The following is a 1,153,433-nucleotide window of genomic DNA, read 5'->3' as shown; positions in this document are numbered from 1 at the left end:
GAAAGTAATGTAAGTCGCCATCTTGGATTGAGCCGCCATTTTAGGTTCTCTTGTGATGTAGAAGTCACCCTGAACATCAAAATGGAGGCCAAATGACATTTTGAGTAAAACTCTGGCCGTTGTGACCTCCGTGCAACTGAATAATTAATATGCCTGCAGGCCACTTGTCGGGGTTGCAAACTGAGACCTTGTCCTACCGTTGACCTATATGTAAATGTACAACTATATCAGTGAAACTAATCGAAATGTATATATTAAAGGATTGACCTGGCAAGGAACCCAAAGACCTGTTTCGCAGAATGGTTAACCCACAAGAGGGTTGGCTCAGGGCTAGACAAATTGTATAAAAAGCCTGGGAATTCCAATATGCGGTCTCTCTCACTAACACATCGAACCCTCGTTGAAGTTCGTTATGTTACTCTGAGAGCCGAATAGCTATCCGTTTGTCAATTGACTTGGTAAATGTTGTAGCTTTTTAAATAAAGCACTTGTAGGTTTCTTTGTAACCTGTGTTGGTGTGTTTCTTTACGGGCTTCCCGGCCTCATATTATTTTTCTGTTTTCAGAAGTCTAGTGATCTTTTCTCAGGAAAACCTCTCACTAGCTGGGTCATGGTGTACTTTGATAGAGCGTGGAAAAAAGTATTAACAAATTCTCTGCTGTCCGTGCGTACACTTCTGGTAGTCTGCGCAAAGACACGCTTTAGTTCCTGCACAAATTCTTGTGGGGCCTGATCCTCCCCACATTGCAAGTTGTAGGCTGCCTTGAGAGCCTCTTGGGGATTTCTGTGTGCAGAAAAATGCTTCAAGATGGCCGCCCTATAGGTGGACCATCTAGAATGATTTTGGTCCTCCAGCCCCGCAAAGAAACTGGAGTATTCTGGTGAGAATGTCCATTTCACATACTGAATGCAGCTACTAATGTCTTTCAAATGGAAAGTTTCCATCATCTGCTTAAAGAGCTCTAAGTGCTCCCAAACAGAATACTTAGCGTTCTTATGATAAGGCGTGATGACGCTCCTTATTGCCTTGATTTGTTTTAAGGGATCCTTAAGCAAAGCCCTTTTTTGCCTTATTGGCCTTCTTGGTTCGGGTAACCCTGGTCCATTCATCCTCTGACTCAGAGGCACTGCTCCCAGAGGTGCCGTCTGGTCTTCTAGGTTCTCCCGGTTTCTGCGAGCCTGCGAATGGCTGGCAGAATATGGGGACCTAGTCTCCTGTGTCCTGGGGCGCTCAGAGGAGTCTTCTGATTCCTCCTTGCTCCCAGAATTTGATGGGTACCCCCACCCACTGTCCTAGCTGGGCAGAGGCTTTCAAGATGCCCTTAGTGGGCCTACTCTCATGGGGTACCCATACCCAGATGCCCGCCCATCCATTCCTGGGAGGTGCCGGTCTATGAACCCCATACTTCTGACTGGATAGTAATCTGCCATCCCCATGGCTCTGGGCTCATGTGCACCCCAGTGGACATGGGGGTGGCAGAGTCCAGGGACTGGGAGAGATGAAGGCCTCTGGTACTAGGGTTCCTGAGGTTATGCTCAGGAGTTTCCCTTTCCCAGCGAACCTCATCTCTATCAGCCCCTGCACCCTGTTGCCATGCAAGAACCTGCGCTTTCTGTTCCTCAATCAAGGCCTTACTAGTCTCTATCAGTCTCTCTTGCATGGCTACCTGCCTGTGGAGCTTGTCATTGTTCTCACAGAGAACCTCATTTTCTCTCTGTGCTTCCTGGGTTGCTTTTGAGTACTGGGCCAGTCTTTGCCGCAGGATGGTTACCTCCTGAGTCCTGTCCATACCGGCTTGTTCCTTCCTTTCCAGAGCATCATCCACCCTCCTGGTGTGCTCTAATAATCTATCATGCTCTTTTTGGATGTCACCCAGTCCCTGGAGGGCCAGGTGATTTTCTTCCAGTTTCCCTTTTAAGTGACAGACTTCCTGTTTAAGGTGTCCCTTTCCTGAGCAAGAGCCTGCCTCTGTTCCGCCAGGTCATCCCTCTGTCTTTGAAGGGCACCAGCTTTCTTGCGCTCTTCATCAAACACTGCCTGGGTGTCCAGGTCTTTCAAAATCATTGTATTCCTCTCTGCCTTCTCTCTATCTAGGTGGCCTTGCAGGGTGACTACCTGCTCTGTGCATACCCTGTTAAAGTCCAGTTGTTGCCCCAGCTTTTTCTGGCTCTGCAGTAGAGAGTCCAAACCTTCTTGGTACTCCTTCTGCAAGGCCAGAATTCTGGTATCCTTGTCTGCCTTTTCCTGTTGCAGGATACCCATATCCTCTTTTATTTTAACTATATACTGCTTGCTTTCATTTTCTGACTGTAATGCAGTTCTGGATAGGTTGAAATGGATTGAATAGGATTACTTTAAACTAAGAGATGACTATGGACAGTTCTATACTAAATACTCACTCCTATGGCTTTGGAATGGGATGGGCCCGCCAAAGATCTGGTCAAGGGTTTGGCTGGGATTCTCTCACCACCGGACAGGACCAGGGCACCTGGACTCTTCTCTCAGCAAGGCACTTTGGTCTGCGCGGCCTCTTGGACTGGATCTGACGGGTTCTGGGTTACAGCTCTGCTGGACTGGTCTGGATCTTGGGTTCTAGCATGGGTTCTTGGCCAGAAGCAAAACAGCTCAGCCAGTCTGTTGAATGGTTTAGTTAGGCCCTGTGGAAGTTTGGGGTTAGAATCAGGTTGCAAAAAATTCTAAAGGCCTGCTGAAAAAGGTTCAGCTTTTTGGATTAGGCCTCTCTGCTTCAAAGTTCTAGAGTCTAGATTCTGGGTCTGGTTCTAGAGTCTGGAGTCTGGATCTTCCTGCAGGGTGCTCCACCAAGGAATCAGTTGATGAGTGGAAGAGTGTCCTTCTGGGTCCTCAACAGTCCCTATTTATCAATTTCCAAAGTGGGTGGGGAGGCTGATTATCTATGCCCAACCCTCTAAGGATCTAATAGGTCAAAGAATTTGCCCTCTCCTGATTTGAGAAAGGAGCAGTGTGTCATATGTGTCAGAGTGACACTGTTAATGGTCCAAAGGAAATCCCTCCCCTTTGCTTTTTACACAGAAATCTATTTTTCCCAAAAAACATATTTCCCAGATGCACAACTTGTTAATAATACATAGGTATATGACAGATTGCTTAAGGTACATTGCTGTCCAACGCTCATCTTCCTGCGAGCTTTAGTTAATAAATGACAACTTTTTTCGCACCTTTGGTGGGTTTCTCAATGTTAGTTCTGCACCAATTTTTATACATGCATACACATCCCATCTAGGCATATTCCTGTAATTTTTCATTTTCCTAACATAATCACCATGGCTAGAATAGGAATAATTTCCGGGGTTCGGTCTCAGAACATCGCACAGATTCCAGATTAGTTTTATACTGTGAGCAATTTTTTCATTTTAACAACCTATAAGTTTCATATTTTTGTCAGTTCAGTACAATTTGCTATAAGCATTTTTCTAAAACATACATTTACTTCAACTTCAATCCACATTTCCAGTCTTGCCCGCCTCCAAAGCTGGGCTGAGTCAGAGGGTCACATGGCTTGTCTTCCTGCCAGAGCAGTTGTTGTCAGTCACACCCAAATTAGCATTTTCTATTCAGTTCAAGGAACCCATTGTTTCTTGCTCAGGGCAGTAGAGGAAATCTCCTCCCCTTCTGATTAACATGCCAATGCGAAATCCTCTCCTTTTGGTGGGAATGAACAAGGTGGGAGGTTCTCAGAGAAAGAAAGCCTCTTGGAAATTTTAGCTAAATCAGGTTACCTTATGGTCAATTGTAACATAGTTCCTTGTAAAAAAATAAATACGTTTATACCTTTAAAATAAGCAAACATATCTTTAATTCCAGTCTTTTTCAACACAAAATCAATGTGTGGCACTCTATATGGCATTTTGATGGAAATGCCTTCTTTGGCATATTTAGCTTTTGACACAAGTTTCTCCTGTCAGATTTAGAGATCGCCAGCGTCTGTCGGAGGCGAATAACGGTACTGCACCCATTTTTGACAGATTTCTTTCCATCAAGTATCTTTAAAAGTGGATTTTGTTCCGATAACATATGATTCCTGCTGACATTGTATTTATGTGGATTCTTGCAATAGAATAATGTGGAACACCCAACAAGGAGGTTGGATCTTCTAGGTGGTTTGTGAGCCATGATTTTTACAAATTTGATAACTAAGAAAACGGATTTCCAAACAGCTCTGTGTTTCTTTTGGCAATCAGCATTGCTTTTTCAAGTGGTTTCAGGCTACTTTGTGGGTAGCCCAATGGTGGGTTTTGGCAGTGGTGTCCTGTAGATTTTTACTGCACAATTTTGGGTGATTTTTAGCAAGCAGCATGCTTCCCAGTGGCAATTTCTGATGCTTCTGCTGCCAGCAATGCACAGTAATGTTGCAGGGCCTGGACTAGTGGGTTGAAACATCCCACAGATTACGCAGACTGCCAAATTAAATGCTGACTTTAGGGAACATACAGATAAACAGAAGTGTAGGATTTTGCTTCACATTGGAAAGTAAGCAGATAAAAATTCCTTGCACAGCTATTCAGGAGCAGGATGGAGCTATGGCTTTTAATTTAGCTGAGTTGTCCGATCTCTAATGCAATCCCAGAAGCAAAGTAGGTTCCAGAAGAGTGATTTGAATACATGCCAATGAGACCCCTGGACACATCTTGCATAGCATGAGCCATGCAGGAATGGATATGGTGAATACCAATATAATAAATAACACAGAGTGTTGGCAGCTGTGGACGTGGTCTGTAACTCTGCTGTCCCTCCTATTGACTTTGCCGGTTAATTTCCTAGTATTGTTGCTGGCCATGTTAAGATAACGTTATTCTGCTGGATCAGTGCTAACTCAACGTTATTCGGCTGGAACAGTGTTTCTTCCACTTTCACTGCAAGTGGGAGGTGCTTAATCCACAAACACTCCACTCCCGACACAGAGTGTTGGCAGAGTGTTTGTAGAGGGTGCAGCGGGGTGCATGGAACCCTGCATTGCCGAGGACTCTCCATCAATGCAGTGGACAAAGAGCCAAGCTCGTATGGCTCATCAGGAAAGCTTGCAGAACAAAGATGCTGAAGATGCCCAGCCCACACGAGAGCACTCAATGGATCAGCACTCTGAAAAAAGTTACTGTTTGTAATTTATCCCTGTTGGGCCCGGATGGGCATTCAAAGGAGTACATATTCGCCGAGGTTGTGTGTACGTCTTTCTTTATTCGTGGCACCACATAAACTGCTGAAATACGTTCCCTCCCCCTAATGTTCCTCGTCACGTGACGCTGCTCACGTGACCCGGTGTCAGTCTCTTAAGGAGACACTCACCAGTATAACATCACCCCCGGACAAATGTCCTTGCAACATTATTAACATTCTTCAACCAGGCGTGCCGGTTTCTTCATGGCTCTTTGAGGCCGACTGCTTATGGTTTCCTCTGGGTCCTCCTCTGGCCTCTCTGTTCTCTTTCCTCCAGGGCGAGGTGAGAATCTTGGAGGCGTCCACAGGGTATCACGAGGATCTTGTAGATTGGGTTCCGGATCTGAAGGCTGAAGTCTCTCACTTCTGTTTGTCATTGTTAGTTTGAACTGTGAGCTATTCCAGGTAATTTCTCTCTCTTTGTTTTCGCCCATCACCATGGTTCCTTTCACTGCTGTGACTTGTAGAGGTTGAGGGTCAAACCAAGAATCAGTCTTTTTGACTGCTGTCTGTTGCACCAGCACTTCATCTCACACTTGAAATTCTTTTGGGCGAGCTCCTCTTCTTTCATCTGTCTGTATGCACGCTCGTTCTTTCCATTCTGCATCCCTCTTTAGGATTTCGGGATCTGCTTCTGGCTTGTTTGCAGGGTGACATATGATCCGTGTGCGAACTTGATATTTTACCATGAGTTTGGCCTTGGTCCTGTTTGTAGCTTTGTGTGGTTTATTCCTATAGTCTCGAAGCATCCTGCACAGAGCTTAGTGTGGGTCGACATTTTCTAGTCGAACTCTCAGCCACGTTTTTTGATGGATGACATAAATCTCTCGGCCATTACATTGGCCAGTGGCCAAGGAGGTGTTATCTTCTGGTGTTTAAAACCCAGGTGCTTGGCAAAGGCTGCAAAGTCGTGGCCACAGAATGGCGGGCCGTTGTCTGACTTGATGACGTCTGGTATACCCCATTCGCTCACGACTTCGTCAAAGACGGCTGCAATGTGGGCAAAAGCTGTGGACGAGGATCTCTTTACGATTGGGAACCTTGAGTGTTCATCAATAAATAGAAGTAGATACTCCCCTGATTCTAGGGGACCATAAAAGTCCACTGCCACTTTTTCCCACAGGTGTTCTGAGATCTGAGTTGGCTGTAGAGGAATGGGTGCTTCAGCTCTGGCCGTTCATTGGCATGCCATGCAGTTCCTAACCCATCAGTCCACTAAAGCAACGAGGAAAGGAACCACATATGGCAGCATAGCTGTCATTTGGTATTGTCTGCTCCGCTGTGTCCTTCGTGGGCTGTCCTGATTGCATCTGACCGTAGGGCGACTGGAATCACTAGTCTGCATCCTCTAAGGAGTTGGGTTTTGTCTCTTATGGCAAGCTCCGTGTGGACTTTAGCCAGCCTCTCTAATTTGTCTCTGTTTGCACTGGGATGTGTTGTCAATGCCCTCCTGTAGTCTTTCAACTTGTTGTGTTCAGTAAGGTCAATCGCCAGGGCCATGGACGGATCTGCTGCTGATGCCAAATCAATGGTTTCCAGCGATATTGCTGGGGGCAGTGCGTTTGTGGTGACATAGCTTATGTATTCCATGTCACCTGATCTCAGTGTTGGCTTTCCTGTGGGGTGTCTGGACAGATAGTCTGCTGGATTGTGTTTACCCCCTGGGCGATGGATGATCCGGTAATCGTATTCCTGTAGGCGAATGCCACACCGGTCGATTCTGGGGGGCATCTTTGTCCATGGTTTCCCAAATAGTGAAAGTAGGGCCTGGTGGTCGGTGATAAGGGTGAACCGTTTTCCTATTATGAAATTGTGAAAGTGTTCCCACGCCCAGACTGCTGCCAGGCTTTCCTTTTCTGCCTGGGAGTATGCGGATTTGGGCGGCGCCAGTAGTCTGCTGGCGTATGCCACTACGTGTCTCGGGTGGGTGTCAACTCTGTTGGTCTGCGCAAGTATGGCTCCCAGCCCCACTGGACTTGCATCGACTACTATTTCGGTGTGCCAGTCTGTGTCAAAGTATGCAAGTTTCCTGGTGTCTGCTAACGACTGTTTAATGGTGTCGAATGCGTCTTGGCATTCCGCTGTCCAGGCAAAAAGCATGTCTTTCTGGAGTAGCTTTCGGAGCGGTTCAGTGATCGTGCCGTAGTGCGGAATATATCTCGCACAGTATCCTGCCATGCCAAGAAATGACCTGACGTCCGCTACTTGTCTCGGTTCCTGGAGGTTAAAGATCGTGGCAACTTTGTCGGGGTCAAGAGTCATTCTGTCTGCGGAAAAGATGTGTCTGAAGAATTTTAGTTTGGCTTTGCTGAATCGACATTTGTCGACAGTCAGGGTGAGGCCTGCATCTTGAATGGCTTTGCATGTGGCACGGAAGGCGACATCATGTTCTTCTTTTGACCGTCCACACACAAGGATGTCGTCGCTATAGTTCAATGCACCTTTTATTGGCGGAATGATTTGTCTGATGGCTTCATGGAAAATTTCTGCGGCTGATGATATGCCGAAGTTTAAACGCTTATAGCGGGAAAATCCCATTGTGCGTGGCAAAGGTGGTGATTCCTCTTGATTCTGGATGGAGTACCATCTGGTGGTATCCTTGATTTAGTTTGAGCTTGGAGAAAAGGGTGGACTTGTTTAGTTGTACTATCATGTCTTTAATTCTCGGACCTGGGTGTCATTCTCGATGGATGGCAGTATTGACTATTCGCATGACCACGCACAGTCTGAGTCGTCCTCCTTCTTTCGGTACAAGTACTAACAGAGAGACCCAGGGGGTCGGGCCCATAACCGGTTTGATTATCCCGTCTTCCAGGAGTTGTCTGAGTTCAGCAGACACTGCAGCTTGCAGGTAGAAACCAACCCTCCTTGGATGTTGCGGAACAGGTCGGACTGTAAGATCGATGTGGAGTTTTACAGGTGCTCCTTTTAGTTTCCCTAGGCCCTTGCAAATGTGTGGGAATTCTTTTATGATGGTGTCTTTCGACATTGTGTCTATCTGGGTGAGTCCGAATTGGATGTTGAACACATTGGGCCTCATTACGAGGTAGGAGGTAGCCATGGTGCTATTAGCACCATGGCTACCCCCTTACCGCGTACCGGGTCCGGGTTCTCGGAATGGGTATTTACCGGATCATTCCAACCTTGGAGGACCCGGTAAGTCCCCATTCTGATAACCATTCCCCATTCCCATTTGAGCCCCCATAGGGCTCAATAGGGATGGGGAAGCAGCTAATAACGGTACCGCAATTTGCAGTACCGTTATTAGCTCTGAAGTCCCTTAGTGGGTCCCGTCCTTAACACCTGGTCAGACCAGGCGTTAAGGAAGGGACCGCTAAGGGACCTTGGAATATGGAGGTAAGGGATTACCAGCACCGGCACCCTTACTGGTGCCGGTAACCCCTTACCTCCTACCTCGTAATGAGGCCCGTAGTCTCTTGTCTCGTGGGTCGGCTCAGTTACTCAGATTTTGTCACCTTCTTAGACATGGATGTCCATGAGTCCTAAGCAAGAGGCAGTTCTATAGCTAAGAAGACATCTCCCTTTGGTCGGACTGACAATGACATGGATGCCCGTCTTTGTGGAGTGGTTGCCGTGGATGAGGCGTCGACTGGAAGAGCCAACTGTTTGTAGGGGGGTTGCAGCGCCCCATTGGTATATCTTGGAGGCAGATGGTGTCAGGGCTGGCTTGTCGGGAATTTGGTGGAACTCTTTCTCTCCCATTATGATGACAGTGGCCCCTGAGTCGACTAAGAAGCAGAATTGTGTCCCTCCTATTTGTACCGGAATCGTGGATGCTTCGAGTGCTTTGCCTTCATCCATGATGAGATTGACGTATTCGTCTTGCTGGTATTGGTCATATTGATCCACTTCATAGTCGAGTCTTTATTGGTCTGCTTCATAATAGATCTGATGTGTTGGGGGTCCATCGTATTCATCTCTTATGTGAGACACCTGTTCGTGTCCTTCATTTGTTTGGTCCTCGTCCGTCGGGTAGATGTCTTCAACCACTCTGACATATCTTCTCGGGTTCTGGTGGTAGGGACGCATGTGGTATGCTTGAGTTTGTGAGTTCCTGTTGGTTGGTTTGAATTTGGGGGCAACGGGTGGCCGTTGTGTCGGGAATGGTCTGCCTTCTCTGCAAACCGACTGAAAGTGGCCCTCTCTGCCACAGTTGCCACACCTCTGAGACAATGCGGGACACGTCCCTGCATGGGGAAATGCCATCCCACAGCGGTAGCATTGGCATTGAGTTCTCTGTGTCATTGAGTAGTTGGGATTGGAGGTTCTTTCTGTTATTCTGGTGACATTGGATTGCATTGCCGCTATCAGTTCATTCTTGTCTTGTTTTGTCACGGTGGTGCCCGCTATCTGGGTTACTTGTTTGTCGACCCTTTCTAGAATCCTAGCCATCTCGCTTACTTCTTCTATGGTAATAGGTTTCTTGATGAGTTGCTTTTTTAGGGTCTGGGATACGCATCCTTCAATTACTCTTAGGCGTAGGGCCTCACCAAGTGAGAAGGCATAAAATTGGCAATTTGCTCTTTTTATTTGTATGCGGGTGATAAATTCGTCAATGGTCTCGTCGATCCTTTGCATGAACTGATTAAATATGCATCTTTCGTAGTCCCTGTTGGGCTCAATTACTAGTCTTTTATTCAGTGCCACAATTAATGCTGGGAAGTTGGCTTGTTCAGCCGTTGGAATGGTTTTAAGCAGGACTTTGATGTCATTTGCTACTAGGTTTAGAAACATGCTGTGTAGTCTCAGTGACTTTTGCTCTCCCGCGGCATCTATGAAGGTATTAAAGTCTTCTAACCACTCAACCCACCTTGGGCCTTTATCTGCTTGTGGCATCATGGAGAAAGGGGGGGCATGCACCACGCCATGGCTGCCATGTTCCCTGCGGGAGCTGGAGGGGTTGGAGCTTGCTGATCCTGGGGCGAACTCTTGGTGAGGTGGTGGTGATGGGGTTGCGGGTGGATCGGCTTGTGCCTGCTGTATCAACTGGTGGGTGTGCGTGCAGGGGTGTCACCCACCTTTCTGAGGAGTCTGCTGGGTCTTTGTTGCGACCGTAGGCGGATTGCCGTGCAGTAGATGTGTGGGGGCACTTCACATGCACCCTGGACCAGTTGTCTTTGCTGGCATGGAGTTGTCGCTGGAGGATGGACCACATGTAGCTGGAGTGTGTCCTGGATCGAGGTGAGCTTGGGCCTGGGATCAGGCACCTCACTGCGTGAATGGATGGGCCTGGAATCAGGAGTACTGCTGGATGGGCCTGGGATCAGGCATACTGCTGGCTAGGCCTGGGATCAGGCGTGCTGCTGGCTAGGCCTGGGGTCAGGCGTATTGCTGGATGGCCTCGTACGTGTTCGTGGCGGAGGAGGAGGAAGGCAGCCTCAGGCTTTGCAAGCCGCTGATGGCATACGTGTTATTGGTCACGCACCCGTATATGCGCAGAGGAGGGTGGGTGGGCCTGGGATCAGTTAACCGCTGCTGTGGGCTGGGATTGGGCCGCGGTGTGGAGGAAGAGGCGGGCTGGAGGTGCCTGCAGGGCGCTTCCGAGCAGGATCGCTGTCGGAAGATGAAGGAGGACTCGGAGGACTCTGCGGTCCTGGAGAGCACCTTGTCGCCAGTTGTTAGGCCTGGATGGGCATTCAAAGGAGGATAGACTCGCCGAGGTTGTGTCTATGTCTTTCTTTATTCGTGGCACCACATAAACTGCCGAAATGCATTCCGTCCCCCTAACGTCCCTTGTCACATAACGCTGCTCACGTGACCCCGGCGTCGGTCTCTTAAGGAGACACTCACCAGTATAACAATCCCCGTCCCGAACCTCCCGAATCCCCCCCTCTGACACACAGGTTGGACTGCAGCCGGGTCTGAAACTCTGTCTCCCAGGCGTGCAGGAGAAGCTACCTTTTGTTCGCACTGTGTTGACCCCCGATGCTGATCATAAAAAAATTGAAAAACCAGTACCGGGAAAGCGCCAAAACCCTGTGCCTTCGGCAGCATTATAGAGGTGGGCGAAACTCCTCAGCATCTGAATTGTGAAGACGTGCTAGAGTCACCGGATGTGTTTGAAAAACCAAAGCAAGACCAAACTTGTAATCAAAATGGCCCAGATTATATGTTGGGGGCAGAACCAAGAGTCACTGGAGACAGATGTATGGAGAACGAATTAAAAGTGATTGGAGAGATGGAACACACCCCTGGAGTGTCCGAAATAGTGGACATTAATCAAAGAGTAAGGGAAGCAACTCCGGATCAAAAAATCATGAGTGAAAGAAGCATAATACCGAAATTGCAAACGAAAATACTGACTGCGCAGCCGAGACCAAGTCCTGCAAAAAGAGCAGTCGGGCCAATTATAAAATTAGAAGTAAATCAATGAATGAAGGAAAGACGTTGAAATGGCACTTAAGAGAAAAAGTTCCTCCAACGCACCAAAGCCAGGAGAGGTTAGTGAAGAGGTTGAGCAACGAACATTCCCCATCAAAAGGAAATCAAGAAAATGTATGGTTAGACATTTCAGATGCCGAACGTCTATGTACTGCAAACTAAAAGGGGCTGTTAAACAAACTACCTACCTGCGCTTCTGTGATGAAAACCGCACAAAAGGACCCGCCTGGTAAAGAACTTGATAAATCTTATTCATCAATGAACGAGCCAAAGTGTTGCAATATAGCACGTAGGATTCCAGCGACAAAAGAGTGGAGTACAGCAGACGAAGAGCCTGACCGCCGGAATAGAAGCAGGACTGCAGAAAAGGCTTGGAGTGTAGACCTGGCACCGACATCTGATTCAAGGAAAAGTAGAACACCAATTCATATGCGTGAAAATCAAAATACTAGCAATACAACTGAATTGCCAGGATTTCTCTAATTAGGAGAACAAATTGTGGATATGGAAATAGCGCATGTGGTTATACTAGAGCAGGGGAACGTACCGAATGCTGCAACCAAACCCACAACGACTCTAGGACAATCAAGGTCTTTGAAGGGTATGGATGGTTGTTGCGAGAAGAGAGTGATTGGACTAGTGAACACAGACCAATTCCGGTGCAGAGAAGCACTCCAGAAAAAATTTAAAAGATGCAGTGAAAAAGAAGATAGAAGGTTGGAGAATTCCCATCCTATGTGGTGGGTAGATGACTAAGCAATAAGGGCAACAAAGAAGTTCCGTAAAAATGGTAGGGCAATGGGAAACCATGATACAAGCTTAGAAGACGAAAGTCTCCTGGAGTATGAGACCGCCACGAGCGACATAAGGAACACAAGAGAACGAGCAGCCCACAATGACAAAACCGCTGAGGGGTGCCCCCAGCCAAAAGAACAGTGCTTGGTGGCAAACCATAACATACAAGAACAATGTGCTAAATTGCAAGCAGCCCTTGGCTCCATGCTGACAATCACTCTTTCACTCTTTCTCAAACTATATGAAGCCCTAAGTGAATATTATAGAGACCAGTCTACACTCATGGCTCTGATGCAATCTAAGTTGATCTTTATTGAATCCCAGATGGAGGCGGTGCGAGAAAAAAGAGCAAATGAAAAGGAAGCTGCGGGTGTCATTCTTAAAACATTGATTGATTTTATAAAAGACGCAAGAGAGGACAAAAAATCCTTCCTGATGTGTGTGATGCTGGAAATGCATCAGAGGGACAGGGCCTCCGTATCCTTGTCCTTTATTGCTTTTTATCATGTGTTCGGTCTTGTTTTCTACACAGGAGTTCATGTGGGACTCCTGGCTGTGCAGCTCTTCCTGTATTTGGTTTGATGAACAGACACTTGGGATACCTTTATGGCACCCTTGGGTAGGAGTATGACCCTGTACTCCTAGTGTATGTTTTTGGGCACCTGTGTGTGGCCCACAGAGCAGGGTACTGGCTGGTGGCAGCTCTGTGCTGAATTGACAGGTGCCCTGAGCTTCCTCCATTTTGGGATGGCCAGGCCCTGTCATTGGAATCAGTGGATTCCTGATAGGATACAGGATGGCCCCTGTGGCCTCTTGCTTTCCATCACCTGTTACCTTACCTTTCCCGAAGTCCCTGGAAGCCCTGACTCTGTCCCTTCCCCCTGACTGGCTGTTGGGTAGAAGTTCCATATATGGTGTTGTGGGGAAGTCCAGGCAGGACTGGCTGGAGCCTTCCCAATTACTGTAGGTTGTGGGTACGCCCATGGGGTAGGACCTGGGTGAATGGAGTGTGTGAATAATACACATTCTGTGTTGCGGGTGTCTAGTATCTGGTGTTTGCCAAAATGACAGACAGCCCTGCCCGAAACTGGTATGAATGCAGTGTGTAGTGCTGAATGGCATATTGCTTGCGGAATCCACATTCTTTGTTGTGTGTGTCTGAATGAAGAAGAATGGCCTGAATGCACTGTGAGCCGATTAGCTGCCTGACTGCTTGAATGCCCTTCAGAGTGATTGGTGGCCTGAGTGTGGCCCAGTAGAATGAATGGGAGATCAACAGTAGATCTGGGGGCCTCTAACTGCTAGAAATAGTTCAGAAGTTGTAGTAGAAACTGACCTTGAAACTGACGCTTAACTTTGAGCCCCACTGGAGGAGGAGGAGGAGGAGGAGGAGGAGGAGGAGGAGAAGGAGAAGGAGAAGGAGAAGGAGAAGGAGAAGGAGAAGAAGAAGCTGCTGTGCCTTCAAGGACCTGATCCAATAGAGGACATGGCTACGAGACCTCTCCCCGAGCTACGAGGGAGCATCGTGCACCAGCTGATCTTTTCCAAAGCTCTCTGGTAGACAGACCTATGAAAGGCTGCCTACCGGAGAAGGGGAATGCCGAGGAGAACAAAGAAGCACCGGACAGCCGTCCACCGTTGCCGACCGGAGCTGCAGTGCTCCCTTTGCCTAAGAACATTTGATCCAAGGACTCCCTTGTTCATCACGGTCGATCACTTTCATCCTGCTGGAGAAAGTCAAGGCCGCCGCTGACGACCGAGGAGAATCGACTGGTGGGTTTCCCGCCACCCAAAGACCGCAGAGACGCCGGACGACTCAACACCCTTGCTGGGCCAAAGTTCTTCAGTAACTCTCTGCGGATACAAACACTCGTCATCGAGGTTCCCTGCACGCCTTAGCTTGCAGGATGTTTTCGACCAATCGTCGTCGAGCACTGCAAGAACTGAAGCTGCACCCGCAACAAGAGTGTTCACCCTTTTTACACGAATCTCAACGACACGTGGCTCCTGCCTGAAAGGGAATACACTAAAGAAGGGCCTGTCGACGACTCATCGAAGAACTCTACATAACCAGGTACTTTTGGGTCGTAGACCTATTTAGAAGGAAATAAGGCTCTTGAGAACACTATATGGACTGGGCTTGTATGATATATCTTTATTTACAGGTTGCCCAGGTGGGGGGATCCTCATACAGAACTGTGACTTAGTAGCTAAAGTACTGTTCTGCCTAACTGTTCTAACCAACTGTTTTCCTCCTAAATCGATCGTTGGTTCACTGGATTTATTGATTTTATGTGACATTTAAACTATGTCTAGTTAATGCACTTTAAAGGAATCAAAATAATTGTGGTACCACGTAGAGCTGTGTATATATTTGCCATTGTAGATTAACAGAGCACAAAGTGAGTTATTGTGATTGTGTATAGAACCTTGAACCTTAATTATATAAAGACTGCATTTTAACTAATACAGTGTGTGGACATTCCTTTGTGGGTGCTTGGGGACTACACTGTACTTAAGAACCAGCCTGCATCTCCTCCTGAGAAGCTAGGCCTTGATTGCTCGTCCATGTTTACCAAATAGAGAATCTTGGCTGAGGTCCGCTGTACCTCCTCTGCCGTAGAGAGAGCAGGAGTACAGACACCCCCTCCAGTTTTTACACTGGTGGCAGTGGTGGATGCTTATGGTTTTAAGTATCAGTGTGTAACCTTGCCACTTACAAAAAATCTACACTTTGTTAAATTGAGGTTTAGTTGTGTATACGATATGTACATTACAAGCTATGGAATTTATTGTGAATGGTAAATTGACTCAGATGAGCTTAGAGGCTCTCCAGAGTGCTTGTGAAGCCAGGAAGTTAGACTTTGAGGATAAATCTAGGGCTGGGCTGGTAGCTGCCCTGGTGGACTACCAGACTGATTGTGAAGCTTTTGATGGGGGGAAGTAACCAATGAAGGCCCTACCACTGGGGGCGTTGTTGAATCTGATTCTGGAACGCCACCACTCCTGCTGCCTCTGTTCCAACCGCCAGCAATGTTTCTTCACAGGGTACCTTGGAACTTGAATTATTAAGGATGAAATTGGCCTTTAATAGAAGCTGAGCTTAAGAAAGAGGAGTTGGGGGGCACAGTTGTGCAGCCAACGGAAGCAGACGTAGTCCTCTGCTGCTCCATCTGGGCTGCCCGTAATCCTGCAAATATCCTGATTTTACCCCAGAATTAACCTTCTAAAGTATTACTCTCCTGCAGTAGTGAGGACCGACAATATCCTGCAGAAAATTGGCCGAAAATCGGTGCTGCCTTGTGGCAGAAACACAGATCAACGGCCGCGGCGGCTCTGCGCAGGAAGGAGGCCGAACAGCAACGCCAAGCAAACTCAGTGGGCCGCTGCACAGGAGGACAGTGACACCCCAGGAGAGCAACACCGTCACTGTTACCCGGGACTCAAGGGGTTAACGCTCGTGAGCCCCCTCCGTTGTAAAGGCGGAGTTTGACTGGGCAAGGGGGTTATGGGGCACGTGCGCTGCGAGGGCCAGTTCCAGTTTGGTTGTGAAAGAATAAAGAAGTTCCTCTTATCTCTCCGTGTGTGCGTCCTTCATTTGGGCCTAGATCCCTAGGCAACATTTGGCGACGAGGATCTCTCCCGCGCACCGGAGTCCTCCTCCTACGGCAGTCCGCCTGTGGTGGCCGATCCAGCGAGCCCCCTCCTCCTGCTCCACCTCCGCGCAACACGGCACTCCGCCGAATCCGCCTTGCCGGACCTCCTCCGTCGAACCTCCGCGGAAGCGACCCCGCCCGCGCACCCGTGGGCCTTCTCTCCCAGGCGCCATGAGCACCTCCAACCCGGGGTCCAGCCAGGGCTCGCCTCAACTGCCACGGGTGGCGAAGTCGATTCAACTACGACTGCCCCCGCCGTTCACTATGACTCCTCAGGCCACCAAAGGCCCCAGATGGACCGACTGGATGGACGATTTTCGACACTTCGTGAGAGGTTCCGGCGACGGGGACTCCCCCAATATGAGAGACATTTTCCTTAACCTGGTAGGGGGAGAGATCAAAACGGTCGTCAAGGCCATTCCGCCCACAGACCAGGACACTTTTCCCAAGCTGATCGGCGCTTTGGACAAACTGCTTATCATCGAAGTCAATCGGGACTATGAAAGATACCTGTTCAATCAATGCACCCAACTCCCGCAAGAGACCGTCGACGAATTCATCACACGTCTACGGGTGAAAGGGGCGAACTGCCAATTTGATGCGTTCTCGTTAGAGGAAGCTATCCGGCTGAGGGTGATCGAGGGATGCCTCTCCCCCGCACTCAAGAAACAGCTCCTCAAGAAACCGCTCACCATGCCCGAGGTCAGTGAACTCGCCCGCATCCACGAGAGGGTGGATGCGCAGGCCTCAGCCATGGGCCATTCCAACAACGCGAAAGTGGACTCAGGGGAATTCGTGGCCGCCATACTGCCCCCCCGTCAAGGCGACAGGGGCCCTCAGCCATATAGACCACCGATTGCCCCGTCGATGTCAACCCCGCGTCTGCAAAGACAGTGCTACCGCTGCGGGATGTCCTTCCCCCACTCAGGGTCTTGCCCAGCCCTGTCCCAGCGATGTACCAACTGCGGGAGAGAAGGACACTTTCACTCCGTTTGCAGGGAGGGCGTACCATTTCCACCGATGCGGCCCCAGGCGGCCCCCAGAATGCCGTTCCGCCCGCAACCCCTGCAATACAGCCAGCCGAGACCATATCAACAGGGCCTCGGCCAGAGGCGTTACGTTCGTGCGATGGACGAATACCTAGCGGCAGGATATGCCCCTCCGTATGACCAGGCCGAACAGCCCAGACATTTCACAGACGAATACGACAACCCGCCTGCAGAATACAGGCCGGAAACCCTCTGCCAAGACGACCAGGCGGCGGCCTACTACGCGCCGCAGGACCACTACGACCAGGATGAGTTCGTGAACCTCATCCTCGACAACAAAGAGGCCAGGGAGGCCCCGCAGATCCCGCTCAAGATGGCGAATTGCCAATTTCAATTTATGATCGACTCTGGGGCCACAGTGAACATCATGGGTGAACAAGACTACGCCAGGATACCATGCCCGCCACAGCTCAGTCCGTCTCGCTCCAGAATCTTCCAGTGGGGTGCCGCCACCCCGCTCCAAACGGTGGGTCAATTCACCCAGTGCCTTCTCCTGAACGGGCGGCAAGTCGATGCGACCATTCACGTGATACGGTCCCTCGCCAAGAGCCGATGCCTCCTTAGCTACTACACGGCGTCGCACCTCGGACTGATCGAAATTCACGTGAATGCGGGAGACGTGATCTCTGCCGCAGCGGCCAAACCCGGCCAGGGGAACACGGTAGATGCGATTGCCTATCATCAAACTCAATCGCTCGTCTCACAAGAAGACATCGCGGAGGCCTTCCCCAAGCTCTGCGTGGGGCTAGGAAAACTACAGGGACCCCCCATCCGGCTCCACATTGACCCCAACGTGCGTCCAGTGCCGCAACATCCCAGAAGGGTCGGATTCCACCTTCAGGAGACAGTTTCGGAGGCGCTCCAGCAACTGCTCCGCGACGACATTATTGAACCGGCGACGGGGCCGACGCCGTGGGTGTCCCCCCTTGTGGTGGTACCCAAGGAAGGGGGTAAGATCCGCTTGTGTGTGGACATGCGGGTGGCCAACACGGCGATTCAACGGGAGCGACACCCGGGACCATGTATTGAGGACATGATTGTGCTGCTGAACAGTGCCCAAATGTTCTCCAAACTGGACTTAAATCAGGGATACCATCAGCTGGAGCTCCACCCTGATTCCCGGCCCATAACCACGTTTGCGACACACGATGGGCTCTTTAGATACCGGAGGCTGAACTTTGGAATCTCATCTGCCGCTGAGATCTTCCAGGAAACTATACGCCAGATCATCCGACCTATCAAGGGGGCTCTCAATTACAGCGACGACATTCTCGTCTTTGGATCGTCCAAGGAATCCCATGACAGGGCTCTACACGACACATGCGAAGCCCTTCAGAGTGCCGGCCTCACGCTCAACATATCAAAATGCCGGTTCAGCAGAACAAAACTCAAGTTCTTTGGACATATCTTCTCCAAGGACGGCATGCTGCCTGACCCTGAGAAGGTCGAGACGATCACCAACCTCGCCGAGCCCCGACAAGTGGCGGACGTCCGCTCGTTCCTTGGCATGGCAGGATACTGTGCGAGGTACATCCCCCACTATGCCTCCATCACAGACCCGCTGAGGAAACTGCTACAGAAGGAGTCGCCGTTTGAATGGACACAGGCCTGCCAACAGGCTTTCGCGGACATCAAGCAAGCCCTCGCCGAGGCTCATCGCCTCGCATATTTTAACCCACAGTGGCACACCGAGGTGGTAGTCGACGCCAGCCCCGTAGGCCTCGGCGCCATTCTGGCCCAAACCAGTGGCGCGGATGTTAACCCCAGACACGTGATTGCATACGCGAGCCGAGCGCTATCAACACCTGAACTAGCCTACTCCCAAGCCGAGAAGGAGAGCTTGGCAGCCGTCTGGGCGTGTGAGCATTTTCATAACTTTATAATCGGAAAGAAGTTTACGCTGATCACCGATCATCAGGCACTCCTCTCATTGTTTGGGAACCCGCATACCAAGATGCCACCGAGGATCGAGAGGTGGGGCATCCGCCTCCAGGAATATGATTACGATATCGTACACCGCCCGGGGGGCGACCGTAACCCCGCTGACTACCTCTCCCGACACCCAGTAGGGGCCCCGCTGGCACGGAAGGGTGACGTTGCGTATGTGCAATATGTGGCGGCTCAGGCGCTGCCCCCGGCACTATCACTTGAAAGGGTAGCGGCCGCATCGGCAGCCGATCCCACGACAGCCCTGGCGATCAGCCTCACGACGGCCAACAAGTGGAAAGATCACCAGAGAGCCACCCTAGCTCACCCGGGCGTGAACAAGCAAGAAATCGAACGGCTAGCCAGGGTCCATGGTGAACTGGCGGTAAAGGACGATAACATTCTGCTCAGAGGGTGCAGGATCGTCATCCCTGCCACACTCAGGAGCGAGGTGGTCAGCATAGCGCACGAAGGTCACAGGGGAGCGGAGAACACAAAGAAGCAGCTCAGATGCCATGTGTGGTTCCCCTTCCTGGACGCAGCTGTGGACGAGTGGGTGAAGAACTGCCACGCCTGTCAGTGCACAGCCCCTGCAGAACGTCCGCCCCCGCTCCAACACACTCAAATACCTGAGCACCCATGGGAACGAGTAGCCATGGATTTTTACGGGCCCACTGAAGCGGGCGACTACATTCTGCTCTTCGTGGATGAACACTCAAGATTCCCGATTGCCAAGAGAGTCAGTTCCACAGCGTTCTCTCAAGTTGCGGCAACGATAGAAGAGGTCTTTAGTGAGTGGGGGATCCCCAAGTGGGTCAAATCCGACAACGGACCACCGTTCTGTGGACACGAATTTGGGACATTGGCAGAGCACCTGGGGTTCAGGCACATGAAGATCACACCACGTCACCCCCAGGCTAATGGAATGGCGGAGCGATTTAGGGGATCGATTAAGAAGACCATTCAGAGGGCACGGCTGGACGCCGTTGATACACACCAAGCGCTATGCCGCTTGTTAAGAGACTACAGGAACACTCCTCACGAGGTCACAAATAAGACGCCTGCAGAGCTCATGTTCAGATATGTGGTGCGAACTCGCATCCCGAGGAGTACGGTGCAGGCTGAGCCGGCCGACCAAGATCTGCTCCAGAGAGATGCGGTGGCAAAAGAGGTTGCGAGGCGTCGCACCGATGCACGAAGAGGAGCGGTGCTGCCGGAGATCCAGGTGGGAGACGAAGTCCTGGTACAGCAGCCGGCAAGCAGGAAGACAGACCCGCGGTTTGCTCCAAGCCCCATGAGGATTGTTGCCATGAAAGGCACGATGGTGACGGCGGAAGATGAGAACAGGACCATCACCAGAAACTGTCAGCAGTTCAGGCCATATACAAGGAGAGAGCCCACGGAAGGAACCCAAAGGGCACTTTCACCGGAACCACGGATGCCGAGGGATGATGAGTGGTTTCCCCCGGAAGGGGACCCCCGGGACATGGCCCAGAGTGAAGTGATTGAAGAGGAGCCTGATCTGGGGACTCGAGGTGAGAGGCCGAGACGGCTCATAAAGAAGCCGATGAGACTTGTTGAAGAGTGTTGAGTTATTTGTTGAGACACAGCGTGTCAAGTTGATGTTTGGACATATTGTCCGGGGGTAGTGTTACCCGGGACTCAAGGGGTTAACGCTCGTGAGCCCCCTCCGTTGTAAAGGCGGAGTTTGACTGGGCAAGGGGGTTATGGGGCACGTGCGCTGCGAGGGCCAGTTCCAGTTTGGTTGTGAAAGAATAAAGAAGTTCCTCTTATCTCTCCGTGTGTGCGTCCTTCATTTGGGCCTAGATCCCTAGGCAACAGTCACCCTTGACCAGTTGGCAGAGAACGTGGAGAGGAGCACTCCCACCGCAGCCCACGTGGAACCAAGCAGAGTGCGGGCAAGCTGCAGCGGCCTTGGGGAGTGGGAGGTGCAAGGCGCAGGAGACCGGGTGGGCGCGGAGGCACCTCGCACTTACGAGGGAGTCTCAAGTGGTGGGCCCTGCGACCTCCCCCTATCCGGCCTGGCTGGCCTCTACGGGCTGAGGCGCGGCACCAAGTAGGGTGGGCATACTTGGGCAGGACAACAACAGCCCGCGCCGAACCCGGAGGCCGCAGATCCTGGCAGCTGCAACCCCCAGGCACCGTCCCCCCGTGGTCCTGCTGGGATGCCTCAGGGGGGGCGGGGCATGCCGGGAGCGAAGACTCAGCTAAGCGGTTGCGACCTCAGAGAGAGGGAGGTGCAGAATGTAGGCGACTGGGCGGCCACAGAGACATCCTGCCCCTACGAGGGAGCCTGAAGTGGCGGTCCCGCCGATCCCCTCCGTGCCGGCCCGCCCCTGTGGGCTGGAGCGCGGCCAAAAGAAGGACTGGGAACACTCAGACAGCACCCCAACTGCCTGCCCTGGACCCGGGAGCCGCCAGACCGACTGCAGCATCCCCCAGGCACCATCCCCCGGTGGTCTTGCTGGGCTGCCTCCGAGGGAGGGAGGCGCAGTTAGGGAGAATTCTTATTTATGGCTAATTTCCCTCACCTAGTGAGTCCCCCAGCAGCTTTGCTGGACTTCTGGAGTTTATTTTTTTCCACTTGGTAAGAGTGAGAGCTTTTCCCCCCACTCTTACCTGTGTTTTGCTATGTGCTTCTACCTGTTTTTGTGATTGTGGACTCTGAAGTACACCACTTCAGTAGCCCCCTTCTTTTTGTTTGTCACACAGCACCTTCAGGGCAGTGGCACAGGGTTGTCTTTGAGACTTCCCTCAACTCCATTTCTAAGGCGACTACTGTCCCCCAGAAAAGGGTAAAGTTACCATTAACTTTACTTAGTCAAACTACCACAGATCCAGTACACCCAATCTTCTATAGAGTACTGGAAAGGGTTAACTCATATCCCTTTGTATCTGTACCTCCTAGAGCATTGTTTCACTCTTAACATTTAGACTTGGCTGGTGGCAGTGGTATCTAGCCTAACTTTCCTACGGCGATTATATTAGATAAACGTGGTACTGTTCTTGGCTATTATAGTAGCCTCGAACATAAACCCGCTTGACCAAATCATCTTTCTTTTGGCTCCGGTTGGGTTTATTCACCATTTCTTTTTGTTAAAGTCCGTCTTGTGTTTTACTTTGCGCGGCAAACTAGGTTTGTGTTCTTTGTTCACTGTCTTTTGGCGGGCTTCTGCCCAGAAGCCCTCCTCAAGGGGCCTGGGTGTCTAGGTGGGCTGTATGTGAGGGAGGGGTGTAGTCACCCCCTGCAGAGGGTATCCTAGGAAACCCAAGTCGCACTTTGTCATGATTGGCCAGGGTAGTTGTCCGGGCTGGACAACCCCCCTGCTGGGTGATTGACAGCCAGGCTACGTGAATGGGGGTTTTTCGCATAAAAGGGAGGTCGCTTGGGCTAGAAGTCAGAGAGTCACCACTGGAACTACAATGAACCGAAGAGAAGGGGAGAGAACGACGGCTGCTGCAACTCCCCCGTCCCGGTGAAGCCCTGCTGCAGTCCTGAGCTATCTGCCCTTCAACGACTCAGAGAAGATACAGTCCGGAGTCTTCTTCCCTTGAGCTTGGTGGGGACAACCAGCTCATCTTCTACAGCCAGAGGATCCTCTTCCGTGGTCGAAATCGCTGCACACTGCTGTAGTGGTCCGGATAGCCACCTGAAGAGCCTCTCCTGTTTTTAAGGAGCGCACCTTTTTATTCCTTGTCGCTGCTGCCGGCTTCATCCCTGTGTGGTGCAGACCCCCTTCTGACATCCTCCTTCACAACAAAGCTCCAAGAATCGTGGGTCTGAGGGAAACCAACAGGAACAACTGCCGGGGCACTAGCTGCACCACTGGAACAAGGTACTGTGTTCTGTTGAGGAAACTGGGTGAATCCCTTTTTCTTCATTTCCAAGGCTTGCCCTTGTCTTCCCTCCTTCTTATAACTTTTGCTTCCGAACATTGACAATATCGAAGTACTTTTGGCTACGTTGAATCGTGAACTGTCTGACTGTGTGATCTTCGGCAACTGGCCCCGGCGTCTTTCAACCCTGGCTCCGGCCCTTTGACTTTTGACCTCGTGTCTCTGAGTGTTTCTTGATTCTGCCTGCCTAACCAAAATATTGCCTGTGATTTTTGCCTCCAACTCCCTCTGGGTATCTCAGGTGCTCAGTGTGTTTTTGCCCGGTAGCATTTCATGTCACGGATACGCGTTTGTTTAGTAGACCGAACTGTCAAAAAGTGATCGCTATCGTATTTGCGGTAATGTGTTTTGTTCCTAACACCGGTTCATTCAAACACACTTACCTTGAGACTTACTGTACAAAGTGAATTGTTTAGTTGTAGTATATTTAACATATGGTTTTTATTGAAGTTTTATAGAAGTGTTGTGCTTATAACGAATGGTTTAAAAATAAATGTACTTATATTTTTCTTCCTTGAAACCTTGAGTCAGTGTTTGCTTGAGTCACAGTAATTGTGGTCCCTTTGAGTAATCTTTGCTACTGCTCATATATTCTTGAGAGAAGCTTGGCTGCTCCGCCACTGCTACCACTCTGACATAGTAGTACAGGCTTGTACCAAATGTAAAACTTGTATTGCCACCTGTAGTCTTAATTGTGTGTAGTGGTCCCTAAGGGCACTGCACAGGATTCTGCCTAACAAGCGCAACAGAAGTGAGAACCCAGAAGGGCCCCTAATCGCCTGTGGGAGCCTCTGGGGGCTGGGACACAGGCCGCCACAGCCATCCAGATCACCATCTTCTCCCGACCTGGCGGAGCACACGGGCTGGGCCTGGGGAGCGCGGGCACAGGTGGCCACAAGCGTTAAGGCCGCCATAGCAACGACACACAACGTGGAAGACCTCCTGGACCAACCAGGACGCAACTAGGTCAAATAACGGCACCGAAGCAGTTAGAGAGAACTGGAGCTGCAACACACAAGTAAGGGGGATACCCGGGACTTGGGAGGAGCAGTGCCTTTGGCCTCCCGCCTGCATAAACTGGTCGGGACTCGGGAGAGACCGGGACCCGGAGGGCCACAGTTCGACCAAGAAGATCCCCATAGCATTAAATAATCCACAGAAGATATACAGGCCTGGGGTCCCCTCCCTCTAGAGACTTAAAGCGGCCAAGAATATAACGGGGCAACCACCAATAGGGACCCCAGGGCCCCCCCCAGACATCACCACTGTGTCCGCAAGAGCCCAGGATCCGGGAAATTCGCCAGGGTGACACACTGGTCGCTGCATCCTAGACCCGAGGGACGGGGATACCCCCCCCCCCGAATGGGGCGACACACACTCCGCAAGACTACAGCTCAGAACAATATGGACAAATACACCAAAGTCATCTCGGCGAAGGCCTCCTCCGCCACTGACCATGCTGGTAAAGGCACTCCAACCAGCAAAACAGGCCAGGCACTATCCCTCACAGACATTATGACCGCCATTGGGGAATCAAGGACGTCTGTGGTAAGGAAAATTGACGGTTTGTCCTCTGAGGTCTTCTTCCTCCGCAAAGACCTGTGGACCTGTCAGCCCGCGTGGGGGAAATTGAACAGAGGATCTCCGACGCTGAGGATATGGCCCAGAGAGCAGAGGAACGCCTAGCGCAAATGGAGAAAAAACTAGCCAATCTCGAAGCTAGGGCCGAAGACAGTGAAGGCCGTTCCAGGTGCAGCAACCTCCGCATCCTTGGGCTCCCCAAACGGGAGGAGGGCCCGTCCATGGAGCTCTTCCTAGAGGACTGGCTTGCAGATCTAATGGCTCCACAAAAGCTTTCCAAATTTTTTTCCATCGAGAGGGCGCACAGAGTACCCAGAGCGCCACCACGAATGGTAATAGCCAAACTCATGAATTACCGAGATCCGGACACAATCCTCCACATGGCGCGTTCAAAGGGCCCAATTACATACAATGGGAACCAGATATGGTTCTTTCCTGACTACACGCAAGAAGTCCAAAAGGCCCGCCAGTCCTACGATTCCATTAAGCAAAAGCTGCAGCACTGAGCATCAAATATGCCCTTTTCTTCCCAGCCACTCTAAAGTTGTATCACAACAGCACAGTCCACGTGTTCGCAAACCCGAAAGAATCTTGGGATTGGCTTAAAACCCAGGTCCTATCCTCTCCAAGATCCAGTGGCCACACACCAAGAAGGGAGTCCGGCCACACGACCCCGACCCGGGGACAAACGCCCATCCCAAGCATGGACAGCACAGAAGATAATTCACCTGGGGGGAAATGGAAAGATATGAGAACCCAGGGGGCACAGGCGGACCCTCAATGAGGAGGGGCATAATTTCCCTTTGTGCTTCATCCCAGTTGAAGCAGGAGATGCCTAACTCATGGGACATAAGCAATCAAATGGGCTGCCCATGACGGATAGATGGAGCAGCGAACGAACCCGCGGGGGAGCTTCCCGAACAAGCTTTTATTGTTTATGGTTGCAGGTTTGGGCAACAGGTACTTCCGGTTGAGGGGGAAGTACATGGTGGGGGGAGTTCATGGGGGTTGTCAACAAATTCCACAAAATCTGATGCTAAATCATCAGCTGTCGAGGGCGCCAGTTGCGCCGGGACGAGTGATCCGGTGTTTCGGATACCAGATAATGTTTCAGTTCATAAAGTGCAGCCTTTTGGTGGGGATGGGACAGAAGTCGGTGCGGCCTCGGGGGAACAAATGGGGGGGACACACGGACTGTATGACCCTTCTTGATGGTCGAATGCACCCAACACATTAACGGACCGCAAGCCGGTCAGTTGTCTTTGTTGAGCTGGAACGTGAACGGCCTTGGCTCACACATCAAACGGAAGTTAATATTGCAGTACCTTAAGACACTCCCCAGACGTGGCCTTCCTCATGGAGACCCACTTGGTTGGAACGGAATGTGGGTTTACAAGAGGTCCAATTACCCGCAGTCATACCAGGTGGGATTCTCAAGGGGCACCAGGGGCACAATGATACTTTTTCACAAGCGTATCCCCTTTCAGGTTAAAAAGGTCCGAACCGGCCATGGTGGCTGCGTTGGGTGACCTATGGGGAGAGCGGTGGGGCCTCATCGCGGCATACGCACCCCCTACACTCACAGGGGTCCTCCTTTACGACCTACAGTTGAGTTTATGGGAGGAGAGAGGAGGTGTGGGCACTGGGAGGGGATTTCAATGAAGGAGGTGGCTAGAGATAGGTCATGCAGGGATGCCACGACCCAGGAGGGCCCGACAGCACTCTATAGATTCACTGTCTCCACTGGGCTATTGGATACCTGGAGGGCTCTGCACACAAATGAGTTTGGGTTCTCGTTCTACTCTCATGCGCACAAAACAATGTCCAGGATTGACTACATCCTCATCCCCAGAGTTCATCCCACAGACTTATATCCGTGACCCACCTGGCCAGGGGAATTTCGGACCAGTCTCCCCTACTAGTGACCCTAAAGAGCAAACACCAGAAGCCAGACACCACCTGGCGCTTGAACACATATTACTTGGGGTTCCCGGAGATAGCTGAGGGGCTGACAAAGAAATCCAATGAATACTTTGAGCTAAATGTGGGCTCGGTTGAGTGACCAATCACGACCTGGGTGGCCTACAAATAAGTCCTTCGCGGAGAAGCTATTTCCTTGGTGACCGCCCACCGGCGGAACTCACAGAGGCGGAGGGGCTGGTTTCCGAACGGGAGGCTCAATTCCTGGAACTAGGCACCGACGCCTCACAAGAGGCCCTGGAAACAGCACAAGAGACCCTGGGTAACTTGGCCTTAGATAATGCTCGGACCGTCCACCGGCGGAACTCACAGAGGCGGAGGGGCTGGTTTCCGAACGGGAGGCTCAATTCTTGGAACTAGGCACCGACGCCTCACAAGAGGCCCTGGAAACAGCACAAGAGACCCTGGGTAACTTGGCCTTAGATAATGCTCGGACCGCCCATTGGTCGATCCGAGGCCAGATTTATGAATGGGGGGACAAGGCGGGGAAAGCACTAGCTTGGCTGGAGAGGCGGGAACAACATAAGAGGTATGTCCAAATGATCAGAATGTCGAACGAGGAGCGGTTGACGGAGGACTCCGCCATAGCGGAGGCCTTTGCCAGCTACTACGAACACCTTTATTCCCCCCCAGACAGGAGTCCTGAGACCAAAGACTCAAACTTCCTTGACACGATTGTACTCCCACGCCTCATCATGCAGCAGAGGGAAGCACTTGACCTTGAGCTGACGGAGGACGAATTACAATCGGTGCTTACACAACTGCAAACGGGTAAAACTCAGAGACCCAACGGGTTCCCTGTGGAAACCTGGAAGCGCATCAGCAGTTCACTAATTACACACATGCACCGCATGTTCCTCCGGAGCAGAGAATTGGCCGCCCTCCCTCCAGACCTTTGGGAGACCTGTATTGTGGTGTTGCCTAAGTTTGGACGACCCACAGACCAGTGAACCTCCTACAGGCCCATCTCACTGATAAACGGGGAAGCCAAAATCCTTGCCTGGGCCCTAGCCAACAGGCTACTAGGAGTGATAGAGTCTCTGGTCCACCCCGACCAGTGCGGATTCATGCCTAATAAGTCCACCTGCATGAATTTACGCAGACTTCAATTAGCTCTGGACCGTGCCCCTGAGATACCTGACCCGTTAGCAGTAGACTTTGAGAAAGCATTTGATTTGGTGGGGTGGGACGCTCTGTGGGACATCTTAGAACGTATGAACTTTGGACAGGGCTTCATCTCATGGACTAAGCTTTTATATGCAGATTTTTTAATAGAGCCACTTGCGATCAGGCTCCGTGCGGACGACGACTGGTCTGGATTCGTTTGGCCCGGGGGTGGGGAAGACCGGGTTTCATTGTACGGCGACAATCTCCTCATTTACCTCAGTAATCCGGTGACCTCATACCCGGTGGTGTCTCAAATCCTCGCAGAGTACCAACGGTACTCTGGCCTTATGGTGAACACCCAAAAATCGGTGTTCTTTCCAATTCAAGGGGGAACGTACGTGATCCCCGACCCCTGCCCATAACCAGTTTCCATTCGTGGTTTCAAGTACTTAGGCATACAAATCAGTCCCTCGCTAGAGGAATTTCTCCAACTGAATCTGCAGCCTGTCTTGGACATGCTCGCCACAGACATCTCCCACTGGCAATCCTTACCACTGTCCCTAATGGGCAGGGCTGCATTATTTAAGATGATGTCACTTCTGAGACTGCTATACGTTCTACAGAATGCCCCATTGCCCATCACTCCTGGTATCTTTACATCAATAGACAGGCATATACGGACTCCCCTATGGAAGGGGAAACAACCCAGAATTTCTCTTAAGACACTGCAGCGTTCGATTTGGGAAGGAGGGATAGGACTATCATGCATTGGCACATATTCTCTAGCAGCACAGACAGGGGTGGTAAATGATTGGCTACATGGGAACAGCGAACTCCCCCACATCAGCTCGGAGCTATCTGCTATGCACCTGCGCTCCCCTTTCCAGGTCCTCTACGCCCCCCGGGACGAAATGGCTAAAATCCCACGCATGTCGCTCCATATCTGCCGTTCATGGGAGGAAGCACATAAACATCTCGGCTGGGGCTCCAGGCCCACATTGGCCCAACCCCTATGGCATAACGCACACCTCCCCGAAATTCAAAAGATGGGGCCCCTGGTGAACTTGAGAGGCTTGGGATACACACGTTGGAACAAGCGATTCAGGGAGAGCGCATGTTTGAATTCGACATCCTCAAAGAGTGCTTTGACCTGCGGCATGGGGACCACTTAAGATACACACAATTTATCCCACAGCCCACGGGCATCGAGGCGCTGTTTCAGGAATAGTGCATCAACCTGCACATGCCATAAATGCCCAGTTTTCAGTGTTGGGAGAAGTCCCGCCCTGCTCCCCCCTAGAAACGAATGTCCTTACGGATCGCATCCCCTCGAGGGTTACTTCCACGCTGTATCAGGCTCTCAAATCCTTTGGCACTCAAGAACTCCCCACACTGAAGGAGAAATGGGAAAGAGACATAGATAAGCTGGAGCAGGAGGAATTGGTGTAAGCTTTGATGTTCCCACGTGAAATAGGCATAAATGCGAAACTACGCCTGATCGAGCTCAGGGTCCTGCACCGTTCCTATTATTCCCGGACCAGGCTGGCTAAATGGAGTGGGGCAGTCGGAGAGGCCTGCCTCCGATGCAAGCACAAAAAGGGATCCTTCTTCCACATAATTTGGGAGTGCTCTGTGGTACAGTCTTTCTGGGAGGGCTGCAGGCGCACAATCTCGGAAACGGTGGGATCCCAAATACCGCTAGATCCAAAGGTGATACTGCTTGGGATTTGGGGAGAGCTGGGCCTCACCAAACACGAAAAACTGTTCACAGCTGTTGCACTGGGGGCGGGCAAAAGACTGATTGCTGCCAATTGGGAGTCTGCTGCAGTACTGAGCGTAACCCAATGGTCTAACAAAGTTACCAGGTGCCCTTCCTTGGAGAGGCAAATCTACACAGCAAGAGGGTGCCATGCAAGTTTCAAAAGGTATGGGGGAAATGGATGGACTATCAGTGATACCCATTCCATTGCACTTCTTCCCCTCCCCTTTTTTCTTTTTTTTCTTTCTCTCCTCTCTTCCCTCTTTTCCCCCCGTCCCTGCCGTCCGAGGCAGCCCTCTGTTTACATATGACGCAGCTTAGACTGCAACACCGCTGTACGCATTACCGAGTTTACTGCCTTTTGCTCACCTGTATGTTTCATGCACTTGTTAAAATTAATAAAATGTGTTTTTAAAAAAAAAAAAGAAAGAGGAGTTGGCTCAGCAAGTGGAACTCAAGAATAGGGATCTTGAACGCAAAGACAAGGACACCGAAATGTCAGTGAATCCAGCTACAGAAAGCCAGAGTAGAGACTTCAGAAAAAACAGTTCAGAGTGTCAGGTCCCCAGCCAGCAGGTTTATGAAATATTTGGTTGGTTTGTATGCAGAGGGTTCTGATATCCTCCAATGGATTGAAGCATTTGAGATGGCTTGTGGAATCCATGACGTTGATAAAAGAGATTGGGCTAAGTGTTTGTTAAGCAGAGTGCCTCAGACTGGATATTACTGTATTCGGAAACTGAGTGTGGAAGAAAGGGGTCAGCATGAGGGGAGTGCTTGAGGTCTGCTTTGATGCCAAGTTTGGCAAAGCACCTACCCAATACCTTCAAAGGTTCATTACGGGTTTGGCGGTAGCCATGGAGCTATTAGCTATTAGCTCTATGGCTGCCGCCAAACCGGGCTCCTTTACTGGGTTCCCAGAATGGGGAATTCCTGGGCCATTCCGATTTCACAGGGCCCGGTAATTCCTCCCTTTGGGAACCCGGGCCAGGACCTTCCCTAGTCCCATTGAGCCCTTATAGGGCTCAATGGGAATGGGAGAGGGAGCTAACAACGGGCCGATTACGACCGACCCGTTGTTAGCTCCCTCTTCCGCTCGCAGGACCTGGTAACAATGCCTGGTTTTACCAGGCGTCCTTAACGGGTCCCGTAATGAGGCGGAATGGTGTTAATGGGCCCGCCACCATTAGCGGAGCCCGTTAACCCATTTTGCCTCACTTGTCATGAGGCCCAATGTGTCCTGGATTGACTGGGTGAGTGCTGCACATATGAACATGATGGGGTGGATTGATGGGCGAAAACTTTTGTTGAATTGTCCCACCTTTTTTGGTTTTTGAGCATTTTCCGGAAGCCTGTTCACCAGAGCTGCATCAGTATGTTGCTGACCAGAACATTCTGGATCCCTTTAAGCTGGCCAGGCTGGCTGACAAGTGAGTCTCCCACCGGGTGTCCCCTAAGGACTCCAGTGGGAAGGACAAAGAAAAGGGGACCTCTCAGAAGGCTGAGGAGTCCCAGAAGCAATCACAGTCAAATAAACCAAAACCTTCTTCTCGTAAGACCCAAAAACCTTGTGGGGATACGTCCTATGTGGGTGGGAGTAAGAGTAGTGGTCCACCTTCTGCAAAGCAGGCTCCCAATGGTTCCAGTACCACACCCCACATTCCTGACACTTGTTGGGACTGTGGGGTTCTGGATCACAAGAAGGGTGACCCCAAGTGTAAAGGTAAGGCACTTAGAGTCCAGGCTGTCAGCCTGACCTAGCCTTGCCCCATGCCTGAGGTGGAGGCCACTGTCCTCCCCTCCTCTACAGGAATCACATTCGGTGCTCCTGTAGAGATTTCCCTAGTGTCCATTGGGGCCTGGGTCCAGTACGGAGAAGTACTGGCGACAATCCCACAGAACACCCCTAGGTTTTTGAGAAGTGTCCTCAGAAATGGCCAGCCTTCTACAATTTTAAGAGACACTAGGGCAAGCATGACAGTGGTGGACAGGACCCTGCTCAAGCCAGAGGACTATGTAAGTGCTCCTCTGAGAACCACCTGGTTAGCTGGTGAGCCTCCCAAATTATCGCCTGTAGCCTTAGTCAACAGTATGATTGGAGACAAGACAGCAAAGCTTCCTGTCCTGGTTGTATCTGGGTGTTATTGAACCCTCAACCAGTCCCGGGTCCAGTCCAGTGGTCCTTGTCCCCAAGGCAAGTTACCAGGCAGGTATCAGGGATTGGAGGTTCTGTGTGGACTACAGAGGAGTCAATGCCATCACCAAAACTGATGTGCACCCATTGTCCAGGGCTGATGACTCGTGGACACGATAGGTGCTGCCAACTTTATGAGCACCTTTGACCTTACCTCAGGCTATTGACAAATAGCTCTGACGGACCGTGCCAAGGAAAAGACTGCATTCTCAACACCTGAGGGGCTCTACCCGTTTAGAGTCATGCCTTTTGGGTTGAAAATAGCACCTGCCACTTTCCAACGTTTAGTCAATCATGCACTCAGTGGGCTGGAGGCCTTTTGTGTGGCCTACTTAGACGACATTGATGTCTACAGTTCCATTTGGAAGGAGCATTTGACTCACTTGTATAAAGTGTTGCATGCCTTGAAAAGGGCTAACCTCACTATCAAGGCCACCAAGTGCCAGTTAGCTCAGGGGAAAGTCATGTATATTGGTCATGAGGTAGGAGGTGGTCAAATCCAACCTTTTCCCAGTAAAGTACAGGATGTACATGACTGGGAGACTCCCACTACTCAAACCCAGATGAGAGCCTTTTTGAGACTCACTGGGTATTATCGCAACTTCATGGCGGGCTATGGAACCATAGCTGCCCCTCTGACATCTCTGACTTTGCCCAAACAACCAAGGAATGTTAATTAGACAGAAGACTGTCATAGGACCTTTGTTGGCTTGAAAGAAACTCTGTGTAGGGCACCTGTGTTGTGTGCACCTGATTACAGCAAGCCCTTTATCATCCAGATGGATGCCTGCAACACCGGAATTGGAGCTGTCTTGTCCCAGTTAGATGACAAAGGGGGGGGGGCATCCTATCATATTCCTCAGGAGACAGCTCAAGGGTAGATAAACTTAGGTGGGCTACTGTTGAAAAGGAATGTTTCAGTATAGTTTGGAGCCATAGGCGTTTTAGGCCCCATCTTACAGGGTGTACCTTCAAGGTCCAAACAGACCATAAGCCCTTAAAGTGGCTTATGCAGATGAAGGGTAAAAACCCAAAACTGCTCAGGTAGTCCATTAGCCTGAAAGGGCTAGACTTCACCATAGAGCATAGACCAGGGAAGAGTCATGATAATGCAGATGGCCTTTCCAGAAGGTATGTTGACCGTCTGGATGGGAACATCATTTTCTTGGGAGATTAGACGCCCTACCTCTCAGTCTTTTGGGGGACTGTGATTCTGGAAATGCATCGGAGGGACAGGGCCTCCGTATCCTTGTCCTTTATTGCTTTTTATCATGCGTTCTCTCTTGTTTTCCGCGCAGGAGTTCATGTGGGAGTCCTGCCGGTGCATCTCTTCCTGTATTTGGCTTGGTGAACAGACTCTTGGGATACCCTTATGGCACCCTTGGGTGGGAGTATGATCCTGTACTCGTAGTGTGTGTTTTTGGACACCTGTGTGGGGCCCACAGAGCAGGGTACGGGCTGGTGGCAGCCCGAGCCAAATTGACAGGTGCCCTGAGCGTCCTCCATTTTGGGATGCCCAGGCCCCGTCATTGGAATCAGTGGATTCCTGATTGTAAACAAGATGGGCCCTTTGGCCTCTTGCTTTCTATCGCCTGTTACCTTACTTTTCCTGAAGTCCCGGGAAGCCCTGACTTTGTCCCTTCCCCCTGACTGGCTGTTGGGTGGAAGTTCCATATATGGTGTTGTTGGGAAGTCAAGGCCAGACTGGCTGGAGCCTTCCCAATGACTGTATGTTGTGGGTACGCATGTGGGGTGGGACCTGAGTGAATGGAGTGTGTGACAAATACGCATTCTGTGTTGTGGTTGTCTAGCATCTGGTGTTTGACAAAATGACTGAGACAGCCCTGCCCGAAACTGGTATGAATGCAGTGTGAAGTGCTGAATGGCAGAGTGCTTGTCCAAATCCACATTCTGTCTTGTGTCTGGGTGGAAAAGAATGGCCTGAATGCTCTTTTGAGTGATTGGTTGCCTTAGTGTGACCGAGCAGAATGAATGGGAGATCAACCATATATCTGCGGGCGTCTCACTGCTACAAATCGTTCAGAAGGTGAAGTAGAAACTGACCTTGAAACTGACGCTTAACTTTGAAGCCCAATGGAAGAAGAAGAAATGCTGCTGCAGTCCTTTGCTAATCTGAAAGCTGTTGTACCTTCAAGGAACTGATCCAAGAGAGAACCTGGCTAGGAGACCTCTCCCCGAGCTACGAGGGACCATCGTGCACCAGCTGATCTTTGCAGACCGGAGCTGCAGTGCTCCCTTTGCCTAAGAACATTTGATCCAAGGAATTCCTTGTTCATTACCGTCGACTGCTTTTGTCCTGCCGGAGAAAGTCAAGGCCGCCGACGACAGAGGAGAATCCACTGGTGGGTTTCCCGCCAACCGAAGACCACAGAGACGCCGGATGACTTGACGCCGTTGCTGGGCCAAAGTTCTTCAGTAACTATTTGCGGATACGAATAGTCGTCATTGAGGTGCCCCGCTCACCTCAGCTTGCAGAACGTTTTCGACCAATCGTCAACGAGTACTGCAAGAACTAAACCTGCAGCCGCAACGACAGTGTTCACCCTTTCCTTCACCAAATCTCGAGGACACGTGGTTCCTGAAAGGGAATGCACTAAAGAAGGGCCTGTCGACGACTCATCGAAGAACTCTAGGTAACCAAGTACTTTTGGGTCGTAGACCTATTTAGAAGGAAAAAAGGCTCTTGAGAACACTATATGGACTGGGCTTGTATGATATATCTTTATTTACAGGTTGCCCAGGTGGGGGGATCCTCATACAGAACTGTGACTTAGTAGCTAAAGTACTGTTCTGCCTAATTGTTCTAACCAACTGTTTTCCTCCTAAGTCGATCGCTGGGTCACTGGATTTATTGATTTTATGTGACATTTAAACTATGTCTAGTTAATGCACTTTAAAGGAATCAAAGTAATTGTGGTACCACGTAGAACTGTGTACATATTTGGCATTGTAGATTAACAGAGCACAAAGTGAGTTATTGTGATTGTGTATAGAACCTTAAACATTAATTAAAGACTGTATTTTAAATAATACAGTGTGTGGACATTCCTTTGTTGGTGCTTGGGGACTACACTGCATCACCTCCTGAGAAGCTAGGCCTTGATTGCTCGTCCAAGTCCACTGGAGGGTGTTGTCAGTACTCCTGCTCTCTATATGGCAGAGGAGAGGCTCAGAGGACCCCAGCCAAGATTCTCTATTTGGTAAACAGAGAAGAACAAGTTACTTCTTACCTTTTAACGTTCTTTCGACGGAATGTTCCTCCGACGTATTCCTCATCTTAGATATATCCTTCCAGCTCTGCTGGCCTCGGAAAATTTTTTCTCCAGAGGGCGCTGCGCGTCGACGTCCCTCGAGTCGATGTCCTTCGACAGCCGCCGTATCGACGCTCGACGTCATCCTCCCTATAAAGGCCGCGCGCAGCGTCCGTTGCTCAGTTCCGTTTTGTAGCCCACAGTATTACTGTCTGGACTAGACTAATCACCCTGAAGGAGCGTAAGCTGCAACAACAAGGGAAGTAGAACTGCGGGGATGGATGGGAGGGTCGATGAGGAATACGTCGGAGGAACATCCCGTCGAAAGAACGTTACAAGGTAAGAAGTAACTTGTTCTTCGAAGGGATTGTGTCCTCCGACGTATTCCTCTTCTTAGATAGGCTCCCATAGCAGTATTCTATATTCGGAGGAGGGAGTACTGACTTCACGCTGTCTTCTATTGATGAATAGAATGCAGTACAGCCCTTCCAAACCTAGTCTCTTGACTAGAGGAGGAATCCAGATTGTAAAAACGTGTAAAGGTATGGACAGACCACCATGTAGCGGCCGCACACATGTCTTTAATCGGCACGCCTCTTTTGAGGGCCGATGAAGCTGCAATACCTCTGGTCGAATGAGCCCTAAGGTTTTGAGGGGGCTCTTTCCCTGCCAGTTTATAACATTCCAGAATGGCTAGAATGATCCATCTGGAAATGGTCTGCTTAGTTATTGGTAACCCCAGCTTGTGACCTGCGTAACCTACAAACAGCTGGTCTGCCTGTCTTATCCTGGCTAGTCTACTAATGTAAAAACTTAAAACCCTCCTAGGGTCTAGTCTGTGTAACCTCTCTTCCTCTTTCCCCGGGTGAGGAGGAGGATAGAAAGATGGTAGGGTAATCTTCTGAGAGATATGGAATTCAGAAACTACCTTTGGGAGGAAATTAGGCTTCACTTGCAGGACAAATTTGTCTTTGTGAAAGATTGTATGAGGGGGTTTACAAGAAAGAGCTTGTAATTCGCTCACCCTTCTAGCAGATGTAAGTGCTATTATTAAAACAGTCTTAAGGGTAAGGAATCTTAACGAACAAGAATGGAGAGGTTCGAAAGGTGTACCCATCAGGAAAGTTAGTACTAAGTTTAAATCCCATAGGGGAACTTGGAATGGTCTTGGGGGATAAACATTGGTTAACCCCTTTAGAAACTGTATTACCAAGGGTAATTTGAAATAGGATGGTTCCTCCGCAGTACGCTTAAAGATAGATAGCGCTGCGAGATAGCTCTTAATGGTGCCAACTTGAAGGCCTGAATTTGCCAAATATAGTAGGAAGGACAAAACCATTGGTCTACCACATGAAAATGGGTCGATATTCTGTTCTCTACACCAGCTGCAAAATCTGTTCCAACGGCAGCGGTATAAAGACTTTGTTGCTGGCCTCCTTGCCGAAAGCAACACCTCCATAACATCATCAGGGAGGTCCCAATCCTTGTACCTCAGCCGTTCAGAAGCCAAGCGTGAAGGTTTTGATGTCTGGATGGAGAACCTGACCTCCCTTCTGTGAGAGTAGGTTCTCTCTCAGCGGAAGTCGAATTGGAGGGCAGATGGACAAGTCTAGAAGGTCCGGGTACCACGTTCTCCTGGCCCAATCCGGGGCAATTAGGATCATGGTTCGCCGGAATCTTCTCAACCTCCTGATCATTTGAGGAATGACAGGGACCGGTGGGAACGCGTACAGAAGCGGAAACTCCCAGTCCACTATGAACGCGTCTCCCAGAGCTCCTCTCGGAGGAAATTCCCTTGAGCAGAACAGGTCGCATTTCCTGTTTAGGCTGGTGGCGAACAGATCTACCTGAGGGGTTCCCCAAAGGGCGAAGATCTCTTGAAGGACTTCCTGAGCTAGCTCCCACTCGTGGGAGACTGTGTTCTGCCTGCTCAGAGCGTCCGCTGTCAAGTTCTTCTCTCCGGCTAGGTGAACTGCCGATAGAGAGATTCCTTCTTGGATTCCCCAAAACCAGAGCTGCATCGCCTCTCTGCACAGGGGTAGGGATCCTACGCCTCCTCTTTTGTTGAGGTAATGCATGGCCACCGTGTTGTCCGTCATTATCAGGACTTTCTTCCCTTGTACAGCTGGCAGGAAAGCCTTCAACGCAAGTCTGATGGCTCTCAGATCTAACAGGTTGATGTGTAGTCTGGACTCCGATGGAGACCAACGACCGCTGATGGTCAAGTCGTTGGCGTGGGCTCCCCACCCCGTGAGTGAGGCATCCGTGACTACTGTTATCTCCGGCCAGGGCTGCCAAAACTGTTCTCCTTTCAGAATGTTCTCCTGACAGGCCCACCACTGAAGGTCTCGAGCCACCCTGCCAGGAACCTGAAGAAGATCTGTCATTCTCCCTGAGAATTGTGACCACTGAGTCCTCAGTGCCCACTGGAGGGTTCTCATTCTCAGGCGAGCCTCTGGCACAAGGAAAATGCAGGATGCCATGAGGCCTAGCAACCTCAAAAAGTCGAAGGCTGGGAGACGTTGGGCATGTTGGAACTTGGTAACCATCTGTAGAATATCTTGAGCCCTCACCTCTGGTGGCGAGGCTTTTCCCAGGGAAGTATCCAGGATCGCTCCTATGAACTGGAGTCTCTGCGATGGTATCATTTGAGACTTCTTTAAATTGAGGGAGAAGCCCAGTTTGTGAAGGGAGTAGCACACGTGATTTAGCTGGATCTGAGCTTGCTCCCGAGAAACAGCCCTGATCAGCCAATCGTCCAGGTAGGGGTAGACGTGAATCCCTTCCCTCCTTAGACTTGCACCCACTACCGACATTAACTTGGTGAAGACCCTCGGGGCGGAGGTCAGCGCAAATGGCAGTACTTTAAATTGATAGTGAGAGTTGCCAATTGCGAACCTCAGGTATTTCCTGTGTTTGAGATGGATAGGCACATGGAAATAAGCGTCCTGAAGGTCCAGAGATACCAATCAGTCCTGAAACTGAAGGGCCTGGAGGATCTGAGAAAGAGTGACCATCTTGAATTTGTCTTTCCTGGGGAATTTGGTCAATTCTCGCAAGTCCAAGATGGGTCTCAGCCCTCCGTCTTTCTTCGGAATGAGAAAGTAAGGGGAGTACCAGCCCTTGTTCCTCTCCGCTACAGGTACCGGTTCTATGGCACCTTTCTCTAGCAGGTCCAAAATTTCCTGCAAGAGGAGCGGATCTGGAGCTTTCTGAGAGCTGATCCCCGGTGGATGACTCTGAGGTATACGTAGGAAAGGCAGGCAGTAACCTTGGGCGACTGTTTCCAATGCCCAAGCATCTGACGTGATAGCCTGCCATACCGTCAGATGTTGAGTCAACCTGCCTCCTACAGGTGTCCTGTGAGGGGAGTCCTCAGAGTGGTTTTGGGGCGGCTGATGCAGATGCCGATGGTAAAGAGGCACCTGCTGTTGCTGCGGCTTTAGAATATCTACCCCGTCCACCTCGGGTAGTTCTTCTTTGACCCCTTTGAGCCGGTCGTCCTCTACCTCTTCCGAATGCGGAGTAGAAGCGAAAGGACTTGCCCCTCGCAGAGGTTCCTGTGGGACGAAAAGGAGTCTGACGGATTACAGCTCCTAGAGATTTTGCTGCTGCTTTTGAAGTTTGCAGTTTCTCTAAACTGTCATCCGCCTTTTTCCCGAACAAAGAAGAGCCATCAAATGGCATGTTCAAGAGCCTGGCTTGCACATCTGGGGCAAAACCCGACTTTCTCAACCAAGCGAACCTCCTGGTTGATGTACTTGCCGCCATTGCTCTGCTGATACTGTCAGCCGAATCAATGCCCGTCTGGAGGGATTCGCACATAGCATCTTTACCGTCCTGTATAATATTCAGGAACGCATCCCTTTCTTCTCCCTCCGGGATGCAGTCAGCCGCTGTAGAAGCACACTCCCAAAGTGTATGGCTGAACCTAGCAAGGGTGCAAGTAGCATTAACAGACTTTAACGCCATGCTACATGCTGAAAAGACTTTCTTTGCCATAGCATCATATTTTTTATCGTCCCTGTCCTGTGGGACTGGAGGATAAGCCGTCTTCACATCGGTAGAGGATGCTGCTTGTACCACCAGACTTTCTGGGGATGGATGTTTAGACAAGAACTCTGGGTCTGTGGAAGATACCCTGTACTTTGCAGACAGTTTTTTATTTACTGCTGGTATTACATCTGGGGTTTCCCAGTTTGTCATGATCTTTCTCTGAAGAGCTTTATGAAAGGGCACCACTGGATCCTCTTGTGGGCCTTTGTCAAGAATATCCGTGAGGTCATCTTGCTGGAAAGATTGTGAAGGTGTAGACCACCCCATGAACTCTGTTAATCCTGGCCATTAAGGCTCTGTAGGGGGTTTCAGCATGCTCCCCCGGGTCTGGCTTAGCAAAATCCACCTCAGGGGAAGTGTCTAATCCACTTGCCTCATGTAAAGAATCATGAAGATCCTTTAATCTGCGCTCTTCAGAGGAAAATTCCTCTCTAACTGGGGTTACAGGTCCCTGTAACTCAAATGTGTCTTGGTCAGACAAATCACCCTCTTCTAAAATTGAGGATATAGTTCTTAATTGTTCTGAACTCATAAAGGGAGTAAATCCCATTTCCAAGGCAGAGGGTGCCGAACTTGTCATTATTGGCCTCGAAAACGTCGATGTCGTCGACGCCGACGTCGAAGGCTTCGAGCGTGGCGTCGAAAACAGAGGTGGAGGCCTCGAGGACCTCGACAGAATTGGAATTCTACTCGACAATATCGACGCCATCGACGTCGAGGGCCTGGGGATCGTCACTGGATGTGATGTCACCGTGACTTTTCTCGGCGTCGACGCCGGTGTCGAGGCCGGTGTCGAGGCCGGCGTCAAGTCGACAGACCCGTGTGTCGAAGGTCCTTTCGACAACGGCGTCGAAGACATCGACCTCGACGTCGACGGAACCTTCGTCGACGGTGTCGACGGAACCTTCGAGGAAGGTTTGGAGGTCATAGTCCTACTCGAGGGTTCGAGACGCGCTCGAGAGGTTTCTTTCGCCGGGTACTGCGACTCGCGGCATTTTTGACCTTCGGGTCTTTCGACCAGAGCATCGCTCTCGGCAGTCTTCGAGGGGGTCGAGGCCGCTTTCTCGAAGACGCTCATCATATTTTTTCTGAATTCCTCCCATTCAGCCCGGGAACTATGTTTTGTGGGGCAAGGGATTCTTTTTGGCGAAACAGAGGAAGAGGAAGACGGAGAAGGGGATCTTCGACGTCTCCTCTTCGAGTGCTTCGATCTCGAGGAGTGATGAGACCCACTCCGAGACCTGGAGCGCGAATGGTGACGAGGAGACGAATGTCTCGACTTCGTCGACGAAGAAGAAGCTTTAAAAGTCTTACCTTTCTCCAGCTTCCCCCTACGCTCCTTCAGGGCCTTAGCTGTCATGGACATACAGTCCTCGCACTCCGAACAATGGTGTTCGGCTCCCAAGCACCACAGACAATTTCTGTGAGGATCGGTCAACGACATCTTTTTCCCACAATCTCGACATTTTTTGAAGCCGGATCGAGGAGTTGTCGGTTCCGACGAGGAAGCCATCGAGTACGGATCGAATAACTCGAGGTAAATAGGATTATCTGACTAAGAAACTGAGCAACGGTATTCCGAGGCACCGAGTAGCGCGGAAAAACGGAACTGAGCAACGGACGCTGCGCGCGGCCTTTATAGGCAGGATGACGTCGAGCGTCGATACGGCGGCTGTCGAAGGACATCGACTCGAGGGACGTCGACGCGCAGCGCCCTCTGGAGAAAAAATTTTCCGAGGCCAGCAGAGCTGGAAGGATATATCTAAGATGAGGAATACGTCTGAGGACACAATCCCTTCGAAATAGAGAATCTTGGCTGGGGTCCTCTGAGCCTCTCCTCTGCCATATAGAGAGCAGGAGTACTGACAACCCCCTCCAGTCTTTACAATGTGTTTCAGAGAAACTATAAGTTTGATGCAATCAGAAGAGGTGGGAGAATATAAAATGAATGTTGTAGGCTCTGCAGTCCCAGTAATGACAAAACAGGTGGAGACCAGAGAGGAAGATAAAATGGTGGATGGCCTAAACCCCAAGAGTGTAGGGCTTGCCAATAACCAGCAGACTCAGTGTAAGAGTCTAATAACGGTATGCCCCTCCCTTGGTAGGAAAGACAATGAGGGAGCATTACCTCTCACGGCAATCATCGGGAAATGTAACGAAGGAGCCTCGACCTCTGCGGATGCTGGAAAAGCAAATGACAGAACTTTAAAAGCAAAGAACATACCCGACTCGCGCCTTAAAAAAACTGTTAAGCCATCACAATTGGGGAGTTCAAGCCAATTCCTTATTTTTTCAACAGGAGGGCAAAGTGAACAAAAAAACGCTGCCAAAAAAGAGAAAGATAAAGGAGAAATTATTAGAAAATGCCTCAAAAGAAATCACAAAAAAGCAAAGGTCCCAGAGAGGTGAGTCACAGAATGCCAAATAAGTGTCAGAGAATGGTGGTCGAAGTTACCAACTCCCCCGCTATGGCTCATTCTACTCGTGGAGGGGCTGCGTCTAAGGCACAGGCAGTGATAGAGACAAAACCTGTAACTACTAAGCACAGATCGATCAGAAGTCAAAGCGAAGTCTCTGACTGAGAAGCTGACCCATTATTACAGCTGTCTGCATATGAGGATAGTGGGACAGACTCTGATGAAACCTCAGAAGTGATTATCTGTGCTACAGAGGATGAAGAAGATCCGATAGAGGTCGTTAAGATCAAGGACCTAGCTGAATTTAGAACTCTAAAGGAAAAAAATGGCTCAGCTGGAACAAAAAGCAAGAGCATCCGCCAAATAATCCAAGATGATGGAAGTTTTGGTGGAAAGATCAAAACAAACAAGATATTCTTGCCTAGGAAGAAAAGAGACATGGGATGAAATTAGAAGGCAGTTATCCCCAAATGTAAAACAGCAGGAAGTGAAATCAAAGGGAGATCGGGAAGAAGAAAAGAGTGACACCCCAAAATCCTGCTGGAAAGAGAGTTACAGGCAAACAATGACCGGATACTAAATCACACTAATATAATGGCCCTCTTGCACAATGTCATGTCCCGCAGCTGAGAGTAATCGAGCCAAAGACATCAAAATCGTAGATTTCATGAAAAAAGATGAAAACAATAGGGTCTGTTTGTATGTCCTCTCATATTGTAAGAACTCTGATGCTAAAAGCAACTGATGACATGAGAGACCTCGGATTCGATCTAAGGGACTGTGTGGGCCCCGAAAAAGATGTAAAAGGGTTGAGAGAAAAAGACATCAGAGTAAGAGGTTGTTTCAAAGAATATGTGGCGCGGCAGTCATAGGATGAGTCCAAACAACCTTATAGATATTCACCAAAACAACTGTTGAGGCCAGGAGCCCTAAAGATTACCATAAATGGTAGAAATTGTGATAAAGCTACAACAACAACCTTTGACACACAAAACCTGGACCTTAGAATATCACACAAGAAAAATCATGGATTGGCTGGCTGGAGCATTGGCCTCACCTGAATGAAAATAGACCGACTGCCATGACCCACAAAGGAAGACGAAGATAGGTCCTAGAACACCAGAGGGTTTATGCACTTGTTTCAACACATAGATCCTAGACTAATGGCATTAGATATTCTGTGTCACCAGGAAACCTGATTATGAGAGACTCCCTACTTAGACGGATACACTGGTTTCCTGATTAAAGCAATAAAGGGAAAGTCCAGAAGACCAACCTTGGGGCGATGCAATTTTAGATCCAATTATAGAGATGCATACAGTAACAAAACTGCAAATCCGGCTAGACCGTTTGGGAAATTTGTTAAAGGAAATTGAAAACAGTAGAGGTGTGAAGCAAGGATGTCTCTTGGCTGCATCCTCTATACATTTTTCATCAATCATATGAAAGACATTCTGGAACCATCAAGTTCACCAAAAAGAAACAGAACCGCAATAGGACATCTGCTATATGCAGAGGATTTAGTTCTGTTGGACCTTACACCTATTGGCCTTCAAAAAAAGCTGGACACTTTGCAGACATATGTGGAGAGAAACGGGGTTAAAATTAATATAGGAAAATCAGAGATCTTGGTGATTAAAAACCCAAGAGTTAAGGAAAATAGATCCTACCATTAGACACTTGGAGCATAAAGGCTAACCATAACAAGATCGACTCAGTACCTGGGAATCATGATCAGTGCAGACTGAGGCGACATCCCTTGTATGAAAAGTCTTCTGAGAAAAATAAAAACAGCCTACAGCGCTTCGTCTGGCCATATAAAAAAATGGAAATTCTCCCTACAACCCTTGATTACCTTCTACAACCTGAAGGTTGTACCAGCATTAACATACGCTGGAGAAGCAGGTTTGAACTTTCCGAAAGATTTCTTGGAAAAACTCGAAAGCAAATTCTGGAAGCGAATGCTAAGGCTCCCAAATGCAGTCCCAATGGGAGTGATTAGTCACGAGTTAGGTCTTCATTCACAACAGGTCCAAATTCAATGTAGATTTCTAATGACTTTTCGAACGAGAACAGGCCTAGAATGCCTACCCCAATACCTGATTATTAAGAACAAGACAGAAGGTATGCTTTTCTGGCCGTTGAATCAGTGGAGCGATGTTTGTCAGGACATTTCATCTAAATTGGGACTATCAGCTAAAATCTTGTATGACAACCCAAAGAAAGTAAAAGAAGCCTTATTGGCAGATGATTGGGCAGCATCAGAAGCAAAGCACGCTGGGTCAAACCCCCCCCCCCTCTGTCCAAACTGATGACAAGTTTGCCATGTATCACCCCAGAATATGATTAAGAAATGTCCCTGCCCGAAGTACCGCAAATTGATCCTGAGATTCTGCTTAAGCATACTAAGAACAAATGAAGTGCTGTACACGTATGGGCTTTCAAAAGATGAAAGATGCCAATACTGTCAGCAGAAAGTGGAATCTCTCTGACATCTGATACTATTCTCTCTGAAGCTAAGAAATGAAAGGACTGTTCTGTTAGTTGAGAAACTAAATAAGGTTCACAGCCTGAATGCTGAAGCCTGGTGGGAAACCCTTTATAGTTGTCAGAATAGCTCAGCAACAAGAGCTCTGGGTCTGTTTTTGGAAGAGATCTTTGGAAGCAAAGGTGTGTAAGACTTGAATCTTTGATTAATTATTAAACTGGAGTAGGTTCGGGGAGTTAAGAACCTGGGGTGCTAAACGATCATCTCAAAAACCTTGTGTGGGGTTGCCAAGAGAGGGTACAGTGAGGAAAAACAAGAACTGGGATTGAGGAGGAGGAATTGGGAGGGGTATTTTTAGAAATTGAATTGGATTGTGAGGTTGTGTTTTGCTTGCGTTGTTATTACAAATGGGCCTTGATATTGGAAATGTAGTACCACCTCTTGGTTTAGTAATCTGGAGGATTTTATGGAACACAAAAGTTTGTAAAATAACTATGTGCGTAATAATAAAATAATAAAAAAACAACATTCTTTTTCACAAGCTTACTGCAATGCCAATAGCATCAAGAAAAGAAAGTGCGGCATACCACTAGTTGCCTTCTCAATGAAAGCATAACAATTGCAACTATTTAAGCCATATGATTGTCCTCTCCACTTTTAGTGAAAGGGTTTCGGCTCTTTTGCTCATACCAATATCGCTGTGTAACTGGGAAGATGTAAAGGTTAATTGGCTGTTTGTAATCTAAATCGCAACCCTGGTAATAGTGTTAATTGCAAGCATTCATTTGTATTTTTGTATTTGTGTTTATTTCAATTTTGATCAGAAATGACTTGCAATAAAACTTAAAATCACAGAGACATTTTCCAGAAGGGTGACTGTACAATACCACAAAAATGAGAACAAGTGGTGAGCCAGTTTATGAGCGTGTGAGCACAGTGGGAAATAGACTTGGAACAAGACAACTAAAAAAGATATGCACATACAAAAAACAGGTGACTTACAAAGGTAACATTAACCTGTGGGGAAAGCTTGAAACTAATGAGGAGTACTGGACAAATATACAAAATTACATTAATATGCAGCACTGGATGGATAAGGTAGGGAAAAAGAGGGAGAGGGCGGGAAGCATCTTCACAGCTGGGCTGGCTTTGTGATCCGCACTGGGCTCCAATGGTGTGCTGCGGGTAGGGAGAAGAGTGGAAGTGAAAGGAGGCCGGGTGGGGGGCATTGGTCTTTGTGGTTGAGTGAAGAAGAGCATAGACAATGAGATGGAGAGCAGAGATACAATCAGGCAGGTCCTGAGGCAAAAGGCCATTGCTTTGTAGACTAGAAGAAGAAACTTGAAGTGAGCATTTGTGCATGGAGAGGCAACCAGCATGGTATCAGTAGGTAGAAGTGAGTGAGGATCCGGGTACGTTGTAAAATTTGGGTTGCAAAATTGAGGACTTTATCTAGAGATAGGAAGGCATAGAGAAAAAGGACAAGGAGTAGGCAAAGGAGGTAGCAGAGAGCTATTCAGCGATGAATTGCAATGAACAAGTTAGTGATCCCTTCCGATACAGCTGGGATGAAGGAGGGAGCAGGGAAAAAATATAGTTGTGAAAACCAAAGGACATAATAAGTCAGCTTTATAGAGAGACAGGAAAAGGTTGAAGAATGGTCCTTGTATGAAGCAGATAGGGGTTGGGGTGGGGTCAGAGGGTTACGATTTCAAAGGAGCAACCTTCCCGGTTCAAGTGGATCTAGGTGCGAGCAGATGATGAGTATAGAAGGGTGGTGAGCACCAGAAAATTGGAGACATGCATAAGTGCAGTCTCAGAGATACACTTCAATCTGTTTTCCATAGTAAACACTCCACCACAGCCATTATCCTCAATATACTTAGTGATCCGATTGAAGATAACTAACTCAAATAACTTTCAATAATGGCATTGGATGTAAACTGGATGCCAGGACATTTTTCAAAAGGGTTAGGACAGTTGCAAATTCGTAGAAGGCAGGGAGGAGTCCAGGTAGGGAGAGAGTCTAAAGAGCTAAAATAGAGGGAAAGTGATTGAGACTACATTTTTGACTGTTTGAGGAGGAGAAAGGTCGATAGGCACGCAAGATGGGCGAGCAGTGCAAACAATGTGTGCTAAATTGGTAGGACAGAAGAAGTTGAGAGTAAAATGGCAAGAGGTGGTGGAGAGAAGGAGTGTGAGTGAGATCGAGGACTGTGATAGTGTCACAACTTTTAGAGGAAATGTAGTGCGCAAAATCATGAGCAGAAAGGGAAGAGGATACAGATATTGGCTAAATGTGAGCAAAGTTTGGATAGTAAATGAAGGTTTGCATGCATGATTGCAAAGGAAGATGATTAGGTTTGTGCAGTAGGATGATTTGATGGTGTCCAGTGAAAAGGTGAGGGCAGCACAGTTTTGTGATTTGTACCAATGTCTTAGATCACAACACATATTTGTTTTGAGCATCTGGAACCCAGAGGTGATCCAGGGCTGAGGATGGGTAGGTGTGAATGTGTTGCAGGATAGCATTTGAAGGCACGCTCTTAAACGCTCACACCAGAAGAAATACAACTCGCTAGGGAAAAGGCTCAAGATTCTCTTGCAAGTCAAAAAAGTATTTATTTCCTCAAAAATAGGTGCATCAGCAAAGAACTCTGCTGCCATGGAAAGTACTGCCGAAAAGCATACAAGCAGAATGTTATAAGGAGACATAGCATCATAGATGATGTCATTGTATACAGTGGAAACCGGCGTCGCTGGGTGGTGTGACCCCACACATGGTCAGCCTGCTCCATGGGGGACGCCAGGTCATTGGTCCCGCCCAGTCTGACCTTCCGTCTTCCATCATGTGGATTCTGCTGGGCTCATCGTCTCCAGGGAACCAAGGCCAAAGAAGCAATTAGCTACATTTGCGAACAGTGCTACTCTATCATTATACAGTGCATCTGTCAGGCTCAAAGACTGGCACGGGGGAGTCTCAAGGTCACACTAACCCACACATACTTCACTCATCCCGATCGCGTCCCTCAGCTTCCAAGGCTTCCACCCTTGCTTTTGAAATATAATATATCCCTCCCTGTAACTTGCACTACAAACCATGTAATTATGAAATAAAAGGTGGGATGACCATACTCTCAGATCTTTTATGGTTGATTGGTTTATGGTCGGTGGTCTGGGGTCAACTGGTAGCTTGGAATTCAGGGGTCTCTGGCAGTTGTAGGGGTTATAACTTGTGGTTGGCTGGTTGGGAGTCGGAGACCTGCTCTAGCCTGTTCGTGATAACAGGCACACCAAGGCGCCCAGTACTGTCTCGTGGCCTTGCAGGGCACATTCTTCCTAGAACAAACATATTGTCAACAACTTTAGAACTGTTACAGTAGGCACACAGAATACAACCAGGTGCAATATAAGATAAGAATTACTTACCAGGACTGCATTGTCTGGGTTTAGTTGCAGTGCGGTGCCTAGTGTGGGATGATCTTCTTTATGATTGGAAACCTTCCTAATGATCAACTCCACTAGCTGAGCAAGTCTAACGCTAGTGTAGTGAATCACTTGAAAGGGCGTGGCGATCCCTATTTACAGGGATAGCCTGTGGTGCTGTATGTTCGTACCAGATGGATCTTCTTCCTAAAGAAGTGGAATGGACTTAGTATACTGCCTAACCAAAGTAACCCATCCACTATGTGAACAGTCAATATAGAAGACTCACACCTTATTATGGAAAAGCCAGGTCCTTGAAGAGAAGGAATCCAGGGACAACGAGCAAGGAAGGAGGATTAGTAAGGGACTAAACCTGAATGGCACGAGGGACACACTAGTGTCGGGCTGGTGCATTGAATAACTGCAAAGCGTCCTGGAGTTCTGTGCACATGGAGAAGTCCATAAGTGAATATCCAAAGTAGCAACACCAAAATCCTTAAGTGTCTAGAGGAAGGAGTATCCCGCAACAAGACTGCAGGCCAATAATAGCTAAAGCTACAACATGCTTACTCCCTTCAATGCTGTAACAATGTACCTGAAATGATGCTGGGCCAGCAGTTGTAAAGTCCATAAATTGAGAAGTGTAAAGCAGCTGTAGCCGTAAATAACAAACACCCTTTCAATCTGAAATGCTGAAATGACATCCAGGCAGGTTTCTAAGGAAAGAAGTCAGCTGCGGGAGACCGACAGCTTGGATGTCTTTTATGTCCGATAAGGAAGCTGCCGCAGGTCAGCTGATTATAGCGGAGAGGAAAACAGCCACGGACCCAGCTGGCTGAGGAACGCTGGAAACCGCGTGCTCCATGTGAAGCTTCAGCTGAATGTAGCAGAGGGGAAACAGCCGGCTGTAAGACGTTAGAACCTGTGTGCTCTGTGCAGCATCTGAGGGAGAGTTCGCACAAGAATCACCGGAGCGGTTCACGCTGAAGAAATGAGCAGGAAAACAGCACAAGATGAGAGCTGAATGAAAGCGGAAAAAATGGCAACTCTTTCAGGAAACCGATGGTACTGCAGAAATGCTGCTCTATGAAGTAACGTGGCACAACAGAGCTTCAAGAGTAAACTTAATCAGAAGCACCAGGCTGCTTTAACCGCGATGCTTAAGTGGGAACAACCATGCCCCCAAACATGTGACCTGGTCATGTAATGTGCAAGTCATCTGGAAACAATCTTCAAAATAAACAGCATAACAACCCCTAATGTCGCCTTCATGAGAACCTGCCAGAGAGTTTATTGCAAGAATAAAAAGGCCTGGCAGCCGTTGTCTGTGCAAAGCACTGTTTAGAACGTAGAGCATTCAACCTCCTGGGATTAACACGTGAAGAGGCAGAGGGCACCAATCTAGCAGGCATGACAGTACCATCCCCCAAAGGCCCCACCAACCTCCTAGTAGCATGAAAGCGGCAAAGCAAATCTGGGGCATGGATATTGGACAAAGGTTCCCAAGTACAGTCTTCCGGGCCGTAGCCTTTCCAATCAATCAGATAATACGGCTTCCCCGACTGAAGACGCATGTCCAGAATAGCTTTGACTTCATACTCTACCGAACCGTGAACAGAAACAGAGAGTGGACGGACAAGCCAACGTGTCGAGGAACCACAAGTCTTGATCAAGGAAACATGAAACACTGGATGGACCCTCCAGCAGATTGGAAGTGCTAAGCACACAGCCACTGGATTAATGATCTTGGAGATTGGGTAGGGAACCACAAATTTAGGCAGTAATGCCTTTTTTTTAATCAATTTTTATTAGGTTTCGCACATGTTTTACAACAATGCAGAACATATTTAAACATGAATAAACAGGAAACCAGTTATAACCCATCACCCCCCACCCCTTCCCACCCCCCATACCCCACCAGTTCAAGTTCTCAATAATTGCATATTTGACAGGTTCCAAAAAGAGCGTAGCAATGTCTACATGATGTGCACTTAGCACGCCGAAGTCATGGGCCGAGCTTTGAGGGACTAGAAGTTGGACTAGAGAACGATGGCCTGAGGCCCCCAGGGGGGAGTTCTCTGGGTCTGGTGCTTAAGATTATACTGAGCGGCCGTATTTTTCGAAGAAGGGGAGCCATATTTCCTCGATGTTGGATCTAGATTCGTCAAGTAGATGTGTGAGGAATTCCATGTCGTAAATGGCCCGTACCTTGGCTACCCATGCTTTTTCCCCGGGCATTCCGGGGTTCTTCCATTTTTGTACCAGGCAGCACCTGGCCGCCACCAACATAACCTGCAGCATGTGGTCATGGGTATTCTCGTGATCATCTCCAATGTCAATTCCGAAAAGGAGAAGCCAGGGGCAGGAAGGCCGCTCCACCCCATCCATCCTCTTAATCCATGTCAATACCTCCTCTCAGTACTTTTGGACCACCGGGCACCTCCACCACATGTGATTATAGTCCCCCGCTTTCGGTCTTACACTTCCAGCAATGTGGGTCGTTCCCTGGCCTCATTCTAGCAATCATCTGCGGGGGGTAGTGCCAGGGATGCAATACCTTGAGGGCCTGGTGGCGGTACTGGAGTGAGGCCGTGGAGCGATTGGCCTGCCTACACATCTCCCCCCACCTCTCGTTGTCGATTTCCTCACCCAGGTCCTTTCCCCATTGTGTGCGTGCAGGTGGGGGGTCTCTTGGGACAGAAAAGAGGAAGAGCTTGTAGAGGCGGGAAATTATTCCCTTGGAGCCCCTCACCGAAAGGAGGAGTTTTTCAAAGTCTGAGGTTTCTCCTAAGGGTGTCCCCTCAGGATGGTTCGGTAAGGACTCCCTTAAGCTGGAGATAACGAAAGGGGGACAGGGTGCCTATCCCCAGGGCCTCTTCCAGATCTTTCAAGGGCAAGAAAGAGCCCCCCACCCAAAGATGACCAGTCCTGCTAAGGCCTGCCTCGAACCACATCTGGTACGCCGCTAGCTCTGCTATCTTGGCCAGGAAGGGGGGGGCCCAAATACAGCTCAATGGGGAGGGCCAGGTTGTGAGCCAGCGGTAGTAACCCCCTCCCTCCTTCCATAGGGACCACAGCACTTTTAGGACTGGGTGATTCAAGACACTTCTAGGGATCTTCCTCCAAGGGACCCAGAGCCATTCCTCTATGGTGACGGGCGCAAGTGGCCCATTGTCCATGGCTACCCATTCTTTTTTCGTACCTGGGACAAAGTGGTCGACCAGGACCCTCAGTTGGGAGGCTCTGTGGTATGTTTCTAGGTCAGGGTATCCCACCCCTCCATCCTCCTTCAGTCTGGTCAGCACCTTGTAGGAGATTCTATGTTTTTTACCTGACCAGAGAAAGTTGAGGAGGACTCGCTTCGTTTCCTTGAAAAATGTTTTGGGGATCAGCACCGGGAGCATTTGAAAGAGAAATAAAAACTTAGGGAGGATTACCATTTTTATGATGTTGAGACGTGCCATCCAGGAGAGCCCCGACCCTGACCATCGCTCTATGTCTTTCCTGATTGCTGACCAGAGGGGGGGGGAAATTGGCCGGGTATAAGCCCTCGAGATCACGGGTGACCTGGACCCTGACGTACCGCAATCTGTCATCTCTCAGCCTAAAAGGGAGCCGGTTAACAAAAGCCATCTCTGAATCTGGTAAATTTCCCCCTATGAACGCCACCGATTTCTCAAGATTGACTTTGTACCCCGATAGGTCCCCATAGCGCGAGAGGCCCTGCAGCATTCCGGGGACTGTTTGGGATGGGTTTGTGATATAGAGTAGTGCATCATCTGCAAAAAGGCAGATTTTGCACTGCATCTCTCCGACCTGTACTCCCCTGATGGCCGCATCGTTACGGATCGAGATTGCCCATGGTTCCATCACGAGTGCGTAGATTAGTGGGGACAAAGGGCATCCCTGCCGTGTACCACGCTCGAGGGGGAATATCCTCGACTCGGTCCCATTTGCCACCACTCTGGCGGAGGGGGAGGAGTAGAGCGCAGAGATCCAACCTAGCCACCTCAGGCCCATACCCAGAGTCGTGAATACCTCCCTCATAAAAGCCCAGCTGACCCTGTCGAAGGCCTTCTCCGTGTCAAGGGCCAGTAGAAGCGCGCCTTCGTCACAGACCCCTCTTGAGGCAAGTACATGGAGCGTCTTCCGCATATTATCGGAACCCTGCCTGTTCAAGACAAATCCCGCTTGGTCGGGGTGTACCAGGCGCGGGAGGCAGCCCTCTAGTCTGGTGGCCAGGATTCTAGCAAAGATCTTAGCGTCCAGGTTGAGGAGTGAGATGGGTCTATAGGACCCACATTCCGTCTGGCCCTTGCCGGGTTTGGGTATAACAGTGATGAGGGCCTGCAGAAATGTCGGTTGGATGGACTCCCGATTCCTGATCTGGTTAAACAATTTGGCCAGGGGCTTCAGCAGGACGGGTTGGGTCTGCTTGTAAAAATCGGCTGTATAGCCATCATCTCCCGGTGCCTTTCCCACCTTCAGTCTTTTGATGGCACCCTCCACCTCCTCCTCCGATATCTCTCTCTCCAGGACCTCTAGCTCCATGTTGGACAGCCTAGGCAGAGGGTGTTCTGCCAGGTAGGCCGCTGATGTCCTCCAGTGATTCGCCTGCCTCTTTGGAAGAGAGTTTGCTGTAATAATCAGCGAAACACTCCACTATTTCCTCACGGCCCCCATGAATCCCACCCACTCCATCCCTGAGACGAGTGACTCCTCTCTCAACTCTACAGCCCCGAGCCCTCTGCGTCAGTAGGGTCCCCACCTTGTCTCCCCGTTCGTAGTACCTCTGCTTAGTATACCTCATTTTCTTGATAACTTCCCCTATGAGGACCGTATGGAGCTCCTGTCTTTTACCCTGCATCTCATCCAAGAGAGCCCCACGACCAACCCCTGGGAGGCCCAGTCTGGCTCGCAGAGCACCCAGCTCTGCACGGAGTTTACCCTCGATTAGGCCCCTTTCCCGTTTACGTCTCGAGCCCTCCGCTATGAGAAGGCCCCTGAAAGTGGCTTTTGCGGCATCCCACACCATGGACATATCCGTCTCACCGGTGTCGTTTGTCTCAAAGTAGGCCAACATTTCCTGTCTCATGAAATCACGAAATACCGGGTCCCTGAGAAGTGTATCATTACAACGCCATCAGGAAGATCTTGGGGAGATGGGCAGTGACCAATTAGCTATGAGTAGTTTGTGGTCCGACCAAGTTATGGCTTCCACCTTCGGCTGTTGTGCCACCCCATTCCCCTCTTCCGAGATTAACAAAAGGTCAATTCTGGTATAGGTGCAATGTGGGGGTGAAAAAAAGGTGTACCCACCCTGGCTCGGGTATGCTTTTCGCCAAACGTCCACCCAATAATGCTCTCTCAGGAGGATCTGCAGGGCCAGATTATCCTTGGAGATACCCCTTGGTGTCCCCCCTCTCGCAGACCACCAGTCAAGCCTCGGGTCCATTATAAGGTTGAAGTCCCCGCCCAGTATCATGGCTCCCTCTGCCCATTCATCCATGACATGAAAGACCTGGGTGAGGAAATGTATTTGTTTTGAGTTGGGCGCGTATAGAGTGGCCAGGGTAAAGCGCTCTCCCTCACAGGTTCCCTTAATGCCCAGGAAACGACCACCAAAACCCCTCTTGGTATCTATATCTGTGAGACGGAACGCCCTGCTCAGGAGGATTCCCACCCCTGCCTTCTTAGAACTTCTATGTGAGGCCCAGTAATTCCACCCAATGTCTTTCCCCTTGATCTTCGATTCCCTACCTTGCCTGTAATGCGTCTCCTGTAGGAAGAGAACCGTTAGATGTTGCTTACGGAACATGTTGCTCGTGAGAGATCTCTTATTCTGGGAGTTAAGGCCCTTGACATTCAAAGTGCCTATCTTTGCTTCAATCATTATCATTTTTCGTTACGTGCACTGTAATCACCTCTAAGTGTCTGCTACTCGGAGCCCATTGCAAAACAAGTGTCCATAGTTTGAGCTGGTTTTCCCCTTCTCCTGGTGCCCCGCAAGGGGCACCTCCCCTCCTCCCTTCACTCCCCCAACTCCCGCTCCCCCCCATCCACCCCTTCCCACCTCCCCCCCTTACCCATTTTGTGGGGTGTTCACCGCTGGGTCCCCAGGTGGGGATGTGACTGGCAACGAACCACCAGGGTCGCTTCCCTGGCCCCGGGAAAACAATTTGAAAGGTGTAGCGCTTTCCAACATGCCTTTCTTCGTTATGTACCAGCCCTCTCTGATCCACGGTGGGGGACTAGCTGTAGTGTCTCCCGAGCCAGGCGCCCCACGGCCTTAGTACTTGATCGGGCCCCTTTGCCCCTGACGGGGCGTGTCATGGCATGAGGCCTGGAGAGACACCGACAGTTGTCAGTGTGGAGTCGGCGTGTAACTTTCTATGAAACCATACAACAGCCTCTAAATGAGCAACACTTCAACCCTGACCGAAGTCAATTGAACAAAGAACTCCCCACTGGTCGTGGGAAAAACACACTATGACCGGCGCGCTCAATGAGTCGTCGCATGCTCCCGTGGAATGTAGATCAAGCCTTCTGCACAGAAATGTGAGCCTTGTTTGCTGCTTGTGCGATCATATAGGGTCCCCTCGTTCTGTGGGTAGATGTTTGGTTTTTCAAAATTTGCATGAGCCTTTGACCTTTAGCTTCCCCTGGGAGAGGTCTGGGCATCGAGGGGCACGAGGGCGATCTCCGTCGGTTTCGTTTCGAGTTTGTGATGGTCCCGCGATGTCGCCTGGGAGATCCTCAGTGGCCCTTCGGATTTCCGCCTCCGTGACTAGTTGGTACCTCTGGCCCTGCCATTCGAATGCTAGGTGAAATGGGTGGCCCCAGCGATAGCGTGTCCCCTTTTCTTGTAGCCACCTGGTGATAGTGCCGCATTTCTTTCGCTTCTGGAGAGTGAGGGACGAGAGATCCTGGTAAATCATCACCCTGGAGTTACCATGTTGAATATCCCGTAAGGATCTCGCCCTCTCCAACACCCTAGCTTTGTCCTTATAGTAGTGAAATCTTGCAAGAACTGAGCGTGGGCATCTACCCCCCCCGCCAGCCTGATGGACCCTGTCAAGCAGGAGAGTCTCCCCAGAGTCCGACCCCAGGACAATTCTGATGATGTCTTGGATTTTGCTTTCAAGTCCCACCGGGGTCTCTCCCTCCGTCTCCTCAAGGCCGAAAATTCTCAAGTTGTTCCTCCTCTCCCAGTTTTCCATATCGTCGACCTTGAGCCGGAGGTCCTCCTCACGGCGTTGCAGTTCCTGAAATCTAGTTTCCATTTGCGCCTCGAGGATGTCTGTCGATACCTGGTTGCACTCGACCCCTTCTACCCGATCCTCCAGCATTGAAACCTTGGCCGTGAGGTCAGCCAATTTGGCCCCCATGTCCGTCCTCATACCCCTAATCTCTTCTAGGATCGTTTGGATATTGCACTGCATGGCATTCATGTCCGGGGGTTGCGAGGCTGAAGGGCCGGTCTCCATTTTGTAGGACCCAGGCGTGAATTGGTATTGTGCAAGGGTCTCCCTCCAGTTCATGGGGTATCGATCGCACCAAGCTATACGGTTCTCCTGAGGTGTCCTCCGGGTGAGTCTTGGGGGCCTGTGATGTGGCGAACCCTCGTTGCCGGCACCGCGGGGGCAGGGAGGTGGGCAGTGATCAGTTGGCTATGGAGAGCCCCAAGGGAGCCCCCGGGGGGAAGCGCTATGTCTCACCTGTACCGCCGGTGTGCGGAACTGAGCGTCGCTGGTGGGCAGGAGGCCTGGAGTAATCTCGCTTTACTGCGGAAGGCGGGTGCCATGGACTCAAAAAGGGGAACGCTCCCCAAGGGGGGGGGGCCGGGAAGCGAAGTGGCCCAGGCGCGCTCCCGCGACGGCCTGAGCCTTCACCGGTGGTCAGGTGGGTTCCTCTGCCGCTAATGTGGAGCCCCGCGGGGGCTGTGGGGAGTAGGCCTCGGGTGTCTTTGAGGTGGTGGTCAGGCATGGAAACGTGGACCGTTGAGGTGGTACCGAGGCACGCTCCCGCGTCGGCCCGGGCACAGACGAATCACTGGTGGTGAGAGTGGTGGGGGGAGCACGGGCCCTCCAGGCGCACCGGGCTGGAGTAAGTATAGCAGTGGATCCCCTGTATCCCCTATGATGGAGGCAGGTCACTGTTGACCTCCAGTAATGGATGAGCCGGTCGCCGGCAGCTGTTGCAGCTTCTCAAAAGGCCTGCCCGGCGTTGGGCCCTGTGTGCTGTTCGCGCGGGCCGTTCCTCCTCTCTGGTGGGGTCGGATGACCTGCCGCATCTGGCGTGGGGCCTCCTCTGAGAAGTCTGGAAAGGCAGAGGCCGTCAGCCGTGTGGCGGCCCAGGGAGGATAGGGGGATCCTCACCCTGCGTTGCGTGGTCTCCGCCTCGGTCGCCAGGCACCGTCCATCTCCAGCGGTGGGGGGAGGGCATAAGCCGCTGGTGGGGATCTCAGCAGGGCCCGCCCGGGCCGTCGACAGCACCTCAGGCCTCGGTGCACGAGTCAGAGCGGGTGGGGAATTCGACTCCTTCCCCCACTACGCGGCCAGGCGATGTGCGGCTCCCGCCCGGGGCCTTCCCACAGAGGCCAGGAGGAGGGGGGGTCGCCGATCACAGGTCGCTATCTGGGGAACGGGGGCATCTCCGAAGTCCGGACAAGCTTCTGGGTAGACCACAGCAGTTCCCCTCCTCAACGATTGCTGATAGATGGGGTTAAAAAGCATTTAAGGCATGTCTATCTGTGGATTTCCCGGGGCCATATGGGAAGCTTGAGATTCAGGCGGCAATCTTGCCCGCGCCCCCTGGTGGACTCCAGTAATGCCTTTTTACCCAGGATCCTCAGATTCTTGGTCAACAACCAAACCTCCATACCCACTTGATATGCTGGAGCCTTAGCTCTGTGCAAATCCGCATATCGTTTGGCTTTGACCAGTGCCTGAAGCAATTGTTTCTTGATCTTTGAAGTAGCCGCTATCAATATGGTACAAACGGCAGGAGACGATTATAAACGTAAGTATATTTATTGAATAGTAAATATAATAATATATGAATATAACAATATATACAAAAGGAGGAGGGAGACAACTAGTAGCAAAGGGATCTGGACAGTTATGATTCAATTCCAGCCTTCCCTTCTAGAACTCTGTAAATACCTGAGTTCCAGGTATTCTGATTCTACACACCATAATGTGATCAGGCATGTCCCACATGGATCAGGCAGCTTCTATCAGAATAGTAAATACTACAATCTTCTGATGAAAAGAAACCAGATCTCTGGAACATGCAACTGTGGCTGGATTGGCGGGTCGAAAAGTATGGATTGTGGATGTTGCCCCTACAGCGCAAAGAATGGTGACGTACCGATGGCCGAATGCAATGAATTGTTTTACGCAAACTCCGCCGAAGGCAGAACGGACAACCATGATGATTTATGTTGCAAACATAAGCAACAAAGGTATTGTTCCATAGTTCTATTAGTGCGTTCAGTTTGACCGTCAGTCTGGGGATAGTATGCACTGGAGAGTGTCTTCGATGAGAAAAACAGAACTAAATGCTTTCCAGAAATGGGACATAAACTGAGACCCCCTATCGGTTATGATGAGGGAAGGTAAATCAAAAAAACGGAATACTTGCCTCATGAAAAGATCCAAAAGCACAGGGGCTGGGGTTTACCGGCACATGGAACAAAAAAGGCCATCTTAGTAAAATAATCGACAATCACCCAGATGATATCATATCCATGGTCAGTAGGCAGTTCCACCACAAAATCAATTGAAACCATATGGTTTGTAAGGCAAAGGTAGAGGGTGCAGAAGTCCCATAGGTTTTCCTGGAGTAGTTTTGCACTGTGCACAGACAGAACAAGATCCCACATAATCTACTACATCACGAGACACGGAAGGCCACCAACACCATCTCTGAAGCAAGTCGAGTGTTTTCTTCTGACCATCTCAGCAATCAATGAGTCATGACCCCGCCTCAATGCCCGAAGACGGCTTTGTTCTGTGGGTAAATACAACACCCCTTGGATGTAAGGCAGTCCGTTTATTATGTCCAAATTATATTTTTGTATTTCTTTCAGACGCTGAGCCACCCTATTCTGAAGTTCAGTTCCACTGTACAACTACAGACTACATGATCAGACATAATTGTGGTGTGACCTGGCAAATCAAGGGGTGTACCTGAACCCAAATGAGAGAGGGCATCAGCCTTTGCAACTTGCCAAGCCAGTCTCTAGGTGATCTGGAAGTTAAACTGCGCAAAAAATGCATGGCATCTGGCTTGACGTGCCATGAAACACTTCATGGTATTGAAGGCTTGCAAGTTGCGATGATATGAGTATACAGTCACCGGATGTAGAGCACCTAAAAGGTGATGCCGCCATTCTGTGAATGCGTCCTTGACCGCCAATAACTCCCTCTCAGTGACTGTATAATTAATCTCATATGACGTAAGTTTTTGTGAAAAATATGCCACTGGATGAACCATCTTGGTTTCTGGACACTCTTGTGACAGTATAGCACCGACTGTGATGCTAGAGGCATCAGCCGCATCCAGAAATGGCAAAGCGGAATTAGGATGTTGTAGTATGGGCGCAGTAGTGAAGGCTATTTTCAGAAAAATGAATGCTGACTGAGCAGCATCATTCCAACAAAAGGGTGTCTTAGAACTGGTCAAGGCAGTAAGGGGTGCTACAACAGCTGAAAAAGAGCAGATGAAACGCAGATAAAAATTGGTGAATCACAAAACCGACTGTAGTGCTTTAGTAGAATTGGGTATAGGCTACTCCAGTATGGGTTTTACCTTGGAATGGTTCATCCATATCCCATGTTTGGTAATGTCGTAGCCCAGGAATTCCACCTGCATTGAAAACCCATTTCTCAGCATTGACATATAGATGATGTTCACGCAACCTTTGGAGCACTGTGGTAACATGTATCAGGTGTTGTTGAAATGATAGAGAATAGATCAATAGATCATCTAAATAAATGATAACTTATTGGTCTAGGATGTCACTGAATATGTCGTTCATGAAGAACTGGAAAGTTGCAGGAACATTGCAGAGGCTAAATGGCATCACCAGATATTCAAAAAGACCATAACATGTCTTAAAAGCCATCTTCTATTCGTCACCTTGATGGTTTCGAACCAGATTATAGGCTCTCCGGAGATCCAACTTGGTGAACAGAGCTGAGGAACCCAACTGATCCAAAAGGACCGAAATCAATGGCAAAGGATATTGATTCTTTACCATGATGGCATTAAGGGCTCCATAATCAATACAAGGATGCAGATCCCCTTCCTTCTTGGGAACAAAGAACAGGGGAGGCGCTGCTGGGGACCTGGACAGCCGAATAAAGCCCATTTGCAATGCCTTGTCGATGTACTTTTTAAGACCTAAGTCCTCCTTTTGTGTTAAAGAATAAACCCAACCCGCCGGGATCTTGGCCCCCGGAACCGACTCAATAGGGCAGTTATAGGTTTGTTGCGGTGGTAGTTGTACAGCCATACCCTTGTCGAATACATCTGCAAAGGGAGCATACTCAGGTGTTATCAAAGCCTCCTTGCTTGCTACTGAACCAACAATCGGAGCCATTCTTGTCATGGCCAAACAAGACGAACTCCAGGTCACTTCCTGATCCGAGAAACAATGTTTGTTGCAGTTGTAGAAGGGAATTGTAATTCCTGATTCACCCAATCCACAGCGGGGTTATGTAGGGTTAACCAAGCTAACCCCAAGATCACCTTGTACTTGCGGAGCGGCAATGATATCGAAGATCATGTCTTCTGTGTGCCCCTCCTGGTTGACCATGCGTAACGGAACCTTTTCTTCTGTGAACTTACCAGACACAAGTGCCATACCGTCAACAGCATTCACAGTCTCGGAGCTATCCTTGTTCCGTAAAGGAATCCCTAGAGAATCTGCATAATGTTGGTCCATGTAATTCTTGGTTGCCCCTGAATCTAAAATGGCTTTGGCCTGCTTGGTTTCGGATGCAAAGTATAGAGTAATAGGCACCTCTATGGGTGAGAAAGAAGATGATCCTTGGGAATCTGAAGACAAACCCGGCAATGGGACCCCAAATATTGCCGAGCTCCGGCGTTTCCCTGCTTCTTTGTGGGCTTCTTGGGACATGTAACCAAGCGATGTTCCGCAGAACTGCAATACATACAGAGGTTGTTTTTTCTTCGGTTCTCTCTTTCCGCTGGTGACAAATGCCTCTAACTGCACCGATTTGTATGGGCTCTGGTTCTTTGGAAGCAGGAACCGGAAGGTCACGTTGAGATACAGACGTTGGTTGGGTTTTCTTTTCACCCTTCCAAGTGGATCTTCGAGTGTCAATCTGCAGGACCAGATCCACTAGCCCACCAAAAGCCATGGGAACTACTGGAACCGTGGAGAGAGTGTCCTTCAAGTCTTCAGAAAAACCTTTATAGAAGACCGTAGGTTTCTTCTCCTTGTGCCAGTCCGTTTCAGCAGCCAACTGGTTGAACCTGGCCAAATATGTCAGAAAAGACTGATTACCTTGATGCAGGTTGAGGAGTTCCCGATCGGTTGCCTGTGTGGCATATTGCATGTCAAAGAATTTATTCATAGCAGTAAGGAGAGAATCACAATCATATAATAGAGGACTGTTATTCTCTAACAGAGGATTAGCCCAAGCGGCAGCCGTTCCCCCGCAAATAAGAGAGCACAAAAATCACCTTTGTTGTGGAATCATTAATGAAGTTGGGCGACAAAGGAAGTGTAGCCTCCATTGATTCACGAAAGTCCTATAAGATTTAGGATCGCCCGTGAACTTCTATGGCAGAGCCAACAGGAACTGAGTAGGCACAAAAACGGCACCGTCTCCTGTTTAGGTGGTGGGAAACCAGAGCCTGAAGCAGTAGCAGTAGCACCAGGCAGAACACCCCCTTGAATAAGTGCCCTTACTGCATCCTGTAGAAGGTCTATGCGATGACGCATTGAATCGTGGGCTGTGGTCATGTCATTCCTCAAGTCTGTTACTAGTTGTAACAGAGACGCCAGGGTCTCCTGGACGGCAATTCTGGCTTCTGATTCTGTTACACTAGGCACACAGAACACAACCAGGTGCAATATAAGATATGAATCACTTACCGGGACTGCAATGTCTGGGTTTAGTTGCGGTGCGGTTCCGTGCCTAGTGTGGGATGATCTTCTTGATGATTGGCAACCTTCCTAATGATCAACTACACTAGCTGAGCAAGTCTAACACTAGTGTAATGAATCACTTGAAAGGGCATGGCGATCCCTATTATAGGGATAGCGTGTAGTGCTGTAGGTTCGTACCAGATGGATCTTCTTCCTAAAGAAGAGGAATGGACTTCGTATACTCCCTAACCAAAGTAACCCAACCTCTATGTGAACAGTCAATATAGACTACTCCTTCCTACCTTATCATGGAAAAGCCAGGTACTTGAAGAGAAGGAATCCAGGGACAACGAACAAGGAATGAGGGTTAGTAAGGGACTAAACCCGATTGGCACGAGGGATGCAGTAGTGTCGGGCTGGTGCACTGATTATCTGGAGTTCTGTGCACATGGAGAAGTCCTTAAGTGAATATCTTGAAGTGGGAAAATGGGAAAACACCCTCCTCCCATTCTCATCCAAACCATGGCCCAGGACATTAAAACCCAAGCACCCCCCGCGAGAGGAGTTTGACCCCTTCACTTCATCACCAGACAGACAGGTCCCCTGTGTCCGCGGCCCACACGCCCGGGGAGCCTGCTCACTACCACCTCCTTGAATCGCCGACGTCAGCCTCTTGGACCAACTCGATTATACAACAGCCACAAACACCATCATCGTTAGAGATGCCATGACGACATAGCCAACAGACAAGAACACACATGCCACCATGCACACTGGTCACTCACACACCAACCCACACGAAGAACATACTCAGTGCTATGACACAGAGGACCGATACACCCACAGACACACATCGTTGTTATTTTTCACATAGGCCTCCGACAGCACTGCTGAATCGCAAGACGCCTGAAGAGCTTGTGTATATATGCTTGCAGATGCTTTCTCGCTACCTATCCCTGCGAAGACGTCACCCTATATATCTACTGCTGCTTGTGACGCTCTGTCGCCCCTCACGACCCCCATATTATGGATTATGTACTGCCACCCAGAAACTAGGCCAAGGTAGGCCGCAAAACAAGAGTCTCCAGGCAGGAGCCGCGCAGACCAAAATCCTCTCAGACGAAAATGCAAAGCGCTGATCACAACGAGAGCTCACAGCCAAGGCTGCAATGTTGCCATTCACATGCCGCGCTCCCCGCGCCAAGGTTACACCTGCCAACGCCGAATGCTCCTCAGAGCTGGAATACAAATCAAATGCTCCTAATCTGCTCCAGTCACGGTCTCTCCACACGTGACCAAGCCGAGCTGACAAGATGCCAAGCTCGCGAGACAGAAAGTCACCAGGATCCCACGTCTGGGACACGATTTGCAACAACGAAGTGACAAGTTGGACACCTACAGCGATGGGAAAGACATGCACATCAGCCACTAGCCAGACCTGTCCATTGTCCACCACTAACACATATTTGCACATTGTTGCCAACACCAGGTACACCGCGAGCTGGGAACAGCGATGGTCCCAGGCTTGGGGGCTCGCGGGTGAACCAATCAGAATCGAGGGGCTCATCACTGACACCATTCTAGCTAGCCAATCACCAAGTGTCCCCTTGTAACCAATTTGGTGTAGCAACTGTTAGGGACAACCCAAGTGTACCACCTGACCTGTCCTTGTCCAATAATCCTTTCTCCTATAGGTAACTATACTGACCCTACCACTTGGGGAGCCAAGCGTCATGAAGTGGACTGGGTGGGGCTTCGAGCGCCCACGTGTGATGGACAGATCGCGCGGATTGGTCTAAATCTCAGACACCTGTATGAGGGCGGTGTGGCTTTCCTATGAATTGACATTGTAGATCAATGAGTAGATGAGGTTCCCTACTAGTGGAGTGTTTTAGCTCGGTGGGTAGATGATGTTTTCCCGCATGAGGTAGCTAGATTGTTCCCGAGTGCAGAAGATAATTGGCTGGTTAGGCTCCCCTGGAGAGGGGGCGTATCACACGCGAGGTGACGCAGCGTGCGCAGTCCGATTATAATAAGTAATTGATTGTTGGTTACTCCACTCCAGACGAAGTGGGAACACAGCTGTGGGGTTAACAGGGAATGAAAGCGTCAAGGATAGCGTATGTTCATTGGTTCTGAAATTGTACGTACTTGTAGTATCTTGTAGAGGTTGGTGACGTCACCCATAGGGCTTCCATAGGACACACCGACCATCTCGTGTTCATTCAAGGGTGGTCGAGAGCAGGAATTATGAAAGGGTAGAGGTGAAGGGGGAGAGGCGGCCATGCACGGAGAACGCCGGCCACGCTCGACGGGGAAGAGGGCAGGGGGAGAGGTGGCCACACACGGAGAACGCTGGCCGCACTCGACAAGGGGGTTGCAAAGAAGAAGGAGGGGACTAAGCAGGCAGTGAGGACGGGGAGGAGGAGGAGCCAAGTTGAAGGTGTGCCAAGTACAGGTGGCACAGGAAGGTGGGGCAGCTCAGAGGCACGCCACACAGGGCACGCAGCCACAGGGGGCTTTGTGCACCACGGCCGAAGGGGGCCATAATTGTAAGATCGGGAAGGAGGGAGAGCAAGCACTTTTTTCATTGGAATTGTCTTTCTTTTCAGCGGACTGTCGGATGTCCCCAGTGTACGGGGCCAGGTAAAAGGTTGACGTTGAGAAAGGTGAAATTGTAACATGGCAACGTACTACGGGTCGGGGGCAGGAGCAGGGTTGGGGCTCAGAGCAAGTGCTTTAACTACCCTACACCAACACATCTGCACAACATTGTCACTGCATAAAGAGAAAATTATAAAGTACAGCATTGAATGTACACAAGGAACAGACAAGAAAGTAAGGGTACCATGGCCGCCCAACGGCAGCTTCAACACGTTTACCCAACACTACCTACTGACATACCTACATAATAACTACAAAGGGAAAAAGTTAGCAAACCATTTAGAGGTTTTTGATCTTTGGGGCACTGATAACAGCACCCACGCCTACACAAGCCACTGTAAGACGCAACACAACAACAGCAGCACCGTTACATAAAGCACAAATTATGACACAACAGATGCCTCCACCCCCACCATACACAGCACACGTGGGAGGGGGTTATATGCAAATGGGGAATGGATATTCAAACAACTACAGAGGGAGGGGCGGACAAATGAGAGGGAGAGGATTTGGCACAAATGCACAACAAGGGGGGAGGGTTCCGGGGTTGCAACCAATCTGGAGAGCATGGGTACTCAGATAACACAAGAGGATACCTATGGCAAGCCCGGGAACCACCAATATGCTGGATATGTGGAGTGGTAGCACACATGTCACGCACAAGCAGATTGAGGCCGGGACAAGCAGGTTGGGGACAGCAAGGACAGCAAGGGCCTATTGTGGAATAGCAATTTTACCAACAACAGCAAGAACCACAGCAACAACTACTACAACCACAAACACCACTGCAACAACCCCAGCCACAAATTCAGGGGTACATACAACAACCACAGATACAACAACAACCACAACAACAGGCACAACAAGTACAACAGCAACCACAGCTACAAATACAAACATACACACAACAACAGCAACAGACAACACCAACCACAACAGCAGGCGATTGCAACACAACAACAACAGGTCCAAACAGCGCAGCAGCTCACACAAATACAGGACAATGCAATATCATCGACTGACACACCTGTAAAACAGACACAGCTGGGGAGGGTGACAATATTGGGCCACAACCCTTATACAGGGAGTGGACAGTCACTCTACCCACAATAGGACAGCCACAGGTGTCCTTGATGTGTCCCATCCTATCAGTAACACCTAACCCTGCGGAGGAACCACGCATACAGATGGCGATTGGTGACAAAAACATGCCCTTCATAGTTGACACAGGGACAACTCGGTCTTGCATGAGGGAGGGAAAGTTCAACTTGTCAGGTGCGGCTATGAACACTCAAGGATTCTCTGGGGCTAGCGGGTTGGTTCCCTTCACTGATAACATCTCCTTATCTATAGGAGATCACGATATGTCTCTCCCACTGCTGTATTCAAAGCAATCAACAGTAAACATACTAAGGAGACACATTATGAGCAGACTGAATATGACCATCTCCTTTACTGAGAAGGGAATAATTTGCTCCACACCTGGTATTAACATGCTCAGAGCACGACAAATACTGCAAGCTTATTGTGGCAAAACATTGGCCAGGGCAGAACAAGTAGATGGAGACATCTTCCAATATGGAACAGACATGGCAATAGCGTGGCTACCAGTAATTAAAGGAAAAATTTGGAGGAGACCAACAGCTTACCTTTTCAGACCCGAAACACCAGCCAGTGAAAAGGAAGGGGCCATGATGCCAGTGAGCATTGAGAGTATCGTGGCAACATCAGAATACATTGCAATGCATGCCCAGGACAAGGAAGGTAGAGCATGGAGAGCAGTAATAGCACTAGCTGAGGGAATGCCGACTAACACAGGTATCAGATGAGGAGCTGTTCTCTGACGATAACAGAGAGGGGGAGATGATATTTGAGATGAGCGTTAACATTTGGTTGAGAGTGACATACAAAGAAGTAGCACAAAAGATGGCAATGGCACTAGAGGCACCTGCCACTACAGCACTGCCATTTTACGAGGATGAACTGGCAGCAGTACTAGCATCTCTATGGACCACCAGTCCATACGACGTAGGATGCAAAAAAAGCATTGGAGGAGTAAAAATAAAATTGAAAAAAGGAGTATTGCCACCAAGAGTAAAGCAATACCCACTATCAAAGGAAGCAGATGAGGGGATATATGAAACAATAACAGCACTAATAGATAGTTGTATACTAGTACCATCAGAGTCCCCATGCAACACTGCTGTGTAACCTGTGCGCAAAGCAAAGGGCAGGTCCTGGTGTTTCATCCAAGATCTAAGACCCCTCAACCACATTGTAGAAGCAGAATACCCTATAGCAGCTAACCCAGCCACTATACTATGTGGGATACCAGCAGAAGCATCACAGTTTACCGTGATTGACCTCAAAAACACATTTTTCTCAATACCCCTACACCCTGACTCACAAGACCAAATTCACATACTGCAACACAAAATGGAAACACACACGGCTACCACAGGGGTACTGCGAATCACCATCCATCTTTAACAGAGTGATACAAATGGATTTGAGTAACATTGAAATGGAAAGCACAGTGCTGCAATATGTAGATGACATCATCATCTGCAGCACCACAGAGGAAAAGTGCAGAAAAGACTCTGTAAAGATGCTCACAGTACTAGCTGAGAAAGGGTACAAAGTAGACAAGAAGAAGTTGCAATACTGCCAAGAACAGGTACTGTACATAGGCCAACTGATTTCACAAAAAAGGAGGAACATTGCACCACAAAGAGCGCAAGCCATAACAAACACACCGCAGCCACAGACAGTGAGAGAATTGCAGCAGTTTTTGGGCCTATGCAACTACTGCAGGGCATGGGTTTTCGACTACAGCACATACACAGGACCACTGCTTGAGGCCCTCAAAGATTTGTAACTGGAGGGGCAGCCCTAATAACGGACAGGATGTAGTGGGCTGAGGGATCAAAATGTATGTACACATTGGGTGGTCCTGTCCTCAAAGAATTTCAGGTACTGCACATGGTTTAGGGCAGTAAGTTATTTAACCTTCCTAGGTGTCCCATGTCAAGGTCCAAGGATCCCTAACATGAGGTGAGAAAACAACCATTAGCAATTAGTAGGTTTTTTATGGTAGCCTTTTTTTATTTCTTAAGTGGCTTTTTTCTTTTTTAATATTTATAAAAAGCAGGCATTCAGTTGAAATCCAATGTAAAAATGAAAAAGCATGAAAAAGCATGGAAATACACAGTGAAGCACCAGGATTTTAACATTGCATGATTCAGTCAAGGGCTGTGTTTTTTTGAAACAAAAAGAAGAGGTTTGCAATTTCCAAATTCAACCTTACATAAATTAACATTTACAGTGTGCAACAACTTCTTGTGTTTTTTTAGAAAAAGGTGGTAGGAGGTGTGTACATTGTTATTTCATAGCAAAACATATCCTCCTAGTACCATTACTGTAGAATATTATATTTGAATTCAATTTCTTAGCATATAATACTCTGAGGCCCTCAAAGAAGCACAGAGGGGGGAAAAGAAGTTGAGATGGAAAAAAGAAGTGACAGGGGCCTTCAGTGAACTAAAACATGCCATCTCCACTGCACCAGTACTGGCAGCCCCAAACTATGAAGATCAATTCCACATATTTTCACATTGTGGCTCAGAAGTAATGAAAGCGGTACAGACACAAAAAACTAGCATGGGACACAAACCAGTAGCATTTTACAGTGGCCATCTAGATCCTGTAATGATGGGTCACTTCCCGTGCGAACAGAGCCTAGCAGCAGCAGCATTTGCGGTAGAAAAATCATTATCAATAACAATGGGGTGCCCCACCGCACTGAACGTGGAACATGCTCTCTTTGCAATATTGAATAAACTCAAATCTACATTGACCACTCAGAGGGCAACAGGCTATGGAATTATTTTATCAAGACCAGAATTGAAAATTGTGAGGTGCAGTAATGTAAATCCAGCAAGATTTATAGCAGAGGTAGTAGAAGATGGCACCTACGCCCATGATTGCACACAGACCATTGAAATTTACTCAAGCACAAGGAAAGTTGAGGAAAATGCCCTAGAGGGGGGAGAGGTTATGTACATTGATGGGTCCTCAACAATTCATCAGAGTGATGGGGTAAGAATAACAGGTGCAGCAGTGGTACGACGGAGGGATGATTGTACATACGTCCCAGTAAACCGCGTACAGTTACCACAACACTATTCAGCACAAGCAGCAGAGCTCGTGGCCCTGATTTTGGCACTAAAGGAAAGCTATGACAAAAGGGTAACAATATATTCTGACAGTGCACATGTCACATCAACAGTGCACTCTGGGTTAATTAAGTGGCAACGAAGAGGGTTCAGAAGAGCAGACAGCACCCCGGTGCAGCATGCTCTACACCTTGCTGAACTAATTGAAGTAATTGAAGACCCAAGAGAAATAGCGCTGGTAAAGTGTCAGGCCCATACAAACAGGGATGATCCAATTTCGAAGAGCAACGAAACAGCAGACGCTCATGCTAAATATGCTGCGTACTTTGGTGAGATTGGACCCTCCCAGAAAAATAAAAAGATAAGGGGGGGCAGGGGCAAGACAGATGTTGATGAAGGATGGGTACACACACATCCCTGAAACTCAAATAATGGAACTACAGGCAGCAGCATCTATGGCAGAAAAAGAACTATTGGCCAAAAGAGGATGCACCATGTCTCCCACAGACGCATTATGGTGACAGAGTAATACAGGCAAAATAGTGATGCCCTTAGCCTTATTTAAAACAGCTTTGGCACAACTACACCACCCCGCACACACAGGAAAAGAGGTGATTGCAGCACGAATAAAAGAGGCGTGGTTCTGTCCCGAGCTAAATTCACACGTTGCAAACTTTATTAGCAATTGTCTCATTTGTCAACAATTTACGGCCGGTCACATGCTGCAAGTGATCAAAGGTACTAAACCCCAGCCAGAAGGGCCCTTCCTGCACCTACATATTGACTACGTTGACATGATCAATGTATGTCACGGATACAGATACATGATTGTAATAGTATGCCCATTTTCAAGGTGGATCGAGGCCGGTCCATGCTCCCATGCAGACGCCTTCAGAGCAGCGAAGTTCCTGATAAGGGAGGTGTTCCTGAGGTGGGGGGTATGTGAAGTGTTGCAGTCTGACAACAGCCCACACTTTGCCAATGAAATGTTCCAACACGTAACTGCCCTCCTTGTTATAAAGCAGAAGTTTGCATGCACGTACCACCAACAAGCAAACGGCAACTGTGAACGCCTCAACGGCCTCCTAAAAGAAGAGAAAGCAAAGATTCAGCAACCAACCAAAAGGAGTTGGCTTTACTGCCTCCCCTTGGCTCTGTTTGAATTAAGGAATAGGCCAGGGTCGGACCACCACCTCACACCCCACGAGGTGGTGACCGGACGCCAAATGCACCTTCCACTCAGACCAGATTGCCATGCCTCGCAACATGTTTTTGGTGAAGAAATGTACGAATACGTCTCTTCCTTGGTTACTAGTGTTGCCTTTATCTCTCAACAGATTGAACGAACGCGGGGAGGGTCGGAGAACACCCAACAAGAAGAAAAAGCAAACGAAGAACAGGAACAAGCCACAAAGTGGACAGTAAACGAGGGGGACAACGTTCTTTTGAGGAACTTTAACCACCGGTAGAACAGCCCCCGGTTCACTGGGCCCCACCAGGTGGAAAAAACAGCTCCTAGAGCTGTAAAGTTGAGGGACAAGAACGTCTGGTCCCACCTGCATGACATCAAGCCCTACAAAGCACAGACCCCTCCTTGCGTCGACAGAAGGGCCAACGCAACAGCAACGACAACCAACGACAACAGCAACACAGCCCAGACACCAAACCCCCCTAAAGACACAAGTGAACATTCACCCATACCCCACCCCATGGTTGCGAGATCCCAGACTAAAGCAAACACCACCCCAGCCAATCCCTAATAAAGAAATTGTTCAATACGCAAATTTACACCACACTGTGTAGACACGTGCATGTTCTTTTCTCCTTTTTGTCTTGCACATGCAGGTACCGCACAGTACTGTTATATATAGAAAGAAGTGAATTTAAGTTACTAACGCATACGTCAGTGCCCAGAGGTAAATGCTGCCCACGGATGACAACACCCCAGAAGCATTATCACACCAATTTGTGTACGTTATAAAAAGACCAAAATACTTAAAGAAAAGAAGATTATGTGTGTATTACAACACATTCATTTTGATAACAGAGCAATCCTTCCCACATTTCCATGAGCACTTACCAGCTTTAAGGGATAGGACGCTAAGGAAAGCGTGGGAACAGCTTTTTGCCTGGGGTTTGAACGATTATATGATAGGGAGAGCTTGAAAAAACACTAACAAAATAACGCATATTTTGAGAAATTTTCAGGCGGGCATCTATATCATCAAAAGTAAAGGAGCTGCAGGACCACAGCAAAGGTAAGAGAATTATGCCAGTGATATTAGCAATTGTAATAAAGATGATAGCCATATTTTTCATCACTGGTCTACTTGCTGCCACTGTCTGGCAGGCAGACTATGCTTATGTTATGGCATCACCTTCTACTAAGAGACCCCCCACCACGGCTGCAACAGGTACGGTGTCAGGTGGTACCTGACCCCAAGAGGGAACAGGAAGAGGGATAAACGTAGTGCTTCTATTGATAACACATACCTTACAGAGTCCGCATGCGTCTCAAATAACATGTGGTACCAGCACATGTCCAAAATTGGTAAGGGGACAACTAAGGACAACTGCTATGTGTGCTTGTTGATCCCATACGCCATGAGCGCATCCAGAACATTTGTGGCAACTGAGGTACCTGCAACATCAGTGAAGTGCCTGCTATACGTGGCCCTGTTCCAAACAAGAGGACGATTCCAAGGGACACTAGCAACGCTGAGATGGAAATCAAGGGACACGTACCCGTATGAAAATAACTTCATCAAAACACTACCCATGTACGACAACTACTGGCAGCATACACAAGGGCTCCAATATGTGACGGATGGACCTGATAAAGGAGAAACAAAGGAAGTAACATTGAACTACCTACCATGTGAATGGCGCACAAGAGAAGTTCCTGGGATACCAGGGTGCTGGGAAAGACCACTGATATTAATATATGGAAAGGTATAGACGAAGGAGGGATGGGTAGATGGGGTTGTGGGAAGCAATATGGTAACATTGGCAAAGGCAACAGTAGTAACAGTAAATGAAGAGAACAATAAATGCTACAACGGATGGACAAGGTGCGCAGCACTAGTAACATGGCTAGAGAAGGACGAGGAACCAATAACAATATGTACACTAACTGCACCTACACTATGTTATCAACACGATGGGAATGTCGATGTTGGAAGAAACAGCAACTGCAAAAGAATAATAATGATTGCTGAGTCGGGTGCTGGTACAGCAGTTTTGATGGATCACTATTGGCCCTGAAGAGAAAAAGCATACCACAGCTTGCCACCATCATGGAATGGAATATGCACTATGGTACACATCAACGTACCATCCCTGGTAGTACCACAGAAACATGTCAACCTGGGGAACTTCCCTAAGATGGACGAGAGGAACAAAAGGAAGAAAAGGTCAGTGAAGATAGAGGGAGGAGGGGAAAGGAACAACACGATTAGCCTGTCGAGAGTAAAGAGACAAGGAGAACCACTGACGGGGAACTACCGGTGGGGAAGATCAGAAACGGCTCTTAGTGACATCCCACCAGAACACAGACTGTTCAGCAGAGCAGCAATGTTCTTCTCCTCCATAATACATCCAGGGATCCAGGCATATGCAAATGCAAAAAGGCTCCAGATTACCAGATGAGAACTAATGATAACAATCAACTCTGCCGTCAATGGATTCAACGCAATAAAGGAAGAACTGAGGGCAGTACGAATGGTGGCACTCCAGAACAGATATGTGCTGGATCTCTTAATAGCAATGGAAGGAGGAGTTTGTGCAAGAATTGGGAGCTTGTGTTGCACATTCAACCCGGCCAACGATGCAGACAATGGCACGCTTTCTGAGGCAGTATCACAACTTGCCAAGATGCACGCCAAGATGGAAGAAGAAGCAAAGGGAGTGAAGAAGGATGGTAGCTGGTTTTCCTACTTGTGGTCATGGATGCCATCGTGGCTGTCATATGGTCTTAAAATTATAGTTGCAAATTGTCTTTTTAGAAAAAAGACGAAAACCCAAATGTCTTGCGCCATCAGTGAACTTTTTAGTTGATAAAATAATGAAAGGTATAGTCCAATTTTGATGGTTTATCCAAAAATCTGTATTTATTTTCAAAATGATAAACCAATGTCCTCAAATCAATATCCTCAATGTCCTCAAATCAATGCCCTCTTTCTAAATGATAAATCAATGTCCTAAAATCAATGCCATATACACGTGTTTCACTGTCTTAAGTTTCCAGACAGATCTTCAGGAGGGAATAATAAGTCTATTTTTCCGACTCATGTAACATATTAAAGCCTTCTTCAGCACATTTGATATCGTAACAAAAGGATTTTTTACCTGAGAAATAGAGAAACACATTTTTTGCTTATTGTCCTAAAATAAACTCACTTCTTTATTTTTCAAGATTTTCATAGCAACAAAAAACAAGGATACCAACAAAGTGTGCTGTGGTAACATTGAGAAAAAGAAAGAAGGAAGAAGGCGAGCTGAAGAAAGAGGTGGAAAGGAAAAGAACAGAGTAAAAAAAAAAAAAAGGAAAAGGAAACAAAACACTTCCCGCCCTCGGGTCCGTCTGCAAAGCCGCCTCCCCCATCCGTGTCCACAACAACAGATAGCAGAACATTCCTGGTTAGGTGCCATTTAACGTAAGGTCATGAGTATACAGTGCCACTTAATTTCGCAATTCTATTTCGAGTTCAGGTACTCTCAGTATCAGGAGGGGCTGAACTATTTAGCAGATATGCAATATACGGCCCCCGGATGTCAGGGGGTCGAGCATGTAATGGTAGGGTTCTTATGAATTCACTCTTTACGTCCTGACAATAAGTTATGTCTTTTTTCCAGTCTTCGATTTTAGGTAGAGGGCCCCGACTCCATGCCATGGCGATTCGTCTACGGGCCAACACCAGGAGGAGGGCCACTAGTTTGCGGGATGTGGGATGTAGGTATTTTGTAAGGCCAAGGAGGGCTGCCAACGGTAACGGAGCAACCTGTTCACCGATAATGTCAGCAACAATCTTCAGAACTGAGTCCCAAAAACGCTGAATTCCAGGACAGTCCCAGGCCAGATGGAAAAAATCGGCATGTGCTGCTGTACATCGTTCGCATTGGGCTGATGCTTCTGAGTGATGTCGATGCTTCTTGACATTTGACAAATTTAAAGTGTATTAGTTTATATTGTGTATTCACTGTGACTTTTTGGGTTTGATGTAAGATATAAGACCAGTCCTCGGAGTCTATAGAAATCTGAAGGGCAGATTCCCATTTTTGCTGTGTTTTAGCAGGCGGCAACCCAGTGTCTGCGACCAGGGATTTGTAGAGCGACGAGACCAACCTTCCCTCTCCCTCCGCCTGGATGGTATTGTGGAGCAAGACCAAATGTTTGGGAAAAGAGGGGAACATTTTTTGGAGGGTGTGGCACAATCTGAAGTAGAGAAAGGTGTCTAGGGAGGTGCTTCCGCCCGTCTCTTTGGCCATTTGTGGCGTTAGAAAGGTGCCCTCCAGGAAAACGTCACCGAAGGAATGAATATTAATCTTGTCGGCCCATATCAAAAATACTTTTTCATTCGTGAGCGGGATGCCCGGAATGAACCTGATCGGCAACAAGGGGGAATATCTTATGCTCACGCCGTACTTAGCAGCCATCTTTTTCCAGACTGTGTATGTGGACAGAACTGTGTTTAAGGTATTGTATGGAAAAGGGATTTGGCTTATGATAACGGCACTGAGTAAGTCAGGTGAGGCCAGAGCTCGTTCCACCTGCACATGTGGGCGTACGAAGTGGGACGTGTACCAGTGGCTTAAAAACTGCGCTTGAGATGCCCAATAGTACTTTTCTATGTCCGGGAGCGCAAGACCTCCTTTCGATGTTGGCAGAACTAGGGTGTCGTATGCCACGTGTGCAGGTTTACCTGCCCAAAGCAGTTCCAGGACTGCCGTTTTAACTTTCAGGAGAAAGGATTTGGGGAGGAGTAGCGGAATATTGGTAAACAGGTACAGAAGCTTGGGAAGGATAACCATCTTCGTTAGGGAGGTCCTGCCCCACAGCGTTAGCGGGAGCGTTTTCCACCTGTGTACTCGATCCTGAATAGAGGTAAGCGTGGAGACATAGTTATCCTTGTATATCTCTTGATAGTCACGTGACATATATATGCCTAGGTAGCGTACCCTCGAGTTTGCCCATTTAAAACCATAGTCATCGGCAAATTGCACTGTATGAGGGGTCAGGGGAAATATCACAGATTTAGAGTGGTTAATTTTTAGTCCCGACATTTGCCCAAACCTTAATACCTCCCGCATTACCGGGTTAAGGTTCGCTTGGGGATTGTCGATAAATAAAATGACATCGTCAGCATAGAGGGAGACAATTAATTTGTGGGGACCTAATTTGAAGCCTCTGTGTATTTGGAATTTGCGCAGTCTAGAGGCTAAGGGTTCCATAATAAGGGCAAAGATTAGGGCAGAGAGTGGGCATCCCTGTCTCGTTCCGCATTCTAGTGATATGGCCACAGATCTGGTATTCCCCAGGGTGACGTAGGATCGGGGTGCATTATACAGTAGAGACACTAACTTGATAAAGAAGTTGCCAAAGCCCATTTGTCTGAGCGTCGCTAGCATGAATGGCCACTCCACCGAGTCAAATGCCTTCTCGGCGTCGAGAAGCACTGCTATTGCTTGATGTGTTGGATCTAGGGCCTCAATGACGCTGAACAGACGTCTGATACCATAGGTGGTGCTGCTCCCCGGGACAAAACCGGCTTGATCGCCAATTACAAGTGCCGGCATAAGGGGGAGGAGTCTGGATGCAAGAATTTTTGCGAGGATTTTATTGTCCAGGTTGATCAGTGAAATTGGTCTGTAGGATGCACATTCATCAGCGGGTTTGCCGGCTTTATGTATCACTATTATATTGGCTTCTCGTAGTGTATGGGGAAGGCATCCGCTCTCAATAGACTCTTCATATGCGCTTTGCAGGAGAGGAGCAAGGATGCCTGCGTAGGTCTTGTAAAACTCTCCAGTAAGTCCATCTGGACCTGGTGCTTTGGAGCTCGGGAGGGATTTTATTGCTTCCAGTATTTCTTCTGTCGTTATCGGGGCGTTTAGTGGTTCTCGTAGGACTTCCTCCACCCAGTACAGTTCAGTGTCGTCTAGGTATTCCTGCAGGGATTTAGAGTCCAAGTTGCCTCTAGAGCTGTACAGGTCCGGGTAAAAATCGCGGAATGCTTTGGCGATATCCCCTTCTGAATATACTAGCTGCCCATGAGCGTCTCTGACACATTCCACCCGAGTTGGGGTTTTGTCTACCGATAGAAGTCAGGCAAGCAGGGCTCCTGGCTTCTGACCCTCCCCATATTGTCGGATGTGGTGCTTGCGTCCAAGGAATTTTAGCTCCCTTTCAGCTGTTTTTCTGAACTTCTGAAGCTCCTCTTTCAGCTCTGCCTGGATTTTGAGGCTTGCAGTTGAGACGGCTCTCAGTTCGAGTGCCTTCAGTCGGCGTTCGCTGTCGGAGAGCTCCCTTCGGATCTGCTTCAATAAGCCATTTTCTTTGGCTAGGCATATGCCTCGCACAAAGCACTTTAGTGCTTCCCAGATGGTGCTGGTCGAATCGACAGAGCCTTGGTTTATCTCAATGAAGGATATTATTTCTTGACAAAGTCTCTCGCATCCCTGTTGTAGTGTCGCCATGTATCGGATAGGTCAAACGCTTGACATATCTCGCGAACTTGAATACTGGCTCTGGACTGGTTCCGAGTGGTTTTATGGGATTTGTCTAGTTTAGGGTCCATTGGTGTGTTAAGATCGGCTCCCCATATGATTGTTTCTGCGTTGATCTTTCCAAGTTGGGACATCACCCAGTTGAAATTATCAGGTCCGTCGGTGTTGGGAGAGTAGGACTTCACAATCACCACTTTCCTTCCCGCAATTATTCCTCTCACCAGCAGGGCCCTGCCCTCAGTGTCTTTCTGTGATTCGATGAAGCTGAAGTTTGACCTTCTGTCAATCAGAATTGCGACACCTCTGGCGAAGGACGAATACGATGAAAAGTACCTATGGCATCCCCAGGATTTGGCCCACAGCAACTCTGTTACTGGCAGGAGATGGGTATCTTGGAGTATGGCGATGTTAATCTTATGTCTTCGGAGATACTGGAAGATTTTCCTGTTCTTTGCCGGTTGATTGCCGCCACGGATATTCCAAGTGGCTATTCTAAATGTTGTGGCTGTCATTCCGAGAGCCGGGTAGATTCTTGGACGTCAGGATATGAAAGTGAAACTGCTGTCCTGAACTGTTGGAGTAGGTGATGGACTTGGCTTCCAGGCTATCAAGGATGTACGGCATGATTGTTGTGGAGTGAGAGCGGGGCGAGCAAAGTGGTCGCGGTGGACCAAATTCCCTCCCCTGGGTGGGCAACCCCCAACTGGCCCAAAGTAATCCCCCCTTAGATAACAGAGTTACAAGCATTGCTGCGCTAGGGGCACTAGTAGCCCACCAAGAAAAGTACCGGGCCTCCCTTGGCAGCAGGATTTTGTTCCTGTGATGGTCAGTGTGAAAGAGAGTTGAGGCGTGCTGATGTCGTCAGCCCATTACTGGAGTTGTAGATTACGGAGGGTCTCTTCTCGCTCGATCTTCACGTCGAGGTCTCGGGTTGTTCCCGTGGGGCCTGCAGCCAGTTCGGTCCAGATAGTCGCTGGCTTCCTCGGGGGTATTGAAAAATTGCACCTTCCCTTCATGTTGAATACGGAGTTTCGCTGGGTACAACAAGGAATAAAGGATATGATTATACTGCAGGCGACGCTTGACTGTTGTGAATGATCTCCTCTGTGTTTGCACTGGCTGTGAAAAATCTGGGAGGATTTGAATGGAGTCGCCATTGTATTGAAGTTTCCCTTTGTCTCTGGCTGCCCTGAGCATCGCATCACGATCTTTGTAATTTAATAGCCTTGCTATTATCGGTCGAGGGTATGCGCCAGGTGCTGGTTTGGTGTTCGGGATTCTGTGTGCTCTTTCTACCACAAATAGCTGGGACAGTATTTCTTTAACAAAAAGTGCTGTGCATAACTGTTCCACAAAGTCCTCCATTTTACCTGGGAATTGTTGCTCCCTTACTCCTATAATCCTAATGTTGTTCCTACGGGAGCGGCCCTCCAAATCCTCATTTTTAGCGCATACTGCTTTCATCTGGGTTTCAAGCGTGGAGACACGGGAGGTCAGTGCCGCTGTCCCGTCATCCAGGTCGGATACGCGCTGCTCGACATTGTCGAGTCTATCAGTTTGCTTATCGAGCCTATGGTGAAGCTGATCTACCTTCGTCGATAGGGTGTCTAATTTGCAACCCAGGCCGCTGATGCCCACTTTCAGGTCCATCAGAATCTCTCTTATGTCTAGATGTGGGGTCTGGTCTTCCGTTGGTATCGTTTCAGGTGAAGGGGAGCCGGGTCTGCTGCTGGACGTGGGTTTATTCAGTGAGCTGGCCTCAAAGTTCAATTTCTTCTGGGTCTTATCTACTTTTCCCATGGTTGCCTGGGGGAAATGACCGTGGAGACAAGCCAAGTTTTGTTTAATTTTTTCAGTAGCTGCACCTGGTCAGACACCTTCGACAGTGACGCTGTGTTCTTTTTGGTGGAGCTTAGTGTGGTTTATTTAGTGGTTGATGCGGAGGGTGCTCTGTATGTAGGGTGAACGCAGCAAGCACAGGACAAGCAAGGCGCGCTGGTGCGCCCACGACGGTGCTTCTGTGACTGTGATAAATTCGGGGAGTCACGAATGTCTTTGGAGGGCACTATGGCCAAACCTTATGATCTCTTCTGTGCCAGTCGTGCCGGCGGGCAGTGTGTACCTTGCAATTGTGCGACGTAGTTCAGGGCGCCGGTTCTCCGCGGTCAAAGGACGTCAACTTCGGGTTTAGCTGGTGCTCAGCACTCCCAGGATTGGTGTCGTTGGTGTATGTTGGGACCCCAGTATTGAGCTGGTCTGGACGGGTCCTGCCTTATCTGTGACGGGACTGATGGGCCCTGGGGGTGGCTCCGCCGGGCTGAGCGTCGTCGACCAGGTCGCTGGGAGATGGCCTTGAGCGCGGTTCTCTCCCTCTTGCTGTGAGCACGATCCGTGCCACAACGCCGGCGGCCGCTACTGGGACCTGCGCGGGCTCCGTCACACCCGAGGCTCGGGCCCGATGGCCTGGGGGGCGCTCTGCCTGTTATTGCGCGCCCGAGGCAGCGAGCGTGACCCCTCCCGGAGACCTCGCAAGGAACCGCTCCCACGCCCTGGCGTCTCCCCGACAGGGTGTCACGACTCTGCGGCCGAGCGCGGAGGAGTCCAGCCCGGGGCGGGAGGAACCGTGCCGCTGAACGCTTGTACAGCAGTCCGCTCCTACCTGGGTTGCTGGCACCTCGAACCGCCGCCCTACCACACTCGCAGCGGGCCGCTGCGGGGACGGAGACCGCCTGGTCTCTCCGGTGCAAGGTCGCACACGTCCTCCCGCCTTCTTGAGTGGCACAGGGCTCGTTCCGGCTGATTTTATTCTTGCCGCATATTCGCCACGTCCAGCCGCGCGATCACGCAAGGGGCTCCTCCCTCGTAGTCTGTTGGCCGGCAGGCCCCGGATCCACGGGCGAGTATCTCGGGCTGTGGTCACGTGTTTGAGACGAGGTTTGTCTCAAAATTGTCAGCAGTCCTTTGTGGATGCACAGAGCTGAAGGTTAGGTTTATCCAGCCATCGCAGGAGCCACGATGTCACAGGATTTATTAGAGCCCCGCGGAGCTCTCTCAGGAGGCGGCCATCTTGGGTGGCTCTCTAGCGCCCTCCATTCTTCTATATGTGTTTTGAAATTGCTTAAAGGAACATTTTCCCCTTTTGTTCTCCCAATTATTGGTAAGGCTGGGGAGAGAGGAGCACCACAAAGTAGTAAATTTGTTGTAGCGTGCAGCTAGTTACTATCACTTTTAATCTAAATCATATAATATGTCTGCTTCCTTAGAGTTTCCTCATATTGCGCTTACCTTCTATTTCCTTGTTGCTCAAACATTCGCTATTGTCTGAGATCGATCCGCATGTGCGTGAGATCGTACGCCAGATAACCGAAGTGCTTACCGGCTTCCTTTCGCTTTTGTAGTTGTCAAAGTCGTGGTCACGTCATGAAATGTATCACGTGATCGCAAATCCACCATTTTGGATTTGGGAACAATTCAGTACTTTCTACTACTGCATGAACCATTTTTTATAGATGCGCAATAATGCATCTAAAATGCTTTTATTAGAGTTCTTTAGTTGTTTTCTCCCTGTGATTACTGTTATGCGAAAGAGTGATTGCTTAGTGATCTATATCACGCGATCGCTCCGATACGCCATCTTGGTTTGGGAACAATGAAGTTATTGCCCTCACTATTGGCTTACTTTCTTTTGTTATTTTTTTATATATATATATATATATATTTTTTTTTTTTAATAGAGCTTTTGCTACTGCACGGGTCCATTTTACGGATTAATAATACTACTACATAATAACGTGGTACTATTCTTATACTTTTCACATTTACTGCTATGCATAAGCATAATCACGTGATAGTGTATTTCACATGTTTGATCCTTTGCTTACCTTTTCTTTGAACAAGTAATTGTCAATGCAGGTACTATTTTCATAGTGGCTTAGGCAATTATACTTACCAAGATCTGGTTGGTTATGCTTAGTGCTTGCTAACTACATTTACGTGCTTATTATTGTTTAGCTATACATTAAGCTAACAGCCTAATTAGGCTATTAGAAGTGCTTGCAACGCATTCAAAGGACAATAAGCAAAAAATGTTTTTCTCTATTTTTCAGATAACACAATCCTTTTGTTACGATATCAAATTTGCCGAAAAAGGCTTTAATATGTTACATGAGTCGGAAAAATAGACTTATTATTCCCTCCTGAAGATCTGTCTGGAAACTTAAGACAGTAAAACACGTGTAGAGGGCATTGATTTGTCATTTAGAAAGAGGGCATTGATTTGAGGACATTGAGGACATGTCACAACCCTCGCCCAAAACCCTCTCTAGCAAACCCATTGGCCAGGTGGAGTTTGGACTCGGGCCTCTAGAGCCTGGCATCCTCTTCAAAAGCCCTCAAGGGGCCAGTCCTGGCGCCTATGGCACCAGGCTCATACACCATGAACAACAATGTGCTTGGGAACTACTTTATTGTATTATCAGCCAACATGGAGGCATCCACATAGCTTGGTTCCCTAAGAACCAAGCTATGCGGTCTAGTGTTTTGGGTGTGGCAGGCCTGACTCTACTTTCCCTGGTACTACTTTATCTGGGCTATATAAAACACACCCTGACTGCAGAACATGCTTCGTGTTACTTTGCAGCTTGCAACGGGACGCTCACCGTGTCCAGCTATTCCCTCGAACCTCGGAGAAGCAGAATCTGCAAGGAGACAAAAGGAACATCATTAGCAGCAGCATCCTACCTGCAGTCTTCATCTTTAAACATTCACAGCTACTGAGAACAGCTTCCTCGAATTTGCACGCCTTCCGGACAGAACGACCTGAAAGAGGAAGAAAGAGGCAACATTAAAGAAAGCTGTATAGACATTTACAAATTACGAACTGCTCAAAAGGCTTACCTGGCTGGTCGCCTCTCGGCTGGCACCACTCCGGACATTCCACTCGCGCTGAAGAACACTGCGACCTACAAGGAAGGAAAACACAGGTTAGCAAAGGCAAAACTTCGCAGCGCTGCGCATAGCACTTACTTACTGCATCATAGTGCTCTTAATGCGCCATCATTTACCAGCGGGGCTCAACCAAGCCAGTTTGCCGCGCTGAAGCTCCGCATACCTAAGGGAGAAAAAAAGAGACATTTTAAACAAAGAAAGGCATGCAGGATAGCAACAAAACTAAAGAACAGCAATAAGACCTACCTGAACAATATCAAACGGGCCGGCATCAGTGAAGTAACTCGACCACACTCGCCCATGGAAGACAATGCGCCCCTGCAAAGAAGGCAGGAGGGAGAGCATGCCTAATTCTACCACAAGGCAGAACCCTCCCCGCAGACCACATCAGGGCAAAGCTGAGAAGCATACCAGTGAGTAACCCGGCTGGGTGGCGTCCCTGTGGATACCAGGTGAGCGTAACAGGACATTGGTTTGAGGACATTGATTTATCATTTTGAAAATAAATACAGATTTTTGGATAAACCATCAAAATTGGACTATACCTTTTATTATTTTTTCAACTAAAAAGTTCGCTGAGGGAGCAAGACATTTGTGTTTTCGTCTTTTTTCTAAAAAGACAATTTGCAGCATTAAGTTTATAGTCTGATCAGCTTCAGACCAAAAGAAAACTAAGAGTGCTGCCCAGTGACCAAGTTCGCATAAATTGATATTATCAACTATTGAAAAAATCAGGCTCGCCAAAGAATTGCATAAAGCTGAAAATAAGCACCATTTGAACCCTAATCTTACACGGTCTTAAAATTATAGCAGGATGCATAATATTGGGAATGGCCGCCCTGTTGGGAATGAGGTTATGGAAAGCAAGGTAAGCACACACTACAGATGAAATGATGGAAATGATCGGCATGCACACCCTAATGCCAGCTTGCAGATGCTTTCTCACTACCTATCCCTGCAAAGACGTCACCCTATATATCTACTGCTGCTTGTGACGCTCTGTCGCCCCTCACGACCCCCATATTATGGATTATGTACCGCCACCGAGAAACTAGGCCAAGGTAGGCCACAAAGCAAGAGTCTCCAGGCAGGAGCTGCTCAGACAACAATCCTCTCAGACGAAAATGCAAAGCGCTGATCACGCAGAACGAGCCCCAACGAGAGCTCACAGCCAAGGTCGCAATGTTACCATTCACATGCTGTGCTCCCCGCGCCAAGGTTATACCTGCCAATGCCGAACACTCCTCATAGCCGGAATACAAATCAAATGCTCATAATTCTGCTCCAGCCACGGTCTCTCCACACGTGACCAAGCCGAGCTGACAAGATGCCAAGCTCGCGAGACAGAAAGTCGCCGGGATCCCATGTCTGGGACAAGATTTGCAACAACGAAGTGACAAGTTGGACACCCACAGCGATGGGAAAGACATGCACATCAGCCACCAGCCAGACCTGTCCCTGTCCATTGTCCACCACTAACACATAGTTGCACATTGTTGCCAACACCAGGTACACCAGGAGCTGGGAACAGCGATGGTCCCAGGCTTGGGGGCTCGCGAGTGAACCAATCAGAATAGGAGGGGCTCATCACTGACGCCATTCTAGATAGCCAATCACCAAGTGTCCCCTTGTAACCAATTTGGTGTAGCAACGGTTAGGGACAACCCAGTGTACCACCTGACCTGTCCTTGTCCAAAAATCCTTTCTTCTATAGGTAACTATACTGACCCTACCACTTGGGGAGCCAACCCAAAGTGTCGTTAGGTTTTGGGACAGTTTTCCCAGGTGACGCAAGTAGTGCGTCATACCACAGTAAAAAGGGCCTGTGAGCCCCACAAGTGCTGAGAGAGTCTCCCCAAATGCATGAAGGCTGACAATAATCCCTGCCGTTACTACAATAAACAGCAGTAACTACCTTGCTCTTGTTTGTGCCTCATACTCCTTTTGGGACGCAGGAGGTGTTGGGGCTTCCGCAGCCCCGGAGGTCCGCGGACGGCTCTGCCAGCCCCCGGGCAATCACCCTGACAATCAAAGGTGGCAACACCAAAATCCTTAAGTGTCTAGAGGAAGGATTATCCCTTTAAGAGTGTGAAGCAACAAGAATCCAGGCCAACAATAGCTAAAGCTACAACCTGCGTACTCCCAGAACATCAATTCTGTAAGAATGTACCTGAAATGATGCTGGGCCAGCAGTTGTAAAGTCCATAAATTGCAAGGTGTAAAGCAGCTGTAGCCATAAATAGCAAACAACCTTTCAATCCAAAATGCTGAAATGACATTTAGGCAGGTTTCTAAGGGAAAGAAGTCAGCCACGGGAGACCGACAGCTTGGATGTCTTTAATGTCCGATAAGGAAGCCGCCGCAGCTCAGTTGATGATAGCCGAGAGGAAAACAACCACAAACCCAACTGGCTGTGGAACGCTGGAAACCGCGTGCTCCGTGTGAAGCTTCATCTGAATGTAGCAGAGGGGAAACAGCCATGGAACTGGCAGCTGTAAGACGCTAGAACCCGCATGCTATGTGCGGCGTCTGAGGGAGAGTTCACACAAGAATCACCGGAGCGGAACACGCTGAAGAAATGAGCAGGAAAACAGCTCGAGATGAAAGCTGAAGGAAAGCCGGAATAACAGCAACTCTTTCAGGAAACCGATGGTACTGCAGAAATGCTGCTCTACGAAGTAACGTGGAGCAAAATAGCTTCAAGAGTAAACTTAATCAGAAGCACCGGGCTCCTGTGACCGCAATGCTGAAGTGGGAACCACCATGCCCGCAGACATGTGACCAGGTCACGTAACGTGCAAGTCATCCGGAAACAATCTTCAAAATAAGCGGCATAACAGCCCCTAATGTCGCCTCCATAAGAACGTGCTAGAGAGTTTATATCAAGAATAAAAAGGCCTGGCAGCCGTTCTCTGTGCAAAGCACTGTTTAGAACGTAGAGCATTCATCCTCCTGGGATTAACAAGTGTTGAGGCAGAGGGCACCAATCTAGCAGGCATGACAAGAACAAAGAAGGGTTTCTGTGGAAGTTGGCAGCGTAGGCCTCTCTCATCAGTGCTTGGGCCTATTCAGATTTCCCCTTCAGGCTCGCAGCTTGTGTCCAACACATTAAATACTCCATTGCCGTGCAGGCCCTATGCTTCACCTATGGCTACTTAATATCTTCAAAAATGGCGGTTGCTTATTTGCACATACTTTGTCTAAATTGCGTACAATATGATAATCTTGTGGGGACCTTTAGGACGTCTCCCTTCCCCCTGGTCTATTTTAGTTCTTTTAATGGGGCTTGCCTCACCTTAAAGTGACTAGGGGGTGGGCTGGGTTCCCTCCCTCCCCAACATTCCCCCCTTTTGTTACTTCTACATTAACAAACTCCCCATGCATGTGCTCATTCTCCCTTCTCACTGCCTCCTTACATGGTGGGGTTCCCTTCTCAGGTATCCAGGCCCTACATGCTCTCCCCTGATTGTGCATACTCCTCAGGCATGCATGTCATATAAATACATCCTCCATTGCCTCCCAGATCCACCCATACTTCCTTATAGTTCTCAGGGTGTCAGGTCTGGGTTGGGTTTTGGGTTGAGTGGATAGGACATAGTGTTGTACAGCCGTGTTGCATGGGGATGTGGGTGGCACTATTATACCTTGATTGAGCAGGGCCTGTATCGTGTGTCTAATTCTCTCCTCTGCTTCTCTTGATAGCGAGTACTGTTTCACCCAGAGTAGAACTGCCCCTGATTTTAGTTTTATGTGCCTTGGGATTACATCTTGTAAAAGCCTGACGGTGTGTGGATTGGTGGTCCACAATCGCTCAGGTACATGCTTTAGGTCTGCCTCAATAAAGGGAGGCAGGGTGACAACAGCCATCAGGGGGCACTGCACTCTTCGATACTGCACCATCATTTCACAGGGGATAAAAATCTCTAGTATTATCTCTCCATCAGTTTGATTATTTTTTAACAATTCCGCATTGTTACCTCCTTCAGAGGTACAGTGGGTACAATGCAAAGTACTGTATGCCACTCCCACCCATACCTGTTTATCCCTAGCACAACCACTGTCTTTGCTGACACCAACAACCATTGCAGGTCTAGGGACAATATTGTACTTGCTGCCAACTCCAGGGACACCACAGGATGAAAGATAAAGTCTGTCGGCACTCTCCAACAGCTCTTGGCGATTTGTGGCACCGCCTCCACAAGTGCTGTCATTCTGTATATAAACATGTCCGGTTCCACGGGTATCACCCGGAACACCGCTTCCCCTGCCATTGCATGTATTATTACCATTGCTCTTATTGCACACATTCCTGGCGTGGCACAGACAATGGCCCTCATTACGACCCTGGCGGAAAGTGACTGACCGGACCGCCACAGCGTAAATAGCGTTTCCGCCATTGCACGATGGAGCAAAGTGCGGCCCATTCCGACCCATCGGGCACGAGCACCACGCCATGGCGGAAGTGCAAAGTCCGCGATGGCGGAAATGACCCCAAAACGGCCCACACCGCCGCCGTACGGCGCCCTAGGTGCAATACACCGGAAAGTACGGTGACCGTAAATATACGGAAACGGAAGTAAAAACATGGGCCCGGAACGGGAAACATCCCGCCGTACACCTATAAAACCACAGAATCCACACAACCACTAAAAACACTACCCTGTGACACACCCCAACCCGTCATCCACCCTAGCGAAACCAAGAAAAATGGGAAAAGCAGCGAAGAAAGCGTGCGACCGCAAGCGGCAGGTCCACTTCTCCCGTGAGGAACTCACCGTGCTAACAGAGACCCTCCAGGAGAATGCTGCCGTCGTCTTCTCCACGCAAATGACCAGGACGGCACTTGCGAACAAGAAGGCCATATGGGCTCTGGTGGCACAGCGTGTAAGTGCGGTGGGGACCGCACCCCGCAACCCACAGCAATGCAGAAAGCGATGGGACGACCTGCGGATACGCGTCCGCAGCATACTTTCTGCCAACCGCAACATTGCCACAGCCACCGGGGGAGGTCCTGAATCACCCATCAAGTTGACCCCCTGGGAAGAAATCTGTGCCTCCACCATCGGAATGGAGAGCATAGAGGGAGTCGGAGGGATGGAGAAAGGAGTGCAGACATCCGAAGATTCAGGTAGGTGGGCCAAATAAAACAATGCTAAATCCACAATTTCCAATCATGTGAAGTACCATGTGTCCACATAGTGCAACAGAAACACATGTCCAGGAGAACGTCCACACACATCGGCCTGATAGCGCACTTTAAAACTCACAATAAATACATAAATAATTAAAAAACCCTAAAACACCCACTACACGTGCAGCAGGCACACCCTAACTGCAGGCTGCCAAACAACTGCACCCTCACTCCACACACAAATGAAAGCACCTCCAAGGCCCCGACCCAAATCACCCTCAGGTACCACCCCAATGCATGTGATACAATGCCATTCCAATACCCACAGACCCATTAATAACCCTCGCCCTCCTTTACTCCACCACAGGGTCCGATCCAAACGACAAGCATCAGGACACCCCTACCAGCACACCTGCAAAGAGGGCCAAGACCAACAGCCAAAGACCCTCCACCTCAGCTGCACGCATCAAGACACGGCAGCAGCACAAATCAGGTGGCAGCACAGAGGAGGGAACATCAACAGGCACCCCAGCAGCCAGCATGCCCACAACACCACCACCACAGGTCCCCCCAACGGATGCCACAGAAGGCACTGCCTCTGGTGGCAGCAGCACCATAGGTGACACCCCATTGATGGCAGCATGCTCCGACACAGAAGACGGGGATGTCGAAGTCAGATCCATCCATGACCTGTCCCAATCCCCCTGTCTGTCCCATCCCGTACAACATGAGGATACCACGCAGGGGCACCCACAAGACGACGACTGGCCATCCCCCACAAGCCCTGTGGCAAGGCAACATGAGGTCAACAGCCCCTCTGTGACACCCCCGCAAATGGCCATGGCCCAGCAGAGGCAACAGTCCCTCGACCAGTTAATCGTGCAACAGCAGCAACTGGCCACGCTCCTCAAGGACCATGCCGATGAATGTGGGGGCACTAAGGCAGACATAGAAACATCAACTGAGACACTTAGGGCAGAAATGGAGAGAAGTACAGAGACACTAAGGGCACAAATGGAGAGTAGCACCGAGAGCCTGAGAGTCCAAATGGAGACTAGCACCGAGAGCCTGAGAGTCCAAATGGAGAGTGGCACCGAGAGCCTGAGAGTCCAAATGGAGAGAAGCACCGAGAGCCTGAGGGGGGAACTGCATGCGACGTCCACAGACGTATGTGCCGAACTTGCCGCAGTGCGCCGTGTGCTCACTGAGCTCTCACAAACACTTAGGGACATGCATGGACGTGAGCAGGCAGAGACATCATCCGTTGCAAGTTCCGTCCAGGGCAGCCCCCAACGTAGATCTGGGAGGAACCTGCGCTCCACAGGCAGGGGTGCCCCTGATACCCGCAGAGGGGGCTTGCAATAGCGACAGCCCACTGACAATGAGCATCTTTGGACACTGGTGTTCGGGGGGGAGGTAGGAGGGTGGAGGGGGTGTGTTGGGCTCACTTGGGTGGCGGGTCGATAGGGTGTTCAATATGATATCACATATGCCATAAACAGTGCACGATCAACCAATGAGATGTGTGGACAATGATCATTGTGTACTAGGCCATCATAGGCGTACAGTCCATATTGTGCATGTACCAGACACACACAGTGCCACGAGTACCGTGTCCATGTATCAGCCACCAGGCGTGAGTGCTAGAAGCATGCATCAATGAGATGCTGACGAATGTCACGGCCCTCCGGTGCCTCGCAGACTCCTTGAGGTGCTGCCACATCCCCACCCTCATCATGACCATCATCAGGTGCTTGCAGTTCTGCGTCAGGGGGCATGGGCACATTTCTACGTACGCACATGTTGTGGAGCATGACACATGCCATCACCATCTTTGCAACCTTCTCATGGCGGTACAGGAGTGCCCCGCCAGACCTGCTGAGGCAGCGGAAACGAGTCTTCAGTAGGCCGAATGCCTGTTCAATGACTACACGGGTACGTGAGTGGGCATGGTTGTAGTCCTCCTCATGCTGGTCCCGTGGGTTCCGGACTGGTGTGAGGAGCCATCTCTTCAGTGGATATCCAGAATCACCTGTATGTGGACGATAAACGGATTATGTGGAATGCCATTGCTACGTACGCACACCCCCCCCCCCTTCCTGCCAGGTCATTGCCGAATCACATACCCCACATTATCATGCATGTAATGAGACTCACCGAGTAGCCAGGATCTGTTCCCTGCGTGTCGCTCCATGTAGCGTGGTATTGTAGAGTTCCTCAAGACCATAGAATCATGGGTTGATCCAGGGAATCGGGCACAACAATGTGTAATGATCCTGTTGGAGTCACACACCATTTGTACATTCAGGGAATGAAATTGTTTTCGGTTGCGGTACTGGGCCTCCATGGCATGTGGGACGACCAATTCAACATGGGTGCAGTCGATGGCACCAATGCAACCCGGTATGCCAGCAAGTGCATGGAATCCCACTTTTGTGTTTGTAATTTCCTGCTCCGAGCGTGGTAGGGAGATGTAGTCGTCTGCGTGCTGCAGGAGGGCATCGAGCACTTGCAATAGTGTCCGTGAGAACAGTGGCTGAGAAATGCCATGCAACTGTCCGACTGTGTGCTGGTAGGTGCCTGTGGCCAGGAAGTGTAGTACAGACACCACCTTCAGTAGGGGTGGGATGGCGGTTGGGCTATCTATCATGCTGACAAGGTCAGCCTGTGTCATGTCCACAATGGCGGCTATGGTGTCCCGGTCCAAACGGTAGAGGGTGTGGATCTGCTCATCAGTGAGGTTGAACGGATGTGCTCGGAGGCGTGGGATTGCGGGCTGCCTGCGTGGTGGTAGTGGCTGTGCTGGCGGCCCTTGCTGGCCCTGCCTTGCCCTCCTCCTCCTCCTGCGTCTCCTCCGTGCGGCCGGTTGTAGTTGGTGTTCGTCTTCTTCTTGGAGTTGGAGTACTTGCAGTGCTATCAGGTCCCCCAGGGCCAACATCGCGAGTCCTGCCGGTAGCATTTCGGAGTGGGTGTGGTTGTGGGTGGAGACTGGGTGTGCAATTTATGTGTTTTCAGGCTGTATGGCCTCCACCTGTGGTGATTCATTCCACCTGTGCAAGCTGCTCTCCCCTTTGGCCGAGCACGTCCCGCACACAACGCTGCAATTCGCTAATGGCATCTTGCTATTGCAATCATGTATTTGTACCCGATGGCCGTGTAACATTTGTTGATATGTACATTCGGCTATGGTCCCATTGTTTCACATACAATCTTTGCCGTCGCGAACAGACTTGTGAAGGGTCAGTGGAACGTAGTACTCGAGTGACGGTGGGCCCTCATGCATCACTGTACCGAGTTGCACCGACGGGCGGGGCGTCCCATTTGTGGGTGAAGGCAGTTGCCATTTTCACACACAGCCGCACTAGATGGATTATTTTGTGATTTCAAACGGCCACAGATGCCTTTTCGACGTGATGTTGCAAATGAGGAATTCGAAGGGCGGCGCTTTCGGTTTTCAGCTCGCGGCGAGGAGATGCCCACAGGTCTGACTGCAAATATAACGTTCTATTGTTCAATGTCCTTGAGACAGGGGCCATGGCGAGGAAGCAATGATTGATATGAATAGTTTGGGATGCGCAATAGCGACGTGGGCGATGAGGCCGGACGTTGCCAAATACATGTTACTTCACAACACTGGAATTACGGGCTGGGGCACTGTGGATTTTGCAGGCTGCATAACGCACAGACTCAATGGATATTTCTAATGTTATGTGAGTAAATATTCAGGCGTTTTTATACCGGGATGAGGGAATGATGAATGGATGCATGGGCAGATGATTTGATACAGAGTTTGCCATGTACAGGGCTTCTTGGAATCTATCCGCCTCCCCTGCGCTATGTGATGCAGGGCTGCCATAGTGGGACCATCGTCTATCTGGCCTTGTTGAGCCCTCCCTTTCTCGACGCGCCTTCAGACACTTGTGTCCATGCACGTTAACATTCCCATCTGATGGATTCTGTTTTGACAGACGCATGCACAGGTACACTCGTTTGTGATGGTGTTTACACCTCGATATAGATGGTTATGAGTCGCAAGTGGTTTTGGGGTGGTGATGATCCTTTGGAGTGGGCTAGCATCCATATGGCTGTGGATTCAGTGTGATCATTGAAGTGAGTTGTTCGGATGTAGTTCTGATGGCCATTCTGTTCTTTTTCTTTTCTTTTGGTTGACAGGTATCTCCTCCCCTTTTGCCACTGCCATCTGTATGCCACTCCTGCAGATGGCTTTTACTCCCGACACCTGCTGCTTCGTGTTAATCAGTGGAGCAGCATTACGATCTTATGGGACGATCGCCAATGGGCCACATGCCCTTACGCAGTACTAGTGGCTCGGAGCAACATTTCTGCCTTTCAGCTGGACTAGTGCCTCCCCATTGGGACGGCCCTGCGGTTCTGTGCGCTTCCATGTTGCCTTTTCGTACGTGAATGTGGCTCTGTGTACCATGATGGAACAGGGCGTCACACAAGTAGTAGCTGGTCATTTCTTGCGGATGCAGCCCACAATGGTGAAATGTGTTTTGGAGTTCATGGCCTAATGGCTGTATGGGCTTGGTGATTTTGTTGTGCATTAAATTTCTATTCTGATATGGGCCGTGTAGCGTTCTTCTTTGCGAGTGATGTGGCATATTCCTATTTGGGGAGCGATGTATTGTGAGGAGATCTGCATTGGGTTCCAGCTTCGGAGTTTAGTTGCGTGGTACTGTGCTGGGCGCGTTTGCCTACGAAGCCCAGTGAGGTCAGGGATGGGGGCTGCCAATATGACAGTTTGAATGTTGTCACGCTCAGGGGCGGGGGATTGGGTTTTGTGTAACAGATGCCGGTCAGCCAGGTGGACTGGTGGAATGATGTGATTTTCGGAATATTGCTGGTCACAGGTGCCTGTGTTTGCGTGCGTTTCGGGGGGGGGGACTGTGGTCATGTCCATTGGAATGGCTTCTGTATTCGTGCCATCTGTGCCCTGCAGCTCCCATTGGCCCCTCTTGTGAATCTTTTGTTCGTTGGCATGCATGGGTGACTTGTACATTTCACTGGTTGCATTGTGACTTCATTGCACCTACGGGGAGTTGTGCTTTGTGGGCAGGGAGTGGTGTACAGGCACTCAGTGGGGCCGTTTACGGTTGATTCGCGATGCCGTACTTCTCACCATGGCGGAATGGTACTTTCCGCCATGCTTGATGGCGTTAGGTACATGTCCGCTAGGGTCGGAATTCGCGTACCCTTGCGCCATGGTGGTATTTACGGTTTGGCATGGCGTGCGCGCGCGTACTTGGTGCAGTTAGCGTTGGCGTTCACTACGGTGTCGCTAATGGCATCGTACTTTGCGGTGACGGGTCATAGTCGCACCGAGCGCTATTCGATGGAGGTATTGCATTTCCGCCATCGTTTTTCGATTTCCGCAAGGGTCGTAATGAGGGCCAATGCCTTGATCTGTGAATGAGATGGTCATATTCAACTTGCTGAGCAGGTCACTGTCCAACAGGTTGACTGGGGAACTTGCAGACTACAACAAGGAAGCACGTGCCACCTTCCCTCTCATCCTTACGTCAGCTCTTTAGTGTATGGAACCATATAAATAGCCCCAGAGAAGCCCTGCGTGTCAAGGGTTTTGCCCGATAGTGGGAAGTCCCCCTCAATGATGCAGGATTTTGATGCACCTGAATCAACCATAAAAATCAATTGCTTATTACCTATCTCCGCCCCCACAAAGGGCTCCTCTTCAGAGTTAGGGGCCATTGACAGAAACGGACATGCAGGAATTCTCTGTGGACTGTCCTAATCAGGATATTTATTTATTTTAATTCTTGATAGAGCGCCAAATCGCTCGAAGGCCTCACGGTGCACAAAAAGACAAAAAACAAAACATACAATCAGGTACAGTCAAGAAACCTAAGTGAAAGAGAAACTGAAAGAGAACTAGGGAGTAGTAAAGAAATGGGTGCTCGTCCTGGAGTGTTTCTACCAGGAAACGAAATGGGGTTCCCCTCACCACAGCTGCACCATAAACGGGTGCAACCGTACTATGTGGTGCTCGGCTAAACAGGGTTGTGCCTTTCCCCTGTTGGAATGTGTTTTGGGGTGCATGCTGTTGTACTGTCTGGTGCTGTTGTGCCAGGTATTTGCAGGGGCAGCTGAGTGTAGGCCTGGTGTATCTCATAGGGTATAGAAGTCATTCTGGGCATCAGCCCTTGTCGGGGTCCCTGGGGTGATGGGTCATAGTTATACCCCATCCCTGACCTACTCATGCATTCTCATGAAACATGCCCCCACTCTCCACAGTTCCAACATTGTGAAGGCCTCATTCCCCCCACCTCTACCGCAATTTTAGCTAATTTGTTTTGTACTAGTTTCACTTCCTCTGCCTGCCGCATGGAGGCCATTTCCTTAGCCTCTTAAAATTGTGTATTATGCTCTGTATTTCGGCCCACCCCATCAACTCAATGCTCTCGATTTTGTCTAGTACTTTTTGCACCTCTTTCGGCAGGCCCTTTTTGATAATAAAGTAGCATTCGTGGAAGTGCTGCAAAAGTTCTGTTTGGCTGTCCCTGCTGTCCAGGCCTCAGAGCTCTGCAAAAGAAAATTGAGCTGATCAATACTACTGTTATTTGGAAAAATGCTTAAGCTCCGCCCACTTTACCCAGCAACCCCATTTAAACACAGCACGCGCGCACATTCATGGAAGTGCTTCAAAAGTGCTGTTCGGCTGTCCCTGCTGTCCAGGCCACATAGCTCTGCAAAAGAAAATCGAGCTGGTATGACCGAAAGACTCTTATCCCTCCTCCATTCAACGGTCACAGACTATTGCTTTTGAAACTGTTCTTACATTTCTAATTGGATATTATTTTTCCTTAATCCATAGAACAATACTACTATTATTTGGAAGTATTTTACTGGGAAATGCTTAAGCCCTGCCCACTCTAACCAGGAGCCCCATTTAAACACAGCATGCGTGTGCATTTGTGGAAGTGCCTCAGAAGTGCTGTTTAGCTTTGCAGAGGCTGGCGGTTAGCCAATACTACCACTGTAAATCTCTCAGGCGAGTTGACATTCTTTTACTCACTTAACATTCCTTGCAAGACTAAATGACTGGAACTGTGTTTAAATCACATTCAAACTAATTTCTCCCTCTGATGCCAACTGGCATATACATGTTGAAATCCACCATGTCCGGACAAAAAGAAATTAGCAAATTGGAGATACAGCCGAAAAGAACTTCGCTTAGAGCGTTGCACACATCAAGCATCGCCAAGAACTTTGCTGCTATGCGAATACCCACACAATCACTTACCTCCGACATTCGAGGCTTTCATTCCCCCGAGACCTCTGTCACTGCAGTTTCTGCCTTGAATAAGGGCAGCCAGGCACTAGTGCTGACGGCTTAACACACTTAATACGATCTCTTCCGTAATTGATCTTTCTACTCCGCCTGACTCCTTAATGGCGGCGGGCTTTACAATCACGCCATCTGAATTGGCATCGCCTGTTACTTGTGTCCTTGTAACAACACCACTGCATCCACTTGAAATCGCATGCGAAACAAAGACATTAGGCAAGTTGCATCTATGACAGTGACGACGGAGAAAACCAAAAAATGGAGGAGGCACTCCGATAACACGGGAGGTGTCCTCCTCCTAGTATCCTTCCCCCTCCTCAGGACAGAGGGGAGATACCCGCCGGAGCACGGCAAAATGGGGGAAAGCCAGCGAAACAGATTGCGCGGCAAAAGGAGAAAAAAGCCTGCGAAGGGCTACAACAATGGAAAGGGGCGGGGCTATCCCCCTTTATAGCAAGCAGGCTTCCCATGGCAGGCAGCATCCAGCCTTGGCAGTGGGATACCCGCCTGCCAACTGAGGACTTCGTTTTTCGAGTGGCTGTGACCAGGCGAGGAGGTTTGTGTTACCCCAGTGAAGGAAGAGGTCCGGTATGGAAAGTTCCAGAGGTTCCAGAGAAGGTGTTGCCCAGTTCACGGGAGATGGAGATGGCGCAGCTTGAACAAAGAAAGAGGTAAAAGGCTGGGCACGGAGGGGTTGCGGTTCGTGCAGCTTAATTCCACAGAGGGCGGACGTGGGGTAATTAAGGAGATGTGCAGGCAGGACGGCATCGGCAGTCAGTTACTGCTATACTCTCCAGGGAACTGGGGTGGTGGGGATGCCGGAAGTGAGGAACGGTGTTCGTTTAAAGGCAAAGCAGGTTTGAATCTGTGGCTTCCTTCCCTCACATACGGGTCAATGAAGATTAGGAAGCGGCATGGAGAAGAGGTGCAAGCCGTTCAGTTACATAAAGGGATTTAAAAGTAGATATGTTGGCTGTAAGTGTAGACGGTATGCAGAGGCATTTAGCAAGCGTCCGGGGAAGCAATGCAGTTAAGGTTACTATGGGGGTTAAGATGCAAGCCACGCAGTCGTGGGTAATTGTTTCAAATGGATTGCATTGAAGAATGTCTAAGTAAATTCAAGGAATGTGAATTCAGCATGCTGGGTGATTCGGAAGGTATGCGGTTATGGCCGGCTTGGCTACGTGCATCGGTCTGGACGCAGGTAGTCTCCGTAATTTAAGGATGTGTTGGCTAGGGCTGTTTGCCCCACGGGTAGGCAGCCACAAAAGGTGATAAAGGGGCAATAGGAAGATAGTCGGCCATGTGCAGTTGCCAGCATGCTTTTATACATCAGGGCGCGAGGCATGCAAATAGGATGCATTTTCTGGGGGGTGTTTCCCATGCACAGGGTGCAAGGCGCATGCAACGGGCAAGCCAACAGAATGCGCCTATAAACAGGTGTTCATGGTGCACTTTTTTACAGTGCATCCTTTGGGCTGGTTTATGATTAAGGTCGATAAGGGATTAGGTGGTTCCCGAATTTTTTGCACCACACATTAAGAAACCCATAGGGCATTTGTAAAACGCCTATACACAAGTGTTTCATGGCGCACGCTTTTAGGATGATTTAGCTTACTGGTGTAGGCCGGTGCATCCATTGTGCAGGTTTATGCTTAAGGTCGCCAAGTGAGTAGGCCGTTTCTCAGTGTCACATTTTGCACATTAATAGTAACTGCAGCAGAACTTGCGGTGTAAATTGCATATTGCACCTTTGGTTGTCGGGCTAGGGGTACTGATCGTATACCCACTCTTATCACACAGTGGGGGAAATGTTGCAGTTGGGATCGGGGGTGTCCGCACCATGAACAGGGAGGTGATTTTTGTTAGCATAGCACTGCAAGGGTTGGCAGATAAGGGTTTATAAGCTGCAGTCAAACCTTATAAAGAGGTGAAGGATAGCTTTGGGGACAAAGTGCTCGCCTTGGATGCGCAACGGTACCAAGCACCCCAGGTTCGGTCCGCGCTCAGAAACCCTGGGGTATTAAGCGTGTTATAAACAAACTATCATATGCCATACACAAATATTGGGGGTTCTAGAAATGCGGGCATGTATCCTTACAAAGCGGTTGTGCTGTGTTGTATTGGCGGTCAACTTGTTTGTTGCATGCACGGTTATGGGCGTCACGAAGTTGACAATGCTATTAAGCTTCTATGGTATGTTACTTCACGGTGCAGCTAGCAGTTTTGACCAGTTTCTACTGCATGAAGGTGCCCGCAGTGGTTCGAGTGCAAGGGATGCGGTTGTGGGTTAGTAATTTTAATGGTAATGGTAATTACTAAATTGACAGAACAGGCATCATGCAGGGTGATCTTTCGAATTTGGGTCATGTTCTGAATGTCACGTTGGTTCTGATTTCAATGGAGGGGAGACCCGTGGTGCAAAGATTGATTAAAGCCTGGTAGAAGGTTGATTATAAATCATAGACGGCATACGAGGAGGTATGTGGCGGGTTTCAGGTGTAACAAGGCGGTATGGTTGCGACAGCGTTTTCAGTGGCACGCCATGGGGTTATGGGTCACGTATTTACGAATGGATGGTAGTTAAAATAGTGCAAGTAGGCACCAAACTATTGGAGCATTCAGCGGCCCGTGTGAATAACAATTGAAGGGGTTTTATGCGGCAACCTGATTTGTATTTCGGAGAGCATAGCTGGCTTTATTCAAGGCATCGGCCGGAGGGGAGGCAGTACAATGGATTTAAGAAGAGTGCGCTAGGGCTTGGTGGCACTAGGGTACGGTGCATTGCAAAGGTGTTATAATAGGAAATGGAAACCAGGGAGCCATGTGCGGTGCTACATGCGTTAGGCAATATGGTGCGAGGCTGGCACAAAGAAGGCATGGGCTTGGGGGATGTTTCTCAGCCAACAGAGTAATGTTAGCAAGCCAAAGAGTAGTAGGTTTCTTGAGTTAGCGCTGCACGTTATTTGTAGCACGCCGAGACACAGGGGGTTCACGGCGCAGGTTGCAAGGGTGAGGTAACTTACTAGTTGAGGCGATGCATCCATTTGACTGGTTTAAGCTCGGGTCGTTTGATGGTTTGCAGACACAGGCGCAAAAGTAATTTAAGAGGTGTCCAGTGCCTCGGGCAAAGAGAGCCGGTGCGGTTCTGGACTGGGAGGCATGCTTCAGTGATGAATGGCCTGGGTAGGGGAAGTGTGGTGTGACCGGGCTCACGTGGATGTCACAGGGAGTAAGCTTGGCACCGGTGGCTTGATTAATGGGGCACTGCTTCTGGGATGCAGGAGACATTATTACAGGCGAGATGGTTATGAGCAGGGTGTTGGCCTCCAGTGCCCAGAAAGAGGGCAACACAGCCATCAGGGTTTCTGTTCGCAGGTGGTGGAGGTGCTTAGTAAAAGATGATGGTAGACTGCTGTGCGAAGGTGGAGTTCCCACTGTTTCTTATACAATTTGAAGGTATGGAGGGATTCATTGATCCGAAGTGTTGGTATAAAGGGTATATAAACGTACAGGCCGTGGCTCTGTGCCTTGTTGTCTGGTGACCATTAAAGGGGGCTTGGATAAAAATCAACTACGGCAGGTTCGCTGGTTCACCATCCCGCAAGGAAGGCTTGAAGGGGCAGTAAGGCAGTTAGAAAATCGGCAGTTAATTAGATGGCAATTAACGGTGCGCGGACACTGTGCATGACGATGAGCATTGTGTTACACGCGCAGTGGTGGGTTTTTAGTGCAGCATGATGGCCAGGGTCAACGTATTCAAGGCACTAGTGCTCATGGTTGGAATTGGAGTTACTTATCAGTACCGTACGTTGCTGAGCGTAGTATGGGAAAGGTACAAAGCAGGCAGTTACCGGCAGGAATACGCCAGCTGATGGCATGTTTCATTTACAAACGGACTGTAGGTGGATGGTAACAACATAGCATCAGGGGGACACTTCAGTGTGGGTCGCTTTTAGTACGTGGTTAAGGGGTTAAGTGTTGAGCAACAGAACAGGTATAAAAGCGATGGTGGTTTCCTAGGTGCAACTACAGCGTCAATTCAAGGCTGGTAAAGCGGCAGGCAGCTTCAGATGACAGAGCCTAAGGGTCGTGCATGGTAGGGGCTGCTTGCAGGTATCCCGCAAGGGCAGGCACCGGTGGGGCTCGGGCAGGTGGCTGTCAGTAAGGGTGCGCAGCAGTACATGCGATGGGAATTAGTATGGGACAAAAGAATTTGATATTGGTGCCGGGTTAATCCTTCCAACAATGCTAGCACTGGCACGACAAGTAGATACTAGGCAGGTTGGGAGTGGTACTGGGCATTCAAACAGGTGGTATTGACGGAAAGTCAGCAGGAGCTACCAGTGAGGGCCTTTGTGGATTGAGGCTGCCATGAGGGTAAAGCTAGGTCATGGATGACTTACCACTGGGCGGCCATCGCCCATTATTACAAATGAGAAGGGAAAGGTGACCCTACAAAGGAGCACTACATTGTGATGGCCATGAAAGGTTGGGCCAAGCAAAGAATACCTGAGAGCGATGAAAGAAGGCCCATAGACATAGTCAAGCTTCAAAAGATAGTAGCATGCTTGGAGATAGTGTGCCACGGGGGTTTTGGAAGGGGCAGTTTTTTGGGGCCTACAGGGTTAGGGAACTGGTACCAGAAAACTAGGATGCCAAGGGGAGGGGGTTACTGCAGTTACAAGATGTGCATTGTTCAGGGAACAGACGGTGTTATGGGTAAAAAGATCTAAAATTGACCAGGAAGGCAAAGGGTGCACAGTGACTCCAACCCACCATGGGCAGCGCAGTATCCCCAGTCAGGGTGGTGGCAGACTTCCTCGGGAGGAGACCTCCCTTGGGGAGGTGGTATGCTCTGCCGCTCATTCACCATGACGGGGCAGCTCTAAGCCGCTTCCAATTCAGAAGGGTTATGGAAATGGCTCTGGAGAATATTGAGGAGACAAGGGGAGTGTTCGGGACACACGCATTCCGGACTGGGGCAGCCACGTCAGCAGCATCCAGGGGCATGGGCGAAGGAGCAATCATGCAGACTGATAGATGGAGGTGTTGGGGTTGTAAGAGATATATCAGGCTTGAAAAAGTATAAAGTTAACATGCCACCTTCTCTCCCCACCAGCAGCAGCTCGGAGGAGAAAGATCGGTCTGGGTAGTAGGACACTCATTTGTGTCAAGGGCTGGGGCAAGCTGGATGGCTGAACAGGAGGAATTGACAGATGGCAAATTCCAAATTGGGTGGCACGGGGTGCCAGGGATGAAGTGGGCACAGCTGCAGGGGCAGGTACGCAGATCACTAGGGAAGCGGCAGAAGCCTGAGGTATTGGTCATACACTTGAGAGGTAACGACATGACAAGCCTGGGTAGGGGGGCTCTAATGCCGGAAATGATGGGCCCTCTATATGAGCTGGCAGGTCAATTGGGAGAAACAGAAATCATTTGGTCAGAGATAATCCCAAGGCCGGAATGGAGGAGTGCGGCCAATCACGCAGCCATGGAGAGGTCCAGACGAAAGCTAAATGGTGCAATGGCAAAATTCTGAAGGGGCAGGGGCTCTGGCCAGATCAGGCACGGCTTGGTTAATTTAAATTTTCCAGAGTATTTTCTGAAAGATGGGGTACATTTGTCACCACTGGGGTTGGAGCTATTCTTCGGGAACCTTTGCTCAAAAATCCTAGAAATGTAAGGAAGGCAGCAGGGGGGAGCCACGGGGGGCGGTAACCCACCTGTGACGTGGCGGTGTTTGGGCAACCAAACACAAGAGACAGACTCCGGATGAGCCAGGAGAAAGCTGGGAGAGTCTTCGCTCTTCCCAGACCAGCGCCCCTTGGGACCCTAAACGGCAGGGGCATCTGGGGGAACAACAAGGGCTCAGCTTCCCCCAAGGAAACGGCACTCTCCCCACCCAAAAACACCTGCATGGGCAGGCGAGGCTCAGGCACAAAGGGTTGGGAGTGTTGGGCCTACGATGGACTTTTGGAAGGAAAGGGGGAAGTAGGTTTTTGGACACAGAGCAGTCGCCGCATCTTCTGAATTATTTCCACTAATGTGTGCAGTGTGTTTTATGATATAGTGAAAATAAATCTGCGGCCTTTTTATGCCAAAAAACAAAGCAAGACTCATGTGACACTTTTCTGGGGGAAAAGAGGAATGAGTTATTTTTATGTAATGGGTCCCAAATGGACGGATGCCCGGGTTATCATTACGGTGCAAATTCACAACAAAGTGTATGCGGCCAATCCTACTGTAAATCCATCAAGCATCACACACCAGCATCCTAGTGGCACCCCCCAAATGAGTATGGATCATCACCATAACGTGACAAGCATATTACCTATACCTATTGAAATTCTCGAACCCATTGCGGCTCCCATGTCTGCAATTACATAGACTGAGCCGCCCGTGCTCTCCACTCTCCTCCCATGCACCACTAACCTTTCCCAGTCACCGATCATGTTTGCGCATTACTCACATGATTAAACTGCACTCTCAAGATCTTTTGCTAATCCTATTTTGAGGAAACAACCTTCCCGCACACTCAGCAATCGATCTACCGCAGTCCCCTTTTTAGATTTAACCCCAACTGCAATGAATACAACACTTATGTCATTAACCAAACTATTCGAAAACATGGATAATAAAATTAACTCTCAGACATCTCTCATACTGCAACTTTTGCAAAGAGAATCCAGTACTCCTTATGGTTTCAGATTAAAGCCTGAAGTTTCGAACAGTCCAACCTTGTTAGATACTGCACTTGAATCATGTCCAAGCAAAATAGTCCTATTGCAACCCGAACGAGAAAATAAATAGTTGTTGACACGTCAGCACATTCAGAGCCAACACATAGACTCGTTCAATCAGCAATATAACTTCCTTTGATTAACCAAATTTTGAAAAGCCAGCTTTCACTATTTTCAAAGTAGTCAAGAAAAACCCCACAAAACCTCCACAAATTATCAATAAAACTTAAAACATGAAGGCGAGCAATCACAAACACGCTGCTTTTCAAAGCACTTTATACGTTCCTTACCTCTACCCAATAAGCAGACTGAAATGGCAAAATCTGCTGTCATCAAAAAATATGCGACCATAGCTCAAAACAACAAAGCCATTAACAAAAAGAATCTGACAACGAACCTACAATACAAGCCACCTTGATGCCCTCATATTAGCCGTCGCACATCAGCAAAAGCATAATTAACCACCCAAAACACATCTTCAAGTCATCCCTGCCCCCACAACAGATCTACCTATCCTCTGCCCTTTTAGGTGGATGACAACAGATTCTTAACGTATGAACAAACAAGTGCTGAAATAGCGAAATCAGTTGACATGTACATTAATCACAAGGAGAACGGAGCACCTCTAATGAAAAATCTAGTTTGCATTCTCTTCCAGACCTAGACAATCGAGTGCACTCAGTCCCCAGCAGTTTAAGGCTCCATACCCAAACAAAACGGAAAAAACGCTCCTTCTTCTAAACAAAGTTAGCACATGAGCCAGCAAATACTTTACCATCATTTAACAATCCAATGTAGAGCTAGTGCCTACTTGACTTATGACTTGAACAGAACTAGCATTCTCAACATATTCAGTGATATTCCAAGTTTAGAAGACCTGTCGTCATCTGATATAAACCAAGTGTAATTCCCGAGTGACTCAGGCTTATCCTTATAGCAAGACTCTGGATGCAGTCTGGGGTCGTTCTTAATACCATATGGCAAACCAGAGCTTTTCTATTTGACTTGGGCTTTCTTCTTTCCCCAAGACCTTTTATTTAACAAACCTACCGAACCCACGCTGACAAATTAAACCAATTATACCAAAAGAATAACAACATCTTTACCATCTTTAAAAGTCATATGCACACAAACATTCCCTCACCTCTCACGACAAATGGAGGCAATTACGAGAGATGAGAAATAGCCGCATACACGACTTGTTACCCAGAAATAACAATCCGGGATAGATGACGCTCAGTGCTATAGCCTTGCCAGCTGGAACACCCGAGGCTTCACACAGCTCATGGATGCATCTATAAATAATCTGAACGATTACTTTTTTAAAAATGTTTTATTTGTAACATCTAGTTTCTTACAAAATTTTATTACAACTCATTTCATCCCTTCAGTAATATCACAATACCCAATGCCATTGTTTGTTCTTTATCCGTTCAGTTTATGGCTTTATCAAGGAAGTTTATAGCCGAACAAGTTAGATGTACCGAACTTCCACTCAGAATTCGGACCCACAGACCCTCCATCGTGCCGCTTACAGGCTGGAATTTGCTCAGATGGATAGATCTCAAGTTACTTAGAGCAGAGCATTTGATTAAAAGATGTTTCATTGACTCCGAGTATAATCGACAATGTCAACATGATTCATCTGTGACAATCCTCATATGTCTCATCACCATCATTTGATTTGTTTTATATACATTCGTTCTTAATCGATGGTATCTCGAAGGAAATTGACGGAGATATTTTGGCATGTTATCAACTATGTTCTTTGTCGGCCCCAAATCTAAAGCTGTCGACAACTTTCCATAATTGTCTAGATTTTCAATCCATAGCCACTCTTTCAGCTTCTTTCTCGCGATTTGGGGACGATCCATCAATGTATCCATCGGAATATTTGCGGTTTGCATGATAGCTTTCACTTTTTCTGACCATTTTAAGAGCAAGCCTTTATGTAGATGTGTTCCTCCTGGCATTAATATTCTAAATGCTGGTTCAGGATTCGATATTTCCATCTTTCAAAGCAAAGTCATAGATTTCCATAGCACTGTTCCATATAAAGTTTCCAGTGCTAGCTCCTGGCATATTATAATCATGGATAGATACCTTGGTAGTCTCAAGACTCGGCGCCAGAATATACCTTCCAATTGAGACCAGATCTTCTGATCTATGTTCCAGCCTGCTTCCGTCCCAAAAGTTATTGTAGGGACTACTTTCTGTAAATAAAACGTGCAGAGCGGTGTTAATGAGAATTTACCGTATATCGTCTGAATTCTCGCTCCTTGTAAAGCAAGTGTTCGGGTCGGATAAAATATGTCTTGCACCCAGCTCCACTCTCGTATCGAGGTATTCACCAATATTCCTAAATAGCAGATTTCAGTGACTTCCGCAATCATTTCGTTATAATTTCGCCACTTAAAGTTCTTGTTTTTGGCAGCCGGTTCATAGCCAAACTTCATGATTTTTATTTTTTTCACATTAATTGCCAGGTTGTTATCGGTCATATAAGTTTCAAGTTTTGACAGAAGCCGCTGTAGACCTATCTGTGTCCTGTCAAACAGGACCAGGTCATCGGCGTAAATCGCATAACTTATATGATGTCCGTTGATTTTTGGTGGGAAGCAGTTGGCACTAAGGCAATAGGGATGTCAGCGATGTAAAGTTTAAACAGGGCAGCTGCCAGAGGGCATCCCCGTTTCACCCCTTTAGTGGTAATGATGGACTTGGACAGGTTTCCTCTTTCATTTAACCTGACTCTAATAGTTTTTTTAAAATGCAATGCATTCGGGCATTTTCTATTTTCTAATTTCTGCCATAATTTGTCCCTGTTTATAGAGTCGAATGCCTGCTGCATGTTGTTGAAAGCCATGAATAAGTTGTTCTTCTTCTGTAATGCTTCCAACTTCAGCAGGTTCACCAAGGCTAAGTTATTCTCTGCCCCCACGCCTTTTGTGAATCCTGTTCGTCTTTCATCAAGTAAGCCTGTTTCCTTGGCCCATAAAGAACGTTTTTTTTTGAGAAATGTCGCAAACATCTTAACGATGGTATCCAGGAGGGCAATCGGGCAATGGTTGGCAGGATCGTCCCAATTGCCCTTCTTAAAACCTGGAACTATTATTGCCTTAGTCCATGATCTCAGAATTTTCCTTCCGTTGCCCATCACCACAAACAGATTTTCAATGAATATCGACCACGCATTTTTATGTTCCTTAAGCATTGTGTTACTGATGCAATCCAGACCTGCCGCTCTTGACGTCTTTAGCTTAGTAATGGCTGTACAGATATCTTCTCTGGTCTCTATTATATCCCAGATTGTGTCTTCTTGTACACTTTCGTTCGAAGGGGACCTCTCGATTCCTGTGAACACCTTCTGAAAGTGCATTACCGAGTAGTTTTCGGCCACTCCATTTGTCATTAAGGCATCCCGATTAACTGAGCCTTTATTCAGAATGTTCCATATGGTTCTTGAGTTATTTCTTCTAATCAATGCCAACATTTCTTCCCCACACTCTTGATCCCTCTGGTAAGAAAATGTTTTTAGCCAGTTTCAATATTGTTGTTTTCTTCGTTTTAACAGGATGGAAGCGTTCATTCCATACTGTATTTTTAGTTTGGTTAGATCTTTCTTAAACTGCTTCTTTTGGTTTATTAAAGCCATGCTACATTTATGCCTATGATCGTTATCAGTATATTTTTTTTTTGTGAAACCCAATTTCAAGCATGGAAGCAGAGGTATATAGTCGAACGAATCTGAAGTTTCTTTATTTGCCTCCTGTATCTCTTTTGACATTTTGAAAATTTGATTTTCTTTTATTCTTAATCGATTTCGCCCTTGATTCACCTCCAGTGCTTGACATTTAGTGTCTGATTCCTTTTTACACATTAGCAGCCATGACATTACTAATGCATAATGATCACTATTTGCAGTTGATACAATTTGTAACTTGTTGATTTTAACAAACACATTTCTTGATGTCCAGAAATAATCTAGAGTCTTTTCATGGCCCATATTTTGCCAGGTGAAATTTGGTGGTATGTCACCTCTCACGTTTCCATTTACCATAAGACAGTCCCGGGCTTTCATTTCATTGCTCCACTGGGATCTTCTTGCTTTTCGTAGACATCCATCTGTCAATTTGACCTCTATAAGCTTCTTATGTCCATCGAACCAGGAGATGTTCAAGTCTCCGCACACAATGATTGATATGTCTTGTCGAGTCCTTTGGTTGTTATCTATTATTTTCATCACAGTAGATGTGAATGCACCAGCCAAGATCTTTAATGGATTCGAAGTATACATTCAACAAAAGCAGGGTGTGTATTTTATATTTTTGACCATTCAAGTATTGAAGTAACATTCCCTGGACATATCTGTTGGGATTAATTTCTTCAATTACTTCCCAGTTTGTTCCTTTCTTTATCATAGTTATTAGTCCGGAAAATGGGCGTCCTTTGTTATTTTTTCCTGCTGGATTTAACAAAGTTAGATAACCATCCTTTGTTGCCGGCGAGCGCATCCAAGTTTCCTACAAACAAATTGCAAAATTATCAATTAGGTCTACTGGGAAGTTGTTGTAGAGATGGCTAAACCCTCTGGTGTTCCACAAAATCACTGTCACAGGGGCAACAGGATAATTTTCGACAAGCTATTGCTTCCTCATCTCTGCGGCAGCATTCCCATTCTTTGAGTGTGAAAATGATTCAGTAATTAGATGACTCCTTAAGACTTCTCGTCGCTGGTCCATGGAGTCTTTCGTACTCTTGGGCTCAATTCCCTCTGCTGTGCCTTGTCTTCCAGTTGTTTCATGGGCTGAGATCTCAAACCCTAAGCACATAAGTTCTTCTTTCGCGGTCATTAAAATGTTACGTACCGCTTGAGAGTTAATGTGTAATAATACACAATCAACTCGATCTTCCGATAGGTATTCTACTATGTGGATGTCTTCGGACCTAATGGTCCGTGGCACTGCATATAGTAGACGCATTATATTTGCGCGGTTCAAGTTGACGTCAAGTTCTTCACTGAAAATGTTTTCTATCTTAATTTTTTGTGTGAGCACCTTTTGTTCACTTCGAGGAACTTTGCATGCTAGGTTGGTAGAGTTTTGGTTGTGCGCTGTTGTATGTTTCGGATTCAGCAATGATCGTATTTTGTTTGAGGACTTTGAGCTGTGGTCTGAATGCCCTTTGTTCCGTTCAATTGGTTGCTCAACTGAGGATCTTTCTTTCTCTCGGGTCTCACCCTTTGCAATTTTGTTGAGCAGGTTTTCTTTAAAGATTGTTTCTCGTGTTTGCTCTGTATTGGGGATTCTGAACTGCTTATGGACGTGTTCGATATTTCCACGGCAGACCCTCAGGGATAAACCTCGATATCATCGGAATATGTGGACAAGTTACATAACTCCTCCATTTGGTCCACTGAAGCAGACGAGCTCTGATCAGATTCGATTCTCATCTGCTTTTTTGGGTTTATAATCTCTTTACTAGCTTGTCCCACTCTTTTCACTACTTTTCCTTCCATGTTATTTCGTCTTATTCTGTCGGGTTTTTCTCTTTCAAATATCTTTGATTTCACGGGAGTGGTCAAATTTCTTATAAATTGCCTTGTGTTGCTTCTGTGTTTTGTTGGAGCCGGAGTATTCTTTTTTTTTTTCCAGCTTTTTCTTTGCTTGACCATGGGATTGTGGTTGCGATTTTCCTTTACATGCTGTGATCACTAGATTTTTTGCAGGACCACTAAATATTCCATATGATGCTTTTGTGTGGAGCAAGATGGAATCTCTAAACACTTCTCATGTATCGTCATCGCCCCTTTGGTTGTTTTACTGATTTCAGCATTCAAGTCTGTATTGCCTGCCATGGGCGGATGTGGTGTGCTTTGTGTGTCATTCAGCTTAGCCAGTTTATCTGCCTCCATGTAACTTTGTGTCGCTACATCTATTCCACCCTGAGCCCTGTTTGCAGAATAGGCTGGTGTCTCAAGTGGCTGTGCTGCCATTCCGTTTAGGCTGCCAAGCATTTCTACTAATCGAGAATTCTTTTCATTGTTTTCCTTCAACAACTGCTCAAATTACCTTTTCGTTCGATCAACAGACTGGGTGCTTTCTGCATCCTGTCGTGAATGGTAGGCCAGAATTTGAGCTTCTAGTTTATTTATTTTTATCAGTCAAATGCCTCATTACTGCTCCATTATTTTGTGTGGATTCATTTAAGCTTTCATACAATTTTATAAATGGAATTGAGGCCAAGGATGTAGCGGCTAAAACATTATGGATCTGAATGGAAGCGGCAACTGACAAGTTCGATTTTGCATCTGTGTCTTTCCCAAACCGGACTACTACTGTTATCGTTGCTTGTGTTTCTCTGATTACTCCTTATGTGTAATGGAGTGCTTTTCTGCCATTGCCGAAGTGGCTGGTCCAGACCTTTTCCACTCTTATTTATTGCTGTTGAACACAATGGGGAACTTCTTTCTTTATGACTGATGTCTGCCGTTATGTGTACTTGTTTTCCATGACTTTTTGAGCATAGCGCTATTTCATTCTCGTAGTTTGTTTCCAGGTTGACAGTGGCACTCATCAGCTCGGGAAGTTTTTTGCATCACTCCTGTTACTCTGCCGCTCGGCGGACGGTCGTTTTCACTTGATTTGCTTTGACCAGAGCTTAATTCAATGGTACTGATGTTACTAGATATTCCAAGTGCAAAACTTTCCGCAAGTCCTTCTTTCATTTCCTCAAAATCAGCTTGGAGTCTCAGAGTCAGGCGTGCCTCGCGCACCGCTAAATCGGTCTACTTTAGTGGTATAACAGTACCAGGGCCCGGCTGTGAAATGCAGGCGTGTTTTCCCATTACAACACCGGTTAATATTTCACAACCGTTTAGTGAGATTGTTTCAATTTCCTCACTTCTGTTACAGGCGTCATTTATCCTCTTAATAGAAATGCCGTCTCTATTACAACTTATGGTTTTTTGTATAGGAGTCCTCTCCTTCCGTGAGTTTGATTGTTGTTCAGATATTAGTGGAAAGGTACATTTCAGCAGGTTTGTATCTAATGCTGCGTACGGCACTTCTAGAGCGAGCAATTCATTGTCAGTTACATCAAAGGGCGATTGAAATGCCCCGCGTTTATCTCAATCACCTCTAAATCAACAATTGGTCTGTTCGAATCATTTTCACTGTAATTTACGCTTTCACTCATGCCGGAGCCCAGATTAATACTGCCGTTAGCTCTGTTAACTTTGCTGTTATGAAAGTTTGTTGGTACAGGGCAGTGTGCGATGATGTCCTTTTTCGTTCTTTCCTTCTCATTCATGGGTTCGGCAGTGCAGTCGTGAACCAGTCTTGAGTTTGCTTTGTTTGCCATATCTCACAAATACAATTGTTGCGGTATTGACTGTAGTTCCGGGATCAGGTTCTCGTTTGGCTTCTCTGCCAAAACCGCGGCCAAAATCGAAGCTGAATCTGTTGCCTCATGAACTGAGACCGACTCAGATTCTGCTTGTGTAGGCGCAGCCGCTGAAGGACCCGGCTCTAATTCTGTTGTTAATTTGCAGCAAGCCGCCTCTCACACATCCAGAGTTGTGTCTAATAAACATGGGTCGGTCATGTGGGTGGTGTTTAGCGGCACTACCTCCCTACAGCCTCCTTCACATGTTATAACGTTAAGACCTGCACATTGTCTTGCTTCACTCTCGATTTCGGAAACATTTTCACCGGCAATGTTTAAGTGTATTTCACAATCAATCATATTGCCGGTCAAGGAGATCAATGATTTTTGGGTTTGTTTTAGTTTAAGGCGAGTCACTGGCCCGTTGTCTGCCATAAATTTCTCTTACCTCTTGCCTCCGGTCACACCAGTCACTTCTGTCTACTGCAGACTGCTGCAGACTGGACTCTGCACGGACTCTGCGCTCTTCCAGCGTTTTTAAAGGGAATTGTGCTTCTTTCCTTAAAGCCACACCACCATACACAGGAACCAGAGTTTGTGCACTGTAGCTGCAGCTCATCTCTCCTGCTCACACTGCTGCAGACTGGGCTCTGAACGGTTACGACATCATCACCTTGCAAGAAACATGGCTGTCAGAACCACCCATTTGGGTTGGTCATAACATCCTACTACTGCCTGTAAAAAAAAAATCCCCTCCAAAGGCAGACCAATGGCAGGATTATTAATTTGCCACGAAAATAACATCTGGCCTTCAACTGGAATCTTAGGTCGCTTTGAATATATACACAGCTGGTGAAGCTAAAGTTTCCATCCAAAATAAATTTTTGCACGACCTTGAAATCATTTTAGATCTTATTACAATTGAACCATGTATAACCCATACCATTTTAGCTGGTGAATTGAATCTACATTGCTTATCTAACACAACTACAGCTAAATCTGCCCTTGCACAACACTGGTCTATCTTTATGATATGGCTCTCCCAGGTGATATACCCCCAACAGCACTTGGAAAAGACCCAAGCAAGAAGCCATTATTGAATATATATACACAGATAAAGATCTGTTTGCTGTTGCTGAAAGCTTTAAGGTAAACCGGCAAAAACACACTGACCATTGGATACTCTCCCTAACCTGGAGATGGCCCACTCAACTATCTCCAGAAAATATACACTGTTATGATAATCTCATAATAACTGGAGGTAGAAATGGGTTTTGTTGGTTGCCGAAATCATTAGAACATCTAAATAGTCGTATTTCAGCAAACAGTCATGCACTATGTCCATTAACAGTTCAGTCTGAAGGATTTTATGTTGCAGCACTACAGATGCAGCAACCTTCCATGACGACAAAATGGATTCACAGGCATAAACACACTTATGATCCTAAATTACAAGAAAAAAAACAGCTTTTTGTAGATCTAAAAGAATGGCTTGTCTTCTACCTCTTGAGTCGAGATCTAGTGGGCTAAAACAGCTCAATACTCAGCATAGAAACCGGTGCGAGCGCGACAAGAATTATTAGTGCAAAAAGATGGTGAGCAAATGTTAGGAGCTTTGGCAACAAAAAATTCTGCTTCCATCTGGAGCTTATTGAATCATGCAAACCATATTACCCAGGTTCCAATGATAAATTCAGTCCGAGAACAGGTTTGGAACTCTTATTATTCTACTTTGTATGCACCAATCCCTACTAATAGACCTCCTTCAGACAAATCAATGTCTGACATTGTTAATCTCAACTTCGATCAAGAAGATCTCGTAATTATACATTCTGATATTGAGCTCTTCCAGAGCTCCTGGCCCGATGGCCTTAACAATGTCATGCTTAAAGCATATCCTGAAGCTTTGGCCAAAATTCTTCTGACCATATTCAAACAAGTATTAACAACAAAAACCATTCCGCCTTTGTGGCGAAAATCTATATTCGTCACAATCTTTAAAAAAGGAAATTGGCAATCACCGACCTATTGCCCTTCTCGATTGTAATCGTTGGTTAATTAAACAAAATATACTCGATCCATTCGAAACAGATTTCGTATCTGATTTGAGAGGTTTCTTTGGGGGGCTTGCAACTTCTTCAGCCTTGCGGCCTGTTTGATTTTCGGTATATGAGTGTCGTGTGTGTGGGAAGAAGTTTGGAGGAACCACTACCCCACCTCCGTGGTTGTCTATATATTCGTCGTTTTCACACAATTACATGCGCCACACATTATTAGATTTCAAAAAACCTTGCTTTAATGCTCAAAAAGGTTATATCCAAACTCCCAAAGGAGTGCGCTTTTACTTTTACTTGACACATGTTTCGGCTTCACAAGAGCCTTTTTCAAAACAGGGCATATATTCCAGTCACTTCATATATACACAAATCACAAATGTAAGTATGTTTTTAGGTTATGTACAGACAGAGTAGGGAGAGGTAATGGGTTGGATAGATAGGGTTCATACAAAGAAAAGAGAAAGAAAATAAAATACAAAGCAGGTCGTTAAAAATGAAATACTTAAATATCAGTCCTAAATCAAATTTCCAGTTGTTTGATCATTGATTAGTGTTTGTTCATAAGTTTAAATCAAAATCGTGGGCATTCAAATAACCGATGCATAGCACCTGAAAAGACCATAACCATTAAGGAATCACATATGTTAAAATAAAGATTTTCAATGTTGGACTTGCCCCATGTTATTGGCTATAATGGTACTTAAAAGCTCATTCATACTATATCTTGTACACGTATACCCATTAGAAACACTGGTTATCCTATATGTTAATTTGTACGGCTTTTTGTTCCACTATAACAATAAAAAAGCAGGCTGGTAATCAATGTTGTTTTGTTATATCTTACCATGTAAGATACACCAGACTTGGGTTTATTTTTGCATTTACTTGAAAGTCAAACTGAGTGTATCTTTGCATTTACTTGACAGTCGGAGTTGGGTGTATGTTTGCATTTACTTGAAAGTCAAACTGAGTGTATCTTTGCATTTACTTGACAGTCGGAGTTGGGTGTATGTTTGCATTTACTTGAAAAAGTCACACTGAGTATATTTTTGCATTTACTTGAAAGTCAAACTGAGTGCATCTTCAGGTGTAACGCTCACCTGATTCCCGCAGAGGCGCCGGTCTTGACTGGGTGAATGCCGTATCTTCAAAGGTGATGTGTAACACACAGTTGGCTCTTTGGGCTGGACCTCTGTGCACTGTATGTCTGACTCGAAGAGTAAGATGTCTGCAGATAGAAAATATGGGATTAATGAACTGGGGTTATTGGGTGCCTCTCTCCTCTTCCCTTTCTCTTCTCCTGTAGAACCCCAAAGGTTAACGCCCTCACCTTAGGTAAGTGAACGCCGAGCTCTCCATCTGCCTCGGGGCAGGGTGCCGTAACCAGTTTCTTCACTGGATAAGGGTGCAGGCCTCTTGACCTCAGAGGACTGCTGTCCGTCGTTAACTGCACGAACGGTAAGTTCTGGGCACTTCAAATGTCTTAAAAGTCTTTTGTAATGATACCTCTTGTTTTGCAGGGTTCCGGCGATGGCGGATGGCGGGCTGATGAGAGTTGAGGATCGAACCCGCGTGAGGAATAGAAGCGCCTGGAAGCACGTAAGTAAGCGCTTGTAGCCTGCTTTACTATGCGCACTAACTGTCCCTTTTATCTTGCAGGTACAAGTTCTGAGCTTTAGAGAAGATGAAGGGTGCTGGAATACCCACTGGATTCGGCGTGGGAAGGAGTAATGGCACGTGAGTAATAAAGTTGCCCAATGTCTTTAAACGCACCTTCTTTTGTCTTTCAGATGCGGGATGCAGCGCCGAAGGCCTCCGTAGCGTGCGAAGAGCTGGTAAGCTTTTGTCTTTCAGATGCCGGAATGCAGTGCGAAGACCTCCGGAGCCTGCGAAGAGTAGGTAAGCCTTTGTCTTTCAGATGCCGGAATGCAGCGCGAGGCGTTGGTGACAGCCGATGGACCAGGTAAGAGATGCGCTGCCACTGAAGACCGTAGTGCTAACCTGTTCTTTCTTTGTCTTTACAGGTGCTGCTGAAGACTGGATTCCAGGATGGTAAGCCTTTGTTCCCTTAGGCCCAGGATCAGAAGCAGAAGACACGATGAGCGTTCTGCTGCAGAGAATGCAGAATAACACAAAGCAAGATTCATCCATCGGGTGTGGTTTAAATAGCCTCCTGTAGTGCTTAGGTGTCTCCTTCCACAGCCACGCCTAGGTAAGAAAAGAGTTCCTGCTTTCCAGAAGAGTTCCAGTGTTCTGAACCTAGGGAGTGGCTCCTGCCCCACCTAACAGGAAAAGTAGACCCAAACAGAAGAGGATCAGGGGTTCAACTGGCAGGTAAGTAAGCAGCATGGTCTGCTGCAGGTAAGTCCACCCAAGCATTATGAGCCCGGCGCTTCCAGCACTGGGACTGGGCATCTTTATGAGCCTGGTGCCACTGGCGCCAGGACAGGGTCCAAAAGGTCCCAATTGGGACTGGCTGGCACTCGGAACCGGGGTTATGGGTCCGCTTCCAAGGGAGTCGGGCAAGTCCTGATCTTTTGTAAGCAGAGATCATGACAGCACCCCCCCTCAAGGCCCCTCCCAAACCGGGCTTCTCCGGGGGTTTGGGCTTGTTAGGAAATGTTTGATGAAATCTTTTGATTAGACGAGGCGCGTGGACATATTCTGCAGGTTCCCAGGATCTTTCTTGGGGACCGTAGCCTTTCCAGTCAATCAGGTAAAATAGTTTAGATTTGGAGATCTTGGAATCCAGGATGCTTTTGACTTCAAACTCGAGTTCTCCATCAATTAGAATAGGTTTTGGAGATGTAGTTAGTCGGGTTTGAGGTTGCACGGGTTTTAATAGAGAGACGTGGAAGACCGGATGTATCTTCATGTGAGGGGGCAAGTCCAACTTGACCGCTACTGTATTTACTATGGTAGTGATGGAATAGGGACCAAGGTATCTTGGGTTGAATGTGCGTGGTCCTTTTAGAGGTAGATATTTGGTGGATAACCAGACTTGATCTCCTACTTGATATTGGGGGTCTTCCTTCCGATGTTGGTCTTCTCCTTTCTTGTATTGTTCTTTAGCCCTTTGAAGGTGAGAAACGGCTTCCTTAAAGGCTTGGGTGATTGTAGAATGCAGGTGGTCTACTGCTGGTGTTCCAAGATCTTGGAGTGGATCCAACTCCGAGGTTCTAGGGTGACTACCGTATAAAAGAAAAAACGGGGTCTTCCCAGTTCCCGAGTTGTCAGAGTTCTTGTAGGCATATTCGGCTATCCAAAGGATATCTTTCCAAGTTTTTTCAGTTTGTTGTAGCACACAGCGCAAATACTGTTCCAGAGTTTGATTGGTCCTCTCGGTTTGTCCGTCGGTTTGAGGGTGGTGGCTGGTCGAAAGTCTCACATCAATTTGAGCCGACCGACAGCAACTTCGCCAAAAATGAGAAATAAATTGACTACCTCGATCCGAAATTAGAACTGAAGGAAAACCGTGCAGTCGGACGATGTTTTCGAGAAATTCTCAGGCCAGAGTTGCTGCTGTTGGCAAGCCTTTGAGTGGAATGAAATGCATCATCTAGGAGAATAGGTCCACGATTACTAGGATCGTATTGTACCCGGAGCATGGAGGTAGATCGGTGATGAAGTCCATAGAAAGCGTATGCCAAGGGCGAGGCGGGATGTCAATAGGGCATAAGAGGCCGGCTGGTTTTTCCTTTTGACTCTTGTTTTGGGCGCATACTCCACAGGACATTATAAAGTCTCTGATATCTTTTTTCCAAGACGGCCACCAGAAGTAGCGCTTGATCTTTTCCGAGGTCTTGGTCATACCGGGATGTCCTTCCATTAAAGAATCGTGATAACAAGAGATTACCTTTTTCTGTAAATCTGTGCTGGGCAGGTATAACCGTTCTTGGAAATATAATAGGTTGTCCTTCACCGTAAAGTCCTTTCCCTGCAGATGCCAAGTCTGTATGTCTGCTGGAGTTACCAGTAGCCTGGCTTTATCCTTAACTTCCTCTATGGATTGTGTGGCGATTACACCTAGAATTCTTTGTTCGGGAATGATAGGTACAGGTTTAGGATTGATCAAATGTTCTTCCACTACCATCCGAGAAAGGGCATCAGCTTTACCGTTTTTTGTACCAGGTCGATAGGTAATTATGAAGTCAAACTCGGCAAAGAATAGTGCCCAACGGAGTTGCCTAGAAGATTGAGCTTTTGCAGTTTTCAAATATTGCAGGTTTCGGTGATCTGTAATCACAGTAACGGTGTGTCGGGCCCCCAGAAGATAATGCCGCCAAGCCTTAAAGGCGGACTTGATAGCTAGAAGTTCCTTATAAATAATAGTGTAATTGATTTCAGGAGGCGAGAATTTGCGGGACGAAAATGCCACGGGATGCAACTGATTGGTTACTGGGTCCTTTTGTGATAGAACTGCCCCCATGGCAAGGCTCGAAGCATCAGTTTCAACGATGTAGGGGAGTTCTGGGCGAGGATGTTTTAAGATCGGTGCAGAGATAAATCTAGTCTTCAAATTCTGGAAAGCTTGTTCCGCCTCGGTAGACCATTCAAAACGTTTGTTTTTCTTTAACAAGGCGGTGATGGGCTGGACTATTCGAGAGAATTCGGGGATAAACCTGCGGTAAAAGTTAGCAAAGCCTAACATGCTTTGAACACCTTTTACGGAGGATGGCGATGGCCATTTGAGAATTGCATCGACCTTCTTTGAATCCATACGCACTCCGCTAGGTGATAATATGAATCCCAAGAATTCAACTTCAGTCACGTTGAAAACACAATTTTCCAACTTAGCGAAAAGTTTGTGTTGACGCAATCTCTCGAGGACCATTTTCACGTGTTTCCGATGAAGAATAAACAAGGATGTCGTCAATGTAAACAACAACACACACATCTATGAGCTCTCTGAGGACATCGTTCATAAAATATTGAAAGGCGGCCGGGGCATTGCAAAGTCCGAAGGGCATGACCTGATATTCAAATAGCCCATACTTGGTGCGGAAGGCCGTCTTCCATTCATCGCCCTCTTTTACTCGTACCAAGTGGTAGGCTCCTCTAAGATCCAGCTTTGTATATATGCATGCTTTTCTGACTTGGTCCAGAAGTTCAGGGATCAAAGGTAACGGATATCTAATCTTAACGGTGATCTGGTTCAGGGCGCGATAATCTATATAAGTTCTAAGGTCCCCTTCTTTTTTTAGAACGAAGAACAAAGCTGAGGAAGCAGGGGACTTGGAAGGACGAATAAACCCATTCGCTAGGTATTGATCCAGGTATTGTCGGAAGTGAAGATTCTCAGGCTCGGTGAGGGCATAAATTATACTACAAGGAGGAGTAGATCCAGGTATCAGGTCTATCTGGCAGCCATAAGACCTATGAGGAGGTAGAGAGTTAGCCTGATCCTTCCGGAAAACATCTTGGAATTCTAGGTATTCAGGAGGTAACTGGGGAGCCTCCGAGGAAATTGCTGCCAGTGCAACACCAGGTCGAGGGTGACAAGTAGAGACACATTCTGGAAACTGAACCGTTCTTGCTCGCCAATCGTTCTGAGGATTGTGCTTCTCTAACCAAGGAATTCCTAGAATAATCTGGAACTGAGGGGCCTTGATCACATCGAACACGATCTTCTCGTGGTGTCCATCTTGACTTACTAGCGTCACTTCTTGGGTGGTATGTGTTACTGGTCCGGAGGCCATCTCCGTACCATCCACCGTAGTAATGACGTCCTTTACAGCCTTTGGACAAAGAGTCAGATTCATCCTCAAAACCATTTCATGATCCACATAATTGCCGATGGCACCGCTGTCGACGTAAGCTTCAATCGCATGTAATCGATCCGGATGTTCAGGGCTAATGAGGACCATAGGTATCACGAAATGCGAGGTCACTGAACTGGTTTTAACGCTCGGCAAGAGGACCTCTATTCTTGTCGGGCGAGGTCGTTTCCCTGCTCAGAGTTTGTGACCCTGGTAACTGCAGCTCCTACTGCCTTCTTGGCTGGTTTCACCGGACAGTCTCGAAGAAAGTGCCCCGAGTTTCCGCAATAGAGGCATAATTGCAGCTGTTTTCTCCTTTCCCGCTCCTTTTGTGTTAGTGGTCCTTTCAGGCCCCCTATTTGCATGGGTTCCCCGGAGTCTAATCCTTTGGTAGGAGTTGGTGGTTTGGAAAATACTTGAGCATCAAACTTGGAACGATCGGCCTTCCTGTTCTGCAGTCTGTGGTCAATTTGAACGACTAAGTCAATATAGTCCGAACAGTGTTGCGGGGGATTCACTACTTGGGCTAACACATCTTTGAGCTCTCCAAGTAGACCTCTATAAAACAGCGTAATCCTTTTGTCCTCAGGCCATCGAGTTTCCACTATCAGTCTGTTGAAAGACGCAATATAAGCCAAAAGGTCTTGATTACCCTGTCGCAATGAAAGGAGCTCATTGTCCAAGGCCTGCCCCTGTGAATGTCTTGCAAACAGTTTTTCCATACGGAGCTGAAAAGCTTGAAAATCATGGAGAACCGGATCATCTTGATTAACTAGAGGGATCGACCAGTCTGCCGCATTGCCACTAAGGTACGAAAGCACGAAAGCTACCTTAGCTTGATCAGTTGGAAAGGCTGCTGGCCGGCATAAGAAGTGCAACCGGCACTGATTAATAAATACTGCAAACCTCTTTGGGTCACCAGAAAATCGTTCGGGCGGAGCCAGAGGTACATTCCCAGGTAGGTTGATCTGCACTGGGTTCGTAGAGGATGTTGAAGGAAGATTTGCCCCTGATGCGGGTAACAGAGTTTGTCCGGCTTGTGACTGTAGCAATTGTCTAGCGAGATCGTCTGTTCGCTCTTTGGAAATAATCAGTTCCCTTCTTAGAGCATTCGTTTCCTGACGGGCTGCATGCACTTCTGCTCTTAGTTCCCCAAGTAACTGGGCTAGCTGGTCGGTATCCGAGGTTTCCATAGCGCCTGGGTGGGAGTTTTGCGGTAGGCTTTGTGTTCTGTAACGCTCACCTGATTCCCGCAGAGGCGCCGGTCTTGACTGGGTGAATGCCGTATCTTCAAAGGTGATGTGTAACACACGGTTGGCTCTTTGGGCTGGACCTCTGTGCACTGTATGTCTGACTCGAAGAGTAAGATGTCTGCAGATAGAAAATATGGGATTAATGAACTGGGGTTATTGGGTGCCTCTCTCCTCTTCCCTTTCTCTTCTCCTGTAGAACCCCAAAGGTTAACGCCCTCACCTTAGGTAAGTGAACGCCGAGCTCTCCATCTGCCTCGGGGCAGGGTGCCGTAACCAGTTTCTTCACTGGATAAGGGTGCAGGCCTCTTGACCTCAGAGGACTGCTGTCCGTCGTTAACTGCACGAACGGTAAGTTCTGGGCACTTCAAATGTCTTAAAAGTCTTTTGTAATGATATCTCTTGTTTTGCAGGGTTCCGGCGATGGCGGATGGCGGGCTGATGAGAGTTGAGGATCGAACCCACGTGAGGAATAGAAGCGCCTGGAAGCACGTAAGTAAGCGCTTGTAGCCTGCTTCACGATGCGCACTAACCGTCCCTTTTATCTTGCAGGTACAAGTTCGGAGCTTTAGAGAAGCTGAAGGGTGCTGGAATACCCACTGGATTCGGCGTGGGAAGGAGTAATGGCACGTGAGTAATAAAGTTGCCCAATGTCTTTAAACGCACCTTCTTTTGTCTTTCAGATGCGGGATGCAGCGCCGAAGGCCTCCGTAGCGTGCGAAGAGCTGGTAAGCTTTTGTCTTTCAGATGCCGGAATGCAGTGCGAAGACCTCCGGAGCCTGCGAAGAGTAGGTAAGCCTTTGTCTTTCAGATGCCGGAATGCAGCGCGAGGCGTTGGTGACAGCCGATGGACCAGGTAAGAGATGCGCTGCCACTGACGACCGTAGTGCTAACCTGTTCTTTCTTTGTCTTTACAGGTGCTGCTGAAGACTGGATTCCAGGATGGTAAGCCTTTGTTCCCTTAGGCCCAGGATCAGAAGCAGAAGACACGATGAGCGTTCTGCTGCAGAGAATGCAGAATAACACAAAGCAAGATTCATCCATCGGGTGTGGTTTAAATAGCCTCCTGTAGTGCTTAGGTGTCTCCTTCCACAGCCACGCCTAGGTAAGAAAAGAGTTCCTGCTTTGCAGAAGAGTTCCAGTGTTCTGAACCTAGGGAGTGGCTCCTGCCCCACCCAACAGGAAAAGTAGTCCCAAACAGAAGAGGATCAGGGGTTCAACTGGCAGGTAAGTAAGCAGCATGGTCTGCTGCAGGTAAGTCCACCCAAGCATTATGAGCCCGGCGCTTCCAGCGCTGGGACTGGGCATCTTTATGAGCCTGGTGCCACTGGCGCCAGGACAGGGTCCAAAAGGTCCCAATTGGGACTGGCTGGCACTCGGAACCGGGGTTATGGGTCTGCTTCCAAGGGAGTCGGGCAAGTCCTGATCTTTTGGAAGCAGAGATCATGACATCAGGGCCATCTTAAGCACTTTTGGGGCCTTGGGCATAGACACCTTTGGGGGCCCCCTCCATCAAGCCAAAGGAATTAAGGTATCCAGAATATCTGGTCATGCCCCCCCGCCTCACAATCATAACACATAGCTTGGCATGTTACCTCGCAGCAATTAAATGGTACTCCCTTTCAGTTCCTTACCCGCTTCATTCTTGCTGTAATAAGAATGATAAATTAGTAGCATTTCAAGACCAACATCAGCAGTCCACGACAAGGCTACTTGCATTCTAGCATAGGTACAGGACACTCTTCATCATTAGCACTCAAGAGGAATGTACACCAGCCATAGTATACATTTACGACACAAATTGTATGTAAAAGGTGCACATAATCCAGAATAGACGATGACTCAGATTATCTCTCTCACAGAATGCAAAAATGCTCAAGCATGGACAGGGGAGACCAATGGGAAGCAAAGAGAAAAATAAACCTGCCACAGTTTAGATAGTGGATGAAGATTAGAAGCTACCGGGAAGGTGCACACATCCAGACAGATGGAGATTAAAAGAGGGACATGGTTTTCAAGTAGGGTTGCCATAAGGGAGCAAAGAAATAAGTGGCTGTGGTGTTCAATTTATTAATGCTCACTAATATTATAGAGGAAGCAACAATATGACCAGTGAAACCATGTCTGAAGCTGTTGTGAAGATCATACCCTGAGAACAACATAACTCAGAAGAGTGACAATTGTGAATGGTTTAGGGCCTGCCAATGTTGACATATCAGTCAATGCAAGATTAAATGAGATGCCCATGATTACATATTGGTTAAGAGGTGAAGCGGGGATTTGCACCCAATTTTTGCACTTTACCACATGCTTTTCTAGTACATACCATGAACTAAAATAATCCCATTCCATAGATCTGATTTAGAAAGTAGACAAATCACATAACATGACAATTCTAGAAACAAAATGTTATAGAAGTTTATTATGCAAAATGGGAATAATTCTAGCTTCATTGCCTCCATCAGCAAGGGAAGTATATAGGTGCCAACATACTGTATGATGTGATCCTAAAAGATGACATCTGGGTTTCTCCTTTGTATTTTAATGCTTTAAATTGGCCCATAACACAGGCTTGTGAAATTTGTATTTACGAACATACACAAAACCCTTTCAGTTGTACAAAAAAGCAAACTGTTTTTGGTGCCAAATGAGCAAACCTTAAAATATGCTTGCCAGAGGCCTGCAATGTCTGATCAGCTCTCTTCTGTCTAAGAATCCTTCAGCTGAAATTACCTATATAAAAAGTCAGATCAGGTAATGAATGGGCTAAACAATACACCCAGCATGTGAGAAGCCAACCTTTTAAAAAAAACAGTACAGTAATGTCTGTAAAATAAGTTAATTTGTCCAGGGTCACTGTATCGTCTGCTGGGGAAGCCAGGATAGAAGCATGAACACTTTGGTTACACAGTCTTGAATTTGCATATGTAATCACTTCTCGGACTAACACTTTATAGTCTTTATTTGAGGTGGCTGCCCAGGTGTTACAAGTCTCCATCTGCAGAAACCAATTTCTAGACCTTCATACTGACGCTATATTCTTTTTTTTTTATAGCAGGTATAGGTACACTGCTGAAAATAGGACCTATTGCACTACAAAACAAAGAACACATACCTGCAGATTTATCAACTTCAACGATAGGGAAGTCTGAGTGTGCCTTGCTGGAATTCAGTATTATAATCTTGCATATGAACATAAATCTGTGCAATTAGTGCTTAGCACACTGAGCTATCTTCTGAACCAATGCGGCACTCACATTTATCAGTATGCATTTAAACTTTGGCTATTGCACATGATCAATATAATTCCCATGGAAAAGTGACATTGCTACAGGAATTGTCGTAGTGAACACAGAACGCATTACAAGATGAATTGATCAGAGCAGAAAATATTTGCTACAACAGACAGGCAATAGGTTCAGATCCTCAGCAACAGGCCATACAATATCTTGACGTGTTCTGTTTAAGTTTTGTAAACAATGGTCACTAACTTCTTTAGATTAGACAACCTTGTGGGGCCCCCCTCCAAGGTGGGGGCCCAGGGCAAGTGCCCCTTTCGCCCACCCATAAAGACGTCACTGGTATCTTTGCATTTACTTGAAAGCCAAACTGAGTGTATTTTTGCATTTACTTGACAGTCAGACTTGGGTGTATTTTTGCATTTACTTGAAACTCAAAATGAGTGTATCTTTGCATTTACTTGACAGTCAGGCTTGGGTGTATTTTTGCATTTACTTGAAAGTGAAACCGAGTGTATCTTAGCATTTACTTGACCCTGTCTGGGTGTATTTTTTTTATTTTTTATTTTTTTTATTTGCTTTTATCAAATCAATGATTTTGCAAAGAAGTGGAAGAAGAAAGTCTTGAAGTTAGAGTTTCAAAGTTTCGTTTTCTTCTTCTGATGTACACAGTGGATTCAGATTCCGGTTCCAACCTTTATTGGTCAGAACCTAGCCTCTCGTCTTCGTTGGTTTTAAGGAAGCATGCCTCTTGGGCTGCCTTTAAAATTTTAGCTGTTGCTATTGACCATATAGTCCTGGATCCACTCAGGAGGCGGTTCCACCAGACGTCTTCTTCGTACAGAAGATTAGGATTAATCAATGGTCTCAGATACGGTCTTCGCCATTTTTTCGTTTTAGAGCAGTGCATCAAGAGGTGCTTTACCGATTCAGGCTTGTGTTCAGTTTCGCATAAGCGACAGTGATTTGTTTGCGATTGGCCCCTGGTGGCCCTTATTTTGTTGGTCAGAAGCAGGTTAAGACGAGATCTCAGAAAAATAGATCTTAAGGCCTCATCTGGGAATCTTTTTAGGACTTCAGTAGTTGAATGTAATTGTTTGTGTTGGAAGTTCATATGAGTGAGGAGTTTGTTGTTTCCTGCTAGTGTTAGAGTCTCTATCCAATCCAATTGGTCCATTTTCCGTTTTATTTTCGTATGATTTTGAATCAGTTCCTTTTCAGAACATCCACTGTTGACCAAATGTTCTCGCTGCTTGGCTGCCCAGGTGGTAAGAGACTTGTACCTTCCTTCTGCCATTTCGGTTTTGATTATGTTATACAGGGGCGGTGAGTCCTGCATTATTATTTTCCTAAACGGCACCATTTCACCTATCTCAATAACAGCTTTCAGGGAGTTGATTCCCAGTTCTCTTCTGATGATCGGGATAGATGTGGAGTTGGGAAGCTGAAGGACTTTCCACCAAAAATAGGCTTCCAATTTTGCCCAAATCGCAGTGGGAATCGCTGGCTTTGCCTCACATCCGTATGCCAAGCTCGGAATTACTTTGCCTTTGTAAAATGTTATGGCCGGTAGAAGAGAAAAACTGCCGTATTTCCTGTCGATTATTTTTGCCTGGGTAGTGAGTTTTCGTGTCTTATCCCATAGATGGTTTTGCATCGAAGTCTCAGACTTTGAGTTATCCATCGTCACCCCCAGATATTTAAAGAACTTCACCACTTCTATGGTCGAGTTTTCAATATGCCATCTGAAGTTTTTTGAGTTCTTTCTTGGCAACTGTCCAAGTACCAAGATTTTCGTTTTCTCCTTATTTATCTCTAAGTTGTTTTTTGAGATGTATTTAGCTAAGTTATCGAGCTGTCTTTGGAGACCAATTTCAGTCTGGTCAAGAAGGATATCATCGACATTTCCATTGTTCCAGTTTGGACCACAGCAGAGCTCTGTCTATTTGATCAAAGGCTTGACTGAGATCTATAAACGCCAGGTATACTTTCCCCGGCCCTGCCGTGAGTTTGGCCTTTATAGCACTTAGCATCATGATGTTGGCTGTGGTCCCCTGAGTTTTTCATGGACCCTGCTTGAAAAGGGTCTCTGCAGGGGGCTGTTTTCGCCCAAATTTGGAAGCTCTTTAAGAGGAATGATCCGTAGAGCTTACCAATTGTGTCCAAAAGCACAATGGGGCGATAGTTTCCTGGGTCGGTTTTGTCTCCTTTTGTATAGATGGGAGTGATCACTGTGCAGCGCCAGGAGTTCGGAATCGATCTTGTAATGCAACATTTTTTGAACACCTGGCCAATGAAGCTCGCCCACTCCTCCGGGTGGTTTTTTAGGTCTATGTTGGTGATTCCGTCAGGGCCAGGAGCTCTGGAGGATTTAAGACGCCTGATGGCCAGTACAATGTCTTCCTCATTTGAGAAGTCTTCCCAGGAAGTTGGATTTTACTCAGACCCCAGAAGAGGAATAGTTTGCCTGGGGAGCTGGAATATCTTGGAAAAGTGTAGTTTCCAGACTTCTTCTGAGACATTGTTCGATCCTATTGCGGTTGACCCGTCTCCTGTATTCCTAATCAATTGCCAGAAAGCACCTGAGTTCTTATCTGCCAATTTTCTCAGCATTTCTTCTGAGTCACGTTGATTGAGGAGAACTCTTTGGAATCTAAACCAGGATTTATACAGCTTTTATTCATTCAGGTTGGTTTCCCTTGGTCCATCTGATTCAGAGGTTGCTGCCTGCTTCTTCAGCTTTCTCAGTGTGCGACGTTTCATTACCAACTCTTTGTCCTAGGTGTGTAATGGTTGCTGGGTACCCTTTGGATTTAGCTTCCTGGGTATCAGATACAGAACCAATAAGGGTTGGTAGTCAGTTGAATTTATTGTGCCCCTGTTTTCCCGCAAGCAGTGAGTTGCGTAGTTTTTGGACAGTTCTTTAATTCGTTCTGCTATAAGCCTTAGGCGGTTTCCTTGGGCATTTGATTCAATTTTTTCTGGCATTTGAATTCTGTCACCCCCTTCAGTCGGCCATGTGATTTTCAGGATGTTATGGTCGCTTGCTTCTGCCCTTATGACCTCAAAAGTTGTGTTTAGGCTCAGCATCGGCTCTGATACATATATGTAGTCTATCGTCCCTTCTTGAGAACCTCTTTCCCAAGTGGGACTATAGATGGCCTGAGGAAGAGAGTGGTCAATATTGTAGAGGTTTCTAGAATCCATGAGGGATTGCCATTGCTTGCCACGTGATTCCACCTGGCTTGTCGGACGGGGTGAAGTGCTTCTCGGGAGTCCCGTCGGGCATTTGGCATTCAAGTCCCAACTTAGAATTATAAGGGGGTTGTTTTGGGCAGTCATGATGCCATCGATCTCGGTTTAGATGGTTGCTAGGAAGAGTCTATCTGAGATGACTTGAGGATTCCAATAGGTTGTGATTATGGTAATCAAAGAGGAGATCATGGAGTGACTCTTCGTGTCCAGTCGTTCCCACTTTATTAATACTGCTAAGTGAGTTTGTGTAGCAGAAAGCTTCTTCTGAATTGAAAGTCCAGAACCGGATCGGACTGCCAAAGGAGACCAGCTGATGGACGACCCAGATGGCCTTTGTTTGCTGGGGAAACTACAACTGAAAAGCCATCAATTGTTGGAGGTTTGAGGAGCCATGTTTCTTGGAGGGTAATGATGTCAAATTCCCCAAGGTTTACTCCCCCTGGTTTTGTGAGGCGAGTATAACCCCTGGTGTTCCAAGACATCATTTTAAGTGTTCGAGTTTGGAGATCAGGTTCAGGCCTTGAGTCTTTTATGCTTGTTCCATCTTTGGTTGATTTTGCCATTTCACTGGGTATTTGTTGCTATTTCTTTAGGTAGCTTGAAGAGGTTTTTGGAAGCCATGCCAAGAGCTGCTTAATTGCTGCAAATGTTGACAGGTTGTTCTTGGCTGACGAAGATTCCGAGTGTCTCGAGGTTTTATAGCTTCTGTCAGACAGTTTTTGTTCAGTCTTAGTTTCTGAGTGAGACGGATTCCTTCTCTTAGACGGGAATCTTTTTTCTTGCATTTCACTTGGTCTATGTAAGTTTCTTTGCCTCATGCCAGTGTTGTCCGACCATGGGGCCGAGTCTCTCCTTGGGGTCTGGATTAGGTTTTGCGCATTTGACTGTTTTTGACCTGTAGTGGATTTTCCCAAGCGGATGAGAGTTCTCTTTGGGTTGAAGTTTCCAATCGTTCGATTCTCTTTTCACCTCTGTAATAAAGTCACTGTTGTATATGGCCGCGGGGCCCTCGCACACACGCAGGCACAACCCACACAAGAAGACGCGGGACGCGATGCTGCTTGCTCCGCGTCCCGGCGGGAACTGCCGCACGGGCGCACTTTATTGAACTACGCATGCGCGGGACCGTAACGAGGCCCGCGCATGCGCACTAAACACAACTGGGACGTCACATCCCTTTTTAACTTCAACCAGAACAACGTAAACAGTTCAAACTCGCATCATCTTGCACGCCAGGCATTCCTGCCTCTCACCTTGCCTCATTCAGTCCAGTCACGTGAGTCCAGGACATAGTCCTTGAAGTGCCCGGGCAATCGCCTTTCACGGCGGGTGGGGTACCTTGGTGAGGCGGGGGGCGGAGGAGAATCGTCATGTTCCCGCCTCGATGTTTCTTCATCTTTCCCCCTCTTCGGACCACCTGGCGGGCCCGCCTGCCCGCTCTCCAGATCTTCTGGCGGACCAGCCTGCCCTGCGCCTTCCTCTGCTGGTCCATTCTCTGCCGGTCTTTCAATGCGTTTGAAGAACGACCGGTTGCGCGTGACTGTCCCTCGGTCGCAGGCTGCCGTCACCATGGTGCCTTTGATGTGCGTTACCTTCCACGGGCGCGGCTCGAAGGGCAAGGACAACTTCCCCTCGGGGTGCCTGTTCCGGACCAATACTGCGTCCCCTACTCGCACCTCCTTTTCTTGCAGGCCCCTCCTTTCATTTTCTTTATCATTGCGCCTGGCCCGTACATCCCGGACACCATCATCGTCTATTACTCCGGGCAGCCGGCCATCCTCCTCCGGCAACATTCCCCTTGGGCATCGCCCAAATAGTGCCTCGGCTGGGGCCACTCTCGTGGACTGGTGGGGCGTCGTGCGGTATTCCCTCAGAAATTCCACGAGCTTCCTCTCCAGGTCTTCACCGCCGCAGGCGGAGATCCTCAGGACCTTGTTGAGAGTCCTCATCATTCTTTCGGCCTCCCCGTTGGCCCGCGGCCAGAGCGGGGACACCCTGCGATGCCTGATCCCCCTTTCACGGAGGTAGGTCGCGAATTTGCTGCCAGTGAAAGGTGGCCCATTGTCCGAGCACAGGAGGTCTGGGAATCCATGGGTGGCAAACATTTTGTCCAGTGCCTTCGTTGTAAACTCTGTCGCCGTCGAGTGTACCACCTCCACCTCGGGATACCTGGACCATTGGTCCACTGCCACCAGAAAGTACATCCCCCGACCAGTCGAGCCAAAATCCACATGGACGGTTTCCCACGGACGGCAACTGCGCTCCATCGACCTTATCGGCGGAGCTCTGTCCCCCGGGGCCGCCGCTTGACATGCGATGCACCTCCTTACGAAACTCTCCACTCGCCCCTCAGGTCCGGAAACCAGACTTTGTTTCTCAGCCGAGCCTTCATTCTGACAATCCCCTGATGTCCAATGTGGGCGAGTTCGAGGATCCTTGACCGCAGTGCCCGCGGGATTACAATTTGCCGCCCTCGAAGAAGGAGTCCATCGTCCGCGATTGAGAGTTCATCCTTGACCCTCCAGAGCGCTCGAAGATCACTCTGCGCCTCCGCTCGCCGGCGGGAGTTGTCCTGCAGCACTTCCCTCCACTCGCCGCTTCTCACGGCATTCTTGACAATGGTGAATACTTCGTCCTTGGAACATTCCGTTGCCATCTCTAGCCTGGATATTGCCATCGGAAGGGACCCTTCCACCACCTGACACAGCAGCCCGTGGCACTCATTCGCACCGATGTCGGTGACAGCGCTCTCCTTGTTGGGATGGCGCGACAGGTAGTCGGCCGGGTTGTTTGTGCCTGGTCGGTATATGAGTTTCACCCCGTACTCCATCAGGGCCAGCATCCACCTCTCGATCCTGGGGGAGGGTTTGGAGGCTCCCCCTGCCAGAATGGGCAGGAGTGGCTTGTGGTCCGTCACCACCACTATGGGTTTGCCCAGTATGTACAAACGGAAATGGCGACAGCCCCACAGGATGGCTAGCGCTTCCCGTTCAATCTGTGAGTATCTCGTTTCCGTGTCCGAAAAGGCCTTACTCGCATACGCGATGGGACGCATGTCCCCACGTGTGTCAGGTTGCATTAGCACCGCCCCCACTCCCACCGGACTAGCGTCAACCACCACCTCGGACTCTACTTTGGGGTTGAAATAGGCCATGGTGTCTCCATCCGACAGAGCATTCTTCAGAGTCTGGAACGCCTCCTGCTCGTTGGCCCCCCATTTCCACTCAGCATCGTTCCTTGTTAGCACCCTGAGTGGCTCCGCCAGCGACGCCAGCCCCTTGATGAAGCGCCCGCAATAAGTTACCATCCCCAGGAAGCTCCTCACTTCCGTAGGTGACTGGGGGGCAGGGGCTTCCTTAATGTCCTTCACTTTGGCTGGGTCGGGCGACACACCAGCTGCGTGGAATATGAACCCGAAAAACCCAATGCGGTCTTTGAAGAACTCACATTTCTGCCGATGGAGGGTGAGCCCCAAGTTCTTCAACCTCCGGAGCGTGTCCTCCAACCTCTTCATGTGTTCCCGTTCCGGGTCCGCGAAGACTAAAATGTCGTCGCTCATGTTCAGCACCCCTTTGAGACCAGCCAACGCTCCTCTAATGGTGTTCTGGAAAACTTCGGCGGCTGATGAGATGCCGAAGCTCAACCGTTTGAACTGGAAGAGGCCGTCATGCGTTGTAAACGTAGTTATGAAACGAGAGTCCGGGTGTAGTTCGAGCTGGTGGTAGCCCGCTCGTAGGTCTAACTTCGAGAACACTCTCGCCCCCTGAAGCTCTCCGATGATGTCATCCAGAGTGGGTATAAGGTGCCTCTCCCTCTTAATAGCGGCGTTTGGGAGGCGCATGTCCACGCAGATTCTCACGGCCCCTGGTTGCTTTGGCTTGGGAGCCACCACTATCGGGGACACCCAGGGCGTTGGCCCCTCCACTCTCTCAATGATGTCCATCTCCACTAGTGATCGGAGCTCCTCCTCCACTTTCTCCCGCAGGTGAAACGGGATCCTGCGGTGCTTGAGGGCCGTCGGTCTGATCGACTCGTCGATGTGGAGGCGCACTGGGGGTGCTTTGAGTTTCCCAATGCCTTCGAAGATGCTCGAGAACCTGTCCAGCAGTGTTTCAATGTCAATCTGGTATACCCCATATGCAAAATGAACCAGGTTAAGGGCTTCCGACGCAGCGCAGCTGAGAAGTGAGTGGGGACTCACATCCGTAACAAAGAATTTGGCCTTGATGTTCCTGCCCCCTTTTGACACCGGTGACACGAACACACCCTTGAGTGGTAGCGGGGTGTCCCCTCCAAAAGTAAATATCTTCGCCGTGGACATGTCCAGTGGCGGCGGGCCTGGAAGTTTCTGATAGTCCTCCTCAGCCAGCACACACACACACCGAAGCGCCTGTATCTATCAGTATCTGGGTCGGCACACCCAATATGTCCACCACGCACCTGGGCTGCCTCCTCCTTTTGTTCCCCGAGGCAATGTTAGAGATGAAGAAAACCGCTTCTTCGTCCCCATCCTCTTCTTCCTCTTCCTCCGCGAGCTGCAGTTTCCGTATCTCCTGTTCGAGGGCAGCAATGTTGCGCTGCCTTCTGAATCCGCCGCCTCTCGCTCTTGCGGGACCTCTCTGTGTGGGGACAGGGGCCGGTGTGCGGCACATTCGAGCATAGTGCCCCAGACCATTGCATCGCCCGCACAACCTCATCTTGGCGGGGCACTCCTCCACGTGAGGTATGTCATATCCGCAGTCCGGACAAATTGTGCCAGGCACGGACGGATGCCTGGTCTCCGATGCCTTCGAGGCCCACTTCTCTTTCTGCTTTGTTCTCTTGGATACGGCAAAGGCCTCCTCCCTCACATTTGGCCTGACCGCTGCGTCCATGCTCGCACCTCTGTACTCTGCTAGCTCGTACGTCCTCCCACTGTCAAGTATCTGTTGTAGTGACCATCCTGGCTCCCTCAGCACTTGATGTCGCAATTTGCCCGAACTGCAGCCCTGGAGCACCTGGTTCCTTATCATCAGCTCGTCGTTGTCCCAGCGGCACGTGCTGGCAATCACTCTCAGTCTGGCGCAGAACTGATCGAGAGATTCTTCCTCCCTCTGCCTTTCCCTGCAGAAGAGGAATCTTTCGTAGTCGACGTTTGATTGTGGGATGAAGTGGTTCTCCAGCGCGGTCTTGACCGTGTCATACGTGACCACCGGTAGGGCAAATGATTCATAGATTCGCATAACGTCCAGGCCAGCTGAATACAGAAGGGTCGCCCTTTTTGCGTCGTCATTCGACGTCCCCGTCGCAGTAAAGTACATTTCCAACTTCTTGACCCATAGGAGCCACCTGGAACCCAACTTGGACGGGGGCCCCGACATGTCGAACTCCTGCATGGGCAGCAGCGAACCCCGTTGTGTCCTCACCACTCTTGTCGCCACTTCTGCTTCATCCTCACTGCTTGACATTTTCACAGGTCGCACAGGCACCTCTCGGTGTAATAGAGGCCGCTAACCTGGTTGACGCACTGTTCCGGTTCTTCTTTTTTTTTCGGGTTGTCCCCAGGTTGCTGGGAACAACAAGAGTTCCAAAAATTGATTTTTTTTGTTTTTCGTGGCAGCGCACGAGCACCTGTGCAGGCCGCTTCTGCCTTGAAACAACCGAATGTTTTCGTCCTGCATTCTCGTGCTGCCAGAGACGTGTGTCACACGCCCCCGTTCGTGGGGCGAGCGCTGTGGCGCCGATCCCACCTCATCGCCAGATGTTGTATATGGCCGCGGGGCCCTCGCACACACGCAGGCACAACCCACACAAGAAGACGCGGGACGCGATGCTGCTTGCTCCGCGTCCCGGCGGGAACTGGCGCACGGGCGCACTTTATTGAACTACGCATGCGCGGGACCGTAACGAGGCCCACGCAGTCGCCTTCTTTGGACCATCTGCTTTTAGCTTCTACTCTTACATGTAAGTACATGGTCTTTGTGGTAAGGCTCTACTAGTATCAGATCCTCCGTCGTCAATTCTTTGAGATCTCTGGTGCGTTTCAAAATTTTCAGTACTGTTCCCCTATTTAGGGTTGTCTTCTTGAGGTTTGCCTGGATCTGTTCCAGCTTAAAAACTGTTGCAAGAGCTAGCCTTTGTTGTTTTGCTATTTTTTGGTTCCGACTGCCGTCTCTGAAATAGTTATTTTCTTTCTGTACAATGGATTCCTTTGGTTTTTTGTACAAGTTGAGACCGTCTTTCCCGTCATCGACAGTGTCATTAGGTGATTTTACTTCTGCGTAGTTTCTTTTTAGTGACACAAGTTTCACTCTTAGAGATTCCGGCTCTCTAGGATATCTCTGGTTAGGGCTATGCCAGTCCTTTTTCTTATTTTCACTATTTGTCCTTTGTTTTTTTGATATTGGGGATGTTACACGGTTAGTATTTGTCAATGGTCTTTCTCCCTCACGTTCGTCAGTTTGTCTTTGACTGCAACTCCCAGGAGATGAGTGGAGAGTGATGTTCATAGAGGCTTCATCTCTCAGCAAGTCTTCCACGGTAATTGGTGAGCGTAGCAGTGAAGTCTGCGATGGACTTCTGACGAAATGACATACCTGGATGGGAGATTTTGTGGATCCGCAGGACACGCTTGGTTTAGGAACCAAATCTCTGTTTTTCAACTGAAGGACCGGGCCATTTCCCAGAGCCTGACCTGAAGGGACTGTCGCTGGATCTTGAAGGATGTTTTTTTTTTTTTTAACTCCATTTGGCTTAGTTGGTTGGGCAAGTGTTCTTTTTGTTGAGACTTTGGATGCATTCATCAAAAAAGGGAGGTGAAGTTGTTTTGAGGCTGGTTCTTTCAGGCATGATTTGACCATTCCCTTTTTGACTCCTTCAAATAAAAATTGGCGAGGGGGTTCAATATTCTCCTTCGATTTTTGATTTTTTGAAGGCTTTTTTCCAAAGTCGAAGCAAATTTTATTGGAAGACCACTTGTCTGCTGACTGTGTCTGATCTTGCAGGTCTATTTCTTTCTCGGTAGTTGTATCTGTCTGTGATGCGCAGTCTCTTGAGTCCTTAATTAGAATTGGTTGGGGTACAGGAGTTGAAATTGCAGGATTGGTTCGTGTTAGGTCTCCTATAATTTTGTCATAAATGACGCTGTCAACTTTTTCTTTGGCGGTTATATATCCCTCAAAATATGTCATTCTGGTATGGGTCATTGCAATCAGAGTCGTTTGGTCCTTCAGCGTGTCATTTATAGCTTCATATAGTTTCCAAATGGAGCAAGCGCGATCGTCAGTGCTGATATCAATGTTGTCAGGTCTCGCTTCTTTGGTGGTGTTTCCTTTAGAACTTCTTCTGTTTGGATCCCCCCATCACTGTTCCTTCTAGGTGAAATGGGAGGGCGGCAAGGTGGGGTAGAGAACTGTGGTGGGACCTTAGGTGAGTGGGAATCTTTGTCTGCATTTCCTGAATCCTGACATTTCTGTTTTGAGCCAGGTTGCTGTTTTGTGAGGTATTTCAGGAAGTAGGGATGGGCTCAAATTCATTTAAGCGTCCTTGCTTTTCTGTGGATGATCTTGGGTTGATCTTCAATGTACTTTACTAGGTGCAGATCTAGTTTAAGGAGGTGCCAGTTCTTCCAAAAGATTCTTGCCAGCTCAGAGTTATTAGAACAGTACGTTGTTATGAATCTTACTTTTTCAAGGTCTTGATTGTCTTTATTGCCTTTGGACATAAAGGTTTGCTCCCTCGTCATTTTAATCGCTTTTTGACTTGCTGCATGGATACATTTGTTTGAATAGCCCCTTTGTTTGAATCTGTTCTTTCGTAAATCACACTCTTTGGCAAATATTGTTGGATCCTTACAATTTCTTCTTGCTCTGATGAATTACCCTGTGGTTACATTCCATTTGACTGGTTTATGATGGAAGCTTGTAGCATGTAATGTCGAATTGACTTCTGTGTCTTTGCAATAGGTTTGTGTATTCAACATTCCTTCAGATACATAGATTTTTAGATCTAAGAAGTTGATACTAGAATTGCTGGTCTGTCCTGAAAACTCCACGCCCAATTGATTTTGATTAATTCTTATTCTGACATTTTCCAATTCCTCTGTTGTACCATTCCAAATTAAGAGTACATTGTCTATGAAATTTGATTTAAGACTGATATTTAAGTATTTCATTTTTAACGACATGCTTTGTATTTTATTTTCTTTCTCTTTTCTTTGTATGAACCCGATCTATCCAACCCATTACCCATCCCTACTCTCAGTCTGTGCATAACCTAAAAACATACTTATATTTGTGATTTGTGTATATATGAAGTGACTAGAATATATGCCCGGTTTTGAAAAAGGCTCTTGTGAAGCCGAAACACGTGTCAAGTAAAATTAAAAGGGCACTCCTTTGGGAGTTTGGAGATAACCTTTTTGAACATTAAATGAAGGTTTTTTTTTTTTAAATCTAATAAGGTTTTGTATCTGGCCTGGTAACTGCCATTAATCTGCAAGCCACCAGCGCCATAAAAGTACATGGCCGCCTAATGAAACAGACAATTTACATGGCCTTCATTTACTTTTTGACTCCATGTCTAGAGACTTATTGATAACCAAACAGAATAATGCGGCCTGTCCCTGCTCTATCCAAACTTTGGTAAATCAACTTCATAAAGATACAACAGTAGAAAATCCGCTTAACATTGAATAGTAGATTGCCCTCCCCATCTCGACCTTTAGAGGGCTGAAGCAAGGGTACATTCTTGCATCTGCATTGTTTGATTTTTTTCATTTCCGATCTCAGACAAAATTTAATTAATGTCATCTCTGACTCGCCCAAACTAGGACAACACCCCATACCTTGGCTACTCTATGCGGATGACTTAATTCTGTTGTCGAAGACCTCTAAGGGACTGCAAAATCTCCTAACCGCCTTAGGAGAATATGCTGATGAAAATCTTCTATCTGTCAATCTGGATAAAACAAAAGTTCTACATTGCGGCAAGAGACAAAATGAGAAGTGCTCCTACAGATGGTCTCTGCACGGCACAAGACTCCAAGTAGTCTACGAGTATCGCTACCTGGGCGTATATATGAATGACCACAGCTCTGAACTTCAATATATTGCAGTTTAGGAGAAAGTTGACAACAGCCATTGCGCAAGCCCACATAATCCATGCTAAATATGAAAAATGTTCCGGTGTACCAGTATTAACCTTCTATAATCAGAAAGTAGTGCCGACAGTCCTGTATGGTGCAGAGAAAATATGGAGACCTTAATCATTCTGGCTCTGACTAGAAGAGATGTTTTGTAAGCGTGTTCCTTCCTTAAACTGTAACTCAAACCATGTGCATAATCAGACATAGTCGGGCATGAACTAGGTTTACTCTCTTTATAGCCCTTATGCTTGGAAATTCTGCTCTCTATATAGGAAGTGCCTATTATCGGCCAATTCAGGATCCCTATTACATGTTCTATCTGCTTACCTAACGTCCTCCAACCAGTGCTTTATAGCAACATGGAGACAAGGAACTATGAGCATCAAGGCAGTGGCAGACATATCGTCTGAACTTCTGCTGAAAAACCCAACACAAAGATTCTAGAAACAGTCGACAATTGTTTTTGATGTATATAGATTTAAAAAAAAGAATCCATATGCTCTGAAAAAGTATTGTGTTTCTGAATCTTATCTAGTGAAATTTCAAGCTCCTGTTTACAGAAATACATTTCTACAATTCCAATTTAATCTCTGGTGACCAAAAGATGTATTGGCAAAATGGAAACTTATTCCGAAGTCTGATAATGTATGAAGATTCTGTAAAAAAACATAACAACCAGAAACTTTTAAACATTTATTGACAGTATGTCCTATGCTCGCACACAAGTGAATCTCATATTTGAAACTGCTCTTTAAGGATCTTATGATCATAACACCAGAAATATGGCATAGAATATTCTCTACCCAACAAACAACAGTGAGAATTGATTGCTATTATCAAATTTCTTTTATCGCTATATATAATTTAGAATGTTCCCTTGTGTGTTTTTATATTTCAATAATTGCAGCATGTTTTAAAAAGAAAGAATGTATTAATGTAAAGATTTTTGTACTACAGTGATTTTCTAATTGTAACATTATGAATTGAAAGGTTGTTTTCTGTCTTCAATCATAACAATAAATTAAAAAAAAGTATAAAGCATAAAAGTGTATTGACCGATCCCACGAGTCAACCGTCTCTGCTCTCCACATCTGAACCTTAAGAATAAACTGAGAGGGGGGCGTGGCTTGGCAGCCATGGATTAGGCTGCTCTCTGGAAGAGCTCCGTGGTTTCGCATAAACATCCGTAGAAGCGTGCTGACTCTCAGCTGTAATTCCAACGACGAAATGATACCGGAGCTGTATGAATGCATGGAGCCTCTGATGTGCGAGGCCATGCAAGAAACAAGTGGAAACGGATGACTTTATGAAACATTGCTGCTCGCCGTGGGCGTCCTGAGCTGGCAACAAAATGGCAGCTGCTCAGTGACCGAAGAAAGGAATAGAGAGGGCTGGAGCAGGGGCTGGTGAGGACAGCGCAGCTGGTGCCCCTCATGAGAAGTGCTGCAGCTGAGGGAGGACGGCGTTGACCAGAAAAGTGCCACCCAGAGACTCACTCATCCCGAATCATCAGCCCGGGTGCACCCAGGACCTGGCGACAGTGGCGAGAGGTCTGATTGCACCCGTGCGGGCACCAAAGTAATTCCCCCTACGCCCTGAGGCACGGACAAGGGGTGGGGGCCAGGACGCGAGAGGCCTGCCAGCCCACTGAGTAACAGCGGAGCACCACAGGGCTAAGAAGCCCGGGGATCGATGCATCGGAGTGCCGGAGGGAGGTGGGGGCGCCTGCGGCTAGAAGAAGAGCCTGGGAGGAGAGATTGCTGTCGGCTGGGGCCGTGCACCCCGGGAACTGTGGTGCCGGTAGCAGTTCTGCTGGCATGCCTAGGCTCACAACAGGAGCGCTGATGCAGCACGATCCCTCGGAGAGTGCAGCGTAGCGTGACCATAGTGCCCTCCCCCTGCAGTGGACAAACACTGCTAAAGCAGAGGATGGAGTGCATAGACTGAGGAGAAGGGGAAGAGGGGCCAATCACACTGCACGGCAGGAGGAGAAACGTTAGAGGCTTTCGAAGGAGTAGGCAGCCCCCTCTCCAAGACAAGACACAAAGGGCCTGGCAGTGGCAGAGGAGCCCTCCCCCCATAGCCAGTGGGGAGTGCAAAGAATAGCCCTCAGGACAAGTATACAAGAACCCACTGCCAGAGTGAAAGGCGGACAAGGGCCACCGAAGATTGACATTGCCCACAATAATACATTGGAGGCCCTGCTAGGCCACAGCAGACCGACGGGGAACTGCTCAAATTGGATCACACTTGCGCGCTGCCACACTGCCCAGACGAGCAAGGCCAGATGTGGGACTAATGACTGTCATGCATGATGGCGCAGGGCGAACGCGGCGCGCACAGGATATCGCCTCAAGAGCACTAGAGGGGGACTATGCCACTGGAACCGTGCAGTGCCAAGACAGACTAATCAAATAAACAGGGCACTCAGGAAGCGAGAGCTGCAAACTCCCCATGCGGCGGACCAGAACATCATGCAAGCAAGTGCATGACGGGCAGAGCCACAGGAAGCCTGCAGCCACGAAAAAGAGGCTGCAGGGTGGCAAAGAACCCAAACACCACTGGTGAAACATATCCTGGTGTAAAGACAGTGTGGGGCAATGTCTACAAAAAGGAAGTAAAGCTAAGGGCAAGCAGCCTACAATGGAAATATTCACTAAGACGCAGCAGTCCCCCACCACCCCAGCACAGGTTATGGCTACCACACCTGCAGATGCGGCCCCGCCGAGAGATGACCATTTGATCCTAACAGCCATCATGGAATTGAAAACCTCATGGGGAATAGCGATGGCAGACCTGAAAGCCGCATTAGAAACCAAGATCGACGCAGTGGGGATAGAGGTCAATCTGCTGAGACAGGATGTGAGAGCGCTGGCGGAGATAACGAGTGGCCTAGAGAGCGCTGTGAAAACTAACACGGACACCAGCACAAATAACGCCAAGGAAGTCCACATACTGTAACAGGTGACCAACCTGGAGAACCGAGCGGAGGAAGCCGAAGGAAGAGCGAGACGCAATAAAATACGCGTGGTAGGCCTGCCGGAGGGAGAGGAAGGCCAGGACCCCACGGACTATGTGGAGAACATGATTATCCAGGAGATAGGAGCTAGCAAGCTCTCCCAAGGATTCTCAATTGAACGCGTGCACAGGGCCCTGATGAGGAAGCCGCAACCTGGAGCCCCCCCTCGTGCAATCATAGCGAAGATCCTGAACTACAGTGACAGAGAGAAGATCTTGGAATTCTTTCGGAAAGGAGGAGTGATAACAAGGGCATCTGCAACCATCACCTCATACCCTGATTACACTATGCTGGTGCAGAGACAGCGCTATAGCCATGTGGCAATAAAAAGGAGACTGCGCACAGCTGGATTCAAATACATGCTCTTGTATCCCGCAAAGCTCAAGATTTTACACAAAGGCAAAGCGCACTTTTTTGACACCCCGGAAGACGTGGCGATATGGTTGGGCGCACATGGCTGCCCGGAACGAGATGAGGCGCAGAACTGAGAGGAACACGATAAGTGATTAAAAAGCCACGCAAGATATGGGGCGGGGTGTGGGTGCCTAGGGTAAAGACAGTAGAAAAGGATAATAATGGGCACAGCTAGAAATGATAGCAATGGGAAACTGTAACATGTAACACTTGAACAAGTTGGACTGGAATATAAATCCTAAAAAGCAAAATGGGCAGTGATAAGCGCGCTTAGTCTGATGATCAAAATAGGAGTTACAAGATGGAGACAACCTACCCCCGGTAGATAGAGTAGTAGGACCGCCGCGAGGGCGATATCTCCCAGCTGAGCCTTGAGTACAGGCAACTGCCAGAAAAGGGCTAGATGCGGGGGTGCCCAAGATCCAGGGATGGAGCTGGGCAACAGTTGGGAGGGGGAAGGGACAGTAGTGGGTGGAAGTGCAAGTTGGGGCAGGGGTGTTCGGGAAGGGGAGCGGGTAATGGTTAAGGGCATTTTCAAGTTGGGGCCAGTGAGGGAGGGTGGTGGGGTGTTTGGGGAAGTTGCAATGTTTATTTTGAAGTCGGGGACCAAGCCTACATACAAGTGTAATGGCCTACAAGCAAGACTGGGACACTTGCACAGGGAGGAGCGGGATGTTCTTAGATCATGGGGGACCTTAAGGTAATCACTTGGAATGTCAGAGGGCTCAATAGCTATTTGAAGAGGAATATGGTTATGATGTATCTGCGTAGACAGAAAATAGATATAGCCCTAATACAGGAGACTCACCTCACAAAAGAAAGATTAGAGGTGATCCGGAAGAAATGGAAGGGGACCATTGTCGGGGCGACATACTCAGCTTACGCTAGAGGGGTGATCACCTGGGTGGCGCCACATGTCCCATTCCAGTTACTACAGTCCACAGTGGAGGCATGGGAGGATGGTGGCACTTAGGGGGTTGTTGGAAAATAAAGAAATATGCATCATAAATATGTATGCTCTGAACCAGGACACAGTGGCATACTTTAAGACCCTATACAACAAAACAAGCATGTATTTGGGGGATGCAGTGATCTGGGGAGGAGACTAACTGTACACAAAACCCGAAAATAGACAGCTCAGATAACAAAATAGACATGCTCCCCCCAGCCACCAGGGCATTGCAGTCATTGTTGACGAACTTCAGGTTTGAGGGTGCACCACCCGCAGGATAGGCAGTATTCACATCACTCGGCCCCACAGAATTTGCATACTAGACTACATGTTTGTCACACAGGAGCTAATGGCAGAGATAGTGCAGACAGAATACAAAGTGAGGGTCCTATAAGGCAATATGGCAATACTGACCCCCAAGAGCAAGGATACCAATGTGGAGCCTTAGGGCTGAGGCCCTAAAAGATACAATGTTCAGAGAGTACTTCAGGGGAGAAATAATAAGTTACTTACGAGACCAATACTGGCACTGTTGAGTCAGCTGGTTCGCTGTGGGAAGCCTTTAAAGTGCTGGTGAGGGGGATAGCCATAGCTAAGTCCAAGGGACTACAAAGAGGGATATTAATTGAACTGCAGGAAGTGGAAAAAGAACTAGAAACAGCATTGAGCAGAGAAGTTAACACCAAGGAAGATACTGCAACTATACACAGGCTATAACAGAAAAGTTCTGGACTCTGGGAGAGACTGGGCAATCTAAAATATAAAATGAACATAGGAAAAAAAAAAGAACAAACTAAGAGGGGTCCTTGTCCATAGTGCATTGCATTATCGATTGAAGATCAGGTGTGTCAGGGAACGCTCTCCACAGCACGCCCCATATCTGTGCTTGAAACTTGTTAAGCGATGCTACATCTTGTGCATCTTTCACCAAATTCACTCCAGGGTATCCTTTTACCCAAACATCCCCATCCAGGTATCCAATAGTAGCTACCAATACGCTTTTCATGTCCCCGACCGCCAGGCGTCCCCAACTGTCTTTTGAATGCATAAATCCACTTACCTGCACCCACAGTGAGGGGTGAGAGCACCTTAATCACTTTTATCCATCTGTGCCCATGGCACATATTGGGGTCTGTCAGGCCCCTTATGTATAAGGGGCATCTGCATCTTTGCCCTACCTCCGTCAATCCTTTCCCACTTCCTTTTTTCTGTGCTAGTACCATTCGACCAAACCTGCTCCTCAATTTACCATACCAAAAACTCTCCAACCGGGGAGTTTGTTCAGGTGCTTGTTCTGCCTCCTCTTCATCATCATCCTCAAACCCATCAATTGTACTCCACCCGTCTTCCTCTCCGTCCCTGCGAGATCAAACATTCTCATATCGTATGCTGCCCGCTCGATCGCCCCTTTCTCCTTGTGCACGTTCTTTATGGCTGTGTTATCTATTCTGAACAAAAAGTCTCCTGCTTTGCACCCATCTAGTCCCTGCTTTGCTGTTTTGTCGGTCCTGGACAGTCACCCCTCCTATCATTTTGCACTCCTCCCTCACAATGTTCCGTATCTTCAAACATTTTCCGAAGCACAAATATTTCTCTCCTCTTTAGCAACAGTTTCCCCTTATATTTGGCTGTCAAAAATATGGATTTGTGTTCCAGGATCCCCTTATTATGGCATCCCTACTCTGGCCATAAGTGGGCCACCCCCCGCTCCTCTTGTCTCCACCACCCATTGCTTGTGGTACTTCTCGATCCTGTCACAATATAGAGGCAGGGCCTTACACATACACTCTATGGGTGTTTCTCCCCCCATTATAATGATCGCTGCACTTTTTGTCCTTATGCCTTTGCTGGCAGGCTGCCCGGCAACAAAGTCAGTCCTTCATCCCCTCCCTCCCATCAAAAAATCAATACCCCACTTTTTTTCCCACACACACTCTCACACTCCACACTCCCACAAAACACACCACTACACAGCGCCCCTCCTCAGTCCTTCAACCTACACAATAAAAACACGAACAAAATAAGCTAAAACAACAAGCTAAAATAAAAACAGCTAATATTCCCGAAGCCACTAATTATGTGGGGCCCCTTCTTGTTTCCTTTATTCCGCTTTTACACAATATACGTGGTACCAACTTCTTCCTTCATTCGGTAAGGCTGCGTATCATTCCATTGGACTTTCCTTAATATTCTCCTTAAAAAAACTCAATAATAAAAACAACACATCCCACTACCAACCTCACTTTCCACGTGCTCGCAACCTTCACACTTTCCCATATACCCGTCCCCTACTTGCAAGAGTATACTCACATGCGCATGTTCACCTGAACACCTCCATAACAGTGTTCTACCACCGGCTCGCACTCTCCCCGGAGCAGACAGGAATTCTGCAAAGACGGCTCCTGTAGGCCATTCCATGTTACGTATTTAGGGGACTGGTCACTGTAGGTGGCAAGGCCCCTCCAGAGAAGCGGCCTGGAAGCCTCCACAGGCATGGGGGTTGCTGGGATTATGTCAGGTTACCAAATGAAGGCACGCCCCTAAACGCTCACACCAGAAGAAATACAACCCAATAGGGACAAAAGCCCAAGATGCTGTTGCAACTACAAAAATAGGTGCGTAAGCAAAGAACTCTGCTGCCATGGAAAGTTCTGCCGAAAACACACAGTATCATAGATGACCTCAGTGTATACAGTGGAAACCCGCATGGCTGGTTGGTGTAACCTTACACATGGTCTGCCTGCTCCATAGTGGATGCCAGTTCATTGGTCCCAGCCAAGTCCGTCCGTCTTCCATCACGTAGGTTCTGCTGGACTCATTGTCTCCAGGGAACCAAGGCCAAAGAAGCATTTAGATACATTGGTGAACAGTGCTACTCTATCATTATACAGTGCACCAGGAAGGCTCAAAGACTGGTACAGGGGGAGTCTCGAGGTCACACTAACCCACACATACTTTACTCATCCCGATCACCTCTCTTGGCTTCCAAGGCTTCCACCCTCACTTTTGAACTATAATGTATCCTTCCTGTACATCGCACTACAAACCATGTCATTGTCACTCTCACCTGGTCTCCACGTGGGCGTAGCACGTAGCCGCACAAATGATGTCTGCACTGGCGTTGCACAACTTGAGTGATGATGCCTCCCTGCGTCTTCTCCCTCGATATCACCCCAGGAGGCGTTTGCCTTGGAGTTCTTAATGGTAGGCTCTCCATCCTGAAATCTCTAGCAGGGGCACAGTCTTTCCCAGGACCAAGTTACTTCACTGATCCTACGGGGCTGTTGCAGAGTTTTTGAATAGCTGGATTAAGCAGGTAAGTCTTTATGCCAATGGATGCTTGGTATAGGTGCTTAATGTCCTTATTGCCCAAGTTTTAACCTGTGTTTCTCTTTTCTTTCAGGCGCGGTCTTGAGCGGTTTTCAAATGAAGATTAGACTCTTCCTAAAATGCTGAGCAGATTTCCTGCAGGTGAGTATTAGCGCGGGTGAGTGGCGCTGAATGTCTGTATAGCGGTTTCTTTTCCGTGCGCGACTAACCTGCTGTTTCTTTTCCTTTTCTGCAGCCGCGGCGCGACTCCAGGACGGCGATGGGAAGAACTGCTTCAACGAAATTCCTGAAGAATGCAGACTCTGGGTGTGTATTGGGTGTCTGTGCAGATCCCTTCTCTGCAGGTGCGTCGGCCCGGAGAGCAGCTGAAGGCACAGCCGATTGGATGGAATACTGCAGGTAAGGCCTTCGTTGCTGTACTAACTCCTGTTCTCTTCTTTTCCTTCTCTCAGGTGCCGCTGGATCGGGATCTCAGGACGGGCGTGGCTGTAGAAGTTCGAGTACTGAGCAGCCTGTAGGGTGTGGCTTAAATAGCCTTGTAAGTAGTTCCAGGTAAAATAGTCCCTCAGCCACACCCTGCAATCTCAGGTAAAGTAGTCCCTCAGCCACACCCAGGGTATACAGACAGGCTCAGCCCTATTAGGCTGTGAATGTAATCCCATGCACTTACCACATGTTATGAGCCTGGCTCCAACGGCGCCAGGATCGAGTCCAGGAACTCCTAGGACACACTTTTGGGGCTTGATAAGCCCCGAAGGGTGCCAGTGACTGGGGTAGGCCCATAAACTCCAGAGGTTTGGGAGTTTGTACCATGACAGTCATTATGAAATAAAGGTGGAGCAACCATACTCTGATATTTTATGGTTGATTGGTTGATGGCCAGTGGTCTGGGGTCAACTGGTGTCTTGGAATTCAGGGGTCTCGGGGATAGGGCAGTTGTATGGGCTATAACTCGTAGTGGGGTTGGAGGCCTGGTCTGGCCGGTTTGTGATAACAAGCACATCAAGGCGTCCAGTACAGTCTTGTGGCATTGCAGGGAACAACCTTTCTAGAGCAAACAATTTGGCAACAACTTTAAAACAAAGAAGGGATTCTAAGGAAGTTGGTGGCGTAGGCCTCTCTCATCAGCGCTTGGTGCTATTCAGATTTCCCCTTTAGGCTTGCGGCCTGTGTCCAACATATTAAATACTGCATGACCCTATGCTCTGCCTTTGGCTACTTAATATCTTCAAAAATGACGTTTGCTTATAGGTCTAAATGTCTAAATTGCGTAAGATATTGTAATTGTGTGGGGGCCTTTAGGACAACCCCATCCCGCTCCCCCTGGTCTATTATAGTTCTTTCAATGAGGCTCGCCTCACCTTAAAGCGCCTAGGGATGTGGGATGGGTTTGCTCCCTTCCCAACACCTTCGTCAGCATAGTGAAAGTCGAGGAATAGAGGGTGTAGTAAGGAATAAGTTACTTACCTGTAACTCCTGTTGTCCAGCATTGGTATCTTTCATGGATTCACATGCTCTTTGAATATGCTCCCTTGTCAGGCTGGAAACATTAAATCAGTTTACCTTTAAATTCTTAAACTGCTTGTCACTTTAGTGCTCTATTATAGTCATTTCTGGGTCATACTGCCTACAACCAATCAGACAGGTCCTCCTAGCTCCACCGCTGGGGGACACCTTCAGATTTGACAGTGCACGTAATATGGCAGAATGAGCCAAGAAGTGCCAGAGAGTGGTGGGAGGGTTGCATACAAATCCATGAAAGATACCAATGCTGGAGAACAGGCGTTACAGGTAAGTAACTTATTCCTTCTCCAGCATTGTTTTTTTTTCATGGATTCACATGCTCTTTGAATAAGATTATGCAGCAATACACCTACACAATCAATGGTCGGAGGCATAACTCAAGAGAAGCAATCAACTCACCTCTGTAACACTTACCTAATGCGAACAGGTTGCGAAGCACTGCCTGGCTGACTCAGGACTACTTCCTGTAATCCCCATCAATGCAGTAGAACTGTGATAAGGTATGGACTGACCTCCACATGACTGTCCTGCAGATGTCAAGCAAAGTGACCCCATAATATAAGCCACGATTCTCATCGAGTGCGCTCTTGGTCTTCCTGGAAGTTGCCTGTTGGCCAGACGATGGCAGTGGGAAATGTACACCGACAGAAGACTTTGAATGGGCATTGCCCTTGCCGGTAGGTCTGAAAACAACAGTTGGCACAACTTTCAGAACTCCCTTGTGCGGGCCACGTTGAACTTGAGGGACGTGCAACATCTAGAGAATATAAGGATCGCACCGCTGGAGACGAAGGAGAGCCAAAGAACACTGGTAGAATCAGAGGTTTATTCAGGTGGAATGCTGAAGAGACCTTCGGCATGAAGGAAGGGTTTGTATGCAGAACCACCTTAGTCTGGTGGAAACTCAAATAGGGAGGTTTTCAGGAGACGGCTTGCAGTTCACCTACTCATCTGGCTGAAGTGATGGCTGAAGCGATGGCAACTAAGAATTCTATCTTCCAGGAAAGACATTTCAAAGGGCCTCCGTGAAGAGGCTCCAATACCAATCCCATTAGATTTGAATTGAGTTCCCATGCCGGAGAAGGGGCATGAATGGAGGTAAACACATGAATCAGTCCCTTAAGGAATTCCTTCACCAACCTATGCAATCAGATGGAAGGCTGATTTGAGGTACGCTTGTAGCATGAAATGGCTGCTAAATGCACCTTGATAGACGAGTGCGCTAAGCCAGCTTTTGCTAAAGACAAGAAATATGGCAAGATTTGAGCAGCCTGAGTGTCTAACAGATCTAGGGTTGAGTTGCACACCATGTTGTAAATCTTTCCACTTGTTCCTCTAGTAGGGCAGCATAGATGGTGCTCCTGCCCTGGCTAGAATTCGCTTACCGTCTGGAGGCAGCGGAATGCTTCTAAATTCTAAGGCTGCGGGTGCCAGGCCATCACGTTGAGGAATGCTGGGTCGTGATGCAGAACTGACCTGGCGTCTTTGGAGAGGAGTTTGGACAGAGGAGGCAATCTGACACACAGAGTCACTGACAGGTGAATTAGGTCTGGGTACCAAATCTGCCACGGCCATGCTGGGCCCACCAGGACCATAGTGTAGCGGTTCTTTTTGAATGTACTGAGCACTCGAGGTAGCAGTGGGATTAAGGGGAGAGTATAAAGGAAACGTCCCTCACCTGTTCGACAGTGGTGGCCTGATGAGCTTGTTTAGCGTGGTGGCTTTGCAGGAAACTTGGTTACTAGCAGAAGTACAAATAGATGGTCGGAGCACAGTTCACCAGATTGCCACTCAAGGCACCAAGGGTCGTCCAAAAGTTGGCCTTCTTGTATCTGTGCACCCCCCATGGAGGATAGAGAAACTAAAACAATTGACAGAGTATATTTTGGTCACTATGCTATCGCTAGCATCTCTTAATATATTGTTAGTGAATGTATACGACCCTCCAAGCATGACTAAGACTGTCGCGAATGTGAAAATCGTTGATGCATTGCTTCAGAAATATAACCATGAAATTCCAGTGTGGTTAGTTGCCGATTATAATGGGAAAATTGGCCATCTCCCGCTTACTGCGGCTTGTATCTCTGAATTTAAATTGATGGAACCTTATACGGTGAAACAAAACAAGCAGGGAGCACTATGGCACAACATGTTAGCACCACATGGGATTGTGAAATTGAACGGTTTGACACCTGGGGACTGTAACATGGCCTTCACTAGGGTTGAGGGTCGTTCGGCCTCCACAATTGATTATGCATTATCAAATCGGAATGGCATATCTTACATAAAGGACATGAGCACAGTTACCAGACATGAAAGTGATCAAGTTCCTCTGTGTTGGATACTAAAGATACCAGGACGGAAATGGCCAATTATCCCTAAACGAGGCTGGGAATCGCATAAGATGGCATGAACGTAATATTAATCGTGCGGATATAGCTGTGTCAGAATTGTTAACAAACTTCATTTAAAACGGCTCAGGTGGGGTGAATGAAGCGGATGCAATGCTATCGAATTTTTCCGACATGATGCTGAAAATAAGTGAAAAAGTGACTCAAAGACGATCATATGCTAGTAGTGCAGAGCATACCAATCACCTAAATAAACGATGTGTGGGATTTGACAATGCCATTAGTGAGGCTAAGAAAATGTTGATAAAAGATATACATAAGATACTAGCAGAACATGTTAACAGTATATCTGCACTGGTTGTTCCATCACTAATTAAAATGGCCAAAAGGAACCACAGAAAATGGCTCTCACATTATAAGCTACAGTGCGGTGTCAAATTATGGAAACAAATCGCAGATAAAGCAAGCACTGGTAACACCATTGGGATATGGAAATTACTCCAGTGCTCAGTTCCCCGTCCATTGACTATTAATTGCATCACAGAGGAACAATGGTGCAGTCATCTAAGCAGTACTCTGGGTCGCCCCATTTCTAATGATAACATACTTCAAAGTCCAACTGAACACTGGGTTTGTAAGAGCTCCAACATTTCCAATATAACTGAGATAATAACAAAACTAAAAAATTCAAGAGCTGCAGGCCCAGATGGCGTGTGTCTGCTCATAAAAAAACAGCCTAAATTATGGGCAACTGCCCTGCACTAATTATTCACACAGATTGGCGCAACTGGTTTGATCCCTCAGTCCTGGCAATCTATCCATGTACTGATGGTTCATAAAAAAGGTGCCTGGGATTCCCCTAATAACTATCGTATGTTAGCGATGCTCGACACGTCATCCAAGATCTTTGCTCGTGTCCTTTTACATGAACTTAATGTATGGATAACAGAAAAAGATATTCTACCTCCAAACCAAATTGGATTTTGCAAGGGGTCTGGAACCGTGCATGGTCTGATATTGCTGACTACCGCGGTCGAGCATGCTTGGCACAAGCGTAATCTTGACGTGTACTGTGCAGACATCGATTTCTCTGCAGCATTCGATACAGTGCAGAGAAATCATCTGTGGCAAAAGTTACACAACTGGGGGATCCCTTTAGGTCTTCTTCGTATGCTGATGATGTTGCATACTAACACAAAAGTACAGATACGCTTGAATGCTGAGGGTAAATTATCAGCCACAATGCCAACAACCAGAGGGGTCAAGCAGGGCTGCATGGTAGCTGCAGTTCTTTTTAAACTATACCTGGCTGACATGCAATCTGCGTTCTGTATGAGCAAAGCAAACCCAGTGAAAATATCCGAGGTAATTGTCGGCTGGATGGCTTATGCTGACGACCTAATCTTGTTGGACTATACCCCTGCTGGTCTTCAGTATATGCTGAATGCATTAGAAAAATATTGTTCAGAGAATGGGCTACTTATAAACATCGATAAGAGCAAAGTGATGGTTTTCACTAAAAAAAAACATCCTAAAATATGTGTGGCAATTGAATAACAAAAGGATAGAACAAGTAAATTCCTATAAGTATCTGGGTGTTATTGTTGATGACCGTTTGAATTGGAACACCCACTGGACTTCTCTTCAAAATCGCTGCACCATTGCGACAAATGCTCTGAGCACATTTATTGGCAGAAACTGTGGCTATTCAGTATCCGCAGTACTGACCATATACACAGCTAAAATCAGAGCCATATTACTATATGCTATGATCATCTGGGGACATAACATCACGAAGCTGGTGGAACAGTTTGAAGTTCAATTGTTACGCAAATTATTCCGCTTACCAGTTACTGTAAGCGCAGAATACATCTATTTAGAATTTGACCTAATGGAAATGTCACATGTTTTTATAAATCACTGTGTGCTAAACTTTGAAAAACTAAAACGTCTGAATGCTGACACCATAATTGTCCCATAAGTTGCTGCTATGCTGAGCCTGGATGGACCTGCTTCATTTGGAATAATGGGCAAACTGATAAAAATCCACTTACAGTGGACTGGTTCATTGCCCTTACAATGTAACCCTAGCATCATGAGCATAAAAACAAAACTCAAACGAATATTGAAAGAAATCTGTTACGAACAACAGCTAGTTAATCTTGGCACTAAATTCCATAGTCTATCCTACTGTCAAGAGCGAATGCTAAGAACAAGAATACCAAAATACATTAATGCGTACCCAAGCCCGCAAACTGTTAGAATATATATTCTACTGATATTTAATAAATCAGTGGCACTCGATACTCTAGGTGCACGATTGGGATTATCCTATACGAAGCATATGTGTCGATTATGTGGAAATAATACAACTGAGACATTATATCATCTATTAATTACTTGTGAAAGCTTGGATGCTGTTCGTTATAAACACATGAAGTCATATAACAATTGCTATGATCCCAGCGAAATAGAAGATCTATGGCCTCAATTTCTGTGTGGCGATGATCTGAATCTGATATATTTTATGACAATGTTCTACAAAAAGATAGTACTGATTTTAAACTGTCTTGAGTGACTATATAATGTACTGTAGTGTATATATATGAATTGTGTGTAACGTCTTTGATTTTGATCCAACCTGTTTTTAATCCTTGGGCTATATGTATTGATGAATTGCTGATGTTATACAAAGCATTTGTTTTGCTATATGTATAAATAAAAAACCTTGAAACCTTGAAACGTCCCTCCCTTTGGAGTGAGAATGCCTCCCTTAGGTTCCCGTTCTGGGTAAACTGACTTTTAAACTTGTTGTATTTTTTGTTGGTCTCTCTGGTGAACAGGTCGATGTCCGTATGCCCCCAGTTGGCAAAAAGACAGAGAGCTTGGCTCTGATGAAGTTCCTATTCGTGACAGGAACTTGAGCTCCCTGCTGAGCGAATCTGCAATCATATTGTGGACCCCTGGTAGATGGAAGGGAATCGAAAAACATGCTGTGCACCAGAGCCCATTTCCACAGTATCTGTGCTTCTGCAGACAGAATCGGTGAGCACCACCCCCCCATATGCAGATATAGAGCATGGTGGTGGTGTGTGTGAAGATGCGGACCACACTGTTTTGCAGCTGGGGTCTGAAGGACTTAAGGTCCCAGAAAACTGCCCTCAACTCAAGGAAATTAATGTGAAGGGATTTTTCTTCTGGTAACCACAAGCCCCTGGCATCGAGTTGTCCCTTGTGGGCACCCGAGCTGTCCAGGAATACATCCAGGTTAAATGTAACCTGATGCGTTGCAAGGTGAAAGGGGGCTCCTTGAGTGAGGCTCAGACAATGACTCAACCATTGGAGAGCTTGGCGAAAGGATGTGTGGGGAGAAGCTGGTCTTCCCAGGAGGGAGCGGATTGATGCGATCTGTAAACCCCACAGCTGTTGAACCTTGTGCAGTATCATTTTCACCCTCTTCTCCAAAGGGGTGGTGAGACATGCAAGAGTGTTGAGGTGTGAGCCCAAGAACAGCAAGCAGGCTGTAAGCTTGACTTTGCAAAGTTCACTGAGAATCCCAGAGATGATGGTCTCTTTGGTGTGCTTCATTGCCAGTGGTAGAAATGGAGCACCAACCAGCCAGCCAAACAGATACAGGTAAACGTGGATGCCTGAATGACAGAGGTGAGATGACACTGGAGCTATGTATTTTGAAAACACTCAGCGCTGACTTTAATCTGACGGGTAAGGCCTTGAATTGGTAGCGTTTTCCTCGAACTTGAAAGTGCCTTTCCTGCCGGTGATTGGGGATGTGGAAATAGGCATGTTCTAGGTCTAGCGAGGAGAGGTAGTCCCCTTCTTTTAGCTGGTCCAGGATGTGTTGAGAAATGTGTGGAGTCTACTGGGGTGTAGTATGGGTTTCCATCCTCTTGACTTTTCCCTAACCAGAAAGTATCTGGAGTACTGTCCAGAACGCCGGAGGTGCAGTGGTATGACTTTGATAGCCTTTTCCTTAGGAGGGACTGTACCTTTTGGAGGAGCAAGGCTTGATGTCCCTCCATGTTTGGAACGGGAAGAATGGAGGAACGTTTCCCCATGAACTCTAGGGTATGGCCTTGCTGAATGATGGACAGCACCCATTTGTTGGTGGTGATGTTGTTCCATTGTGCAACAAAATTGGTAAACTGCCCCCCTACTGGGGTGTTGAAGTGAGGTGACAGGGCCGGATCGGATCATGCCCGTTTTGATACTTGACTTCTGGAGGAAGCTCCGAGTCGTCGCTGATTTCCTCTATACGTCTGGGATCTTCCCTTAGAAGCTTCCTGGGTGGTGCCGGTGTGGGACAGTTGTGGGCTGCCTTGATGGCTTGCAGTGTCTCATCCACCTTCTTTCCAAAGAGGTCAGTGCTGTCAAAAGCCATTTCCACTGCATAACTGTTCCTCTGGACGAAAGTTGGTGGCTTTCAACTATCCTTGGTGGTGTAACACTACCCCATTACCCATATGTCGGAATCCTGTCTCCGCTATGTTCATGGCAACAGAGATGGCATGATCTGATGCTGCAGCGTCAGTGCCTCATCCCACTTATCTGGGAGAAAATCTAGTAGCGGATCCAGTTTGAATAGTTCATGGTCGTAGTGGGAGAAAATAGCACCACTTACGTGCTGCTGCAGAAACAAGTGAATTTGGGCAGGGTTGTGCGCGCAGGCATTTTGGTGCTGAATATGGGACCTTGCAATCCTTCTTAGGAGCATTGAAAAAGGGATTTTCGTGACAAAGGGGCCACCTTCCCAGATATCTTCCAGCACTGGTATGGCTACCATGAAATTCCTGGAAGATTCCCGTCGCTGGTATAGAAAACCAGCCCTTTTTTGCTTTTCAGGTAGAATGTCAAAAAGCTTTGCAGCCCGTGTCATGATGGCATGGAAGGAGCCAATCTCATCTGGGGCGAATCTCTTAGTGGTAGGTCTGCTGGCTCACTGTCGTCTGGCACCAGATCTTCAAACTGTCTGTGGAGTGGGTGCCTGGGGAATAGTCATTGGTGTCAATATCTGTAAGGGTGACTTGGGGTAATAGTGGAGCCCTTGGTAGAGTCCTGAGTGTGGAGGAGGAGCTAGGCCTTCCCTTGTAGGGAACTTACAGGGTTGCAGTGGAGGAGGCAATTGTGTAGCCGAAGTCGCTGTTTTGGTGCGCAGAAGCTAGTGTCTGTAGTGTGGATAGCCTATCCATAAACACCTCTCCAACCTGAAGGTATGTCCATGGGGATAGTAGACCTTGTGGAAGATGAGGTGCCACTGGAGGAGCTTGAGTGGTTTCTCGCGGTATAGGAAGGCCTGGTCTTGCTGGACCAGGTGCAAGCATGTTAACAAAACGAGGCTCAGCTTTCCATTCCTTAATTTCTGAGACCACCACCTCTGAAACCTCCATATCTGAATCAGCACCCTGTTGCAGCAGCTGTGCAGGAGGGGCCATGGATAGACAGGGAACTGCAGGCAGCGCATAAGGAGCCAGTGAAAACAGTGGCTGAGCACGAGTTGGCCTGAGGAGGTATGATAATGCGGATGGGGCATCCATGTCCACAGCAACTCCCTTTGGAAACGTGGAGATCAAGGGCCTCTGCATAGGCATTGTCGACGATGTAGACATGCTTGGTGAAGGCTTAGGTCTGGATGGTAATGACAAAGATTTGGTCATTAACAAAATAGTTGACAGGACAGAAGCAATGGTTTTACTAGTTGACGTAATTGCCTTGGTCTTTTGACAAGTTGGCCGTCAAAGAGGATTTCGTAGTAGACAAAGATTTGGGGCGACTGTGTTTCCTCGTTGATGATGGAACTGTAGTCGAGGACGAGAGTCGCTTGTCTGAAGAGTGCTTGAATGACAAAGGCGTTCGATGCCAAAGTGGTCACCATGACCATAGACGTCAATGATATCGTAGACAAAGGAGCAGCCCGAGCATGTGATCCATGTCCCCTTTTTGCGGTCTTCCCCTGGGAAGAGTCGTCGTGGGACTTTAGCCTATTTGAAGATTGAGTGCGCTCTGGGGGTGTACTGTGCCTTGCCGAGACATAACTGCTGACAGAAGCCGAGTCTGAAGCTCTGGCACCTTCATCCAACCAGGCCAATAACCTCTGGTGACGGTCCTTACGGGTCTTGGATGAGAACGACTGGCATATGGTACAGTTGTTCAAGTCGTGGTCCTGCTACAGGCAGAGGCCCTGTTCGTGAAGATCTGCAATGTAAACGTTCTTCAGGTTACATGTCGAGCAGACCGTAAAAAGGCTATTCTTCCTTGTGTTTGTCATCTCAACGGACTCCTGAAGGCCTCAGATGGTGGATATTAACTCCGGAGCAAGTGGAACGGGCCGCAACTATCACACAAAGACTATAAAATGTCAGAAATTGTAGAAGAAAGAATTCTTGAAGACTCTCAACACTTAACATGCAGTAAAAAAGTATGAAGATAGCCACCAGGGATGGAGCCAAGGGGACCTGGCCATTTGGCTGTGTGCAGTATGACCCCAAAATGACCATAATAGAGCACTAAAGTGACAAGCAGTTTAGGAATTTAAAGGTAAACTGCTTTAATGTTACTGAGGATTCCCAGCTTGACAACTGGGAATATCCAAAGAGCATGTGAATCCATGAAAGATCCAGTACTGGAGAACTGAGTTGTTAAAGCGAGCAATGGAGTGATCAGAGAGAGGGTTCAATTGAGAAGTTAGAGGAGGAGAGCAAAGTTGAGAGAAAAACAAGGTCAAGAGAGTTCCCACCAGAGTCGGTACGTTGGTCAGGGTAGCGGGAGTGGTCAGACAGGAGTTACGTTCAAATCAGATGGCTGCGGAGGGCTTGGGAAGGTCAAAGTTGCCACTCATAGCAATGAAAATGTCAGTGGGAAGTGACTCAAAAAGGTACAGATCAGGGAAGAAGTTGGGAGGACCAGTGGGTGATCGAGAGCAAGAACAGTGAAGGGAGTAAGAGGCAGACGAAGAATGGAATATTCAAAAGAATACGAGCTAATTTCAGAAAGTTGGCTGTGGTGACGGCCTATTTAAAAAGGAACCCTGCACCACCACTAAGCAAATAGGTGAGTGAGAGAACGTACAGCATTAGTGTGGAGAGCTGCGAGTATAGTAGTGCTATCAGTGGATATCCAGGTTTCTGTTTAGCAAGAAGTGAAAGCTGAAGGTGATAAGATTTGAAGTGGTCAGTGAGATAGGAAGAATGCTGCAGAGGGCTTGTGCAGCAGAGGCTAAGTGAAAAACTGATAGGAGTTGGGGAAGAGGAACAGGTGTTGTGCCGTAGAAAGGATAGATGAGGTTGGAGATCCTGTGAAAATAGCAGCATTGGGTATGAGGGGTGAACGGGGGAGACAGATGGTGAGGTGGAAGACAGAGTGAGATTTAGCTGAATGTTACAGGAGAAGGGGCAAATAATCAGTACAAGGAGGAATGGGGCAAAGTCAAGGTGCATGATGGACGGTAGAAGAAATAAGCCAGTGAACACAGTGAAGGAACAGTGCAGCCCAAGAGAGACGGTTGGTGGGTACTCGGAAAGGGGAATGTTGGCTGGGAAGGAGCAGGTGTAAGTACTTAGTAGAATGGAGATATGGGTAACCAGAAGACCTAACAGGCCCAAAACAGGAATGCCCTTCGGTACTGTGAGGTAACAGCAGCTCCTAGGCAAATGGAGTCTCCTTAACTCAAATGATCCCCATTTGTGGAAGCCAGAGCCCGGCAAAGGGCGAACAATGCAAAGCTCTGGCATAAGCAGGATCACTGGCACTAGGCATTTTTCAGCCCTAACAGGGAGTTGCCTGCTGGTACTTTAGGCTCTTAGATGTAGACCTGAGCTGGATACTCAAGGGAAGCAGTGTCACATGACCCAGGGAAAGCCAATCCAAGTGCTCAAAGTGGCTTCCAGACTTCCAGCCACAGTACAGGTAGCATCCTGGGTGTTGCAGGCCCAGGGAGCTTTGTTTCTCAGGCAGGCCCCTCAGTAGGTGCACAGGTTCTTCCGGAAATACAGAAGGTGGCAAGAAACTATCTCAAGCTTTCGGAAATGCAGTCATATCACAATCTGAAGATGTGAAAGAGCCATAGGCTTGAGTCAGAACATCAAGAACTAGGTTAATATCCCACACACTGTGCAGGGCCTTGTCCAAGGAAATGATCTAAAGAGACTGTCCAACTGTCTCTTGACCACTGGTTTTACAAAGAAAGACATTTTGTGTCAGAATTCCTGTAGGCACCAATGGCTAACAGTTAATATCTGCAAGATTCTTGTTTTAATACCCAAATCAGAGAGAAAAGACAGCACAAAATAACTATAAACCTCCATGAGATTGACGCCCAAGGCGAAGAGCTAGCCTACTAGGCATTTCAGGCATTTAATTGGCTGGCCCCCACTTTCAATAATGGAACAATCAGCTAAGGAAAGCAGCCCCTAATTGAGTAGCCCAGCTACGTGGGTGGGTTTTAGGCAATTGACAAAATTCTAGATCTAGGGAGAGCTGGTCCCCAAAACCCACATCCTGCTGATATAAAATATAACTGTCATGTTGTCAGTGTAGATCAGTACTGCCTAATTGCTGAAATGCTGCAGGAATGATCAAAGTGCCATAAAGATCAACCTGAATTCCAGGACAGTGAGCAATCCTTTTAGAACTGTACCAGAGATTGTGGCTAGTAGATATCCAGCATGCCTAAGGAAGACTCCTGCCCTCCCGCCCCCATTCATATTACAAGCAGTAAGTCATTATGGGATCAAAAGGAAAAAGATTCATATGGGGAGATTCCCATTGATAGGCAACCTGTGAAGAATATTGCTAATGGGAACTAGGAATGATTACTGCAGTCATAATGGAGGCAAATCATCCGACTGATGAAGGTGTAATCATCTAATCTTGAGGAGAGCAAAGCATAAATCCGGTATGCAAGAAGCTATGAGGCCATGTTTATTTTTTTTAAAGGGAAGACCATGCCAGGCAATATGATGTGATGAAGGAAACAAAGGACAGACACCAAGTGTATCCCCTTGGCAATAGGGAAAAGCTGTTCCAATGTCCATATCCCACACATAGTTTATCACATCTAAAGTCGACGGGTCAACACTCCTGTCTCAACCCACTCGAAGTTTTAACGCATTAGAGACAGAACATATTTATTTTCAAGTTTATTCCTCGATCTCAGTTCCCTACAGATAACCAACTGTTCCCTACAGAATCACTCTTTATCCCTCAGTTTGTATAACTAACCCTGGTAATGTGCTGGTGTATCGCATAACAAGGTTATGGGATAGAAGAGAAATCTCGCCCTATCCTCTCTCACTGCTTTACTCATCTAATAAGCCTAAGTGCACACTTCTTTTGGAAGTCAAATTTGTGTGACTTATCAAATTCCTAAAAAAGCAACAACATGCAGATAATCAACTTTTTCAATATGTATCTCCATATTGATTAATGCTGCTTATTAAAATAATGATGTGGTTTACACAAGCCCAATCTTGTTTATCTGTGAGTCAAGGTGATCAGGTCATTGGCCTAATCCACTCCTAGTCTACCGGTTTCAGCGAAATTGGACCCACTCTCCGTTTTCTTCAGGACTTTCACTGTGGCAATTATGGTCACAGAAACACTGTTAAAAAGACAATCATCTCAATTGTTGTCTTGCGCTCAGTCTTTCTCATTTAAGGAGGGCATCTCAATTATAATGTGGGACATCTCGATTTTCTTTTTCAATCCCTAGAAGGGAATACAAAGAGGGGACTAAGTATGTATCATGTCTAGAGTTATTTGTATTACAACTATTTTAACATGCGAGGCTTACCTCTCAGAGTGTCTGGTGTGTATTATTGTGGCGTTCTCCTGGTGTCTTCAGAGGTCCATCAGTGGCTCTCTCTGGTTGGATGTCACCTGTAGGTAAATGTTTCCTAATTACTATGCCATCACCTCATTCCTAAACCATAGGCTAGCTTCATGGTAGAGTACTTGCTAATTGTTTTATTAGGCATGTTGTTATACTCACCCCGGGGGATGTATTCTTGCGGCTGTCTATCTCCCAGTTCTGATGGGTGGAAGGCCAGCTCTGGTATTGCATTGGCTGATAAATCCGTAGCCGTATAGAAACACCTAGTAAGAGGGAAAAAATGACGTTTAAGTTCCCATTTTATGTTTCGATCAGACTTGCAATGCTGGTTTCTGTGCACTCTGGTTGAATTCAGCACACAACACTTTCATGTGTGTGTTATCAGCCAGGTAGTTGGGGCAAGCTGGGTAGAGGCTTGGCAGGCCTGGCATAGACACACAAAGAACCCATAACAAATCCCTTCTTTCATTCCTTCCTAGTGTTTGTAGCAACTTCCTGGTTACCACTTCCTGTTGCCAAACAGGAAGTGCATGATAACTCATGAGCTCTCTAGAGTTTGGGTGTGGCTGGCTATATAAGCCACACCCACGATTCTTCCAGGGCTTTGTGTTGCTTACTGTGAGCTGTATCAGCAACACACATGCCGTGCTCTGGATCAGCCAGCATCTGCTTACCTGTTCCGGATTATCCTGTTTATGCTTACCTGCTCTGGATCATCCTGCTTCTGCTTACATGCACCGGATCATCCTACTTCCGCTTACCTGCTCCGGATCATCCTGCTTCCGCTTACCTGCTCCGGATCATCCTGCTTCTGTTTACCTGCTCCGGATCATCCTGCTTCTGCTTACCTGCTCCGGATCATCCTGCTTCTGCTTACCTGCTCCGGATCATTCTACTTCAGCTTACCCACTCTGGATCATTCAGCTTCAGCTTACCTGGTTCTTACTCCACGCCGCAGCTATCTCCAGTCAAGAGGGGATTTCTACACCGGTTCCTGTAAGAACAAAGAAGAACAGCGTTAATACGCGCACATCAGTTAGGCTGCGCATACTCACCGAATCTTCCCGTGACGCTGGAATCCAGGTCAGTTGCACGAGCGCACCTACCCCTGTAAGAAAGAAGACATTATTCATTCCGCTCGCTCCAATAATGCGGACACTTATTTCACTGCGCTCTCTCTCTACGCGGTGCATACTTACCAAAAGCCTCCATGCAAACTTACCTAACCACAAAGTCTCCAGTAGCGCTGAACCCGGACTCGCGGCGCTAATACCACAAAACTTCTCCTACAAGGGAAAGGGAGAGACATTACCAGGCACGCTCGAATTGAAGGCGCTGCGCAAACCTACCAGCAGCTAGCTTCTACACGCAGCGCTACCCACCCACAAAAATACCGGCAAACAAAGACAATACGGACAATTTTGGGCACTCAACATTCTCTGTGCAACGTTCACTTGTGGGAAGGACTTTCTAGCCAGTAAAGAAACTGGCGCCTTGAACTATCGGCCTCGCTGTGAAGGCATAAAACAGCGTTTGGCATCTGAACACAGCCTACAGACATTGGCACCAATCACATAAGTGAATCGCACCCCTGCAAATGCAGGATGGAGTGCACACCCTACTAAAGATCAAGGTATTCCTCTGGGTGAAACAGGGGAAGTGAAGACTCAGGGTCAAGGGAGGCTCGTCCATCGCTCCTGCAGAGGCACAAATGGGTGTGACAGATTCCTACTGCTGCAACAGAATGAGCAATCCCATCGGCCACACAGCTCTTAGTTTTGACAGAATACTCCATATAAGCACAACTGGCCAGGTTTAGAAATCAACCCAGAGAGAAGCTTATCGGCAGCCTGCATGGCTATATAAACCAGGACATCACCATTTGGGAGTTAGGTTTGAGCTCAAGTCAGCTTGTGATTAGGGGAAGAATAAAAGAAAACTGGCACCATTGAGGGGGAGATTCTTTGAGCAATAAAGCACGCTTACTCCAACATGTCTGTAGCAAGCTGCTGGGGGCCTGGGAACCAGCCCTGAAATCAATATTTGCAGATTTACAAGGAGAAAGGATGAAAAAGCTACCATAGCCGTCCACAGCATGAGACAACACCTGACCAACACAGCCCTGTAGGTGTGTCGCGGGTATAGAAAGGGCCTTTGATAAACCTCCTTACCCACTTTGTCCAGCTGTTTCTTCTCCTAATCCAGAATGGAGGTAATAGAAGAGACAGTCACAAAAGGTATGCCTCTGCCCCAGCTCAAAGCAGCTAAAACCATTAAGGACTCTGTGGAGGGGATGTGTCAATGTGCACCCTGTCTAGGGGGATGGGCTTGTACCAGTGTTTTGTGTATTGCCACAGAAGAGTGGAAGATGGCCTAAATGGCTTTTGCCTGCTGCCTCACATCAGTCTGTAATTGAATGCTGTTCAGGGTCAAAGATGCAGAGGACTGGATCTGTGCAAGCACTCCAGTTTGCACCAGGCCAGGGGCTCGAAGGTACGCCATGTTGCCAAATACCCTCTTGTGTAAGACTTCACAGAAAAAATGGTTTTCATTTATGCCTAGCCGAGTCCTGCTGAGAGACAACTGCCCAGCTGAGTCAAAGTAATAATGTCTGGCAAAACCAGCACAATAGTATACAACATGATCAGCTGTAACAGAGGCTCTGAGGGGGTGAAGCCTGTACACCACGGGGTGGAGTTGGAATCAGCTGAGCAGTGGTGGCCGATCTTGTAGGAGTGGAAGGGACCACTGGAACTTCTGTATGAGGGATGAAGTACAGACACCACTGGGTTGACTGTTGCATCTACCTCCATAAGTACTTGAAATAATGCCTCAATGCTTCCAACGTCTTGAACCAATGTAGGTGGGCAAATAGCACTTCTGGATAATACTATACCTGCGGTATTAGTGCTGAAAATCAGAAAATTTGTGGTGGATTTGTGATTTGGCGGACCCTTAAATGCAGCAGTAATAGCGTTACCGCCGTATTTAAGGGTTACTGCCAAACTCGTGATGAGGCAGTAAGTGTGAGCCAGAGGCATTAGACCACAATAACATATGTGGGAAAAAAGGACCAGGATTTTGGGGTGCCAGGGGACCAAGAAAATATTCAAAAGAGGAAACTCCTGGGATAGAGAATCTAGAATGCAATGTTGTGCAAAAATAACTTAGTCTTCTTCACCTGTAGTAAAATTAACAGGGGTGGTTGATTCCCAGTTTCTGGGAAAAAAGTTGGGCCTCTAGTTTTTAGGAGAAATACCTTTGTTGATGGCACGGTTTCTCTGAATCATTTAAGTCCAATGCCCCATTGTGAGATGCCATTTTAGGGAGGCGATCATGCAGTCAGGATTTTGGAAGGACAGCCAAAGGGACAAAGGAGATGTCGAATCCTACAAGATGGTGACCAGGAGATTCCAGAAGTCATCTCCAGCAACAATGGAACAGTTTGGGGACAAAGGGAAGGCTCTAAAAAAACAAAGGATGGATGGAAACTGTCAGAATCAAAGACTCCTGCCAAGCGGGGGTATCCAAAGAGTGTCATCCAGAAATTCTCAAGCTATCAAAAAGGAGCGGGAACTGGAAGTAAGTGATGTGGTGGTGGGAGCCTACAAGATACTGACAAGAAGACAGAGTGGCTTTAATTGTGAGGGTGATGAGTAACTGTGGTTATATGCAACAGCAAAGAAAAAGAATCTCTACAAAAGCCTACAGATTTTCCATCTTATGCTAGAATACACAAATCAGGAGGAAACTGATGCTGTCATCAAGGAAGTAGGGTTGTTGGCGGTATGAGTGGTGGTACTGCAGCAATCCAGTGTCCTACCACTCAATGGCGACAGATGTATATCTTCAACAACGCTGGGGAAGCACAGTCAATTTTGGAAATTGTGAAAGGGATTCAGCCATGAGAACTTTTGACAAGTTCATATTTTGGAGTATCCACAGGTTGGACAGAGATTGTCTACTTGTGTTGTAAGCTTCAACAACTAGCAGATTAAATAAGGGAGCATTGGCTAGTACATACACTGAACAACTGCACTTATAAGGTGGATTTGCCCCCTAAAAAAAGAAATACATAATCTCAGATAGTATATTATACTAGACCTACACATAGTGTGTAACTGAAACTCAGGAGTCAGCAACCTCTAGGAAGGACAAGACCTGAAGCAATCCTGAAATGAGCAATGCTTTGCAATGTAATTGCACTATGGAGAACCAATATAGGGCTAAGGGGTGTCTAAATATGTTAATTAGGCATGGCATAAATAACCTGTGCATGAGGGAATTAGTTTTAGAGGTGTTTTTTGATAAATGTGGCGGTTTAATTTTGGGGACTGTGGAAAGAGAACAGGGATGCCTATTTTATATATGGGGGTTCCCTGTGAGCGTGGACTATCCCCCCCCTCTTATCCCTGTACCTCCCCTCCATCACCCATTCGCAGAACACCCTCTTGGGGTTTGGGAACAGAGATGTTCGGTGCATGATAAATAGAAAGTTAGACAACCGGAAAGAAGTGTTTGGTGGAGAATAGCATGGATGAATTCTTTTTTTCTTGGAGAAATGTTGCAATGAAAATAGTTATATTGTATTCTGCCAGGGAGATTGACTATGTGAAATTCCATTTATCCCCTTAATCCATGAAAGGACCTCACCCAACATCCCCACCACACGTGGTAGTAATCTTCGCCACAACCCCGGCACCTCCAGCATCTTGAGTCTAGGCCGGAGTACATTTTGGCTAAAACGGAGGGGTGGCAATGCCAGCAATGTAAGATCTTGATCGCCTGCATTCTATATTGAAGGGAGGCCGTGGATTGTGTGACCCTTCTACACATTGTGAACCATAAGTCATCTGATATTTCCAGCTGCAGGTCCTTAGACCATTGTTCCCCTTTGGACCCTGGTGGGGCTCTGACCTCAATAGCGCCTTATATAAACTCGCAATACGGCCCTTTGTGTTCCTATACTGCAAAAGCAATGACTCGAAGGACATAAGGTCTCTTCATAAATTGTTCCCCCATCGCGAGTGGTTGAGAGCTCCGTTCAGCTGCAGATACTGGAACAGGGAGCAGTGACCAATCTGGAGGCATTCCTCCAAAGCTTCAATAGGTAGGAATTTCCCTTTGTCCCACATCTGCCATGCTCTACTCCGGCCCACCTCATACCATTCCTGGAACCGAAGGGGCTCTGCGATAAGGTTCCTCAGCGGGGGTCCCAGATACAGTTGAATGGGGAGGGCCAGTTTATTATCCACTGCATACTACCCCCTTCTCTCCAGGTCCTCCATAGCACTTCTAGCAGCGGGTATTGCAAAACCCTGGAGGGGAATCTCCTCCTTGGGCACCCATAACCATTCACCCAGAGGGACTGGGTGTAGGATTGAGTTGTCCATTGCCACCCATTATTTCTCAGATTGCAGCTCTAAACGGTCTATTAACACACATAGTTGAGCCACCTTAGAGTAGGTCTCTAAATCTGGGAGACCCCCTCCCCCTCATCCCTTGAAAGTGAGAGAGCCCTTACGCTATTCTGGGCCTCTTCCCAGGCCACAGAAAGTTCAGAAGCTTTCATTTAACCGTCACTACGAAAGCCAAGGGAACTATCACCGGGAGCATCTGAAACAGATATACACATTTAGGGAGGATCACCATTTTAAAACAGTTAAGTCGGGGCATTCAGGACAGGTTAAGTCTGGTCCAATGGTCTAGATCCACCTTAACCTTTTCCTGTGAGGGGGCGGGGGGAGCTCTACCCTTAGGTAGCAGAACCCACCACCCTGAACGCTGAAACCCAGTCCTTTGACAACATACAATCTGATCTCTTTACGGCCTCACCGGGAGAGACAATGATTTACCAAGATTCATCTTAAACCCTATTAGTTGTCCGTACCTTTCCAATCTATCCAATAGTCTCCAGAGGGATACCTGAGGTTGTGTTCGGTATAAAAGATCATCATCCGCGAATAGGCTCAATTTGTACTTCCCCTGCCCTCCCCCGCATTTGGTCATCCACCCTGATGTCTAGCGCCCATGGCTCCAGTGTGTACAGGTGGTGTGACAGGGGGCAGCCCTGCCTGGTTCCCCTTCCGAGCCCAAATGGTTGTGACCCCTCCCAATTCACTACCACTTTTGCCCTGGGTCTCGAGTACAGGGCTGATACCCAGCTCGTCCATTTCGCTCCCATTCCCACCAACGCTTGAACTTCCTGCACAATACGACCAACTGACACAGTCAAAAACCTTTTTGGCATCAAGAGATAGGACCAGAGCCTCTTGTTCTTTGGCTGTGGGCGAGTGTAGCACATGGGTTTTACGGAGGTTGTCTGCCCCCTGCCTATTCCAAATGAAACCTGTCTGATCAGGATAGTTCAGTTTCGGAAGAAATCTCTCCAATCTGGTGCAAAGAGCTTGACATCAACATTGAGGAGCGAGATGGGCCTATATACCTCTAACTGTGTAGGGTCTTTCCCTGGCTTTGGTATCACTATTCTCACCTCCAGGAAGGAAGGGGGTACTTTGCCTGTGTCACTAATGGTGTTAAAGGCCCTTGCCAATGGACCTGCCAGCTACTCTTGGAACGGTTTATAGAAATCAGCAATGTACCCATCCTCCCCTGGGGCTTTCCCAGCGTTCAATTTACCTATAGCAAACACTACCTCTTCTGTCGTGACTTTGGGCCCCAAGACCGCAATTTCCTCTGGGGGGAGCTTTGGGATTGCCAGGCTCTCCAGATACTTTCTAACCGCCTGGTCTCCTAGCTCGGGCACCCTCCTATATGATGCTTCATAGTAATATGCAAAGCATTCTGGGATTGCTTCCTGCGGATCAGGAACAAAGATGGGAGACCAACCAGCCTCCCATCTTTGTCCTTGATATTTTCAACCCGCCGGTCACTACTCCGGACCCTGTTAGCCAGCAGCTACCCAACTTTATCCCCTTTTTCATAATATTGTTGTGTAGTGTACCTCATTTTTTTTTTACTACCTCACCTATTAGTGTGCCATGTACAGCCCGTCTCTTGTCCCGCATGTCGTGCAGCAGACCCACCCAATCCCCAGTTCCCCCATTCAGCTTTGCCCCAAGTCCTCGTATTTCCTCTCGTAGCCTGTTCTCAATGAGCCCTCTCTCCTGCTTTTTCCGTGTCCCTTCTGCTATCAGCAGGCCCCATATTGTAGCTTTGGCTGCGTCCCATAACATTTTGGGGTTGACTTTCCCTGTATCATTGACCTCGAAAAAATGAGCGAATCTCCTTCCCAGAACGTCTCTAAAGAAGGGGTCCCTGAGCAAGACATCATTGCAACACCATCCCGGGGTAGCCCTTCTTTTTACCACAATATGCCAAGAAGCCATGACCAGCTCATGATCAGACTACATGACCGTCTCCATCTTGGGGGAGGTGATGTCATTTGCCTGCTCCCTCACGATCAATAATAGGTCTATCCTAGTATAAGTTAAGTGGGGGGGCGAGAAGAAAGTATAAGTGCCTGCTTTAGGGTGTGATGCCCTCTAAAAATGATCCTCCAGGAGGCTAGCAAAATCTCTACTCTCTTTCCCCATTTGCTTGATCGCACGTCCTCTCGCTGACCACCAATCCAGCTCCAGGTCGACCACAAGGTTATAATCCACCCTACTTGCATATGTCCCTCCTCCCACTCCTCTAGTACCACAAATATCCTTCTCAGAAAAGGGAGCTGGCCTATGTCGGGTGTGTACACAGTAGCTAGGGTAAACATCACTCCATCCACATAAACCTTGAGCGCCAGGAATCTCCACCCAAATCCCCCCCTTGACCTGGAGCTTCTTCATATGGAAGGATCTTGCCAACACAATTCCCATCCCTTCCTTTTTATGCTCCTTATTAGAGGCCCACAACATTTGCCCTACCACCCTCTTCCGCAACGGTTGTTCCATCTCATTTAAAATGTATTTCTTGTAAAAACAAAATGGATAGTTAAAGGTACCAGAATCTATTATATGCCAACAACCTTTTGTTTGGAGAGTGGAGTCCCTTGAGGTTAAGTGTTGCAACCTTCAGCTCAACCATGTCCTTTCCTGGGAAATGTCCTCATGCCTCCCCCGTGTGTGCTGGACGCCCTCTCCGCCTGATTTCCCACCATAACCCGCAACACCACCCCCATAACCACCCAGAAACACTCAGGGCATCCAACCCAATTAAGTAGAGACACCTGGATTTCCCCAGGCCACCAGGGCATGTGGAAGCTTGCTGTCAGCCTTGCCTCCTCTTCCCCGCCACGTAAACCAACATGAGGGCCAAGAGTCGTACTCAATGCAAAACTTCAGTTATTTTGTCACCATCTTTATCCCTTTCACTTTGTGGGCAGTGACTGACACACTCTTGACTTTCTAGCACGTCTCGAGCTCTCCACGCTCCTGTGGTGTTTAGGTTGGGCAAATGCACTTTTAAAACATTCCCACAATTGGCGCTGGCTTTCCCTCTCCGGCTGCGCTTCCTCAGTCTGCAGTTCCTTTAGGAGGTTATCTGCATCCTCGTCCTGGTGTAGGACATAGTTCCCCCCCCTTGACATGGATGCTTGGGCCGAAGGGAAAGTGCCAACAATACCTCACCCCCATTTTCTGGAGTGATCTCGTGAGGGATCTACATTTACGGAATTGGTCGGGAGTGTAAATCGAGATTTCTTGGAAAATCCTCACCTGGACTCCCTCCCATTCTATTGTACCAAACACTCGTACCCGTTGGAGGATCTCTTCCTTGTCGCTGCAGTAGTGGCACTTTGCCACTACTAAGTGCGGTCCCTCACCAGACCCTGCACACCTGTGCACTCTGTTAAATTTAATTTCCCTCTCTGATGAGGCCCCAAGTATCTTGTGCAATCGCCGCACCAGGGACTTCACCAGATCTTGCTGCGTTTCCATGTCTCTGCCATGTAGCCGTCAAGTGCGCAAATGGTTCCTTCTTTCCCTGTTCTCTATGTCATCCACCTTGCAATGCACCTCTCTGTCCCTGTGTTGAAGTTCCTCTAGCCTCATCCCAACCTCCACATCAACTCTATCGGTTGAGCTTTGTGTGTGCACCAGGGCTTCCACCAGATTCTCCACTTTCATGACTCGCTCTGTGAGAGCCCCCATTGAAGCCGGACCTCCGCTCGGAATGCTTGCAACTCTGTAAGAACGGCAGGGATGTCCTGGTTTATGCCACCCATATCTGCCAGCTCCAGTGCAGGCTCAGCCTCCCCCGCCATATTGCCTTAGTCTGCTGTGCACCGCTCAGCATCTCTGCTTTGCTCACAGCCACACGTGCCAGCTGTGGGGGGGCATCCCTTGCTCCTCTGGGTGATGGGCCTATTTCACCCTCATCTTTCCTGCACCCCTCCCCCTCCATGGGCTGCTCCTCAGCTCTCACAGGCTCTATCAGTGCTTGTGTGCCTTCCAGATAATTACTGGGGTCCACCCCGGTGTGTCGTCATGTTTTAAGTGCCCCAAGCACCAATATTCAGGGGGCCTCAGAAACCTTGCAGTCTTTCCAAGTGGGGCTGCACCCCTCTTCCAACACGCTCACCGAGGGCCGCCCCTTTCCTAAATTCACCACCGGGCCCGGGTCACTTAGAGTCAGCCGTTGTGAGCTCCTGTCCACTGCGTTATTATGGTGGGGTTCCAGCTCTTCCCAGCCCCTTACCCAGTCTCCTCCTTTCTCGCTAACGGTGCCGGAGCTCCACACCAGTTACTCCTGTGTGAGGAGGGGGTAGGGGGCAGATGCACTACCCTTCCATCACTGGGCCTCACAGCTGCATATTCACACACCCTTCAGCAAGCCGGGCCGGGCCTGCAGGCTCCTCCGGCACACGGTATGCACCGTTCACTGCACACGCTCTTCTGTCACAGTCCGGGACGCAACCTGCCCCTCACAAGACGCACTCTGCTCAGGGTGCAGGAGGAGAGTGCACACCCCCCCCCCCCCCCACCTGCTCTGCTGACCATCCGGGCTTCCTTACTTGCTCGTTGGGGTTTCCCTTAAGACCATTTGACAAGGCCAAGCACGGAGCTCCACTCTCACGTAGCCATCTTCTTCCCCGTCCCCTGGTGGTCCCCTCAGACTCCACAAATTTATTTCAGCCGTGCACCCAGAAAAGAACACAGGCACCCCCTAGCAAACAGACACCTTCCCTCTCCAAACCCAAAGGTTGTTTCTTGTGTAAGGAGCTGGGCCATAGGAAAAGGGAAACTGTTTGCAAGGGCTTACCAAAGCAAGCCATAGTGAATGTTTGACTCATGGAGGAGGCCATCATTGGTGTGGGCCTCCTAGAGGACTTACCACTAGACCAAGCAGTGGCTGAATGTGGACTGGTTTCACTGAGTGGGAACGGTATCGGGTCTCCATTAAAGGTCCCAGTTCCCAACAATATTCAACTGTGCTTAGAGCAAGTGTACATCAATGGACACAAAACCCCTGCACTCTGAGACTGCGGCTAGCATTATTGCTGTCACACAGCAGTGGGTACATCATGGACAGTATGTTGCTGTGCCTGATTGTAGAGTCAATGGGTTTGATGGAAAGAGTAAGTGCCCCTTGGAGATAAGAGTTCATATAACAGACTTCTTTAAAGCCCAGAAAGAGTGTCCTACTCTGGCGGGCCTGTGAAAGCAGGTGACGGGCAAGGCCCCTGGACCGTTTAAAGTGTACTGGGAGGATAGACTCTTGTACAGTGAGCCAAAAGACAGGTCGTGGGCACCAGAAGGTTAGACATTTACCAATGTCACAGAAGAACAAGTTACTTTCTTACCTGGTAACGTTCTTTCGATGGGATGGTCCGACGACGTATTCCATATCTATGACATGTAATCACCACAGCTGTGCTGCTTCGGAAACTTTTTTCGGCGTCTGCGTCCTGCGTCGATGAGCCGTCGTCGAGGGCCTCTTCCGACGTCCAACGTCATCCGATGTGATAAGTAGGACGCACGACGCCCGTAGCCTCAGTTGTAGTTTTTTCCCCCCAGAACGTGTGACACTAGTCAACTGCCAGTCAGACCCAAAGCCTGCAATCGCAAAAGAAATTCTGCAGCGGGGAAGGCAGGGCGGGAGCGATATGGAATACGTCGTCGGACTATCCCATCGAAAGAACGTTTTAAAGTAAGAACACTCTTCAGACGAGCGCTTAAAGATGGACAGCGCCGCAAGGTAACCTTTAACGGTACCCACTTGCAAGCCCCTGTGGGCCAAAGAAAGTAAAAAGGACAGAACCATGGGGATGTCACATGCAAAAGGATCCACATTCTGAACTCTGCACCAGTCGCAGAACTTACGCCAACGGCAACGGTACAGAGACTTTGTTGCTGGCCTTCGGGCCGAAAGCAACACCTCCATCACGTCTTCAGGGAGGTCCCAATCCTTATACCTCAACCTTTCAGAAGCCAAGCGTGAAGGTTGAGGGATCTGACCTCTGGATGGAGAACCTGACCCCCCTCCCATGAGAGCAGATCGTCTCGGTAGGGAAGACGACGTGGAGGGCAGATGGATAAGTCGAGAAGGTCCGGGTACCACGTCCTCCGAGCCCACGCCGGGGCAATGAGGATCATCCGGGAACCGAACTTCCGTAACCTCCGCAGCACTTGCGGGATGACGGGGACTGGAGGAAACGCGTACAGCAGCGGGAATGACCACTCCACCACGAACGTGTCTCCTAAGGCTCCTTTTGGAGGAAATTCCTGCGAGCAAAACCTTTCGTACTTCCGCTTGACACTGGAGGCGAAGAGATCCACTTGAGGGGTCCCCCAAAGGGCGAAGATCTCCAGGAGAATCTCCTGAGCCACCTCCCACTCGTGAGAGATTGCGCTCTGCCTGCTCAGAGCGTCCGCCGTCACGTTCTCGTCTCCGGCCAGATGAACTGCCGAGATCGAAACTTCCTGCTGGATGGCCCAGAACTCGAGCTGCATCGCCTCCCTGCACAGAGGAAGTGACCCTGCCCCCCCTTTTTGTTGAGGTAGTGCATGGCCACTGTATTGTCCGTCAGGATCAGGACACTCTTTCCTCGCACAGTCGGCAGAAAAGCCTTCAGGGCTAGCCTGATGGCCCTCAGCTCCAAAAGATTGATATGGAGTCTGGACTCTGACGGAGACCAACGACCGCTGACTGTCAGCCCGTTGGCATGAGCTCCCCATCCCGTGAGGGATGCATCCATCACGATCGTCACCTCCGGCCAGGGAAGCCAAAATGGAGCCCCCTTCATCAAGTTGCCTTCGACGGCCCACCACAGAAGATCCCGGGCGACCGAGGGCGGCACCTGAACCGGGTCCGACATCCTGCCGGAGGACTGCGACCATTGCGTCTTGAGTGCCCACTGCAAAGATCTCATCCGCAGGCGAGCCCCTGGCACCAGAAGAATGCAGGATGCCATGAGGCCGAGCAACCTCAAGAACTCGAACGGAGGGAGCGTCTGGGCATGCTGAAACTTGTGCACCATCTGCTGAATGTGAAGAGCCCTCACCTGGGGAGGAAAACACTGCCCCAGGGAAGTGTCAAGCACTGCTCCGATGTACTGGAGCCGCTGTGTTGGCGTCAAATGGGACTTCTTTAAATTGAGGGAGAAGCCCAGCCTGTGAAGGGAGCGGCAGGTGACGGACAGATGATCCAGGACTTGCTCGGGAGAGCTCCCCCTGATCAACCAATCGTCCAGGTAGGGGTAGACGTGAATCCCCCCTTGCCTGAGAAGCGCTGCCACCACCACCATGAGCTTGGTGAAAACCCTCGGGGCGGAGGTCAATCCGAACGGCAGGACCCGAAACTGAAAGTGCAAGTCGCCAACCGCGAACCTCAGGTACTTCTTGTGCTTGGGATGGATTGGCACATGGAAGTAAGCATCCTTGAGGTCGAGTGACACCAACCAGTCCTGAAGCTGAAGGGCCTGGAGGACTTGAGAGAGAGTAACCATCTTGAACTTGTCCTTCCTTAGGAGTTTGTTCAAACCGCGCAAGTCCATGATGGGTCTCAATCCCCCGTCTTTCTTCGAAATCAAAAAATAAGGGGAATACCATCCCTTGTTCCTCTCCGCTACAGGCACCAGTTCTATGGCGCCTTTCTCCAGCAGGGCTTGAATTTCCTGCGCAAGGAGCGGATCCAGACTCTGCAAAGAGAGGTTCCCCGGTGGATTGTCGCGAGGCCTGTGCCGAAAAGGAAGACAGTAGCCGTGGGTTATGATCTCCAGAACCCACACATCTGAAGTAATGGCTTGCCACTCTACAAGATGCTGCGCCAGCCTTGGCCTCACGACAGAGCGGGAGCGGCTGCGGCGTTACCTGAGGGCAAAGAGGCAACTGCCTGAGCGGCCTTGGCACCACGGGTACCCTGTCGTCCACCTCTGGTACCCCTGCGTTGGCCTCTTTGACTGCCAGCTCCTCTCGCTTTACTGAAGGACGAGTAATAGCGAAAGGAACCACCCCTCCACTGCTGTCCCCTAGGACGAAAAGGCAGAGGTTGGCGAACTGCACCGCCCAACGACTTCGCTGCAGCTTTTGAGGTCTGCAACCTCTCAAGGCTCTCGTCAGCCTTGCTGCCAAAAAGGTGTTCACCGTCAAAGGGCATGTTGAGGAGCCGGGACTGCACATCAGGAGCAAACCCCGACTTCCGCAACCACGCAAACCTGCGTATCACGGTGCTCACCGCCATGGACCTACTGACGCATTCAGCTAAATCCAAACCCGACTGAACGGACTCACACATGGCATCCTTACCATCCTGGACCATAGCAAGGAAACCATCCCATTCGTCCCCTTCGGGAATATGTTCAGCCGCCAACGCAACACAGTTCCACAGAGTGTGTGTGAAACGAGACAAGGCACAAATGGAGTTGGCCGTCTGAAGCGCCATACCACCAGAAGAAAACACTTTCTTCGCCCAGCCATCAAAACGTTTGTCGTCCCTATCAGGAGGGATGATAGGGTACGACGCCTGATTTGCCGGGGCCGTGGCCGCCTGCACCACCAAACTCTCCGGAGTGGGGTGCCTGGTCAAGTAGCAGGGGTCGCTACTGGCTGGACGGTATTTTCGCGACAAGGATCTGCCCACCGCCGGGAGACTCTCCGGAGCAGTCCAAGCCGCTGCCACCCTTCTCTGTAAAGCCATATGGAACGGCAGTACCGGGTGAGTTGGGGGACCAACATCAAGGATATCCGTAAGATCATCCTGCACAAACTCCCCTGGGGGAGCAGACCATCCCAAGTACTCACAAACCCTAGCCATAAGGCGCCGGTACGAGGAACCGGCATGAGAGCCAGGCTCAGGCCTACAAAACTCCACCTCCGGAGAGGTGTCCAGTCCACTGGCATCATGCAGTGACTGTCTCAAATCGTCAAACTGACTATGGCCCGAGACAATTTCATCTGGAACCTGATTAGGAACCAGGCCATCAGAATCCTCATCCGCCTCTAAAATATAGTCCAGGTGGCGAAAAGAAGGCACCCGAGAGTGCTTGCTCTTAACCAGAGCCTTCCTAGGGGGTTCACCCGTGCCACGGGGTACCTCCGACATGAAAGGCTTCGATGGCGTTGAGCGAATCGGCGCCGGCGTCGAGAGAACCGGCATCGGCGCCGAGAGGATCGGCGTCGACGTCAGACGCAGCGCCTCCAGCATCGGCAGCGTCGACACAGCCCTCGAGGCCGGAGCCCCGAGCGTGTCCCTCGACGAGCCGAGCGTCGACGGCCTCGACGACTTCCTCGACGCCGGAGCCTCGAGAAAGCCAGTCGACGCCTCCGATGTCGATGTCTTCCTCGAAGACCTCACAGGTGCACACGGTCTCGAACGCGTCGAGGACCGGGACCTGGAACGGGTACGGCGAGAACGAGTCTCCTTGTCCGAGCGGGACCTCTCCCGTGACTCGTGCCGACCACTCATGCGAGCGGTGTCTCTCGACCTCTCACGACCGACCCCATTCGGGGGCGCGGACGGCTTAGTACCCTGCGACTCAAGAATCGCCAGCATTTTCTTCCAGAAGGATGCCCATTCCTCTGGCGTCGCACGGCTGGTTTGATAAGCCACGTGCCGGGCAGAGTCCTCCGAGGAGGACCTAGAAGACGACCGGTGTCGGCGCTTCCAAGAACGCCTCGAAGAGGCTGAGGAGTGGCGAGACCGACTCCTAGAAGGAGACCCACGAGACTTCCGACGATGACGCGGAGAGTCACCCCTCGAATCATCCGTCGAAAGCCCCGCAGACTTCGACTTCATGGGCTTGAACACCCGACCTACCGACAACTTCTTCTTACGTTCGCGTAAGGCTTTGGACGTGAGCGACTGGCAGTCGATACAGTCATCCGTGTCGTGGGCCTCCCCGAGGCACCAGAGGCAGGCGTCGTGCGAGTCCGTCACCGACATCTTGGACCCACACTCCCCGCACTTCTTGAAACCCGGACGCGGGGTCGAAGACGAAGTAGAAGACATCTTCACACGAAGGATTTGCACAAAACGAACAGAACTCCAAAGAGTCGAGGCGTGAACCGAGAATCACAAAGCAACACGTTCGCGGAAAAAACGGAACTGAGGCTACAGGCGTCGTGCGTCCTACTTATCACATCGGATGACGTCGGAAGAGGCTCTCGACGACGGCGCATGGACGTCATCGACGCAGGACGCAGACGCCGAAAAAAGTTTCCGAAGCAGCACAGCTGTGGTGATTACATGTCATAGATATGGAATACGTCGGAGGACCCAATCCCCTCGAAAGTTCCTTTTGGATTTGGCTCACCATATTCTTTTAGCGGGCCATTTGGGAATGACTAAGACATCACACCGGTTGTCTCTGCACTTTTACTGGCCCCAGTTTGGCGTAATATATAAGCAATGTGTCCAGTCCGTCCAGACTTGTCAAGCTTCTGGCAAGACAGGTGGTACCACACAGGCCCCCTTAATTCTACTACCCATGGTTGGGAAGCCTTTTGAGAGAATAGACATGGACGTTATGGGTCTATTGCATCCCCAAACCAACTCGGGGAACAGAAAGATATTGGTGGTGGTAGACAATGCCACTAGGCCCAGAGGCAATCCTTCTGAGGAGCATCAATCCCCCCCCTGTGGTTGCGAAGGCTCCAATTGGGATATTCTCCCATGTTGGTTTCCCCAAGGAAGTGGTTTTTGACTGGGGAAGAAACTTCATGAAGGCTTTTTCAGTGTGCATTTGGCTATTTAAAACCTTTCACACAAATTATTTCATATACAAACCACACATTAAATACAAAGTTATAAAATCATTTTCAAAGTTCAAAGATCATGGATTTGTTCTAAAAGTTCAAAAATTGCGATTAATAAAACCTATTTCATTCAAATTTTAAATTCGAATCCACAAATGGTCTTAAGGTATGATCCAATATTAAGAGATGCATTTACCCAACTTCTTGTATCGAAGGTGTGCAAGCATAGGGTGCTCCACACATAAGTGTCTCAGTGATTCCTGTACCTTATTACAAAAATGACATACTCTAAAACTAGGTTCCAAGCCCTCTTGTGACCCTTGGACCTCCCTTGTAAAAATAGAGATTAAATCTCAATCTCAGGAACTTCATGTGAAAGTCCCTGGAGGGATGCTTTCTCAAATAAGGGGACAAAGTGTTAAAACTTTTTATGTTGTATTCAAAGTGATCATTAAAACATTGGTAATTCACCAGAACCATCCTGTTCTTTAACCATTCATTTGTTTGGGGCTTAAATTTCACCTTATTGGGATTACTTACGAGTTCCACAGCCGAGGATTCAATATTCGCTAATATTATCCCACAGTTTTCCTGATTTGCAAATCGATTTATTTAATTCTTGGCCCAGTTTCATGTACATTGATGCATGCAGAGGGGCCAGTATTAATATTAAACCTTTAAATGCCATGGGTATTTCCCCCCCCCCCAGTGCCAAGGCCTTTTTTGGGGATTTCGGTATGTGGCCATTCAATGCCTTGTAACTTTTTTGTTACATGAGATATCTCGGCCAGATTTGGCCCCTTTTCTTCCCCACACGTATGCGGTCATAACGCCACCCAGGAATCCAAGGTTGCTGTAGGGGGGTGAGAGAAAATAACCAAAAAGGCGAACATTTTGTGTTTTTTCAAAAAATGAGAATAAAATGATGTACAAAGAAGCCTGTGGTTTTTTTTTCCTTGTAAGAGCTAGGAACACATTTTTATTTTGATGTGGTTATTAACCGCTTTGTGAGAGGTAGGCGATTTTGACCATTTTTGCCAATTGGACATGCATGGACGGAATGGAAGAAAAGCCAAATTGGAGGACAGAAAGGCATACATTTCTGAAAAGTAGACAAAATGTCAAGTTTAGGAAGGGGTGATTTGCGCATGTTGGGCAACAACTAGGTAGGGGGAAATGCCATAGATTGGGGAAAAAGCGGAAAAATGACAAAAAAAAAGGTATGTGGTGGACATGGTTGGCTTCGTACGGCAATGGCTTCTATGAATTTTGAGAAAAGCAATGCTCTGCTACATTCCCCTGACTCTTACAGTTAGGAAAGCACACATTTTTTGTAGTGTTTCACAAAACAAGCAAAATCACAAGCCAAACACAGCCATGGTACACAGGAATATTATGCGTAGGGCCTGAACAGACCTACTTAGCATGTGTAAATCAGGAAAACCAATGTGGTGAGGAACGGCAAGCATACATTTTTTGAAAGAGCAACGGCAGACCTGTTCAAGGGTAGGTGACGTGTGCAGGTTACAAAAGTGTATGGTGTCTAAAGCAGCAGCTAAATGTAGAGCACATTTGGGAAATGAAAGGGTTGTGTGGCAAAGGGCACCAGCAAATGGGTCAAAACTTTATGAAAACCACACAAACACAACACATTTCATATCTTCCTGCGTTCCCACACGTGTCCCGATGAAAACGGTATCTCGCATGTGTGGGTGCACCTCCCTGGGAGCCAAGGGGAAAGCCAAACACACCCCTAACCCCAAGTCTTTTCCGACATCTGAATATCACAATTTTTCCAGACGGGCACACCATCCAAATATGGGCCTAGGGTGTCCAAGCCACCAAGGAAAACTGGGAACCCCATGCATTTCCGAAAAGCGGACACCCATGGGAATCTGCAGATGTCTGACTTGCACAAATTGGCTCAGAATGTATTACCCAGAAACCCCGGCAAAGTTCGAAATGTGGCAAAAATATAACCAATTTTCTGTACATTTCACTCGGCTCACCTACTGAAACACACCGCCAACAATACATGGCCTTCCGTCCCGCATTCACACAGGTGTCTCAATCAAAACGGTACCTCACATGTGTGGGTGCACCTACCTGGGTGCCAAGGGGAATGTCATGATCCCTGTCCCTAACCCTCATAGGCAAAACACTGGAGCCAGGTTACAATCCTCCATATTGGCCTTGAAGGCCTCCCCATCTCATCTGAGACCCTCCTGGAGTCGGTCCTGGCGCCAGGCTCATACATGTTCAGAGGAAAGACTTGAGAATTGGACTTGGTAATGGACTTTGGTGCAATATGGATGCCCGCACATAGCTCAGTTGAACTGTGCTATGCAGTCTAGCTTTTTCGGTGTGGTTAGGCCTAGAGACACCTGGGATACCTGGAGGCTATATAAACCACACCCGGGCAGAGAAACACGCTTTGTGTTACTCTGCGTCTGCAGCGTGACACTCACCGGGCTTAGATCGGTCTCCTGAGATTCACGCATGCCCTCCTGGAACCGCATACCTGAAAGAACAAGAACAACATTAGCACAACACTCACCTCGAGTAGAATCCTGCTTCCATCTCGGCAGCGCCACCTCCAATTGCGGAACGCTGCATCCTGAGAAGAAAAGAACAAAGGAAAAAGGGCAGTAAGCGTTCCAAGAATAATCACATCCTTACCTGGATTCGAGCCGCTCAAGGTCACATCCATCCCGTAGCATAGCATCGACCTACAAAGGAAAAAAAAACACAGGTTAGCACATGCAAGGACAAGAAGGCACCGCGCATTACGCTTAACTCACAGCTACTTACTCTATCAGCCAGCAGCCATTCTGGAACATTACAGCGGCCTGCAAGGGAAAAGAGAGACATAGGTCAGCACAAGAAAAAGGCGAACAGCGGCGCGCATCGCGCTTTCACTCACCGCTTCGTGCTCGGCCCCAAGCAGCACAACACCATCAACGACCTCCTCCAGCACCTAAAGGGAGAAGGAGACATTAGTGGGGGCAAGAGAAAAGAAAAGGACAATTCATCAAAACCAACAAACCTACCGTGTCGGACTAGAGTTACAGCAAGTCCAGACTCAAAGGGCCTGCACCAGTGAAGTAACTAGGTTGCGCCGTGCCCATATCAACAACGCACCTCTGCACTGAGGAGCAGGACGGAGAGCACATAATACAAGAAAACAAGGTGAGGAGAGGACAAAAGGGGAAGGTTTGGTCCTCAAGGGAGGTGGGAGCCAAACAGCCAGAAACAGTAGAGTTAAATCTGCCATTCCTGTATTTCAGGCCCAATCCTCGGTCGAACAGATTCCAAGGGAGGGGTTCGAGGTCCAATCAGGCTGAGAGGCGTCCCCGTGGATATCAGGTGAGCGTTACAGGGAAAGCCTAAAAGAACCCTACCCCCAAGTCTGTTCTGGCAGCTGAATTTCACACTTTTTCCAGACGGGCACACCACACAGATATGGGCCTAGGGTGTCCAAGCCACCAGGGAAAACAGGGAACCCTATACATTTCTGAAAAAAGGACACCCGTGGGAATCCGCAGAGGTCTGACTTGCGCAAATTGGCGCAGAATTTATTACCCAGAACCCCCGGCAAAGACCCACATGGGAGAAGGGTGCCCAAGGCCAGGGATATTACAGCCGACTTTGCTGGAGCCCTGGCTGCCCTGCGTTACAGCTTCTCCCCACCAGGGAGTCTTAGCAGTGTGCCAATACCTCCCCGAAGGGAAAAGCTGTAATGCAGCCCAGCCGCAACTCCAGGACGGTTGGAGGTGATGTCCCTGGCCTTGGACATCCATGTGCCATGTGGGTGTACCGTCCCCCAAGCACAGCAGCAGCTCCAGGGAGCCCCTGCAGGAACCCCACTACTCCCCGGAGGTGACATCTGTAACGTAGCACAGCCAGAGGTGGAGCCTGGGATTGCAGACGGACAACCCACATGGGAGGGATCCGCTCCCAGGGAAACACCAATGTTCTGCTGGCATGGGGTGCAATTTGTGGCCTGCCCCTGCAATTGTGTCCCAGCCCACCAACATATCTGCCCAGACGTCCCATTCCCACCCACACCACCAACACCACCACCACCACCACCAACAATCCAGCCCCAGACTCACCCACCCCACTCACAGTGGGCCCTAATCATAGAATAATAAAAACAGTACTCACTAACGTTGCAGCTGCTCGCATAGAAAAAGCTGTTAACAAAATAAAAAAACATGCGTTACCTACAGTCAGACCAGCAAAAACAAATAATTTTCATGAATGCCCAACCCATTTGACCCTTCCTACGTGCAGATATCTGCCTCCAGGGAGGCCTGCATGAGGTACCCCGGCCACCTATTTTGGGTGAGGGGGGAGAGAGGCCCCAAAAATTGTGGGACAGGCCCCCAGTGGGTGGGGCAGTAAGATGTGGGCACCCCAGGCCCAGATTGGCACACCGATGTGCCCCTCTGCAACAAGGCAATTTTAGTAAATAAATAAAATAATCCAAAATGGCAGGCTGCCCTTTAGCGGGAGCTGAGGGGCACCCTACACCGCTGGGGAATTTTCTAATGTGAAAGGGGGTGCACCTCTCCACCACCACCCCAATTGGAGGGGCGGCGCATCTCATGTAGCCCTCCCTGGGGGCAGATAAGGGGGGGGCTGTCCTGCACTCCTCCCTGGGCTCAGGTGTCCCTTTCTAGGAGCAGATATCTGGTCCCAGGGAGGGCTGCATGACATGGCACCCAATCCATTGCGGGTGGAGGGGGGGGGTCAACGCCCCAACCCATTAGAAAATTCCCCGTCCCTTTGGGGTGCTCCACAGCCCCCCTAAAATGCGTTCCACCATTTTCACTTTTTTCCTTTGGTAACCCAACTCCCCTTGGTACAGAGGGGCACATTGGTGTGCCAATCTGGCCCCGATGTGCCCAAACCTTATTGCCCCACCCACAGGGGGGGGCCTGTCCCACAGTTTTTGGGGGCCCTCTCCTCCCCTCATGCAGGCCTCCCTGGGCCTCCTACAAACTTCTGCGTGAGGTACACCCCCTCAATTTGGGGTGGAGGGGGGAAGAGTGTAAAGACTGGAGGGGAGGTCTGTACCTCTGCTCTCTATATGGTAGAGGAGAGGCAAAGAGGACCCCAGTCAAGATGCTCTATTACGGTAGCAATGGACGAGCAATCAAGGCCTAGCTTCTCAGGAGGTGATGCAGGCTGGTTCTTAAGTACAGTGTAGTCCCCAAGCCCCCACAAAGGAATGTCCACACACTATTAGTTAAAACACAGTCTTTATATAATTAATATTCATGCTCAGAAAATCAACAATGGTAAATATATACAGTTCTAAAGTGGTACCACAATTATTATCAGATCTCATTAAAGTGCATCAACTATACTCTTGGTCAAATGTCACACATATAACTTAATAAAGGCAACCAACAATAGACATAGGAGGAAAGCAGTTGGTTAGAACAATTGGCAGAATACTGGCCCCTACCACTAGACACAGTTCTGTGTGGAGATTCCCCCCACCTGGGCAACCTGTAAAATAAAGAGATATAACAAGCCCAGTCCATATATTGTTCTACAAGTCTTATTTCCTTCTATAATGTTTCTACCACCCAATGTACCTGGAAGAGCAGAGTTCTTTGAAGAGGCGTTGATGGATCCTTCTTGAGTGACTTCCTGTAAAGCAGGAGCCACGGATTGTTGAGAGGCATCGAAGAAGGTGAACTTGGCGTCAACGGCATTGATGAAAAGTTCGAGGGTGCCGAGACCACGGCGTCGATCCAGGCGGTGCTCGTCGACGACGTCCTGCGAAGATGAGGTGTGCGGGACACCTCGGCGTTGGATAGTTCAGGACCGCAAAGAGTTTCTGAAGAACTGTGGCCCGACAAGGGCGTCGAGTTGTCAAAGACTTTGTGGTCTTTGGGTGGCGGGAAACCCACTGGCGGATTCTCCTCGGCACGTCGGCGTCCTCAACATTCTCCAGCAGGATAAAGCGGTGAACGGTGCGGACAAGGGAGTCCTTTGATTTAACAGTGTTAGGCAAAGGAGCGGGCGGCTCCGGTCATCGGCGGAACAGCGTCGTCAGGCTGTCCCCTCTTCTGGGCAACATGGCTTTCACCGGCCTCCAGCGGTTACGGCGATACTCCGAACCCTGGTGGACGGCAGTGGACTTCGATGGCATTGGTGTCCGGGTGCTTCACTTCGTTCTCCTCAGCGGTCCCCGTCTCCAGTCGGCAGCCTTTCGAGGGTCTGACTTCCAGGTAGCTTCGGCGAAGGTTGGCGGTGCTCGATGGTCCCTTGGAGCATGGGAAGAGGGCGCCTAGCCAGGTCCTCTCTCGGATCAGTCCTCGATGAACTTGACAGCTTTCGGATCGGGTCGAAGCAAATGCAGCAGCAGTTCTCCCAGCTGGGCGTCGAGGATAAGCAGTTCCAGTTACTCTTCAAGTGTAGACTCAGCTTCTGAACAATTTCCAGTGGTAAGAGGTCCCCAGATATACTATTCTGCCTCTCATCCACATTGCTGGGTCATGCTCAGCAGCCAATCAGGCATACAGTACATTCAGGCCATACTCCTCCCTCTCAGACAATCACAACAAGGAATGTGTATTGGGACAAGCACCCAGCCATTCAACACTACACACTGCATTCATACCAGTTTTGGGCAGGGCTGTCTCATTCTTTGTCTCTCAGAAACCAGACACCCACAACAAGAAGTGCATATTGGTCACACGCTCCATTCACCCAGGTCCCACCCACAGGGTGTACCCACAACATACAGTTACAGGGAAGGCTCCAGCCAGTCTGGCCTGGACTTCCCAACACCACCATATAGGAATGTTCCACCCAACGGCCAGTCAGGGGGAAGGGACAGAGCCAGGGCTTCCCAGTACTTTGGGAAAACAGGGTAACAGCCAATAGAAAGCAAGAGGCCACAGGGGCCATCTTGTTTCCCATCAGGAATCAACTTATTCCAATGGCCGGGTCCTGGGTATCCCAAAATGGAGGATACTCAGAGCACCTGTCAAATTCAGCATAGAGATGCCACCAGCCCATACCCTGTTCTGTGGGCCACACACACAGGTGCCCAAAACATATACTAGGGGCACAGGGTTACACTCCCACCCATGGGTGCCATAAGGGTATCCCATAGGTCTGTCCACCAAACCAAACACAGGAAGAGCTGCACTGCCAGGAGACCCATATGGACTCCTGGGCAGAAAACAATACAGACCACAAATGAAAAAGGAGGCCCTGTCCCTCTAATGCATTTCCAGCATCACAGTCACCCTCCTCCCCAGACTGAGGTTAGGGTGCCTAATTGCCCACAAGATAGACATCCTCACCCAGATGATAAATATACCTTCTGGAAAGGCCATCTGCATTATCATGACTCTTCCCTGGTCTATGCTCTATGGTGAAGTCTAAGCCTTGCAGGCTAATGGACCACCTGAGCAGTTAAGGGTTCTCACCCTTCATCTGCAAAAGCCACTTTAGGGGTTTATGATCTGTTTGGACCTTGAAGGTAGACCCTGTAAGGTAGGGCCTAAAACGCCTAAGGCTCCAAACTATACTGAAACACTCCTTTTCAACAGTAGCCCACCTAGGTTCTCTACCCTTGAGTGGTGTACTGAGGAATATGATCGGGTGCTCCCTCCCTTTGCCATCTAACTGGGACAAGACAGCTATGATTCCGGTGTCGCAGGCATCCGTCTGGACGATAAAGGGTTTGCTGTAGTCAGGCGCACACAACACAGATGCCCTACACATACTTTCTTTCAAGCCATCAAAGGCCCTCTGACAGTCTTCAGTCCAATTAACCTTCCTAGGCTGTTTGGGTGAAGTCAGAGCTGTCAGTGGTGCAGCTATGGTCCCATAGTCTGACATGAAATTGCAATAATACCCAGTGAGGCCCAAACAGGCTCTCACCTGGGTTTGAGTAGTGGGAGTCTCCCAGTCATGTACATCCTGTACTTTGCTGGGGAGAGGTTGGATTTGACCCACTCCTACCTCATGACCAAGATATGTGACTTTCCCCTGAGCTATCTGGCACTTGGTGGCCTTGATAGTGAGGTTAGCCATTTTCAATGCCTGCAACACCTTATCCAGATATGTCAAATGCTCTTTACAGGTGGAACTGTAGACGGCAATGTCGTCTAAATAAGCCACACAAAAGGCCTCAGCCCACTGAGCGCATGATTGACCAATCTCTGGAAGGTGGCAGGGGCATTCTTCAACCCAAAAAGGCATGACCCTAAACTGGTAGAGTCACTCAGGTGTTGAGAAAACCGTCTTTTCCTTGGCTTGGTCCGTCAGAGCTATTTGCCAATAGCCTGAGGTAAGGTCAAAGGTGCTCACAAATTTTGCAGCACCTATGGTGTCCACAAGCTCATCAGCCCTGGGCAATGGGTACGCATCAGTTTTGGTGACGGCACTGACCCCTCGGTAGTCCACACAGAACCTCCAATTCTTGGTACCGGCCTGGGTACTTGCCTTGGGGACAAGGACCACTGGGCTGGACCAGGGACTTGTTGAGGGTTCAATAACACCCAGCTCCAACATCTTGGCCACCTCAGCCTGGATGTGATTCTTAACGGTACCTGACATATGGTAGCACCTGCTTTTGACAGGCACACTGTCACCAGTGTCAATTTTGTGCCTACACCACGGTGTAAGGCCTAATGTCAGTGAGAACAGAGAGGCATACTGCCAGAGCAAAGCCCTGCAGGCCCTCTGCTGCTCTGCCGTCAGATCTGGAGAGAGATGCACTCCCTCCACTGAGCCATCCTGAGGGTTGCTATGCAGCAAATCAGGAAGGGGCTCACTCTCATCCTCTTCTTGCCCTGAAGCTAGCAAGAGACATGAGACTTCTGCTCGCCTGTGGAAAGGCTTGAGTCTGTTAACATGCAATACCTGAGGGGCTACCCCAGAGACTCCCATGTCAACCAGATAATTGACTTTGCCCATCTTGGAGATAATCCTGAAGGGTCCAGTCCACTTGTCTGCCAAAGCTCTAGGCTTGGTAGGCTCCATCACAAGGATTTCCTGTCCCGGAGTCCAATCCACTTGCGAGGCATTAAGGTCATGCCAGTACTTATTCAATTCCTGGCTAGCCTTGAGATTTGCTGTTGCCTGACCCATCATCTGTGTCATCCTCCACCTGAAGCCTAACACGTAGTCCCCCACTTGCTTGGCAGGACCTGGAGTGGTGGCCTTCTCTGATCCAGGCAAGGTGCCCCCTCACGGGATGTCCAAAGAGTAACTCAAAGAGGCTGAAACCAACACCGTCTTGAGGTACATCTCTGTAAGCGAACAGCAGGCATGGCAGGAGGCGATCCCATGTCCTCCTTAGGGGCTCTTCCAAAGCGCCTAGAATGCCCTTTTATTAAATCTCTCAACTAGACCATTGGTCTGGGGATGGTAAGAGGTGGAGAACTTGTAGGTTACCCCACACTCTTTCCACATGGTTTTCATGTAACTAGATCCTCTGTCAGAGACAACCTCCTTAGGGAATCCAACACGGGTGAAAATTCCCAGAAGAGCCCTGGAAACCACCTTGGCAGTAACAGTTCAAAGGGGTATAGCCTCAGGGTACCTGGTGGCATGATCAACCAAGACCAGGATGAACTGATGACCATTTGAAGTGGGAGGGTCAAGGGGACCGTCAATGTCAATGCCCACCCTCTTAAACGGCGTGCCAACCACTGGCAATGGCTGCAGTGGGGCAATGACACTGCCTCCAGTCTTGCCAGACAACTGACAAGTTGGGCAGGTCCTGCAGTGGGATTCCACTTCTACTCCAATCCGGGGCCAGTATAAATGGGCAGAGAGCCTCTGATTAGTCTTCTTGGCACCAAGATGACCAGCTAAGGGCACCTCATGCGCCAACTGTAGAAGGAAGGGCCTGTAAACCTGGGGTACCACAAACCTTGTGAGGGCACCAGGTTCAGGCTTAATGGGCTCACTAACAAGGAGCTCACCCTCCCAATAGATCCGGAATTGTCCTAGGCACTTCTCCTTGTGCATGGGACAGGGCCCGTTTCCTCAGACACTTGAGAGAGTGGCACTCTCTCTGTCCCTTACAGAAGTGTGCCCAGGAGGGTCCCCCTTCAGCCAACAGGCATTGAAGGTCGGGGTGGTCCTCCGGGTTGAGAGCCTATGCCGCAGGAGAGCCTTCTGCCTCTTCTCCCTCAGGAGTTGAGTTTGGGTTTTCCACTGGACGCAGCCCGTCCGGAGCATGGATCCCAATGGGTGCTGTAAGAACAGCAGGAAGAGAAGGAGCCCTCTTTTCAGGGGTAGCCTTCTTGTTCTTCCGTCTTCTTGCCTTAGGCCTCGCATTTGGCTTGGGTACCTGACTCACAGCCAGACCCTGTGTCACCTGTGACCTAGTGACTGCAGCAGCAGTCAGGGGGACACCATCCGAGATCAACCCCAACTCTACTAGATCATTTCCTAACAGAATGTTAGTAGGGACATTGTCCTGAACCAGGACAGGAAGCTTTGCTGTCTTGTCTCCAATCAGGAGTGTGACTAAGGCTACTGGCAATCATTTGGGAGGCCCACCAGCTAACCTGGTGGTTCTCAGAGGAGCACCTACATAGTCCTCTGGCTTGACCAGGGTCCTGTCCACCACTGTCATGCTTGCCCCAGTGCCTCTCAAGCCAATAGAAAGCTGGCCATTCAAGAGGACACTTCTAAAAAAACCTACGGGTGTTCTGTGGGATATTCGCCTGTACTTCTGCGTACTGGTGCCAGGCCCCAAGGGACACTAAGGAAATCTCTACAGGAGCACTGAAGGTGATCCCTGTAGAGGAGTGGAGGACAGTGGCCTCCACCTCAGACATGGGGTAAGGGTAGCGCAGGCTGACAACCTGTACTCCCAAGTGCCTTACCTTTACACTTGGAGTCATCCTTCTTGTGATCCAGAGCCCCACATTCCCAACAAGTGCCAGGAATGCAGGGTACGGTACTGGAACCAATGGGAGCCAGATTTGCAGCAGGTGGACCACTACTCTTATTCCCACCCACAGATGACTTATCCCCACTAGATTGTTGGGTCTTAGGAGAGGAAGGTTTTGGTTTACCCGACTGATTGCTTTTGGGCCTCCTCAGCTTTCTGAGAGGTCCCCTTTTCTTTCTCCTTGTCCTTCCCACTGGAGTCCTTAGGGGACACCCGGTCGGAGACCCACTTGTCAGCTAGCCTGGTTAGCTTAAAGGGATCCAAAATGTTCTGGTCCGCAACATACTGACGCAACTCTGGCAAACAGGCTTCAGAAAAATGCTCAAAAAACAAAAAGGTGAGACAATTCAAAAAATGTTTTCACTTTGTAACCATCAATCCACCCCCATCATGTTCATGTGCGCAGCACTCACCCAGTCAACCCAAGACACATTCTCCCTTTTCTTAAAATCCCTGAACCTTGTGCGGTATTGGGTAGGTGTCTTGCCAAACTTGGCAATCAAACCAGACTTCCTGCACTCATACTGACCCCTTTCTTCCACACTCAGTTTCAGAATACAGTCATATCCAGTCTGAGGCACTCTGCTTAACAAACACTTAGCCCAATCTCTCTTATCATAATGAATTGCACAAGCCATTTCAAAAGCTTCAATCCATTGGAGGATATCTGCACCCTCCACAAACGCACCAAGCAAATCTTTCATAAACTTGGTGGCTGGGGACCCGACACTCCACGGGTTTAGCTGAAATCTCCACTCTAGCTTTCTCTAGCAGGATCCTCTGACACTCAGTGTCCCGGTTCTTTAGTTCGAGGTCCTTTTCTTTGAGTTCAAGATCCCTATTCTTGAGCTCCACTTGTTGTGCCAACTCCCCTTTCTTACACTCAGCATCTTTTGCCGACTTGGAGTATTCAAAGGATTTCATCATAATAACTCAAGCTCCGAGGAATTTCTGGGGTTTGGAACAGAGGCCGCAGAAACAGTGGCATTCCAAGAAACAGATTCAGTAACAACCCCAGGGGTAGATTCCTCATTGGTTGCATCCCCCCTTCAAGAGTTTCACCATCAGTCTGGTAGTCCACCAGGGCAACTATTAGCTCAGCCCTAGACTTATCCACAAAGTCTAACTCCCTGGCTTCAACAAGGCCTCTGGAGAGCCTCTAAGCTCATCCGAGTCAATTTACCATTCGCAATAGATTCCATTGTTTGTAATGCAGTTATCTTGTACACAACTAAACCCCAATTTAATAAAGTGCAGATATTTTTTAAGTGGCACGGTTATACACATTCTTAAAACCATAAGCATCCCACCGCTGCCACCAGTGTAAAGACCGGAGGTGGGGTCTGTACTTCTGCTCTCTATATGGCAGAGGAGAGGCACAGAGGACCCCAGCCAAGATTCTCTATTATTGGTAACGTAGTCGAGCAATCAAGGCCTAGCTTCTCAAGAGGGGATGCAGGCTGGTTCTTAATTACAGTGTAGTCCCCAAGCCCTCACAAACGAATGTCCACGCACTGTATTAGTTAAAACACAGTCTTTATATAATTAATATTCAAGGTTATGTACAGTCTCACAATAACTCACTTTGTGCTCAGTGAATCCACATTGGCAAATATATACAGTTCTAAAGTGGTACCACAATTATTATCAGATCTCATTAAAGTTCATCAACTATACTCTGGTTAAATGTCACACAGATCACTTAATAAAGGCAACCAACAATTAGACATAGGAGGGAAAGCAGTTGGTTAGAACAATTGGCAGAATACTGGCCCCTACCACTAGACACAGTTCTGTGTGGAGATCCCCCCCCCCCCACCTGGGCAACCTGTAAAGAAAAGATACATCACAAGCCCAGTCCATATTTTGCTCTATAAGTCTTATTTCCTTCTATAATGTTTTTACCACCCCAATGTACCTGGAATAGCAGAGTTTGACGTCGGGTCGTCGACAAATTCTTCTTGAGCGACTCCCTTTAAAGCAGGAGCCACGGATCGTTGAGATCCCTCGAAGAAAGTGAACTCGGCATGGAGGCGGCAGCTTCGGTCCTAGCGGTGCTCGTCGATGAAGCAAAGGCGTCCTGCAAGGAAGAGGCTTGCCGGGCACCTCGATGATAGTTCAGAACCGTAAAGAGTTTATGAAGAACTGTGGCACAGCAAGGGCATCGAGTCGTCCAGCATGCCTACGGTCGTTGGATGGCAGGGAAACCCACCAGCGGATGCTCCTCGGCGCATCGCTGGCCTGGCCTTCGCTGGGAGTATAAGGCGGGCGGCAGTGCGGACGAGCACGTCCGTGAATCAAAAGCCTTAGGCAAAGGAGCGTGCGGCTCTGGTCGTCGGCGGCTCGGCATCAAGCGGTCCCCTCTTCCGAGCAACACGGCTTCAATGGGCCTCCAGCGGTTACAGCAAACTTGCGAACCCTGGTCGACGACAGTGAATGGAATGTCCGGTGCTGATCTTCGTTCTCCTCGGCGGTCCCAGTCTCCAGTCAGCAGCTTTTCGAGGGTCTGACTTCCAGGGCGCTTCGGCGAAGGTTAGCGGTGCTCGATGGTCCCTCGGAGCACGGGAAAATGGCGCCTAACCAGGTCCTCTCTTGGATCAGTCTCGACGGCTTTCGGCAAAGGGAGACAAGAGTCAACCTTCTTCTTCAGGCTCGGCTATGAGGTTAAGCATCGGTTTCAACTTCAGCTTCTGAACGATTTCAAGTAGTGAGAGGCCCCCAGATATACTAGTTCATCTCTCATTGATTCTGCTGGGTCACACTCAGGCAACCAATCACTCAAAGGCATTCAGCAGTCAGTCAGCCAATCAGGCATACAGTGCATTCAGGACATTCTCCTCCCTCTCAGACACTCACAACAAGGAATGTGTATTGGGACAAGTACCCAGCCATTCAACAGTACACACTGCATTCATATCAGTTTCGGGCAGGGCTGTCTCAGTCATTGTGTCAAACACCAGAAACCAGACATCCCCAACAAGAAGTGCATATTGGTCACACACTCCATTCACCTAGGTCCCACCCACAGGGTGTACCCACAACATACAGTCACTGGGAAGGCTCCAGCCAGTCTGGCCTGGACTTCACAACACCACCATATATGGAACGTCCACCCAACAGTCTGTCAGGGGGAAGGGACAGAGTTAGGGCTTCCCAGGACTTTGGGAAAACAAGGTAACAGGCAATAGAAAGCAAGAGGCCACAAGGGCCATCTTATTTCCAATCAGGAATCAGCGGATTCCAATGGCAGGGCCTGGGTATCCCAAAATGGAGGACACTCAGAGCACCTGTCAAATTTAGCATGGAGCTGTCGCCAGCCCATACCCTGCTCTGTGGGCCACTAGGGGCACAGGTTTGCACCCGCAACTATGGGTGCCATAAGGATATCCTATGGGTCTGTACACCAAACCTAAAACAAGAAGAGCTGCACTGCTAGGAGTCCCACATAGACTCCTGGGCAGAAAACAATACAGAACACAAATGAAAAAGGACTACAGGACAAAGACAGGGAGGCCCTGTCCCTCCAATGCATTTCCAGCATCACACTATGCCCCCGGGTGCCCAAAATGTGACTTTGGAACGCTGTGGGGGAAGGGCAGGCCTGTCATGATCTCTGCTTCCAAAAGGTCAGGGTTTTCCCAACTCCCTTGGAAGCAGATCCATAACCCAGGTTCCGAGTGCCAACCAGTCCCAATTGGGACCTTTTGGACCCAGTCCTGGCGCCAGTGGCACCAGGCTCATAAATATGCCCAGTCCCAGCGCTGGAAGCGCCGGGCTCATAATGCTTGGGTGGACTTACCTGCAGCAGACCATGCTGCTTACTTGCCTGCCAGTTGAGCCTCTGATCCTCTTGTGTTTGGAACTACCTTTCCTGTTGGGTGGGGCAGGAGCCACTCCCTAGATTCAGAACACTGGAACTCTTCTGGAAAGCGGGAACTCTTTTCTTACCTAGGCGTGGCTGTGGAAGGAGACACCTAAGCACTACAGGAGGCTATTTAAACCACACCCGATGGATGAATCTTGCTTTGCGTTATTCTGCATCCTCTGCAGCAGAACGCTCATCGTGTCTTCTGCATCTGATCCTGGGCCTAAGGAAAAAGGCTTACCATCCTGAATCCAGTCTTCAGCAACACCTATAAAGACAAGAAAGAACAGGTTAGCATTACGGTCTTCAGTGACAGCTCTTCACTTACCTGGTCCATCGGCTGTCACCAACACCTCGCGCTGCATTCCGGCATCTGAAAGACAAAGGCTTACCTACTCTTCGTGCGCTCCGGAGGTCTTCACACTGCATTCCGGCATCTGAAAGACAAAAGCTTACCAACTCTTCGCACGCTCCGGAGGCCTTCGGCGCTGCATCCCGCATCTGAAAGACAAAACAAGGTGCGTTTAAAGACATTGGGGAACTTTAATACTCACGTGCCATTACTCCTTTCCACATCTAACCCAGTAGGTATTCCGGCACCCTGCAGCCGCTCCGAACTTGTACCTGCAAAATAAAAAGACAGTTAGAGCGCATCGTGAAGCAGGCAACAAGCGCTTACTTACGTGCTTCCAGGCGCTTCTATTCATCACACGGGCTCCATCTTCAACTCACTTCAGCCCGTCATCCGCCATCGCCGGAACCCTGCAAAACAAGAAACATCATTACTAAAGACTTTAAAGACATTAGAATTACTCGAAACTTACCGTTCGTGCAGTAAACGACAGACAGCAGTCCTCTGAAGTCAAGAGGCCTGCTCCCCTTATCCAGTGAAGAAACTGGTTACAGCACCCTGCCCCGAGGCAGATGGAGAGCATGGCGTTCACTTACCTAAGGTGAGAGCGTTAACCTTTGGGGTTCTACAGGAGAAGAGAAAGGGAAGAAGAGAGAGACATTCAATAACCCAGTTCCTTAATCCCATATTTTCTATCTGCAGACATCTTACCCTTCGAGTCAGACATACAGTGCACAGAGGTCCAGCCCAAAGAGCCAGCCGTGTGTTACACATCACCTTTGAAGATACGGTATACGCCCAGTCAAGACCGGCGCCTCTACGGGAATCAGGTGAGCGTTACAGAACGCAAAGCCTACCACAAAACTCCCGTCCAGGCGCTATGGAAACCTCGGATACCGACCAGCTAGCCCAGTTACTTGGGGAACTAAGGGCAGAAGTGCATGCAGCCCGTCAGGAAACGAACGCTCTAAGAAGGGAACTGATTATTTCCAAGGAGCGAACAGATGATCTCGCTAGACAATTGCTACAGTCACAAGCCGGACAGACCCCGTTACCCGCATCTGGGGGAAATCTTCCTTCTACATCCTCTATGAATCCAGTGCAGATCAACCTACCTGGGAATGTACCTCTGGCATCGCCCGAACGATTTTCTGTTGACCCAAAGAGGTTTGCAGTATTTATCAATCAGTGCCGGTTGCATTTCTTATGCCGGCCAGCAGCCTTTCCAACTGATCAAGCTAAAGTAGCTTTCGTGCTTTCGTACCTTAGTGGCAATGCGGCAGACTGGTCGATCCCTCTAGTAAATCAAGATGATCCGGTCCTCCATGATTTTCAAGCTTTTCAGCTCAGTATGGAAAAACTGTTCGCAAGACATTCACAGGGGCAGGCCTTGGACAATGAGCTTCTTTCGTTGCGACAAGGTAATCAAGACCTTTTGGCTTATATTGCGTCTTTCAACAGACTGATAGTGGAAACTCAATGGCCTGAGGACAAAAGGATTACGCTGTTTTATAGAGGTCTACGTGGAGAGCTCAAAGATGTGTTAGCCCAAGTAGTGAATCCCCCACAAGATTGTTCGGACTATATAGACTTAGTCGTTCAAATAGATCACAGACTGCAGAACAGGAAGGCCGATCGTTCCAAGTTTGATGCCCGAGTATTTTCCAAACCGCCAACTCCTTCCAAAGGAGTAGACTCCGGGGAACCCATGCACATAGGGGGTCTGAAAGGTCCTCTAACACAAAAGGAGCGGGAAAGGAGAAAACAGTTGCAATTATGCCTCTATTGCGGAATCTCAGGGCACTTTCTTCGAGACTGTCCGGTGAAACCTGCCAAGAAGGCAGTAGGAGCTGCAGTTACCAAAGTTACAAACTCTGAGCAGGGAAACGACCTCGCCCGACAAGAATAGAGGTCCTGTTGCCGAGCGTGAAAACCAGTTCCGTGACCTCGCATTTCGTGATACCTATGGTCCTCATTAGCCCTGATAATCCGGATCGATTACATGCAATTGAAGCTTACGTCGACAGCGGTGCCATCGGCAATTATGTGCATCATGAAATGGTTTTGAGGATGAATCTAACTCTTTGTCCCAAGGCTGTAAAGGACGTCATTACTACGGTGGATGGTACGGAGATAGCCTCCGGGCCAGTAACGCATACCACTCAAGAGGTGACGGTAGTAAGTCAAGATGGACACCATGAGAAGATCGTGTTCGATGTGATCAAGGCCCCTCAGTTTCAGATTATTCTAGGAATACCTTGGTTAGAGAAACAATCCTCTGATTGATTGGCGAGCAAGAACGGTCCAGTTTCCAGAATGTGTCTCTACTTGTCACCCTCCACCTGGTGTTGCACTGGCAGCAATTTCTTCAGAGACTCCCCAGTTACCTCCCGAATACCTAGAATACCAAGATGTTTTCCGGAAGGATCAGGCTAACTCTCTACCTCCTCATAGGTCTTATGACTGCCAGATAGACCTGATACCTGGATCTACTCCTCCTTGTAGTAGAATTTATGCCCTCACCGAGCCTGAGAACCTTCACCTTCGACAATACCTGGATCAATACCTGGCAAATGGGTTTATTCGTCCTTCCAAGTCCCCTGCTTCTTCGGCTTTGTTCTTCGTTCCAAAAAAGGAAGGAGACCTTAGAACTTGTATAGATTATCGCTCCCTGAACCAGATCACCGTTAAGAATAGATATCTGTTACCTTTGATCCCTGAACTCCTGGACCAAGTCAGAAAAGCATGCATATATACAAAGCTGGATCTTAGAGGAGCTTACTACTTGGTACGAGTAAAAGAGGGCGATGAATGGAAGACGGCCTTCCGCACCAAGTATGGGCTATTTGAATATCCGGTCATGCCCTTAGGACTTTGCAATGCCCCGGCCGCCTTTCAATATTTTATGAACGATGTCCTCAGAGAGCTCATAGATGTGTGTGTTGTTGTTTACATTGACGACATCCTCGTTTATTCTTCATCGGAATCTGAACATCGGAAACACGTGAAAATGGTCCTCGAAAGATTGCGTCAACACAAACTTTTCGCTAAGTTGGAAAAATGTGTTTTCAACGTGACTGAAGTTGAATTCTTGGGATTCATATTATCACCTGGCGGAGTGCGTATGGATTCAAAGAAGGTCGATGCAGTTCTCAAATGGCCATCACCATCCTCCGTAAAAGGTGTGCAAAGCATGTTAGGCTTCGCTAACTTTTACTGCAGGTTTATCCCCGAATTCTCTCGAATAGTCCAGCCCATCACTGCCTTGTTAAAGAAAAACAAACGTTTTGAATGGTCTACCGAGGCGGAACAAGCTTTCCAGGATTTGAAGACTAAATTTATCTCTGCACCAATCTTAAAACACCCTCGCCCCGAACTCCCCTACATCGTGGAAACTGATGCTTCAAGCCTTGCCATGGGGGCAGTTCTATCACAAAAGGACCCGGTAACCAATCAGTTGCATCCCGTGGCATTTTGGTCCCGCAAATTCTCGCCTCCTGAAATCAATTACACGATTACTGACAAGGAACTTCTGGCTATCAAGTCTGCCTTTAAGGCTTGGCGGCATTATCTGCTGGGGGCCCGACACACCGTTACTGTGATTACGGATCACCGAAACCTGCAATATTTGAAAACCGCAAAAGCCCAATCCTCTAGACAACTCCGTTGGGCATTATTCTTTGCCGAGTTTGACTTCATAATTACCTATCGACCTGGTACAAAGAACGGTAAAGCTGATGCCCTTTCTCGGATGGGAGTGGAAGAACACTTGATCAACCCTAAACCTGTACCAATCATTCCCGAACAAAGAATTCTGGGTGTAATCGCCACAGAATCCATAGAGGAAGTTAAGGATAAAGCCAGGCAACTTGTAACTCCAGCAGACATACAGAATTGGCATCTGCAGGGAAAGGACTTTGCAGTAAAGGACAACTTATTGTATTTCCAAGAATGATTATACCTACCCAGCACAGATTTACAGAAAAAAGTAATCTCTTGTTATCACGATTCTTTAATGGAAGGACATCCCGGTATGGCCAAGACCTCAGAAAAGATCAAGCGCTACTTCTGGTGGCCGTCTTGGAAAAAAGATATCAGAGACTTTATAATGTACTGTGGAGTATGCGCCCAAAACAAGAGTCAAAAGGAAAGACCAGCAGGCCTCTTACGCCCTATTGACATCCCACTTCGCCCTTGGCATACGCTTTCTATGGACTTCATCACCGATCTACCTCCATGCTCCGGATACAATACGATTCTAGTAATCGTGGACTTATTCTCCAAGATGGCGCATTTCATTCCGCTCAAAGTCTTGCCAACAGCAGCAACTCTGGCCCGAGAATTTCTCTAAAACATCGTCCGACTGCACGGTTTTCCTTCGGTTCTAATTTCGGATCGAGGTAGTCAATTTATTTCTCATTTTTGGCGAAGTTGCTGTCGGTCGGCTCAAATTGATGTGAGACTATCGACCAGTCACCACCCTCAGACCGACGGACAAACCGAGAGGACCAATCAAACTCTGGAACAGTATTTACGCTGCATGCTGCAACAAACTGAAAAAACTTGGAAAGACATCCTTTGGATAGCCGAATATGCCTACAATAACTCTGTCCATTCGGGAACTGGGAAAACCCCGTTTTTTCTTTTGTACGGCAGTCACCCTCGAACCTCGGAGTTGGATCCCCTCCAAGATCTTGAAACACCAGCAGTAGACTACCTGCATTCTACAATCACCCAAGCCTTTAAGGAAGCTGTTTCTCACCTTCAAAGGGCTAAAGAACAATACAAGAAAGGAGCAGATCAACATCGGAAGGAAGCCCCTCAATATCAAGTAGGGGATCAAGTCTGGTTATCCACCAAATATCTACCTCTAAAAGGGCCACGCACATTCAACCCAAGATACCTTGGTCCCTATTCCATCACTACCATAGTAAACCCAGTAGCGGTCAAGTTGGACTTGCCCCCGCACATGAAGATACATCCGGTCTTCCACGTCTCTCTATTAAAACCCGTGCAACCTCAAACCCGACTAACTAAATCTCCAAAACCTATCCTAGTTGATGGAGAACTCGAGTTTGAAGTCAAAAGCATTCTGGACTCCAAGATCTCCAAATCTAAACTATTTTACCTAATTGACTGGAAAGGCTACGGCCCCCAAGAGAGATCCTGGGAACCTGCTGAATATGTCCACGCTCCTCGCCTAATCAAAAGATTTCACCGAACATTTCCTGACAAGCCAAAACCCCCGGAGAAGCCCGGTTTGGGAGGGGCCTTGAGGGGGGGGGGGTACTGTCATGATCTCTGCTTCCAAAAGGTCAGGGTTTTCCCAACTCCCTTGGAAGCAGATCCATAACCCAGGTTCCGAGTGCCAACCAGTCCCAATTGGGAGCTTTTGGACCCAGTCCTGGCGCCAGTGGCACCAGGCTCATAAATATGTCCAGTCCCAGCGCTGGAAGCGCCGGGCTCATAATGCTTGGGTGGACTTACCTGCAGCAGACCATGCTGCTTACTTGCCTGCCAGTTGAGCCTCTGATCCTCTTCTGTTTGGAACTACTTTTCCTGTTGGGTGGGGCAGGAGCCACTCCCTAGATTCAGAACACTGGAACTCTTCTGGAAAGCAGGAACTCTTTTCTTACCTAGGCGTGGCTGTGGAAGGAGACACCTAAGCACTACAGGAGGCTATTTAAACCACACCCGATGGATGAATCTTGCTTTGCGTTATTCTGCATCCTCTGCAGCAGAACGCTCATCGTGTCTTCTGCATCTGATCCTGGGCCTAAGGAAAAAGGCTTACCATCCTGAATCCAATCTTCAGCAACACCTATAAAGACAAAAAAGAACAGGTTAGCATTACGGTCTTCAGTGACAGATCTTCACTTACCTGGTCCATCGGCTGTCACCAACGCCTCGCGCTGCATTCCGGCATCTGAAAGACAAAGGCTTACCTACTCTTCATGCGCTCCCGAGGTCTTCACACTGCATTCCGGCATCTGAAAGACAAAAGCTTACCAACTCTTTGCACGCTCCGGAGGCCTTCGGCGCTGCATCCCGCATCTGAAAGACAAAACAAGGTGCGTTTAAAGACATTGGGGAACTTTAATACTCACGTGCCATTACTCCTTGCCACATCTAACCCAGTGGGTATTCCGGCACCCTGCAGCCGCTCCGAACTTGTACCTGCAAAATAAAAAGACAGTTAGAGCGCATCGTGAAGCAGGCAACAAGCGCTTACTTACGTGCTTCCAGGCGCTTCTATTCATCACACGGGCTCCATCTTCAACTCACTTCAGCCCGTCATCCGCCATCGCCGGAACCCTGCAAAACAAGAAACATCATTACTAAAGACTTTAAAGACATTAGAATTACTCGAAACTTACCGTTCGTGCAGTAAACGACGGACAGCAGTCCTCTGAAGTCAAGAGGCCTGCTCCCCTTATCCAGTGAAGAAACTGGTTACAGCACCCTGCCCGAGGCAGATGGAGAGCACGGCGTTCACTTAACTAAGGTGAGAACGTTAACCTTTGGGGTTCTACAGGAGAAGAGAAAGGGAAGAAGAGAGAGACATTCAAAAACCCAGTTCCTTAATCCCATATTTTCTATCTGCAGACATCTTACCCTTCGAGTCAGACATACAGTGCACAGAGGTCCAGCCCCAAGAGCCAGGCGTGTGTTACACATCACCTTTGAAGATACGGTATACGCCCAGTCAAGACCGGCGCCTCTACGGGAATCAGGTGAGCGTTACAAGGCCTGAAGCAGAACATCTCTGTGGACGCTACAGAATAAAAGAAGAGATCGCCTGAACTGCCTGTGACCAGCCCCGCCTGCCCACTGCAGTGCACCGTCTGGGTGAGGTGAGAGCTGGAGATGCTGGCCCCCTAGAGATGCGCGGCAGCAGTGGTTAGCCAACGGGCGAACCTTATTGAGCCGACTGCGGGAAGAGACGCAACGCTGCAGCTACACTGCAAGAGCAACAAGACTGAAATGGATTGACAGAGCTGCATTGGGAAAGCAGTAAACCGGAGATCAGGTCGGGAACGCTGCACGTGGGCGGCAGTGTCACCAACCTGCAGTGTAAGCTGGAGCACCGGCGAACACTACCCCAGGCTGACGCGCATCGGGTGCCCTCAACAGGACTGAGGCAGAACAGAGGGCTCCCAGAGCAGTTTGCTGCTGGACTGGCAACCATGCCAGGGCTGTCGGCTGGGAGGGACAAGTGAGAGAGCTGAGGCAGGCACGCTGGCTGGAAAACAACCACAGAGAAAGGGCATCCCTGCCTAGCTGCAAAGTCTGGTTCCACAAAAAGGTCAGAACTCCGCACAGAGCAGTGCACAGCCCACACACCATTGACACGCACATGGACATCACGTGCTACCTGTGCTGGGGAAATGTGGGGGCGGGCCCACTAGAGCGAGCAGAGAGGCGATACCTGCCTAATAGCCCAACGGTTGTCCCCTACTGCAGAGAAGAGCGATGCAATTGCCCGGCTGGAAGTGGAAAATGAGTGAGAACCTGCCCCGGCCCACACTAACCATTATGGCCCATGCCACCCAAAGCAGCAAAGGGTGGGGATAACGCAGAGCAAACACACATACACCGTTCAAGAATCCGATCATAAACTGTTAAGCAGGGGGCGCCTACACTTTCCGCTGCCATCTTTCAGCACTGCGAATTGGTGTCACACCATGAGCGTCAGGGCACTGCATGCACTCAGAGTGACCAGTAGACGCCAATCAACAGGACTGATACCAGAGGGGCTTGTTCCTCTGCACTTGCTGCATACCCATGCGTGCAGTGTGACCAGTAGACGCCAATCAACGGGACTGGTACCAGAGGGGCTTGTTCCACTGCACCTGCCGTATACCCAAGGGGGCCCTGAGGCCCAAGACAAGCTTTGGGACCAGGAGTGGTTGGTCCACTAACACTCCCTCAACAAACTGGGGGCTTCCTGGGAAGCAATACTCAAGTTCACCCATGCACCTAACGCGGACACCACCCCTGAACTTGCGGCTCCCCCTGCTGCACCTTGAAGATTGGTGACTAGGGAAGGTGTTACTTCCAATGATAAACCATTGTGTCACTAAGTTGTGTCACCTGTCTCGAACTCAGCACCAAGTTCACTGCTGTATCCTCTCACTTACTCTTGTCATCCAGCATACTGCCATTACCTGCAGGCCTTAGACTTTGGTTTCAAACGCCTAGCACACTGCCACGCCATTTAATTTTCTCTGTTCCCTAATAACTCCCATGAAGGTCCAGTGCTGTGGCCAGTTACCTGCCTCGCTACCTGCCTTGTGCCACTAATCCATAGCTTTGCCCTGACACCGTTAACTAGTACTAAGCATACCTCTGGGCCTCTAACCATCTCACCTCTGCCCATCACTGTACGCCCTCATGACCATTAAGTATGTATGCTCAGACCCACTAGTGTCACCCTATACTACTCCGAAGCTAGGTGTTTCCCCATTGTATTTTCTAGCCAAATGTGATATTTCCGAATCTAGGTGCTGCACCCCTGCTTTTCCAGCCAAATGTGCTATTTTGATTCTGATTCTAGGCTCCACTGTATTTTTAGCCAAATGTGTTTTCAAATCTAGGTGTTGCCCCACTGTATTCTTAGCCAAATATGTTATTTCAAATCTAGGTGTTGCCCCATTGCTTCTTAGCTTAAAATATCGTACTCTGACTCTAGAAGCTGCCCCACTGCACCCTAACGTGAGTGTATCACTCAGTATCTAGCTACTGCCCTACAGGCCTACCCCCCTTCCTAGCTCTAACTAGCTACCTGCTAGTCATAGCTCGGGTTGCTCCTCCAACTAGCGCTACAACTCTAGCCTCCAGCACTACGCACCCTCGTAGCCAGACCATGACCTCCTGGTTCGCCTTTATCATGTTCCCTTTCTGCATCACGTTGGACAACGTACCCTGCAGTGGTAACAGTTACATAGCCTACAAGGACGGCCTAGCCAAACTCAGATGTCCCACACCCTTCCTACCATCCTTGTCCCCCTTCCCACCCACTCAACACCAGCCTTATACATGCTCCGTAAACTCGGGCGTCCCAGCCAACGCCAACACAACACACAGCCACCTTAGACCTAACGCTAAGCCCAACCACACCAAGCTGAACAATAAACATCAAGCCCTATCCATGCCTTCTGGCCCAACCCCCTCTTCCTTCACTCCCAACCTCCTAGCCCGCAACAACACACTAGGCACCAGGCTCCCCACTACAACAAACAGGCCTATCGCCAAACCTAATACCAAAAACATCAAAAAGCACAATGTGCCTAATAAGCCCAAACCTAATAAGCCCATACCTCCCCCACTAAAAGGAGCCCTACTCAATGTCAGATCCCTGGCCGCCCACCCTACAGAAATCGCTGACATCATCCTTACCTATGATCTCGATTTCTTAGCCCCAACAGAAACCTGGCTTCATGAGGCGTCCGGACCACACTTATCGCTAGTTCGCTAGTCATCCCGGACAACTACTCTAGCCTTAGAGCCGATAGACCTAACGCTAGGGGAGGAGACATAGCAATCATTTCCAAATCTTCCTTAGACTTCAGATTAGGCTCCTCAGTGTCACTCACTTCCTGTGAGACACTCACAGCCAAGTTGCAAACTTCCCCCACAAGCACTATCACCTTCCATCTCATACATAGACCCCAAGGCACCCCTGGGGTCTTTGAAGAAGACCTCACATCTCTCATTGCTGAAAATTCCAAACCCTCAGCACAAATTATCATCCTCGGGGACTTTAACCTTGATTACCAGGACCCGAACGACGCACATGCTGCATCCCTAGCCAACGTCCTAACAGAACATGACTTTGCACAACTCAATGTCCACCCCACCCACCAAAAGGGCAGAATCCTTGACTGGGTTGCGACTTACAACTGCAACACAACCTGTAAGGATCCCCAACCTCTGGCATGGACAGATCATTACCTGACCCCCACTTGAGGTCAACATCAATCATGCACTACCCAAAAAGTGCCCCCTGGCACCAGCCTGTCCCACCAGGAATAAACGCAACATTACTGCTGAAGCCCTACTACCCTTGGTCCTTCCTATCCTCAACTCTCTCCCACCCAACGCTGATTTAAACCTACTGTTCGACACCTTCAATGACTCCATGGCTAAGGCAATGGACACCATTGCTCCCCTGAAACTACGTAAAGTTAAACCAAAAGCTCACCTGAACACATGGTACACCCCCGAACTTAAATTACTCAGAAAAAAGAAAGCTAAAGCACAACTCACATGGAAAATCAACCCCTCCGCAGAAAACCAATCAAATCTCACAATTATTTCCTCTCTATACAAAAGCGAGATAATTCGCTCCAAAAGAGAAGCCTACAACACCAGGATTGATCAGGCAGGGTCCTCCACTAAGGAACTATTTAAAATTCTAAAAGAACTAGAAAACCCCAATTCACCACGACACCTGCTTGAAAGACAAACCCTGGTGCACCAGCATCCAAAACGCCCTTAACAACAAAATGACTGGACTCCAAACCAAAATTGAGGACAAACGGCAACAACTCTCCAATAACTCGGTCACCAACCCTGACTTACCCACGCCCAACAATACTAGATCGGGTTTCACATTCAAGAAAGTTCCTACGGTCGAAGTTCAAAAAATCAACACCTCCTTAAAACTATCGAATTGCAAAGGGGACAGCTGTCCCGCCCAGATCATAAAAGAGGCAGCTAGAGAGCTTTCCCCCTTCATACCAAACGTATAACCTATCTTTCACCAATAACTCAGTCCCCAGTAACCTAAAACAATCATGGGTTCTCCCACTCTTGAAAAAACAATCCCTAGACCCAGCCATACCCACCAACTACAGACCTATTACCACAGTCCCATTCTTATTAAAAATCCTGGACAGAGTTGCCTACATCCAAATTCAGGGATACCTGGAATCCAACCAATTGCTAGGAATACGTCAATCTGGCTTCAGACCTCAATACTGAACAGAAACTGCCCTTGTTGATCTCAAAAGTCAGGTTGACGAAATTAAAGACAAAGGCAATGCCGCGATTCTACTCCTCCTAGACCTCTCAGCGGCCTTCGACTTGGTCGACCACAAAATTCTTTGCAGCCACCTAGCCACCGCAGCTCACTTATCCTCCTCTGCCATCACATGGATACAATCCTTTCTGGCAAACAGAACCATGCACGTTTTTTCAACAACAGCTGCAGCGGACCCCATCCCCATCTCATGCAGGGTCCCACAAGGCTCCTGTGTATCCCCCACTTTGTATAACATATTTACAAAGCCCCTATTTGACCAATTGGACCGTCTGGGTGTCACCTACACAAACTACGCAGACGACACCCAGATACTCCTCACCATCACAGGCAACTACCAAGCAGACGTCACCCGGATCAACGAAATATTCTCCATCATTCAGGCATGGATGGCCTCGCATGGCCTCTGCCTGAATGATGAGAAGACAGAGCTCCTCATTGTTGGCTTCCCCAGCAACCTATCTAAACTTAATCCTAGCTATAATAACATCACTATCGATGGTCACACCATCCCTATTGCCAAAAACATGAAAATACTCTGCTTCTACCTTGATGCCAACACTAACCTCGCCAAACAACCAACATGATTGTCTCAGCCTCAGCCTACACCGGCAAGCTCATCAGGGCCAGCAGACCCTTCCTATCATCCAATAGCTGCCTCACTCTTGCCAGAGCCCTCATTCAATCCAAACTGGACTACTGCAACAGCCTGTACAACCACTGCGCGTAACACTCAACATTCCCAGGCGCGAGCATATCTCCACTGCTAGGAAATCTTGCAAATGGCTCTCCACCCACCAGAAAATTGATCTGAAAACCATCTGCCTCACGTACATGTCCCTTAATCACCTAGTCCCACCATATCTAACAAATTCACCATGAAACCAACCACTAGATCCTCCAACACTCTATGCTTGTCAGTGCCTAGATTCCACCTAAAAAGAGCTGGAGGGGCTAGCTTCACAGTACTTGCCTCCCAACTCTGGAACACCCTACAACTCAACATCAAAACTATCAAGTCCTTCCAGATCTTTAGGAAGCATATTATCAGCTGGCTCCTGAACGAAGAGTAGCACCACTAACACCTGGCTACACTCCCCCCTACCTAATAAACTGCTGTATGTGATGCTAAAGTACCACCCAGACAAACGTGTACACCTCCTACTGCTTAACTATGTCTGTAACTCCTGTAAATGGATGTATATTGTAATTGTATATTGCAAACTGTACATTGTTTAAACGTATAACTGTAAATTGTATATATCATAATTATGTAACCGTCTGCTTTAAGCACCCTTCTACCTCTGGGTTTGGAGTGCTATACAAATAAATAAAACAAACAAAACAAACTAAGGCCCCTACAGCTTTCAGAGAGCAATGCCCTGCAAGAACACACGCAGCACAGCCCAGTGAATGCTGGAGCAAAAAACCAGAGAGTGACCTTTGGCACGCTGCCCCGCCTAGCCACCGGAGCGAGCACATGATAGCTGAGTCACAAGCAAATGCTGCCAGCAGGGGCCCCGGCAGGGCATGAGCCTGAAGTGTGACTCCAGGCCCTATAACGCCTATCAAGTCGCTGTGCCAACGCAACAACTAGCACCACTTGGCTCCACTACTAGATGACATGTCCCAAATTGAAAAGAAAAGCAGCTCCACAATAATGGAATCCTTTGCAGCAGCTAAACCACGGGAACAAATGCATAACGTCAATGAGGCCCATGCAGACCAGGCTATCCCAGGAGTGACCAACAAGGACAAACAGGTGCTGGATGCCATTGCGGGTCTACGTTCCTTCATAGATACCAAAATCGAGGAGGTCAAGGTAATTGATGCGCCAAGACATGCGCAACCTCACGAAACGTGTAACAGCTACAAAGGCGGGACAACAGGAGACTGCGGGAGCATTGAAAGATATCCAGTCCAGGGTGCAAGACTTGGAGAGGAGAAACAAAATCCTGGAAGAAAGGACTGGAGGTGCAGAAGGGCGGTCTAGACGCAACAACGTATGCCTACTGGGTGTGCCCAAAGGGATGGAAGGCTCCAACCCCACAAACTTTGTGGAAACCCTGCTACAACAGGAGACTTTAACAGGGCTTTGCAGTGGAGCAGCCCCACAGATCTCTACAAAAGAGGCCGCCTCCTGGATCGCACACCCAACCACCGATAGCTAGGATTCTGAACTTCCCAGAAAGAGAAATCATACTGCGCTACTTACAAGAAGGCAGTGAAATAAGGAGAGATAATGCCAAAATCGCCATGTACCCAGACTACACCCCAGCGGTTCAGACTACGGCAGCTGAATATCAAGTTTATGCTAATGTACCCATCAAGGCTTAAAGTGATATACAAAGGAAAATTTGTCTTCCTGGACACCCCGGCAGCGGCCACCATGTGGCTGAAACACAACAACATGGCCGAGGGCGCAGAAGCTGTGAAATAGCCCGAGCTGTGGCAAAAACCCTGAATAAAATGATATTGAGAACATGTGAATCCATTGCAATGTAGAACAGATTTTACGACAGACGGGAGGGATGCCTGGTCGCTCGGCCTGAGCGAACAGGATCATCCCTGCGTAGGGACTAGTGTCAGTCTGTTGCTGACCGGACACGACCTGAGCATGAGGACCCGGATGGGCCAAAACAGAGCAGGGGTACCAGAGCGTTGCCTCGCTGGAGCAACTGCTTGGCGAAGTTGGTTTATTTTGGTTTCTTGTTGTTTGAACTGTTTTAGGGTCTTCACATTATCTGATATAGTGGGAATTAGAATGCCTGTAGGGGGATGCACAAGGAGCAGAGATTGGTGCGAAACAGGGGAGATGAGTAACTGGTGGCAAGAATTGGGCAAAGAGCAGAGCTAGGTTATGTCATGCAACGATGGCAGCGGACATAGAAAGTGCTGACATGGAATGTTAGAGGGATGGGCACTTATATGCGCAGGAACAGGATTAGATCCTTCCTAAAAAGGAAGCGAATCTCCATTGCTCTACTACAGGAAACTCATCTTAATATTGATAGTAATAACAAAGTAACAGAGTACTGGGGTGGACAGGGCTATGGAGCGGCGTATTCCATATATGCACAAAGATTGTATACGTGGCTCAGAGACACAGTGCCGTTCCGAAGGAGGTAGACACAGAGGGGAGATACCCGATACTCAGCAGAAGCATTGAACAACTAGAGGTCTGCATAGTTAATTCCCAACTCCCTAACTGTGGAACCTCAACATATCTGTCCAAACTGAGCGCGAAACTAGCTCCCTATCGAGGCCGTCTTTATTTGGGGGGGTCAGGGGGGAGATTTCAATTGTGTCCGTGACCTCGCCTTTGACAGGTCTAGCCCCCCGACACAGGGGGCGAGAGTGACCCTGTCATTGCTCAACGAGGTGATAGGGAACCTAGATTTAGCAGAACTATGGAGGGAGCATCATCCAGAGAGCAGGGAGTACTCTTATTTCTAGTCTCCTCATGGGCTGTATACCAGGATAGACTACCTACTAATAGACAGAACACACTTATTCCAAGTAGAATCGATACTATACCTGGGCAGGTCGATATCCGATCAATCGCGGTTACTCGTGGAGTGGAGGATTCGTGGCTCTAGGTGCCCATACCACTATGGCGTATGCCGCCAGACGCACTGACAGATGGCGCCTTCAGAGAGGACCTCCGGACCAAAATTGTGGAGTACAAAGATAACGTGGGGAGTGTGAAGGGCTGGGACACAGTCTGGGAGGCACTGAAAGTTATGATTAGGGGAGAGGTCATTACCAGCGCTGGGGGCATCAGAAGGTTGCTGAGAAGTGAATTGGAGGCAGGCGAGGGGAAGATAAAGCTGGTGGAGGCCTCAACCCACAAGACTGGGGAGGAGGAATTGGAACTGTCAGCGGCAAGGGACGATTGCCAGAATTCCTGGGCTAAACTAGCAAAAACCACCAGGGCGTTCTCGGAAGGGGACAAACGTAGCAAGTTACTGTCATGGCTGTGCAAAAGGGAGAACCCTAGACATTTGACCACAAAAATAAAAATGAATCCGGCTCTGTGCACACAACGCAATTGTCAATTAATGACGCTTTTAGTGAATTTTACTCCCGATTGTATTGCCATGACACACTAATACCCCAAGATGAAATGCTAGACACGTTAGAAGAAATAGGCCTACCCTCATTAGATAACGCCCAACGGGAAATGCTGGATGGGGAGCTTTCAACTGAGGATATAAGTGACATGATCAGGTCACTAACCACCTGCAAGACCCCAGGGAGTGATGGGTTGCCCCCCCCCGCCACCCCCCCCCCTCCGAGTTTTAGGTATGCTCCCCCGAATTAGCCCGGTCCTGAACAAGGTCTTTAAAGAGGCATATGAAACAAGGGTGTTGCCGAGGAGCATGAGGGAGACATTAGTAGTCCCAATACCCAAACCCGGGAAACCCAGAGATGAGTGTGGCTCACACAGGCCATTAGCAATGTTGAACTATGACATTAAAATACTGACAACCGTGCTGGCTAAACGGTTGTCAAAAGTTATAGGGACCAGAATGCATGAGGACCAGACCGGGTTCATACCAGGCAGAAGCACGGCAATAAAAGTACGCAGGCTGCAACACATTATCACACAAACTACGGACTTGCAGGAACAATACGCTGTAGTTTCCCTGGACGCCATAAAGGAGTTTGATTCCATATAGTGGGAAGGGCGGAAAACCGTCTTGAGGAAGTTCGGGCTGAGTGAATACTTCATTGGGTGGATTAAGATACTATATGAAGCGCCTGTGGCGAGGGTAAAGACAGGCAGAACAGTGTCAGCACCATGGGATATCCAGAGGGGAACTAGACAGGGTTGCCCGCTGTCTCCAATGCTCTACATCCTGGGGCTAGAGCCCATAGCAATCCACCTCAGAAAAAAAAATTTACGCAGGTATCGGAATGGACGGGATATATCATGTTGTATCCCTATACGCGGATGATGTACTGTTGTATCTTTTTTTTTTTTTTGGTTTAGTTGCAAAGCAACTTTTCAAATATCAACATACAATAAAATATCAACCACCATATACACATCAATTATACAGCCCGACCAGAAAAAATTATTAAAAAGATCAAACTAAAATATGCATTCATAATACTACTATTACTCAATGCAGTAGGCATGACTAGTTAAATTAACTAGGCAGAACCACTCTATAACCATACAAAATAGCTCATTCAAGCTCTAAAATTCTCATATATACATATACATTTCTTGGTTAGGATCACATTATGATAAACCTCAAAAGCAGGAAGGTTCTTGCATTACTAAGTACATAACTCTTGTCTCCCATTACCACTTTGTATTTCTCCCACACCTGGTAGTACCAACTTCAAAAACTGGACTATCACTATTTGTACTCTCACCCTAGGGTTTGAGAACAGCATTTGCCATATTTGTTCTTTTGCCAACTCCATATCAGTTGTAAACACATTATTAAAATATCTTGCGCTGACTTTCTTTAGGGCACAGCATTCAACCAGCAAGTGTTGTAAGGTTTCACATTTGTCTTGTAGTAAACAATATCTACAGTAGTTTCATTTAACGGGAATCAGCTTCCACTTACAGAGTACCTCACGGGTACCCCATGAATTGGGTCTGAACCTTAGATAGTCAGCACGGACCTTGGGGGACGGGAATTTCACTAGGTACGTCACCATGTTTCCATAGCGCTTCATTACAAATGACCAAATATCAAAGACTTTATATTGCATATATTTGCTGATGTTCCTAGCCCAGTCCGCTTGAAAGGTTTTTACTTTTGCACGCTCCGGGGTTGATAACAATAGTTCAAGGGTCACATCCGCGTCAGCCAGGTAATCCATCATACAATTCCGCCATGTTTTCGGGAATATATTACCAGATTTGACCTGATTGTGCCCAATTACCTCTAGCATTGTACCAGTTTTTACTCCCAACAAACATTTCCGAAAGAAAGCACAATGTCTCCAAAGTGCATGAGAGTAAAGGGATAATAATCCAACCTCATAGCGAATAATCGCAATCGGGACCGCTTTGGGTAGTGCTAGAAACTGTTGTATCTACAAGACCCTCACCTTAATGTACCGCCGATCCTAGAAGTACTGAACTATCCGAGGGTGTCGGGGATCTCCTTTAGCAAAGAAAAGTCTTGCATATTCCCACTGGCAGGGCTGGCGAAAATAAAATCGGAGGGGGAACTCCCGAAAGTTGGGATCAGGTGGCAGCTACACTCATTTAAGTACCTGGCTGTGAATATTTGGCAAATGCCTGAATGAACGCACGCAGGGAACATGCATTAGCGGTGCACGAACTCGGGAACTTCATGAAGTTTTGGTCCAGGCTCCTGCTTTCAGGGTCTTGCCACGGTTCCTATATTTTTTCCAAAATGTTCACTGCTACGTCCCAACCGCCTTTTTTCGGCTACTAGAAAAACTATTGCGAGAATTACTTTGGGGTACTGCTAGACATAGGCTAACCTTGACCACACTAACATGAGTGAGAAGGAAGGACTGCCCAACGGCCAATTCCTATGGTACCAGAGGGTCAGGCGGGTAGCCAAGAAGCGCTGGAAAGAGTGGCCTGGGGAACTGGAGGCGGACCCGCTACTAACGTTACTACATAACTTGAGCGACGGGTGGAAACCCGTTTCCACACTTTACAAACTACTGGCAGATAGACCCAACCCCAAAAGCAATAAGCTAAAGCTATGGTGGGAGGCAGACTTTGGAATTTTCATCACGGAAAAGGAGTGGGAGAGGGTTCTAGCGTACCCCTGGGAATTGTCAAGAAATGCCCGATTTAGGCTAATCCAACTTAACATCCTGCATAGGACCTAGATGACTGAGAAGAATATCCAAGTTCAATAAAACACAAACCCATGTTGCCCGTGGTGCGGGTCGGAGGGAGCGGGGATGATGCATATGTTCTGGGAGTGTCATTAAGTACAACGCTTCTGGCCCAAAATAGAGCAAGCATGCAGAAAGGCCGGGGTGACTAGATATGAATGGATACCTAAAGAATGCCTCCTGGGAGCCTAACCAAGAATCAGCAAAGTCAGGCATATAATTAAATTCATGGATATGGTGTGTGTGTGCTGGCCAAAATGTCTATTGCAATGGCATAGAAAAAGGCTGGGGACCTGCATTACTCCAGATGGCTCAGCGAACTGGAGCACTGGTCTAATGCTGAGATGAGAGTGTGGGGAGATGGGGTGGCCAGGGTTGGAGAGGAAGTGGGTCCTGCATACGAGGCCTGGAACGTGCTGACCTGGGACATGTTTCATCCATCAGACGATAAACCCCCATGAACAAACTGTGCTCACACCTAGGATGACTAGGATCATCAGGGGTTGGATTACTGCTATGAGAATACCCAGATAGACAACCCCTAGGCCAGGTTGACTATGACTTTGTCCTGCAAAACAGGACTCCCTTAAACAGAAAGTCTTTTACCCCAAGTACGGAGCTGGTGATGAAGACCTTTTGTTTTGTTTTGAGGTTATTTGTTGTTTTGGTATGTTATTACACGGCTATGTAACAAAGATGGTAATATGAGAAGCAAACTGTTGATGCATATTCTAAATGGCAATAAAAACATTTTAAAATTAAATTGAACTTCTGTTTGCACACCCTGTAAAAGGTCCCCTAAGTCTAGAGAGAAAGGGATGGGAGGGCAACCCCTCCTCCCCCGCTGGAGATGTGGCAGACTATGTACTTTGCCTTCGGTCTAGAACGGCCCTGACATGTCCTGTGCGTAGCGGCCTCGGGCAAAGCCGACCGAGGGCCGTGCTTTGCCTCCTGGCAGAGGAAATATTTCCGAAGAGCAGCTGCGCTGGGAGATAGATATCACAGGCGAGGAATCTGCAGAGGAACATCCAGCAGAAAGAACATTACCAAGAGGTAAGTAATTTGTTCTTCTAATGGAGTTCTTCACCCACCGATTCCTCATCTATTATCGACTCCCAAAGCAGTACAAGGAGAATAGGAAGGTCAACATCTAAACCAAACCAGAAAACTCTAAAGGAGCGCTCTGCCAAAACAAGTGTCCTGACCAGACATAGAATCCAAGCTGTAACTTGACATATAATTGAAGCAGTAATGCTTAGCAAATGTTTGCAAGTAGCACACATACCCCCTTGGCAAATATCCAGAACAGGTACTCCAGTTGCAGAGCAGAGGTGTCAGCTAACCTTCTGGTGGAGTAAGCCCCAAGTTCCTCAGGGACCTCCTTGCTGGACAGATCATAGCATTCAGTGATGCAGAGAATGACGGGTCTTTTTGGCAACAGATCAGGTGGATGATTACAACTCCGGAGGCAGTGGAATGGGCCGAAACGACAATGTCGTCAGCGAGAAGCGAAGTTGCACTAAACCTATTGGTGGAAAAACTATGAAAAATGTACAAAAATGTTGAAGAACTAGAACAGACTTCTCGAAGACTCAACACTTAACGTGTGGTAAACAAAACTGAAGATGGCCACCAGGGTTGGAGCTAAGGGTACCTGCCTGATTGGCTTGGGCAGTATGACCCTGTAAAGACTGATGGGGCGGGGGGTATCTGTACTCCTGCTCTCTATATGGCAGAGTAGAAGCACAGAGCACCCCAGCCAAGATGCTCTATTTGGTAAAGTTGGACGAGCAATCAAGGCTTAAGGTCTCAGGAGGTGATGCAGGCTGGTTCTTAAGTACAGTGTAGGCCCCAAACCCCCACAAAGGAATGCCACATACTATTAGTGATAACATACAATAACACACTTTGTGCTCAGACAATTATATACTGATAAATATATACAGTCTCTATACGGTAGTAAAATTCCTTCTGTGATTCCATTAAAATGCATCAACTGCAGACAGTTTCAAATGGCATACAAATCAATTAATAAAGTCAAGCAACAATAGACTTGAGGAGGAAAACAAGCTGTTTAAGCAATTGGCAGAATAGTATTCTAGCTATTAAATCACCATTCTGTGTGCGGGTCCCCTCACCTGGGCAACCTGCAAATAAGCTAATAAACGAGCCTAATCCATATATTGCTTATCAGTCCTATCTCCTTCTATAAATCGTTCTACTACCCCAATGCACCTGGTATAGCAGATTTCTTTGATGGGTCATCAACAGATCCTTCTTGAGTGAACTCCCTTTAAGGCAGGAACTACGGATCATCGATAGTCCTCGAAGAAGGTGAACCTTGACATCGAGAGTCCTCGATGAAGAGTTTGATAGCGTTGAGGCAGTAGCTTTGGTCCAGGTGGTGCTCGTCGACGATAGGTCATGGATGTTCTGCGAAGACTAGGCATGCGGTGCACCTCGATGATGAAAGTGTGTTGCCACAAAGAGTCAATGAAGAACTTTGGCCCAGCAAGGGCATTGTGTCATCGCCGTCTGTGTGGTGTTCGGATGATGGAAATCCCACCGGCACACACTCCTCGGTTTGCTGGCGACCTTGACTTTCTCCGGTGGGACAAAGCGGTCGACAGTGATGAGCAAGGGAGTCCTTGATTCAAAGTGTTTTTAGGCAAAGGTAAAGAGTTGCGGCGCTGGCTGTCAGCAGCATGGCGTCAAGCAGTCCCTACTCCTGGGCAACTCGACTGGCTTCCAGCAGTTACAGCAAACCTACGAACCCTGGTTGGTAACAATGGACTTAGATGGCCTCAAGTCCGGGTGCTTTGCTTGGCAATCCCAGTCTTCGCTCAACAGTCTTTCGAAGGCTGACTTCCAGGGCACCTCAGCAAAGGTTAGCTTTCTGCACGATGTTCCCTGGTAACTCGGGAAGAGGTCTCCTAGCCAGGTTCCCTCTTGGATCAGTCCTCGACAGCTTTCGGATCGGGTCGAAGCAAATGCAGCAGCAAGTCGTCTTCTTCCAGCTGGGCTTCAAGGATAAGCAGCAAGTTTCAACTTCAGCTTCTGAATGACGCTAGTCAGTGAGAGGTCCCCAGATATACTATTCTGTCTCTCACCCACACTGCTGAGCCAGGCCTCAGCAGCCAATCATTCAAAAGAGCATTCAGCCGGCAGGAAGCCAATTAGGCTCACATGCATTCAGGCCATTTTACTGCATCCAGACACTCAGAACAAGGAATGTGGATTGGGACAAGCACTATGCCAATCAGTACTCTACACTGCATTCATACCAGTTTCGGGCAGAGCTGTCTCAGTCATTGTCACACACCAGAAACCAGACAACCATAACATGAAATGTATATTGGTCACACACTCCATTCGCCCAAGTCCCACCCACAGGATGTACCCAAATACAGTCACTGGGAAGGCTACAGCCAGTCTGGCCTGGACTTCCCCCACAATACTATATATGGAACTTCCACCCAACAGCCAGTCAGGGGAAGGGACAGAGTCAGGGCTTCCCAGGACTTTGGGAAAACAAAGTAACAGGCAATAGAAAGCAAGAGGCCAGAGGGGCCACCTTGTCTCCTATCAGGAATATATTGATTCCAATGGCAGGGCCTGGGTATCCTAAAATGGAGGATACTCTGAGCACCTATCAAATTCAGCATGGAGCTGCCACCAGCCCATACCCTGTTCTGTGGGCCACACACACGTGCCCAAATACATACCACACATGGGTGCCATAGGGGTATCCCAAGGGTCTGTTCACCAAACCAAAAAAGAGGAAGAGCTGCACTGCCAGGAGTCCCACATGGATTCCTGTGCAGAAAATAACAAGGAACACACATGATAAAAAGGAGAACAGGACAAGGACATGGAGGCCCTGTCCTTCCAATGCATTTCCAGCATTACAGACCCAAAGTGACTGTAATAGAGCATTAAAGTAGCAAGCAGTTTAAACGTTTAAAGGTAAACTGCTTTAATGTTACTGAGGATTCCCAGCCTGATGACTGGGAATATTCAAAAGCATGTGAATCTAAAAACTCAATGCTGGAAAATGGAACTCTAATCTGCAAGTTGTGGATCCAGATGGAAGACACCACAACCACCATCACTCGTGAGTCAACAGGCTGGTACTCAAATAAAAGTCCATAAGAGACAGCTTTATGACTATTAATATTACATGATTCCCAAGAGTTTGCCAAAGTTCTACTCTTTGCTCTCTTAACCACCGTCCACAGGCCAGCGGCTAACCGGAGCATGCAGCATTAATTAAATAATTATTCGCCTCTGCCCACGCGATATAACACACGTGCCACTACCTCAAACCACATACACACTTACCAGAAATATCCTGTCTGCACTCATCAACACCTCAGGTTTTGCACCTGCCTCCCCTCTAGCCTACTAACACTCCAAACCCATCTCTTTACTTGCAGGGTCACGTCCAGCGAGGCACACAAATTGGCAGAGGTGAGCTATACCCAACTACTTTAAATTAAATTGCAAATGTTTTATATAGAAGGAAAACCACAACAGCTGTCAGATGACATTGGTGGGACACGGGGAAAGGAGGGTGTTGGGTAGGCGGGCCGGATTGGGATAGGTTTTAAAATTTAGTAGACAGTGTAGTGGGCTATGGGCGGTTTCGCCACAATTATGTAGTGAACAGGGGTGTGGAGGGCTATCATGCTGCAGGGGGGGAATCTGTGTGTAGAAGTGTGAAACAAATAATTGGGTAAAGGAAAATACACAGGGATTCTTCAGGAAGCCAGTTAGAGTTCCAAAGGGGAATGAACCAGTAAAGTTCCAGTCTGCCTTTAGGTTGAAATAAAAGGTCCTGTCATTTTATCGGTCGGGATGAGGTATTCTTACTGTTTTAGGGGTTACATTCTGATTGTCAGGTGGGGTCAGTGTCATAAGTCTGCTGGGGAGAAAGTAGGGTTGATTGACCTGGCAGAGTCTGATCTCCATCCTTACTTGATTAAGTGTTGTGCACAGGTCTATTACATGCATTAGGGTCCGTCTCTATTTGATCAGGGTTGGAGAGGCCTCTCGTGTTCATTTTCCAGTGTACATCTTTTATAACAAGCTTACAGCTGGCATACAATATAACCTGACTGTCTGCTTTAAAAACCCTGCAGAATGTATGCAAGCTCACTCTAAGTGGTAGACCCTCATCACTTGTGTCTGCAGTCTAGAGTATTCAACTCCTGTAAGTTCTGCTCACGTATCGAAGTATTAAACTAGAAAAATGTACTCCAAAAGAAGAGCAGCCCCAAGATCTAACTACCCGATCGTTGACGGTTTTAAAAGGATGTAATATTGGGAGGGGTATATGGCTCGGCAATAGTGTAGCAGCTATGCATATTCAGAAGGTCATGTCCCAAGTACTGAACACAAATAACTCCAGACAGAACAGTAAGGCTTCTGGAGGCTCTACAGCTGCTAAAAAGTAGGACAACAAACTAAGATGCGCAACAAATGTGGTCAGAATACAGCTGTGTATCTCTTTGGATTTAGTTCAACAGGGGCACACAAACAGGGCTTACACAATGCCCTAGTAGTCCTGCTTCACTGGCATCTGCCGACTTGAAGGTTGACAATCAGTTATCCAGATCGAGTACTATGAGGCCAGTTATTCCCAAATGTGTTATAGGTTGAACCAAGTGCTATAGCAGTATTGCGTACACTAGTAAATGGAGCAGGAAATAGTGGACCACTGCAGACCACACACCTTCAACATATTCTGCTTTCGCCAAGCTGAAAAAGACACAGTACAACCATCTCTACTAAGTTCACAGTCAATGGTTCCCCAGTACACAGCACCTTTAAAATCACAGACACTACGAATCAAGCAAAAAAAGAGTATATCAAATGAGCATTGGAAACTGTCAACAAAACTCAAATTGCCATCAAGGTATTTTGCAATTCCTCCTATCCTGTGTTCAAATTCCAACTCATTTGGGTTTCCTCAACTAGAACACACACACAAGTCCTATGCATTCCCATGTTAGTCCTTCCCATAACACTGCAAAACACCATTTAAAACTGGTGAAAGTCCTTCAACTTGTGAAGTCTCATGTTTTAAAAAGGGACCACCACCTACTTAAGAGCCAAGATTCAACTCAATCTGCCACCTTCTCAATAAGACACTTTCAAAGTATTTTTAATTAAACCCCATTAAGGGTTGCACCAGAGATAGCCTTGTTTCTTCTCTTCGAAATTGGATCTGAAAAGCCCCAACCTTTTGGCTGCACTGCTGGGTTTGAATTTATAGCCATGCTTTCGATCTTCAAATGCCTATTAATGGATGCATTGAACATTAATATACAGCAGAAAACTCTGCTCTAGTAGCCACCAAGAATCCAGCAAGCTACCAGCCGTTTGCACCTAATCTTCCTCCCCCGTTACTAGCTTCCTGCTCAAATGCATCTGCTCCCCTCCCGGTCTACTGTCCCCTATGACTTGTAAAGCACTTTGTTGTATCCTGAAACATTCTCCTTTCTTTTCTACCCTTCTGGAGGCTGATTATTTAACATGCTCTACGGTTCTTTGACTGATAAGCAGGGAGATTAGGGAATTGGAATGGCAAAAAACGTCACTAAGAACACCCTAAATTATATGCACAAGAAATTAAAGTTACACCTCCAATTACATCCCACTGCTATGGGAGTCTATCAAAGATCTGGAATACGTCGGAGGACACAATCCCTTCGAAGAACAAGTTACTTCTTACCTTGTAACGTTCTTTCGACGGGATGTTCCTCCGACGTATTCCTTATCGCCCCTCCCATCCATCCCCGCAGTGATACTTCCCTTGTGGTTGCAGCTTACGCTCCTTCAAGGTCAATAACCAATTCAGGCATGACTTTTCTTATGCTACAAAACGGAACTGAGCAACGGACGCAACGCGTGGCTATTTATGGGCATGGTGACGTCGGCGCCGATACGGTGGCCATCTAGGGACATCGACTCGGTGGACGTCGACGCGCAGCGCCCTCTACAGAAAACATTTCTGAGGCCAGCAAGCTGGAAACGTATTATCAAAGATAAGGAATACGTCGGAGGACACAATCCCTTCGAATTAAAGTTACTCGTTGTAGTGACTAAAGTACTTTTAGTGCATATTCCCCCTTTCCTCCATCCTTGTGGGTGTCCCCCAACATAGGGACGGTACAGGAACCTTTGGCAGCGGAAAAATTAGCTTCCCCTTTAAATTTAGTATAGCGCGCAGGACGCGACGTCGGGAACGCCCCACTGAGGCCCGCCTTCCGGCAACTCACCTCAGTCCCCTTTCAACACATCGGACGCTTAGATACCCGACTAGTCATATTACCATTAGGCCAATCGAATACTAGCGGGGGAAGGTGGCAGGGGCGTACGCAGGAAAGGGGACTATTGGTCACTAGAGTGAGTAACTTTAATTACTCATACGTTCTGTCCCCTTTCCTCCATCCTTGTGGGCGATTCCACCGAACAAGAACATAGGGTGGAGCTGTAACAACCTGCCTCATATAGTTTATGTTACTTATCTGTAACTATTGTTCTCCAGCATGGGTCTGGCATGGATTCACATGCTCAGAAATATTTCCTGTCAGGCTGGGAATCCTCAGTAAAAGAAAAAACATTTTCACTTTCACTTACAAACTGGATTTCTCCGCTAAACCAAACGCTGTTCTCTGGGTCACACTGCCCAATCAAATGACAGTCCTCTTCCCTAACCCCTCCTCTGGCAACAATCTTCAGATTTGGTAAGCATGTAAAGTGGCAGTATGACCAAGAAGGGCATAGAGGGGTCGGAGGGAGGGTTTGCAAGTTAATCCATGCCAGACCCATGCTGGAGAACAAGATTTAAAGGAGGCAATTTAAACCTTCTCCAGCATGGTGTCTGGCATGGATTTGCATGCTCATGAATAACAAATACATAGCAGTACAACATTACACAACCACAGGAGGTGGCAAGGCTCAATAGAAGCAATTACACTTACCCCTCGAACAGGCTCACCTCAAGCAAACAGGTTGCATAGCACAGCTTGGCCGACTCTGGACTCCTCCCTGGAATCCCTGTCGACGTAGTAGAATTCTGTGAAGTTGTGCGATGACCTCCACGTAGCAGCCCTGCAGATGTCGAGCAGGGGCACACCAGAGAATAATGCTGTTGTTGCAGCAATCGCTCTGGTGGAGTGGGCTCTTGGACGGCCGGGTAATGGTCGGTTAGCCAACCAATAACAGTGCATGATGCAGCCGGAGAGCCATCATGAAATGGAAGCCTTGGACAGGGCCTTCCGATGGTTCACATGACCATAGTTCATGAAGAGCTGTGAAGTCTTCCAAAAATTCTTTGTGCGTGTCACGTAAAACTTCAGGGCGCGAGCAACGTCCAGCAAGTGTAAGGCCCTTTCCGCCGGCGACGAAGGTTTCAGGAACAAAAAAGGTAACACCAAAGGGCTTGTTGTGGTGGAATTCCGACTGAACCTTCGGCATGAAGGAGGGGTGCGTACGTAGCACCACCCTTGATTCGTGGAAAGTCAGGTACGGTTGCTTGCAGGATAGGGCCTGGATCTCACCTAGCCTTCCGGCAGAGGTGATGGCCACAAGGAAGTTTTCCATATGAGGAACTTGAGCAGGGCCTGAAGCAGAGGCTCGAAGGGGGCCCCCCCATGAGCTTCGTCTGAACCATGATGGGTTCCCATGCAGGGACAGGGGCCTTAACTGGCGGGAAAGATCTGAAAAGTCCTTTGAGAAACTACTTGATGAGTCAGTGGAACCAAAGTTAAGATTTTCCTGGTGACCTGGTGTAGCGGAAGATAGCCGCCGGATGGACTGTGATGGAGGTGTGTGCTAGTCCGGCCTTGGCCAAGGATAGCAAGTACGGCAGGATCTGTGAGGCCGTGACCCTCAAAGGGGTAATCTTCTGTGACCGGCACCATGTAGCAAAATGCTTCCACTTGTGACCGTAGCACTTGACAGTCGACGATACCCTGGTTTGGCTAGGACCTCCCTGCAGTCCGCAGGCAACTCATACCGTCCAAACTCTAGGGCTGGGGGAGCCAAACCCTCAGGTTCAGCGATCCTGGGTCATGATGCAGGATTGTGCCTCCTTCCCTGGTGAGAAGATCCGTAACCAATGCCAGCTTGACCGGAGGTGATGCTGACAGACTGAGAAGGTCCGGGTACCAAATCAGCCTCGGCCAAGCCGGGGCGATGAGTATCATCCTGCATTGACACTATCTGAGTGTGTTGATGACTCGTAGCAGGAGAGGGAACTGAGGAAACGCGTACAGAAACATCCCTTCCCAATGGAAGTAGAGCGCATCACCAAGGTCCTTGGTGGAATCTGCTGGCAAACCTCTGGCATTTGGAGTTCGCCGCCATTGCAAATGTATCGATCTGGGGCCGGCCCCATTTGAAGAGGCGGTCTACCTGATCTTGTCGAAGTTCGCCCCACTTGAAGAGGCGGTCCACCTGATCCTGCCGAAGTTACCACTCGTGGCAGGAGCGCAGTTCCCTGCTGAGGGAACCTGCGATGGTGTTCTTGACTCCCGCTAGTGAAGAGGGATGAGGAACATCCCTTGTCCGACGGCCCAACGCCACAAGTCCTGCATTTCCTTGGAGAGGGCCGGGGATCGAGTGCCCCCTTGTTTCCTGATGTAAACATGGTGATGGTGTTGTCCATGAAGATCCTCACCACATTGCCCTTCAGAGACACTAGGAACGACTTGAGGGCCCAGAACACTGCCCGTAGCTCCAGGATGTTGATATGGAGATGCTTCTCCTCCGGCAGCCACAGGCCCCTGGTTTGTAGAAGTCCAGTGTGGGCTCCCCAGCCCTCCGGGGGAGCGTCCATGGTCACCGTCTCTTGGTATGGAGGGTTTCAGAATCCTGTGCCCTGTGTGATGTTGGGACAGACGCCCCACCATCGTAAGGGCGACTGAACTTGTCACAGAGGGATCTTGTCCCTGAAGCATCCGGACACCTGAATCCAGCGCATGTCCAGGAATTCCTGTAGAGGTCGCATTTGCAACCTGCAGAGCCGGGTGAGGTAAATTGATGGCCCACATTGCGGTCGTCTTAGTCAACGACAGCAGTTGCACCTCCCCTTGAATGGCTGCTATCCTCTCCTCCGAGGGTGTCGTCAGGCATGACACTTCATTGAATCTGGTGCCTAGGAACAGAGCATTCTGCGATGGTGTAAAGCAGGACTTTGGAAAGTTGACAAGAGAATCCCAGATCTGTCAGTAACCGGATGGTCCTCTCCTTGTGCCCGGCCAGCTCCCTCGAGTGGGCGCAAATCAACCAGTCATCCAGGTACGGGTATACGTGTATGCGCTGAAGACGCAGATGGGCCCCAACCGGCACCAAGCATTTTGTGAAGACACTGGGGGCCAACTTCAAGCCGAAAGGTAGAGCCTTGAACTGGTAGCGCTGTCCCTGCACTACGAAGCGTAGAAACATTTGATTTTTCTTGTGAATGGGGATGTGAAAAACGTCCTCCAGGACCTACGACGTCAAGAAGTCTCCTTTTTCCAGTTGCCCGAGCACGTGACCATCCTGAACTTTTAGGACTTTAGATATTTGTTGAGACGGGATAGGTCTAGAATAGGCCTCCAGCCCCCGCCCCCCGTCTTCTTTCTGACCAGAAAGTATCTTGAATAGACTCAGGAGCCATTGGGGCGCTAGCCCCATCACCCCTTTTTGCAGCATTGCCTGTACCTCTTCCAGGAGCTGAAAGCTGAAGGATGTGCGGCTCCTGCCAGGCAACCAGTGGGATCCGCAGACACCTGTGTTGAAACTCCAGGGTGTGTCCTTGGGTAAGAGCATCCAGCACCCATCTGTCGGTGGTGACCTTTGTCCACTCGCAAATGAACTTCATCAGCTTGCCTCCCACCGCGGTGTGCGGGTGGGGGCCTCTACATCCTTGTCAGTCCAGGTTTGCTTCCTGTCCTAAGTGTGACGGCGACGCAGTCCTCTACTACCGTAGGCCTAGGAACGGTCTCTGTAGGCTTCCTGAGTTGTGCATCAGGAAGGGTGACGGGTGGCAAAGCCTTTTGAAGACCTGCAGATGGCAGAATCTAGTCCATTTGCTTTTATAGTGGGACTGAGTCGAGGGCCTCCTGGCTGGCTGAATGATGTCCCAGTTGTCATCTGAAAATCGAGCATGCTGAAGCATCAGCTGATCAGGAGCCAGGCCACCAGGGCCAGTTTGGCTGGGTCTGGATGCTCCACTGCTCTGCTCTGCTAAGTCGGGAAGCAGAACTTGTGGAGGGTCCCCTGGAGCAAAGGGGTGGCCGGAAACACGTAACACCTGCGGCCGTGCCATCAGATCTGGAAGGAGTCTCCCAGTGACACTCCGGCCTGCCAATGAGGCCAACTGGGGGCACTTGGCATTCAGAGGAGAGGCGAACAAGTCCAGGTCTGCAAACTCCCAATGGTGGAACAGGGGCAACAAGGAGTCGTACAACTCCCACTTGCAGGTGTTGAGCCCTAAGCGACTCAGCTGATCCGCTTCTGTATTGCTGTTCCCCGGCAGGTGGGCTGCAGGAATCCAAATCCTCTCTGTGATCGCAACCACCTCCATGCAGAGGAGAGGGAGGAGGGGGGGAAGGAGGGAACAAGCTTGTTCAGGTAAAACATTGTAGTACAATTGTCCGTCCTGATCAGAATTGCCTCATCACTGATTAGGGGCAAAAAAGCCTGGAGGGCCAGGCCCACTGCCCTGAGCTCGAGAAGATTGATATGTAGGACGGCTTCCATCCTGGACCATGCTCCATGAATCGTATAGCCCTCCAGGAGTAACCCCCAGCCCAAAACAGAGGAGTCTTGTCAACACCAGGGTAGGCTCCGGTTGGTAAATGGGGCTCCCACTGAAACATTGCCGTCCATTAGCCAACAAAGTTTGGGCAAAAGGAGCAGTGGTATTGGGATCCTGTCTGACTGAGAGTCTGTCTCCTGATCCCAGTTAGCCGCCAAGTGGAGCTGGAGGCACCTCATCTTGAGAGAAAATCCCATCTGATGAAGGAAATCCGCCAATCTCTGGCAGGAGCGCCCTCACCAGTCGTTCAGATAAGGGTATAGATTATGGCCCTCCAAGAGGAGAAGGCCCGCCACTGCATTCACCAACTTCGTGAAGACACAAGGGGCCAAGTTCAGGCCGAAGGGCAGCACTGGAAGAATTACTACATAATCATGAACCGCAGAAACATCCGATGCAGTTGATATATGGATACATGCAGGTACGCATCCTTGAGGTCCAGGGATCACATCCAGTCCCCTGCACACAAACTCAGCTATGTGCGCGGGAGTAATCATCTTGAAGCGTTCCAGTGGTAAAGACAGATTTAGAAATGACAGGTCCAGGACCACCCTCAGGCCAGCCGAGCTGTTTTTGGGTACCGCAAAAAAGGTCCATGCCCTTGAAGGGCAGATCTAGGATCCACTCCTGTACATCAGATGAAGACTTGGTGGCGTGCATCCAGGCCGTCGTTCTCATCTCAACCCGAAGACACAGCCCTCTGCTGGCTGTGTCGATGTAGGAGATTGAAGACTCCATTAGGTCCTGGGCAATGGTCCCAGCATCTGCCAGACTGTCCTTGAAGAAAGCTTGTTTGTCCAAAGGGAGGTCGGGCAGAAATTCCCAGAGCTCCCGCTACATCTTCTGGTTAGATGCGGCGAAGAGGGCATCCGCGTTGTCCTGCCGCAGATGCAGTCCTGAGATGGAGTAACAACACTTTACCAAGGACTCAAGGACTTTGTCCTCCTTGGTAAAGGACCTGCTGCCCAACTTCTTTTTCATCTGGGCACTGGCCCTGGGTTTCTCCCAGACTTTCTGCACAACCTGCAGCACATCCTTCTGGAGTGGAATACCGGACCGAGTTGTGGTGCATTTCCCCAAGACCTCTGCTAGCACACCAGACTCCTAGGGGGCTTCCTCAGGAAGAGGCACCCCCAAGAACTCCACCAGGCCCTGGAGGCAGTCATGAAAGGCCTTAACAGATGCCAAGGGCTCATTGTCTTAGGCATCAGTCATCCTCGTCGTCCGCAATCCCCCCATTTTCACAGCCCGAGGGGAATGCGGACCCCGGGACACAGATGCCAGCAGGGCCCCCCCACCCCAGGTACAGAGCCGCAGACAAGTCCAACGGCTGTTCAGGTGGAGGCATTGGTGGTACAGGAGGGTCAGCATGACCGGTAGGGCTTAAACCGGTGGAGCTACCAGCACCGGGAGAGCCGGAGGAATGAGAGTAGTCTCAAGGGGAGGGGGCTGAGGCAGCATCACCTGGGGGATAACCTCCTTCCCAATGTCCTTCAGGAGCCCCTTCATCTGAGGGGAAGGCATAAGGAAGAGGAAGCATTTGAATAAGCAACCCTCACTAGCCACTGGGTTCCTAGGAGCCCTGACCTCCGAGGTGCTAGGCCTCCGCTCCTGGTCAAAACGCTGAGGCACCTTGTGCGTGTAGCTGTAGGTTTGTGATGGGTAAATGTACCCCCTGCAGGGACCAAAACCCTGCATCGTAGGATTCGCTGCCACTTCCAGAAGGAAAGGGGCTGGCATCATCCTGCAAAGCCCACTCGATGGGCAGAAGCACTGGCAGGCAAGATTGCCACCTGCCTGGCAAGCTCTGCCAAGTCCTCCTCCACCATTTTGAAGCCTTGCGCCACGCCCTGTGGGAGGGTGCAAAGGCCCCGAGCCAAGAGAGGCATCAGACACAAGAGGATATAGCTTGGGTTTTGTGCCCAAAGCAGAGACATCGACCTTAGAGAGCCCTCTGGTAGGCGCTGAGCCCTCACCTGAATGGCCAGTAGTCGAAACGTCCTGGATGACGGCCTCGGAGGTAGGCAGGGAGCCCTCGGCATCTGTGCCAGTAGCTGTGCTGGATCTAGCTGAGAAACAACTCTTGGAGGTGGCCCTCGACAATCCATCCCTTACCCCTAGGGTTAGAAGAAGAGGTTGAGCCTGATCATCCGTCCGAGGACACTCTGGTAGGGCCCCGGGACCCCTCAGCTTTGGGAGTCCGTAGTCTGGAAGGGCTCGGGGCTGTCCCTGGACTGCCCATAAGAGCCCCAGGAACCCTCGGCTTGGGAGTCGGTAGCCTTCGAGGCCTCAGGCCTGCCAGAACCTGAATACAAAGAACCCCGATCTTTGGAAACCCCGGGGAAGGAGTGTCTGTGCTGTGGAGCTGTGCTGAACAAAGGTCCTACCTTGTCTTGACGAGAGGTCCCAGTGACTAAGTTCTTAAAGCAGAGAGGGGGAGAAGGGTGGAAGATCTCCCTCAACCGCGACAACTGATTCTTCAAGTCCCTGTGACAGAGTGCTGCAGGCCGCAAATGAGTCCCAGCGGTGGTTGGGCCCCAAACACTCAGACACCTTGTGAATCCTCCTGCGGCCGGCATGTGCCGGGGAGTTGAGGCACCGAAAAGAAGTGAAAAACTGGGAGCAAGCGGAAAGTTTAAAAAAAGGTCTCCATGCTGGCTGCCAGGTCCGACACCGTCCGTGCAGAAAAAGGGACAGCGGTGAGGTGCTGGAGGTTTCCCACGTGCTATACTAAATTTAAAGGGGAAGCACATTTTTTTGCTGCCAAAGCTTCCGATACTAACCCCATATTGGGGGACGCTCACAAGGATGGAGGACATGGGACGGGACATGTGAGTAGAGCTGCAGAATGTGCCCCCATAGTGAGGGGCCCTTTATGGTGTAAGACAAAAAAAAAGGTTTGAGGGCCAATTGTAATGTATGTGAATAGTGTTTTTGACATGATGTAGGGAATTACAGTAGTGATGGCAGGGAGGGAGAAGGAACAAACAATGGATGACAATTAAGTGATTGAGAAGGGGATTAGAACAAAGGGTGGCAGGTGGAGAGGGCAGGAAATAGGCATAGCCAGATGGATAATTTCAGTGGGAGGGTGGTGCGGCCCAGGAACAGATTTATGACCAGTTTCAAGAATGTCAGGAGGACTGGTTGTGCATTGAGTCAGCTGACAAGATGTGGTTGGGAGATGTGGGTACTGAACAGGGAAGACTATAAAGAATGTGAGTTGGAAAATTCAAAGGGTGTCCCCCACTCCCCATTTCCATTCTCTCTCTGTCTCAGCTACAGTAGGAAATCTGACAAACGTTCCATATTTGGAACATATAGGTGAAGCATGAAGTGAACATGAGTGAGAAACAGCAAAACTTGGGACTGATGCAGCAAATTTACCCTGGCATTACTCTTTCTGGTGCTAGGTTGGCATAAGATTCTAGACAGATATCAACTAAATAAGTTTCATTAAACAATAGTACCATTGCTTCTACAGACACACAAATGTTTAAATTGTAATACTGTAATTCATTTAATAATTAGATGTTTACATATCTGCAGTATGAAAGTCAATTTGCTATGCGGTCTAGCCGATTGCATGTCACTGTACTGCTATTTTACAATAGGCATTCTGATGTTCTTAAGTCATTTTAGTGTACTTAATGTAATTAAGTCTTGTATCAACAATCAGTACTAAATGTATTCGATTATAAACAAATAAAAATAATAATTTGATCTTTGTGACCAGCACTAAACATATCTACAGCTTTAATGTACAAGATCGATTTTGGGACTCTCACTCTTGCCACAGTTCTAACCAATGTGCACAGCATTGTTAACGTGAGTGGTTCACAAACGTGGTGGTACACTTTGCTTTCCGTTGTTCACATGCTTGCACTTCTAGGATATAAAGAATGTGTAGCTGCAGGCCTCTGGTACACCCTACACAGCATTACAGCAGAAATATTACAATGTTTTCAGTCACAAGATATGAGATTGTGCAAGTCTTCTCGAAGCCCATCAGTTGCTTGCAGGTTGCTGTGCTCTAGGTTGATATGCGCTGCGGCCAAACCCACACAAAAACAGCAATGCCCCATTGTAAGCAGCATAAACACAATTCCACCATTTTCTAACATAATTCACTTCACCGGAAAGAAACTGTTCATAAATTTGGAGAGTTCCATTCAGGATGACACTATGGATTGTTGTTTTATTTTGGAAAATGAATCCTTCACATCAAAGCAAGCTTTAGAAATGACCAGCCTTCTATATTAAAAAGGTACCAGAATGATGGTGTCCAAGGAGCATAATAATATTTGTTGTAGAAACACAGATGACTTGTGTAAGAGGAAAAAAAGACTGTACAAAAAGTGCATTAATACAGGACAATTCTGATAATACTTTTAAAATCCAAGCATTTTGGGAACTGTATTCAATAATCTACATAATGCATTAGTCGGTAAATGCTCCAAGTGTTCCTAAATCAAAAGAGGCGAGCACAAGCCAAATATAAATAAATCATAATGAAATACTGAAGCACAATGAAACACTGAAAATAAGGGATGGTAGCTGTGATGTTTGAAATTACTTAATTTAACGAGTGGAAATGCAAAATATGAATTATAATTGCTTAAATCAAAATATTTACAGTTTACGGTACAAAGTGGGGCAAAAGCTTGTTCATTAAGCACAAACAACTTGAGAGAATCAAATTAATTAAATGAATTATTAAAAAAATAAAAAGTAACAGAAATGACATTTACAGATTTTGTTCAAAGATGGCAATCTTTAAATTTAAAAGCAAATATAAAAATATCTTGATGTTCACAATAATAGATTAACTACGAATTCTTGTTAACTTAGTTAAAAATATGCTTTGAGGCATAGAGTACATCTGATCAAAATGATAATTAGTGGATTGAAACAAGTCTTTAAAAACTGTATTTTACATAGAAATCTTCAGTATCTCGGATAAAATGTTAAACAGAATTTTTCAAACAAAAACCACAAGCAGTACACTTAACTAATTCAATATTTTCAATTAAAACACATTTAAAAGCCTTTATTACTTTATAACAGAAATAGCTCTTAAAAATTTAATATACAGCAATGTAAAAGTTTCTTTATTTAAAAATATTACATCTCTACCTTATAAGGAATAGTTGGTATAATGTATAGGAGGACATTGGATAGAACCTGAAAAAGGACAGGTTTCTGGGAAACACCAATAATGAATAAAAATATGGCATGATGCCAGCAGGCCTTTTATCATTTAGAACTTAATAGTTTTTTTTAGCATATATCAACGACTACTTTAAAAGCCTGCTTGCATCTCACCTTTTGTGTTTTACTCTGTCACTCTGGTCCTCATCTTTATGGTGTCTTCCTCTGTCTTTTTCTCCCTCTCTGTTTCCATCTCTATTTTTTTCTCGTCCTTTGTCCTTTTCATGACCATGCTCACGTTTAGAATTTTCTGTATGTTTGTCTGTATTTTTGCTCTCTTTATGCGTTTTACTGTCAGTGATTCTATCACTGTGAGACACTTGAGACCTGTCCTTTTCCCTGCGAGAATCATCTTTGCCTTTTCGCTCTCTATCATCGTCCTGGCTTCTGTCCCTTTCTCTGCGTCTATTTCTTTCAGAGTCCCGATCGTGGCGCTTTTCCGATTGAAATTCTTTTTCTTGGAGCCTGATTTTCCTCTGGTAGTAGGATTCACTATAAAACCTTTGCCTACGTTGAACATCATTGTCTCGGCTAAAGCCTTGCTCTGGAAATAAATCCGGTCCATCCCAAGGTTCACTGTGACGTCTTCCAGGCAGGCGATTATCTCTGTGAAATAATTGTGGCGCTGCCTCCAAGTACCTAGGCTGCCCTGGAACCAAAGGGTACCCATGCGGGCGAGGTCCAAAATAAAGGTTGGGGTGACCTGGTCGTTGAGCACCAGGAGTCCATGACACCATCGAATTTTGCAAGCCTGATTCTAAAGACCGAAATCTTAACGGTGGACCTCTTGGGAAACCATAACCTGGAGGAGGAAGCAATGGGGGGGGCATATTAGGAGGAAATCCAAACATAGGGGGGTAATTCTGAGGTGCAGGGAACTGAAGTAAGGAAGGGCATAACTTTGGACTTTGAACGATAGACGGTGGGTGTCTGGGTGAGGAGTAGATATCCCCAGATGCAGCAGTAGGTTTGGCTGTGGTACTCCGGGTTTCTAAATGAGCGTCAATACCTGACGAACCTCTTCCAAATGACTGCAAAGAATCCATATTTTGCAGCAATGTGGTTCCCTGCAAATGTTTTGTGTTTTCATTCTGTAAATTACCCAAACGACTGGCTCCTCTTGTTGCAGAGAAACAATGACTTACTCCAGGCTTCATATTATCTTTGTAAGGGGAGTCATCATCTACAAGAGATTGCTTATTTTCTCTACCTGATGGCTCATTACCTGAAGTTTCAATGTGTTGCTGGGATATAATATGTTGACTTTCCTCATCTCTGATGCAGTTGCTCGTTTCGACATCGGAAGAATTTAGGTTTTGCTTTCGTCCTGCTGCTTGTCTTGGATCACGTTTAATGTAAACAAATTTTGTCGACCTAGTAGATTTACAACTACCATCCACAGGAGGGGAGATGCCATTATTGTCCATATTACCTTCACTAGCTGTGGACACAGCCACACTAAAATATGCAGTCCTTTCAGATGCATGTGAAACATCATGTTGGCCATCCATTTTTTCTTTCCTTTTCACTACTGCATCTTCATTTGACTGAGCTGCAGAGAGATTTTCTAAAAAGGTTTCAGTTGAAACATCTGGTGGTTTTCCTTTAAGACTAAGTCCTTTCAAAGTTCTTAGAGCATAAAGACTACTTACCACTGGAGAATCTACTGCTTTTTTCACCTTAGCTGAATCTTGAGATAAATTAAGCCTACCTTTGATGTCTGAAACATCTGTGGTTACCTCACTCACTGTTTTCTCTTCATTCAAGAAGGATTTTTCATTCATTGCCATGTCGCTATGTTCAAAAACGTTTTCATTATCACCCAGAAGAGACTGAAGTATATCATCTACAGGCAGTGGTTTGTTGACTAGTTCCAGCGTGGAAGATTGATTTTCCCATCCAACTAAGACACCTGGAAGAAAGCGCAGAGGTTTTGGTGGCTCGGATTTGCTCATTACTTGGACAGGTTCCACAGGAGTTTGAAAATCGGCACTGTCGTCATCCTCCTCCAGCTCTTGGGACCGATTTCTGTTCTTATGTAAAACTGTTGTAAAGGAATTAAAAAATTCATTTTCATCCTCATCTTCCACCTCTTCAGTCTCCTCTTCATTAGAGACTTCATTTTTAGTTCTTTTTTCTGGAGTAACATCTGGAGTATTTCCAAGTGATTCTTCATCAAGACTTGTGCTATGCAGCCTTTTTGATCTCTGGCGAATTATCAACGCCAAAAGTAAGTTTGGTCGACGTGATTCCAGCCCTGCAGTAAACAACAGCAGTAATTAGTATAGAGCAAGAAAAGGAGCATAATATAGTAAACACTAGAGAAATAAGCTCATTTTTTCACATTGAATCATGTTTAGGTGTTGAACTACTACAAATATGTAGTTGCATGACAGAAGTATTACCTACAGTATGTTGGTGCAATTACTAAATATTCAAATGCTCAAACAATAATTCCTCACCAATCCCATGTACAACATGGCTCTATAAATTAAACGCATCAGAGAATTTATAAACATTCAATATTTGTGCAGATTTAAAATGGTTAAGGTTTTGCAAACAATGACGAGACCTCCCAACATTGTGCTGCTAAAGTTGTGTAAAAGGTTGTACACCACAATCTGCAAAACATGCTGTGATATCCCTGCCAAAATGCACCAGTACTTGAAACCACTGATGATACTGAAAACTCAGAGGGAGATGGACAAGCAGCTGTTTATAGACATTCGTAAATGTACATACACTGCCTAGTTACAATTCTGATGAGGCATCACCCGGCCAGATTCTGTACTTTTCCTCTAGAAGTAAGCACTTGCCATAGGCTCAACCACAAAAACATGTTTGACACATTCTTACATCCAACTGTGCTGGGTCTCCTGGGAAACAGTCAACCCATCAACACCCGCAACCACTGTATCATTACACGGTTGAATTGCCTGTTTTACCAGCAGAAATAGCACATGTGGGTGTCCTGAGTCAGGTGTGGTGGTTTATGGAAAGTTAAAAGGAAACACCAGAGGGAGACGGATTTCTGCAGCCCTCAATACAGGCCCTTGGCAGCCATGGAGACTCTGTGCAAGAACAAATAATCTGTGTCTAAGGAGAGCATGAGAAACAATTCGAAATTTGGAAGGCCTCTGGAGTACATGGGTGCCAACAGAAAGTAGTGCACCTGGGGCACGAATAGCCCATCTGGTTTTGCCCATCAAGGTTCTCAAATTGATTCCCAATTTGTTGGACTAGGATCAGAACAAACTATATGAGAACAAAGACAATAGAAGGAAAAGTACAACCATGGGAAATATAAGGTAATCTACTCAAATAAAAATACTTTATTTATAGACCACATTCATTAAACTACTTTCTTACATAATTTTTAGATGCAATTATTATTACCAAAACGAAATTCTCGTTTAGTGCTTATTTGCTCAACCTCTGACTAAGGAAAGGAAGAGTCAACCCAGGTAGGGTTTGAGCCAGAGACCAAGAGATCACACACAGATCCCAGAATAAGGGCTGAAAATATTGAGCTATTTCCCCAGTTCATTGATACTTTCCTCTAGCAAAATCATGCAAATGTGGATAGCAAGGGCAGAGTGGGGCATTTTACAAAGAAAACGGTGTGACAAAGAACAAAGGATTAAAAAATGAAGTGCAACACCTTTAACTACTTCAGGATGAGTGGGCATAACTGCTATTAAAAAGTAGTGTCTTTGCATAACAAACAGGATATTCTTCAAGAACATTTTAAGCAAACAATATGAAGATGGTGCAACGCAAAGGTTTCAAGGGACTATGAGATTCAGATTCCAATCCGACTCAAGGGCCCCTAATCTATCGCAAAGTCAAAGATATAGCAACTAACTTGTTTTTTGATTTCACAGTCCCTGGGATATGGCACCCAGTTTGCTTTTTGAAAATATCCTGCCAGCAGGTACTTCTCCCCGGATGCTTTAGACTATGGGCCTCATCACGAGTCTGGAAATCCGCCAGCGGTAATAGCGCAAATATTCCCCATTGGGCCCCACTAACCGTTCCGCCAAACCCGTGATCCGGCGGTAATGGGGTCGGAGGGGAGTGGATTTAGGGCTAATAGCACCGGCGGTAATAGCTATTACCTCCGGCGTTACCGCCCAACTCGTGATGAGGCCCTGTGTGTCAGGCATAGATATTCTCAGATATCTCACCCATAGATATTGGGTGTGTTTGGGAAAGTCAAATTTGGGTGTGTTTTTGTTCACCTTACTTTGCCCCTAAATTGTTACCTGCTAGCCCAGTGACCGCTCCATACCTCTGATCTTCTATATTTCTCCTACTGCCTTTTCTCTCTGCCTGCCCATGGCATTATCTGTTTCTCCTATCTCTTCCAACTGTTTCTCTATCAACTTTCCTTCCCTTCTCACTAAGTCTGGTAAGAAGAAATTAAAAAAGGATATCTTGGTTTCTAACCCTGGTCTCTCCATCGCTGATACCTATTCCAGCGCCTCTGCCAGACAAACCCTCACTGACATCCTCTTTTTCGTTCCCTCAGCAGATATCTGGACCCCTCATATGATCTCTATACTGTGTCCTGTCTGCTACTCTCCCTTTAATGGTGGCCCCCGCTGGGAAGTATGTATGGATCTCCGACTCCTTCAGAGTCTTTATTAACATCTATCTAAAAGGTACTGTCATGGTGCAAGGCCCTCAGGCTAACCTCTTTGATAGGCAGTTCCCTCGCCTCATCAACTTCCTCTCCTCTCCAGCTGTCCCCTATTCTCTTCCCCTGGCTACCTTGCCCTCCTACGCTTCCTCCTTTGCTCCATCTCAAGCTCCTTCCACACCTTTGCAGGGCGTACCTCTGATCTGTACCCCTCCCCGGAAGGTCTTTAAGGCTGGCAACCTTCTCCATCTTACCACACTCAATTCTCGCTCGGCTGTTAAACACTTGTCTAACATCCGTCACCTCCTAGAAGAACTCTACCTTGATGTCCTCGGTCTCACCGAGACATGGTTCACGGCCAGCTCTATTACGAGTTTTGACACACTCCTCCCCGACAGCTACAAGATCCTCTCAGCTCCCAGATCCAATCGGCCTGGAGGGGATGGAGCCCTTACCTTCCCCCAATGGATCCCTGCCTCTCTCATTCCCAGTCAGCTTACTCCTCGTTTGAATACCTAGCTTGCAGGCTCTCTCTCTTCTAGCCACTCTCTTACAGTTGCTACTCTCTACCGACCCCATGGTCAAATCACCTCTTTTCTTCCGGAGTGGGCTGACCTCTCCTCTTCCCTCTTGGCCTCAACCACTCATCTTCTCCTCCTTGGTGACCTTAACACCCATCTTGATTCTACCGGTCTGTCATCTTCACTCTCTCGCGACCTCTGTGATTCACTCTTCCCTCTCTATCCTTCCCTCCGGCCCGAATCACTTGGCTGGCCACATACTTGATGTCTTGATCTCATCCAGCCTCCCCCTCTCTACCCCCCTCACCACCCCCTCTCTCCTGGAGTGATCACTGCCTCCTCTCATCATCGCATCCACCAAGCCAAGTCCACTCCTAGATTGCCCCCCACTTCCTAGATAGCAGGCCCATGAAGCGTATGTCAGTCGAGGCCTTCGCTGCAACCTTCTCCCCCCACCCCATCCTCCACCACAGGCTGACTCGCACCCTGACACAGCCCTCTCTCTTCTCTACTCCTCTATTTCTGATACTCTTGCCCCGTCATGAGGATGCGTTTGAAGTTCAAAGCCAAGTGCAATTCTTGGTATGACTCAGACCTAGCTACACAAACGGAAGTGTAGGGCGGCTGAGAGGAAATGGAGGGCTTCTTGCTCATCCTCTGACAAACTGTTCTGACGCCTGCTTCAAAGGCAATACCGACTTGCTGTCCGCAATAAGAAGAGAGTCCACATACAAGCCCGCGTCTCTGCGGCATCTAACAACTCGGCCAAACTTTTCAAAATCTGCAAGGAGCTGGCCAACCCTGCTGCAGTCTCCACCCCACCTGTCACCTCCCACGATCTTTGCAATGCCCTTGCCTCTCAATTTATCTCTAAAACCCAGGACATCCTGACCACCCGCTCCTCTCCTCTCCTCTCCTCTCCTCCTCCTCCTCCTCCTCCACTCTCGTTCTCAGCTTGCTGACCCTCCCTCAGCCATCCTCATACCCCTTTCTCCTCCTTTCCTCTTTTCTCCCCTGATGAAATATCTAGACAAGTCCAATCTATGAAAACACCTTCAAAACAGGTCCATCCTTGTTCCTCTAAAACCATTAAGGACCACATTGACACCGTTGCACCAGCCCTTGCTGATTTCTGCAACCTCTCATTTGCCTCTGGCTCTTTCCCCTCCCCTCTTAGAACACTCCCTTGTGCATCCTCTCCTCAAGAAATCCACTGCTGATCCATCATGTCCGGCAAACTACCGCCCAATTTCCATTACTCCCTTTTTCAGTAAGCTCCTGGAAAAGCTGGCCATCTCTGAGCTTAATCTCCATTCCGACTCTGTTGGCTCCCTCCATGACCACCAATGTGGCTTCAGAGCTGCCAGAAGTACAGAAACTACTCTCCTGAACATCCGTGAAAACCTGCTCTCCAAACTCGATTCTAACATTCCCTCTGTCCTCATCCTACTTGATCTCTCCTCTGCATTAAACAAGGTCAACCATACCACCCTGCTCAATTGTCTTTGTGACAATCTGGGTATCACTGATCAGGCTCTGGCCTGACTGACCTCGTTTCTCTCTGATCGACCCTCCCAGGTACAACTTGGGTCCCTCCGATCTTCTATCTCCCTCTCCACAAGTGGTGTTCCCCAGGGGTCTAGCCTCTCGCCCAGGCTTTTCAACCAATATCTGGCAACTTTCGCTTACTGCATCTCAATGTTCTGCTCAACTTTCCAGTGCTATGCTGACGACAACCAACACATTTTCAGGCTTCCTTCAGCCTTCTCCTCTCCTTTCCTCATCTCTGATCGTCTAATCGCCATCCAAAATTGGTGTGACGGCAATGATCCATGTCTAAATGCCAACAAGACTGAGATCCTCCTTATGGTACACCATCTCCATCCTTTCCTCTCACTCTCTGGCCGGCCTCCCTTGGCCGTACTCCCACACCCACCTGTGCAGCTAAGAACATTGGGGTTATCTTTCCTTCTCCGCACACATCTCTGATATCCAAAAATTCAAACTTTTTACTTCACCTCCTTAGAGGTACTCTGCCTTTCCTCTCCTTCCCACAAAAGCTCACTGTCTCCCAAGCTCTGGTTCTTTCCAGACTGGATTACTGTAACAGCCTCTTTCTAAATCTACCTGCCTCCACTCTCTGCCCTCTACAACTAATCCAGAACAGGACTTGTCCTTGGCCTCAAGCCCTGGGATCGTTATCTCTCCAGCCTTGAAATCCCTTCATTGGCTCCCAGTGGATGCAAGGATTACATTTAAAACCCTCTGCATTGTCCACAAGGCTTTCTGTGCCTGGGTCCAAAATACCTTCAACTATCCCTCCATAAATACCTCCCCTCTCGAGCCCTTCGCTCCTCTACTTCTAACTCCCTCTTATGCTTGGCGTTATGCAAAAAAACAAGCTGGGGGTAGATCATTGTCTTTGGCTGTTGCCTCCCTTTGGAACAGCCTCCCGGCCACCTTGAAACTTGAGGAAAAACATCTTCGGTTCAGGATACTTCTCAAGACCTTCCTCTTTGCCTCTGCCCCCCTTTTCCCATGTTGATCTGTTTCTTTTCTTGGCATCGTGCACCTGGCCTTCCTCTGTTCTTTCGGGCCCAGGTACCTGCGCTCTTCCTGCCACCCTCCTGCACTGCCTCCAGGCCACCATCTCCACTAGGGTTCTGTATCTGTGTCATGATCTCTGCTTCCAAAAGATCAGGACTTGCCCGACTCCCTTGGAAGCAGACCTATAACCCCGGTTCCGAGTGCCAGCCAGTCCCAATTGGGACCTTTTGGGCCCTGTCCTGGCGCCAGTGGAACCAGGCTCATAAAGATGCCCAGTCCCAGCGCTGGAAGCGCCGGGCTCATAATGCTTGGGTGGAATTACCTGCAGCAGATCATGCTGCTTACTTACCTGCCAGTTGAGCCCCTGATCCTCTTCTGTTTGGGACTACTTTTCCTGTTGGGTGGGGCAGGAGCCACTACCTAGTTCAGAACACTGGAACTCTTCTGGAAAGCAGGAACTCTTTTCTCACCTAGGCGAGGCTGTGGAAGGAGACACCTAAGCACTACAGGAGGCTATTTAAACCACACCCGATGGATGAATCTTGCTTTGCGTTATTCTGCATTCTCTGCAGCAGAACGCTCATTGTGTCTTCTGCTTCTGATCCTGGGCCTAAGGGAACAAAGACTTACCATCCTGGAATCCAGTCTTCAGCAGCACCTGTAAAGACAAAGAAAGAACAGGTTAGCACTACGGTCTTCAGTGGAAGCGCATCTCTTACCTGGTCCATCGGCTGTCACCAACGCCTCGCGCTGCATTCCGGCATCTGAAAGACAAAGGCTTACCTACTCTTCGCATGCTCCGGAGGTCTTCGCACTGCATTCCGGCATCTGAAAGACAAAAGCTTACCAGCTCTTCGCACGCTCCGGAGGCCTTCGGCGCTGCATCCCGCATCTGAAAGACAAAAGAAGGTGCGTTTAAGACATTGGGCAACTTTATTACTCACGTGCCATTACTCCTTCCCACGCCGAATCCAGTGGGTATTCCAGCACCCTTCAGCTTCTCTAAAGCTCCGAACTTGTACCTGCAAGATAAAAGGGACAGTTAGTGCGCATCGTGAAGCAGGCTACAAGCGCTTACTTGCGTGCTTCCAGGCGCTTCTATTCCTCACGCGGGTTCGATCCTCAACTCTCATCAGCCCGCCATCCGCCATCGCCGGAACCCTGCAAAACAAGAGATATCATTACAAAAGACTTTTAAGACATTTGAAGTGCCAGAACTTACCGTTCGTGCAGTTAACGACGGACAGCAGTCCTCTGAGGTCAAGAGGCCTGCACCCTTATCCAGTGAAGAAACTGGTTACGGCACCCTGCCCCGAGGCAGATGGAGAGCTCGGCGTTCACTTACCTAAGGTGAGGGCGTTAACCTTTGGGGTTCTACAGGAGAAGAGAAAGGGAAGAGGAGAGAGGCACCCAATAACCCCAGTTCATTAATCCCATATTTTCTACCTGCAGACATCTTACTCTTCGAGTCAGACATACAGTGCACAGAGGTCCAGCCCAAAGAGCCAACCGTGTGTTACACATCACCTTTGAAGATACGGCACTCACCCAGTCAAGACCGGCGCCTCTGCGGGAATCAGGTGAGGGTTACAATCTGTACCCATACAATCCCCCTCCCACTTTTCTTCTGCACTTATCAGACATACCTTTCTGACTAACTTTTCACCTACCACTTGCTGGCTGCACTACCATGGTTTATTGGCCTTATTTATTATTTATTCTAGTTAATATTTATTTATGTTTTCTCTCCTCTGCTATGCACTTTCCACCCCCCCTTCCATGCACTTTCCCCCCCCATTTTCCTTTTCCATGCACTTGCGCTTTCTAAAATGTCACTGGGCCTAGTAAGATCGCTGTTTTTTTCTCCCTTGTTCCCCTCCCTTCTTGCCTGGTTCCACTCTGAAACACTTGTGTATGAGCGGGATAGAAATAAAATATCATTTAATTTAATTTCAATCTGCTCACCTCCCACAGCCACGGATTGCCCTCCTGGCCAAAAGTGATACCTTGTAACACACTCATACCAGTAAGGATATCTTTGTCTTTGAAAAGGGTTTTTGTCAGGCTGTTGACTCCTTTACTCCTCTCTTTGTCATTCGGTCTATAGCCCTGTCTGTGCCAATGTTTGGTGTTCTGTTGGGTCAGGTTAACAAATAAAGTGCCCGATTCTTGTTTCCTTACCTTCTTGGTGCCTGACTTGTTATTGTCTGTTTTTATATGTGCCCTCCGTGGTGTTCACTTTCCCTATTGATGTTAATCAGCAGTTTATGATCGACTCTTCCCTCATGGTAAGTAGAACTGTAGAGCAATTGCATGGTCATGGCTTAGTGCTTAAAAAACTACACGCCTCCCCCATTTTGAAGTCAGGCAGAAGTTGGGGTTAAGCCGTGCAGCTTAGTGGCATCGTTTGAGGCCTATGTGCCGTTTTTCTAATGGAGTCTACTGTGAGGTGAGGTGTTGTCCTTCCACCCGCGGGTTAGTTCCAAAGACAGAACTTTGCATGCATGCAAAAGCATGTTAATCCACGACAACCCTCACTGCTTGCAGACCAGTCTCTTCTAACAGGAGCTTAACGTGTTCCAGAGACCGTTTGCTTCAGTGAAGGGAGCTCCTCGCTATATCTGTTAACCAATAATACTGAACATTTGTCTACACCACGCCAGAGAAAAGCATGAGGGATTAAGAAGGGCTGTAGTGAATAACCTATGCACCCAACGTGACTGTTTTGTACGACTGGACTGAAGAAAAAGGTCTGACCGTACAAAATGACTGAAAAATGCTACCACCAAAGGTTCGAACACCAAAAGATCGAACCTGTAAAAAAATTTAAAAAAATAGGGGGCTGCAGGGGTGTCCCCCGCAACAACCCGCTTACTCTACTGTGTGGCATAGTGAGCGGGGTGTTGTGGGGGAAACCCCTGCAGCCCCTGTAGTATGCAAGTGTGTTCGCATGAGAAAGGTGCAAACTTTTGTTAGTTCGCACCTTTCTCATGCAAACATTCCGGCCGCAGCAAAATCAGCCACGGTCGGATCACTCAGAAACAATGTGACAGCTCGCCATCCTGAGGGTTTGCATGCCTTAACTCCATATCCCCTAATATGAAGTATTAGAACCGACTTGTCCTGCCACTCAGCCAAAACTATTCGCAAAATTAATTTCAAATCCGACCCTGGCAAGATCAGTTTGGCAAGAGTAAAAGAGGACTACACTGCCACATGCATTTATCTTGGTTTAGTACAACCAATGGCAGCTGCTTAGCTAGAGCATGATGTCTGATAGTAATTTATTGTTATGGTTTTAATTATTGTGAATCAGTGTTAGACTCATATTGGCATCATAACTCGATCCGGGTAGTCTAAGTAGCTTTGGCATAGTAACCCAATTAGAAAATGCCTATTTTATGATAATCGATCTATAAGATGTACTGCTGCTTCTAATGAAGTTTTACCTATAACCTGGACAAAGATGCTGAATACTTAAGAGTACCAAGGGACTATTTTCTGGAAAAGGTCTGGCAGAAATGAACATTAGAAAGATTACAGGTTTAAAAGTAAATGTGTTTTATCTTACATATGTGGGGCCAAAAATATTGTGTTTTAGTTTGTCAAGTAGGTGGATTGTCCGTAAACATCCTTTTTACATGTAACTGCTGGGAGACCGAATGCCCAATCCTTCTATTCTGACACAAGTCCACTGTTCATTACTGTTTTTTTAAGCTGTCCCTAATTGGTATACCAGACTTCTTCCCAGATAAACAATTACTCTGAGACTTCATCAGAGATGTGAATACTTTAGGTGCTCCTTCATCGAAATTAAGCCGCCGAGTGTCATGGTACAGTGTTAAGTCTACACCAGCGATTGGTGGCAGCCTTTTTTATAAGCCTTTTTTATGTTTGAGAATTGTACAGATTTTCAGGTCACATTTGGAAAGGCATTACAAAGTAACGTTATTTGGGAAAAGCAAAGGTAAATGAGAATAACAATATGAGGACCAATTACGATTCAGCATTCCATTGCCAGATAAAATTAATTCTGTATTTATAACTAAGCACCAAACAAAATTGACTCACATTTTTCAGGTTTCTATCATACGTCAACCCATGTCATGTCTAGAGTCCTTTGAATCAGAACTGAAGAGTGAGTACTGTAACTAGTTCTCGATAGTAGAGACACTCAAGTCATGCCCCCCATATTGGCCCTATTTAGAAAATCCCAAAACTGGGGCAGCTGTCAATATATACACTGCCATAACAAAATAAATTCTCAACCACCACTATGATATTGGGGGCATGGGTATTTTCATTTACAAGTAATGATAAGTCTAGCAGACCCTAGCATGTGGTGCCACTAATTTGGATCCATGCCCACTAAAACTTTGTAAGGCTCAGTAGATTAGACATCGTACAACAAAATTGACAGGGTTCTTATGTTAAGGCGAGGTCAGTGATGGTTTCAACATGTGATACAATCTCATTGCAAAAGGCCTGGGCCAGTAGACAGTGCCAACATAAGGGTAAGGAAGAGGGTCAGATCTTGCATACAGAGACTGTAGTTAGGTACTGTTAGGTAACAATTAGTGCAGTCCAACTGGTGTGGGACTCCACAAGACTTATCTGCTTGGTATTAGGTGACCCACCTTTTAATATAGGCCTGTACTACACTAGTTGGTAGTGTGTCTGAACAGCCAGGCTCATCTTAAGAGGGGTAATGTGAGCTGAACAATGGAAATGAGTAAGTACAAGTAGCCAAGTAACACTTCATTATATATACATATTTATAATATACAGTAGGTTTAAATAAGCATTCTTTAAAAAGCTTTAACTGCTAGTAAAATTCAATCAATGTTCTGATTCAGTTTTTTAAAAGACAATAAAAGTTGGTTAAGACTTTTCTTATGCTAACACATGTTCCAGCACACAGTGAATTCAGTAAAGGTCAGTATTGCACGTATTTCAGTTACCAATTCCTATATTGAGTTCTTAAAGGAAGGAAAGGTTAGAATAAGATTTAGAACATACTTTCAACAGTTTGTAAAACAATTACAATCTCCCAAAGGGAGGCAGGTAAACTTTTATCCAGGAGGGTGCTGCTGGCATCTTTTCACGTCTTCTGCTACGGATGTTCCTCTCCAGTGGTCGATTCTGCCTCTAGTCCCAAAAACCTAGCTTTTTATGCGATTTCCCATTCATTCACAGCCTAGGCTGTCAATAAAACAGCAGGGTGGATGTCCTTTCAGGACAGCCAGCCGGCCAATCAGTACAGGTTTCACTCAGACACACGTAGAGACAAAGAACAGGGACCCTCCCTCACTTTCTGCATTACCAGGGACACTGGAGCCTGGGCGGGCTTCAGGGCTGAAGCCCGTCAAAGGCAAAACACACAAAGGACTCAAACATGTTTCAATTACCAGAGTAAAAGCCAAGAAGGAACTAACAGAAAATGGTGAAAAAAGAAGATCAGGGCCATTTTGGGAAAAATGGTGACCCATGGGTGCTGTACTGCAGCTGAGGGTTCAGCCTGCCGTAAAATGCATAATGGTAGTAAAAGTAAACCACTGCCACCAGCCGGTTAGTTTAACAATAAAAGTCACATGAGAAGTGGGATAGGGAATTACTAAGAAACCCCACATCACTCCACATAGAGTGGTGTGGGCTGCTCCCACAAAGAAAAAGGTTAAGTAAGACCCGGATAATCTTACTATACTTGGGAACTGTCGTTCACCCAAGAAAATGTAATTAAACATTGAGAAAAGTCCAAGGGACTTCTAGGTGGCACTGCACCTAAGGTACTGTGTGTCACCATGCAAAAATCAGATGCCTATGAAGTTTGTCAGACTCCATAACAGTAAAACACCAAAATCCTGGTCAGGAAAAATACACGAGAGTGAGAAAAAGGTCCCACTCATTCAGGAAGAAAAGAACACAAGCCCCAAGTCCAGCAAAAGAGCTAGGGGTCTCTAAGGTTGAAGGGAATTAGCACAGAAGAACACGTTACTTCTTACCTTGTAATGTTTTTTCGATGGAATGTTCCTCCGACGTATTCCTTATCTTTGATAATTCGTCTCCAGCTTGCTGGCCTCGGAAATGTTTTCTGTAGAGGGCGCTGCGTGTCGACGTCTGCCGAGTCGATGTCCCTCGACGGCCACCGTATCGGCGCCGACGTCACCATGCCCATAAATAGCCACGTGCGGCGTCAGTTGCTCAGTTCCGTTTTGTAGCATAAGAAAAGTCATGCCTGAATTGGTTATTGACCTTGAAGGAGCGTAAGCTGCAATCACAAGGGAAGTAATACTGCGGGGATGGATGGAAGGGGCGATAAGGAACACGTCGGAGAAGCATCCCATCGAAAGAACGTTACAAGGTAAGAAGTAACTTGTTCTTCGAAGGGATTGTGTCCCCCGACGTATTCCTTATCTTTGATAGACTCCCATAGCACTGGCATGTAATTGGAGGTGGGAGTAAGAATGTCATGTATCCCTTAGGGATGACCCGAATGTAATACGGCTTTGCCAAATCTGGTCTCTTGACTAGTGGAGGAATCCAGGTTGTAAAATTTTGTGAATGTATGTGCGGACGACCATGTGGCAGCCGCACATATGTCTCTGACTGGTACCCCTCTTTGGAGGGCCGAAGAGGCTGCGATACCCCTGGTTGAATGAGCCCTAAGATTTTGGGGTTGCTCATTCCCTGCCAGTTTGTAACATTCCAGAATGGCCAAAATAATCCACCTGGAAATGGTTTGTTTTGTTATGGGTAATCCCAACTTGTGACCTGAGTATCCTACAAACAGTTGGTCTGCTTGCCTGATCCTAGCCATTCTGCTGATGTAAAAGCTTAGAGCTCGCCTTGGGTTCAGCCTATGTAGCCTTTCTTCCTCTTTCCCCGGATGGGGAGGAGGGTAGAACGAAGGTAAGGTAATTTTCTGAGTAACATGAAATTCAGAAACCACCTTTGGGAGGAAATTAGGCTTCACCTGCAGGACAACTTTGTCCTTGTGGAAAATTGTATGTGGGGGTTTACAGGAGAGAGCTTGTAGCTCGCTCACCCTCCTAGCAGATGTTAGTGCTACCAATAGGACAGTTTTAAGCGTGAGAAATCTCAGCGAACAAGAGTGAAGTGGTTCGAATGGAGTGCCCATTAGGAAGTTTAAGACTAAATTTAAGTCCCATAAGGGAACTTGGAATTGTTTTGGAGGATAAACATTAGTTAATCCCTTGAGAAATTGTATCACTAGAGGTAGTTTGAAATACAATGGTTCCTCCGCAGTGCGCTTGAAGATTGAAAGCGCTGCGAGATAGCCTTTTACAGTGCCAACTTGAAGGCCTGAGTTTGCCAAGTAGAGTAGAAACGATAACACTGTTGGTGCACCACATGAAAAAGGGTTGATATTCCCTTCTCTACAACAGCTGCAAAATGTGTTCCAACGGCAGCGGTATAAAGACTTTGTTGCTGGCCTTCTGGCCGAAAGCAACCCCCCTCCATGACATCATCAGGGAGGTCCCAATCCTTGTACCTCACCCTTTCAGAAGCCAAGCGTAAAGGTTGAGGGTTCTGATGTCTGGATGGAGAACCTGACCTCCCTTCTGCGAGAGAAGATTCTCTTTGAGTGGAAGACAGATTGGAGGGCAGATGGACATATCTAGAAGGTCCGGGTACCACATTCTCCTGGCCCAGTCCGGGGCAATTAGGATCATGGTTTTCCGGAATCTTCTCAACCTCCTGATCATTTGAGGAATAACAGGGACTGGTGGAAACGCGTAAAGGAGTGGAAACTCCCAGTCCACTACGAACGCGTCTCCTAGAGCTCCTCTCGAGGGAAATTCCCATGAACAGAACAGATCACACTTCCTGTTGGTGCTTGTGGCAAACAGATCCACCTGAGGGGTTCCCCAAAGGGCGAAGATCTCTTGAGGGACTTCCTGAGCTACCTCCCACTCGTGGGAGACTGTGCTCTGCCTGCTCAGAGTGTCCGCTGTCAAGTTCTTCTCTACGGCTAGGTGGACTGCCGATAGAGAGATTCCTTCCTGAATTGCCCAAAACCAGAGCTGCATTGCCTCTCTGCACAGTGGCAGTGACCCTACGCCTCCTCTTTTGTTGTGGTAGTGCATGGCCACCGTGTTGTCCATCATTATCAGGACATTTCTCCCCTGTACTGAGTAGAGGAAAGCTTTCAGCGCTAGTCTGATTGCTCTCAGCTCCAATAGGTTGATGTGTAGGATGGACTCCGATGGAGACCAACGACCGCTAATGGTCAAGTCGTTGGCATGGGCTCCCCACCCCGTGAGTGAGGCGTCTGTGACTACTGTTATCTCCGGCCATGGTTGCCAAAACAGTTCTCCTTTCAAGATGTTCTCTGGATAGGCCCACCATTGAAGGCCGCGGGCTACCTTGTCCGGAATCTGGAGGAGATCTGTCATTCTCCCTGAGAATTGCGACCACTGATTTCTCAGTGCCCACTGAAGAGATCTCATTCTCAGGCGAGCCTCTGGCACAAGGAAGATGCAGGATGCCATGTGGCCTAGCAACCTCAAAAAGTCGAAGGCTGGGAGACGTTGGGCATTTTGAAACTTGTTGACCATCTGCAGAATATCTTGAGCCCTCACCTCTGGTGGCGAGGCTTTTCCCAGGGAAGTGTCCAGGACCGCTCCAATGAACTGGAGTCTCTGTGATGGTATCATCTGTGACTTCTTTAAATTGAGGGAGAAGCTCAGTTTGTGAAGGAAGTGGCAGACATAATTTAGATGGATCTGAGCTTGTTCCTGTTAGGGAGAATTCTCTGTTTAGGCTGAATTTCCTAACCTAGTGAGTCCCCCAGGATTTTTGGGGTTTATTTTTTTCTCCTGCCAAGAGTGAGACTCTTACCCTCACTCTTGGGCATGATTTAAGTGTGTTTCTTTGACTCTAGATGTGTTTAATGGGCTATGGGGTCTTTTACTCCATAGGGCTTCATGTGTTTTTGTGATGTGTGTTACACAGCACCCTCAGTGCAGTAACACAGGGGTGTCATAGTGACCCCCCAGTATAGACTCCATACCCTGGGACTGACTACTGTCTCCCAGGGCATGTAAAGTCACCATTGACTTTACTAGTCTCAAATTCTTAACAGAACCAGTACAAACCATCATATTGTGGACATACTGGGTGGGGCAATTAGACTGCCCCGGGGTCTGTTAGTCGAGGGGGCACGTCTCCGTCCCCCCTGATCGAGTTTTGGCTGGTGGCAGTGGATACTACTTTTTATATTCGACCGCAAATATATTCCTATGGGATTTTCCCATTGTTCGAGGCTACCAACTTTAATTATTTAATTCCTATAGCCTCGAACATACCGCCGGTTTATTTATTTAATATTAATTCTCCGGTTGGTATTTTTTGCCAAGGCTCGGTTCTAAAATGGTGTTTGTGTTCTCTTCTGTGACTCCAACCCAAGTCGAGTCCTTTGTTCCACTTTTTGGCGGGCTTCTCCACAAAAGCCTCTAAAAGTGGTGCCACTCTGTCTGGGTACCACAGGGTGTGTGGGAGGGGGTTTAGGCACCCTGGACTGAGTTGCCTAGGCAACTCAAGTCGCACTCCGTCCTGATTGGCCCAAGTGGTGAGCCGGCCGGTTCACCACTTAGCATGTTTGAGTGACAGCTAGGCTGAGTGAATGGGGGTTTTCTGCATAAAAGCAGGGCTTTGGGGACTGGAACTTCAGAAGTCGCCACAGGACGTGAGAATCCGACGAGGGAGAAGCTGAGCCGACCTGCTACGACGACACCACAGGTGGAGCCCTGCTGAACCGTCTCAACACTTTTCCCAACGACAGAGGAGATCTCCAGTCCGGAGAGTCTTCTTCCTTCGACTGGTGGGGATAACGAGTCTGCTTCCTTTTTCGCTTCCTGTAACAACTCGTGGCCGCCTTGCCTGTGCCAAGCACCCCGGCAACCGGGATACCATGTTTTACCGCTACCGCGAATCAAAGGGTAGTACCTTTAACCGGAAAACTCTGCGGCTGGTTTCTTCCCTGGCAGTGCAACAACCTTCATCTTTCCTCCACGTCGAGATCTTCTCTTCCTCTGGACGACGCCGCGGCTTGCACCCGCTGCCAGGAACAACTGCCCCCACTGGAGGATCCTTTCCACCCAAGGTACCGTGTTCCGCCTGGCTTCCCTTGCAACTGACTGTACGGGGTAGATTTAGCCCCCGGCTTTCGAACCTGGGTTAGCCTGGAACATCCTGGCTAAACTTCTCTAAGCCTAACTAAAACCTCTCTGAACTCCCTGCAAGACTTTTTAAGCCTGTTGTCATTGTGTGATCTTGGGTGCATTTGTGCCCTGCTCTCTCCAAGAGTGGGCCCGGCCTATGGACTTTGGCTCACAAGTAACTTTTGACTTTCCTGCCTTGCTTAAGAGTTCCTAAGTATTAGTGTGGTGTATTGTCCTACATTCTGCCTTTTACCCTCCCTTTTTCGTTAACTTATCGGAGTGCCATCTATAGTTAAGCGCTCACCTCTGTATGGAAATAAGTGGTGTTAACTAAGACTTGTCTGATAAGGAATAAGGGGTATATATATATATATAATAGTAACTGTGTTTAGAGTGATTTACAATATTAGTGCTGGAGTGTTTCAATAAGTGTTTTTAAATAAATAATGATATACCTTGATACCAAAGCTCTGGACAGTGTTTGCTTGTGCTATTGTATCCGAGTGCCTATTGTGTATACTTTACATACTGCCTAACTCTTCTTGAGGGAAGTCTGACTGCTCAGCCACAGCTACCAGGTAAATCTGGGTGGTGCAGACTGCTACCAAGTGGGTTTACTGCCAACACCTGTAGTCCTAAATCTTTTGCAGTGGTCCCCAAGGGAACTGCACAGGTTTCTGCCTAACAGTTCTGAAGATACAGCCCTGATCAGCCAATCGTCCAGGTAGGGGTAGACGTGGATCCCTTCCCCCCTTAGACTCGCAGCCACTACCGACATTAACTTGGTGAAGACCCTCGGGGCGGAGGTCAGCCCAAATGGCAGAACTCGAAATTGATAATGAGAGTCGCCAATTGCGAACCTCAGGTATTTCCTGTGTTTGAGATGGATTGGCACATGGAAATAAGCATCCTGAAGGTCCAGAGATACCAGCCAGTCCTGGAGGGCCTGAAGGATCTGAGAGAGAGTTACCATCTTGAACTTGTCCTACCTGAGGAACTTCTTCAATTCTCGTAAGTCCAGGATGGGTCTCAGTCCTCCGTCCTTCTTTGGTATGAGAAAGTAGGGGGAGTACCAGCCCTTGTTCCTGTCCGCTACAGGTACCGGTTCTATAGCACCTTTCTCTAGCAGTTGTGAGGGAATGGAAAAGGAGGCACTACTGTAGTTTAATTTGGCGTTTCTACTACTTAAAGATAGCAGAGATTCCGTTTGTTGCTGTTTTAGTGTAGTGGAACTTCAGGTGCACCAGGGCGAATGTCACAGGGCCACTCGGGACGGGTAAAGAAACTAGGAAGAAAAGGCATGTATTGCTACCTGCCAACCCTTAGTGCACTCCAAAGGGAATACAATCCCAAATCTCATTCGTGTCGCAGGCACGTGAGGTCTAATGAGAATCTCACTGCTTACTATTCCAAATTTCAATGTGGATATAATTTCTTATTTTAGGGTTTTAAAGTGCTAAGGTCGGGGAGGTTGATCTGGGTGTGTAACCACCGGTTAACTGTTGATTTACCAGACAGTTGTATTTTACACTCTTGATTCAATTCACAAGATTCGACAATTCGTAGGTCCAAGCAATGTCAGTGAGATCAGTTTCTTAATACAAAACTTTACAGGGTTCGAAAAGTAAGAAAACCCTCCATGGGTTGTTTTAATCAAAGTATACAATTTTTCAAAACCTTTTTGTTAAACACATTCACAATTATAAGGCTTTTGATTCACACCAATTCACAAAGTCTAACAAAATGAAACAAAGTTCTTTGGTTTCGAATCACCACTCCAAAATAGCATCAAGATTTGTCAATGTATTGCCAACGCGTTTCGGACTTTTACAACAGTCCATCTTCAGGGCCAATGATACTATTTATTCCAAAAATATATATTTTCTTGAATTCAGTTCCTAAGGTAAAAACATAAAGAGTATTTCACTATTAGTGTTTGATCACTGATTCACTATTGACAAACTCGGCTATAAGAAATTATAACTTTACCTGTCACAATTCAGACCATTACAAACATTTCTCTCAACACACCTCCTTTTGATGCTGCTGGCACCTTTCTTTCTGGACATTGGACACACTCTATTGGTAGGATTAACTGCACATAACTTGCTCTGTGTATGCTCAATTACACTTCAAGGAGACTTGCTCCCAAAGAATTGCTAGAGAAAAGACAGGGAAAAATGTAGATTCAGTACATGTTTCTCAGGGGTTTCTGGGTGTATTTGTAGATTATTATAATGTAGCACTTTCTGTAAGTGGGGTGAGCAGGGGTATCCCTCCCCCTTTCTCCTAGTCTGGCTGGTTATATCATTCTAATTGGAACTCTTCTAGTAATTCTGTGGAAGGGGCTTAGCCTGCTAACTGAGTCTGGATCCATGTCTCACCTCTAAGCACGGTGCGCGTGTCTCGGGAATCCTGGGTCACCGGAGCAACGAATGGTTCTCTCCGGTCCGTAGCCTTTCAGAGTGTACACTGTTCTAAATATTGTTTGGATGCCTATGCGCATGCGTGTGAGCGAGCCGGACCGCTTACCTCTCACGCATGCGCATGGTGGTAGCTTGGTAGGATCTCATTGGGGATGCACGGGTAAACAGCGCTGATCCCATGTTGCCCAGGCGCAGTGTGCGTCCTGAGGCAACCCGGTTTGTGCGCACTGTTTCCCCACGCATGCATGTGTGCACTCTTGATGTTCCCCAAGTGGGAACTAAAACATATCGAAGCTTACAGCTTAGGATGCCGGCGATGTCCCAGTAAGCCACATGATCTATTACTTCCTGTTCTATTTGGGGCTCCAACTGTGCATGATAATGCCAGTGCATCGTGTATATGTTTAAGTTTGTAGTGCACTAATGGTTGGCAGGTAGCAATACATGCCTTTTCTTCCTACCTTTCTGTAGCAGGTCTATAATTTCCTGCAAGAGGAGCAGATCTGGAACTTTTAGAGAGCTGTGCCCGGTGGATGACTCTGAGGGATGTGTAGAAAGGGTAGGCAGTAACCATGGGCAACTGTTTCCAATGGCCAAGCATCTGACGTTATAGCCTGCCATTCCGTCAGATGGTGAGTTAACCTGCCCCCCTACAGGTGTTTTGTGTGGAAAGACCTCAGAGTGGTTTGGGGGCGGCTGATGCAGATGCAGAGGGTAAAGAGGCACCTGCTGCGGCTTTAGTACTTTTGACCCGTCCACCTTGGGTGGATCTCATTTGGCCTCTTTGAGCTGGCTGTCCTCTTCCTTTCCCGAATGCGGAATAATAGCGAAAGGACTTTCATCTTCCAGAGGTTCCTGAGGGGCAAAAAGGAGTTTGGCGGATTGCAGCTCCCAACGATTTTGCTGCTGCTTTAGATGTCTGCAACTTTTCCAGACTGTCATCAGCCTTTTTTCTGAATAATGAAGAGCCGTCAAAGGGCATATTCAAAAGTCTGGCCTGTACATCTAGAGCAAAAGCCAGACTTTCGCAACCACGCATGCCTGCGGATTGTTGTACTTGCCGCCATGGCCCTGCTGATACTGTCAACGGAATCGATGCCAGTTTGAAGTGACTCGCACATGGAATCTTTGCCATCTTTAATAATGTTAAGGAAGGCTTCCCTTTCCTCTCCTTCGGGTATGCAGTCAGCCGCTGAAGAAGCACACTCCCACAGTGTGTGACTGAACCTGGCGAGCGTACAGGTGGCGTTGATGGACTTCAACGCCATACTACAAGCAGAGAAGACTTTCTTTGCCATAGAATCGTACCTCTTGTCATCTCTATCCTGTGGGACAGTAGGGTAAGCGGTCCTGCTGCTTGATGAAGTTGCCGCTTGGACCACCAGGCTCTCTTGAGTCAGGTGTTTTGATAAGTATTCAGGGTCAGCTGCAGCTACCCTATACTTGGCTGACAATCTTTTATTGACAGCAGGGATAACTTCAGGAGTTTCCCAATTAGACTAAATCTTTCTTTGTAAGGCTGCATGGAAGAGGACCACAGGATCCTCCTGTGGACCTTTGTCTAATATGTCTGTCAGATCATCCTGTTGAAAAACAGGCGAAGACGCAGACCAACCCATAAATTCAATAATCCTTGCCATCAGGGTTCTATAGGGTGTTTCGGCATGTTCCCCTGGGTCTGGCTTAACAAATTCCACTTCTGGGGAAGTGTCCAGCCCACTTGCCTCATGTAATGACTCCTGTAGGTCTTTCAACCTTCTTACCTCAGAGGTGAAATCCTCTGGAACAGGTAAGGGTGGTCCTCTGCAACCCGAAAGTTTCCTGGTCAGAATCTTCCCCTTCTTCATATATTGAAGATAATCCAGGGTACTGTGACCTCTGAAATGGTGTAAAACCCATTTCTAAGGCAGAAGGAGCCAAACTCGTCATTATTGGGCGAGAAAACGTCGATGTCGTTGACGCAGATGTGACAGGCTTCGAAGGCGCCGAGAACGGCGTCGAGAAAACTGGAAGAGGCCTCGAAGAACTCGAGAGGATCGGGATCCTACTCGAGGATGTCGACGACTGTCTCGGCGTCGTGCCGGAGGCTCTTGGAATCACCGTTGGCTGTGGAGTAGCCGTGGTCTTCTCTTTCATCCGCGTCGATGTCGGCGTCGACGATGGCGTCGAGTCGATCGACCGATGCGTCGAAGAACCCTTTGACAACGGCGTCGATCCATGCGTCGAAGGGATCGTCGAAGACGGTGCCTTCTTACCCGATGGCCCGTGGCGCTCTCGGGTGGACTGTTTCGCCGGGTGCAGCGACTCGCGGCGTTTTGATTTTTTGGGTTTTTCACCTGGGGTATCACCCTTAGCTGTCTTCGAGGGGGTCGGGCTGCTTTCTCGAAGATGCTTAACATTTTCTTCCTAAATTCCTCCCACTCAGCCTGAGAGCTGTGTTTTGTGGGGCAAGAGACCCTTTCTGGGGAAACGGAAGACGACGATGAAGGGGGATCTTCGATGTCTCTTCTTTGAGTGTCTTGATCTCGACGAATGGTGGGAGCTACTTCGAGATCTAGAATGGGAATGTTTTCGACGGCGAGGAGACGAATTCCTCCACTCAGCCGAAGAAACTTTCGAGGAGGTTTTGACTGACTTACCTCTCTCGAGCTTCCCCTGGCGCTCCTTCAAGGCTTTCGCCGTCATGGACATGCAGTCCTCACGCTCCGAACAATGGTGGTCGGCTCCCAAGCAGATCCTGTGTGGATCCGTTATCGACATTTTTTTACCGCAGTCTTGACATTTTTTGAAGCCGGATCGCGGCGTTGTCGGTTCCGATGAAGATGCCATCGAGAACAAGTTGGTATATTCGAGTAGATGTAGAAGGTTTATCTGACTGAACAACGATGTTCCGAGGCCCCACGAAGCGCGGAAAAACGGAACTGAGCATCGGATGCCGCGCGTGCCTATTTATGGGCATGGTGACGGCAGCGCCGATACGGTGGGCGTCGAGGGACATCGACTCGACGGACGTCGACGCGCAGCGCCCTCTACAGAAAAAATGTCCAAGGCCAGCAAGCTGGAGACGAATTATCAAAGATAAGGAATACGTCGGAGGACGCAATCCCTTCGAAATTAAAATTCTCCCTAACTGGTACCATCTAAAATCCCCTAGTGTTGTCCTGCATATGATGACTTGCAATGAAGCCGGACAGACCTGCCTCCACCACTGAAGGTAAAACAGAGGTTAGCCTGTTGGCTAGCAGCTTTGAGGAAATGGGAGCCCCATAGCCAAGGACTGCAATCGGTCTGTGGGCTTAGCACTTTGAGTCCTTATAAAGCTTGACATAGGAGGGGGTGTGGCTAACCGCCATGTGAAGAGGACGTTCGCTCCTTGCGCTCCGCTTGATGCGACCATCATAAGCTGCTTTTAACTACTTTTTTCGGGGCCCCGAACCCCACGAACCGCCTCATCGAGGGCCGACATCCTGCTGCACCTGCGGGTCGATTCCTGTGACCCTGGAGGACCGGTCTCGCCCTATAGACCGTGCAACACGATCCCGCGGACCAGGGCCAAGATGGCGGCTCCCGAGCCCTGCAAGACGCGGCGGCCCGCACTCTAAAGCCGCTCGCGCCGTAACACTCAGCTGAGGGCCGAGAACACACGAACGCCCAGCTGGACTGACGAGGGGGTCCTGTGGGGCACCCGTGAAGCTTGGAGCGCGAACGACGGAAGGTGCCAACGGGACGACCAGCCTGGAACGTCCCGGACGAGGGCGCTGCCAGCCACAGAACCGGGAGCCAGGGTCTCGGAGGCCCTTCGAGGTGAGCGGGGGGGACTAACGCAACCGACACATACAGGCGTGCCCGGCCTGGTAACCCGAAGAAGCGGCCCCGGCGCACACTACCCGTCCCCCCTGCGCCTACGGAGCCGCCCACAGCGATCCGCCATCGCGGCCCACCCGATACGGCTTCCTCGGCCACTCCATCGCGGCTCACCTCGGCCACCTCGGTAGCAGTGAAGCCCGGAGGCTCAGTCGACATGTCTACCAAAGGAGCAAGGGCTAAGCAACGCCAGACCACCATCGACACGTTCACGGCGGCGGGGCCCACAGCGCCAGATAACATGAGCGAGTCTCTTGCTGCAGACCTACCCGACTCCTTGGGGCCTTTAGCGGAACCTAGTAACACACAGATCCTTGAAGCTATCAAACTTTCCCAGGCAGCCGTGGAGCATAAAATAGACGCTGTCGCCATAGACTTGAACCTCCTGCGCCAAGACGTCCGATCCCTGGCCGGCAGAACAGAGGTGCTGGAGGCCCAGGTCCGCGAGAACACTGAAGCTAAGACAGTGCTCCTCAAAGATGTCGATGTACTTCAACAAAAAGTTAAAAACCTGGAAGACAGGGCCGAGGAGGCAGAGGGGCGCGCACGCCGCAACAACATTCGCCTCCTGGGGCTCCCGGAGGGCATCGAGGGATCGGACCCCACGAACTTCGTAGAGAATCTCCTGATACAGGAGATCGGAGCAGAAAAACTCTCTCAGGGCTTTGTAATCGAAAGGGCTCACCGATCCCTCACATCGAAACCCCCTCCTGGCAGCCCACCCAGACCCGTGATCGCAAAAGTACTTAACTACAGAGACCGGGAAACCATCCTCACCTTCTCGCGGTCAGGCGGCCAGATCTGCAGGGGTTCAGCCAAGATATCCATCTACCCTGACTATACCTTTCAGGTTCAAATGAAGAGGGCACAGTTCATACACACCAAAGCAAGACTGAAGGCTGCTGGCCTACGCTACATGCTCCTCTACCCCTCCAGATTGAAGGTGATACGAAACAACAGAACTCACCTCTTCGATACCCCGGCAGAGGCCCGAGATTGGATGGACAGGGAGCAGATCCCAGATGTCGAAGTCAGGAAACGACAACCCCGCTGAGCCCCGTCTCCCAGGGCCCCGATGCCTTTCGGAGGCCCCACCATGGAACGGCCACTTACGCCGCAGCTGACCGGATTTCATAACACGAGGCGCCCGGACGAACACTCTCCTACCCCTGGAAGTTCTTTCTTGTTAAGGGTACTCATTACCCGCCCGTAGGGCACCATGCGACCGTCCTTCGGTCTAAAGGAGCGGAAACGGGTCTGTCATAGTGAGGAGCTCCTCACTCGACCTGGTTTATGTTGGGGAAGTTCACAGTTACGGGGGGGTGGGATAGGGGAAGTTGGCACAGTTGTTAAGTGCCCGAATCAGGGACAACCAAGACCACCAACATCCATTTCAGTCAGCACGGACGAGGCACCTACCCTCCGCTGGATAGGCTGGCAGCCACCGAAGCAGAAGTTCGGGGGTGCAAGTAACCCGGCTGAGACCCGCATGCACGAATCTCCAGGAAACCACAAGACCCCCACGATCCTCCGGCCACTGGTGGTGCTCCCGGGGGCGTTGGACATAGCCACCAGAATCCCAAATCTCACATGGCCGATTCGTTGAAAATCCTGACGTGGAACGTCAGAGGCATGAACAGCTTCGTGAAACAACGGCGCATACTCTCCTATATTAAAAGAAGCAAAACCAAAATAGCCCTGCTACAAGAAACACACCTTACGTCGGACAAACTGAAAGCATTGGCAAAGGCCTGGCGTGGTACCCTGATAGGTTCCTCCTACTCCTCCTACGCCAGGGGTGTCCTGATCTGGGTGGACCCCTCTGTCCCCTTCCGGTTGGTCGGCTCCAAAGTAGACAATGAGGGCAGGATGGCAATTGCATGTGGTACCATTGAGGGGAGAGAGGTTTGTCTAGTCAGCACTTATGCACCCAACCATGATGCAACCACCTTCTTCCACTCCCTGTATCCACGCCTCGGCCCTTACAGGGACCAAACCATGATATGGGGGGGCGACCATAACTGCACCTTAGACCCCCTGAAAGACAGGTCGGACGATAAGCATACACGCCCTTCCCCGCCTGCCAAAATTCTGTCAAGGTTGATACAGCAGTTACAACTCCGAGACTTGTGGAGAGAACAGCACCCAGATGCACGCGTGTTCTCCTTTTACTCCCCTCCTCACGCAGTCCACACTAGGATAGACTACCTTTTCGTGAGCCTAGAACAACAGGCAACGTTCGGCGGTGCTCAGTACCAGCCCAGAGTACTGTCCGATCATTCCCCACTAGTAGCCACCTGGGAGATCTACCCGCCTAGACCCCCGGTCCCCACCTGGAGACTTCGGGCTGAAGCTCTCCTAGACATAGCCCTCCGCGAACACATTGCTGATAGGACTGAAGACTACTGGGAAAGGAACCTCAACAGTGTTAAACACATAGGCACCGCCTGGGAGGCATACAAAGTGGTCCTGAGAGGGGAGATGATTGCAACCATGGGCGGAGCACTGAGGTCGATTACTTCCTCCTTAGAACATGCAGAGAGTGAGTTGGGGGAGCTCGAAGGCAGACTAGATCCATCCCCAGAACATCTACAGAAGGTGATTGACCTCAAACAAACCTGTCTCACACATTGGGAGTCCCTGGGTAGGCTGAGCTATGCCAAACACACTGAACGTACCCACGCTCTAGGTGATAAACCTGGTAAACTCCTAGCTTGGCTGTACAAGAGAGAAGCCCCCAGAACCCCCATTTGCCAAGTACTCAAACCAGATGGCTCCTTAGTGCACACCCAGACTGAAATTAATTCGGTGTTCTCTGACTTTTACAGCAATTTATACGCCGAACCCCCACCCGTGGACGTCTCCGACATAGAGGACATCCTGGACGACATAGATCTCCCCAGGCTAGAGCCCCATATGACGGACGCCTTGGACGAACCCATCACCCCAGATGAGGTCAAGGTAATCATTAGGTCACTCCCGACCGGTAAGTCCCCAGGCACTGATGGCCTCCCGGGGGAATTTTATAAATTGTACGAGGAGACTTTGGCCCCACTGTTGGCGCAGGTGTTCAACGAAGCCTACGAGCGGGGTGCCCTCCCCGACTCCATGAGGGAGGCGGTGATTGTCCCTCTCCTGAAACCCGGGAAAGACGGATCGCACTGCGGCTCATATAGACCCCTCTCCATGTTAAATGTTGATTGCAAGATCCTAACCTCCCTGCTAGCTAGTAGACTGCGAAGGGTAATTCCCCACCTGATCCACCAGGACCAAACGGGTTACGTGCCCGGTCGCTCCATAACAGAGAACCTGCGTAGGTTGCACCATATTATGTACAGCACGGAGCAGAGGCCTCAGAAATACGCGGTGGCGTCACTAGACGCCACCAAGGCCTTTGATTCAGTGCGTTGGGAATGGCTTTATGCCACTATGGCTAAAATGGGGATAGGACCTGCCTTCCTGAAATGGACCCGGCTAGTCTACACCAACCCCACCGCTAGGGTGCGCACGAACAGGACCTTCTCAAACAAATGGGCGTTACATAGAGGCACTCGCCAGGGCTGCCCACTCTCCCCGATGCTATACATCATCGCCACCGAACCCGTAGCCACGTACCTTAGGCAGGAATACGGAGATGGGGGTATTGTAATCGACGGAGAGACCCACCTCGTCTCTATGTATGCGGATGATACGCTATTGTTCTTACATAACCCCGAACACCTCCTGCCCTACATCCTAGAAACACTGGACGGATTCAGTAGATACACGGGTATCCGTATTAACAAAGATAAGTCCTGCCTCTACCCTCTTGCCGCCCTATATAAAGATGGCCCTGGATCCCTCCCCTCCCTAGATCTAGAATGGCAAGCGACCTCCTTTAAATACCTGGGAATCACCATACACCGGGACCCATTCACGGAACATACACTTAATACGGTGAGAGCCAAAGACGCTCTAGAAAAATCTATGGAATTCTGGGGTAAGATTCCGCTCTCGATGGCCGGTAGGGCCGGTCTACTCAAAATGGTTGCTCTCCCCCGCCTACTGTATAACTTTACAAACGTTCCCTACAATATCCCCCCCTCCTTCTTTAAAAACATAAACAAACTATGCAGACGGTTCCTTTGGCAGGAGGGCAGACACAGGGTGGCGCTGGACACACTCCAAAGACCTTACGAGAGGGGAGGAGTTAAGGTCCCTAATTTTGAATTGTACTACCTGGCGAGCCAGCTAAGGCATGTGATGCGATGGATGGCCGACGAGACCTCCTCGGACACTAGGCTCCTCCAACCTGCATTACCCAACCTCCTCCTGAGGGACCTACTGTGGGCACAGGGCAGATTCACACAGCCCCTTCCATACTTAATTAGACTTGGAATAAAGCTCTGGAACAGAGCGTGCAAAACTGTGGGGCCAGCTGATCCTTTCTCACCTCAAATCCCTATAGCAGCAATTATGGCTCATCAGCCATGGGGCTTTCACGAATCACGCACGCAATGGGAACCTTACGGAGTGGCCACCCTGGGAGATTTAATGCGGGATGAAGAGATCATGCCCTTTCCTGATCTTGCTGAAACTACGGGATTACCCGCTGGCCAATTTTTGCTCCACGGGGCAGTGACACACGCCATTAGGGTCAGATGGCCGGAGGCTACCACCCCCATGACGGAAAATACGGTCATAGAAACATTATTGAACACAGCCGAGGGCGGCCATGAAACCTCGCGATTGTACGAAACCCTGCTCCAGGGCACGACTAACACCGAGCTTAAATGTAGAGCAAAATGGGAAATCGAATTTGGCTTAGACTTCACGGATGCCGAATGGGAGAAAATAACCCACTACCATAAAAAAGTCTCCAGGAATGCCCGATTGCAGCTCATTCAACTGTACATCACTAACAGAGCCTACCTAACACCAGAGGCTATATCTAATTTCAGGGGAGCCGAGGTCCAGCTATGCCCCAAATGTAGGGAGCCGAAGGCGGGTATGACGCATATGTTCTGGGGCTGCCCGGAGATACGCCACTTCTGGACACAGGTTCAGGGGAGGGTGGCGGTCGCAGACATCGAGCTAGAGGTGAACTGCCCCGCAGTATGCATCCTGGGCAGATGCAAACGCAACCACAAAAACAAACCTCTGAACAAGCTCAAAGACTTGATCTACATAACTGCGAAGAGGCGCATAGCCATGGGATGGAAGAGCCCTAGGGCCCCGCATGAGGCATTGTGGTGGGGGGACCTGACTAAATGGATAACGGCGGAGACTGGCGCGTGGGAAACTGCAATCCTTGAACAAAGGCTAGACTCCAGCGGAGAACTACAACGCTGGGTGGCCTTGACTGAGCCACTTCTGCATCCTAATAACTCTGACGATGCCTCGGATGGATCGGACTTCCCTAGCCATCAATCTGGCCTATCGTAATGGGACAATAATGTTTACTTGGTCTTGAGTTGGGGGGGTGGGGGTGGGAGGGTTACGTTACTTTTTGATTATTCGTCTGATATTCAAGTGATGTACACTTGGTTTTGTTAATCTGTTAAAACCAATAAATACATTTAAAAAAAAAAAAGGTGACTGTGCGAGACAGGTACTCTATGCCCCTAATTAGGGACATCCTAGAAGCCGTGCAAGGGGCGTTCATCTTCTGGAAACTCGATCTAAGAGGAGCTTACCATCTCTTGCACATTTGCGTGGGTGACAAATGGGAGACAGCCTTTGGGGACCCCCCCCCACGGTCATTTTGAATCTAAGTTTGTGCCTTTTGGCCTGGTCAACGCACCCGCAGTGTTTCAACAGTTCATGGACCAGCTGTTTTCTGATCTCATGTTCAGATCAATTACTGTATACCTTGATGACATTTTAGTATTTTCATGCCCCTTGAGCGCTCCATCAACAGCACTTGTCAGAGGTATTAGATCAATTACAGAGGAATTGGTTGTTAATAAAACCAGAGAAATGTCAAAAAAAAAAAAAAATTAAAATAAATAAAGCTTGACATAACTCTGGAAAAGGCGATCAGTGGGGGGAATCAGGCAGCCAGCCCTTTTTTTTTTGTTTAATCACCTGTGCTATATCTTTTGGCATTATAGGGCGATCTATACTTGAAACTTCATGTTCTGAAAGAGTCAGCAGGACTTCATTAGAAAGGCTTCCCTCTAACACACTGGGTTCCATTGGTTGGGCAACGAAAACTGTCTAAAATAGTCAGTAATAATTCCCAATTTAAATTCCTCCACCTCATGCACTAACCCCATCATCCCTTAATCAGAATGTACTGTTTTTTTTTTTTTTTAGATTAGTTCAGTTTTTATTTAGAAACTGAGGGGCAATTAGCTTTGTCAGAACCAGTAAACATTTTCATGTTTAAGAGCTTATAGTAAGTTTCACCGGTTCATACATTCTGTAATTCACCTCCCATAGAGTACCACCATCTGGCACCATCCCTTCATTGTTCAAAAAGTAGAAATGTATGACTTTTCCTATATTATCTTTTAATGCCTGATCATGCAGTGTCTCAGCGTGCAGTCTCCAGGTATGGTCCCCAGAGCTGGAACTACCCCACCTACAAATGGTGAGCAAAGGGTTGTGGACAAAGAATATCTTCCCAAAATATTCTTTGATAATTAAGTCATATAAATCTCCAAACCAGATCACTATAAAATCAATTCCAGTGGGAACAGTATGCATCCCAGACTAATGAGTAGCCTCATCTATTCCCATTTTTCACTCAAATGTTTTGACCAAATCTTCGATGACTGCTCCTAGGGACTTTAAAGCCAATGAGTCCAGTCTCTGCATGGGACTAGATCTATACAACTGCCATCCAATAAGTAATTGAAGACCACTAAGAAATTGAAATCACCTTCATAAAAATAGCTCCATAGCAAACCAAATTCTCAACCGGGCAAAAGAAGTGGATCATATCCACATTAGGAGCATATGTGTTCACTAAACAGATCCTACTATCATCCAGCTATCTTGAGACTTCCACCACTCATCCCTTATCCTTTCAGACCTCTATCTCTGCAAGTGACCCCATTAGCCACTCAAGTCCAGACCCCTCTGAATTATGTGGAGAAAGACTAACCAAATGCCACACCCATCCTTATGGTCAGTAGTATTTTAATATGCGGTCTGGTGTGTTTACTCTAGGAATGAGGCATGAACCTTGCACCGATTCAGATACACTCCCAAGCTGTATCACTCAATATAATTATTTCATCGCCTGACATTCCAAGTGAGTATGTTAAGACGATCCTCCACTGCAACAATGTGGAAAGGACATTCAGTCGCTGCATCCCCTCATAACATGTGTACATCACTGGGAGCAACTGCTTTGGATAATGTAACACTGCAACTAAAAGTGCACCGATGTTCAAGGCAAACTTAGGTATTGCCTCCTACATACTGGCCTGATCATAAGACCTCCCGTCTTTCTGCAGCCCCCATCTGACCCATCCTCCATCCCAATAGCAACTAAAATATAAATCTAATGAGAGTCAGAAAAACACAAAGAAACACAAAGTGGAATACATTGAAAACTATAAAACCCTGTAGTGTTGGAGCGCAACTCATATTCCAGACTAAGTACAAAGTTGGGTATATATAGGGTGTCCGGTTTTCGGGGATAACCGGAAAGTGCCTGATATCTGACCCCCGTTAAGATTTAAAAATTCTCGGGGTTATCCGATAAACCCTGTATTTCATAGTGCTGGGAGTGGGATTCGAAACCATGGTGTCTTGTTTCCAAGACACACACGTTGCCAGTGAGCTATCCTAGAAGCTCTGTTAAAGCATTGTCTATTGGAACCGACATTGCTACTAACGCTGCAATGATCATTTATTATTCCATTTTGCCACCTTGTGGCCAAATGCCGATTTGACTGCCTAGTCATAAGGACCTCACATTGCAAACTGCAATGCGGGACAATCAGAAAGCTCTGGTTTCCGTTGAGCGTTAAGCTCTGTGTGCCTCTCCCAGCTTTGGCATTGTTCTTGGGAGGAAACATTAGCAGGACTGCAGGGGGCATGCTCCTGTTGATGATGGGTGCGTCTCTGTCGGGGGGAGGGCTAATGTACCCCCTCCAGTCATGACCTCTGAGGCCTGCATGGGTAATTTGGCTGCACGGGCATGTTTGCCAGGGAAATCTCGTCCCATATAAGCAGCGTCACTTGTTCAAGCTTGTTCGAGCCATTCACTGCTCCCTGAACCTGCTGAATGGTATTTTCCAGTGTTTCCTTCGCTTTTGCTCAGCTGGACGTGTTGGACCCTTTGTAAGGTAAGTTGTATGTATGTTTGTGTGCGATGCCGACGTGGTGGGTTTTGATTTACACACATTTTAAACACAAGGACTCCTGGGCCATTTCTAGCGAGCTCGGAACTGGCACAACCCGTGCCCCTGAGCCGAGGTGCCATAATGACCCCTTACCTTGGAGGGGGGCCCCACAGGGCTGCCTGATTTCAAGAAGTAAGATTCCATTGGGCACCAGTCTTAAATAACACGTGTGAGGATATTTTATGGAGTGCTGCTGAGGCTATAAACCCATTGCCTTTCTGTTTTGACAAGTCACTCAAACTCATCCCCTCAAAGCTGCATATAGTTTGGTGCTAGCGTTTGCATAACAAGATGTCACTATAAAAGCACCACGCCTGCACATGCATATTGCAACACGAGTACTTTAAGCACACAGAACCAGAAACCAGCTTCATGATGCTCCATGCGCACAAAATAGCACCAAAGAGCAGAGGAACAGTCTGAAAACAGTCTATGAAATTGACATCTTAGAAGCAGATCCGCGCTTAGAAATCGGTAACCTTTTGGGAAGCGCTACGAATTCTCAAAAAAAAGCTGCCCCCAACCAGGTCCCTGAACTTTATGAATTCATCTTTTATAGCACGCTTGGAATCCGTAATGCTCTGCATTGTCTTGCTTCCAAGGCAGGCGCATTGCCCCTGAACCATCCTCCCGGCCCATTAAAACAAACTGGATGATTTTCTACTCACCCTCTCACATTTCAATTACGTAGGTACAAACCCCACACGGTTTGGAATCCAAAGGTCCGCAGACGCCAAACCTCTAAGCCCATTCGAGTCCCCAAAACATGTAAGTACCCTTTTTCCGTGTGCATTTGAGTGCTCCATTAACACGTGCATGTGTGCCCTTTTGCCGTTTGCGAGTGCCCTATTCCCATGAACATGTGAGTGCCCTTTTCCCATGTGCAAGTGAGTGAAAGTGAGTGAACCCTTTCGCATATTCATGCGAGTGCACTCGTCCCATGCGAGTGCCCTTTTCCCACGTGCGCTATGGAGCTGTCAGAACTTCGGGGGGTCGGAGGGCAGAGCTTGCTGCAACCCCTACCACTACAGCAGACTGTGCGGCCCAGGTGAGCAGGGTGTGTGATTGGGGGTGGGGGAGCTGGTGGAAAATGCTATTTGTATTTGGGTGTGGGGCAGTTCGGTTCTGCAGCAGTTGCTACACCACAGGCTTCTCTGTTAAAGGTCGGCAGAGGCTCTTGTTTAAAGTGGTTTATGGGGGATATGGGATTCTGGACGCTGATATGATCCTGTTTGTAACTTCAAAGGACTCGGGCCTGGTTATCTTGACACCAACTGCTATTCCGGGGCGACTTGGCGACTTTTGACCCCCTAGATTTAAGGGTTTTTGCCTTTTATGCATACTAGCGGTTCCCATACTTTATACCTGCAGTGTTTACGTCTTTAAATAAGGGGGCCAACCCCCTTAATATTTTTATTTTACCCATACCGTTTATCCCATTTTTCTATACACCCGTTTTGCCTGTTCCCTGAAAAATGAGCAAAACCAATGTAGCCGTAAAAAGCCCAAATGGGTCACAATGTCATGAACACACATGAAGTTTGCATCACGCTATAAACCTAGGGGTTCAGCCCACTGGGCAGTGGCTCTGCAGTCATACACATGACACCCCCTCTGTATATCCGCTCAGGTTCCCAGCAATAGGTGGGTGTGGCGGTTTGGGCCATAATTTCTGCCAAGCTTCTCTGTTATTAAAGCACTTCAAGTGCTTTCTCTCTGCTCCTTCCTGCTGAGAAAAACTGAGGAAAAGCAGTGACATTTTTCACAGCCTGACATGTTAATCGTGGGGGAAATCATTTTTCCACACTAAATCACCCGTGGGTAAATGTTTTGTTTGCCTGCTGAGGTGTGAATGATGCATTGGGCCCTCTCCTGCACTTCATTTGTCTCTGTGGTTGACATCGTTGCTTAGACACTTTGCACAGGTCCGTATAAACGCTGTCACCTGTCTAGCAACAGGCAGCTTCCTCTGGTAAAGTGTAATCAACCCCTGCTGGGGCGTCATCAGCTGTTCTATTGTCTGCTGCCTACAAATCAAAGATGCTCCCTCACACTTGTAACTCTCCCTTGATCCCACCCCTACTAAATTAATGCATATCCTTATTTTGTAGAAGTGAGAATAGGTGCAACTAGAAGACATTTACAATAGGTGCACAACTACTTTGCATATTAACGTTTTTTTAAAGAAAAGCAGATCATTTAGGTGACTGTCCAAGAAGAACTTTACTCTGAGTAGCTGTCCATGTGCACATAAAAGCTGCTATTGTTCACTTAAGGCAGTGATTGAAGTGAGCGGGAACGGTCGGGAGCGGTGTTCCAGTACTTACATTTTTTTCTGATTACCATTCCTCTACTTTTTACGACCATATTTACCATTCTATAAAGAGGATTTGTCCATCCCTGTCCTTGTGCAAGTGTAACCTTGTAATAGGAGCCTTAGTTAGTAGTCACATATACTACTGCAATGCCACGGCCACAACACCTTGTCACATGTTGCACTATGCTTCCGCCTACCCGCTCCCCTACCGAGACCAAAGTTCCACTAAATTTATTTCGGTTTTCTTCTAGCACTGACTTTAGGTCACAGCAAGAAATCTGTATGTTCGGAAGGTGCTGTAGAATTATTGCTAGGCCCTTATTCTGTATGGGGCAGGCATGGCAGAAGAACCACATCCACCCCATTTGCCACCGATTCCCTGCATGCTTTTGGAACTCCATGAAGAAACCCCACACTGAAATGTTCTTTTAACATGCAGGTTACCCTACATATGCACGCAATGAAGCAATAAAATAACATTTCTGTGTTTACACCTGAAAAAACAGTTGTCCGCGATTTTCTGAAAAGGGCAAACGGGAAAACACTGATGCCAAAATATTTTGAAAACACTGGAAAAACACCCCCGGAAGTAAAAAAAAAAAATACACCCCTAAAACAGGAAACCCTAGGTATACAGTGTGGGTTTTCATGAACAAAATAGGACAGGGAGGCATGGGACAGCTCAGCATTGTAATAGACAAGCCAACATTTTATCATAGCCATCATCACAATCTGTAATAAAACCTAATAAGCACCAGTGTGTGCTCCCACTACTACCCCAGCACCCCCAAGTCCTTGGTTTTGGACCCTTATTACAAGGCAATTGGTTGGTAACTTCCAACATCAGTCAGGAGGTGGTGCCACGTTCTTCCATTGTCTGTGAAGTCCATTCATCAGGGATAACCGCATCTGTACTTGGTTTGCCAGATTGGGGTGGGGTCTGATAACAGAGGACTCCAGCTGCACACTCTGTGGACCTACAGACTTCACACCACTGCATTTTGGTTATGTGACGAAACCCCATGCCTGATCTTGGGGGTAGAACGTGGTTAAGCCAAGTGGGCCATGCACTGTCACCCGGACATGAGGCTGTTCCTGGGGGTGATGTAAGGAGATCCCTTACCAGATCACGTCCCAGCACAGGGTTGTCAACTAGAGCAACAGCAGGCTCATATCCCTTTGGTGAACGTATCTTTTAGAGAAGCTCCAAGTAGGGCCAATAGGGTGTGCAGTGAAAAAGTCGAAAACATTATGTCGAAAGTCATAATTTCGGAAAAGAAAAGTAGAAAAAAAGAAAATTTGAATGTTTTATTTTTTGATTTACATTTTTTATGGGTTCCGCAAGTAAAAAAAGGGGTAAAACAAAAACAAAAAAATTACAAAAACGGGGTGTTGGATGGAACCCCCCCATTTAGAACAAAAAACAAACAAATAGACATTCGAAATTCTTTTTTTAACTTTTTTTTCCGACATTAGGACTTTCAACATAATGTCATTCGAAATTATCACTATAAACCGGCCAATAGATCTTGACCTCAGGCAATATGTATTCGTTGCTTACCTGTAACTGTAGTTCTCCAGCACTGATATCGTTCATATATTCACAAGCTTGAATTATTTAACTTGGTCATATTGGAAATCCCCGGATATATTTAAGGTCAGACATGCAGCAATGACATTGCTCACACAGGCTTAACAGGTTCAGTTTGTTAACTATCCATCTCATTTTTGCTTTTTTGCTTCCACACCAATGAGATGTTAGGGCTTTGCTCACCCCGAGGTAGCCAGCTTGAGATCGAAACCTCAGGTCAAGTGACTGCCTAGACAGAGCAACCTCACAGGGGAGGCAGGAGGGCGCATGTGAATCTATGAAAGATACTAATGCTGGATAAAGAGAAATTACTTACCAGAAATACACGCTCTATGGATTATTCTCCCACAGATTCTTCATCTTAATAGATATCCGTCCAGCGTTAGCAGCTCGGAAAATCTTTTGACAGGGGGTGTAGTGCGGCTTGATGCTGTTCTCGACTTTCTCATGTTCGACAGTGTGACACTTGTCAAAAACAGATGGTACGCTGATTGCTGTACTAAAGGAATGCCCTACGCCTACTTACCCCAATTCTCCATCACCCCCCCCCCCCGCTCCAGGCTCAGCCTGCGAGAAGAAAGCATCTGGTAAACAGAAGAGGACCAAATAAACACTTGCATAAATCATTTTTTTGTTTTCTCGTGAAGACCGGGACACTAAAAAGCAGCCAAAAATGTGGTTAACCAAATGTATACCAGAATTATTCTTTTTAAATCCTCTTCTTCCTCTTTTCATCTGCACATATAATCATGACAACAGAAACACAATGAGACATTGTGAGCTTCCAAGCGGGGAAGGCTGAGAGGGCAATGAGGAATCTGTGGGAGAAGAATCCATAGATAGAACATTACTGGTAAGTAATTTCTCCTTCAATGGATTGCATTATCCCACAGATTTCTTATCTTGATAAGACTTCAAACGCAGTATCCTCTACAGAGGATGGATTGAAGCTAATCTAAGAAGCTCTTTGCCACTGATCTCCCAAAACAAGGTTTGGCACCTCTGGCAATGTCCAAGCTGTATGTCTTGTTGACAGATCCTGATCTGACCAAAGTATTGAGTACTGTTCCGAGTGTGGCATACCGCAAAGCTCCCACTCTGAAAACGATTTGATCCCCCAGCATGGTGATCACAGAACAAAACACATCTGAGAGTCACTTTATGACATCTGGGGTTGGGGGATTTCGGAAATGTGCTAATTGTAAGATGTGCAATTTTGTGTCGACGAAACCATTTGTTAGTTGTAATGGCCTGAAATGGAGGTATAAACACAAAAGTACTTGCACTACTAAGTTTGTAGTGTACGCTATAACATGTGAATGTGGGTTACACTACATTGGATCTACTATAGGAGCCCTTAAGTTGCGCATATTGCAACATTATAGAGCTATCAAGAATGGGGATCTTACCAATCCCCTTACGGGCCATTTTATTGAAAAACAGAGGTGATGTGAAAGCAATGTCGTTTCTGGGTCTTGCCCACATTCCAGTACATAAGAGACTGGGTAATCGAGAGCTTAAACTGAGACAGCTAGAAGCGTCATTAATCTGCAAACTTGACACACTTAGACCCTCGGGATTGAACATTGATCCGGAAATGTTTGTGTTTTTACATTGAGTATATGACAAACCATCTGATACTGTAGAATGTTGCATTTGCACTTTAATCAATTATTGGATGTAATTGTTATGATATAGATCTGAGTTTATTAAGATGCACTGGCACCTTATTAGAAGGATCATTCTCGAACGATGGACTAATTGCTGCTTTAATTGCACTATGTACTTTATTGTCTGCTATGGTATTCTCTAATGATGGACTAATTGCTGCTTTAATTGCACTATGCACTTTACTGTCTGCTATGGTATTTCGTTAGGATATCTGTGCCAATAACTATTTGAAGTGGACATAGACTAATGAAGCTTGCCCTGTGTATCTGTGAATAAGGGTGTAGGCCCCTTTAAGTAAATCTCAATTTTGAGGTTTGTCATGTGACAAAAAAAGAAAAAATATCTTTTCAAACAGGAAATGCGCTGCGCTCCGTTCTGGCTTTTGTGAAAGGTACTCCAAGCCATGGGGTGTATTGGTCTGCTGTTTTCATGAGTGATGAAACAGAACCATTCAACGTAATATTTGCGCACTTGCGCACATAAACACACTATTACTATTTTGTTATTTTAATTTGATGTCAGAATGCTGGATTAGGCTGGTGATATGCAGCTTCTCCCTTGCGCTTTTTCAAATTTCACCATGTAACATTTAGTCGAGGTGGGATGTATTTACATTCATATTTAGGCATGGAGAACTCATTCCAAGATGGCCGTAGTTGTATATGCGAGTCACTACGGCCTTGTAGCGATCACATGATCGGTATTTTGAAAGCAAAAAGGAGGAGCCTAATATCAACGTCGGTCCGGCGTCTGTTTTTATAAATAGAAAGTGTTTACACGGATTTGGGAATAAAAAAGCCTGAGGAAGCTTGGTATACAAGCGGAACGCGTGGCAGTTTCCACCCTGGTGGGGTGAGTGTCTTTACAACCTGTTTTGCCAGTTAGGGAGGCATGATAATGATGCCTAGCCTTTTTAAGCCATTAGACAGTGTTGGTTGCACGAGAACTTTTGTAATGAAATAAACATACCTTTTCGAGTAAGCGGCCTGGTTTTGTGTGCAGGTTTTTTTTTACATGTTGTTGGTTTTTTTTTGAAGTATTACAACCTGCCTTTCCACATGTGTTTTTTGCATATTTAGAAATCCAGCCAAGATTTCTACCCTTAGCACCAGCTACTTGCAGGCTGAGCACTATGTTGGCATATCAGTTGTTTTTCTCATTATATATATATATATATATATATATATATATATATATATATATATATATATATATATATATATATATATATATATATATATATATATATATATATATATATATATATATATATATATATATATATATATAGAGAGAGAGAGAGAGAGATATTAACAGCCTCAAAACATGTTTGCTTCAGATGACATGATAATATTTGTAAATTGCAAACCCCAAAACTGACAACTGTGAATATAACACAATTGCTAAAATAAACTTATAATACACAAATAAAGATATATTACACCTCCCTCCCTATACCAGGTATCAAAACAAAAATTCTTATTTCTTTCAAGGCCTCATGGCTGTTCTGCCTTTATTCTAAGTTTGCCCATCATTTAATATGACCGCCTCATCTAATCCATTGTCGACCCTTAAAGGTCCATGAAATTTGCTCTCGATCTTTAAAGCACCACAGGGTCTGCAAACCCAGCCCTGGTGACATTTTCTATTCTTCTAAGCCTGGCATTAAACTAATTATCATATTCTTTCTCTCAAGCTTTCTGCATTCCAGTCTAAACTGTTTCTTCTCCTCAGCACTTTAAAGGTCATTACTCCTGTGATTGTATGTGGCGCCAATCTGTATGCCAAGACTAACCTTTCCATCTCATCTTCCCAACACTTAACACTCTGAATGGACATGCGTATTCTTTGCATCAAAGTCCTGTTGAACCCCTTGTTATGGAGATGTATCCGTTTTATGCTTAATCACCTCTCCTAGTGAGACCCCCATCACTTTTTCCTGGACTTCTGGACCCTTTTCCTGTTCTCCTAAATGAGGGGAGCCTTTTTCCCCTCATTCATTCTTACTGCTTTAGCTATGGGAACCGTGTTCTTTATGTTTTACTTGATTTTTATAGAGTCTTCTTTCCTCCATATCTATTAAAGGCATCTATGTTACACTTTGCAGAACACAGGACCCTATGTGCAGTGTTGCTGGGAACCCTTTGGGTTTTCCTTTTATATTCTTTCATCCCCCCCCAAGAACTACTGATCTTAAGGAAAGAGGGATACTTTGTATCCTTCCTTCCTAAAACGTTCGCTTCTGAGAGATTAGTAAACACCAACTTATGTTGAGTGCTAAAGGGCTACCTAGTAATTGCCTTCTCTCTGCTCGTGTGACTTTGGTCACATTGACAACCCTAACGTTATGACTGGTGGCAGTGGACGTGTTCTACCAACTTTTGTGCTATTTTCTACTGCAGACTGTATTTGCAGCCTTGGTTATGCACAAAGGGGCCACCTATGTTCCAAAATGGCGGCTCCTTTCTTTTTAGCCATTTCTTGTGTGGTTGTCCTTTGTTAGCCCTTCTACCATGTTGGGAGGGGGAGGTGTGAATCTGAATTTTGCCTTTGGCAGGACTCCTTGGTTGTCGTCAGCCTAGGCTCCAGTGTGTCTGAGGACAGGAAGCAGGGGAGGAGATTAACACTCCCCTATCCTTTGTCTGCTAGAGTGCCTGAATGTAACCAGCTTTTATTGGGGGACTGGCTGTCCTGATTGGACAGCCACCCGCCCCTTTCTGTAAACTGCTGTGAGAGTTTGCAGAGGAGTGAATGGGAAATCTGAATAAAAGGTGAGGTTTCTGAGGCAGAAGGCAATTCGATCACTGGAACAGAAGATCCGAAGCTGAAGATGAACAGAGATGCCTGCAGACCCTTCCAGTAATCGTGTAGCTTAGCGTGTACCGTTTACATAAGTGACGTCATTACTGGTATAGTTAGCTTTCTGATGTCACCATGTAATGACGTCACTTATGTAAACAGTACATGTGAAGCTACACGATTACTGGAAGGGTCTGCAAAGACTGATGTCCACCCTTTACACCCAGGAAAGATGAGGTGGTGGACAAACTTGGATATGCTAAGTTCCTCAGTACATTTGACCCGACTTCAGGCTATTGGCAAATAGCTCTGACAGTTCATGCCAAGGAAAAGACAGCATTTACTAACTCAGGAGGCTTGTAACAGTTTAGTGTCATGCCTTTTCGACTGAAGAATGCACATGCCACATTGCAAAGGATGGTGAACCTTGTTCTGAATTGGTTAGAGGACATCTGCATGGCATACTTGGATGACATTGCAGTGTTTAGCCCCATATGGGAAGACCTTTATCTTCACCTAGGATATGTGTTGCAAGCTTTGGAACGTGCCTATCTGACCGTAAAGGCAAGTAAATGTCAAATTGGTCAGAGCAAAGTGGTCTACCTTGGTCATGAGGTAGGAGGAGATGAGATTTGGCCATTGCCTAGTAAAGTACCACCACTACACAAACCCAAGTGAGGCATTTGAAAGGCTGAAAAAAGCCCTCTGTAAAGCTCCAGTCTTAAGATCTCCTGATTACACCCAATACTTTATTGTACAGACAGATGCAGAACATATAGGAATAGGGAAGTCTTAATTCAACTGGATGAGCAAGGCAGGGAACACCCTATTTACTTCATCAGTAGGAAACTGAAGGACCAAGTAACAAGGTGGGCAACTATAGAGCAAGATTGGTTTGCCATTGTGAGGTCTCTGAAGAAGTTTAGGCCATACTTGCATGGTTCTACTTTCCTTATTCAGACTGATGACCAACCCTTGAGATGGTTAATGCAAATGAAGGGGGAAATCCAAAAATGCTCAGGTGGTCTATCAGCCTCCAAGGGTGTGATTTTACCACTGGGCATAGGTCAGCGTGTAATCATCAAAATGCTGATGGTCTCTCCAGGAAGCATGAACAATAGGAACAAGAGATTCATCCGGCAGTAAATTAAATCCTCCTGTCCATTAGTCTGGGGGGGGACAAGTGTTGTGGAAAATGTAGTTTAAGTGCTCCTTAGAGACCCTCTGCTCTTTTGCTAGAAGCGCAGATCTTTTTGATTTTTAACCTCCTGAGTGAGCAGTGCTTTTAGCCAACCATTCATGTGTTTTTCTCCGACTCGGATTTTTAACTGTTTAATGGAGTCTGTTAAACTCCATAGGCATCTGCTTTGTGCATAGTGACACACAGCACCCTCTGTGTGCCAATGTTTAAATAACTTTTCTTGGGTAAACTACCGTTCCCAAGAATAGTGAGATACCATTTATCTTACTTACCTTTGTGGGTCCAGCACACACCACCCTACGTGGAGTACTGGGGGTGGGGGGGAGTCACATTGTAACTCTGTATCCCACTTCTCATGTAACTTTTTGTTACACTAACTTGAATGGTTGGTGGCAGTGGTTCCTGTTTACTACCTTTTATGCAAGGTACTAGCAAGCTGATTGCTCAGCTGCAGTACAGCACTCATTGGTGACCATTTTTCAAAAATGGCCTGTCTTCTTTTTTCGCCATTTCCTGCTTGTTAGTTCCTTCTGGGATTTTACTCTGTTTAAACCAGGTTTGAGTCCTTTGTGTTTTTTGCCTTTGGTGGGCTTCAGCCCTGAAGCCTGCCCAGGTTCCAGTGTGTCTGGAAAGGCAGGAAGTGAGGGAGGGTCCTGAAACTTCGTTGTCCTTTGTCTCTAGTTGTGCCTGACTGAAAACAGGGCTGATTGGCCAGCTGGTTGTCTTGGAGGACAGCCACCCCCCAGGTGATTGACAGCACTACGGCTGTGAATGAATGGGATTTTGCATAAAAGGCAAGGTTTTTGGGACAACAGGCAGAGTCGACCACTAGAAAAACACATCCGACGAAGAGGCCGAGCAGAGATGCCAGCAGCACCTTCCAGTACTGCAGGAGCGCCAGTGAAGACTTGCAGCTGTGCGGACTCTGTTTTCGTTTCGACAGGGAAGATCCGTGCAGGGCTACTTCCTCGCTTGGGCTGGTGGGACCAACTAGCCTCGGGACCTGCTTCATTTTGTTTCATACCCCGACTTGCTGCAACTTTCCTAGGATGCAGAATCCCAATGCCTGTGGACCCCTGACCATTATCGAGTATATCGTCTTCCAAAGAACAAATCCGGCCAAAACATTGTGGGCATCCTTGTGGATCTACAGAAGCAGGAACTCTTTTTCCAGAGTCCCCATACCAGAGTCCAGAACCGAGGAAAATCCAACCAGAGCTTTTCGTTCTTTCTTGCCGCAGCGAAAAAGGTGCCAAAACCACAAGGAGCCGCTGGATCGTGTGGAATCCATTGCTGCCGAGCCCCTCTCCAGAGTACTGCCGCAGAAGCCCGCCAGACATCCTCCCTTTCATCACCACGACCAAGGACCAGAAATAAATGTTGCCCACCACTGCATCAGGTAGGAATCCAGCTGGAACCTCATCTTCAATTCTAAGGTACTGTGGGGCTTGTGGTATAACTACCTTTTGTCATTCGTGGTGCTTCCTGGGTTAGAAAGTACGATTTTCACCCATCTAGAGTTGACCTCAAGTCACCTGTGCAGGCCTTCCAGCTTGTACTCCAACAGGTAGGCTCCTCTTGAGCTCTTGTGATTTTTCAAAGAACTCCTGACTGTTTCATTAACATTTTCTAAAGGCTCCTTTTCTGAACCCTCCTGGCTTTGGCAGCGCTTGTTTCCTTACATGTTCAAATTGTTGACACTATTATTGCTGGGATAAAAGACTGCCTCTGGGAAAAACTATCTATTGAACCAGTTGCTAAAGTGTGTTCTACTTTGACTTTAACCATTTTCCCCCCAATCACAATTTTGTAATGGTGAACAAACATAAGCGCTAATAGTGACCTTGATTGATGTTACTCCGCGTGCTGGAACATGTTTAACATAGAAAGAAATTACTCACCTGCATTATTGGTTCTTGTTTAAATGAATTTCATCTTCCATTAAATGTTACTAGTAATTGCTACTCTTTTAAAGAATGCTTAATTTGCCTTGTGTAATATATATATATATATATTCAGTGGAAAAATTTGGTTAAAGGGACGTTATGGTTACAAGTAAAACCGAAAAACCTCAGAAATTCGCAAGTTATGGTAAGCTAAGCAACCATAACTTGCGCCACCACCGTGCACTGCTAAGACTAACACCCAGGACATCAAAGATTACATGCTTTTATCTTGCTTTTTCCTTCACACGCTTACAGGAACCTCTTCGAAGCACTGCTTGCATTATAAAGAAAAATTGCATTTCCAATATTTGACAAGGAAATGCCATCAGCAGCAAAATAATTCAACCCCTGAGAATTGATGTTGTCATTCTCAAAAGATGACATCCAACACTGCACAAAAAAAAGTTATGCCTTTGTTGACAAGACACCTTTCTGCCTCTTGTTGAGGACAGAAGGCACTGGGGCAGTTACGCTCTAGGTGGTATGTGAGAAAATATCACCTTTGCACATGGAAAGAGCTACATTAGTGCCTTTAGCAATTCCTTCCCTTCAGGCAGCAAAGTTACTGCACTAATGTACTCTAAATGCAGTCCTCCACAGTGCACCACAAGGACATCAGCAGTGTTATTTCGGCCAGACACACCACACCACAAAACCTCCACTCCCTCCAATCCAAGGTTGGCAGAAATGCCACTTCTCTCTACATACCTCTGCAGATTAGTCATGAAACAATCTCCCACCATCCACATACAGTCTCTCCATCTCTCCAACCACAGCCATCTTCACTACACACAGCAAGAAAAAAAAAAATATTACCCTCTCTTCATATAAATCAGAACCAGAACACCTGAGTGGCTAATCACCACAGTCCCCTTTCCATGGCAGGCATCCTGGAAGGACCCGGATATGGCACATCCTGTCCGAGGACCCCGTAATGCAACACAGCCCTTCTTCCTTTTCATCTTCACTCTTTGCAGTACTTTCTCATTGGCTACTGTTAAGCAGAGACAAACCCATCCACCAATCACATTCAAGAACTCTACATCTAACTCTGACATCTCAGTTCAACACTTCAGATATACTGTTGAACACTCAGAGTATAGGTCTCCTGTTACTCCCAAGGACCTGCATCAAAAACTACTGTAAAACTCTTGAAGATCTCTACTTCCAGATTCATCCACATCTATCAACATACAACTCTTTTACAAATGCATATCAACAGGGTTTCTACCAGTTACCCTACATTAACCTATTCAATAATCATGTTGTTTGTCCCACCTCCTGACATCATATGGCACTCACAATGCTGAGTAGTTGCAAACTTTTCTTTGTATGTAGATTTTCATAACACTTTCAAAACAGATATTTGCAATTTCAGCAGCACTGTGTCTTTTTTGTGAAAAAAAAAGAAAACCACATTTTAAACATTTCCACAGCACGTTTAACTGCCAGATCCTGTGTGAACTTTCAATATATTGCCAAGGCATGCATACTTGCCCATATCACCCATTCTAATGCACTCATAGTTCTTTTCTTCTTTAATTCTGTCACTTTTAAAACCACTTCTTCCACTAACAAAGTTGCACTACGGGGCATGGCTTGGCGGCCATGCGAGAGTGAGCGAGTCACTGAGAGCTCCCGGGTGATGCGCTACACGATCCTTATAAATGGATGAAAACCGGCAGGAGACCCTGAACAAATCAAAGGAACGGCACCTGGAGGGTCCAGGGCACGCACGGGCGAAAGCCCGAACAAAATCGGAGGTCGGAAAGACCAGAAACGAGGTGAAGCGGAGGCGCGGGGCCACCACACAAAATAGCGGCCGCGGCCCACTGAGGACCCGCCAGCGCTCCGAAAGGCAGAGGAAGCTGAGCTAGCAGACGGCTGGGCGCAGGGGTGCGGAAGGCTGCCCACCGGATATCCACACACCACCCGCGGAAGATCGAGAGAGGCCCCAAACCCGACCGCCCTCCCTAACCGGGACGTGGAACGAGGCGCACACACCACACCGCGTGAAGGGGGAGCAGGCAACCGAGGATAGCGGCAGAGGAGAGCGGAGGGCCGATACACGGGAAGAGCACGGCACCTGCGGCCCGAGGCACCGACAGGGCGCCCCCCCAGTGCACAGAAGTCCTACCAGAGTGCACCCACACAGCGGCAGCCCAGAGGGGGAGACCCAGACCCTCGACAGAAGGCAAGCGGGCTACCGGCCCAGGGCCGCAGCGGGCAGCAGCAACCAGCGGAGGCGCAACCAGAGCCCCCGGTAAGGACTAGACAGCGGAGGCAGGAAATTGTATTGGCCTCGGCGAGGCTGCAGCTGGACAGAGTGACTTTAGCTGCTGCGTGCCGGGCCCAGGGAGGTGCTGGGGAGCTCAGGGCCCACGCAGGGAAGGGAGAACACTGACTACAAAGTGGAGGCCGCCCAGGGGCAAAACGCCCCCATCCAAGCACAGACACACAAGGCCACAAACATCAGCATATCTGAGAAACAGAAAGGCAGCAGAGGAAGGCAAACAAGCATGGAGACATTTGCCCGCAAGAGCGAGGATTCACAATCTCGGCCCGCGGCGGCGGACACAGCCACATCATACGCTACGCAAGAGGAGCTCAAACAAGTGGAAGGCAGTATCATAGAGGCCATAGAGGGGCTAAAGGCATCAATAGAGGGCAAGCTGGACAGTGATCGTGGACGTGGGGCTCCTCAGGCAAGACACGAGGAACCTAGCGGAGAGAGTGACAACGGTGGAACAACAGGTGCAGAGCAATACAGCAAACGTGACCACCTTTCAGTCACAAATGTCAGATGCACTGGAGCGGATTAAACACTAGAACGCAGGGCCGAAGATGCTGAAGGCCGGTCCAGGCGGAACATTGTGCGCATTGTAGGGCTGCCGGAGGGGGTGGAAGGCAGAGACCCCGCAGACTACGTAGAGAACTTACTGATCCAGGAAGTAGGTGCAGGGACCCTGTCCCAGGGCTTTGTGGTGGAAAGGGCGCACAGAGCACTGACCAGGAAACCGCCCTTGGGCGCGCCACTGAGACCCATGATCGTGAAGATCTTGAACTTTAAAGACAGGGAGAAAATCCTGACATTCTCAAGGGAAGGCGGGGAGATAACACGCAACGGAGCCAGGATAACCATGTACCCTGACTATACGGCACTTGTGCAAAGACAGCGGGCCCAGTTCTGGCCAACCAAAGAGCGCCTTCAGGTAGCGGGGGTGAAATTCATGTTACTTTACCCATCCAAGCTCAAAATCCTGCACAACGGGAGGACACAGATCTTTGAGACCACGGCAGACGCCCAGGAGTGGATGGACCAGCCACAGATCCCACAAGTAAGAGAGGGGGTCGAGAAGAATCGTGAGGCACCCCAGGGAGGAAGGGAATGAGGGTGCAGACAAAACACTGAGGACACATGCCGAATCGAAATGCGGCAAGAATGAGAACCGAAAGCATAAATTAATGGATCAACCCGGGAGCTCGAGGCCTCCGGCACTGGACCGCCAAGACCCACAGAGGGGGCCCCAAGTAGCGACTAGTTAGCAGTGTCAGTTTTTAAGGCACTACGCCGCGACGAGTGCGCCCACGGATCGAGGGTGGCACGTGGAATGCGGCTGGGCCCGAGCAGGGGGAGGGAGGCTGGGCGTTGGTTTATAGTAGTTGTAGTAGTGTGGTTAAGTTTGTTAAGAGAAGGCATGAGAGGAGGCAAACATAATGAACAAGGAGGTCACAGACACGGCAAAGACAACGCAAGGGCGCATGTGAGGCGGCACTCAAGTGCGGGAAATCCGGCTTGGAACACCAGAGAGTGGAGGAGGAGAGAAGTGGAGACGGGTGTCAGGGCGGTCCGCCAGGACAGGGGAAGCTACCAGGGGAATAATTGGGAGAAGATGAGGGACGGACCTCCCAGGCCAGCCGGCCAGGAAGGAAAAACTAAACAGGTCGATGGGAACGAGCAGGCTCAGGAAACTGTTAGACACAGGAACCAAGATGAACTAAAAGTGGTGACTTGGAACGTCAGGGTGCTAAACGCCTACGTGAAGAGACTTGAGGGTCTACGCATGGCTAAACAAAGCGAAAGTCCAATTCGCAATGCTGCAGGAGACCCACCTGACGGCGGAAAAACAAGCCAAGATGGCCAAGAAATGGGGCGGCCAGACATACAGTTCCACATACTCTAACTACGCGAGAGGGGTAGCGACTTGGATTGCCCCGGGTATCCCATTCCAACTCATCAAACAGGTGAGAGACGCCGAAGGCAGGGTCCTCATCGTACACGGAATGCTGGAGAACCGGGAAGTGTGTCTGGTGAACACCTACGCCCCAAACCACGATGCAACAGATTTCTTTAAACCACTCACACCCCAGCTGGCCCCGTACAGGAACGCCACGATCATCTGGCCTGGAGATCTGAACTGCACACTGGATCCCAGGCTGGACCGGTCGGATGACAAACACAAAAGGGCCGCACCACCAGCGCCGGTGTTGCAGAAGACACTGGAACAGCTCGAGCTGGAGGACGGTACATGGGGGTGAAAGGGGATACACGCACTATAGCGCCCCACACGGGACATTTACCCGCATTGACTATTTATTCACGGGCAAAGAGACACATGCGAATTCACCGGGGCACACAATCACGCATGTTAGGCAGAAACCTGTGCAGTTCCCTCTGGGACCACGGCAAAAGATTTAGAACTACAGGTGTTTGGCAGTAAACCCACTTGGTAGCAGTCTGTACCACACAGATTCACTTGGTAGCTGTGGCTGAGCAGTCAGACTTCCCTCAAGAAGAGTTAGGCATTATACAGAGTATTCACAATAGGTTAAGAGAACACCATAGAACAAGTAAACACTGACCAGGGCTTGTTGTAAAAGAGATAATTAATTATTTAAAACCACATCTAGAAAAACACACAGGCACTAATAGTAAGCAATTCAAAAACACGGTCACTAAAAGATATACACTCCCTTAAAAGAATATTAGACAAGTCTTAAGTAAAGCCCCACTTATTTTCAGACAGAGGTGAGCGCTTAATGTAGATGGCACTCTAATAATTCGTTTTAAAAAGAGAGAGAAAAGCAGAGAATAAATTGAAACAGATCCCAACACTTTTTCACGAACACAACAAGAGAGGAAGGCAAAGTAACACCGTGAATTCAGAGTCAGTAGGCCGGATCCGCTTAAGAGGATCAAAATGAAATGTGTCCAAGGTCACACGGTTGCAGTGCACAAAAAGTCTTGTAACGGTTCAAAAAGGAGTTGGACCAAAGAAAGGGACCAGTTAGAGGGTCAAGGCGGCCAGCCCAGTCCAGAAGGTTAAGGTGTTATTATTACCTTGTAGCAATCTTTAGGAAGGGAGGCCTGGCGGACACGGTACCTTAAAGTGGTGAGAATACTCCAGCGGGGGCAGTTATTCCTGGCAGCGGATGCAAGTCGGTGCTTCGTCCGGGGGAAGAGAGGATCTCGTCGGGGAGGAAGACCGGAGTCTGTTGCACTGCCAGGGAAGAAACCAGCCGCGGAGTTTCTCAGGTACAAGGAGCGGTCGGTTGATTCGCGGTCCAGTGGTAAGTGGCTATCCGGCTGCCGGGGTGCTTGGCACGGGCAATTCGACCACAACCCGGTCTGGGGTGCGAAGAGAAGAAGGTAAACTGGTTGTGCCCACCAGTCAGGGGAAGAAGCCTCTCCAGCCGGGAGATCTTCTCTGTCGTCGGGAAGTGGTGAGTCAGTTCCGCAGGGCTCCACTGGTGGTGTCGTCGTGGTAGGTCGGCTCAGCTTCTCCCTCGTCGGATTCTCTGGTCCTGTGGCGACTTCTGAAGTTCCAGTCCCCAAAGCCCTGCTTTTATGCAGCATACCCCCATTCACTCAGCCTAACTGTCAATCAAACATGCCAAGTGGTGAGCCGGCCGGTACGTCCACAATATGATGGTTTGTACTGGTTTCTGTTAATAATTTAGGACTAGTAAAGCCAATGGTGACTTCACATGCCCTGGGAGACAGTAGTCAGTCCCAGGGTATGGAGTCTATGGTGGGGTGTCACTATGACACCCCTGTGTTACTGCACGGAGAGTGCTCTGTAACGCACATAGTAAAAACACATGAGACCCTATGGAGTAAAGGACCCCATAGCCCATAAAACACATTAACAGTCAAAGGAACACCATAAATCATGTCCAAGAGTGGGAGAAAAAGAGTCTCACTCTTGGCACGAGAAAAAAACAAACTCCAGAAATCCAGCAAAGCTGCTGGGGGACTCACTAGGTCAGGAAATTCAGCCTAAAGAGAGAATTCTCCCTAACACTCGCCCCCTGCCCCCCAGACTAAGGGGCAGGAGGATTTAATCCACTCCTGGATGAATATCATACCTCTAGTCGATGACATACATCCTAGAGAGACCATCAGCATTTTGGTGGTGGCACCCTGACCTGTGCTCAATGGTGAAATCAAACCCTTGCAGGCAGATTGACCATCTCAATAGTTTTGGGTTTTCCCCTTTCATTTGCATTAACCATCTCAAGGGTTGGTGGTCAGTCTGCATGACAAAAGTAGAACCATACAAGTATGGCCTAAACTTCTTCAGAGCCCACACAATAGCAAAACACTCTTGTTCAATGGTTGCCCACCTTGTTTCAGGATCCTTCAGTTTTCTACTGATGAAGCAAATGGGGTGCTCCCTACCTTTCCCATCCAGTTGACTGAGGACTGCACTTATTCCTACATTTGAAGCATCTGTTTGCACAATGAAAGTTTGGTGGTAGTCAGGAGCTCTGAGTACTGGGGCTTGGCAAAGAGCCTTTTTCAGTGTTTCAAAGGCCTGATTGCATTCCTCATTCCACCCAACCTTTTTAGGGAATTTAGGAGAGGAGATGACATTCAGTGGAGAAGCTATGAATTTTCTCAATGAAATTCCTGTAATACCCATGAGACCTAAGAAGGCTCTCACCTGGGTCTGAGTAGTAGGTGTTGTCCAATTTTGCACAGCTTCAATCTTACTGGGCAAAGGCCTTATTTCTCCACCTCCTACCTCATGTACAAGGTAGACCACTTTACTCTGTCCAATCTGGCATTTACTTGCTTTTATGGTGAGATTGGCCTTTCGAAGAGCCTGCAAAACATATCTCAGGTGGTCCACATGTTCTTCCCAGGAATTGCTGAACACTGCTATGTCATCCAAGTATGCCATGCAGAAGTCCTCCATCCCATTCAGAACCTGGTTTACCATCCTTTGAAATGTAGCAGGTGCATTTTTCAATCCAAAAGGCATAACCGTAAACTGGTATAAGCCAACTGGGGTAGAAAATGCAGTTTTCTCCTTGGCATGGTCTGTCAGGGCTATTTGCCAATAGCCTGACGTCAAGTCAAATGTGCTGAGGAACTTGGCTGCACCAAGTCTATCCACCAACTCATCTGTCCTTGGCAAAGGGTGGGCATCAGTCTTAGTGACTGCATTAAGAGCTCTGTAATCCACACAGAATCTAAGTTCTTTAGATCCTGCCTTTGGTACTAACCCAACTGGGCTAGACCATGGACTATTAGAGGGCTCTATCACCCGAGATCAAGCATCTTGTTGACCTCACCTTTGATGTGGGTTCTTACATTTTCTGACATTCGATATCCTCTGCTTTTGACTGGCAGACAGTCACCAGTGAGTATGTCATGCTGTCCCCAAGGGGTCAAGCCTGGCGAAAGTGATAACAGCGAGACAAACCGATTCAAAATAGATTTGCACTCTTCCTGTTGCTCAGGTGTCAGATTTGAAGAGAGATTCACTCCTTCAATCTTTTCGTCTAAAGGTAAGCCTCTGAGGAGATTAGGAAGAGCTTCACTCTCTTCTTCCTCTGATGATGCTAGAAGCAAAGCTCCTACATCAGGTCTGGAGACATACACTTTTAATCTGTTGGTGTGGAAGACTGTTGAAGCCTCCGTGGGGTTGCCCAAGTCCACCAGATAGTGGACCTCTCCAAGTTTACCCACAACTTTGAAGGGTCCCATCCATTTGTCTTGCAAGGCCCTCTGCCTTGTTGGAATCATAACGAGAACTAGCTGGTCCGGAGTAAACTCAACCATGTTAGCCTTTTGGTCATGCCAGTGCTTGACCAATGCTTGTCCAGCTTTCAAGTTATCACTTGCTTCTGCCATCATTTGTGACATTCTCCTTCGGTGACCTATCACATAGTCAGTCACTCTGACTGGCTTGGGGGAAGGAGCACTCTCCAACCCCTCCTTGATCAGGGCCAACGGACCTCTGACCGGATGACCATAAAGAAGTTCAAAGGGAGAATAACCTACTCCCTCCTGAGGGACTTCTCTATAAGCAAAGAGAAGGCATGGCAGTAGAAGGTCCCACTTTCTTTTAAGGGGGTCCTCTAAAGCACCTATCATGCTCTTCATAGTTCTGTTGAACCTTTCAACCAGCCCATTTGCCTGAGGGTGGTATGCGGTTGAGAACTTGTAAGTAACTCCGCAGGTTGTCCACATGGCTTTCATGTGGTGGGACATAAGATTTGACCCCCTGTCAGAGATTACTTCCTTAGGAAACCCAACCCTGGTAAAAATACCAAGGAGGGCCTTAGCCACAGCCAGAGCTGTAACAGTCCTCATAGGAACTGCCTCAGGGTACCTAGTAGCATGGTCTACTACAACAAGTATAAACCTGTTGCCTGAGGAGGTTGGAGGATCAACGGGACCAACAATGTCAATCCCTACTCTCTCAAATGGGACTCCCACTACACGGAGAGGCACTAAAGGTGCCACATTCTTGGAGCCAACCTTACCAGAAGTCTGGCAGGTGTGGCAGCTCCTGCAGTATTTATCTACTTCAGCCCCTATCTTTGGCCAATAAAAGTAGAGTGAGAGCCTTTCCGTAGTCTTCTTGAAACTCAAGTGACCAGCCAAAGGAATCTCATGGGCTAACTGCAAGAACTGTGGTCTGTTCTCTTGGGGTACTACAAGTCGTTTGTTGTCCCCAGGTTCAGACTCAGTTGGTTCACTGTAGAAGAGGCCATCTTCCCAGTGTAACCTATATTTCCCAGGCTCTTGCCCTTCAGCCTGAGCATCTGCCTGGTGGCGAAGACCTTCCAGAGTTGGACATTCTCTCTGTCCCTTACTGAAGTCTGCCCTGTTGGGTCCACCTTCTGCCAGTAAAGACTGCAGCTCAGGATGGTCAACAGGATCCAGATCTCCAATGAGTTCCTGGCCTTCCACTAGCTCCTCTTCAGAGTCTAGTTCAACCACACAGGGTTGTACCTCCCTCTCAGCCGGAGGGGGAGTGACTGGTGTAACTTTGGACAACCTAGGGGAAGTCTGTGTTGGCTGCACTGGAGTGCTGACTGCTGGTTTCTTGTTAGAAGTCTTAGGTTTCCCCTTTGCTTCTTGTTGCTTAGAGACAGCAGCTGACATCTCCAGTGGAGCAGGAGTGATCTCTTTCTTCATCATCTCCTTGGGAGTACCTCTCATGGTTCTCTCCCTTGCAGGTCTGGTGAGCTCCTGTAACCTTTTACTAGGAGGTGTGGGGGTATGTGACACTACTCCAAGACTTTTCAAGTCATTACCCAGCAAAACCCTTCCTGGCACCTCACTTTGTATGCTGACAGGTATCTTCACAGTCATGTCATTACACTGGATGAGAACTGATAATTGGGGAAGCATCTGCACAGGCCCTCCAGCTAACTTGGTGAGGCATTTGGGTGCCTTAGCAACATCCTCAGCCTGAAAAAACGATTTGTCCACCACAGTTATGCTGGCCCCAGTGTCCCTAATGGCAGGAGTCTCCTGACCATTCACCTGGACACTGCCCTTATAATACTCTTTAGTATTATCTGGAATAGAATTATAGACATCTAAGTTCTGTTGTTCCCACAGACCCAGAGACACTAAAGAAACACTGGCTGAGACTCCAATGGGTTCATCAGCCAGTAATAGAAAGTTTCCACTTGCCATTTGTACTTCCTCCTCTGGAGCGAAGGCTAAGGAGACAAGCTGGACCCCTGAAGGTTTACCCTTACATCTAGGATATCCTTTCACGTGGTCAGTAGAGCCACAAACAAAGCATTTACCAAATGCTTTCTGGAATGGTGGCTTGGTCTGACCTCCTTCTGGTTTGGCACCAGGAGGTACACTAGCCTGATTTGGTTTCCCTTGTGGCTAGCCCTTTTGGTTTTGTTTGGGGCCCTCTTTGGAATTGGAATTATTAGAATTCTCTTTGGAGTCCTTCTTTGGCTGTTTTCCCTCATCCTTTTTCTGAGTAGCCCCAGAATCCTCGTGAGTTGCCCTATTGGCAAACCACAAGTCAGCAGCCTTAGCTAACTTCCTGGAATCTAATTCCTTGGAATCAGCCAAGTGCTGTCTGAGCTCAGGAGAGCAGGCATCATACATTGACTCCAACATTACAAGATTCTTCATTCCTTCATAAGTGTTAACTCTGTAACCCTTAATCCATCCCTCTACGTTTTTCAAACTTTCACTCACCCGGGTAGCCCAAGGGGTACCATCATGCTTTTTGAGGGTCCTAAACCTCTTAAGGTACTGGGAAGGGGTTTTCCCAAATCTAGCTATCAAAGCTAGTTTCACACATTCATAATCCTTCTTATCCACCTCCCCCAACTCCATTACCACATCAGTTGCAATAGGGGGAAGCCTAGAGAACCACCAGGGAAGTAACTCATTCCCTGTGATGTCCTGGAGCCCATGATTATACTCAAACATTTTTAACCAATCCAACACATCCAACCTAGGGTCATACATACCCACTAATTCCTTAAGTATCCGGGGTCTTTTGGGACTGGAACTCCTAGAGGAACCAGAGGAGAGAGAAGCATTTTCCACAGACAACTTTTTAATTTCTAGTTCATCATTAAGCTCTATTTCTCTGAGTCTTAACTCCGCTTGCTTCTGCTCAGCCTGGGCATTCATTCTTCTGAACTCTAGCTCTTGGTTTCTTTCAGATTGAGCAATAAAACATGTGCACTCTAATTCAAACTTCATTTTTTCAAGTTCAAAATAAGCAGGGTTACATGTAGGACCTGGTATAGGCCCAGTAGGTAAGGGAGACAGAGGCTCAGAGTGGCTAACTTCATTAGGTTCACTTTCCTCTTCTGACTCATTATCAAGACTTTGATTCAGATCAATACCATCACTGTTTTCTACATTTGCTAGGGGGCTAGATTCCTCTGTACCACCCAGATTTTGGTTTTCTAACAATCTTTCTACAAGTTCCATTTTCTTGCCCTTCTCAGAGAGATTCTTATGTCTACACAATACTTTTAAGCAATCAGCAGTTTTATACCCTAGACTCATTGTCTGCCAACTCTCCATAGCAGACAGTTAGAAAATCAGCTTTTTAGTGCTACGCTCTGTGGTTAGTTGTCCTAAAGTGTTCAACAAGCACTCTAAAGTGTATACTCAATACGAATCCCACCGCTGTACACCAGTGTTAGACAGAAACCTGTGCAGTTCCCTCTGGGACCACTGCAAAAGATTTAGGACTACAGGTGTTTGGCAGTAAACCCACTTGGTAGCAGTCTGTACCACGCAGATTCACTTGGTAGCTGTGGCTGAGCAGTCAGACTTCCCTCAAGAAGAGTTAGGCAGTAGACAGAGTATTCACAATAGGTCAAGCTGATTTTCTAACTATGTCTGCTATGGAGAGTTAGCTCTTAATGCAGTCACTAAGACTGATGCCCACCCTTTGCCAGGGACAGATGAATTGGTGGATAGACTTGGTGCAGCCAAGTTCCTCAGCACATTAGACTTGACGTCAGGCTATTGGCAAATAGCCCTGACAGACCATGCCAAGGAGAAAACTGCATTTTCTACCCCAGTTGGCTTATACCAGCTAAGCTCCAACATCAGGTCTGGAGGCATACGCTTTTAGTCTGTTGGTGTGGAAGACTGTTGGAGCCTCCTTGGGGTTGCCCAAGTCCACCAGATAGTTGACCTCTCAAAGTTTACCCACAACTTTGAAGGGTCCCATCCATTTGTCTTGCAAGGCCCTCTGCCTTGTTGGAATCATAACGAGAACTAGCTGGTCCTGAGTAAACTCAACCTTTTGGTTAGCCTTTTGGTCATGCCAGTGCTTGACCAATGCTTGTCCAGCTTTCAAGTTATCACTGAGCAGTCAGACTTCCCTCAAGAAGAGTTAGGCAGTATACAGAGTTTTCACAATAGGTCAAGAGAACACCATAGAATAAGTAAATACTGACCAGGGCTTGGTGTAAAAGAGACATAATTATTTATTTAAAACCACATCTAGAAAAACACACATGCACCAATAGTAAGCAATTCAAAAACACGGTCACTAAAAGATATACACTCCATTAAAAGAATATCAGGCAAGTCTTAAGTAAAGCCCAACTTATTTTCAGACAGCGGTGAGCGCTTAACGTAGATGGCACTCTAATAATTTGTTTTAAAAAGGGAGAGAAAAGCAGAGAATAAATTGAAACAGATCCCAACACTTTTTCACGAACACAACAAGAGAGGAAGGCAAAGTAACACCGTGAATTCAGAGTCAGTAGGCCGGATCTGCTTAAGAGGATCAAAACGAAAAAATGAAATGTGTCCAAGGTCACACCGTTGCAGTGAACAAAAAGTCTTGTAACGGTTCAAAAAGGAGTTGGACCAAAGAAAGGGACTAGTTAGAGGGTCAAGGCGGCCAGCCCAGTCCAGAAGGTTAAGGGGTTATTATTACCTTGTAGCAATCTTTAGAAGGGGAGGCCTGGCGGACACGGTACCTTAAAGTGGTGAGAATACTCCAGCGGGGGCAGTTGTTCCTGGCAGCGGATGCAAGTCGGTGCTTCGTCCGGGGGAAGAGAGGATCTCGTCGGGGAGGAAGACAGGAATCCATTTCACTGCCAGAGAAGAAACCAGCCGCGGAGTTTCTCAGGTACAAGGAGCGGTCTTTTGATTCGAGGTCCAGTGGTAAGTGGCTATCCGGCTGCTGGGGTGCTTGGCACGGGCAATTCGATCACAACCCGGTCTGGGGTGCGAAGAGAAGAAGGTAAACTGGTTGTGCCCACCAGTCAGGGGAAGAAGCCTCTCCAGCCGGGAGATCTTCTCTGTCGTCGGGAAGTGGTGAGTCGTTCCGCAGGGCTCCACCGGTGGTGTCGTGGTGGTAGGTCGGCTCAGCTTCTCCCTCGTCGGATTCTCACGTCCTGTGGCGACTTCTGAAGTTCCAGTCCCCAAAGCCCTGCTTTTATGCAGCATACCCCCATTCACTCAGCCTAGCTGTCAATCAAACATGCTAAGTGCTGAGCCGGCCGGCTCACCACTTGGGCCAATCACACCAGAGTGTGACTTGAGTTACCAAGGTAACTCAGTCCAGGGTGCCTAAACCCCCTCCGACATCCCCTGTGGTACCCACTTTTGGAGGCTTCTGTGGAGAAGCCCAACAAAAAGTGGAACAAAGGGCTCAACTTGGGTTGGAGTCACAGAAGAACACAAACGCCATTTTAGAATCGAGTCTTGGCAAAAAATACCAACCGGCAAATGAATATTAATTAAATAAACCGGCGGTATGTTCGAGGCTATGAGAATTGAATAATTAAAGTTGGTAGCCTCGAACAATGGGAAAATCCCATAGGGAAATATTCACGGTCGGATATAAAAAGTAGTTTCCACTGCCACCAGCCAAAACTCGATCAGGGGGGACGGAGACCCCGGGGTAATCGAATTGTCCTGACGAGTACGTCCACAATATGATGGTTTGTACTGGTTTCTGTTAATAATTTGGGACTAGTAAAGCCAATGGTGACTTTTACATGCCTGTCATGATGCCTACCTCCAAGGAGCCAGGTCCGACCCAGCAACCCCAGAGGCAGGCATCATTTCCCCCAGGGAAGTGCCAGCGGGCCCAAGCTGGGGCCCTTTGGACACAGTCCTGGCGCCTTAGGTCACCAGGCTCATGTTGGACCCCTGTCCTGGCGCCATGTGTTCAAGTGTTTTAAGGTGCACTTACCTGATGCAGACCATGCTGCTACATCCAGGCCCTCTTGAGGCCTGAATGGAACTACTTTACCTGTGGAACTACTTTCCCCTGGGTGTGGTCGGGGAAGGGTACATACCTGATCGGTGAAAGGATACATACCTGGAACTTCTTCCAAAGCTATTTAAACCACGCCCGATCAGCAACTCACGCTTCGCGTTGTTCTGCTCCTCGCAGCTGGACGCTCACCGTGTCAGCTCCTGCTTCTGGACATCAGCCACGCCTGTCAGCATCCTGGGTCACCTGCTAAGAGAGAATTGGAGAGAAAGAAGACCTTACCTGCTAAAGCTGCATCACGGAGACTTCACACCGACGATCCTGAAAGGGAAGACATCATTTTAAAAGCATTTCGCTTCGATCGCTGCAGCGCTGCATTTCACTCACCTTTCCTGGGCACCTCCATCTTCAGCAGCGATCATCCGGATCCGCAGCCACTTCCCAGAGCCTAGAGAGAAAAAGACAATAACACAAGGTGAGAGAAGGAAGGGAATAGGAAACGCTCAGTTTCCTTCTAAGACTTACCTGTTGGGTCATTCCTATTTCATTTCGGGTCCTGCCGCTTCCTGGCATTCCGGACCCCGGCCCCTATGGGGAAAAAAGACAGACATTGAATGAGCGAATGCAAAGACATTACCCGAACGCTCATCCAGAACTTACCTGCACGTTTCACTTCGGGTCGGCGCCATATCTCCGGCATTCCGAACCCCGGCCCCTTAGGGGAAAAAGACATAAGCGTTAGCGCTTGCTGCAATAAGACAATGAACATTATTATTAAGCTTGAACTTTTGAACTTGCTACAGAACTCTTACAGCGCCTTACCTGAATAGTCAAGCTTATTTGAACTCCCATCAAACCTCAATCCAGTAAAGTAACTGGGTTTCAACGCGCCCCTGCATCAGAAGCAGGATGGAGAACTCATCCTTCCAGACCCTAAGGTGAGACTTCACGGGGAATCGAGGAAGGGTATCGTGGAGGGTTGGAAGGGAGTGGGAGGCTTGAGCATTATTCCGTCAGTAGGTAATACTCCCTTTTCACGCACAGGGGAATATTCCTGCGAGCCAGTGAGTCCATCTTCAGAGTCCTGCGCTTCACTATAGAAGAAGCATCAGCACTCGAAGCCAGACCTGCGCCTCCGTGGGAATCAGGTCAGCGTGACAATGCCCTGGGAGACAGAAGTCAGTCCCAGGGTATGGAGTCTATGGTGGGGTATCACTATGACACCCCTATGTTACTGCACGGAGGGTGCTGTGTAACGCACATAGTAAAAACACATGAGACACTATGGAGTAAAGGACCCCGCAGCCCATAAAACACATTAACAGTCAAAGGAACACCATATATCATGTCCAAGAGTGGGAGAAAGAGAGTCTCACTCTTGGCAGGAGAAAAAAACAAACTCCAGAAATCCAGCAAAGCTGCTGGGGGACTCACTAGGTTAGTAAATTCAGCCTAAAGAGAGAATTCTCCCTAACAACGTACGAACCCTATCTTGCCACGCCCCACTGGAAGCAACATGGGCAAATACATACAGGAAAGCCCCCATACCCACGTGGAGACTTCGGGCGGAAGCACTCCTAGAGGGGGATTTCCAAGACCATATCCAAACTTCAATAGACGACTACTTAGAGCACAACCCGCGTAGTGTAGACAGTACGGGAACGACATGGGAAGCCTTTAAGGTGGTGATCAGGGGGGCGGCTATTGGGAAAACGGGAGGCCTTAGGAGGGGAAACCCTGGCTGAACTGGATGAGATAGAAGGGATAATAGAGAGGGCGGAAGCACAGGCAGGGCGAGAGGGGGGGGGGGGGGAACGGCACCACTCTGAAACAACAGTGTATGGCGGCCTGGGAGAGATTAGGGCGGTTAGACTATGGGAAGTACATACAAACGCAGAAGGGGATAAACCTGGTAGACTTCTCGCCTGGCTGACCAAACAGGAGACCAAGCGAGAACCGATAAATGCAATTCGAAATAGTCAGGGGGCGATTGAAAGGTCCCAGGAGGGTATAAATACGGTGTTCTTGCAATTCTGTGAGGAACTATATACCAGAGTACAGGAAGCAGAAGAGGGAGACCTTGAGGACGCATTTGCGGAAATCAAACTCCCACGACTGTCAGAAGAGCAGGCCCAGATGTTGGATGCCCCCCCTTACTGTGGAGGAATTGACAGAGGTTACTGCCCAGTTGCCGACGGGGGAGTCCCGGGGCCCGACGGGTTGCCAGGGGAATTCTATAAAAGATACAAAGATAGCTTGGCTCCGAGGTTACTAGAGACACTGGAGGAGGCGTACAAGTGCAGACAACTCCCGAGCAGTATGTCAGAATCTGTAATAGTCCCGATACTTAAAGCGGGGAAGCCACCCCTCGAGTGCGGGTCCTACAGGCCAATCTCTCTGATAAATCAGGATTCCAAGATACTGACAGCGGCATTGGCCAATCGGCTAAAAAGGGTGATACCCACACTGGTACACACAGACCAGACGGGGTATGTACCAGAACGCAACACGGCATGAAATCTCCAGAGACTCCATCACGTCATTGACAGGACGAAGCAAAGGAGGGAGAATATGCAGTGGCGTCATAAGATGCAATTAAAGCGTTCGATTCAGTGAACTGGGACTGGCTAATAGGGGCGCTCGCCCACTTCGGGATAGACAGGGGGGTTCCTACGCTGGATAAGGCTGCTGTACAACGACCCGAGGGCCAGAGTTAAGAAGGGGAGGCATGTCTCAGGGGAATGGAGCATAGGGCGAGGTACGAAACTGGCGTGTCCGCTGTGCCCGATGCTATATATATATTGGCGCTGGAACCGTTCGCGGCCTTCCTAAGGGCGGAGTACGGAGGCACCGGCATAGTGATAGATGGGGAACACATCAGATTTCAATATATGCAGATGACATGCTGCTTTAAGTCCAGGACCCACAAACCCATTTACCAGACCTATTGGAAGCACTGGGAGCGTTTGGCAGGCTATCGGGAATCACCAAGGGGAAGTCCTCACTGTTCCCCCTGGCGCGCCTGAGGACGACGTCCGACCAGCTGCCACGCATGGGCCTGACAAGGAACCCACTCACCTTCAGATATTTAGGGGTGGACATATATCGCGATACTGAGGAAACACACATGGCTAACACGCATGCAGCCCTGGATAAAATAGAGAACGCCATGCAGTTCTGGAAAACGCTACCGGTGGGGATGGTAGGCCGGGCAGCCCTAATGAAGATGATAGTTTTACCCTGACTCCTATATTATTTCACCAATATTCCCTATAACATCCCCAGTTCATTCTTCAGACGATTACACTCCATAACACGGTCCTTTCTATGGGGGGAGGGAGGAACAGGGAAGCGCTGAGCACATTACAAAGGGGCTACGGGAGGGATCAAGCTCCCGGACTTTGAGCGTTACTACTTGGCCGCACAACTTCAATTCGTGGTCCGATGGCTGGGGGAAGACACCTCCATAGATGCAATACTGTTTCGACCACTGCTCCAGCGATACTATTTGAAAAGAACTACTGTGGATAAACGAGTCCCAAGCAAAAACCCTTCCCAGAATAGTCCAACTAGGCCGAGCACTGTGGAAGAGAGCATGGAAAGTGCAGAACATAAGAGACCCCTGTTCAAGGCACATTCCCCTGGCGGGACTGGTAGACACCCGTATAGCAAGCATAGCAACGTTCAGAACACAGTGGGAAGACAAAGTAGGTGACCTGTGGCAAAAAGGACATTGGGTAGACTTTCAGACCCTGGTGGAGGAGCAGGACATACACAGCGGCCAATTCATACTGTATAACTGCATGGTCCAAGGAATAAGGAAGAGGTGGGAGACCCTGCCGGATGAAGAATACATGGATGGGCCGCTGGACGCCTGGTACGATGTATCGGAGGGGGGACACACCGTGTTCAGGCTTTACGAACAATTGCTGGGCACCATACATTCTCAGACATTGAAGAGCCGGACAAAATGGGAGGAGGAACTGCAGCGACCCCTCAGGGACAAAGAATGGAACAGAGCCCTTCAATATGCGAAGAAAGTTTCCAGAAACGCAAGGTTCAGACAGCTGCAGTTCTACATATTGCACAGGGCATACTTGACGCCTAAATGAATGTCAAACATGGGGGACAGTCAAATACGGAGTTGTCCACGCTGCCAGGAAGAACAGGCAGATATGGTGTACATGTTTTGGACATGCCTGGGTGTGACAGCCTCCTGGAATACAATACACGAAAGGGCGCTGAAGGCAGGAATCCATATGCGAGCTTGGTCGCCGGCGTCCTACATACTGGGCCTGTTCCCGAGGGGCGACAAGCAAAGGATCCATATAGCTAAGATGATAGACTTGATGACAATTCTGGCAAAACGCTGCATCGCAATGGCATGGAAAGCAAGCGCAGGGCCATTGATAGAAGGCTGGTAGGCGGACCTACAAAAATGGGCAATAGCAGAAACTACGGTCTGGACCAGAACCTTGCAGAGGGGAGAAGAGAACAGTGGGGCCAGAATACTAGCGTGGAATACCTTGGTACAAGACTTATTTGGGAGCAACGAGGAAAACAGCGCAAATGACCCGAGTGAGACGGGAGGAGAGGAGACTTGACCTGCCCGCACCCATGCGCAGCATGCAGACAGGAACGAGGACGGAGGAGGAGGGTGCCTAACCGTGACCCGAGCGGATAACGTACATTATGAACTTAAACCTGAGAGTGAAAGAGCAAATGTTGAGAGTTGCTGTTTATTTGTTTTGTGTTTGTTTCTTGTTAAATGAAAATAAAGAAAATTGTTTAAAAAAAAAAAAAGAAAGTTGAACTACAACTCCCACAATGCACACGCAAAACGAACACTGCATGTATGTTACTAGAGCATGGCATGTACATGGAATGAAAAATGACAAAATTCAATGCATGTAAAACTATTCATTTCAGCACCATTTCATTGAAAATAAATGCATGTGTACATTTACAACAGTGCTGTGTCTAATTTTTAATAAACAAATGAAACAAAATGGAAGTGATTTCTCCAACACAAACACTCAGTGTGTGCAATTTCATTAACTTTCCCACATGCATATAGTTGCTACCCAGCATTCTTCTTTCTAGACTGTACATTCTTCTTGGCTTCTCAATTTTTCTCTCCATACTGGGACTTGCAGTGCACCATTTCTAATACAAATAGTGCAACAACTCCCACACTTTCAAAACTCCAACCCTCTAGGGCATACTTATCACACGACCACCAGCCCCATTACCAACGCTGCCGGTGCGCCCATGTCCCCATTCCCATACAGTGCTATGCAACTCCACACAAACAGAGACTAACGTTTTCCACCACCTGACTTTCCAGGCCAACATGACCTAAAATGTCGTAGTGACACTGGGAAGCTAGCTGCCAAACAATTATTAGGAATCTTGTGGCAACCCATCTGCAGCAACGGCAGTGTTACAAGCATACTCGTAATCAAGTGCAATGTTAATAACTCTTCTTCCCAACAACTCCTCCTTCAGTGTAAAATAATGTCTTCTTGTGCTACAATTACTTTGCCATTAACACACATACCCACTAATTTTCTTCTTTACCAATTGCAGTGAAGATCAGCTTCCTGAAAAACAAACTCTCTCCTAGAAGACAACAACCGGAAGAAAACTACTCTTCATGTCCTACAAAGTAAGTGCACTAGTGTAATAGTATTCTTTCTGTTAATCATACAGTACAGTGCAGCCTTATACTAGCCTACAACATTCTTTCCAAACCAACAGCATTTACTTCACTCTTAACTGCTTGCACCTCAGTAGGTACACTCTTTGTATTCTCAATTGAACACCAGTATCGTAACACCCACTAGTATCGTGAAAACATCGTAATGTCCTTACTTATTCATGCATAGTACACCATCTTACGCACTAAACCAAGCCCTTCACACATCTACACACACATCTACTCCGACAACCTTCCAAACCAGAACACGCCATTGCACAATCACACACGGCTCTATTTATGTCTGCCCTCATATTCAAACACTCATTCACAATGCACGCAAATACACAAACCCACACTTTCCTTTTTTCTCTGACAGAACGAACAGAATGCCTACTAAAAAGCAACTCTGTAGAAAACAACGAATGAATAGAGCAGATAAAACTAAAAGCATGCAAAATACTCATCCACCTGTAGCAGAATTTATAGCAAATGTTCAAACAAAAATGTTAATAGTCAGTCAACAAAACTGAATCAGCTAGCACTAAAACTACTCCCGCTCTTCCAAAAAGTAACAATAAAAACAAATATAAAAAGAAGAATAAAACTACTAATAGCGCTAGCACTACATCTACCAATCCTAACATTGCCAGTGTTAAGAATTGGAAGCTCTCATTGACAGCACAATGCTCCTGAAAAGGAAATTGTTTATATTAATTTTAACCAGAATGAAACCACTAACAAAATTAATCAGTTACAAAAAGTACTTCTAAACATGCACAATGTCAACATAGATACCTTTGCAAACTTCTGTGCAGGTGAATGGGTTCACACAAGCAGCACAGAACCATATTTCAATGAAGAGGCATATAAACAAGAGCAGAAAAACCCAATTACCATACATAGTAGTGGCCAAGGGTATGCAATGGTAGACAAGGCCATTATGGCACAACAAACCCTCATTGAAAAAATGTCCCCAAGAAACTTACAATCAACTCTTCATTCCACCGAACTAATTTGTCCAGTCTACAAATGGCCCTACACCTCAATGTGTAACATACAGAAACAATTCTTCAAATCTTTACTCCAATTCCTCAATCACTATGTGAAAGTAAAAGAGAAACTTAGAATAAAAACTTTGCAAACCATGGACTCCTGTTCAGTGCGCAATTACATTGGACTGTGAGGACATTCATTATCCTGCATTTCACATGAAAATGTTAGCAACACACCATTGCACTATACAGAATCTTGTCCAGAGACTGTACTATGCAAAAAGACCTGCTTTAGAACTGCAACATTTTAATAAGATTCTCCTACATGGCACAGCCAAAGAACTCCAACAAATAGACCACATCCAAAGCAAATATTTTGGAAGTGAAGATCACTTAAAAAATCCAGTACCTTTAGAGAATAGCGAAAACCTTACAAATGCCAATCTTCTAATAAACACATACAAAAAAGAAGTAGCAAAGTTTAAAAGCACATCTGTTGAAGTGCCAAACCAAGTGTGTGCATTGTCAGTTTTTTTGATAAAAAAGAGCACCAAAACTGTAGATATATCTTATAAAACAGAAGACAATGAAGAATCCCAATGGTTCCAATTAGCTCTATATCTCATAGCAGAAAACAAATACAAAATTACTAACCCCTCAATACTTTGCACATATTGCAATGCAAAGCTTGATGATAACCAAATGCATTCACAGGCTATCGCTTAATTTGTAGGAGAGCATTATAATACAAACAGTATACCCATTTAAAGCTATAATACACCTTCAACCCAAAACAGCCAAATTGACTCCTTCTGAATTACTAAAAGGCATTCGTGGCAAAGTAGTTTATTTGCCATTAGATCTTAAAGAAAATGTAGACACTCTATGAGTGCAACGGCCAATAGATCAATCTTTGATTATCCTAGTGAATGGTGTACCAACGAAAGACAAAAGAATTTGGCAACAAGTAGCAGACTTAAACAAAGTTAGAAAAGCCCTACAATATCCTAAAGAGAACAATAAGTACTGCAAAGAAATAAACATTGAACAAAACCTAAGAGAAAACACAGAAATAATTCAGGATTCCTCACCAACTGGCCAATTTGAACTTGTAGATCCTATTACAGCATCCGATATTTTAGACCAGTAAACAATTCACCCACTGCACTCCAAAGACAGCATATACGATGCACTAGAAACATATCAAATGTGTCATCAAGCCAAAGGATCTCCAATCAGCATATGGGGGGGAAAAAAGTGTAGAAGCACAAGCCTTTCCTCTATTCTTTCCTACAGGAAAAGTGGGAAGATATGTTGAAAGATGCACATAAATAACAGCATCAGAATATCGCTCTTTATAAATGTATTCTGAAGACCCCAGATTCAGACAAACGGAACAATATACTTACCTCTAACTGTTGTTCTCCAGCATGGGCCTGGCATGGATTCACATGCTCATGAATATTCCCCGTCAGGCTGGGAATCCTCAGTAAAAGAAAAAACGTTCAGTTTAGTTTCTAATCTGTCTTTCTGTTATAAACCAATTACTGAGCTCTGGGTCATACTGCCCCACAGCAATGCCTGCCCTCTACCTAAACCCCTTCTCTAGCAGCCATCTTCAGATTTGGTAGCATGTTAAGTGGCAGTAGGACCAAGAGAAGAGCCACAGAGGGGCAGGCGGGAGGGTTTGCACGTGAATCCATGTCAGACCCATGCTGGAGGACAACAGTTACAGGTAAGTAACTTGTTCCTTCTCCAGCGTGGGGTCTGGCATGGATTCACATGCTCATGAATAAAGAATACATAGCAGTACATACATGCACAACCATGGTAGGAGTCAAGACTCAAAAGAAGCAATCTCTTACTTCCTCACCAGGTTCACCTTCAAGCGAACAGGTTGCGCAGCACTGCTTGGCCCACTCTGGAATCCCTGTCGACGCAGTAGAATATCGTGAAGGTGTGCGTCGACCTTCACATAGCAGCCCTGCAAATGTCCCGCAGGGGCACACCAGACAGGAATGCTGCCGTAGCAGCGATCGCTCTGGTAGAATGGGCTCTCAGACGGCCATGCAGCAGTCAGTTTGCCAAACATTAAGAATGCGTGATGCAGCCGGAAAGCCACCTGGAAATGAAAGCCTTGGAAAGGGCCTTCCCATGGTTCACAGGACCAAAGTTCACAAACAGCTAAGAAGTTTTCTGGAAACTCTTCGAGCGGGCCACATAAAACTTCAGCGCTCAAGCCACATCCAGCGAGTGCGAAGTCCTTTCAGCCGGTGATGAAGGCATCGGAAAAAACACAGGTAACACCAAGGGCTCGTTGAGATGAAATTCCGATTGAACCTTGGGCATGAAGGAGGGGTGCGTCCACAGCACCACCCTCATCTTGTGGAAAGTCAAATAAGGCTGCTTGCAGGACAGGGCCTGGATCTCACCTACTCTTCTGGCAGTGGTGATGGCCACAAGGAAAGCTGTCTTCCAAGACAAACTTCAGTGTAGCTTGATGCAGAGGCTCGAACAGTGGCCCCAGGAGCCGAATCAGTACCATGTTGAGTTCCCACGCCGGGGCCGGAGCCTTCACCGTCGGGAACGAACAGAACAGTCGCTTGATAACTTCCTTATCGAGACAGTGCGACCAAAGGGAAGAACGTCCTGGAGAACGGGTGTAGCGGGAGATAGTCGCCAGGTGCACCTTGATGGAGGCATGAGCCAGCCCCGATTTAGCCAAAGACAATAAGTATGGAAGGAGTTGGGAGGCCATAAGCCTCAGAGGGTTAATCGTGTGTGATTGGCACAAAGTTGCAAAACGCTTCCATTTATGTCCGTAGCATTTCAAAGTCGATGATGCCCTGGCCCTAGCGAGGACCTCCCTGCAGTCCGCTGGCAGTTTATAACCACTTATCTCTAGCGCTGCAGGAGCCAGGCCTTCAGGTTCAACGACCCTGCTGGGTCGTGGTTCAGAATTGCGCCTCCTTCTCTGGCGAGATCTGCGACCACCGGAAGCTTAACTGGAGGGGACGCTGACATGCTGAGAAGGTCCGGGTACCAGATCTGCCACGGCCACGCTGGTGTGACGAGGATCATCCTGCACTGGGACCGTCTCAGTTGACTGATGACTCATAGCAGTAGAGGCAACGGGGGGGGAAACCTGTACAGAAACAGGCCTTACCAAGGGAAGGAGCATGTGTTCCCCATGTTCCCCAGCTGGGGGAACCTGTTGGCAAACCTCTGGCACTTAGTGTGCGTCACCGTCGCAAATAGATCGATTTGGGGACTGCCTCACTTGCAGAAAAGATTGTCCACTTGATCCTGCCGAAGTCCCCACTCGTGGCAAGAGCACAGCTCCCTGCTGAGAGAGTCGGTGACAGTGTTCTTTACTCCTGCCAGGTAAAACGGAATGAGGAACATCCCTTGGGCGATGGCCCAGTGCCACAAGTCCTGCGCCTCTTTGGAGAGCGCTGGTGAATCTGGTGCCCCCTTGCTTCCGGAAGTAAAACATTTTGGTGGTATTGTCAGTGAAGACCCTCACCACCTTGCCCTTGAGGGACGGAAGGAACGACTTCAGGGCCCAAAACACTGCTTGTAGTTCCAGTACGTTGATATGCAGCGTCTTCTCCTCCATCAGCCACAGGCCACTGGCGTGAAGACATCCTGTATGGGCTCCCCACCCTTCCAGGGAAGCGTCTGCCATGACCGTCTGTTGGTACGGGGGCTCTGGAAATCCGTGCCTCCGTCAATGTTGGAGCGCATGCCCCACCACCTTATCGCTCGACTGAACTCCTTGTCGAGAACGATCTTGTCATGGAAGCCTCTAGACACCTGGATCCAACAGGCGTCCAGGAATTCCTGCAGCAGACGCATCCGCAACCTGCAGAGCCGGATCAGGTATATGCATGCCAACAACATGCTGAGCAGCGACTTGATGGTCCTCACTGTGGTGAACTTCAGAGCCAGCAGCCGTTTCACCCTGCCCAGGATGGCCGCTATCCTCTCCTCTGAGGGCACCGCCAGGCAGGACACCGTGTTGAGCCTGGATCCCAGGAACAGCGCGTCCTGCGATGGAGTCAAGCATGACTTTGCATAATATACCGGACAGTCCTTGCCGTGTGATCGATGGCGATGTCCTTCGACCTGATCCAGACGAGCCAGTCGCTGAGATAAGGATACACATGAATCCCCTGAAGTGGGCTGCCACCGGAGCCAGGCACTTTGTGAAGAGACTGGGAGCCGACTTCAGTTTGAAGGGGAGAGCCTTGAACTGGTAATGTTGTCCTTGAACGACGAAGCGCAGGAACTTGCGGTGCTTCTCGTGTATGGGGCAGTACAAGTACGCATCCTCCAGATCTAGCGACGACAGTTTCCTTCCTCCAGCTGGCCGAGCACGTTCTGCAGCATGACCATCCTGAACTTCTGGGACTTTATGTATTTGTTGAGTCATCGTAGATCGAGGATGGGCCTCCAGCACCCAGTCTTCTTTCTTACGAGAAAGTATCTTGAGCAGACTCTGGAGCCCCGGAGTCGCTTTGGAACCACCTCTATTACCTTTTTTCTTAACATGGCCCGAACCTCCAGCAGCAGCTGACAAATGTGTTATTCCTGTCGGGCCACCAGTGGTAGCTGCTGACATTTCGTTGAAATGCCAATGTGTGTCTGTGGGCGAGAGTGTCCAGCACCCATCGATGAGTGGAGATGGTCTCCCACACGCTGACCAAGTTCACCAGCCGGCCGCCCACTGGTGTGTAAGGGTGAGGGCCCGATACCTTGGCTGGTTCAGTCTTGCTTGGAGGTCAGCGCGTTGCCCTGGGAGCCTTGAAGGCGGCAGCGGACACCTCTGAATGCCTTGGAGCGACCCTTGTTGGAGTCCTGGGTCGTGAAGCGGGATGGTTGGCAGTAAGTGGAAGAGCCCCCCCCCGCCGAAACCCCTAGAGTACCTGTTCGACTTCCCTTCTGATGATCTAAAGGACGGATGGTGCTGCTGCAGCGTGTCCAGGGCATGGGCCATCTCTGCGTCCATCTTGATGGACTGGAGGGATTCAGCAACGGCTTTCCCGAACAGGTTGTCTACGTCGAATGGTATGTCCAGTACTTGTGTCTGGACCTACTGCCTGAAATAGGTGGCCTTGAGCCAGCCACGATGTCAAAGGCAAACCCTGTTTCCCATCTGGTGAAAACTTGTGTCTGCAATGTCCAGGGCCACGGTGATGGCATGGTCCGATGCCACCTCACCTTCCTGGAGGATCTCCAATGCCTCGACCCATTTGTCATCAGGGAGGAAGTCAAGGAGCGGGGCCATCTTGAACCAAAGTTCCCAGTCGCACCAGGCAATAATCGCTAGGACATTGGCCACCTTGACCAATGTCACTGCCGAGTGGATAACTTCCCTACCAATGGCATCCAATTTCTTCCCCTCGCTGTCCGGGGGTGTATATGAAGAAGATGACGACGAACCAGTCAACTTCATCCTGGCGGCCAAGACCACCGAGTCCGGCGATGGTTTGGACTGCAGACACTTGGGGGCAGACTCTGGCACCCAATACTTCTTCTTAAGGCAGTCCCTCTTGGCCGCGGCTGAGGTCTTCAGTAGAGCCAGCCCTTTGTCCAAGACATCGCTGAGGAGAGGAACTGACAGGATGGTCTTCCTCTTTGCATCCCTGCGTTGGTACAAGAAACTTTCCTTTTTCTTCTCTTCCGGGATGAGCTGGAAGAACTCAGACGCACAGGAGATCATAGAATGAAAAGAACCCACCTCGTCCGGCTGTGATGACTGCGGAGCCGGGGTCATTCCGACGTCGTCGGTATCCGTCGTTGTGTCTGTCCCCGTGGGGGGAAAAGGGGGAAGCAAGTTGGAAAGGGGGGATAAGGTGCTGCCTCCTTTTCTTCAGCGGTGGTGACCCCGGTGTCAGTGGGCTCATTACCGGTGGAGCAGCTCAGGGTGCCGTTGGCTTACTCCTCTGAATCTGACACCAGCGTGTGGAGCGTTGATAGAATATCCTGGGAGATGTCCCTCTGCGATATCAGGGGGGTAGGCCGACTGGGAACAGGATCGCTGGGGCCAGAGCTTTTGCCGTCATTGTCGCCTGGCATCCCCTCAGCATTCTCCTCGTCTTCGCCAACCTCCTCATGGATGGTGTGAATGGCAGCCATCTCCTCCTCGGATGAAGACATTTCTATGCCCTGGAGTTGTTCTTCGTCCCCCTTTCTTTGGGTCCTGAGGGGTCGGAACCAGGCTGATGTCCGGCATCCTCTTATCCGGAGTCTTCTCTATCGGCTAGAACAAGGACTCTCCTGGTAGGCAGGGTCACTCTGGCCGCTGCCGGGGCCCCCTGGCCTGGGTCACCCCCTATTGCCTTGGAGAGGGATGCCACCACCAGTTCAATCGTGGAAGACTATTTGTCCTGGGTCACCTGAGCCTTTACTGGTAGGTCGGCCACCTTGTTCTGCTTGGCCTTCTCCGGTCTCTCCCGCAGCTTCCCATGGGTAGCAGTCTTTCTCTTTGACGAGGCGCTGGAGAGGTGACTGGAGATCGAGGAAGAAGGAGATGATTGTGCCCTGTATGTCGCGGGACCTGCTTGCGCAGGGACCCTGACGGAAGCGGACTAGCAGTGCTTGGCCTTTTGTTGGGCCCCCACGGATGGAACGGCCTCACAGGTCTAAGAAGCCCGCTCTGACTGGGTGGATCCGGATGCAGCCTGCCCCTGTGCAACATCCAGGGTAGAGGCCCTGGCCTTACGCCACATCGCCAGCCGGACGTGTCGATCCTTCATTGTGCGTTTGGTGAAGTCACGACAGATCTCGCAATCTTCTTCCTTGTGAGTCGGGTGCAGGCCATACAGGCACTGGGCATGCTGGCCATCAGTGAACACATTCCGTAAACCGCAACTGGCGCAGAGCTTGAAGAGGGAAGCACTGTCCTCCTTCTCCGCCGACATGGTCCAGAGCGGTGTAGGCGTGAAGATCTTCTGGAAGCTTCCAAGAAGAAACACTCAACGAATTTGCCCTGCAGGGGCGATGAAAGACGCCGAAAAACAGATCCATGTTAATTGTAAGACAGACCACCCAGCTTATGGCGATTTGCGAAAAAAACGCAAAATTTGCCTTTTCCCGCTATGGCCGCTATAAATCATTAAATGAGCGCAAAAAAGGCACATTAGCTTTATGTATCTTTTTCACGCTCATTTAATGATTTATAGCATCCACAGAGGGGTTGCCAATTGCAGCAGGCTCAAAGGTTAACAACTCCACTGAGCAAAAAGCAAATAAACCGAGGGGCGTCAGTTCAAAGGTGTGAACCAGGGTTGACACCTTTGAATTCAAGCCCCTCCATGGAGCTGATCGAGCTGTAGCCCTCTCCCCCCTCCACACCCCAAAATGTTAGGCTGTGGTGACTCAGCCTGGCTGTCCTAAAGAGCGTGGCCAGACAGAACGGGACACAAATGACAAAGGCCTTGCAATTAATTACCATAGCAGCAGCTGGCAATTCCTATACACAGTTATGTTAAAATCCAGTCAATACTGTTGGATTTGCAAATGCTTGTTTTTAGCAGGACTTCAGTGAAGGACACTCATAGAAACTATCTTGGGGAAGGAACCCACGTTTTGTGTTTGGCAGAGGTACTGGACCTGATTAAGTGTAACAGAGTTATTCTAGGGAGGGTCTGCACTGACACCAAGCTTGCCGAGACCAAGCTTCGGCAACAGCAGTATCCCATATCCTCTTCACATGGCAGCAAGCTCCTGTAAAGCGCATTGCTGCCACAGCTGTGCTGTGACCCTCACCAGTGATGTGGCCTGTCCACCGCACTAAATGACTTAAAGGATTTAAGGTGCCAGGAAACCTGGCAGGATTACTGTCAAGAGCGCTTACTGGATCCCTTGAGCTTAAGAAGCATCTTGAGGGACCCCTTCCCCAAATAACACAGTGTTGCTGTGGAGGATTAAGGCTTTGGGAGCAACTCACAGAACACTAGTAGCGATGGACCGACTGTGGGAGCACCTCAGAGTGTTATGCGGTTTCGAGAGTGCTTCCAGAGGAGCAGGCAGTGAATCTGGTAGAAAGCTGGAATAGGAACTGGGAAGGAGGTGATTTTCAGACGCAGGTGACCCACAGTGAAGACTAAGAGCTAAAGGAATTACATAAATGCCCTGATTTATGCAAAACAATTCCAGCAGTGCGCAGCAACTGACTGGGAGTATAGATCTGGGGGACAAATGCTGGCGAGGGAAGTGCCTTCCGCCTTGGAGGCAAGCCAGATGGCCTGCAGAGGATGCTCCTGTCCTCCGCTGAAGGGAGGATTCTCATGGCTCATTTGGATGGGAGACTGAGTCTTTTTGAGATTATCGTATCGACGTTGTCATCTTTAATTAAGATACACCTTCCATTTACTTTTATAGGGATCCCACCACCCCCATGCCATCTTTGGATTTCCTCTTTCTTCACTGCACTCACCCACTATCTATACCTAACGCTTCACTCCCCAGTCTTTTAAAATTTTCGATTTTGGTACTTATCTGCCAATTTAGGCTTTGAGGGTGTTTAGCTCCACTTCAATGTCATTGTTTTGAAATGTGTGGACCTAACCCCGGAGGACTGCCCGTACACATTGGGTTCACATGCCATGACTAAAGAGTGGTAGTGAAGCAGTGATGGGCTTCCAGAAATGGACCATAAGAGTAGATGATAGAGCACACAGGCTCGAATTGAACAGAAATAGTAATTTTCTATCGAAAAGCGTGAGAAAACGCAGAAAGCTCTAGGAGCCAAGCACGAGGACTCCCAACACTTGAACATGCGGTAAAAATCTCAAGATGGCTGCCAGAGGAGGGGCTCAGGTAGAGGGCAGTCATTGGCTGGGGGCAGTATGACCCAGAGCTCAGTGATTAGTTTATAGGAGAAACAGTTTAGAAATGAAACAAACTGTTTTTTCTTTTACAGAGGATTCGAGCCAGACGACAGGGAATATTCATGAGCATGGGAATCCATACCAGACCCCACGCTGGAAATCTTTGAATACATATTCCACATCCTGTTTTAAAGTGAACTAGCAACTCTATGTTACAGAGTTGCACACACAGTTAATACAGATTCCAATTTTTTAAACATGTCGGCTACCCAACTACTTCAAAAGATAAAAGACAAAGATGATGTTTTGCAGTCAAGTTACACAAATCTCTTGGCAAACATGCGCGGTACAAAAGAATACTGGTTCCAACGTCAAGCTGATGTACGGTGTATGCTAAGGAACCTTGGCACACCAACATGGTTTGTCAATGAGTTGTGCAGAAAACGCACGGGACGACTTGCACAACTTCCTATGCATAGGAAACCAAAACAAAGAAGGGATAGACATAAAAAACACCAGGAGAACTCTGCTCTCTTGACCCTTTAAATGTATCAAGATACTTTCACCAACGCTTTATTGCCATGCTGCACTTCATCTGTAATAAAACAATTCCTCCCCTAAGAGAAGTTGAACACTTCTTTTGGAGAAAAGAATATCAATCCAGAGGAGCACCATACATTCACATGCTTTTGTGGATAAAAGACGCTCCTAAATTTGGTCATGACAGTGAGGCCAGTGTTTTGCAGTTTATTCACAAATATGTAACCTTCGACATTCCCTTCAGAAAGCACACATAGTGAGCTACATACACAAATTTTACACTTCCAAAAACATAAGTGTGGCAAATATTGCTGACGCACTTATAAAAACAAAGGTAAATACTATATGCCGCTTTGGTTTCCCAAGACCAGTTTCAGCAAAGTAAACAGCTTCATGTCGTCTGTTAGACACAGTGTGAAAGGCAAATTGCCTAAAAACACATACTGCATTAAAAGAAATGAAGCTTCTAAGTACACCAATGATTAAAATACAATCATTGCCCTCTTGTGGAATGCAAATATAGATATACAATATATTTCAGACAATTCCACTGATGTTCCAAGATATGCCACAGCCTACATAACCAAAGAGGAGAAAACTGAGCTAAAAAGTACTGTGGGATGACATATTATCTGACAAAACACTGTCACAAAAATTGTACAGCTTCGGCATAAAAATGCTATCCGATAGAGAATGTGGGTGCTACGAAGCTGCAGACATTTAAAAGGCACTGCCTTATATGGCAAATCTAAACACAAAGGGCCTCATCACGACGTCGGCGGTAACGCCGGCGGTATTAGCGCGTGGGCTATTAGCGCGACCGCCATAGCCCCCGGCACTAATAGCGTGGGATCACGAGTTGGGCGGACTTGGAAGTCCCCATTCCCCATTGAGCCTATTCGGGAATGCCCCATTCCCCATTGGGCTCAATGGGGAAATTTCACGCTCATACCGCCGGCGGATTTCCCGCCGGCGGTATGAGCGCGAATTCTCGCCGGATTTCACACCAGCTCAGAGCTGGGTCGAAATCCGCCGAGGCCCTGATTCGGCGGACCCTTAAATCCGGCGGTAATAGTGCTACCGCCGGATTTAAGGGTTACCGCCGAGGTCGTGATGAGGCCCAAAGTCTGGCTAAGCCTTGGTCCTGCTGTATCCAGTAAGAGTGCTGAAATCGTACCAAGACATTGAACCAATCCCCATAAATGATCCCAACAGCAATTTATTAGGCACATACTACCCAAACAGAAGTACTGCTTTGGAAAACATGTGCCTATACCACATAGCCCAAATGTTCTCCTACAAGAATAATAAACCAGATGAAAGGAGTGGAAAATACATTGTCTCAACATATGACGGGAGCCTCGTCAAACTTACCAATCCGAGCATAAAGAATCATATGAAGTTATCCTTTAAAACGCCTCAACATAGAAAACTTTATTACATGTCCCAACTCCAAGTTTTTAAACCATGGAGAAAAGAAGATTTCTTAAGCACCCATGACTCATTTGAAGCTGCTTCAATGCAAATGAAAGCAGTATAACAAATGTCAATTTCAAGCAATAAGAAAACTTGTTGGACAATGAACGCCAACAAGAGGAAGAAGTTCAAGCACAACTAAACGAAGACAATCCTGAGGAAAGTCAGCCTTCTGTTACAGGAAGCCAAGAACGACTTGGAGAGCCACTCATAGTAAATGAAGCAGAATTCGCAATGACTGAAGTACAAAACACCTTGGGCCTCAGTATGACCCTGGCGGTAGCCGTGCTGGTAAAAATGGCATGGCTGCTGCCAGAGTAATTTTTTGGGCAGAAAGGCACCCGCACGCAGAACTCCTAGTATGACGGTCTGGTAACAACGGTGCCGGTAGCTTACCGGGACCATTATTACTGGACCAGCATACTCTTAATGAGGCCCCATGTTTCAAAATGAGCAATCAGAAGAAAATGTAGCACAGCTGAAATCGCAACTAAATGATGAGCAAATTGGCATTTTCCTAGCAGCGACTAAAGAAATTGAACATGGTTTGCAGCATTAAGGTAAAACTTGTAGCTGTCAAAATTATAAACCTGTACTCCTATGTAAGTGGTGAAGCTGGTTTAGGTAAAACATTCTTAATAAAAATCATCAGCAAATTCCTACAAAAGGTAAACAACAACCTTTCAGCTGTTTTAACAGCCTCCACAGCTTTAGCTGCCTACAACATAAGAGGTGTTACTTTACACCGACTACTGCTCCTTCCAGTAGAACACCAAAACAAATTAGCGAAATACAAACTATCAACAGAAGCTGCTATTGAATTACGCAGAATTCTGAAACAAATGAAACTGCTAATAATAGATGAGGTGAGCATGGTCTTCAATCTAATGTTGGCTTTAATTCACCTCAGATTACAAGTCCTTAAAACGGACTACGAAGAACTCTTTGGAGGGAAACACGTTGTTTTTGGAGATCTCCTACAATTAACACCACTGAAAGCTGAACCTATTTTTAAAACCTTAGGACACAAACAATGCCTCAACACACTTGGCAGCATAGGATATATAAATCTCTGGCAACTTTTCCGATACAGAGAACTAACTCAAAACATGCATCAGTCTGCAGACCTCACCTATGCCAACATTTTAAAAAGTATTAGGACTGGTCTTCTTTCTAAAGATGCACAATCTATCCTAAATAGTATGTAACATACAAACACCACAAAGACTCCACTATGCGCTCCAAATTGTAAATGGAATTCAAGAAATAAACTTTGAGTTACTCCATTCTTAATGAAATTTATTCATTTTTGTTTTTAAATCATGGGCTCATTTTCATTCACATTTCTTATTTAGATTTGTTTGAAAATTATAAATTCATTTTCATGTTCATTCACAATTTTTGCTGCGATTGGTATGAAAATGTTTACTTAATTTTCATTAACCTTTTCAATTACATTTCTTATATTCAATAAAGAAAAATTGTGAACTTCATTTGCTTGCATTTCTTGAGATTTGTGCACTAGTTCCTTCTAGCACCCTCTAGTTCCTTCTAGCACCCTCTACACGCGTTTCCCCATGCTTACATTAGGCATGGTTCTTCAGGAGGGGATTGTGATAAGGCGCTGTCTCTATTGTAAATCGAGCTGTTGGGCTGTGAGAAAAAAGGGGGGGACAAGAGAAATTGCCTTTATAATCGTAAGCCCTTGGATGTCAATTAACAGTTACTAGATTGTATTTTCAATATCACTTCCGTGTTTACTATATTCTAATGGGTATTATGTTATTTGTGTTCATTCGGTTAAGGATCGCCTGGTCTGGCTGTTACTTGGCGGTCTGCCATGCGGTCTCTATAAGAGAAGGACCGCTTTTAGTTGTAACAACAATAATTGCTCCCATTTTTGTTTAAATTGAATCTAAAGTGTAATGGCATTCAGGGGCTTACCTGCGGTTCGTGTTTCCAATTCGTTCGATTGCGGCTCTATTTTGCAGAGATGCATCGGATTCTAGTGTCCGATGCATCTCTTAAAATGGCCGCCATAAGTAGTGCGTCCGGAGCGTCGCGACGCAACGTGATGGCGTCACTGTGCTCCCGATGCAAAACGAACGCCATTGTGGATCGGGAATGGTTTATTTCTGTGTTTGTTTGGGGAATTGTTACTTGCCTATAGATTGTTATAGACTGTGTTTAGAAATGACTTGGATCAGTCCTTATTGTATTGTGATGTAAGTATTGGAGACATTCAGATTATATATAAAATAGTAGGTCATTTGTTAATCTGACGATGAGTGATGCCACTTAATTCTGTTTGTTGCACATAACGTGTTGTCACAATGTTAATTCTTGCCTTTTTGAGCCTCACTAAACAAATACTTGTTATACTTGATAATGAGTAGTTTGCAAAATTCTTGATGAACGGAGGGGCAACACATGTTGCTGTTGGTAATACGGTTCCATAATTCTCACGATAGTAGATCATTTCTTTTGTGCATCATTACATTGTTTCATATCGGATTTCGAAAGTACATGCCAATTATTTGGTTTCTTCTAGTCTACAAGAAATGGCCCATTTCTGTATCAGTGTTCGGGCCATGATTGCAACAGTCAAGGATACATATCCATTTAGCTTCCTGTTGATGAACTTTTTTCTCCCTATTTCCTCCTCTTTGGTCTGGTTTGAACTGTTTGATTCCAAAAAATCTTATCCCATCAGTGTCCTTTGTGGGGTGTTCAAGTGCAAAATGTTTTCCAAGAGGGTATCTTATATCTCTGTTTTTGATGGTTCGCAGATGTTCTGAAATTCGGATTTTCAAAGGCCTCACTGTGCTGCCTATGTAGATCTTGGCACATATGCAAGTAACAACATAGATTACATAGTGTGTGTTGCAGTTCATAAAGTCCATAATTGTGTACGTTTTGCCTTTGGGCAGGCTTATTTCTTTTTTGCTGTTTTCCGCAAATTTGCAATAATTGCATTGTCCACATTTGAAAAAACCTTTTAGTTTGTCTTGCGACCAGATTTGGCTTTTGCCTTTAGATGAAACCTTTTTTGTGAAATGTGATGGGCATAGGATTTGTTTAAGGTTTTTGGCTTTTCGATAAGTGATGAGAGGGTGGTGGTCTACAACAAAGTTCTTGAGATCATTGTCCAATGTTGGTATATTCCAATGTTTTTGTAGAATTTTCCTTAGGATCTTGTTGTCTGCACTGTAGGTAGTCACACATCTTATTTTGTTTCCTTGTTTGTCTGTTTGATCTTTTGTCTTTTTGTTCTGCAAGAGATCTACGCGGTTGCATTGTTTAGCTTTGGCTTGTGCCTCTTTCAATTGTTTGTTGTTGTATCCTCTTAAGAAATTTTGCAGTTGCTCTCTCCATGTGTTTGTTCATTTCTGTATCTTGAGTACAATTGCGTGTTATCCTGATGAATTCCCCATATGGTATATTCTTGATTGTGTGCGGTGGATGATTGCTGCGGGCATGAAGAATGCCGTTTCCTGCGGTTGGTTTTGTATAGAGCGTGGTTTGTATTTTATTGTTTTCAATGTAAAGTTGTAGGTCCAGGAAGTGAATCTGATTAGTGCTTTCCTCCATTGTAAGTTTTAGGTTGTATTTATTATTGTTGAGCTATCTATGATAGTCTTGAAGAGTTCTTTGGTTTCCATTCCATATTACCAGAATATCATCTATGTACTTGCCCCAGAAGATTATGTTGTTATCTTCAGTAAATGCTTTATGCAGCCAGGCATGTTTGAGTTCAAAACTGCCCATGTACAAGTTGGCATATGAGGGCGCAATTTGGCAACCATGGCGGTACCTTGGCATTGCTTATATATGGTGTTGAACAGAAATATGTTGTTATGTAGAACGAAGTTCAGCATTTCCAGTATCATGTTGTTTTGTTCCAGAAATGAGACAGATCTTGCTTTTAGAAAGTATTCTGATGTTTCCATGCCTTTCATTTGTAGTACAAATAGTAGACTCATCCATGAGCTACATGGGCATGACACATCTACTCCTGATGCCATGGAACAATTAGCACAAATAAAATGTATGTCCTTAATGTCAACCCTAGCAAGCTCAATTCAATGAGACGATGTTAAAAAAGGAAATGCAATCAATAGTGCATATTAGCTCCACAGACAAACTGGAAGTGCATGGCATGACACTCCCTATGTGTCAACAAGCAACAGCACGACTAAATAGCTTAGAAAAATGTATCTCCAACACAGCTGGTTTCGAGAAAATGTTTACATTGTGTTTAATCTGCAGAGTAATTCTGAAGCGTAACCTTGACATGGAGCAAGGTTTAGTCAATGGAGCAATTGGTACAGTTGTTGGCTTCCAGATGTATCCACATGACAACATTCAGTTTGATACACTTTCAGAACTTAAAAGGATAGGACGCTCAACAGCACGATTCCTTCTTTTCAAAGACCTGTATGTACGCAGAGAGCAATTCTCTCTGTCTCTTGCATATGCAGTCACTATTCACAAATAACAAAGCCTAACCCTAGATCAGGCATTGGTTGACATTGGCAGTACAGTCTTTAAAGAAGGTGTGAGCTATGTAGCACCGGCACGTCTATGTACACTCAAACGACTATTTCTAGTCAATTTTGATGCAAACAAAGTCAAGGCTGAAATTCCTTGCATCGTAGTACAACAGGCTACGTGCACTCTACACACCCCCTCTCGATATGTACCCTGTAACTTATAAGCGATCTCCCAACAGTGCTACCAAAGAAACTAAAAACTACTGCTAAGCCATAGAGTAGTACAACCACAAAACTATCTAGTGTAAACGCAAGTGCACATCCATCAGCAGAAACAAAGAGAAATATGTCCTCTTAAAAAAACAAGAGGAGGTCCAGCAAATGACAGACATTAGCCAATATGTAATAGTAACGATTTTAAGGTACAACATAGATGGTACCAAAAACAACTCCAAGCTTACCAGCTTTACACACGGGCAAGTATATCTTGGCAAGAAAACCTTCACAACAGTAGGCATAATATACCACAATGGTACCACAACCACTGCAGGCCACTATACTGCATACATTTAAACAAGTTGTGGTTGGTTTGAATGCAATGACACTTCCATTACTCTAAAACATAGATTACCAGCCAATGTAACAAATGCATACTTAATATTCCTTAAACCTAAATTTAGTCACTGACCTGTAAAAGTATCGATTGTTAGGGCACTTCAGATACCAACAGGTATCTAACTGCTTAAAAAAAGACCCTTCAGAACTGTAAAACTAGAAACAGTTAGAATACACCAACTGGTATCTAACTACATCCATAGTGCTACAACGCTGTTTTTGAAATGGAAACAGTTTCAATATGCCAACAGATATAAATGTAATACATTTTTGGTAATGCTATATAGATTTTTTCCCCAATGATTAGGCAAACAAACAACTGTGCAAAACACACACTAATGTTGTTTCACCCATAGTGCTTAGAATGTACTGATTATGAGGGTCTACAAACTGTGTCACTAACCTGTAAAACTATCAACAGTTAGAATATGCCAACTGGTATCTAACTCCATCCATAATATTGCAATCTTACTTTCCAATAGTGAAATACTTAAAATCCACCAACAGCAATCAAACGGCATCAAAAAGTACCCTTCATAACCGCAAAACTATTAGCAGTTGGAATAAGCCAACTGGTATCTAACTGCAGCCATTCCACCAGCACTTTCGAAAAGCAAAACATTTACACCAATACAATTCTTGCTGCTGCAACACAGCTCGTAATAACAAAAACACTTATTTGTGCACCTTACACATTCCTTTAAGTACTGCACACTTTAAACAGAGTGACACACAACGTCAAATAAATGTACAAGGTTTTTTTTAATCCTACATGGATTTTTTTCCCCTAAGACCCAGTGATTATGCAAACAAAAACAGCAACTGTGCAAAACGCAAGTAATGTTGTTTAAAGCATAGTACTTGGAAGGTACTATTTATGAGGGTCTAAAAAGTACATGAATATGTGAGATTTTATGCAATGCGACATTGTGAACTATCCTACCTAACATATCATGCATGTTTCTTTCACATAGAAAGTGTCATACACAAACCAGTCCCGCCACCATGCACCGTCACACCAGCACACACAGGTACTGTCCCTGGGTTGCAGACCACCTCCCGGGACATTTCCATACCTAGGGTGCGAGGGAGTCGCCATGGTCAACGAGGGCGGGCAGTGCGGAAGGTCCGACCCGGTTTGTTGCCTCGTTACCATTGGCAACTCCCATGGAGACTACGTTCAAGCTGGAACACCCGACTGCGTTTACTTCCTGGTTCCGCGGCGCTCTCCCGATCACGTGCCCAGAATCCCGCTCACGTGATCAAGAGCCGGCACGCATAAAACCGGGAAGTTCGAGTTCCATCACCGCTTCACAGCTGTTCCACGACTCTGTTCGGCTTTTGCAGCATTCACGATACCTGGATACAACGGACTTATTGGACCTTGGCTTACGGATTACGGACTGGCTTGCTGACTCCTCGGATCTTGTTACACGGATATTGTTACTTTTGACCCTCGGCTTTTGATTAACGGATTGCTTACGGATCACCCTTTCTTGACTCTACGATTTTGGCCACTGGCGCTGAGTGGCAAACTCAGGTGCTCACCTAGCTACAACCAGCCTCTACCATCTGGGTTACGGTTGACACGGCTGTCCAGACCTACGGCTCTCCCTCGCACCAGGCCCCCGGCACCCCAGAATCATCCCGGTTGGGTTTAGGTAAGAGATTTATACACGTTTCTGCATATCCCAGTATTGTGTCTGCCTGTGCTAATCTTACCTTCCCTTTAACAGCCTCCGGGGTCCAGGACGTCATCAGATCCGACGAAGAAACAAAACACCTGTGGCCTCAAAGCTCGCACAGGGAGTTTCTTTACCCATCCCTGTGGGTGATTTGTGGACAGAGGTCCATTACTCTTCACTACGCGGCAAGTCACGACAGAAAGAAGCAAAGATTTCACCTGCATTACCATGTTCAACAAAGTCAACCTGTACCACAAATGTAACATTAATCAAAAGTACCATTTCCACTTCAATGGTATTGTGTCACAATGTCACAAAAACTATACACTGCCTACACAGTATGTATAATTAACTATACACATTATTATAATGGTTGTTTACAATGACCGAATTCCATTTCTGTACACATATTATTACAATGGTTGTGGCCAGTGACAAGATTCTTGGGTGCATGGCCGTACAAATTGCCCTTAGCTTCCCAATTCAAATGCCATCTGCAGACATCAAAATATACTGCCAACCCTATTTTTCACCAATGCCAATTTTGCCATATCATCTAGATTCGACTCTGGTACTCTAACAAGCCCTCTTGTAGTCACCAAATAACCCCAAACTTATTTCTCCAACTGCCCACAGAACACTTACTATTACAATGGTTTTGGCCAGATTCTTGGTTGCATGGCCGTAGTGGTTGTGCCACTGTCTAGATTCCTGGGTACATGGCCTACTTTTTAACCTATGGAAACATCCTCATATCATTTACATTCCACTCCCCTACCCTAATGAAGCCTGCCTGCAGTCACCAGATAAGCTGCCCGCCCAAGACCCTGTCTGCGGACTACAGCGGTGTCTGCGGACTTCCACGCCCAACACGTTCTTCTTCCACCTAAACAAATATCCCCATATCATCTTCCTTTCACTACCCAAACCTTCCCAGCCCATCTTTCCCACACCAAATGACCCACACTGTTTCCCAGACAGCCGTGGGTGTCCGCATATAGAACATGGCGGGTGTTTCGGAAAGAAATATGACGCACCTCACGCTTTTCACCAACTAATCAGCGGATGCGCTGGGTGTCCGCAGACATCACGCTGTCCTACGGACCAATATGGACGGATTTACACCAAATTTACAAAAGCACGCTTTTGGGACCAAGTCACCGCACATCCTGCTGCAAATTTGTTGAAAATGTGTCGAGTGGTTTGCGTTGTAGGCAAATCTTTTTTCCATTGCATCTATGGAAAAAATAAAACTTTTTGGACCCCTCCTATAATTTTGCCCCCACCCCGCCCTTAACAAAACCTCACCAAACATGCCAAAATAATTCAGAGCGGCCATAACACACTAATGTTGTTTCATAAACATTTTAACTAATTGAATAAGTGTTCACTTGGTGCCTTGTTTTTTCCTATTTCATTGTGCTACTCTACAGCTCACATTACCCCTTCTTACATAAGCCTGGCTGCTCAGCCACTCTACAGACTTGTGTAGTACAGGCTGTTAGGGAGAATTCTCAAAAATGTGCTAATTCCCTCTACCTTACAGACTCCCAGCTCTTTTTGCTGGACTTCAGGACTTTTCATTTCTTAGCTGAAGCGAGTGAGACTTTTTTCCCACTCTCTCATGCATTTTTCTGTGATTTATACTCTGTGTTTTCTTTGACTTTGGAGTTTGACAACACCTAAAGGCCTATGTATCCAGACCAGAACTGGAAGGTGTGATTTTAGCATCTGATCAAGAGGAGGAGGAGACTGAATCTATACCTGATCTTCTCAGGGGACAACCCTTAGATGGAAAAATAGAAGGGGTTCATTTCTCTTCTGATCTGACTCAAACAGGAGGAGTGCAAAGCTCTGTTAAATCAGTTTGCCTTCCTGTTTTCACTGACACCAGGCTTTACCTATTGGGGCCAGCATGATATCCTCACTGGTGACGGTCTCCCTGTCAAAAGCAGGGGTTACAGAATGTCAGACCATGTAAGAACTCACATAAAGGAGGAGGTCAAGAAGGTGCTTGATTCCGGGGTAATAGAGCCATCTACAAGTCCATGGGCTGGTCCAGTTGTGCTAGTTCCAAAGGCACGATCCAAGGAGTTGAGATTCTGTGTGGACTATGGAGCTCTTAATGCAATCACCACGACTGATGCCCATCCTTTACCTAGGACAGATGAACTGGTGAAAAAACTTGATTCAGCCAAGTACCTCAGCACATTTGACCTAACCTCAGGCTATTGGCAAATAACTCTGACAGACCATGACGAGGAGAAAACTGCATTTTCCACCCCAGGGGGCCTCTACCAGTTTAAGTTTATGCCTTTTGGACTAGAAAATGCACCTGCTTGGCATACTTGGATGATATTGCAGTGTCCAGCCCTACTTGGCAAGAGCATATTGACCACTTAGGATATGTATAGCAGGCTCTTAAGCAGGCCCATCTGACCATAAAGGCAAGCAAGTGTCAAATTGGTCAGAGTAAAGTGGTCTACCTTGGACATGAGGTAGGAGGAGGGGAGATCAGGCCATTGCCTAGCAAGGTACAAGCTGTACAGGACTGGGCCACCCCTACTACTCAAACCCGGATGAGAGCCTTCCTAGGTCTCACAGGTTACTATAGGAACTTCATAGAGAATTATGGGACCATAGCTTCTCCCTTGAATGTGATGATCTCACCCAAATTCCCCAAAAAGGTTAGGTGGAATTAGGAGTGTACCAAGGCATTTGAAGGACTTAAGAAAGCCCTTTGTCAAGCTACGGTCTTGAGAGTTCCTGACTATAACCAATCCTTTATTATACAAACTGAGGCAGAAATGCACTCTGAGGTGATTGTTCGGCTGACTGTCCTTGGTGGACAGCCACCCTGCTGTATGATTGACAGCTAGGCTGGAATGAATGGGCAAAACCTACATAAAAGGCAAGGTTTTTCGCTTGGAAGGCAGAGTCGACCACTGGAATGAAGGAATCCGAAGAAGAACTTTAAGAGACGCCTGATGCAACTCCTGCACCGTTGGTTTGCCTGGTGAAGTTCTGCTGCTGAGTTGAAGCTCAGAATTCGTCTCGGCTAGATAAGGCCTGCAAGGACGACTTCTCCCCTTGAGTTGGTGGGGCCAATCAACTCCAAAGTGAACTCGTTTGGACATCCTCTTGGAGTTGGCTGTACTTTCACTGCTGCTACTGCTGGAACCGAAGTGCCAGGGAGAGGAACACCAAACCGAGTGCATAGGAAGATTCCCCCCCCCCCGCACTCCCTTGAAGCAGGACTGACCAAGCCTGAGCCACCTCGAGTGCTGGAACCCAGATGCGAGGAAACTCCAGTGTGGTATTCGTGAGACCGCAGTGGTGCCATTTGCTATAGATGCAAAGAGATGAAACTGTGAAGTGCCGCTAACTTGAAGTTTGCCCATTGCAGTGCAGGAGTCCACAGACGTCCTCCATCTTGTCCTCATGACTGAGGCCCAGGAACAAAAGGATCTGCAGAGCTACATAGCAACAGCAAGGTGGACCATTTCTTCTAACTAAAGGTAGTGTAAAGTTTAATAGGACTTACCTCTTGTGGTGTAGCCTTACTTGTTCTCAGTTGAGACTGTTCTTGGTTAACCTTGCAGAGTTGTGTGCAGCTTTGCCCCTCACAAGCCTCCGAGCTTCTGGCCCTTCAAGTGTTCTTATTTCTACGAACTTTTCTGAAAACCTAGTGCAAGACGTTTACTTACCTGCAAAGAAGATCTTCAGCTCCCCTAGACTCTGTTCAACTAACACTGACTGTCCTGGCTCCCTGAGAGACTTCTACTTTCGACTTTGTGCTTTACCTTTTCTCCAGGAAAGGGTTAATTTACTTTGCATTGGAGGGTTTCAAAAGTACATACCAGTTTATGAATGATTTCTTAACCTTTGTTGCATTCCCATATCTAACCTTTGCACCAAACTAAGTATTGCTCTAAATGTACCAGTGATAAATCAATGTCCACAGTGTCCTAGCTATTTAAGTCACCTAAAGGTGTAGGAAGTGTTTGTGTGCCATCCCCAATTGGTATCATCTGATTAGAGAAACTAAGAGTGTGATTTGAAGTGTATTTTGAAGTGTTACATGTTTTGCTCCTTTCTGAAGAAGGCTTATATAACTGACTGTTAAATACATTATAATTATTTAAATCAAGAAACCTTGAGTGTAAGGTTTTATTTGAATACATGTCATTGTGAATCTCTGTGTAAAAGCCCTTCTGCTCACATTGACTCCTCTTGAGATAAGCCTGGCTGCTCAGCCACACTATCAACCTGTGTAGTATAGACTTTTACCAAAGGTTGTATTACCTATTGCCAGGAGGACAAGGTTGCTGTAGTCTCCCAAAGGGTACTGCACACAATCTTGCCTAACACAGGCCTATATTAAGAGTTGGGTCCCTAATACCAAGAGATAAGGCTTGTGAAGTCCCACACCAGTTGGACTTATCAAATCATACCTAACAACGGATAAGCCTGCTTCTGTCCATTAGGCAATTTCCCCTTCCTCTCTTCACCACCATTATTCGTATTATCTTTAGATAGTGCATGTTTTAGGGTTTACTACAAAAAGAATTATGGCTCTTAACTTGCCACGTATCAGGACACTGGAGCCTATGAAGTCCTTATTTAATTATCTGCATTTGTGTATGTGTGGTTTTCCTTTTCCGTCATGAATTCAGTTTCAGCCCCCACATCCAGCCACACAAACAGACAGCCACTCTGCCCAGGAAGATGGACTTTTCCCAGGGAAGAACTTACCATATATGGCAAATTCGGTCCTGAGAGGGCAGGAAGTAGGCCAAAACACAATATGGCACAAACACAGGCATCATTTTAGAGTGCACAAGACAATTTTAAAAAAAACGCCTTAAAGTATCCAATTCCAGCAGCCTGTCCTGTACACACAAGTAAGCAAACTGTTACAGGAACAGAAAGTGTCCCTGCACTTCACTGTAAGGTGAAGTGTGCAGGAGAAAACTATACAGAGAATATCGCAATTGAGGAAGAGAACTCTCCTCCACTGAAAGCCAAAGGGATATCAGACTGATCAGTTCCGCCAAAACAGTTGAGCTTAGCAAGGCAAGTGAAGTAAAACAACTTCACTTGTCTCCAAAAGTCAACACAGGTTCAAAACAACAGCAGAATGTTGGGTGTCTCATGGATGTCTATGGCAAGAAAGAGCAAAAATAAAATCTTTCCTAACAATGTGCAAACCGGAAATAATAGCTGATCTCAATGCCAAGATTTGCCAGAAGACACATGATTCTTGCTCAAACAATGCCTCCACAACGAAATGCTAGTCAGTCTTTCTCTTTTTCTTTAATAGAAAGGTAATTAGAACCAGCAAAGCACCAGATACATCATCCAGGTTATCTGGAGCCAGCGGCACACCCATGAAAAACAAATTAGCATGCAAACCAATCAACAGGCCAAAGAATCAGCTCAGAGACACAGAAGAAGCCAATGCACTAACAGATACCAGTGTCATAAGCCGCTGCAATCATCAGAGAGAGACAGCTGCAGAAAAGAACTGCAGTCTTACGTGACAGACAGAGGAGCTGCATGGTGCCACCAGTAAGCACTGGCAAGCCTGAGCCAGAACTAATAATCTCTCTAGACCGCCCTGGAGTGAGGCGGGAACAACATCCTTGCTTCCCCCTAGACTGTACGTTGGGAGCAACTTTTGTGAAAGGTGAAGTATTGGTTATTGAGAGGTGGTGGTACTGCTGGGTAAAGTTAACGATAAGGTGTGACTGAAGTGCAAGTTACAGAGTAAAAGGAGTGCATGTGAGTAGTAGGAGGGAGTAGTAGTAGTGTGAAAGGGGTAGTGGTTTCGAGGGAACAATAGTAGTGTGTAGGAGGAAGGAGTAGTGTTGTGGAAGAAGGAGGAGTAGTGTTGAGGACAGAGTAGTAGGGGAGGAGGGAGCAGGAGTGGTAGGGACGAGGGAGCAAGTGTGGTGTGGAAGAGGGAGTATTAGTAGTATGGAGGTGGTAGTAGTGTGGAGAAGGGAGTGATAGTGTGAAGAGAATACTAGTAATGTGCAGAAGAGAGTGTTAGTAGTGGAGAGCAGGAGGGAGTATAACACCAATGTGTGGAAGCAAGTTCTACAAAAAGTGAGTGACATCAGAGGGCGAAGGGAAAAAGTATAGAACGAAGTTGGTGCAGATTTACAAGGAGTGTAGCAAGAAGACAGGAAAGGAAAATGAGTGAGCATGACCAACTACAACCAGGGGTCTGCAAAAACCATATACCCGTAGAACACCAAAAACTCCATGGAGTTAGGATAGTTCCAAAGTCCAGGAGGGAGCCTAAACAGACGTTTACAGAATCACTACGAGTGTAACTCAGCTCTTAGACAGGGGTTGAACATTTGATAGCTTCTAACTTCGGGTTGAAGGATTCCTGGTTTGAAACAAAATGAGGGGGACAACCCTTGGGCCAATTAAAGATTCAATAAAAACCCTTGAATCGCCGCAGAAAGTTGGATTGATTCTTATGCCATATGTGGGATTCATAAGACCCATTAGAGTGGTCATCTCTTGCCATCCAAGATGCTGAGAGTGGTAAGACTGACCACTGAGAGTGGTTAGGGACTTCCTAACAGTCCCTCCCAGGGCTGCCAGGGATGGCCTATATGCAGATGAATACACAACAATCCCGCCAGAGGCAAAGCCATGGTCCGGACCAGACGGAAAATGGAGACACCAGATGGGAACCTAGGAGAAAATAGCTCTTAAATAGGAGTTGGCCCTTAAGTATTCCCTGAGGTCTGAGCAGGAGCAATTGACCATGAAAACTGGAGAGAGTTTAAAGTGCTCCTGTTGAACCTCTGGAACACTTCATTCATCCTGAAGCAAGGACAACCTGTTGTCCAAGTCATGTGAGCAAGTACTCATTCCAAATATGGAAGTGGTCGAAACATTAGATACTACTGACCATGCAGCAGGATTATGTCAAATGACAAACAAGAAGAACAGCATCTATCCAGGGGTCTTCCATGACCTGCTTCATTGGCGTTTACAGAGCCGCAGAGAATGGAACTCCTCTTGGGACCACGCCTAGAAAAATCTTCTCTAGGAGGCTGATAGCCGAACACTGAATACTCCACACTTTATTTCGAAGGGAGGGCTCCTGTACCAGATCAGTGTGAATCCCAGAGGAGATGGGATCAACTACCAGCTACTGTTGGTTTCAAAATCTTTCAAGAAAGCTGTACTGGAACAAGCCCATTTTAATCTAACAGCTGGACATCTGGGACTGGAAAAGACACAAAAGATCCTCCTTAGCCAATTCTATTGATAGGCAGAAACTAAACATGTCTGCGCCAATTGCCCTGTCTCTCAGAAAATCTTGCCAAATGATGTACCCAGGATACCTTTACAACTGTTGCCAATCATAAAGGTGCCCTTCCACTGGATCAGCATGGGCATGGTCGGGCCACTGCAACCATGAAAATCAGGCAAACGATACATCGTGGCTGTGGTCAACTATGTGACCACATATACGGAAGACATCCCAATATGGAGCAATACTACCAAGGTAATACTGAAGGCACTCGTTCCTTCTTTCTCCTAAGTGGGGTTCCCAGCAGAAATTCGGGGAGGCCATTGGAGACCACGTCGAGGCTTATGAATGAAATGAAGGAGGGGATGAAGATCTGAACTCTGAGAACGTGTACCATTCTCAGACAGACAGTCTGGTGTAACGTTTTAACAAAACTATCCTCGGAAAACTGGTCTCAGAAGATGGACGGAACTGGGATGACCTAATTCTCCCATGATCAGAAACACCAGTGTATACATGAAGGCGGCATGGGAACTGGTCACAACACATCTAGAAGAAGCCCAAACCCGACAGGAGAGCGCCTACAAGGGTTGCAACTACGTACTTTCAAAGTAGGGGAACCAAGTGATGTTCCTGTTAACTAGGCAAAATAAACTATTGGCCAGACAGCACAGACCTTATATGGTCACCAAAATTTCCCATCTACTAACGTATAAAGTACAGACTGCTACCAAGAAGAATCCATTACTGATTTAAGAGTGGTGACCGTCCAACTCCGTCTAACCACGTTTGAGAAACAAGAATCAGACCAGTGGATCAAGGCTATGCAAATGTATTTTCCTCAAAACCCAGAAGAGCACAGTGTTTCGTCTACAAGATACATACCCTTCCGGAACAGTGATCTGACTGAAGCCATACGGGTTGCCAGAACCCCAAAAACCAATAAATGAGGAACTGAAGAAAATGATCAATCTTTGGGTCATTGAGAAGTTGCACAATGAGTGGTCGTCTTCAATTATTCTTGTTTCCAAGCCTGATCTCACAGTTTTGTATAGATTTCGATCGAATAAACATGATTTCCGAGAATAATGCCTATCTCATGCTGAGGATTGGTGAAGAGGCAGAGGTTGGCTCAATTCATCTCAAACCTCAACCGAACAAAGGGCTACCGATAGGTCCCAGTAGGTCAGGAGGCCAAAAGTCAAAACCAAAATGGCCGCCTCTTCTCCAGAGGGCGGGTTTTCATTTACTGTTACCATTTGCCTACATGGAGCTCCACCACCTTCTAGAGGCTAATGGATCATGTATTGGCCTCCTGCGTAGAATTTGCCAGAGCATATATGGATGATGCTGTGGTGCATAGCTCAATTTGGAAGGAACATATACAACACATAAGAAAAGGAAACCGGACAGCCAATCCAGTTAAGTACCAATTTGCTTGGTCATTCATCCAATATCAAGGATTTGAAGTGGGCAATGTACTCCAGAAGGTTAAAGTCGAAGCTGCAAAACAAGTAAAACGGCCCATCACAAAGGACATGTGGGTCTTCCTAGGGTTTTTTAGATACCATCACTGATTCAACCGTAACATCTGTGACACAGCAGTTCTACTGATGGACAAACTAAAGAATGGATGTTGTAACATCATAAAATGGCAAAAGACATCTGAACTGGAAAGCCATCAGAGACATCATCCAGGGAAAAGAAAAAGGGGGGACTCCATGCCTTACACCACCACCTAAATATACCTGCCAGTGTCTTTCCTCTTTCTATTCTGGTTTTGTCCGCAGCAACGGCAGGGCTTCTTGTGTGTTTTACTTTCTTACCTACGAGTGTGAGCAGAAGGTCTGGTGTGCTGGAAGGACCCTGCTTGAAGCACTATTTCTTGTGAACTTGCTGCATTGCGTGGAATCAGCTATTTCGAGCCGCGGATCAATTAAAGACTACAAGTGCTTTAAGGACTACAAATCCATCAGCGTTTCTGTGCTGTTGCTGGACACCAAGCTCCTCCTCCTGTTATGCTCGCAACTGCCATAAAATCTGCCCCCTGACCGTAGCGGAGTGTGAGCAGAGTGTGTGGTGTCCGGTGTAAGACAGTAAGCCGCCGCCGGACCGGAAAGGCTTTCCCTCAAAGACTTCAAGAACTACAGTAACCGGGGGAAAATAGAAGACGGAGGTAACGTAATGTTTGTTGATGTCGGAATCCAGTTCCCTTATGGCTATCGCCTCACCGCTAGCAGCATTGCCCATTTGTCCAGAAGGCAATAACCCCCCCCCCCCCCACTGGAGAGGGAGGAGAGGAGAACTTCACCACGGATGGAAAAAACAAAAGGAACAGATGGCAAACTTAAATCCACCCAGCATACCATACACTGCTGCTTGCCCATTCAATATTGTGGTGGAAGTAGGGGCGAGTACAGCGCTCTTTATTGACAGCCTACCCCACGAATATCCCCCCAGAAGGAATGAACAAAGACAATCCAGTGTTGGTGGGAGGGGCTGCACTTTCAGAGAGGCGCAGTGTGGCACGCCTCATCTAGAGCATGCAAAGGAGCAAAATCAGACCAAAACAGGGCAAGGAGTTAATGAAGCCCCCCAGGAAGAAGGAGGAATTCATCTAAAAAATCCCCAGTGCCCAACACTCAACAAATAGAAGCAGTTGGGCTAGACCAAAATCAGCTGGAGTTTAATGGTGGCCCACCACCCAATTGCCTGTCCAACCTAAGAATCCCAGCGAAGAGGAAATCCAACACGGACTTAGAAAGGTCCATTGCGACTGATGGGGAAGACCACCTAGGGCCATCAGCGAATTCTGATATATCAATAGCTTCGCCTATGAGCGGAAACTTAAATGAAAAGAGACCAAAGTTCGATCAGAGGGATTCCAGCCTCGGCAAGGAGGGGGTGAAACGCTGCTTCAGGCCTAGAAATGAAAAATCAGCCAAGCACACAAACTATCCATTCAGTCTCTTGCCAGCTGACAACAATATTTGGAAACAGCCCAAACTGGCTCTGGGGGTGACTCTCTAGGGCGACGATTCTATTTCAATGCTACCAGACAACTAGCTAGCAAAGAGATGATCGAGCCACCTTCACTTCAAAATGACACAAACGAATTTGATATACCTGAGCAAATACTGGGGAAAAAAAAATAATCACTGAATATGGAAAACGAAAATCTTAAAGCAACGGAAGAACAAAAAAAAGGTGGGAGACATATGTGGCCTGAAACAGAGTCCCTATAAAGGAGCTAAAACTCAAAGCACACACATTTCCAAATAGAAGTAATGGGAAGTGCGACCAGAAAATGAAGGTCCCATTAACAAAAGAAGTAGCTTTAATGACCACAGATGCACCAAAGATCATACAACCATGTTGGCGATGGTTCATACTAAGATGATCTTCATAGAAGGGTTCATTACTGCTATTAAAAAAAAAATGGAGAATAATTTGGCTGGAGTTGCCCAATTACTCCATAACATATTTGACCCGATTATTAAAGAAAAAACAGAAAGGAGGTCATCTAGACTATCTGTGGGACAGGTCTCTTTCCATTGGAAGGACACAGAATTTCGGATCCCTTTGATATACATATAAAAATGCCATCCTTGATGAGCCAGGTAACCTTGAACCTCGAGATGCAAATAAAACTGCAAAAACAAACCTAGTCGCCAACATTAAAGTGCCTAATATTCAGTTCAAGGGACATACAAATAAAATGTCGCTGGTCGAAGATGGCTCTCTTTCCGGAATGCCAGGGCCGAGTAGCCTGGCTCAACAATCGAACATTCTAACAACTCCAAAAGGAAAAAGGCAAAATGAGAAAGATTTGGAACATCGCACTAATCAACATTCGACTCGAACTGAAGAGCCACCATTGAATCCCATAGAGTCACGACAGGATACAGAAATACAAATAAGTGCAGTGATAGAAAGGAACAAGTTACTTACCGTTAACTGTTGTTCTCAAGCATGGGTCTGGCATGGATTCACATGCTCATGAATATTCCCCGTCGTCAGGCTGGGAATCCTCGGTAAAGAAAACGATCAGTTTCACTTCTGAAGCATCTTTCTCCTAACAACCAATCACTGGTTTCTGCGTCATACTGCCCCCAGCCAATGACTGCCCTCTACCCAAGCCTCTCGTCTGGCAGCCATCTTCAGATTTGGTAGCACGTAAAGTGGTAGGTGGGAGGGTTTGCATGTGAATCCATGCCAGACCCATGCTGGAGAACAACAGTTACAGGTAAGTAACTTGTTCCTTCTCCAGCATGGGATCTGGCATGGATTCACATGTTCATGAATGAAGAATACATGGCAGTACACACATGTACAGCTACGGGAGGTGGTAAGGCTCAACATTAAGCATTTCAACATCTCAACATTAAGCATCTCTTACCTCCTCATCAGGCTCCCCTTCAAGCAAACAGGTTGTACAGCACTGCTTGGCCGACTCTGGGCTCCTCCCTGGAATCCTGGTCGATGCAGTAGAATCTCGTGAAGGTGTGCATCGACCTCCACGTAGCAGCCCTGCAGATGTCCAGCAGGGGCACACCAAACAGGAACGCTGTAGTTGCAGCGATCTCTCTGGTCGAGTGGGCTCTGACAGCCTTTCAACTGTCAGTTTGCCAACCGGTGACAATGGGTGATGCAGCCGGAGAGCCACCTGGAAATGGATGCCTTGGAGAGAGCCTTTCCTTGGTTTTCAGGGCCAACGTTCACAAACAGCTGTGATGTCTTCCGAAAGCTCTGTGCGGTCCACGTAGATCTTCAGCGCTCTAGCCACATCCAGTGAGTGCAAAGTCCTCTCAACCGGCGACGAAGTTGAGAGGAAGAAAACAGACAACACCAAGGGCTCGTTGAGACAAAATTCCGACTGCACCTTGGGCATGAAGGAGGGATGCATCTGTAGCACTACCCATGTCTCGTGAAATTTTAAGTACAAAAGGTTTACAAGTGAGGGCCTGGATCACGCCCACTAGTCGTGCAGAGGTGATGGCCACAAGAACCGCAGTCTTCCACAATAATAATTTCAGTGGCGCCGAATGCATAGGCTCGAACAGTGGACCCATGAGCCTAGTCAGTACCACCACTGGTGCCAGGCACTTGGTGAAAACCCTTGGCGCCGATTTCAATCCGAAAGGAAGGGCCTTGAACTGATAGTGTTGCCCTTGAACCACAAAGCACAGAAACTTGCAGTGTCTCTTGTGAATGGGGATGTGAAAGTAGGCCAGTAAATCCAGTGATGACAGAAAACCCCCTTCTTCCAGTTGTCCCAGCACGTGCTGAAGGGTGACCATCCGAAACTTCTGGGATCTGATGTACTTGTTCAGACGACGAAGGTCCAGGATGGGCCCGCAACCGCCTGTCTTCTTCTTGATTAGGAAGTACCGAGAGTACACTCCGGTGCCTCTTTGGGACAAGCTCTATCGCGCCCTTCTTCAGCATAGCCCGCACCTCCAGCAAAAAGCTGAGGGACATGGTTTTCCTGCCTGGCCATGGGTGGTATGCAAGGACACTTTTTGTGGAATTCCAGAGTGTGTCCGTGGGCCAGCGCGTCCAGCACCCAACGTTCGGTGGAGATGGTCTTCCACACACTGCCGAAGTTCACCAGCCGGCCTCCCACTGGGGTGCGTGGGTGGGGGACCCCGACGTCCCGGCCGGTTCATTCTTGCTTCGCCGTGGAGGCGCCGCCTTGGGGACCTTGGCAACGACAGTGACCTCCTCCGGACTTGCTGGGGCCCCTGTAGGCCTCTTGGGCGGAAGAGCGGGACGGTTGATGGTACGACAATGAGCTTCTGCCGAAGCCCTTGAACGAAACATGGGACTTTCCTCCGTAAGTCCGAAAGGACGGCCGTTGCAGGGTGCCCAATGCACGCACCGTCTCGGTATCCACCTTGATGGCCTGGAGGGACTTGTCCACATTCTTTCCGAACAAATTATCCCCGTCGAAGGGCATATCCAATACCGTCAAACTGCACCTCCTGGTGAAAGTTTGTGGCCTTCAACCATCGCCGCCGATGAAGGCAAACGCTGTTGCTCATTTGGCGGAATCCTGTATCGGCAATATCCATGGCACTGTGATGTCATGGTCCGATGCCACCTCGCCCTCCTACAGGATCTCCAAAGCCTCCACTCTCTTGGCCTCGGGAAGGAGGTCCAGGAGGGGATCGATCTTAAACCAGAACTCCCTGTCGTAGCGTGCCACGATGGTGAGGGTGTTGGCCCCCTTGATGATCATCGCTGCCGATGTGATGACTCGTCGTCCCATGGTGTCCAACTTCTTCCCCTCGATGTCCAGGGGAGAGGATGTTGTTCATGCCGCTGAGCCAGAGGATTTCTTCCTCACCGCTGCAGAGACTACTGAATCCGGGGAAGGATGGCACCTTAAACACTTGGGTGCAGAGTCCGGCACCCTGTACTACTTTTCGTACCGGTCCCTCTTTGCCAGGGTCGACAAGGGGTTCGTCATAAGGGACAGACCCTCGTCCCAAATGTCGTCCAGCAGAGGAACCGCCAGCACGGTCTTCCTGTAACGCTCACTTGACCCCCACGGAGGCGCTGGCCTGGTTCGCGCTGCTGTGACCTCTTCTAATGGTGATGCGCAGGGTTCGGAAGACGGACTGGACCGGGCCCCCAAATCTGGTTTGTCTGGCTCGCAGAAGTATCCTTCTGTAGGCGAAAATAGGGGATTAACTGTCTGCGGGGTAATGCAATCGGCCTCCCACTTTCCCCTCTCACCCTCCTCAAAACCCTTCTGTGATTCCCCGTAGCGTCTCACCTTAGGGTCTGGAAGGACGAGCTCTCCATCCTGCTTCTGATGCAGGGGCGCGTTGGTATCCAGTTACTTCACTGGATTTTCGGATTGGTGAGAACCAAACTTGCTTGGCTTCCAGGTAAGTTTTTTAGATAAGAGGTTCCCCTTGTGTCCATGCATTAATGTACTAATGCTAGTGTCTTTTTCCCCATAGGGGCCGGGGTATGGAATGCCGGGGAACAGGCAACGACCCGAGATGAGAGGTGCAATCCTTGTAGAAATCAGGTAAGTCTTTAATGAGCGTTTTTTGGTAATGTCTTTTCATTCGCTCATTAACGCTGATGTCTTTTTTTCCCCTTAGGGGCCAGGGTCCGGAAATGCCAGAATGCGGCACGGACCCGAAATGAAGAGGGAATGAATCAACAGGTAAGTCTTAACATGGAGATTTAGCTTTCCTTATTCCCTTCTCGCTCTCTCACCTTTTGTTCTTGTCTTTTTCTCCCTAGGCGCTGGGGCGTGACTGCGAATCCGGATGATCGCTGCTGAACATGGAGGCGCCCTGTAAAGGTGAGTGGAATGCGGCGCTGCAGCGATCGACGCGATGAGCTTTTAAATAAAAGTCTTCCTTTTCAGGATTGTCGGCGCGATGTCTCCGGGATGCAGATTTAGCAGGTAAGGACTTTTCCTTCTTCAGTTCTCTTCTTCTCTTCCTTTGCAGGTGATCCAGGATGCTGGCAGGCGTGGCAGAAGTCAGGATGCAGAAGCAGACACGGTGAGCGTCCAGCTGCTAGATGCAGAACAACGCGAAGCACGTGTGGCTGTTCGGGTGGGGTTTAAATAGCCTTGGAAGAAGTTCCAGGTATGTATCCTTCCTCCAATCAGGTATGTTTCCTTCCCCGACCACGCCCGGATGGTAAATTAGTCCCACAGGTAAAGTAGTTCCTTTCAGGCCTCAAGGAGGCCGGGATCCTGCAGCATGGTCTGCATCAGGTAAGTGCACCCAAGCACTCCCCTAATGAGCCTGGCGCCTATGGCGCCAGGACTGATGTCTTTTATGAGCCTGGCACCATAGGCGCCAGGACACTGTCCAAAGGGCCCCTATATGGGGTTGCTGGGTCCTTCCTTGGGGACTGGATGTCTGCTTTCGGGGACGCAGGGCTTGAACCGGCTCCCCGGGAGCGGGCATCATGACAGCACTCCCCCCCCCCCCCCAAGGCCCCTCCCAAGGTTGTTCCCTCCGGGGGTTTTGGTTTGTCTGGGAAGAGTCGGTGGAATTTCCTGACTAATCGAGGTGCATGCACATGGTCGCTGGGTTCCCACGACCTCTCCTGAGGTCCGTACCCCTGCCAATCAATTAGGTAGAATAGTTTTGACCTAAACATTTTTTAGTCTAAAATGTTTTTCACTTCGAATTTGGGCTCCCCATCTATTAGAATAGGTTTTGGAGGTTTGAGTAGTCGGGTTCCGGGTATCACTGGTTTCAGAAGTGACACATGAAAAACAGGGTGAATTTGCATACTAGCTGGTAAATCAAGTTTAACAGCCACTGGGTTAATTATTGCCGTAATAGAATAAGGTCCCAGATATTTTGGGTTAAAAGTTCGAGGCCCTTTGAGCGGTAAATGTCTGGTAGCTAACCACACTTGATCCCCAATCTGATACGGAGGTTCTTCACTCCGATGTAGATCAGCATTCTCCTTGTATTTTCTCTTGGCTTGTTGTAAATGCGTAGTTGCCTCTTTGAAGGCTTGGGTAATTGTAGAATGCAGATGTTCTACTGCAGGCATTCCGAGGTTCTGAGGTGAGTCAAGGTTTGAGGTTCGAGGGTGATGCCCAAACAAAGTATAAAAAGGACTGTGGCCAGTTCCAGAGTGTACCGAATTATTATATGCGTATTCGGCTATCCAAAGAATGTCTTTCCAGTTGCTTTCAGATTGATGTAACATACACCGTAAGTACTGCTCAAGGGTCTGATTTGTCCTCTCGGTCTGACCATCGGTCTGAGGGTGGTGACTGGTCGATAATCTTACGTCGATCTGCGCCATTTGACATGTCCGCTTTCGGGGACGCAGGGCTTGAACCGGCTCCCCGGGAGCGGGCATCATGACACTTCCTCTTTACCTGGCGGCGTTGGTACAGGAACCCCAGGAACCCCACTTTCTTCTTTTGCTCGGTGGTCAATTGAAACAGGTCCGAGGCCCGAGAAATCATGGCATGCAACAAGCCTATCTCGTCGGGCGGGGAGGCTCTGTGCGGCGGAGACGGGAGGTCTCCTAACTCGCCGTCGCCATCCGTGCCTGTCGTCACCGTGTCCGTATCCTCTCTCGGTGGAGGGGAGGGGAGGCCCCGGTGCAGCAGGATCTACCAGCGGCGCAGGATCCTCCATCGGCGGAAGGGGGCATCCTCGTCCGAATCTCCGAACAAAAGGTGTGGAGCGCCTGGAGAATGTCCACTGAAATGTCAGCTGAGGGTTGAGGTGGTAGCTGAGGTGGCGGAGGCGGGAACGATGGTGGCAGCAGTGTAGGGTTCTCCAACTCCTCCACAGCCTGCTCCTCCTCGTCGGTCTCGTCGCCACTCTCAACGTCTCCTTCGGCGGGGTCCCTCCCGTAGGCCTTACCCTCGACGAATTTCTTCTCCAAAACGGTCTGGAGAGTAGAAAATCCTCCTCAGAGGAGATGTCTGTGCCCTGCAGGACTACCGTGCCCGCCCCCTTCTGTTCGACGAGGGGAGACTGTTTCAGGGAGATGATGAGCATCACCTTCTCTGGCGTCTTCTCAATGGGCTGGAACGACTATTCCCTCCTGGCAGGCAGGGAAACTCTCGTCTTGGGGGCCGTACCCTGCAAAACCACGTCCGCGGCCTTCGCTAGGGACGCCACAACGCCTTCAATGGATGGCTTTGCTGGGCGAATAAGGGCCTGCACGCCCTTGGTCGAGCTAGGGGCCTTCCTCTTTGTGGGGTGGGGGTGGGGAGGGTCAGTGCCCCGCTCCCCCTTGGCCTTCTCTGCCAGGCCTGTCCGGGGCTTCTGCAGAAGCTTACCCGGGTGGTCCGACTTCCTCTTCTTCTTCGCCGAACCGGAGCGTTGGCTTGTGGGCGAAGATGCCAGGGACGCTGTGACCGCCCTGGCCACCGGGAAGCCCATTGCAACGGCACCCCCGGTGCCCCCCGATCTGCGGTGCTTGGCCTTCTGTTAGGAACCCCGTCGCCGGGGCGCCCTCAAAAGGTCTTAGAAGACCGCTCTGATTTTTCTTTTGGCTGGGGGAGGCATGCTTCCGGGACTCACCCGTAGCAGGGGCGTTGGCCTGCAGCCACTCCGTGACATGCCTGCACCAATCCTTCAAGGTGCGTGGGACCATCTCCTGGCAAAACGCACAGTCATCCTCTACGTGCGATTGGGCGGAATGCAGGCAGTAGAGGCACACGGAATGCCCGTCGTCCAAGTAGATGTTCCGCAGGCCACATCCTGGACAAATCCTGAACAGAGGTGTCGAGTCTTCCTTCTCCTCTGCCATGTCCACGCGGGGTAGGCCTTGAAGAAGTTTCTGGAATCCTCCAGGAAGAAACTCAATGAAAATTTGCCCTTGAGGGGCTCTGAAGAATCTGAAAACAGGTCCCCATTAATCGGAAGATGGATCGATGGAGATTGAGGCTCGATTGACCGGAAAACTTGAGTAAAACTCTTAGAAAAATCGCAAAACGCAGTAAAAGCTCGAGAGCCAAAGCACGAGAACTGCCAACACTTGAACGTGCAGTAAAAATATGAAGATGGATGCCAGAGGAGGGGCTAAGGTAGAGGGCAGTCATTGGCTGGGGGAAGTATGTCCCAGGGACCAGTGATTGGTTGTCAGGAGAAAGACAGTTCAGAAGTGAAAGTGAAACTGATTTTTTCTTTACCGAGGATTCCCAGCCTGACGACAGGGAATATTCATGAGCATGTGAATCCATGTCAGACCCCATGCTGGAGAACTATTGACCGGAAAATGTGTGATATTTTCACAAATAAAACAAATGATCATAGTACAGGGGCAACTGGGCCAGCTGCCCCTGTAACAAAAACCCAGCCTGCTGGACAAAAAGATCTACAAAAAGGCACCTGTTAAGAAACCGAAAAATCAAGAAAAGCCTCCTAAGGAAAAATCAAACAGCAGTTGCACTTTCATTAAAAATCTGACACTCCCACAAGGAAACTCTGGAGAAATGGCAAAACATAAAACTCCGGCGTTAGTGATAAATAAGGACAACATTGAGGTCTATAGGAGGAGTGAGTCAGAGAATCCAGGATGCAAGAAAACTAGTGAGATTGATCTTTTGGACCTCTCCACCTACAGTATCTCAGACGACGCTAGCTCTGCATTAGACGAAAGTGAGTCAATAAACAAGTCAACAGTAATCGACGAATCAGGAGCCGAAACCTCTGAGAAAGATGATGACAGTCCAAAAGTGCGTACAAAAACTTTAGGTTCAATCAAGATGCCCTCAAATGGAGGAGAGACAGTCCAAGGGAGGGAAATCCCTAACATCATATCACAACAAGAATTTCTGGAGGCAGGTCAGGTGAATTCACAGATACAGGACCTTATTAAACTCCTCCATTAAAGAGAGAATCACCTGCCAACTAACAAGGCAGTAAGAAAAGGACAAGGCATTGACACATTACCTAGGATAAAGTTCAGTCTAAACCTTTCGACCACACAAAACAAGACAAGCGTCGAGCCATGAAAGTGAACTTGCGGTTAACAAAGCTGAAGGAGTAGCAAGTTGCAATGACTAAGAACCGAGGATAAAGGTGAGCTTAAATCTCCTGCCTAAAGCCAAAACAAAACAACCGTTAAGGGCCGAGTGTATGGAAAAAGGGGACAACAATCGTGATGAAGGTGAGAGATGACAACTTAAAGCTTTCTCTAGAGAGAATGTTTCACTTTGAGGACGGTCTGTTTCTAAATAGAGTTAATGTAGTCTATTTACTACACCACGTACCGACCCTTGGCCTAGTGACCTCTAAAGACTTTCAGTTAATCAAATTTCCGGAGGAGAGGCGCACTGATAAAGTGATAATCCACCTAGCCTCTAAATTAGCTAAACATCTCTTGCTTTCGGAAACCCACCATCTAAGACCAATGGGTTTTGACTTGAAAGAAGACACTACAGCTAAAGCTACAAGTGAGCCTTGACTACAACATGACGGACGCATAGGGACGCAAAAAGGGAGTTATCCTCTAAGTGAAGCAAAAAAAGAGTTAGAGGGAAGGAAAGGCAAGAGATCTGTGCAATCAAAAACTAAACCCAGACGGGGACGAAGCTAACTGGAAGTGGTTAGCAAACCTACTGGTGGCAAAACAATGCTGAAAGCCTACGAAAAGAAAGGAATGGTCTATATTAAGCTGGAATACTAGAGGCTTTTCCCATTTGATTAGTGAAAATTAAAATCAAATTCCTGAAACTGAAGTTATCTGCCTCCAAGAAGTATGGCTGCAAGAAACGCCCTTAATAGAAGGGTCCTGGGATTTATTAAATCCAGCTATTGGAAATAAAAAAGGTAGACCAACAAGTGGACTTCTTGTATCCATAAAAAACGATCTTGATTGGACTCTAATATACACCCAGAACCAGACTCCCTTCATTCAGTTGGTTGCAATAAAATTAACAGAACATCAGTCTCTTAACCCCAGAATCTTGATACTTTTGAAACTATGCTGGAATCCAGTGGATCTAAGGAACAGGAATTTTGAGGATGATATTGTGGCGTTAACTGATGAAGCAAGATCAAAAAGGTCAAAATGGAACGATCCTTTAATCATAGTTGAAGGTGATCTGAACTGGACTTGCTTAGACAGCTCAAATAATCCCATTGTTGAAAAGCAACCAACATCTAACAACAAAGAAGAGAGAGGAGTCTTGTGGAGGAAAACAATGCAATCAAGGGACTGCATAATACTGAATGGTATAATTGAGGGTGACATCCCGGGGAAACTTACATGGAGGGGCATAGTTGGTAATCACATATTAGATTATATATGTGTTTCTAATAATATGAGAGGGATCATAAAATTGATGGAAGTTTGCCCGACTAGAAAGAGTGATCACAGCCAAATTAAAATGGTTTGTCAAAACAACAACGGTGAGCTGGAGTACTATGATCCTAAACTTCTAATAAACCCCGGATGAAGCAGATAGCACATTCAAGGAAATAATATGCCAGATCCGACTAATAAACTATCTCAAGCAATTTATCTTACGCAGGAGGTTGATGGACACCAACGAATAAACTATGTCCCGCTACTCCAAAGGTTTGTTGTGACACAAAGAGGGGGTAATGGAAGGTCACAAATGGCCCTTCGGCATACTTACGATCAGCAGATTGTAACAAAGAAAAAAGCCCTAAGGGAAGGAATTGGGCGATTTAGAGGTTACAAGACCGCAGAAAGTTCCCGGGAGATCCACAAATTAAAGCAGAGATACCTCAACCGGTTGAAGTTACATAAAAAAAACATTGTTGAACCAGAATGCCCAACAAATGCTACTTAAGATCAAAACAAAAAACATAGCGGGAATGTGGTCAACCATAATGAAATGGATGCACCTCAAGATGCGCTGTTGGCCAACCCGATTTCGGCCAAGACCTGGCACACCCACTACACCAAAATGCAAGAGGTGGTAGAGGAGGAGTCTCAAAAAACAAGTGATCCATCAACTAGGCCTCGAACCTGATCTGTGACGACCATCTATTAGACATAGAGGCCCCTACCATTGAAGAACTCCTAAAGAGACTCAAAAGTTCAGGCGCTCCAGGCCCTGACGGGTTAACTAATGCCACAATGAAACGAAATCCCAAGCACTGGGCCAGTTTCCTGCATTGTTTATATTAAGGTATCTTAAAGTCACCGAAGGTTACACATGAAAATTCGGCGTTAGTTGTCCCAATCTTTAGAAAAAAGTCTAAGAACTGACCTGGACAACTACCCCGCCGATTGCTCTGCTAGACGTGGCTGGCAAAATTATTGGAACCATCATATTAAAATCTCTTACCAGATGGCGTAGGGAGACGGGCCACCAAGATCTATGGCATTCTGGCTTTGTTAAAGGCATCAGAACTTCATGTAATATCATTGTTGAGGCTACCAAAAAGCATTCCAATACACACCGTCAGGAGCGAACTGGCGTTAACCTCACTCAAAGCCATTGCTCGGTCGAAATAGTTATCTTTGTAACGAAAATGCCTCAAAGAAGCCCTGAAGGGAGGGTTACAAATTCTAAAGAAGGCTATGAAGGATCCTAAAGAAATAACGTTAAATGATTGGCAAGACATCTGCCAAAAGATCATTAAGGATCGGAATGAATCAGATGAATCACTGGTGAGAGACCCAGACAATATAAAGAAGAATGTTAAAGACTGGATTGAGACTCACAATATAATATATAAATATAAAAATCGAGAAAACTTTAGGTTTGGTGAGAGAAAGTTGAATGTATTACCAAGATACATCCAAATCGTCCCAAACTGGTTTCCTAGAAGCCAATACAGGAGATTCCGTTTTTACATACTGCTGACAAATCTGGTCTTAAGTAAAAGAAATGGACAAGTGAACAATCTGACATGCAGACTATGCAGAAAAAAAAGAATGTGGACAAATCCCTCCAACATCTAATTCTGATGTGCCCAGAGCTGAGGACGGAAATAGATAATGAGATGGGTGGTATAATCTTAAAATACGGTGTAAGGTCTACGAACGACCAGTGGTTGATTCTAATTGAGGGAGAGAAAACACATATCATCTTGGCCTTAATGAAATTCCTGTCAATTTTTGCAAAACTTGACAAAACAACAAGTGGAACATTAGCCTAAGACACTGACGGATACTAAGACATGCATTACTTACCATAAAAGCATTTCTGATGATTGTATCTGCTTAGATTCACATGCTGTGCATATAGTCTGACATCCAGTGGTTATCGCAGAGTATTGCATCTTGTCTCTCATCGCAAGTGGCTTTTCAAGTGGCCAGGCTGTTGGGCTGTCGCTCTGCCTGGGGCTGTCGCTCTGCCTGTTGCTGCCTCTTCGCCTGCATGCTGCTTTCTCCTGCTATGGCCACGCGTTTGTGTTGAGTCGGCAAGGAGAAGCAAGTCATCCCTTTGGACTCAAGTAATTATTAGCCGATTGTGCACCCGCTTATGTGCTTTAAAACAGTGCTTACGTGTGCTAGGGTCTTATGGCTCTTTACGAAAGTTCTTTGCTTTAACTTCCCCTACCTGTGCTCTACTCCCCCAGCCTCCATTTCATCCACGTGGATATCACGCCTTCAGCCCGCCCTCAGCCACGCCCCCAACACCAACCAGAACAAGACCTTAAAACCACTGGTTACGCGCATCGCAAGTGGCTTTTCAAGTGGCCTGGCTGTTGGGCTGTTTAGGTGGTTGTTGAGTGGTACCCCCCTCTTTGTAGCAACTTACTGCCTTGTGTATCATTATTGTGTATCATTATTCCTGTGTTGCTACTATCATCTGCCTTTAGTGGTTGGCTTTGTGCCCCTGTATTGTTCTTACTGCAATGGCCTCAGGGCTGCGTAGAAGTCACCTGACAGATCTGCCTTCTACTAAGATTGTGAACGTTGACGCTGCTTATTTGGTTTCGGTTTCTACCGAAACCTCCTTTTTCTGACATTGGCAATGAAACATTTAATGAGTGCACGATTAAAGCCTTAACACCAGATAATTGTTCTCCTATGCAGGTTACTGCTGAGCAGCCTGTGGCCTCAGTGTCTGCCAGTAACACTTGTCCGTTTAGCATTCCCGAAGGTATCATTGCTGCTATTGCGTTAAAGCCTGTAGTGATTGCAGTCAATGAGGAAATTGCTTTATACAGCAATAAATTGTCATCCTCCAGTGTGATTGATTTAATGAATAGTTCCATCTCAGATTGCGACCCTGCCAATGACAATCTGGCAGATGAGTCTGCTATCTATGAGCTGAACAAACGTATACGAGCTTCTATTGGCGAATTAACACCACTAATTGATAGGAAATTTCTGATTGATCGACCAGCCAGTCCTTTATTCCCTAAGCCCCACCGCTCACCTGTACTGCAATTTAAAGATGTAGCTCATGGTGCTAGTCCGAAGGTTCTTTCTAACCAAAAGGAAAGGACAACGTCCAATCTATCACCACATCGTCCTTATCCTAGGACCAATTATCTTACGAACAATCCCAGCCATTGTGATCTACAGCTAGGGGAGGGCAATGAAATACCTTATACTACCCCGCCCATATTCCTTTCCGGTCATTATCAGGATATTGGATCTTCTTGATAAAGGCCATGATTTCACACATATGGAGCTGCGAGAAATGAAGATTGCCTCGAATGAAATGTTGCAAACTCAATCGGCTTGAGGGATTTCTGATGGCAAAAGATGCCTTCCCCTCAGCGCATTGTCTTTGTGCCGCTAGTGCGCACCAGCAACCCAATGCTAATATCAGATCCCTCTATGGAAATAAACAGATCAAGTGTTGTACTCCCCTACCTGAATGAGAAGACCCAGGGATCGAATGAGAATCACTTATGCCTTCGACATGCAGATGCTGCTGTGATATCTGCCACTGGGGCTAATGATATTGACTATCAAACAGGACAGAGAGATTAAGTTCGTTTTAAATATAAAATGTCGCTCTCCCTCGCCAGATCTTATGCCAGCACCACCAGACAGTCTATCTGTTCTGATAAAAATTATTGAAGAGTCTACTACGATGAGGCTAATGAGTTTGCAATTAACGACAAGTCCTTGTTTATTTCCATGCGTCAAAAAGAAATTCACTTAAAAGCTAAAAAACGCACTGAAAAGCGCAGGAAGGAAAAGCAGCTGTCAAAAAAAGATGGTACTAACCCCATTGTTGCAGAGGTCAACGCCGATCAGGTTGTAAAAAAAAGGAGCTGTCTTCTCCCCAAGATGATGATTTAATTGATGTTGATCAACTTTCGGAGGAAAGCTGTGCCCTGCTATTGCATCCTTGATCTCCTAAAATAATAAAAAACAACAATAACAGCAAGGCCTCTCTTAGTGCTTGCACCAATGGTGAGCAGTCTAAGAACATCTGTACCTCCAATTTGGCAATCAAAGGTAAATTACAGACGAAGGACTCTTCATCTGGTGTTCGGGATGGTTTAGCTTCATCTCTTAACCAAGAAGCTATGGAAACACAAAATATACTAGTCAATTACTTTCCTTCAACAGGTATGAAATCGACTTACAAACCAGAGAATAGGGTACCCGATTCAGCCCCTTCTAAAGAGAAGATGACTCCTATCGATCCCTCATAACTCACATAGACACTTCTGTTTTGGGGGTACAAGTCGGTCCATCATATGCTAAGGTGTGCAGCAATGATGCTTATGATTCTAAATTATGTCATCCTCTTATACTAAGAACGACTATGTTATCATCTCTGGCCCAGGTAAACACAGAGGGCTTCCTCATCCTGCACTGATTGAGGCCCCAAAAATGTAATCTAAAGCACCTATTGTGTTGCTACACAAGAACGAACATGGGGACAGGCCTTCTGATCAACCGAATATACTAATTCCAGGCCCAGGTATAGGACAAAGCCCACCAGGCTCAACTCCATTAGGCCCTGTTAGTAACGCTCAAACACAGGAACCCTTATCAGACCAACCATTCTTCATAACTATGAATCAGATCTTAAATACAGCAGTAGAGAGTGGTGGTCTTCTAAAATATTAGCAAGAGAACTTTAATTGAGATGAAACATTTCCTGCTCCATGGTGCAAAGGATCTCCAGCATGCTCCCCCGGTCTGCCTATCAAAATGGACTCATTCCATTCTACCAACTAATAAGGATCCCACCATCTCCACCTTAGAGACTCCTGTGGTTAGCACCTCCAACCTTGCAGCAACGACTCACCAGTCTCATTCTGCGCAGCTATCTAATGAAGCGGTAGCGACACCCCAGGAGTTTAACATCATAGGACTGGAAGGTAACCCCGATATACCAAGGGGCGAAAGGATCAATAGGAATTTTTTTCTTTGGGAATAATAGCACGGATACCCTCATTGCGCATTCTAACCACTGAGGACTTTGGTCGAATTGCCCTGGCTCGTGAGAATAATTATCAAATGTTAGGATACGTTTGCAATCCGATGGTGCTAAAATTGATCTGGAGCTTTAGATCTGAGCTAAAGGATATGGGTTTCAGTCTTCACACTTTTAACAGCGAAGTTGATGCTCATGAGTTCCTGCAGAAGCCAGTGCCACAGTCCGCTGATGCTCCTCTTCATGGAGCATCAGATGGCATGACCATGGAGAAAAACTGCATATCTCTGTTTATAGCAATGACAGCAGGGAATCGCAACTTAGCGTGGGTCGAGCCCTTAATGCGTTCAAGCACCTTCTTCAAAAAATGTTACAACTACGACTTAGCAAACAAAGAAAGCTGGCTTAACTTTCATTTCTTAGAATTCATGCAGTCATCAAGCACTTCATGGGTGGCTGTCCACCTTTTGTGACGAAGTTTATCCTGATATTATTTTCTTACAGGAAACAAGGAGTTTAATAGATTTGTCTTTAGAAGGTTATTATACTTTCTGTAAGCACGCAACTAAGGGCTCAGCGGGGCGTCCAATGGGAGGGCTGGCAATAGCGATCAGCAATAATATTAAATGCAAATAGATTAATGTATATTCTTCATCTAATGTGGTAGCAATTGAAATTGACATGTATGAAAAAGTTGTGGACCCGCTGTTTATGTTATCTCTATATTGGAATCCATAGAAAATAGTATTAGAGGAGATGTTTGATGACTTGGACCAATGCTTAGAATGTATAGACAACATAAGACCTTTGTCCAAGATCATCATTGCTGGTGATTTTAACTCTTTGTGTCTCACGAGTAATGAGGTAAATTATTCCAATGGTAACACAGTGAAGCAGGTAGCACATAGCCGTGGTGCTAAATGGGTTGCTTATTTTGACACTTGGGAGTTATCTTTTGTAAACAATCTTACAGCGGGCCAGCAGCATACATGGTGCCACTGGAATTCCACCTCAATGATCGATTATTTTGCTATTTCTAACACATTGTTGCATTTAGCTACGCCAGTGATTATCTATCCGATTACTACAGGTGACCACGCACCTATACAGCTTTAATTTTAACATTGTCCCATGATTGCTTTAACATCAATCTCTTGCTTCCTCTAAATGAAATCAATCGATCCAAGTTATCAGTGAGGTGGAATCCTAGCTTATGCAAGCGAATATTAGAGAAAGTAAAAATTGAATACGCCATTGCCTCGTGGAATTGGGTTTCACAGGAATCGCCCTTTGTAAAAGAAAGAATTATGGGTGAGATAATTGCTGCGGCTATTCAGTCTATTTTAAACCTATAACAAATGGAGCACCCCTGCTTGCGAAATTTGATTCTGAGACTCCGTTTTTAAAGTGTAAGAAAAATAAAGATTTGCGCATTATTAAAAAGCTTACCAAAAATCCTGTTCTGTTTAAGCTTGCAAAAAACCAAACTCTGCTATTGTACAAAAACAAACAAAGATTTCTGAGTAAGGCGAAGTTAAATGATCTCAATTGTGAGATTGTACGCAAATTATGTAAGCATGATGCAAAATACATATGGTGTATCATACGCAATATCACCCACTCTAAAGCGACATCTAATGAGAACATAATACCTTCCCACACATGGGTTTCCTATATATCAGAGAAATGTTCGTGCCCCCCTCGACTCAAATCGAACGCACTTGTGTTGAAGCCCACGGTGAAATGGGATATGTTTAGTTGGACCGACGAAGACATCATTTGGGCAATTAATAAATTAAGTCAGTCCAATGCACCGGGTCCACATGGCATACCCTCGTGTATGTATGAAGCTGAACCGATTGTATGGGCAACCATACTTAAGATCAAGTTCATTCTAAAAACTGGTTACACACCGGAGCAATGGGGGAACGTCCATAATTGTTTCATTCTATGAGAAAGGCAATGCATTGGACCCCCACAACTATTGACCCATTTCGCTAATGGACAAAAATGCGAAGATTTTTGCGAGCCTTATCCTATATGATCTAGAAAGGTTTATTGCAAGTAATAACATACTTTGTAAAGCTCCGATAGGTTTAAAGAAAGAGATGGGCACCCCGTTGAATGCAACTCTGATGCCCCAGATTATCGCCTATACAAAAAAGAAAGGAGCATTTCTGGTCTATATTGCGAGCGTTGATGTCTCCTCTGCTTTTGATTCTGTGGTGAGGGAGTTACTTTGGTCCAAATTACTTCTATTGGGCATTCCTTCAGGAATTGTATTTAGGATGATGAGGCTGCACTCTAATACTGTATGCAAGGTTAAGCTATCCAAAGAAGGTTCCATTACCGAAGCTATTAAAACCTTTATAGGTCTTAAGCAAGGTTGTAACCTTGCAGCAATTATTTTTAACCTCTATCTCTGTGACCTGGATCAGGTATGGAAGGGGATAGGGATGTACCTTGTAAGAATTGGCACGCTTAGACTCCATTGGCTGGCGTTTGCCGATGATTTGATCATAATAGATACTACTCCAGCTGGACTTCAGGCCAAATTGTATGTATTTGAAAAATATGCTTATAATCTGAACCTTATACCAAACGTTGGCAAAACAAGTATCTTGATTCTCCATGCTGGTAGAAAACTAAAATCATTCAGATGAAAAATTGGGGAACTTATGGTACAACAACAAACTGAGATTTGCTACTTGGGGTATCAACTAAGCAGCAACTCTTCCATTTCCATTTGGAAAGAAAGACTCAATCAGAAAGCTTGCCCACTAGGAAGTCAATTGAAGTTAATCTTCGTAAAATATTGTCAATTTTCGATCATTCTGTTATGTGACTTTGTAACTATGAAAGTACAAGCTGCACTTATCTACATTCTGGATATTTGACCATTTGACTTAAGTTCCTACTTGGATTCTCTACAAGGTCGCCTACTCAAAGGAGCTTTACATATGGCATTGTCAATCCCTAATTGTGTGATTAGGCATTAGCTAAGTCTTAAATCATTATCTTGCAGAGTGTTATGGAGCTCATTGTCAAACTACACAAAGTTTCTTAATGCTCCAAATAATTGTTTATATAAAGATCTGAAATGTTTAATGGAAGAAAAAACAGTTGGGTCTATTAACAGGTTTAAAACCCGTATGCAGGAGGTTTTGGATAGGCTTGGTGTAACACACAATGATCTGTGTATCAGTCCTGCCTTTTGTTAATAAGAAACTGTTCGAAGAAGAATGGATCCGAACTACTGACCAATTAGAAATTATATCCTTTGTATTTTGAATATGCTAACTTCATACGGAAACATTTGCCATGTAGTCACTATGTCTCTATATTTCCTTGTTCTGCGATCAGAGGGTTATTTATGCGTTTTAAGATGAATCTATTTAGAACTAAGGAACAATGTCGCCATTGGGCGGACATTACACCATGTATGTAATCTATGAAATGTAGGTTTCCTTTTTGCCTAAAATCATATAAAACCTTTAAACATTTGGTGCTTGATTGCTCTCATTTAAAAATGTCTCACACGCTCCCATTGATGAAATTTGTTAGCACTGAATTTGTTGATTGCACTGCACTTTTATGGGATAGACTTATGAATGGTGTACATTACCCATTAATTTTAGAATTAGGACATTTTTTAAGGGTTATGGAAAAAGAACTGGCTCACTTCAAAACCCTAGCTGAAATCAGTCAATGATGACAAGCTAAAAAAATAAAAATAAAATGTGTTTTATCACTGTTGAAATAATATGTTGTCGTAAATGATGAATTTTATGATATTTTAGATACGCAATGATGTGTATAGCACTGTTTTAATTCTGTTGTGAATTGTTATATCATGTATTTTTTTGAGCTCGTCTTTTGTAAAGGTTTATTTTTTAACCAAATACAATAAAAAAAAATAACTGGAAGGGGACGTCGACATGGGTGTGACGAACAATATCCCTAACGTGACATGTAGTGTACCCAAAACCACTTGCGTGTCGAGATCCCTCGATATTTTTTTTTCTGCCATGAAGGAGGAGCCTATGACTAACGTGAGTGAGAACAGAAAAGAGAGAAAGTAGTAAGACATCTATGTTCCTTCCATCTGAGCGGGGAGGAAGGGTGGGCTCATGTGAATCTAAGCAGATACAATCAACAGAAATGCTCTTAGCGTAGGCACGATTAAACAGCATAACTAACATAGACCTTAAGAGCAAAGCGAAATGGAAACATGAGTTGGGCCTGGAATTTGAGGAAAAGGAATGGGAGCACATTGTTCACTACCACAAAAAAGTTTCCAGGAACACCCAACTGCAACTCATACAATTCTACATTTTCAACAGAGAGTACCTTACACCAGAAGTGATCTCCAAATTCAAAGTGGCGAGAACCACCGAATGTCCAAAATGCTGTGAACCCTGTGCGAGAATGACTCACATGTTTTGGGGCTGTCAGGTGATACAAACGTTTTGGGCACAGATAGCTGCAAAAAGGGATGAGCAGACATTGAAGTGGAAGTGCAAACTCTAGCAGCATGCATTCTGGGCAGCTACAAAAGAAGTAGAAAGAACAAACCCCTCAACAAACTCAAAGACTTGATGTACATCCTAGTGAAAAGACGCATTGCATTGGGGTGGAAGAGTGCTAGGGGCCCAAGCATTGCAATGTGGAGGGAGGACCTTTGCAAATGGGTGACAGCGGAAACTGGGGCGTGGGAGAACGCGCTGAGAGAACAAAAACTAGACAGCAGAGAAGACCTGCACCAATGGGTGGCACTCACAGTGCCGTTATTGAGCCCTAGGGCGACAGAGGACACTTATAGCGACATGGGCAGCTCTTGATGGCTAGCTGGTGAGAACAGAACTGGCGCATTGTTAGGGAGAATTCTCTGTATAGGCTAATTTACCAAACCTAGTGAGTCCCCCAGCTGCTTTGCTGGATTTTTGAGGTTTATTTTTTTCTCCTGCTAAGCGTGAGACTCTTTCTCCCACTCTTAGGCATGATTTGAGAATGTCCTTTGACTTTGTAATGTGTTTTATGGGCTATGGGGTCTTTTACTCCATAGGGCTTCATGTGTTTTTGGGATGTGTGTTACACAGCACCCTCAGTGCAGTAACACCAGGGCGTCATAGTGACCCCCAAACAGACTCCATACCCTGGGACTGACGACTGTCTCCCAGGGCATGTAAAGTCACCATTGACTTTACTAGTCTTAAATTGTGAACAGAACCAGTACAAACCATCATATTGTGGACGTACTGGCCGGGGCAATTCGATTGCCCCGGGGTCTGTTGTTCGAGGGGGCATGTCTCCGTCCCCCCTGATCGAGTTTTGGCTGGTGGCAGTGGATACTACTTTTTATATTCGATCGCAAATATATCTCTATGGGATTTTCCCATTGTTCGAGGCTACCAACTTTAATTATTTAATTCTTATAGTCTCGAACATACCGCCGGTTTATTTATTTAATATTAATTCACTGGTTGGTATTTTTTGCCAGAACTCGATTCTAAAATGGCGTTTGTGTTCTCTTCTGTGACTCCAACCCAAGTCAGGCCCTTTGTTCCACTTTTTGGCGGGCTTCTCCACAGAAGCCTCCAAAAGTGGTGCCACTCTGTCTGGGTACCACAGGGAGTGTGGGAGGGGGTTTAGGCACCCTGGACTGAGTTACCTTGGTGTGTGATTGGCCCAAGTGGTGAGCCGGCCGGCTCACCACTTAGCATGTTTGATTGACAGCTAGGCTGAATGAATGGGGGTTTGCTGCATAAAAGCAAGGCTTTGGGGACTGGAACTTCAGAAGTCGCCACAGGACCTAAGAATCCGAGGAGGGAGAAGCTGAGCCGACCTGCAACGACGACACCACCGGTGGAGCCCTGCTGAACCATCCCCGACAACAGAGATCTCCAGTCCAGAGAGTCGTCTTCCTTTGACTGGTGGGGATAACCAGTTTTGCCTTCTTTTCACCTTCCTGGAGCATCTCGTGGCCGCCTTGCCTGTGCCAAGCACCCCGGCAACCGGAATACCACGGTTTACAACTACCGCGAAGAGAAGGGTAGAACCTTTTAACCGAAGAACTCCGCGGCTGGTTTCTTCCCTGGCAGTGCAACGACCTTCATCTTTCCTCCACGGCGAGACCTCCTCTTCCTCTGGACGAAACACCGACTTGCACCCGCTGCCAGGAACAACTGCCCCCCCTGGAGCTTCCTTCACACTTAAGGTACTGTGTCCCGTCTGGCTTACCTTGCGACAGATCGTTCGGGGTGACAGTAAAGCCTCAACTTTCTAACCTGGGCTAGCCTGGGACAACCTAGCTAACTTTTCCTGACTTTAATTTCATTCTTTTTGTGCGAACTATCTACAAGACTCTTTGGGCATAACCCCACTGTGTGAACCTGGACCCCTTCTGCTTGCTCTCTCCAAGAGTGGGCCTTGCAATTGACTTCCTTGCTCTCCAGTAGAACTCTGCCTATCCTGCCTTACTGTGGTTCTTGTAAAAGTATTGAAACTTGTGTGCTTCCATAACTCTGCCTTTTTCCCCTCCCTTTTTTTTTATAACTCATTAGAGTACCATCTTATGTTAAGCGCTCACCTCTGTCTGAAAATAAGTGGCGTTTCTCACTAAGACTTGTCTAATAAGTAATTAGGGTTGTATGTATATGATGGTGTCTGTGTGCTGAATTTACTCACCTCTTTTTGCTAGTGTAAATTACAAGTGTGTCTTTAAATAAATAATTATATACTTTTACACCAAAGCTCTGGTCAGTGTTTGCTTGTGCTACTGTGTCTCTGTACCTATTGTGTATACTCTATATACTGCCCAACTCTTCCTGAGGGAAGTTTGACTGCTCAGCCACAGCTACCAAGTGAATCTGTGTGGTACAGACTGCTACCAAGTGGGTTTACTGCCAAACACATGTAGTCTTAAATCTTTTGCAGTGGTCCCTAAGGGAACTGCACAGGTTTCTGCCCAACAGTGGTCTGTGTGTGGATGTGGTGGTCTGTGTGTGGCCAATGTGGGGGGCTAGGACTGCCTGATCACAGTCCACATCCAGGTCACATGGTGTCTGTTTGCAGGGCAGAATGTATGGCCACTGCCAGTTCCAATGGTGCATATCCTTACCATTGGTGGACCTGGGCTCAGTTACAATCCAAATCGTGGATAAAAGGAGAACACCTACAGCCATCCAACAGATCCATACAGCTAAAACCCCTATGAAGAAGTGCAACCCTCCGACGACGTAAGGGTGACCACTGCAGCTGACCAGCATCGTCTCCAGCCAAGCCCAAGTGAAGCCCTGCTCCTCTGTCCAGATCGCATTAAGGCCTTTGTAGGTGCTTGGACCATTGGGCCAGTGGGAAGAACCGGTCGTGACACCCTGTATGCCCGATGAACCTTCAGAAGTATCTCTGGACCATCCCATGGATGGGCAAGCTCTCTCCTGGGCTACCTCTCTGCAGCTGTAGCCATTCTGAGTGCATCCTTGGAATTTGGAGGATCTTTAACTTGTGCTACAAGATGCCTTGCTCCTGCATTTTCAACCTTTTAATCCCAACAGAAGGGTTGCAGAAACTGCTCCTTTGATCGCCCATCAAAGATTGCCTGACGCCGCCTGATGTGGTAATTCAAGTTGTAACCCATCGTCTTCACTCCCCAGATAATTCCTGAGGTCGCCTGATCTGCAGAAGTCTTCTTTCATTCATCACAAGGGTGTTCAGCTCAACAGTGTCTGAACCCATAACAAAGGTACTGCGACCGACAGGAATTGAATCCCACATCAGAAACTGCCCTCTGCAACTGCATCCACTTGGCTTCCAGCGACTAGACCAAGGCACAGAAGAACGTGTCCCAAATAAAAATTGAGAAATTGGAGGAAAGGGGGGGTAAGTTAACAGATCTGTTCCTTTCCCCCTATCCTCCATAGGGTTACATGGGCATAAGGTCCTGGATAATTGCATTGATCTGCCCCTGCAAACGCCTAGATTAAAGTTTAGAAAACAAAGTGTAATACTATGGCCAAACCCGCAGATAGTAGACTATGACAAGCATTTATTTTGAAAAATATACAAACCTGCAAAAAACGTTTGCCACCCAAATGCTGATAAAGTTAGCACTCCCAGCTGATATTAAAAACCAAATTATATCCAGTACAGGTGGTGCATGGTAGGTATTGCTAGTCAAGATTTAAATACATATTTAGCATTGGTAACATGAATTCCAGCATACTGCCTGTTACACAATTCTGAAGTCATGAAACCATGGAAAGAATCTTACAGCAGAGAACCTAAAAGATGCATTTACAAAATAGGGCAAATAACATTTAAGTCTACTAAACATACAAAATATACCTACCAGGGCCATCAAAGGGCGCAAGAAAGCGTGGTACTTTTTCTGATGCTCCCAAAGGTATCAGATACATGTCCTTCACTTGTCTCATGTTATTGGCAACAACACCATATCGTCTTCTGCTGCTAAAGTATGCAAATAACAAAGTGTACGAGATTTGATCCTCTTCACTTACAGGACAGAAGCGTATTAAACACGTTTCCTGCAGAAATGAAAATAAAAAATAAAAACAAATCACTATTTTATTGTAAATTAGAAATATAAAGAAAGTAATGAGTTTGTCCACCAGGTGGTATTTACACATACAACAAGTTACACTACAGAATGAGACAGTCATGTGTACAGACAGTTCATTTAGTAGGACAGAAGATGGCACTCAAGACTGTGTCCATGGGTGCATAGAGTTGTAGTGTAGACAAAGTGAATGTTCAAAATAATGTAGTTTTGATGTGTCTTTTCAAAAAGCTTGTAAGTGTTCATTTACCAGTACTGCAAGGTCACAATTTTCACAATGTTTATCCAGTTTTGTCAACATGTATAGTCTCCCCTTCTGATGGTAGTGTCAGCACCAAGGGCTTAGTATTTGCAGAGGGTAGCTTTGCAAATAAAGGCAAACATTACTTACCCTGTAATCGTCGATCTGCTTAGAATTACATGTTATTCATAGGCTGACAAGACGTCAACAGAGGCGTTCCTGCAACACTATTGCTAACCTATGTGTACAGATAACCATGCTCCTTGATGCATCTACATAATCAGATTGTTGTTTTTCTGCCCTGAGGTATGTGATCAAGTGCATTTCTATTTTTAAAAGTACCCTTAGTTGCCACAAGGAGAGAATGGGTAGGCACATGTGATTTTAAACTGAGACAAGCCACAGAATGATTACCGGGCAAGTAATGCTCGTCTTCGGAGGCTTGTGAATCTGCTTAGATTCACATGTTATGCGTAGATTAGCAAGCGGTACCTAATGAAGGGGGTAGTGGAGCTGAAGGAAAGTTGCAAATAAGTGTTTTAAAACTCCTTGTCTCACCTGTGAATCAATTTGTGCTCGAGTATCTGCACAAGGATGCGTGACAATATGCACAGAGCTCCACATAGCCACTTTACAAATTGCTTCCAGTGGTACATTAGCAACAAAAGTGAGCGTTGCTCTTGTACTATATGTTGAGTGTGCTTCTGGTGTGAAGGAACATTATGTAACATTGTTGTATGCATCTGAGAACCCATCTTGCAACAATAGCCTTAGTGACTATCATCCTCTCTCTGCGCTGCCACTGAAACAAAGATTGGTCTGAATTCTGGAATGTTTTTGTTTTGAGGTAGTACATGCCAGCTCTTCATACATCAAGTGTATAAAGTGCTCTTTCACCCCATGTATTGAGGAATTTCGAAAAAAGCTACCAGTTCCGTACATTGATTGACATAGAATTTGGAGATGTATTTCAGTGAAACCCTTGGGTTTGTTCTTTAAACCACTTTATTCTTGTGCATGGACACAAATGGTTCTGGCATAGATAATGGCTGTAACCCGCGTATCTTTCCAAATGAAGTGATGGAAATAAGGAATGTGACTTTGTATTTAAGGTTCTTTAGAAAAGCCATAGGCATACGTTCAAAAGGTGGTCCCATATGTTTGCTTAACACAATGCTTAAATTCCGGCCTGGCGGTGGATGCACTACAGGAGGGTAAATGCGTTTAATCCCTTGTATAAATGCCTAGACTACTGGAATTCTCCAAAACAATGTTGTGTTGAGAGGTTGTAAATCAGAGCCTAATAAAAGGAGGAGGCATGCAAATATGTTAGCTGGTTAGCAGTCAATTGGACTGGTGTTATTCTTGGTACACCAGATGACAAATCTTTTCCATTTGTTGAAATAGCAATGTCTTGTCAGGTTTTCGTGCCTCTTACTATCTCCATACAGCGTGCTGGTAAATTTAAATTACCAAACTGTCTTCAGCAGCCAAGCAGCTAAGTTTGATGCGTGCAGCATTGAGTGTGTGAACTGCCGATCATGCTGTCTTTTCAGGTTATGTGACGCTGTCAGTTTGAATGGTGGGCAAAGTGACATGTTCAGCAGGTGGGAGTACCATGGATGCCTTGCTTACATTGTTGCAATGAGTATCAATGCTGTATGCTCCTGGTACAATCTGTGCATTACTTTGGGCAAAAGTGGAGTCGAGGGCAAAAAAGCATATTGCAATTATGCTGTATCACCTCATTCATGAAGAACTGCCTACAGAACTCTGTTATGGCTGTTTGGATGTGAAGCTTGGGCATTTTGCACTTTCTGCAGTTGCAAACCAATCGACTGTCGGCTTGCCACATCTTGCAAAAATGTGTTCGAGTGTGCTGGTCTTTAATGCCCATTTGTGTTCCTGCACTGTCTGCTCAGGCTCTCTGCCAGAAAAGTGGTATCCTATGGAACATGTTGCACTGGATGTGTATGGAGTCTTTTGAGGCATCACTGCCAAATGTTTTGTGCGAGCATGGGCAACTCTTGAGTTTGTTCAGCCTTATTTATTGATAGAATATATGGCAGTTGTATTGCCTGCAATGATGAGAATATATTTCATCATCAGACTGTTTTGGAAAAAATTCGACTGAGACGTTCTAGCGTGTTTATGTTTTTCTTGGATTGTTGTGCCAATTACCTTCCCCGTCTGGTGGTGTAAGCAATACGCCCCCATCCTGGCATGGATATAGCTGTTGCTGTTGTGATGGTTATTTGAAATGGTGGGTTGACAAAAGGTCTTCCCTTTATGATCTTTTCTTTTGACCACCACTTGAGGTATGATACACATTTATGCGAGGTCACGGTTAGGAAAGATTTACCCTTTGGCAACTTTGTCACCATATAGTCTATGCACCACCAATCTTTTGGCTTTGTTTTTGAACCTGTGTTAAGGGGAAACCGATCAGCCATGGGAAACTAGGTTTGCCTTTCTGTTTTACAGCTGTTACTTTTTAACCTTGCACACAGCATCTTCCAATGCAGTGCAATGGAGATACTTTTGTATGACCTTGGGATTTTTGGTTACTTATATTTGTGTCTAAAGACAAGCTGGTGGTAGCAATTATATTTGTACAATTGTTTGTGTTATTTCTAGTGTTCACATTCGCGTTTACCGCGTCTTGCTACTAAATGTGGCTATTTCCCTAAAAGGCAACATCACAAGATGTTCGCTTTTACCTTGGCCATGTTGTTTGGCCTTCTTGCCTTGCCATGAAATTCCATATAAGGTCATGCACTTGCCAAGGAAAGCTGCGGCTTTCACGGGCTAATGATGCTGTGTGTGTGTGGTTCAGGAAGTGGGTGGGACTGTCTGGTCCTATTCCACATCGGTGGTGCCAGTGAATCTACGTGTGGGGTATGAGTTAAAATGGATTTCTAAACTCTGGCCTGTTGGACAGATGTTTAGGAGTACACCCTTATTATTGTGAACATGGTACAACTACTGGGAGTTTAGCCAAACCAATCAAGGTAGCATGAGAGAGACCAATGCTAAATCTCAGGAGAGGTAAGTGGGGGCAGGGGTCCACAATGAGTCTACACAGTTGTTTACACTTAGACAGTTTGTTATAAACTTAACACATTTGTGGTCTGGGCTATGTCTCATGAGGTGGTGAGCTTGTAAGAGGTCCACAATGATCACACAGAGTGAAGCAGTCAAGGAACACACTTAGCCAAACAGGTATAAAACTACTTCTTTGTATATGGCAAAATAACAGTGAAAAATTACTACTAACAGGTAATATCACTCAATACTAAAGATTAGATACATACAGTGCTCCAGATAAGATTGTGAGGTGGGAGTATTTTACGCATGATTTTTCAAATTAGAGCGTAAATGCAATTTCAAGAGAGTGAAAATTAGTTTTCTCCTCTGCAAGAGAGTAAAACTTATCCAACACATACGTTATGGGTATGAACACATTTTAAAAGGGTGCGTGCTTTATTGTGGTGCTCGCTTAGGTGTCACAGATTTGGTCTTTCAGTTGGAAATTCAGCATCATGCATAAGAAGGCTATGCTGATGACAAAGGAAATGCTACATTGCCATCTAGTGGTGGAAAGTATGTTTTTTAATGAATAAATCAAAGCGTACACCGTACGCAGTACAAAATTAAATGGTCCATATTTGCCATATTTACATGCGTAAAAGGGAAAGATACGCACGTTAACTGGCAGGCTGGATACATATATACAATTATTAGAGTAGGGCAAAATACATATCAAACACCTGAAAAGGAAGATACAGATTTGTATTATATATATGGGGTCTTGTGCCCAAAAGTTCAGCAAATTTCCATACAGTTTTGTGAAGCGGAAAAAAATGAAGGTAGGGTTCTCTGGGGTCCAGTGATCAGCTCCAAGTGCTAGGGGACGAGGTAAACTAGCTAACAAACGTGTTCCCAACTTTCAGAGTGCTTGTGTGAACAAGCACTGGCAAAGCCAAAGTATGAAACGTTTCTAAAAGTTACCAACTTTTAAAAGGGAGTTTTGGGGTCAAGTAAGTATTGCCACACCTGGCTCCCTGTATTCCGATTCGTCCCATGACTTGGCAGGTCGATTGAAGACTACAGGACGTTAGCCGAAACCCAGAGCTAGTCAGCCACAGGGTGGTTCTGGGGCACTTCTTTATAGGACGCCGAGCGGACGTTGAGAATGGATGTTCCCTCCACTCGCAGGGTTGCAGCTCCTGCGCAGGACTGCTGTAGATCTTCCACAGGACAGAGGTCTACAAGGGCAGCAGCAGAAGTTGTTTGCCAAGCCTTCTTCGGACGGGTCCACGGTCTCCTTGCAAGTCTTTTAGCTGAACAGGAGTCTTGGCTCCATCAGGTTTTTCCATGATCTCTTTATAGTGGGTGCAAGTGTTCTCTTCTTATCCTAAATGCCATGTAAGAGCAGCAGCTCCCACTGGCCAATGACAGATCTGCCCCACACACACCCCAGCAGTGGTCCAATCAGGATCACTGGCGGCACACCTCATGCATATCACTCCGACACCCTGGCACCAGTTTGTGGATTGGGACCAGACAGCCCCAGCCCACTTCCTGGCAGCAAAAGCACATAGCCCTGCAGTAGCCCACCAAAAGCTTCTGCTGTACCGGGCACTGGAAGTCTATATAAGGATTTTCCTGGCTTCACAGGCCAGGAAGAAGGCTAAAAGACAAGATGGCCAAAGGACAAGCAAAAAAATCTTGTGGCATGGCCATATTTAACCACCATGTTTTTGGAAGGAAAAATCAAGGACGAGACAATTTACAAAAGTTCTTTGTTTAATTAATAAGAATATTGAGTAAATCAAGAACAAATCAAAAGAACATAATTCAATGCAGGAAAACAAAAATATTCTTTTTATAAACAATTATGACTCGCATTCATATTGGGCAATGTGCCTCAGTCAAAACAGGCATATCCATATCTGAATTCACTCTATACAAACACACTCCTAAATGACTAAAATTGTAAAACAATCACAAAGTTCTTGACATTTTTTTGAACAGTTATATTTTCTCTCCTGGAATAGATATTAATTCATTTTTGTATTGTCATTTCCAGGCATTTGAACAGGACTACCCGGTTTCGACGTATTTGACCCAATTAAACCATGTCTTCATCAGGGGACATACAATAATCCTAAAAAGATCACATATAAAATCAGACATTAACCTACATACAACGTATATTACAGTGACATTTGGCACACATGGTTGTCAATTATCATTCTTATTAATTAAACCACGTGCTCTGGAACAAACCGTATATTCCAGAAAGTCCCTGAGAAGCCTAACGTGCCCTAACACCAAGCCCTGACCTGCAAGACAAAGTCAAAACACCACAATGTGACTCAACACAATCTTTCAGTTATTGGCCGAAGTGCCTGTGCTTATACACAAAAGTAAGAGTGTACCTAGCTGGTCTTGACTCATAGGGCTTAGCTGGAGCATTGGATCTACAGCCACCTAACAAGAGAAACAGTAGATAAATGATTCATCACCATTGGCCACTTGTAGTCCGCCAGCTACCCAGAAAAAGATGAATTCCTACTGAGGCAAAGGATCTCAAATTCAATATGACAATATGTGCTCACCACAAGCTAATTATTTGTGGCATACATATTTTCTTAAAATAGCAAGGGAACGCATCTGTGTTTTCCTCGGCACTGTCAAATCACTGTGCCACTGCTAGACTTTGCGTGCAGTACATAACAAGTTTAACCACCATACTTGTTCAGTTGAAAAGGAAAACCCTAACTTATTACATGTATTTTTAACATCAGCATGTAATGCTTGCTAAAACAAGTTCATTTAGCAATTTTCATGTACACCATTGTGTATACTTCAGTTTTATTATCACAGTGTTACACGTCTATGTTAATCAATTTGTTGTCTGACATTACGATTATGAATACGGACCATAGTAGACCTTCTCTAAACTCAAAACTAATCTAAAATAAACGTAAGGTTTAACAATATATGCCAGACCTGCCCGATTGATTCTGCTATAGTTTAGGCTTTAGAACAAGATTGAGGAGCATGCTTGTTTTGTTCTGTTTGGCGGGAATACCAAGATAGCCACCACAGATATTTACCTTTCTGAAACTGAATGGGCTTATTAGACTACTGCCCTTCCTTCAGGTCTATGCATTGATCTCAGCCAGGTCATGTAACTTACGCATTTAAATAACTGATAGCCACTTACAAGGCAAAAGACGGACTGTGCATACGCACACTCCGGTGCGTCCCTTGGCCTCCCTGAGAGGAGACTCGGAGCATCATACATTTGTAAAGTAAGTACACTGGGTGCTATGTGGTTCGGTAAACAATGAACAAGGCCGCAGAGTTGAGCAACGCAGGTGCGCAGGAGACACTGCCTGACGATACGTAGCACGCAGCGCTAAGTCCATGCTTCGGAGCTTTTAAGAACCGTGGATCGGACCATCTGTGGCAAAGTCCTCACAGGACAAGGCCGGGTGTTGAGCGATGCAGGTGTTTGGCAGAGAGGCGATAGCGCAGATTGTGAGTGCGGAAGAATTCGCCCTCCATCTGTAGTTGCAAGGTAGGAAGGTGCGGGGAGGGAGAGTTGCATTGGTACACTTCACGCAACCCCCTGTCCTTGAGTACCTTTACCATTCTCCCTCTTGCACAGGGGTTGGTCTCCCTGCTACTGTTCCACGTGTCACACACCCGTGCGTCCACCCTTCTCCACCTCCACTCGCTCCCCTTCGCAACTTAGGCCCTGCCCTGTCTTCAGACCACATGCATCCCCACGTACCCTGTCCCAGCTCCCCCGTCCTAGCACATAACACTCTGCGTTGCTCCCCACATAACTTGTCCCCTTCCCCCTGGCCTAGCGCTTCCTTCCCAGCTCTGCTCCCCACGCAACTGCCCCCGCTCCCTGTGCCTAGCGCATCCCTCTGTGCATGGCTCCCAACACATCTTATCCCCCCCTCCCCCGGACTTGCGCATCATTCTCTGTGCTGCTCCCCATGCAACTGCCCCCGCTCCCTGTGCCTATCGCTTCCCTCTGTGCATGGCTCCCTACGTAACTTGTCCCTGCTCCCCCGGCCTTGCGCATCCTTCTCTGCGTGGCTCCCCACGCAACTATCCCCTGCTTCCTGTGCATAGCACATCGCTCTGTGCGCAGCTCCCCATGTAACTTCTCCCCGCTCCCCCGGCCTTGCGCATCCTCCTCTGTGTTGCTCCCCCACGCAACCTAGACCCGTTTTCCCTCCTCTCCTTCCCCTTCAGGCTCCCCTGAGCCGCACCCAGTGCATTGCTCCCTGCATGTATCTCGCATCCTATGCCCTTGCGTACTGTGTCCCTTGTATTGTTTCCACTATTGTTCTGTCATTCCACTGCATTGTCTGTATTTCCTCTTACTTGCAGGTACCTTGCCTTTGAGTGCCATTGTAGTGTACTTTTTTTGCTTGCACTTTGTTTTCTCCACTCACATCAGGACCCTGCAAGGCCTGTGTTCTTGCTCTGTAGTGTACTTACTTGCTGCCCCACATATTGTGTGTGCCCCCCCCGTGGCCCTCATCCCGTTTACCCCTAAAGTGTGACCCCACCCCTCCTGCTTGCCCCCCCCCCCGGCTCCACTCCTTTACCCTCCGCCGTACCCTCTATGGTGCTCTCTGTCTCCCCTATAACTGCTAATCTATCGACAATCCTATCCCTCTCACTAAGTCTTCTAGGAAGAAGCTCAAAAGGGACATCCTGGTCTCCAACCCAGGGCTCCCCAATGCTGATACCTACACCAGTGCTTCCTCCAGACAGACCCTCACTGACATCCTCTTTGTCGTTCCCTCTCCAGGCTAATGGGCCCCATATGGTCTCTGTTCTCTCTCCTTTTTAATCCTCTCCCATTGATAGTGGTACCCGGTGGGAGGCACCCCTGCCCCCTTACACTGCGCCAAGACCATCATTAATGTCTTCTTAAATGGTACTGTCTTGGTCCAGGGCCGTCAGGCCAATCTCCTCCTTTTTGATAGACGCTTCCTGCGTCTTATTAACTTCCTTTCTTCTCATGCTACTCCTATTTACCCTTCTCTGTCTGTCTGTCTGTCTCCTTCCTCTGCCTCCTCCCTGGCATCCTTTGCTGCTTCTTTGGCCTCTCTGCCGCCTCCTTCCTCTGCCACCTCTTTGGCACCCACCACTACTTCTCTGGCCGCTCTGCCTTCCCCTCCCTCTGTCACCTCTCTGGCACCCTACCTTGCTTCTCTGGACGCTTTGCCTTCTTCCTCTACCGCCTCTCTGGCACTCTTTTCTTCCTCTCCGACTCAGCTGCCTGCTCCTCCTCCCTCCTCCTCCTCCTCCTCCTCCTCCTCCTCCTCCTCTGCCCATTCCCGGGCACCCCTAACACTTCCACAGGGCCCATCTTATGCATGTACCTCTCCATGGAAGTCTTGCAAAGGTGGCAATCTGTTCCACGTCGCTACTCTCGACTCTCGCTCTGCTGTCAAACACTCCTCGGACATCTGCCGTCTTCTGCAAAAGCTTGATTTGGATGTACTCTGTCTCACCGAGACTTGGTTCACGGCCAGCTTTGTCACGAGTTTTGGCACTCTCCTCCCTGATGGTTACAAGATCCTCTATGAACCCAGAACCAACCGTCCTGGAGGGGGAAGTAGCACTGATCTTTCCAGAGTGGATCCCTGCATCTGTCATTCCTACGCACGCCGCCTCCTCCTTTGAATGCCTGGCCTACAGGCTCTCTATCTCTCCTGGCCTCTCTCTCATTGTGGCCACCATAAACAGGCCACCTAGCCAGATCACCCTCTTCCTCTGTGTGTGGGATGACCTCCCCTCCTCCCTCCTTGCCTCTATCTCTCAACTTCTCCACAGAGACCTTAACATCCATTTGGATTGTTAGGGAGAATTCTCTGTAAAGGCTAATTTCCCAAACCTAGTGAGTCCCCCCCAGCAGCTTTGCTGGATTTTATGGGGTTTGTTTCTCCTGCCAAGAGTGAGACTCTTTTTCTCCCATTCTTAGACATGATTTGAGGTGTTCCTTTGACTTTGTATGTGTTCTATGGGCTATGGTGTCCTTTACCCCATAGGGTTTCATGTGTTTTTGATATGTGGGTTACACAGCACCCTCCGTGCAGTAACCCAGGGGTGTCGTAGCGACCCCCAAACATAGACTCCATACCCTGGGACTGACTACTGTCTCCCAGGGCATGTAAAGTCACCATTGGCTTTACTAGTCTTAAATTGTGAACAGAACCAGTACAAACCATCATATTGTGGACGTACTGGTCGGGGCAATTTGATTGCCCTGGGGTCTGTTGTTCGAGGGGGCACTGTCCAGTCCCCCCCGACCGAGTTTTGGCTGGTGGCAGTGGATACTACTTTTTATATTCGACCGCAAATATATTCCTATGGGATTTTGCCATTGTTCGAGGCTGCCACTTTTTAAAATAGCCTCGAACATACCGCCGGTATATTAAATTAATATAAATTCACTGGTTGGTATTTTTTTTGCCGAATCTTGGTTCCAAAATGGCGTTTGTGTTCGCTTCTGTGACTCCAACCCAAGTCGAGCCCTTTGTTCCACTTTTTGGCGGGCTTCTCCACAGAAGCCTCCAAAAGTGGTGCCACTCTCTCTGGGTACCACAGGGGGTGTGGGAGGGGGTTTAGGCACCCTGGACTGAGTTGCCTCGGCAACTCAAGTCGCACTCTTGTGTGATTGGCCCAAGTGGTGAGCCGCCCGGCTCACCACTTAGCATGTTTGAGTGACAGCTAGGCTGAATGAATGGGGGTTTTCTGCATAAAAGCAGGGCTTTGGGGACTGGAACTTCAAAAGTCGCCACAGGACCTAAAGAATCCGAGGAGGGAGAAGCCGAGCCGACCTGCAACGACGACACCACCGGTGGAGCTCTGCTGAACCGACTCACCACTTTTCCCGACAGAGGATATCTCCAGTCCGGAGAGTCTTCTTCCTTTGACTGGTGGGGATCACCAGTTTGCCTGCCTTTTCGCCTTCCTGCACCATCTCGTGGCCGCCTTGCCCGTGCCAAGCACCCCGGCAACCGAAATACCACGGTTTACCACTACCGCGAAGAAAACCACATTGTAACCGGGAAACTCCGCGGCTGGTTTCTTCCCTGGCAGTGCAACGACCTTCATCTTTCCTCCACGTCGAGACCTCCTCTTCCTCTGGACGAAACACTGACTTGCACCCGCTGCCAGGAACAACTGCCCCCGCTGGAGCGTTCTTCCCATTTCAGGTACTGTGTCCCGCCTGGCTTCCCTTGCAACAGATCGTTCGGGGTGACAGTAAATCCTCGACTTTCTAACCTGGGTTAGCCTGGGGCCTGTTAACTAACTTTTCCTGACTTGATCTCAATCTTTTTTTGAACTATTTACAAAGACTCTTTGGGCATAACCCCACTGTGTGATCCTGGACACATTTTGCTTGCTCTCTCCAAGAGTGGGCCTGGCATTTGAACTTCCTTGCTCTCCAGTAGACTTTGCCTAACCTGCCTATCTATGTTTCTTTGAACAGTATTGAAATTTGTGTGCTTGCATAACTTTGCCTTTTCCCTCCCTTCTTCTATAACTTATAAGCGTGCCATCTTATGTTAAGCGCTCACCTCTGTCTAAAAATAAGTGGAGTTTCTCACTAAGACTTGTCTAATAAGTAATTAGGGTTGTATATATATATATATATATATATATATATATATATATATGATACATTACTCACCGTAATCGTATTTCTGATGCTTGTATCTGCTTAGATTCACATGCTGTGCATAGGCCGACATCTAGTGGAAGCTGCGGAGTATTACAGTTTGTTTTTCGAAAGTCGAAAAAGATCGTCGACACAGGGCGTGCCAGTAATACTATCCCTAGTGTGACGTCCACTGTACCCATGATCCCTCACGCGTCTAGGATCCCCAGATTGTGTTTTTCCTGACATGAGGTAGCATGAGGAGTAGCGTGAGTACAGATAGTCCAAGCAGATAGACAGAAAGGTAAGACTACAAGCAACCATGCGCCTTCTCTCGGAGGGGAGGAAGGGTGGGTCGCATGTGAATCTAAGCAGATACAAGCATCAGAAATACGATTACGGTGAGTAATGTATCCCTTCTGAGGCTTGTGGAATCTGCTTAGATCACATGCTGTGCATAGATTAGCGAGCAGTACCAGAAGAAGGAGGTGGGATGTGAGAAGGGTCATGAGCAAACAGGTGTCTTAGAACCGCTTGTCCCACTTGTGTATCTGTCTTGGAATGAGTGTCAATGCAGTAATGCTGAGTAAAAGTGTGAATAGAGCTCCAAGTAGCTGCTTTGCAAATGGTGTCGAGGGGAACATTTGCAATGAAAGCCAGAGTGGCCCCAATGCCTCTAGTAGAGTGGGCCCTTGGTGTAAACGGCAGAGTCTTTTCAGAAAGAGAGTAACACAGCTGTATACAGTTGATAATCCACTTAGAGATAGCGCCCTTAGAGACGCGATCCCCCTCTCTGCCTGTAGCTACGGAGACAAACAGTTGATCTGTTTTCCTTAGCGGTCTGGTTTTATTTACATAGTATAAGACCGCCCTACGCACATCTAGGGTGTGTAGTTTCACCTCAGCCGAGCTTTGTGGGTTTTGGAAGAAAGCCGGAAGCTCGATGGACTGGTTTACATGGAACTTGGATATGAATTTTGGTGAGAACCTAGGGTGTGTGCGTAAAACCAGTTTGTCCTTGTGGATAGTAAAGAAAGGATCTTGCACTGACAGAGCCTGAATTTCACTGACCCTTCTTATGGAGGTAATGGCTACTAAGAAGGCCGTTTTATAAATCAGGTGTTTGAGACTACTTTTATGCATGGGTTCGAAGGGGGGCCCCATGAGCTTAGCTAGCACCACGTTGAGGTCCCATCCTGGCGGTGGGTTCGAAATAGGAGGGTGAAGTCTCTTTACTCCTTCCATGAAGGCTTTAACCACTGGTACTTTCCACCACGAGACCCTGTTATGGGATGTGGTGTAAGCCGAGAGGGCTGCCAGGTGTACTTTCAGAGAGTTAAAAACCAACCCTGCATCCAGCAGGTGGAGCATGTATGTTACAACATTGGAAGGAGTGCAATCAACCGGGTTGATTTGTTTATTCTGGCACCAGATAACGAATCTTTTCCACTTGTCAAAGTAACAGTGTCTTGTATTTGGTTTCCTGGACTCTTTTAGAATGTCCATACACCTCTGTGGTAATTTGAGATGTCCAAACTCTATGACTTCAGGAGCCATGCTGCTAGGTTCATAGAGTTGGGTTCCTGATGCAGTGTTTGACCTTGTTGCTGGGACAGAAGGTTGTACCAGGCTGGGAGTCTGATGGGCTCGCACACCGCCATCCTGCGTAGGTGTGGAAACCATGGTTGTCTCGCCCACATGGGAGCAACTAGGATGAGCGTCATTGATTCCTTGTTCATCTTGTACACCACCTTCCTGATGAGGAGTTGGTGGAAAAGCGTACGCAAACATCCCTGACCAGTTCATCCACAGGGCATTCCCCTGGGAGTCCGTTTGGGGGAACCTGGATGCAAATCCTGGGCATTGTTTGTTTTCGCTTGTGGCGAATAGGTCTATAGTGGGGAAACCCCACTGAGAGAAGAGATCTTCTACTACGTCTCTGTGAAGGACCCATTCGTGTTCTTCTGGGAGGGGGTCTCTGCTTAGAGCATCCGCTAGGGAATTGAGCTCCCCTGGAACATGTTGCGATGACAGGAAGATGTTCCGTCTGAGTGCCCATATCCATATTTTCTGGGCAAGCTTGGACAGATTTGGCGAACGAGTCCCTCCTTGCTTGTTCAGATAGAACATGGCTGTCGTGCTGTCCGTCCTGATCTGCACCGACAAGTTCAGTAGATGGGGCTCGAACGCCTGCAGCGCTCGGAATACTGCCAGAAGCTCTAGCAGATTGATGTGGTTCTTGGCTACTGAGTGAGACCAGAGACCCTGAGCTGTGTGGTGGAGATGGTGAGCTCCCCAACCAGTCAGGCATGCGTCTGTAGTAACCACTGCCTGTACTTCGGGATCGTAAAAGGGTTTCCCCTTTGCAATATTCTCTCTTGTCCACCAGTGTAGGCTCTGTACGAGTGTTGGCGAAACGACCACTAGATCGTCCCACTGACCACTTGCCTGAGACCACTGTTTCGCCAACCATTCCTGCATGGGACGCATGCGCAGACGCGCGTGGGGGACCAGGTAAATGCATGACGCCATCATGCCCAGTAACCGCATAGCTTTGCGTACTGTTATCTGTTGACCTGACTGATAATGCGGAATTTGCAGAAGTATATTCCGAATTCTTTCTTCCGAAGGGAAGGTCAATTCTCTCTGAGTATCTAGGATAGCTCCTAGAAACTGTTTTGAGGTGCTTGGCACCAGACTTGACTTCTTCTCGTTGATAGAGAAGCCTAATTCGTGGAGGAGGTCGATAGTCCTCTGAATGTTTGATCTGCAGATTCCTGGGGTTTCCCCCGTTATGAGCCAGTCGTCTAGATAAGGGTACACTGGGATTGCCTCCCTGCGTAGGTGTGCAGCTGCCACCGCCAGTACCTTGGTGAATACCCTTGGTGCTGAAGCTATCCCGAAGGGCAGTACCTTGAATTGGTAGTGGCGACTGTCCACCTTGAAGCGCAAGTATTTTCTGTGCGCCGGGAGCATAGAAATATGAAAATAGGCATCTTTCATATCCAAGGTTGCCATGTAATCCCCCTTTTTTAGGAGTGGGATTACCTCTTGTAGCGTGGTCATACGGAATTTTTGGGGCTTGACATACTTGTTGGCAGGCCGTAAGTCCAATACTGGGCGCATTGTTAAATCTTTCTTTGGCACAAGGAAGTAAGTTGAATAGATACCCTTGTTTACCTGGTGTCCTGGGACGAGTTCTATTGCGTCCTTTAGGAGCAGATTGTAGACTTCCTCGAGGAGGATCTTTTGATGTTCCAAAGAGTGGACTTTTTGTCTTGGAGGGTGGTTTCGGGGACGTTGCAGTAGTTCTATACAGTACCCCTTGGATACTGTCGACAGCACCCATCTGTCGGATGTTATCCCTTCCCATGCCTGGGTGAAGCTGGATATTCGTCCCCCTACTGGGGTTGCATGGGAAGGGACCCTGAAATGAGCGTCACTGCTTCGGTGGAGGCGTGCCGCCTCCTTTACTGGGGCTGCCTCTACCTCTACCACGTCCTCTTCTACTAGCCCTACCATACCCTGGGTAGACTGTTGTGAGTTGGTGTTCCACTGTGTACCCTGGGTGTGGGAATAGATATTTCCTCTATTGGAATTTTGGCCGCGGGGGCGACGAAAATTGCCGTTCCCTCTTTGGTTAGGTGGTTTTGTAGTTAACTGGCCAAGGGATTTGAGGGTGTCGAATTCCTCCTTAGCGTTTTTTAGTGCGTCCTCGACTGCCTTTCCAAACAGGAGATCACTTTCCACTGGTTTGTCTAAGAGTGCAGCTTGTGTTTCTGCTCTGAATCCCGACTGCCTCAACCAAGCATGTCTTTTGATGACAGTCCCCTCTGCTATAATTCTACCCGCATTGTCTGCGACGTCTAAAGTTGCTTTTAAAATGCAGCCTGAGACGTTTCTTCCCTCTGCACAAATGCGAGATAGCTGGCTCTTAAGGGGTTCGGGAGCGGAATCTATTAGTGCTGCCACTTCTTCCCACTGATGGCAGTTGTAGCTGGCCAACAGTGTGGTGGAATTCGCGATTCTGGTTTGGTAGGCTGCCGTGGAAGCTACTTTTCTACCAAAACCATAGAGTTTCTTACTTTCCTTGTCGGGGGGAGCCTCCGAGGAAGATAATGGGGTTCCAGCTCTCTTGCGGGTGTTAGTTACGACTAGAGAGTCTGGCTTAAGTTGGCCTCTAATATATAGAGGGTCCGACTGGGCTGCTTTAAACAGCTTCTCTACTCTCGGGTTTACAGGTCTTGTCAAGTTTGGGTTGACAAGGGATGGTGCTATTCTGCGTTGAATAGATTTCAGGATGGGAATGGTCTGGGCTACTGTCTTCCTTTCCCCTATTAGTTCCTCCGCGAAGTCCCTCTCTTCTTGGACACCTTGTGTGTCTATGTGGAAGTGGTTAGCTGCCCGAGAGAGCAGTTCATTTAGGAGGGGCTGATTATCTATTGGGGAATCAGACACTGGGGCTTCCCTTTCGACTGGCGAGTCCATTCTGAAAATATCTGGGCTATTTTCTGGCTCATCCTCGTCTTCGTCCTCCCCGTAATAGTCTGACACTGCGAGATCTTCTGGTGTCTCAAAATCCTGGCCCTCTATAAGGGAAGAGTCTCCTTGGCCTGTAGGGAAAAGGCAAGAATAGGGTTGGACCTCGAAGGGTTCTGAAGCCTTTACTGGTGTCTCGACCCGGGGCCTTTTATTTGAAGGGATAGGGTCCCTTGAACCTGAGGGAGAAGATTCCTGAGGGTTTAAAGCTAGTAGTTGGTCAGGGTGTCTTTCGAAGAAATTTGCTAAGGAGGACATCCTTGACATTACTCTGTCAATGTCCTCGCATGACCAGAGTTTTGAGCTTGGGGTGACCCTGCTGGAACTCTCTATGGACTGTCCCTGAGAAGACTTGGACGGGGAAGTCAGTTCTATTGTTGTGGGGGATTGCAAGGGTTGTTTCCTTTGTTGCTTACCCCCTTCCCCGTGGGTGGAAGTGTGTTTACCCTTTCCCTTATCTTTCGACGCCTGGCGTCGAGGATCGGATGTGGAATCCCTGTGTTTCGAACTAGGCTTCGAAACTGGGCCCTCCTCACTCCCAAGTGATGTACCCTTTCCCTGGGGTGCAGGCTGGGGATGGAAGCCGTGTTCGTCTCCGGACGAGTGATCTTCCGTGATGTTAATGGGCGAGGCACTATGTGCAAGTGTGGAGGCTTGCCTGACGTCGTGCGGCGACCTCGACCGGGACCGCCCAGAGGACGTCCTTTCGGACCGCTCCTTTTGTGCCTCTTTCCGAGGTTTCGACGACGTCGAATCTCGGGTGGGTTTTTTGTGTTTAGCGTGTGTATGTGTAACGCTCTTGTCGCCGGGGGACTTCCCCATAGTCGCCGGGACGGACGACCTTCCGAGGCCGGGGACGTGCGTTAGGCTGTCTTTCGACGCCTTGGTGCCCTCGCCGTCCGAAAGTCCGGCGTCGCTGCCGTCGCTGAAGGTACCCTCCGCCTCCATAGCTGCTAGCTTGGCGTGGTGGGCCCAACGCTTGGTGGAGCGGTCCTTAAGAGTTTTTGTCTTAAACCTGCTACAGGCCCTGCAACCCGCCTCGGGGTGGTCTCTGGGCAGGCAAAGGTTGCACGTAGCGTGCTTATCTACCCAAGGGTATTTTTTATTACACTTGGGGCAAAACTGAAAGGGCGTACCCTCCATACGCGCCTGTGGGCAGCGGGCAAGTGTGTGTAGGTAAGAAGGTGTTTCTAACCGAGTGTGGAAGTGTACCACCCCCCACTCTCCCTACTGTAGGGCCGAGGCCAGCGGCCCAGGCCCGAGCCGAGGCGGAAGCCTCAAGGCCCAATCCGTCGGGTTTCGACGTTGATCTCCTCCCCGGTTCGGCGTCGAGATGCTGGTCGACGTAGGGGTGAGAAAATGGGGCAAATTAGAATTAGTTTTAAGTGTATATATGGCAAAGCCAGGGAACTCCGATGAAGTGCTTCCGACCAGAATGGCGGAAAAAAACAATCTGGGGATCCTAGACGCGTGAGGGATCATGGGTACAGTGGACGTCACACTAGGGATAGTATTACTGGCACGCCCTGTGTCGACGCCCTTTTTCGACTTTCGAAAAACAAACTGTAATACTCCGCAGCTTCCACTAGATGTCGGCCTATGCACAGCATGTGATCTAAGCAGATTCCACAAGCCTCAGAAATATATATATATATATATATATATAATAGTGACTGTGTGTTGAATTTACTTGCCTCGTTTTGTGCTAGTGTAATTTACAAGTGTGTCTTTAAATAAATAATTATATGCTTTTTACACCAAAGCTCTGGTCAGTGTTTGCTTGTGCTACTGTGTATACTCTATATACTGCCTAACTCATCTTGAGAGAAGTCTGACTGCTCAGCCACAGCTACCAGGTAAGTCTGGGTGGTACAGACTGCTACCAATTGGGTTTACTGCCAACCACCTGTAGTCCTAAATCTTTTGCAGTGGTCCCTAAGGGAACTACACAGGTTTCTGCCTAACATGGATGCTGCTAACCCCTCCTCGGGGCTCTTTCGCAACCTCTGTGACTCTCTCTCTCTCTCTTCTCTCTATTCTACCCTCTGCCCAGATTCAACTCTGCAGGGCACACCCTGGATGTTCGGATCTCGTCAGACCCGACCCTCTCCAACCCTCCCAAGACCTCCTCTCTCTTGGACCAACCACTTTCTTTTCTTCTCTCACCCATCGCTCTCTGCCCCACAAGCTAAGCTGACCCCAGCACTGCCACCCACCTTCTCGGTCATCTGGCCCATGAAGCGTTTATCGGTGGAGGCTTTCGCCGCTACTTTCTCTCCATTTCCTACACCTTTGGCTGACTCACACTCTGACACAGCCCTTTACAACCTTCATTTCCCCATCTCTAACACTCTTGATGTCCTTGGCCCTGTCATGATGATCCGTTTGAAGCCTGCATCCAAGTGAAACTCTTGGTACAATTCCGACCTCGCCACCCTTAAGCTCAAGTGTAGGGTGGCTGAGAGGAAGTGGAGGGCACCAAGTGCATCCTCTGACAAACTGGCCGGCCACCTGCTCCAGAGGCAAAACAGACTATGTCCTCTCTAAGAAGAGAGCCTATATGCAAGCCACGTCTCGGCACCCTCCAACAACTCTGCCCAACTTTTCAAAATATGCAAGGAGCTGGCCAATCCTGCTGTAGTGTTTACCTCTCCTGTTCCCTCGCCGGCCCTTTGCATGGTTTTGGCATCTCCTTTCATCACTACAACTCTGGACATCCTGTCCACTCTTTCTTCCTCTACCTCATCTTCCTCTACCATTCCAGGCCCCTCTATGGCCATATCTCCTCTTACTTTCTCCTTCTTCCCCCTGTTCACTCCCGATGATGTTTCTAGAGAAGTCTGGTCTATGAAAGTCTTCTCAAAGCAGGTGCTCCCCTGGTCCTCCAGAACCATTAAGGACCACATCAACACTCTTGCCTTGGCCGATTTCTGCAATCACTCTTGCCACTGTAACCTTCCCCTCCCCCGTAAACACTCACTTGTGCACACCTTTCTCAAGATGCCCTCTGCCAATTCTCCCTTGTGTACAGGTGTGTTATAAATTACTTATATCATAAGTAAGAAGAGTTGTTCCTTTAGGGTGCCCGCAGGGCAATGACTAGCCACGCAGGTGGCTCCATAACATGAGCCACAATTAGCTTTTTATGAGCTATAAAGCACACAACTTGTTTTATGAAGGCCTAGGGTGACCTTAATGGCATCCACTTAGCTGTCAACATATGCATGTAGTAAGTTACGGTGTTCCTTTTCACTTGAACAAGTATGGCGGTTAAACTTGTTATCGACCGCACGCGAAGTCTAGCAGAGGCACAATAATTTGGCAGAGCCAAGTAAAACACAGATGCGTTCCCTGGCTAATTTAATAAAATATTCATGCCACAAAAAATGTGCTAGTGGTGAGCACATATTTTTCATATTGTCTCTTGGAATTGAGATCCTTTGCCGGGGTATGGGTAGCTGACGGACTACAAGCGGCCAATGGTTATGAATAATTGCTCCAATGTTTCTCTTGTTAGGTGTCATGATGCCTACCTCCAAGGAGCCAGGCCCAGCCCAGCAACCCCAGAGGCAGACATCATTTTCCCCAAGGAAGTCTCAGCGGGCCCAAGTTGGGGCCTTTTGGACGCAGTCCTGGCGCCTTTGGCGCCAGGCTCATTCTGGACCCCAGTCCTGGCGCCTTAGGCGCCAGGCTCATAAAGCAAGACATGTGTGTAAGTGTTTTAATGTGCACTTACCTGAAGCAGACCGTGCTGCTACATCCAGGCCCTCTTGAGGACTGAATGGGACTACTTTATCTTTTGGACTACTTTATCACTCGGGTGTGGCCTGAGGAAGAATACATACCTGAGTGGAAGGATACATACCTGGAACTACTTTACAGGCTATTTAAACCACACCCGAAGAGCAGCACATGCTTCGCGTTGTTCTGCATCTAGCAGCTGGACGCTCAGCGTGTTTGCTCCTGCATTCGGACTTCTGCCACGCCTGCCAGCATCCTGATCACCTACAAAGGAAGAGAAAGAGAGAATAGGTGAAGGAAAAGACTTTACCTGCAAGATCTGCATTCCGGAGTCAGCTCGCCGACGATCCTGCAAAGGAAGACACTTAATTTAAAAGCACATCGCATCGACCGCCGCAGCGCCGCATTCCACTCACCTTCACAGGGCGCCTCCATGTTCAGCAGCGATCACCCGGGTTCGCAGCCACGCTTCCACGCCTAGGGAGAAAAAGACAAGAGCAAAGGTGAGAGAGAGAAGGGAATGAGCAAACCTAAACCTCCATGTTAAGACTTACCTGTTGGGTCATTCCCTCTTCATTTCGGGTCCGCGCCGCATCCAGGTGTTTCCGGACCCCGGCCCCTATGGGGAAAAAGACATTAGCGTCAATGAGCGAATGAAAAGACATTACCCAAAAACGCTCATCAAGACTTACCTGATTTCTACAGGGATTGTATCTCGGGTCGGTGCCTTTTCCCCGGCATTCCGTACCCGGGCCCCTATGGGGAAAAAGACCTTGACATTAGCATATTGATGCAAGGACAAAAGGGGAACCTTTCAAGGAACTTACCTGGAAGCCAAGCAAGTTTAGTTCTCATAAAACCAAGAATCCAGTGAAGTAACTGGATACCAACGCACCCCTGCATCAGAAGCAGGAAGGAGAGCTCGCCCTTGAAGACCCTAAGGTGAGACGCCACGGGAAGCACTGAAGGGTTTCGAGGAGGGTGAGAGGGGAAAGGGGGAGGCTGGTAGCATTCCCCGCAGACAGTTAATCCCTTATTCTCGCCTACAGAAGGATACTTTTGCAAGCCGGACAAGCAGGAGTTGGGAGTCCGGTCCAGTCCATCTTCTGAGCCCCGCGCAACACCTTAGAAGAGGTCACAGCAGCACGATCCTGGCCAGCGCCTCCGTGGGAGTCAGGTGAGCGTAACATTAGGTAGCTGTAGATCCAATGCCCCAGCTAAGCCCTAGGAGTCAAGACCAGTTGGCTAACATGCTAAGTAAACACTCTTCCTTTTGTGAATAGCACTGGCACTTTGGACAATAACTGAAATATGGTGTTGTGAGTCACACTGTGGTGTTTTGGCTCTGCCTTGCGGGTCACGGCTTGGTGTTATGGCACTTTGGTTTTCTGGAATATATTGTTTGTTCCGGAGCACACGGTGTAATTAATAATGAAGATAACAGACTTCCATGTGTGCCAAATCTCACTGTAATATACGTTGTATGTAGGTTAATGTCTGGTTTTATATGAAATCTTTTTTTGGATTATTGCATGTTCCCTGATGAAGACGTAATTTAATTGTGCCAAATATGTAGAAACCAGTTAGTCCTGCTCAAATGCCTGGAAATGAGACTACGAAAATGAATAAATTTCCATTCCAGGAGAGAAAATTTCACTTTTCAAAAAATTGTCAATAATTTTGTGATAGTTTTACAATTTTAATAATTTAGAAGTGTGTGTGTATAGAGTGAATGCAGATCTAGATATGCTCGTTCAGACGGAGGCACATTGCCAAGTATGAATGTGATTAATTGTTTACAAAAAAATTATTTTCGTTTTCTTGCACTGAATTATTGTCTTTTGATTTGTTCTTGATTTACACAATATTCTTAATAATTGTAAATTGTGTCCTCTGGATTTTTCTTTCTGAAAATGTTGTAGCTCTTAAATCCAGAGAGTAGGTTTCCTCGCTCTTCAGTTTCTTACTTCATGTTTGAACAATAGCCACAATTAGTAGCCAAGCACAGTAAACGTGGTAAGACTAAAACGAAATGCAGCAGAAAAACGTAAAAAGTCCCTGCTGCCACCAGCATTTAGCACACCTGTAGTACAACCTAAAATCCTCTGAGTGTTAGTCTAGGGCAAAACAAAAAGTGTAGCCAACTGTACTGCATTTTAAGATTTATTGCACAATGATAAAAAGTTACAAGTGATAAGTTACTGAAGGTAGTAACAAAGTAACTAGACTAAGGGAAACAATGTTCCCAGTACTGACAGCCTGAAGGACATGTCAGTGTCCCCATAACAGATGAGCAAAATCCAGTGCAGTGAAGCTTAAGGCTTCACTGCACATTAAAAAGAACAGGTCAGATACAAAAATAAAAGCAAAGATTGGGGGTCCATAGAAATGGAAGGAAAGGTGCTGTAAAGAGGAATCTTTCCTAACACTCACCCCTCCCAGATTAGGGACAGGGGGAACGAATCCACCCCTGGATGGGTACTCTGTTCCAGTCGGTTATCCAAGTTGGACAGCCCATCAGCATTGCTAAATTTGGGATCTAGCCTAAGTCCAATAGTGAAGTTCAAGTCCTGTAGACTGATGAACTACCTGAGCCACTTTGGATTATTTCCCTTATTTTATTTTGTATTTATTTGCATTTATAGCAGTGCATTAAACCCTCAGGCATCAGGGCGCTAGTTACAGTAAGTGTGAGGTGACATTCTTCAAAGTACAGGACCACCCATACAGGTTACAACCTACAGGTGGTTCTTGAAAAGCATAATCTGGCAGAACCACGCCTAATGGCGTGGGGAACATCCGGTATACAGATACGTAAGAGACAAAATCAGGTAGGTGCATAGTCTGGAAAAGCCATGCCTCATGGTATGGGGGGGCTACATCAGATATGCAAGAGACAAAGTCAGGTGGGTTGCAGACAAGATACATGTTCAGCACTAGACTGAGTCAGGTCAGGTTGGATGCAGCCACGTTAAGAAATGGGATACATTACTCACCGTAATCGTATTTCTGATGCTTATATCTGCTTCACATGCTGTGCATAGGCCGATATCTAGTGGAAGCTGCAGAGTATTACAGTTTGTTTTTCGAAACTCGAAAATGGGCGTCGACATAGAGCGTGCCAGTAATACTATCCCTAGTGTGACGTCCACTGTACCCATGATCCCTCACGCGTGCAGGACCCTCAGATTGTAGTTTTTCTGACATGAGGTAGCATGAGGAGTAGCACGGGTACAGATTATCCAAGCAGACAGATAGATACATAAGACTACAAGCATCCATGTGCCTTCTCTCAGAGGAGGGGAAGGGCGGGCGCATGTGAATCTAAGCAGATACAAGCATCAGAAATACGATTACGGTGAGCAATGTATCCCTTCTGAGGCTTGTGGAATCTGCTTAGATCACATGCTGTGTATAGATTAGCGAACAGTGTTAGGAGAAGGAGGTGGGATGTGAGAAGGGTCATGAGCGACCAGATGTCTTAGAACCGCTTGTCCCACTTGAGTATCTGTATTGGAATGAGTGTCAATGCAGTAGTGCTGAGTAAAAGTGTGAATAGAGCTCCATGTAGCTGCTTTGCAAATGGTGTCAAGGGGTACATCTGCAATGAAAGCCAGAGTGGCCCCAGTGCCTCTAGTAGGCTCTTGGCGTAAAAGGCAGAGTTTTTTCAGAAAGGGAGTAACACAGCTGGATACATTTGACTATCCATTTCGAGAGGGCACCTTTAGAGACGTGATCTACCTCTCTGCCTGTAGCTACGGAGACTAACAGGTGGTCTGTCTTTCTTAGCGGTCTGGTCTTGTCTACATAGTAGAGGACCGATTTTCGCACATCTAGAGTGTGTAGTTTCACCTCAGCAGAGCTTCTGGGTCCTTGGAAGAGGGCTGGTAGCTCAATGGACTGGTTAACGTGAAATTTTAAATGAATTTAGGTGAGAACCTAGGGTGTGTTCATAGAACCAGTTTATCCTTATGAACAGTAAAGAAAGGATCCTGCACTGACAGAGCCTGAATTTCACTAACCCTTCTTATAGATTTAATGGCTACTAAGAAGGCAGCCTTATAGGTCAGGTGTTTGAGACTAACTTTATGCATGGGTTCAAATGGGGGGCCCATGAGTTTAGCAAGGACCACATTAAGGTCCCATCCTGGTGGTGGGTTAGATATTGGAGGGTGTAGTCTCTTAACCCCTTCCATGAATGCTTTAACCACCGGTACTTTCCACCACAACACCTTGTTATGGGAGGTGGTGTAGGCTGATAACGCTGCCAGGTGTACCTTGAGTGAATTAAATAGCAACCCTGCGTCCAGCAGGTGGAGCATGTAGGTGACAATATTGGAAGGAGTACAATCAACTGGGTTGATCTGTTTATTCTGGCACCAAATAACGAATCTCTTCCATTTATCAAAGTAACAGTGTCTTGTGTTTGGTTTCCTAGATTCCTTTAGGATATCCATGCATCTCTGTGGTAGATTGAGATGGCCAAACTCTATGACTTCAGGAGCCATGCTGCCAAGTTCATCGAGCTGGGTTGAGGATGCAATGTTGGATAGTAGGTTGTGCCAGCATGGGAGTTTGATGGGTTCGCACACTGCCAGTCTGCGCAGTTGTGGGAACCACGGTTGCCTCGTCCAAATGAGAGCAACTAGGATGAGCGTCATCGATTCCCTGTGCATCTTGTTGACCAACTTCCTCATCAGAGGAGTGGGTGGAAAAGCATAGGCAAACATCCCTGACCAGTTCATCCACAGGGCGTTCCCCATTGGAGCCTGGCTGGGGGTACCTGGATGCGAATCCTGGGCACTGTCTGTTTTCACTTGTAGCGAATAGGTCTAAAGTGGGGAAACCCCACTTTGAGAAGAGGTCTCCTACGACTTCTTCGTGTAGACATCATTCGTGTTCTTCTGGGAGGGGATCTCTGCTCAAGGTGTCCGCTAGTGAATTGAGATCCCCTGGAACATGTTGAGATGACAGGTAAATGTTCCATCTGAGTGCCCATTTCCAAATGTTCTGGGCAAGCTTGGACAGATTTGGCGAACAAGTCCCTCCCTGTTTGTTTATGTGAAACATAGCTGTCATGCTGTCTGTTAAGATCTGCACTGACAGGTTCAACAGGTGGGTTTTGAACACTCGAAGCGCTCTGAAAACTGCCAGAAGCTTGACCAGAGACCCTGAGCTGTGTGGTGAAAGAGGAGTGCTCCCCACCCCGACAGGGACGCGTCTGTAGTGACTACGGCCTGTATCTCTGGGTCGTAAAAGGCTTTCCACTTTGACAGGTTCTCTCTTGTCCACCAGTGAAGACTCTGTACTAGTGTTGGCGAAACGACCACTAGATCGTCCCACTGACCACTTGCCTGAGACCACTGTTTCGCCAACCATTCCTGCATGGGTCACATGCGCAGGCGCGCGCGGGGAACCAGGTAAATTCATGACGCCATCATGCCTAGCAAACACATCGCTTTGCACACCCTTATCTGGCGATCGGGCAGATACTGAGGAATTTGCAGTAGTAGATTCCAAATTCTTTCCTCTGATGGAAAGGCCAACCCCTCTTGCGTGTTTAGGACAGCTCCTAGGAACTGTTTGGAGGTGCTTGGCACCAGGCTTTATTTTTTCTCGTTGATTGAGAACCCCAATTCGAAGAGGAGCTTGATCGTTCTTTGGATGTTAGAACTGCAAATTATTGGGGTTTCCCCCGTGATGAGCCAGTCGTCCAGGTAAGGTTACACTGGAATTCCCTCTCTGCGTAGGTGTGCGGCCACCACCGCCAGTACCTTGGTGAATACCCTTGGAGCCGAGGCTATACCAAAGGGCAGCACCTTGAACTGGTAGTGCTGACTGTCCACCTTGAAGCTCAAGAATCTTCTGTGCGCTGGGAACATGGAAATATGAAAATAGGCATCTTTCATGTCCAATGTTGCCATGTAATGTCCCTTTTTTAGGAAGGGGATTTCCTCTTGGAGCGTAGTCATGCGAAATTTTTGGGGCTTGGCATTCCTGTTTGCAGGGCGTAAGTCTAATACTGGGCACATTGTCAAATCTTTTTTTGGCACAAGGAAGTAAGTTGAATAAATACCCTTGTTTACCTGGTTGCCCGGGGCGAGTTCTATCGCGTCCTTTGTGAGAAGATTGACGATTTCCTCGAGGAGGATCTTTTGGTGGTCCAGGGAGTGTATTTTTTGTCTTGGAGGGTGGTTGCGGGGGCGCTCTAGCAGTTCGATGCAGTATCCCGCGGACACTTGGACAGCACCCATCTGTCCGCGGTGATCCCTTCCCATGCTTGGGTGAAGTTGGAAATGCACCCCCCTGCTGGGGATGCATGGGAAGGGACCCTGAGCGGAAAGTCACTGTTTGCTGGGAGGCGTACCGCCTCTGCCTGGGCTGCCTCTCCCTCTACCGCGACCCCTCTTGTTACCTCTACCGTAACTTTGGGTACCTTGTTGGTTGCCACCCCACGATGTACCCTGCCCCTGTGAGTAATTGGAACCCCTTTGGGAATTTTGTCTGCGTGAGCGATGAAAATTATTATTATTCCCTCTTTGGTTCGTGGGTTTGTTAGTCAATTGTCCCAGGGACTTTAGGGTAGTGTATTTATCCTTGGCAGTTTTGAGTGCCTACTCTACCGCTTTGCCAAATAAGACATTCGGTTTCACCGGCATGTCGATAAGAGTAGCCTGGGTCTCGGGTTTAAACCCTGACTGTCTGAGCCAAGCGTGTCTCTTGATGACGGTGCTCTCTGCGATGAGCCGGCCTGCATTGTCTGCGGCGTCAAAGGACGCCTTTACAATGCACCCGGACACCGATCTACCCACTGACGCAATGTGGGCTAACTGGCCCTTTAGTGGTTCAGGTGTGGAGGCGATGAGGGCAGCTACCTCCTCCCACTGATGGCAATTATAGAGTTGCCAGCAGAGTGGTGGTATTGGCAATTCTTGCCTTTTAAGCGGAAGTGGAGGCCACTTTCCTTCCTAGCCCATTTATCCTCTTGCTCTCCTTGTCTGGGGGAGCTTCAGATGATGATAGGTGTCCCCGCTCTTTTCCTGGTGGTAGTGACTACCAACGAGTCAGGCTTAAGTTGGCCCATTATATAAAGTGGGTCTGACTGGGCGGCCCTGAACAATTTTTCAATTCTGGGGTTCACAACCCTAGTGAGATCAGGGGTGAAGAGAGAAGGGTCAATTCTGCGTTGTATGGACTTCAGAATTGGGCAATAGGTTTCTTATCCCCCATGATCTCTTCTGCAAAGTCCCTCTCTTCTTAAGCCCCTTGAGTGTCTATGTGAAAGTGCTCTGCAGCTCTAGCTAAGACCTCATTTAGTAGAGGCTGATTATGCACAGGTGAGTCAGTGACCGGTGGTTCTTTGTTAACAGGTGAGTCCAGATTAGACCTCTGCCTCGTCTTCTTCCTCCTCACCCTGGTCCTCGTCGTCTCTGTAATAATCAACACCAGCTTGGTCGTCCAGCATTTGTAGTCTGGGTCTTCAGCATACTGGTGGTAGGGTTGAATAGAGAATGGGTCTGAAATGAGGTCCTGAGCTGGAGTTTCATTAAGAGGTCTCTTACTAGGAGGCTGAGGGTCTTTGGATCCTGAAGGAGTAGAGTTGTCAGGGGTACTCTGATAGCTCAGAAAATAATCAGGATTTTTTTTCATAGAAATTAGAATTAGCTAAAGAAGACATTCTTCTCATCACCCTGTCAATGTCATCAGAGCTCCATTCCCTGGAACTGGGGATGACAACATCCTGCTGAGGTACCTCTCCTATTCCCATATCCTGTAGAGTGGGAGGGATAACTTTAGGCTTAGTGACAGGGTCAGGGGTCTTAGATTTATCCTTATCTCAGGACCTATGTTTGTCCATGTGAATTTAAGCAGATACAAGCATCAGAAATACGATAACAGTGAGTAATGTATCCCTTCTGAGGCTTGTGGAATCTGCTTAGATCACATGCTGTGCATATATTAGCAAGCAGTGGAAGAAGGAGGAGGTGGTATGTGAGAAGGTTCATAAGCGAATAAATGTCTTAGAACCGCTTATCCCACCTGTGCATCGGTCTTGGAATGAGTGTCAATGCAGTAGTAATGAGTGAAAGTATGTACAGAACTCCATGTAGCTGCTTTGCAAATATTGTCTAAGGGGACATTTGCAATGAAAGCCAGAGTGGCTCCTGTACCTCTTGTGGAGTGAGCCCTGGGCGTAAAAAGCAGTGTATCTGATAGGAATAGCACAGTTGGATACATCTGACTATCCACCTAGAGATGTCATTCTTAGAAATGCGGTCACCTTAATTGCCTGGCGCTATGGAGACAAACAATTGATCTGTTTTTCTTAGCGGTCTGGTCTTGTCTACATAGTAGAGAACCGCTCTCCTCACATCTAGTGTGTGGAGTTTTACCTCAGCTGAGCTGTTGGGTTCCTGGAAGAAAGCCGGTAGCTAAATTGACTGGTTTACATGAAATTTGGAGATGAATTTAGGTGAGAACCTAGGGTGAGTTCGTAAAACCAGCTTGTCTTTGTGTACAACAAAGAAAGGATCTTGCACTGACAATGCTTGGATTTCACTAACTCTTCTTATGGAAGTGATAGCCACTAAGAAGGCAGTCTTATATGTCAGGTGTCTGAGACTAGACTTGTGCATAGGCTCGAAAGGGGGACCCATGAGCTTAGAGAGTACCACATTGAGGTCCCACCCTGGCGGCGGGTTAGAAATTGGAGGGTGGAGTCTCTTTAATCCTTTCATAAATGATTTGATGACCGGTACTTTCCACCATGAGACCTTATTATGAGAGGTTGTGGAGGCTGACAAAGCCGCCAGGGGGACCTTTAGGGAGTTAAATACCAACCCCATGAAGGGGCCCCTGAGGGACCCTCGGATGTGGAAACAAGGCACAATCACCACACACGACTGGATACGCCAGACACAAGGTTCTGTTCCCAAAATCTAGAGTTTATTGCAATACAAAATAGTCCCAGTTGGCCAAATGGTCCCACGCCCCGTGACGTGTGTCTAACAGACCTCGGGGGACGCAAGAGAGCGAGAGACGTACATCAGTTACATATATACAAAAGGAGCACCATACAATCAGCAATGACACAGTATGACATATTCGATGCCGCCCCCAATTCATTTCCCTTTGAATTAGAGGCGATGATTGACCATTGTGACAAATAGGACACCTTAGACCACCATATTTAGTAACGGTTTGCAATCTCCAATTTTACAGACACCATTCTTTATTTGCGAGAACACTGCGTTTGTTTTCATGGGCAAGCTGCGCGTAGGAGACTTGCACATACCAAGCCTCACTATCTCTTAGTTTCGATTCTCGCTCTAGAGGTCAGCCCGCTCTCGGGGGCCTCACTGTGCTCAGAAAGGGGGGCCGTAAAGAAGAACATAATTCAACTCTTTAAATGCTAGTTTCATACATTGCAATTCTTTCAGGAGACTCGCTGGCATTCGTTTACTGATTAAAATGCCTTGCTCCCTGCCTTCAAGGATATGTGAGGGAGGGAATCGGGCATTTCTGTCTGGCTTTCAAATGTAATGTTTCAACATGTTTGGATCATTGAAGCAAAATAATATCTACAGCAAAGCAGTTTTACATGAGGCAAAGTGGCAACGTTAGAGAGAGCAGAGAGAAAACAAAATGGCGATTCTGATCATCCTAAAATGGCCTCACTGTAGTTGAACTGATAGCTACGTAATAACTAATGAGTATATATTCTTAACACTGTAAATGAGGCGACTGGTCTTCGGCCAACCAATTAATCATGCATTTCCTTCAGCCCAAGGGGTGTTTAGTATTTCTGGACTGACACCCGCATCTAGCAAATGGAGCATATAAGTTAGAATGTGGGATGACGTACATTCTATGGGGTTGATTTGTTTAGCCTGGCACCAAATTACAAATCCTCTCCATTTGTCAAAGTAACAGTGCCTAGTGTTTGGTTCTCCTGATTCCTTCAAGATATCAATGCATCTCTATGGCAGGTTGAGATGTCCGAACTCTATGACCTCGGGAACCATGCTGCAAAGTTCATTGAGTGCGGCTGCGGGTGCACTGTTAGTCCCTTGTGCTGGGTGAGTAGGTTGTACCAGCACAGGAGTTTGATGGGATCGCACATCGCCAGTTTATGCCTTGGTTGTCTTGCCCACATAGGAGCAACTAAAATAAGCGTCATCGGTTCCTTGTGTATCTTGTTCACCACCTTCCTCATGAGGTGTTTTGGGGAAAATCTTACGCAAATTTCCCTGAGCAGTTCATACATAGGGCGTTCCCCTTGGAGTCTGGCTGGGGGAAACTGGACGCCAAGTCTGGGCATTGACGGGAAACCCCATTGAGAGAAGAGGTGTTCTACGACTCCTTCGTGTAGACACCACTTGTGTTCCTCTGGTAGGGGATCTCTGCTCAATGAGTCTGCTAGAGAGTTGAGTTCCCCTGGAACATGTGACGACAGGAACATCTTCTGTTTGAGTGCCCATTTCCAAATTTGCTGTGCAAGTCTGGACAGATTTGGAGAACGTGTACCCTCCTGTTTGTTGATATAAAACATTGCTGTAACGCTGTCTGTTAGGATCTGCACGGAAAGGCTTGTTAAATGGGGTTTGAATGCCTGGAGGGCTTTGAATATTGCTAGAAGTTCCTGCAGATTGATGTGGTTCTGGGCTGCAGTGCGAGACCACAGACCCTGAGCTGCATGGTGAAGGTAGTGAGCCCCCCCCACCCTGCCAGTGAGGCGTCTGTCGTGACAACCGCCTGTACCTCTGGATCGTAGAAAGGTTTTCCTTTCATTAGATTTTCTCTCGTCTACCAGCGAATATTTTGTACAAGTCCGAACGGTCTGTCGCGGTAGTCTTCGACGGGCAGGTTCTCTGTCTTCGCCCGCATGATGTTTCGGAGGTCGGTGAAAGGATAGAAAGAAATACTATCGATAATTGAAATAGTCAATGGCTTTACGCCGAAGGGAACTCCGCTATGCACGTCCGTCTAGAATGGCGGAAAAAAACAATCTGAGGGAACTCGACGCATGAGGGATCATGGGTACAGTGGACGTCACACTTGGCCGACCCTAGACTCCTCTCTGGAATCCTTGTCGACGCAGTAGATTCTTGTGAAGGTGTGGGTGGACCTCCAAGTAGGAGCCCTGGAGATGTCCAGCAGGGGCACACCAGACAGGAAAGCCATCGTCGAGCAATCGCTCTGGTGGGATGGGCTCTCGGACGGCCGGGCAGCAGTCGGTTTGCCAACCGATAACAGTGTGTGATACAGCCAGAGAGTCACTTCCCATGGTTCATAGGACCAAAGTTCACGAATAGCAGAGACGTCTTCTGGAAACTCTTTGTGCATGCCACATAGAACTTCGGAGCACGAGCTGCATCCAGCGAGTGCAAAGTCTGTCCTTTCAGCTGGCGACACAGGTTTCGGAGGAACACAGGCAACACCAAAGGCTTGTTGAGGTGGAATTCCGACGGAACCTTTGGCATGAAGGAGGGGTGCATCTGCAGCACCACCCTCGAGTCGTAAAAAGTCAGATACGGCTGTTTGCAGGATAGGGCATGGATCTCACCCACCCTCCTGGCAGATGTGATGGCCACAAGGAAAGCCGTTTTCCAAGATAGGAACTTGAGAGTGGCCTGATGCATAGGCTCGAAGGGTGCCTCCATTAGCCTCGTCAGTACCACATTGAGCTCCCACGCCAGGGCAGGCACCTTCACTGGGGAGAACGATCGAAACAGTCCTTTGAGGAACTCCTTGATGAGACAGTGGGACCAAAGAGAAGACCGACCTGGAGACGTGGTTAGCCACCAGATGCACCCTGATAGAGGCGTGCACCAGCCCGGTCTTGGCCAAGGACAATAAGTACAGAAGAATCTGCGGGCCGTGACCCTCAGAGGATTGATCTTCTGTGTTCAGCACACGTAGCAAAACTCTTCCACTTGTGTCCGTAGCACTGAAGAGTCGACAACGCTCTGGCCCTGGCAAGGACCTCCCTGCAGTCCGCCGGCAACTCGTACCCTCCGAACTCTAAGGCTGCAGGAGCCAAGCTTTCAGGTTCAGCGATCCTGGGTCGTGATGCAGGATTGTGCCTCCTTCTCTGGTGAGCAGATCTGCGACCACTGGCAGCTTGAATGAAGGTGAAGTTGAAAGGTTGAAAAGTTCCGGGTACCAAATCTGCTTAGACCCTGCCGGAGTGACCGTGATCATCCTCCATCTGCACCGTTTGTGTCAATTGATGACTCACAGCAGGAGAGGCAACAGGGGGGTGGGGGTAATGCTTATAGGAACGAACACGTCCCCCATGCTCCTCGGCTGGTGGAACATCTGGGATTTGGAGTGTCGGCGTCGCAAACTGATTGATCTGGGGTCTTCCCCACTTGCAGAAGAGGCGGTCCACTTGGTCCTGTCGAAGTACCTACTCATGGCAGGAGCGCAGTTCCCTGCTGAGGGAGTCTGCGATGGTGTTCTCGACTCCCGTCAGGTGAAAGGGGATGTGGAGCATCTCTTGGGCGATGGCCCAGTGCCACAAAGCCTGCGCCTCTCGTGGTGGTGTTGTCCGTGAAGAGACCCTCACCACTTTGCCCTTGAGGGATGGAAGGAATGACTTGAGGGCCCAGAACACTGCCCGCAGCTCCAGGATATTGATATGGAGCTCCTTCTCCTCAGGCAGCCACTGGCCTCTGGTGTGGAGACGTCTGGTGTGGGCTCACCAGCCCTCCAGGGAAGCATCCGTGGAGACCTTCTCCTGGTATGTGGGCTCTGAAAACCTGTGCCCCGGCGACATTGGAGCGTACGCCCCACCACCTTGTCGCTCGACAGAACCCCTCGTTGAGAGCAATCTTGTCTGCAAAGCTTCCATACACCTGGATCCAGCGAGCATACAGGAACTCCTGAAGGGGTTGCATCTGCAGCCTGCAGAGCCGGATCACATAGACGCACGACAACATCATGCCGAGCAGCGACTTGGTCTGCATCACGGCATTTTTCAGTGTCAACAGCCGTTGCACCTGGCCAAGCAGGGCTGCTATCCGCTACTCCGATGGAGCCGCCAGCCAGGAGACAGTGTTGAGTCTGGCCACCAGGAACAGTGCGTTCTGGAATGGTATATCAAGCAGGACTTTGGAAATTTAGTGGAGAACCCTTGAACCATCAGCAGATGGACGGTCCTCTCTGTGTGGTCGGCAGCAAAATCTGTGGTCTATACTGACCCACTGAACACAATTTCGCCAAAACCAAGCTGCATTTGCGCAGAAACAGCAAAATGGTTGCGCTGGGTCTTGTGAGCACCATGGCCTTAAAACTGTGTTTTACAGCAACAAAAAGATGGCTGCACCGTCTTGCCAAGCATACATTGGGCAGGATGGAACAAGGGGACACACTGAGGGAGCGTGCCTGTGTGTTCCGACATATACAAATGAAATAAAGTGAAAAAACAGCTTTGCCTTGCTGCAAGCCCAAAATCCTCATTAAAAAGGAAACTTTTTCACCTTTATAAAATGCTACTCTGACACTATTTCCATCTGTTCTTCCTTAAACCACAGTGATTAATAAGGCCCTGCCATGCCCAGTATATCGGATTGTGCTTCAGCAAAACCAGGCAAGATTTCTAAATGACAGGCCCTGTCAAATTAAATCTGAGAAATATCAACAAGGAACTCCACTTTTACCCGCAAGGGAAAAACATGTTCATTTTCATCACAAAGTATCAAAGCTCAGTCGTTCAAAGAGACTGCAGCTATCTGGGCCATGTCAATTTCAATGCATCTGTGCTTCAAACTAAACTCTTGCATACTAGTAAATAACTATGGCTGCAGAACAGTGTGTGAATCTGATGGAGATGCAAAACCGAATTTAAAAAGAAATGCCAGCTTTTCACCACACATGTAAAAATGGGCTTTGCAGACTAAAGGAGAAAAATGCCCGTTTAAAAAATTAAACTATTGAATAAAAAGGCTGCCATTACCTAGCAATGTGAAGGGGTTTGTTGCTGGTGAAAATACACACATGGAATATTTTATGCAACAGGCCTGTTTTAATTCAGGACCTAATATGAGCAAATAAAGGTTTTAAACTGTCTGGGCTAGATTTGCAAGCTTCCAAAAACAGGTTATTCCACTTGGCAGAGCTAAAACTTCCCCCAACAAAGGGAACCACCATAAACATTCAGTTTTCTGCTGAGAGGATGACAGAAACAAAAGGGACTCTCAGTAGATACTAACACCTCCGTGATAATTACTAGGTTGGACAGAATATGGTCTAGGCTGAACCCTCTGACAATGGAACTGCCAGGACAAGGAAGTGTGAACTGGGGAAGGGGCAATAAACCTTTAATCAGGCTGGGAAACCCTCTACTTGCTCTGGAGGAAATGACAGTTTGTGGCAGCTGAAGAAAAAAAAACAGTCCAGTGACAAAGGACTGCCATTTGCTTCCAAAGACTATTTATGAATAAAAATTTAACAACTTATCTCTGCAGCAGGATGTACAAATGTAAACATTTTGCAGTTTAAAAGTGATTTTATGGGCTTTCATTCAAGACATGGTAGAATGCACTGATCCCTTGGGAATAGAAACAAAAGTATCCATAAAATGCAAAGAATCCAGGATTAGAAGGAAATGATCCAAAATGCCAATACTTATATCCCTTCGGATAATCCACACGTGTATAAAGTTATGGAATTTTGGGCCGAATCGTTTATACTCAAAATTACCAAAAAATATTAGAAGGGCAAAACAATGTCTCACGGATTGCAGAGTTGGAGTGCTATGCTCTACGCAAAATATGTAACTGGTGTATATAATTTGCCAAGAGATTTCAACTGTATAAATGTACAGTTTGTGGCAAAATCAGATTTTAGCTAAAATAACTGTGGGAGGTTTTTGAACATGGTAAAACTCACATCATAAATCTGACATCATTCTCTTGAAATCCAACCAGCGGAGATTGAGACGGGGACTAGCACCCCGGAACTGCCTAGCTATGTACTTTGATGATGTCACTATGCATTATAAATAAGAGTCCCTGCGCCAGCGTTCCTGTTCTATTCATCCTGCTGCGCCATCTCTATTTTTATCTGGTGTAAAATATAAGCCCTTAGTGATATTTTGAGTAATCCAATTAATTTCCATATATTTTGTTGTTGGGACTGAACACTGGGGTGGTAAGGATGACCTCGCAAATCAACCATGGTGCTTACTGTGTTCCTCTAAAACAATATAGTATAGATAATTCATTTCAAGTAACATTTGCCATTCTTTCTAAGCAGAAGTTTTCATTTTGACTGCTTTATTTTTTGAAAACTGAACCCCATTTCAACCTCAAAAAATCTTTTAAATCTTCTACTATAATCATTCTTTCACTTCTGAAATATCCCTGTGAGGTACCTCTGTTCCCCAGACTAAAAACCGCATCACGATTTGCAATATTTCACCCATTTTTTAAAGAAACCGTTTGAGTAAATTTACACGGAAATTGAAAGGAAATGCAACTTTTACACGTGTTATTCAGCTGCAATCCGTTTTAAGCTTTCCACACAGTTTTCAATTGTATACTCTTGGTAATCCATTGCTGGTGATTGTTAGTGTCCATGCATTGTTGCTTTAGTGAGAAATTGTATTTACAATAAAGTGTTAAACGCACATAATTCTTTTATTTGTCCATTCCGAGTGTCATTTCATAACATTGCAAGGGGTTTAAAATCAGTTTTCCACTCTTATTTGGTGAGGGAAGGTCAGATTTTGATTCCGTTTTCTGCCTCTTCTTCCTGATTTCCGGCTGTGTGTTTCTATCCATTCAGAATTGTGGTTTGAGAGAACATTGCAGGGGGAAATTCTAACTTGGGTGCTATCTTTCCTAAATCAAAAAGGACTTGTATTCCCTGGGGTTTTGTATATGTTCTACTAGAAGGTTAAACCAAGTGCATTGCTTACATTCTGATTGTAATTATCACCCCATTGGCGATTGCTGCCTCATATTTTGCATTTTAAAATAAATAAATATTGCATTTTACCAACCAGCCTGGTTCATGGTCCATGGTGACCCAGGGTATTTGAAAAGGAGGTGTGATACGAGTTGTGTACCATCTCAAATTGAATCTGCATAAAATAAGGAGAAAAGCATCACAGTTGTGGCCTATATACTAGGCCGAGACCAAAGTGTGTGTCGCCTGATTGAAATCCTTAACAAATTCCTTGATTCCGCCCGGATGAGCTAGTTGTCGAGGTACGGGTACACGTGTATCCCCTGTAGACGCAGATGGGCAGCCACTGGTGCCAGGCACTTCGTAAACACCCTGGGTGCCAACTTCAGTCCGAAGGGCAGGGCCTTGAATTGATAATGCCTTCCCTGCACTATGAAGTGCAGGAACTTCTTATGCTTCTCATGAAGGGGGACGTGGAAGTATGCGTCCTCCAGATCCAGAGGCATCAGGAAGTCCCCTTCTTCCAGTTGGCCGAGCACATGCTGCAACATTAGAACATGACCATCCTGAATGTCTGGGACTTGAGGTATTTGTTGAGACGCCGCTGGTCTAGAATGGGCCGCCAGTCCCCAGTCGTCTTCTTTACCACAAATTATCTGGAGTAGACTCCGGAACCCCGATGTCGCTTTGGAACCAGTTCTATTGCCCCTTTTCTTATCATGGCCCGTACCTCCTGCAGGAGTTGAGGGATGTGCTGCTCTTGCTGGGCCACCAGAGGCATCCTCAGCCACTTTTGCTGGAACTCTAGAGTGTGTCCGTGGGCGAGAGTGACCAGCACCAATCAGTCAGTGTAGATCTTCTTCCACTCGCTGACTAAGCCCGCCAGCCGGCCGGCCTCCCATGGGTGCATGGGTGGGGGCCCAACCTCCTGGCCAGTTCTTCCCTCGGGGCCTGCGTGCTGCCTTGAGAGCAACAATGACATCGGCCACCTCCACCGAAAGCTGTAGAACGGCCTCTGTAGGCCTCCTCGTTGGTGGACCGTGAGGGTTGGAGGTACGACGAGGACCCTCTGCAGAAACCTTTCGACGATCTGCCGGACTTCCCACCGGAAGCACCAAAGGCAGGGCAGTGTTGTTGGATAGTACCCAGGGCATGGGCTATCTACGTGTCGGTCTTAATGGCCTGCAATGACTCGTCGACAGACTTCCCAAAGAGGTTGCCTCTGTCAAAGGTCATGTCCAGCGCCCTCGTCTGGAGCTCCGGAAGAAAGTTGCTGACTTTCAGCCAGCCACAACGACAGACACTGTTCCCCATCTGCCAGAAATGTCATGGGTACTAGCATGGGAACAAACACACATGGGGTAAAGCCTGAGACACAAGTAGAGGGGCATGATGGGTGAAAGCCCGGCAAGCAAAACATGCACTGAGAAACTGTTAATATGAACACCTTCTTATAGGCCTCGTTTTCCATCCACCTCCTGTGCTCCCAAATGGATGCCTGGGGACATCCAGGAACTGTGAGAAACTGTAAGGCACGCTCTAGTGTTTGGATGTGGCTGCCTATATAAGCCACACCCAAGAATTGGTCCATGCTTCGTGTGCCTTCTGTTGCCTTGTGCACACGTTCACTGCCACCTGGATTCCTGCCTGTTTCAACCGCTCTGCAGCTTGGAGCAAACCTACCTGTTTTCTCTCTCCCATCACTCGGATATCCTGCGATCACTGTCAGCTGTTTTCTTCGTGATCTGGTGAATCTCCGCTCTTCTGCGCTTTAGGACCCGATCTTCAGTACTCCTGCTCTCCGGACCCGGTCTTCAGTTCTCCAGCGCTCCGGACCCGGTCTTCAGTTCTTCCGTGCTCCGGACAAGTCCTACGGATGAAAGAAGAAAACTAGTCAGAACAAGTAAACGCGCGCATGCAAAATAAAACCTCAGACTCCCGCGCAACCACAGAACTTACCTTTTGAGGCGAGGCTAGCAGAACTTTTCTCTCTAACGCTCACAACAGGCTGGCAGCCCGCTTTGAAACCTGTAAAAGACAAACATTATTACAGCGCTCAGCTTTTTCCCCAATCAACCGGCCACCTTAAAAAGCCACATGCAATCCAGTGAAGCAACTGGTTGAACTTGCCACTCAAAGTTGGACTTTGGGCTCTTCATTCATTGAACTCACGGACATACCCAGTGCAGTAACTGGGCGAACTCCGGAAAGTGCACCTCGCATGCACCTCTGCCTGAACTTAGTGAGCTATTCGCTCTGAATCCCAGACTTCAGCACCCCTGCAGATGCAGGATGGAGAGCGCGCCATTCTAATTCAAAAGGTGAGCCACATCCCAGTAAGGGAAGACACACCATAGGGACACAGGGAGGGCGGAGGGAGGTTTAGGAAGCCTATTCACAAAACTCCTCTAAGCACCTATTTCTCTTGGCGGGTCTGCTTCCCAGTCCTGGGGTTACGAGAGGAAGGATCCAGAGGACTCCATTGCTCCCGCAGAGACCCAGGTGAGCGGGACAAGAACCCAGTGTCCGCGACATCCAGGGCCACAGTGATGGCATGGTCCGATGCCACCTCCCTCTCCGGCAGGATGGAAAGCACCTCGACCCACTTGTCATCGGGTAGAAATCCTAGCAGCAGGACATTTTATACCACAGTTCTCTGTCGTACCTGGCCAAGATTGCAAGTGTGTTAGCCGTCTTGACTGTTGATGCTGCTGAGTAGATCACCTTTCTTCCCATGGCATCTAAATTATTCCCTTCGCTATCCGGTAGAACGGAGGGTGAAGACAAGGGGTTAGATTACTTATTTCTCGCTGCTGCCGAGACCACTAGTACGGGGAAGGCTGTAAATGTAGGCACTTGGGTGTGGACTCCCGCACCTAGTACTTTTTCTCCAGCCTATCCCTCTTGGCCGGGGCCATGGCAGGATTTCTCATCAAAGCTAGGATCTCGTCCCAAACGTCAACCAGGAGTGGCACCGCCAAAATGGTCTTCCTCTTGGCATAGGAAACCTTCCTTATCGGTCTCTTCTGGCGTCAGTTGGAAGAGCTTGGATGCTCTGGTGACCATGCAATGACCCCACCTCGCCCGGGGGAGAAACCCTTGGCTGGGGCGAATCGTCCACCGTGACCATGTTGGCGCCACTACCGCTAATACCTCAGTGATACCCTTGGAGTTGAGGCTTTGCTGAATTGGTACTTTTGATCTGCTATTTTGAAGCGCAGGAATATTCTGTGCGCTGGGAACATTGAAATATGAAAGTATGCATTTTTCATGTCCAATGTTGCCATGTCGTCCCCCTGTTTTAGCAGTGGGATTACTTCCTATAGCGTAGTCAGGCAAAATTCTGAGGCTTGACATATGTGTTCGCAGGGTGCAGGTCTAAGATAGGGGCGCATTGTAAGGTCTTTCTTTGGGACAAGGAAGTACATTGAATAGATACTCATGTTTACCTGGTTTGCTGGGACGATTTCTATGGCGTCCTTTACTAGCAGTGCTTTGATCTCTTCCAGCAGAATGCGCTGTTCCTCCTGCATCGTTTGTCTTTGTCTTGGGGGTGGTTGGGTGGTGTTTGTACGAATTCTATGCAATAGCCTCCCCGCCACGGTGGAAAATATCCACTTGTTCGACGTGATCCCCCCCTCCCATGCGTGGGTAAAATGAGAAATGCAACCAGCTATTGGAGAGGCATGGGAGGGGACCTGGAGCGGGTGGTCATTGCTTTGGTGGGGTGGAGCCTCCGGCGGAGGATCTGCCTTTACTTCTCGACTTTTTGTAGCCCTGATGAAAATGTTGTGAGGATTGCCCCTGCGAGGAACCCCAAGATGAAATCTGACTGCCCTGATTCTAGTTGGAGGACCGCTGGGAGTTTTGTCCTCTAAAACAGAGTGCATTAAATGCGCCTCTCTGAACGAATGATTTGTTTGTGCGCTATCCCAGGTATTTGAGGGTGTCCTACTGCTCTTTAGCAGTTTGGGTGCCTCCTCGTCCGCTTTCCCAAATAAGGCATTAGGCTCAATTGGCATATTTAAAAAGGTGGCTTGTGTTTCCAGCTTGAAACCTGCTTGACGTAGCCATGCATGGCGTTTAATAAGGGTACCCTCAGCTATCTGTCCTACATTATCTTCTGCATCCAGATTATTTTTCAGGATGCAGCTTGCCACCTGTTTACCTTCAGCTACTGTTTTTAAAAGCTGTGTTCTCAGGGACTGCGGGCAGAGTCTATTTGCTGTGAGATCTCATCCCACTTGTTGCAATTATAACTGGCCAGGAACGTAGTGTTGTTGGCTATCCTTACTTGGTAAGCAGCTGAGGAAGCTACTTTCCTGCCCAGTGCATAAATTGTTTTGGTCTCCTTGTCAGTAGGGGCTCCGGCAGATGCTAAAGGTGTGTCTGCTCTTTTCCTTGTGGTGGTCACCACGAGAGAGTCGGGCTTTAGCTGCCCCCTGATGTACAATGGGTCTCACAGGGAAATCAGCCAGAGATTAGTCAGTATCGTCTGGAGATTGAATGATGTATACATCATCATAATATTGGTCTGTGTCCTCTATGTCCCCTTGGTCTGCAATTGAGCCAGGGTCCTGCAAACCTGAAGTGTCAAAGTAGTATAGGTCGTCAGATGTGTTTTGAAAAGTAGAGGTACTGGGCTGTGTCATGTCTAGGTGGGGTCTTTTGGCGTCGGGCTGCTTATTAGCTGCTTCGCCTTGAGGGGGCCCTTGGAGGTTGGCAAGTTGATCAAAAAAGTTAACAAAGCTAGACATCGTCCTCATTACTCTATCAAATTGTTCCGGGGTCCATTGAGTGGAGCGTGGTAAAACTGTGGAAACAGCAGTATGGAAAGGCTCTGCTGTAGAGGGCTGTTTCTGGTGCATTTCCCCTGAGAGGGTGTCACTAGGGGCAAAGTGTTATTTATACTTGAAACAGGAGATTTTGATGTTAGGTGCATCAAAGATCTGGAGTTTTTCAATGTTTTGAATTTGAGGAGAGTATCTGGGACGTGTTTTTTTAATGAGTTCAAATTTTTTAATTATTAGCAAGGGCCGTCGACACATCTTTTGACGCACAGTCGCCGGTACCCGAGGACCTGTCTGATTTGCTTGTGGTGTTGGAAACAGACTTCAGCGTCTGTTTTGGGGGCCTGTCATGTGGCGAACGCGATGGCCCTGAGCACAGGGACTTTTTGGATCTTCCCTTCAACACGGCATGTGGCTTATCGGTCGACGACGCAGTTGACTGTCGGCCATGGGGGTATGTTTAGTGTGCCGTGCAGTGTGGGTATTTGTGCCGCTGTGTGTCGTCTCTGCAACAGAACTGCCAGCCTGCCTGTTGGGACTCGCAAGCTGGAAACCGGCTGCTCCCAGTCACCCTCAGCGTCACTTAGGATACTGATGCCGCCATCGCTGGAGGCTCCCTCAATGTCGATGGTGGACTCTGCATGGCGTGGTGGGGCTAGCGTTTAGTCTTCTGGTCCTTTAGTGTCTTAGGCCGAAACAGTTTGCAGGACTTGCACGGTTTATCGGAATGGTCCGTAGGAAGGCAGAGATTACACATCCTGTGTAAATCCTTCCAGGGGAACTTCCTGTTACAGGAAGGACAACATTTAAACTGTGTGTTTTCCATAGTATGGAAAGATGCAAGCTGGGCGATGTAAAAGGAAGAATAGGGAAATAGGTATTCACTAAGTGAGATGAATTATGGCCTCCCCCCACTCTCCGTATTGTGCAGGGCCGAGGCGCGTTGGGGCCTAGGTAGGTCGCAGACAAAGTTTGAGAAGACGGGCGAGTAGTTGTCCACGAGAGGTTTTGTCCTCGAAAGCCTCGAAGATCTTGTTGTGTACGGCGGCCGAAAGGATAGAAAGAAAGTCTGAATTTAAACTTCTCATAAGTAAAGGCCAGAACCAGAAGAAGTAACTCTGCAACTTGCATCAGACTATGATGGCGGAAAAAAACAATTTGAGGCGCCTCGACGCGTGAAGGACCGTGGGTACAGGCAACGTCACACTAGGGATAGTATTACTGGCATGCCCGGTCTATGTCCCTTGTCGAGTTTCGAAAAAAACTAAAAATACAATACTCTGCGGCTACCACTAGATGTCGGCCTATGCATAGTATGTGATCTAAGCAGATCCACAAGCCCCAGAAATAAGGTTAATTTACTCACTTGTGAATTGGTTGTGCCTCTTTGCCAAAACCAATGTTGTTGGCTTCACTAACTATTGCTTTCAGAGAATAGGTGTACAAGTTCCCCAACTGGGTCTTGCTTCCCCCGAACTTGCTGTATAGCCTGTTAAGCATAATTCTGCCTTAGGTTTTACCTACCTAGAATAACATTGAGTCAATCATGAAGCGTAACCTTGGGTTTTGTTTTCCCTGGTCTGTTTAATACAAATGCTAAAACAGTCTTAGGTCTGTATTTAAATAAACCCTTTATTCTTTACAATACATAGTGTTTCAGTGTTTCTTTGGACCATGCGTACTCCAATTTCTTTGTACTGATTCTACAGCCCTCTCTGCCTCCTAAAATAAGCCTGGCTGCTCTGTCTACGCTACCATATACTCAGGTGGTACAGCCTTATGCTATGAGTGGAGTTTTGTACTGTCTCAGTTGAATGGTTTTACTAAGCCCTTAGTTGGACTTCAGAAAAACTGTCCTAACACACTGTGAAGAGGAAGATGCAGGGAGAGGCCTACTCCACTCCATCAGTAGGCTGCGCCGTTAATAGAGTCAGGCAAGGTCAGGCACCTGACATTAACCATACACACCTGACTCCACTTGACGCCCAGTTAGGGTATAAAAGGTGTGGTTCTGCCAAGAGAAATGAGCGAGCTGGGGTTCTTGGATGGACCATGGAAGCCAGGAGACAGAAGGGGCTGCAGCATGGCGAAGCAGTCGTGTCTCCAAGCTGGTCCAGGCAAGTGCTTGTTTCCCTGGGATATGTGCCGGTCCCAGGGGTGCCTGAAGAGCAAGTGGTGAGATCCTGACCTCGACCCACATATCCCGACAAAATGTGAAAGGCAAAAGAAAGCAGAAGAAAAAAGGAGCGATAGCGGCGCAAAAGCAGATAAAAGAACAAATTGATCATTTTAAAGAAGAGAAAGCAAATAGAGGCTGTAAGGGACCTGAAAGAGGAAAGGAAAAGGTGCAAGAGGCACAGCAAAGTGAAAAGTGTGCAAGAGATACGGGCAGACGAAAGGTGGGAAAAACAAGAACAAAGTGAAAGGCACAGGAAGATGGCAGAAAGAAAGTACAGAGTGTAAGGAGACGGGCCAGAAATCAGAGTGGTTGAGCATGTGAGGAGCAAAAGCCATGTGTTCTCTAAAGTCTCTACAATAAGAGTGAAGTGGGAGCGTAACCCTCCAAAGTGAATGAAAGGCTATTGCAATCTCACAAGAAGGAACTGTGCTACAAGAGGTGTACCCTGACATGGTGAACCTTTGGTATTTTGTGTTTGTGAACTTTTGGGTGAACATTTGTTTGAGACAAGAGGGGCCTAGGCTTGGAGAAGGGAACCCTGAGAAGCCCACAGTAAACTGTGAGAGACATTGTTGAAAGGAGAGAGGCCTAGACTTGGAGAAGGGAACCCTGAGAGGCCTAAAAGGAACTGTCTCTTTTCCTTTGGAACCAGAGGGGCCAGAGCTTGGGGAAGGGAACCTCAAGAGACCCAGAGACATTGTGAACTATATTGACTTGCTGCAAGAGCCCTACCTGGAAGATCCCAAAGGGCACCCCGTTTGCGTTGAACTATTTTTAAACTGACAGAACTAAATATGAAGGTAATTAATGTAAAATGAAATTATTACAAAATAAAATCATTTCCAAAAGAAACCTCATATCTGACAAACATACCATGTCCAACCAAATCACCATGAACATAGATGATACCACCCCTCTCTTTAATTTCACCCCAGTCTCCCAGGATGCAGTGCTCAAGACCATAACCAAACTCAGAGCCTCAAATTGTAAAGGAGATAATTTTCCAGCTCACCTAATCAAATTATGCGCCCCTACACTCACGCCCATAATTACCAATTTTGTGAATGCCTCTTAACTCTAATCTAGTCCCAGGCAGTATTAAAGTGGCTTGGGTCACCCCCCTACTAAAAAAAAAACACATTAGATCCACTAGCAGCCACAAATTACCAACCCATAACAACAGTCCCCTTCTTACTTAAAATCATTGACAAAATAGCCTACAACCAAATACAAACCCACCTTGAAAAAAACAACCTACTAGGAGCTAGACAATCTGGCTTTAGGCCCAACCACAGTACTGAGACGGCCCTCTTGGACCTGAAAATCTAAATGGACACTATCAGAGACTCAGGCAAATTAGCCACTCTATTGCTACTGGACTTATCAGCAGCATTTGACCTGGTCGACCATGACAAACTATGCGACACACTAAAAAAAGACTAACTTCTCAAACAACACTATTCTCTGGATCAAATCCTTTTTATCGGACCGTACATCCAGGGTTGCCATCGGAAATTATTCAGCGGACCCTATAGTAGTAACCATAGGAGTCCCCCAGGGATCCTGCCTCTCACCCACTCTCTACAATGCATATACCAAACTCCTATTCTCGGCCCTTGACGACATGGGTGTCATCTACACCAACTTCGCAGACGACACCCAGATCCTCATCCCCATCACAGGTGACGACACCCAAGACACTCTCACCATCAACAGAGTATACTCCATAATTCAAAATTGGATGGCCCTAAACAGCCTTTGCCTAAATAACGAGAAAACAGAGGTTCTCATTGTGGGCTCTCAAAAAAGAATAAGCACCCTCCATCCCGACTACTCACATATTAACATTGACGGTACACAGATCCCAGTACTCAAGCAAGTCAAAACTCTTTGAGTATATATAGATGCCAACCTCACCATGCACAAACAAATATCAGCCCTCTCCTCCTCTACAGCCTATACAGCTAAACTAATTGCACTCAGCCGCCAATTTCTTACTCCCACTAATTGTATTACATTGGCCAGAGCGCTAATCTTAACGAAACTAGACTATTGCAACATCCTTTTCCTAGGAACATCCAAGACTAATATCAATAAGATTCAATTACTTCAAAACAAAGCCCTTAGAGTGGCTTTAGGCATTAAGAAATCCAAACATATATCCAGTATTAGGAGAGAAAACCATTGGCTGCCAATTGAAGCCAGAATCATTTTTAAAACACTTAGTGTCGTCCATAAATGCATCACAAATAAAGCACCTAGCTAACTCAACAAAGCCATCAAGAAAAAAAGCTCCTGCAGGACACTTAGATCTAATAAACTGGCCCTTCTAGAAGTATCCCAATACAAATACAAGAGAGCAGGTGGGAGTACCTTCAAAGTCCTAGCCCCTTCACACTGGAATGCATTACCTATCAGTATAAAAAATGAGGACACCCTACTAGGATTAAAAAAAAAAACACTGAAAACCAGGCTATTTAACAAATATTAACCTAGCCAGTCCCTCTCCACTGCAGCACCAAGATGCCCTGACCCTCCGCGTGTTAACTGAACCGAAATACCAATGTACCTCCATTGGCCCATATGTCCGTCTAGCTGTCCCACTTAGACCCTTATCTAGTGTCTTAAAACAAATTGTGACCCTCTACTTGACCAACTGAAAGAAAATTATAAAAAGCTGACTATGGAGCCACCAGGGGGCGCCGAGATGTGCTGAAGCTTTTCGGCTGACCTACTCCCCAGGGCGGCCTTTTTCTTGATCTGGGCCCCCTAACCCCATTGCAGCCGTGTCCTGACCCCCCCTGGGGCTGGCTGATAGCACCGGGACCGAGAAGGGCAAACTCCCAGTGTCTGGAGGTGCCGAGATCGCAGAGTTTGCAGCCTCCCGGGTGGTGAGCGAACGAAGCCGGGAGTGCGGCCCCGCCGAGGAGAACTGTGCGGCGCTGTCTCGCTGGCGGTGGGGGAGGGGCGGAGGCTCCAGCGACCGGACCGGCACCCCCTCGCAGCCGTGCTGCTGGCCCAGGGCCCCCCTTCTGCGGCGGCCGTTGTGTGGCGGCTCCTGCGGGAGGGGACAGTGTGATCCCCGCAGAGGGGGGGAGAACTTGCCTGTATTTTAAGGGGACGAAGTGTGGAGATCGCTTTCCTGCGTCCCGGGCGGAGTGAGGAGAGGCCCCTGGTGTTGCTGGTGAGACGGAGCGTGAAGCGGGTATTTTGCGGTGAGCCCCGACGGAGGACCTGCGCAGACCGGAGTGGCTTGCCGGTGGATGTGGAACAAGGAAGCTCCAAGCGGCCCAGTGATTGAAACGACGTTCCCCCCGGCCTGTTCTACGGTACAGTGAATGGTGAGGAGTGGCGCGAGGTGCCGGTGGGCTGCGTGGGTCCGGATCTGATCAGACCCGTGAGGAAGGGGTCTGCACCGTGCCTGAAGCGCGGCAGGGGAGCCACGAGGTTTGCGAGGCCTGGTGATGGGAGAGGGGGCGTTATAGCCCGGCTCCCCACATACCCTGTCGAAAATAGCTTGCTGAGAGGCGGCGGCAAAGAGATACTATGGCTGTCTGAAAAAAGACCCAGAAGCTGTTGTTGGCTGGAGGTGGCAGCTGTGTGGGGGTCTTGGCCCTTGTAGAGGCGACACTCGCAGACACTGTGGAGCTTGTAGACCCTGCTGGAGTTCTGGCGGTGTCTGTCTCTCTCCTGCGCTGTTCTAGAGGCAGGCATAGGAGGAGTGGATGCTGTCTAGCGGCTGGAGGGAAGCCCCAATTCTTCTTGCCTCTTTTCACCATAGTGGCAGTGCTTTGGTCTCTACGTCGACTCTGGTTGCGCTCTGGAGGGGCGCTCTCTCAGAGCTTGTTGAGGGTCCTCCTTGGTCCCGTTGTCCGTTAGTGCTCCTCCTGTAGGGAATCGATCTGAACGCTGGCTTACGAGGGAACTGGAGTGCGGATGCAAGGAGTGAGGGCTCTCCAGCGATTCCGGAGGTCGCCTCAGGGTTCAAGAGAGGACATCAATATGCAGGTCTCCGGCCAAAAGGAAGACGTTGATACCCAGGATATGGGCCGCAGTATGGCAGCTCTTCTTGAGGAGATCCGAGGGTTTAGGGCAGACATAGGGAAGAGACTTGATTCCCTGGATAAGAAGGTGGATGATGTGGAGGATAGGGTTCAAGCCCTGGAGGCCAATCAATCTTCCGTGGATCTCTTTGAGACTCAGTTTGACCTGCGGCTGGCGGAGCTTGAGAGAAAGGAGGAAAAGATTGCCCTCAAGCTTGACGACTTGGAAAACCGAGAGAGACGCTCTAATTTGAGGTTCCTTAACATACCGGAGCAGGAGGAAGAGGCACAAGTGGACCTGGAGCGAAAGGTCAAAGAAATAAGCCTTGTGTTTGAAGAAGAGAATACTAATGTCCCTACCATTGACAGAGCTCATAGAGCAGGAGGTCGTGTGGGAGGCCCTCGCTCCGTCTTAGTGAAGTTTCATTACTATAGGGAGAAGACCAAGATATTGGAGCTCGCTCGTAAAAAAGGTGTGAGCGATTGGAATGGCGCCAAGATCTCCATTTACCAGGATCTTTCTGCACTCACACTTGCTCGCCGGAGACTCTGTGGGCCATTAACGAGGTGGTTGCACTCGAAATGAGTGCGGTATAGGTGGGGGCACCCATTCTCTCTCACCTTTGAACTCGACGGAGAGAGACATGTTCTTACCTCGGAGTCCGACATCAGGAGAGCAATGACAGAGCTGTTGAGTGACTCCCTTCGGGAGCAGGTTAAGTTGGATGACGTTCTCGCTGAGGGTCCCCGCAGGGATTCTCCGGTGTCCCTGGGACGACGGCGAGTTCGGGGTCATAGGAAATACAGGAAGATAGCGCCCCCGTCCCCGGGACAAGCGACAGCCTAAATGGAGGATGGAACCTCTGGTGTCCTCTGTCTGCTACTGTTCTTGAAATGGGTTGGGTATAGATGGTTTGGCTCCGGTCCCTAAACTGGATCGCTTCATGGTCTGGCTGGTGGTGGGGGGATGCCGGATGCTGTCTTTTCTCTCTTCTCTTTCTTTTTTGGGTCTGGGGAGCCCGGAAACTGTTGTGTTCTGTGTGAGCCTGTTCGCCCTGGTGGAGGCGAGCCTTGGTGGTCTGAAGGCTTGACTGTAGGATGTTGCAATCCTTTCAGACGCTCAGAAGTTGGGTGGGGGGGGAGGGATGGGGTTGGGTGAGACAGAAGGGGGAGTTAGGAGCAACCATGATTGTCGGGTTCAACATGTTTGTTCTGGTTTTTTGGTGGGCACCTTGGTTCGGGGCGGTGCCCTCATGTGGTTTTACGTCTGTCCTTATGAATGAGTTTCCTTATTCTTTTTCTGTGGGGTCTCTAAACGGGCGAGGCTTGAACTCTCCGACTAAGAGGTCGCTGGTGCTCAGGGAGTTCCGGCGGTTAAAGTTGCACTTTCTCTTTGTACAGGAATCCCTTTGGGTTAAGCGGAGAGAACCCGCCTTCAAATCCAGAGCTATTCAACACCTATTTCGATCATCATATGGGGTGAAGAGACGGGGGGTCGTGCTCATGGTCTCCCCAGACGTGCAATTCTCTCCCAGAGCTCATAAAGCGGATCCAGAGGGGCGTTTTATTATGGTCAAGGGGGAGGTGAGGGGCAGGTTGTTTACCTTGGTGGGAGTGTACGGACCGAATGAAGATCAGGATGTGTTTTGGCAGGGGATGAGCGGAAAAATCAGGGATTTTGCAGAGGGATCAATCATTGTAGGGGGAGACTTCAATATGGTTCTGAGTCCAGATAAAGACAGGAAATCCTCTAACCCGTGTCCTGATCTTAGATCCCAGAGGAGGATGGCAGATTCCTTTCGGAAGGTTAATATGGACTTACAACTTTTAGATGCTCACCCTGTTGGTAATCACAATCCTCTATTTACCTACTTCTCCTCTGTGCATCAATCATTCTCTAGAATTGACTATGTGCTGGTTGATTCCTCAGTCCATGAATATATCTCAGACTTCAAGATAGAGTCCATCCCATGGTCCGATCATGATATGGTTTGTGTCAGTTTGGGGATTCCCCAGGGGGTCAGGGGCAAATCGCGGTGGATATGTAATGATTCTCTCCTGCAGGATAGTGAATTAAGGCAATCCCTGCTAGACTCGATAGTTGAATTTTTCTCCTTAAATGACAATGGAGAGGTAGGGGTTGGAGGGGTGTGGGATGCATTTAAAGCTACGATCAGAGGTGGTTTGATGGAAATGGGAGCTAGGAGGAAGAGGGAAAGGGCTAGGGAAGAACGCAAATTGAGGGAACAGATTCTGGCTATCCAGCCAGGGGGTAAATTGAAGTCGCAGATAGATCCGGACAAGCGGGCTAAGTTCCAACAGCTAAGAGCTAAACTGTCCGCCTTGCTTGTGGGGCAGACGGAGAAGAAACTTGCGTTTCTGAAACAGCGGTATATGGAGAAGGGGGAAAAAGCGGACAAGATATTGGATTGGAGACTCAGGGAACTCCGTAATAGTCGACGTGTCAATTGCATATCTGGTCGGGGGGGTGAAAGGTGGCTGGGGGATGACCAAATTGCAGAACAATTTAAGTCATATTATGAAACCCTTTATACTTCTGAATATTTTGGTGATGGGTCAGATGTGGATCGGTTCTTTGTGTCGCTTCCCATCCCTTGTCTGCCGCAGGAGCGCTCGGCCTCTTTGGAACTCCCGATATCTCCCCAGGAGGTTGTTGATGCTATTACGTCTTTGAAGAACGGCACTGCGCCGGGAGACGACGGATTCACCGTCCGCTTTTACAAGACATTTCGCTTCACACTGGCTCCGCATTTGTCTAAGGTGTATAATTCGACCCTGGATACGGGTTCTCTTCCTCCCTCCATGATGTCGGCTCTCATTGTGGTCATCCCGAAGGAGGGGAAAGATCCCTCGTTATGTCAATCATATAGGCCCATTTCACTGTTAAATGTTCACGTGAAGCTATTGGCCAGAATCCTGGTGACCAGGTTATCTAGACTTATTCCCTCTTTGGTTCACGGGGACCAGATAGGCTTTATTCCAGGGCGGCAGGGATCTGATAATGTGAGGAAAACATTGGATTTAATGTACGAAGTGTCCAAGCGAGAGTCTGAGGCTTATCTCCTCTCGCTAGATTCTGAAAAGGCCTTTGACCGTGTTGAATAGTCTTACATGATGAAGGTGCTTCGAAAGATGGGTATTGGTGACAGGTTCTGTGGGTGGGTCGCGGCACTATATAATGCTCCATCTGCGCGGGTTCTGGTTAATGGCTTTACATCCCTGAGCTTTTCACTTTTTAGAGGAACTCGCCAGGGCTGCCCTCTTTCTCCTCTTTTGTATGCTCTAGCTATGGAGCCCTTTGCCATCGCGGTCAGACGGGAGGAGGCGATCACAGGAGTGCGATGTGGGGAGTTCGATTTCAAGCTGTCTCTTTTTGCAGACGACATCCTGGTGTATCTGTCTGTAATTAATGACTCGCTGCCCCGGTAGAGTTGATACGTGGTTTTGGAAAGTTCTCCGGTCTCAAAATCAATGTTTCTAAATCCTGTATTATGCCCATGGGGGGTGTGACGAAGATATTAGGGGTAGAGTGGAGTTGTTTGGGATGCGAATAGAGAAAGTCAGTACCAGGTATCTTGGGGTTGTAATTCCCAGAGACCTGAGTAAGGTGTTTGAGTTCAACTTTCCCCCGTTGTTGGCCGAAGTTTGTCGTGAGTTGGATAGGTGGGCTCCACTGACGCTCTCTTGGTTTGGGCGAATGGTATCTGTGAAGATGAACGTGCTGCCTAGGCTTCTCTATCTCTTCTCTTCTCTGCCTGTGGGGTGGTAAGAGAGCTCGAATAAAGTTAGGTACATTAACACTCCCAAAGGCGTTCGGGGGATTTGGTCTTCCTGACTTTAAGCTGTATTACAAAGCGGCCCAGTTGCGAGTCATGTTGGAGCACCTGCGAGATGACCTTAAGACATATTGGACCTACATTGAAGATGTGCACGTTCATCCCCACAAGGTTAGGGACTTGCTCTGGGCCCCTCCTCGCGCGCTGCCAGCTGCAGCTCGGTCCCACCCAATTCTAGCGGCTCTTTGGCGGTTATGGAGGCCTTGTAGGGATAACAAACTACTATCATCATGGCCCTCTCCCCTATCTTCCCTGTGGGGACCGCCGCTTGACTTGGGGGCCAGAGGGTTCCGAGGGACGCAGATGTGGTCGGACCAGGGGATGGAGAGGGCCGCGCAGCTTTTTGACCAGGGAGGCTTCATTGAATTTCCCCAGCTGTTGGAGCTACTTCTGGAAAAGCCTCCCTCCATTTTTGATTTCCTATGACTCAAGGGTATTCTTACCCAGGCAGGTTGGGTGGCCTCCCTTTCCCGTAAGCTGACCGCTTTTGAAAAGATTTTTGTGGAGGCCAGCTCCAGAAAGGGATCCCTGTCGAAAATTTATAAAATGTTAATTACGGCGGACCTAGAGGGGAGGCAGGCGTTTAAGAGTGTATGGGAGGAGAGAATTGGCATAACCTTAGATGAGCGGGATTGGGACTCTGTTCTCCGGTCCGTCTTTAGGGGGAAGCTTTAAACTGCAGCTATGAAGCATAACTTTAAAATTCTCCACTCTTGGCACCGTCCGGCCGCCTCTTTGTCTAATATGTTTCCCGGAGTATCCCCTAAGTGTCCTCGGTGTGCCGGTAGAGGAACTTTGTTCCATATGTGGTGGGAGTGTCCGGTTATTCAGGTCTTCTGGGCAGTGTTACTCAGTTGGATTGAAGGTATTCTGGGAACTTGTCCTGCCCTTCATCCCATGGAGATTTTACTGGGTGCACCTAGGCCTGAATGTGAGGAAGGCCCCATCCCCAGGGTAATCGGTGCGATGCTGAGGGCAGGGAGAATGGCTCTGGCCCAGAAGTTGAAAGGACCTCAGAGCCCAACGAAGACAGATTGTTTTTTTTTTTTTTATTTTCATTTAGTTTATACAAACTTTTGAAAAACTTTATCTTTAGTGTAAGATCAACATTCCATCATAGTCCTTAACTATTTTTGTAGAAACCCCTTGTTGGACTTCTTCTCTTGACTTTTTCTGTCCCTAATTCGTCTACCTTTGCATCCATAGATATTCTGTCTTTTTCCAGTATTTTCGGATAGGTTGGTCTCTTTAGGCAACCACCGGGTTCATTTTTAGGTGTTTCTGCAGAATCTCTAAGAATCGCATTACTGAGATCAACAGTGGCTTGCTTTCGGTCAAGTGTAGTTGTCTCCACCATTCTTCTTCAGATAGCGTCTGGTACTTTTCCCTCATCTTTCCCAAGCAACTGACACGCTGGTTGTTTAGTTCTGTACAGCTTATGATGAGGTGTTTTAAATTTTCATCTTTCTCTCCACAGAATCGACAGAGTGTTTTCCCTTGATATCACATGCCTAATTCCCAGGATTTCTTTGGTCTCTAGGATGTTTAAACGAAACATCAAATAATACTTTCTTAGATGTTTGCACGGAGCTAGTGCCAGATATTTCTGAAGCGTATTTCGTATCTTTGCTTGTTTTGGTTGATTTATCATCGCCTTTTGGCGATCTCTTCTTTCCCCAATTGTAATCCAATCAAGATCTAGCAATTTTCTTTTTACAAAGTCTGGGTTATTCCATAACGCTGACTCGTCCGTCCCTAACTGTTTGAGAATTTCTCCACATTGCTGTTTCCAGTCTCTTAGGGCTGACGTTTTTCCGCCTGTTTTGTTTCCCAGTAGGATTTTGAACGGTGGTAGGTTTGCTTCGTCATGCATTTTCCTAAAAAGCAATAGCTTATTCCAAGCAATCCTTGCGTTCAGTGTGGACATGCCTACTTCATTTAGAACACACGCAGTCGGTGTGCTTTGCGGTATTTGAAGAACTTTTTTCCAGAAGAAACCTTCACACCTAGACCATATCTTGTGGTTACAGCCAAACATGTTCTCTGCCCCATAAATCAGGATCGGTGTAATTTTATTTTGGTAGAATTTTCTCACTGGCTCACATGTGAATTTTCCGAATTTCTTCTGCATTACGATCCCTTGAGAGGTTAATTGTTTGCAGCTATTTAGGATTTTCTTTACCATTGGTTCGTCATTTATGCTTGAGTTGATAATTGTGCCCAAATATTTTGTAAAGTGCACTTTCTCTAGCTTCTTTGTTCCCACGAACCAACTCGATCTGTACTTGTCAGATTTTCTTCCTCTTTTGTTCTCTCGGACTAGGATTTCTGACTTGGCTGCATTTATCTCCAGCCCGAGTTTTTCCGAATAGATCTTCAATGCAGACAATTTTCTCTGTAGGCCGACTGGTGTTCGGTCTAAAATTACCATATCATCTGCGTATAAGATGTGATGTAATTGGCATCCATTGATGGTTGGTGGAAATGAAATCACGCTTGACAGTGCTTTCTCTACTTCCGAGATGTAGAAGTTAAACAGGGTGGCCCCTAATGGGCACCCCTGTTTCACTCCTCTTTCTGTAGGAATTGGGTTTGACAGATTTCCTTCTTTGTCTAGCCTTATTTGAATGTAGGTGTCAGAGTAAAGTTCTTTGATGGCTGCTATCAGACTCTCATCGCAGCCTCTCTTCTTTAAATTACACCACAGGATTTCTCTATTCACTCCATCAAAACGCGTTTGCCATGTCAATAAATGCCAGATAGATTTTCTGTCCCGATCGAATGGCATCTATTTTTAGTAGGTTTAATATTAGCAGGTTTGTGCTGCAGCCCACTCCCTTTACAAACCCAGACTGTCTGTCATCGTAGATTTTTCCTTGATTTATCCACAGTGTGAGTTGTTTGAGGAGCTGAGTTGCAAACACTTTGCCTATGACATCGAGAAGGGCGATGGGGCGGTAGTTTGCTGGCTCCGACCGTAAGCCTTTCTTGAATATCGGAACAATGATTCCTAGTTTCCAGGTCGCAGGGATCCTTCCGTCTTTTATTATTGCTTTGAACAGGATCTCACAGAATTCCGACCATTCATCGATGTTTTCTTTTAAATCGGCGTTCGAGAGGCCATCCGGTCCGGCGGCTCTAGATGTACTGCTATTTGCAATTGAGATTCGGATGTCCTCTCTGTCCATTTGTAAGTTCCAAGGAGTTTTTACGTGGATCTCCGCTGTACTTGTACCTTCCCTTCTTTTAAACAGGTTTTTGTAATGACACTCCCAGTCTGTTTCCGTTACCATATTTGTTATAATGGCTTTTTCTGAGTTAGATGATTCATTTATTAAGGTCCAAAAACCCCTGGAATTTCTCTGGTTCAACGCTTTCAATATTGTCTCTGCGTCTTTTTTCTCCATCTTAGCTCTATGTAACTTGTGCCAGTTGTTGTACTGGTTTCTCATTTTTTTGGACTGGGTTTGGTTTTCTACTCCTTTGGTGGCATTAATCGATCTTAATGCTTTCCTCAGTTCACTCTTTTTTTTTGCCACTTCCGGGTCGTACTTATGTTTATAGAAATTTTGGTTCTTTAGAGCCTTCGTTTTTTTGGATTTATAAATTTCTAGTAGGTGCTGGTATTCAGTTGCCTCAGTCAGGCCTTGCTCCTGGGATTTTTGCATTTGTTCAGATATCTCCTTAATATTCAATTTGTTTATCCTTAGTCTGTTGCGTCCAGGTTCCACTGAGATGTCACATCTCCATTGTTCCTTTTTCTCTACTTTTCTCCATTTCCATTCCATTGATGTGATATTATGATCGCTTTGGATGTTTTTGGTGACTGTAAAGGAGACTATTTCATGTAGTATATTCTCCGAGACAAAGATGTAATCTAAAATAGATTGCTGAGTACCTCTTTCCCAGGTCGGGGTTGCTGGAATGTCCCCTCTTGTCGCTCCGTTAAGCATTGATAGATTTCTATTTGTCATCTCTTCTAGCCAACAGTCATTTTTAAATCTCATCCCATCGATCTTCGTTGTTTTTTGTTGGTTTAGCTCAATGAATTTCCTGTTGAAATCTCCACATAGGATAATTATTGCCTTTGAATCTTCTATTTTAATTGTATCTATGGCTTCAATGATATCATCTTCTAGCTTTTGGAAAAACTTTGATGTTGTATTCCAATATATGTTTAATATATATATAATCGGTTTGTCAGCTTCTCTGTGAGTTCTGATTGTTCTACACACACCTCCTGAAGGAAAGGTGACAGGTTGCGGGCGGATTTTATTCTTAGTCCACATGTTCTTTTGATTAAAGTCAATTGTCCTGTCATAGGCCTTCCTTTTTTTTGTTTTATTGCTGGATTTATTGCTACTTCGTAGCCGTCCACACATGGTAGTTTGGATACCCATGTCTCTTGCAAACATATCAAGTCTGCCTTTTGTATTGTTTCCGTTGGAGATCCTAGGAGGTGTGAGAATCCTCTGGTGTTCCACGAGGCTAGTGTCAGTGTCCCTATCTTGTCATAGCATTAGCTCTCCGTTATTGGGTTCAATGATTTTGCCAACCAAGACCACTTTTTTCTTTCATCTTCATCAGCGTTTACTTCCGTAGATTTATAGTTCCCTGTACCTAACTTTCCGCGATTATCCACTGTTATTTTGATTTTCTTTGTCTTTATGTCATCGGGAAGACCTGCTACTTCAGTCTCTATTTCTGTGTCTTTGAGCTTGACATTAGACGCGTGTTCCCTTATTGCGTTTTTTTCTATTCTTTCAAATGTCACTAGCTCTTTCTCGTTTGTTCTTTGTGCTTTGGGTTCTTTTGTTTTTGCGTCGTCATTTCCCTTTAAGGTGTTGTCTACTTCATATACTTGGTATCCCGCTTCCAGGAGTTGTCTCTCACTCATCATGATCAATTCAGCATCTTTTTTGTCGTTGATATGTAAAAGTACAGACTTCTGTTTCATCTCAGCCATGATTTCCACCCGATCAATCCGAGCGCTCTTTATTACCCTTAGCACAGGAATCTTTTGGAATATTTGTAAAATGGTGTACCGATTTAGTGGGGTCCCACCTTTTCTTCCGTCAATTTTCTCGACCAGTAATCGATACTGGTGATTTTTCTGTATTGTTTTGTTTCCGACAGTCAAGGTAGAGTTTCTTGACTTAGTGGACTCATCGACATTCCCTCTAGGTTCTTCAACTTTTCTTGTGGATTTCTCGTTCAGAATCTCAGTGCTGATTATATTGTTTTTCCGCTTATCTAATGTGGGATTTTTTGTGGCTTTCATAATCTTAGGTATGTTTCCCTGTTTTAGCATACTCTTCAGTCTTTTCTCTTCTAAGGTAAAGAAGATTTGTGGCTCTTGCATCTTTTTGCTACTTTTCTTTGTTGTAAATTGAGATTTTGTAGGAGTTTCTGGCCACGAAATCACTCTTTTGTTTGCCGATCTATCATCTTTCTCTTTCTTGTACCCTTCGATGGGCGATTTCTGCGGGCTTGTCTCTAGCTCACGATTATCTCGCCCAGGATTGTTTCCATTTTCGATTATTTTTACTGCCTCATCGTTGTCATTGTTTTCTTCAGCTTCAGACACACTGTAAGTTGACATGTTCAGCAATTCCTCCTCATCACCATCTGGGTCTTCCATGTCTAGCTCAATTGTTCTTCCAATTAGGGTTATATTGTCTTCAGTCAGATTTGCTGGCTGTGTTTTTTCCTCCACGATTTGGATCTCCTCATCTATTTTTTTTTTTCTTTTCTCCCTTCAACGTTGATAATTCAGAATTATTTACAGTTATGTTCAATGCTTTAATGTTTCTGAAGAAATTGGCTGAGCTACGAGTTTTCTTGTTCTTTTTTGCTTGTTGATTCTTCGATTTTTTGTTACAATTATTTGAGTTTGGTTTGATTGTTTTTGAGCTCTTCTCATTACTCGCTCCTGAGCTGGTTTTCGGGTTTTCAAATTTATCATACCATTCCCTCTCATTCTTTTTTCCGTGTTCGATTATAGGCATACTTTCCAGATAATTTGGGTTTGTATCAATGGATTTTGACGTATTGGGTGGATTGGATGGTAGGAGAACTTGCTCTTTATCTGGTTCTTTTTCGATTTGCTGTTTACTTTCCTCAACCGATTTTTCTATAGATGTCGTGCAATCGATCGAAGAGTAAGTCCTTGTTTTTTGAGCAATCTCCACACTCTTCCTCTCCGTCCTTCCACAATCACTGACATCATGGCTAATTATGAGTTCCTTATCATAGCAGCAGTTCTGTTTAGATACTCTTATCTCTGTTTCTTTCTTTTTTTTTTCGGATGCGTGCTCAGTTGTACCGAATTTCTCAGGTAGCTCAAATGTTTCTAGGTTGATCACTGAAGTCTGGCTCGTTTGTACTGTTTTTGCGACCTGTGTTGTATTTGAATCTCTCCTTCTTTCTCGTTCATTTTGAAGTAGCGTAAGGGCTTGCCTTGTCACTTCTGCTAGAAGTTTCTTATCTTCAGAATTGTTTCTTAGGGATTCCTTTAAAGCCATTAACGAGATATCATTCCCTCGTTTGGCTACCACAATCTCAGAGGTCATTTCTTTAAGGTCTGTCTCTAGTTTGATCATTTTGGAGTTTAGTAGCGCAATCAAAGTTGTTTGGTCTCTGTAATTCTCATTTAAGTTTTCATATAGCTTCATCAGGGGCGCGACAGCTATTGTTGCGGCCGACATCAGAATTGGGCTTAACTTCGATATTATTTTTTCGTCGCAGGTTGATGTTTCGTCTATATTACTTATTCCTGTCTGGGGTATCTCCGTGGATCTCCTCCAGTTTTCATTTCTCGAAGTTGTTGTATCATCCTCATCTTCCGAGTCCACAGATGTATTTCTTCTCTTGTTTTCCTCTTCTCTCTGACTTTTGAGTTTTTTCCTCACACTGCAGTCATCATTTTCGGAACTTTCTCTTCTTCGACATCTCTTTTGGGACACTATAATCTCCTCGTTTCTAGATTCGAATGCTGGTGAGTTTGTTTCTAGAGTCATTACTTCGTGTATACTCCTATGCTTAGGATAGTATAACTCCGCTGATGGTGGTTTTTCCATGTTAACGTTTATTTGAGATGACCTTCTAGTTTGCAGCAATTTTGCATTCATTTTTGCTAGATCTTTTATTACTTGATCCACAATCCCTACTGAATTTCTTCTTTCTCCTAACTTTGGATTATTTTGTGGTATAGTTGTTGGCAGTGTAGAGCTTTCAATCCATTCATTTGATGGTAACCGCAGCTCTCTAGTGCCCTCCGGTTTCTCTGGCGTTGTGAGGTGTTCTTTTGCGTCTTGTTTGGCGTGGAGATCCCTTGTATCTTGTAGTAATTTGATCAAATGCTCATCTCCTTTACTCATGGTTATTGTTGTTTCTATTTTCTCTGACTCTGGATTGTGCATCTCAGCTACCTTTGTCCAAGCCAGTAGTTTTAGCGATGAGCTCGATTTTAAATGCTCTACCCTGGCTGCCGTTCTTTGTATCGTCATTATACTTATGTCATTTTCCTGAGTGTTATGGGTTGGGTCTCGTGTTGGGTCCTCAGGATTGTGTTCGAAATGAGGGGTATTAGGAGATGGTCGATCACTCAGAGTACGGTGTATCATTGCAGTACAGACTTCAACATTCTTTGTTCCTGATTGAGTTTCCTCAGATTCGCTGTTTCTTCCCTGTGTCTCGATCACCTGTGTCTCTTTTTCCATTTCCGTGATTACTTTGGGTTTTTTCCCCTGCAATGTGGGAGAACCAGTGTTTTTTGACCCTTGCCTCTCCCTGTACTTCTCTGATTGCATTTTCTTTTCATTTTCAGGCTCGTCTTTGGTTTCCCTCTCGGTGGTTTCGTCTCGTTCTAGGTCTTCGATACTTTCGGAGTCACTTTCTGAATTGAAAGTATCCATCGAGTCATTCGTTCCTTTCCTTCTCGGCCACGCCATGTCCATGTGTTCGTGTGTATTGGTAGGCCTGGGTGCCTCGGAGCTAGAGTACTGCTGCTGTCTGGTATTGTCATTGAAGGTTGTAGTTCTGGGGCCGTTGACTTGGGGAGTGACGCTCTTGCTAACCATTGTAGCAGTTACATGGACGTTAGAAGAGGCAGAGGACTGATTAGGAACTCTCTCCATGTCAGTGGAGTTTCCTATGGTCGTGGACATATTGTTCAGCCCTCGCTTAGCTTTAGCTCGTGTGTTGGCTTTATTCGTCATCCCCCTCGTAGCTGCTGACATTTATCGAGTGGTTTGGTTCTTACAACGGCCAATAAGCACCAACTCGAACTTAGAGTACTTAGGTTTTTTTTTTCCCTTATTGATTTAATTTACCACGCTACTCGTATTTTCATCTAGGACTTTTGACAGTGTTAGTTGAACTTACCTTTTGTTCTAGGTCGGGATCAAAGAGGGAATACCTCCGCAGTCTCCCGTTCTCTTGCCTCTAGACGCGCCGGCAGCGCCTAACAACCGCACAACAGCCCACGCCCTCTAACCCTACCGGGCTCAACGCCGCGAGGGTGAAAGCGGATGCTTTTTCCGTGTGTTTTGGGTCACGTGACTCCTCACGTGAGCAGCGACAAGGCTCCGCCCCCTCCTGGGAACGAAGCGACACGCTGACAAAGAAGAAGCTGATTGATTCTGGTAACCCATGTGCCCTCGATTTCCTGGGTCCTGGGTTCAAGGTCCTCAGCACTAGCAGCACTGGCAGCACCAACAACGCACCGCTCGCCTGAAAGCGGATGCTTTTTCCGTGTGTTTTGGGTCACGTGACTCCTCACGTGAGCAGCGACAAGGCTCCGCCCCCTCCTGGGAACGAAGCAACACGCTGACAAAGAAGCAGCTGATGGATTCTGGTAACCCGTGTGCCCTCGATTTCCTGGGTCCTGGGTTCAAGGTCCTCAGCACTAGCAGCACTGGCAGCACCAACAACGGTTTCATAAACTTTTCTCAATCTTCACTTATGAGAAGCTTACAGCTATTGTACATGACGACATGCCTTCTTTTTTGCAGGATTGGACTATAGTGCTTTTGAATACGGACTGTGCTGCATTGAGACTCTGAGGTCTGAGACCATGTACGGAGCTGGATGATGGGGGGACGGTGGGAGCAGATCGGCTAATGAACAAAGACGCCAGATGTTTGAGATTTGTCGGGGACCTTGCAGATAGAGCTAACCGGTTAGACAGCCATTAATTGTACCGAGACCTGCTCCCAACCATGAGGTGCCTTTTGTTCTTTTGTCTTAGAACCCTGTGTAGCTCATTGTTTGGGGGGTGGGTGGGGCGGGGGGGCAGGCAGGGGGGGTTGGGGTGTTTTCTATGGTCCGGTTTGGACTTGTTCTCGAGTTGAGTATATGTCGTCGCTGTTAATGGATAAATCCAGTAAATACAAAGTGGAAAAAAAAAACTTTTCGCTGTGATAACTTTGGGTCTGGGTGAGTAACAAATGTAAGAAAGAAAGAAAGAAAGAAAGAAAGAAAGAAAGAAAGAAAGAAAGAAAGAAAGAAAGAAAGAAAGAAAGAAAGAAAGAAAGAAAGAAAGAAAGAAAGAAAGAAAGAAAGAAAGAAAGAAAGAAAGGCTACCCGAGACTAGCCTTGGTTTTGACACAGAGAGACTTTGGTTTTGGAATTCTGGACCATCAACGGCCCTTAGAAGCATCAGTTGAGGGAACAACCCCAGTAGAGTTAGGGCCAGCTAGGCATTAGACAAACCCTACAAAGTTTTATAATAAAGGTTTTTGAAACTGCTACTTTTGAGTCTGTGTCTCTCTTGATACCATGCCTGCCCCACAGTCCCCACACTCCCTACTGTAAAGGCTGAAGGTTAAGGCCGTCGGTAGCTGCCAAAAATTAAAAAGATTCACAGGGCGGCAAACGGGTACAGTCGTCGAAGAAATCGCTGAAAGGATGTGTCAAAGACGCTTAGAAACAGCAATAAACCTTGTCAACACAAGCTCTGCATGAAAGCGACCGACCAGTATGGCGGGAAAAAAAAACTATCGGGGGGACCTCACCATGTGAGGGATCATGCGTACATAAGTCATGGTAGGGATAGCGTTACCAACATGCCCTGGTCGAAATCCGCTTCGATCTTTGAAAAAAAGATGCAATACTCTGCGATTACCACTCAACGTCAGACTATCTGCAAAGCATGTGATTCTAAGCAGATTCACAAGCATCAAACCGTTTCCCTTTTGTCCTTTCACCAGTTTACCTTTTTGGTCCCATTTTAACAGTGCACATAGCACCTTACATTGCAGCGCAGTGGGGATACATTTGTATCACCCTAGGCTTTTACACGTGGGATTTTATGTTAACTTTTATATGTGCCTAAAGACGAGCTGGAGGCAGCAGATACATTTGTACCATTTCTGCATAATTTGTGTGTGCACATTTGGTTTACCACGTATGGCTACTAAACGTGGCTAGTGCCCTAAAATGGCTGTACCATGAGATTTTGCATTTGTCCTTCGCCCATATTGTTGTTTGGCCTTCTTCTTGCCCTCTCAGGTCAGGAAATTCCATATACAATCATGCACTTGCCCGGAAAGCGGCTGCTTTCACAAGCTAGTGATGCCTTGCGTGTGTGTGGTGCCCAGAGAGAGGTTGGGACAGTCTTGTCCCACTCCACATCTGTGGTGCCCGAGAGTCTGTATTGGAAGCGTGAAACCCACAGTGGTCCCTGATTGGACCGCTTTTGGCTGTTTGAATGGTACAGATCCTTACCCTTGGTAGACTTGGATTTATGATAAGAAGAGGGCTCCTACAGCCACTTCTTCAGATCAGCGTTGGAACCAAGTATCCTCTATAGAAGAGCAGCTGACTGATGATTTGTGGACGGCTCCCAAAGAAGCCTGGCATCCCCTTCCTACTCTGAAGCGCTGCTGGACTACCTGATCTGCAAAGGCTTTCTGTGGTGCTTCAACCCTTGGACTGGTGGGACTAACCAGTCTCATTGCATTCTCGAGGATCCAGTCATCTTGAGCCTTCGAGTGGCCTTGGACCACCTGATGAACTGACCAGGTCTCCAGTGGTCTACCTCGGTAGAATTGTTGCTGTTCCTCGTTCGTCACCTGAACTTCGGTGGCCTTTCTGCCAAGCTTCAGCCTCCCAGCATCAAGGGATCCTGCTCTGGAAGGTCTTCTTCAACCGCGACTGCAAAGACGACTGCTGTCGCCCGTGTGCGGTAGCTGTCACAGGAACTCAACTCGCATTACCTTGTCTTGTGTTGTGTAATGTCCTGAAGGGGTGTGCATCAGTGCCTTCTGAATTTCTTCTTCGCAAACGGTTGCACTCTGCTCCTGGAACTGACAGGAAGAATCCTTGCACCCGCAGCTCCTGGGCATCTTCTATTGGATCCAACTGCGGGAACACCAACCGTCAGCGACCCCGAGTCGACCTGCCTAGTCTGTAGGGAAAATCTGAGTCAGAAGGCGAAGTAATTGCAATGCATTCCGCTGCCCATGTTCTACTTAGAATACACCATAGAATAACATTTGTTTTTTCCATTCCATCACTTTTCGATCGTTGGATCTAAAAGCTCTATCTAAAAGATAGGAAAATCATTTTACTGATGTGTAACATTGTTGAAGTATCTTCTGGAACATTTTCACAACCGCAAAAACTCTTCCTACATCTGTCCCCTCGAGCTCCTAAGAAGAAGCTTTGTGACTTTTGGGCACATGGCCCAACACATCATAGAGATTGGACTTATACATAAGGGCATAATTCTCGTGAACTGGTTTCATTCTACTGCATCACTTCTTAACTTCTTTTAGTTGTCTATGTTATTGTATGCATTACTAAAAACCTAAGGTGACTGTATATATGTTTGATAATTGAGTATTGTGTGATATTACTACCTTGATTCATATTTCTAGTGTGTTTTGGGCCTATAATAAATAGAGTATTTAGCACTTACGTGTCTAAATTAAATTGTGTGCTCCACTGTGCACCCAGACCCCACTCACTTTCTGAGAATTAGGCTTGACCACTCACCACAAATACCTTGATAGGGTTTGACAAACCTCTTAAGAGTTCCCTTCTTCACTATAAATATGGTAGTCTCCTAAAATCTGCCCACCAGGCCAGATTCTATAAATTCACATTAAGAGGGGCACAAGTAAATTGTAATCGCAGGAATTGCAAAACTTGCCAATTATGACATGCCCATTTAATAAACAAAGTTGAAAAAAAAAGAATGGAATAAAAATCCAGGCTCCACTGGTACCACTAACTGTTGTAGGTATACCATTTGAGAGGTTAGGGATCAACGTTGTCAGTCCCCTTGAACTTCCAACATCCTCTGGCAGTAGGTCTATGTTAGGGAGCTGTATCATTATTGTGCTTCATCACCTCTCCTAGCATGACCCCCGACCCCCTCCCAAATCACATATTCTGGACCTTTTTTATTTTAATCCGGAATGAGTGAAGCCTTTTTCCACTCATTCATTCTTATGGGCTCTGTCTTTTGAAACTCTGTTCTCTGTGTTTTACCTTATTTATTTATTCATATTTGTTAAGCGCAGAGTCAGCCCTGAGGCATTGTGGCGCTGGTTACAGAAATAGCGCTGGTTACAGAAATAGCGCTGGTTACAGAAATAGCGCGACTTAGTTACAACATAGAGGCATACAAGCATATAGGTTTAGACAATAACAATATTTAGCAATGTGTGCCTGTTTGGCTGTAGGTAGAAGAAATGTAGTTAAAGAGAGAGGTTTTGAGTTTTTTCTAAACGCTGTGAGGGAGCCTTCTGCTCTTAGAGCGTGGGGGAGATTGTTCCAGAGTCTGGGTGCTATGTAGGGGAAACCCCACCCTCCTGCTGTAGTCTTATTGATGCGTGGTACAGTGAGTTGGTTAGTGTAGCAAAGTCTGGTAGGTCTAGATGAGGTAGGTCTGAGAATAGTGTCCGAGAGATATGATGGTGCGGTGTGGTGGATACATTTGTGGGTAGTAGTCAGTACCTTGAAGGTGATGCGTTCTTTGACAGGGAGCCAGTGAACAGATTGTCTTGCAAGTGAGATGTGGTCCCTTTTGGAGATGCTTAAGGCTGCTCTTAGAGCGTTATTTTGAGTGACCTGAAGTTTGTTTAGGATTTTTTTCAGAGGTGCCAGCTAGGAGTGCGTTAAAATAGTCAAGTTTAGCGCCTATGGTAGCTCTTGCTATTGATAGACAGTTCTCTTTGGAGAGGAATGGTTTAATGGCGTTTATGAATTTGGTGCTTAGTGCAGATGCGGAGACAATGGTTGTATACGAATTGTTCGTTTTACAACTGTTCGAATTACAATTGACCTGAATTGTGAAGGTCAATTGTAACATATATGTGGGGGGAAACCCCCCACAACCGCCCACCTAACGCCAAACCCCCCAAAACCCATATATATATATAATATATATATAATGGCACTAACATGTTTGTCCATAGACAAGGTGGCATCAATGTAGACCCCTAGCGTTTTCACAGAAGATAGGACTGTGATAGTGCAGTTGTCAATGTTGAAATTGGCATAGCGACTATCTAGCCTGGCCAGTGTGGATTTTTGGCCAAGGATAAGGATTTCAGTCTTATCCCCGTTAAGACATAGGCCGTTAGTGGCCATCCAGGCTTGAATGCTGGCGTATATATGTTTTAGAGCCAGGGCGTCTGTGTGGTATGAGCCAGTTAGTGGGAGGAGCACTTGGGTGTTGTCTGCGTAGTTGGTGTAGGCAATCCCAAGTGCATCCAGTTTATTGAAAAGGGGCTTAGTGAATAGGTTGTACAGCATAGGTGCTGTACAAGAGCCTTGTGGGACACTGCAGTGTATTATGGATGGTGTTGCGTTAGAAGTGTCAGAAAAGACTTTCATGGCCCTCCCTTCAAGAAATGATGTTATCCAGGAGGTGGCTTGATCAGAGAAGTGTGCAGAGTGGGAGAGGTGTGAAGTGAGGGTCTTGTGGTCCACTAGGTCGAATGCCGCTGAGAGGTCAAGGAGAAGTAGAAGGGCGGGTTTACCTGTGTCCAGTATCTTAGTTATTTGGTTTTTAAAGTCCAGCAGAGCAGTCTCTGTTCCATGACCTTTGCGGAAGCCTGACTGTCTGGTACCTAGGATGGAGTTAGTTTCAAGGTATAGTTGGATTTGGCTGTGTGCCACTTTATCTAAAATCTTGAGAAGGAAAGGGACTGTCGTTATAGGTCTGTAGTTGTTGGGCACCGTGGGGTCGAGAGTGGGCTTTTTTAGAAGTGGGCCCACCCAAGCTTCTTTAAGACTGTCTGGGACGGAGCAGGTCTTGAGTGAAGCATTAATGAATGCGGTAATGAGTGGTGCAAGTGGTTCAGCGCAGTCCTTGATTAACTTTGGAGGGCATGTATCGCCTTTGCAGGTCGATGGTTTCAAATGTTTCAGAATGTCCAGGAATTCTAGTGCAAATTTGGGGATGTTAATGGTTTTGCTAGAGGATTGAGAATGTGAGTGCCGACTCTGTTTCGGCAGGGCATTGTAGTGATCACGGATATTTTTTTGTAGGAGGTCTATTTTGTTGAGCATGGGGCTTGGATACTGTTGCACCAGCCTTCATCCTTCTTGTCAGTGGAAGTGGGAGGCACTGTGAGCTCTTTAAAGATGGAGAAGAGTTCTCTTGAGTGGGACTTTGAGTCTGATATTCGACGGTTGTATGACTCAGATTTGGCATGGAAGATGGCAGTTTTGTATTTTTTTGCGATGTCTTTGAATAAGTTTTTGGTGATGTCGCATGGGTTGGCCTGCCAATTTTTAAGTGCTTGGCGCTTGTTGTTACGCAGAGCTTGGAGGTCCTCTGTGAACCATGCCTTGGAATGGAAAGACTTTTTTTCTTTTTTTTCTTCTAGAGGAGCAATGGAATTCATAGCATTAGTGAGCATATCCTTGAGGATGTCTGCTAGAATGTTAGGATCTTGTGGGAAAGGTGGGGCGAGGCATGGGGTGTTGAGAAGGGGGCGTAAATTGTCTGCAGTTAATTTTTTGGAGCTTCTGGCTAAGGTGGCAGATTTATCTACTAGAGTTTTTTTGGTAGGTATCGTGGGGATAGAGAATTGTATGCAGCTGTGATCTGTCCAGGGGAGGAATGTATTGGATGTGATAGAGGAGTTGCAGTTATGGTCGGCCAGCCAATCTAGAGTTCTGCCTTTGGTGTGGGTGGGTGACACGATTTTTTGTGTGACGCCTAAGTTGGAGAGGTCCTTAAGGAAGGAGATTGCTGTTTTGTACTTGCGATCGTTATAGCCTAGATTAAGATCACCTAGGAGTAAGGTTTTGGTGGATTTTTTAAAGTTTTCGCTGAGAATGTGCGTGATTTGCCCTTGAAAATCGGCTGGGAGTCCTGGGGGCCGGTAGATGACGTGGATGTTAATGGTGTTGTTGTGAGAGAGGGGTAGTTTGGCCGATAGTATGTCTGCATTCCCTTCCCATGTGCGGGGTGTGGGTCTGATGTGATGGATGTCTTTATAGATTAAGGCAACCCCCCCCCTGATTTTGTTGGTCTGTCTTGCCTAAGGATGGAGTAGCCTTCTGGCACGGCTAAAGTAATGGCGGGGCCTGAAGCTTCATGTAGCCAGGTCTCTGTGATGGCTAGCAGGTCTAGGTCGAGACTGGAGATGAGCTAATTGATTTCTAAGGCATGGGCAGTGAGCAATCGAGTGTTAAGTAATGCGCATTTGAGTATTGGCGCGACCTGACTTCTGTTAGGATGCTGCTGTTTTGTTTGTTTTTTCTGCTTGAAGTTGGATGTGATGGATGATTTAGGACTGGGCGTGAAGCTAGTACACGGTGTGAAGACGTGGGGAATGCTGGGCATAAGGTTGTGAGACACGGATGTGCAGGAACCTAGTCTGTGGTTTCTGTGTGATGTTGGAATGTGTTGCGAGGAGAAGGACCTGGGTAGCGTGCGCGTCCTCAGTCTGCACAGTCTGGTGCAACTGTTAGGTATAGAGGTGTGAGGATGCGTGGTGTCGGGACTGGAGTGAGAGGGTGTGGAGTTTGTGTTGGACGGCGTCATGATGCTGGATCTAGGTAAGCAAGAGTGTAGATACTGTCGTCCATATATTGTGGTGGCGAGAAGCGTGCCTATGAGAAGTAGAGTGTTAATCTGGTGGTGCAGCCCTGGTAACATGCTGGAGTACTTTGTTGTGCACGTGCAGGGAGGCGGGATGGAGCAGCGGTGGTTCTGGTAGTGCGAGGTGCTAGCTGCCTAGAGGATGTCAGATGGCAGAAATGTGCAAAAAGCATTCACGGTCTACAAATACGTAATGAGACATTTTGAATCATGAATATGAGATTTTAGCATTGCAAACGTAGGCAAAGGTACTGGTATAAGGAGTGGCTTACAAGATAGAATCATATTGTGATTTACGCAAATCAGAGTCTGGGGGCAATGCAGAGCCCTTACTATGGAGTCTACCTTCCTGCATATTTCTTTTAAGGCATTTGTGTTTTACTTTTGCAGCACACCGCTTCTTATGGGCAGTGTTGCTTGGATCCCTTAGGGTACACCTCTGAGATTCTTTTCGTTATCCTTACTTACTACTATTCTTATGGATAGGGGGATACTTTATATCCCTCCTAAAACTTTCTACTATGAGAGATTGTCACACACCACCTTACGTGGAGTGCCAAGGGGATACCTAGTATCCCCCTTCTCTCTGCTCCTGTGACTTTTCAGTCACATAGACAACCCTCTAGATAGGGCTTATGGCAGTGGACGTGTTCTACCAACTATTGTGCTAATTGTTACCGCAGACTGTACTAACAGTCTTGGTTGTGCATAATAGGGTCACCTATGTTCTAACATGGTGGCTCCCTTCTCTTTTTGCCATTTCTAGTGTGGTTGTCCTTCGTTAGCCCTTCTTCTACCATTCTGGGAGGGGGAGGTCTGAATATTTTGCCTTTGGCGGGGACCCTTGGGTGTCCCCGCCTAGGCTCCAGTTTGTCTGGAAAGGCAAGAAGTGGGGGAGGAGTTACTCACTCCCCTGCTCTTTGTCTGCCTGAGTGCCTGAATGGAACCAGTGCCCAGTGGAGGTCTGGCTGTACTGCTTGGACAGCCACCTGCCCCTTTCTATAAACTTCTGAGAGAGATTGGAGAGGAGTGTGTGCAGAAACTGAAGAAAAGGTGAAGTTCCTGAGGTTAAAGGAAAGTCGACAATTGGAACCTGAAGTAACTGACGACAACCAGAGACGTCTACAGACCCTTTGGAACACCATGAAGCGACCACTGCTGTCCTGATCCTGTTTTCTATGCGACAGAGGAGATCCAAAGAGGACGACGACTCTTTGGCTGGTGGGACCAACCAGCCCTGATACAGACTACAATGTGTTCCATCTCCCGAGGTGCTGTGCCTTTCCAGAGCTGCAGACCGTGAATACCAGGACTGTTACGACCCATTTGTAGTGCAACGTCTTATCGAGGCCGAATCCATCCAAGTATTTGCTGAGCTCTAGGGGAACCTCCACAGACGCGATCAAAGTTATCCAAGTCCCCTCACCAGGGTGCAGGACTCCAGGAATCAAACAAGATCGACTGGGCGAATCACGTTTTTTGTTGGTGCTGAGAAAGTCGCCAAAACCACACACTGACCAGAGAAAATGAAATCCGTGCCAGAGGTCCACTCTCTAGAATGCTGCTGAGACATCCCATGCAGAGTCCTTCATTTCGTCACCAGACCGAGGAATCGGGAGACTGGGTCCGTCGCTGCTGCACAGAGGAGAATCCAGCCACAAACATTTCTTCTTTTTTTTAAAAACTCTTTTTATTTGCGGTCACAGAGAGAACTACAGCGCTGTTCCAACTCGCACATCAATAATTCAACAATTTTCATTACGTGTTACATACACACAGTAAATGTTACAAAGATTCTTCGTCATCTGAAATCATGTTGCATAAATATCCCCTGAGTGGGCCCCATATGTCTTTTGGTCTGCATTTTACTGGTTGTGTCAATACATATTGTTCCTCTGCTTCATTTACATACGTTAATTCTCAGAGAAATTGTTACATGTTGGGTGGACCTTTATCTTTCCATTTCAGCAATATGCATTTTTTGGCCACCGCACATGAAACATTGAAGAGTCTTCTAACCTTCTCCGAGCACTTGCCAATATCACAGAACACGTATTTCTGTGGAGTCAACTCCGGGGGAGGATCTGTGTTATTTCTTCTAGCATAGCTGCTACATCACTCCAAAATGTAGCCACCACCGGGCACTCCCAGTACATATGTAGGGCTCCGGCCTGGGGCGCATTGCACTTGGGGCAGGTATCTGGGCCATCTGCTGCAAATTTAGCAATTTTTGCCAGTGTGTAATGCAACTCATTTAGGATTTTAAATTGAATTAATCGTAGCCCAGCATTGAGCGAAATGTTCTTGGTTAAGGAACAGTACCTGGTCCATTTCCCATCTTCTACTGATATCTGTAGGTCCCTTTCCCACTTTTCTTTAGGGGTATGAGCCTGCACCGCCTCATATAGCTTGGAGATCCCTAGGCCTCCCTCAGCAGTTATTAACTGTATGCTTGGGTGTGGGGGAGGGGTTCATCTGGGAAGAGCGGCCATCTCTTTTGAAACGCAGCTCTCATGCGGTAGTATTGCCGTGTTTTTTATCGCCCCGCCTCCCAATGCCCGCACCAGCTCCTCCAAGGCTACAAGCCTCCCATTAATGAACATATCGCCCCGTTTCATCTCTTGGTCTGGATCCCAGGATTCCTGTATAATGCTGTCATGGGTGGGCAAAATGCCCAGGAAATTCCAAAGGGGAACTTCTAGGTTGTAGGGGGTCTCAAGTTTAAGTTTCCTATAAATGGCTTCCCATGCCCTGACAGTACAACCTACAGGGTTGTAGTCACAGGTATCCCTGTATCGTGAATCGAAGATGACTGATTGTATGTTCGTGGGGTACGTAGAGTATTCCTCTATCCATGTGTGAGGTGTTCTGGACGAAACATTATACAGGTACTTTGCAAATTGGGCGTGGGAGACATAATAGTAGAGTTCAAAATCGGGGGTGGCCAGTCCACCTGTAGCATATGGCTCCGTCATCTTTTCCCACTCTATCCTTGCCGTCCTCCCGTTCCATAGGAATGACACCGCCATGAATTGTAGTTTGGTGAAAAAGGCCCTTCCAGGCCATAGGGGAATGTTAAAGAGGTAGAGCAGCTTAGGCAAGATGACCATTCTGAGGACGGCCACCCTGCCACTAAGTGAGATCAGGAGGTGCCCCCACATCTGTAATTTTGTATGTATCATTTGCAATTCGTTTTCATAATTTTCTGTATATAGTGTGCTTTTTTCTCTGGACACAAGGATTCCTAGGTATCTAATGTGCTGTTCCGACCATTGGCGCCCTTGTGTGTCGCTGGGGCATTTGGTACTAGGTGTAAGTGGAAATATTTCTGATTTGGCCATATTGACAGTATACCCCGAATGCTCTGCAAATTCCTGTATTTCAGCCATGATGGGTGCCAGGTTCATCTCTGGTTGCCGGACATACAACAGCGTGTCGTCGGCGTATAATGATACCAGCTGAGTCCACCCTTTCATACTAATCCCCTTATCTGAATGACGCAGCTGCACAGCGGCAGCCATAGGTTCTGTAGTCAATGCGAATAATAGGGGTGAGAATGGGCAGCCTTGCCTAGTGCCCCTACCCAACAGGAAGAATTCGGATAGGGATCTATTAGTCAAAACCTGTGCCCCTGGATCCGTATGGAGTAGTTTAACATATCTGATAAAGTAGGAGCCCATCCCGAATGCCTTTAGCACCACAAGGAGATACACCCATGAAACCGAATCGAAGGCCTACTCTGCATCTAGGGAGACGGCCACCGCGCTTCTGCTCGGGTCTATCTGTGCCATTATGCCGAAAATCCTGCGAAGATTAAGGGCCATGGATCTTGTGGGAATAAACCCGTTCTGATCGGGGTGCACTAGTGTGGGGACCACAGGTAAGAGCCGATTGGCCAGATCTTTCGCAAAGATCTTGACGTCGGTATTTATGAGGGAGAGGGGCCTGTAGGAGACGACGTCCTGTGGTGGTCCACGTGGCTTGGTAAGAACGGTGATTATTGCTTCTCTCATAGTGGGGGGTAGTATGCCGCTTTCTAGGGATTCTTCCCATACTTGCAATAATATCAGAGCCAGTTCCACACAGAACTCTTTGTAAAATTCGGCCCCCAACCCATCTGAACCAGGTGATTTTCCCGATGAAAGCTTTGATTGCCTCCGTTATTTCATCCGTTGTCACTGGTTGATCCACTGCCAATCGTACCTCCTCGGGAAGTGTTGGGAGGGAGAGAGCCCCAAGGTACGATTCGATTTCTATTTGTGACTTTTGATCCTTGTTTGCATATAGATTTTTAGAAAAATCAGCAAAATACCCATTTATATCTTTGTCTTTCAGGAGTACCTCCCCTTGCAGCGTTTGTATACTGGCAATCTGGTGGGGCTGCTTATCGTGTTGAAGCAACCTGGACAAGGTTCTCCCCCGCCTTATTACCCTCCCCGTATCTGCACGCCCGCATAGGTGCTGCCATATAGCGCACTTCTCTAATGGCCAGCTTATCAAATTCCTGGAGATTAGTGTGTACATCAGCCAGTATTGCACTGTTCTGTGTACGGGTATATGTTTTTTCCAATGTACCTAGTTTGTTTTCTATGCTCCTTAATTCAGCTTGGATACCCTTCAACATACCCACCGACTTGGACATCAGGATTCCTCTGACCCATACTTTGAAGGCTTCCCAGACTGTGGAGCAACTCTCCACCGATCCCACGTTGTTGGTGAAAAATTCTGCTATTTCAGTATGGAGGGGCTCCGCCACCCCCGGGTCACCCAGTATCTCACCTGGCATTCTCCACCTCTTTAAGGGATGAGGACCATCGCGGAGCGCCAACTCCAGTGACACTGGGGAGTGTTCAGAAAGGGTGCGTGGAAGGATCTCACATGTTTTCAGCACTGCGGTCAAGGCCGTGGATATTAGCCAATAGTCAATCCTGGACTCCGAGTCGTGAACTGACGAGTAATACATGTACTCTCCGCTGCCTGGGTGTGTTTCCCGTCAGGCATCTACCAGTAAAAGTTGCGACAGGATGTGATTCAGCGCTAGGGCTGTTTTGCTAAGGGCTCTGATGACTTTCGAGGACCTATCAAGTACCATATCTAGGAAAACATTGAAGTCACCCCCCCAAATCACATTGACGATATCAAGCGAGGTGACTATCTGATAAATAGCCATGTAGAAATCAGGGTCATCTATGTTGGGACCGTATGTGTTAACCAAGAGCAGTTGCTGGCCCGCCACTTTTCCCCAAACCATGACATATCTACCCGCTTGATCGACCCTATGACCTTCCAACCCGAAACCCAAGCTTGGATGTATGATCATGATAACCCCTCTGGATTGTGGGATTGGGTAGAATTTGTAAGTTGCTGGTACCAGTCGCATGAGTTTCTTGTAGCATTAGGATGTTTGGGCCATGCCTCGTGACATAGTTTCCAACTTTTTTGACCTTCAACTGGTTGTTCAATCCCCGAATAATCCATGTCAACAATTTTATCTTTAACCCATCGCCCATGACTCAGAAAAAGAGATCATGACTCCACCCAGCACACCAGGGTAATAGTTTCTATGCAACCCGGTCAGCACCAGTCTCAACGTAACCATGTTTTTAACAACAAGCCAACACTCAACTTTCATAAACGGTTCAGATGAACACAGTGCCCTGTGGCGAAGACAATCAGTTCTGCTGTCTCGTGGACGGACAGAACTGCCACAGGGTCCCCAACTCCCACTCCCTGTCCCCACCCTCCCACCCACATCATCCCCCCCAACTTGATGATGTATCCCCATTAACTTATGGAGCTTTCCCGGGGTGGACATGTTGCTTCACATGACCGCTGATTCGGCCCCAGCACTCCAGCAATATCTTTGAGGTGGAGCCGCCCAGGCCTCTACTTCTTATGTTTGCAATCAAGGTGGAACATCGGCCTTGCAGATGTTCGGGCTTCGAGTGGGTCCTAATCCCCCGGCGTAGGTCTGTTATTTTGTGCCGGTCTGCCCCCTCTGGGAGGAAGAGGTATAGAAGTCTCAATGTACTGTGTGGCCTCGGCCGGGGACTCGAAGGAATGCACCCTTCCTGCGTGCTGAGCCTGAATCCTCATTTTGGCCGGAAACATCAAGGCATAGGGAACCTGGCGTTCTCTGAGGAGTCTTTTTACCGGTTCATAGGATCTTCTACTAGCTTGAACCCCGGCGGAGAAGTCTGGGTATATATGTATACGGTTCTCTTCGTATTGGAGGGTTCTTGCCTCCCTTGCCAGCCGCAGGATTTTGTCTCTATCCCTGTATTTGAGGAGTCTAGCAATTATCGTGCGTGGTGGTGCACCTGGTTTAGGAGCCGGGGCAAGCGTACGATGTGATCTCTCAACTAAGAAATGTTCAGAGAATGCCTCCGGACCTAATACGGATTTAAGTAATACTTCAAGTTGCTTCTCCATCTGGCCTTTGCCGAATGTTTCTGCCACTCCTACCACCCGGATGTTGTTTCGTCTCGAACGCGATTCAAGGTCCTCACACTTGTTTTGCATTTTTGACATGGCCTCCTTGAGCTGGGTGAGGTCTCGGCTCTGGTGTGCTATGGCATCTTCGTTAGTGCTTATCCTGCTCTCTGTTTCCCTAACACGTGCACTTTCTTTCTCAACCCTTGCCTTGAGAGAGCCTATGGCGGACACTATGTCGTCTAATTTAGTGTTCACTGCACGGAAACCGTTTTGAACTATAGTTGTTAGACTGTCCTCCTGCTCCTCACCCAGGGCCTCCTTAGTGTTGGTGTGTACGTCTACAGTGGTAGTCTGCATTTGGCCCCCTGTGTATGCGTCCATGGGGCCTTTCTTCTTGTTACTGGGAGTCTTGCCACCCTTTCCTGTTTTTTGTGGTTGGTGTTTACGGAAAGGTGCTGTTCTTTACTTCACCCCTTTGTGACCAGTTAGTAGGCGCTCCGTCCCGTGTGGAAGGTAGCTAAACAAAGGTCCCGGGGGGATTGTCCACCATCAATGGACTGTGTTCTCCCACGTATTGCGTAGTAGGAATGGGATTATAGAGCAGTTTTGTGGCGTTACAGTCTGCAGGAGTGTTAAGAGAGGCTGATGTAGATTCCCTATGAGTTCGACTCATGTGTTGACGTATCTGGAGTCCACCTGCCCATCCGCTCGTTTCAGAGGAGGAGGCCACACGTGTGTAGTAGCCCAAAATAGGCCAGAGTCACCCCCAGCAAACGTCCGTGCGGCCTGGGGGAGGAAGCCACGCCAGCAGCAGCGAGCAGGCAGCGCCCAGGAGGCCCCCCCTCACCCTGTCTTTATAGATCGTTTGTTAGCTTCTATCAAAGCTCCACGCAGCACCAGCACCGCGGAGCTGTCAAACATTGCACGGGGGGGGGAGGGGGGGAGTCCTGGGGCCCGACAGTAAAGGATCCCTGGGCTAAGTGCCTCGGACAAAGTTCAAAACAGCACGACTGTACTAGCTGCCCACACAAGGATATGTGTGGCTCTTGTCGCAATGTTCAGGCGGCCCTCACGGCCTGCACCGCAATCCGCAGCCCCCAGCAGGTCGGCCAGCACCCCGCGTCGGGAACAGTCAAGCCGCTGGATCGAACCCGGTCGGCTGCCGGACAGCAGGGGGTGGGCCCAGTTCAGCTTTGGGGATGACTTTTCAGCAACTGGGCTCCCTATCCCCCCCACCGCCGCGGCCCCTGTTTCCTTATTTAAGTGTGAACGTGTCCTCCTCCGATCGGGCCCTAGCGCGCCTCGTCGGTACTCCGCCTCCTCTCGATCCTCACGGCAGACAAAGGGCGATATCAAAGCCCAGCCGCAGGCAAGCGCCCGGCCCGCCGATGCCTCCTTGTCCTCACGGTCCGCCCGGGTCTCGCGTCCCCGTCACCAGCTGCACGCGAGGGCCCGGAGCTGTTCGAAGGCCCGGGCTCTGCCCACTCGCGGCCTCACGCCTCCCCGAATCCATGGCCTCCGGCAGCTTCCTCGTGGAGCCCTCGGGTGCATCTCGCCCGCAGCATGGGCCGGCCAGGACTCAAACAGGATTAACTTCGGCTTGCCCGGTCACAGCTTCCCAGGATTTTCAGGAGCGTTTCATAGCACCTTATAGCACCTCAGGCGGCTTCCGAAAAGGATATTTTATACCAGGATTTCTGGATGGAGCGGGAGCACACAAATCAGGCGGCCATCATCGTCGTGCACAACAGCGCCCCCCACAAACATTTCTTCTAAGTTAATGTACTGTGGGGTTAAAAGGTATTACTTACAGAGTATTCGAGTGCGTGAAGAGGTATCCAGTCTGTCCACTCTAACCTCTGACCCAAGCTGTCGGCTTGCGTCCCTTTACTGAATCCTTTAACAGGGTCTCCAACTTTGTGTCAATTCATCTAGCATCTTTATCTAGAGACTGAAATTATCCACAGGAACATTTGCTGTTCTGCTGCTTCGTGAAACTTTGTGCCCTCTCCAAACTGGCTTTTACATAAAGTTAGGGAATCAGACTTTTAAAGCTGTAGTTTGTTCAGAAAACAGCTTGAACCTAAAGCTCTTCTACTGTATGTTATGTTAACAATTTGTAATGCGCACGTTCGCCCTAAGGCTTCTTGGCGCATAGAGTAAAGACACAGTTAGGTGGACCGCCCAGGGCTAAAAACGTAATGTCTTAAGAGGGCGACGGAAATGTAAATGATTCTCCACACCTCTCAAAGCAGAAGGGAGGCCATTCCAAAGTTTACCAGCTGCAACAGAAAAGGCCCTTGCACCCATTCTGGTCAGACGAAACCTAGGGAACACAACAAGTTGGGAAGCAGCAAAGTGCAGTGTGCGCTGAGGGATATAGGCTGAAATATGTCCTGCAAATAGTTCATCGAGCTTACTATAATCAAGGTGCTGTGCCATAATGCCTTAAATTTCACTGGAAGCCAATAAAGAGCCCGTAGCACAGGGCTGATGCGGCCAGCTACAGTTTGAGAAAGCTGTAGCCGATGCAAAAGTCCCAAGGGTTGGGCCAGGTAGAGGGCATTGCAGTAATCAATGCGACTCATTACCATGGCAGCCACCACCCGAGCGTGCACCCCAGAGGGCAAGAAAGGCAGCACCAACTTGTGGGGCCATAGACAGAGTAACAGAAAGGGTAACCCCTACGTTTTTACCCACTACCACAGATGCAGGCAGATTACCCAATTCCGAAGGCCCAAAAGCTGAAACCCATAGTGAAGGATCAGAGGGAGAACACACCACCAAAACCTCAGTCTTGCCCCTATTAAGTTTTAGCCAATTGTCGTCCATCCACCCCTTCACGGCCCCCAGGCAAGCACGTAAGCGTGACGACACCTCAGGCTGGTCAGAATCTAATCGGACCAAGACCCGAGTGTCGTCAGCAAATGCATAGCACCAGAAGCTATATGAGAGAATTAGACGGACAAGAGGCTAAACATAGATATTAAACAGCATGGGGGATAAGGCCAAGCCATGAGCCAACATGAATGAGTTGGCAGAGGAAAGAAAAGGGGCCAGTGACAGAATTTGGGTCCTGTCCCCAAATTATGAAAACCAGGCCTGGACGGGGCCGGAGAGACCAGCCATGGCCATGAGGGACAGTAGGACGGAGTGGTACACCGTATCAAATGCGGCAGAGAGATCTTGCAATGTTGAGGCCCCCACTCCCCAGCTGTCCACCATCATGGCCAGATCATCCAGTACTGAAACTAGTACACTCTCCGTTCCCCTCCTAAGGTCGGAAACCTGACTGGAAGGAATTTAGAAAACAAGAGGATTCAAGAAAAGAGAAAAGAAGTGGGGACACCAAAAACTCCAGAAGCTTCATGAAAAAAAGAAGAGAAATAGGTTGAAATGTAGACAGCACTGCTGCGTCCAGAGATGATTCTTTCAGCAGTGGCATCACAGTAGCCCATTTTAATTCCACTGGGATAACGCCCGATTGGCAGGAAAGGTTAACAGCCTTCGTAATCCAAGGAATAATGGGCAGTAAAATATCCTTAAGCACCACAGATGGGATTAGAGGGGCAGCAGATTTCAACTTGCTTACTGCAGTAGATAAATCCTCAGGAAACTCCGACCAATGGTATGTAGATGGAGCTTCAAGGGGGATACAGTAAGTATAAGTAGAGGACTGAGTGGCCCTATCAATGGTCTCACGTATATCAATGATTTTTTAAACAAGAGTGAGTCACAAAGGACTAGAGTATGGACTATATGTGGTGAGCCACGCTCCCAGGAGGAAAGAGCCTTAGCCACAGAGAACAGTTCCTTAGATTTATTCAGGGCCGATTCCATTTGTAATGTAAAGTAAACTTGTTTAGCCGATTTAATGGCTGCATGATATTCCCTTGAGAGTTGAAGATAGCCTAATCTTCCTTAGCAGTATAGCCAATGCGCCATTTTCTTTCAGCTTGTCTAAGCTTAAGGTGGATACTTTTGAGCTCTTCTGACAACCAGGGAGCCGAAGGATGGTTTTTTGGGCAGATAGATTTTATTGGGTAATGCGGTCAGTCACCATAGAGAAGGTTTTAGATGGGTAAGAAAAGTAAACAATTAATTCTGGCATCTTTCAACCATAAGATTGCAGACTGGAGTGGTACACAGAGTCCAATTTCACCTTACGATAGCTGCAGACCTGCTTTTTGGAGAGCAAACCAGACACAGCACATGAAAAGGGACAGCCAAGTGGTCAGATCACAGAAGAGGATTGACTGGGGCAGTGGTGATGGTAGATTGAGCAGCAAGAATCAAATCCAGACTACCCCCCTGCCTATGAGTAGGCTCAACGACTAACTGAAACAGATACAGGTCAGTCAAAGAATCAGAAAACACATAGTAGCGGGGGCTGAGGAGCATTGAACCTAAGGTTACAGTCCCCTAATACTATCAGATTTGGATAAATCAGCTGAAGTGAGGGCACTAATTCCAGAAAAGGATTAAGAAATGCTGTGTAGGGCCCAGGTGGCCAATAAACAATCAGCGTTTGAACAGTGTGTGGATGAAATAGTAATGCGTACCAGCATGGCCTCCATCTTCACATTATGCGTAATTGGGAGCATCGAACAGGTCGGGACGAATAACACACTATAGCCACTCCACCCCCGGTGGGCAGCTACCCAATCAAAATTGAGATTATTATATCTATCTGGGAGTGCAGATATAATAGCAGGCGCTGAGGTATCAGTCAGCCCGGTCTCTCTTAGACAAACCAGACCTGGGGCAGACATTGACAAAGTCATGAAAATAGGAAGCATGAGAGACAAGAGACTGTGCATTGATTAGGTAAGAGCTAAACGAGGTCCTGCAAGCCAAAGCTGAGGTATCGCCTACTGCAAGTTGAATTCTAAAATTAGCAGGAAACACTGTTGTCGCAGAAGCAAGGATCAGAATAAAACCTCGAGTGCCAAATGGCCCTTGAGAAGCGTAAGAGGCCCCTGACACGTCCGTAGGCCGGACGGACCCAGACAGGCTTAACTGAGGTGCAACTTTGGCGCAATGCCATCTCTCCCGCTGCGCGTGACCCTCTGCGCTGTCTTCGGGTGTCTCCATTATTAGCATGACACATTGTATTGGCGTAGCAAATTCTGTCTCCCTGCTAGAAGGCAGTAAAGACAGACTGGTCAGGGAAGTGAGTGGCAAGGAAATGAAAATGGCACTAAGAACAGAGCACGAGCCTCGGTAGGTTCCATGTAAAAATGTTCCAGAGAAAATGTCACCATGATTTGGACGTGTTAATGTCATTTTCAAATGTATAAACTATTTTCCTTCTAAAAATGTGCTTTCAGTCAATCGGTGCTAAAATTAACTGTTTATAAATAGTGAAAGTGTGAATAATATATAGTGAGAGAGCATGTCCATTAGTACGAAATCTGCAACTAACACTCATGTTCAAGGGAGCCTGTCACAGCGCGAGCAGCCAACCGTGAAAGGAAACAGCTGTTACATCAGTTAGGTATGTCGAGAGGAGTTAAAGGAAAAGTCAACGGACAACAAGCTTGGCACTGAAAAAGAGGCTGATTGCTTTTAAAGGTGAGTTTGGCCTTATCATATTTGTAATACAAAGATCAATTAATTACGAAGCAGAGAATAGAAAGAGAATAGAAAGGGATTACTGAAGCCATTTTCTGTTTTTTTTTTTACAGTATTTTCCGAAAGAATAAAAAGGCAGAATATTTAACCTCACGGAAAGGGAATACACAGGGTTTTTTAAAATATCCAATAAATTATCCAGATAGTTGCCATGTTAATTCCATTTGGCGAAACGAGGACCGTTTGTTGTGTTCTAGCAAAATGGCAATATAAATAAAACTATGTTTGCCTTTCAGACAACTTGCATATGGAAAAAAAAGACTACTCGTGTATGATAATGTTATAAATAAACATGTTTGCGTGTGTAAATGTTATGAATAAACGTGTTTGTGAGGCAAATACATCTGTGTGTGACGCTTTTTTCCCGGCAACATTTTAAATGACCAATTTAAGGGGATATTATTACGTGATACCCCTTGGTGTGCTATGAAGCCAGACACCCTCTGTCTGCAAGCGCTTACATACAAGGAACAGAAGATAAAAAGTACAAAATAAAATCAACACTATTTTAGAAAAAATGATAATTCAAGTAGGTGGCGCTTAGTCACGCGCCCAGCACGGGTCAACGCCCGCTGCCTGAAAGGAAATAAAATTTTGTGTAATAAAATAGCGATATAAAGGTCATGAGCCAGTAGTAAAATCGCAATATTATCACAGAGGCGAACGGCCTTACCATGCAAATCCAACACAGATAAAATGTTACAATTTTTGCATTATTTTTAGTGTGCACATACGCATTTAACACGTGTGGCTACTAAACGTGGCTAGTGGCCTAAAATGGCCACACTACGACATTTTCTCTTGCATCTTTGGCCATATTGCTTTTCTCCTTCTTCCTGCCTTGCCAGGTCAGGATATTCCTTTTAAGGTCACACACTTGCCATGAAAGCTGTCGCTTTTGCGCACTAGTGATGGCGTTATATGTGTTTGACCAGGGAAGGGGGTGGGACAGTCTAGTCCCACTATGCATCCGTAGTGCCAGAAAGTCTATGTGAGGGGCAAATGTGAAACCAATAGTTGCTCCTGATTGGACAACTACTGGCTGTTTGAATGGTGCAGCTCCTTACCATTGGTGGGCTTGGACTTGCTTCCAGCTCGGAATTTGGTAAAGAAGAGAACCTCTGCGGAGGGCTCTGTTGTGCGGCTAAGAAAATGGCTGCTGCCTGAAATGCACCGGCAATGGCCCGGAATCCTGCAATTTGGTCCACTATCATTGTCCTGGAACCCGCAGCTTTGAATTATGAGTGTGTGGGGCAGCGATGGATCATGGTAACGAGCAACAATACATTCCTGAAGAGGCTCACTGAGACGAACACTGCGCTGCTATCCTGGTGCCTGAGAGGCCGACTGCAGTGTGGCGGTCCGGTCTGCTGACTGCTCGGGGGAGACAGTACTCAGTGGTGGCGGTCGGCTGGCACCCCCCGTGCGGTGTGCCACGGCCTCCCTGATCCTACCTCATTGGTTTGGAGGTGTTGCAGCATCCTGCTGCACCTCCTCTCCCTGCACAGTGATGACTGGAGAGGCCAGGGTGAAGAGCGCTGGAGTCTGTTACTGGCGCAGCCCCCACCCTCCCCGACCGTGCCTGGGGTGCCTTGGGGGAGCGGAGGGCTGACAGATGGCGCCTGAATTCCAGGTGAGGCCCTGGTGCCACTTCCCTGATTACCGCGACCCGACTGGAGCCCCCGTGTTATTCCCCCAACCTCCAATGGGGGGGTCCCACTACACCGGGAAGATATTGGGCATGACAGCCTGAGTGCTGACTGAAATCCCGGCTGAGGAAATAGGCCACTGAGCACTCCGGGTTTCCCACGCTGTGCCACTTTGGGGGCCTTCTTACGATCTCCACCGGATGGGCCCATATTAAAGGAGTCAGCCTGCCGCTAGGGGGCAGAAAAGAGGTCATGGTTGCTGGATGACGCAGCATCACAAATATTACACTGTTAGCCCTATACTGCTACACCGGGGGCCTGGCACTGCATCACAGATGTTAGCTGCACCAGAATCCACTGCAGGCAGCTGGAAAAAAACAGTGTAATCCCAGGCAATACCAGTACCTGCACCACCACATAGATGGCCGTCCTGAGTGTGCACCACAAATAACAAGGGCAACCACACCGTGGTGTATAGCTCTGCAAACCTCCCACGGTAACCTGTTATGATACTTACCTTGCAGAACACTGGGCACCCCCATACCGGACCCAGCAGAGCCCTGTAACCACTTCTTGCTACTAGACCCACTAGGACTGACAGTGGACAACCGCCTGCTATCCTGCAACAATAGTGGTCATTCGTTCTGTGCAGTCTGCCCCCAGTCCAACACAAGTGTTCCAGGCATGGGGGGGGTGGCTACAGCCAGAGCTGCATGATGGTCAACCCCAAAAAAATAGGCCAAGATGGAACAATTTGCCCAGCTGGACCAACCACAACCCTCTGCCCAGCAGACCAGACCCATGCCCTGGCCCAGGTGAATATGGCAGCCTTAAATTAAACTTTATTAGCATTGAAAAACTGCACAGATAATTTGGGAGCAAAGATCGATGCCCTTACATGTAAAGCTGATATCTCATCCATACAAATTGATACGCTCTGTGGCCGAATGTCAGAGGCAGAATAAAGGATAAGTGAAGGTGAAGACAAAGTGACAATTCTACAGCAGGAAGTGGCCGACCTTAAATAAGTGGTCAAAAAAGTTGTGGCAAAGAATGAGGATTTGGAGGGCCGATCCAGACGAAACAATATCTGCATCCTGGGAATACCGGAATTCACACCAATTGGCAATATGGAGACATTTGTGGAGACACTTCTAGTGAAGGTGCGGGGGAACCCCACACTCACAAACAGGTTTTTGGTGGAGCATGCACACCGGTCACTGGAAGCGAGGCCCTCCATGGGGCCCCGGAATGTCCCATCATTGCTAGAATCTTCAGCTACCGCAACAGGGATATCCTCCTCCGCTCCGCCATGGACAAGAAGGTACTGAGGTGGGGGTCCGCCACAATCCGTCTGTTTCCGGACTTTAGCTCTTCGGTCCAGGAACAATGTAAAACCTTCCAGTCTGTCAAAAACACCCTACGAAGAAAAAAAAGTCCAGTATTCCATGCTAAATCTAGCCAAGCTTAGGGTGCTTATAATGGCTCGGCGACCACATTCACCTCACCAGAAGCAGCTGAACGGTTTGCACTGTCTCTCCCAGCCCCTGGGAGATCACCTGGACACTCTCCGTAATTGTCAAGATTCCTGCCCCTCATGTCCCCAGCCCTCCAAGATATCAGGCTGGAGCCAGGCCACAATCACCTACATGGCCCTTAAGGGCCTCTCCATCCCTCCAAAGACCCACTTGGAGTCAGATTTGGCGCTTGTGGCACCAGACTCACTCACTCCCATAGGATAACATTGGGGATTGGACTTGTAGTGCATTGATGGGGACAAGATGGATGCCCCCAAATATTTCGGTTCCCAGAACTGCATGTGCAGTCTAGTCTTTTGGGTGTGGTTCAGCCCAGGGACACCTCGGATACCCAGAGACTATTTAAGCCACACCCAGGCTGAGAAACATGCTTTGTGTTTTCTGCACCTGCAGCGTGACACTCACTGTGTTCGCATCGGTCTCCAGTAGGCCGGCATCTTTCTTCTGCGCTCAACTCCTGCAAGAACAAGAACACAGTTAGGAACAGCTTTACCTCATCGCTTCTTCTGTTCTGCGGGCATCTTCGGCGGTGTCATTCCCATCCCGGCACGCCGCTTCCTAAGGAAAAGGGAAAAAAACTGAAAAAAGGCATTAGTAAGCATTCAGCAAATCTTCGCTTATTTTTAAAGACTGTTCGAGCTTCAAACGCTTACCTGAATCCGAGCCGCTATGCGGGAACTCTGTCTTCGGAACTTCTCATCCATCTGCAAGAGGGAAAAAGACACTCCAGGTTAGCGTGGAAACATCTAGAGGTGCCGCATATCGCGCTTACTCACCGCATTTCTTCTTCATAACCGGCATCCGCGCTGAAAACATTGCGGCACCTAAAAGAGACGAAAAAAAGAACTCAGTTCAATATAAATACGAAAGGGTTGCATCACGCTCTCACTCACCTTCAGCGCTACCCACCTCAGCAGCACTTTGCCATCCCCGGACGCCGGCCATCATCTAAGGAAGGAAAGGAACGAAGTTAGAGAACTGTTCAAAAGACTCATTATACTTACCTGTCGGACTCTTGCCAGTGAAGTAACTAGGCAGCAACGAGCCTGCATCAATCAACGCGCACCTGTGCTGAAAGCAGGACGGAGAGCACACTTTCCAAGAAAACAAGGTGAGCTGTGGATCAAAGGGAAGGGTTGGACCCCGGGGAAGAAGGGGTTCAAGCACACAGAGACAATAGGGAGTTAAACTCTACCAATCCTGTGTTTCAGGCCCAGTCTCCAGTCGAGTAGACTCCAGGGAAGGGTTCGAGGTCGTAAGAAGTCAGAACAGGCTGAGTGACGTCTCCGTGGATACCAGGTGAGCGTTACAGTAATGTTACCTTTATACTTTACTTTGAGCCACCATACGGCTGCCCGGATAGCACAAATGTGGGATTCCAGGTGTGACAGATCGGACTACGGAACCGAAGGATACAGCCGTAGCAATGAGGAGCGATCTGGCTGCCCTCGGCGCCCCGATACCCGCAGCCACTGTTGAGGGACTATTGATGGGGATTGTTTGGGAGGGAAATGGGAGCCGGTTGGTTTAGGTTTCTGGCATGGGCGGGAAGGGGTTGGCACTACGGTTTGGGAAGTTAAGAGTTTAATTAAGCTAGTTTGCAGTGGGGACAGGGGGAGGGCTCCGAGATCAGCGCAAGAATGTGACATTCAATCCATGCAACACACCATGGAAGCATGCCAACTATGGTCTAGGGTACAGTCAGAACATGTAGAAATCACTGCCCATAGAATGTTGTCTGGCTATGTAGGACTTGTTGACCCAGGCATCTCATGTTATCACCCGCGGTATGGTAACAGCTAAGTCGGAGAGTACACGGGACAGGGTGTTGTCACTAATGACATGGAACATTCGTGGCTTTACCAATCAGAAGAAAAGCGGCTAATTACAAACTACAGCAAAAATCACAATATAAACATTCTGTGCCTTCAGGAAACACATTTAGCTTGGGACACGCCCCTCCCCAGTCTGGCAGGCTGGGGCATCCATAGATATTGCTCTTCATACACCACCCACTACAGGGAAGTAGCAACATACAAACATTGCTCCTTAGAATTTAAATTGAACGACCAGATTGTTGATAGGGAGGGACGATATATCATATTGGCTGGAGAAATCTCAGGATTAAAACTGCTGTTGATAAACCTATGCGCCCCAAACACTGATTCCCCCAACTTGTTTCACCACTGCGCCATCCATATTCATAAATTCCCAGACTATGACATTATATGGGCGGGCGATTTCAATATGGCCATCACACTAGAACTGGACAGATCCTCAGCGCAACATACCCTACCACGACCTGCTCAGGCATGGACTGCTATCGCCGACTGTCACGGTTTGCACGACGTGTGGTGGGAGAAGCATCCCACTGACAGGTAATACTCCTTTTTTTCCAGTTTACATGGTATCTTATATAGAATCAATTATATCATGGCTACTCCCCTCTTACTAGAGGGGTGGTGGAAGCTGGCATGCTCCCCCAAACTCTCTCAGACCACTCCCCAGTGCTGATTTGCATAGCAGGACTAACGGGGCCCTTGAGACAGCTGTGATGGCGGTTTAGAGCCAGAGCTCTAGATGATGCTGTGTTCCGGGGGGGAAACTGGGCGAGATAAACAGACCTACTTTCAGACCAATGAAGGTTTGGGTTCCTGACGCAGGGGTAGTCTGGGAGGCCTTCAAAGTGTATGTCAGAGGATGTTGTATAGCAAAGGAAGGAGGGGTGTTGAAAGCCCTGCATAAATCCATGTGCACACTAGAAGCTGCCATTACAGAGTTAGAAACCCAGCAGGGGGCCCGGGACTCCGCTGAGATATGCGATACCCTGAGACGGAAAAGAAGAGGACTATACCAAATAGCAATCAGGGAGGAGAGGTTCCACAGGGACCAAAAAGCAGCGATTAGGTATGGTGAGGGTGACCGTCCCAGCAAGACGCTAGCATAGGCAATCAAACGTGAGAACCAACTGACACCCATGATGTGGAGGGCCCGAACGGGAGCCTTGTTAAGGACCTTGCGGGAATTAATAGTACCTTTTGTCAATACTATGACCAACTACACACATCGCAAACCGACGCAGGACATGACGTCATAGCGCAGTACCTAGACAGAACAGCCTTGGGGTGGCTCGACCAAGAACAAGGGGGGACCCTGCATATACCCATATTGGACGAAGAGATCTGTAAAGCAGTTCTCTCTCTCCCTAAAGGGAAAGCCCCTGGTCTAGACGGAATGACCGCTGAATACTTAAGACCTACATAGACCACATGTTACCATACCTACGCAACATGTATGAGAGCGCCTTGTCTGCAGGCGTCCTCCCTGAATCCACAAGAACTGCCCTACTAACGGTGCTCCTCAAACCAGAAAAAGACCCCCTAAAATGCATGTCATACATACCATTGTCGTTAATTTACACTGACAACACAATACTAGCTAAAGTACTGGCAGATTGACTGCTTCCACATATTCCTGCAAGGATTCTCCCAGATCAGGCCGGGTTCATCCCTGGTCGCACAAGCCTCAATCTGAGGCGACTATTCACTCTTATGCATAATGTTGATCCGGAAGTCCCCAAAGCAGTGGTGGCATTGGATGCAGAGATGGCATGGACTCTGTGGAATGGCCATTTGTGTTCGAGGTCCTCTGCCGGTCCGGATTTGGCCTCACTTTTATACGCTTGATCCGCCTATTGTACACAGAGCCCAGGGCAGCAGTGTACACGAATAGCACAACTTCAGAATATATTCACCCAACGTAGGGAACAGGTCAGGGATGGCCCCTGTCACCGATCATGTTCGCCCTTGCGGTGGAACCGCTGGCCTGCTATATACGAGAATTTCATGCTCACCGGGGCATCCGAATACACTCTCACCTCAATATAATTTCCCTATATGCAGATGATATATTACTGTATGTTAAACACCCTAGACTGAATTTACCGCCACTGACTCAAGAGATGTAGGTTTGGAGACTTTTCGTGACTAAGAATAAATTGGAATAAATCAGAGTACTACCCCTGATCCCATGTGTCCAACAGGGGGACATAGGAAAGGAGTAATGTTGGTGCCCCCAAGGAATAAAATACCTGGGTGTCCTAGTGACCCTCTCCGTGGGGGATCTATACCGAGAAAACTATGTGCTGGTGCTAGAGCTGTTAGAACAGAGTGAATTTGTGGATCCTACTGCCCATCTCCCAGGCTGCTCGCGTTGTGCTAGCTAAAATGGTAATATTACCCAAATGACTACATATTCAATAATGTACCCATCTGCAGGGGATGTTATGGGATAATCGAGAGAAAACACAACGGACCAAGGTTCAATCTATAGAAGTGACATGTCGGGCTTGGGGACAAATGGCCAGGTGACCGGCACCGGGGCCTGCCACTCCCTATATCTGCCTATATATAAAATAGACAGGATCCCGATCACACATGAAAAAACATTCCAGACACACTTTGAAAGAATGGGGGTTCATACTTTAGGGGGTGTGATACATGACAAGCAGTTCATAACATGGGACGCCTTGAAAGCCAGGGGTGATTGAACCGCTTTGACCATGCTAATGTATTTTAGGTTAAGAGAGGTGTTGAGTTCTAAGTGGCCCGAGTTCCTGCGTGCCCCCCACCAAATACTCCAATACATGCTTAACCCAATGTCCAATAAGAGATTGGAGTCTACCATTTACAAAATGACCAGATCATTGAGTGAGGTGGATGGGCAGTCTCATAGGAGTAAATGGGAAGTGGCGCTAGGGACAGTAATAAGCGAAGAACATTGGAAACGTTTATGTAGGCAGACATGCATATTGTCTCTGAATGGCCATTTTAGGCTAATACAATTTAAATTCTTACACCAAGTATACTACTCTCCAGCACAACTGTTCAGGTTCTTCCCTGGGAGATCCCCCCTCTGTAGAAGATGTGATAGGGACCTGGCTGATTTTTATCACGTGGCATTGTCCTGCTCACACATATCAGACCCTTTTGGGGGATGCTTGAGGGGTCCATGACTGAGAGGTTATCGACCACATGGAACTATACACCAGAACTATGGCTACTAGCACTGATTGAAAGGGGCCCCCGCGCAGAGAAAAGGTTGTTGGGGATGGCTACTGTGATGGCCAGATACAGGATAGCTAGAACATGGGGAATGCGTAAGGTACCTTGTTTCTGGAATGGCTGATTTTTATGAATGTGAGAACAAAAGAAACTCAATACGCTTCAACGCTCCCAATCAGTAGTAGACCAATGGATTTTTGGGGCCCCTTCAGGCAATACTATTCTGAGAGGATACAAAATGCGCTGACAGATGGGGGAGCCTCACAGCGCAGTGATTGAGCCCACCAATGAATATGTGCTCCATTGGAACAAGAATAACTCACTAGGGACACAGTAGCTCATAGTAGTGAGGAGAATGCCTGATGATTCACTCATCCCGTAGAACGGTGAATGTAGGAGACTTCAGATCATAGCAGACTAACCTCCCAACTCACCAAGCTATCTCTGGTTATATTATACACAATGATGCGAGAAGATTGGTATATGTATTATCATATGTGGTGTACTGTGGAGCCCGGGGAAGAGGGGAATTGTTGTGAGTATTGTTATCATATACATAGGTAACTGTTGTCCAAAACCAATAAAGAAAGTTTTAAAAAAAAGAGAACCTCTGCAGCCATTTTGTCAGATCATCATTGGAATCAAGAATCCCTCTAGGTGACCCCAAGGCGACTCCTGAAGTGGCTCAGCACTCCTCCTTGTGTCCGGCCGCTGTCATCCTGTTTGATTACTGTTAGGTAAGCTTTTCATAGCAATGATAAATCTTCCTGACCTGTGTCAACCCCAGAACGTTTTGCTTTACTGGTGGATTATTTTTCTCTATATCTCAGTGAGTGGGAACCTTTTTCCACATTCACATAATGTTTTACTCTTTTTATGGGTTTCATTTTTAAGCATCTCCATAGTGTCTTCTTAATGTTATCCTTTTGGTGCATACCTTTTTATTGTTGCAGGGTTGCCCTTGGACCTCCCCTTTAACTTTCACTGGCTAACCATGTGAAAACCACTGTTCTCTTGGGGATGGGGGGGGTGGGATCAAGGGGGGGGGGGGGGCAGGGCGGCACGTTGGATCCCTTTTACATTTTATTAGGTGAAATCAGGACACCCCACCTTATGAGGAGTGCTGGGGAGATACAGTTAAAAGGAGAAAGCGGATACATTGTAACATTTATGTTACAGGGACAAGCTTACCTTTATTCGCTGGTGTCAGTGAACTTTTTAACTAATTTGGGGCACCTCTACTGCAGGCTGTTTCCACAGCCCCGGTAAAGGCACGCATGGGTGCTCATTTGATCAAAACATCCCGGTCTTCTTTTTTTGCCATTTCAATATTCCTGGTCCTTTCTTGTTCCTTCGCCGAACCTCCAGGGTGGGAAAATCATTTGGGCCAAATTTGTCTTCGGCAGGAATCCTGTGGGTACCTCGACCAGGCTCTAGAGTGTCTGGTAAGGCAGGAAGCGTGGGAGGAGTCTAAAACTCTGCAGTCCTTTGGTCTTCCAGCTGGAGAGTGAGAATCCAGTTCAAACTGGGAGGATGGCCAACCCTCAAGTTTGAATGTTGCAAGGCTGTTTGATTGGCTGGGTTCCTGCATGAAAGGTCTGATACAGGAAGCTGAAGAGGTAGTCAACCACTGGAACCAAAATCGAAGAGGAAGATGAAAAATTTGCGGCTGAAACGATTTCCAGCAACCGGAGAGCCTGCTGTGTAATCGGAGCCTCTGGTTATCCTTCCTTCCAATTGACCTGGGGACTCCGAAAACGACGACCCCGAGCCTGGTGAGACCCACTAGACTCAAGAAGACCAGCATGTTGAGCCATCCCAGGCCGTGTTGCGACCTTGAGGGGCTGCAATACCCCAATACCCTGGGAACTCGAGCCATTGTGGGGTGCACAGTCTTCCAAATTCGGAATCTTGCTGAAACTTTGTGGGCATCCTGCTGGACCTCCAGAGACGTGAATAGAGTCCGTAAAGTCATCTCGCCAGAGTGCTGAACCTTACAAACAATGAGAAACCGACCAGCGATATTCTGTCTTCTGTGCTCCTGAAAAAGGTGCCAAATACACAGAGCCACATCCAGCCACAAGGAAAACCTTGCCTAGAGCCTGCTACATGATCTCTGCTGCAAAACTCCTCGCAGTGTTCTGTCTTCCGTCTTCTTGATGAAAGTATTCAACGACCAGGTTTTTGGCCGCAGATAATGAAGTCCTCCTGATTCAAAATGTTCTTCTGTGCTGAGGTACTTTGCTAGCTTGGGTATTGATCCTTGTGTAGCTTTGGGGTGTTTACTGTGACTGGGAGGTCTCTCCTCCAGTTCACCCAGGCCCACTACTGGAATCCTCTGAGGGTGTCTTTGCTGAAGTCCCTGGACCCTCAACTAACTCTAAAGTAAAATACTTATTTGAACAGTCTTCCTCTGGAACTCTGAAAGGAGCCCTTTCTCGCGATGCCTACATGCGGGCTCCTAGACTACTAGGGTCGCTTCTTCTGCCTCTAAGAGAACTCATGTACTAGAATTGGGAAGGGCTGGATAATTTAAGGTGTCTGCCTTGAAAAGTAAAACAAGTGTTGAAAAGTTACTTACTTGTGAATGAGTTAGTTGGTAACTTTAAACTCTCAGAGTGAATAGTTACAAAAAGTAATTACTTACTTTAGATATGTTCTGCCATTCTGTAAAGTTTATATAGGATTTACTTACCTCGAATAAGCTGTGTGCCTTCTTAAATAAGTATTCTCAAAATATTACTTTCCTTAGGAACTGTTCCGCCATTCGAACAGAAGTAGGTAAAGGGTTAACTTAATCAACTGTGAATTATGTTCTCCTCTTCCGAAAAGTAATGTTGTTGGTTTCACTTTATTATTCTTGTTAGGATAATTGTATAAGTGTCCCCAATTGGGTCTTGCTTTCCTGGACTTGCTGTTAGCTTCACCAGAATTGGTCTGCATAGGTCATAAGTACCTTTTAGGTTGCTGGTAGCTTCTGTAAGGAAGGCATGGTATTAAACAGCGAAGACAGACAGAAGTGATCACAGTTCAAGGGTGTTTATTGAACTTTAAAAGGGTTGGCCAAACGCCTAGCTAAATCTAAAGATGGGAGCAAGCTACGACCATCAAATAATAATAAGGTCCTATACTAATAAACCTATTGCCAATCCTTACTTCTAAATACAGAATAGTGTGGGATAACAATGTATGCAAAATATCCCATCAAGTAGGATTGGGAAGAAAACATGTTACAGAGAGAGGGATACTGCATCTCGCCATGTGGTATCCCACTCCCACAAGACCCCTCCCCAAGTGATGCTCCCACACTGGACCACCCCCAATGTCAGGATCAAAAGGCGATGGCCATGCCCTGGCCACCTGAGAGAGAGATCCGCAGGGACTAGCGGGTGAGAGACCTTCTGGTTTCTCACACTCCTTACAAATGTATATAGGTGTTACTTACATAGCATAGCTGTGTGCCATCCTAAAATAAGTGAACAAGTTACTTTCTTACCTGGTAACGTTCTTTCGATGGGATGGTCCGACGACGTATTCCATATCTATGACATGTAATCACCACAGCTGTGCTGCTTCAGAAACTTTTTTCGGCGTCTGCGTCCTGCGTCGATGCGCCGTCGTCGAGGCCCTCCTCCGACGTCATCCGATGTGATAAGTAGGACGCACGACGCCCGTAGCCTCAGTTGTAGTGTTTTCCCCCAGAACGTGTGACATTAGTCAACTGCCAGCCAGACACAAAGCCTTGCAGAACGTAAGCTGCAATCGCAAAAGAAATTCTGCAGCGGGGAAGGCAGGGCGGGAGCGATATGGAATACGTCGTCGGACCATCCCATCGAAAGAACTTTACCAGGTAAGAAAGTAACTTGTTCTTCGAGGGGATTGGGTCCTCCGACGTATTCCATATCTATGACAGACTCCCAAAGTACTACCAGAGCAAGGCGGAGGGAAAGAATTTAGAATCAAAATTTAGAATAGCCAATCAAATAGCAGAGCAAAGGACCACCTTGCCAAAGGCCAGATCCTGTCCTCGGCTGGAATCGAGGGAATAGTGACGTACAAATGTATGTACTGAAGCCCAGGTGGCTGCATCACAGATGTTGCGAATAGGAACACCCCTCTGCAGGGCAGTAGATGCAGCCACAACCCTGGTAGAATGGGCCCGCAAGCCAGCCGGTGGGTCCTTACCCGCCAAGCGGTAACACTCCGAGATGGCTAAAATAATCCAGCGAGACAAAGTCTGTTTCGTCACAGCTTGCCCCAAGCACTTTCCAGCGTAACCAATAAAGAGTTGATCGTCCACTCTGACTCGGGACATGCGTGAAACATAAAAGCTTAAAGCTCTCCTAGGATCAAGCCTATGGAGCCCCTCCTCTTCCTTACCAGGCTGCGAAGGGGGATAGAATGCCGGAAGAACAACCTTCTGGGCCAAATGAAATTCCGTCACTACCTTCGGAAGAAAAGAAGGACGAACTCTAAGGACAATCCTGTCCTTGTGAAATACAGTGAAGTGTGGCTTAACTGAAAGTGCCTGTAACTCACTCACTCTGCGAGCGGAAGTAACCGCAACTAAAAACACAGTTTTCAGAGTTAACAGCCTCAAAGGGAAAGAATGTAAAGGCTCAAACTGAGCACCCATAAGAAACTTAAGAACAAGGTTTAAATCCCAACCGGGCACCAGGAAAGGTGACGGAGGGAACACATTAGTGAGCCCTTTCAGAAACTGTGAAATTAAAGGGATTTTAAAGTAAGAACACTCTTCAGACGAGCGCTTAAAGATGGACAGCGCCGCCAGGTAACCTTTAATGGTACCCACTTGCAAGCCCCTGTGGGCCAAAGAAAGTAAAAAGGACAGAACCATGGGGATGTCACATGCAAAAGGATCCACATTCTGAACTCTGCACCAGTCGCAGAACTTACACCAACGGCAACGATACAGAGACTTGGTTGCTGGCCTTCGGGCCGAAAGCAACACCTCCATCACGTCTTCAGGGAGGTCCCAATCCTTATACCTCAACCTTTCAGAAGCCAAGCGTGAAGGTTGAGGGATCTGACCTCTGGATGGAGAACCTGACCCCCCTCCCGTGAGAGCAGATCGTTTCGGTAGGGAAGACCTGAACCGGGTCCTTCATCCTGCCGGAGGACTGCGACCATTGCGTCTTGAGTGCCCACTGCAACGATCTCATCCGCAGGCGAGCCTCTGGCACCAGAAGAATGCAGGATGCCATGAGGCCGAGCAACCTCAAGAACTCGAACGCTGGGAGCGTCTGGGCATGCTGAAAGTTGTGCACCATCTGCTGAATGTGAAGAGCCCTCACCTGGGGAGGAAAACACTGCCCCAGGGAAGCGTCGAGCACTGCTCCGATGTACTGGAGCCGCTGTGTTGGCGTCAAATGGGACTTCTTTAAATTGAGGGAGAAGCCCAGCCTGTGAAGGGAGTAGCAGGTGACGGACAGATGATCCAGGACTTGCTCGGGAGAGCTCCCCCTGATCAGCGAATCGTCCAGGTAGGGGTAGACGTGAATCCCCCCTTGCCCGAGATGTGCTGCCACCACCACCATGAGCTTGGTGAAAACCCTCGGGCGGAGGTCAATCTGAACGGCAGGACCCGAAACTGAAAGTGCGAGTCGCCAACCGCGAACCTCAGGTACTTCTTGTGCTTGGGATGAATCGGCACATGGAAGTAAGCATCCTTGAGGTCGAGTGACACCAACCAGTCCTGAAGCTGAAGGGTCTGGAGGACTTGAGAGAGAGTAACCATCTTGAACTTGTCCTTCCTGAGGAGTTTGTTCAAACCGCGCAAGTCCATGATGGGTCTCAATCCCCCGTCTTTCTTCGAAATCAAAAAATAAGGGGAATATCATCCCTTGTTCCTCTCCGCTACAGGCACCAGTTCTATGGCGCCTTTCTCCAGCAGGGCTTGAATTTCCTGCGCAAGGAGCGGATCCGGACTCTGCAAAGGGAGGTTCCCCGGTGGATTGTCGCGAGGCCTGTGCCGAAAGGGAAGACACTAGCAGTGGGTTATGATCTCCAGAACCCACACATCTGAAGTAATGGCTAGCCACTCTACAAGATGCTGCGCCAGCCTTCCCCCAACTGGCGAACCATGGGACATGGCCTCATGACTGAGTGGGAGCGGCTGCGACGTTACCTGAGGGCAAAGAGGCAACTGCCCGAGCGGCCTTGGCACCACAGGTACCCTGTCGTCCACCTCTGGTACCCCTGCGTTGGCCTCTTTGACTGCCAGCTCCTCTCGCTTTACTGAAGGACGAGAAATAGTGAAAGGAACCACCCCTCCACTGCTGTCCCCTAGGACGAAAACGCGAAGGTTGGCGAACTGCAGCGCCCAACGACTTCGCTGCAGCTTTTGAGGTCTGCAACCTCTCAAGGCTCTCGTCAGCCTTGCTGCCAAAAAGGTATTCACCGTCAAAGGGCATGTTGAGGAGCCGGGATTGCACATCAGGAGCAAACCCCGACTTCCGCAACCACGCAAACCTGCGTATCACGGTGCTCGCCGCCATGGACCTACTGACGCATTCAGCTAAGTCCAAACCCGACTGAACTGACTCACACATGGCATCCTTACCATCCTGGACCATAGCAAGGAAACCATCCCGTTCGTCCCCTTCGGGAATATGTTCAGCCGCTAACGCAACACAGTTCCACAGAGTGTGTGTGAAACGAGACAAGGCACAAATGGAGTTGGCTGCCTGAAGCGCCATACCACCAGAAGAAAACACTTTCTTCGCCCAGCCATCAAAACGTGTGTCGTCCCTATCAGGAGGGATGGTAGGGTACGACGCCTGCTTTGCCGGGGCCGTGGCCACCTGCACCACCAAACTCTCCGGAGTGGGGTGCCTGGTCAAGTAGCAGGGGTCGCTACTGGCTGGACGGTATTTTCGCGACAAGGATCTGCCCACCGCCGGGAGACTCTCCGGAGCAGTCCAAGCCGCCGCCACCCTTCTCTGTAAAGCCATATGGAACGGTAGTACCGGGTCAGTTGGGGGACCAACATCAAGGATGTCCGTCAGATTATCCTGCACAAACTCCCCTGGGGGAGCAGACCATCCCAAGTACTCAGAAACCCTAGCCATAAGGCGCCGGTACGAGGAATCGGCATGAGAGCCAGGCTCAGGCCTACAAAACTCCACCTCCGGAGAGGTGTCCAGTCCACTGGCATCATGCAGTGACTGCCTCAAATAGTCAAACTGACTATGGCCCGAGACAATTTCATCTGGAACCTGACTAGGAACCAGGCCATCAGAATCCTCATCAGCCTCTGAAATATATTCCAGGTGGCGAAAAGAAGGCATCCGAGAGTGCTTGCTCTTAACCAGAGCCTTCCTAGGGGGTTCCCCCGTGCCACGGGGTACCTCCGACACGAAAGGCGTCGATGGCGTCAAGTCGAGAGAACAGGCATCGGCGTTGAGGAAATCGGCGTCGACGTCGGATGCAGCGCCGCCAGAGCCCTCGAAGCCGGAGCCGCGAGCATGTCCCTCGACGACCTGAGCGTCGACGGCCTCGACGACTTCCTCGGAGCCGGAGCCTCGAGAAAGCCTGTCGACGCCCTCGACGCCTCAGACGTCGATGTCTTCCTCGAAGACCTCACAGGTGCACACGGTCTCGAACGTGTCGAGGACCGGGACCTGGAACGGGTACGTCTAGAACGAGTCTCCTTGTCCGAACGGGACCTCTCCCGTGACTCGTGCCGACCACTCTTGCGAGCGGTGTCTCTCGACCTCTCACGACCGACCCCACTCGGGGGCGCGGACGGCTTAGTACCCTGCGACTCAAGAATCGCCAGCATTTTCTTCCCGAAGGAAGCCCATTCCTTCGGCGTCGCACGGCTGGTGGGGTAAGCGACGTGCCGGGCAGAGTCCTCCGAAGAGGACCTGGAAGACGACCGGTGTCGGCGCTTCCGAGAATGCCTCGAAGAGGCTGAGGAGTGGCGAGACCGGCTCCTAGAAGGAGACCAACGAGACTTCCGACGATGACGCGGAGAGTCACCCCTCGAATCATCCGTCGAAAGCCCCGCAGACTTCGACTTCCGGGTCTTGGACACCCGACCTACCGACAACTTCTTCTTACGTTCGCGTAAGGCTTTAGACGTGAGCGACTGGCAGTCGATACACTGGCAGGATCCGTGTCGTGGGCCTCCCCGAGGTACCAGAGGCAGGCGTCGTGAGAGTGTCACTGACATCTTGGACCCACACTCCCCGCACTTCTTGAAACCCGGACGCGGGGTCGAAGACGAAGTAGAAGACATCTTTACACGAAGGATTTTCACAAAACGAACAGGTTCGAAGAACCGAGAAGAACAGAACCCCAAAGAGTCGAGGCGTTAACCGAGATTCACGAAGCAACACGTTCGCGGAAAAAACAGAACTGAGGCTACGGGCGTCGTGCGTCCTACTTATCACATCGGATGACGTCGGACGTCGGAGGAGGGCCTCGACGACGGCGCATCGACGTCATCGACGCAGCACGCAGAAAAAAGTTTCCGAAGCAGCACAGCTGTTGTCATAGATATGGAATACGTCGGAGGACCCAATCCCCTCGAATAAGAATTATTGTTTCCCTTAATATGTGAACCGAAAAGCAACTGTAATTGAATATTACATCAAAAGGGTTTACTTCCCTAGAATAACTGTTATCCTGAATCAGAGTTATAGGTGTTTTACTGTTCCTAGAATAAGTGTTCCACTATCTGAAAAGCATATTATCCAGTTGACCTACTGTGTGATTTCTTGTTGAGCGTCATGGGTCTACTACCCTGGTATTACTGACAGTAATCTAGAACTACTGCTAGGTGTTCCAAATTAGGTTATATGCTTCGGTCTGTGCACCTTCAAGCATAGTGTTGTGTTTTTCTATAACGTATTTATATGATCTGTCATAATACTCATTTCCCCCAAGATTTATCTTGGACTACTTGTATTTAAATAAACCATTTATTGTTTACATTACAATACATACTGTTTTAGTGTTTCTTTGGACCATTTGTATTACAATTTATTTGTACTGATTCTACAGCCCTCTCTCCCTCCTTAGATGAACCTGGCTGCCCTGTCTACACTACCCTGAACTCAGGTGGTACAGCCTTATATTAAGAGTCGAGTCTTGTACTGCCTCAGATGAATGTTATGTTATGTTACTTGGCATTTACATAGCGCTCTATATATCATTGGTATGACCCCAAAGCGCTGGTGGTTGAATGCCCTCGGGAACTGTAGTTCTGGTCAGTAGAGAGAGGAAGTGTTGTAGGGTGCGTGAGTGCACCAGATAGGTTTGCAGCTGATGTAAATGCCGGATGGTAGCTGCATTCTAGCATTAGGTGTGGTGCTGAAGATATCAGTTGGATGAGTGCAGTCTGGTGGGAGGACACCCAGACTGGGCTCTGGCTACGTTAGGCCTGAAAGACGCATATGTTAGCAACTAGGCCAGAATGTGCTCGGCTAGCTGCGTTTGATTAGGGTGATGAGGTGTTCATGGTGTCGTAGTCGTATGTGAACAGCTAGGCCGAATTAATCAGGGGTATAGCTGTGTTCTAGCTGTGTGATGGTGTATAGTAGAGAGTAAGCGTATATTATGGTTATCTTTAAAGCATGCAAGACCAGGTATGTGAACAGGATGGTAGGGAACACAGCGACACACGGACACAGGGACACAGGGACAGGGGGCTGGGCTTACAGCGACAGGAGGGGGATGCAGGTATGTAGCAACAGTATGGAGAGCAAGAAAGTAGGGTACACAGTGATAGACGGGGCATGTTAACATTTACATTCGTATTTCTATCTAGATTCAGTCAGTGCATCCATCCGTTTCTTCCATTTCTTCATCCACTCATTCCATCCATTCGTTCGTTCCATTCATTCTATCCGTCCCATGCATCCATTCAACCATTCCGTTCATTACGTCCGTTCCATCAAACCATTCCATATATATACATTTCAATCATTCCATCCATTTTATCAATCAATTCAGTCGACATACATTCCATTAGTTCTGCATGCATTTATGCCCCTCCATTCCATCCTTTCCATCGATACCGGCCATTTCATCCATCGATTCCGTCCGTTCCATCCACCATTCCTTCCATTGTTCCGTTCCATCCAGCCATACGTCCATTCCATACATCCGTCTGTCTTTTCCATCCATTCATCAATCCGTTACATACATCCATCCATCCATCCATCCATCCACCCAGCGGTTTGTTCCATCCATCCACCCGTTTATCTGTACCGTCCGTCCCATCCGTTACGACCATCCATCCATCTGTTAGGGAGAATTCTCTGTAAAGGCTAATTTCCCAAATCAAGCGAGTCCCCCAGCAGCTTTGCTGGATTTTTGGGGTTTATTTTCTTTCTCGTGCTAAGAATGAGACTCTTTCCTCCCACTCTTAGACATGATTTGAGGTGTTCCTTTGACTTTGTATGCGTTTATGGGCTATGGGGTCCTTTACCGCATAGGGCTTCATATGTTTTTGGTATATGGGTTACACAGCACCCTCCGTGCCGTAACCCAGGGGTGTCGTAGTGACCCCCAAACATAGACTCCATACCCTGGGACTGACTACCGTCTCACAGGGCATGTAAAGTCACCATTGGCTTTATTAGTCTCAAATTGTGAACAGAACCAGTACAAACCATCATATTGTGGACGTGCTGGTCGGGGCAATTCGATTGCCCTGGGGTCTGTTCGAGGGGGCACTGTCCAGTCCCCCCCGACCGAGTTTTGGCTGGTGGCAGTGGATACTACTTTTTATATTCGACCGCGAATATATTCCTATGGGATTTTCCCATTGTTCGAGGCTACCACTATTTAATATAGCCTCGAACATACACCAGGTTTATTAAATTAATATTAATTCACCAGTTGGTAATTTTTGCCGAAATAGCATTTGTGTTCGCTTCTGTGACTCCAACCCAAGTCGAGCCCTTTGTTCCACTTTTTGGCGGGCTTCTCCACAGAAGCCTCCAAATGTGGTGCCACTCTGTCTGGGTATCACAGGGGGTGTGGTAGAGGGTTTAGGCACCCTGGGCTGAGTTGCCTCTGCAACTGAAGTCGCACTCTTGTGTGATTGGCCCAAGTGGTGATCCGCCCGGCTCACCACTTAGCATGTTTGAGTGACAGCTAGGCAGAATGAATGGGGGTTTTCTGCATAAAAGCAGGGCTTTGGGGACTGGAACTTGAGAAGTCGCCAAAGGACCTAAAGAATCCGAGGAGGGAGAAGCCGAGCTGACCTGCAACAACGACACCACCGGTGGAGCCCTGCGGAACCGTCTCACCACTTTTCCCGACGACATCTCGTGGCCGCCTTGCCCATGTCAAGCACCCTGGGAACCGGAATACCACGGATCACCACTACCGCGAAGAACAGGGTGGTACCTTGTAACCGGGAAACTCCGCGACTGGTTCCTTCCCTGGCAGCGCAACGACCTTCAGCTTTCCTCCACGTCGAGACCTCCTCTTCCTCTGGACGAAACGCCGACTTGCACCCGCTGCCAGGAACAATTGCCCTCGCTGGTGCGTTCTTCCCACTTTCAGGTACTGGGTCCCGCCTGGCTTCCCTTGCAACAGATCGTTTGGGGTGACAGTAAATCCTCGACTTTCTAACCTGGGCTAGCCTGGGGCCTGTTAACTAACTTTTCCTAACTTGATTTCAATCTTTTATGAACTTTCTACAAAGACTCTTTGGGCATAACCCCACTGTGTGATCCTGGAAACATTTCGCTTGCTCTCTCTAAGAGTGGGCCTGGCATTTGAACTTCCTTGTTCCCCAGTAGACTTTGCCTAACCTGCCCCACTGTGGTTCTTTGAAAAGTATTGAAATGTGTGTGCTTTCATAACTCTGCCTTTTTCTCTCCCTTTTTAATAACTTATTAGAGTGCCATCTTATGTTAAGCGCTCACCTCTGTCTGAAAATAAGTGGTGTTTCTCATTAAGACTTGTCTAATAAGTAATTAGGGTTGTATATATATAATAGTGACTCTGTGTTGAATTCACTTGCCTCTTGGTGCTAGTGTAATTTACAAGTGTGTCTTTAAATAAATAATTATATACTTTTACACCAAAGCTCTGGTCAGTGTTTGCTTGTGCTACTGTGTCTCTGTACCTATTGTGTATACTCTATATACTGCCTAACTCATCTTCAGAGAAGTCCGACTGCTCAGCCACAGCTACCAGGTAAATCTGGCTGGTACAGACTGCTACCAATTGGGTTTACTGCCAACCACCTGTAGTCCTAAATCTTTTGCAGTGGTCCCTAAGGGAACTGCACAGGTTTCTGCCTAACACCATCCGTCCATCCGTCCGTTCCGACCGACCGACCGACCGACCGACCGTCCGATCAATCGATCCGTCCCATCCGTCCATCAATCGATCCGTCCCATCCGTCCGTCTGTCTGTCTGTGTCTGTCCCATCCGTCCATCAATCCATCCGTCCGTCCGTCCCCTCCGTTCCTCCGTCCCATCCGTCCCCTCTGCTCCTTCCCTTCATTCCATCGTTCGCTTCATTCCATCGTTCCAACCATCCATCCGTTCCAACCATCCATCCGCTCCAACCATCCATCCGCTCCAACCATCCATCCGCTCCAACCATCCATCCATCCGTTCCAACCATCCATCCATCCGTTCCAACCATCCATCCATCTGTTCCAACCATCCATCCATCCGTTCCGACCATCCATCCGTCCCGACCATCCATCCATCCGTCCCGACCATCCATCCATCCATCCCGACCATCCATCCATCCATCCATCCGTCCGTCCGTTCCGACCATCCATCCATCCATCCGTTCCGACCATCCATCCGTTCCGACCATCCATCCATCTGTCCCATCCATCCCAACCATCCGTTCCATCTGCTCCTTCCCTTCATTCCATCCTTCCCATCCTTCCTTCCATCCATCCATCCATCCGTCCGTCCGTCCGTCCGTCCGTCCAACCGTTTCACCCATCCATTCCTTTCATCCGTCCGTCCGTTTCACCCATACATCCATCCGTGCCATCCATCCATCCGTCCGTCCGTTCGTTCCATCCATCCAGCCAGCCAGCCAGCGTTTGGTTGGTTGGTTCCTTCCTTCCATCCATCCATCCGTCAGTTTCATCCGTCCACCCGTTTATCTTTTCCATCCGTTCCATTCATCCATATGTTCCATCCACCCATTAATCCGACCGTTCCGTCCGTCCATTTCAAACATCTGTTCCGTCCGTCCATCCATCCATCTATCTATCTATCCATTACATCCATCCATCCGCCCGATTCATCTGTTGCAGTCATCCAACCATTTCACCCATCCATCCGTTCCATCCATCCCTCCGTTCCATCCCTCCCTCCCTCCCACCCCTACCTCCCTCCGTTCCATCCCTCTATCCATCCATCCATCCATCCATCCATCCATCCGTCCGTCCGTCCGTTCGTTCCATCCATCCGTCCGTCCGTCCGTCCGTCCGTCCGTCCGTCCGTCCCATCCATCCGTTCCATTATCCATTTCAACTATCCGTTCCATCAATCGGTTCCTTCCATCGTTCCATCCGTTCCGTCCGATCCAACCCATTCATCCACCCGTCTGTTTGTTCCTTCCATTCTCCCATCCATTTCAACCATCATCCATCCATCCCTTCCATCCATCCATCCATCCATCCATCCATCCCATCCATCTATCTGTTCCATTCATCCGTCCGTTTCATCCATCCACCCGTTTATCTGTTCCATTCATCCATCCATACGTACCATCCACCCATTAATCAGACCGTTCCGTCCGTCCGTTCCAACGGTTCCGCCCATCCGCCCGATTCATCCATCTATCCATCCATTCCGCCCGATTCATCCATTCCATCAATCCGTCCATCCGTTCGTTTCATCCATTCCATCAATCCTTCCATCCATCCATCCATTCATCTGTTCCATTCATCCATCTATTCCATTATCCATTTCAACTATCCGTTCCATCCATTGGTTCCTTCCATCAGATCCATCCGTCCGATCCATCCCATTCATCCACCCATCCGTTCGTTCCTTCCAGTCACCCATCCATTTCAACCGTCATCCATCCCAACGGTCCATCCATCCATCCATTCCATCCGTACCATCCATTTGTTCCATCCATTCACACCGTCAATACATCCAATCCATCCATCCATTCCATTCCATGCCGTCCGTCCACCCCATTTGTTTCAATCGTCTGTTCCATCCATCGGTTCCTTCCTTCTGTCCGTCTGTTCCATCCATCCGTCCGTCTGTTCCATCCATCCGTCCGTCTGTTCCATCCATCCGTCCGTCTGTTCCATCCATCCGTCCGTCCGTCTGTTCCATCCATCCGTCCGTTCCTTCGTTCCATCCATCCGTCCGTTCCTTCGTTCCATCCATCCGTCCGTTCGTTCGTTCCATCCATCCGTCCGTTCGTTCGTTCGTTCCATCCATCCGTCCGTTCGTTCGTTCCATCCATCCATTCGTCCGTTCGTTCCATCCATCCGTCCGTTCGATCCATCCGTCCATCCGTCCGTCCGGTCCGTCCCATCCGTCCGTCCCATCCGTCCGTCCCATCCGTCCGTCCCATCCGTCCGTCCCATCCATCCGTCCCATCCATCCGTCCCATCCATCCGTCCCATCCATCCGTCCCATCCATCCGTCCCATCCATCCGTCCCATCCATCCGTCCCATCCATCCGTCCCATCCATCCGTCCCATCCATCCGTCCCATCCATCCGTCCCATCCATCCGTCCCATCCATCCGTTCCATCCATCCGTTCCATCCATCCATCCATCCATCCATCCATCCATCCATCCATCCATCCATCCGTTCCATCCATCCGTTCCATCCATCCGTTCCATCCATCCATCCATCAATCCGTTCCATCGGTTCCAGCCATCCATCCATCCATCGGTTCCATCCAGCCAGCCATCCATCCATCGGTTCCATCCAGCCATCCATCCATCCATCCATCCATCCATCCATCGGTTCCATCCAGCCATCCATCGGTTCCATCCAGCCATCCATCGGTTCCATCCATCGGTTCCAGCCATCCATCCATCGGTTCCAGCCATCCATCCATCCATCGGTTCCATCCAGCCATCCATCCATCCATCGGTTCCATCCAGCCATCCATCCATCGGTTCCATCCAGCCATCCATCCATCGGTTCCATCCAGCCATCCATCTGTTCCATCCAGCCATCCATCCATCCATCCATCTGTTCGTTCCATCCATCCATCCATCCATCCATCCATCCAGCCAGCCAGCCAGCGGTTCCATCCAGCCAGCCATCCATCCGTCCATCCAGCGGTTCCATCCATCCATTGGTTCCATCCATCCAGCGGTTCCATCCATCCATTGGTTCCATCCATCCAGCGGTTCCATCCAGCCATCCATCCATCGGTTCCATCCAGCCATCCATCCATCCAGCCAGCCAGCCATCCATCCATCCAGCCAGCCAGCCAGCCAGCCAGCCAGCCGTTCCATCCAGCCATCCATCCATCCGTTCCATCCAGCCAGCCATCCGTTCCATCCAGCCAGCCATCCGTTCCATCCAGCCAGCCATCCGTCCATCAATTTCATATACATATATTCCATCTATTACATCCCTTGTATTCATCAGTTCCCTATGCATACCTTCCAATCATTCTACATGCATCCACATGCATCCACGCTATCTATTCATTCAATTAATTTCATCTATCCTCTCCGTTTCATCCATTCAATCCATTCCATATACTCATCTTCCATTCATTTCACATGCGCCCATCCGTCATTCCTTCCTTTCTATCCATTTCCATCAGTGCAAACCCTCCACTCCATCCATCCATCCATCCATCCATCCATCCATCCATCCATCCATCCCCTCCCTCCCTCCCTCCCTCCCTCCCTCCCTCCCTCCCTCCATCCATCCATCCCCTCGTCTCCTCTCTATCCACTCTGTCTGTTCATTCCATCCGTCATTCCATACTTCCATACATCCATCCATCCATCCACACCATTGTTAGGTAAGATTTCCAAGGAGCTGGTAAATCTTCCTTTCCTGGTTCAACTCCGGAACTTTTTGCTTTTCTAGTGGGATATTTTTCATTAATACCTCAGTGAGTGGGAACCTTTTTCCACACTCACCTAATCTTTAACTGTTTTTATGGATGTCCTTTTTAAGACTCTCCATAGTGCCTTTTTAAAGTTATCATGTCTAACAATTTATTGGCAATAAGTGCCTGTTGTTGCTGGGTTGCCCTAGGGGCTCCCCATTTAACTTTCTTGTGCTAACCTTAAGTGAACTACAGGTCCCAAGGGTAGAAAGGATATTTCGATCCCTTTTACATTTTATTCTGTGAAACCAGCACACCCAACCTTATGTGGAGTGCTGGGGAGATACAATGTATCCCCTTTCACATTAAAACTAACAATTCTGTTACAGTGACAAGCTTACCTTTAATGGCTGGTGGCAGTGATATCTTTTACTAATTGGTGCACCTTTATCACGGGCTGTACTCACAGCTGCATTTGACCTCATTTTACCAAAATGGCCCCGGTCTTCTTTTTCTGCCATTTTAGTGTTTGTTGTTTCTTGTTCCTTCCCCTGACGTCCAGGGCAGGCAATTCCTTTGTTTGAGATTTGTCTTTGCCGGTAGTCCCCTGGACACCCTGCCCGTGCTCCAGTCAGTCTGTAAGCACAGGAAGTGGAGGAGGAGTCCAAAACTCCCTCATCCTTTGTCTTACGCCTTCCTTCAACTGGGACAAATCCTGGTGGGGGGGCTGGCTGTCCCGTTTGGACAACCAGACGCCCCTTTCTTGTAAAATGCGGGGAGAGAATGCAGAGGTTGTGCTGTAATTCCTGATAAATACTGGAAACCTGCAAGCTGAAGTCATGTCGACCACTGGAACAGAAAACCAAAGAGGATGACAAAGGAAAAGCGGCGGGAATGATTTCCAGCAACCGGAGAGCCTGCTGTGTAATCGGACCCTGCTGCAGCCCTGCCTTCCAATCAACCTCGGGTCTCTGAAAACGACGACCCGAACCAAAAGCCTGGTGAGATCCACTAGACTCAAGAAGAACAAGTTACTCTCTTACCAGGTAACGTTCTTTCGATGAGATGGTCAGACGACTTATTCCATATCTATGACAGTAATCACCACAGATGTGCTGCTTCGGAAAATCTTTCGGCGTCTGCGTCCAGCGTCGACGACGTCGATACGCTATCCTCGAGGGCCTCCGTCGAGCCGACGTCACCAGATGTTATAAGTAGGATGCACGACGCCCTTAGCCTCAGTTGTTTTTTCCCAGAACGTGTGGCACCAATCTTCTGCCATTATGACCACAGAAAGCCTTGCGGAAACGTAATCTGCAATCGCATAAGAAATTCTGTAGCGGGGCAGGTAGGGAGGGGGCGATATGGAATACGTCGTCGGACCCTCCCATCGAAAGAACGTTACCAGGTAAGAGAGTAACTTGTTGCTCGAGGGGATTGGGTCCTCCGACATATTCCAGATCTATGACAGACTCCCAAAGCAGTACCAATGTAAGGAGATGGGAAAAGAATTTAGAATATACCAATTTAGAATGTCCAATCAAATTGCAGAGTAAAGGACCGCCTTGCCAAAGGCCAGATCCTGCCCATGGATAGAATCTAGGGAGTAGTGACGTACAAAAGTATGGACTGAAGCCCAAGTGGCTGCATCACAGATGTTACCAATAGGGACACCCCTCTGCAGGGCAGTAGAGGCAGCCATACCCTTAGGAGAATGGGCCCGTAAGCCTACCGGAGGGTCCTTACCCGCCAATCGGTAACATTCAGAAATTACTAAGATAATCCATCTAGACAAAGTCTGCTTAGTCACAGCTTGTCCCAAACGCCTTCCAGCGTAACCAATAAAGAGCTGATCGTCCACTCTGACTCGGGACATGCGTGAAATGTAGAAACTTAAAGCTCTCCTAGGATCCAGCCTATGGAGCCTCTCCTCTTCCTTACCAGGATGTGGAGGAGGATAAAATCCCGGAAGAATAACCTTCTGGCTTAAATGAAATTCCGACACCACCTTCGGAAGAAAGGAATGACAAACTCAAAGGACAACCCTGTCCTTATGAAACAGTGAAGGGTGGCTTAACTGAAAGTGCCTGTAACTCACTCACTCTGCGAGCGGAAGTGACCGCAACTAAAAATACAGTTTTAAGGGTTAACAGTCTCAAAGGACAAGAATGTAAAGGCTCAAATGGAGCACCCATTAGAAACTTGAGAACAAGGTTCAAATCCCAACTGGGAACCTGGAAAGGTAACAGAGGGAACACACTAGTGAGCCCTTTCAGAAACTGAGAAATTAAAGGAATTTTAAAATAAGAACACTCCTCAGACGAGCGCTTAAATATGGACAGCACTGCCAGGTAACCTTTAACGGTACCCACTTGCAAGCCCCTGTGGGCTAAAGAAAGTAAAAAAGACAGAACCACAGGAATGTCACATGAAAAAGGATCCACATTCTTAACCCGGCACCAGTCGGAGGACTTCCAACGGCAACGGTACAGGGACTTTGTTGCCGGCCGTCTGGCCGAAAGCAACACCTCCATTACGTCTTCAGGGAGGTCCCAATCCTTATACCTCAACCTTTCAGAAGCCAAGCGTGAAGGTTGAGGGATCTGACCTCTGGATGGAGAACCTGACCCCCCTCCCGTGAGAGCAGATCTTCTTGTTAGGGAAGACGACGTGGAGTGCAGATGGACAAGTCGAGAAGGTCCGGTTACCACGTCCTCCGGGCCCATGCCGGAGCAATGAGGATCATCCGGGAACCGAACCTCCGCAACCTCTGCAACACTTGCGCGAATACGGGGACTGGAGGAAACGCATACAGCAGTGGGAAGGACCACTCCACTACAAACGTGTCTCCTAAGGCTCCTCTTGGAGGAAATTCCCGCGAGCAGAACTTTTCGCACTTCCGGTTGAGACTGGAGGCGAAGGGGCCCACCTGAGGGGTCCCCCAAAGGGAGAAGATCTCCAGGAGAATCTCCTGAGCCAGCTCCCACTCGTGAGAGATCGTGCTCTGCCTGCTCAGAGCGTCCGCTGTCTCGTTTTTGTCTCCGGCCAGATGAACTGGCGAGATCCAAATTTCCTGCTGAATGGCCCAGAACCAGAGCTGCATCGCCTCCCTGCACAGAGGAAGTGACCCTGCCCCCCCTTTTTGTTGAGGTAGTGCATGGCCACTGTGTTGTCCGTCAGAATCTGGACATTCTTTCCTCGCACAGTCGGCAGAAAAGCCTTCAGGGCAAGCCTGATGGCCCTCAGCTCCAACAGATTGATATGGAGTCTGGACTCCGCCGTAGACCAGCGACCGCTGACTATCAGCTCGTTGGCATGAGCTCCCCATCCCATGAGGGACGCGTCCGTCACGATCGTCACCTCCGGCCATGTTAGGGAGAATTCTCTGTAAAGGCTAATTTCCCAAACCTAGTGAGTCCCCCAGCAGCTCTGCTGGATTTTTGGAGTTTCTTTTTTTCCCCTGCTAAGAGTGAGACTCTTAGACATGATTTGAGGTGTTGCTTTATCTTTCCATTTGTTTTATGGGCTATGGGGTCTTTTACTCCATAGGGTCTCATGTGTTTTTGATGTGGATTACACAGCACCCTCCGTGCCGTAACCCAGGGGTGTCGTAGCGACCCCCCCAACATAGACTCCATACCCTGGGACTGACTACTGTCTCCCAGGGCATGTAAAGTCACCATTGGCTTTACTAGTCCCAAATTATGAAAAGAAACCAGTACAAACCATCATATTGTGGATGTACTGGTCGGGGCAATTCGATTGCCCCGGGGTCTGTTGTTCGAGGGGGCACGCCTCCGTCCCCAGTGATCGAGTTTTGGCTGGTGGCAATGGATACTACTTTTTATATTCGACCGCGAATATATCTCTATGGAATTTTCCCATTGTTCGAGGCTACCAACTTTAATTATTTAATTCTTATAGCCCCGAACATACCGCTGGTTTATTTATTTAATATTAATTCACCGGTTGGTATTTTTTGCCAGAACTAGATTCTAAAATGGCGTTTGTGTTCTCTTCTGTGACTCCAACCCAAGTCGAGCCCACTTTTTGGCGGGCTTCTCCACAGAAGCCTCCAAAAGTGGTGCCACTCTGTCTGGGTACTACAGGGAGTGTTGGAGGGGGTTTAGGCACCCTGGACTGAGTTGCCTTGTTAACTCAAGTCGCACTCTTGTGTGATTGGCCGGCTCACCACTTAGAATGTTTGATTGACAGCTAGGCTGAATGAATGGGGGTGTGCTGCATAAAAGCAAGGCTTTGGGGACTGGAACTTCAGAAGTCGCCACAGGACCTAAGAATCCGAGGAGGGAGAAGCTGAGCCGACCTGCAACGATGACACAACCGGTGGAGCCCTTCTGAACAGTCTCACCACTTTTCCCGACGAGTCTTCTTCCTTTGACTGGTGGGGATAACCAGTTTCACAGTCTTTTCGCTTTCCTGACGTACCTCGTGGCCGCCTTGCCTGAACCAAGCACCCCGGCAACCGGGATACCACGTTTTACCACGACCGCGAAACAAAGGTACCACCTTTAACCGGAAAACTCCGCGGCTGGTTTCTGCCCTGGTAGTGCAACGACCTTCATCTTTCCTCCAAGTCGAGATCTTCTCTTTCCCTGGACGACGACGCAACTTGCACCCACTACCAGGAACATCTGCCACCGCTGGAGGATTCTTCCCACTTAAGGTACCGTGTCCCGTCTGGCTTCCCTTGCTACCGACTGTACGGGGTAGATTTAGCCCCCGGCTTTCGAACCTGGGTTAGCCTGGGACACCCTGGCTAAACTTTCCTAAGCCTCTCTAAACTCTTTTTGAACCCTCTGCAAGACTCTAAGCCTAGTTTAACTGTGTGATCTTGGGGGCATTTGTGCTCTGCTCTCTCTAAGAGTGGGCCCAGCCTTTGGACTTTGGCTCACCAGTGACTTTTGCTCTTCTGCCTTGCTAACAGTGTTCCTGAATCTTAGAGTGGTGTACCTTTCCATATTCTGTCTTTTTCCCTCCCTTTCTCACAAACTTATTGGAGTGCCATCTAGTTAAGCACTCACCTCTGTATGAAAATAAGTGGTGTTTTACAGTGACTTATCTGATAAGGAAAAAGGGGTGTATATATTATAATAGTAACTGTGTTCAGATTATTTTACAATAAGAGTGCTGGAGTGTTTCAAACCGTGTGTTTTTAAATAAATAATTATATACTTTGATACCAAAGCTCTGGTCAGTGTTTGCTTGTATTATTGTATCTGGGTACCTATTGTGTATACTTTGCATACTGGCTAACTCTTCTTGAGGGAAGTCTGACTGCTCAGCCACAGCTACCAGGTAAATCTGGGTGGTACAGACTGCTACCAAGTGGGTTTACTGCCAACACCTGTAGTCTTAAATCATTTGCAGTGTTCCCTAAGGGAACTGCACAGGTTTCTGCCCAACACCCGACTGAACGGATTCACACATGGCATCCTTGCCGTCCTGCACAATAGCAAGGAAACCATCCTGTTCCTCCCCTTCGGGAATATGATCAGCCGCTAAGGAAATACAGTTCCACAGAGTGTGCATGAAACGAGACAAGGCACAAACAGAGCTGGCAGCCTGAAGCGCCATACCCCCAGAAGAAAATACCTTCTTCGCCCAGCTGTCAAAACATTTGTCGTCCCTATCAGGAGGGATGGTAGGGTACGACGCCTGCTTTGCTGGGGTTGTAGCCGCCTGTACCACCAAAATCTCCGGAGTAGGGTGCGTGGTTAAGTAGCAGGGGTCACCATTGGCTGGGCGATATTTCTTCGGCAAGGACTTACTCACTGCCGGGAGACTCTCTGGAGAAGTCCAAGCCGCAGCCACCCTTTTCTGCAAGGCCATATGGAATGGCAGCACCGGGTCAGTGGGAGGACCTTGGTCCAAGATATCAGTCAGGTCACCCTGCTGAAAATCCCCAGGGGTGGGCAGACCACCCCAGGTAATCCGTGACCCTCGACATGAGGCGCCGGTACGAGGATTCGGCATGCGTGCCAGGCTCCGGCCTACCAAACTCCACCTCCGGAGAGGTGTCTAGACCACTGGCGTCGTGCAGCAACTGATGCAGTTCCTCAAGTTGACTATGACCAGAAACAATGTCATCAGTGACCTCTGCAGGAACCTCACCCTCCTCAGACCCCCTAATCCACCTCCGGAATATAATCCATAGGCTGGAAGGAGGGTACAGAAAAAGGCACAGACATGTTTAGCCATAGCCAGCGCCTTTCTGGGGGGTGCCACCGAGCCGCGGGGTACTTCCGACAAGGCCGCCTCGAAAGGCGTTGACGGAATCAGCGTCGACATCGAGCGCGGCGCCGACAGCTTCGACGGTGTCAACACAGGCCTCGAGGGTGGAGCCTTGAGCGTGTCTCTTGACAGCCTGGGCGCCGATGGCGTCGACTTCCTTGGAGGCGGGGCCTCCAGAGAGTCCGTCGACGACCTTGGCGCTGCCGGCGTCGATGTCTTCCTCGAAGACTTCACAGATTCGAGGGCATCGAGAACCGGGACCTGGAACTGGCATGTCTAGAGCGACGATCCTTGTCCGACTGGGACCTCGAAGGTGCCCGGTGGTCGTGACGACTGCTCGAGCCCAAAGGCAGACGAGCAGTGTCTCTAGTACGGCCACGACCGGCGTCCTCAGACGGAGCAGACGGACCGGAGCCTAGTGATTCAAAAATCACCAACATCTCCTTTCGGAAGGAATCCCATTCCTCAGGAGTGGAATGCTTGTTGGGACAAGCAACCCGCAGACGGCAGAGTCCTCGGTGACTGCGCTTCTTGGAGTGCCTCGAAGAGGCAGAGGAATGGCGGGACTGACTCCCAGACTGAGAACCCCCAGAATCACGACGATGATGCGGAGAGTCGCCCCTCGAATCGTCCGTCGAAAGACAAGTGGAACACGACTTCCGGGGCTTGGCCACCTTACCGACCGACAGCTTCTTCTTACGCTCCCGCAAGGCCTTCGATGTGAGCGATTGGCAGTCGACACAGTCGTCCGTATCATGGTCCACCAGAGGCAAGCGTTGTGCGTATCCGTCAGCGACATCTTGGACCCACACACCCAACACTTCTTAAACCCGGACTGCGGGGTGGAAGAAGCCGAATACATCATACAATAGCAATGAAGAAACCGGTTCGAAGAACCGAAAGAACAGGATTCAGTAGAATCGAGGCGCGCCGAGATCGCCGAAGCGAACACGTTCGCGGAAAAAACAGAACTGAGGCTACGGGCGTCGTGCGTCCTACTTATTACATCTGGTGATGTCGGTTCGACGGAGGCCCTTGAGGACAGCGTATCGACGTCGACACAGACGCCGAAAGATTTTCCGAAGCAGCACAGCTGTGGTGATTACTGTCAAAGATATGGAATACGTCGGAGGACCCAATCCCCTTGAAGACCTGCATTTTGCGCCATCCCACAGGTTGCTGCGACCTTGCGTTCTTGCAATACCCCAAAACCCTGGGACCTCCAGCCACTGTGCGGTGCACGGTCTTCCGAATTCCGAATCTGGCTGAAACTTTGGGGCATCATGGTGTATATCTCCAGAGACATGAATCAAGTCCAAAAAGTCCCATTACAAGAGTGCTGGACCTTTTAAACAATGATAATTCAACCGCGATTATCTGTCTTCTTCTGTGCTTCTTGAAAAGGCGCAAAACCCGCAGAACCGCATTCAGCCGCGAGAGAAATCTTGCCTAGAGCCTTCATCGATCCCTGCTGCAAAGTCCCTTTTGAGGTCTTGTGTTCAGTCTCCAGGACAACAAATCCACTGACCGGGTATTTGGCTGCAGTCCCTGAAGTTCTCCCGCTGCAATCTCTTCTTCATTGCTGAGGTACTGTATTGGCTTGGGAATATACTTACCTTAAACCTGTTGGGATTTCTGTGTAGTCCTGGGGTGTTTTCTGTGATTGGGAGGTCCCTCATCCAGTGCACCCAGTCCCACTGCTAGAATCCTGCTGGGGTGTCTTCTGTGAAGCCCCCGGACCCTCTTCTAACCCTAGAAGTAAAGTACTCACCTGTTTGCCAGTTTTCCTAAGGAAACTAACTTTTGCTACTAAAGAACTTATTCTAACACTGCCTGTTGGTCACTAGTCCTAGTGACCCCGCCTTCTGTCTCTGAGAACACTCATGCTCCAAGAATAAGGGAAAGACTTTGAAGGGATTGGGACTTCTGCCTAGAAAATAAATCAAGTGTTTTACTTACTTGTAAAGAGTTGGTGGGCAACTGTAATTCTCAGAGTGAACAGTTACAAAGGTTCTTACTGATCTTGAATGTGTGATGCACTATTATTGAAAGTATGGTTAACATCTTTTCTTCCTTAGCCACTGTTTTACCAGTCTAAAAGAAAGTAGATGTAAAGGTATTTTACTCTCCTGTGATTAGGTTGTGCCTCTTTACAAAAGTAATGTGTTGGTTTCACCAGATTATTCCTGAAGGGTAATTGTACGAGTGTCCTCCAACTGTTGGTATCACCAGGTTAGTCCTGTTAGGATAACTGTATGAGTGTCCCCCTACTGGGTCTTGCTTCCCCTGACTTGCTGCTAGCCTGTCCTTAATAAGTCTACATTAGGTTGTTGCCTACCTAGAATAACTATTCAGTAAAGTGTGACATTGGGTTTTACTTCCCCTTCATTGTGAAGTTAAAGTATGTGCGTTTTACTTACCTTGTGTTAGCTGTGTGCCATCTAAAACAAGTTACCAGAGTTACTGCTTACCTCAAACTGGGTCCCCTGATTTCCAAAGCATCTGTAATTGTATATTACATCCTTAGGTTTTACTCACCTGGTATAACTATGTGTTATGACAAAAGTGGTTATAGGTTTCTACTGCACCTAGAATAAGTATTTCACTATTCACCAAAAAGTATATTGTCCAGTTGACTGTTTATGTGATTTTTTCCAAGAGTCACTGTACAACTGGAAGGGCCTACTGCCCTTGTATTACCAAAAGTAATCTGAAAGTTACCATTGGTCTTTTACTCCCAAAGAATAGGCTTGACCTATACTAAATGTGTATAACAAGGTTTTGACTTCCCTAGAACTACTGTTAGGTGTTCCAAATAAGGTTTATACTTGGGTCTGTGTACTTTCAAATATAGAGTTGTGTTTTATATTGTGATTTTATATAATGTGTTAGTACTTACTTAACCCCTAGATTTATCTGGGCCTACCTGTATTTAAATAAATCCTTTATTTTTTACAATACATAGTGTTTCAGTGTTTCTTTGGATCATTTGTATTACAATTTCACTTGTACTGTATCTACTGCCCTCTCTCCCTCCTAATATAAGCCTGGCTGCTCTGTCTACGCTACCCCAAACTCAGGTGGTACAGCCTTATACTAAGAGTGGAGTCTTGTACTGCCTCAGTAGAATGGTTTTACTAAGCCCTTAGTTGGACTTCAGACAAACTCTCCTAACAACCATCCATCCATTTTGTCAATCCCTTCACTCCATCCACCCATTCCCATCCGCTCCCTACATCCAACCTATCCTTTGGGTAGGATCAGAAGTAAATGAAGACATGGTAGAGAATCCCATTGTGTAATTAGTCATTGGGTTGTTGGGAGTTCAGACCTATCTTTGGGGTTGATGTTGGTGTTATGGAAAGAGCTATGTTTTTAGTAATTTGCGGAATGTCATATAGTCTTGGGTTTGTCGGATGTGAGGTGGAAGCGAGTTCCACAGAGTCAAGGCCAATGCTGAGAAAGAGGATCCTCCGATCCTGACAGAGTTAGTGGTTGGGATCACTAAAAGGAGGGCAGAGCTTGATTTTAGGGTGTGGGGTGGGAGGTAAGGTTTTAACTTATCTTGCAGGTACAGAGGGCCAGTCTTGTGCACTGGACGGCGAGTGATGCACAGGGTCTTGGAAGTGGCCCTTCGTCGGACTGGGAGCCAGTGTAGGGTTCTGAGAGCTGGAAGAGGTGTTGTCTCTTGGACCCAGGGCTAGAAGTATTTTAGCAGCAGCGTTTTGCGCGCTTTGGAGTTTATTAAGGTGGTATGCCGGGACTCCTCGGTAAAGGGAGTTGGCATAGTCCAGTCTCGAGATTAAAATAGACATAAAAGTAGCAAGCCTGTTCGGGAAGGAGAGGTAGGGAAAAATGCGCCTGAGTATTTTGAGATGGAAGTGACAAGATTTGGTTACGTTGTTGATCTGTCGGGATAGAGTTAGGCCAGAGTCCATAGTGCATCCAAGGTTTTTTACAGTGACAGAGGTGGTTGGCCCATGGAAGGGGGCCAAGGGAGTAGACTAGGTAGTTCAGTGTTGTTGCACACCAAGATTTTGGTTATAGTGGGGGTTAAGAGGAGGTGGTTTGTAGTCATCCATCAGTCGATATCTAGGAGGCAGGCTGCGAGTTGGGAAGTTTAAGGATGATTTGGGTTTTGTTGGTGTAGTTGTACCACAGGATATTGTGCAGGCGGATGATTCCAGGGAGGGTGGACATGTAGAGGTTGAATAGGAGAGCTAATAGACATGCACCTTGTGGCACTCCAGTATTGGCTTGGCGCGCAGCAGAGACAAAAGGGGAGAGGAGGGTTATTTGTTTCCTGTTGTTGAGGAAGGAGGCAATCCAATTAAGAGCGGTTCCACTGATTCCTAGGGAGTGGAGGTGGTCAAGGAGGATTGAGTGGTTGATTGTGTCGAAGGCAGCAGACAGGTCGAGGAGAATTGGTGTAGTGCATCCTGCAGAGTATGCAGTGATCTTTAGAACCTCCCAGATTGAGACCAGAGTGGTTTCGGTTACATGTTGTGGTCTGAAGCCTGTTTGTACGGGGCCAAGGAGGTTGCTGGATTCGACAAAGGCGTTTAGTTGGGAGTATGCGGTTTGGACGATGAGTTTTGCAAGGAATCTGGTGTTCGAAATCGGACAGTAATTTTTGGGGTCAAGGGATGGTTAAGTAGAGGCTTGACATGTGTCATGCACTTTACCCACAATAGATAAATTCATCTTGGTAAATGTATATAACCCGCCCGGGGGAAAACATAATAGGGAAAATATTCTCACGCTAACCAAAGTACTGGTGGAATTTAGAAACAAACTACCAGTTATTATAGTCTGAGACCTAAACACTAAGCTTAGGTTTGAGTCGGAATTCATTGATGCCGAACGCAAGTCTGCACCAGTTAAAATAGATCCCTTGAAAAAAGAAGTAAAAGATTGGATCTCCATACTAAATAAACATCAGCTACTTATCTTGAATGGTAACACCCTAGGAGATACTGAGTTACAACCAACTCGCATATGCGGAAATAGTATGACAACTATCGACTATATGATTGTAAATAAAAAAGCAAGAATTCTAATATGTGACATGGCAATAGGATACAGAGAGGAAAGTGATCACATGCTTCTCTATCTCTGCCTTAAAGATAAACATGTAACCACCAAAGAATATCAAATGAATGGAGACAGAGGTAAATGTAGCGGGAAACCGCATAAAATGGAACCCCCGAAATATAGAGAAGGGCAACGAGATCGCTGAACCATTATAGGAAAACTTTATAGGCAAATTTAACAATGACTCCTAAGATAACATGCACGATATGCTCAATGACTTTGATTCCATGACTGAAAAAATAAAAACATTGGTCATGGTAAAAAGAACATACAGAACAATTAGAGAAAATTGGAACCAGACACACAATAAGAGTTTTGATAATGAGATATATAAGGAAAAGAAAAAGCTAAGAGATGGTATTAAAAAATGTATAAAGGAGCGGGTCATAGATGGACACTTAAACGGCAGTATTGGTTGAAACATCACCAGAAAAACAAACAAGAAGAAACGTGGTTGAAACTAGCGCATGCTTCGAAAAACAGAAATAGTAAAGAAATGTGGAACATTATAAACTGTAAAAAAGAAGTTTCTCTCCCCATTAACTGTGTGCCAGAAAGTAGTTGGGTTACTCATGTCAAAAGTACCCTGAGAACGCTATTAAGCAAAGAAAATGTGACAGCGACTATGGAAATGTACCACGACTGTAAACTCACTGGTAAACATCATAAAAAGACTGTCAAAGTCAAGAGCAGCTGGACCAGATAGCACTTGTAACGCACTAATACAAAAAGCCCCTGATCTATGGGATAGAGCGCTACTTATTCTATTTAAATGGATTGGGAGGCACGGAAAGCTGCCTGAGTCATGGAAAAAAGTATAATATTGCCTATATAAAAGAAAGGCCCACATAAAGATCCTGTGAACTACAGAATGCTGGCCATGCTCGACATCCCGGCAAAAACGTTTGCCAAGATTCTGCTAATAGATTTAAATCAATGGATATCCAAATGTGAAATTTTGCCCGACAATCAATCTGGCTTTAGAGCAGGATCATCAACGACACATAATATAGTAAATCTAGTAACCACCATAGAATATTCACGTAAGGTACGTGGGTTGTCAGTATATGTTGGATTCATAGACTTTTCAGCAGCATTTGATACCATTACTCGGAACAAGCTATGGGCCAAGCTTAGTAAATGGGGAATATCGCCTCGGTTGTTGTATATGATACAACTGCTTTATACCGATACATCGGTCCGTGTTCGTATAGACCTTGAAGGAAGACTTTCTGAAGCGATAGCAACCATACGAGGAGTCAAACAAGGCTGTACACTAGCAGCCATACTCTTTAACCTTTACCTGGCTGACGTTCTAAACCAGGTCAGTAATAGTCAGATATTTGATATTAAGATTGGCACAGCTAGGCTTGGCTGGCTAGGATACGCCGATGTACTTGTACTAATCGACTATACACCTAAGGGTCTCCAAGTAAATCTAGATGAACTAGTTAAGTTTGCAAGTAAGAATGATTTGGTTATTAATACTGAAAAAACTAAAGTAATGAAGTTTGACTCCAAAAATCTGACCAAAAACCATAAAATAAAATGGATGATTGAACAGAGACAGCTGGAGGTCGTAAATGAATACAAATATCTAGGTGTGGTCATAGATAATAAGCTTGACTGGAAAAAAAATGGTGTGAAACAAAGAGAAAGAAGTGCATGATAGCCACTATGGCTTTAAGTAAATTTATTGGTAATCAAGGAAACATCTCTGTGAATACTGTTACTCTATACTTCGCCAAAATTGTATCTTGTCTACTTTATGGTGCTGAAATATGGGGAAGCTTCTTTAAAAAGGAGTTGAAAGTATTTGAAGCTAAAATGCTAAAGATATTACTGAGGATGCCTAAAAACCTGTCAAATGAATACTTATTGTTGGAATGTGGACTGACTACTGTGAATAGTCGTATTGAGCTAATGGTGGCCATGCTCTATGTGAAATTGTATCGACTTACCAATGGAACGTTTGTGATAAAGGTCATGGACCAATATGGTAGTTCCACAACTAAACAGAATTTTGTCACCATAAACAAGTGGAACAAGGTCTATGATAAGTGGACAAAAAGTGACAAAGATGATTGGTTGTTGTTCTCTATTGTGCAGATCAAGCTGAAACTAAAAAGGTTAATTGATAAACAAGATTATGAACAGATGATAGTGAATCTGGGTGAAAAAGCAAATAGTGGTCCCTTTCTCAACCAATTGATGATCAGAGAAGGTTTAGCCACTTATCAGTATGCATTTCCTGAGTGTAACACGATTCGAAAGTATCTAAAATTTAATTTAAATTCAATATTTGTAATATATTAGTCATACTAGGTGCAAAAAATGGTATCCATAAGGACATTCGATATTGTAGACTATGTGGGATTAACACTTTAGAAACTGCTTACCACATATGTGAATGCGAAAGTCTTGATGGAATACGTAGAAAACATCTAATGAAATATAATAATAATACATACAAGTGCAATATGTCTGAAATATGGCTGAGTATTATGGCTGGAAAAGATACAAATTTAATATTTTATTTGATGAAGTTTTATGTGAAAATTTTAGAGATTTTAACTGATCAAATGGTGTTTTGAAGTTTTTATAAAGAGATTTTAATTAGGGAAGTTAAGTGTAAGAAACAGTACGCTCTGAGAAAATTATGAGATTCTATGTGTTGTATATGTAAAACTGTAATTGTAATTGGCATATTAAATAAATAAATATGCAATTTTGAAGGCATTGGGAAAGATTCCAGAGCTGAGGGAGTCATTTAGGATGGTTCTTGCGTGCTCTCCTGCGTAGGTGGACGGGAATATTTCATTGAGGACTGAGGCAGAGGTCTAGGGGGGAGCCAGAGGGTTTGCGGGCAGATAGAAGGTCAAGAAATCTTTCTCTTGATATGGGTTTGAAGGAGTCAAAGGTGGGTAAGGTGTGGGTTGTGGTGGCGGGGGGTGGTTGTTGGATTGGGCGTTATTTGGGGCGGGGAGAGGAGGGACAGTTTGTTGTTAAGGGAAGTCGTTCTGTCGAGAGCAGTGGTGTAGAAGTGGTGGGAGAGGAAGTCGCAGAGTGATTTTGATGGGATAGATTGGGTAGAGGTGCAAGTGGGTTTGACACATTCATAAATGATTCTGTGGTGTTCTTTGCTACAGTTTCCACAGTTGAGAATCCGATTACTGTAGTGGGCTTTTTTGCCTTTCCGGATTTCTGCTTTGTAGTTGCAGTGGTGCAAGGCGAAGGTGGATCTGCTGAGACTGTTTTTTTCTGCACGCCATTTGCGTTCCAAGGAACTTAAGTTTTTTGCCATTCCTCAGTTTAGGAGTAAACCATTTGGGAAATGGTCCGATGCATGAGGAAGAGGGGCGCGAGAGGGTGAGCAGAATTAGTGAGTCATTCAGCCATGAGTCGAACGAGTCGATGGTTAAAGATCTGTCAGGGAGATGTGTTGTGGGGGGGGTCTGAGAAGCAGGGCATTGGCTAGGTCAGGGATGATCTTTAGTTTGTTCCAGCATTTGTGGTGAAGGGGGATTGGGGTAGGGGAGAGGATGAGAAAGGGACGACAAAGTGGTTGGACCAGATGAGTGGTGACAGGGGTGGGGGGCTAGATGTATCAGGTCATGGGAGATGAAGGTAGCATCTAGGGTGAAGGTACGCATGCATATGTAATGTTGTGCTCACACTTGGAGTTTGTACTAATCACCATATGCGTTAAAAGAATGTACCCTTTTGTTAAAAGAAGAGGCATTCTCTTTATACAGCGGCGTTTAAGACCTGCTGACCTGGCAAGAACTTGTTTTTAACAGAAGAATTGTGTTTGGTCACTGTATGTCGAAGCATGCTGAGCCTGCTAAAACTATCTGCAGATTACGGGTGGGGGAAGGAATGAGTAAGCATAGCCTTGAGCACAGAGATACGGGCACAAAGGGGCACGAAAGAATGTGAAGACCGGGATAACAGGAAACCACGATAGACCACGATAGCAAATGTGCAATGGTTGTTCGTTAAACTCCAACTGGATACTTCAGATAAGCTCCAACTGGAGATCCGCCCTGGGGTGGACATGTTCTATGTGCAAGGCAATGTAAACAGGAAAGTATAAAAGAGCATGATGTGTAGAGGAAGGCGCGGCACTTCGACGACTTGCTTTGTGAGACGTTTGAACTTGCAGCCCATTCGCGAATGCTTGTGCATTAATAAAGTAATGTTTACTTGGCTCTTTTCTGTCTGAGTTATTGCAGGGTCCCTCATTGTACTGGTTATGGTGACGGCGAGAAATCGCACCCACAATTTTGGTGTCAGAAGTGGGATGCGAAGGAGCGACAGTCCGTCACTGGGTGAGGAACGCCGCGGCGGAACCGGAGAAGGAATTGATCACGAGGCCCCAACAACTGAATCCGCACCTTTGATTGCAACCAACGCGTCATCCTTGTTTTTCCGGCTCCGTCGGCGGTGGAACAGCAGGCTGTCGCCCTTCGGGTCCGGAACACTTTGGCGGGACCCTTAAGGTAAGTGGTATGGATGGATGCATGATGGAATAAGGAAATAACAATTTAGGGTTTATGAAGAGGACAGTGGTATGTCCGTCTATGGAATAATAATGATGAAACGGTGATGTATTGATATTGGTATGGCGATATATGTCAGGAGGATGTACTGTTAATGTTAGCCTATTAATGCACATTTGGGAAAGGTGAGTGTTTTTAGGCAATTGTGGTATACCAACAAAATGGGTCAAGCGGCTTCCAGCAAGAGTGGTATAGGCAAGAGACACTATGCCCCTCTTGAAGGAACCCCTGCATTTGATATGTTGATTAAACATGGATTGAATTCAACATTGTTCTTAAGGGAGTGGTCTGAATATACAAAAGATTTGATTGACCATAAATGGCCAGACACCGGGTCCTTTGATGTGGACCGCATATCCAAAGTAGAAATAGAATTAGTAAAAAGACGGGTCAGACCCGCACAGTTTGAGGCTATACGACTATGGAGGGTAGAAGCAATGCGCAGGCGCAATGCTCAGAACAAACAAAAGGCAAAGGGGCAGAAGAGAACAGTAAATCAAAAATTACGTGACCTAGAGATAAAAGAGAAGGATGAGAAACTAGACCAGTTGGATAGACGTATTATGATTAAGAATAGCGGGGGTATGTATCCTGCCTTGCCGGCGCCTCGGTATGAAGATGTGATAGGACTAGAAGCAGAACAAACAACGACTGAATTGTTATTTCCAGGGGCTACGGCTCCTTCGAGAGAAGGTGAGGGTGAGAGGGCGGAATTCCCAATGAAGTATGGAGACCCAGATAGGTTGATAGACCATAGGAGAACGACTACTGTAGAAAAGGATAGAGATGGAGATGGAGACTTGCAAATCCTTATGACCGGGCTGTATGGCACACCCCTCAATGACAGCCTACGGGACCAATTGGGGCGTTTGACACCTTTGGAATTTAGGACAGTGGCCACTAAACTATATACCTTTTATGAGGGTAACTGTAAATTGAGAGGACAGAGTACTGCGGATCTGCCCTCAGCATATCAGGACGCTGTCGCATTACTACCAGTGACTGCGTCCAGTGTTCAGTTATGGGGATGTATGTCCGACATAATAGCGGAAGTAATAAGGGGAGGTGTTGAATGGGAGAAGGAAAAGAGGGCATGGGAAAGAGAGGTGAAGGAAAGAGAGGCTAAACTCAAAGATGCAGACCAGGCGGGCCAAAACGTAGCTAATCGTATGATAGCATCCATACACTCGCAGTCCATGTCCACCCTGGTGAGTCTGATGGAGGGCCTTGGCTGGCCTATACAAGTAAACGTAATTAAATATCTTCTTATTAGGGTGGAGGATATAGAAGAGGAAAAGGAGCCTAGATATGTGTCCCAGTGGAATAGGATTAAGACAGAATTGGATAAGAAACTGCTATCTAATATAAGAGTGGATGATTCTGGGGCGGAAGAATGGAGAATGGCTAAGGTGGAGAAACTGTTAAAAGATTATAAAAAAATAAAAGAGAAAAACCTTAGTCACCAGTCCTCTGCTTCATCACCAGTGCAGGCCCTTGTAAGTGAACAAACAAACATGGAAAAGTTACTATCAATGCCAATGAGAGAGTGTCAACCCACCATAGATGCAGTTACTGGTAACATGATGCGCACCTATGTGTATGTCCCCTTATCTCGAATAGAATTGATGCATATCACCAAGTCCATCCCCGACCCCCGTATAGACCCGGCAGGATTCTACAAAGAAGTGGGAAAGCTATTCAGACCCGGGTTATTTACTGTAGAGGATGTAGATAACATATTGTTAGCTATTGTCCCAGAGGAGATATGGACCCCCTTTCGTGCCAAAGACAATGATACAATAAAATGGAAAGATGTAATGGAGGCGAGTAAAAATAGGAAACTGCATGAGGAATATCCCGAACCCCTAAGGGGGCATGGCATGGCAGTCCTGAGGGCTCTAGAAAAGGTATTACCCCCATTTGATGTGAATGTGGAGAAACTGTCTGCTGTGATACAGGGCGCAAGTGAGGAAGTAGCACAGTACTTCCTGCATTACGAAGCAGCATTTAAAGCACACAGTGGGCTAGAGATAGGGTCTGAGACGGGCCAACGGTACTTTGCCACAAACTTTATAGAAGGGCTCCACGGGCCAATCCAGGAGAACATTAGGAAGGCAGAAAGTACGTGGATGACTAGAAACCCCCGGGATCTCCTCGAAATGGCCAGGTATTATGAAAGAGGAGAAAGAGTAAAGGGACAACAAAAGGCACGACAAGAGAAGGATCTAAAAACCAAAGTGTTGATGCACCAGTTGCATCAAGGGCCCAAGGCAGGTATAACTACAATAATAATGGCCCGTCACAGGGCTATAGTAGCAACATGATAGGGGGACAAGGGACAGGTAGAGGTACAGTGCAAGGAGGTGCGCTATATGGGAGGAGGGATGGGCTACCCCAAGATGTATGTGCCTTCTGCAAGAGACCCGGATACTGGAAATCCCAGTGTCCCCAGAGTGGTGGGAGAGGAAGGGGCGTACGGCCCCCTTTACAGACAACATTTGCCCCAGGAAATAAGACTGGTGGGTACGGCAATCAAGACAATAGAATGTTTAAACCCCCTCAACCCAATGCCTTTGACGGACAAGCAAGAGGGGATATTCCCTGGCCCTGCCTCCCCCCAATCTACTGTATCAGCCACAACAAACAACACAAATACAAGGTGTATGCCAGGGCGAAGGATGTGGGGAAGGGGTATACTATAATGACGACTTCCAGGATAACACAAGTGATATGTCCTGAGGAGGCCGAAATGAGACAGCGGGAGTGGTACAAGTACCTATAGATCAGAGGGGGCCTTATGCCTCCATTAGGATCGGCCCCCACCGAAACTTGAGATGTCTGGTAGACACGGGAGCTGGAAACAGTTCTGTGAATATCAGAGCCGTCCCCGCTGTCCCATTATCGGATAAAAGCAAGGTATCAGTTGGATTTGGGGGAAATCCAATAAAGACTCCTGTAAGTGAAATAGTAGAAGCGGAACTTCATGGGGTAAAATGGGAGAATGGGTGGCTATTGACCAATCACTGCCCAGAAAACTTGTTAGGTATTGATGCATTAAAGACACTAAGGGCCACAATATATTGCTCCCCTCAGGGGGTGAGAATGACTATAAGCAAACCTATGGGTATGATAGGAGTAACGCAAACCCTGCCCCCGGAACTCCAAGATATCCTGAATGAACTATGGGCCACTCATGGGAATGATGTAGGGGTGTTGGATGTTTCCCCAGTAGTAATCAAATTAAAGCCCGGTGCCAGGTTGCCCAGGATAAAACAATATCGCATATCACACGATGGAGAGCAGGCACTATATCAAATAGTACAAGATATGATACGGTTAGGGGTGGTAGAGCCAACAAATGATAGCCCTTGTAACTCTCCGATCCTTCCAGTACACAAGAAAGGTGATGAAGCGGTACCCTATCGTTTCATTATTGATTTGAGGGAGATAAACAAAATAGTAGAACCCAGATATCCAGTTGTCCCTAATATTGCAAGTGTACTCACTTTAATTCCCAAAACAGCGAAATGGTTTACGGTAATTGATTTGAAAAATGCCTTCTTCAGCATTCCCATTGCCAAAGAAAGCAGGTACCTGTTTAGTTTCACTCTTCGAGATAGACAGTACCAATTTACTAGAGCCCCGCAGGGATATACAGAAAGTCCCGCTATATTCAGCCAAGCACTAAAAACACAGATGGATAACCTAGCCCTACCCGCTAACACTGCTCTGATACAATATGTTGATGATTTGCTATTATGTGCAGCCACCGAAGAGGAATGCCATTATGTGACCAGATTGGTGCTAATGCACTTAGCAGTGAATAAGCACAAGGTAGCCCTAGCCAAAATGCAGTATGTAAAACAAAAGGTCCATTATTTAGGCTTTGAGTTGTCCGAAGAGGGGCGAACTCTGTCTACTGATCGCATTGCTTTGATACAGTCCATAAAAGGCCCCGACACGGCAAAAGGTCTTCGAAGGATAATTGGTGTTTTATCCTATTGTAGGCACTGGATTCCTGAATTCTCTGTATTGATCCAGCCCATGCTAAAAGCCTTAAAAGAAGTACAAGAAAACGGACCATTAGAATGGACACCTGAGATGGAAAAAACCCTGACGGCTATGAAAGATGTTTTATGCCACGCACCGGCCTTAGACACACCTGATTATACCAAGAGATTTTGCCTTTTCGTTGATGAACAGGAAGGTTGCGCTGTGTCAGTCTTAACGCAGGAACAAGGGGGTAAACAGAGACCATGTGCATATTTCTCCAGTGCTCTGGACTCAGTAGCTCGAGGCCTACCCCCATGCATGAGAGCAGTGGCCGCAGCAGCGACAGCCCTAAAACAAAGTGCAGGTATCATCCTAGGGAGCGAAGTGACAGTAAAAGTCCCACATGCGGTGGACGTTCTCCTGAATAGAGTGCATACACAGCATTTGACCACAGCTAGACTCACACAGTATGAGATGATTCTGTTTGCCAGTAATGTAAAAATCGAACGATGTAACACTTTGAATCCAGCGACACTGGTTCCTTTGCCCGTCTCACCTAATGACATTAGGCATGATTGTGTGATTCAAATGGAAGAACACACTAAGGGTAGAGCAGACCTGCAAGACACCCCGCTGGTTGATAATGAGGGTATATTATTCTGTGATGGTTCCTGTTTCAAACTGCCAAATGGGGAGACAACAGCAGGGTATGTTGTAACCACAGGGGAGCGGTTGATTGAGAGTGGGAAAGTGTGTGAAAAATCGGCCCAGGCAGCCGAATTGATTGCACTAACGAGAGCATTAGTGTTAAGCAGCGGTTTGAAAGTGACAATTTATACTGATTCAGCCTACGCTCATGGGGTGGTTTCCAGTTTTGGTAAACGCTGGGGAGAGCGTGGGTTTTTAACCTCCCAAGGTGATACTATTAAACATGCCCAATTGATTGCTGAATTATTATAAGCCCTTACGTTGCCCAAGATGGTGGCCATAGTGAAATGCCCAGCGCATAAAAGGACTCTAGATTATGTCACGCAAGGAAACTCGTTAGCCGACCAGATGGCTAAACTAGCTGCCACAAGGGATACACGGTGGGAGGCCCGGCAACTCATAGTGGGGAGGGATGTGACTATGGAAGGGACGAAGGAGCGCATAAAGGAAATCCAAGCAGATGCAACCATTGAAGAAAGACTATCTTGGCACAAGGATGATCAATACGAGGAGACGGTAGATGGGCTATGGGCACATACCAATACGAATACTTGGGTACTACCTGATGCATACTTACCTGTGATAGTGAGTGTGGCTCATGGTCCAACTCACGTTAACGCAAGGACTATGGAAGAAGTTTTGAGTGCTGTGTGGTACAACAAAAGATTGGGAATGTATTGTCGTCAATGGGCAAAACAATGTGAAATATGTGTTCTATACAATGTGGGGAAAGGTGTACCAGCCCCGGCGGTCCACAATAAGTTACCCACCTGCCCTTTTGAGGTGGTGTATATGGACTTTATACAGCTGGAGCCTGTAAATAAACATTCCTACTGTTCGGTGATGAGATGTGGGTTCTCAGGATGGGTGGAAGCATATCCCCTGCGGGACAATAGTGCCACCTCCACAGCACAATGCATATTGAAACACTGGGTGCCCTTGTATACGGTCCCCAGATATCTATGGTCTGACAATGGGACTCATTTTACTGGTGAAGTAGTACGCAAAGTTTGCAAGGCCCTTGGTATTGATCAACGCTTCCACGCAGTTTTTCATCCTCAATCAGCTGGGATTATAGAGGGCACAAATAAGGTACTGAAGAACAAACTGGCAAAGGCTCGTGCTGAAACGGGACTGAAATGGCCGGATGCATTGCCTATTGCATTATTGAGTATGCGTACTATGCCTAAGCGTACACATGGTTTATCTCCTTTCGAAATTGTTATGGGGCGTCCACCAAGTATTGGGACCCCCATATCACCTAAGAGATTGTCTGAGCAAGCATGGCCTGCATTACAACAGTACTGTATTGGGTTAACTAATAGACTGATTTCTATTAATGTACAGGTGAACGCAGTAGCTCCATCTCCTCTGATAGGAGAAGGTCACGACGTGCAGCCCGGTGACTGGGTTGTTATAAAAGCCTTCGATCGCACCAGCGGACTGCAACCCAGATGGAGGGGCCCGTTTCAGGTGCTCCTCGCAACACAAACTGCGGTAAAAGTTGATGGCAAATCGCACTGGTACCACGTGAATCACGTCAAGAAGACGCTTCCATTACTGATTCCTCCAGAAAAGGGAACCAACCAACCCCAGGTTGCAACAGTACTGCCAGACACCATTAGTAGGTGTGCCCATCGTCTCCGATCCCGTGACGTGTATGTGCCAAACAACGTGTAAGGACACTGTTTTGAACTTTGATCATTAGGGAGATGAACATTTGGACTCTCTTGTTGGTTTTAGCAGGATTGTGCCTTACTGAAGACAACGGGCTTGTAGCCTGAAGGGCCTCCGGCGTTCCCCTCATGGGACAGGCACTACGAGACGTGGGACAGATCGGGTGAAGGTTTTCAGTGAGACCTACCACTATTAGAGTAATAAGGACACTGGTGCTTTAAATAGGGGGTACAGCTATATCGCTAGGTTGCATCTGATACGCATACGTACCTATAATTGAGCCACATACTGAATTATGTCTGCACCCGTATATGCTGGTTTAATCCCTGAGCAGATAAATGTATGCTCCCCAAACACAGAAGGTAAGAGAAAAACACCACTTTGCACCACAAGGAACAAAATCTTATTTTTTGTATGCTCGATAGTAGGCAGCTCCTTACGCCCATACTGGTTCTAGCGGCAATAGTTGTAGGAATTTGTCTCTGCATCCAATGCTTCCCGGTATGTGTGTCGTGCTGTGTTTCCATGTGTTCTTCCAGCATAACGCGCCTAAATCCAATGGATAAAAGCCATGTACAACAGGAATTTTTTGACATGGGAGGCCTGGAGAAGATTATGGTACAGACAGTATGTAATGATGTTGCTTTCCTGCCATCTGCTTATACTAGGACTGTTTAGATTGATGCTCAAGTGTGAGCAAAGGGTGGATTGAAGGTACGCATGCATATGTAATGTTGTGCTCACACTTGGAGTTTGTACTAATCACCATATGCGTTAAAAGAATGTACCCTTTTGTTAAAAGAAGAGGCATTCTCTTTATACAGCAGCGTTTAAGACCTGCTGACCTGGCAAGAACTTGTTTTTAACAGAAGAATTGTGTTTGGTCACTGTATGTCGAAGCATGCTGAGCCTGCTAAAACTATCTGCAGATTACGGGTGGGGGAAGGAATGAGTAAGCATAGCCTTGAGCACAGAGATACGGGCACGAAAGAATGTGAAGACCGGGATAACAGGAAACCACAATAGCAAATGTGCAATGGTTGTTCGTTAAACTCCAACTGGATACTTCAGATAAGCTCCAACTGGAGATCCGCCCTGGGGTGGACGTGTTCTATGTGCAAGGCAATGTAAACAGGAAAGTATAAAAGAGCATGATGTGTAGAGGAAGGCGCGGCACTTCGACGACTTGCTTTGCGAGACGTTTGAACTTGCAGCCCATTCGCGAATGCTTGTGCATTAATAAAGTAATGTTTACTTGGCTCTTTTCTGTCTGAGTTATTGCAGGGTCCCTCATTGTACTGGTTATGGTGACGGCGAGAAATCGCACCCACAAGGGTGTGCCCTTTACAATGGGTTGGACTGTTCATGTGAAGGGAGAGGTTGAGCGTGTCAAGAAAGGTTTTACTAAGACCTTAGTTGGACTTCAAAGAAACTGTTCTAACCGACTCTGACCCAACTCACATTCTCCTGAGAATAAGCCTTGACTGCTCAACCTCGTATCGTCATTGGGTTTTGGCAAAATTCAGAGTCCCCTCTTCAATATAATTGGGGTGACCCACTAAAATCTGTCCAGATTCTAAAAATCTATTTTAACACTTGGGATTACGCATTCTCTGGACACCAGAAAACATATCTGAGTGGGTGTACTGCTATGCTTGGGATGTGGCGAGACTGCCAGTGCTAGGGTTTGGAAGGAACGAGAGGGAGTTGTGGTGTTATGACAGGAAGGGGATTCTGACTGGTGTTTACTCACTCATGTTCACAATTTATTACAGATTAAAATTAAACTCAAATTTGACAAAGGCTTTACTGTGTGTTGGAAACTTTTTTCAGAAGGCTGCAAGGTGGATCTATCAAGTGGTGATGGGTTGAAGACCTTCAAGGAAACAAGGACAGGTCTTACAGTATGGCAAAACTGTAAAGGCAGCATAGGACAAATAGCCAAGTACTGCAGACCCAGGAAAATGCAGACAGTGAATAAGTTTGGCACATGCACTCGGTGCTGGATCAGGCTATACCAGAGGATGGTCAATCTCGATAGGGTACCAAAATAAGTGTGCGAGTAATCTTAAAAGGGAGGGCAAGACAAGCTTGAAGGGGGCAAAGCCATGAAGGACTCTATAAGTAATGCTATGTTGTGGAGAATTATTTTTTTATTTTTTTCGATACAGTCGAGTTTACTCCAATGGTGCCAGGTCTGAGACACAGTTTAGGAGGCTAAGGTTTTTTTTAATGGTTTAGCGTTATCCTGGATGCTAGGATGTCTGGGAGAGGGTGTATGGATTTCAAGGCATACATTTGTTTTCAAAAATTGATTAGCAGAGTTTGCCAATTAAAATGTTCTTGACTAGCAAACAAACCCATTTGATTAGCAATGGTATTCTAATATATTTAACGTCACCAGTGGCCAAGACATAAAATAAGCAACAATACAGCATTTTTGTGTACAGCTGAAATAAGACATTAGTGAAAAAGTGTCACACCTTGTACATTTGTTACAATTCCGCTAGACCTGCAGGTCTAGTAACTAAGTTTACCTGCTTGACTTGAGAGAAAGGTACTCGACCCTTGGCAATAGATAAACAAAAAAATGCAAATGGTCTTTCTGTAAAATGGTGCATGTCACCAAAAACCTACTTTGTTTGGCACGCTGCTGCTACCCAGAGGTTAGCCACGCACAGTGAAACATGTATTTGACATTTACTGCTAACAAAGTAAATGGTAAATAAAAGTTTAATATGTTCCCTGCAAATAGTACTCACCCTTCATAAAATCTACTCGACTGTGCAAGTAGGCGAGTAGACTTTGCATGCCCTGGATGAGTGTCTGTAAAAGGTTAGCTGCATGAACGGACACACGCAGATACGATTAAAAAAAGCTCTGAAAACAGTTTGGCTACCTCTATCATGTTTGTGCGATTATACAAGGCAATCGTAATCAACAAGGCAATCATAGTGCAAAGTGAGCTCTAGAAGGTAACTAGGGTGGATGGTTTTGCAGCAGATCTGTAGATGTACAGACTGGATGGAACTATTGATCACTACTTTGCCTACATATCTAGTTAGTGTTGTGCATTCAGTGTTGTGACTAACCAGAGTGGATGGTGTAGCAGGCAGAGAACTGGACAAACTAGGTGTAAAATTGTAGTTTGTGGCCATCTCACTTTCAGGGTAGCTGGTATAAAGAAGGGTGATAAGATAGAATGTCCAAGAGTATGTGTTCAGCTCATTGGTTGAGCACCAGTTGCAGATGTATGCAACTAGTAGGTCACAGAACTAGGTTTGCCATCAAATGTATTTGGCTGTGGAAACATGTACATTTTCAAAAGTGTCCACTTGTCAATTTGATGCATCTTCCCCAAAAAAATGAAATCTAGTTGACACAGAGATTTAAATGTACTAACCTAAACTTTACTGCAAAGCATGGAAACACTGCAGTGTTTTACAATAGCAATACTGCAATTATGCATTGTGTGAGGAATGGAATTGCATGACTGTCTTTAAAAAGGGTGGAGACCAACTTTCACTATATGCAGACGATCTAATTTACCTCAGCAATCCTGTGGTCTCATGCCCAATCGTGTCCCAGACCCTTATAGAATACCAATGGTTTGGTGGCCTGAGAGTGAATAACCAGAAGACAGTGTACTTTCTGATTCAAGGGGGGCGCTGACGCAATCCCCGAGCCCTGTCCGTACGCCGTCTCTGTCCTAGGCTTCACATACCTAGGCATACTAATCAGTACAACTCTGGAGGAATTCCTCCAACTGAACATACAGCCTGTTCTGGATAGATTCGCTAGGGACGTCTCCCACTGACAGTTACTCCCACTGTCATTAACGAGCAAGGCTGCTCTATTCAAAAATGACGCTTCCAAGACTCCTATATGTTTTACAAAACGCTCCACTTCTCATCCCCCCCTGAAACCTTTGCAATAATTGACAAACAAATACAGACACTGCTATGGGAAGGGAAACAACCCAGAATCGCACTTAGAACCCTGCAAAGTTCAATATGGGAAGGGGGCATAGGATTACAATGCATCCACACATACTTCCTGGCAGCACAAATAGGGATTGTAAATGACTGGCTGCACAGTGACGCCACACTCCCCCATATCCGCATGGAACTGTCCGCCATGCATCCTGTATCAACCTTTCAGGCTCTATACGCTACCCAAGAGCGGGTCTGGCATCCCATGTATGTCACTTCCTATCCGCTGCATTTGGAAAGATGCAGACAAGCATATTGGCTGGGGCTCCAAGCCAACGCTCGCCCAACCTCTATGGCACAATGCACAACTTCCTGAAATTCAGAAAATGTAATGTTTTGTGAACTGGGAGAGACCGGGGATACACACATTAGCACATGTAATTCGTGAGGGGCACATAGAGTTCGACACCCTGAAAGAAGTCGTTGGCCTAAAACCCATTGACCGCTTCAGGCAGGCTCAACTCGCACACGCCATGAACGCACAGTTCATGAGCCTGGCTGATGTCCCCTCTCCCCCACGTCCCCCCTTATAAACTAACGTTAACCCGGACCGTATCCCCTCCAAAGTTACCTCCTCGCTCTACCAGGCTCTCAACTCTTTTGGAACTAAAGAACGTACTGTACTGAAAGTAAAATGGGAAAGAGACGTCAACAGGATGGAACCAGAGGAATGGGTGGAAGCATTAATGTTCCCTCGAGGGATTGGTATAGATGCAAAACTACGTCTGATACAGTTTAGAATACTGCACCAGTCCTATTACCCCCGAACACTGGCCAAGTGGGGTGGGGTAGACGATGAGGTCCGTTTCCGGTGAAAGCGTGAAAAGGGTACCTTTTTCATACAATCTGGGACTGCGATGTGGTACAAACCTTTTGGGTGAAGTGCACCAGCAGGATTTCCAAGTTACTGGGGTCCCAGATTCCGATGTCCGAAGTGGACTTCACTAACCATGACAAACTGTTCATTGCTGTTGCACTGGGAGTGGGGAAACGATTGATTGCTGCAGCTTGGGGCTCGGCGGAGACACTGAGCCTAGCCTGATGGTCTAACGAAGTTACTAGGTGTGCATCCATGGAACACTGCATCTACAGAGCGAGGGGTTGTCCCCGAAAATTCCAGAAAATATGGGGGAAATGGACAGACGATCAATGAATCCCTCCCCCAAACCCCCCCTCTCTCCTCCCCTTTTTGTTGCCTCGAGAGACAGTGTTCCTGTGTAATGCCTCTCATTAATGATGCGCTGAATACACCACTTATCCCTAATGCCTCTTATTCATTCATATGTAATTTCACTTTATGTAACATGTGTAAAATTCAATAAAAATGTTTTATAAAAAAAAATGTGTACCATACCTTTGTACCCGTAGCTTTAATTTTTTCCACATAATCCCAAACCGTCTGTGGGGAAATGCGGCCTCCTACTTGTATACTGTCAGGAAGATCCTGTTGGGGAGAAAAGTAACTGATGCATCAATGATGAAACAGATTTTATCTTTTGAATATAGATTTTAAAATAATTGGTACACATTCACCCAACTACAAATACAGAAAATCTAATTTAAAAGCAAAAATAATGAACATTTGTAATTGAAAAATAGGACCTTAAAGAAATAAACCAAAACTGAATCGGTCTTCAGAGCCTTTAACATTTTGGACATTCAATCATTAAAATACTGCCGGCACTACAAATAGCTGCATGGTCTGAAAAACAAATTAAGGTAAAATGCTTGTATTCAAGACCGTGCTTCTTTTTAGCCATCATGTTTGATTTTTGTCTGCCGAATAATGAGAATTTTGTTCCTTGCATTGTTTGGTTTCTAAAGATTGTGATCAGAGTAATTTTGAAAGTGTCACTTATAATGTGCGTCGGGTGTAAGCTGTGGCAGGAAAATAAAATGTGTAACATGGAGCGTCACTGGCATCCTAATGCTGGACGCCAACCATGACTAGTGTGCTTTAAAAAAGGGGTGTTGTCAGCCTTCGTTGGACAGTTCTGGTGGTGTTCAGAAGGGTGATGGGTGTATATATGATGTATGAATGTTTGGTATTATGTATCTGAAATGTTCCTTACTTGTAACTTATTTTTGCAGTTTGTATCGGTTTCATTTGCATGCTTTTCATAGTCTGCCATCTAGTCGGTGACCCTGAGTATTACACTTCATTTACATAATTTTAATTTAAGTGTTGACAGGGGATAGATCAGTAATGGGTTCCATGTATGAAATGTGCATGCTACTCACAATGATACTTTTAGGACACACCTTCCTACAACTTCTAGTCAAATATTGTCACACCAGACAATAAAACAGACATTCACCCTTAGGAGATATAAGAAAGCATTTGATTCATTAACCATTGCACATATATGTACTAATATGCATTAAAAATAGAAAAAACACCTTAGAATAACCATAGAACAGCTTCCCTAGTGTGTATAAAGTCCACCACTAAGATGGTTTGGGGCCTTGTGCCCAAAGTCACCAGTTCCAAAGTCACACTTCTCATATAGGTTTATTAAGTGAATGACGAGGTCATTGGTAACAATTGAAAGAGTCAAAAGGTTAGGTTAGGTCATGTTAGTAGATCCACTCAATCCCAGTCCTTAGGAATGTCGTAGGAAGGGATCCTTGACCAGGCCTCCAACCAACCAAAGTCAGGAAAGAGTGATTTAGGGACAGGACTTTACACCGATGTAACCCTTTGGAGAACCGGTAGGGGAGATGACAACACAGGAACAGACAAGTTAACGTACCCTCTGACTCAGATTCCTTCAGTGACCACTGTTGGGGTTCCAGATTCCATTGAGGACACAAGTCTTCTGTGCTTGGTCCCGTTGATGATGGCACTGGGTCATAGAGGTAACTTTTGGATGTGGTATTTTGTTTAGATGAGTCACAGTGTGTGGGAATTGGTTCACCCAAACAGAAAAGATGAAGACTTCTGCGGGGCAGACCATCTCAGGACACCTTCAGGAAGAGAAGGGTTGCAATGGCATTCACTATGTTTAGGCGGCAACAGGTGATCTTCAATGTACGAACAAAAGAGCATGCCCATCATAGCTTCTGTTGATGCAAGAAGACTGAAAATGCAGGAGCAGGCGTCTTGTTACAAAGTTGAAGATCCTTCAAGTTTCAAGTATGCACTTGGAACAACGATGGCTGCAGGGAGGTAGCCGAGGAGAGAGCTGGTCAATCCACCGATTGGTCCAGAGAGAGTGCTGAAGGCTCAGAAGGGGCGGATCCTCTTGAAGTGGTTGAGACTGGTTGTTCCCGCCGGTCCAGGTGTCGATGATGGTCTTCTTAAGATTAGGAAGAGGGGCAGGCTTCTCCGGGACTTCAATGGAGTTGGTGCTGGTCAGCTGCAGAGGTTGTCAACTGGCTGCTCTTCTTTGTAAAGGGCTTGACACCAACAGTGGTTTTTGGAATGGCTGCAGGCGCCCTCCTTATATACAAGATCTGGGCTGGGACCTTGCCAAAGCCCACCAATGGTAAGAATCTGCACCATTTAAACAGGAAGTGGCTATCCAATCGTGGATAGCCACTAGACACAGCATCTGACCAGCAACAGACAATCAGCTTCCAGGGTGTGAACTGGGAACAGACAGTCCCAGTACCCACATCCAGGTTCACACACAAACTACCCCTTTGCGCCCAAAAGCAGCAGCTTATCCCAGGAAAGGGCAAACCATATTTGGCATTTCCTACCCTGAGAAGACAGGAAGACGGCAAAAACTCAATATGTCCAAAGGACATGCAAAAAGCTTGTGGCACAGTCATTTTAGGGTGCTAGCCACTCTTAGTAGTCATTTGCAGTCTTGAAAAGTGTATGAAACTTTCTTGCATGTCTCTTTCTCCCCCTTTCAGGATTAGTTGGCATTCTCTCCCAGTCATTTTGGTAGTTCACATTTAGCAATAAATCCTCTTCCAAATGTATTGGTTTCCGTTTCAGGGTGGGTTATGATTCTCTTTCTTTCGCTTTGACAGTTCAAATTTGTCAGATTTACTTTCTCACTTTCCTTGATTCTACTGGCAAAAGTTTCAATGCTACTATAATGATCCTCAGCTTGGTTCCCGTTATTCCCGGATTCCCTGTTACCTTCACTTTCAGGTGGGAACATCTCTGGGTTACTTACGGTTCAAGTACCTTTCGGTGTACCCTCTTCGCCGGCGTCTTCCCCTGGCATGGGTCGTCTTCTCTCCTGGCTTCGGTATTCCTCACTGGAGATCCATGTCTGCTGCAGCGGCTTCCCCTCTGCAGTCTCAGCGATGTTACCTGGACAGCCTGCCCACCACTGGAATCTTGTGGTCACGCCACCACCGCTACGCCAGCTCCAGACAGAGTTTTGTCTCCTTCAGCCTCCAAGCGGACTGCTTCTCTGTTGCAGGCTCCCAGCAAGTTTGGACTTCACGGGCTCTATGCTCATACACGGCCCAGCCTCCAGATAGCGTGATGTTATGAGGGGACATCCCCTGCTTCACCATCCAATCCTCTCTCCTCACTCTCTCTTTCTTCTCTGGAGTTAACAAACACTCCTCCTTAAATCCACTCGTCCAAGTGGATCTAGGCTTTCTATTTAAAGAGCCAGCTGTTCTTTTCTCTCAAGGGCAGCATATTTTCTTCTCTGTGATTCTTTTTCAAGTCTCAACAATTCGAAGTATTGGATATGAGAGACAGTCCCATATATCTCAGACACTCAAGAAACGGGCATTAAGGTGCAAGCTGGGTAGGTTTGGATGAAGAAGCAGACCTCATTCTTATGGGGCAGCCACCACCAAAGTAATCTGCAAACCCAACAGTTCTCTATACCAAGTTGTTCTCACCCGGACTGGAGCCTCAAGAATCGTTGATGCCGAAGGACTAGTGGGATCAAATGAATTGGCAGGAAAGCATACCCAAGGTTAAAAAGCCAGTCCATGATTAGGGCATTGCCAGAGCATTGCTCCGGGGCTGGGGTTTACGGGACTCGCTAGAACAGAACAGGGAACACTTTTCATTCCGAATGGGGAGAGGCCAAAGACACGAAGATGTCATTCACAACATCATAATGAAGCTTCCACTTCTGGGACAACAATTCTTGCCTGCTCATGACTTCTGACTACATGTTTTTTTCCTTATAAGATGTGCTAATGAGGAGACTGGATTCTCCAGAGCTCTGAACCACGTGGAGATAGATATCCCGCAGAGCACGAGACACCTGGCCATCACAGATGTGTTATTCCTCAGAGCATATTTGTTTAGTTTTGTTTAGAATGGGGTGTGGGAGGGTGAACAAAATAATAGGCTGAATAATAGGCTGGATTTGGTGCCCAGTCATTTCACTTTCTACAACAGGGGATACAATAAGAATGTACTCTTTATTTTTCTAAGTTTGGTGTCAAATTTATTTGAAAGTGAGTAAAAAGATAGTTTGCATTGCTAAAGGGGATGCTTTGTTTAGGCAAGTAAAAGTATATTTGAACTCTAGAACAGATGTCTTTTTGTGATCAAATCTTCTTCCCACCTAGTAATTCATGCGTATTACAAAATTGTTTTCCCTTAAAGTTTCTCTACAGACCAGGCAGTAATAATATAAAAGCTCCTTACCATGCCACTGCCCTGTGCTGGTACCACTGATGCAAAAATATCAGTGGAACTCTGTGTGGATGGAAGCTGGAGGAAGGCTTTTATATGTCCGTTACTTCCTTTTTTAGTTGGGTGTATTTTTTACATTGTTATCTTTGTTGGGAGTATTTGCATGTTTTAAGGGAGTAAAGTATGTAGCTGGTATGCCACTTCTCTGAGGAGCTGGTTAGGAGTAAGTGTTGGAGCTACTTTTTTCACAAGGCAATGTAACGTTGAAGCTAAGTAGTGGCACAGGAATTCTCTGGTACAGCAATTCTGATGGCATTTTACTCACACAAGTTATGGCATATGGCATAGGACCCAGAGTTACTTCTTCTAGAGGCCCATGAAATCTCATTGCACGTTTTCTGGCACAATCCTTTTGTTTTCCATTATTCCATCTTGCAAGTGTAATTTGTCTACATTTTTGCCAGCCAGTTGAGTTATGACGAGCAGTATTTATTCTTTTTAACATTGGTGGCAAGCACACTTTTGATTTGATAGTTCAAGAGAAAGTCAGATACCACAAGGTCAATTACCTAAACCCCCTCTGGAGGCAGATATGCCTTTGTCCTTTTGTGGGACCAACATGATCCACGTGAACTCAATCCCGTTTGTGAGCAACAGACGGGATTTCTTGAAGTTCAATGAGTTTCCAGAATGGAGGAGGGGGCAGATCTGGGGAAGATAGTAAGCAGCCTGTTTCAGCTATTGGTCCTTTCTGAGCCCACCCTCGGAAACACCACCAGGAACAAAGTTGTGTGCGATGCCAGGCTCTACTGCAAGGTACGGTGCTGGACACGGATTACTTGAGTCGAGTGTCTGAACTGTGAGCCTGAAGGAGTACCGAGTGTGGCAGAGGATTTTGATCCCATGTCTAAGTAACAGGATAATCCCCTAGGCAGCAACCAGGATTGACTATCTGAAGTCAAAGTAGTCTTTGAATGCAACGGTACCTGCTGAATCAGCTCCAGGATCTTTAATGGCTTCTCCTCCCCAACACAGTTGTGTCCCTTCGAAGATGGTGTCTCGAGAAAGAGGATTCACACAGATCTGGACCTGTAACGAGTGTGCTTCTTGTTCTTCCCTTTACCTTCAAGATCAGCAACAAGTACCTGATTGGGATCACAGTATTGCTCAGATGATGGGCCTTCCCCCAATCAGATCAAAAGTGTTAAAGACGTTTTGCAATACTTTCCTCTCACAGCTTTATCATGCATGGACTGATGAGAACAATACACGCAGCTCAGTGCAGATTCAACATGGACATGAGTAGCACCTGTGGATCATGGTGTGACCCTGTCAGAGCAGCACAGGGACCCGTCACAACCTGCAATAGATGGCCTAACAGTGCATAGCACGAGCCACACTTACCCCAGATGTTCTCAGTTGAGAGAGAACCCAGTCCCTGGTTCCAAAGAAGGTGTGATGTGTTTGCCAATTGCTACCTGTAATGAAATTATGAAGAGAAAGATGCAAAAAGAAAATCTTTTCTATGTTACCCTATTCCTTTTGCTCCTTTTTTTAACCTGTCCTTACTTTTTGAAGGGAAGTAAAGCCTTTAGCTTCACTTAACTTATCTTTTGCTAATTTGTTATGGAGAAACTGATCAGTCCTCCAGATTATCAGTACTGGGAAACTTTGTTCCCCTTATGAATTGTTGTATTTTTAAATTGCAAAAAGCACCTTACAGTGCTGCGATATATATATAAAATCACTGGTACCAGGAAAGTCTGCTACTGGGGCGGATGGGAAACCGGTAGTTGTCCCTGACTGGACAAGTACTGGTGGTTTGAATGGTGCAGATCTTTACCATTGGTGGGCTTAGACTTGCTACCAGCTCAGATTTTCGATAAGAGAAGGACTTCTGCAGCTATTCTTCAGATCTACACTGGAACCAACAATCCCTCAAAGAAGAGCAGCCTATAGAGGCACCTAAGAAGGCTCCTGCAGTGGCCAAGCATCCCCTCCAGTGTCTGGCCAGGGGAAGCCCTGTTCCCTCTGTAGTGCTTCAGACCTTGGACTAGTGGGACCAACTAGTCTCAATGCCTTCTCGAGTATCCAGCCCTTCAAAGCCTTTCGATGTGCCCCTGGACTGTATGATGGACTGAATAGGTCTCTCATGGGCTACCTCGCACAAGCTGGCGACCGCTCGGAACTTCGGGCTGCCACCAGCTTGTGCCACAAGTCGCCTTCTCCCCGAACTTACAGGTTCCTATCATCAAGGGAACCTTGTCCTAGTACAGATTATGGGACTGAGAGTGGAAGGACTCCTGTGGTCGCCTGCAAATGGTGATTATCGCTGTAACTCTCCATCATGTGAAGTGTCATGAAGAGGACTGCATCATTGTAATATGCATTTTTTCGCCGACAGGGGTTGCAACTTGCAGTTGCACCAGACAGGAAGAATCTTCGAACCTCTCAACAGAATAAAGGGTAGAAAATTGAACACCCATCGACGCCCAGACAATCCATCATTACATCTGGGAAAATCGGAGTCAGGTGGGTAAGTAAGCATACCTGTGCCCCCTCCAGAACCACCCCTGTCCTGTTACGCTCATCTGGTATCCACGGGGGCGCCACACGATACTGGATGGAGGTCTAAGCACTTTCCCGGACCCCCCTCCGCCTGGTTATGTGCCAGAAGTTGCGCCTATAACAGGAGAATGGAGGGTTAAGATAATGGTTCTGTGATGGGTGGACTCCCACCTCCCTATGGTCAAAATACCCTCCCTTGGGGCTATTGCTCACCTTAGATTTTTGTGCGTTGAACTCTCCATCCTGCGTCTCTGTGCAGGGGCGCGTGGTTGGTGCAGGAGTTCCGTGGTCCTAGTTGCTTCACTGGTCCGTGTGCCCTTATGTCGGGTCCAGACCGCCTGTGACTCTGACTCTGCTGTCTTCCAGTTGAGTTATAATGTCTTTTCTTTATTCAGTCTCTTTCTTTCCCTCTGTTTTCTGTCTTCTCAGTGTCTTGCTCCACTACGCTGTTCCCCAACAATGTCTCTTTTTGTTTTCACAGGGATGGTTGCGATCTCGGAGTTGCCGCGCCGATGGCGAAAACCACAGTGAGTTATTGATACGCGGAGCGCTGCGCTTTTTATTGGTGTTAATTGCTAACCTGTGTTCTCTTCTCTTCTTTGTACAGGTTGCAGTGATGTTCCAGAGTGATAAGCGATCGAAGCGCTGCTTGCCCAGGTATGTGCTTTGTTAATGTGGACCTTGTTCCTTCGCCCTTGCAGGTTGCGGTGAAACCCGGAGATGGGCGAGGTAAGAGAAATGCAGGGTGCTGCCAGGACTCGCTGCTTGCCCGGGTAAGAATAGTTATTAATGCTGTCCTTGTTTCTTTACCTTTGCAGGTTGCGGTGAACTCCGGAGATGGGCGAGGTAAGCGAAGCGCAGGATGGATTCAAGGCCGGTTACTTCACAGGTAAGTGTTCTTGCTTGCAAATGCTGTTCTTGTTCTTCCAGGTTATTAATGGAATCCGGATCTAGGGCTTCAGGATCGGGCCGCCGGAGAAGCAGATGAGAAGGAGCTGGACACGGTGCGTGTTACGCTGCAGGAGTGCAGAATAACTCGAAGCATGTTCTGCTGTTTGGGTGTGGTTTAAATAGCCCAGGTAAAGTAGTTCCATGCCAAGCAGTTCCAGGCCCAGCCGCACCCAAAACACTAGACCACTTGGCTTGGTTCTAAAGAACTGAGCTGTGTAATAGGCCTCCATGTTGGATTAAGGTCCAAAACTGGTATTGCTTTATTTCTGATAATGAGAGCCTGGCGCCAAAGGCACCAGGACTGACTCCATGTAGGTTTCTGATGGTGTTTTAAGGCCCTTGGGGCCAGTGTGAAGGACTTTAGCCCCACTGCTGCCAGGGGGCTGTTATACCTGAGGGGGTCAGAGGCATGGATCGTGACAGCCCTCCAAAGAATAACATTGGGAACAAATCCCTTTGTCTCCTATCTCCTTTCCACTCACCTTTGTTTGTTGAACCTGGGTCGAGTATCCTACCCCTGGGTTAGCCTTGGATCTGGAAGAAAGGAGAACACGTACGTCTCTTCTGGTAAATGGTTATTGAACTTTTAATTACTTTTAAACTAATCACCACCACAAGCCCATTGCATCCTTTTTAAGGAAACTGTGAATAACATTTTAAGAAACACTGTGTTGGAACCTGTGAATTTTGGACACAAGACCCCATTCATTTTAGGGTTTGGACTAATAAAGTTAGGATATTGTACTTGTGACTGGTTCCCATTGTTTGACTGCATCAGCATTACTGACCTGCATTACCTGGCTAAGTTATTTGATGAGGTATATTAAGTGAATCTAATGGGATTGCATACATTCAATATTATAGAGTATTCTGTGATAGTACACCCTGCTAGTTTCATTCTTCAGTGTGTTCTAAAGGCCTAAATAACCATTTGTATAACTGTCTAAGCATAATTATTTTGTGTCAATCTGTGTTGACTTATTGAGGGCCCCTGACCACGCTCACACTCTCCTGAGACTAAGTCTTGTCTGCTCTTCATTGCTATCTTGATTGGGTTTTGGCTAAACTCTCAGAGCTCCATGTTCACCCTAGTGGTGACCTCCTAAAATCTGTTGTGGTAGGTCAGAAGGAGACAGACCAGTTTTTGGCATTCATGACTTTCTTTTATTAAAATAACAAGTCCAAAGTAAACAGGCGGTCCTCTGTCCAAAGCCAAGCTGCTCTGTCTCTACCACTAAGACAAAAATAACAGAAGACTAGAAGAATAACTCCATTCTCCTGGATAGGCTTCCTTACCCTAGTAGACAATTGTGAGATACTTTTTAGCTATCTCTTAGTTTAACTTATTTAGTTCCTCTAGGGGACTTTTCCAAGTTTTCGGTTCCCCTATTCATTCTTTTTGTACGATTTTCCTCCTCTATGTTATGGGTTTCGGAAATTCCCGTACAATGTCTAAGTGTCTTTGAAAGTCTCTCCTTCACTGAGATTACTACGGACACTGAATCCCTCTTTATGTAGTTTTTATCCTCGGTTTCTGTAGTTCTTTAAATCCTTATGAATAAGACATTTAACATCTTGTTCCCCCTCTGTTTCTATGTCGTACTTCTTGAGATATTTATTGCTGACACAATATAGTTATTTGTATCCTCTTGTCTAGTTCTTATATTAAGTAGATGAGTAAAAGAAGTTCCATACTCTTTCTCACTTTTCTTAGTTTCGTGCCACTCACTGGGACGAGTAGGCTGCGCCCCACAGTATTTCTCACTCTTCTTAGTTTCGGGACACTCACTGGGACGAGTACGCTGAGTGCATTCTTATCCTAGTCTTCCCTCCTGGGTCTCCTGCCGTTCCCGTTACCTTGCTTTCTACAGGTTGGCGTCACCGGGTCCGTCTATAACCACAAAAATTATGCAAATCAGTCAGGTACCTCCACCAATGGTAGCAGTGCACCCATCACTTTTGTGGTTATAGTTTGTCTCACTATGTGAGAGAGGGTATGCCCAGACATGGGTCCCTTGCTTGTTGTGCCATAGGGAACCAGGCTACACCTCACTGAGGAGGCCAAACCAGGCAGAAACATGTCTGGGGTTGCTTGTGTTTCCGTGCAGGGGGGTCCTGGGCTAGCAGTTCGGGCTGGGCTGTTACCACTGGTGGCAGTACCCCACTGATTTGCATATGGCTCGACCCCTTTTGCAATGGCACATACGGGCTAAAAAATGGCGGTGTGGAAGGTTGCCCAGAGCAATGCCAGTGGTTCGGAATTTTATTCAAAACCTTCCACCCATCACTTTTGTGGTTGTAGTCACTTGGCCTGTCTGCAGGATAGGGACTTCCTTCGTAATCAGGATAGCTTCGGATCTCGCTCAGACTCTTTCTGTTTCTTCTCTGTGGCACCAATGCTCCAGTGGTCTCTGTGCTGTTGCCAGACTGAACAGTCACCCTCTCCTGGGTCACACCACCGCTCTCAACTCACTCTTTCTCCAGGGGTTTTTCGTCCCCCTCTATCTGGCCTTCGGCGTCCCCAGTGCTTCTTGCCCACAGCACATTGTGGTTTCCTACCGACTGAGGATCTCTGTGTCTCTCTCAGTACTCCATACTGGACGGGTTTGAAACTCCCTGGTTCCGATTCTCATGGACAATAGACCATCTTCTCCTTTTATGATCGGCTGTTGGGTCCTCCCCAGCAGCAGATTATAGTCTGTTCTCTGTTTTTGTTGATCACTCTTCATTATTTGTTTTTTCTTCTTTGTCACAGTAATTTTGGTTTCCAACCATTGAGTAATCGATATTACTCGCTCAGCATTCTTCTGCTTCATAGTAGTTTTACTACATTGATCCTTAGTTTGGATCTTGGGGTCTATTGTCACAATAACAAATAGTGGCTTGGTTTGATGTATGTCTCTGGAGTTCTAATGTTACTCTTGTTCCAGAAGAGTGGGCTCCAGGTAGTTCACCCTGCAGAACGGGAGTCCTTGTCCCCCAGAAAGGAGTTTCTCCCTGTGAGGTCCTGCATGCGGGTGTGCTCACTTCCCTATCCATATAAGGAAAGGACCCCCCCGCCCCTACTCCTGGGGAGAAGTGGCTGAATCCCACGATTCATCCCAGATGTGTTGAAATGACTCAATTGCTTAATTGATTCTTTTATGGATTTAAACTTTTGGTTTAGTTTGGAAACCATAGGGCAGGTTTTGAAGGCCTTCTTATAGTGTTGCTCTAAGTGAATTGAGCAGTTTTTTTTTGTTTTTTGTTTTTTTTTACTTTGATTTTGCTAAAGCAGAAAGGATAAGGCTGGAAAGGGCCTTTGTGCTTTTGTCATAGGGCTTCATGTGTGTTTGGTATATGGTTACACAGCACCCTCTGTGCTGTAACCCAGGGGTGTCGTAGCGACCCACAAACAGACTCCATACCCTGGGACTGACTACTGTCTCCCAGGGCATGTAAAGTCACCATTGGGTTTACTAGTCCCAAATTATGAAGAGAAACCAGTACAAACCATCATATTGTGGACATACTGGTCGGGGCAATTCGATGGCCCCGGGGTCTGTTGTTCTAGGGGGCACGTCTCCGTCCCCCCTGATCGAGTTTTGGCTGGTGGCAGTGGATACTACTTTTTATATTCGACCGCAAATATTTTCCTATGGGATTTTCCCATTGTTCGAGGCTACCACTTTTTAAAATAGCCTTGAACATACCGCCGGTTTATTAAATTAATATAAAATCACTGGTTGGTATTTTTCTCCGAAACTCGGTTCCAAAATGGCGTTTGTGTTCGCTTCTGTGACTCCCCCCAAGTCGAGCCCTTTATTTCACTTTTTGGCAGGCTTCTCCACAGAAGCCCCCAAAAGTGGTGCCACTCTGTCTGGGTACCACAGGGGGTGTGGGAGGGGGTTTAGGCACCCTGGACTGAGTTGCCTTGGCAACCGAAGTCGCACTCTGGTGTGATTGGCCCAAGTGGTGAGCCACCCGGCTCACCACTTAGCATGTTTGATTGACAGCTAGGCTGAATGAATGGGGGTTTGCTGCATAAAAGCAGGGCTTTGGAGACTGGAACTTCAGAAGTCGCCACAAGAACTAAAGAATCCGAAGAGGGAGAAGCTGAGCCGACCTGCAACGACGACACCATCGGTGGAGCCCTGCTGCATCGTCTCACCACTTTTCCCGACGACAGAGGAGATCTCCAGTCCGGAGAGTCTTCTTCCTTTGACTGGCGGGGATAACCAGTTTGCCTGTCTTTTCGCCTTCCCGGATCATCTTGTGGCCGCCTTGCCCGTGCCAAGCACCCCGGCAACCGGAATACCACGTTTTTCCACCACCGTGAATAAAAGGGTCTTACCTTTTAACCGGAGAACTCCGCGGCTGGTTTCTTCCCTGGCAGTGCAACGACCTTCAGCTTTCCTCCACGTCGAGACCATCTCTTCCTCTGGACGACGCCGTGACTTGCACCTGCCAGGAACAATTGCCCCAGCTGGAGTATCCTCTCCACTTTGAAGGTACTGTGTCCGCCTGGCTTCCCTCGCAACGGTCTGTGTGGGGCGACTCTTAAAGCTTCCACTTACCACTTGGGTTGGCCCTAGGCTGGCTAACTGAACTTTTCTGAGCTGACTTAATTCTTTTCTGAACTCCCTGCAAGACTTTTCAAGACTGTGTGATCTTGGGCGCATTGGTGCTCTGTTCTCTCAAAGAGGGAGCCTGGCCTCTGAACTTTTTGCTCACAAGTAGACTTGACATTCCTGCCTTGCTGGGTGCTTCTAAAGTATTGTGTTGTGTGCTGTTCCTAATTTCTGCCTTTTCCCTCCCTTTTTCTTAAACTTATTGGAGTGCCATCTGTAGTTAAGCGCTCACCTCTGTCTGGAAATAAGTGGTGTTAACTAAGACTTGTCTAATAAGGAATAAGGGATAAGGGATGTACATCTAGTAATAGTGACTGTGTGTTGAATTTACTTACCTCTTTTTGTGCTAGAGTAAATTATAAGTGTGTCTTTAAATAAATAATTATATACTTTTACACCAAAGCTCTGGTCAGTGTTTGCTTGTACTACTGTGTCTCTGTACCTATTGTGTATACTCTGCATACTGCCTAACTCATCTTGAGAGAAGTCTGACTGCTCAACGACAGCTACCAGTTAAATCTGGGTGGTACAGACTGCTACCAATTGGGTTTACTGCCAACCACCTGTAGTCCTAAATCTTTTGCAGTGGTCCCTAAGGGAACTGCACAGGTTTCTGCCTAACAATTACGTGTTGGAAGATGTGTCTGAAGCCCCATGTTTAGAGGGTATGACGTCCTTTCATCGCAAGGCTTTCCAACGCCTACCTTTTAAACATGCATAAAATAACAAAAAAGGGTGGGAAACGGCAGATAAGAGGTTCAATTAATGTTTTCATTATTTTATTCACGTTGAAAAGGCAAGCGTTAGTAAGCATGACGATGAAAGAATATAGAACCGATTAGAGTATTGATGTAGACTGATTTGATTACAGCGATGTGAAACTTGTTACAGACCAAACAAATGTGTTTGAATTCGATGTGCAATTAGAAGACAATCGGAGGGTCGTTTGATGACAAATATGTTGCAATACTGTTGAATCAGAGAGAATACAATAAGAATGTCTATGTGTACATAAATACTTTTTTTATAATGTTGGTCATTCTTGACGCTGGTACAGTGAAATGCAAACTATTAGCACTGATATGCAATGCATATTTTTGCTTCTCTCCCTGAAGTCTACCTGTTTTGTCAAATCTCTTAATCCCTATATATGTGCATTAGAAGCAACAGGAACTGTCGTGGACGTGTTGCAGAACCTGTGAGTACATTATCAAGTGTGAGGGTTATACGTTGATAGAGCTGTGACAGTGACTTGTAAAGGAGAATACACTTTGAGGCCCCCCCCAAACCCACTTTTAAACCATTGTATCAAGAGCATAATATCGGCACTGATTAAGACTAGTGGAAACGTCCTCTGGGTTCCATTTCAGTGGCTGGTAGCTTCCCTGTCGCATAAGAGTGGTGCTAGAGCTTTACTCTGTGCTAAACTGAGACCTGGTGAGAGCCCTTTAAGTGCAGAACTCTTAGTAGCTGGGGTGATCCAAGGGACATGCGATAGTCTTTCCGAACAGTATTGGAGGAATTCTAATATTGCAGGGCCTTCAAAACACTTGTAAATGGGATAGCAACTTTCAACTCCTCACTACATTACAAATGAAAACATTGAATTAATGCATACAAAATTATGCATTTAGAAGACTACCCACAAGCAATTTACTCATGCCCCATTTGCACACCAAATGTTTTCTATAGGCTTACGTAATGAGCAACAGTGTATCTTACATTTTCACTGCTTACTGCAGCTTACTATCCTAAGCTTAAAACCATCCGGGTGCATGGGCTACACCTGCCTTGCACCCATCATAAAAGAGATGGCTAATGAGATCGCCCCATTCATCACCTCCCTAATCAATGCCACCTTCAAGACCAATACAATCCCTGTCAAACTCCAGGACGCATGAGTTATGCCACTTCTCAAGAAACCAACACTAGACCCTAACAACCCTTCGAATTATAGGCCAATAACCACATTACCCTTCCTCCTGAAAATCATCAAGAGAGCAGCCTATTTGCAGATCCAACATCATTTGGAATATAACAATCTGCTTGGGCTAAGACAATCTGGATTCCGACAAAGACATGGTACGGACCGGCTCTGATAGACTTAGTAACACAAATCGAATACATTAAAGACTCAGGCAACCTCACCCTCCTGCTCTTACTAGATCTGTCAGTGGCATTCGACCTTGTCGACCACAAAACCCTCTGCAACCATCTGTCCACTGCAGTACTCTTCCCTAATGATGCCACTGCCCTGATACAATCTTTTCTGAACAATAGACCTAGAGTGTTTGCACCTACAGCTTCTGCATCCCCATCGACTGTCACCTGCGGAGTACCACAAGGATCTTGTGTCTCCCCTACACTATACAATATATTCACAAAACCACTATTCGACTATGGACCGCCTATGCATTTCTTACACAAACTACGCTGATGACACACAAATCCGCATTCACATCACAGGCAACCATAACACAGCCTCTCAACGACTCAACATTTATCTCATCATCCAAGCTTGGATGGCTCAACACAGTCTCTGCCTTAACAATGACAAGACTGAGCTTCTCCTGGTAGTCACTGAAGCTAGAATCAACTAATTTGATGACAAATTTAACACCTTCATCATTGACAGCAATAACATTAAAGTCTCCTAAAACGTCACAACACTAGGTATGTACATCGACTCCACTCTTACATTGGGAAGAGAAATCAATGCCACAGCATCTACAACAGCCTACACATGTAAGCTCATTAACGCTTGTAGACCCTTCCTAACACCTGCCAACTGTATCACCCTGGCCAGGGACCTTGTACTAACTAAACTAGATTACTGCAACGCATTATACCTAGGCACCAGTCAGGACAATCTACGCAAACTGCAGACTTATCAAAACAATGCACTCAGAGCAGCAACTAACTTCCCCAGGAACTTGCACATATCAGAAATGAGACGCAGTGTTCGCTGGCTCACAATCAACCAAAGAATCAAGCTTAAGACCCTTTCCATCACACACAAATATATACATAACCAAGCACCCAAATACCTCAGCGATAAATTCAACCTCCACAACTCAGCTAGACAAACTAGATATTCGCTATCCAACTACGTCATCATACCTAGGTACAAGTTACAAAAAGCAGGAGGGAAAAGCTTCCCAGTCCTCACAGCTAAAACCTGGAATGCCCTACCAGCCAACATCAGACTAGAACCATCTTTCCACAAATTCAGAATGGATGCCAGAACCTGGCACACCGGGAATGAAAAATAGTTTATGTATACCAGTACTGTTCCGGTTATGTAAATTGCCTGCAACACACAATCACCATCTGTAAACTGTATAACCTATGTGCATAATTCTATATTTTACTGTGATATGCCTGTAACTGTAAATAATGTAATAATGTATCTGCATATGTACCCAAGAAATGTGTCCAGTTGCCTCACGGCTCTGTGATCTATATAAATAAAATCCAATACACTACTGCGCTTTTTACTATGTTTTTGATTCATTGACAGTTTGCATACTGAATATTTTATTTCATGTTCCTTTCTTTGGCGACCCGGGTCCTTAAAACTAATCACACACATAATTAACCATAGATGTCTATGATTAAAGTTATTTGACTTCAGAAGGGCAGGTTTCCAAGAAGGTACTAGCAGACTAGCGATTTAAAACTGTATTCCGACTCACCACTTTTAACTTCATGAAATGTTGAAATCCAAGCACCAGGAACATAAAAAGCAATCAAGAAGATTAACAGACATGAACTATAAAAATTCAAGATCATCACCAGTTTCTCTGCGAGTTCCAGTCACGGTCTGCAGATTCACATCCGAAATCAAAAGTAGCATGCACAGACAATCGGAAAAAGAAACAGCTACTAAAGAAAAGTAAGTGCCGTACCTCAGTTAAATATTCTAGAGAACCAGATACGGGGTATGCTTTGACTGCAAATCTTGCTACAGAAGGCATATTAACAAACCCCTTCCAGATGCATGACAAACGAGCAAGGAATGTAGATTCATCTTCAATTGCAACAGATTTCTTGGGTCTAAAAGAAACAAAATAAACATGGTCATAGAGGCAACATTAAATCCAATAATAGTTAAACAGCATAAATTGAAAAAGAAACGTCTGACGCAATCATTGGTGCTACAAGCCAATAAAAAGGCAGCAGTTGGGCATAGCTACCCACATATTTTGTTGGAAAGTTGCATCTAGATGCACCTTTAAACCTGCGCATTGACCGTTTTCTGCTGCATTTTAGCGCTCACCAACCCTGGTCACTTAAATTCTGGTACGTTGTACATTTCCTTTGTCCAAAGCACCCCCTCCACCTTGGCTGCTAGGCCGCTTGGTGAGTTTCCTTGTGCACTGTATGGCCCCCGTCTGCCCACTCCCCGCTACCTACGTGGCACGCTCCATCTCCCCCATCTATTCTAACTGCTACTCTATCACCTATCCTACCTCGCTCATGAAGTCTGGAAGAAAAAAGCTTTAAAAAAAAAAAAAAAAAAGCTCTCCTAACCTCTAAAACAGGCCTACCTCCTACCTATTGCGGACACCAATGTCCAGGCAGCCAATTACTAATATCCTCCTTTTGTGCCCTCCCCTGTTATACAGACTTCTCACTTGGTCTCTACTCTCTCCCCTTTCTCCTCTTCACCCACTAACGATGGCACTAGATGGGAAGTACTTGTGGCATACTTCTCCTCCGCTAGGTGCATCATTAATGTCCATCAGAATTGCACCATCATGGCCCAAGGTTCTCAACCTAGGAATCTGTAGAAAAAAAACGAATACAAACAAACCGAAGGAGAAATAGTTTTGACCGAAAAGGGTAGGTATTTTTGTATACGGATAGTAAATAATAGGTGGGGGTGGGGTAAGGGTATAAGCTGGGTAGGGATAGCTGACAGGGTGGCGGGGGTTCTCCCCCTGTTTTAAAAAAAGTGGAAAAGTAATTTTCGTTTTTCGGTCCCAATAAATAGTTAATTTCTCCATTCATTTTTTTATTCCAAATTTTCACGGATATACCTCAACCTACTCTTCTTCTTGACCAGTGCCTGCCCTCTCTCATTAACTTCCTCTCTTCTCCCGCTACTCCTCCTTCCCCCTCTCCAACCTCTCCACCACCACCAATAGCAGTACCACGCCCCTGTACCTCTCCTTGGAAAATGTTCAAAGGTGGTAATCAGTTCCGCTTAGCTACTTTGAACGCTCATTCTGCTGTCAGACACTTCTCATCGGTCTAGTTTTTTTTTAACAACATTATTTAAAAATCGGTTGCAACAGATGACTTGCATAACTTTTGAGCGTGGCAGTAATGAATGTTAATTTTTTACCCAATACCCCCACCCCCTCTGGCTCCCCCACTCAAAGTTTGTGGATTCAGGCCCCTTCTACTTGACGCTCCTTGTCTCGGAGGGGTCTAGGAGGGTGCTACTAGGACTGTGTGGAGGGTCTTGCTGCTTGTGGCTGGAAGGTCAGTGCTGGGAAGGGCCCGTCGTATTCCAGGACTGGGCCCGGCAGTCTGTAAAGTGATTGAGCACACCTTCTTTGGCCACCGTGATCTTTCAGCAACCAAAAGGTCCCAGACTTTGATCCACCATACCTATAGTAGGGGACTCTCTCGTGTCTTCCACTTGCGGGCGAGGGTGATCTTTGCCACTAGGAGGAGTTGAGTGAGTAGCTTTGCGGTCAATCCCGACCTTGGGTAGCATTCCGGTAGCAGCGTTCCTAGTAGGATTGTCCAGCAATTAGGGTCAAGAGAGTTATTGAAATGATGTAGACGTTCCGGAAGATAGTACCAGAGGTAGAGCAGTTTGAGAGCACATTCTCTGTTGGTAAAACATAGTAGCTGTGCTGTTTCTAGTCCAGATGTCGACCCATGTTTGGTAGTTTGGTCGTCCATGGGGTGCACCAGGCCCGCTTCCTAACGGGCCATATAGGAGGGTCTAATGGTTAGCATATTGTCTTGTAGGAGTTTGTGTAGTTTTGTGATGTGCCCTCGTCGCAGGCCTTCTTGTAGCGTCAATTCTAGGGGGTGGGGCCCCCTAGTGGCTCCTTGTTTGATCAGTGGTTGGGTGATCCAGTGACAGATTTCAGCATATGTTAATCTAACTGTTTCCGATAGGTTGAAGCGGGTTTTACATTCCACGAAGGTTAAGGGGGATCCATTCGCTAACAGCTGGGAGAGTGTACGTAGACCGCCTCGTTTCCAATTTTGGAAGTTTGCCATTTGTAGGCCTGGGGCAAAGTCTGGATTTCAAAGAACAGGAGAGAGTGGGCTCAATCCCTTGGGGGCTCTTTTAGTTCGCAAAGTAGTTCTGGTTGAGGAGAGAATGGATGAGCAATGTCTGCGTGCTGACACAGATGTATAGCAGGATGCTTAGCGCGGGGGAGTGCTCCTGGCTTGCTCGATGAGTGCCCATTTCGGAGGGCTTGCAGATTCGACTTCGCCATGCAGTTCGTTAGTTGCACCACTATTTAGTAGTTGCAGAGGTTAGACACTTCCATTCTGCCCCATTTGGCTGGTCCTGTCATTACTTTCTCCTGGATTCGAGCCTGGACCCCTTACCATATGAACAGGGTGGTCTGTTTTTGCAACTGGAGGAGAGGTTTTAGCAGGATTTCTGCTGGTAGGGTTGATCCTAGATATAAAATTCTAGGTAATAGATTCATTTTGCACGATGTAACTCTCCCTAGGAGGGAGAGTGCGAGTTCCTGCCCCTCATCCTCGCCGCCATCTTTTAAGGTCACACTGCAGGTCACAGGTTTTTGGGGTTTGCCGCAATATGCACCACCAGGTATTTTGTCGTTGCCATGCTCCATTCCAGTGGGCATGTAGGTTGCAGGCAGTTTATCTCGTTGGCCATGTTCACTCCTAATGCTTCCGACTTAGCGTAGTTAATGGCGAAGCCTGCCACTCTTTCGAAAGCTTCAAGTTCTGCCAGGGCTGTGAGCAAGAGCATTACGTCATCTGCATATAGGGACACCTTATATTGTTTGCACCTTAATTCCATTCCTTCGATGGTGTTATTGTTGCAGATTCTTTGGGCAAATGGTTCCATGATTAAAGCGAAGATTAGTGGGGAGAGCGGACATCCTTGCCTCGTCCCGCAGGAGAGTGGGATGGGGGCCGATAGTTTGTTTACCCTCAGGGTTGTTTGCGGGGCTTTGTAGTTGGCTTTGAGGGTTAAGCGCATGAATGACCAATTGACCTGATCAAAAGCCTCAGTTGTGTCTAGGGTAAGCAGGGACAGTTCTTGGTGTTCCACCGCTGCCCCTTCTATGAGATTTAAGGCCAGCCGGATGTTGTCCCCAGTGCTTCTTCCCGCAATGAATCCTGTTTAGTCAGCGCCAATGATTTCGGGGAGTACTTTTGCCAGTCTGTTGGCCAACACTTTGGAGTAAATATTTGCGTCTATGTTAAGAAGCGAGATGGGCCTATATGAGGTGCATTTCCTCTCATCTTTTCCAGGTTTTAGCAACATGAAGGTGGTGGATTCTTGCGTAGAGGGGGTTACCGTGCCTGTTTTTTTGGAAAGAGTTCAGGAGCTCTGTCAGTGGGCCCGTGAGGGAATTTCTGAAGAGTTTGTAACATTTTGGCGGAATCCACCAGCACCTTGGGCTCTGGTTTTCAAGACTTCCTCAGTGGAGATAGGGAGATCCAAGGTCTTTCTGTCTGTCTCCGATGGGTGCGGGAGGGCGGCTTCTGCAATGTATTGCTGCTGTAGGTCCGGAAGTCGTGGGGTGACAGTCATGGTGTTGATCAGGTGTGAAGTTGCCAGTTGTAGCTTTGCTTCTTCAGAGTATTGGGTAGAGCCATCGGGGTCTTTAAGGCCTGTAATCCAGTTATGACGACGGGCCTTTGCTAGTTTTCTGACCAGGAACTTGTTGGCTTCGTTTCCATTGGCACAGTAGCTCTGTTTAGTTTTTTGTAACAGTTTGGGAAGTTTCTTGTGCGTAGTGTGCTTCTAGTTTCTTGGGGGTGAAGAACAGAGCACAAGCTGCTTTCGGCGACCAGCCTTTCTTGTGGTTCATCTCTGCTGTAGCTACGTCCTTTTCCAGTAGTTCTTTAAGCTTCGAACAGTGTTTCCTGTATGCTGAAGCATGGGCTATTAGCTCCCCTCTGATGACTGCTTTCATTGCTTCCCTCGTAGCAATTGAGGTGGGGCCGACTGGGTTTTCCTTGAAATAATTGTGGATGGCTTTGGTTATGGCATCTCAAAGTGCCATGTCATGTAGCATCGGCTCATAGAGGGCCCATTGAGGTCTGGGGACAGGAGGTGGTCAGGTTCTGGATCCGAGCTGTCACGATCACTGGGGCATGATCAGAGAGCACGTTTGTTAGGCAAGATTTGGAGCAGTACCCTTTGGGTGCACAACAACAACCTTGACGTCCTGGCAATAGGAACCCAACCTTTGGTGCAAGTCTGTACTTCACAGGTTGGTAGTGTGGCTGAGCAGCCAGGCTCATCTCAAGAAGGGTCAATGTGAGCAGTAGGGGGGTTACACAGAGATTCACAGTAACAAGTATCCAAATAAATACGTACACTCATGGTTTCTTGATTAAACAATTATTCATTTATATAACAGTGAGTTTGACTAAGCCTTCTTCAGAAGGGGCAATATATCAGTTCAACACACATACACTCCAAAATACACACCCTTAGTTTCTAAAAATCAGCAAATACCCATTGTGGATGGCACACAAACAATTCCTACACCCTCAGGTGGCAAATAGTTAGGAAACTGTTGACATTAATATATCATTGGTGCATTTAGAGCAATACTGAAAAGCATGTAAAAGAAAAGGGTTATAGGATAGAACAAGAGATCACACAAATATTCTGAAGCAGGTAAGTACTTTTGAACACCCAATGCAAACTAAGTTAACCCCTTCCTGGAAGGAAAGGTAAAGCACAATGTCAGAGGAAAGAAGAGTTATCCAGGGAGCCAGGCCAGCCAATGTCAATTGGGCAAAGGTCTAGGTGAGCTGAAGCACTTCTTGTAGGTGAATAAAAGTCTTGACAATGTTTTATAAGTCTTTGTTGAAAAAGTAGAATCAATGTAGTGCCACAAGCTGGAAGGCTTGTGAGAGGTAGAAGATGCAAGCAATTCTACAGAAGCAACCAAGACAAGTCTCAACTGAGATCAAGTAACGCTACAACAACAAGAGGTAGGTCCTCTCAAACTTTACAGTACCTTTGGTTAGAAGAAATGGTTCCAGCTGGCTTCTGTTCCTGTACAGCTCTGCAGATCCTTTTGTTCCTGGGCCTCAGTCGTGGGGGACAAAAGAGAGGACGTCTGGGGACTCCTGCACTGCAATGGGATGGGATGGTCAGCGGCAGAAAAGGACCAACTTCTATTCAGCGGCACTTCGTGGTTTCAGCTCCTCATGTCTCAGCAAATAGCACCATTGCGGTCTCTCTGATACCACTCTGGACTTTCCTCGCTTCTGGGGTCCAGCACTCTGTTGAGGTGGCGCAGGCTTAGTCAGTCCTGCTTACTGGGAGTCTGGGGGTTCTTCCAAGCTCGGGTCTGACTTAAAAGTGATGCACTCCATTTGGTGTTCCTCTCCCTGGCACTTCGGTACCAGCAGCAGCAGTGGAACTTCGAGAGTATTTCCAAACAAGTTCACTTTGGAGTGATTGGTCCCACCAATTCAAGGGGAGAATTCGTCCTTGCAGGGCTTCTCTAGTCAAAACCAATTCGGAGCTTTAGCACAGCAGCAGGGCTTCACCGGGCAAACCAACGGTCCAGGAGTTGCAGCAGGCGTCTCTTCCAAGTTCTTCATCGGATTCCTTCGTCCAGTGGTCGACTCTGCCTTCCAAGCCAAAAAGCCTCACCTTTTATGCAGGTTTCTCCCATTCATTCCAGCCTAGCTGTCAATCTCACAGCAGGGTGGCTGTCCTTGCCGGACAGCCAGCCTGCCAATCACCTTTGGGTGCATTCCTATAACTAAGGGGATTACGCATAGGGAGTTTCAGGCACCTCCCTCACTTCCTGGCCCTGCCAGACATACTGGAGCCAGAGGCGGGCTTCACCCGTGAATCCCGCCAAAGACAAAATTAACTAAGGGACCAAACCTGGCTTGGCGCACAGAGTAAATCTCAAGAAGGACCTTTCCAGCAAGAAATGGCGAAAAAAGACGACCAGGGACATTGTGACAAAACGGGCACCGATAGGTGCTTTAACAAGGCTACAATTGCAGCCCACGGTAAAAACACAACATGGTAGTAAAAAGTAAACCACTGCCACTAGCCATTAATTGTAGAAAGGGTAACATAACTTTGTTATATGAGAAACTAGAGAAAGGGGATACTAAGTAACCCCTCCAGCACCCTATGGTAAGATATTATGTGCTGGGTCCAGAAAGTTACAAACAGTAAAGTCAATTACACTTCACTGCTCTTGGAAACAGTAGTTTATCCAAGAGAAGGTATTTAAACCTTTGTGTGTCACAATGTAAAGATGATGCCTATGGAGTTTGTCAGACTCCATAACCAAAAAGAAAATCACAGAAAATTACATGAGAGAGGGGGAAAAGAGGACCTCACTCTCTCCAGGTTAAAAATGAAAAGATCTAGAGTCCAGCAAAAGTGCTGGGTGTCTCTAAGGTAGAGAGGAATTAGCACATTTCTGAGAATTCTCCCTAACAACCTTCGTGCCTATCAGCACCTCGTCAGTAAAGAAGAATAGTAGGGGGCTGGCTAGCAGCAGGTAAATGCGGGAGGAGGTGCGGTGCACGTGTGAAAAAAAGTCTTTGGTCATTGGGTGAAGGACCCTCCATGTGTCTACCAACCTATAGGGATTTGAAAAGTCGATACAAGCCCAAGGCGATTTTAAAGTCTCTTGGTGCTGGTTGATTCGATTTATCAGTCAGGGGGTCTGGGAACCCCTTCAAACCTCCTCCTATCACCGTTTGGTCCTCCAGGAAAGGACGTAGTGCGGTTTCTAGTTCAGTAAAGCAAGTTTCTTGATTTACTTGGGGGCATAGACTGAGATTAAGGTGTATAATTGGCCAAACAGCTCAACTTTCACTGCAATATATTGTCCTTTGGAGCACTGCAGGATTTCCCGTTCTGTAAATGGGACGCCTCTCGCTATTGGGATCGCAGAGCCACCTTTCTTAGCGCCACTGCTCACCAGGTATTGTTTTGGGAAGGTTCTGCTCCGTAGACATGGGAAGTCTGCTGTGGTAAAGTGAGTTTCCTGAAGGAAGACCACTGAGCTGGTCAGATTGTTTAGGGTTGGAGAGTGGATTTGCATTTGTTAGGAGAGTTGAGGCCTCTAATGGTTAGGGTCACAAAGCATAGCTTCTGATGGACTGTTTTCTGTGGTTTTGTCTGATCTCTTGTTTAGTGGAGAAGAAGTGGATCTGGGTGATCACATTTGGTGGGTCCGTTGTGGAGGATCCCCTGCATCTCTGCAGTCCGTGGGTGCGATCTCGTAGTAGCAGTGCCTTGTTGCAGTCTGGGAGGAGAGAGTGAAAGAAGTTACTAACATAGGTTTGTAGGGCCTGGTCGGGAATTGTTGCCGGAACCGCTCTAATTCGTATATATTGTTCCTGCAGGCCTTATTCTCGATGACCTCTTGCTTGAGCATCATAGCTTCAATTTTTTCCTCCAGGGCCTGGAGTTTACTCTGCAAATCTGTCAATTGTGCCACATGGTCTAGGCTCTGGTCTTCAGTTTCACTGATCCTGTGCTCCAGTTCCCCCATCCGGTTGTCCAAGCCCTCCATCACGCACCTTCGAAATTCAGATTTTATATGTCCGCCAGGAGGGATTGAATATCTTCTTTCGTGGGCCATTGACCTCTAGGTTTTCTCTGGGGAGTGGGCTGAGGAGTGCCCAGTCTCTCACTTTTGCTTTTATCTTGTGGCAGCAACATGGTGGCAATGTCTGACCAATTTATGGGGTTTCTAATGCTTTAACATTTCGGCTGAGCTGGCTGAGATGAGCTTTCTGTTGTGGGGGTTGGGATCCCTGGGTCCTTTAAGCGTATGGTAGTTGTCTGGAAGGTCTTTTTGCCCAGTTTCCCTGCTGGTCAGGCTGTTGGTGGTGTCGGTTGGTGACCCCATGTTTGAAGGCTCTCTGGGAGAGTAGAGGTGAGGTGGTGAGAGGAAGCTTTTGGTTGCGCTGGGTCCAGGCCCCACTTCCCTGATGTGTTGTTGGGGAGCTCTGGGATGGGTCAGTTTCTCTCCATGGCTGCTTAGTTTTCAGACCGAAGTGCACAAATATTAATTGGAATAGGACACCTTTGTGAGTTTTGGGCTGGCAGGGCAGTGGTTTTGCAGCTATCATACTGGCTTTTGAGGGATTGGCAACAAACTGCTGATATTGTGCTTTTTATGTCAAATGCAAAATTTGCTGAAGCTAGATGATACGCTTCAAGCGCCAGTAATGAATGTCCCCTGCTCCAGGGTCTGTTGCTGTGGTGTAGGGATACCTTCTTATACTGCCATCCCAGCCCACAGTTCTAGGACGGGGGTTGATGTGCCCCGGCTACACTTCACGGTAGGGCTAACCGGAGTCTCTGGGGATGCGCGTTTAATCAGTTGCCGGGGGGAAACATCTAAGAAGCAGGCCTTTTCTGCAATGCAGCCCTGGCTACCGATGGGTCGGACTTTGTCTTGGAGGGTCTGGGGGGGGGGGAGGAGGGAGGCAGGGGGGAGTTGCCCCCGGCTGGTTTGCTCAGTGTTGGAGCGTTAGGGGGAGGGAGGGGCTAGTACTCACGGTTTGTGCGAGAGCTTGTAGGTTTAGTGTTGTGTCGACTGTCCACAGCCCCTGCTGCGGTGTTGTCACTTCGGATGGCTGCCTGCAGGGATATGCCACTGACCTTGTGGTGCTTCTTCCTCCAGTTCGCTCTTTGTCATGAAGGGATCCCGATTGGAAGGGGATGTCTGTTTCTGCCTTTGTCAGTCCCTCCTGGGCCGCCCTTCATCTACTTGTTCACCTGTGAGCCGGGGTGGGTTGTGAAGTTTCATTTCAACATGAGCTACAGCAGTTAATTTCCGTTGTTGTAGGCTGGAGAGGAGGTTCAACGCGGGTCCACACTCTCCGTCTGCCTTAGCGGGTGCCATCTTGAGGGGCCTGGGGATAGACGTGCCTCACTTCTCTGTGGGTTTAAGAGTTCTTGCCGTCGCAGTTTCTCTTCTTGGATCTCGCCATCTGCTCCCCCGGTCTTCTGCTGCAGGTTCCACCGATTAGGGCCGTTAACTCTGCTCCACATTGGAAAGAATTTTGTTGGGAGACTCGGATTCCCACAGAGGCTCTCAGTGAGGTGACCGCATTGCCGGCCCTTCAACCACGGCCCCCATCGGTCTACTTCTTGATGACTTTGACCTCAAACTTACTGAGAAGTGGTTCAAAGTATGCTCGGTCACTGCTCTTGACACTCTCCTTCCCGAGGGCTACAAACTCCTCTACAAACCCAGGCCCAACCTGCCCGGAGGTGGAGTGGCCCCGATTTTCCCAGAGTGGGTGCCAGCTTCTATCATACTTACTCAATCCTACACCTCTTTTGAATGCCTCGTCTGTAGGCTTGGGTCCTCTCCTACTCTCTCCCATCTACAAGCTCCCTGGTCCTATCCCTCTCTTCCTCTCTGAAAGGGCTGACCTCACTGCCTCCCTCTTGACCTCTACTTCCAAACTCCTCCTCTGCAACTTCAATATCCACCTCGACTATCCTGAATCAGCCACTTAACGGTTCTGTGACCTCTGTAACTCCCCTCTCTCTCACTATTCTTCCTTCCGGTCCCACTCACTCAGCTGGACACACTCTGGATGCCCTCATCTTGGAGATATCCCTATTTCTAACCCAATCAACACCCCCCTCTTCTGGTGTGGCCACTCTCCTCTCCTCCCACTTGGGGCCCCTTGGCCCTCTGTCTGAGCAGTCTCCCGCACTGCCAGCCTCCTCTGCAGTCATTCGACTGATGAAGCGAGTGTCAGTCACTGCTTTTGCCTCTACTTTCATTCCCCTTCTAACCCCAGCGTCTGACTCTCCCTCTGACTCTGTCCTCGCTAGCCTTCACCTCTCCATCTGTAACACTCTCAACATGCTTGCCACTGTCATGAGGATCCGCCTGAAGACAGCCTCCAAGTGCAATGGCTGGTATGACTCTGATCTAGCTTCCCTGAAACGTAAGTGCAGAGTTGCGGTTCATCCTCTGACAAACTGGCCTGTTGCCTGCTCCAAAGGCAATATCTTTTCTCTAGCCGCTCCAAGAAAAGGGCCCACATCCAAGGCCGCATCTCTGGAGCCACTAACAACGCGGCTGAACTTTTCAAAATCTGCACGGAACTTGTCAATACAATTTCAGTCTCCACCTCTCCCCTTCACTGCCAGGCCCTCTGCACCGCCTTGGCCTCTCATTTCTCATAAAAAAGTCAGGACATCTTATCCTCGCTCTTCACCACCCCCATCCCCACTCCTGCTCCCCTGCCTCCCTTGGTTCCTCTCCCTCCACTCCTTGCACTTTCCTCCCTCCTGCCCATAGGCTCTGAAGAGGTCTCTCGAGGTGTCCACGCTATAAAGGTCTCTTCCAAACAGGTGCTCCACTGCTCTTCTACAACCATTAAGGACAACATCTCCTCTCTCACCCTAGCTCTTGCCGACTTCTGTAACCACTCCTTCGCCACTGGCTATTTCCCAATATCCCTCAAGTACTCCCTTCCTGAGTAAACTCTTAGAGAAGTTGGTCCTCCCCCCAATTGACCCTTCATACTGAACTTGTTGGTTGCCTCTATGACCATCAATCTGGATTACGGGCATCCAGGAGCACAGAAACTGCTCTCCTGGACACCTGTGAAGAAATGCTAGCAAATCTTGACTAACTCTCCTGCTGTTCTTAATCTCCTTGATCTCTCCTCCGCCTTTGACACAGTCAACCATTCTACCCTCTTAAAACAGCTCTGTGATACCCTCGGCATCACGGACCAGGGCTCTGGACTGGCTGACCTTTTTCCTCACTAACCGCCCTTCCCAGCTGCAACTTGGCCCTTTCTCCTCCACCACCTCACTCACTACCTACCTATGGCATCCAGCAAGGCTTTATTCCATCGCTGTGGCTATTCAATATCTAGCTTGCCCCTCTTGCTCACCTAATCTCCTCCTTCTCTCCTCATTTTCATTGATATGCTGTTGATACACTGCTCTCCTTCAAACTTCCCTCCACCTCCTCTTCCTCCTCTCTCATCCCAGATTGCCTGTCTGCTATCCAGGCATGGTGTGTCTAATGATCTCTGTCTTAATGCCAGTAAGACAGAATCTTATCGGGACACCTGCACCCTGTTTCCCTCCTACCCTCTGACTGCCCTCCTTGGGCCTTCTACCTCACAATCTTGTGAGGCCACAAATCTAAGGCTTAGCTTCAACTCCCATCTCCTTCACCCCTCACATCTTGGACCTTGCCACGATGGTCCACTTCCAGCTCCACCACCTTAGAGGCATTCTCCTCTTCCTCACTTTTCCCCAGAAGCTTAATGTCTCCATAGCTCTGGTGCCCTCTAGGCTGGACTACTGCAACAGCCTCTTCCTCAGCATCCCCCTTTCCTCTCCATGCCCCCTTCAGCTACTCCAGAATAGGGCTGCAAGACATATCCTTGGCCTCAAGCACAGGGACTGTATCTCTCCAGCCCTAAAATCTCTCTACTTGCTCCCCTCTGCCTGCAAGTATCAAATTCAAGACACGCTGCATCATCCACGAGGCCTTCTGGGGCCTGGGGCCTAGCTATCTCCAACTTTCTCTCCCCAAATACTCCCCTGCCAGAGCACTCTGCTCCTCTAACTCCAACTCCATGCTTGCAAAACACTTTTTCAAGCAAAGAGTGGGGGGCAGATCTCTCTTTGGATGGTGCCTATCTTTGGAACAGCCTCCCTGCCTCTCTCAGAATTGAGCCGGACCTCCTTAAGTTCCAGAAACTCCTCAAAACTCTGCTCCTCTCTACATTTTTCCCTGCTAATCACCCCACTACCGCTGAGACTGGCTGCCTGGTCCAACATGAATTTCACAGGTTACCAGGCCCTCTACCCAGTCGTCACCAGCACCCTCCCCTCAGCACTGCCCGGGCAGTCCCCCCTCAATCACTGCTTTTGCAGGCCCCCTGCTTGGTGGTTGCGCATCCGACCCTTGGGACTCCTCCGCCATAGCACTTAGCCAGTGCCCCCCCCACCATGGCACCCCATGGTACTTGCCCTTCCCTCTTGTATCTCCTGCACTTCTCTTTGCTGCACTTGCATGTCCGAATGCCACAAGGCCAAGTAGGACTAGGATTGTATATTACTGTTTTTGCCATGGTTAATTACACCCCTTGTCCCCACCACCCTTCTTTGCCTTGTGGCACCTGGAAACACCATTTTGATGTAACAGAACACTCCTAACACAAGCTCAACAAATAAATACATATTTAAGTACTGAATGTATTTTGTTGTAATGAAGCTAGAGTTTAGGGGATGCAGGCAAATCCTAAGGGTGTAGGTCCCTCCACAGACTATTGCACATGACAATCCCAGTTTACCTGTAACACTATTATTGCTGCTTTTCTCGGTTGTAGATACACAGCATGTGAATCTAGTGGTTGGCCCGAAATATTTCACAGTATTTAAAATTTGAAACTAGGTGTAGTTATGGGCAAATTCATTAATCGGAAACCTTTAATACATCTATTTGCCTCCCACAATCTTGCACCAAGTATACACCATCTTCAGAATGTGTTTTTATATTTACACCTATATTTATGTATGGAAATATAATGCTGTATTAAGAAAACATATATTTTAAAAATCTTTATAACACTTGAAATCAAACTAAATTTCACTCAAGGGGAGGATGGGTGGAAAGCCCTCATATGAGATTGAAAGTCCAAACGCAAGCCTCCTGTCAGAAGCCACATGTCATGATTTTCCTGTTTCTGATCTACTGTACCTATATTTTACCCTTATAAGACTTCACTTGAGGCATTATAAGAGACATGACTACCCATTTGTGTCCTCAGGGTCAGCGTACACCACGTACCCCAATTTCCTCGAGTGTGCCTTTTGGCAAAGCTATCTGTATGGCTTTCACTGATTGACAGAAACCCGTTTACAATTCTAGTGGGGTTCCAACTTGATTTAAACCATAAACCCATAATCTACATTATAATACCGAGATTAATCATGAATAAATAACCTAAAGCTGGCAAATTGTTTTTAGAAGTTCCTCAAACTGGCACCAGTTTATACAATTACCATGCAGGTGTTACCCCAGAAGGGACTACCAACTTGATAAAGGCGCTTCATATTGAGACAGGGTCAGGGGTACTATGGGGTGGGGGGTTGGGGGTGTAGGGACCAGTCTAAACGTGGGGCAGAATGCCTACCAGGGTTTTTACCAAAGCCAGTCCTGCCCAAGAGGCAGGGGGAGGGAGTTGGGGGCCCAGTGTCTGGTCCCACTTTGTGTGCCTGTTTACAACTGGAGGGCACCACTATCCATCACCCAATGCATTCCATGCCCCATATGGCCAGTGTTAGGAACGGTTTTGCTCTTGGCAATTTCCCCTCCATAGATTTCATGGACCCGCAATCTTTTAGCTTTGTTTTTGAACCTGTTCTGACTTTTTGAGTTGAAGTAAAGCCTTCAGCTTCATTTCCCCTGCCTTTTGCTCATGTGCTATGGGGAAACCGATCAGTCCTTCAGACTATCAGTACTGGGAAACTATATTTCCCTTTTATCTTTTTGTAACTTTTTCACATTGCACACAGCGTCTTACACTGTAGTGCAATGGTGATACATTTGTATCACCCTAGCCTTTTACACTTGGGATTTTTGGTTACTTTTACATGTGCATAAAGACAAGCTGGTGCCAGCAGATATACGCTTACCATTTCTGTGCTATTTCTAATGTGCACAATCACGTTTACAGCATATGGCTACAAAACGTGGCAGGTGCCCGAAAACGGCCACGTCACGAGATTTGCACTTGTTCTTTACCCGTATTTTAGTTTGCCCTTTTTCCTGCCATATAAGGTCATTCACTTGCCCCGGAAAGCTGCTGCTTGGTGTAGATTCTTACCATTGGTGGGCTTGCTTCCAGGCTGGATTTTGGATAAGAGGACTCCATTTCTTCAGATACGCGTTGGCGCCAAGAATCTCCTATAGACGAACAGCCAACTGTAGATCCAAAAAGTTACCCTTGAAGTGGCCTGGCATCACTTCCTGTGTCTGGCACAGGGAAGCCCTGTTGGACTACCTGATCGGCGAAGGCCTCGTGCTGTGCTTCAACCGCTGGAATGGTGGGACCACCCAAGCTTGACGTGTTTGAGGATTCAGCCGTCTTGAGCCTTTGGAAGTGTCCCTGGATCACTCATTGAACTGTTCAGCTCTCCAGTGGGCTACCTCGCTAGAACCATCGCCGTTCTGCGTTTGCACCGAGAACTTTGATGGTCTTTTGATAGCTTTTGGGAGAAGTCACCTTACTGCCGAAGTTCAGTGTCCCACCCTCAAGGTATCATGTCCTGGAAGCACTTTTTTCAGGCGGGTCTGCATTTCTGTTTCAGGTGTGACAAGTTAATTAGCTCTGAAGATTCTGGTACTTGTATTTTTCGCACTTGATTTTGCTGGCAAGTGACTGGAAACAACTCCCTCCATAGCACATATCTTCCCCTTGATGGGGGGAGGAGAAAGCCATGGTTGTGGCTCTCCAATGTAAGGCATGATGGCCCTGCTGCACTGCCTTTCCCGAGATTTCTGTAACAATGTTTAAAGATGTAAGTAAAGGCAGGCTCTCTGTTACCAGTCCGCCTGAAAAAACACAGAAACTCAGCCTCACTGAAGAATGATGAAGTCATAAAAACATGCGTTAGGAGGAGAAGCTAAAGACTGGTAACAGAGCGCCTGCCTTCACATCTTTCAACAATATTTAATTTTTTAGTGTGTGTTTAAGGCCTAGAATAAATATTTGTATTTTTATACATTCTTATCTAAATTGAAATATTGTGGGCTTCACAATGTGGACTTATTGTTGACTCCTGACCCCGCTCACACTCTGAGAACAGGCTTGACTTCTCTCCATGTTAACCTTGATTGAGTTTTGGCAAACAGAGTACTCTTTTCTGTTACAGGACTACAAAAGCACTGAAACCCCTGCGGCAGAAAATGAAGTAGCCGACCCACTAGAGAGAGCGGCGAGATGCCGAAGGAAACAACCGGCAACATATACATTCCATCAGGGCGGAAACCAATATCCAGACGTGCAGTTTATCAACAGCCAGCACAGAATGTTAACTGATCTGTGTTGGAAAAAGGGGCAGGGCTTAGCTGACCATTTAAAGCATTTCACCTGTGCAACCTCGGCCCCTAATAGAAAGACAGGTAATCTGATGAGCGTGGCAGCCAATGGAAGTGGGGGAACAGGGGACAGGGAAGGGGGACAGAAACCGCCCTATAAAAAGGGAAGGTATCAGGCCAGGTGGCAAGGATGCAGAGGAAGGACGATGGAAAAGAGTGTGGAGAGAGTGTAGGGAAGATTGATACAGGTGAGGTATTGGCTGTGAGTGAGGAACCTGCCTAGAACGGTGTGTGCATGGTTTTGGGCGGGTGCGAGTGAGAGTTAGAGTGAGGGTTAAAGAAAGAGTCAGAGACAAAGTGAGAGAGTGAGAAGAGTACATGAGAGTGAAAGGGGTGAATGCAAGTGGGAGATGAGAATAGAGTAGAAGAGATGAGAAAAGAGTACAGTAGATGGGAGAGAAGTGTAGAGGGGAGATGAGAGAAGAGTGGAAAGAGGAGAGTAAACTGGAGAGTAGAGGAGAGTGGGGAGGAGAGGGGTTTGGAGGCCAGAGGGAAAGGGACAGTAGACAGAAGGGAGTCGTTTCTTACCTGTAATTCCATTTCTCCAGCATTGGTATCTTTCATGGATTCACATGCCGTGAATATTCCCTGTCGTAAGTCTGGGAAACGCTGGTTAATTTGACTTAGTAATTTTCCTATGGAAAAACTTGATACCTTGAGTGTCCCATCAACGTCGTTGTGGGTGCTTTTGGTACCTATTAATGGGCGTCAAGTATATAGCTCTGCCCCAGCAGCTTCCCCCCCAGATTTTAACCACTCCAGTTGGAGGATATCCCTCAAAAGAGGATGTTTGCCTATAGGGGGTAGGCTGGAGGGCGCATGTGAATCCATGAAAGATACCAACGCTGGAGGAATAGAGTTCCAGGCAAGAAACTATTCCCTTCTCCAGCATTGGATCTTTCATGGATTCACATGCTGTGAATAGATTTTGCAGCAGTATAAATGTTAGGAGGTGGAAACCAGGCAAACACAGATTATGTACTTAAAAAGTACTTCAAAATTGCCTGCGTTAATGCAAGAAGAATACATACTCAAGTAGAGAAAGGAATCCACCCCGGAAGCTGCAGGGCTAACCTTGCCCTACCATTGAAGGACTGCCCATCCCGTCTGCACATCCCCAGCGTGTTGCTGGTGTAAGCAGTAGTGCCTGGTAAAAGTGTGGGGCACTGCCCATGTTGCTGCTTGCCACATTTCTGCGATGGGTACCCCAGACCAGAGAGCCGCCGAGGCAGCCGTGGCTCTAGTGGGGTGCGTTCTGGGGGCCTTAGAGTGTCAGAAGGAGATTGTAGATGAAACCCATCTTGAAATGCCCTGTTTTGATATGGATTCTCCCTTGTTAGATGGACTAAAGGCGACAAACAGCTGCTTAGTCGATCTGAAATATTTTGTACGATCCAAATAATATTTCAATGCCCTTTTGACATCCAGAAAGTGCAGGGCCTTCTCCGCTGGTGAAGTGGCATTTTGAAAGAATGTGGGTAGAGCTATGGTAGCATTTTTATGAAACTCTGACGGTACTTTAGGGATGAAATGAGGATTAGTGGAAAGAACCACTTTGTCTCTTATGAACCGTAGATACGGAGGGTCTACAACCGAGGACGGGAGCTCCAAAACAGGTCTAGAAGACGTAATGGCCACTAAATAAGCCACCTTCCAAGTTATAAATTTGATGTGGGTTGTTGACAAAGGTTCGAATGGAGGCTTCATAAGCCCTGCTAGGACCAGGTTCAGGCTCCATACAGGGGGAATCTTTTTCTTTGGCGGGAAGGTACGAAAAAGGCCTTTTAAGAAGTGTTTGATTAGCCTGTCACTGTAGAGAGGAGAAGATCTTTTCCGTGCAAACCTAGAGATTGCCGATATATGTACTTTGATGTAAGATATCGCTAGACCCTCTGTAGTTAACTTTAGCAGATAAGGAAGGATCTGATGAGGCGTTATAGCTAGTGGCTGCAGGTTAGACTGCTGTGCACACCATGCACAGAATCTTTTCAATTTTCGGCTATAGGAAGTAGTGGTAGAAGGAGCTCTAGCTGCTACTAGAATGCGCAAGCAGTCTGGAGAGATATTCAAATGATGGAATTCGGAGTGGTCATGTGCCACGCTGTTAACTTGAGAGAGTCTGGGTCGTGATGAAAGATCATCCTGTTGTTCTGGGATAGAAGATTGGCATGAGATCCTAGATGAATTGGATAGTCAGCTGCCATTTGAAGGAGATCCAAGAACCAGGTCTTCCTGGGTCAGAACAGGGCTACCAAGATTATTCTGCAACAACCTTTGCTTATCGTCTGCATCACTTTCCTGATGAGAGGAAACAGAAGACCCTCGGACGGAGGTCAATCCGGATGGCAGGACCCAAAACTGAAAGCGTAAGCTGCCAGCCGCAAACCTCAGGTACTTTCTGTGCTTTGGATGAATCGGCACATGAAAGTAAGCATCCTGTAGGTCCAGAGACACCAACCAATCTTGAAGTCGAAGGGCCTGAAGGACCTGAGAAAGAGTGACCATCTTGAACTTGTCCTTCCTGAGGAACTTGTTCAACCAACGCAAGTCCAAGATGGGTCTCAGGCACCGTATTCCTTTGGAATCAAAAAATATGGTGAATACCATCCCTTGTTCCTGTCGGCTACAGGCACTAGTTCTATAGCGCCTTTCTCCAGCCGGGTCATGATTTCCTGCACAAGGAACAGATCCAGAAGCTTCAAAGAAAGACTCCCCAGTGGATTGTCATGAGGCCGCTTTAGGAAGGGAAGGCAGTAGCCATGGGCTATTGTATCTAGAACCCACTCATCCGAAGTAATAGCTCGCCATTCTTCGAGATGCTGAGACAGTCTGCCCCCAACCGGCGAACAATGGAACATGGTCTCATAGCTGTTTTGGAGCTGATGTTGCAGCACCTGAAGGCAAAGAGGCAGCTGCACGAGTGGCTTTGGGACCTCTATTTCCCCGACCACCACGGGTACTTTTTCGTTGACCCCTTTGATTGTCGGCTCCTCTTGCCCTACCAAAAGAGGAGTAGTAACAAAAGGAATCCCCCCCTCCAATGTTGTCCCCTAGGACGAAAAGGCAGAGGTTGACGCACAGCTGCGGTCAAAGATTTAGCAGCAGCTTTGGAGGTCTGCAACCTCTCAAGGCTCTCGTCAGCCTTGCTGCCAAACAAATGAGAGCCATCAAAGGGCATGTTCAGAAGATGGACGTGTACATCCGGAGCAAAACCAGACTTCTGTAACCACGCAAACCTGCCTATAACTGTACTCGTAGCCATGGACCGGCTAACACTGTCGGCCGTGTCCAACCCAGACTGAAGGGATTCACACATGGCATCCTTGCCATCCTGCACGAGAGCAAGGAACCCATCCATTTCTTCCCCCTCAGGAATATGCTCAGATGCTACAGAGATGCAATTCCACATTGTGTGTGAAAATCTTGCCATGGCACGAGTGGAGTCGGCTGACTTCAGCGCCATACTCACCACAGAAAACACCTTGTGTGCCCAACCATCGAAGCGCTTGTTCTCCCAATCAGGAGGGATGGTAGGGTACGTCGACTGCCTCAAGGTGGACGTAGCCGCCTGAACCACCAAACTCTCGGGAGTGGGTGAGTGGATAGGTAGCTGGGGTCGCTACTGGAAGGGCGGTATTTTTTAGTTAACCGCCGGCAGAGTCTTCGGGGTCTGCCAAGTAGCCGCCACCCTTTTTTGCAAAGTCAGATGAAAAGGCAACACTGGGTCAGTGGACGGACCTTGATCCAAAATATCAGTTAAGTCATCCTGAACAAATGCATCCAGAGGACTAGACCAACCAAGATACTCAGTAAACCATAAGAGGAATCAGCATGAGCCCCAGGCTTAGGCCTGCCAAACAGCATTATACACAAAAGAGGTAGGGGGATTAAACTATGGACCAAAAACGCCCCCTAACTTTAGGAACACCTAAAAAGTATAAACTAAAGAATGGTCCACAGTATAGTATCACGGTGTCACGTATCGAACCTCACTGATTAGAAGGCAGGGAAAGGGGTAAACAGTGCCCACTTAACATAACTCTAAACATTAGTGCTTAACATTATTGGTACTACACAAGGAAGATAGAACCAGGTATACAAACATTAATTTTATTAACCTTCAATGGCAAGAATACATCACAAAAATGCCAATGTGGCATAATACATCATTTAATACACAAATAGCATAATCCTTAAAAACTTTTTGTACAGAATGAACTAAAGAACAAGAAAAACAACCATAAAGCATCAGTGACAATATAAGTACACCAGGGGACGGAGGTGTACGTGTAAACCTAAAAAACCACACAGTCAAAGATTACAATAAGCATAAAAATTTTTTTAAATCAATATGTTACTACTAAGCCTAACCACAGTGATTGGGTTAGAAAAAATATATATCACACAACTGAAATAACTAATAACTATCACACGACTTCTCACCCATTTAACCCGACATGTTTCATTCCTCACTCATTTCATACACACGCAGTCAGGGGAAATTCATCAGGGGTGTATACTTAAAAAACACGATGTGTCTCAATTGGTCGTTTTATGCGGCAAAGCTGTAGTTACCGCCTTACAACCTAAATGGTTCAAGGTGGACTTTTAATGTTCCACACATATTATGCCAAATTCCGCGTTTCAAGAATATGCGAAAAACTAGCTCTAGCAAAGGCACTTAGACCCATGCATTTTGCACATAGACTATAAAAAGTGTCCTTTACGAAAACAATTAATTTCTTGAGATTAGAGTGAAGTTCAAACTGTCCTCCCGTAAGGAACGAACACGTGACACCTGTGAAAAGACAAGGGGAGAAAGACCAATTATTATAGTCCCTCATTCTTTAAGACTGTTACATTACAAAGTCAATAGAGCTAGTAATTGCTCTAGCCTTGTTTCATTAAAGGGCTGATCAACCGGGGAACGGACTCCTTATGTTAAAAAGTTAACACCACTTATTAATGGGAAAGCACATGAAGTGAATGCCTCTCTAAAGTGCCCAGTTACTTGTCGACACGCACGTCATTATTAGGTGTTAGAGCGTACACCACAGATCGTCCCGAAGCTTACCTTGCGGTTGCTTACAAAAGACTTCAACCGAGGACGGTGTGTGGTGAGTATCTTAAGCAAAGTTCAGTGTCCTCTAGCGCCTCTCTGGGGAAAGGGGAGGGGAAAAGGAAGAAGAGAAGACGCTATTGACAAAGATTCAAAACTATTCCTACTCTAAAGAGTAAAGTATTTAAAAGGTCACTATACTATACCTTAAGTTGACGGCGTTGTGTATCTCTCTATACACTTATACTCTTAGCTAAAAAGTTGCCATATTGTGCCGCCCAGTCACGTGTGTCTACAAAGATGAAAAAAATATAGATGTAAGTATATATGGACTGAGTCTCGTTCTATCGAGCTGCACATATTGGTTAATTAGGCGTTAACAAACTATAGATTAAAGCACGTCAGGATACTTGCGTCCTGGCTTAAGGAGCACATTTAGTAGCGAGCTCAGAACGAAACCAAAATTGGCGGCTGCAAAATCTAGATTGCTGCAGTCTTAGTTGCCAGAGGAAAACGTTCATCCTCATAGTTAACAGTTTAAAGAACTGACCGCTGATAGCGTCTTTAACACCAGCATAGGTAGCCTTTTCGGCGAGTTAACAAATGCTTAACGTCGGCAGCCTCTAAATCAGCGGGAAGCATACAATATACTCCCCTCCCCCGTTTTAACTAGATGGCACATCAACACACACAGCATATAGCTGGTGTGAATATCAGGCTAACGGCGACCACTGCTTACCGTTACAAAGTCAACATCACTGCAGCACAATTCATCAGCTGCTAGCGTGTCCTCTGGTAAAGTGCAGCCCAGATTAATCTGGGTCTCGTCGTCGCATCGCGTTTGTCAGTATCTGGCCAGTGAGCAAACAGTGCTCAGTTTTTATATTTTGAGGTAGGCGTGTCGGTCATTAGCTTGCGTGTCTCATATAATTACAAGCAGCTGTAAAAGCTGTCGTTCTAAAGGACGTCTTCATTTCGAAGGATGATGGGACTTGCAGTCCAGATTCGCACTTGATGTTTTAGTTCCACCAAATGGCGAGCCGTCACTGGGACAGCTCTAACCGGATGGAAACAAAAAACAAAAAAACGAAAAACCTCATGTTTTCACTGTAGTTTAAATAATTGTAATCGGTTTAAATGGGTAATGACCCAGAAGCCGTCCTGCCTCGGATTACCCATATCTACTAGCATCTCCGCGTGGTCGCCTTCATAGATACTCTGCCCTGCTGCGAGAAACCCGCAACAGGGATATAGCTGTAATCACTGAAGAATCCACAGGCACGCAGCCCCAAGCGAGGAGCAAGAACCCAAAATGAGGGGGTCATAAGATTTTCATAGTGATGCGCTGTAGTAAGGGCGCAAAGTGACTCGTCAAGGAGGTCCCAAGAAAAAGAAAGGTTGAAACCCTTAACCCAATGTTATTAACAAGGGTCTTAAACGCAACCTCAGGTGAGACGAAGTACTCCGTGCCGGTCTAGGTAAGCCAATCAAGTCTATCATTCAGGCCTGTTACTGAGCTATTTGTGAGGAAAATCATACGTTGTTCCCTCTGCAATAATCTTACTTTATCGCGATTGATGTCTCCAGAGGGGATGATTTTCCAAAGGACACTCCACCGTAGGTCTTCTATTTTATGTATAGACTCTACCCAATGGTCTACCAAAGGGGCATTATGGGTCCTATTCTTAATACAGCTCTTGTGTTCCCCTATTCTTATTTTGATTTTCCGCTCAGTTTTTCCAATATATAGTCGATTACACGGGCACCAAATTGCATAGATGAGCATCATAGAGTTGCAGTTACTAAAATGTGTTTGTCGCCACGGGGTTTTAAGTCCCAGATTCACTTCTGTACTTCTGGAAGTGGAACTACAACACATACAATGACCGCAAGCTGAGTGGCCAACTAATTTGGAAAAACCCCATTTTTCAGGGAGTGTGCTTTGTTTTATAGTCCTCAAACTCACATCGTTACGTGTGATTAATTCCTTTAGATTTCGACTTCTTTTAAACGCAACAATAGGTCTTTCAAGTGGTTTTTCCCCAGACTCAAGGACATTCCAATTTTTCAACAAGATCTTTTTAATCTGATTAGAGAAATGGCTGAAGGTATTAACAAATACCAATTTCTCATCATCCTTAGTTTTAGCATTCGTTTTGTATTCCAAAAGCGCTTACCTATTGTTGTTAGAGGCTCGCTTTTTGGCCAAATATGTCAGTTTAGCTGGATAACCTCTTGCAATTAATCTTTTGCTGAGGCCCTCTGCTTCTTCTTTAAAGTTAGATGTGGAGGAACTGTTCCTTTTTAAACGCAAAAACTGGCCCAACGGCAAGTTATCTTTGACGTGCTTAGGGTGAAAACTATCATAATGTAAAAGGGAGTTTTTATCGGTTTTCTTATGGAACGGTTTCACACTGAGGAACTTAGTGATAACATTCGATGTTATTGTGATATCTAAGAAGTTGAGTTCTGCATTACTCTGACTCTTCGTAAACTTCAAAAAACGATCTTGTACATTCAGCCACTTAAAAAACTCATCTAGTTCTTCTATGGTACCATTCCATATGATAAAAATGTCGTCTATGTACCTTTTCCATGTTCTAATCTTGTGTCTGAAGGTATTGGCTGAGGATAGAATTATGTGAGTTTCAAACTGCTCCATATACAGGTTTGCCACACTCGGTGCTAACGTTGCCCCCATTGCCGTACCCTGTATCTGTTTAAAGTACTCGCCGTTGAAGTGGAAATAGCTCTCAGTGAGAGCCATTTCAGCACACCATAATACAAATGACATGGGTACTGCCGATTCTGGGTATTCAAACAGTAGGCGTTCTTCCAGCATTTCTAATGTGGCTTGTTGGGGTATACTCGTATAGAGAGCCACAACATCTAGGCCCACTAATAATTCACAGCTTGGATCAAAAGCTAGATTTTCCACCTCGTTGATCATTTGTATTGTGTCCTGTACGTAAGATTGCATCTTGCGTACAAGAGGTTGGAGGAAAAAATCTGTGAACTTAGAAAGGGGTTCTAAAACTGAATTAACCCCCGAAACAATCGGTCTTCCTGGTGGGGGTGATATATTTTTGTGGATCTTTGGTAGTGTATAGAATTGCGGAGTTTGCGGTTTCGCAGCGCTCAAAAAGTCGGACTCTTTCGTTGTGATCCACCCACGTTCTTTAGCCTTCATGACTTTCAGACGGATTCGTTGTTGCAGTTCTAAGGTGGGGTCCCCTGGTAAGGGTGTATAACACTGTAAATCGAGAAGTTGTCTATAGCATTCCGCTAAATAAGACTCACGATTCTGGAGTACTATTGCACCCCCCTTATCTGCTTTGCGGATAATGATAGCTTTATTCTCAAATAGATCCCTCGAGGCTATCCTTTCACGGTTACTGATGTTATGAAAAGTGGATCTCTTCTTCGCTTGTGACTCTAGATTCTTCAAATCGCGCATTACTCTTCTTTCGAAGACCAATGCCTCAGCTGTCCTCTCACTATTAGGTACACAAAAATTGGATTTGGCATGGAGTCCTGTGGTTCCACTATCACTTTCAAATTGCTTGTCTTGAAAGTACTGTTTTAAATGAACTTTCCGCATGAAAGCAAAGAATTCTTGTCGAAAGAGAAACTCATTGTGCAGGTTCGTAAATACGAACCCCATACCCTTCTCTAACACTGACGTTTCATCGTCTGTGAGTTGGTGGGATGAAAGGTTCACCACAAGGCCTGCATACTTCTCGTCACTCGTGCCTCGGGTTCCCAGCCCATTTGGCCCAGATCTAAAAAAGAAGAAGAAGAGGCAGAACCTGCATCTCGCGAGATATCGCTGTCTCGATTGCCACGCGACCTACGATTTCCAGTGTTTCTCCCACGGTAGTTATTTCGCCTATTGGTCTGTCCTCGTTTCTGGCCACCTCGATTGGTACTGGGATCACCATGATTACTTCCATCACTGGAACTAAACTAGGTATTTCGAAAAGTAACCCGTTTTTTGTTCCCCATTGCTGATGGATTGGAGGGGTCGTCTGGTTTATAGTCGTCTGCTGTGTAGTAAAACACTTTGTCATGTGTGAAGTTCTGAATATCTTTGTTCAATCTCCTTACTCGATCTTTAAGGGTATCTTCCTTGAAAGCATTCATTTCAGCTAGGAGGGACTCTGCTTGTTTTTTATACAGATCCAGAGGGATTGCTTTTTTGATCTCTTCTTCCAGCATGGATAACTCAATCAGAATTTTCTCTGACATTTCATTAGCCGTGTCGATGATCAAAATCATCCAATCCCTTCCACATTTAGTGGCAACATAGCTCCATTGTAGTATAAAGTTTTTGTTATCAAGAAACAGTCGAGGTTCATTTCTAACGACCAAACCCTGCGGTAGGATACCTTTTCTGAGATATTCGAGCATGATAGACCCGTGGAGCTCTGTACGGATCAGTCTTTTCTTAATCTGGGAAAGTTCATCCCATTTAGTAATATTAGCTGTTGCATCTGCCGTCCCTCCCAATAGCGAGGATTTCTTGAGGAGTTCGGTGACATACTCATCATTATAACTTCTGCATCGTTCCAACGCCATCCTACTACAATATGATGAGCGAGGTAGGATAAGATGGGAGGGCAACCTTAAACTAACCCGAAAGAGCTTCTACGTTACTACGGGGAAAGAAAAAAGGAAAGGAGGGAACGGGACAAGAAGGGAAAATAATGGTGGTCTAAGGAGCCCGGTAAAGGGTTAACCAGTCCTATAATGAAATGATCTACCTCACAGCCAAGTGGCTGTACCAGGACCGCATTATACACAAAAGAGGTAGGGGGATTAAACTATGGACCAAAAACGCCCCCTAACTTTAGGAACACCTAAAAAGTATAAACTAAAGAATGGTCCACAGTATAGTATCACGGTGTCACGTATCGAACCTCACTGATTAGAAGGCAGGGAAAGGGGTAAACAGTGCCCACTTAACATAACTCTAAACATTAGTGCTTAACATTATTGGTACTACACAAGGAAGATAGAACCAGGTATACAAACATTAATTTTATTAACCTTCAATGGCAAGAATACATCACAAAAATGCCAATGTGGCATAATACATCATTTAATACACAAATAGCATAATCCTTAAAAACCTTTTGTACAGAATGAACTAAAGAACAAGAAAAACAACCATAAAGCATCAGTGACAATATAAGTACACCAGGGGACGGAGGTGTACGTGTAAACCTAAAAAACCACACAGTCAAAGATTACAATAAGCATAAAAAATGTTTTAAATCAATATGTTACTACTAAGCCTAACCACAGTGATTGGGTTAGAAAAAATATATATCACACAACTGAAATAACTAATAACTATCACACGACTTCTCACCCATTTAACCCGACATGTTTCATTCCTCACTCATTTCATACACACGCAGTCAGGGGAAATTCATCAGGGGTGTATACTTAAAAAACACGATGTGTCTCAATTGGTCGTTTTATGCGGCAAAGCTGTAGTTACCGCCTTACAACCTAAATGGTTCAAGGTGGACTTTTAATGTTCCACACATATTATGCCAAATTCCGCGTTTCAAGAATACGCGAAAAACTAGCTCTAGCAAAGGCACTTAGACCCATGCATTTTGCACATAGACTATAAAAAGTGTCCTTTACGAAAACAATTAATTTCTTGAGATTAGAGTGAAGTTCAAACTGTCCTCCCGTAAGGAACGAACACGTGACACCTGTGAAAAGACAAGGGGAGAAAGACCAATTATTATAGTCCCTCATTCTTTAAGACTGTTACATTACAAAGTCAATAGAGCTAGTAATTGCTCTAGCCTTGTCTCATTAAAGGGCTGATCAACCGGGGAACGGACTCCTTATGTTAAACACCACCTCAGGAGATGTGTCTAGGCCACTGGCATCATGTAATTGACGCAACTCCTCCAACTGACTGTCCCCGGAAAAGACAGGAGCCATATCCGGCTCAACAAAAACTCCAAATCTGACCTCTCCTCATCCTCAGATGATATCCAGTGGAAGAAAGAATGCCTGCCCAGGGACAGAAGTGGGTCTGGAGTCCCCAACAGGCTCCACAGACTTGGATTTAGCCTTCCACAGTACCAGGGACCTCCATCGGCAAATTTCGGCCAAATGGCCCCGAAGGCGCTGAGAGTGCCGAGGGTTTCGGCATCGACAATGGCTCTGAGGGCTGGAGAGAAGGTAAAGCACCAACCTCTGTATCCGACAGACAGCGCTGACTGAGTCGACATCGAGCCCTTACCAGACTTCGGCGGTTTCGCCGGGGACGAAGACCGAGACCCGGACCTAGCATGTCTCTGCTGATCAACCCGAACCTTGTCCGAGCGGGACCTCGATGGTTCCCGATGTGTATCGTGCCAAGGACCCGGCAACGAAGACTCGCGAGCTTCGGACCGAGAGCGTTCCCTGACAGCTTCTTCCAAAGGCACGAATGGAACTGTGCCCTGGAATTGAAAAATCGCTAGCATTTGCTCCCTGAAGGCCTCCCATTCCACAAGAGTCGAAAATTTTGTGGGAAAAGACCCTTCCCTCGCGGCGCCATCATCCGACGAGGACGGGGAAGGCGATCAGTGATGCCACTTCCGGGAGTGCCGAGACGAGGACAAGTGGCAGGACCCACATCGGGACCGAGATCCCCGTGACTCCTTCCGCCGAGGAGAGTCACCCCTCGAATCGTCGGTAGACATCCCTTGCGCAGATTTTCGGGACTTACTGGGTTTAGTACCTCGACCTACCTGTAATGTCCCCTTACGCTCCTGCAAGGCCTTAGCAGTCAGCGACTGGCATTTCAAACAGTCGTCGGTGTCATGACTCTCGCCCAGACACCACAAGCAAATGCGGTTCAGGTACGTAATCGACATCTTAGACTCACAGTCCCGGCAAGTCTTAAAGCGAGAGCGCGGAGGAGTAGATGAAGAAGATATATTTACGAAGAATACACAAGGTGTGCCAAGTTCTCGAAGCAAACACGTTTGCAGAAAAAACGGAACTGAGGCTAGAGGTGCCGTGCGTCCTATTTATAACATCCGGTGACGTCGCCCTGGATGGAGGCCTTTGAGGGACATCAACGCAGGACGCCCTCTGCCAAAACATTTCAGAAGTAGCAGAGCTGTGGACATTACATGTCAAAGATGTGGAATATGTTTGGAGGACAAGCCATTCGAATCACAAATTCTCTCCTTAAAGTCCCCTCAGAGTGCAGGACTGAGAAATCAAGAAGGTTCCAACCAGCAGTGATCGTTAGCTACTGGTGCTGAGAAAAAGGCACCAAAACCACAAACTGACGTGGGAGTACGAAGATTTCTGTGCTGGGAAGTCCTTCTCAACTACTGCTGCAGGAGCCCATTTAGGGTCTCCCCTTTCGTCACCCTGACCAAGGTCTTGGAGACCTGGTTTAAAGCCATGTATCCACAAGGTGTCTAGCTGCATAAGCTTCTTTACTAACAGGGTACTGTGGGGCTTAAGGGAAACTTACCTGTAGGCGTTTGTGTCGCTCCTTTGCTTTTGGAGCACTGTTTCTTTTGTCAGGGTGTGCACCCTCTTACAGTCAGCCAGGCCAACACCCAATGCCCCACCAGGAAGGCTTTTCCTAAGCTCCTGAACTTTTTCCAAGCCCAAACTTAACTACTTGTGCTAAAAAGATTTGCATCAGAACTGTTGCATTCATATTGACTTGGGCATTGCTGGTTTCCTAACAGTAAACCCTCTGAACCTCTTGGCTTGGGCATTGCTGGGTTCCCTCCAAAACCTGAACTGAATACCCTGTTTTATTATAAGGGAAAAGACTGCCTAAACCTCATTAGAGTTGCTACTAAGTATTGCTTACCTGTGATTGTTGCTCTTTACATTCTTGACCTTACCTAAACTTGAAGACTGGAAAGTTGATTTAAAATAAGTACTTTTACTGACCTTAACTAATGTCACTCCGTTTGTGGATAAGAAAAGTATATACTAATGTACTCACCTGCTTTATTCCCTTAATATTTAAAATTAATGTTTGATGTTGGTAGTTGATACATTATTTCTTTGAATTCATAACTGCCCTGTGTATACATAAAACAATCAGGTGTACTCTGCTCTGCACGTTAATTCGTAGGGCTGGCTGGAGCATGTAAGCTTCGTACTGTTTAGGTGGCAGGGATTCATCAACTTCCATGGGGAATTAAGTTCTTGCAATCATCAAGAGAGATCTGGCACAATGTGACAGACAACGACATTGCGGAAACTAATGAAGAGACTGTTAGGCAGAAACCTGTGCCGTTCCCTTAGGGACCACTGTAAAAAGCTTAAGACTACAGGTGTTAGCAGTAAACCCAATTGGTAGCAGTCTGTACCACCCAGATTTACCTGGTAGCTGTGGCTGAGCAGTCGGACTTCTCTCGAGAAGAGTTAGGCAGTATATAGAGTATACACATTAGGTACAAAAATACAGTAGCACAAGCAAACACTGACCAGATCTTTGGTATAAAAGTATATAATTATTTATTTAAAAACACACTCGTAAAAATACGCTTGCACTAATATGTCAAGCAAGTTCCAACACAGTCACTAGAAGTATATACACCTTCCTGATTAATTATTCGACAAGTCTTAGGAAAAGAACACCACTTATCAACACAGAGGTGAGCGCTTAACCAAGATGGCACTCCAATAATTATTTAAAAAGGGAGAGAAAAGGCAGAAATATTAAAAACACACAATACCAACACTTAACAGAACCACAGCAAGTCAAGAAAGGCAGGGTCTACTGTAGAGCAAAAAGTTCATAGGCCAGGCCCACTCTGGGAGAGCAAGGCGGAATGTGCCCAAGATCACACAGTTGAAGTACTCTTTAAAAGTCTTTGCAGATAGAAGTAGTTAGATCAGTTCAGAAAAGTTAGTTAACAGGTCCCAGGTCACCCCAGGATAGAGAGTCAAGGATTTACGGGACACCTTGAACAGTCTGTTGCAAGGGAGACCAGGCGGGACACAGTACCTGAAATGGTGAGAAAGCTCCAGCAGGGGCAGTTGTTCCTGGCAGCGGGTGCAAGTCGGTGCTTCGTCCAGGGGAAGAGAAGATCTTGACGTGGAGGAAAGCTGGAGGTCGTTGCACTGCCAGGGAAGAAACCAGCCGCAGAGTTTCCCAGTTAAAAGGTACTACCCTTTTATTCGCGGTAGTGGTGAAGCGTGGCTATCCGGCCGCCGGGGTGCTTGGCATGGGCGATTCGAGCATGAGGCGATCCAGGAAGGCAAAAAGAGTGCGAACTGGTTAACCCCACCAGCTCAAAGGAAGAAGACTCTCCTGGAAGAAAATCTTCTCTGTCGTTGGGAAGTGGTGAGGCGGTTCAGCAGGGCTCCACCGGTGGTGTCGTCGTTGCAGGTCGGCTCAGCTTCTCCCTCTTCGGATTCTTTAGGTCCTGTGGCGACTTCTGAAGTTCCAGTCCCCAAAGCCCTGCTTTTATGCAGAAAACCCCCATTCACCAGTCCTAGCTGTCACTCAAACATGCTAAGTGGTGAGCCGGGCGGCTCACCACTGGGTCAATCACACATGAGTGCGACTTGAGTTGCCGAGGCAATTCAGTCCAGGGTGCCTAAACCCCCCCTCCCACACATCCTGTAGACCCAGACACAGTGGCACCACTTTTGGAGGCTTCTGTGTAGAAGCTTGCCAAAAGTGGAACAAAGGGCTCCACTTGGGTTGGAGTTACAGAGGCGAACATAAATGCCATTTTAAAACCGAGTCCTGGAAAAAAGACCCAACCGGAGAATAAATATTAAATAAATAACCCGGCGGTATCTTTAACATTGCACCAAAAAAAGTGGTGCGTTTAAAATGAATTGGAAAATCCCATAGGAAATATTCCGGTGGAATATTTTGCGTCGTAACCACTGCCACCAGCCAGAAACTCGACAAGGGGGGACTGGACAGTGCCCCCTTGGAAAACAGACCCAGGGGCAATCTAATTACCCCTACCAGTACTTCCACAATATGATGGTTTGTACTAGTTCTGTTCACAATTTCAGACTAGTAAAGTCAATTGTGACTTTACATGCCCTGGGAGACAGTAGTCAGTCCCAGGGTATGGAGTCTATGTTTGGGGGTCACTATGACACCCTTGTGTTACTGCACTGAGGGTGCTGTGTAACACTTCCCAAAAACACATGAAGCCCTATGGAGTAAAAGACCCCATAGCCCATAAAACACATTACAAAGTCAAAGGACATTCTCAAATCATGCCTAAGAGTGGGAGAAAAAGAGTCTCACTCTTAGCAGGAGAACAAAATAAACCCCAAAAATCCAGCAAAGCTGCTGGGGGACTCACTAGGTTTGGGAAATTAGCCTTTACAGAGAATTCTCCCTAACAGAGACATGCAGAGTTTTCTGTCACCCGCATTACTACAAAATCAACATTTTGTGTCACACGCTTAACTTCAAAAGTGAGTGCCGGTAATGTCAGGTAGAATGCCGATTGTGTGGATAGTTTTTCGACAATGAAATGCTGAAGTTTTCATGAACTGCTGAACTTTAGGAACAATGAACGTAGAACTACAGCGCAAAGAGCCATATGGCAGAGGTAAGCATTGCAGACCGTTAAAAAAAAAAATTAGGAAAATGCATATTTTATACTTTTTACATTGTCTATACCATGGAACCTACTAACATGCCAAATTTCAAGTGTGGGGCATGTTGCGAAGTATGCTGAACATTTCAAACAGAGGCACATACACATATCCACAAATGGAAGGCACAAGCATTGTAGACTGCTTATCTTTTATACTTTTTACATGTCTACACCATAGAAACTACCCACATGCCAAAGCGTTGGGAAATTGTATATACAAGCCTAGAGAAGCCTAGCCCTGGTTTCAGGGTTAATAGTCAAGGGGGTCTGATGAGTTAAATTGGGCCCACACTGCACTCCCCATGGGAATTAAAAGCACTACCATACTTCTCCTTACGTGTGTACCTACAATCAAACCACAGGAAAGTGCATCGGCCTACCAAAAAAACTGGCCTTACAAGGTTGAAACGAACAATGGCCTTAACAGATTACGAATAGCACCAAAAATGACATCGAAGCTCAAAAAAACCATAGAACGCTGGAAACTAACAACTAACATGGGAGTTGAATACGAAACACGTCTTTCCACCTTCAGAGTAAAATCGGGCCACAAGATACAGCCAAAAATTCCTCGACCGCATAAATATAACTCTGAACTGGCTGAAAGAAAATCAAAGCTAGCAATAAAGATAAGAGCTCTAAACAAACTGAACACCGAGGGGGCATGTGAAGAAAGGGCAATGTTAAAAAAAGCCTACCGGAATTGGGCCAAATCTCATAGGGCCTTACTGTTTCAAAGAGACTCTGAAGAGATGCTGTCAGCTACCGCCAATAAAAACGCTAAATTCATGTGGGCCCTAATGAATCAAACAAGCGTACCACAAGGAATAGAACAGATAAACCCGATTCACGAAGGAATTGGATCCAATATTTCCAAAAAGCGTATAGCCAAGAGATGCTAGAAGAGGCTCAGACGCAAATAATCACGGACAAAACTCCTTGGAACATTCCATTCGAGAAATCGGAAATCATTGTACTAATCAACAAGGCAAGCAGTTCGCGGGCACCTGGGCCCGATGGCCTAACAAACGCCATATTAAAACAATCACCTGAAGTGTGGGCCGACATGTGCTACGTACTGTTTGAACGAATCATCAAAACTAAACAAATACCGGAATCTTGGACTAAAGCGATTATTATTCCCATTCACAAAAAGGGAGATAGATGCAAGCCTGAGAATTATCGTCCAATATCTCTGTTGGACGTAATAGGCAAAATATTTGCAGGTATCCTCTTAAAGAGATTGAAGGAATGGATCATAGACTCAAGAAACTACGACCATCGGCAGACAGGGTTCATTGAAAAAGTTGACTGCGGGCTAAATCTGCTCATACTCAACCTATTAAAGGCTAAAACCATCTGCGAAAAACAGAAACTTTACCTGGCGTGCATAGACATGGCTGCCGCCTTTGATAAAGTGGATAGACAAATCCTGTGGAAAAAGCTAAAGCAAAGGGGATGTCCTGAAGATCTCGTGGCCGCTATTAAAGCCATGCATACTGACACATGCATCCAAGTAAGGTTAAACCAAAAAGGTAACCTAACCAAACCGATCCCGACAACAAGAGGCCTAAAGCAAGGGTGCCCTATGGCAGCGATCCTTTATAACTTTTACATTCTGGAGATAAAGGACCGGCTTGTCATACCGAGAGGCTGTTCGCCCAAAATAGGCTCCTTAGCAGTGGGCCATCTGTTGTACGCAGATGATTTGATCATCATAGATAAGACCCCAATCGGTTTGCAGAAAAAACTGGAAGCCCTAGAAACATATGTCAAAGAAAATAATCAAGAAATAAATCCTGAAAAATCTGAAATCCTAATAATGAAAACATCAAGAGCCAGAGAGAAAAAGTCTTTCAAATGGTATGTCGGGAATAAAGTTATTCCAATAACAACGAGCGCAAAATATCTGGGAGCAATAATAAGTGCAGACTGGAATGACCGACCGTGGATAGAGCACATAATGCGTAAAATGAGTCAACTAACGGCACAAGCGCTTATATTGAAACAAAACTTTGGAAAGTTTTCGATCCAACCAACAGTTGACTTTTATAACACAAAAGTTATTCCGTCTGTTGCTTATGCCGGAGATACAGCACTCAGAATACCATCAGAATTTTGGAGTAAGGTCGAAGCTACATTTTGGAGAAGACTAATGAGACTACCTCAATGTGTCCCAATGATTATAATACGACATGAACTGGGCTTGTACTCCTTGCAGGCCACAATCATATGGAAAGCCCTATTAACATTCAGAAAGACACTAATCAAAGAATGTCCACCTCAATATGAAATCTTAAAGGACGAAAATATAAAAGCGCAATTCTGGCCACTGTCTAGTTGGAAAGAAAAATGTAAAGATCTCTTACAGAACTTAAATATTCCTGAGGACACACTATGCAATAACCCTAAAAGGGTGAAGATTGCGTTACTGTGTGCTGACTGGGATAAAACAGAAACTGCTTGCGCCAATTCCAAATCTCACACTCTCTCAAACAATCTCAGATCAGTACCAAAAACTCTACCTAGCTATCTGAAAAAGAGTGGGAATCCTATTCATCGGGATCTAATCTTTCGATTTAGATTAAATATCCTAAGAACAAAAACAAACTTGAAAAAATACGGCACAGTAAGTGATAACATGTGCCGGCTCTGTGAGCAGGAAGTGGAATCTCTAAAACACTTAATAATGTTTTGTCCTGAACTAAGATTAGCAAGAGATTTATTCCTACACCCAGCATTAACTCCGACGTGCGGGGTGAATTCTGATTTATGGTGGGAAACTTTGTACGTTAACCCAAATCAGAAAACCACGAGAGCTCTTGGAATTTTTCTCCAAACGATGATGGTCAAAATTGGAAAACAAACAGGAATTACACAGTGAAATAGAAAAGGATCTCACGAAGAAGGAAAAAGCATAACCTTTGATATATGCCTATACTTAGGCCAAACCAAAGAGGACTTGAACAAACAATTAAAAAGTGGCAAGTATGGGAGGAAATGCCATAGAAATATAAGGAAGACTTCAAGATATGGTTTGGCCTTGTAAGTGAGCGAAACAAGCAAAAGTCTGTATTTATTTACTCTATATGCTTAATAAAAAAAAAATAAAAAAAAAAAAAAAAGCACTACCATGTGGTGAGGGATCCAAGTTGGAGTGCTCTGAGGTCACAAGCAGGTTCCTGCACGTAGGAGCGCTGACATAGCATGATAAGTATCACAGTTAAGTATTGTTACTCCAAACCATATAGAACACATATTTGCATTGACAAATAGGAAAATAGAATTGGATATGAATTACTTACCAGTGTTGAATTCAACAAATTAGCAAAAATAGTAGCAAATGCATAAGTAGTATATGGGGCCCACTTTCCCCATCAGGTACATTTTGACAGGTAGGAACGCCCCCTTGGTGTCCTTAGTCCCGCCCCTTTGATATGAATATTATCAATTTAATATAAAAATGATATCAAATTAATGTCAGATTTATAGCAGATTTAAACGGTTATAAAGTGAGTTTGTGTTTTGATATAAAGTGAATCTAAACTTTATATAAAAATAATTTTAATATAAAGTTGATATTAAAATATTTTAATATGGGAGAGCGTGTGCGCGCTGTTGCTTGGTAGAGGGCATAATGAGTTGTGAGGAGTTATCCACCAAGTGTTAGGTGGTGGTGACACGTTGACGCGGGAGTGGGTTGGGGTCTTTATGGTGTGACATCATTTTAGAACAGATTTTATACGAGGTCGTTGTATATCTGAGAAGACTTTGAATAATTTTTATATAAAGCTTGCAGGGATTTCAATAAGAACCTAAATAATGTTTATATAAACTTTGAATAATTGTATATAAAGATAGTGGGCATTTGAAGGCTTGATAGATTTATTAGAGCTGCAATATAAAGCGAGGCAGACGGGGTGACGTCAAGACTTTATAAGAGTTCTATAACATATTGTATATAGATTTAACATAAAAAGGGTGTTGGGTTTTTCTAGGCATGCCATTATTTTATAATGTGAAGGATAGGTATGGAAGGCCTGTGGCTATTTTAACACCAAAAAAAGTTGAATACAAATGATTTTATAAGAGTGTGGACAATTATGGAGCAGGCAGTATTGTGAAGTTGCCGGGCATGCCCGGGCATGTTGGTTTATAAGGGACATGAAGCATTAAAAATATATTGTAACAAAAAGCTGCGCTATGGGTTTTAAAAAAAAGCTACATTACACAGCCTGTGAATATATAGTTTACTACCATTATTTTTGATAGAATGAGAATAAGGGTTTTTAAAATTAAATGTGAAGTCCAACTATATGGCTACAAAAAACACAAGCCTACGCAGGTAGATAAAAAAGAAAATGCTGGGGCACTGGCTTTTGCCGTTTTGCCATTTTAAAATAGACAGTGTTCACGGCAACACAGATGCAGGCCCCCATTGCAAAACACAGCGGCAGGCCCATAGGCAAACGTGAAACCATTTGAAAATATAGTGCTCACAGCAGAGTGCAAAAAAATAAAATAATTAAAGGCCGTATTTCAGGGGTGTATTAAAGGAATAGTTCGTTCAGAAATATTATTGGCCAAAAAGATGGCCAATAATAAAACAAATACCTAAAATATATATTTTTTTTCAGTCCCTATGCAAAGTTTTGAGCAAATGAAGCTCAAACTTTAAAACTGCATTTTGTGAAATGGATGCCGCCTGTGCTTGCGTTTGCGGCACTAATGAAGCAAAAGCCAGCCAGCTGTAGTAAACAAAAGCTACCACTGGGTGGCTTTTGCTTCATTGGCGCCGACTCGGAGGACGGTGACAAGAGACTACAGGCATGAAAGCTGCAGCTGCATCTCGGTAAGTGCTATTTTTATTTTTTTAAATAAGCACTAGCTGCGTTTTTTTTTCGACGTTTTCCGGGCTGGAGGAGCCTGGAAAACTTAGAAATAAAACCGCAGCTTTTAAAACGTATTTATGTTTGCGGTAGCTTCAGCTTGGAGCCCTCCGGGGGAGCACTGGAGACACAAAGTGAAAGCCAAGGCAGGCAGAAACAACGCGGTTGTGTTTCCATGCCGCAGTGTTTCTGCCTACAGCAGCTTTCACTTTGGAGCTCTCGGGCTGCAGCCGGAGAGCTCCAAAGTGAAAGCTGCTGTAGGCAGAAACACAACGTGGGTGGTGGGTGTTTAGAAATGCTGCAGTGTTTCTGCCTACAGCAGCTTTCACTTTGGGGCTCTCGGGCTCCCCAGGGAGCCCGAGAGCCCCAAAGTGAAAGCTGCTGTAGGCAGAAACACAACACAGTTGTGTTTCCGTGCCGCGGTGTTTAGAAATACGTTTTTGTAAATGCCGCAGTATTTACAAATCCAAAAACGTTGTTATTCTGAATGCTGCAGCTTTTGCTGAGAGTCTCCTGGACTCCCTCAGGGTTGGGGGAGCCCAGGAGACTCCCAGCGAAAGCTGCAGCATTCAGAATGACAACATTGTTGTTTTTGTGATTGCCGTGGTTTTCTAACCACGGCAATCACAAATACAACATTATATTTTTAATTGGTGCGCCTCAGCTTTTTGCCTTCATTTTACGTTTTCTGTGCTTCCCTGGGTTTGGGGAGCACAGAAAATGTAAAATGAAAGTGAAAGCAGCCTCCTCAGCTCTGCTTAGGCTGCAGTAAGCAAAAGCTCCCAGTAGGGGGCTTTGGCTGCTTGTTTAGTGCCGAAAGGCAGAGCCGAGGAGGCTGCCTGAATTCACAAAATGGATGCCCCCTAGTGCTTGCAATTTGAAAGTTTGAGCTTCATTTGCTCGAAACTTTGCATAGGGACTTAAACAAAATATATATTTTAGGTATTTGTTTTATTATTGGCCATCGTTTTGGCCAATAATATTTTCTGACCGAACCATTCCTTTAATGTTCTACAGAGTGCCAAATTCTGTATAGGCTAGACAGCCAAAAGTGTCTTTTTTTAAAATACAACAGGCTAACACTGCTGTTTTTGCTGGATGGATCACACACACACACAGCAGCTGGGCCATATCTATGAAGGCAGCGGCACAGGCCAAAGAATTCACAGATTACGACACTGGAGGCCCTGGGGTCTGACTCAGCTGCTGGATCTGCCCAGGTATTAGAAAATATATGAAACAGACATCAAAATGAGGGAACCTTACAATGAAGCCCTGAGGCTCGCGTAATCTTGTGCCGTCATGTGCTGGGTGTGTCTAAACTGCATTTGAATGAGCCCATTTTATTGTAAACTCACAGTAACTAGGGGTTTTTCAGAGTCCCATAGCAGACTGCACATGGAACATGCAGGATGTGGGATATTCTGACAAGAGGGCTGGGGGGAACAAACTGGATGTCTTTAAAACCCAGTGTTTGGAAGCCTGCCTGAATAGCGAGGTGGATTTTGTGAGATTTGCTTGATCTGTGGACCCCGGCTGTAACTGAAGACCCCTGCCATCTACAAGTCTTGTGACAGACGAGGACTCTTTTTAAATCCATTTTTATTGAGTTTTTCAACAAAACATATTTATTAAATCTTCACAGTTCACTCTATTTCCATAAACTCAACATTGGTTCATTACTGTACCCCATGTCCTTTAATCATTGGAACTTTTATTTCAAAAACCATTTCTCCCCTACCCTTCCGCCTCCCTCACCGGAACAGTGTAATTCTCAAATAAAATAATACAGTATGTTTTTCCTTCTTTAAATTGTCCTGTACATTCAGATTTGGGTCTCACCTCATGTTTGGTTAATGAACGGTCAACAAAAATATTTCCCAGGCCATAAATCTTTCATATGGTGGGTATTTCCCTGTTCTCATGATACTTCCTTGAACATCTCTCCATCGTATAAATGTTATTCTTTCCATTCAGAGTCAAGATAACTGTGCTAGTCTGGGATCAAGTAATATATTTTTCGTCGTAATCCTGCCATAGTGCTTCATATTGTGCACCTCTCCAATGCAGAGCTGCAGTAATCTTTTCCGTCAAACATATGCTCGTGGCAACCTTTACCCACTCATTCTTACTCAGAGCCATGGCCGCTTACCATTTGATCACTATGCATGTACGGGCTGCCAACAGTAAGGGGATAGCCAATCCCTTTGTCGTCCTGAATCCATCATCATCCCTTTCCAACCCAAACAAAGCAAGCAAAGGTTTGCATTCATGTTGGATTCCCCCTGTCTTTAATTCACCCAAGGACGACCTTCCAATATATTGTGATTCGTGGGTATTCCCACCACATGTGCCAACAGTTCGCCCGCTTTCCACATTCTCGCCAGCAAAGGGGACTCGCTGTTTGGAACATCTTTGACAACCTATATGGATTGTTCTGCCATCTGTGAAGGAGTTTGGTTGCGTGTAATTTATATTGGGAGGCAATCGATACCAAGGAAGTTCCCTTACACATCTTAGACCACAACCTCGAAGCAATTTCCAGGTTCATATCCCCCTCCCACCTATTCTCAAGTTTAGTCGTCGACCCCTTCCCAGCGTCTATTAAAGCTTTGTACATCATTGAAATCAGCCCCTTGGTTTGAGAGAGGGAGTTTAGGAGTGACTCAGAAGGGTAAGGTCCCTTTGTATTTTCTCTTTCCATGATCCCTTTGACAATGCACCTTTAAGTTGGAGGAAGTGGAAGACGGACAGTGTTCTTATGACTAGTGCACTCTCAAGTTCAGCAATCGTGATGAAATTATCCCCCTTCCAAAGTTGTCCCACCCTCTCAAGACCCGCCTCAAACCACTCTTGAAACCTACCAGGGTCGGGGATCTCTTCTCGAATTCCTAGTGCCCAAATAGGTGGTTACGCCTCGCATACCCGCTCCCTCTCTCCATATCTCCCAAATGGTCCCCAAAATAGGGTGTTATCGGATCCTGCGGGTCAGCTTATTCCTCAGCACCCAGAGCCACTCAGCCAAGGTGATGGGAGCGAAACTGTGGTAGTCCAGGTTCACCCATTGCAGATGCTTTTGGTTCCTCAAATGGGGTATTAAAATTCTTAACTGTGCCGCTACATAGTACTTTTTAAGGTTAGGTGAGCCCACCCCTCCTTTTTCCTCGGGTAATGTCAGGATATCATATGCAATTCTTGGTTTCTTCCCCTCCCATAGAAATCTCAATATGGCATTTTTGACTTCCCCAAAGAATTAATTGGGCAGTTTTATTGGAAGCATCTGGAATGGGTATAAAAACCTAGGGAGACACCATCTTAATTGGATTTAGTCTACCCATCCATGAGATTGTAAGTTTTTGCCACTTACTCAAATCTGATCGGAATTTATTCAGCAGAGGGGGGGATGTTGGCTTTGTATAGGGCATCTAGGCCTCTCCTCAAATTAATCCCCAAGTACCTTAAGGTGGTGTCCTTTATCATGAGGCCCAATACCGAATATCTCGCCATGCCTTGTTGTGTAGGTTCGGGCAGGGGGAACAAGATAGATAGACTTTGTTCTGTTAATCTTAAATCTGGAAAGGAGCCCATAACGTTTTATTAGTTGAATGACTCTGGGTATGGAGGTTAGTGGGTTTGTAACATGTAGCAACAAATCATCAGCATATATTGCCACATTATATTAGTTCCATGTGTTAATATCCTCGCAAAAATATTGAGATACAAAAATATGGCCATATTTTTGTGGCAATATTGAGCCACAGACTCTGCGGGGGACACCCCCGCTCCCACAAATTATCCCCCCAAAAAATATCACCTATGGCGAGACAAATTACCATATGTACTGCAATATTTCTGGTGGGGGTAATATGTAGGGATAGCCTTATATTCTGTACCCTCTATCTACATTCCCTCAACCAAGCGATCTGATCTTATTTCATGTGCGAGAGGTTCTAGTGATGAGGCAAACAATACAACAGACAGAGGATAGCCTTGCTGGTGCCCCCGCCCAAGAGTAAACCACTGCTAGTATTCAGAATTGACCAACACTGATGCTTTAGGAGACGTATAGACCGCCATTATACCTTTCCTAAATTTCTCACCCAGTCATACCTTCTTCAGAACCACTTCAAGAAAACCAAATTCGACTCTGTCGAAGGCCTTCTCCGCATCGACAGAGAGGAGTGCCAGCTCTCCCACCATCAGCTTTCTTTGTGTATTAGGTGTAAAGTTTTACGATTAGTATCTGATCCCTGCCTCCCTATGATGAATCCAACATGATCAGGGTCTACGAGTCGAGATGCCAGAATTCTCGTATATATTTTAGCATCTATGTTGTGTAAAGATATCAGGCGATACGATCCACATCGCTTGGGGTCCCTCCCTTCCTTGGGGATAACAGATCAATGCTTTGAAGAAAGAGTCTGGTGCTATCCCCGTCTCTAGTATGTTAAATAAATCGACCAGAAAAGGGAGGAGTGGGTTCAAGAAGTTCTTATAAAAGCGAGCTGAATATCCATCGTTTCCTGGAGCCTTCCCCCGGGGACAATCTCTTCACTGTGCTGTCTACTTCCTCAGCCGTGATCGGACCATCCATCGCGTCTGCCTCTACGCTGGTGAGATCCGGCATACCTACCGCATTCAAGTATTCCTCTATTTCAACGATAACTTTTGTTGTTTCGGATTCGTATAACCATTCATCGAACCCTGCAAACGCTTCCGGGATGCCCGTTCCCTTGGGTTCCTGATCGTCCCCATTCTCCTCTACTATGGCTGACACCCATCTATCCGCTCTTTGGCAGCCCCTTAGTCTTGCTGCCAATAATGCATCCGCTTTGTCTCCCTTCTCATAGTGTTTCTGTTTAAGCAGCTGTAGACTCCAGACTATCTGGGCTTCCACCAGAAGGAAGAGTATGTCTCGTTTCCGCCTAGCTAGAGCAATCTTCTCCTCCCTGTCACCCGAGGCAGTCTGTACCTCCCAATCTAAGTGTTATTTCATTCCTTAGTCTATTTTCGATGATTTTTTTTCCTTTTCTTGCTAGACGCCTCTTTAATCAGCCTCCCTCGCCACGTTGCCTTCCCCACATCCCACACTAATCTCTTGGATACCTCTCCCGTGTCATTAATTCTAAAGTACTCTTCTATCTCATTTTCCATCTCTGCCCGGAAAGTCGGGTCTTATTACATCTCCACTTACTTTGCCTGCGCGGTACAGTTCCCATATCTAGCGCCACTGAGACCATATCATGATCTGACCAAGTGACAAGTTCAATCTCGGAGTTTCCCGTCACCTCAGCCAGTTCCACAGAGGTGTAGATATAATCTATTCTGGTGCAGGTGCCATGGGGTGCGGAATAAAAGGTATAACCCGTGGAACTGGGAGCAATTCCCGCCATATATCCCTCAGCCCATATGTCTGCATCATTCTCGCTACAGCAGCTCTTCCTGCGTCAGTAGGTTCAGTTGAATATAGGGCAAGTCAGTTTTAGCATCTGCCCATAGGTTGAAGTCCCCTCCTATTATCACATGACCAGTGGCCTCCAGCATTATCTTGGGTACGGTGCGCTATAGGAACCCAGCTGGTTTCTTTTTGGGGGCATGAAGGGTTGCTAAGCTAATCGTTAAGCCATTCATAGTACCCACCACCATCAGCGCTCTTCCTTCCACATCCATCCATACTTTGATGACCTCCAGATTCAGACTCCCTCTGACCAATATCCCCACCCCCGCTTTCTTGGGAGGTTGGGACCTGAACCCCAGTGCTCCTTTCCTACTTTAGAATGTAAGACTCTGCGTTCCTCACCCCTTGAATACTTAGTCTCCTGCAGGAGTAGCACATCTATTTCAGACCTCTGAAATTCTCTATTGACCAGGGATCTCTTTGTGGGGGAATTGAGCCCCTTAACATTGAGTGTACAGATCCTGGAGAGCGCACCTATTGCCGCCTAGCTCGTTGTTGCCATTACCTCTATGGTGTGCTTTGGGTATCCAAAGTGGACCTCAGCCTGACTGAATTCTCCATGTAAACCAAAAGACCAAATTTCGTATGACAAAAAGGCACCCTGTACCCGCCCCTCCCTCTCCCCATTCCCCCTCCCATATCTTGAGTGGCGTTCGAACCAGCCTGTTCCGCTTCTACTATCTGGAGTTGGACCACCAGTCAGGACCAAAGGAATAAGTTACTTACCTATAACTGTTGTTCTCCAGCATGGGTCTGGCATGGATTCACATGCTCATGAATATTCAAATCAGTATCAGTTTCTTTTCTGATCTGTCTTTCTTAGTAGTAACCAATCACTGATCTCTGGGTCATACTGTCCCCAGCCAATGACTGCCCTCTCCCCAAGCCCCTCCCCTGGCAGCCATCCTCAGATTTGGTAGCATGTAAAGTGGCAGTATGACCAAGTGAAGAGCCGCAGAGGGGAAGGAGGGAGGGTTCGCATGTGAATCCATGCCAGACCCATGCTGGAGAACAACAGTTACACGTAAGTAACTTGTTCCTTCTCCAGCATGGGGTCTGGCATGGATTCACATGCTCATGAATATAAGAATACATAGCAGTACACACATGCGCAACCACGGGAGATGGCAAAAGGCTCAACATTAAGCATTACACAAACTCAACATTTAGCAGCCCTGCAGATGTCCAGCAGGGGCACACCAGACAAGAACGCCGTAGTAGCAGCGATCGCTCTGGTCGAATGGGCTCTCGGACGGCCGGGCAACGGTCGGTTGGCCAACCGATGACAGTGCATGATGCAGCTGGAGAGCCATCTGGAAATGGAAGCCTTTGAGAGAGCCTTCCCTTGGTTCACAAGTCCAAAGTTCACAAACAGCTGTGATGTCCTCCGAAAACTCTTTGTTCGGTCCACGTGGAACTTAAGCACTCTAGCTACATCCAGCGAGTGCAAAGTCCTCTCGGCCAGCGACGGAAAAAAAACTGGCAACATTAAGGGCTCATTAAGATGGAAGTCCGACGGCACCTTGGGCATGAAGGAGGGCTGCGTCCTCAGCACCACCCTCGTATCGTGAAAAGTCAAGTATGGAGGCTTGCAGGATAGAGCCTGAATCTCTCCCACGCGTTGTGCAGAGGTGATGGCCACAAGGAACGCTGTCTTCCACGAAGGAACTTCAACGGAGCCGAATGCAAAGGCTCGAATGGCAGCCCCATGTGCCTGGTCAGCACCACGTTGCGCTCCCACACCGGGGCTGGAGCCTTCACCGGCGGGAACAATCGGAACAGTCCCTTCATAAATTCCTTCACCAGTCGATGAGACCACAAGGACAGCCGTCCTGTAGTTCTGGTGTATTGGGAGATCGCTGCCAGATGTATCTTGATGGAAGCGTGAGCTAGTCCAGCTTTGGCCAGTAGGTATGGTAGCACTTGAGGTGCCGTAATCCGTAGAGGGTTGATCTTCTGTGCACGGCACCAGACAGAGAACCTCTTCCACTTATGTCCGTAGCACTTGAGAGTTGAGGACGCCCTGGTCTTTACAAGAACCTCTCTACAGTCGGCCGGGATATCGTACCCTCCAAACTCTAGTGCTGCAGGAGCCAGGCCTGCAAGTTCAGCGACTCCAGGTCGTGATGAAGAATGGCGCCTCCCTCTCTGGAGAGAAGATCTGCGTCCGTTGACAGCTTGACTGGTGGGGATGCTGAGAGGTCCAGAAGGTCCAGGAACCAGATCTCGGCCACGTCGGTGCGACGAGGATCATCCTGCACTGGGACCTCTTGAGCTGGCTGATGAGTCGAAGCAGCAGTGGCAACGGAGGAAACGCATACAGGAACAGGCCGTCCCAGGGGAACGAGAAAGCATCTCACATGCTCCTCGGCTGGGGAAACCTGCTGGCGAACCTCTGGCACTTGGAGTTTGTCGCCATCGCAAACAGGTCGATCTGGGGTTTGCCCCATCGTTGGAAGAGCCGATCCACTTGATCCTGGCGTAGTTCCCACTCGTGGCATGAGCGCAGCTCCCTGCTGAGTGAGTCGGCAATGGTGTTTTTTATTCCTGCCAGATGGAAGGGAACCAGAAACATCCCCTGGGCGACGGCCCAGTGCCACAGATCCTGGGCCTCCTTGGATAGGGTTGGAGATCCGGTGCCTCTCTGCTTCCAGATGTAGAACATTGTGGTGGTGTTGTCGGTGAAGATCCTCACGACCTTGCCCTTGAGGTACGGGAGGAACGACTTGACCACCCAGAACACGGCGCAGAGCTCCAAGATGTTGATGTGGAGAGACCTCTCCTCCGGGAGCCAAAGGCCTCTTGCGTGGAGATCTCCGGTGTGCGCACCCCATCCCTCCAGGGAGGCGTCCGTCGTCACTGTCTCCTGATGTGCCGGGGTCTGGAAGTCCGTGCCCGCCTTGAGGTGCGCATGGGTGCCCCACCACTGAATCGCCCGACGCAAAACCTCGTTGAGCGGGATCTTGTCTTCGAAGCTACCCGTCGCTTGCATCAAGCGGGCGTCGAACTCCTGTAGAGGACGCATCCGTAGCCTGCACAGGTACACTAGGTAGATGCATGAGGACATCATTCCGAGGAGAGACTTGATGGATCTCACCCTGGCCACGTCCGTGGCTAGCAGGCACTGCATCTTGCCTAAGATGGCGTTCGTCCTTTCCTCCGACGGAGACGCCAATCGTCCCACTGTATTGAGCTTCGCTCCCAGAAACAGTGCCACCTGCGACGCAACCAAATGGGATTTCGAGTAGTTGATGGAGAACCCCAGCTCCGTGAGTAAGCGGACGGTCTTGGCCGTGTGCTCGACGGCGGGTTTTCTTGTCCTTGCACGGATGACCCAGTCGTCCAGGTAGGGGTAGACGTGGATCCCCTGCAGGCACAGCCGCGCCGCCACTGGTGCTAGGCACTTGGTGAACACCCTGGGTGCCGACTTCAATCCGAATGGCAGAGCTCTGAATTGGTAGTGGCGTCCTTGAACTACGAATCTGAGGAACTTTCGGTGTCCTTTTAGGATGGGGAAGTAAGCATCCTCCAAGTCCGATGACGATAGGCAGCTGCCCTCCTCCAGCTGTCCCAGCACGTGCTGGAGAGTGACCATCCTGAACTTCTGTGCCTTGATGCATTTGTTCAGCCGACGTAGGATGGGGCACTAACCGCATGTCTTCTTTCTGACGAGGAAGTATCTGGAGTATACTCTGGGGCCCCGGAGCCTCTTGGGGACGAGCTCGATGGCACCTTTCTTGAGCAACAGCAGTTGAGGGACGTGATTTTCTTTCCTGGCCATGGGAGGAACGTGGGGACATTTCTTTTGGAATTCGAGAGTGTGTCTGTGGGTCAGGGCATCCAGCACCCAACTGTCGGTGGAGATGGACTCCCACACGCTGACGAACTTCACCATCTAGCCTCCCTGGGGTGCTACGGTGGGGGCCCGATGCTACGGCTGGTTCAATCTTGCTTGGAAGCAGCCTTGGCGCCTTGGGCTCCTTGGCGACGAGATCCTCCTTGTTTGCCGTGACCTCTGTAGGCCTCCTGGGACGAGGAGCGGGCCGCCTGGCGGTACGTAGAGGCTGATCCCTTGGAGGCCCCTTGCCTGCCTCTGGCGTTCCGAAAGGGCCGTCGTTGCTGAAGGACTCCCAGGGCTCGGGCCGTCTCTGTGTCGGCCTTGATGGCCTGCAGCGACTCTTCCACCGTTTTCCCAAACAGGTTGTTGCCGTCGAACGGCATGTCCAACACCCTGGTCTGCACGTCCTGATGGAAGTCTGTCGCCTTGAGCCAGCCTCGTCGTCGAAGGCAAACACCGTTGCCCAACTGGCAAAACCCGGTGTGGGCAATGTCCGTTTCCACCGTTATGGCGTGGTCCGACGCCACCTCACCTTCTTGCAGAATCTCTAGGGCCTCTGCCCTCTTGTCTGGTAGGAAGTCCAGTAGGGGAGCTATCTTGTACCATAGCTCCCTGTCGTAATGGGCCACAATCGCTAAGGCGTTGGCCGCTTTAATTGTCGTTGCCGCCGACGAGATGACCCGTCGCCCCCATGGCGTCCAATTTCTTTCCCTCGCCGTCAGGTGGGGAAGTGGAGGTTGAAGCTGTCGCCCCCGCCGCCTTCTTCTTGGCCGCCGCTGAGACAACCGAATCCGGCGTCGGCTGAGCCCTGAGGCACAAGGGGGTGGCGTCAGGGACCCGGTACTTCTTCTCGTACCGGTCCCTCTTGGCAGGCGTCGTGGACGGGTTCTTCAGGACCGCAAGTCCCTCGTCTCAGATATCGTCGAGTAACGGTACCGCGAGGACAGTCTTCCTCTTGGCCCCTCGCCGTTGATAGAGGAAACCTTCCTTCTTCTGTTCCTCGGGGCAGAGCATGGCGTGGAAGGAGCCAATTTTATCGGGCGGGGAAGCCGGAGGGGGTGGTGATGGAAGGTCTGTCCCGTCGTCACCACCGTCGTCGTCACCCGTCCCCGTCGTTGTGTATGTCGCCGTGTTATCCCTGGGGTCTGGAGAGGGGGAATGAAGGCTCCACGGGTTGCAAGGGCATGAAGGATGGGGGGGGGGGAGGGTGAACTCTCCTCCGCTTGCCAGGCGGGCTTCCCGACGGACCCAGTTCTGGATCATCCGCCGGAGTTCATGGTAATCTTGTTCTTATCTCCGTGCATAAGGTTTGGATTGCCATTAAAATCGCCACCGAGTTGTCCTGAGGCTCGGCAATGGCTGCGACGGGAGGGATGGCTGCTCCTCCACTGGGGCCTCGTCGGCACCACCGTCGCTATCTTCGACCACCTCTTCGGGATCTCTCCCGTGGGATCGTATCTTCTCGAACCTCTCGTTGAGGCTCTTCACGGGCCCCACCAGCTCCTCCTCAGAGGCTGAATCCGTGTCCGTAATGGCCAACCCCCCTCCCTCTTTTTCCACCGGGGTCTTCATGGGGGGTCTTGTCGATGGGCTGGAAAGAGGATTCCCTCCACTGTGGCAGGGAAACTCTGGGCCCGAGGTCGCCGCCACGGGTGTAGCCTCCACAGGCTTCACCAGGGTCGCCACGACTCCCTCGATAGAGGCCTTAGCCAGGTGAATCAAGGCCTTCACCACCTTGGGCACGCTTGAGGCCTTCACCTTGGAGGGGGGGGGGGGGGGAAGAGGGTCACCGCCTCGCTCACCCTCGGCTGAATCCTTCGAGATGGACCGGGGCCTCTCCAGAAGCTTACCCGGGTTCTCGGATTTCCTCTTCCCCGAACCAGAGCGTTGGCTCGTGGTTGATGGTGCCGGGGAAGGTGTGCCCTGCCTGGCAGCGGAAGAGGCTGACCGTTCGGCGCTCCCAGTGCCCGCAGACTCGCAGAGCTTAGTCTTCTGTTGGGACCCCGTCGCCGGGGCGCCCTCACAGGACTTAGAAGACCGTTCGGACCTCTTCTTCTTACCTGCTGGGCCCTTCTCCAGCCAGCTGGCGAGGCGGGAACGACGATCCCTCATGGTCCGTTCTGATAGGTTCTTGCAGAACGCACAGTCCTTCTCCACGTGCGTCTTTTCCTCATGAAAGCAGTAGAGACATCTCGAATGCTCGTCCTCCTTGAAAACATTCTGTAACCTGCATCCAGGGCAGTTCCTGAACAGCTTGGATCCGGGCATCGAGCTACCCTTGTCCTGGGCCGCATCCATGGTAGGCCTCAGATCTCCTGGAATCCTCCAAGAAGCATCACTCGACGAAAACCTCACCCTTGAGGGGCGTAGAAAATTCCAAAACGGGTCCCTGTTGATCGGAAGAAGAAACGGTGGAGCTTGAGGCTCGATTTAACCGAAAAATGAGAAAATCTCCTTGAAAAAGCGTGAAAACGCTGCAAAAGCTCGAGAGCTATAGCACGAGGACTCCCAACACTTGTACGTGCGGTAAAAATCTGAGGATGGCTGCCAGGGAAGGGGCTTAGGGAGAGGGCAGTCATTGGCTGGGGACAGTATGACCCAGAGATCAGTGATTGGTTACTACTAAGAAAAACAGATCAGAAAGGAAACTGATACTGATTTTTTCTTTAATGAGGATTCCCAGCCTGACGACAGGGAATATTAATGAGCATGTGAATCCATGCCAGACCCCATGCTGGAGAAACACACCTTGGTCCTATCGAACATTCAAATAACATCTGAGTCCCTCTTCCCCTCTCAATGTATGTTAACAATACATATCTCAAACACGCCCATGGTACCGTGATGGAGACGTCATTACTTCTTGACTTCACCACCTCCTCAGGGCAGAGGCTCCATGTCCCCTTTTGTCACCACAACCACCCGCCTGCCAATGCACAAATCTCCATTAGATACCTCTGGGTTATCTATGATTCACCTGCCCTCTCCCGACCGTCTTCTGGAGCGATGTCGATATTGTCAATGTCCTGCGCGAGGGGAGACGTTCATTTGCCTGACTTTCCTGGATCCCCACACGTGCCCCCACCTCTGCCCCTGTATGCGCCATTGTCTGTCCTCTTCCTCCCTCGATCTCTTCTCCTTCTTCTTGATGTCCCAGCAGATCGGTCATGTAAGTCTGAATGTCCTTTGTTTGCAAGCTAATCGTCGTTCCTTCCCACTCGAACGTGAGCGAGAATGGGTATCCCCACTGGTATCGGACTCCTTTCTCTTTAAGCCATTTGGTGAGTGGCATGCACATTTTTCTCATGGCGAGAGTCAATGATGATAGGTCCTGAAATATGGATATCCTTGCTGTGTCAAGGGAGATCTGTGGAGTGCAGATAGCCTTCTCAAGGACCCTTGCTTTATCTGCATAGTTGTGGAACCGTACTAGCACAGCCCTCTGGCCGCCTGTCACTCCTCCGGCTCTATGTATGCGGTCGATTTTAGGTTCATCGATGGATTCATCCGTGAACAAGATCTTCATAATCGTGTGGAGGGTATTTTTGAGGTCCTGCTCCATTTCTCCTTCCTTGTCCGGAATACCAAAGCAGCATATGTTGTTTTGCCTTTCTCGATTCCCCAAATCATCCATCTTCAGACAAAATTCCTCTTCTCTTGTTTCTATCTCAGAGATCCTTGCGTTAATTTGGGATTCAAATGTTCCCAGAGAGGTTTGGTTGTGTTCAACTTCCTCTAGCCTTTGTTCCATCTTATCAATTCTTTGCGTGATTTTATCGACCACCGATGTCCGCCCTCAGTCTTTTGAGTTCATTCAGTAGAGCCGTTACATCGCCCTTGGTAGCAGCTGCTTCTGTCTCCAATGTCGCCATTCTGGTGTGCAGAGTGTGGCTAGGCTCAACAGGCTGTGGGAGAAAGCGAAAGGCAAGTTTTTGTTTTATGTCCATAGGTCTTTTCGATCTGTGTCAGATGTGTAGGTAGTATTATGTTAAACGTTCACCAGTCTGAGTTTCCACCGTTCCAACCTGCTGGTCGGGGATGGGGCCTTTGCCAAACTGATACTCCTTCTCTGCTCGTGTGACACAGGGGGGAGGTTTTGAGTTCTGAAGTTCGTCTTTCAATGATGGGGGGTACCCACTCTTGAGGAGGGGGGCAGCTCCCTTGGTCGCTCACAGGTGCAGACCTTCTGAGTCTCAGGGGGCCTGTCACGCTCACCTGATTCCCACGGAGGCGCAGGTCTGGCTTCGAGTGCTGATGCTTCTTCAATGGTGAAGCGCAGGACTCTGAAGATGGACAGGTAGGGCCCCTCTACTCTGGCTTCTCTGGCTCGTAGGAATATTCCCTTGTGCGTGAAAAGGGAGTATTACCTACTGACGGAATAATGCTCAAGCCTCCCACTTCCTTCCAACCCTCCATGATACCCTTCCATGATTCCCCATGAAGTCTCACCTTAGGGACTGGAAGGATGAGTTCTCCATCCTGCTTCTGATGCAGGGGTGCGTTGAAACCCAGTTACTTCACTGGATTGAGGTTTGATGGAAGTTCAAATAAGCTTGACTATTCAGGTAAGGCACAGTAAGAGTTCTGTTGCAAGTTCAAAAGTTCAAGCTTTTTTTTTTTTAAATATTTTTATTCAAATTTTTTTTTTTAAAACCAAACATACATTTCAACTGTTTCAATATACAAATGCATCATGTGTCAGTTAGTGTCCATTGGAACTCCCCAACTCACCCCCCCCCATCAGCTAGAGCCAAATCTTCCATGTCAGCTGTTTCGTTGTTACTCTGGCAGGAATTAGCTATGGAGGACACCAATTGCCGCCAGGCCAACAGGGGCCCCACTTCCTCTTCGCCCCCCCCTGGTGACCGCCTCAAACCAGACAACAGATTCGGCTTCCGCCCACTTTAAGAGGTCTGCCCACCACAGTTCCACCCTGGGTCGACGGGCCGCCTTCCAGCCCATTGCGATCCTGCGCTTGGCCAGAACATAGGCCAGGTCCTTCATTTTACTTATGTGTTTGGAGTGCCTGGGTCTGGGAAAGAGCCCTAGCATACATGACCAAGCCGATTCTACATCCAGCGCCACTCCCCCGCCAGCCAGCCTCGTTTTGGCCTCGTTCCAGAACTTGCGCACTTCCGGGCAGGCCCAGAACATATGCAGCAGCCCCGGGTCCACCTCCCCACACCTAGGGCATTGCTGCGTGGCTGGGCCCCCGAACCTTGCAATCTTCCCCGGGGTCAGGTAGGCCCTGTGGGTAACATACAGCTGGAGCTGTTGAAATCTAGCATTGCGAGACACCTTTTTATGGTATCTCTGTGCCCATTCCCATTGCCCATCCAGCATAGGTCCTCCCACCTCCTCCTCCCATTCCTGTCTTAGTCGGGGCAACTCCTTCCCCGCCCTCTCTCGTAAGAGTTCATATATTCTCGAGATTTCGTGCCCGCCCTCTGACACATCATACATGTTTTCTAGGGAGGTCTCAGGGTCCTTCGCAAGCACTGTCTCGGGCCATCTTTCCCTAGTCTTATTAATGAGCCTGGCATAAGTAATATATTGGCCTTCATGCACCCCCGCCTCCTCCTGCAACCTCTGGAAGTCCAGCGCCTCACCACCCTGCCATATATCCCCGAGGGTGGCCAGGCCCACCTGCTCCCAGTATCTTCGAACTGATTCGAATAGCTGAGGGTCGTCCCCGCACAGGACCACCAGCGGGGCCTGCCGAGAGTATGGTTCTCGATCACCCATCATCTTCCAAGTCCTTTGCCAGATCTCCCAGCCCAGTCTCAACAGCCGTCCCCTGCCCACCATTTGATCCCTGCGCAACCACACCACCTCTTGCAGGAAGTACGGGGCCGAATCTCCATGCAGAAGTCGCACCTCTGCCGAGTCTTCCACTGAGAGCCACCTAGCCACATACAACAGCTGCCCCGCGAGGTGGTAGAGCTCAAAATTTGGCAGGCCTATGCCACCTTTGTCGTGCGGGTTCTGGAGCTTCCACAGGGCCACCCTATTCCTGGAGCTTCCCCATAGAAAACCCCTGCACATGCTGTGTAGTTTAACGAAAAGGCTTTTCGGTATCAGAAACGGGATGTTCACAAAAAAGTGCAAAAGTCTAGGCAGGACCACCATCTTGAGCAAGGCCGCTCTCCCCATCATGGTCAGGGGCAGTTTGGCCCAAAAAACCATGCTGTTTTTAATCCCTTCAAGCGCTCTTTCCGTATTGTGTTTATGTTCTGCCTCTATTTTATGGTAGATGTTTAATCCCAGGTACCTGAACGTTTCTGTCTGCCATGGTATCAGTAGGACAGGCAACCTCTGCGACGGGACGTTCCTGTATCTGCCCAGAGGAAAGAGACTGGACTTTCCGAGGTTCACCGATATGCCAGAAAGGGTAGCATATCGCTCCATTACCTCTAACACATACTGCAGGTTTTCCTCTGGATAACGCAGGTAGAGCAACATGTCGTCCGCATATAGTGATATCAGGTGCGTGCCGCTATTCGTTCTTATGCCCACCTCCCCGTATTGGTGACGCAGACACACCGCCAACGGTTCTAATGCTAGTATGTATAGCATAGGCGACCAGGGGCACCCCTGTCTGGTCCCTCTACTAAGTTGCCAGGCGTCAGAGATTATGGCCCCAGTTTTAACTCTCGCTAGCGGGGCGCTGTAGAGCAGCTGGACCCACCTGAGGTATCCCGGTCCCATTCCGAATCCCTTCAAGACCGCTTTCAGCCAGGGCCATCTTACCGAGTCAAAGGCCTTGACTGCGTCCAGTGACACTATGGTTAGCTCACCCGATTCCCTTTCAGTCTGATCAATAACATGGTGTAGCCTTCTGTGGTTATCTGTAATGTTTCTACCCGGGACGTAACCTGTCTGGTCTGGGTGTATCAGCTTCCCAATCACCCTCTTCAACCTGTTGGCCAGCACCGCAGTGAGTATTTTGCTGTCCTGGTTGAGCATGGACAGTGGTCTATAAGACCCGCACTCGTCGGCTGGCTTCCCTGGTTTCAGGAGTGGGACGATCACGGCCTCACGGAGGGACGACGGGAGTTCGCCCTGCTCGTAGGCCTCATTAAAAGTAGCTAGCAGTGGTTGGATTAGCTCCTGCTTATATGTTTTGTAGAACTCGCCAGGCAATCCGTCTGTGCCAGGCGCCTTACATGTGGGCAGATTCTGGATCACTACCTCCAGCTCATCAGAGGTGATAGGTGCGTCTAACTCCGCACGCTCTAGGTCATCTAGGGTGGGCAACTCTATGCCCTCCAATGTATCGCGTATAACTTGTCCCATGTCCTCCCCAGTGTCCTCGTACAAGTGCCTATAGAACTTGTGGAACTGCTTGTTTACCTCCACTTGGGTGTTACACATGCAACCTCCATCGCCCTTGACCTCACTAATCACCGAGCGGGGAGTCTCACACTTATATAGCCAGGCCAGCAGTCTGCCTGGCTTGTCGCCACCTGCAAGTCTTTTATCCTAGTTCTATTGTCATGAGCAGTGTTTTCACACCGCGTGAGGTCTTCTAGCTCACCTTCCGCTGCTTGGAATTCCTTTTCTACACCCCCCTGGAGCCCTTTAGCCTTAGAAATGGCCACCCCGCGCACTACCACCTTAAACACTTCCCACAGAGTGCCCATCGAGCGTACACTGCCCGTATTTATATCAAAGTATTCCTCAATGGAATCCCGTAGGCCTTCCCGAAACCCCTCATCCTGTAACGCCTCGGTCCTAAGCCTCCATGTCGGGATCCGCGGTCTTGGGGGCTGGTGTTTCCATTCCACTATCAGGGGCGAGTGATCAGATAATACTCGGGCCCTATATTCCGCCCCCACTATGTCCCCCAATATCTCGGCCGTCACAAATATGTAGTCGAGCCTGGTGTGCAAGTTATGTGGCGCTGCGTAGTGTGAATATTGCCTATCCTCTGGGTGCATTCTCCTCCATACATCCACTAGGTTTAGGTCCCTCAATAATGTTCCTAACGCTCTGGCCGCCGGCGACGTTTTTCCTGCCCTGTCCATTGATCTATCCATCCTAGGATTCAGGGTGCAATTGAAGTCCCCCCCCCCCCCACACTACCGTACTCCCTGCCAGGGACCCCATTGTACCATAAAGAGTCCTAAAGTAAGCTGCCGTATCGTTGTTGAGGGCATACACGTTTACAATGTGCACTTCCCTATTCTCCAAGAGGCCCGTCACCACCACCATCCTGCCCTCAGAGTCTGCCGTGTGGCTAAGCACTCGGAACGGCACGTGCGGCGCCACCCACGTGATGACCCCTCTAGCATATGCAGAGTATGCAGCCCCCACCACCGTGCCCTTCCATTTCTTCTTAACCATCTCCTGCTTCTCGCTAGTAAGGTGTGTCTCCTGCAGCAGGGCTATATCTATACGCATTCTCTTTAAGTACAGCATTACTTTATTCCGTTTCAGGTAGCTGTTGAGGCCCCGTACGTTCCAGGTCACCACTTTGAGGTTACCCGACGCCATCCGTTCTGGCCGTTCCCATCCCAACCCTACTCCCGATGCTCCCGTTGCTAATTAGTTTTCCGGCTCTTTCCCAAAAAGTTACAAACGAAATCCCCTTATCCCACCCCCCCCCCATCCACCCCACAGCACACAACTCCCACCCTCCCCCCTTCCTACCAACCCCCAACAATTGCCCAGCTCCATCCCTGGATCTCAGGCCTACCCACTTCTGGACCTGTCCCGTATTTGAGGACCCGGACCCTGTAGGGCGTCACCAATCTAACGGTGACCTAACTAAACAAACTACTATTGGGGTCAGAGAGCGCTCCACGGGAGCCCTATCATCTATGTCAGGAGAGGCGCGCCCGACTGGACCCGCCGGCAAGTACCTTGGCTTCCGTCCCATCAGCACAACAGCATCCTATATTCCAGTCCCAATGTTGTAACTATGGCGCTTAGGGTGCTCTCGCCACGTATTACTTATCCTCAGCCTCTTCCGTCTGGGCATCCGGTTCTTGAGGTTGGCCCTGCAAGTCCAGCCAGTCCATCGCCTCAGTAGGAGTCTCGAAGAACAAGGATTTGTTCTCGTAAAATACCTTCAGCCTGGCGGGGTAAAGCAACATGTAGCGGAGGCCTACTTCCCTGAGCCTCCTCTTTACCGCTCCGAATTTCATTCGATTCCGCTGCACCAGGAGCGTATAATCCGGGTACGCCGTTATATTCGCCGACCCCCTTTCAATCGTTCCTCCTTTTCAAAAAAATTCAAGAATCCTCTCGCGGTCACGATAATTCAAGATCTTCGCGATCAGCGGCCGTGGGGGGGGGGCCCCCGGGGCCGGCCTCCTGGTCAGGGCCCTATGCGCCCCTTCTACCGCAAACCCCTGGGTCAGCACCCCGCAAGTTATCTCCTGCAAAAGCATTGTTTCGACGTATTCCGTGGGATTCGGGCCCTCAATTCCTTCTGGGACACCCACTATACGAATGTTGCTGCGTCTGGCGCGCCCTTCCGCTTGCTCTGCTCTATCCTCCAAGTTGCCAACTCGCTGAATCAGGGCATGCAGCTCCTTAGCATGTGAAGCGCACGCCTCCGCATTCGGAATCAGCTCCTTTTCCAGTGCCCCCGTGCGCTCTGCGATCGTACGCACATCTTGTCGCAGCAGGTTCACCTCTTCCTGGACCGCTCCGATCTTGAGGTCCAGGCCCACTTGCAACTCCTTCATGGCCAGGCCTAGCTTCGTTTCCCAGGCCACCTTCAAATCAGCGATTGCTGCCAGCACCTCCTGGATTGTGCCCGGTGGGTCGCCCGCGACCGCAGGGGCGCTCGGGGGAGACTTGGTGTAGGCCTCCATCATGGGCTGCTTGGCCCGGGGTCGCCCCGCTTTGGCAGACATCTTGTTGCGACAATTAGGCACGGTCTCACCGTGCTGTCCCTCGCTGGAGTCTGTCTTGTCCACATCCCCCACAGTGTTCGCTCCCGCTCCGCTCTTCGAACACGCTTCGGGCGGCAAGCGAAAAGTTTGTTATTGGGGTCTCAATAGTTTCAGGCCCAAGACCACCGCTCGCGTCGTCTTCTTTGTGCTGGCCACCATTTTGTCTGCATCTTCAGTTCTGGACCCGCTGCACTGCAGCGAGGATAACTCGAGTCCGGAGCACTCCCCACGCACCAAACTTTCGGCGAATGTCGCCACAACCTTCATACACGGATGTGTGAGTTTGCAGCGCCGGCTGGTCACTGCGTGCGCCCCTTCTTCCCAGGATCGATGCCGGATCTGCGGAGCTCCGTGAAGACACAGCCTCCTACGTGGCCATCCAAGCCACGCCCCACCAAGTTCAAGCTTAATAATAATGTTCATAGTCTTATTGCAGCAAGCGCTAACGCTTATGTCTTTTTCCCCTTAGGGGCCAGGGTTCGGAATGCCGGAGATATGGCGCCGACCCGAAGTGAAACGTGCAGTTCCAATAAATGACAGGTAAGTTCTGGATGATCGTTCGGTTAATGTCTTTGCATTCGCTCATTCAATGTCTGTCTTTTTTCCCCATAGGGGCCGGGGTCCGGAATGCCAGGAAGCGGCAGGACCCGAAATGAAATGGGAATGACCCAACTAGTAAGTCTTAGAAGGAAACTGAGCTTTTCCTATTCCCTTCCTTCTCTCACCTTGTGTTCTTGTCTTTTTCTCTCTAGGCACTGGGAAGTGGCTGCGGATCTGGATGATCGCTGCTGAAGATGGAGGTGCACAGGAAAGGTGAGTGAAATGCAGCGCTGCAGCGATCGAAACAAAATGCTTTTAAAAATGATGTCTTCCCTTTCAGGATCGTTGGTGTGATGTCTTCGTGGTACAGCTTTAGCAGGTAAGGTCTTCTTTCTCCCCAATTCTCTCTAATCTCCCTTTGCAGGTGACCCAGGATGCTGACAGGCGTGGCTGAAGTCCAGATGCAGGAGCTGACACGGTGAGCGTCCAGCTGCGAGGAGCAGAACAACGCGAAGCATGAGTTGCTGATCGGGCGTGGTTTAAATAGCTTTGGAAGAAGTTCCAGGTATGTATCCTTCCACCGATCAGGTATGTATCCTTCCCCGACCACACCCAGGTGGAAAGTAGCCCCACAGGTAAAGTAGTTCCATTCAGGCCTCAAGAGGGCCTGGATGTAGCAGCATGGTCTGCATCAGGTAAGTGCACATTGAAACACTTGAACACATGTCTAGCTTTATGAGCCTGGCGCCTAAGGCGCCAGGACAGGGGTCCAACATGAACCTGGCGCCTAAGGCGCCAGGACTGTGTCCAAAGGGCCCCAGCTTGGGCCCGCTGGCACTTCCCTGGGGGGAATGATGCCTGCCTCTGGGGTTGCTGGGTCGGACTCGGCTCCTTGGAGGTAGGCATCATGACAGGCCTGCATCTCCAGATATTCCAAGCAGAAGAACAGACCCTCTCGGTCCTCCTCGCAAAGGTTATTTTTTGTGGTCAATACGTGAAGTCTGCGAGAAAAGGTCTTAATAACATGGCGGGGACACGTCCTTCTATTAACACGCCATCCCCGAGATATAGGGGGGTACAGTCCAGGGCCGGGGGCGCAGCTCCCTGGTGAGGTCCTGTTTTATTCATTCAAGCTGTGTCATCAATGACCAGAGCTGTCTGTGTGTCGGTTTTAAGTTTTAGGCCTACACTTAGCACACGTGCCACAGAGCTGTCACCGGTCCTCTCCCTCTATTCCTGTTATAATGTGTCCCACATGTGCAGGGAGAAGGTGTTCCTTTTCAAGTAAGACTGCCCGCAGGTTCGGCGCTCATCGGATTATGAGGTGATCCTGGGGGACAGTAATCTCTCCACAACACTAACAACGTGCTAGCGTAGTGTGGGTAATTGAGGTCCGCCACCTACTGGCTTGGGTGTCTTCAGGATGATTCCAGGATTGGGGCCTGTTAACAATCTGTCTCCAAATACCTGGATGTCTGCACACGTGTTAATATGCTTTTTCTTCACTTGGTTCCTTATTCCCCTTTGGCCTTCGGTTCCAGCACTGATCAAATCCTTTTTAATGCATGAGGCGTTACAGGCGCTGTGCTTTTGCAGGAGGGTATGCATATGACATTCTACGGAGCGTGGATCCTCGTGACAGCATGGGAGAGCCAGCCCTCTGCCTGGCCAGGAGGGGGCTTTCCCTGTTGCACCTGTTGAGGTAAATATTGCACCATAAAACGTTTGTTGCCAGGTCAGGGGTTTCAAGGGGTGTCACGATGACTACTTGCTTGTGGAATAGTTCTTACTGCATGGTCCCCTGCACCGTTGCGGCGGACTGTCTCCTCCACTACTGGTGTTGTTTGCGTCCTGTGGAGGCCAGTCTTCACTTCAGTGTGTGTCACTAGCGAAGCTCATCACGTCTCTCCGCCGAGTATCTCCAGTCAGCGAGTGCAATGTCGTGGGTGACAGTTGGACACACCATGGATCTGGTGCGTGCGCAAGGGGGGGCAAAGAGCACCGCCCGGCAGCGCTCTGTTTCACGGTCTCCAGTGTTGTGTCGCAGCCCCTCCTCTTCACACAAAGTACACTGGCGGGGACTCATGGTCACCGGACCCCGTCCAACAGTCGTATAGGGCTGTAGGAGTCTTCCCCCTTCTCTCTTGATGATCTTGCTGCCATAGTCACGGGAGTTCGGGAGTGCGTAGGTGAGAAAGCCCTGCTTTCAGTTTCGTCCGTACGGGCTGGGAAGGGCCCAGCGCTTCCCACATTTGCAGAGCGGATTTCTCAGCGATTTCTGCACGAAAATACTTCAAATATTCGCTCCATCTCAGAAGGGCAGGAATAACTGCCAGCCTACATTTTTATGTATGGAAGTTAAAGTGCACTTTAACAGTGGCAGGCGAGGGTTAGTTATGTTATGACTACTTGTAAAGCGCACAGTCGCCCAGGGGCATCATGGCACTGGAGAGGAAGGCAGAACCCTGATCACAGCCTAAAAACCCAGAAGCATTATCCATCATAGTTAAAAAAATATGTTTTTTTAAGGCTTTCCTAAAGGCCAGATGATTATAGCTATTTTTCAGTTCAACTGGCGGCGTGTTCCATAGCTGGGCTGCTGCAACAGAAAAGGCTTGTCCACCCAATCGGGAGCGGCAAAATGATGGTACACAAAGCAAACCGGACGACTCAGATCTCAAAGAGCGGGTAGGGAGATAGCGAGAGAATGTGCAGCGCAAGTACTCCACTCCCTGCCCATGGAGCGCACGCTGCACAATACAGAGTGCTTTAAACTCAATACGTTGGACTACTGGTAACTAGTGAAGGCGACGGAGGACTGGGGAAATATGAACACCATAGGTTGTCCGAATCGTTATCTGGGCTGCAACGTTCTGAAAACGTTGGTCGAAGGATTAGTCCCTTAGACTGAGCAAGATAAAGGGAGTTGCAATAATACAATCGACTGGATACCATTGCTGACATCACCAATAGCTGTAAGGAAGGTAGTATAAGGTGAAGGACCTGCCGAAGGATTTTCAAATGGGAGAACCCAATCTGGCAAACAGAAGAGATCTGAGCTTCCATTGATTGAGTGGCTGTCATAATGACTCCCAGGTTCTTTACCTTCACAGTCGGAACAGGAAGAGAACCCTTGGAGGAAGGCCAAAAGGTAGAAATCCAGAGGGAAGGGTCAGGAGGAGAGTCCACCGCCAGCACCTCAGTTTTTTCCCCATTCAACTTTAGCCAATTAAGGCCCATTCACCCCCCCCCCCGGCCGTCAGGCACTTATGAAGGTTGGCCGACACCTCAGTCCGATCGAGATCTAGCCGGATCAGTACCTTGGCATCGTCAGCATACGGATAGCAGCCGACGCCGAAGGAGCGAAAGAGAAGTGGGTGACAAAGCAGATCCCTAAGGTACACCACAAGTCAGGTCAGAAGATTTAGAAAGAAGAGAGCAGAAGAGATTGATATCAATCCTTAAGAAAAGAAGCGGACCAAGCCAAGACTTGACCGGATATACCAATTTGAGCCAGGCAGGATAGCAGGGTAGGATAGTCAACCGTGTCGAAAGCTGCTGAAAGATCTAATAATATCAGGGCTCCGACACCTCCTGCATCCATCAGCATGGCCATGTCATCCTGCTCTCAGTACACCTGCCTGGCCTAAAAACAGACTGGGCTGGGTCAAGACAGTCAGAAAGCTCAAGAAAAGAGGAGAGAAGCGGAGACACCAGGGATTCAAGGAGTTTCATGAGGGCAGGTAGCAAAGAAATTGGCCAGAAATTTGCTGGTATGGAAGAATCCAGGGAGGGCTGCTTTAGAAGTAGAATGACTGTTGCATCCTTTAGCTCAGATGGAATAAACCCTGTTTGGCAGGAGGCATTAATGGCCTCCGTAATCACCCCAGGAGGTCCGGTGTAATCTCCTTCAAGATCCTTAATGGTACCAATAGAATTTGAGTTGGAGAAGGGCCTTGAGAACTAACTCTTCAGTGAAAAGAGGAAAAGAGGACCAGCCTGGTCGTGAGATATCAGTGGCTGTTTGCAAGGAGGTGTTTCTGAAGATCAGGGTATTATTTACCGAAAGAGTGTTCACAGAAATGTTGGCGCGAATATTCTCAATTTTACTAATGAAAAACTGCGAAAAAGAGTCACACAACTCCTGAGTTGGCTTAACCGTAGATAAACAGTTAGCCGAGGAAGATAAAGACTTGACCACTGAAAAAATGGTTTTGGTTTGATAGGCCGTGGAGAAAGCTTTATACACGGACCGCAGCTGAGGGTCAGTCACAGCGCCATTTACGTTTGGCTTGTCTAAACTGCAGTCTAGCCAACTTCTGCTCTTCTGAAAACCATGGTTCAGAGGGGAGCCTGCTCATTTGTGTGAGCCGCATCTGTGCTACTTCATCGGCTACCGCTAAGAACGAAGTGGCCAGAAGAGACAAAGAAGGAGCCAGAGTTGCTGCACATTTCGTTTTAATGGATGATGCTAGCTTTTGAAGGTTAGTCAGACGCCATACCCATTGCCAAACTCTAACCGTCAGCCTTTTAGGCTGCTGTTGAATTGGCAAAAGTGAGCAGGTCACTAGATAGTGATCTGTCCATAAAATTGGCTCAGCCGATTACATGCAAAACTGTCTCAGGCAAGATAGGGTCGTTTTTGTAATCTGCATTACATGTTTGTTTTAGGGCTGCTAGTGTTTAGGCCTTATGAGCGTTGTTTGAGAGTGAGCTTCTTTACTAAGTTTTCGGTAGTGGGGACATTCTTTGTGCAAATGAAAACTAGGGCTAGGTCTGATCTTCACATGCCGAGCTGACAGCGCGTACAATAATGCCAGTTATAAACTTCTGTAAATATTCATTTGGTTTTAGGCAATTAAACCTTTTTAAATGCCGAGCTCTCACTATGCACACAAGCGACATGAGGCATTGTGAAATGGCACACAGGACATGTCTGAATAGGCCTCTTTATGAAGAAAATCCCACTTTTTTATGACGCACCACTAAAAAACAAAAATGCCGATATATACAGTATTGCAAATTAACACATTTTAGCCACTGAAAACCCAATAACATGACATTTATATAGACATAGGGAAGATTGCTTAAAGCAGCCACGGGTTTAGTTTATAACACATTTGTTTTGGTTGGAGAGGCTATTAGACATGTAAGCTTACCAGCATTTTAGATAACTGCCTTCGGAAGCTCTAGGCAGCGGGGACATTCTACGTGTAAAATGAAAACTCCTAAGTATGTAGAAAGTGCACAACACTTTTGGTTCTAGGAAAGCAGATGTGCACACAAGCTGTAAGCGCTTTTTGAGGTGTGGTTTTCTAATTGTGGACCCTTTACAAAGAGAATAGGCATTGTCATCCTTGTTTAAAGTAAACACAGTGACAAAATGAAAATGCTATATATGCAATTAGGACTGGATTCTGTATAAACCTGTTTACAAGAAAAAAGACATTAATAAAGCGTATAGTCATGCCCTTTATATAGGCATAGGGGAGCAGACATGTATTTTTCTTTTTTTTCATATACGTCTTATTGGTGAATTCGTACAAGTACAACATACTTAAGCATTTTCTCACCCATTAACACACATCCACCTTTCACCGCCCCCAACAACAACTTTAAACTCTCGGCGACAAGCCCCCCATATACCCTCCATCTTCTACCTCTTTTACCTACGTGTCTTGTGTGGCTCCAGGGCTGCCACATCCGATGCAACTTTTTGATCCAATATTCAGGTCATCCGGAAGTACTGCACCATTTTCCTCAAAAACTTCCCTATCATATACCTTTTTTGGGACCACATTTCTCCCCTTGGTGTCTTGAATGGGGCACTTCTATCGCTCTCATTATCTCTGGCCTCAGTAGTAAAATTCAAAAATTTCCTCTATCATTGCCTCCCCCGTTTGTGGCTGGGGTTTTCAGGTCACACTCTGCGTGCTATATCTCCTCCTCCCCCCGTGTCTTCCCTTCCCCCCTCAACCAGTGGCCTCTCTGAGTCGTATTTTTCAAGGAAGGCCGCCCATTCCATAGTCCTTGTTGGGGTCTGATCATGTAGTTGTCTGGTTAATTCCTCCATTCTATATAAGTCCAATGCTTTTGAGGCTCATTCCCTTTCGCCGGGGAGCCCCTCTTTCTTCCATCCCCCAGCTAAACATGCCCTAACCGCCAGTAGGAGAAAGTGTGGCATATGTGGTAGCTTCATCCATTATCACTCCACACCGAACACCAGAAGGGGGTCCATATGCTGGTTTACTCCCTCAACACCTTTTATCCAACCCATGATCTCCTTCCAGTACTTCTGTACTTTGTCACAACCTCTCCACATGTGCCAATAATCTGCCATTTGCCTGCATTTTCTCCAACAGTGTGGATCCGCCCCTGAAACATCCTTGATATCCTCATTGGGTCCCACTGCCACCTGTATAGGAGCTTGATCCTGTGTAACTTATATTGGCAGGCCACTGATGTACGGTGGGCATTCACACACAGTCTCCTCCATTTTTCAATCTCTATTTCAAACCCTATGCCTCTTTCCCATTTTTTCTTATGCGTGAGTATGTCTCCCCACTGCTCCTCCAACAACTTCTGATACATCCTAAATATGAGGTCCCTTGTCCCCCTTCTCAGTGTCCAGTAATCGCTCCGTACGGGTCAGCTCTTTTCAACTCTACCTTACATTCCTCTGACATTAGTATCCCCCCCTTAAGGTGTAAGAATTTAAATACAGAGATTTTCCCTATGCCCAAGGTTTCCTCCAAGTATGCCATCTCTAGGAACCTATCCTTCTTTAGGACCTGTCCCACTCTTTCCAACCCCGCTTCAAACCAGTCCTGAAACTTCTCATGGTCTCGTATACAGTCCCGTACTAGGGGCAGGGGGGTGGGGCCCATATGTAGCTCAATGGTGATGGCCATGTCGTGACCGCTTTCATCTCCCTCTTGACCTGCCACAGTCTCCAGAGCTTGCCCAGAATTATGTGCGACTGTACCTTCCTTGGGGCTGCCCTCGCAGACGCTGAAAGCCATTCCCCAAAGGTGACCGGTCGGAATAAAAAGTTCTCTATCCCTACCCATTGTTTATCTCCATTCATGCGCGGTGCGCGGGTGGGGAAATCAGGGCTCTAAATTGGGCTGCCCTGTAATAGGTATGCATCTCGGGTAATCCCACCCCCCTTTCTCTTTAGGTTGCACCAATAATCTGTAGGCTACTCTGTTTTTTCCCTTGCTACAGGAATCTCACTATTCTCTTTTTCAGCTCCACGAAGTGTGAATCTGGAAGTTCTATTGGCATGTTATGCACAAACCTGTGCAGTTCCGTTAGGGACCACTGCAAAAGATTTAGGACTACAGGTGGTTGGCAGTAAACCCAATTGGTAGCAGTCTGTACCACCCAGATTTACCTGGTAGCTGTGGCTGAGCAGTCAGACTTCTCTAGTTAGGCAGTATATAGAGCATACAAGATAGGTGCCCAAAATACAGTAGCACAAGCAAACACCGACCAGAGCTTTGGTAACAAAGTATATAATTATTTGTTTAAAGACACTCAGAAACACTCCAGCACTATTACTATAAGCAAGTTCAAAAACACAGTCACTATTATTATATATACATCCCTTATTCCTTATTTGACAAGTCTTAGTTAACACCACTTATTTCCAGATAGCGGTGAGCGCTTAACTAAAGATGGTACTCCAATAAGTTTAAGAAAAAGGGAGGGAAAAGGCAAAAATTAGGAACAGCACACAACACAATACAATACTTTAGAAGCACCCAGCAAGGCAGAAAAGACAAAGTCTACTTGTGAGCAAAAAGTTCAGAGGACAGGCTCCCTCTTGGAGAGAGCAGAACACCACTGTGCTCAAGATCACCGAAGTTTAAAAGTCTTGCAGGGAGTTCAGAAAGAATTAGTTCACTGTAGAAAAGTTCAGTTAGCCAGCCTAGGGCCAACCCAAGTAGTTAGTGGAGGCTTTAAGAGTCACCCCACAAAGACTGTTGCGAGGGAGGCCAGGCGGACACAGTACCTTCAAAGTGGAGAGGATCCTCCAGCGGGGGCAGTTGTTCCTGGCAGTGGGTGCAAGTCACAGCGCCGTCCAGAGGAAGAGATGGTCTCGACGTGGAGGAAAGCTGAAGGTTTTTGCACTGCCACGGAAGAAACCAGCCGCTGAGTTCTCCGGTGAAAAGGTACTACCCTTTTATTCGCAGTAGTGGAAAAACCGTGGTATCCCGGTTGCCGGGGTGCTTGGCACAGGCAAGGCGGCCACGAGATGATCCGGGAAGGCGAAAAGACGGGCAAACTGGTTATCCCCACCAGTCAAAGGAAGAAGACTCTCCGGATTGAAGATCTCCTCTGTCGTTGGAAGAAGTGGTGAGACGGTTCAGCAGGGCTCCACCGGTGGTGTCGTCGTTGCAGGTCGGCTCAGCTTCTCCCTCTTCGGATTCTTAGGTCCTGTGGCGACTTTTAAAGTTCCAGTCCCCAAAGCCCTGCTTTTATGCAGCAAACCCCCATTCATTCAGCCTAGCTGTCAATCAAACATGCTAAGTGGTGAGCCGGGCGGCTCACCACTTGGGCCAATCACACAAGAGTGCGACTTCAGTTGCCAAGGCAACTCAGTCCAGGGTGCCTAAACCCCCTCCCACACCCCCTGTGGTACCCAGACAGAGTGGCACCACTCTGGAGGGCTTCTGTGGAGAAGCCCGCCAAAAGTGGAACAAAGGGCTTGACTTGGGTTGGAGTCACAGAAGCGAACACGAACGCCATTTTGGCATCGAGTTCTGGCAAAAAATCCCAACCGGTGAATTAATATTCATTAAATAAACCGGCGGTATGTTCGAGGCTATATTAATTATTTATTAAAAATGGTAGCCTCGAACAATGGGAAAATCCCATAGGGAAATATTCGCGGTCGAATATAAAAAGTAGTATCCACTGCCACCAGCCAAAACTCGATCAGGGGGGACGGAGACGTGCCCCATCGACCAACAGACCCCGGGGCAATCGAATTACCCCGGCCAGTACGTCCACAACATGATGGTTTGCACTGGTTTCTGTTCATAATTTGGGACTAGTAAAGCCAATGTTGACTTTACATGCCCTGGGAGACAGTAGTCAGTCCCAGGGTATGGAGTCTATGTTTGGGGGTCACTATGACACCCCTGGGTTACTGCACCGAGGGTGCTGTGTAACCCACCTTCCAAAAACACATGAGGCCCTATGGAGTAAAAGACTCCATAGCCCATAAAACACATTTCAAAGTCAAAGGATATCTCAAATCATGCCTAAGAGTGGGAGAAACAGAGTCTCACTCTTAGCAGGAGAAAAAAATAAACCCCTAAAATCCAGCAAAGCTACTGGGGGACTCACTAGGTTTGGGAAATTAGCCTATACAGAGAATTCTCCCTAACATGGCAGCACCTGATATAGGTATAACACTCTTGGGAGGAGCATCATTTTTATCACGTTTAATCTTCCCAGCCAGGAAATTGTCAGCTTCGACCAGGCCTCCAGCAATGAGAATAGCTTCTACAGTAATGGGGGGAAATTACTCGAATATGTTTTTCAGGTCTGCAGGTACTCTCACACCCAGGTATTTTGTGCTATCCCTTTCCACCGGTATCCCTAGGCCTGCCCATTCCCTGCCTTGCTCCTCGGTGTACTCCTGAAGGGGGAGGAGGATCAATTTGCTAACTTTTACCTTAAAACCTGAAACCTGTCCATAGTCTTCCAACGTACTGAGCACTCGCTGTGCTGATCCCATTATGTCTGATAGATAAAACAGTACATCAATTATAGGCCTGCGGGATCCCCAGGGTACAGAGCAGTTTGCTGATGGTGATAAACTGCAGATGGCAGAGACCCACCTCGCAGATCCAGTTAAGAACAGCATAGCTACTTGCAGGAAGCGGCCTTGCCTCACATCACAATCACAAGAAGGGAAGAGTTGGAATCCCCGATCACCAGCGAAGAAGTCGACGCGGCCATTAAAAGCCTGAAAGCAAGAGCTCCGGGACCAGATGGGTTCTCACCTCGATTTTTCAAACTCTTTCGGCCCCAGCTGCTGGCCCCCATGACAACTCTCTTCAATTCCTTCGCCATCTCAGGATCGATTACTCCGTCGATGCAAGAATCACTCACGGTTCTAGCTCCCAAACCAGGAAAAGACCCCAGAGATATTGCGGCATACAGACCAATCTCTGTTAAACCTAGACGTGAACATTTATTCGAAGGTCTTGGCAAACCGGCTAGCGAAAATACTTCCGGACATTGTGGATCCAGACCAGACAGGATTTATAATGAATAGAGCAACCACAGACAACACACGTAGGGTCCTCAATCTGATTGAGATAGCTAAGCGAGACTCGCGAAAGCTAGCCCTGCTGGCTTTAGATGCGACCAATGCCTTTGATAAAGTAGGCTGGTCGTTCCCCCGTCTCACCCTAGAATCCTTCCATCTTGGACCCTCCTTCTTGAAGCTCGTCCTAGCGAATTACCAAGCTCCGAATACCCTCCTCCGGGTGAACGGCCTACTATGCAGCCCAATCCCCCTATCTTGCGGCACTAGGTAGGGGTGTCCTCTCTCCCCTCGTCTCTTCGCCCTGGTAATGGAACCCCTAGCCCAAAGGATCCGCCTCAGCGCCAGAATTAAAGGCCTCCAAGTAGGCCCTTCCCAACATAAGATCGCGCTATACACGGACAACGTGATGCTGACCATAACAGACACCTCCCATTCACTGAGGGCCGCTCTAGCAGAAATCCACAGATTTGGAAAGGTCTCGGGATTTTCCATCAATTTTGCGAAATCAACAGCCTTGGGAATAGGCCTAGAACGGGGAGACAAGGAGTCCTTTAGATCCCATTGCTCGATCCCATTAAGCGAAAAGTCTATCCCCTACCTTGGGGTCCAGATTCCCGCCAGCCCTGAAGATACCTAGCGGATAAACTTCCCGACTCCATTCAAGACCTTGGAAAAAGACCTGGATCGCTGGCTCTCACAGGAAATATCGTTAATAGGTTGCATTGCGGCCTGTAACATGAACCTCTTACCACGATTCCTCTACGCCTGCTCTGCCCTCCCTACCATAATCCCCCGCCCTCTGCTTCAGCGGCTTCAGAGGAAGATATTCAGCTTCATTTGGAAGGGGAAAAAGTCACGTATCCCACAGAAAACCATGCTGTGTACCCTCAACCAGGGAGGCCTCGGGGTCCCTGACCTCCAAAGATATCAGATGGCTGCGCAGATAGCCCACACTCGAGCCTGGACCATCGCATTAGGGTGCCCCAAGTGTATGGACATAGAACAATCTCGATTACCTCTCCCTCTCTGCTTTCTTTTACACCTGCCAGCCTCACTGCGGCGGACATGGCCATCCATCTCATCATCGACCAGACAGACACTAAAGGCATGGGACTGGGCATGCAAATCCAGAGGCATCCCGAGAGACCTAAGCCCAGCCGCCCCAGTGTTCCACAACCTGGCCTTCTCACCCGGGATCTGTCCCTTGAACTTTAAAAACTGGATCGCCGGGGCCCTCAGCTCCCTAAGTCAGCTATTCGAAGGAACTCAGCCGCTGATGTTCGCCCAATGTAAAAGCATCTTTGGCCTTGTGGAGACCGACAGATTCTCTTATATCCAAATCAGAAGTTGGTGCTCGCATCCCCAGACCCACATGGCAGCCACACGAGAACTAGATTCCCTTGAGTTGACAGCCGCAGATCCACCGAGCCGAGGGCAAATTTCAACGCTATACAAACTATTGCAGACAAATTTGCTTACAGCTAAAGCAACTTATATGTCACAGTGGGAAATAGACTTAGGACATCCGATTCAAGACCAATCTTGGACCGACATCTGGTCACGTACTCATTCGTCCTCTTTCTGTGTTACCAACCGGGAATGTGCGCATAATTTCCTGCTAAAATGGTATTACCCACCGCTTCGACTACACCATTTCAATCAGTCCCTGGACCCGCTATGCTGGAGCCGATGCAGCATGACGGGCTCCTATGTACACATGTGGTGGACATGCCCGATAGTGGCGAACTTCTGGTCCCAGTGTATAGCCATTATAGCAGTCATCACCCAGACTACGTTACCATTGGAACCAGAACCAATCCTACTGGGGAACCCGGTACCAGGCATATATCCGAGATCTGGCAAGCAGGCGGCCCTCATAACGCAACTGCTCCTGGCCGCGAAAATCACAGTAGCTCGAACTTGGAAATCCCCAGAAGGCCCCGTAATGATCCTGTGGTGGTTGAAACTTTGGGACATCTTCATAGCGGAAAAGACCATGGCGGCAAACAGAGGCCACCTCCACCGCTTCACAAACACACAAACATTTGGACGCCCGTGATAGACTATGACCAGCGCTTCCCAGCTCTAACATACAAACCACGCTTGGTGGTGAATGCTCAACGGGCAGAGGACAGGGACCTGGTTCAATCAGCAGAGGAGCAAGATCCAGAAGGCAGCCAAGAAGGGAAAAAGGGGGGGGCGTGGAAATTTAGGGGATGATGAAAATGACTTAAAATGTAACAAATGCCGAATTGTTGTAATGCAATGGTTTCCTGTGCGCTGCCCAAAAATAAACAAGTTTAAAAAAAACAAAAACAGTACATCGTCAGCATACATGCTCATCATACACTCTCCTACCTTAATCTCTTATTTGTTCATCCTTACGTATTCTCTCCCCTAATGGTTCCATAGTCAATGCAAATAATAAGGGCGATAAAGGGCATCCCTGTCTGGTTCCTCTACTCAGGCTAAATTCCCGTGATTTTGCCCAATTTACAACCACCCCCGCCATGCCCTGCCCCCCCCCCCCCCCCCCCCGAGTAGGTTGCCCCACTTGCCTGGCACATTCTATTCCCTACCCCAATTTTACATAATACTGCGTAAAAAAAAAGTCCCATTGAACTCTACCAAAAGCCTTTTCGGCATCCAGGCTTAGTAGTGCCTTGTCCATGGGTCTCCTTTAATGTGCTCTATGAGGTCCAGCGACTTCTGGATCGCATCGATGCCCTGTCCGTCCTGCTATAAATCCCATTTGGTCTGGGTGCACTACTCGGGGTAATTTATCTTCCAACCTTGTTGCCAGGATTCTCATAAATATTTTCTCGTCTACGTTTAAAAGTGAGATTGGACTGAATGAGGAGCATTGTGCCGGGTGCTTCCCTTCATTCGGGATTACCGATATCGGGGCTTTGCTCAATGTCGCAGGTGCCTCACCCATGTCCACAATGTGGTTGAATAACTTCGCCATGTGTTGCGCTAGGATGCCTGTATGCTTTTTATAGAACCCTATTTTATAGCCGTCTTCCCCCGGTGCCTGTCCATTAGGGCATCTCGCTATCACATCTTTCACCTCCTCCACCGTTATTGGACTTTCTAGGTGCTCTACTTCCGAACAGGTGAACCTGGCCATATTCACCCCCCTTTAGGCATTCCCCCACTGCATTGTCCTCACCAGAGGCTTCTGACTTGTATAACTTCTCGTAGTATTGAGCGAACTCCTCTGCAATTTCTTTAGGCGAGGTACGGTCTCCTCCCTCAGATCCTCCCAATTTGGACACCCATCCCTCCGCTCTCTGCGCACGAGTCTTGCCGACAGTAGAGAATCTGCCTTGTCCCCTTTTTCATGGCACTTTTGTTTTAGGTATATTAGTTTCCATACGTTTCCCCTGTCCCCAATGCCTTTAGTTCCGCCCTCTTAGCCAATAGCTCTTCCCTTATCTCGTCCGTATTCCCATCTGCAGCATGCCTCTTTGCCTCTCCTTCCAATACCTCTCTCCTTAGTCTTTCTTCTCTCAATCCCCTTTCCCTCTTCTTCCTTGCCCCCTCTCTGATCAGTAGGCCTCTCCATGTAGCTTTCCGCGCAACACAAACCATCCCCATACTCACCTCTCCCGTATCATTTATTTTCAAAATATTCTGTTATCGCTTTGGCTGGTTGGTCCGCGAAGATGGGGGCACCACAGAGTGATTCGTTACAGTGCCACATACTCTCCGGCCTGTGGAGCTGTGGAGCCCTTTCACGTCTAATGTCATAATCACCATATCATGGTCTGTCCATCTCACTGGCCTAATGTTACTACTCATCACTCTCGTATCCTGTTCCTTCTTTATAAGCAAGTAAACAATTCTAGTATATGTTTTGTGCGGTGCTGAAAAAAGAAACCCTCCTCCTGTGGGTGCTGGCTTCGCCATAAGTCTACCAATCTTCGCCTCTCCATTGCCTGTCCCAGGTGTCCCAGCGTGTCACCCGTATCTCTTGATCTCACTCCCATGAGTTTAGATTCCCCCCCCCCATTACATAGAGATCTGCCTCGAGCCCTTGTATAGTATCAAATGCCTCTCGTAGGAATTCCTCCTGTCCCGGATTAGGTGCGTAAACTGCTGCCAGTACTATTCTTGCTCCCTCCATAATACCCTGCAGTATCAGCATTCTTTACCTCATAACTAGGGTCCTCTTCACCAGGGAGTTGAGGCCCTTTACATTCAAAGTGCCCACACTTAGACCCTTCCTAGCTTCCCCTTTCCCCATTGTGGTTTTATCCCCCTGCCCTCCTTTCACCTTTTTCCATGGTTAGGGACTCTTTTCCCTTGACTTCCTCCATTCCCAGATTTCCATTCAATGCATATCTGATCTGCGTGTTCCTGGAGCCCACCCCTCATTAACATCCAAACTCAACTTTGTAACAGTTAGTAACTTTAACTCAGTGTAATAAAAACAAGTCAAAGAAGCCCCTTCTCTCACAGTGGGCCACTTTGAAGTGAAGAGTTGAACTTCCCTGCAGCAGGTTTTATGCATTCTTTGAGCATCCATTCGATCATGGTGTTCTTGTTTTGATGTTCATACATTCTGTTTCTCAGACTCTCGTTCCGGTGGTGCCTGCAGTGTGGGTGCCTTGTGGGGTGAGGGCCCGTTGAGTCTCATATTTCCTCCCGGTTTGTCCTCTTCTCCTCCTTTGCGGGCCTAGTGCGGGTCTGGAACGTTATCCACTTGCGGATGGTCCTTGCGGGCTTATAGGCATAGCCTCAATGTCTGCTATAAGGTGGCCCAGGCCTTGCTCCGCTTCCTCTGCAGACGTTATTCGATAGTCTACCCGCCACCTCGAATTGCAGTGAGACTGGGTAGCCCCATCTGTATCTGATCTCCTGGTCTCTTAGCCACATCGTGATGGGTCTGCAAGCTCTGCGCTTGGCGAGTGCGAGGTTTGCGGTGTCCTGGAATATTGTAACTTTAGAACCATCAAAGTCCACCTCCCATTGTTGTTTTGCCCTGTTTAAGACTTCTATTCTGCCCTTGTAGCTCAGGAATTTGGCCACTATGGATAGGGGGCCAGTCCCATAGGGTTTATCTCCTCTGTGTGCTCTTTCGAGTTGCACTGTTTTCCCTTCTTCCACTTCGAAGAGTTGATGTATCAATGCTTGGACCTTTTCCTCTACTTGTCTCTGGTTTCAGTGTTGCCGGTGTGTCTGCAGCCTCCCTCTCAGTGTCCTATCACAGTGGTGTCCGTTAATTCACTTCCCTCTTCCGCGGTCTGTAGCGCGCTGTGACTGGCACTCTGTCCTTCAAGCCCAGCGGTGCTCAGGCCCTTTAGTTCTCACACTTATGCCTCCGGGCACTCACAGCCTCTTTCCAGTTGTATTCTTGATTTCTCTGCCTACCAAAGTCCTGGGGCCCATGCGGGGGGACTGTTTTGCCCTAGTAGCCCCTTAAGCCCAGTTCGCGCCTTCTGCTTGTGGTGAGCTCCCCAGCGGGGTGGTTTCTCCAGTCTGCTCCTGTGGGTGGCAACATTCCCTTCCCACTCGCTGCAATGATTTGCGTCTTTGGGCCTCTACTCGTTAAGGTATCTGCACCGCTCTTATGTCTTTACCCCAGGTCTGGCGGGCCCCTCTGTGTGGATCCACTTTCACTTGCATCTGATTTTTCCTTCCCAGTGCCACTGCCCACACCTCATGGGTGTTTGGGGGCCGTGTTTATCCTTACGACCTAGGCACTCACGTATTACGCAGTTCCAGCAGGGCTACAGCTCAGGGAGTTAATTTACTTTACCCTGTTCCCGTTTCCTCTAGAGTGCGCTCACTTTGTTGATTCGCCCGGGCTCCACACTTCCAAAGATCTCCTCCCACTGGTGGCCGGCTTCAGCACGATTGTTACGGCATGGGGGAAGAGGGGGGCCCGGACGCATCTTCAGTTGCAGTCAGCTCCGCTGTCTTTGGTCTGGGCTTCTCTCCCGGCAGCTGCGTCACACCTCCTTTTGCTGGTCTTCCCTTTGCCTCCAGGGGTTACGTGCCTCTTCGTGGCAGTCTGCGGCCCCTTCAGCGTCGCCCCTCCTCTACTTTTCCACCTCCTTGTTAATGCTCCACAGTTTATTGCCTTAGTTCTGTGCTCTTCTTCAGCGGGGTACTACTTCGGCGATTGCAAGCAGGTTTTCTTTGGGTATTAGCTTGGGAAGGATACTTCACCCAGGCGTACTCTTCTGGTATGAGGCCTGGTCACAATACGCAGCTCCGACGTTCGGCGGCTTGGGGCATCTCCTACGTGCTCCTTTCGACAGAGGGCCCTGCCGGCGCCTCACATCAATGTTCTGTCTGCTGGTACGTTCCCCCGGTCACTTCTTTTCACTTCTGTTGGTGTCCGATCCTAACACATATGTTCGGATTTGACATTCTTCGGGTGAAGTTGCTCTTTCTCATCGCCATTTTGCTGGAGGGAGCAGGAGCTGAGGACCTATGCGGACATCTCCTCCCGTGCCCCCTGGTGGTCCCAGACATATATTTTGAAGCAGTGTTAATAACAAATATATTCTCTGCAAGTTTTGAGACGGGCTGTGCTTACAAGCCAGCATTCTAGATTAATGTATTCAACTAGGCAAAGTGCCTAGTTGGAGTGCACCATTTATAAAAGGGGTCCTAAAGGTCTCATTGGTTCTGTGTCCGATACGTGGTCCAACTGTCCCTGATGGTCCTGTGGTTGGAGCACGACGATCAGGGACAGTTGGACCATTAAAGCAGCTATGATGTGGCCGACCATGGTTGTTTCCTGTGTACGATGTGTGGCCCCTGGTGTCCGATGTTGTGTTTTCTTAAATGTGTTTCATGATTTAAAAAAATGTAGTTGCAACTTTTATAACATATTGACGCTTTTGCCAATATGTCACAGCTCACACGTGATGCAGCGATTCATTAAGCGTATGAAATTTTCATTACTGTGCGCTTGGTTGTTATGAAGGTTTAAGATGCTGAATTCTGAATCTATATTTGTATCTTTTTTTTTCAGAAATGTCTCTTAACATTTGGATGTTGCAACAGGCCGCTTCTGGAAAAACAGCCTGTGCAGGTGGCTGTTTTGAGGGCAGAGAATGCTGCTTGGGGGTCCGACAAACTATCATGGTCTTTGTGCTGCTCCAGCACTGTGTCTGGCATGTGGGCCCTTGCAAACGGCAGATGCCGTCATGGGATGCATCGTGGATTGTATTGCAAACATAAAGGCATTGGATCTAGGAATACCCATGGATATGGCTGATGGGTTAATGCAATCATCGAGGATGGATCTGCGCATCTGGGATTTATGAAGTGTGCCGTTTGCTGGTTCTCAGGGAACTTCGAGCTACAAAAGCCCGGGGTTGCCACCGCCAATGGAGAATGGTTTCTGGGATAGTTTAAGGAGACCCGGCAATAAATGTTATGGAAATGTCTCCAGCAAAAAGCAGGGTTTTTAGACACTTTCACTATCCGCAAGCACCAGGTATAGAGGGGCTGACGGGGCCCACTGTTTTGTGATCACCAGGGGATATACACCAGAGGAGCTGCTGCTACCAAGATATCAAGCACTGTGTTTTGTCAACCGGCGCTACAGAATGTGAGGCAAAGAGGATGGGTCATCTTGGCTGTTGATCGTTAGGGCCCAAGGAATGTCCGGGGTGCTCATACGATCAAAGTTGTTCTTTTTTTATTTTTTGGATTCATCAATGGGTTAGCTTTGTTGTTGTTCATCATCAAGGGACCGAGGAATGTCTGGGGGCTCCAAAACATGGAGTTGTTCTTTTGATTCATCCAAAGGGGCATGAGAAAAGTCTGGGGGGGCCCACGGCGATATTTTTCTTTTGATTTATTATTGGGGCGCTGGATTGCCTGAGGCCCCAATGAGCAGAGCTGTTCTATTGTTTTTGAAAACAGGTGTCATGACACGGCTAACAAATGACAACCCAATGTTTTTTTTTTACAGGGGTGATGTGTCGCTATATGCTGAATGATTTATTATAACTTCTAAAGCTATGTTATTTGTGATATGTACAGTTTTCAAGAGGTATATTTTATTATGTTTTTAATTTACAGCTTTTAGGTGAGATTGAGAATGACAATTCATTGCAAGTTTCAACGTATCGCTTAAACGGTACATAGAAATGCGCAGACACAGTAATGTTTTTTTATCAACTTCTAGAAGCTTGAAAGGCTAAAGGCCTATTGTGATTTAACCTCGCCCGGGGCGCTCACACTTCGATATCTGTACATGTTTTGTTAATGCTCAAGGATTTGTCACTATGAAAATGCTAGAGACCTGTTGAGTCCTGTTCGCTATTAATACAACAGCTAAACTTGTTGAATTGTTTTGAAGTGTATTTCACTAAAGCAGCCATGAGTGACAATTAGATGGACCAGTGTTGAAATGAACACTAGACTGTTAAAGTATACAACTTTTTAGTACTGCCTATAGGGCAACAGGCAAAATAAATGCCTGGTGCTACAGAGGCTTTTTGCATATGAAACACTGTCTTTGGCGCTTAAGCTTATGAGATAGAACAAATCAAACTGTTAAAATGTACAACCTGTAGTTCATTGTCAGAAGGAAAGAAAAATTATTTAAGGACAGTTCTGGTGTATTTAGCAAAATAGAGTCACAGTGTGGTTGTGATGTAACTTTACTGCTATAAGGGCCGTCACATTCTTTATAGTTTGTTTTCAATATTGTGATTATAAAAATCACTTTGCAGTCTCGGACATTGTCTGTGAATATACTTTTGTCAGGCTGTGCAGTTATTAAACAGCAATTTTTCTTAACAGCCGTTGGCAGCAACTCATGGAATTACCACATTCTAAATCTGATAAAGTTGACTCACATCATAGCATTTGGTGACTTATTTCTAAGTGTTTTACAAAGGCTTTATACAAAACCAACTGGGCTAAGGCCTAATAATAAAATGTAAAAATGCATTCTATGCTGTGACTGGCGATCTTTGAGTAAGAGTTAAAATGTGTTTTTGCGGGCAATGGGTCAATGTATAAGACCTGTCGGGGCATGCATCGAGTTAACAAACAGCATAGCTCAAACAGACCACCAACAGAATGTCGAAAAGTTGCAAAAATCAGATGAGGAAGCCCAATTTAAAACAAAACTACTGAGCATTGTGTAAAGTGTAAAACCCTACTGGAAAAAAGAAGCAGATTTTACAATCTATGTTTCAAAGAGCTTTTGAAAATGAGGGAGGCACTGTTTTGATGCAACTAAAGCATTTAAGGGGAGATAATAGCAACTTAGTGGCGGAGGCTTGTGAATTAGCCATAGGGTTGCAGACAGATATTACGATAGACTATGGTGCTGTTGTTCAACACAACAAAATTGTTCTAGGAGTGTCTTATAATGCAAATCATGAAAGATTTATAGAGATGCAGCCCGCTGCATCGCTAAACAAGGCCCCTGCTGTTGAACACAGCGCACCAGCCATCAGTGCTTTTTCAGCCGATTGTTCAGCCGATAATCCACAAACATTCGCAGGGCCTAGTAAATCCAGATCTCCGCCTGCACCCGCCCCTGGAATATCCGAGATATCAGACGAGCACAAGAAGTTAGGAGTAGCAACTAATGACTCGGTGCAAACCTGCCCACCGCGCCCATATTAGAAAACAAAACAAAAAAACGCTCAAGAACAAGCCCACAAAGCCCGCTGCTCTGGGAGTCAGAACACAGTTTCAGAGTCCCTGTTCAGAGAAAGTAATTGTTCAAAGTGGTGGCTCCCATCTGTTTCGACAGAACTCTAAAAACAAAACAGGAGACAAAACCTAATGGGTCAGAGCTCGAGCTCAAAGACCGTGCCTATTTAAAATCTTGAAAAAAACAACAACCTGCTTAGTTGTATCCAGACATGATCGAGTCACAACAACGCACTTATCAACGCTCCAGACACCGGATGCCCCAGTTTATTTGGCAAGGGTGCAAACTTACTGATGGTCCAATGTGTCAAAAATGTCTTCCTGCGAGCCACAACTGCACTGGAATAATCTGTATGATGTGTAAAGTTTCCATTGGCAACAAGGCTGAACATTTGTGTTACATAACAACCGGGCGTTATCAATATAAAACTGAGAACTACTTAGTATATGACAGAGGCCCGCCAAGAGAATGTAACCCATCAACTGAACTATATCTGTGCCAGACATCTAACAGGGGATAGCTGTTGGGAATTTACAAAACATTCCTGTGTGGCTGCCTTTCTGAGCACTTTTGTAACAAGCAAATTAATGTACTACACCTTTCTAGAAAATCATTCCAAAGGATATGATTCATAATTTCTGTTGAGAAAGTTTGGGAAAAATGTAAATTTATCACCCAAGGTGCTAAGCTAATGGGCATCTTTGTGGCACATATACAAATACATTTTATTGATTCTTTGAACTTTTTACCCATGAAACTCAGAAAATTGGCAAAGGCATTTAGTTTTCCCGGTTCAAAGGGTTTCTTTCCCTATCTTTTTAACACAGTCGCTAACCAAAACTACTTGTGACAGATTCCAACCCCCGACCAGTGCGGGTTTCAATACATGATGCCTAGCGAGAAAGAACAGTTTATGACATGGTATAAGGCGAATGAACACGGCGTCTTTGAATTTTGTCAAGAGTTACAGGCCTACTGTCAAGAAGATGTCAACATTTTAAGACAAGCTTGAAATTTGTTCAGGGAAGGCATCGTTCAGATGACTCATGAAACACCTTTAAAGGGTGGAATACACGTGTCATACATCAACCCTTTTCAAAATATCACACTGGATAGTTGTTGTATGCACCACAAAACATACGCCTATCGCACATCTCTAGGAGTCGGAATCCTGAATGTAAAAGGTATAACGTTAAATGTTAGCAACACAGCTACAATAAATTGGCTGTTAAATATATCTTTAGTGTAAATCTTTACCAGCGCCATCACTACTCCATAGCGCCCCTGTGATTGTAATTGTGACAAGTCCCTCCTACCCGTTTGTCTGCGCATTGGGCATTTGAATCTGCATGTTTATTTTTCCTTTTGCATAATATGTTTTAACCTGTTTGTGCTATATATATATATATATATATATATATACATATGGGATACATTACTCACCGTAATCGTATTTCTGATGCTTGTATCTGCTTAGATTGACATGCTGTGCATAGGCCGACATCTAGTGGAAGCTGCGGAGTATTACAGTTTGTTTTTCGAAAGTCGAAAAGGGCGTCGACACAGGGCGTGCCAGTAATACTATCCCTAGTGTGACGTCCACTGTACCCATGATCCCTCACGCGTCTAGGATCCCCAGATTGTGTTTTTCCTGACATGAGGTAGCATGAGGAGTAGCGTGAGTACAGATAGTCCAAGCAGATAGACAGAAAGGTAAGACTACAAGCAACCATGCGCCTTCTCTCGGAGGGGAGGAAGGGTGGGTCGCATGTGAATCTAAGCAGATACAAGCATCAGAAATACGATTACGGTGAGTAATGTATCCCTTCTGAGGCTTGTGGAATCTGCTTAGATCACATGCTGTGCATAGATTAGCGAGCAGTACCAGAAGAAGGAGGTGGGATGTGAGAAGGGTCATGAGCAAACAGGTGTCTTAGAACCACTTGTCCCACTTGTGTATCTGTCTTGGAATGAGTGTCAATGCAGTAATGCTGAGTAAAAGTGTGAATAGAGCTCCAAGTAGCTGCTTTGCAAATGGTGTCGAGGGGAACATTTGCAATGAAAGCCAGAGTGGCCCCAATGCCTCTAGTAGAGTGGGTCCTTGGTGTAAACGGCAGAGTCTTTTCAGAAAGAGAGTAACACAGCTGTATACAGTTGATAATCCACTTAGAGATAGCGCCCTTAGAGACGCGATCCCCCTCTCTGCCTGTAGCTACGGAGACAAACAGTTGATCTGTTTTCCTTAGCGGTCTGGTTTTATTTACATAGTATAAGACCGCCCTACGCACATCTAGGGTGTGTAGTTTCACCTCAGCCGAGCTTTGTGGGTTTTGGAAGAAAGCCGGAAGCTCGATGGACTGGTTTACATGGAACTTGGATATGAATTTTGGTGAGAACCTAGGGTGTGTGCGTAAAACCAGTTTGTCCTTGTGGATAGTAAAGAAAGGATCTTGCACTGACAGAGCCTGAATTTCACTGACCCTTCTTATGGAGGTAATGGCTACTAAGAAGGCCGTTTTATAAGTCAGGTGTTTGAGACTACTTTTATGCATGGGTTCGAAGGGGGGCCCCATGAGCTTAGCTAGCACCACGTTGAGGTCCCATCCTGGCGGTGGGTTTGAAATAGGAGGGTGAAGTCTCTTTACTCCTTCCATGAAGGCTTTAACCACTGGTACTTTCCACCACGAGACCCTGTTATGGGATGTGGTGTAAGCCGAGAGGGCTGCCAGGTGTACTTTCAGAGAGTTAAAAACCAACCCTGCATCCAGCAGGTGGAGCATGTATGTTACAACGTTGGAAGGAGTGCAATCAACCGGGTTGATTTGTTTATTCTGGCACCAGATAACGAATCTTTTCCACTTGTCAAAGTAACAGTGTCTTGTATTTGGTTTCCTGGACTCTTTTAGAATGTCCATACACCTCTGTGGTAATTTGAGATGTCCAAACTCTATGACTTCAGGAGCCATGCTGCTAGGTTCATAGAGTTGGGTTCCTGATGCAGTGTTTGACCTTGTTGCTGGGACAGAAGGTTGTACCAGGCTGGGAGTCTGATGGGCTCGCACACCGCCATCCTGCGTAGGTGTGGAAACCATGGTTGTCTCGCCCACATGGGAGCAACTAGGATGACCGTCATTGATTCCTTGTTCATCTTGTACACCACCTTCCTGATGAGGAGTTGGTGGAAAAGCGTACGCAAACATCCCTGACCAGTTCATCCACAGGGCATTCCCCTGGGAGTCCGTTTGGGGGAACCTGGATGCAAATCCTGGGCATGGTTTGTTTTCGCTTGTGGCGAATAGGTATATAGTGGGGAAACCCCACTGAGAGAAGAGATCTTCTACTACGTCTCTGTGAAGGACCCATTCGTGTTCTTCTGGGAGGGGGTCTCTGCTTAGAGCATCTGCTAGGGAATTGAGCTCCCCTGGAACATGTTGCGATGACAGGAAGATGTTCCGTCTGAGTGCCCATATCCATATTTTCTGGGCAAGCTTGGACAGATTTGGCGAACGAGTCCCTCCTTGCTTGTTCAGATAGAACATGGCTGTCGTGCTGTCCGTCCTGATCTGCACCGACAAGTTCAGTAGATGGGGCTCGAACGCCTGCAGCGCTCGGAATACTGCCAGAAGCTCTAGCAGATTGATGTGGTTCTTGGCTACTGAGTGAGACCAGAGACCCTGAGCTGTGTGGTGGAGATGGTGAGCTCCCCAACCAGTCAGGCATGCGTCTGTAGTAACCACTGCCTGTACTTCGGGATCGTAAAAGGGTTTCCCCTTTGCGATATTCTCTCTTGTCCACCAGTGTAGGCTCTGTACGAGTGTTGGCGAAACGACCACTAGATCGTCCCACTGACCACTTGCCTGAGACCACTGTTTCGCCAACCATTCCTGCATGGGACGCATGCACAGACGCGCGTGGGGGACCAGGTAAATGCATGACGCCATCATGCCCAGTAACCGCATAGCTTTGCGTACTGTTATCTGTTGACCTGACTGATAATGCGGAATTTGCAGAAGTATATTCCGAATTCTTTCTTCCGAGGGGAAGGTCAATTCTCTCTGAGTATCTAGGATAGCTCCTAGAAACTGTTTTGAGGTGCTTGGCACCAGACTTGACTTCTTCTCGTTGATAGAGAAGCCTAATTCGTGGAGGAGGTCGATAGTCCTCTGAATGTTTGATCTGCAGATTCCTGGGGTTTCCCCCGTTATGAGCCAGTCGTCTAGATAAGGGTACACTGGGATTGCCTCCCTGCGTAGGTGTGCAGCTGCCACCGCCAGTACCTTGGTGAATACCCTTGGTGCTGAAGCTATCCCGAAGGGCAGTACCTTGAATTGGTAGTGGCGACTGTCCACCTTGAAGCGCAAGTATTTTCTGTGCGCCGGGAGCATAGAAATATGAAAATAGGCATCTTTCATATCCAAGGTTGCCATGTAATCCCCCTTTTTTAGGAGTGGGATTACCTCTTGTAGCGTGGTCATACGGAATTTTTGGGGCTTGACATACTTGTTGGCAGGCCGTAAGTCCAATACTGGGCGCATTGTTAAATCTTTCTTTGGCACAAGGAAGTAAGTTGAATAGATACCCTTGTTTACCTGGTGTCCTGGGACGAGTTCTATCGCGTCCTTTAGGAGCAGATTGTAGACTTCCTCGAGGAGGATCTTTTGATGTTCCAAAGAGTGGACTTTTTGTCTTGGAGGGTGGTTTCGGGGACGTTGCAGTAGTTCTATACAGTACCCCTTGGATACTGTCGACAGCACCCATCTGTCGGATGTTATCCCTTCCCATGCCTGGGTGAAGCTGGATATTCGTCCCCCTACTGGGGTTGCATGGGAAGGGACCCTGAAATGAGCGTCACTGCTTCGGTGGAGGCGTGCCGCCTCCTTTACTGGGGCTGCCTCTGCCTCTACCACGTCCTCTTCTACTAGCCCTACCATACCCCTGGGTAGACTGTTGTGAGTTGGTGTTCCACTGTGTATCCTGGGTGTGGGAATAGATATTTCCTCTATTGGAATTTTGGCCGCGGGGGCGACGAAAATTGCCGTTCCCTCTTTGGTTAGGTGGTTTTGTAGTTAACTGGCCAAGGGATTTGAGGGTGTCGAATTCCTCCTTAGCGTTTTTTAGTGCGTCCTCGACTGCCTTTCCAAACAGGAGATCACTTTCCACTGGTTTGTCTAAGAGTGCAGCTTGTGTTTCTGCTCTGAATCCCGACTGCCTCAACCAAGCATGTCTTTTGATGACAGTCCCCTCTGCTATAATTCTACCCGCATTGTCTGCGGCGTCTAAAGTTGCTTTTAAAATGCAGCCTGAGACGTTTCTTCCCTCTGCACAAATGCGAGATAGCTGGCTCTTAAGGGGTTCGGGAGCGGAATCTATTAGTGCTGCCACTTCTTCCCACTGATGGCAGTTGTAGCTGGCCAACAGTGTGGTGGAATTCGCGATTCTGGTTTGGTAGGCTGCCGTGGAAGCTACTTTTCTACCAAAACCATAGAGTTTCTTACTTTCCTTGTCGGGGGGAGCCTCCGAGGAAGATAATGGGGTTCCAGCTCTCTTGCGGGTGTTAGTTACGACTAGAGAGTCTGGCTTAAGTTGGCCTCTAATATATAGAGGGTCCGACTGGGCTGCTTTAAACAGCTTCTCTACTCTCGGGTTTACAGGTCTTGTCAAGTTTGGGTTGACAAGGGATGGTGCTATTCTGCGTTGAATAGATTTCAGGATGGGAATGGTCTGGGCTACTGTCTTCCTTTCCCCTATTAGTTCCTCCGCGAAGTCCCTCTCTTCTTGGACACCTTGTGTGTCTATGTGGAAGTGGTTAGCTGCCCGAGAGAGCAGTTCATTTAGGAGGGGCTGATTATCTATTGGGGAATCAGACACTGGGGCTTCCCTTTCGACTGGTGAGTCCATTCTGAAAATATCTGGGCTATTTTCTGGCTCATCCTCGTCTTCGTCCTCCCCGTAATAGTCTGACACTGCGAGATATTCTGGTGTCTCAAAATCCTGGCCCTCTATAAGGGAAGAGTCTCCTTGGCCTGTAGGGAAAAGGCAAGAATAGGGTTGGACCTCGAAGGGTTCTGAAGCCTTTACTGGTGTCTCGACCCGGGGCCTTTTATTTGAAGGGATAGGGTCCCTTGAACCTGAGGGAGAAGATTCCTGAGGGTTTAAAGCTAGTAGTTGGTCAGGGTGTCTTTCGAAGAAATTTGCTAAGGAGGACATCCTTGACATTACTCTGTCAATGTCCTCGCATGACCAGAGTTTTGAGCTTGGGGTGACCCTGCTGGAACTCTCTATGGACTGTCCCTGAGAAGACTTGGACGGGGAAGTCAGTTCTATTGTTGTGGGGGATTGCAAGGGTTGTTTCCTTTGTTGCTTACCCCCTTCCCCGTGGGTGGAAGTGTGTTTACCCTTTCCCTTATCTTTCGACGCCTGGCGTCGAGGATCGGATGTGGAATCCCTGTGTTTCGAACTAGGCTTCGAAACTGGGCCCTCCTCACTCCCAAGTGATGTACCCTTTCCCTGGGGTGCAGGCTGGGGATGGAAGCCGTGTTCGTCTCCGGACGAGTGATCTTCCGTGATGTTAATGGGCGAGGCACTATGTGCAAGTGTGGAGGCTTGCCTGACGTCGTGCGGCGACCTCGACCGGGACCGCCCAGAGGACGTCCTTTCGGACCGCTCCTTTTGTGCCTCTTTCCGAGGTTTCGACGACGTCGAATCTCGGGTGGGTTTTTTCTGTTTAGCGTGTGTATGTGTAACGCTCTTGTCGCCGGGGGACTTCCCCATAGTCGCCGGGACGGACGACCTTCCGAGGCCGGGGACGTGCGTTAGGCTGTCTTTCGACGCCTTGGTGCCCTCGCCGTCCGAAAGTCCGGCGTCGCTGCCGTCGCTGAAGGTACCCTCCGCCTCCATAGCTGCTAGCTTGGCGTGGTGGGCCCAACGCTTGGTGGAGCGGTCCTTAAGAGTTTTTGTCTTAAACCTGCTACAGGCCCTGCAACCCGCCTCGGGGTGGTCTCTGGGCAGGCAAAGGTTGCACGTAGCGTGCTTATCTACCCAAGGGTATTTTTTATTACACTTGGGGCAAAACTGAAAGGGCGTACCCTCCATACGCGCCTGTGGGCAGCGGGCAAGTGTGTGTAGGTAAGAAGGTGTTTCTAACCGAGTGTGGAAGTGTACCACCCCCCACTCTCCCTACTGTAGGGCCGAGGCCAGCGGCCCAGGCCCGAGCCGAGGCGGAAGCCTCAAGGCCCAATCCGTCGGGTTTCGACGTTGATCTCCTCCCCGGTTCGGCGTCGAGATGCTGGTCGACGTAGGGGTGAGAAAATGGGGCAAATTAGAATTAGTTTTAAGTGTAAATATGGCAAAGCCAGGGAACTCCGATGAAGTGCTTCCGACCAGAATGGCGGAAAAAAACAATCTGGGGATCCTAGACGCGTGAGGGATCATGGGTACAGTGGACGTCACACTAGGGATAGTATTACTGGCACGCCCTGTGTCAACGCCCTTTTCGACTTTATATATATATATATATATATACACACACACACAAATATATACAAATATTTTTACAAATCATAAAAATTATAAGTTACTCACCGTAGTGACTAACATACTCTTAGTCCCCTTTCCTCCATACTGCATGGGCGTCCCTTCCAAGAGAGACGGAACCTTTTTCACCAGAAAAAAACGTCTTCCCCTGTAAATTTAGAGGCGCGCAGCCCTGGGAGCATGCGCTGCCCTGACTCCGCCCTCCGGCGCCACACCTCAGTCCCCATAGATGCATCAACAATAGTTAATATTGCCCAATGACACCAGTTTCATCAGGGGGAAGATGGTGGGACGTATGGAGGAAAGGGGACTAAGGTGACTACGGCGAGTAACTTATAATTACTCTTATGTCCCGTCCCCTTTCCTCCTTACTGCATGGGCAATTGCAACTGAATGTAGCCCCAGGGTGGAGAGGAGACCCTCCTTAAGAAAAGAGGTTCCTGAGAGCCGCCTGTCTGAAAGCTGCATCAGGTCTAGAGCTTGTATCCAAACAGTAATGCTAGCAGAAAGCCGAGGGAATGGCTCCGTTGGCCGCACTGCTTTTGACCTGCCAAGGGACATGGCGCTGGAATGCAATGGCCGTTGCCTTGGCTCTGACTGCGTGGGCGTGCATGTTGGCTGGCAGTGGCTTGTGCTGGCACTCATACGCTTGGATGGTCGAGACCATCCAGCGGGATATGGAGGCCTGATAGCCTGGTCTTGCGCCTTCGAAAGAGACAAACGGGGCGTCCGGTTTGTGGAAGTACTTGGTTCTGTCCAGGTAGAATTTCAGGGCACGCCTGACATCCAGGCAGTGCCGCACACTCTGTGTTGTGTCCTTAGGATAGGCAAAGACCGTAGGAAGGACTATTTCCTCGTTCAAATGGAAAGCAGACGGCACCTTGGGCAGAAATGCTGGGTGTGTCCGCAGGGCTACTTTGTCCCTTTGAAAGGTAGTATATGGTTCCGAGACGACCAGCGCCTGGATTTCGCCGACTCTGCAAGCCGAGGTGAGGCTAACTAGTAAGGCCGTCTTGATGGTGACCAGCCTGATGTCCGCGGACGCCATCGGCTCAAACGGATTGGGTGCCACAGTGCCTAACACTATGTTCAGGTCCCATACAGGATGCAGCCTCCTGATGGGCGGGTAGAGCCTTGCGAGCCCCGTCAAATGTTTGACGATAGGATTGTGGGAGGAGAAGATCCCCTCCTCTGAGTTTCTGTAAGCCCCGATGGCTGCAAGGTAAGTGCGGCAGGTGTCCACCTGCACGCCAGAGTGGGCGAGGTGTGCCGAGGAGAGCACATCGTCCATAGTACATGTCAGCGGGTCGATTTCCCTGGAGTTTGGCCAGTGGCAGAACCGGGTCCATTTACTTTTATACTGGGCTTGGTAGCCTTGCTCCATGCACGCTGTATGATTTCCAGAATAGCCTGGGAGAGGCTAAGGTGCCTTAGCATTACCTGCTTAGGAACCACACTATGGGGGCGAGTTTCTGTGGCACAGGGTGGATGACCCTGCCTCCCTGCTGCCCCAGATGATGCGCCGGGCCCATCAGGAGGTGGATCGGTGGCCTCCCTGAGAGGCTGAGCAGCTCTGAGAACCATGGCCTGGCCGGCCACCATGGGGCCATTAGAATGATGTTGAGCTGGCGAGACTCCATGATAATGCGAATCACTCAGTGAATCAGCGGAGTGGGCGGTAAGGTGTACGCTGTCATGCCGTTCCATTGAATCCGAAATGTGTCTCCCAGGGAGCCGGGGCCCTGGCCCTGCCAGGAGGCAAACTGAGGGCACTTCCTGTTGTGCCAGGTGGCAAAGAGATCCACCTGGGGATGACCCCACCTGTAGAAGATCTCCTGAATATCAAAGTCGTTTAGCTGCCACTCGTAATTGTCTGCTCCCAACCTGCTGAGCCTGTCCGCCTCTAGGTTTGATTCCCCCAGGAGGTGGACTGCTGTGAGGTAGATGTTTTCCAGGGCCCACTCCCACATGCTGATTGCAGTCTGCACAGAGGAGGGGATCTGGTGCCTCCCTGCTTGTTGACATAGTACATGCTGGTCGAGTTGTCTGTCTGGATGAGGACAAACTTTCCCCTGAGAAGTGGGAGGAATGCTCTGAGCACTAGCCAGATGGCGTTTAGCTCTTATCAATTAATGTGGTATTCCTGCTCCTGTTGAGTCCAGGTGCCGTGGACCGGAAGTTCATCCAGTGTGGCTCCCCAGCCCTCGAGCAAGGAGTCTGTGGTGATGGTGACCTGTGGTGTGGGAGACCAGAAGGGCTTGCTGTCCATAGGTTGTCGTCCCCGGACCACGATGTTAGGTCAGAGTGGAGAAACGTTGATCATAGTGGATTGAGAGCCCCGATCCTGGTTCCACGAGGCCACAAAGTGCATATGAATCCTCCTCATCCTCAGTCCCGTGTGTGGGACGGGTAATAGGACCGCCACCAAGAGACCCAGGAGATGCTGGTACCACCATGCCGAGGTCACTTCTCTGCTGAGGAACTGGGTGGTGGCCCTCTTGATGGCCAAAATCTTGTCCCCCGACGGAAATACCTTCTTGGAGCATGTGTCCCAGATGAGGCCAAAGAATGTCAGTCTGCGTGGGCTGCAGCTGCAACTTCTTGAGGTTGAGCGAAAAGCCCAGATCCTGCGTGTGGGAAGAGCGGTGAACCGCTTCCGGAGATGTAGCCCTGACAAGCCAGTCGTCGAAGTATGGGTAGATGGAGGCCCTGCGCTCTGAGGAGGGCAGCCACAGTATTCATGAGTCTGGTAAAGACCCTGGGGGCCAAGTTGAGGCCGAAATGAAGGACCTTGGTATTGGAAATGGTAGCCCATGATCCTGAACCATAGGAAAGAACGATGGGGCTGCCAAATCGGGACGTGTAGGTACACGTCCTTCAGATCCAGGGAGCACATCCAGTCTCCCTTGCATAATGTCTCTGCTATAAAAGCTGACGTAACCATCTTGAATTTTTGTAGAGGTAAGTAGAGGCTGAGGGTGGAAAGGTCCAGCACAACTCTGTGGCCCGCCTGGTTCTTTTTCTGAATGACGAAAATCCTGGAGTAAAAGCCCTAGCCTCGCTCGGAGGCTGGGACTTCCTCCACTGGCTGGCTCTCTACGAGCGACCGGATCTTGGCCAGAATAGTTGCTGTCCCAACTTGAGGGGGTGGAGGTGAGGAGGAAGGAGAGGCTGGGATGGGTAGGCGGTACCCCGTGGATACTACGGAGAGGATCCAGGGGTCCACGAAATTCTGGCACCAGAAATGTGCATGGAGAGCAAGCCTGCCGCCCACCGGAGACACATGGACCCGGAGGGGCGCGTCATGCCTTCGTTCCCTCAGAGGCTGTCGCAGAGGAGGACTGGAAAAAGCCCTTACTCCCCCGGCCCCTTTTGTTGCTTGCGCCAATTTGGAGTCGGTGAGCGGTCAGGCTGCCTGGATCTGCGTTCCTGGAAGCCACAGAACCCTCCATACGTACGCCCCTTGTCGGAGTGCTTCTGTGACTGGGTGTATGATTTGGGCATGGTCTTTGTCAAGATGGGTCAAGACCAAGTTTGTGAGCCATTTTACTTTTTGTCCAGCTCCTCGTCCGTGGTGGAGTGGAAGAGGTCCCGGTTAGGCGAAGTTTGTATGCGGGTACCCTCTGGCAACACTACAAAGCACTCGGACTGCAAGTATACGAAACCCAACCTTATGTATAAGCTTGTACTACACAGTTTTGGTAGCATGTTGAGCAGCCAGGCTTATCTCAAGACGGGTCAGTGTGAGTTGTAGTGGAGTTACACAGAGATGAACAAGTTACTTCTTACCTTGTAACGTTCTTTTGATGGGATGTTCCTCCGACGTATTCCTTATCTTAGATATCTCTTTCCAGCTTTGCTGGCCTCGGAAATTTTTTCTCTCTAGAGGGCGCTGCACGTCGACGTCCGCCGAGTCGATGTCCCTCGACAGCCGCCGTATCGACGTCGACCTGCCTATAAAGGCCGCGCGAAGCGTCCGTTGCTCAGTTCCGTTTTGTAGCCCACAATAATTCTTTCTGGACTAGACTAATCACCCTGAAGGAGCGTAAACTGCAACAACAAGAGAAGTAGTACTGCGGGGATGGATGGGAGGGTCGATAAGGAATACGTCGGAGGAACATCCCATCGAAAGAACGTTACAAGGTAAGACGTAACTTGTTCTTCGAAGGGATTGTGTCCTCCGACGTATTCCTTATCTTAGATAGGCTCCCATAGCAGTATTCTGTTATTGGAGGTGGGAGTACTGACTTCAAGCTTCCTTTTATTGATGAATAGAGTGCAATACTGCCCTTCCAAACCTAGTCTCTTGACTGGAGGAGGAATCCAAGTTGTAAAATCGTGTAAAGGTATGGACGGACGACCATGTGGCAGCCGCACATATGTCTTTAACCGGCACTCCTCTTTTGAGGGCCGATGAAGCTGCGATACCTCTGGTCGAATGAGCCCTAAGATTTTGAGGGGGCTCTTTTCCTGCCAGTTTATAACATTCCAAAATGGCTAAAATAATCCATCTGGAAATGGTCTGCTTAGTTATCGGTAGCCCCAGCTTGTGACCTGCGTAGCCTACAAACAGCTGGTCTGCTCGTCTTATCCTAGCTAGTCTACTAATGTAAAAACTTAAAGCCCTTCTTGGATCCAGCCTGTGTAACGTCTCTTCCTCTTTCCCCGAATGGGGAGGAGGATAGAAAGATGGAAGGGTAATCTTCTGTGTGATATGAAATTCAGAAACCACCTTTGGGAGGAAATTAGGCTTCACTTGCAGAACAACTTTGTCTTTGTGAAAGATTGTATGAGGGGGTTTACAAGAAAGAGCTTGTAACTCGCTCACCCTTCTAGCAGATGTAAGGGCTACTAATAAAACAGTCTTAAGGGTAAGAAACCTTAACGAACAAGAGTGGAGTGGTTCGAAAGGTGTGCCAATCAGGAAAGTTTGGACTAAATGCAAATCCCATAGGGGAACCTGGAATGGTCTTGGGGGATAAACGTTAGTTAACCCCTTTAGAAACTGTATTACCAAGGGTAACTTGAAATAGGATGGTTCTTCTGCCGTGCGCTTAAAGATGGATAGCGCTGCGAGATAGCCCTTGATAGTGCCAACTTGAAGGCCTGAATTTGCCAAGTAGAGTAGAAAGGATAACACCGTTGGTGTACCACATGAAAAGGGGTCGATATTCTCTTCTCTACACCAGCTGCAAAATCTGTTCCAACGGCAGCGGTATAAAGATTTTGTTGCTGGCCTTCTTGCCGAAAGCAACACCTTCATAATGTCATCAGGGAGGTCCCAATCATTGTACCTCAGCCTTTTAGAAGCCAAGCGTGAAGGTTGAGGGTTTTGATGTCTGGATGGAGTACCTGACATCCCTTCTGTGAGAGCAGATTCTCTCTGAGTGGAAGTCGAATTGGAGGGCAGATGGACAAGTCTAGAAGGTCCGGGTACCACATTCTCCTGGCCCAATCCGGGGCAATTAGGATCATGGTTTTCCGGAATCTTCTCAACCTCCTGATCATTTGAGGAATGACAGGGACTGGTGGAAACGCATACAGGAGTGGAAACTCCCAGTCTACTATGAACGCATCTCCCAGAGCTCCTCTCGGGGGAAATTCCCTTGAACAGAACACATCGCACTTCCTGTTGACACTGGTGGTGAACAGATCCACCTGAGGGGTTCCCCAAAAGGCGAAGATCTCTTGAAGGACTTCCTGAGCTAGTTCCCACTTGTGGGAGACTGTGCTCTGCCTGCTCAGAGCATCCACTGTCAAGTTCTTCTCTCCGGCTAGGTGAACTGCCGATAGAGAAATCCCTTCTTGGATTGCCCAAAACCAGAGCTGCATCGCCTCTCTGCACAGTGGTAGTGATCCTACGCCTCCTCTTTTGTTGAGGTAATGCATGGCCACTGTGTTGTCCGTCATTATCAGGACATTCTTTCCTTGTACAGATCGCAGAAAAGCCTTCAGCGCAAGTCTGATGGCCCTCAGCTCTAACAGGTTGATATGTAGTCTGGACTCTGATGGAGACCAATGACTGCTGATCGTCAAGTCGTTGGCGTGGGCTCCCCACCCCGTAAGTGAGGCATCCGTGACTACTGTTATCTCCGGCCAAGGTTGCCAAAACTGCTCTCCTTTCAGAATGTTCTCCTGACAGGCCCACCACTGAAGGTCTCGAGCCACCCTGTCGGGAACCTGAAGAAGATCTGTCATTCTCCCTGAGAATTGTGACCACTGAGTTTTCAGTGCCCACTGGAGAGATCTCATTCTCAGGCGAGCCTCTGGCACTAGGAAAATGCAGGATGCCATGAGGCCTAGCCACCTCAAAAAGTCGAAGGCTGGGAGACGTTGGGCATTTTGAAACTTGGTGACCATCTGTAGAATATCTTGAGCCCTCACCTCTGGTGGCGAGGCTTTTCCCAGGGAAGTGTCCAGGATCGCTCCGATGAACTGGAGTCTCTGCGATGGTATCATTTGTGACTTCTTTAAATTGAGGGAGAAGCCCAGTCTGTGAAGGGAGTGGCAAACATAATCTAGCTGGATCTGAACTTGTTCCTAAGATGCAGCTCTGATCAACCAATCGTCCAGGTAGGGGTAGACGTGAATCCCTTCCCTCCTTAGACTTGCAGCCATTACCGACATTAACTTGGTGAAGACCCTCGGGGCGGAGGTCAGCCCAAATGGCAGAACTTGAAATTGATAATGAGAGTTGCCAATTGCGAACCTCCGGTATTTCCTGTGTTTGAGATGGATTGGCACATGGAAATAAGCGTCCTGAAGGTCCAGAGATACCAACCATTCCTGGAACTGAAGGGCCTGAAGGATCTGAGAGAGAGTTACCATCTTGCATTTGTCTTTCCTGAGAAATTTGTTCAATTCCCGCAAGTCCAAGATGAGTCTCAGTCCTCCGTCTTTCTTTGGTATGAGAAAGTAAGGGGAGTACCAGCCCTTGTTCCTCTCCGCTACAGGTACCGGTTCTATGGCACCTTTCTCTAGCAGGTCTAAAATTTCCTGCAAGAGGAGCGGATCTGGAGCTTTTTGAGAGCTGATCCCCGGTGGATGAGTCTGAGGTATGCGTAGGAGAGGCAGGCAGTAACCTTGTGCAACTGTCTCCAATGCCCAAGCATCTGACGTGATAGCCTGCCATTCCGCCAGATGTTGAGTTAACCTGCCTCCTACAGGTGTCTTGTGAGGGAAGTCCTCAGAGTGGTTTAGGGGCGGCTGATGCAGATGCCGATGGTAAAGAGGCACATGATGTTGCTGCGGCTTTTGAATATCTACCCCGTCCACCTCGGGTAGTTCTTCTTTGTCCCCTTTGAGCCGGGCGTCCTCTACCTCTTCCGAATGCGGAGTAGAAGCGAAAAGACTTGCCTCTCGCAGAGGTTCCTGTGGGACGAAAAGGTGTCTGACGGATTGCAGCGCCTAGGGATGTTGCTGCTGCCTTTGATGTTTGCAGTTTTTCTAAACTGTCATCCGCCTTTTTCCCAAACAAAGAAGAGCCATCAAATGGCATGTTCAAGAGCCTGGCTTGCACATCTGGGGCAAAACCAGACTTTCTCAACCAAGGAAATCTCCTGGTTGTTGTACTTGCGGCCATTGCTCTGCTGATACTGTCAGCCGAGTCAATGCCCGTCTGGAGGGATTCGCACATAGCGTCTTTAACGTCCCTTATGATATTTAGGAACGCCTCCCTTTCTTCTCCCTCCGGGATGCAGTCAGCCACTGTAGAAGCACACTCCCAAAGTGTATGGCTAAATCTAGCAAGGGTGCAAGTAGCATTAATAGATTTTAACGCCATGCTACATGCCGAAAATACTTTCTTAGCCATAGCATCGTATTTCTTATCGTCCCTGTCCTGTGGGACGGTAGGGTAAGCAGTCTTGATGTCAGTAGAAGATGCTGCCTGTACCACCAGACTTTCTGGGGATGGGTGTTTGGACAAAAACTCCGGGTCTGCAGAAGATACCCTGTATTTAGCAGACAGTTTTTTATTTACTGCCGGGACGACATCTGGGGTTTCCCAGTTCATCATTATTTTTCTTTGAAGAGCTTTATGAAAAGGTACTACAGGATCCTCCTGTGGACCTTTATCAAGAATATCCGTGAGGTCATCCTGTTGGAAAGCCGGTGAAGGTGTTGACCACCCCATACATTCTGTAATCTTGGCCATTAAGGCTCTATAAGGGGTTTCAGCATGCTCCCCCGGGTCTGGCCTAGCGAACTTCACCTCTGGGGAAGTGTCTAAACCACTTGCCTCATGTAAGGAATCATGGAGTTCCTTTAATCTGCGTTCCTCTGAGGATAACACCTCTTGAACTGGGGTTGCAGATCCCTGCAACTCAAATGGCTCTTCTTGATCAAACAGTTCTCCCTCTTCCATAATTGAAGACATTGTTCTCAATTGGTCTGAGCTCACAAAGGGTGTGAAACCCATCTCCAAGGCAGAGGGTGCCAAACTTGTTGTAATCGGCCTCGAAAACGTCGATGTCGTCAACGCCAACGTCGAAGGCTTCGAAAGTGGCATCGAAAACAAAGGTGGAGGCCTCGAGGTCTTCGACAGAATCGGAATTCTGTTCGAGGATATCGACAATCTCGACGACATCAAAGCCACTGAGTGCGCCGCAACCGTGACTTTCCTTGGCGTCGACGCCGGTGTTGAGGATGGCGTCGAGTCGACAGACCCGTGTGTCGAAGGTCCCTTCGACAACGGCGTCGAATACACCGACCTCGGTGTCGACGGAACCTTCGAAGAAGGATTCAAGGTCTTTGCTTTACTCGAGGGTTTGTGACGCGCTCGAGAAGCTTCCTTCGCCGGGTGCTGCGACTCGCAACGTTTTGGACCTTCGGGTCTTTCGACCAGAGCATCGCTCTCGGCAGTCTTCGAGGGGGTCGAGGCCGCTTTCTCGAAGACGCTCATCATATTTTTTCGGAATTCCTCCCATTCAGCCCGGGAACTATGCTTCGTGGGGCAAGAGATTCTCTTAGGTGAAACAGAGGAAGAGGAGGACGAAGAAGGGGATCTTCGGCGTCTCCTTTTCGAGTGCTTCGATCTCGAAGAGTGATGGGACCCGCTTCGAGACCTGGAGCGCGAATGGTGACGAGGAGACGAATGTCTCGACTTCGTCGAGGAAGAAGAAGCTTTAGAAGTCTTACCTTTTTCCAGCTTCCCCCTACGCTCCTTCAGGGCTTTAGCGGTCATGAACATACAGTCCTCACACTCCGAACAATGGTGTTCAGCTCCTAAACACCACAGACAGACCCTGTGAGGGTCCGTTAGCAACATCTTTTTTCCACAGTCTCTGCATTGTTTAAAGCTGGACCGAGGGGTCGTCGGTTCAGACGAGGAAGCCATCGAGTATGGATCGAATATCTCGAGGAAAATGGAATAATATATCTACGAAACTGAGCAACGATATTCCGAGGCACTGAGTAAGCGCGGAAAAACGGAACTGAGCAACGGACGCTGCACGCGGCCTTTATAGGCAGGATGACGTCGACACGGCGGCTGTCAAGGGACATCGACTCGGCTGACGTCGATGCGCAGCGCTCTCTAGAGAGAAAAAATTTCCGAGGCCAGCAAAGCTGGAAAGAGATATCTAAGATAAGGAATACGTCAGAGGACACAATCCCTTCGAATTACAGTTACAAGTATTCATATAAACTCTTACACTCAAGGTATATTGAATAAACAATTATTAATTTATTCATCAGTCAGTTGGAATAAGCCTTCTTCAGAAGGGAACAACATAATAGTAAAACAAATACACTTCAATACTGTACACTCTTAGTTTCTAAATCAGTAAAGACCCTTTAGGGATGGCCCACAGACACAACCTACACCCTCAGGTGACTTCAATAGCTGGGGTGCTGGGGACATTAATATCTTACTGTTGGCATTTAGAATACTGTTATAAGTTGGTAAAAGGAAAAGATTATTAGAACAACAAGAGACCACAATTATTCTTAAGCAGGCAAATACTTTTTGGATCCTTACAGCAGAGTCATTCAGATGAAGCACTTCTGATGGGTAAGTAGAAAAGTATTTGCACAATGTTTTAGAACTCTTTGAAGGAAAGAAGAATCAAATGTAGGGCCACTAGCCGTTAGACTTGTGAGTAGTAGAAAATGCAAGTAACTCTACAGCAAGAGTTAAGCTCTCTCAGACTTTGTTACAGTACCTTTGAATTGAAGAAAAAGTGCAGCAGATGACTTCTGTTCGTGTGCAGATCTCACTGTTCCTGGGCCTCAGTTGTGGGGACAAGAGGGAGGACTTCTGGGGACTCCTGCACTGCAATGCGATGGTCACCGCTCGCAACCGTCAATCTTCAAATCAGTGGCTGTTCAGTGTTTCAGCTCCTCGCGTCTACCACAAATAGCAACACTGCGGTTCCTGGCTGTTGAGATGGACTTTCTTTGCATCTGGGGTCCCACACTCTGTTGAGGGGGCTCAGGCTTGATCAGTCCTGCTGCCTGGGAGTCTGGAGGATCTTCCTGGAGCTCTAGGCCAGCTTAAAACCAACACACACAATCTGGTGTTCCTCTCGCTGGCTATATGGTTTCCAGCAGCAGCTCTGCGGAAATTCAACCAACTCCGAGATGGATATCCAGGTGGCTTACTCTGGAGTTCATTGGTCCCACCAACTCAAGGGAGAAGTCGTCCTTGCAGGGGCTTCTCTGTCGTTAAAATTGGGAGTTTCAGCACAGCAGCAGGGCTTCACCGGGCAAACCAACGGTCCAGGAGTTGCAGCAGGCGTCAGGTTCTTCTTCGGTTCCTTCGTCCAGTGGTCGACTCTGCCTTCCAAGCCAAAAGCCTTGCCTTTTATTCAGTTCTCTCCCATTCATTCCAGCCTAGCTGTCAATCACCCAGCAGGGTTGCTGTCCTTGCCGGACAGTCAGCCGGCCAATCACTACAGAGTGCATTTGGGTCCTCTAGGAGACTAAGCACAGGGAGTTTCGGGCACCTCCCTCACTTCCTGCCTACCCCAGACACCCTGGAGCCAGAGGCAGGCTTCACTCGAGGCAAAGCGAACAATGGGACCAAACCTGGTTTGGCATGCATAGTAAATCTCAAGAAAGACCTTTCCACAAAGAAATGGTGAAAAAAGGCCGGGCCATTTTGAAAAATTGCACCCTTGGGTGCTTTACTGCAGCTGCGAACGCAGCCCGCGGTTAATGCACACCATGGTACTTAAAATGAAACCACTGCCACCAGCCATTCAGTGAGAAAGGGGTAACATAAAAATGTTACATGAAAAGATAGACAAAGGGGATACGAGGTAACCCCTCCAGGAATGTATTGTAAGCTAGTGTGTGCTGGGTCTAGAAAGTTACAATGGTAAGTGAAGTCAATTTTACTTTACTTTTCTGGGAAACAGTAGTTTACCCCAGAGAAGGTATTTAAACCTTTGGGAAATCTGAAAGACTTCCCTGTGCCACTGCACTGAAGGTGCAGTGTGACACAATGTAAAAGATGATGCCTATGAAGTTTGTCAGAGTCCACAACCAAAAGAGAAACAGTGTTCAAAATCACATTAAAATACATGAGCGAGTGTGAAAAAGGGTCTCACTCTCTCCAGGTAAAAAAAAAATGAAGTCCTCAAAATCCCTGTGTGCCTCGAAATTTAAAGGGGAAGAAGGTTTTTTTCTGGTGAAAAAGGTACGGTCCCCCGTCCCTTGGAAGGGACGTCCATGCAGTATGGAAAAAAGGGGACAGGACGTAAGAGTATGGTCTGGCTCGTTATTATGCAGTCCTGTTTATTACGTGTAATAACACACATCACTTAAAAGTTTATTACGTTCAGATGTATAATGCTAGGTTGTGTTTTGGGTACGTACATCAACTTTTAAAGGAATTGCTTGTAATCCAACTATGATATTCTGTTTTCAAATGTTGGCTTTTTTATTTTCACAAGAGTTGTTATAAACTCTTGCCACCTTTATGGCAGAATATATTTCTGGCTGTTTTATGCAGGGCGCGTTTGTCCCCAGAACCCATTCATCTATAAGACACAGTCGTTTTTATTCACAGATTTTTATTCACATTTAACAACAATTTGTATTCAAAATATATTCACAATAAAATATTAAAGATCGCCCTGTTGTAGATTTCATAATACATGCGAATACCGCACTAACACATTGCATGCTGCTGGTTCGTTAATCAAGCATGTTACACTCCATTAAGCGCTCATTTTTTATGTACTTTGTATGTAAGTGCCAAGTTGGGAACTGTTTTTTCAATGATGTTTCCAACACCCATTGGACACATGCGTCTAAACTGCTTCATTTTCAAAAGAAGGTTATTTGCCGCTTCTAGCCCATAATGTTTTAGATACGTATCGTTCAGTTCCTGCACCAATCCTCATCTGTGACATTGGTTTCGCCAAGCGCAACAAATCTAATAAATGTTTAGGATTCAACATGAAACATTTTACGTGACAAATTATCTATTTCCAAACATTTGTGCGCATCCTGCGGGGGATCATTAATTTTATGCCTGTAGCACCATTTGTAAAAGTGATGTTTATATAAAAGCTGTGATAAAATTATGACGTCACCCAGCATTATATTGCAGCTCTATTAAATCTACCATGAAGCCTTCAAATGTCCGCCAGCTTTATATAAAAATAATATAAAATGTATAGAACGTTTATATAAAATAAATAAAGTTCTTATCAAATGTCTGCCCACTTTATATAAAATTATTCAAAGGCATATCAAATATACAACAACCGCATACCTTATAAAATCTGTTAATAAAATGATTACATCACACCATAAAGACCCCAACAGAATCACGAATCAACACATCAACACCCCCTAACACTCGCCGGCTAACTCCTCACAACTCACTATGCCCTCGACCAAGCAACAGCGCACACACGCTCTCCCATATTAAAATAATGTTAATATAAACTGGATATTAAAATAATTTGTATATAAAGTTTAGATTCACTTTATATCAAAACGTAGCAAGAGACACAAACTTTATAACCGTTTATATAAATCGGAAATACATTTAACAATTTTATATCAATTTAATATAAAAATATCAAAATGCTATCAAAAAATCCTATCAAAGGGGCGGGACTAAGGACACCAAGGGGGCGTTCCTACCTGTCAAAATGTACTTGATGGGGAAAGAGGGCCCCATATACTACTCGCATACTCAACTAAAACAAGAATTGTTTAATACTCAATCTTTTCACTCAGTACAGTAAGTTATGCATACAATTACAGAAAGAAAATGCTTAGAGAAACAATTACATACAGTAATCAAAACCACTTCACAGACCAAACATAGTATAGCTAAATGAGAGCCCATGAGACACTCTCTTACGGGTTATGGGACACTAGTCCCTTCTTCAGAGGTAAACCCACATGGTATTTCCAAAATGATAAAAAGATAAAACACAGTCAATATAAAGCAATCAATAGCATAGAAGAACAAGTTACTTACCAACTGCAACCTTCTTTCGATTGGATGTTCACCCCACGTATTCCTCATCTTAGATATATCCTTACCTTCAGCTTGCTGCTTCGGAAAAAATAAATAAATCTTCCCTCCACCAAAGGGCGCTCCTCTCGAGGCCGCGGCATTGATGTCCCTCGGCGGCATCCATCGAGCACCTACGTCATTCACTGTATAAGAGCCTCGAGCGCGCCCGTGGGCTTCAGTTCTGTTTTTTCGTATATTGTAGCCCATGGATTGTAATTAATGGTGTGCCTCTCTTGACCCAAGCCTTAAAAGAATTTAAGAGTTCAATTCACATAAACTGTACTGTGGGGTTGGTTGGGAAGGTCGATGAGGAATACGTGGGCGGAACATCCAATTGAAAGAACGTTACAGTTGGTAAGTAACTTGTTCTTCAAATGGATTGTGTCCTCCCACGTATTCCTCATCTTAGATAGACTCCCAAAGCAGTTTTGTCCCAGAGGTGGGAGTACAGAATTTTTCTAATCGTGTACAGAATGGAGTACAGATTTGGCAAACAAACTTCCTTGAGAAGAAGTCGAGTCCAGGGCATAATTTTTTTTAAAAGTATGCATGGATGACCATGTGGCTGCTGCACAAATATCTTGTACTGGGACACCCCTTTTTAGTGCTGTTGAAGTTGCCATGCCCCTGCTTGAATGAGCTCTCAGTCCATCTGGTGGTTCTTTCCCAGCCAATCTATAGCATTCTGTTATAGCCAAATTTATCCATCTAGATAATGTTTGTTTAGTTACAGCAAGTCCCAATTTGCAGCCATTGTACCCCACAAAAAGTTAATAACACTGACATACTTTTGCCAATCTTGAAATATAGAAACTAAGAGCTCTTCTGGGATCTAGTCTATGTAGTCGCTCCTCTTCTTTACTTGCATGAGGAGGAGGGTAAAAAGTAGGTAAAGTTATTTTCTGTGACATGAAAATCCGAAACAATTTTTGAAACTACTTCCTTATAAAAGATGGTGTGAGGAGCACCGCTAGAAAGCGCCTGTAACTCACTTACCCTTCAGGCTGATGTCAATGATACAAGAAGTATTGTTTTTAGAGTAAAGAGCCTTAGTGGACAAGAGTGTAAAGGCTCAAATGGAATTCATGTGAGGAATCTCAGAACTAAGTTCAAATCCCACACTGGAACCTGAAACGGTATTGGTGGAAATACATTATTTAAACCTTTTAAGAATTGAACTATTAAAAGGTATATTGAAAAGTGCTTAAAAATAGATAGCGCTGTCAACTATCCCTTTATCGTACCAAACTGGAGCCCCAGATTAGCTAAATGTAATAGAAAAGATAAAATTGTGGGGATATTACATTGAAAAGGGTCCACATTCTTTTCTCTGCACCAGTTACTGAACTTGTTCCAACAACACCGATACAGAGATTTGGTTGCTGGCCTTCTGGCTGAAAGCAAAATCTCCATCACGTCATCCAGAAGATCCCAATCCTTATATCTCAACCTCTCAGAAGCCATGCTTCAAGGTTGAGTGTGTTGACCTCCGGATGGAGAACATGACCTTCCTCTCGCAAGAGGAGATCCCCTCTTCTTGGAAGACGAATTGGAGGGCAGATGGACATATCCAGAAGGTCCGGGTACCACGTTCTCCTGGCCCAATCCAGGGCAATTAGGATCATGGTTTTCCTCAACTTTCTCAACCTCCCGATTACTTGAGGGATCACAGGTACTAGAGGGAATGCATACAGGAGTGGAAACACCCAGTCCACCACAAATACATCCCCTAGAGCTCCTCTCGAGGGAAATTCCCCTGAGCAGTACAGTTTGCACTTCCAGTTGGTAGCGGTCGCGAACAGATCCGCTTGAGGGGTTCCCCAAAGGGCAAAGATCTCTTGAATGACTTCCTAAGCTATCTCCCACTTGTGGGAGACTGTGCTCTGCCTGCTCAGAGCGTCCGCTGCTGTGTTTTACTCTCCGACTAGATGAATTGCTGATAGAGAGATCCCTTCTTGTATTGCCCAGAACCAGAGTTGCATCGCCTCTCTGCACAGTGGTAATGTCCCCACTCCTCCTTTCTTGGCGAGGTAGTACATGGCCACTTTGTTGTCCGTCATTATCAGGACATTCTTTCCCTGTGCAGAGGGCAGGAAGGCCTTCAGCGCTAGTCTGATTGCCCTCAACTCTCAAAGGTTGGTGTGTAGTTTGGACTCCGATGGAGACCTGCGACCGCTGATTGTCAGATCGTTGGCATGGGCTCCCCACCCCGTGAGTGAGGCGTCCGTTACTACTGTTATCACTGGCCATGGTTGCCAAAAAGATTCTCCTCTGAGGATATGATGTCTGCAAGCCCACCATTGTAGATCCTGTGCTACTTTGGCTGGAACCTGCAACAGAGCTGACATTTCCCCTGAGACTTGGGACTATTGAGTCCTGAGAGCCCATTGAAGGGATCTCATTCTCAATATGGCTTCTGGCATGAGAAAAATGCAGGATGCCATCAGGCCGAGCAACCTGAGAAAATCGAAGGCCGGAAGATACTGGGCATTTTGGATTTTTATTACCATCTGCACAATGTGGTGAGCTCTCTCTTCGGGAGGAGAGGCTTTGCCCAAGCAGGTATCCAGAACTGCTCCGATAAACTGGGGTTTATGTGCTGGTATCCTGTTTGACTTTTTTTAAATTCAGAGAAAAACCCAGTCTGTGAAGGAAGTGGCAAGTCCTGGACAGATGATCCCAGGCTTGTTCTGGAAAACGTGCCCTGATCATCCAATCGTTTAGATAGGGGTATACATGAATCCCCCCCTCTCCTGAGACTTGCTGCCATTAGCGCTATCAACTTGGTGAAAGCTCTTGGGGCGGAGGTTAACCCAAATGGCAGAACTCGAAATTGATAGTGGGAATTGCCAATCGCAAACCTCAGGTACTTTCTGTGCTTGAGATGGATTGGCACATCAAAGTAAGCATTGTGAAGGTCCAATCATACCAACCAATCCTGGAGTTGGAGAGCCTGAAGGATCTGAGAAAGTGTGACCATCTTGAACTTGTCCTTCCTTAAGAACTTGTTCAAGTTTCTCAAGTTCAAGATGGGTCTCAGTCCTCGGTCTTTCTTTGGAATTAGGAAATATGGGGCATACCAACCCTTGTTCCTCTCCGCTACAGGTGCATGTTCTATTGCACCTGTCTGTAGCAGAGTTAAGCCTTCCTGCAACAGGAGCGTATCCCGAGGCAGTAACCTTGGGATACTGTTTCCAGTGCCCAAGCATCTAAAGTAATGCCCCGCCATTCTTCTAGATGCTGTGAGATCCTGTCTCCCACTGGGGTCTTGTGGGTCAAAACCTCAGAGTGGTTTTGCGGCAGCTGCAGCAGCAGCTGAAGGGACAGATGCCGCTGCTGGGGCAGATCTAGCACCTTTTCCTCGCCCCCCGAGGACATTTTGTTTGACCTCCCTGACTGGCCTGTCCTCGTCCTCTTCCAACTGAGGAATAATAACGAAAAGGACGACCCCTCCAGGAAGATGAGCCTGTGTAGGGGCGTTGCTGAGGTTTTCTTATAGCGGCACTGAGAGATTTAGCCACTGCCTTGGAGGTCTGCAGCTTTTCCCAACTTTCATCCGCCTTGCTGCCAAACAACCTCGAGCTGTCAAAAGGCATATTAAGAAGCCTGGATTGCACATCCGGCGCAAAACCAGACTTTCTTAGCCACACAAATCTATGTAGCACCGTGCTAGGTGCCATGGACCTACTGATACTGTCAGCTGTGTCCAAACCTGATTGAAGGCATTCTCCCGAAGCCTCCTTTCCATCCCTTATTATGGCTAGAAAGCCATCACGTTCTTCACCTTCTGGGATGTGTTCAGCTGCCGCTGACATGCAGTCCCACAGGGTATATGTGAACCTTGCCAAGGTACAGATTACATTAGTAGACTTCAAAGCCATTCCCTGGTGTAAAAATCTTCCTAGACCATGCATCCACCTTTTTATCATCCCTATCTGGAGGGATTGTAGGGTATGCAGCATTTCTTGTGGAAGTGGCTGCTTGTACTACCAGGCTTTCTGGAGATGGGCGTTTGCTCAGATATTCTGGATCAGAATTGCAGGGTCTATATTTAGACACAAACCTTTTATTTACTGCCGGGATGGCTTCAGGGTGTTCCCATGCAGAATTAACCATTTTTGCAAGGCAATGTGAAATGGAAGAAAGGGGTCTTGCTAAGGTGTTCCTGATAGAATATCAGTCATATCACCATCCTGATAGACTGGTGAATTTCTACCCCATCCCATAAATTCAGTAACTCTCTTCACAAGTTTTCTGCAGCCCGCATCAGCATGCTCTGATGGGTCTGGTTTATCAAATTCATACTCTGGAGAGGTGTCCAGACCACTTGATGTTTGCAGGCATTGTTGTAATTGTTGAATTTTTGACTGAGGATCAATTAATTCCTCCGGAACAGGTCTTGTGCCAAATTTAACACCAGCAGACGTGATTTCTTCATCTGCTGATGATCCCCCTAGATAGATAGATGACATGGTCCTAAAAAAGTCATGTCTACTCTCAGGTCGAAAAACCTTTTCTGGTAATGTAGGTTTTTCCCTTGTAAATGGCTTGGGCGTCGTCGAAAGCGTTGATGGCGTCGACGCCGTTACTACAACCTTCGATGTTGTCGAGTGAACCTTGACCTCGAGCTAATCGTCGAGGGAATTGTGGAAACCTTCGACACTGTTGAAGGAGTCTTCGAAGTTGTCAATCGTGTACTCGAACACAACCTCTTTCTAATGAGTTGTCGACGCCTTGTAGGCGAGAGCCTTCAAAGACTTTGATGGCGTTGATGTCGACTTCGATGGCGTATGGTGTTTTGACGCCATTTTGTTTCCCTCTACCTACGATTTATGCACCAGAAGGTCTTTCTTGTGAGGTGATCGGGAAGAGTCCCTGGATAACACCCTCGACAACTTTGTCGGATTTTCTTGTTTTGGACTTTCTTCTGTCACGTTTTTCGTGAGTAGGGGCATGGTCTTCTTTAGACTTTTTTGAGGGGGTCTGAGCCCCATTCTCAAAAATCTTTGCATGGAAACTCGAAAGGCTTCCCATTTACTCGGGGAGTCATGCTTCGAAGGGCATTCTATCACCTCCTCCGAAGACGTCGAGGAAGAAGAGGGAGATCGATGTTTTTTCTTTGTCTTTTTGAATGACGAAGAAGAAGACTTTCCCGATCTACTCCAGGACCTATATTTTTTATGAGGTTTTTTCGAAGACTCGGCCGAGTCTTTCCCCTTCGAAGTAAACTTCGATGAACCCTCCCCACATCGCCAGTTTACCTCTGTGTTCTATTAAGGCCTTATGGGTCATCGACTAGCACGAACCACACTCTTCAATTGGGTGGTCAGAACCGAGGCACCAGAAACAATTCTTGTGTGGATCAGTCAAAGACATTTTATTTCCACATTTTAGACATTTTTTAAATCCCGTCTTCGGTGTGGAAGGGTTCAATGAAGACGACAGTTTTTCTTTTACGAAAGACTGAAGCACCGTTTGAAACGATCCGAAGCGAAGCTAACGGAAAAACGCAAGTGAAGCCAACGGGCGCATTCGAGGCTCTTATACAGTATATGACGTCAGTGCTCGATGGATGCCGCCGAGGGACATAGACGCCGCAGCCTCGAGAGGAGCGCCTTCTGGTGGAGAGAAGATTTTTTTTTCCGAAGCGCAAGCTGAAGGTCAGGATATATCCAAGATGAGGAATATGTGGGAGGACACAATCCATTCGAACCAAGATTTCCATTACCACTCTCGGAAGCACAAGGAATTATCCCCAACCTGTTAAAGCAAGGCAAAATACCTATCGAATAAGTAGGTCAGTCAAAGCAAGCAAATGTACCCAGTCAAACAATTGAAATATTCGAGCAACAGTATTAGTCAGATGACCATCTGTAAGAAAATAAATTTAAAAAATCAATAACCGTGCTAGTTACCCAAAAGTAGTGCATTGCAGAGGATACATTCAGTACCTCATGGTTGTCAAAACGTGAATACGGCCTCTCATGTTTGTTCAATTGCAGCAGCACTGTTAAAATCAAAGGCGAACACCTGTAGACTCACTACCCTCAGAATCTTGAACACTAGATCATCTTAGAAAACACAGAGCACGGATGTGTACTCCTACCTGGCAGAGCCAAGATGATTTATGCTACAAGGTCCAAGTGCAACACTGACTGCGAGCACCCAAGTCGGGCACCGGTCCCAAGAAAAAGACGGGGGGCCAGCATCGCCACCCCTGTTCTGCACGTTGGTGATGTCAGACTGTGGCGCCATCTTGAGAGGGTTCTAATATTAATGCACACCCATGTTACAGGTTAATAAAAAAGCACCACATTGTTGCAAACAGTGAGCAAGTAAAAACGAAGTAGTCTAGAGCTCTCCCCAGTTGAAAATGACCAAAGGTACCAAAACAATGTGTGGAAATGACAGTCCAATCGACACATGTGCCATGTTCCTGAACAATTACCTAATTGGAATGACGTGATGATGATATTAATATAAGAAATCCAAAGTAACCAGGGAAAATTAACTCACCATATTTAATGAGTAAACAAAGTTTCTGTAAGTTTCTGATAGAGCTCCACGTGGAGTCATATCAGCAGCAAGGTGGGACCTCTGCCAAAGTCAGAGATGCAGCTTCACTCCCTCTCTGACCACCCACAGAGAATGCCAGTGCTGCTTGAGCACATGCAATTTCAAACTATTTTTTTTTTACTGCTAAATGCTGCACGGCTATAGAACAGGCATAACATTCCTTTGGCTGGTGAGGTGGGGGCTCTGAGTAGAGTACATTGTCAGAGGAGAAGGTAGCCCTCCTGTCCACCTTAGAAAACCCCAGCGCTGCCTATTCAGGCATGTTACAGGCAGAGGTCAAAGTGGGGGAGAACTATAGGGTACGAAGTTACTCTACTTTTGTTTTTAAAGTAGACATCGTCCCCTTACTATTTTTTACTTGGGCATACCGTTCCTGGACGGTGCCCACAGTTAAGTAGTTGATTTCACTCCTTGTGTGTGACGCTTTCTGGGGGTAGAGCATTTCGCTGAGGATTCGCTTTGTGATTCTTGCCTGGGAGGCAAAGGGGATGAGACTAGAGGTGGGGTACGATTTTAAAGTGAGTCAACCCACCAGTGCCCACTGAGGTGTTGGCCTTTTTATAAAATTGTTTTATAAAACCTCTTGCTCAAAGTAAGCAGCAGAAGCTAGGCGGATGGCGAGACGTGGTGGGTGGCATTTAAAGTGTGTCACCCCACCAGTGTCCACAGAGGTGTATGCCACTCCAGGCCACTTAAGGTCCGTAGGTTACATAGTCTCACCCTCTAAAGGGCTGGAATAAGGTCTGCCTTCCTTTGGATGAATTGGGTAGCGCAAACGGCGCATTTTAGGTGCATGGACTTTAAACATTCTGTTTGCATTGTCTATTCTAATTATGTTCATTAAAAACACGGTAACAGCAGGATCTTTTGGGGTTATTGAGCTACCTGTAAATGCAGCCATCTTATAAGAAAAGTTGTGTGCCGGTCAGAGCCTGCCCCAGAGCACTTCGGAGAGCATCTTGCAAGGGGAGGCATTCTTTCCATAAAACGAACACTGCGGCAGATCGATACTGGATGCACAGGGAACTGCTCCTCCCTGCAGAGATCACCAACACTGTTCAAGCTAAATAAAGGTTTTCGTTTCCAAAACACGAGCAAGTCAGCCCTCCACTTCCTCAACACTGACGAAACTGCTTATAAATGACAAGACGTCTGAAGAGCACTACACACAAAGTATTAATCACAAAATAAAAGTAAGCAAGCTGTAAATATTTGTAAAATTAAAGAAACAGTCTGCTTCATCTCACCAGCAAACCTGAATGCAAATAGTGTTCGGGTGGCGTGGTGCTGAATTAGACTTTCATCTGTATGACCTTGATTAACTATCATTATATTTGGTAGTAATAACACCTATTGATACAGCACCTAGACGCCAGAAGCACTGCAGCAGAGACCCAGAACGTGTCAACCCTGTGTCTGTGTCAGTGTCTATGGTGTGTTAGCCATGTGCCCATGACCTGTGTCGGATCCTCAGCCTGTGTGACCACAGAGCCAGTCCACTGGGCGATCCCAGTGTTGGTGTCCCATTGGGTGAAGGACACCCGCTGGGACACCAATCCAGTCTAGCACCCCGTTGGACAGCATGAGTGGAGAACCTCGAACTGTATTTTGAGGTGGTGGAGATCAAGAAAAGGGCAAAACTGCCAACTTTGCTATACACAGCAGGCCAAGCAGTTCAAAAGTTGTTCAAGACATTGTGGCCGAGGGATCAAACATATGCCGCAGCCATTGCCACACTGAATGAATACATCATGCCCATGATAAACCGTGACTACGAACGGTTCTGGTGACTACGAACGGTTCAGGATGAGATGTGCTAGACAAGATGAAGGGGAGAGCTTGCATGCATTACATGGCAAAGTTCAGAACATTGCGCTTTCCTGCGCTTTGGGCAACTTTGAGGATGAGATCAAGGCTCTGATAATTTATGGCAGTAGCTTTGTCAAGCTGGGGAAGCTAGTCCTGAGGGAGCCAGGGTTAACCCTGGAAAGAATCCTGTAATTGGGACGAGACCAGGAGCTGGTGGACCTACGTGCGTCTGCCATGGACATCTCCAGGCAGCAGTTCAAGCTGGAAGTGGTGTGTATCGTGGGGAAGTCACAGGGTACTAAGCTGGCAAGAAAAGGGGAGTGGCCACGAAAGGAGTCGGGCGCAACGTTATTTTGCAAGGGTCTGCCCAGCCCCATCACCAGCCAGCCCAGTGGCGCCAGCAGCAGGGAGTGCCTCAAAGGAAGACATGAGGCAAGAAACAGGAAAGAAACAACCTAAAACAGCCTGGTCCAGCTGGCAGCGCAACAGAGGAACAAGTTGCTTTCTTACCCGGTAACGTTCTTTCGATGGGATGGTCCGACGACGTATTCCATATCTATGACAGGTAATGTCCACAGCTGTGCTGCTTCGGAAAATCTTTGGCGTCTGCGTCCTGCGTCGATGACGTCGATGCACCGTCCCCGAGGACCTCCTCCGACGGCCGACATCACCCGATGTGATAAGTAGGACGCACGACGCCCATAGCCTCAGTTATAGTTTTTTCCCAGAACGTGTGCCACCAGTTTCCTGCCAGTCAGACACACAAGGCCTTGCGGAACGCAAGCTGCAATCGCAAAAGAAATTCTGCAGCGGGGAAGGCAGGGAGGGAGCGATATGGAGTAAGTCGTCGGACCATACCATCGAAAGAACGTTACCAGGTAAGAAAGTAACTTGTTCTTCGAGGGGATTGGGTCCTCCGACATATTCCATATCTATGACAGACTCCCAAAGCAGTACCAAGCAAGGAGGAGGGAAAGAATTTAGAATATAAATTTAGCATGCCCAATCAAATTGCGGAATAGAGAACTGCCTTGCCAAAGGCCAGATCTTGCCCTCTGATGGAATCGAGGGAGTAGTGACGTACAAATGTACGTACTGAAGCCCAGATGGCTGCATCACAGATGTGACGAATAGGAACTCCCCTCTGCAGGGCAGTAGACGCAGCCACTCCCCTGGTAGAATGGGCCCGCAAGCCAGCCGGAGGATCCTTACCCGCCAAGCGGCAACACTCAGAGATAGCTAAAATAATCCCACGAGACAGTCTGTTTCGTCACAGCTTGTCCCAAACGCTTTCCAGCGTAACCAATGAAAAGTTGATTGTCCACTCTGACCCGGGTTATGCGCGAAATATAAAAGCTCAATGCTCTCCTAGGATCAAGCCTATGGAGCCTCTCCTCTTCCTTACCAGGATGTGGAGGAGGATAGAACGCCGGAAGAACCACCTTCTGGCTCCAATGAAATTCCGAAACCACCTTCGGAAGTAAAGAAGGACAAACTCTAAGGACAACCTTGTCCTTATGAAACACAGTGAAGGGTGGCTTAACTGAAAGTGCCTGTAACTCACTCACTCTGCGAGCGGAAGTAACCCAAACCAAAAACACAGTTTTCAGAGTTAACAGCCTCAAAGGGCAAGAATGTAAAGGCTCAAACGGAGCACCCATAAGAAACTTAAGAACAAGGTTCAAATCCCAACCTGGCACCAGAAAAGGTGAGGGAGGGAACACATTAGTGAGCCCTTTCAAAAACTGTGAAATTAAAGGAATCTTAAATTAGGAACACTCTTCAGACGAGCACTTAAATATGGACAGCGCCGCCAGGTATCCTTTAATGGTCCCCACTTGCAAGCCTCTGTGGGCCAAAGAAAGTAAAAAAGACAGAACCATGGGAATGTCACAATCAAAAGGATCCACATTCGTAACTCTGCACCAGTCGCAGAACTTTCTCCAACGGCAACGGTACAGAGACTTTGATGACGGCCGCCTGGCCGAGAGCAACACCTCCATCACGTCTTCAGGGAGGTCCCAATCCTTATACCTCAACCGTTCAGAAGCCAAGCATGAAGATTGAGGGATCTGACCTCTGGATGGAGAACCTGACCCCCCCCCCCTCCCGTGAGAGCTGATCGTCTCGGTAGGGAAGACGACGTGGAGGGCAGATGGACAAGTCTAGAAGGTCCGGGTACCACGTCCTCCGGGCCCACGCCGGAGAATGAGGATCATCCGGGAACCGAACCTCCGTAACCTCCGCAGCACTTGCGGGATGACGGGGTCTGGAGGAAACGCATACAGCAGTGGGAATGACCACTCCACCACGAACGCGTCTCCTAAGGCTCCTTTTGGAGGAAATTCCTGCGAGCAAAACCTTTCTGACTTCCGGTTGACACTGGAGGCAAAGAGATCCACTTGAGGGGTCCCCCAAAGGGCGAAGATCTCCAGGAGAATCTCCTGAGCCAGCTCCCACTCGTGAGAGATCGTGCTCTGCCTGCTCAGAGCGTCCGCCGTCTCGTTGTCGTCTCCGGCCAGATGAACCGCTGAGATCGAAACTTCCTGCTGGATGGCCCAGAACTCGAGCTGCATTGCCTCCCTGCACAGCGGAAGTGACCCGCCCCCCCACCCCCCCTTTTTGTTGAGGTAGTGCATGGCCACTGTGTTGTCCGTTAGAATCAGGACACTCTTTCCACGCACAGTCGGCAGAAAAGCCTTCAGGGCTAGCCTGACGGCCCTCAGCTCCAACAGATTGATATGGAGTCTGGACTCCGACAGAGACAAACTACCGCTGACTGTCAACTCGTTGGCATGAGCTCCCCATCCCGTGAGGGATGCGTACGTCACGATCGTCACCTCCGGCCAGGGCAGCCAAAACGGGGCCCCCTTCATCAGATTGCCCTCGACGGCCCACCACAGAAGGTTCCGGGCTACCGAGGGCAGCACCTGAACAGGGTCCGACAGCCTGCCGGAGGACTGAGACCACTGAAGCTTGAGTGCCCACTGCAAAGATCTCATCCGCAGACGAGCCTCTGGCACCAGAAGAATGCAGGATGCCATGAGGCCGAACAGTCTCAAGAAAACTCGGATGCTGGGAGATCCTGGGCAAATTGAAATTTGTTCAGCATCTGCTGAATGTGAAGAGCCCTCACCTGAGGAGGAAACTCATGTACTGGAGCCGCTGCGTTGGTGTCAAATGGGACTTCTTTAAATTGAGGGAGAAGCCCAGCCTGTGAAGGGAGTGGCAGGTGACGGACAGATGATCCAGGACTTGCTCGGGAGTGCTCCCCCTGATCAACCAATCGTCCAGGTAGGGGTAGACGTGAATCCCCCCTTTCCTGAGATGCGCTGCCACCACCACCATGAGCTTGGTGAAAACCCTCGGGCGGAGGTCAATCTGAACGGCAGGACCCGAAACTGAAAGTGCGAGTCGCCAACTGCGAACCTCAGGTACTTCTTGTGCTTGGGATGGATCGGCACATGGAAGTAAGCATCCTTGAGGTCGAGAGACACCAACCAGTCCTGAAGTTGAAGGGCCTGGAGGACTTGAGAAAGAGTCACCATCTTGAACTTGTCCTTCCTTAGGAGTTTGTTCAAACCGCGCAAGTCCATGATGGGTCTCAATCCCCCGTCTTTCTTCGAAATCAAAAAATAAGTGGAATACCATCCCTTGTTCCTCTCCGCTACAGGCACCAGTTCTATGGTGCCGTTCTCCAGCAGGGCTTGAATTTCCTGCGCAAGGAGCGGATCCGGACACTTCAAAGAGGTTCCCTGGTGGATTGTTGTGAGGCCTCTGCCGAAAAGGAAGACAGTAGCCGTAGGTTATGATCTCCAGAACCCATACATCCGAAGTAATGGCTTGCCACTCTACAAGATGCTGCGCCAGCCTTCCCCCAACCGGCGAACCATGGGACCTGGCCTCATGACTGAGTGGTAGCGGCAGCGGCATTGCCCAAGGGCAAAGAGGCAACTGCCCGAGCAGCCTTGGCACTCCGAGTACCTTTATTTCCACCTCTGGCACTCTTACGATGGCCTCTTTGACTGCTAGCTCCCCTCGCTTTACTGAAGGACGAGTAATAGCGAAAGGAACCACCCCTCCATTGCTGTCCCCTAGGACGAAAAGGCGGAGGTTGGCGAACTGCAGCGCCCAACGACTTTGCTGCAGCTTTGGAGGTCTGCAACCTCTCAAGGCTCTCGTCAGCCTTGCTGCCAAAAAGGTGTTCACCGTCAAAGGGCATGTTGAGGAGCCAGGACTGCACATCAGGAGCGAACCCAGACTTCCGCAACCACGCAAACCTGCACATTACGGTGCTTGCCGCCATGGACCGGCTGACAGAATCTGCCAAGTCCAGACCCGACTGAACGGCCTCACACAGGCACTCAGACACAATAATACAAGCAAACACTGACCAGAGCTTTGGTATCAAAGTATATAATTATTTATTTAAAAACACACAATTTGAAACACTCCAGCACTCTTATTGTAAAACACTCTAACACAGTTACTAATATATACAATAGGGGTGTCACGGTATTAGTTTTATGACGGTACGATAACCTTCTTGCCAAATGACGGTATATCATGGTTATCGCGGTATAGCAGGTGGAGTTAACTAATCTTAACAAATATTTTCTAAAAGATCATAAATTGACAGATTTATCATCACAAACAAAACCAGGCACCCAGGGCCAGAATTGGGCTTTTCAACATACTTTCCACTGAAATGCCTTGCTTCCACCAAACACAAACACACGTGTGGAGAGGAGGGAGGGGGGGGGGGGAGCCCTGCTGCAACTGGCAAAGCAAACTGAATAGCTTTTCTTAAGTGGTCATTTAGGCTTTATGCTCCCCCACTGGCTACTGGTGAAGATGAACATGTTGCCATCTTGATAACCTGCATGCCACCGATCAATGGAGGCTGATGGTAGTATACGCTTTTGCGCATATACACACGCACACGCGCACACACACGCACTCTCTTTATGTTACAGCCTTTAGTTTACTTGCGGGCCAAAAGGTGTTCAGTACTCACGGAAATGTTACCCTTTGGTATGGCAGCAGGGAATACCCACAGAGATGAGTGAATTTCGCAGTGTGACTTATTATATGTAAATTCAATGATAGAACCAGGGAAATCCCCCATTGCCATATGTTTAGAGAAATGTATCCATTATAAATATATAAACCCCAAAGCCGCCAACCCAAAGTAAACCCTTTTCCTTATTGGCACTATCTATTCTTCCTATTGCTTACATATTAATTTTGTGTCAGGCACGTGTGGTTTATGGAATAGCATTAAAAACTGCTCCAACTGAAACTACTTGGCAGACGGCACATCCAACAGTGCAAGACCAAGACTGCGCAGCACTTGCTTACTGCAGCCTTTCCAAATCAGATTGAAAAGCACACTTTACGGTATGAACGGTATAACGGTATAAACAATGTGACGGTTATTATTGTTCAATTAAGTGGTTCACGGTATCTTTAACGGTATACCGGTATACTGTCACATCCCTAATATATAACCCTTATTCCTTATCAGATAAGTCTTAGTTAACACCACTTATTTCCATACAGAGGTGAGCGCTTAACTATAGATGGCACTCCAATAAGTTTATGAAGAAGGGAGGGAAAAAGACAGAATATGGAAAGGTACACCACTCTAAGGTTTAGTAACACTAGTAGCAAGGCAGAAGAGCAAAAGTCACTGGTGAGCCAAAGTCCATAGGCTGAGCCCACTCTTAGAGAGAGCAGAGCACAAATGCGCCCAAGATCACACAGTTACACTAGGCTTAGAAAGGTCTTGCAGAGAGTTCGAAAAGAGTTTAGAGAGGCTCAGAAAAGTGTAGCCAGGGTGTCCCAGGCTAACCCAGGTTCGAAAGCCGGGGGCTAGATCTACCCTGTGCAGTCGGTGGAAAGGGAAGCCAGGCGGGACACGGTACCTTAAGTGGGAAGGATCCTCCAGCGGTGGCAGTTGTTCCTGGCAGCGGGTGCAAGTCTCATCGTCGTCCAGGGGAAGAGAAGATCTCGACTTGGAGGAAAGATGAAGTTGTTGCACTGCCTGGGAAGAAACCAGCCACAGAGTTTTCCGGTTAAAGGTACTACCCTTTATTTCGCGGTCGTGGTAAAACGTGGTATTCCAGTTGCCGGGGTGCTTGGCACAGGCAAGGCGGCCAAGAGATGCATCGGGAAGGCGAAAAAGACGGTGAAACTGGTTATCCCCACCAGTCAAAGGAAGAAGACTCTCCGGCGGGAGATCTCCTCTGTCGTTGGGAAAAGTGGTGAGACGGTCCAGCAGGGTTCCACCGGTGGTGTCGTCGTGGCAGGTCGGCTCAGCTTCTCCCTCGTCGGATTCTTAGGTCCTGTGGCGACTTCTCAAGTTCCAGTCCCCAAAGCCCTGCTTTTATGCAGAAAACCCCCATTCACTCAGCCTAGCTGTCACTCAAACATGCTAAGTGGTGAGCGGCCAATCAGGACGGAGTGCGACTTGAGTTGCCTAGGCAACTCAGTCCAGGGTGCCTTAATCCCCCTCCACCCCTCCTAAGTACCCCAGCCAGAGTGGCACCACTTTGGAGGGCTTCTGTGGAGAAGCCCACCAAAAAAGTGGAACAAAGGGCTCGACTTGGGTTGGAGTCACAGAAGAGAACACAAATGCCATTTTAGAACAGAGTTTTGGCAAAAAATACCAACCGGAGAATTAATAATAATTAAATAAACCGGCGGTATGTTCGAGGCTATCGTAATTAAATAAATAAAGATAGTAGCCTCGAACAATGGGAAAATCCCATAGAGAAATATTCGCAATTGAATATAAAAAGTAGTATCCACTGGCACCAGCCAAAACTCGGTCGGGGGGGACTGGACAGTGCCCCCTCGACTAACAGACCCCGGGGCAATCAAATTGCCCCAGTCAGTATGTCCACAATATGATGGGTTGTACTGGTTCTGTTCAGAATTCAAGACTAGTAAAGTCAAAGGTGACTTTACATGTCCTGAGAGACAGTAGTCAGTCCCAGGGTATGGAGTCTATACTGGGGTCACTATGGCACCCCTGTGTTACTGCACTGAGGGTGCTGTGTAACATCACAAAAACACATGAAGCCCTATGGGGTAAAAGAGCCCCATAGCCCATTAAACACATCTAGTGTCAAAGAAACACACTCAAATCATGCCCAAGAGTGAGGGTAAAAGAGTCTCACTCTTGGCAGGAGAAAAAAATAAACCCCAAAAATCCAGCAAAGCTGCTGGGGGACTCACTAGGTTAGGATATTCAGCCCAAACAGAGAATTCTCCCTAACAATCCTGAACCATAGCAAGGAACCCATCCCGTTCGTCCCCTTCGGGAATATGTTCAGCCGCTAATGCAACACAGTTCCACAGAGTGTGTGTGAAACAAGACAAGGCACATATGGAGTTGGCCGCCTGAAGCGCCATACCCCCTGAAGAAAACACTTTCTTCGCCTAGCCGTCAAAACGTTTGTCGTCCCTATCCGGAGGGATGGTAGGATACGACGCCTGCTTTGCCGGGGCCGTAGCCGCCTGCACCACCAAATTCTCCGGAGTGGGGTGCCTGGACAAGTAGCAGGGGTCGCTACTGGCTGGACGGTATTTTCGCGACAAAGACTTGCCCACTGCTGGGAGACTCTCCGGAGCAGTCCAAGCCGCCGCCACCCTTCTCTGCAAAGCCATATGAAACGCTAAAACCGGGTCAGTGGGGGGACCGAGATCAAGGATGTCCGTGAGATCATCCTGAACGAACTCCCCTGAGGGAGCTGACCAACCGAAGTACTCGGTGACCCGAGACATAAGGCGCCGATATGAAGAATCGGCATGAGTGCCAGGCTCCGGCCTAGAAAACTACACCTCTGCAGTGACTGTCTCAGGTCATCAAACTGGCTATGGCCCGAGATTAGCTCATCCGGAACCGAAACCGGAACCAAGCCGTCATCAGAGCCTTCATCACCCTCTGAAATGTACTCCAGAAGGGGAGAGGAAGACCTCTGGGGACCAAAGCAATGCCTGACCTTAGCCAGAGCCTTTCTAGGGGCAAACACCGTGCCACGGGGCCCCTCCGACACCATCGCCTCGAAAGGCGTCGAGGGCGCCGAACGAGTCGGCGCCGAGCAAATCGGCGTCGACATCAACTGCAGAGCCGCCAGCATCGGCGCCGTCGACACAGGCCTCGAAGCCGGAGCTCCGAGCATGTCTCTCGACGACCTAGGCGTCGGCGACCCCTTCGGAGGCAGAGCCTCGAGAGAAATCGTCGACGACCTCGGAGCCACAGGCGTCGACGTCTTCTTCGAAGACGGCACAGGATCACGCGGTCTCGAGCGCGTCGAGGACCAGGAACTGCAACGGGCATGGCGAGAACGGCTACCCTTGTCCGAGCGGGACCTCTCCCGCGAGCCGTGCCGACTACCCGAGCCCAAGGGCGTACGAGCGGTGTCTCTCGACCGGTGCCGGCCGACCGACCCCACTCGGAGGTGTGGACAGACCGGTGCCCTGCGATTCAAGAATCGCTAGCATCTGCTTCCCAAAGGAAGCCCATTCCTCCGGTGTCGCTTGCATGGAGGGATAAGCGACGGGCGCAGTCCTCGGAAGAGGACGGGGAAGGGGACCGATGCCGGCACTTCCGGGAATGCCTCAAAGAGGCGGAGGAGTGGCGAGGCCGACTCATGGAAGGAGACCCACTGGACTTCCGACGATGACGTGGAGAGTCGCCCCTCGAGTCATCCGTCGAAAGCCCCGCAGGCCACGACTTCAGGGGCTTAGACACCCGGCCTACCAACAGCTTCTTCTTGCGTTCCTGCAAGGCCTTTGCCATGAGCTACTGGCAGTCGACACAGTCGTCCGTATCGCGGGCCTCCCCGAGGCACCAGAGGCAGGCGTCGTGCAAGTCCGTGACCTACATCTTGGACCCACGGTCCCCACATTTCTTGAAGCCCGGACGCGGGGTTGTAGACGAAGTAGACATCGCCACGAACAGGTCTTCACAAAAAAACCGAACAGGTTCAAGGAACCGAGAATTGAAAACAGCAAACTCCGTCGAGGCGTACCGAGATTCACAACACGTTCGCGGAAAAAACGGAACTGAGGCTATGGGTGTCGTGCGTCCTACTTATCACATCGGGTGACGTCGGCCGTCGGAGGAGGTCCTCGGGGACGGCGCATCGACGCAGGACGCAGACGCCAAAGATTTTCTGAAGCAGCACAGCTGTGGACATTACATGTCATAGATATGGAATACGTCGGAGGACCCAATCCCCTCGAAAAGGCAGTTTGACTATGCCGAAGCCGACTACGATGAGGAAGTATTCTTCCCATCCTGCAACCAGACAAGTGACCAGGGGCGTCTCCAGCAAATGTGGGAAGACCGGAGCATGGTTCCCAGAGACTAACAGTTTTATCCAGGCATATAGGATCGCCATGGTCCGAGTCGGTTGTTGGGGTTCATGAAGATGTGATCTGTGTGGGTGCGCAGACTGGAAAGCACCAAAGTTTGTTGTGGTTAGGTACATAGTTAATAGTATTGGTGTGCAGACTTCAATGCACCAAAGTTGAGGGCTCGGTTACAGGGCCAGTGTTGCTGTTTTTGTTTTGTATCGTTATGGTAAAGGAGGAGTGTGGTGTGGCCCCTTTAACTGGCGCGCGTTGCCCGTTTAAGAAAACGAGTCATGATCTCGTAATGACTCAAGATAATAAAAGGGGCCTCTGTGCGCACGTGCGGCACAGCAGCAGAGACCCAGAAAGTGGCAACCCTGTGTCAGTGTCGAAGGTGTTTTAGCCGTCGGATCCTCGGCTTGTGTGACCACACAGCCAGTGCACTGGGTTATCCCAGTGTTGGTGCCGCGTCGGGTGATCCCAACCCGTGCAGGGTGCCCCCTGTGGTGTGCTGTACTGCATGATCGCAGTATCCCTTTCCAGCTGGGCGCTCTACAGCTGCTGTGTGTCCCCTGCTCGGGTACCCCTTGAGCAGGACAAGATGTATAGGTATTCTCGAAAGCAACACTGTTACGGTCTACGGAGAAGAACGAACAATATGGTAAAACGTGTGCGCAGCCCCTCACATAGTAGGCAAAATAAAAACGTACTGTGGGTTGAGGCTTCTAGGAATGGAACCTGCCTGTGCTGTGCAACAGTTATATTTAGATTGTGAGTTAAGCCAGATCACAGGAGCTGATTTGGGGTTAAGCCTGAGCCCCAATTTGGTACGTGGAAAGGGTTTTTTTGCTCCCGGTTATCTTGGTTGTAAAGATTAGAAATGATATCCATAACACTTTGGTTAGTACAAAGTGATTCGTTTATTTGCGGTCAGCCGACACGTGTTTCGACCCGTACGGTCTTTCTCAAGGCTGAACAGTGTTCAATGGTGACAAGTGTTAATGTGATTTGTGACAATTGTGTGACAGATTATATTATGTTCCATTGTGGTGTAGGGGTGATGTGCAGTAAGTGACAAAAAATAGCAAAAAGTAGCATCACGTCAAAAAACATTGACGTGTTAATTTATAAAAAGCATTGTTGCATGCAAACAAGGAGAAGGGGAGGAAAAGAAAAGGGAGAAGGTTAGCAAGTGGGCAGAAGGGGAGGAATTGGTTTTTCTTTTCTTTAATGAGGTAAAATCCTCTTACCTAGTCTGTTTGTTGATTGCCCTCAGTGGGGTTTTGTTCAATTTGGAACCGTCCTTACGGCAGTCCTGGCTCCTATTGGGCCCTGTGATAAGGAGGTACAATAACGGTGGATGAAAAAGCATTGTGGTACGATCTGCCTGATTGATTTCTAGTTGGTTCCCAGCTAGTGAGTGTACTTAGCGGCGTCGAAATCACATCACGTGCAAATTCCGGCTCGTGTGTGTTTCTTGGCCGTGTGGGTCGTCCCTAGCGATTTCTTTGGTCCATTATGGGGGCCCCCTGTGTGGGTGCTGTGAGCTGGTCTGGATTGACATCAAGAGCTCTTTGGTAGACGCTCTTGTGTGTGGCCAGCCACTCGAAGGGTTGGTGTTGTTCCGGGTCGCTCGAGTGGGGAACTGGTCTATGGGAATGTCCCTGCTGGTTAGAAGTCTGCTAACCATGAGGGCGGGCGGGGAGGCTTACCTTTGTATTCTGTCTGCGTTCCAGGGCAGCGGTCTGCTCCTTTACTCCACCGCTCTGGTGGCCGCCATTATAAGGCGCTTGCGAGCTAGCTGAATCGCGTTATGTGAAGAATGCGCATGCTCAGTGGCATAGCATACTGCGAATGTCACTGAGCATGCGCGTGTCCTGTCGTGTCTGCGCATGCTCAGTGGATCATTGCTGGCACTGTAGTGTTCGGAGTGGTGAGATCTGAGAAGAGGTTGTATGGGGCCATTGGCCCATGGCAATTGGTTGGTTGCCAGGGAGGGGGGAATTAGTGTTGGGAGGCGCATAAACCAGAAAGTGTTCCTTATGAGGAGAGCCGTGAGGATATTTGAGCTTGGTGGGAAATTCATGTTCCAGTTTGTGTGTGCAGGGGAGTTTGTTGGACCCCGGGCCACATAAGGATTCTATGTAATGTGGGGATAGATACAATTGGTATGTGTGTCAAGGACATGGGTTGGGCATAGAGTTGCCCTCAGATTAGAAAAATAGGGAGAGGAGAGGAAATGTTTACAGGAAGACATTTAGATCGTGGTCTTTGTTCAGGCCATTTTTAACACATCTAAAGTGACAAATTAGCCGTGCTTCTTCTTGTCTTAATTTCTGAATTCTGTCTCCTCCTCTTGGTCCCAGCCGTACCATCTTGAGTCCGATGAACCTGATGTCACTCTTATTGTCCATTTGATGATACTTTTGCCAGTGGTTTGCGAGTGGCAGTTTCGGATCTTGTGAATGTATGCTGTTGATGTGCTCTCTAATCCTAAAACGTGTCTCACGAATAGTGCTGCCTATATATATCTTGTTGCAAACACAGATTATTGCATATATCACATATTTGCTTTTGCAGTTGATGTGCTCTTTGATATTGAAGATTGGGCAGCCTGAGAATTTTGCACATTTGGTCTGGGTTGCATACTTGCACATGGCGCAAGTCCCGCATTTCGTGAAACCCATTGGTGTGCGTTTACTGAGCCAATCTTGTGCTGTAATGTTTTTGTCTGACAGGAAAGAGGGGCTTAATAAAGTTCTTAGAGTTGGTGCTCTTCTGTAGGACATACTGGGATATGTTTCCAGTTGTGACCTAATATGTTCATCCATGCGGAGTAATCCCCGTTATTGTACCTCCTTATCACAGGGCCCAATAGGAGCCAGGACTGCCGTAAGGACGGTTCCAAATTGAACAAAACCCCACTGAGGGCAATCAACAAACAGACTAGGTAAGAGGATTTTACCTCATTAAAGAGAAGGGAAAAAAAAAGAAAAACCAATTCCTCCCCTTCTGCCCACTTGCTAACCTTCTCCCTTTTCTTTTCCTCCCCTTCTCCTTGTTTGCATGCAACAATGCTTTTTATAAATTAACACGTCAATGTTTTTTGACGTGATGCTACTTTTTGCTATTTTTTGTCACTTACTGCACATCACCCCTACACCACAATGGAACATAATATAATCTGTCACACAATTGTCACAAATCACATTAACACTTGTCACCATTGAACACTGTTCAGCCTTGAGAAAGACCGTACGGGTCGAAACACGTGTCGGCTGACCGCAAATAAACGAATCACTTTGTACTAACCAAAGTGTTATGGATATCATTTCTAATCTTTACAACCAAGATAACCGGGAGCAAAAAAACCCTTTCCAAAATAAAAACGTACTTCCTTCTACAAAAAAAGATTAAAAGGAAAAGTGTGATGCGGGGTCCAGGCGACAGTCGAAAATCACCTGTTTTTATGAGTCGCACCCAGCTATCATGGTAGATGGAGATTTAACACCCTTTTCGTCGATCATGGAGAGTGCCATATTCTTTAATGGTGGAAACTCCTTAGTAAATTCTGGAAAAGCCCCTTCCATTGACAATAATGGTTCACTTTTAAAGCTGGTTATGAACCTTAAATGTAATTCCCTGGGTCCAAACAGTGCTGTTGGATACATTGATGTGGGCAGTAACCTTTCTGTGTCACCAGACCTGGACAAACTTGTGTCATCAGATTTTTCCACTAGCGATAGTGATGGGGAGGACATTTTGTGTAGTCTTAACTATCCCCCTGCTTCCCAAACAGCGACTGGCAGTACTATTTGTTTGTTTGTTTTGTTTGTTTATTTATTTGTTTGGTAATGCGCACCAAGCCCTTGGGTAGACGGGCGCAACAGAAACAAGAAATCTTAAAGCTTAGTTACAGTGCAAGGTAGCAATCCATAGAGCAGGTGATTGCAGTAGGAACAGAATACAAGATAACAGATACATCAAATACATAGCAATGGTCTTGGTAAGTAAAGGAAGCATTAGCATGAGTATCAGTATATGCACGCGTACATATACACATATGTATGTACAACTTTACATATCTGTGTCATCATGTATCCATGGTACATACAAATATGACAGAGCAGACAACCATACGTGCACGGTTAACCAAAGTACAGTGTAATTTGGCAGAAGCAGGGATCAAGTAGGGGCCGGATAGGTAGAGGTGTAAATCGTCAGTTAGGCGTCATTGGTGTGTAGCCAATTGAGTATCTTGTGTCTGAATTTAGGGTAGGGTTGTTCTAGTCGGATGTCAATTGGTAATTTGTTCGAACATTGTGCAGCTTTAACTGGGAAGCTGGTTCCTCCTGCTGTTGAGCGTTTGAACCTGGGAATCTCTAACAGATGAGTTGGCAGATCTTGTGGGACGGGTAGCTGTTCTCCTAGTAATTGTATCCATTAGGTATGGAGGTGCTAGGTTATTCAGGCATTTGGAGGTGAGGGAAGCTGTTTTGAGGATAATTCTGTCCGTTATTTTCAGCCAATTAACCTCTTTCCTGAATTCGGTAATATGCTCTCTGTGAGGGATGTTCAAAGCTGCCCTCAGGGCGTTATTCTGCAGTCTTTGAATTTTGTCTGTAATATATTTGTTGGCTCCTGAGTACAGGGCATTACAGTAATCTAATCTTGACATAATAAGAGCATTGGCTAAAGTGGTGCAGCTAGCTCTCGAGCGGTATGGCCTGGAAGCTCTGATGAGTTTGCAAGTATTAGTTGTTGATGAGGCGAGGGAGTTGACTTGCTTTTTGAGAGCGAGAGAGGAGTCCAAGTAGAATCCTAAAGTTTTGACTACAGACATCACCTTGATAGGGTTGCTATCAATGTCAAAGTTTGTGTAGTTTCAGCTAAGTTTTTGGATATTGGCTTCAGAGCCTAAGATTAGTAACTCTGTTTTTTCATCGTTCAGGCAGAGGCCATGGGATGCCATCCATGCCTGAATGAGGGTGTATATATTGTTCACAAAGGCTGAGTCCGCCTCAAAGTTGCCCGAAAGGGGTATGGGGATCTGTGTGTCATTTGCATAATTAGTGTAGGTGACACCCAGTCTGTCCAACTTGGCAAACAAAGGCTTGGTGAAGATATATATATTCATAGTGGGGGAGACGCAAGAGCCTTGTGGGACACCGCAGGTTATTTTGATGGGGTCGGCAGAGGCTGAAGTAGAGAAGACTCATGGTCCGGTTACATAAGAAGGATTGGACCCAAGCTATAGCATCTTTGGAGAAGTTGGCGACCGATTGGAGGTGGTTGCATAACACTGCATGATCCACCAAGTTGAACGCTGTCGACAAGTCCAGTAGGAGTAGCAAAGCCATTTTTCCATTATCCTTTAATTCTTTGTTTTGTGTCTTAAGGTCTAGCAGCGATGTTTCAGTGCCATGGAGAGGGCGGAAGCCCGATTGTCGTGAGCCAAGTAGGTGGTTGGCTTCCAGGTAGTCCTGGATTTGTATGTAAGCAGCTCTATCTAAAATTTTAAGAAGAAACGGCACGGTGTGTAAGTGACTTCAATGCAGCACTCCAACCAAGTCAATGCTTAGTATGGGATGCCCAATGGAAGCCCTTATTTATATATTTTTATGTCAAAGTTCTTTAAATCTGGATGATGAACCCTTATATAACGCCCCTCCCTTTGAATTCCCCTGACCTCACTGAGCCAAGAAGTAGGTTTGTTTTGCAAATTAAAAGGTTTATTTGAAGAATTAAACAATATATACATATATCACACTTATGAATAAAATAATATCGGTATAGCACACTTATGAATATGAACAGTAATCAACAATGGGTAATATTACAAAATCAACAATCTCTTTAATCACGTAGGAATAGGAAGGATACTGTAGCAGATAATACTTTATATGGATTCAAGGAAATGCAATAATAGGAAAGAATGCAGCACAGAAATACAACTTCATATGAATTCAATCAAAAGACAATATGATCACTCTTTCCCCTGTGACTACTCACTCCCCCGGTATACAATATGAGAGATGGAAATGAGGGCACACAGGTTTCAAGAATACAATCAATAATGCAGTTCAATCCCAGTTCCCCCAGCTTGCTTAGAGAAAACAGGTATGTTTTTAAACAGGCAAAGTACTTTTGAATGTGATTGCAATTAAGGTGAAAAATATGCTAAAATAATTTTAATTCACTAAGGAGATTCAGGATAGGTGATAGTTACTTTGGATTGGTTCAGGTCAACACTACCAATGATTCATGAATGATTATCAGATTGGAAACGAATGTCAGCAGTTGAAAACAAGAAACAGCTATTTTTACAAGTGTTGAAATGGAGCTAAATGGCAATTTGCAGCAATTTTTCAGCGTGCGTGAATCGCGATTACGGAAAACTATAAGGAATTGGAATGTCGTTTTGGGTTTGTTAGAAATCCTAGGATCTTAGCTTTAAAATGACAGTTTCGGTTCTAGGACGAAAGTTACAGAGGTTTTCGTGAAGGGAGATTTTCAGAAATAAAGTCAAGATTTCAAAATCACAGATTGCGCTTTACAGATTTGGAATCAACAGGATGGACACAAGATTCTATAATGCAGTTCTGGGCAGTTTGAAATCGATGGGATAAGATTACTTTAGACTAAGAGATGACTATGCACAGTTCTAGACTAGATACTCACTCCTAGGCTTGAGAATGGAAGGGGCCCCGTCAAGATCTGGTCAAGGGTTTGGCTGGGTTCTCTCACCACCGGACAGGTCTCAGGCCCTCTGAGTTCTGCTCTCAGCACTGCACGGCGATCTGGGTGGCCTATTGGACTGGATCTGATGGGTTCCGGATACAGCTCTGCTTTCTGGGTCTGGATCTTGGTTCTAGCACAGGGTTCTTAGCTAGAAGCAAAACAGCTCAGGCAGGCTGTTGGATTTTGAGATGCCCCTGGAAGTTTAGCGGTTAGAATCAGGTTGCAAAAGATTCTGAGGCCTGCCGCAAAGAGTTCAGTTTTGGTTAGGCCTCTGCTTCAGGGTTCTAGAGTTTGGTTCTGGAGTTGTCTGGATCTCTGTCTGGAGTCTGGAATTTTCCTGCAGGGTGCTACGCCAAGAAATCAGTTGAGTAGTGGAAAGGTGTGACTCGGTCTCAGCAGTCCCTATTTATGTATTTCGAAAGTGGGTGGGGAGGCTGCCTCCCTATGCCCAACCCTCTAAGGATCCTGATAGGTCAGAGAATATCCTGTCCCCTGATTTGAGACAGGAGCAGTGTGTCATATGTGTCAGAGTGATGCTGTGTTTTATGGCTTAACTGAAATCCCTCCCCTTTGCTTTTTCATAGAAACTCTATTTCCCAAAAACATATTTCCCAGATACACAAGTTGTTGATAATACATTATACACATCACAGCTTAATGAAGGCATGTCTCTGTTCAAGTCCCATGTTCTTACAAGCTTGGGTTCAGCAATGACCACTTATTCGCGCTTTTAGTGGGTTTCCCAATCTTGGTTCTGCACCAAACTTTACACAGGCATACACACTCTCAAAATTTTACATTTTTGTCAGTTCGGTACACTTTGCTATAAGCATTTTTATAAAACATACATTTGCTTTCAATTCAATTCACATCAGTGGTTTGTCTCCGCCTCCAGGGTCCGGGCTGACTCAGAGGTCACATACATGTCTTGTTTCCTGCCAGGAGTTGTTGACCAGTCACACCCAAATCAGCATATTCCTATTCATCCCAAAGAATCCATTGTCTTGACACAGCAACATGCCAGGGTGCCTTGGCTAGTTCCTGATCACACCAGTCTGTCAATCTCTTGGCCAAGGGCTGGGGAAAGCTTCCTTTGTCCAGGGGGAAGGTGTGGAATCTGTTTGATCCCAGTGTGGAAAACCTTTTAAATCTGCAACCAATGTCTACAAATTGTCTTTTCTTACAATATAACCCCCATTTTTAACACATACATTAAACAATTTCTTCCTTCAAGCCATTTCAGAATATAGTTTTAAATTGACTCCACCACTTAGGCTTCTGATAGCAAGTATTTCTTTGGCATAGTTTGGGGTTCCATGTTCAACTTTACAAAGAAAATGGTTTTAAAACGCCGGCTTCTGGTAGTGGCGAGTACCGGTATTGCACCCATTTTGACAGCTTTCTTCCAGCAAACAATCCTCAAAAGTATACTTTGTCAGATATAGATACACTTCTGTGGACCTTACATTTAGGTAGATTCTTGTGGGAGAATGATGTTGACCACCCAACAAGGAGATTGGATCTGTTAAGGTGGTTTGTGAGCCATAATTTTAGCAAATGTGACACCAAATAAAAACGGATTTTTTAGACAGTTCTGTATTCCTTGGCAGTGATTTTGCTCTGTGAGCAGCCAAAGGATGGGTTTTGGCAGAGATTTCCTGTGTTACCACTGACATAGGCAAAAGTAGATGGTGGCCTATTTTTCAGGTTTTCACTGCGCAATTTCTGGCGAGCAGCATGTTTTCCGGCGGCTATTATGATGTTTTTGCTGCCAGCAAGGCACAGTGATGTTGCAGGGCTTGGATGAGTGGGTTTATACATCCCACAGGTGGTGATAGGTCTGTAATTGGTGGGGATAGTGGGATCCAAAGTTTGTTTTTTAAGTAACAGCAGGACCCATGATTCTTTAAGATTGGCCGGTATTTTATTAGCTTTAAATGAGGAGTTTATCAGCTTGGAGATGAAAGGGGTAAGTCTCTAGCTGCATCCTTTATTATCTGTGCTGGGCACCTGTCACCTTTACAGTTAGAAGGTTTGGGGGAAAGTATTATTTTTTCTGTTTCAGTTATGGAGATAGTCTTGAATTTAAAGGGAGTGGTTGTCCTAGTCACCGAGGGTTGTCTAGTTTGTTGGTCAGAGGGTGGTAGTGAGGCCTTTTTTTTTTTTTTAGCAATTTTGCATTGTAGGCACGAAATTATATTCGATAGACCATTTTGTATGTTAGTACACCATGCTTTATCCTTTGGGGCATTGTCTACCAGTTGGATTTGGGATTCTAGTTCACGGAGGATGGAGAATAATTCTTTAGTGTTATATTTAGCTTTCTCAATCCTGTCATTGAAGGTGTTCTTTTAAGCTTTGGTTATTTGTTTTTTGTACATTTTTGCAAATTCTGTTAGATTATTTTTGTTATTTTCAGATGGGGAGAGACGCCAAATTGATTGGAGTTTCCTTTTTTGTGATCTTAAGGATTTGAGTTGGGGAGTGAACCACGCATTCAGGTGCGCTACTTGCCTAGCTTTGCGCAGTTTGACAGGAGCGATCATGTGCAGTGTTGTAATGCTGTCTGTTAAATCAAAGTTAGAAACACTGTTACACATATGCTCAAAATTAGCGACTGAACAAATGGATGTAAAGAAGATAATGGTAATAGTCGTGGAGATTATACTTGAAAACAGTGCGCAAAGTGATATTTCTGCGAACGAAGTAACAGACCTGAACTTTAACGAGGAAATTAATAAGGGCTTACAACAGGTCAAGTGAAAGTGGAAAAAAACATGGTGTGGCCAAACCGACATTAATGGGGCCAGAAACAGAAGCACAAGATTCTGTTAACATTATTGCCACTACAGAAGAGCAGGCAATAGATGCATTGAGTACAGAACTCTCCATGCTTAACAGTCCTCCCATTACATGTACAACCCTTAAACAGAAAGGATGACAGCGTTGCAACATTCCCTGACCGGTAACTAGCATTGTAAATAATAAGATGGCGTCTGCCCGAAAAAGGGTCTTGATTCAGACTGTGAACAATGAGCCTGACTCGGTTTCCGGCTACTACACTATTACTAACAGGACAGGGGATGGTATAGTGCGAAAGGTGCTGCTGCATGGCCCTATAGATAAAAGGCTTGGAGCACACAGTGTACAGGTCTGTGAAAATCGGGGGGTTGATGAGGCTATAAACACTGGGTCGCTGGATGAGCTGCCGAACTTGGCCCTAAAAGAAAACCTACTCCCTCGCCATAGGGAGACACAAATTGGAGAGCCCTGTGGGCCTAACATGGTGGTGCAGACCTGGATGTTTTGGCTCTGTCCCGGATTTCCACCCTGAAGAGCCATGGGAAGTACCCACCTACGGTCATGGGGATCAGTAACGCTACCCAGAGCCAGCTACAGGAGGATCTGAACAAACTGAATTTTGAGAAAACCGGGGATGGGTCTCAAATATGGGGGTTTATCTGAGAACTATAGTCATGATCACGGTCTCTCCCATGTGGAAGTTTTACAGAGGGCAAGGCCGGGCCACTCCCTCTCCTCTTCGGACCCCGTCCTGGTACGCTGATTTGAAATATCTAAAGATCATAGAGAGGAACCCAAGTGCAAACAGCCCTTTCCTTAACCGTTCCTGGCTCTTAGATGTATTTCTTTTAACCCCTGATCTATGAACCATTACTGTGAAAAACATTGAGGTGTTGTAATTACCCACTATTCATAGTACAACAAATTGTGTTTTAGCCTCATTTATATCGCCAACGGTGGTGGTAAATATTTGTGAACACTAAGGCTTTGAAATGTTTGTATTTCGCCCGACTAGGCAATTGGATTATGGTCTTGAGCCCAGGTATTTGAATCGGGCGAAAAATGAGATATGGGGGACAGAACTGAAATGATGAGGGATGTACAGAGGACTGTGGACTCTTGGTCTGTATAAACACAAATGCTACATTGAAATGAGGAAATTGTTGCTGAACCCTTTCAAGTTCTATCCTGGAACACAAGGTGACATCAGTGGGTGGTCTCTGTATTGGGGGTCTCTGTATTGTACCATCTGCTTTGAACTCTTTTTGCTGCCTCCATTTTAAAATCGAATTTAGGTGCATTTAGCATTACATCTGTGCACCATCTGCTTTGCCCATTTAGTTTTACATCTGAGTAACACTGCATTGTTTTTGTTGAACCAGTTTCCAAAATCAAACTTAGGTGTGCATACTCATACAAACTTATCTCATGTAATTCTATTCCTTCAGGTTTGCAGTTATTCTTTTTGCGACTTCACATACTAGGCCTCCTGTTGAGTTTAGCTAGAACTCTGCTGTGCAGCCACTCCTCCTTCATTCCTGGTCTAAACTTCTGTCGACCTAATGGCTCTCTATATTGTCTAACTGCTACACTATCACCTATCCCCGCCTCAAAGTCTGATTGCAAAAAGCACAAAAAAAGTCATCTTGAGTGCAAACCCTGAACTTCCCATTGCAGAAACCTATGTCAGTGCTTCCTCTAGAAAGGTTTTCACTGATATCCTCTTCTCTGTCCCCTCTCCAGATCTATGGACACGGCCCCCACCCCCCCATCTCATCTCTACTCGCTCTCCTTTCTCATGCTCTTCCATTAACGGTTGCACCAAGTCTTCTTGGCCGGCTTCTTATTCTCACCTTGCTTCATTAATGTCAATCACACTGGCACCATCCTGATTCAGGGTCCACCTTCTCTTTCACCGCATCTTGCCTTCTCTCCTTCACTTATTTCCTTCTCCTGGATCTCCCCCATCTACTCGCTCCCACCTCTGACTGGTGTACCATGACCCTGTACTCCAGCTCAGAAAACCTTCAAAAGGAACAGACCTCCTCCACCTGGCAACTCTTAATGCACGCTCAGCCAACAGACACTACTCTGACATCTGTCTCCTGAAAAAAACATCCTCAGACCCTACTTGCCCTGCCAGCTACCACCCTATTTCCATCACCCCTTTCCTGGGGAAGCTGCCTGAGAAGTTGGCCTTGCCCCAACTCAACTCACAAACTGAACTTGTTGGTGGTCTCCATGACGATCATTCTGGATTCCGGGCATCAAGAGGCACGTAAACTGCTCCTCTGAACACCTGTGAAGAACTGCTCGCATCTCTGGACTCCAACTCCCCAGCTGTCCTTATCCTTCTTGATCTCTCCTCCGCTTTTGACACAGTCAACCATTCCATCCTCATGCAAAGACTCCACGATATTCTCGGAACAGGCACTGGACTGGCTCACCTCTTTCTTCACTAACCGCTCTTCCAAAGTCATCCTGGGCACCTTCTCTTCTCCTCCTTCCCTCTCCACCCGTGGTGTCCCACAGGGCTCTATACTCGTCCCCTGGCTCTAAGGTCTACCTTACTCTCCTTGCACGCTTTGCTGCCGCCTCCTCCTCGAACTTCCAGTGTTACGCAGATGACACAGAGCTCCATCTCAAACTCCCGGCTGACCCCCTTGAAACCTCCATCATCCCCAACTGCCTATCTGCCATCCAGTCCAGGTGCGCCTCCAACAATCTCTGCCTCAACGCATGTAAACTGAGATCCTTCTCATCAGGACCCCTGAACCCTCCTTCCCCTCACTCTGCCTTCCTCCCTGGACTCTCCCCCTGCGCCTTGAACTGAAGCCAGAAACCTTGGAGTCATCTTCGACTCCTCCCTCTCCCTTCCTCCCTCACACTCAGGACACTGCCAAGAAGTCCCACTTTCAGCTATTCCTTCTCAAAGGAATTCTATCTTTTCTCAGTTTCCCTCAGAGGCTCAATGTGACCCAAGCCCTAGTTCTCTCTAGGCTTGACTACTGCAATAGCTTACTCCTGAATCTACCATCCTCCACTCTGCGACCCCTCCAGCTAATCCAGAATAGGGCAGCAAGAATCGTCCTTGGCCTTAGGCCCAGGGACTGCATCTCTTCTTCACTGGCTCCCGGTTGCTGCACGGATTAAATTCAAATCCCTTTGCATCATCCACAAGGCTGTCTGGGCCCGGGGACCACACTATCTTCGACTTTATCTCACTAAATACTCTCCCTCCAGACCACTTCGTTCTTCTGATACCAACTCTGTGTGTAAAGCATTTTGCTAAACAGAGAGTAGGTGGACATTCATTTTCCTCAGCAGGCTCCCTCCTATGGAATAGCCTCCCCTCCCTCTGCACGTTGAGCAGGATCTTCTCAAATTCTGGAAGCTCCTTAAGACTTTCCTCTTTTCCGCCTCCTTTCCTTCTCTCCTCTGCTAATCCCACAGCTGCTGCGATCAGTGTCCTGGGCCCTGAAATCCCACACCATTCCTGCCCAGCTCCTGTCTATCCACAGCACTTGCATCTGCACACCCTCCGCCTTGGAGGTTTGCACTTAAACCTCCTGCTGCCCCAGTCCGTGTAGACGTGTAGCACTCAACATTCCTAGCACTTCATCTGTGGGTCACCCATGAGCTCAGACTCCCCAGCACTTACCCCCTCTTCCCTCTTCCTTGCTGCACTTGCACGTTCTGAATACTCACAATGCATAGGTTTGTCCCTTCTACCTTTTTCCCCCCCCTCTGCTCTTAAATTGTGTTTTGAATGGGTTTTTCTTTCCACACCCATGCTTCTTCCCTGCCCTGTGGGCGTTTTGAAACAGTATTTTCTTATTGTATAAGTGCCTAATAAGCAATCAAATAAAATAAAGCCGCTGATCACATGAGAGAGGCATCAAACGGTATTAGTCTATTGACCTAAAACATTTGACCTTTTGACCAAATTGACCTTTTCTGAGTTGTCTAAATTGACCTGTTTTTGCATCCAGTCCAAATTGACCTTTTTGTTTTAAGTCAAATAGGTTAATACCTACTTAACTGAACATGAGGGGCAAGAGTTGTGGGGGTGTCCCCCGCTCCTCATCTTCATGTAAGTAGGTCAAAAGGGGGCTGCAGGGTTGTCCCCCGCATCCTTAACAATGGAGGTCAATTTAGTGAAAAGGTCAAATGTTTTTAGGTCAAATTGCTGAGGTCAATTTGCACAAGGACAAACATACCTACACCGTATAAAACACGTGTATGTATAATCATCTAATGTCTGCTGTCTTAAACTAAATAGCCTTTTGGAGGCGGAAACATGATGGTAGTCATGCTTTATGATCCGCCTGGTGGATATATAACATCAGGTTTCAAAAAGGTACTGACTGATACCCTTAGAATTTGTCATTCTCAATACCCAAATGGTGGAATTATGGTACCCAGGGATTTTAATGTGGACTGTTATGACTGTAGCCTAAATCTTCCTCTGGGGTTTGTTAAGACAAAAAAAATCCACAAAGTAAAGAATGGGGAGAATCGATGGAGCAATTTTATTTACATCTACTAACCGCAACTACTAAAGAAGTCCATTATACTTGGACAAATGGCAAACATAACCGCTGCATTGATTACATTTATGTTAATGGAGCCATTTTAAATTATTTGCATGTTTTTAAAGTATCCCCGGCTACGATGAGTAACCATGCTATGTTAGAACTGGAATTGCGAATCAGCCTCACTGAGACATCGGGAAAACGTGTCCTTAATCTAACAGTTAATCTGCAAGAAAACAGACTGCGATGGATGAAAGAAAACATCTCCTTAAATACCAATTTGGCACTCATGTGGTAAACGGGACACAATGCTGAAAGCATGTAATTGGGACTTGCATAATTTTCTGAATCTCTATGGGCCTTTAAATATCAGACAGAGTCAGTAGTAAACATCTGGGCAAGCCTGGTAATTCGTACGATTTGGGAATACCAAAAAGGAAAAGGGAATTACAGGCAATCTTGCGTAAAGTTAACAGGAGCCATAGGCCGCATGAATGGGAAAATAAAAGAACACATTACTAAAGCAAAAACATCATATAAACAATGGCTGCAAAAATATCGCTATAATGAAGCTAGTGCGGGCTGGAAGTTTGTTAACCAACTAATAAAAACAGGGGACTCTAGTCGATTCTGGCATATGATTCGTACTCATTCTGTGGGAGCAAGTGCAGTCGAAATTGTGGCATAGTTGAAAGTGATTGGGCAGTATTCATTAAGGGGAATTATTGGAATGAGCAAGGTAATCCTGTAGTTGCACAATGCAAATCCATGGTAAATACAGAGTTTGAGACAAGTCAAGGGGGCGGACCTTGTAAAGATACTCATTCCCATCACAGGTGATTATCTATCTGACACCAAGGCCCTCAACGACGTCTCCCTGGTCATCCAAGCCTGGATGGCCCAACACCAGTTATGTCTAAATGACGACAAGATCCTGCACAACGCCTGAGCAAACTAGAGCCGTCCTATCAGTCATTCACCATAGACGGTAACACCATACGATTCTCAAATGATACTAAAACGCTAGGTTTTTACCTTGACGCCACCCTGTCATTATCCCAACAAATAAATGCTGTCAGATCTGCTTCTGCATACACATGCAAACTCATTGCAGCTTGCAGACCGTTTCTTACCACCCCTAACAGTGTCAAACTAGCTAGAACCCTCTTCATGGCTAAAATTGATAAAATGGATTATTGTAGTGCTCTTTACTTTGGCACCAGCAAAGAGAACCTGAATAAACTCCAAACAACCCAGAACAGTGCTGCCCTAAACAGTCCCCGCAACCACCACATTTCAGAATCTAGAACTCCATGTAAGGTCCATTGGGGGCTGGCTGGCTGATCAGATGGGGCAAGCTGAGGCACTGTCAAGACAGACTAATCACAGGGGGTATTAGACTTCATGTAGAAGTCAGCACCTTATTTGCTGGGAATAACTGGTCTTACATTGTGCTTGTCATTTATTTTCTGATAGGTGATTAATACATTGGAAAATATGTTTGCATGTTTGCACTTCAAGTTTATTATTGTATCATGCTGCTCTTTTATTCTTATGATAGATAATTGATGCATTCAGCGCTGTGTTTTCAGTATTGAATTTTACTGATGCATGCATTTGGGTTAGTTTGGGTTTGGAACCTTGCATTGGCAGGTTTTCTTTGAAATCAGTTGGTGTAGAAGCACTTTGCTTTTAGCTTTTCTGAAGGATCATTACGATATGGCCATGTGGGAGTGACCAGAGCAGTGTTTGGGGTATTTGAAGAGATGGTTTTGCAGCCGATACTCATATGTGGTTTGGTAGAAATATGATTGACACTATGTATGAGGATTGATTTGATTAGTTGGTGAATCATTAGAGAGCAAACTGAAGGATATATTTTGTAGAATAAAATGTATTCTTTTATACAACAGTAGCCATTCTTGATTCAATGTGCAAACGTTGTGTGGAAGTATTATGCCACTGGTCCAATTATGCCCTTCTGTTTTCTTCTCTATCCCTTTCTTAAGTGTGTGTGGAGGTACAGTGAGTATGTGAGGTAACACTTAATAGGGTGTAAGGGTTGTATAATATGTGCTTATATCTAAGGGTTGGAGGTGGAGACATGCTTTGAGATCCTATGAGAGAAACAAACAAACCCAATCAATAATACCATAGTAGCAGAGCATAAATTGGTTTCGTACTCCAACTGGACCCTGAAGCCAATAACCACTTGCTACAGTGTTGCATGAAAATGTGCTCGGCCTTTACTGCCAGCTCAGCTGCAGGTGGGGGGGCTTGCTCCCCCTTAAGGCCAGCGTTCTTAGTCTAGCCCAGTAGTTCTACAGAAATCACAACACTAGTGTCCCGAAACGCTAGGGTAGTGTCTCATGGACTCATTTAGCTATACTATGCTTGGTCTGTGAAGATGTACATGGTGGGCCTCATTACAACTCTGGCTGCCGCCAGAGTTGCATTTTTTCCGGCACCCGTGAATGGGCAAGAACCGGGTCATGCCCAGTTAGGCGGACCCGGTACTTGCCCATTTTCGGGTGCCAGAATGAAGGGCCTCCTCATCCCGATTCTGTGCCTGTGCATCCGACGTGCTCTGTTCGTGGGTGCCGTTACACCCACCAGGAAAAACCTGGCGGGTGAAAGGGTTCCTGCGAGCAGAGCCAGTAGTATGGCGGTCCAGGAAGTACAGAACTGCCATGCTAACCGGTACCGTACTTCCCAGACCGCCATGCTCGTAATGAGGGCCATTGTCTTTAATTACTGTATATAATGGTTGCTCTAATTTAAATATGTTTGGTTTGCTGTGCAAGAGCATTTTCTTTAAATTGAATGCATCTTTTATGCATTTCAAAGTTACTTTACTGAGTGTAAAGATTGACCCTTAAACAATTCATATTTTAGTTGAGTATGAGTTTGCTACTATTTTTGCTAATTTGTTGAATTTAAAATTGAGCCTTGTGGTTCATGTCCAATAGTCTGCAGTTGGGTTCTGGATAAAATCTCTTTGCCTTGAAAATGTTGTGGTTTCTGTTTGGGTCTGGGGGGCAGACCCTTTACATCACTGCACCAAATCTTACAGATTTCCTTAAAGAATGTGCAGAAGTTGCCAAATATACATTTAGACGTATTCCCTACTTTGAGTGCAGTCACGCTCCATTTTCTTTTACTTACCAGTTTTGAACAGGTGAGTAGCCAAATGTAAGGAACATAGGTACAATTAGTCAGAATATGTACAAGTACAGCTTCCCTCAATCCTTGAAGTCCAACCATAAGATGGCATGGGACCTTGTTCCCAAAAGACACAAGTTCCAATATATAGCCTCTTCATGTAAAGCATTCATAAATTATGATCTGGGCTGTGGTGATGCTTAGGAAAAGTTTTAAAAGTTAAATGAGTATTTAACCAAATTCAGGTAAGTACCCCACTCTATCCTATTCTCGAGCTAGGAGAGGATGATTAACTCAGAATCGATGACCAGAGGCCTGGTCAGAGGGATTTCCGGTCAAGGATTGTATGCCCAATGTTACCCTATGGAGGAGAGGGGGAATAGAAACATGAATGTTAACTTACCCACCCTGTCTCCGATTCCTCCACATACCACTACATGTCTTCCGGAATCCATTGGGGACACAATCGTCAGTGTTTGGTTCAGGAGAAAGGTCTAGGGGTTGCAAGTGCAGGGGTCACTTTCCGTGTTGGGAGTTGGTCGTGCTGTACAGCAAATGGTTGCAGTCAGCTTGCAGAAGAGCTAAAACAAAGAAAGATGATTTCTGTGGTGCAGACCCCGCAGGACAGCCCACAGAATTGAAGGAGGAGTGTTACAACAAAGGTCATCACCATCAGGCAGAGACATGTGATTGTACAGCAGTGAACTGAGAAGCTGCCTCAGCACTGTTTCCTTTGAAGTGAGCCAGCTGAAATTGCAAGGGCAGATGATTCGTCGAACAGGCTGGAGATCTGTCAAGTACCAATCCTCTACTCTTAACAACAATGGCTGCAGCAATGTAGCCCAGGAGAGAGCTGGTCAGTCCACCGGGTGGTCCATCGACACTTCCGAAGGCAAGGATCCTCGAGTAGGGGTAGAGGGTGGTTGTTCCCACTGGTCCAAGGATTGAAGCACCAATAAGAGTCTTCTGAGATCAGGCAGAGGAGTGGGGCTTGACATGGCCTATCAATGGAGTTAATGCTGGCCAGCTGCATGGGTCGTCAGCGGGCTACTCGTATTTGTAGAAATCTTGACTCCAACGGTGAACTGAAGAACAGCTGCAGGAGCCTCCTATTATCCAAGACTCAGGCTGGTAGCAAGCCCACCAATGGTGAGGATCGGCACCGTTAAAACAGCCAGGGGTTTTCCAATCCTGACGAAGCACTGGTCATCACATTCATCCAGCAACAGACCAGCATTGTGGACTGGGACTAGAATGTAAGGCATTTCCTCACCTGAGAAGTTGCATGGCACAGCCATCTTGGGGTGCTGCACCTCCTCAGAGGTATTCTTCCCTTCCTCTCCTTCCCCCAGAAGCTCACTGTCTCCCGAGCCCTGGTTCTCTCAAAGCTGGACTACTGTAACAGCCTCTATCTTAATCTGCCTGCCTCCACTCTCCGCCCTCTGCAACTCATCCAGAACAGAACTGCGAGACTTGTCCTTGGCCTCAAGCCCAGGGACCGTATCTCTCCAGGACTGAAATCTCTACACTGGCTCCCAGTGGCTGCGAGGATTAAGTTCAAAACCCTCTGCATTGTCCACAAGGCCTTCAGGGGCCTGGGGCCTAAATACCTTCAACTCTCTCTTCCTAAATATCTTCCTTCCCAAGCCCTACGCTCATCCTTCTCCAACTCCCTCAGGGTCAGCCGCTTCTCGAAGCAACGAGCTGGGGGTAGATCTCTCTCCACGGCAGGGGCCTCCCTCTGGAACAGCCTTCCTGCCTCCCTGAAACTTGAGGAGAACCATCTCCGGTTCCGGAAGCACCTCAAAACCTTCCTCTTCACTTCTGCTTTCTCTCTCCCTCTCCCCTGCTAAATTCTTCACCTAAACTGCACTGATTCTGCAACTGGGCCACTCTTACCGACCTCGGTCCTGGGCCCAGTCACTCTTCACTTGAACTGCCTCCCTGGCAACCCCTGCACTGCGGGACTGTCTCTGTATCCCTACAGCCCCCCCCCAGCACTTCTCTGCACTTACCTTGCACTTGCCACCAGCTGGCCCTATTTATTTATTATTTTATTTCTATTCTACTTATTTGTACTGCACTCCCCTCCCTCCCCCTTCCCCTTCCCCTTCCCCTTTGTCCCTTCCGCATACCCCTGCACTTGCGCGGTCTGAATGACACCTGGCCTAGTAGGATCGTTGTCTGTCTTCCCCTTGTTCCCCCCTCCCTGCCTCGTCGCGCCTTGAAACACTTGTGTATAGGCGCGTTACAAATGCCATATCATATCATACCTTTAGTAGCCAGTCCCTGTAACTGCAACATGCACAAGTAAAATATCCCAAAAATATTGTAAAAATTGCACAGCTGCTACCAGTAAAAGTAACCAAAAAGCCATTATAAAGAAAGTTAGAAGGATACAAAGAATACTAACTGCACCTCAATGTAAGGTGATGTGTGCAATTGTAAAAATACAGGAATTCAAAAGAAAGGCAGCCAAAGTGCTTACAGTCTTAGGGACTAGTCAGTTTCTCCACAGAAATTAGCACAGGCAAGGGAAGTTGTAAAGACAGGAGGATGGTAGTTGTACTTCTGCCCTCTATATGGTTGGGACAGAGGCACAGAGCACCCCAGCCAAGGCTCTCAATTGGCATCGTGGACGAGCAACCAAGGCTTAAGCTCTCAGGAGGTCATGTAGGCTGGTTCTTAAGTACAGTGAATCCCCAAGCCCCCACATAGGAACGTCCACACACTGTTAGGTTATAACACAGCATCTTTATATAAAATAAGGTTCCGATAAATATATAGATAATAATGACACACTTTGTACTTTGGCAACATTATTTAAATAATGGCAATAATATATATAATTTATGTGATATCACACAATACTCAGATTCATAAAAAAATACACCAACTGCTGACAGTCTTTAAAAAGCATGGGGGAGCCTGAGCTCATGGAGTAGAGAGTTGCATGGGCAGAGCTCCCGTCCTGATCCTGCCAGTGATCCTGTAAATCGGTGATTGTGGTGTTTAAGGAGATTGAGAACAATGTCCCTGCGAAGAGAAAGCGTTTCTGCTCCCTGCGGGCGAAGATCCGACGTAAATCGGAACATGCTTCCCGACGTACGAGACCAATAAACGTATGCCCTTGGACATCTAAGATGGCGGACGGAACGCAGGCCTAGAAGGAGGAGGAGGGGCTGCTCCGATGCAAGAGATGCTGGACCCGTTGAAGCAGAGAGTGCACTGAATGGCTGGCGCCTTTCACAGCATTGAGTCCAAACTCCCTACTAAAGACGCCTGACAGTGGAGGGCTCGCCGGGTGCACCCAGCGATAAGTGGCCTAGAAGGAGGAAGAGGAGCTGCTCCGACGCAGGAGCTACTGGAGCTATTGGTGCCGAGAGCGCACTGAGCGGCTGGCGCCTTCCATAACACAGAGGCAGAACTGACTACTGAAGTCACCCGACAGTGGAGGGCTCACCAGGTGCACCTAGGGAGTAGCGGAAAGACATTGCCCTCAGCGATCCGCCAATCGAAGGCAACGGAGGACTTGAACACCGTAGGCGCTGGCAGGACTGCGAGCAGGTGGGGACAAGACACTGAGTTGGCCTCCGTCGGCTCCTTGCAACCACTCCTTTGCCTCTGGATCCTTCCCCTCCTCTCTGAAGCACTCCTTTGTGCATCCTCTTCTCAAGAAACCAACAGCTGATCCTTCTTGTCCAGCTAACTATCACCCAATTTCCATTACTCCCCTTCTTGGCAAACTCCTGGAAACGTTGGCCATCTCTCAGCTTAACCTTCATTCCAATTCTGTTGGCGGTCTCCATGACCACCAGTTTGGCTTCAGAGCTGCCAGAAGCACGGAAACTGCTCTCCTAAACATCCGTGAAGATCTGCTCACCAACCTTGACTATAACATTCCCTCTGTCCTCATCCTCCTCAATCTCTCTTCTGCCTTCGACACGGTCAACCATAGCATCCTGCTCAACCGTCTCCGTGAAAACCTGGGTATCACTGATCGGGCTCTGGCCTGGTTGACCTCTTTCCTCTCAGATCGATCCTCCCAGGTCCAACTTGGGTACTTCCTTTCATCTATCTTCCTCTCTACCTGTGGTGTTCCCCAGGTGTCTAACCTCTCGCCCTGGCTTTTCAACCAATACCTGGCAACTCTCGCCCACTGCATTGCCATTTTCTGCTCAAATTTCCAGTGCTACTCTGACGACGCTCAACTCATTTTCAGGCTGCCCTCTGCCACCTCCTCTCCCTCTCTCATCTCTGATTGCCTAACTGCCATTCAAGATTGGTGTGCCGCCAATGATCTTTGTCTGAATGCCAGCAAGACTGAGATCCTCCTCATCGGCACACCTTCACCATCCTTTCCCCTCACTCTCTGGCTGGCCTCGCTTGGCCCTCCCTCCTACCCCCACCTGCGAGGCTAAGAACCTCGGGTTCATCTTTGACTCCACCCTTTCCTTCTCCGCCCACATCTCTGAGGTCTCTAAAAAGTCAAATTTCCGACTGCACCTCCTCAAAGGTACTCTGCCTTTCCTTTCCTTCCCCCAGAAGCTCATGGTATCTCAAGCTCTGGTTCTCTCTAGCTTGGACTATTGAAACAGCCTCTTTCTAAATCTACCTGCCTCTACTCTCCGCCCTCTGCAACTAATCCAGAACAGGACTGCGAGACTTGTTCTTGGCCTCAAGCCCTGGGATCGTATCTCTCCAGCTCTGAAATCTCTTCACTGGCTCCCAGTGGATGCAAGGATTAAATTCAAAACCCTCTGCATTGTCCACAAGGCTTTCTGGGGCCTGGGTCCAAAATACCTTCAGCTATCCCTCCGCAAATATCTCCCCTCTCGAGCTCTTCGCTCCTCTACCTCCAACTCACTAAGGGTCAGTTGTTTTTCTAAGAAACGAGCTGGGGGTAGATCTCAGTCTTCGGCTTTGGCCTCCCTCTGGAACAGCCTCCCCGCCACTCTAAAACTTGAGAACCATCTCCGGTTCCGGAAGCACCTCAACACCTTCCTCTTTTCTTTTGCCTTCGCTCCCCCTCTCCCCTGCTGATCTGTTCTCTCTTGGCACCATGCACCTGGCCACCCTCTGTCTTTTGGGCCCAGGTACCTGCTCATCCTGTCACCCTCCTGCACTGCCTTCGGGCCACCCCTTGCACTGGGGTCTGTATCTGTACCCATACAGCCCCACCTTTTTCTTCCTGCACTTATCGGACCTACCCTGCCTGCTGCCTTAAACCTAGCACTTGGAAATTGCTGGCTGCATTAGCACTGTTTGTTGCCTTTATTATTTATTTATTGTTATTCATCTGTTTCTCCTCTGCTTCGAACTTTCCACCTCTCCCCCCTTCCATGCACTTTCCCCCTCCCCCCCTCCCATGCACTTGCGCGTTCTCAATGTCACTAGGCCTAGTAAGATCGCTGTTTTGTTCTCCCCTGTTCCCCTCTCTTGCCTTGTCGCGCTCTGAAACACTTGTGTACGAGCGCGATAGAAATAAAATACCAATCAACTAGCAACGACGAACTGGGGACATTGAGGAGAGAGCGCACAAATCGTCAGTGCTCCTGAGCTGGCACAACACACCATTCAGCTGGAAAAGTAGAACGCCATCGGGCCAACACGTACTCCAAGGAGGCGGCTAAACTAGAGATGAACCAGGAGTAAGACCGAACAGCAGAAGGTCCTGCGTGCCGGCTGGACAAGGAAGAAGGAGTGCAGCCGGTATTAGAAGGTGGTCGCAAGGAAGGGATAGCGGATCGAACAAACAGTGCATACACCATAGCAGTGAGGCAACAAATGAATTCACCCTATGTGGGGCAACGACATGGCAGCCTCCGGAGTTAGATCAAGACGGAACTGCACGGCATAATTTGGAGATAAGCTAACCCCACGTTGACTGCTGGTCTTCGGTTGCTGTGTACTGCTGGAAGCACCAACATTGGTCTGCAAACAAACAAGAGCCCCCCCCCCCCCCCCCAAGCTACGAAACTGGGAAAGGGCATCTGATTGAAACAAATCTGTGAAACCCCAGGTGCAGACAGTCCAAAGGAAGCTGGACACAAATCGTGAGAGTTACACAAATGCTGACGGGCGACAGCGCTAGGCTTGATGGCTGCATTGTGATATAAACTGAGTGCTCCACAGAATAAAAGGAACAGATACTGCTAGGCAATGCTGCGCGCCAGAACAGAATTACTATGCTGCCGCATGCTGAATGCCCCGCCACACTGCAGATGAGTCAAGGAGTAGCAATACAGGCCTGGCTAGTCGCTGCAAACTACCCACACTGCCCAGATAGTAGGAGAACTTGTGAGCAGTGAGGATCTTGTGCATGCCTCATGAACTGAGGGGGCCCACGACTATTCACTGAACTGCCTCCGAGACCATCAGGAAAGGAGACAGCAGGAAGGCACTGAGAGCACCACTACGTAATACAACCATAGGAAATTCCACATGAGCAGCAAAAGGCGCCAAACACGCTGCGTTACTACACCACTGTGAGGCAACCTACCCAAAGAACTAAACCGCGTGAGATGCGAGAAACCCACCCAGAGGGAGTCTGCCTCGGCACACCGCCTTGCCCAACTGCTGGAACACTAGTTGGCTCGTGGTGTGACTGTGCGACTCACAGCACGTAGCGAGTTACTGTAAGTGCCTAACACTCAGCACTGCCTAGTCCCACGGACTGCGACATGCCCTCAACAAAAAAGAAGAATTATCACACTATAATGGAATCCTTTGCAGCGACCAAGCCACAGGACCAACAGCCAAGTGCCAAGGAGCCCCACGCAGTCCAAGCTAACCCAGTATCATCCAACAAAGACGAACAAGTGCTGGAAGCCATTGCAGGCTTACGTTCCTTCATAGACACTAAAATCGAGGAAGTCAAAGCGGACATGCAATTGATGCGCCAAGATATGCGCAACCTCACGGAGCGAGTTACTGCTATGGAAGTCGGACAAAAGGAAACCGCAGACGCACTGAAAGACATGCAGGCCAGGATACATAATCTGGAAAAGCAAAATAAAACCTTAGAAGAAAGGGATGAAGATGCGGAAGGTCGATCTAGGCGCAATGTACGCATTTTAGGAGTACCTGAAGGGATTGAAGGATGCAACCCTACGGATTTTGTGGCATCCCTATTGCAACAAGAAGTGGGGGCAGACCGACTCTCTTAGGGCTTTGCAGTGGAGCGGGCACACAAAAAAGACTGCCACCTGGATCACCTCTGGACAAGCCAGACCAATCAGGGTAACTATGGCAGGCGGTCAAGCCTAAGTCTCAGGAGGGGTGAGGGTGACTGAAGGACCTCAATGAGCACAGAGCAAGGACACTTACAAATTACTCCAGACAGGTGTTATATCAAAAATATATACACATGCATTACAAGGCCTTTGTAACATAGACCATTGGAGTCTAAAGGGAGAAATGTACGAAATATGTCGACAACCTAGATGGGAAGGAAACAGGCAGTGCAGATTGTCTTGAGACCCAGTTCGACATCGACAATACACCTAACTAAGAGGCAGTCCAAGCCCCAAGAACAGAAGAGCCTTGTGCTCAATAGTGCATGCAATGCAAACGCACGCGGTTGTTCCAATGGGCAGAACAGGGTCTCTTCAGGGGTCTCTAGCAGCTTGGGAGGGTGGATGGGGCGAAGCAGAATAAGTTCCCACTATTCAAGAAGGACCTCCACTTGAAGGCAGATGCAGTTTGAGAGTTCGGGATGGAGTTGCTATTTCGCAATAGTAGTGGAAAGGAGAGGGACCCTCAGGGGCCACACATGCGTAAAAATGGGCCCTTGTGCTTGGGGCCACCAGTTAGGGTATTGAGTACTCACCGGTCCCCGATGCAAGCAGACCCAAACTTCGGCAGGTCAGTCCACTTCGTTTGCAGGTTCTAATGCGGCAAAAAGGATGTCTCGGCACCTTTTAGTTCCCGAGATACAGCGATGATTCCCAGATGAGACAGTGGCGATTTCTCCGCTCCGGGGGGATGAATCGACCCAGTTTCACTGCAGCAGGCTTCAGGGGCAAGATGGTCACAAATGCAGCAGACTTGGAAAGGACGTCGCTGCGGCAGGGAAACACGGTAACCGTGTTTACTCTGGTCCTGGCGCACTCGTCTCACTTCAAACCTGGGAACGCCAAGTGTACGAAATTCAGTGTGAGGGTGCCGTGGACACAGAGCTAGTAGTATACCAAGTTTCGAGGGCCTCCTCGAAACGGCGGTGGTGACAGAGCAAAGCAACTGGTTTGCCCAGGGACATTTCCGAGAAAGCTTACTTGCAGGGTTTGATGAATGTGCCAAGAATAGTTGGTCCCACTATTCCAATGGGTCGAAGCATCTTTGCAGACCTTCTAGGATGACCAGATGCAGAGGGGTCCCACGGGACAACAGCGGCTCAGGGTGCCAAACCTTCCAGCGGGCCAACCAGCGGTTCCTTGACTCAGCTTCGTAGTTGCAGGATACTTGGATCCTATCCTTTGTTCAGTGAGAACTCAGGAGATTGACATGGTAGTGGTGTTTTCAGCCTCCTCTTATCCAAAGTTCCCTTTGTCCCAAAACGGCGAGGACCCAATGGGAGATCTGCTCACAAACACACACTCCATACGTGGACCAATCACGGACCACAGTGGTCCCAGTCATTCATGGCACTCCAGACTCTCTGGCACCCAGGATGTGTATTGGAATCAGACATTCCAGTCCATATCCTAGAGGCACACACACAAGGCATGCAGTAGCCCGCAAAAGAATTGGGATTCGGGGGAAAGTGCATATCCAAATAAGGACTGACCCGGGTCGGCTCGACCTGGGGAAGGTGAAGGGGCAAGATGGCCAACGAACAGGACAAAGAACCTTGTGGCATGGCCATTTTGGAGCCAAGCCACCTATTCATGCCAAACGCGGTTAACGTGGCAGGAAAGGGTTAAAAGTAATGCGAAAAGATAGCTGCCGCTAGGCCTGTCCATGACATATCTGCACAGTTCATAAAAAGTCCAGCAAGAGTATCTAGGGCCTTTGGAAAGGACTATAGACCCAAGTGTGCTGTATGGTAAGATACATTGCACATTTGGTACATGTTGCACAAAAGCTGCAACATGAGGAAAGGACTAAGGGAAACAAAGTCTCCCAGTACTGACTGTCTTAAGGGCATGTCAGTTTCCCCATAAAAAGTGAGCGAAAGCCCAGTGGAGTGCAGCTGAAGGCTGGGCTTCTCTGGCAAAGTCAGTCAACTGTGTCTAAACAGCAGCAAAATGTTTGGGGGTTGACACATGGACGGAAAATTACATACAATTATGAAATCTTTCCTAACACATGCTAATGTATCCATCCAGGCTGTTTTCCTGGAAACCCCAGCGGCTGCCACCATGTGGCTGGAAAAGAACAATATGGCAGTGGGTGAAGAAGCAGGGACAAAGGCGGAGCAGCAGCAACTGGGGGCGATTGCCAGAGGATTAAGGTGCCCTACATGATTTCTGAAAGGACCAACACTGAGAACACGGAAAATCAAAGCAACGAATAGCTGCCAATTCGGACAGGCAGCACACCTGGGCGCTTGGCCTGAGCCAACAGGAGCACACCCTGTGAAAGGACTAGTGTCAGCCTGTTGCTGACCGGACAACCCGCACAAGACCCGGATGGGCCAAGAAGGTGCGGGGGCACCAGAGCGTTGTCTATATGGAGCAGCTGCTGGAGGCAGTTGATTAATGTTTACCTTTTATTGTTTGAATGTTTTTAAGGTTTTCATAAGTCTTGTTGTCTTCACAATGCTACGTGAACTGGTGGGAAGGACTCCGAGTGGTTGGGGCAAAAATATGCAGTAAGGGGTGTGGAGGTCGATTGGCGTGAAGTTGACTGGGGAAAGCTAGGTGGAACGGAACCTGATAAAGATGGCAGCTGACATAAAAATCTTAACATGGAATGTCTGGGGTATGGGCACCTAATTGCACAGAAACAGGATCAAGTCCTTCCTGAGCAGAAAGAAAATCTCCATAGCACTACTGCAGGAGACCCATCTCACAATAGACGACAATGAAAAAATGGAGAGGCACTGGAGAGGACAGGGCGTTGGTGCGGGATACTCTAAATATGCACAGGGTGTATATTCATGGATAGATGAGTCTGCGCTCTTTTGCTTATTGTTGAAGGTAGTTGACGCAGAAGGGAGATACCTAATCATCAGTGGTAGCATTGAGCAAAATGAGGTCTGTATAGTGAACTCTTACCTCCCTAATCATAGGACCTCGGCATACTTAAATAGGCTGTGCAAGACGCTGACCCCACACCGAGATTGCTTTTCCGTCGGGCAGGGGGCGAGGGGTGCGGGACTTTAACTGTGTATATGATTGTGTCCTAGATAGTACCATCCCGCTACAAATTGGGACAGGGAACACAAAGCCGCCACTCAAACGGGTTATAGAGGCACTGGACTTATCAGAAGTGTGGTGGGAACTGCACCCAGAGAACAGGGAATTCTCCTATTATTCATCCCCTCACAGGCTATACACAAGTATAGACTATTTACTTGTGGATAGGGCGCACCTCTCCCAAATTGAATCTGCAGCCTACCTGGGTAGATCGATATTGGACCACTCGCCCTTGCAAGTGGTCTGGTCAATAAAGGGTCCCGGGCCCCCCTTACCACTATGGCAAATGCTGACTGATGCTCTGCTGGATGGTGCTTTCCAAGAAATGCTCCATACTAAATTGACAGAGTATATAGATACTAATGTGGGGAGCGTTGATAAATGGAGAACTGTGTGGGAAACACTGAAAATAGTAGTGAGAGGGGAAACTATTGTGGGTGCAGGGGGTATCAGGCAGACACTGAAAAGTGAACGAGAGGTAAATGGAGAGGATCAAACAACTGGAAACCAATGCACAGAGGTCACAGGAAGAGGAGGAGGAACTAGTGGCTATCAGGGAAAACAATAAGGAGGCCTGGAACAGATTATCAAAATTTGACTACATAGCAAAAACTACCAGGGCACACTCAGAGGGGGACAAACCGAGCAGGCTTTTGGTGTGGCTGTGCAAAAGGGAAAACCCGAGACATCTAACTACGATACTTAAAGACGAGGAGGGCGAGATGCACACGTCGCAGCTGTCTATAAACACCTTCTGCAAATTCTACTCACATCTGTACAGCCACAATGAACAAGTACCAAATCAGGATATATTAGACACATTGGAGGGGATAGGGCTGCCCAAGCTAGACAAGGCTCAGAGAAATGCTCAATAGCGAACTGGCTGATGAGGATATAAGCGACGCAATTAAATCAATGGCTACCAGTAAAACCCCTGGAAGCGATGGTTTGCCCCCTGAATTTTACAAAACGTATTCATCAGAGTTAACTCCGATCCTACATGGAGTATTTCAAGAAGAACTTGCGACCAAAGTGCTCCCGAACACCATGAGAGAGATGTTGGTGGTCCCGATCCCTAAACCCGGTAAACCCACAGATGAGTGCGATTCCTATAGGCCCCTAGAAATGCTAAATTACAATGTCAAAATTCTGACAACCATATTGGCTAACTGCCTCTCCAGGGTGATAGGATCTTTAGTACATCAGGACCAAAATGGATTCATCCCAAGCTGCTATGCGGCGGTAAACCTGCTTCGCCTACAACATATTGTAGAGCAAACGTCTAATCAGCAGGAGCACTATGCAATAGTCTCGCTGGATGCCATAAAGGCATTCGACTCCATGTATTGGGAGTGGCTGATTGCGGTACTGAGAAAGTTCAGACGGGGTGAACATTTTATCAGGTGGGTTGAGCTACTCTACACAGTGTCAGTGGCCAGGGTTAAAACTGGAAGGATAGTATCAGCCCCCTGGGACATCCAGAGAGGAACCAGACAAGGCTGCCCGCTGTCGCCCATGCTCTATATATTGGGCCTGGAGCTGATAGCAATATATATTAGGAAGCAATTTTTCGACGCTGGAATCACAGTGGGTAGTGTGCACCATGTGGTGTCCCTCTGCGCAGATGATGTGCTGCTATACCTACGGGACCCACATTTGAACGTTCCGGTAGTTCTAGATGTGCTGGAAAGATTTGCGGGATTCTCAGGGATATCTTTCAGTAGGAAGAAATCATGCATATTCCCATTAGCACGATTGGCTGGGAAACTGGAGGCTGAGCTACCAGAGGTTGGGATTAGCTGGCAGCCAAAATCATTCAGATATCTGGGGTGAACATTTGGCAAACCCCGGACCTGATGCACGAGGACACACCAAACTAGCGATAAAGGGGCTCAGAAAGTTCATGGGGTTCTGGTCAAGACTCCCGCTATCGGTGATGGGTAGAGTTGCTATAACTAAAATGATAAGTCTTGCCGAGATTTCTGTACTTCTTCCACAATGTTCATCACTACATCCCAGCCTCCTTCTTCCGCATGATCGAGAAACTGCTGAGAGAACTCTTGTGGGATTCGGCCAGACACAAAATGTCTTCAGCCACTCTGACGCTGCCATACACGGAAGGTGGGGTCCAGCTGCTGGATCTAGAAATATACTACCTGGTGGCACAACTCAGTCGCGTGGCCAAATGGCTCGCCGACGAGGTTACCTCGGAAACGAGACTGATAAAACACCTGGTGGCCCCTGCGCACCTGAAGGAAATCCTCTGCATCTCGGTGAAGTGCTTGAACACAGCCCCAATGATTGTGACGCTAGGCAGGAAGGTCTGGAACAGGGCCATAAAACTACTAAAAGGTAACCGCCCATATTTCCCCGAAACCCCAATGGCAGCCGAGGTCTATGCAGTCAAAGAAGACCTGGTAAACATGAGACTATGGGAAGGATATGGTGTCTACACATGGGGTTATGTCTATGACGAAGGGGCTTTCCGGGAATTTGAGTCCATGATCGAGAAAGAAGGGCTGCCCAGTGGCCAATTTGTATGGTATCACAAGATCAACAAAAATTGCGAAGGAGATCTGGAAGGATTGGCCAGCTGAACCAGAAATAGACCTGTGGAAACGAGTGTCTAGGCTCTATTGCCAACTGATGGACAGGCCCAAACCCAAAAGTATAGCACTAAAAAAAAATGGGAAACTGATACTGGAACTGATATAACAGAAAGTGAATGGGCCAGGGCCCTGGCATATCCCCGGAAGGTCTCCAGAAACGCTAGATTCAGGTTGATTCAACTGAATGTCTTATAAAGGACATATATGACCCCGGGCAGAATTGCTAAATTCAACATTAAGGCTACCTCATTGTGCCCTTGGTGATGTTCGGAGGAAGTAGAGCTGCTCCACATGTTTTGGGACTGCCCAAGGACAATGCTTTGGAACAAGATAAAATTGGCCTACAGGAAAGCTGGGGTGGCGAGATACGAGTGGACACCAAAGGAATGCCTTCTGGGAGTCCTACCCGAGGATTGACAAGTATAGACACATAATCAAGCTTATGGACATGGCATGTATACTGGCAAAGAGGTCCATTGCAATGGCGTGGAAATCAGCGGGAGGGCCATGGTATGAAAGCGGTACAATGAATTGGAGCACTGGACCAGTGCTGACACTAGAGTGTGGGGTCAAGGGGTATCCAGAGCTGCGGGTGAGACAGGCCTAGCATAAGGAGCCTGGAAGGCACTGATCTGGGAAATGTTCCACTCACCAGACGATAAGCCCCTGTGAGATAAGAGGCTATAATCGGGTTCTGGGCAGCGCACAGTAATAACATGGTTATTGAGGTGTTGGTCAAGTGACCCAACCTGCCCCCCCAACACAAGTAACATTTAATACATCACAGTTGCCTCACCGACGTACCCGGAGTAACAATAAGTGAAGACCTGTTAAAATGTTGTATGTTTAGGTTTGTATGCTGCAATGTGTGTGAAGAATACTACTGATGTAACATGATATTTGCTGCTACGTTTGTTATGAATGCTAATAAAAACATTCAAAAATAAAATAAAAATTAAAAAGCATGCGAATTGATAAGCAAACTAACTTCATAGATCCAGGAAGAAAGGCAGGTTAATTTCAGAACACAGGCAGTATACTTTCTTTGGATTTAAACAGTGATGCTGTGTGAGAATCCACCCCCACCGCCCCTCCCACCTGGGCAACCTTTAAGGGAAAAATTAGGCTGTACCTCATCTGGTCTATTACAGCCCCTGTCCATAAATGTTCCGCAATGTTCTGCTTTACTTCTACAGGTTCCACCAGCCTACAGTACCTGGAATGCCAGAGGAGAACAGGATCCACGACAAATCTGGGACCGCTGGATGATTCATGAGGCTGGAAGATGCTCTTCCTCTTCACAGTACCTTTGGTAACTTGGCAGGCAAAGTGGTGCCGTATCTTGGCTCTATTCGACGGGACTCTTCAAAGATGGACCACATTTGCAAGAAGGAGTTGAAGGGATGCTGAGGCCAAGAGAAAAAAAGAGGAACCAGGCAGTATTTGAAAGACAGCACTTTTGGTCTTCGCGGTGGTCTCCATTGGCGGGTCGGTATTGTAGATGTCCCACAAAGGTGAAACTTGCTGTGGACTCCGAAAAGGCCTAGCTGAAGAGGATAAGACCCTTGGAGACCTTCAACGCCTTTCGGTGAGAACGGGTGCAGTGGCAGATTTAGGTGAGGGTTTCAGGATTTTGCGGTTTACCAACTTTGGTTCTTCGGTGCTGCAGCACAGACATCTGGATGGCTTCTGGCGAACTGGACTCGACCACTGGACTGGACTATGGACCCTCACGAAGGCTGAACCCTTGGGACATCTTCGGATTTTGGTAGCAGGAAACCCACCGGCGGACCTTCCTCTGTACACAGCGAACTGAGATCTTCGGCAGTAAAAAGTGGTCATATGTCCTGTCAGGGATGTCCCGTGAAAGATTCTTTGATCAGGTGGAACATTTGCAACTCCGGGAGTCAAGCAGCACTATGCCAGGGCACCCTCTCTTCTGGCTGATACGCAGCAGTCTGGCTTCCATCGGTCCCGAACACTCCTCTGGAACCTGGGCGGCAGGGGATTTGCTAGGTCTGGAAAAGACCCGGGGCTACGCTGATGTCGGAACTGTTGGGACTGGGGGCTAGCTAGTCTTGGCTGTAGCTCCTGAGATTCTATCCGGGGCTACAACCAAAAGATCAGGGGCTATAGCCCCCTTAGCCCCCCCCCTAGCAACGCCCCTGCTGGGCGGCACAACTGGACTTCTTTGGGTCAAGATGTCCAAGCACTCCTCTTCTAGACTCAAAGACCATGATGGTCCCTCGTAGCTTGGGAAGAGGTCACTTACCCAGGTCCTCTATTCCGTCCTTGGGTCAGTTCAGCAGTCTTCGGATTACTTGAAGAAATGCAGCTGCAGACTCCTTCCTCCAACGGACCCCAGGATTCAAGCTTCAGATTTCAGTTTCAGAACAAAATGGTGAGGGAGTGGTCCCTAGTTATACACATTGGTTCCCCATTCACTCAGGCTGAGCCAGACACAGCCAGCCAACCCTACACAAGTGCATTCATGCAGCAAGGCAGCCAATTAGGCATTCACTCAAACCAGACACCCATAACAGAATCTGGATAGGAGCAAGCACCCAGCCTTTCTGGACACTACACTGCATTCACTACAGTTTCAGTCAGGGCTGGCTCATGCATTGTGTCACACAACCAAAACCAGACACCCACAACACAGAATGTTAGTTGACTTCATACTCTATTCACACAGGCCCCACCCCAAGGGTGTAACTACAACACAGTCCCTGGGAAGGCTCCAGTCAGTCTGACAGGAGGCAGCAGAGACCATATATAGTCTTTCCAGCCAACAGCGAGTCAGGGAAAAAGGAACAGAGTCAGGGCTTCTCAGGACTTTGGGTAACGAGGTGTAAAGGCAATCGAAACCAAGAGACTACAGTGGCCATCTTGCCTTTTCCCAGAAATCCATTGATTCCTATGGCAGGGCCTGGGTGTCCCAAAGACTGAGACCACTCAGAGCCACTGTCAAGTCAGCATGTAGCTGCCACCAGCCCATACCCTGTTCTGAGGGCAACACACAGGAGCCCAGAAACGCACAGTAGGGGTACAAGGAACCCCCACCCATGTGTGCCATAAGGGTATCCCATGGGTGGTGTTCACCAAAAGGAAAAATTAAGAGCCGGACTGCCAGAGGTCCAGGCGGGACCGCAGAGGTAGAAAACATACAGAAAACACAACAAGACGTGGTAAAACAAGGACTAGGAGACCCTGCCCCTCCCAAAAGCCATTAGAGAGAAATGAGTGGGCACCACTTGGTGAAAATCTTCTGGGGTTAAATAATGCAAAAGTAGCAATGGTACATCTTGTTCCAAAAATTGTTCAAAAGGAGCTGGCTGTGATGAGTCTGGAGACACCCTGACTCGAAATACAAGTGAAGCTAGAGACCAAGTAACGATACCAAGTCACACAGCCGCTCTCCGTTAGACCCAACCTGGGTGAGGAGTTATTACAGGTTTAGATAAATTAGATCAGTTATCCAAGGTAATGCACTTGTTCAAATGAAAGTCTTTTGTAGTTTTCAAAAATGATAGTTTATCAAAAAAAACGTTCTACATCGATTTCTACCTGCAACCACTGATCCAGAAAACCCCCACCTATACCCGCGACACTACCCATTTTTTACAGAAACGTAACTCCACGACTTTCCAACAGAATCAGCTGATGTTCACCATTGACGTCAAAAGCCTATACACTTCTATACCGCATGACCTTGGAATCGAAGCAGTTGAATGGCTATTACTTCAATCATCTGATGTTCGAGCACAGAAAGAATTCATATTGACTCTTCTTCAATTTATCGCTGAAAATTCTTACTTTCAATATCATAATTTTTTTCTACAGACCTCCGGCACATCAATGGGCGCCACTATGGCGCCCACATCCGCAAATTGTTTTATGCATAAATTTGAGGTTGATCATATTCTTAACAAGCAGGAATGGAGCAAGGACATCCATTTGTGGACATGATACATTGATGACATTTTTGGAGTTTGGACAGGCAGCATTTGATGCCTTGTTTTCGAGTACCTGAATAACATCGACCGACGCATTCAATTCACCAAAGAAACATCACGCGACACAATCACTTTCCTTGATGTCCAAATAAAGAAGAAATAAACTGGCTATAGCAGTACCCTTTTTCGGAAGATTACTGACCGCAACAACCTGTTGCACCGCTTGAGTTTTCATCAACCAAGACTGCTCAAGAACCTTCCATACAGTCAACTTCTGCAAGTTAAGAAGATTGTCAGTGACCCGGAAGATTGCATATCACAACAACTTGAGCTGAAGAAGAAATTCCTTGCACGTGGTTAGAAGCAGGAAGAATTGAACTCAGCAGTGCAAAGGGCCAATAATCTTGACCATGACACTTTATTGTCCACCCCCAAGAAATCCAATAGGGAACTCAAATCGCCTGGATATGTGTCTAAATTCTCTGTTCAAAGTAACAAAATTAAGAAAACAATCAAGAAACATTGGAAGATCTTCAAGAATGACACAAGGGTACAAAACCTGTTTAGTGAATTACCAGTGTTTGCCTACCAGAGGAGCAGGAACCTTAGGGATGAACTAGTACACACGAGACCACCTCCTAAAGAACCAATGACACAACGCACTGGCACATTTCCCTGTCTCCACTGCATTAACTGCAACACGGTAATCAAAGGCAATGTCATTTACCATCCACGTACAGGCAACAAGATTTTTCTCAAAACATTTGGAACTTGCGACAGTGTCAACATCATTTATGGCATCAAATGCCCATGTAGGAAATATTACGTGGGTCAATCAACCAGAACGGCCAAAACATGGTGGAATGAACATTAGTCCTGTATCCGCAATGCCAATCCCAATTCAGCTGTGGCCCGCCATTGGGTCGAAAACAGTCACAATCTTACACAAATAAGGTTCTTGATCCTCGAGGTTCTGACCAAGAACAACCCTCATGAAGATTTAGGTCTACAGCTTAACCGCAGGGAAGCTTTTTAGATTGACAAACTGGGCAGTCTAGCCCCCAAATGGTCTTAATGAGGAAATTAATTACCATTGTTTCATTTGAAATTCGATGTTGAGCCTGTAAACCTGTTTTTCTCACTGCTTTGTCCGTTTGTGAATCTTAGCACAATGTATTTAATTTTTCAGTAATTTTTTTATTTTTTAGTATCATTATTTCCCCTGATGCATGTTATTTTTGATTTATCTGGTTTTCCTAGCACGATTACTTTAGATGACTTACTTGCGCAACCATGCTGCAACCTTGTCGCATTCTGGGACCCAAGGTGCCGCCGTGTGGTGGCACCCACCGCAACAACATTGCCTTAAATTGTTTGATGTGCTGTTTCTTCTATGGACTGCCAAAGCTACAGTATTCGAGTGTCTAACAGTATTTTTCCATTTCCATTAATTTGTTTCTTTGGATTCAGCTTCATTACAATATGTAATATCACCAGATGTAGCCAGACAATTGTTTAGTTTGCTGATTATTGTGCACATGTACCCGTGAACAGCATTATTTCACGGCCACGCGCCCCACCTGGACGCGAGGTGGTCACGTGTTATTAAAGTATCGTTGCCCCGGCAACGACTGTATGCGGCAGTCAGAGACTTCGCTCGCCAGCGCACGGGGGATCTCTGACTATCCGTGAGATACACGGTACGTGTTTTGCCTACCAGTGTCCTTTTCTATTTTCCATGCACAATCTCCCATTGATTACGGTTTCATCCTGCATTTTAGCCGCAGGGTTGACGGCATCTGTCCGCCCAGAATCTAATTGGGCGCCCATTACGAACGCCTTAATGGCTTCCATGACCATTTCATCCAGCATTACTTTTGCACTAAGTCTGCCACAACAAACAGGTAATGGATCCCCTTTATACACTTCTTTTTGCTTTTGCTTTTCATGACGAACTGCAAATAGTTCACTTATACTTTTCATTTATGTGCTTCTCCTATTCTTTCCGGCATATCACCCATTGAAACCTCAACCGAATGGTATGTTTTTCGCTCTACTTTTATGACTTATGTGTTTTTTCTTGTTTTATTCCTGATGTGTCTTCTCTTTACAATTATGATACTGGATTGTGGATTTAATTAACTTGCACTATTACAGACTAGCCCTGAAGAAGGAAATTGCTTTCCGAAATGCATTGGCACACAGTCTGATTCATTAACTAACTGTGGCAACTGCTTCCTCACTAAGAATGTATTAGTGATTGCTCTACTTTAAGACTGTTTTTTTGATAAACTATCATTTTTGAAAACTACAAAAGACTCTCATTTGAACAAGTGCATTACCTTGGATACATGATCTAATTGATCTTAACCTGTAATAACTCCTCACCCAGGTTGGGTCTAACGGAGAGCGGCTGTGTGATTTGGTATTGTTACCTGGTCTCTAGCTTCACCTCCAAAAGCCCTTTCCAGCATCACATTATTAAAAGAGAGGGCTTTACTGACCTCCAGAAAATGTCAGGATAGTGTTAAAAACAAGCAAACAATTGCAGTTGCATTGAAACTGCAAAGCTCTATTCAAGATGTATTCAGCCAACCTGCGCTATCTCAAACTCTGAGATATTTAGACCTATTGCCTCGTCAAACAGAGAAGCACTCAGCCTGCTGGCACAAGGCAAACTTAGATAGCAACCTTGTGCCCTACTTCACTGTGCAGCCTCTCTCCTAAGCCCAGAGGACTTGCATACGCTGCCTTACTAGCACCCATTCAGTCAAGACCTCACCTCCAACACTATTTAGAATGCGTCTACCTACCATAAGTTTACACGCCTCCGTCCTCATCCTCCTGAACCTCGCTACTTATTGGAAGATGGCATCACAATCGTCCATATTGCCCCTTCCTTCTAGGCTCACCGACCAGACTCCACCCCATACAGATCCAGCCAACTTTCAGCTACTACCCAGTCTCCCTCGTACTACCATAGACAGGAACCTAGCACTTAGAGCTAGACTAGCCAAAATCCACGAGCCACTGGCCCGATCGCTGCCTACCTCACATAAATCCTCAAAGCAGTCGCCTCATCTCAGCCCAAACATCAAAACCTCTAACTTACATCACAACCTCACCTCCAGTCCCATACTCCTACACCCTTGCCAGAGTACACTTGGACCAACTCAAGATAAACGCCACACAAGCACCACTGAAAACACAACCACCACCATAAATACAGCCAGCCCTAAAATCAAGGGAGCCCTGATCAACGCTAGATCCTGAGTAGCACATGCTACAGAAATGGCAGACTTGATCCTCAAAGACGACCTAGACTTCCGCGCTATCAACGAGACCTGGTTACACCCTGCAGCAGGCCCCATGATCATGCTAGCAGTCCCAGATAAGTACACCATCCTGAGGCAAGATCGCCCTAATTCCAGAGGAGGGGGTGTCGCCTTTATACATAAACTCAGCCTACCCATGAGACTTGCTACACCGACCAATGTCCAATCCTGCGAAAACCTATCAGTCAAAGTCCCACTCAATAATACCCAAACCCTCACCATCCACCTAATTTACCGTCCGCCAGGACCCATCGGTACCTTCGATGAAGACCTCAACGCCATTCTAACTAGCAATCTTAAAACCTCATCTCAAGTCCTCACCTTGGGGGACTTTGACCTAGGCTACAACGACCCAGCAGACCCAATATCTAATTCTATACTCACCACCCTTGCTGAACTAGGCTTCACGCAAAGAAGCATGGCCCCTACTCACTCGAAAGGTAGAATACTTGATTGGGTGGCCGATCACAACTGTGTAGCAAACAACACCAATATCTCACCTCTAATCTGGACCGAGCATCACCTAGTCTCATTCTGGCTAACTACCGATAGACCTATACCTCCGCCTATCACAACAGCCCCACCTATTCTCACCAGAAACAAGAAAAACATTACCGCAGAAAGACTCATCCCGAACCTACTCCCCACACTTGATTCACTATCAGACAACACAGACCCAGAGATCCTAGTTGAGGAATATAATAAAGCCATGGCCACAGCACTGGACCTCATCGCCCCTCTCAAACTCAGACCGAGCAAACAGAAATCACACCTTAACAAATGGTATACACCATTCCTCAAAAACTTGAGGCAACAAAAAAACTGCGAGGCTACATGGAAAAAATGTCCCTCAGCTGCTAACAAACTCAATCTATCTAAAAACTGCACTCTACAAAAAAGAAATATACATGGCCAAACGAACTTCCTTTGACTCTCGCATATCATCTGCCAAGTCCAATATGAAAGAACTCTTTTCCATTCTGTAAGAAGTCGAAACCGCCATACTACCCCTTGATACCTGCACCAAAGATAAAAACTGGTGCTCAGAAATTCAGAATGCCCTGGCCAATAAGATCAAGAACCTTCAAACTAAAATCTTTAGCAAAAAAGCGACCCTAAAAGACTTGCCCCCTTCCAAAAAACCGGACAAGTGCACAACCACAGACCCCACCCGTTTCAAATTTTCCAAAGTCAATACTCTCGACGTAGACAAAAATCATCTTGTCCTTGAAACCATCTAACTGCCAGGGAGACCTTTGCCCAGCTCAGCTCATCAAAGACGCTGGCTCGCGATCTTTCACCCTTCATTACGAAACTGATCAATGCCTCTTTCACCACTGGCTCCATCCCCACTAATCTAAAACAATCCTGGGTACTTCCTTTACTAAAAAAAACCTACTCTTGACCCAGCCATACCTACCAATTACCGACCTATAACGACTGTTCCCGTCTTACTAAAAATCCTAGACAAGGTCGCCTACGTTCAAATACAGAGGCACCTGGAAGAACACCACATCTAAGGATCCAGACAATCAGGGTTCCGCCCTCAACATGGGACTGAGACTGCACTCATCGACCTGAAAGCTCAGATTGATACACTCGGGGACAAAGGACAAGTTGCCTTGCTCCTCCTCCTTGACCTTTCTGCAGCTTTCGATTTGGTCGACCACTCTGTCCTATGCACACATCTCCACACAGCAGCACACTTCTCTCCTGAGGCTATCTCATGGATCACCTCATTCCTCAACGGAAGAACTATGAGGGTCTTTTCTCCCAAAGCTGCAGCAGACCCCATACCTATCACCTGTGGTGTACCACAGGGCTCCTGCATTTCCCCTACACTGTACAACATATTTACCAAGCCCCTTTTCGATGATTTGGATCATCTCGGTATCACCTACACTAATTATGCAGATGATACTCAGATCCTCCTTCCGCTTTCTGGAGATTATGGAAAGGATTTGGCCTTGCTAAACAAGGTGTACATCATCATCCAGGCATGGATGGCCACTCATGGACTATGCCTGAATGATGAGAAAACTGAGCTTATCATCATGGGTACAACACACAGTCTAAGGAAACTTAGCCCGGCCTACAACTCTTTCAAGATAGATGGGAACAACATAAAAGTTGGGCAGGAGGTTAAAACATTGGGCTTCTACTTAGACTCTAACCTCTCCTTCAAAAGACAACTGAGTTCACTGGCATCCTCATCTGCATATACGTGCAAACTAATCCGCTCAGCTAAACCATTTCTGTCAGATACTAGCTGTCTTACACTCGCTAGAGCCCTTATACTATCTCACCTTGACTACTGTAACGCCCTTTACCTAGGAACCTCCAAGGCTACCAGTAGAAAGCAACAAACTCTCCAGAATAACGCCCTGAGAGCAGCCTTAGGCATCCCCAGAAGAGAGCACATCTCAGGATTCAGTCAACAGAACAATTGGCTCTCCACCAGAGATAAAATTCTCCTAAAAACGGCTTCACTTACCTACAAATCCCTTAACAATGCCGCCCCAATCTACTTGATTAACAGATTCCATAGACAAGCTTCCGCGAGACCCCTCAGAACTGCTTACAAAGACTGCCTCTCTGTCCCAAATTACAAACTTGCCACCATAGGAGGTAACAGTTTCCTGGTAAAAGCAGCCAAACTATGGAACTCTTTGGCTCCCAACCTTAGAGTAGACATGCCCTACCTGAACTTCCACTCTAAGGTAATCTCTTGGCTGAAACTGAAGGACCTCCCAGACAACTAAGTGCCAAGGCTATCCCTCATGCGATCCGCACACTGTATCTGTGTGCATGCCACTTTTTAATGTGCATATACTCTATATATTGCTTGCTTTCCTCTGCTGTTTTGTACATTCTCCCTATGTCAATTTGTACTTTTTACACCTTGTAACGAAGTTTCGCTTATTCGTGTAAATGCTGCGCCCTGATACCCCTGGGTATAACTGCGCATTATAAATAATAAACAACACAAACAAATCTATGAACGGAAAGGTGCAAAAAGAAAGTCTACTGTGAGGGGTGAAGAGTAAGACTCGGAGACAGAGGCATGTTAAGTTTTGGTTAAAACTTTCATTGTCAAAATAATAAGAGGGGTTGGGGGAAATCCCATCTATCACCAACTCTAAGAGGGGTTTCCTTGACTGAACAAAACTAAGGAACGTCTGGTCAGGATGTTAAGCAAACAAAGCATCCAAAAAACAAGAGGGGTCCGTTTAGCTTTTTCTTGGCCACGTGGAGGGATCTCCGACTTAATCCCCAGGCCCCAACAAAACAAGTTATTGGACTCAGACAGGCAAGAAATTACACTTAGACCAATAGTTATAAAGAAAAAAAAATTGATCATTATAGGCCCTTTATTCACACCTTAATTAATTATATAGAAACATAGAAAAGAAGAAGTTACTATCTTACCTGGTAATGTTCTTTCGATGGGATGGTCCCTCGACGTATTCCATATCTATGACAGTAATCACCACAGCTGTGCTGCTTCGGAAAATCTTTCGCCGTCTGCCTCCTGCGTCGATACGCTGTCCTCGAGGGCCTCGGTCGAGCCGACGTCACCGGATGTTATAAGTAGGACGCACAGCGCCTGTAGCCTCAGTTATAGTTTTTTACCCAGAACGTGTGGGACCAATATTCTGCCAGTATGACCACAGAAAGCCTTGCGGAAAAGTAAGCTGCAATCGCATAAGAAATTCTGTAGCGGGGCAGGTAGGGAGGGAGCGATATGGAATACGTCGTCAGACCATCCCATCGAAAGAATGTTACCTGGTAAGAAAGTAAGTTGTTCTTCGAGGAGATTGGGTCCTCCGATGTATTCCATATCTATGAGAGACTCCCAAAGCAGTACCAACGTATGGAGGAGGGAAAAGAATTTAGAATATAGAAATTTAGAATGCCCAATTAAATTGCAGAGTAAAGGACCGCCTTGCCGTGTTTTACAAAAGTATGGACCGAAGTCCATGTGGCTGCTTCACAGATGTTACGAATAGGAACACCCCTCAGCAGGGCAGTAGAGGCAGCCATACCCCTAGTAGAATGGGCCCGTAAGCCTACCGGAGGGTCCTTACCCGCCAAGTGGTAACATTCAGAAATTGCCAAGATAATCCATCTAGACAAAGTCTGCTTAGTAACAGCTTGTCCCAAACGCCTTCCAGCGTAGCCTATAAAGAGCTGATCATCCACTCTGACCCGGGACATGTGTGAAATGTAGAAACTTAAAGCTCTCCTAGGATCCAACCTATGGAGCCTCTCCTCTTCCTTACCAGGATGCAGACGAGGATAAAATGCCGGAAGAATGACCTTCTGGCTTAAATGAAATTCCGAGACAACCTTCGGAAGAAAGGAAGGACAACCCTGTCCTTATGAAACACCTTGAAGGGTGGCTTAACAGAAAGTGCCTGCAACTCACTTATTCTGCGAGCGGAAGTGACGGCAACCAAAAACACAGTTTTAAGGGTTAACAGTCTGAAAGGACAAGAATGTAAAGGCTGAAATGGAGCACCCTTTAGGAATTTCAGAACAAGGTTCAAATCCCAACCGGGCACCTGGAAAGGTGATGGTGGAAACACATTAGTGAGTCCTTTGAGAAACTGAGAAATTAAAGGAATCTTGAAATAAGAACACTCCTCAGACGAGCACTTAAATATAGACAGCACCGCCAGGTAACCTTTAATTGTACCCACTTGCAGGCCCTTGTGGGCTAACGAAAGCAAAAAAGACCACAGGAATGTCACATGAAAAAGGATCCACATTCTTAACCCTGCAGCAGTCGCAGAACTTTCTCCAACGGCAACGGTACAGGGACTTGGTTGCAGGCCGTCTGAAGCATGAAGGTTGAGGGATCTGACCTCTGGATGGAGAACCTGACCCCCCCCCTCCCGGGAGAGCAGATCATTTCGGTAGGGAAGGCGACATGGAGGGTAGATGGACAAGTCGAGAAGGTCCGGGTACTACGTTCTCCGGGCTCATGCCGAAGCGATGAGGATCATCCGGGAACCGAACCTCCGTAACCTCTGAGGAATAACAGGGGCTGGAGGAAACGCATACAGCAGTGGGAAGGACCACTCCACCACAAACGCGTCCCATAAGTCTCCTTTTGGAGGAAAATCCCGCGAGCAGAACTTTTCACACTTCCGGTTGACACTGGAGGCAAAGAGATCCACCTGTGGGGTCCTCCAAAGGGCGAAGATCTCCAGGAGAATCTCCTGAGCCAGCTCCCACTTGTGACAGAATGCGCTCTGCCTGCTCAGAGCGTCCGCCGTCTGGTTTTCGTCTCCGGCCAGATGCACTACCGAGATCAAAATTTCCTGCTGGATGGCCCAGCACCAGAGCTGCATCGCCTCACTGCACAGTGGAAGTGACCCTGCCCCCCCCCCCTTTTTGTTGATGTAGTGCATGGCCACTGTGTTGTCCGTCAGAATCAGGACATTCTTCCTTCACACAGTCGGCAGAAAAGCCTTCAGGGCAAGCCGACGGCCCTCAGCTCCAACAGATTGATATGGAGTCTGGACTCCAACTGAGACCAACGACCGCTGACTGTCAACTCATTGACATGAGCTCCCCATCCCATGAGGGATGCGTCCGTCACGATCGTCACCTCCGGCCAGGGCAGCCAAAATGGAGCCCCCTTCATCAGATTGCCTTCGACGGCCCACTACAGGAGGTCCTGGACGACCGAGGGCAGCACCTGAACAAGGTCCGACATCCTGCCGGAGGACTGTGACCACTGCATCTTGAGGTCCCATTGCACAGATCTCATCCGCACCCTGGCCACTGGCACCAGAAGAATGCAGGATGCCATGAGGCCGAGCAACCTCAAGAACTCGAACGCCGGGAGACTCTGGGCATGTTGAAACTTGTGCACCATCTGCAGAATGTGATTAGCCCTCACCTGGGGAGGGAAACACTGCTCCAGGGACGTGTCGAGCACTGCTCCGATGTACTGGAGCTGCTGAGTTGGCATCAAGTGGGAATTCTTTAAGTTGAGGGAGAAGCCCAGCTTGTGAAGGGAGTGGCAGGTGACGGACAGATGATCCAGGAATTGCTCGGGAGAGTGCACCCTGATCAACCAATCGTCCAACTAGGGGTAGACGTGAATACCCCATTTCCTGAGAAACGCTGCCACCACCACCACCACCATGAGCTTGGTGAAAACCCTTGAGGGCGGAGGTCAATCTGAACGGCAGGACCCGAAACTGAAAGTGCGAGTCGCCAACCGCAAACCTCGGGTACTTCTTGTGCTTGGGATGGATCGGCACATGAAAGTAAGCGTTCTTGAGGTCGAGAGGCACCAACCAGTCCTGGAGTTGAAGGGCCTGGAGGACTTGAGAAAGAGTAACCATCTTGAACTTGTCCTTCCTGAGGAGCTTGTTCAAACCGCGCAAGTCCATGATGGGTCTCAATCCCCTGTCTTTCTTCGAAATCAAAAAATAAGGGGAATACCATCCCTTGTTCCTCTCCGCTACAGGCACGAGTTCTATGGCGCCTTTCTCCAGCAGGGATTGTATTTTCTGCGCAAAGAGCGGATCCAGACTCTTCAAAGAGGGATTCCCTGGTGGATTGTTGTGAGGCCTCTGCCGGAAAGGAAGACAGTAGCCGTAGGCTATGATCTCCAGAACCCACACATCTGAAGTAATGGCACGCCACTCTACAAGATGCTGCGCCAGCCTTCCCCCAACCGGCGAACCATGGGACATGGCCTCATGACTGAGCTGAAGCGGCTGCGGCAGTGCCTGAGGGCAAAGAGGCAACTGCCCGAGCGGCCTAGGCACCTCGAGTAGCCTGTTTTCCACTTCTGGTAATCCTACAGTGGCCCCTTTGACTTGCAGCTCCTCTCGATTTACCAAAGGATGAGTAATATAGAAAGGAACCTCACCTCCATTGCTGTCCCCTAGGACGAAAAGGCGGAGGTTGGCGAACTGCAGCGCCCAACGACTTCGCTGCTGCTCTGGAGGTCTGCAACCTCTCAAGGCTCTTGGTCAGCCTTGCTGCCAAAAAGAGGTTCACCATCAAAGGGCATGTTGAGGAGCCGGGCTTGCACATCAGGAGCAAAACCCGACTTCTGCAAACGCCTACTTTGCTGGGGGCCGTAGCCACCTGCACCACCAAACTCTCCGGAGTGGGGTGCGTGGTCAAGTAGCAGGGGTCGCTACTGGGTGGGCGGTATTTTCGCGGCAAAGACCTGCCCACTGCCGGGAGACTCTCCGGAGCAGTCCAAGCCGCTGTCACCCTTCTCTGCAAGGCCATATGGAATGGCAGTATCGGGTCAGTTGGTGGACCCTGGTCGAGGATATCCGTCAGGTCATCCTGCAGAAAATCACCCCAACTATTCCGCGACCCTTGACATAAGGCGCTGGTACGAGGACTCGGCATGGGTGCCAGGCTCAGGCCTACAGAACTCCACCTCCGGAGAGGTGTCCAGACCACTGGCATCGTGCAACGACTGACGCATGTTTTCAAACTGGCTGTGACCAGACAAAATCTCGTCAGGTACCTCCTCAGGAACCATACCTTCCTCAGACCCTTCATCCACCTAAGAAATATAATCCAGAGGCTGGAATGAGGGCACAGAAAAAGGGACAAAGACATTTTTTGCCTTGGCCAGAGCCTTTTTAAGGGGATCCCCCATGCCACAGGGTACCTCTGACAAAGCAGCCTTAAAAGGCGTCGAGGGCGTTGATGGAATCAATGTCGATGTCGAGCGTAGCGCCGACGGCTTCGACACATTCCTCGAGGGCGGAGCCCCGAGCGTGTCCTTCGACAGCCTGGGCGCCGACGGCTTCCTCAGAGACAGAGCCTAGAGAGAGTCCCTCGACAACCTAGGCGCCAAAGGCATCAATGTCTTCTTCGAAGACCTCACAGGCTCGGACGGTCTCAAGGTCGTCGAGGACCGGGACCTGGACCGGGCATGTCTAGAGCGACCATCCTTGACCGACCGGGACCTCAAAGGTGCCCGGTGATCACCACGACCGCTCGAGCCCAAAGACGTGCAAGTGGTGTCTCTAGCACGGTAACGGCCGGCGTCTTTCGACGGCGCGGACGGAACGGAGCCCTGCAACTGAAAAATAGCCAACATCTCCTGCCGGAATTAATCCCATTCCGCAGGAGTGGAGTGCTTGTTGGGACAAGCCACACGCCGACAGGCACAGTCCTCGGACGAGGATGGGGAAGGCAATGGTTGCCGGCGCCTCCGTTAGTGCCTCAAAGAGGCAGAGGAATGGTGGGACCTACTCCTGGACTGAGACCCCCCCCCCGGACTTACACCGATGATGCAGAGAGTCGCCCCTCGAATGATCAGTCGAAAGCCCAGTGGATCTCGATTTATGGGGCTTGGCCACCTTACCTGCAGAAAGCTTCTTCTTACACTTCCGCAAGGCCTTCATGCAAGCGACTGGCAGTCTACACAGTCATCCGTGTCGTGATCCTCACTGAGGCACCAGAGGCAGGCGCCGTGCAAATTCGTCAATGACATCTTGGACCCGCAGTCTCGACACTTCTTAAAACCCGGCCGCAGGGTGGAAGAAGATGAAGACATCATGGAAATCTTCACAACAAACAGGTTCAAAGAACTGAAAGAACAGAACTCAGAAGAACCGAGACGCGCCGAGAACTCCGAAGTGAACACGTTCGTGGAAAAAAACAGAACTGAGGCTACGGCCGTCGTGCGTCCTACTTATAACATCTGTTGAGGTCGGCTCCGCGGAGGCCCTAGAGGACAGCGTATCAACGTCATCTACGCAGGACGCAGAAAGATTTTCCGAAGCAGCACAGCTGTGGTGATTACCGTCATAGATATGGAATACGTCGGAGGACCCAATCCCCTCGAAATTGCATTACTTTTAGGATAGTTGCAGAAGACACCTACATCTCGGCCACCATAACACTGCTTAGTCCCAGAGCAGGTAGGAAGAGAGATCACTCCTGCTAACAATGTCAGGAGCGGAGCATCCTCCCTCTCAGTGATGCTGCATCCCCCTGGTGTCGAGATTCTATCTGCTTTCCCAAGAGGAATAACTCTTATGTTTATGGGGGGAGTCCCTGCCCCTCTTGGTTATGAATGCCCTCGCCTAAGAGCAGACCACAAGCATAAGGAGCAAACAGTGGAAAAATCCAGCTAGAAGTGGAAAAACCCTGCTTGCCTTTGTTCGTAGTACCCCTTATCACTGCACCTACAGAGTGCTCCAACTCTCTCTCTGCCTCGTCCTTCAGCCGACAATACAACAACTATTCTCCACAGTTAAGTTCATCTGAAATCATTATGTGAACTTATCTCTGCTGCAGAAATGCATGTTTACTTACTGAGCCAACGAAAACATAGGCTTTCATTGCAGTAATGGAAGTGAATGTCCAAAATCACCACGTTGTTTTAGCTCGTTTTGCGCATAAGCACTACAGGGTCCTGGGAGTCCCTCTGCCGGACATTAGTCCCGGTTATGAGGGCCTTACCCAGATTCTTAAGCTCACTATCCTTCACAGAGGAGAAATATCCAAAACATATGAGTCTTTGTCCTGCCCTGGGGCAGTCCAGCACCAAAATGCGAGGCAATTCTCCTCTGAACAGAGTACCACCAGCAACCCCAGACACGTGTTTCTGTCTGGTTGGACCTCATCAGTAGGGTGGACCTGTGCCTCTCTAAGAATAGTGAGCAAGGAGTCCACATCTGGATTCCCCTAGTAACTTAGGGTGAGACCCAAAGTTACTTAAATTATGGAAAAAACAAGGGGGGGGTCCAAGCATCTTCAGTCCTGTGTCCTTCTTGAAGTTCATAATTCTAAATGGACCCTTACACTGTAAACTAAATACAAGGTGAAAATGGGGATTTCTCTGAGCTATAGACTTTAGCTTTCTCATGAAGGTGCAGAAAAAAAAGAAATACATTTACACTAGAAAAGGGGGCTTCACTTCCCCTAGATTTCGTTGAGTGGTTTTTCCCACAGATTTTCTATTACTCTTTAAAATAAAGTCACAATCTTTAAGAAGGACTTCCCCTTTTCACTGCGATTCACATTTAATGTTCTCGTTTCTCTTCGTATGTTTTGATACGATTTTGTCACAGTTCCAATTTGCTCAAAGGGGAAAACTTTCCTTATGCCCCCTCAAAAGTACGCAATTGTCTTGCACAGCATAGTTCACAACATAGTTCTCTTGAATCCTTAAAGGGGTATAAGCCGTCCCCTTTTCGGTTACACACTTTCATATATAGAGGTTTGAGCCCCCCAAGTTTTCTCAAATCTCCTTTCTTTCCCTAGTATGCTGTCCAGTCAGGGTATTGCTCCTGGCTCCTGAAGAAGGGGTATGTTCCTTCCCTTTTTATAACTTTATCTTCTTACCCCTACTTTAATTACCTGCCAGGGTATCAGCACTTTCTTGCTACGGTGCGAGTCCCAAACTCACAGTTTGCCTGGTTCACTGACCTGCCAGGGCTTCTTCGCTCTCTGTTCAGTTTCTCTTTTATCCCAATCACAACACTTCTCCAATATTGGGTCAGGGACCTTTTCTCATTAAGTCGGCTGTCTTTATTTAGGCTCTTGTTCTCAACAATGTTTGTGTCTGCAATAGTTCCACTGCCTTTGCTTCGGCTCTTTCTCTCAACACTGTTCTTACCAGTAAGAATTGCACTGTCTTTAGTTGGGCTCTTTCTCTCAACAAAGTTAGTTATCAGTAATAATTGTACTGCCTTTACTTGGGCTCTTTCTCTCAACAGTATTGGCATTGGTAATGATTTCACTATCTTTCCTTGGGATCTCTTGTGAAGTACACTCCCTCTCGCTGAGTTTACCGGCTCTGTGCAGCATCTTCAGCGTTGCTCCTGTTTCACCGGAGTCTGTGCTCCCGGTGCATTGACTGGCAGTGCACCTTGTGAGTTATTTGCTTCCCTCTTTACCTTCCTCTGTTTGACAGCTCCGGCTGCCTGAAACAATGTTGTAAACCTCTCCTGACCTGGCTCCTCTGCTGCACTGTGCCATCTACTCGCCTTTGGCATCCTCCACAGTGTTATCATCTGGCGGGGATGTCTCCAGTTTCTGGCTCTCTCGTTCTCAACAATTCAGTTCACTTGTGTCGGTTTTAAATGTCCCAGTCTTTCGTTGAATTTTCCAATTACCAGAATGTAGCGTTGGCTTACTATGTCCAGTCAGCCTCATTACACCATCCCTCTTCCTCGTCTTAGAACCAAAGCAGGAGGTGGGAGATAAGTGAAGTTCTGTGCTAGATAAACCTAGGATGTCCGTCTCTATATTAAAATAAGCCATGTAGGAATTTTGCAATGGCACATGTTTGTCACTAAAGGCTATGACTGAAGGGTTTTCTTGACTGTGTCTTTTCCTGTCTCCAGGGAGCTTGTCCTCTCCCAGATGGGTCCTCCTGCTGATAACCACCCATAGGGTCAGTCAGGTAGCATCTGCCTTTCCCTGGCCACGAAAGAGGCTTCCTTGCAGGGAATCCGTAACAAGGTTGTCAGATTCCTCACACTACCCTTACATAATACATCACCACTGTGTTGTTCGCATTACCAGCATACACTTGCTCTTTACAGAGGGGAGGAAGACAACCAAGGGTAGTGTGAACGCCGTCCTGAACTCTAGCAAGTTTATGTATTCCTGAGACTCCAAGATAGACCACAGTGCACTCAACATTAGAACTAGCAGGGGCACACCCCTCCTTTCAAGAACGCATCTAAGACCACTGCAAGTTGGGGCCAGGATTGCGGAAACAATGCTTCCTTCAACAAGTTGTCTCACAACAACCACCACATGCAGTGTTGAGAAACCAGAAACCTTGCTTGAGACCTGCAAAAGCCTGTCATGTTACCAGGAAATGGACACCAATGATAACGGAGAAGCCACTTAAATGGCCTCATGTGCAACCGAGCCTCCCGCACCACAATAATGCAGGAAGCTATACGACCCAGCAAGCACAAGAAGTAAGAGGCCGGAAGTTGCTCCAGAGATTGGAGGACATGAATCATTTTGTTTGTCACTCAGTCTTTGGCCAAATATCCAGGACCACACTGATAAATCAGAAGGACTGGGATGGTGAAACACAGGACTTCTTGAAGTTCAAGAAGTTCATGCTGTATAATAGGCTCACCATATAGTAAAGACGTGCAGACGCCTGGTTGGGGGAGCAAGCTTGGATGAGCCATTCATCCACGTAGGGGAATGGATGTGAGCTTTCCCTCCTAAGGCAAGCCATTACTACAGTCAGTAGCTTGGGGACTACCTTGGGTGTCAAAGACAGATCCAAGGAAGGACCTTGAATTGGTAGTGTAAAGAAGCTACCACAAACCTCAGAAACTTGCTGGCACATGGAAGAAGGCATCCTGAAGATCGAGGGACACCAACCAGTGCTGCAGATCGAGGGACTGGATGATCACCATCTGGAACTTGTCACAGTACAGGTACAAATTCAAAAGTCTCAGATCCAATATAGAGTGCAAGCCTGCATCTTCCTTTGGAACCGTTACTTTCTGAAAGTATCAGCCCCTGCCCTGTTCGGATCGTGGCACCCAGTGATCCAGATAAAAAATTGAGGTGCAAGTATTTTACCCTCCATTTTTAAACTTTGAGAGTAATGAGAGTAAATGTTATTTCAAGAGGGTAAACGTGACTTCTTCGTTGAAAGAGTAAAATCTATGCGACATCCAGCCGACATCTGCAAAAACTGTATGGAAATCATTATAATGCAGCAGCTTTCTGCATTGTGGTAGAATACACCTTTCATTATTTCTCTAAGGTCTGGCCATTTGATGTCGCCTGTATTTATTTAGATGTTGAAAACACTAAAACATAGCCAATTACAAAGTAAAGCAAACATGAATTGTATTGTGTGTTTTAAGGCTCGATAGCAGAATTGTCTTTTGATGTTTAATGAAAGTCCTCATTTCCTGGAGCTATTACTACCTAATGGTATGCTAATGTTATGATACAACAGTGCAGAGAGGCAAGGACTCCATGCTAAATTCTATACTTAATCTTGTGGTCAAATGGTAATTTATATAGCGCTTTTGGCAAAGTGCTGAATGTAGAACGAACAAATTTACCACAATTATCACCAAACCAAAGTTGGTACTCCTTTATCGATCTTCAAGGGATGAAAGGCCGGAATTTGAAACTGCAAAGTACAGATCACGCACAGATTGCAGCAGTAAGCACTCCACCGGCTGAGCTATCTTATTGACTAACATCCTTCAGAGGTTGATAAACTGAGTATCAACTGCGATATAATAATCACAGTGCCTATATTTTGGACAAACCATGTATGAAGCGCTATATAAAGTTAAATACCTATCTGGATTATCACAAGGACAGGTTTTGATTTTCTATTTCAATTACAAATTTAACTTTCATTTGTTTTTGACCAGCACTTGCACTTCCTGGAGATTCAGGTTTTGGATGTTTTAATTGTAGTCTTGAAGATTCGAGAGGCTAGAACACCTGTGATTGGTGTAATGACAATCACTCACCCTTGAGCAAAGTCTCTGCTGCCACTGACCATTTATATTAATGTACCGTATTTACTGCAAAGTTGAATGGATGTAAACTAGACCGTGCATACTCATATTTGTACACATTGTTTTTATTATTACAGCGTATGACATGCATTACTTAACGTAATTGCAGTTGTGATGATTGTATCTGCTTAGATTCACATGCTGTGCATATAGTCTGACATCCAGTGGTAACCGCAGAGTATTGTATCTTATCGACTAGGGCGTGCCTGTAACACTATCCCTAACGTGATGTGTAGTGTACCCAAAATCCCTTGTGCATCAAGGTCCCTCCGATTGTATTTATTCTGCCATGAGGGAGCCTAATGTCTGTCGTGAGTGAGTACACATAAGAGAGAAAGTAGTAAGACATCTATGTTACTTCCACCTGAGCAGGAAGGAAATGTGGGCGCAGGTGAATCTAAGCAGATACAATCATCAGAACTGCTATTACGGTAAGTAATGCATGTCTTCTGATGCTTGTTAATCTGCTTAGAAACGCAAGATGTGCATAGACTAGCGAGCAGTACCCGGAGTTGGAGGTGGGTTGTGAGAAGGAACAGTAGTGAAAAGATGTCTTAGTACTGCTTGTCCCACCTGAGAATCAGACCTAGAATGAATATCTAGGCAATCGTGTGTTGTAAAGGTGTGAACAGAACTCCAGGTTGCCGCTTTGCAAATGGACTATAGGGGAACATGTACAATGAATGCTATGGAAGCCCCAGTGCCTCGAGTAGTGTGCACTCTAGGGTTGAAGGGCAATTCTCTCTTAGCAAGAGAGAAACAGTGTGATGCAATTGACAATCCACCTTGAGATGGCTGATTTAGAGACAGGATATCCTCTACCAGCTGCCACTGAAACAAAAAACTGGTTTGTCTTTCTTAGTGGTCTAGTACTTTCCAGGTAATACATGACTGCCCTGCGCACAGCTAATGTGTGTAGGCTTCTTTCGGCCATGTTAGTGGGGTTCTGGAAGAAAGTAGGCAGTTCAATGATTGGTTCACATGGACCTTGGAAATAAATTTAGGCACACATCTACGTTGAGTGTGCAGCACCACCTTATCTCTGTGGACTGTAACAAAAGGGTCTAGAACTGAAAGGGCCTGTAGTTCAATAACTCTTCAAATAGAAGTGATCGTCACAAAAAAGGCTGTCATATAGGTAAGATCCTCAAGACTTGCCTTATACATAGGCTCAAAAGGAGACCCCATAAGTCTAGTCAATACCACATTTAGGTCCCACCCAGGAGCTGAGTCAGAAATGGGGGGAGGAATCCTTTTAACCCCTTCCATGAAAGCCTTAACTGGTATTTTCCACGACACCTTCTGTTGTGACATAATGTAGGCTGAGAGAGCAGCTAGGTGAACTTTCAGGGAATTAAAAGCCAGGCCTGAGTCAAGTAAGTGAGTCCGATACAATACAATATGTGTAGGAGAGCAGTCAATAGGATTGACGCCCTTGAAATTGCACCAGATAACAAAATGCTTCCATTTACTGGAGTATCAAAATATGGGGTGTTAGGTTTCCTCGCCTCCCTAAGTATATCCATGCATCTCTGAGGAAGTTGGAGATGCCCGAACTCTATGACCTCAGGAGCCAGGCTGCTAAGTTCAGAGCTTGCGGGTATGGGTACAGGGTTTACCCCTTGTCCTGCAATAGCATGCTGTATGGGCAAGGCAGTTTCATTGGTGGAGATAGGAACATCTCCATCAGATATGAGAACCAGGGTTGGCGGGCCAAAATGGGGGCCACCAATATCATGGTGACTGGTTCCTGGTGCATCTTGTGCACTACCTTGTTGAGTAGGGGAGTCAGGGGGGTGGGGGGAGGTGGCTGGAGGTGGGGAAGCGTAAGCAAATTTCCCTGACCATGTTATCCAAAGACTGTTCCCCTCAGATCAGTTCTGGGAGTGCCTGGAGGCATAATCTTGGCATTGAGCGTTCTCCAGAGTTGCAAACAAGTCGATCTCTGGGAACCCCATTGTGCGAAAACATTGGAGACTACGTCTTCGTGTAGTCGCCATTTGTACTCCACAGGCAGTGGGAAGTCTCTGCTGAGCACGTCCGCCAGAAGATTGAGTTCCCCTGGAATGTGTTGGGACAACAGGAACATTCTGTGTTTGAGAGCCCATTTCCAAATGTTCTGGGACATAGCCCTGGAGAGTGTGTCCCCATTTGCTTGTTCAGGTAGTACATGGCCGTGGTGCTGTCTGTGAGGATAAGCACTGTTTTCACCTGCAGCTGTGTCTGAAAGGCTTCCAGTGCTTTGAATACAGCTAACAGCTCCAACAGAATTATGTGGTTGGATGCTTCTTCTGGGGACCACACTCCGTGCGCTGAAGCAGGTGAGCACCCCACCCTATGAGAGATGCATCTGTCGTGAGATTGGCTTCTACTGCGGGGGTGGTAAAGGCCTTTCCCTTCAAGAGGTTTTCCCTCGACTACCACTGCAGAGAGAGTACGAGGGCTGGTGAGACAACCACTAGAACGTCCCATTGTCCGCTGGCCTGACACCATTGGCTGTTGAGCCACTCTTGCATGGGACGCATGCGCAGACGCTCGTGAGGACCTAAGTAAATGTAGGATGCCATCATTCCTAACAGTTGCATGGCGTTGCGTACCGTCACCTCTCGACCGGCTACATACTGAGTGATCTGAAACAGCAGGTTTTGAACCCTCTCGTTGAAGGGGCAGACTAGGCCGTCTTCTGTCCGAATTAGAGCCCCTAAGAACTGCTGGACTTGACTGGGGTCTAGGTTGGATTTTTTCTCGTTGATGGAGAATCCCAGGCTGAATAAGAGGTTTATCATCTTTCAAGTGTTGGATAGGCATGTTCCGTAGGAATCCCGTTATGAGTCAGTCGTCAAGGTAAGGGTAAACCGGGACCGAGTCCCTGCGTAGGTGCACTGCTGCCACTGCCAGTACCTTCGTAAACACCCTTGGTGCGGAGGCAATGCCAAAGGGTAGAACTTTGAACTATAGTGTTTGTCCTCTATCATTAACCTCTAGTATTTTCTGTGCGCCGGCAACATTGAAATATGAAAGTATGCATTTTCCATATCCAGTATTGCCATGTAATCCCCCTGCAGGATCTCGACCTCTTGCAGCAGGATGCGTAGGTGTTCCGGCGTCGGGCGTCTTGATTTTGGCGCTCTGATTTGAGGTGGTCGGCAAAACTCTATGCAATACCCGTGGGCGCCGGTCTTGAGCACCGACTGGTCTGTTATCCCTACCCATGCATGAAGGAATGATGTTAGATGTTAGATGTCCCCCGACCGGGGAGGCATGGGAGGGGACGCGGATCTGAGGGTCATTTCTGACCTGAGGACGGGGAGCCATTGGGGGTAGAATTTCGGGCCCCTACCCTTTCCTGGTTTAAAGTCTTGAGAGTCTCACGTTCCTTTTTGGCTGTCAAGTGCCTCATCCACGACCTTGCCGAACAAGTTGGTCTACTCAACCGGCTTGTTTATTAAGGATGCTTGGGTTTCAAGCTTAAACCCAGAGTTTTTCAACCAGGTGTGCGTTTAAGAAGGGTACCCTGGGCAAAGGTCCTTCCTGCTGTTTCAGCAGTGTCCAGAGTGTTTTTAAGAATGTTGTGGTCCACCTGCTTGCCTTCCGATACAATTGTAAGCAGACGAGGCCACACTGGATCAGGGACCTCTTGAAGGCCCTCTTGCAGCAGGTTCCACTGTACATCTGAATAGCTAGCCAACAGTGTGGTGCTGTTGGCTATTCGGGTGGAGAATGCTGCAGCATTCGCAACCCTCTTTCCCACTGCGTACAACTTTTTGCATTCTTCATCAAGCGGTGCCTCACCTGTAGACAGGGGGACACCCAACCCTTTTCATCGTTGTCGTAACTAACAGGGAATCCATAGTTGCATGCCCCCCAATGTAAAGGGGGTTGGTAGGAGAACTTCTCTACTCTGGGATTAACCGCCCTGGTATGAGCTGGTGGTAACAATGAATGAGCCAGACGTCTCTTAATAGGGTTCAGTAATGGGATGGCCAGACTGGCAGGAGGCTTTCCCTTTAGTATGTCTTCTACAAAATCTGAATCCGGCACAGCCTCCTGTGTGGCGATTTGGAAATGTTCAGCAGCCTTCTTTAAGATAGCGTTAAATGCCATTTGATCATCCACAGGTGAGGCCTGATAACTGGTGTGGTAGGAGGGGAATACATACACAGAGCGTCAGGGTCAGGGGTAGGAGTCGTGGACGCCCAAGATTGATTATCAACCAGGTGATTGCCTTCCCAACCCTCTGTGGGATCAGCAGGATCATCAGTAGGGTCCCCAACGGGATCATCCTGTTCGTAGGGATTTATAGAAACCTCATCATCATTAAGGTCATAAACATTCTCTTCATGAGGATCATCAAAGGTCCTCTGGAACCTGGACATAGGTGTATAAGTAAGCTCCTCACAAGGCCTCTTGGGAGCAAACCTCTCTGAGAATTCAACACTTCTCCAGTCTGTTCATGCTGCACCCCTCAATCTTTTCTCTGGTCCATGATGATGAACCAGAGGAGTCCAGGGGAGGAAAGGGGTGTTCCTGACGATTTTCCTCTCTAGAACGTCAAGATGTTTCTCCTAAAGTCTTGGATAAAGACAAAGGGCTCTCAGAGTACCATTTTCAAGGATCCGGGCGTTGAGACGCGTCTTTAGGCCGTTCCTTCTGTTTCTACGTATCTTTCGACTGTTCTTTAAGTTTCACCGCCGAAGCGATCGTTGCAATACTATCACTGATGCTCGGGGTTAGAAGTGTTACAGGGAGGTGTGCCAGTTGAGCCGGTGCTGCGCAGTGGATTTCGGTGCAACCGGGGCCTTAAGCAGTGTCAGCGCTTTCCTTTGAGGCATCTCAACGGCCACATGTGTTTTGGTGCTAGTGCCCTTATTCTTGGACGGCCCGGACGCACGCCACTGTCATGGTTGCGGGGAGGGCTGCCGATCATCAAGATCAGCGGACACCGCCAAAATATTCGATGTGCCCGTTGGAGCTTTGGAGCGCTTAAGACTGGACTGCCGAAGCAGAACCATGGGCTGTGTGCTTTGTGTGGGGAATCGGATGCGTCGACGGACACTGTGAAGCAAGAACTCTCCGCCTGGTAGGTCAGTGGCTTCCGAAGTGAAGCCTTGGTCATCGCTAAACTCTTTGTCACACTCAGCAGCGGGGGAATTACTCTCAGCCTGCGACATACCGTAGGCCGCCCACCACTTCAAATGTTGCTCCTTAACAGTTTTGGGATGGAGGAGCTCAGAGGCCGCACAGGACGCCTCGTTGTGACAAAGGGGAAGACACCTATTGCAGACGGTGCTCGTATTTCCACGGAAATGTTGCCTTACAGGAAGGGCAAAATCTAAATGGAGTCCTGTCCATAGATCATGATTGTGATAGTGACGACAAAACCAAGGGAACAAAGAGAGAGGAAAAAGAAAGGCATTCTTGAAAAGAATATGACCACACCGACCCCACTCTCCCTACTGTACAGACCGGCCAGAAGGCCCGGCCACGTGGTCACATGGCACTGACCGGATCAACAGCCGCCGAAGTTCCGTAGTCAGCAGTCTTCGGAGGTGCACAGGAATCAACCGTCGAGAGGAGTGACAATAAGAACAAGTGACCAAGGGTCGAGAAATATAACAATAACGCAATATTTTATGAAGAGCTCTGCATTAAGGCAACCAGTTAGATGGGCGGAAAAAAAAATCTGAGGGACCTCAACATGTGAGGGATTTTGGGTACACTACACATCACGTTAAAGATAGTGTTACAGGCACGCCCATGTCGACATCCCCTTTCGATCCTCAAAAGACAAGATGCAATACTCTGTGGTTACCACTGGATGTCAGACTACATGCACAGCATGTGATTCTAAGCAGATTAACAAGCATCTGAAATGAAATTATAAGTGTAAAAATGATCTGCCTTCGCATGATAATGCACACATCACAGGAACTCTGACAAATACAATTGTGCAATACTGGTTTGCTTTCACTGGAAAAAAAGCATAATTTGTTACAAAAGACCTATTCTCAATTGCAACGTAGTTTTCAATCTTATTAATAATACAACCCTAAAATGCAAGGAAAAAAACATGTACAGTGATTCCGTTTGCTCCATGAGCATCTAAACACAACAAAGCAGAGGCTGAATGGAAAGAAACCATTACTTTTATCATAGTGTGCAGTTTCTTTTAAAAGGCTTCAGAGAAATAGTTTCAGAGGCTTTTCTCCATGGCTTGCAATTACATTCATGTAGGTAAAAATCCAAAAAAGCGTTGTGGTTTCTGTCAAGTAACCTGACCTTTGCACTGCCCTCTGTTGTAAACCTGTGCGTAAATGTACACAGGAAAATAAAAAATCTGTCTTATTTACAAGACTTTCATCGTAAAAAGGCCTGGAACAAACCTTATCTGGAGGCCCGGCGGCATCTGTCGTACTGTGCCTTTCGCCAGAAGCTTAAAAACCATGTCTAACAGGAGAGGGGCTGGAAAGCATTGAGCAAAGGGCAAACAATAACTCTGATGCATGGCCTGCTAGGCGCAAACATCACACATGGTGCATTGCCACTCCTAGCTACACACTTAAATTCCCTCCCTCCACAGTGATGAGTGGTGTTGAAAGTCTGCTTTACAGCTCTGCAAATATAACTGAAGCAAGGACCCCGTCTCTTTGAGGACCACGGCCTCTTTGTCTGGGAGATGTTGTGGCTGCTGCTTGCCTGAGGGTACATGCCCTCTACGCCCATCGTGGTAGGAGGGAAAGAGTCAAAATCCAATCCCCCTACCAGTGGGCGTCGAGGGCTGCTGGACCTCCAGGCTATATGACCTAGTCATATAGTGGCCTTCAAGGACTGGAATCTCTGGCATAAAATCTGGTCCGACGGACCCCATCTCAGACCCAAAAGAACTACAGTGCGAGCAAAAAAAGACTGTGCAACATATGCTTTTCTAAAGGATAAATTATTCTGATCTGTGTATTGAATGTGAAACTATAAAGTAAAGACCCAACTGTTTTCAAATAAATACATAGTGACTTTAGAGTTCAAAGTGATTATTACTTCTTTAGACAAACATTTCATACTTTTATATGAAAGGGTGTTGCTGACCCTATGTTCCACTGCAGGGCAGGTCACCCACTTATGTGCATGCCATTTTTCATCACATTCATTTATGTGTGGGCACCTGTGTGTTTTGATTACAACCTCAATGGAATTGAAGGAGTGGTTCTCTGAAAAGGTAATGGAATTCCGCAACAGTGGGCTGCAAACCAGACTATTTTACACACAGCCACACTTTAGGAAAACCAGGTGCAGTTTCCAGATGCCACTGAGCATATTCCATTCCCTTGTGCTCTCTCATGTGAGCATGCAGTGGCTGTGCATGTTCTGTACTGGATCGTAATAAACTGCAGAAATATACCTGTGCCACAATGCCTGGAACATTCTTATTAACATTGCCAGGGATGATAAACTATATGTAGAGGTCAATAAACGGACTTTGTTAAGAGGGGATGAGTCCACTCTGAACCTGGGGTAGGAGGCCTACTAGGCTGGTAACTATAGCCAGTCCTATCCCACGCATTGCGGTAGATCAGAATTAGGAGATGGACAAGGTGGCATTGTGGTTGAACTTTTCTTCATTCTAAATCACCAAAAATCTATACTGTCCCTAACTTTAAGAATCTTGGTCCTACTCTATAAAGTAACTATGTGGGTGTCCGTTACAAACATGAAACTCATTGGTCCATAATCATATGCTTACCAGAATTCTGTTCATACCGCTATAAAGAAACAAATACATTTCACAAAGATACAGTTGGACCTTGGCCCAGAGTAAATGACTGGTGGTTGGCTTCTGACCACCCCCTGCCTTTCGTGGGTCTTTCTCAATAGGGGCTCCCCGTCACAGTGTAATCTAAGCCAATAGGCTGAATGGCTCTCCAACCTTCTCCTCTTGCATTTACAATTCAGTGGAATAAGTGCTGTCTTTATTCTCAGGTGGGCACGTCTGACCTGTGTTCTCAACCCATTCTGACTGTTCTCCTTGTACACTTTCCCCAAGAAAGATCCTGGCGGCCTGTCCTGCTAGACACCTCTTAGTCCTTGTCCTTTGGGGTCTTGGGCCTCTCCGCCCCGTGGGTTTATGTTCGCTTGCCCCGCCTTGCGCGCTTGGGTCTCTCTCTCAACCCGCATTGCGGGCTTTGGGCAATCTCGCCCCGCCCTGCGGGCTTGGGTCAATCACGTCCCGCCCTGCGGGTTCGGGTCCGTTCGGGTAGGTACTGTCATGAAAGGTATCACTTCATAAAATGTTCAGTATGGGTTGAATGTTGTGTGCTTTAACATTGCATAAGTTGACCAGCATTCCATCACTGTTAGTTACTGTGGAACATAGATCCTGCATGACTCAAAGGTTCTATGTTCCAGCGGGAGTGAGGGAAGGAGTTCAAGAGGACAGTTGTGCAGCCTCCTGCCGGGGGTCGTTACCAGCGTAGTGAATAAAGGACTTGAACAACATTACTGTCTCCGCCTGTGTTACTTCCCTACATAACAGCTGACGACGAGGAAGAGGATCGAACCTGCCAGACGACCCCTGGCACATTCATGCGGTTTCCCTGGTGTGGAAGGCCACCGCAGCGACTGGAGCTTGCTGGAGACCCGAATTAGAGGCCAGCTGCTTGCATTGTCACAGCGTGGAGCGCTGCGAGCGGAGACCCGACCTGGACCTTCACAGAGGAATGAAGGTAGTTGCCGACGCCAAAATGTGTGCATTTTTGTCTGCTGGCCTGCATTTTGCATGACGCGATTGTTATTGTTTGAAAGTACTGCCAGCTCGCGAGTACCTGGTGAGGAGAGACAGTCACAGCTGCACGTGTTGCTTGTAGCCACCGCGGGTTGTCCCAGCCTTGGAAGGTAGAACACGGCGACGCGGCCTCTGTGGAGGTGGTGCATATCTACACTAGTACACCAGCACGCATTGGAAAAGTGGACCCAACGACGTGGTGGCCATTTTTGTTTTCTAGTGACTTCCGTATTTCGGCGCTACGCAGCAGTACGCTGATTCTCATGTACTTTACCCGGTCCACACTGGACAACTGTTGCTTGCTTCGGATGCTGGGAGTAGGTGTTTTCATGGGAAAAGAGCTGGTTGGTGAGTTTTACAGCATTTTTTTTTTAGCATCATCTTGTCGGGTGAAGTGCGATTTTGCATATAGAACTGCCTCATTGCATTTTTGACATGAACTCAACTGTTTTGGAACATGGCAAATGTGCCTGCACCAGTGTTCTTTTTGCCGTTCCCTGGTGAGCCCAGAGTGTGCTGGGTGGACTGGAAGGAAGGCTTCCACAAATATGCGCTGGCTGTCTTTGGTACCAATTATTCCAATGAGCGCAAAGAGGCGCTGCCGTTCCATTGGTTAGGGATGGCAGGGCAGGAGGTTTTGAGAAAATTGCCAGAGCCCATAGACATGCCGGATGCAGGTCCGTATGATAAGACTTTAGCAAAACTAGACAAACATTATAGGGTTGAGGAAAATATTATACTGGCTAGGTACAAATTTGCCAGCAGGTGTCAGAAGAATGGAGAGAGTATCGAAGATTTTATTATGGCTTTGAGGGGGTTGGCAGTTAAGTGTAGGTTTAACCACTGCCAGGATGAGCACCTAGGGGATCAATTGAGGATCAAATGTAACAATGACAACATCAGGAAAGAATTGTGGAAGGAGAGGGATCCCACTTTGGATAGAGCAATCGAGATTGCAAAGATGGTGGAACATACTGACAAGTGCATAAAGGTGCTCCAAGCAGACAATCAGACAGGCATTGAGAAACCCAAAATAGAGGAGTGTGAAGGTGCAATCCAGAAAGTCTCAAAAGTTGCCCAGAGAATGGGTTCAGGAACTCCAAGACGCTCTAGGCATCCAGGTAAAAGGTTTGAGGATCGACAGGAGAGTAAGCCATCAGCTGGCAGGGGCTGGAATCGTCAATGGGTACCTTCAAAAGACAACAGAGGATTGACTAGGGAATCCAATTCCTTCAAGGGTTTTAGAGAAGCTGGATCACCTAGAGGTCCCCCAGCTAGGAGGTGTTACAGATGTGGGAGCTTATCACATTTTGCATCTGACAAGGATTGTTTCGCAATACATATTATATGCAATGATTGTGGCATGAGAGGTCATATTGCCAGATATTGTAAAAATGTTAATTCTAGTTCAGGTCAGGTTTTTGATGTCAGTACAAACAATGAGGATGAATCTTATAGTGAGATTGGTAGGGAAGTTGTGTTTACCTTGAATGCCATTGATGGGAAAGTAAAAAAGAAAAAGCCTTATGCTATTGTGCTAATTTGAGGAATACTCATATCAATGCTCATGGATAGTGGGGCGGATTATGCACTGATAAGTGTGCAAGGGTGGAAGGAGAAGTTCAATTGTTGTACCCTGCGGGAGAACTGTGTCAGAGCGAATGCATATGGTGATATACCCATAGAAATCATAGGGTGTTTTAATGCTGAACTGCAGTTTAAAGATAGGAAATCCACAGGTACCATATATGTTACCAATAAAGGGGGAGAGTTGCTTTCATGGAGTGACCAAGCTGAGTTGAAAATCAGACTTGAAGCGAGTCATCCTGAGCAAGTTTTGTCTGTGAGGGGTGAGAATATCACAGATTCACAAACGAAAAAGGGTTCCAACAAATTGGGATGCTTGAAAGGGTTTGTCCATAAAATCCGGTTGAAAAGGGGCAGTGCCGAAAATTGAAAAATTGCGTACCATTCCTCTAGCTCTTAAAGAAGGTGTAGAGGAAGAATTAAAGAGAATGGAAAGTGAAGGAGTCATTGAGAAAATAGATGCCTCTCAGTGGGTTAGCCCCATTGTGGTGGTCAGGAAAACCAATCGATCGTTGAGACTATGCATTGACCTAAGACATCTGAATAGTATGGTGGTGGCAGACAGGTTTCCATTACCCAGAATAGATGATTTACTTGTAGGTGTGTCTGGCTCCAATGTATTCTCTATCTTAGACTTAAAATCTGCCTATCACCAGATTGAGTTACACCCTGATTGTAGAGACCTCACAGCATTCATCACACCCATTGGTCTGTTTAGATGTGTGCGCATGCCGTTTGGTTTAGTTTCGGCGGCAAGTGTGTTTCAGAGCATTATGCACAAATTACTTTGGGGAGAAAAAGGAGTGATGTGCTATCAGGATGATGTACTGGTGTGTGGCAGTGATGAGATGGAACATGATCGACGGCTGAAAAGTGTGTTACACATTTTGAATGAGGCTGGTCTCACTGTTGCTTTAGAAAAGTCTACATTTAAAGCCAACAAGGTAATTTACCTAGGCCATGAGATTACGGGTGAAGGCGTCAAACCCAAAGAGGAAGCTATTGAAGCCATAAGAAGGATGGACGATCCCAAGTCAAAGGCAGATGTTTTATCATTTCTGGGTTTAGTTGAATTTTATGGCAAATTTATTAAGGGCCTATCAAATGTCAAGGCATATGAGAATGCTCACTCGCAAAGGGGTGGTTTTTAAATGGAGTGATTATTGTAGGAAGGAGTTTGAGATGATAAAGGAATCCATTGTCAACGCACCCATTCTGAAAACATTTGAAGAAGGGAAACACACATTGCTTTTTGTTGATGCTAGTGATTATGGTGTTGGGGCTGTCCTCATGCAGGAAGACTCACTTGGTTTGCATACTGTGGCATTTGGTTCCAGGTCGTTGAAGGGGCCTGAAAGTAGATATTCTGTTGTTGAAAAAGAAGCTCTTGCCTGTATTTGGGGAGTTGAAAAGTTTAAAAGGTTTTTGTGGGGCAGGGAGTTTACAACCTGCACTGATCATAAACCATTAGTTGGTATCTTTACCAAAGGTGGTTTGGAAGGTGTATCAAGGCGCATTATGAAGTGGGTCACAGCGCTACAAGGCTTACAATTTACCATGCTCCATATCAGTGGTGAGGTCAATGTGGTTGCAGATGCCCTGTCAAGGTCGGTTCACCGAGAAGGTCATACCAGTGAGGGCCAGTTAATCCCAGAGGAGACTGCAGAGATATTTCGAGTACATGAGACTTTGAAGAAGGATGATTGGGACATTGCTAGTAGTGAAGATGTGGTTTACCAAAGGATACTGACACTGGTGAGGGAAGGTAAGAAAGAATTACAATGGTGACATGGGTGGATTTTCTAGAGTGAAGGAGGACTTATGGACTCACGATAACTATCTGCATAGAGGACATCAATGGTTGTGCCATGTGGAATGGGAACACATGTAATAGATCTGGCCCATGTTGGACATCTAGGCCTGCCTAGAACCAAAGAATTAGTGAGATCTGAATTCTGGTGGCCTGGTATTGACAAAGATATCGAGGAACAGGTTAAAGGGTGTTCGGAGTGTGTGGAAGGAAACAAAGGATTAAGAGTACAGAAGGTCCCTATGATAATCAGGGAATGTCCCCGTGTCCCATGGGATGAAATTGCTTTGGATCTTTTAGGTCCAGTTAACATTGGAGGTGCCAGAGATAGCTACCTATTGGTGGTTATGGATTTATTATCAAAATGGCCAGAAATATGTGTACTTAAAGACATTTCCAGCAGTAGCATTATGAAATTCCTGGAACAGTTATTCTGGAGAAAAGGGTTTCCTAGGAGGTGTTTGTCTGACAATGGTTCCCAATTACTGTCTAAGGAGTGTAGAGATTTCTTGGATAGGCATGGGATAGAACAAGTCAACACTTCCTTATATCATCCCCAAAGTAATGGGTGTGTAGAACGCTTCAACAGGACTCTTATGGAAGCTATTAGAATCGTGGTAGCTACTGGTGGGGATTGGGTGAGGACAGTGATGGAACAGATGTTCCAGTATAGGATAACCCCTCACGGTGTCACGGGTTTAACCCCGTTTGAGATGTTGAGAGGTAGAAAGCCCAATTCTCATTTGTGTCCGGGTTGGATGGGCAAGTCAAAAATGGTTGGAGTGGATCTGGAAACAGCGAGAAGGAAAATGCTTGAATCAGGTGTCAGATCCAAAGAGCGGTATGATCAAAAGAACTGCTGTAGAGAACTCAAAATTGAAGAGGGCGATTGGATCAAGATCAAACTTCCCACCAAGGTTCGCAAAGGAGCCTCACTGTTTTCTGAGCCTAAACAAGTGGTGAAGGATTTAGGCTCTTCGGTATTAGTCAAGGGAGATGGCATTTGGAATAGAGAGAGTGGCTCTCTTCAAGTCGACCAACGAGAGTGTATGATACAAGGAATTTGGTGGCTGAAAGAGGTACAACTTCAAAAGTGTGTTCAAGGCGGGTTAGGATACTGCCATTTTATTATTCTACCTTAACATAAGAAATGTAATTTGTCACATTAGTTCTTGTTTATGTTTAAGGAGAGGAGGTGTTAGGGTAGGTACTGTCATGAAAGGTATCACTTCATAAAATGTTCAGTATGGGTTGAATGTTGTGTGCTTTAACATTGCATAAGTTGACCAGCATTCCATCACTGTTAGTTACTGTGGAACATAGATCCTGCATGACTCAAAGGTTCTATGTTCCAGCGGGAGTGAGGGAAGGAGTTCAAGAGGACAGTTGTGCAGCCTCCTGCCGTGGGTCGTTACCAGCGTAGTGAATAAAGGACTTGAAGGACATTACTGTCTCCGCCTGTGTTACTTCCCTACATCGCTCTCGCCCCGCCTTGTGGGCTGGTGACTCTCGCCCCACCTTTGGGTTTTGGATCTCTCACTTATTTGGAAAGATTTCCCTTTTGGCAACTTTCCCTCCATAATTTCTAGGAGCCCACAATCTTTTTGATTTTTTCTTTCTAACCTGTTCTGACTTTTTGAGGTGCAAGTGAGCCTTCAACTTCACTTCGCCTGCCTTTTGCTAATTTTTAGTAGGGAAACTGATCAGTTCTTCAGACTATCAGTACTGGGAAACTAGGTTTCCCTTTTACATGTGTGCAACTGTTGAACATTGCACAAAAAATTTACAATGCAGTGCAACAGGGATACTTTTGTATTACCCCAGCTTTTACACTTGGGATTTTTGGTTGCTTTTATATGTGCTGTAAGGGTGCAGTGCTGTAAGGGTGCAGAAGTAAGACTGACACAGAGGGGTCATAATGTTCGCTATAGACTTTTATTAAAGGGTAAAAAGGAAAAGAAACCCTATCCTGCCCTAACTCGAAGATGGGTTTCCCTGCATAAACTCAAATACATATTGTTAGAATGTCCAAAGTAAAAGTCCCAATGTTCAATGTCAAAATCGTAACTGTCCCTTACATGCTAAGCTAACTAAATTAAATGAGATGTCTTCTTGGTCCAGAGGAATGACTCTCTCTCCTGGACAAAAGGTAGTTCTTGTCCTGGTAAGATTTTCCCAATATAAACATGGGTAGTACCCTAACACTGTAGTTTGGCCTTCTTCCCGGCCCCACCGCTGACCCCAAGGTGGGGTCACTCACCCCATCTTGAGAGTCACTATGCATCTCATTTCCTTGGGCGGTGCTCCTCAGTAGAATCCAGGAGTTTGGCCGTCAGAGCATCCCCTCTTCTGTTCCCTTGGGGTATCGGGCAGATCGTTTCCCCATCTTTCGTTGGCTTGGGCTTCCTGCTGGACCCTGGTGCCGGCATCTCAGTATGCCGGTTGTCCGCTTCTCCTGCGGGGAGTGCTCGATGTTCCTCCTTTGGGTCGAGGGCTTCTGACTCCTGGGTCGGCTGGGGTGTAAGCATTCCCTGCCACAACTCCAAGAAGAAGGTTCCTGCACTTCTCTGGCTGCGCTTGCATCTCTTCTTCTCTCCTTCAATGCTGACTTGCTCTTTATCTCTCCACTCTGTTAGGGGGTGGACTGTTAGAGTGGGCCCTTATTCTAAGAAAGTACTGTGCAGATAGAGGGCCAGAAACCACACCAGTCGTTCTTACAGGTGGTTTTAAGTCATCACACAATTTAAGTGCCATCTAGCCAACAAAAATATTTCCATCTTGAGAATAGAGAGAATTACTGATATCTCTTTTGGAGAATCTTCGATCCCCACAGGTGGTTCAGGAGACCACCCTCAGTGGGATCCCACTTGCCTTGTTCCCTAGGGGGTGTTAGGCTTAGCGTTTGGGATTAGAGGGCGAGTCTCCCTAGTCCCAAAGGGTTGGTTCCCCTTCTGCCAAACTCTGGAGGAATCCAGGCATTTTTCTGGAAATTACTTCTATGATGACAAGGGGGGGGGTGGAGTATATTTCCCTGGTTTCTCCCTGGGGAGGGGGCTGAAGTAAATAGCACATTTCAGAAAATCTGTACCAGTAATGATCTCCTCCGGGAGTCTGGGGACGGCTGCTAATTTTAGCAAGGTTTGGGTTTCCTTCGACTTCCAAGGTGAGCAGTATCTTAGGATACACCTCAGCATCTCGATCGACACATGATTTTCATTGCCTCCTCCAAGTCCAGGGTGTTTGGATATACAAAGCCCAAGTGCTATGGGTGTAAATTAAAGCGTTGATCCAGGCTTCATTTACTTGAACCTGTTCGCAGGCCTAGAAGGGTTTGGTCGTGCACATGAGCTGTTTTGTCTCCTCTGATAGCTCCAGCCTGCCCTCCCCCCCTCAATCCTTTCTCTTCCTCTGTATCCAACCACCCTATTTCCATGGGTTCTTCTGGTTGATTCTTCCGACACACTCGAGCACAACATCCCTTTTCTCCAAAAGCTAAGCAAGTGGGTAGAAAGAGAGGAATGGGTTTCCCCCTATTACCAGGGATTTCCAGTATCCCATGTGATTTGACAAGTGGTAGAATAACAGTCTTTCTTACTCTGTCGTCCCTTTTTCTCAGGGGAACGGAAGGGGAAATTTCGCCGTTTTCAGGGAGAGGGTGTTCCTTAAAAGGGGTTTTAGTTTCTTTCCTAGTTTTGGGTGGGGGGCAGCAGGGCTTTCGTAGATGGTGTTGAACAAATTGAAAAGCCTCGGAGTGAGCCTGGTCAATCTGAAAGGCTGTCAACTTTGCAAGGTGGCTCATTGTAGAGGTGTAGGCACTGAGTTACCTCAGCGTTCAGGGCTTCCAAGACTTCAGGTAACTTCTTCCCAAACCATTTGCTGATTAAGATTTTGGATTCTACCAGCAAATGTCATAGGGGTCTTGTTGTGGGGAAATGGAGCAGTTCACAATTTCCAGTATAAAAAGGAATCGGTTTGCCCTACCTTAGTCAAGAGGGCCCTTAATATCGTTATTAGGCATATTTCAGCAGCATTGATAGTTTGTTACGCCAATGGAAATTCCCTCAGGATTAAGGGAGACAAATATCAGGTATTAAGAGTGTCATTCCAGTTAAAATGGGTAGCTAGGCATTCAAAGTTGACAAAGAATGTAGCCAAATCCCCTCCTTCATGATAGGGCTGCAGCACTTTGTGAGGAATTGGACAGATACCTGGGAATCCCCCTATCCTATCCAATCAAACAGTTCACTAATTCGAACCATGATGGTCACGACAATGAATGTTAATTGTCAAAAATACTGATGTTCGGCAAGACTTGGTCCTCAAACAATAGCCCATTGTATCACAAGATATCCCTTATATAAAAGCAAAAGTAGACCAAGGAGTCATAATACAATGGGCAAGTCCAAATAATACAACAATTCTTCCAGTGGCCAAACCAGATGGTACTTATCGTTTGATTTTGGACTATAGTACATACACTAAAACAGTTACAAAATCTGCACACTTCTGGATTAACACGCACTGGTGTAAATTTAACAGTGCTGGATTTGAGTAATGGGTTCTTTATGCAACCTTTAGACCCAGAGAGTTTCAAATACCCCTCATTCACCTTCAAAGAGAAGAACTGCTGTTTAAAAAGAAAAACAGTCCAGGAACATTCTAAAGTAGAAAACAGAGCCTTACTAGAAGGCATTCCGAATTGTTGTTGGTACATAGATGACATCTACTGTAGAGATGAGGATTTTAACACAAAATCTACAAACAGTGGATTTAATCAAATAAATTGGCATCAAGAGGGTATGCACTCAATGTAAATAAATTGAAAATTGTACAAAGGGGTTAAATTTTTGGGCTTATCAGATGAAAGGGGGCAGCTCTTCAATTTCTAGAAAAATCCATGCACGCTCCTACAGTGTCAAGCATTACTGGGTTTGCTAAATTACAGACGTACTTACACGCCTCTATGCATCATTGGTAAAACCACTTCTACATGATATAATATGGCATTTATAAAGCGCCTATACACAAATGTTTCATTAGTGAAACTGAAATTTGTGTCCATTGAATTGGAAAGCCAAACACATTTTGCACCACATTTACCGTCAAATGACCCAAAGCACTTCCCTTCAAGACAGGAACACAGACTTGGAAGTAACATTACTTCCAGGTCAGAATGTTTTTTGCATACAGTTTGCAACTATGGCAAGACCAAAGCAAGAGCATATTGTTCACATCTTTGGACAATACCAGAACAAAAGTTCACTCTACAAGAGAACAACTTCACAGCAGTACAGGTTATAGTACAAAAAGAAAGGGTTCTAGCAGCCAATAAAACTATGAGCCCGAGTATACAACCTTTTACAGGCCTGGCATCGGCTTCCTTACGGTCTCTAGGCAAACATGTATTGCACACACTATTTTTATAGACCAACAGAAAAGTAGAGGTTTTCCATTAGGCTACAACATTTGTCATTTGCATAAGACCAAACCCTGGTGCGTTCCTCGAGATCGACTTATCAAAGACTTTGAATGCGGTCACTCCATAAATTAACCGATCGAGTGAAAAATATGCGAAGGGCAATGATAAGAATGAGCAATGTGGGTAGCATGGACATGTCATTCATGGATCGCACTAGTGCCCACCACCTTTCTTGCATTAGTAAAAAAGTGTTTATACTCTGAACAACCGCTAAATGGCAGATTAAGCACATCATGTGAAGCTAGGCATGACACAGGAACATGAAACTGATTCACAAACTGTTATAAAGGCAACCCAAGGGTTTTCCTGAGGGAAAATCAATCTCCTTCCACATCCATTACAAATATTCAAAATCTTTTATTAATGCACCTTCAATTGTTAGCGAAGGAGAGCATTTGCTGCACAAAGACAAAATGAGTGGCTCAGCTAATAAATATAAGGTACTTTATGGAAACAATGTCAAGTCCAGCTCCAATGTCAGAGAATATGCTAATATCATGTAAATAGAAGAAAGATTCTACATGGGAGCATTCATTTATATCAGAGAGAGTTCGAATATACTATTACGAAAATGTCAACTTTTAATGTAATGCTTCAATCTGAAGAGCTGTTTAATTTGTTAATCAAAGCTCATTGCAAGGTACAATATCAATTCAGCACAGTGATGCAAACTGCATAACAGACTAGTTATTGGAAAACATGATCGTTCTATAGTACATATTGTGAATTTGTGCACAGTCAGGCATTATCACATGAAGGTTTGCGTTACCTTACAGGAGAAGATACGTCTGCTTTCGGAGATTCTGGTTTAGCTGCTTCCACAATGTCTGAAGCTATAATACTGGATGCTGTAGAGAGCGCACTTGCAATATCCTCCTCCATATGCTCTGCTTCGTTATCTGAATGTTTACGTGCTACTCCAACGGCTACTTTTACTGGTTTTGGAGACAGGTCATCTGAAGGAGGCGCCATGCGACCTTAGGAAATAAATGAAATGCTTGTCAATATCTTCTACACATATACAGATAGCTTGTGACACATAACTAGTGCTCTACTGGTTTTAAACACCATCCCAGCCCACACTACTATAAAAGCAGCAGTGATACCAGTCCTAAAGGTGAAATGGGTACAACTAGACAGTATATCTCCTTTAGTCTTTGGGATAGAGCAGGCCAAGGCATAGGTTTTACTCTTCAGGAGCTGTGAGAGCAGGTACAGAAGAAACACAAACAGCAATATGTGGTACCAAAATAAAAGAAAGTCCAAACTAGGTGTTAAACAAAAATGCACATAAATGATCAAATACTATTGGCCCAGCCCTGCAAGGGAAAACAGAGAAAGCAGACTTTAAAATAAAGGGGCACTCGGGTTTGTAGACAGGGGTGCTCAGGAAAATATTTTTGCAGTGAAATGTCAAAGTTATTGAATATGTCTTTAAAAAACAGAGAAGGGGGTTTAAAAGTCACTAGGGTCCTTTAAAACAGACCAGGTTGGAGAGGGCCTCTTGGAATAAATATCTTTAGTTTCTTGTCTCAGTGTCAACAGCGTCGACCCAGGCTTCTATGCACTTTCCTGCAGTCGGGCCCATGTTGTTTTGAGCCACAGACGGGGAATCTCCTGGATCAAGTTGGCGTTGGAAAGGGGAGTCGATGGCTTCCAGCAGGTCAAGTTGGCTTTCAAGTCAGGTCAAAACTGTTTCTGCTGGACTGAGTAGGCGATCGAGATACAGCAAGTCAGCGGCTGCCACAGAGTTCAGCCCGCATTTGAGTTGAGATGGGGCAATGCGCTCTATGGGGTAGAGTCGACTCGAAGGGCAGGTAAGAGGTTCGAAGTACTGCGAGTGCCAAAGGCAGCACTATAGGACTGGTAGCGGCTCAAAAAGGTTTCCAGGCAGAAGACAGGCTTTGATCTGCTTTCTGGGATTTGCAGTAGCTGGGAGACCCCATCTAGGGTCTCATGGCAAGGTGAATCCTTTCTTCTGTCCTTCCCAGCTAGGAACGTTTGTAGAGAGCACTTGCAGGTTTCGGTCACCCTCAGTACAGGAGTCCTGGGTACGAGTGTCTCATTTGCAACAATCCATGGTCCAGGAAGGTAGTCCTCCTTAAAAGGCCCTTTAGTTTGTTAGGAAGTAGAGCTTGCCTCTTCCTTGGAGCTCTCTGAATTCACCTCTATGGCATAGGATTTTAAGAAGATGTATCCCCAATTGAGGTCAAGATTTCATAATTTCTTTTATTGTTCTGGTGTATATATTTGATCATATAACTAGTCATATAGTTATCGAAGCAGAGCCCATTTTACTGGGAAGGTCTAGAAACAGTAAGACTAAGGTCTTCAAAAGTTAACGAAATCAGCACAGAATCGGAGTGGGGAAAACAGGCAAGTGACCTCACTTCACACATCACTGGGCCTGGTAAGTCATCATGACCCACTTCCTCCTTTCCTCTCCACACCCCATGTGTATTGTCTTTCAATAAGGCTGTTTTGTAGACATGTATCAAATGGGGAAAAAAGGACATACAACAAAAACACTGTTTGTTGTCAAATCGGAAATAAAGGTGATAGCCTGAAGTTTTTTCTTCACAACATTGTTCATCTTGAGGGAGGGTATGGATTTGGGTGGCTAGTTGGGGCCCTTTGTACTTTTAGAATAAAAATACCCCTATTGAGGTGGGCCACATTTTGTAATGTTGGTGGTTGCGGGACTTTCATGGTGTAAAACAGTGTGGTCCCGGCTACTCGTAATTGAGAGGGCACTGCTTTAGTGCCTTCGGCAGCTAACACAATGCATTTGTCTCTGTGCGCCAGTCCTCAAAACGCTCCTGCAACTCAGTCTACATTTGTACACCACCATGGCTGCTGTAAAGAAAAACTTGGATGGGGGCGAGGAGGGGCTTTGATGGGGCAAGTACAAGGTTGCATTATGAGTTACTCCACCCATGAGTTTTATAATAGGGATGGAAGAATCTGAATAAAAAGTGGGCACCTTTTATTAACTTGTACATAGCATTGGTTTACACTTCACATTCACTATTCTGGTCTATTCATAGATATTAATAGAGTGCATGAGAAGTTTGGGGATATCTGCGAGTTTGGGGATTTCTTTTCATTCGTCCACCTCACCAAACAAATCTTTTTAATGGGCTTTTGTTACTTGCTGAAATGCCCTTCCAGTTGCTTTGTGCCGGTGCCATGGTCTAACTTGACTTTTTGCAAGCTTTCAAATGCCTGTTTTTTGGGGCCAGGAGAAGATCTTTGGGTTGGTAGTTTTTCATACTGAGATGAGTTTTCAATGAAAACCTTTCATTTATAAACAGGTGGGTGCAGCGAATCTGCAATCTGGCCATGGGCACTAGCAAAACGCAGGTTATCTGACTCAACAGACGTAGAAACCACCAGGCGGTTGTTTGTGAATGAGACAGAAATGGGGCTACCGTCTCCAAAACATTGTTTATTCGTACTTCTGTAGGGAAGATTTTGCCTAATGTTGAAGCCCAAAGGAATCCTATGAACTCAAACCTCTGCATTGGAATGAGGGTGCATTTCTTTATATTGACTGACAGACCTAATGAATACATCGGGCCAAGAAGTAGCTGCAGGTGGGAAGAGGCTTGTAACTGGGAACTGTGCTCCGATTAACCAGTTGTCCGAAGAGGGAAACAGGTAAATATCTTTCAGGTGTGGTAATGCCACCACCACTGCCATAAGCTTGATGAAGACCCTTGGGGCTGAACTGAGGCAACAGGCAAGACTTTCTACGGATAGTGGTCATGACCTTTGGAGAACCGCAGGTAACAGCTGTGGGAAAGCCAAACAGGGACATGTAAATATGCATCTTGCAGGTGCACAGCTACCAGCCAGTCCCCCGGCTGAAGGGATGATCGGATAAGGGCAGGCATAACCCTCTTGAACTTTTCATGGGTAAGAAAAGATTGAAGGGGTAAATGTTTAGTACAATCCACAGGCCAGCCTTGCTATTCTTTGGAATGGTAAAGAACCTGGAGTTCCTCCAAAAACAGAACTTTCTCTATTGCCACTATGAGCAACAGCTTGTGCATCTTCTACGAGAGGGAGCCTGAGCCTTTTTGTGGGGTGGGGGGGGGGTGGAATGAGGGGAGGCAGCGATAGTCCTTGTGTACCACCAATAGGGGCCAGCTGTCGTTTGGTATGTTCCATCATTGAGCAAGATTACATGCTTTGTCACCAACCGGTGAGCTGTGGATGTGCACTCTTAAGTCACTTCGACTACTTCGTTTCTGGAGTGGGGAGTGCTGGAAGAAGAATCTCCAGGGTGACTGATGTGCTTGCTTTTTGCATGGGAAACTGAAGACATTAAAGCATCCTAAACTCCAGGCAGTGAATGACTGTCTGAAGGTCTGAAGGTCCGAAGGCCTTGGCTTTGCGGGGGGCTTGGTTAGAGATGCTAAAGACTTCACTGTTTGTGTACTGTTTTTCTTTTGATTCAGCTCCTTGTTTGTATCAGGGCTGAATAGTTCCATCATGTCACGCAGCAGATCCATGATTCACTCCTGCACATCTGGTTGGAATTTGGTGACTGAGCAGCGTTTGCAGTCTAAAAGACACACCTACGGCCAGACCACGAGAGCAGCTGTGTCCAGGTGGTGATAGGAGGCCTCCATAAGGTCCTATACTGCTTGGTGAGCTTTTGCCACACCCAAGTAGAACCCCGCTTGAAAATCAGAAGGACGAAGAAAGTGATCGCCCAGCTCTTTCCAGAACTTAAGATTTTCATCTGACATTATCGCTTCTGTGTTGGCCTGCTTGAAGCTCAGGTTCAAGTTTGAGTTTTGGTAGACTTTTTATCTGAGTTATCCAGGAGGCAGTCCTCATGCCCCATAAGATTCTGAAAAGAAGTAGAGGAAGACAATGCTTGGCTTTTTCAAAATGTAGCAGCCACCACTACACTGGAGCGATCTGGGATGTGGCTCAACACGCACCTTCTTGTGACCGGTTGTACATAAGATGGATTTTGCCAGATTTTAATGCCCCCCCACCACATCAGGTTGAAGGTGTACACAACCTTTCTATCGCTTTCCTAGAGAGGAAAGAGGAAAGGACTGCCTGCTCCAACTATGCACTTTCTGATACAAGCCCATGAACCGTGTGATGGAATGCTTTAATGTACAGGGGAAACTTCCTCAGTGTGTTCCGACTGGCCGTCTTTGTTGTCCATGGGATCGTCATCCAGAGGACAGGGAAGTAGGGGTGGAGGAGGATCCTTTGGAAGCGCACAAGGGGACGGCACAGTGGGTTGAGAACCTGTGTCTCCCGCTGGAGGAGGTGGTGGTGCCTGTGCTGTCACTATCTGTGGTACCGTGGGTTGGTTTTGTGGTACCACTGGTTGAGGAGTGGGGACAAGAACTTCCTTCATGAGGGACTGTTAGGAAAGTTTTCGCGTTTGCTCCTTTCCCTTTTTTTTAAGGGAGGTAAAGCCTTCAGCTTCACTTGCCTTGCCTTGCCTTGCCTTTTGGTCATTGTTATTGGGAAACTATCTAGTCACAAACACTGCCAGGACTGAGAGACTGCGTCTCTTTTGGAATTCCTGTATTTTGTCAATTGCACACAGTACCTTGCAGTGCAGGGTGTGGAGTGAAAAATTATTTTGTTTTCCTGAAATAAAAAAAATACTGATTTAGACAGACTGCTTAGAGCTGTCTTTCGAAATCCAACTGTCATGCCCCGGCTGCACACACGTGAACACATGGGCTGACAGGTGCAGCCAGGACGGGCAGGAGAAGACGAAGTTGCCTTTGTGAGTTAAGTGCTTTCCTAGTTGCCTATGTGTATGTTGTGGGGAAAAGTTTGCAGCGTGGAGGGGAGGGGGGCTAGCGAGAAGGTAAGTGTGTTTGTGGGGAGGAGTGTTTGTTTTTGTTGCGTGGGAAGGAAGGGGCTGGTGGGCGAGTAAGTGTGTGTGTGTGTTAGAAAGGGCTGGTGGGCGAGTAAGTGTGTGTGTGTGTTAGAAAGTGCACGGTTGTCTGTCTGTGAGGGCAGGGGGGGTTGGGTAGGAATTGTTCGAGGATGGGGTGGGGGAGTGAAACGTCCCTTGGTGTTCGTTCTCCGAGTGGTTGCCATGTAAAGAGAGATGGGACTACATGTACTCCCTTCTCCCTTTCCATGGCAGCTATTTTCTTTGTTTTTTTTTCTATCTTTTTAATAGCCAACATGGAAAGGGAGAAGAGTAGTCCCACCTCCCATTTCATGGTGGCCATCTTCTTTGTTTAGTTTATATTTTTACTGTTTTAAATGGCCACCATTGAAAGGGTGAGCAGACTTAATATCCCTTTCCATGGTGGACATCTTTTTTTTTTTCTTTTTTCAGTTGCGAAATGCCGGAGTATCTTGCAACCGAAAAAAGACACTATTTGTACCCCAGGATAAAGTGGATGAAGACTTCCTGCAGATTCATTACATCAGAAATGAAAAGATCCTGCAAATGCCTTTCGCTCATCCAAGTGGTACTGACAGAGAGACGAGCGGCACATCTGTAGACACTTTATGAAAACCCTCCTCTCTAATCCTCTTAAGCATTTCACTCTTCGAATGGAGTGCTGCAGTACTGCAGTTCTTTCAAGACTCTAGTTCTCATTACAGGGTTGCCGGTAAAGCCCGCCCATAAGTGGCGATTTGCCAGCAACGCCGTAACACCAGTTCCATCGCCCGATTTCCTGGTGCCACCGGGATATTATGGCAGATGGCGGAAATGATACATCCCCATTCCCGTGGAGTCCAGTAGGCCTCCACGGGAATGGAGTGAATGAAGCACCTGCTAACGATGCTGGTGCTTTAGTGAAAACACTGCCGTTAGGGGCCTAAACTCCAAGCAGATAAGGCCTATCGAGAGTTCTGTGCCCCTTGTCAACCCAGAAAGGATGCCAGTACGTTGCTACCGGATGTGTTGGGACCAATTACAATACTATCAGAAACAAAATGGACCTAGAAATTCATTAATCCCTGGTCATCAGAATGGAAGCCACCAACAAAATAGCTTTTGTTTGTTAACTCAACATCAAGCATACACAAGTCTGGTGCAGTCAGACTGCCTTTGTATAAATCATTGTGCTCCAACAGAAACACCAATGCGACTTCACCGTTCCAATATCTACAAGCTGTTGCCAAATGTTATGTTATCTTTAGTGGCAACACCATTTATTAAAACAATCTGCAATGTCCCACCCACTTCACTCCTAGAGCGTTGACATTTTCTTCCAAATTGAGAGGTAAATACACAACTTTGACTCTCACACCTTGGACTAATGATTTTTTAGGCAGGTTTGACATCTTTGTTTGCCATCTTACAATTACTTGGAAAGGATGAACAGTTTGCTATACAATCACTTCAAACATGTGCTCTGTATATTTTAAAACACAAACATAACACCAACTATAGACTTCATCCTTCACCAATCATATCAATAAAATAAACACCAGGGATATCTCTAAATTGACTTGGACATTGTCACTTGCTTAGGGAATTTGCAAATCCCTTGCTCAAACCTTATAGGAAACCTGCTTAGCACTAAGAGGAAAAAGCAATTAAAGAAAGTTATGTCCATGCTATGCTAAATATTTGCCTTACTTCCATGAAAGAATGGGTGTTCCCAGAAAACTTTCACTAACAGCTGGCAGTATTTCTGTATCAAATAGCATTGGAGAAAGAACGACATTTAAAAGGTTCTGTTTCTCCTATTGTACGCTATTGCAGATGGAAGCTTCCAATAAACCTTCCCAGACGTTTTCAACCTTTAATTTGATTAACCACCTCATCCAGTTCCATTAAGTCAATACAGAGGAAACCTATACAAAGGCTTATTCACATCAAAATGTACACACCCATGACCTATAGTCTGCGCACAGGTATCTACTGTAAAAAAGCATCACTGCTGCTGCTGTTCTCATGGTTAGACATGTTCAAATGTCCAACTGATGAGGAAAATATAAAATGACAAAAATGACAACTCTAAAAAGACAAAGCCTCCTTTCTGAACCTCTCGGTTGGACCTGTAACTATAGGCCCCGAGGCATTAGCCAACGCGATAATGCTCACCCCGGGATAAACAATTTTCTGCAACACAGATGTGCAATATATTACACACTTAGACTGAAAAGACAGTAATTCCCCAAACCTGTGTGTAAATTTCTTTCCTGGCATGTTTTAATTGTTTATTGAAAAGTAATATGCGTATAAATAATAGTTACAAATATAGTTGTTCGTAAATCTGCAAAAAAACATTTGTAAGAGAGTAAACAATACTTTATCAAAAAGTTGGCTCTAAATAATAAAACAAATGCACTCTGAGGAAACTCTACAAATAAAGCTGTAAATATTTACTGACACTATCTGCTTACCCAAAACATCTACAGATGTTTACATCAACAACCCAGTAAGAATATGCACAGTGTGACTTTCTAAGATATTCTAAATTTGTATAACCAAACATATAAATAATGTTATGTCTAATGCCATGTTTCGTCTATGTACACAATCTTTTTGTTTTTTTAAAGTAGATGGGGGAAAAAACTGCCACTTAAATAAAATAAGTATGACAATGAATGTGCAATTCAGTTAAACTTATCCCAAACCTTAGTTGCACCACCTCCCATAAAATCCCATTTGTGGCATAGAGCACAGATAACCCTCATAATTTAGAAATTAGCAGCATGTAAAACTAAAACATGTGGAGTGGAGACAGCTGCCCAAATGTCGAGGGATCATTAAGTGTTGGTGGGGTCGCACTGGTGAAATCAGCTGCTGGATGTAGTGCCAATTTCCATACACGTAATACATGAGCCCCAAGCATTTTCTTTTGTGGTGCTCACGCAATTTCCAATACACACATAACGCAATCATAATCATAGAGCAAAGGGAGCTCTGGAGGCTAACTACAGTGTGTGGTATTGCAGTAGATGTGTCGATGTACAGCATGGATGGAACTTTGATCATTCCTTTGAGACTAGGAAGAGTAGATGGCATAGCAGGCAGAGAACTGGTCAAACTAGGTGGAATGTTGAAGTTTGGTGCCATCTCACTTTCAGGGTAACTAATAAAACACGCATCCGTTGAGCACCAGTTGGATAGATAAATGCTACCAGCTGGTCATAGAACTAGATTTGGCCTTAAAAGCAGTTGGCTGTTCGATCATGTGCAGTTTCAAAAGTGTTCACTCAATGCGCTGCATCTTCCCCAGCTAAAGAAATCTAGTTGACATTATGAGATTTAGATACACCAACCTAAACTTTACTGTAAACCATGGATATAATGCAGTATTTTACAGTAGCAATACCTTTGTTATGCATCACCTTAAATTATTAGGAATGACATTGCTTGATTGCTTTTAAGTTACAGATACTGGTATTTGCCAAAGAGGATAGACTTAGCTTTATAAAAGTATCAACCAGATTACTTCAGGTTTTCAATTGTTTGAGAATGAAAATCTTGCCTAGCACTCCCACACATCCCTTTGGCACTTAAGAGTGAAGGAGATGATTACTACTGCACCCTCTCTCCGTTAGCCCCTTTGAACATGCAGTGAACAGAAAAGAGAGTAGGGAGAGCCAGAGAGGAATTCAGGGTGAACAGTCCTTTCACTGAACAGGGTAACTTAAATAGCTAACGTTGCTATACAAGAGTCAATTTAATTAGCAAACCAACATAATTGCATAGCAAATTGGTATGCGACATGCCTTGCTCTCTACCATTTCTAGTGACCCTTCAAATAGAGTGTTCCGGTGCTGCAGGTATTTGAAAACTCTGTGTTGATTCTGCACAACCACCACTCACAGATGCAGTAAAGATATAACACCACATATAAGCCAAAAAAGGGTGCAGCCCGGGTAAAATCATTGTTGAGGTATTAACCTGTCCCAATCCTTAGTTACACAACATCCCACAGCTAGAGATTGGTAGCATAGATCACAGATAACTTTCATAACTTGGATATTGTCAGATGGTAGAACTGGAACATGTGGAGTTGACCCTGCGGCCAAAGCCGAGGTTTCATTAACTGTTGGTGGCGTTGCACGTGGTGCCAACTTCCATGCACATAACACATGAGCCCCAAGCATTTTTATTTTGGGGTGCACATACAATTTCCAATATGCAGCATCCACATAATCCCAGGAGACTCGCACCACATGATTTATCATGATTCATGTTCACAATATTTGTGACGGAACATTAGAAGGACCACATCTTACTGTTTTCTTGCACACTGAACATCCTTTGCCTCCCTTTTAAAGCATGGTTTATAATCTGCGCACAGGAATCTACTGTAAAAAAGCATCACTACTGCTGCTGTTCTCCAACCAGACTTTCACATGGATATCTATTTACCATGTTAGTGTTTAGAGGCATTTGTCTACCCTTTCCATAGAGATCGGGATTTATTTCTTTTCCATTTCTGAAATCAGGTTTTGTGTTCTCTCCTCATGAAATGTGGATCCGTTTCCTGTCCTCCCCTCTTTCACCAACTATGCCCTTTTCAAATGTTTCTTATGTTTTGAAAGAGTGTTTTTTGTGTTTTTTCTTATCAAAGGCCTTGGTGTATTATAATGTTTAGCCTTTTACACTGTTTTCATTATTTGTGTTTAACTTGTTTGAGTAAAATATTCCAGTCTGAGAATTGACCTGACTGTGTTCAGTTTTGTCTTGGTATTCCACAACATAAAATATCGTGATTGATGCATGTATCTGATGAACATAACCACTAATTTAATGAAGAATCACTCTAGTTGCAGTGTAGACTATATAACCATTTTTTATTTCAATTGAACCCCACCACTGCTGTCCACAGTGGCCCCCCTGTAGGCGCATACAAAATGACAATGCATTACTTACCGTAAAAGCATTTCTGATGGTTGTATTTGCTTAGATTCACATGCTGTGCATAGGCCCGACATCCAGTGGTCACTGCGGAGTATTGCATTTTGTTTTTCGTAGTCGAAAAGGGGACGTCGACAAGGCGTGTCTGAAACACTATCCCTATAGTGACGTGCCTTGTACCCACAATCCCTCACGCGTCGAGGTCTCTCTGTTTGTATTTTTCTGCCCTGAGGGAGCCTTCTAGACGTGCGTGAGTACAGAAAAGAGAGATATAAAAGGAAGTCTATGTTCCTTCCATCCGAGCGGGGAGGAAGGGTGGGCGCATGTGAATCTAAGCAGATACAACCATCAGGAATGCTTTTACGGTAAGTAATGCATTGTCTTCTGATGTTTGTTAATCTGCTTAGAATCACATGCTGTGCATAGACTAGCGAGCAGTACCAGGAGTTGGCGGTGGGTTATGAGAAGGAACAGTAGAGAAAAGATGTCTTAATACTGCCTGTCCCACCTGGGAGTCAGATCTCGAGTGTGCATCTAGACAGTAGTGTTTTGTAAAGGTGTGCACAGAACTCCAGGTAGCCGCTTTGCTGTAGGACTCAAGGGGAAACATTTGCAATGAATGCTATGGACGCCCCTGTGCCTCGAGTAGAGTGTGCTCTTGGCTTAAAGGGCAGTTCTCTCTTAGCAAGAATATAGCAGAGAGTGATGCATTGAACAATCCATCTAGAAATAGTGGACTTTGAAACTGCATCCCCTTCTCTTCCTGCTGCCACCGAGACGAAGAACTGATTAGTCTTCCTAAGTGGTCTGGTTCTTTCCATGTAGAACATGACCGCTCTGCGCACATCTAGTGTGTGCAGACTTTTTTCTCCCAAGTTGGAAGGATTTTGAAAGAACGTTGGTAGTTCTATAGACTGGTTTACGTGGAATTTCGATATGAATTTCGGAGCAAACCTTGGGTGCGTGTGTAGAACCACTTTATCTCTGAACTGTAACGAAGGGGTCTAGAACAGAAAGAGCCTGTAGTTCACTTACTCTCCTGATGGAGGTGATAGCTATTAGAAAAGCAGTCTTAAGAGTGAGGTGTTTAAGAGATGCTTTGTGCATGGGTTCAAATGGTGAGCCCATGAGTCTGGTAAGTACCACGTTATGGTCCCATCCGGGAGCTGGGTCAGCTATCGGGGGGTGTATTCTCTTTACTCCCTCCATGAAGGCCTTTATAACAGGGATCTTCCACCACGACACTTTGAGTTGGGAAGTGGTGTATGCAGAAAGTGCCGCTAGGTGGACTTTAATGCAATTGAACACTAGACCTGAGTCCAATAAATGGGTCAGTTATAGAACAATATGTGTGGGAGAGCAGTCAATCGGGTTGATGCTCTTTCCTCTGCACCAGATGACAAATCTCTTCCACTTGCTAGAATAGCAGTGGCGAGTGTTAGGTTTTCTTGTTTCCCTGAGGATGTCCATGCATCTCTGCGGGAGCTGTAGATGTCCAAATTCTATGATCTCAGGAGCCAGGCTGCTAAGTTCATGTTCTGGGGGCATGGATGCAGAGTCCTGCCCTTGTCTTGTGACAGCATGTTGTACGGGCAGGGGAGTTTCACTGGGGGAGATAGAGACATCTCCATCAAGTGAGCGAACTATGGCTGTCGGGCCCACACTGGGGCCACCAGTATCATGGTCACTTGTTCCTGGTGCATCTTGTGCATCCCCTTGTTGAGAAGGGGAGTCGGGGGAAACAAATTTCCCTGACCATTGAATCGACAGACCGTTCCCCCTTGGATTGGTTCTGGGGGTACCTGGAGGCGTAACTTTGGCATTGTGAGTTCTCCAGGGTTGCGGACAGGTCTATTTCTGGGAATCCCCATTGCGTGAAGACGTTGAAGACGATGTCTTTGTGCAGTCGCCATTCGTACTCTTCGGGTAGGGGGAAATCTCTGCTGAGTTTGTCTGCCAGCAGATTGAGTTCCCCTGGTACATGTTGTGACAGTAGGAACATGTCTTGTTTGAGAGCCCACTTCCATATATTTTGGGCCAGTTTGGACAGTCCTGGAGAGTGGGTGCCCCCCTGCTTGTTGATGTAGTACATGGCTGTGGTGCTGTCTGTAAGGACCATCACTGTCTTGCCTTGTAGGTGTTCCTGGAAGGCTTTTAGCGCCTTGAACACAGCTAGTAACGCCAGTAGATTATGTGTTTGGATGCTATGTTCGGAGTCCACACTCCGTGAGCAGTCTGATGGGATAGGTGAGCCCCCCATCCTGTGAGGGATGCGTCTGTGGTTAGAGTGGCTTCCGCCGCGGGTGTGGCAAAGGGTTTCCCTCTTACCAGGTTTTCCTTTGTCCACCACCGTAGCGAGAGAAGCAAGGCCTGCGAGACCACCACTAGATCGTCCCATAGTCCGCTGGCCTGACACCACTGGCTGTTGAGCCACTCTTGCATTGGGCGCAGGCGCACGTGAGGTACCAAATAAATACACAACACCATCATTCCTAGCAAGCGCATTGCTTTGCGTACCGTCACCTCTCGACCGGCCACATATTGAGGGATCTGAAACAGCATGTTTTGGACCCTCTCGTTGGAGGAGAAGACGAGGCCGTCCTTTGTTTGAATTAGAGCCCCTAGGAATTGTTTGATCTGGCTGGGGTCTAGGCTGGACTTCTTTTCATTGATGGAGAAGCCCAGCTGGAACAAAAGGTCTACAGTCTTTTGGGTATTGGAGAAGCATGTTTCGTAAGAATCCCCTGTTATGAGCCAGTCGTCGAGGTAAGGGTAAACTGGGATGGACAACCTGCGCAGGTGGGCCGCTGCCACTGCCAGTACCTTCGTGAATACCCTTGGTGCAGATGCTATGCCGAAGGGTAGCACTCTGAACTGGTAGTGTTTGCCCTCTATCATGAACCTGAGGTATTTTCTGTGCGCTGGCAACATTAAAATATGAAAGTATGCATCTTTCATGTCTAGTGTTGTCATGTAATCTCCTTGTGATAGCAGGTTGATCACTTCCTGTAAGGTCACCATACGAAACTTCTGGGGTTTGACAAACTTGTTCGCTGGGCGCAGATCTAATACAGGGCGCATGGTTAGATCCTTTTTGGGTACAAGGATGTACACTGAATAAATACCTTCCGTTACCTGAGATAGAGGCACGACCTCTATGGCTCCTTTTTCCAGCAGTTGTTCTACTTCTTGGAGAAGGATGGCAAGGTGTTCTGGTGTCATGCGTCGTCCCCTCGGGGGTCTGTATGTTGGGGAACCGTTGAATTCGATGCAGTATCCGTGGGCTACGGTGGAAAGTACCCAGCGGTCTGACGTTATTCCCTCCCATGCTGGAAGAAAGGATGTTAGCCGGCCCGACCGGTGTTGCATGGGAGGGGACGCGAATCTTCGCGTCACTTGGTGTTGTTGGGGGCTTGGGAGCCTCTGGGGGTGGACCCCCGACCTCTCCCTTTGCCACGGCGCTGGCCTGTTTGGCTGTACTGCCCACTATTGGTCTGGTAATTGGTGGCAGGGTACTGTTGCTGCTGATTCTGTTGTTGGCGTTGGCCACGAAAAAAGCGTTTGTTGACATAGCCGCGTCTGGTAGTGGGCTTAGAGATCTGGTCAAGAGTTTTGATAGTATCGAACTCTTTTTTAGCCATCTCCAGAGCCTCATCCACCGCTTTCCCAAAGAGGTTCGAGTCTTCAATAGGTTTATTTATTAAAGACGCCCGTGTCTCCGGTTTGAACCCCGAGTTACGCAGCCATACATGGCGTTTTAGGAGTATTCCCTGAACCAGGGAACGTCCCCCTGTCTCTGCAGCATCCAGAGAGTTCTTCACAATGCTCTGGTTGACCTGGGTTCCTTCGCCAATAGTTGATAGCAGGCGTGTCCGTAGCAGTTCCGGCGCTTCTTCGGCGTCTTTGCGCACGCGTCCGCGTAGCTAGCTAGCAAGGAATTGTTGTTCGCAATTCTTGCAGAAAAGGCAGCCGAGGATGTGACTCTCTTTCTAAGGGCATATAATCTCTTGCCCTCCTTGTCAGGTGGTGCCTCGCTGGTGGACAGCGGCACCCCTGCCCTCTTCCTTGTATTGGTTACTACAAGGGAGTCAGGAATAGAATGTCCCCTGATGTACAGCGGGTCTGAGGGCGAAGGAGTGAACGGTTTTTCAATTCTTGGATTAACTCCTCTGATTAGTGCGGGCGTGGATAGCGAAGGGATGATTCTTCTCTTCCCTGAAGCAAGGAGGGGAATGGTCTGGCTGACCGGGGGTTTCTCCTTAATTACTTTTTTTCACAAAGTCTATTTCAGGAGAGATCTCCCCAGTGTCCAGTTCGAAATGTGCTGCTGCTCTGCGCAACAGGGCATTGAATGTGGGCTGATCGTCTATGGGAGACGTGTTCCTAACAGGTGAATTGTCAGGAGGATTTGGGTTCAGGACATCAGTGTCCGAATATACTGATGGGGATTGCCAGGGATGTGAAGGCCCTTCTTCAGGATTTTCTCCGAAGCCTTCTCCTACCATGTCTGGGCTGTCTTCCAGACCTTCCTCCTGGTTCTGTCCCTCTTCATCGTCCACAAATTCATCCTCCTCCTCCAAGTATTGTTCCTCACCAGTGAGGTCATACACATTATGGAAATCTGAGGCTGTGTCCTGCTGGGAGGGATTCAATAGTCTCGGATATTTAGCCCTGGGGTCCTCCTGAGGCCCTTCTCTTGTTCTCTTGGGAGTGGGAGGGTTCTGGGTCTTCATAAACCTCTCCATTCTCTCCATGCAGAGATGGAGCCTTTCCATGGTCTCATGGGGTACCCCTGAGCGGTCTAGCGGGGGAAAATTAGTGTCTTCCGCCTGAGAACGGCTCGACCTCTCCCATAACGTCGAGGAAAGTGTCCCGTCGCCTTCAGGAAAGCCTTCCGGTGTGCTGGGGGTCCCCCCGACTGAAGGGGGTAGTCCCTGTCTTTCTTCGGGCTTTTTCGGCGTGTTTTTCCGACCTTTACGTAGCGCTCGACGTGTCTTTCGGCGTACGCTTCTGGGCGTCGGCTACAACGATCCTCGCAAAGCTCTCTGCGACTCGTTTGTCAGAGGAGGGCTGTGGTTTCGACGTTACGGGTGTCGATCGTTCTACGGCGGCGTGCGCTCTCTGCTGGTGCGCGCCGGCCGATGGTTTGGGGGCGGCGCCCTTATTTGCCGAAAGCCCAGTCGCTGGTCGCGGCTGCGAGAGGGGCTTCGAACCTGAACGGTCCGAGGAGGCCGCCGGTGGAACCTGCGTCTCCTTAGGCGCTGATGCTTTCTTCGTCTTCGACGAAGAAGAGCAGTGGGTTGTGTGCTTATGTGTGGTATCGTGTGCGTCAGTGTCGCTGGGGTGTTCATCCCCATAAGCAGGGCGTGAGCCGAGCCCGTCGGGGCCGGGGACAGACGACGAAGAGCGCGAGCGCTCTTTAGAGGGGTCTACGACTTCCGTAACGGAGGTCGTGTTATCACGTTCCTCGTCACTGTCGGTGGTAGCAGCGGCGGGTGAGGAATCGGCCTTCGACATAGCGTAGGCCGCCCACCTCTTGACCCTACGGTCTTTTAGAGTCTTTGGCTTAAGAAGCCGACAAGCCGTGCAACCCTCCTCCTTGTGATCGAGGGGCAAGCAGCGGTTACACCGTGAATGCTTGTCCTTCCAAGTGAACTTGCCCTTGCAAAGCGGGCAAAACCTAAAGGGTGTCCTCTTCATAGCTGAGGCAGTAAATCGTGATAACGACCCCAAGCGAAAGGAAGGGGAAAAGGAAAGGCATTCTCAGAAAGGAAACAGATGTCCCCCGACCCCACTCTCCCTACTGTATTTGGCCTGCGAGGCCAGGCCACGTGTTCGGCGACGCCAAAGGATCTCCTCTGCTCGTCTCCTCCGTCGAAGATCTTGCTCGGCGGAGAAACAGCTCCACAACTGCATCGAGGGAGGGATCTATGTGTTATATATATTAATAGGAAAGCGACCAAAGGTCGAGGAGATGAAATCTGCAATGTCTCTCGAGGAGCTCTGCGTAAAGGCGACCAGTAGCTGGGCGGAAAAAAACAATCTGAGGGACCTCGACGCGTGAGGGATTGTGGGTACAACGCACGTCACTATAGGGATAGTGTTTCAGACACGCCTTGTCGACGTCCCCTTTTCGACTACGAAAAACAAAATGCAATACTCCGCAGTGACCACTGGATGTCGGACCTATGCACAGCATGTGATTCTAAGCAGATTAACAAACATCAGAAACACTATTACTACTCAAGTCTGAGCCACAGTCCTAATAGCAATAAGCCCAGAGCCAAGGGGGCATTCCTGCGTCAGATAATTCTCCACAATATTTATTAAAGCCCTCACTTTGGTTTGATCTGTAACTATGGGCATGCTAAATATTCACCTTAACTCCATGGAAGAACTAGTATGCCCAGTAAACTGCCATTGACAGCTGCCACTATTTATGTATCAATTAGCAGTAGAGCAACAAGAACATTAACAAAAAATCAGTGTGGTTCCTATTTTAAACTGTTGCACATGGAAACTTCCAAAGAACCATCCTAAAAATGTACAACCTCTAATTTGTCTGCTGAAATTGAATTGCTGAGCAAATACAGCACCTGCATTTATTGGGGCAATTTGTATCAGAAAATACATTCCATTTCAATTTTATATAATAGGAGTTTGCACAACGAATATCATTCATATATTCGTTATGAATGTATAATTTAAAATAAAACCAAACAAACATTTTTCATGAAATTAAACACTAGATTTCACAAAACAAACAAATGAAGACAATGCATTTTCTTTTACAGATAACCGCACAGTCACACTTCAGCAAATCAAATCTTTTTTTTAAAGCACACTTTTTCAAACCACCCCCAACCAGCAAAAAATTATTTTAAAACACACATTTTCAGATCGCCCCAAAAAGCACTTTAACCATAAGTGATTATAAAAGCATTGTAGATAAAATCAAATTTCTACTGCTCTGTGATCATTCTTTTATTTTGAGTGCAGGAAGTAAACTTAATGTTTCTATATCATGCAACTCACTAAAATTCATTTTCTTTCCTAATAAGCAACTTCAAACAATTGTTCCCACCCATGTTCTACATATACTGTGTTAACAAATACAGTAAAAAACAAAAAGAAACACAAAGCCCCATTATCAACATATCAAATAAAACTTTCAACAAAACAATGACAAACAACTGATTAATTCCAATCATATTTTGTCACAGGTTACATGAACTACAAACTACACAGTGCAAGTTCTGCAGTAAAAACGAGAAAAGTGGACAAAAATGGGGTGTTTCATACTTTCCAAAAGCAAAACCAGAAAAAGAAGACTATATTCGAAGAAAACAAATAAAATGGGTGACACATTCACTTGAACCCATCACAAAGAAGTTTTAAGTTACTTATCTGTAACTATTGGTCTGCAGCATGGGTCTGGCATGGATTCACATGCTTGTGAATATTCCTAGTCATGCTGAGAATCCTAGGTAAAAGAAAAATAGTTTCACTTTCACTTAAAAATGGTATTTCTCTTCTAAACCAATCACTGTCCTCTGGGTCATACTGCCCCCATCCAGTGGCAGTCCTCTCCCTAAGCCCCTCCTCTGGCAGCCATCTTCAGATTTGGTAAGCACGTTAAGTGGCAGTATGACCAAGAAGAGCGGCAGAGGGGTCAGAGGGAGGGTTCACATCTCAATCCATGCCAGACCCATTCTGGAGAAGAACAAGTTACTTACCCCTGGTAACGTTCTTTCGACTGGATGTTCCTTCAATGTATTCCAACAGCAACGGTACAGAGACTTTGTTGCCGGCCGCCTGGCTGAAAGCAACACCTCCATTACGTCATACGGGAGGTCCGAATCCTTGTATCTCAACCTTTCAGAAACCATGCGTGAAGGTTGAGAGTCTTAACCTCTGGATGGAGAACCTGACCTTCCTCTCGCGAGAGAAGATCCTCTCTTCGGGGAAGATGCATCGGAGGACAGATGGACATTTCCAGAAGATCCTGGTACCATGATGATCTGGCCCAATCTGGAGCAACGAGGATCATGAGGTACCCGAACTGTCTAAACCTCCTGAGAACTTGAGGAATGACGGGGACTGGAGGAAACGTGTACAGTAGTGGGAATTCCCAATCCACCACAAACCTGTTTCCTAGAGCTCCTCTCTGAGGAAATTCCCTTGAGCAGTACTGCGCGCACTTCCGGTTGGCACCGGTTGCGAACAGATCCACCTGCAGGGTTCTCCAAAGGACTTCCTGAGCTATTTCCCACTCGTGGGAGACTGCACTCTGCCTGCTCAGAGCGTCCGCCGCAGTGTTCTCTTCTCCGGCCAGATGAACTGCCGCTAGGAAGATTCCTTCTTGAATTGATCAGAACCAGAGCTACATCGCCTCTCTGCACATTGGTAGAGACCCTAAACAACCTCTCTTGTGGCGGTAATGCAAGGCTGTGCTGTCTGTCATTATCAGGACATTCTTCCCCCGTACAGACGGCAGGAAAGCCTTCAGTGCTAGCCCGATTGCTCTCAGCTCCAAAAGATTGATGTTAAGTTTGGACTCCGATGGAGACCAACCACCACTGATGGTCAGATCTTTGGCGTGAGCCCCCCACCCTGTGGAGGCCATGAGGCAAAGCAACCTTAAGAATTCGAGGCCGGAAGACTGAGCATTCTGAAATTGGGTTACCATCTGGAGAATGTTCCGAGCCCTCACCTTGGGTGGCGAGCACTTCCCCAAGGACGTGCCTAAGACGGTGTCCAGTCATAATATCGAAAAAATAAAGTCGAATGACAAAAAAGTCGAATCAATAATGTCGAAAAAAAAAAGTCGAATTTGTTTTTTTTATTATTTATATATTTTTTTTGGGTTTGGTAAGTAAAAAAAAGGGGTAAAATAAAAAAAAATAGAAAAAAAGGGGGATTGGGGGGGAACCCCCCCATTTCGAATAAAAAACGTATTAAAAAAAAATTTGACTTTTTTTTTTCGAGATTATTTTTTCGACATTTTGACTTTCGATTTTATTGATTTCGATTTTATGTCTAGGAACCGCCTAAGACAGGTCCAATGTATTGTGGCTGTTGGGAAAGGTGTCATATGGGACTTCCTGAAATTGAGGGAGAAGCCCAGTCTGTAAAGGGATCCAAGGGTTGTTCGGGAGAACGCGTACTGATCAGCCAATCATCCAGGTAGGGGTAGACGTGACTTCCCCCTCTCCCGAGATGTGCTGCTGAAAGGGGCCCCTAGGGGACCCTGACGTCTATGGAAACAAGGCGAATCACCACACACGATAGAGACGCCAGACACGAGGTTGTATTCCCAAAGCTAGGGTTTTATTGCAAAGCAAATGTCTCAGTTGGCCAACTCGGTCTCACGCCCCGCAACGTGTATCTCTAGATCTCGAGGGACGCAAGAGAGCGAATTACGTACATCAGTTACATATATACAAAATGCATATCAAACTATCAGCTATGACATGTTTAACACCCCCCTTTATTGGGTTTCTTTGAACTTGGTGTGATGATGGACATCTCTGACCACTATGACACCTTCAAACATCTATTCTAGTAACAATCTGCAATTTGTGAGTGCGAAGGCATCTTTCGGTTATTGAATAGAACACAGCGCTTCTGTTCTTGGAAGCGAACTACATACGGGGGGGAGTTGCATTCAGGGCCTTGCTATCTTTCAGGTCCTATTCGTGTCCTGGGAGCCGACATGCTCTAGCGGGCTCAGCAAAGGGGGGCCGTAAGAAAAGCATAATTCAAGCCTTTAGCGGTATTATTCTAACATATTCTACCATATAACGAGACTGGCTGGCAGCTGTGAAATGATTAAATGCCTTGCAGCTCTGCTTCAAGGCTACATTTGGGAGGGAGCCGGGCCTTCTTCCTGGCGCTGCCTACTTTTGTGTTTCCGCAAACTCTGGTTATCCTCACGGCCATGCGGCCTTGTCCTTTTCACATACAGACAACAATGTTTCACAGTCGAGCAGTGTAAGCAGAAAATATACTGCGAAGCAATAGGAGCAGACAGCAATGGTTAGAAAACAAAATGGCGATTCTTGTTACATCAAAATGGCCGTTCATTGGCAAACTCGAAAACCTATATTTTGTCATATCGTGCATGAGACGGTTGGCCCATGGCCACCAAAATGCGTTTGCGGTCTCAAATTAGAGGTATCCGTATTTCTAGACTGACACTGCCACTACAACCATCAGTTTGGTGAATACCCTTGGGTGGAGGTCAACCCGAATGGGAGGACTCGAAACTGAAAGTGTGAGCCGCAAACGGCGAACCTCAGGTATTTCCTGAGCTTGAGATGGATCGGCACATGAAAATAAGCATCCTGAAGGTCCAATGACACCAACCAATCCTAAAGTTGGAGGGCTTGAAGGATCTGAGAGAGAGTGACCACCTTGAATGTGTCCTTCCTGAGGAACCTGTTCAAGTATCTCAAGTCCAAGATGGGTCTCAGTCCTCCGCCCTTTTTGGGAATAAAAAAAATAAGGGGAAAACCAGCCCTTGTTCCTCTCTGCTACATGCACTGGTTCTATAGCGCCTTTCTCTAGCGGGGTTAATATTTCCTGCACAAGGAGAGGATCTGGAACCCTCAAAGATTGGACTCCCTGTGGATTATCGTGAGGCTTACGTAGAAAAGGAAGGCAGTACCCGTTGACTATTGTTTCCAGAGCCCACGCATCCGAAGTAATGGCTTGCCATTCTTCCAGATGTTGAGACAGCCTGCCCCCCCACCGGTGAGCTGTGACCGAAGGCCTCAGCAGTTTTGATGTGGCAGTAGCAGAGCCTGATGGCAAAGATGCTGCTGCTTGAGCGGTTTTGACACCTCTACCTCATCCACCACGAGGAAGCTTACATTGGCCTCTTTGACGGCTATTCCTCTTGCCCTTCCAAATGAGGAGCAGTAACGGAAGGATCTACCCCTCCTTTGCTGTCTGCTAGGATGAAAAAAGGCTGAGGCTGCCGAACAGCGGCACCCAAAGACTTGGTGGCCACTTTAGAGGTCTGCAGCTTCCCAAGGCTCTCGTCAGCCTTGCTGCCAAAAAGGTGAGACCCGTCAAATGGCATGTTCAGAAGTTATCCTGCATATCCGGTGCAAAACCTGGCTTTGCAACCACGCAAATCTGCGTATTACATTGCCAGTAGCCATTGACCGGCTGACACCGTCTGCCACATCCTACTCAGACTGAACCGATTCACACATGGCTTCCTTGCCATCCTTAACACGAGCTAGGAAGCCCTCCCTTTCGTCCTTGGGGAATATGCTATGCCGCCATAGATATGACAGAGTGTACAAAAATCTTGCCAAGGCACAAGAGGAGTTGGCCGCCTTTAACGCCATACTTCCAGCTGAAAATGCCTTGCACGCCCATCCATCCATATTTCTTATTGTACCTATCCGGAGGGATGGTAGGGTACGCAGCCCTTTTCGAGGTAGCCGTGGTTGCCTGGACCACTTTACTCTCAGGAGTGGGGTGAGATGACAGACAGCCGGGGTAGCTACTGGAGGGGCGGTATTTTCTTGTCATGGACTTGTTCACTGCCGGATTAGTCTATGGGGTTTCCCAAGTTTTGGCCACCCGGTTCTGCAGAGCCACATTAAATGGCAATATGGGACCTGTAGGAGGACCCCGATCCAAAATGTCTGTAAGATCATCCTGATCATAGTGTGCAGTAGCCTTGGCCCAGCCCAAATACTCCACCACTCTCGACATAAGGCGAGGAGTCGGCATGCTCCCTAGGGTCTGGTCTGCCGAACTCCAGCTCAGGAGAAGTGTTTATACCACTTGCATTATGCAAGTTATCACAAAGATCCTGTATCCTACTCTCCTCAGAGATGAGGCGTTTTGGCACATTAGGTGTCTCAAGCTGGAGGTCAGAAGGAGCCTCACCATCAGACTGTTCCTCCTCCTCAAAAATGGAGGCGAGGGGCTTAAAAAAGTATTTCTTTGGTATTACAGTCAGAGGCTTCAAAGTCAAAGACTTGGACTTCGACACTGCCTTTTTAAGTGGTTCCGTTAATTTGGCGCTGATGGCGTCGACAACAGCTCCGAAGGCATTGAGGGCCTGATCAGGGTGGAGGACCCAAAAGGCACCATCGACTGGCGTGGCGCCAAAGGAGCCGCCAGTTTTGATGGAGACGAAGACCGTTACCTTGCTTCACGTCTCGAGTGATCCTTAGGTACCCTGTCCAAACGAGGCCTCGAAGGCTTCCGATGAGGATCGCGCAGCTTGAGGGTGCGCGAGTATCCGGGTGAGACTTCAACAGAAGGCGCGGACAGGGCCTTACCCTGCTTTTTGAAGAGGTCAAGCATTTTCACCCAGAAAGCTTCCCACTCAGCAGGCATCGAATATTTGGACAGGCAACTCACCCTCTCTGGGGTGCTGCCTGAAGACGACGAGGAGGAAGGCGACCGGCGGTGCCCTCTCCTTGAGCGCTTCGACGAGGACGAGTGGCGGGAACCAATCCTGTACCTTGAACGCTTGGCCTTCTTCCTCTGAGGAGAGTCACCTCTCCACTCATCGGTCGAAGGTACAGCCGGTCGGGACTTAAGGGGCTTGGACACCTTGCCTACCTTGAGTTTCCCCTTTCATTCCCACAAGGCCTTTCCCGTCAGCGACTGGCACTTGGAGCACGTATCCATGTCATGGCACCCACCAAGGAAACACAGGCAGAAACTATGCAGATCTGTGATGGACATCTTGTATCCGCAGTCCTGGCATTTCTTGAACCGGACCGAGGTGTCGTCAGAGTGGAAGACGAAAACATATCGAAGAAAACCTTCACAGCAAATACTAGAAAGTAAGAGGCGCGCAGAGTTTCACGTAGCAAACACGTTTGCAGAAAAAAGCGGAACTAGGGCTACGGGTGCCGTGCGTGCTACTTATAACATCCGATAACGTCATCCTTGGCGGAGGCCTTTGAGGGACATCAACCCAACACCATTGACGCAGGGCACGCTCTGCCGATAAATGTCCGAAGCAGCCGAGCTGTGGACACTACATGTCAAAGATGAGGAATACGTTGGAGGACACAATCCCTTCGAACAATAGTTACAGGTAAGTAACTTGTTCCTTCTCCAGCATGGGGTCTCGCATGGATTCACTTGCTCATGAATAACAAATACATAGCAGTTACAACATTACACAACCACAGGAGGTGGTGAGGCTGAACACAAGCAATGAACTCTTACCTCTGGAACAGACTCACCTCAAGCGAACAGGTTGTGTAGCACTGCTTGGCCGACTCTGGACTCCTCCCTGGAATCACTGTCGACGAAGTAGAACCTTGTAAAAGGGTGTGAGGACCTCCAAGAAGCAGACCTGGAGATGTCCAGCAGGGGCACCCCAGACAGAACGCTGTCGATGCAGCGATCGCGCTGGTGGAGTGGGCTCTCGGACGGCCAGGCAGCGGTCGGTTCGCAAACCAATGATCGTGCATGATGCAGCCAGAGAGCCACCGTGAAATGAAAGTCTTGGACAAGGCCTTCCCGTGGTTCACAGGACCAAAGTTCATGAACAGTTGTGAAGTCTTCCGAAAACTCTTTGTGCATGTCACGTAGAACTTCTTAGCACAAGCAACGTCCAGTGAATGCAAGGCCCTTTCTGTTGGCGACAAAGGTTTTGGGAAGAAAACAGGTAACAGCAAAGCTTAATTGAGGTGGAATTCTGACGGAACCTTTGGCATGAAAGAGGGGTGCGTACGCAGTACCATCCTGGATTCGTGGAATGTCAGATAAGGTTGCTTGCATGATGGGGCCTGGATCTCACCTACCCCTCCTGGGAGAGGTGATAGCCACAAGGAAAGCAGCTTTCCACGAGAGGGGGCTGATGCATAGGCTTGAAGGGGGCCCCCATGAGCCTAGTCAGAACCATGTTGAGTTCCCACGCCGGGGAAGGAGCCTTCACCGGCGGGAAAGATCGAAAAAGTCCTTTGAGTAACCCCTTGGTGAGTCGGTGGGACCAAAGTGAAGATCTTCCAGGAGACCTGCTGTAGGGGGAGATAGCCGCCAGATGTACCTTGAAAGAGGCGTGTGCCAGTCCGGCCTTGGCCAAGGATAGCAAGTATGGAAGGACCTGCAGGGCTGTGACCCTCACAGGGGTAATCTCCTGAGACCGGCACCGCGCAGCAAAGAGATTCCACTTGTGACCGTAGCACTTTAAAGTCGACAACGCCCTGGCCTTGGCGAGGACCTCCCTGTAGTCCGTAGGCAACTCATACCCTCCAAACTCTAGGGCTGCGGGAGCCAAGCCCTCAGGTTCAGCGATCCTGGGTCGTGATGAAGGATTGCACCTCCTTCTCTGGCAAGAAGATCCGGAACCACCGGTAGCTTGACTGGAGGTGACGCGGACAGGCTGAGACGGTCCGGATATCAAATCTGCCTCGGCCACTCTGGGGCGATGAGTATCATCTTGGATGGGCACTGTCTGATTGTGTTGATGACTCGTAGCAGGAGAGGGCACAGAGGGAATGCATAAAGAACAGCCCTTTCGAGGGGAAAGAACGCATCCCCAGGCTCCTCGGCTGGTAGAACCTGCTGACAAACTTGTGGCACTGGAGTTTGCCAATGTCGCAGACAGATCCATCTGGGGCCTGCCCCATTTGACGAACAGGCGGTCCACCTAATCCTGACGAAGCTCCCACTCATGGCAAGAGCGTGGTTCCCTGCTGAGGGATTCTGCAATGGTGTTCTTGACTCCCGCCAGGTGGAGAGGGACAAGGAACATCCCCTGTCCGACAGCCCATCGCCACAAGTCCTGTGCTTCTTTGGAGAGTCCTAGGGATCAAGTGCCTCCCTGCTTCGTTATGTAGAACATGGTGGCAGTGTTGTCTGTAAAGATTCTCAGAACCCTGCCTTTCAGAGACGGTAGGAATGACTTGAGGGTCCAGAACACTGCTGTAGCTCCAGGATGTTCATAAAAAGATCCTTCTTCTCCGGCAGCCACAGGCCTCTGGCGTCTAAATGTCCGGTGTGTACTCCTCATCCCTCTAGGGAGGCATCCGTGGTGACCGTATCTTGGTATGATGGGCTTCAAAATCCAGTGCCCTGGGCGATTTTGGAGCGACGGCCCATCATACCGACGCCCGACGGAATTCGTCAGTGAGAGAGATCTTGTCCGTGAAGCTTCCGGACACCTGTATCCAGCGGTCGTCCAGGAATTCCTGAAGGGGTCGCATTTGCAACGTGCAGAGCCAGACAAGGTAGATGCAGGACATCATGCCCAGTAATTACTTCATGGCCCGCACCGTGACCGTCTTTGCCGAGGACAGACCTTGCACCATTCCCAGAATGGCTGCTGTGATGCTGGAAATGCATTGGAGGGACAGGGCCTCCCTGTCCTTGTCCTGTATTTCTTTTTCATGTATTGTATGTATTGTTTTCTGCCCAGGAGTCCATGTGGGACCCCTGACAGTGCAGCTCTTCCTCTTTTTGGTCATGGTGAACAGACCCTTTGGACACCGTTATGGCACCCATGGGTGGAGGTACAACCCTGTACCCCTAGTGTATGTTTTTTGGGCACCTGTGTGTGGCCCACAGAGTAGGGTATGGGCTGGTGGCAGCTCCATGCTGAATTTGACAGGTGCTCTGAGTATCCTCCATTTTGGTATGCCCAGGCCCTGGCATTGGAAACAGTTGATTCCTGATAGGAAACAAGATGGCCTCTTGCTTTCTGTTGGCCGTTAACTTGTTTTCCCGAAGTCCCGGGAATCACTGACTCTGTCCCTTCCCTCTGACTGGCTGTTGGGCGGAAGTTCCACCTATGGTATTGTGGAGAAGTCCAGCCCACACTGGCTGGAGCTTTCCCATTGACTGTATGTTGTGGGTACGCCCTTGGGGTGGGACCTGGGTGAATGGAGTGTTTGACAAATACGCATTTCATGTTATGGGTGTCTAGTATCTAGTGTGTGACACAAAGACTACGACGGCTCTGCCCCAAACTGGTATGAATGCAGTGTGGAGTGCTGAATGACTGGGTACTTGTCCCAATACACATTCCTTGGTGTGCGTGTCTGGAAGGAAGTGAATGGCCCGAATGCACTTTGAGTCTGATTGGCTGCCTGCCTGCATGAATGCCCTTCTGAAGGATTGGTTGCCTGAGTGTGACCCAGCAGAGTGAATGAGAGACCAAATAGTTTATCTGGGGGACTGTCAGTGATGGAATCGTTCAGAAGCTGAAGTCGATACTTGATGCTTACTCTCGAAGCCGGGCTGGAAGAAGAAGGTGATCCGCTGTACCCTTTAACGCAATCTGGAAGCTGTGATGCCTTCAAGAAATGGATCCAAGAGAGGACCTTGCTACAAGACCTCTACCCACGCTACGACGGACCATTGTGCACCAGCAAACCTTCACTGAAATGCCCTGGAAGTTAGTCCTCTAAAGGCTGCCGACCGGAAACTGGGAGCACCGCCGAATCACAAAGTGAAGCACCCGGACACTCAAGTCCATCACCGTCGACGACAGTCGTCGTCGACCAGAGCCACAACGCTCCATTGCCTAAGTACACTTTGAATGAAGTACTCCCTTGCTCATCTTACGACCGCTTTGTCCCGCCAGAGAAAGTCAAGGTCGCTGACGAACCGAGGAGAATCAGCTGGTGGGTTTCCCGCCACCCGAAGACCATAGAGACACCGACGACCCAACGCCCTTGCTGGGCCAAAGTTCTTCACTGACTCTCTGCGGCAAGGAACCATCGTCGCTGAGGTACACCGCACGCCTCATCTTCGCAGGATGTCCACGGCCGATCATCGACCAGCACCACCAAGACCGAAAACGCTGCTTTGTGCCATTGTTCACCCTTTTCTTTGTGCGATCAACAGTCCGTGGCTCCTGCCTTAAAGGGAGACACTCAAGAAGGATCGTCAACAACCCGTTGTCGAACTCTTCTAAACCAGGTACATTGGGGTAGTAGAACATTTGTAGAAAGGATATAAGACTCTGATAGACAATTTATGGACTGGGCTTGTCAATATCTTATTTACAGGTTGCCCAGGTGGGGGGGATCCTCACACAGAACTGTGTCTAGGTAAACGGGGCCAGTATTCTGCCAATTGTCAAATTTGTTTTCCTCCTAAGTCTAGTGTTGGTTCACTTTATTAATTGATTTGTATGCCATTTGAAACGGTCTACAGTTGATGCATTTTAATGGAATCTAAGTAGTAATTGTGGTACCACATTGAAACTGTATATATTTACTATTTTAGAATTGTCCAAGCACAACGTGTGTTATTGTGATTGAGTGTATAACTGAAACCTTATTTATATAAAGAACTGTGTTTTCACTATCATAGTGTGTGGACATTCCTTTGCGGGTGCTTGTGGACTGTACTGTACTTAGAAAGCAGCCTGCATCACCTCCTGAGAGCCTAAGCCTTGGTTGCTCATCCATAGCTACCGAATAGAGAACCTTGGCTGGGGTGCACTGTGCTTTTACTCTGCCATATAGAGAGATACCCCCCTCTGGTCTTTACACAGGTGGCAGGGGTGGGATGCTAATGGTTTTAAGAATCAGTATATAACCTTGCCACTTACAAAATATCTACACTTTGTGAAATTGAGATTTAGTTGTGTACTAGATAAGTACATTACAAGCAATGCAATCTATTGCAAATGGTTAATTGACCAGGATGAGCTTAGAGGCTCTCCAGAGTGTTTGTGAAGCCAGGGAGTTAGACTTTGAGGATGTCTAGGGCTGAGCCGATAGCCACCCTGGTGGACTACCAGACTGATTGTGAAGCTCTTAATGAAGTGGGGATTCAACCATTGAGGCCCCTGCCTCTGGGGGGAGGGGTGTTGAAAATGATTCTGGGAATGCCACCACTCTTGCTGCCTCTGTTCCGACCTCCAGCAATGTGTAAGTGAATTCCTTGGACCTTGGACTATTAAGGATGACATTGGCCTTTGGATATAGAAAGTTGGAAACGGAAGCTGAACTTAAGAAAGTGGAGTTAGAACAACAAGTGATACTCAAAGATAAGGATCTTGAGCTTAAAAACAAGGACACTGAATGTCAGAAAATCCAGCTAGGGAAAGCTAGAGTGGAGACTTCAGCGAAACCAGTTGAGTGTGTCAGGTCCCGAGCCATCAAGTTTATGAAAGATGTGGTTGGTGTGTATGTAGAGGGTTCCGATATCCTCCAATGGATTGAAGAGTTTGAGATGGCTTGTGGAATCCATGACGTTGAAAAGAGATTGGGATAAGTGTTTGTTAAGCAGAATGCCTCAGACTGGATATGACTGTATTCTGAAACTGTGGAAGAAAGGGGTCAGTATGAATGCATGAAGTCTGCTTTGATTGCCAAGTTTGGCAAGACACCTACCCAGAACCTTAAAATGCTCAGGGAATTTAAGAAAAGAGATAATGTGTCTTGGATTGACTGGGTGGGTGCTGCACATATGAACATGATGGGGTGGATTAATGAGTGAAAATTTTGGTTGAATTGTCCCACCTTTTGTTTTTTGAGCATTGTTCTAAAGGCTATTCACCAGAGCTGCGTCAGTATGTTGCTGACCAGAACATTTCGGATCCCTTTAAGCTGGCCAGGCTGGCTGACAAGTGAGTCTCCCACCGGGTATCCCCTAAGGACTCCAGTGGGAAGGACAAAGAAAAGGGGACCTCTCAGAAGGCTGAGGAGTCCCAGCAGCAATCACAATTGGGTAAACCAAAACCTTCATCTCCCAAGTCCCAAATATCTAGTGGGGATAAGTCCTATGTGGGACGGAGTAAGATTAGTGGCCCACCTGCTGCAAAGCAGGCTCCCAGTGGCTCCAGTACAGTACCTGCATTCCAGGCACTTGTTAGGACTGTGGGACTCTGGACCACAAGAAGGGTGACCCCAAGTGTAAGGGTAAGGCATTTGGAGTCCAGGCTGTCAGCTTGACCTACCCATACCATACCCATGACTGAGGTGGAGGCCACTGTCCTTCCCCTCCTCTACAGGGATCACATTTGGTGCTCCTGTAGAGCTCTCCCTAGTGTCCCTTGGAGAATGAGACCAGTACGCATAAGTACTGCCGACAATCCCACATAACATGCGTAGGTTTTTGAGAAGGGTCGTCCTGAATGGCCAGCCTTCTACTGGTTTGAGAAACAATGGGGCAAGCATGACAGTGGTGGACAGGACCCTGCTCAAGCCAGAGGACTATGTAGGTGCTCTTCTGCGAACCACCAGGTTAGCTGGTGGGCCTCCAAAATTATGGCCTGTTGCCTTAGTCAACATTATGATTGGAGACAAGACAGCAAAGCTTCCTGCCCTGGTTCAGGACAATGTACCTGCTAACATGTTGCTAGGCAATGATCTAGTGCAGTTGGGGTTCATCTCTGATGGTCTTCCCCTGACTGATGCTGCAGTCACTAGATCAAAAAGGTACCACCGGGTCTGATTGACAGTCAAGTACCCAAGAAGAAGGGGCGACCCAAGGCAAGAAGACGGTAGAGTGAGGAGGCCACCTCTGCGAAGGGGACCCCTTCTCTTCCCGCTGCTTCGGCAGCACCCAGTGGGATTCATGTTCCGGACAGGGTGGGTCCAGTGGTGAAACTTAACTCCTGAGGGAAAAGAGGAAGTAGACCCTCCCGCGGGAAAGGTACTCAACCCGACCTTCAATGCCTTCTGGCCGAAGGGGGCCTTCTAGGGGCGACTTCTGTAGGGGACAGAGAGAGTGCCCCTCTCTTGAGGGTCTGAGGAAACAGGCCCTGGCCTAGGCACAAGGAGAAGTGCCTAGGTCTTTCCAAATGTATTGGGAGGGTGAGCTCCTTTGTAGTGGTCCCACTAAGCCTGAACCTGGTGCTCTCGAGAGGTTGGTGGTACCCCAGGTTTACCATCCATTCCTACTGCAGTTGGCGCATGAGGTGCCCTTGGCTGGTCATCTTAGGACCAAGAAGATAAAGCAAAGGCTCTCTTCCCATTTGTACTGACCCCGGGTAGAAGTGGAGTCCCACTGCAGGACCTGCCCAACTTGTCAGTTATCTGGCAAGACTGGAGGTAGTGTCATTGCCTCACTGCAGCCATTGCCAGTGGTTGGCACACCGTTTGAGAGGGTGGGCATCAAAATTGTCGGTCCCTTTGACCCTCCCACTTCAGGTGGACATTGGTTCACCCTGTTCTTGGATGATATACTACCAGGTACCCTGAGGCTATACCCCTTCTGGCTATTACTGCCAAGATCATTGCCAGGGCGCGCCTGGGCATTTTCACCAGAGTTGGATTCCCTAAGGAGACAGTATCTGACAGAGGATCCAACTTCATGTTGAGCTACATGAAGACGATGTGGATAGAGTGTGGGGTAACCTACAAGTTCTCCACCTCTTACAACCCCCAGACCATTGGTCTGGTTGAGAGATTTAACAAAACTTTCAAGGGCATGCTTTGGAAGAGCTCTTAAAGAAGAAATGGGATCTCCTCCTTCCATGCCTGCTGTTTGCTTACAGAGAGGTCCCTCAATAAGGTGTTGGTTTCAGCCCCTTTGAGTTACTCTTTGGACATTCCGTGAGGGGTGGGGAGCCCTTGCCTTGATCAGAGAAGATTTGGAAGCCACCCCTCCAGGTCCTGCCAAGCCAGTGGGGGACTATGTGTCAAGCCTCAGACAGAGGAGGACACAGATGATGGGCCAGGTACCAGAATCTCAAGGCCAGCCAGTAATTGAACAAATACTGGTATGACCTTAAAGCATCACAAGTCGAGTGGACTCCAGGACAGTAGATCCTTGTGATGGAGCCTACAAGCCTCGGGCTTTGGCGATTAAGTGGACTGGGCCCTTCCAGATAATCTCCAAGATGGGCAAAGTCAATTATCCGGTTGACATGGGAGTCCCAGGGGTAGCCCCTCAGTTATTCCACGTCAACAGGCTCAAGCCTTTCCATAGGCTAGCAGAAGTCTCATGCCTCTAGCTAGCTTCAGAGCAAGAAGAGGATGAGAGGGAGCCCCTTCCTGATTGGCTGCATAGCAACCCTCAGGATGGCGCAGTGGAGGGAGTGCATCTCTCTCCAGACCTGACACCAGAGCAGCAGAGGGCCTGCAGGGCTTTGCTCCAGCAGTATGCGCATCTGTTTTCGCTGACACCAGGCCTCATCCCGTGGTGCAGGCACGAAATTGACACTGGTGACAGCATACCTGTCAAAAGCAGATGCTACAGGATGTCAGACACTGAAGAACCACAGGCAGGCTGAGGTCGCCAAGATATTGGATCTGGGTGTTAATGAACCCTCAAACCAGTGCCTGGTCCAGTCCAGTCCAGTGGTCCTTGTCCCCAAGGCAAGTTCCCAGGCCGGTACCAAGGATTGGCGGTTCTGTGTTGACTACAGAGGAGTCAATGCCGTCACCAAAACTGACGCGCACCCATTGCCCAGGGCTGATGAGCTAGTGGACACCATAGATGCTGCCAAATTTGTGAGTACCTTTGACCTTACCTCGGGCTATTGGCAAATAGTTCTGATGGACCATGCCAAGGAAAAGACTGCATTCTCAACACCTGTGGGGCTCTACCAGTTTAGAGTCATGCCTTTTGGGTAGCAAAATGCACCCGCCACCTTCCAGAGATTAGCTAATCATGCGCTCAGTGGGCTAGAGGCCTTTTGTGTGGCATACCTACACAACATTGCTGTCTACAGTTCCACCTGGGAAGAGCATTTGACTCACCTGGATAAGGTGTTGCAGGCCTTAAAAAGGGCTAACCTCACTATCAAGGCCACCAAGCGTCAGATGTGGTGGGCGGAGGGAGGGGGGGGTTTCGAATCCAACCTCTCCCCTGTAAAGGACAGGATGTACATGACTGGGAGACTCCCACTACTCAAACCCCGGTGAGAGCCTTTTTGGGTCTCACTGGGTATTATCGCAACTTCATGGAGGACTATGGAACCATAGTTAACCCTCTGACAGTTCTGACTTTGCCTAAACAACCGAGGAAGGTTAATTGGACAGAAGACTGTCAGTAGGCCTTTACTGGTTTGAAGGAAAGTCTGTGTAGAGCACCTGTGTTGTGTGCGCCCGATTTCAGTGAACGCTTTATCATCCAAACAGATGCCTGCGACACAGGAATTGGAGCCGGCTTGTCCCAGGGGTCTACCTCCAAGGCCCAAACAGACCATAAGCCCTTAAAATGGCTTATGTAGATGAAGATGAAGGGTGAAAACCCAAAACTGCTCAGGTGATTCATTAGCCTCCAAGGGCTAGGGAATGTTGACCATCTGGATGAAGGTATCAATCTCGTGGGAGATTAGGCGCCCTCACCTCAGTCGGGGGGTGGGTGGAAGGGGACTGATGCTGGAAATGCATTGGATGGACAGATCCTCCCTGGCCTTGTCCTGTGGTCCTTTTTCGTGTGTGTTCTGTATTGTTTTCGCCCCGGAGTCCATGCGGGACTCCTGGCAGTGCAGCTCTTCCTCTTTTTGGTCATGGTGAACAGAACCTTACAATACCCTTAATCCGCCCATTGGTGGGGGCACAACCCTATACCCCTAGTGTATGTTTTTGGGCACCTGTGTGTGGCCCACAGAGCAGGGTATGGGCAGGTGGCAGCTCCATGCTGAATTTGACAGGTGCTCTGAGTACCCTCCATTTTGGGATGAACAGGCCCTGCCATTGGAATCGGTTGATTCCTGATAGGAAACAAGATGGCCCCTGTGGCTTCTTGCCTTCTATTACCTGTTACCTTGTTTTCCCGAAGTTCCGGGAATCACTGACTCTGTCCCTTCCCCCTGACTGGCTATTGGGTGAAAGTTCCATATATGGTATTGTGGGGAAGTCCAGCCCAGACTGGCTGGAGCCTTCCCAGTGACTGTACGTTGTGGGTATGCCCTTGGGTGGGACCTGGGTAAATGGAGGGTTAATTTCATCGCAGGATGTTTTTTCACTAGGTTTTTTACCGTAGATTTTTGTATGAGAAAAATGTTTTATTTTTGGGGCCCCCCAACCATTTACCCATTACCTTTAATTTTTTACATATTCCCGAACACCCACACCCAATTTATATACTTTTCTAACTCCCCCAAAAAATCAAATGAGTTTTCGGCAACACATTTATGGTAAAAAAAAACATGAAAAAACATCCCGCGATGAAAGGACGTCGTATCGAATGGAGTGTGTGACGAATACGCATTTCATGTTATGGGTGTCTAGTATCTGGTGTGTGTCACATACACTGAGACAGCCGTACCCGAAACTGGGATGAATGCAGTGTGGAGTGCTGAATGGCTGGCTACTTGTCCCAATACACATTCCTTGTTGTGAGTGTCTGGAGGGAAGTGATTAGCCTGAATGCACTGTGAGTCTGATTGGCTTCCTACCTGCATTAATGCCCTTCTGAATGATTGGTTGTTAGGCATAAACCTGTGCAGTTCCCTTGGGGACCACTGCAAAAGATTTAAGACTACAGGTGTTTGGCAGTAAACCCACTTGGTAGCAGTCTGTACCACACAGATTCACTTGGTAGCTGTGGCTGAGCAGTCAGACTTCCCTCAAGAACCTAAGAGTTAGGCAGTATATAGAGTATACACAATAGGTACAGAGACACAGTAGCACAAGCAAACACTGACCAGAGCTTTGGTGTAAAAGTATATAATTATTTATTTAAAGACACACTTGTAATTTACACTAGCAAAAAGAGGTGAGTAAATTCAGCACACAGACACCATCATATACATACAACCCTAATTACTTATTAGACAAGTCTTAGTGAGAAACACCACTTATTTTCAGACAGAGGTGAGCGCTTAACATAAGATGGCACTCTAATAAGTTATAAAAAAGGGAGGGAAAAAGGCAGTGTTATGGAAGCACACAAGTTTCAATACTTTTAAAAGAACCACAGCAAGGCAGGATAGGCAGAGTTCTACTGGAGAGCAACGAAGTCAATTGCCAGGCCCACTCTTGGAGAGAGCAAGCAGAAGGGGTCCAGGTTCACACAGTGGGGTCATGCCCAAAGAGTCTTGTAGATAGTTCGCACAAAAAGGATGAAATTAAAGTCAGGAAATGTTAGCTAGGTTGTCCCAGGCTAGCCCAGGTTAGAAAGTCGAGGCTTTACTGTCACTCCGAACGATCTGTCGCAAGGGAAGCCAGGCAGGACACAGTACCTAAAGTGTGAAGGAAGCTCCAGCGGGGGTAGTTGTTCCTGGCAGCGGTTGCAAGTCGGTGTTTCGTCCAGAGGAAGAGGAGGTCTCGCCGTGGAGGAAAGATGAAGGTCGTTGCACTGCCAGGGAAGAAACCAGCCGCGGAGTTCTTCGGTTAAAAGTACTACCCTTCTCTTCGCGGTAGTGGTAAACCGCGATATTCCAGTTGCCGGGGTGCTTGGCACAGGCAAGGCGGCCACGAGATGCTCCAGGAAGGTGAAAAGGCAGCAAAACTGGTTATCCCCACCAGTCAAAGGAAGAAGACTCTCCGGACTGGAGATCTCTGTTGTCGGGAAAAGTGGTGAGACGGTTCAGCAGGGCTCCACCGGTGGTGTCGTCGTTGCAGGTCGGCTCAGCTTCTCCCTCCTCGGATTCTTAGGTCCTGTGGTGACTTCTGAAGTTCCAGTCCCCAAAGTCCTGCTTTTATGCCGCAAACCCCCATTCATTCAGCCTAGCTGTCAATCAAACATGCTAAGTGGTGAGCCGGCCGGCTCACCACTTGGGCCAATCACAAGAGTGCGACTTGAGTTACCAAGGCAACTCAGTCGAGGGTGCCTAAACCCCCCCCCCCCAAACCCCCTGTAGTACCCAGACAGATTGGCACCACTTTTGGAGGCTTCTGTGGAGAAGCCCGCGAAAAAGTGGAACAAAGGGCTCGACTTGGGTTGGAGTCCCAGAAGAGAACACAAACGCCATTTTAGAATCGAGTTCTGGCAAAAAATACAAACTGGTGAATTAATATTAAATAAACCGGCGGTATGTTCGAGGCTATAAGAATTAAATAATTAAAGTTGGTAGCCTCGAACAATGGGAAAATCCCATAGAGATATATTCGCGGTCGAATATAAAAAGTAGTATCCACTGCCACCAGCCAAAACTCGATCAGGGGGGACGGAGACGTGCCCCCTCGAACAACAGACCCCGGGGCAATCAAATTGCCCCGACCAGTACGTCCACAATATGATGGTTTGTACTGGTTTCTGTTCATAATTTGGGACTAGTAAAGCCAATGGTGACTTTACATGCCCTGGGAGACAGTAGTCAGTCCCGTGGTATGGAGTCTATGTTGGGGGGTCGCTACGACACCCCTGGGTTACGGCACGGAGGGTGCTGTGTAACCCACATCAAAAACACATGAGACCCTATGGAGTAAAAGACCCCATAGCCCATAAAACACATGGAAAGATAAAGGAACACCTCAAATCATGTCTGAGAGTGGGAGTAAAAAGAGTCTCACTCTTAGCAGGAGAAAAAATAAACCCCAAAAATCCAGCAAAGCTGCTGGGGGACTCACTAGGTTTGGGAAATTAGCCTTTACAGAGAATTCTCCCTAACATTGGTTGACCCAGCAGAGTGAATGAAAGATCAAACAGTATATCTGGGGGCCTCTCACTGATAGAAATCATTCAGAAGCTGAAGTTGATACTTGATGCTTACTCTCGAAGCTGAGCCGGAAGAAGAAGGTGAACCGCTGTTCCCTTCAACGCAATCTGAAAGCTGCTGTGCCTTCAAGAAATTGGTCTAAGAGAGGACCTGGCTAGGAGAACTCTCCACGAGCTATGAGGGACCATCGTGCACCAGCTAACATTTGCTGAAGCGCCCTGGAAGTCAGTCATCGAAAAGGCTGCCGACTGGAGACGGGGACCACCGCGGAATCACGAAGCAAAGCACCCAGACATTGAAGTCCATCACCGTCTACGACGATCGTCGACCGGGGCCGCAGCGCACCATTGCCTAAGAACACTTTGAATCAAGGACTCCCTTGCTCATCACCGCTTTGTCCAGCCGGAGAAAGTCAAGGTCACCGACGAACCGAGGAGAACCCGTTGGTGGGTTTCCCGCCACCCGAAGCCCACAGAGACGCAGACGACCCGACACCCTTGCTTGGCCAAAGTTCTTCACTGACTCTTTGCAGCAACGAACTATTGTCGCCGAGATGCACCGCACGCCTCATCTTCGCAGGACGTCCACGACCCATCGTCGACGAGCACCGCCAAGACCGAAGCTACTGCTTTGCCACCGTTGTTCACCCTTTTCTTCGTGGGGTCTCGACGATCCATGGCTCCTGCCCTAAAGGGACACACTCGAAGGATCTGTCGATGACCCGTCGTCGAACTCTGCTAAACCAGGTACATTGGGGTAGTAGAACATTTGTAGAAAGGAGATAAGACTCTGATAGACAACATATGGACTGGGCTTGTCAATATCCTATTTACAGGTTGCCCAGGTGGTGGAGATCCTCACACAGAACTGTGTCTAGTTAAACAGGGCCAGTATTCTGCCAATTGTTTAATCAACTTCTTTTCCTCCTAAGTCTATTGTTGGTTCACTTTATTAATTGATTTGTATGCCATTTGAAACTCTTTACAGTTGATGCATTTTAATGAAATGTAAGAAGTAATTGTGGTACCACATTGACACCGTATATATTTACTATTTTAGAATTGTTGGAGCACAAAGTGTGTTATTGTGATTGTGTATATAATTGAAACCTTATTTATATAAGAACTGTGTTTTCACTAACAGTGTGTGGACATTCCTGTGTGGGTGCTTGAGAACTACACTGTACTTAAAAACCATCCTGCATCACCTCCTGACAGCTTAAGTCTTGGTTGCTCGTCCACAGCTACCGAATAGATCACCTTGGCTGGGGTGCTCTGTGCTTTTACACTGCCATATAGAGAGCAGGAGTACAGATAACGCCCTCCACTCTTTCCAGCTGCTATCCTCTGCTCCAACGGTGACGCCAGGCAAGACACTGTATTGAGTCTGGCACCTAGGAGCAGTACATTCTGTGATGGCATTAAGCAGGATTTTGGATAGTTGACAGAGAGGGACTCGTCAACAACCTTCCCAAATAGGTACTCTCCGTCAAAGGGCATGTCGAGCACCTCTGCTTGGACTTCCTGATGAAAATTCATGGCTTTCATCAAACCTTGATGACAAAGGCAGACAATGTTCCTCATTTGCCAGGAACCCTGTGTCGGCAACGTCCAATGCCACTGTGATGGCGTGATCAGATGCCACTTCCCTTCCTTGAAGAGAGCGATTGCCTCCATCTTCTAATCGTCGTGGAGGAACTCCAGAATAGGCCCCAGCTTGTACCACAACTCCCTGTCGTACCTGGCCCAGATCGCCAGTGCTTGGGCTGCCTTGATAGTGGTCGCTGCGGTGTAAATCACCTTCTTTGCCTTAGCTGTCCATCCTGTTCCCCTCGCTGTCTGGAGGGACCGAAGACAATGAGGACAGGTTGGCTGACAGTGTCCTTGTGGCCACCAATACCACCGAATCCGGCAATAGATACAACTTCAGGCCCTTCGTGTGGAGTCCGGCACCCTATATTTCTTCTCCAGCCTATCCAGTTTGGCTGGAGCTGTGCAATGGTTCTTCATGAGGGCAGGCCATCTTCCCTAACATCGTCCTGAAGGGGCACCGCCATGATCGTCTTCCTCTTGGCCTTGCGCCTATGGTACAAGAAGCTCTCCTCGTGGTTTCCTCGGGCACCAGATGGAAAAGCTCAGTGTCTGGATATCATGGAGTGGAATGATCCCACCTCATCCGGGGGGGACACCATGTGGAGCATCCAAATGTGAAATTCACTGTCCGCTGCGACGATATCCTCGTCATCCTTCATCATGGCTGTATCCGTCCCAGTACCTGTGTCTGGGTCTGCTGGAGGAAAAGGGACCCAACATGGTGGCATAGGTTGAAATGGGGGTGTTGGATGATGCTTCCTCTTCTTCGTTGGGGGCTGATTAGGGACCAGAGGTACTGGAGCCAGAGGCATCCTCATCTGGATCTCTGGCACCTAGGTGTGCAGAGTCGACAGAATATACAAGGAAATGTCCCTCGGCAGAGAAGGCAGAAAAGGAAAAGTAGGCCCTACGGCGTCACCCTCTTCCACGTCCTCATGGACCGTATGCAAGGACTCCTGGTATTCAATGTCTTTGGACAAGACCTCCGTGGTTTGGGTGACAGCCTGGGAGGGCTGTTTCGTGGCTTCCATGCCCCCTTCCCCCCCCCCCCCTGCAAGGGTCATGAAATGGGCCTCAGCCGTTTTCCCCCTTCTGGCGTGACTGCACACTTTGCCCAAGTCACTGCGGCGGTGTCGCGCCTTGGGGATAGGGACACCTTCTGAGCCGTGGGGGCTAGCCTCACAGGATCAGCGCCCTTAGCTGTTGTGGCAGTAGCAGTCGTCAATGGGGTAACCCGCAAGGTTTTAGTCTGTGATTTCTCATGTAGTTTTACCGGGGTAGATGACTTCCTCTTCGAAGCGGAGCTAGATTGCCAGCTGGCAATGGAGGTCGGAAGGTGATGTTGATCGTGCCCTATCCACTTTGGGACACGCTTCCGTGGTGAACCCGATGGACTGGGACTTGTGGCTCTTAGCCTTAACTTGGGCCCCCATGGATGAGGCGCCCTCAAAGGACTTAGAAGAATGCTCCTCGGACCGGCCGGTCCTGGCTGAGGCATGACCCTGCTCGGAGCACGGGTCGGAGGCCTTGGGGTTAAGCCATGCTGTCAGCCTACTATGCCTGTCCTTCGTCGTCGTCTTGCAGAAACCGAGGCATGTCTCATACTCTACCTCCTTGTGGTCCGGGTGCAGGCAGTAGAGGCATAGCAGGTGCTTATCCTCCACAAACACATTCAGTGGCCTGCATTTGGTGCAGGGCCCGAGGAGGGAACTTCCCCCCCTCCTTCTCCTCCGTCATGGTTGGAGGGCGCGAAGTAGACCCAAGGGACTTGTAGAATCTTTGACGATCTTCACCCTTGAGGGGCAAGAAACTTCACCGACAACGGATCCCCGCCGTTGGCAGATCAAGAAAAGAGCACAGAGGCCTCTTCCATCAAAAACACAAAAAAAAACATACGAACAGCTCAGAGAGCAAACTGATGGACCCTCAACACTGAAGCGTGCGGTAGAAATTTCAAGATGGCTGCAAGAGGAGGGGCTTATGCAGAGGACTGGCACTGGATGGGGGCAGTATGATCCAGGGGACAATGAATGGTTTAGAAGAGAAATACAGTTATTAAGTTAAAGTGAAACTGTTTTTCTGTTAGTGAGGATTCCCAGCCTGACGACGGGGAATATTCATGAGACCGTGCTGGAGAAGTACACATTTACAACATTAATACCGGCCAATTAGAGACACCGAAAAAATACAAAGCCCTGCCGAGCATCACTATTAGCCACTGATATTTAACGCGGCTACAAAGCTTACTTGTAGCCGCTGCTACACACAGCTTACTAGTAGCCGCGGCTACACACATTTTCTACAAACTAAAAACAAAACTAAGCTAACCTTCAAAAGAACACCAAAGCACACAAAATACGACAAGATAAAAATCTGTGCTGTATCATCCACACAATATGATTAGTGCACAGAAAATGTATGTTTTTAGATGCAGCTTTAAATATAACCGCAGCTACGGACACAACCAATAAAATGACGAAGACAAGTCCTTCATGGGGAGGTGCTGTTGCGTGGCTGTAGCAATGGCCGCAGCCTGAGAGCGTTCTGTCGGGAGGCTAAAAATCCTGTCAAAAATATCTAGAAAGGCGTGCACCAATTCGATTTTGCATCAGTGCACTGGCTGTATAAACATCCCGCGGCAAATCGTAGATACGGACACGCTTGAAGACCCCCCCTCCAGTCATAGGCCCAAGGAGGTACATCGGAGGTCCCGCGTGTAGCAGCCCCGCTGTGGTGCGGGCTGGCCCATCCCTCCCAGCCGGCATCTCCAGACTTCTGACCAGACAAAATCCTGTTGTGGCAAGCTTCCACTGTGGTGGAGCAAGACTATCTCGCCCGCCAACGAAGTCTGGGCTTGGATTAGCCGGCCCGCGGTGAAGGTGCTGGGACGCGGCCGGCTGTGTCAGGGGAAGCGAAGACCCTCGCGCCGCCAGCCCGCGTCCAGGCATCGTTGAGGCTACAGGAGGCGATATCCGAGACAGCCTTGGGTGCTGCCGCGCGCCCTGTCACAGTGCCGCCCCCTTTGGCACAAACCCATCTACCCGTAACTCAGAGGGGAAGAACAGAAGACCCGCAACACCAACGGAGGGGCTCCCATCCCCCTCACCCACTCGACGGCAGCATTGTGGCGGGGCAGGACTGCAGAGTGATTCTACGCCACAGCTGGGTGCCTGAGGTGCAGCGGACTGGAGGCTCCGTCGTACCGGCCTAGTGAAGAGGCGGGAGACGTGGCACAGAGTGGGACTCTGCCCCCGACATCACACTGGCAGCCACCGGAGAGGGAGTCAGGACTACACAGTGGGTCGGTGCTGTTCAGAGCCCTATCCCCTCGACCGCCCCCTCCCACTATACACAGCAGCCGGGCGGGAACATCTGTACTGCCTGGGGGACAACTGTGCCCTGCCCCGCTTTCGCAGGGACATACAGACCTGGGGACTTCCAACAAACAAAGACCCCCCTGGTCCCATAGGCCTCATACCAATCCCTCCATATGGAGGGCAGGGGGCAGTGACCACACTGACAACCAGGGGAACGTGGCCCCTATCCAGACCATAAGCCATCAGTAGGAATAAGTATGCGCCATCACATACCAGCGACACACAGGAAAGGAGCTTAAGGATTACAAGCCCTTGCACCAGTAATATTGTACAGTACAGAGAGGGGGTTCAGCTGAGACAGTCATCCCCTAAACAGGCATGGCAGAGATACCCACACCACCCCCCACCAAAATAGTTCACTAAAAATCGCAGCACTGCATACCACCAGTACTCTGACCCAAAGCCCAGGCGCAGAGAGCCTGGCACTGTGCAAGGACGATAATAGCTTGCTTGGCGGTGAGCACCCAGCACCCGAACACATGGCCTACACAGCCCAGAGGCCTCTGAACCCAGCCCATCCCGGGCTCCATAGCTGAACCACTTTTACACACTGCACTGAGCTTGATCCTCTGGAAGGAATCCCGATCCACTTAACAGACCCATCCAGAGCCCCTAGGCCCCATGCAGGATGCTCCCCGATTCCTGGACGTGACCCATCCTGCCGTAGCCGGGCACCCAATATAAACATCTAACTACCATCTGCACTCAGCCCTGAAACAAAGGTGTTGGTGTTCTATGGTGAAGAAGGGGAGCCTGTGGGCCCGTCTGCGTAGCTGTTGGCGCCAGCACCTACAGGATGGGAAACCCCAAGAAACAATCTAAGATGGAACAATTTGCCAGAATGGAGCAGGACACCCCCCCCCCCCCCCCCAACCCAGGATGAAACAGCTGGACCATCTCACCTCGATGTCTCAGCCCTGAATCAAACGCTACTAGCACTAAAGAGCAACACTGATAATCCTGGGGCAAAAATACACACCCTGACGTGCAAAGCTGATGTCTCTGACCCAAATTGATAAACTATGCGGCAGAATGTTGGAGGCAGAACAAAGAATTGAGGACGGGGAGGATAAAGTCGCAGTAACCTTCCAACAAACTATTAAAATAGTAGCAAAAAACGATGATCTAGAAAGGAGATCTAGAAGGAATAACATTAGGATTGCAGGAGTGGCAGAAAGTATGCCCATAGACAACATGGAGCAATTTGTGGAAAACTTGCTCAAGGAGGTCCTCGATTACCCCCATCGCCCCCCCAGTCACAAGTATGTTTATGGTGGAGCGGGCACACCGCTCACTGGCAACCAGGCCTCCCCAGGAACCCCTGAGAGGGCCATCATTGCACAGATTTTCAATTACAGAGACAGGGACATTCTACTCCATGCAGCGAGGGAAAAAAAAACCTACAGTGGGGGTCAGCGACCATACGCTTATTTCCGGACTTCAGTCAGCAAGTACAACACCAGAGAAAGACCTTCCAAAATGTCAAAAACATCCTTAGAAAGGAGATCTGGTACTTAATGATTTTCCCTGCCAAGCTCATGGTGGTACACGACGGCAGGGTTTCATTCTTCACATCACCGGAAGCAACCAAACGTTTCGCCATGGACATCCCGGACCCAGGAGCCTCCCCCTTGCAGGTCCTCATAATATCCGCTTAGTGATTACGATGTGTTGCTCATATTAAAAAAATGCAGTGCACCGCTACCTGAAATGTCCTCACACTGCTTGACCCGCGGCACGCCTTCAGCCAGTGGCGGTTTAATATGTAACAAATGTGGTAGTGAGCCTCCTGACAAAAGGAGGCCCAACACCTGCTGGCACCCCCCGCGCCCAGTAGCATAGTTGAGTTGTTTGGGGTAGTTAATTTGAAAGGTCAGAGAGGGAGAGGGATCTAAAGGCCATTAGGTTGGAGTTCCTGGCATGGGAGGGGTGCTGGGAATTTGTTCATTCTTTGTTCAGTTATGGGGTAAGATAGAATGGGTCGACGGAACACAATTTTCAAAAGGCACATGGAATTCCCAAAGGTCGAGATCAGTTGAGCATGGTTTACACACCAGGGCACCAAGGACACTAAACAGTTTCTCCTTGCCACAAAATTTAGCCCAGATGTAACATGACGGGCACCCAAGAGGGAGGGAAACAAGTAGGTGGTGACATAACATTGCTAACATGGAATATAAGGGGGTTCACAAATGGGGAAAAAAGCGTACCGGATGACGAATTTGGCTTGTAACCACAAGGTTAATGTTTTATGCCTCCAGGAAACTCATCTGGGGAAAGAGCAAAAGCTCCCCAACCTGGGGGGTTGGGGTATACGTAAATATCGATCATCATATACTACGCACTCCTGTGGGGTGGCAATATATATACACCGCTCCCTAGAATTTAAACTCCACAATCAGATTGCAGACGGGGAGGGTCGGTTTCTCCTGGTGGCAGGGGAAGTGGCGGGATGGCACTTCCTCTTCTCCAATATATATGGTCCCAATTTTGACTACGCGGACTTATTCCAAAACTGTGCAGACCACTTGTGAACCTTCCTGAACTATGAGGTGGTGTGGGCAGGGGGCTTCAACAAGGTCCTCTCATTAGATCTGGATAGTTCCTCTTCTGCCCAGACCACCCTCACTCGGGCTGCCGAAAGATGGACGTCCATCGCGACTCACCACAGTCTTGTGGACTCCTGGCAATTCCTCCATCCCGCTTGCCGGGAATACACCTTCTCAGGGGTTCAGGGCAGCTCTCCCAGAACTGATAATATCCAACTGTTCTCTGAGCTGGCCCGAGCAGCTCAAAGAGCCCCGATTCTCCCTCTGACTCTATTCGACCAGTCCCCAGTTGTTGATTCAGTTTACGATCCCCAGCAGCCCACCTAGACAGCTACGCTTGAGATTTAGGGCCTAAGCTCTGGAAGACTGTCTTCTGTGAGGAAATCTGTCAGGATATTTCAACCTACTTCCAAATGAACGTGAGCTCAGTCCCGGACTCCAGGGTGGTGTGGGAAACCTTTAAGTGTACATCCAGGGCTGTTTTATGTCCAAATAGGGGGTTGTGGGGGGGGGGGGGTCCTGAAGTGCATCCGCAGGTCCATATCCACACTGGAATGCGAAAGCAAAGGTTTGAAGACCCAGTAGGGCCTCTGTGATACTCCCGGAGGTGCAAGCCCAGCTGGTGGAAAAAAGGTAAGAGATGCAAACCCTGATGGCTAGAGAAGACTGCTTCCTGGGAGATCCAATAGTAAACGCAACGTACGGGGAGGGGGATCGCCCTAGTAGAATGCTTGCCTGGGCAATTAAGCAGGAGCAACGACTGGATACTATAATAGAAGTCACAAGGACAGCGGGGAGAACACCAGGGATAATGCGAGAATAAACTAGATCTTTCAGGAATTGTATGCACGATTATACACTACCCAAACCACCACAGGCCATGAAGCAATTACTCAGTACCTAGATAGAATAGCACTGGGGTGGCTGAATCCAGAGCAGGGAGCCCTGATGAACAACCCCCAGCGCCCCCCTCAGACGAGGAATTATTGAAGGTGATCCGCTCTCTCCCCAATGGTAAGGCCCCCGGCATCACAATGGAATCACTGCTGAGCTATATAAGGCCTATCCAGATCTGCTCATCCCCCCACCTGAGCGATATGTTCGAGACAGACAATTCCGCGGGCTTACTCCCAGACTCCACCAGGACAGCCCTGATGACAGTCTTACTTAAACCCTAAAAGGACCCAAGCAGATGCTGCTCATATAGGCCCCTCTCCCTGATAAATACGGATAACAAAATCCTTGCTAAGCTCCTGTCAGACAGGCTCCTTCTGCACATGCCTAGCTTAGTCCTCCAAGACCAAGCAGGATTTATACCTAGCCGCTCCACTCAAAATAACCTACAGAGATTGTTCACCTTGATGCACAAAGTGAGCCTGAAAATCCCGATCGTGGTGGGTGCCCTAGACGCTGGAAAGGCGTCCGACTCAGTCGAGTGGCCATTCTTGTTTGAGGTCCTCCACCGCGTGGGCCTGGGTACCACCTTTTTACAATGGACACGCCTCCTATATACAGCTCTCAAGGCCATGTTGTACACCAACCAGATACAATCTGAGGCAATCTTCCCCGGACGTGGCACCCAACAGGGCTGTCCTTTCTCCCCTATATTATTTGCACTGGCAATCAAATCTTTTGTATGCACACTACGCGAGTACCATCCACACAGAGGAGTGAGAATACATTCGCGCAACTCTGTAGACTTCCTATACGCGGATGACATGTTGATATACGTAAAAAAACAAAAAACAAATCTGTGCCCGATGGTGGAGGAGATCACCGATTTCGGTTCTCTCTGGCCTGCGGATCAATTGGTCCAAATCAGAGGTTCTTACACTCACTGCCTGCGTGACCCAAAAAGACATTGAGGATGCCTTTGCTTGGCGCCCAAAGGGAATTCGCTACCTGGGCATACGAGTGTCCACATCCCCAGGGACGCTATATAGGGACAATTATAGGACGGTACTGGAGTGCCTGGAGCATAAAGTAGACATGTGGATTCGTCTACCCATCTCCCAGGCGGCCAGGATCTCACTGCTAAAGATGGTGGGTCCACCTAAACTATTATACATATTTAATAATGTCCCAATATGGCCACCCTCTGGATTTTGGGCTCGACTCAAGAGCATGGTGAATAGGCTGATATGGGCCGGCAGACAGCCCCGGGTATCAATCGACATTATGGCCCGCCCATGTTTACAGGGAGGACTAGATATACTAGACCTCCCTCTGTATTTCTGGGTGGCACAGGGCCAATACGCTGTTTGGTGGTGGACCCCCATGGGAGACCTACCACACACCCAACTAGAAAAAGCGACACTACTGCCCAACGACCTGAAGGGACTGATGTGGGGCACCCGGGAAGCACATGCTGGGTCTGAGGTGCAACCATTGGAGGTCACACTTTGGGCATGGGACCGCTCGGCACAAAAGCTTGGTTTAGGGCAATGGTACTCCCCTCCCCCCCCACCTCCCTCATGGCCATCTACCCCATCAGGGGCATCCACTCACCCATGAGGATATCTTCCGGCAACACTTTACTAAACTACATTTCAACACTCTGGGAGACATGGCACCAGGCAGCAAATGTATCTCATGGGAGGAATTAAAGTAAAGGGCAGAGTGGAACCCGATAACGATGTTCTTGTATTATCGACTCTGGGAGGTAATACAAACCAAATGGCCAGCTTTCCCAAACGCCCCTGCAGGCACTTCTATAATGGCGTATCTCACCTCCCCCCATCCACAGGCAAATTGGTCTCCTCGTTATATAAAATAGTGTGCTCACGTGGAACCATCCAAGTTATCCCCTACAGGGATAAATGGGAGGACAATTTAGGGAAGACACTGTCTGAAGATCAGTGGGATAGAATATGCACACACACAAAAACCATCTCCATAAACAACAGATTTCCCTTGATAAAATTTAAATTTCTACACCAGATATATTACTCTCCACAGAGCCTACATAGGTATTACCCGGACAGGTCCCCAATCTGCAAGAGATGTGGTCAAGGCCCTGCAGATTTCTACCACGTAGCATGGTCCTGCCCCCTCGATACTGCTCCTTTGGAATAAAATAACAGAGGCGGTATCCAAGATGCAGGGCACTCAGAGGCTGCAATCGCCAGAACTATGGTTGTTAGCACTGGTAGAGGATGGCACCCGGTGCGAGAAACGCCTCGCTGGAATGGCATCAGCGGTGGCGAGATTACTCATAGCTAAAACATGGGGGCAAACAGGGCCCCCAACTTCCAGAAATGGATGAACACCAGGTCAAGGTGCGATGCAAGGGAAGCGCAATACACTCAGATGCTCCCACTCAATGGTAGACCTAAAGACTATTGGCCACCATTTAGATGTTATATCTCCGAGATGCCTAAGCCTCCTCGGCCCCGCCTACCGCAGTAGGAACTATCCAGTAATGATTGTTTCTTCTACCCATGCATACAAACCACGCAGTACAATGCCCGTGATACTCTCCAATTGACACTTAACAATCGCTCTGTGTCCCTGCTTGATGTCCACGTGGCACTTGGTGCACCACACCAAGAAGAACAAGCTATGATATATTGAACCATGTAAGTCATCTAGTATAAACTGTTTTTTGTTTGTTCCAACTGCACAATGTCGACCTACCCTGAATTTGCCTAACAGATGGTCTCAGCTGTGTGCTTGGTTGTCAGTGCGTGATAGCGGGACTGAATGTGCCAATCGTCCAGAGAAGGGTAGATGTGAATCCCTTTGCTTTGTAGATGCGCTGCTACCAGGGCCAAGCATTTGGTGAATACCTTTGCTGCCGATTTGAGGCCAGATGGAAGGGCCTTGAATTGGTAATGCTGCCCCTGGACATCAAAACGCAGGAACTTATGGTGCTTGCGATGAATGGGCATGTGAAAGTATGCGTCCTCCAGGTCGAGAGTTGCCAGAAAAACCCCTTGGTCTGGAACATGTTGCAACATGACCATCCTGAACGTTCGGGATTTTAGGAACTTGTTTAGGCGTTGCAAATTTAGGATTGTCCGCCACCCTCGACTTTTTTCTCACCAATAAGTATCTGGAGGAATGTGATGATGAATCCTGCAGAGTCATCACCGATTCCCCAGTGATGATGATCTCCCAGCTGCCACCTGATCCTCACTCTGTAGGTGGTATTATGTGGGAGGGGACGACAATCAGGAGAAAGTGATGATTCCATTGGAAGGGACAGTATTCTCCCCCGTCCCTTCTGAAACTATAACCTCAAATACTGATGGCATATTGTACATTTGAGCAAAATACAATTACACATAATGCTTATTTAACATCTCCTATTTCTGACAGCTTTGATTTTAACAAGTATTCAAAGCAATGCAGTTTTAAAAAATCTAAAACCCCTATGTACTCCCCCTCCAAGAAAACCTCCAGAACCGGGAGGAGGTGAAATGAGTTAATGTGGAGCAGAAGAAACACCAAGCTACACATGCAGACTAGTTGTAATGGAAATCAGCTAAAAATGATGTACCTTTTCACATTGAATGTGAAGGAGGAGAAGAGAGATGCAAAGCGGGCGAAGTGGGAAGCCGAACTGGAGGCAAACACACGAGAGCGAACTGTGTGGAAGGAGGCTGCTGCTTCCTACCGGCAAGTTGAGAGACTGGGAGAAGCACAGCGAGTGCTGCAGGTGAACAGCTGATGAGAGGCTGTCGGTTACAGAGTCTCAGTGAAGAGCAGCAGTTCCACCAGCAGACGAAGGAGAAGCTGGCGGCAGAACTGCAGGAGGGTTTGTAGAGGGGGAAACACTCTCCTGAAACACAGACTTCACCGTAGCCATACGCCATGGGTCGGAAACGCCAGCAAACACCAGAGAGTCTGACCAGAAATATCTGGAGCCTCAGGGCGTACCTACAGGCATACAAACGATTGGGAGCTTATTTTTAATATCAACCAAATGATACAGAAAGAGTACTTGTCATAAAAAATGAATATTAAAGAAGCAATTGAAAGCCAAGATCTGCACACATCTTCATAAATGAAATGTCAATAAGGGAAAGATTGGAACAAATATTGCCACACACCAATGAATACTAACAATGAAGTTAACAAAACTTGAAGTTCCCATATATCAGATGCCTATATTGGGGAAGTTGTAACAAGTAATACCTGGAGCCAATAACGTATAAACAGTGAAGGAGTACATCTGTGTTATATTTAAAGAGAAAGGAAACTGAAAGATTTTAAGAAGAGCTGGTGAAAGAAGTGCACCATGCAGTAACCCTTCGGGGGAAAAGATACCTGGAAGGAGAGTATACCAGGAAATCTACCAAACTCAGAGGGAAATTCCTGGCAGGGGAGTACACCAGGTAATCCATTTACAATATGTCAAAGGAAAATACACTATTAAAAGGCTCCGGGCAGGAAAGTACACCAGGAGACCATCTTTAATAAGTTGCTGTATAGAAGAGATACTTTTGCAATCCTTAAAACGCCATTACTTGGAAAAGACATTCTTTCATCATCCTTAAGAAAGTGTTATGAGAAAGAGAATTTCTACTATTCTTAGGGGACCTTTGTTTGGAAAAGACATTTCTCTCATCATCCTTTAAAAAGTATTAAAACACAGTGGGCCTCATTACCAGTCCGCCAGTCCGGAATGCAGTGATTCCGTGACGAAGGTGACAGTTTCCGCGTCCGCAAGGTTGGGGAATGAGCGGCCGATTACGGCTTGTCGGTCGCGCGCACCACACCAACGCGGAAAGGTGTCACCATTGCCACGTAAACACCCACGGAACCGGACATTATGCCACGAAAAGCACTGCAAAACCCGTCACCGCCCCCGCCGTCACGGACACGGAATCACTGGAAGCGGAAATACCATGACCGCGAAAACCAGAAACAGAGAGGCGGCCATTATTTAAACCACAATCCACTGCCATCCTCAGACCACAGGCCAGATCACCTGCCTGAGCAGCAAAAAGCATCAACCACCATTGGAATCCAGGTATCCCAGCAAAAAGACAGTGAAAGCAGCGCTTCAGTGAGGCAGAGCTGACAGTGCTTGTGGACCATATAGTGCAGCATGCCGAAATGCTGTTCAGCTCAGACCAGCCGCATGCCACCCAGCAACGCCGTAAAGAGGTGTGGGCTGAAGCAGCACGCAAGTGCACAGCAGTCGGGGTGACAACACGCAGCGTGAAGGACTGCCACAAGGGTGGGATGACCTCAGGCTCAGAGTACGCAACCTCATTGCTGCACACTGCCAGCGCGGCACTGGTGGAGGCCCTGCATCCCCACTAAAACTGCAGTCGTGGGAGGAGCGCTGCAGCAGTGTCCTCCACCTTGAGGGCATACATGGAATTCGAGATGCAGAGGCAGGAGTGAGCCCACCTGCAGATGCTGGTAAGTGCACAGATTACAAGGCCACGAGTGTGAATGGACCCCAGGAGTGACCCAATGGACCCACTGATAAGCCCCCCCCCCAGCCAGGGTAGGAGTGACCCAATGGACCCACTAATAATCCAGATGAGAAGCAACACACCCACAATACATGGCCCCTGGACATACACACAGTGCGTGACTGAGTACAAGCGGAGACACATATACCCGAGTGCATCAACAGTCATATGTGTGTACATGCAAGTGCTCACTGATCGTCCCGTTTGATGCATGTGATGGACCCATCAAGTACCAGCACACAACTAACAGCATGCCCTCTGTATCCCCACAGCCATGTCAAGTGACAGCGACAATGCCCAACAGGCGAGGCAACGCTCACCTGCACGTAGCCAAAGCACCACCCTGCCCAGGAGGACGAGGCAAGCTGCTCTTGAACACGGGCACCAGCTGCATCTGGCACGGATGCACCAGCCGACTCCACCATCCCCATGCTGCCTGCCGCCACACAAGTGGCACACCCACCCACCATGCCCACAGATCCCAGGCTGAAGAGCATCTGCACTGCAGAGGAGGCTGCATGCAGTGACGACAGTGCCCCAGCCATGCAGGCTGAACTAGGAGGAGAGTGGGACAACATGGATGACCTGTCATCCCTCCACAACCTACAGTTCAGCCCCCCCCTCATTGCTTAGTCCCATGAGGTCACCAACCCCCTTCATGGCAGAGCTGAGTGCCCGCATGCAGCAGATGGAGGATCACCATGCCACCCTAACACAGGTTGCGGAAAGGCAGTTGGAGGAGGCCAGGCTGCAGCGGGAGGAGGCCAGCAGCAATGCCACTTCAGTGCGTCGGCTCTCCAGGGCCATTGGACGTTTTGCCACCACCATCATCACCTTGGCACGCCATGTCCGGGAAGGCAACAGTGTGACATCCACCATTGCAGAATCTATGTTGGTTGCCCAGAAGGCGTTTCTTGGACGTGTGCCTACAGTAACACCACCAGTTCCGTCCACCAGCACCACCCCATCAAGCTCCACCACTGCCAGCCCACAGAGGCGCTCTAGTCGGCTGAGTGGACCCTCTGGGAAGGACGCACATGCGCACAAGCGCCCCCGTAAATAGTGCCATGTGGAAATGGCTGTCCAGAAGCCATTCAGGGACACACATGGGGGTGTGGGGGTGGGTATCTTTGGGTGGTGGGGGAGGTCCATTATGGGGTTAGTGTTTTGGGGCCTGGTACGTTTGGGTGGTGGGGAAGGTCAATCATGGGGTTAGTGTTTTGGGGCCTGGTTGGGGTGGGCACGTTTGTGTGATGGGTGGGCACGGGTGTACATCTATCCTATCAATATACCTTCTTTCCTGCTTTGTTAAAAATAAAATCACCTTTTAAAACTTTCACGAGAGAAGTGGCGATGATTGCGGTGAGGGGGGGCTTTGGGGCAATCCTCAGACACACAGGTGGACAAGGAAGGGAGGTATGCATTTGCTAACCTCACGTTAGATGGTCTTGGGCTTACTAAGCCAAACACGGGACAGGATGGTTTTCTGAGAGACACCCTGGGGAAACTAGAGGGATTCGCGAATGGGGAGATAATACTGGGAGGAGACCTAAACCTAGCCTGGCAACCGAAGCTGGATAGGAGCACGGGGGGAAGTCATGCTCAGGGAGTCCCGTCCAAACAATTGAAAAAAAAGATGGAAGACTTGGCACTACATGATGTCTGGAGAGGAAAAAAAAGGGCCAGGCCAGAGGGTTCACGTTTTATTCATACGTTCATAACACGATGTCAAGGATTGATTACTTCTGGGTTTCGGTGGGCCTCCTGGGGAAGATCCGAGGTATTGATTTGGGCGCTATTACAATTTCTGACCACGCTCCACTGTGCTTGGACTTCCAGATCCCAGGCAGAGGAAGGGGACTATGGAGATGGAGAATGCCTCCAGACATCCTGGGGGACAGAGCCCTGGGCGGGACCGTGGGGGAAAAAATGAGTGAATACTTTGACCTGAACGACAATGGAGAGGTACCTCTGCCGTCTGTTTGGGAAGCATTTAAGGCTGTAACACGAGGGCATATAATAGCCCTAAAAGCCACTAAAGATAAGCAGACCTATGAGCGGGAAAGGACATTGGAAAGAAAAATAGCAGAAATTCATGAGGAAATGTTAGATCACCCCAATAGAAGCCTCAAGAAGGCGCTGAGGCATGTGCAGGGCCAATTAGATATGCTCCGAAACCAAAAAGCAGAGAAATCCCTTCTGTGCTTAAGGCAACGCTACTACATCAAGGCCAATAAGGCGGACAGATACCTTGCAAGACAACTCAATGGGAAACAAAATGCATTGGCGATTCTGAAAGTGATGGATGCCAAAGGAGAGACTCAAACATGCAACAAGGGCATAGGAGAGACCTTCAAAGCCTTCTACCAAGACCTTTAAACGACGGAGCACCCAAACATACATGAACAGGATAGGTTTCTGCGTTCTTTCCCTATTCAAGCAATAACGGAAGAAGAAAAAAAGCGCATGTATGCCAGGATTACAGAAGAAGAAGTCCACAGGACAATAAAGGGCCTCCCGAACAATAAGGCACCAGGGCCAGATGGCTTCACGGCCCCCTTCTACAAAAAGTATGCAGACATTCTAGTCCCGAGACTAACTAGGCTGTTCAATACATTCAAGGACAGCGGTAATATAACCCCATCCATGTACGAGGCGAAAGTCCTAGTTTTCCACAAAACAGGTAAAGACCCAATCCTCCCTGGCTCGTATCGCCCCATTGCCCTGATTAATTTGGATGCAAAAATGTACACTCAAATATTCGCTGCCAGGCTGTCACCCCTCCTCCCATCCTTAATCAACCCCGATCAATCAGGCTTTATTCCTGGCAGACAAACACATGATAACAGAAGGATTATCCACTTGGGAGAAAAAATAGGCTTTACCCACACTCTGGCAGTATTGCTTTCCCTAGACGCCGAAAAGGCCTTCGACCGGGTGGAATGGTCATTCCTCTTTCGAACGCTGAAACACACGGGATTCGGGGACCAATTTATCAATATGGTAAAGGCCAACTACAACTCCCGGTCGATAAGAATCGCAATAAACGGGGAAGTAACGGATAAGGTTGAGATATCAAGAGGCACGAAACAGGGGTGTCCCCTCTACCCCCTCCTCTATGCTATATTCTTACAACCCCTCCTAATCAAAATAAAGGAAACAGCAGGAATAAGGGGGATAGAGATGGCGGGCAGACAACACAAAGTCATTGCATATGCAGACGATATGCTGCTGGCTTTGGAAGATCCCGAGAACTCCTTTGCACAGACCTTAAAAGAACTGGATGTATTCGGGGGGCTGTTAGGTCTAAAAATAAACAGAAAAAAATCAGAAATGTTGCTCTTGGCGGGAGATAGGGGGTCCTTGGGCAAGGTGGCGGGAAAGCTCGATCTAAAAATAACAGGAGGCGGCATTAAGTACATAGGGGTGACACTCATGAGCCGGGTAGACCTGTTCTATTTAAACAATTTTCCTAAACTGCTGGAAGGTGTAAAGAAGGACCTAGACAGATGGTCCCCACTCAGGGTCTCTTGGTGGGGCAGAGTCCAGTCGGTTAAAATGAACATTCTCCCCAGGGTGCTCTATTATTTTCACACCCTTCCTGTGACAGTCCCGAACTCATTCTACGAAGCATTGTCCAAGGCCATATCGCTATTCGTATGGAACAGAAAACCCCCCAGGGTTGCAAGGGCCATCCTCACGGCACCAATCAAGGCAGGAGGCCTAGCACTCCCACACTTTCAAAAATATCACCAAGCGGCACAACTCTGGATCATGATGGAATGGCTGGCAGAGGACCAAAGCACTACCTGGGCAACACAAGACAGGGCAGTGGCTAGGACCCCTTTGCAGGACCTGTTGTGGAAACACAAACAGCACAGACATCCGAATCTTCGAATTAGTGAGGTCTTGAAAACGACCATCGAGGCATGGGACGCTCAAACCAGGAAGTGAATCATGACCACCACACTGGGCCCCTTTAGGCCAATCTGCCAAAACCCACTGTTCCCTCCGGGATGCGAACCAGGGGGATTTGAAAAATGGGAGGAGGCTGGGTGCAGAAAAATTGGAGAAATGATCTAGGACAAAGAACTAAGGACATTTGCGGAGTGCAAACAAATGTGGAAACTGACGGATGCGGACAGATATAGATATGAACAAATAAAGCACTGGCTCACCATATTTTTCAGGCAACCATGAGAGATTTAACACCAATTTAAAGATATATAATACCCAACCCAGGCAACAGAAAACTGGTGTCAACATTATACCAATTCATTAATGCGCCAGAAGAAGAAATTAAATGGTCATATATGAAAAGATGGGAGGACACGCTGGGGGAAGATATTCCAAGACAACAATGGGAGGCTTTGTGGGTCGGTATTCCCAAACTTACCCGGGCCGTCCAAACAAGGGAAATGTGGCTCAAAATCATTACACAGTGGCACTACACTCCAGAACGGATCAAATCAATGTATCCGGAAATGTCGGATAACTGCTGGAGAGGATGCACGTAAAGGGGCACATGGAGGCATATCTGGCGGGACTGTCAGGGTGTGAAAGGTTTCTGGAGGGAAGTCCAAACGGAGATGACAAAAATATTTCCAGATGCAGCACAAATGGGGGAAGGGTCTGGTTGTGTGGACTAAAGGACCATCTGGCTAAAAGACTCCATATATCACATTGGTGAAGCTTCATGGGCTTACTTATTGCAGCATGGGCCACAATTGCCCAAAATTGGAAAAAACAGGCCCAGCCTTTAGTGTTTACCTGGCTACAAAAACTGTGGTCACAAATGACAATGGAAAAGATTACACACCATCTCCAGGCCCAGAAGAATTTCTTTACGAAGGAATGGGGGGCGGTGTTGGAGTATTTAAGGTCGGACTATATGGAGCAATGGTGCCCGCACAATATCAAAATCTCAGACATTTTTGGTACCTAACTTTTTGAAATTACGACATGTGATCCTACTCTTCCGGGGTGGGGAGGGGGAGTTCGGGGATGATGTTTTTAAGAAAACAAAAATATGTTAAAAAAAAAAAAAAACTTTCATGAGTGGACATCCGTAATTTCATTTGCATTCATTCCATTTATTTACCTGCATCTTCATGTACATGCAATGCTGGTCATGTGCAGGCTCTCAAAAGTAAATGTGAATGAGTGTATCCCGTGCATGTTGTCCATCTTGTGCCCCCCCCACGAGGGAATGCAGCCATCCTATCCCCATCTCCATCTCGATCATCCTCCTCTGTGTCTGGGGGTAGCGGAATGTTCCTGCGCATGCACAGATTGTGCAGCAATGCACACATGAGCACTATTTTACCAGTCTTCACTGGGTTGTACAGCAGTGAACCGCCAGATCTGCTCAAGCAGCGGAACCTGGCCTTCAATAGGGCAAATGCCCTCTCAATGATGCCACGTGTGCAGACGTGTGCCCTGTTGTAGGCCTCCTCATGCCTGTTCCTTGGCCTCGGTACAGGTGTCATCAGCCATGGCGTAAGTGCATATCCTGCATCACGTACATGGGATGTAAATGGAGGGGCCATATCAGTGTTTGTGGTATACATGTCTTCATCAGATGTTGTGCAATAATGTGTCATTAGTCAAACATCCATATGAGGCAGGCAGTGGTCTGACCAGTGGGTGATTACCATTCTTGGTTCATTGTTGTTGACATTGGCTTTTGGAGTTGGCCTTGCGCCCAGTTGTGGGTGGCGAGTACGGCATTGTGCAGTGATGTACCCAGATGTAAGAGTCACTCAATAGACTGTGATGAAGTGGTAGATGCAGTATGTCTCATGTGTACACATCATTTGCATTGGGGGGGCAGTGGTGCATAGTGTGGGTGGCTTCAGCAAGTGGCTCAAGTTCTATGAGCTTGTACTAGTATTGGGTATGCATCTCTTTTGCCAGGGTGTGTATTAGCACACTGTGGCCACCTGTCATGTCTAGCGTTGTGGTAACTGTCCATTACATGGGACATGGGGTGATGCATTTGCAGTTGTAGCAGGCCACTCACACATGTCATTGCCCTGGACACCCCCCCTTCATAGGGCCCATGCATTGGCAGTTGTATTCACCCAATAGCCATGTGCTTTGTCCAGCATAGCGTTCCATGTACCGTGGCAATGTTGAATTCCGCAGGACCATTGAGTCATGTGTTGACCCCGGGAAACGTGCGCAGCAATGTGTTATCACTTGTCCAGCGTCACATACCAGCTGTACATTCAGTGAGTGATAGTTTCCTATTGCGGTATACCATCTCCATTGCATGTGGTACTGTGAGCTCTATGTGGGTGCAGTCTACTGCACCAATGCAATTTGGCATGCCTGCAATGGCATGGAAGGCCAACTTGGTGGAAATGACCTGGGCAAGGGTACAGGGTAGGGTGATGTGTTCCGACACATGGTGCAGCAGAGCATCCAGTACCTGGCCCAGTATTCTTGAAAAACAGGGTTGTGAGAGCCTGTGCAGCTCACCAACAGTGTGCTGATACGTTCCAGTGCCAAGAAAATGCAGTACCGACACCACCTTCAGTAGGGGGGTGGGGGGGCTCGCGGTCAAAATGCCAATGCGGCTGCTGATGTCGTCCTCAATCATGGTGGTGATGTACATAATTGTTGGACAGTCCAGCCGGTATAATGTGTGGATCTGTCCTGGAGTCAGGTTCCGGGGAGAGGTCCTAATGCGGGCATTGCAGGCTGCCTGCGGGGTTGTGCCGCCTGCACAATTGGGTTTGGCATGGGTGCAGGTTTTGGCCTCCTCCTCCTCCATTACTGCCACTATATGTGCAGTGCTGCCTGTAGGTTCAATAGCCCCAGTCCCAATGCTGCTACTGCAGCTGCCTGCATAGTTGTGTTTGGAGTTTGGCTGGGTGTGGGCCTTTTGTAGGCTCCCAGTGGCCTGCTGGGCTCATTTGGTGCACCTGTGGACTGATTCAGCTCACCAGGCACTGTTTAACATCATGTCCGCGCTGGCGCCGATACCGTACACGTGTCCATGGAATTTTCACAATTTTTATGGCGGAGTTTCCATGTCCGTGCTACTTTTAATGCGCACAGTGTTATGTATTGGCGGTAACGGGGGGTTTCTGTGCCAACAAAGTTTTCAGCTGTGTTGACTCCGCGGTGGCGATTTCTGGTGGTGGTATTTCCAGATTTTATGGTTGGAATTTGCCGATCCGGTAAACGGTGCCGGTATGGTTATACCGGCAATGATAAGTCCAGACCAGCGGACTCGTAATGAGGCCCCATTACTTAAGTTGCAAAAATACACTTTTGCCTTCCTTAAAAACACCATTGCTTGGAAAAACACTTCATCATCCTTAAGAAAACGTTATGGGAGGGGCGTGGCTAGACGGCACGCCATGCGGCTGTACTTGCCGTGAGCTCTGCAACAAGGCACCCAAATCAAGAGTTATATATGCCCTAAATCAGGACTTCTCACCCGATTTTTACTCCTGGGGTGTAGCTGAAGAAGCGGTGTCGGCGGAATGCAGGTTAGAACGCTGAATGTCTCGTAATAAGTGATTTCCTGCAGAGAGGAGCTGCGCGGCTGGGGAGAAGATGGCGGCACGCAATAACGAGCCTAACCGTTGGTGACTCGAGCACTGCGCCGAACTGCTGCAGCCCATGGGACATCTGACCGGAGACTTAGGATTTTAATTCAGCCACGACGGTCGCTGGCAGTGCGGAGGAGGGAGGTCTGTCCTAGCGTCCCTTGGTGCGCCCCTGCGGTGAACGCGGTACACCGAGCGCAGAGTCCGGAGCTTCCCGCCGCCTTGCTGAGAGGAATGGGAGCAGGAGCGGAGCTCCAATCGGGACACAGCGGGGGTCGATGGCTTCCCCAGCAGCATTCTACCCGAAGCTGACGCTCCTGGTGCCTAGCCTAGGATATTGCATGGTCCGGACGGAAGGGGATTTGATGCCCGCGCTGGAGCAGGAGCGTTAAGGTGCGGGTCCTTGCGAAGCTAACGCACCCTTTTGCCGGCTGCCAATAGAGGTCATTGAGGACAGAGGACGACACAGAGGGTGGCCTTTGGTCTTGGCTCGTGCTCACACCGTGCTCACGCCCTACTGAGCAGCCGGGCATTCAAAAGGGAGTATGTGCAGGTAATGCCAGCGGATTTACTGCATCAGCCCTGACTCCTCCGGCAGACCGGCATGTATAACGCGAGTCGCTCGGACTGAAACTGAAACGGCTGCATAATTTAACATGGGTGCTGCAAATAATGCTATAGAATATTACCCAATCCACTCCGACAGCCCAAGTTGAAGAATTAGCACCAACCCCTGCTTGCGAGAGCTCGCTTTCCCTCCTCTAAGCAAATACAAACATTTGTGCTGAAATTACTGGTGCAATCAAAATTAAACCCACTGGCAATGCCTAAAGCTGCTGGAAAGCGGAAAGCACATGGTATCCAAGCTTTCTTGACGCCGCAACCTCGTCCTGCTCAAGTATAGTTACAGCAGGCATACACCCACCCCAGGCTCTAGGGCAAGATCTGAATATGGCCCTTTCAAGAAAGGACTTGGAAGCAATGTTGAGGTCTTTTAAACAAGACATCACCCAAGAAATTAAAAACAGAGATCAGGACCTCTAAAGACTCCCTAGCCCGTTAATTGGCAGACCTGATGGCACACCTAGGTGGGTTAGAGACCAGAGTCAACGAGCTGGAAAATATAACCTGCGAGCACACGCATGACACTGAGGTCCTCACGGAAAGAGTGAGGACCATTGAAGAACAACTGGAGGATACCTGGGCGAAACAGGCAGACCTTGAAAATAGGTCAAGGAGAAACAATGTGCGCCTTCGCAGTATTCCCCGGCAGGTCTTGGATCAGGTCTTGCCTGACTATGTGGAGGCATCGTTTAGGTGCATCCTTGATATTTCTCCATCTGAAGATCTGCTATTGGTCAGAACCCATCAAGTTTTCTCCTCGAGCCAGCTTAAAAGAAACCTATTGCCAGACGTCCTCATATGTGTGCATTTCCTTCTACAAAAGGAAGAGATCATGGTGGCAGCCAGATAATTCAGCCTCAATACAATTTCGAGGAGCGACTGTACAGCTATTTCAAGATCTTTCCCCGTACACCCTAGCAAGCAGAAGACGGCTGCAAAGGGTGACGGCCCGGCTGAAGGCTAAAGAGATCCAATATCGTTGGGGCTTCCCATGTCAACTACTCTTCAACCTCCATAACCAACACTATGTAATCTCCTCTGAGGAAGATGCTAAAGGGTTAATGGCGGAGACATCTAATGAAAACTCTGAGGTCCTGCACCCATGAATTGACCGAGCCTGCCTGCAGCCCCACCCCAAAAGACAAGTGGAGAAAGCCCAGAGTGTGGCGCCGTCTAGAAACAACCTCAAAGCAAGAGACGAAAGCCATGGAAAGAGCTGAGGAGCGAGACAAATCCAGGATTTCCCTGGCGCCGGAAGGAGACAGCCTTGTGAATGGCTGAACCTGAAAGTCACCTGAACTAATGCTGCTCAACCTGTGGAAATGTGGTCCCCTTGCTTACATGTGCTTTCTAAGAGGTGCCCCCCTTAACGTGACGAGTCCCAGATGGCTGGTCTGGGAGTTCCCGAGCTATAGACTTGTTTCCTTTCTCCTTCTGTTTCCATGCACCGCTCATCTAGCCCCTCGCTGCTGAAGAGCCCCGGGTGGATTCTTGTGATGCCCCAGTCTGTAACCCGGAGGGCACACCAGAGTTTTGTAACTCCGGAAAACTTGACCCGGGATTGACTAAGGGTAGTTGAAGTTCATTTTTCCTGGCAGATTTGGGCGTCTGAGTGGATGGCCCGACATGTTTATTTGTTGGCTTAAGTTAGATTGGGAACTGAGGTTGATTAGATCCTCATTGATGCTGTTTGTCCCAGCTTGCTCTGATTATTTTTTATGTTTCTTGTTTCTTTATTTTTTACATCGTCAATAGGTTTGAGTCCCGACCCTACACACCACGCAATACCCATAACCAGCGCCACGGCATAGGCCTTTTGGGGTGTCTTTTCCCGGGCCCCCCCCCCCTCCGCTGGGTCATGCCTATAAATGGCTGAGTTCTGCGGGGGCCGTCCTGTGGGGATGAACGACTTATCAGGCAGGGCACAAAGGCCTAATCGAACTTGAGATGGCGGCCGAACGTTACTCTCAATGTGCAAGGCCCAAATTCCCCCCTAAAGCATAAAGCACTGTTTCACAGACTAGCGTCCCAAGATACTACATTTGTATTCCTTCAGGAGATCCATTTACGTCCTGCCGATGAATTTCGCCTTAATAATAGGCTGTACCCCAAGAAATGTTTTGCTTCCAGCGGCATTAAAAAACGAGGTGTCGCCATCTTAGTTCGCAAAGGTACTGCTCATCCGGGACCACCTCCAATGTCCTGAAAGGAGGGACGGTTGTTGCTTGAAGGGGCGCAAAATTAGATTGGTTTCTATATATGCTCCGAATGCCAAACAAGATATATTCTTCGCTAAATTGTCTAAAGCTTTGTTTGACAATGCAGAAGGGGAAATTCTCTTGGGTGGAGATTTCAATGCTGTAATTAATCCCTTCATTGGTAAAACCTTGCCCCCAACGGCCATTGATAATAGTAACTTTAGAGCCCTTACTACATTGCTACGGGAGTGCTCATTGAGATCTGGCCATTGTCATCAAGATGAACGAAACTATACTTACTTTTCGGCGGTACATGGGGGGGTTTTCCAGGTTGGACATGTTTTTCATCTCTGACTCCATAACCCCCTTGTTGATTGACGTAGAAATCCTTCCAGATGCTCTTTCAGATCACGCCCCGGTGGCACCATCTCGAAAAAAAAACCTGGAGATTGAATGATTTCTTACTAGTAGAACCATTGATTCGTACTCATATAAGGGAGGCCATGGAATTGTATTACAGTGAGAACCACACAGTTGACATGAACTGGGGCACGTTATGGGATGCAAGCAAAGCAGTAATTAGGGGGCACCTGATTGAACAGGCAGCACAGAGAGGGAGAGCCAGGAAATTACTGCAAGTGCAGTTAGAGAATGAAGCCTGTATACTGGAAGCGATACATAAAGAAAAGGGCTCATGACACTCCCTAAGAGATTTGCGAGTTGCTAGGAACGAGCTTGAGGTTAACCACATGGGGAAGGCAGCCTACTCCATGATGCTCACCAAGCAATACAAGTAATATTTTTACACAAGGGGGAACAAAGCTAACAAACTATTAGCGGCTAAATTAAAAAAACCAGACAAGACAAAACAGGATAGATACCTTGCGAGACGATGCGGGTAGGGGTATTTCTTCGGAAGATGGTAAACTCTAAATTATTGAGAAATTCTTCAGGGAACAAGCATCTCCTCATGTGGCGAACCCACAAACTTCCAAAGACTTTATAGTAAGAGCAAATCTTCTGCAACTCTCACAGGCCCTGCGAGAGCCTTTGGAAGACCGGATAACTACACAAGAAGTAGAAATGGCAATCAAAGCCCCCCCCCCCGCCCAGATGGCTTTACAAACAAATTTGATAAGACTTTCTCTACCGAGCTCACACCCCAACTTACAAAACGGTTTAATTACTTATGGGAAACAGGCTCTGCCACACAATCAATGGCTGAATCTTCTACAACCCTATCTTAAAGCCTAGGAAGGACCCAACTGAGTGCACCTCCAACCGTCCTATAGCCTTACTCAATACTAATGCAAAATTATTTAATAGAATTATAGCCCAGCAACTAGGGGAGGTTTTACCAACAATTATAGATAGAGATCAGACTGGGTTCATCCTGGGCCGCTCTGCACATGATAATATTCGCTGAGTAATAGACTTATTTCTCTTACCCCCTATAATCCCAGGTCCTTTATCGCTCCTGTCCCTAGATGCCCACAGGGCATTTGATAGCATGTCCTGGGGCTATTTGAAATTGGTGCCGAGTGGCTTTGGCACGAAATATTCTAGACTAATCCTGTCAAACTTCCATATCCCTTCAACCCAAATACAAGTAAACTCACAGTGGACGGCCCATATTCCCCTGGGGAAAGGAACCAGACAAGGTTGCCCCCTGTCCCCATTAGTATTCGCGTTAGCTATGGAACCCATAGCCCAGCATATTCATCTCCACCTGAAGATTCAGGGATCCCTGAGAAGCCGGACCTCAATCCCCCACCTTATGGACCTGCTTGCTCAATTTGAGACAGTCTCGGGATTTTCAATAAATATGGCCAAATTGATAGGCTTGAATTTGTCGGAAGCCTCTGATACTCTGAACACCTTGCAAAATGTTTACTCCCTTAATTGGAAAAGCACAACTATTACATATCTCGGGATACACTTGACCCCAACCTTTGCGGGTCTGCTGAAGGCCAACATCCCCACCTTATTGAAAGAATCTAAAGAATCTCTACGGAGTTTGGCATCGCAAGAAATATCTTGGCATGGGCGCATCAGCACTATTAAAATGGTCCTGATCTCTAGGCTTTTATATACATTCCAAGCCCTTCCTATATTGATCCCAGAGCGAGACCTCTTAGACCTTCAGAAAGAAATAGGCTGCTTTGTTTGGCAGCACAAAACGCTGCGGATCCAGCTTAAGCTCCTAACTCGGGGGAGGCTGATGGGTGGCTTGGGACTCCCCCTCAATCTCAGGATGTTATCGTGCAGCTCAAATAGCGGTTATTCTGAGCTGGTCTAGAACCTCCCAAATGGAAGGACATTGAGCAACACTCTATTGGGGTCCCCATGGGTCATGCCCTTTCTCCCACGGGAGGCGCATACCTATGGGGGTTCCCTCCTTCCCTCCACAATAACTACACTTCGTTGCTGGGATAGATCATGCTTGCAGAGAGGGTTCTCCTCGGGTCTGGGACCACTTTCCCCCATATCGCAGAATCCAACCTTTACCCCTGGGCTTCAACTCAACTCATATCTGCTCTAGTCAAAGGAGAACTCCCTGAGACTACGTGACCTATGTGGATAATTCGCCCTTGACCTTTGCCCAATGCAAAGAGAAATTCAATCTCCCAGAAACTGAAAGGTTTAGATATATACAGCTCCGTCACTGGATAACTAACCCAAATGTTAAAAGGGCAGCCACTAGGCCCCCTACGGGGTTGGAATTAATGGCTTCAGAAGGCCAGCATACCGACAGGATAGCTACTTGTTACCGTATCTTGGAAGAGGACTCGGAAGGTGAGAAATTACCCTATATGTGAGCATGGGAGAGACATCTGGGGATAGATGTGCCCCAGGAGTCCTGGCAGAGGATTTGGGGCAGAGCTCATAGATCTTCTAGGTGCACGGCAGTAAGGGAATGCGCGCTTAAGCTGCTTTTTCGCTGGTACTTTTCCCTGCAGAAACTGCATGCGATGAACCCTGACTACCCCGACATGTGCTGGCACAGATGCGGAGGGAGGGGGGGACTTGGGTCACCTATGGTGGCATTGCCCTATCATCCAGTCCTTCTGGCTGGAAATTAGATCAATAATTAAGGACATCTGTGGGGTGCTGCTTCCTATGGACCCACTTATAATGTTGCTGGGTGATGCACCAGAGGATGGGTCATATCCGCAGATAGGCCCTAGAGCTGATCTGATTACTCAACTCCTTATGGCAGCTCGCCTCACCTGAGCCCGATTCTGGAAAGAGATAGAGGGTCCTCATATAGCCTATTGGTGGGTGAAGATTTGGGAGCTACTCGGAATGCAAAAACTAACGGCCACAATAGCAGGCAAGACATCCAAGTTCTCCAGAATTTGGGGCCCATTCCTGGAACACTTAGCTGAAAGAGAACACATGTTTTTTCAACCTAAATTGATTAAATACCCTCTTAAACCATGATAAGCTTTGGATACGGACATTGAGCACCACATACATGGAAGTCTGGACTTATGTGGAATTTACCTTTTAAGAGGGCAAAGTTGTTGATTACGTTGCTAATGTTGTGGGACATTTCTTTTTTTCTTCCTTTTCTTTCTGCAGTTTTAGGTTACACCTAGTTAACCTTTCCTCCTTGCACGTTATGATGACGTTCTACAGAACAGATGAATTGTAACCATGATAAAATGAAATGTCGAAGCTTTGATTAACTGCTATGACCAATGATTTATTCTGTGATATGTTACACAATGAATTTCATGTTTGAACGATGTTTCAATAAAAATATGTTGACAAAAAACAAAAAAAAAGTTATGGGAAAGAGACATTTCTACTACTCTTAAACAACCACTGTTTGAACAGAACATTTACAATATTCTACCTGAAAAAGTTCAGAAGAAGAAAAAAGAAAATTGACCCCTGGATACAAGTATTGTGTTGTTGGATTTGGATTTTTTTTTGCACACTTTTTGCTGAATTTAAAACAGACACATTTACCTTGCACCTTTTGTTGGTCATTTTTAGTGTGAGGGTCATATATGTTTTAGGTACAAGAACAGTTTAAGCAAAAGAATGATCTTTAGTTTTGATTTTCTTGGCAGGGAAACTTTTTAGGATAAGGATCCTTATCCAAACCCTTTGAATGAAAACATTACAACTTTGTGTCCGTCTCTCATTTCTGATCGCTCAGAGTACACTCTCGACTCCCCGGAGGCGCTGTGGGAGATCTATTGGCCCTTCACATAGCATGGTCTGAACCTCCTGCAGCAACTGGGCCATGTGTAGTTCTTAGAACATCCAACAACCATTTGTCTGTGGTGATCCTGTGGCATTGTTGGACAAACTTTGATAGTTGGCCTCCCACTGGGGTGCGAAAGTGGTGCTTGAGTACTGGGCTGGTTCAGGTTTGCTTGGGCATCTGCGTCCTGGATGGGAGGGGCGACAACGCTGGGTGCCACTGCTGAATGCCATGGAGCGACCCCTGTAAGCTTCCTGGGTGGTGGAACGTGAGGGCTGAATAAAGCGGGTGGTGTACCCATTTGACGATCTGGAGATTCTCCCCCCCCCCCCCTTGCGGAAGAAAAGGACTATCTCCTATGCTGCAGGGTCCCCAGAAAGCGCGCCGTCTCCGTGTCAGTCCTGATGGCCGGGAGGGTGTCATCTACCACCTTCCCAAACAGGTGGTGCCCATTGAACAGCATGCCGATCACTTGGGTCTGCACATCCATGCGGAAATGAGTGGCCTTCAGCCGGCCTTGGCATCGAACGGCCATACCATTCCACATCTGGCGGAAGCCAGAGTCCGCTATGTCGAGTGCAACAGTGAGGGCGTGGTACGAAGCGACTTCTCCTTCCCGGAGAAGTGCCAAGGCTTCTGCCTTCTTGTCATCAGGGAAGAATACCAGGATGGGACCGACCTTATACCACAAAGCTGCCTGTCGTACCTTGACAGGATGGGGATGGCGTTGGCCGCTTTGATGGTGGAGGCCACTGTGGGAAAGATGCGCTTGTCAGCAGCATCAAGCTTCTTGCCTTCCAGATCTGGCGGCACCATTAATGGGGATGGTTGACCTCTTCCTAGTGGCAGCTGACACCACTGAATTCGGTGAAGGTTGAGACTGGCGTTCCCAAATCTGTAACCCAGCATTTTTTCCCCAGCCAGTCACGCTTGGCAGGCGTGGTATTTTGCCAAGCCCTCCTCCCATACGTCGTCCAACAACGGGATCGGTAAAAAAAAGTCTTCTTACCGGACACCAGCTATTGAAAAAGGAATCCTCCTTCTCTAGAGGCACCATGTTGAAGAACTTGGATGCTTTTGACATCATGAGTGAAAGGAGCCTATTTCGTCTGGGGAGATTCCCTGGCGGGCTCATCTACATCCAGGAGTTCCCCATCCGCTGGAATGTAATCGTCAAACTCATCTGTGTGAGTGCTGGTGCTGTCTGTGTGGACTGACTCCTCTGCCACACGGTGCAGGGCCTCTATAACTGGCAAACAAGCTGCAGGTGCCCTATGCGGCAGTGTTGGTCTTAAGGGACTCATGACTGGAGCAGGCAACAGGCAGCCGCTGTTGTATCTCCACCACCAATGTATGCAGGGTGGTTAGGATGTCCAGAGACATATCCCTTGGTGTAGGAGCTGGGCTCGAGTCTCTTGGGGGAGGTGGGGGGGGTCTAAACAGCCAGGAATGCCTCCAGGTTGGCGACCTCTGAGGAGGCATAGGGAGAATGGGGTAAGGTTGCTCATTATCCCCTTCTTCCTCCAAATTAACATTCTCAGGCTGGTCCTCCTCAGAACTTCAGGACCAAAACAGGAGCCGTTGTCGATGAGGCTGTTGTCAGGACAGTGGTCTGGGAGGTAGAGGTACCCTGAGCATGATGACCATTGACCTGGTAAAGATGACGGTCTTTGACAAACTTTTTGTGACTGACAAAATACTTGTTCTTGACTTCAAAGATGGGGTGCTCGTCGACGGGGCCTTGGCCTTTGTCGACGACTGAATTGGTGCAGATCCTTTGAAGAAGAAGAGTTCTTCGACAATCAGTTTGGATGGCATCAGCGATTTCCTCGCAGACGAAGGTAACCCATCAGCCGGTAGGCTAACCATTGAAGGTGACCAAGCCTTTCCAAAATGTCGTCCCGTAGCTGTGGGGATCGTTAATGAAGACGCTGATGGAGCTTGGAATTTTGCCTTTTTTTTGGATCTTTGCTGAAGAAGCATCCTATAAGGACCTAGGCCACTTCTTACTAGAGGGTGTATGCTCATGGGACCTGCCGGTCTTGGAAGAGGGATAGCCACACTCCTGAGGTCGCGTCGGATGCCTTCCCTTTCTCAATTCCAGCCACTAACCTCTGGTTGTGAGTCTTCTTGGTCTTCATCGAAAAAGATAGAGCATTTATCCGCATTGTGGTCAGGTGGAAGACAAAGTCACTTGAGATGCAACACAAAGTGAATGGTGTGAAAATCACATTGTGTCAGAGGCAAGAAAACTGCCAAGAAAAAAAAAAGAACTGCAAGTAGACAACTGACAGAGGTTCAAAGAAGGAGCCTGTGTTGGCAAGGAAGTCCAATGAGAGCAAGCAAATATAACAAAGCGCCAAGGGTTATCGGTTGCGTGACCTGTAGTGGATGCACCGTGTGGTCCGACAACTGCACCTAGACCGAGTAAACCCTACTTGGAGTGAACCAAGAAAAGTTTAAGATACTGAAGCTATTGTGCCTGTCAAGTATTACAGTATTCAAGAAAAGAGCAAGCTAAGAGAACAATTGAAAAGCCTGAAAGGTTGCCATGTTGGTTTGAAATACTTATTGAAAGCCCAGAGTACTGACTGATTGTGAAGCTAAAAGAGCTGTCTTCTCAGGAAAGTAAGCCCCAAGATCTTTATTTGGAACTGTGTTGAACTTGGGGAAGGGAACCCCAAGGCCTAGTTGGAACTGTGTTGAACCTGGGGAAGGAAACCCCAAGACCTTTTGAAACTGTGTTGAACTTGGGTAAGGGAACCCCAATGTCCTTGGTGTGGAAATGTTTTGAACTTAGGCAAGGGGCTGTATTACAAGCCAAGGAGCTGGAGCAAGGTCAGAACACTATTTGTTTGGTTGCAGACATACATACAGACTCATTGTATACCTTCAGTTGTGAGGGCAAGTATAGGTTTTGGACAAACTTTTAAGTTGAACTTAAGGACACAGACTGTTAGGGAGAATTCTCTGGTTAGGCTGAATTTCCCTACCTAGTGAGTCCCCCAGCAGCTTTGCTGGATTTCTGGGGTTTATTTTTTTTCTCCTGCCAAGAGTGAGACTCTTTTACCCTCACTCTTGGACATGTGAACTGTGTTATCTTGGACAAACCTTGTGTTGAATGGGCTATGGGGTCTTTTACTCCATAGGGCCTCATGTATTTTTGTGATGTGGGTCACACAGCACCCTCTGTGCCGTGACCCAGGGGTGTCCTAGGGACTCCCCAACATAGACTCCATACCCTGGGACTGACTACTGTCTCCCAGGGCATGTAAAGTCACCAAAGACTTTGCTAGTCTTGAATCCTGAACAGAACCAGTACAAACCATCATATTGTGGACGTACTGGCTGGGGCAATTCGATTGCCCCAGGGTCTGTTAGTCGAGGGGGCACGTCTCCGTCCCCCCTGATCGAGTTTTGGCTGGTGGCAGTGGAAACTACTTTTTATATTCGACCGCGAATATTTCCCTATGGGATTTCCCATTGTTTTAGGCTAACACATTTAATTATTTATTTACGGTAGCCTTAAACATATTGCCGGTTTATATATTTATTTTTATAACTCCGGTTGGGACTTTTTGCCAAAACTTGATTCTAAAATGGCGTTGGTGTTCGCCTCTGTAACTCTGACCCAAAGTGGAGCCCTTTGTCCCACTTTTGGCGGGCTTCTCCACAGAAGCCCTCCAAAGTGGTGCCACTCTGTCTGGGGTACTTAGGAGGGGTGGAGGGGGATTTAGGCACCCTGGACTGAGTTACCTTGGTAACTCAAGTCGCACTCCGTCCTGATTGGCCCAAGTGGTGAGCCGCCCGGCTCACCACTTAGCATGTTTGAGTGACAGCTAGGCTGGGTGAATGGGGGTTTGCTGCATAAAAGCAGGGCTTTGGGGACTGGGACTTCAGAAGTCGCCACAGGACCAAGAATCCGACGAGGGAAGAGCTGGGCCGACCTGCTTCGACGACACCACCCGGTGGAGCCCTGCTGAACCGTCTCACCACTTTTTCCCGACGACCGAGGAGAACTCTTAACGGAGTGGCTCCTTCCCTTGACTGGTGGGGACAACCAGTTTTCGCCTTCTTTCCGTTCCTTTGAGGTATCTCGTGGCCGCCTTGCCTGTGCCAAGCACCCCGGCATCCGGAATACCACACTTTACCCCCATACCGCGAAAGTCGGTACCAACCCTTTAACCGGAGGACTCCGCGGCTGGTTTCTTCCCGGGCAGTGCTACGACCTTTCTCTTCTGCTCTTCAGCGAGATATTCTTCTCCCCTGACCGACGTCGAGCCTTGCTGTCACTGCCTGGAACAACTGCCCCCGCTGGAGGATCCTTTCCGCTTAAGGTACTGTGTTCCGCCTGGCTTCCCTTGCTACCGACTGTACGGGGTAGATTTAGCCCCCGGCTTTCGAACCTGGGAGTGCCTGGGACACTTTGGCTAAACTTTCTAAGCCACTCTAAACTCTTTTTGACTCTTTGCAAGACTTTGAATCTCTAACTAACAGTGTGATCTTGGGCACATTTTCGCTCCGGCTACTCTAAGAGTGGGCCCTGCCTAGTGACTTTTGCTCACCTGTGACTTTAGTCTTCTTTAAAGCCTATTGCAAGTGTTCTGGACCTTAGAGTGGTGTGTCTAACCTATTTCTGCTTTTTCTCTCCCTTTCTTGGAAACTACTAGAGTGTCATCTAACGTTAAGCACTCACCTCTGTTTTAATTAAGTGGTGTTAACCTAGAGTTGTCTAGATAGGAGAAAGGATTGAATTTACTTTCATTATAACTGTGTTGAAGTGTTTTTACTATATTTTTGCTAGAGTGTTTTTAACTTATGTGTATTTTAAATAAAATACTATATTCTTTTGAAACCAAGCTCTGGTCAGTGTTTGCTTGTGCTATTGGGTTTTGGTACATATTGTGTATACTTTGCATACTGCCTAACTCTTCTTGAGAGAAGTCTGACTGCTCAGCCACAGCTACCAGGTAAATCTGGGTGGTACAGACTGCTACCAAAGGGGTTTACTGCTCTACCTGTAGTCTTAAATCTTTTGCAGTGTTCCCCAAGGGAACTGCACAGGTTTCTGCCTAACACTGGTGTACAGCGGTGGGATTTGTATTGAGTATACATTTTATTGTGCTTTAGATACCTTAGTGCAACTAACCACAAAGCTTAGCACTGAAAAAGTAAAACCTCTAACATGTCAGTTATAGAAAGCTATAGTCAAGAGTCCCTTGCAGCCAAAACTGCTGATTGTTTAAGAGTGCTCTGTAAACATAAGGATCTCCTGACTAAGGGCAAGAAAATGGAGCTGATTGAAAGATTGTTAGCTAACCAAAGTCTGGGTGATGGTTCAGAGGAACCTACCACTCCAGCAACTGTAGATGACAGTATTGAAGCTAACATGGAGCAAAATGTTGATGTTTCTGAGGAAGAGTCAGAAGAGGAGGGTGAGGCTGTTGTGACTGTCCCCCCTAGGCCTCTGCCTGCTCTACCTGCTGTACCTACTGGGCCTTTACCAGGTCCCACATTTAGTCCTCAGTACTTTGAACTGGAGAAAATGAAACTGGAATTGGAGTATAAGAAACTTAATGCTCAAACTGACAAAGAACTAAGGCTAAGGGAAATGGAGCTCAAGTATGAGCTAGAAATGAAGAAATTATCTGTCGAGAATGCTTCTCTCTCTGGCTCCTCTAGAAGTTCCAGTCCTAAAAGACCCCGGATGCCTAAGGAATTGGTTGGTATGTATGAGCCTAAGTTGGATGTGTTGGATTGGTTGTCTCTGTTTGAATATAATCATGGGCTCCAGAACATCACAGGAAATGACTTACTCACCTGGTTGTTCTCTAGGCTTCCCCCTGTTGCAACTGATGTGGTAATGGAGATGGGGGAGGAGGATAGGAAGGATTATGAATGTGTGAAACTAGCTTTGATAGCTAGATTTGGGAAGACCCCTTCCCAGTACCTTAAGAGGTTTAGGACCCTCAAAAAGAATGATGGTACCCCTTGGGCTACCTGGGTGAGTGAATGTTTGAAAAACTTAGAGGGATGGATTAAGGGTTACAAGGTGAACACTTATGAAGGTATGAAGAATTTGTTTATGTTGGAGACTATTTATGATGCCTGCTCTCCTGAGCTCAGACAACACTTGGCTGATTCCAGGGAATTAGATTCCCGGAAACTAGCTAAGGCTGCTGACTTGTGGGTTGCCAACAGGGCCACTCACAAGGATTCTGGGGTAACTCAGAAAAAGGATGGGGAGAAACAGCCTAAAACAGACTCCAAAGAGAATTCTAATAATTCCTATCCCAAAGAGGGCCCCAAACCACAAAATAACCAGGGTAAGCCACATGGGAAACCCAGTCAGGCTACTGTACCTTCTGGCCACAAGCCAGAAGGAGGTCAGAACAAGCCACCCTTCCAGAGAGCATTTGGACAATGCTATGTCTGTCAGGGTACTGACCATATCAAAGGAGATCCCAAGTGCAAGGGTAAACCTGCAGGGATCAGCACAGTCTCCTTAGCCTTCACTCCTGAGGATGAAGTACAGATGGCTAGTGCTCACTTTGAACTCTTTGCTGAAGATCCCTTGGGACTTCAAGCAACTGTCAACTTAGAGTCTATGGATCTGGTTAGTAGCCAGAATAGGGAAATCTATACCTCTCTACCAGCAAACTCTAAAGTGTACTATGTGGACAGTGTTCTTGTCAATGGGCAGGATACTCCTGCCAGGAGAGACACTGGGGCCAGCAGAACAGTAGTGGATGAAAGCTTCTTTCAACCTGAGGATGTGGCCAAAGCACCCAAAGGTCCCACTAAGATGTCTGGAGGCCCTGTCCAAATGGTTCCTATTCTACCAGCCCTCATTCAGTGTAACAACATGACAGTAAGGATCCCTGTCAGTGTTCAGACTGAGGTACCTGGGAAGGTCCTGTTGGGGAATGACCTAAGAACTCTAGGAGTAGTGTCACATACCCCCAGGCCTCCCAGTATGGAGAAGCAGAACTTAACCAAATTGGCTAGAAAGGCTACCTTGAAGGACCCTCCTAAGCCTGTGGGACCCTCTATTGAGAACCCCACTACAAGCCCTGGTGTTAGTAAGTTGACCTCTCACCCAGGCACATTTCAGGATAGTATGCTAGGAACATGGGAGCCCCAACCAAGCTCCATCATTGTTCCCCTAGTCTCAGAGTCTCTGACTCCCCCTGCTTCTGAGGAAGAGGTGGATAGACCAACTAGGCCCCTATCTGGACCTGAGAGAACTGGTAATTCTCAGTGCTGGTGGAAAACCAGAAAAGAAAAGTCTAAGGCCAAAAACCTTCAGACTGTTGGACCTTCTACTGAAGACCCCAACTCAAATCCTAATATTAGGGGGGAAACTCCTAAAATAGGGAAGGGTAGATCTAAGAGGAAGAGGAAGCAGGTACATTGCCTAACCCCAACCCCTCCAACCAAGAGGCCTAAGACCCAACCTGCTCCCACAAGAGAGGTGGTGAGGAACCTTGGAGGCCCCTCTAGATCTAAGGGAATCCTTTATAAGGACCCCTTGAAAAAGCCTAACATAGGTTCAGAAGTTGTACCAACTTCTGAGGGACTGGTCAACCAGATCCCCTATAACAAAAAGACTGATGTTCCTCAAAGGGTCTGTAGGTCCTTTAGCTTGCAAAAGAAAACCTTTGAGTTCTCCACTGAACATAGGTCAAGGTGTCACCATCAAAATGCTGATGGACTCTCTAGGATGTATATCATCGACTAGAGGTATGAGGTTCATCCAGGAGTGGATTAAATCCTCCTGTCCCTTAGTCTGGGGGGGGCGAGTGTTAGGGAGAATTCTCTGGTTAGGCTGAATTTCCCTACCTAGTGAGTCCCCCAGCAGCTTTGCTGGATTTCTGGGGTTTATTTTTTTTCTCCTGCCAAGAGTGAGACTCTTTTACCCTCACTCTTGGACATGTGAACTGTGTTATCTTGGACAAACCTTGTGTTGAATGGGCTATGGGGTCTTTTACTCCATAGGGCCTCATGTATTTTTGTGATGTGGGTCACACAGCACCCTCTGTGCCGTGACCCAGGGGTGTCCTAGGGACTCCCCAACATAGACTCCATACCCTGGGACTGACTACTGTCTCCCAGGGCATGTAAAGTCACCAAAGACTTTGCTAGTCTTGAATCCTGAACAGAACCAGTACAAACCATCATATTGTGGACGTACTGGCTGGGGCAATTCGATTGCCCCAGGGTCTGTTAGTCGAGGGGGCACGTCTCCGTCCCCCCTGATCGAGTTTTGGCTGGTGGCAGTGGAAACTACTTTTTATATTCGACCGCGAATATTTCCCTATGGGATTTCCCATTGTTTTAGGCTAACACATTTAATTATTTATTTACGGTAGCCTTAAACATACCGCCGGTTTATATATTTATTTTTATAACTCCGGTTGGGACTTTTTGCCAAAACTTGATTCTAAAATGGCGTTGGTGTTCGCCTCTGTAACTCTGACCCAAAGTGGAGCCCTTTGTCCCACTTTTGGCGGGCTTCTCCACAGAAGCCCTCCAAAGTGGTGCCACTCTGTCTGGGGTACTTAGGAGGGGTGGAGGGGGATTTAGGCACCCTGGACTGAGTTACCTTGGTAACTCAAGTCGCACTCCGTCCTGATTGGCCCAAGTGGTGAGCCGCCCGGCTCACCACTTAGCATGTTTGAGTGACAGCTAGGCTGGGTGAATGGGGGTTTGCTGCATAAAAGCAGGGCTTTGGGGACTGGGACTTCAGAAGTCGCCACAGGACCAAGAATCCGACGAGGGAAGAGCTGGGCCGACCTGCTTCGACGACACCACCCGGTGGAGCCCTGCTGAACCGTCTCACCACTTTTTCCCGACGACCGAGGAGAACTCTTAACGGAGTGGCTCCTTCCCTTGACTGGTGGGGACAACCAGTTTTCGCCTTCTTTCCGTTCCTTTGAGGTATCTCGTGGCCGCCTTGCCTGTGCCAAGCACCCCGGCATCCGGAATACCACACTTTACCCCCATACCGCGAAAGTCGGTACCAACCCTTTAACCGGAGGACTCCGCGGCTGGTTTCTTCCCGGGCAGTGCTACGACCTTTCTCTTCTGCTCTTCAGCGAGATATTCTTCTCCCCTGACCGACGTCGAGCCTTGCTGTCACTGCCTGGAACAACTGCCCCCGCTGGAGGATCCTTTCCGCTTAAGGTACTGTGTTCCGCCTGGCTTCCCTTGCTACCGACTGTACGGGGTAGATTTAGCCCCCGGCTTTCGAACCTGGGAGTGCCTGGGACACTTTGGCTAAACTTTCTAAGCCACTCTAAACTCTTTTTGACTCTTTGCAAGACTTTGAATCTCTAACTAACAGTGTGATCTTGGGCACATTTTCGCTCCGGCTACTCTAAGAGTGGGCCCTGCCTAGTGACTTTTGCTCACCTGTGACTTTAGTCTTCTTTAAAGCCTATTGCAAGTGTTCTGGACCTTAGAGTGGTGTGTCTAACCTATTTCTGCTTTTTCTCTCCCTTTCTTGGAAACTACTAGAGTGTCATCTAACGTTAAGCACTCACCTCTGTTTTAATTAAGTGGTGTTAACCTAGAGTTGTCTAGATAGGAGAAAGGATTGAATTTACTTTCATTATAACTGTGTTGAAGTGTTTTTACTATATTTTTGCTAGAGTGTTTTTAACTTATGTGTATTTTAAATAAAATACTATATTCTTTTGAAACCAAGCTCTGGTCAGTGTTTGCTTGTGCTATTGGGTTTTGGTACATATTGTGTATACTTTGCATACTGCCTAACTCTTCTTGAGAGAAGTCTGACTGCTCAGCCACAGCTACCAGGTAAATCTGGGTGGTACAGACTGCTACCAAAGGGGTTTACTGCTCTACCTGTAGTCTTAAATCTTTTGCAGTGTTCCCCAAGGGAACTGCACAGGTTTCTGCCTAACACAGACTATCCTTAGTTTATTTAGGTAGGGAGATCCCACCGGTGCATCGGGCAAGTTAGGCTCTATCCTGACAAATGAGAAAAAAATCTTTTATTTTAGAAAAAGCGTCTCCTGTGTTACTTCATGATGGCTTCACAGTGGCCAGAGGGCCCCCCCCCTCCAATTCCCCCCTGGCATTACCACCTTTTTTACCTTAAGGTATATGGTATTTGATCACCCCCAAATGGTCCCAGCCGAGGGGGGGGGTCCTCAGGCTCCCATTTTTTGCCCTCAGGTGATTCCATCACCCTACTATGTAGGTTATAGTTTTGGAGGGATGACAAACCTGTGGATGATTGTGGGCGCTGGATGGATTCAATAGTCCAAAAATAGAAGTTTTGCCTTTGGTATTTAATTAATGGTCTGGTCACAAGTGTTATTGGTGCATGTGGTTTTTTAAATAATATTATTTCTGTCGGTTTACCAGAAAAAAAAACTTCAACAGAGTGGCAATAGATGCCAGTTGGTCAACTTTAGTGAGTGCAAAACAGCTGACGCGCGTTTTGACCTAAGTCTTTTTCAAGGCCAAGTGAGTATGTTGGTGGGCTCATGGTAGAGCTGATATCTGGTCCTCCCCGGGTCCGGGTGCCAGTTGGGCTGGGTAGCCTGATCTAATGCCGGGATCGGCGAGGACGGCCGTGGTTCTTGTGTCTGTATGTAGGTTATAGTGAGTAGTTTGGTGGAAGCGATATTTCAGTTCCGGCTTCACAGTGAGGTGCAAGCCATTTTAGTGTCTTGATAGTGTGAGGGGTCAGAAGAAGGAGTAGTCGGGACACGTTGAGGACATTCTAGATCATCTTTAATCAAATTATAAGAATAAGGTCTGTCTGTCCCTATTGCTAGAGGGAACACCCTACCTATCTAAAGGAACTAAAGTTGCTTGCCAGATGTCAGGATGTCCAAAGTAAAAATGTCCTCCATTCAAACTAACTTTAACAGACCCTATCACTATATATAACTAAATTAAATAGGCCAACAGAATGTCTTTTCTTCCCCCAGTCTTCTCTTCTGACAGTCTCTTTATATATAGGTTTCTCTTTGGTACAGATATTTCTTAACGTAATCTCCTTTAAGAGTCTCTCATCAACTCTCTTGCGTTCTTTAAAATACTCTTGGGTTTCATGCTTTATTTGGTCCTATACTTAGAATATATTTCCTCCAAATAGTTTATCTTACTCTTGGCATCACTTATAGACTCTTCCCAGTCTGTTAAAGGAATGGTTTGGTCAAAAAATATTATTGTCCATATGGGTCGGCTATGTGCTTTTAATCATAATTCGATCGATCGTACAAACATTTCCTATGCACCTTACCCGAGTTTTTGTCTCTTGAACACAAGCAAAATTAGGCAGCAGTGCGCAGCCATTTTGTGATAATCCTATCACTTGCCGCATCGCCCTGGGTGACCTGCGTTTGCGGCACTAAATCATATCCCCCGCCCCTGACATCACTAGACGCGCACCGCCCATTTCACAATGCCAAAGCCCGTCTCGTGTCAACATTCTCTGCGCCTCAGCTAATGAGGTGTCGCCATGGAAACGGCAGGAAGCCTCTTTCCTCGACAAGTATAAACAGAGCGTTTCACAACACACAACAGCAGATTTTCTTTTCCATTCCTCTCGCTGTATTTCTTTGAGTATTCTGTGACTCGTTTCTGTGCTCTGGTCAGCTACCTTTGTTGCTTGTAACCCGTGCGAACAGATACCAGTATGACCGCTATAAATTATTTTCGTTTCTTTACCACACAATGGCAACAATAATGCCCTACCTGTACGAGCCTGAGTATTCCGAGGAGGAATTACTGGAAAGAGCAAGCTCTGTAGACAATGGGGATTTGGACAACAGTTGGGCGGACGTTTCAACAGATGAAGAGCCTGGGCCTAGTCGCATGGACGGTGCTTCCACCTGGTGTACCTGCAATCGGTGCGTGCTAATGCCAACCGAGGTGGAGAACTGCTGTTGCCGAGAAAACTCTGGATGCTTGTCCTACATATCGCAAGGCGATCCACAGCCGCAATGTGTTACCGAGCTGCCAGACTTCACGGCAGTCTCTCTCACGGTCCGTGTTGAGGATTTTGATGGTGCTTATGCACGAACTTTGCGCAACAGTTCGCCCTTGTAATCCAAGTAACGAGTACATGTAGTCTGGTTGTGATGTCAGGTAGGCCACTACTATTTCTTGGTTGTACCCTATATTCTCGTAACTTCGAGATATCATTGTCATATACGTTTAGTCTTGCAATTCTCTAATAATAGTCGCATAAAACACGTTCAATATTGTGCAGTGTCTAGTCAGCATTTTTCATGGCAAAAATGCCATTGCATACAATAATTGTCATTGACAACTAAGGTTTAATACACTTATCTTGGTCATTTAAAAACAGATTGTATCTTTCTCTTTCATAGGTGGTACCGGCTGGTGGCCTATCTTTCATACACATTGTGGCTTCATGGGAGGCTTGGACACCGTGTTCGACGAGTAATACCCGCCTGTGTCGTTGGCGCCATTAGACAAACTAGCCCCAGTGACAGTGGTCAGTACAGGGGATTTTTCCCTCGTTGAGCTGCAACCAGACCTTCACAATGTCTAGCATTATTGTGCCATCAAAATAAGAAACCAAATAAAACGCAACATATTTTTTATCAATGGTTGTTTCAGTTTAGTTTTTAAGTGAATCAAGTGTGTCTCCATTCAGCAGTGTTCCGGTGCCTTGTCTGCACGCCTCTCGGCCCATCCATCCCACCCCCCACTATCAAAGGCAATTCGCACCAGTGGATGTGCGCTGCCATGGGGTGCTGTCAGGAACGCGAACGGCCAAGGTGCCAAACAACATGTACACTTCAAAAAGTATCCTATGCCCAGGGGCCATTGCTCACATGGCCTCCTCAGACCCCGTGTCTCCAGGCAGGCCTCCCCTGAAGCAGACCGTGCCCCTGCAATCCACATAATACCACGACATATACACGTCATTCATTCACAAACACACCCCTTTTCATTAGTCTTTATTAACCACTGGATATTTACCATGAGAACATCTTTGAGCACTGCAAGTCAACTCGTGAATGTGCTACTCTGTGACCGCTTCGAGTGAACTCGTCAGTGTGCTACCTGTGAACATCTCCCTGTTCTCCTGCCACTAATTACTCTGCTTGCTGAATCCAACTTTTTGTTGGTCAAGGTAAGGGCATGCATCCTAATCATATCTCCTTCATTTGTAAATTTGTATCTATTCCAAAGTGTCTAACTCCGTACTGCTATGTTAATTTGTATCATTGCTATTGACTTGAGTTTCTTTTATGTTATCGATAAATCAATTTTTATCAGTGTCAAATGGCACCGTATTGCATTGTTCGCGGACCGTGTCTATAGTATAAGCATGTTTCCTTTTCGTGCATGATAGAACATTCAAGTGACGAGTAACATGTTCTGATTTTCAACACATCAATGAATTGTTTGTGAAATCTATCCTATAATACAGCTGCACACGCTGCACTGGTTTTGCAGTGGTGCCCAAAAGAAAGCCTACAATGAACAATGTATGGTCCAATTCATTCTTTCTCACATGCTTATGCAAAAAAATGTTTTAATAATGTTGACCTTTATTTTGCAGAATTTACAACAATGCCTGCGTGTTCTATTTTCGGTTGCCCTTCGAAGACCCATGACAAATCCGAAGGCATTACAATGCATGTATTCTCTAAGACTGTTGATCGAATAAGAGAATGGGTCAGACGTTGCGGATATCCACTGAAAGACCTTGAAAGTAGAGTCAAACAAGAGGACAAGAGGGGTCATCGATACCGCATCTGCAGCCTGCACTTCTCTCCGGATATGTACAACACATCCTTGTACATGTGCACAAAGAGGAATCAATTGAGAACAACTCGGAAATTGCTCCCAAACGCTATTCCGACTTTTTTCGTGAAAATGCCGCCACAGGTGAGTCACTCTTCCAGATTTAGCTTTACGCCTGTATTTTCGGTGTAAATGCCACTTATAGTACTTTCCATATTTATGTGATTGAATAGCTGTTGAAATAATGACTCTTTCGCTAAACATCAGTCCTTGTTTTGTAGAACCCACATAGAAAAATGATTTATGGGGACGGATATCTATGCTATATTATGCATTTCAATAAGTGTAATTTTCTTGTATTCAGTCTCCTAACATGCCATTTTGTAATGTTGGAATTTCTAAATCGAATAATACTTTCCCTTTACCACTCCATGACTATCCACCGAATATGAAGGAACAAGATTCAACATCCATGTCTTGCCTGGAGTCATCAACAACTTCAAGCGCGTATCAGGTAATGTTACCTAGCTATTCTGTTCCAAACTGGTTTTATGCACAGAATTCTAGATAATGTGATCATATTTTCACAACGTATCATTGCATTACACAATGTTTCTTTACTACTTTACTGTCGATATGTACCTTTGTCGTCTTTCCAAATTGTTTGTCCCGTTTTCAATCTTTTCGACCTTACTAATGCAAGTACTGTGTTTCAGGGAGATGTTGAAGCGTCCACTACAATCCAAACACCATTCGTAGTAGATCGAGTGTCAGAGGTATGGGTCTTCATAGCTCAATAGGACGAGATAATCTGATCATATTTTCATATCGTGTAATTGTTTTTCACAATGTTTCAATCTTACTTTACTATTGATATGTACCTTTGTCGTCTTTCCAAATTGTGTGTCCCGTTTACAATCTTTTCCTCCTTACTAATGCAAGTACTCTGTTTCAGGGAGATGCTGCAGCATCCCCTACAATTACATTATCCATTGTGGTTGTTCTGGAACCAGACCTTACAGTTGATCTGGACCCAGAGGTATGCGCACTGACAGTACCATCGAATGAAAGAAAGTCGGTCTAATTAGATGTGTAATGCTAATGACTTATTTTAAATGGATACTATTTTTTGTAGGGATGTATACAAGATCCATATATTGAATCGGAGGAACGTGTATCTGAGTCGGTGCGCCAGTTTGCTGATGTTAGTGTAAAGAAAGTTTCAAAGAAAAGAAATAAAAATAAGGTTAGTTATAAACACTTTCTATTGTTGGCAATAGTTTTGTTCTAAGGCCTTCATTATATGCTTTTTTTAATGTCAATTGTACAACACTGTATGTTGGATTTACACTGAACATCCCTTTTCCTATCTGTCCTGTAGTTGCCCGATGGAGTACGGACTATGCAGACACAGACAGCAATACAAATGGCAGATGCTGCTTGCCAAACTGTTTTCACCATGGAGGAACTATTAATTGAGGCGCGTCGTGTTCACACTTGAGATGCCTATGTCCAATGGCCAGAAAATGAATTTAATAAGACCGTCGATTCCAGCAAAGTGTTCTTGGACCATTGCTACAAAGCGCCCGCTCCGCCAGAGGAAGGTGAAATTGAATGTATAGATGATAGTTTAACATTATCAGATGAGCACTTGACACAATCAACTCCCGCCAAAAAAATGCCCCACAAAAAACAGTCCACATTGATCTTCTCTCCTATCCATCGTCAAGTAACAGATGTTGAAATGACAGAAACTGAAGCATTAACACTATTGACCGACGAAATAGACAAAGATATCGACTATCGTATGTCCGGTTTGGCTGATATGTCCACAACGGTTCACTCCGAAACCACAGTGTTGCCAGATGACAGTATAATAAAAGAGGCCAAATACATAGTATTCGACAGCAGCTTGATGGAGATTACACAGATGCTGAAATGTGTGCATTCAGTGGGAGGGGGAAGTATGTGGAAAGCCATTGGTGAGCGTGACTCGTCTAACACAAGGCAGTAACCTCAAAATACATGCCACCTGTGAAAAGTCACAAAGCATTTTCATGGTCTGCTCAACCGATGCTGGGGAAACTGCCCTACTGTGTGCAGCAGCTTTACTTTTCAGTGGCTCCAGTTTCATGAAGTTATCCAGTTTCTTTCAGTTTGTGGGACTCCATTTAATTTCTAAAATGCAATACTACAAATACCAACATGGTTATCTATTCCCTGCCATTAGTGATGCTTGGAGAATTGAACAATTGGCTATTCAAAGTACATTCCCCGACAAACGGTTCAGGCTAGCCGGCGATGGATAGTGTGACAGCCCCGGATGTTCTGCTAAATACTGCACCTACCATCTTCAGGACATGGAAAGTAAGAAACTTGTGAATTCGGTGGTCGTGCAGGTGTCCCAATGTAAATCCTCGGTGGCCATGGAGAAACTTGGTTTTATAAAATCACTGGAAGATCTACAATCGAGAGGGATGCAAATCGACCTCATAGCCACGGACAGACACGTTTCAATAGCCAAGATAATGAGAGAGCAGTATCCAAATATTAAAAATCAATTTGCAACCATCTTTGGTGGAGCTCAAAAACATGTGATGGGTCTGTGGAAATTCTACTGGAAAAATGGCTGTCACTAATGCACCACTGTTCCAACGCTCACCACTGGACAGAAAACCAACATTTCTACCAATGTGAACATGGCCCTTTGTCCCCACAGCAGGCACAGAAGAAGAAGTGGTTGATCCTATCAAACTCTATCAAAAGATCTTAAGGGACTCACAGAATTCTGTCACACAGGAGATTTGGAGATGTTCCACAATATGTGCCTAAAGTACAGACCAAAGAGATTGGATTTTGGCATCCAGGGGATGAAATGTCTGACTTTACTTGCGGTATTAGCGCATAACGAGAATGTGGGCCGGGAACAATCTATTACTGCAGAAAACTTAAGGATGCTTCGCTACACTATGGCCTTTACGAAAAGGAGCAAAAAATGGGTTGTCAAACCAGTATATGGGAAAATGGAATTTGATTTTGTGAAAGATCTTATTGTTAATGTCGTCGAGATGCATACTCATGGAATCGCGCACAAATCTGTTCAGAGCATACATACATTGCCACAAAACATTGCCAGCGTGCCATGTACACCTAAAGCAGAGCTTGTTAAATCGTTCAAATCCCGGTTCAAATGATTACCGTCTGTTTTTATTTTTGCAAAAAATGTTTCTATAAACTGTACAAATAAAGTAAGCATTTTATCTTTTGAAATCTATCCTGTCAGTCCTTTTCTTAAAAATGTATTACAATTATTACGATTGCTTTCACATTTCACAGTTTAGTTGAGATACTGTGGGACCTTCATTTTTCGTGTTAATGACCAATGGGTAACAGTGTGTAAGAATATTTGGGTTTTGGCAGTTGACTTGCAATAAAGTTCTGCAAAAAGCTGAATAACTGCTGGACCTACAAAAGGGATTAGACCTAGGCCACAAAACATTCTAGGCACGCAAGAAGTACTGACTGTGAAAACATGCCATGGGGTAGGAGGCCATGAGATAAGCAGTGGTGGCCCCATTAGACACATTTTGACTCAGTTTTTGTGTTACACCGACTATAATTTGGGAATAGGGGGCATTCTGTCATTGGCAAATTTCACCTACAGCTGAGCAGCGCCACGAACAACGAGCAGTGATAGTCCCCAATTTTCTGTGCCCGTGCTTCAAAATTCATGTTCTCATGGAGGCGTTGACACGGGATGTTGCAAAGTTAGAGTGTATGTTCATTTTGAGTGAAGGTCACCAGCTTTGAATTTTTGCTTGGGAGCTGGGAGGCCCACGCGTCCAGCGCGCAGTATAAGGTTCTATTGTTTTTTGACCTTGAGAGGCAGGGACCATTCCGAAAGGGATTAAATTGAAGGGGGGTGTAATAACGTATGATATGATAAGGTTGTCCATTCCAAAACTACACCTAGTTACATATATGTTCAGTTTATGAGAAAACGTTGACACGAACGGAGGAGTCTGCATTACGGTCTGCATTACGCCTAGAGAATGGAAATGCCGAATATAATGTAAATTTCTCTTTGAACAATTTCATACCAGAACTAATCGAAATACGAATGGCTGACCGTTACTGCTGGGTGACATTGTACTTGTTCGTTCTGTTTGACATATTGCAATGAAGTGCAAGTACAACCATTGTGTGTAGTGCTATCTACCGGGCACATGGGCAGGCCAGCACCGAGACGCATGTAGACCACCCTTCGTTTCTCCCTGGCTGTACGCCAATAAATCATTACATAGTTTTTGCACCTCGAATTTCTTGCCCCAGTTTACGCATTACGTTTAGAGCTCAACATTCTCATTCGCACTATCCTCGGAAGCAAATAGAGTACTTTGATATTCCACGTTGTATTCTCTCGGTTCACATTGTGTCACCTCTGCGCTAATAAAGGAAATGATTAATTGTAATAAAGATCGGCTACCGAGACACTTTTCAATTTTTATCTTTTGCAAACAGGTACATCGTGCCGTTCTGCAATTGTCATCTATTCCAGACCCCGACCGATGGCTTCTTCAACCGCCAGCGGCAGCTACATGTCAATCACTGGATCTACTTGACCGCATTTTGGGACAGACAAGGTCAAATATGCCCGTACGCGGTCCCAGCAATTAGGAGCAACATAACAACCTTTACGGTGGTCTAGTGCCAAGCTGAAGCACCATCCTTGCAATTCACTGTGCGACCGAAGTGCTTCGTTTACCCAAAACGAACACCCTGTGTACCCAAAAGGAACAGTGCGTGACTCACGATAAACAATGGCGGATTTATGAAACGAGAGCAAAGAAAAAAAGTTCCATGTTAATTGATTATGTCAGACGCCGAATGTTATCGAAACATTTAATGTGAAATAAATGTACCAATTGTACAGTCTTGTTTCCTCCTTTTAAAGTACAGTTTCATATTCCTAATTGTGACGGGCCGCGCTGCGAGACGATGTGTGTTTTCCGGGTTCCGCATCAAGTCGCGCAGGTGACGACTGGGCACGTTTGGCCACGCTGCCCAGCAACGTCACAGAGAGAGGCGGAGAATATAAATGATTTGGTGATGTCAGGCTCAGGGGCGGGGGATATGATTTAGTGCAGCAAATGCAGGTCACCCAGGACGATGCAGCAAGTGATAAGATTATCACAAGATGGCCACGCCCTGCTGCCTGATTTCGCTTGTGTTCAACGAGACGAAAACTTGGGTAAGGTGCATATGAAATGTTTGTACGATCTATCGAATTATGGTTAAAAGCACATGGCCGAACCATTCCTTTAATTTAGGCTTTCTCAATTTGGGTTCATCTTGATCCCTTTTTAGGCTTTCCTTGTCAAGGATTCTCTATTAGGCCGTCTCCTCTTTTATCTTGTTTATTTGCAGTTTTATTTCCTCTCTCTCATTATGTTTCTAGGTTGGAATCTCTTCGGTCTTCAATTCTGAAGACATAGGCTGTTTTCCCTTCCTCCCAGGGTTTTTGTTTCCAGTGTCTGATGGCTCCGCACGTGGGTTGGTTTACTCTCTTATATTTTTTCCACAATTCTTTTTAACCAGTTTCTTCAATGATCTCGTCCTCAGGACAAGTTTCTCTCTTCACACGATACCCGTCTTCCCCGACCAGGTTATTCGCTTTCTCAGGGTTTTAACAGTTCCAATTAAAGTCTCTTATATTTACTCTCCCATCCTTCGGAATGGGACGAGTGTCTTTGCACATATAATGGTTCCCCGGCAGGTTCCTGCTTTACCCGGTTCTGCTAGTAGCTGTTGTTATGCAGGGGAAAGTTGCAGGAGTCGGCTCTCACTCTGGTAACCTTTCTCTCTTCTCGCTCGTCAGTTTCCCGTTATTGGTTCCTTATCATGTTTGTGGCGTACACAGGCACTGGTGATTGGAAGCTATTCACTTTTCTCGCCACAGTAGTCTCGACATCGTTGTTCGGGGGTTCTGCATAACTCTGCAAGTGTGGTCGAACCACCACCAGGTACATTGTTCCTCCTCGTAACGCTTTCCTCGCAGCTGTACACACCAACCCTCAAGTGTCTCGCACTCGCCTTCTGCATATCGTTGAAAGTCGCAGGCTCTGCGACCTGCCTTGGCTCCACCTCCACAAGGCTTCCCTTGGGCAAATAAGTACTAAGCCTTAAGTACTTATTTTGACCAGACAGAATTCTGCGTGATCTAGTAAAGTAAATATTTATTCAGTATATCAAAGTAGTGCTAGCGATATGAGAGTGGACTAAATGTACTATTGTTTCAGACTACTACCTCTACCTGATAGTTCAGCCTTGCTGCTCTGTCCAATTTAACAACCTCAAGAAAGGTTTGACTTCTCTTTCTCATCAGGTGCGTTAGCCTCCCATAAAGGTTAGTGTTGTAGCGTCCTTAATAGTGGGTGGCACAAATACCGCCTTAATAGCCTCATACACAGACAGGCTTTTCCTTCCTTGAGTGAATTTCTTGTGGTCCTGCACTTGTCAAGTGTCTTTGACTTGTGAAGCGCCTTACGTTAGGCTCTGCACTGTCCATGGCTCGCAAAGCTTGAAAAGCTTTGGTGGCTTGTTGGGCAAGATTGTATGCAGTACCTTTTGATTTTATTTTATTTATAAAGCGCAAAAAACCAGGCCCAGGGGCAACCGGGCGCATACTCTTAAACATGTTACAAAAAGCAGTAGTCACAGTGAGTTACAAAAATATACAGCATATATACATGTACCGAAGGGTACCATTAACAGCGTATAATACAGGGACAGAGCGGAGAGAAAATGTATATAAAGTCCTGTACCCCACATGGAGTCTGGACTGTGTCAAGGTCTCATGAGTCTTGGGGGAGAAGCCATGTTTTAGCATTGTTTTTGAAGGAGTGGAATGATGGTTCAATTCTGATAGGTGTGGGCAGGGTGTTCCAGAGTTTGGAGGCCAGGACGGGGAAGCTCACCCCACCAGCTTTTTGGAGTTTGCATCTAGGCACGATGAGGTTGTGAGTTTGGGCTGCTCTGGTAGGTCGAGTGGAGGTGTGGCGTGAGAAGCGAGCAGACAGGTAAGGTGGGGCGTTGTTGCTCAGACATTTGTGAGTCAAAGCTAGGGTTTTCAGGGCAATTCTTTGTTTACGGGGAGCCAGCGTAAGTACGATCTGACGGAGGAGATATGAGAGTGACTCGGGATGTTTAAGGCTGCCCTTAAGGCATTATTTTGTATAGTTTGCAATTTATTAAGGTTAGACTGACTGGTCCCTAGGTAGAGAGCACTACAGTAGTCGATTTTGGCCATAACAAGAGTTCTGACGAGAGTGATTACAGTTGGTGGCGTTTAGGAAGGGTCTACAGGCAGTGATAAGTTTGCAGGTATAGGCCAAAGCTGACCTAACTGTATTTGTCTGTTCAGAGAAAGTGAGGAGTCAAGATAGACCCCTAGCGTCTTAGTATCTTTGGAGACTTTAATGTCATTGCCGTCAATAATGAAGGACTTGTAGGTTTGGTCTAGTTTGTTGATCCAATGATTTGATCCTAGAAGTAAGAGCTCAGTCTTATCATCGTTAAGGCAAAGTTCGTGCTGTGCCATCCAGGCCTGGATGACCGAGTAAACATTGTTAAGGGCTTTGGTGTCAGCTGTGTAGTCTCCTGTGATAGGGATGAGTATCTGGGTGTCGTCTGCGTAGTTAGTGTAGGAGACACCCAGATAGTCAAGCACATCGAAGAGGGGCTTGGTGAATACGTTATACAACGTAGGAGATACACACGAGCCTTGAGGAACGCCACAGTGAATAGGGGAGGGATTCGCTGATGCCAGCGGTGAGAAGACCCTCATGGATCTATTGCTCAGGAATGAGGGGATCCAGGCATTGGCAGAGTTGGAGAAGTGGGCTGCGGATTTGAGATGCTGGCAGAGTATTTGGTGGTTGACCAGATCAAAAGCCGCAGAGAGATCGAGGAGAAGGAGAAGAGCTAGCTTCCCATTATCCTTTAGTGACTCCATCTGAGTTTTCAAGTCGATCAGAGCTGACTCCGTGCCATGTTTAGGGTGGAACCCTGATTGTCTTAAACCCAGGAGATTGTTTAGTTCGAGGTAATCCTGAATCTGCAGGTAGGCTGCGCGGTCCAGGATCTTGAGACGTAATGGGACTGTAGTGATAGGTCTGAAGTTAGTTGGGATATTAGGGTCAAAGGAGGGTTTTTTGAGGCGTGGGATAACCCATGCATCCTTTAGGTTGTCGGGGACAATACCCGTCTTGAAAGAAGCATTTATGAATGCTGTAATGAACGGGGCTAGCTCATGGGATGCTTCCTTGATAATAGGTGCTGGGCAGGGGTCGCCTTGGCAATTGGAAGGTTTTAAATTGTTTATGATGTTTTCTACTTCGAGAGTAGTGAGTGGGGAGAAGGAGAAAGGTTTATGCGGATAGGTTAAATGTGTATTAAGTGTAGGTATGGTCGGTGGTTGGTCAAGCTGTAGGGATTTCCGTTTGTCCCTGATTTTAGATTGGAGGGTAGCAATTTTACCCAGGAGTGCTGACTGAATATTGGTGCACCAAGTGTTGTCTTTGGAGCAAGAGTCAGGGGGGGGCTGCGGGTGTCTGGAGTTCCTTAAGGATATTAAAGAGTTCCTTAGTATTGGACTGGGCTGACATAATGCGGTTATTATAAGAATCTTTTTTTGCCTGGAGTACAGCTTCTTTATAGTTAAGGGTGGCTATCAGAAGACTGTCCTTGTGGGCGTCGGAGTGGTGACTTCTCCAGCGTGACTCTGCTGTGCGTTTCTCTTTGCGTAACACTGTAAACTGGGGAGTAAACCACGAGTTAAGGTGTGCTCGTTGTTTGGGTTTCCTCAGTTTGAGCGGGGCGATAGAGTTGATGGCTGCAAGCAGTGACTGGTTATACATGTCGGCTAGGTTGGTGGGGTCTGAGCAAGTGTCAGGAGCGTTATTTAGTGTGGGAAGGATAAGGGGGAGTAGTTTTCCTGTTGTAATGTTCTTTTTATTTCTAGTGAGGGTGGCTGGGGCGACCAAAGGCCTGGGGACGTGGGGCTGCTTCAATGCTGAAAGTGATGACATGGTGGTCAGACCACAAGCAAGGGGCGTTGGAGATTACGCTAATATTGCAATTAGCATCATTAAGCCAGTCAAGGGACTGCCCTTTAATGTGGGTGGGTTCCTGTATGTGGTGAGTGAAACCTAAATCTGTTAAGGTATTAGCTAGGTCGAGGGCCGCCGGATCATTAGAGTCTTGGTGTCCTAGATTGAGGTCGCCAAGAATGATGGTTTGGGAGTTGGATTTAGCATTGTAGAGATATCATCCACAAAGGATGTGGGTGGACCAGGGGGTCTTTATATTAGGTGGATGGTAGCCGTTTGGTTAGCCGAGAGTCCCAGCTTGACAGAGTAACTCTGCAGTTTCCACTTTAGTGCTTGGGATGGTTCTAAGTCCTAATGAGTTTCTAGCGATGAAAGCAATTCCTCCACCTCTCGAGGTGCGATCATATCTGATGGAGTGATCAGTGGCGATGGCCAATGAAAGTGCCGGGCCGGAAGCCGCGTGCAGCCAGGTCTCTGAGATGGCGATGAAGTCGAGTTCCTGAGTTTTGATAAGATCAGCAATGTCCAGAGCGTGCGCAGCTAGGGATCTTGCGTTAATCAGGGCAGCTTTAATTAAACCAACATTGCTTGATGAAGCTGTGATGGTTTGAGGGTGATGGGGCGTGGGTGAGGTGGTCGTTTGTGGAGGCGGACTGTGCGTATGAGTTTTGAGGTATGGGCTCAGGTACATGGGATGTCCCTTCTTACCCATAAGTCTAGACCCTAATCTTAGGTTTCTAAGAGTGATAGGACATGGTTGGTTGGGTGAGGGTTTTTTGGCGAAGTGGTCGAGCCATAGGGCCGGATCGTTGAGGTAGATGTTGTGGTATTGAGGTGCTGTACTTTGGTAGGTATCAGGAGATCTGTGAGAGTTGGCCATGGATGAGGTGTGCAAGGAGCTAGGTGCAGCTAAGTTGGGAGGTGGTAGGTGTGACAACCTGGTAATTGACCACACTGAGAGTAGTACTTGTAATGAGGAGAGCAGTGACCTTAGGGAGGACCAACGTGGTAGCATGTTACCGAGATTAGAGAGGAAACGGCCACTGGGTCTGTGAGGTAGTTCTGGGTAAGCGTTACAGGCACTATTTGGCTAGGCAGTGCGTGCTCTGTACGAGCAATGCAGGCTAATGAGTTTAAAACAGGTTAAGTCTTCTTATTCAGAGTCAAGCAATGGGGGTGCATCAGATCAGGGTACACAGGCAAAGCAAATACCAAAGCTTGCATATACATTAGCATGTTAGGCAGGGAACAATGCAGAATGCAAGAAGCGTGATCTTATTGTAACGGTGCAACAATTCAGGCAGAGAAGACATTCTAGTGTTGGCAGCAAGTATTGGCAGATCAGGTAAATGTCAAGTTGAAAGGCACGCCCGAGTAAGGCAGGTACCCTGGAGTTAGCTTAGATCATGTCTTTAGATCAAGAGGGAGTTGGGTACTGCTCTACATATGTTTTGGCTTTGTCTGAAAATTCAGTTGTTTTTGGGGAGAAGCCCTTCAGCGCATTGATCTTGTGTTGGGTATTTCCCTCCCCAGCACGTCCATGATCTGTGCTTTTGCTCTGTTCCCGGCTGACATTAATCTACCTGTTGCCAGGCTCTTTTGGGTTTATAGTTCTCTTTTAGTGGCAGAAAAACACATTTAGAAGTAATGTCGAGCCTACTGTTGATGACTGGTTGCATGATTACTCAATTGTCTTTGGCAGAGAGGTGTCTTTCCAAATAAAAAATAAAAAATGAAGACCAATATTCACCTAATTGGAACACTTTTAATGTATTATATGTTTGACTATTTCCCCCCTCCACACCCCTTATTTGTGTACCATTCTGCGTACTTAGTGACTCTTGACATTTTTAACACCTTTTTATATTGTCTTCCTATTTAGTTGCCTGTTGTAATAATTTTACAGTTGTTCTTTGTATTATTATGATATTAATAAAAAGATTATGAAAAGAGGGGAACACATGTTTTATGCGCGAGCTACCTTTATGATAAGACAGGGTACCTTTCTTCTCAATCGTAGTCTCCCCGAAATTAACTCTGTAAATTTATGGGTATAAAGTATACTGACCTGTGCTGTGCCTGCTGTTAGAAAAAAAACTGCAAGAGACAAAGTTGTTGTCCATTCATCTACGGTATGATGTAAACATGTCACTTCAACTAGTTCAATTGGCCTCCTTGAAGTGTTATGGTCCTGAATGTCTTAATTGGCAGAGTGACGTTGCTTGTGTTTCCGTACAGAGAGGACGTGGCCTGGCAGTTTCGCTGATATTGGCGGCAGTACCAATACCGATTTGTATATGGCTGGTCCCCTTCTGCAGTGGTTCAAACAGGCTGAAATCGTTGGCCTGTAAGGTTATCCAGAGCAATGCCAGTGTTTCAGATGCATTCAAAACCTTCCACCAGGGCATCAAGTGGACTGGGGCTGAGCCCCGGCAGTCGCCAAAAAGTGCCAGAGAAACGGGGCCCTACCGATTCTCACATTAAGCCACCCCTTCACCCCCACTAGCCGCTGGCAGTAATTGAGCGCACACGGCCAGTGCTTCATGCTGTTGGTGTGACGCATTGGCTTGCTCGCCTGCGAGGAAGATGATTAATCTTCCTTTCAGATCCTCCCCACCAAACATATGCTGATCAGGTCACATCATTTCCCAAAGTATGCCTGCTGGAGGGGTGGGCACCGCTGAAGGTACAAAACAAAGGGAGATGGGGTGCACAAAAGCAATGATTGCCATGCGCCCCTGTCCCCTTCTCCACCCACCTTGATTAACTTGAAAGAGGATTTTGGCCTGAACTGCATGTCTCTGCGCTTTGCATTTCTCGAGGTGAATATTTGCTAAGGAGGTTTTGGAAAGGAAGTGTTTCCTTTCAAGCGCCCACCCTGCTCGACTTAATTGACTTAATTGAAAATTAAAGCAGCCATCATCGTGTAATGTGTGTGTGTATATAGTAACTACTAGTTTCTGACCTTTTTTTTAGGAGCAGAAGAACAATGAAACCTACATTTGGGGGGGGGGGGGGCAACTGGAGATGGGAAGGGCCACTGGAGATGGGAGGGGCCATTTCAGAAACGGGGCGAGCCAAACTTTGAGGCTTTGTTCCCACTGTTCTACCCCCAAGATCTGGTGTGGGGACCAACTATCAAATAGTACATTTTAAATCGCATTTACAGAGCGGAGGAGTGTATAGACCGGATGAGTGGATGGACCGGATGAAGATATAGAACAGATGAGTGTAGAGAAGAATATATAGAACAGGATATTGCTGTTGAATGCGTGAAAAGCACGAGTGCTTAAAGCAGATGAGCGCGGGGAGCAGATGAGTGTGCAGAGGGGATAGTGCGTATAGGGGTGAGTGCGTATAGGGGATAAGTGCGTAAAACAGGTGAATGCTTAGTACATGTGATGGCATAAAGCAGATGAATACCTAGAACAAACAAGCACAGATTGCATCCAGTACTGATGAGCGCGTAGAATGGATGAATACGTAGAGCTGCCGAATGCGTAGAGCATGGGGCAGACACGAGCGCATACATGGGGCAGACAGGAGTGCATGCATGGGAGCGCATAGAATTTGCGTGACGTATATAATATGGTTTGGAATGCAGAGAACGTCTAAAAGGGCATATAACCCATCATATCTCACCACCACGCTTACTCTCTCCTTACATCACCACTCCACTAGAAAGCAGAGATACTATGACACCATTCGGTATAACTGTTCTCATACCGCCGCTCACTCTACATCACTCGAAGTAATTACTGCTGGTTACACACCCCCCAGCCAGGCGTTCTCCTCAGGCCTAACGCAGCCAAATCCGGTCTGGATAAATCCTGCCAGAACGAACACATACTCCTGATCTCCCAACCCTTCACACCTACCACTAGAAAGCAGCTATTACACGGATACCGCACGAGCTGCACACATACCAGGTGCTCACATGCACCTTTTGACTGTCCCTACTCCCTCTACTGATCTGAACTTCGGTTCCCAAGGGCGTTCAACCTACCAGCGCCTTCAGACCATACCAATGGTATATAAGGCGCTATATAAATGAAAAATAACAATAACAATGTGGACATGCGGACCGGTGCAACATATGCAGGCATAGATCAAGGTGTGGCGCAGCAAATTAGGGAATACACAATGAGCGTATCAGGCAGGCAGAGTAGCATATATCATGGAGCTAACAAGTGGGTCCACGTTGCGGTTCTGAGCAAGAGCTCAATCATTTCAAAAGCAAGCATGGGGTTGGCAGCATAGTAATTTCAAGGCAAGCACAGGCGAACAAAGCCGCAAATGAAAGCGGTGCTGTGGTCATGCAATGGGAAGGTATGGGCTGGGTGGCAATGAGAACAGACATAGGCAATGCAAGCAAATAAGGCACTGAAATGGTGCGATCACTTGGTGGTAAGCAACCGTGAATAGGTAGCGACTAGGGGCTCAAATATGCAGTCGGCTCAGTTGATTAAAGTCAGGACGCTCGTAATAGATGTGCAGACTTAGTACAGAGGTGTGCATGTAGCACGTTGCTACGTTGCTACAGCTCGTCCAGTGGCGTATGTGATTATATTAGCATAGTAAAGGCGGAATTATCAACACAGGCACAGAGTGGGCAACTTATATAGCTATACTAGGTAGTAAGCTCGTGGGAATAAGCATAGCATTCAGAAGCGCTGAAATAGTTGATAACGTTACTAGTCTTACTTTCAGGATGATGAGAGCGCTAGTCCATAGGTTCACGAGGAGGAGAGTCAACTGTGTAACCACAAGCAGGGATTAGTGCGAGGTGAAAAAAGGGCATAGTGTCCAGGCGAACGGCGAGTAAGGCTGAGGACAGGAGTCAGCCTTGTTTCACTGGGCCTTGGTGAGAGTGGGTGCACTACAACAACCCTGACCTCCTGGCAATAGGAACACAACCTTTGTTATAAGTCTGTACTACACAGGTTGTTAGCGTGTTGAGCAGCCAGGCTTTTCTCAAGAGGGGTCAATGTGAGCTGTAGAGGAGTTACACAGAGATTCACAGTGACAAGTATTCAAATAAACTCTTACACACAAGGTTTCTTTTTTTAATCAAAGACTTTATTTGATTTTAGGCATGAATAAGCATTACACATATCTATACATTACAGGGAGAGGGAAGGAAAAGGGGGGATAAAACAACTTCAGGGAAAGGAGGGGGAAGGGAAATATGGGGCCTTAGCCCACGGGACCATCAAGTCTTCGATAAGGGAGCACATGAATCAGCTTGTGCGTGCCGGGTTCGCCTACCTGGCGTCGCCTCGCTCACTCAGTTCAGCCTGTTTGTTACCTCTCGTCGGAAGCTTAGCCGTCCTCTTCCCATCTCTGCCAAATTTTGTCTGCTTTTTGCGGGTATCCCCTCGCTGCATACACCCTGCGTTCCATTATCACACAGATGTCCACGTCTGTGACCCATTGGTCATAAGAAGGTGTTCTCACTGATCCCCATAGCTGTGCAATGTTCCTTCTGAGGACTGCTGTCGAACAGAGTAGTTTCTCATGGCGGGTCAGATCACTTTCGTTGGAAATGCCTAACAGGAGCTGGGCCGGTCCCCATTGTACTGGCTTGCCTATGACTCGGGAAAGTTTGTTAGAGCATTTCCTCCATAGTTGCTGTATTTTGTCGCATTCCCATATGATATGAAAGAAAGTTCCCTCCTCCCGTTTATAGCGTAGGCATCGCGCGTCTGGGGTTCTGCCCCATAGGAAGAGTGCCACTCTGGGGTAGTAGATGCGGTGTAGGATTTTGAGTTGGACGAGTCGAAGTCTCGATGAGATGGCCACTTCCCGAGGATACATCAAGGCCTCTGTCCAGTCCTAGGGTTGAAGTGGGCCCACGTCGCGCTCCCACCTAGCTTTTAGGCTGGTCAGTTCGGGCGTGGCAAAGGATGTGATAACTTGGTACATGGTTGAGGTGACTTTCCGCTGTATTTGGTCCTGAACAATGTTGCGTTCCAGCGGGGTGCACTCTGGAGTATCGTTGAAGATCTGCTGGTGTGCGTGCACTGCATGCTTCAGTTGAGTATAGTGGTATTCCTCAGAAGGGGGAGGGCAAATTCAGAATGCAGTGTTTCAAACGGGGCCATTGTCCCTTCCCTTATTACGTCTCCAACTCTGGCAATACCGCTTCGGGTCCACGCGGGCCATTTAGGTAGTTTCTGTATTTCGGGGAGAAGGCTGTTGTTCCACAGCGGCTGAGCTAGAGTCAGTTTTGCATCCCATCCTATGTAGCGGTGTGCCTCCGTCCAGATGCGTGTGACATGAGTGTTCATGTTGAGGGCTGGTGTGTGGCAACGACCGCGATACAGGAGTTCCAGGGGTGAGGTTCCACACTGAGTATCGATCCCTTTGATGTGCGGCAGATCTCTGTTCCCATGGAGCATGTCATTCACCACCGCCATCTGACTGGCCACAGTAATACGTCTGCAGTCTAGGTAACCCAATCCCACCCTCCCAGATGGATCTTTGAAGGGTCGAGAGTGCAATCCGCGGATGACCTCCGCTCCATAGCAGTTTGCGAAGGATACAGTCCATCTTGAGGAATTCATGCTGTGGGATATGCAGCGGTGCATTTTGCGGGATGTACAGAAACCTGGGGAGTACGATCATTTTGAATAGGGCAGCTCTACCCATCAGTGTTAGCGGCAGGGAGGTCCAATGGCGGGTGCCCTCTGCAAATCTTGTCACGACTGGGTGGAGGTTCAGCGCCACATAGTCTGTGAGACGTTTCGTGACAATTACCCCTAGGTATTTGAAGTGCTCTGTCGTGACTTGGTAGGGGCAGTCCGTGGGGCGAGCGGCTGCCACACTGCCCAAGGGGAATAGGATGGACTTGGACCAGTTCACGCGTAAGCCACTGAAGGCTCCATATTTCTTCAGCATATGTGTTACTTTGTGACAGGAGTTACGTGGGTCTTTTAAGTAAATAAGCAGGTCGTCCGCATAGAGTGAGACTCTGTCCTCCCATGTCTCCGACCAGCGGAAGCCCTCCCAAAGCGGTGTGTCACTTCAGAGAATAGCCAAGGGTTCGATGGCTATTGCGAAGATCAATGCTGACAGGGGGCAGCCCTGCCTAGTGCCTCGGCCCAGATTGAAAGGATCCGATTGCCAGCCATTAACTCTAGTCCTGGCTGTCGGGCATCTGTACAGTAGTTGCACCAAGCTCATAAAATTTCCACCAAACCCCATGCCCCCCATTATGTGCCAGATGGCATCCCATCGTACCGAATCGAAGGCCTTCTCGAAGTCGATGGCCAGCAAGGCCAACGGGCCTTGTATACTGTCAGCTTTCTCCAGTGCCGCATGCAGTCTGTGGAGGTTCATGCGTGTCGATCTCTGGGGCATGAAGCCGCATTGGTCCGGGTGAATCAGAGAGGGTATCGCTTGTTGCAAACGATCTGCCAGTATCTTAGCTGGGATTTTAGTTTCGCTGTTAATAAGTGAGATGGGCCGGTATGAATTGCAGTTGTCGGGGGGCTTGTCTGGTTTGGGCAGTACAATTATTGTGGCTTCTCTTAGGTCTGGAGATAGGATGCCCCGTTCTTTTGCGTGTTGATACATTCTCAGTAAGTGTGGGGCGATTACACTGGACCCCACCTTCCGCCACAGTTCAATTGGGAAGCCGTTTGGGCCTGGGGATTTGTCTGTCTGGAGGGCAGACATAGCACACGACACCTCGTCTTCCGTTATATCCTTCTCCAGCAATTCTAGTTGTGTCTCATTCAAAGTGGGGAAATTAATTCCCTCCACTATTGATGTGACCATGCGGGCGGTGGGTTTCTTGTAGAGCTCAGCATAGTAGTCCGCAAAACCCCGGGATATGTCTTGGTCTGTCACTAGTGGACCTAAACTCCCCACCTGTAACTGATGAACATGGCTACGCCCCTGCTCCTTACGTTCCAGCCACGCTAGCATCTTGCCAGCTTTATCGCCCGTCTCATATACTCGTGCCCTCATTGCAGTGTGTGCGTGTTTGGCGTTGTCAAGTGCTGTGTTCTGGAGCAGTTTCTGAGCTCTGAGTAGGGCTCGGTTCGTCTCGGGCGTGTCATGGGTAATATGTGATTCTTCTGCCAGTCTAACTTGTTGTTCCGCCTCATGTACCTTAAGCAGGTGCTGTTTCCGATATGCGGACGTCCATGAGATGAGTTCCCCCCTCAGTACTGCTTTGTACGCCTCCTATAGTGACCCAGGGTCTGATGCAGATTCCATGTTTAACTCAAAATATGTTTCGGTCGAATCTTGGAGCTTCTCCATCAGGTCCGGATTACCCAAAGAATAGTTATTCAGATGCCAGTTAGGGTGGGGGGACGGTCTAGAAGTTGTAATTTCTAGTACCAACGGGGAGTGGTCAGAGATGCCCCTTGGTAATATATATGCCTCTTGTGCTCTCTGTAAGTCAGTTGATGGGATAAAGAAGTAGTCCAGTCTGGAAAGCGAGGCATGGGCCCCAGAGTGAAAGGTATATTCCCTGGACTCGGGGTGGAGGTCTCTCCATACATCGCACAGACCCAGGGCGTTCGTAAAGGTGGCGAGTTTGATATGAACACCAGGGTTTCTGTTACGCAAGTGTGAGCGGTCTAGGGTTGTGTCCATGACTTCGTTAAAGTCCCCTCCTATTATCGTAATGTTGGAGGTGTCCTCTGTGATCACGGGGGAAATGTCAGTGAGTAGTGGCGTTAGTAAAGTTGGTGGAGCATAGATAGCAAGCAGTGTGACAGAGTTACCCGTCGCATATATGTACCTGCCTCCGGTGTCCTGTGTCACTGTGTGCAAGTGGAAGGGGAGGTTTTTGTGCATCAATATCAGGACACCACGTGAGCCCATTGTGAAGCCTGCATGGAGTGCGAGTCTGTAGCTTGTGCGTTTGAACAGAGAACATTCTGTGCCTGCAAGGTGTGTTTCAACTAGAAAGACTATATCTGGAGCTTGCCTTTTCAAGTATTGCCCTACTAGTCGGCGTTTGATTGCATTGCCAAGCCCATTGACATTCCAAGCCAAAAATGTGATTGTTCTGCCAATGTTGGCCCTAGTGTTGCGTGCTGCGATGACTAGTCACGGACGAGAAAGTGTGTGCCACAGGAGGCGGCGCCAGGCGCCGGGTTTCAGTGCGTTCATTTGCTGTTACTCCCTTGTTTGACTTTAATATGTTTCGTGCTTGACTGGCCCTTCCCTTAACAAACATAACAAACCCATAACCACCCACTCTATACTCCTCCCAACTAGAAGCATCGGTCGCCCAAACATGAAAAACAAGTTGTCAACTGGACAACTCACATAGAACAAACTGAATTAGAAGTACAGATGGCTCCCCCTCGTGAGGTGCAACTAGGGGGGAACTGCCACTGCTAGTGCTGCCGTGGATTGTCTTTGTCGGGGGCGGGGGCCCTTTAACGTACGGAGACAGGGCATTCCCGCAGCCCCTTTAAGCAAATATGAGTTACCTTAGGTTGGACGTTGAGGTGTGCTGCTATTGGGGCAATGGTTCGGCTCGTTGTTAGTGCGGAGTGTCGGGGCACGGTATGGGCCGAGGCAGGGGTCACCCCCCCCCCCGTCCTCTGTTGGAACCTGAGCCGGTGGCCGCAGGAGTGCGTGCTGTTGGTCGGGTGGTGTTCTGTAGTTCCTCCCATTCCTGCTGCGGGAGGCCGACCAATCTCCTATGTGTTGTTCAGCCCAGCGCCATGCCTCTTTGGGGTTGTTAAAGTGAACTGTAGTCCCTTTGTGGTACATTTTGAGCAGAGTGGGAAAAAGCAGGCCGATCTCTAAAGTTTAAGAATCTTGCTATCACTGTTCGTGGGGGTGCCCCTGGCACCGGCCTGCCAGACGGCATTCTGTGCGCTCTTTCTATGGAAAAGAACTTGGAAAAGGAGTCCAGGTCGAATAGGTCGGTGAGCATCTGTTCCAGAAACAGCTCCATGCAGGGGCCTTCCGCTTTCTCGGGAATACCGAGTATGCGCACATTATTGCGCCTAGACCTGCTTTCTCCGTCTTCAATTCTGTCCTCCAGCACCTTGAGTTTGGATGTAACGTGCTGGAGTTGTTGTCGCATGTTGTGAATCCTGTCTTCTGTAGTGGAGATGCGTTGTTCAGCCTCCCCGGTGCGCGCCGTTAGCTTTTGGAGGTCGTGCCTAAGGAGGGATTCATCCATACTTATTCCGTCCATCTTCTGTTCCATGGACGTGCGGGACTCCGCAATGGCGGCCATTACATCTTTCAGAGAGATTACATTGTCTGTCTCTGCTTCTTCTGTAGATAGCGAGTGGGGGTCTAGGGCCTGCGGCAAGGTTATGGTATATTGGTCCATTCTACTTTGAGTGTGGAGCCTTTTCGCTCTATCTTTCCCCATGCTTTCTGTTGTGCCGCGCAGATACAGTCCTTGTGTTGTGGTCCACAGACAGTGTATGCCTTGTCCTCTCGTTTCTTTATGGTCTGTAGGCGCTCTGAATGAGACCCTACGTGTCCAGACCGATACCAGTGAGTCTCGCTGCTTTGTCTGGATTTCCTCTGGATATCCCTGTGCTTCTAGCTGGGGGCTGTGTGCAATGGTGTCGCACTTGGAGGGGGGGGGTCGCCAGTGTTGCGCTGCTGGCAGGTCTGGTGATACGCGGATCAATGGCCGCCCAGTAAGGCCAGCCCGCCGCGCGTCCCCGGGTGCGAGGTGCCTTTTTACCTTGACGTGGGCCCAGCGGTGTGAGGCTGTCGCGGATGCGAGGAGTAACGGGCAGTGATGCGACTTCTCTGTTGATCACCGGAGCAGGGACCAGGTTGTGCGTGCTCAGGATGTCATGGCTGTGTCGCGCTGGAGCGCTCCCGACCTCCCACCTCAGTCTGCGCAGCTGTAGTTCATGTGGGGCGTCGTGCTCCAGTGGGCCCCCTCCGAAGGGTTGTAATTGCGCCTCGGCCGCCACCCAGCGCAGGCCTCCGGGTCCGCCCACGGGCCGGCACGTTCGCCGCCGTCTACGCTCCTCTGAGCCCCCTCGGCGGATGGCGGCCTGCACCGCAGCGCAGGCCTCTTGAGACGAGGAACCCGGTGCCGGAGCAGCACGCCAAAGTGCACTGCGGGTGGGCCGCTAGCGGGCGCACGCCGACTCCACTGCCTCCGGGGCCCGGGCCGCCTCACCCTCCTCCGCCTGTCCGCAGGGCAGGGGGCCCTCGATCTGCCTTCGGGTGCTGGGTTCTCCCCTTACGCTGGGGTCCGCCTCAGGGCCCGGCCGCCAGGGCCCAGAGCGCCGTGCACAAGCGGGGCGTCCCTTGTTCTCATCCCCTCAATCCGTCCAACACCGGCTGCCCACGGGCCGGAGCGACGTTGGAGCCTCCACAGGGGCCGCGCTCCACCTCCACTGCCTTTGGAGAACCGGTGGCGATGAGGGTCTCACCGCCGCACAGCACCGCTCTCCCGCGGCGAGTTGATTACCGCGCGCAGGCGGCCATATTTTGGCGGGCTGATCCGCGCTCGCTCGGAGCTCTTCGTGCCCACAGCTCTGGGATTCAAAGGGGGATTTCTGCCAAAATTGCGCCAGTTGTGCCCCAGGGTATCCGGCACCAGTCAGTCGTTTTGGGTCCAATAGTCCTCAGGAAACAGGCGATTTGGTCAGGATGTTTGATGTGGCTGCGGGAGCTGGAAAGACTCACGTCCTTCGCATCTCGCTGCTGGCCACGCCCCCCCATCACACAAGGTTTCTTGAATGAACAATTATTTATTTATCAGTTAGAGTAAGCCTTCTTTAGAAGAGAGCAATTTAAAACAACACACAAATATATTGCCAAATATGTTCTAAATCAGTAAGTACCCTTTTGGGATGGCCCACAGACAACCTACACCCTCAGGTGACTTCAATAGCTAGGGTGCTGGGGACATTAATATATCATTGTTGCATTTAGAATAGTTGAGGAATAGGTCAAAGGAAAAGGTTATTAGAACACGCAAGAGATCACAAATAATCTTAAGCAGGCAAATACGTTTGGATCCCCCAGAAAAAGTAATTCAGTGGAACAGGCTAAGCCAAAGTCAATGAACAAAAGTCTATTTGAGCTGAAGCACTTATTAGCATGTAAGTAAGAAAAGTCTTTGCACAATGTTTTAGAAGTCTTTGAAGAAAAAGAAGAATCAATGTAGGGCCAGAAGCTGTTAGACTTGTGAGTTGTAGACTATGCAAGCAAATCTACAGCAAGAGGTAAATTCTCTCAGACTTTACAGTATCTTTGGAAGTGCAGCAGATGACTCACTGTTCCTGGGCCTCAGCTGGGGGGACAAGAGGGGGGACTTCTGGGGACTCCTGCACTGCAATGGTACGGTCACCGATCGCAACCGGCAAACTTCAAACAAATGGCAGTGTTTCAGCTCCTCGCGACTGCCTGAAATAGCAAAACTGCGGTTCCTGGCTGTCGAGATGGGATTTCCTTGCATCTGGGGTCCCGCACTCTGTCGAGGGGTCTCAGGCTCGGTCAATCCTGCTTCCTGGGAGTCCAGAGGATCTTCCTGAGTTCTTGGCCAGCTTAAAAGCAACGCACACAAACTGGTGTTCCTCTCCCTGGCTATCCGGTTCCAGCAGCGACTGCAGTGGATACTCGACCAGTTTTGACAGGATGTCCAGCTGGCTTAATTTGGAGCCGATTGGTCCCACCAACTCAAAGGGAGAAGTCGTCCTTGCAGGGGCTTCTCTGTCAATACAAATTTGGAGTTTCAGCACAGCAGCAGGGCTTCACCGGGCAAACCAACAGTCCATAAGTTGCAGCAGGCATCCTCTTCAAGTTCTTCTTCGGATTCCTTCGTCCAGTGGTCGACTCTGCCTTGCAAGCCAAAAAGCCTCTTTTGTGCAGCTTTCTCCCACTCATTTCAAATCTAGCTGTCAGTCACCCAACAGGGTGGCTGTCCTTGCCGGACAGCCAGCCGGTCAATCACCTAAGAGTGCATTCCTGTCTCCTAGGGGACTAAGCACAGAGTTTCGGGCACCTCCCTCACTTCCTGCCCCTGCCAAACACCCTGGAGCCAGAGGCGGGCTTCACTCGTGAATCCCGCCAAAGTCAAAATGAACAAAGGGACCAAACCTGGTTTGGCGCGCAGAGTAAATCTCAAGAAGGACCTTTCCACAAAGAAATGTCAAAAAAAGAAGATCGGCCCATTTTGACAAAAATGGCACCCTTGGGTGTTTTGCTGCAGCTCTGAATGCAGCCCGCGGTAAATGCACACCACAGTAGTTAAAAGTAAACCACTGACACCAGCCATTTAGTGAGGAAAGGGTAACATAAAATGTTTACATGAGAAGCTAGACAAAGGGGATACTAGGTAAACTCTCCAGCACCCTAATGTAAGATAGTGTGTGCTGGGTCTAGAAAGTTACAAATGTAAGTAAAGTCAATTTCACTTCACTGCTCTGGGAAACAGTAGTTTATCCAAGAGAAGGTATTTAAACCTTTGGGAAATCTGAAAGACTTCCCTGTGTCACTGCACTGAAGATGCCGTGTGACACAATGTAAAAGACGATGCCTGCAAAAAAGGGCTGGCACTGTTTGTCTGCACACTGCTCGTGCTGCCTTGGACTCGTGTGTTTTATTTTCAATTTGAACTTTCCCTGCATTGAAGCTGCGAGAGGAGCGGCTCCTTTAACTCTTATGGGAAAGCCCTGATCAGCTGACTGCACACGTACACTGCGTGCTTCTACAAAGGTGTCACCCCTTGGCCCTTGCGGCGATAAGCCCTGGATGCGAAAAGGGCTGGCACTATTTGGCTGTTCGGCTGCCGGAAAACCAAGGAGGATTTTTGTAACAACTCGGGCACCCGTGCCAGTTCTGAGCGGATCACATAAGAGTGTCGAGGCAGAGTGTGGGGTCTGCTGGAGTACGCGGGATCAGCGGATCGAAGGAAGCGACCTATCCAGGTAGGAAACCCTCATTGTACACAATCATCTAGAACACAAAAGAAACCTTGTAATCTTAAAAAGCCAGCTGTAGTTAGAGACCTTCCACGTAATATAAAAAGACTGTACTCGACAGAATTCGACAGCCTTTAACCTTAACAACCTTCTGAATCAAAGCCCTCACAGACATTGAGAGTGAGCAGCGTGGGGGGACTGCGGGACTACGTCCTTTGACCCCCACGCGGTAAACTGAAAAGTTTTAATAAAGTACATTGAAATATATAGAACTCTATAGAATTACCGTACATCATCTCAATATATTCAAAGAAACCGCTAAACAAAAGCGGGCGGCGTCGTAACATTCATCAAAGAAACCGCACAGATCATTATGATCTCAGAAGGAGAACTGTGTGGGGAGACTGCGGGACAAGGTCCTTTGACCCCCGCACACACTCAGGAAAATACCAAACATCCCCCTGCTATTACCTGGAACCGAGGTTGTTTACGGTACGGGCTTGCTCAAGCGGGCTGACGAGGAGCAGGGGCACCTGTGCTGGAGAGAAGGCGGGGGACGTGAGCAGTGCCTGCGGTGCGCCGACGGTTGGTTGTGAGTCGTGAGACCGCCAGCTGACAAGAGGAGAACAGGGAAGGAAAGCAGAGATGAACAGAGAAAGCACTAGCTCCTCCCCCCAAATCCAAAAACACTGATACAATTACTAAAGCTGCAGAAGACACCAAAACAACGTTAATCAAACAATTATCACAGAGAAACACAAGGTTAAGAACAAAATAAATGTCGGAGAACCAGTTGAAACACGACAGTAGCAGCAGTGTAATGGACGAGGGGCACAGACTGTGTCAGTCAGAAGTCCCTGGCTGTCCAACACTTAAAGAGACAGGACTTGATATGAGGGGAAATAACAAAATGAAGGAAAAAAAATCATGACTCCGTGTTGCCCATAAAAGAAAAATCATGTGCAACACAGAAATGCGATGTAACTCAAAATAATTTAGAACAGCATTGCAACAAGGGGCCAAGTCAAAACAAAATAAATACTGGAGAAAAAAATAATCCACAGCTTCAAAGGGGAAAGGAACAAGACACAAAGCCCGAACACATGCAAACTAGAGAGTCCGAAATATATATTGAGCAAATTGACATCTTAAAAGAAATAACACAAGGAAGCAACACTAGTAAATGTGACAACAACTTACTATCACAGAAAGAGAAAGCCATCAAGGCAAAAGAACAATGGAAATTATATTATCAAAGAGCAACCAAATCAGAGATTTGCAAAAGAAACTGCACCAATCAGCAAATGTCGATTGGAACGCCTATCGCTTGATTTAACGGAAATTGAAGCACTTATGGAACCACAACAAACAAATAGGAAAAATAAACAACAAGCTAATTTATCAGGAATAAAGACGGAAACAAGTAACGTAACCAATAGCTCTTTATGCTATTCTGATTTAAGCGTTGCAACAGTAAATAAGACTCAAACATCAAACATCGAAACAAATGCCAAAAAAACAGTCCATAAGACGGAAGAATCAGTCTGTTACTGTGCGCCTAAGCCAGTAAACCAACAGGAGTCAGTTGCCACATCAATGCTGGATCTACAGAATATGCTGATCGCAGTAACAACGCAAACAATGATACCCTACATAAAACTACAAGAAGCAAGCAATGAAACAAACAAAGAACATACCACGATACTTTGCTCGATATTTACCAAACAGTAGAGCTTAGAACAGCTTATATATAAAATCCAAGAACGTCTTAGCATAGAAACAGAAAACAGTTACCTGGCAACAACGTCTCACCGACATAGCAAGACAAGACAGAATGGATAAAGCATCGCTAACGGAAGCCTTAATCTCTTTTACAAAGACATCTCTAACGAAGAAGATCACCCAAGAAAAAACACAAAAGGAGAATGGTCATATAAATGGAGTACCAAAGGCACGCCTTTCTAAGACAAGAATGGCTAGCGCACAGACCATGATCGAGAAGCATCACTCAGATGGTGCGAATATAGATGACATCCTCTTGATTGATTTGACACCTGAAGAGCTACAGAATAAAATAAGCAAAAAGCCCATAAATCGGAGTCTGGAATCAACTGCACACAACATAGAACAACACAGCAAAATAGCGAAAGGGAATCAGAATTATAGCATATTTGAACAACAGCCCCAGAATAATTCAAGCAAAGCGAAAACGACAGCGGCAAAAAAACTGACCAAAAAACAACAAAGAGGCTCAAGAGCATTCCTCAGGAATCTGTCCCAGAGTGCCAAAGAAATCACCAAAAAATCCCGCCCCAAGAACCTAAAGAAATGAGAACAGCTAACCCTGAAATAAAAGAAAGGGACACTGGAATCGGAGGAAAATAAGAATAGGCTCGAACACACAGTCCATAAATTCCACAACTGATCAGGGAAACATCGAATCCCTGATGAACCTTTCCACATATTCAACACATGAACCAGAGTACTCAAAATGAAGAAATTATAGGAATTGAGCAACAGCAATCACAAACAAATACTTCCTCAATGATTGTAATCGACTGTTATGAGGAAACTATTACAGGATCATATATATCGTTAGAACTTTCCTGTGAAGAAATTTCAGATGAAGAACTATATTCCGGAAACAGCACCCTGAGTTCGACAAGGCTAGAGAGATCAGTCTGAAGAAACCTGTAACTCTAGCCACAAATGCAATGACTGGAACAAGAAACAAGACTAACGAAGAAAGCCGCCACTCTGAGCATCCTCAAATTGTAGACCCTTACTATAAAGAAAAAGTAATCAGATTGAAGTTGGAAGGAAAACTCAGAAAAAGAGGCTAAAATTGTACTGAATAGAACTAATATATTACACCTTTTCAAGGCAATCCCAAAATTCGAAACGTTGAAGTCAAAAGATCTGAAATTAATTGAGTTTATAGATGAACAAAGATTGCATAAAATCTGGATATACTGTTGTTCATGGGAACTGCAGAGTTTAATATCATCATGTGCCAAAGAACTCGAATCCCATGGATTCATAGTGTCAAATGAAGACAGACTGGATAGTAGGTCCGAAGAAAACTCCAACATGAGCCAGCAAGATAACAGCAGAATGTATTCTGATATTAGTAGTGCCACAAGCATTACGTGCAATGATAACGAAGGAAAGAAATAAAAAGAGGAGGAAAGATGGCACAAGGACTATCAAAAAAGAATGAATCCCCGACAATATACAGACAAAATACCAACTGGATGGAATTATGAAAAATCTCTTTTGGCGTGAAATTAGTATAGTAATGAACAGGCAAGAGAAGATAGAAAAACTGATGCAATAACAACGAACGGAAAGCATCGAACGCACAGTAATACTTTGTTCGTGGAATACAAGGGGACATTCGCATCTTTTCCAAATGGAACGACCAGAGCTGAATACAGCAAATGTGATATGTTTACAGGAGACATGGTTAACTGAACCACCAGTATGCGAAGGGTCCCTCGCATACATGAATCCTGCAATTACCACCAAAGCAGGTAGACCATCAGCTGGTCTCATTACCTTAATCAGACAAGAATTGGCAATAGAAATTATTGAATACCAAAATATAGGAAATTGGGCACAAAACACGCTATTTAAGACGCAAACTATGATGCAACTAGGGAGCACTGCCATGAGAACAAGGGCTAAATATTTAAACATCACTCACGTCTACTGGAATCCGAGAAAATTTCATGAAGACATAGTAATAGATTCTATATTATTGACTAAGATCAATAACATTTCACAAAAACACCAAGATGTAGAATTTATTATATGTGGCGATCTCAACTTGCATCTATTTGACGGCAACAGAGAAATAATAGAAGAACAGTTGCTCGAACATAGAGACCGAAGATGGACAACAGAGACACGCAATAGAAATTTAGAAAGATGGGATGCATTTAATGTATCAACAAATACACTGACACCCACATGGTCACGTGGGAAAACCAAGTCAATTATTGACTACATCTACACCAGTAAAGGAATCACTCCAACCAAAATCAAAGCCATGAATCTGTTTAGTGAGCATAGCTATCATTACATACTCAAGCGCTCATGGGAAATGAATACAGGCGAACGCCCCAACATAAATATTCCTAGCCTGACCTTATCAAATAGAATGAACCGACTGAGGATCCCGCAAAACAAACTAAGCGAAATCACAGAAAAATTAAAGAATTTAAAAAAAGAAGATTCCAGCAAAATTAATTATGGATGGTTAACTAACCAATTCCAACTGAAGCAGAGGCAGAATAACCATTTACAGCCTGAACGAAAATATACATATAACAAAGCAATTGCGGAAAAGAAACATGAAAATAAATCTATTATAAAAGGAGCCCAAAAGGAATCCCCTCAGACCAAAAAAAGAATAATTGGTCAAGCAAAACAAAAATTCAAAAACTGGCTTAAAAATGTAAAAATGATCCAAGAACAAGAAAATGATGAAATCATGATGGATACCTGTCATGATGCCTATCCCCGGGGACCCAGACCAAGTCCAGCAACCCCGGAAGCAGGCATCAAGTTACCCCAAGGAAACCCGACGACCCCCGCTAGGGGCTATTTGGGTGCAGTCCTGGCGCCTATGGCGCCAGGCTAATAGATTAAAACTTACCTGATGCAGATCATGCTGCAAACTTACCTGATGCAGACCATGCTGCAAGAGCTCCAAGCCAAACGAGGCTTGGAAGGGACTATTTTACCTAGGAACTATTTTTTTTACTCGGGTGGGGCTGGGGAGGAATACTTACCTGGGACTACTTTGGGGGCTATTTGAACAACGCCTGAAGAGCAGCACATGCTTCGCATTATTCTGCATCCAGCAGCGTAACGCTCACTGTGCCTGCAAGTCTGCATCCAGTCTTCTGCCATGCCCGCCTCGAGTTTGGAGCTCCTAGAAAAAGGGAGAAAGAAGGAGAAAAGGTTAGAACAAGAGCAATACCTTTGATCCTTACCTGAATTCCCGATCCATCGCGCCTTCGAGCTGGAAGAAAGAAGTTATTTTATGCGCTTCGCCTTGCCTGCTGCAACGCCGCGCTGAACTCACCGGCCTTCGCAGCAGCTTCACATTTCACCGCATCCTCCTGCATGTTACCGCCGCACTCCGGCACCTAAGGAGAAGACAACAGCAAAGTGAGCCAAGGGAATACACAGAGGAATACCCTGCCATAGACTTACCTGATTTTACCACCGGGGGTACTATTCTTCTTCACGGTTCGGCGCAGCTTCCACTGCATCCTAGCCGAACCCCGGCCCCTAAGGGAAAACAAAAGGACAGCAAGGTGAAACAAGGGACTAACAAGGGGAACCCTCCTCACCACAAAAGACTTACCTAATTTTACCGCCGGAGGCATTATTCCCCGAGACTTCATACTTTCTCTCAGCGCCTGAATAAGGGAGAAAGCAACAGGTTACATATGGACATTATTTTATCGAACTGTGTTGGATAATACAAATCCTTACCAGAACATTAACAGTTGCCACGAGGAACTCTTCAGTAGGGTCAAGCTGCAACCTACAAGGAATCGGACAAGAGTGAAAGTCAGGCATTTGAACTCTGACGAACTACATACTTACGGCGTCTTGCCGGGAATATCAGAGTCAATATTGTCCTGGAACTCACCAATTCCTTCAAGCTAGTGAAGCAACTGGTTATCTACGCGCCCCTGCGCTCAATGCAGGATGGAGAGCTCATCTTTTCAAATCATCAGGTGAGACTATAAGAGGGAACATCCAAGGTGATCAGTGGGGAGAACAGCGGGGTTGGGGGGATCTACGCTCAACTCCACGGGTGGTTAATTCCCTTTCTCCACTTGCAGAAGAATATTCCTACGGAATGAAGCTAGGTGGGCCAGTCCAGTCCGTCATCTCGGCCCTACGCGTCACATTGGTGGAGAGCGCAGCAGTCCAGTCCAGATAGACGCCTCTGTGGGAGCCAGGTGAGCGTAACAATACCCTTAAAAACTAACACCAGACGATTATGGGAATTATTGAAACAGAACAAAAACACAGATGATGCGATGATAGTGGATGTCCCAGAATCAGCTTGGGTAAAGTACTTACGGAACTCTACGACGAAAGACCCACAGTAGGGAACAAATCCCTGCAAAGCACGGAAAAGACATGGAGTGTGAGTTATGACATTAATGAACTTATCAACACAATTAAAAAACTAAACACATCAAGAGCCCCCGGCCCTGATGGCATGTCAAACGCTACATTAAAACAGAACCCTGAAGTCTGGGCCCAATTTTATGGAAAAATCATAGATCTGATCAATCGTACCAAAAGTGTTCCTGATTCAAGGAAAATATGATATATATGATATATATGATATGATATATGGCATTTGTAACGCGCCTATCCACAAGTGTTTCAAGGCGCGATGAGGCAGAGAGGGGGGAACAAGGGGAAGACAGACAACGATCCTAATAGGCCAGGTGTCATTCAGATTGCGCAAGTGGAGGCAGGCAGATTAAGATAAAGGCTGTTACAGTAGTCCAGCCTTGAGAGAACCAGGGCTCGGGAGACAGTGAGCTTCTGGGGGAAGGAGGGGAAGGGAAGAATACCTCTGAGGAGGTGCAGCTGGTAGTGCGACTTCTTAGAGACGTCAGATATATGAGGAGAGAATGAGAGTGTGGAGTCGGAGATAACCCCGAGGTTTTTTGCCTTGCAGGTAGGAGCAGGAAGAGGGCCAAGAGAGGCCGTCCAGAGAGCTGCAGGGAAGGAGGGGGTGGGTGTGCCGATGAGTAGAATCTCAGTCTTACTGGCATTAAGGCAGAGGTCATTGGCGGCGCACCATTCCTGGATAGCAGACAGACAGTCAGAGATGAGGGAAGGAGAGGAGGAGGCAGAGGGTAGCCTGAAAATGAGCTGGGTATCGTCCGCATTGTACTGAAAGTTGGGGCAGAGAGCGGCGATGCGGTGGGCAAGGAGTGCCAGATACTGGTTGAACAGCCAGGGGGAAAGATTAGATCCCTGGGGGACACCACAGGTGGAGAAAAGATGTCAGAGAGGAAGGACCCCAGTTGGACCTGGGAGGGTCGATTGGAGAGGAAAGAGGTCAGCCACGCCAGAGCCTGACCAGTGATACCCAGGTTATCACGGAGACGGTTGAGCAGGATGGCATGGTTGACAGTGTCAAAGGCAGAAAAGAGATCGAGCAGGATGAGAACACACAGAATGTTGGAGTCGAGAGTCAAGAGCAGGTCCTCACAGATGTTCAGGAGAGCAGTTTCTGTGCTTCTGGCGGCTCTGAAGCCAGATTGATGGTCATGAAGACTTCCAACAGATTCAGCATGGAGGTTAAGCTGGGAGATGGCCAGTTTCTCCAGGAGCTTGCCCAGGAAGGGAGTGATGGAGATTGGGCAGGAGGGGTCAGAAGAGGGTTTCTTAAGAAGAGGGTGCACAAGGGAGTGCTTGAGGAGGGATGGGAAGACTCCAGAGGCGAAGGAGTGGTTGCAAAAGTCAGCCAGGGCCGGAGCCAGGGAGTCGATGTGGTCCTTGATAGTTTTGGAGGAACAGGGGTGAACCTGTTTAGACGAGACTTTCATAGATCGGACTTGTCTGGAAACCTCGTCATCAGAAAAAAGGGGAAAGGCAGAGAAGGAGGGAGGAGGGGTGGCTGCAGAAGGGCCAGAGGAAGAGCCGGGAAGAGAGGGAGGGAGGTGATAGGAGGAGAGTGAGGACAGGATGTCCTGAGTTTTAGAGATGAAGTCAGAGGCCAGTGCAGTGCAGAGGGCCCGGGAGGGGACAGGAGAGGTAGAGACAGCAGCAGGGTTGGCAAGCTCCTTGCGGATTTTAAAGAGTTCGGCCGAGTTGTTAGATGCCGCAGAGATGCGGGCTTGATAAGGGCTCTCTTCTTGGTGAGAACGGAGAGACGGTATTGCCTTTGGAGCAGGCGGCAGGCCAGTTTGTCAGAGGATGAACATGAGGCACGCCATTTCCTCTCTGCCACCCTGCACTTGCGTTTAAGGGTGACGAGATCCGAGTCATACCAGGAGTTACATTTGGCTTTGGGCTTCAGGCGGATTCTCATGACAGGGGCAAGGATATCAAGAATATCAGATATAGCAGAGTGGAGCATGGAGAGGGCTGTGTCAGGGTGGGAGTCAGCCGAAGAGGGAGGTGGGGGCGAGAAGGTGGCAGCGAAAGCCTCAACTGACACGCGATCATTAATGTCTAGGCTAATGGGACCGTCTTGGTCCAAGGTCCTCAGGCCAATCTTCACCTCTTTGATAGACGCTTCCCTCGCCTCATCAACTTCCTTTCCTCTCCTGCTGTCCCCCCCTCCTCTGTCCTCGGCTACCTTGCCTCTACCCTCCCTCCCTGCCCCCTCTTGCGCTCCTCCACCTCCCTCTTCTACACCTCCACCTCTGATCTGTACCCCTCCCCGGAAGTCCTTCAAGGATGGCAACCTTCTCCACATTGCCACTCTTAACTCTTGCTCTGCCATCAAGCATTCTTCTGATATCTATCACCTTCTTGATGAACTGGACCTTGACGTCCTCGGTCTCACTGAGACATGGTTCACGGCCAGCTCTGTCACCAGCTTTGACACACTGCTACCTGACGGTTACAAGATCCTCTCCGTACCCAGACCCAACCGTGCAGGGGGGGGGGTGTAGCCCTTATCTTCCCTGAGTGGATTCCTGCCACTGTCACTCCTATGCAGACCTACTCCTCTTTTGAATGCATTGTCTGCCGTCTCTCTCTCCTAGCCATTCCCTTGCTGTGGCTACTATCTATCGGCCACCTGGTCAAATCTCCTCCTTCCTCTCTGAGTGGGCTGACCTCTCCTCCTCACTCCTGTCCTCAACCACTCAACTCCTCCTTCTTGGTGACTTCAACATCCACTTGGATGCTTCCTGTCCCCCCACAGGACTCTTTCGTGACCTCTGCGACTCTCACTCTCTATTCTCCCGTCTGGACCTACTCATTCTGCAGGGCACACTCTTGATGCTCTGATCTCTTCCGACCTTCCCCTCTCTGTCCCTCTCTCCACTCCTCTCTCCTGGAGTGATCACTTTCTCCTATCCTCCCACCTCACCCTCCCTACCCCACAGGCAAAGCCACCCTCATCACAGCCACCCACCTTCTCGGTCATCCGACCCATGAAGCGCCATGACATCAATGATGGCCTTAGAGGAGTGGAAGGAGGCCAAGAGGACATCCCAACGGGTGCCACCATTAATGGGAGAAGAGGAGAAAGGAGAGAGCACAGAGACCATATGAAGGGTCCATAGGTCAGGCGAAGGCACGAAAAAGAGGATGTCAGTAAGAGTTTCCTTGGAGCAGGCACTAGTGTAGGTGTCAGCGATAGGGAGGCCTGGGTTGGAGACAAGGATGTCCTTTTTAAACTTTTTCCTACCAGATTTAGTGAGGAGAGCAGGATAGTCAATAGAGAAGCAGTTAGAGAAGATAGGCGAGAGAGAGCACCATGGAGTAGGAGGGAGTGGGGGGGAGGGGACAGACAAAACGAGAGCACGCAGGCAGGAAGTGAGCGGCAAGCCCAAGTTAACCACATTTCAGAACAGTGAGTGTGTATTAGGTACAGAGGCCACCTAAGTTTGATAGCAATACTAACACCAATATATAAACAAGGATCATCTAAGGAGCCTAAGAACTATCGACCATTGGCACTCTTGGACCTCCTGGGGAAAATCTTTGCCAACCTCCTTTTGACAAGACTAAATATTTGGGCAAAACAAACAAACCATCTTGCAGTCCGTCAGACAGGATTTGCACGCAATGTTGGCACGAATATAAACTTGATAATCCTAAATCTGATGAAGCACAAAGCCGAAAGAACAAAAACAGAAATAATAATAGCGTATGTCAACCTGAGCCTTGCCTACGATAAAATCAATAGAGACTTGCTTTGGACTAAACTTGAGCAATGGAGATGTCCTAGCAACATTCTCGAGCCAATAAAACTCTTGTATACCAACACAAAAATACAAGTGAGAATGACAGCTGATGGCATTATAACAAACCAAATCAATACCTGGCATGGCCTAAAGCAAGGGTGTCCGCTGGCTGCAGCTCTATTTAGCCTCTTCACGTCAGATTTCGAAGCATCTATAAATACACCTAGCATTAATCCGCCGAAATTAAATGCGACTGCAGTACCATGTCTGATCTATGCAGATGACATAATTCTATTGGCAAAAACACAGTTCGGACTACAAACAGCACTCAAAAAAACTCAAGAATACATGGAAAAAAACAAACTTACAATAAACATCAAGAAAACAAAAATTATGTACCTGACAAATAGGAAACAAAAAGGGAAAACGTTTTTTCTTTTTATCTACAGAAAGAAAAATTGATCCAGGTTATAACCTATAAATACTTAGGAATATGGATCAATCCCTTACAGAAACTTCATGGGCAGAGCATTTGAAGTCCAAAACCAGAGCACTAGCACGACAGGATCTGACGATCCATAAGACATTTGGGAAATTTTCGTTAAAACCAGCGGTAACATTTTACAAACAAAAGGTTACAGCGATCCTTGCGTACAGTGCTGAAACTATGATCAATCTGGACCGATCCATATGGACAAAACTGGAGGCGATTTACTGGCGGAAAGTATTGGGCCTACCTCAAAATATGCCGATGGCCCGTATACGTTACGAGCTGGGCCTCCAATCGCTAGAATCAATAATAGAAAATAAAATAATAGATCTATTAAAAAAATTGAACAGCGAAGAAAAGATACCGGCTTTGGAAATATTAAGAACTTCATACTTACAGGTTAATGATACAGAACTAAACAAATGGAAAGAAGGGACAATGATCATATGTAATAAAAAGGGAATCGCATTGGAGATATTGGCGAAGATGCCACAAAACGCAAAAAAGAAGCTGAGTCGAATCGATTGGATTGCGACACAAGAGCAGAAAGACCGATACAAACTGAACTTAAAATGCAACGAAGAGGCACAAGCACTCAACCAACTACCACACTATCTCAATCTATATCCAGATCGAAGAATTAGAGATATGTTCCTAAGATTAAGACTGAACCTTCTCCCAACAAGAGAAGTCTTGGGGAAATGGAGTCAAAACAAAAGTGCAAACAGCGACTGTAGATTCTGTCTAATATCGTGAAAAACAAACTTTAAACCATGTAAATATGGAATGTGAGGCACTCAATCAAAGACTGCTCGGGGGCGTGGCTAACCGCGGGATGTGAAAGACTTAGGTCTTCTCGGCTCCCGCGGCCGCAACAAACATCCTGGCAAAATAGCCTGAATTTTGACGAATTAGGAGCTGAAAACACCCCTAAGGGGTGCCGGACACCATTGGGCACAAACGAGGTGCAGAGCAGGGGAAACCACAGTCGAATCCATGAGAGGCAACTGCAAGAAGTTTGGCGGTGATCAACATCCAGCCTGTCCTTAAAATGGCTGCCAGCGCGCACTGCGGATTGCCTGGTGACTGCGCAGTAAGGCCGCTGCAGATTCACTGATCACAGCGACAAGGGAGCGCGTTCCTAGCGGGGCCCCGGTGGTGTCCCGACAGACAGGGGGGCGGGCCCGCACGGCAGTGGACGCGGGGAGAGCATCTGACGGAGGGAGGTCCCCGGGCTCCCCGACAGCGGTGCTCATCCCCCGAGTGACCCAACAGGAGAAACAGACCTGCACGCCGTCAGCGAAGAGGGACCGCTGGTGTGTGAGGAGAGCGCGGGTGGGTGTCCCCCGGTGGGCCCTGCCCCCCCGATAGCGGCAGTGAGTGAGGCGGCCCTGGAGAAAGGAGCAGAACTGGGGGAGAACCGCTGCGACCCACGTGGCCGCCTGCAGCCCGGTCCCGCAGCTGCCGCTGACCCAACAGCATATGTGCGGACCCGTGGCCGGTGTAGGAGACCTGCGCTCACACTGCCGGAAGAGTGCTCAGCCGTGGAGGTGTGCTGCGGCACCGCTGAAGACAGCTGCAACATTGAGAGACACGGGAAGGAGCTCCCCGGAGGCGCGACCCTGCGAGCAGGGAAACAGCACGAACAATCCTCTGAACGGGACCGCACGACGACAGCTACAGGTCCAGCGGACCGGCAAGGTACACGGGACAAGAGGCGCCCGGGGGGGGGGGGGAGCAGTACCCAGTTGAACGTTAGTTGGACCGCTCACCCACATCAGCCCACGTAGCTCGAGTGGCAGTCGGAGCAAGGTGAGCCTTGGCATCCCCAATTAGCTGGCCGTAACAAAGCAGATAACTGCCGAGGGCAGGATCCATAGGGCAAAACATCCAGATTACCACCAAGCCCTCTGACAGCAAAACACCCTGGCTCAAACCCAGCTGGCACCATTAAAGGCAGAATAGGCTAGAAGTTTCTGTACCCGAAGAGGAGGAAGCAGCTGGGGACGGCCGGAACACTCGGACCCCACCCAGAGTATTCCATACGGAGGTCCCTCATCACAACCCCAATACCTACAGGGTGCGATAGGTGCATGAACATAACACGCAGTGAGACAACCTCGATAAAAGGCCCAACACGCAGGACTGAAAGCGCCCAGTGTATGCGGCATCATGGGGAAAGATAAGTCTAGGAAACTTCCCACGCAGAGCAGAATGGGTCAATACACCATTCCTCCGCTCCAGCCGCCAGACCTCCACCCGCAATCCTCGGAGGAGATGGAGACAGACCAGGGAATTTCTTTGAAGGACATTATGGCTGCTATAACAGACTCCCACATGTCCATGGAGCAGAATATGGACAGAATTAGCATGGATGTTTCTCTCCTCAGGCATGACCTCCAAAAACTAACGGCACATACCGGGGAGGCTGAGCATCGTATATCCAATACAGAGGATAGAATGAATAACATGCAACAACAGCTCCACAACGCCACATCCAAAATGAAAGTGCTGGAGGACAGAATCGAAGATGGAGAAGGTAGATCCAGGCGCAACAACGTGCGCATACTCGGTATACCCGAAAAGGCAGAAGGCGCCTGCACAGACCTTTCTCTAGAACAGTGGCTGACCGACCTGTCTGAACCCGACGCCTTCTCCAAGTTCTTTTCCATAGAGAGGGCACACAGAGTACCCACGGGCAGACCAGTGCCCGGCACCCCCCCATGCACTATAATAGCAACATTTTTAAACTACAGGGACCGTGATGCCTTACTGCAACATGCACGCGGCAAAGGCGCCGTCACGTTCAATGGATCCAAAAATCGCCCCCCCGATTACACCAGGGAGGTGCAAAAGGCGAGGCAATCTTTCGACCACCTCAAAAAACAACTGCAAACAATGGGAGTAAAGTACGCCCTGCTCTTCCCTGCACAACTGAAGATTTACCACAAAGGCACAACAGTCCACTTCACTGATCCTAAGGAGGCCTGGCGCTGGGCCGAGCAAAACAGACGGAGATTGGTCGACCCCCCGCGAAAGTAGGGGGAGGAATCAAAGACCGCCACAGGACCAACAGCGGGAACCCCGCCGACCACCGACGCAGGACCCGCCGAAGACTTGGGGGGCTGACCCCCGCCCCATCGGCTGCTAGGGGCCTGTAGCCCCGTTCGTACATTCAGATCAAACTAGAGTACCTCCTACACTATACACAAACGCGCAACAACAGACAGCATACACCTACTTGATGGGGCTGCGGTATGCCCCAAGCCCGCAACACAAGGCGAGCCCCTCTCCCGATAACACAACAATCTCCATGTGTATCATACGTGAAGACTCCCCCGGGGTTTACCTCTAGAGGAGTATCACCTTCCCCTTGGGTTCCAAGCAGGGGAAGGCCACCTGTACCTGATACCAAGTTCATCGCATGTGAGGTGTCCAGTTGATACCATAGGTTCAATGTTCGGGCGACCGATGCTTCTAGTTGGGAGGAGTATGGGGTGGGGGGTTGGGGATTTGTTAAGGTCAGCTATAGTCGGGACCAGTCAAACTCACAAGGATATATGGCTAGAATTGATGTCAATAACCCACAGGCTCATTCGCAACATGCGCATAACGCAGTCAGCGGCAACATTGGCCTTTATCACCACAAGCACACATGGCAGCATATAGCAGTACTACTGATGCCCTCAGAACACTGAGGTTCATGACATGGAACGTCAATGGCCTGGGCAATGCAGTCAAGCGCCGATCGGTGCAGCAATTCCTAAATAGACAGGGGGCCGACATAGTGTTCCTATCTGAAACCCACCTTGCGGGCACCGAATGTACCCTATTCAGACGCACGAACTATAAACTGCTATTCCACTCAGGTTTCACGATGGGCTCTAGAGGCGTCATAATCATGATACACAAAAGCCTCCCCTTCCACCTTAATACGGTGACCCATGACACAGGTGGCAGATACGTATATGTGACGGGTGAGTTGTCGGACCAATCCATTGCACTGATATCCATCTATGCACCGCCAATCCTTCTAGAGCCACTACTCACTGACATTGCCCCATTAATCGCTAAGGATACTTCCACCTGCATGATATTAGTGGCTGATTTCAATGAAGTCATGAATGTAACTCTGGATAGATCACACTTACGCAACAGAAACCCCAAGGTCCCCACCAGACTAGCCACGTTTGCCAACGCACTTGGCCTGTGCGATGTATGGAGAGAACTCCACCCAGACACTAGAACGTACTCGTTCCACTCAGGGGCTCATGCCTCGCTCTCCAGGCTAGATTATTTCTTCACCCCAGCAACGGATCTACACAGAGCACAGGAAATAAATATGCTACCCAGAGGCATCTCTGACCACTCCCCAGTGGAACTGCTGCTCATAACATCCCAACAGCTCCCACCGCCGAACTGGAGCCTGAATAGTTATTACCTGGGGGACCCAGAGCTTGTGGAAAGACTACAGGAAACCACCAATACATACTTCGAGCTAAACACCCAGACGGCAACGAACCCCGAAACACTGTGGGAAGCCTACAAGACAGTGCTAAGAGGCGAATTAATATGGACGACTGCTAAGAAGAGGCAGCACTGGTGTAAGACTGTTGAAGCGGAACAACAAGTGAAACAGACAGAGGAGAGGCACATAATAGGGAACACTCCGGCCTCTAATCGGGCGTTGCTACTAGCACAAAAAAAGACTTCAGAGCATAGCAATGGACAATGCTAAACAAGCGCATACTGCAATGCGAGCAAGACTCTATGAAATAGGCGATAAGGCGGGCAAATTGCTTGCATGGCTGGAAAGGAAGGAGCAGGGACGCAGCCATGTCCGGAAGCTCGAAACTAGTGGTGCGAACACAAAGGTGACAGATCAGGAAATAACCCAAGGCTTTGCGGAATACTACGCTGAGCTTTATAGTGAACCCACGACCCAGATGGACGCCACGATTATAGACCAAATTGATATCCCTACTTTAAATGAGATGCAACTGCAGCTGCTGGAGCAGGAGATCACAGACGAGATCCTAAGTGCCATGTCTGGTCTCCAGACCGGTAAAACCCTTGGACCAAACGGCTTCCCGGTGGAACTGTGGCGGAAGGTGGGTACCAATGTAATAGCCCCACAATTACTCCGGTTGTATCATCACGCACGGGAAAAGGGCATTCTCCCACCAGATCTACGAGAAGCGACAATAATAGTGATACCCAAGCCGGACAAGCCCCCGGAAAGATGCAGCTCGTACAGGCCCATTTCACTCATCAACTGTGAAACTAAAATACTGGAGAAACTACTTGCGGATCGTCTACAACAGGTAAATCCCTCCCTGATACACCCAGACCAGTGCGGCTTCATGCCACAGAGATCAACCGGCATGAACCTCCGCAGACTACATTCAGCTCTGGAAAGGGCCAACAACATTAACTTTGAAAAGGCCTTTGATTCAGTGAGATGGGAAGCTGTCTGGACCATAATGCGCCGCATGGGATTCGGTAAGAACTTCATGAGTTGGGTGCGGCTGCTGTACGAATCCCCGGATGCTAGGACCAAGGTCAACGGTTGGCGATCAGAACTGTTTAGTCTGGGAAGGGGCACGAGGCAGGGCTGCCCGCTATCGGCCATGATCTTCGCTATCGCAATCAAACCACTGGCGATCCTGCTGCGAAACACTCCAGCCTGGGAGGGTTTCCGTTGGTCCGAGACCTGGGAAGACAGAATATCCCTCCATGCGAATGACCTGCTCATCTACCTGAAGGACCCAAGCACTTCTTGCCCCAGAGTAGTGCACCTGCTAGGACAATACGAGGTATTCAGTGGATTACGTGTGAACTGGTCCAAATCCATCCTCTTCCCTATAGGAGACGCCTCGTTGGCGGTCGGGCGGCTGGCCCCTACCAGACTGAAAGAGAACAGTTCAAATACCTGGGGATACGCATCACGAACCTTCTTACTGAATACACAACCCTAAACCTCTCCCCCCTGGTGGCAAGATTCGCAGAAGACACTCGCCACTGGATCTCCTTGCCATTGACTCTGATGGGCAGAGCGGCCCTGTTCAAAATGATTGCCCTCTCAAAATTCTTATACATCCTGCAAAACACTCCATTATACATCCACCATCGAGAATTCCACAAACTCGAGTGTATCCTCCGGAAGCTGCTATGGGGAGGAGGTCACCCACAAATTGCTCTTGCCACTCCCCAGAGGTCCATCTGGGAAGGGGGGATCGGGCTGCCTAGACTGCAGTCATATTACTGGGCCAGCCAGATGGCAGTGGTAAACGATATGCTCCATGGAGACAACAGCCTCCCACACATCAAGGGTTTCAATTGCAACACCACAGCCAAGTCACTAGAATACCTATATGGAAGCCTGGGTCGCCCTCAAAAACCCGACATGGCATCGCATATATTGAGAATATGGAAGGAAGCGCACAGATTCTTAGGATGGGGCGGAAAACTAACATTGGCCCAACCCCTGTGGAACAACTGCAGCCTTCCCGAAATACAAAAGCTACCCAGATGGCCGAGGGGACCAAGCGAGGAATCTCCAGTATCGGAGATGTGATACACGAGGACAACCTGGCAACATTGGAAACGATGCAATTGAAATTCTCCCTACCAGATACGGAGTGGTACCATTACATGCAGCTGAATCATGCGTGGACGGCCCACCAACAGATTACACAAGACCTGCCGGAAAGCTCCACGCTTGAACGGAACATAGTCCTGGATCGGGTGGAGCGGAAGATCACCTCTACCATGTACAATGTGATAACATCCTTTGCGACACCGGAACTAACCAGTCTGAAAACAAAACGGGAACGAGATGTGGGACCACTTCAACCAGAGGACTCGGTAGAGGCCCTGATGTAACCGCGAGAAACAACCAACTCCACAAGGCTCTGACTCGTCCAATTGAAGATCCTACACCGCACCTATTACCCAAGGGTGGCCCTCTATCGCTGGGGTAAGACCTCGGATGCAAGATGCCTATGCTGTAAGCGAGAGGAAGGTACCGTTTTTCATATCCTGTGGGAATGTAGTAATATCCAGCAGCTCTGGCAGAAATGCTGTGACAAACTATCTAGCGTTAAGGGTAAACCGATACCGAGATGCCCTAAGCACCTTCTCCTGGGGATCTCCAGTGAAACAGACTTATCCCGTTATGAGAAACTGCTCTGGTCAACTGCGATGGCAGTTCTCAGGCGGAACATTGCACAACTGTGGGGCTCGGAACGTACACCTAGTTACGACCAGTGGGTCACGGACGTGGACATATGTGCAGTAATGGAGCATCAGTTGTACAAAGCGAGAGGCTGCCCGCAAAAAGCGGAGAAAATATGGGGAAGGTGGGAAGTGGCTAACTAAGTGTCAACGGCGACCCCGCCACCGCGGAGACTGTGTGACTCCCAGCACAAGTGGGCGCATCGAATCTGTTACGAACAATCTATGCCATGAGGACAACCTATGTTAAATTTGACGGTCTGTCGGACCGCGGTCTCCAAAGCTGGTTTTATAGATGTTATTTGGTTTTATTGTGTTGATTGTTTCTCTCGCTCCATCCCATTATCTTTCCCGGAAGTTGTTGATTTGATATGTTTTTGGCCCTTGCTTCCTTCCCACCCTCCCCCTCCGTCCCCCCTTCCTTCCCGTCCTCCCCTTTCCCCTCATCTCCCCCTACCCCCTTCCCACGTCCCTTTCCTGTAATGCAGAGAGATGAATCTAATGTTGTCTTAACTTGAAAATCAATAAACAAATGTCGATAAAAAAAAAAGACTGCTCTACAGTGACAGATATCAAAGTGCCCTTGTAGAAATGGAACTAGAAGAACGATGGAGTCAAATCCTAATGGGAAACAACAGAAAGATGGGCGCTACCATAGTCCACTTCTGGGAAACCATCATCTTGGAAAACAGTAGTAGCAAACAGGAATAGTAAAGTTAAAGTATCTTAAAAGAGGACAATGTAAATTGATTTGAACCATAAATGTAAGGTTTAAGATTTAAACCAAATGCATTTTATAAAAAAAAAAAAAAAAATTAAAAAGACGATGCCTATGGAGTTTGTCAGACCCCACAACCAAAAGAAACACAGTGTACACAATCACATTAAAACACATGAGAGAGTGGGAAAAAGGGTCTCTCTCTCTCCAGGTTAAGAAAATCAAGTCCTACAAATCCAGCAAAGTTGCTGGGGGTCTCTAAGGTAGAGGGAATTGGCACATTTCAGAGGATTCTCCCTAACATGGCTATTTTGATACAGTGTGGAAGCAACTCCTGTTGTCTTTCTGATGTTGGATGTTACCAGCATTTTGGTAGGTGCTTCCCGAATTGCCACAGTGTTCTCACAGAGTTCCTCATCTCATGGTCTACGTCACTTCACAGCTTCTTGTGAGGACCCCCTATGACCTACGGGACCGTGAGGCAATGAAGCGCTTTCCAAGTTGGTTTTTGTCATGATCACTATGTCTTGGCTGTTAAGGCTCCATGAGTCCCCACAATTGGCAAAGAGGATCCCAGCTGTGAGGATCCTACTGATCTACGACCATATTAAGGCAAACAGTAACCGGCTCTCGCAGGGATCGAAATTAAGATTGGATAAGCAGTAGCTAAAAGCAGCTCCTGGGTATTTACATTAACCAGTGAGCCGGACCTACCATGGAAGAACGAGTACATAGCGTTCCACAAACCTAACTGACATGAGACGTAAACTTAATATGTTGCCATTGTGTGTGGCCCGTTATGCTTGAAATGTCATGTAGATGTGTCCTAATGCTCATTTAAGATCACCCCAAAATGCACAGAATGAATGTGACATATGTATGTTTGTTTGCCATCAGTTGAAATGGGGAACCAAATGTAGTTCCTGGTAGTTGTTGGTATAAAGCTGATTAGGCACTTGTAGGCTAGAAACAGGAGCCAAATAGCCCCCAGCACACTCCTCAAATTCGAACTCGGTCTTGTCCTATTGGCCTCATTTATAGCCGTGAAACAGGATGTTGGAAAGTATGAGGCTACAACTGACTATAGACAAGTCTTCAAATGCCAAGCCATCAGATGTGGACAAGGGATATGAACTGATAGGGAGGGGCTCAGCAACTCCCACTCTGTACTGCCTCAAGGTAGCAAATGGCTCTTGCAACAAAGCCCTGGTAGGGTGGCTTTTCTAGGTTGCAAGGTTGCCTCCAGGCCTTTGGATGGGGCCAGACACGCGACTTCATCACGGTACGCAATACCATGTACGAACACATCTGTTTTGTTTCAAACAAAGGAAATCAAGTGTAGCTTTAAAACTCCTGCAGTTTCTAATGAAAGAGCTCCACCTACGCGCTCTGTGCCAGGGAGGAGGCATGTCCCCTTAGTAGTAGGTACTGCCAAGTAACTGCCAACTGGCTACAGATTAAAGGTTACTCACCCAGGAAAACACCGAGTACCCTCAAGGGCATCCCACATTGGGAAGCTTTAAGTCTCTCGGGGAGCACAACACAGGCTTACCCCCTTATTGAGGCGTTGGTTAAGTACAAGTCACAGGTCAAGACTTTCAACCTAACAATTGCCATGAGGATGAGATTCACATTGAGTAGGTTTTAACACGCCACTTTCTGACTCGGGGTTATTGAAAAGTGAAAATAATGTTTTTATTGCATAGTAGTTTACAATAACATGCTTGGTATACAGGACTATGAAATGGCTATTTCATTCTTCTCATGTGTTTACATTTACCTGTACAAATTTTGCAGTTCAGATCAAAGAGATGTCGTTTATGTTGGCTTGTTGTGTCAGATGGGGATTCAGGCTCTGCTTCTTTTTCTTCTGGAATCTCATCTACCTTATCTACTGGTTTAGCAGCAGTGGTTTCCTATAAACAATTAGACAAAATACACTTATATTATTCAACACCATCAGATGTCATTGAAAACTTGACATATATGAAAAGTGTGAAAAAATTAAAATTGCATGCTCCAAAACACAATAAAGAGGCCCGCTCAGTAGCCTTGGAAAATATTGGTGGACAGTGAAGGACACAGTCCCTTGATTTTGGTGGAGCTCTGGAAGTCAGAGGGGAGGTCCTGAGAATTGGATAATTGGAGTCAACAACCCCACCAACTTTGTTAATCAGCAGGTTAACAAGATGAATAGGAATCTCTCCTGGGATGTGAAAGTGGACAAGTTGCAGGGGCAAGTGAGAGCTTTCACAGCCGCTACCCCATATCTGTGCTCCCCTTCAGCCTTTTTCTGAAACCCTTCTGCGCAGAGTCTGGGCATTCATGTCACTATAAGGCCAGTCAGAGTAGCTCTGGTTTCAACGTTTGATCCACATTTGCAAAAGGAATACCCTAATCAACCTCCACACACCAGCTGGAGAACAATAGTTACAGGTAAGTAACTTGTTCCTTCTCCACCATGGGGTCTGGAATGGATTCACATGCTCATGAATAATAAATACATAGCAGTACAACATTACACAACCACAGGAGGTGGCAAGCCTCAACAGAAGCAATTACTCTTACTTCTGGAATAGATTTGCCTCAAGCCAACAGGCAGCGTAGCACTGCTTGGCTGATTCTGGACTCCTCCCTGGAATCCCTGTCAAAGCAGTAGAATGTCGTGAAGGTGTGCGTGGACCTCCACGTAGCAGACCTGCAGATGTCCAGCAGGGGCACCCCAGACAGGAACGCCGTATGCGCAGCAATCGCTCTGGTGGAGTGGGATATTGGACGGCCGGGCATCAGCCGGTCTGCCAACCGATGACATTGCTGTTACGCTCACCTGATATCCCTGGGGGCGTCTGGAAGGCTCCGAGATCTGGAACCCTGGATACGTAGTTGCCCAGTGCTGAATAATGAATCTGCAATTACAGAAGGGAGGATTTGTGATAACTGTCTCTAATGGTTGAATCTCCCACCTCCCGCTGACCGATTCCCTTCCCACCGGGTTCTTTTCTCACCTTAGTTATTTGTAGGGTGAGCTATCCGTCCTGCGTTTCTAGTGCACGGGCGCTTGACGTTTGTTGGCGAGTTGCCAGAGTTGCTTCACTGGTGCAGTTTGCCTTCCTTGGGCCCAGGCCTGCTGTGACCCCGAATCTGCTGGTAGGCAGGTAGGTTTGTTATATGCAAGTCTTTGTTCTGTTTATGGTGGGAATTTGTTAATGTCTTTATCTTCTTCTTTTCAGGTGCAGTGCTGAGCGGTTGTTTAATATTGAAAGCAAACCTGAATATGTCTCTTTTCCTTTGCAGATGTTGCTGTGGTGCTCCGGATGGAAGTGTGGCGTAGCGTGATGGAATTCAGGTAAGACTGATGGAAGTTGATGTTTTGGAAGCGCGTGTTCTAATATTGTTTTCCCCTTCGAACAGCAGCTGTGGTAGCGGTTCACCGAAGTCCTTAAGCTAGTACCCACAGGTGATTGATGTTTCTTCTTCTCGGTTTCCACAGATTGCAGCCCAGTTGAGATGGTGAGTGCTGGATGGCGTTTTCTCAGGTATGACAGAATAATCTTGTTCTTGCAGGATTACAGGAAGATGCTGAAGACCGGGAGCTGGACACGGTGAGCGTCACGATGCGGGTTGCAGAATAACTCAAAAAACGTGTTCTGCAGTCAGGGTGTGGTTTATATAGCCCATGGTAAAGTAGTGCCAGGGAAAGTAGTTCCAGGCCTGCCACACCCAAAACACTAGACCGCATGGCTTGGTTCTTAGGACTAGACTGTGTGGGTGCTTCCATGTTGGATTTAAAGGCCCATGTACATAAATGGGACCTGGTTTGAACAGCCCTTCCTTCCTACATATGAGTCTGGTGGCAAAGGTGCCAGGACTGGCTCCAGGAGCCCTTTTGCAGTGGTTTCAAGGCCCTCAGGGTTCTGGTGGGAGCCTGCCTGTGGCACACCTTGTGCCCCCTCACAGTGGTCATGACAATTGCATGATGCAGCTGGAAAGTCACCTTCAGATGGAAGCCTTGCACATGGCCTTCCACTAGTTTACAGGACCAAAGTTAACGAACATTTGGAAGTCTTCCGAAAACTCTCTGTGCGCGTCACATAGAACTTCAAGGCACAAGCTAGGTCCAGCGAGTGAAAGGGCTTTTCAGCCGGTGACGAAGGTTTCGGGAAAAAAACAGGCAACACCAAAGGCTTGTTGAGGTGGAATTTGTGACGCTTACCTTGAACTCTGCGGGAGCGCCTGGACCCTCCGATGATGATGATTCCACGCCTCTTGCGCCCCATACTCTTGTTGCAATAAAAGTGGACACCATCCAAGTGTAGAGTGGAAGGAGCAGGAATATGGTGTGCAGCTGCAGGATGCATTAAACCCTAGATGCTTGGCACTGTGCTGGTTTGGACTTCCTCTTAAAAAGAGACCACGTGTATCGCCGACCCTTTCATCACCAACATTTTTTTTTAAATTATTTTATTTATGGGGGGCTGCACCCCCCAAAACCACCCCCCCTTACTTAAATAATCATACCCCAACCCGCACAAACAATCCCCCCTAAAAAATGTTTTTAAAAAAAAAAGGTTGCTGATGAAAGGGTCGGCGATGAAAAGTCCCACGATGAAAAAGTGGTCGACTAAATGCATGTATACCGTGTATAATGCTTGTTTCCTGCCTGTGTAATGCACCCCCTTGGCTAGCTTACCCTCTCGCGGAAGGCTGGATTTACCTGTTGACTAGCACAAGGGTGCTCTCCTTCCTGTTGACTGTCACAGGGGCGCTTGGTTCCTGCTCTTCATCTGCGCCAGTTACTTCACTGGCTCTGCCCAGACCGGCTGCGGCTTGGATGAAGCAATGTCTGTCCTTTCACATTCGTTTTCGTCTTTGTTATGAGTGTCTCTGTGCAGCTCTGCCCTTGTTCCCAGTGTGTTTGCACTGCTCTCCTGTCGTGCGCTGTGGGTGGTTTAATTTGCATGTGCTGCTGCTGCCTTGCACGCATATCTTTGCAACAGCTTAATGCTGCTGTGTGTTCACTTTCCCTTCCTTTCTTTCTCTGCCTTTATAGGCTGTGCGTTTACTTTCTCTTTGTTTTATAGGTATCGGGCCGGAGCCAAAATGCCTGGAGCTAACAAAGCCGGAAGCTGCTAAGGGACAAGAGCGGCAGCGGTGCAAGAGCGGAGCGGAGCCGGAGTCACCGGGGGACCGATGCAGGGCTGGAATCACCAGAACTGTGAAGAAGAGATGCTCAACACAGTAAGTGCTCTGTAAGTGCTCTTGTTCTTTCCGGCGCAGTCCGTCTTTAATCTGTGGTTTCTTTTTTCCTAGGATCGCGCTGCTCCAGGCAGGGAAATGCGAAGCGAGGAGGCAAACATGGGTGTGGTTTAAAGGGACACCCACACATCTGCACTAGGCCGCCAATCTATGTGTAGCGAAATGGCCCTGCCATCGGCAATCTTGGTAGTAATCCGGATGGGCTTCAGAGCAGCGATCTTGGAGGGACAGCCTACACAATGCTAAAGGCCAGATTTATGGCCCTAATGAGCGCCAGGTGCGCAACAATGATGTCCAGCCTTACCTTTTCTTGGCCTTGCTGGCCCCAGGTGTAGTGCGAGTATGTGGGTGAGATGAGGAACTCCTGGTGATCATGACAGAATTCCGACGGAAACTTCGGTAGCATGAAAGAGGGGTGCATCCGCAGCAACACCCTCGATTTGTGGAAAGTCAGGTATGGTTGCGGACATGATAGGGCCTGGATCTCACCCAACCTCCTGGCAGAGGTGATTGCCACAAGGAAAGCGGTTATCCATGAGAGGAACTTGAGAGAGGCCAGATGAGCCTCTTCAGAACCAAGTTGAGTTTCCACGCCGGGGCAGGAGCCTTCACCAACAGGAAAGATCGAAAAAAGTAATTTGAGGAACCCCTCGATGAGCAGATGAGACCACAGTGACGATCTTCCTGGAGACCTGGTGTAGCGGGAGATAGCCGCCAGATGCACCTTGATGGAAGTGCGTGCTAGGCCGGCTTTGGCCAAGGAGAGCAACTATGGAAGAATTTGCAGAGCCGTGACCCACGTAGCGAAACGCTTCCACTTGTGACGGTAGGCCCTGCCTTTGGCAAGGGCCTCTCGGCAGTCTGCAGGCAACTCGCATCTACCAAACTCCAGGGCTGCAGGTGATATAGGATTGTGCCTCGCTCCCTGGTGAGAAGATCTGGAACTACCAGCCGCTTGACCGGGGGCGATGCTGACAGACTGAGGTGGTCTGGACACCAAATCTTCCTTGGCCACGCCAGAGCGGTGAGTATCATCTTGCACGGACCTTGTCGGAGTGTGTTGATGACTCGTAGCAGGAGAGGGAACGGGTACAGAACAGTCCTTCCCACGGAAAGAAGAATGCTGGCAAGCTTCTTGCACTTTGAGTTTGACGCTGTCACAAACAGATCTATCTGGGGCCTGCCCCACTCGGCAAACAGGTGGTCCACTTGATCCTGACAAAGCTCCCACTCGTGCAGGAGTGCAATTCCCTGCTGAGGGAGTCTGCAATGGTGGTCTTGACTCACGCCAGGTGAAGAAGGACGAGGAACATCCCCTGTCCGACGGCCCAACGCCACAAGTCCTGCACCTCCTTGGAGAGCGCCGGGGATCGAGTGCCCCCTTGTTTCCTAATGTAAAACATGGTGGTGGCGTTGTCCGTGAAGATCCTTACCACCTTGCCTTTCAGGGATGGGAGGAACGGCTTCAGGGCCCATAACACGGCCTGTAGCTCCGGGATGTTGATATAAAGATCCTTCTCCTCTGGCAACCACAGGCGTCTGGCGTGCAGACATCCGGTGTGCACTTCCCATCCCTCTGGGGAGGCGTCCATGGTTACCATCTCCTGGTATGGCAGAGTCTGGAATCCTGCACCTTGGGCAATGTTGGAGTGGACGCCCCACCGTACTATTGCCCGCCGGAAGTCGTTGAGCGGCAGCTTGCCTGTGAAGCTTCCAGACACCAGTATCCAGCGGGCGTCTAGGAATTCCTGGAGGAGCCACATCTTCAACCTGCAGAGACAGACTAGGTAGATGCAGGACATCAAACCCAGCAATGACTGGACGACTTGCACCGTGGCCATCCTCGTAGACAGCCGCTGCACCTTCCCCAGAATGGCTGCTATCCTCTCCTCCGAGGGAGTCGCCAGGCAAGTCTTAATACAGAGCCTCACGCCTAAAAACTGTGCGTTCAGCGATGGCATCAAGCAGGACTTCGGACAGTTTACCGAGAATCCCAGATCCGTTGGTAGCCAGGCAGTTGTCTACGTGTGACCTTGGGCCAGCTCCTGCGAGCGGGACGCAAATCAGCCAGTCGTCCAAGTAAGGGTATACATGTATGCCATGTAGGCATAGATGGCCCGCCACTGGTGCCAGGCATTTCGTGAACACTATGGGGGCTGACTTCAAGCAAAAATGTAGGACCTTGTACTGGTAATGCTGCACCTGCACTATGAAGTATAGAATCTGCTGGTGTTTCCTGTGAATGGGGACATGGAAGTAGGCGTCCTCCAGGTCCAACGACATCAAGAAGTCTCCATTTTCCAGTTGGCCGAGCATATGTTACAACGTGACCATCCTGAATTTTTGGGACTTGCAATATTTGTTCAGACGTTGTAGGTCTATAATAGGCTTCCAGCCCCCCCGTCTTCTTTCTGACCAAGAAGTATCTGGAATAGACTCGGTAGCCCCGGAATTGCTAGGGAACTAGCTCTATTGTCCCTTTTCGCAGCATGGCCAGTACCTCCTCCAGGAGCTGAGGGATGTGCTGCTCCTGATAGGCCACCGGAGGGATCTGCAAACACCTGTGCTGAAACTCCAGTGTATGTCCCAGGGCGAGAGCATCCAGCACCCATCTGTCAGTGGTGATCTTTTCCCACTTGCTGACGAACTTCACCAGCCGGCCTCCCACCAGAGAGAACAGGTGGGGGCCCGACATCCTGGTCGGTTCAAGCTTGCTTTGGCACCGGCATCCTGCCCTGTGGGCGACTGTCCTCCGCCACCGTAGGCCTGGGAACAACCTCTGCAGGCTTCCTGAGTCGTGGATCTGGAAGGCTGACAGTACAATGAGGAGAAACCTTTGGAAGATCTGTTCGGCTTTCCTCTGGAGGATCGAAAGGAAGAGCAGTGCTTATCGGGGGTGCCCAGGGAACGAGGCGTCTCTGTATCTGCCTTGATGGCCAGTAGGGACTAGTCGACGACTTTCCCAGTACCTACGCTTGACTTCGTGTCGGAAATTCATGGCCTTCATCCAGCCTTGGCGACAAAGGCAGGCACCGTTCCCCATATGCCGGAACCCTGGCAATGTCCAATGCCACTGTTATGGCGTGATTCAAGGCTATCTCCCCTTAGTGTCGAGGAGGAACTCCAAAATCGGACCCAGCTTGTACCACAGCTCCCTGTCGTACCTGGCTAGGATCGGCAGTGCGTTGACCGCATTGATGGTGGACGCTGCGGTGTAAATCACCTTCCCTCCCATGGCATCCATCTTCTTCCCCTCGCTGTCCGGAAGGACTGACGACAACGAGGATGGGTTACTTTGCCGGTTCCTCGCGGCCACCGATACCACCAAATATGGTGATGGTTGCGACCTAGGGCACTTGGGCGAGGATTCCAGCACCCAGTACTACTTCTCCAGCCAATCCCTTTTAGCCGGAGCCGTGCAAGGGTTCTTCATGAGGGCCAGGCCCTCCTCCCACGCACCACCATGATTTTCTTGCTCTTGGCCTCGCGCCTCTGGTACAAGAAATCCTCCTTCCTGGTTTCTTTGAGCACAGCTGAAACAGGTTCGAGTTTCTGGCGATCATGTAATGTAACGACCCCACCTCATCAGGTAGAATGCCCTAGGCTGTGGAGACGCGCTGCCCGTTGCGACAATATCCTCGTTGTCCGTTGTCGTCATTGCCATGTCCCCATTTCGGGCGTGCCAGACATTGCCAAAGTCACTGCAGCTGTTTCGTGCCTCGGGGGCAGGGACCTTCGGTGCTCTTGGGGCTACATTCACAGGGCCAGCCCCCCTCAGCCATCGTGAGAGCCGCTGCCACCAACTCTATCATCGACCAAGTCTTACCCTGTGCCGACTGGGCCTTCTTGGGCAGTTTGGCTGCCTTCTCCTCAGTCTCTGGCTTCTCCCGCACTGAGCTGGGTTGGAAGATTTCCTTTTTGAGGAGGAGCTTGATTGCCGGCTGGCAAAAGAGGCAGAGGTTGAAGTCGATTGCGCCCTGTCCACCTTGGGACCCGCTTCCACTCGGACTTGGTTTTCTTGGCCTTGTCTTGGGCCCCCACAGATGAGGCGCCCTAAAAGGATTTAGAAGACTGCTCCTCAGACGGGCCGGTCCTGGGTGAGGGATGAACCTGCTCGTAGCAAAGGGCAGAGGCCTTGGCGTGCAGCCACGCCGCCAGTCTACTGTGAATATCCTTGGTCATCTTCTTGGAGAAACCGAGGCATATCTCGCACTGGCCTTCCTTGAGGTCTGGATGCAGGCAGTAGGGGCATTGCAGGTGCTTGTTGTGATGCTGGAAATGCATCGGAGGGACAGGGCCTCCGTATCCTTGTCCTTTACTGCTTTTAATCATGTGTTCTGTTGTGTTTTCCGAGCAGGAGTTCAAGTGGGATTCCTGGCGGTGCAGCTCCCTCTTTTGGTTTGGTGTACAGACCCAAAGGATACCCTTATGGCACCCATGGGTCGGGGTACAACCCTGTGCCCCTAGTGTATGTTTTTAGGCACCTGTGTGTGGCCCAGAGAGCAGGGAATGGGCTGGTGGCAGCTCCTTGCTGAATTTGACAGATGCTCCGAATCTGGAACAAGTTACTTACTTGCAACTGTTGTTCTCCAGCATGGGTCTGGCATGGATTCACATGCTCATGAATATTCCCCGTCATCAGGCTGGGAATCCTGTGTAAAGAAAAAAATCAGTTTCAGTTTCGTTTCTGAACTGTCTTTCTCCTAATAACCAATCACTGGTCTCTGGGTCATACTGCCCCCAGCCAATGACTGCCCTCTACCTAAGCCCCTCCTCTGGCTGCCATCTTCAGATTTGGTAGCACGTAAAGTGGCAGTAGGACCAAATGAAGAGCCGCAGAGGGTTAGGCGGGCGGGTTCGCATTTGAATCCATGCCAGACCCAGGCTGGAGAACAACAGTTACAGGTAAGTAACTTGTTCCTTCTCCAGCATGGGGTCTGGCATGGATTCACATGCTCATGAATCTAAGAATACATAGCAGTACACACATGCACAACCACGGGAGGTGGCAAGGCTCAACAGTAAGCATTTCATCAACTCAACATTAAGCATCTCTTACCTCCTCACCAGGCCCACCTTCAGGCAAACAGGTTGCACAGCACTGCCTGGCCGACTCTGGACTCCTCCCTGGAATCCCAGTCGATGCAGTAGAATCTCGTGAAGGTGTGCGTCGACCTCCACGTAGCAGCCCTGCAGATGTCCAGCAGGGGCATACCAGATAGGAATGCCGTGGTAGCAGCGATCGCTCTGGTCGAATGGGCTCTCGGACAGCCAGGCAACGGTTGGTTTGCCAACCGGTGATAGTGCATGATGCAACCGGAGAGCCATCTGGAAATGGAAGCCTTCGAGAGGGCCTTCCCTTGGTTCACTGGTAACAACAAGGGCTCGTTGAGATGGAAGTCCGACGGCACCTTGGGCATGAAGGAGTGGTGCGTCCTCAGCACCACCCTCATCTCGTGGAAAGTCAGATATGGGGGCTTGCAGGAAAGGACTTGGATCTCTCCCACTCGTCGTGCGGAGGTGATGGCCACAAGAAATGCAGTTTTCCACGACAGGAACTTCAACGGTGCCGAATGCAAAGGGTCGAATGGTGGCCCCATGAGCCTGGTCAGCACCAAGTTCAGCTCCCACGCCGGGGTCGGAGCCTTCACCGGCGGGAACGATCGGAACAGTCCCTTCATGAACTCCTTCACCAGGCGATGGGACCACAGGGATGAGCGCCCCGGAGTTCTGGTGTAGCGGGAGATAGCCGCCAGATGGATCTTGATGGAGGCATGGGCCAGCCCCGCCTTGGCCAGCGATAGCAAGTACGGCAGCACTTGAGGGGCTGTAATCAACAGAGGGTTCATCTAATGTGCCCATCACCAGACAGAAAACCTCTTCCATTTGTGTCCATAGCACTTGAGAGTTGTGGACGATCTGGCCTTTGCAAGCAGCTCCTTGCAGTCCGCCGGGATATCGTACCCTCCAAACTCTAGTGCTGCAGGAGCCAGGCCTGCAAGTTCAGCGACCCTGGGTCGTGGTGGAGGACGGCGCCTCCTTCTCTGGAGATGAGATCAATGTCCGTCGGCAGTTTGACTGAGGGGGACGCTGACATGTCCAGAAGGTCCGGGAACCAGATCTGTCTCGGCCACGTCCGTGCGACGAGGATCAGCCTGCACGGGACCGTCTGAGTTGGTTGATATGTCGCAGCAGCAACAGTAACGGCGGGAACGCATAGAGGAACAGGCCGTCGCAGGGGAATGGAAGGCATCGCCCATGCTCCCCGGCTGGGGAAATCTATTGGCAAACCTCAGGCACTTGGTGTTCGTCGCGAACAAGTCGATCTGGGGATTGCCCCATCGTTGGAATAGCAGATCCACTTGATCCTTCCGCATTTCCCACTCGTGGCACGAGCGCTGCTGCCTGCTGAGTGAGTCGGCGTTGGTGTTCTTTATTCCTGTCAGGTGGAAGGTTACCAGAAACATCCCTTGGGCGAAGGCCCAGTGCCACAGATCCTGGGCCTCCTTGGATAGGGTTGGAGATCTGGTGCCTCTCTGCTTCCGGATGTAGAACATCGTGGTGGTATTGTCTGTGAAGATCCTCACCATCTTGCCCTTGAGGGTTGGAAAAAGGACATGAGGGCCCAGAACATGGCTCGGAGCTCCAGGATGTTGATGTGAAGTGACCTCTCCTGCGGGAGCCAAAGGCCTTTTGCATGGAGATCTCCGGTGTGCGCTCCCCATCCCTCTAGGGAGACATCCGTCGTCACCGTCTCCTGATGTGCCAGGGTCTGGAAGTCCATACCTGCCGCGAGATGCGCGGGTGCCCCACCACCGGATCGCTTGGCGAAAGGTCTTGTTGAGCGAGATCCTGTCTTCGAAGCTGCCCGCAGCTTGCATCCAACGGGCGTCGAGGAACTCTTGTAGTGGACGCATCCGCTGCCTGCACAGGCACGAGGTAGATGCACAAGGAAATCATGCCGAGGTGGGTTGATGGACCTTACCCTGGCCTCGTTCATGGTTAACAGCCATTGCATCTTGCCCAGGATGGCCTACGTCCTTTCCTCCTATGGGGAGGCCAATCACGCCACTGTGTTGAGCCTGGCTCCCAGGAACAGTGCGACGTGCGACTGAACAAAGTAGGATTTCGCGAAGTTGATGGAAAATCCCAGATCCGTGAGCAGCTGGACGGTCTTCGCTGTGCGTTTGCCGGCGAGTTCTTTTGTCCTTGCTCGGATGAGCCAATCGTCCAGGTAGGGGTAGACGTGGATCCCCTGCAGTTGCAGCTGTGCCGCCACTGGTGCTAGGCACTTGGTGAATACCCTGGGTGCCAACTTCAATCCGAAGGGGAGGGCCTTGAACTGGTAGTGCCGTCCTTTGACTACGAATCTGAGAAACTTTCAATGTCCCTTTAGAATGGGGATGTAGAAGTCCAGCGACGATAGGAAGTCGCCTTCCTCCAGCTGTCCCAGCACGTGCTGGAGGGTGACCATCCGGAATTTCTGAGACTTGATGTACTTGTTTAAACGACAAAGGTCCAGGATGTGTCGCCAGCCGCCAGTCTTTCTTTCTTACGAGGAAGTATTGCGAGTACACTCCAGAGCCCCGGAGCCTCTTTGGGACGAGCTTGATGGCTACTTTCTTGAGCATCGCCCTTACTTCCAGCAGCAGTTGAGGGACGTGGTTTTCCTTCCTGGCCACGGGTGGAATGCGGGGGCACTTTAGAAACTCAAGAGTGTGCCCACGGGCCAGGGCATCCAGCACCCATCGGTTGGTGGAGATGGACTCCCACACGTTGATGAACTTCGCCAGCCGGCCTCCCACTGGGGTGCTCAGGTGGGGGCCAGACGCTATGGCCGATTCAGTCCTGCTTGGTAGCGGCCTTGCCGCCATGACCTCCTTGATCCTCCTGACTTGCCGCGTCCTCTGTAGGCCTCCTGCGACGAAGAACGGGCCGCCTGGCGGTACGTCGAGGAACCGCCGCCGGGACTCCCAACACTTGAACGTGCGGTAAAAATCTGAAGATGGCTGCCAGAGGAGGGGCTTAGGTAGAGGGCAGTCATTGGCTGGGGGCAGTATGACCCAGAGACCAGAGATTGGTTATTAGGAGAAAGACAGTTCAGAAACCCTGACTCTGTCCCTTCCCCCTGACTGGCTGCTGGGTGGAAACTCCATATTTGGTAGTGTGGGGGAAGTACTGACCAGACTGGCTGGAGCCTTCCCAACGACCGCATTTTGTGGGTACGCCTGTGGGAGGCACCTGGGTGAATGGAGTGTGTTATGAATACGCATTCTGTTTTGTGGACGTCTAGTATCTGGTGTTTGACACAATGACTGAGACAGCCCTGCCCGAAACTGGTATGAATGCAGTGTGTAGTGCTGAATGACGTGGTACTTGTCCGAATACACATTCTGTGTTGGGAGTGTCTGGATGGAGAAGAATGGCCTGAATGCACCGTGCGCCTGACTGGCTGACTGACTGCCTGAATGCCCTTCGGAGTGATTGGTTGCCTGAGTGTGAAGAGAAGTATTGCTGCTGCTCTACTTCGTCGATCTGAAAGCTGCTGTTTCTTCAAGAACTGATCCAGAGAGGACCTTGTTAAGCGCCCTCTTCCCGAGCTACGAGGGACCATCGTGCACTGCTAACCTTCGCCGAAGCACCCTGGAAGTCAGCCTATGAAAGCCTGTCAGCTAGAGACGGGGACCTCAGACAAGAAACGAAGAGAAGCACCAGAGAGCAGGTTTGCTACAACCGCTGGAGGCCCGTCGAAGTTAGTTGCCCAGAAGCGGGGACTGCTCGACGCTGTGCCGTCGACGACTGGAGCTGCAACTCTCCATTGATTAAGGCATTTGATTCCCAAACGCGCTCGTCCGCACCGCCGGCCGCCTTATCCCGCTAGGGAAGGCCAGGCTGTCGACATGCCGAGGAGCATCCGCCGGTGGGTTTCCCGCCACCCAAAGACCGTAGAGACAACGGACTTCTCGAGGCCCTTGCTGCAAAGTTCTTCACAAACTCTTTGTGGTCCTGAACTATCAACATCAAGGTGCCCCGCACGCCTCATCCCTGCAGGACGTCATCCACTCGTCGACGAGCACTGCCAGGATCGAAGCTGCTGCCTCAACGCCATCAAACTTTTCATCGAGGATCATCGACGTCAAGTTCACGTTTTTTCAAGGCCCGTCGACGATCCGTGGCTCCTGCTTTAAAGACAGACACTCAAGAAGGATCCATCGATGCCTCCCTCAAGGAACTCTGCTAGTCCAGGTACTTTGGAATGGTAGAAACACTTTAGAAGGAAATAAGACTCATTGAACAATATATGGACTAGGCTTGTAGTATATCTTTATTTTACAGGTTGCCAGGGTGGGGGGGGGGGGTTCTTCACACAGAACTGTGTCTAGTGGTAGGGGCCAGTATTCTGCCATTTGTTCTAACCAACTGCTTTCCTACTATGTCTATTGTTGGTTACCTTTATTAATTGATTTGTGTCTCATTTGACCAGAGTACAGTTGATGCACTTTAATGAAATCTGATAATAGTTGTGGTAACTAATACAGTGAGCGGACATTCCTTTGTGGGTGCTTGGGGACTACACTGTACTTAAGAACCAGCCCGCATCACCTTTTGAGAAGCTAGGCCTTGATTGCTCACCCATGTTTACCAAATTGAGAATCTTGGCTGGGGTCCTCAGTGCCTCTCCTCTACCATATAGAGAGGAGTACAGACACCCCCCTCCAGTCTTTACACTTGTCTTCAACAAACACATTCTGTAGCCCACACTTGGTGCAGGACTTGAAGAGGGTCCTTCCCTCCTCCTCCTCCTCCTCCCCCTTCTTCATGGTCGAAAGGCGCAAAGTAGGCCGGATGGCCTGGAATCTTCGAAGATCTTCGCCTTTGAGGAGCATTGAAATTCACTGACAACGGATCACTGCCGTCAGCAGATGGAGAAGAAAGCACACAGGCTCTTTCGGAACAACCCCCCTCCCTTTTCTGTCAAAAACATGAAAAAACATAGAAGTAACTCGCAGAGCAAACTCAAGGACTCAACACTGAAGCGTGCGGTACAAATCTGAAGATGGCTGCAAGAGGAGGGGCTTAGGGAGAGGACTGTCATTTGATGAGGGCAGTATGACCCAGAGGACAGTGATTGGTTTAAAGGAGAAAGACAGTTTGTAAGTGAAGTATTGTATTGATTTATCAGACCACTGTTAAGACAGAATTCCTATTTTGGGGATGCCAGGATCACCTCAACTTCTACCAGTCTTTTTTTTGGTTCCTAGATTTCTTTTTGATGGCAAGAGAATCCTCTGGAAGTCACCCTACCATTACATCCCTTTATACCTTGCTTAAAGTATACAGTATTGGGTGACCTCTAAAGTACACAAAACCTGGGGTGCCTCTCAGACTCCACATTTGTGCGCTAGGTTGATTTTATCACACTACACACGTTTTAGAGGGATTGGCGGCAACTGTATGCTAGTGTTGGTTTCATCATGGGGGTAAGCCGTTTTAACACATTGTTAGTCCAATGTATCTTTTTGGTAGCCTTTGGCGTACCAATGATTTTTTTTTTTATCCTGCTCTGTCATTTCGTATTTCAGGAATTCTTTTGTTCAAGGTGACAATGAGGTAGGCCAATATTGGCTGTTCTGACTGAGTGAGTTCTTTGTGGGTCCCCATGGCAGTTTCCATATTGGCAGTCGAGGTCCTTGGACTAGCCCTCTCACTTCCTGTGGGGGTAGCTAAGTCCAACTGATCAACCAGCATGGTTGGTCATCTGACCCTCTGCCCTGGACCCATTTTAGTGATTGGCTGGCTGGTCTTCATCCAGCACCCTTTGTGCAAGGGTATTTTGCCTAGGTCTTGCTCTTGTTCCACTCTCTTGTTTTCTTGTTCCTTACTTTGGAGGTGGCTGACCTAGTGAAGTAGTTTCCTGCACACCCGGCTGATTTTGCCATTTTTAAAGTCTTCAACTGGCAAAACTTGATAAGTGCAGTGGCTTGGACAAATCCCTCTTTGGGTTTTTTGCCTTAATTTCTATTATGTTTTATGTACTTTAAGGTAACTGTTCTAAAATGCCTTATTGATTTCTTGGAAGTCTTTGGCTATGATTTGTAAATGTTTCATCCTATGACTATAATGTATTACTATATGTACTTGTCCATTCATTTTAAAATAATATCCTAGGAGGTTGTAATGATTGTAGATTATTTTTATAGGCCTTAGGGATTTTTAACATTATGCCTGTTAAAATGTTGCGTTTCCTTTTTAATCCCATATCCTGACTATATGTGTTAAGTGCTGAACACCAGGTCGAGGGCCTTCCACATATACAGGGATGAAGTTGTTTCTTTAGGACACTGTACAGGACTTCTAGCCTCTGTTGAAGTTCACTCTGGTTTGAGAGATTCAATATTTCAAATGTAGAGTTGTTGACTGTGAAACCTGATGCCACTTCAAATTTGTCAATTTCACGCGTGAAATTGCATACAATTCTCTGCGTCTTGTCAGGGATAAAAATTATTCCATTATCCCTTATTTATTATGCTAGGGCAATAGGGGGAACCCTTGCGATGTCCCCCTCTCACAGAGAAGAGACATTTCACATTTCAATTAGTATTAACACTAATCGTCACACACACAGTGTTATTATTTTTTTTTTTTACAGCTGGCCAGAATCATATTGTATGTTGGGGCCTGTTAGGAAAGATTTATCTTTAGGAAACATTCCGTCCATATTCTATGGCCACCCAAACTTTTTGCTTTTGTTCTTGAACCTGTCCTGGCCTTTTTTTCAGGGAAGTGAAGTCTTCAGCTTCGCTCCCCTGGCCCTTTGCTCATTTTGCCATGGGTAAACTTATCAGTCTGTCAGACTATTAGTACTGGGAAACTATCTTTCCCTTTTGTCATTTTACATTTTAACAGTGCACACAGCATTTTACAATGCATTGCAGTGAGGATGGGAATAGTTTCTTACCTGTAACTCCATTTTTCCAGCATTGGTATCTTTCATGGATTCACATGCTTAGAATATTCCCCGTCGTCAGACTGGGAACCCTTGAGGGTTCCCAGTCTGACGACGGGGAATATTCTAAGCATGTGAATCCATGAAAGATACAATGCTGGAGAAACTTTGTATCACCCTAGGCTTTTACACTTGGAAAGTTTGGTTATTTTTATTTGTGCCCAAAGACAAGCTGGTGGCAGCAGATACATTTGACAATTTTTGGATAATTTTTAGTGTGCACATTTGTGTTTACCGCATTTCGTTACTAAGCATAACTTGTATCCTGCGTAGAGGAGCTGCCGACTGAAGATCGGTGCACGACTCCTGAAGAGGCGTGGCATCCCTTTCAGTATTTGGTCCAGTGAAACCCTACTGGACTACCACATCTACGCAGGCCTTCTGCGGTGCTTCAACCTATCGGCTGGCGGGACCAACCAGTCTTGATGACATCTCGAGGATCCAGCCATCCAGAGCCTTGGGAAGTGTCCCTGGACCACCCCGTGGACTGACCAGCTCACTGGTGGGCTACCTCGCCAGAAGTGTTGCCGTTCTGATTTTTTGCCTGGAACTTCAGTGGTCACCAGCTCGTGCCACAAGTCACCTTTTCAGCTTCCCAGCATCCAGGGATCCTGTCCTGGAAGGTGGTCGTCAACCGTGACTCGAGAGGCGCCTGCCATCGTCGCTGTGCAGTGACCGTCGGACAAAGTCACTTCCCTATGTCCTGTGACATGTCCGGAAGAGTCCTGCATCACTGACCCCTGCTTGCCTTCTTTGCAGGGGTTGCATCCTGCATTAGTTGCCGACAGGAGAAAACCCCAGACCCACAACCTGTGGTTGTTGACATCCTCCTTCGAAACAAAACAGCGGGAAAACCAACAGCCAGCGACCCACCAAGTCAACTAGGAAAATCTGAGTCAGGCAGGTGAGTACTTGCAAAGCATTCAGCAGGATAGTTTGACCCAAAAGCTGCCTGTAAATATAGGAACATAATTTTACTGACCAGTAACATTGTTGAAGTTTCTTCTGGAACATGTTCACTAACAAGAACTCTTCCTACATCTGTCCCTTCTCCTAAGAAGAAGCTTTGTGACTTTTGAACTGGTTTTGTTCTACATCATTACTTACCTTATTTTGAGCTAAGTTATTGTATGTCTTCTTACAAATCTAAAAGGTGACTGTATATTTGTTTTATAATAGAGTGTGGTGTGATAGCGCTACCCATCTTATTTCATTTCCTTGTGTGTGTTTTTGGGCCTTTAATAGAATATTTTGTACCAACCTGTTTAAATTAAATTTTTGTGTGCTTCACTGTGTGGATCTCTACCCCCACTTACTTTATCCTGGGGATGACTGCTTTCCATTACTACCTTGATTGGACCTTGGCTAACCTCTCAAAGTAACCCTGTTCTCCAGAAATGGGTGGACTTCTATAAAGTCCAGCAGGCCAGATTGTAGAAATACATCTTAACAGGGCTAAAGCCAACTCTTTTTAGCACTGCTTTTTTGGTGTGGTCAGTCCACCCTATGGAACGCTTTCTCTGATCTAAAGCCAAAAAAAGCTCTGGACCAAACATCATGCTTTGTTAACCAAATGCAACAGCCCTCCGAATTTGACAGAGGTGCATATAGTTGCAATCAAAGCTGATTGATCAGGATCCACAAGGTGAACCATTATTCCCAACACCCTAATGGTAATAAAATATTAGCATCCAGATTCAGAAGTACAATAGATATATATGAAATACAGAGGCTAGTGTCATTCTCAGCCTTAGGAATTAAAGGGATCTGAGCTAATATTAAGAGCACTGGGTCCTTTACATCAATAAAGGTTGTTTGGCCAGTACCTGAGCTAAGATGCCGTTGGCCTATCTGGGCCAAGGCTCTTACATGTTTGTAAGCCTTTAATAATATAGAATACTTCCTGTATTCCCATTGGGGCCTCAGGTTTCTCTCACTGAAGGACGTGAGAGTAATAGGTATGCCTTCTGCACAGATGCATCAGATGGATCTGCCATATATAGGGTTTAATACAATTTGCAAAGTAACTTTAATGTGTGTTCCTCTTCATCCACTAAACTACCTCATGATTTAGGATGGATCTTATACGAGCTTTGCTTTCTTGGACTTTTATCAAATTGGCTAATAACTTCCCCGCTTTATTGCTCTATTCATTTATATTTGGCTCACAGTAAAGACTTCTCCACTTTGTTAACACACAGGTTAAGGTGCCTTTTCACAGTAGCTAAATGACCATAGGACTATCTGGATTCCTCCTGTATTATGTTCCTGTGGCATGCATTTCTCTCAAGAGGGCAGCCTCAGTTAGCCTTCTGAGACATTGGAGAGAGGTTTCTACCCCCATCAAATTTCCCATAGCCATTGTTTTAAGAATGTCCAGTCAAGGGGGGGGGGGGGGGCATGGCCAGCAGCATTAAAACTCTTCTGTGACGAGCCCCAAAGTAGCTCACCGAAGTGAGAACCTCTGCTGCACTGAATCGCACTGCAACGGCGTGAAACCGGAGCGTGGATCGGTTTCCCGAGTGAGCGCAAAGTCCAGGGACCCGACACGAAGGCAGTTTCCAAGATGGCCGCCATGCGTTTGCAGTAGCCGGCGACCGAGGCAGAGGACGGCGAGCCCCTGAAACGAAATCAGACACCGGGCACAGCGTCTACGGGCGCACGTGAGGAGCCGGCTCTGCGTCTGATTTCCTGATCCCGACGGAGGTGCTGTACGGCAGCCAGGGCCGGGCTTCGCCCGTTCATCCGCGGCGGGTACCGGCCCGCTGTTAACCGCTGGGTAGGCGCCTCTGCATGTGCGGACATCCTGAAGCTGCGAGCCCGGGGCGCGCCAGGAGGATGAAGCGCAGAGTGGCAACGCTCGGACTGTGGAAAGGTGCCCGTCACCTGCGGACCATTCCTCATCGCGAGAGAGTGAGGGAAGCCCAGCCGGGCTCAGTGGTGGTGCAACAAGGGACAATCCACGGAGTGACAGCTGGCGCTCTGCTCGGCGTAGAGCGCCCGCACAGAACCCCCGGCAAACCGAGGCACGGCCCCAACAACCCGACTCCCGAGTGTGCTGCAGGGCGGTAAGGAGCGGGAGATGGTGGGATAGTGAGAACTGGCATCCCCCCTAGTTGGCGGACACTGAGATAAAGGTGCACACAAAGTGCGGATATAAGTAATCGCCTTGTACGCCTCACGTAGTGCCGCTGCAACCACCACCACAGACCCAGCAACAGCGGCCTATCCTATTGACCAGCACTTCCCCCATCAAGACCCGACACCAGCCTCCTGCAACAATATCCTACTAAGCAGAAAGATGGGTAAAGATAAGCCCAGGAAAACATCTACGCAGAGTAGAATTGATCAATATGCATCTACTTCAGTGCCTTGCTCACCAGAGAGGCTCCCAGCAGGCGATCTAGATCATGTGGAAGAAAATATCTCCCTCAGACATAATGAGTGCCATTGCCAGCTCCAGGACCTCAATGGAAAAAAAGATGGACAATATTGGCGCAGATGTTGTTGTTGCACCACGACCTGCAAAAGCTGACCTCCCGTACGGTAGAAGCAGTGACACGAATCTCAGAAACCGAGGATGGCTTACGTGGAGTGAATCAACAGGTGTCGAGCATGTTAGCGCGCATTAAAACCCTGGAAGCAAGAGCTGATGACAGTGAAGGCAGATCCAGATGCAACAATATCTGCATAGTCGGCCTTCCTGAATAAGCAGAAGGGGAATGCATGGAACTGTTCCTCGAAGAATGGCTGGCAAACACCTTTGACGCAGAGTCATTCTCCAGGTTCTTCTCTATCGAGCGTGCCGACCGTATCCCAACTGGCAAGTTTACACCGGGATCTCCACCACGCACAGTCATCGCCAGATTTCTGAATTATAGGGACAGGGACACTGTTCTCCAACTGGTGATATCAAAGGGCACGGTCACATTTAATGGATCAAGGATAGCCTTCTTCCCTGATTTCACCAGGGAGGTGCAGAAAGCGCGCCAATCATTCGACCCGCTCAAGAAATGATTGTACTCGATGGGTGTTAAATATGGGCTAATCGTCCCGGCCCAACTCAAGATATTCCCCAAGGGCACAACCGTACACTTCACTGACCCTAGAGAAGCGTGGAGCTGGACTGAGCGTCATATAGAAGGGGACTGGAGCGCCGAGGGAAGAAAGAGAAGGGAACACAATAGCCCTCGACCAGAGCGGCCGCCGGAACAAGAACCGCAGCAGCAACCACAACCAGAAAACCCACAGCAGGGAGATGTATGATGTAAGAGCAGCTGCGAGCAATACGATAGCGTCACCAAGTAATGTAACGCTATGGAGCCTCCGCTCCCTACAACAGTCTAATCACAGAACACATCCAGGCCGGTGGCTAATCAAACACCCACTCCCACGAACCAAGACTTAAGTTCCAGCACCACACGGAGGTGCTCTAAAGTTTAACTGTTCACATGTTGCTGTTGGGTCGACAGATGCTTCAGTTGAGGGTGGAGCGTAGGGAGGGGGGAGTTGGAGACGTTTGTCTACAAATTTTAGCATACAAAGGTAGCGAGAGCAATGTAAACTTGGCCCATGCAGCAATTTCGCTGCAAAAGCACCAAAGGAAACACACCTGTGAGACTATACTTCACGCACCAGATGCCACCTGAAGTGACTCCAACCACTAGGGCCTAACACTCATGACATGGAACGTCAATGGGCTAAGCTCCAGTATCAAGAGAAGGCTGGTGTTACGGCACTTGAATCGTCACTCCCCTGACATAGTCCTTCTGACCGAAACCCATCTGGCAGGAACCTCATGCAAATTTTTCCAAAGATCTAATTACCGCACAGCAGTAAACGCAGGCTTCTCCATGGGAGCTAGAGGAGTGCCGATACTCGTACATAAACGGCTCCCTCTGGAAATCACGCATACCACACAAGACAAAGGTGGCCGCTATGTACACGTCCAGGCAACAATATGTAATCAAACCCTGGCGATCCTGGCAATATACTCCTCCCCCCCTCATCTCTACTCAGTGCTCTCCTAGCAGACATTACCCCGATCCTTGCAGAAAATGATGTAGATACATGGGTGCTTGGAGGAGACTTTAACAAGGTCATGAACAATGTCTCGGATCGCTCACACCTAAGGGCAAGGAATCCTGCCGCCACCACCAAATTGGCGCCATTCGCCTCCGCACTGGGACTACGAGATGCATGGCGCGACATACACAAAGATGTACGAGAATATTCCTTGCACTCTGGAGTGCACGCCTCTATGTCCAGAATAGACTACTTCTTCCTGCCAAATCAAAATGTGCACAAAATATGCAACGCATCCCTACTCCCACGGGGTATCTCGGACCACTCCCCGCTGATCCTGGAACTAGAAACAGAGACCGTGCCCCCACCTACATGGCGACTGAACACTTACTATTTGGGGTTCCCAGAGCTACAGGAGAAGATAGAGACAGCCACTTCCAATTACTATGAGCTAAATTCAGGATCAGTCGAGGACCCTACCACGCTATGGGAAGCCTACAAATCAGTCCTGAGGGGCGACATCATTTTGTGGACGTCAGCAAAGAAAAAAGCACACTGTGAACATATTAAGTCTGCCGAAGAAGAGGTGGTGACCAGGGAGGTAGAGCACATCGCCAACAATACCCAGAGACGAATCAAGCGTTAACACCAGCGCAAAAGAAACTCCATAACCTATCGCTTGACTGTGCCCAAAAGGCACACCACGCTATGAGGGCACGCCTTTATGAAACGGGAGAAAAAGCTGGGAAAATGCTTGCTCGGCTGGAGAGACGAGAAGAGGGGCATCGAAAGGTGAAATGTATTAAGACAGCAGACGCAGCTGATGCAGAGATGATAGAGCGATTTGCAGATTTCTACAAGCCCCCGGCCAACACACCAGCCAATGACACGCTCGACAACATTGATCTCCCAATACTTACCACGGAACAGGTCACCATGTTAGACAGCAAAATAACAGCGGATGAAATATCTGCGGCCATCCCCCAGCTACAAACGGGCAAGACGCCAGGACCCAACGGGCTCCCGATCAATATCTGGAAGAAGCTGAACCACCTGAACATATCCACGCAGATGCTCAACATGTTCGAGCACTCCCTAACCAAAGGTAGGCTCCCACCAGACCTCCGTAAGGCCACCATAATAGTGATCCCCAAGGAAGGCAAACCCCCTGATGAGTGCAGCTCATATAGACCCATATCCCTAATCAATAGTGAACCCAAAATCTTGGCCAAAGTGCTAGCAAATAGACTCCAAGTGGTCATCACAACACTGATACACCCAGACCTGTGTGGCTTCATGCCCCAAAGGTCGATGAGAATGAATATTCGCAGACTCCATCTGGCATTAGAACGAGCACCCATGCTACAACAATCATTAGCATTACTGGCCATAGACTTCGAAAAGGCCTTGGACACCGTCTATTGGGATGCTTTATGGGCGATCATGAGGAAGATGCAATTTGGTGATTCCTTTATAAAATGGGTCCAACTCCTCTATAATTGCCCACTAGCAGAGGTAAGGGTAAACTGCTGGCATTCGCGTATAATCCCATTGGGTAAGGGTACCAGGCAAGGCTGCCCACTTTCGGCTATGCTATTCGCATTAATAATAGAACCGCTAGCAGTCATCCTACGGAGCTCACCCACGTGGCGCGGCTTCTGTTGGAACTCAGAGTGGGAGGACCTGTATGCCGATGACCTTCTAGTGTATCTAGGGGACCCGGCGGTCTCCTGCCCTATAGTAACTCAATTACTGGTGGATTATGGGGTCTCTAGCAGACTAAGAGTGAATTGGGTGAAATTGGTGTTCTTTCCGGTAAAGGGGATAGACTGCATTCCGCCTTCCGGCTCCCCATACGGTATTGAAACCACACAGTTCCGATACCTTGGCGTCCTAATAGAAAACAGACCTGACAATTATGTAACCCAAAACCTACACCCCCTGATCAAAAGATACTCGCAAGATGTAGCTCACTAGGCATCACTGCCTTTGATGCCGTTAGGCAGAGCGGCACTCTTCAAAATGCTGGCCCTGCCCAGATTCCTCTATATCCTCCAGAACGCCCCCCCCCCTCAGTATTCCCGTTATACAATTCCACACAATAGACAGAACAACATGTAGGCTCCTATGGGCAGGGAAACACCAGAGAATAGCGTTTAAAACCCTCCAACGCTCGGTCTGGGAGGGGGGAATAGGGCTACCGAATATTCAGGTCTACTACTGGGCGGCACAGATGGCGACAACAAATGACATTCTGCACGGAAACCCAAAGCTCCCCCACATACAGGCTGAGATTGCTGCCTGTCATGATATGACCCCGATTGAAAGCCTATACACTAGTGTGAATCGTCATCCTAAGGGCATGATCACAGCGCACACAGCCCAAATATGGAGAGATACTCATAAGTACATAGGTTGGTACAACATACTCACCCCGGTCCAGCCCATCTGGAACAACGTCCATCTTGCAGGTCTCGACAATCTCCCTAAATGGTCGGCTTGGGTAACAGCTGGTATTCATACCATCGAGCAGGTATATGCAAATAATCCCGTTTGCCGAAATCTCGTCCACACACAGTCTCCCTGCCACTGAAAGTTTCCACTATAATCAGCTACACCATGTACTAATGGAACAGAGAGCCTGCTTACTGGAAATGCCAGAGTGCACACCGATAGAGATAAATATAGTTATCGACAGCGTGAAAGCCAGGATCACACCCACCATGTATAACGCCATCTCTTCCTTTGCCACAAGAGAGCTCTCGAGCCTGAAACTCAAATGGGAAGGGAACATGGGCCGATTCTACCCAAAGACTGGATTGAGACCCTGATGTACCTCGGGGAAACGACGATCTCTGCAAGAATCAGACTCATTCACCTGAAAATACTCCACAGAATATATTACTCTCGAGTGGCGCTATACAAGTGGGGCAAGACATCTGATCCAAAATGCTTACGTTGCAAGCAAGAAGAGGGGACATTCTATCACATTCTGTGGCAATGTACACAAGTACAACACTTCTGGCGTAGCTGCTGTGATAGACTCAGCAGAGTCTTAGGCCGACCTATCCCTAGTGACCTTAAACTCCTCCTACTGGGTATTGATACGGAACAGGACCTATCGCGCTTTGAAAAGCTATTATTCTCAACATTCACCGGCATAGCTAAACGAAACATAGCGCAACTATGGGGTTCTGAGATCACTCCACAGTATGAACAATGGAAATCAGACAGACGCAATTATCCCAATGGAACGGCAGATTTACCAAGCAAGAAGGTGCCCAGGCAAAGCAGACAAAGTATGGCGGAAGTGGGAAGAGATGTTGTGAAACAGGTACAATTTGAAATAATCCAGCTTGTAGTTTAACATCCTCGCCGCCTCTGGGCAGAATAGCTAGGTCATTAAATACTCTAGTCATCTGTAAGAACTGAATGTGAAATGTCAATGGACACTTGATATGGTCAATATCCACTGTATTCCTAACCTCACTTGTGTTTCTACATTGGTCCGCGTATAGGCAGAGGTCCCTCATGTAGCTCTACCACTTGTATGCACAGTTTTATGTTTGTAAGTTTATATGTTATTGTATTGTAACACGAAAAGACAATAAAACATGTTATCAAAAAAAAAGAATGTCCAGTGCAGGAACTAATTCAGGGAGTTTATTCTTAAAGAATAACAGCTGTGACAGGGTAAGGGCCTTTACACTGTCAGGAGAGAACAGGGATCCCTCCAGATACAGTGCAGGAAGCCTACCAGGGCAAATGCCAAAAATCAATCCTGCCCCAGAGGTGGGGTGTGTGGGAACTGGAAAGGCCCAGTCCATCACCCCCTAAATGTACCTTGTGTGTAAGGAACAAGTTACTTACCTGTAACTGTTCTCTAGCATGGGTCTGGCATGAATTCACATGCTCATGAATATTCCCGGTCAGGTTCGGAATCTTTTAGGCAGAATTGCATGCAGTACCCGCTGGGACCAGTACGCACACTTAGGACTACAGGTGTTAGCCACACCAACCTTTGGTATAAGTCTGTACGACACAGTTTTTGGTAGCGAGCTTAGCAGCCAGGCTTATATCAAGAGGGAATGTGAGCAGTACAAGTAATTACACAGAGGACTTTCAATCACAGTGGTTCAAGTAGACACTTATACTCAAGGTTTCTTGGTAAAACACTTATTCATTTATTACACAATCATTTAGAAAACATTTCACTAGAAGAAGACAACTTAATATTATATACAGTTACTTAGAAGTGAGCAAAAAGGACAAGGTAAGTAGAATAGATCACACATATTGTTAGACAGTGCAAATAGTTTCAGTTCACCAGACAAGTTCAATTCAAGTCAATAGGCCAGGCCAAAGTCAATGGGCTAGTGTTCTGGACATAAGAGCAGTTCTGGTATCAAACGGTATAGTCTTAGCAAAAGTTCTCAGAAGTAGTTTAGGCGAAAACAAATAATTTGTGGGGTCACAAGCTGATTAGGCCTGCAAGTTGGGAACGTTTCACGAAATTTCACCGTGAGAGTGGAGTTCTCTCAATCAGGTTGGCACAGTACCTTAGTATGAAGAACAAAATGCAGCTGAAAACGTTGGTTCCTGGCAGGTCCTGCAGATTTCACTGTTAATGAGCCTCAGTCGTGGGGACAAGAGGGCGGACGTCGGGGGGGCTCCTGCACTGCACAAGATCGTCGAAAAAGCAAACAAGATGGGAGTCACTTTAGTTCCAGTAGCTGTAGCTTCAAGCACACAAGCTGGTATTCCTCTCCCCTAGTTAATCCTAACCAGCCTTTAGAATGGTATGCAGGTGGTTTACGAGTTTATTGGTCCCACCAACTCAAAGGAAGAAGTCGTCTTTGAAGGGGCTTCTCTGTCGAGATGAACTTGGCAATTCGGACCTGGAGCAGGGCTTCACTGGGCAAGCCAATGGTCCAGGAGTTGCAGCAGCCGTCCTCTTCCAGCTCTTCTGTTCTTTCGTTCCAGTGGTCGACTGCTTTCCAGTCCAAGAGACTCGCCTTTTAAACATAGTTCTCCCTTTCATTCCAGCCTAACTGTCACTTACCCAGCAGGGTGGCTTGTCCTTGCCGGACAGTCAGCCAGCCAGCCAGCCAATCACGCCAGAGTGCATTTGGGTCTCCTAGGAGACTAAGCACAGGGAGTTTCGGGCACCTCCCTCAGTTCCTGCCCAACCCTGAAGCCCACCAAAGGCATATGAACAAAGGGACCAAACCTGGTTTGGCACGCAGAGACAAACACTAGAAGGACCTTTCCAAAAAGAAACGGCGAAAAAAGAAGACCGGGACCTGTTTAAACAAAGGGGCTTAAGGCGCCATCTTGCAAAACATGGCTCCTATGATTTTTAGCTACCGGTGTTAGCGGTCGGGAAAAATTCTGGTCGTTTGTTGTAAAACCACTGCCACCAGCCTTTTCAATAGGAAAGGGTAGCATTTGACTGCTACATGAGTATTTAGACACAGTGGATACTATGTAACCCCTCCAGCACTCCATTGTAAGATGGTATGTGCTAGGTCTAGGAATCTGGAAAGACTAGTAAAGTAAATTTCACTTGACATTCTCAGTAGTTTACCCCAGAGAAGGAATCTAAACGTTTGGGAAGTCTAAAAGACATCCCTGTGTCACTGCACTGAGAGTGCTGTGTAACACACATGAAAAGATGCCTATGAAGTTATCTAAAACTCCATAATCAAAGAACACAAGTGAAAAACACACATCAAAATACATAAAAGAGTGGGGGAAAGAAGGCTCACTCTTTCCAGTCCTCAAAATCCAACAAAGTTGCTGGGGGTCTCTAAGGTGAAGGGAATTAGGGGTCTATGCGATTATTGCAACAGCCGAAAGGACCCCCCGCAATTCCTCCAGATATTAATATTATACTCTAAACCCCATATATATGTGGTGTATTTTTTTTTTTCCGGCCATCACAATTCCCAGGTCGACATTTTTGTACGATTCCGGGAATCAGCACGTTTATGAAAATTCTCCCTAACAGAATCCTCAGTAAAAGAAAAATCTGTTTCATTTCTGAACTTTCTCCTAACAACCAATCACTGAGCTCTGGGTCATACTGCCCCCAGCCAATGACTGCCCTCTACCTAAGCCCCTCCTCTGGCAGCCATCTTCAGATTTGGTAGCAATTAAAGTGGCAGAAGGACCAAGAGAAGAGCCGCAGAGGGGCAGGCGGGAGGGTTTGCATGTGAATCCATGCCAGACCCGTGCTGGAGAACAGTTACAGGTAGGTAACTTGTTCCTTCTCCAGCATGGGGTCTGGCATGCATTCACATGCTCATGAATAAAGAATACATAGCAGTACACACATGCACAACCACGGGAGGTGGCAAGGCTCAGCATAAGCATCTCTTACTGCCTCACAAGGCTCACCTTCAAGCGAACTGGTTGCGCAGGACTGCTTGGCCAACTCTGGCCTCCTCCCTGGAATCCCTGTCGACGAGGTAGAATTTTGTGAAGGTGTGCGTCGACCTCCATGTAGTAGCCCTGCAGATGTCCAGCAAGGGCACACCTGACAGGAACGCCGTAGTTGCAGCGATCGCTCTGGTAGAATGGGCTCTCGGAAGGCCAGGCAACGGTCGGTTTGCCAACTGGTGACAGTAGGTGATACAGCTGGAGAGCCACCTGGAAACGGAGGCCTTGGATAGGGCCTTCCCATGGTTCACAGGACCAAAGTTCACAAAAAGCTGAGAGGGTTTCCGGAAACTCTTTGTGCGGGCCACAAAGCTTCAGAGCCCTAGCCACATTCAGCGCAGCAAGTGCAAAATCGTTTCAGCCGGTGACAAAAGCATTGGAAAAAATACAGGTAACACCAAGGGCACGTTGAGGTGAAATTCTGAAGGGAACTTGTGCATGAAGGTGGGGTGCGTCCGCAGCACCACCCTTGTCTCGTGAAAAGTCAAGTAAGGCTGCTTGCATGACAGGGCCTGGATCTCACCTACTCGTCTTTCAGATGTGATGGCCACGAAAAAAGCGGTCTTTCATGACAGAAACGTAAGCGGAGAATGTATAGGTACGAATGGGGCCCCCATGAGCTTGGTCAGCACCACATTGAGTTCCCACGCCGGGGCGGGAGCCTTCACCAGCGGGAACGAGCGGGACAGTTCTATGATGAGCTCCTTCAGCAGACGATAAGACCACAAGGAAGACCGTCCCGGAGATCTGGTGTAGCGGGAGACAGTCGCCAGATGTACCTTAAAGGAGGCATGGGCCAGACCCGATCTGGCCAATGACAGCAAATATGGAAGTACTTGAGGAGCTGTAACCCGCGTATCTTCAGAGACCGGCACCAAATTGCAAAACGCTTCCATCTGTGTCTGCAGCATTTCAGAGTAGACGATGCTCGAGCCTTAGTGAGAACTTCCTTGCAGTCCGCCCGGAGATATCCACCGGATTCTAGCGCTACAGGAGCCAGGCCTTCAGGTTCAGAGACCCTGGATCGTGGTGAAGAATGGCGCCTCCTTCCCTGGCGAGAAGATCCACGACCACTAGCAGCTTGACTGGTGGGGAGGCTGACATGCCGAGAAGGTCTGGGTACCAGATCTGCCTCGGCCACACCAGTGCAACGAGGGATCATCCAGCACCGTTACCATCCGAGTTGACTGATGACTCGAAGTAACAACGGCAATGGAGTGAATGCATACAGAAAGAGGCCTTCCCAAAGGAATGAGTGTGTGTCCCCCATGCTCCCCTGCTGGGGGAACCTGCTGGCAAAATGCCGGCACTTGGTGTTCGTCACCGTCGCAAACAAATCGATCTGGGGATTTCCCCATCTGAGCAAAAGGTTCTCCACTAGGTCCTGCCGAAAGTTACCACTTGTGGCAAGAGCGAAGTTCCCTGCTCAGAGTCGGCAACAGTGTTCTTTACTGCTGCCAGATGAAACAGAATGAGGAACATCCCCTGGGCAACGGCCCATGCCATAAGTCCTGCGCCTCTGTGGAGAGCGCTGGGGGATCTGGTGCCACCCTCGTTTCCTGATGTAAAACATTGTGTTGGTATGGTCTGTGAAGACCCGCACCACCTTGCCCTTGAGGGATGGCAGGAACGATTTGATAGCCCAAAACACTGCCCGTAGCTCCAGAATGTTGATGTGCAACGTCTTCTCTGGCAGCCACAGGCCTCTGGCGTGGAGACTTCCGGTGTGGGATCCCCATCCTTCCAGGGAAGCATCCATCGTGACCGTCTCCTGGTGCAGTGGGGCCTGAAAATCCACACCTCTGGTCAGATGCGAACGCACGCCACACCACCTCATTGCCAGACAGAACCCCTCATTGAGCGCTATCCTGCCTTGGAAGCTTCAGGACACCTGAATTCAACGGGCGTCGAGGAACTCCTTCAGTAGGCGCATCCGTAACCTGCAGAGCCGGATGAGGTAAATGCATGACAACATCATGCCGAGCAGAGACTTGATGCCCCTTACCGTGGCGATCTTCAGAGATAGCAGCTGTTGCACTTTGCCCAAGATGGCCGCTACCCTCTCTTCCGACGGTGACGCCAGGCATGATACTGTGTTGAGCCGGTATCCCAGGAACAGCGCGTCCTGCGATGGAGTCAAGCAGGACTTTGCATAATTCATTGAGAAGCCCAGATCCGTCAGTAGGCAGACGGTCCTCGCTTTGTGGTCGACGGCGAGGTCTCTTGATCTGGCCCGGATGAGCTAGTCCTCCAAGTAAGGGCCTTGAATTGGCAATGCTTCCCCTCAACGACGAAGCGCAGAAACCTGCAGTGTCCTTTGTGAATGGGGATGTGGAAGCACGCATCCTCCAGATCCAACGACGACAAAGTCTCCCTCTTCAAGTTATCTGCGCATGTGTTGAACAGTGACCATTCAGAAATTCTGGTACTTGTTTGTTTAGTCGTCGCAGGTCGCGAATGGGCCTCCAGCCCTCGGTCTTCTTTCGCACGAGGAAGTACCTCGAGTAAACTCCAGAGCCTGGAGTCACTTTGGAACTAGCTCTATCGCCCCTTCCTTTAACATGGCCCAAACTTCCAGCAGCAGCTGAGGGACGTGGTTTTCCTGCCGGGTCACCGGTGGTATTTGGGGACACTTTCATTGGAACTCTAGAGTGTGTCCATGGGCGAGACCGTCCAGCACCAAACGGTCGGTGGAGATGGTCTTCCACACGCTGATGAAGTTCACCAGCCATCCTCCCACAAGGGTGCACGGACAGGGGCCCGACGTCCTGGCTGGTTCATTCTTGCTTGGAGGTCGGTGGGCTGCCTTGGGATCCCCTACGATGACAGCGTCATCGTAGGGGATCCCAAGGCAGCCCACCGACCTCCAAGCAAGAAGGCCTTGGAGCGGCCCCTGTTGGTTTCTTGGGCCGAGGAGCGGGAGGGTTGGCGGTAAGAAGAGGAGCCCCCGCTGAAACCCCTCAAAGATCAGGTAGACTTGCCTCCTGAGGACCGAAAGGACGGCAGTCGCTGCTGTAGCATGCCCAGGGCATGGGCCGTCTCAGTGTCCACCTTGATGGCCTGTAGGGACTCATCCACCGCTTTCCCGAAAAGATTGCCCCTGTCAAAGGGCATGTCCAACACCCTTGCCTTGACCACCTGTCGAAGGTTGGTGGCCTTGAGCCAGCCACAACGGAGAACGCAAATGCCATTGCCCATCTGGCGTAAATCCGCATCCGCGATGTCCGTGGCCACCATGATGCCGTGATCCGACGCCACTTCGCCCTCTTTTAGAATCTCCAAAGCCACTACCCTCTTATCGTCTGGGAGAACGTCCAGGAGAGACTCGAGCTTGAACCACAGCTCCCGATCGTATCATGCCACGAAAGCGAGGGTGTTGGCGGCCTTGATGGTCGTTACCGCAGAGTAGATAACTCTCCTACCAATTGCATCCAACTTCTTCCCCTCGTAGTCAGGAGGGGTGGACACTGCAGAAGACAACTTGACGATTTCTTCTTGGCCGCTGCAGAAACCACAGAGTCCGGTGACGGTTGGGCCCGCAAGCACTTAGGTGCAGAGTCCGGAACCCTGTACACTCTCTAGGCAGTCCCTCTTCGCTGGGGCTGTAGAAGGGTTCTTCATGAGCGTCAGTCCTTCATCCCAAATGTCATCCAGGAGAGGGACTGAAAAGATTGTCTTCCTCTTCGCCTTGCAGCGCTGGTATAAGAAGCCCTCCTACTTCTCCTCTGGCGTGAGCTGGAAAAGCTCTGATGTTCTAGAGATCATCGCATGGAACAATCCTACCTCGTCTGGCGGGAAGGATCTGGGCGGAGGCGACGGGAGGTCCCCCATCCCGCTGTTATCATCTGTGCCTGTCGCCGTGCCCGACTCTGTCTCACCTGCACGGGGTGGCAGAGGAGGAGATGAAGGGTGGCACAGAGGCAACGGGTGCCTCTTCCTCTTCTTTGTTGGCAGTTCCTCCGTTGTCAACGGGGCGACCGTCACCGGCGCTGCGGGGGGAGCAGGTGGCAGCGTTGTCGGCTGTTAGGCAGAATCCTGTGCAGTGCCCTTAGGGACCACTACACACAATTAAGACCACAGTTGGCAATACAAGTTTTGTTATGTTAAAGTGGTAGCAGTAGCGGAGCAGCCAGGCTCATCTCAAGAGTATATGAGCAGTAGTAGAGATTACACAAAGGGACCACGATTACTGTGACTCAAGCAAACACGGACTCAAGGTTTCAGGTAGAAAAATATAAGTACATTTATTTTTTAAACCATTTGTTATAAACACACACTTCTATTAAATGCAAAAGCACACATAAAATATACAACTAACCAATTCACTTTGTACAGTATGACTCAAGATAAGTACCCTGTGTCTGAATGGACCGGTGTTACGAAACTAGACACTTTACCGTGAATACGATTGTGATCACTTTTTGACAGTTCGGTCTACTAAATAAACGCGTATCCATGACAAGAAATGCTACCGGGGCAAAAACACACTTAGCACCCGAGATACTCAGAGGGAGTTGGAGGCAAAAATCATAGGCAATATTATAGTTAGGCAGGCAGAATCGAAGAACACTCATAGGCAGGAATTCAAGAGTCAACGGGCCGGAGCCACGGTCAAGTGACACCGGGTGCCTGTTGGGGAGGATCACACAGTCGGACAGTTCAGGATTCAACATAGCCAAGAGTACTTTGATATTGTCAATGTTCGGAAGCAAAAGTTATAAGAAGGAGGGAAGACAAGGGCAAGCCTTGGAGATTAAGAACAGGGATTCACCCTAATTCCTCGAGCAGGACACAGTACCTTATTCAATGGAGAAGCTGGTGCCCTGGCAGTTGTTCCTGTTGGTTTCCCGCAGACCCACGGTTCCTGGAGCTTCGATGTGAAGGAGGACGTCTGGAGGGGTCTACACCACACAGGGATGAGGCAGGCAACAGCGACGATGAATAAAAGGTGTGCTCCTTAAAAACAGGAGAGGCTCTTCAGGTGGCTATCCGGACCACTACAGCAGTGTGCAGTGATTTCGACCAAGAAGAGGATCCTCTGGCTGTAGAAGATTAGCTGGTTATCCCCACCAAGCTCAAGGGAAGACGACTCCGGACTGGATCTTCTCTGGTCGTCGAAGGGTAGATAGCTCAGGACTGCAGCAGGGCTTCAACGGGACGGGGTAGTTGCAGCAGTCGACTTCTTCTCCGTTTCTCTTCGGTTCCTTGTAGTTCCATTGGCGACTCTGACTCCTAGCCCAAGAGACCTGCCTTTTATGCGAAAAACCCCCATTCACACAGCCTGGCTGTCAATCAGGCAGCAGGGGGGTTGTCCAGCCCGGACAACCACCTCAGCCAATCATGGCAAAGTGCGACTTGGGTTTCCTAGGATACCCTGTGCAGGGGGTGACTACACCCCTCCCTCACATTCAGCCCACCTAGACACCCAGGCGCCTGGAGAAGGGCTTCTGAGCAGAAGCCCACCAAAAGACGGTGAACAAAAGAGGCAAAACTGGTGTGCCGCGCAAAGTAAGACACAAGAAGGACTTTAACAAAAAAAAAAATGGCGAATAAACCCGACCGGAGCCAAAAGAAAAAGTATTTGGTCAAGCGGGTTTAAGTTCGAGGCTAATATAAAAGCCTAAAACAATACCACAGTTATCTAATATAATTGAGGTAGAAAGGTTAGGGTAGATACCACTGCCACCAAGAGCGAAACAATGCTCTAGGAGGTACAGACAAAAAGGGATACGAAGTAACCCTTTCCAGTACTCCATGGAAGATGGGGTGCACTGGATCTGTGGTAATTTGACTAAGTAAAGTCAATGGCAACTTTACCCTTTTCTGGGGGACTATAGTCAGCCCCAGAAATGGAGTCGTTGGGAAGTCTAAAGGACAACCCTGTGTTACTGCAATGAAGGTGCTGTGTTACACACAAAGAAAGGGGCTACTGAAGTGGTGTGCTCCAGAGCCCACAATCACAAAAACAGGAGAAAGACATATGGCAAAACATGGTTAAGAGTGGGGGAAAAGCTCACACTCTTACCAAATGCAAATAATAAACTGCAGAAGTCCAGCAAAGCTGCTGGGGACTCACTAGGTGAGGGGAAATTAGCCATAAATGAGAATTCTCCCGAACATCGGCATCCTCCTCTGTATCTCGGATACCAGCATATGAAGGGTCTTAAGAATGTCCATTGAAAGATTTCTAGGTGGCAACTGAGGCGTAGGAATAAGCGGCTGGGGGGTAGTAGCAGGGCCAAGGCACTCATCGTCCTGAGGCCCTCAGTCACCTTCCTCAACAATATCTTCGTCGTCATTGTCCACATCGTAGGGTGTAACTCCGGCGTCTCCCTCATCAACGTCTCCCTCGTCGCTATAGCCCTCCTGGGTGGTCTGGAGGTAAACTAGGTTGTCTGCCTGAGTAGAGGAGATATCCGTGCCCTGGAGGCCCTCAGCGCCTCCCCCACTTTTCTTCACGTCCAGAGGGGACGTCTCGGGAAAATGATCGGTATCCTCTTCTTCCGGGGTCTTCTCAATGGCTTAAACAAAGCCTCCCTCCTGGGAGGAAGGGACACTTTTGCCGTCAGAAGGGCGCCCTGCGGGTCCGCACCAGCAGCCTTCTAAAGGGACGCTACCACTACCACGATGGAGATCGCTAACTTCGTCTGGTGCACCTGGTCTTTCACGGTCAGGCCGGTTCCCTTGTCCTGCTTGGCCTTCATGGTTGCCCCGGACACATTGTCCTGCTTGGCCTTCTCCTTAGGTGTTGGGTCGGACCCTCAATCCCCTTTTGCCTTCTCCACCGAGGGTAGACCGGACGCCGTACCCTGTTTGGTCTTCTCCTTGGTCGTCTCCGGGCCACCTTTAGCTTGCCCCGCGGATCAGAATTCCTCTTGGATGAAGATCCAGAGCGTTGACTGGAGACCGATGCAGCTGGGGATGCCCAACGGGCCCTGGCCATCGAGCCTGCCGCAACCGCGCTCCCGACGGTAGCAGAGTCGCAGTGCTTGTCCTTTTGTTGGACCTCCGCGGGAGGGGCATCCTCGAAGCACTTAGAAGCCCGCTCAGCTTTCCTGGATCCAGGAGAGGCATGCCCCTGGGAACCAGCTGGTGCAGAGGCCTTGGCCTGCAGCCACTCTTTCAGCCGTTTACGCCAATCCTTCAATGTGCATTTCAAGAGTTCACGGCAATCCCACAATCCTCCTCCTTATGTTTGTTTATTTATAATGCGCGCCAGACCCAAGGGTATCAGGGTGCAGAAGATAAAAGAAGGCTTTAAGCTTAGTTACAAATCAGCCAGGGAATGCAAGATGATATTCTAAATATGCAGGCTAAAATAGATACAGAGAAAAAGCATGTAATAGTATATGACACAGCAGAGGTAGGAATGTAAGTTACAAGGCAGTTAGAGGCTATTTACAACAGCTAGATAGCTAGGGGCTGATATGTTACTTGTCAATATCTTTAAATCAGTTGATGAGGTTCTGTCTGAATTTTGTAAATGTTTGCTGAGCTCTCATTGGAGGTGGCAGGTAATTCAAAAATTCTGCTTCCTTGACTGGGAAGCTAGTGCCCCCGATAGTAGATAATTTGAACCGTGGCACAAGGAGACAATTAGTATTGACTATACAAGTGGGTCTGTTTGAGGATTTTCTGTTAATTCTTTCTATCAAGTAGCACGGTGCCCTATTGTTTAGGCATTTGTGGATGAGTGATGGCGTTTTCAGTCGGATTCTGTCATGGGTGGATAGCCAGTTGCATTGTCCCTAGTCTCAGAGATATGTTCTTTCCTTGCTATGCTTAGCGCAGCACTAAGGGCATTGTTCTGAAGTATCTGTATTCTCTTAATAATGTATTTGTTGGCGCCAATATAGAGGGCATTGCATTAGTCCAATTTGGACAAGATGAGGGCTCTGGCCAAGATAATACAACTGTTAGAATATAGTACTGTTTGTCAGCTCTAATGAATTTACATGTGTTTGCAGTGGAGGAAGCCAAAGTATTGACTTATTTGGTGAATGTAAGCGTGGAGTCTAGGTAAAAACCTAAGGAGTTGGGTGAGGAGAGTTGAGTCTGCTGGAGTCTCTCTCCCCTGTCTACTACAGCGTGTGGGAGGGCTTAAAAACCCTGCACCCAGAGCGGAGCGGTGAGCCGAGTTGGGTGAGGAGAGTTGAGTCCGCGGGAGTCCGCGGGGGCAGAGGCAGACGCAATATGGACGCAGCCCAGAAATCTGAGAGACCACCGTTACATCAAGGGCGGAAAAATAGCAGAAATGAAAAATCGGACGATGTGGTAGCAGATTCAGATACTGACAACAGCAAACGGCGTCTAAGGAGTGTGAAATCGCCAGCAAGGCAGCTGAAATCCAAGACGCCTCTCAGTGAAGAAACTGCCCACGAGGGAAAAAAGGAGCTACATACTCCGAGGACTCGTTATAACAGCGTGAACAACGAGCTCAGAGAGGCTTGCACGACGGCAGCCTTGTGCGTCTTCGAACCAGAGGCGGAAGACGCACAAGTAACAACAGAACCACAAGTCCCGCAAATAAAACCAAGCGGTGAAAGAAAACAAGACCTACCAGGATCCGAGGTGACCAATGCCCTGCACACCACCGTTAAGGCGAGTGGGTTTCCGGGAACGACAGCCGGAGGGCAGCCGCTGACGGACCCTCAGCAGGAGCGCCGCGACGCCGAAGACCGGAGGGAGAAGAAATCACCGGAACAGCCAGCAAACCGCGGAGCAGGACAGACAGGCTTGCCTGACCCAGGGCGGGCCGGGAGGAGCCCCACGCGGATGGGGAACACAGAGGGGAGTGGCCTAGAGAAACGCTGTGAGAAAGTCCGAGGTCAAACAGATAGCCCCAACGAGCATACCAAAGGGACGCAGATAGCGGAATTGGCAAAGAGCCAGGCTAATAGTCTGACTGCCACTTAAGAAAGGGCAAGTGTGGATGTGGACAATTTACCACAAGAGAATGAGGAAGGAAGTAGGCCTGACTGGCCACAAGAGAAGAATCCCAAAACAGTCGTACAAGCAAGCGTACACAGGAATCCAGGGTCTGCTGACATTGTTGAGGAATTAGGCATAAGTGAGAACGCCATAGGAGAAGAGACAAAACAAAGGGAGGAAAATCGGATGCAAATGCCACTCAATAAATTCATCAGGCACGAAGGGAAAGAAAGCAGCACAGAAGAAAGTTGGAGAGAAAGTGAAACGGGGACGTCAGACTCAGATTCGGAAACGGAACTGGAGAAAAAAGCCCTAGAAGCAAAACGGAAAAAAAGGATAGCTACCAATAAAGCAACAACACAAAGAAAAAAATCAAGAAAAGACAAATATAATGAAAACAGCAAAGTACACCCAAGAAAGAGGATGCGCACAGCTAGGAAAAAGTGAAAACGACAGGAGAAAATATAAAAAAGAAACCTCAAAAAAAAAAAAATGAGGGAATGCAAAAAGGACCATTGCCAGTATCCTTGTCAGGAACATTGAAAGCATTTTTCTTTAACCAGCAGAAACGAAAATTAGACCCGGAAAACGATCTATCGGACGCAGAACTGCTGGAAGCGGTCGAGGTAAATTCCAGAGGGGATAGCCAACAGACCCCCGGGGTCACCATGGGGCTAGAAGGATCACCAGCTATAGGTTTGTCGCAGCTCTTTCAGGAAAAAAGGAATGTGGCGAAAGCAATCCAGCGGCAAATAGAAGAAAGACGGAAGCTAAGCACCTTAAAAGAACACCAGGAGGCGCCCTCTGAAGGAGGGGGGAATACCTTAAGAACTGAAGAGGACAACCAAAGGCAGGCCCTGGCCCGGGAGAGGGTGTTCCAACTAAAAGACCAACGTCAAAACGCGGCTTGCCCAGATTGGGCAAAAGCACACCCGAATTTAGACCACCTACTTCGTACCCCGGAGAAAGCAAGAGATCTACATGGAGTGAACCAGCAAAGAGAAACACAGAAAGAACAACCTAAGTGCGCAGGGACGGAGGAAAAATCGCACAGAACCAGGTTAAGCGATAGCCTATTTATGGAAGCAATGGCAACGCCAGGGAAAATAGCCAGCACACCGAAATCGCCGAAAAACAGAAGGATAAGTGAAATAGGCACGCCGATACAAAAGGAGTCCCCAAATAAAAAACCGGATCTACTAACAATCATGTCTGCAATAACGATCGCACTGGCCCCATATTGCAAACTGTACGAAACAATAAAAGAAGGAATACAAGATAATACATCAGTTCTGGCCTCTATGTCCACAAAAATCACACATATAGAAGGATACATCACAGCTGTAGAAGAAAGAAATGACGCCTACAAGAAAGGGTGGGAAAAAGAACTGGAGGACTTAAAGAAACAAATTGAGTGCTTAAAAAGGGGGACGGAGGAGGAGGATCAGAAAACTAAAAAATCGGAGTCGGAAAGTAAGAAGGCTGCAACCACAGATAGAGACAAAGGAGACCATGAGATAAAGGAAGTGATGGAGGAAAGGTCCAAACCCCCACAAATATACCCAATCAAATCGGGACTCCGAAATCATCCTCAGAGAAAAGCTCCAGTGATATTGAAACTAAAGAATAATGACAAGGTAGAGAAAGCTCCACCGAAAGAGAAGGCGGAGCAGCAGGAATCAGAAAAACCTAAAGAAACAAAAAAAGAAGGAAATAGAGAGGAAAGTTCAGAAAACAGGCCGATCGAAGGGAAGAGACAAAACTAGAAGCTCTCCCCTTTCGGTTGAAGATTTTATGAGTGATACTAACTTGATGAACTTATCCCAGCATTGGGAGACCGCCTCCAACAACTCAGTGATTGAGGTGAACACAGATCAGCAAAGACAAAAACAAAAATAATCAGAGAAAGAAATAGAAATTAGACAAAACATGAAAGCCCAAACACCAAAAAGAAGCCAAGAGGCAAGTGAGAGCCAAAAAAGGGTAGAATTGGAGATACAAAAAAGAACAGAGAAGAAGAACGAAAGCCCTCAAGAGCAAAGAATAAGTGAGCGGTCACCAACACACCGACAACAACACACCGACAACAGGTGATAAAAAGCTCGGAGGACAACAGAAGAACTGGTATGTCGAAAGCTGAAAAACAGGAACGTATATTCAAACTTGAGCAACTAGATCCAAAAAGAGGATATATGATCCTAAATAGGAAGACGATTTTGAAACTAATGAGCAAAATGAATGCGCTGAAAATGATAAAAACAGAAGACATCACGTTAGTAGAGCCTTACCATAGAGGAAAGATCGCAAAGGCATACATTCACGTGAAAGAACCAATCCGGCAAGACACGGAGGCAAACGCAGCTATTGAAATGGGCCAAAATGGGTTTGGGTTGACAGAAATAAAAAGAGAAATACAAAAAGAAAAGAAAGAACATCAGTACGATCAAAAAGAAAAAAAGGCCACACCATTTTACTTCACGGACAGAAGAGCGGTATTGATTTAATAGAATAGGAAAATATAGAGAAGAAAAGGGTACCGACTTGGAATTGGAGTATGGACGAACGGAAGACAGAAAAGATAACGAAGATACCACAAGGACGAAAAACAACAACAAAACACGCAGGCAATGAAGGAGCACCAGGACACGGGCTCAGGATATCATAACCTACACCGGAGAGCGGAACCAAGATGCTTTCAGAGACATTTTAGCCCAGAGAGAATTGGCCGCCACAGTAGAAACGAGAGAGCAAAGAAATCACCCTCGAGACAAACAAAGGAGACGTCAACGGACACGGGCCCGCTAGCATGGCTAAAAGCAGCCTTAATGCGCAAAACAGAGAACTAGCAATTAACACGGTCACCGGCACCTTCGTGGGAGGAACAAAGTAGTGGTGACCAAAAAGAAAGCAAGAAATGTTTCATCCTGGGGTCATGGAACACAAGAGGATACACTCATTTAACCAGACCGGGCGACGTGGACTTAGGCGCACTAGACATCATAGGTCTACAAGAAACTTGGTTACAAGAAAAACCCGGCCTAGACGGCTATGTAGTGGAAATAGCACCTGCAAGCAAGGGCTTGTTAGGCCGACCATCCTCAGGTCTGTTGACAGCAATGAAAATGGGAGTGGGCCTGGCAACACCGATAAAACTGCATGAATCATATGAGATGCTAGTAATATTGACCACATGGACCAACGAAGGAAAATCAAAGAGTAAGGTGATTTGCAACCAAGTCATCATAATAAACACGTATTGGAACCCCCAAAAGATGACAAACAAAACGTACTGCGCAAAAATGGCAGAGATGATAGACGAAATCAAAACAGAACACGTGAACGCGGACATCATCGTGTGTGGTGACTTAAACGCCGACTGAAGGGAGGGGAACGAAGAAACAAGTTGGGAAAGTGTCAAGGCACGATCCGAGAGAGAGGTATCGCATGGGAGACCTTGATTAAACCAAGAAATCTTCATAACATCGCAGCCCTATTTCCGAAGCAAAGGAACATTCCAACTTGGGAGAGCTTGAATGCAAAAGCTACCCTAGATTACATCTTCGTGTCGACAGAATTCCTACCCAGGATTGAGGAATACAAAGTTCAAAGAACCACACACAGTGATCATAATTTGCTGACATGTAAATGGACAGGATCACAAACAGAAAATCATGTGTACAAACACAATCTGGAAATAAACAACCAGCAATCTAGAGTCCGTCTGACAGAAGAAGATGTAAAAACGATAACAGCAAGATATAGACTTCCAGATGAAGCCCAAGGACAAGAACCACAAATTCGACCAAACTACCTAATACCATATAAAAAACCAGCGAGGAGTCAACAGAAGATAACGTCAAATGCATTGCACAGACCGCATATTGATTAATGGGGCTAGCTCTGTTAGCCTGACAAAGAAAGTAAGTAGCTTTGATCAGAGACGTTAAAGGATAGTTCCGGGACTTTTTTTTTATTGTTCCTATGGTTCGGCCATGTGTTTTTAAGCATAAATCGGTAGATCGTAGAAAACTTTCCTATGGACCTTACCCGACTTTTCGTCCATTAACGCACTCGAAAACATCCGCCATTTTATGATAATCCTATCATTTCCCCCCATCGCCCTGGCTCACCTGCTTTTGCGGCACTAAATCAAATCCCCCGCCCCTGAGCCTGACATCAGCAGACGCGTACCGCCCATTTCCCGTTTCGTGTCAACAATCGCTGCGCCTCAGCTAATGAAGTGTCGCCATGGAAATGGCAGGACGCCTCTTTCCTCAATAAGTATAAACAGACCGTTTCACAACACACAGCAGCAGATTTCCGAATCCATTCCTCTCTCTGTGTTACTTTGAGTATTCTGTGACTCGTTTCTGTGCTCTGGTCAGCTACCTTCGTTGATTGTAGCCCGTGTGAACAGATACCAGTACCACCGCTATAAATTATTTTACTTTCTTTACCACATAATGGCTACAATAATGCCGTATATGTACGAGCCCGAGTACACCGAGGAAGAACTACTGGAAAGGCAAGCACGCGAAAACGATGGGGATTCGGACGGCAGTTGGGAGGACCAGTCAACGGATGAAGAGCCTGGACCATGTCGCATGGACGGCGTCTCCACCTGGTGCACGTGCAATCGGTGCGAGCTAATGCCAACTGAGGAGGAGAACTGCTGCTGCCGAGAAAACTCGGGATGCCTGGCCTACATTTCGGAAGGCGAGCCAAGTCCGCAATGCATCACCGAGCTGCCAGAGTTCAGGGAAGCCTGCCTCTCACGGACCGTGTTGAGGATGATGATGGTGCTTATGCACGAACTTCGCGGCACTGTTCGTCCGCGTAATCCGAGTAACGAGTAAGTATACTCTGGTTGTGATGTCAGTGATGCCACTACTGTGTCATGGTCGTCTCCCACATATAAAATTACATCTACATATCATTCGAATGCATGTAAATTGGTTCCATATTGTGCATTTTCTAGATAGAATTTTTTTCAAAGCAGAATGACATTTTTTACCTGAATCGACAGTTTTGTCATTTTAATACAGTTTGCATCTTTCATTTTCACAGGTGGTACAGGCTGGTGGCCTATCGTTGCTTCACTTGGTGGCTTCACGGGAGGCTCGGACACCGCGTTCGGAGAGTAATACCTGCCTGTGCGGTACTTGCCATTAGACAACATTTCCCCAGCGACAGTGGACAATACCGCGGATTTTCCCTGGATGTGCTGCAACCGCAAATTTACAATGTGTAATGTTTATTATTTATGTTCAATTGAAATTAAGATCCAAAATAAAACCCAATATATATTTTAACAATGGTTGTTTTGATTTGTTCAAGCGTTGGCAATAAAAGGAAGGCCGTTGTATTTTATTGATACAAAACATGGTTATAGGTAAATATGGTTGATCATAATAAATCATCCTTTTGGGCACCGGGTACAGAGATGACCACCTCTGGCCCGTGCCGCCTTGCCACCACAGGCCAGCCTGCTGCTGACTAACTGCCTAGGCATCCAGGGTCTCCAGGGTGAACTGCACCCATATATTCTCCTGGGAGGGCGAGGTATTTATAAACTCACCCCCCTGCCTTCCATGTACTAGATCCTGCAGCCAGCCTCTTACATGCAGTTAGATGGCCTCTCCTTGGTGAGGCCCTGCGGCAAAAGAGTCTTGTCTGCACGACCACCGCCCCAATCCACCCCCCGCCCTATCAAAGGCAGTTCACACAGGGGTACTTGTGCTGGCAACTGGAGCAGTCAGGGCGCGATAAAGGCCAAGAGGTGCCAAAGACCATGTACACTTCAAAGTGGTCTATAGAGCATGGGTTGTTGTTCCCATGTCTACCTCCAGACCCCGTGTCTCCTGCCAAGCATCCCCCCTCACGCTGGACGGCCCCCTGCAATCCACATAAGTGTGTCTCCATTCACGAGTCTTCCTGTGTCTTGTCTGCACGACCACCGCCCCAATCCACCCCCCGCCCTATCAAAGGCAGTTCGCACCGGGGTACTTGTGCTGGCAACTGGAGCAGTCAGGGAGCGATAAAGGCCAAGAGGTGCCAAAGACCATGTACACTTCAAAGTGGTCTATAGAGCATGGGTTGTTGTTCCCATGTCTACCTCCATACCCCGTGTCTCCTGCCAAGCATCCCCCCTCACGCTGGACGGCCCCCTGCAATCCACATAATGCCACGACATATACACGTCATTCATTCACAAACACACCCCTGTTTCGAATTCTTTATAACCCACTTCATATTTCTAATGAGCACTTCTTTGCGCTTTGCTAGTCAACCCGTGAAGGTGCTGGTTATCTGCTCTTCGTCTCTGTGAACTTCCGTGACCACTTCGAGGAAACTCGTCAGTTTGCAACCTGTGAACTGCTCCCTGTTCTACGACAAGAAACTACTCTGATCCCTGCATCTAACTGTTTGTTCGTCAAGGTAAGGCCATGTACCATAATCATTTTGCGTCCAATTTCTTTTCGTTCAAGACAGTACATGCAAGGAACTAGTCACATGTTCTGAGTTTACATTGGTATTCATAAAGAATTGTTGATCTTTACTTTTCAGAACTTTCCACAATGCCTGCCTGTTCCATTGGCGGTTGCCCTTCGAAGACCCATAATAAATCTGAAGGTACTAGAATGCATGTTTTCCCTAAGACAATAGATCAGATAAGAGAATGGGTCCGATATTGCGGATATCCACCGTCTGAGCTTGAAAGTAGAGTCCTAGAGGTCTTTGCGGACAAGAGGGGTGATCGATACCGCATCTGCAGCAGGCACTTTACCTCTGACATGTACTCCACATCATTGCTAATAAAGAAGAACACACCGCGAGCGAGGCGAAAATTGCTCTCAACCGCTATTCCCACTCTATTCGTCCACATCCCTCCACTGGTGAGTCAAGTTTACGTATTTATCTCTTGGCCTTGCGGTAGTGTGTAGCATTAGCTAACAATAATTTCCCATTTATGTATCCACTCAATATGAAGGCGGAAGATTCTCCATCCGTGTCGTTATTGCAGTCATCAGCCACTTCAAGCGCCTATCGGGTAATCTTACTTGGCTATTCTGCCACTGACTTGTTTTAGGCATGTAAATCAATAGTTTTAATTTATCGTGTAATTATGTTACCTAATGGTACACCCTTGTACTCGTCCTCTAGTCTTTGTTTTCAGTTATAATTATTGTTATCCAAAATAATGCAAGTACTGTCTTTCAGGGAGATGCTGAGGAGTCCAACGTATTGACGACTACCGTTGATGTCACTCAGATGCTCGAGGTACGTTTCAGGACAGTTCCGTCGCCCTCCTATGTGTCTTCTTTTTTCAATTTTGTGTTCAGTACTAATGAAAGTCCTATGTTTCAGGGAGTCGATGGAGCATTAGTCCAAGAAGAAGGGGGAGCATGCAGTTACGGGTCGGCGCAACAGCTTGCAGAAGTGTGCACCGCAGTTACATCGTCCCTTGATGTTCTTATGCATTTCGAGGTATGGATACTGACAGTTCGATCAAGCGAAATCATATGACGTGATTACATCCGCTATACTTCCTTCTTTATTAACGCAAGTACTATGTTTCAGGGAGATGACGGAGCTTCTTCTACAAGAACATCACCCCTAGTAGATGATGCAGATCTCTGGGTGGTGACACTTCCAACGATCAAGCAAATCGAATCATATTTACATATCCATTATTTATTTTAGACAACTGATCATTTGTGCAGGTCTATTTAGATGAGCCGTTCACGCCTGCACAAAGTTTCTGTTCTTTTTATCAAAATAGAAAACCATACTAATGCAATTACTGTGTTTCAGGGAGTCACTGAAGCATCATCTTCAATAATATCATCAATGGAAGTCTATGAGGAGCCCGAGGTATGGATCTTGACAGTTCCATCTAACTAGATCAACAATGCGTGAATAATTGTCGTTTGAATGTTCTACACAAAGCGTTCATTCGTGTTTTGCTATTGAGATGTACGTGGGTATTGGTCCCCAAGTACATTTTGTGTTTTCGATATTATTATACATACTAATGAAAGTTCTATGTTTCAGGGAGTCGATGGAGCGTTAGTGCGTGATGGATGTGCTTATCATGAAAATGTAGTCGTTGCAGCGCAAGAGGAAGTGGAGACATGCACACACGAGTCGGAGCAACAGCGTCCTGATGTTGAAGTTCGAGGCAAGAAAGTTTCAAAGAAAAGAAAGCAAAAGAAGGTTAGTGTCCTGGTCACTATATTTTGTTGTTTTTCACTGTTAATAGTTCAATACTGTAAGTTGTGTTTAAACTGAACATCCCTTTTCCAATCTGTCCTCTAGTTGCGAGTGGGTGTACGAACTAGATCTACACAGACAGTGAAGCGAACGAGAGATGTTGCTTGTCAAACCTTTTGGCAGGGACTTGAGACTGGAGATGCATCATGCCAATGGGAAGAATATGAAGTGATTGACAACGGAGCTATACCACCACCAGCCATTGATAGTGAATGTCCTCCTGGTAGTTCGGATGCAGTTGGAGATAAATTCACAGAATCCACACCCGCAAAAACTAAGACCGCGAGAAAGTTGAAGAAATTGTCCTATTCACCCATTGCCGGAGAAGGAACAGATGTTGCAATGGAAGAGAATGAAGTGGACTACAATGAAACACCTTCAATATCACTGAACATAGCGGAAGACGATATCAGAGATTCTACCTTTCATGTGAGTGACATGTCCTCAACGTTACAGGCCGAACCAGCTGGGATGCAGAGTGACAGTATAAGGAAAGAGGCCAAATTCATTGTATTCGATAGTTGTTTGATTGATATTATTATTCGGTTGAAATGTGGACATTCGGTAGGTGGGGAAGTATGTGGGGAGCCATTGATTAATGTGACTCGTGCAATTCGAGGCACTAACCTTAAAATACATGCCACCTGTACAAAATATCATCCTTTCTCATGGTCTGCACAACCCATGCTGGGACAACTGCCAGCAGGCAATCTACTTTGTGCAGCGGCTGCACTTTTAAGTGGTTCAAGTTTCAAAAAAATTAGAGTCTTTCTTTCAGTTTGTGGGAATCCGTTTCATTGCGAAAACTCAGTTCTACAAATACCAAACCGATTATCTATTTCCAGCCATTAGCGAAGCTTGGAGAATGGAAAAAATGTCTATTGATAGTACATTCGCGGGCAAACGGTTCAGGCTAGCCGGTGATGGACAGTGCGACAGCCCAGGATTTTCAGCCAAGTACTGCACCTACCACTTTCAGGACATGGAAAGTAAGAAAATTGTGAGTTCGGTGGTTGTGCAGGTGTCACAAAGTACATCCTCAGTGGCCATGGAGAAAGTTGGCTTTGTAGCATCATTGCAAGAACTACAATCGCGGGGAATGGTGATCGACCTGATAGCCACGGACAGACACGTTTCAATTGCCAAGACAATGAGAGAAGAGTACAAAAATATAAATCACCAATTTGACGTTTGGCATCTTGCAAAAACAATCAATAAAAAATTGTCGGCTGCAGGTAAAAAAAAAGATATGCAAGGTATTTCACAGTGGTCCAAGTCAATCAGCAACCATCTTTGGTGGAGCTCAAAAACATGTGGAGGGTCGTTGGAAATTCTACTGGAAAAATGGCGGTCAGTAATGCTACACTGTACAAACGTGCACAGCTGGAACACGAACCAACATTTCCACAATTGTGAACATGGCCATTTGTCCACAGAGGAGGCACGGAAGAAGAAGTGGTTGATTCCTTCATCACCCACTCACAAAGCCATTGAAAAGATTGTATTTGATAAAACTATAACAAAAGCTTTGAGGGGACTCACGGAATTCTGCCACACAGGAGATTTGGAGGTGTTCCACAATATGTGCCTAAAGTACAGGCCAAAACGATTGCATTTTGGCATGGAGGGCATGATAAATCGGACTCTTTTAGCGGTCTTGGCACATAACCATAATGTCGGCCGTCAACAAAGTAGGACGACCGGAACTTTAGGGACGCTTCGCTACAATAAGGCCTTCACTAAAAGAAGTAAACAATGGGTGATCAAACCAGTGTTTGAGGATATGCAATATGAGTTTATTGAGAGACTTATTGTTGACGTCCTAGATAGGCACATAAATGGAGTTGTGAACGAACCTGTGCAGGTGACAACTGCATTGCCACCCAACATTGCCTCTGTTCCATGTCCACCTAAAGAAGAGCTCATTGAGAAATACACATCACGGTTTAAATGATTGTAATTTGATTGTCTGTTCTCTCGAGTCTCCTCATGTCGCAGGCCCATTGAATATGTTTATATATCCAAACTTGTTCATTTGCGCATTAAATTAAACCAAACAATAATATAAATGATTTTTCCAAAAATATAGAATGTCTCCGTATTTATGGTTCTGTGGGGCAGCAAAGCATGCAGACAAAATGCAAAGATGGAGTGTAAATTTCAAGTCCTGTAAGACGGCCTTACACTGAATGTAGCTAACTAGGAATGTGTGTTCGTTCAAAGTGAAGGTCAGCTGCTTTGATTTTTTCTCGGGTGCCAGAATGGCCCACGACTCAGTATAAGGTTCTATTGTTATTTGACCTTGACAGGCCGGGACCACGTAAGAAACGATAATGAATATAATTTCAGAAACGAAAGCCATTTCATGTTCGTTCATTAGAAGAAATAAAACGTCGGCATAGAAGGAGTGGTATTTCGGGGCTGCCCTACGCACAGACACAATGGAAAATGCAAATATAATGTAATTAACTCTTTAGATGAGTTTATACCGCAATTTAATTACTATACAGTAGCTTTAAAGACGGGTTAAGTTGTACTTGTTCATTCTATGTGGCATATTGTTTTGTACCGCGCACTATCTTGGGGAGAACCGTCTCCTTTTACGGAAGCACCTCCAAACCTTCCTCTTTGCTTCTGCTTTCCCTCTCCCTCTCCCCTGCTACAACTTGTCCACTGTCTGCGACCTCGGTCCTGGGCCCTTCCACTCTCCACCTGCACTCCCTGTCAACCCCTGCACTGGGGGACTGTCTCAGTATCCTACAGCCCCCCCTTGACGTATAAAACCCAGTTGCACTGTCCTAGCTATGAAATAATTTCCAGACCTAATATATAGAATGAATAATTTTAATAAAGATCTGATGGTGAGACTAATTTCCTTTTTTTATGTTTTTCAAATTGATACATCGTCCATTATTGTCTGTGTCACGAGTACCAGACACCGGCGGATGGCTTCTATAATCGCCAGTTGCTTCTCCGCGTGAACAACGTTAGCACCCTGACCATTTTGTGGGACGATCGCCAAGTACAAGTATGCCCTTACGCGGTACTAACGGCTAGATGCAACATACAGACCGTTGTGGTGCCCTAGTGCCTCGTTGTTGGAATAGCCATGCGATTATCAGTGCGACCGAAGAGCTTATTTTATCGTAAACCAACACCCTGTCTACTGCACACGAACATCGCTTGCCTCAAGACGAAATATTTTGGATCGAGAGCAAATAAAAATTTATTGATCTAAGACCCTGTGTACAGCAAAGGAACATCGTGTGCCTCGAAACGAACTTTTCGGAACGTGAGCAAATAAAAATGCTAATCGCTGAATATTCTCAAAACATTTGATGTCAAATAAATGTACTTTACCAAATTTACAATCTTGCGGTTTAATTTAAAAGTACAGTTTCATATTCCCAATTGTGGCGCGCTGTGTTGTTTGAGCTCATCTGTGTTGATTTCCTGGTTCTGTGTGGAGTCGCGTAGAAGACGCCTGGGCGCGTTTGCCTACGCAGCTCAGTCACGTCACGGATAGAGGCGGGGAATATGAATGTTTTGATCAAGTCTGTTTCAGGGGCGGGGGATTTGATTTAGTGCCGCAAAAGCAGGTGAGCCAGGGCGATGCGGCAAGTGAGAGGATTATCATAAAATGGCGGATGTTTTCGAGTGCGTTAATGGACGAAAAGTCGGGTAAGGTCCATAGGAAAGTTTTCTACGATCTACCGATTTATGCTTAAAAACACATGGCCGAACCATAGGAACAATAAAAAAAAAGTCCCGGAACTATCCTTTAAGATCAGGAGGTAAAACCTCTCGGCTCCTGGGTCAAAGGGAGAAGCCAGGCGGCAGCAACCCACAGTCCCCAGGCATACAGAAAATTGTTGTAAACCAACTCCCCAGCCAGCAGTAGAGCAGCTTAGTATGCGGAGCAAAGAGGATTAATGGCTGAAGCAGGAATTAAAACCAGGTACTCGATAAAGGAGTAGAAGCTTACCGGCTGGGTGCGGCTAATACAGCTGACTGTCGCTAACTGCCAGTAACTGCTCTCGACTCTGCTCACGACTACGCTTCACTCCGAAAACACAGTATTTATTAGCTCCTCCTGCAGGTACAAAAAGCAAAGACAGCTTTCCAAAGCACAGCGTGCTGCCAGTAACTGTTCTCGACTCTGCTCACGAATCCCTTGTTTGCTTTTCGTTACAGGACCTTCAAGACCAGTACGCCTTACCGTGTTGGGCGAGCCCAGTGGAACGCTGAACAACAGTAATACAAACAGTGATGATCTGGCGCTGGTCACTAAGTAGTAAAGGGGTGAGAAAATAATAGCAGTAGCTGGGAGAGAAGTGTGAGGAGGCCAGAGGGACACAGGAGATGGAAGGTGAGGTGGGAGGAGAAAAAGGGAATAGGAGGTGAAAGCAGAAGGTGGTATGGTAGAAGGAGAGAAAATGTATGGAGGCAGGGGGAGCAGAAGGAGAGAAAAGAAAGTATTGAAATATATGGGGAGGACAACCACAGGAGGAGGAGGAAAACCTAGCAGGGAAACAGAAATAAGATCAGGGAGAGGTGGTAACAGGACTGTCAGATCGGGTTGATCTAGACATGATGCAGATGCTTCCTGGGAGTCACAGAAGTATTGTCCTCCACTTAATGAAAAATAGAGACCACTCACACAGGGTTACACAAAATGGGGGTAGCCTCTTGACCCCGGGCAGAGGCAGCTCACGTTATGCGCCTCATTTCGGGTACTCCTGGTACACAGGTCAGACGCTGCAAGTTAGAAACCAGAAGAGCTACGATCAGAAAGGAGACGCCACAAAATTAATCAATAGCCCTAATTTCCAACCCAAGAGGCAGCTTTTCCCTTGCTCGAACCAGCAGGAAGTAACAGTGAATAGCCTCCGTTAGTTCACAGAGGAGAGTCGATAAGCATAAGGGCATGGGAAAGGGGATAGTAATAGGGATAGGGATAGGGATGAGCACTTGGTTATTCCTGTGGGCAGTAGAAATGAGCAAAGACTGCAGGAGAGTGTCAAGAGCAGAAGAAGAGGTTAGCAAGAAATGGCTAATTAACTAGAGGATGAACGTGGCGACACCCAAATGCGGCACTTATCCAGTTTGCAAGACGCGGCAGTATGCGCATCGTCTTCTTTTAAGTGTTTGGGTTCGGCTTTGTTAGATCACGGTGACAAGGCCGACTTGGTCACGTCTTCACGCCTTGGTGGTCCTTTTGGAATGGGTCAGCATGACACTACTTCGCAATCTTGGAATGGGATCTGGCGTCTGGATCAACTGCAGGCTGATAATAAGCATGTCCAACTGCCACCAGGTAGCGACGAGTCAACGTGGTTTCCATAAGTGGCCCGGAAGGAGAGGGGGCATGTCCACCGAGACAGGAGTTCTTGACAAGGAGTGAGAGGGAGAAAGTGAACGTGCGAGTGTCTGAGAGAAGACTGGCAACCTTTTATCATTGACTACAAACATTTGGGGGAAATTAGCGTAGGATACCCCTTAGGAAGTCCCAGAGGGAGGCGGATAACCCCTCCCACTGTGGAGGGGATACAATAGGAGTTCGCAATCTCTAGTGAATTAAGTGATCTTGGGTGTTTGCCACTCAGAGACTGAGAGGCCAACTAGAAGAACACTTTAATCACATTACCCGACAGCCAAAACCAGCTTGCGACAACAACATACAAAGACTATTTAAAAAAACCTTGAACCTTCCTTTGGATTTGAGAGTTTAAGGCCATCTGGGACACAGCCTCTTCAGTAGTTCCATTACAAATATACACTATCTCATCCAACTTCCACCCGTTTCTCCTGTATAAAGGCCCTTGAGATACAATACCAAGTTAAGGAGTTGCAAACTGGCATTCTCTTACGTACTATGTGAACAGCACTGATCGCACTAAACAGTCCAACAAAAAGTAAAACAGTCGGGTCGATGTACAAGTGACTCCAATGAAAAGGAAGTCACTGTAACATAAAACTTTGATACCCTCATACCCCCTTTAAGCAACATCCACAAATCAGGAGGTTTCACTAGCAATATAACAAGCCGTACCTCAAATGGCCATGTTCCTGCCATCAAAAACGTTCTCTTGTTAAGTTTTTGTTTGTACGGGGGGTGGGATGGGGGCTGGTACATCCACTATCAGGCTAGTAAATATCCCCCAAAGAAATAAACAGAGCAAAGTATACAGTCAGCACATTCTGCCCCATGGGTGCGTTTAGGTGGTAAAAGACAGAAGAGACACTAAATATGAGCTACAGAAGCAGGTGTTGGGGAGAATTTTCATTTTAGTGCTTAATTCATCCCACCTTCGAAACCCCCAGCTCTTTTGCCGGACTTTAAGACTTTTTAATCTTAACCCTGGAGTGAGTGAGCCATTTTTCTCACTCACTCATGTGTTTGGATCTAATTTGGATTTATATTTCCATTGTTTTGGAGTCTGACAAACTCCATAAGCATCTACTTTTTGTATGGTGACACAGTACCTTTAGTGCAGTGTCACAGAGAAATCCTTTATATTTCTCGTAAGGTTTAAATACTTTTTCTTGGGTGAACTACAGTTCCCAAGAATAGTAAAGTGAAATTGACTTTACTTACCTTTTCTCTTTGTAGGTCCAGCACACACCATTGTATGTGGAGTGGTGGGGGTTACTAAGTAGCCCCCTTGCCTAGTTACTCATTTAACATTTTTTATGTTACCCTCACGACATTAAATGTTTGATGGCAGTGGTTTAATTTTCCTACCATTTTGCTTTTCGACCACATGCTGAACTGAACCCTCAGCTGCAGTGTAGCACCCACGGGTGACCATTTTGTCACAATGGCCCCAGTCTTCTTTTTTCGCCATTTCTTGTTTGTGAGGTATTTCTTGGGTTTTACTCTGCACGCTAAACCAGGTTTAACGCTTTTGTTCATTTTGCTTTTGGCGGGCTTCAGTGTTGAAACCCGCCTTTGGCTCCAGTGTCTGGAAGGGCAGGAAGTCAGGGAGGTGCCCGAAACTACTTTCCTTTGTCTCCTTGTTTACCTGAATTCACCCAGTCTTCATTGACTGGCTGTCCTTGCAGGACAGTCGCCCTGCTGTGTGATTGACAGCTAGGCTGTGCATGAATTTGAGGAACCTGCATAAAAGGTGAGGCTTCTTGAACTGAAGACAAGAGTTGAGTACTGGAAGAAACATCCGATTAAGGAATCGTTAGAAGCTTGCTGCATCCTCCTGGACCGTTGAGCTGCCCGCTGAAGCCCTGGGGAGGACGGCTTCTTCTCTTGGGTTGGTGGGACCACCTAACCCCAAGAAGAACTTTGCTAGAAGACCTTCCCCCAAATGGCTGTACTTATTTGCTGCTGCTGGAACCAAGTGCCAGGGATCGAGAAATCCATAGTCTAGTGCAACATCTTTAAGCTGGACCGAAGCTCCAGGAATATTGCGAGGACCCCGCCCAAAGCAGGACAACCCAAATTCGAGTCACATCACCAGAGTGCTAGACTCAAGGAGAGAAGGAAGCCCATCCAATGTCCAAGATGCACAGTGGTACTATTTGCTGGTAGCAGAAACCATCAAGTGCCCCTGAACTGAAAAGAGCCATAGCTGCCGCCGACCTCCAAACTGCTTTGCAGGAGTACTCCAGACGTCCTCCCTCTTGTCCCCACGACTGAGGCCCAGGAACACAGGGTCTACAACCAGGATAGAAGCCAGCTGGATCCTCTTCTTCTAACGCAAGCTACTGTTCTGACTATAGGGTACTCACCTCTATGTCTGTAGCTCGCTTGTCTCAGTTGAGATTTGCAGTAGCTGCTTTTCTAGAGTTGGTTATAACTAACTTTCACAAGTGTAACAGCTTGTGGCCCAACAGTGATTTTCAACAACAAACATTAACTTTGTGCAAGAACTTTTTGCTATCTAAGAAGTGCCTCAGCTCGATAGACTTTGCTCCAAATGGACTTCGGCTGAACTGGCTCCCTGCAGACTCCTCTAACCCATTGACCGATTCTCAATGTCCCTCATAGATGATGCATCGGTTTTTATCTAATATTGCTGGGGAAGGTTTATACCTAGACTTCATTGGGAGATTTAAAAGTGCTCACATGCTCGGAGAACCTGTAAACCTTTTCCTTCCATTAACCTTGCCTTTTTGCCAACCTCATAATTTTACCAAGTACAAAAGCGATATATAACTGCAAATACTGTCCTAGTTAGTGAAGTCACCTCAGGGTGTAGGAAGTGTGTATGAAGCTTCTCTAAAGAGTATCCACTTGCTTTGACCCGATTCTGAGAACGTATTTTGAAGTGTATTCTTATTTTTCAACATTGCCCTTTTTAAAGAATGCTTACTTAAAACCAACCTTTATATAAATAATTATTTTTCCAGAAAACCCTTTGTTATTTGAATACTTGCATTTGTGGATTTCAATGCTACAGCTCACATTTACCCCTCTTGAGATAAGTCTGGCTGGTCAGTCACACTACCAACTTGTGTAGTACAGACCTATACCAATAGGTGGGTTAACTAATATAAGGAGGACCAGACTGGTGTAGTCTCCCACAAGGTTACTGCATACAATCTTGCCTAACAGCAGGTTTGATAACCAGAAGTCTGGAGACGAGATACATCACAGCAGAAATCAGCTCCAATACAAGTTAATGGCAAAATGCCCTGGCGCCAGATAAGGCCCACCTGTGAAAAGACCCAATCATTGGACCAGGACCTGCATGACAAAACGCAGGAACCTCCTGTGTTTTTGATGAATGGGGATGTTGAAGTATGTGTCCTCCAGGTCTAGAGTTGCCAGAAAATCCCCCTCTAGCTGGTCAAGCAGATGCTGCAATGTGACCATCCTGAATTTTTGGGATTTTAAGTATTTCTTTAGGCGTCGCAAGTCTAGGATCTGTTGCCACCCTCCTGACTTCTTCCTTGCCAGAAAGTATCTGGAGTACACCCCGGAGCCCTCGAGGCGTTGAGGGATCGGTTCTACTACCCCTTTTCGTAGCATGGCCTCAACCTACTGTAGCAGTTGGGTCATGTGAAGTCTGTAACGCGCAACAGGCCAAATGCGTGGGCGCCTATCTTGAAATTCTAAAGCGTGCCCTTGCTGAAGAACTTACAGCACCCCTTTGTCAGTGGAGATCTTTTGCCACTGATCGACAAAGTTTGACAGTCAGCTTCCCACTGGGGAGTAGAGGCCAGGGACATGTCCCTTGGTGCAGGTGGTGCTCACGCCACTGACTGCGTCAACGATGGTGGGGCCGCAGACAGGTCCTTCGAACATCCGCTCTTTGATGACTTATGCTTGGACGGTGTCAGCAAATACATCGCGGACGGCGGCAACCCACCAGCCAGCAGGCTAACCATCGAGTAAGATGGTGACCGGGGCCAACCCCTTCCAGAACTTGGTCCTGCAGCCACCAAGACAGTTGACAAGGATGCCGATGGGAGCATAGGATTTTGCCGGCTTTTGGATCTTCACAGAGGAAGCATCCTCAAAGGACCTCAACATCTTCTTACCAGGGGGAGAACGCTCATAGGGAGTACGTTCAGAGGGCCAGCTCGCCAGGGATGATGCATAACTGTGCCCGTAGGCCGAGTCAGCAGCCTTCCCTTCCTCTATCCATGTCACCTACCTCAGATGCCGATCCCTTTTGGTCTTCAACGAGAAGGACTGGCAGATGTTGCATTTGTTCGCATCGTGGTCAGGGTGAAGACAATAAAGGCACTTCAGGTGTCGTTCATCGACGCAAGTGTTCTTCAGGCCAGAGCTCTCACAGGCCCTAAAGAGCCTACTTCGTAGCATCAGGGCATGGTCGAGGTGTCGAGATTTAGGCCCAAGCCTGGGCCTGTTAGTGCCACGGCCTGAAGATCAAATGATAGATCTTTGCCGACAACAGGTCCCGGCTGCCGATAGTCACAGCATGACGGTAGATGTAAAGATGGAAAATATCTTCTAAAAAATGTGAAAAACTGCAAAAGAGCGAAGCACAAGGACACCCAACACTAGAAACATGCAGTAAAATCTGAAGATGACCACCAGGGGTGGAGTTTAGGAGGAAGAGTATCATTGGCTGGGGCAGTATAATCCAAAGGACACTGATAAGCTATAGAGGAGACTAGCCGTTTTAAAGTTTAGCTTTAAACTGCTTTCTTTTTACCGAGGATTACCCGCATGACTGCGGGGAATGTTCATGAGCATTTGAATCCATGCAAGACCTCATGCTGGAGAATAGCAACTCCGATAAATGATCAAAATGCATTTGGTATCGCCCATTTTTAAAAAAGCATAAGCGCAAGGATTGTATCATATCCTCTTATGCTTATGCACATAGGATCAACTTGGAAATAAAATGGGTACATTAAAGCCATTTAATTCTCTGAATCAATGTTATCAGAAAGAATTTGACAGCATTGAATACACAAATCGAATCTGCAGTCTTAAGAAATGTGCAGACTTCGTGCCACATCCTAATACTAAGAATTAATCATTAGTTTGATCAATTTTATTGTAATCTCAGAGTACAGCGGGCAGGTAAATAACATGGCATTCATCCTCAGTACAGATTTTACAGAATGGACAATTTGAGGTTTGTTTACTAGCCCAGTTACTAGTGAAATTTGCAATATGGAATATGCCCATAGGCAACTTCACAAAAAGTGGAATTTCTCACATGGGTTGTCAATGTACTTTTCAGTACCCAGGGTAAGCTTAGCTGTCAAATGGTTCGAAGCCAAATGAAGACGGGTGCAATTATCCAATTGGTCCTTCAGTGCCCGGTCTTTAAAAGAAGCAATCAACATGGATTTTGATGTATTCCCGTATTTACTGGGATGGTGGTTCCACAAGGACAGAATAACCAAGATGGTAAACATTTTCTTCACATACATAAACCATGATAATGATATGCCCCCTTGGTTTTCGACGAGGTCTATAAGTCACTTGCGGAATGGATTCAGATAAGGAACAAGTTACTTGCATGTAACTGTTGTTCTCCAGCATGGGTCTAGCATGGATTCACATGCTCAAGAATATTCCCCGTCGTCAGGCCGGGAATCCTCGGAAAAAGAAAAAAATCATTTATGTCATTTCTGAACTGTCTTTTTCCTAATCAATCAATCAATCAATCAATGAGATCCGAGTCATACTGCCCCCAGCCAATGACTGCTCTCTACCTAATCCCCTTCTCTAGGGCCAAGTTTAGATGAAAGTCTGACGGCACCTTGGGCATAAAGGAGGGGTGCGTTCAAAGCACCACTCTCGTCTCGTGAAAAGTCAAGTAAGGTGGTTTACATGAGAGGGCCTGGATCTCCCCCACTCGTCGTGCAGAGGTGATGGCCATGAGAAAACTATTTTCCAAGACAAAACAACAACTTGAGTGGTGCAGAATGCATAGGCTCAAACGGAGGTCCCATGAGTCTAGTCAGCACCACATAGAGATCCAAAGCCGGGGCCAGAGCCTTCACCGGCAGGAACGAGTGGAATAGTCCCTTGACAGATTCCTTGACCAAACGGTGCGATCACAGGAAGGATGGTCGCCCTGGGGATCTGGTGTAGCGGGAGATAGCCGCCAGATGAACCTTGATGAGGCGTGGGCCAGTCCCAATTTGGCCAATGACAGCAAATATGGAAGTACCTTAGAGCCTTGACACTCAGTGGGTCGATCTTCTGGGAACACCAAATAGCAAATCTCTTCCACTTGAGTCCATAGCATTTCAAAGTAGACAACGCTCTAGCCTTGGCGAGAACTTCCTTGCAGTCCGCCGGGAGATCGTATCCACCGAATTCTAACGCTGCAGGAGCCAGGCCTTCAGGTTCAGAGACCCTTGGTTGTGGTGAAGAATGGCGCCTCCTTCCGGAGTGAGAAGGTCCACGACCACTGGCAGCTTGACTGGTGACGACATGCTGACAAGGTCCGAGTACCAGATCTGCCTCGGCCACGCCGGTGCGTCGAGGATCATCCGGCACTGACACTGTTTGAGTAGATTGATTATTTGAAGTAACAACGTCAACGGAGGCAACGCATACATAAAGAGGCTGCTGGCAAACTTCGTCACTGTTGCAAACAAGTCGATCTGGGGACTGCCTCATTTGTGGAACAGCTTCTCCACTAGGACCTGCTGAAGCTCCCACTGGTGGCACGAGCAAAGTTCCCTGCTCAGGGAGTCGGCGACCGTGTTCTTGACTCCTGCCAGATGAAACGGGATGAGGAACATCCCCCGAGCGACGGCCCAATGCCATAAGTCTTGCACCTATTTGGGGAGCGCTGGGGACCTGGTGCCCCTCTGCTTTCTGATGTAAAACATTGTGGTGGTATTGTCTGTGAAGACCTACACCACCTTGTCCTTGAGGGGTGGCTGGAAGTATTTGAGGGCCCAAAACACTGCCTGTAGCTCCAGCACGTTGATGTGCAACGTCTTCTCCTCCGGCAGCCACAGGCCTCTGGCGTGAAGTCTTCCAGTGTGGTCTCCCCATCCCTCTAGGGAGGGGTCTGTCGTTACCATCTCCGGATGTGGTGGGGTCTCAAAATCCGCACCTCTGGTCAGATGAGAGCACACACCCCACCCTCTTATCGCACGACAGACAGAACCCCTCGTCGAGAGCGATCTTGTCCTGGAAGGTGCCGGCCGCTTGGATCCAACGGGTGTTGAGGATCTCTTGCAGTGGCCGCATTCATAGCCTGCAGAGTCAGATGAGGTAAATGCATGACGACATGCCGAGAAGAGACTTGATGGCTCTCACTGTGGAGATCTTTAGATCGAGCAGCCGCTGCACCTTGCCCAGGATGGCCGCCACTCTCTCCTCCGACAGCGACGCCAGGCACAACACCGTGTTGAGTAGGGATCCCAAGCACAGCGTGTCCTGCGATGGAGTCAAGCAGGACTTTGCTTAATTCACAGAGGACCCCAGATCCGTCAGTAGGCAGACCGTCCTCGCAATGTGGTCGACGGCAATGCTCCTTGACCTGGCCCGGAAGAACCAGTCCAAGTAAGGGTAGACGTGGCTCCCTTGCAGTCGCAGATGGGCCGCCACCAGCGCCAGGCACTTGGCGCCCACTTCAATCCGAAGGGAAGGGCCTTGAATTGGTAATGCCTCCCTTGAACGGCGAAGCACAGAAACTTGCAGTGTCCCTTGTGATTGGGATGCGGAAGTACCCATCCTCCAGGTCCAACGACGACAAAGTCCCCCTCCTCTAGCTGTCCGAGCACGTGCTGAAGCGTGACCATTCAAAACTTCTGGGACTTGATGCATTTGTTCAGCTATCTGAGGTCGAGAATGGGCCTCCAGTCCCCTGTCTTCTTTCTCACGAGGAAGTGCCTTGAGTACACTCAGAGCCCCGGAACCGCTTTGGGGCGAGCTCTATCGCCCCTTTCTTCAGCATGGTCCGAACCTCCAGCAGCAGCTGAGCCACGTGGTTTTCCCGACGGGCCACCCATGTTATTTGGGGACACTTGTTTAAACTCCAGGGTCTGTCCAAGGGCGAGAGCGTCCAGCACCCAATGGTCGGTGGAGATGGACTTCCACACGATGACGAAGTTCGCCAGCCAGCCTTCCACCGGGGTGCTGTGGTGGGGGCTCGATGTCGGGGCAGGTTCATTCCTGCTTCGACGTCGACGGGGTGCCTTGGGGTCCCTGGCGACAAAGACTTCCACCTCCGAAAGCCTTGCATGGCCCCTCTTGGTCTCCTGGTCCGAACAGCGGGAGGGATGGCGGTATAGAGAGCAACTCCCTTGGCAGAACGGGGACACTTGTTTCCCGAGGATCAAAAGGACGGCCGCTGCTGCTCTAGCGTGCCCAGGGCTCGTGCGGTCACCGCCTTGATTGCCTGTAGAGACTCATCTACAGCCTTCCTGAACAGATGGTCTACGTCAAAGGGCATGTCCAAGTCCTGTTGAAAGTTGGTGGCCTTGAGCAAACCACGACGACGAAGGCAAACGCTGTTGCCCATCTGGCGGAACCCCACATCGGCGATGTCCATGGCCACCGTGATGGCGTGGTCCGACGCCACCTCACCTTCTTGCAGAATTTTCAACGCCTCTGATCTCTTGTCGTCGGAGAGGAAGTCGAGGATGGGAGCGACCTTGAACCACAGCTCCCGGTCGTAGCGCGCTACGATAGCGAGGGCGTTAGCAGCCTTGATGGTCGTCGCAGAGTAGATAACCTGTCGTCCCATGGCATCTAACTTCTTCGCCTCGCTGTCCGGAGGGGTGGACGGTGCTGAGGAAGAAGCACCAGAGGATGACTTCTTGGACGCTGCAGAGACCACAGAGTCCGGTGACGGTTGGGCCGCAAGCACTTGGGCGCAGAGTCCGGCACCCTGTACTTCTTCTCAAGACGATCCCTCTTTGCCAGGGCCGTAGAAGGGTACTACATGAGAGACAGGCCTTTGTCTGAAATGTCATCCAAGACTGGGACCAAAAGGATGGTCTTTCTCTTTGCCTTGTGCCGCTGGTACAAGAAGCCCTCCTTCTCCTCTGGAGAGAGCTGGAAAAGCTCTGAAGCTCTGGAGATATCTCGTCCGGCGAGGAGTATCTGGGGGGCAGCGATGGAAGGTCCCCCATCCCACTGTCCGTGCCCGTCTTCATCGCTGTGTCAGGGTCCGTCTCATACCTCTGGGGGTGGTGGGGGGGCGGCATGGGGGCAGCGGGTGCCTCTTCCTCTTCTTGGCCGGTGGTTTCTCTGTCGCCAGAGGGTCGGCCGTCACCGGCGCCGCAGGAGGTGCCGCTGGCGCAATAGGCATCCCCATCTGTATCTCGGAGACCAGAGTATGCAGTGTAGAGAGAATGTCCAACGAGAGGTCTCTAGGAGGCAGCTGAGGCGGAGGTAGAATAGGAAGCTGGGGCACAGGCAGAGAGCTCAGGCCCTCGTTGCCCTGCTGCTCTCGGTCACCTTCCTTGATGATATCATCGTCACCTTTGTCGGGGCCCTCGTCGTAGGGCCTGATCCCGACGTTCTCCTACTCATGGAAGGTCTGAAGATAGACAAGCTCCTCCTCCGAGGAGATATCCTTGCCCTGGAGGGCCTCCGCGCCCCCCCCCCTTCGCGTCCAGAGGCGACGGTCTCAGGGAGATGACCGGCATCTTCTCCTCCAGGGTCTTCTCTATGGGCTGGAAAGAAGTTTTCCCTCCTGGCCAGGAGGGACACACTTGGCCTTTGTGGGTCCGCTTCAACGGTCTTCTAGAGGGACGCCACCACCACCTCAATGGAAGGTGGGGCCTTCGTCTGGTGTACCTGGGCCTTCACAGTCAGGACTGGTCCCTTGTCCTGATTGGCCTTCTCCTTAAAGGGAGGGTCAGAGCCTCGGTCCCCCTTGGCCTTCTCCGGCAGGTTGGTCTTGGGCTTCTCCGTGGCCGTCTCCGGGGCCACCTTGAGTTTGTCCGGATGGGCCGACCTCCTCTTGGACGACGATCACGAGCGCTGACTGGTGAATGAAGTTGCTGGAGATGTCAGACGTGCCCTGGCTGCCGAGGAGCCCACCGCAACGGTGCTCCCGGTGGCAGTGAACTTGCGGTGCTTAGCCTTTTGTTGGGCCCCCGCGGGAGGGGTGCCCTCAAAGGACTTAGAAGCGCGCTCAGCATTCTCGGATCCGGGAGAGGCATGCTCTAGGGACGCACCCAGTGCAGAGGCCTTGGCCTGTAGCCATTCCTTCAGCCATCTACGCCGATCCTTCATCGCGCGAGTCGAGAGCTCACAGCAAAAGGCACAATCTTCCTCCTTGTGCATTGGGCACAGGCAGTAAAGGCATTTGGAATATATAAACATTTTGCAGTCGGTACAAAGCTTGAAAAGAGAGGGGGATTCCTTCTTCTCGTCTGCCATGATCCACATGGTGTAGGCCTTGAAGAATCTTCTGGAAGCCTCCACAAATAAACTCAACGAAATTCACCCTTGAGGGGCGATGAAAAATAAACAAAACTCATCCCTGTTAATCTGAAGGTTGATCGATGAAGCGCAGGGGCTCGATTGACCAAAAAATACAATAAAACTCGAAAAAGCAGAAAAAAGCTCAAGAGCTAAGCACGAGGACTCCCAACACTTGAACGTGCGGTAAAAATCTGAAGATGGCTGCCAGAGGAGGGGCTTAGGTAGAGGGCAGTCATTGGCTGGAGTAAGTATGATCCAGAGCTCAGAGATTGGTTGTTAGGAGAAAGACAGTGCAGAAATGAAAGTGATTTTTCCTTTTACCGAGGATTCCCAGCCTGACGGGGAATATTCATGAGCATGTGGATCCTTGCCAGACCCCATGCTGGAGAACAGTTGTTCACATTAGCAATATCACAGGGAAGCCCATAAACCCCAGCTATAAACCTGCCTTCTCCATCAATCTCAAGTTCTGATGTTGCATTTCAAGTTCTTCTTGAATAAAATACATACAACTCTAGATTTTGATTTGAAACAGCTTGAACATGCCAAATTAAAATGTTTGCTAAAAACATATTCTTTACTCCCTTCTAAAACATGAGCCTCCTTTAATATCACCATGTCAGCCCTACATTTAGGAGGCATTCTAAAACCTTATGATTCCAAGGACTATTAAGCCCATTCGCATTCCATTATAGGCGTCTTAGCAGTATTCTCCTCAAAGAACGTGAGAATGAGCAGTAAGGCCCCAAACATAGCATTATCCCCACTGTAGCCACTGTCCTCCTCAAATAAAGTGGAAGGGCCAAGAAAAATGAAGGTGCAGGAAGCAACCCCGACTTCTCAAACTAAAAAAAGGGGCAGGATTGGGGTGAAACACAAAGGAAAACACAAATCTACTCTTACCGACTCTGAGACATTGTAGAGTTCAAATGCTTTTGTCTGTAGGGGGAATAGTTTATGGATTTATTTCGGAAAACAAATATATAATTTTTCTAAATGCGATACAGTAGAACACAGTAGAAAATAGACATTAGGCATGAAACTCCACACTGCACAGCCATATGTGTATCTAATGAGTTAGCACTGGAAACAAAACACCAGCAGAAATGTAGAAATGCAAATATTCAGAGAACATATTTTTCAACAGTAAGTTACAGTATGTGTGGTTATTTGCAAAATCAAAAGAGTAAAACATCAAGAGAAAAAGTAGTAACCGTGATGTTTATTAAGCATCAGTGATGACTGGTCAATTTAGAGCTTTTGAAACAAAAGAAAAAACCATGTAAGAACATATTTACGCTATAAACAAGCCTTGTAGCATATCTGTATTCAATATATAGTTGCTTTTCCAGAAGCTCATTTGTCTCTTTTCTTCAAAAATAAAATATCTATGGGAGGTTAATTTATGGAGCCGTACACTACTTAAAACTACTCAAGTGGAAATTAATTTCCACTTTGCCTTTAAGAAGTAAATAATACAACTACAAATATGGAAAATATAGTCATCAATAGGAATGTTAAACAGTAACGTGTAGGCATATCAGGTCAGAGCACTGCATAGGATTAAATGACTTGTGTATCCAAACTCAGACAGATAGGGTAAGTATCTGGTTGTAACCAACAAAACAAATTTAGATATGCTTGTAATCATGCCAAATATAAACAGCCATTATGCAGACAGTTTACTACCCGCTGAAAAAGTTGAACATATCGAATAATCACCAAGCCATTTTAAGAGGTCAACCTGTGTCCCTTCCGAAGCAGGTCTGAAACGTTTATATTGAAATTATTAAGATACACATTATGATATCAAAACAATAAGGACTGGGTGTTGCACTTTCATTTATTTTGGCGACTAGACACAGCATTGCATTTTGATATCTTCTCACCTCAGTTTCGATGACTTCAGCTTCTTTCAATGAGGATTCACTTTCTATTTCAATCTCACCTTTGTGAGTGATTTTAGTGATTGGACGTCTTTCAACGTCCCTCTGTTCTTTTTCAATCATTTCAATTGTCTGTGGAATAGGCAAACAGAAAACGTATGGTTTGTAATGATGCTGGGTAACTTTGGGTGCTTCATTCCACTATTACCAATACCTTGTAAGGAATAAGTTACTTACCTATAACACCTGTTTTCCAACATTGGTATTTTTCATGGATTTATATGCTCTTGAAAATTCCCAGTAAAGATGGAAATCCTTGGTAACATTAAAGCAGCTTCCCTTTACATTTCTAAATTGCTTGTCACTTTAGTGCTCAATTGGAGCTATTTTGGGCCATATGGCCCACAGTCAATTAGACAGGTCCCCTTAGCTCCACCTCAGATGGCCATCTTCAAATTTGGCAGCACACGTAATGTGGCAGTAAGAATCAAGAGCCAGAGAGGGGTAGTAGTGAGGGTCACATGTGAATCCATGAAAGATGCCAATAGTGGAGAAGAAGAGTTACAGTTAAGTAACTTATTCCTTCTCCAGCATTGGATATTCCATGGATTCACATGCTCTTGAATAGGATTATACAGCAGTGCATATACACAACCAAAACGGGCAGAGGCACAGCTCAACACAAGTAACCAACTCACCTCTATAACACTCACTGCATGCAAACTGGGTGCAAAGCACTGCCTGGCTGACTCGGGACTCCTCCATGGAATCCCTATGGATGTAGTAGAACCTAGTGAAGGTATTGACAGACCTACAAGTGGATGTTGAGCAGACCACTGTACGAAGGAACCAAAGAAGAGCTTGAAGAGGACGCCTGCTGCAACTCCTGGACCATTGGTTTGCCTGGTGAAGCCCTGCTGCAGTGCTGAAACACCAAGTTCACATCGACAAAGAAGCCCCTGCAAGGACGACTTCTCCCCTTGAGTTGGTGGGACCAATCAACTCCAAAGTAAGCCACCTGGACATCCATCTCGGAGCTGGTTGAATTTCCACAGTTGCTACTGGAAACCGTAGGACCAGGGAGAGGAACATCAGATTGTGTGCGTTGCTTTTAAGCTGGCCTAGAGCTTTTGAAAGATCCTCCGGACTCCCAAGAAGCAGGACTGACCAAGCCTGAGCCCCCTCAGAGTGCGGGACCCCAGAAGTAAGGAAAGTTCACCCCAACAGCCATGAACCGGGTTGTTGCTATTTGCGATAAATGCGAGGAGCTGAAACTCGAAACAGCCACTGCAAGTGAAATTTGCCGGTTGTAAGTTTTGACCGTTCCAGTGCATTGCAGGAGTCCCCTGACGTCCTCCCTCTTGTCTCCATGACTGAGGCCCAGGAACAGATGGAGCCTGAACGGAATCCGTATGTGAGTACAGAAGGATAGAAAGGTGTAAGATGTCTATGTTCCTTCAACTCCAAGAGGGGAGGAAGGGTGGGGGGCATGTGAATCTAAGCAGACAAGCACCAGAAATACAATTACATTAAGTAATGCATGTCTTCTGATGCTTGTGAATCTGCTTAGAATCATATGCTGTGCATAGACTAGCGAGCAGTACCAGGAGATGGAAGTGGGATGTTTGAAGGAACAGCGGCAAAGAGATGTCTTAACACCACCTGACACACCTCAGAATCAGTCTTAGAATGTGTACCAAAGCAGTAATGTTGTGTAAAGGTGTGAACATAACTCCAGGTATTTACCTTACAAATAGCAGCTAGAGGAATATTTGCAATGAAAGCTATAGTATTCTATGCCTGGAGTTGAATGTGCTCTAGGTGTAAAAGGTAAAGCTCTCTTTGACCGAGAGTAAACATTTGGATACTTTTAACGATCCATTTAGAGATTGCCGACCTAGAGACAGGATCCCCTTCTCTACCAGTGGCAATGGAGACAAAGAATTGATCTGTCTTCCAAAGTGGTTTTGTTTAATTGAGGTAATACATCGCTGCTCCCCTAACATCTAGCGTATGGAGTCTTCTTTCAGCTGAATTAGTAGGATTTATTTGAAAAAAAGTTTTTATTGGGTTTGTAACAAGTTTGACATAACACATGATAACAGCACAGTAAAGGTCAGTTGCGTGTACATGTAACAAAATTAAAGCAGTGGGAAAAAGACCGAAACTTATTTATGTTTCCCTTCCCACCTCCCCCACCCCTTTTCCCGCACCCAACAACGAAATAAGGAAATAAGGACCTTCAACATAAAAAACAAGGTATTCAAAGCACGTGTCGTGTCACTTGGCTTAGCTCACATTTCTCATGATCCCACAATGCAGGGAAAAAACAACAGGTTTTACACTTTACTGGGCCGTGAGTCATTGACTGTAGTATTAGACAGTTGGTCTTAAAGAATCCCAATATGCTGTGTAGAATTCTTGAAAAGGTAGACAAATAAGGCGTATATTCGTGCGGGATTCGAGTACTGCTGCTGTTAGGCAATCCATTTAATAAATAGCGTGTGCTTTGGTCAGCCATTCCCTCTTTATGGGAAGGGCTCCAGATTTCCATCTAATAGTTAGACATACTCTTGCAGCAAGTAATAAGTTGCGCGGCATGTGTGCTCAAGAGCATCCGACTCCACCCCAAACAGGATCAGCATTGGTGCGAGTTCTCTGGTTATCCCATCTATGGCCTGGATCCACCTTAGGACCTCTTGAGTACGCCTTCACCTTACTGCATTCCCACCACTGGTGCCAATAGTCACAGATTTCTCCACAGCCTCTCCAACAGTAGGGGGATGTGCGCGGGAACATTTTGGATAGTCTACCTGACTAGCAAGCATGCGTTGTGCATTGTATATTGCACGGAGATGGGTGATTTCCATGCAGCTCTATATATGGCTTTCAATGACCCAGGTTGGTCTGTTAGCCCCAATTCTGCCTCCCATTTGTATTCGGACGATGGGCGCGCCAGGTGACCTCTAGTAATCAACGCTTTGTACAAACAGGCTATTAGGCCCTTTGTCATTTGGGGGACACTGAGGATTTGTTCGAATGGAGTGAGGGGGCGCAGATGGGAGCAACCCCAGCGGGGATCTAAGGGCACTGAGCAGTTAAAGGTAGTGTAGGGGGGAAACGTCAACACCCTGCAAGGCTTCTTTTAAATTCTCTCTGGAGATGCAAGAGCCCTTTTTCCATACCTGTCCCGCCCTTACCAGTCCGGCCTCGTACCAGGGTTGGAACCAGGAGACTTCACTTATCAGGTCACGAAGGGGGGCGAGGGGCAGATACTGCTGAGCGGGCAGGGCCATGTCATGACCCCCTGCATGGCTCGAGAGGGACGCACACATTGTCCATAACACCTTCAAAACTGGATGTTCTCGAATTCTACGTGTCATGGCTGACCGAGGGACCCACAGCCGTTCCCCAGCGTGACAGGCCACCCACTGCTTCTCTGGGTTTTCCCACAGGGGGTCAGGAAGAACTCTGAGAGGGCAGGGAAAGATATAGCAGAATGTCATCAGCAGGCATAGCTAACTAATATTCCTTGCCGCCACGTGCCATTCAGTGTATCGACGGATTGCATCGAATGGCTTGGGCGAACGGTTCAATAACTAGGGCATAAATCAAAGGAGAAAGTAGGCAGCCCTGCCTGGTGCCCCGCGTGAGAGCAAAGGGATCCATAGAGACACCATTGATGGAGACTTTAGCCTGGGCAGTGTGGTATAGTGCTTTAGCTCCCTGAGTGCACCATACTCCCAAACCCGCCCACTTCATCACTGCCCGCAGAAAAGGCCATTCAACGTGGTCGAAGGCCTTCTCAGCATCAACAGGAGGGGGCAATCCTCAGCTTTCTGAGGGCAGGCCATAAGATCTAGGGTTTTCCTAATATTGTCAGATCCCAGTCTATCTCTTACGTAACCGACCTGATCAGTGTGGACCTGTTGGGGGGAGGATGTGGTCCAAGCGGGCAGCCAGGATGCTGGAAAATATTTTAGCATCAACACTGATGAGGGATATCGGCAGTACGACGCACATTCTAGAGGGTCTTTACCTTCTTTGGGAATCACAATAATTATCGACTCTGAACGATTTAGGGGCTTGTCCTGACATCAGAATTGAATTAAAAAAGCTTAGTAAGGAAGTGAGAGAGAGTGCTACTATTTGATCTGTAGAAAGCTGGTGTGTAGCCATCCTGCCCTGGCGCTGAGCCCGCTTTCAGGTTAGAGATGGCTCCTTGGACCTCTAAAGTAGTGACCGAGGCATTTAACATGTCCAGCTGCTCTAGTGTTATGGGAGGACGTGGGAGAGACGCTAGATATTCTTCGATCACAGAGGGAGAGCTATCTCCATCTGCCGATTATAACTTTGTGTAAAATCTTGAGATGCGGTTCACATTTCCTGGGGGTTTGTGAGAGCTGTACCAAGCTGGTCGTTAACCTTATTCACGGCTCTGGGGGCGTGGCGAACCGCCATGTAGAACAGACACACTCTCGGCTGGCGCTGCTAGATGTGACCATAGATACGCTGCAATATATGTTCTTGCGACCGCCTGTAAACCTAACAGGCTGCTGCATCCGTCGGTGAAGCCATTAGTCAACTTCAGCCTGTGTTTGGTGACCAACGGACCGCGTCTTGACCGAGTCTGCTGTTGTACCAACAGCCCTCATATTGCAAGGAAAATGGCGCCTACCGCGAAAGCGGCCGCGACTGCACTGGACCCGCCTGCCTGTGCCATCGGACCAGCGCCCAGCAGACCCCGAGGACCGGAGGCGCAGCAGAGGAGCTGCGGGAGGTACCAGTGTGCGGATTGGTGGAGGGAGACCGCACTGTATGGGCCAAGAAGACTGAAGCGACCTGCGATGCCGGTAGCTCCCAGCGGCCCGGCGACCCCGGCAGAGGTGAGGGACACCTTGGCACTAGTCGGAGAAAGGCCCACGGCGATGCGCACATAGCACGGAATCCGCCAGGAGGCAGCCGCCCGGAACGCAGAGTGTGGGTGAGAGCACATATTCAACCCACAATTGCTTAAGGAGGGCGCCGCCCGCCCCGCAACCCCGGGGGGGGGGTGGGGGGGGGGGGGAGTAGGAGCCCAGGCAAAAGGGGCCCCCACACTAGAGAGGACTGGAGGCCCCCTCAGTATTCTGGTGAGGGCAGCATCCCATAACAACGGGAAGGACTACGCCTTGGCAGGACAGCCGACTGCGCCTAAGAACCCAGCTACCCAGCACACGCTAAGGGAAACATGAACTTTCTGAACAAGTGGAGCCTAGCGGCCTAGGCGGCCACGTTTGAAGGTGCTACACAACAACAAAGCACTCTTGTTTGATACACTGACTGTGGCCAGGGACTGGATGGATAGGGAACAGATTCCGGATCTCGACAAAACCGAGCGAAAGCCGCGCTGAACCTCACCCAGAGCGACCACTCAAAAGGCTAACATCCGGCGCGGCACACACAAACAGGCAACACTATCACTCGTGTGCAGCAAGATTGATGATCGTCAGGAGCCGAGCCGGGATGGGACTGCTCCTGACGAGTGAACATCCGCAGCGGAACTCTTCCGCCCCCAGTAGTTCTCATTTTTGGGTTTGTTAAACCCGCCCTTAGGGCACCACAAGATCACTCCTTGATCAAATGGAGCGGAAACGGGACAGTCATAGTGGGGGAAACCCCACTGGACAGTTTTGGTTACAGGGGACTATAAAGTTGAAGGAGGGAGGGCACATGGGAGTTGGGGTTAAAGTTGGGGAATTTTTTGGGTACAGACAGGACCACTTAGAATGTCGAAAATCGCCAAAGCCAGAAGAGATGCCCCTGGAGGCGTCACCCTTGCGTTCACTTGGACACTCAAAACACATGGCTGACAAGATCAGAATTATTTCATGGAACGTCGGGGGAATGAACAGCTTTGCCAAACGCCGCTGCATCCACATTCTAGTCAAAAAGAACAAGGTCGGAATCGCTTTGCTACAAGAGACATCTGGATGCGCGTAAGCTAGAAACACTAGCCAAGTCCTGGAGAGGGACCCTGATAGGCTCCACTTATTCCACTTCAAAAACCTTACACACGGCTCTGACTGCCCTTTGCATTCGCAAACGGTTAGCAAGCATTTTATGGGCCTGATCCCCTTTCTCGAAAACTTCTGCTTGAGATATTTCAGTTGGGCGAGTGCCTTACCATTCCATAGGTCTCTTAATTCCTCCCTAAGACCCTTATCTGGTCTACAATGTCCTCACTCTGGGCTGGACGTCTACGAAGATCCCTTTCCCAATGGGAAGTTTCAGAACTGAGCTCTTCCTCCCACCGCTGCCTGAACCTTTTTCTGGATGCCCCCTCGGCTATCAGGATACCCCTTACTGTGGCCTTCCCGGCCTCCCAGACCGTGTTCAGGGACATCCCATCCACGTTGTTTGTTTCCAAGTAGTCTGTGATGGAGTGATGGCGTCAGAGACAGTCTCCCTGAACACAGGATCCCTACACAGAAAATCATTGCAAACCCACCGTCTATCCAACCTAGGAGAGGGACCCAAATCTAGATCAAGTGTACATAACTCATGATCAGTCCAGGCTACAACTTCTATGGATGCTCCCAGGATTTCGTTTGAACTTTCCACCCCCAGCAAGAGATAATCTATTCTTGAAAAAGTTTGATGGGGGAGGGGAGAGGGGGAGAGAAAAAAGCAAAAGCCCCATCTCCCGGATGGGTCGAGCGCCACGTGTCTATTAAGTGGTGCTCTCTCAGTTGGCCGAGGAAGCTATTCCCTTGTATGCCGCTCGGTGGGTGGGAGCTCTGCTGTAACAGGCTCCAGTCCAACTACTCCCACTCTGCTGCTACTACGCTGAAGTCCCCCCCACAAATTCGAGTACCCCCTCCAATCTCCCAAAAATTCAAATAAGGGTTCAAGAAGCACGGTTGGCTCCGATTTGGGCCATAAACCGAACAGAGAGTGATCTCGCAGGTCCTCAGTTTCCACTTTAGTACCACATATCTACCTTGGGCATCTCTATGCATCTGCTCTATTTGGAGCCCCAAAGATTTCCTGCACAGGATACCAACCCTTCCTCTTTTCCAGAGACCGGAGGCCCATACGGTTTCTCCAATTTCTCTTATTACGCTCCCCACCCTGGGTGTATTTCGTCTCTTGTACAAACAGCACATCCAATTTGGATTGTCAAAATTGTTGTGCCAACAATGACCTTTTCTGGGGCGAATTAAGACCCTTCCCATTTAGGGATCCAAAGACTATACTATCAAGCCCTGCCATGCTGGTAGCTGAACATCCTACGTGAAACCCCCGTAACATGCATTGTGTGTGGAGGACTAATACCTGCATGTTTGGTGATCCGCATTTCCTGCCTTGCAAGAACAAATGGTGAACAAGATATAGTGTTGTGAACTCGATAGGCCCTTATGTCAGGTTGAGTGTACCCTTCTCCCCACCTCCCCCCCCCCCCAACAGGAAATGCCAAAGATGGCATATTCCTGAAAAGATGAGACGCCCTAAACTAAGAAGGGCCACTCTGGTGAGGCACCTCTCCAGGCATGTACAGAGTAAGAGAACATGCAGTGAGATCTACATGCAGCAACATAGGCGAGTCTAATGCATCCCTCATACATCTAAATGGACAGACCATTTCATTCAACATGAAAACCTGAGTAAGTGACTTGAAGAAGGCACTGTCATGATGCCTACCTCCAAGGAGCCAGGTCCGACCCAACAACGCCAGAGGCAGGCATCATTTCCCCCAGGGGAGTGCCAGCGGGCCCAAGCTGGGGCCCTTGGACACAGTCCTGGCGCCTTAGGCGCCAGGCTCATGTTGGACCTCTGTCCTGGCGCCTTATGCGCCAGGCTCATAAAGCTAGACATGTGTTCAAGTGTTTTAATGTGCACTTACCTGATGCAGACCATGCTGCCACATCCAGGCCCTCTTGAGGCCCGAATAGGAACTACTTTACCTGTGGGACTACTTTCCACCCGGGTGTGGTCGGGGAAGGATACATACCTGATCGGTGGAAGGATACACACTTGGAACTTCTTCCAAAGATATTTAAACCACACCCGATCAGCAACTCACGCTTCGCGTTGATCTGCTCCTCGCAGCTGGACGCTCACCGTGTCAGCTCCTGCATCTGGACTTCAGCCACGCCTGTCAGCATCCTGGGTCACCTGCAAAGGGAGACAAGAGACCTACCAGCTAATCTGCACCACGGAGACATCACCGACGATCCTGAAAGGGAAGACATTATTTTTAAAAGCATTTCGTTACGATCGCTGCAGCGCTGCATTTCACTCACCTTTCCTGGGTTCCTCGTTCTTCAGCAGCGATCATCCGGATACACAGCCACTTCCCAGAGCCTAGAGAGAAAGACAAGAATTAGAGGTGAGAGAAGGAAGGGAATAGGAAAAGCCCAGTTTCCTTCTAAGACTTACCTGTTGGGTCATTCCCATTTCATTTCGGGTCTTGCTGCTTCCAAGCAGGACCCCGGCCCCTATGGGGAAAAAAGACAAAGACATTAGATGAGCGAATGCAAAAACATCACCTGAGCGCTCATCTAGGACTTACCAGATCTTTACTGGAACTGCACGTTTCACTTCGGGTCGGCGCCATATTTCTGGCATTCCGAACCCCGGCCCCTATGGGGAAAAGACATCAACATCACCGCTTTGTTGCAAGAAGTCTCCAAAGGAATCTTCATTCATCACCTGAAAAAAGACAATGAACATTATTATTTAAAGCTTGAACTTTTGAACTTGCAACAGAACTTTTATAGCGCCTTACCAGTATAATCAAGCTTACCTGAAATCCCATCCAACCTCAATCCAGTGAAGTAACTGGGTTCAACGCGCCCCTGCGTCAGAAGCAGGATGGAGACCTCGTCCTTTCAGACCCTAAGGTGAGACTTCACGGGGAATCGTGGAAGGGTATCGTGGAGGGTTGGAAGAAAGTGGGAGGCTTGAGCATAACTCAGTCAGTAGGTAATACTCCCTTTTCACGCACAGGGGAATATCCCTGCGAGCCGGAGAAGCCAGAGTAGAGGGCCCTTCCTGTCCATCTTCAGAGTCCTGCGCTTCACCATTGAAGAAGCATCAGCACTCGAAGCCAGACCTGCGCCTCCGTGGGAATCAGGTGAGCGTTACAGGCACAGAGCAATTACAGGATATGAGGGCGTGATTCCTTGCATCATGGGGTATTAAGACATTTATATTTCCACTTCGTTTGTGCATGACTCCTTCTCGGGAGCTTTGGCACTGGTTCTTATTGCGGTCCTGTGGGCTTTCTGCGGGTGTTGGTCTCTAAGCCTGCAGCTGGACCTCGGAGGTGTAGCAAGGCTCTCTCTGCTTCTACTAAGGTCAGTCTATAGTCCTCGCCTCCAATGAGAAGGAGAACGGGTGACCCCATCGGTAGAAAACTCCCCGTTCCTGCAGCCAAACCATAAGGGAGCGGCACCCTCTCATTTTAGCCAATGTTACTGCTGAGAGGTCTTGGTAGAGCTTCACACTTGAGCCTTTGAATTCTATTGTATCCTTTCCCCTCACCTTCAAAAGAATGTCCTGTCGCTGTGCGTAGTAGTGGCACTTCACAAGAACTGATCGGGGACACCAGTCCTGTGCACTCTGTCAAATTCTAAGCTGGGGGGGGAGGGAGGAGGAGGGGTGGGGGTTAGTCTGCTTCACTGAATAGGGACATAATCAGGGCTTTGACCTTGCTTTCCAGGCCCGATGTGGTCTCACCCTGCTCTTCGACAAGGCCCAGGATGCACATATTTGACCTTCGCTCTCGATTTTCGAGGTCGTCTAGCTTTAGCTCAATGTCCCGTTCCTTCTGCTCCAGGTCTTGAGTCGTGCCTCATACTGCATTGTTGCAATGTCCCCAGATTGCTGGTTACTTTCCCTGGCTTCGAGCCAGTCTTCCACCTTTGCCATCTTAGTCTGCAAGTCAGAGACGGTCTCTGTGAGGCTGGACTTGATCGACCTAATCTCACCGAGTAGAAGCCGTATATCTGACTTAGTGGCACTGCTGAGGTCATTGTTGGGAATCTCAGAAGAGCTCTGAACTTCGTCTGGTTCCATGGCGGTGCGCCCTCGGCTGAACGTCTGCAGAGTTGCTAGGGTGCGCATGTCCAGCTTTATCCCTTGGGGGGTTGGTGACTTGCTGACACTATTCGGATACAACAAATGCAATGAACAAATGTGCCTCTGTTGGATGTCACTTGGACCTTTTTTTGGAGGAATGTGTTTCCACCTTCTTCGCATCAGGTTTATTTTGGGAGCGATATCACTCGCGCCTTGCCTCGCTCTGCAGAAGTGTGGTCAATTGGCGTTGTCGCAGCCACCCCTCTTCTAAGCATGTTAGGTGGTCGCCTCTCCAACCCCACTAGCTCAAGGGTGATCTCAAGTAGGTCAGGCGCGTTGACTTGGATCAGGCACCCCCTTGCAATGGAAGCTCCATGTCATCGTCAAGGAAAGTGGGTTTTAGCACTCCGACAACAGGCAGTTTAATCAGTGGAGCAAGCAGAGCGGGGGCCTGTGCGTCTCTCTCCGGCGCTTTGAGATCGCTGGCGCCAGGGGGACCTATGAATTTCCTACAACACCGGTATTCAGAGGAGAAATCTAATAAAAGTAGTAACTCCTGGCCGGCGTTTGTCCCCCTAATTGCTGCCAGCTTACCGACTCCAGGGCAGTCTAAGCTCATTCAATGTATAGGACCGGTAGTCAGTGGTAGCAGACAGCAGACTCAAGTTTCTGGTAGGTAGGCTGTAGGGCGTATCAATATCATTGCCTCAATTCCCTCCTGCAGTGAGTGGAGACAAAAGATCTCCAGGGACGGTACTCCTATATTTGTGCTTACAGCTCTATGGATCTTGCTTTGCGCCTCAGGTCGCGTATTTGGCTGGTTACACTAGTGGTCAAGTTCGGTTGCAAATCGGGACAAAAAGACGCTCCGGCGACTTAGACGCTCCAGTGCTGGGAGGACTTTGAATATCGTGGTTAATGCCAAAGCGGAGTGTCCGTATGGTAACAATCAAAGTCTGAGGCCCAGGGGCCTCCACTACATCAGGTGTGACTTCTCAGGAGAGGCATGCACACAATGCTGTGTGCGCGTTGCAGTCACTTCATGGCGGGGACTCCGTGCAAGAGGCCGTCCTCGGATGCCCCTGGACCTTTTACCAGCCCTGTAATATTATCATGCAGAGAGAGGAAGGGGGGGGGGGCACACTTCCTGGGTCGCCGCTCACTTGGTTTCAAGCACAGGTGTCCGGTGCCACTCCCGCCGCCAGAGTCCACCCCGTGTGTGTGGCCTCAACTGTAAAGGACTAGACGCGCAGGGGGATGGGGGAGGGGCGGCCCGCCGCGTGCAACCATGATCGCCCTATCACCTTACCGGGTGTATTGCTGGGCTCTCACCGTTACCACCCAATGTGGGACTGCAGTACAAGGTGCTCACCGCTGCCTGCCCAGGCTGAGACAAGTTGTTCCCTCACCAGCCGGGAACTCTCTGCCTTGCCGCCATATTGAGACTTCTTTCATCAGGCTGGAGGCACATCCTTGTCGTGTAGTATTCACACAGGAATCCTTTACGATTCTTCACAAAACTTCAGCTGCAGATGCACAAGTCACTCATAGTGCCAAACGTTGCTTCTCAGGGACATGCATCTCATTTTTCTGCATTATTTCTCGGCATGTCTTCCATCACGTCTGTGCCCCCTGGTGGTCCCCCCATTAGCAGGATTTTTTTAAGAAAGATGAAGTTCTATGGACTGGTTGATATGGAACTTGGAGATGAATTTAGGTGCAAAGCGTGGATGTGCAAATCACTTTCTCCTTATGAATGGTAACAAATGGGCTTGAATTGAGAGCGCCTGCAGTTCACTTACCCTTCTAATCGAAGTAATGGCCAACAGAAAATCAGTCTTATAGGTGAGAGCCTCAAGACTAACTTTGTGCATTGGTTCAAAAGGAGGACCCATAAGGTAAAATGACATTCAAGTCCCATCCGGAAGTTGGATTAGAAATAGGTGGGTGAAGTATTTTCACCCCTTCCATGAAAGCCTTGATTATAGGGACCTTCCACCAGAAAACCTTGCTCTGAGAGGAGGTGTAAACAGAAAGGGCAGCAAGGTGGTTAAAAACGAGTCCTGAGTTTAAGAGGTGAGTTATGCAAAGGACTGTGTGTGGGGGAACAATCATTTGGGTTGATGCTACGAGTACCACACCAAATGACAAAATGTCTCCATTTGCTGGAATAACAGTGCCTGGTATTTTGTTTAGGAGCCTCCTTAAGACTGTCCATACATCTTTGAGGCAGTTGGAGATGCCCTATGACTTCAGGAGCCAAGCTGCTAAATTGAGAGTTTGAGAGCATGGGTTGTCCCCTGATCCTGGGACAACATGTTGTAGGTGCACGGTAGTTTCACTAGAGGGCAAAGCGACATTCTCATGAGATGCAAGAACCACGGTTGACAAACCTACATTGGTGCTATCAGGATTAGTGTAACTTGTTCATGGCGCATCTTGTGACTTATCCTGTTGAGGAGAGGAGTGGGGGCGGGGGCGTACATTTCCCTGACCATTTGATCCAGAGACCGATCCCCTTGGACATCTTTTGGGGATACCTGGATACGTAGTCTGGGCATTGTGCATTCTTCAGTGTTGCAAAGAGGTCTATGTCTGGATGCCCCCATTCTGCAAGGACGTTGTGCAAAATATGTTCATGTAAAATCCACTTGTTATATGGGTAGCTGAACGTCTCTGCCAAGCACATCTGCAAGAAGATTGTGTTGTTCTGCAACGTGTTGTGACAGAAGGAACATGTGTTTGAGTGCCCACTTCCAAATGCGTTGTGCCAGCTTGAAAGTTCCTCCATGCTTGTTCTTGTAAAACATGGTTACATGTCTTTATACCAAGATATAATATACCAAATCACTTATATATTGAAACATATTCCTTGAAAACCGTAATATTGAATTAAAAAAAAAACAGTTCTTGTACATTTTATTTTTGGGGGAGGTTACCCTCCCAAACTCCGTTTCGGACAAATAAAAAGCCATCCCGACGTTTCCCAAAATAAATCAACCCTTTACCCACTATAAATATATTCGATATATGGGTTTACAAGGTGTTTGTTTAGATATAGAAGTGATTCGGTATATCATTTTTGATATAAAGACTATCCCGAAAATCATGGCCGTGGCGATGTCTGTTAGGACTAAAATGGACTTCCGTTGCAGTTGATGAAAAACGTTCAGGGCTTTGAACAATGCTAGTAGCTCCGACAGGTTGATGTGCTTGCCTGTTACCGATTGTGACCATGTGCTGCGCGCCGTCTGGTGGAGAAGGTGAGCTCCCCACCCTGACATGATGTGTCTGCGGTAAAAATAGCCTCTACTGCAGGGGTGGTGAATGATTTCCCTTTGAAAAGGTTTTCCTTTGTCCACCACTGGAGTGCTAGAATGAGGGCTTTCGAAACAGCGCCTAGATCGTCCCACTGACTCCTTGCTTAACACCATTGGCTGAAGAGCCACTCTTGCATAGGACGCAGATGGCCATTTGGTACCAGAAAAATGCAGGAAGCCAACATTCCTAATAGCCACATGGCTCTCTGTATAGTTATCTGATGACCGGCTACATATTGAGGGATCAACATGTTTTGGTCCCTCTCATTGGAGGGGAAGACAAGGGAGTCTTCTGTTTGAATTAGGGCTTCCAGAAATTGTCTTCCTTGGCTGGGAACAATGCTTGACTTCTTTACGTCGATATAGTACCCCAGTTGAAAGATTAGGTCTACAGTCTTTTGGGTGTTCTCTAGACACGTATGAAGTATGTCTTTTGTTATGAGCCAGCATCTAAATAAGTGTACAGCGGAACGGACTGTCTGCGTAAGCGAGCTGCTGCCACTGCCAGAACCTTGGTAAAAACCCTTGGGGCTGAGACAATGCCGATGGGGAGTACTTTGAATTGATAGTGAGTGTACTCCCTCTTGAACCTTGTATTTTCTGTGTGCTGGCAAGTGTGAAAAATCCTGTGGATCCCTTACTGAAACCCTACCTAAAGTCTCCTCCCAGGTAGACAGTGGAAGGCAGACGCTTCCTGATCCCAACCCTGGGGGTGGTATACTGTGGGAGGATCACCTGGGTGGAGACAGGGCCCATGGTAGTGAGGAGACTCGTTGGGATGAGACAGTATTTTTCCATTGACAGGGAGACTCTTACTCGCTGTACCACAAGAGGTTATGGCTTATTGTCTTTTTAATATCTCTCAACCACATATTTAATCTAAGGTGGTACACCCCAAGGTTGTAACAACAAAGCTTATTATGCCAAAAAGAAGACCTCTTTTTGGTTCCTAAAATCAAATGCCCTCCTCAATACCAGGGGTACACTACAAAGGATGGCGGAAATGTCTTCTCCAATCCATCTTCCTCTAGCAAAGTTAATATATAGCACCTCTTAAAATTGCTAAGGGAAATAAATCACCCTTAAAAGTAATGAAGAAGTAGAAAAAACTAACTTTGAAACAAACTACATGTCCCACAATCCTATAGGGACTCAGATGAGGACGAGGGCTGGAGAGGCATGTAGAAGTAGTCAGGCAATTAGACCTCACAGCCATTGCAGGAGTTAGGCAATTGAAAATAATGGCCCACACCTGAAGCCAATTGCCAAACCTGAGAGGCATAAAAGGCTGAGGCACAGGAGAAGGAAGGAGCAGGAGTTGGAAGGCTGGTGGTGGTGTAGAATAAGAAGACGAGGTCAGCAATTCATGATTAAGTGTGATCACAGAAGTAACGCCAGAACGTGGAGACTGAAGATTTTGCATGAAAGTTCAGAGAGGGTCCTGTGTTTTCAAAACTGCCATTGCCGTGGCTGCACTGAGGAAGACGTCCTGAGAGTGGAGTTTTCCCCATGTGCGCCAAGGTGCTGTGATTACAGAAGCCCGAGGCCCGTAGCAGAAGACAATCCGAGGGACTGAGAATTGAAGGAGACTCCCAAATGGTGTGGCTGGAGACAACAGTGCTGCAGAAGGATGTCGGTCCCAAGTATGCCCAAAGCAGTAGTACAAGTCGGAGAAGTCGGGAAAGTGAAGCAGCCCGCAACTGCAGTGTTCATGGAAACGGTGAGTGAAGCCCGGAGTTAAGGTTCACAGGGTAAACCTTGTCTGTAACTGTAACCTGCTCTAAAGTAATACATGTATATTTAAAAGTAATTATAAAACAGTTTGTCGCATTGAATCCATTACTAACAATGGAAATGTAGCAAGCACACTAATAGTGAAATCTGTAGTGTTCACATAGACATTTAAAGAACATTACACCCATTGTTGAAAAATGTACTGTTGCCGGAGTGGTCGTGTGTCCCTAATTGAAAAGGGAACGTCTGCGAAAACCATTCCAAAAAACTAATGCTGACTTTCACAAGAGTTCCAGGTGAATACAGAATCAAAGGAAGTTCACGTGTGGCCAAAGGGAGTCTGAAATCATCTCTGTGATATTATGCGGGAATACAATCATTTGCAATCCTTTAAGGTTAAAGATCTATCTTAACGAGTGGTTGTGTGTGCCTAAATTGATTTCCCGTTTCAAAACTGAACCTTGTAGTAGTTTGAACAATCATTTTATAATTCCAGAAGGAGTTGTACTGACGAGAACAAGCATCAGCCAAGCCAAGAGGCAACCCCTTTCCATACTGAAACAAGTCCTATTTAGATCCATCCACCTGATCTGTGAGGTTGTTAAAGGTCCAGTGTCCTCTGATACAAGTATGGCATTGTTACCTGAAGCTGGAAGAGTGGCAATACAGATTCGGGGTTATTACTGGAGCCAAGAAGGTGTGAACAAAGCTAGGGAAGGGAGCCGGGTGCTTGTTAAGAAGGAGAACATAACCTGTAATGTTGAAGACCACTAAAGTTGAAAGAAAGCAATTCTTGGGGTAGAGGTAATTTATACTTGTGGCAGTAAGGCAGACAGAAGAGGCAAAGAGGCTTCCCTTTTCCTGTTGCATAGGAAAGAAGAGTGTCTTGTCTACCTGTAGACGTCGAAGTTTCTTGTCGTTATATGCCTAAGTATAAAATTGAAGCCGAAGTACCTGAACTGTGGTGGTGTAAAAAAATTCAGTGGATATCACATTGAACTTGATTGGAGTAGTGGCATACTGTGGAACAAAGGAGACTGTTCTCACAGTAACAGTAGTAGAAGGGTGGTGGTTAAGAGGAAAGCAACACCCCGAACAGAAGCATCCTGACAATTATACCAAATATACTGTAAAGGTCCTAAACAATTGTAAAGTAGTAGAAGAAGTTGCTTTGGAAGAGTTTTCTTTCCTTTTGAACATTTTGGAGAATGGATAAGAACTGGTTCACGACCTTTCTTTTTATGTTTGAATACTTTGAAGCAGACTTTGAAACCCTGGGGAAGGGATTTTCCCAGGACAGGGGAAGGTCATCTAAATATTGTTCAAGTATTGTTTAGAACCTCATGTTATTTTATTTTATTTATTTGTATATAGTTATACAATAACTTTTACAAAATGTAATTTCAAATCAATTATTCAACTATATACAATTCATACACAATAAAATATAAGTGTTAAAAATGAGCATTTCACAATTACAGTCTACAATGTGCGACAACAGTTACTAATTAACAATTTCAACAGTGCTTTCAATTGGTACATATAGTTTATGCTCGTTTACAGGGGATTACCACTAAGCAAAGTGCTAATCCAAGTTTATCAGGTGCCACTTATCAGACATCTTTCCATTAAAATAATAAAGATTATTAAAATGCATCTAAAATCTAAACATTTGATATAGCAAAATATGGGTGGAAGTCTTCCACTATGTTATTATATATTATTATTTTCCCCTGGACACGACTTATCTGATGGTAGCCGCTCTCGAATTATATACCACAGGCGGTAGAGTGCAATATGTGAACTTTCAGTTTCTGTGTTTAGGTAATAAGGCCAAAAGGCTTCATCCTTAATAGAATCATAACACGATACCATGTATACTATTATATTCATGTAATCAGTACACATAGTCGGACCTCACAATGGCTTCTAATCGTGGCCAGGTGAGTAGAATTGTTAACCCAGTCCTATTGTTTAACTTAATGCTTGAAAATAAGTTTCAAGCATAAAAAGCTGGTCCCTCGTGAAAAATCAGGGTACCAGCTGATAGCCTCATACATTTTACGAACCAAGTCGTCATACTGACATTTCCCACCAAATTCGGCGCTGAACTAGACCACAGCAAAGAAAGTAGTTCACATTTAGGGAGTATGAATTTTAATATGAAAAGTACCCCTTCTAATGAGCAGCTTGCGCCGGAGAGACACAAACCCCAACTCCAATCTTATATATTCCATAGGAGTGGATATGTGCAATGTCAAAATGGATTTCCAGAATGCTCCTTCTATTGATCCCAGCCATTGTAGATCTCTTGTGGCCAAGGCCTCTAGCCCATAAAGGACCATAGGGCAGAAGCATTGCTTATAGAGGGGGAAGAATTCCCTTCATAGGAAATCCTGCAGTGTTTCCAGTGAAATTACAAATTAAGTGGGTAGTATGTTTCGCCTTAACTTTCTTCATGGTCACTAGCTCAAAGGAGCTTTTGACCATTCTTAAAGAACTTGAATCTCCATGTACCCCGCCTGACTCCAGCATAAAAGATGCCTGTTGGTTTACCAGCATCGAAAATGCCCTCCTCAATAAAATCACACTATTGCAATCAAAAGTAGAAGCTAAAAAATCTAGCCCAGAATACACCGCCAAAACTGGTAACACAGACCCTAATCAGACTGATCCAAGCTCACTACATGCCTCACCTACTAATTTAGTCAAAGCATTCAAATTCTCTCGTCCCTGTCCCAGAGGTCGAGTCTATCATCAGAAGTCTTAAACCATCTAGGTGCCAAGAAGACATATGCTCAGCCTCCATCATAAAAGAGGGAGCGAAGGAATTTGCCCATTTTATCACCCTACTTTATAAATGCGTCCTTTGCCTCCTGCACTGTCCCTAAAAATCTTAAAGACGCATGGGTCATGCCCCTCATCAAAACACCCATCTTGATCCCAATATCCCTACCAATTTCAGGCCAATCACCACCGTGCCTTTTCTCCAAAAAATCTTGGACAAGGCTGCTTATATCCAGATCCAAAATCATCTTGAGACAAACATCCTCCTAGGCCTCAGACAATCAGGTTTCAAGCCAAAGCATGGGACAGAAACAGCCCTCTTGGACCTGAAAATCCAAATGGCTGAGGCCAGAGACCATGGAAAACCTGCTCTACTCTTATTGTTGGACTTATCGGCAGCGTTTGATTTAGTCGACCATAACACCCTGACCAACCACCTCACTTCAGCTGCCTCACTCTCCAGCAAAGCTGCAGCCTGGGTCAACTCATTTCTGGCAGACAGATCTATGATGGTCTTCTCGTCCATCACTTCAGCCATCCCCCCTCCTATCAAATCACACGAGTCCCGCAGGGTTTCTGTGTATTCCCCCACTCTATAAAATATATTCACTGAGCTCCTATTTGACCATCTAGATGAGCTAGGCATATCATACACTAATTACGCTGATGATACACAAATACTTATCACTCTGTCAGGCGACTCCCAATCAGACTCCACCTACCTAAATGAAATCTTCACCAAAATACAGGCCTGGGTGGCTAATCACGGCCTTGGTCTTAACGACGACAAAACCGAGATCCTACTCATCGGCTCCAAGTTAAGACTCAACAAGCTAGGCCCAAAATAGTCCTACTTTAACATCTATGGTAACATCATTAAAGTCGACAAAGAAGCAAAGACCCTAGGCTTCCATCTAGATTCTGTCTTAACACTTCAAAGGCAAATCAATGCCACTTCATCCTCAACAGCCTACAGAGCAAAACTCAAATGCCTGCAGACCCTTCTTGACCCCCAACATCTGTGTCAGCCTTGCAAAAGCTCTCATATTGTCCAAACTGGACTATTGCAATACTCTCTATTTGGGCACCAGCTAGAAGAATCTCCTCAAGCTACAAGTTCTGCAAAATAATGCATTCAGATGTGCCATCAATATTCCCTGACCTAACCACATCTCACAAACCCGACGAAAAACTAACTGGCTCCCGATCCAAGACAGGATAACCTTCAGAACTCTCATGATCACTCACAAGTGCCTCAACAACTCAGCCCCCATATACTTTATGAACAAATTCTCCAGAAAACAATCTACCAGACCTACTAGAACCAACTATGCCCACTGTCTCAACATTCCGAAATACAAACTCATCAAAGCAGGAGGCTCCAGCTAAGACATGGAATAAGCTAAACCTCGACACTAAGATCCAAACCCATATTCCTCTCCTTCCGAAACAAAGTAAAAACATGGCTGTTTTTGCAATCAAACTAATGACTCTTGTTCCATAACGTGACCTGACCTTGACACTTCGCAGACTATGTCCATAGCCTAGGTATAATCAGATCACATGCCACTGTGGCCTGCTGCTAGCTCATACAACAACTATGCCATGAACCTGTAAATCTTGTATATTTTCTGCACCTTTTAGATTATTGTATAGTTTTGCGCACACCATGTATTTTATTACATTTCACTCTATCTTCCCCCGCTTCTGTATTTCACTGTAACTTTGTACCTAAGGAAAGCACCCAGATACCCATGGGTTTGGCACGCTATATAAGCAAATAAAACAAACAAATATATACGCAAGCCCTAATGGCACTCATGTCAAGATCCAGGTATGGGTAGAATGTCACGTAATCAACCTTACCAAGTTAAGTGGGAAAAATCGAGGAATTTCACCTTTTTTGATTTAACAGCCATGATATTTGTTTTCCCCATATTTATTTACATCTCATTTATCATGTTATTTTAATATTTGCCTTAAATGTTTTATTGTTTAGTGTGAGGGCCAGTTTACCTATGTTAGGAGTTATTCCCTTAATCTTTAGAGTATCAGGGAATTCCCTGATAGAGTAAGGCAAGCAATAATTTATTTATATATTGTGATTTCGGTTTGAAACAAACCTTACACAAAAACAAATTTATCTTGAGAAAAAAAAGAAAAAAAAAGCTTAAAACATTACATATCAACAAACTTCACATCTTATAAAAATCACATATTTCATATCAATTGATCCAGAACACATTTTAAAACGTTTTTAAAGATAAAATCAGAGTAGGACAAGCAAGGATTTATTTGCAAACCTTTTCTTTAATAAAATGTCTAATCTTAACAAAAATACATGGTTATCTGCCTCGCACTACTGACCCCTCACACAACATTGAAATATGAAAGTATGAATCTTTCATATCCAAGGTGCTCATGTAATCCCTGTGCTTCAGCAGTGGAATTACCTCCTGCAGATTTGTCAACCTGAACATTTGAGGCTTGACATACTTGTCTGTAGAACGCAGATCTAATACAGGGCACATGGCTAGGTCCTTTTTGGGTACAAGGAAGTATTTGAATAGATGAAGTTACTTCTTACCTGGTAACTTTCTTTTGATGGGATGTTCCTCCGACGTATTCCTTATCTTTGATAATTCGTCTCCAGCTTGCTGGCCTCGGAAAATTTGTTCTCAGCAGAGGGCGCTGCACATCGACGTCCGTCGTGTTGGTGTCCCTCGACAGCCACTGTATCAGTGCCGACATAACCATGCCCATAAATAGCCACGCGCAGCGTCCGTTGCTCAGTTCCGTTTTGTAGAATAAGCTAAGTCATGCCTGAATTGGTTATTGACCTTGAAGGAGCGTAAGCTGCAACCACAAGGGAAGTATTACTGCGGGGATGGATGGGAGGGACGATAAGGAATACGTCGGAGGAAAATCCCATCGAAAGAACGTTACCAGGTAAGAAGTAACTTGTTCTTCGAAGGGATTGTGTCCTTCGATGTATTCCTTATCTTTGATAAGACTCCCATAGCAGTGGTGTGTAATTGGAGGTGGGAGTAAAAACGCCATGTTTCCCTTTAGGAATGAACAGAATGTAAAACTGCTTTGCCAAACCTAGTCTCTTGACTAGAAGAGGAATCCAGCTTGTAAAATCTTGTGAAGGTATGTGCGGACGACCATGTGGCAGCCGCACATATGTCTCGAACCGGAGCCCCTCTTTGGAGGGCCGAAGAGGCTGCGATACCCCCTGGTTGAATGAGCCCTGAGATTTTGAAGAGGCTCTTTCCCTGCCAGTTTGTAACATTCCAGAATGGCCAAAATAATCCACCTGAAATGGTCTGTTTTGTTATCGGCAGTCCCAATTTGTGCCCCGAGTAACCTACAAATAGTTGATCTGCTTGCCTAATCCTAGCAAGTCTGCTGATGTAAAAGTTTAAAGCCCGCCTTGGGTCCAGCCTGTGTAGTCTTTCTTCCTCTTTCCCCAGATGGGGAGGAAGATAGAATGAAGGTAAGGTAATTTTTTGAGTGGTGTGGAATTCAGACACCACCTTTGGGAGGAAATTAGGCTTCGCCTGTAGGACAAGTTTGTCTTTATGAAAAATTGTATGAGGGGGTTTACAAGATAGAGCTTGTAATTCGCTCACCCTTCTAGCAGATGTTAGTACCACTAATAAGACAGTTTTAAGGGTGAGAAATCTTAGCGAACAAGAGTGGAGTGGTTCGAAAGGAGTACCCATCAGGAAATTTAAGACTAAATTTAAGTCCCATAAGGGAACTTGGAATGGTCTTGGAGGATAGACATTAGTTAATCCCTTTAGAAATTGTATTACTAAGGGTAATTTGAAATACGATGGCTCTTCTGCAGTGCGCTTGAAGATCGATAGTGCTGCGAGATAGCCCTGGATAGTGCCAACTTGAAGGCCTGAATTTGCCAAATAGAGTAGAAAGGATAACACCGTTGGTGTACCACATGAAAAAGGGTCGATATTCCCTTCTCTACACCAGTTGCAAAATGTGTTCCAACGGCAGCGGTATAAAGACTTTGTTGCTGGCCTTCTGGCCGAAAGCAACACCTCCATGACGTCATCAGGGAGGTCCCAATCCTTGTATCTCAACCTTTCAGAAGCCAAGCGTGAAGGTTGAGGGTTCTGATGTCTGGATGGAGAACCTGACCTCCCCTTCTGTGAGAGAAATTTCTCCTTGAGTGGAAGGCGAATTGGAGGGCAGATGGACATGTCGAGAAGGTCCGGGTACCAAGTTCTCCTGGCCCAGTCCGGGGCAATTAGGATCATGGTCCTCTGGAATCTTCTCAACCTCCTGATCATTTGAGGAATGGCAGGGACTGGTGGAAACGCGTACAGGAATGGAAACTCCCTGTCCACTACGAACGCGTCCCCTAGAGCTCCCCTCGGGGGAAATTCCCTTGAACAAAACAGATTGCACTTCCTGTTGGTACTGGTGGCGAACAGATCCACTTGAGGCGTTCCCCAAAGGGCGAAGATCTCCTGAAGGACTTCCTGAGCTAGTTCCCACTCGTGGGAGACTGTGCCCTGCCTGCTCAGAGCGTCCGCCGTCAAGTTCTTCTCTCCGGCTAGGTGAACTGCAGATAGAAAGATTCCTTCTTGGATTGCCCAAAACCAGAGCTGCATCGCCTCTCTGCACAGGGGCAGTGATCCTACGCCGCCTCTTTTGTTGAGGTGGTGCTTGGCCACTGTGTTGTCCGTCATTATCAGGACATTTTTCCCCTGTACAGATGGCAGAAAAGCCTTCAGCGCTAGTCTGATTGCTCTCAGCTCTAACAGGTTGATTTGTAGTCTGGACTCCGATGGAGACCAACGACCGCTGATGGCCAAGTTGTTGGTATGGTCTCCCCACCCCGTGAGTGAGGCATCTGTGACTACCGTTATCTCCAGCCATGGTTGTCAAAACAGTTCTCCTTTCAAGATGTTCTCCCGGCAGGCCCACCACTGAAGGTCTCGAGCCACCTTGTCCGGAACCTGAAGGAGGTCCGTCATTCTCCCTGAGAATTGCGACCACCGAGTTCAGTGCCCACTGAAGAGATCTCATTCTCAGGCGAGCCTCTGGCACAAGGAAGATGCAGGATGCCATGAGGCCTAGCAACCTCAAAAAGGCGAAGGCTGGGAGACGTTGGGCATTTTGAAACTTGGTGACCATCTGCAGAATATCTTGAGCCTTCACCTCTGGTGTCGAGGCTTTTCCCAGGGAAGTGTCCAGGACCGCTCCAATGAACTGGAGTCTCTGTGATGGTATCATCTGTGACTTCTTTAAATTGAGGGAGAAGCCCAGTTTGTGAAGGAAGTGGCAGACATAATCTAGCTGGATCTGAGCTTGTTCCGAAGATACAGCCCTGATCAGCCAATCGTCCAGGTAGGGGTAGATGTGAATCCCTCCCCTCCTTAGACTTGCCGCCACTACCGACACTAACTTGGTGAAGACCCTCGGGGCGTTGGTCACCCCAAATGGCAGAACTCGAAATTGATATTGAGAGCCGCCAATTGCGAACCTCTGGTATTTCCTGTGTTTGAGATGGATTGGCACATGGAAAGAAGCATCCTGGAGGTCCAGAGATACCAGCCAGTCCTGGAGCTGGAGGGCCTGAAGGATCTGATAGAGAGTTACCATCTTGAACTTGTCCTTCCTGAGGAACTTGTTCAATTCTCATAAGTCCAAGATAGGTCTCAGTCCTCCGTCTTTCTTCGGGATGAGAAAGTGGGGGAGGAAGAGGGGGGTGGGTGGGGGGTGGAGTACCAGCCCTTGTTCCTCTCCGCTACAGGTACCGGTTCTATGGCACCTTTCTCTAGCAGGTCTACAATTTCCTGCAAAAGGAGCGGATCTGGAACTTTCAGAGAGCTGTTCCCCGGTGGATGACTCTGAGGGATGCGTAGAAAAAGGCAGGCAGTAACCTTGGGCAACTGTCTCCAATGCCCAAGCATCTGACGTAATAGCTTGCCATTCCATCAGATGTTGAGTAAAGCTGCCCCCTACTGGTGTCCTGTGAGGAGAGTCCTCGGAGCGGTTTGGAGGCGGCTGATGCAGATGCCGAGGGTAAAGAGGCACCTGCTGCTGCTGCGGCTTTTGTATTTTTAAACCGTCCACCTCGGGTGAATTTTTTCTGACCCCTTTGAACCGGCTGTCCTCTGCCTCTTACGAATGCGGAATAGAAGCGAAAGGACTTACCTCTCCAAGAGGTTCCTGAGGGGCGATATGGTGTCTGATGGATTGCAGCTCCCAGGGATTTTGCTGCTGCTTTTGATGTTTCAAGCTTTTCTAAACTGTCATCCACCTTCTTACCAAACAAAGAAGAGCCGTCAAAGGGCATATTCAAGAGTCTGCTTTGCACATCTGGAGCAAAACCAGACTTTCGCAACCAAGCAAATCTCCAGGTTGTTGTACTTGCCGCCATGGCCCTGCTGATGCTGTCAGCAGAATCGATGCCAGTTTGAAGGGATTCGCACATTGCGTCTTTACCATCCTTAATGATGTTTAGAAACGCTTCCCTTTCTTCTCCCTCCGGGAGGCAGTCAGCCGCTGATGAAGCACATTCCCAAAGTGTGTGGCTGAACCTTGCGAGCGTACAAGTAGCATTGATGGATTTCAACGTCATGCTTCATGCAGAAAAGACTTTTTTGGCCATAGAGCCATATCTCTTGTCATCCCTGTCCTGTAAACAGTAGGGTAAGCCAATTTACTACCTGATGAAGTTGCTGCCTGAACAACCAAACTCTCCGGAGTTGGGTGTTTGGATAAATATTCAGGGTCAGCAGTAGACACCTTATACTTGGCCGATAATTTTTTGTTAACCGCCGGGATAACCTCAGGGGTTTCCCAGTTTGCCAAGATTTTCCTTTGTAATGCCGCATGAAATGGCACCACAGGATCCTCCTGTGGACCTTTAACCAAAATGTCTGTGAGGTCGTCTTGCTGAAAAGCAGGTGAGGGTGTAGACCACCCCATAAACTCTATTATCCTTGCCATCAAAGTTTTATAAGGGGTTTCAGCATGTTCCCCTGGGTCTGGTCTGGCAAATTCCACTTCTGGGAAAGTGTCCAACCCACTTGCTTCATGTAAGGATTCTTGGAGGTCCTTAAACCTACCTTCCTCAGAGGTAAATTCCTCTGGTACAGGAGTTGCAGATCCCTGCAACTCAAAAGGTCTCTCCTGATCCGAATTCTCCCCTTCTTCATAAATAGATGCCAAGGCTCTGGAATGATCAGGTCTTGGAAATGGTATAAATCCCATTTCCAGAGCAGAAGGGGCCAAATTCGTCATAATTGGCTGAGAAAACGTCGACATCGTCGACGCGGACGTCAAAGGCTTCGAAACCATCCAAAAAGGTGTCGAGAAAGTTGGTAGAGGCCTCGAGGAACTCGAGAGTATCGGAATTCTACTCAAGGTTGTCGACGACATTCTCGTGATCGAGGCTCTGGGTATGGCCACTGGCTGTGAGGTGGCCGTGGTTTTGTCCTTTCTCGGCGTCTACGTCGAAGAAGGCGTTGAATCAACTGACCTGTGCGTCGAAGAACCCTTCGGTAATGGAGTCGAAGACGCAGATCTATGCGTCAAAGGGATCTTCGACGACGGCGTCTAAGACGCGACCTTGCCTTTACTCGACGGTTCGTGACGCTCTCGAGTAGCTACTTTCACCGGGTGCTGCGACACGCGGAGTTTTGACTTTTCGGGTCTTTCACCCAGGGTATCACCCTCAGCAGTCTTCGAGGGGGTCGAGGCCACTTTCTCGAAGACGCTAAGCATCTTTTTCCTGAATTCTTCCCACTCAGCCTGAGAGCTATGTTTTGTGGGGCAGGAGACCCTTTTCAAGGAAACAGAAGAAGACGAGGAAGGGGATCTTCGACCTCTCTTTTTTGAATGCTTTGATCTCGAAGAGTGATGGGAACTGCTTCGAGACATAGAACGAGAATGTCTCGACTCCGCCGAGGAAACTTTTGAAGAAGTTTTAACTGCCTTACCTCTCTCGAGCTTCCCCTTACGCTCCTTCAAGGCTTTCGCAGTCATGGACATGCAGTCCTCGCACTCCGAACAATGGTGCTGGACTCCCAGGCACCACAAACAGATCCTGTGAGGATCCGTCAATGACATTTTCTTTCCACAGTCTCGACATTTTTTGAAGCCGGACCGTGGAGTCGTCGGTTCGGACGAGGAAGCCATCGAGTACGAGTCGGTATTCACAAGGAATAAGGAACAAGTTACTTACCTGTAACTGCTGTTCTCCAGCATGGGTCTGGCATGGATTCACATGCTCATGAATATTCCCCGTCGTCAGGCTGGGAATCCTCGGTAAAGAAAAAACCAGTATCAGTTTCGTTTCTGATCTGTCTTTCGTAGTAGTAACCAATCACTGGTCTCTGCGTCATACTGACCACAGCCAATGACTGCCCTCTACCTAAGCACCGCCTCTGGCAGCCATCTTCAGATTTGAAAGCACGTGAAGTGGCAGTATGACCAAGTGAAGAGCCGCAGAGGGGTAGGCGGGAGGGTTCGCATGTGAATCCATGCCAGACCCATGCTGGAGAACAACAGTTACTTGTTCCTTCTCCAGCATGGGGTCTGGCATGGATTCACATGCTCATGAATAAAGAATACATAGCAGTACACACATGCACAACCACGGGAGGTGGCAAAGGCTCAACATTAAGCATTACATCAAACTCAACATTAAGCATCTTACCTCCTCACCAGGCTCACCTCAGGCGAACAGGTTGCGCAGCACTGCTTGGCCGACCCTGGACTCCTCCCTGGAATCCCGATCGACGCAGTAGAATTTCGTGAAGGTGTGCGTCGACCTCCACGTAGCAGCCCTACATATGTCCAGCAGGGGCACACCAGAAAGGAACGCCGTGGTAGCTGCGATCGCTCTGGTGGAATGGGCTCTCGGACGGCCAGGCAGCGGTCGGTTTGCCAACCGATGACAGTACATGATACAGCCGGAGAGCCATCTGGAAATGGAAGCCTTCGAGAGAGCCTTCCCCTGATTGACAGGTCCAAAGTTCACAAAGAGTTGTGACGTCTTCCGAAAACACTTCGTGCGGTCCACATAGAACTTCAGCGCTCTAGCCACATCCAGCGAGTGCAAAGTCCTCTCAGCCGGCGACGAAGGCGACGGGAAGAACACAGGCAACACCAAGGGTTCGTTGAGATGGAAGTACGACGGTACCTTGGGCATGAAGGAGGAGTGCGTCCTGAGCACTACCCTCGTGTCGTGAAAAGTCAAGTATGGGGCCTTGCAGGAAAGGGCCTGGATCTCTCCCACCCGTCGTGCGGAGGTGATGGCCACAAGAAACGCTGTTTTCCACGACAGAAACTTCAACGGGGCCGAGTGCAGAGGCTCGAACGGAGGTCCCATGAGCTTGGTCAGCACCACGTTGAGCTCCCACGCCGGGGCCGGAGCCTTCACCGGCGGGAACGATCTGAACAGTCCCTTCATGAACTCTTTCACCAGACGATGAGACCACAAGGACGTCCGCCCCATGGTTCTGGTGTATCGGGAGATCGCAGCAAGATGAATCTTGATGGACGCGTGTGCCAGTCCAGCTTTGGCCAGCGTCAGCAGGTACGGCAGTACCTGGGGAGCCGTAATCCGTAGAGGGTTAATCTTCTGTGCGTGGCACCAGACAGAGAACCTCTTCCATTTGTGTCCGTAGCATTTAAGAGTCGAGGACGCCCTGGCCTTTGCAAGAACCTCTCTGCAGTCGGCCGGTATGTCGTATCCTCCAAACTCTAGCGCTGCAGGAGCCAGGCCTGCAAGTTCAGCGATTTCGGGTCGTGGTGGAGGATGGCGCCTCCTTCCCTGGAGAGTAGATCCGCGTCCACCGGCAGCTTGATTGGCGGGGACGTTGACAAGTCCAGAAGGTCCGGGAACCATATCTGCCTCGGCCACGCAGGTGCGACGAGGATCATCCTGCACCGTGACCTCTTGAGCTGGTTGACGAGCCGGATTAGCAGTGGCAAAGGAGGGAACGCGTAGAGGAACAGGCCCTCCCAGGGGAACGAGAAAGCATCGCCCATGCTCCTCGCCTGGTGAAACCTGCTGGCGAACCTCCGGCACTTGGAGTTCGTCGCCGTCGCGAACAGGTCGATCTGGGGTGTGTCCCACCGTCGGAAGAGGCGATCCACTAGATCCTGCCGTAGTTCCCACTCGTGGCACGAGCGCAGCTCCCTGCTGAGTGAGTCGGCAATGGTGTTTTTTATCCCTGCCAGATGAAACGGCACCAGAAACATCCTTTGGGCGACGGCCCAATGCCACAGGTCCTGCGCCTCCTTGGACAGTGCTGGGGACCTGGTTCCGCCCCGTTTCCTGATGTAAAACATGGTGGTGGTGTTGTCGGTGAAGATCCTCACCACCTTGCCCTTGAGGGACGGAAGGAAGGACCTGAGGGCCCAGAACACTGCACGGAGCTCCAGGACGTTGATATGGAGGGACTTCTCCGTCGGGAGCCAAAGGCCTCTCGTGTGTAGATTTTCGGTGTGCGCTCCCCACCCTTCCAGGGAGGCATCCGTGGTCACTGTCTCCTGGTGGTCTGGAAGTCCATGCCCGCCGTCAGATGCGCGCAGGTGCCCCACCACCGGACCGTGCGGCGGAAACTCTCGTCGAGTGTGATCCTCTCCTCGAAGCCGCCCGTCGTTTGGATCCAGCGCGCGTCCAGGAACTCCTGCAACGGGCGCATCCGGAGCCTGCACATGGGAATGAGGTAGATGCAAGAAGACATCATTCCGAGGAGGGACTTGATGGACCTCACCTTGGCCGCGTCGGGAGCCAACATCCGCTGTACCTTGCCCAGGATGGACCTGGTCCTTTCCTCCGACGGGGAGGCCAGAAGGGACACTGTGTCGAGCTTCGCTCCCAGAAACAGTGCGTTTTGCGTGGGTACCAGGTGGGACTTGGCGTAGTTCACGGAGAATCCCAGGTCCGTGAGAAGTTGGACGGTCCTTGCCGTGTGCTCCACGGCGAGCTCCCTCGTCTTGGCCTGGATGAGCCAGTCGTCCAGGTAGGGGTAGACGTGGATCCCCTCGCGGCGCAGCTGCGCCGCCACTGGTGCAAGGCACTTGGTGAATACCCTGGGTGCCGACCGTAGTCCGAAGGGGAGGGCTTTGAACTGGTAGTGACGCCCTTGGACCACAAACCTGAGGAATTTTCGGTGCCCCTTTAGGATGGGAATATGGAAGTAGGCATCCTCCAAATCCAACGACGACAGGAAGTCTCCTTCCTCCAGCTGACCCAGGACGTGCTGGAGGGTGACCATCCGGAACTTCTGCGCCTTGATGAATTTGTTCAGACGTCGCAGGTCTAGGATGGGGCGCCATCCTCCCGTCTTCTTCTTCACGAGGAAGTATCTCGAGTAAACTCCGGAGCCCCGAAGCCTTTTTGGGACGAGTTCGATGGCGCCCTTCCTGGGCATCGCCCTTACCTCCAGGAGAAGCTGAGGGACGTGAAGCTCTTTTCTGGCCACGGGGGGGACGCGCGGGCACCTTCTTTGAAACTCGAGCGCGTGGCCCCGGGCTAAGGCGTCCAGCACCCAACGGTCGGTGAAGATGGACTCCCACACGCTGACGAAGCTCGCCAGCCGGCCTCCCACCGGGGTGCATCGGTGGGGGCACGACCCCACGGTCGGTTCAATCCTGTTTCGACGAGGCTTTGCCGCCTTGACCTCCTTGGCGACGACGGCGGGTCCGCCAGACTTGCCTCGTCCTCTGTAGGCCTCCTGAGACGACGAGCGGGCCACTTGACGGTAGGTGGAGAAACCGCCGCCGGAACCTTTGGAGGCGCCCTTGTCTCCGCTGCTCCGAAAGGGCGTCCGTCGTTGCTGCAGAACCCAAAGGGCCCGGGCCGTCTCAGCGTCCGCTTTAATGGCCTGAAGGGAATCGTCCACTGTTTTCCCAAACAGGTTGTTCCCATCGAACGGCATGTCCAGGACTCTGGTCTGTACGTCTTGACGGAAGTCCGTAGCCTTGAGCCATCCACGCCACCTAAGGCACACGCCGTTGCCCAACTGGCGAAACCCAGTGTCGGCGATGTCCGTCGCAATAGTGATGGCGTGGTCCGACGCCACCTCACCTTCCTGTAGGATCTCCAGGGCATCCGCCCTCTTGTCGTCCGGTAGGAAGTCCAGCAGGGGAGCCAGTTTGTACCATAGCTCCCTGTCGTAGCGGGCCACGATAGCCAAGGCGTTGGCCGCTTTAATCGTCGTCGCTGCAGACGAGATGACCCTGCGTCCCATAGTGTCCAATTTCTTTCCCTCGCCGTCCAGTGGGGAAGTCGATGTGGAGGCTTTCTTCCTGGCCGCCGCGGAGACGACGGAGTCCGGGGTAGGCTGCGCCCGGAGGCACAGGGGGGCCGCGTCCGGGACCCGGTACTTCTTCTCGTACCGGTCTCTTCTAGCTGGCGTAGTGGAAGGGTTCTTGAGGAGGGCGAGGCCCTCATCCCAAATGTCGTCCAGTAGAGGCACCGCGAGGACCGTCTTCCTCTTGGCTTTGCGCCGTTGATAAAGGAATCCTTCCTTTTTCTTCTCCTCAGGGCAGAGTTGGAAAAGCTCGGATGCCCTGGCGATCATGGAGTGGAACGAACCAATCTCGTCGGGCGGAGAAGCCCTGGTGGGAGGTGACGACGGTAGATCCTCGTCGTATACCTCGTCGTCCGTACCCGTCGCTGCCGTGTCAGTCCCCGTATCATCCCCTCGGGTGGACAGGGAGGAGGGCTGGACGGTGCGCGACGGCTGAAAAGGAGGTGGAGGGTGAATCCTTCTTTTCTTGGGCGGGGGAACGCCAGAAGGTCCCGGTTCAGGATCTCCCGACGGGAGAGGTTCCTCCGTCGGCAACGGTAGTCTCGTCCTTATCTCTGAGCATAAGGACTGTATAGCCAACAAAATGGCCGCCGAGTTGTCTTGCGGCGCTGACAGAGGGGAATCCGACGGGCGATCAGGGGCCCCGCCGGCACCCTCGACGATGTCGTCGTCACCTGCGTCGGGATCCATCCCGACGGGCCGGTCTTCTTCCACCCTGAGGCCGTGGCTTAAGACCTCGACCAGCTCCTCCTCCGAGGTTGAGGCTGAATCTACGACGACGCCCTTCCCCCCCCCCCTTTTTCTTCCCCACGGGGGATTTCACGGGGGTCCTATCGATGGGCACAAAAGAGGACTCCCTCCGAGGTGGCAGGGAGACTCTGAGCCCCGAGGTCGCCACCACTGGTGTAGCCTCCACAGGCCGAGCCAGGGCCGCCGCGACAGTATCGATAGAGGGCTTGGCCGGATGGATTAAGGCCTTCACCACCTTAGGTGCGCTTGGGGGGGGGGGGGGACTGCCTCGCTCCCCCTCCGATGGGGCCTTCGAGCTCGACCGGGGCCTCTCCAGGAGCTTCACCGGGTGCTCGCCCTTCCTCTTACCCGACCCAGAGCGTTGGCTCGTAGTTGAAGGTGCCGGGGAGGGTGCGCCCTGCCTGGCGCCCGTAGAGCCCGACCGTTCGGCGCTCCGGGTGCCAGCGGACTTGCGGTGCTTGGCCTTGTGTTGGACCCCCGTCGCCGGGGCGTCCTCAAATGTCTTAGAAGACCGCTCGGATTTCTTCCTCTTCTTCTCGCCTGACGGGCTCTTCCCTTCCAGCCAGTTGGCGAGACGTTGATGGCGGTCCTTCATGGTCCGCTCCGACATATTGCCGCAAAACGCACAGTCCTTCTCCACGTGCGTCTTGTCCTCATGTAAGCAGTAGAGACAAAAGGAGTCTTCGTCCTCCTTAAAGACGTTCTGCAGCTGGCATCCAGGGCAGACCCTGAACAGCTTTCCGGGCGTCGAGCTTCCCTTCTCCTGGGCCATGTCCGGGCCTGAGAAGCTTCTGGAGTCCTCCAAAGCGTAGCTCGACGAAATCTTCACCCTTGAGGGGCGCAGACGAATCCGACACGGGTCCCCGTTGATCGGATGGAGAGTCGGTGGAGCTTGAGGCTCTTTTGACCGAAAAAACGAAGTTTTTGAGCAAAAAACATGAAAAAATAGCACTAACGCTCGAGAGCAATAGCACGAGGATCCCAACACATGAAAGTGCAGTAAAAATCTGAAGATGGCTGCCAGAGGCGGTGCTTAGGTAGAGGGCAGTCATTGGCTGTGGTCAGTATGACGCAGAGACCAGTGATTGGTTACTACTACGAAAGACAGATCAGAAACGAAACTGATACTGGTTTTTTCTTTACCGAGGATTCCCAGCCTGACGACGGGGAATATTCATGAGCATGTGAATCCATGCCAGACCCCTTGCTGGAGAATGAAGTATATTTGACTGAAAAACTGAGCAACGATATTCCGAGGCACCACGAAGCACGGAAAAACGGAACTGAGCAACGGACGCTGCGTGTGGCTATTTATGGGCATGGTGACGTCGGCGTCCGATACGGTGGCTGTCGAGGGTCACCAACTCGACGGACGTCGATGCGCAGCGCCCTCTGCTGAGAAAAATGTTTCCGAGGTCAGCAAGCTGGAGGCGAATTATCAAAGATAAGGAATGCGTCAGAGGAGGAATACGCCAGAGGACACAATCCCTTCGAAACTTTCATTTACCTGATGCTCTGGGATGAGTTCTATCACTCCCTTTTGCAGCAGGGCCTCCACTTCTGCTTGAAGAATAAGGAAATGGTCTGGAGACATTCTTCTTGTCTTTGGCGGGTGATACCGAGGTGTCTGGAGAAACTCGATACAGTATACCTTTCCCACTGTCTTGAGCACCCACTAGTCTGAAGTAATCCCCTCTCATGAAATATGTTATCCAACCTCTTACTGGGGACGTATGCAAGGGGACCCGGACCGGAGAGTCATTTGTTGGCAGGGATAGGGAAATGTCTGGCAGCTGCATTCCAACCCACTTCCTTTGCCACGCCGAAACCCCCGCTGTTGAGGAGCTTGATAGGCGCTGGACGATCCTTGAATGGAGTACCACGGCAAACCTACTGTGCCATAAGAGGCTTATGCGAGTGTGGTAAAAGATTTCCCCCAAAAGGAGCGGTGGGTGTTAAAAATCCTGCGCTGCACATACGGATTGCTCAGAATTTGGTTTTAAGACTTCAGAGTCTTGTGTTCTTTCAGCATCGTTTCAAATTTGTGCAGTGCTTTACCCAACAAAACAGACTTCATCTGCTTGTTGATAAGGGAGACCTGTGTCTCACGATTGAAACCAGAGCTTTTTAACCAAGTATGGCGCTTTAGAAGAGTTTCCCACTCTAATAGCTGTCTCAGTAGAGTCCAAAGTGTTTTAAAAATATATATATATATTTTGGGTGACTTGCTGTCCTTCTTGAACAATAGCAAGCAGCTGTGACTTGGCTGGTGCAGGAATACTCTCCAGTCCGTCCTGCATAAGGCCCCATTGGACACCACTAAAGCTGACAAGCAAGGTGGTGTTATTCGCAGTATGGGTACTATAGGCCGCAAAAGACGTAATCCTTTTAACTAAGGCATATCATTTTTTACAGTCCTTGTTGGAAGCAGCCAGCACTGATGACAAAAGGAACACCTGCACGCATCCTGGTTGTGGTGACCACCAGATAATCAGGAACAGAGTGTCCCCGAATATAAAGGGTATCCGAAGGAGTAGGCCTGAACATCTTCTCAATGCGCTGGCCAACTGCCTGTGTCAGGGAGCGCGTGATCCAAGAAACGGCAATACAAATCTTTATAGAATTAAGAAGGGGTATTGATTGACGGACAAGCTTTTTCTCTTTGAGGATATCCTCCACAAAGTCAGAGCCAGGCACTGCCTCATAAGTGAGTATTTTAAAATTATCTGCTGCCTTCTTAAGTTATTATTAAAGAGCATTCATCAATAGGAGAAGCGTCTCGAGACTGCACGACAGTGTGCCATCTACAAAAATGTTGTCAGGCTCTGCCTCACTAGTAGGAGCAATGGGCCAAGCCACCAGTCATCAGTGACATCAAGCCATGCGTCTGGGTCCTGGAAGGCAGGATCTTGCGAGTCATCTCCTTGGTCTGGGACAATATAATTCTTCATCTTGATCATGTTGATCATCTTGAAATATATCCCCTGAAGGATCAGCCAGTTTAGGTACCGGAGATGTAGTGTGAAAAACTAGGGACTGAAGTCTAGGTGACTTAAAGGGCCTAGGATCCTCATCAAGGGAAAGGGTCCACTCAGTGAACCTGTGAGAAAGTAATACACCTTGCTACCTTGTCCAGCAGTCATCAAAACTTTCCCTAGTCCAAGCCCCTGTAGCTGGGGTTTCAGGGAGAGAGGAAAAAACCTCTTGAACAGAAGCTTTGTGACCCTGTAAGGAAAGTGATAACAGGGAGGAGGCTTGGACATACCCCTTAGGTAAAACTGGAGGAGGCTGGGGGCCAGAATCATGGGATGGTTTAAGTTACTTACTTGTAACACTTGTTCACCAGCATGGGTCTTGCATGGATTCAGATGCTCAAGAATATTCCCAGTCATCAGGCTGGGAATCCTCTGTTAAATGAAAGTGGTTTCGATTTAGAATAAAAAATGCTTGTCTCCTCTATGTCCATTCATTGTCCTTTGGGCCATACTACCCCCAGCCAATGACACTCGTCCACCTAGCGGCCATCTACAGATTTGGTCACCCAGGTAATGTGGCAGTATGAACCAAGAAGAGCCAGACGGGAAGTAGGGAGGGTTTGCATTTGAATCCATGCAAGAACCATGCTGGAGAACAAGAGTTATAGGCAAGTAACGTAAACCTTCTCCAGCATGGGGTCTTGCATGGATTCACATGCTCATGAATATGATTACACAGCAGTAGATCTACACAACCACAGGAGGTACCAAGGCCCAAGAGAAGCAATATACTTAACCCTGGAACAGACTCACCTCAAACAGGTTGCTTAGCACCACTTGGCTTACTTGGGACTCCTCCCTGGAATCCCTTTTGACGGAGTAGAAACTCCACTTAGCAGCCCTGCAGATGTCGAGCAGGGGAACACCAGAGAGACACGTTGTTGCTGCGATGGCTCTGGTGGAGTGGGCTCTCGGCCAGTCTGGAAGAGGTCTGCTGGCCAGACGATGACAGTGCATGATACAGCCGGAGTGCCAACTCTATACGGAAGCTTTAGACAGGGCATTCCCATGTTCCACAGGTCCAAGATTCACGAACAGATGACATGTCTTATGAAAATCCATCATGCGTGCCCCATAAAACTTCAATGCATGAGCAAGGTCCTGCGAATGCAAGGCTCTTTCAGCAGGAGTAGAAACTTTGGCATAACGGTGGGATGAGTCTGCAGCACCACATTTGTAGCATGTAAGGTCAAATACGGCTGGTTGTCGGGGAGAGCCTGGATCTCCCAGTCTCACCTGGCTGAGATGATGGCCACTGGGAAAGCAGCCTTCCACGAGAGAAACTTCAGAGGGACCCGACGCATCAGTTTAAATGGAGGCCCTATGAGCTCAAAACTACTTTCAGCTTACAAGCCGGGGCAGGAGCCTTCACTGGCGGAAAAGACCTGAAGAGGCCCTTCAGTGAGGGCCTGCCAGGTGCCCAGGTGAACCAGGGTATGGCAGCAGATGAACCTTGATGGAGGCTCGAGCCAGTTAAGCTTTGACTAGCAAAAGCAGGATTCTAGCAGTGGGACTGGGTGCACGGGATGAGAGGCCTCCCCATCGTGAAAAACCACCCACAACTACACAAAAATCCCAAGAGACTTAAGGTAAGTATATACCCAAGCCAACACAGTACCTCAGCATTGAAGAAGATTTTGCAGCAGGACTACTTCAGGAGCTGCAGCCAAAAACCTGGTCAGTGGATTCCTTGTCGTGGTGACTGAAAACAAGACCTCAGAAGGGACTTTGCAGCAGGGATAGATGAAGAAGGCTCTAGGCAAGGTTTTCCTCGTGACTTGAATGCAGTTCTGCGGATTTGAAGCCTTTTCAAGGAGCACAGAAGAAGACAGAAAATCATGGTTCAATTCTCGTCGTTTCAAAGGTCCAGCACTCTTTTGAGAGGACTTTTCGGACTCTATTTGTGTTTCTGAAGATCCATTAGGACGCCCACGAATTTTCAGCAAGATTCGGAAGACGGTCCACAGCACAGTGGCTTGAGGTCCCAGGGTATTGCATCAACACAAGGTCGCAGCAACACGTGTGATGGCTCACAATGCAGGTCTTCTTCAGTCTAGTGAGTATCACCAGGCTCTGGGTCAGGGATATCGTGTTCGGAGTCCCTAGGTCGAATGGAAGGAAGGGCAGGCTCCGGATACACAGCAGGCTCTCCGGTTGCTGGAAATCATTTCTGACGCTTTTCCTTCATCATCCTCTTCGGTTTTGGTGGTCGACTTCTCTTCAGCTTTCAGGTTCGCAGTATTTAACAGGAACTACAGCACAACCTCTGCATTCCCATCCTCGCATTTACCAAGAAGGGGCAGTCAGGTTGTCCAATCAGGACAGCTAGCCCCCTATTGGGATTTGTCCCCATTAAGGCAAGGAGGAAGACCAAGGGTTGTGGAGTTTAGGACTCCTCCCTTGCTTCCTGCCCTCACAGACTGAAGCCTGGATGGGGGAGTCTGGGGTACTCCTGCCGAAGATAAAAAAAACACACTAAGGAATTTCCCACCATGGATGAGCAGGGAAGGAACAAGAAAGGACAAGGAACACTGAAATGGAGAAAAAAAGACCGGGCCATTTTGGTAAAATGAGTACCCTTACGTGCCTTTACTGCAGCTGTGCACACAGCCTGTGATAAGGGTGCATCAAATTAATACGCGGTATCACTGCCACAAGCCATTGAAGGTCAGCTTGTCCCTGTAACAGAAAAAGGGGATACATTGTATCTCCCAAGCACTAAACACAAGGTGTGGTGTGCTGGTTTAAAAATCTTTTTTAAATGGATCCAAAGATCCTTTATACCCTTGGGAACTGTGCTTCACTCAAGATTAGCCAGAGAAAGTTAAAAGGGGAGCCCCTAGGGCAACCCCCAGCAACAACAGGCATTTATTTCCAATAAGTTGTTAAAGAGGATAACTTTAAAAATACACTATGGAGAGTTAAAAAAATGATACACATAAAAAGAGTAAAAGATTCTGTGAGTGTGGAAAAAGTTTCCCACTCAGAGGTATTACGGAAAAATATCCCACTAGATAAGCAAAACGTTCTGGGGTTGACCCAGGCCAGGAAGATTTACAGTTCTGTGAAAATCTTACCCAACACGTATCAACGCCTGTAGACTATTCTTGAGCTCAGATAGCTGCATCACGATTGCCAGAGCCCTCATCCTATCCAGGATGGACTACTGCAATGCCCGCTTTCCAGGCTCAAATACCCACAATATCAATAAACTACAGGTTATCCAAAATAATGCATTAAGAGCTGCCCTGAACATCCCCAAGAAAAATCATATCTCAGCTGCCAGACATAACGTCCACTGGCTCCCAGTACATGAGCGATTTGTATTCAAAACTCTCTCCTCGACCCACAAGTGCTTGGCCAACACTGCCCCTAAATACTGGTCAAGCAAATAATCAAAATCACACTCTAGCAGACCTACATGCGCTGCCTACACGCATTTACTTACCATCCCCAGATTAAAGCTACAGAAAGCAGGAGGGTGCAGCTTCCTAGTGGCAGCTGCTAAACATTGGATCAGAAAACTTCTACTGGACCTTCCGTAAAGCCCTCAAAACATGGCTATTCACACAAGATCTAAAAGATCAGCATTGATATCGCCGCTTAGCTGTGTTTTCAAGATATCAAACCCTTTCTTTCTGTATGTACCTAATGAATGGGTCTGCCTCCCACAAGGATTTCAACCCAACAACTGTATGCATGCATGTACCCATCCTCTACAATGATTTCAATCCAGCAACTGTATGCATGCATGTACTTCTACAAATCAGTGCACAGATCCCCTTGGGTTCGGCGTGCTATATAAATACATATCCAATAAATAATGGTGGCTCCTGTTCTAGGAGCAGCTTTCTAAACCATGCAGGAAGAGAGTGAATTAGGACATATATAAATAATCTGCAGAATTTGAACAGATTAGAGGGGGAGAGGCACACCAAAGGGTTCGGATTTGTACCTTAGAACAGTTATTGCATTGAGATTACAACCCTGTAATCTGCTTGAGAGCTGTGGCTTGTCCAATCAACTTGGCTGTTAATTTAGGTTCTATACATTATCAACACCTTACGTCACTGTAAACTGATTAAATTCAATAAAAATATTTTAACAAAACAATATTGCCACAAACATTTGAAACTGAGAGCCGATGGAGGGGAAAGTAGACCACACATCAGGTAAAGTAAGGGCATGTCTAATACAGTCAGCCCACAGGGATTCTGGTTGGAGACTGATTTAGAGGAAGAAGCAAAATAATAACAGCTGAATAATGTAAAGTTTAAGCCTATTACAAGAAGAAGCCCCTTAATTGTCAAAGCTAAGTGAATACCTGCCAGGTAAAAACATCAAATAAACAATCTGACCCGGCAAAGAACATTATGATTCTCATAATTACAGATGCCAATGATATTGACAAGCACAAGCAATACATCCATTCAGAGGGAGGCTTCCCTACAGCCAGGTTTCCCTGATCAGATCTAGTATGCAAGATAAAAAAATAAATCAGTTATGTCTGCAATGATATTTCAACAGACAGAAGAGCAAAGGTCCCAGGCTCGCAGGCACAGAGGCCCTTGAAACAGGACACCTTACAACTTCTGGCAACAGCCGCTTCTTCATACTTGCCCCAGGCTATTTTGGGATCTCATCACCCTGTAGTGATCTGCTCAAAAGGAAGAGGGAATGGAGTTAAGAGTAAAGGAAAAACTAGAGAAGTGATTAACCCCTTTGCAAAAAATACAGTGAGGCGGACAACTCCAAAGAACAGGGCTTTCCAGAGTGCAAAAAAAGGGGAGGAGGAGGACTTAAGAGCAATACTAGCTGTACACCATTAAAAAAACTACATAGGAAACTTTGCCTGTCGCAGAAAAAAGGTACCATCGGAAGGGACGTGAAAAGATCTGGCATCTCAGTAGTCAATGTCAAATTATAAATGGCATATTATGCAGCACGGGTGTATGAATAATATAAACCTCTTACGTGTCGGTTTTCTCTTTGCCTCCAAGCAGCTAGTTCCTTAGATGCTAATTCTCCCGGGCTCATTCTTATTAGATGATCTGGTGAAATATCCCCTTTGAGTACTCTTTTATAGAGGATCTAAAAACAAAATTTTAAAAAATCAAATGCATACATAAATAACAAGAAAGAGGAATATTCTTTCGGGGGCGAAACAAATGCATGACACTATGTATCATTGAGAATTAACATACGTTATTTTTAGGATCTCTTAAATTGAACGTCAAACTTCGATATTTGCTTTTATATTTTGTATCGATGTCCCGATAAAAGGAGAACAGCTCTTTCTCAATCTTTGCTGCAACCTTTGCAGCTCTTTCTTCCGGAATCTTTGAACTGGATTCTGATAACCTGAAAGAAATAACAATTTGAGAAGGTTTCAGAAAATAATAGTTATTTGTTTACTGTGGTAAATTCAACATTCTTAGCCATAAACATTTGCAAAGAGTAGCAATAACACTGCCATAAGGATGGTACAACATAAGGAACAAGTTACTTACCTGTAACTACTGTTCTCCAGTATGGGTCTGGCATGGATTCACACGCTCATGAATAAAGAATACATAGCAGTACAACATTACACAACCACGGGAGGTGGCAAAGCTCAACAGAAGAACAAGTTACTCTCTTACCTGGTAACGTTCTTTCGATGGGATGCTCCAACGACGTATCCCATATCTATGACAGTAATCACCACAGCTGTGCTGCTTTAATGTCACAGACTCCCAGAGGTCTACAGAACTTGATTATGCTAAGATAAATCATCTAATAGTTAACCACTCCAAATCTCAGATCTTGGTTTGTAGACCTCTTGGTAAACATAAAACTTACAAGGGATGTTGGTGCCTGCAACAGGAACCTATAGAAACAGTTTTTGAATATAAATATCTGGTTATCTTCATTCAAAACACTGTCAGTGATGGTAAATTTCTGCATACTTTACAGTTAAAATTACTGACTTTGACATCACAGGCCAAAATTCCTGTATATAAGTATGGGAAATTCACGTTGAAACATCTGCTCATGTTTTACGAGCAAAAGGTGGTTCCCACTCTACTTTACAGTGCTGAATCTAAGCTATACTCTAATGATGGCTCATGGAATAGACTTGAGGCCAACTTTTGGAAAAAGGTTTTGCATCTTCCAGATTGTTCACCTTTGCCCATACTGCGGTTCGAACTGGGTTGAACTCACTATGTAGCAGAGTTAAATGGAAAATGTGTTCCTTTTTTCGTAAAAGCATGCTTGGAGTGGCCAATAACAACATTCTGAGCATGGTAGCTCGTCATCTGCCAGCTTCCACTTCTGTTTTTCCCTTAAAATGGCGCAATCATGTGTTGGACACCCTAGCCGAAGCTAACATCTCATTACAGTTCCTCATTGAAAACCCAATCCGTGCTAAAAAAAATACTACCAATGGGATTGGATTAAAAACTATGAATTATGTGTAAAATACAGATACTTTGATGCCAACCACTTTGGGATAAAATGCGTGGGTCAAGCGGCGGGCTATCTTTTGAAATGTCCATCTGCAAAAATCTGCAATAAATTATTGCGGCTGAGACTAAATTTATGGTCGACGAGAGAAGTGTTGGCGAGGCGCAAAATTATTCACGCCGACTTAAACTTCTGTCGCTTTTGCGAGAACCAAAGTGTAAAAGAAACCCTGCAGCATATAATTGTGTCCTGCCCTAATCTGAAGGCTATCCGAGAGAAATATTTTAATAATTTGCTGAATTTGTATATGGAAATGGATGAAAATGAGATATGGAGCATTTTATTTAAGGGTGTCAGATTTGCGGTTATGAAGGCGCTGGTGCATTTTTTTGGAAGCTGTTCTACCTGCTGAAATATGTATCTAATCTTGACGTAAATGCTAAGATACTACATAGCGGTTTTGTGAACTGTGAAAGAATTATCAACACCATCGCCTTGTAATTTGTCACCCATTTTAGTTTTCTCATTCTACTGCTCGTTTGTATCTCATTCTGTGTTTTAATTTGTAAATATTTTCCTTTTCTTAGCATGATTGTCTGCTATTGTGTTAAATGAAATTGTCATTTCAGATGTGTTATTGCTTTTGAAAAGTTGATTAACTCAGCTGTATCAAAATAAAAAAAATAAAAAAATAAAAATAAGTACATTTATTTTAAAACCATCTGTTACACAACACTTATATAAATTCAAAACAACACGTAAAATACACTACACAACCAATTCACTTGGTACAGTATAACTCAAGGTAAGTACCCTATAGTATAACAGACCGGTGTTGTGAAACAAAAGACGTTACCGGGAATACATTTGCGATCACTTTTGACAGTAATGACAGTTCGGTCTTACTAAAGATACGCGTATCCGCGGCAAGAAATGTTACCGGGGCAAAAACACACTTTCACCTGAGTTAAACAGAGAGAGTTGGGGGCAAAAATATCATAGGCAATACTTTTGTCAGGGCAGACAGAATCAGAGAACGCTCGTTGACAGAAATGCAAGAGTCAATAGGCAGGAGCCAGTGTCAAGTGGAACCGGCATCCTGTTGTCGAGGATCACACAGTCAGACAGTTCAAGATTCAACGTTGCCAGGAGTACTTAGATATTGTCAACAGAGGAAGCTAAAGTTATAATAAGGAGGGAAGCTAAGGACAAGCCTTGGAAGATGAGAAATGGGATTCGCCCTAGTTCCTCAAAGCAGAACACAGAGAAGCTGGTGCCACGGCAGTTGTTCCTGGTAGTTTCCTGCAGACCCACGGTTCCTGGAGCTTCGGTCGTGGAGACGAGAAGGACGACGTCTGGAGGGGTGTGCACCACACAGGGATGAAGCCAGCAGCAGCAACGGTGAATGAAAGGTGCGCTCCTTTAAAACAGGAGAGACTCTTCAGGTGGCTATCCGGACCACTACAGCAGTGTGCAGCGATTAGGACCACAAAGAGGATCCTCTGGCTGTGGAAGATGAGCAGGTTGAAACCACCAGGCTCAAGGGAAGAAGACTCCGGACTGGATCTTCTCTGGTAGATAGCTCAAGGCTGCAGCAGGGCTTCACCGGGACAGGGTAGTTGCAGCAGCAGTCTTCTTCTCCGCTTCTCTTCGGTTCCTTGTAGTTCCAGTGGCGGCTCTGACTTTTAGCCCAAGAGTCCTGCCTTTTATGCGGAAATTCCCTATTCACACAGCCTGGCTGTCAATCACGCAGCTGGGGGATTGTCCAGCCCAGACAACCACCTCAGCCAATCATGGAAAAGTGTGACTTGGGTTTCCTACGATACCCTGTGCAGGGGATGACTACACCCATCCCTCACATTCAGCCCACCTAGACACCCAAGCGCCTAGAGGAGGGCTTCTTGGCAGAAGCCTGCCAAAAGACAGTGAATAAAGGAGGCAAACTTGGTTTGCCGTGCAAATTAAAACACAAGAAGGACTTTAACAAAAAGAAATGGTGAATAAACCCGACCGGAGCCAAAAGAAAGTATTTGGTCAAGCAGGTTTATGTTCGTGGCTAATATTATAGCCTAAAACAGTACCACATTTAAATAATATAAACGCGGTAGAATAGTTATGGTAGATACCACTGCCACCAGCCAAGTCTAAATGTAAAAAGAGCAAAACAAGGCTCTAGGAGGTACAGATGAAAAGGGCTATGGAGTAACCCTTTCCAGTGCTCCATGTAAGATGGGGTGTACTGGATCTGTGGTCAAGTGACTAGGTAAAGTTAATGGCAACTTTACCCTTTTCTGGGGGACAGTAGTCAGCCCCAGAAATGGAGTCGGTGGGAAGTCTAAAAGACAAACCTGTGTCACTGCACTGAAGGTGCTGTGTAACACACAAAAGAAAGGGGTTACTGAAGTTGTGTACTCCAGAGTCCACAATCACAAAAACAGATGAAATACACTTGGCAAAACATGGGTAAGAGTGGGGGGAAACGCTCACACTCTTAACAAGTTGAAAAGAAATAACTCCAGAAATCCAGCAAAGCTGCTGGGGGACTCACTAGGTAAGGGAAATTGAATGAGAATTCTCCCTAACAAATACTGAATTTGGTGTAATAATTCATAAAGTTAAGTACTTTTGGTACCTTCCAATGCAGAATAAATTAACCCTTTCCAGAGGGAAAGGCCAAAGAAAAAGAAGAGTCTTTCAGGGAGCCAGGACAGCCAATGTTAATTGAGCAATGTCTAGGGGAGCTGAAGATCTTCTTTGCAGGTAGGTAAAAAGTCTTGCAAAGTTTTCAGAAATGTTTGTTGAAAATAGAACACTTGAAGGGCCACATGCTGGGAGGCTTGTGAGGGGCAGAGCTTTAGCAACTCTGCAAGGTAACCAAGACAGGTCTCAACTGAGAGCAAGCAAGGCTGCACAACAAGAGGTAAGTTCTTAGACTTTACAGTACCTCTGGTTAGAAGAAATGGTTCCAGCTGGCTTCTGTTCCTATACAGCTCTGCAGATCCTGTTCCTGAGCCTCAGTCGTGGGGACGAGAGGGAGGATGTCTGGGACTCCTGCTCTGCAATGGGAAGGTAAGCAGCAGCAATGGGCAAACTTCAATTCAGTGGTTCTTCTGTGTTTCAGCTCCTCGCGTCAGACAGCAAATAGCAACACTGAGGTTCTCCGATACCACTCTGGACTTTCCTCGCATCTGGGGTCCAGCATTCTGTTGAGGTGCCTCAGGATTGGTCAGTCCTGCTTCAGGGAAGCCCGGAGGATCTTCCTGGCACTCAGGCCGGACTTAAAAGCAACACACATAATCTGGTGTTCCTCTCCCTGGCACTTCGGTTCTAGCAGCAGCAGTGGAAATACAGCCAGCTCAGAGAGGATGTCCAGACAGACTTACTTTGGAGTTGATTGGTCTCACCAACTCAAAAAGCGAGAAGTCGTCCTTGCAGGACTTCTCTAGTCGAGGCGAATTCAGAGCTTCAGCACAGCAGCAGGACTTCACCAGGCAAACCAACAGTCCAGGAAGTTCAGCAGGAGTTCTTCTTCGGATTTCTTCGTCCAGTGGTCGACTCCGCCTTCCAAGCCAAAAAGCCTTGCCTTTTATGCAGGTTTCTCCCATTCATTCCAGCCTAGCTGTCAATCACACAGCACGGTGCACTCATGTAACCAAGGGAGTTTCGGGCACCTCCCTCACTTCCTGCCCCTGCCAGACATGGTGTCCGGACATTTCGTCGACGTAATTTGGCCGAAAACCAAATGGTCGAATTATTTTTTTTTTTATATATAAATATTTTTTTTAGGTTGTAGTTTAGGGAAAAAAGGGGTTTTTTTTAGAAAAAAAGGGGGTTGTGGGGGACCCCCCACCCCCAAAAAAAGTGACAAAAAAAAAAAAAATTCGACCATTTGGTTTTCGACCATACTGGAGCAAGAAGGTGGATTTGCTCCTGAATCCTGGCAAAGACAAAATGAACAAAGAGACGAAACCTGGTTTGGCACGCAGACTAAATCTCAAGAAGGACCTTTCCAGCAAGAAATGGTGAAAAAAGAAGACCGGCCATTTTGATCAATTGGGCACCCAGGGGTGCTTTACTGTAGCTGAGAACGCAGCCCACAGTAAAAACACACAATGGTAGTAAAAAGTAAACCACTGCGACCAGCTGTTAATAGTAAAAAGGGTAACAAACATGTTACATGAGAAACTAGACAAAGGGAATACAAAGTAACCCCTCCAGCACCCTATGGTAAGATAGTGTGTGCTGGGTCTAGAAAGTTACAAATTTCACTTTACTGCTCTTGGAAACAGTAGTTTCACCAAGAGAAGGTATTTAAACCTTTGGGCAATCTAAGAGACTTCCCTGTGCCACTGCACTGCACATGCTGTGTGACGCAATGTAAAGATGATGCCTATAGAGTTTGTCAGACTCCAGAGTCAAATGAAACAGAAAACACATAGTATTAAAAGTACAAAGTCCCAAAGTTAAGCAAAAGAGCTGGGGATCTCTAAGGTGGGAGGAATTTAGCACTAAACTGAAAATTCTCCCTAAAAGTTGTCAAATGGATTGAATGTGGCAGTCCCTAGGAACCCAAAATGAGTAATACTTGGAATATCAGGCGATGGGGGGCTTATCAAGCATGATAAGACATTCCTGGCATTTGCCCTGGGACTAATACAGAAAGTTATTGATTTGTTGTGGGGGTCACCGGACTGCTGGGAGGCCGAAATGGACATGGAACTGGAGAATCCAGGAAGAAATAATTAGGGACCCAATTTCAGGGAACTCCCTCCGAGAACACATCGAAGAAAATCTAGAGCATAATAATCTACCCGAGATATCTATTGAAACCCGATGGGAAGCCCTGAAAGCAGTCATTAGAGGCCAGCTAATTGCACTTAAATCCCAAAGAGATAAACAGAACAATCAATGGGAAAAGGAACTAGAGGCAAATATAGCCAAAATCCAAACTGAAATTATGCTGTCACCTACAATTAAGCTTCAGAAAGCATTACATGTCCAAGGCCAACTAGACTCCCTTCGGACCAAAAAGGCGGAACAACTTTTGAAAATAAAACACTGGTATTACGTAAAGTTCAATAAAGCAGACACACTTTTAGCCAGACAGCTTAAAGGGAAGGGGAAGGACCAGACGGTGAAGGCGCTGGAGGACGAGAAGGGACACAGGAAGACACAACAGCAGACATAGCGCGAATATTTAAGCGCTTTTACGGGCCCCTATATACATCGGACCAACCAGAAGGGATCATGCAAAATCTGTATCTAGAGAAGGTAAAACTCTCAGCACTAACGGAGGCCGAGAAATTAATAATGGAAGAAGATATAACACAGGAAGAAGTACAAAAAGCAATCAGAGAACTCCCCCTTCGGCTGACTCCCACCCTGACACAGCCCTCTCCACGCTCCACTCTGCTATATCTGATATTCTTGATATCCTTGCCCCTGTCATGAGAATCCACCTGAAGCCCAAAGCCAAATGTAACTCCTGGTATGACTCGGATCTCGTCACCCTAAAACGCAAGTGCAGGGTGGCAGAGAGGAAATGGCGTGTTTCAAGTACATCCTCTGACAAAGTGGCCTGCCGCCTGCTCCAAAGGCAATACCGTCTCTCCGTTCTCACCAAGAAGAGAGCCCTTATCCAAGCCTGCATCTCTGCTGCATCTAACAACTCGGCCGAACTCTCTAAAATCTGCAAGGAGCTTGCCAACCCAGCTGCAGTCTCTACCTCTCCTGTCCCCTCCCAGACCCTCTGCACTGCACTGGCCTCTCACTTCATCTAAAACTCAGGACATCCTGTCCACACTCTCCTCCTATCGCCTCCCTCCATCTCTTCCTGGCTCCTCCTCTGGCCCTTCTGCAGCCACCCCTCCTCCCTCCTTCTCTGCCTTTCCCCTTTTTTCTGCTGACGAGGTTTCCAGACAAGTCCGATCTATGAAAGTCTCGTCTAAACAGGTTCACCCCTGCTCCTCCAAAACTATCAAGGACCACATCGACTCCCTGGCTCCTGCCCTGGCTGACTTTTTCAACCACTCCTTCGCCTCTGGAGTCTTCCCATCCCCCCTTAAGCACTCCCTTGTGCACCCTCTTCTTAAGAAACCTTCGTCCGACCCCTCCTGCCTCGCTAACTATCGCCCAATCTCCATCACTCCCTTCCTGGGCAAGCTCCTGGAGAAACTGGCCATCTCCCAGCTTAACCTCCATGCTGAATCTGTTGGTAGTCTTCATGACCATCAATCTGGCTTCAGAGCTGCCAGAAGCACGGAAACTGCTCTGCTGAACATCCGTGAGGACCTGCTCTCGAACCTCGACTCCAACACTCCGTGTGTTCTCATTCTGCTCGATCTCTCTTCTGCCTTTGACACTGTCAACCATGCCATCCTGCTCAACCGTCTCCGTGATAACCTGGGTATCACTGGTCAGGCTCTGCCGTGGCTGACCGCTTTCCTTTACAATCGACCCTCCCAGGTCCAACTGGGGCCTTTCCTCTCGGACCTCTTTTTCTCTACCTGTGGTGTCCCCCAGGGATCTAATCTCTCTCCCTGGCTGTTCAACCAGTATCTGGCATTCCTTGCCCACCGCATCGCCACTCTCTGCCCCAACTTTCATTGCTATGCAGACGATACCCAGCTCATTTTCAGGCTACCCTCGGCCTCCTCCTCTCCTTCCCTCATCTCCGACTGTCTGTCTGCTATCCAGGAATGGTGTGGCGCCAATGACATCTGCCTTAATGCCAGTAAGACTGAGATTCTACTCATCGGCACACCCCTCCCTCCTTCCCTGCAGCGCTCTGGCCAGCCTCTCTTGGCCCGCCTCATGCTCCTACTTGCAAGGCAAAAAACCCCAGGGTCATCTCCGACTCAACACTCTCCTTCTCTCCTCATATATCTGACGTCTCCAAGAAGTCACACTACCAGCTGCACCTCCTCAGAGGTATTCTTCTCTTCCTCTCCTTCCTCCAGAAGCTCACAGTCTCCAGAGCCCTGGTTCTCTCGAAGCTGGACTACTGTAACAGCCTCTATCTTAATCTGCCTGCCTCCACTCTACGCCTGCCTCAAGCCCAGGGACCATATCTCTCCAGGACTGAAATCTCTACACTGGCTCCAGTGGCTGCGAGGATTAAGTTCAAAACCCTCTGCATTGTCCACAAGGCCTTCTGGGGCCTGGGGCCTAAATACCTTCAACTCTCTTCCTAAATATCTTCCTTCCGAAGCCCTTTGCTCATCTGTCCCCAACTCCCTCAGGGTCAGCCGTTTCTCGAAGCAACGAGCTGGGGGTAGATCTCTCTCTGCGGCAGGGGCCTCCCTCTGGAACAGCCTTTCTGCCTCCCTGAAACTTGAGGAGAACCATCTTCGGTTCCGGAAGCACCTAAAAACCTTCCTCTTTTCTTCTGCTTTCTCTCCCTCTCCCCTGCTAAATTCTTCACTGAAACTGCACTGAACCTGCACCTGGGCCACTCTCACCGACCTCGGTCCTTGGCCCAGCCACTCTCCACTTGCACTGCCTCCCTGGCAACCCCTGCACTGCGGGACTGTCTCTGCATCCCTACAGCTCCCCCCTCCCAGCACTTGTCTGCACTTACCTTGCCACCAGCTGGCCCTATTTATTTATTTATTTATTTTTATTCTACTTACCCTGTTCAGCACTCCCCCCCTTCCCCTTGCACTTTTTCCCTTCCCCCCTACCCCTGCACTTGCGCGATCTGAATGACACCTGGCCTAGTAGGATTGTTGTCTGTCTTCCCCTTGTTCCCCCCTCCCTGCCTCGTCGCGCCTTCAAACACTTGTGTATAGGCGCGTTACAAATGCCATATCATATCATCATAACTCCCTAGAAATAAGGCACAAGGTCCAGACGGCTATACCGCAATGTTTTATAGGACCTATAGAGAACTGCTCACCCCGATCCTGACCGCCCTATTCAACTCTTTTAAAGATAAAGGGAATGTCACCCAAACCATGAATGAGGCGAAGATGCTGGTGATTCATAAACAAGGGAAAGACCCGCAACTCCCGAGCTCATATCGCCCGATAGCCCTTCTAAACCAAGACGCGAAACTGTATACAAAAATTTTGGCCACAAGGCTAAAGCAAGTACTTCCAAAATTGATCCACCAAGACCAGTCCGGGTTTGTCCCAGAAAGACAAACACATGATAACATCAGAAGAGTTGTCCACCTGGTAGAGAAAACAGGCATCACACAGAAACCGGCGATACTACTGGCCCTGGACGCAGAGAAAGCGTTCGACCGGGTAGAATGATCTTTTCTCTTCCTAACACTTAAGAAAATGGGAGTAGGGGATAACTTCATAAAGATGGTAAAGGCAAATTATAATACCCCTAACATCAGAGTGGCTGTGAACGGATCCCTATCTGACAGAATCACTATAGAGAGAGGCACGAAACAAGGCTGCCCGCTGTCACCGCTACTATTTGCAATTTTCCTGGAACCGCTACTAGCGAAAATAAGGGAAGACCAGCAGATATGAGGCATGGAAATGGCAGGAAGTACCCATAAAATCGCAGCCTATGCGGACGACATGCTAGTAACTCTTGCAGACCCAGAGACATCCCTTCCAAATCTCATCCAGGAGATAGAAATGTTCGGCTCGGTGTCAGGATTAAAAATCAACAAACAAAAATCAGAAGTACTAATCCTGGCGGGAGACACAATGCAAATACAAAAAACAGCGGCAGACCTGGAACTAAAAGTGGCAAATAAGGGGGTCAGCTACCTGGGAATCACCCTGACAGGACAGGTACAGGAACTATACGCACAAAATTATCCAAAAACCCTTCAAAACATAAAGCGAGATCTAGCCAGATGGAACCCACTAACAATATCTTGGTGGGGGAGGATTACAGCCATCAAAATGACGATATTGCCAAAATTATTATACCTATTCCAAGCCATTCCAGTAAGGGTCCTGCCATCCTTCTTCAAAACCTTAACGAAAATCACCACAACTTACGTGTGGCAAGGGAAAACCCCAAGAGTCTCGTCAGCTGTACTCACAGCCCCGAGGAACGAAGGGGGATGTGCGCTACCACATTTTAAGAAATATTACAAAGCAGCTCAGCTATGGGTCCTGAAAGAATGGATTCCTGACAACTCCCAGAAACTATGGGCGTCTCAGGACAGAGCCGTGGCTACAACACCTACCAGGCATATGTTATGGATAGGGAAAACACACAGACACGTTAATACACAAATCAGTAAAATAATGAAGGCCACCTTAGAAATCTGGGATCAGGCAACGCAGAAAGAAACGCTGACCAAATACCCTTCCCCCTACATGCCCTTATTCAACAATTCCGAATTCCCTCCTGGAATGAAGAAAAACGCATTCTGGAAGTGGGAAGAAGCCGGATGCAAAATGGTCGGAGATATGTACCAAGAGCAAAGAATATGAACGTTCGAGGGAACCAAGTCTCTCCTAAATCTGAACAACAACGACAGATACAAATATGAACAATTAACCCACTGGCTAGAAACCCCCAAAATGGTAGAAGCAGCAACCAGAGAACTAAAACCGTTTGAGCAGTACATAATGACGAACACAGGAATGAAGAAATTCGTGTCAAGCACCTATAAATACATAAATACCAGGGGGGGGGGAATAAAATGGACACATATCAAACAATGGGAAAAGACCCTTCAAAAAACAATCCCCAGAGGACAATGGGAGCACGCATATGGGGGACGATACCGAAACTAACTAAGGCAATACAGACAAAAGAAATGTGGATGAAAATTCTCCTGCAATGGCATTATACACCTGAGAGACTCCATCAGTTCCTACGGAACTCCCCAAATAAATGGAGGGAATGCGGGGGGGGGGGGGGAGGAGACTGGCGTCATTTCTGGTGGGAATGCCCGACTCTGCAGCAATACTGGAAGGAGATCCAATCGCATATGAAAGCTATGTTCGCAGCGTTGCAAATAGTTGGAGAGAAGTATGGCTTTGTGGACTATGGGACCCTAAAGATAAACTCACCAAAAAGCAGAATAGAAACTTTATGGGCCTTCCGATTGGTGCGTGGCTTGAAATTGCCCAGAAGTGGAAACAAAAAAATCCGCCTCAGGCCCTCGACTGGATAAGGAGGGTCTGGTCACATATATCTCTATAAAGGGTAACATATAATCAGCAGGGCGCATACCAAAGCTTCCGGGATGACTGGGGAATAGCCCTGGAATATCTCCAGAGTGACTATATGGAGCAATGGTGCCTGCACAAAATAAGAATTCTGGACATGTTTAACTGAAGCACTGCATGAACCTTGGTCATAACGAACAGCATAGGGATGATCCTGGCAAGGGGGCAAGGGGGGAGGATGGGGGTGGGAGGGAATGTTAGAAGTTATTTGTTGTAAAACCAATAAAAACATGTTTTTAAAAAAAAGTTGCATTAAAAAATAAAAAGCTTGCAATCCGGAATTGCTGCCTCTCGTTTCCCCAGGTCATAAGGTTAACGCTGCCCAGGAAACAGCTCCTTAACTGCGATTCCCTGTAGCTTCAGTGGTTTTCTGGTTACGTTCCTTGTGTTTTTCTCGACCTACTGTTGCTGAACTCTTCTGCCTTGCTTAACCGACTGTCTACCTGAACCTCCCTTGCTTCACTTGGTTGATCGCTTGTTGCTGACCTCACGCTCGGTTTAGTGGACTGCTTGCTGAATGACCCTCCCTTGCCTGTCTTGGTCGCAGGGGTGTTGCTAGGTCTGGAAAAGATCTGAGGCTAGGCTAATGTTGGCCCTGCCAGGACTGGGGGCTAGCTAGCCTTTTTGGTTGCAACCCCAGAGCTTCTATACGGGGCTACAACCAAAAGACCCGGGGCTATAGCCCGCTCAGCCCCCCCTAGCAACGCCTCTGCTTGGTCGATCGCTTGTGGTCACACTTAGATGGATTTTGGGGGTAGGAAATGTATTCTACTTAGCTGTATGTTGGGAGCAGGAAACGTGTCGCACTTAGATGGGTTTTGGGGTAGAAGATATAGGGGAGGTTAACATGTTTTGTACTTGGAGGAAATTGTGTAGATTAGCAGATGTATTGCATATCAAGAACTGTGAAAGGCTAGCATATGTAGGCTTGCGCATGTATTTCTCATAGAATGGAATTGAGTAGGTTAAGCCTAGAAGAAACTGGGAAGTGTATCAAATGTATGCCTCTCGAAGAAATTGGGAAGGTAGCACAAATATTGCACTCAGATCTGTCAAGATTAGACAGATTTAAGGGGGGGGCAGTGTGCTGCACTTAGATCGACTTGGGAGTGGGCACTTGTGTTGCACTTTATAATGTTAGCCTGTCCATTTCGCTCAAAGATATACGACAATAACAAATCCATTGCACTTAGAAGATCTATAAGTTAGCCATTGTGACAAAGCTATTTACAAGTATCCTTGATATTGCACTTGGAGGATGGCTGAAGGCAGCCCATTATAAAACTTAGCAAATATACAGTAAGACTATAAGGGTAGACTGTCTATTGCGTTTATAGATTCCTATGATCCCTAAGATCTTATGGTAGCTTGTCAGCCACGCCTAAAAGATGTACCTATTTAGCTGGTCTAGTATGCTTAGAAGACTGAGGGTAGGCTGGCCACTGTTCCTAGAAGAGCATATGAGGGTGCCTTCACTTTTCACACTGACAATCTGATCACACAGCGAGATCAAAGCTAAACTCCCTCTGAGCTTGAGGTACGTATAAGACAACTTCGGTGGACATCTGCCTCAGGCACGGCTATCCATCCACACACGTAGAATGCAGCTACAACTCCGACAAATTCAGTTTAGCTGGATACTTCAGCCTTTGCCTCCTTACACCAGACGTGCCTCAACACTGCTGCCATTAGAATATGGCGACAACCTATGACAAATTCAGACTAACCAGACACACAACAAATCTCTTGGACTAACGCACCCCGTGACCTCCCTCAGCACCCATGCACGTGCCGGACCTCTTGGGTTGCTTACTGGAGCCTAGCCAGCTAACAACTTCTAATCTTGGCCAAATGCACACACATTCTAAGCCTTTTCTGAGAATATTCCCATACCTGGACTTCAGTCCCCAAGGGCGTTCCCACCTCAAGCTCATTGAGGCCATACAAAGGGGAAAAGGCGCTATATAAAAATACTATTAACACCCAACAACTACCGCTCTGTTTAACGGACTGCTTGTTGAATCCTCTGTGCCTGCTCTGGCAGCTGAAAGTCAGACTGCTCTGTGCTTTTTGGAATCCCTCCTGCACTTTTTGTTTGCCTCTCGTTTTTATTTTGGACCTTCCAACTTGGAACTGCATCTCTAAGTTGTCTTTTGGATCAAAGAGGACTACTCCTCATTGTTTTCAGTTGGGTTTCTTCCCTTCCAAATAGACTGTGCCCTTATGCCGTTCGGGTTAGGTTCTTCCCTTGGGGGGAGGGGAGCAGAGGGGCTTGGGGTGTCCCGTAGAGAACAGGAAATGTCTCCATGGTGGAGCATACACTAATCCGGGTTGGATACACCATCAGAGGGTGGTTTGTTATTGATTGGTTTGTTGTTTGGGTTAAACGTTTTAGTAGAATGCACATCAATGCTCAAGCGGGAACAGTAAAGCAGAGGTGGGCCTTTGGAAAAGCTTACCATTCGATTGGAAGACCTCAGTAGCAGACTCAGTTTGGCCTACTTTGCTAGGATGAAACAGACACTGCGGGTGGGTACGTGGAACGTTACGGGCCTCAATTCCCACATGAAGCGCAAGACAATCCTGGGAAGGATGGGATGGGATGTGGTGATACTTCATGAGACCCAAGATGACAAGAGATTTAAAAGCAAGGGGTTCCCACACAGGTATTTTAGTAGTGCTTGGGGTCAAGAGGAGAGGTGTGAGGATACTGATCAGAAGGGGAATCAACTTTATAGTAGCGGTCAAGAGGGACCAGTGTGGAGATACTTATACCTACATTGCTTGATGGAAAGATAACCAGATGACGATAGTGGGGCTGTATGGGCCGAACGATAACCAACACCAATTCTACCGAGACCTGGTACCTATAATCCTGGGTTTCAGAGAGGGGGGGCCTTGATCATAGGGTGGGCGGGGCAAGGGGGGCTTCAACACTGTGATAAACCCACAATTAGACAAGACATCTCCGGCCTCTCAGGTCGACCTCTGAAACTTCAGGGCAATCACATGTATGTTGAGGGAGCTAGCTGTGATAGAGGACTGGCGGATTTATGACCAAGAAGAGCGGGATTTCACGTTTTACTCGTCGGTACATAGGTCCTTTTTGAGAATATATATGATTCGGGCAGCCACTGCCCTTGGGAGCAACACTACTGCCGTAACGATAGAGTCCATGCAACACACGGACCATCCCAGTGACACTCACCCTACAAGGACTCTCAGCACCACCCATGGAGCAGTCCCCATGGAAGCTAAATAGCACAGTTTTGCCAGACCAAATGTTAAAAACGGTAAATGGGTGAAGTAATCAAACATTATTTTAGAGAGAATGTCAAGGGTGAAACTGAATTAGGTCTGATTTGGCATGCAGGAAAAGCAGTATAGCGGGGACAGTTCATAAAAGTGGCAGCCTTTAACAGGCGAAGGCCCAGGTGACAGAGGTGCTAGAAATGGAACTCGGGGAGAGGGAAAGGCAACACAAGCAGAGGAACACATTGTGCTCACTTAGGGCTCTCAGGGTGACATCGGCTAAGTCAGAAGTGCTCCTGGGGGTGCAGCGGCACAATCCCTTCTACATCTTAAGCAATACTACTCCACCAGGAGAGACAAAGTGAACAAAATCCTAGTAGCTAAGTTGAGGTCAACGCAAACACGACATAGGATCAGAGCCCCGCAGAATCAGGAGGGGAAAATCGGTGCTGGGATGAATTAGCCAAGGCCCAAATAATTGAATCATACTTTATGGAGGATGGGGCTAAATGAGGTGCCAGTCGGTCCTTTCTCGACTAGCTCCAGCTGCCCAGAATCTCGGAAGAGAAAAAAGACTGGTTACAGCCTTAGAGGTTGACTCTTATCAGAAACCTGCTGGGTAATAAAGCCCCAGGGCCTGATGGGTTCCCCAATGCCTTCTTTAACCCTTTAAGTGCCATGGGTTTTTCCCCCCCAGAGCCAAGGCCTTTTTTGGAGATTTCGGTATGTCACCATTCAATGCCTTGTAACATTTTTATTACACCATATATCTCGGCCAAATTTGGCCCCTTTTTTCCCCACATGTAGGCGGTCGTAACGTCACCCAGGAATCCTAGGTTGCTGTAGGGATGTGAGAGAAAATAACCAAAAAACGCGAAAATGTTGTGTTTTTTCAAAAAATAGCAATACAATTATGTACAAAGAAGCCTGGAGTTTTTTCCTTGTAAGAGCTAGGAACAAATGGTTTGCTGTGCTGAATTCCCCAATTTCCTGGCTTTCAAGAACAGGTTGCGTGGAAACGAAAAAAAATATTTTGATGTGGTTATCAACCGTTTTGTGAGAGGTAGGCGATTTTGGCCATTTTTGCCCATTGGACATGCATGGACGGAATGGAAGAAAAGGGTAGGAAAGCCGAATTGGAGGACAGAAAGGCATCCATTTCTGAAAGTAGACACAATTCCAAGTTTAGGAAGGGGTGATATGCGCAGTTCGGGCAATAACTAGGTAGGGGAAAATGCCATAGATTGGAGAAAAAGCAGGAAAATGACAGAAAAAAAAAGGTATGTGGTGGACATGGTTGGCTTGGTACGGAAATGGCTTCTATGAATTTTGAGAAAAACAATGCTCCGCTACATTCCCCTGATTCTTGCAGTTAGGAAAGCACACATTCGTTGTAGTGTTTCACAAAACAAGCAACACCACAAGCCAAACACTGAGCTCACGGCCTGGACAGTCATACTTAGCATGTGTAAATCAGGAAAACCAATGTGGTGAGGAACGGAAAGCATACATTTTTTGAAAGAGCACAGGCAGACCTTTTCAAGAGTAGGTGACTTGTGCAAGTTACAAAAGTGTATGGCGCTTAAAGCAGCGACTAAATGTAGGGCACATTTGGGAAATGAAAGGGTTGTATGACAAAGGGCACCAGCAAATGGGTTGAAACGTTATGAAACCACACAAACACAACAAATATCATACCTTCCCGCGTTCACACATGTCCCGATAAAAACGGTACCTCACATGTGTGGGTGCACCTACCTAGGCGCCAAGGGGAAAGCCTACAACACGGGTAACCCCAAGTCTTTTGGCACAGCATCATTTCAGGAATTCTGCTCATGCGCACACCCTAAAGATTTGGGCCTAGGGTGTCCAAGCCACCAAGGAAAACAGGAAAATGCATGCATTTCCGAAAAGAGGACACCCGTGGGAATCCGCAGAGGTCTGACTTGTGCAAATGGGCCCAGAATGTATTACCCAGAAACCCTGGCAAAGTCCAAAATGTGGCGAAAAAAAAACTAATTTTCCGCACATTTCACTCGGCTCACCCACCGAAACACGCCGCCAACAACACATGGCCTACCGTCCCGCATTCCCACAGGTGTACCGATGAAAACGGTACCTCACATGTGTGGGTGCACCTACCTGGGCCCCAAGAGGAAAGCCTAAAACACTGGTAACCCCAACTCTTTTCGCACAGCAGGATTGCAGGATTTTGACTAATGTGCACACCATACAGATTTGGGCCTAGGGTATCCAAGCCACCAAGGTAAACAGGGAAGACCATGCATTTCTGACAAGAGGACGCCCGTGGCAATGCACACAATCCCCAACAAAGTGTGATATTTGGTGGGGAAAAAACACAATGTTCGCTTTGTCGGGATTCTGGCCCGCTTCGCGCAAGTCAGACCTCTGTGTATTTCCACGGGTGTGCTCTTTTCAGAAATGCACGGGGTTCCCTGTTTTCCTTGGTGGCTTGGACACCCTAGGCCCATATCTGTATGGTGTCCCCGTCTGAAAAGATAGTGAAATTCAGCTGTCGGAAAAGACTTGGAGTTTGGGGTCTTTTAGGCTTTCCCCTTGGCGCCCAGGTAGGTGCACCCACACATGTGAGGTACCGTTTTCGTCGGGACACTTGTGGGAATACGGGAAGGCATGTCATCTGTTGTTGGTGGCGTGTTTCGGTGGGTGAGCAGAGTGAAATGTCTGAAATTTGTGTTTTTTACCCCAGGGGGTTCTGGGTGGTAGATTCTGGGCTGATTTGAGCAAGTCAGACCTTGTGTTTTTTACCCCCAAATTTGAACGGGGTTCTGGGTAGTAGATTCTGGGCCGATTTGGGCAAGTCAGACCTTTGTGGATTCCCACTGGTGTCCTATTTTCGGAAATGCATTTGGTTCCCTGGTTTCGTTGCTGGCTTCGACACCCTAGGCCCAAATTGGTAGGTTACCCACATGAACAAAATGTGGACTAAGAAGGTTTTCCACGTTACTTTACTTCAAAATAAAAGTCTGTAGCCACAACCATATCCCTCTTGTATCAATCTCCTTATTCTGCACCTTTACACAGGTTGTCAAGTAGCAGTAACATAACTGTTCATCAGACTAAAGTGGAGTACACAACCGCCAACAGCCTAAGGCAGTCACGTGCAATAATTAATTCTGATTTCCTACACTTCCTGAACAGCATCATGGACTCCTTAACAATGGTTCTAGATATAGTAGGAAATTATATCACTGGTCAACAAAAGCAACCCTCAATCAACTGCCACATAAAACCACATAATTCTTCACACCAGAGTCCTAGAAAATGATAAATCAGCAACATTACCAACCATGTATTAGGACACGTACCTTTTCACCAGAATATCTTTAAGAGTTTGGCGGACACTCTGTCGGATTTGATCTACAGTCTGTTTGGGAGCAGGAGGTGTTGTAGGATGCACATTACCGACAGACAACCTCTTTTCAGTCTTCTTTTTGCCTTCTTGTTTATCAGGTGTCCCTGAAATAAAAAGAAAAAAAAATCAAATTGATAAGAAAATTAAATGTGCTTTAATACATTCATTTAAAATGATCAGCTTAATCATCTACGAAAATCACTGTTTCTGTGATTTTTCATTTGCAAAGCATCAGTGTGTGTGGTTTGTAAAGTCACTATAGCATCTACTTTCAAACAGAACTCACTAAGAACAGTACATACACTTAAGTAAATTCCAAACCCTCTTCCCCAGACTCTTTCTTCATGTCTAAAGATAGCTAAGAAAGAATTCCAATTTTGGGGATTCTAGGGCCCCTTTTTAAGGACCCCTCAACTTTTCACCTCCCCATCCAGTGGGGAGCCAGTAGGGCCGCTGCCATGAGACCCAGTAGGTGTTGGTACCACCAGGCCGATGTCATTTCTTGGTTGAACAAGTGAGCAGTGGCCCTCTTGATGGCCGTGATCTTGTCCTCCGAGGGAAAATCTCTGAGCACATGTTCCAGAGGAGTCCCAGAAAAGTCTGTCTCTGCGTAGGCTGCAGCTGAGACTGAGGTTGATCGAAAAAACCCAGGTTGTGGAGCGTGCTCACAAGAGCGCAGGAAGTGTGGTGCACCTCTTCCGGTGATGTAGCCTTGACGAGCCAGTCGTCGAGGTACGGGTAGATGTGGTGGGTCCCTGGGCCCTGAGGAAGGCCGCCACTGCATTCATGAGCCTGGTAAAAACCCTTGGGGGGCGAGTTGAGGCCGAAGGGAAGCACATTGTATTGGAAGTGGCAGCCAATGATTCTGAATCGTAGAAAATAACTATGTGGCTGCCAAATCAGGACATGTACAAGCGTCCTTCAGATACAGGGAGCACATCCAGTCCCCCCTTGCACAATGCCTCCACTACGAGTGCTGGTAACCATCTTGAATTTTTGTAGAGGTTGAGGGTGGATAGGTCCAACACAACTCTCAAGCCAGCCTGGTTCTTTTTCTGTATGCCGAAAATCTTGGAGTAGAAGCCCAATCCTCGCTGGGAGGCTGGGAATTCTTCCACTGCCTGGCTCTCGACGAGCGACTGGAACTCCGTCAAAAGAGTTACTGTCCCAATCTGTGGAGGGGAAGAGGGAGGAGAGGAAGGAATAGGTAGGTGGTACCCCGTGGATACTACCGGGAGGTTCCAGGGGTCTGCAAAATTCTGATGCCAGAACTGAGCGTGGAGAGCAAGCCTGCCTCCCAGCAGAGACACATGGTCCTGAAGGGGCGAGTCATGCCTTCATTCCCTCTGAGGCTGTTGCAGAGAAGGGGGAATGGAAAACTCCCTTATTCCCCCCCCCCACCCCTTTTCGTTGTTTGTGTCGGTGTTGACCCAGCAAACTGTCAGGCTTCCTGGACCTCTGCTCTTGGAAACCGGATGTACGCCCCTTGTCTGAGTGTTGCTGTGACTGAGTGTACGCCTTGGACGTGGCCTTTTTAAGGACAGATAAAGACTTCACAGTTTGCAAGCTGTTTTACTTTTTATCTAGCTCCTCGTCGGTGGAGTGAAGGAGCTCACCACCATCGAAAGGCAAGTCTTATATGCATTCCTGGACGTCTGGGTTAAATTTAGTAGCTCGGAGCCAGGCCGTCCTTCTCATGTCCGTGGTGATCCATATGACCCAGCCAGAGGTGTCAATGTGGGCCAAGGTGGACTCCATGATGTCTTGTGCCAATATTTTAGCTTCTGCCAGTCCCGCCTTGAAACGTGACTGGCTCTGCACTGGAAGTTCTGGAAGGAAGTCGGATATTTCCTGCCAAAGCCTTCTGGTTGACGGCTGTCAGAATGGCATCCTCATTGGCCCGACGAAGATGCAGCGAAGCATTAGAATAAAGCTTCTTCCCGTATGCCTCCAAGATGTTCTCCTCCTTGCCTAGCAACGCCGAGGACGACTGAGCTTTGAATAGAGTGACACTGCAGCAATCACTGAAGAATGTGGCTGAGAATGGGCCGACAGCAAGAGTGTATCCCCCTCCATTTGCCTTTACTTGGCATCCAGGCGTCAACTGACCAGCTGGACAGAATGGGGTTTAGCCACCCCTTTTTAGCCGAGGCGACAACATCCTTTTGCATCGGGATCCCGGTTCTAGCCGACGGGCGTAGTGCGAGGACCTCAGCCAGCACGCCTGCCTCCGGTTGTTTGACTTTGGGTTGAGGAAGGCCCAGATATTCTGCCAGCCCTGCAAGTCGTTTGTGGTAGGCCTTGGCTGACGATGGTGTGTCGAGGTCTTCTTCCTCGTCTGTGTCCACCTGGGCGTCGGGCTGGTCCGGCACAGGAGGAGGAGTGTTGGGCGCCGAGGGCTGCGGAGTGGGAAGCAGAGGCTAGTACAAAACCGCCTGACCTGTGGGAGGCAGGGAAGCCGGAATCATAGGAGCCGGCATGGGCAGCGGGGGCTGTACTGGGATGACTCCATGCGAGGAATGACTATGGGCGCGGGCAGAAGGGTCAGAGGGAGCAAGTCCCTGAGGTCATCCTTGAGGATGGCCCCCATCTGAGGAGATCTCATGAGCTCTAAGAATCTTGTGAAGAATCTGTCCTCACAGGCTGGTGTGTTGGCAGGTGATATTGATGGGATGGCGTGCGGCTGCTGAAGCCGTTGCGTATCCTGTCTAATCGGTCGCAGAAGGAACCTGCCTGCGCCAATGATGGATAGACTGCACGCCACATACCTGGTTGATACCAGTCCCACTATGACACTTGTTCCTCCAACTGCTCCTTGCTCGGTGCGGTATCGGGCAAGCGTCCATGTCATCCAGCGCTCCGGCCATCTTGTCGAGCCGCTTGCCATGTGCCAAAGTCATGGTGCTCTGCTCAATGGGCCCAGCCTCCTCCAGGACTCTTGGCGGTGGAGCGTGAGGCCTATCCGGCACCTCAGGTCGGGACCTGGTAGGCACGTCGCCCTTGGCGGATCCGCCGTTAGTGCTGCATATAGGCACCCCCTCGGCCATTACGCCGGTACAAGGTCATAGCCCCTCAGGTGAACACCCGGTAAATGAACCTTTCTGGTCCCTCAGCACTGTGTTCAGGAGGATCTAATGACCCCTCGGCATGTCGGCGGTAGCTGAATTAACCTCAGTACTATGCTGGTATGAGAACCTGAGAGGTTCCTCCAGCTCGGGCGAGTCCTTGGGAAGGAGTCTCCCTTGTGGGGTGCACTGGAAAAGAGCGGCCCTACCTTGGGCCTTGATCGATGCCTCCCCTCACATCGCAGACCTTGCCAAGTAGGCCCACTTCCAGCTATACCTCCTCAGAGGCATTCTCCCTTTTCGCACCTTCCCCCAGAAACACAATGTCTCCACAGCTCTGGGTCTCTCCAGGCTGCACTACTGCAACAGTCTCTTTCTCAATCGGTCTCTTTCCACCCTCCACACTCTGCCCTCTCCAACTAATCCAGAATATGACTGCAAGACTTATCCTTGGCCTCAAGCCCAGGGACCGCATCTCCCCTGCCCTAAAACCTCTCCAATGACTCCCAGTGGCTCCAAGGATCAATTTCAAGACTTTCTGCATCATACACAAGGCTTTTTGGGGCATGGGACCAGGCTACATCCAATCAAACATTCCCTCTCTATATACCTCCCTGCAACAGTCCTTCGGTCCTCTAGCTCTAACTCTCTGCAGGTGAAACGATTCTCCAAAGAGAGAGTGGGGGTAGGTCTCTTTCCTCGGCAGGTGCCTCCCTCTCGAACGGCCTCCCTGCCCCTCTCAGACATAAGCCAGATCTCCATAAGTTCCAGAAACTCCTCAAGACTGTCCTCTTCTCCTTCACACTCCCCTACTAATGTCCCCCCCACTGCATTGACTGGCTGCCTGGTCCTTTCCGAGTCCTACAGGGGCCAGGTAATTCTCCTACCAGTCTTCCACAGTACCGCACTACCTGCACTTACCTTCGAGCACCTCTCCCTGAGCAGCCTTCCGAGTCTGGTCCACCACTTTATCCTCGCACTTTACCCTTACCACAGCCTCCCTGCGCACTTTCCCTCCATGGGCTCCCCTAGCACTTAACCTTCCTCAACCCTGGGGCATCCTCTCCCCCCATGCACCCATTACTGCACTTGCACAATCCGAATGTCAAGGCCTAGTAGGACCGTTTTCTTGTTTTATTCTCCCCTGTCGTCGTCGTCCCCCCCTCTCCCTTTTGTCTTGTGGTGCCTGGACACACTTTCTGCAGCATAGGTGCCATACAAATGTCCAACAAACAAATAAAATAAGCATAAAGTCTTGTATACTTTAGCACGGGAGGCCAGGTGGGCTGGTCTCACAGTGTCGGTTGCAACAGGTGCTGTGTTCCCTGGGATCAATCGTTAAGAAATGATTGCTCAAGACGCATCAACAGTAGTGCAGCGTCTGTCTGTTTTGCAAGCCTTTCGGGAGAAGAGGACAGAAATTCCCCTGGCCCATCCATAAATGCCTTACAACCTTTCCAGGGTGTCACGAAGGGGTGTTCAAGTCAAGTATTCTACTGTTTTGTACTGCCTTCTGCTTACCACCTCTGGGAACCACAAAAAGTATGAATTCAGTTACCAGGAAAAGGAGCCCCACTTTGGTGCAGTACCCATTGAAACCAGCAACAGAGAGTGATCAGAAATGCCTCTCGAAAGGAGCTGTGCGTCGTGACCATATGTGAATCTGAGTTTGGCACACAAAAGTAATTGATCCTTGAAAGGGATATATGTGCTACCAAGCGAAAAGAATAGCTGGCTTGAGAGGGTGCACGTTACACCAGACATCCATCATACCATTTTCACTCACAAACACGCCAAGTTTTGTCACAGGAACCTATTCCAGTCCCTGTCCATCACATCATTAAAGTCTCTGCCCACACTCCAGCGATCCACCTGATGTTCTCTGAACAACCCCTAAATCTATATTCAATGGCGGCAGGGCATACACATTAAGCAGCCCCAGAGTCTTCCCTCTAAGTGACCCTGTGAACAATACATATCTCCCCTTAATGTCCCGAACCACAGCTGAAACAGTAAATGGTGTATGGAATCCGCACCATCACTCCCATGGACCTCCTTGTGAAACCAGAGTGGACATTAAATGCATAATTGGATCATTCAAAAAAACATACATTATGTCCCCAACAAATGCGTCGCCTAAAAAAACGGGAATGTGGGTTTATACATGTTCAGTGTCTGCAGTACCATTGCCTGTTTGATCTTATTGCAGAGACCACTGACGTTCCAAGACACACATACTACCATCTGATCATTTGTATCACTCATTCAATCAGCTTTGGTAAAATATATGCAGGACGCAAGTACTGTGCGACTGCGAATCAGGGCTAGTGACTGTTCTAACATCCGACATACGTGTGCCCTAGCTGTAAAGCACAACATTATCATCACTAACCAATTCCTGCACCCCAGAATGTATCACCACTGTTGATTAAGTAGGAGTCCAATTGTTTTAATATGTATGTGATTGTAATTGATTATGTATTTACTGTGAAAAGTTAATTAACTGCGACACATTTTTTTTCTTTTTTAAATGTCTAGGGCTTCTTCCTGACCTGGGAAAAGTGGGAGTTTAGACAATCTAACTAGGAACATGACAATGGGATAAACCCATCTGAAGAAAGTCTGGATAGCAATTCAGAGACTGAGTTTCAAGGAAGACTTATATTGTACGGACATATGGATACTTCAGGTAGTTTATAAATGTCTTTATTTAAGATGCTTTATAGCAAGCCCCCAACACGATCTTCAACTCCAGCTCCTACTCTCAACTGACCAGCTTGTTACACAGAGCTTGGTTTGCCCATATAGATTCCAACCCCAACGTTTCACCCTGAAAGCCATGACATGCCTTCATCCTGGTTTACAAGCTTTTACAAAATATATCCTTTCTTTCGCTCAACATCTCCAACCCTTTACAATGGCAATCCTGTTATTCCAAACGTGGCCCCTTCTTACTCTCACGGCACCATCCATAACTTTTCCCACTTGCACAGGCTCAGAATATAATGGGTCACCTTTCTTCCTCACAACCTCTTTCTTGCTCCTTACCCAGTCTCCACACTGTATCTCCGCCTCTATTCCACTACTCTTCTCATTCACTTTCTCAAGCCACACTTCTTCCTCTCCGTCAAACAGCTTTTTCAAAACCTCCAACACACACAATCAGTTTCTCGAGCTCTTCCCCACCAGTGAGCACAACGTTGGTATTAGACCTTTACCCCTCATCACCTCAAACGAGCACCAGTTAAACCACTCGGACATTCTCAAAGCATACACCTTCTCCTAAACAGCAACCTTCTTGTCCTTTCCACACACACCCGCCATCCGTATAGCCTCCATAATATACCTATTCATACTCTCCACCCTGCCATTACATTCAGGGTGATACAGCGTTGTTTTCTTATGCTGAAGACCAAATGTATTCACATATGCTTGAAAAACACCACCTACACATTTTTACCTAACTTGAAGACTATTAGAAGACTGTCACTGCGCACATAAAAACTTGTATAAGTATGTTCAACCAAATATTAAAGTGTTCAGAAGATAACAATCAAAATCCGATGCTGTAAATGATTAGAGCCACACATCATAACTTAAAGAATTTCTTCATTGAATTGTAAGGTAATAGCCGACACGTGTTTCGACCCCGACGGTTGTTTTCAAGGCTATTTGTTACCCATGATACAGTACTTTATTGAAATACATAAAGCATATACATCAAAGTCCACCCATAATTGAAACATAATACAAAAACGAAAACTGAAATGAAGTTATAGCATACCACATCAGTTGGTAGAAGGTTCGGGATGAACAAATGTAAACAAAAGAAAATAGAGAGAAACCAATGAATTCATATTCGCTATCGTGAATATTTTGCTAAGAAAAATAAAATGTGTTGTATGTATACATAATCCAAAGAGATATATCCGTATTAGTGTGTCCATATATAAACCTCACGCTGTAGGACATGTGACCCGCGCCCACGATCACCCGTCTAGAGACCACAAAAATCTAACCCATGTGAGGGACCTCATAGAAAGTGAAATCTAAAATTACAGAGTGAAATACACCTCTGCCACCGTGGCATCATTTATGTAATACGACACTACTGTGCAATCATGGGAGACAATTCCTTACCCTCTGGATGCACAGATTTTTGTTCGAACCTGTAATTGGTATTGTGTATTTGTAAAGTTCATATTGCCAATTGCAAATGACATAAGCAATATGTTATGAGCTTGTATGTAATGTTGCCTACCTTAAATAAGATGTTTTTCAATGACCTTAAGTCAAGATATCGCCTGGTCAGTTAGAACGAGGTCAATGGGTTAAATCCCCGCGTCACTGCAATCAATATATACGCATAGTTAGCATGCCTGATTACAAGTACGAGGTATATAGCTCCTATAGAATTGAAATTTACCTTTCATGGGTAAGAAAATCCCCGCAATCAATAGACTAACTCCCCAGAGCCAGGACGCTGTTGTTCAAGTAAATACTGCGGCCCACTGCGCTCGGGAATTACGTGTCACGTAACGACATCACGCGCACAGATGCGCGTGACCTCACAATGTAAACATGACACGTAATAGTAGAAAGATGTGTTTTTGTACCATCCTAATCCTCTAATATTCTCTAAGTGTGGGTTTGTCAAGTTTAAAAAGTTAATAGACATTATAGTTTGGACGTTGGATTGTAACAATTGAATGTACCAGATATATACTCCTAAAATAGGTGTCGACTCTAGCTATTTGAGAGCATCAAAAAGTTCATGAATCAATGGAATGGATTGTATGTCTTGTGGTCTCCAAAGGAGTTAAACCATAGACACCGGGCACAGGCCCCCACCCCACGCATTAGAAGGAAGATTCCATGTTGTCATAAATCCTATGAACATAGTTATTCATAAGAAAACATGCATCTCATGATCTGAATTCAAACCAGTCTCCGTTATTCTCAATAGGCAGATTGTTCTTGACTCCATTTTACGTAATTTCAATTGAATATCACCTCCCCTCTTTCCTTTTTTAACTTTCATCAGACCCAAAAACCGTATTTCTTCCGTGCTATCCATTTGGTGTATTTTCTGCCAATGAATGGCCAATGGTGTTTTAGGTTCAACATTCCTCAAACTCAGTAAATGCTCACGTATACGTATGCGTAGCTGCCTGATGGTACTGCCCACATATTTACCACATACACATACAATGACATATACAACATAGCTTGTTTTACAGTTGATATGATCTTTTATAGTGATTTCGTTATTGAATGAAACTCTAAAGATATGTTTTATCCATAGCATATTTACATTGGTTACAATGACCACATTTATGAAAACCATCCCCTTTTATAAGCCAACTTTGTAGTTCTGTAGTTGGTATATTTAAAAAGGAAGGACATAGTTTGTTTCTTAATGTGGGTGCTTTAGTAAAGGTAAGTTTAGGCTTGTCCGTAAGGAATGGTGTCAGATCTTTATCCAATAGGAGAATGTTCCAATGCTTGGCTGCCAGACGATATAATTCAGCACTGTCTCTAGAAGAACAAGTTACTTCTTACCTTGTAACGTTCTTTCGATGGGATGTTCCTCCGACGTATTCCTTATCTTAGATATCTCTTTCCAGCTTTGCTGGCCTCGGAACATTTTTCTCTAGAGGGCGCTGCGCGTCGACGTCCGCCGAGTCGATGTCCCTCGACAGCCGCTGTATTGACGTCGACGTCATCCTGCCTATAAAGGCTGCGCGCAGCGTTCGTTGCTCAGTTCCATTTTGTAGCCCACAATTATTCTTTCTGGACTAGACTATCACCCTGAAGGAGCGTAAGCTGCAACAACAAGGGAAGTAGTACTGCGGGGATGGATGGGAGGGTCGATAAGGAATACGTCGGAGGAACATCCCATCGAAAGAACGTTACAAGGTAAGAAGTAACTTGTTCTTCGAAGGGATTGTGTCCTCCGACGTATTCCTTATCTTAGATAGGCTCCCATAGCAGGGTTCTGTTATTGGAGTTGGGAGTACTGACTTCATGCTTCCTTTTATTGATTAATAAAGTGCAATACTGCCCTTCCAAACCTAGTCTCTTGACTGGAGGAGGAATCCAATTTGTAAAACCGTGTAAAGGTATGGACGGACGACCATGTGGCAGCCGCACATATGTCTTTAACCGGCACTCCTCTTTTGAGGGCCGATGAAGCTGCGATACCTCTGGTCGAATGAGCCCTAAGATTTTGAGGGGACTCTTTTCCTGCCAGTTTATAACATTCCAAAATGGCTAGAATGATCCATCTGGAAATGGTCTGCTTAGTTATCGGTAACCCCAGCTTGTGACCTGCGTAGCCTACAAACAGCTGGTCTGCTTGTCTTATCCTAGCCAGTCTACTGATGTAAAAACTTAAAGCCCTTCTTGGGTCCAGCCTGTGTAACCTCTCTTCCTCTTTCCCCGGATGAGGAAGAGGATAGAAAGATGGAAGGGTAATCTTCTGAGTGATATGGAATTCAGAAACCACCTTTGGGAGGAAATTAGGCTTCACTTGCAGAACAACTTTGTCTTTGTGAAAGATTGTAAGAGGGGGTTTACACGAAAGTGCTTGTAACTTGCTCACCCTTCTAGCAGATGTAAGTGCTATTAATAAAACAGTTTTAAGGGTAAGAAATCTTAACGAACAAGAATGGAGTGATTCGAAAGGTGTGCCCATCAGGAAAGTTAGGACTAAGTTTACATCCCATAGGGGGACCTGGAATGGTCTTGGGGGATAAACGTTAGTTAACCCCTTTAGCAACTGTATTACCAAGGGTAACTTGAAATAGGATGGTTCTTCCGCAGTGCGCTTAAAGATGGATAGCGCTGCGAGATAGCCCTTAATGGTGCCAACTTGAAGGCCTGAATTCGCCAAATAGAGTAGGAAGGACACAACCATTGGTGTATCACATGAAAAGGGGTCGATATTCTTTTCTCTACACCAGCTGCAAAATCTATTCCAACAGCAGCGGTATAAAGACTTTGTTGCTGGCCTCCTTGCCGAAAGCAACACCTCCATAACATCATCAGGGAGGTCCCAATCCATGTACCTCAGCCTTTCAGAAGCCAAGCGTGAAGGTTGAGGGTTTTGATGTCTGGATGGAGAACCTGACCTCCCTTCTGTGAGAGTAGATTCTCTCTGAGTGGAAGTCGAATTGGAGGGCAGATGGAGAAGTCTAGAAGGTCCGGGTACCACGTTCTCCTGGCCCAATCCAGGGCAATTAGGATCATGGTTTTCCAGAATCTTCTCAACCTCCTGATCATTTGAGGAATGACAGGGACCGGTGGGAACGCGTACAGAAGCGGAAACTCCCAGTCCACTATCAACGCGTCTCCCAGAGCTCCTCTCGGGGGAAATTCCCTTGAACAGAACAGATCGCACTTCCTGTTGACACGGGTGGCGAACAGATCCACCTGAAGGGTTCCCCAAAGGGCGAAGATCTCTTGAAGGACTTCCTGAGCTAGTTCCCACTCATGGGAGACTGCTCTGCCTGCTCAGAGCATCCACTGTCAAGTTCTTCTCTCCGGCTAGGTGAACTGCTGATAGAGAGATTCCTTCTTGGATTGCCCAAAGCCAGAGCTGCATCGCCTCTCTGCACAGAGGTAGTGATCCTACGCCTCCTCTTTTGTTGAGGTAATGCATGGCCACTGTGTTGTCCGTCATTATCAGGACATTCTTCCCTTGTACAGATGGTAGGAACGCCTTCAGCGAAAGTCTGATGGCCCTCAGCTCTAACAGGTTGATATGTAGTCTGGACTCCGATGGAGACCAACGACCGCTGATGGTCAAGTCGTTGGCGTGGGCTCCCCACCCCGTGAGTGAGGCATCCGTGACTACTGTTATCTCCGGCCAGGGTTGCCAAAACGGTTCTCCTTTCAGAATGTTCTCCTGACAGGCCCAACACTGAAGGTCTCGAGCCACCCTGTCGGGAAGAAGAGCTGTCATTCTTCCTGAGAATTGTTCTCAGCGCCCACTGGAGGTATCTCATTCTCAGGCGAGCCTCTGGCACTAGGAAAATGCAGGATGCCATGAGGCCTAGCAACCTCAAAAAGTCGAAGGATGGGAGACGTTGGGCATTTTGGAACTTGGTAACCATCTGTAGAATATCTTGAGCCCTCACCTCTGGTGGCGAGGCTTTTCCCAGGGAAGTGTCCAGGATCGCTCCGATGAACTGGAGTCTCTGCGATGGTATCATTTGTGACTTCTTTAAATTCAGGGAGAAGCCCAGTCTGTAAAGGGAGTGGCAAACGTGATTTCGCTGGATCTGAGCTTGTTCCGAAGATACAGCCCTGATCAACCAATCGTCCAGGTAGGGGTAGACGTGAATCCCTTCCCTCCTTAGACTTGCAGCCACTACCGACATTAACTTGGTGAAGACCCTCGGGGCGGAGGTCAGCCCAAATGACAGCACTCGAAATTGATAATGAGAGTTGCCAATTGCGAACCTCAGTTATTTCCTGTGTTTGAGATGGATAGGCACATGGAAATAAGCGTCCTGAAGGTCCAGAGATACCAACCAGTCCTGGAACTGAAGGATCTGAGAAAGAGTTACCATCTTGAATTTGTCTTTCCTGAGGAATTTGTTCAATTCTCGCAAGTCCAAGATGGGTCTCAGTCCTCCGTCTTTCTTTGGAATAAGAAAGTAAGGGGAGTACCAGCCCTTGTTCCTCTCCACTACAGGTACCGGTTCTATGGCACCTTTCTCTAGCAGGTCTAAAATTTCCTGCAAGAGGAGCGGATCTGGAGCTTTTTGAGAGCTGATCCCCGGTGGATGACTCTGAGGTATGCGTAGGAGAGGCAGGCAGTAACCTTGGGCAACTGTTTCCAATGCCCAAGCATCTGACGGGATAGCCTGCCATTCTGCCAGATGTTGAGTTAACCTGCCTCCAACAGGTGTCTTGTGAGGGAAGTCCTCAGAGTGGTTTTGGGGCGGCTGATGCAGATGCCGATGGTAAAGAGGCACCTGCTGTTGCTGCGGCTTTTGAATATCTACCCCGTCCACCTCGGGTAGTTCTTCTTTGTCCCCTTTGAGCCGGTCGTCCTCTACCTCTTCCGAATGGGGAGTAGAAGCGAAAGGACTTGCCTCTTGCAGAGGATCCTGTGGAACGAAAAGGTGTCTGACGGATTGCAGCGCCTAGGGATTTTGCTGCTGCTTTTGATGTTTGCAGTTTTTCTAAAATGTCACCCGCCTTTTTCCCCAAACAAAGAAGAGCCATCAAATGGCATGTTCAAGAGCCTGGCTTGCACATCTGGGGCAAAACCAGACTTTCTCAACCAAGCGAATCTCCTGGTTGTTGTACTTGCCGCCATTGCTCTGCTGATACTGTCAGCCGAATCAATGCCCGTCTGGAGGGATTCGCATAGCGTCTTTACCGTCCTGTATGATATTTAGGAACGCCTCCCTTTCTTCTCCCTCCGGGATGCAGTCAGCCGCTGTAGAAGCACACTCCCAAAGTGTATGGCTGAATCTAGCAAGGGTGCAAGTAGCATTAATAGATTTTAACGCCATGCTACATGACGAAAAAAACTTTCTTTGCCATAGCATCATATTTCTTATCGTCCCTGTCCTGTGGGACGGTAGGGTAAGCAGTCTTGACATCAGTAGAAGATGCTGCCTGTAGCACCAGACTTTCTGGGGATGGGTGTTTGGACAAAAACTCTGTCTGCAGAAGATACCCTGTATTTAGTAGACAGTTTTTTATTTACTGCCGGGATGACCTCTGGGGTTTCCCAGTTCGTCATGATTTTCCTTTGAAGAGCTTTATGAAAAGGCACTACAGGATCCTCCTGTGGACCTTTATCAAGAATATCCGTGAGGTCATCCTGTTGGAAAGCCTGTGAAGGTGTTGACCACCCCATAAATTCTGTGATTCTGGCCATTAAGGCTCGATAGGGGGTTTCAGCATGCTCCCCCAGGTCTGGCCTAGCGAACTCCACCTCAGGGGAAGTGTCTAACCCACTTGCCTCATGTAAGGAATCATGGAGATCCTTTAACCTGCGTTCTTCTGAGGATAACTCCTCTTGAACTGGGGTTGCAGGTCCCTGCAACTCAAATGTCTCTTCTTGGTCAGATAGTTCTCCCTCTTCCATAATTGAGGACATAGTTCTCAATTGGTCTGAACTCACAAAGGGTGTGAAACCCATCTCCAAGGCAGAGGGTGCCAAACTTCTTGTAATCGGCTTCGAAAACGTCAATGTCGTCGACGCCGAAGGCTTCGAGCGTGGCGTCGAAAACAAAGGCGGAGGCCTCGAGGTCCTCGATAGAATTGGGATTCTGCTCGAGGAAGTCGACAATCTCGACGCCATCGTCATCGAGGACCTGGGGATAGCCACTGGGTGCGCCGCAACCATGACTTTCCTTGGCGTTGACGTCGAAGATAGCATCGAGTCGACAGACCCGTGTGTCGAAGGTCCCTTCGACAACGGCGTCGAAGACACCGACCTCGGCGTCGACGGAACCTTCGAAGAAGGTTTCGAGGTCATAGCTTTACTCGAGGGTTCGTGACGCGCTCGAGAAGCTTCCATCGCCGGGTACTGCGACTCGCGGAGTTTTTGACCTTCGGGTCTTTCGACCAGAGCATCGCTCTCGGCAGTCTTCAAGGGGGTCGAGGCCGCTTTCCCGGAGACTCATCATATTTTTGCGGAATTCCTCCCATTCAGCCCGGGAACTATGTTTCGTGGGGCAAGAGATTCTCTTAGGAGAAACACAGGAAGAGGAGGACGGAGAAGGGGATCTTCGACGTCTCCTCTTCGAGTGCTTCGATCTGGAGGAGTGATGGGACCCACTCTGAGACCTGGAGCGCGAATGGTGACGAGGAGACGAATGTCTCGACTTCGTCGAGGAAGAAGAAGCTTTTGAAGTCTTACCTTTTTCCAGCTTCCCCCTACGCTCCTTCAGGGCCTTAACTGTCATGGACATACAGTCCTCGCACTCCGAACAATGGTGTTCAGCTCCCAAACACCACAGACAAACTCTGTGAGGGTCAGTCAGCAACATCTTTTTCCCACAGTCTCAGCATTTTTTGAAGCCGGACGGAGGGGTCGTCGGTTTCGACGAGGAAGCCATCGAGTATGGATCGAATATCTCGAGGAAATAGGATAAATTCTCTACGAAACTGAGCAACGATATTCCGAGGCACTGAGTAAGCGCAGAAAAACGGAACTGAGCAACGGACGCTGCGCGCGGCCTTTACAGGCAGGATGACGTTGACGTCGATACGGCGGCTGTCGAGGGACATCGACTCGGCGGACGACACGCAGCGCCCTCTAGAGAAAACTTTTCCGAGGCCAGCAAAGCTGGAAAGAGATATCTAAGATAAGGAATACGTCGGAGGACACAATACCTTCGAATATTGAGTTATGATCGCAGCCGGTTGTGTATCTGTTTTTTCTTTCCTGCATTTGTTGACTAATTCTTTCTGTGTGGTATTCTTGTATCTCTTAATGATTTTGGAACTATATCCTCTTTCCAGAAATCTATTCTTGAGCAACTGACATTCTTGTTGGTAATCACAGTCGCAACTGCAATTTCTACGGGCTCTATAGAACTCACCCCCTGGAATATTATTGACAGTTGCCTTTTGATGGCTGCTATGTGCGTGAAGAACTGAATTTACTTCTGTTGGTTTGCGATATGTGTTGGTTTGAATTTGGTTGTCAGAAATAAAGATGTGCAGATCCAAAAATCTATGTTCAACGAGCTGGCATATCCCGTAAGCTGAATCCCAAATTTATTGTTGTTGGCATATTTGACAAAGTCAGAGAAAGATTCCGATGTGCCTGCCCATATTAAAATAATCTCATCAATAAATCGTTTCCATCCAATTATGTGATGTGAGTATGTATTGTGTTGATATATGTGTTCTCTTCCCCCGGACGAAGCACCAACTTGCATCCGCTGCCAGGAACAACTGCCCCCGCTGGCGTGTTCTCACCATTTTAAGGTACCGTGTCCGTCAGGCCTCCCTTTCTAAAGATTGCTACAAGGTAATAATAACCCCTTAACCTTCTGGACTGGGCTGGCCGCCTTGACCCTCTAACTGGTCCCTTTCTTTGGTCCAACTCCTTTTTGAACATTTACAAGACTTTTGTGCACTGCAACCGTGTGACCTTGGACACATTTCGTTTGGATCCTCTGAAAGTGGATCCGGCCTCTTGAACTCTAACTTCACGGTTTTACTTTGCCTTCCTCTCTTGTTATGTTCTGATAAAAGTGTTGGGATCTGTTTCAACTTGTTCTCTGCTCTTCTCTCCCTTTTTAAAACAAATTATTAGAGTGCCATCTACGTTAAGCGCTCACCGCTGTCTGAAAATAAGTGGGGCTTTACTTAAGACTTGTCTAATATTCTTTTAAGGGAGTGTATATCTTTTAGTGACCGTGTTTTTGAATTGTTTACTATTCGTGCCTGTGTGTTTTTCTAGATGTGGTTTTAAATAATTAATCTCTTTTACATCAAGCCCTGGTCAGTGTTTACTTGTTCTACTGTGTTCTCTTGATCTATTGTGAATACTCTGTATACTGCCTAGCTCTTCTTGTGGGAAGTCTGACTGCTCCGCCACAGCTACCAAGTGAATCTGTGTGGTGCAGACTGCTACCAAGTGGGTTTACTGCCAAACACCTGTAGTCCTAAATCTTTTGCAGTGGTCCCAGAGGAAACTGCACAGGTTTCTGCCTAACATGTACTATGGGTAACAAATAGCCTTGAAAACGACCGTCAGGGTCGAAACACGTGTCGGCTATTACCTTACAATTCAATGAAGAAATTCTTTAAGTTATGATGTGTGACTCTAATCATTTACAGCATCGGATTTTGATTGCTATCTTCTGAACACTTTAATATTTGGTTGAACATACATATACAAGTTTTTCTGTGCACAGTGAGAGTCTTCTAATAGTCTTCAAGTTACGTACATGTATTGTGAACCATTGAGTGGAGGGTTCACCTTTAGTAGGACTCCTGCAGCAGGAAACATTTAACGAACTTTAAGGCTGGTGAATAGGTCACAATTCCAAGTATCTTTCACACTCAACCCAATTTTCACTTGTTACACATTTTTACCATTGACGGTCAGAAGCCTATAAGGTAATTCTTCCTTTGCAAATATCTCCTGTAAAAACTCAATCTGCACTTCTCCAGAGGCTCCCCTTACAATTGTATATTCCATCCATATTGACAGCTGGTCCATCAGGTCTAGAACAAACATTCCTTGACCGCGCCCCAAATTTACAGGCCCAAGAACATCCATGGCCAAGTCTTACCACAAACCTCTAGGGACCTCCCCATTTTCACCAAGGGCTGCCTACCGGCACACTCACCCTTGCCCGTCAGACTACACAACACATTCGCTCAACCTCCTTTCAACATCACAGTCATAACCTGGCCACCAACACTCACTTCTGAGAACAGCTTTGGTTTGTGACACTCACTGGAGTATAAAGGTCCACATGCAGCTCCGATTTAGTGCAGGAAGCCTTTTTTCCACTGGGTCCACTTTACTTTAACTGGAGATGGCATAAAAATAGCCGGACCCGGAACGCCTGGTATAGCCAAACCTCTGTGCTTTGTAGGATACCAACAACAAAACACTTAAAATTGTAGAATCTTTCCACAAATTTATTTAACCTGTAGCCTTTGCGTGTCTCAGTGAAATCTAACTTTTTTTTAAAAAAACATGGGACGAGCAGGAGTCCTCTGGAGCAAATTACAGTCTTTGCCAATCACACGGGCAATTCCAATTTGGCTGCATGCCTTGTGGGCCCTTTCCTCTAATGCACAATACGAGAGCAACCTTAAATCATAACGCTTGCATAAAGCGGAGGCAGCCAAGGGGCATCGGGCACAAAGAGGCAACAGATGTCCTTCAGACGGCAAGGGGTGCAAATTATCCACACAAACTGCAGCGGAACGCACTGCATCTATAACGGGAGGCCCCTTTATTTTATTTTTTTACAATCCCCTTAGCACTCGTAGCGCCGCTCGAATGTTAGGGAGAATTCTCTGTAAAGGCTAATTTCCCAAATCTAGTGAGTCCCCCAGCAGCTTTGCTGGATTTTTGGGGTTTATTTTTTTCTCCTGCTAAGAGTGAGACTCTTTTTCTCCCACTCTTACACATGATTTGAGGTGTTCCTTTGACTTAGTATGTGTTTTATGGGCTATGGGGTCCTTTACCCCATAGGGCTTCATGTGTTTTTGGTATGTGGATTAAACAGCACCCTCCGTGCAGTAACCTAGGGGTGTCGTAGCGACCCCCAAACATAGACTCCATACCCTGGGACGGACTACTGTCTCCCAGGGCATGTAAAGTCACCATTGGCTTTACTAGTCTTAAATTGTGAACAGAACCAGTACATACCATCATATTGTGGACGTACTGGTCGGGGCAATTCGATTGCCCCGGAGTCTGTTGTTCGAGGGGGCACTGTCGAGTCCCCCCCCCGACCGAGTTTTGGCTGGTGGCAGTGGATACTACTTTTTATATTCGACCACGAATATATTCCTATGGGATTTTCCCATTGTTCGAGGCTACCACTTTTTAAAATAGCCTCGAACATACCGCCGGTTTATTAAATTAATATAAATTCACAGGTTGGTATTTTGTGCCGAAACTCAGTTCCAAAATGGCGTTTGTGTTCGCTTCTGTGACTCCAACCCAAGTCGAGTCCTTTGTTCCACTTTTTGGCGGGCTTCTCCACAGAAGCCTCCAAAAGTAGTGCCACTCCGTCTGGGTTTACCACTACCGCGAAGAAAAGGGTAGTACCTTTTAACCGGAGGACTCCACGGCTGGTTTCTTCCCTGGCAGTGCAACGACCTTCATATTTCCGCCACGTCGAGACCTCCTCTTCCTCTGGACGAAACACCGACTTGCACCCGCTGCCAGGAACAACTGCCCCCGCTGGAGCGTTCTTCCCATTTCAGGTACTGTGTCCCACCTGGCTTCCCTTGCGACAGATCGTTCGGGGTGACAGTAAATCCTTGACTTTCTAACCTGGGTTAGCCTGGGGCCTGTTAACTAACTTTTTCTGACTTGATCTCAATCTTTTGTGAACTATCTACAAAGACTCTTTGGGCATAACCCCACTGTGTGATCCTGGACACATTTCGCTTGCTCTCTCTAAGAGTGGGCCTGGCATTTGAACTTCCTTGCTCTCCAGTAGACTTTGCCTAACCTGCCTCACTGTGGTTCTTTTAAAAGTATTGAAATGGTGTGCTTTCATAACTCTGCCTTTTCCCTCCCTTTTTTTATAACTTATTAGAGTGCCATCTTAGTTTAAGCGCTCACCTCTGTCTGAAAATAAGTGGTGTTTCTAACTCAGACTTGTCTAATAAGTAATCAGGGTTGTATATCTATAATAGTGACTGCGTGGAATTTACTTACCTCTTTTTGTGCTAGTGTAATTTACAAGTGCATCTTTAAATAAATAATTATATACTTTTACACCAAAGCTCTGGTCAGTGTTTGCTTGTGCTACTGTATCTCTGTACCTATTGTGTATACTCTATATACTGCCCAACTCATCTTGAGAGAAGTCTGACTGCTCAGCCACAGCTACCAGGTAAATATGGTTGGTACAGACTGCTACCAATCGGGTTTACTGCCAACCACCTGTAGTCCTAAATCTTTTGCAGTGGTCCCTAAGGGAAATGCACAGGTTTCTGCCTAACAGTCCAGCTACACGTGAATACCTCGCTTCCACCTTTCCACAACTAGACAGGATCGGACGCCGAGTTGAAGCAAATGGCTGCGGGAATTACATCAGTAGAAGCAGTGGGCCACAGGACATCAAATAACAATCATAACAGGCGGTCAGCGGCTGCAGACGCTCGTCACCAAGATTGTAAAGAATCTGGATACTTCAAGTAGGTTATAAAAGTCTTTAAGATGCTGTATTGCAAGCCCTCAACATGACCTTCAACATCAGCTCCTACTCTCAAATTATCAGCTCAGAATACAGAGCTTGGTTTGCCAATATACTGTCAACCACAACGTTACACCCTGGAAGCCATGACATGCATCGCATTCCATCCTGGTTTACAAGCCTTTATAACAACTTCAAAGAGAGATCAAAGGGCTCTCAAGGGATACCCAGAACTATAACGGAGAGAGAGGAGGGGATTTTCTAACTGACAAAGCTAGCTGAAGGAAAACATTTTCTAGCAGTTTCCACCCCCTCAGTTAGAAAGGAAGAAGGGGACAGAATCCTTTAGGGAAACTTCCAGCGAACTCCCAGTTGCATGAATGTCTAATTCATTTGAGACTATCATGTCAAATCGCAGCCATGGCCAATGATTGGATCCAGAGAACAGGCAGAGCTGACACTGAACCCCTAACCTCCAGACTAGACCAGCTATGTCACAGGCAAAATACCACTAATGAGAGGGAAATATTAAAAGGAGGTGGAACGTTACCGTCAGAAGGGATAGGCGACTATCAGGAGAGAGAAAGTGATCAGGAATTTGAAGACCATGACAGTCTGGAGTAGGAGGATACAGAGGAAGACAGATCTCAGTCTCCTAAAAGCTAGGACATTTCCAAATTGGAGATGGATGGCCAAAGGCACAAAGGAGTCATCGACCAAAGAACACCAGGGGTTCTTGTTCGGGCTCCTGTTCTCTGAAGCGAAAGGTGCCAATAGGGGTAAAATAAGACATGCCCAAAGGGGTGAAGGAAGTGCAGGAAAGGGAGTCATGGAGAAGGAAAGAGCAGGAGACAGATTAGTAAGATGAGGGGTTCACCCAGAGCCCCAGAGAAGTTGCAAGGTCCAGGGGGAAAACAAGCAATAGATAGAATGATAGCAGGGGCCAAAGGCCAGGCCTAGGGGTGTCGTTTAGCCTAGTGTGATGAATATAGCGAGGTCGTCACTACTTCACCCAGGAAACTCTACCGTCATGTGACCAGGGAAAGGCAGAAGCTACCCGACTCTGACCCTGGGGTGGCAATCTGTCGGAGAACCACATGAGGGAAGACAACCCTTAGGGAGGCGGAATAGACTTGTTAAGTCAAAGGCAGGCATTTTCCTGTTTCTTTAGCCTCTGCTAACACTCACTTGCCTCCCTATTCCTGTATGGCATACTGTAGTGTGGGTTTAGAACCTCCTGTCATGACCAATCACCAACTGCATTAACATTTCCATTTGCTTGATAACGCCGAGACGAGGAAAAGGACTGGAATGATGAAGAACACGAACTGGAAAGCAAACACTGCGCTCTAGTTGTTGGAAAAAGGAAACAGGTGCCGGGACATTTAAAAATACCACACCTGGAGAGAAGGAGAGACTCACTTCTCCCGACGTCGGTCGGGACAGAGGAAGGGAGCAGACTGCAGTGCGGAGATGTTGCTGTAGGTGCAGTACGGGGAAGTTTGAAAGCAGAAGGATTGCTGCGCTTGTGCAGACAAGCCGATGGGACGCCATCCCAGCCGACAAACAAGCAGCAGTGAGAACTGAGACATGAGGAACCCTGACACAGCCAATGGAGACTGGTGAGCACAGAGAGCAAGGTTGTGGCGCTGGGGTGCTTCATGGCAGATGTGTAACATTGATGAAGCTGGTACACCCAAACAAGGGGACACCAGGGTGATTGAGCAAAGAGACTAAGACGAATGAAGAGGGGTCGCTGACCCAATATATGAAAAGTATAATTAAAGAATCTTGGACTATATAAAAAAGAGAAGGTGATTACTGATGAGAAGTGTGAGTCTTGGACCTGCAACAAAATACTGAACCAATTAAAGTCTTGGCAGGAAAGTAAACCAGGCATACAGCAAGTCTGTAACCTGCACCCAATCAAGATAGTTGAACTTGGGATATGGGGAAAGCAGTTGCCCAAATGTGTGAAATCTAAGGGAAGGGAGTTTCCCTCCCCATTTTCAAGGGATCTGAACTGTGGTAAAGTCAAGAAAGATCACGGAAAGAAGCATACCCCTTGAGCCTGTGAATTGTAAAACTGACCTGTAAATGGTGGAAACGCTAAGAAAGTTCAGGGGAAGAAGCATAATCCTGGAAGCTGGGAATTGTGGAACTGTGAAAATCTCAAAGGAGGGGTCATGCCCCTTTAGATTATGGAATGGTATAACCCTAAAGGTACAGTGAGCAAAAAGCAGATGGCTGCGAACTCTCAAAGTGGTTACAAAACCACTGAACAGGTTATCATGCCGTGTTCTTTTGAGAGGGGGGCGCCTGCTACCCTTTTTGTTTTTTTTTAAGGAACTTGGGGTTGGTCACCCTAAGGTACCTGGGGGCAACCTGACGTGGACTCCCCGCTCGCTGTGCTCAGAGAGGCACAGCTTCACCTCACTGATGAGGCCCACCAAGGCTGAAACACGTGCATGGGGTTGCTGTTGCTACTCTTGTTCAGAGGGGAATTGTCATTGCATTTCGATGCTGGACTGCCCATGTGGATGGGACAAAGACTGATATGCAAATTAATATTTCCCATCTGTGAAAGGTACAGTGAGCAAAAAGCAGATGGCTGCGAACTCTCAAAGTGGTTAAAAACCAATGAACAGGTTATCATACCGTGTTCTTTCGAGAGAGGGGCGCCTGCTACCCTTTTTGTATTGTAACCCTAAAGGAGATCAAGAGTGAAATCGTATTTCTTGCGTGTAAACTGGAGGAAACTCAGGGGAAGAGTAATCCCCTTTAGATTGTGGAGTATGGTAATGTGAAAGTGAAGAACATTGAAAACAGAGAAATCCAGGGGAAGGGAAGACCCCCGCCCCTTTAACGGGTAGAACTTTTTTTTTTTTTTTTTTTTTTTTACACTTTGGAACTTTATGTTGGAACTTTGGAAAGGAGCTGTAGGTGATCAGCTAAAAGACATTTACCCCTTCTAGTTATATTGAGTTTAGTGTGTGAGGGTTAGGTAAGATTTGGGACACAGGACAGAGAACGTGTTGTTTTGGACATTCTGAGACAGACATTCCTTAGTTTTGTTGAGGCAGGGAAGCCCGTCCTAGAGTTAGGGATAGGTCGGCTTTCTGCAACCCTCTCTTTAATTTCATCAAGAAAAGTCTTTAACAATCACCATAATGTCACTGTGTCAGAGTCTTACTCTTGATCCCTTACACTAATAAAAGGTAGACTCTGTTCAGCTAGCCATCCCCTCATCCTTCCACTCTCTCCTGGCCTGTCTCAGATGCACTAAAGATCTGCTGCTGCCTCTTTGGCCAATTTGCCATAGACACCGACCCTCCTTTGAAACACAAGGAGAAGAGATTTAAACTAATAAGCGTGATCCTGTCAAGTGACAGACACTGTTCCTTTAAGCACAAGGAGGAGTAAGGCCTATGCCACACCAAGCCTTTGAGTATTAACAATGTTGACTTTTAAAAAAGAAAAAACTTTCCACCCTTATCTCCCTACCTTCCCAGATCCACATCCACTCTTGTTCATTCCCATCTGACATCAGTTTATCAGGAACCTGGAAAGAACTCTGGCAGTACCCTTTTTGGACTGGTTTCACAGCCATCAGCCACTGCCACGACTTCTGCTGATGCGTTAAACCGGGAGAGTAGGGCATACAGTCTTCCACCGTAGGGTTCCCTTTTCCTCCTGAAGATTTGCTTCCTATGCCCCATTAGGGGGTTTCATCTGAAGGGGGCTTCGAGGTATTTTGTGGCACAATCATTGCAGATCCGCCCACCCCTAACAAACGTGATTGACAGCGCCTCTGTACATTCCACCCTCCTCCTAGGCTTGACACAACCTTTTTTCACTTATTCAATTGTTTTGTGTCTTGTTTCTATCCCTGCATTTTATCTGTAATTTACAGTTTCATTTAACAAACCTTGTACAACTTCATTTGAGTACCAACAATCCTTCTAGAAGACCTACGAGAGCTCTATTGAACAAAAAAGAAAGTGAAGGAAAGAAATTCCACAATTTAAAAACACAATATTGCATTCAGAAATACATTTTCTCTACAATATTTAATTCACTTTACCTGATTTAAGTAACTTTTCTTCTGCTAGTGAAACATTGGGAGAATGCTTAAGCAACTTATCATTTTTCTCTTCAGAAGACAGACGCGGCGATTCCAGGTTCTGCGATGCTCTCCTAATGGGAGTACTGTGCACAGTTTTGCCCGCCAATGCTTTACTTTCTGATGTGTTTCTGCTATCACCCAAGTCCTGTAAAATGTATTGTGTACATTTGTTTTAATCTTTGTAATGTGAATTTACACAATTGTATGGAAATAAAGCTAACTAATTATCAAATTCTTGTTCTTTTTCATAACGCATTCTCCACTTTAAACCTTTAATAGTCCACATCTCATGATTTGCAGTGAGAAGAGGTTACTTCATTGTACTTGCTGTACATTGAAATGTCAGATTCTTAACAATAAAATACAATTTAGCTCACAGAATTATTTCCAATAGATCTGTAATCCACATTCAAGCGCAATGTTCAACCTGGTGCATCAGTCTTGTCGTTCCAGGTACACATCTCATTTAATGACTGCTTAATCTGCCATTAAAAACAGCAGACATATGACATTTGTATTTTTCTCCTTTTTTGTAACTGTCAGTTTTGCACAGAATAGCATACCAGTAGTCTTCGCCAATACACATTAATTTTGCACTGATAACTGAACATAGGTGTCCCCCTTTAGCTATGTCCGTTCAGGATATCAATCTGCACCATACACAGTCATCTTTAAGTAAAGCCACTTTGACATACAGTACTTCAATACATGCCCTTGGGTCCTCAGTCTCATTTGGCAATTCAAGTAGTCTGGCTGTTGTAAGAATTATTATGCAGGCCCAAATACAAAGATTGGGTACTACTCAAGAGATGGGCAAACTGAACTCACTCAGCTGCCCTTTCCACACCTATGGAAAGTGCAAGTCTGGCAGCCAAACCTAGTTTATAGGAGCGGAATGGCGGTTTTGAGATACAGGGTAACACGTGAAACAGAGGTGAACTATACACACGTTGTTAGATTACTTAGAAGCATGATACATAGGAAGGGAATAGTTTCTTACCTGTAACTCCATTTCTCCAGCATTGGTATCTTTCATGGATTCACATGCTTAGAATATTCCCCGTTGTCAGACTGGGAACCCTCGGTACACTTATAAAGCCGTTTTTCCCTAGGAAACTTCAACACTTGTGTCCTATCCACGTCGTTATTTGGGCTGCCATGCATGCCCCAATGGGACGTGGCAGTATAAATGCCCCGCCCCCACGGCAAGTAGCATGGGGGATACAGCATGTACACTGCATTCAGGGGAGGCCGGCGGGCGCATGTGAATCCATGAAAGATACCAATGCTGGAGAAATGGAGTTACAGGTAAGAAACTATTCCCTTCTCCAGCATTGGCATTGGATCTTTCATGGATTCACATACTTAGAATAGATTGCACAGCAGCAACTCTGATCCGGCGGTGTGAATGCAATTAACATTATGAGCACACACTTTATATACCAGTATGTATGTATATATGTACAAGCAGAGCGTTGCAAAAGTGTCGTAGGTTGCAATGCCTTTGGCGAATGATGGATTGATTTATTTTCCGGAGATTTATGCTGGTGTCCTGACCGCTTTTGAGTGCTGTCCCTGTGTGGATAAGTACATTTACTTCTCCTTGTTCTTTGAAATATAGTCATTCCCGCTGGACGGGGTTCACCTCACTGAAACAGATCGCTCAAGACTGTAATGGCGGGTAAACGTGCGCGGCACCGACCAGGATGCCGCTTGGCAAATGTCCGTCAGCGGAATCCCTGCCCACAGCGCCGCCGAGGACGAAGTTGATCTCGTGGAATGAGCCCTCAGACGTCCTTCTAGCAGTTTTCCCGCCTTGGAGTGACAAAAAGCAATCGTCGACGAGACCCATCTAGCTAGTCCTTGTTTTGAGATTGCCTTTTCTCTCGTCGACGAGCCATAAGCCACAAACAGTTGCTGCGTAGTTCTGAATTGCTGAGAACCCGATGAAGGTAAAATTTCAGAGCCCTCTTCACGTCCAAAGTATGGAGGGCCTTTTCCGCAGCCAATGAAGGAGTTGCAAAGAATGTAGGTAGAACAATTGACAAATGTTTATGGTAAACAGTAGGCACTTTTGGAATAAAATGAGGATTAGTCGACAGCACCACTTTGTCCTTAAAGAACCTCAATTACGGCGGATCTATGACCAATGTTTGTATCTCCGAGAGCCGCCTAGCTGATGTAATAGCTAATAGAAAAGCCAACATCCACGATAAGAACTTCATAGACGAGGAAGCCATCGGCTCAAAGGGAGCTTTCATTAGCCCCGCTAACACCAAGTTAAGACTCCATGTCGGTGGAAAATGCTTAAATCGGCGGGAATGTACGGAATAGACCCCTCATGAAGTGTGTTATCAGCCTATCACTAAAGAAGGGAGACGACTGCCTTTTCCTCGTGAACCTTGATATGACCGCTAGGTGCATCTTTATCGAGGAAAAAGACAATCCACTCTTCGCCAAATGCAGCAGATATGGGAGAAGCTGCTCCGGAGTTACATTCAAGGGGTGCAATCCTGGCTGACCTTGACACCACCCACAGAAACTTCTCCACTTGCATGCATACGACGTGTTCGTGGAAGGGGCCCGTGCGGCCTGCAGGATTCTCCGACAATCTGACGAAATACTTAGGGCACCAAACTCCGAAAAGTCAGGAGTCAAGCTGTGAGATTGAGACTGTCCGGGTCATGATGCCGCACAGTCCATTTTTGGCTTTCCAAAATGTTATCAGCTGCTCTATTGACAGTTGAAGCAGGTTGGAAAACCATGCCTGTCTCGGCCAATATGGAGCCACTAGGATGACTCGACACCTGTATCTGCGAATCCATTGCAGGGTTCTCCGTATGAGAGGAAACAGGGGAAAGGCATACAGAAACTTGCCCGTCCACGGGAAGGTGAACGCTTCCCCCAGAGAGCCTTTCTGTGGCCACCTGATGGCGTACAGTTCGCACTTCTTGTTCTCCTTTGTTGCAAAGAGATCCAGAGGAGGTTGCCCCCACTTCTTGAAGATCTTCGATAACTGAAGACTGTCTATCTCCAATTTGTGTATTTGGTCCATTTGCCTGCTGAGGGAGTCCGCTTGCTAGTTCCTTACTCCAGGGAGATGGTCAGCTAGGATAGTTATATCGTGCTTCAGTGCCCAATGCCATACTTTCTGAGCCTCGGTGTAAAGGGTTCCAGACTGCATGCCTCCTTGTTTTCTCAAGTAAAACATTGCTGTCGTGTTGTCTGTCAATATTCTCAATACTGAGCCTTTTATGTGTGGTAGGAAAGATTTTAGGGCCCAGCGCACTGCCCTCAACTCCAGAACTTTGATGTGCAGGAGCGATTCCCTCAGAGACCACCGAGCTTGTGTTTGCAGAGTGCCCATATGTGCTCCCCAGCCCGTCAGGGACGCATCCGTCACTATGGTCACGCAAAATTCCGGTTCCTGCAGGGGTACCCCCCTGGATAGGTTCTGAAAGCTCTGCCACCATCGAAGAGCTCGTAGGAGCTTGTCGTCGTCCATGACCAGTTTGTCCAACCAGAGTCCTTGGGTCTGGGTCCACCGGTCCGCCAGGAATTGGCCTCATGAACAGGCAGCAGTTCACCAGAGGAATGCAAGACGCCATAGCACCCAGAATTGGCATATTTCCTCACTGATACTCTGGTATTGATCCTCCACTGATTGATCCTCCACTGACCTGCTATCTGATTGAGTCTGCGGATTCTGTCGACGGATGGCTTCACCTATCCCGACTGGGTTTCAAACTGTGCACCGAAGAACACCAAGTTTCTCGACGGAGTCAATGAAGACTTCTCGAAGTTTACTGCAAATCCCAGCCGTCGTAGAAGTTGCATGGTGGCTTGCAAACTTGTTTGAGTTGCCATAGGGGAGGATCCCCTAACCAACCAGTCGTCGAGATACGGGTACACGTGATGGCCTTGCTTTCTCAACCAAGCTGCAACTGGAGCTAAACATTTCGTGAACGTCCTGGGAGAGGATTTTAGTCCGTCCTGGGAGAGGATTTTAGTCCAAAAGGAAGCACTGTGAACTGGTAGTGAGTCCGTCCTACCACAAACCTTAGGAACTCTGTCGTCGACGCACTGGTATGTGGAAGTACGCGGCTTGAAGGTCCAGAGACCTTCAAAGTCCTGTTCTTGGACAGACCGGATCACTTCCTGGAGTGTGAGCATCTTGAATTTTAGGCTTTTCAACGTTTTGTTGAGGTCGTGAAGGTCAAGAATGGGATGCCATTTTCATTTGGCTTTTTCACTACAAAGTATCGGGAATAAACCCCCTGACCCCTCTGTGATGCAGGGACCAATTCTATAGCCCCTTTTTGTAGCATAAGCACTACCTCCTGTTGCAACACCCTCAGGTGGGGTTGAGCCAAAAACGCTGGTGGAACATGCAGAGGGTTGCTCTTGAATTGCAGGGAGTGTCCAAACCTTACAGTGTCCAGCACCCATTGATCCGTGGTTATTTGCTCCCATTCGTCGACACAATGCGATATCCTGCCTCCCAGGACGTTCTGACGCCCGTCATTGTTGGTCTTTGGCCTGCTTATCTCTCGACGACGAGTAGCCCGTCCTCTTGCTGGAGGTCCGGCAGTCTCGGCATCGCTTCGCCGCTTGAGAAGCTTGTCTGTAGCCCTGCGAGGAGTACGCCGGCCTATTGAAAGACCTGTCTCTTGATGCTGAGAATCGGGAGTTCCCTGATGCTCCCCTAAAGGGGCGAAAAGAACGAAAATTCCTTCCACTCTGGAGGGCACCCAAAGAACACGCTGTGTCAGAGTGCTCCTTCATGCCCTTTAAGGCCTCATCCAACTTTTCGCCGAACAGGTGGTCTCCCTCAAAGGGCATATCCAGCACCTTGTATTGCACCTCAGGTCTAAAGTTGGTGCATTTAAGCCACGCTTGTCTCTGTAGAACTACCCCGTTGTTGACTTGCTTAAATCCAGATTCTGCAAGGTCCACAGCGATGTTTATAGAATGATTTGAGGCCTCTTCACCCTCTCGGACGAGTAACATCGCTGCTTTCCTATGTTCTTCTGGGAGATGCTCTAGTATGGGTGCCAAATCTCTCTATCATACCTGGCCATTATAGCCAGAGAGTTGGCCGCCTTCACTGTCGTTGCCCCCACCGACAACACCTTCTTGCCAAAGGCATCTTCTCTCCTGGCCTCGTTCTCTGGGGGGGGTCAAAAGGGGGGGGTCGTGCCTTTGTGCTGGGGCTTGCTTTTCTCGCCGCAGCCGCTGACACCACCGAGTCTGGGGCTGGTTGGGAGGATAGACATTTGGGGGTGGATTCTGGAGCCTTAAATTTCTTCTCCAACCTACCTTTTATTGCGGGCTCCGAGAAAGGATGATACATCGTCTGTAAACCCTCCTGCCACACATGATCCAGGATGGGTACTGAGAACACCGACCTCCTCTTTCCCATGTGGTCGAATAGAAAACAGTCCTTTTTCTCTTCCTCCTGAGCCAATCCGAATTCGGTACACGCTTTGCTCCTCATGGCGTGGAACGACCCAATGTCGTCCGGGGGAGACGGCTGAGCTGGGCTCCTTGGGGTTTCGAATTCTGCCTCCGACTCCCAGGTTGGATCCCTAGACGGGGATAACGAAACATCTGATAATGACCCTCTGTCTGAGTCCGGCAGCTCTCCTTCCTCCTGGCGTGCACCTGTGAGGTCCTCATGCGTCGGTACAGCCATCGACATCGTCGGAGTTGGCTGACGGGAAGGGCCAGGTTCGTCGACAGTCGATTTGGCCGGAGTTGCCACTTGAGGTAATCGCTCGTCCAATTTCTTTAACAAGCTCTGCAATGTGGATAGAACTTCCAGTGATAGAACAGACTGCGGGTTAAGAAGAGGGGTTGTAACTGGGATATTAGTTCCGCTGGAAAGAGTCAGCTTGCTAACCCCTTGTAACCCAAGCTCTGCAGGCCCAGCTAGCCTCTCACACTCCTCTTCCACAGAGGACACAGACAAGGCCGCCTCTTGTTGCAGCAAAGATTCCGGTAAAACCGGGTCGAATACCTCCAGTCGCCAGGCCTCCTGCGGGATCTCCGTCGACGAGGCTAAAGTTGGGCCAGCCGTCGTCGTAGCCACCACCTGCGGCATAACAATAGAAGAAACCAACTGCATCATTGGTAGTGAGGCAGTCGACGATCTCCCCGCCGTCGACAACGGTGGTGCCTGAGCAGTTCCCTGAGGCGTTCCTGCCTTTTTTGAACTTGACCTGTGTTTCTCAGACTCTCGACTTGAGGATGATCTATGGTGATCACCTGAGGAGGATTTCGGCTTTTCCTTTCTCTCCTTCGACGATGGTAATGATGATGAGGTTTTCTTCAGTAAAGATTCCCTTGCGGAATGGCTTCCCGACGACCCCTTCTCCGCCGGGGCGTGGTTTCTTCACCCGGGGTTCAGCCGATGCCGAACGGTGGGGGCCCCTGAAGATTTCGATGCCGAGGCCACGCTGCGCGTGGAGCCTACCTCCGAAGGCGGGTACGCACCCGCTCCATCGCTCAACCAGGCCACTAACCACCGACTCCGGTCTTTAAGAGTCTTTTGGGAGAAGCCCATACATATGTCGCACTTGTCTGCCAAGTGGTGAGGGTGTAGACAATATATGCAGTCCATATGTCCATCCCCCTCATACACTTTCTTCAGCCCGCATGTAGCGCACGGACTGAACAGAGCTTTTCCAGACATCAGGAAAAAATACAACGAACAACATTGACAAAATAGTAGATGATGCAAGGTGATCCCACTACTTTGGAAGACGGTTGAAAATCTGAAGGGAGCCACGGGGGCGGGGCATTCATACTGCCACAACCTATTGGGGCATGCGTGGGCAGTCCAAATAACGACGTGGATAGGACACAAAAGTGTCGAAGTTTTCCTAGGGAAAAACGGCTTTATACGTGTACTGAGGGTTCCCAGTCTGACGACGGGGAATATTCTGAGCATGTGAATCCATGAAAGATCCAATGCTGGAGAACAATGTTAAGGGCTGAGTCCAAATGTGGCGGAAGCAAATATGAGTGAAGCTTTATGAGGCCATTCAAAATGTTTCTTTCCAGCAGGGTTTAAATGCAAGTTACAAACATCTACAGCTACAAAATGTGCCAACGTAAAGCCGGACAATATCCTAAATTAGACAGTGCACTGTAAAATGCAAATTGAAGTAGACTACACTTCGACCCGGCTTCCACCTCTTGTGCTGGTCTCACTCCCCCCCCCCTTCTCTCCCCCCTGGTCCTCCCCCTCTCGCTCCCTCCGTGTCCCTCGCCCTGCCTCTGCCACTGTGTGCCCCCCCTCTCTCTCTCCTCCATTTCCCCCTATATCACCCGTTCTCCACACTCTTCCCTCTCTCCACTATGAAGGCTAACATTTTAAAAGTAATTCTGGTTGTTATTTTGAATAAGATGGGGACTGAAGACAATGCATTACTTACCGTAAAAGCATTTCTGATGGTTGTATCTGCTTAGATTCACATGCTGAGCATAGTCCGACATCCAGTGGTCACTGCGGAGTATTGCATTTTGTTTTTCGTAGTCGAAAAGGGGACGTCAACAAGGCGTGTCTGTAACACTATCCCTATAGTGACGTGCAGTGTACCCACAATCCCTCACGCGTCAAGGTCACTCTGTTTGGATTTTTTCTGCCCTGAGGGAGCCTTCTATACGTGAGCGAGTACAGAAAAGATAGAGAGATGTAGAAAGATGTCTATGTTCCTTCCATCCGAGCGGGGAGGAAGGGTGGGCGCATGTGAATCTAAGCAGATACAACCATCAGAAATGCTTTTACGGTAAGTAGTGCATTGTCTTCTGATGTTTGTTAATCTGCTTAGAATCACATGCTGTGCATAGACTAGCGAGCAGTACCCGGAGTTGGAGGTGGGTTGTGAGAAGGAACAGTAGAGAAAAGATGTCTTAATACTGCTTGTCCCACCTGGGAATCAGATCTAGAGTGAGCATCTAGACGGTAGTGTTTTGTAAAGGTGTGTACAGAACTCCAGGTTGCCTCTTTGCAAATGGACTCAAGGGGAACGTTTGCAATGAATGCTATGGATGCCATAGTGCCTCGAGTAGAGTGTGCTCTTGGCTTAAAGGGTAGTTCTCTCTTAGCAAGAGTGTAACAGAGAGATGCATTGAACAATCCATCTCGAAATAGTGGACTTTGAGCCTGCATATCCTTCTCTTCCTGCTGCCACCGAGACAAAGAACAGATTAGTCTTTCTCAGTGGCCTAGTTCTTTCCATATAAAACATGACAGCTCTGCGCACATCGAGTGTATGCAGGCTTTTTTCTCCCAAATTGGAAGGGTTTTGAAAGAATGTTGGTAGTGCTATTGACTGGTTGACATGGAATTTCGATATGAATTTCGGTGCAAACCTTGGGTGTGTGCGTAGAACCACCTTATCTTTGTGAACTGTTACGAAGGGGTCTAGAATAGAAAGAGCCTGTAGTTCACTTACACTCGTAATGGAGGTGATAGCTATTAGGAAAGCAGTCTTAAGGGTGAGGTCCTTAAGAGTTGCCTTGTGCATGGGTTCAAAGGGTGAGCCCATGAGCCTGGTAAGTACCACATTAAGGTCCCAGCCGGGATCTGGGTTTGCTATCGGAGGGTGTATTCTCTTTACCCCCTCCATGAAGGCTTTGATAACTGGGACTTTCCACCATGACACCTTAAGTTGAGAGGTGGTGTATGCAGAAAGTGCCGCTAGATGGACTTTAATAGAATTGAACACTAGACCTGAGTCCGGTAAATGGGTCAGGTACAGGACAATTTGTGTGGGAGAGCAGTGGACTGGGTTGATGCTCTTACCTCTACACCAGATGACAAATCTCTTCCACTTGCTAGAATAGCAGTGGCGAGTGTTGGGTTTTCTAGCTTCTTTGAGAATGTCCATGCATCTCTGAGGGAGTTGTAAATGGCCAAATTCTAGGACCTCAGGAGCCAGGCTGCTAAGTTCATGTTCTGTGGGCATGGGTGTAGTGTCTTGCCCTTGTCCTGTGACAGCAAGTTGTACGGGCAAGACAGTTTCACTGGTGGGGACAGGGACATCTCCATCAGGTGCGCAAACCATGGTTGACGGGCCCACATCGGGGCTATCAGTATCACGGTGACTGGTTCCTGGTGCATCTTGTGCACTATCTTGTTCAGCAGGAGTCGGTGGAAAAGCGTAAACAAATTTCCCGGACCATGGCATCCAGAGACCGTTCCCCTTGGAGCGGTTCTGTGGGTATCTGGAGGCATAATCTAGGCATTGTGAGTTCTCCAGAGTTGCGAACAGGTCTATTTCTGGGAAGCCCAATTGTGTGAAGACGTCGAAGACGATGTCTTCGTGTAACCGCCATTCGCACTCTGAGGGCAGAGGGAAGTCTCTGCTGAGTTCGTCTGCTAGCAGATTGAGTTCCCCTGGTACATGTTGTGATAATAGGAACATGTGTCTGAGAGCCCACTTCCAGATGTTCTGGGACAGCTTGGACACTCCTGGAGAGTGAGTGCCCCCTTGCTTGTTGAGGAAGTACATGGCTGTGGTGCTGTCCGTGAGGACCATCACGGTCTTCCCTTGTAGGTGTGTCTGGAAGGCTTTTTGTGCCTTGAACACCGCAAGTAGCTCTAATATGTTTATGTGTTTGGACGCTACGCTCGGAGTCAAGACTCCGTGAGCAGTCTGATGGGGCAGGTGAGCCCCCCATCCTGTGAGGGATGCGTCTGTGGTTAGAGTGGCTTCCACTGCGGGGGTGGCGAATGGTTTCCCTATTACCAGATTTTCCTTCGACCATCACCGTATCGAGAGAACCAAGGCCTGCGAGACCACCACTAGATCGTCCCATTGTCCGCTGGCCTGACACCACTGGCTGTTGAGCCACTCTTGCATTGGGCACATGCGCAGGCGCGCGTGAGGTACCAAATAAATACATGACGCCATCATTCCTAGCAAGCGCATTGCTTTGCGTACCGTCACCTCTCGACCGGCCACATATTGAGGGATCTGAAACAGCATATTTTGGACCCTCTCGTTGGAGGGGAAGACGAGGCTGTCCTTTGTTCGAATTAGAGCCCCTAGGAATTGTTTGATTTGGCTGGGGTCTAAGCTGGACGTCTTCTCGTTGATGGAGAAGCCCAGTTGGAACAAAAGGTCTACTGTCTTCTGGGTGTTTGAGAAGCATGTCTCGTAGGACTCCCCTGTTATGAGCCAATCGTCGAGGTAAGGGTATACCGGTATGGACAACCTGCGCAGGTGGGCCTCTGCCACTGCCAGTACCTTCTTGAATACCCTCGGTGCAGACGCTATGCCGAAGGATGGCACTCTGAACTGGTAGTGTTTGCCCTCTATCATGAACCTTAGGTATTTTCTGTGCGCCGGCAACATTAAAATATGAAAGTATGCATCTTTCATGTCTAGTGTTGTCATGTAGTCCCCCTGAGATAGCAGGGGAATTACCTCCTGTAATGTGACCATACAAAATTTTTGTGGTTTTACAAATTTGTTCGCTGGGCGCAGATCTAGTACAGGGCACGTGGTTGGGTCCTTTTTGGGTACAAGGAAGTACACTGAATAAATACCTTCCATTACCTGAGATAGGGGCACGACCTCTATTGCTCCTTTCTGTAGCAGCTGTTCTACCTCTTGCAGGAGGATGAAGAGGTCTTCTGGTGACAGGCGTCATCCCCTTGGAGGTCTGTAGGTGGGGGACCGATTGAAATCTATACAGTACCCGTGGGCTACGGTTGACAATACCCACCGGTCTGATGTTATTCCCTCCCATGCTGAAAGGAACGATGTTATCCGGCCCCCAACCGGAGACGCATGGGAGGGGACCCGAACCTTCGGGTCATTTGGTGAAACTTGCCGGGGTGCCTCTGGGGCTGGAGCCTCGGCCTCTGCCCTTGCCACGGCGTTGTCCTCTTTGGTTATACTGGTTACTGGTACCCTGATTAGAGGGCCAGTTGCCCGCAGTGTAATGCTGTTGCTGCTGCTGCTGTTGGCGTTGGTCACGAAAAAAGTGCTTGTTCCCAAAGCCCCGTCTGTTTGGAGGCTTTGAGATTTGGTCTAAGGTCTTTATGGTGTTGAATTCTTTCCTCGCATTTTCCAGTGCATCGTCCACTGCCCTTCCAAAGAGATTTGACTCTTCTATTAGCTTATTAATGAGTGACGCCTGCGTTTCTGCCTTGAAACCGGAATTGCGAAGCCAGACGTGACGCTTCAGCAAAATTCCCTGCACCAAAGAACGGCCAGCAGTTTCTGCCGCATCAAGAGTGTTCTTAATGATGCTCTGGTTGACCAGAGCTCCTTCTGTAACTGTAGCCAATAAGCGTGTTCTTAGAGGTTCAGGGGCTTCTTCGATGTCCTGCTTAAGCTTTCCCCATTGAGCATCGGCATAGCTTGCCAACAATGTATTATTATTGGCAATCCTAATTGAAAATGCTGCCGAGGCGGAAATTCTTTTGCCCAAGGCGTAAAGTTTTTTCCCTTCTTTGTCTGGGGGTGCCTCGCTGGTTGACAGTGGAACCCCAGCCCTCTTCCTTGTGTTAGTAACCACTAAGGAGTCCGGGACTGAGTGGCCCCGATATATAATGGGTCTGACTGCGAGGGTGAGAACAATTTCTCGATTCTTGGATTGACCCCCTCTTACCAGCACGGGGGTGGACAGCGATGGGGTGAGTCGTCTCTTAACCGAGGAGAGGAATAGTTTGACTAGTTGGAGGTTTTTCCTTAATAATCCTTTCGACGAAAACAGTATCTGGGGTGACTTCCCCAGTTTCAACTTCAAAATGCGCTGCTGCCTTCCTCAGTAGCGCATTGAAGGTGGGCTGATCGTCTACTGGAGATGGGTTCCTGACCGGTGTGGTCTGAGGAGAAGAAATGTCTATAATGTCGGGGTCTGTCGACCCTGATGGTGACTGCCAGGGCTGTGAGCCACCTTCACCTGGGTCCTCCTCGTAGCCCTCTTCACCTTCATGAAAACCTTCTTCCTCTTGTTGGTCTTCATTATATACAAACCCATCCTCTTCCTGGAAGTGAGAATCCTCTTCAGTGAGGTCGTAAGAGTCCATGTCTTCCTGTAGGGGGTTAAAGTGCTTCCGATATTTAGCCCTTGGCCCTTCCTGGGGTACCTCCCTTGGCCTCTTGGGTGTCCTATTTTCTGAGATGGCCATGAATCTGTCTAGCTTGTCCATACATGACTGGAACCTCTCTACAGTCCAGTAAAGTAGGCCAGAGCGATCTGGGAGTGAAAAGGGAGGTTCTTCTCTTTGCAGTTGCTTAGTTCTGTCCCATAGCGTCGAAGATAGCGTCCCTTTGCCTTCTGAGAAACCTTCTCGCTGGCTAGGGTCTTCTGTCGACGGTGGGAGCTGTCCCAGCCTACCCTCCGGCGTCCTCAGCGTTTCTTTGGCCTTGTGAGCGGTTATCGACATGTTACCCGCCGTCCGTCTCTGGCCGTCTTTCGAAGCTATATGCGCGAGGCTTTCGGAGAGCAGCTTCTCCATCGAGGGATCGCTCGCCGTCGCTGTAGGCAGTGCAGAGTCTTTACTGGCGACATACGCACTCTTGCGAGGCGCGTCGCCTGAGGATTTGGGGTTAGCGCCCTTATTTACAGAAAGCCCAGTCGCGGAAGCAGATTAACAAACATCAGAAATATATGTTCTTGGAGTAGGACCTGAATATAACTCATAGGTGTCAAAATTGTTATTCTAGTACGATTAGAATCTGCATGACTCCAGCCACATGTCATCTGAAGGGCGCATTAAGCTGATTGGCAAGTTGGACTAGTGGAACCAACTAGTCTCAACGTCTTCTCCCGGATCCAGCCCTTCAGAGCCTTTAGAAGTGTCCCTGGACTGACCAACTCTCTCATGGGCTACCACGCCAGAACAGTCGCTGTTCCGCATAGCCCGGAACTTTGGAGGTCACCAGCGTGCGATGTAAGTCACCTTCTCCCTGTATTCCCCGAATTCCAGCTTCCCATCTTCAAGGGAACTTGTCCTGGAGCAGATTCTGTGACCGTGACTGGAAGGACCGCTGTCATCTGAAAACGGTGATCATCACTGGAACTTGCCTTCCTCCATCCTGTGAAGTGCCATGAAGAGATCTGCATCGTTGGATTCTGCATTTCTTTGCATAGAGATTGCATCTTGCAGTTGCATCTGACTCGAAGAATCCTCAAACCCTGCAACCACTGGGCACCTCTCACCGGAACAAAAGACTGAGGATTGAGCCCCCAGCGACCCCCAGACGATACATCATGACATCTGGTAAAATCGCAGTCAAGGGGGTAAATGAGCATACCTACGCCTATGTCCACCCTGCCCTCCATACCATAACAATGGGAACAAGTCCCTTTGTCTCCTGCCTCACCTCCATTCACCTTTGGTCGTCAAACCTGGGTCAGGTATCCTGCCCCTGGATTAGCCTTGGGTCTGGAACAAGGGAGAGAACTCGTCCATCCCTGGGTAAATTGTTAAACTTTTAATTAGCTTGAAACTAATCAACACCACAAGCCCATTGCATCCTTTTTAAAGAGAACTCATACCTGTGAGAAACAGCATTTAAGACCTTTGGACACAAGACCCCATTCATCTTGGGGTTTGACTTCTAAAGTTAGGATATTGTACTTAAGACTGGTTCCCAACATACTACTGCATCTGCATTACTTACCTGCATTGTTTGGTTCTTATTTGATGAAGTATACCAACTGAATATATTGGTGATTGTATATATTTTTATTTTAGAGCATTGTGTGATAGTACTACCGGTATCATTTTACTATGGGTTCTAAAGGCCTAAATAAATAACTATCCTTATACCCGACTGTCTACACTGAAATGTGTGCTATCCCGTGTGGCCTCAATGAGGGCTCCTGACCCCACACACACTACTGAGAATAAGCCTCGACTGATCATCCGTGTACCTTGATTGGGTTTTGGCTAACCTCTCAGAGCTCTGTTCATCATAACTAGGGTGGCCTCCTAAAATCTATACACCAGGCCAGATTCTAGAAATCCATCTTAACAATGGGGAGGGGACAAGTGGGGTAAGTAAATGGGGGTAGGGAAATGGGGGTAATCTGAACTGTCTGATGAACACAGGGTTCATAGATAGATTTGAGGTGATCTCTTTCTTCTGTCTCAGCAAGTGGAATCCCAAACCCCCCAGCCCCTTGTATGGGTTGTTCCCCTACCAAGGAATTGTAAATCTTTACAACTGGCGGTCAAGGTGGAGATAAGCCAGGCTGATCCTATGCCTGGCTTGAATAATAAAACAAGGAGCCAAGAGCTGCCAGTTCTTGGCAGGAGTCCTTTTTCTGGGAAGATGATATGTTCTGCTTCAGCCTTATTATTGAAGGCAGAGATATTGCTGTCAGTGTGTCGATGTATTCTTTGGGGAGGACCTCTTCACTGGTGGGGTGGGAGAGCCTATCAACCGCAAGCCTCATGAATCAACTGGGTGCCTTTCAGACAATCACCACTCCTCACATCCAGTGCAAGACTCGTATCTGTTGCAGAGGTTAGCAGGTGAGTAAAGTGGATCATGGGCCAATTTGTTAGCATCAGCTATCCCTGACAGAGGCTGCAATGTCTTGGGGAATATCAGTGACAAACATTGCAACATCCTGCCAGTGATTAACATTTCAGACTACCAGAACGGCATCAGTGTTGACATGTCTCAGTGAGAGGGTGCTATTTCGATTTAATCTTAAACCAAAATGGTCAAGTGCCTTATCCACCTTCACTGGGGGCACGAAAGAGCATGGGGATACACTAGCAGTGTTGAAATGTCAAATGTCTGCTACTGACCATGGCCATAGATAAGTGAGGCACACTTTCTACACTGCTGGGTAAATTAATTGGCATCTAGGCGCTTGTTCACTGGTATGGTATTACAGTCAGAGGGGGAGGCTATCCTAGACCATCTTCATCTCCTTCAAGATGTCAGACCATTGAGATTCCTCATTCTATCTGTCCTGACCGAAAATTAACTCTACCATTACCTCAGATTCCACCAGTGGGTGCACCAAAACTGTCAGGTTCAAAAATGCAATGATGAATAGAACTTGTTCTTGGAATGCCCTTTTTGATTTTGGTACTCCGTCATCCTCTGCTACCCATTCACCTTCTGCAGGTTTACTAGGAGATATGTCCCATGCATTAGAGAGCACATCCAGCCATCGGAGGAGGAGGCAAATATACCTTAGGTGGCAGTGAAGGCTTTCCAGGGAGTACCAGAGGAGGCAGAGACAGCTGTGGTGTGATACAGAGGTTGGTCGGTAGTGGAAGCTGCAATAGTAGTTGCTCCGGGGAAGCCAGCTGTGTCTGCAGAGGCTGATGAACCAGAGGATGTACTGGAGGAACTGGTTGTGGGACAGCTTGGTATAGCCTTAAAAATAATAACCTATCGTGAATAGCTTTATTTTTTATTTTGAGAAGTGTCTTCATCTTGGCCATAGGATGGTCTATCAATGATGTGATGAGCTGTCCCAAAAGGAGAGCACTTATTTTGTATGGCTCCGCTGATCGCGCTGCCAGCACAAGTGGCTCAGGACGATGGGTACAGCATGGAGTAATGCTTAGTAGGAATGGTAGGTTTGAGTACGATGGTTGTGCCCAGTCTCACACTGTGAACCCCAATCCCCTGAAAGGCATCACAATGCTTGTGGGAGCATCTTCCTAGCTGTCACCTTCCTCAATGAGGGTTACCCTATAGTCAACGGTCAGATATTCATGTTGAAAGCTTTTTCCCTTCTCTACCCTCTTTCTTAATACGCGCAGAGACCTGTGGCGAGTGCCAAATGCATCTAGGGGTTGCTTTGGTGTGGTATAGTTAAAACGGTTTCCACAGCAGGCAGGTTTATAGATACATTTGCAGCGGCTACTTCAGTTGTCTGCATCACTGGTTCAGGAAGCGCCAGGGTTACAGCTACATGTCTGCTCTTAGAGACCTCAGTGCTCGTAGAATAAGAGTCAGTTATAGGGATTCATGTATAGGCCCCCTGAACAAGGTTTTGATCCACGACCATAAAGGATCTTAAGGCATTCAGCCTCTCGAACAGTCTTCTCCTGCTCTTGCAGTACCTCGGGGCTTTTGCCAGTATTAAGTTGTGTGGTGCCAGTACCTTTTCTTAGGCTCTTCACAAATTAGAGTACTTTGTGACTTGCGAAACAGATGAGCCCCTCTGATGAACCATTGAGGACTAATCAGTGAGATGGGGGTTTGAAGAAAAAGTGGTGACTTCAGTAACCTTCACAAAAGAGCGTTGCAGGCCCCAAACAGTTTCCACCAATTATCTGGGCATAAACACTCATGTCCAGGCCAAAGAAAAAGCTAACCATAGGGCACGCAGTGATGAATCCTGAGCTATGGGGCACAGAAAGGGGGAGGTTTTTGTTTTGAGAAAAAGAAAAAACGTGAAGCATCAAAGTGCTGCAGCTGCCAAGGTTGGAACTCCATCAGTGAAGAGAAAACACTGGCAATTAATGGGGTGCAGGCATGTGGGAGGTAAAGTGTCAAGGTTGTGGCTGCATAGGCAAATTCACCCCATACAGTCTGTTGCATTTATGATAAACTACATTTTAATAGAAACTTCTAGAGTGTCGCTGTATTAATCTTTCAAAAGGCAGCATTATAGATAGAAGGAAGACCTGCTTGGGTTGATTTTTCTTGCAATTGCTTTAACTATTTCAAGACACAGTTAATTGTCAATAAGATCTACAACTCTTTTTGATATGGTGCACTCCATGTTCTATTACCTTTCCCATTTAATAAAATAATTAGATCATCTCCCAGTAGGACAAAAATACACCAAGGGTTTTAGTGAAAAGTACATCAGCCGATAAATAAGGACCAAATTCATGGGTGAATAAAAACAATACAGTAATATAGTACGCATTTCAGATAAACACATTCTGCTGCAATTTTACCCCCAAAAACAAATATGTTAAATTACCTTGTAAAAATGTTTAACTTTGTGCTTCACTGGTTCTTCTATCTGCTTTAATTCACCTGGTGAAACACTAAACAGTGGTTCCTTAGAAATTCCAGTGCTTTTGTAGTCAACAATTCTATTTTCTAAAGGCGGGTCTGTTTTTTCTGCGTGTTCCAAAGTGCCCTGATCAAAAGATTCAACCTTCTTATTTTCATCAACAGAACATTTCAGGCAGATGTATTCTTTACCATCGTCTCGCATTTGCTGTGCTTGAGAGAGGCTCATTCCAACACAGTCGCTATGAAACCAATCATCACATCCCCAGCAGCCCACCATAAACCTGAAAGAGAAAGAACACTCAAAATCACTTTAAAAGATCTACTCGAACTCAAAGTCTAACAGAGAAGCAGTTATGGTTAGCATGGTTCATAAAGGAGATAGATGAGGACAAACGTCAGTGAGGGTTCCAGCCTGCATTGCATAAAATCAAAGAGCAAATTAAGAACCTACAAATGAAAACAGATCTTTATATTTTATATTAAATTCATGGCCAATACATAAGAGAATAATCATCCATCCTACTGTAACTCAAAACCGTGCAGTAGTCCTGTTATTTACCAATTAAACTAACATTCAGAGGGAGCATTAAGCGTTTTAATTGTAAAAGTACCATAGAAATTCATATAGGAGATATAGAAGACTAGCTGCATTTGCAGATTTTAAGAGAAAAATATCAACGCCCGAGAACTTAACAGAAATCCTCTAGTTACAATGTACAAACCAATTCACAAGGATTACGAACGGGTTACAAATACCCCTCCAACAAGGCCACTTTAGCCAGCTCATGTATACATTGATGGGTGAAAAAACATACAAAGGAATTTTCAGGGGCTGTACATTTGGATGAATAATATCATGGTAGTACTGTGAGAGTGAACGGTTCCATTCTGGCCCTGTGGCACAAGTACTGAGAATTCTGATGGTCTTCAAACGTTTGTACTGGATTTTCCCTGCCAAGTCCTCACCTGGCACATCAGACACAAAAACAGATCTGCAATCCTTACAAACCAGAACTCGAGTTCAGTGAAGTGATAAAAAAATTACCCTTTCTGCCTTCTCCAGTGGTAGGAGTGCCCTTTAAATGGGCACAGCTCTACAAAAACTCCTCTACCTATAGGTGAACTTGAGTTGTACCATGGCATCATCCACGCATATTTCTACATAAAACTGAAAAGGAAGTATTATTACTCCAATGTCCATCTGTGCTGGCCCCAATCCATGTTTGGAATAACCCTCTCCAATACCCACCTGGGTGACGTTTCCACTTTCACTTTCAAAGCATGGTGGCAAGCTACATAAAAAAAGTGTCAGTGTGGGATGTATTTACCCATGCATCCGAGCCCTACCTCAAAACTGTGCAGTACTGACATGAAAACATCATGATGGCCAGAGCTTCCCAGAAAATGCACAGGGAAATGCAGGAAGAATAGGCTGCCACCCATTTTTGCCGATGTTATGGGCACAGAAGGACACTGCCTAAAACCACCATTGGACTACCCGCCCAGTAGTCTGAAACCTATGGAAATGGCAATGCTGATTGCCAAAAGCAAACCCATAATTGTGGGGAATTCATTTTCTTAAATCCCAAAAATGGGTGCAGTACCAGTACTCACCACTATCCAAAAGCCGGCAGTTTAAAACCACCCTGTGTTTCTCTGAAGGCAAGCCAAAGTGCCTATTTCAAACATTGCAATATGTGCAAAATATTCACTGAACACCAGCAGACATTTGGTAGAATGGAGTTTGGTGTGCCTACAAAATCTGGGAAATGAAGAGCCCAGAACAATGCTTATAACAAAACTGGCTGCGCTGTGGATTTCAGCAGTTTAAGTAAATTTGGACTGAAAGACACTAAAAAAAAATCTAAATGTTTAAATTGACTGAGTGACCTACTTTTGAGTGTCACATAGGTTGCAATTGTTTAAATGTCATAGTTTTAAACTTAGAATCAGCCTTCTAGCTGCATATGTAAAAATGTTTAGTTTTATTTGAATGCAGGAACTAGGGAACAAAAAGTAACATTTTATCTGAAACCTGGCTTAAGGAACTGAATTCTGCCTGGCAACTACCCCCATCAGGAGTGAAACTTGAGTCACAGCTGTGTTCCCAGGCCTAGCTGCCCTTTTGCTGCTCACACTAAGGATATGCCATCTATCTGATAATTGAATTACCTGTGCTCTGCAGGAAAGTGAACAAAGCCCTGTCCTGGCTCAGGCAAAGGTTTTATTGGCAGGAGTCGTAAATGGTCGTAAAAAGTGGCTTCCTCCTGAGGAAAGGGGAGGGGCACTGCCTGTGAGAGCAAGCTGGCTTGGCAGAACTGGAAAGACCAGTATTTCTACCTTGTGCTGAGAGGAAACCACACCCCTTTGTAGCCAGAATATTGTTTAGAAAAAGATGAATAACTCATAGTACGGACATGTGAAAATTTTATAAATGACACCATAATTCTTGTGATTTTTCTGCCCACATTTTAAGAGGTTTTTCGACCCGGTGGCGTGTTCAGGGGGGTTTTAGCGGAAAAGTGGATATTACTCTAAATGTATGCATGTTAAAAATCTGAAACTTCATCAGTTAATGTCCCTACTCCCTGCACACATGTATGTAAAGTTGGGTCAATGTCAGAAATTGCAAAATCAGTTAAAAAGTGAAATATGTGCCATTTCTGAATGCAAGCTCCCAGGAAGAGCAGAGTTTGAACAGGGGATACCTCCTGTAATGCATGATGGGTGCATATGATTTTAAAACAATATGTACCTCTGCAAATATGTATTTGTTTCAAATCTAGATTTGTGTGTAAGTTGACAGGAGGAGTGGACTTTCTGCAGGCTGTAAAATGACATCACTCTGACCCAACCTAGCTCCCCCATTCAAATGATAAATGGAAGTTTGACCAATTAGAAGCTGAGAGAGAGGTAGGGTCAGTGATGCTAGAACACACCCACATTCTAAACACATAAAAGCAGACAGACAGGACAGATAGGGACCTTCAAAATCCATCTGCCGCTGGAAGCTCTGCCGGAAAAATCCATACTTTACCTCCATCAAACCTCCAGAGAGCCAAACTAGAGACTTCAATCTATCCAGAACTAAGAGACCAGACCAGAGAGAAAGCAGTGCTGTACCCAGAGAGACCCAGACCAGCAGAGAGAGCTGACCCAGATCACTGTGAAGTGCAGAGGCCAGACGAGACCAGACCAGAGTCCAGTTTAAAACCCTGACCAGATCCGTGACGAGGCCCATTTCACTCAAGAATATAGTGTGAGTACATAGTAAAACTGTGTAGAACCCATCTCTTAGTTAAAATAATATAATTCAATCCATTTTAACCTAAGTAGAACTGCAGTTTAGCAATTGTGTTATCCTGCCATCATTTTTAAAGCTGAAAAAGTGTGCGTTTAAAATTTCAAATCTGAAAAACGACCTTTATTCAATCGTTCATATCTCCGCAACCGTTTGTGCTAGAGACTTGCAGTAACTTTCATTTTGAAGCTGAGATCCTAGGCTTTCCTAGGACCCCAAAACGATAGAGATAGTCCTTGTGGTTCCTCTGTAATAGCGCTCGGCGCATCCGCGAATTTTACCGCGATTTGCAAATTTCTTCACATGTAAAAACTGCTGCTGCTTGCCTTCCATTTGCCAGAATTTCGTTTAACCTGCTAACTATCCCTGCATCATTGCTAGTGTGAGCCTGGACTAATATTAACTAGATACCACTCACCCTGAACCTCTGAAAGGGAATGAAAAGCAATTTAGCATATTTTTTAATTCATTGCCAGCACATATCAAAGCAATTTGGGCCTGTGTTTTTAAACTTCTGTTGTCTAAGCTTGCCGGGGTGAACTGATTTACATTGATTGCATTTCTGAGAACTGTGTGTTTTCCTTCCATTTCCTTGCCTTGCATCAAGGGGGGGGAGGGGATTGCCAGAGAAAAGTGATTACATTGTTTGGTTGAAATCATATTGAGTATTTTCTGTACTGCATTCATTGAATATTGCATCCACCTGAGCTTACATAAAGCATCCTCTACCACATTATACTTTTGTTCCTATTTACCAGTGTGCTACCTTATCCATTTCATGTCAACTCATTAGTGATTATAAAGAAGTGTGCTAGTGCCAGATTCTCCGTTGTTGATCTTTATCATATCAGATTAAGTGTGCTATTCAATTATTAATTTATTATAAAGTGGGATATATATATCTATTGTTTAATTTATCAAATAAACCTTTTAACTTGCAAAACAGAACTACTTCTTGGCTCAGTGGGGTCAGGGGGATTCCAAGAGAGGGGTGTTATATAGGGGTAGTCATCCAGAACGCATGAACTGGACATAAAGATATATCAATAAGGGTTTTCATTCAGTATTATAGACCAGGCGTTGACTTAGCTGTAGTGTTGAATTGAATCCTCTTACAAATTGGGGGCTCGAGCCGGACGTTTGGGTTAGATTTACCACTTGTGCAGCTTAATACAGTGTGCTAACTGACGGGATACATACATCCGGTCGGATCACCACGCTGCATTACGCTGTGAAGCATTCCTCAAAAGGGACACTCCAAGAAAAGTTCTGTTCTGCAAAAATAAAATACAAACTTCTGTAAGTCAGGACAGAGACCAATCTCTAGAATGACGACCTTAGTAGACATGAAAATAGCCAGAGAGCACCTCTTGCATAAGCTATTTGTGAGAGGTGAATGGACCGAACAGGGCCAGGATGTGTGGTTGCAGGCCATCACACAACAGGTCACTGAAACAGGGTCAGATATATATAGAGATCAGGGTCCCTTACATGTGGCCCTGAGTGAACTATATATGGCTCCTAAAGCCAAAGAGGAACACAATAAGATTGCCAGGATAGCAGCATACCTGTACCTATATATGGGAGACATGCAGGATAGATGTGCTGAAAGCCAAAATCTGGCAAATAGGCAACAGATGGTGTTAGAGAAGGTCCAATCTGACCTGGTCTCTTCTGAGCAGAGGCTGCAGAGGAGCCAGGAGTCAGAAAATGACAGCAGACAGTACATCACTAAAATAAAGGAGGATATGGATGTGCTGCAAAAGGAAAAGTCAGAACAGGATACCAGATTTCTGGCCTTGCAGAAGGAACACCAAGAAGGTTTGGACTCCCTACTGCAAAGCCAGAAAAAGCTGGAGCAACAACTGGACTTCAACAGGGTATGTGCTGAGCAGGTAGTCACCCTGCAAGGCCACCTAGAGAGAGTGAAGGCAGAGAGCAACAAACTAATTCTGAAAGACCTGGATACCCAGGCAGAGTTTGATCAGGAGCGCCAGAATGCTGGTGCCTTCCAAAGGCAAAGGGACGACCTGGCGGCACAGATGCAGGCTCTTAGTCAGGAAAGGGATACCTTAGGCCAGGAAGTCTGCCATTTAAAAAGAAAAATGGAAGAAAATCACCTGGCCCACCAGGGACTGGGTGACCTCCAAAAAGAACACCAGAACTTGTTAGAGCACACCAGGAGGGTGGAGGATGCTCTAGCAAGAAAGGAGCAGGCCAATATGGACATTGCTCAGGAGGTAACCCTCCTGCAGCAAAGACTGGCCCAGTTCTCTAGGACCAACCAGGAAGCACAGAGGGAAAATGAGGCCCTCTGTCAACACAATGATAGGCTCCAACAACAGGTAGCGATGCAGGAGAGACTGATAGAGTCGAGTAAGGCCTTAACAGAGGAACTGAAAGCACTAATGCAGGCTCTTGCATTGCAACAGGGAGCAGGGGCGGATAGAGATGAGGTTCGCTGGGAAATGGAAACTCCGGAGCATAACCTCAGGAGCCCTAGTACCAGAGGCCCTCATACCTCTCAGTCCCTGGACTCTGCCACCCCCATGTCCCCTGGCGCACGTGAGCACAGGGCCGCAGGGATGGCAGATTACTATCCAGCTAAGAGTATGGGGCTCATAGGCCAGTACCACTCAGGAATGGAGGGGTGGGCATCCGGGTATGGGCACCCAAGTACAGTACAGTTCAATGGGGAACCCCAGGAGAGTAGGCCCATTAAGGGCATCCTGAAAACCTCTGCCCAGTTAGGTCAGTGGAGGGGGTACCCATCAAATCCTGGCAGCAAGGAGGAATCTGAAGACTCCTCTGAACTGCGCAGGACACAGAAGACCAGGTCCCCACATTCTGCCAGCCATTCCCAGGCTCGCAGAATCCGGGAAAACCTGGAAGAACAGACGGGAACCTCTGGGAGCAGTGCCTCTGAGTCCGAGGAAGAATGGACAAGGGTTACCCGAACCAAAAAGGCCAATAAGGCAAAAAGGGCCTTGCTTAAGGACCCCTTAAAGCAGATTAAGGCGATCAGGAGCGTCATCACGCCTTACCATAAGAACGCTAAGTATTCTGTTTGGGAACACTTAGAGTTGTTTGAACAAATGATGGAGACTTTCCATTTGAAGGACAGCCAAAGCTGTATTCAATATGTAAAGTGGACATTCTCCCCGGAATACTCCAGTTTCTTTGCGGGGCTGGAGGACCAAAATCATTTAAGATGGTCCACATATAAGGCGGCCATCCTGAAACATTTTTCTGTTCACAGAAATCCTCAAGAGGCTCGCAAGGCAGCCTACAATTTGCAATGTGGGGAGGATCAGGCCCCACAAGAATTTGTGCAGGAGTTAAAGCGGGCTTTTGCACAGACCACAAGAAGGGTGCGCACGGATAGCAGGGAATTTATAAATACGTTTTTCCATGCCTTGCCCAAATATATCATGACCCAGCTCGTGAGGGATTTTCACGAGAAAAGATCTTTAGACTGGGTCATTGAACAGGCTACCCGGATCTATGAGGTGCAGAAACCGATAGATAGCAAAAGTAATGCCCAGAAAAACCCCAAAGCCAACAGCACCCCTGCTGCTGCCAAGGTGGCAGAGGTAAAGGTCACCCCCGTTTTGGATTTGGAAAAGGGGGGGCCTAAAAACCTGCCTGCACCTAATAATGCTAGGCCCAGGAGGTCCTCGGGTCAGTCACAGACAGGGAGCCAAGGAGGCAGCCCCACAAATGGGGTCCCTCGCTCTCCTGATTATGTAAGTCCCCGTTACAAGGGAAATCGACCCATCCTGGGTTATGTGTGGACTCCTCCAGCCCAAGGGGGGGATCCAGACAAGCACCTAACCCAGGGAACTTCCCTCCAAACTTCCCACAGGAGGGCAGAAATTTACCAAACCCTGGGCAGAACTTTTTCCCCAGATATCCACCCGACTTTCAGCCCCAAAACCATCCATCCTTCTTTCCCCAATTCCCTGAGCCCAGACCACTGAATCCGGGAGAGGGGAGGCCAAGGGTGGAGGGGTACCCAAATCTTCCCAACCCGGGGTATTACCAGAGGAGGGACAGCTACCCTTCCCGGGATCAGCCCAGGGGAGAAAACAGGGCCCCGTATCAGCCTGAGCGGGTTTCCCAGTTAGAGCGCCAGGTTCAAAACATGGCGCGGGATCTGGGTCACATACTGAGGGCTCAGCAGAACCCTCAGACCGGCATGCCGGCGCAGAACGCACCCAACTCTGGACCTGGTGCCCCAGAACAATGACGGGGGCAGCACCCCGATAACTCACCGGTTCCCAGGGAGGAGGCACAAAGGGAAGGGGGGTGTAAAGCCTTGGAGGAAGCTTCCTTCCTTACTTGTAAACAGCCCCTGGAAACCCAGGAACCGGAAACAAAATCTCTTGCCCCTGAAAGTCTGCCTCCCAAGGAGCAGAGGGGGGGTAGGAGAAACAAAAGACCCAAACAGACTCAGTTTGAGGAGGAGGTACAGATCTTCCAATTTGAGGGAGAGGGATCCTCAGAGGATCCTGAGAAAAGGATCTTCTCCTTCAGAGAGGGGGGAACTCCTCCCAAAGAAAAATGGGTCCCTAGGAATGCAAATCCAGACTGGGGAGATGTGGAGACTGAGCTACCGCCGCCCACCATCTCATCCCAGAACCAACAGCAAGGAAATCCCCTGGTTCAAACCCATCCTGGTGACTGCCTCCAAAAAGGGGGGGGCGGCCCAGAACCGGAGCCAGGGGAACCCACAATGGCTCTGATCTCCAGTTGCCAACTTTTTCTTTCAGATTCCCAAGGCTCTCCACAGAATTCTGCCCAAAATTCTTCTCTCGCGATGTCCAAAACCAGAAAATTAGCCCACCAGTTGTCCAAAAATGTACATTATCTGTGCCCCCTTGAGGAGAAGGAGGGAAGATATTATGCCCCGGTACAAGTACAGGGGCAGGGTACAATCTCGGCACTGGTGGACACTGGATCTCAAGCTACCCTTCTGTCCAGAAGGGCCTTTGACGAACTGAATGCAGGAAGGGGAGAGAATTACCAAATTCCTCTCACCTCTCTTCCGGGACAACTACAGAACTTTGACGGGAAGGAAATTCCTGTTGAGGGGACTGCAGACTGGGACATTAAAATTGGGCGACATAAGTTGAAACACCCGGTCATAGTTGTGACCCCAGAGGGCACCCCTTGTTTACTAGGGAATGACCTCCTGAGAAGGTTGTCACCCCTAATAGATTGTGTAAACGAGGTCCTCTGGACCCAGACTAGCCGACCAATAAAATTAAAACAGAGTGTCAACCATGTTAGTTTAAACAGCACCTGCCACATGGTTGAACAAAAATCTGACCAAGTAGAATTTCACTTCCAGAATAACCAGATTCCAGACGTGACAGTAATAGCAGTAGGACAACAGACTGGTGATGGGGGGTCCTCTCTATTTCTGAAAATCAACCTTCCTTCCAGTTTAAGGTGGTATTCCACGCTGGAAGGAAACACTCTGAAATTCTATACCAATCCACAACCTGAAACTCCCACTCCTATAGTCCAGAAAGATGTGAAATCAGCTCAGAGCCTGGCTGATATTCAGCAAATTGGAGAGCAGTTGTTCATCCCTGTTCAGTTAAATGATGGGAAGGACTCTGTTCTCGCTCGAGTGTGTGTGAACAACGGTAAGAGCTTCATCAGCGAAGCCATGTTTCGCCAACTCCCAAAAGATCCAGCCATTCCCACCTTCAAACTGATAGACAAATGGGAAATGGACCTGGAAGCACCTAATTCCAAACATCTCCTGCCAAGCAGGTGTATGCTCAAAATCTCCATTGGCAACAAGAGCATAGTCCACAATTGTTGGGTCGTGCGAGACGTCCCTGCCGCCTTTTACTTAGGCAGTGACATTCTCAATCGCTTTGCCATTAGTTTGGACCTAATAAACTTCAAAGCTTGGTCCCGATTAGCGGATAATCCCATGGGCTTTGATGATCCAGAGAAAGCATTTAGGTCAGCTCAATTGCTACCTTATGCAGTTGAAATTCAGATCAAAGAGGAAGTCACCATCCCAGAAAGGACTCGACAATTCTCCCTGGAAGTGAAAGTTAAAAGAGGACAACATTTGAAAAACCCTGATGCTTACATACATCTAAACGCTTCTCTCCGACAGCAAGGGTTGGGGGGAAAACCCAACTCCATTAGTCAACATAGAACATGACACCATTCTAATAGAGGTGGATAACAGCGACTTAAAGAGTATTACTCTAGCCGCAGGCACCATTATTGGAATGGCGGTTGATGACCGACATTTTTCCATTGATTTAGGTAATGAACTGTTAGGACCAATCCCCAAGGACTGTGTTGACAGTGACAGTGAGGACAATACAACACCAGACAGGATTTTCACCCGGCATGGGGGGAACTTCCTGGTGTACACTTCCTGCCCCTATGGTAAGGAAGATGTGACGTGTGACTTCAGGAGGGATGAGGTGATTTTCCAGGTACATGAGGGCTGCCTTTCCCACCTGAAGCCTCCGGTCCAAATCAGCACTCTGACCAGGGACTTCTCCACCCAGCTGGAGGAGGCCGCGGAAATAGCCAAACCAGAAGTCTTTCCAGGCTTCCGGCAGATGGTGGAAGAGAGAGTCAACCTAGCTGATGCCTGTGTGACTCTGGAACAAAAGCAAAAGTTGAAACAAGTTTTCTTGGATTTCCAAGATCTCTTTGCGGTAGACTCATTTGACTGTGGTCGCACTGACATCCACACAACAACAATCCCCACGGACCCTGGCATGACTCCTGTATTTGTGAAGCAATATCGTTTGCCTCTCGCATCAATGGAGTCCCTTACTGAAATAATTAAGAACCTTGAGTCCAGGGGAATAATCCGTCCAGTCCACAGCACCTTCAATAATCCGGTGCTGGGAATATTGAAGCCAAACGGCCAGTGGAGACTCTGTGCTGACCTCAGGGAGCTCAACAAACGGGTCCATACTTCCCGATGGCCTCTCCCCTACATTGACCAAGGGCTGGCCCAGATCCAGGGGTCACAGGTATTCACTGCAATAGACCTGACCAATGGATACTGGACTGTGCCTGTCAGTAGGGAGGACCAATACAAGCTGGCTTTTACCTTTGGGGGCCAGCAGTACACATGGACCCGGACTCCCTTCGGATACCTCAACTCCGGCAATGAATTCAACATTTTCCTACATAAGGCCATGCCCGACCTGGGTGCGAGGGGTAACCTGGCTTATGTAGATGATGTCCTCATCAAAAGTTCATCTGTGGAGGAACACATAGCGGAGATCCGTTATGTTCTGACACAGTTGAGGGCCGCCGGAGCAAAACTTTCCTTTCAGAAAGCACAGTGGTGTAGAACCCGTGTTAATTTCTTGGGGCATGAGATTACTCCTCAGGGCCTCTGTCCCCAGGAAAAGAAAGTGGAAGCACTTCAGAAACTGAAAGACCCCACAACTCTGCGGGAACTAAGGAGCCTCCTTGGACTGACTAATTACAGCAGAAAGTTCATTGAGGGCTACGCAGAGATCACCAGACCCCTGATTCATCTCCTGAAGGGGGGGGTCAAGTGGGAATGGGGTCCAGAACAATCCGAGGCAGTAAGACAACTCAAGAGAAGCCTCTCACAAGCGCCTTGCCTAGCTTACCCTGTCAGAAACAAGGAGTTCTTCCTGGAGACAGGGTTCTCTAATACGTGCTTGACGGCCGTATTATACCAAAAGCATGACAAGGTCAATAAAGTAATCTCCTATGCGAGCAAAACTTTATCCTCTGTGGAGGAAAAATTCAACGATTGTGAGAAGGCACTCCTGGCAACGGTGTGGGCATTGAAGAATTACCGCCCGTTTATCCAGGGGGAACACATCATAGTGGAGACTCCACACCAGCCTCATGTGAGTAATTCCCGAATTACTTCCTGGATTCTGTCAATGCAAGGCTTTCCTGTGGAGGTCAGATATGGCCAAAACAAGAAGAGTCCCCTCGCGCAAGGTCTGGCTGACTTGCATGATTGTGCCAGAGAAAACTGTCTCGAGGACGAAAGTCTAAAAATAAAGGACAACATGGAGGCATACCTTAATTCCCCACACAAAGTCTTTGAAGAAGACAAGTGTGGGGGAATGCCCACTGTCTATGTGGATGGATGCTCTTACCATGTTGACAACGACGGGGAGAAAGAACTGGTGGCTGGCGTAGGGAATGCATGGGTGAATGAGTCCCCAGAACCCTCCGCTGGATACAAAATTGGTCCCCGAAGTAGTCAGGTGGCAGAATTGATGGCTGTGCATCAGGCCATCCTCACTGCTGTCCAGCATCAACTCCACGAACTGGTCATAATCACAGATTCGGATTATGTACGGAACGGGTTCGTGGAGCACCTGGTTAATTGGAAAACCAGAGGCATGTTATGTGCTAACAACAAACCCTTGAAACATGGGAAGTTGATCCAAAACATTGATGATCTGGTCACATCGAATGGGATGACCATCTATTGGAAGAAGATTAAGGGTCATTCCAAAGTAGAGGGACCAGACAAAACTGGAAATGACTTAGCTGATCAGCTGGCCAAAACCGGGGCCATCCAAGGGGATCGAATTGAGATTGAGTCCCTGTTGGGGGAAATCCAGGTCACTGCTATCACTAGGTCCCAGACAAATGCTCACAACGACCTTTCAATTGCACAATGGAGTAAGGAGACCCCTGATGCTGATTTGATTACCGCTCAGAAGGGGGATCCAATAATTGGTAAATTTTACCAGCACCTTGAGGACCCTGAGAACTTTCCCCTGACGGATACCGATTACATTGGGAAAGAGGACCTAAGAGTGTTGATGAAATGTCCAAAAATGTTCCGGATCCAAGACGGTTTGCTGGTAAGGAAATCCAAATCTGGCCACGATCAGTGGGTGGTTCCTACCTCATTCCGAAGCCTGATGTTAAGTCACGCCCATGATGCGGCCACCGCCGGTCATAGGGGGTTTCACACAACACTGGAAATCTTAAGAGAGGTTGCATACTGGCCACACATGGGCCAGGACCTCAACCAATATTTGAAGGGTTGTCTTGTGTGTGCACAATTTCAGCCATCATCCCTTACGCACCGGGCGCCTTTACAAAAGAGGGGAATGACACTGCCATGGTCGGATTTACAAATCGACTTTGTAGGCCCTGTGATTCGCTCGGCTAGGGGGAATAAGTACATGTTGACTGTGACATGCTTGTTTACCAAGTGGGTGGAATGTCTCCCAGCCCCAAACTGCAAGGCAGAAACGGCAGCTGCCTTGATGATTAACCACATCTTTTCCCGTTTTGGTCTACCTCAAAGGATTGAGTCAGACAGAGGTAGCCACTTCACCAGTGAAGTAATGACAAAGATGTGGGAGATACTGGGGGTCAAGAGAAAGCTGCATATTGCTTATAGACCAGCTTCTTCTGGGGCAGTAGAGAGATATAACCGGACAATTGTGAGCATATTAAAGAAGTTTGTGGCAGATTCTGGGCCAAGTTGGGATATCCGATTACCTCTGGTCCTAATGGCCATCAGATCTACCCCTTCATCTGCAACCAAAATGTCACCATTTGAGTTGATGACTGGGCGCAAGATGGTGCTTCCTCAGCATTTGCTCTACAGGACCCAAGAGCAGACACTGATAAATGCCTCCACTACTCATGAGTATGTAGAGAATTTAAGGAAACACCTCCAACATGCTTTTGCTTATGCTCAGCGGAATCTAGAAAGATCGGCTGATAGCATGAAGACCCATTATGACCTGAAAACTTCCAGGAAGGAATATCAGGTGGGAGACCGGGTCTATCTATACAACTTCCAAAGGAACCAGGCCAAGCTCGCAAATTTTTGCCTACATGGAAAGGACCCTTTGAGATCATCGACAAGATCTCCCCTGTGGCCTACAAAATCCACATCCCCAAAGGTCCTTTGGCAGCGGGGGAAGACAAGTGGGTCCACATAAACCAGTTGAAATGTTGCCATCCCAGGCACACTCTGCAACAACTGGAGGAATCCTCTGGAATCCTAGCGGGTACTGTCTCAGACTAATTCTGTTCCAACCATAAAACATACCACATCTAGTCTCTAAAATATTGTGATTTGCATGAAACTGTCTCTTAGTTATACTGTTTTTATTTTTTCAAAATAAGAATGTAATGTTTCGTGATGATGAAATGCATATGCTGCCCCACTATCTCAACAGTGGTGGAAAAAGTCTATGAGTAGGTATTGCCGCTCTTCCTTTGTCGTCCTAGGAGAAAGAAAACCTGAAGACGGGCCAAGGAGGATGATACGGAGACCGGGAACGAAGATCCAATGGGCCCAGTGGACCGCCCAATATTCCCATCAGGACCGGCGAGGAGAACCGATCGATCCGACCGGATGGAGGAAAAGATGCTGAACTGTGCCATCTATTGGAAGAAGATGAGGAAACATCCCAGGTCTTGCGAGTCCCATTCGTGAAATAGAATGGCCATCGCAAGAGGGGGGGCTTGTGGGATGTATTTACCCATGCATCCGAGCCCTACCTCAAAACTGTGCAGTACTGACATGAAAACATCATGATGGCCAGAGCTTCCCAGAAAATGCACAGGGAAATGCAGGAAGAATAGGCTGCCACCCATTTTTGCCGATGTTATGGGCACAGAAGGACACTGCCTAAAACCACCATTGGACTACCCGCCCAGTAGTCTGAAACCATTGGAAATGGCAATGCTGATTGCCAAAAGCAAACCCATAATTGTGGGGAATTCATTTTCTTAAATCCCAAAAATGGGTGCAGTACCAGTACTCACCACTATCCAAAAGCCGGCAGTTTAAAACCACCCTGTGTTTCTCTGAAGGCAAGCCAAAGTGCCTATTTCAAACATTGCAATATGTGCAAAATATTCACTGAACACCAGCAGACATTTGGTAGAATGGAGTTTGGTGTGCCTACAAAATCTGGGAAATGAAGAGCCCAGAACAATGCTTATAACAAAACTGGCTGCGCTGTGGATTTCAGCAGTTTAAGTAAATTTGGACTGAAAGACACTAAAAAAAAATCTAAATGTTTAAATTGACTGAGTGACCTACTTTTGAGTGTCACATAGGTTGCAATTGTTTAAATGTCATAGTTTTAAACTTAGAATCAGCCTTCTAGCTGCATATGTAAAAATGTTTAGTTTTATTTGAATGCAGGAACTAGGGAACAAAAAGTAACATTTTATCTGAAACCTGGCTTAAGGAACTGAATTCTGCCTGGCAACTACCCCCATCAGGAGTGAAACTTGAGTCACAGCTGTGTTCCCAGGCCTAGCTGCCCTTTTGCTGCTCACACTAAGGATATGCCATCTATCTGATAATTGAATTACCTGTGCTCTGCAGGAAAGTGAACAAAGCCCTGTCCTGGCTCAGGCAAAGGTTTTATTGGCAGGAGTCGTAAATGGTCGTAAAAAGTGGCTTCCTCCTGAGGAAAGGGGAGGGGCACTGCCTGTGAGAGCAAGCTGGCTTGGCAGAACTGGAAAGACCAGTATTTCTACCTTGTGCTGAGAGGAAACCACACCCCTTTGTAGCCAGAATATTGTTTAGAAAAAGATGAATAACTCATAGTACGGACATGTGAAAATTTTATAAATGACACCATAATTCTTGTGATTTTTCTGCCCACATTTTAAGAGGTTTTTCGACCCGGTGGCGTGTTCAGGGGGGTTTTAGCGGAAAAGTGGATATTACTCTAAATGTATGCATGTTAAAAATCTGAAACTTCATCAGTTAATGTCCCTACTCCCTGCACACATGTATGTAAAGTTGGGTCAATGTCAGAAATTGCAAAATCAGTTAAACAGTGAAATATGTGCCATTTCTGAATGCAAGCTCCCAGGAAGAGCAGAGTTTGAACAGGGGATACCTCCTGTAATGCATGATGTGTGCATATGATTTTAAAACAATATGTACCTCTGCAAATATGTATTTGTTTCAAATCTAGATTTGTGTGTAAGTTGACAGGAGGAGTGGACTTTCTGCAGGCTGTAAAATGACATCACTCTGACCCAACCTAGCTCCCCCAATCAAATGATAAATGGAAGTTTGACCAATTAGAAGCTGAGAGAGAGGTAGGGTCAGTGATGCTAGAACACACCCACATTCTAAACACATAAAAGCAGACAGACAGGACAGATAGGGACCTTCAAAATCCATCTGCCGCTGGAAGCTCTGCCGGAAAAATCCATACTTTACCTCCATCAAACCTCCAGAGAGCCAAACTAGAGACTTCAATCTATCCAGAACTAAGAGACCAGACCAGAGAGAAAGCAGTGCTGTACCCAGAGAGACCCAGACCAGCAGAGAGAGCTGACCCAGATCACTGTGAAGTGCAGAGGCCAGACCAGACCAGAGTCCAGTTTAAAACCCTGACCAGATCCGTGACGAGGCCCATTTCACTCAAGAATATAGTGTGAGTACATAGTAAAACTGTGTAGAACCCATCTCTTAGTTAAAATAATATAATTCAATCCATTTTAACCTAAGTAGAACTGCAGTTTAGCAATTGTGTTATCCTGCCATCATTTTTAAAGCTGAAAAAGTGTGCGTTTAAAATTTCAAATCTGAAAAACGACCTTTATTCAATCGTTCGTATCTCTGCAACCGTTTGTGCTAGAGACTTGCAGTAACTTTCATTTTGAAGCTGAGATCCTAGGCTTTCCTAGGACCCCAAAACGATAGAGATAGTCCTTGTGGTTCCTCTGTAATAGCGCTCGGCGCATCCGCGAATTTTACCGCGATTTGCAAATTTCTTCACATGTAAAAACTGCTGCTGCTTGCCTTCCATTTGCCAGAATTTCGTTTAACCTGCTAACTATCCCTGCATCATTGCTAGTGTGAGCCTGGACTAATATTAACTAGATACCACTCTCCCTGAACCTCTGAAACGGAATCAAAAGCAATATAGCATATTTTTTAATTCATTGCCAGCACATATCAAAGCAATTTGGGCCTGTGTTTTTAAACTTCTGTTGTCTAAGCTTACCGGGGTGAACTGATTTACATTGATTGCATTTCTGAGAACTGTGTGTTTTCCTTCCATTTCCTTGCCTTGCATCAAGGGGGGGGGGGGGGGATTGCCAGAGAAAAGTGATTACATTGTTTGGTTGAAATCATATTGAGTATTTTCTGTACTGCATTCATTGAATATTGCATCCACCTGAGCTTACATAAAGCATCCTCTACCACATTATACTTTTGTTCCTATTTACCAGTGTGCTACCTTATCCATTTCATGTCAACTCATTAGTGATTATAAAGAAGTGTGCTAGTGCCAGATTCTCCATTGTTAATCTTTATCATATCAGATTAAGTGTGCTATTCAATTATTAATTTATTATAAAGTGGGATATATATATATATTGTTTAATTTATCAAATAAACCTTTTAACTTGCAAAACAGAACTACTTCTTGGCTCAGTGGGGTCAGGGGGATTCCAAGAGAGGGGTGTTATATAGGGGTAGTCATCCAGAACGCATGAACTGGACATAAAGATATATCAATAAGGGTTTTCATTCAGTATTATAGACCAGGCGTTGACTTAGCTGTAGTGTTGAATTGAATCCTCTTACATCAGGCAGTAAAGTTGGAATTATTTTCTCTCCATAGGTTGCAATATGAGCTGCTCTTTTTGCTTGATGGGAATAATAACATGATTTCCAAGGCCCAATTTATTTTTCCACACTCTGGTCAATACATTTTAGATATGAGGAATTATCTGCACAGCGTTTGGTCTCAGAAAAGCAGGAGAAAGAATGTAACCCCCCCTTAGCCAGAGCCAATACACAGAGGTCAAACAAATAGATTTCCTCTTAATAAACCAATCCATCTAGGCAAACAAAGGAATGTAGAGATTTGCTCAACTAGTTTGCCCCTGTGCTCTCCCTTGGTCCAGGTCTTACACCATGGTTTTAAGGATGACAGAAAGCCTGTGAAACACAAAACCTAGCTCATGTCTATGATCTCGTTAAAGCAGTGGTGAGAAGGATGTGGGATCTAGGGGCGACTGCCTACTAGAGTCCTTGCACATGACCGGTTGTGTAAGTTCCTAATTCAGCCACCAACAATTTGAGATTCTGCAGGGAATAGGAGGCTCAATGCCGTCACCAAGACAGATGCGCACCGTTAACCACAAGCATACAAGCTTGAAGACAAGTTAGGAGCAGCTTGGTACAAAGACAACTGTCAATTTGACAGCACATTATTAGCAAATTGGCTTAAATTGGCATGAAAAGGAAACAACTGCATTTGCCACACCTGCTCACGGTCACATTCTGTTAAACAATGTGCCTGCCACTTTTCAGATTCTAGTGAACCATGATCGCATTGTGCTGGGCCGCTTATCTAGATTGCATAGCAATCTTCAGCTGCATTTTGGAGAAGCTTCTGAGCCACCTCCAAAAGATGCTATATGCACTTCAGACAGCTAAACACATGATCACAGCATCTACTAAGCGTCAGGCAGGGCAAAGCTAGTCGAATTACCTTGTGAACGACAGCAGCAGGTGACGGCTCACAAGAGTCTTTATTGGACTCCCTGTGTGCTAGAGGAATTTCACAGCTGCTCCCTTGACTCATCTGAATCCTTAGAAGTACCCAACAAAGGAGTCCAGACAGACTAGCGTCAGCAGAGTCATCTAGGGGTGAAAGACCTATCTGCTATGCCATGCCCCAGTTCTGAAGGACACATAGCCAACCTTCTGAGCAAAGAGTGGGTGCAGTTCTAGCACAACTAAATGAAAAGCTCACGGAACACCACATTGCGCATGCGCGCCGCTGCCATGACGACCTTACAACAACTCGCAGTTGCAAGCCGTGAGCCTGCTTGTCAGACGTCTCTTACACTGCGTCTGCTTCGTGAATGCAGGTGAGAATGGAACCAACCACCTAGACCTAGGAGCCGTATGCTCCACCTTAATGCTACACATACTAAAGTATTTACCAGCTTTCGGATTCGTGTATGACACTCGATCCTATAGATGTTGACTTCAAAGCAGATCTTGCTAACTTTGTTAACTCTGCCATTTTGGACTGCACGTAGTTATGAGAGGGATTCTCCCTCGCCACTGAAATCAACTTATCAGTAAACCTTTATATACTTACATTTTTTTTTTATTTCCCTATTATTTACAGCACACGCACTGTTCGAGCAACCGCCTAACAATTCACTCACACCCGGGGTGACCTAGATGCGCCTCTGGACGTGGTGAGTGACTCTTCTGTTTAAATTTACGAATTCTAGTAGAATCCAACCCTTTGGCTCATAAGCTGACATTATATTTCTTGCTTCCCGAACTGATTGTAGTACATGATCCCTATTTTCTACACTAAGGTTAGTGCCTATTCTTGGGTGTTACATGCAACCTTTATTATCTATAATTCCCTATGAGCTAATTAGTCTCCTTACATCTCCCTAGGAATACCCATTTATGTACGAAGGAACTTCACATTTCCTGCCCTGAAGATGGATTCAACTGAATCCGAAACGCGTTTGCACTTGATTACATCTAGGAGTGTTTAGGACAAAAACATTATTATTCCTGAATGTGAATTATTGGATGTTATGTTACAAATCATCCACACTGCTGGATTTTCATACACTGTGTTAATTTTGAATCTGAACTATCATGTGAATTGTACACTTACATCAAATGGAGAGTCCTTTGATGTTATCTGTGATTTGTTAATTTGTCATCCATGTGTATGTTTGAGACTTGGATTTGAACTGACCCATCTCTTATTTTTCCTTTTTGTAATGTGTTTAATTACCACGTTATATATACACATATAAAAATAGGTTGTGCACCTGTAGTGTGAACGTTCTTGATGGTTCTTGAACTGACCTTATCAGGTGGACATCCTTCTTATTTTAATACATAGCCTAAAACGGCTATGAAGATACATGAGTACTAGGCTACCCTGTTTTTGAAGAGTTTCTCACATACTATTGGGAAGGGGCCTTCCGATCTACAGGAGATCCCCGTCTCTCGAATTGTTATCAAAACCAATAGGGGATTCTATCCCATTAGGAGTGCAACATAGGGCTATCGGTTGGCAACACCCCATGTATGTCTTTCTTGCTGGTGAAGGATAAGCCAGACCAGAGGTGAACAGCTGTTGAAAAAGAACAATTCACCTTAATATGACTACCTTCAAGCTCCAAACAGATTATAAGGCCCTTACGGTGGTTTATGACTATCAAGGTGCAAAATGCCATGTACTTTGACATATGGACGAAACTAGTCATTGCAACACAGATGGAATGTCTAGGTCTACAAAATGTGTTGAATTAGAAAATGGCGCATTTTTGTGGTGATTAGCTCCCATCGTTCTAATCTGTAAAGGGCATAACATGAATCCCAAAAGCTTCATCTAAGCATTCCGGCATGAAGCCACCAGCATTTATGCTGTTTGCGGTTTTACAAACTTTGTCACCAAGGGAGTCCTTATTTGAGGCTTATCAAAAAGGTGCGACTAGTGATGTGCACCCCTGAGAGTAGCATAGGTCCCTCAGGTGCAGACAACCTAGGGCCCACTGGTTTACTGTGCATGTATTTTACATGGCTGGCTCTGTGGGCTCCTCTAGTTGGTGGCAGTCCGAGTCTAGTGGGATACAATCTGCTGCACCCTGGGTGTTCCGACTGTCACTTCCTACATAAATCCAGTACAGAGGCAAACAGACAGACATTGTTCCTACTGACAGAGTCAGATCCAATCATATATGGTCAAGGTTCTTTCCGGATCCACAGGGAAAGGTCGGCAGGCCTAAAACTAGAAATTACCACCTGGTGATTACTGAATGCCTTTTATCAATTGTTGAGTGGATTAGAACTGGTGCTGTGAATGTATTTTTATATTATTGATCAATATGATTCATGTGGTTGCATATTGTTATATATATATTTAATTATTATTCGTATATAATTGCATTAATAATTTTTACAAAAAGGTGATGTTGGTCAACTAACAAGAGCCACACGAAGAGCGACAGAAGAAGACAGAAAAGTGCAGCAGTCCCACAGTTGAGAACCAAACCGCCTGGTTTCCTCCTCTTCCCTGTTAGAGTGTCGATTCCAGGTCGGGGGCCTCGTCGTTGGTCAGCGTCGGGACTTTAGAGGCAATTGCTTATAATGCACATTCCAAAATGTTCACGGTCGCTATCGTCCATTTAGTTTTCTCCTCTGACATCAGCCTATTCCACCATGTTGTATCTGCATCTTCTAGTGTTCTAGAAAGATCTGTAGGTATGTGGCTCTTGTTTTACTTAACTCTGGGCAATATAACAGCAGATGTTTTATCGATTCAATCTCATTTATCTGTTTGCAGAGTCGGCAGGATTTCTCGATCGTTTGTCTTCTGATCGCCTGGATTTCCCGGGTTGGTAGGAGACTGAAACGTGCCCTCATGAACATTTTTCTTAGTTGCTTATTTGGAAGTTTGCTGCAGTATCTCATTGGTTCTTTTAACTTATTGAAGTTAGGAGGCAGATCTTTAGTCAGTTTGTTCTTCTGCACTTTTTCCAACGTTTCTATCCAGTCTTGGTCTTCCAATTTTGACTTCACTCTTGTAGGGTTATTTATAAGGTCCTCTTCATTGCAGGCGATATCAGTGAGCTTTTCTCTCAGGTTGTATGTCCAATTGTTTAAAATAGCCAGGCTATGTTTTGCTATTTCATCGGCCACTATCTTGTAAATAGGCAAGCTGTCCTTAATGAGAGTGTTTCTCCAGAGTTGCATTGCATTTAATTCCACCGTGGCTTCTAGAGAGAGTATTGTTATTTTGTGTATGCTGCTTCAATGATTTAAATTCAAATAACTCTGAAGATACGTTTGTTGTTCTGATCAGTTTAAGTGGGCAAAATAACAGCTTCAAAAAAACGTTTGTTCAACAAATTGGATAACACTTTGTAACTGGATTTCGAGAGGCAGAAAATGTTTCCTTTAATACAGCTTGTGAATACATTTTGTTTTATTGAGCCATAGTTTAAAACACTTCACATAACAAAGGAGCAAATATGATAAATATTACATAACTACAATAGTCTTTCTGATGTTTGTGTCGGCTTAGATTCACATGCTTTGCATAGGCCAACATCCAGTGATTGGTGCAGATTTTTTTTTTTAGGCAACTTTATTTATTCAAAAACATTGTCACATTCAGATATTGTATAGGCCAGTGATTTAACTTAGCGCATGTCATTTGTTGAGGCCACATATCAACCTTCGGTATTACAATTTTGGTGTAGCTTTGAGCAATAACTTAACTTTAACTGCAACCGTTCAACAACCCCTACCCTGATCCCCGCCGCCCTCCCGGTTCCCCAATGGCATGGATCAGTTCTTCTGTTGTCGGCAGAGGATGTTGTGCTCTGATTAGGTGGCTTCTGCGTAGAGTCGTGGCTCCTGTGCTTAGTTTGTCAGTATTCAATTGTGAATTGCTCTCAGCAGGGTTGGTCTGAAGAAGTATGCTTCTCTGTCTCTGACATAGTCGAAGAAGGGGTCCCAGATTGCTCAGAATTTCAGGTACTTGCTGTCCCTGAGGGCCCCTACCTTCTCCGTGGCCATTACGTTCCAAGGTTTTACCCACCAACATGCTGTTATTGGGCCTTCTGGGTTTTTCCATGCTTGTGCCAGGGTCATATTTGGAGGAGAACACAACGGCAAGACATGAGAAGAGATGAGAGGAGCATCTGTTAACGAGGGAGAGTCCCAGACAAACGAAGTTGAAACCGAAATCTAGGACCCCGAATGGAGTAAGACAGTGGAGAATAGCCATAGACAAATAGAAGCTGAAACATACGCGACAAAAGAAGGATTGGCTAACACAGTGCTGGTCGTACAGTAGGCAGTAAGAGCCCAGAAGTCTTGAGCCCAACACAGCAGTGAGAATCGGATTAATACACCAATAAAGCAGTGGAAGAACGGGGAGGAATGTCCCAGATGGCATTCGGGAACTAGCTATCCAGGTGGATATAGCAAAGTATCCTGGAGTTGAAGGTGATACACTAAGAAGATAGACAAAGTAACATCTAACAGGATCAAGCTATCCGTTTGATGGTTGGACCTCAGTGAATGGCAAATGGAACCTCATTTATAGTGGATCCATAGAAAGAACTCTAAAAAAGAAGAAACAAAATTGCACATCTGAATGAAATGTGGTAGAAAGAAGTTTTTACCCCTGAAGAATTTCCTTGTTGGTGGTATGAAAGAGTGTAAGGAATGAAACATGTCGGGTATGGTTTGAATGCAGTATGAAAGTAAGCATGGGTGATAGTGATACAGAGTAAAGTGGTTTTGGGACTGGGAGGCACCTCTCTATGATAGAGGGGAGCAAACAACAGATCCTTATGATATTTTTATCTCGAAAAAAATTGTCAAAAAATGCATTACTACACATTTTTGGATGTGCATAATGTAATTGAAAAGTATTGATATATATGTTTGTTTGCCAACCAATTCTATTGATTTTTCCCACAATTGAACAAAAAAGAAAAAAGAAGAGTGTTGAAGTGTTTTACGAAAAATAAATAAATTGCTATTTTTGATAAAAAGCTGGTGTGATATATGACAATATAATGATCATAAAACATATAAGAGAGGAATAAGAAAGTAGGGATAGTGGGGAAGCAAGTGACCCTTTAAACCTGATGTATTGTTTGAATCAAAGTCTATTGGAGGGCTGTTTATAAGTGGTCGTTAAAAAAGTACCTCCAGTCTCTCTGAGTTATAGTGTGTAGGGTCATATTTGCTGCCATTAACAGATGGGTGATAAGTGTTGCGTTGTTTCCTGTTGCCGCATATATGTCTTCGACCGTTGTGCCCAGGAGGATATAGGTGCTGCTGGCAGCTGCTTCCCCTGTGATTTCCTTTATGTGGCCCAGGATTTCCTTCCAGTACATGGCCGCCTTAGGGCAGGACCACCATATGTGGTATAGATCTCAATTGCCGCTGCAGTTTCTCCAGCACATAGGAGGGTAAATGAGGTTCATTTTGTGCAGTATGTGGGGAGTTAAGTACCACCTAAAGCAAATCTTGTGTGTGGTTTCTCTAATATGTGGAGGATTTTTGTGCTCTTTTCCAGATTTGAGACCATTCCTCCTCGGTGATGGGGTTGCCTATGTCTTTTGCCCGGCTGTCCATATATGGGAAGGTGTCACTCGCTTGTGCTTTGTCCGGCAACTTGTATAGTCTGGAGACAGCTCCTGCTTCGTCCCCTTCGTGTAGCATTAGTTCCAGACCCACCGGTTCCCTAGTAGCTGCTTTCTTGATTTCCCTATCCGTTATCCAGTGTCGGATCTGGATGTAGGTGTATCTGTCCGTTTCTCCTACCCCAAATTTCTGTTTGCACTCTTCGAACAGTAATGGGCTTCCCTCCCGGAAAAAGTGCTTCAAATACAGTGATTGTTCCTGACCCCAGTTCTTCCAGAACCTGGGCTGTTTATTCGGTGTGAAGTTTTGGTTATGCGCCATTGGGGTGTAGGTGCCCAATCCTGGAATGATGTTCCGTTTTTTCAATGCTTGGTCCCATCCTTTCAGCAAGATCTTAGTTGCTTCAAGCAGACGCCCCTCAGCTCCCCTATCGCCCACCCGCAATCCATGTAGGGCCCCCAGTGGAATCGTGGTCACCCCCTGTTCAACTCCCACCCATCCCTTTGTCATGTCCTCTCTCTTCCAAGCCAACACTGGTGCTATTTGTGCGGCCAGGACATATCTCTCCATGTCCAGGACCCCCAGGCACGATGGCCTAGTTAGGATTCTTTGTTGTATTCTGGCTTTACCCTTGTGCTATATGAAGGAAGTCAAGTCACCCTATAGTGCTTTGCTTATTTTGGGGGGAGGGGGAAACCTCTATTGGAAGCAAGTTTACTGTATATAATAGGCGTGGTAACAGGGTCATTTTGAGTGCCGCGATACGTGCGAACCAGGATAGCTCCTGGGTGTCCCACCTATGTAGATCCTCCCTCATTTGTTTTAGCAGTGGGGTTATATTTGCTCTGTAGAGATTTTTATTTTATGACCCTTTGTTAGTTGGATCCCCAGGTATTCTATAGATTCTTTTTCCCATGTTAGTGGGTATCTAGACCCCAGATCTTCGGCCACCTCTTCCCTCTCCGTAATGTTCAGGGCCTTAGATTTGGTAAAGTTTATGGTGAAACCTGATATCATGGCAAACTCTTGTAGGGTATCTAGTGCTCTTGGTATTGTATTCTTCCCTGAGGAAAAGCAATAGATCATCTGCATATAGTGCTATTTTATGTATGCTCCCACCACATTTAACCCCTTGTATGTCAGGATCTTGCCTTATTATTTCAGCTATAGGTCCCATTGCCATGGCGAAGATTAAAGGCGAGAGTGGGCAGCCCCGTCTAGTCCCTCTGCCTATTCTGATCTTTGCCGTGGGGTTCCCATTAACCATGAATGTCGTGCTTGGGAGGCGGAAGTTTGCCAGGACCATTCTGCTAAAACTGGGGGCGCATCCAAATTTCGGTAGCACCAGTTCCAGATATTTCCAGTCTAGGCTGTCGAATGCTCTCCTGGCAACTCGGGCAGCTATGGAGAACCTTTGCCCTGTCCTACTTCCCAGGTCCAATATATCCACTGCCTGCCTAATATTATCTTGAGTGCGTCTCCCTTTTATAAACCCAGCTTGGGTTGGTGCTGATTATTACATACTTTTTTTATTTTGAAAATGGGCCGCAACTAGACGATACTGTAATATTATCCTTACTGTGACGTGTACTGTATCCATGATATCTCAAGTGTCCAGGTCCTTGGATTGTTACTTTTCTGACCCGAGGTTGCGTGAAGTATATGGTGAAGTGTGAACATGAAGAATTGTTTGAAAAACCTCACATTACATACGATTTTGATTTTATTATTATTATAACGCGCTCCAAGACAGACTAAACTGTATCCAGGCGCAGATGGTAACTACTGCAAACAACTGACAAAACTGAACATTGTGTGGAATTCATGTTAGAGCTGCCTATCGAAACAGAGCAATTTAGAAAGATGCTGAAAACTCATCCAACGACTGGCAGGCTCGGATTTCCAATGGGAGTGGATTCCAGAGCTTAGGTCCAAACACTCCAAACCTCCTGTTCCCCCTGGAAACTAACTTGGAGCATGGAACAATCACCAGTAGTTTATCTCCAGAGCGTAGGTCTCTGGCCGAATGGTACAAAAGGACCTTGGCACTGAGGTACTCTGGGGCTAGCCCACTGAGGCACTTATACATCAAGCAGGCCACCTTAAACTTAATTCGCTCCTCTACCTTTAGCCAGTGGTAGTGGGAGCAATGACCTTCGATAAGACAGATCATCAGATTATGCTACAGCGTATCGGAAGAAGACGATACATGTTGTCTATTGCACTTCTAATTCCAACGAGGGGAGGCTGGGTGGGCACATGCGTATCTAAGCAGATACACGCATCACAAATTATAAATTATTCACCGTAGTGACTAACATACTCCTAGTCCCCTTTCTCCATACTGTATGGGCGTCCCTCGCTAGAGATGGGAGATGGAACCTTTTTCAACAGAAAAAAACATCTTCCCTTTAAATTTAGAGGCGCACAGGGGTGCGGCCCTGGGAGCATGCTCTCCTCTGACTCCGCCCCCCGGCGCCACTCCTCCCCACTGACGCATCAACAATATTACCATTGCCTAATCACACCTGTTTCATTAGGGGGTGGGGGGATGGTGGGACGTATGGAGGAAAGGGGGACTATGGACTAGGAGTACGTTAGTCACTACGTTGAGTAACTTATAATTACTTCTACGTCCCCTCCCCTTTCCTCCATACTGTATGGCTGATTACAACTGAATGTAGCCACACGGTGGAGAGGTGCATATAGGAGGGGACCAGTTGCCACCCTGCTTGTTGATGGCCGTTTTGCCACTGATGAGGGGCAGGAAGGCCTTGATAGCCAGCCAGATGGTCTTCAGCTCTAGCCAGTTGATATGAGCCTCTTGTTCCCGAATATACCAAACTCTGTGGACGCTGTGGTTGTCCAGGGTAGCTCCCCAGCCCTCCAAGGACGAGTCCGTGGTGATGGTAACCTGCGGTGCAGGTTGACTGAAGGGCCTGCCTATTCTCAAGTTGCCGTCCGTGCTCCACCAGAACAGTTTCTGGTGGAGAAAAGGAAGAAGGCTGACAACTTCCGCTTGGGAACCCCGCTCCTGACTCCATGAGGCCGAAATCTCCTCATTTTTATACAGTACTGCCAGAAGACAGGCCGCCATGATACCCAGGAGATGCTGGTATCACCACGCTGATGTCTTCTCTCTGTTGAGAAAATTACTTGTGGCCCTCTTGATGGCTATTATCTTGTCTTCCAAGGGAAAGACTCTCTCGGGGTTCGTATCCCAAATGAGACCCAGGAACAGTAGACTCTGCGTCGGCTCCAGCTCAGACTTTCTGAGATTAAAATCCCAGTTCGCGTAGCGTATTCATGAGGGTAGAGAAGGTGTGCTGAACCGCCTCTGGGGATCTCGCCCTGCCGAGCCAGTCGTCTGGATACAGATAAACATGGTGCCCTTGAGCTCTGAGGAGGGCCGCCACTGCATTCATGAGCCTGGTAAAGACCATGGGGGCTAAATTGAAGCCAAGTGGTAAAAGCTTGTATTGGAATTGGAAGCCCATGATCCTGAACCTCAGGAAGGACCGATGGGGCTGTCAAATCGGGACGTGTAAATAAGTGTCCTTCAGATCCAGGCAGCACATCCAATCTCCCTTGCACAGTGTCTCTGCAATAAGCACTGGAGTAACCATCTTGAACTTTTCAAGCGGGAGGGAAAGGTTCAGGGTGGATAGGTCCAACACAACTCTCAGGCCAGCATGGTTCTTGTGTACGGCGCAAATTCGGGAATAGAAGCCCATGCCCCGCTGGGAGTCTGGGACTTCTTCCACTGCTGGACTCTGGACAAGTGAGCGAATCTCCGCCGATAGAGTTGTTGTCCCAATATGTGGGATTGGTGGAGAGGAAGGAGGGAAGGGAGGGACCTATTAGGCGGTAGCACGTGGACACTACTGATAGGATCCAGGTATCCGCAAACCTTGTGCGCCAATGCTGAGCGTGGATGGCAAACCTGCCCCCCCACCGGAGACACATGAACCTGGACTGGAGGGGAGTGTCATGCCTTTTTTCCCCTCTGAGGCTGGGGTTGAGGAGGGGGACTGAAAGAAGCCCTTCTTCCCCGCCTTGTGCAGCTTGCGGTGGTGTTGACTAGGAGACCGGTCCGGCTGCCTGGACTGTTGTTCCTGGAAGCCCTGGCTGGAAGCTGGCGCGTCTGCCTGTACGCCTTGGGAGTGGACTTTGTGACGATAGATAAGGATTTCGCAGTCTGGGAACTATTTTTCTTCTTATCAAAAAAAGAGGTCACTACCCTCGAATAGAAGGTCCAATATGCGTTCCTGGACATCTGGTTGAATTTGGTAGCCAGTAGCCCGGCAGTCCTTGGCGATGCAGATGGCACGGCCTGAGGTGTCTTATATGCGCCACTGTAGACTCGATGTCTTAAGCCACCATCTTTGCTTCTGCCAGTCCCGCCTTGAAACATGCCCGACTATGCACCGGAAGTTCTGGGAGGAAGTCGGCTATTTCCTGCCAAAGCCTGTAAGCATGGGATCCGCATTAGACTGATGAAGTTGCAGCGAGGCGTTGGAATATACCTTCTTGCCATTTGCCTCCAAGATCTTCTCCTCCTTGCCTAGCAGCACCGAGGATGAGGTGGTCGAAGACTGCAGCTTTGAGTAGATGGAGGCCGCACAGTGGAGTGCGGTTGAGGGTACACCGAGAGCAAGAGTGTATCCCCCTCCAGCTGCCTGTAATTTGCAACGAGGCATCGGTTCGTGGGCTGCGCCGAATGAGGTTTAAGCCACTCCTTCTTGACCAAGGCTACAATGTCCTTTTGCATCAAAATCCTCGTTCTAGCCACGGGGCGCAGAGTGAGGACCTCTGCCAGGACTCCCACCTCCGGCTGTTCGACCTCAGGTTGTGGAAGGCCCAAGTACTAAGCCTGCTAGCCGGTCATTGAACGCCTTGGCCGATGGAGTGTCGGGGTCCTTCTCCTCATCCGTGTCCACCAAGGTGTCCTGCTGGACCGCAGCGGGTGGAGGAGTACTGGGGGCCGAGGGCCGAGGTGTGCTGACTGGAGCTTGACGCTGTGGAGGCTGGAATGGAGCCGCCAACTGGGTGCACAGGCACTGGCACCGGGGCTTCTGGAGCCGGTAGCCGGGGCTGCGCTGGGGCCTGAGGTGCCAGAGCCACAGGCGGGTTGACTGTGGGAGCTGGCACAGGCAGCGGAGGCAGCATGTACTGGATCGCATCCGGAAGGATGGCTCCCATCTGCAGGGATCGCATACGTGTGAGGAATTCCTCCAAAAACTGGTCCTCACAGGCCGGTGGGGCGCTAGGTGACCTGGGAGTAAGAGCAGAACCCAAGTGTTGCTGAAGCCTGGGTGTACTCTGCCCTGCGATGTTGAAGGATATACAGTAGGCCACGTACCTGGTGAAGACCAGTCCCACCTTGACACTCGTTCTTCCAACTGCTCCGTGAAGGGTGGTGGCATTGGACCAGTGGCCATCTTTTCTGGCGCGGCGGTCATCTTGTCGGGCTGCATGCCACGTACCTGTGTCATGGTGCTTGCCGCGTTGGGTCCAGCCTCCTCCAGGACTCTTGGCGATGGGAGTTTGAGGCCTAACGCGCACCTCAGGCCACGGCCTGGTAGGCATCCTGCCCTAGGCTGTGTCGCCGGTAGTGCTGCATACAGGTGCCCCCTCAGACATTTGTCCGGTAGTAGGGCTACTCTGTTCTTCAGAGCGCACCTGGTAAGCGCGTTGCAGGTGCTACAGCCGTCCCAGCCCTGGTCGGGCCAAGGTAGCGGAGGCAAGGACATCGGCATGTGCCGGGGAGGATCATGGCGCCAGAGGACCAAGTACGTGATTAAAAACAGAAGACAAAAAGACCGAATCTGGGGAAGAGCGCATGGAATTACAAGGCTGAAGCCAAACCCAGGAGCGCTGGTGAAAGCTGTCTGTTCCTGTTGATGCAGAAAAGAGGCCTGAGGAGTGGCGCCGGTGGGCGGAGTCAGGGGAGTGCATGCTTCCAGGGCCGCACCTTCGCGCACCTCTAAATTTAAAGAGGAAGAAGATTTTTTTTTCTGGTGAAAAAGGTTCTGTCTCCCGTCCCTACGAGGGACGCCCATACAGTAAGGAGGAATGTGGACAGGACGCAGGAGTAAGACTATTACAGGTATGTCAATATTTGTCTTCTGATCTGCTTACAATCATATGCTTTGCACAGACTAGCAAGCAGTACCAGAAGGTGGTGGTGGGTTGATGGGAAACTAGGCAAACAAATGTTTTAGCACTTCTTGTCCCACCTGTGAGTCCTTTCTGGCCTATGTGTCAACTGTGACGAATCAGAGGATGCGCCACTTCTCCACTAGAGGGAGACCTCTCCCAGTGAGCCAGGCGGGTGCGTCCACAGTACAATAGTCCCCCTGGGGGTGGTGCACCGAGGGAGTATCACTTGGGGAGGAACCCTCTTATGGGCTTGGGGACGACCACGCTCAGACAACGCAAACCCTTCCTCCATGTTAAATACGCCTTGTGGATAGGGCCAATACCTGCTATTGTCTGGTTTGTCCATCTACTATGCTTGACAACGTTAAAACCCCGGAGAATGCAAGGTATACTGCATATGGCTCTAATACAAGTATTGGGAATGTAATCTACTTCACAAAACTGAAATATTGAAGAATGCAAAGTATGTTACATCTGATTGTCATGTACTGAGAAGATGATCAGGAGTCCAAGGATCACTCTGGAGAAGCAGAGTGAGCGCTCTAGCTTCTCAATGAATGATTGGCCCAGAGCAACTCCCTTTTCGAACACAGGAGTTTAAACGTCCCAAAGCTGAGCTGCAACAGGACAGCTATCCTCCACGGAGGAATCCAGTAAGCCGTGCAGCGGCAAAAGGGGCGCAAGCCAGCAGGAGGGAAGTCAGGACGTTGCTGTGTGAAAGTCCTGGGCATCCAGAGCACCAGGGAAGCATCCATGAGAGAGACGGCACACTGTAGGGAAGAAGTATATGTCAAGGGAGCCGCTGCAGAGCGACAAACCCCAGAACGCTACCGGAGCCTCAAGAGACCAAGCAGCTGCTCGGGAAACGCTGGCACCTACCAAGAGAAGTAAACAGGTATGCGGGTTACCCGAGTGGTGCTGGAGGTCCAGGGGAACAAGGGGGTAAATGCGGAAGCCGGATCAAGAGGGTCTGGGACCCTGGGAATGAAATGTGAGTCTGAGACATGCACTTATATGAGAAACTGAAACAAGGCCAAATAGAAGATTCCAAGTCTGGGACCCGCACCCAAAAAGAGATGCACTAGCTACTTAGCCCTGGAGAGGTTCTTTCGACTGGATGTTCCTCCCACGTATTCCTCATCTTTGATATTAGATATCCAACTTCAGAAAATAAAATTCAGCAGAGGGCGCTGTGCGTCGATGCAGTCGACTCAATGTCCCTCGAGGGCCTCCGTCTCAAAGGTGATGCCATTGAAGGTATATATAGCACGCACAGAACCTGTTGGCTTCAGTTCCGATTTTTCATTCAGTATAAACTACCCACATAACCACAGGTTTGACCGTATTAATCTTTGAAGGAGCAAAATCCGTAATAGCATGGCAAATTCTATTGTGGGATAGGCTGGGAGGGCGATGAGCAATACGTGGGAGGAACATCCAGTCCGAAGAATGTGACCAAGGGTAAGTAACTTGTTCTTTGAATGGATTGTGTACCCCCACATATTCCTCATCTTTGATAGACTCCCAAAGCAGTGTTTGTTCTGGTGGAGGGAGTAAGAGTTTAGCTATCAATGGTTTCCACGAACCGAATGGAGGACAGCTTTTCCAAAGCTTCCATCCTGACTGAGGGAAGACTTGAGGCAGTTGCCTACAGCTGATTTCCCATTTGGGGCTCTCGGGCTCCCCACATTGGCCCGAGAGTCCCAAATGGGAAATGCTAAATGCTGCAGCGTTTCTGCCTAAATCTGCTTTCCCATTTGGGGCTCTCGGGCCCCCCGTGGGGAGCCCGAGAGCCCCAAATGGGAAAGCAGATTTAAGCAGAAACACACAACTGCGTTGTGTTTCTGCCTGCCTTGGCTTTCACTTTGGGTCTCCGGTGCTCCAGCAGAGGAGCACCGGAGACCCAAAGTGATAGCCACAGCAGGCCGAAACACAACGCGGTTGTGTTTGAAAACGCTGCGGTTTTTCTTTCCAAGTTTCTCAGGCTCCTCCGAGCCAGAGGAGCCTGAGAAACTTGGAAAGAAAAACCGCAGCGTTTATAAATAAAACGTTTTTAAAGCTGCCGTTTTATTTCTAGGTTTTCCGGGCTCCTCCAGCCCGGAAAACTTAGAAAAAAAACAGCAGCTAGTGCTTATTTTAAAAAAAAAATAAATAGCACTTACCGAGATTCAGCTGCAGCTTTCCTGCACTGGTCTCCGGTCCGCATCCTCAGAGTCCCGGCACCAATGAAGGAAAAGCCACCCAGCGGTAGCTTTTGTTTACTACAGCTGGCTGGCTTTTCCTTCATTAGTGCCGCAAAAGCCAGCACAGGCGGGCATCCATTTCACAAAATGGATGCGCCCATGTGCTTGCCTTTGCAAATTTTGAGCTTGAATAGCTCAAAATTTTACATAGGAAGTTTAAAAAAAAAAAAGTGCCAGTATTTTTTTTTGATGTTGCCTATCTATTTTTTTAAATAAAAAGGTTTACTGGACTATTCCTTTAAAGATGGATAGCGCAACCAAACAGCCTTTAATTGTTCCAACCTGGAGCCCCAGATTGGCTATGTATAGTAGAAAAGAGAACACTTCTGGTGCTTTGCATTGTAAAGAGTCTACATTCTTGTCCTTGCACAAGCTGCCGAATTTGTTCCAACAGCAAAGGTACACGGACTTTGTTGCTGGCCTTCTGGCCGAAAGCAAAATCTCCATTACGTCATCAGGCAGGTCCCAATTCTTGCATCTCGGCCTCTCAGAAACCATGCGTGAAGGCAGAGTGTCTTGACGACAGGATGGAGAACCCAACCTTCCTCCCGCGTGAGATGGTCCTCTCTTTTTTCGGAAGATGTATTTGAAGACAGCTGGTACCACGTCCTCCTGGCCCTAAAATCGGGACAATTAGGATCATGAGTTGCCCGTACTTTCTCAACCTCTTGATCACGTGAGGAATGACATAACTGGAGGAAACGCGTACAGTAGTGGAAACTGTCAGTCCATCACAAATGTATCTCCTAGAGCTCCTCTTGGAGGAAATTCCCTGGAGCAGTACAGTGCACACTTCCGGTTGGCATTGGTCGACTACAGATCCACTTGAGGGGTTCCCCAAGGGTGAAGATTTCTTGAAGGACTTTCTGAGGTAGTTCCCACCGAGCGTCTGCCGCCGTGTTCTCCTATCCGGCTAGGTGAACTGCTGATGGGGAGATTCCCTGTTGAATTGCCCAGTACCAGAGCTGCATTGCCTCTCTGCACAGTAGTAGTGACCCTACACCTGCTCTCTTGTTGAGGTAGTACATGGCCACTGTGTTGTCTGTCATCATCAGGACATTCTTTCCCTGTAGAGAAGGCAGAAAGGCCTTCAGCACAAGTCTGATTACCCTCAGCTCCAAAATATTGTTGTGTAGTTTGTCAGATCATTGGCGTGGGCTCCCCACCCCGTGAGTGAGGCGTCCGTCACTACTGTTATCTCCGGCCATGGATGCCAAAAAGGTTCTCCCTTCAGAAGATTGTCCTTGCAGGCCCACCACAGAAGATCCTGTGCGACAATGTTTGGAACCTGAGGTAGGTCTGACATGTTACCTGAGAACTGAGACCATTGTGTCCTGAACGTCCATCGACGGGATCTCATTCTCAGGCGAGCCGCTGGCACCAGGAAAATGCAGGATGCCATGAGGCCGAGCAACCTCAAAATGTCGAAGGCTGGGAGACACTGGGCAATCTGAAACTTGGAGGACATCTGCATAATGTCTTGAGCCCTCACCTCCGGTGGCGAGTGCTTTCCCAAAGATGTATCCAGTACAGCTCTGATGAACGGGAGCTTTTGGGATGGAGTCATGTGGGACTTCTTGTAATTGAGGGAGAAGCCCAGTCTGTGACGACAGTGGCAGGCAACGTTGAGATGATCCAGTACTTGTTTGGAACGATTTGAGAAAGTGTGACCATCTTCAATTTGTTCTTCCTGAGGAACTTGTTCAAGTATCTCAAGTCCAAGATGGGTCTCAGTCCTCCTTGGATATTAGAAAATATGGAGAGTACCATCCTTTATTCCTCTCTGCTACAGGCACTGGTTCTATAGCGCCTTTCTCTAGGCGGGTCAAAATTTCCTGCACAAGGAGCGGATCTTGAGCCCTCAAAGAGTGGCTTCCCGGTCGATAGTCCTGAGGTCTCTGAGTGAAGGGAAGGCAGTAACCTTGGGCTATGGTTTCCAATGCCCAAGCATCCAAAGTAATGTCTCGCCATTTTTTCAGATGTTCAGACAGTCTGCCTCCCACTGGTGTTTTGGGACTCAAGACCTCCGAGAGGTTTTGAGGCGGCTGAAGCATGGCTGTTAAGGATGCCCCACGTGAACAGGCTTTGCATCTCTCCCTCTTCCACCACGAGGGAATCTTCTTTGGGCTCTTTGACCAGCCATTACTCTCGCTCTTACAACTGAGTAGTAGCGAAAATATCTACCCCCTCCAAGGCATTCCACTGGGGCGAAAGGGCTGAGGCTGCCTTACAGCAGCACCTAAGGATTTGGATGCTGCCTTCGATGTGTGCAACTTCTCAAGGCTTTTGTCCGCCTTGTTGCCAAAAAGGTGAGACCCATCAAAAGGAGTATGGACTGCACATCCAGTGCAAATCCTGACTTCCTCAACCATGCAAATCTGCATATTACGGTGCTCGTTGCCATTGCTCTGCTGATGCGGTCAACAGAATCCAGACCCGACTGAAAAGACTTGCGCATTGCTTCTTTGCCGTCTCTAACAGCCAAAATCCATCTCTTTCCTCCCCCTCGGGAATATGCTCAGCCGCCATGGAAATACAGTCCCATAGAGTGAATGAGAACTTTGCTAAGGCGCATGTGGAGTTGGCAGATTTAAGAGCCATGCTCCCTGCAGAAAATACTTGCCTTGCCCATGCATCTACTCTCTCGTCATCCCTATCTGGAGGGATGACTGCGTAAGCTGCCCGTTTTGAAGTTGCCGTAGCTGCCTGCACCACCAGACTTTCTGGAGTGGGGTGCTTTGACAAGTAATTGGGGTCACTACTAGATGGGCAGTATTTTCTAGTCAGGTCTTTGTTTCCCACCGGATTAGACTCTGGCATTTCCCAATTTGCTGCCATCCTTTTTTGGAGAGCAATGTGAAATGATAAAATGGGATCCATTTGCGGACCCTTTTCAAGGATGTCGGTTAGATCATCCTGTTCAAAGGAGAGGGTAGGTCTACTCCATCCCAAGTAATCTACAACCTTGGACATTAACTGTCTATATGATGCATCTCCATGCTCACCAGCTTCCGGTTTACCAAATTCAAGCTCTGGTGAAGTGTCAACTCCACTGGCTGTATCTTTTAGTCTCGTCTCTTCTGAAATAAAAATCAGGCACATTTGGTGTACCATATTGTAGCCCAAATGGCACATCGTTATCGGATGGCTCATTTTCCTCAAAAATTGAGGTTAGTGATTTGAAATAATCTTTCCTTGGTAAAGGAATTATCTGGAATGGGCATTGAAGGTTTCAGAAATGTTGAAGTCGACGCTCGAGGAAATGTCAATATTTTTACTGAAGTTGATTTCGGCTTCGACGGCATCGAAGACTTTGATGGTGTCGAAGGTGCCAATGGCGTGGATGGCACAGCTGGCATCAATGGTGCCACCGGTGTCGAGGGCGCAGCTAGCGTCGATGGTGCCACCGCTGTCGAAGGCGCAGCTGGTGTCGAAGTCGCAGCTGGCGTCGACGACCTCCATGAACTGAATTCTCATCGCACATCGACTGACATTTGGAGCATCCCGAGGTCTTGTGCTCCACTCTGAGACACCACAAACATACTCGATGTGGGTCGGTTATCGACATCTTGAAGCCGCAGTCTTGACACTTCTTGAACCCTGTCTTCGGGGTAGCAGGTGTCAAGGAAGAAGATATCGCAAATTGAACAATCGAAGAGTGCTGTAGCTTCTCTAAGCTTTGGCTTACTCTGATAAACGGTACTGAAGCCAACGGGGGCTGCGTGTGCTATATAAACCTTCAATGACATCACCTTTGAGACAGAGGCCCTCGAGGGTGTTAGAAATTCCTTCCATCCAAGGACATGCCCTGCGCTCCTTCCAAACCGCATATGGCAACCGCGATGGACAAGGCGATATGTAGCTGCCATCGCCAAGTTTTCCCATTCCGCATTGTTCGTGGAAAAACAAACTGCCACCTCCAAGATGGCCATCCTGTTATATCATGCTACCCAAACCAGATGGCCAACAAGTGGAACCATGCTGCCCAACCCAAGATGGCCACCGGCATCGAGTTTCAGCCGGCAGTCGTTATCAGCAAGCAGTGAGTATAATAAAAGCAGGACACAAGCAAGAATCAGTGTGTTGCTATGCACATCCTGAGATGGCATTTAGGTTTCTTATCTGTACAGAACACTTTCCTAAGTGATCGTTACTAAGCCCTTTATGTGTTTGTCTGAAACTCTGGACCCTTGACTATAAACCCTTTTTCTTAAACTCGAACTCAGTTTGCATACCTTTTCAAGATACCCTGGTGGTTTGAGCTCCAAGACTGGAGATTAAAAGGTGATTATTCTTATACTGGGGAAGGGGGGGGGGGGACTCCCTAACTGACCACTATTGCCAACACTAATTGGTTATTTCCACTACAGCTCCTGTTTTGAGGTGCCAGGATAGCTACCTGAAGCGTCTACGTTCTGTTGCTTCTGTTTTGGTAGTCCTAGTCGCCTCCTCGGTCTAATTGCTGAACAGGGAGTAGTCTCTGATGTCCAAATTCGGGGTAGTCCTTTCTTTGCGACTCCCAGGAGGTCGTCGCCGTTTGCAGAATCGCAGTTCTGACAGAGGGACATCGAGTAGACGGCATTGACGCACAGTGCCAACTGCCGAAAACAGATTTCCAAAGCAGCTGAAGCTGGATATCGAATATCAAAGATGAGGAATACGTGGGAGGACAGAATCCATTAAAAAGTCCATTTTGGGACTATTGCCTGGCAGGAGAGTAAACCAAGCAAATGTGAATGTTACGAGTCTGGGACTCGCACCCAAAGAGGGACAGTCTTTAAGAGGACAAAAGCTTGGCAAGAGAGTATACCAAGCCAGTTTGAATATTTTACGTCTGGGGCACCCAAACAAGAAGTTCATGAAAAAAATAGCTGCTTGGCAGGAGTGTGAACCAAGCAGTTATATTGTGAGTCTGGGACCCGCACCCAAAAGCTGGACAGCCTATGAGAGACAGTTTGCTTGGCAAGGAAGAAACCAAGCCAATACTGCGAGTCTGGGATCTGCACCCAAAATAAGTGAAGAATAGATTGTAAAAACAAATCCTACGCTTGGCAAAAGGAGTGTGCCAAGTTGGTGGGAGAAACAGGAGAAGCATAAGGAGCATATTCTTGTGAACTGCCTATTGACATTTGAATAAGCAAGTACAGGCCTCAGAGGCCTCTAAAGGAACACTATAAGAAGGAATTTAGGGGAAAGGATCAGAACCCTAACTTTGGAATCCTACTGTTTTGAACATTTCTTTATTTTTGTCACTTGTGATTACCCAAGAGACTGTGAACCTTTCTGTTGGCTAGATCTACAAATAACACTACAAAAAGGAATCTAGGGTAAAGGATTACGAGCCTAAAGGTGGAGTCCTACATTTGGGAATGTTGCTTAATTGTGTGAAGGGTCAGTAATGTGAGGCTCACGACTTTGAGTTCTCAGGATTTGCCATTTTATTATGTAAAAAATAATATCAAAAATCCTAACAAAACCTTCTCTACCAGTGGATTCCCTAACTATTCTAAGATCTAAGGGAAAACCTCCTAGCATTCACAAAACTAACTCTCACCATAAACAATATCAACATTCAGATAACAAACACAACATAAATAAAAGATTACCAAACAACCAGTGTCTTGGATGACTTCTCGTGGTCCTGGGCATATCTTGTTCTCCCAAGAATGTCGAAAGTCAATTTTACCCAAGTAACAAAGTCTCAACAAAATTCTTGAAATGTTCCAAGGAAACAGAGTTCACACAAATAAAATCCACTGGTTAAAGTATCTTCTTTGTTTGTTGAAATACATCCTTTACAGTTCCACAAAGAATTAACAGCACCAATGGAGTTTCTAGGACGACTTCCTTCCAAAAAAAAAACAGATTAATTTGGCAAAAGTTTCTTCTCCCATTTTGCCAACAACCACTTCACTTCTGGAGTCTGCAGTGTCTTTTGTACAATTGTCAAGATGTTCTTGTTGGAGATGCACCCTTCTCTCAACCAACTTCCTTCTACAATATGACTGTGAGAACAGCTCTCTTGGCCGCACAGTTAACTTCAACAATATCGACAAGCACTGTTTTGTTACTGCTACTATAACTTATACTACTTCTCAATATACTGCTTCAACAGCAATTTTAAAGGTAGGCATTACTACAAGACATCTTCTACATCCACAGACTGGCAAGGCATTCTTCTTTCTATCTCTCCAGAAAGGGCAGTCTCTTTGCCTGTCTTATGCACACATGGTCTTCAGTGGTTACCCCAAAGTGGTTGTGCCCCTCTCCCAACTGCGGATGTAGACATTTGGGTAAACACGTTCAGCAACTTCAAAACCACCAGTGTACCTTTCTTATGTGCATGGGACTTGGCTTTCATAGAGATCCATCGATGGGCTTGGGCATTGCTTGTTCTATCTTCAACTTCTACTACGTTTTTCTTCTGCTGCTTCAACCTTTGATGTGTTGCGATGTAATTGTTGACAAGGGAAACCAAAATAAGTCGCACGTGATCGCGTTTTAATAATGAACTGCCACTTCAAACAAATACTCGTTCCCACGTTCCAAGACACAGGGAAAATTGTCTCAGAGCAGTCCCTTTAACAATAGCTGCAATTCTTCAGGAAAGTCAGTTTCGCTTTGCTTCATCTACCGGCAGCATTCTCTGTGCTAATCAGAGACACACGACCGCTCAGCAACAAAGAATTCCTACTTCTCAGGAAAGAAAGACTTTTGATCACACCCAAGCGTGTCAGGTACGTGCATGCTACTTTACCATTATTAAAAGACTTCCCACTTCTACGGTTGATTCTCACTCACTCCAAACTAGAATCTAGTACAACTGAAAGCTGGCTACAGTTACGGGCAAGAAATTCTGCTTCTTAGGAGTACGGAGCTTCTTCAGACTCCCATTTACAAAGGTTGTGGGCTGCGGCAGCTTCCAGACTTTGCTGCTTCTCCTGCTACTGCTATGGGCACTTGAGGAATCCACATCCTTCCACTGCATGGGCGTCTGTGATCCGGCCTCATTAAGGGAGATCAATAGGGTTGACATTTGTTTTTTTAACAAAAGAAAAATAGTTTCAATTTGTTAAAATAGCAGTGTCTAGTGTTTGGTTTACAGGCTAGTTTTAGAATGCCCATGCATCAGACAGGCAAATTAAGGTGACCAAACTATGACTTCACAAGACTTGGGGTTGCGGATGAAGGGTTAACCCCTGATTGTTTGCCAACATATTGTAATGGCGTTCCAGTTTTATTGGTGGGCAAATTGACACCTTGAGGTGGTCGGAGAACCACATTGGACTAGCCCACATCAGAGCTATTCGAAACTTCTCCTGGTCCTGCTTACAAATTACTCTGTTTAACAGTGGAGTCAGAGGAAAAGCATAAGCAAACGTCCCTTGACCAACTGATCCACAGTGTGTTCATCTTGGATTCCTTCTGTGGGAACCTGGGAGGTGTAGTTTAGGCATTTTGCATTTTTTTTTTGTAGCAAACAGATCTAGGTCTAGTTGCTCCCAAGTGTACGAATGTTGCTTACACCTGTAACCCCAACTTGTGTTCTGAAGGTCGATATGCGCTTCTGCCTACCATGTCTGCTGGGCAGTTATGTTCCCCTAGAACATGTTGGGATTGGAGATGTCCTCTTTGGAGGCTCCAGTTCCAGATGATCTGTGCTAGTGTGGACAGACTGATTGGGTGAGTCTCGCCCCGTTAGTTGATTTAAAGCATGGCTCTTGTACTGTCTAAGGATTAGCACATTCTTTCCAATTAATTTATGTTGGAAACTTTGTAGCGCCTTGAAAACTGCTAGCAACTCTATGGTGTTAATATGTTTCATGGCAAGTCTGCGTGGCCGCAAGCATGCTCTGTGTTTGGTGGAGACAATGTGCTCCCCAACTAGAGAGTGGTGCGTCTTTTGCAATTGTAAGGTGTGCTGGTGGATTCACAAAATGTTTTGCCTGTAACATGTTTACTTTTGTCCACCATGGGAAGAGCCAACACCAGTGTTTGCGAAACAACCACTAGATCGTCCCAATTGCCCTCTGCTGCGAACACAGTTTCGCTTACCACTCTTGCACTGGACACATATGAAGCCTTGCATGTGCCACAATGAAGATGCATGACGCCATTGTGTGGAGAAGGCGCACAGCCTGACGGTTATCTGTCGATCAGATGTATAACAAGTGGGAGGAATCTGGGGGGCGTCCTCACTTCTTTCCCCAATATATCCTCCTCCTCCCAGGCGGCATGGGAAAGGCCATTGTGATCGGATCCTGACCCTGGGGGTGGATATGCGAGGGCGGAACACCTGGGTGGAGGAGACTTACGGAGTGGGGACGAGGCACCCTTGGGTGTGACACAGTATTCGTCATTTCCCTTTTCTAATGAATCCAACATCCCCCAGGCTTTTGTAGGTTATTATCTTTTCCCAAAAACATCTCAGAGTGAATATCAGTCAGGTACTGGGGCGAGGAAGAGACACCAGAGCCATACATCCTCTTGCTTACTCACATGCACACTAGTTAGGAACGGATATGAGGAGGCCACCATTAAGACAGAAGACAGTCTGGAAGAAGAAACGTGAGTGGTCTAGTTGTTAGATGGAGCCGGGAACTTTAAAAATGGCTCAGCTGAGAAGCACAGGGAGAAGCATGGGAAGAAGCAGGACGAAGAGTGCTAAGGAGAATTACAGAGCAGACGCTGTGGCAGCAACAAGGCACCTTCCCAAGATGCTGGGAGGTACAGAGAGCATGATCCAGTGCAGCGAGCGAGAGGGGATCGTTGGCATTCTGAAGCAGAGCTGAGAAAGCAGTGCTGCACTGAGCGAAGGTAGGAGCGTTGGAGAGACTCCTGAACCCTCACAGGTGCAGGACCGCTGACTGCAGTTTCACTGGAACTCCGACGTGAGCAGCAGGGAAGCGAGGAAGAAATGGAAGACTCTGTATGCAAGAAGGAACCAGCACAAGCAGAACACAAGTGAAGTCGATTCTCTGGAAAGCTGCAGAAAGTGGAAAGCATAATGACAAGACATAAAAAAGGCAAGCATTGGCAAGAATAATTGTGTTAAATGAGCAAACCTTGCCAAAAGGCAAGAAAAATTGTGCAGAAGAAATATAGTAACAAAGCCTGTATTCAAGAGAAACCTGTTAAAAGGGCACCAGGTGCTTTTATCTAGAAACGGGACACAGAGAATAAGTTTCCTAGCACAAGACTGTATTAGGAAGCTTGTGATGGATTGTGTAAAGGGACAATAATCAAGTAACCTGAAACAGAGAAGGTTTCCTAGCAGGAGAGTGTACTGGGAAGCTTCTGGTGGATTGTACAAAAGAACTGCAACTGAAGTTCCTAGCAGGAAAATGTACAGGGAAGCCTATGTTCGTTTGAGATGTGAAAGCTATTCAACAAGTGAATACTGACAAAACAAGTGATACTAAAGCTTCAAAGGCACTTGAAAGGATATTAGGTCAAGCCTCACTGTGGCAAGATATTTATGAAACAGATCCAGATAAGGTGCGTTGCTTGTGTGACCTGTAATGGGTGGACCATGTGGTACGACAACGGCGCCTAGACCGAATACACCAACCTAAGGAAAAGCCACTTGGTGATTGAATAAAGGAAAAACCATGGTGAACTACAATTAAGGAACTGAACTTGATATTTTGAAACATTGAATCTCCCCAGGAATTGTGTTATTTGAAGCTTGGGGAAGGAAACCCCTCTTTGATAATGTGAACAATTAGAACCTTGGAGAAGTGAAACCCCTTTTCCCCCTAAGAGCTGGTTGAAGCACTGAAATTTTAACACTTCTCATTTGATGTCGACATGCCTACATATTGTAGGGATGTGAGGGCAAGTATAGATTGTGGACAGACATTTGCTTTGGACTTCCTGACACAAACTATCATTCATTTCAGTTAGGTAGGGAAATCCCACTGTAGCATAGGGCAAGTTAGGCCTTCTTCCAACCTTATTTTTATTTTCATAAAAGTTTGTGACCCAAGCTTTACTCAGTTGCCTGCGTCTACTTCCTGATGCCTTCACACACGGTACTTTTTGAATTAGGGTTTGGACTCTCGCGTTGGAGGGGAAGACCAGGGTGTCTTTTGTCCGAATCTCTGTACTCCCTGCCCCCCCTCTACCCCCACCCCCTAGCTCCCCCTATAATGGTTTCTGATGACTGTGGATCAGGTTCGACTTCTTTCCGTTGATGTAAAAACCCAGTTTGTGCAGAAGATTTGTTTTCTGTGTGTTTAGCCGACATCTTTTTTGAGATTCTCCTAATATTAGCCAGTCCTCCAGATAAGGGCACACTGGAATACTTGCTCTATGTAGGTGTGCTACCACCGCCACCATGCTGATGCGATACAGAAAAGGAGCACTTTGAATTGACAATGCACTTGACCCACTTTGAATCGTAGGTATTTTCGATGCACAGGCAGCATTGAAATATGAAAGTATGCATATTTCATATCTAGTGTTGCTATAAAGTCTTCTTTCTGGAGCTGTGGGATGACTTCCTGAAGCGTTGACATCCTGAATTTTTGTGGCTTTACATATGTGTTTGCTGGCATTATGTTTAGCACTAGACGTTCTGTCTCATTTTTGTTTGGCCCAAGGAAACAAACGGAATAGATACTCTCGTTTACCTTGAATTGTGGAACGGGTTCTATAACTCCCTTTTGTAGCAGTATCCATATTTCGTCGTGTAGAATCTATGGATGATCTACTGGTATCCTTCTGTGTCTTGGCAGGTGATTGCATTGTTGTTCTTGAAAGTCGATGCAATACCCGTTTTATACTGTTGACAGCACCCACTTGTCTGTGGGGATCCTCTCCCAATTGTGGGCGAAGATCATGCGGCTTCCTACTGGGACGATATGGGAGGGGATCTGAAACAGGAAGTCATTGTTTTGCGGAAGCGGCCAAACCTATTGAGATTTGGCCTCTCACACTGGCCTTTCTGGCGGGGTAGTCCGAAGATGCCTCAGTCTACATCAAAAAAGCCGTCCTGCATTTCGACTACCGATCTTTCAGTGTTTTGGGCTTAAAAAGGTTACATGACTGGCATTTTTCTTCCCAGTGATCTCTAGGAAGGCAATAATAACAGACCTTATGTGTGATTTTCGACTGAAACTTCTTGTTGCACAGTGGGCAAAATTAAAAAAGGGGTATTTTCCATGTCAGAAGCCGGACATCGAGATAAGAAATATTATAGGGGAAATTAAGGAAGCATTCTCCCCAACTGTAAATTTAACTGTCCTTCCCCCCCACTCTCCCTAAGGCCTGTTAGTTGTCGAGTGCCGATTTTGAAAGCCGCAAGATGTCCAGTACAATGCTGGTTTTGAAGTCGTCGTGCTCGAGCGAGAGCTATCTGCAGTACGGTTATACTAAACTTTAATATCTGTATAAATATTAAACTGAAAAATGTCCTCAATAATTGAGGACATAATCACATCGAGAACTCAGCACAGTGTGACAAACACGATGGCTGAAAAAACAAACAAAACAATCTGAGGGCATGCACGCATGAGGGATCATGGGTACAGTACACATCACAATAAGAATATTACAGTAACGCCCGGTCGACATCCCTATTCAAAATCGAAAAAAATATTATGTAATACTCTGCACCAACCACTACATGTCGGCCTATGCAAAGCATGTGATTCTAAGCAGATCCACAGCCTCAGAAATACAATTGTATACAACCGGGTGAAATCAGAATTATGATCAAAACAGTCCTCAGAGCTTTGCATTATTATGAAAAAACATTATAAATAAAGATATTCTAATTAATTCAATGGTTAAGCCATTGTGAAACCCGTTAACAAGAGAATACCAAAAGCTGCCAAAACGTTCATGTAGGAGACCTAAAGTGGCAGGACAATTAATTAAAAGAGGTTTCAGATTTTCTATGGACGTGAAGGGAGGAAAAATCTAACAGACCCTCTGTTCGATGGGAATACCCCGATGGAGCCCCATTGCTGCAAAGTACTCAATAAGTTAAAATAAAAACGCATAAAGTTGTGTCTAAACTTGGGATTTGGAAATCATACCAGATAATTTGGGAGTAGATGCAGATTTATTTTCACATACTCGGTGTTCAATTTATATTTACAGATTAAGTCGTAGTCCTTAGACCATCTGCAGAATCTCAGATTATTTTATGTGGGTCAGATTCACAGAGAGATCCTGAAGACTCTGGTCCATCTGCTGCAACACATTTTAGCAATCAAGGACAAAAAGATTTAGTGGGGCATTATCAGCTCAAGGAGACATTGTTAAAAGACAAACAAGGATTGCCCTGGTGGCTCCAAGACTTTATAAAAACAGATTCAACTTCATCCACATTATGAATCATACCATGACTGAACCACAAGTTCATGCCGATAATCACCATTGGTACAGAAGATGGAAAACCTAGAAGTCTAGGTCTTTCTCAGGGGGAGCTTCCGCTGTACATAGTGGAACCCGTGCCCTCTTTCTGGTGGTTTTAACAACCAGGGAGTCCAGAGTGGCGTAGCCCCGAATATACATAGGGTCAGATGGAGCGGGCGAAACAACTTCTCAATCGGAGGGTTGACTGCCCTTGTGAGGGAGCGGGGACAATAAAAAAGGAGCAAGACAATTTTAAGTAGCGGAATAGTCTAGCTAGTGGGAGGCTTCTCCTTGAGAACGTTTTCTACAAAGGCGCCATCAGGGGCTGTCTCCTGTGTAGCACTATCAAATGGATCTGCAGCTCTTTTTAGAATGCATTAAAGAGCATTTGATCATCCACAGGCGATGACTGTCTTTGTTGAGGTGAAGCTGGTGGGTCGAGAAAAATAACGTCAGGGTCAGGGGTATGCGTGGATGAAAGCCAAGGTCCCTGATATGCTGGCTGATCCTGCTCCCAGTCCTGGTCCTGGTCAGCTCTGTCCAGGTCTCCTATTGGTGGACTTGTATAGGAATGGGAACCTTTTGCAGCATTTTGTGGAAAGGGGCAGGAGTATCCTCCCTATGTCTCTTGGGAGTAGTGTATTTATCAGAGAAATCTATAAATTGTGCCATCTTGTTCATGTAATTCTCAAATCTTTGCCTGGTTCACAGGGAAAATGCAGAAGGGTCTGGGAGGTGGGAAGGGCTGTTCAGAGGAGGGATTTCGCTGAAAAAGCCTTTGAGAGGGACTTGGGGGGCCTCTGCATACTCCTCTCGACGAGAGGGGGCGCTTCTTTGTTCTCCTGCTGCCGAAACAATAGCAGCAAGACTCTCGCATATTTTCAGCAGTTGAATACTAGATTTCAACGTGCCTTGCAGCGCCATTGTGGTTGACGACTCTACCAAAGCCTTAGGTGCTAGCGTGCCCTTGGACCGTGTGTTTTTCGTAACGCCCTTATGAGAAGAAAGCCCAGTCGCATGCAGAGAAGATGGTTGCATAGAGGGCGTTGAACCGCGAGGTTTGGAAGACACTGTCGAAGATTGACAGGCCTGTTAGCATTACACACTTCGACGTGTCAGTTGAAGAGGCCCTAGGGGTTGTGTGTTTGGGTTTAGGTGGTGCGTGTGTGCCTCTGTTGCTGGCGTGTGAACTCCCCATAACAGCGCCAGCGGCCGGTCTGTCGGTGCAGGGGACAGGCATCTGGGAACCGGAAGGTTCCGCCAAAAGGTCTACAGCTTCCAGGCTGGAGCCATGGCTGCTGCTGGAATCCTCCTCATCCAAGCGACGGCGCCAACAACTTTCAGCCTGCATTGCGTAGGCCGCCTACTGTTTTGTCAGCATGTCCTTTAACGTCTTCGGACGGAAAAGATTGCAGGACTTACAAGAATGCTTGCCATGATCATGAGGTAGACACCTATTGCAACGGCGATGGGTGTCCTCCCACAGGAATCTGCCGGAACACGACGGACAACATTTAAAGAGTATCCTCTCCATAGCAGAGGTAGACGGCAGCCAGACTGAAAATGGAAAGCGAAGGGAAAAGGAAATGCATTCTTGAAAAAGAATAGCCCCTGGGCCTGGCCGGAAGGCCGAGGCCACCCGGTCGACAGACGTCGATCAGTACACCAGTCGCTGAGCAGAGGTGTATGTCATCGGCGACAGGAAATCCACAAAGCAGTCGTAGTAGGGAAGAGAATTAGTAGTCAGGGAACTAGATGACCATAGGTCGTGGGAAAAAGTAACAATGTTGAGCAATATAAACTCTTGTGAGCTCCGCATAAGGCGACCAACTAGTTGGGCAGGAAAAAATTATCTGAGGGACGTCGACGCGTGAGGGATTTTAGGTACACTACACGGATACAATACTCTGCAATTACCATAGGATGCACAGCATTCTAAGCAGATTAACAAGCATCAGAAAAAACATATTACTTTATTGTTTCATATATAGATACATCCAGTTACTCTTCAAAAGGTAGATGACCAAGAACTCACCTGCAATTTGATTCTCTCATTGACAGCTTAGGCCCAACTTACATTCAGAGAGAATTCACCCATCAATACTTATACAACATCCCCTAAACTGTCATTCATTGACAAACACAACATTATAACAGCATGCATGAAGGACCCGAAGGGCAAGGAGAATGTATCCATGCATCTCACACTAATGTAAGATCCAACAACAACAACAAAGACTCACACTCACGTACCTGTTGACATGGTGTTTTTTACAAGAGGCGCACAGCTTGCCATGTACCCATGCATTCTTGTGGTCACCTGCTGAGCTGTGATCAACACCATCCTTCTTTACAGCAGCAAGGTTATCTGGGATGAAAAGAGGAGGTTCATCCAAGGAAATACTTTTACTGCTTCTTCTTTGGCGAGGTGGGAGTCCTTTTTTCAATTTGTTTCTTTCTTCTTCCCTCAAATGTTCTACAGCAGCAGGATCCTTAAGCTCTCTGCAATCTTCCTTTGCCTGATCACTTGCTTTCAAATGCCCGGTTAGCTGTATTGGAATGTGTCTCTGGTTAGAATGCCCTGTGTATTCTGGGTGTGAATGGGTATGCAAGGAGACTGTTTGGTGGGCCTGATTTGGGCTACTTGTGCAGAGTTTCGATTGATCGTCCATAATATTGGAGAATGGCTTCTGAACTTGAGTTTGATGTGCTTTTTTCTTAGCTGTTGGTTCCTGCTTTCCTGATACTTTATCCCTTGAAGCAGAGCCATGTGCCTTTGCAACCCTTGCTTTATGCCTCTTTATGGTTTTGACTGGTTTAGCTTGCTTAACAGATGCCTTATGTGCAGGCTCACCAGCATTCACTCTGCCATGAACTGCAGCTAGATTCTCAACAGGTCGGATCACTTTAATCTGGATTATGCGTGTTCTACCTTTATTCATACCTTCTGGTGCTTCTATGCATTTCTCTTGCACATCTACCTTTAAACCTTTCAAAGATTGTGCTACAGATTTTGTCCGTTTGGGTCTTGCTTCTCTCGTACATTTTGAAGATGTTATACCCAGGATATTGCCACCAGCCTGATTGTTTGGTTTTGCTTGACGTTTTTCCCTGAGAGAGGCTTTAATGGGTGGATTATTTTGCGATTGGTAATCTTGAGCACTGCCACCTTCTAAAGCATCTGGGACTGCTTTTTCAGAAGCACACACATTGTTCTCAGCCCTCGTATTAAGCACTAACGTTTTTAAACACATTTTAGAAATGCTTATATTTTTGCCTTCATGTGTTGCACCAACCAAACCCTCCATTTTACAGTCCTTTATTAACAGTGGATGTTTTACCACAGATGTTTCCAACCATGGACTACATACACTTTCTTCACCCACTGAGCAAGATAGAGTTAGTTCTGCAGGCCCTTCCTCTAGGGTCACTAATGTTCTACTGGATGGTTCGGCCAATTCACAGCTACTGTTTTCTTTCAGGGATTTCATTATTTCTTCCATTTTATAGTCCCCATCACCTCCCAAAGTGTTCTGAGGAGCAATTAAATCAACAAGTGTATCATGTTCAACCATACTAATATTTTTAAAATTATGACGTGTAACATGCTCAAATGGTGTACCTATTGCAGGTTTAACTTTGATTTTATTTTCATTAGAGTCAGACTGAGAGCCTGGCACAAATGAGCAGTTAGCCAATGCATCAGATGTAAGCTTTGATCTTTCTTGATGTTTTATTTCATCTATGCCTTTTGGTTCTTTCTTAATTTCATCACCAATATTCATGGATTTCTTTACAACTGGGAGAGGTTCATTTGTTGCTTGCTCTGACTGACTGGTGCGCCGGATGCTTCTTCTCAATGGTTTAGGATCTGCTTTATATTCAATAGGGTCACTAGACATCAGGCATGTGTCGTTTCCTCCCATCGCTCTTATGGATGCCGACTCTGCAGGGGGTTTCTTGGGACTCAATGCAGGTGCAGTGTTAGAACGCTTGGCAACAGTGCTTTGACGCAAGTTTCTAACCGGTTCTAAAAGCAGAAAAATAAACAAAAGCCTCAAAGTCATGTATCGATAAATCAACGAAAGATCACATTTGCCATTACGTTCCTAAAAATAGATTACAAAACTATTATATGTGGGATAACGTACACCCTGCAGTACATTATAAGGATATTGCAAGTTACAGAGGAGTTCCGTAACCAAATAGAGGAACGAGGTTGAAGGCGGAGTTCCTTTATAAGGTCACAGAACTCTGAAGTGACTTGAAATACACTTTTACTTTCGGCAGGGGGTATACGATTACTTATAATACTTGGCCATGCACGCCATCCCCTTTAATAACTGGCCACTTGTTTAATCTAATGATCTTTCATTTGCTGATCCATATAAATCGACGTAAAATCTGTTTCGATTTAAAACCTCAACATGAGGCTTTGAATGTGTTGCAGAAAAATAGTTCAAACATTGACTAAAATGCATTGAATTTTCATTTCCACTTTGTACTTTGAGGAATAACATGCAGCTTCTTGCTCACATGTGTAAACTTTCAGCAGTGCACAAATTAAACATTCTACCATAAACAGTTCCTTGGCAATCGATCGCTGTAAAGTGTCACAGAAAACTATTTAATATACAAGGAATTTGAAAAGCTTGCAACAGCTTTAATTAACTTTTTCAGTGAAAGCTAGAATTCTGACATTTGCTGGCTCAAGCAGTAGGCATTGCGACTTCACAACTGAAGCATAACTGATTACGGGGCAGTTGTGATGTCATTTTATTCATTTTAACATTTGTAGAACGCCCAGACCCACAGGTTTCAAGCCGTTTGTACAGCATGGTAACATACGAGAGAGGCATACCAATTTATTATAAATGATAGGTCAAAAGCATAATTAACAGTTCATGGTTAGGTGTTGATCCGATGTCTTGAATAACCAGGTTATCTGTCTTTTTGTTAATGCTGGGTAGGAGGGCTTGTTTTTTACATGGTCAGGTAGTGAGTTTCGCAGGCAAGGGGCCGAAGACCTGGAATGTACCCATTCTGCTCTGGCAAGATTAGAATGTGGGACCGTTAACGTTAGCGGATTGAAGGAGCGGAGTGGACGACCATGCTGTTTCTTTGAGATGCAGTGGATCAGGTTGGAAGGGGCTTCATTATAGACGCAGCAGTGAGCTATCGTCAAAGTTTTGAAGTCAATCTGGGCATTGATTGGTAGCTAGTGGACTTCGACGGGTGGAAAAGATGTGATCTGATTTTCAGATACCCAGAGCCGCCTGCAGGGCTTTGTTTTGGAGCAGCTGTAACTTGGCTAGATTTTCTTGTTACATGTCAGTTGTGATGTCGCAACTGCCAATAATAAGAATTATTTTCTGGCTTTTAGACAGATATTGTAGGATGCCATGTGTTAAAAACCACACAAAAAGTTTAGAAAATACAGTTTATATGTTCAATCGCATTATGCATAGTCATTTAAAGGCATCATGTTCAAAAGTATGCATTTCTTGTTACAGGATGAAAATGCGATTTCTATGTAATAATCCCAAATTCCAACAAGGTTAGCTAACTAAAAAGGACAACATGATTCAAACAAGAGACCAGAACATTTCCTTTTAAGATGAGCAGGGATAACACAACAATCATACACTGGCAGCAAAGATTCAAAGTCAAACACCATTTAAACTAGAGCAATCCACTTTCAAATAAGTTTTACTTGAAAGAACGATCTCTGCAGAGCCTAAACTTCACTCTGGGATGCTTGAAGTGTACAGATATTTCAATGGCAGAACAGGTTGGATTAGTGACCAACATTGGCTATTATAACTATTGCTTTTAGATCAATACTAAGTTAGAAAGTGCATGGTTTTGCATGTGACATCAGTTGGCCGAAATGTATAAAACAAAGATAAGGTTTAAGTTACTTACCTGTAACTATTCTTCTCCAGCATGAGTCTGTCATGGATTCACATGCTCATGAACATTTCCAGTCGTCGGGCTGGGAATCCTCGGTAAAAGAAAAAACATTTTCACTTTCACTTTTAAACTGTTTTTCTCCTCTAAACCAATCACTGTCTTCTGGGTCATACTGCCCCCATCCAATGACAGTCTCTCCCTAACCTCCAACCCTGGTGGCCATATTCAGATTTGGTAAGCACACAAAGTGGCAGTATGAACCAAGAAGAGCCACAGAGGGGAAGGAGGGAGGGTTTGCATATGAATCTGTGCCAGACCCATGCTGGAGAACAATAACGATTACACAGCAGTACATATAGATAACCCGGCTGCAGGAAAGTGCGGCTGTTGCAAGCCGCGGGCTGAGGGCCGCTGTAACCCCCGGTGTGTTCCTGCTCCTGTCATGCCCCTAGCCCCAGCTGCATATCATCAATGTGACCTAGCCGCAGCGGTCAAGCCCGGCTGCAGGAAAGGGAGGCTGGATGACAAGTGCAAAACTACAAACTGTGATTGGCAAAATTCTATCCCCCACCCATTCATTCATTAACCAATGCAGGGGGGCAAGGGTGCGGGTGTGTGCGATTTGCCCGGGACTGGTACTGGAACTCTGTCTGCAGCTGTTGTGCATTACTTCCCTTGCCGAGGAGTTAAACATCTGCTGTCTTTTCCATCTCGCCTACGTGGGCTAGGGGTGTGGGTGTTTTGGCCCCAGGGAAGGTGTGTGCCTCCCTTGGTGTATTCTGGTGCATCTTTCACCTATTCATTGGCCAGTGTTGTTAAAAGGTTGGAGGCCGTGGGGGGGGGGGGAGCTTTTGTCCTAAGGCGCTGAGCCGAGTCGTGTTGTTCTGGGTTGGTGTTCCATTTGGTTACCAGTCAATTGGTCGAAAACATTTGGTCGACAGGACAACTGGTCGACACCATTTGATCGAATGCCAAATGGTCGAATTGTTTTTTTTTTTTTTTTTTTTTTAACCCTTTTTTTGTTTTTTTTTTGGGGGGGGTCCCCCCCAACCCCCTTTTTTTTCTTTTTTTTTTCCCCCACACGAAAACCCACAAAACACATATATTTAAAAAAAAAAAAAAAAAAAAAAAAACAATTCGACCATTTGGCATTCGACCAAATGGTGTCGACCAAATTGCAGTCGACCAGTTTGCTGTCGACCAATTGACTGGACACCGTTCCATTTTCTACCCAATGTAAGGGTGGCCCTGATTACGCTCACACCAAAATAAATACACCCCTCTAGGGAAATAACGCCAAGAATCTATCTTGTAAGGATAACAAATTTAATCTTACAAAAATGAGGATGGTAGCAAAGGACTCTGCTGTCTGAACAGTCTTCTCGTGTCCCTCTTCCGTTACTTTTCCTGCCACAGTGGTGCCAGGAGGAGTTTATATCGTCCAGTCTTGCTGTAGTGGCGTCACTGGATATGGGCCATGGCTCCATCCCAATCCAATCCAATCTTCTTCCATACAAGGGATGCTCCAAAGCCTTCCTTTCTTCATTGTCAGCTGTTTCTGTCAGAACATGCTGCTCTACATTTTGCTAGCTTATGCAAGAATACACTGTAGCTCAGGCTTTCTTTCATTTTGCTACCTATGAATGTTTTATCTATAAAAACATTTTCCAGTCATTCTCTCCATATCCTCTCATTCTGCTCATGTTTAACTGGGCCCTGTAGGTTCCCCTCACCCTTAATACTCCAAATATGTACCATTTCTGCATTTTGTGCATCAAACATGTAAATCCCATTTTAGCCTGCATGGGATCTTGACAGACAGAAGACAGCTGGTGAGTCACTTGTGTGCTGCGAACACTGAGGAGCCTGTAGTCCAATTTTAGCACAGGCTGCATTCTTTCCAGGAAGGAGGGGGAGTTTTTGGGTCTGACATGACAAATCTATCCAACTAATAATTACTTGTGCTTTATATTTAAATAATAACTGCCATTTTCAGTGCCTGCCCATGCCTGTGTATGTGATTATATCCGTATGAAAAACCCTACACAGTGCCCCTCCTCCCACCTAGTCCATTATAGTGCCTAGAAGAAGTATTGCCCAACGCTAAAGCCCTTGGGGGTGCGGGAGGACCCTGGTTCCTTCCCAACATTCTGCCCTTTTGCTACTACTACAGTAACAAACTCACCCCCCCCCGACATCTATATAACCCCAGAAATATTAGTTTGAGATTCGCTGTTTATTGTATGGCAAGATGTTTTAGATCCCCCAATTGATACCATCATCTTTTCACTATTAGGAACTATATTGACACAACATCGGAGACCCAATTGGCAAGTGCTGAAGAGGACCAAGAAGAATATGATCACAGGCACCAGTATTTTTACTGCTGCCCCCTGCCATGACGGGACCCAATCAAAGGCAAGTAACTGTAGAAATGCAAAGGGCTCTGGTCAAACGCATAGAGCTCTGGGATGGGCTGGAGAATTACGCTCATCTCCAGAAGCTGAAAAGCTACCAGTTTGTCCAGTATAGACTGTATAACTACAAAAATCTGCAGAGCTATCTCAATTTATGCCCGGATAGGAGACTTAGACGTTTCATATTACTTCTAAGGCTAGAACAACTACCTACTCTAATGATAACAGGCAGAAGAGACATGATCCCCCCAGAATTTCGGCTTTGCCGGTTATGTAAAGGAGTGAATCAGCTAGAAACGGCCAGACACGTATTGACTGAATGTCACAAAATGTCAAGTACCATAAACCTTGGCTTGGGTCAGCTTGTGCATAACCAAGGTTACATTAAAGAGGAGCTATTTTGGCATCAGTGTATTAACTCCAACAGTATAAGGCTCCTGATGGCACTGTACAATGTTTGGCTGAAGGTGGAAACAAGACTTAATATAACCATATAGGAGGATATAAAGAGGAGTTGAGGTATAGCCATCGTTGAAATCCATGAGGGGCTGTTGGCTAATACAGGCCCCTATTTATATAGGAATTCTAACAATACTGAAATTAGATTGATATTCCATCTGTAACCCCTAATGGAGAATATACGGTAGGATGTGGTAAGATCTGGTTCCAGAACTATTGTAAATGTGAATTTAAAATGAAGCTGTTTTATATGGTTTTTAGGAAATGTATATTTAGAGAATTTAATGTATTGTCTTTCTTGGTAACTTCTTATGCAACGTTTTTGTTAATTACTGATGGTTTTCTTATTATAATTTTGTTCCTACTTAAGGTATATTTTATGTGTAAAGTTTCATTGTAAACTAAGTCACAATAAATTATTATCAAAGGCAAGCGATAGCCAATCCGTGTTGTGAACTTCACCTTCTTTCTTCATTTGAACACCTAGATTGTGCACCGCCTCGATCACATGGGATAGTGACCCATTCTCAGCATACTCTGGGGTACAAAAGTGCAGTAGCTGCTTCCTACATTTTTACAGACTCCTCCTTCTATGGCTGTTAGCAAATCCAGTATGTAGCGATTTTGCATCATCATGAGTCTCAATGCACAGAGCTCTACTTTCATGGCGTTGAACCCATTCTCGGTCATTGGCCAGCTGTACTAGCTCCCATCGGATGATCTGAACCCACTTGGCGTTAGCAGCTACTTGAACCCCAGGAGCCAAAAACAAATGAAAAAAAGTCTCTGCAGAGCTAAAGTCGATACTTGTCAGGTATTCCTCTGAAGCAGTGTGGAAGAGTCTTTTGATATGTAGTTTGATCTCTTCTTTCTTCTCAAGTGTTGAATTTGTTCTTTTTCTGGCACCTTACGAAATTCTGGTGTGATCTGCAAGTCTGTTTCTGCTTCTTTAGGTGCTGGCTTGTAGACACTTGCTTTATTTTGTACTGCCATTGCATAGCGCTGGGTCTAGACCAATGTTCCTTAACTGCTTGCTGTGTGCCTGGAATGTGTCCTTTATCCTACATATTGCAAGGTGTACCAGGCATTGTGCCTTTATAATCAGGACTGGATGTGGACTTAAAACCTTAGGAGCGCCTGAGGCATGTGGGATTAGTGCACACACGTAACAGCTTTCATCCATCACATTCCTTCCTGCAGTACGCATATCGGACTACCAACTGTTTGAGGATTCTGAATACCGAGTATCGGAAATGGCGTCAAAGCCCAACCCCTTATATAAATCCTACGTCATTCATACTTCCCTTTTTATTTGTTTAAGAAAACCTGTGGGGGTGGCCGGCAAAAAGTGAGACATTGTTTGAGTCTTCCTCATCATAGACATATTCATACCAACATTATCCTTTATATGCAACTGTCCATTCCCCACCCTTTATATGGCCACCACATAAAACAGACATACCTTCATAGACTCCAACAGCCACAACCAGTGTCATACAAAACAATATAATACCTAAAAAGCATAATACATAATTGCTAGAACAAATGACATTCATTTTAACCTTAACCCTACATAACAGAGCGGTTAAAACACAGTCAGGCATCCTTGCTTATCCCTGGGGAGGCAAGTTACCAAGATAGAAAAAGAGGTAGAGAGCGGGCGAGAGAGGGAGGCAGCGAAAGAGAGGGAGAGGGAGAGACCCTTTTCTCACCAGGACCGACTGGGTTCTGGACCTTCAAAATTTGAAAAATCAAAAACTGGATAAAACAAAAAAAAAAAAAACATTGAAAAATGAAAAAAGAAAGAAAAAGAATCCGGCGTCTGCCACTGCACACCACCCTGGCATTGATCCTTACTAAACATCTTCTTCAATTATGTCCTCACTCTGTTGATTTAGCTTTACCTTGTGCCAGGTGCTCTTCAGATATCCGAGAGATGCACCCAATATCGTACCTCCTTTACACGGACAGTGAGGCGTACAGAACACTAACTCATATGGACCTTGAAACCTGGGATTGTTCTATCGACGCACAACATTTTGTATGTAAATAAGCTCCCCAGGTAATAATGGCCCAGTTGTGGCAGATCTGTTTGCAGTTGCTGTCCCTTCCCGTGTGTCCTGTCTTTCACTCCTGGGTGGCGCAATCTGCCAAGAGATATATTTGATAGCACGTGTTAGTGCTGTTAAATATTCCCTAAATTCCTCTCCTAGTACTGTCGCTGCATCTAACGCTTTCCTCACAGGGCATACAGGTGTCTTCATGTGCCTGCCTGCGACTAATTCATGTGGTGTCAAATGGTGGTCCTTACTAGGCTGTGTGCATAAACTTAAGAGGACCAAGGGTAAACAGTGTACCCAGTTTTTCTTGAACATGGATCATCAGTTTGACAGTTAACTCTTCCAAAGCCCATTGATCCTCTGCACAACGCCATTAGCCGGAGGGTGCTAAATTGAGCACATTTGTTGTTTTAGGCCCAATAGCGCTGCAACATGCTGAAATAGCACATATGTGTGCCATTACCTGATCGCAATGCTTTGTACACGCCTTATCATGGAAACACCTCTCTGACCAGGAACCGTGCTGCACACTTTGCATCTGGGTGTGCACATGGTCCTGCCCCTCCACCGACCTTGAAAAGGGGCAAACCACCACAATACATGTGCCTATATCCATTGCACCTTTCCACCATATCTGCATAATCCATATGCAGTTCACGGAACAGCGCCATAGGGCAAGGCAATGTACCTCTTAATGTCTGTAATGTCATTGCTGTGCTGAAACATTGGCATGTCAGAGTGTTTCCAAAATGCTCTCCTGGAGATTTGATACAAACCAGTCCTCTTGAAAATCTGCCACAATATGTTGTTTGGAGTTGTGGGAGGGAAAATGGAGTTGCTCAAATGCCAAAGAGTAGTTCTTGGGACACCACCACCACCTTCCCAGAACTCTCCTGCCTCCACAATAGATCAGTGGGATACTGTTTGCACCCCCCCAACCATAGCTCCTTTTCCTCCTCCAGCGTTTTCCCTCGCAACTCTACAATCTGTGATATGGGCAATGCTGTGTATGGAACTGTGGTCTCGCTTTCTACAGGGGTGGTCACTATACACTTTGTCAACATTGTATCTGGAAGATAGGCTGCCAACTTGGCCGCCTAGTCTGCAGCCGCGTTGCCTTGGAGATTTAATCCGCGGCATTAGTATGGGCATCGCATTTGACGACTGCCATAGCAGAGGGCCATAAGGCTTCAATAAGTTCTTCCAACAGCCTTGCATTCTGTACTGGAGAGCCATCTGCCCTCCGAAACCCTATCCTCTTTCACCTAGTCAGACCTGCATGCACTGTTGTGACATATGCCGAGTCCGAGTAGATGGTTACACAAAGACCTTGAGAGGCTCTCAATGCCTCAATGAGAGTGACAAGTACCGCTGGCTGAGCTGAATAGTGCATAGATAATCTTTTCATGGTCAGAACTTCATGCTCCCCCCTCTATACCGTGCATCACTGCTGCCACAGTGTGCTTCCGTCCCATCTCCTGGTCAATTGTTGATGACCCACCAACATAGTAGCTCTCCTTTTGTCAATGCACTGTCTCCAGCTTTAGATTTACCCTCCTCTTCACCCTCGTATGTAGCACAGTCATGCGTTTTCAGGTCATCAGTGGATGCATCTGTCAAAAATGTGGCGGGATTCACCGTCCTACACCTGACTATATGAATATGAGGTTTGGATATTATAATATCATATGTAGAGGATCTCAGTCATCAAGGTCGATTTAGAGTTTTCCAAAATGGTGAATAGTGAATGTTCCATAAACAAGGTAACCGAGCACAATCGTGAACTTTTCTCTGTTGCAAATGCAGCCGCTGCGAGCGTCCCCCTATAATAAACCAATGGCTTGTGGCCCATTGTGCTCGTTTGGGTCAATACTGCAGTCACGAGCCGTCCAACAGAGTGGGAAAATAAATAAAACTCCTGGGTATAATCCGCCATTGCTAAACAGTCAGTCCATTCCAATTTACCATTTTTTGTCTTCTGTCCTTCTCTTACACTTTGTAACAGTGGCCTTGTGTAGGCTGCATAGTCTAGGATCCATGCCCACCAATAATTACGTAAGTCCAAAAACTGCTGCATTTCCTTGACAGTACTGGTCCTAAGGTGGCACGTACAGCCGCCAAAACTATGTGGTAATATTTTTTCCCTGTTTGCAGAAATGAGTTGCCCCAAGTATAGTACCTCCTGTTGGCAGTATTGTAGCTTCTTTTTTATCTGTCTTGTACCCTTTGTGAGACAGCAATTGCAATAATGCAATAGAACCCCTCCTCCATACCAGCAGATCATCCAATATCTGGATGATTTTGCTAGGCACCTGGATATTTCCCAAGTCGGCATGCAGTACTCCATTTAAAATACTTGGACTTTCACAGTACTACCCTTGAGGCAATCTCATGTCCTCGAAGTGCCGTTGACCATGCGTAAATGCAGTGAGATACCATGACACAGGGTGGAGTGGGATTGAGAAGAATGCATTCTTCAGATCGACCACTGAAGTACGTCAGTGTCTTGGGAATGCTATATAGTATTGTTGCCGGATATGGAAATACTGGAAACTCCTTCTGCACCATGTCATTAAGAGGATGTAGATCCTGTATCATCCTCCAACTACCCCTTGTTGCTTTCCTGACTGGGTATATGGGCGTATTACACAGGGACATGGATGACACAATGATCCCTTGCTCCAATAGAGCCTGAATAGTGTATTTTATTCCTTCCTCTGCTTCCTTGACAACGGGTACTGCCGCACCCTGGGGAGTACTGCTCCTGACTTCAATGTAATTTGTACTGGGGTCACATCTCTCAGTAACCCAACATGTGGATCACCAGTCCATAACTGTGCTGGCAAGTATTGCATGTCCTCCTCAAAAAATAAAGACTGGGTCACCACTGCCATCAGGGGGCACAGTACCTTCCTATACTGCACCATATCACATCACAGGGAATGCAGATTTCCAAAATGATCTCCCCATTTTGCTCACTGTCCTTAAATAACTCAGTCATTTCCTTCAATTGTACTGTTCGGTCTACACAGTACCGTGCGCTACTCGCACCTGTCCTGGTCTGTTCCAATCAGGACTACTCTTGCCTGATACTACTAGTCCTTGTTTGTTGATTCATTTGTATTGCGCTCCACACCCGGCGGTATCAGGGCGCAGGGGTTACAAGGATATTCAAAGCTTAGTTACACAGTAGAACGGCATATATACATTGCATTATATTCTATACATTACATATTTACGAAATGGAGAAGCAGAAGTACATTACAAATATATACAAGAAAAGAGCAGGTGAGAATAGGTAACAACAGATATAGTTAGAGATATGTTAAAGGAGAGATACATAGAGTAAAGCATTTTAATAATCAATGGAGTTGGGATCGTTAGTGGTCGGTCGATTTGAGCCATTTAATGCAATTAGATTTGAAGCTCTGATATGATTGGTCTTTGCAAATAGAAGGTAGCAGGGAGTACCAAAGCTGGGCTGCTTTGATCGGGAAGCTACTGCCTCCAATCTTTGAGAGTTTTAAGCTGGGGACGTGGAGGCAGTTGGTGTAAGCTAGTCTGGAGGGTCTAGTGGAGATCCTTCTATGGAATCTCTCTATTAGATAGCTAGGTGCGGCATGATTCAGGAATTTATAGGCAAGTGAAGCCATTTTCAACTTGATTTTGTCATTTGTGGAGAGCCAATTATTCTGTCGTCTAATTTTAGCGATATGGTCTCTCCTGGCTACTCCAAGGGCCGCTCTTAGGGCATTGTTTTGAAGTATTTGGATTTTTTCAATGATGGATTTGTTGGAGCCAAAGTAGAGGGCATAACAATAGCCCAACCTCGACAGAATGAGGGCTCTGGCTAGGATAATACAGCTATTGTTGGAGAGGAAGGGTTTGCCAGTTCTTCTAAGTATGCACCTATAAGCAGTGGTAGAAGCCAAGGTGTTAGTTTGTTTAGTGAAGGAGACGGTTGAGTCGAGGTAAAATCCAACAGTTTTTACCTCTTTTGCCACTTTGATAAGGTTGCCATCAATTATAAAGGAGGCTTATTCTGGTCCTAGTTTCTTGAGGTTATTGGGGGTGCCCAGGAGGATGATCTCTGTTTTGTCATCATTCAGGCATAGACCATGAGTAGCCATCCATGCCTGGATGATGATATACGCCCTATTCACCAAGGCCAATCCTCATCGTAATCCCCTGAAAGTTGGAGGAGAAACTGTGTATCACCTGCATAATTAGTGTAGGTGATACCGAGATTATCCAGATCATCGAAGAGGGGCTTAGTAAATATGTATAATTTAGGAGAGACGTATGAACCATGGGGGGCACCACAAGTGATAGGTATGGGATCGGCAGCTGCGGAGGGAGCGAATACCTGCATGGTTCTCTCGCTGAGAAATGGTTCAATCCAGATTATGGCCTCCCTGGAGAAATGAGCTGCAGAGTCAAGATGACTGCATAAGACCTTATGAATCACAAGGTCAAATGCAGCCGAGAAGTCAAGGAGGAGAAGGAGGGCTGATTTCCCCTTATCCCTTAGTTCATCGACTTCAGTCTTCAAATCAATGAAGGCTGTCTCTGTTCCGTGTTGTGGCCAGACCCCAGATTGGCATGCTCCAAGGAGCTGATGTAGTTCCAAGTACTTCTGGATTTGTGTGTAGGCGACCTTATCAAGAATTTTTAAGAGAAATGGTACGGTTGTGATGGGCCGGTAATTGGTGGGTATTAGAGGGTCAAGTGTTTGTTTTTTGAACAGGGGGAGTTCCCAAGATTCTTTGAGGTTAGTAGGGATAGTGCCGGATGCAAATGAAGCATTGATAAGTTTAGAGAGAAAGGGAACTAGATCCCTTGCAGCGTCCTTGATGAGCTGGGCAAAGATCACCCTGGCAATTGGATGGTTTAAGTGAAAGTGTAATTTTTTCAACCTCCAGGATGGATATTTTAGAGAAGTTGAAGCGAGTGGGTGGAGGGTTGATGAGTCTTAGTAGGAGAGAATGGTGCATTGGTAGGAAGAGTGTTAGGTGGCGGTCAATTCGCCCGTGCGTTCGCAGTTGAGTTCAGAGATGCTTTTTTTGGGCTATTTTATTTTGGAGAGTAGCTACTTTATTGGAAAGTGCATGTTGGATGCTGGAGCACCAGCTTTTATCTTTGGTGCAAATGTCTGGCGTAGAAATAGGGTTTTCCAGCTCTTTAAGGGTTGTAAACAGCTCCTTCATACTGGAGTCAGCTTGAGAAAACCGATTATTGTAGGGTTCTCTTTTAGCTAGACAAATTTATTTTTTATAGCGGGTGGAAATCTTAGTGAGTTTCAATTTGGTATCTACACTGATGGGAGCAAACGCCTTGTATGTTCTTTTTTGCCTTAAATCTTTAAGTTATGGGATAAACCATTTGACCAGCTGAGATTGGGGCTTGTTTGATCTCAGTTTAAGCGGGACAATTAATTCTAGCGAAGTTGCCATGATTTTGTTATACTCATCAACCAGTGTTCCTGGATCAATGCTGTCCGAAAGAGCGTGGAGGTCAGCAGTAATGTTTTTTTTGTTTCTGGTTAAGGTAGGTGGAGTGTTGGGGATCGTGGTAGGGAGAAGTCTGTTGGTGTTCAGTACAAAAGACTCAAGGGAATGGTCTGTCCAAGTTAGTGGGGAGAGGGACGTGATATTGGCATGGCAGTCGAAATCCGCCACCAATCTAAGATTCTTCCTTTATTGTTGAGTGGGTAAAGCGACTTTTTGGAGTAGGCCAAGTTCAGTCAAGATGTTAGCAATATTAGTAGCAGGCTTATCAAGCAGGTCATTAAAACCCAAGTTAAAATCATCAAGAAGCAGGACTTGCAATGTGTTTTTAAGATTGTTAGAGATTATTGTAGATATATCCTCTTCGAATGTTCCAATGGGACCAGGTGGTCTGTAGATCAAATAGAGGGTTTGTAAATGAACCAGAGTTTAACTGAGTGTTTCCCACGAATAAAAATGTTGGGATGGGACAAGTCTCTTGCTAGGCTAGATTTGAAAATGAAGGCGATACCTCCCCCTCAGGCCTCATGTCTGTCTCGTCTCAGAATAGAATAACCATTGGGTACTGCTAGCATGAGTATGGGACCTGCTGCATCGTGTAACCAGGTCTCGGTTATGGCGAGAAAGTCCAGGTTATTTGCTAAGATCAGGTCTGCAATTTCTGTGGCATGGGCCACCAGGGATCTAGTGTTTAAGAGGGTTCCCTTTTGTGAGGGGGAATCTTTGTCAACAGCGTGGCAGGGTAGGTTGGGGGTTTTAGGTTGACTATTACAGAGTTTAGTATGCTGTGGGTAGTACAATGTTTAGTGTTGTTAGTAGTTTGACTAGGGGTGCGGTTATTATTTAGGTTGCTGGGTTGATTAACAGACTCACTCAAAATTGTTTTTGGGGTGACAAACCCCCCCCCCCCCGCCCCCTCCATTTAATGGTCATCCTCGCAATCAGACGTAAAAGGAAGCAAACCATAGGTTACACTCTGTCTAGGGCCTGGTATGTTGGGAAAGGGGGCTCGACCCGAAATAACCAGGTGGGCCAAGCACACTCCAGCCCTAAAAACACTGCACTGGCTCCCAGTCAAACCTCGCATCACCTTCAAAACAATGTGCATAACACAGGGAAATCAGCGGACAAGGAGCTGCATTCCTACAAAAGAAAATCTACAAACCAGCGAGACTCCTCAGATCAAGCAACCAAATCCGCTTGCAAGGCATAAAATAAGCAGTGTCGCATAGCAATTTGCTATGCAATTCTGTAGGTTTGCTAATCAAATTGACAATTGTGTAGCAAAACTAGCTATTTAACTTGCAATCAAAGCACAGCTAGCTCTGCATTCCTCTCTTGCTCTCGGTGCTCTCTTTCCTTTGGTGTTCTCTTCACTCCCTGATCTCTATTCACTTCAAGTGCTAATGCAGAGAAGGTGCAGCAGTAATGATCTCCTCCACTCTTCAGTTACCAAGGTCTCTGTGGGAGTGCTAGGCAAGAATTAAATTTTTCTTTTTCAAATAATTGCAAACCGGAAGGAAATCGGGATGATACTTTTAGTGATACATTTATTAACTATATCCTGTCTGGCAAAGGCCAGTATGTATTAACTTTATATTTTTTTTTTTAAATACAGTCATGCAATTCCATTCCTAAAAATGTAAGTTGTTAGATAATGCATAATGCGTGAATCTAAGCAGATACAAGCATCAGAAATACGATTACGGCGAGTAATGTATTATATATATATATATATATATATATATATACACCATAATCATATTTCTGATGCTTGTACCTGCTTAGATTCACATGCTGTGCATAGACCGACATGTAGTGGAAGCTGCGGAGTATTACAATTACAATTTGTTTTTCGAAACTCGAAAAGAGGCGAACTAGGGCGTGCCAGTAATACTATCCCTAGTGTGAAGTCCACTGTACCCATGATCCCTCACTCGTTTTCATGACTAAACACTGTTCACAAACAAATATAATGCAATCGATAATTTAAAAAAGAATTAATACAAGACAACAAATGAGAGAGCGACCGCAATACATTCTTACACATAAAGAGAAAGAACATGGAGCACTTAAAACAAAATACAGCTAATCTAGAAAACATGCCTTCCAGACCCAATTCATCCATTCAAAGGTGCCATATTGTTATCAAATTAAAAATCTCCCCCCCTAAATCCAACGCTTTTAGAACTGCAACTACTTCAAATGTCAAAAAAATGTCTTTGCCAGATGATATTCGCTCCCAGCACATTTCGGAATTCAGCCATCTCACATCATGAACGAATCTCTGAAGTGTAGATACTGTTAAGGCCCATGTACCTGGACACTTTGAGAGTAGATGGTAAAGAGACTGGATTTCCTTGTCATCACATTTATTACAAAAAGCAGTAGGAAACTCCTCTCTGTTTCTTATTGACAAGATTTCCTGCGTGGGAAGTAAATTCAGTCTGAATCTCAACAAAAAAAACAATAAATCAATCTAATGGCTGAGTCCGATAACCTATTTAAATATTGTGGCAGAAAGGATCCAATTTGTTGGTTTTGTTGTGTAAAGCAGAAAGCTATGCCATCCGCATTTTGTCAATTGCCCTAATCCAGTCAGCTCGCTGCATGCAAATTTTGACTTGCATAGGATTTTGGACAAGTAGTTCCAATGAACGATCTGAGTCTACCAATATTTCTTGGTGCCTTAAATCAAGATTACTGAGGAAGATGTATCTCCACTGTGTCTTGTCAGTGCTAAATCTTCGTACAATGAACCTTTGGGTGGATCTAAAATTAATCTCAACATTGAGACTCATTTCCACTCCAAAATATCCCTAAGCGAGGTCAAACCTATTTCATATCTTAAACAACTAATGGGAACACAATTAGGCAAATTTAATTGTTTCTTTTAACAGTTTAGCCTCAATTTTATCCCAATCTATATGGAAAGATAAGGGACTGGAGTCGAAGCCAAACATAATAATCGGGACTACTTTGCGCATACTAACAATTTCCACCTTTGCACACACCTCTCAAACTCCAAACCAAACACAACGAACCGCACAAACTTCACTACACTGCAACAACAAAACAAAAACACACAGACCACCACAACAGTACACGACGACTACTGGCTGCAAACACCCCAGGCCCAGCCAACGGACCCACCGGGCTGTGGCCGTCAACAGCACATCACTGCTCTCTTGCTCTTTTCCTGCTTCCTCCCACTAACTCACCCTCCCTTCCTTTTCCAGAGCCGCGAGTGCGCCAGGGGACCACTCTGGTGGTGATAATGTTAAAGGACATTTGTACCGTGCACTAACATAACATTAACATATAAAATGAATAGAGAACTGACAGAATTTGTAGAGAATTTTTCTCATCTGCGCCCCCATATTGAGCACTTAAGTTTAATTGTTCCAAGGACATGACCCATAGTCGGGAAGGATTCAATGCTCGCCCCTAGGTAGGTGATCTCAGTTACTACCTCTACGGGCCGGTTCTCCATCTCCCAGGTGAATGGCTTAAGTACCTTTTTTGGATGTTTAAAGACTAAGATTTTAGATTTTTCCAGATACATTTTTAGTTCATTACACTTGGCATAGTCAGCTAATGCCAAGAGTAGACGTTGAAGGCCCACTTGTGTGTGGTCCAAAACCACCACATCCTCGGCATAAGCCAACCAATTGGTTTTCAAATCTCCTATTTCTGGAGTAACCAAACCCTTATCTTGCAACCACTTAACCACTAGTCAAATCTGACATGAAAAGGATAAAAAGAAAGGGGGCAATCAGGCACCCCTGCCGGACTGATAGTTTGATCTTAATTGAGTCCGACAGGGCACCTGCTCTGGACAACCTGACTCCCATAGAAGTGTCATGATGGAGTTTAATGAGGATAGATAACAAGTTGGGTAGGACCCCCCCAGATGTTCAATTTTTTCCAAAGCAGATTTCTACTGATGTTATCGAACACGCCTGCGAGAGATCAATCAAAACTTCAAAAAGGGGCGACCCGCCTTTCCCCCAGGAACATGTACTTAGACAATTTAGAACCAGACCATTAAGTGAAGTGAACAACCCCCTTCTGAACCCAGTTTGTTGTTTGGGAATAATGCCTTTTAACTTGGCCCAACTCTCCAATCCTGCCAAATTCAAGCCTACAAAGATTTTGCTATCCGCATCCAAAAGGGATATCGGACGTAGTTTGAGGCTTCTAAGCGGTCCCCCTTTTTATATATTTGTTTCACCACGGATGATCTCCATGATTCTGGAAATTTCTTAGTCAACAAGATATTATCGAACAGACATTTTAGGATCCGCACCCAAAGGGCAGGGTTCCTTTCTAGAATAGAGTTACTGAGCCCATTTGGGCCTGCCGCTCTAGACGTGGACGACTTCTTGATCAAGTTTTCAATGGTCTCACAGGAAAAAGATATGGACCAGGCCCCTCAATTCCGTCCTCGGAATCGGGGTACACGTATTGCCACAGACATCAGTAAAGTTTCTGACCCAGACCTGTTGCTGCAATATCATTTCTTGACTATCTGCTAAATGGTTGTCCAAAGAACCTAGTATTGCCCAGAAGTTTCTAGAGTTTGAGAGCTAATGCCCTCAACATCTTTTCCCCATCTTGCTGATATATTATATGTCTATGTGAGCATACCCAATTCCTATATACATTATTCACAAACCTAAGATCTTCATCAAGAAGCTCTTTATCATAGCCCATTCTTTCACCCAGGCTCTATGATTCTGTTTCAACCTCTTTTGTTCATGGATGTGAATATCATACAAATGTTTATGGGACACCTGTTCTTTTGTACCATTTTACCATAGACCGTTTGGGGACTTAATTCCCACAAAAACGCCTGAAAATTAGCCGGGACACAGCAAAGGGAGAGGGGACCGTCTGACAGCTGTTTTGATCATTAAGACAGGTTGTTATTTAGAGTCAGACCCCTTCTATCAAATTTTCTTAGACGGTTACCAGCAGAATTTACTGAGACCATAGGGCTATAGACTGATTGTACAATCGCCCTTTCTCAAGATAATTTAGCCATCAACATATCATGATCATCTGTGTAACCTGTAGATAATATAAATTTCAAGCAGCTGTCAAAGATCCTTGTTACAAAAAAATAATCTAAAGTAGAGAAAGAAACTCTCCTGTGCCAAGTGGGTTCGCACAAGAGATCTCCCACCACATTTCCATTTAGTAACCAGAGATCCCTCTCCCTCATGAATTTTAACCAGATTTTTGCATTCCTTGTACTTGATTTACTTTTGCCCGATAATCTATCTGTGACATCAACACATTGAGAGCTTAAATCTCCCGCTATTAGTTGATCATCCAGGAATAGAGAGGCAAATTTGACAAGACAGTCTGATAGATCTTGTAAAAATGCAAATAAGTTGGAAAGCAGAGGGTTCCAATACAAATTAAAAACCAGCCAACGGCCGTCCATCTTACTACCCGACAAATCAACTCTAACAATCTAGATTCCCTGAAAGCAATTCAGAAAAGGAAAAGATGTCATTTTTGCAAGCTATCAGGAGCCCCCCTGTTGGCCTCCACCCCACCAGTTGCTGAGCCAGCTGTTGAAAAGTTGAGAATCCATCAATTTCCACAACATACGTCAAACACGTTTCCTGAAGAAGAATTAGGTCTGAGCTCTTAATAGTCTGGAGTCTCACACTGTCTGAGGTAAGTGAATTATATCGCCTAATATTCAGTAGTGGTGGGCAACTAGAGTCTTTGTTGTCGGATACTCAATTTAAGAAGAACTTGAGAGATGACCTCTGGGAACAAGTTTAAAGAAGATGGATTTGAAACAACTGGACCGAGGGAGGATAAATTAGATCCCAAGGTTGGGGGAAGAAATTATTGCGATTTATTCATCAGAGAAAATAGTTCCAAAATTATTAGACCCCTCTGGTCCCAGTCCTCTTTGGCCCCCATGATCATTTCTTTGCCCAGTCTTGAGCATAACTGCAGTTCGACTATATTGGTGTTAGAGCTGAATGAAAAGCTCAAAAGTTTAATATCAGCAGTCGAGAAATATCCATTAAGATCGCCAAACGATTCAGAGGAGAATTTCCAGTATCATTCAGCAATTTTCTACAAAGATATACTGAGCTCCTTGTTTTGCAGAGCTGTTTTTAAAGTTGGCTGTCGGTTATCAATGGGTTTACTTTTCAAAAGTGAGCCAGATTCAAGGTTTGAAGAACAGGACCGACCACAAGCCGCTCCCAAGCACAGTTTCATCAAATAGATAATCTACACAGTTCAATAAAGTTATTTGTAATATTACTAATTATTCATGTTGTAGGGCTCAAAAAATATGCTGGCCCACATCGGGGAGATGTTATTAAGGTAGAGTACCATTTGAATTGTGCTTGACCTTCCTTGCGAGGATGGGAATGTTTGGAACTTTTATTTGACATTGTGGGCAAACAAATTTCCTTTGCAGAAGACGGCAAATAAAAGTTTCACTGTACATGGGCAAGCCTCTACGTGGCAACAATGCACCAAATATGAAGTGAGCTTATGATGACATGCACCATTTTACATAAACAACCGGTAAAAATTGAGACCGTAGCTCTATTGCATATTTCTTAGGTCGAGTAGGTACACTAAGTAACTCAACCTGCAGGTCTGGAGGGGTTGTTGTGTTTTCTGAAAGGCCTGTGTTCCGAATCAGTCTTGTCCTTACTATTGGCTTCGGCCCACAAACTCCATGCAAATGTTGTTTATATGTTATTTGTATAGTGCCTACTGTCATTGTTATGGTTTTGAAGCACTGTTGCGGAGGCAGGCCCTTTGCAAGGCTGTAAACATGGAAATAAAAGAACATTACATTGCAGGCAATTTGTAATTAGACTTAGATGACTATTCAATTACTAGCAAAGACGACTAGTTTAGAACATTAGAAAAATCATGCTGAGCATTGTGTTCAGGTGCAGATATGATTTGACAGCTGACCAAATTGTTCATGGGACTCTGCTGTATTCTATGGGTTGCTGTGCAAGAGTGGGAATGGGAATTTTAAATAGTCTATCAACCCCTAGGGCAACTGTCTCTGCTATATTTAACACGCAGAACACATATACACTGAATAACATTTAGGCAAGGCAAAAAAACTGCAACCCTCCACTCCCACCACTGGATTCTTGCATTCAAGTCCCATTTCACTAGCTCACACTGGCCCTGCTCTCTCGCTCTCTCATCGGTACATTGCACCCCATGTGCAGCAACAGCTAGGCAATGTGTAAACTCCAGTCAATTACCATAAGCAACAGCTAAGGGTTATAGGCGGCAAGAACCTTTGGCTTAGAGGTAAAGTCTACTTGAAATGTGGGGCCGCAGTCACCCATTTTGCCTTGCTTAGCGGATTTGTTGGCAGGCTGAGAGCTGCCTTAATGGTCACTCTACCATGCCCAGGCGCCCTGCTCAGTGGCATGCTGGGAATTCTGCCCATCAGGGCAGGGCCAGTCTTAGGCAAGGCAATAAAGGCGTTTGTCATGCATTGGTTCGGGCAAGGCTGGAGTCACTTGTCATTTCGGCGTGGCGGGGGGGGGGATTTGACTAAGTGAATATCCCACCCTACACCACCAACAGACACAAACTCACCAGGTTTTGACATGGCACCAGGCCTTTGGTATCAGCAAAATGCTGCATGGGATTCCTCCTGATGAAACGCAGAGCAGAGAGGTGGAGGGAGGGGATTCCTAAAATAAATGTGCTGCACATAGATGTAAAAAAAGGGGAAAGGGAGGTGCAATGGCCTCAGGATGGTGAAGAGCAGTGTGTTGGCAATGGCAGATAGGTGTTATGGGGCTGATGCATATGATGGGCTTTCCAGTGAGTCTGCTATCTTGATGTTGCAGTCTCTTTGGCCCCTTTCTATCCGAGGGTTGCAGGGGTGTTTCCTTACTTGTGCCACAGCTAAATTGATGGGAGCAGAGCAAGGACAGCCATGCTTTCTTCAACCAGATTTTAAGTGCTGTCATTCCAAGGGTATCATTTTGCAGAGTCCAATACTAAGCAATGAAAGGGTTCCATGTCTGAGAAAGAGCCAACAAATCTTGGGGAGGCTTACTGTATATGGTTGGAGCAAAAGGGTAGCTACTAGTATTACTTGGCCTTTGGGATTTAAGTGTTGCCTCAAAGATCTGCAATATAAATTCAGGGTCGATTGTGGCATAAGCAGCAAGAATAGAGAAGAATGGACAATGTGTATGAGAATCTGTGGGTGAAAGAAAGGCTACTATAATGTTGATATAGCTGGCACTAAAAATTATGAAAGTAAAATAGCAAAGGCACTGTTCACCACCAAATCAATTGTAAAACATCCTCCATGATTGAAGAGAAAACATACCTTGTGTTATTAAACGTGGCGATTTTCGTGGAGATTTGACAGACTTATCCAATCCTGGACTCAAATTTTGGCTTGGTAAGAGAAGGTCATCTTCGTCAATTGTGTCATGAGCACGTCCTTTTCCGCAAGCCTCATCCATTATATCATCCAGACCTACAATTTTACAAAGTTAAACTATGAAGAGAAATAAAACTTGAAATGACATTATATGGCATACAAGGAACTAAATAAATTGGAGACATTTTGAATATTTACCAGAGCTTATACCCGCCAGACAACCCAAACATAGGAGAAAGTGGATGGCTATTTAAACGGGATACAGCTTCTGAGATTGGAGCCAGACATGGTGGAGGACCTGGAGGAACTTCTCCGGGGTATATCTATAGTTAAAATCAAGCAATCCCACAGCAACACACACACACACACAACCACACACACACACAACCACACACACAACCACACACACACACACACAACCACACTTTAAGGAGAAACTGTTGCCCTGCTGAGCCAACATTGTTAAATAGGTTTGAGAGGGCACACTGTCATTTGGTAAATGGTGGGTGTCATTAGAACAGTAAGTCTCAAATTGGCAAGGGGTTGGGGGGGCACTGTATTTATTTATTTAGGCATTTATTTCAGCGCACAAAACCCTCAGGCATCAAGGTACTAGTTACAGAAAGCGCATAGTACATTATTGCAGTGCAAGAAAGTGCGTAACGGGTACAGACAGAAATAGCATGCAGACCAACATATGAGACAAAATAGGTGTGTGTGTGCAGACTGGGAAAGCCTCCCCTCATGGTAAGAAGGTTACATCAGGCATGCAGGCAAGTATAAAGGTAGGTAGAGTGGCCAACATTAAAGACGCATCTGGTAGATGAGCAAGCAGATAAATCCTCTCCTCGTGTAGCAGGGGGCTATAGCTCGTGAGCAGAGAGGAATGGTGAGTAAAATGCCTGTGAATGCGCAAACAAGTTAGGCTATAACCTCATGGCACAATGGGCAGCAGATGCAGTATACTGTGAACACCAATAGGCAACGAGAGAATTACATCTTTACAACAGTCTAAGTGAACAATGCCTGGTATCACAGTATGGTACGAGCACCACACGATCTGAGGGAAGCAAGTTTGAGAAAACATTTGTAGGCGGATATAGGCGAGGGGATATTCGATCCGGTAGGTCAGCAGACAGTCATGGAGGTGGATGGTCTGCAAGGGTGTAGAAGCCCTTACCTGGTGTAGCTCTACAGGGTGTGAGGTGTAGGTGGCAGTGGAGTCCATGTGGATAAGCATTGCAAACATCACCTTTAACTGCAGCAGCAAGATGTGGAATCTATGTAGAAAAGGCAGTCATGACGAGAGTGGTGGAGCAATGCCCACAGTGCGAAAGATTTAGATGGGGACTAGCGACTATATATCACAGCCCACAAGCCAAAGACCACACACACACTCTTGAATGTGATGCACCAAAACCCCGGTCCATAGACAGTTTGATGATGCCCACAGAGATTAACATAATTGTAGATTTATCTCAGGCGGACTAGCAGCGGATAATGTTCAAAAGGTTGCCAGTCTGAACGACAGTGCCCACTGGGCAAAGATTCCTGCTGCTCTGCTTACACTTGATTAAGAACATGCCTTCACGACAGTGGAAAGGGCTTGATTTATTTACTAGTATGTTGGTTCCGTGCTGGCCCTACCCAGAGAGTCTTGCAGTGCCTTACAAGGTTCAAAGGTTGAAAAGGTGGGAAGTGAAACTGAAGTTAAAAAATATTTTCAGGATAGGAAGGTTAGAATAGACAAGTGGTAGTTGAGGAGGAGGAGGGACAGGATTATGTTTGGATTAAGTTTGCAGAAACATGTATGTTCTCAAAGTGGTGAGGAAGGCTGCAGTGCGGCTATGAAGAGGTAGGGTGTCCCACACTCTGGTGCCCACTGGGTAAATGCTCGTTTTTGTGTGCATGTTAGTTTTCAGAGTGGATGATTCGCTTCTCTTGCGTTTTGTGTGGGTGATGGGTTTGAGTTTGTCATGAAGGTAAGATGAGGTTTTGTTGTGTATCGCTTTGGAAACAATGCAGAGTCCTTTGAAGGCAATTTACTGGGGTACGGGAAGCCAGCAGAGCTGGGCAAGACCTTAGGAGATGTGTGCATTTTTGGGTAGGGATAGGACATTTTGTATGGCTTGTAGGGGGCCAAGGCTGCTGTTGGGAGTCCAGTGGGGAGATTATTCCTGTAGTCCAGCTTTGGGAGAATCAGTGCTTGGACAGCAGCGTGGAAGTTGTCAGGAGAAAGGATGGGTCTGATCTTTAGTAGGAGGTGTAGTTGTAGGTTGCACACTTTGGCGACAGCAGCTATGTGGTGTATTAAGGAAAGGTGGGGGTTGATGGTGAAACCAAGAGATCAAGAGATTTTACAGGTGTGGAGAATGATGTGTGGGTTGCCCTTGGCAGATTCTTTGATCCAGAGGCTGAGTTTGGATTTGTGTCTAGGGCGGGGCGGATAAGGTAGATGTCTGTTCTGGAAGGGTTGAGATTGAGGACATGGTTGACCATCCAGGTGGTGCTGATGGAGAGACGGTTTTTGAGGGTGTGGTGCTGAGAGGGATCATATTTGGAAGTATATTTGCGTGTCGTCTGCATATTGGGAAATACACATTGTGTTAAGTGTCTATCCAAGGGATTCGACATATAGTTGAAGAGGAGTGGAGATAGGGAGGAGCCTGGCAGGATGCCGTACTTCAACTTGACAGGAGTGGGGTCAGGTCAAAAAAAGGGGGCATGGAGACAAAGTGTTTCCTGTGCGTAAAGAAATATTTGAACCAGTTGAGCACAGTGCCTAAGAGTTTCATTCTGTGGTCTAGGATGTCGAGTAGAATGGTGGGGTTAATCATGTTGAAGGGTGCAGAGAGTGGAGGAGTACAAGTAGTGCTGAGCGTCCTTTGTCAGTGATGTTACGAAGGTCATTGAGGACTGTAGCAGTCTCTGCTGTGGCCAGGTCAAAAGTCAGATTGTAAGGGGGTGAGTCAGTTGTTTGTGATGTGTTATTGCAACTGAATAGTGACAACGCATTCCATGATTCTGGTGAGGTATGGCAGGATAGTGATGGGGTGGTAATTTTCAGGGAGCATGGGGTCGAGAGATGATCTTTTGAAGAGGGATGAGATTTGTCCAGTTTTATGCGCTCAGTGGATAGTGCCATCTGAGAGACAGGAGTTGATGTTGAGCCAGTGGAGACAAAAAGTGTAGTGATTAAATTGGTTGCAGCTTGAGGTGGACTTGCATCATCCAAAAGTGTGCATTTCTTGTTTTTTGCAGGCAGGATGATGAGGGTGCCTGTGTCGATAGGGTGGAAGGAGTCCCATGTGTTGTTATGCCCAGGAGCGGGAGAGCAGAGGGGAGGGCGGATTGGATTTCTTGGGGGTAATGGGTAGCATTGGCATTGCGTATGACCGTTTTACATTTGTTGCAGCAGTGTCCGAGTGGTGTTCTCGTGGCGGGGCATAGATTCCTTTGCCAAGCTCTTTAGACATCTGGCTTCCTGCTTGATAGAGAGGAGGGAACTGTTGAACCATGGCTGATGGTGATGGCTGCAGGGTTTTTGTGTTTTGAGGGTATCAATGTTGAGTGCTTTTGTGGTGATGGTGTTCTAATTGTTTTGGAGAATGGAGGACTGTGTGTTTGGGGAGGCAGGGGGAGTAGGAGTGCTCACAATGTGTCTGTAATGTATTTGATTTGCCTGGATGGGAGGGGTTAATGGGTATGTGGCAGGTGGGGGGGATTCTGTGTGCTTGAGTGAGCATTAGGGGGTTGCAAAGTCGTCTGACCACAACACCCAGATCAGACTTTCCACAGAGACGTGATGTTTGCTTGGAATCAAAAGGTCCAGGGTGTTTCCAGCTGTGTGCATGGGGTAGGTGAATAGTCGTGCAAGGTCATGGGAGTGTGGGGGCGAGGAGATTATTTAATATGGTATTACAGTGAAGGCTTATAATGGAAATGGCCTTAGTAGAGAGGTCAAATGGGACCCAGAGCTCAAATCTGGGACCCTAGAATGGTCATGGCTCATCAGGACCCTTGGCTGACACTAAAAACACTAAAAGATCCTAGCTTAATGCCCTCTCTTGCCCGGGCAAAATTGGGATGGCCTCATGGAACATCAGAGGTTTCGGGCATTTGACAACTGGAAGTGATGTGAACCTGGGAGGTTTTGACCCACTATGCTTACAAGAGACATGGTTATGTCAAACACTGCCCCTGGACAGGTATTGAGTGACTTTAAGTCCAGCTGAATAAGGCCTGAAGGGGCGACCAAAGTCAGGCCTGTTAACTGCACTCAAATCAGGTAGTGGTCTTGGCTTAATTAAAGTGGTAAGCAACAACCTGTACGCCCAAGATATCATTGTGGGCTGGGTCCCTTCGGTGGGGTCTGTTAATGACTCCAATCAAGCATTCCCACTAGGTCAGTGCCTTGTCTGGGATTGCTCAAGGGACACGTTATACTATGGATGATAAACCCTTATACAACGCCCCTCTCTTTGAATTCCCCTGACCTCACTGAGCCAAGTAGGAGGTTTGTTTTGCAATTTAAAAGATTTATTGAATAATTAAAAAATATATATATCACACTTTTATAAATAAATTGATAATTGATAACACACTTGTGAATATGAGCAGTAATCAGCAATAGGTAATCCTACAGTGGCACAGTTCTTGGTTACCTATGAATAAGAACAGAGGACTAAGATAGCAGAGAATGCTTTATATGGGTCAAGGAAATGCAAGGTGGGACAGAATGCAACACAGAAATAATTAGATATGACTTCAGCAAAAGATAATATGATTACTTTTCTCTGACAATTCACTCCCCCCCCCCCAATGCAATGTAAGGAGATGGAAGTAACACACACAGTCTTCAGGAATACAATCACAGTACAATCCGAATTCAGTTCCCCCTAGCAAGCTTAGATCACAAGGATGATTTTAAACACAGGCAAAGTACTTTAAATGTGGTATGCAAAGAAGGGAAAAATAGGCTAAAAATGATTTTAATTCCCTCGAGAGGTTCAGGGTGAGTGAGATACTTTAAATCAGTTCAGGCCAGCCCTATCAATGATTCAGGGATGGTTACCAGGTTGAAAATGGCATACCGTAACGGAAGCAAAAGACAAATGTTTTTACGCGTGGCTGGAATGAAGCAAAATGTCAAATCGCAGCAATTTAGTCGAGCACAATTATGCACACTGGTGGAGCGATTTATGGTTGCTTAGCTTACCATAACTGTTTGGTACTGCAACGCAACCATACCGTCCCGTTAACGGTTTGTTATATTCCTTGGCTGCCCTCATGATAAAACGTGTGGAAAGGCCAAATTGTCTGGTGTATGTATCCATTTGCGCTACCCCTTCCTTTTCCGAACAGTGCTGGTGTATCTTTTCAATTACAGATGTACATGGTAAATGTTGGTGAGTGTTTCAGTAGTTTCTCTTTGTGTGTTAGCATTGCATCGGACTCAAAAGAACTGTACTCCATTCTCAGAGTTGGAAAACCCTATTCCACGCACCACCCTAGCCAACTCCAGCAAAGAATTGTGCACTACCATTCAAGACGCATTAGGCTCCAAAATTGTTCTACTACAAAAGAAAATGGTTACTAAAAGAAAAATACTAGCTGATAAAAACACCCCACTTAAAACCCCCTCAAATTCCAACAACCACAATACTACACTATTCCACTTCACACCAGTAACCCAAGAACTAGTGAACAACACTATTGCCAAGCTGAAAGCCTTAAATTGCAACAGGGATAACTTCCCAGCCCACCTAGTTAAATTATGTGCATCTACCCTTACCCCCATCATTACTAACTTTGTCAATGCTTCCTTCAATACAAATATGGTCCCAGTCAGCATCAAAGAAGCTTGGGTCACCCCGCTTCTAAAAAAAAACTCTCGACCCCGCAGTGCCTACTAATTACCGCCCAATAACCACGGTCCCATTATTTACTCAAAATCATAGATAAAATAGCATATTCACAAATTCAAAACCAGCTCCAGGGATCCAGACAATCTGGATTCAGGCCAAACTATAGCAAGGAAACGGCACTTATCGATTTCAAAATTCAGATGTACACTATTAGAGACTCAGGGAAACTCTGCATACTACTACTGTTGGACCTATCGGCAGCGTTTGACCTTGTAGATCATGATAAACTATGTACCGATCTAACCAATGATTTTAGTTTCTCCAAAAATGCTACTCTTTGGGTTAAATCCTTTCTCTCTGAACGTACGTCCAGAGTCGCCATCGGCAAAGATGCTGCCGACTCTGTAGCAGTCCCCATCGGGGTACCCCAAGGTTCCTGCCTTTCACCAACTCTATAAGAAGCTTCTCTTCTTGGCATTAGATGATATGGGTGTCATCGACACCAATTTTGCAGATGAAACCCAGATCCTCACACCAATCTCAGGGAACTACGACCAGGATACATTGACCATCAACAAAGTCTGTGCTATTATCCAAAACTGGATGGCTTTGAACAGCCTTTGACTTAACAATGAGAAGACAGATTCTCATTGTGGGCTCCCAAAACAAAATAGGTACCCTTCACCCAGATAACTTCTCAATCAACATCGATGGTACGATGATTCCAGTTCTTAAACAAGTCAAAACATTTGCAGTGTACTTAGATGCCAACATATCTCGGCACTCTCATCTTCCACATCATACACATCTAAACTAATTGCATTGAGCCACCAGTTCCTCACACCCATAAACTGTATTACTCTGGCTAGAGCTTTGATACTATAAAAACTGGACTGCGGTAATGCACTGTTACTAGGAACGTCCAACACCAACATTAGCAATCTACAACTAATGCAAAACAAAGCATTACGGGCAACTCTAGGAATAAATAAATCTGATCACATCTCCAATATCAGGAGGGAGACGCACTAGTTTACCATTAAGGCCAGAATCATATTCAAAACACCATGTGTCATATAAATGCCTCACCAACAAAACCCCGACCTAAATGAACAATACCATCAAGAAAAAAACATCCAGTAGGATGCTCAGATCCAACAATAATTCACTCCTTGAGATCCCTCGTTAGAAATGCTCAAGAGCAGGAAGGAGGTAGCAGGTTCCTAGTCCTGCCCCCCAAACACTGGAACTCTCTCCCACTAAATATTAAAAATGAGGGATCGTTCCTAGGATTCCAAAAATCTTTGAGAACCTGGTTATTTAACCAATTTTAGCAAATAAAAATCAGCCGCCATAGGTCCTGCCAGCTGCCCTAGGGTTTATAGGCAACATAACTATTGGTAGCATGAACTGATCACTGTAAATAAATCTGACTTCTGTATTGTCTGATCATATGTATATTAATAATCTATGCCTCTGTTTATTCTGTAACTGTGTCTAATTGCAAATATGTAAGTGAACATTCCTAAATTCAATGCCAAAGATGTCTGTAACTATGCCGTGAAACCCTAGGGTTTGGGCGTGTAATAAATAGCACACGATTTGGCAACACTACCCACTTCCAATCAGAAACCATTGTAATAATGCCAACCAAACACAATCGGCGCATCAGTTGTCCTGCTCTCCACACTGTACTACGTACATAAAGCAGTACTGCATAGTGCACTTCACCACTTACTATACCGCGCAATGCACACTACGCAAGCATATGTAATAACCTTTTGCATCGTAATCTCTTCCATATTTCCACTATTGCATTAGTGCACCCAGTGGACAGTACACGACTGGTCACTGCAGCATCTCCACCCATAGACCGACAACTGAACACTGTTCTACCAATCACCACACCCATGCAACCAACAATGTGTGCAATGCAGCCAAAATACAAGGACAAAGCGACAATGTGGCACAGACTTTCAACCAGTCGACATACCTTTTGAACCAGTGGACATACTTTTCTGTGCAAGTGCTGCAGCCATGCATTAAAGGGGCTACAGACTTAGCACACAGCACACCATAGTACATCCTATCTGTAAATGTGCATGTCTTCTGCAATGCACTCCCCTCCTGCAAATGTGCCTTCCACCACTCATCACAGAAAGACATTGCTGCTGCAGCTGGCATGCCACAGCGAAGGCTGCCTGCAATGACCACACAAGATTGTTGCCTGTTGAGGTAACTGCAAATTGGCGTAGTATGCACGCATCCCGCAGGCACACCACCGTCTTCTTCTAATGAGATGTATCACTTGCAGCACTTCACTCCCCCGCCCTTTCCATCCCTTCTTTCCACCACCAGATGCCGTGAACTATTATTTCCACGCCCTTTCACCGCCTCACTGCCCTCGGAAACAACATGCCGGCATTATCGAAAACTATTCACGCACAATACGTCACTGTACACTGCAGTGCAATCACATTTTTGACCCTGCGGCAAACAGGGAAAAAGGACGTCGTAGCGGAACTAGATAGGACTACTTTTAGTGGCCACACAGTTACATACAAAAAGCCCAGCCATGAACACAATGCATTAGGGGCTTGGCACACACACCACAACACTGTCCTCAGATACACCATGGCGGCGTATCCCAAAACCTTTGACGCACAGCACGCTTCCCTCCAGCCAACCACCGGCCACGTCCAATGTTAGCCGACAGCACGGCGTACCGCAGGACAATGAGACTTCGGTCCGCAGAGCAAACAGGAAAATGAGTCCGTGGAGCAGACCCAGATATCACTAGCTTTTTGGGGGAGTACATTTCAGTTCTTTGCAACAAAAGTACTGGTTCGATTTCCACCAAGCACACAAAAGCACGCTTTCTGACCCAAGCCTCCACGCCTGCCGCAAATTTGGTGCAAATCCATCCAGGCGTTCGGGCTGTAGCCGTGCGCAAAGCTTTTGCCCATCCAGTCAGTCTACGAAAAAAAAAAAAAACAATTCCAGAACAGAAGTGTCCTTGGCTTGTGGTACGGCGTGCTGTCGGAGAACTTTGGACGCGGCCGGTGGTTGGCTGGAGGGAAGCGTGCGGTCCGTCAACATTTTTTGCCAAACTACGCCATACTGTATCAGAGTACAGTACGGCGGCGGAAGGGTCTGGAAAATCTGTCTGTAGAATATCTTGAGCCCTCACCTCCGGTGGCAAGTCCGAGGGATGTGTCCAGGACTGCTCCAATGAACTGGAGTCTCTGTGATGGTATCATCTGTGACTTCTTTAAGTTGAGGGAGAAGCCCAGCTTGTGGAGGAAATGGCAAACATAATCAAGATGAATCTGAGCTTGTTCCGGGGACACTGCTCTGATCAACCAGTCATCCAGCTAGGGGTAGACTTGAATCCCTTCCCTCCTTAGACTTGCAGCCCCTTTGCGCTGGCTGTCCTCTGCCTTTTCCGAATGCGGATTAAAAACGAAAGGACCCCCCCCCCCTCCAGGATGTACATGTGGGGCGATTTGAAGTTTGCCAGATCGCAGCCCCAAGTGATTTCTCTGCTGCTTTTGATGTCTGCAATTTCTCCAGGTAGTCATCAGCCTTTTTGCCAAATAGAGAAGTGCCGTCAAAGGGAATATTCAGAAGTCTGGCTTTCACATCAGGAGCAAAACCAGACTTCCGCAACCACGCAAATCTGCAGATTGTGGTACTCGCCGCCATGGCTCTGCTGATGCTGTCAGCAGAGTCGATGCCTGTTTGGAGGGACTCACACATCGCATCCTTGATATTCATTAATGCTTCTCGTTCCTCCCCTTCTGGGAGACAGTCAGCCGCTGATGAAGCACACTCCCAAAGGGTGTGGCTGAATCTCGCTAGTGTGCAAGTCGCGTTGATAGACTTAAGCGCCATACTGCATGCTGAAAATACTTTTTATGACATGGCATTAAATCTTTTGTCATCTCTGTCTTGTGGTATAGTAGGGTATGCCGACTTACTACTAGACGATGTTGCTGCCTGCACTACTAAACTCTCTGGAGTTGGGTGCTTATTCAGGGTCTGAAGCGGACACACTGTATTTAGCAGAGAGTTTTTTTATTTACTGCAGGGATAACTTCAGGTGTCTCCCAATTTACGGATATTTTCCTCTTCAATGCAGCATGAAAAGGGACTATAGGGTCCTCTTGGGGCCCTTTATCTAAGATGTCAGTAAGATCATCTTGCTGGAAAGAGGGTGCAGGTGTAGTCCACCCCATAAATTGTAGAATTCTAGCCATAAGGGCTCTGTAAGGTATTTCTGCATGTTCTCCGGTTCTGGTCTAGCATATTCTGCCTCTGGAGAGCTATCTATGCCACTGGCATCTTTTAAAGACTCTTGTAGAACTTGCAATCTATTCTCTTCTGAAATTAGTTCCTCTGGAATGGGTACTGTTGTTCTTTGTAACCAAAAAGGTCTCTCATTGTCAGAGTTCTCCCATTCCTCATATATAGAGGATAAAGCTCTGAAACAATCAGATCTTGGATAAGGGGTAAAACCCATTTCCAGGGAAGAAGGAGCCAAATAGGTGGTTACTGCTTGTGAAAACGTTGTGGTTGTCGACAAACGTTGAAGTCTCGACAAACCCTCAAAAGGCGTTGAAAAGGGCCTCGATTTACTCGAGAGGATCGGAATCCTACTCGATGTCGTCGAAGTTGTAGATGCCTTGGTTAGAACCTTCGACACCTCTGGTGCCCGTGGCGTAGTTGAAGTTTGAGGCCTCGAGGACGTATCCTTCATTGGGGTCGACGACGGCGTCAAAGACGGCATCGATGAGACAGATTTGTGCATCGAAGGTACCTTCGACGATTGCGTCGACGCAGCCTTATCAGATGAAGTTTTACCTTTACTCGAGGGTTCATGACGCTCGAGAGGATTTTTGCTCGCCGGGTTCAACGACTCACAGCGTTTTTGTTTTTCGGGTCTTTCACCCAGGTTATCACCTCTAGGCATCTCCGAGGGTGTCAAGGCCGCTTTCTCGAAGACCCTAAGCATCTTTTTACGAAATTCTTCCCACTTAGCTGGAGAGCTGTGTTTAATGGGGCAGGTGACACTTTTCGGGGAATTTGAGGAAGAGGGAGATCTACGAGGCCTCTTCTTAGAGTGTCTCGATCTCAAAGAGTGATGGGAACCGCTTTTAGATCTCGATCGGGAATCTTTCTTTTGACGGTGAGTAGACTAATGTCTCCACTCATTCGAGGACAATTTTGAAGGGGTCGAAGTTTTAACAGCCTTACCTCTCTCTAACTTCCCCTTACGCTCCTTCAAGGCTTTCGCCGTCAGAGACATGCAGTCCTCACATTACGAACACTGGTGCTCTGATCCCAGGCACCACAAACAGATCCTGTGAGGATCCGTTAGTGACATCTTTTTTCCACAATCTCGAAATGTTTTGAAGCCGGATCGTGGCATCGATGGTTCGGACGAAGATGCCAACGTAGAAATTATAGATTTTCTAAGATGTGAAAGATTTTTCGAAGACTAGTGTAGAACCGAGTGTTGCGTCTCCGAGGCTCATGAAGCGTGGAAAAACGGAACTGAGCAATGGACGCTGTGCAAGACTGTATATACCTATGGTGACGTTGGCGCCGATACGGAGGCCTTCGAGGGACACCAACTCGCGGGACGCCGATATGTAGCGCTCTCTACTTGGTAAAGAAATTCTGAGTCTAGCAAGCTGGAAGTGGATTTATGAAAAGATAAGGAATATATGGGAGAACACAATCCATTCGAAATAGCTTTCTCGCCAAATCTGTGCCTGCACCAACTTTTCCAAGTAATGGCCACCAGAGCTTCTGCTACTACCTTCGACTCAGAAGCACCCACACCCTCACCACCAACACCTCGTTCTAAAACTCTTCAGCAAATGGACAGGCGTCATAATGGGGAGGGACATCGAAAAGGCAACAAGAGTAGAGTAGAAGGAATCCCCATTGCCTACATCCAGCGGCAATCCTGGGTGTGGAAACTATTTAGGACCATTGGAAATGTGCCTAAATCTCCTGCTGGCCAGGTGCAGTGCACCGAGTACTCAGTCGGGGGAAACCAGGCTTGTACAGCTATGGGACCACTTCCATGCGGCGGCACCTTAAAGCGCACCACCAGGCAGCCATTTGGAGAGTTGTCCCCTTCCAAGCAGGCAGTGCGTTATTGTCCACTACAGCATCCTTCGCATCTGTTCGTACCACCACTAGAGAAACTCCAGTGGGCCACCGCATCCCACAAGCAACCTTGGAGGACATACACAATAGAACAGAGCCTACCTTTCAAACGGTCACTGTATTGTGCATATACTGTGACGCTGTACTGTGTAGGGGAGAACATTTTCGAAGTGCTTTTGAGACAGCGGTCCGGGACAATGGCAAACGCTGCCCCTGACCCAAGTAAGGTGCACTTTACATCTTCTACTCTCCATTTACCATTTCTTATCCCTGTGGTTGGTACACTTTGTGAAATCACCCTTCCACTGCCGTCTTTTCTGGCATCTCTAACAGGAAAAATACTACACAGCCATAAAGTGGGGCAAACAAAAAGGCTCTTTTCAGAGCTACCTTCCAGGGCTCAAAAATAGAACTTCAAATGAAGCATGCAGGCGGTGACGCAGCCTATAAGCGCTGCATACAGGCATGGCAACAATTAGCAACGAGACAGCATCAAAAGCATTGTACGAATTTCCACAAAAAAATTAGTGGCTTTGAAAAGAGCCTTTTCGGTATCATTTGTAGTTTAAACGTTACAATTGGGGAAGGACCACTGGGAAAATGCACCCTACACTTGCAGGAAGCACTGTACAGCATTTTGGATATTACGCAGAAAGATCTCGTTGCCAGCATCAGTCAGATGAACTCCATCCGAACGAAAAATGTTCCCAGTATGAAAGGTAATGTTTTCATTGTGGAAGCAGAAACTGCATACTTTGTTCAGAAAAGCGCACACAGCCTTGTTCACATTGTGCCACACTTTCTCCATTTGTGGATCACAGAAGGAAGAACGCAGCCACATCTGCCTCTGGGCAATGAGAGAAAAGATTGTGTGTGAATTTGGAAACATTTCCATTAGTTGGCAAATGTCTCCAATTGCAAAATGCAGGGAAATGCCGGTAACATGCCCTAGACTGTTCCCTCCACAATGAACAATAATAATGTCTGGATGAGGAAGCGTCACCAAACTAGCCCAAAAAGGACCCACATGGACCCACTGCATTCCACGTATTCAGTACCACTGCAAAGCAACATTATCGAAACCAAGGTGTGCTGCCAGTGCACAACACTCTGCGTAAAGTTGTACCCAATATATCCACGAGTCACCCAACAGCCATATAGTCCGCCTACTTAATGGCACAACCGTCCCATGTCCACTCCTATTGGCAAAGAAACGTTATGCCACAATCTGTTTCTACACACCACACCCACAAATTCATATTGACCAATCCCAGCTCCTGCATAGTCCCATTTCCGTTGCACCCACCCTCACAATTAAGGACACCCAATCGTCAGCGATTGCTCTGACCTTGAAAGAGCTGGGATTCTCCCAAAAAGTTAAACTACCCACCCACAACAAAGGTCGCATCCTTGACTGGATAGCGGAACATAATTGCGATGTAAATATTACAGATTCTGTACCGCAGATCTGGACTGACCACCACCTGCTATTATTCTCAGTGACAACCTATCAGGTCACTGCCCCGCCCTCACTTGCCCCACCTATGCCAACGAGGAATAAAAAACTAATGACAGCAGAAAATCTGATGCCCGTTATACTACCTAAATTAAACGCACTATCTGACTGCATGGACCCTAATCTGCTAGTCGAACATTATAATGCAGCCATGTCCTCAGCCTTGGATCACATAGCCCCGCTCAAACTAAGAAACAGCAAACCTAAAAAACACCTCAATTCTTGGTTCACGCCCCACCTAAAAAATCTTAGGCTGGCTAAAAGAAAACTTGAAACCATTTGGAGACTTTCCCCATCAGTCAAAAATAAACTCAACCTCTCCAAAGCCTCCTCCCAATACAAGAAAGAAATACTATTAGCCAAACAAGAAACCTACAATACTAGAATATCCAACTCAAAATCTAGTGTCAAAGAACTGTTCAGCATTCTGAAAGAATTAGAGACACCCGTTGTACCCCAAGAAAATTGCACCAAGGATAAACAATGGTGCTCTAGCATACAACTTGCCTTAATAAACAAAGTAGCAAACCTACAAACCAAAATTGCCATCAAGAAGGCATCACTAACACCACACATCCTTCAGAGTTCAGCGCCACCGCCCCAGCCCAAGTTGGGAGCCCGATTCTGCTTCTCTAAGGTATCGACCATAGAGGTAGAAAAGGTCATCCTGGGACTTAAACCGTCCAACTGCAAAGGCGACCAATGCCCAGCACAACTCATCAAGGATGCTGCGAGAGAACTGTCGCCATTTATAACCAAACTAATCAACTCCTCCTTTACCTCAGGCTCAGTACCGATCAACCTAAAAGAGTCCTGGGTACTGCCACTACTAAAGAAGCAAACCCTTGACCCTGCCATTCCGACTAACTTCAGGCCCATCACGACGGTGCCCTTTCTTCTAAAAATCTTAGATAAAGTGGCTTACTCGCAAATTCAAAGCTTCCTAGAGACTAACCATTTACTTGGAACCCGTCAATCAGGCTTCCGGCCGCAACATGGGACCGAGACAGCGCTAATAGACCTTAAGGCCCAAATAGACGATTGCAGAGACAATGGCCAAGCGGCCCTACTTCTCCTCCTGGACCTATCAGCGGCATTCGACCCACAAAGTCCTCTGTAATCACCTCGACTCGGCAGCCCACTTCTCAAAAGAGGCCATAATTTGGATCAAGTCATTCCTGAGCAATCGGACCATGAGAGTCTTCGCGCCATCAGCCTCAGCAGATCCAGTCCCCATAACCTGCGGTGTTCCACAAGGGTCCTGTGTATCACCTACCCTCTATAATGTCTTTACGAAGCCTCTCTTTGATGAATTGGATCATCTGGGTATCGCCTACACTAACTACGCAGACGATACCCAGATCCTCCTCCCGCTATCAGGAGACTACGCCAAGGACCTGGCCCTAGTGAACAGAATTTATAGCATCGTTCAGGCATGGATGGCCACACACGGCCTATGCCTGAACGATGATAAAACTGAGCTTATCATCCTGGGCACCACTACCTATATATCCAAACTCAGCCATGATTATGACAACTTCATTATCGATGGGAACAACATAAAAGTAGCCCATGAAGTAAAAACCTTAGGATTTTACCTAGACGCCACCATGAACTTTACCAAACAAGTTAACTCTCTAGCTTCTGCCACAGCATATACATGCAAACTTATCAGAGCGAGCAAACAATTCCTCTCCACAGACAGTTGCATTACACTTGCCAGAGCCTTGATACTATCCAAATTAGACTATTGTAATGGACTTTACATTGGAGCTAATAAACAGACCATCCACAAAATTCAAGTGCTCCAGAACAATGCTTTGAGAGCAGCACTCAAGATAAACAGAAACGAACATATATCCTCCACAAGAAGAGAACACAAATGGCTCACCACCATAGACAAAATTCATCTCAAAATCGCTTCCCTCACCCACAAATGTATCAACAACAAAGCTCCACCTTACCTCATGGATAGATTACGTAAAAGAACCTCCTCCAGACCTACCAGAATAGCCAACGCAAACTGCCTTCAAGTCCCGCGTTTCAAACTTGCCACTATAGGAGGTAACAGCTTCCCGGTTAAGGCGGCGCAGCTATGGAACTCCCTCCCCCATGACGTCAGAGAACCTCAGCCTTTTGCTAAATTCAGACAAAACCTCACCAGGTGGCTGAGAGCCAATGACAACTAACTAGTCCACTTGTCACATTGTACAATACTGTATATAACTATATATTACGTGAACAGGAGCATGCTCCTCGCACCCCTGTCCTGGATCTCTCCCTGTTCATATTTGCTTGCTATAATTCTGCTTATGTCTCCCTGTTCACATTTGATTGCTGTAATATTGCCTATGTCTACACTTCCTGCCTTTTTTTCTGTACTTGCAATGGCTGAGCATATCTGTAACCAAGCTCAGCACATCCTTGTACCCCCATTTCTATGTACCTGTAACTAAGTTGAGCATATCCTTGTCCGCTTGCGCCCTGATACTCCAGGGTATGGCGCGCTATACAAATTAATAAACTAACTAACTAACAATACCCGGATGTAGCACGTGCGTTCCCCCAAAAGGCACGGCTTTCGCCAACATATTGCCCTGTGTACGAGGCTACCAACACATTTGAAGCGTGATTAAAAAAAAAAAAAACTTTTTTTTTTTAAAATCGCCGTCTTCGTAGAAGTTAAGCAAAGTGTTTATTTCCAATTTTGCTGAAGGGGCGTGTCAAGAAACACCTTCTGTGCTCCTTGTTATGGGTTGCTCTTGGCTTGTCCTCCGTATATTACTACATGTGTGTCTGCAGAGCACATAGTATGTACTGCAACAGATTACTAATTGCAATACAGGAAAAGAAAAAATCACTGCCACTAACAAACATCACACTATAAGCACTGACGTTAGCATGGCCACAAAACATCCTACCATGGAACAGAAAAGCATACATACACGTGAATCGCTCAACCGTAGTCCCTTTTCCATACCAAGCATATTACAAAGAACACTATTTAGCACGTGCAATTTCCCCTACTATCGCGAGGGCCGCTGCCCAGTAGAGCAGGGCCAGGCCTTCTTCCCTTTCAACTAGTCTTTCAGCAGCACTCCCTGATTGGCTACTGTTAAACTATTACATATGCATAAACCAATTACAACCAAGAAGTGTGCATTTAATTCCATCACATCTAATGAACAGTGTGTAACAACCGTTACTCACACAGAGGTGACATATCTTCTAAATGAAAAGCACCTCCACGAGAAATTACGGGTGAACGATCAACGCGTTCTGCACCCACAAACATCAGCATCACTACCCATCAGCACACTCAGTAGGTATACTATTTTGTCTACAGTGCAGTGCAAACTGTTATACGTCTGCACACCCCTCAAAACACACGTTTTTGGCGGCTGTCACCCGCCAAGCTCCCTAAACGCCCATAGCAATCAATGGGCTTTCACACGCCAATTTCAACATCAGTTTTCACCGCCCACGAGCCATGAAAGGTTGACAACTATACACTATGCGCAGCAACAGAGTACCTAGGTCTAAATCTCCATAACGTACTCAAAATTTGTACTATAGTGCCTCCCATCACATACCATGAAATTGCTCCTACAGTGGTAGGAGGTGGCAAAGGTTCCATTTGGCCGCAACACGCATTGGTAGATGAAAAACGTTACTGTGTTCTTTTGTTCCATCCTTTTTACAATTGCTTCCCCCATTACACCACCTGCTAGCACCTTTGAACAAATCGCAAACACAACTATCAGGCAGCCTTTTCGACCAAACTATGCAAACTGCATACAATTCAAGCATAACGACAGTTTCCACCCGTACGTCATCCATAACAAAAGCAGCTAAGCAATAAAAAAAGCTATTGCCACGTTGAAAACAGTAACATACGTAAATGTGCATATTCAAATTAAAATCCCTTGCAATCCCTGCACTCCGGTACTGAGCATACGTATGCACAGAACTGCATGCAAATAGATGCCCAAAAACTCTGTACATCTTTCCACACCTTTGTCTCATCCTCCCACACTGCACAGTACTTCCATTTGTTAAGAAAATTGGCCTACGCTAATAAACACACGTTTTTCATAACCTGTGACACACTTAACTCCCAAGTAGGCAACCTACTCCCTTAAATATGCTTTTACTCCCAACCGCCCTTCATATTGTAGACCTTCCATTTACACAAACACACTTTGTCTTCCTGCCAAGACATCCCCCTACAGGACTCAAGAATGTAAAGTACAAATATAAGCAGTATATCATTAGCCAACATTTTCTTACAGTTTTCTTGTACAGGAGCAATACCCATCAGTCTCTGGGAATCTACTGGACTGTACACTTCAATACAACCTAGAAGACACCTACTCTCCGCAATCAACAAAGTACGTACAATACCAGCATACTCTTGTATGTCTTACTAAACCAGTGCACTAATATTCTACTGTAGCGTATTCATGTGTGCCCATCCAGCAGTATGTACTTCGTTGTTACTAATCACACCTCTACAGGTGCTAAGTGTTTCTTATGTCTCCACCAATACAATACCCACATACTAAAAGTGTCCCCAACCTAACCTTACACACCACTACACAGCCACACACTTGCACTTAAATAGCTGCCTACCCTCTTTTCACCCACTGACGCACATTGTACACATATGCTTATGATAATTTGCACACCCACACTTCTTTTTTCGCCAACAGCTACTCCATAATACCTACCAAGCGGCAATTCCGTCGAAAGCAAAGGCAGAAATAGAGCCACGCAACCTACAAACACAGAACGTACCCATCACTGCAATCTGAACTTAAACAGAAAGGTTCAGAAAAAGAGTTAATTCAGGCATTAAGGAAAACAAATCCATCTACCAGTAAAGACAGTGTAGGTGATCTGGCAAAATGTGAGAATGTACAGGAAACCACAAAATACAGTCCAACGCAGACTACTCCTAAATAGCACGTACAAGTAGTAGTGTAATCACAATCAAGCATTCAAAAAAATTAATTTTACAAAAAGTGTTGCACCATAGACTCCTTCACAATCTTACAAGTAGTCGACAGAAATCACGCTTAACCCCGAAACCTACCACAGAAAAGTCATCCTAGAAGCTCTTGTAGATACTGCTATAAGTGTGAAGCGGAAATTGTTTATAGTAACTTTAAAGAGAATTAAACCACTAACAAGATTAATTGGTAAATTACAAGCAGTACTATGAAACAAACGCAATGTTACCATAGATACCTATGGCCACATATGTACTGGTAAGTGGAGTCACACCACCAACACAGAGCCATACTTCAATGAAGAATCCTACAAACAACAACTAACCAAATTGCCTTACATCAGAGTGGACGAGGATATGAAAAGATAGCCAATATCATAATGGAAGAAGAAACACTTCTTTCACAAATATCCCCATTAAACTTAGATGGCACTCTCCAATCCACCAAATCAACACGCATCACCTACAAATGGCCTTGCACATCAATGTGCAACGTTCGCCCATGCCTAATCAAAAATTTGCAGCAATTCCTCAATCAGTATGTCAAAGGCACCAACAAAAGAAAATGAATATACTACAAAGTATGGACTGCTGTCCAGTGCGCAAGTACACTGGAATATGCAGACATTCCTTAGCCTGCATTTGTGGAGCAGCTTGCAAAACGCACCTTCCACTGTATTAAAATGTTAGCAACCCACCATTCAACAATTAGAAATCTAGTCCTCAAACTGTACAATGCAAAAACTCCAGCTTTAGCACTCATACATTTAAATCATTCTCCTACGCGGTACAGGCAAACACGTGTGTAATGAAATTGAGCACATCCCAAGGAAATACTGTGAAACTGAAGAGCACTTACCGACTGCCACATTGCCAGCCAACAATACTGACAACAGTGCAACTATCAACATTTTACATCACACATACACAAAAGAAATACAAAATTTCAAAAAGCACTTCTGCTGAAATGCCAAACCAAAAATGTGTGTTTTGTCGTAGAACTTTCTATAAAAAGAGCACCAAAACTGTTGATATAATTCAGAAAATAGAAGGCAATGAGGAATCCCAATGATTTCAATTAGCTTTGTACCTTCTAGCAGAAAACAGGTACGACATTACCAACACCTCCATACTGTGCGCATACTGCACTTCAAAACTTGAAAATAACCAAAGGCCTTCATGTGCAATTAGTAATAATGTGGAACAGTTTCCAGTGCCAAACGCACTGCAGCAGCATAATTTGTATGAGAGCATTATGATACAAACAGTGCACCCATTTCAAGCAATAAGTATTCAACCAAAGACGGGGGCGTGGCTAACCGCCATGTAGAGTGGACGTGTCTCCTGAGAGTTCCGCGCTGATGTGCCATGATAAGCTGTCTTTAAGTGACTTTAAAGTGCTCCGGAACCCTACAAGTTGCACCATCCGCTGCAGAACCTCCTCAGCAACTTTTTCACCGTCTCCCAAGCGAAGTAGAGACGGCTAACACCTCTATCCGGCGAGCGAAGAGGGACACCGAGCGGATTCAAAATGGCGGCTCCCGCGCCCTGATCCCTCGAAAGGCCGGAGCACACTACCATCGCTGGCGAAGCTGCCCGCCGGCGGGAGGAGGGGATCCTGAGCTGCCGACTCGCGCTTGGACCCAGAGGAGGGGATCGAACAGCTGACCGAACAGCTACACTCATCGATCGAGAGGACCGACCCGGACGTCCTGACCGGACCGCGCCCTGCCCGCGGCGCGCGACCGGGCTTGGGTGTGCCCTGGACAGTCGAGAGGGCCCCTGGCGTGAGCGGTGGCCGACCGGTACAGCAGAGGTAGGCGGGGGCGGCGGAGGACCACCCCGGACACCTACACCAGAGGCAGGGTGAGGGGGGGGGGACTATTCTACCCCCTGCGCCCGACTTTGCCGCTGATGGCAACGCAAGAACTTGGGATGACCTCCTCGAGGCGTTGTAACCCCTGCTGTCTCCCTTCCCCCCCCCCGCCTGCTGATCCTTCAACGGGGGGAGGTGTGGGCGAAAACACCTGACCCCTGCCTGCAGACTGATGCTCCGGCGGACCGCGAGGCCCACTCCTAGGGCCCCCATCACTTCACAACTGACAGCGGAGGGGGCCGACCGCGCCTGCCTGATCCGAGATACCTTTTGTTTCCCGACACCGGCCTGCTACCCCGCTGCTTTTTAACATCGCCCTGTCGGCCCTGCGACGGGAACGAGACCTAGCGGCCTCTCGATTGCGCCCCGGTTTTTTCGGTGCGGGAAGGCCCTGTGTTGACGACATGTCCGGCAGGAACAGTAGGCCCAAGCAGCAGCGCCTGACCACGATGGACACCTTCGCAGCCTGTGAATCCTCGAATCCTGAGGGCACAAACAAAGCGGTCCCGGACGCTCAATCTAACCCCACGGTGGCCGCGGCTTCAGAGCCTAGCAACACCCAGATACTCGAAGCCATCAAGCTTTTCCAGGCAACAATGGAAAACAAAATAGATGCCGTTGCCACAGACCTGGGCCTCCTGCGTCAAGATGTCCGCTCCCTGGCCGGCAGGACTGAGGCGCTTGAAACACAAGTCCGGGAAAACACTGAGTCCAAAACTCACCTTCTTTGAGACGTCGACGAGCTTCAGCAAAGGGTCAAAAACTTGGAGGACAGAGCTGAGGAGGCAGAAGGAAGGGCTCTCCGGAACAATATACGCCTTCTCGGTTTGCCAGAGGGTTCCGAAGGCTCTGAACCCACCAACTTCATAGAGAACCTCCTGCTACAAGAGGTGGGAGCTGGCAAACTCTCCCAGGGCTTCACCATCGAGAGGGCCCACAGATCCCTGGCCAAGAAACCACCGCCGGGGGCCCCACCCAGGCCGGTGATAGCGAAAGTTCTCAACTACAGCGACCGTGAGGTCATTCTGGCCTTTTCCCGAGCTGGCGGCCAAATCCAACGGGACTCTGCTAAAAATCGCCGTATACCCTGATTAAACCTTTCAGGTTCAAATGAACAGGGCACAGTTCATACATACCAAGGGCAGATTGAAAGCCGCCGGGCTGCGTTATATGCTCCTGTATCCTTCCAGACTTAAAGTACTGCATAACAACAAGGCGCACTTATTCGACACCCCAGCCCAGGCCAGGGACTGGATGGACGGATTACAGATCCTTGATATTGAGGAAAGGAAACGGAGACTGAGATAACGATCCTTCTGTCATTCAGGGGGAACTATATTTGCTTGAACCGTTACACAGCTGAATGGATCCTCCCCGCGGAGAACCGGAGTCCTTGTTCACTCCACCCCCTGATTGTTTTTCCCTCTTTTTTGGGTACATATACCCGCCCGTAGGGCACCTGGAGACCGATGCACGGTCCAACGGAGCAAAAACGAGACAGTCATAACGAGGGTAACCTCGCTGGGCCGGTTCTATGTTTCGAGTTTTTTTCACAGTTAAGTAAGGAGGGTGGGAATAGGGGAGTTTTTGTACAGATTTTTGCACAAATTGGAGACATGCACTGGGACATCGAGACCACGGGAACAATTCACATGCAACGCAGCTCCTCCTAGATCCCGAGCTCCACCCGCTACACAGAATAAACCACACCACGCCTATGGCTGACACAATAAGGGTCGTTACCTGGAGCGTCAGGGGCCTGAACAGCTTTAATAAACAACAACGGGTCAATACTTACCTGAAAAGATGAAGGGTCGGAATCGCCATGCTGCAAGAAACTCACTTAACACCCAAGAAACTGGAAGCCCTGGCAAAAACTTGGTGGGGTACCCTAATGGGTTTGACTTACTCCTCCTACGCCAGGGGGGTCCTGATTTGGATTACCCCTACTGTTCCTTTCAAACTCACTAGCACTAAAACAGACAACGAGGGTAGGATGGTGGTGGTGGTGGTGGTGGTGTGCGGCTCCATAGAGGGCAAAGAGGTTTGCTTGGTCAGTACCTACGCACCCAAACATGACGCGACTGCCTTTTTCCACTCCCTTCATGCGCGACTCAGCCTATATGCAGAAAGAATTATGATATGGGGGGGGTGACCACAACCGTCCCCTTGATCCTCTACTTGACAGATCCGATAACAAACACGACCGTCCCTCCTCCCCAGCCAGAATACTTTCCAAACTAATCCAACAGTTGCAACTCAGTGACCTATGGAGGGTCCAGCACCCTGAGCAACGGGAGTACTCCTACTCCCCACCCCAGGCTGTACACACCAGGCTGGATTACATCTTTCTCAGCCTAACGCAACAGTCCATATTTGTTGATGCGTGCTACCTGCCTAGGTTGCTGTCGGATCACTCTCCCCTTCTGGTAACCTGGGAGGTGTTTCCGCCCACACCCCCCATACCCACATGGAAGCTGAGGTCTGAGGCCCTACTTGACTCTGCATTCAAGGAACGCATAAAAGATAGCACTGAAGAATATTGGCAAAATAATCTGCATAGCGTTAGACACTTGAGCACAACTTGGGAAGCATATAAGGTGGTCATGAGGTGCGAGATGATTGCAGCAATTGGGGGAGCCAAGAGATCTCTTACATCCTCGCTTGAGCGCGCAGAAAGGGACCAGAGTACGCTCGAAGGGTGGGCAGACCCATCCCCTGACCACTTACAAAAAATGGCCGAACTCAGAAAAACCTGCCTAACTCATTGGGAATCCCTTGGTAAACCGAGTTATGCCAAGCACACAGAAAGAATCCATGCCCTGGGAGACAAGCCTGGGAAACTCCTAGCTTGGCTCTATAAAAGGGAGACCCCCAGGCCACCCATCTGCCACATACACAAGCCCGACGGCACGGCCGTACATACCCAACAAGAAATCAATTCAGTCTTTACTGACTTCTATCGTAACCTGTACTCCGAAGCCCTGCCCCCCTCCGATACCAGGATTGAAGACGCCCTTGACGTCATCGACCTACCTAAACTAGACTTGCAATTGGCTGAGACCCTGGATTAGCCCGTCACCCCCGACGAGGTCAGGGTGGGAATTAGATTGCTACCAGCTGGGAAAACCCCAGGTTCGGATGGGCTCCCGGGGGAATTCTACAAGACCTATGAGGAAACTCTTGCCCCAATATTGGCCCAGGTCTTTAATGAGGCCTTTGAGCGTGGCATCCTCCCGGACTCCATCAACGAGGCTGTGATTATACCCTTGCTTAAACCGGGGAGGGACGGGGCAAATTGTGGTTCTTACAGGCCCCTCTCTATGCTTAATGTTGACTGTAAGATCCTCACCGCCCTGCGCAGAGTTATCCCTCTGTTGACCCATCAGGACCAAATGGGATACGTCCCAGGGCGCTCCATCGCTGAGAACCTGCGCAGGCTGCATCATGTCATCTTTAGCACTGAGGGAAGGCCGCAGAAACTTGCAGTGGCATCACTTGATGCCACCAAAGCTTTTGATTCGGTGAGGTGGGACTGGCTGTATGGTTTACGCCAGCCCCTCTGCGAGGGTACGTACCAACAAAACCTATTACGCTAAATGGTCCCTACACAGAGGCACCCGCCAGGGGTGCCCTCTGCCCCCCATGTTATACATCCTTGCCTCTGAACCAGTGGTGGCCTACCTGAGACAGGAATATGGAGAGAGGGGCATTAAGATAGACGGGGTGACCCACCTCATCTCTATGTACGCTGACAACACCCTAGTGTACCTACGGGACCCCGAGCACATCCTTCCCTACATCTTGGAAACCCTGGACTGTTTCCACAAGCTCACAGGTATCCAGTTCAATAGGAGCAAGTCTAGCCTTTATGCCCTCGCAGCACTCTTCACCGATGAATACAGGTCCCTCCCCCTCTGGATCTCGAATGGCAGGCAACTTCCTTCAAATACTTGGGGATAACTATACACCGCAACCCAGCCACCGAACACATCCTTAATACCGTAAAGGCCAAAGACTCTCTCACGAAATCTATGGTGTTCTGGGGCCGGCTCCCGCTTTCGATGGCCGGGAGGGCGGGACTCATCAAAATGGTCGCCCTTCCCCGTCTATTACATAACTTCACTAACGTCCCCTTCAACACCCCCCCCCCTCTTTTTTCAAAGATCTCAACAAACTCTATAGGGGCTTCCTTTGGCAGGGAGGCAGGCACAAGGTGGCATTGGAGACTCTCCAAAGATCGTACCAGAGGGGCGGACTTAAGATCCCCAAGTTTGAACTGTACTTCCTCGCCAGCCAGCTGAGACATGTCACGCAGTGGATGGCGGACGAAAGCACGACAGACACTTGCCTCCTTCAGCCGGCCCTCCGCCGGTTGTTACTCAGAGACATACTGTGGGCTGGGGAGGGTGCTACGAGTGAGTCACTGCCCTTACCTCGCCAAGCTCGGGATCCGGCTTTGGAAAAGGGCCTGCAAACTGGTCGGGTCGGACGACCCATTCTACCCACAGATCCCCATCGCTGCACTCATGGTTAATCACTCTTGGGGGCATGTCGAAACACGCACACAATGGGAGCCCCTCGGGGTGGCCACGCTGCGGGACTTGATTCAAGAACAGGAAATACTAACTTTTTCAGATCTCTGTGAGACCACGGGCCTCCCGGCGGGACAGTTCCTGTTGCACAGGGTGGTTGTACAGACCTTGTGCAGCAGATGGCCTGTCGCAGCTAACCTGACTGAGGAGAACGAATGCATTAAAATGATATTGTACTCTGCTGAGGGGGGCCACGAAACCTCACGAATCTATGAAGCCCTGTTATGGAGTACGACCAGGGGAGACCTCAAATGTAGGAGTAGGTGGGAAACTGAACTGGGCCTCGTTTTTGAAGACAAAGATTGGGGTGACATAACCCACTATCATAAGAAGGTCTCCAGGAACGCCCGCTTACAGCTCATTCAACTGTATATCACCAATAGAGCGTACCTCACACCGGAAGCCATATCGAAATTCACGGGAGCTGGAACCCAGTCATGCCCCAAATGCAGTGAACCCAGAGCGGGAATGACTCACATGTTCTGTGGCTGCACAGTAATCGGGGATTTCTGGTCACAAGTGAAAGACAGAGTGGATGGCGCAGGCATCGTAGTAGAGGTGGACGAGCCTACGGCCTGCATCCTTGGCAAATACAGGCGAAACAGGAAGAACAAACCCCTATCCAAGCTCACTGACCTTATATACATTACAGCCAAAAGACGTATTGCCATGGGGTGGAAAAGCCCCAGAGGTCCACATATGCCCCTATGGTGGGGAGACCTCACGAAGTGGATCATAGCTCAAACCGCGGCATGGGAAACGGCTATTCATGTACAAAGACTGGATTCTAGCGAGGAGCTGCACCGCTGGGTGGCCCTGACTGTGCCCTTGCTCCACCCTGAGGCGGATGATACGGAGCGGAGCGAAGCGGAGAGAGTTGCCCGGATATGGGCACAAACTAGAGAGGAACAGTAAACTAACCGTGGTCTTGGGGGGCAGGGGGGGGGATTTTGGGTTGTTTTTTTTATATGCTTAACCAGTCACCAATGATGCTTTCTATACTCTTTGTTTATTTCTTGTTATGAAACTAATAAAATATTTAACAAAAAAAAAAGTATTCAACCAAAAACTGCAACATTACCTCCCACCAAATTACTCAAAAGCATTTGTGGTAAAGTAGTTTATTTACCGTTAGATCTAAAAGAAAATGTGACACTCTACGAGTGCAAAGACCAATACCCAAATCTTTGATTATCCTGGTACATGGTGTACCTACAAAAGACAAAAAAATCTGGCAACACCTAGTGGACTAACCAAAGTTAGAGAGGCGTTGCAGTACCTTAAAGAGCCTGGCTGGCTGGCAGTTTCTCCTGGAGGATGTCCTCCACAAAGTCTGCTTCAGCGACTGCTTTATTTGTAACAATTTTAAAGTGATCAGCTGCTTTACACAACATTACGTTAAAAGTCAATTGATCATCCACTGGCGAGGGTTGTTGCCTAGTGGGTGTGGACTGGGGAGAATCCAGAGACAGGGCATCAGAATCTTGAGGATCTGGGGAATGTCATGGTTGAGGGTCACCCACATCTGGGTTATCATCCCAGCCCTCTATGGGATAATGCATTTCCTCAGGGTTGATGAATTCCTCATCCTGAGTGTTAGCAGGAATTTCATCCTCAGTTAGGTCGTAGTTGTATATATCCTCTTCTGAAGAGGGGTTAAAAAGCCTTGGAAATTTAGCTTTGGGGTCCACACGCTCTCATCCCTTGGCCTCCTTGGTGTGGGTTGTTCTGAAGGGGGAAACAAACCTGTCCAGCCTTTCCATGCAGTTCTGAAACTTTTCTCTAGTCCAAACTGAGGACCTAGAATGGTTTAGAGGTGGAAAAGGGTCTTGAACGTGTTAAGTCGTTGAAGTGTCTGGATTTTTGTCTCATCGTCCAGAACAGCCCTTCTTCGCCCTCAGAAAACTCCTCCTGAGGTACAGACCGAGGCAAGACGTCTCTGTGCTTCCCTTTCAACTTATGGGTGGGTTCCGGTACCTCCCCTTAGGCCATCCTTAGACCTCAGTGGAGCCTTGGCCTTTTCCGTAGGCCTCGGAGCATCCTCGGGCTGCCGCTTCTGAGAATTGGCGGCAACAATTCTAGCTAAATTGACAGTGACTTCTTCTGCGGTCGGGAGGTGTGTAGCTACAGCCTGCGATTGCGAAGGGGTCCGCGGTGCTGGGGCCTTGTCTTCGGCGGAACCGGAAACCTATCATCGCCGGACGCCTTCTTGCGATGCGTCTCAACTGAACCTGGTATATTCAGGGTAGCGCCCTTTGTTTTCCATGGCCCAGTCGCTAGGCGCATATGCGGCTGCAGGGAGGGCTGCCGATCCCGATGGTTGGCGGGTGCAGCCAGAGCTTCAGGTGTACCCGTTGGCGCTGACGACTTCTTGGACTTGGTCGAAGATTGACTTGGGGTTGTGTGCTTTGTGCTGTGTACATGTTCGTCTTTGTCGACGGGGTGTGACTTCCCCATAGCAGTGCCAAAGCCGTGCCTAGCGGGGCCGAGGACAGACTATGCAGAACGTTAAAGTTCCATCAAAAGGTCAACAACCTCCGGATCGGAGGTGTGATCGTCACTGTCGCCGTCGTCACATTCGGTGGCTGCAGCAACAGGAGAAAATGCCTTCGACATACCGTAGGCCACCCACCGCTTGACTTTATGCTCCTTTAATGTCTTAGGACAGAGGAGCTTGCAAGCCGCGCATCCTTCTTCCTTGTGATCGAGGGGCAAGCACCAGTTACACCGTCTGTGTTTATCGTCCCAAGGGAATTTACTCTTACACTCAGGGCAACACCTAAATGGAGTCCTCTGCATAGCTGAGGATGGATAGTGACGAAGACCAAAAGGGAAAGAGGAACGAAAGGGAAAGACATTCTCAGTTTGTATAGAAATGTCCACCCCTACCCCACTCTTCCTACTGTATAGGCCGGCGGAAGGCCTGGCCACGTGGTCGGCAGCGCCGACTGGATCACCGTCCGTCGAGTTCTGAAGGTCTTCGGCAGAGGTCTGTAACAGCCGTCGAAATAAGGGACGGATAGGGTGATCTGATTATTTTATACAATTATTTGACCAAAGGTCAATGGGACAATAAACAAAGTCTTTGACGAACTCCACATCAAGGCGACCAGTATGCTTTTCGGAGAAAAACAATCTGAGGGACCTCGACACGTGAGGGATCTTGGGTATACTATACGCATTGTAGGGATAGTGTTACAGGCACGCCCATGCCGACGTCCACTTTCAATTCTCGAAAGACAAGATGCAATACTCTGCGGTTACCACTGGATGTTGGACCATATGCACAGCATGTGATTCTAAGCAGATTAGCAAACATCAGAAAGGCGGTTACCCTGTAAGTTTACCCCCAGATTGACCCTTGATTTGTCTTTCTGCCTAGAACTGGAAGGAAGCATCATGGAGAGGATTCCATGCTCACGTAAACGTGTGGGAGAAACATCCTGCACCTGATTGAACAATAACAATAAAAATAAAATCTATTCTGCTAGCGTGCAAGTCATTGCACCATGTAGGTCTAAAACCTCCATCCTTTAGAGGCAGAGTGTGCATGTCGAATTCCGATAAAATGTCACCAGTCATCACTCAATTTCCCCCTGCGAGACTTAGGATTTCGCCCCCAGGTGCGGCTTGGCCAAACAATCAACATTGAACTCATCCGCTATAATGATTAAGCCCTTGAGTTTATTGGCCTGCCACTCACGCAGAGAATCTTTAACCTGCTTCATTAATGTGGATGTACAACTACCATCCGGGGGTCAGAGTGTCACCAGTAATGAAGGCCGTGTGTCAAAAGGGGGGTGGAACATCTCCCCACAGAGAAGATTGCTATGCAACCAGCTGCCAGAAAAGAGCTTTAGTCTGTATGCTGCATTGGCGCCTATGCAAAGACCACCTTTAGGGCAGCCCGTAATCATATCCTAGAAAGACTAAAGAGCAAAGTGTAAACGTCTACATCAAACCCACTAATCAGCCAGGTCTCCAGCAAGAAAAATGTAACCATTCTTCAGTTTAGCGAGCCCATCGCAATTTGTCAAGAAAGAGTTGTGACCTTGTGTGTTCCAGGATATCAAGTGTGTTGCCCGTGTAAAGGACCCTTATGTCATTGCACTATTGGAGAAATGTTAAACCAGGTAACCTGGACACTGGCATCATTCCTAAACTGGTGCTTTTTGATGTTAACAAAATGGAGACCTCTCGGGTAGCCCTTTGGCCTCAGGTCGTAGTCGCTATCGAGCACTTTGTGAGGTCTAAATATTGCCACCTCAAAACCCAACTCAAGTTCACCAGAGTGCTGACAAATCACTTCCGCAAGTTCAGCTGAGGCTGCGTTTGCCAGTTGGTTACGCTTCCCGTCTGTGGCAATTCAAAATATACAATGTCTGTGGACGTCAATTTAGATAGGGTAGGTATGAATCTAAACAGTTGGAAGAGCCATGTTCGGTTTAAAAATTGACTTTGTCTGTAGGGAATTTCTCTACAATTTTAATAAACCTTAAATCCAGTCTGCTGTGTGATTGCCCATGCCCCAGGTGTCCTTTTCGCTGTTGTAACTGCGCCACAAACTTAAGCCAGGGTGGTCAGCCATTGTTATCAACCTTTTTAGTGTATTACGTTAAGGGATCCTGCAATTAACGTTTGTGGGGGCAGGTCAAGTCATATCAATCTGTGTCATTTGTTAACTTTGTTTCTGGGAGGCTAAATTCCAGAGGTCAGTGTTTTCTCACTTCCTGGGTAGCCTGCCACTGGCTCACACCTTTGTCTGTGATCTGGCTGTTGGAGCCGGTGATCACCTTGTTGACCTCGACTGGGATGAGGGGTAAGGTGATATTAGGTTGGGGTCTGCCAATGATATCAGCATCCACCTTTGTCCAACGGACATATTCTTTTTGGCGGGTTTCCTGCAAGGAACAGTCAACCTTGCCATTGGCTGCTGTAATCAATCTATCAAGGGGGCCTCAAAGGCGTACCTGCCTCATTGTATCTTCACCCAGTTCATTCGTAATAGTATAGTAATCAGAAACTGGTGGAATATTGTGGTTACTTTGAAGGTGAGAGTTATGTTAGGTTAACTAAACTTATAAAGTTTATCATATTGGAGGGTGTCAGTGCTAGCTGTCTGGAAACCCACAATTGAGGTTATGGGGGGTGGCTGTCTTCTGCAATTAGCCTTGGCAGGAGTTATCGCCAACGGACTGTTTAACATTGACATCTCTGCACACAGTGCTTCAAGGGGGTGATCCTCAGAGTGGGCAACAATGTTGACAATGACCTGTTCATTACCTGCCTTTTTTGGGGCTGTTGGCTCCACGGTTATTGCCGTAAACAGCAAGCCACTTCTGTGCTTTTTGGTCACCAGAACCTGGTGCATGCTCGCCTTTTTTTGGGCGGAGAACTTTTTAGATTGCAGTTGCTCATCAGCCACCAGTCTCTGCATGATGATTTCCAAGAGGGAGGTGGTGTTAGATTGATTTTCTGCCAGTTTAGTAACTAGTAGCAGGAGCGCTTCAAGCTTAGACTGGATAGCTTGAAGAGTTCCGCTTTCATCCTCCCCAGAGCCCGGGAAATCAAGCTCATCAATGTAAACAGATTCTGCTTCAGAGTTACTGTCATCATATACAGAGATAGACAGAGGCAAATGTATCCAGATCCAGTGTACCGGACAAATTAGTGGCAGGTACTACCGTTGGGAGATAGCTTTGGTGCCGAGAGATTCTCAAGTTTTCACACAAGTTGAGTAGGGACCTGTTGTTGTCTATGGTAAAAGAGTAATCACGAGGAACGACCTGTGCTCTAGAGTCAGAGGGTTCCCATACACTTTCAGGTATTGAGGGGGGGGGGGATACCCCTCTTGGTTCTTTTGACGGAGAGCCTATGATTTGTTGAAGTAACCCATGATGTTTGTTTGCCATGCAGGCCTCGTTCTTTACTTTTCCCCTCTTTGCTTGAGGAAGCCCAGCTTTTTCCCGTGCCTGGAGTGCTGGGCTGTGTCCCAGGTTGCCTCTCAGGGTCGTCATGCTCGAGAGGCCATAGCTTGTTTTTTTTTTGATCCATCAAGGCAAGTGCAGTTAGACTAAATTAAAAGTATGAAGCGCTCAGTCAAACCATCAGTTGCTTGAGCACAACACTAATCAGTGGAACCGAGGAGCGGGAAAATTCAATACTTCTTTTGTGATGAAGAGATATATGGTGTATGGGAGAAGCGGCTCTTGGGCAACACAGCTCGTACAGCCCCAAAGATGTTGGGCGGCAGCTGAAAGTCAGATAACCAACAGGCGGCACAAAGGCATCAAATTCCAGCAGTCACCGCCTAAAGTTAAGAATATCTAGCTCTTGGTATAGCTTGCCCCCAACAATAAACTGCTTCTGGGGCCAATAAGGAGACGCCAATCATTCCAATGAGCCTGAATGGCTCAGGTAAAGCAGTCCTGTTTCAGGTATTGCTGCAGGTGCAGATTGCCCTCGCCGCCGCCCGTACTGGTGCTTTTAAAACCGCTTTCCGCTCCACTTTTAAAAGCGTAAAGTCTCATCTTATGTGAGCTACGGGTCGCCTTATCCCGATTTTGTCGGGGGAGCTGCTAATTAGCCACTGCCACTATCTCCGCAACTCTGGGTCCGGGAGCTGAGCAGGTCTATGCTTCATGTTAAACGCCCTAACGTGGCGTACCACAGCACAAATTACCTCCCTCGATGCCGTCACTGGAGGCCTGTGGGGGGTAGGGGGGTCATCCGATGAGATTTGAGGAAAGGCACAACGAACGTGCCAAGCCGCACTGCTCTCACCAAACGCAATCTCGCAAATAGTTTTTTGTTTCAAGCACTATGGTCAAATCACGTGTACCACGCTATTTAGATGCGTTTGCTTGTGAACCTTGCGAGTCATGGAATGGAAGGTCTGCCGCAATGCTTTATGCAGGGAAATTACATTAATCTCAACCAACACCTCGCCGAATTGGGGATTATTACTTATTAAATCTTGACTGATTATTAGCATTGAAATGGAATCAAAATGGTCTAAATATCTGAGTAGTATTGTTCTTCATTTCAAAAATGTCTACACACAGCTCTTTCTCTAGCCCTTTCTTCATGCGTAAAACATGTGGGCTTCACAATAATCATGGACCTCTCATTATACCCCAAAATTCCAGCAAGAGAAATTAAAATGAAACTGTTGTAACCTTAGATCTTCCTACTTTTTACACACACCCAGCCCTACTCAAAAAAGAAATTGGGTGGAAGCTCCATTTTCATTTCACCCCCAAGCTTTCAAACACCCTCCAACCAAAAATCACGACTGGCCACACCGTAGGGAGTGAACATTTCTTTCTATTCATCAGATAGAAAAAAAAGACCAATTTAGAATAAATTCTGGGATGAGGTGCGGACACAAAAACTGTTTGATCGGCTGGGTTGGGAAATAAAGAGTGTAAGGGTGAGGATGAAATGGAGAGGGGCAGAAACTGCCTTGAGGTGCAGAGAGGAGGCTCCACTGAAAGCAGATGATTCTCATGCAGAGGTAGAAGCCCCAGAGACATTGGGTGCTGCAGGGGACACTGAAGGGTGAATCTCCGTAATCTGATTGTGAAGGAAGACTTTGGGGCTACTGTAAAAATGTTACATGTTGAAAGAGAAATCTGATCTTGTCCTCACTTGACTGTTGTGAGGAAGCCACACATGACAGTGATGTTCCATGGGGCCATATGTGATCGTGTGGGAAACCAGAGCTGGAATCCTAAGCGTATTGCGCCAGCATTTAGACTACACAAAAGGGGAGGATGTAGGCAGAAACTAGCATGGAAGTTACACCAATATCACAGGTGCCCAATACACTCATGGTAAAGTTAAGGTTAGAGTTAACCGCACCCGCAAGAATGAGGAAGCTACCCCACCCTTGGATATTCCTCTCTGCGAGCAGAGGAAAAAGTCCAGAGGCCTCCACAGATCCTTAATTGATAGGGGATAACAATGGTGACCAGATTTTGCAAACCATTTTGAAGGACTAGTATGGCAATTTTCCAGAGCTCCGGCACATGTCTAGGAATTCAGTGGTGAGTAGAGTCTGTCCTCAGCTCGGACCCTATGTTTATAGCCTTCTGTGGGCCCACAAGTGCAACAATGGTAGAACCAACAAAGAGAACCTCAGGGAAACCTTGGTGGAAGACAGTATCCGGCCTTCGGGTGTGAACACTTGTTAACATGATTTTAGGGGTCCACTTATTTTTTTACATTTTTGTAGAGCGCCACATGCCCCTAGTCCTCAGAGTGCACAGAATAAACTAGGCCACAACAGACAAAAACATAAAGAGGCAAAGGAATTAGCAGGAAGTCATTCCGCAGGGGAAGCTAGAGCAGCTAATCCGCCGAGTTAAACAAGAGTGTTTTTATCACTTTCTTGAAATAAACTGTGTAGGACAATGATCTAGTTGCCAAGGACAAAGCATTCCACTCTTGTGGGGCATGGGTGTCAAAGCAGGTGTCACCAAATGTCTTTAATCAATCGAGGTTGGACCAGAAAGTGGTTATTGTTGCAACGCTAAACTCTTGTGGGTTGTTTGGCAGAGAGTCCATGCACCACCATCAAGGATTTTCTGGTGCATGACCGGGTTAGGCCCCTGAAGCAAGATGTAGTATTAGCCTATAATAGGTGAACCTTGAATTTGCCCTTGAAAGATAGCACAGGTCTCTCCCAAAACCAGTGACACCAGGCAGAATTATGCCCAGATGGGAAGCTAGGGGAAAAAAAATAGGGGATATATGTACTACCATGGTCTTCGCCCAGACAACATCCTGTTGTGAAAATTAAGTTTCTTGAAACAGGTCCTTCCATCCACGCAGGTGCATTTTGAGATCTCTGGTAAGTGTGCCAAATGTAGTGGACAGGAGTGGTGTGGACCTCCAAGTAAAGTGTTTTTCTAAATCCAATAGCACATACAGACCGGTGCATTAACTACAAATTGTAACCCACATGTTTCTAGATGCAGGTGAATCATTTGTAGGGAGGACCAAATGGGCAAGAAAAAGTCCATGCGTAAAAGAAGCTCAAAGGTTTGCTTGAGCGTCTAGTTCCACTGGTGCAGAGAAAAGGATTGGTGAGTAAAGCCAAGGGGAGAAGCAAGCAAGACTGATGCCAGGCAGGGAATTTTGTTTTATTTGTGAATATGTTTGCTGTGCAAAATAAGTACACACCTATCCACGTTTAGGTCGCCTTGCCATAGGTATCGAGGAAATGGGAAGGGCCCGGACAAACATAAGGCTGGGACAAATGCAAACAGCAAATGAATTGGATTGATTTGAGGGGATTGGACGTTCGTATGCACAACACAAAGCATTTGGCAGAAGAAAAAAATAAATTTAAAAAAAAAGACCAAAGAACTATAAAACATGATTTCCAATTACGCAGCTAACATACAGAGAGATCGAAACATCAGTGAGGGACAACAAGAGGAAGAAGAACAAACAAACAGGTGGGGAGGTTGCGATTTGTATTTGGTCAATGTATTATTTTACTGAAAATTGCATTTGTTTTTGTGCAGTAACGAACAAACTTTAGCACGAAGAGACACAGGATAACTTACCTGCTGTACATGTTAGTTGGAAATTAGGATCACTGGTCTCCAAAACGGGAAAACAGAACTGTGTGCTTGCGGATCCTAGCATAGGATCCTTGTCACTAAGCATGTTCTTTAGAGAGTCTTCTATGACGTTATGGCTTGCAATAAAGTCATCACAGCCTTCAGTCTCCAGGTTGGGTCCGAGGAAAAGGGAATCATCTAAGTGTTCGGGAATTAAGTGGGTAAAAGCATCAACTATATCCATTAAGCCCTCTGTGTGCCCTTCAGTTCTGTAGATAAAACAAGGAAAGAAATGTAAACTAGTTACTTGGGCAACACTGGAAGGAAATAAAGTACACATACATATTTTCTGTTAAAAATGTTGATTTATAACACAATCACAGAATTAAAAAAGGGCACAGGGATATCAGTCAGCCCTTTTGTTGCCTACTGTGGATACCTGTTGCCCTTCTCTGTCTAGATCTTTACTCTTTCAAAACCATTTCTCCTGTTTTAAATACTCTGAGAAGCCTTTCATTGTTCAGTCTCTTAAACATTCATAATTATATCACTTTCCAAAGAAAACAGACCACATATTTGTGTATATCCCCTTTACCTATATTATATTACAGGTTCCTCCAAGTACAACCAACAAGAGAAGAAACTTGTATCCCGTAGCAATGGGAGGTTTTAGTTTGCAATTTCATCTGTACTCCTACCCTAATGAATGAACATCCAGAATTTCTACCAGTAGGTTAATGTCTCAACAATGCTACCTTGTAGAATGCCATTATTTAAATAAGAGTTGCTCTCTGTAGAGATCCTTAGTCCTAGCCCATCAATGCCTTTCGTCCAGGCTCTTGGGAGTTCCGTCTACAGGTACGAAAAGACACTTTTTGATACAGAAAAAAAAGTAGAACATCCTCATTAATTTCACTTTATAGAATGAGGGGCGTGTCCACGTATCTCCAAGCACCACCTTCGCCTCGCACACTAGTCCTTTTTCATACACCCTAGCCTTACCCAACTGATGTTCTTTGTAGCAGGTTAAGTGGGAGGGCTTGTGGTGGAAAGAGGAATATGAACTAAGAAGAAGTCCAGCAGTCACTAGAGTGACTGATATATTTAACTCCTACAACTTGTTAGTTTTTCACCGTACCCTTGAGAGATTACCAAGCATAAAGGAACCTAGAGGGAGGTTGGACAAAGCCAAATCAATACAATTTTGCAAAACAACTCGACCAAAGCGAGCAACAGCTCTAGCACCAGCATCCAAGCAGTAATTTTTTCAAAAATCTGTATAAGAGGCCCAAATGGCAGCCTAGCAATGACAACCTTGTGGATGTGGCTCTGAAAGGCCAGGAAGGCTGTACTGCTTCTTACAGAATGAGCATGAACCACTTTAGGATGTGAGAGCTTCTGACTGGGATAGCTCTCATACATGCATCAAACTGTCCATCAGCCCATTGTGTTTAGATGCAATTTTGCGGTCTACATGTAGGCACCTTTTCAGAATACTGGAGTTAGCCGTGGGCCATAGGTTGGAAGGTTTTGTGGGCCAAGGATGAGAAGAGAAAGTTCGGTCCCAAGTTGTATGGGGGGGTGAAGGGGAGGGCGGGGTTAGATGAGGGAAGAGACGTGCAAGACTCAAAATGTCTCTTGCCCACTGTATTTGAGAGCGAGAAACAAACATTCCCAAAACTCCAGTAGACACCCAAGGCTGCAAGTAACTTCTACATAATCTATCCAAAACTCTGGACCAGCCAGGTGTGAGATTCTCCAATCTAGAGGACAATAGGTTAAACTTGCAGTGAACACACCAGTGAACTGATTTTTTTATTTATATCATGCTCGTACACAGTGGCAGAACCTGGTCCACTTGCTGTTATACCAAGCCTCAGTCTATCCTAGCAGCCGTAAATATATCCATACATGTCACTAATGGACCTTGCAGACTTGGCTGCAGTCATCAACCAGGCCTCCGACATCAGAAATAGAGTGGAGAGGTGCACAATCACACCATTCTTCAAAGAGAAGGTCAGTCTTCTGTAGGCAATGGGTGGGAGGGGCAGGAGTCAGGACTTTGAGGTCGGAGAACGAGCACTTGGCTGGCCACCTTGGGCGACCAGGAACATCAAACATGCTTGCGAGGCCAGAAACCTGAAGTACCTTCTGATACAAGGAGAGGCAGAAATTCAAAAAGGAAAAGGCCTGCCAAAATAATTCCAATGTATATCCCAGAGACCCAATGCACCAGCCAAAAATGGGAGATACACAGGGGCACTTGCGATTGGTCTGAGGGGCAAACATGCCCACTGAGTAAATTTCCCAGTTTAGGAAAATAGCCCTTTGTGCTAAAGTCTACTGACTGAAGCCTGCAGAGAGGATTCTAAATCTGTGTTGGGAACCCGCAGCAGATGGAGTTTCAACACAAATGTACATCCCCAAAAGCGTTATCGGAGGAGAGTTGGTACCGCCCTGTGTGTCGATATAAAATATGGCCAATGTATTGCCTATGAACAGAAGAGAATGGTATGCAGTGTTAGGAACGAAGACCAGGAGGGCATCTTTGACGTTGGCCCATCACATCTAGCCTGTTGATGGATCACTCTTAGAGGGGGGCCCAGAGATTGTGCACGTAAATGTGGATGCCCGGCCCAACAGGCAAGAGTCTGTGGTGATCACGAGTGAAGGTTAATCCTCTAAGAAGGGTACCGCCAAGAAGATGGCAAATGTGTTTCCACCACAGACATTTTACAGTCAGCTCGAGAGGTATGGGTTTTATCAAAGATTGAGGCTGATCTGCCTGGTCCTAGCTATTCGCCAGGTTAAGTTGAAACCTTCTTATCCGGATACTAGCATAAAGTACTGACAGCATGCACAAATCCAGAGACTTCTGCAACATGTGGAACACCAGTCGCTGCCATTCCACACAAGTATCCCATATGCCGCTAACCAATGAGAAGCTAGATGCTGCATTGTGCAGTTTTAAAAATAGTTTTAAAAATGACCTAACGGAAAGCAGAAGTGGCGAGTATTTAGGGGGACTTCACAGAGGCAGTTACAGCAAAGAAAAAAGACAGATCGACTTGGAGCAAGGTTGAATGACCTGGAGGAGCTAACAGAAGAGCATACAGGAGCACCAGAGGCCTCTATACATACAGAATAACTAAGAACACAATATGGAAGAAATGTGTGAAGACTAGGATAACAGTTCCAGGGCAGACATCAGGATTCGAGCTATCAAAAAAGGAACAGAAGGTGCAGCATCATGAGATGCATGCAAAACTTGTTCTTTTCTCTCATTAAGCAAGTGCCAAACAAGACGATCGACATAAACGGGCCACAGGGCGAGGAGAGCAAGAAACAACCCGGGAGCCAAACCACAAGATTTCCTGGTTAAATCTCACAATTGCGGAGACTAACTAAGCATGAGTTATGTCAAAGCTATGGAAATAATTATCTTAAAAAACTGTGTCCTAACAAGATTTTGCGTGAATGCGAGCTCTGGCGGAATGACACCTTCCGCTGGCAGATTTAACATGGAGGGGCAAAGGTGATCCCTGACGGGTCACCCTTAAAGGAATGGTTCGGTCAAAAAATGTTATTGCCCCTACGGGTCGGCCATGTGTTTTTAAGCCTAAGTCGCTCGATTTTAGAAAAATTTCCGATGGACCTTACCCGAGTTTTCGTCCATTAAACGCACGGGAAAACGGGCATCAGGGAGCTGCCTTTTTTTGATAATCCTATCATTTCCCACATCGCCCTGGCTGACCTGCTTTTGCGGCACTAAATCATATCCCCCGCCCCTCAGCCTGTCATCAGCAGACGTGTAACGCCCATTTCACGCCAAAGCACTTCTCGTGTCAACATTCGCTGCGCTTCAGCTAATGACGTGTCGCCATGGAAATGGCAGGACGCCTCTTTCCTCAATAAGTATAAACAGACCGTTTCACAACACACAGCAGCAGATTTTCTATTCCATTCCTCTCTCTGTGTTACTTTGAGTATTCTGTGACTCGTTTCTGTGCTCTGGTCAGCTACCTTCACAGCTTGTAGCCCGTGTGAACAGATACCAGTACCACCGCTATCAATTATTTTAGTTTGTTTAACACACAATGGCTACAATAATTCCCTACATGTACGAGCCCGAGTATACCGAGGAGGAACTACTGGAAAGGGTAACATGCGAAAACAATGGGTCTTCGCACGGCAGTTGGGAGGACGATTCAACAGCTGAAGAGCCTGGACCTAGTCGCATGGACGGTGTTGCCACCTGGTGCACATGCAATCAGTGCAAGCTAATGCCAACCGAGGACGAGAACTGCTGCTGCTGTGAAAACTCGGGATTCGTGGCCTACATTTCGGAAGGCGAGCCACGACCGCAATGCATAACCGAGCTGCCAGACTTCAGGGCAGCCTGCCTCACACGGTCCGTGATGAGGTTAATGATGGTGCTTATGCACGAACTTCGCGCAACTGTTCGTCCTCGTAATCCGAGTAACGAGTAAGTATACTCTGCTTGTCATGCCACTCCTATTTCATGGTCTTCTACTATATCCAAAATTACATATACATATCATTGTAATGCATGAAAGTCTTTCAATAGTGTGCAGTGTCTAGATCGCATTGGTCCGAGCAGAATGCCATTAGTTACAAGAATTGTCATTGACAACAAACGTTTATTAAACTTATCTTGGTCATTTAAAAACAATTTGTTTCATTCCTTTTCACAGGTGGTACAGGCTGGTGGCCTATCGTTCTTTTACATGGTGGCTTCACGGGAAGCTTGGACACCGCGTTCGAAGAGTGATACCCCCTGTGCCCTTCGTGCCATAAGAGAAACGTTCCCGAGTGACAGCGGTCAGTTAAGGGGATTTTCTCTCGCTGTGCTGCAACCTGAACTGTACAATGTGTAAAGTTTTGTATTTGTGTGTCATCAAAATAAGATACAAAATAAAACCACATTTATTTTAACAACGGTTGTTTCGATTGTTTAAATAAATCAAGTGTGTCTCCATTCAAGGATGGACATCAGACATCTGTACTCAGAATGGGTGAAGTAGGGTGGTCACTATCTAAGCTAACATAATATGTTATCAATAATGCATGCACTAAATAACACTTGTTCAAAGTCTTTCAGTTGGTTATGTCTCTATAAAAGTCACACATATCTATACGATCAGTTAACATGGATTACAGGCCTTAGGTCAAGGGTCTTGACCACTATAATACACTGTTTGAAGTGTGGGTCTGTGCTCACAAGAATCTCCGGTATGTGGCATTTGTTATTGATAGGCAACGATATAGTGGAGTAGGGGTCTAATGTTAGTTGGGGATCTGATAGGTGGGCATCATGGCGTGGTCAGTGGTCTGGCACATGAAGAGAATACCTTGCAGGGACACAGGGTCAGAATGGCAGTAAGTTTCCACTGACGAGGGTGCGTGGGCAAGGAAATGTTTGTGGAGATGAACGAGCCATATGCTTGGTTCAGGCCGGTTCACGTGCAGGACTGTGATCTCAGAGAGTGATGTTACATTTACTAGCTGTTGCAAATACCTCTGGAGTTTTCCAGTCAGAGTGGGAACGAGGGTGTGGGCCATGTGCTCTGCGCGCTGTACTATCGCAGTGAGGCCTGGTCACCAAGATGGAGTGGAAAGGGGGTACAAAAATGGATGCCCCGTGTCCTGCTCAGTGTTCCCATCTACGCAAATGTCATCCAAAGTTAACATCACATAAGGGCAAGGGGCAAACCCACTACTGGAGGCACTTGGTACGAGTTTCTACTGAGAAGTAAAGGATGAGAGGGGCCTGATGGCCCCTCGCTCCCACACACTTGCCTGCACGCCAAAAGGAAGTTCGCACCCGGGGATAAGCGCTGGCATGGGGGGCTGTCACGGGCGCAAACGGCCAAGGTGCCAAACAGCATGTACACTTCAAAAGGTATCCCACGCCCAGGGGCCATCGCTCACATGGCCTCCTCAGACCCCGTGTCTCCAGGCAGGCCTCCCCCGAGGCAGGCCGCCACCCTGCAATCCACATAAGTGTGTCTCCATTCAGCAGTCTTCCTGTGCCTTATCTGCACGCCCCAGGCCCATCCATCCCACCCCCTCTATCTAAGGCGGTTTGCACCCGGGAATGAGCGCTGGCATGGGGGGCAGTCACAGGCGCAAACGGCCAAGGTGCCAAACAGCCTGTACACTTCAAAAGGTATCCCACGCCCAGGGGCCATCGCTCACATGGCCTCCTCAGACCCCATGTCTCCAGGCAGGCCTCCCCAGAGGCAGGCCGCCCCCCTGCAATCCACATAAGTGTGTCTCAATTCAGCAGTCTTCCTGTGCCCTATCTGCACGCCCCAGCTTTTTGAATAATGCCATTTATCAATATATTCTTTTTGGATTTCATAACGCACAAACAAAATCTATATATGGGCACAGGCAGCTGTGCTACATTGCGCATTACTCAAGTATTCTGTCTCCTTACATGGCAATTTTAAATATTGGCATTTCATTATCAAACAATAATTTACCTTTACAATTTCTTGACTATCCCTTGAATCTGAAGCAAGAACATTCTACTTCCGTCACGTGCTCGCAGTTATCAACCACTTCTAGCGCGTATCAGGTAATCATACTTGGCTATTCCGCTACAGACTTGTTTTATGCATGTCAAGTAATAGTTTTTATGTATCGTGTGATTATTTTACCAATTGTTTGGTTAGTGCTTTCCAATTGATATACACCTTAGTTGTCGTTCCCTGGTGTTTGTTTTCAGTTATAATTAGTGTTATCCATACTAATGCAAGTACTGTCTTTTAGGGAGATGCTGAAACGCCATCACATTGACAACAGCCCTAGATGTTCTTCAACAGCACGAGGTATGGATACTGACAGCTCCATCAACCGTGATCGTCAGGTCTGGAACACTTGCCGTTTGATTGTTCTGCACCATGTTTCATTCGTGGTTAGCCATTGATATGTACCTGTGCGGTCGACCCCAAGCGTGTGTTGTGTTTTCAATATTGTAATCCTTACTAATGCAAATACTGTCCGAGGAGATTCCCTCCCATACTTGGGCAAAGTATGACATGCGGCCTCCTATTGGAGTGGCAAGAGAGGGAACCTGTAGCGGGTGGTCATTGTTTGGCGGGTGTTGAGCCGCCTCTGGAAGAGAAGGATCTACCCCTCCTGCAAGATCTTCTCTGGCCTCTTTGAAAACCTTGCGAGGACTGCCCCTGTGGTGAGCCGCAGGGCGAGCTCTGACCCTGGTTGTAACCTGACCCCAGTTGTGAGTTTTGCCCCCTAAAGCGGTGAAAATTGTAGCCCCCCTCTTTGTCCGGAAGGTTCATTAGTAAGTTGCCCTAGTAACTTTAGGATATCATACCCTTCTTTGGCGCTCTTGAGGGTGTCTTCCACTGCCTTGCCGAGCAAGACGTTTGGATCCATGGGCATATTAAGAAGGGTAGCCTGTGTCTCGAGCTTAAACCCAGGCTGGCGTAGCCACGCGTGGCGTTTGATTAACGTGCACTCAGCTATTATTCTCCCTGCATTAACCACCAAGGAGTCCAGCTTTAATTGGCCCCTGATGTAAAGGGAGACTGAGGGAGCTAGCCCGAAGACTTTTTCAATGTGCGCGTTAACAACCTGTGTTAAATTTGGAGTCACTAGAGAGGGTTGAATCCGCCTCTGTACTGATTGGAGAATTGGAATGATGGGTAGCTGGCTTTTTATCTCCAAAAAATGTTTTCAACAAAGGCCTTATCTACCCTTGTCTCCTATGCATTCATCTTACATGTTCTGCTGCTTTTAGGAGCATGTCATTATTCTGAATTTGATTGTCGAGCAGCGAGTCTGCGTGATCCGGCGACTGTATGACGCAGACCACGTCATAAAACTGATCAACATCACCCATGTCCCCTTGGTCTTCGGTGTCAGTGTAAGTTGAAGTGTCCTGGAAGTCTTGCATGTAATCACAATAAGCAAGCTGCCCTGGTTCCTGCTGAGAGGTGGGTGCTTGTGTGGTGTCTGTGCGGACTCTATTGCTTGGGGGCTGTGTAACTCCGGCCCCACTAGCTGGTCTGCTGCATGGAGTGCCCTGAACATTTACTAAAACCTTGGGATGGTCAAAGAAATTGGCTAGGGAAGACATACGTCTCATGACCTTATCAATTTCCTCTGCAGACCATTGGGATGAACTTTGGATAATTGAGGGGGTACGGGGATGTGGGTGTTGGCTCAGGTGCAGGTTTTATTTTGTGCCTCATAGCCCCTGAAATGGTTCCCTCCCCCTGGGTCACAGTCTCTAAACTAGAGCCCTCTTTTGTGTTTTTGAGGACTTGTGGTTTTTTGACGTCCAACCTTTTAATAGCATGCCCGGGATGTGGTTTTTGATGAGCTCACTCATTTTCGAGCTCGGAGTGGTCTTCGCAGGGGACTTCGACGTTGCCCTTCGACTGTTGTATATCGTCATTCGTGTGGGCCGTCGATGTGTCTTTCGACGCTCGGTCGTCCGCGTGTGTTGCCTGTCGATTTCGGGGGCCTGTAGTGAGGCAAACGCAAGCGCGATGGCCCAAAAGGGCAGGGAACGGTCTGACCACCCCTTGACACCAGGTGTGGCCTTCCGGTCAGCGTTAAGGTCTACTTTTGGCCGTGGAATGTGTGTTGTGTGGTGGTGTTTGTTCGTGCCAGCGCCGCCAGGTGTCGTCGCCATAGCAGAGTCGCCGGCCTACCTGATGGGTCGGGGGCTTGTACGCGGGTATCTGATGGATCCTGTTTGCCCTCTGCATCACTATAGATATCGATGCTACCGTCACAGGAGGCACCCTCAATGTCCACGGCAGATTCGGACTGCATGGCATGGTGGGCCCAGCACTTTGTCTTGCAGTCCTTAAGAGTCTTGGGCTTGAACAGCTTGCAAGATTTGCAGTGGCCCTCGTTATAATCCCTTGGTAGACAAAGATTGCACACATCCGGTGAGAGTCTTTCCAGGGAAATTTACGGTTGCAGGTTGGGCAACCTTTAAATGGTGTATTCTCCATTGTGTATTTGGAAGGCAGCCTGGTGACTTAAGTGGGTAGAGAAGAGAATATGCATTCTCTTAAGAAAACTAAGAAATGAACCACCCCCCACTCTCCATACTGTGAAGGGCGAGGCCCAATGCGGCCTTCCGAGGCCGTCTGAAAGGTTTGTCGAGACGAGTCGGAGTAGTCGTCGACAAAAGTAGTCCTCGAATCCGTCGCCAAAGGTCTTGCAGGGGAACGGCTAACAAAGGACAGAAAGAGTATACTAGAATTAATTATTTTTATAAGTAATGGCGAACTCCACTTTCAGGGACCGACAATGAGGGCAGAACAAAATCAGAGACTTCGAAGCATGAAGCACCATGGGTACAGTAGACGTCACACAAGATATAGTATTACTGGCACGCCCTGTCAACGTCCCTTTTTGAGTTTCTAAATCAGCTGTAATACTCTGCAGCTTCCAGTGTATAAATCAGTGAAAAAAACGTTAAAAGGACGTTATGGTTACAAGTAAAGTCGGAAAAACCCAGAAATTATGGTAAGGTCAGAAACCATAACTCTCGACACCACTGTACACTGCTAAGACTAACACCCAGGACATCAAAGATGACATCACAATTTTCATTTATGACATCACTGATGACATCAGAAACCTAGGCCACTTGGTTTTGTTCACGGACGGTAAGAATTTTTAAATGGAAAATTTGCTATATATGTAGACGTTAACCTTCTTGTATATTGTAGAAATACTTTCCTTAGGGTTTGGTGTCAGCTCATGATGCACAGATATGGGCCAATAAGCAGGCCTAAAAAAAAATTCATTTGTGTACCTGATGATGAACTGTAATGTTATTGACATTTTCTATTGATGTTGTTTCTGTCTTCTATACTTTCCCCGTATGTGCCTCTAATTTGTATGCATTGTGGGTCTTTAAAGGTGTTTGTACTAACCTGTATGTAGCAAGTCCTGACATATTAGCTATATATTCCATGATTAACATTACTCAAAACTCTCCAAGGATATCTTTCATTATTTTACAAGCCAGAATAAAAATATTGTACTTCTATAGTGTATGCTGCAGCCATTTCCTATGTGTATGTATGATTAGGTTAATGTATTAACAACAACACTATAATATGTTTTGTTTAGATAAGTGTTATGCTCACCTGGCTCCCACAGGGGCATCATTCGGACCCGGACAGCTGCGGTCTCCACCCACGTGATGCGTAGTGCAGCGATGACTGACTGGCTCTGTCCTCCTAATCTTGTCTGCTTAACCCGTAGAAATATTCTCCTGCAAGTGGAGAGATGTATTTAGCCACTTGTCGATTCAAGTGATGGCACCCCCACAGTCCTCCCCAACTAATCACCTCAGAAATGCCCTCACAGCAATCTCACCTTATATTCTTGAAAGATGAGCTCTCCAACCTGCGTGGATTTGCAGGGGCGCGTCGATTCCAGTTACTTCACTGGTTTGAAGGCTCGGGAGAGTTCCGGAGAGTATTGACTCTGAGGCTCCTGGTGAGGACCAGTAAGTATTAAGTTCATAGAGTTCAATATGTCCGATGTTCACTCTTGTTCCCACCTTCCTTTCTTGTCTTGCAGCTGGCTCGTGAAAAGATGCTCTTGTGGCAGCTGGTGGAGCTCAGGTAAGAGTCTGTATTACCCGGCGCTGTCCGGTAAATGTTGCACGAGGAAAACGTGTTGTTTTGTCTCTCTTTACAGATGCGGCACGTGAAAATATGGAGAGTCACAAAAGGATGCCTCCGGTGGTAAATCAGGTAAGTCTGGTAAGAATTATATTTGTTGGTTCCCTCGGCTCACCTTGTAGTTTTCTTTTATCTCCTAGGTGCCGAAGTTCGGTGAAGAAATGATGGAGGCAGCGCCGACCCGAAGGATGCTGTGAAGACTGGCGAGTATGGCGCGGCACTGCAGCTGGAGGTGCGGCGCGTGCAGAAATGATGTTCTTTACAGGTCCGGAGACAAGATGGAGCCAGAATCAGGTGTGGAATAGAAATAAGTTAGTTTCCTAACCTTGTCCCTTTCTTTCCTCTTTGTTTTAGGAGCTCCGGATTCGAGGTGGGCGTGGCAGAAGACTGGATGCAGGCTGCAGGCACGGTGAGTGTTACGCAGCTGGATGCAGAATAATGCGAAGCGTGTGTTTCTGTTCGAGCGTGGTATAAATAGCCTCAAAAGTAGTCCCAGGTAAGAAGTCTCTAGAACTACACCCGAGTAAAAAATAGTCCCTGTAGAAAAATAGTCCCTTTCAGGCTTCATGTTGGATTGGAGTCATTTGCAGCATGGTCTGCCTGAGGTAAGTAATGACTACGAGCCTGGTGCCTTAGGAATCAGTCCTGGCGCCTACCGTGAGCCTGGCGGCTGAGGCGGCAGGACTCAACCCAGATAGTCCTTAGGCCCATAGGCTGCTGAGGTTTTACTAAATGTCTAGATGCCTGCTGATGGGCTTGGTCCGGATGCCTGGGGGTAGGCATCATGACAATAAGTACATTATGTAATGCATTAAGTAGTTTGTGATAGGTCTCCCGATCACCCCCGATGCCTGGTTACCAACATTATAAATGCAAACCCTTGTAGGGACTTGAAAATTGTGATGTCATCTTTGATGTCCTGAGTGTTGGTCACATCAGTGCATGGTGGTGGTGCAAGTTATGGTTGCTTACCTTACCATAACTCAGTGGCCCAAGGTGATGTCATCTTTGATGTCCTGGGTGTTGGTCACATCAGTGCATGGTGGTGTTGCAAGTTATGGTTGCTTACCTTACCATAACTCAGTGGCCCAATGTTGCCGTAGAGCCACATGGGTGCAATAAATGGCACCAAGCACTTTGGGGAAGTGTGCCACCCTGTAAAAGTCCTGTACCACGGCCTGCCTTTCTGGGGTTGTACTGGGCATGTATATGTGCCTGCGGACTGAAGGGCGTGCAGTCATGATTGCCAACACCTGGTGTAGGCATTGTGACTGCGTGGGCTGTGAGACGCCCTCAACTATGACAGTTGTCCGCATAAATGACTGTAACGCTCACCTGATTCCCACGGAGGCGCTGACCCAAACTGGACTGCTACAGTTGCTTCTATGACTATGATGAGGCGTAGAACTCGGAAGACGCTCTGGGCAGGACCTCCGAATATTGACTGTCTGGGTTGTAAGGTGAGTTTTCTGCAGGTGGAAGAAAAAGGGGTAATTACAAGCTGGTTGGATAAATTCTCCCACCAATCTTCTGCTTTTCCCACTTCTTGGTTCTCGACTGGTCTCCAAGAACTCTCACCTTTGGTTTAGTAAAGCCGAGCTCTCCATCCTGCTTCTGGTGCAGGGGCGCGTGGAATCCAGTTACGTCACTGGATGATTTCAGTGTTTAGGCTCAGTGTCCTCTTGTGGCTTGTAATAGTCCTTCAGGTGCCGAGGAGCTGTTGGCGACACCACCACTGCTGTGCAAGAAGAGGCTCGTGAGTATAGAAGATCTGAGGCCGCTTCTGAAGGAGCACCCTTTTATAATGTCCCTTTCTGTCTTTCAGGTGCCGAGATGCTGTGGGCGATGCCGCCGCTGTTGCACGTGCGGTGGCACGTAAGTATTACTGAATTGTGGCCACTTCAAAATGGGCACCTCTAATAATGTCTTTTCCTTTCTTTTAGATGCCGAAATGCTGAGGGCGATACTGCCGCTGCTGCGCGTGCAGAAGCGCGTAAGTATAACTGAGTTGCGAACCCTTCAGCTCAGACACCACTAACAATGTCTTTTGTCTTCCAGGTGCTGGGATGCTGCAGAAGCGAAGGCCGCGGTGAACTCCGGTGTGATCACGGATGGATAAGGTAAGCGAGCGCAGCTGCAAGCGTGTTGCCCGTTTTCTAACCTTATGTCTTTATTTGCAGGTTGTCGGAGACTGGACTCTTGTGGCTGAATTCTGGTGAGTAGAGGTTCCTGTGCCTTTTCTTCATCCACAGGTTGCTGCTCGAGAAGCTGAGGGTGTCTCTGGACCTGGAATGCAGGAGCCGACTTGGTGAGCGTCCTGCTGCTGTTGCAGAATAACGCGAAGCACGTGAATTCTATCGGGCGTGGTTTAAATAGTGGAGAAGTGCTTTGGTGCGTATTCTTCCTCCAGCCTCACCCAGGTAAGAAAAGAGTTCCAGTGTCAGAGGATTAGCATCCGCCCCACCCAGGTAAGAAAAGAGTTCCTGTAACAGAGGATTGGTCCCTCCCAGCCAGTGGCTGGGACTTCACCCAGCTTGGATTGTTCTAGGTGAGTATGCAGGCGGAGGCAGGGCTTAAGTATCTCCCTCTGCTATAGGTGTAGAATGCACTGCGAGTTACCTTATCGGATTAGTGGCTGCCATGTTGAAGATAGGGAAGATAATGTAAGTGTAGATAATGTAAGTGTAATCAGCCTATGGGTACAATGCGAAGAGTGAGGCAAATGCCTCTTGCGCCATGCTTGAAGCTACTGTTGAACCAGTGATAGAAATAATGTTCTCTGCCGCTCAGTAATTTCTGAATGGGATCTATATTTCTGTGCTGGGATCAGGACACCCTGGGTATCAACGACGAAAACTTCATTGATACCGTTTTCACAGCCATGGATGACGCAATAGGGAAATATCAGAAAATGGAATTCATACTCTGTGGAGACCTAAATATTAATCTTTTGACTTATGATATGATATGATATGGCATTTGTAACGCGCCTATACACAAGTGTTTCAGGCGCGACGAGGCAGGGGGGGGGGAACAAGGGGAAGACAGACAACGATCCTACTAGGCCAGGTGTCATTCAGATCGCGCAAGTGCAGGGGTGGGGGGAAGGGAAAAGTGCAAGGGGAAGGGGAGGGGGGGGGAAGTGCAGTACAAGGTAAGTAGCATAAAAAATAATAAATAAGGCCAGCTGGTGGCAAGTGCAAGGTAGATGCAGAACAAGTGCTGGGAAGGGGGGGCTGTAAGGACACAGTGACAGTCCCGCAGTGCAGGGGGGTGCCAGGGAGGCAGTGCAAGTGGAGAGTGGCTGGGCCCTGGACCCAGGTCACTGAGAGTGGCCCAGTTGCAGATTCAGAGCAGATTCAGTGAAAAAGTAAAGCTGTTCAGCTGGGGAGAGGGAGAGAGAAAGCAGAAGCAAAGAGGAAGGTTTTGAGGTGCTTCCGGAACCGGAGGTGGTTCTCCTCAAGTTTCAGGGAGGCAGGAAGGCTGTTCCAGAGGGAGGCCCCTGCTGCAGAGAGAGATCTACCCCCAGCTCGTTGCTTCGAGAAGCGGCTGACCCTGAGGGAGTTGGAGACGGATGAGCGAAGGGATCGGGAAGGAAGATATTTAGGAAGAGAGAGTTGAAGGTATTTGGGCCCCAGGCCCCAGAAGGCCTTGTGGACAATGCAGAGGGTTTTGAACTTAATCCTCGCAGCCACTGGGAGCCAGTGTAGAGATTTCAGTCCTGGAGAGATATGGTCCCTGGGCTTGAGGCCAAGGACAAGTCTCGCAGTTCTGTTCTGGATGAGTTGCAGAGGGCGGAGAGTGGAGGCAGGCAGATTAAGATAGAGGCTGTTACAGTAATCCAGCTTTGAGAGAACCAGGGCTCGGGAGACAGTGAGCTTCTGGGGGAAGGAGAGGAAGGGAAAAATACCTCTGAGGAGGTGCAGCTGGTAGTGTGACTTCTTAGAGACGTCTGATATATGAGGAGAGAAGGAGAGTGTGGAGTCGAAGATGACCCCAAGGTTTTTTGCCTTGCAGGTAGGAGCAGGAAGGGGGCCAAGGGAGGCCGGCCAGAGAGCTGCAGGGAAGGAGGGAGTGGGTGTGCCGATAAGTAGAATCTCAGTCTTAGAAACTTGACTATATAATGCATTACTCACCGTAATCGTATTTCTGATGCTTTTATCTGCTTAGATTCACATGCTATGCATAGGCCGACATCTAGTGGAAGCTGCAAAGTATTACAGTTGTTGTTTTTCAAACTAGAAAAGGGACCTCGAAAGGGCGTGCCAGTATTATCCGTAGTGTGACGTCCACTGTACCCACGATGCTTCCCTCAGATTGTTTTGTTTCTGATATGAGGTAACTGTTAAGCGGCTTCACTTCAACACTACAGCTAAGTCAATGCCTAGTCTGGGATGCTGAGGGAAACCCTTATTGATATATTTTTAGGTCCAGTTCATGTACTCTGGATGACAACCCTTATATAACACCCCTCTCTTAGAATCCCCCTGACCCAAGAAGTAGGTCTGTTTTGCAAATTTAAAAGGTTTATTTGAGAAATATAGCAATATATATCTATCACACTTTTATAATAAATTAATATTGGATATCACACTTAAAATAGGACAGTGATCAACAATGGATAATGTTCTACTGGTAAACTGATTTGGTTACTTAGAAGTAGTATAGAGGATGAGGTAGCTGAAATGCGTTATGGTTTCAAGGAAATGCAAGGTGGAATAAATGCAGTGCAGAAAATAAACTGATATGGTTTCATAAGAGATAATATGTTCACTTTTCCCCTGTTGGCAATTCACCCCCCCCCTATATACAATGCAAGGAGATGGAAGTAACACACACAGTCTTCAGGAATACAATCAAATACAATACGGAATTCAGTTCCCCCCCCCCCAGCAAGCTTAGACAACAGGTATGCTTTTTAAAACACGGGCAAGAGTGCTTTGTAATGTGGTGGCAAGGAAGTGAAAAATGCTAAAATTGCTTCCCTATAGGAGGTTCAGGGTGAGTGGTAAACACTTTAAATCAGTTCAGCCCTAACAATGGTTCATGGATGGTTATTAGGTTGCAAACAAATTTTAGCAGTTCAGGCAAAAGCGGCTATCTTTTTTACAGATGACGAAATCCGGCCAAATCGCAAATCCCGGTAAATTTTGCGAGTGCGTAAATCGCGATTGCGGTAAGAGTATAAGGAAGTCAGCTTGTTGGAAAGCTTAGATTCTAAGCTTTCAGATGAAAGTTAAATCTTGTTCCTAGGACAAACGGTTCCAGAGATATGGACGATTTAATAAAGGTAGTTTTTCGGATATAAAGTAAACTCAAAATGACAGGTGACAGCTTGCAGCTGCAGAATTGACAGGTGACAGTTGTGCAGCTTTAAAAATGACAGATGACACGATTTCTAGGAGGCTGTTCTAATTAGGTTAAAATAGTTTGGATTAGATTATTTTAACTAAGAGATTGGGTTCTGCACAGTTCTGGCGGATACTCACTCCTAATTTTGAAATGAATGGGCCTCGTCACGGATCTGGTCAGCTTGACTTTGGGCGGTTCTGCGCACAGCGTCTGGGTCAGCTCTGCTCTGCTGGTCTAGCCTCTCTGGCTACAGCGGCCTCTGGTTCTGGATACTGCTCTGCTTTCCGGTCCGGATCAAGTGGATTCTGGATGTAACACTGCTTTCTGGGTATGTAACGCTCACCTGATTCCCGTAGAGGCGCCGGTCTTGACTGGGCGTATACCGTATCTTCAAAGGTGATGTGAAACACACGGCTGGCTCTTTGGGCTGGACCTCTGTGCACTGTATGTCTGGCTCGAAGGGTAAGATGTCTGCAGATAGAAAATGTGGGATTAATGAACTGGGTAATTGAATGTCTCTCTCTTCTTCCCTTTCTCTTCTCCTGTAGAACCCCAAAGGTTAACGCTCTCACCTTAGGTAAGTGAACGCCGTGCTCTCCATCTGCCTCGAGGCAGGGTGCTTTAACCAGTTTCTTCACTGGATAAGGGGAGCAGGCCTCTTGACTTCAGAGGACTGCTGTCCGTCGTTTACTGCACGAACGGTAAGTTTTGAGTAATTCTAATGTCTTTAAAGTCTTTAGTAATGATGTCTCTTGTTTGGCAGGGTTCCGGCGATGGCGGATGGCGGGCTGAAGTGAGTTGAAGATGGAGCCCGTGTGATGAATAGGAGCGCCTGGAAGCACGTAAGTAAGCGCTTGTTGCCTGCTTCACGATGCGCTCCAACTGTCTTTTTATTTTGCAGGTACAAGTTCGGGGCGGCTGCAGGGTGCCGGAATACCCACTGGGTTAGATGTGGAAAGGAGTAATGGCACGTGAGTATTAAAGTTCCCCAATGTCTTTAAACGCACCTTGTTTTGTCTTTCAGATGCGGGATGCAGCACCGAAGGCCTCCGGAGCGTGCGAAGAGTTGGTAAGCTTTTGTCTTTCAGATGCCGGAATGCAGTGTGAAGACCTCCGGAGCGCACGAAGAGTAGGTAAGCCTTTGTCTTTCAGATGCCGGAAAGCAGCGCAAGGCGTTGGAGACAGCCGATGGACCAGGTAAGTGAAGAGCTGTCACTGAAGACCGTAATGCTAACCTGTTCTTTCTTGTCTTTATAGGTGTTGCTGAAGACTGGATTCAGAATGGTAAGCCTTTTTCCTTAGGCCCAGGATCAGATGCAGAAGACACGATGAGCGTTCTGCTGCTGAGAATGCAGAATAACGCAAAGCAAGATTCATCCATCGGGTGTGGTTTAAATAGCCTCCTGTAGTGCTTAGGTATCTCCTTCCACAGCCACGCCTAGGTAAGAAAAGAGTTCCTGCTTTCCAGAAGAGTTCCAGTGTTCTGAAGCTAGGGAGTGGCTCCTGCCCCACCCAACAGGAAAAGTAGTTCCAAACAGAAGAGGATCAAAGACTCAACTGGCAGGCAAGTAAGCAGCATGGTCTGCTGCAGGTAAGTCCACCCAAGCATTATGAGCCCGGCGCTTCCAGCGCTGGGACTGGGCATATTTATGAGCCTGGTGCCACTGGCGCCAGGACTGGGTCCAAAAGGTCCCAATTGGGACTGGTTGGCACTCAGAACCTGGGTTATGGATCTGCTTCCAAGGGAGTTGGGAAAACCCTGACCTTTTGGAAGCAGAGATCATGACAGTACCTCCCCTCAAGGCCCCTCCCAAACCGGGCTTCTCCGGGGGTTTTGGCTTGTCAGGAAATGTTCGGTGAAATCTTTTGATTAGGCGAGGAGCGTGGACATATCCAGCAGGTTCCCAGGATCTCTCTTGGGGGCCGTAGCCTTTCCAGTCAATTAGGTAGAATAGTTTAGATTTGGAGATCTTGGAGTCCAGAATGCTTTTGACTTCAAACTCGAGTTCTCCATCAACTAGGATAGGTTTTGGAGATTTGGTTAGTCGGGTTTGCGGTGGCACGGGTTTTAATAGAGAGACGTGGAAGACCGGATGTATCTTCATGTGCGGGGCCAAGTCCAATTTGACCGCTACTGGGTTTACTATGGTAGTGATGGAATAGGGACCAAGGTATCTTGGGTTGAATGTGCGTGGCCCTTTTAAAGGTAGATATTTGGTGGATAACCAGACTTGATCCCCTACTTGATATTGAGGGGCTTCCTTCCGATGTTGATCTGCTCCTTTCTTGTATTGTTCTTTAGCCCTTTGAAGGTGAGAAACAGCTTCCTTAAAGGCTTGGGTGATTGTAGAATGCAGGTAGTCTACTGCTGGTGTTTCAAGATCTTGGAGGGGATCCAACTCCGAGGTTCGAGGGTGACTGCCGTACAAAAGAAAAAACGGGGTTTTCCCAGTTCCCGAATGGACAGAGTTATTGTAGGCATATTCGGCTATCCAAAGGATGTCTTTCCAAGTTTTTTCAGTTTGTTGCAGCATGCAGTGTAAATACTGTTCCAGAGTTTGATTGGTCCTCTCGGTTTGTCCGTCGGTCTGAGGGTGGTGACTGGTCGATAGTCTCACATCAATTTGAGCCGACCGACAGCAACTTCGCCAAAAATGAGAAATAAATTGACTACCTCGATCCGAAATTAGAACCGAAGGAAAACCGTGCAGTCGGACGATGTTTGAGAAATTCTCGGGCCAGAGTTGCTGCTGTTGGCAAGCCTTTGAGCGGAATGAAATGCGCCATCTTGGAGAATAAGTCCACGATTACTAGAATCGTATTGTATCCGGAGCATGGAGGTAGATCGGTGATGAAGTCCATAGAAAGCGTATGCCAAGGGCAAGGTGGGATGTCAATAGGGCGTAAGAGTCCTGCTGGTCTTTCCTTTTGACTCTTGTTTTGGGTGCATACTCCACAGGACATTATAAAGTCTCTGATATCTTTTTTCCAAGACGGCCACCAGAAGTAGCGCTTGATCTTTTCTGAGGTCTTGGCCATACCGGGATGTCCTTCCATTAAAGAATCGTGATAACAAGAGATTACTTTTTTCTGTAAATCTGTGCTGGGTAGGTATAATTGTTCTTGGAAATACAATAAGTTGTCCTTTACTGCAAAGTCCTTTCCCTGCAGATGCCAATTCTGTATGTCTGCTGGAGTTACAAGTTGCCTGGCTTTATTCTTAACTTCCTCTATGGATTCTGTGGCGATTACACCCAGAATTCTTTGTTCGGGAATGATTGGTACAGGTTTAGGGTTGATCAAGTGTTCTTCTACTCCCATCCGAGAAAGGGCATCAGAGCTTTACCGTTTTTTGTACCAGGTCGATAGGTAATTATGAAGTCAAACTCGGCAAAGAATAATGCCCAACGGAGTTGTCTAGAGGATTGGGCTTTTGCGGTTTTCAAATATTGCAGGTTTCGGTGATCCGTAATCACAGTAACGGTGTGTCGGGCCCCCAACAGATAATGCCGCCAAGCCTTAAAGGCAGACTTGATAGCCAGAAGTTCCTTGTCAGTAATCGTGTAATTGATTTCAGGAGGCGAGAATTTGCGGGACCAAAATGCCACGGGATGCAACTGATTGGTTACCGGGTCCTTTTGTGATAGAACTGCCCCCATGGCAAGGCTTGAAGCATCAGTTTCCACAATGTAGGGGAGTTCGGGGCGAGGGTGTTTTAAGATTGGTGCAGAGATAAATTTAGTCTTCAAATCCTGGAAAGCTTGTTCCGCCTCGGTAGACCATTCAAAACGTTTGTTTTTCTTTAACAAGGCAGTGATGGGCTGGACTATTCTAGAGAATTCGGGGATAAACCTGCGGTAAAAGTTAGCGAAGCCTAACATGCTTTGCACACCTTTTACGGAGGATGGTGATGGCCATTTGAGAACTGCATCGACCTTCTTTGAATCCATACGCACTCCGCCAGGTGATCATATGAATCCCAAGAATTCAACTTCAGTCACGTTGAAAACACATTTTTCCAACTTAGCGAAAAGTTTGTGTTGACGCAATCTTTCGAGGACCATTTTCACGTGTTTCCGATGTTCAGATTCCGATGAAGAATAAACGAGGATGTCGTCAATGTAAACAACAACACACACATCTATGAGCTCTCTGAGGACATCGTTCATAAAATATTGAAAGGCGGCCGGGGCATTACAAAGTCCGAAGGGCATGACCTGATATTCAAATAGCCCATACTTGGTGCGGAAGGCCGTCTTCCATTCATCGCCCTCTTTTACTCGTACCAAGTGGTAAGCTCCTCTAAGATCCAGCTTTGTATATATGCATGCTTTCCTGACTTGGTCCAGGAGTTCAGGGATCAAAGGTAACGGATATCTATTCTTAACGGTGATCTGGTTCAGGGAGCGATAATCTATACAAGTTCTAAGGTCTCCTTCCTTTTTTGGAATGAAGAACAAAGCTGAAGAAGCAGGGGACTTGGAAGGACGAATAAACCCATTTGCCAGGTACTGATCCAGGTATTGTCGAAGGTGAAGGTTCTCAGGCTCGGTGAGGGCATAAATTCTACTACAAGGAGGAGTAGATCCAGGTATCAGGTCGATCTGGCAGTCATAAGACCTATGAGGAGGTAGAGAGTTAGCCTGATCCTTCCGGAAAACATCTTGGTATTCGGGAGGTAACTGGGGAGTCTCTGAAGAAATTGCTGCCAGTGCAACACCAGGTGGAGGGTGACAAGTAGAGACACATTCTGGAAACTGGACCGTTCTTGCTCGCCAATCGATCAGAGGATTGTGTTTCTCTAACCAAGGTATTCCTAGAATAATCTGAAACTGAGGGGCCTTGATCACATCGAACACGATCTTCTCATGGTGTCCATCTTGACTTACTAGCGTCACTTCTTGAGTGGTATGCGTTACTGGCCCGGAGGCTATCTCCGTACCATCCACCGTAGTAATGACGTCCTTTACAGCCTTGGGACAAAGAGTTAGATTCATCCTCAAAACCATTTCATGATCCACATAATTGCTGATGGCACCGCTGTCGACGTAAGCTTCAATTGCATGTAATCGATCCGGATTATCAGGGCTGATGAGGACCCTAGGTATCACGAAATGCGAGGTCACGGAACTGGTTTTCACGCTCGGCAAGAGGACCTCTATTCTTGTCGGGCGAGGTCGTTTCCCTGCTCAGAGTTTGTAACTTTGGTAACTGCAGCTCCTACTGCCTTCTTGGCAGGTTTCACCGGACAGTCTCGAAGAAAGTGCCCTGAGTTTCCGCAATAGAGGCATAATTGCAACTGTTTTCTCCTTTCCCGCTCCTTTTGTGTTAGAGGACCTTTCAGACCCCCTATGTGCATGGGTTCCCCGGAGTCTACTCCTTTGGAAGGAGTTGGCGGTTTGGAAAATACTCGAGCATCAAACTTGGAACGATCGGCCTTCCTGTTCTGCAGTCTGTGATCTATTTGAACGACTAAGTCTATATAGTCCGAACAATCTTGTGGGGGATTCACTACTTGGGCTAACACATCTTTGAGCTCTCCGCGTAGACCTCTATAAAACAGCGTAATCCTTTTGTCCTCAGACCAGTGAGTTTCCACTATCAGCCTGTTGAAAGATGCAATATAAGCCAAAAGGTCTTGATTACCTTGTCGCAACGAAAGAAGCTCATTGTCCAAGGCCTGCCCCTGTGAATGTCTTGCGAACAGTTTTTCCATACTGAGCTGAAAAGCTTGAAAATCATGGAGGACCGGTTCATCTCGATTTACTAGAGGGATCGACCAGTCTGCCGCATTGCCACTAAGGTACGAAAGCACGAAAGCTACTTTAGCTTGATCAGTTGGAAAGGCTGCTGGCCGGCATAAGAAATGCAACCGGCACTGATTAATAAATACTGCAAACCTCTTTGGGTCACCAGAAAATCGTTCGGGCGGAGCCAGAGGTACATTCCCAGGTAGGTTGATCTGCACTGGATTCATAGAGGATGTAGAAGGAAGATTTCCCCCAGATGCGGGTAACGGGGTCTGTCCGGCTTGTGACTGTAGCAATTGTCTAGCGAGATCATCTGTTCGTTCCTTGGAAATAATCAGTTCCCTTCTTAGAGCATTCGTTTCCTGACGAGCTGCATGCACTTCTGCCCTTAGTTCCCCAAGTAACTGGGCTAGCTGGTCGGTATCCGAGGTTTCCAAAGCGCCTGGACGGGACTTTTGTGGTAGGCTTTGCGTTCTGTAACGCTCACCTGATTCCCGTAGAGGCGCCGGTCTTGACTGGGCGTATACCGTATCTTCAAAGGTGATGTGTAACACACGGCTGGCTCTTTGGGCTGGACCTCTGTGCACTGTATGTCTGGCTCGAAGGGTAAGATGTCTGCAGATAGAAAATGTGGGATTAATGAACTGGGTTATTGAATGTCTCTCTCTTCTTCCCTTTCTCTTCTCATGTAGAACCCCAAAGGTTAACGCTCTCACCTTAGGTAAGTGAACGCCATGCTCTCCATCTGCCTCGAGGCAGGGTGCTGTAACCAGTTTCTTCACTGGATAAGGGGAGCAGGCCTCTTGACTTCAGAGGACTGCTGTCCGTCGTTTACTGCACGAACGGTAAGTTTTGAGTAATTCTAATGTCTTTAAAGTCTTTATTAATGATGTCTCTTGTTTTGCAGGGTTCCGGCGATGGCGGATGGCGGGCTGAAGTGAGTTGAAGATGGAGCCTGTGTGATGAATAGAAGCGCCTGGAAGCACGTAAGTAAGCGCTTGTTGCCTGCTTCACGATGCGCTCTAACTGTCTTTTTATTTTGCAGGTACAAGTTCGGGGCGGCTGCAGGGTGCCGGAATACCCACTGGGTTAGATGTGGAAAGGAGTAATGGCACGTGAGTATTAAAGTTCCCCAATGTCTTTAAACGCACCTTGTTTTGTCTTTCAGATGCGGGATGCAGGGCCGAAGGCCTCCGGAGCGTGCGAAGAGTTGGTAAGCTTTTGTCTTTCAGATGCCGGAATGCAGTGTGAAGACCTCTGGAGCGCACGAAGAGTAGGTAAGCCTTTGTCTTTCAGATGCCGGAAAGCAGCGCGAGGCGTTGGAGACAGCCGATGGACCAGGTAAGTGAAGAGCTGTCACTGAAGACCGTAATGCTAACCTGTTCTTTCTTGTCTTTATAGGTGTTGCTGAAGACTGGATTCAGAATGGTAAGCCTTTTTTCCTTAGGCCCAGGATCAGATGCAGAAGACACGATGAGCGTTCTGCTGCTGAGAATGCAGAATAACGCAAAGCAAGATTCATCCATCGGGTGTGGTTTAAATAGCCTCCTGTAGTGCTTAGGTGTCTCCTTCCACAGCCACGCCTAGGTAAGAAAAGAGTTCCTGCTTTCCAGAAGAGTTCCAGTGTTCTGAAGCTAGGGAGTGGCTCCTGCCCCACCCAACAGGAAAAGTAGTTCCAAACAGAAGAGGATCAAAGACTCAACTGGCAGGCAAGTAAGCAGCATGGTCTGCTGCAGGTAAGTCCACCCAAGCATTATGAGCCCGGCGCTTTCAGCGCTGGGACTGGGCATATTTATGAGCCTGGTGCCACTGGCGCCAGGACTGGGTCCAAAAGGTCCCAATTGGGACTGGTTGGCACTCGGAACCTGGGTTATGGATCTGCTTCCAAGGGAGTTGGGAAAACCCTGACCTTTTGGAAGCAGAGATCATGACAGGGTACTGGCAAATGTTCTTGGCAAAGAATTCAGACAGCTCGCCCGGCTGTGGAATAGTTTGCAAAAGATTTTGAGGCCTGCTGACAAATACTTTTGCTTGCAGTGGGCCTTCTTGGTTCAAAGTTCTGTAGTCTCTGTTTAGCTTGTAAGTCTAAGTATTGGATCTCTGGATGTGAAGTCGTCGGTCAGCACGCTCCGCAGCAAATGGAATTGAATGTCTCTACCTGTCCCAGCAGTCTCTTTTTATGTGCTTTGGAAGTGGGTGTGTGCGTGGCATAACTGAGCCTGCCCCTCTCTACTTGTCATTGGCCCAATTCTCCCCTCTCCCATGATTGGGGGAAGGAAATGGATTGTCATCATGATGAGGTCTGTTTATGGGTCAGAGGATCCTCCCCTGGTCAATTTGCCCACAAATCTATATTTGATTCAAATACATATTTAACAGATACACAATTTGTTGAAATTACATGTACACATTATATATTCCTTATGGTCCATGCTTGTCCGCCTCTGATCTTCCTGGGGGCTTGCATTCAAAAATGACAACATTTTGCGCTTTTTGATTGGTTTACCAATATCGGACATTTACCAAAAATTACACACATGTGCGCAAGAGGTATGGACATTAATTGATGAAGTGTCAGATTTTTAACATGCAGACATTTGGAGTAAGACCCTATTTTCCGCTAGCAACCCCCCAGCATACACCACAGGGTCCTAACACCTCTTAAAACGTGCACAGAAAAATCACAAGAATAATGATATTACTTATATAATTCTGACAAGTCCTTACTATGAATTATCCATCTTTTTTTTTTAATTATGCTCTGGCCCAGATCGGTGTGGTTTAGGTTCCAAAGCACATGGGGGAAGCTTCTGTCTGCCCCCGCCTCCAGCTCGGGTGGCTCCCAGAGGCACTTCTCCTCCCAAGAGGAAGCCACTTTACGGCCCCCCCAATATAACATTTGCCTGAGTCCAGGACAAGGCTTTATTCATCCGCGTCCAGGTGCCCCTCCCCTAATCTAATCAGAGAGGTGTCAACTCCTTTTGGTGGGGAAGCAGGATGCAGCTAGGCCTGGGAAGAGTGGCTGAGCAGGTTTCTCCTGTCGGGGGTAGTTGTCAGGCAGAATTCAGCTAAATGTCACTTTAGTTCCCAGTTTAAATCAAACTTACAATTTTTACATATAAATTAAATAATTACTTCCTTCAAGTCATTTCAGAATATAGTTTTACATTGTGTCCACCTCTTAGCAAGTCTTTCCTTGGCCTGGTTTGGGTTCCTCTGTTCAGTTTTACACAAAAGTCTGGTGGTTTTAAAACGCCAGCTTTCTGATAGTGGTGAGTACCGGTATTGCATCCATTTTTGGGATCGGTCTTGAATTACTGCATTTCAATAGAGTGGTCTTTTGCTTGATAGTATAGGACCCTTGCTTAACATTGTTTTGATGGCATCCTTACAGTAGAGTGGTGATGTGGAACCCCCCCCCCCCCCCCACAAGAAGGTTGTATCTTTGGAGTGGTCTTGTGCCAACTGCGCAGTTCTCCTGGATTCTGGCGTGAATGTGGGCAGCGATAGCTCATCCCCACATCTACCCAGACTATTGATTCAGCATGGGTCAAAACCATTCACATAGCATGAAGTGTAGCTTGAGTACAGGTGTATCCAAGCAGATGTATCAGAGAAGCTCATACAACATCCATGCGCCTTCTCTCAGGGAGGAATGGTGGGTGCATGCAAATCTAAGCAGATACAAGCATCAGAAATACGATTACAATGAGCAATGTATCCCTTCTGAGGCTTGTGGAATTTGCTTATATCACATGCTATTCATAGATTAGCAAGCAATTTTAGGAGAAGATGGTGGGTTGTGAGAAGGTCCAGCTGCAAATAGATGTTTTAGAACCGCTTGTCCAACCTGTGTATCTGCTTTGGAATGAGTGTCAACGCTGTAGTGCTGAGGGAAAGTATGTATTGCACTCCATGTAGCTGCATTGATGTCTAAGGGGACATTTGCGATAAAAGCTAGAGTAGCTCCTGAGCTGCTTGTGGAGTGAGCTCTTGGTGTAAAAGGCAGTGTCTTGTTTGATAATGAATAGCACAGTTGTATGCATCCGACTATCCATCTGGAGATGACATTCTTGGAAATGCGGTCTCCTTCTCTGCCTGGTGCTCCAGAGACAAACAGTTGGTCTGCTTTCCTAAACTGTCTGGTCTTCTTTACATAGTAAAGGACGGCCCTCCTTACATCTAGTGTATGGGGTTTTTCCTCAGCTGAGCTGGTTGGATTCTGGAAGAAGGCTGGTAGCACAATGGATTGGTTCACGTGAAATTCTGAAATCAATTTAGGTGCAAACCTAGGGTGTGTACATAAAACCAATTTGTTCTCATGTATAACCAAGAAAGGGTCCTGCACTGACAATGCTTGCAGTTCACCAACTCTTCTTATGGAAGTAATAGCCACTAAGAAGGCAGTTTTATATGTAAGGTGTTTAAGACTCGCCTTATGCATAGGCTCAAAAGGAGGGGTCCCATGAGCAATGCAAGAACTACATTGAGATACGAGCCTGGGGCTGGGTTTGAAATCGGAGGGTGAAGCCTCTTTACCCCCTCCATGAATGCTTTGAGGATGGGAACCTTCCACCATGATACCTTATTTTGAGAGGTGATGTAGGCTGACAAAGCAGTGGGTGAACCTTTATACAGTTGAATACTAACGCTGAGCCTAACAAGTGCAGCATATAGTGGAGAATGTGGGATGGAGTACATCCTACAGGGTTGATCTGTTTGGACTGGCGCCAAATTACAAATCTCCTTCACTTGTCGAAGTAACAGTGTCTGCTGTTGGGTTTGCAAGCCTCTTTGAGGATATCCATACACCTTTGTGGCTGGTTTAGGTGTCCAAACTATGACCTCAGGAGCCATACTGGCAAGTTCCTTGAGTGAGGTTGAGGGTGCACTGTTAGTCCCCCGTGTTGAATCAGTAAGTTGGTTTGGCATGGGAGTTTGATGGGATCACACATTGCCAGTGTGCAGATGTGGATACCATGGCTGTCTCGCCCACATGGGAGCAACTAGGATGAGCATCATCTGTTCCTTGTGAATCTTGTTCACCACCTTGTTCATAAGAGGTGTTGGAGTGTGGGGGGTGAGGGAGGGGAGGGGGAGCGTAAGCTCATCCATTGGGCGTTCCCCTTGGAGTCTGATTGTGGGAACCTGGACGCGAAGTCTGGGCATTGTTTGTTTTCTCTTGTAGCAAACATGTCCATCGTGGGGTAGCCCCACTGAGAGAAGATGTGGTCTACGACCTCTGTATCTAGTTGCCACTCGTGTTCCTCTGGTAGGGCGATCTCTGTTCAGCGAGTCGGCTAGAGTGTTGATTTCCCTGGAACGTGTTGCGAGGATGCCCATTTCCACATTTGTTGTGCTAGCTTGGACAGATTTGGAGAATGTGTGCCCCATTGTTTGTTGATGTAAAACATTGCAGTCGTGCTGTCGGTGAGGATCTGTACCGACTGATTTGCTAGTTGTTGTTCGAATACTTAGAGTGCTTTGAATACATCTAGATGTTCCAGCAGATGGATATGGTTCTGTGCCAGGTTGCGAGTCCACAGACAATGTGCTGTGTGATGAAGGTGGTGAGCCCCCCCCAACCGGAGAGTGATGTGACTGTCGCCTGCACCGCCGGATTGTGGAAAGGTTTCCCCCTTCAACAGATTTTCCCTTGACTACCAGCAAAGGTTTTGTACTAGTGATGGCGAAATGACCACTAGATCGTCCCACTGACCGCTTGCCTGAGACCACTGTTTTGCCAACCACTCCTGCATGGGGTGCATGCGCAGACGTGCATGTGGGAACAGGTAAATGCAAGATGCCATCTTGCCTTGCAAACTCATAGCTTTGCACACGCTTTTCTGGTGTTCGGCTTGATATAGGGTTATTTGCAGTAACAGGTTTTGAATTCTTTGCTTTGAGGGAAAAACCAACCCTTCTTCAGTATTTATGACATCTCCTAGGAACTGTTTGGTTGTGCTTGGCACAAGACTTATTTTTTCTCGTTTACGGAGAGCCCAATTGGAAGAGAAGGTTGATGGTTCTTTGAGTGTTGTCGCCTGGAAACTTGGGGAGACTCCCATGTAATCTGCTAGTAGTCCAGTTAAGGGTACATTGGGATTGCCTACCTGCGCAGGTGTGCTGCCACCACCGCCAGTACCTTTGTGAATACCCTGGGAGCAGATGCTATTCCAAAGGACAGCACTTTGAATTGGTAGTGCTGGTTTGCTATCTTGAAACGTAAGAATCTTCTGTGCGCTGGGAACAATGAAATATGAAATAAGCATCTTTCATATCCAATGTTGCCATGTAGCCCCCAGCTTTAGCAGAGGGATTACTTCTTGTAGCGTTGTCATGCAGAGGTTTTGTGGCATGATATAGGTGTTATCGGGCATAGGCCTAATACTGGCGCGAATTGTTAGATCTTTTTTTGGCACAACGAAGTAAGTTGAATAAATAGCCTTGTTTACCTGGTTCGCTGGTACGACCTCTATGGCATCCTTGAGCGGCTTCCTCAAGAAGGATGAGTTGTTCCTCCTTCGAACCATCTCCCACAACAAAGGAATTCAATGATGGTTTTTGGATGAGCTCCACACAATAACCTCCCTCCACGGTTGATAGCACTCACTTGTCTGTGGTGATTCCCTCCCATGCATGTGTGAAGTGTGAAATACTCCCTTTTACTGGAGGGGCATGGGAGGGGACCTGGAGAGGGGTGTCATTGTTTAGGAGTTGTACCTCCACCTCTGGATGTGAAGGACCTCCCCCGGCCACAAGATCGGTGTTGGCCTCTCTGGAATCCCTACAAGGCTTGACTGTGATTGTTACCCCAGGAAGAGTCCCGACCTTGTCCATCACCTGAGCCTCTGAGAGTTTTGGCCATGAAACCGTTGAAAATTGCTTCCGCCTCTCTGTGTTTCTTCCATTCTCCATGTTTGTGTGAAATGGCAGCCAGGCGAGAAAGGAGAGGGTGAAGAGGAAAATGCATTCCACAATGACCGCCCCCATTCTCCCTACTGTCGGGGCATAGGCCCGGTGCAGTCTTCCAAGGCCTAAAGGGCCTGTCGAGTCTGGGACTTCGTTCGACTGTCGTCTTCTCCACCGGAGTCAATGAAGTAGTCAAAGTCGGTTTAGAGAATAGACAAAGAGTATCCATCTTAATTTATCAATATTAAATGGCGTCATCTGAAATGAAATCCGCAATTAAGCATCCGTTACAATGGCGTAAAAAAATAATCTGACGGACCTCGAAGCGTGAAGCACCATGGGTACAGTGAACGTCACACTAGGGATAGTATTATTGGTACGCCCTGTCGACATCCCTTTGACTTTCGAAAACAACTATAATACTTTGAAGCTTCCACTAGATGTCAGCCTATGCATAGAATGTGATCTAACCAGATTCCATAAGCCTCAGAACTATTTATGTATTTAAATTTATATAGCGCGCAAGTAACCCATGGGCATTGAGGCGCTGTTACTTGCAAGAGCTTAGTTACAGGCATAGAGTTATTCAGTGGTACATTATGCATTCGACAAAGCATAGAGCTGACATTTTGGTTGGTAAAGTTTATGCATTGGGAACAAATGAGATGTATTCGACTGGTGCGAGGCATCTTATGTGAATAAGATGGTTTTCATGGTTTTGCAGAAGGTGCTGAGGGAGGCCTCACCTCGGATTATGGGGGGTAGGGCGTTCCAGTGAGAGGGTGCGAGATATGGGAAGCTGGATCCGCCCGCTCTGACTTTTTTTACTAATGGCACAAAGAGCATGTTACTATATGGTGATCTGGTTGGTCTCGTAGAAGAGACGGGATGGATTCTTTGGGAGAGGTAGTCAGGGGCAGTAAGGTGAATGCACTTGTGAGTCAGTGTCAGAGTCTTGAAGATGATCCTTTCTTTTATTGGGAGCCAGTGTGCTAGTTTTCTAGCCTCCGAGATGTGTTCTCTTTTGGCAATGCCTTGGGCTGCCCGGAGAGCACGATTCTGAATGATTTGTAGCCTCTCTAGGTTTTTGTTAGAGGTGCCTAGAAATAGTACATTACAATAGTGAAGCCTAGATCCAGTGATGGCTCTGGCTATGTTAGTGCAGTTCTCTCTGGACAGAAAGGGTCTGACTGCGTTGATAGGTTTGGCATGGTATGCAGCTGCCGAGGCTATAGCGTTGACTTGTTTATCCATGGATAGGTTGGAATCCAAGTAGACTCCAAGGGTTTTGACTGATTCTGAGACAGGTATTTTGATGGAGTCAATGGTGAAATGACTGAATTGGGAGCCTAGATTTTTCAGCGTGTCGGGTGAGCCTACCAGAAGGAGTTCGGTCTTGTCTGAGTTGAGGCATAGTCCATTGTAGGGATGTAACGGTATAACGGTATACCATTAAAGATACCGTGAACCACTTAATTGAACAATAACAACCGTCACATTGTTTATACCGTTCATACCGTTAAGTGTGCTTTTCAATCTGATTTGTAAAGGCTATTGTACCCTAGAGCCTTGAGGGCTGCGCAGACTTGGTCTTGCACTGTTGGATCTGCCGTCTACCAAGTAGTTTCAGTTGGAGCAGTTTTTAATGCCATTCCATAAACCACACGTGCCGGACACAAAATCAATATGTTAGCAATAGGAAGAATAGATGCAGTGCCAAGAAGGAAAAGGGTTGGCTTTGGGGTTTATATATTTATAATGGATAATGTTCTCTAAACATATGGCAATGGGGGATTTCCCTGGTTCTATCATTGAATTTACATATAATAAGTCACACTGCGAAATTTACTCATCTGTCGGTTTTCCCTGCTGCCATACCAAAGGGTAACATGTCTGTGATTTCTGAAAACCTTTTGGCCCGCAAGTAAACTAAAGGCTGCAACGTAAAGAGAGAGAGAGTGTGTGAGTGTGAGTGTGTGTGTGTGTGTATACAAGCGTATACTACCATCAGCCTCCATTGATCTGTGGCATGCAGGTTATCAAGATGGCAACATGTTCATCTTCACCAGTAGCCAGTAGGGAAGCAAAAAGTCTAAATGACCACTTAAGAAAATCTATTTAGTTTGCTTTGCCAGTTGCGGCAGGGCCCCCTCCCCCTCTCCACACGTGTGTTTGTGTTTGGTGGAAGCAAGTAATTTCAGTGGAAAGTATGTTGAAAAGCCCAATTCTGGCCCTGGGTGCATGGTTTTGTTTGTGATGATAAATCTGTCAATGTATGACCTTTTAGAAAATATTTGTTAAGATTAGTTAACTCCACCTGCTATACCGCGATAACCATGATATACTGTCATTGGGCAAGAAGGTTATCATACCGTCCTAAAACTAATACCGTGACACCCCTAGTCCATTGTCTGCCATCCAGGCTTGGATGGTGTTGTAGAGGTTGTTGAGGGTCATGGAGTCAGTGTCATAGTTGCCAGTGAGAGTGAGGAGGATCTGTGTGTCGTCGGCGTAGTTAGTGTATGAAATGCCCATGGCGTCGAGGATGAGAAAAAGTGGTTGTGTGAAGATGTTGTAGAGGGTGGGTGAAAGGCAGGAGCCTTGGGGCACACCGCAGAGAATGATGGTTGGTGATGCGGATGCTAAGTCCGAGAATACTTGCATGGTTCTGTCTTGTAGGAAGGAAGTGATCCATGCTGTGGCTTCAGGGGAGAATTTGGCAGTAGAGGAGAGGTGGTGGCATAGGACGTCATGATCCATGAGGTCGAAAGCCGCGGAAAGGTCAAGAAGTAAGAGAAGTGCTGGTTTGCCTATGTCTCTGGCATCATCCATTTAGTTTTACAGGTCAAGTAGGGCGGTTTCAGTCGCGTGTCTAGGGCGGAAGCCTGATTGGCGGAGTCCTAGAAGTTTGTTCTCTTCAATGAAGTGTTGAACCTGCAGGTAGGCTGCTTTGTCCAGTATTTTGAGGAGGAAAGGGACAGTGGTGATAGGTCTATAGTTGTTGGGGGATGTGGGGTCGAGAGTAGGTTTTTTTTAGGAGAGGGCGGACCCAGGCTTCCTTGAGGGAGGCAGGGACTTTCCCAGTAGCAAAGGAGGCGTTTACAAAGGCTGTAAGGAAAGGAGCTAGCGCTCCGGCGCAGTCTTTGATAATGGTGGCTGGGCATGCATCACCTTTGCAATTGAAGGGTTTGATGTTCCTCATTATGTTGGTGATGTCTTTTTCTAGAATGGGTTTGAATGAGAAAGGTTGGGGGGGAGGTCCGGGGCTGGTGGTGGGACACGGGTGTGTGTGTTGGGTAGGGCTTGCTTTGTGGCTAGTATTTTGTTTTGGAGCAGGCTTAATTTATTTTTCATGGCTGTTTATATGTCATCACACCAGGCCTTGTCTTTGGTGAAGTTCTGGGGAGCGGGCGTAGGTGTTTCAAGCTCCCTAAAAAGGGCAAAGATTTCTTTAGTGCTGGATTGTGCTTCAGAGATTCTGGATTCAAAGGATTTGGCCTTAGCTAGGGTGATTGCTTTTTTATATCTAGTGGAGCATGATTTAAAAGTCATCTCGTCTTTGTCGGAGTGAGACATTTGCCACTGAGTGAGAGCGGCCTTTTTTTCAATGCGGAGTGCGAGGAGGTCCGGGGTGAACCAGGAGTTGGAGTGGGTGGTGGGTTTGGACTTACAGGGTTTAAGGGGGGCAATGGAATTAATGTCTGCTTTGATGGCAACTTCGTAGGCTGTTGCGAGTGTTTCTGGGTCTATGGAGAAAGGGGGTCTGAAGGCTGGGCCTTGAAGGAAAGGCAGTAGCTTTTCCTTAGTGAGTTGGCTGGAGCTTCTGGCAAGGCAGGGTGGCAGTGACTGGGGTAGGGGGGTGGTGGAGCAGGTGGTGAGGATGCTGAAGGTGATGATGTGGTGGTCTGACCATGGGATGGGAGAGTTTCCAGTGATGATGAGTGGGCAGTTATGTTGCGCAATCCAGTCAAGGGTTCTGCCCTGGGTGTGGGTTGGGCTAAAGATGGTGTTATTGTACCCTAGAGCCTTGAGGGCTGAGTCAAGGGATTTGGCTGCTGGGTCCTTCCTATCCAGGAGACCTAGGTTAACATCCCCAAGGAGAATGGCTTTTGATTGATTTTTGAGGTTGTCAGAGAGGAGGTGGATGAGAGAGTCTTGGAAGTCACCTGTTGGGCCTGGGGGGCGGTAGACAATGTGGATAGCAATGGTACGTTGGGGAGATAGGTTAATTTTGACTTAGGTTAATTTTGACTTGGAGGTAGTCACTATTGTGCAAGGATTTCTCTGCCTTCCTGATAGGATTTATATATCAATAAATAAAAACATTTTTTTAGCATGACCTAAGGAAAAAATAAATGTTTTTGGAGAGTCCTCCAAATTCTTTTTCTCAAGTATGAGCTACCACTAAAAAAATCTGATCAAGTTATTAATTTTGTTGTACATCACACTTGCATACATATTTTCTAAATATTGGACTTTGAACTCCCTTACTCACAAAATATTTGTTTCGCTTTCCTGGGTATGGCTACTTTTTTCAAATGTATGCAAACAAGTAAAAAAAGCAATTATTCAATTAGTTCAACAAAACTATTCCTCTACCTTTTACACAGATGGCATAGGCCACATGGTGGATTCACAGAAGAATGAGATTCAGAGTTTGTCATGTCGTACCTTCCTGTGTCGTCAAAGCTATCCCAAAGGTATTTCCCTGTGCTTATGGGCAATAAACTGGATTTGCACCGACATTCCCAAATAGTGATCAAGATAACCCGTTGTTTTTATTGACATTCTATTCTTTCTGTAACCCCTTAAGTGCCTAGGACGAGGTATCTCGTACTTCGCATTACATTTGCAGTGCCAAGGACCCGATAACTTGTCCTTTTTGGCACTTCACTTTTTGAGAATGCTGCAAAGCAGCCACCGCACAAAAGTGAAATCCTCCTCACGGCCCTGGGGTTGGATTACCTTCAGTTTCACGTCAGCGTGCGTAATGTGCGCTGATATGAAACTGAAAGTAAATTTCATTGCCGCAGCCATTTTCGGCTGCGGTGGTGGAAGAGAAGGTAGGTTTCCATCTTCTTCTCCCTCGATCTCCGACATTATTGTGTCGTTGAGATCGAGGGAGGTGTCGTTGAAAAGGGGAGACTCTCCCCCCACTTTTTAAGTGGGGGCGGGGGGGCTGAGGGGGACGCTTACATAGTAAGCTGCCCTCTTTCCCCCCCTCCCGGCCACCAAAGCATGGGGCAGTACATTTTGCCCACCCTGGGGGCAGATGGGCACACAAGAAAAAAATTATGTTTTTGGTGGGTGGGGGGGCAGGACTCTAAACCACCATGGATGTTTCGAGTGGAAAGGGGGGTGGCCCTCTTCCCCCCTCCCCAAATGGATGGCAGAGGAATCTCATGTAGCCCTCCCTGTGACAGATTTCTGCCCCTAGGAAGGGGTAAATGTCATGCCAAGACATAAAATAAGCAGTGTCACATAGCAATTTGCTATGCAATTCTGTACGTTTGCTACTCAGATTGACCCTTGTGTAGCACAGCCTGCTATTTAAATTACTCTGTTCAATGAAAGCACAGCACTCCATTTAATGGGGAGTGCAACAGTAATCATCTCCAATCCAAAAGTGCCAAAGGCCGTGTGAGAGTGCTAGGCGAGACAAGTTGTACTTATTTTTTGGAACAATTTTTATTTTGATATAACCATGGCAATTTACAGACTCGCATACAAGTATACAGTACATTACATTTCAATTCCTGGCTGTCTGCTCCCCTCTGCCTCCCAACTTCCCCATCCCCTATTCCAGCCCATGTCGCACCATATAACTCCACCACCTCCCTCCTTTTTTCTTCATCTATCACCCTGGTATCAGCTCCCTCTTGTACAGGAATATTCTCTGAGCCCCCAGTGCCCTGCACTGAAGTGGTCAAATCCGCAATCAATTGCCTCCAGGCGCCCCCCTCTTCTTCCGTGTTCCGACCCACTGCTTCTCGCCACACAACAGTTTCCGGATTCGCCCATTTTAACAGGTCCCTCCACCATATCTGTACTACAGACCTTGTCTGTGCTTTCCATCCCATCGCTATCCTGCGTTTCGCTAGTAGATACGCCAGATCCTTAAGCTTACTCACGTGTCTAGCCCTTTTGGGACTTGCAAAGCCCCCTAGCAAACAAGCCAGGGGGGGGGGGCAATATCCAGGGTGATATCCGCCTTTGCTAATGCTTGGGCAACCTCTTCCTAGAATCTACCAATCTCTGTGCAGGCCCAGAACATATGGACCAGATCTGCATTAATCTCTCCGCATTTCTGACAAAATTGCGTTGCTGTCTGGTTAAACCTTGCTATTCTGTTCGGGGTTAGATCTGCTCTGTGGTTCACATATAATTGAATCAGTTGGAGCCTCACATTTCTAGACACCTTTTTGTGACAAGTTCTTTCTTTTTTAATTAATTGCAAACCAGCAGTAATCGGGATGATACTTTTAATAAGCGGACTATGTTCTTTTTGGCAAAGACCAGTATGTGTCAACTTCATTTTTTTTTTTTTATTTTAAAGACAGTCCTGAAATTTCATCCTTCAAATGTAAGTAGTAACATAATGCATAATTACAGTATTACTACTGTAAAACATTGCATTGTCTACACTCCATGCTTTTCAGTAAAGTTAAGGTTAGTATATCTAAATCACATAGTGTCAACTATATTTAATTTTGTTGGGGAAGATGCATTATATTGGCAAGCGGACACTTTAGAAAATGTACATGATCACACTGTCAAATGCTTTTGATGGTAAACCTAGTTCTTTGAGTTGCTGGTTGCATACGTCTGTGCAACTGGTGCTCCACTTATGAGCGGATCCCAAACTCCTTGACATTCTCTCTTATCACCATGTTTTATACTAGCTACACTGAAAGTGAGATGGCCGCAAACTACAATATTCTGTCAAGTTTGTCCAGTTCTCTGTTTGCTACGCCATCCACTCTGCTTAGTCTCTTACTTACTTTCTTTCCTCTTACATAATGAATACAGAAAGCTGACTTGATGTTTATGTAGTGATCAATACCTCCATCCAGTCTAAATCTCTACCGATCTACTGCAAAATCATACAATGTAGTTAGCCCTCAGAGATCGCTTTGCTCTAAAATTATGATTGCATTATAATGTAGCACTTGTGGGAGAGATCTGGTCAATCTGGAATCTGCAAGTAGCTGCTTGCCCTTCATGCCGGCCTGCAGCGTTGCTTGCCGAACTTGTCCCTGCAAGCGGAGCACCAGGTCAAATCTCCACTGGAATGCCACACCTCGAACTCTCGCCCGTCCTTGCCCACTCACCTGTGAACCTCCTGGCTCACCTTCAGTCCCTAGAAAGGAATTTCCAATCACGGACCAAGGGAAGCATGAATTGCGCAAAGCCTGGTTCCATTCAAAACAAAAATGTCTGCACCACAGATGGCAGCTCTGAGTGTTAATAGGGATAAAAACCACTTTCATGGCCACGCAGGGTTGAAATGCTGCACTTGAGCCTACCTGGCTCGGGCTTGAGGGCAGTTAGCAGCCCTGCCATTCACCGAAAGTCATATTTAACGCTATAATTAAAACAGCTGATATCAAAGACAGGCAAGGCTAGCTGCAACACCATACTACTTACTTAGTCTAAGGCAATTAATTTCCTTTAACATTTTGGTTTTTGATGCCTGACATTTCTTAACTTCTCTTACACAGCAAATGATGGGTCAAGCATAGAATAAACAGGACGCTGCCCTGTGCAACACCGATTGCACACAGCTGTGTAGAGCCTTGCACAGAAAACTGTTTTCTTAGAGTTATCATCACATCTATTTGTGTCCAGTTTTAGCTGCTTGCCTGCTTTTCGGTGGAGAAGTCTTTCCCCCATTACTATCACTGAGAAGGAGGAGCTTTGACTTCCAAAACCTGTGCGGAGCGCACAGCAGATTCTTAGCTGTCATCGCTGGCGGACGGCTCTCCCCAAAACCAAAGGACCTGAGCGGCCCTTGGTAAGACTCTACGAGTATAATCAAGAGGCAAGACTGCGCCGCTCTTTGAATCACGCAGGGGGAGCTCCCTGCTTGCACTGACACAAGTATATTGGTGGAAAGGGTGTTATGCTGAAAGGCTGTGCTACAATCTGTGACGTGACAGATACAGTGCTAGCGGCCTCTCGTGGAGATATAGCGGCTAGCACTGTGAGGATTGATTTATCCCCAGCACTGAAAGACCGGAAGAGAGTGAAAAATGCTGCCTCTAGCTGGAATACAGGAGAAAAGCAAGATAACAAAATTTTGGTGGAGAGAGGACGGGATACAATCTTTCACCCCATTACAAAACAGGTTAAGTGGAGATGCTGGGGAGATGTGTGAGATCCCTGCCATTACTCCAGGCAGCAGACTCCTCTCTCCGTTGGAAAAAGCAACCTGTAATGAAAATACGCATGCAGACCCCAGCATCACCATACAAAATAGGACGACCCCATTGAGAGAGGATAAAAAAGGTGACGTTCCATTAAGGGAAGAAGCCAAGATTACCTCATTGGCCAGTAATGTAAACCTTCCCGCTGCAGCGGGGGACACTCTAGACAAATCGACACAAAAAATCCGGGACTCTACTAGCGATGGAAGTCAATGGGAACCCCGAAGGGTGGGCGGGGGAGGGGGGAGCTTTTTTGAGCATGCTGAAAACCCCTATGGTGGCACTACCTGGAATCCCTTATTCAGAATCCTAGATCTATACAAGGAGCAAGATAAAGAACTCAGACCTACATACATCCTCGGAATTAGGGTCCCTGTATCTGGAGGAGGTTTTTGCCAACCCGCTGACCCTGGAACAAACTTGTTTTGAACATCAGGAGATAAGTACTGCCGCGGAAAACATGGAGTTCTAATGTCATCCAGTTGATTTTAATATGCTCGAAGATCAGTATTCAGCCATTGTGGCCATACTTTCACAAGACATTGTGGATATGAAATCCACAATTGACTGGCAAAGAAGGCTGAGCCTATCATGGCAAAACAAAGGTGCGTCTCCTACAGGATTTACGCCTATATCGGCACAATCAGGCAGGCAACAGGATATAACTGTTGTGCAACAATCACATAGGGAGGAACAACTAAACATAAACCCTGTATTTGACCAACATAATATGGATGGGGATGGTTCAATCCATCAAGATAAAGAACATAAATGAATGAACAGACAGAGTTCCCAATCATCTGAATCATGCCTTTGCTCTCTCCGCAAAGATCACTCCCCTCCCCATTGCCAAAGAACACAAAGGAGCTGCCACCCAATTAACATCAAATCCAAAATGCCATTATGGCAGGCTTGGCGATGTCCCTTAACCCATATATCAAGCTCTACGAGTCCATGAATGAATCAATGAGAGATCAAGGAGCAATACCGGCAAAGATCCATACTAAACTTCCCATTTGGAGACTCCGAGTTTTTGCAGTTCTTTAGACAGAGAAGCCGAATTTGACAGTGCAATGGCAGAACAGACTATGCGACCGAGCGCGAGGCGAGGATGCTGATAAATCCACTCTGATGGCTGCGGTTCTGGAAACATTGAAGTAGTTAAGGGAGAATCAGCAAAGAGAATTGGCGCCCTATGAACAAAGAAAGACCATGTGGTGGCCCGAAAAAGAATGAAGCGGTGCATGAAGAAGTGAGGAGAAATCCACTGCGGCTTGAAAATACCTCCAAACGACCAGATGGGATCACACAGTCCGGTTTGACAAACTCTGATGAAGAACTAAATAAACCTAGGGTGCAAGGAACAATGCTGCATCTTCTTGAGATACAGGAAGGTATAATCTGAAAGGAATTTGATGTATTAACCCAATCCCTACAGTCTGGAAATTCAAAGATGGAGAGTATTGACTTAACAGTGACGGGATCCTCTGAGGTTTTAGCAAAAGGAGGAACTCCCTTTCCCATATTTGAAAAACCGCTCCATCCAATGAAAGGAAAGAACCTGAATAAGAAAACCAAACACATGATGAGACGCTCAAAACCCATATCAAATGGATCAAGAGCATTCCTCCAAAATCGGACCACTCCCCAGCCTAACAAAAAGGAATTACCACCAAGGGAAAATAATCATTGGGTGCACCTGTCTACACAACAAGTAATAACGAAGACTTTTCCTGGTGGAACGATGCCCCAAGAACAGCAAGATAAGGAGGATAGAGATCCTAGTTAGTAGACCTGTCTACTTATTCAGACGACCCAGAGGATACTGACCATTTGTCAAGACCTAACCCACTCTTGATTAGAGGGAGGTAGTTCTCCCACTCTGGACACACAAGCCGAGCATTTGACATAGAGGAAGCACCCTCTGGTTTTTGGAGAGACCTCTGTTCTGTCTGAACGTGTTCCACCATTTCAAACAATGGAGGAAAAGAGGTTGTCTGGCCTTAAAAAGGTGCCTGAGTCGGCGAAATGACCAAGAGCAGAGAAAACAAGGAGCCTCCTCGGTCGTCCATTCCAAAGGAGGAGACAAAAATAACTTGAGGTGGGAAGAAATGTGGATGTGAGGCCTATTCGATTGCCCAAAAGGGAGTTTGTGGCTGAAAATAAGATCGCCAAAGAGCTTGCCAATCTATGATGCCTTGGTGAAGATTGAAAGGATCATTCCATCCAAGGATGGCTTGATTCTCAATAGGATGAACGTGCTGAAACGTCTACACTGCACTCCAACATTGCGCAATGTCAACACAGAGGATATAAAAATCATCCAGTTCGTAAATGAGGCACGTATGGACTGGGTGATTCTCTACGTACCATCAGCCTTCATCGAGACTTCTCGAATAGAAGCTTCTGCAGACTTCTTGCCAATGGGCTTCAAAATTTCATAAACCCATCCAGTCCGCGAATTGGATTATCCAAAGAAAAATTATCCAGGAGGTCGAAGAGGCTTTTTACCCAGAAGGATTTGTGAAGATCCAGACCCTTATGGGACCCCCATACGTCTGATCCCTCAATTGCTGAAAGGAAGTTAGAAGTGCTGCCCTCAGAGGCTGCCTTAATACCAAACCTTAAAATTACTTTTGAGCGCAGGTGTGCTAACCCGGGTAAGATTATAGAAGATGGTAAAAGCACGTCACCTCTGGATCCACTGCAGGATTGGTTATGGCTTTCTGGTTCTTTAGCTTCTGCTTAAATCAAGTAACAGCCAAAAGAAGAACACCAACAACCCTTTAGGATTGGATGCTGGAATACTAGAGGGTTTATGCACCTCTTTAACGAAGATGCCTCATTCTTAAGGCAACATAACATCCTGTGTTTCCAGGAAATCTGGCTTACTACGGACCCAGTTTGTGATGGATACGAGGTGTATATAGTAATCATGCCACGAAGGGGAAGGCTGGGAGACCATCAGTGTGACTCATAACCCTGATTAAAATGGTACAAGGTTTGGAAGTAATTATATCAGTAAATCCAAACCCTTATGTTCAAATGACAATCGTAAAAAGGAATTTTGGCAGAGCATGAGATGGCAAGTTTTTTTGTGATGATCAATGTTTATTGCAACCCTACTAGAATTGGGGAATGTCCAATTTATAAATTGTGTGACATTGTAGTAGTTGAGGTATACCTTGTTATCAAAAACCTTAAGATCTTGATATGTGGGGACCTCAATATCAAATGCCTTGATAAAGAGGGAAGCCCTAGGATATTGGATACCCTGACTAAAAAGGCCAAAACCTGGGTTACAGAATTACATGAGAGAAACATCGACATGATGTAGGTCAGATGCCTACATGGCGAAGAGGCGATTAGGAGGAGTGATTAGATTACTTATTTGCTTCAGGGAATGCATTTACCCCCACTTCCTCACTAAAGATAACAATGCAACCCTATAGCAACCACCACCCCCTTACCTTGACTTGGATGGAGAAGCCTGCTCAATCTAAGAATAAAATGAGAAAGCAAGTGGAGACAAACTATGCAGGGACCCGCTTAGGAATCCCCTCTAGAGCGGTTGCGAAATTAGTGGGTCAGTATGAGAGAACACAAGACTCCGGCTTGGAGTATGGTGGCCTACTAACAAGCTTCCGGACCCGACCAAATAAGGACTCTAGATATCCACACAAAAAAAATCCATTGCTACGATAAAGAACTAAGGGAGGTGAAGAGAGTCTATCAAGCAGAACTAAGGAAATTAAATCTCCTGGCGCCGGCTGAAAGACTGACTCTTAATAAAAAAAAGGCGACAAAAATATAAAAATTGGCTCCTCTCAACTAAGGAATCATGACTACAGGCGGATGCGGAAGCCCTATCGAAAGTCTTGCCAATAGAAGCACGAAAGATTTCTGGGCACTCCTTAAAAACAAGGCTCAACAGGAGGCTACCATGGTCCCAATGGTAAAGGAAGCTCAATGCGTGCCACACTTCTACTCATTGGCTTCAGAGGTAAAGAGCACAACCAAGGAAAAACTGCCTCAGCTACCCAGAAAATGGACTATTGTTTTTGACCGGGATGATATAGGGATCTTCATCAAAAAATATATATCTGCTGTGAGGCGTGTCCAGATGGTCTTACCACATTATCTGCCAAAATTCAGAAGAATGGGCGGATTTTTGTTGTACTCTTTTCAATCGCATTTTGAGGAAGGGGCCGGTTTCATATTCTTGGAAGACTGCTCTGATAGTCCTGATTTTCAAGAAGGGCGATAGAAGCGATCCCAACTACTATTGTCCTTCTGCTGGGGAAGGTTTTTGCATCAATTTTGCTACATCACCTAAATGAGTGGGCGAAAACAACAGGCCACATTGATGAGAGGCAAGCAGGATTTATTAAAGGAGTGGGTACTAACCTGAATCTCTTCATGCTAAACATTCTAAAACAAAGGGTAATAAAATCGAAAACTAAATTATACCTGCCATTTATAGACCTAGAGAAGGCCTTTGACAGTGTGTCCAGAGACCACCTGCGGAACAAACATATCTCCTAGAACTGCCCTAGTGATCTTCTGGAGGCTATTACGGCCTTATACTCTGATGCTACGGTCCAGGTGAGGTTATCAAGCGAGGGTGCACTTTCAGAGAAAATCCCATCCCTAAGAGGTCTGAAGCAGGGATGCCCCTAGGCTCCCACTGTATCTAACCTGTATTTATTTGATTTAAAGGAGTCCCAGGAAGGGATTAAGGCTTCCCTCCCCAAAGATCTAAGCACAAGAGTTCCCATGAGTTACGTATGCAGACGATCTTGTGCTGACAATACGCAGACACAGATCGGTCTGCAACGTCGCCTAAACCATCTAATGCTATTCCTGGAGGAAAATGGCCTCAAGATAAAATGTCCAAAAAAAACAAGATAATGGGCCTCATTACGAGTCTGGCGGTAAAACCGCCTGGTTACCGCCAGACTCGATTTACCATTCCGCCTCCGTGATTCCCGGAATTACCAGGGCATTACAACCCTGGTTTTCCGGGAATCACAGAGGCGGAATGGTGTTAATCCCCATTCCCATTATCATAGAGGCGTAATGGTGTTAATCCCCATTCCCAGGGACTCGATGGGAATGGGGATCATGGAAACACCGGCAGCATCTCGTAATGCTGCCAGTGTTTCCTCGGCCGCCTGCAGGTGGGCGGTGTTAAACCCGCCAGGTCAGACCTGGCGGGAACATCAACTCCCGCCTGCAGGAGTCGGAATCAGGCAGTCCGGAAACAACGGTGGTGGCGGGTTTACCGCCACCGTTATTTCCGGACCACCCGAGTTATGATGAGGCCCAATGACATTGTCAAATGGGCAAGGGAAGCAAAGACCAAACTTTAGATGGAGTGTGGGAGCTGAAATGTTGGAGTGGGTAAAGTCAATTACATACCTGGGAGTTGTCATCAACTCAAGTAGAACTGATAAACCGTGGGCTGAAGTAACAACCCTTAAGTGTAAGTGCCTGTCCTCAGAGGTTTCATAAGCGATATGGGAAGTTTTCTTTGGCACCTACGATAACCTTCTATAAGCAGAAGGTGTTGCCTATTCTCATGTACATACGGAGTTGAGACAGTGATCTTGCTTCCGGCAAGAATCTGGGAGAGAATGGAAGGCTCCTTCTGGAAAAAAAAAAAAAAAGTACTTTGGCTTCCGAATTGTGTACCGATATCGTTCATACGATATGAACTAGTTGAAATCCTCCAATGAGTCCATCATTTTATGAAAAATCCTGTCACTCTATCAAAAGTGTACTGAACCAGATAGTGTTGGGCCTTGGGAAATTCTAAAGAATCAGATGGGTGGGGAATGTACTCTTGATACCTGGAAACTATGCAGAGAATAGTTGAAAAAGCTGGATATCTTTGGGGGATCAGTTGGTGACTAACCCTGAGAAAGTAAAAAAAACAGCTCATCAGGTTAGATTGGATTGGTACCCTAACAAAAATGGTTTTCATACAAAACGGCCTTGGAGATGGAAGTGGATAATAGACCGGCCAATCACGCCCCAGCTCCTGAAATTCCCCAGCCCTAAATACCGGAACCCATTCGTGATATTAAGATTAAAGGGGATAATAAATAAAAAGAAGCAATCTGACATAACCGGTCCAATATCTAGGTACTGTAAAGTACAAGGGAGGATTGGGACCATAAAACATCTCTTAATAGAATGTCCCGAGTTAAGCTCCCTGAGAAGGAACCATCTTGCCGAGTCTGGGGCCCAATTCAGAGCACTGACAACGGAAGAATGGTGGACTATGTTGTTAATAGGGGAACATTTACCAATGATGTGTGCCTCCCTGAAATTTCTGGAAAAGGTGCTAATAATGTGAGGAAATGGAGGCTGTTTTCTGTTTTTTCTTTTTTTTTTTTATATCTGTGATTTTATCTTCCCTGTTTTTTTTCTTATTATTATTATTATTTTGAGAGGCAATGGATTTTACTTATTGCTGTTGGATGATGTGTTGATGACTGGATATCAAGTTGGATGGAAAAAAATGTGTTATATCTTTGTTGAAAGGTTTGTAATAAACCATATCAATAAATAAATAAAAATAACAAAATGTGTCTCCATTCACGCAGCTAACCTTTCCATTTTACAGACATTGATGTTTGTTTATTTATTCATTCATTTTTAATTCGCACCAGACCCAGGGCTATCAGGGTGCAACAGATTACGACAGATGCAAAGCTTAAAATAATTGTTACAAAACATAGGCAATGATACATCATATGTACAAATTAAACAGTATTGCATGAGGCAAGGGTACGGCAGATGATCAAATTATACACAGAGTGAAATCTATATATAGCAGACTTTAGGTTAAAGATATTTGATGGACTATACATACATACTACCGAGGAATAGGTTGCCCGGCCTACTGGTCGGTAGATTTGTGCAAGTTGATGTAAATACTTCTAAAATACAAGTATCGATCTGGGATTTCAAATCGATGAGGGCGGTTTCCATTCCATGCAGGGGACGGAAGCCCGATTGTCTTACTCCCAGGAGATTGTTAAATTCCAGATATTTTTGGATCTTGGGGTAAGCGATCTTATCCAGTATTTTGAGCAAGAAGGGTACCATTGTGATGGGACGGTAGTTAGTAGGAATTAACGGGTCTAATGTTTGCTTCTTTAGCAACGGGAGCACCCAGGATTGTTTGAAGTTGGTGGGAATGATGCCCGAAGAGAATGAGGCATTGACAAGTTTGGAAATAAAAAGGAGCAAGATCTCTTGCAGCGCCTTTTATAATCTCTGCTAGGCAAAGGTCACCCTGGCAATTGGAGGGTTTTAGTGACATAATAACTATTTCTACCTCAAGTATAGTTGCTCTAGTAAAGTAGAATCTAGCCTGTTGGTCAGATGGTGTCTCAATGGAGCAGGGGGCTGAGTTATTCAGCTCTGGTAATAAGAAGTTGAGGGAGGCTTGTTTTTTAGCTATTTTGTGTGTAGAGTGGTTACTTTATTGGAAAGTGCCTGTTGGATTTCTGAGCACCACGTTTTATTTTTGATGCAGGTAATAGGTGACTAATTCCTTTAGTGTAGTGAACAATTCCTTCCTACTGGAATTGGCATTGGATACATGTTAGTTGTAGGAATTGTGGTTAGCCAGGCATATTTCCTTTTTGTGTTGGGCTGATATTTTGGTTAGTGTGGCCTTGTTGTTTTCTGACGGGAGTAGTCTCCAAGTGGTTTCACTATTCCTCTTTAGTAATCGTAGGTCCCTTAATTGGGGGTTAAACCACTTGTTTAAGTGGAGTTGAGGCTCACCAGGTCTGAGTTTGAGTGGAGCAATTGTGTCAAGTGTAGTAAGCATAACCTTATTATACTCATTGACCAATGTGCTTGGATACAGGTAGTCTGCCAAAGAGTTAAGGGTTGACAGAATGGCTGGGATTACATTGTCCAATGTAATATTCTTTTTGTTCCTTGTTAAGCAAGGTGGGGCAATTGGAGTAACCAGTCGGAATGGTCTAACAGTGGACAGTGTGAAAGACACGAGGAAGTGGTCCGTCCACAGTTGCGGGGAGATAGAAGTGATGTTGGCTGTGCAATTGTAGTCAGCCACCCAGTCCAGAGTTCCCCCTTTGTTGTGGGTAGATTAGTTAATTTTTTGGGATAGTCCGCGTTCGGACAAAATATTGGCTAGGTTTAAGGCGTGTTTATCTAGCGGGTCGCTAAATCCTAGATTAAGGTCACCAAGTAGTAGTAGTCGAGTGGTCGTTTTCAGGTTGTTGGATGATAGATTGTAGAAATCTTCCTTAAATGTTCCCAATGGGCCAGGAGGTCTATAGACTAGGTGGATAGTGAGGGAATGAGAGTTGATTAGAGGGTGTTTACCGGTGAGGACACAAGATTGCATAATTTGTGGGGGAGCAGGTCTCAGAGAAAGGCTTGTTTTAGATATAATGGCAATTCCTCCACCTCGTGTTTTGTCTCTGTCCGGTCTGCATATTGTGTAGCCGTCTGGGACAGCTAGCGATAAAAGTGGTCCTGCCGCATCATGTAGCCATGATTCAGAGATGGCCAGGAAGTCCAGGTTATCTGCCAGTATAAGGTCAGCGATGTCCGTTGCATGGGCAACCAAGCACCTAGCATTTATGAGAGCTCCTTTGATTAGGTGAGCCTCAGTAACAAATAGTGTTTTTTTTAGAGATATAGAGCAATGTGATTGAAGGGAACACTCAGTGGTTGATGTGAGTGAATTGAGCGATTGGTTGGAATAAAGCGCATTTTTCTTTTTATGGTCATATAATTTTTTATAATCATTATTAGTAAAGTGAAGAAATTATAAAAAGGAGATACAGGAACCTACCCTGAAAGGGGATAGAGGGTGACAGCCACATTGCATTGTCTCGACAAGTGCAGAGAGATATAATACGGAGATACAAGTATAAGCCACATATAATTAGAAGGCTTGGGAACAAGTAGTGGTTGTATTTTAATTTGTTATTTTAGTTTGTTGTATTCAATAACATTTTTTATATACAGAGGAGGCCCAGTAGGGGCAGGAATGATGCAAGTGAGAAGTGAGTGGATGGGAAAAAAGTAATTGCTCTAGGGGGAAGGAACAGGGGATGTTAAATGTGCGTTTTGTCTTTGTTTTTATTTGCTAAACTTTAAATGTGTATGTGGGTACGACCATTAAATGAACAAAATTGACATGTGTGATAGTTAACTGATTGATAAAAGGAGGGCCAAAGGCCATAGAAGGGATAAAAAGAGGAACTATCCATATGACTATTCTACGGACCATACACCTGAGACAAGAGTGGTTAGCCATGGGGATGGATACCCAGTTATCCCATATATGCAAGTATCTCCCCCGTATATTAAATCGGAACAAAAAATACCATGGCCAGTCGTTGACCGAGAGAAAGGGGGAGGGACTATCTCATGCCTGGCCGGACGAAGGGTCTTTTGATAAGTGAACATTAGACCACCTGTCCACGTATTTGACTGCCAAATATAATGGAAAACAGTTGCAAAATAGAAGAGAGATATATTAGACCTGTGGCAGATGTTTGAAGAAACCCCTGCCACAGATAGAAGAGAGAAAGGGATGGGAACATCAACAACGACACAAGTGGGAGAGAGCAAAAAGGAGAAACGGGGAAGGGGAGCCCAAAAAGATTTACCAATTACTCACGAGGCCAGCCAAAGGGTACTCAAATCCAACATGTGTCGGAGGGGAGTGCACAAACAACACCAAGCACAGCCCCACCACCCTATGACCCAGTGGCTACCACCCTCGCCCCCAGTGCAAGAGATATTGAGGTAGCCTTAACTTACATCCGTACAGAACTAGCTCGGTTACGAGCAGCATGTGAAGCAGTGAGAGGATCAGAAGGGGACCCGACCCCCAAGTGCGACCCCTCCAATACCAGAAGATAAATGGAAGTCAGGAGACTTCCTCTTTAGAATGGACAGTGCGCCTAAAGGAGCGGTACGGGTAGAGAGAAGGGGAAACTGACAGCTTAGGATATGAGAATGTCGGAATCGGTGAGGGACGAAGAGTAATGGGGCATCTTTGATGATGTAGAGGAGGGTGTAGTGGGAGGAATACAGCAAGTACAGTGGGCCACCCCCATGGAGGGTTACGGGGACAGAGGGACGGGGGATTCGGAGAACAGGGCCCCAGAGGAGGGAACCAATGGCAATGCTGGTCCTGTGGGAGGTGGGGCACTTTTCACAAAAATGCTGCAGCAGGCAAGGAGCGAACTATCAATACAAACAACCCTACTACAACCAACAACAATATGGGAACACGCACCTGTGAAGCCCCAACGGGCCAGGCCGGGGATCATATGAAATACCCACCCCCTGCCCGCAATTACCGCCTCAGATGCCAGGGTCCGGTACATAGCCATCCCATTCATGCGATGCAGGCACCTCAAAATCACCCCAGCCAGCAGGCCCAATGAAACAATAGACCTTTCGGCACTGCTCCGAATGGCGTGCCAGCACCCTACCAAGCAGCATGTGTGCTTAGTGGGGATACTTTCTCTTGTCTGGAAACAGACACCTATCCCGACTAGGACAGCCCACGGAGAACACTTGCGTGTTCAGTCCTATCCACTACCTTGCATCCAGAAGAGGAACCACTGGTGGGGCAGAGATAGGGAACAAACAGTTCATCTTCATGGTGGACTCGGGGGCGGAGAAGTCACGCATTTGCAAAGGGGAGTTCCCGTTATCTGGCTAAACTCTCGATATGCAGGTTTTCTCTGGGGTTGTGGTCACGGTTCCTTACACAGAAGATTTGAATGTTAAGATAGGGGAAAACAGTGCGAGCACCCCTACTATACTACGAAGGTTCCCCTGTCAATTTACTCGGATGAGATTTGCTCAGCAAGTTAAATATGTCCATATCATTCACCGAAAGAGTGATTGCTTGCTATACCTCTGGTACGTGCTCCCTCAGAGCAATGTTGTTAATACATACCATGGCCAAAGAAATGAAAGCGAGGGGAATACCAGTAAATCCAGAAATGTTTGTGTATGGGATTAGAGTATTGGCAAAAGCAGTGCCCGAACTCACACAAGGAAGGAGTAGGGTGCCCTTTGATTTTGTCTTCCACTCCGTAGCAACCCCAGAAATAGTTTCAGGAACCATCATATCCCTAGATTTGGAAGGGGTGCAAGTGTCTGCTAAAAGAATTGTCGTAATTGGAAAGGACATTCATGGATGCGAGCGGCACGCAGTGCTGTGCATTGACCCCAATATACCACTGCATGAATTGACTGATGAGGAATTGTTCGCTGACAGCAATAATGATGAGGATATTGTGTTTGAGATCAATATCCCTTGTGAAATAATGGTACAGTACAGGAAAGTACCAAGCCCCCTCTTGGCTGTTGTCAGCGGACCACCACCTATTTGGGAAACAGACATGCAACCGGTCCCGCACCATCTGTGGACCACCAAACCCCATGACGTGGGTTGTTAAGAGAAATGACCCCCATAAAGATAACACTCAAGCCCGGGGCAATATTGCCCAGAGTGAAACAATATCCCGGTCTAGGGAGGCTGAGGTAGGGATTGATAGACTATCCAGGTGGAGGAGATGGGGATTTAGGAGAGCAGACGGATCCCCAGTACAGCATGCAGAACTACTAAATAAACTGATTGAAGCCCTAGCAAAGCCCTCTGGGGTAGCAATAGTGAAATGCCAAGCACACACACACAAAACAGACAAAATATCTTTGGGAAATGCAGCTGCGGCAGCAAAAGAAGCAGCGTATCTTCCCATACCTATGAGTGCAGAGTGTATCTTAACAAGTAAATGAGAAGATCCAAAAACAGAGGGTTACAATACACTACCCATTGCATAAGTGATAGAGATACAGAACAGAGCCCCACTGACAGAACAAGAATTATGGAGCAAACGTGGGTGCACCCAATCACCCACGGATTTATTATGGAGACAGGACACAACAGGGAAGGTTGTTTTGCCAGTAGAACTGTTTTGCATAGCATTCGAACAATTACATTTTCCCCACCCAAAGTTCCAAACAGCACATAGCAGCTGATCTCCAGGAAGATTGGTTTATCCCAAACCTCCAAGAGTATCTCAGCAAAATGATGGTTGAGTGCACCATGTGTCAGGTATACAATAGAGGGATGACCCCAAGAACCTTGCAGGCACACTGCCCCCACCCTGTGGGTCCCTTCCGTGAGCTGCACATTGACTACGCAGACATGGGAGAAAGATGCAATGGGGCAAGATATTTGATTGTGGTGGTGTGTCCCTTTTCTCGATGGGTGGCAGCAGGGCCCTGTGCCCACCCAGATGAAAGTGTGCAGCGAAGTTCCTGGTCAGAGAAGTACTTCCCAGATGGGGGGTATGTGATGTCGTACTATCAGACAATGGGACTCATTTCGTGAACGAGCGGTTCAAAGAAGTGACGTCACTACTGGGAATAAACACAAAATGTGTTTGACTTACCATCCACAAGCAAATGAGGTGGTGGAGAAAATAAACTGCCTCCTCAAGAGTAGGTTATCAAAACTATGCAATTCCCTAAAGAAAAACATGGTATACTGCTTGCCCCTAGCATGGCTTAAGCTGTGCACACAGCCTAGCAAAGACCACCACCTGCCCCCATGAAATTTTAACTGGTGGCAGGTGGGTGGGTTCTCCCTTACATAATAAAAGAAAGAAAATGCAGACGTGTCAATATAAATATGATGCTTATCATGGTTTAGGGTTAGATAAAGTGGAGGACCTTCGCCGTCCTGGGCAGTTTAACAGTTAGTACTCGATAGGAGTGCCACAGGAAGGCGAACGCCCAATGGGAGCTGCTACGTGTGTTCCTTAATACTGCACGCATCTGGGGCGCCCAAGGTTTTAGTACCTCACGGAGGTACCCACAGTAGAGTCACAATGTCTCATCCACCTTGCACTATGTAGGATAAGAAGAAAATTAAACTGAAAATGAAACTTCTACCGCCGGATGAGAGGAAATGCAAAAAGGGATCAAAAGACACTCAATTCTTCAAAGACCCATTCCTGGCTATAGATGGCACATCTAACTCTCCTTACCACTGTGCAGTACAAACGGTGGGCCACAGGAACAGAAACCTTCACTGATTACAACTATACCAGCACATCTGTGCCATTTGCACAAGGTGATAATGTGTCCTTCACTTCTTTCCCTGAAAAGTATGTGCCAATTACGCAATGACCTACTGTTTTCGCACACGTGACATGCATGTAAGATTGGGGGAAGTGTGTGCCTGGGATTGTTGCAAGAGACATGTGTTGAAGCACTTGCTGTGCTAATTGAAAAACTGTACGTCTGACCCCATTCATGTTAGTTTTCATGTTTCCATTTCCTAGTGAGGATGAGGGTTGTATGGATTGTCGGGCACTCTTTCATCCGAAGGGCTGCAGCACATTTCAGAGGGCCAAGCACATCTGAGTCTCAGAGGCATGATCAGTCAGTGCACTTGTTTGCTGTCGGGGGAATGCACCTTCACCAGCTCAGAGCGGCCATCTGCGATGCTCAGGCAAAAATGAGATGTTCCTCCTCTCCGGTCCTCATAGTGGTGCATCTGGAGGAAACTATATGGCTTCTATGCGACAGAAAGAGCAGTACGGGGGCTACTGATGGCTGAACTGCAGTCGACTTCATTAAGGTTCCCAAACACTGTGGTGGCGTGGTCCCAAATGAGTCCCAGGAGGGATTGGAGAACTCCTGGGAAGGGTAAAGGCCATCAACTCCTCAGTGAAGAAACTGAATGGCGAGCTGGCAAGACTGACCAAGTATAATGACAGAATTTCCGACAATTCACCATGGCTTAATTTTTTTATTTTGCATTTATAAAGCACACATACAGCCCGCATGCATTGAGGGGCTATTACAGGAAGATGACTTAGTTACATAGGGCATACATAACGTGTTACATGACAGACATTTACTTGCAAATAGGTGTAGACAAGTGGTGCTTTGAATGACATGTTATTTACAATGGCTAAGCAGCCAGCAGGTTCATACAAATAAAGTTTTGATCGCTTTACAAAAGGCTGAGTGGGATGTTACTTCTATAAGGTGAGGTGGCAGGGAGTTCCATTGAGTGACAGTGATTAATGAGAAGCTGGAACGTCCAGCTCTAGCTCGTTTGGCTTTGGGCACTGTGAGCAGGTTGGCGTACTGGTAGAGTTATGGTTGGTCTGGTTGAGGATGAACTGATAATGGTTTGTGTTAGGCATTGGGGGCAGCGTGGTGAACGCATTTATGGGTTAAGGCAAGTGTTTTAAAAAGGACACGTTCTTTGATGGGTAGCCAATGGGTTTGTTTCATTGCGGCTGAGATGTGGTCCCTGTTGGGAATGCCAATGGCGACACAGAGCGCATTGTTGGGATGGATTGGAGTTTTACAAGATTTTTGTAGATGTGCCAGCAAAGAGGGCGTTGCAATAATCAAGTCGGGTTCTGGTTATGGCTCCGACGATGGTGAGGCAGTTTTGCAGAGTCAGGAAGGGTCTGGCTGCATTGAGAAGCTTGGGAGTGGTATGCTGCGGCAGACGCAATAGCGTTTACCTGCCTGGTCATGTAAAGGTTGGAAACAAGGTAGACTCAGAGTTTTAACAGTATGTGAAACTGTGATTGCAGTGTTGTCGATGGTACTGGTTGTCAAGTTTCTTAAGAGTTTCAGTGGTTCCAATCAAAAGTAGGTCTGTTTTGTCTCAGTTAAGGCACAGCCAAGTTCTCTGCCATCCAGGTTTGGATGGTGGAGTAGACAGCGTTGTTTTTTGGGGGTTTTTTGTATCAGACTCATAGTCGCCAGATAAGGGAAGGCGGACTTGTGATCAGCGTAGTTCATGTATGTGATACCTAGCGAGTCCAGAATGATTAAGAGTGGTCTGGTGAAGATGTTATATAGAGTAGGGGATATGCATGAACCCTGTGGCACACCACATTGGATGGTGTCAGGTTTAGCGCAGACTTGGTCGGAGAATACACTCATGGCTCTGCCTTGCAGGAATGATGCGATCCAAGCTGTGGCGATGGGGGAGAAGTGTGCGGAGGATGAGAGGTGGTGGCAGAGGGTTTTGTGGTCAATGTCAAAAGCCACTGGCAAGTCCAAGAGGAGAAATAGGGCAGGTTTGCCAGAGGACCCCAACGTCGTCCATTTGGTTTTTTAAATCAAGTAGGGCTGTTTCTGTTCCGTGGCCTGGGCAAAAGTCCGACTGCCGGAGGACAAGGAGGCTAATGGCTTTGAGGTACTCTTTTAATTGTAGGTAGGCTACTTTGTCCAGGATCTTTTAGCAGGAATGGTACTGTGGTTATGGGTCTGCAGTTGCTGGGGTTGGCCGGGTCAAGTTTTTTTTTTTTTGGGAGGGAAGCACCCATTCTTCTTTGGAGGCAGGCTGGGACAGACCCGGCCGAGAAGGAGGCGTTTATAAAGGCAGTGAGGAAGGGGGCAAGAGTGGTTTGTGCAGTCTTTGATGAGAGGGGCCGGGCAGATGTCTCCTTTACAGTTAGAGGGTATGGTGGTATTCATGAGGGCGATCACTTCCGGTTCGTTTACATCTTTGAAGGAGAAGAGGGGTGTGTTGGTGGTGTTGTGGGGTGGGTGGATTGGCATGGGTTGGAGCATTGTCTGTTAGATGGCTTTGATTTTGCTGTGAAAGGTATTCAGTTTGTTCAGCATGGCTGATTGGATACCGTTTACCGGACTACATCTTTGGTGTTAGCCAGGGAGGAGGGTAGGTGATTCCAATTCCATGAAAATGGGGAAGATCTCTTTGGTATTAGCAATCCTTTTATTGAAGGAGGAGGGTTTCCCTTTGACAATTGCTGGTTTGTAATCCTTGGCGATTTCGCAAAACTCTAGCTTGGCTGAGTCGCAGAGAACTGATGTTTCACCGAGATGGGAGTGTACTTTTCTAAGAGAGGCTTGGGTGTTTTTAATGAGGACATTATGAACTTTGTCCAGGCGTTATGTTTGGGGGTGTGGGGAGGGGGGAATTCCAATAATTGCTGGACTTACTGGGTCGTGTGGCATGGTAATAAAATGGTGACTAAATCTGTTGACAGTGAGACTCTGGCTTCTTAGCAATTACATAGCACTTTATTTTGGTGGAATGCCAATGTATTCAATATGTCAGTGCTGCCTATTTCTTTGCAAAGCATCACCACATTTAGCAGCTTAATTCGACCTGCTGGCCCTTGCAGAGGTTCCATCCTTGTGACCTTCCCCCTTCACACACGGCCCTATGTGAATGAGCAAGGGGTTTTGTGGAAAGTGTGCCAGCAATTGTCTTGAAGGGCCTGACATGTACTTTCCGCATCTTCACTGTCTGCATCTAGATCGCCTCTGCCTTTTCACCTCACCCAATCACTAATACATTACAAGGTTGCTTCTCACCTGTATTTCCCATCCACCGGGGAGGCGAGGGTGTAACGCACAGTGGCGGTCTTTGAATTGGTACTGTGGGTTCCATCCTCGTTCCCACACTGTTGTCTTTGTTGTAGGTGCAGATGTGTTGTAGCAGTCTAACCACTTGCAAGTAAGCAGTGAGCTAGTCCTTTGCATTTCACGTGAGTGTTAGCAAATTAGTACTCTGTTTTATTTAGCGCGCTGAGAATACATCACATTGCAGAGGGCTGCTACAGTTTGTGAGCAGAGTCTGGATGTTTTGCCGTAATTGTGTGATCTTGGCCTGTGGTATTCAATACCACTTACTCTAGTAGGTTCCATACTTTGAGAAGAAAAGATATTTATTGTTTCAGTCTTTATCTGTTCTTTGGGCAGTAAAGGGTTACATTGTGAAAGTAGTCATGGCTTCTTAACTCCCACAATCCAAGGTGTGGTTCAATTATACAAGTGACCAGGGTTGATATTGGTTCTTGGTTAGGCTGCAGTGGAGACAATGTAATAAGTCTCCCTCCACCATAGCTCAGGCATTCCTATACCCCAGTGTGGTTTCCACTAGAGATCAGAACACCCTACTGCCTCCAGTAGTTTGGCCATGGAGAAGGGCCTAAAGGCAGAAGGCTTCTCCATCTTACTCACTTTGGGCCTTCCAAAGGGTTCCCTATCCAGATTTCTACCCCTAGTCTACTTTGGAATGAGTTTTTCGGATTGTTCCAGCAAGAGGTACCATGTTCCTTTCTCCCTCGATCTCCATTCTCCGATCTCATCTTCTGTCTCCCTTCCTCATACTCTACTTCTACATCTCCCCCTCTCACTCCTTCTCCCGCTCTGCTGCTTTGTCGCCAAAATGCTTTTTCTCTCCTCTCTCACCGCTTACTAAAATGTCATGACTGTGCCACTGGAAAACCAATTGGTACCCATTGTTGACTATTTGGGACTCAGTCATTACCATATTCCGCCACAGACAATATATATTCACATTTTAGTATTTACTGGTTTCAAAACGTTGGTACTTTCCGAATTTCATTTCACAAACTACATCTCCCACAACGCACCGTTTGGCAGTTTTCATTATATGGCTATTCCTATGCAGCAGTCTTAGAATTACAATCCGTAGAAGCCATAGAGAAAGGTGCTGCTTTCACTTTCGTAGGTCCAGTGAGGGAGGAGGAAGATTACCTTCAGGTGTGGTCAGCCCTACAGGTAAGGGGTGTATCAGCCTCTTTTACTCCCTATAAAGAGGCAAATACTCTCAAAAAATTAAAAATTGGTAGTACAAATCCCCACTCCCCATCCCCTCAAAAATAAAAAATAAATGAAAGGGGAAACCGACATACATGACCCTGCTTTCACCCAAACAGCTACATGAATAGGTTTGGACCAGCATTGCATGTAGTACCAGAGGAGGAAACTGCAATAATAACAAGATACAATTTTTATATAAACATTTCTGTTTTCCAGTTAAAACATAGGTACTCTGTGGGGTGGGAGCCGCTCGAGAGTCCGAGAAAGATGGTCGTTGGCGGAGGGAGCGCCGACGGCATGTTGAGACAGAAAACACCTAAAAAAACAGCATAAGAATGAAATTCAATGAAGGCAAAACGAATCGAAGATGATCCAGCATATACAAATGAAATCCAGATGAAAAATCGATCAACCTATCCAGAGATACAAGGCGCGGACGCCAGCCGGCGGACTATACGCTGATCAAGGCAGTATGCTAAAAAGGTGCGAAACCAAGCTCGCTAGCTTTGAGCCATCAGCACTGAGCCATCACAGAAGCGACAAGCCGGGGGACAGAGGCCCTCCGCAGCGCATAACCTGCAGGGCGCTGTGAAAGGGAATGCCCCGGAACTAGCACCAACAAGCCACAGAGCAATGAGGCTGCCATTTGACACGAGTGCGCCCACACAACGCAAACTAGCTGAGCGAGAACTGCCAGGGGGAAGGCGCTGCAGAACACCCCAGAGGCAGCCATCCCTAAGACACCCGGAGGAGAAGCTATGAAGCTCATGGCATGAGCGGAGACATAAGATCAGCACTAAACGCTCCAACGGCACAAATAAGTCAGCACTCTGCAGGGGATATTACCAGCACAACGGTTGCGCGACCACATAACCCCACTGTGAACACCCAGCCGCCAGAGTCAATCATTGTCTTGGAGAAGCGCTCCCAACCCGCTGCAGCATGGGCAGTTGAACAGCCAACAGAGAACACCCCCGGGGGAGGCCCACAAATCAAACACGCCGTGCATTCAGCCGGCACGGCACCTCAGTCGGCCACATACGACCCCCGCAAGGCACCAAGTGAACAGGGGGGTGACCCCCGCTGGGCTAAGGAAGGATCGGGTACAAGGAAGCCATTAAGAGGGTCCCTTACACCAGTCAAATGGCGGGGAGGCTTCCAAGAGCACAAGAGAAAGGCCAGTACACATCCCCCACAGCCAGCAAGACCCGTGGAGGGGTACACACACCAACAGCCGCACAGAACTACTATTTAGCAGGTGAAGTAGTAAGCATATGAGAGATCAATCCAATGCCTACACGTAGTAAGCGAGGAGGCGGGTAGAAGTGCTAGCTCACCCGCAAAGGGAGGGCATCAAGGCCACAGGGGAGGGGGCAGAAAGGTATTAAGGATAGCTTACGCAGCACAACAACTGAGACCCTGATGGGGGCATCCTGGAGCAGGGGACGCATCACCCAGAGAGCAGTGCTCAATTGACCTATACGGATTAACCACCCCCAACAAGCCGGCTCGAGACGCAGCAAAATGCAATGGTAAACACTACCACAAGGCGCCCCAAATGCGATGGGCCCATAAGGCCCCACTGACACAGAAACCAGCCCCAGCAAGCATCCCACAGAACCCAAGCGCCCCATCTGCCACGTGGTGAACAAACAAGGACAGTGCATACCAAAACTCCCCGCGGGCTACCCCACAACACGAGGGCGCGGGAAGGGGGCCTGCAACAAGAAATTAACATTCCAGAAACCACAGATGCCCCAGACACCATTCAGCCAGGGGGGCTTGCAAGAATATCTGCGAGAAACAACCCTGATATGGAAATTCAAACCCAACTACAGGCCATCCTGGCTGAGATGAAGTTAATAGGCCAACGCATGCAAGAAACAAATACAGCAGTGCTCAGGACCTCCAGGAAGTTCAAAACCGGCTAACCACACAAGCTGAGACAACCACAGAAAATCAACAACGATCAGTGGCCTGGAGGACAATCAAACCACCATGGAATCGGAGCTGGACGGGGTAATACGAGAGGTCAAAAGGTTGGGCGAGAAGATGGGAGGATCAAGAAAATAGATCCCGGAGGAAGAACCTGAGGGTGGTCAGTGCTCCGGAAAACTCTGAAGGGACAGACATGGAATCATTCATCTATGACCGCCTGCAGAACTCGCTACACATGCTCAACCCCAGGGACCTCATTATAGAATGGGCGCACTGCGCCTCGATTCCCAAACCACCACCTACCGAATGCCAAAGAATCATCACAATGCCCCTGTTAAATTTCCAGCACAAGGGGCCATCCTGAAAGCCTATATGACAACATCCCCGATTCACCTAAATGGAACAAAAATTAGAATTTTTAATGACTATTCTATGGAGATCTCAAGGAGGCAGAGAGGCTTCAATCCCATTTTTGAGGCACTCGAAAACAATGACCACAGGCACTTTATTAAATTTCCAGCAATATGGTGCATACAGTTTGACAGGTAGTGGTAGTCATTTGACGATCCAGAATCCGCATGGCGTTTCCTACAATAAAATATTGTGTCGCCGGATTTCGAGAGCGCATCAATAGATAAATTGAGACCCAATACCCTCCCCAACTCCGACAAGAGCGCAGGTTGAACAGGGGTAAATGGCGCAAAGTCGGCAGAGAGCCACGCGGTTGAGATGGGAAACAAAAGAAACACACTGGAAAAGCCCAGATATAGACCGGCCCAGAGAAACGCAAACAGCGGACCATCTCACGCCTATACAAGGCTTAATAGTGGAAAACCGACACTCCGTTATGGGCAAATCTGAACTATGAACACGTAATAGAACACACTGGCATTCCTCCAAAAAGAATATGAGGAACGAACGCAGATAGAGGCGACTTCAGCCACAAATGCCATTCTCTTCATCATAAGATCCAAGGAGAATATATGGGAAGAGGCAGCAGACCTCTGGTTTGCTCCCACCAATCCCATATCTGGGCTTATAAGCCTAGTATTGGGCACCAGCCGAAGGACAGGCTCACCCAATGTTACATTGTTTGGTTCCCCAAGGGCCCATGTTTTAGAGGTGTGGGGACGTTATCCCACGAGTTATGGGTTTATAAAAAAGGGAATTGGACATACTCAAAACTGGTAAAAGCTCCGCCTGACCAAGACAATGCTGTCCCGCCGGGGAGCTACACACGTAGCCACAAAAAGATGACTCATTTGTGTAACCCTGAATATACAAGGGGTGGGTCACCCCCATTAAGCGCAGGCGTATGCTCAACTATCTAAGGGATCTACAGGGGGATATAGTCTACCTCTCAATAGAACTGAATCCGAAAAACTGGTGTGAGGATGGGTGGGCACCGCTGCTCACTCACCAAGCCACGGGAAGCGGGGGGTTTCAATACTAGTGCACAAACAGGTACCATTCCAAGTCCAACACACCTGCAACGACAGCGAGCGCCGATTTATACTTCTACAAGGCCAGATACAACAACAGCTGATCACTTTTCTAAACTTCTATGCCCCCCACCTCCGACACACATGCTTTTTTCTCACGCACGTTTGCTAAATGTGACCAATACATGAGAGGCATCACACTAATCAGGGCGGGGGGGGCATGATCGTAACCCTCGACCCAGATCTCGACTGCCAAGGGAAAGCGCTCGATAACACACCCAACCAGAGGAAGAGATCGGCCCTACACACACTACTGACAGACCTGCAACTGGTAGACAGATGGCAAAAAACACACATAAACCGATCTAACTACACATATTTCTCCGATCTACACAATAGCTACTCAAGGTTAGACTACTGGCTGATACTAGGCAACGTCGTACACATGGTATCAGAATGTAACATCCTACCAGATATGCCCCGCAAACCCCTGGCATGGCACCTAATCTTATGTACACTGCATCACCCCGAAATAGTAGAGAAACTTCGGGATGATATAGAGGAATTCTGAGAAAACAACGAGACCCAGGGCTTCACCCCGCATAGGTACTGGGATGCCTTTTAAGGCATCCTTAAGGCGACAATGCATTTTGCAGTGGGCATGCAAATAAAGAAAATGGGCGAAGAAGGCGGCTCGACTAACAACCGAAATCAAACGCCTGGAAACTCGACATAAAGAGTCCAGAGACAGACAGCTCCTACCCAGGCTCCGGAAACTCAGGAATGAGATCAAACAAATCTCCACGGCCAGAGCACAAAAATCCTGGTCGCAGCAATACTACTATGAGAGCGATAGACCCCTCCACATGATGGCCCAAGCACTCAAAACAACGACAAGCCGCTCATATGATCACCGCTATCAGGGACAACGCAAACGAGCTCGTAGTAGGTGATGAATGGATCAACACTAGGCTTGCAGAGTTTTACCGCAAGCTTTATACACCACCCAACACATAAACCCCCTCCCCCTAGGCCATTGACGCTTTTCCTGACTCAGTGCCCATCCCTAAAATATCTGAAGACAAAGCGGGCGTACTCGACGCCCACATTACAACTGCAGAAATAACAACCAATATTATCCCTATCCCACTGCAAGACTGCTGGCCCCGACTACATACCGACCGCTTTATACAAAAAGGTGGCGGATGAACTAGCCCTGAAATTGGAAGCAGTATTTCAAGAAGCGCTTATCCAAGAGACTCCCGAAATCTATGCTAGTGGCCAACATTATAGTTTTTCATAAAGGCCGGAGAGACCTTTAGCAATGTGGATCGTACAGACCGATATTCCTAATAAACTCTGATGCTAAAATACTGGCAAAATGCATAGCCCAAAGAATTAACAGCAACCTGCCACAAATAATCCACAAAGACCAAACAGGATTTATAAAAGGCAGACACTCAGCGATAGTATTTGCAGGTTATTTATTGCATGTTATATATAGCAGCCAACAGGGACCATCAGGACGGCGTGTGGCTGTAGACACTGAAAAAAGCGTTCGATAAAAGTCCAATGGGAGTTTATGTTTCGAGCCCTGCCCAGATACGGTTTCCCCCCACGCTTAATCCAACTAATCAATCTTCTATACACCAGCCCAACAGCCTCGGTAGTCACCAATGGAGTGGGTTCTGTTGAATTCACCCTGCAATCGGGGACCAGACAAGGCTGCCCGCTCTCGTCCCTACTATGCGCCGTATCTATCGAACTGGCCATAAGACTGCTTACAGACCCAAAGTGGGAGGGAATTACCCAAGAATCGGAGCAACACAGGGTATTGCTTTACGCAGATGACCTACTATACTTCAGCAAGACCAGGTCTACCCTACCACACACCGAGTCACTGCTACAAGACGTAGGCCCGATGGGATACAATGTAAATTGGGGCAAATCAGAGGTGATGGCGCGGAGGGTAGATGTACTGCGGGATCCGGGTGGCGTCGCTCCATTCACTCTTCAAACTCAATCCATCAAATATCTAGGAATACGAATCGGCATTTCAATCGCTGAACTCCACGATCTTAACTACCCACCGGTCATCCACAACATCAAGGCGGACCTAGAGAGGTGGAACACCCTGGCGCTAACCCTAACCGGGAGAATAAACGCCCTAAAAATGAATTTCTACCCCCAAACTAATATATAACCATGATGGTCCCAAACCGCCCAACCCCCAGCATGCTTAAAAAACTAGGCGCAGCAGTCATGAAATTTATATTGCGGGAGAAGAAAGCTCAACTCAGTCTCCCGATCTTACAAGCGAGCAAAGCCAAAAGGGGGTTTAGCAGCCCCATCATTAATGGCCTATTACCAAACGGCTCAAATCACCTGGATGAAACGCTGGTTAAACCAAAAAGGGATCAGACAAGCTGCCGGGCCATGGAGTTGGATGCGATGGCCCCCTCACAGCCATAGAAATAATGGCCACGCCACCACACAAACTCCCACTGACACTCAAAATGCACCCCACCACAGGACAGACGATCACACCCATGTGGGCTAGCCTATGATCATTATTAACGTAAGGGTCACCACAAATTGTCCACCAGAATCAAGGGATCGAGTGGGCAAACATTTGGATTATGGATGTCATGGAAGATAGCGGGATGATAGTTTTCCGTGAAGCACAAACCATCCTGGGGCACAGGAGGGGGTCTGGCTACGATACCACACCATCCAGGCAATAATTCTAAAATACACAACAGCAGAGTCATGCCTACAGGCCCCCATGCCATGCAAGAAAGAAATGGAATGGCACTCGGAAGCTTTCCCACAAATCTGCATATACTACAACATGTCGATACCAGACAATAAAACCCGGACTCAAGCCCTAGCAACACAATGGTCAGAGGACTTAGAGACACCCATCAGCGGCCCAGACATACATGCATGCTTCACAGCGATCCCGGAAGTCTCCCTCTACCTCAGAAACCGAGAGATACAATATACAACCCTACACAGAGTATACTACACCCAGTTAAACTTCACAAAATGTGGGTCCAACCCTCAAATCTGTGCTGGAGGGGATGCTCAGGCATAGGAACAATGGGACACTTGCTTTGGTAATGCCCCAAGCTAGGCCCGTACTGGCACAAAATACATCAACGGCTCATTTGCATTGAGGGGGCAGACATCGCATTTATCCCCACCGTCATGCTCCTGGGCACCGATGGAACAGAGTGGCACACTGACGCGCTAACATGCAAGCTTATGAATCTGATTCTATTCACAGTGCGCAAACTCCTGATATCACATTGGAAATCGGCAACACCGCTACCTCATAGTGAATGGCTCACCGCACTGTCCAAGACCTGCAGACTTGATAGGGTGGCCTATAGAAGACAAGGCCCAATCCCACCAACGGAGACAGATTCTGGGAGCTAGTGGATCCATATATTTGAGCAGTAGGGGCCAGCCCATCGACCCTGACACACGTAAAGTTACAACAAGAGAGAAGGATTAACCAGACACTGTGGATTGCACACGCCAGTTATGACCAGGACAGGAGCACGTCCAAGGGTGGGGAGGTGGGAAGAGGGGCAAGGGGATGTCACAATAAATGTTAATTTGTTGAGAAGCTGTATTACAGGTCTCTTACTCATACAATGCGACCGCAGACTGTATATGCGTGAAATATTTGTGAATACCTGTAAGAGTTGAAAAAGAAAATACATATGTACTCGCTCATAAAATACTACCATTAAGAAATTGACTTAGACTTACTTTCCCAAAAAATATTTTTACTGCCAACTTTAAAAAATAGGGAGTAAAATACTCCCCCCTTCAAGTCTTACCTGGAGCACTGGGTTAGGTGCTCCAGGTGCTGCTAACAAGTCTGCCTCAGCACAGCCGTCTTGCATCGAGTTTGCAGCCAGCTCCTTGTGCTGTGAAATTTGGATTTCTGCTGTGTCCTTTTGCTGACGTTTCCAGAACCTGCTACTGTTTCAGCACCCTGTGCTCCCTGCCCTGCAGCCCTGCTCCCCCTATTACAGTTCCCTGTTCCCTGTCTACAGCACCTTTCCATCTACCACAACTTCTCTTGTTCCCTGCCTGAAGTTCCTTTTTCTGTGGTCATAGTCCTTATTACCTGGCTTTAGCTTCCTAGATTCCAGTCCAGAGGGTTCCTTGTTATCCATCTGCAGTTCTGTCCTTGTTTTTCCAGTCCAGAGTTACAGTTCCCTGTATTCCTTTTTACCAGGCTGCAGTTAAGTCCCGAGTTATCCTTATCCATAGTTGCGGTTCAGATATTTCTTGTTCATGGTCTATAGGTCAGTCCACTGTTCCTTGATTCTGGTGATTAGTTTCCAGTCTGCAGTTCAAGTGTCCTGTTGTGCTTGGATTCTCGTCTTCTTACTTATGTTCTTTCTTTCTGTTCGCCGTCTTGAACCTTTATCACTTTGACTTACTGTTCTTTCCCTGGATATTTTGATTACGGTTCTTGTTCTCAAATCGTGCTCGTGTAATTTCTTTGTATAGATTGTGGCTGCTGGGATTCCCAGCAGAACCTCTGCCCCCTTCCTTTGTCACGTTTCAACATTGTACCTCTTGCCATATTGTTAACATTGTGCTAAGTCCCTTTTCAGTAGGCAGTCGCTGCTCAGTTCCTGGTGGACCCGTACATGCTTCAGTCTTGCAAGTATTGTTCCCATGTTTGTGCCTTAGGGTCCAGACACAGACATCAAACTCCTGCTGCTCCTTTCCATGAGCATTCAAAGTGAGACCTTGTAATAGTAACCAGTTCAGAAGGGTAGAGTTTCCCCGAACACTGTGGGAATATCTTCCCCCATTCTGCATACACTCAAAGTGGGTGCCTAACGTGTTTGTCTTACTCCTTGACCTTTCAGTTCACTGCCTTTATTGCCGGTCTGTAGTTATTGCCCATCCTTTCTTGTCTGCAGGAGTCCTGTCTCTTATGCACCTTCAGTTCCATGACTTTCTGGGTATGTCTCTGCCCTCAAACCCCCGACACTCTCCGTTAGGGAGAATTCAATTTTCTGTGCTAATTCCCTTCAACCTTAGAGAGCCCCAGCTATTTTGCTAGACTTTAGGACTTTTTAATTTTAACCGTGGAGTGAGACCTTTTTCTCACGCTCTCTTGTGTTTTGACCCGATGTGGATTATGTGCTTCCACTGTTTAACGTTTGTTGTACCTGTCATTTTCACTTTCCTCCTTTCAGCATGGTGGGTGCACCTACACAGGTGCGGTACTATTTTCATTCAGATTAGTCCATGGCCATAGAATGGTAGGGTATCGTTTGTAGCACTTTGTGATTTTCTAGCATTTGCTACAGATATCTGTTACAAATCACTTTCATTTCCCAAACCTGCCCCACATAGAGTCGCTGGTTTAGGCAATGTGCATTTCTTCTGTGACCTACACAAATGACCTACCCCTGAAATTGCAAGCCTGTGTACTTTCAATAATTGTATGTTTGCCATTGGTGACCGTATTGCTTTTTGTTATTTTCAAATGGGAATTTCGAGACTTCAATCATTCATCATAAATATATTGGTGAGCATGGATCGGTTTTTGGCTCAAGGTACTTCTGGCTCTCAGATACACTGCGAAAACTGCACGTTTTCCTATCCAGCATTCTTAGGGGAACGCAGCAGTGGATTGCTTTCGTCAGTATGCATGGACAACATTAGGTTACAAGGACAAACCTTTGCCGTGCATTTTGTTTTTCCTATCTTTTTTCTCTTTTCTGACAAAAGTATGGTCATTACGGGCAAACCATTTTTGGTTGATCTGTGCAAATGACCCCTTCCGGTACTTGGAAATGTTTCTACTTTCCAGACATGCACACATTTTTATGTTTCCCCTATACCTTTACTACCTTTTTCAACCGTTTAGTGCAAGCACGTCAAGCAAAACAAAAAAAAAGTTTTTAAAAGGAAATTGACCTCTTACAAAACGGAAGGAACAAACCGCTCTACAGATAAGGGGTGCATCGACCACTTTTTCTCCCTATAAATTGGCAGATACACCCATAAAATAAAAATAGGGAGTAAAAATGATTCAAACAAAAAATAGGAAAAAGACAAGCAGAATCTTGTGCCCCTGTTTTCACCCTCACAGCTCCATGCATATGTTTGGACCAATAGTGCACGTAGCACCACAGGAAGAAACCATCGCAACTGCCTCATTGCATGAAGCAAACGTGCATCTTTTAATGTACATGAATAACTGAGTTCAAAGAAATAAATATTACAAAAACATTTGCGTTTCAGTTAAAACATATTTTTGCTCACTTATAAAATACTCTCATTGGAAACTGGACTTGTGTTTTTACTCCATAAAAAAATCATTTTTCTCCCAAACTTAAATAATAGGGAGTAAAATACTCCCAAATATTATCTGGAGTACTGGGTAAAAATTTGAATTTCTTTTTTTGTTCACTTAGGTCAACCAGTTCTGGAAAGCTAGGAAGTTGGCAAATTCAGATGTGCAATCCTTACAGAAAGCAAGAAAAAAAAGAAATTGCCTTCTTTTTTCTACCTCATTTTGTTGGTATATTCTGAAAAAACACACAAAATGATTTTTTCACACCCCATAACAGCAAATCACAAATCATGGGTGGCATTGTCACCGCCTACATGTTGGAAGGGTGCCAGTTTGGTCGGAATATCTGTAGCAATAAAAAAGGTTACAAAGGACTGAATGGTAGAATTACCCTTAGCAGTTAAGTGGTGATGGAACTGGCACATTCCAACCTGACGGATGAGCACCTGGGACACTGAAGAAGCTACTAAGCCACTTCTACTGGTCAGGAGTGTACACCCAGGTCATACGTTTTGCGCAACATGACCCATCAGCCAAAAGACCTTAGTGGGTGACGTGCCACAAGACCTTCTCCAACCCCTCCCCATCATCGAGTTCCTGTTGCAACGGATATGTCTGGGCATCACGAGGTCTTTGGAATCCTCCAGGACCGGAAACAAGTATATTTTGGTGACCCTTTACTACGCCACCCAGTACCTGGACGCCTTCCCCTTGTCTCGGGAGGATAGCTCAGGGGCAAGGTGCTTGCCTTGGAAGCAAGACAAGCAAGACAACAGAGCAATACGGGTTCGATCCCCAGGTCCGCCCTTAGAAACATCTGGGTATTAAGCGCGTTAATAACCTATCATATCAAGGAGCAACATGTCCAAGGCGATCCTCAAGGTGCTGATGCCATTCTTCACCAGAGTTGGTTTCCCAAAGGAAATCCTCAAAGACCAAGGAGGCAGTTTCAACTCAAGATTGATTGGAGAAGTGTAAGATCTGATGATGTATCACCTTCAAACCAATAGGCCGGTGGAAGGTTTCAATCAAACCGTTAAGCGCATCCAAATGGGATTGGTTGCAGAAAACAGAAATAATTCGGATGACCCAATTCCTTGGGCCTGGTTTGCAATGTGAAATACCCCCAATCCTCTATGGGGTTGCCCCCTCCCTTTGAGTTCTAATATGGCAGAAATCATAGAGATGTGTTTGGACATCCTGAGGGAATAATGGGAAGGGCCAGAAAGTCAGCAGACCAGCGAGCATTCGATGATTCAAAACACCAGGGTATATATGGAGAAGGTATGGAAGCTGGTCAAGAAAAACCTATAAGTGTCTCAGGTTCACCAGGGGAAGGCCTACAGTAAAACCGCCAGAATATGCACGAGTGGGGATAAAGACATGGTCCTGCTGTCCACCACACAAAACAAACTACTTTCCAGATGCTATGGACCATAGTCTTCAAAGAGGTAGTGTCTAGCTTAACCTACAAAGTCCAGCAGGCCGATAGAAGGAAGTCCTCTCAGCTATATCATATAAACAAATTGAAGGCATGGCAAGAAAACAGCAACCCTGAACTCATGGTACTATACAGGAATAACACCAGGGAGACTGTGCTACCAACTCATGTTTATGGGGAAACCATCTCACCCGGTCTACCATCATCATGCTATAAAGAACTGGTCGAGTTGCTCAGGAGACACCGACGTGTGGGCTCCACAAAACCTGGACGAGTAAGAGGGGTGCTGCATACAATTCTAACACATTTCCAAAATGTCATCATGTTAAAGCCCTACAGTCTACAGACAAATTGCAAGAAAAAAAAACAGGGAATAACTAATAAAAGATATTGGACATGCGCATCATTGAGAGGTTTTGCAGCAAATTTTCTGCACCCATTTTTTTTGGTGCCCAAACCAGACAACATTTGGATGTTTTGCATACTTCGAACAAAATTTTCAAATTCTACACCTACATCATGCCTGAACAAATGAACTATTGGAGAACCTGGTACCACTTAGTTAATCTTTATTTTATACCTGAGGAAAGGGTATTGGCAGCTTCCATTGGATGAAGAGGAAGAACCGTAGACTGCATTCGCCACACCGGAAGGACACCCCAATTTACAGTCTTACCATTCAGCCTTCATGGAGCACCTGTCACCTTTCAAGCCTTAATGGATAGTCTTGACTTTCTATGCAAGTTTAACTGGGGCCTACCTGGACAATATAGTGATATGCAGTTCCTCCTGGGAAGACCACATCACACATCTGAATGGCACCCGTGAACAACTCAGGAAGGCTGGCTTCACAGCGAATCCTACAAAATGCCACTTAGCCATATTATTGGTTAAGTAACTAAGATTCTAACAGGGAAATTGGCAAGTGTTGCACCAAACCCACAAAACGGAGGCGTCCAAAACACCAAATGGCCTGTTACGAAAAAGGTATTTTGCGCTAATTTAGGACTGGTAGGATACTTACAAGGTTTATTCACAACTTCTTCGGGTTGGCTGCCCCCTTGACAGTCAAGCGGACTAAGGCTCATGCCAACCCCATGCAAAGGGACCATGCAGTCCTACTGGCTTTCAAAAATCTGAAGAGCTGCCTCTGCAAAAGTCCAGTCTTAATCAATCAAGACTTCACCAAGGAATTTCTACTGCAGACTGATGCACCTTCCGTAGGACTGGGAGCAATCCTTTCCCAAATACACAAAGGGGGGGGGGGGGCGGGAGAGGAAGAGAAGCCAACACTGTTTATTACATACAAACTGTTTCCCAGAGATATCTACCTAGTGATAGAACTCGAGTGCCTGGCAATCAAGTGAGCTGTCCACAGCTTAAAAGATACTACCTAGCTGGGAGAAAATTCCAACTAATAACACACCATGCCCTCTTGGTGTGGATGGTCTGGAACAAAGACATTAAACCTTGAATAGTTGAGATGGTTCCTGGCCGTCCAACCATATTCCTTTCTAGAGGAACATTGAGGTGGCCCTAAACAGGCCAATGTTAACTCCCCCCCCCCCCCAGTATACACAGGCAGTTAGAAATTAAGAGGGTGGACTCAGAGTAAAAGGACAGAGGTGTGTGCCCGGAGCAGATATCTGTCACTCTCAGGTGGGGTAGGACCGCTCTCAGCCTGGTGTAGGAGGTCTACGAGGGTTGACACCAGAGCCAATTCTACCCCAGAGGCGTGGTGCGGGAGTTGGGAGGGCCCCAGTCTCTAACCCTTTCCCATGTGCCAGGCTGTATGACACAAGTACTGGTCTATTACCCATGAACAGACATGAGGTAGAACAAACAGCAAAGCTGCATGGACCAAGTACTGTAATATGCAATCTGCTCTCGAGGAAACAAAGCAAGCCCAAGGTACTCCTTTAAAAACCCACTTACCAGCAGACAGCAACCTGTGTTGGCAGAAGGCCAGTGATAGCGATTGCTGCAAAATGGCACCCTCACCAAATCAACATGCTAGAGCTGCCAGAAGGCCCTCACAAGAACCACGATATTCACTGTTGCAGACCACCATTACTTATTATCAGCGGTGCTGCAGATGAACTGGGGGCTGGGATTAAGACCCCTTTATGACCTTTAACCAATTACAAAACCTCCCTGCGAAAAGGACAGACACAATGGATGGCCCAAGGAACAAGCAAATAAAAATTGCCAATGGAGGGGAAAAAAAAAAAAGAGGACAGGAAGCAGAAAGGATTGGGTTGTTCTAGCGAGGCCAGGTGACCAGCTGGAAGGACAGAGTGGGGAGCAGAATTATTGAAGTAGTGTGCGAGGTGAGGTAGTGGCTGGCGGGAGAGGGCTACCTATGTGTGAGAGCAAGTGAAAGGGGAGTAAAAAAAAAGGGATGACTGAGGGGGGGGGGAGAGATGTGAGTGGAGCAAATAGTAGTAGTCTGGATTGAGGGGCGCTGTTCAGCAACCAGAGGGAATGATGGTCTAAGTGAGAGATCCGGCCCCAGCAAAATCCTGGAAGAAACATCCTCTTAATGTCGGAACTTTGAGCATATACCCACCTCCGGAGAGAGACAACGCTTTAATACAAACCCCATGCCAAGTCTGGTCCGGATCAACAAACTGGAGAGTGATAAATGACTGTTCACATATACTGCGGTGCCGCAGCCTGACTGGCGCCAGCACAGACATCTGTGAAAAAGGGACCTGGGGCTGCGGCGACGCCACCTGGAAAAGCAGGAGCCGTAATTCTATAAAATCGCCCTGAGCGGATACAAGACAGAGGGAGCTCCCAACGGACTTCAGCAGGACGGATGACCATTCTAGTCTTGGCTGCCCCATGGATACCAACGGACTGTGGGTGAGCTGGCCGGCCCCGAGTTGAACGCGATAGGAGCCCTTGCAGCGGTGGCTGCCCCTCACCTGGCCATCTAACCACAAGATCGCTGTTGCTCCCCCTCAACCGACCGTCTGAGAATAACAAACTTCCGCAACACCACCAATAAGACAATACTGGAGGCAATTAAGAATTACCTATCGAAAATCCAAACAATAGCTGATCGCAAAGTACAATACATGACCAAACCTGTGCAAGCTCAGAGATACGGCGAGGAAGACCGCCCGGGATGACTGCTGGCCAATATAATTAAAGAAGAGAGGTGTGAAGCCCATCACTGGGATGGAAGGTGTGACGGGAGGGTTACTCACACCCAATGAAGCAATCAATGAGGAATTTATGCGATATTACAAGACACTGTATGCAAATGCAGACACCTGCACCAAGGAAGAGGTGGCCTTTATCTGGGCGGTATGGCACTACCATACTTCCCCCCCCCTGGTAAACTTGACACCACGGATGACATTGAGGAAGCCATTGCTTCACTCTCATCGAGTAGAGCCCCCGGGCCCGATGGATTAGTCATAGAACTATACAATACATACACCAAAACACTAGCTCCATGCTTGCTCATGGTCTGGGAGGGATCATTGAGAGAGAGGTGACGCCCATCCACACTTACCGAGGCCGTAATATCAGTACTCCTGAAACCATGTAAACCACCAAACAAAGTTGCGTCTTATTGTCCTTTGTCTCCGATTAACGTTGATGCCAAGATTTTCGTGAAAGTACTTGCAAATAGGCTTCTACCACACATGACTGTCACACATTCCACCCCACTACCCGTTCCCAGAATCACAATGCTCAGGAGGCCTGCTCACGACAACACAGTGTCAATCAGAGGCGCCGGGGATCGTCCTACGGCCCGAGATGCCCACCATCACAGTAAGCTTCCTGGCACCTCAAAAGGCTGCTTTGTTGGCGAATCAGGCCGCATTCCCGATGGCTATTGCCATGGAAACTAGGGACGCGCAACTAGCATGACTTTCCGATCAAGTGATACGTTCATAATCACGTGATCGGTAACTACAGCAACTCCTTTAAAGGAACGAGACTGGCGCTCGCCCTGTAGCTTCTCAGCTGTGTTTCTACTCTGCGCACATTCGATCTGGTGCGTTAAACAATAATGCATGGACCAGAATCTTCAGGTACCTGGCAATATCAATACCGTATAGTAGTAAAATTGGGCTCTGGCGCTGCCCCGGTCTGCCTCCCACATACAACCACGACATACAGAAGTCTTAGGACCCCAGGGAAACAATTGACATTCGGAGACCTATTTCCCGAAGGGAGGTTTGTGACACAGGAGGAGTTTTCTGAAAAATTAGGTAATAACCCCATTAAATTGCTACAATATTACCGTATCAGAGCTGCAGCACGTAGGAAATGGCCGTCGTTCCCTCTTGAACCCGAAACATGCAAATGCATGGAGATAGTGGTACAGAAAGACACACAAACGGGATTGCTGACGAAATTATAGGGATACAGACCGTGCATCCTGTGAGAAACACCGAAAAAGTCCAAATGTGGAAAAAGCTTTTACTATAGACAGACACCAAATGGCACAGATATTGTCTTCTAACGAAAGAAGTTGCGCTCAATGCACGCCTGCGCCTAATTCAATTTAAGGTCCTAAACCAATTACATTATATCCCTGCCAGGGTGGCTCGCTTCTGTCCGGATGTTGAAGGTGAATGCACAAAGTGCGGGAGCGAGGGTGCAAACTCAATTCATATGTTTTGGACATGCCCAAAAATATCACAATTCTGGCAAGAGATAGCGGGAATACTACACCTCATGACTGGAATACCGCTGGTATTACATCCCCTCAAATACCTGCTGGGAGACATAGGTAAAGTCTCAACCAAAAAGCGTAGACTGCTTAATATAAGCTGCATGATTGTGAAAAAATGTATTGTGTTGAAATGGAAATCCAAGGAGGCACGATCAAAGTTGGAATGGCTAAAAGAGCTTACATATGTAAACTAGAGGGAGAAGGGATATATTGTAACTATCTGTGCAACCAGTAGACCTAAAAATATATGGGGCCCCCCTGCAAGAATACCTAAGCAAAGCGTAGTGTGACAATGTATGAAAACGGATTGGTTTAATTTTTGTGGAGGCCAATGAATGGAATGAAATGAACCATTATATAATATATTGATATATGTATTGTGTGTGGAGTGCAACCTGCATCCAATATAACTGCTTGAATAACTAAGTAAATAAAGTTTTACATTTTTTTTTAAAGTTGTGTGAAGGGTAGCAGTGGTGTAGAGGGGGAGTAGTAGAGGAGAAAAGAAAGAAAGAAAGAAAGAAAGAAAGAAAGAAAGAAAGAAAGAAAGAAAGAAAGAAAGAAAGAAAGAAAGAAAGAAAGAAAGAAAGAAAGAAAGAAAGAAAGAAAGAAAGAAAGAAAGAAAGAAAGAAAGAAAGAAAGAAAGAAAGAAAGAAAGAAAGAAAGAAAGAAAGAAAGAAAGAAAGAAAGAAAGAAAGAAAGAAAGAAAGAAAGAAAGAAAGAAAGAAAGAAAGAAAGAAAGAAAGAAAGAAAGAAAGAAAGAAAGAAAGAAAGAAAGAAAGAAAGAAAGAAAGAAAGAAAGAAAGAAAGAAAGACTGACTTGAAGGGAGAGGAACAAGAGAGCATGAAGGATCAGAGGCAGTGGGTCCCAGTGCCTGAAGGCACAAAACCTTACGCTGTACCATATTTTGTGAATTTAGGGTATGGGCCACGTGTTCCCAGTGGGAGCCTTAGGTAGATAAGGCGTTCTGCCTTAACCTAAGGCATTCACACTCAGATCAGACAGAATTTAGATGATAGAGTTTACCGAACTCTTGCGACCATCCAGCGGTTAAGGGATGCCTGGGTTAGCAAGGGAGCACATCTGTAGTTGGGAGAGGGGCTATTCCCTAAAAAGCCCCTTTTATGCAAAAACAATAAAAAAAACTTTAACTATCTTCGAAAGTTGGTGCGTTCTTGCGACCATCTGCGACACTCGATATGAAATGGTCACCAGGAAACAACCTACTCAGTAGATAAGTACCAGTGTCAACAGAGGCAAGAACCATAAGACGGCAGCAGGAGAAATCCTAAATTAGGCAGTGGAAGTGATATGTTGAAGGCTTTTCCTCAAATTAAAATAAAACAGCTGACCTCAGCTCAGCAGGAAGCTTATTCCATTCTGATGAGCTGTTAATCACATGGAGCATTTACCAAGTCTTTCCCTGATAAATGCTGTGATGGCACCTTATTCCTAGCACGTACAAATATTGTGGGGCAATGCCAATTGATCTTGTAGAATCCAACACACTATGCTGGATAAAGAAGACTGGAATCCTCAAGCCAGCAAGGGGTCAACCATCAAATGAACAGCTGCAGCTTCCAACAGACAGAATAGCAGGGTGTTAAGTCTGCCTTATTACAAAGCGCCTGAGGAATGACGGAATAACAGAAGACAGCAATCCCACAAGTTGGCAACCATAAGGGTGCTGTCCCATATAGCCAGCAAAACTCTCTGCATCATGTCCCCAAGTATTAAAGTGGGTGGGATGAGATGAAGCAGCAGAAAGGCCTGAAGATGGGAATAATGCTTCTTAGCTATGATGCTCTCCAACATACTTGATTGGGTAGCTAAAATGGCAGTCAACCTTAAGCTGACCAATATGGGCAGGTCCATACATTTACTGATCATGGGTTCTTTCATACTTCACAATGGGAAGGTGCCTGTACTTCTCACAACTGCTCTACTTTTGATGGCATAGCACCCGCATTTGTTGTCAGTCTTAAAGCACTTACGGACTGAATGGGCAAAATGTATGTCTCAGCTTCCTCCTTCCCCTTTTGTGTAGATATGAAACCACTAGTGAGCAGTGCAAAACTGTTGCATCATGGTGGGATATTTAATCCATATTGCTCTTAATGTGGAACCTTTCATTACCTCCCCGCTTCCGATACTGGCCTTTTAGAGGTACGGACTAGTTTAGAAATCTTTTCATACAGGATAACTGGGCCTCATTACAAGTTTGGCGGTATTCCGATGGTAAATGCGCCAGAACCACCAAACAGAATTGCAGTTACTGCCACTTGGTCCGGCGGAATTACTACTGGATTACAAGTGGTGCTATGGCGGTGACAGTCCTCATATATGGAGTTCATAGGACTTCATGGGTATTTCTGCTGAAATACCACCGACGGCAAGTCCACTGATTTTGCCGATTTTGGCGTTACGGCAGTGGAACTTCCTCTAGCATTTTGCTGGCGGATTTTCCTCCACCTCAACACCAAAGTTGTAGTACAGCAGGCCGGTAAGGCAGCGGTAACAGAGCTAATACGTCATTACTGCAGTTTCCCCTGCACCGCTGTATTTGAACAAGGCCCAATGTATTTAAAGGCTGCATCTGAGCTAGTCATAAGTAAGATGCACCTTTCATGTGGCTGTCGCTACCCGTGCCACATATGTTTTCGACGTCTATTAGGAAGCACATTTCAACAAGTTAAAAACAACTTATTCATTCTGGATCAGTTTTTAATCTGCAGCTCCCACATTTCAATACTATTTATATAGCATTTCTTCATGGTTGGTATATTTTGAATGGGTCTGTAGTCACACTTTTCTGTAGGGATGTTATGTTTCATTTTGGAATATACTCCAGTTTATATTGCTTTTCTATGGCCATTAATATAGTTGTATTGGCTCTTCAGCGGACTAAAATGATAGTTTTAATGGAGCAACACCTGCATTTACATAAGAGCTAATACACTTGACAGGGCATCACTTCCTGTCGGAGATGCTATTCTTTTAATATGCAAGCAGATACATTCCTAGCAGTGCTAGTGCTCTTATACTTTAATAGGTGCAACATTTATTGCATTGCTGATAAACCTTTAAATGGGACTGCACACAACTTGTCCGCATGGCTGCTATACCATCAGTAAGACAGTGCTCACACTAGTGTGATTGTAATAGATTTAATAAGAAAGTATTCGTTTTCAGTTGGGCTCTGTTTTGATAGGACAGTACCGACCTTTCTTGCAAAGGTGTATGGCTCTTTACTTTAAATTAGGCACTAGCACTTGTCAACAGGATTGCAATACTATGATGGAGAGCATTGGCACTTCCAGTATGAAAACTATACTTCAAATTTAAAAGTCACTGGCCCTGCCAGTAGGGTTGCATTACTTTCAGTAGCATAACACCAATGATTATCTTTTACTCTTAGAATGTCAATGGGGTTTGAACTACCTGCCGTTGCTCTTAAGAAGGTATTGAGCATAATGGTATGGTACACATATAGCACGTGTCTGTGGTTGCTGTTGGTACTCTTGTTCAGAAGAGAATTGCTTGGCATGTCGGTGCTGGACTGTCCTTGGGCGGACAAAGACCTCATTGTGGTGGAAATTCCTCTTCTGTGAACGGATGGTGAGCTAAAGACTCTGGTTGAGACTCTAACCCGGGATATAGGCCGTTAGAGAGACACCCCCAGGACCCCCTTGCTTGTGCATGGTACACATATAGAGCATGTAACAATATCTCCTCCTCCCACGCCTGACATCTAACTGACGGTCCCATCCACTCCTGGTATTCAAATATATTTGGTATATCACAGCACAAAACAGTCATTTCAGTTTTGAAAACATGGTATTCCCTGCCATGACTCTGCCTACAACAGACATTCCCTATCACTGATCAAAACTAATTTGAAATATGCTTCTAACATGATCACGTGTACTTTATGTCAAGGAAAACTAGCATTGGCAATGCATTTGCCTGGCACTGCCGTAGTGGTATTAACTGATCATTTATGGCAGCAGCTGCAAGATGGTGCAAGTACCTGGGCATATAATAGTAGTGCCTGGCTATACACAAGCCAAAAGTGTTGGCTTTGCTAATGCTTGTTTTTAACTTGACTTCTGTGAATGACATGCATAGTGCTTATAAAATCGAGTGGCTGAAGGCAGACCGGGTTAAGACATTTTTATTACACAAGTAGTGTGTCTACAGCTCCAATTAAGTCATGAACTCTCGGAAGACTGCTTTGATTTTTTTTTGTGACCTTTATTTACAAGTTAACCATAAGTATAAACAGTATACAATAAACATATTCATATGGATCAAAAGAAAAACACAATTTAAGAAACATTCAATAACCCAACTATGTACAACCCCCCCCCACTCCCACCCGCCCCAAAAAACACTTTAGCAAATTAGTACAGCGAGAGAAACTTTCCCCAGATTTTTTCAAACAAACCAATCTTCCCCTCCCTCCTGTACATCACCCTTTCCATGTCTGCCAAATTGTGCATTTCATTCATCCATGATCCAATGTTCAAAGTCAAAGTGGTTTTCCAGTTGCGCAAAATTATCTTCTTGCCCATCATGGTCCCCCTAAACAACCATTTCTTTTGACATTGAGTAAGGTCGTCCAATAACTCATCACTTCCCAGAATCACCATATTAAAATCCAAGGCAGGCAACCCCTCAATCACTCCATCACACACTCGACCAACCTCACTCCAAAACAACCGCACCAACCCACAGCATGTGCTCCAACGTACCGGATTCATGTACACACCTCCAACAATCCGAACTTCCCAACATCCCCCTTCTCCACATTTTTTCCGGTGACCAATAAATCCGATTGAGAAGACTGCTTTAATAACACACAGGCAGACACTTGGAGCACAACGTTTGATGGTGAGGCTTCATAAAGCTAGCTCAACAGATCCAAGGTTTTGGGCAGGTAGGAGCAGGAAGTGGGTGGGAACGACCATGGGGATTTGCATAGCCATGCGAAGTCAATGGATGGATAAATAACCAAACAGCACCTACATACACGATTTGTTCCCCTCCTCATTTCTCCCTAGCTGCACTACTTTTGGCTTATAGGTGGCACTTTAGCACCACCTAATGGCCAAAACTAAAAGTAAGCTTCAGGGTTAGAAATGAAGATTCGAGGAGCAGGAGCTAAAAAAACAGCTCCTGGGTGTCAGAGGTCAGCCATGAGGCAGAAACGGGTTTTAGCTCCAGCTCATCAAATGTTAATTTCGAACACTGGAGCAGATGGGGAAACCGGAACAAATACACAGCGCATGCAAATCTAGCTTCCACATGAGATGCACGATTTAACTTTTTGTCTATAATGTATGACCCATATTATTTAAAATGTGTCCTAGATTTTTCCTTATCCTTCACATTCTTCAAACGCTCAAAGATAATACCATGTACGTATATTTCTATGGCACCAGTTGGCATGGGGAGCCAAATGTAGCTCTTGGCACTGTTGATGTTAAGCTAACAAGGCTCTCCATGGGTAGACGCGGGAGTTCAATAGCTCCCAGCTATTTCGAACCCTGTGCTCTATAGTATTAGTTCTTCTAAACGTATAATTTCTCTAGTGGAGGTCTGAATGCACCTGGCTATTATCATGAGCAGAGTTTTGATTGCCTGTTTATTACCAAGGGTAGAGAACACCGACTGAATCTGGGTGATACTATGAAGAGATTTCAGATAATAAATCTAGGTGCCATCATTAGCAAAATTATGGGCAAGTATTGATAACACGAATTGCTAAGATTCATGTGGCAAGTACTATGATAAAAATATCTTTATTTCAGCCGATAGTAAGAATGTTGCTTAATTCTAGTGCACAATATTCTGACACCCCATTGCATGGGACCGTATTCTGTGGACATGGTCTAGCCCAATATTCAGGTGTGCATTGCTCAAAGGCCCAGTATTCTAAATGGGCATCTTTCCATTACACATTACTAATTGAGGACATTCACACTACTGAATGCGTTACATCCCTGATTCAAATATCTCTCTGGGTACAACCTTAATTATGCTTTTTTTAACAATGAACAGTATTACTGGTTGATAATATTTACGATGCCACAACATGTATGATGGGACTTACTATAGTACACTGTTTGAGATGGGCGGATGTAGACTATTTCAAACGGTTGAAACTAGGCATCCGTTGGGCATAATCAGTGATGGGCACCTTAATATCTATGCAGTAAGAGCAGGGTGAAGTTGCACATATGATTGGTCCGCTTCGGAAATGGCACTAACAAGCCTATGCAAAAAATAATGGGAGGCGTTCGAGCCATGCCATCGGTAGTGAAACCCTGCTAACACTAATGCAGTAAGTATCACCTCGTTTAAAGGTTAGCGGAACATACGATGAGTTTCACGTTTGTGAATGACTGTTAACTGTCCAATTGGTTAAGTACGGTACACTTTTATAGGTCTAGCAAATCACTGGTATGCATGCAAGGTGTAGCTCTGACTTACAACCAACCGACAATTAGAAAACTCAAACAAAACGTGCAGCCGCTCAATGTGGGTGTGTCGGGAGATCAATGTAGCCGGACAATATAGTCAACAAGTTCAGGATTATGCGCAGACTGTAATGCTGGACAGCTGAGAAGCTCAGGATTAGCAGACCCAGTGTCCGATGGGCACAAAATGCTTCTGCACTGACAACAGAGGGCGCTGAGAGAAAGTACGATTAAGTAGTCCGGTTGCAAAACTGACGTTAGTCCGTGTGCTGAAATTGAGCTCAATGCCGTCAGCACCAAGAGCGGCCCAACTTGTACCCGCGGTGGGGGCGGAAGGGGTTCACAGCGCGCAGTAACCAGCTTCACACGTGGTCCAGTGGGAAACATGAATACTTATCCGGCCCATGAATGGCTGTCCGGCCATGAAAATGTGGGGCAGGGCTCTCATTGATCCGAAGAGCGGGCGTGACATGTCTTACGGGAGACTCTGCAGTGACATGAGTACGTAACCCGAGGCATGAGCCCGGGTTCAGGCCTCAGCAGCTAGTCACTGGATATAGAAAACAGAGCCGTAGGGATAAAGCAACTCACCTGTCACTGCTCCTAAAAGGCGCTGTACTCGGTCCCCGCCTCGATCATTCTGTCATCCACCGGGCCGCCACTGCGCGCTCTGCCCACCGCCCCCAGCGCCTGCTCTGTGCAGCCATCAGCAGTATGAAGCCCACAGCAAGGCCGTGTCACGTGACCCTACTGTTTACCGTGTGGCGGCCAGGAAGTTCGAGCGTGCGCGACACAACGTGTGAGGGCAAGAGAGTGACTGCGCATGCGTTACCACAACGAATGGCCGGACTCCAATAGAATGCCTATCCCCCTAATTCCTATGAAGCGGGCGTGCATTGCTAACGTAACGAGGTTGCTCCGTCTGGTGGTATTGTAGCAGTAGCGCTCCAGCCCTTCGTTGTTTTGGGTTTAGTTGGCAGGTCGAGCGAGCTTAGCAACAGACAGGAAGAATGAACGACTGAAGAAGGCTGCCGAGAACGTGCGAAGAAAATGGGTACCGTAATTGTTGTGCGGCCGAGCTCTAGTCCCGCGTATGTCTATTTTAAGTGCTATTTAGAGGATGGATTCCCCGACCCGATGAAAGGTAGCGCCCACTGGGGTATATAGTCCCTGAGAGGGAACCGACCAAGAACGTGTAAATGAAACTCCACAGGTGCATGGCACATAGTGTATCCCCCCCTACCCCACCAGGCTAAAGTCGTTGTTATTATTGAAGTTGGTGTTATGATTTTTCTGCCTTCCTCTGAAATTCCACTCTCCCTAGCTTTTCGGAGTTCTGTAGTTTCAAAGTGTTCTAACTTCTACTACATGTTACCAGAGAAAGGTAGCTTTTAGTTCGGTATGGAGGAACATTCAGTGTCGCAACGAAACCTACATTTTGGTGCTGGGGCGGGGCTAAGTGGTGAGGGGAGTGGCCACTTCAGAAAATAGGCGTGCCAAACTTGGAACTTGGAGGCTCCGCCCCACTGTTATACCCCGCACCCCCCCCCCCTCAGTGCAATATGCAGAGAGGCCATGGAAGTCTTTCTTGAAAGTAGCAGCTTTGAAGTTTTACTGCATTTGTTCAAGTTCGTTTTTCTGCACAAACACAGTAAAACTTTAACACCGCCAGTTTTGGGAAACGCTTCTCTCACCTCTCTGTCTAATGCAAGTGCGCACATCCAGGGGTGCTTCTAGACTACAATGTATGCAGGGGCTAACGCTTCAAATGTTGGGCGAGGCGCTAACTTCAGAGGCAGTGGGGGAGTGGCAAATGTACTTGTGTGGGCGAGGCACTAACTTCAGAGGCAGTGGGGGAGTAGCAAATGTACTTGTGTAACAGCATTTAATTTCTTTAAGCATTGAAATGAGACTATTCTAATGCTGCTTCAATGTTAGAAGCAGTTATCTCCCCTAAGTCTGAAAACACACACTTAAGAACTGCTGCGAGAATGAGCGGTCTCCTGTCCCCCCTACTCTTCCAATCACTCTCCTGTCATGTAAGTAAGTACTAACCCCACATTAGGATTTTAATTACCTAAAAATGTATGCATATGAATGCAGATGCTAACAATAAAATGCTTTATGTATATAAGGTTTCCACAAAGCACTTCAAGGGATCAGACCTCCGGCTCTCTGCATTTCATAACATATCTCCAACCCACGGAAGAAGAGCATCACTGAAGACTGGGTGCTTCTGACCTGCACCCTCCTGTCAGCACCAGCTCTCCTGATGACGATTCTAAATTTCATACAAAGCTTACATTAGATTGCAAAAAAACACCTCCTTTGATTAAAAACAGTTTGCAAGTGAGGAGGCAAGTTCAAGTAGAATCAGCGCTGCATCCTGTGCCAAGAAAGTTGTTTATTCGTTGTAGAAGTACTGTATTCCGTACAGTAGTTGAAGTGAAAAAAGGAACCAGTAGTACTTTGAATCCGAAAAAGAGGGAATGAGATGGGGGAGGGTCGGACTGTGCGGGATGGGGTTTGACCTTTGGTATGCCATCTACTGTGTCTCTTTGTGGCTAGACTTGCCTGGAATAACAAACACTGGCAATGCTGATAGCTTGGGCTTTTGTGCAAGTATAGGATAGGCACTGATATAATGGTATTACCTTGCGATAAAATGGCAACGGCTAAACATTGAGTGATTACCTAGGCATATGATGGCATTAACCGACAAATGCCTTTCTAGTACCACAACCCAAAACTGTTGGCTTTGTGATTGCTTGATTTTAAAATGAGTTCAGTTCATGGAACTGATGTAAATGAAGTGGCTGAAGACACACTTGGCTGAGGCTTTTTTTATTAAACCAGAAGCCATTTATAACTAATTAAACCATTAACTGTCAGCACACTGCTTAGAAATAACCTTGGAAGGCTAATGGTTGATGTTAATGCTTGACAAAGCTAGTTCAAAGAGATCCATCACATAAGAATGTGCTTTCGAGGGACAGGTAGTGGGTGGGCTTGGCCACAGGAATTAGCATGGTCATGGGCAGTCAGTGGGCTGGTAAATAACAAAACACCCTCAAGCTGTGCGTCCCTCCTCATAAGTCATCTCCCACCTAATTGTACTCAAGTTTTGAAGCCAAAATTAGAAATAGAATGAAGTAAAACTAAGGTAAAAGTTAACTTCTCTGGTCAGGTGCCTCTCCTCTGCTGAACTCTCAGCTGGTGCTTGGATCCCTTGCGAGTTGGACCTTTTGGTCCACCCCTACTTTGGTCTTTGGCTCTCTGGTGAGTCGTTGGCAAAAGCAAGAAGAAAAACGCTTCAATTTTCTGTCAATCACACAAACAAGTACCTTAGCTATGTTGGGAAGGGGTTGACCCCGTCTCACCCCCCTAAGTGCTTTAGAGTAAGGCAAGCGGCATTCAAAGCACTATGATGGGACGGAGGTAGGACCCCACCCCAATATAATCAACTCACATCCTATAACCAAAGGCACGAGCAAGACGGCCATTTTGTATAAATGTTAGTGCATTCTGTGTAGATGTTAGTAACCATAGTGTGAAGACAAGGCCTGCACAGCGAATGCAGCATTTCATGCATTAGGCCCTAATTACGAGACAAGGGAAATCTCCAGCCATGCCCAAGCTCCCATGAGGACAACCCACAAACCAACCACCATTAAGCTCAGTCATTGTTCTAACAGTGTTGTAAAGATGTTTTTCTATCCGCAAGGAATATGCCCTACAAGTCCGCGATCATAGACTAGACTGGCGCCTGGTGTGCATGTTATCTCACACTGGCCAAAGCATGACCCAGCTCATCCCCAGGCGACCACAAGTTATAGCCCATATAAGTGACTAAAGCTCAAGATCCCTAAATTCCATGGCATAAGGGATGAGATGTATTATGGGATTGGTACAGTCTGTAAAGCTTAACAATATGCATCAGGCATTAGGTATGTAATAGAAATTTGCAATTGTCAATGTTATCATATGATTAATTGAATTTGTATTTAAGTGTTTTGTTTGTGATATTGCTGTTGATTGATAATTGATATTTGCAAAAGTCTTAATACTGTATACACATAAATAAATTCTGTGGCACCAGATGTCCTTTGACCACCAACCCCAAAGTAACAAGTCCTGAAATGCTCAAAGAGGACGGATTCATATTGCGAGGTGCTGGGAGGGATACATTATAGTGTGGAGACCTTGGAACCGGATGGCGCGGAAGGGAGTGAATGAAATGTGTGTGTGTGAAGGTTAGTGTCCCAGAACCTCCTTTGTGCCAGTCTTAAGGCCTGCCATGTGCACAGTACAATGATAAAGTAGCGTTGTGTGGGGAGTGTATTTCATTTGTTCTTTAACCGTTGTCAGTGAGAAGATGATAATCTCTGCGGCACCCATGTGATCGAAGATGGACGCATTGGGCTGAAACCAATGGCCTTGCATCCCTTATCGGGCAGGCGTATCCTGCATAGGCACATACCAACCAGCCGCGCAGATTTTCACTGAATATGTTTACGTCATTGATGACAATGTGTTTCTTTGAACATTCTGCTTGTACTCTTTTTTTTCGGCAGAACGTTCTTCGCAACAGAGTTTTTTGCTGTTGCTCTCATCTGTGTTTGAGATTAAAACTTGTTATCCTTACAAGATCGACTTGGGCCTTTCTTCCCTAGTGGGTTGTATTCTCTCTGGTCTGAGCGTTCAGGGACTTGTCTTCAGCTACCTTAAACGCACGTAACCACTGCTCCATGCAGATGACAATTGTCTAAAATGTTCACCATATAGAGCCATATCTTTTAGGATCTGCACAAATCAATGTTGTAACAAAGCAATCTTGGCCTGATCCCTCTGCTACTGCATTAGCCCCTTACCCGATTTCTTGCAGATCCGGAAGCTCCTGGCAAGTGTGAAAATGGCAGATGGTGGGCAATGAAAGACTCAATACCATAGCATAACAGGACATAGCAGAGTGTGGGGCAGTACTGTGGACAGCCCAAGCAACTTCAGTGGCTGGGAGCAACAGGGGAGAACATGTAATATTGAATCAACCACAGTTAGCCTGCTATACTAGAACCTCTGGTGCACTGACTGGCTGGTGAGACTATGTCTACCTGTCAAATCAAGTGATACGATACTGGGGGAGGTCCAGTGCAGCAATAATGCAATTCTATGTGACGGTATTGTTGCCACTAGCAGGGAGCACCAGGCTGCACCAGTATGTCCCTACATTTATTAAAACGGTCCTATATTAAGGGTGTAAACGTAATCACTTTTAAGCACTCATTTCTTCGCAGTTAAAGTCAGGGTGAGATTACATTATTTGCCCTGGATCACAGACATACGATAAACAGCGAAACAGTGATTTTAACCCAATCTTCAATCTAGGTACGGCCACCTTCTACCGCGCTTTACTTGGAACAAATACGTTTTGGGTGTCAAGGCCCACAGTAATACTGTCCTATACAGTTTACTTGCAAAATAGTATCATGGCAACATGAAAATCCTTATAGCAGCATGTTGAGCCAAAATAATATCGGTGTACCTTTTTATTTTCTACATCCTGAATGGAAAACTATAAGATGCAAAAGGCAAAATATCTATCTACCCACTTTCTTTTCAGCGCTTTAAGACACAATAAAAAAAGTTGTGTAATAAACTCACTTAGGTTTGGCAATTCGTCACAAACCTCCAGCGTGTTATGTATAGTTTTAAGGACATTCAACTATGGACATCAAAGCAAACTTTACTTTTTAGCATATCAAGCTATTAAACATTATGGGTATGAGCACATATTTCAAAGGGTGCTTTATTGTGTTGCTCGCTTTAACTTTCACATTTATACAGTGACTGGTGGTCTTTCAGTTGGAAATTCACCATCATGCATACGAAAGGCTATGTTGGTGATGACAAAAGAAATGGGTTGCCAAGTTCATTACAGCACTGGCTGCAGAGCCAGGGACACAGCCTGTATGTCTCAGGGGGGCTGTGACTTGGGGAAACATGCAGTGCTTCATCAGCCGAGCAGATTGTAGATTTGCCTTGGAAGAAACAAAATGTGCACAGGCCTACATTCCTGATTCTTTGAACTGTTAAAGGCTCAGCACGAGAGCCCCGCCCCATAGCTCACATTTCTTTGGGGGGGGGAGTGGAGCCCAATTAGCTCAATGATGCTGCACGCCTGGTAACAGTTGATGAAAGCAACTTAATGTCTGCAGAGTCAATTATTATTGCATGAATGCCAACATTATACATTGCCTTTGGAAACCACAGTACTTATATTAATTTTCTATTCTGGGATTTGAAGTCCTGGGGCTATAGTGGGGAAGTACAAATGGATGTAGGAAATGGGGGGGGGGCACAGGGGTGATAAATACCTCTCACAATTTTAGGCAGGGGAATGCAATCTGATTTATTACCACCCGAATCAGGAGCAAGTGTAAAGAAAGGCTATGTATGATTCCAAGATGGCCGCCGGCATGTGAGGAAGTACTTCTCAGTCCTCCGCCTAGGACTACCACAGCAAGCCCCTGGGCTGTCTCATCCTGAAGCGATTCTATGATCGTTGCAATGAATACACTCCAAGGAACAGGAGCCTTAACTATCTAGGTGAACGAGAGATCGCTATGAAAGCTGAAGGCACCCGCCCCCCCCCAACGCAAGCTTGTGGGCTCGGAAAGCTGATCACCCCTCCCCGAGCGTGGATTGACCCTCCCGGAATCCAGCACACAGCGCAACGCGGGAAGGGTCCAGAGGGCCCCGGCGTAGAGCGTATGGTGGAGGAGGAGCAGAGAGACCCACACGTGGGGCTTATACACAGTGGAGAAATAAGCAGAGAGTGAGACGAAGGCATTGGTGGCCTGTGGAAGCTCCTGCTCGTGCAACAGCGGAGAGCAGTAAGAAGGTGGGCCCCCATGTTGAGGAGCTCCGACCAGAGGGGCCACCTCCTGAGCCGGAGGACGTGCACGTGGGCCGATCGGACCAGAGAGGGCACATCCTGAGACAAAGGAAATGCCCACTGGTGGAGCGAGAGACTGGCCAGTAACACTGGAGCAGAAAAGAGGAGGCCTGAGAGGTGAGCGGTCCCCAAGGAGAGTACAGCAGTAGGGAGAAGCAGCAGGGCTCCGGAGAACACGCAGAGACTAAGGCAGAATACCGTCCTCCCCTCCCCTGCACACACAGTAATGCCGAGCAAGGCCCGGTAGCTCTGAAACCCAGGAAGTTTAATTAAAAAAAAAAAAGGAAACATATCCCAGCTCTGCAGAGTTTAGAATGGAGGGCACACAAACAATGCCCAGACATTGAGAGGAGCCCCACCTGGCTGCGACCACCCTGCCTGGGACCCCCTGCATCCTCATCTGACCACATGGGGAGGAAAAGGGGAATGGCGGCATACAAGCCGACGGAGAAGGAGGCAAACCTGCAGGAGTATAGAGGCAGGAATCTAGTGCAATGCACACATGATGCAGACAGAAGTAAGCTGGGGACTGGAGGCGAGGCCCAGATAGAGGTGATACCACGATATCAGTAACTGTACCATTATCAACAGTGGCATTAAACAGACTCCAGGCAACAGGAGCATACTAATTGAGGGATCATAACCTGCAAAGAGAAAGGAGAAGGTGGAGGCACCACGGCATAGTCTAGCAAACTATAAAGAGAGATCTGCAAGAAGCCTGGTGAGTCAGAAATGTTACAAGTAAATAGAGCAACCGAAGGACAGGAATCCTCCCCTAACTCTCTTCAATAACCTCCCTTCCCACGGGGGTCCGCCAGGTGTCTGGGTGAAGGGTCAGGAAGGGAACAAGAATTAAACTCCCCAATACCAAGGGGCCCAAAACTACCAATAAGAGGAGTGCAGCTGAGGGCAACATCGAAAGGAATTCACTGATGCCAGGAACCAGAGGAAAGACCGCCCCAACCAAAGGTAAAGGGTCAGTGGATGTAAAGGGAGGACAGTTGGAGAGGTGCTGGTGACAGAGATCAGAAACCACTCCGACGAAGTGTTCAAAGATCCCACCACAGAGTGGATGTAAAGAAGCTGAACCACCTGCCATAGCGCTGAATAAGGAAGACCTACAGGAGTGCCTCAAATGAATGGAGGACAGAATGGTAAGCTCCTTCCAAATACAGTTTGCCAAGATGAAGGAAGACATACAGAATTCCTTACAAGAAGCAAGAAAATAAATCGATGACCTGAGCTACAGAGTGGGTACAACAGAAAGAGGCCTCTCGGAAATATCCGAAAAAAGTGAGGAAGAATAGCGAACCTCTCGAGCAAGTGGCGAGAGCCACACACTACCTTGTACTGCCGGCCGAAGACCTGGTAAATCGCTCATGCAGGTCGAACATACAGGTTAAAGGACTGAGTGAAAGCATGCCATATGCAGACCTGAAAGAATCCATGCAACAATGCTTTGGAAGCCTCCTGACGGAGATGACCCCTGAGAAAGTTGGAATAGAACAGAACCATAGAGTGGGTACCAAAAAGACAAGACCCTGGATCAAGGCCAAGAGATGTCCTGGTAGCCTTATCGTCATACACCACGAAGGAAGCCATACTCCGAGCATCTAGGACACACCCAGGAATTACCATCAACGGTCTCCAAATACAGCTATACCAGGATCTAGCGCTCACTACCCTACAGAAGAGAAAGGCAATGAATCCAGTGAGTAGAGTGTTAGCAGACAAGAACATCCCCTACAAATGGACGATCCCATTTGGCCTCCTCTGCATGTGGGAGGGAAGACAACAACTGGTCACGACATGCGAAGAGGGACTGTCCGTAATGAACCTATGGACTGAAGAAGGAAATCAGACACAGATAAACAATTCCTTGAAATCGATTGAAACTGATAAACCTTGGGAATGGTCTGGGAACAGACGAAGGAGGGGCAACAGAGACACCCAGCTAAGATAACCTCCAAACAAATTGGGAGGTGCATGCCCCAAAGATGGACGCTGATAATGAATGATAACCACCTTGGCTGTATCAGAAGTACTACAACACGGCACCAAGAAGAAAAGAGAAGCAAACAAACAAGACCATAAAGAGACCGTCAAGAAAGGGGTGTCGCTGGGTCTAAGGGATCAGGTGGCGAGAAGAAAACCGAAAAGCAATCTTGGAATCCAAATCGGGGTGTAGTTCACCCACCCTGGTAGAGGGATTCCCCAGGATTGTATAAGGACCAACACCCTGGATTATTATCTAGGGGAGTTCGTAGGTACCATGGGTCCGACTGGGGAGACAATTAGGGGGAAGCGGGCAGGGAGGGAAGGGCGGGGGTGTTGGGGATGAAGTTTTGTTAGTTCTTGAAGTCTGTGTGGTACAATGGCACGGTTCAGTTCTTATAGTGGGGCAAGGGCATGACAGAGCTTTTAAAGTGGATTCCACAGCACATCAGGGTATACAGCAACGGATTGGGCAAAGGGATACGGGGTCCTCTCTGACATGGCCAAAATATAGATAGTCACACTAATTTTCCAAGGCCTGAACTCGCCAACAAAACACTGTTTGATATTGAGGAGGGTCTTAGAACTCCAAGCGTCCATAGTGTTTCTACAGGAGACACATCTCCTCCCCAAGGACGAAGGAAGGATGACGCACAGGGCCATCCCAAAACAATATTTTGCCTCCAGTGGCACGAAAACAAAAGCAGTGGCAATTATAATTGGGGCCAAAATAACATTCAGAAAACAATTTCTATATGGAGCCCCAGAAAGTAGATATTTAGTCCTCAAAGGTACACTTGGAAATCAAACATACATTTTGGTTGAAGTATATGATCCGAATGTAAAGCAAGGCATCTTCTTGAAAGGGTTACTCCAGAGAATAGGTAGCTGGTGTGAGGGGCAAGTGGTTATTGGAGGTGATTTTAACTGCCTGATGGATCCTATATTGGACAAAACAATCCCTCCACGTCCACAGACAAAAGAAACCGTCAGGCTTTGGGAAGGCTATTCTGGGAGTTGAGGGTAATAAAAACCTGGAGATTTTTTCACGACATAGAAAGGGATTACACCCACTATTCAGCCGTACACAAAGGATACTCGGGAATAGACATGCTTTTAGTGTCAGCAACCTTAATCCCCAGGTACTGAAAATAGGCATAGGAGTCCACTACCTTACAGACCATGCCCCAGTAAAATTACAAACAAATAGCCAAGGGTCAACCCAAGACCCAGAGAACCTGGAGACTGAACAAGATTATCCTGCGGGATATCTCCCTCCGAACCCATATGGAGAAAGAAATCTCTAACTAATTTAAAGAAAATGGCACTGGGGAAACAGATTGGTGGGTGGTCTCTGATGCAGGGCAGGTGGTGGTTTGAGGAATGTATATTCCAAACAGCTTTAGAGAAAGAGAGGCACTGCAGACAAACCTGGAAGGGGAACTCAAAAATGGGGAAACGCAACACAAAAAATCACAGAAAACCATATGAGCAGTAAGACGGATTAGTGCACAACTGGAAGTGAGTGAGGCGGATCGCTCAGTACAAACCTTGATAAACACCAAACAAACATAATATACCGGGGGGCGTGGCTACGAGAGCCATGTGAGTGGTCGAGCTCTCAAGGAGCTCCCGAGATCCGGCGCCTGATCCTGTGAATAAGTGCCTGAATACATGCACTGAAGCCCTGAAACGGCATGAACCTGACTATGACGATACCTCACAGACATCCTGAAAATCTTATGCCCAAGAGTTGAAAGAGGACTGCCCTGGGGGCTCCGCCGTGTTAACCATCCTCGGGGCCGAGACCCCCAAAATGGCGGCCGAGATGCGCTAACAAAGGCTCCGGCTGCCAACGACTGAGGCACTGCGGTGGGCGAAGACGGTGACGAGCGGCAAGACCGTTGGTGTGGAGGCGTGGGGGGCCCGGTGCCTGGCGGGCGAGTGCGCCCCTAACGGACCCCACTCCGGGGGTGCCCTGGAGGACAGAGGTGAGGAGACGTGATTGCCGCCAGAGTTGAAGGGAGCAGGGGACCGGCCGCATCGGGCGCGTGAGACCAGCTGCGGGTCGGGCTCGATGCTGACACCCCTGGGTATCACCCCCTGGAGGACATCAGCAGCATTAAGACGCCTGCTGTCCCCGGCGCCCCTGAGCGGCGGGGCGAGTTGCGAGCAGGGAGGCACGGATGGCCCTGCCCCCCATCCCCCTGCGAAGAAGAGCCGCGGTGAGCTCTGTGGGTGAGAGCGCTCGCAACGCTGTAGCCTTGCTGCACCTGTGCAGCGCAGACCCTGCATGGTCGGGACAGAGGCTCCTGGCGCACATGTGTAAAATGGGGCCCTGGATCTGGTGAAGTGCTTTGTGCTGCACCTGGGCATGAGGCCAAAAGTGAGGCGATGCACTCAGGGAGAGACACAGAGAGCATTGGGAAATTAGCACGGTGCCCCACCTGATCCTATGGTTACATGGGAGGACACAGTCCACTCCGGGAGTAAGATGTGCAGCCTGAGGATTCCCCTGATACGATCGGGCTGGGCCCTGACACTATGGGCAGCTTAGCACGCTCGGGCTGGGGACCGAGAGCGGTGGAGTCAGCCCACGTGTCTGACGCATCACGATGTCCAACAAACCCATTAGACCGAAAGGCAAGCATCCCACACTTGATGATTATACCAAAACACCACCAGGTGCTGAAGGGGCCAGGAAGAAAGACAAGAGCCCCGACGGGGGCCCAGACACTATGGGCAACCAGGAGATACTTGCGGCAATTGCAGACCTGAAAGTGGCCTGAGAGACTAACTGGGACTGGCAATGAACGAACTGAAAGCTGCACTTGAGCTCAAAGTCGGGGCAGTACAGGAGGAGGTAAATCTTCTCCGGCAAGAAGTAAGGTCACTAGCTGAGCACACGGGGGACTTGGAAAAAGAGGTGGCCCCGAACACACGGACTGCGCGGCCCATAAATTGGAACTTCACGCCCTAGTGCAACGTGTGGGCAACCTGGAGAGCAGGGCGGAGGAGGCAGAGGGACGCGCCCGAAGAAACAATATTCGTATCGTCGGATTGCCGGAAGGTGCTGAGGGAACAAACCCCACGGAATACATTGAGTCTATGCTGTTGCAGGAGATAACTGGGGGAGCCCTGTCCCAGGGGTTTGCTGTGGAGAGGGCGCACAGGGCTATGATGAGGAAGCCGCCGCCGGGAAACACCCCTAGGCTGGTGATCGCTAAGATCCTGAACTACCGAGACCGTGAAAAAATCCTTGAACACTTTCGGAAAGGTGGTGCAGTACAAAGGGGGGCAGCAAACATAACGGCATACCCGGATTATACCTTGCAGGTACAGCGCAGCAGCATGAACTTTGGGTCTGTGAAAAGAAGATTGCGGGAAGCGGGCCATAGGTACATGGTGCTCTACTGGGCGAAACTGAAGGTGTTCCACAAGAGCAGAACCTTATTTTTGAAGCCCTGGAGGACGCCATGGGATGGCTGGACGCGCAGAGTTGCCCCCAAGAACTGGGTATCCTGGAAAAAGAAGGCAAGATAAGTAATATTTGTCTGGGGCACCCAGGGTGCTGCAGCTTATGACAATAGGACTTGAATACAGCACTGCATATAACCTGCTGGGGAGAACGCCTAGGGCTATAGTTATAAGTATGATCCGTTCGCACTGGAAACTTTGGCATTAATGCAGGAGCTTTATGGAGCAAGACCTCCCACCCCCTAACGAGATGTTTAGTTAGGTCACCGGTAGTCCGGTGACACCCTGCTGGGTTCCGGGCCTGGGCTTTCCAGGGCAGAACCAAACGTGGGGGTCCTGAGATCCAGGGATGGAGCTGGGCACTTGTTGAGGCTGGGTGGGGGGGGAGAGTAGGAGGGTGTGCAGTGGTTTGAAGTTGGGGAATGGGGGGGAGGGGAGTTTGATGAGAGCGGGAGGGGAGTGAGCCAAACTTTGTCATCAGGGGCAGGAGGGGAGACTGGGAGTGGAGGCGGGACATCAAATAAATGGGGTCAGGTAGTCTCAGAATGGTGACCTGGAATGTGAGGGGCCTCAATAGCTACCTAAAGCGTAATAAAGTAATGATGTACCTGAGAAGGATGAGGATTGATCTAGCATTATTACAGGAAACCCATCTCACTAGAGAGAAGCTGGAGGTGGTCAAGAAGAAATGGAGGGGTGCGTCACTGGGGCCACGTATTCAGCTTACACTAGGGGAGTCATCATATGGGTGGCACCGCACGTACCGTTTCAGCTGACTCGGTCGACGGTGGACCCGGAAGGCAGAATGATTGTAGCGCAGGGGATGTTGGAAAACCGAGAAGTGAGCATTGTAAACTTATACGCCCCTAATCATGATACAGCGGCTTACTTTAGGACCCTATATGGTAAAATCAGCCCCATGGTGGGTGACCCGATCCTATTGGGGGGCTTCAATTGTACTTTGAACCCCAAGATGGACAGATCAGATAGCAAGCTAGACAAACCCACCCTTGCTGCGAAGGCGCTACAGGCCCTGCTGACAGACTTTAAGCTGGTAGATGTATGGAGGCGGCTGCACCCAGTCGACAGACAGTACTCACATTATGCAGTGCCACATGGTCTGCACACGAGGCTGGATTATGTGTTCGCCGCGGCTGAGATAGTGGGAGAAATGGTGAGCGCGGAATATAAGGCCAGGGTGCTTTCGGACCATTCTCCTTTGGTCCTGGAGTGGCGACACCAACCCCCTAGGGCATCGATCCCGACGTGGAAGCTAAGAGCGGCGGCTCTGCAGGATTCTGTATTTCAGGAAGACCTGAGGGAGGCAATCACGGAGTACTTTTAAATTACTGGTAGCGTGCAGTCGGTGGGGATAGTGTGGGAGGCATTCAAGGTGGTGGTGCAGGGTGTAGCCATATCAAAATCCAGGGGGCTCCAAGGAGGCATAGCGCAGAAATTACAAGAAACGGAAAGGGACCTGGAGGCCATGATGCGTAAGGGCGGAGACTCTCGGTAGGAGGGGGAGAGGATGACATTGCTGCAGCAGACTAGCATTGAGCTTTGGGATAGATTATGTAAACTGAACTATAAGAAATACGTGGAAAGGCAGCATGCGGGAGGAGACAAGCCGGGCAGATTGCTGGCCTGGCTATACAAAAATGAAACCCCAGAACATGTGACTAAAGAAGTTAGAGGCGAGGAGGGCCAGATCTGGGATACTCAAGATCTATATATAAACGAAGGGTTCTGCAGATACTATAAACGCCTGTATGAAGACGGGGGGGGGGGGGGGGGGGAACAGGGACCAGGAGATCCAAGAAACACTAGAGGACATAGGCTTGCCATCCCTAGACGACTTGGAGCGGGCTGACCTGGATGCCCCAATCACCTTAGATGAACTAGAGACAGTGATCCAGCACCTGCCCACATGCAAAGCCCCGGGATTGGATGGGCTCCCCAGTGAATTTTATAAGACGTATAAACTAGAGTTGCTCCCGCCGCTACTGGCCATGTTTAATGAAGCTTATGAATGTGGGGAGCTCCAGAATCCCTACAGGAAGCGGTGATCATCCCGCTCCTGAAACCAGGCAAGCCAAGCACCGACTGTGGGTCATATAGGCCCCTATCGATGCTTAATCAGGACAGCAAAATCCTCACAGCTGTGCTGGCTAACAGGCTTAAGTGAGTTATAGACAAATTTGATACACCCTGACCAAATGGACTATGTTCCTGGTAGGAATATAACTGATAATCATAGGAGATTACATGCAATTGTCTTGCTGGATGCGGTCAAGGCCTTTGATTCAGTGAGGTGGCCATGGTTGCTGGCGACCTTGACAGGATATGGGATGGGATGGGACCGGGGTATTTGAGATGGGTCAAGATGTTGTATAGCTCCCCAATTGCAAGGGTTAAAACGGGTGCATAATTTCAGATAAATGGCAATTTAGCAGGGGCGCAAGACAGGGAATGCCCTTGGTCGCCCATGTTATATATCCTAGCGTTGGAGCCACTGGCTGTGTGCCTCAGACAACAATATGGGGAGATAAGGATCCGTACTGTGGGAGGTACTCACCTTATATCACTGTACGCTGACGACATGCTTTTGTATCTGCGCTTCCCGGAGGAGAACCTTCCATATATCTTGGAGGTGATGGAACGTTACGCAATCCTCTTGGGCATAGCAGTGAATCCTAGCAAGTCCAGTGTTTTCCCCCTAGGGAGGTATAAAAGTACCCCAGGGAAGCACCTGCCCGTTTTGCCAATACCATCGCGAACTGAGACATTTCGTTACCTAGGTATCTATATATATCACTCGACGGGGGCAGAACACAAATACAATACATAGAAAGCAGTTGATGGTATTAAAAATAGCATGGGATTTTGGTCCAGATTGCCCCTGGCCATGATGGGGAGGGCGGCTTTGCTTAAATGGTAGTCCTGCCCAGATTGCTACACTTTTTTGTAAACATCCCGTATGTGATCCCTAAACGTTTTTTTGTTAAACTTCACAGCCTGTGCAAGGGTTTCATCTGGCACAATTCTAGAAATAGGGTGGCCCTCTGGAAATTACAAAACTCGTGTGACAGGGGGAGTATTAACCTACCAAACCTTTTAGTTATATTACATGGCAGGTCAGATGCAATATGCGGCAAAGTGGCTGTCCGAAGAGGAAAAGGCTGAAGCTAGGCTGTTGGGTAGGGATTCAGCTCCCTACTTCCTCAGAGAGACAGTGTGGCTGCTGAAATCAAAGGTATCAAGAATGGCGGGGTTGTTGGTGCTTGGATGGGAGGTGTTACTTATTCTAGAATCATTAAATTTGTGAGAGAACGATAGCCTGCGGCAGCGCTTGTGGAACCACCTGATGCCACTGTAGAGACGATGTATGATGTCTGGGAGGGTGGGCATGAAATATCCCGTATATGTGAGCTGCTGAGCACCAGGGCGGGGAGGGAGTTGCTCCAACTAAGGCAAGATTGGGAGGAGGAGGTGGGGGCACCCATGACAGATGGACAATGGGAAAGAGCCCAAAGGTACCATAAGCAGGTGTCCAGAAACGCGAGACTTGAGCAGATTCAATTATATGTCACTCACAGGGCATACCTGATCCCCCAGCAAAATAGCCAGGTTTGGCGGCCCGGAGACACAGAAATGCCCTATGTGCGGGGAGGTTGAGGCTGGGTTGGTGCATATGTTTTGGGCTTGCCCGGAGGTGGATAGGTTCTGGACAGAACTGAAAACACGTCTAGCAGACAAAGGGGTCACGCTGGATGTGGAGTCGGCATGGGCATGCATGCTCGGGGGCGTCACCAGACCGTGTAACCTGAGACACATTAGCAAGATGAAGGACCTGGCCTACATCATAGCCAAACGGAGAATCGCAATGTGTTGGAAAGCGGCCCATCGGCCCAGAATTGAGATGTGGTGGGTGGACCTTTTAAAGTGGGCAGAAGCTGAAACGGCCGCTTAGTATGAATAGTATGAAGCTGTCACTAGGGGGGGGGGGGGGGGTGGCCCCTCTAATAGCTTGAGACAGTTGGTGGCCTCAATGGCAGGCCTCACCCAGGCCAACCACTGTGATGATGGCATGGAAGAGATAGTTATGGTGGACACGCCCGAAGATGTATAGGTTGATGACATGGGTATAACGGCTCGAGTTAGTGGGGTGAGTAGGGGGAGGACCGAAGTGTGCACTCTGCAACATAATGTTTGATCCTTAATCATGAACGTCCTATTTGTTTGTAATGTTTGAAGTGTTGTTTATAAAATAATAAAAATATATATTTTTTAAAAACATACTATACCCAAAGGGGCAAGGCTAATCGCCTATTGGCAGCTAAGCTATGAAAAACCCGGACCTATGTTGCCCAATTTAGGGATGAGAGAGGCACGCACACACGCGGGAGGGTGATAAACTAAAGATCATGAAATCTTTCCATTTGGGCTTACTTAAACGGGAAGGACTAGAGCCGGATCTCCAGACGAGCTATGTGAAGGGGATACATCTTCTCCAGATATCTAGTGAAGAAATAGAAAATGTAAAGAAACCTATCGCGGCACAGGAGGTTAATGATGAAATATCCCTACCCGGAAATAAAACGCCCTGTCCGGATGATTTCGGGAATGGGTACTATAAAACCTTTTAGATCACAACTACTCAACCCTTTAACACGCCTCTTTAACGTGATTAAAAAGCAGGGAGTAGTCACAGACGAAATGGGGAAATCCACCACTGTCCTAATACTCAAACCATGGAAAGATTCCACAGATTGCGCCAATTATCTCGTTATTAAACAGTGACGCAAAAATATATGCTAAGGTCCTGGACGGACGATTAACACCCATACTGCCAGGGATAATTCACGAAGACCAAACAGGATTAATTACAGATCTGGGAAGCAGAACGGAACAACATTTCTCCATATCAGCACTGGACGCGCATAGCTTTCGATAATCTAGACTGGGGGTACTTGCAGAGAGTTCTTGAAGCATTTGGTTGTGACCCGGAGTTCACGAGAATGATTTTAGCAAACATCAAATACCCACAACGAGATTCCTACTTAATGGGCAACACACAGCACAAAAATTGTAAGGGGTACAAGACAAGGCAGCCCGTTATCCCCTCTAATATTTGCTATGGTTAGGAATTAATTGGCGGCCACAATCAGGCAGAATCAGGGAATCAAGGGAGTTCAAAGTGGAAAGGGGTCACACAAAATAGCATTCTATGCAAACCGACTGCTATTCCTAAAAGACACCAAAGTCACACTGCCCAGAGTAATGGAGAATCTACAGCAGTTTCAGGATTCACCATAAATTATCCTAGGTCTAAGGCCCTCAATATAACAAATGACCAAGGAAAAATAACAAAACTCAATAAGACATACTCATTGAGCTGGGAGGAGAAGAGTATAGAATACTTGGGGATAAATCTTACTAAATGGTATAAGGGTCTCTACTGGGCAAACATAACACCCCTGTGGAAGAACGTACTGGAGGATCTCCACAGATGAGATAAACAGGAACTCTCTTGGTTCTCACGAATAGCAGCAGTCAAAATTACAATATTAACCCGGCTGCTGTAAGTTGTGAGCTCACTCCTGATAGAGATACCAGCGCGTTTGATCAAAAATATACAATCCGAAATAATATCCTTCATATGGCATTAAAAAAAGCAAGGATGCATAGAACAGTATTAATACGACCAACAGTGGTGGGAGGACTGGAAGTCCCAGATGTAAAGAGATATATAATGGCGTCACAAATAGCTCCCATGTTACAGTGGGCAACGGGAGTGACACGAAGAGGCTGGTGCAAAATTGAACAGGACGCCACACACATCCCTCTAGGAATGATGCTAGCTATGAAAAAACGGAGCCCGAAGAGCGGTAGGACAGATACTAGAGGCCACTAAAATGTCGCTGAGGGGCAGGGACCAGGCACTGACATGGAAGTGCATCTCCCCGGGGCTGAGCCCCCACACTCCCATGGCCTTCAATGCTGACTTCACCCCCGGACAAACACTAGCGTTTTGGGAATCGTGGGGACCCTGGGAACCCCTGATACTGGGAGAATTGTTCAGCAGTAGGATCCCACTGACATTTTAGGAGTGCAAGCAGAAGTTTGGCATGAGGGAAAAAGAGCGGTACAGGTATATACAAATTAGGCACTGGATCTCCCAAAAGCTGGTACGAGACGCAGGAAGTAGAACACCAATAGGATTGGAAATAACTCTAAAAGAGGGCCAGACATTGAAGGGTATTTCAAGAATATATAGATTGCTGGATAGGACACAACCATGAGATAAGCTCCTCTACATGGCTAGATGGGAAAAGGACTGTGGTGCGTCTGTTACAGAGGAGGAATGGGGTCAAATCTGGGAACAGGCATATAAAACATCAAAATGCACTTCAATAAAATAAACTGCATACAAAATCTGTTATAGATGGTATCTAACACTGCAGAGCCTACACAGGATGAACGCAACCTACTCTGCCTTATGCTGGAGACAATGTGGGGAGATAGGTGACCTAATTCATATGTGGTGGACATGCCCTAAAAACAAACTCTTCTGGAAGGATGTTTTGAGTCATATAAAGGGGATCAAGGGGAGGCAATTACCCAACTCGCCAGCCACAATTCTGCTAGGGGCCCATTTGGAGGAAATCTATGAGGCGAGTGGGCCACTGCTACCCTTATTACACATCTGTTGATGCTGGCCAGAATTACATTAACCCAGGGATTGAAAGAAGTAGAAGGACCAACAGTAGCTTCCTGGTGGGTTAATATATGGGGGGTGCTTGCCATGGAAAAGGTGTGTGCGCTCAGAACTGGGAAATATCAGAAATTCATGGCAGTCTGGCTCCCCTTCGACGAATATGTCAAAAAAAGAGAACACCACTTGCATAAACCGACCTTACTGAAAAAAATACAGGTGATATGAATATTAAAGCGAATGGCAACAGACATTTCCCTTAAATATAGGTGACACAATAGAGCCTGGAAGAACTGTGCTGGAACCACACATGTTGGGAGGGGGTGGGGTTATTGTTATTGATGTTTATATTATTTGAATTATAAAAAAATGATCTCAAGATCACAAGGGGCATGTAAATGGAACATGGAGAATAACAGTGTTATGATTCTCTTAAAAGATTGTATTAGCCCAACATGAGTTGGAGCAAATGTTAGATAACTGCAACATGTGAACTTAAGAAATAAATAAAATCCTTAAAAAAAAAAAAAACAAAGGCTGTTTATTTTTCCAATTGGGAAGCATTGCCTTCTTTTTAGAAACTTGCTTTTCTTTTTCTGAGTGCTATAAATGTCAACAGACTGTGCTTTCCTTCCTTTGAATTGTCCATTAATGTCATTGGGCCTCATTATGAGGTGGGCGGTAAGGGATTACCAGCACCGGTAAGGGCACCAGTGCCGGTAATCCCTCACCGCGCTACTACGAGTTCCCATTGTGGGTCTTCCCTAAACCCCTGGTTTTACCAGGCATTAAGGACGGGACCTGCAAAGGGACTTTGGAGCTAATAACGGTACCGCAATTTGCGGTACCGTTATTAGCGCCTCCCCATTCCCATTGAGCCCTATGGGGGCTCAAATGGGAATGGGGAAGGGCCCTGGTGAATGGGGAAATACCGCCACTGCCAACCTTGGAATGGGGAGGTAATAGTTCCATTCACCAGGGCGGAGTCGGTAAGGATTTGGAGGCAGCCATGAGGCTAATAGCGCCATGATTACCTCCAACCTCGTAATGAGGCCCATTGTCCTGGTAGAGTAGGAGGTAAGGGCGTGCTTAGCTGGATGCTGTTGCACCCTCTCCCATCTTCCTGGCAGAGGCTGGAGGGCAAATCTGAGAAATCAAAGATGTTAACGTTAGCCCTCAAATTGTCACTAAGTAATATTTTCTTTGTATGATTCAGCGTTAAAATGTATTAATATACAAATGCAATGGCTGGACTTTTGTAATTTATTAAAAGCAAATAAAAGCAGGGTTGTTCGTCTCTGGCAGTCTGTCATTCTTTCTACAGTCCCTATACTGTTGCATGAAGGAGGAGCTTACTCAACAAGAACCCCCACGCAATGCGTAGGAGTTCGTCTCTGGTAGTCTCTGGCAGAAAGTTGGCAGTAGACAGACCCTCCCGCCTGATCAAGCATCTAAAATACAGTATTGCACTTGACATCGATTTGTAAGTGCTGGCGGCTACTCAACACTAGGCTCTGGGGAGGCTGGTGGCTTGCCTGCATTGACTAATATAAACACATAACTGTCTGCTAGTGCCTCCACTTTCACCAAGAGCTTGCACACAGACTACGTGAATGGCCTCAGCATTCAAATCACTGGGCGGTTGACACAGCATTGTTGACCCAGCGATTCAGCCCCTTTATATTTTACAATTTCATTAGTACACCTCATGACCATAAAGGGATAGTGATAATTGAATGGAATGAAACTTGAGTGAGTAGTGGGATGACAGCTGTGATTTGAAAAATGCTGATTTCAACGACATCTGCTACACAAGCCGGCTTGGAACTGCCTCATTGCTATATCTCTGCAGCCTGTTGTAATCCGCGACCTCCAGGGAGTGATATAAAGCAATTTATACCCTTTTGTAAGGCGAGCCATATACTATGAGCTGCTCATTGATTAACATTATACAAACCTCGGCGTTCCTCTGTGTTAGAGAAATGAAAAGTAAGAAGGCACCAACAATGGGAATAAGCAAAGACAAAAAGAAAAAACTTGCAAGATCACCTTTACCCAGAACCAACACTTGGTGCCGTCGTGTAGGGAGACCAAATGCCACCTTAAGATCTGGGAAGTCTCTTCAGCGGGGAATGATCAAGATCAATCCACTGCCAAAGGTTGGTTTTACCAGCTCCTCCCTGGTCTTAACCATAACCCCAAAAATAATTACCCAACACAGCTGGCTCAAGCAGGAAAATGGTGGATACTAAAATCACTGGATTTTTCATGGCTGCTCCAAACACAGTTCTAGAGCAGAACACACAAAATCTGGACAAGACAGCAGTAATTAGATCTCCCTCTACTTCAATTGCCATATAAAATGGAAACTCCCTTTTTAATCTATGTTTAAATCTGTGTGGGGATGCTGTAGAGTGCACCACCATTACAATGGCAATGGAAGGAATAACTGGCCCCTCGCTGATACCTAGTACAAACCTGTCTGCCTCTCCAGGCTTAGACAGACTTGCTTCGACATCATCGGATGATTCTGACACTGACTCTTGTACCACTAGATCGCTGGGTGGTGACTCCAGAATATATAGCTTTCAAAATGAGACGTCCATGAAGGCCTGTATGGATGGCATTGCAGCCACACTGAAGGACAACTTTGCCCTTTGTTCATCACTTGCACAAGAGCAGCACAAAATTAAAAACATATTAGCTAAAGTAGGGGATGTCATCCTAAAACAGAACCAGACAAACCACGCTGCAGGTTATCGGCACATAGCCCCACAAAATATCGATACCTCTAATGATGAGGACTTTGGCACGTCTCCAACAATTTTAATCTATCAACTTAAAAAAAAGCAATATGCAAAGGCCGGATATGGCCCCCGGAACATCAGCGGAAACCTGCATGAGCGTGGAAGAATTTAAATCTGGGAAGAAAAAAAGAAACACAAACGAAAGAAACAGGCATATATCGGCAAAAGGTGTGGCAGCAAATGAAGAAGAAAGAACATGGAGGTACAACTAAGCAAGGGGCTACACAGAAACAACAAACGGGCCCTGGCAGAATCTAATCAAGCAGACATTGGGCCTCATTACACGGTAGGCGGTAAGGGAAAAGAGATGCCGGTAAAGGATTACCGGTATCGCTAACAGCTCCTGCCAATTACGACCTGTCTATCCGCTATTAGCAGCATCGCTAAGAACATTGCCCCTAATAGCGGCAAGGTCGCGGGCGCGCGACCCCTCAGGTCAGCATTAGCGGCATGGCGGAAATAGGAGTTCATCACTAGGCATGCAGACATGCTAATAGCGGCATGGAGCAGGCCCAAAAAGCCCATACCGGCAAGGCGGAAATACCGGCATCGCGAACCACCCGTTAAGGAACATGTGCAGTGTTCCCAACTGCCACAGGTGGCCACAATCAGCACAGGTGGAGGCAATGGAGACTGGGCAGCACAAAAGGATCACACCACACCCCTTCACACACCAAGATGATTCCAATACTAGCAGCATTACATGGGCTGGAGGACATGATTGCATTGCAGCACCAACAACAACAGGCAGCACAGAGGAGACGCAGGAGGAGGGCGAGACAGGCCCAGCAAGCACCACCAGTGCACCTAGTCATACCACAGAGGCAGCCACCAATCCCCAGGATTAGAGCCAGTCCATTCAACCTAACCCCTGAGCAGATACACACCCTGTACCGTCTGGACCGGGATACCATCACCACCATTGTGGACATGATACACAACGACATTGTGAGCCTCATAGACATCCGTACTGCCATCCCCCCTCTACTGAAGGTGATAACTGTGCTCCACTTCTTGGCCACAGGCACCTACCAGCATACTGTAGGGCAGATGCATGGCATATCACAACCAGTATTCTCAACCAGGTGCTTGATGCCCTTCTGAAGCACACAAGTGAACGCATATCCCTGCCACGGACTGCCCAGGAGATCGCCAACACCAAAGTTGGCTTCTATTCACTGGCAGGCATCCCAAGTTGCATCAGGGCCATCAACCGTACCCATGTGGAACTGGTAGTACCACATGCTAATGAGGCAGTCTACCGAAACAGAAAGCAATACAACTCCATCAACGTCCAAATGGTATGTGACTCTAACAAGATCATCACACATTGTTGTGCTCGATATCCCGGATCAACCCATGATTCAATGGTCCTGCAGAACTCAACGATGCCACTCTACATGGAGCGACATGCTGGACAACGTTCGTGGCTACTTGGTGAGTAGCAGGGCAAGCACATGGCAGTGTGATGTGGATTGTGATTGGGGGGGGGGAGATGCATACTCCAACTGGGTGTGATTGGGAGGTGGGGGGAGATGCATACTCCAACTTGGTGTGATTGGGGGTGGAGGGGAGATGCATACTCCAACTGGGTGTGAACTGTTGTCTGTAGAAAAAATGGACATACAGATTTACACCACTGTCCACCAAGGCAGCCCACAATGGATCTGACACAAAACCACATGCAAGTTGTAAACTGCACAACAAAGAAATTAATCCAATACGCCAAACATGACATATCTATCCACATGCACATTGCACATCATACCATACCCTATATAACACAAAGAAGCCACATGCAGCCAATATGCACAATGGAAATGTACGCTGAACAACATCACAACAGATAAAGGGATCACCTGTAGCCATTGTACTGATCCACACCCGTACACCACTACTGAAGTGCCGCTTCACAGCATGGGGACATCAGCTACGGGATGGCAGTACACTAGCAGTGTGGTACAAACGTTGCCAGGGCCAAGAAACACTAATGACTTGACCTCACCCAGAACATGGCAATAACTGCCGTAGGCATGCATGGTGCATGTCCACTTGCAAGGACTACCTCACCTTCCCACATTGCAGTTACTTTGATTGCCTCCATGCATGCTGGGATTTGTGGATGTCAATCGCAATGCAAAGTTGGTTTGTGTGATATGTACAGGTTCCACTTGATGTAAACACTTAAACATACCTATTGTTGCACCCATGCAGGTGATGCTGGCTATCCCCTGAAGAGGTGGCTCCTTACCCTTGTACGGAACCCACAGAACAGGCACGAAGAGGAATACAACCGTGCACATACCCGTACCCGTGTGGTAATTGAGCAGACATTTGGCCTTTTGAAGACATGGTTCCGGTGCCTCAGCAGGTCGGGCGGGGCACTCTTGTACGGCCATGAGAAGGTGGCCAAGATCACCATGGCATGTGTCATGCTGCACAATATGTGTATCAGACGGAATGTGCCAATGCCCCCTGCCATTGAACTGCAACCACCTGATGAGGATGATGATGGGGATAAGGAGGGAGGAGACGAGGCTGCAGGTCATGCAGGTGGCGATGCCCAGGAGGGGACGTGCTGTGCGTCAGCATCAGATCGACCACATTTTCTGATTCACATGGTTGAACTTTGTTGAATGGATGTGGGTATTTGTCCACTAGGTTTTGTGGTGAAGTGCACACTGGGCCCTGTCCACTTGTAAAGCACACATACAAAATGATAAGGTCCACTCCTGTGATTTAAATTGTCACCAGTGTGTTTGATATATTATCAGGTAAAGAAGTGCATGGGCCCACTATGCAAACACCCTTTCCCTCCTCCCCCCACAAAACTCCCAAAACACCCTTGCCCCCCTCCCCTCCCCTCACAACACTCCCATGTATGGCTGGTATAACAGTGCTGCCTTGCTGTACATATGTCAGCAACATCTGGCTGGCCCTAGTTCCCATCCCCACTGCCACCGTTGGGGGGGGGGGGGGCGGGGTTGAGAGGTTGTGCGCTGCATAGCTCGCAAGGACCGGGGGCTGCTCTGCCTTGAGCTGGCAGAGGAGGAAGTGCACGGTTGTTCCGGTGCCGGTGGGGGGTTCTGTCTGTCCATTGCGTCAGCTATGCGTGAGAGGACCTGCCTCACAAGTGACATTTCCTCACATAGCCTGTTGGTGCTGGCTTCCATGGCCTGTCTGATTTCCCTTGCATGCTCCCTGCACTCCTCCCTCAAACGTGCTGCCTCATCCACATGCTGGCCAACCAGCGCAGTGATGTCCTCCTGCCGCTGTCTGATGATGGTCATGTCATGGCCACGGTGTCTTGCTCGTGGGGTGGGTGCTGCACCTTGTTCTATTGGTCCAGCATCTGGTGATGACACCGGTGGACTCCAGCACCCTGCCACTATTTCATCACCGGACTGGGCATGGCTGCTGGATTGTGATGTGGGGTGTGGGCTTGGTTCTTTTGACTGCTGGGGGCTGGGTGTGTGTTGTTGTATGGCCGAGTCACAAGTGTCCTCCACATTGGACATGGGTGCTGTGGCTGCTGCCTCGCTGATGGAACTATTGGCAGCAGGCAGTGTCCCTTCCGCGGGTGGTTCGTGCGTTGGGGGGGATTACTAAGTGGGTGCTGCAATTGGTTCTGTCGTAGGTTCACGTTTTGGTGACGTGGGTGGCTTGGTGTGTTTGGCCCTCTGCAGGAGTGCACTCTTCCCTGTGCCCCTCGACGTGCTGGCGATGTTGCCTGACTCCTTTCCCCTGGGTGGTTTCTTGGCTGGGAGAGCCTGTGTCGCAGTGTCCTGCTCATTGCTGTCGGTTTGTGAGCCTGTGGAGGACAAAGAGGGGGATGGCATTGGTGATTGGTCAACGTGCTTCATGCAGATGTTCTTCATGCTGTTCTATGCATTCGGACTTCATGTTTGGGCATACAGGTCATAGGACTGTTGGGTGGGTCATTCATGCACGAGTCCGGGTGACACATGTCTGTGGTGATGGATGCATGTGTGTGTGTTGGGATGTGAACCTCACATGGGCAGGGTTGTTTGCATGTATGCTTGATGGCCACATCCATGAGATGATTTGGGGCTCACATTTGGGGAGGTACCTCATCTTTCACAGTGCAGTGTTTTGTGTGGACACTCACCTCCATCTGACAATGTGGGCACACCACGCTCCATTTCGCCGACTCCCTCGATTGATTCGACACCTATGGTGCTCGCACAGGTCTCCTCCCACTCCATTCGTTTAATTGGGGATCCTCCACCGCCTCCTGTGCCCATGGCCAGGTTCCGGTTGGCAGCCAGGATGCTGCATACACGGAGGCGGAGATCGTCCCACCGCTTCCTGACATCTTTCACGGGAGGTGGTGCCCACCGCACTGACTTTATGGGCCACCTCTGCCCAGATCGCCTTTTTTTTTATTAGGGTGACACGCCGCATGTCATTGGCGAACACCACCTCCGCGTTGGCAGCAAGCGTGTCAGTGAGCATAATGAACTCTTCATTGGTAAATCGCTCCTTACGCTGCCGCTCTGCTCCTTTTTTGATTGCCTTGGGAATTATCAGTGGGTCTGTGAAGGATTTTGTATGGCTCTGATGTGGATGCAGGTCCTGGGGGCAGAGGATGACAATGGATTGTGTTTTTAAAGATGGCCGCCGTGCTATTTCCCGTTCCTGTGCGATGACGCTACTTCCAGTTCCGCTTATTTACGGTGACCACTAATAACGGTCACCGCTAATGCCATGTTGTAGGAGGTCGGAAGTGCTATCGGTGTTCATCGGTGCCGCTAAGGGTCTTTACGGGGTCTTTAACGGCATGGCGGTAGGGTCCTTACCGGCATGGCGCTAAGCTTGTGCCCGCGTACTCTTGATTCCAGCGGCCTCTTACCTACACGGACACGTTATTAGCGTCATGCCCGTAAAGGCGGTATCTTACAGCGTACTGTGTAATGAGGCCCATTGTCTGTATTGAAAGAGAAGAGTTTTACGAATTGGAAAAAAAAAGGAAAAATGTCTGCACCCAAAAGAAAAACAGTGACTCAAGCAACCAATACCTTGGATAATTGGCTATTGGGCCAGGAAGTGGTAAACCGTCCCGGTATAGAGCAAGACCCTCAATCTGAGCAAGAGAATTATGGTGAAAAGAGAGAGATAGCACAGATCCACGATTTAGAAATATTTCAACAAACTCCTGCGTTTGTGTGGCTCCCAATGCAGAAGAGGATTGAAGCAGCCAGTAGATTACAAGCTGGAAATCATAAAGGCATCACAGGCAAACCCATTGGACTAGCAATTCCTCTAATGGTACCGGCAATGTGGTAACACGATTTGCATATGGGAGGACTACACCTCCTCTGATAGTCCTTTATTTAACCGTCCTCGGCTCCTGCGGCAATTGCATCTGGTCCCAGATCTGGGAATAATCTCCATGAGAGACTTCCTCAAGGTGCAATTGCCGGAGGTGGGCAGTAGTGCAAAC

At 47.4% G+C, this 1,153,433-nt stretch overlaps 1 protein-coding gene across 2 annotated transcripts; it reads right to left on the bottom strand.

Moving 5' to 3' along the window:
- Positions 1-217,754: 217,754 nt before the first annotated feature.
- On the bottom strand, positions 217,755-1,126,826 carry PHF3 (PHD finger protein 3). 2 transcript variants are annotated; one of them, XM_069606191.1, is made up of 16 exons: positions 1,126,612-1,126,826; positions 1,048,868-1,049,133; positions 1,014,191-1,014,343; positions 991,723-993,499; positions 945,190-945,508; positions 928,210-928,396; positions 905,136-905,286; positions 887,140-887,296; positions 886,910-887,026; positions 847,940-848,068; positions 786,050-786,185; positions 665,031-665,238; positions 481,121-481,268; positions 464,866-464,955; positions 334,593-334,788; positions 217,755-221,051 (listed from the first exon to the last, which is right to left on the bottom strand). In XM_069606191.1, the coding sequence occupies exons 2-16, from the start codon at positions 1,049,106-1,049,108 to the stop codon at positions 218,905-218,907; spliced, it is 6,156 nt and encodes a 2,051-aa protein (XP_069462292.1). In that variant the 5' UTR covers positions 1,049,109-1,049,133; positions 1,126,612-1,126,826; the 3' UTR covers positions 217,755-218,904. The 2 variants fall into 2 exon arrangements, with proteins under 2 accessions (XP_069462292.1, XP_069462293.1); XM_069606192.1 differs by lacking the exons at positions 1,048,868-1,049,133; positions 1,126,612-1,126,826 and adding an exon at positions 995,395-995,473 and having other exon boundaries at positions 1,014,191-1,014,327.
- Between the last annotated feature and the right edge of the window lie 26,607 nt (positions 1,126,827-1,153,433).

This window comes from Ambystoma mexicanum, chromosome 4p, assembly GCF_040938575.1.
Source record: "Ambystoma mexicanum isolate Mex_15411 chromosome 4p, UKY_AmexF1_1, whole genome shotgun sequence".
Taxonomy (NCBI): Eukaryota; Metazoa; Chordata; class Amphibia; order Caudata; family Ambystomatidae; genus Ambystoma; species Ambystoma mexicanum.
Note: the sequence above shows the minus strand (reverse complement) of the source record. Positions and strands in the feature narration are given on the sequence as shown.

Bases quoted from the DNA above. Each gene is read 5' to 3' on its own strand.
- PHF3 (XM_069606191.1), bottom strand. From the start codon at position 1,049,108: ATGGATATAGTTGATGCTTTTACCCACTTAATTCCCGAACACTTAGAT. The intron at 993,500-1,014,190 runs GTATGTTTTCTC...TTCTGCTTTTAG, and splicing joins GCCACGTTTAATAACACAAG to AACCGGTTAGAAACTTGCGT. The intron at 481,269-665,030 runs GTAACGCAAACC...TGTTTCTTTTAG, and splicing joins GACGTATCTTCTCCTGTAAG to ACCCAAGAAATCTGTTGCAA.